This window comes from Choloepus didactylus, chromosome 16, assembly GCF_015220235.1.
Source record: "Choloepus didactylus isolate mChoDid1 chromosome 16, mChoDid1.pri, whole genome shotgun sequence".
In the NCBI taxonomy this organism is placed as follows: domain Eukaryota; kingdom Metazoa; phylum Chordata; class Mammalia; order Pilosa; family Megalonychidae; genus Choloepus; species Choloepus didactylus.
In genome coordinates, this window is record NC_051322.1 from 55882279 (window position 1) to 57035711 (window position 1153433).

General features: G+C 39.8%; 11 protein-coding genes and 6 pseudogenes across 41 annotated transcripts; 5 read left to right on the forward strand and 12 right to left on the reverse strand.

The window, feature by feature from the left end:
- Positions 1 to 15817: 15817 nt before the first annotated feature.
- Positions 15818 to 51223, reverse strand: HRH4 (histamine receptor H4). 6 transcript variants are annotated; one of them, XM_037806400.1, is made up of 3 exons: positions 44377 to 44734; positions 41380 to 41543; positions 15818 to 16017 (listed from the first exon to the last, which is right to left on the reverse strand). In XM_037806400.1, the coding sequence occupies exons 1-3, from the start codon at positions 44570 to 44572 to the stop codon at positions 15973 to 15975; spliced, it is 405 nt and encodes a 134-aa protein (XP_037662328.1). In that variant the 5' UTR covers positions 44573 to 44734; the 3' UTR covers positions 15818 to 15972. The 6 variants fall into 6 exon arrangements, with proteins under 6 accessions (XP_037662328.1, XP_037662329.1, XP_037662325.1 ...); XM_037806401.1 differs by lacking the exon at positions 15818 to 16017 and adding an exon at positions 23774 to 23976; XM_037806397.1 differs by lacking the exons at positions 15818 to 16017; positions 44377 to 44734 and adding exons at positions 34596 to 35842; positions 51091 to 51223.
- Positions 51224 to 51588: 365 nt separating this feature from the next.
- IMPACT (impact RWD domain protein) lies at positions 51589 to 89809 on the reverse strand. Of its 2 annotated transcripts, XM_037806403.1 has the most exons (12): positions 89666 to 89809; positions 88563 to 88691; positions 83807 to 83859; positions 82604 to 82666; positions 75576 to 75661; positions 72703 to 72825; positions 70736 to 70833; positions 68499 to 68572; positions 65478 to 65568; positions 60560 to 60694; positions 58941 to 59029; positions 51589 to 51723 (listed from the first exon to the last, which is right to left on the reverse strand). In XM_037806403.1, the coding sequence occupies exons 1-11, from the start codon at positions 89699 to 89701 to the stop codon at positions 58961 to 58963; spliced, it is 957 nt and encodes a 318-aa protein (XP_037662331.1). In that variant the 5' UTR covers positions 89702 to 89809; the 3' UTR covers positions 51589 to 51723; positions 58941 to 58960. The 2 variants fall into 2 exon arrangements, with proteins under 2 accessions (XP_037662331.1, XP_037662330.1); XM_037806402.1 differs by lacking the exon at positions 51589 to 51723 and having other exon boundaries at positions 54948 to 59029.
- A 276-nt stretch (positions 89810 to 90085) lies between these two features.
- Positions 90086 to 450499, forward strand: OSBPL1A (oxysterol binding protein like 1A). 8 transcript variants are annotated; one of them, XM_037806384.1, is made up of 29 exons: positions 90086 to 90104; positions 159880 to 159990; positions 161854 to 161976; positions 170858 to 170943; positions 171755 to 171829; positions 214557 to 214668; positions 220046 to 220131; positions 221282 to 221426; positions 248225 to 248286; positions 248388 to 248432; positions 249288 to 249361; positions 249483 to 249546; positions 267262 to 267360; positions 268530 to 268652; positions 289338 to 289419; positions 304032 to 304138; positions 336903 to 337065; positions 361651 to 361807; positions 403098 to 403173; positions 421664 to 421798; positions 422777 to 422874; positions 423651 to 423833; positions 438944 to 439051; positions 439674 to 439763; positions 439996 to 440122; positions 442923 to 443039; positions 443638 to 443761; positions 444795 to 444885; positions 448915 to 450499. In XM_037806384.1, the coding sequence occupies exons 3-29, from the start codon at positions 161856 to 161858 to the stop codon at positions 449015 to 449017; spliced, it is 2853 nt and encodes a 950-aa protein (XP_037662312.1). In that variant the 5' UTR covers positions 90086 to 90104; positions 159880 to 159990; positions 161854 to 161855; the 3' UTR covers positions 449018 to 450499. The 8 variants fall into 8 exon arrangements, with proteins under 8 accessions (XP_037662312.1, XP_037662309.1, XP_037662311.1 ...); XM_037806381.1 differs by lacking the exon at positions 90086 to 90104 and adding an exon at positions 130549 to 130728; XM_037806383.1 differs by lacking the exons at positions 90086 to 90104; positions 159880 to 159990 and adding an exon at positions 130549 to 130728.
- LOC119511890 lies at positions 119503 to 125023 on the reverse strand (annotated as a pseudogene).
- LOC119511933 lies at positions 342722 to 342822 on the reverse strand (annotated as a pseudogene).
- Positions 379944 to 380922, reverse strand: LOC119511896 (annotated as a pseudogene).
- On the reverse strand, positions 450473 to 470795 carry CABYR (calcium binding tyrosine phosphorylation regulated). 3 transcript variants are annotated; one of them, XM_037806391.1, is made up of 6 exons: positions 470734 to 470795; positions 470112 to 470179; positions 466100 to 466272; positions 465943 to 465996; positions 454851 to 456143; positions 451901 to 452640 (listed from the first exon to the last, which is right to left on the reverse strand). In XM_037806391.1, exons 3-6 carry the CDS (start codon positions 466245 to 466247, stop codon positions 452042 to 452044), a joined length of 2094 nt encoding a protein of 697 aa, XP_037662319.1. In that variant the 5' UTR covers positions 466248 to 466272; positions 470112 to 470179; positions 470734 to 470795; the 3' UTR covers positions 451901 to 452041. The 3 variants fall into 3 exon arrangements, with proteins under 3 accessions (XP_037662318.1, XP_037662319.1, XP_037662320.1); XM_037806390.1 differs by lacking the exons at positions 470112 to 470179; positions 470734 to 470795 and adding an exon at positions 450473 to 450582 and having other exon boundaries at positions 452036 to 452640; XM_037806392.1 differs by lacking the exons at positions 470112 to 470179; positions 470734 to 470795 and having other exon boundaries at positions 455796 to 456143.
- A 3284-nt stretch (positions 470796 to 474079) lies between these two features.
- On the reverse strand, positions 474080 to 642911 carry TTC39C (tetratricopeptide repeat domain 39C). Of its 2 annotated transcripts, none has more exons than XM_037806394.1 (14): positions 642707 to 642911; positions 551049 to 551097; positions 548840 to 548968; positions 545175 to 545289; positions 537629 to 537983; positions 535714 to 535882; positions 500241 to 500334; positions 498111 to 498218; positions 482598 to 482707; positions 481144 to 481267; positions 477490 to 477587; positions 476318 to 476422; positions 474761 to 474799; positions 474080 to 474217 (listed from the first exon to the last, which is right to left on the reverse strand). In XM_037806394.1, exons 2-14 carry the CDS (start codon positions 551079 to 551081, stop codon positions 474128 to 474130), a joined length of 1569 nt encoding a protein of 522 aa, XP_037662322.1. In that variant the 5' UTR covers positions 551082 to 551097; positions 642707 to 642911; the 3' UTR covers positions 474080 to 474127. The 2 variants fall into 2 exon arrangements, with proteins under 2 accessions (XP_037662322.1, XP_037662321.1); XM_037806393.1 differs by lacking the exon at positions 642707 to 642911 and adding an exon at positions 605820 to 606607.
- Positions 529511 to 531602, reverse strand: LOC119511891 (antizyme inhibitor 1-like). The gene is given in 3 exon segments (XM_037806395.1): positions 529511 to 530914; positions 530917 to 531078; positions 531081 to 531602. Coding segments are annotated over 3 exon segments (1227 nt in total). The 5' UTR covers positions 531388 to 531602; the 3' UTR covers positions 529511 to 530156.
- Positions 642912 to 646336: 3425 nt separating the features above from the next.
- On the reverse strand, positions 646337 to 936109 carry LAMA3 (laminin subunit alpha 3). 3 transcript variants are annotated; one of them, XM_037806378.1, is made up of 75 exons: positions 935622 to 936109; positions 917459 to 917611; positions 883890 to 884007; positions 883029 to 883147; positions 881701 to 881871; positions 879228 to 879319; positions 873941 to 874062; positions 871132 to 871250; positions 866849 to 866939; positions 866146 to 866277; positions 864718 to 864780; positions 857639 to 857773; positions 818755 to 818892; positions 816812 to 816858; positions 815758 to 815857; positions 815012 to 815064; positions 814670 to 814775; positions 813245 to 813344; positions 810445 to 810601; positions 808047 to 808179; positions 799844 to 799986; positions 797627 to 797724; positions 796985 to 797138; positions 788513 to 788673; positions 785436 to 785544; positions 783699 to 783796; positions 782718 to 782856; positions 781597 to 781723; positions 781372 to 781511; positions 779174 to 779289; positions 777853 to 778064; positions 776629 to 776833; positions 765442 to 765586; positions 764610 to 764750; positions 763121 to 763282; positions 760704 to 760802; positions 758443 to 758526; positions 724421 to 724651; positions 720033 to 720146; positions 714942 to 715051; positions 712524 to 712604; positions 706287 to 706393; positions 702687 to 702737; positions 701924 to 702075; positions 698397 to 698507; positions 698180 to 698291; positions 697794 to 697961; positions 693981 to 694177; positions 692697 to 692813; positions 691889 to 692043; positions 691417 to 691558; positions 690236 to 690338; positions 688106 to 688222; positions 687839 to 688018; positions 686731 to 686873; positions 683596 to 683766; positions 680956 to 681107; positions 680634 to 680796; positions 680072 to 680205; positions 679108 to 679252; positions 676262 to 676381; positions 675737 to 675870; positions 670396 to 670513; positions 669885 to 670025; positions 667870 to 668009; positions 665504 to 665635; positions 664140 to 664293; positions 659583 to 659752; positions 655229 to 655412; positions 653545 to 653685; positions 650902 to 651061; positions 650661 to 650791; positions 648800 to 648893; positions 647446 to 647565; positions 646337 to 646706 (listed from the first exon to the last, which is right to left on the reverse strand). In XM_037806378.1, exons 1-75 carry the CDS (start codon positions 935910 to 935912, stop codon positions 646561 to 646563), a joined length of 10014 nt encoding a protein of 3337 aa, XP_037662306.1. In that variant the 5' UTR covers positions 935913 to 936109; the 3' UTR covers positions 646337 to 646560. The 3 variants fall into 3 exon arrangements, with proteins under 3 accessions (XP_037662306.1, XP_037662307.1, XP_037662308.1); XM_037806379.1 differs by lacking the exons at positions 818755 to 818892; positions 857639 to 857773; positions 864718 to 864780; ... (8 more) ...; positions 917459 to 917611; positions 935622 to 936109 and having other exon boundaries at positions 814670 to 814771; positions 816812 to 816853; XM_037806380.1 differs by lacking the exons at positions 724421 to 724651; positions 758443 to 758526; positions 760704 to 760802; ... (33 more) ...; positions 917459 to 917611; positions 935622 to 936109 and adding an exon at positions 723041 to 723316.
- Positions 845610 to 846746, reverse strand: LOC119511858 (annotated as a pseudogene).
- Positions 908483 to 909315, forward strand: LOC119511895 (annotated as a pseudogene).
- Positions 936110 to 978569: 42460 nt separating the features above from the next.
- LOC119511289 lies at positions 978570 to 979301 on the forward strand (annotated as a pseudogene).
- A 2080-nt stretch (positions 979302 to 981381) lies between these two features.
- Positions 981382 to 1027005, forward strand: ANKRD29 (ankyrin repeat domain 29). Of its 10 annotated transcripts, none has more exons than XM_037806151.1 (11): positions 981386 to 981482; positions 992159 to 992269; positions 996311 to 996466; positions 1000913 to 1001011; positions 1003766 to 1003864; positions 1005359 to 1005457; positions 1014851 to 1014949; positions 1016537 to 1016632; positions 1018825 to 1018923; positions 1025919 to 1025976; positions 1026428 to 1027005. In XM_037806151.1, exons 1-11 carry the CDS (start codon positions 981462 to 981464, stop codon positions 1026463 to 1026465), a joined length of 975 nt encoding a protein of 324 aa, XP_037662079.1. In that variant the 5' UTR covers positions 981386 to 981461; the 3' UTR covers positions 1026466 to 1027005. The 10 variants fall into 10 exon arrangements, with proteins under 10 accessions (XP_037662085.1, XP_037662079.1, XP_037662081.1 ...); XM_037806153.1 differs by having other exon boundaries at positions 996368 to 996466; XM_037806160.1 differs by lacking the exon at positions 981386 to 981482 and adding an exon at positions 990803 to 990857.
- Positions 1027006 to 1035622: 8617 nt separating this feature from the next.
- NPC1 (NPC intracellular cholesterol transporter 1) lies at positions 1035623 to 1086947 on the forward strand. Of its 2 annotated transcripts, XR_005212157.1 has the most exons (26): positions 1035752 to 1035808; positions 1045440 to 1045562; positions 1046517 to 1046623; positions 1048762 to 1048937; positions 1052135 to 1052302; positions 1053109 to 1053358; positions 1054409 to 1054482; positions 1054978 to 1055348; positions 1056584 to 1056810; positions 1059288 to 1059388; positions 1061559 to 1061661; positions 1062751 to 1062940; positions 1063385 to 1063567; positions 1067371 to 1067485; positions 1071534 to 1071661; positions 1071764 to 1071904; positions 1072869 to 1072958; positions 1073756 to 1073946; positions 1074280 to 1074395; positions 1075038 to 1075167; positions 1079885 to 1080085; positions 1081004 to 1081235; positions 1081975 to 1082088; positions 1082799 to 1082961; positions 1083657 to 1084005; positions 1086352 to 1086947. XR_005212157.1 is itself a non-coding variant. In XM_037805549.1 (25 exons), exons 1-25 carry the CDS (start codon positions 1035752 to 1035754, stop codon positions 1083737 to 1083739), a joined length of 3834 nt encoding a protein of 1277 aa, XP_037661477.1. In that variant the 5' UTR covers positions 1035623 to 1035751; the 3' UTR covers positions 1083740 to 1084465. The 2 variants fall into 2 exon arrangements, 1 of the variants encoding a protein (XP_037661477.1); XM_037805549.1 differs by lacking the exon at positions 1086352 to 1086947 and having other exon boundaries at positions 1035623 to 1035808; positions 1083657 to 1084465.
- Positions 1084189 to 1109148, reverse strand: RMC1 (regulator of MON1-CCZ1). Of its 3 annotated transcripts, none has more exons than XM_037805551.1 (20): positions 1108911 to 1109148; positions 1108231 to 1108307; positions 1105423 to 1105507; positions 1104557 to 1104613; positions 1103388 to 1103474; positions 1101802 to 1101942; positions 1101396 to 1101499; positions 1100158 to 1100247; positions 1099960 to 1100065; positions 1099073 to 1099184; positions 1093531 to 1093575; positions 1093251 to 1093304; positions 1091989 to 1092117; positions 1091348 to 1091454; positions 1086400 to 1086519; positions 1085967 to 1086044; positions 1085535 to 1085639; positions 1085368 to 1085436; positions 1085055 to 1085280; positions 1084189 to 1084329 (listed from the first exon to the last, which is right to left on the reverse strand). In XM_037805551.1, exons 1-20 carry the CDS (start codon positions 1109010 to 1109012, stop codon positions 1084250 to 1084252), a joined length of 1974 nt encoding a protein of 657 aa, XP_037661479.1. In that variant the 5' UTR covers positions 1109013 to 1109148; the 3' UTR covers positions 1084189 to 1084249. The 3 variants fall into 3 exon arrangements, with proteins under 3 accessions (XP_037661479.1, XP_037661481.1, XP_037661480.1); XM_037805553.1 differs by lacking the exon at positions 1108911 to 1109148 and adding an exon at positions 1106179 to 1106249 and having other exon boundaries at positions 1108231 to 1108263; XM_037805552.1 differs by lacking the exons at positions 1093251 to 1093304; positions 1093531 to 1093575.
- Positions 1109149 to 1124688: 15540 nt separating this feature from the next.
- Positions 1124689 to 1147833, reverse strand: RIOK3 (RIO kinase 3). The gene is made up of 13 exons (XM_037806214.1): positions 1147606 to 1147833; positions 1139467 to 1139582; positions 1138731 to 1138876; positions 1138528 to 1138635; positions 1138221 to 1138330; positions 1136799 to 1136942; positions 1135944 to 1136071; positions 1133497 to 1133694; positions 1132127 to 1132286; positions 1130711 to 1130791; positions 1130528 to 1130617; positions 1129540 to 1129647; positions 1124689 to 1126345 (listed from the first exon to the last, which is right to left on the reverse strand). The coding sequence occupies exons 1-13, from the start codon at positions 1147666 to 1147668 to the stop codon at positions 1126238 to 1126240; spliced, it is 1560 nt and encodes a 519-aa protein (XP_037662142.1). The 5' UTR covers positions 1147669 to 1147833; the 3' UTR covers positions 1124689 to 1126237.
- Positions 1147834 to 1153433: the final 5600 nt, after the last annotated feature.

Here is a 1153433-nt window from a genome sequence, read left to right on the forward strand (position 1 = left end):
AAAATATCTCCTAATTACTCATTAATTATAAAGAGAAATGGAAGTTTAGAGCAGAGAAACTGGGCAGACACTACCTGTCTTAGTTTGCTAGGCCTGCCACAACAAAGTGCCACAAACGGGGTGGCTTATAACGAGAGAAATTTATTGTCTCTAGTTCTGGAGTCCAGAAGGCTGAAATCAAGGTGTTGGCAGAGCCACGCTTCCTTCGAGATCTGTTTGGAAGAATCCGTTCCTTGCCTGTCTCCCGGCTTCTGCAGTGACTTGCCAGCAATCCCTGGTGTTCCCTCTCTGTCATCACGCGCTCTCCCTCGTGTTTGCATACATAAGGACACCAGCATATTGGATTAAGATCCCCCCTACTCCAGTATGACCTCATTTTAATTTGCCTCATTCCATCTGGAATGACCCTATTTCAAATTAAATTCACATTTTGAGGTACTGGGGATTAGGACTTCAACATCTTTTGGGGGGCCATAATTGAGTCCATAACACCACCTCAACCAAGTTATCACAACCATCCCTATTAATGAGGCAGTCTAGACCGAGTTTCAGTCATTACTAATAATGAGACATTCTGAGATGATGCACAGAGAAGGACATCACTTCTCTGGTATTTCTGCCAAAATGCATAACCTGACTGTAACCACGAGGAAAAACCAGACAAACGCAAACTGAGGAACATTCTACAAAATAACTGACCCATATTCTTCAAAACTATCAAGGAGAAGAAAGACAAAGAAAGGATGTGAGATTTTTCAAGATTGAAGAGAACTAAAAAGACATAAAAATTAAATGCAATGTACGATACTGGATTAGATCCTGGAACTGGAAAAAATAGTTATAATTTTGAGATATATTATTGGGATAATTAATAAAATTTGAATATGAATAGTGGACTAGATAATGACATTGTATCAGTGTTAAATTTCCTCATGTTAATAATTGTGCTTGTATGAGAAAATGTCCTTGGCCCCAAGAAATGAACCCTGAAGTATTTTGGGGTAAAGGAGCATGATGTTTCCAACCTACTCTCAAATAATGCAGGAACGTTTCTTCAACTAAAATAATTCCAAAATAAAAAAAAAGAAAATAAGTAAAGCAAACCTGGGCAGTCACTGGACATCAAAGACAAATGAGGTTTATGTAGCGCTCCTTACCTCTCTCCCACCCCATACAACACACACACACACACACACACACACACAAAGAATAAAGCCGAAAGGGAGAGATGCCATGTCCTAGACTTCTGCATGGAAAATTGCACCACCCTTTGACCTCCCAGTCACCCCAGGAGAGGTGAGAAATAAAACCTTATCGATGGAAAAAAAAATGCTTTCACCTGGAGGCTTTCCACCCTCTTCTAAGATAAGAGTGCTTTGAGAAAAAACTGATAAATTGGATCCTTCAACAATAAGGTCAGCTCTTACATCTCCATTGCCATGGGTGTTAGGAAGCTTAAAATTCTCCCCAACAGGAGGTAACCACAGAAGCAGGAGAAGCAGTGCCCAGTTTAGGGTGGGGGTGAGGGATGGGTTCCTGACATGGTGAGGGTTGGGGCAGAGCATTATCGGGGGTGGAGTGGAAATCCCGCAGCAGAGGATTTCAGAGAGGATATCAGGTCAGAAGTGATGGTGGTGGCGAGAAGGAGTAGGCCATCTCTGCAGCTGCAAGCACAGCCCAGAGCTGTCGATAAAAGCAAATAGGAGACCAGTTACCCAGATGAGTTGATTGGGTTGTAACCCACCTTGGATACAAAATTGTTTTCCTCATTTAAAGATACTTCTGGGAGCAACGAGTTGGTTTCTGGAGCTGTGGACACTGGAACCCTCCCATACTCTCTTGAGCTGTGTCACAACTCAAAGGACATTAGAGGGACATTTATCTGACTTAGGTGTTGGCACTCCCTCCTACTATTCAACATCAGGCAGTGATGGGGACCTCGTCAACACCCAGTGATGGCAGACTCTCCCCTATGGGGTGGAAAAGGGGTGAGGAGGACTGGTCCCACAAATCATCAGATTTTAAACACAAACTCAAAGTCAAGGCTATTTTTTTTTCATCAGTGATTCATACTTCCATGCAGTGTCATCAACCAAGAACCAGCTGAAAAGCTTGGAGAAGACTAAGCCTATACTGGGAACACTTAAACTTATTCTACTACCGTCTACACCAGGGAAAGGAAATGCAGCCTGGAGGCCTGGTGGCATAAAGCAGAAACATATTTTGAATTCTGTTTCTTAGGAAGCATAATATTCTGTAATGTGTTGATGAAAGAAGAAAAGAAGCAGCAAAGCAAAGTGATGAGTTTGTCCTTCCAAGGGGCTGACAGACCTTTGAGAACCACAATGACATCAAGTCTCAGATAAACTGAAGTCTTACCTTGCAGCAGTGCCTGCACATAAAATGATGACCTCAACTTCCTCACCTGGGTGCATTTTCTAGCACCTTCTCCAGAGTCCACCAATAAAAGGCAAAGCATCAATTCATATATTTGTCACCTCATCTATATACTCACATATAATCCATAAAAGGAAATGCTTATATATATTATGCGCCAGACACTGTTTTAAAGCACATGGTAACACATTTAATCCTCACAACAACTCTATGAGGTGAATACTGTCATTATCGCCCTCATTTTATAGGTGAGCACAGAGAAGTTTTAGTAGCTCATCCCAGAAAACAACTTAGAGGACAGAGCTGGAATTTGAAAACAGGCAGTTGGGGGTCCAGGTTTGTGAACTTAACCACGATTCTATTGTCTTTTGATTGATGATTATAAGTGCTTGTATATAATCATTATAAATAATATTCATTTATATTTATATAAAAATATATTTACCTATCATCACCTAAAAGGCTCCTCTTTCAAGATGGATTTCAGCAGGTGAGAAGAGTAAATAAATTGTTAGGTCAATAAGCCATGCCTTCAAGCATTCCCAAACACAGAATCATACAGTTTATGATCCAATGACCAATATTTGTCCAAACTGGCTGGGTTCTAAGACTTTAGTTCAAGGAATAACGTTCCCATTGTGGAATTTCAGGAAGCTTCAAATATGTAGGAGAATCCACACATGAGGAAGGCTTCGGTAAAGGAACTGCTCGGTCAAGGATACACCTGGCTGGCCCCACCTGAGAGCTCCCACCAAACCAGAGCCCTCCTTCCAGTTAGTTTAATGAATTTTTACTCATTTCCTCATCTGCCTCTCTGTGCCTTGGTTTCCTTTTCTGTAAAATGGGGACACTTACAGTACCTACATCATAGGGTCATTGTGAGAATTCAATGAAATAATACATACAGAGTACTCAGAATGGCTGGTGTAGAGTGAGTGTTTGGTGAGTGTTCATTGTTCGTCATCATCACACAGTACCAAGGATCCATTTCACTCTTGTTCTGCATATTGTCTGCATATGCCACATGGCTGCTCCCTTCCAGAGGACCATTCTGCCAATCTCATGACACCATCATAGAAGACTTCAGTTACTGATCTCTGCTCTTAGCACTCACTCTATGGGGTTTCCCTTCTCTAACTTCCTTCTCCAAACAGTGTCTCTTGTAGGATTCCCCACTCATGTTTTTGGGCATGAATTTCCTTTCATTTTATGGAATATCTGAGTAAATGTTTAATCACAGTGATTTGTGTCAGAACCTGCCCTGCTCTCTAGGGTTGGTTTATTATTATTTTTTAATTCGTTTTACATTCTTTCCCCACCACAATACATGATAGTGCAACAAAAAGATATGACACAGGACACTGGGTGTCTTTTATTTAACCCTTTCAGTGTTGGGGAATAATCTATTATCATTGGAATCAGATGCCAGTCAGGTACTGCTGGGTTATCATGAATCACCCTTTCAGAATTCTGATGTCCTAATATTCTTTTAACTGGGAGACTGACAAAGAAACCACTGTCATTTCACTAACTGATTATTCAATTCCATATTCCTAAATCTCATTTTTCCCAGCTACTCTGAGTTAAACATTATATTTTACTTCAGCTAAATTGTCCCTGTAATAGGTTGAATCTTAATCTGTTAGAGATTTTGATGACTTCTCCATTGATGGAACATAAAATAGTGTCTAGCATATATACATTTTTACAGTTTAATTCTGGACTCCCAAAAGATAAATTGTGAACCAAATGGGTAAAGAGACATGAATAAATAATACCAGCTGAACAGAATAAAATATGTAGGAAAAGTTAAGCCCCTCTCAGTAAATGTCAAGTATGAAATTGTTTTATATAATTTTATTCACTGAACCTATCCTACTCCCACAAGATTTCATTTGATTTTCAGAGATTGATAACTTTATGTTCTGCATTCTGAGTAGGAGATCAAAACATTTCCAGCTCCAGACTACAGTTTCTTGGACTCTGTGGTACAGAAGGTTGGTGCATTTCCCAGAACAGAGTCAAATCTCAAGTCCAACGAGACCCTACCCAAGACGACTCGCTGTGAGCTGATGTGTGGGTAATTACGGTGTGAGGAGGGTGGTTGAGGACTAATTCCCTACTACTCAGGCAAGGAAGCTCAGTGGGGAACAGAGGAACGATGCCTTTGACAGCTCTTGCCCCACCTGGGGCTGATGGAGAAACACTGAAGCAGAGCTGATTTCACCAATGTGGCAGACATTATTCACCAAATCATTTGCCTTTTCCTCCTAAACACATGCCTAGACTATATACCTCAGTCTCCCTTGTGAGGAGATGAAGTGGCGACTGAGTTCCAGCCACTGGAATGTAGACCAAAGTGGCCTCCTACACCTTCAGGGCTTGGCTACAAGCCTCTCAGGCAACCCTCCTTGTTGTCTCTCTTCCTTTTTCTGCCAGCTAGATTTGGAGACTCTGGGGGAGGACTTTAAGATCCTAGTAGAGGACAGCAAACTTCTTCTATAAAGGGCCAGGCAGAAATTATTTTAGGCTTTGGGGGCCATACGGTCTCTGTTGTGACTGCTGAACTCTGCTCTTGTAGCAGGGAGGTGGCCAATGACAATATGTAAAAGAATGGGTGTGGCTGTGCACTCAATAAAACTTTATTTACAGCAGCTGGCTGGATTTGGCTCACTGGCTGCAGTTCGTCAACCCCTGCCCCAGGGGATGGTGGAACCACTAGATCTTGGGTTCCCAAATGACAGCGTGGAGTACACCATCCCTTCCCACCTGCTGACACTCATTGGCCGGCACCTGAGTGATGGGTTAGCAGGGGATCCTGCTCATGATAGTTCCTCAGGATTCTGGCCATCAGAGACATATCTTAGCACTCACTTTCACATTCACCCCAAATGTGGAAAAGGAGTATTACAAACCGCACCCTTCCTCTTAAAGCTTCCTCTTAGAAGCAGCATCTGTCATTTCCATTCACATTTTATTGGCTAAAGCAAGTAATATGATTACATATAAATTTAAAAGGAGAACATAAAAGGGAGAGATGGACTGGGGACCCAATCATATGCCCAGGAGAGAAGAAAATCAGATTATTTGTGAATAGCCATGATGATACCACAGAATGCGAAGCAGAGCTCTCAGCTATTCATATCCTAAGTACAGGAAACATTTTATCAAATTGCTATCCTTCTAAGGCCTACCTGCATTTGGCCTGTTAAAGAAATGTGTAGGAGAAGTGAGTGGTGATGTTAGAACTTTGGCCTCTATGGGTAGAGCAGGCCTGAATTAGATAACCAAGTCAGGGTTTTCAGAAAAAGCACTGTGGCACAAGATGTCTAGGGAATGGGAACAGGGGAGCAATGGAACAGGGAAAGAAGATGAGGGGATCTAAATTAACATCCTACATACAGTTTTGCTTCTAAGCCATCTTACTCTCTTCCCCTGCAGGAATAACAAAATTAAACTGGCCCACTTACAAGTGAATCTCCCTTAGACTGAGCCAATCCTTGATCATATGTTTACCTATAAAAACAGTTTCATATGGTTCAATCCAATATCTTGTATTTTTAAAACCACTAACATTCACTCTGAAAACAGAATGCCATAAAACAGTTACATTATATGCTTAGAGTTAGAGAGTTCTGTCCAATAAATGTGCTCAGAAATTTCAAAAACTAAAAATATTCCCCAACTACGTAACCAGATCCAGCCCTTGAATGTAATCACAGGAGGAATAGGACCAACCACAATCTTATCTTGACATTGCCTCTTCTGAAGTCGCAGTTCACCTCATTTCTCAACCTTGGGAACAAAGAACTAATATGTTTTGAGCTCCAGCTATGTGATGGGCTCAATGCCAGGATCACAGTGGAGCTGAAGCGGGAATGAAGTGCCTGGCTGGCCCCCAACCAACCCCCAAGGATCTTGTTGACTAGCAGAAAGGGGCCTGTGGGAAAACAGTAAGGAAGAGAAGTGAAGTGAAATGTGGCAATACAGGGTCTGCTCCAGGACCAGGTCTGAGCCCAACAATAAGAGGCTAAAGGCAGAAGTTAAAGGGGATTTTTTTTAAAGGACTTTATGACCTACAAGACTGTAGCGGTGAGTCTTTAGGACCACTGGGATTTTGTGGCTTCTGGGCCATTGGAACTGGGCAAGGGCACTTGCAAAAGAGTCTTGGGTTGCCTGGCAGCAGGCATCAATGAGGAAGCCAGAGGGCAGGCTGAGCGTTCATGGGCACAGTTGAGAAAATCAGGAAGTGGGGCAGGGCTGGTGCCCTGGAGTGATGCAGATGGGGCGACTGGCCATAGAAATGTCACCCTGCCTTACAAAGTAACCCCATTTATTCACACAGACTGATCATTAGGGGCTATCCATGCATCATCTCACTGAATCTTCCTAACAACTTTCTGAGTTAGATATTACTGAGGAAGCAAAGAGATTCAGTGGGTCGTTTGAAGTCACAGCTGGTGGAGGTGACAGAATTTGAACCCATCATCTCATGCATCAGTTGTTTCTAACAGTCTCCAGGATGAGGATTGTGTTTTCATAGCAACAAGAAGCCATAACTTTGTTTAGACCTTGATTCAAGCAAACTATTAAAAAAAATTATGAAACAACTGGGGAAATTGAATATAGTCTGGGTTTTGGATGATATTAAGAAATTATTAATATTTTTAGGAGTAATGTGGCATGGTTTTGTAAAAAATTTCAGAGCTGGGTAGTATTTTTTTTATTTGAGATGACACATCATCAATAAAGCTAATTTAAAAAAAAGCTATGAGTTCCTCTAGGAAGAATACCAGTCTGCGTGATCCATGCCTATGGCATACCCTTATAAAATACGTTGAATATTGACCCCAGCCTCAATGTACTGGCTTCATTCTGAGCCATGCTCTCTGCCACATGATCATAAGATGAAAGCAGCAGTTCAAGCCCTCACATTCTTTCATGTTTGCAAACAGCAGGGAAGATACTTCAGCTACTTTGACAGTCTCCTCAAAGCCCTGGGCCTTGTTCTCATTGGCTCTAATTTGGCCACTTGCCCATATCTGAACCAATCAACTATAGCCAGGAGATTTACCCCTGGTGCTAAAATTGGAGCCAGCCCCATGCTATATTATATAGGCTGATATTGGGGAAGAAGTGTTTGTCCAAATAAATGTGGGTTGCCTTTTGGGAGGAGGAACACATGATGAACAACCAAAACCAAAAATTTTCCCACCCACAGCTTCCTAAAGTGGATTGACTCTAGGTTTGCTAATCCTGAATCTTCAGGTGACAAGGAAAGTTAGCCCTTCTAGGACAGAATATATCCTAGTGACATGAAATCTTATAAGAAATGAGCTCAAGGCAGTTTTTCCAAACCTATATTCCACTACTTTCTTATTTCATGATTTCCTTTACAGGCCTGGAACTTTGTCTTTCTTGTGCTAATTCTCCACCTGAAATGCCAAATCTTCAGAAGCCTGTACTCTTCCTGTGAATCCATGGAAGACGGGGATATCTGTGTCATCACCTTCCAGACTGTAAACTCTCTGAGGGCAAGTCTGTGTTTTATTCATCTTTATATACCCCAGAACCAGCTCATTGTCAACACTCAGCATTTATTAAATTCCATTCAACTCAGCACCCAGGAGTGTCAATAGTCACAATTATATCAACCACCATGAAAGCCAATCAAGGTGTTCTATTTCTTAATCTGGATTTTGGGTTCAAGAGTGTCATTATTATTATTATTATATGGTCTTGAATATGTAAAAAAGTATAAAATATATACTTTTTAATAGCAAACAAGAAAAGTAGAGCACAAGTCCTCATGGATTCTCCATAATCTACACATCACTTCCGTACATGAGCTGCTGCTTAAATTGTAGAGGGTTCTGGGTAAACCAGACCTGGAATTAATTCTGCTTAGAGCCAGGTCACTGCTATCTTAAGAAAGCACTAGTTGAAATCTTATGCCTATAATTCTTAATTACAATTGTGTTGCTGGCTTTATGTGCATCTCTGCTCATTTAAACTCAATGCTAACTGACAAATTGTGCTCGTCTGCCTGGTCGACAGTAATTTAGTCAGGCAACCTGCAGCTTGCACCAGATTGATGAGCAGCTGTTTGATCTGTTTGGGGGGGTGTATTGTATTGTCGTTTTCTTGGTGCAGGCAGCTTTGTGCCTCTGCTGAAGGGATGAATGGTTTTGTCTTCTCCAGTGACATTGTGGACACTCCAAATGGCCATTCCCATAACTCCAAATGCCAGTTTCAAAAAAATCAGTCACCCAACATAGCAGACATAACATCATACAGAAGAGCAACATAGAAAGGCTCATCAGACGTCACTCAAATTCACACTGGTGTTTTTCAGGCCAGCAAAAGTTCAGGTTGCTACTCAAACGTGGCTATTTTTAAACCTCAAACCAAATGTATTAATCATTACATAGGGTGACTTCTCTTTAAAGAGCTTTATGTGAGTACAAATTGCCTCGCAGTGGAATAGCTCTACCCACAACTCATTGTGCTTATAGGACACTGAACCTCCCACACCTGCTCTGCCATATCCCCTTGCCTCCTGCCTCTTTAGCGTGGTAAGTTTCCGAGTTAATTATCTGAATCTCTTCAGCTGTGTTTATCTCTAAAATACCCTCCTTTTTTTCAAGGCTACTTCCACCTCACTGCTTGTTCCACCCTCTCTGTTCTGCTAGAAGGTTTTCCTACCAACCCCCTCATCAGCTTTGTTTTCCTTTCTCTAATCTCTTCCCTCTGGGCCACAAACATATTGAAGTTTCCTTACCTTGCTTCTCTCCGTAAGACACTATCCCATATCTTCACCACAAACTTTCTTGAGAAAGTAGTTTAAATTCGCCCTTTCTGGCTTTTCGTCTCATACAGACTCCTAAGCCTTGCAGTCTGGTGTTTCCAGTAGCCATCACCCATGAAACGGTGATCACGGAGCACAAAAAGTCGAATGGGGCCTAGGAGCCAAGAAGGAAGAACAATGAAGCAGCAAATTCAGAAGGGGCTGGTAGAAAAGAAACAATGGAGTTGGAGGCAAAGATGCAACAAAGTGTAGGAAATTTAGAGGATACATAGGACACAGAACCTGGAGCTTTATTAATAACAGCGTTAGACCCTTTTATAGGGATCCTGTACCTTGCCAGTATGTAAAAAGAGGCTAAAAGTTCAGTGGGAGGACACTTTTCAGAGTTCATAGATGATCTCTTTCAAGTCAAGTCAAATTCACGTTGTCAGGTGCAGCAAATAAAAAAATGTAGGATTCTCACTGAAATTTGAATTTCAGATAATTTTTAATGTGTTATTTTATTTGTAACCATTTTCTTTGCACTTATGTCCCCTGCAATATTTGGCTGTCCCCTATATCAGTATGTCCCATATAGTGCATGGGACCTACCCACACTAAAAAAACTTTCAGTTTATCTGAAATTCTAATTTAACTGGGTGTCCTGTATTTTACCCAGCAACCATAGTCATTCTCCACTTCTTGGAGGATTCTGACCAAACCCTCCCTGAATCTTACTACTCACTTGACTTGACTTTCAAGACACTGTTCTCAGTTTCTTGCAAGGGCTTCTTTTCTTCAGCCCGATCCTTGCTCAGAGGCATTCTGCAATGTTTGGGCTGCCAGCCAGTTCCTACCTTAGTTCCCAGTTAATCTGCTCCACTCCTGTGCCTTCCTCATTACCAATTCAAAGCTGATGAGTCCTCAGTCTGTATCTCCAGCCTTCACTTCTTGGAATTTCAAAGCTGAATTAATTCCATCTTTACCTCAAACCCAACCCATCTAAAACAACTCACCCATACCTGTCCCTTGTCCCAACTTCCCCACCTAGAGTAAAGGTGCCAACACCCTCCTGATCACCCACTCAAGAAAGACCAGCCCTAAATTCAGTTCTTCCTATTTCGTTGCTTACATCCAGTCGCCAAATCCTTTCTGTTCTACCTCTGAATTTCTGTCCTCTCTGTCCCCAGGGCATCACCCTTTGTCATCACATACTTGAATAATTGTAACTCATCTGCCAGGCTCCTGCCCCCCATGTTTCCAGTTCTTCCTTCAAACTCCTGACACACAATATCCAGAAATGCTTTCAAATCACATACTTCCCCTTCTCAAAGGTCTGCTTGGTTTCCACTGACTAAGAATAAACATCTGCCTGGGCCTTTCTTTTATCACCAAAGGAGCGTCCTTTATTGTTCTGGACCTTAAGAGGGTGGGAAGGCCACCTTCTCCCAACTACAATGGAAACGTACGTTTGTTTTTTTTTTCTTCAGTTACTTGCAAAAAGTTGAAAATACAGTATAACATAACAAAATTAAATTATGTTTTTAAAAAGAGTGAACCTCTTAGTAGGCCGTTCAAAGTTTCCATGACCTGAGCCAACAATATCTGCAGGCCCATCTCCCAGAGTATTTAGCTCTCTGAATATCTGAGACTCAGCCATTCATCATTTCCCAAATACATCATACCATTTGTGCCTGTTTGTTTTTCCCCAGCCTGAAATCCCCTTTTGCCCTTTCTCCCCCTACTCAAATTTCAAAAGCAACTCTTCTACCAGGCCATCCCCCATTCCTCTCCCTTTCCCCACTGTCATTAAGAACTAACTTCTCTTTCTTCCAAATTCTGACACATTTTTGCCCCCCTTTCTTAGCCTTTATTTATGCCGCCCCCAATTTATTGAATGAACCTGGAACAGGCCCAGCAGAAGTAAGATCTGATCAAGACAGGGAGATACAGAAGACTGGGTGGGCGTGTGGGCTCCTCAAGTGTGGAAGGAGGTCAGAGGGCCTGGGCTCCCATGGGGCTCCCCCACTGACCCACCCATCCTGCAGGTAAGAGCTTCCACCTGCGGCCTCTGTGAATCCCTGGCCTGGCCGACGCACCTGTTTTGGCCTGAGGGTCTGGAAGGAGACACGATTCCTTACCGTGGTCCCTCCCCTTCGTCAATGGCTGACTGATTCCAGATCCAAAAGCCCGACGTCCTTGCTTCTGTGGGACAACTTTTTGGTTGGATTTAGATTCCAGAGCCCCTACAAACCCCAGCCCCAGCAGGCCAAGGACAGGCTCCACTTGCGACCACACTTGGCTCAGCTCTTTTCTTCACACCCTTGGGTTTTCCTAAATTCACGCCTCCAGTAAAGCACACACACCTGAAGCCCTGAAGAGGGGAAAAAGTGATCCCGCAGAGAACAGGTGAAGGCCCTTAGATGGGTGCCCGGGAATTAACAGGCACCCACTAAATATTGCTGGAATCTGAACGGTAGCCATAACCAATGCAGTCCCCACAGGAGGACAGTAAATAATCTCTGTAAGGAAACTATGGCGGAGGGAAAGGTCAGGAGCGCAGCCGGGCGGAGCAGATGCGGCTTCGGTGGGCGGAGCTTCCGGTGGTTTGACTTGAGGAGGCTCTTGCCGGAAGTCCAGGCTGGGGGGCCGGAAGGACCTTTCCAGCGGAGGAAACAGCCCAGGGGGAAGCCCAGAGTAACAGAGAGCAGGGTATGTGCAAGGAATGTAAGAAGGAAAAATTCAATCAAACTATTGGCTCATGATAGAATAGTAATTAACAGTAATCATCAGCAAATATTTTAAAATCTAAACAGAGATCACCACTCATTTAAAGAAACAAGACTTTTCAGAGACAGGACAATTTCATTCAATGACACCTGCGTTGAGCAGTCACTGTACCCAGTCGTTGTGCCACGGAGGGTGGGGGAGTGTGGGGACAGAAAAACAGAGTCTCTGCTCTCGAGAGGTGTACGGTCTGTTGGAGGCACTTGCAAGCCTGCACTTGCTGTGGCCCCAAATGGGTGGATAGTTGCTTTATTTTAAATGTAAAATAAAAAACAAAAATCATGCTCCCTACATTTAGAAGGGAGGGAAATAACTGACCTCTTAAGAGATTTGGACTCGTGTTTGTGCTAACAACAACAACAACAACAAAAAAAAAACCCTCACTTCATTTCTTTTCACAGTCTCTCAAGCGCAGCTCTGTTAGTTGCCTTAAAGAGGATGGGCTTTGCAGTCAGGTAAAACTGGGTTCAACTCCTGGTTCAGCCACTTTCTAGCTGTGTGATCATGAGCAGTTATTTGGCCTCACAGATGCTGTTTCCTTATACGTCCACTTAGTTTAATAACATCCTCCTAGAGACAATATTATAATTAAATGTGATGAGTTTATGTTAAGTGCTTACATAAGGCCAATCTAAAAATTTATACTTGGGTAGGTATTATCAATATGATTATAAGACTTAAACAGGACTTTTTGCCTTAGATGAGGACCAAAATCTGAGAACAATTGGTGACAAGAATTCCCAAATTCTGAAGAACAGATCTACCCAGGGCTTGCTAGAGAGGAGCCCAAAACCAGTTCTGTGAAGTTCAGCTCGTTGCCCATCTCCAGCCCCCAGAGAAGGCTGGGGCTTGATGGGGTGCCTATGGCTCAGGGTGTCTTGAAGTGATCTGAAGGGCCTGGAGTGCTGAGTGTTTTCTCTCCTCTCCACTAGAGAGGGGAGTGCTGTACTCTCCCCCCTAGTCCCCACAAGAGTCATAAGAAATTGCCCCCCCGAAACCCTGTGGGGCTGTCTGCCACAAGGAAGGCCTCATCTCAACCACAGACATCCCGTCCCTGTGGCACTGGGGCCGTGTTCTGCCTGGGACCAGGGCCAAGAGTGGGGAGAATTCTTTGGGAACTTGGCCCATGTCCCCTGAGAGTGAGGGTTGGAAAGACAGGAACCTGACTTCCATCTGCAGAGTCATAAAGGTGAGCTGACCAGAGCCACTGATACAAGATTGGAGAAGATTCCAGAAAGGAGTGGTCCACCTTTCCAGAGTGTGGCAAAAAACAGAGTTGAGCAAGGTGGTCACCATGGCAGGTGGTTTTGAAGGGGTGGTCACCATGTGAGGTGGTCTTAAAGGGTAGTCACTGTAGGAGGTGGTCTTGAAATGACTGGGCCCACAAGGACTTCTGCCAAGTGAGGTGACCCCATAGAAAGAGGGTTGGGGGGTGCTGGTGGGTGCAGAAGCTGAAGGAGTTTCACTGAGTGCCAGCCAGAAAGCTCACCTCCATAGCAGGGGACTGTGCAGCAGAAGGCCACAGAGGAACCCCAAGGTAAGGAGACCCCATTTGGGCATATGCCAGGCTACCTGTCATCTCCAAATTCTTCTGCCACTCTCTCCTCCCACAACTCACTTGTCCCCCCTTCTCAACCCTGGAGAGATCAGAATCAGCTGCTGAAATCTGAGCGAAAGAGAGAGAGAGGAATAGAAAGGAAATCAACCATCCTCTACACCTCCCCCCAGGGCCCACATTTATCCACTGCAGGCTTCCAAGCAAGGGCCAGCCTGTGCTGGACTGGACTTCTCAATGCCTGACAATGAGGCAGTTGATTAAAACCTGAAGGGGACTGGAAAACCGAGAGGTTTGCCAGGATGGGTAAAGGAGAGCTCACATCATGGGCTGGTCCATTTCTTGCTGCCAGTGTGGCTCCTGTTAAGGCATCACTTGTGTCAGAGCTCCAGGCAACTTCTTCCTCTCTGACTTGCTGCAATCAGTCTTGGAAAACAGACCTCCCCAAACTGCAAACCTACCTCCAAACTGTGGAGCCCTGGTTTTAACGCTGTCCAACACCCTCTTTTTCTGTGATTTACGCCCACTGGAGAATTGTTAAAACCTTTGATTGCTTGAAAGTTGCCATCACCAATGGTACCCATGGTAAAGGCCCCACCACATCCTCCACCCTTCTTCAGGGCCCTGGCTCCCATGCAGACTCCCCATCTTGACTGCAGCTGCGTGCCTGAATTCTTTTCAATTAATTTTCCTCTTTCCTCAATCTCAGACATCTCTGCCTCGCCTTAATAAGCAATAAGAATTATTTTACTTTTATAGTTGAATGTGTATATGTATTTCTTAATTTACTCATAAATAATTTCCAGTTATTTCTATATGACCCCCAAGAAATTAAGACAGCTAAGCACCCCATGATTGGTCAATAAGCACTGACTTAATAAACACTGAAATCATCGAGTGAGACAACCACTGGCGTCATTTCAACTTATATGCTCATAGCCAGAGGATGAGGATGTGGGGGTCTCATTGAATGGATAAGGTACAGAGGAGATAGTGGTACTACCCTGGAAATTGAGGGCCCCAGAGAAGAGAAACAGGTGACTCATATAAGGTTGCCAAACACACTTTCCTCTTTGTTTCACAGTATACTAAGTATTCACCCACCCTTCGCATGCAGCTGTGGTTTATGGGTCCATCTGGACTTTGTCTACTTTATATCTTGGTCCATAAGCACTGAAGATTCTGCTTGCGTGGAATTAAAATTCCTGTCCACAGAACATTTTAGTTTGCAAGTAGATAAAAGATACTGTTCCAGATGCAACCAAGAGAATTTCATCTTTCCTTCCTATGATTTCCATCCCTAAATATACAGTACAATTCAGGAAAAAGATATAATAGTTGTGAAGTTGAACATAACCAGATGGTTTTCCAGTTCTGGTTGTCTAAATACCATGTCATCTTTATTACATAATTCTTACACAAAGCACACTGCTATGATTGTATGGCATGGATCATGACAGATTGCTCAGTTTTTTGACATCATTTTCTTTAGTTTTGTTTTTTTTTTCTTCTCTAAGCTCTGCTCTAAACTCACCTGCTCTAATTACATCCAGGTGGGGTCCAGGTGCAGGTATGTGTGCTAACTCCAGAGGGCCTGCTTATACATAAAATGGTTTCATGAGTGTTCTAGCTTTGGAAACTTGCTCTCTTGGCCTTTTATAATGTGTTCGTTTCTCTCCAAATATTCCCCCATGCCCATGCTGACTAATGACTAATTGTTCTAAGGGAAAGGAACCAGCTCTGAGAAGTAAAAGAACATTCTCAGGCTCCATTGCAGATTGCGTACTCTGCCATTCTTTACAGTGTCTCTGGAAACTTATCTTTATAGCACATGGGCTCATTGTTTTAATTATCATCATCATGTACAGTACTGAGATGATTTAGCTTCACCTCAAATTTAGAATAGAAATTATACTTGTTAAAAAGATATATTTTCTGTTACCAAAAGTGCCTGGTACTGATTCACTTCAGGAGGTGAGCCAGGAAAATTAGAGCAATGTATCAACTTTCTAACAGTAATAGTTACAGAATCCTTCCATTCTCTTGGATAGTCTTACTTTCACCTGAATTCAGACAATCACCTTATACTGGCATAGAATGGTTTTATATTTGCAAAGCACTTTTATATATCCTATCCTATTTGACCTCTCTATGTAATGTCAGTGGGTTTATCACCGTATTACAAATGAGGGTTGTTGCAGTTATCTTTGCTGTGTAACAAACTACCCGAAAACCTGGTGGCTTAAGAACACTCATTTATTTTATTCACACATCTGAAATCATGGGCAGGGCTTCATAGAAATGGCTCTCTCTACTCAATGCAGTATCAGCGGCAGTGGCTCAACGAGGTTTAGAAGATAACTTCCAAGAATGGCTTATTTACATGGCTGACAAGTTGTTGTTGGCTGTTAGCTGGGAGTTCAGTTGTGGCTGTCAGCCAAGGGCCTCAGTTCTTCTCCATGTGGCCTCTCCACAGGGTTGCTTGGGCCTCCTGGAGCATGGTGACAAGGTTTCAAAAGTGAATGTTCCAAAAGACAGAAAGTGGAAGCTCCCAGCCTCTTAAGGCATGAGTCCAGAAAGTGGCACGTCATTGCGTTATTTGTATTCCATTGGTCAAAGCAGTCACAGACCTCCCAGTCTCCAAGGAGAGGAAATATGGACCCAGACTCTCAAAGGGAGGAATATTGTGACTACCTTTAAATTGCCACTAGGACGTGAAGACTTAGACTGGGTTGGTAAAGTTTACTCAGCTAGTAAGTAAAATTATAACCTAACTATCCTGGATTAATGTGATGATTACTGTACCAAAATCCATCTAGGTCAATTTGAAATTATTTCTCTCCCATGAAGCAAGTAAGGAAATCATGCTTAGCCACTTTTCCTTCTTTAATTTAGAGGGCAGAAGTGAGTTCTTAAGAGTAATGTTTTAATTCTACAAAATGCTTTACAATACATGTCTTCCAGGTCCAAGATCTATGTGTACATAAAATCCTTAATTTAGGTTCTGCTGATGATTTAAGCACCTTCCCCATAATATTTATCACCACCAAAATGCATATAAATGCAGTCTAATATATCCCTAAACCTAAGCAATTTTAACATCCAAAATACCATGTTCATTAAATTTCTCAAGTAGAAAATAAATTCATTTTACTTTAGCTGAAAATCTCAGAGGTAAAATATGTCCTATTTTTCGTGGTATGAAGCTCCCATTTTATGGTGAAACTTTGTAGGAGAAGTAGAGATTTTGCTTTGAAGAATTTTACCTTACAGACAAATTTGCTGGGAAAAAAACTATTCCGTCAAGTGGGAGATGGTGACCTGTGCTTGGTGCTGGCAAATGAGATTGTTAAGTCTTGGAGACCTGGGAAAACATCCTTCCCAATGGAGAGACCCGGCAGTCACCATCTTAGCCAAGTGATCAGACTCCACATCCGCACCACTAACCGTGGAATAACCTGACATTAAATGCCTCCCAGCATTGTTAGTATGAAGTACACAGCACCACCTGGAAAATATTCCTGCCAAAAATGTTTAACTTGACTGTAATCAAGCTTTGAGACCTAACTTTCAGTTAGCCTTTCTCTACTGGGGTTCCTCACAGAAAATGAGTTGAGTGACTATTTTCTCAATTCTCCCAAGAACAGAGCATAACTAGTACCATTCCAGAGGCACTGGAGAGAATTTAATTCATTACATAAAATGAAAGCCTTAGGGCATCACAGCTTAATTTTCTCATGGATTCCCAGTTGTGAAGGAGCAAGTTAAATGAAGGAAATGATCAGACAAATCCAGAAGGTGAGACATTCTGCAAAACAACTCACCTGGTCTCTTTAAAAAGAAACTGTCATGAAAAAAAGTGGTGATTATTGATTAAAGGACACTAATGTTTTCTCTCATGATAGATTAATTTCGCTTATTTTAGAACATTATCTACAAGGATTCATACAAAAGGTACTCTCTTGTTTCAAGCTTGTTTCACTCAACCTAATGTCTGAGATTCATCCATGTTGCATGATTCAGTATCTCTTTCCCTTTTATTGCTGTGTAGCATTCCTTTGCATAAATATACCACAATTTATTTATTCATTTTATTGTTGATTGACATTGAGACATTTCCAATTTAGGGATATTATGAATAAAACTACCGTGAACATTCTTGTACAGGTCTTTTGGTGTCATTTGGAGTCATTTCCCTTAGATATAAACCAAGGACTGGAATTGCTGGGTCATATAGTCAGCATCTGTTGAACTTTATTGGATACTGCCAAACAATCTTCCAAGGTAGTTTAACCACTTCACACTCCCAATCAAAAAATATGAGAGTTCCAATTGTTTCACCCCTTCGGAGTGATGGGCAGTGTCTTAGTTTGCCAGAACTGTCATCACCCATACCACAGACTGGTTTGGGCTCGATAATAGGAATTTATTGGCTCTTGGTTTTGATGCTAAAAGAAGTCCAAAATCAAGATATTGGCAAGGCTTTCTTTCTCCCCTTGGGTGCTGGCTGCCGGTGATCCTTGGGGTTCCTTAGCTTTTATCTTCATTCTTGTCACATGGCAATGTTCTCTCCCTTCCCCACCTGCTCCACTGGTTTTCACTGATTACCAGCTTCTGGCTCCTCCCATGGCTTTCTCTTTATAAAGCATCCAGTGATCCAGATTAAGACCCACCCGATTTCAGTTAGCTACATCTTCAAAAGGTCCTATTTTCAATGGGTTCACACCCACAGGGGCTCAGATTAAAATGAAAAACATGTGTTTGGTAGGGTACATAATTCAACCTAACACAGGGAAGAAGTGATAGTGACAGGGAAAGGGTGTGAGGAAACCTTCTGGGGTGATGGAAATATTCTACATATGATCTGACTGGTGGTGTACATAAGTAACAGTTCATCAAGTTATACATTTAAGATCTGTACCCTTGGTTTGTAGGTTCTACCTCACTGAAAAGAGAAAGCAAGAGACTAAAATCTTAACCAAATGTAATGGATGACTCTTGATTGGCTCGGAGCAGTTCAAAACAAAAACCAGTTACAAAAGACAGTTTAGGGTCAATTGGAGAAGATTTAATATGGACTGGATATTAGATGTTATTAGGAAATTATCTTTTATTTTCTTAGGTGTGATCACGGTAGTGAGGCTACATAGGAGAATGTCCTCCTTAGGAAATGCAGGCTGTGTTATTTAGGGATAACATTTCACAATGCCTGCAATTTACTTTCAAATGGTTCAGCAAATTACTATACACATACATGCATGTACACACACATGCACGGGCATGTATAAATATATATATGAATGTGTGCATGAACATAAATATATAAACAAATCTGATAAAACAAATATGAAAAACTGTTAACCATTATAGAATCTAGGTGGTAGACATAAGAATATTTGTTACATTTTGTTATATTATTTTTGCAGCTTTTCTGAACATTTGAAAATTTCCATGACAAAAAATTGTGTTTGGGGGATGAGCCAGAGGCCTGAAGTGTCCAGCTGAAAATGACAGAGCAACCAAGAAGAAGACCCTGGCACAAAATCTAGGAATCCCGACTCCTAAATCTGCATGCCCTCCCCTACAATTCTGCTTCCTCGACTTACAAACCAATTATTAAATTTGAATACACTTTGTAAAATTAATTTCCTCCTGCAAACTACCCCCAATAGTCTAACTGGGCAGCACAGAGACACCCCAAGATTTTGCTTATAAATCAGTTAACTTGCATTTGGCCTGGAAACTTACACGTCCCTCTGCAAATCATTCCTGGCAGCCTGCTTTTCTCACCTCTCTCTCTGGTTTGCACAGCCACTTTCAAAATCACTCCTCAGCTACTTCGCCCATGTTCACATCCCCTTCTTCTAATGCAAAAGCTAAATTGAAAGCTAAGTGGCCTTGGCAGCCCACAAAGCCACCGTGATTTCTCCCCGGAGCAGGAGGGGGACCCTGTGAAACGCGGCGCTTCCGTTTGAGGTTGGTGAGCCCAGCTGTAGCGCTCAGCAGAGCTTCTCAGGTGGCTGTGCCACTTTGAAGGTTTACTTTCAATTAAAAAAAAATAAGAAAGAAGCCAAATCAGCAGCTGTCATGGATGCAGGGAAGATTTATTCAGAGTGGTCAAAGGGGAGCGTGGCCAGCAGTAAAGGCCTGAAGGTAGACAGGAAGGAAATTCAAGCTGGAGAGAGAAATTCCTCCTGGCAAGGTCAGGCAGGCACTGGGCGGGTCCCCCTGGCACCCTTGCTGGATTCCTAACGCTGGACTTGGTCAAAGGGGAAAAAAGGATTTTGTTTGCAGACACTGGGAGGGTAGGTTTGGGGGGAGGGAAACTGCCCAGGGGAAGCAAACGGAAAGGTCCTTGAAAGCATAGCTTATTAATAAGATGAAACCAGCCCTGCAGGATCAAAACCTGACTGATTTTAAAATTGCTTCCTGATTCAAAAGCTGGTGTTGCCCACCTAAAAATGTGATGAGGGGCTAAGGGCCAGGTCCCAAGGGAGTTCTGCCCATACAGAGCTGCTGTTGAAGTTGGTACATGTGGAGAAGGCGTGCAGATGTGCAGAGGAAAGCAGGGGTTGGGGGGCTGTGGTTTTATCACCTTTCATTTCCTGTCTCTTTCTTGCACGGCTTTAGGTATTCGACATGCTATCGTGAAAACCAGTGTGCGCTTTGCAGAAGGAGTGGGCCAAGTCCCACATTAACCAGGATCAAGGCCCAAATAACTTCTAGAAGTAAACAGTTAAGCCACAGGCATGGATTTAAAAAAATTCTCCTCAGCCCTTGCCCCACGTTCACACCCCTTCTCCTTCCCACCCAACCTGTGATGCAATTGGGATATAGAGGCTAGAGTGGGTTCCATGCCCTCCCTGTTTCCCCCCAGGCATGATTATCCATGTCACACCTGCTCCCAGTGCACCATGGACAGCAAGGGTTATGAATGAAGCTGCTGGTTGCAGTAAAGAAGTGACCCAAATATCTCAGACCTCACGAGCCTGCGACTACTTTAAATTTAGATTCATATCTATCTAAGTAGGTGTGTATATATATTCATAGATAAGTATCCCAGTGAAAGATATTGTCTATATCTTACACTGTGTTCCTGTGGGTGTGAACCCATTTGTAAATGGGAGCTTCTAAAGCTGTTGTCTTTAGTTAACATGTGGCCAAATCGAATCGGGGTGGGCCTCAATCCGCACCACTGGAACCCTTCATAAAGCAAAAGAAAGTTGGACTCTGTCAGTCAGAGAAGGCCACACAGGAAGAAGCCGGAAGTCGGTGGAGAACGGAAGAGCAGACACAAGTGAAGGGTGGCATAGATGAAAGCCGAGGAACCTCTAGGGTCTGGAGCTATACACCCCAGAAAGACATGTTCTTAGACTTAACTCATCCCTATGGGTGTGAACCTATTGGAAGTAGGACTTTTGGATGAGGTTGCTTCAGTTAAGGTGTGGCCCACCTCAATCAGGATGGGTCTTCGTCCTATTACTGGAATCCTTTATAAGTAGAATGAAACTCAAAGAGAGAGAAAGCCACAGAGGAAGGATCCAGAAGGTGAAAGTCAGTGGAACCTGGAATAGAAGGGAGAGGCCACCATGTGTATTTGCATGTGACAGAGAACCCAAGGACCAAGGATCTCCGGCAGCCTGCCCCACAATGCCAGTCTTCATGAAGAAAGCATCACCTTGATGACACCTCGATGATGCCTTAATTTGGACTTCACTTAGCCTCAAACCCATGAGCCAATAAATTCCCATTGTTTAAACCACTCCATTGCATGGAATTTGCATTAGCAGTGAAGAAACCAAAACAGACTTCCGGGAGAAAGCATGGTTTTGCTGACCCCTTGATTTTGGACTTCTAGCCTCTGAAATTATGAGGTAATAAATTCCTATTGTTAAGCCAACCAGTGTGTGGTATTTCTCATAGCAGATTTGGCAAACTAAGGCTATAGAATTAAAAACAAAACAAAATCATGGTAGATTAAGCCCAGATTTGCCTAATTTCCACACACTGGCCTTTTAAAACCTGTCCTTCTGTTATTTCTGGCTGTCCCCAAAGAGATTCCCTCACACATGCCCACCAACCAACTTCCAGCTATAGTCAGCATGACACTGCCACACCCACCCATCCCCCCAACCCCCCCCCCACACACACACACCCTTTTCATCTCCCACTCTGGCTCTCCTTTGTCTTTGCCTGCCACATGTGAAGCCACTTGGGTGGGGAAGAGTCAGTGCTGCCAATGCCCATTGGGAGAATCTAGTGGTCTTCTTGGACTCCAGGTGATGCGCTACCCCAGATGGGGTCAACATTCCAGATTGGGGTTTGTCAGACAATGCTGGGTTCCTTGAACAGTGGAAGAGAATGGCTGTTTCCTAGCTCTGTGCCACCTTTTGACACCTGGGCACCAAGGCAGCTCTGCCTACACCAACAGAATCACCAAGTCTCTCTTGAAGGGTTTTATCAACTTTTGGACCCACCCCTTGCCTGGAAGGGAGTCCTCCTGTAAAATAATTCCCATCCATTTCTCATCCTCAGTTCTCTATCCAGAGAAGCTCAAATATACATTAGCCACTCTTTTCTCTTCTTCTTTCTTACCAGCTTTTCATCCCCCAAATAATTTAATTCTCTTTCCCAAGTTGTAGGACAAAAACACACCTTATTTAAATGAATAAAACAGATATTGGTAGGGATAGAGTGAAGGTATTATCTGCATTATCAGTATCAGGGACCAAAATCAGGCAACCAAAATTTTATATAAATCTAAAAAGTCTATCATAACTGCCAACACTTAGTTGTGTGTGTGTGTGTGTGTGTGTGTGGGTGGGTGGGTGTTTTAACAACAGCGGAGAGTTTGAGAAATAAGGTTGTCTGTTGAATCATAAATAGTACTCACATTATTAAATAGATTTATTCCTACGACATTGGTGATAGGACAATTGTCACCAAAATGTATATTATTTCCTCATTAACATCCATTATAATACCAGAGTTGTAGTCCCATAAGAGCAAAAGATTTGGGAGTAAGAGGTGCCACTATCAAATGATTTGGAAATTTTTGGTGAGATAAAGATTTAAAACGAGGATAGACTCTGGAACATGGTGCAGTATGAAATTAGAATCTCTTTCAATAAAAATAATTTCCCTGATCCTATAATCGCAAAAGAAGTTCTACTGCATCTTTTGGGGTTGGGCACGAACACACTCGCTAGAACTGTTCTGCAATACCACTTTACCCAGTAGGTGGTGCTTTCTTAAACAAAACGCTTGAAGTTGAAAATTCTGTCTTTATGAACACATTTGAAGTGACAGGATCATGAGTTTACAGCTGCCATTGATTGTTAAAGCTTTGGACATTTTGACACATGGCTCTTGCAGTCAGAAGTAGATATCTACTATGGGGAATCATCAGGAAATTTAAAGAATAGATGTGAGAGAAATGCCAATGAAATAATATTTAGGAGAGATGGGCACAGTTTTGTGTATATGTAAGATGTGGAGAGAATTTGCTTTCTCAGTGAATTTTTGGTAGGAAAAAAAAATTGTAAGGCATTGGGGGGGTCCTAGAATGCTGTGATTTTTTTAAATGCCTATAATTTGAAATATTGTTAAAAAGGAAAGATTAGTGAATGACAATAATGAAATGTAAAAAATTTTTTATACTTTCCTTATAGTCATAAGAATTTTCAACCTCAGGTCTTACCATAAAAGATTGTAAAAGGTTGGGGTGTGCACATCCAAAAGGAAGAGAGTACAGATTCTTATGTACACCGTACGCATCCTAAAGGAAGAGAGTACAGATTCTTATGTAAAAGAAAACTATTCTTGGAATGGGGCGTGGAGGGGGGAGGGGGGAAGGGGCGCGGAGCACGTGCATGTGCGCCTACACAAACACCTTACCTTCTCACCGGGAAAACGGAGAAGTCATTGATTTGTCGCTTATAGAGTTTCTGTAGAATTAAGTGATTTTCTTAGTTTAATTAGATTTAAAATATTCACAAACGACGGGGGCTGTTATCAGATTTCTTTAAATTGTAACACAAAATAATATACTCATTGTTTTGTTCATTGGCTGCTCAAAATAAAAAATAAAAGGGAGAAAAAAACTATGTGGAAATACTGACATCTGGTGGAGAAAATAGAAATCGCTGCTATATAGAGGGGAGAGGATTTGGGTTTTGTCCGTTTGTATTTACTTTATTTTGATTTGATTCGGTTTTTTATTTAGTTCAACTGCTATTCTCCTCCTTCTAAAAGCTCTGACCTATCAACTTCCTCTATGTGTATAAAGGGTGAGCAGAGGTCTCATGAGTATCGAAAAGAATTATAGTGTGGGTTTTAAGCTTCCGGACTCCAATCTCAGAGTCCCTGAGTTCAAGTTCTGGCTTTACCACTTGCTGATTGTACTGCATCCGGCAAGTCATCTACTCTCTTTTTTCTTTTCTTTCCTCATCTGTGGAATAAGGATAACAACAGACTCTGTTTCACTCAGATGTTCTAAGGAGTAAGGTAATTAATCCTGTGCTGGCACAGAGTAAGCACCACCTGTAAGGTTCTGCATTGTCGTTGTCCACAGGACCTGCCCCCCTGCTCTCCAGGCAGAGCCCTGTCCACGTGGTGCCCCAGGAGTGCGGCTGCACAGCCTTGCCATGTGGGGGTTGGGGGAGGGGGAGGTAAGGCTGAGCAGGGCAGTGCAGCAGCAGAACAGCTGTGGGTGCTGCTCTCTCTTGCAGCTCTACAAGCATCACTATAAACAAATCAATTAGCCACGCTGTCGAGGCCACCCTCCTCATGCCAGATGATCTACAGCCCCCCAAAGGCAAGGACTTTACCTAGCCCGGCCCCCGATGCCCACTGCATGGCGTGAACCTACTTGAGGGATATTCTCTCAAACCTGCAGATGGTTTCCTCAGTCTGCAGAGGACCGTAAAGGAGTTTCTCAGCCCTCCAAAGCACCCCGTCCATGCCAAGGGAATGTACAGTCCCTTGAGAGCTATTCTTAGCTCAGTTATAATTATGACCTTTAACACAGCTTCAGCCACAAGAGAAACAAAACCCCAAAATAAGGATTGAACTCAAACCCATAGCGTTCAGGAAACAGGAGGCAGAGAAAGGCAGAACATGCCCAACCCTTGCCCTCACTGCAATCCTCCCTGACCTGGGCACTCCAGGTTGGGTCAAGGGAACAGGAAGGTGTAGTAATAATTTTAAAACCCGTTCTCTTCTTGTTTCTAAGAAGGAACTGATAAATGCCTTACTTCGAGCAAAAAAGCATATCTTTTACATCTTTATCTTGACTGTTGGAAATTTTAAGTAAGGGTGACTGTGAGAAAAATGTTTCAAAAATTACTCCAAAGTGATGTTCTGTAAGTATAGAGCAGGGAATAGGCAGTATTGAAATCTGAAATTAGAGAGACATTGAAGTTCTTCATTAATCCTTTTTCTACAGCTACATATCATTAACTAAACAGGCTGGTTTCTATTTCAGGTCCTCCCCCTTCTCTTATCCCCTAATAGAAGTTTAAGCACAAAAGAAATGACTATAGCATGAGCAAAGGAGAAAAGTGTCAAAAAAGAGACCCTTTCATGCAACATGTATAACCAGCCCTTAGGTTGTAGTATCTCCCTTAAGATGGAAACTTGAAGATACCCACCCAGGCAATTAAGGCAGAGATGCACAGAGCTCAGAGCTGCTTGTTTTTTCCTCTGATGCCCTTTCTCTTCCATCCCCACAGTGCAACTTTACCCCCACGGGTGCATCTATCCTACTAGGCTGTGGTGTAGTTTATGATATTTCAAATCAATTACCCCTGTACTAACACATTTTGCAATAAGTATGTTCCTGCAGAGAAGTAGTCATGACCTTAAAACAAAGTCTGTCCTATTGCAAAAATATGTTTATATCTTTTGTGTCCATTACTACAAAAGAATGAGTAATGTAAATATCTACTCTTTTGTGCTCAAATTTCTGAGGCTATGTTTAATATACAGTAAAGTGGACACCTGACATGATAGCTACTGCTGAATAACTAACCACTTCTAAAATGTAGTGTCTTACAAAACCACACCCATTAGAATGGCTATTATTTTTAAAAAGGAAAATAACAAGTGCTGACAAGGATGCAGAGATTTAGGAAACTTGGTACATTGCTGATGGGAATGTGCAGCTGCTATGGAAATCAGTTTTACAGTTCCTTAAAAAGTTAAACATAGAACTACATATAACCTTGCAATCCCACTTCCAGGTATATACCCGTAAGAATTGAAAGCAGGGACTCAAACAGATATCTGTACCCCAATGTTCTTAGCAGCATTACTCATAATTGCCAAAAGGTGGAAACAATCCAAATGTCTATCAGCAGATGAATGGATAAACAAAATGTGGTATATTTATACAATGGAATATTAGCCTGAAAAGAGAATCAAGTTCTGATACATGCTACTACATGGATGAACCTTGACGACATCATGTTGAGTGAAATACATAAGACATAAAGGAACAGATTATTGTATAATTCCACTTATTATAAACTAGTTCATATATGCAAATTTATAGAGATGGAAAATAGGATACAGGTTACCAGGGGTGAGGAAGGTAGAATAGGAGTTAATGGGTATTTCTGTTTGAGCTGATGGGAAAGTTCTAGTAATGGATGGTGATGAGGGTAGCACAACACTGCAAATGTAATTAATCCCATTGAATGATATGCCTGGGGGTAGCCAAGATGGAAAAGTATATATTGTATTTATGTTTCTATAATTTTTTTAAAAAGTAGCAACTAAAGAGAAAACGATAATTAAATGCAATACGCAATCTAATAATGGAGGCAAAAAAAGCCCAAAAGGACATTATTGGGAAATATGAAAAAATTGGAATATAGACTGTAAGCTTCATATCATGGTTAAATTTCTTGAACTTGATAATTGTACTTAAAGTGGTTCCATAAGTAAATATCCTTGTTCTTAGGAAATGTACATGGAAATATTAAGTATTCAAGGAGTATGATGCATACAACTACTCCCAAATGTTTAGAAAATAGAAGGATAAATAGATAGACAAGAGAGGTGGAGGGATAAGTACATGGATGGAAAGATAGAACGATATAGCAAATGTGACAAAATGTTAAAAGTTGGTGGCCCTGGGTTTCTGGGTAGGGATATGTTAGAGTTCTCTGAATGAGTTTTGTATTATTTTGCAACTATCCCGTTAAGTCTGAAATTATTTCAAAATAAAAAGTTAAAAAAAAAGTATCATCGTTGCCTGGAGTCTCTGCATCAGCTGAGTGGCTCCGTACTAGACTTCTTTCAGCTGGCCTTGTTTTGCCCAGGTTTGCTTCTGCACCTCCCATCAGCTGCTGAGTTGGTGGGACGCTGGCTGGTCTGAGATGGTCTCAGTTACATTCGCTTGATTCTGCTCCGCATGGTCTCTCACCCTCCAGCAGGCTGGCCCAGGCATGTTCACCTGGCAGCTGGACAGATGGGCACAGGCCTCTGGACTAGGGTTGGCAATGGAACAGTGACACTTTCACTGCTGATTGATGGCAGACTATTGGCCAGAGCAAGGCCTTTTGATTGGAGGAGCTACACACTCATGTTGCAATGGGTTGAGATACAGAGAGGATTCAAGAATTGTGGCCATTGACAGCAGTCTTCCATGAGGTATGAAGAAGACAGTCAGGTCTTCATGACATTCCAATTTTTAAATTCCCCTTGAAGGAGACATTTATCTCTACCCCCTTCCTCCTGTGAACACACCTCCTTTCATTTGAGGGAACTGTTCCTCCTCCTTCAGGTTGTATGGTTTGAATGGGGCTGACCTCCTGGGCACAGAGATTAGACTGAAGACAGAACTGGCACAAGATTGGTCCAGAGATTTGTACAGATACGGAAGGATGCTCAAACCATCTTTTCTAGGATTTTTTTTTTCTCACTGTCATTAGGAGAGACCCTTCTCCTCTCTGATTAAGAAGGATGTGAGCATCCATCATCCCGGCCCTGTGGGGAAGCCAGTCTGAGAAAATTAGGTTGTCATGGAATGTCTTGGTATCTGTCATCCCTAGGGCCAACTCCCCCCATGGCCTGGATGCACTTTGATTTAGCTCACTTTTGTCCCAGCTGGTCCAAAGTGTGTTTCTGTCACTTGTAACCAAAGGGGCCCTAACTGATAGACCCCCACAACATAAAATTTCCATCATAAAAGGCGATGTTTTTACCTTCTGGGCTATTCACTGAAAAAGTTTCATGAATCACTTTTTCTTAATTTGCTAGAGCTGCTGTAACCTAGTACCACAAACTGGGAGGCTTAGAATAGTAGAAATGTATTGTCTCACAGTTCTGGTTGCTAGAAGTGTGAAATCAAGGTGTCGACAGGGCAAGGCTCCTCTGAGGTCTGCAGGGAAGAAACTTTTCCTTGCGTCTCTCTGGACTTTCGGCAGTGGCTGGCCATCCTTGGCGTTTCCTGGCTTGTGGCATAGCTCAGTCTCTGCCTCTGTCATCACGCTATGTGGCCATCTTCTCTCTCCCTGTCTCTGTCTTCTCTTCTCAGGACACCAGTCCCACTAGATTCAGAACCCACCCTGCCCCAGTGTGGCCTCATTTTAACTTAACGAATCCTAGCTGCAACGACCCTATTTCCCAATCAGTTCACATTCTGAGGTGCTGGGGTTTAGGAGTTGAATGTGTCCATCTGGGGTAAAAAATTCAACCCATAACAGCAGAAGTTGCAATTCAGGTATCTTCAGAGAACAGACAGGTAAATGAAAATGACTAAATTAGGTAAAGCAGAACTATGGAGGACTGAAGAGCACATCTGAAAGGTGCAGCCATTACGCAAATTCGGCAAATTATTTCTTTGACGGACTGGGGACACGGTGATGCTAGGTCTTCCAATTAAAACCAAAACAAACAAAAGAAAAACAACTGCGAATTCCAATGTGAATGTTAAGTTCCTCAATTTGTAAATAATTTCAACAAATTCCACCTGTCTCATAGACCAGATGTATTCATGAACCAGCAGCTGGGAACCTCTGCTAGGAAGTTTATGGTGAACTTAACATATCACAGAGCTGACCCACTGCCAAGTTCAATTCTTCCTTGGACTTCATCGTTACTCTCTCACTTCCTTCTCCACCACAAAATAGGCTGAACACTGAGTATTGCAGTTTAAGTGACAGGAAGAGAAACTGGGAGAACTTTATTGGAATGAGGATCCTGGGCTTAGAAGCCAACTCATTCAGCGGCATACCAGCCTAATGGGACATGATTTGAATTCATGCCTTTAGAAAATTACAATATGTTACAGACAGGCAGGCTCCTTGTGAATAGTTAAAACTGTGAACATTCAATTCCTGCATGTGCAGGTTCTATTTTATTATGTTTAAACATAGGATGCTTTTGCCAGTTATTTATCTGTGGTCTGTCAGCTCCAAGTCTCCCTTTTTATACACTGCACTGTAAGGTTGGGTCTGGAAGTCACTGACTCCCCCACCAACTGGATTTCAGTTAGGTTCTACCAGTGGAAGTTACTGGCAAGAGGCTGGAAAGTGGGAGATACTGAGAAGCAGCTCACTTAGGGCCTCAAGCTTAAATCCAGCATCCCTGTGCTAGAATCCTCTCGCGTCCCTCCAGCATCAGTTAAGAGCAATGTCACTGTCTTGGCTGTACCCATCAGAGAAGCCAGCAGCACCCGGGTCTGCCCTGCCCTAGCCCCATCGCTAGCCTGAGCACCAGCCGTTTCCACCCCCTGGCTGTCCAAGCACTAACTACGGGGCACCATGTGTCAGTCAGAAGTCCAAGCATCAGGCCCCCAGGGACTTCTCCAAGATCCTAGATTCTCATAATGCCACTCCTCTCCTCTTGTTCTCTTACCCCCTAAAGGCGGTAGTTGCTTTCTTAAATGATTAATCTCTGGGTTATAACAATATCCACTTCCTACTCATTCAGACTTCCAATATCCTGTCTTGACAAATTCCCTGTATTAAATTCCTTCTTTTGAAATAATTAACATAGTTTCTATTTTCTTGACCCAAGCCTGACTGATAGCAGTGATTCTGTGTGCATGAATTTCTCTTTTTCTGAAATCACAAAGTAAAAATAGTTTCTTCAAATGCCAAGATTCTTGATGCAGGAAAGCAGTCACCAAAACAAACAAAACAAACAAAAAGCCACAAAAATAACTGTATAACATAGTTATTATTATGATTGCTTAGTTACTTATATCTAAGGCCCTCATAACCTATAAAATGACTTGACCTAAAGTGTCATTCATAATTGACATTTTTATTTCTAAGACCTTCTTCATGCTTCTGTATCGAGTCCATTTCTGTAAAAGCCAACTGAAACCAACACTTAGAAACCAACACTTAGAAACCAACATTCTTAGGAATATTCTGTCAGTTATACCAGTGGAGTTGGGTCTGCATTTAAGATGCGTTAATGAGAATTTTTAAATCTGATTTTATAAGCCAGCATTGTTTAGGGGTAGAGGGAACAGTTATTACTCATATTATAATAGGAGCCTTCATTGTATGAAAGGATTTACCTGAAGATATCTTTAGAAATTTAAATATACAAACACATGCATATAGAAAATGGGATCACACTGTGTGTGTTTTTTTTCTCTAGAAAGATCTACAGCAAACTAATAATTATGGGTTCTCCTTGGGTATAGGATGCATCTTATTAATGACTTTTCTTTTTTACAATAAGTACATAGCACTTTAATTGTAATGGAAAATATATTTTAAAGCTCCTACCATGTAAATTTAAAATACTTGGATTTTAAAACTAGGATTTATGTCCATTTCTCAGGAACATGCTTCGTGCATGCCTTTTCAATTAGTATTTACTGAATACTTGTGGGGTGCCTAGCATTGTGCTAAACACTTTAGAGAACCCAAAGTAAATTTCATGTCCTTGGGACTATCAATCTTTTTAGCAAGGTTCATAAGACATTGTAGCAATAAGTTGTTAGTACATAATACATTCTCAATAAACATTTGTTAATGAATACATGAATGTATCATCAAAAGTAGTTTTCAAACTCTTCACAGGGGATTAGCCCTGTTTGGTTCACTTATCATTTTTCATATTTCAACACTTCTAAGGCTTACAATGTTCACTATTTAACAACTCTAAAATCAGAATGGGACTTACTATCAATTTTTTTTAAAGTATTGTTTCATAGACAATTTGCAGCATTTTCTCTTTAATGGTAAATAACAGTTTGCCTTACGTTGACAGCATCTTGGATGGAATGAAATACAATATATATTATAGTTTACTCATACTTCAGAAAATACATTGAATATTTGGGCATGCTTCCCCCAAGATTCAACTGGGAAAAGTTTTCATGGAGTCACTCCATTCAATGACTATTAAAGCCTTTAGTTATCATATGAAATCTACAACTACTCATTTATGAATGTTAAAGCCAACAGCTCACAAGTGGCAACTTTACGAAACTGATGTTCATTTATGAGCATTTATTTATCTAATTTTTCAGTTACCATTGAATACTATACACATTTCTCCTATTTTGAATTTAATGCAATGAATAATTATATATAAAAATTATGTGCATTTCAAAACATTTATATACTTAAAAGATTTTTGTAGTTTTAGTGTTTGAAATTGATCAAAGGTTTAAAAGATCTAAGAAATGTGAGAAAGACTAACCTGTACAGGAACTCTGAGGAGTCATAGAAGAAATACTGATAAAACATTACAGGAGAGATGAAATTGCCTAGGATGCCAAAATTAAATTTTATAACAAAGACAGGCAGAGAACACTGAAAAAAAAAAAAGAACAACTAGAAAGGGAAAAAAAATGTCATTGGCCTAATAAGATGTTAATACCCAAAAAGGTAGAAACTACACTATATAATAAAGGAATAATTTTTGAGCTGCATTATTGGGCACCCAAGTTAAAGATATCAAATAAATGCAACAATATTTTGTTAAAAATTATAGATATCAACTAGCTCAGTGGTTTACCAGGTACATCTAGTTTGATCATATAGTCCTTTGTTTTTGTTTTTGTTTTAAATCTTCATTTTATTGAGATATATTCACATACCATGCAGTCATAAAAACAAATTGTATATTCGATTGTTCACAGTACCATTACATAGTTGTACATTCAACACCTAAATCAATCCCTGACACCTTCATTAGCACACACACAAAAATAACAAGAATAATAATTAAAGTGAAAAAGAGCAATTGAAGTAAAAAAGAACACTGGGTACCTTTGTGTGTTTGTTTGTTTGTTTCCTTCCCCTATTTTTCTACTCATCCATCCATAAACTACACAAAGTGGAGTGTGGTCCTTATGGCTTTCCCAATCTCATTGTCACCCCTCATAACCTACATTTTTATACAATTGTCTTCGAGATTCATGGGTTCTGGGTTGCAGTTTGATAGTTTCAGGTATCTACCACCAGCTACCCCAATTCTTTAGAACCTAAAAAGGGTTGTCTAAATTGTGCATAAGAGTGCCCACCAGAGTGACCTCTTTGCTCCTTTTGGAATCTCTCTGCCACTGAAGCTTATTTCATTTCCTTTCACATCCCCCTTTTGGTCAAGAAGATGTTCTCCATCCCATGATGCTCAGTCTACATTCCTCCCTGGGAGTCATTTTCCACGTTGCCAGGGAGATTCACTCCCCTGAGTGTCTGATCCCACGTAGGGGGGAGGGCAGTGATTTCACCTTTCAAGTTGGCTTAGCTAGAGAGAGAGGGCCACATCTGAGCAACAAAGAAGCATTCGGGAGGAGGCTCTTAGGCACAATTATAGGGAAGCCTAGCCTCTCCTTTGCAGCAACAGTCTTCCCAAGAGTAAATCCTGCGGTAGAGGGCTCAACCCATCAAACTACCAGTCCCCTATGTCTGTGGTCATGTTAGCAACCATCGAGGTGGGGTAGGCCAATACCCCTGCATTCTCCACAACAGGCTCCTCAAGGGGGCTCTACATATTTTTTTCCTTGTTTTTTTTTTAACTTTTTTTTTTTTTTAAATCAACTGTATGAAAAATAAAAAAATAAAAAAATAATTAAAAAAAAATACAATAAAAGAACATTTCAAAGAGACCATAACAAGGGAGTAAGAAAAAGACAGTTATCCTAAGATAACTGCTTTACTTCCAACATGTTCCCACTCTACCCCAAGAAAGTTACCTAATATAGCAACATTTCTGTGAACTTGTTCCTACTATACCCATCAGAAATTAACAGACCATAGTCATTCCTGGGCATCTCCAGAACGTTAAATAGCTTATCTGTTCTTCTTGGATTATCATTCCCCCTTCCTTAATTGCTCTCTATTGCTAGTTCCCCTACATTCTACATTATAAACCATTTGTTTTACATTTTTCAAAGTTCACATTAGTGGTACCATATAATATTTCTCTTTTTGTGCCTGGCTTATTTCGCTCAGCATTATGTCTTCAAGGTTCATCCATGTTGTCATATGTTTCACGAGATCGTTCCTTCTTACTGCCGTGTAGTATTCCATCGTGTGTATATACTACATTTTATTTATCCACTCATCTGTTGAAGGACATTTGGGTTGTTTCCATCTCTTGGCAATTGTGAATAATGCTGCTATGAACATTGGCGTGCAGATATCTGTTCGTGTCACTGCTTTCCGATCTTCCGGGTATATACCAAGAAGTGCAATCGCTGGATCGAACGGTAACTCTATATCTAGTTTTCTAAGGAACTGCCAGACTGACTTCCAGAGTGGCTGAACCATTATACAGTCCCACCAACAATGAATAAGAGTCCCAATTTCTCCACATCCCCTGCAGCATTTGTAGTTTCCTGTTTGTTTAATGGCAGCCATTCTAATCAGTGTGAGATGGTATCTCATTGTGGTCTTAATTTGCATCTCTCTAATAGCTAGTGAAGCTGAACATTTTTTCATGTGTTTCTTGGCCATTTGTATTTCCTCTTCAGAGAACTGTCTTTTCATATCTTTTGCCCATTTTATAATTGGGCTGTCTGTACTATTGTCATTGAGTTGCAGGATTTCTTTATATATGCAAGATATCACTCTTTTGTCAGATACATGGTTTCCAAAAATTTTTTCCCATTGAGTTGGCTGCCTCTTTACTTTTTTGAGAAATTCCTTTGAGGTACAGAAACTTCTAAGCTTGAGGAGTTCCCATTTATCTATTTTTTCTTTTGTTGCTTATGCTTTGGGTGTAAAGTCTAGGAAGTGGCCGCCTAATACAAGGTCTTGAAGATGTTTTCCTACATTATCTTCTAGGAGTTTTATGGTACTTTCTTTTATATTGAGATCTTTGGACCATTTTGAATTAATTTTTGTGTAGGGTGTGAGGTAGGGGTCCTCTTTCATTCTTTTGGATATGGATATCCAACTCTCCCAGCCCCATTTGTTGAAAAGACCATTATGACCCAGTTCAGTGACTTTGGGGGCCTTTTCAAAGATCAGTCGGCCATAGATCTGGGGGTCTATCTCCAAATTCTCAATTCGATTCCATTGTTCAATATGTCTATCTTTGTGCCAGTACCACGCTGTTTTGACAACTGTGGCTTTATAATAAGCTTCAAAACCAGGGAGTGTAAGTCCTCCCACTTCGTTTTTCTTTTTTAGAGTGTCTTTAGCAATTCGAGGCATCTTCCCTTTCCAAATAAATTTGCTAACTAGCTTTTCCAAGTCTGCACATATAGTCCTTTAATCGTCTCTTAGACTTTCTCTTTCTTCCACATTTTCTCACAAAGAAAAGTTTTAGCTCACATGGAAGTTGGAAGAACAGAGCAGGAAGGAATAGGCCAGTCCTCCTTTCAACCAGTTGGTGACCATCCCCATCTCTCACCCTCTCCTGATATAATTGCTGAGATTCCAAGACAACTTCACTGAGGACCTTGGAGAGCTGGGGTCACCTGCTCTTTCCTCCACCACTTCATTCCTTTCTGAGATCAGGAATATAAAGTCTTAAATCCACATGAGCTCTCCTCTTTCACCTGGACAAATTGCCATTCCCTGCTCCTGTAAATTCAAACTCCAGTTCTCCTGTTCACTCTTCATAACAAAGTTGCCCACACTCAACAAAGAGGAAGTCTTCTTTATATTCAGGCAACCTAATTCTTTTCTCTATTGTATACCTTAGGGAATAATTTTTAAATGACCAGTTTTCATTACTATAAAATAAAAAGGGAAATTCATTGAAGAATGTAGCAAACACTGAACATAGAAAACGAAACCTCCTGACTTTCACAGCCAATGTTATATCAAGATCTAAAAGGCAAGGAAGAGTTGATGACTAAGCTAAAACTTTGTGGCTACAATTTTACAAAATATACTGTTGTCAATTTATAATTATACTGTTGATAATCATCAGAATAATTTTCCATTTACTTTCAGGTTAAAATTTTTAACTTTCCAAATGTTACCGTTTTAAGGACTTTTCTGGTGGAGTGGAAAGACAAAATGAAAGCTAGATTGAATTAACTTAGGAAGGATTAAATTAGAAAATTATTTTTACGATGATGTTGACCGATTTTGTGACAGCATGGCTTGTTTTTTCATACAAAATATTTTCAAGAAAGCCTTTTGAAAACGCTTGTGACACAATGGATATAAAAAAGGATTGACAAAGGAGTTGAACCACTGAAGCCAAAATGTAATATCCAACCAATATGACTTAGGACGTTTGTCTGGGGGGTAAATTGAGAGAACAAATGTGAACAGAGAATATGGAGCCCAGCAAATGGCAAAAACACCTAAGAGCACAGCCAGTGACTTGGCTAACTTCTTGGCTCTGAGCAGTTCAAGATGTTCTCTTTGGTGAAGAGCTACAGAATCTGAGTGGGAGAGGGAACATGTCTTGGAAGCAGTTATACTGTGACTCATCTGGGTTCTTAGGGAAAAAAAGAGACTGCTCTTTCTTCGCTGTTTCCCTGAATGAAGGGACACTTCTGTCTCCTCTGGTTCAGGAAGAGATGTCCTTGAAAATAGTCCACATATGAGTGAGTTTCCACAGCTGCTGGAAGAGACAGGAGAAGGGAGGGCAGTGTGGCTTGGGCACCGAATGATACTACCACGTTTCCACAGGCTCCAATAAATGTACATGTTAAAATACACCACCGAGATGACTGGGACCAGGAATTCAAAGGCTAACGTGAGGATGAGGATATACCATTTTGAAAGAAAACCAGGTTCACATTGCATCTTCTCTTCCTTCCAAGACTCTAATGCTAGAATTAGGGGGCCATGCACTATAAAGGCCAGCACCCAGACAGCCCCCATCAGAGCCACAATCTTCCAGATCCCAGTTTTTTTGGCTCTATAAGACACCTACAAGAGACCAAATACATTATTATCAATATGGTGAACATGTTGCATATTCATGTAACAAACTTGGCTAAAATATCCCATAGGCCCACAGAAATTTCAAGAATGTGCAAGAGGTGGGGACATAACTGTACCTGGGTATCATGATATGGGCAAGGACAGATGTTTTAATTTCAGTGAAGCCTGTGCCAAGGTGCACACTTTCTTTGTGGTTTTTGGATGGAAGACTCTAACACTCAAGACTAAATCTGACACTATAGAAAATGTCAAGGCCAAAGTCTAAAATAAGAATGGAATTTTTTCTAATCCATAGGCATTAATCTGAACTGTCAAACAACTGAAAATGGGGCTACCAATCTGCAGGCTGGGTGATGACCAACATTGTATTTAATGAAATTGAACAGGATAGTAAAGAATAGATCATATACAGTAAGGATAGGTGTTGTTTGATGAAATTTTTGCTTTATGGAAAGAAATATGAAAAGAGAAAGGACTGTACTGAATCACAGTGAAAAAGGCATTTATCTGATTCCAATATTTAGAAAAATATCTACTCTGCAGCTTATGCTGAGATTTCAAGGTGAGGTCAAGGAGAGAAAGAATTCTCACATCACTCTGAAGATCAAGCATAAAAAAAGAAAGAAGCCAGCATTGATCAAGATGGTGGAGCAAAATGCTTCAAGTCTTCATTCCCCCATAGAAGCTCTGAACAACCAGCAAGAACTGGCAGAAACATTTTTCTCAAAGCACCATAAAATAGTTAAGGACTACAGTAACAGGTGAATGTTAAATCAAGAGAAAGGCTACTCAAAAGCAGTTGGATCTTGTGGACCCTAGCTGGCCCCAGTCCCAGTACCAGAGGGAGCAGAGTAACCCTTGTGCATACTGGGAGCATGAATGCCCAACCCAATTGTCTGGTGGTGGCCAGGGGACTGACTACCCTTAGACCTGCCCTGCATGTAAAACGCATGTCACAGAGTGCTCCTACAAAATGCTGTGGGAAAGCAGTCAGGCTGTGCTGCCTGTGAACAATGTTAAATTGCTTGAACTTGATGACTGCACTTAAGGTGGTTACATAATGAATATCCTTGTTCTTAGGAAATGTACATAGGAATATTAAGTGTTCAAGGAGCATGATGTATACAACCTACAGTCAAGGATTCAGAAAATGGATAGATAGATAGATAGATAGATAGATAGATAGATAGATAGATAGACAGATAGACAGACAGACAGACAGAGAATGTTACAGCAATGTAACAAAATGTTAAAACTGGTAGAGCTGGGTATCTCATGGGATAGGGATGTGTTGGAGTTCTCTGTATGGGGTTTGTATTTTTGTAACTGTCCTAAAAGTTTGAAAGTATTTCAAAATAAAAAGTTTAAAAAGTGAAGAAAAAAAAAAATACAGACAGACATTTAAACCTGACATGGAGAAATACTATGGTGTTAATGAGTATTATGAAATTGCTTCTTTCTACAAGCGTTTCCATCTGACCAAACTGTGATGTCCAGCCCACTTTGACAGACTGACTGTGGCAAGCGCTGTCTTGTCTACTACTTTAATCAACCTAAAGATAAGTGAATATAATTGTATCAGTAAAAGAAGAGCCTAACTTATTAAAACAAAACAAAACTTTTTTAAGGGTGAAGAATGTTCTAGCTCCAATTGGTCACAAGGACAGGCTTTCATAAGGGAAAATGAGATTATACAAATAGGAATGCCCTCCTATAACAGGACCCACAAGCCTTGTGTTGATCCACAAATCTTTAAGAATATCTTCTACAAGAAATGTAAAGAGCCCAAGGCTAACTATAACAAGATGAGGGAAAAACATAAGAAGCAAGAATGTTAAGAAGACCTCTGACAGATGACCACTCTGAACCTCCTGGAAGGAAGGAAGTTTCCTTCCAACTCAGATGTTCCTTGTTTCTGATCTCCTAGTGATCTACACATGAAATTGGAACATGCCTCCCTTTTCACTACCTCTTGTGTACTCTTTTCCCTGTGAGTTTTTGAGTCTTATTCTACAATGTTTTCTCATTTTTTATTAAAGAGTGCATCATTGCCCAGTACTGTTTTTCTTTGATGGATTATCTTTGCTGAGAAGGGCTCACCAAACTGGCTGCAGGTAAGAGGAAACTGATTTTATACCGGAAAAAAAAAAAAAAAAAAAGTAAGTTAATTGTTTTAAACTGCAGGGAAATGATTTTTTTTTCCTTTCCAAATTACTGGTATTTCTGAGGCTAAGCTAAAATGCATATGGTACTGACCACAAGCTCCCATATACAATGGGCTTTTTTTTTGCCTTCTGCTTCTCATGCCTGTAATTAACACATCTCTTTGCACTAAATCTAATGATTATGAAGATGGTAACAATACCCAGATGATCATAAAACTGTAGTTTTTTAATTTCTCTATTCAGCCTCTATAATGATAAGATGTAATATGCTGGCAAGTCACCTCTTTTCCATTATGCATAAGGTCAAATGGGATAATGAACATCCAGGTGAACTGAGAAGATGCTGATGTCTTCAACTCTGGGTAGCTAGAGCACTGCTTGAATCCAGGCCCAGGCCCTTTGGAGTGTCCTCCCAAAAATCAATCAGGGACCCAGTCCTGACCACTATTATGTCCATCATTCAGGATATTGCCTCTTCCTTCTTCACCCCAATAAAATATGCAAACACCCTCTCAGTCAGGTTTCTCTTGCGAGGCAGAGCAGGCAATTGGAACTTGCTGGTGTGAATTATAAGATGGGACCCAGGACATCGGAAGCGCCCCAGGCAATCAGCCAATCCTCCAGCAAAAACAGTTTCCATGGTCTTGATTTTACTGTCAAACGTCTTTCTTCATCTGAAGTGAAGAAATACTCCTCTCTTTCCATCCTAATAATTCTGAGTACATTTTAATTCCCATCCCCTCCAGCTTTAATCAAGCCCTGTCCTTCTCCTTCCCCCACCCACTCTTGCTTTCACCACATGGAATCGGCTACTCCAGCGAATTTCTTATAATCGTGTGCTGCCATCTCCATGGAGCTTTCCTTTTCCAAATTAATGTAAGATGTCCATTTCCTAGGCCCTGCCCACTCCAACACTATCACACTGTCTCCCCTTCTTCCAGCTACAGCAAGTGCTTAGCTTGCCCACTATCACTCCCTGCGAGCTCTCAAGGGCCTCAGGAGGCTTCCTTCAGGCTTTACATGGCTATGTTCGAACCATTAGGCAGTATAGGTCCAAGTGTGGCCTGAGCACTTAAATTGTACTTGATTCTGTGCTATGTACTAGGGACCTGGGATCTAGCTGACCCAGCCCTCACCAAGTTTACAGTCTGTACTGCCAGGGGAATTTCTTAGGGCAAAACCAGGAAACAAAGCCACCCACTTTCTTTCCAGACATCACTCTTCATTTCTTTGGAAATTCTAAGAACTTTTTTCTACCTGGCAAAACTGTCCCTTATCTGCCCCCAAACCTGAGGGTTACAGGAGAGCTTGGACAGATCAGCAGACATCTTCTTAGTTCTAGGCTCATCCAATAAAGTTTAAAAAGAAACTTTCACCCAGAAATAAAGGAAAATAGGAAAAGTACAAATGGGAAAGATTATGAATTAGAGCACTGTTTTTCAAATATTTTGATTGTGACCTAAGGTAAGAAATGTTTCACGACCTCACCAAGTATATAAGTGTTCATAAAACAATACCTACCTTTACTTTCTACAACGTACTTTGATATTTTCTACTGTACTTTTTTTTTGTTCTGTTCTGTTCCACATTCTTTCATTAAAAAAAAGCCATGGGGCACAACCCACTAAATTAATTCCCTGACTCATTGATGGCTCAACACCAGCAGTTTGAAAAAAAACATGAGATTACAGGCATCTGAATTATTCATCCAAACTGATGTGAACTCTTGCCACAACTCCAGTGGCCAGTACAAAGTGCACTGGACCCTGGCACCAATGAAGTACCCAATGCCAAGTACTGGAGACAGCTGTGGTCCCCCCAAATCCATTCTCCCTTCTTTGGGCCATAATGCTGCTCAGCTCTAGCAACCACATTTTCCAGCTGTCCTTGCAGCAAGGTGACCATGTGACTATGTTTCTCCAGTCAAATGTAAGTGGAAATGACTGTGTGAAAATACCCTGCCCTGGACTTCTGCCTTTTCCTCTTCCTGTCTAGATCCTGGAGTGACAGCAACATGACTTTGACCATGCTGGTGAGGACGACGGCCTAGAGCCGGAATCACCAAATACTATGGGGCCTCTTTTGGAACACAGCTAAGACCATTTTTTAAAAAACACATTGCCTGTGGCTGCTTTTGAGTGAATCAGCAGATCTGAGTAGTTGCGACAGAGACCATAGGGCCTGCAAAGTCAAAAATATTTACTCTCTGGCCCTTTACAGAAAATGTTTGCCAGCCACTGCCCTAACCAAGGCAGAGCTGCCATGCTAGCTTCGGTTCCTGGCTGAGTTCCTGGAGAAGAGCCTCCCACCTTTTATGTTGTGTGAGAGAAAAATAAAGTATCTTGTTACGGTCTCAGCATTTAGGAGTCTCTTTATTACTGCACTTTATCCTGTGCCCTAACGCGCCCTCCCAACCCTGTCTGCCTCTGGGCTGCACAGGCCAGCAGACTCGGCCATCCCTGCCCCCTCCGTGCCTCCAGCACAGCACCCAGCACTCAGTATTGAAGCCATCTGTCTTGGGCTCTGTCTCCACATGAGACTATTAGGGTCCTCAAAACAGAGCCTTCAATGACTCATTTTGGTATCTCAGCATTTAGCAGAAGGCCCGTCACAGAGTAGTCACCCAAAGATGTGGGTCTCTACATCTCAGGAATTTCCTATCTAGGCCACAAAGATTTCAGATCACTTGCCCATATTTCTAAGGCCCCCTTCTAACCATTGTTGTTACATAAACCTTATTTTCTCCTTTGTTCTAGTGCTGATAAATGTAATTTGCTTAAGAATTGTCACTAACTTGTGGATGAGGCTTTTCCAAATCTTGAGTTAAGTTTAGACTATCTTGGCATTGGGACTTGATCTTTCTGGTTGGTACCACTGTATAACCTGTAGCTTCCCTGAATACTCTCTGTCCTTTGGCCATTCAGAATTGATCATCTTCTCATCTCATTCAAAAGTCTGGGGTTTGACCTGCCCAACAAGTTCCAGCCTGAGAAAAACATTCAGGTCTCAATTTTTCTATGAAATAGAACTGATGAACCAACTCTGAACCTAAAGTATATCCAAGCATCTCACAGACCAGAGCCGCTGACTCATATATCCCTCTGACAACTGTCTTGGGTTTTCTTTGATGCTTTTCTGTTTTAGAGGCACAGAGGGAAATGACTTACCCAAATCCCACCCAGCAAATTTCCTCTGAGGACTGATGAGAATTTTTTTATCAGGTAACAAAAGAACAGCACTCCTCTCAGGTTTTGCAATTTAACAAAGAATTAGATTTAAAAAAAAAATTCTGCTTTGGAACCCAAAATTTGCATTTATATAATCTCCTATTGAAGATAAATTAACGTTTTTACTTACAGCATTTGAGACTGACAAATATCGATCATAGCTGATGAGGACAATGTTATACACAGATGCTGTACACAAAAGATAGTCAACAATGAGCCAAAATGCACAGATCTGACTTCCAAACTTCCACTCAAATAGTACATAAGGAATGTACAAGGGAATAGAGATTGCACCTGTACAGGAAAAAAGGGGGTAAAAGTGTATATCAGTTAATACAAAGAGACATATTCTAATGGCTCAATTATATTCTAAAATGGCTCAATTATAATTCAGAGTATTTCATCAACAGACTCGAGACTACACTAATGCAAGGTGTTAATAATAGGGTGATATTTGAGGGAAAAAAATACATCCTAATATAAACTATGGACTACAGTTAATAGTACAATTATATTGTTCTTTCATCAGTTGTAACAAAGGTACCACATTAATGCAAAGTGTTATTAAGGGGGGTGTGTGTGGGAATGCTGTATTTTTTACATGGCTTTTCTGTAAACCTGTAACTTCTCTAATAAAGAAAAAATTTTTAATTAAAAAAATTAATGGATCTCTGGATAAACCTGGCAGGGGGCAGGGAAAGTGTGAAGGGTGAGACTGGCAGACTGTATCTGACTGAAGCTCCCTTCTTTTCCTACCTACCTGCTGATGGACTGGAACCACCAAAACAGCTGAAAAACTAACCTGCCCAGAGCTGCTCAAAGGTGAATCACATCCGTATGTTGGGGTGCTCAAGGCCATGGGGAGTTGGGGGGCTACCAGAATGGGAACCTTGGGGCACGCATAGAGATACGCCCTTCTTATCTGGACCCATCTTTGTTCACAAGCTTCAGACCACAGGCTCTCTCGGCTGGGTACAGCCTTACCGCCCCACCATCACCACCACCAGGGCATTCAGAGCCTCCCTGCTTTCTGCTTAGTCAAAATACATACATAATCTATTTGACGTGCTCACTGCCATCTAGAAGTTGCACATTCAGTGAAAAAGGAGGGAGAGACAGATAATTGATCTAGATTATTCTCTATGTTCATATAAATATATTTGTACATTTGTACATATTTATGTGAGCATAGAGAATGATGTGTAAGGATATATATCAAACTGTTAATAATGGTGACCTGGAGGGGCAGAATTGAGGAAAGAAATGGAGAAACTGTTGCTGTTTTCTTTTTTGTGTTGGTTCGCCACCGTTATCCGTGACTCGGTCATTTCTATGCCTATGACTCTCTCCTGCTGGAATCACTCTCTCCAGCTGGAAATTTCCTCCAGAACTTTAAGTGCAACATCAGAAGCTGATTTCTGCATCTTCCCTCCCCAAATGCTCCCTAGTTCTATGAATTGCACCACAATTTTCTTAATCTCTAAGACTCAATCTTCAACTGAATTTCATTTCTTCTGCAGGACCCCTGCCTTGCAGCTCTGCCTCCCTGCCTTGTTTTCCATTCTCAGTCTTGCTCAGACACAACCGGATAACTCTGCCAAGATTACTGCAGGATTGTCTCTGGAATCAGGTGCTTCAGGCTCCAGCCTCTCCCACCAACTACAGCTCTTCTGATGCCTCAAAAATAAAGCTTTAATCCATCCAATCTCTCACCTGCTTTACAATCTTTAAATAAACTCTCCTTGCCTGCTGAATGAATGCCAATCCAAACTCACACTAGTACTCCAGGGACTTGACTCTATATCTCCCAACCACACTAGCTTTATCCTCTACTGCTCCAATCGCACACCATTTGCACTACTGGCTAGTGTGCAAATCTTATGAAGATATGCACCATGATTTTCTACCAGCATGCCTTTGCTGATTCTCTGCCTATGAAAATTATATCCACCCTTCAAAGTTTATTTCAAATGCTACTATCCTCTTACCAAACATGCCTTCTCCCTCCTCTAAGTATCCATGACACATGCTATCTCTGTGGGCTCTCACCTTGTTCTATACTACTATAATCACTTGTGAACTTCTCTTGTCCACTCTACCACATTGAAAACTAACTGAAGACTAACTTACTCTTCAAAATGTCCCCTCACCACCTAACTGTACTTGAGTATCTAGCATTACTTCACATAGTAGACACTCTACTAACATTTTTGACTAATGTAATGGTCTGAATTGTCTCATATCTGCAGAGAAACTAAAAGAGAAGGGAGCTAATGTTTTTTGAATACCCACTATGTTCCATGCAATTAACTAAGTATTCTATGAGTTGTATTTCATTTTGACATAAACGTGAGCATTTAGGTAGCTACAGACAAAGATAATCTGATGTCAGATTCAATTACACTAGAATATCAGCTAACATTTCTGCACATTATGATAAGCAGTGTTTTAAAGAAAACAACAATGACCATCAGGCAGTGAAAAATTACAAAGTGCAGGTTTTCAGGAAAGATTATCTTGATTTCTATAGTCTCTTACAATTATATATCTCTGTGATACTACATCATATGCAAGACAGTTATAGTGTCAGTGTATTTTAAAATATTTTCTACCATACCGTAAACTATTAACTATACCATTTAACTGACCTGAATGTCCCATTTCTGATTGTGCCAGTTAACACATATACATTATTTTCTATTACTCTAGTATTATGATATTCAGGTTATCATATATTTATATCATACTATGTATTATACTGTGATACTAAGGTAACTATGCTTATTTAAAGAAAAATGTTTATAAAGCTGAACATATCAAGGAAAATAATTTCAGAAACAAATAATTATTGGACTAAAACAATTTTAGAACTGTCCTGGAGTTCTTTTTATCCTGGAAAAAGAAAACAAGCTGTTTTCAGATGAAAACTCCCCTGCAACACTGATTTTTACATGTATTACATTCTCGGAAGTGCCAGATAGCCCCTCTGAACCTTAATGCTTGAACATTTTGGTTTTAATCTTTCCCAATTTCATATAGCTCCTTGAAATAACAAAAGCTTATTTTAAGGTTTTAAAAATAAATTACTATTGAAAAAGATTATCTTAAATAAAGATATGTAACTTACCCACAAAGAAGTCAGAAATGGCCAAGTTAAGAAAAAAGTAATTACTTCGATGTCTAAGGTTTTTGTCCACGACAAAAGCTAAAATGACCACAGCATTTCCTAGCGTTATGGCAAAAGCTAGTAAGGTCATTAAAAATGCTAAAGCAATCTTAGTGCTCGGTGATAAATTAGTTGTGCTATTAGTACCCATTATCATCCCAAATGATGAAGAAGCTCAATACAGCAAATAACTCAGCAAGGCAATTCTGACAAAGAATAGTTTCCAATCAGATACCTAAAATACAAAGTCCCATACTCAAAACAACATTTTTAAAATCGAATGCTGATCTCATAGTACTTCCTGATTCTTGGTAAAGCAAACTTGTGGTAGCAGCTTCCTTTTAACTGATACTGAAAAAACATTTCCAAGAGAGTAAGATGTTTTATCTTACATACTTTAATATGATTTATCCACCACCCATTAATAGAGAAATATATTTAATATATATAAAATAATGACAACACTATATATGTAATAAATTGGGTTCAAATGAGATTCTTTTTTTTATATAAAAACCATGTGAGGTTTATTTGAGCCAATCACATCAAATGAGATTTGTTTTTAAAACAACATAGATCCAATTAAATATTTCCTTCTGGCCAGATGAAGAAGTAACAGGGACTGAATTTACTGTCCTGTCTAAAACAACCAAAAAACTGGACTAAATAGATAAAACAATGGTTTTCAAGGCAATGGGCATCAGTGAGTGAAGGACAGTGATCCCCAAGTGAAGGAAAAACAAACAAGGTGAGCCCTATGATTGCCCAAGCCTTCTGCCTCGAGAGAGTTTCCTGGACTCAGTGCAGGGAGGGGAAGTCCAGACAAAGCCCAGCAGAGTCTATGAGTTGAGGAGACTAAGCTGAGAATCAGGGAGTACTGGAGATGACACTGTACTGCATGGAGACAAAACTCCAGAGGTCTGCTGGTCCCCTTCAAGAATTCAGCCGAGTACTGATCAGCACATGTGTGATGAAATTTCTTTGGCAGGGAAAAGCAGCGCTGCAAAAGAGGGAGGAAACACTACTAGTGCTCACAGAAGACTGGAAATAGTGCCTGTTCCCATCTGGGACGCTGAAAAAAAATATATGCTGCATGGGGCACTGCGTAGAGTGCTCAGAAGGTCTTGTCTCAGTAGTGGGGTATAACACTGCTTGGGTTCTGCCTAATAAATCTTAAAAGCAAGACCTGAAAGGATGACAGTTTCCAAATAACTTAACTATAACCATAAACACAGCTCTCAAAAATAGGTATAGAACACAAAAATATATAGCCTTCAACAAGGCAAAATTCCCAAAGTCTGGGATCCAATTAAAAATTATCAAGCATGCCAAGAAGCAGGCATATATGACCCATAATGAGGAGAAAACACATCAATTGAAACCAATCCAGAATTGATACAGATATTAGAATTAACAGATAAGGACATTAAAACAGTTATTATATGACACCAAAAGCATGAGCAACAACAACAAAAAAAAGGATGAATTGGGCTTTATTAAAATTAAAAACTTTTGTCCATCAAAGGACATTATCAAGCAAGTGACCTGATAATCTACAGAATGCCAGAGAATATTTGCATATCATATTTTGATAAAGGTCTAGTTGCCATGATATATAAAAGAGTTATAGCTGTATTACATATTTTCAAAAGGTTATGTGAAAATATAGAAGGTATTATAAAAAGAAACAAATCAAACTCCTAGAAATGAAAACCATAATTTCCGAGATAAAAAATAATTAGAAGGGATTAATGACAGAATAGATATTGTAAAAGAAAATAAATTAGTGAATCTGAATACATAACAATATGAGCTACCCAAAATGAAAGACAAAGATAAAAGGAGAATTTTAGGAAAAAGTAACAGAGCCTCACTAAGCAGTAGGAAAACTTCATTAATTTATGCTTTTATATGTCAGGATAGGGTTACTCACGGGAATTGAGTGACTGGAGAAGGGGACTTTCGAGGTGTTGATAACATTGCTTCTTGATACAGTTGGTAGATACATGGGTGTGTTGAATTTGTAAAAGTTTTGTCAACTATGCATTTATGATTTGTGCACTTTTTGGTATATATGTCATACTTAATATTTGTCTAATAGCAGTTCCTCAGAAAAAGGAGAGGAGGGAACAGAAAAATATTTGAAGAAAGAATGGCCAAAAACTTTCCAAATTTGATGAAAACTATAAACCAAGAAGTTCAATGAACTCCAAACACAAGATACATGAAGAAAACTACACAAGGGATATCTTAACCAAACTGCTCAAAACCAACGTTAAAAAGAAAATCCTAATAGCAGCCAGAGATAAAAGACACATTACATGGAGTCAAGAGGTCACTCTGGAAAGTATTCTTATGCACTACATAGATATCCCTTTTTAATTTTTAGTGTATTGGAATAGCCAGAAGGAAATACCTGAAACTGTTGAACTGCAACCCAGTATCCCTGATTCTTAAAGACAACTGTATAATTATATAGCTTACACAGGGTGACCATGTGATTGTGAAAACTTGTAGCTCAAACTCCCTTTATCCAGTGTATGACCAGATGAGTAGAAAAATGAGGACAAAAATTAAACGAAAAGTAGGGTGAGATGGGGGGAGGATGGAATGTTTTAGCTTTTTTTTTTAATTTTCTTTTTATTGTTTTTTTGGGGGGGTGGTAAGGAAAATGTTCAACAATTGATTGTGGTGATGAATGCACAACTATATAGATTGTACACTGTGGATGATTGTATGGTATGTGACTATATCTCAATAAAACTGAATTTTAAAAAAAGATACACTACATACATTTGCATGAGCAGATTTCTCATTGCAACCAATCCAAGCAAGACAGTGGCTCAACATCTTTAAGGTATTGAAAGAAAATAAAACTGTCAACCTAGAATTACTTTACTCAATAAAAATATCTTTCAAACACAGAGGCAAAATAAAGACTTTTTAAGATATACACAAGAATTCATCATCAGAGGACCTCCACTACAAGAACGTTAAAGGCAATCCTTCAGGAAGAAGCAAAATTATGCCAGAGAGAATCTAGACAAGAGAATTAAGAGGGCTGGAAATGGAGGGTTTTTTGGCTGGTTTCTCCCAATAGAATGTAAGTTGCCAGAAAGTAAAGACAGTGCTTTGTTTCATTTTGTTTTGTTACTTTTGAAGCATGACATACATACCAAAAAGTGCACAAATCATAAATGCATAATTGACAAAATTTTTACAAATTCAACACACCCATGTAACCACCAGCTGGATCAAGAAGCAATGTTATCAACACCTCAAAAGTCCCCTTCACTCCCTCAAACCCCGTGAGTAACCACTATCCTGACATACAAAAGCATAAATTAAAGTTGCCTGTTTTTGTTTTGTATGAACGGAATTATACATTCAAAAATAATATAAAAATACTTCTTCATATAGAGGCTTATGATCTACATTTGGTACTAAGATATTTTTATACACTGCTTTGTAATTTACTAATTTTATTTGCAATGCTTTTAAATTGATTCAAATGAAGAGGAAAAAGGAATTGGTTACACTTCCCCTTTCTTTATAATTTCACCGGAAGGAAAAAACATGCTTGTTCACTTGCTAATCACAACCTCAGCCTAGGGTTTTCTTATGGCACAAACCCAGCTGTTAAATTGTATTAAGTATCCACTTCAAAACCAAAAACCCAGATCTGGGTAATAAAAGGGCAAATACCTGTGAGTACAGCCCAAAAGTTCACTGCCAGAAAGATGCAGGTTCCCAAAGTAGACAGACTTTGATGAAGTAAGAGCAAGTCGAAATTTCTTCCCACCCATCCTTTCTGCCTTACCTCAGACTTGATAGAAACTGAGAGTAATATTGGCCTTTCCAGTGTCACATCTCTTCAGATCAGGCAGATTCCACTGACCACACAGACAACAATGGGTGAAATAACATCACATTCAATGGATCTATTATATTTCTTATCACCTTCAAAGTTGTGTGTTACTAAAAAATTACAATGGACAATTAAAACACCTACTTAAAAAGATGGAACTCATAAAGGATTGAAGGGCTGGTCTACAAATTTCCAGCACTATGCTTTGCAACTTAAGGTGAGGGGAAATAAAAGTGGGTCTCCATTAGACAAATGATTATACTTTTGTGGTGGACTTGGGAAGAAGGGGTACAGGCTGATGCAGGAATGTACATATAAGCCTTCCCACTGCAATTTTCTTTTCAATGCTGGATCTGGGAATCCCTGAACCAGGGCTACCATTATGAGCCCCCAGAGACTGGAAATATTCCAAAAAAGATAACATGTATATTAACTTGAACCTAAATACAAAAATTCTGAAGGGATTGATGGGATGGATTATCTGCACCTAAGGAATAACCGCACAAATATTTTGTTCCCATTTCTCTATACTTATGCGATATGAGTCCCTCTAATTGGAATAGACCAGAGAGGAAGCTGTGGAACATCTCATCTTGCTACCAACAATGTGGACTAGCCCAATGACTGAAACAGGGGAAAGCTTCAGATTTATATTAATAATAAATGGAAGAGAGATGAAATTTTTGCTGAGAGGAGTTAAAAAAAGTTTATTGGAACACAGCCACGCTTATTTGTTCATTGTCTACAGCTGCCTTTGTGCCCAAGTAGTAGAGCTGCAACAGAGACTGAATGGCCAGCAAAGTCTAAAATATTTACTATCTGACCCTTTACAGAAAAAGTTTGCCAATCCCTGGGTTAGCCACTTGGGAGAAGTTTAAAGGCTGAAGGAACAGGACCTCCCTAAAGCCCACATACCATACCTATATCCTCAGGTACAACTCACAGGTTGACAGATTTGTTCTGGTTTTGCTGCCATGCTGGGAGTTACTCTGATTTTGTTTCAATACTTTGAAAACAAAAGACAAGCATATGCATTTATAAATTGTGCTTAAATAGAAATAAAAACTAGTTTTACAAAATAAGCCAGAATGTTATGAGCCCACTGCAGGAGTATATCATGATATAATTCTTTTTCCATTTGTTTCAATAAAAGTACTAATGTTATATCACCTGCACATTAGCAATCAGAACCCATTCTGTTAAAAAACAAAAAAAAGTTTGGAAGCTTAATAAATCAACTAATATAACAAAAAAGATCACAGGGCTTCGATATTTGTGAGGTCATTGTTAATGAATGAACACTAGCAAATTAAATTTTAATAATGAGTATATGACAATAGACAATGTCCAATAAACTGGTCATTACGTTTCAACAATTTGTTTCAAAACCCTGATGGTTATATTGTACAATTTTTTAACTGTATTTATACAGCTGAAGTCTCATGTGCAAGACAGTCCTTGTGATTTTTAAAAATTTATCTGATAAAGAGAAAACAGACACTACATAGACAGGCATAACATGTCTATGTAATTATTTTTCTATTCATAGCATGCAAATTATTGCTGATTTCTTTTTAATCTGATTAAATTGGAACCTATTTGCTACTTCAATCTTCTTTGCATTTATTCCTTACTAATTCACTAACAAAAGACACTGGAATTTTTCACATCCTTCCAGAGTTATAAAGTCCCTTTCAAAAAAGCCAGCCAGCATTTACACTTAGTCAGCTTTCAAGATCATGTTAATAAAAAGCATGCAATAGTCCTTTTATGTAATTTCTTAATTCTAAACTCGAGACTCTAGAGAGCATTCAGCTTGAATAGGAGAAGGAAAGAAAGGCTGATAAGTACTCTGCTGACATTGTCTGTGGTATAAGATAAGGTACAGAAGTGAACAAGATGGCTGGACCCGCTATAGATAAGGTTGTGAAAGAGCACTGAGGGGGCCGGCCTGGAAAGCAATCAGGGATTTGTCCTACAGATTGTGTGTGGTAATTTTCACTAGGTTTTGTAATTTTGTGTGGGAAGAGAAAGCAACCCCACAGCCCTGGGGATTTTGCCTTGTGGCCTTAGGTTGTGGGGGAATTGCCTGATGGACCTCATGTATGTGGGCTGAAGGTAGATAACACTGAAGAAAAAAGGATGATGATGAATGAAGTTGGACCAGATTTCATTCTTTCTTACCTTGTAAGAAAAGAGTTGGTTAGGTGCAAAGTTCAAAATTTCATTCCAAATTCTACTTGAATTTCTTTAAATTTATTATACCTTACTCCTAAATGTCAAATTCTTTTCTAACTTGGGTTGCAGGCCCCTTATTTTTCTGTCACACCTGAGGTATTTCTAGCTGTTCTTTTTAAATATTATGGTCCTTTAAAAATTCAAATTCTGTACATAAAAATAAATATATAGAAATAAATCCCATCAACTGTCTATTATCACAGGTAGGCTCATCATTCAACACAAACTATCAGAAACTGTTCCATAATCATGGACTTTAATATTTAAAAGGTCATGATTAAGCCCTTTTTAGTCCATTTAGAGGCTTTAATATACCGATTAGCAACCTACTAAAATAATTGAGTAAAATAATATTCTTTGGATGGACTGTAACCAGTGATCCAAGGGCTACTGGCATCATTTGTATCCTTGAACTTAAAACCCTTAGATATGCTTATGTAGTTAAGGACAGAAATAAACCGTACTTCGTTTTGACCAGTCACTGTGGAATAACACAGGTAAGTGAACATCGGGCTAAAGAGTCAGCTTGTTAATATCACACGGGACAAAAGCAAGAGTCTTAACCTCACCCATCAGATGATGAACCTCAGCATCCTGGTCTCCGGCATGTTCCATCTCCTTCACCAGACAAGAGGCTAAAATATCATCAGGTAGAGGCTTTCTGGCAGGTTATCATTTAGGGATGATGAGTTAGTAAGAGGACCAGGCTTGTTTTCTTCTGTCTTTTTGCATTTTCTTGATAACTTTTTTCCTTCTTTCATTCTATTTTACATTTTGATCTTTCGTCTCCTTTTTCTTAAACGGCCTCCATTTTTCTGTTTTTTCAGTTTATGCATTTAGTTCTTGCATTTCTAAAGGAGCAGCTGCTCAAGCTTTTGTGTTGTTTAATGACATCAGGTTCCATAGCAGCCATGGCTGTCCAGTTGCTTCTACCTCGTGGTCCCCAACCTGGTCAAGAGCTCCCAAAAGAACACAAAGAAAACAGCACTTTCCTGTTTGGGCACCAAAGAGCCATCATTTAGGCTTGAGATTATCCCATAGGCTTCTTCGGTCACTTCCTTTTTCTTTACCAGAAGTTTCTGTGGATTCTGTCCTCAGGAAATCCTATTTCCTCTGGTGTCTGATTTTTCATTTGTCCAATCTAATACTTCTTAGTTCTACCAGAACCGAAGCATTATATCCAGGCTGCTTTCAGCAGGCAGCTAGAACAAAGGGCACCACATAAATAAGTTTTAGCAGAGCTATAGCCACGAACGGGCTCAGGACATCTAAGTACCAGGTAAAATGGCTTCCCTATTAATAAAGCAGGTTATACTTGAGTGTCATCATCATCTAGCCAATTATTTTCCCATGCCTGGTACCTGAATGCCAATTTTAACTTCTCTCACTCCTTCATCATTCACATCAATTCTACCTCCTAAAAGTATTTTAAATCTACCCACTTCCATCCATCCTCACTACTACTATCTCAGTTCAGGCCACTAAGATCTCTCACCTGAGATTTACACTCCCCTTTGGACTAAGATCTTACTGATTAGACAATATGATTTTGCTTTTTATCCAATGATAAATCTAGTAATCATCATCTGCTAGGCTTCCTCTGCTAGTCATTTGCTAGTTTCTGACTAGTAAATTTCATACATTCTTGCTTTTCATTTGCCCCTCCAAAAACCTATGTGGAAGAATTGTTAGTCCATTTTATAGATAAGAAAAATTGAGACTCAGAGATGTTAAGTAACTATTCCAAGATGGCTTCCATGTCCAAAGCATGGAAGCAAAATTTAAATCCAACTCTGACTTCAAGGTCCACCTTCCTTGATCATACTTACTTGTGATTCATCTCTTTTCCTCTTTTCACTATACAACTCAAACCCTGGGCAAAAAGCAAAAAACAAAAAACAAAACAAAAAAAAACTCTTCCCTAGGCTCAGAAACCAAAATCCTCTGTTAGAAATACACTTTTTGACTTGCCCTCTCTCCCTTTCTTCATGGTCTACACTAGGGTAGACAAGCTATGGCATGTGGACCATACTTTGACCTGTGAGCTAAAACAGTATACATTTTCAAATGGTAGAAACAAAAAATCAAAAGAATCATATTTCATGACATGAAAATTGTATGAAATTCAAATTTCAGTATACATAATTGTACTGGAAACATGCTGTTCATTAGTGTAATTGTCTGTGGCTACTTTCACACCATGATGACAAAGTAAGTAGTTGTGACTGAGTTATAGGTTCACAAAGCCTAAAATATTTACTATCTGGCTGTTTGCAGAAAAGTTTGTCAATACTCCTTGACTAGCTCCAGAGCTCCCACTTACTTCTACCTAACTAAAAAGTCTTTCAGGATCAGCCTATGGCCTAAAAAGATCTGGACTTATCTGCTAAGTCACACCTCATCATTAGCTTCCCGATCCTGACCAGGACTGAATTGCCCTGTCTTGTCAGCCATGTCAACCTAGCATGACACAGGGAAAGAGGAGTGCAAACAAGACATTTGCAAACAAATGTCATTAACGACAGCTACCCAATTTCCTTAAGAAACTTCAAAAACAACTACAGAGAAATTAGATAATTTATCCAAGCTTGCAAGGTTAGCAAAAAGCAGATTTGAAATCAAACCTGACAGACTCCCGAGTCCTAGATCTTAACCACTATACTGTATTGCCTATGTAGAGGAGCCTAAGACTTGGTAACCTCGTTGTCAACTTAGAATTCTAGCTACTGATAAAGGGTGATGGTTGGGTGTTGAAATTTAGAGACTAGGTCCTCAGATATGCAAAACTGTGATCTTTTTTCTCTGAATCTGAGTAAAACTTGACAGCAAGCCCCCATATTTTCACTCTTGGAAGGGGGGAAACATGAGTCATTCCAAAATTACTCAAGTCTCTTCAGGTAGAAAATGTAGTGAACAAAGATGTTCAACTTCATAAGTCATCAGGGAAATGCAAATTAAGACCACAAAATGATGCCACTACATACCAAACAGCATAGTTAAAATTAAAACATAAGGTCACTACAGATGTGTGGATCAGCCACTGGAAGTCCCATTGATAGGTATGCAAACTTGTGTAACTACTTTGGAATCCGCTCAGCAGTGTGAGTAAAGTGCTGGGGCTGTCTTGTAGCAGCTCACAAGAAGTGAATGTAAAATTTACAGGAGTTTTTTGAACCAGTTGAATTTACACTGATAGCTTGAAATCAGATATAATGGGAGTATTTATGCCACAGAAATTGGCAAACACTACAAATCAGCCCCTATCCCAGAGCCAGTTGCTAAAAAATTTACTAGCACACTACTGAGCAGTATATTCTAAAGCTCAACATACACATATCCTATGACCCAGTACATCTTCTAGGTATATAACCTATAGAAATGTATACATATGTTCACCAAAAGCCATGTACAATACTGTTCATAATAGCTGCAATAATAGTAGTAGCTGCTAATTGGAAACCCAGGTATCTATATATAGAATTGATAAATAATTATATTCATTCAAGGACATATTTTGCAATGATGAGAAAAAAAACTATTGCGACATACAACAACCCAGATGAATCTCACAAACAAAACACTGAACAAAAGAAGCTGAGATAAGGGTACATCAAGTGTTATTCCACTCATGTATCAAAATAACAAAATTAACCTCAGCTGTCAAAAATCAAGAAGGTAATTACTTAGGGGGAGGAGAGCATGAAATGACTGGAAGGAACGCAAGTGGGATTGTGGAGTGCTATAACCGTGTTTATTTTTTCAATCTAAGTGCTAGTTACATAACTGTTTACTTTGTGAAGACTCACCAAAAAAAGTTCAATTTAAAAAATTAGTCACTGCCATTAATGGACATCCATATGCAAAAAAATGAACCTCCACCTAAACCTCACACCTTACATAAAAATTTAACTCCAAATGATAATAGATCTAAATGAAAGACATAAGACTATAAAACTTTAAAAAGAGAACAGGAGAAAATCTTCATGACCTGGGGTTTGGTATTTTAGACTTACCAAAAGCATGATCCAAAAAAATAAAATATAAACGATACATTAGATTTCATCAAAATTAAAAACTTTCGCTTTGCAAAAGACAGTTAAAGAGAATGAAAAGACAAGCTATAGACTGGGAGAAAATATTTGCAAATCAAGTATCTGACAAAAGACTTGTATCCAGAATGTATCTTCTGGTTTTGATAACTTATTATGTTATGTAAGATGTTACCTCAAGGGGAAGCTGACTGACAGGCACACAGGACATCTCTACTATTTTTGCAACTTCTTATGGGTCTTTAATAATTTCAAAACAAGATGTTTAATGAAAAAGAAAAGATAATGGAGGTTTTATCTACCAGACTGCCTCTTTTCCACTTCTTTTCCTGATTCTCTAAGACAATGCCAATAGGGGTTGCACTAACTTCTGACCCAACTACAACACAATTCCAACTCCAACTAACTGGGGTTAGGTCAGACTCCACAGGATAAGGGCACAAACCTCTACAAGTGGTGTTCTTCAGACATCAGCTGCAAGTTCAGGGATTCCCAGGCCACCTGCACTTCTTTGACCAACTGGCTACAAATTCCAGGGTTTTCACCATCCCCTCAGATTTGCTAGAACAACTCATAAAACTCAGGAAAGCAATATCCTTATGATTATAGTTTTATTTAGCAAAAAGACATGAATAAGAAGCCAAACAAGCAACATATAAGACAAAGTCTGGAGGATCCCATGCAAAGCTTCAGTGTCCTCTCCTGGTGGGTGAGGCCAGAATGTATCAACCTTCCAGCACATCAATGTGTATTACCAATTAGGGAAACTCGCTTTAGCATCATGGTCCAGAGTTTTTATTGGGGTTTCATTATGCAAACATGACTGATTGTGTCAATGCCCACATGGTTGAACTCCCTTCTAGCTCCCGACTATTCCTCCCACCCCCAAGGTCAAGCTGATAAAAGGAGGCTCAAAGCCCCAATCCCCTAATCACATGGCTGGTCTTTCAGGTGTGGTGGCCCTAAAACTAGCATGGCTGGCCCCACCCTGAATTCTCTCCAGTATAAACTATCAGGCAGGACGGGGCATCATGAATAACAAAAGACACTCATCACAGGAAACTCCAGATTTAGAAACTGTCTCCCATAACAGGGGGCAAAGACCAATCAAGTTGTTTATTATACAATAAGAGCATAACTGGTAAAACTTTCTGGAGAGCAATTTGGCTAAACCAATCAAAAGCTATTAGAATATGAAAAGTTTTGACCAAGGAATTCCATTTTTAGGGGTTTTTCCTAAAGAAGTAATCAGATTTATACACACACACACAATGATGCAGTTGTTCAGTTGTTTATAATAGTGTAGGGTTAAAAACAAAAATTGGAAACACAGAGAATTAGTCAAACAAATTATGGTATACCCAGAAGATGGAATACTATGCAGCCACCAAAAATTATACCATAGAAGAATATTTATTGACACGGGAAAAATGTTAATATAATTCTATATGAAATATGCACGTTATAAAATAGTATGTACAGTTTAATACCATTTTTGTGGAAAGAAAAATATCCATATTTATAAAGTCATGCACAGGAAAAAAATATAAGGAAGCACATATCAAATGTTAATTGCTATCTCTGGATAGTGGGATTGGTGGTGATTACATAATTTTTCCAATAAATTTCACTTCTTGTCTTAGTTTCCTAGGGCTGCTATAACAAAGTACTACAAACTGGGTGGTTTAAAACAACAGAAATTTATTGTCTCTAGTTGTGGAGGCTGGAAGTCTGAAATCAAGGTGTGAGCAGGACCACACTCCCTCTGAAACATGAAAGGGAGAATCCTCCCTTGCCCCTTCCTGGGTTCTAGTGGTTTTCTGGCAATCCTTGGTGTTCTTGGTTTGTAGCTGCAGCACTTTACTCTCTGCCTCCATCATCACATGGCCTCCTCCTTTATGTCTGAGTGCCTTCTCCCCTTCTTTTAAGGACACTGGTCATATTGGATTAGGAGCCTGCCCTACTCCAGTATGACCACATCTTAATTTAACAAATTTTATCTATAACAACCCTATTTCCCATTAAGGTCACATGCTGAGGTAATGGGAGTTAGAACTTCAAAATATCTTTTTGGAGGACACAATTCAATCCTTAACACTTGCTCTTCAAATAGTACCTGCTTCATGCTACTCTTTCTTGGTTGTGGTTTGATGTAATTTCCTTCAAATAGGCTTTGTTTCATCACATACACCTCCAAAGCATATTTTTGATGCAGCTACTGCTACTCTCATTTTAAAAAGTAGATGCTACTTGCTCTTACACAGGCCTGTGGAGTATATTTTTAAGTAATAAATATATACTGTGAATATACTATAAAATACGCCATAGCATAAATTTGGCTATTAGAAAATTATTATTTAGAGAATTTGAAAATCCTCTCACCAAGAAAAGTTTTAAATAGAGAGAAACATACTATCATTAGTTAGAATCTCCATAATGGTAAAGTGTGAAATAACTCAGGATTCAGAATTAAAGAACTTTGGATCTCTCTGTATTACTAGCTCACTGACTCTGGACCAAGGAGATGAGGTTTTTTTAGTCAATAAAAAGTGGGTAATATTTTTTGTAGAAAGAAGCAAAAATAACGTTTCTTAAAAAGAAGGGAAAATGAGATCAAAGATGTGAAGGGCACTTTGTTTTCTGTAAAACCCTAAATAAATGTTAAAGCAGCGAGAAATAAATTTAAATTTGGTGCTGCAGAAAAATTAACTCATTTCTTTTTCTGTAGCGCCAAAGTCTTATTGTTTTATATCTCCGTCCACAGGTTTCACATGCCAAAATTGTGAAATTATGTTTTTGTTTAAAAATGGTCTCTCACCTCTTTAATATCTTAACAGTTAATACATAGGACATACTTAACTTTTCACGGAACCTCAAGTGAGTGATCTCTCTATATATACAGGCCATCCTCTGATGGCTCTTGATAATGGACAACATTAAATACAGTCGCAGGAAATATAATTTAGCTTTGTTTCTCAAAATCCACCCTAATATAAGACTATTCATTAAGTTCTTATTAAAAATATCAAGTTAAGGATATTGGGTTTCTCAAAGGTAAAATATCAGAGCACAGAGAAAATATCTGCCTCTCCATTTGTTCTGATGCTTTCTATGCTCTAGCACCACCCCATAGTTGACTCTTAATTTCTTTTCCTTCTATTGGGAAGGTAATCTCATGTAAATCTGTAATCAAGTTATAATATTTAATAGTTGTTTGTAATCATATCTCAAAGTGAACAGCTAATTACTTATTATTAAATCCAAAGATAAACTTATTATCTAAATGCCTGTAAACATTTGTAAGTGAACAACTTACAAATGAAAGAACAAACATAAAACACTGATGAAAACATTGATAAGATCAGGAAAAAGAGGGGTTTTCTTTTGTTTCTCCAATCAAATGGTTTGTTCTTACCCTCCACAAAATCAAGGAATTGAGAAAGATGGCTGGAGTGCAGTGGGAAACGTGCATCAAATTCATATAACTGTGCAACATACTCCTACCCTATATCAGTGTCATTCTGCCATCCTCTATTCAAGCTATAAATGTTCTATTAACCAGCAGAGATTCTAGCAGAGTTTTAATTCCACAATGAAGATCACAAAAACAGTACCTCCTGGTTGTTGAAAGAAACCAGAATGTTAAACCAATATATTTCAGGGGTGGGAGGAGACTACCAATACCACATATTTATGGCTTTATGTTACAAGAATTAAATAAAAAAAGGCAGAGACAAGAAAATCACTTTTTTAAAATTTCACAATCACCAATTTGCTACAGAAAATGAGGCAAAACATTTATGCTAACAAATACATTAGGTGAATTACCACCTCAGCACATATCTGCTGATGGATATTCCTGGATTTTCACTCAATGAAGAGATTTATAACATACGTACGTATGAACTAAAATCACAAGAAGCAGCTCTCCAAGATCAATCTTCAATGTGCTCCTATTCCAATAAGCTATAAAGAGCAGTAAAAGGCAATATTCATTTAACACACCAAGAATCCAAATGACAAGATATCAGGTATTTATATTCCTCTAGAGATGCTCCTTCCCCGCCTAACAAAGGCACTTGACATGTAACTGAAATGGACAGTTAACTCAGGTACTGCCCTGGGCAACTGTTACCTTCCTAAAATCAGATGAAGAGGTGATTAAGTCCAATTACTCCTTCTCAATAAGCCTGAAACACAATGAATATATCATTAAGTTCTCTACTTTTGGCAGATGATATAACCAAAGAAGAAAAGATAATGTTGGTGTCCACAATGAATTGGCAGACTTGAGCAGTCAAGCATCTTCTCTCTGCACAATATATTCCTTGATGACTGTGTAATTTGTATTTAATTATAGGCAAATTAACCTTTCATAGAGTTTCAGGCACTAAGGTTCACTCCTCTTCTTCTCTTTTCTTACTTTTTTGTTCTTTCCCAAAGCCTTAGATGATTTCTCCTGAAAGAGACACAAATCAATGCAGTATCTCCCCATTTATATGAAGAAAGGAAGATGCTGGCTTAGGAAATCTTACATCTCATCATACAGAATACATATAATGGTGAGGGCATAATCACTCCCATATGTATCAACTTTCTGTTTTACAGGGGACTTTTACTTATAGCCAAGTGTAATATTTTCAAAACAGTCAAGGATAATCAAGAAAAACACTTATTTATGTAGTAAATTTATGTCTGAATAATTTAAATATTACTCTACTGTCCACCTTCCAAAATAAGCCAGTAAATAAAGATTAAAAAGAATAGTCAGAAACATAATTAAAACATGAAACAAAATAAACTTAAAATATAAAATAAGAAGGCATATAAAGGCATGCCAGGAGCAAGAGGAGTTGCTCTGATACTAACAGAGAATTATACAGTCTTAGAACATAAGGCCTTAAAGAACATCCAGTCCAGTGTGACATTGGCTACAACCTCTCTGGACCTCCATTTTAGGGGATGGAAACTAGTTGAACTTTAAAGGTTTACATGGTTATAAAACTATGAATCTATGAAACTAAGGTTTGAAGAAACTAAGTCATCTGCCCAAGGTCACGCAATTGACTAGGCACACTATATTTTTTTTTTTTTAATTTTTAAATTCAGTTTTATTGAGGTATATTCTCATACCATACAATCATCCATGGTGTATAATCAACTGTTCACAATGCATTCATCACCCCAATCAATTTTTGAACATTCTTCTTACACCAAAAAGAAAATAAGAATAAAAAATAAAAGTAAAAAAGAACACCCAAATCATTTCACCACCACCCCCATCCCACCCAATTTTTCATTTAGTTTTTGTCTCCATTTTTCTACCCATCCATCCATACACTATTTTGACTGGAACCTAAATCTCCAATTTCCTAGTCCAATGCATGGTGATGGTTTGAAGCTGCATGTACCCCAGAAAAGCATGTTCTTAAAGCTAATCCATGACCATTGGTGTGGATCCATTGTAAGCAGGATCTTCTGGTGAATAGGATCTTAAGTTGAGATGTGACCTAGCTCATTCCAGTTGGGATTTAATCCTCTTGCTGGAGTCCTTTATAAGAGGATGAGAAACAGAGACAAAGACAGAGAAGCTAAGATAGACAGAAACTAAAAGACAGAAACACACAGAAGCTCAGAAAGAAAGCCACAGATGGAGCTGCCAGAAACTGAATGCAACAAAACTCAGGAGAGAAGCACCAGTAGATGCCACCATGTGCCTTCCCATTTGACAGAGGAGTCCCAGATCAACAAGAGCCTTTCCTAGAAGAAGATATCCTGTTGATGCTTTGATGCAGACATTTTCATGGCCTTAGGACTGTAAATTTGTAATCTAATAAATCTTCATTGTTAAAAGCCAATCCTCTTCTGGCATATTGCATTTTGGCAACTTTTACATGCTAAAATATGCACCATATACACTTGATTCATTCTTAGTTTTCTGTCTTAAAAAAAAAAATCATAGGCAGCTATAGTGTCAGTAACCACTTACCGGTGAATTTGTATAATTCTTCTCTACTAGTATGTTTCTGGCACAGTTGTTGATATGTTTAAAGCGATCTGGTCCTAGCAGAATACCTCCATACCAGCGTGATACTACCACCATGACATTCCTCACATTCAAAATCTGTTATTTTCAGAAGCATAATTAGATACATATATATACATGTACAAATGCAAGCTTTAAAGGAGAATAAAAAACCCATATACACAATAGTACATAAAATTTCCCAGTGACTTTAGCCATGTAAGTAAGCAATGAGTGAGCTTACTAACAATTCAGGGGATGGAATGTTAAGACAAGAAAGGAACTTGGAAAACAATCACCATGCTCCACCATGTCCTGAAGTTACTTTGGAGCAACTGCGCAGAGTGAAGAGGGGAACATGCAGGCAGGGGGAAAAATGCACACAGGTCGCAGTTCTTGGTGACTTTAACCAGAATATCGCATTTTACACAGACTTTTGCCTTTAGGACCAAACAACAACAAAAAAGCTACTGCTGAACAAACCACTGGGAAGAATAGCAGTTGCAAGAGTTCTCACTGGTGCCTATCAGGAAAGCCTTCCTCATGTTGACATTTGTTAAACATTGCTGTTAAAATGACACCTACCGGTCTACAAGCCTGGCATACATACAGAGTTCCTACTTAAAGGAAGGGCCTGGTTAGAAACAAACATCCACATACAAAAGCAGAAGAAACTATAGCAATTACCTTAGGAAAAAAGCAATCCAATATTAAAAGTAGTGGACAATCAATGATCACCAGAGAGATGAAGAAACTCCAGGAAAATGAAAGAGAAAGGACAAGATAATCTAAAACTGACCAGGAAAATTTTAAGGAGGAGAACATCCAAAAAAGAAACTCTAATTTGTATATGCTGAGAAATTTTAGAAGATATCGCAAGCATGAAACCTGAACACGACAATATGAACAAGGAAAATCGAGAACAAAAAAGAACTCTTGAAAGTTGTGCCACTTTGGATATATTATGTCCCTCCAAAAGCCATATTCTTTAATGCAAACTTGTGGGGGCAGACATATTAGTTTTGATTAGGTTGGAATCTTTTGATTGCGTGTTTCCATGGAGATGTGACTCAATCAACTATGGGTGAAACGTTTGATTAAATTATTTCCATGGAGATACGGAATCCACCCATTCAGGGTAGGTCCTGATTCAATCACTGGAGTCCTATAAAAGAGCTCACAGACAGAAGGAGTGCCGAGCAGCTGAGAGGGACATTTTGGAGAGAAGATAAGAGCTGACAATGATGCTGACACTTGGAGATGCTTGAAGACATTTGGAGATACCAGCCCAGAGTTTGCTCCAGAGAAGCTAAGAGAGGACCCCGAGCTTAGATGCACAGGAGGTGAAGAAGCTAAGAGAGACACAGAGACATTTTGGAGAAAGCCATTTTGAAACACAACCTGGGAGCAAAGTAACAGCAGGTGCCAGCCACGTGCCTTCCCAGCTGACAGAGGTGTTCCAGATGCCATCAGCCATTCTTCAGTGAAGGTATCCCCTTGATGATGCCTTAGTTTGGACATTTTATGGCCTCAGAACCACAGATTTGTAACATAATAAATCCCCTTTATAAAAGCCAATCTATTTCTGGTATTTTGCATAATGGCAGCATTAGCAAACAGGAACAAAAGTTAAATGTATGAATGCTGAAAAAATTTAAAATTCAACTGAAATTTGGAACATAGTCAAGAAAATCTCTCAGAATATAAAACAAAGACAATGAGGTGGACAACTTTATAAAAAAGAAACAATCTAGATGTATTCAGAAGTCCAATATCCAACTAATAGGAGTCCCACAAAAATAGAACAGAGAAAATAGAGGGGAGGAAATTGTCAAAAAACAACCACAAAAAAAGACAAGATCATTTCCCAGAGCTGAAGGCAATCTCCTTCTATGACTTGAAAGAGATAGAAAGCACAACACTTATTATTAACCCTTTATTTTCCATCCTATATTGAATGGTTAAAATTTTCACTCAATCAGTGATTAAAAATTAACTAAGATGGCAGAGTGAGATGCTTCAGGACTCTTCCTCCACAGAAGTTTTGAATAACCAACAACTGGCAAAAACTCCTTTTTCAAAGCTCCAAAAAACAATAAAAGGACTACAGTAACAGAGGGAGCACCAAATCAAGAAAAAGGCTCAGGAAAAGGGCTACTTAAAAGCAGTAAGCTCTTGTGGCACCCTGCTGGCCCCTCCTATAACCCTCACTGATTCAGCACTGAGCCAAACCACAGTCCCAGTGCAGATCTCTGGTCCTGGTTCCAGAGAAAGCAGAGCAACCCTCGTGCACACATTTGGAGCATGTATATCTGGCCCAATCTGTCTGTAGGTAGCCTTAGGGACTCACTGTCCCTGAACCTGCCCTGCCTATAGAAAGCAACTCTGGGGGCTGTCCTACAGAACTCTGTAGAAGAGCAGACAAAAAAAGGCTGTCAGGGGCAAGGAACTGCCGGTAGAACATAAAGAACAATGCCTGAGACCATGAAGAAACTATTTCCTGAGGAAGAGGGGATATCTATATGCATGTCAATTCCCAGGACCACGTGCGCATGCTCAAGACTATATGCATGCACAGAAAAGATCAGGGTGGCCCCTATGCATTGGCCTCAAGCTATTCTCAAAATACTTTGTATGGGTAAATTTTGAAGGAAAGCACTTGCACAGGTCAATCTGTAAAGACTGGGAAGGGTGTTTTCTGTTATTCCTTCTTTTTTTCCTTTTGTTAGCAATCCAGGAAATTTTTGTCATAACACTAGGTGGACACAAGTTTAAGGAACAGATGCCTCAGAGTCTAAATTCCAGTGATAAACATGTTAAAATACAAAAATTTCCAGGTTTTAACAAAAGATTACAAAGCATACAAAGAAACAGGGAGCAATGACCCAGGCAAAGGAGAAAACTAAAGCAACAGAAACGGTCACTGAGGAGGATCATATCTGGGACATACCTGACAAAAGCTTTTAAAAAATGATCCTAAATATTATCAAAGGCCTAAAGTAAAACATGGGCAAAGAACTACAGGAAATCTGGAAAATGACAGATGAACAAAAGAAAGTATCAACAGAGAGATGGAAATTATGAAAAGAAACCAAACTGTGCAGAAGATCACAGTAACAAATTAAAAATTCCCTAGAGAGGTTCTATAGCAGACTGAAGCTGGCAGAAGAAAGAACCAGAGAACGTGAGGATAAGATAATTGAAATCATCCAGTCTGAGCAGAAAGGAAAGAAGAAGAAAAGTGAAGAGAGCCTGAGAAACCTATAGAACACCATCAGATGTCCCAATATCTGCATTTGTGGGAGACCCAGAAGGAGAAGAAAGAGAGAGGGGGGCAGACTATTTGAGGAAATAATGGCTAAAAACTTCCCAAATTTAAAGACAAGAATATACACATCCAAGATGCTCAATGAATTACAAACAGGATAAACCCAAATAGACTCACAGCACACCAAGTTATAATCAAACTGTTGAATGCCAAAGATAAAGACAGAATTTTGAAAGCCTCAAGAGAGAAACAACATGTCACATACAAGGGAGCCTCAATAAGATTAAGTGCCAATTTCTCATCGGAAACCATGGAGGCAAGAAGGCAGAGGAATGACACATTTAAAGTGCTGACAGCAAAAAGTTGCCAACCAAGAATTCTATATCTGGCAAGACTGCCTTTCAAATACGAGGGAGAGGTTAAGACATTACCAGATAAGCAAAAGTTGAGGGATTTTGTCACCCTAGACCGGCCCTACAAGAGACACTAAAGAGAGTTCTATAGTTTGAAAAGAAGGGATAATAGATTGAAGCTGCAGGAAGAAATAAGGATCTCTGATAAGGATAATAAATGGGTAAATATAAATGCCAGTACTATTGTATTTTTGGTTTGTATCTCTACTTTTTACCTCCTATAGGATCTAAAAGGCAAATGCATAAAGTGTAACAATATATCAGTGTTTTTAAACTTATAATGTATAAACAAGTAATTTGTGACAAGAACTATGTAACGGTGGGGGGGATGGAACATAGGAACATTATTTGAGCACAGCATTGAAGTTAAGTTGGCATCGAAGCAAATGAGTGTGTTACAGACTTAGGACATTAAATTTAAGCCCCATAGTAACTAAAAAGAAAATATCAGAGAATATGCAATCTCATAGAGACAGAAATTAGAGTACAGATTGGCAGAGGTGAGAGGTAGGGGGACCATTGAATGGTATGCTTGGGAATGGCTGAATGGAAAAGTTTAAGTTCTATAAAAGTTCTCACAATTTAAAAAAAAAAAAAAGAATGAGAAATTAAAGAGACCATGACAATCAAACACAATGCAATATGTGATCCTGGGTGGGATCTAATAACAGAGGAGAAAAGGCCCAAAAGGAATTTCTGGGACATATGAGAAATTTGGAATATAGACTATAAGCTTTATTTCAATGTTAACTTGCTTGAACCTGATAAGTGTACTTAAGATGGATATGTGAATGAATATCCTCGTTCATAGGAAATATACATGTCAGTACGAAGTGTTCAAGGAGCATCATATATACAACCTACACTCAAGTGTTGAGAAAATGGACTGGAAACAAAACAGACAGACAGACGGATGGATGGATGGATAGATAGAATGATATGGCAAATGCGGCACAATGCTGAAATTGGAGGGCAGGGCTATGTTGGAGTTCTCTGTATGGGGTTTGTATTATTCTCTTAACTGTCCTATAAGTTTGAAAATGTTTCAAAATAAAAAGTTAAAAAGAAAGTATCCACTAACTAAAGATATCTTATGTTATACAGTCTAACTGATACATGAATTCCTAAATGGAGCTCTGTTTTGTGGAGAAATTTCATGGTTCATATAGAACAGGATGAAAGGGATTTAACTAATGCTTACCTCCATGAGATGGAGAAGACGCCCACCAGCTGCTGTTTCCCCATCATCTTCACAGTCCTGTAAGAAGGTCTGTTTATCCTCACAATATATTCTGAAAATACAAATAACAGTGTTAACAGTTTAAAACCTCAAAATATTGTAATAAAAGCTATTCCTCAATAATTGTTGCCATCAATTTTGATTACTTCCAAAATCAGTGTATTTGTTTTAAAAAAAAATCCTTCTTGAACTATATATTAGATATTTTTTCCCTGATGATTTATTATCCAGTATGCTTCATCTCTTTATTTGGGAAAAGTAGGAATCAAAAATGTCTCCTTTAAATAAAAAATGTTGCTATTATGGGAAGTTGCATTTACACAACTGACACTTACCCTACTTATTTGACCCTCATGCTATAAAGATATAGAAGACAGTTACTCAAAAACATTTACTGAGAATATACTATATAGAAGCATTACACATAATAGGAACTATGAAATTATATAAAAGAAATAAGTGGCATAGTCCTGTCTTCAAAGAACCTAAGATCTGGTAAAAGAGAAACACATATAAAAACAAGAAGGCAATAAAACCATTTTAAGTTAATATCTTATATTTTCCTCACATATTACTACAGCCATCAAGCATGTCTTTATTTTTCCCCTTTCTGATTAAGAATTCTAAGATTTATTTTTCTCTTTATAATTTTCTATTGGATGTTACCAATATTGGAGGTAAATCATGGTATTTTTACACTTCTAAATTTTCTAGAAAATTGGTATTTGGAATAATAACATAGGGCCTATAATGTAGAATAACTTGACAAATAAGTGCTAGAGATATAAAAAAGAAAATAGTGCTAGTTAAGGTATGCCATCTAGTGGATTTCTTAGGCCCCTACAAATGGCATCATCTAGCACTGGGCAAACTTTGCAAAGACGCACTCCCAGCTGTGGCTATGAAAAGCCATACTCCTATCTACACATATAAGTCAATTATATTATTTATAGTATATTATAAGAGTCATATTCATTCATTCATTTGTCCTGCCTTCCATCCATCTATCCATTCAATTTCACTGACACCTACTACGGCCAGGCTCTATTATTATTTAGAGTTGACCTTGTAAACATGTTAGTATTATCAAAAAAATTTTAATATGGCAAATTTAAGGGAAAAGAGTGAGAGGTTGGTTTAGATCAGACTTTTAAATTAACACCATAATTTTACAAAAGAAATGACGAAAATTTGCCTTTATAAATCAGTACTGTTAGGTCAAAAAATAAATGAACTTAGGGAAATTTTCACTAACCCTTTCCTCACACACCAGGAAGACAGTGATGCAGCATCCAAAGCTGTGTGCACCAATAGCCTGAAGCTTGCCCCCTAACCTCAAAGCAGGAACACAGCCCCAGAATCAGGAAATAACCTTAAAAGAACCCTAAAAATTCAAAATACACATCACAAAATCCATGTTCCAAATAAAGTTCATTTGTTTTACTCTCAATTGGGTCCCTCAAGCCTCCACTTTGGGCCTTTTTAGCCTTATCTGACACATAATTCTAATAAGCTAAGTACTTTCATTCCCAATCATCAATTATATAAGGTAGAAGGAGCTGCTACATGCAGTTATTCTAACAACCTCTGTGAGAGATGACAATCACCTACAAACACAGGAGGACAAAGGAAAACTCAAAACCAGTCCCAAGAACTTAAAAACCCAAAAATCTTGAGCCAAAAATAGAATATCTGGCATATCATTTAACTCTTGTGGAATAACTTAGGGTCAAAGTTACGTACAGAGATTGCTGAAGGTGCAGCCACACAGCCACGTAGGCAAAAAATAAAGAGATAAATGAAACTGGATTATCAAATTCAGATCGACCATGTAACAAATACATGTTCTTGAACAAGTCAACTTTTTCACAGTGGCAGAGCTGCTAAAATGATCCAAATTAATTTATGTAAAGTGCTTGGCACAGAGAAAGCCCTCAACAAATGTGTGGAATACTATTAATACTTTTACAGCCCATGCTAATTACTGAGAGCACAGTCTAACTACTCATTTTCATATTGAAGACTGACTCATCAAAATTCTGTCCAGTGATACCTACTGAAGAAGGGAATGTTCTAACAAAAGGGAATTACATAATATTTTTAAAGTTTCAGATAGTCCAGATTTTACCAATAGTCTCAATCACACCTTAAATTTGCACCAAACCCCTATGTTTATACTCTGATTTATGTTAGGCCTAAACTTTCTTAAGTCTGTACTAATTTGCATATCAAAACCAACATGCCTTTCATTTCTTCAATTACAAATCATCATATAAAAACCTTAGTACTTAAAACTAAAAGGCATTTAGTAAAAGAAGCACTCTTAATTCACTCCTGATGGAAGAGTAAAATAGTTTGAAAGAAAACCTTCAGAAAATATTTGGCAATATTTATAAAGAGTTTCAGAAATGTTCACACTTTCTGATAATTCCACTTCTTGTGATCTATTATTTCTTTCTTTTAATAATACCCCCATTTCATTTCAAAAAAGAAGTCAGAAGCAACCAGAATCTACCCTAGGGAAATAATCTAAAAACTGTAAAAAATGTTTGTTGGACTGTTTTTACAATAGAGAAAAATATGAAAAACTAAAACAAAAAGGAAATGGTTAAATAAATTGTGGCACAGAACCTCAAATATCCTACAGCCATTAAAGTAGTATTCATAAAGCAATTATAATATGGGAAAATGCTTTCATTAAATTAAGGCAATAATAGAATAAAAGGGTAAAGCACTGAAAAAAATAAACTTTGCATAGAAAAAAAAGAAAATATACCAAAGTGTTACCATCAGTTACATTTAATGACAGAAAATGGCTTATTTTCCCTCCAATATTTTTTCTTTTTTGCAATTTCCAAATATTATAAACAAGTCTATTACTTTTATAATAGAAAAACATATTTGTTATTTTAAAAAACCATGCATCATTTTCCCCCATTTTTTAATAAAGTATACATTCATGAAATTGTGACGATCACTCACCTGTAGGCGTAGATGTTGTGGGTAGCACTAGCTATTTTCTTATTCTCATACAATTTGGCAAGAACCATTTTCACCTTAAAAACAGCAGTAATATAAGTAAAGTGACGTATGCTTTTTATTTGCTCTGTAAATAAATGCCAGGAAAAACACTGAAAGGACATTGACATATATACTGCTGTATTAAAATGAGTAGTTATTTAAAGAACCAACTACACTCTGAAAAATCCGTTTCCAAAGTTTTCTCATTTTAGGGACAGAAATCCATTTAATAAAAATGACAGATCTGGTATTTCTGAGCACCAGTACTCAACAATTATATAAGTACTAAACACGTCTAAGTCACTTATATAAGGAAATTATGTTTTCTATGTAGAGAATTTTAAATGTAAAGATGAGAATTTCTAAAAAACAGCTCTGGAAATTAACCAAATTTATGCATCCAATGTGACAGGTGCATAATATCCACAGGTTCCAAATGTTATAAAACCAAAACTCTGGAAGTCAAGTAAGGTTCATAGGAGGTAACCTGAGCCAGATCTTGAAAGATAAGTGGTAGCTCCTCTGCAAGAAAAGGGAAAAGGAAGGTGCAGCACAAAAAAGACATTCCATTCAAAGGAAACAGTATGTGCAAATGCAGGAACTAGGGTTACCAGATTTAGCAAATAAAAATACAGGACACAGTTAAATTTGAATTTCAGATAAGTAATAAATAATATTTTTTAGTACAAGTATGTTCCATCCAATAATATTTATCTGAAGTTCAAATTTAACTAGCCATCCTGTATTTTATCTGGCAACCCTAGCAGAAACCTAAAAGAAAAAGATTCAGGAAGTGACTAACAGTTGTATGTAGCTGTGACTTAGAGTATGAATGAGAGGATGATAGAAGATGTGTCAGGAATGATTCATTAGTCATACCACAAGGGTTTTATATGAGAAATTTAGATTTTTCCCTTGTAGACAATGGAAGTCAGCAAAGATTGTGTGTGTGTGTGTGTGTGACTCCCTGCTTTAAATGGATTTTTGGGGTGGGGGAGGGAGTGACACATGCTCAGAACTTTCAGAAAAGTTGTATCTGGAAAGGAATATGGAAGAAATTTTGGCAATAGGAGAGTCTGAGCTAGAATCAGGGAGACCAATTTGGATCACAAGTTGTGTAATCTTGAGTATACCATTTTTTAACCTTTCAGGTTCTAAGATTCCTGATCAATAACAGGAAGTGGACAATGACATCTAAGATTTGTTTTGGTTCTCACAAATCATGATCCTATAAGTCTAACTGACTGTGACCAGAAGCAGAAAGAGGATCCAGGGTGAAGAGATTCAGAATAGAATGTCTAACGAGGACCATGGTAAGATTATAAGGATGGGTCAAGGACAAAAAGAGGATTCCTAGGAGAAAAGACCAGAAGGCTACACCGAAAGCTGTTACCTTGACCACAATGCAAAAAAGAACATCCTCTTCCAGAAACTAAAAGAGAGTGACTGAGCAGCCTAGTATAAAGAATGTCATCTCTAAAGGTCAAGGCTTTAGAAAAGCTTAGAGAGTAAAGTAGCTGTAGAGACCAAAGGGCAGACATGGCTGCTTAAAATCTGTGTGAAATTAATGAGACTTTTAACTTTTAATTATTGAAATTGTCTCTTACATCAATAAAGTTGAAGTTGGGATAGATTACAGCAGCAAGTAAGAAGAAAAGGATTCTGCTGGGGAAAAAAAAAAAGTAGAAAAGCTGAAACTTAGGAATATAGTTTTGGACTGCAAAGTCCCTCATTTTACAAGCTTGAGTAGGAATAAGGTCATTTCAGATCAGGAAACAGAAAGAAAAAAGGAATTCAGGTAGGGTAGAAAGTCTGTTCACTGTCCCCTTAGATGGAGAAGCATGGAACAAACTTGGTTTCATAAAATTGTCACTCTGCAAGACAGAAATTCCTTTTAGCAAGCTATTAAGCATAATTTTCTACGGCAACGCAACGGGTTTTTCTTTTTTGAAAATTTATTAGAGGGCTAAGCCCAAATCAGAGGTTTAGAGACAATTTTGGAAGCATTGCCAACCAGAAACAAAACAAATCTTGCAAGATTCACAGTATTTTTGGAGTAAGAAAATGGGTAAATAATTTTATCTTACATGAAAATTAAACATAAGAGTAAAAATAAAGGACATTATTATTGAAAAATCATTTCTTTGAATTGCTTTGCTAAAATAACACCAAAGTGAGCTGGACATAGTAAACTTTACCTGTTTAGGACAAACTACAGGAGCTAAGTGTGCCTGAAAAGTACTTCTTCGGTCTGTAATAGGAATGCCATGATCAATTGGAGGTAATTCTTCTATTTCTATAAATTTAAAGAAGTATTTTATTTTATTTTTAAAAATTCTTACATTCAAATACTAAAACATTGTCTGGGGGGGGGGGTTGGGGGGTTGGGGAGGGGGAGTTTGAGAAAGAAATATAAATTATATGACAAATCAACCTAAATAGCCATTACTAGTTGTACATCAAAATCAAATTTGTTATCATTTAAAGTAAAAAGTTTCCAAACATACTGTTATGTAAGACCAAAATACTTGACTTATAAATTGTTTCCACCTACTCCAGTTTACCCAGTGGAAGTGGTGGGTTGAGACTCAAACCCTGGATTACTGCAATAGTTAAGCTGGTTTAATATCTATTTTTTTTTTAACGGAAAGGAATCCTGAAACCAAAAAGTTTGAGAACTGTAAATGTACCATGACTTCTTTATTCATTCTACTACTGATGGACCTCTGGGCTGAGCAACCTATGACTATATATTGTGTAGCTTTAATACAATATCTTCCTCTATTAAAACTGGTCTAACTTCATATGAGAGAATCAAATATATCAGTAATACATAATGCTCCAATCGGTATTCCATAAGGAGCATCATGACTTCCAGTTATTCTGCCTCTTAAACTTTAAGAACCACCAATTAACTCTTAACTCCATTGAAAAACTTATCAACCAACCTGGGTGCTGCATCTGCCTCATTTAGGATGAACTTATTCGGGAAGAAGAATTAAAAGTTCCTTCCTATTTCAGTTCACTGACCTATTGAATTTTATCAAGTCAGCTTGCCTTACAATTAATTAAGCACTTCTACCCACATGCGTGAAAACATTTCTGGAGAGTTTTAAAGCACTTTCCAAAAATCACTGCACTGGTTTGTGGTAGGAATAGGACCAGGAAACAGGTTTAGGTAGGATGCTTTACCTACCTCCCAATACTGTCTTCTTCTTGAAGTGAATCTGACCACTGTACAAATACAGTACTAAGTCAAATACAGCACTAAGGTCAATACGAATTGGGTGCTTTTTACTATAACTGTGATTTTCACCCTATTTCTTTTAGTAGTGGATCCTGTTTTCCAAAACAAATCTTATGTCAGATCCACAAATGTATAAATTAATAAAACAGGAGCTACTTAGGGTGAAGCAGGGGTAGGAAGCCTAAATCCTCTCCATTACCTCTTAGCTTCTTCTTTATCCCTTTCCACTATCCTAAGACACCATTCAAGAGTCTTAAGGGCCATCAGAATACTGTTTTACAGCTACTGTAGCAAAGGAAACTCCTCATCTTCAAAAAGAAACTATTCTCCTTGTCTATGTTTTTTTTAAGAGGCTTGGGGAAACGGATAATAACATTCAAAATTTTAAAATACTATGATGGAATACACTTTCTTATAGAAGCATGGAGCTTAATTTGTAACATCAACCTATTCATAAGTTGAACACTATTTGATTATGGGACATATTAATGCAGGCAAAAACTAAATTCTTAAAGGCATAATACAAGTTTTAATTTCAGTAGTTGCACCTTGTTATTACATTTATATATGCGAGCATAAGACTATAATCTAACCAAGAGACATCTGAGAATTTCAAAACAGAAATATAAAAGCAAGATGTGAATTGAAAACATTAGCAGCTTTTCTTAGTTTCAGTTTCTCCCACCACTAAATTACAACTCCAATAAGTAGCAAAGATAATTTTTTTTTTTTTTAATCCTGTATTTTCCTCTCCATTCTGATAAACCCGGCAAACACCAAAACGCTCAGCTGGCAAGGAAATAAATCTCAATTATCAGCAAATTAAATAACTACTTCCTAATATTTTGAGAGTTTACTGAATTTCTCCAAAAAACAATATATACTATTACCACCCCTCTCTAATTGGTAACACTATACCTGTTTCATTTTCACTGATCTCAAAATCCAGTGCTTTAACTGAATATTCTGGCTGGCAAGCTAAAATGAAATCATCTTCACACTCAACATCTTCCTCTTCAGTTTTCTTCTTTACCTCAGGGCCTATGTGGGCACAAGACATTATGACTGATTTACTGAACAAGTAGGAAACTACGCATAAAAAATGACTGGCTCTTGGTGTCTAAACATCGTTCTTCAATAGAAAGAATCAGGACTCCTAGGAGTAGTGGTAGATTCCAGAGTTGGAGCCAGAGAAATGCAATATCTTAGAGTTCCTGAAAAGTACAGAAGTGTTCACAAAAAGAAGAGGGCTTATAAAAAGAACCCAGGAGTCAATGCCAAAGCTAGGACAATTTGAGCAACAGAATGATTTTTAACCCACAGAATAAAATAAATATACGTAAGTCCATACATATCTAAATCAATAATCAAATAATTTTTAAATGGCAGAGAGGGGACATCTCTTTTTCACAAGAGAATTCCAATTAATAAGTGTAGAAAGAATGAAGGAAACAGAGACTCGCCATTAGACAAACACCAGTGTATTGTACAATATACAATAGTTAGACAAGCTCCACTGATGGATACTAAAATCAGGGTGAAAGTTTAAGGAGGAACAGAATATTAGCATATTCTCAAAGTATCTCCTCCAAGACACTTACCAACTACAAAGGGAAAGGTAGTAACTTTCGAGTGGAGAAATCTGACAGATGCCACCTTAACCAAGGGATCAAGATAAACATCACTACAATCAGACATACTGATATCTTATCAAGGGCAACCCTTGATAAGATCTGCGAAGGACATATTATCATTTTTGTGGTATTCTTGCCAAAAATGCATAATCTCATTCCGATCATGAGAAAACAGTGGACAAACTCAAATTGAGGGAAATAACCATAAAATTACTGATTAGTACCCTTCAAAAGGGGTAAGGTGACAAAAGTGAAGGAAATACTGAGGAACTATTTACAAATTAGAGGAGAGTAGGGAGACTAATGCAATGTAAAATCCTGGACAGGAAACTAGAACAGCAAAAATGACATGAGTGGAAAAATTGGTGAAATTCAAATAAGTTATTTAGTTTAGTTAGTAATATTGTATGAATGCAAATTTTACCTGTTGTTCTTGATAATTATACTAAGGTTATATAAGATGCTAATGGGGGAAGTAGAACAAAGGATATAAAAGCTCTTTGTACTATTTTTGTCATTTTTCTGTAAATCTAAAATTAGTTCAAAATTAAAAATTTTTAAAAATAGCTGGCTATAAGTTTTTCAAAATTTAAAATGTCTATACTAGAAAACATAATACAAAATAATAACTATGAACTAAAGTTTAATGATAAGATCAAAATTAAAAACTTGTTCAAGTGGGTGTCCTAGAGAGGAAATTTTTAATGTGTTCTTATCCTTATTAGTTCTTCAGAATAATTAATTTTTCCATTTTGACACAAAGTCAGCAAAAACAATTTTTTATGAAAAAGTTCCAAACAAAACTTCTGAACATTTATTATAAATTGTACAATGCAAATCAATAACTCTAAAATTTGAAGAGTGGCTAAATGGAATTATGGATATAGGTGGCAAACAGAAAATACCATTTTTAAGATCAATAATTTTAAAATTTTCTAAGAATTAAGTGATCTCAAACTTTCTGGGGTTCTAAAGTTTTACTGGTATGCGTTCTGTTTGTACAACTGTCCAATCTTCTACAATGGCAGATTAGCAAAAATTAATTTTTGTTTTGAGAATTTGGAGACCACTTTTTTCTAGAAATACACCAAAATGCTACAAAATCAGGACTGAATCATAGAAAGTTAAGGAAAATACTTCAAAAAAGATCGTTACATGGGTATAATATCTTCATGCCAGTTCCACTTCTCTCTTTGATTTTAACAGAAGCATTAAAATATTTGCTTTTTGAAAAATGATGAAATACTCTGAAAAACTACATAAGCAATATTAACTTTAAACATACACTGATTTTATTAAGGGAGTCCTAAGTAATTGGTTTCCTGTGAATAATCATCTGAAAAATTTGTAAGTAAACTACTACTGTTGGTTTTTTAATCCCTCTTTTTCCAAAATTGAAAACAATTCTACCAGTGGTAACAGTAAAATTCTACTTGGAAAAAAAGAACAGGCTAAATCAAGCTATTTTCCTCTCTGAAAGGCCTTTGTGGGAAGTGGAACAGACCAGCAAAGTGAAGTTACTGAAAAACTGCCATGTTGTCATATACTTCAAGATTCAGTAAAAGGACAATAGTACCTAATACAACAAAATATCAATCTTCAAATGTTTGGAAATTATAAAGTGGTGATGGCTGTGCAACTTTGTGAATATATTAAAAGCTACTGAATTGCATACTTTAAAAGGGTGAATATTGTGGTATATGAATTATATCTCAATTTTTAAATAATCAATTTTCAAAGTCAATTTTTATTTCATTAGCTAATATTGGTCACCATATTTTCCAAAGTTCTTTTTCTACAGATACTCATTTGAAGCTAAGTGTCTAATTTATATACTCCAATAATCTATGAGGCATGTTACAAGATTCACATAACCTGTTTAACAACAGTCACAGAGGAAAGGAATTTTTGACTCAAGTTCTTTAAGCATAAAACTACTTCTGTAAGAGTATAATATGAAAGCAAAAAAGCTAAAACTCCATTAAGAAAGAAGAAATAACCATAATTACATGAGTAAATGAACTTTCCAGAGGAAATTATATTTTATCATATATTAACCATAAAGCAAAAACACAAATTTTCATATAAAATTTCCATTAGGATATCTAAATGATTACCAAAAGTTAAAAGAGCATTGATAATACTTTTCAATCTTACCTGTTTCTGCCTTATGAGATTTTTGTATTAAAACATCTCTTATTTTCTCCACCCATAGGTAGAGAATACTTTCACCAATATTCTGTCTAAACAAAATTCAGAAAAAAAAATTGGTTATTTCAAAAGATCTCCTTCTCAAATCAATAAAGCAGAGATATTTGTACAATTCAAGAAATTATATGCAATCTAAATATGACTTTTAGAAAATAATTTTTAAAATATAAGGTTTACCAACAATTATGGCTGAGTATTTAATACAGCTTGTTCATTTCAACATAAAAAATTCCAACTAGTTCCAAAATTAACATGCTTATTTAAAAAAAAAGCTAAAGAGTTGTAACCAAAGAGGAGAAAGAAAATTTCTAAACTTGAACTGGATGAAAACTAGAGAAATATAATGTGATTTAGTTTCTACCAGTGGATACATTTTTAATATTGATGTCCAATCATTGCTTACTTTCCTAAACAATTTCAAACCACTTTTTTTGCAAACTTATCATTTGGTATGTTTATTTCATCAAAGAAGAATGGAAAGCATTTGAGGAACTCCTTCAGAGAGCCAATTTACAAGACCTAAAGGAAAATCAATACAATAACTTTACGTGTATACCTCATTTTTAACAAAATATTCTATTGTCCACATTGATTAGTTTTGGTTCCAAATGACATTTGGCTCCCTCAGATAATTAAATTTATCTCAAAGGATCACTGAATTCAGCCGTTAAGAAGCAATTAAACTCTGATACATGCTAAAACATGGGTGGACGTTGAAAACATAATGTTGAGTGAAATAAGCCAACACAAAAGGACAAATATTGTATGATTACAATTATATTAAATACCTAGAATAAGCAAATTTCTCAGACAGAAAGTAGATTATAAGTTACCAGGGGCTGGGGGAGGTGGGGGGGGGGACAGTATGGTGAACGGCAGGTAGCAGGAAAGGAAGGGGGAATTAGTGCTTAATGGATAGAGTTTGTGTTTGGAGTGATGAAAAAGTTTTTGTAATGGATGATGGTGATGGAAGCAAAACATTGTGAATGTTAATAATACCAACGAATTGTATACTTGAAAGTGGTTAGTGAATGTAAATAATACCAACGAATTGTATACTTGAAATTGGTTAATGAATATAAATAATACCAATGAACTGTATACTTGAAAGTGGTTAAAGTGGAAAATAGGAAGCCGTATATATGTTACCACAATAAAAAATTAAAAAAGAAAAGAAAAAGGATCATTAAGAAAGAATGTGTGGCAGATTTTGAAGTCCTGCGAGTTACGTTAAATGATGGCAATGGCAATGAAAGAAAGGCCCATGTGTTTCCACTTCAGAGAATGACACTCATTTTATACAGTTTGAGTATGTGTGTTAAAGAAATCACCACACTACTTCATAACAACTTCCTTCCTTCCTCTAAAACTCCCCCTTCAAACCATCACCTCTCTTTATCACCACTCATCAGCACCCACCAAAAGAAACTGGCAAAATCAGCATAAAGAAGAAAACACTGCTTACTCGAATAATTCTGTACTCACAAATTCTCCCCATCTAACCCATAACTCCTAGCACTAAACTATCCTCTATTGTTTCCTTTTTAACCTTTCTTTTCAGAATGAGGGCAAGTCAATTGGAAAGGTTTTTTAAAAACTGAGAATGTCCTGGTTGAGTTTCTTTTAAACAATTCACACTCCCATTCTCTGTCCTCAATAAAAGACCTCAAGGAACAAACAAAGATAAAATATATTCAGTATACACTAAGCCCCAAGTAATTACATATACATCAACCGTTTAATACTGATAATAGTCCAATAAAGTATTATTTCTCCATGGTACAAATGAGAAAACAGACCTAGAAAGATCAATTAACTTGTCCCAAACAGCCTTATAAGCAATAACAAGCTCAGAGCCAGAATGTAAACCCAAGCTGGACTCCAGAGCCCAGATCACCCAAATGCATTTTACTCTCCTACCCACCAGCTATGACCTCAGGCAGGTAAGCCACATGAACTGAGTCTCAATGTCCTCATGCATAAAATGAGAGATTTAGAGTATATTGTCCTAAAGGTTTACAATTCCTGGTTATAAGAAACAAAAATCTAAAAAACAAATGTAAAATTTGAAAACAAAAAAAGAAAAACTGTACAAAAATGAACTTGACTTAATTCATTCAGCAAATCTTCACTACACATGACATGTGGCCCTGCAGGTATGGTAGTTAATGAGATATCAGGGTCCCTTATCCCGTGTCTACAATCACTATCCTAATAAATTTTTTGGTTTTGTATGTAATTTGTTCCATTTCTAATCTCATTCTATTGGATTCTACACAACCATCATCATTACCACAAGTAATAATAATGTACCTATTGTTTACTGAACACCTAGTATATGCAAGACACCTAGAAAATGCTTTATGTATATTACCTCATTAATTCCTTTCAACTACTCTTTGAGATGAGAGAAACCACCCCTTTATGAATATACATTCACATTCAGACTTTTGTTTTTGGACTAACACCTTGGAAGAATTTTCATAATACTAAGTAATTTTTCCACAGTGAAAAGAAGAAATTAAACCTTAACTCCCAAATCTGCTTTCCCCAGGCCCATGACTTCCTGCCAAGGAGTACGCAACAAGAGCACTTGTGCTCAGTCAGCCCTGCTTATTGAGCGCGTCCTTCTTCACTATAGAGTGAGATGGAAATTCAGGAGAAGGAGGTTATGGTGGGTATGAAAGGATTCCTGAGTAAAATTAAAATAATTATTTTCCCCTACACCCTAAAATTCTATCGCTGAAGGTGTCTTTGTTTTTTTCTATTTGTTATTGTGGTTACTACTGTATTTGTGTTTTCCCTTGTGACAACAATTCTTTCATATCTTTTAAATATCCACTAGAATTTCAAGTGATTCTTATTTTAAATGTGGTTTTCAAACTTTTGCCATGGTTGTAACAAAATCTCTGACAGAATCAGAAACAAATTAAATACACAATATCTGGTGTGAGAGGAGAGTCCTGTCTACTGAGCCCTTTCTGCTCTCCCCAAAATGGTCCTGAAAGAGACGTGCTGAATCTTAAGGACTCCAGAGCAAAATCTGAGAACTACATATTATAGATTGAGATGCCAGGTAGACTGTTATCTACAAAATCAAATTATAGCAAAGTAGCTAAAGATAAAAGGTCTGAAACAAAATTTGTTTTAACTTGAATAAAAGACCAGCTGGAATAAAAAGATACTATTTTTTAATCTATTTTGTGAATAACTATACTCAAATGACCATCATCCATTCAAGCATGATCAAAACAAAGTCTAGTTACTTGTGGCTCTAATCTTACTTGTGGCTCTAATTTTCATATCTTTAATTTTCCAATATTTATTTTTGTTCATTTAAGGGTAAGGCTAATCACTAAAATGGTATGTGACCTTAGACAAGTCATTTGATCACCTGGAATTTCAGTCATCTCATTTGCAAAATGACAACACTGGATGAGAGGATTCTTTTAATGGGAACAATAACAATAACAGTTGCTACTATGTGTGCTAAAAGGATTATGTTATTTATACCTTACAATGATATTATCCTCATTTTACAGATGAGAAAAGAGACACAAAGAGTTCATATTATTTCAAAGACTGACTCCAGAAGCCTCACTCTGCAACTTGAAATTCTAAAACTCCATTTACATCAAAATTTGAAGAGCTGTAGGAAATTAAAACAATCATTTTCTTGGATTTTAAATTAAATATTGTTGATTTGGGGCATCACAAATTCAAATACTACACAAAAAATTAATCTCTTTCATTTTTTCTTAAAAATTAGTATAATATTCTAAGCTTTTTGTATTGTTATTTACCTTTTTTTATTAGTTATTTTCATTGATTCGAAATATCCATATACAAAATGTTTAATCAAAAATAAGATATGATAACCTGATAGCCCTCAACAAACCAGTCACTAAATTCTATTTTATATTTTTAAATACTTCCTTAATCAACCATTCTTCTCCATAAGTACTCTCGATGCCTTAAAAAAGACCTCTAACACTGAATGTTTTTCTTGGACAGAATATATGCTATGTGAAATTAGGAACCCCTCTACTTAACAAGTCAAGCCCTCAATCTTGAAGTTTGCTCTTGTGAAACTTAGGGCTGTAAATGGGAGGCTAGCCTTCCTATAATTTTGCCTAAGAGGCACCTCCAGAGAACCTCTTTTATTGCTCAGATGTGGCCTTTCTCTCTCTCTAAGCCCAAATCAGCAAATAAATTCATTAACCTCCCCCCATGTGGAAAAGGATTCCCAGGGGAGTGAATCTCCCTGGTGACGTGGGACACGACTCCCAGGAATGAGCCTGGCCCTCGCATCAAGGGATTGAAAATGCCTTCTTGACCAAAAGGGGGAAAAGAAAGGAAAGAAAATAAAGTTACAGTGGCTAAGAGATTTCAAATAGAGTTGAGAGGCTATCTTGGAGTTTCTCTTACACAAGCTCCAGCTAGATATCCCAAATGGCCACAGTATGCCATGCCCCAATCAACAGTAGTCCTGAAATACCTAGGTCCCTATCTGAGAATCTATAAAAGTTTTACTCATTATGTTTACCTCTCAGGAACTTAAATCCACCAGAGTGTTTCTATGCCACACAAGTCCTAAAACCTAAGGGCATCAGCCTCTTTAAGAACAACAATCAAATGCAGTCCCCTTCTCCATAATGTCAATACCCCTTTTCAATGTGAACAAGTTAGGGTGCTCACTGCCTAGATACCCCTGAAGATCGAGAAAGTGATTAAACAAGAGGAAGGGTAGCAACAGAAAAGACAGGATTTAACAAAGGATTACAAATACTCAATCTTTATGTAAATATATATACTCTTTTAGATGCTAGGGTATTAGAATAGCTAGAAGGAAATAACTGAAATGGTGGAACTGTAACCCATTACAGTCTGAAATTTGCTCTATAGCTACTCATTAAATTATACTTTGAAAGTTACCATCTTTCTGTATATATCTTTTATTTCACAGTAAGGAAAGAACTGATACTGTGGAACTGTAACCCATAACATTCTTTGAAATTATTTCTGTGACTACTCATTAAATTGTACTTTGAAAATGGGGAAAAGACAGGTGATAAGTCATTTCAGAGTGCATGATATTGTGCACAGGCAGGAGAAATGTCTTAAGATTTTCAAGAAAGAGAAAATGGTTACTACCACCAAATGCTACAGAGGTCAAGTAAAACAAGAACTGAAAAATGACCATCAGATAAACAATTAGGGAGTCAATGGTGAACAAATATGCAATATACTTATCTTATTTTACTTTATTGGGGGATATAAACTGGTAAACAAGAGATAAAGGATTACAGAAAGAAGTTCACTGGAGGCACAAAAGCAGGAATGGCCAGTTATATCTGTGGGTTAGGGACAGATATCAGAAAACATTTAGTATAACATTTAATATAACAGATATCAGAAAACATTTAATTGAGGAAATAAGTAACATTTATATTCTATGGATGATGAAATCACTAAATGGAGGCATCCCATGTTACTATATCCAGTTTTTGGTTACTTCCACAGTCAAGTGTAAACTCAGGGCCCCAAGGAAGACCATACTTCTTCTAGGAACGAAAATAGTAGAATCAATTCCATAAAACTCATCATTTTCTAATGAAATATTTTTGGGAAGAGAAGAAACCTGGCTTGCAGAGTAACTGCTTACTCTCACTCTACCAAATGGGATGGGCATCTAGAACACAGACTCAATCCTTACCAGTTTGCAGATTAGAGTAAAACTGATAGTCCAGACATTTTTTATTTTACTAAATTATTATATCTCATTAAAATTAATCCAAATCACAGTCATACCTTCTCTGGACTACTGCATTAGCCTCCTAACTGATGTCCACACATATATTCTTGCTCCCTCCCAATTAGTTCTCCATAGAAATACAGAAAGATCTTTTTAAAGTGAAAATGTTATCCTGGTGCCCCAACACTTAAAACCCTATCTGCTTCCCATTGCTCCTAGGATAAAGACAAAAATCTTGAATGCGGCCTCTGAGACTCTGCATGACCTCCCCTGCCTGTCTTTCAAGGTCATTTTTCCACCCTACTCTCTCCCTCCCTTCCTCTTTCTCTTCCCACCTCCTATCACCATTACTTTGTTTCCTGAAATGTGCCCAGCTTCCTGGACACAGAGCCTTTGCACACACTGTATGCTCCCAAAGGAGTTATCTTCACCTAATCAACTTCCTCTTGAGTCAAACAAGCTGTACCTGCCCTCCTAGACTAGAAGGGCCTGTTTCAAACTCTAAACTGACTTAGTACTGACTCTCTTAGCACACACTACAAAGAGTTAGTACTGACTCTCTTAATACAACTCCCTTAGTACTAAGAATTATAGAACTAATCATAGCTACAACTGCATATTTATTTTCATGTTATAAATAATACCTCTCCTCCCAGTAAATTTTAAACACCAAGGAAACAGGGAACATTTCTATTCTTGCTAACCATGTATACGTAGGACCTGGTAAAGTGTCTAACATATAGCAAGTATTTGTTGAATGAATGAATGAATGAAAAATATAGTATATCAATAGATTCTTAGTCTTACGGCCAAATACAAAAGAAACTACCATTAAAATTATATCTTAGTTTAATAAATACTTATATTTAGGATTCTTCTGTTAGCCATTTCATTCTACCTAGCCGATAAAAATATCAAAACAAGACTATTATCTCTGAATTTAGTTTCACAAGCTGAATTTAGTTTCACAAGCTGGCTAAGTAGTTTTATAGTTTCTAGGTGTTGATTACTATATTTTTGTATCTAAGTAGAAATCAAATTAAATGTATACATAAAATTATAAATAACTAACATTTCCAGTTCAAAAAGTGCATCCTTTTTTTTTTTTAATGGAAAGGCAGCATAACAAAAAATTTAGAAAAGGCCCTAATATATCAGATTCAACAAAAGCCCACAACAGAATCACTAATAAAAAACTTTTTAATCACCTGCCACTTACATATATATTTCCTCAAGGCTATTCGATAAATCCACACGTTCTTGCCCATTAAGCCAAGGAGCTCTAAGATTAAATAAAATACAATAAAGATCATTCAATAATTGTCTTTATAGCTCACACAGAAATCACTGATTAAATCACAAATGGTTTTATTCAACTTTAAAAAATTATTTATTTTCATTAAGATGTCTTATATTTGTATAAATGTATATAGTTCCAAAATGCTTTCATTGGCATTAATTCATTTAGTTCTTCCAATAAAACACAATGAAGTCAAAACCACTATTACTAAATTTCAATGGTTTAAAAAGGGAAGTGTGGAGGTATCACAGACATACCCAAGCTTGCATAAGTGGAATACAAGCTGTAGAATCTAAATTTCCCCGAATACACAACATATGCCACAATACCAGAGACTCCCAATTTTTTCTAACTGATGTCTCAAAAATAACTAACAAATAAGTTGGCTGCCACATGATTGTAAAAATATTTTTTTCTGAAAAGGGTATTTAGGTATACTAGCATTCTAATAAGTAAAAATAAAAAATTACAGAGCCATTATTAACAAATTTTATTGCTATGGTTTTAAAACAAAAATAATCCCGCTAGTAGGCAATATTTTAGTAATTGCGATTTTTAAGCAACTCTGTTTCCCACGGGTTTATACATCTTACTAGATCAAGTGGGCAAGGTAGATGGAAGGGCACTGGCATCAATGGTCACATCTGCCAAAGATTAAGTGTGGGCCACAAAGATGGCTTCTCAATAACAGTGGTGGGAGGGGAATAGGGAGAAGCACCAGAACCACCACATGCAATTAGGAAGGCAGGCAATCTCAGGCATCAAGTACATCAAGGAACTGCAGCCAGGTCAGCACAACCACATTAGTTACGGTTTCTAGATCACTAGGTTGTCTAAAGAGGAAGATCTCCTTTCTCATTTCTAAAGACAATTCTATAGCTATCTTGAACTCTATGAACTCTATGATTATCTTTTATACTAAATGGTATATTCCAATGCATTTTTATGCAATTTAATTTTTTATGTAAATACTCTATACCAAATCAAAAAAGTGTTCTTAATTTCTACAAGTTTTGAGAAGCAAAGTATTTTATATAAACACAAAGTACAGTATAGAGAATCAATCCATGAAAAGTCTTATCTTTTTACAAATAAAAATATAAATGTAGAAATATTGCTTACTTCAGTTCATAAATAGGTGGGGCTGTCTCTGGATATTCATTAGGTAGCATCACCTACAAAGAAGTTTAAAAACATGTCTGTGTACACATCATCATGGTTCAAAAGTAGCTATATCTAGAAAGTTAGTCAATTTACAAATTTCTAACTTGCCAAACTATAAAACAAAAGCTATCATTTTCTTAAACCTCAGTGGAGAAATCCCCTCACATTTATGGTTTTATTTTGAACACATTGTTAGTGATGTTGCCAATATTTTAAGGTAAAGGAGCTAATTTGCAGAGAAATTATAAAAAGAAATTAAAAAGAGGGGTAAGATGGCAGCATAGAGAGGAGTGGAATTTAGTCAGTCCCCTGGAACAACTAATAAATAACCAAGAACAACTAGTAAATAATTTAGAATAACTGCTGGGGGACAACTGTGACTGTCCACACATCGTACACCAGCCTGGACTGGGAGGAATGCCTGAGATCGTAGCACAGAATCTGTAAGTAAAAGTTGCGTAACTGCGCTGGGAGCCCCCTTCCCCCACAGCAGGCTGAGCTGCAAACCTCCCGGTGGTAGAAACTAGCAGCACTCTCCAAGTGAGTGAATACAGCTCAGCTGAGCTCCAACTGGGGTTTTAATTAACAAATGTGGACTGCTGAATACGAGCTAAAACCCCCAATAAGCAGACAGAGGCTTTTAGTGATGACTGACCTTAAAGAACCAGAGGACTCATCTGTCCTGGGAGGGGCAGCCCAGAAGACTGTGTGTTACCTCTGGCTGACAAGTGAAACTGGGGGGCCGTGTACTGGCTCCAAAAGGGAGCTTTCTGTCCATTCTTCTCTCTCTCAACAAGAGGGGCTCAGAAGAGAGAGCTGCAGCCATTTTTGGTTTGCGGCGCTCTGACCCAGACAGGGTTGGAGATAACAGAGTCAGAGAGACAAAGGAATTCAAGTGCAGAAGATAACTCCCTAGGGGGTGTATCTTCCCTAAGAGTCAAGAGGTGGGGCCCAGCTCTACCATTGGCCTTCCACTCAGAACCAGACCCCAGAGCCTGGGGGAAAACAGCCAAAACAGAAACTAAGGAGGCCACACCTCCTTACACCAGTGGGGAGCAACAGGCTGATTGGCACCACCTGCTGGGCAGGTTAGGAAAAGCACAGCAGCTGGAAATCTCACAGGAAAGTCTGTCATTCCTCTAAGATACACCCCAAATATAATGCCATTCTGAGACCTCAACCCGTTCTGGTCTGGGAAAATCTGACTGGGGTAAACAATGAAACCAGTTGCCTAGACAACAGAAAACTACAATCTATACTAGGAAAAACAAAGATATGGCCCAGTCAAAGGAACAAACTTACACCTCAATCAAGATACAGTTGAGATACTGTTTTATGTTAATGAAATAATCTATTAAAGATTTTCAAAAAAAATGTGCTAAATCAAATAAAAAACCAAATCAACGAGTTCAGGGAAGATACAACAAAACAGACAAAGGCTATAAAGAAAACACTGGGCGAACATAAGGTAGAAATAGAAAGTTTGAAAAAACAACTAGCAGAATCTATGGAAATGAAAGGCACAACACAAGAGATGAAAGGCACAATGGAGACATACAACAAAAGCTCTCAAGAGACAGAAGAAAACACTCAGAAACTGGAGAACAAGACACCTGAAATCCTACACACAAAAGAACAGATAGGAAAAGAATGGAAAAATATGAGCAACATCTCAGGGAATTAAATGACAACATGATATGCATGAATATACGTGTCATGGGTGTCCCAGAAGAAGAAGAAAAGGGAAAAGGGGCAGAAGGAATAATAAAGGAAATAATCAATGAAAATCTCCCATCTCTTATGAAAGACATAAAATTATAGATCCAAGAAGCGCAGTGTACCCCAAACACAATAGATCTGAATAGGCCAATGCCAAGACACTTAATAATCTGATTATCAAATGTCAAAGACAAAGAGAAAATCCTGAAAGCAGCAAGAAAAAAGCAACCCATCACATACAAAGGAAGTTTAAGAAGACTATGTGCGGATTTCTCAGTAGAAACCATGGAGGCAAGAAGGAAGTAGTATGACGTATTTAAGATACTGAAAGAGAAAAACCGCCAACCAAGAATCCTATTTCCAGCAAAACTGTCCTTCAAATACAAGGGAGAGCTTAAAATATTTTCTGACAACCAGACAATGACAGAATTAGTGAACAAGATACCTGCGCTATAGGAAATACTAAAGGGAGCACTACAGGCAGATAGGAAAAGACAGAAGTGAGAGGTATGGAACACAATCTTGGGTGATAGCAGCACAGTAATGGAAATACATTGAACAAAGATGACTGTGAGTATGGTTGAAAGAGGAAGGTTAGGAGCATGTGGGACACCTGAAGGAAAGAGGAAAGATAAAGACTGGGACTGTATAACTCAGTGAAACCTAGAGTGGTCAACAACTGTGATAAAATATACAAATATGTTTTTACATGAGGGAGAAAAAATGAATATCAACCTTGCAAGGTGTTAAAAAAAGGGTGGTATTGTGGGAAAAGATACAATCAATGCAAACTAGAGACTATAGTTAACAAAAACTTTGTGTCATGCTTCCTTTAGTGTAACAAAGGCAATATACCAAAGCTAAATGCCTATAAGAGGGGGACATGAGGGAAGGGTATGGGAATCTTGGCATTGGTGATGTTGTCTGACTTTTATTCTACTTTGGTTTAATTCTATCTTTCCTTTCGTTGCTTTGTAGCTATCATGTTTTTTTTTTTTCTTTTTCTTTTGTCTCTCTACCTTCTTGGCTCTTCCTCCTTCTTTGTGGAAGAAATGGAGATGTCCTTATATAGATAGTGGCGATGGTGGTGAATACACTTACAGAGAACCATCAGTTGTTTACTTAGGACAGAAAGTATGGTGGGTGAACAAAACCGTCTTAAAAAAATGGTTTATGAAGAAAGCTTGAGGGCACTACATTGAGTGAAATAAGTCAAGACACATAAGGACAAATATTGCATGGTCTCACTGATATGAACTAATTATAATATGTAAACACACAGACATGAAATATAAGTTAACAGGATATAAAATGAGGCTAAAGAATGGGGAGCAAAAAAACAAACAAAAAAACAAACAAAAAGGTACTCAGTGTTTTTTTTTAATTGCTCTTTTTTCACTTTAGTTTTTATTCTTATTATTTTTGTGTGTGTAGTAATGAAAATGTCAAAAATTAATTTTGGTGATGAATGCACAACTATATAATGGTACTGTAAACAATTGAATGTACGCTTTGTTTTGTATGACTGCATGGTATGTGAATGTATCTCAGTAAAATGAATTAAAAAAAAAAAAAGAACGGGGAGCAGTTGCTTATTATGAGCAGAATGTTCAACTAGGTTGAACCTAAGTGTTTGGAAGTGGACAGAGGTGATGGTAGCACATTATTGTGAGAATAATTAACAGTGCTGAATGGTTTGTGAATGTGGTGGAAAGGGGAAGCTTAGAGTCACGTATGTCACCAGAAGGAAAGTTGGAGGTTAAAAGATTTCGGGACTGTATAAAACAGTGAATCCTGTGGTAGGCAATGTCTGTGATTAACTGTACAAATATTAGAAATCTCTTTCATGAACAGGAACAAATGTATGACCCTATAAACTAGAAGCTAATAATAGAGGAAAATATAGGGAAAACTATAAAATTATTGCAAACTATGTAATACAGCTAACAGTATTCTAACAGTCTTTCATCAACAGTAACAAATGTACTATACCAACACCATGAGTCAATAATGGAGGGGGGGGTGGTTAGGGGGAGGGGAGGAATTGAGTTTTCTTTTTTGTCTTTTATTTTTTTTCCGGAGTAATGAAAATATTCTAAAAATTGGAAAAAAATTAATTGTAGCGATAGATGCACAGCTGTATGATGTTACCACAGGCAAATGATTGTGCACTTTGGATCTTTGGATAAGTGTAAGGTATGTGAATAATCTCAATAAAATTAAATTAAAAAAAGAAATTAAAGTAAAAAAATAATAATAAGGGTAGGAAGGACAGAGATGAAAGAAAAGGAAAAGGAAATATGGGCATTATACACTGATCCCAAAAGCACACAGTGGCATTCTAACTTTTCCAGGTATTTTTCTGAAGAAATACAAAAAAAAAAAAAAATCTTATAAAATACTATTAAAAATAATCAAATAGCTAACATATAATGGGGAACCATACACATCTCATTTCAAATCAGTAATATAAGTATAAATTTATAATTTTTAATAAATAAAACAAATATTAATAAAAGCTCAATTTGGCATTATTTATGTTGAAAGTGTAGAAGTCAACAAAGTATTAAAAATAGAAATCCATAGCTGATCTTTTCATTATTTTATCCTAACTACAACTCAATTAATAAAGAAATGAGTATCTACTCAACGAATCCTTTAAATTACTAACATATTCTTCCTCTTAACAGTAGCTATCTTCACAGTCTAATATTTAGACTCTTTCCTATTAGATGGACAGGATAAATGAAAGGACATGAAACACAAGCTTGTCAAAGATACATTAAGAACTGGGATAATATGAAACTATTAATTAAAGCATGACTAGAAAGTGAGCTGAGATTTAATTACCCATATGTTTAGATAATTGTTGACAAAAGCCAACAACAGCAATCAAAAAGACAATTTAGAAAATATTATTCAAGAATAATTATTAGAAGAATACACGAGTTAATTTTGTAACTGGAAAATGGCTGTAGAAATGGGGGGGATATACCTGCAAGCCAAGTGTCCATTTGGGGTCATCTTTATTGTCATTAATTTTAATATAGAATATTTTGGCACAGTTATCCATGACACACCATTCCTCGCCATATATAGCTGCCATTGCTTCAATTTCCTCATTCTGAAAGAAGTAGACCGAAGTCAACAAATTTATATACCGTAAAAACCGGATTTTTAATCTTTTATAAGGCATTTATTTGCATTTAGTATCACTATTCTACTCAAAAGAATACTTGAATGAAGGATCCCTGGATGAGCGTTAGCAGGCCAAAGGTTTTTAACAGCTGTCATCATGTTCTGCTCTGTGTGCTTGCCAGGCTATTGGAATGACTGAAACTAGCCTTGCTACTATATTTGGCCGCCACTGGGCCAAAATATATATGCACATCCATACCCTACGGTGAGATTCACAAGCGAAAGGACTGCTCCCTCTTCTCTTTTTAAGCAGGTAACCCCCACCTCCAACCCCGGTACTTACTGCCATGCAGTAGCCCTGGATTCCTACTGAGTGTCTCACTTTTTTGTTTTTATTTAGGCACGGGGTTCGGGCGGGTTGTTTTATTTTGTTTTTTGGCAAGCAAAGCCTCAAAACGTTTCAGAAATTATTCTTTGGTTTGGGCTTTAAAAGGAAATATAAGTGATCCTAAAAGTGATAAATGGGAACCAATGTATGCGTTTAACTTTCTATCAACTTCTTTGTCCTCACACCCCAGTGGAAAAGCCTTATGAACGCCCACGGTGCCAAGCGCTGGGGAAAGCTCAGCGCGGCATTGTGTTACTTGTCGGTTTTGCAAAGACGGAAACCAGGGTTCTTAAGAGGCCTGTCCAAGGTGACCGCACGGCGACAGTTCGGGGAGCAGAACCCGGACTTCTGCCTCGGACCCGGAGCTGCTCAGCTGCGTGCTAATCGTCGACGATGATACCGTCCGAGGCAGGACAAGCCCGCCACCGCCCGGCACTCGCCGGCATGAGAGCGCTCGGCGGAGAACAAGCGCCGGGAAAATCGAACGCGGTGGAGTTCACGGTGCTGCGGGGCAGTCCAGCTGATCCAGGCGGGACCGAGAGTAAAGGGTCCGCGCCCCGCCGGGGCCTCACCTGCCTCTGGTTGCTGCCTGGGTCTCTCCCAGCCATGCGGCCCGGAAAGCGGCAGACCAACAGCCGCCGGCCCAAGTCCAGAGGACGAGGGTGGGCCGCCGAGGCGGCGAGTAGTTGCCGGCTGCAGCGTGACCCGACTCGACCCGGAACCGCAACCCGATTCGCCCGCGTCTGCTTCCGGTTTGAGCCCTGGGCTCGGTTGGAGAGGGCCTCGAGCTCGCCGGTCGTTCGCGCCTGATGGGGATTCGGAAAGCCATCACACCCGAGGGATGAAAGGAGGCCTTCTCAGCTCTGTCCTGTGGAAATTCTCCGGGCTGAGGGCTCTGTGGCCTTGGCACCTTCGGAACCCCGTGGAGATGTCAGAGAGTGGGGTTTACTGTCACCCCAGGAAGGGACTCGACTGCTGTCCACAGCCCAGGATTGGTCTTTGCATTTCAAGGCAGGGTTTTGTTTTGTTTTAATTTTTTACCTGTTTAAATTAGCCTGATTTTGGCAAGAATGGGTTGGATTTATGTAAAAAAAGAGCAGGAGAGGTCAGGTGGCAATTTTAAAAGCGTGAGGAAAACCCTTTTTCACCCGGTCTCTGTTGTGTTGCTATGGTTTCTTTAGTATTCTTGGACTTTTTGTCTGAGAGCACCTTTTATATGACACTTTGGTTATGCCAGTTAGCATGAGCATTATTGTTTCATTATCCAAATAATTTGAATCAGTGTGCATCATTTCTCCTTCACTCCTAACACATCTATTGGTTGTGAATTGTATCTGTCATCTTATTCAAGACAGATGACTAGAGTCCACTGAGAAACACATCTTCTCTAGGCATTTTATTCCCTCTCATCTCACTTACTTCCCACATTCATCAACACAAACACTCTAGATTTAGATTCCTCTCTCCTGGCTTCCTTAATCATGGACATTTTTCAGGCCTCCTTTAAAAGCTTTCTCAGAGTCAGAGGTGTGAAGCATAAGTTAAGAATGCTGTTAAGAGTGCTGCTTGCATTGCTTTGAGGGGACCTAGTACAAACCTTATGAATTCATTAATTCAACAGACATTTATTGGTTCTTGTGTGAAACATTGGAGAGGCAAAATTAAATGCCATGCTCTGCCTCCATGAGGTAAGGTGGGGGAGGAGGGCAACAAAAGCAAATCAACAATAAAGTGGATTAGGAGTATGCCTTGTTGGGTTGGTGGTGCACCAGAGAGCCATCCAAATTATTTTGGCATATTGCTCAAGGGAATGTTTGAACTGAGTTATAGAAAGATAGGTGGAGGTTAGCTAATTGAGAAAAGGGTAGGAAGTTGTTACAGAGAGAGAAAAACATTGGCAGAAAAAAATGTAGCCCATTTAAGGAATTTCACACAGTCCATTGCCTCTGATATCATGGTTGTCACCCTCCCTCTTGTCTCACTGCTTGACAACCCCTTTATAACTGGCTCCATAAATTTGCATATGTGGATTCATTTTGGTACCAGGAGAGGGCTTGGAGGGCTTTAACCCTCTGTCATCTCAATCATATCCCCTCCCTCCAATTAATTTGGTTTGGATAGTGTGCGTTTTATTAATCTTGAGCAGTAACAGTTTCAAGCCCTTTCTTCCAACCAAGTTGGGCCCCAAAGTCTGTGGTGCAACCAGTTCATCATGGTGTTTTTCTTCTAGGTGGGGACTTGGCCTGGGATTCCTGAGGGGTTGGCCACATACATATCTTCCAGGTTGCTTGAAGACTTCTGCAGTTATCATCCTAATACGACATACCTGTCATTAAGCAGCTTTCTTTCCTTCCTTCACTCTTACCTCTTCCTTCACTGATCTTATATGTCTCACAGCTTCTATTGCATAAAATAGTTGTTTTCACTTAAAACAAAAAAAGTGCTTACATGGTGTGACTGTGTGATGACGAAAACCTTGTGGCTTACACTCCCTTTATCCAGTGTCTGGACAGATGAATAGAAAAATGGGAGCAAAAAGTAAATGAATAAGGGGGGGTATGGGATGTTTTGGGTGTTCTTCTTTACTTGTATTTTTATTCTTTTTAAATTTTTTTTTTGTTTTTTGGAGTAATGAAAATGTTCAAAAATTGATTTTTGGTGATGAATGCACAACTGTATGATGGTATTGTGAACAATTGATTGTACAATGTGTATGATTGTAGAGTATGTGAATATATCTAAATTAAACTGAATTTTTTAAAAAAGCGATGAATCCTTTCTGCAATGAAAGCTAATAAACATAATAGGTTGCTCTGGCTATGATAATAGTAATGAGCCTGAAGTCCCAACTACTCAGCAACTCTCCCTGCTTTTCAGTGGTCTTTTAAGGACCTTTCCAAATTGGAAAACCACCACATTAAAACATTACATAAAACATAAAACATTACACAGCACAAGAGAACATTCTAAACAAAGTACAGCATATCCATTTTATTACACCTACCTCCTTTCCTACCATTTACCATAGCAAGCAAGCCCATCTTACCTTCTGCAGATTATACCCATGATTTTTTTTTGTTAATTCCTATTTCGTTATACTTAGACATATTAAGTCTCCTTTTGAGCTCAAATTCTGAAGAAATCTTTCTGCCAAATGGAACAGAACAAAACTCTCCCTATTTCTCTGGCCTGCTTAAGCATATGGCATTGCAGAGAATCCTGAATAGGACCCCAAATTCAGATATGCAAAGAACACTTTAGAAAGAAAAGAAAAGTAATTGCTGAAGTAACAAGTGTAGGAGGCAACCTACATTTTGCAGAACACATTGGAAGAAAGCAAGACTATATAGAAAATGCCACTGATAAAGTCTTTGCTTACTGTGAACTTTGAGAATAAGGTGAGGCTGAGAATAGTCTGCAAATAGTAATACAGACCTGGATACAAGAGAAGTCTTTAAGCCAGATTCTACTTATTACTATTTGGTTTACCCAAGGGGTTAGTGAATGTCTCCCTCAAACTCAGTATGTTCAAAACTGAACTCAGTGTCTTTCTCCTGTCCTGTCTTCCCCAATTCGGGGATTGGCAACCCCTGCACCCTTGCACCAATTGCCCAAGTTTGAAACCTGGGAGAGTTACTATGCTCCTCCCTTTCACTGCCTCCATAGTCAGGCACCAAGTTTTGATGATTCTGGTTGCCAGTAGCCCTTTTATTTCTCAGACCCTCCTTCCTGGTCTTTCTGACTCCATCTGGACCTTCTTCATGTCATCCTCACCTCTGGCAGAGTCATCTTTTAAGTGTTCCTGTCTGAGCATGTCTTTCCCTTCCTTAAAATCCTTCACTTGCTCCCCATACCTTTAAGCATAAAGTTTAAATGCCTTATCTCACCAGGTATGTTCCTGGCTACCTCATTACTTTCTTCCTCTGCTGTTTCAGCCAGAGCAGCCCAATCTGTTTTAATAGGTTTTCTTGAAGAAAGGATTTCATGCCTTTTTTTTTTTTAAAGTGTGAAAGCCATGATTTTACACAATAGAAACTAAAAAGTAAGCCAAGAAATACAAAGAGGTCTGTAACTAGAATGAAGGAAGGGAACATATCTGTTTACCAATAGATGGACAGCGACTTGGTATTTAGGATGATAATTGCAGAGATCTTCAGGAAACCTGGAGGAAATGCACGTGACCAATCCCCACAAACTCCCTACCTAGAAGAGAAACGCAATGACTGGCTGCACCAGAATTTCTGTTCAGGATGGACTTTGGAGCCCATTTTGATTAGAAGGAGGAGCTTGAAACTGTTTTGCTTAAGATTAAGAAACATAAATTGTTCAAAGTAAATAATAAGAGGGAGAAGGGATGCAATTGAGATTACAGAGAGCCAAAGCTCTCCAAGCTCTCTTTTGTTACCAAAAATTAATGCACATGTGCGGATGTATAGAGATGATCATAAAGGGGTTATGCAAGCAGTGTAACAGGAGGAGATTGAGAGCTGTGATGTCAGAGGCAAGAGGGAATGAGTTATTTGAATGGAAAAACCTAACCTGGAATTGTGTATGTCTGGCTGCAGTAGAGGTGGTTGTCACATCAGGGGTGTAGTATTAAAACTGTGAAATTTATTCAGATGGTTTGAATTGGGCTCTTCCAAGTATTCTCTAGGACCTAGCTGCTATAATTGAGGTTTGCAAACCAAAAGCATCATATTACTAAGTTTCTGTTAGAAATGCAGAATTGCAGGCCCCACCCCAGACCTACTAAATCTGCATTTTAGTGAGATTCTCAGGTGATTGGCGTGCACTTTCAATTTTGAGAAACTTGTGTGATGATCATGAGAAAGCCCCCTTCAGGTCTTAGCAGGAAGGGTAATTGACTGAGGGCCCCCGCTGCTGGGCTCTGAAATCTTGTTACCACATTTGGACTCAGACCACACTTCCTATGGCTGCTCTCAGCCAAGAGTGTGTCAAAGTTACTTGGGCCAGCCCATTTCTGGGAGTCATTCCACTCCTCTGAGGGTGACTTGGGCTCCAGGACTCCCCAAAGGCCTTGCTGAACTTTCCCTAGAACTGCTTCCACACAACCTTCTTCCTTCCCTTCCGTCCCTGTCCCCTTCACTCAGGGTCAGATTTGCATCAGTCTGAAGCTCTCTGAGACTCTTCTGGCTCCCTCCCCATCTTCACTCACAGGTATTTCCCATAATAAATTTCTTGTACATTTAACCTCATTTTGGCATCTGCTTCTCCAGGACCAGACTAACACATACTGCTTTAGGATATACCATAGCACAGGTGGATTCTGCCCATACAGTATTAACATGTAGTAATGCTATCTGTTTCTGAGATAATTTCCATAGAGCATATAGCCTTAAAATGTTTAAGAAACAAAACATAAACAAGCCATTTGGAAAACTGTTAATGAGTCTTTTCCCTATTCTCTCTGTGTTTGGCATTCGTAGCTGATGAGAACCAACATTACAGACTACATGCCAATGCGTGCCCAGCTTTACCTTCTCTCTGTGCCATTTGTTTGTATTCTGGCCAACAGTATGACCCATGATGGCCAAGGAAAGTGATAAAGTTACAAAGGGAGATTAAAAGGCTGGATATTACAATGCAAGCTTTATGGAGAAGTTCTGTCAAGGAAATAATAAAGGAAACAATCAAGTTTATCAAGCAATTGTGACAGGGAGGAAATCCTTTAATATTATAATTTTGCCTTAAATAACACTTTGCTATCTGGGAAGATTAGCTGACAATTGTATAAACAGTAGCTAGAAAAAAATAAGGTGCCAGAGGCATTTCCTGAATTCAGGGGACTTGAAGTGAATGGAAGCGGGATTTCTAATGCTGATTTCTAACTCAGCTATAAAGGAATTGTGCCATACCATCTTGTTACAGCCCCAAGCCAGTCAGCACTTGCATTTGTGGGCTGAATTGTGTTCTACAAAAAAGATCTGTTCAAGTCCTATTCCCCCTACCTGTGAATGTGACCTTATTTGAAAATGGGGTCTTTGTAGATGTAATTATTTAAGATGAGGTCATACGGGATTAGAGGGTTCCTAATCCAATATGACTGCTGTCCATATAAGAAGAGGAAAAAAGGCACAGAGACCCAGACAGAGTGACGATGATCATGTGAAGACAGGGAGAGATTGGAATGATGCGTCTACAAGCCAAGGAACACCATCATTGCTGGCGAACATCAGAAGCTGGAAGAAGTGAGGAAGGTTTCTCCCCTACAAGTTTCAGAGGGAACATGGCCCTTGATTTTAGACTTGTAGCTTCCAGATCCAGGAAACAATAAATCCCTGTTATTTTAAGCCATCCAGTTTGCGGTACTTTGTTACAGCAGCCCTAGGAAACGAATACAAACCTCCATCCCTTAAAAAGGTATGCAAATACTTCATTGTGAATGATTTCTTAATAAAAGAGTGTCCAACTATGTATTCCACAGAAATTAGTCCCTAGTGTGTAAAGTATTCAAGGGGAAAAATTGTTCTGTGATCCATCAAATTTATCATCACTGCATAAAATACACTTAATTTGATAGTTTTGTGTTAAATTTCTCAAAGCCCTTAATATTCTAGTGTATGAAACTTTTCACAAAAGAGTTGACTAAGGAATCCTTTCCCATCTTCACCAGTCCCATAGTCTTGCAGTAGTAGAATGAATAGAACACTCTTTGACAATCCCAACATCATTATATAGCATCCTTATAAACTTCATTTTCACCTGGTGGTAGTAGTTCAAGGTCATTATAGTATCTGTTTCTGGCCAATATTAAGAAGGGTTCCTATCTTCCAAAAATATTAACGCTGAAGTTTCGTTTTCAAAAAGCCTCTTTTTAATGAATATACTTCTAGAAGGAATAATTACCAGTTCTGTTCTTAATTATTTGTTAAAACCTTAGCAAAGATCAAATTATAGCCAACAGAAAACAGGATCTGGATGGGAGTGGGAGAGAAAGAAACCATGGGGATAAGCCTTCCTCAGTAGGCTTAGCACAAGTCCCTTTGATGCTCAACTTCCTTACCTATTGACATGACACCTCAAATTCCTTTTTCTCTAAAATATTTTCTTAATTAAAAAGAGAAAATGGAAATAAGGTTAGCTTCCCCCCTTATCCCAAAATTAGTGTTCAAAGGCGATTCTATAAGTGAAATTTTAAAAAGTTGAAAAATACATTATTTGCTCGATCAAGATGGTGAAGTAAGATGTATCAGGGCTCCATACCTCCACAAAATTTGAACAACCAGCAAGAACTGGCAGAAACATCTTTCTCAAAACTCCAGAAAAAAGAGACTGCAGTAACAGGGTGAGCTCTGAATCATAAAAAGCAGTAGGATCTCGTGCCATGGATGGCCTCCCTTCTACCCCTCACTGGCTTGGCATGGACCCAGCCTGTGCTCCCAGTACAGAACTATGGTCCTGGTTCCAAAAGGAGCAGAGTGACCATAAGTCACATGCTGGGAGCTGTCATGTGTACTTATTTGTACCCCAGAAAATGCCATGTTCTTTTAATCCATTCCTGTGGGTGTAGACCTATTGTGGTTGGGACCTTTTGATTAGGTTGTTTCGATTGAAATTTGACACACCCAGCTCCAGGTGGGTCTTAATCCTTTACTGGAGTCCTTTATGAAAGGATAAAGGACAGAAAAAAGCCAGAGAGCTCAGAAGGAAACACAGAAAGAAATACCTGGAAAGAGAGCTCACAGAGGGAGAAAAGCCCTGGAGTTGCTAAGAGAGGACCCATAGACACTCAGAGCTATTCTCTCAACTCATTGTATGGTTAAGCTCTGAAGGATAGCACTTACACAGGTCAATCTGCAAAGACTGGGAAAGGTGTTTGCTTCTTCTCTTCTTTCTTGGTTAATTCCTGGTATTCAAGGGAAGCTCTGTAATACCCTAGCTGGATACAAGATTAAGGAACAGATGCCTCAGAGACTAAATTCCAATAATAACACATTACAATAATAAAATTTCTAGGTTTCAGCAAATGGTTACAAAACATACTAAGAAACGGAGCAATGGCTAAGGCAAAGGAGAAGATTAAAGCATTAGAAACCATCAATGAGGTGGACCAGACCTGGGATATACAAGACATAGACTTCCAAAAAATGGTCTTAAATATGCCCAAAGAGCTAAAGGAGAACATGGAAAAAGAACTAAAATACATCTGGAAAACGACAGATGAACAAAAAGAGAATATCAATAGAGAGATGAAAATTGTGAAAAGGAACCAAATTGTGAAGAAGACCACAGTAACAGAAATTGAAAATTCCCTAGAGGGGTTCAACAGCATATTGGAGATGGCAGAAGAAAGAATCAGAGAACTTGAAGATAAGACAACTTCAAGGAGCAGAAAGAAGAAAGAATGGAGAAACATGATCAGAGCTCAAGGAACCTGTGGGATACCATCAAGCATACCAATATACACACTGTGGGAATCCCAGAAAGAGAAGAAAGAGAGAAAGGAGAAGAGAAAATATTCAAAGAAATAATGCTGGAAACTTCCCAATTTTAACAAAAGGCATGAATATACACATCCAAGTTGCTCAACAAACTCCAAACAGGGTAAACCCAAATAGATCCACATCTTGACATATAATAAAAATTTTGAGTGCCAATGATAAGAGAATTCTGAAAGCTGCAAGAGAGAAGCAATGTGTCACATACAAGGAAGACGCAGTAAGATTAAGCACCAGTTTCTAATCAGAAACCATGGAGGCAAGATAGCAGTGGCAAGACGTATTTAATGTGCTGAAAGCAAAAAATTGCCAACCAACAATTCTATAACTGGTAAAACTCTCTCTCAAAAATCATGGAGAGATTAAAACATTCCCAGATAAACAAAATCTGAGGGACTTCGTCACCACTAGACCAGCTCTACAAGAGACGCTAAAAAGAGTTCTGTAGGTTGAAAGGAAAGGACACTAGGCAATAGATCAAAGCCACATGAAGAGATATGAATCTCAGGCAAAGATAATGAGATGGATAAATATAAATGTCAGTAATGTTGTATTTTTAGTTTGAAACTCAACTTTTAACTTCCTAAAAGAGCTAAAAGACAAATGCAAAAAATGTAATGAAAATCAGTGGTTTGGGACTCAATGTATAAACATGTAATTTGTGACAAGAACTTTACAAAGATGGGGAGATAGTGGGATATAGGAACATAGTATGTGTGAACTATTGAAGTTAAGTTGGTATCAATGCAAATTAGATTGCTATGGATTTAGGATATTAATTAATTACCATGTTAAGCCCCCTGGTAACCATAAAGAAAATTCAGAGAATATGCAAACTTATAGAGACAGAACATAGGGGACTGTTCCGGTTTGCTAATGCTGCCGGAATGCAAAACACCAGAAATGGATCGGCTTTTATAAAGAGGGTTTATTTGGGTACAAAGTTACAGACTTAAGGCCATAAAGTGTCCAAGGTACGTCATCAACAATTGGGTACCTTCACTGGAGGATGGCTAATGGTGTCCGGAAAACCTCTGTTAGCTGGGAAGGCACATGGCTGGTGTTTCCTCCAGAGTTCTGGTTTCAAAATGGCTTTCTCCCAGGACGTTCCTCTCTAGGCTGCAGTTCCTCAAAAATGTCACTCTTAGTTGCTCTTGGGGCTTTTTTCCTCTCTTAGCTTCTCCGGAGCAAAAGCCTGCTTTCAAAGGCCGTCTTCAAACTCTCATCTGCAGCTCCTTTCTTCTCAGCTCCTTTGTGTTCTTCAAAGTGACCCTCTTGGCTGTAGCAAGCTGGCTCCTTCTGTCTGAGCTTATATATAGTGCTTCAGTAACTAATCAAGGCCCATGCTTAATGGGTGGGGCCACACCCCCATGGAAATTATCCAATGAAAGATCTCGCCCACAATTGAATGATTACATCTCCATGGAAACATCCAATCAATAGTCTCCAACCCAATGAACACCAATACATTTCCTGCCCACACAGGACTGCATCAAAGATAATGGCATTTTGGGGGACATAATAAATCCAAACCAGCACAGGGACATTGGCAGTGGTATTAACGCAAAATGAGTGTAGGGTGTCTGTTGTGGAGTGAAGGAAAAGTACTAGTAATGGATGGTGGTGAGGGTACAGCAACATTGTGAATGTGATTAATTCCACTGAATGGTATGCTTGGGAGGGATTGGGATAGGAAAGTTAATGTTATATATATGTTTCCACAATTTACAAAATGAAAGAAAGAAAGAGAAACTAAATAGATAATGGCAATTAAATGCAATACATCATACTGGTTGGGTTCTAATAATGGAGGAGGAAAGGCTCAAAAGGACATTGTTGGGACATAGAAAAAGTGGAATATAGAATGTAAGCTTTATTTCAATGTTAAATTTCTTAAACTTGATAACTGCATTTAAGGTGATTACATAAGTGAATATCCTTGTTCATGGGAAATGTACATAGAAGTATTATGTGTTCAAAGAGTATGATGTGTGCAAACTGTTCTCAAAGGTTCAGAAAATAGGTAGATGATAGATAGGTAGATGGCTATGACATGACAGACATGGCAAAATATTAAAACTGGTGGATCTGGGTATCTGGGAGGGGGGAGTATATTGGAGTTCTCTGTATGTGGTTTATATTATTTTTGCAACTATCCTGTTAGTATGAAATTATTTCAAAATGAAAAGTTTTTTTTTTTAAATATGTTATTTTCTTTTCTTTCTGATTAAAATGGTCTTCCCCTACATATTCAAATGCTTATCTCCATACCTTTCAGTTCTCCACACAATGACCTTGTCTTAGTTTCCTGGCTGCCGGGACAAATGCCATATAATAGATTGACTTAACAACAGAAATTTATTGACTCATGGTTTTGAAGCCAGGAGAAGTCCAAAATCGAGGCATCAGCAAAGTGACACTTTCTCCCTAAAGACTGAGGCATTCTGGGGCTGTCTGCTGAGGACCCTTGGTCCTTGGCTTTTCTGTCAAATGGCAATGCCCATGGTGATATCCTCTCATTTCTCTACCAGGTTCCATTGACTTCCAGCTTCTTCTGCTCTACGTGGTTTTGTCTTCATAAAGCCTCCAGTAAAGAGATTAAATCCCAACCCCATTCAGTTGAGCTACATCTTAACTAAAAATCGAAAGGCCCTATTTACAATGGGTTCATACCTATAGGAATGCTTTAAGATTAAGAACTCTTTTTCTGGGGTACAAAATTCAACCTACCTCAGATACCTCTTTCATCAAAGATACCTCTAACCAACCTAACTGAAGAAATTTTCTCCTCTCACTCTTGTTGATGCCCATTAATCAAATACCAGTAAGAACACACCTATAATTCAACAATTTGGATTTATTGACACTTGCAGCAGCAAAAGAGATTGCACGCCATAGTGAAAGGTGGGGAGTCTCGGTAAAAAGGTGTTATGAGGGACTTGTTAGAAGGTTTGGGCTTATATGAGGTGATTTTGAAGGTGGTTAAAAGAAATGGGGTTGGCTCTCCATTGAAGGCTGTCAGAAAATGGGAGTAATTCTATGATTGCATAACTTAATGAATCTTATATAGGAGGCAGAAGGAGTGGAATGGAGCTAAATTTCAAATTGGTAAAGCAGCAGCATTCACTCATGTTAGCTAAGAGAGAAGGGTGTTTGGTCATTTTAGTGGTTTGCAGTGTCTTGGTTTTGTCAGTGCTCAGACATAATAGTGTGCTTTTTCTTGTCTTGCTTCATCACAGTCACAGAGTAACCTTGCTAGGCCAGCTCCAAGCTAGAAGTGGTGGTTTTTTTTTTCTTTCTCCCTTATCTCATTATCCTGTGTAATTAAAAAGGTACACCTGGAGGTGGGAAGGAGGTTCCTGAAGGGAAGTGAGGAAGTACCAAAGCACACCCCTGTTGGTGCAGTCGTTTCAAATCACCTTTGGGTTTCAGTGTCACCCTGTGATAGGATATCAGATTTGGAGACCCAGGAAACTACTAATCCTACAATGGATGGTCTTTTGAATTCCTATTAAAGAGATTTGTGAGATCATGACCGTTTAAAATCTGATTTATCCTGTAGTCCTTGACAATTTGGATTGTTATTATTTTCAAGATATAGAAACTGAAAAAAACAAGGTCTTCCAATCACTTTCATAAAGTCTTTTCAAAGCTTTTGTTTTAATTTCCAGGCCAGAGATATCCCTACAAATTAAAAGAATGTAATCCAATATAGCTCTTTTCTTCTCATTAAAATACTTTAGCATGTTTGGAAATCAATCCAAAACTTTCAAAGAAAACATTTCAAATAAATATGCTTCCTACCACACTTAAAGATTTGTTAGTGGCCATCTAAAACTATATTCTTAAAAATATTCATTGAACCATTTTTCCAAGGCTAGCAAAAACTTGTATCGGGGAGGCAATAATGATGATTTATGTTTATATTTACTATTTGTATATTTTCATTATCACTGTTTGTTTGTAATACCTCCTGGTATTTTTCCTTACAAAGCTACTGAAAAGTTACTAGCTCAGTTCAATTCAATAAATATTTATTAAGTGCCTATTTGTACTATGTCATTTCTAAGAAGGCTAAGAAAGTATAAAAGGTGGTACATATCTGCATCTTTTTCAATAATACCTATTATATACTTCCCATTCTCTCTCCTTCCCACTATTGCTGTTTTATAACTACCAACCATTTCTTTCTTTTTTATTAAATAGGATTGAAATTAAAAAGTTTTATCACACAGTAACATTTTTGAATAATTTTTTTATTTTTTATTTTAGATTAGTTTTAGATATACAGAAGAACTATGAGATAGTACAAAGAATTTCCAGATTCCCCTATTATTAACATCATACATTTGTCACAATGAATGAACCAGTATTAATACATTATTATTAACTAAAGTACATATTTTATTCAGATTTCCTTCTTTTAGTATTATCTAACGGCTTTTTTGTTCTAGGATACTATCTAGGGTATATTACATTTAGTCGTCCTATGCCCTTAGGCTCCTCTTGCCTGTGAGTTTCTCAGACTTTTCCTGTTTTTGATGACCTTGACAGTTTTGAGGCATTCTGGTCAGGTTTTCTTGTAAAAACGTTCTTCACTTTATTTTCACCTGATGTTTTTCTCATGGTTAGATTGGGGCTATAGGATTTGGGAAGAAAGACCACAGAGGTAAAGTCCCATTTTCATCCCATCATATCAAGGATACAGACTATCACCATCACTTATTCCTGTTGATATTACCATTGATCACTTGGCTTTGGTAGTGTCAAGTTATTCTCCTTTCCCTATCCTTTACCATTACTGTACACTTTGGATAGAAATCACTGTGTGCAGCCCACACTTAAGGAGTAGAGAGTTGTGCTCCACTTTCATGAGGGAGGAATAACTACATAAATTATTTGGTATTTTTCCGCATAGGAGATATACCTCTTCTCCCCCATTTATTAACTTAGTCAATCATTTCCATATATCAGTATGGACTCCTGCGTATTTATTTTATACCTTGGAGTATAATCCAATACTTTCACAATAAATAAATTTTGAAAGGAGATTTATTCAAATTCATTGCCGAAATGGGCCTGCCAACTCTTGACTCTTGGCTGAGCCAAGAGACTGTGGGTGGAGCATAGTGCTTGCTTGGATGCCAAGTGTACCTTGAAGATTAGGTTCAACCATTTATTTCTAAGCTCATCACCCAGTTTACAGTTTATGGGTATTTGGCTCTTAGCAATATAGCATAGAGGTCAAGGGTATGGGCTTTAAAATTAGACCATTTGATTCATATCCTGACTCATGTACTAGTTGTATGAACTTGGCAAGTTATTTAGCTTCCCTAAGCCTCAGTTTCCTTACTTATAAAATGAGGGTGCTAGTATCCATTTTAAGGGTTATTAAGAAAATTAAATAGGGGGGACACCCAGCATAATTCTGGGCCTGTTGTAAGCTTTCAAAAAATGGTAGCTAATATAACTGAAAGTACATCTGTAACATTGTATCCTTGGATGAATGATAAGTAGAAATGGTCTCCAAAAGGAAAAGGAAAAACAAAACTGTTGAAAAAGAAAATTCACTTTGTAGAGTATCCATAACTATTGGTAAAGACTCGAGTTATGTATAACCATTTCAGGAATCAAGATAATGAAAAGAAAGGAGCCTTTCTTGGTATAAAACATGCTATAAGGACTTTCAAGTTGTGGTACTAAGTGGAATTTTGACTATAGTGGCCACTAGTATCCCTTTTGATGGAACAAATTAATTATAAAATACAACATAAATGGAATTAAAGTGAGCTGGTCAACAATTTATCAGTTAGGGTTTCATCAGGAAAAAAATGGTAAATTCACAGGATTTAACTGAAGTGAGATTAAGGAAGAATGGGCAAAATTAAGGACCCAACAAAACATAGAGAAACAACCAGGGACTACTAATTGCAGGAAACTGTTAACGATCCTGTATTGGTCAGGGTTCTCCAGAGAAACAGAACCAACAGGATATTTATGTATGTAAATATTATGAGATTTATTATAGGAATTGGCTCATGTGACCGTGGTGATTGGCAAGTCCAAATTCCCAAGGACAGGCTACAAGTTGGGAACTGCAGTGAAAATTTCATTGAATTCCCCAGAAGCTTATTGACTGAAGTAGAGATGGAAATTCTTTCTGACTGCCAAAATCAGAAGTTCTCCCTTTAAGGCCTTCAACTGCTTGAATGAGACTTCTCTCATTGCTGAAGGCAATCCCCTTTGTTGAGTGTAGATGTAACCAGTCATAGATGCAATCAACTATTAATGATTTAAATCAATGAAGTACTCTCATGGTAACAATCAGGCCAGTGCTTGCTAACCAAACAAATGGACAAATAATCTAGCCAAGGTGATGTATGAACTGAACCATTACAGATCCCCAGGATTGAAGGGAACAGTGTTATTGGAGGCCTGCAAGAGCTGGAGCCATAGAACAGGGACAGCCCAACAGAGGCTGAAGCTAAAGAAATGCAGCCACTGCCAGGAATTCTTGACAAAAGGTGGAGGGTACAGATGTGATAGATACCTTAAGCTCTCTCTCTTCCTATTTACACCCTCCTGTTGATACATCTTGTTGGCTGGACCCAACCAGAAGCCAGAGAGCGAGGAAGCTCATGTGGTGCAACTCATACAGGTCAGCTTCCCAGGACACAGGGTGAAGGAGAGAAGGACAGAGAGTGATTGAGAAGGCAAATCAGTTATCTAGTACAACAATCAATCTGGGATTTTACAGCATTGAGAGAACAGAAATGGGTGAGTACAAGTGATGTAAACCACTTCTAGGCCATAAAACCTCGAGTGCAATCCTCCATGTGCTTCTCCTTCAGTACCCTTTGAGTCCATACATTGAAAGTGCTGGTGGTCACAGTGGAAGGAACCTAGATCTCTTAATGACCATATGTAACACAGCCTCCATCCATGCCTGAGCACGTTGCAGTATAATATGAAGCCTCTGAGATTTCAATGTTGTGTCTTTCAGATGTCAGATGGGGGGTGAAGGAGTGATGAACACTAATGCACTGATGATCCGCTATTCTGCCTTTCTCCATGTTTCTTCTCTCTCTGAGTTTCTGAGCTCTAACACTTCCTGTTAGTAGTTATAAGATATGTTTCAAGTGGATATTTTAGATGTATAATCTTAAATTCAACATTTCACACCCAAATTCAAAGCCTTCTTCAGACTAGCTTGCCTTCATATATACTCTGCCTTTCCAACTTATTTATTCATTGAGTTGGTTGTTCAAGAAACTTTATTGAGACTTGATCTGTGCCCAAATCTGGGATATATATATTGAAGATATAAATAAGACATAGTTTCTCATTTCAAGAGCCACATAATCTGATGGAGGAAAACATCTATTAATATGTGTTAAGTGTCATGGTTATATGTTGGTTGCTTCCTCTCCCTTGGGTGTTATCTAAACAATGGTGTAATGCTACTGTGAAAGTACTTCATAGATGGGATTAGCATCTACAGTCATTGGGCTTTAAATAAAGTGTATTACCCTCTGTAATGTGGGTGGGCCTCATCCAATCAGTTGGAGGCCTTAAGAGCAGAAATCAGAAGAAATTCTGCCACAAGACTTCAACATCAACTCTTACTGGAATTTCCAACCTGCAGCCTGTCCTACAGAATTCAAATTTGCCTGCCTCCACAATAGCATGAGCCAATTGGTTAAAATAAATCATATGTTTTTCTCTCTGAAGATCTCTGAAAAATATACCATCCTTTACTCTTCCTTTTCCCTCAACCCTCTCGTGGTCAATCACCAAGTTCTTTTTCATCTGTCTTCCAAATATCCCTTGTATCAGTCTACTAATATTTTCTTCCATCCCCACAGTTTTTGCCAAAGTTCGGGCCACTATATCTCTTGACTGGATAACTACAGTTAGGAACACCTTCCTAACTAGAAATCTAACATTGCGACTCTCCTACTTAAAACTCTTTGGGGTTTAACTCCATGACCTTGAAAATGAATCTCAAACTGCATGACACAGTGTAAACAACCCTTCAGGATGGGGATCCTGTTTATTTTTCCAGTCTCATCTCTTCATTCCAACTCTTTCTAGCTACTGGTTCTACACCTTATATTCTAGCCTGACTGAACTACTTTCACTGCCTCTAAAGAGCCACATGATCTTTTATCTGTGGTCCTTCTTACATGTTACTTCCCATACTTGGAATGCTCTTTCTTCCCACCTCCCTTCTCTTACACATTTTTTTTTGGACTGAGCTTCCTTAATGGCATTTATTGTCTTTTTCTTTTCTTTTCTTTTCTTTTTTATCTTTGTATTGTCAGCACCCAGTACAATGCCTGGTATCAGTCAGGCTCTCCAGTCCAAGAAGTTTGATAACTTCTTGATGTTCCCACAGCTGGTTAAGTGGCAAAGAGCTGGAATCTGATCTTGTCTTTCTAAATTTTGTGTACATTCCACTATACTACACCGCCTCCCACTTTGGATATAACTTATTAGACATAGTTAGAAGTCACAGTTTATTCATTCATTCAACAAATATGTATGGATTTCCTAATACGTACCATGTACTGTGTTAGTTGTGAACCTGTGAAGTAGATTCTACCAAAGTTTGATGGGCACTTAAGGCCAAAAAACAAAGTAGGTCCCTCCATATAGCCAAACAGTAACAGCTTATTAGGGAACTCACAGACTGGGAAACTAGTCCTGGGCAACTGTAGGATGGTCAGAGTAGCACTCCATGTCACCCAGTAGGTTAGAGAGGGTTGTATAGGGCAAGAACAAGGAAGGCAGAGAGCCAAGTTGGGATTTGCAAGATCATAAACATGTCTCTTTGAAGTTACTGATATATAGCAGAAGTGATTCTAGAAGGGATAGCTATCATGCTTAGGAATGTGCACGTGGACTTTAAGATGCACTGAAGGGCAGAGGTTGCCTTATCTAGGAATTTATCTGGTTTATGGCCTCACATTCCACCCCACAAAAAAACCCATTCTTACATTCTACATGCTCCTGTTCCACAAATACCCCTGAGTGAGCTGTAATTGAGGGACACATCTGGAGGCAGAATCCATAACAAAATGTAAAATACATATACTAATGCCTATGCCTGCTGTGATAGTTACATTCATGTGTCAACTTGGCCAGGTTTTGGTGTCCAGGTGTCTGGTGAAGCAAGCACTGGCCTAAATGCTACTGCAAGGACATTTGTAGCTGGGTAATAAACCAGAAGGCTGGTTTATTAAATCACCAGTCAATTGGCTGCAGCTGTGACTGATTACATAAATGAAGGGTGTGTCTTCCGCAGTGAAATAATTCAGTCAGCTGGATTTAATTCAATCAGTTGAAGACTTTTAAGGGAGAAAGAGAGGGACATTCACTTCTTCTTCAGCTAGCCACGAAGCGTTTCCTGAGGAGTTCATTGAACACCTTCATTGGAGTTGCCAGTTCGCTGCCTGCCCTACAGAATTTGGACTCATGCATCCCAACAGTTGCATGAGACACTTTTATAAAATCTTATATTTACAGATACCTCTTGTTGATTCTGTGTCCCTAGAGAATCCTAACTAATATGCATGCTAATGTCAAAAGGAAAATCAATAAAGTAGATCCTCAAAGCCCACTCTGTTAGGTTAAAAGGCAATATTGTCCAAAGCATTCCATCTCTGGTTGAAGTCGGCAACTGTTCACACACCCAACAGGAAGTCTGGTTATGAGTTGCAGCTACTTTGGTTACCCATTTCAGGAATTCATTTCCTTCTGCTGTAAAGATTAGACATATTATCCGAAGGACAAAATACAAGTTGTTTAGTAGGAACTAACATGGGAAGGTCATGACCATTCAGTAATATGCAAGTTACAGGCCAATCTTCTGACACAATAGTTCCCAACATTGGTTTCTTCTCCAGGGAGGTGCACCAAACTTTGACCCCCAAGGACTCTATGGCATCGGGTGGGACATCATATAAAGGAGCCTGTGTATTAAGCCATAATAGGAGTGCGACTTCTGCCTCAGCTTCGGTAGACGAGGCTGTTTGTAAACTAGAGCAATAGGAACCCTTTACATATAAAACAGGAGTCAATTGTTGCTAATTCTTTTCCCTGTCTCCAAGGAATAAGAATACTTATCCACTTTGGTGGCATTTTCCAGTGTAAGCCCCACCAAATTTGGTGGTACCTTTGGATATGGCCTGTGGTACTCTCAATATGTGTCCCTATTCTGTTCAAATTGGAGGAATACCTTTTCCCAATGTTACTTCTGTTCTGATGATGGAGTGGATATCAGGGTCCTGACATGCTCACATCCTGAGGTTTGTCCAGCTGTCAGTGCACTATTTATTAGCCTAATTGCTTCCTGTAAATGAGGTGCCCACCCACACAATGAATGGTTGGGAGACAACTGCTGCAGCTGTTGTTTCAAAATACCATTCTTCCTTTCTATCAGACCAGAGGCCTGGCATTTGCATGGCAGATAAACGATAAAAATGCTACGCAATTTCTCTTTCTTGCCTCCAGTCCTGGACTTGGTGACCTGTGAAATGGGTGTCTTGGTTTCTGTCAATATGTTGTGGATACCCATACATGCAGGAAAGTCTCTTGAGTCCTCACATTGTTGAAGCTTGATTCACTCATCAACACCCAAAACACTGCAGAATGGCTGAAGCAGTATTTACCCAGGTTAGTGTGTAGTTTTGTCCATCTGTCGGAGGAAGGGGTCCTACATATAGTATATTTGCCAGTGTTGCCTGGCCTGTGTACCCCGTGGTATCTGCCCCTATTATGGGGTATGGGGCATTTCCATCAAGTGCATATTGTACAGGAGTCACAGGCTGTAAGCATATCACTGTATTTCAAAGGGATGTAACCTTTTACATAATTCCCATACAGTCTTAGGACCCTTATGCCCCGATTTTCAGTGTAGCCAATTTGCTTGGTCATAGTTTTCATCAACCATCTAATTTTAGCTAAGGTGTCAGTTTACAAATTTCCCAGAGGTGTGTATGAAGTATGGGCTGGAACATGCCAGATTGTTATTTTGGCATTGGGACCTTGTGCTAGACCCCAGATATCTTCCCACAGAGCTTTACCCCATATGTCTTTACCAGCTATGGTCCATTTCCCCCATTGACACTGTCCCCTTCAAGGAGTCAGATCACAATACATGGCCCAGCTCTTGGTGCATATGGAGATCATGTGCTCATGTGCTCAGGGACTATAGCCATCTAGATGGCTCATAGCTCAGCCCATTGCCTACTCTGATGTTCTCCTTCATCCATGTATTTGATGTCTGTAGTTATTTGAAGTGCTGTCACTCACCATCAGCTGGGTTGTCCTCTGCAGGAACCATCAGTATACCAGGCATCCTCCAATGGGGCTCCTATACTCTCTATTATTGACGCTATTTTCTCTATTACTGGCATGGATGGTGTAGGGAAATTTGATTTCTCTAAGTGCATAACTGGCCCCAATACTTTATGTAACTGTGCTGGTTTGAATCTTTATGTACTCCGTAAGACTATGATCTTTTGATTAGGTTGTTTCCATGGAGATGTGACCCACCCACTCAGTAGTGGATGGGGCCTTTTGATTAGATTATTTCCATGGAGATGTGACCCTGTCCATTCAAGGTGGGTCTTAATTAGTTTACTGGAGTCCTTAAGAGAGCTCAGAGAGAGAGAGAGAGAGAGAGAGAGAGTTTAGAGCCAACACAGACCCAGATGCTTGGAGATGCAGACAGAAAGACATTTGGAGATGCTAAACTAAGAGATGAAGCCCAGAGTTTGCCCGGGAGAAGCCAAGTGAGAAGCCACAAACACTTAAAGAGAAAGCCACTGGTATCAGAAACTGAAAGCAATGCAATCCAGGAGCAAAGGACCAACAGATGACAGCCACATGCCTTTCCAGCTAACAGAGGGTTCCCAACGCCATCAGCCTTTCTTCAGTGAAGGTATCTTCTTATCAATGCCTTAGTTTGGATACTTTTATGGCCTTAGAACTGTAAATTTGTAACCTAATAAATCCCCTTTGTAAAAGCCAATCCATTTCTGGTATATTGCATTTCCAGCAGCTTTAGCAAACTGAAACACCAACTATCTGGAGTTACTGTTTCGATTTGCTAAAGTAAGCATAATGTTGCCAATATAGTGAAACAGAGCAACATTTGGAGGCTTATCCCATCTCATTAGATCAGCTGCCACCATCCTGTGACAGACAATGGGGCTAAAACTTGCAAAGTCCATTGCTGCCCTCCCCACATAAATGCAAATTGACCTTGGCTGTCTTCAGCTAGTGAGATACTGTAAAAGACATCAGCAAGTCTAATACATAATGGACTCTCCTAACTGGGCTGATAAATTATACAGAAGCATTGCAATATCAGGCACTGCTATGTGAATAGGAGGAACAACCTTATTCAATTCTTGATAATGGACTGTCATTCTTCAACTACCATCAGGTCTTTTCACTGGCCATATAGGACTATTAAACAGGCTCTATGCTGGCCGCATGATCCCCAGTTCTTATAACATCTCATTGATTTCAGCATTTTCACCCAGGAGGTGATATTGTTTGGTGTGGGTAACTCTCCTGGGTAGGGGCAGGTGGACTGGCGACCAATGAGCAGAACTCTGAATAATTGGTTTCACCTTGTAGATGTGAAGATGAAATTCACCAGTGATGGTGGTAAGGTCTAGGTCTTGTAAAACGTCCACCCCTAGTATATATTCAGGACTGGGAAAAATACATGCTTTTGGTGGGTGAGGCACCCGATTTGCAATGTTAGGGTAGTTTGCACTATTCATATGGCTTTTCCCTCACACCCGTCTATCACATTTAGGGATCCATTAAATCTCTGGGGATTCCCATAGATGAGTATGCACTCTGCTCCAGTATCAATAAGGACACTACAACATGTAAACAGTTCCTTCGAGACCAGTGGATAACTAGCACTACATGAGGCCTCTGTGCACCTGTTGTCACCCGTATTTGCAGGCGACCATGTACCCACCCCTACTCTTCAGGGGTAGGGGGTATATACTCCCTTACACCAGACTTACTTTCCTTGGGGTTGCTGTGGGAGTCATAACCAGTAGCAGAGATTTAGATGTAGGCAGAGGCTGATATCTTTTCTCCTTAGGCAGCTTTTGCCAGAGTCCTACTAATAGAGCATTAGGTGGTTTATCTGTTTTTTCTGTTGGGGTGTATTCTAGTTTGCTAATGCTGCCAGAATGCAAAACAGCAGAAGTGGATCGGCTTTTATAAAAGGGGGTTTATTTGGTTACACAGTTACAGTTTTAAGTCCATGAAGTGTCCAAGGTAACGCATCAATAATTGGGTACCTTCACTGGAGGATGGCCAATGGTATCTGGAAAACCTCTGTTAGCTAGGAAGGCACATGGCTGGCATCTGCTCTGGAGTTCTTGTTTCAAAATGACTTTCTCCCAGGACGTTCCTCTCTAGGCTGCAACTTCTCTCCAAAATGTCACTCTCAGTTGCTCTTGGGGTGTTTGTCCTCTCTTAGCTTCTCCGGAGCAAAAGTCTGCTTCCAAAGGCTGTCTCCAAAATGTCTCTGTAAACTGCAGCTCTTCTCTCAGCTCCTGTGCATTCTTCAAAGTGTCCCTCTTGGCTGTAGCAAGCTCACTCCTCCTGTCTGAGCTTATATAGTGCTCTAGTATACCAAACAAGGCCCATGCTGAATGGGCAGGGCCACATCTCCAAGGAAATTATCTAATCAGAGTTATCACCTACAGTTGGGTGGGTCACATCTCCATAGAAACACTCAATCAAGGAATTAGAGTCTAATCAACACTAATTAATCTGCCCAGACAAGATTGCATCAAATATAATGGCATTTTGGGGGACATAATACATTCAAACTGGCATAGGGTGCTTGTGGCAATTAAATGAGCCTGTAATTGTTTATGGGTGTGCCAGTTTGAATGTACTGTGTCCCCCAAACGCCATTATCTTTGATGTAGTCTTGTGGGGCAGATGTTTTGGTGCTGAATAGATTTGCTTGGAATGTGCCCCACCCAGCTGTGGGTGATGACTCTGATGAGATATTCCCATGGAGTCATGGCCCCACCCATTCAGGGTGGGCCTTGATCAGTGGAGCCATATAAATGAGCTGACTCAAAGAGAAGGAACTCAGTGCAGTTGTGAGTGACGTTTTGAAGAGGAGCAAGCTTGCTAGAGAGGAACATCCTGGGAGAAAGCCATTTTGAAACCAGAACTTTGGAGCAGACGCCAGCCACGTGCCTTCCCAGCTAACAGAGGTTTTCTGGACGCCATTGGCCATCCTCCAGTGAAGGTACCCGATTACTGATGTGTTACCTTGGACACTTTATGGCCTTAAGACTGTAACTGTGTAGCCAAATAAACCCTGTTTTTATAAAAGTCAATCCGTCTCTGGTGTTTTGCATTTCGCAGCATTAGCAAACTAGAACAATGGGTTACACATATAGGCCCCTCTGCCCCTTCCCTTATGAGGTTTCTTTGGTTACTTTCCTTACCCCCTTTGACCATGTTCTCTCTGCCTTAGCCAAGACTGCTATTGCCTGTGCCAGTAGGCAAACAGCCTGGCTAACTAGTGGGCTGAGAATAGCTACTAATGCCTCATGCCAGGCTGGAGGTGCAGGTACATGAGAGTGTTCAATATATGCTGCATGCTTCTTTCCCAATTCTCTGACTATATTCTGTAACTCTTCCATAGATAATCACCTGACTATCATGGATGGCATATTCCCCTCATTAGACTAGGACAATTTGCAGCTAAAATGCACCATACTAATAAATTTTGAATGCCATCTGATCTTTGCTGTGCCTGGTAAAGACACTGATGAAGAGAGGGATGTTTGGTTATGCTAGCCATTTTTGCCATTTTCAATTCCTGAAAGCATAATACTGTCTCCCTTTATGTCCCATAATCTTAGTAATCAAGAGACTATGATCTCTCAGACCTTTGTTTAAACTTTTCTGTTAATTCTACTAATTCTACAGGGGTATACTCCCTCACTGCTACTTGTTTCCGAGCAAAGATCTCTTCCTGAGGGTTATCAGGACCCCTGATTGCTTTCATTTTTTTTAAATTACCAATGGCCTTGCTTGTTTAGGCTCCTGTATTAGTCAGGGTTCACTAGGGAAATGGAACCAATAGGAGATATCCACAGGTATGAGATTTTATAGAAGTGTCATGCAGGCTGCAAGCTGGCAACTCCAGTGAAGGTTTTCAATGAATTCCCTAGGCTCTCCTGGCTGACTGAAGTAGAGATAAAAATTCTCTCTTCTGGCTGCTGAAGTCATCAGTTCTCCTTTTAAAGCCTTTAACTGATTGGATTAAATATCTCTCATTGCTGAAGACACTCTCCTTCATTGATTGTAGATGTTATCAGCCATAGATGCAATCAGCTTACTGATGGTTTAAGTCCATGGGAAATGTCCTTGCAGTAATGGTTAGGGCAGTGCTTTCTTGACAAGACAACTGGGCACCATTACCTTGCCAAGTTAACACATGAATCTAACCATCACAGCATCACAGCTAGTCTTAAATTTCAACTTACTCCTCCCATTCTCCCTTCTCTGCACTCTCCCAGGGATCCCACACCATCAGATTCCAGCTTTCCCTCTGGATAACCAGTCAGACCTGCTGAAATGGCATTCTTTGTCCATACATTTTTGCAACTTTACATGCCATTACTTCTAATTGTCCCTCTTGGGCTTGTACCTTTTTTGCTAATACATTAGTGTTGCTGGAACATGCTAACCTAATATCCTTTTCTAGAGATAAAGCCTCTTCTAATCTACTTAACTTCAGCTTGTTTTTACTTGGGCTTCAGTAGCATATCTAACTATCCATAACAACTGCCATATGGTGGCAGCAATCATTTCTTTTCCTTGTGATTTCCATTTGCCCCCCAGATTCTCCTGTAGGAAAAGTAACATTCCAGCTGGCATTTTTGGGGTGTTCCCATACTCACACACTGGGTCGAACTGTTCCAAAAAAACAGGCTATCTCCCCCAACATACTGGAGGTTGGCCATCCCAGGATTTCCCCTGCAGATTTCCATTTCCCTTGAGTGGTTTCTTTTTTGGTCCCCTGGCTGGCTCACCAATTGTCTGGCTGTGAAAATGCAGGATAGCTTATGCCAAAGTTAAGACCAAAAAACGAAGCAGGCCACTCTGTATAGTGAAATAGTTTATTTCCTGGAACTTACAGACCGGGAGGGAAACTGGTCCTGGGCAGTCACAGGACTTCAGAGTAGCACTCTAGGACACCCATTGGGTTAGATGGGTTTATATAGGGCAAGAACAAGGAAGGCACAGAGCCAAGCTGGGATTTGCAAGATTGTAAGCCTGTCTCTTTGAAGTTAACTGGTATGTAGCAGGAGTGGGTTTGGAAGGGATGGCTATCATGCTTGGGAATGTGATTTGTGCTTTAAGGTGCACTAAAATTGGGGGTGGTGAAAGGAAAGTCTAAAGTTGTATGTAATGGTGCCTGAGAGTCTCCCCCTGAGTGCCTCTTTGTTGCTCAGATGTGGCCCTCTCTGTCTCTAACTGAGCCATCTCAACAGGTGGACTCGCTGCCCTCCCCCCTACGTGGGACCCGACTCCCAGGGTTGTGGATCTCCCTGGCAACGCAGAGTATGACTCCCGGGGATGAGTGTGGACCTGGCATCGTGGGACTGAGAGTATCTTCTTGACCAAAAGGGGGATGCAAAATGAGACGAAATAGTTTCAGTGGCTGAGAGATTCCAAATGGAGTCGAGAGGTCACTCTGGTGGACATTCTTATGCACTATATAGATAACACCTCTTAGGCTTTAATGTATTGGAATAGCTAGAAGTAAATACCTGAAACTACCAAACTCCAACCCAGCAGTCTGGACTCCTGAAGACAATTATATAATAATGTAGATTACAAGGGGTGACAGTGTGATTGTGAAGTCCTTGTGGATCACACCCCCTTTATCTAGTGTATGGATGAGTGGAGGAATGGGGATAAAAACTAAAGGACAAATGGGGTGGGATGGGGGGATGATTTGGGTGTTTTTTTTCACTTTTATTTTTTATTCTTGTTCTGGTTCTTTCTGATGTAAGGAAAATGTTCAGAGACAGACTGTGGTGATGAACGCATGACTATGTTATCATACTGTGGACAGTGGATTGTATATCATGGATGATTGTATGGTGTGTGAATGTATTTCAATAAAACTGAATTTAATAATAAAAATAAATAAATAAAAATAAAAAAAATAAAAAAAAATAAAAATTGGGGGTGGTGGTGAGGGTGTTGCCTTATCTAAGAATTTATGGCTTCTCTGGTTTATGGCCTTATACACTGTGTTAGACAGGAGGAAGCTGGTAAAACATCCCCTGCCTTCAATTTGCTTCAAGTCTGATAGAAAATAGAGATAAGTAAGAGGTATTTGTAGCACATTGTGGTCAATTTTATCACGGAATAAGTACAAAGTAACAGGAAAGCCCAGATTTGCGGGGGGCAGGGCAACAAACCTAGTCTTAGAGGTCCAGGGAAGACCTTTGGGGAGAAGTGATTTCTAATCTCAGACTGAAGGAAGAACAAGCATCAGCAAGATGAAGAAGGTGGAAAGAGAGTTGAAGACACAGAGAACAACATAGGCAGAGATCCTAAAGCATCAGAGACCGCTTCAGTACATGGAACAGAAAGTTGTTCATAATGGCTGAAATGTAAAACACCATAGTGATAGTGATGAGGGATGAAGCTGGCCAATATGCAGGACTTTATGATGCCAAGAAGTTTAGACTACATCTCTAAGGCAAATAAAAGGCAGAGTAGAATTTTAAGCAAGATAATTACTTGAGAAGATTTAAATTTTGGAAATATCCTCTGGCTACAAAGTATAGATTAGGGTTGGTTATGCGTGAGGGGGTTTGGGGTAGGAGGGTAAAGGAAGAGGTGGGATGGGGAGAATAGAAGAAGGGAGATGAGAGAGACAAGAGTGCTTGCAAAAACAAACAAACAAATGAACAAAAAAACAAGAAAGAGAATATAAAGAAGGAAACAGGTGGGTGAAAGAAGTGGAGAAATTACCCCTTGGGTTTTATTGAGTTTGGTTAATTGGTATCTGAGTCAGAAGCTTGGGAGCAATGTTGGGATCTGAGTTACAATCTTGGGAGACATGAGCATGTAGAAGAGTATAAAGAGAGAGTTTATGGCAGAACTTGCAACATTTAAAGTAAAAGTCAAGGACAGGAGCTGAGGGAAACTAAGGGGAAGAGAGCATTCCTAGAAGGAGGAAAATGGTCACAGGTGTGAAATCAGATAAAGACTTTTGAGGGCCCATTGAACTTAGCAATAAGGAGGATTTTGGTGTTCTCAGAGAGCAGGTGCAGTGCAGTAGAGGCAGCAGAAGCCAGGGTGTAGGGAGCAGAGGGGAGAAAGGGAAGGAAGTGGAGAGAGCCAGTGTAGAAAACTCTTTCAAGTAGTTTAATTCTGAAGGAGGAAGGAGAGAAAGGGTACTCTCTGGTAGGAAGGTTTTTTTAAAGATGGCAGAGATTAGAGAACATTTATGTGCTGTACCAATCAAGCATGAACTCCCCACATAAATGTACTTTCAAGATGGAGAGTACTTGACCATCTAGAAGAGGAGAAGAGTCGAAGATCTAGGAGAGAGAGGGAGAGAGAGAAATGGAGTGAAGTCCCTGAGGAGGGGGAAGGAGAGGATCACCAACACCTGTGAAGGCTCTGGCTTTAGGCAAGAGGTACCTCTTTCATTTTCACAGAACAAGAAAAGGAAGAAAAGGTGTGGGTAGTTTGGGAGTTCTCATCTAATGGCTTTTGTTTTCTTGGTAAAGTAGGAGGTGAAATGAACTGCGTGAGAGGTAGGGTAAGGGATCTGGGGTGAGTGAAGAAAATATTGTGAAGGACAGAAAGCAAAGCTCAGTTCTGAGCCCCTTTTCTTCTCACTATTTTTCTTTCACCTTAGGCCCTCTCCTTCAAGGCTTATGGTTTCAAGTCACCTCTTTTTGAAGAATTATTAATATTATTTTTTCATTCTGGTAACATATATGCAACATAAAATTGCCCATTTTAACTATTTCAAATATACAATCCAGTGGTGTTAATTGTATTCACAATATTGTGCTACCATCACCTTCGTCCATTACCAAGACTTTTCTATCACCCCAAACAGAAACTGTACCAATCAAGCATGAACTCCCCATTCCCCACCTCTACCACTGCCCTTGGTAAACTGTATTCTCATTTCTGACTCTATGAATTTGCGTATTCTAATTGTTTCATATAAGAGAGATCATACAATATTGATCCTTTTGTGTCTGGCTTCTTTCATTCAACTTGATGCCTCCAAGGTCCATGCATGTTGTAGCATGTGTCAGAATTCCATTCCTTTTCAGAAAGCTGAATAGTATTCTATTGTATTTATCTGTTCATTCATTGATAGACACTTGGGTTGTTTGCTTCCACATTTTGGAAATTGTGAATAATGCTGCTATGAACATCAATGTGCAAATATCTTTTCAAGTCTCTGTTTTCAATTCTTTTTAGGCAAATACCTAGAAGTGGGAGTGCCAGGCCCTGTGGTAATTCTATACTTAATTTTCTGAGGAACCACCAAACTGTTTTGCACAGCAGCTGCACCACTCTACTAAGGTTCTTATTTCTCTGCATTCTAGCCATCACTTGTTCTTTTCTTTCTTTTTTCTTTTTTTTTTTTTTTTTTGATAATACCCTTTCTAGTGGGCATTCACTGGTTTTGCATGATGGTTTTGATTTGCATTTCCCTAATGGTTAATGATGTTGAGCTTATTGGCCATTTATATATGTTCTTTGGAGAAAAGTCTATTTAAGTCCTAAGCCCATTTGCAAAGTGGGTTGTTTATCTTTTTGTTGTATCAAATAACCCCTTGTGATGGTTAATTTTATGTGTCAACTGGGCTAGTCTGTGGTGCCCAGTTGTTTGGTCAGACACTAGTCTTAATGTCATGATGGTATTTTGTAGGTATGATTAATATCTATAATCAGTTGGCTCTGAGTAAAGATTATCCTCAATAATACATATGGGCTTCATCCAATCAGTTGAAGGCCTTAAGACCAAAATCTGACATTTCCTGAGAAGAAGAGATTTTCCCTCAACACTACCACATAAACTCCTGTCTGAGTTTCCAGCCTGCTGCGTTGCCTTAGGAATTTCAGACTGAAGACTGCAACCTCAATTCTTGCTAGTTTCCAGCCTGCTGGCCTTCTATACATGTGTCAGACTCACCAGTTCCCACAGTCATGTGAGCCATCCCTTAAAATAAATCTCCTAATATTTATATTGCCATAACTATATAGATATATTCTATTGTTCTGTTCCTGTGGAGAACCCTGACTGATACAACTTTACATAGGTATTCACAAATTTATATCTCTACTCCAGACCTCAGCTCTGAGCTCCCAGCCTCTCAATTACACCTGAGTATCTATTTTAAAGGCCCCTTCAACCACCCACCTCTCCAGCTTCAGCTGAAGAGGACTGGGGAAGGATAGAAGATAGTTGAGTGGTGCTGAGAATGCAGTTGATGTTTAGATTCATAAATTTGTAGAATCACCTTCTATATGCAAGGCACTAGGCTAGCTTCTATGCTCTGCCCCCTAAGTTTTACTGATACTGTTTCCTCTGCTTAACATGTCATTTCCCCAGCCATTTCCACATGTTCACATCCATCATCTTAATGACAACTTTAAAAGCCAGCTTGTCTTTAAAGCATTCGCAGATAACCCAAGCTGAAAAAAATAATGTTCTTCCTCTTATTCCTGCTTTATCTGCCCTTTATAAAATGGATTTTTATTATTTTCTATCTCTTAATATACTTGTTAATTCATGTTATTGTTGTCTTATCTACATTAGTAGATTGCTAAGTCCTTGAAGGTAAAGCTGTTATCAAATTCATCCTTTATCTGTCACCGGGCCTAGAACAGTGCCCTGCATATGTATCCACTCACAAAATTGTGATTCACTAAATTAGTATATATTTGTTGACTAATGAATAAATGAATTAATCAATGATGAATGACAAATTCTCTGGTCTGGTAACTCTTTACATGTCCTTATTTCCATCTTCTTTCCCTTGGCAGTTGTATACAACATCATGGATATTTGTGGATGACTAATCCTGAGCTGTACCTAAAGTCGACTCCCTCATTTTCAGTTTCTTGCTGGATCTGTCAAATTAACTATATTGAAGGTATTCATTTCCCATTTCCTGGTGTTTCCTATCAAAAGCTGAGGCTAGCTTGAAATACCAACACTTCTAAATGTCTTCTCTATTCTAGTTCTCCCTGATTTTGTCCTCCCAACTCCTTTCGAATTATGTACCACTTTTGGGTGTTATTATGGCTTTTTTGTCTCCCAAATTAGATGATGAACTTCATGAGGCCAGGAATTTGTATATAAATGTATCACTTCTTTTCCGAACTCCTCTCTCCTTTCTCCAAACTCTCTCTCTTTCTCTTTCCATTTTCCCCTTTTCACCTTCCCTTACTTCATCCCCCTCCTTACACCCAGACCAATTCTCTATTGGTTGAGGAAAAATTAGCTACCACCAGAGGGCAGTGGAGAGGTCAGAGATAAACAGGATGGAAAAAGGTCAGAGATTTAATGGTTGATATAATGGGATTTTATTATTAGTAGTATATATTACATATATTATATATATAAAACTTGGTTTTAATGGGTCTGAAAATTCTGGTCGTTTCAATTTAAAAATTACTGATTTTAAAAACTAATAATTTAAAACTGCCACACAAAAACAAACATTCCACAAAACATTCCTTTCCTTCTGAAGGTTTTACAATGTATTGGTATTATTAACCAGTCTCTAATATTAAATTTAAATGGCCAGTTGAGATAATTCTGAGACCGGTCTTCCACCCCTGATTAAGACTGGGGAGGCAGGTGTTATGGGTAATTTTCATTTAGCCTTCTGAGCTTTCTGGGCAGACTTGGTGACCTTGTCAGCTCCAGCAGCCTTTTTGTCCACTGCCTTGATGACACCCACAGCAACTGTCCATCTCATATCACAAACAGCAAAATGACCCAAGGGAGAATAGTCGGAGAAGCTCTCAACACACATGGGCTTGCCAGGAACCATATCAACAAAGGCAGCATCACTAGATTCCAGGAATATGGGGCCATCTTCCAACTTCTTACCAGAATGGTGATCAGTCTTCTTTGGCTCAGAAAACATGCAAGCAATGTGAGCTGGGTGACAATCTAGCACAGGTGCACAGCCAGCACCCATGTGGCCTGGATGGTTCAAGATAATCACCTGAGCAGTGAAGCCAGCTGCTTCCATCGGTGGATCATTTTTGCTGTTACCAGCCACATTGCCATGATGAACATCTTTTACAGACTTACAGACACATTTTTTTTTTATTTTGAAATAAATTCAAATTTATAGGAGCAGTTGCAAAAACAATACAAACCCCATACACAGAACTCCAGCATACCCTGACCCCCTCCCCCGATACCACAATCCACCAACTTTAACATGCTGTCACACCGCTATTTCTTTCCCTCCCTATCTATCATCCATCATCTATTGCTCTGTCTTCTGAACATATGAGAGCTAGCTGCACACATCCTTGAACAAACACTATAATTCTCACATACAATTCCCATGAACAAGAACATTCTTTTATGCAGTCCCATTAAACGCAGCTAAGAAGTACAAGAGATTCAACATTGATACAAAGCTTACGTTCTATATTTCATTTTTTTTCCCCCTTATGTCTCAACTGTGTCCCTTTGAGCCTCCTGTCCTCCATCCTCAGATCCCATCCAGGGTCATCCTTGGCATTCAATTGTCATCTATTTAGACTGTCTTTTTTTCCTCAATTGTGGAAACATATATACAGCCTAAATCTTCCCATTTCACCCCCTCCCTATCATTCCATTAGTGGGTTTAATCACATTTAGAATGCTGTAATGCTATCTCTTTCCCACCATCCATTACTAGAAATTTCCCTTCACCTCAAACAGCAACCCTACACTCATTTCTTAACTCCCCATTGCCCCTTCCCCCATTTCTCTTAACCCATACTCTACTTTTCATCTCTATTGTCATATTCTCTGATAATTACTTTGTGTTTACTATGGGGCTTAAAATTAATCTCTTAAATCCATAACAATCTTGTTTTTCTTTGATACCAACTTAACGTCAATAGGACACATAAACTATGTTCCTATACTCCTCCATTCCCCCACCTTTATATAGTTCTTGTCAAAAATTACATATTTTACATTGAGTTCAAAACCACTGATTTGTTATTAGAGTTTATGTATTTTATATCATGTAGGAAGTAAATAGTGGAGTTACAATTAAAAAATTATTGACTTCTATTTGTATTCCATTGTGGTCAGAGAATGTGCTTTGAATATATTCAATTTTTTTTTAATTTATTAAGGCTTTTTTTATGTCCCAGCATATGGTCCATTCTGGAGAAAGATCCGTGATCACTAGAGAAAAATGAGTGTCCTGGTGATTTGGGATGTAAGGTTCTATATATGTCTGTTAAAATTCTCTATATCTCTTTCTCCTTTCTTTGTTTCTCTGTCAGTAGGGTTCCCTTTAGTTTCTGAAGTAGGGCAGGTCTTTTATTGGCAAACTCTCTAAGCATTTGTTTGTCTGTGAAAATTTTAAGCTCTCCCTCAAATTTGAAGGAGAGTTTTGCTGGATAAAGTATTCTTGGTTGGAAATTTTTCTCTCTCAGAATTTTAAATATGTCATGCCACTGCCTTCTCGCCTCCATGGTGGCTGCTGAGTAGTCACAACTTAGTCTTATGTTGTTTCCTTTGTATGTGGTGAATTGCTTTTCTCTTGCTGCTTTCAGAACTTGCTCCTTGTCTTCAGTATTTGAGAGTCTCATCAGAATATGTCTCGGAGTGGGTTTATTTGGATTTATTCTATTTGGAGTTCACTGGGCATTTATGCTTTGTGTATTTATATTGTGTAGAAGGTTTGGGAAGTTTTCCCCAACAATTTCTTTGAATACTCTTTCTAGATCTTTACCCTTCTCTTCCCCTTCTGGGACACCAATGAGTCTTATGTTTGGATGTTTTATTTTATCTATCTTATCCCTGAGATCCGTTTCGATTTTTTTCTCCATTCTTTCTTTTGTTCTTTCATTTTCTGTTCTGTGGACTTCTAGGACACTGAGTCGTTGTTCACCTTCCTCTAGTCTTGTATTATGAGTATCCAGAGTCTTTTTAATTTGGCCAACAGTTTCTTTCATTTCTATAAGATCTTCTATTTTTTTTATTTACTCTTGCAATTTCTTCTTTATGCTCTTCTAGGGTCTTCTTTATGTCCCTTATATCCTGTGCCATGGTCTTCTTCATGTCCTTTATATCCTTTGCCATGTTTTCATTCCTCAATTGTAGTTCTTTAATTAATTGTGCCAAGTACTGTGTCTCTTCTGATATTTTGATTTGGGTGTTTGGGATTGGGTTCTCCATATCATCTGGTTTTATTATATGCATTAAGATTTTCTGTTGTTTTTGGCCTCTTGGCATTTGCGTTGCTTGATAGGGTTCTTTCAAATTGTAAAAAAAAATACCAATCTAATTTTTCAGAAATACAAGTTGGTGGCGTACACTTTCTCTTACTAACCAGCAGATGGTGTCTGTGAGTCACCTATTCCCCTCAAATCAGTTCTCCTCAATTTTGTCCTTGTGGTGTGTGGGGAAATGATTCTTGTGGGGTTCAGTTGGTGAACTCAGTTTGGGTGTGTTGCTGGAGCCATCCACCCTGAATGTGGGGTGTGTGTCTGAGTGGCTAGGGAGGCAGGGCAGCTTTAATATGCAAATCCCCAAGGTGTTCTTGGAGATTCAAGGCTGCTGCAAGACTCTAAGCCTTCATTTCAGTTCTGCCCCAGACCCTCTCTGTCACTGACCCACAAACCTCCAGCATTGATGTAGCGTCTCTGGGTTTTCCGAGCAGGCCCCCCTTCTCAGCTTTGATCTTCCAGGACCTCTGCTGAGGGAAGGCTGTGCTACGTCACAAGTGTGCGCCATTCCTCAAGGGAAGCCCCGGGCTGCTGGGCCATGCAGGGGCGCTCTCAGCCTGATGCAAAGATGGCTGAATGGGGCGTCTCAACCCCACCCCCCCAAACACAGTTCCTCCTTCCCAGCTCCAGGACAACTGGCGCGGCTCTGGGCTGTGGGCACGGCCCCGGGCAGGAGTATCTCCAGCCCGCCAGGGAGCCAGCTGCAAGCAGCAGGGTTTCTTTCTCCTTCTGGCTCTTCCCTCTACTCCCCTGGCCCTGAAGGACTCTGCAGCGGGCTATCCTCCACATCAGACACCGAGAGGCGGCTCAGCCTGCTCCTGCTATGCTTCACTGCGCAGTTCTTACCGTCGCAACTGCAGCTGCTCCTGGGTTTTTCCCTTTTCTTTTTTTTCTCCCCAAAAGAACCAGTCCGTCTCCAAACACCAACCCTCGGCTTCCCCACACTGCAGCATGGCCGCGGGTCTTTCAGCTGGCTTACTCACTCGTTTCAGAATGCAGACTCCTGGTTTCACCAAGTGTATGGCCCCTGTGGTTCTAGCAGACCTTGTCAGCTGGTGCATCACTGAAACCAGTATTCTGGGTCACCTTCTGGTTTTTATCTAGTATTTTTCACAGAGGTGTTTTTTCGCCCTGTCTCACCTAGCCGCCATCTTAGGATCTCTGCCCAGACACATTGTTGACATTGAAGTCCACATCGTCCACAGGAAGAACTTTACTCAAAGCTTCATGGAGCATTTCAACAGACTTTACTTCATTTGTGATGTTGACTGGTACAAAAGGTGACCACCATGGTTGCTGATGTGCTCAAAGACATAGGGGACTGGTGGTTTGATAGGCTGAGCCCTCTACCATGGGACTTGCCCTTGGGAAGACTGTGGCTGCAAAGGACAGGCTAGGCCTCCCTATAATTGTGCCTAAGAGCCTCCTCCCAAATGCCTCTTTGTTGCTCAGATGTGGCCCTCTCTCTCTAGCTAAGCCAACTTGGCAGGTGAAATCACTGCCCTCCCCCCTAATGGGATCTGACACCCAGGGGAGTGAATCTCCCTGGCAATGTGGAATATGGCTCCTGAGGAGGAATCTAGACCTGGCATTGTGGGATGGAGAACATCTTCTTGACCAAAAGGGGGATGTGAAAGGAAAACGAAATAAGCTTCAGTGGCAGAGAGATTCCAAAAGGAGCAGAGAGGTCACTCAGGGGGGCACTCTTACATACAATATAGACAACTCTTTTTAGGTTCTAATGAATTGGAATAACTAGCAGTAAATACCTGAAACTATCAAACTACAACCTAGAACCCATGAATCTTGAAGATGATTGTATAAAAATGTAGCTTATGAGGGGTGACAATGTGATTGGGAAAGCCATAAGGACCACACTCCCCTTTGTCCAGTATATGGATGGATGAGTAGAAAAATGGGGGCAAAAAAAAAAGAGGCACCCAGTGTTCTTTTTTACTTTAATTGTTCTTTTTCACTTTAATTTTTATTCTCATTATTTTTGTGGGGGTGGTAATGAAAATGTTCAAAAATTAATTTCGGTGATGAATGCACAACTATATAATGGTACTGTGAATAAATGAATGTACACTTTGTATAACTGCATGGTATGTGACTATATCTCAATAAAAAAGAAAAAAAAAAGGTGACCACCATGCCCTGTATGAGAACACCAGCCTCCACTCAGCCCTCAAAGACAGTACCAATACCATCAATTTTGTAGACATCCTGAAGAGGCAGATGCAAAGGTTTGTCAGTTGGAAGAGTAGGTGCCAGGATGCAATCCAGAGCTTCAAGCAGCATGGTTCCATTAGCATTGCCGTCTTTACAAGTGACTTTCCATCCCTTGAACCAAGGCACGTTAGCACTTGGCTCTAGCATGTTGTCACCATTGCAATCTGAAACTGGTACAAATGCTACTGCATCAGGGTTGCAGCCCATTTTCTTAATGTAGGTGCTGACTTCCTTAATGATTTCCTCATATCTTTTCTGGCTGTACAGTGGCTTAGTGGAACCCATTTTGTTAACACCAAGAATTAGTTGTTTCACACCCAGTGTATAAGCCAGAGGGGCATGCCCATGGGTCTGCCCATTCTTGGAGATACCAGCTTCAAATTCACCAACACCAGAAGTGACCATCAGGTGTCCTGGGTCATGAATGATGCTCACATAATACTTGTTGGTCTCAACTTTTCACAGGGAGATATCAGTGGTGATACTACAATCACGTTTATCTTTCAGTTTATCCAAGACCCAGGCATACTTGAAGGACCCCTTTCGCATCTCAGCAGCCTCCTTCTCAAATTTTTCAATGGCTCTTTTATTGATTTTACCACATTTGTAGATCAGGTGGCTGGTAGTGGTGGACTTTCCCGAATCTTCGTGTCCAATAATGACAATGTTGATATGCATCTTTTCCTTTCCCATTTTGGCTTAAGATATAGTGATGGTTTTCATGACACCTGTGTTCTGGCAGCAAACCCATTGCAAAAAAGGATATAATGGGATTTTATTAAGACTTTTCTACAGTATTTAGCTTCATAGAAACAGATGTGATTTGTTTAATTCTTTGTGCTAAATTTCAAGAGAGAAAAGTACAAATTGTGTATCAGAATGCCATGACCAGTTGGAGCATGAAAACTGGTTGGACCGTCTGGAAATATAAGCCTGGGAAAGAAAAATCAAGGCCGCTCATGCTAGCTATCTTTAAACTTTTAGAAGGATGGCATGTTAAAGGGGAATTAAACTAATTCTATTCAGCTTTATATTGTATATTGAGGACCAACAGGTGAGAGTTGTGTGGAGACCACACCTGCCTCCATAAGAGGAAGTTCTAACAGTTATACTGTTGGGGGAAAAGTTGTTTACATTGCTTTGGGAAGTAGTGACCTGTCAGTCTAGGAAGTTCCCAAGCTCAGGCTGGAGGAATATCTCTTCAGAATGTGGTAGAGAACAATCCAGCTTTGGGTTTGAGGTTGGACTAGATGATTTCTGATGACTCTTCCAATTCTAAGATCTATGAGTTTGTGATTTGAGCCCTGCTTCCACTCCAGGCCCAAATACTGTCCTATCAGACCCTCTCCCTTAGGCTTTCTGACTTTGGTGAAAGTACTGAATGTACTAAAATCACATCCTATGGTAACACATCGAGAGTGAGCCTTTGACCGTGCTGTATTAGGTGTTGACAGGTGACTCAAGAATAGACAGTGGGGTGAGTGAGTATCAGGAAACAAGAAGTGTTTTAGAAGCCTCAGAAGAGCAAAGGGCAGTAAAGACTCTGAAGAGAAGTGTCTATTGAAAATATGGGAGGTTATCGACAGGGTTGTTAATTAAAGATTAAAGAACAAGAGAGACAAGAGTAGGGAAGGGGGAGTAGAGGTATATCAGGCTCTTTCTGTGTTCAAGGAACACTCAGATTATATCAGGTAAAGAGTTGAATTTATTGCAACAATTCAGAGAGATAAATGCAGGAACATCTACACTGCTGGGCCAAATGGAGATGAGAATGTCATTTGGGATCTGGAAGGTTGTTGAAGATGTAGCTCCAGCTACCAAGTAAGTTATCACCCTCTCAGCAGGGTGTATCACCCTTTGCTCCCTACTCGTGTTTCTGTACTCTGGGGTCTTATTCTCTCTCTGCTATTGCTTCTGCTCTTCTGATGCACTTCTCACTACTCTCTTTCTTGCTGTCCCTTTGTGCTGGTTTGGATGTATTATGTCCCCCCAAATGCCATGTTCTTTGATGCAGTCTTCTTGGGGCAGGCATATTGGTGTTGATTAGGTTGTATTCCTTTGATAGAATGTTTCCATGGAGATGTGACTCAATCAACTGTGAGTGAAAAATCTGATTGGATAATTTCCATGGAGGTGTGGACCCTGCCCATTCAGGGTAGGTCTTGATTTATTTACTGGAGCCCTATAAAGTAGCTCACAAACAGAAGGACCTCAGAAGAGCTGCAGCTGAGACAGACATTTTTAAGATGGCCATAGAAAGCTTACACTGACATTTTGGAGAAAGCCATTTTGAAATGCAATCTGGGAGCAAGTAGGCACCAGCCACGTGCCTTCCCAGCTACCAGAAGTTTTCTGGATGCCAATGGCCTTTCTCCAGTGAAGGTACTCTATTGTTGATGCCTTACCTTGGACACTTTATGGCCTTAAGTCTGTAACTTTGTAACCAAATAAACCCCCCTTTATAAAAGCCAATCCATTTCTGGTGTTTTGCAAAAGGACAGCATTAGCAAACCGGAACACCCTTGGTTTCTGCTTTCTCTCTGCTCTCACATCCCTCTATAAGCCTTTCTGCATCTACCCTGGCTAAGAATTGTATTTTGTATGCCTCACAGTCAAATATACCCAGAGATTATCTACAGGTTTAACTGCCATTCAGTGCAGCCTTCTGTGCTGGACAGAGTATATCTATAGGCCTTGGTAAGCCTAATTAATGGAAAGGTGCTACTTAGTTAGGCCCCGCCCCTGCTCATTCTGCTGAGCCAAGAATAATAGTATACTATACTACCTGCATAAGGAAGCCCTTGAAAGGGGCTATGAGCAGGGCAAATTTTTTAAGGCTTCCAAGAAGGGGTAGGAAACTGTTAGGCACATTGCTTGACTAGACAAGTACGGATGGAAAAGCAGGCTATATTCAGTATCAATAGAGTTGGAAAAATAGAGTAGGAAAAATTCCCAAGGAGCCATACATTATAAGAAAAGTTCTCAAAGAGAAGGGCTTGATTGATAAACAACAATCAAGGGTAAAAGGCTTAAATGGGCATTTTTGTGATTGTGGCTGCCCACCATCCATTCCTCCTAGTAAAAGGTCCATATAAGAATTCTGTAGAGTGTGTGTGTGTGTGTGTGGGGGGGGGTAAGGGTAGTCTTGGTGGGGCTGTCAGCCAAGGTGTTCATCCTGGAAGCCAAAAATGACCTGGAGTCTCTCAACTTTTCTCCTTACAATGCAAGACAAAAGGATAGGAAAACAGAAGTAATTGGAACTTACTTTTTCTCAGCAGTAGCAACTCAGAGAAACTATAGACTAGCTTCTACCTAGATCCTTGGATGTGCCTCAGTCCTGTCCTTTCCAGGCCAGATTTTCAGCCGTGTCTTTGATATCCATATGATACATCCCTCATTTGCTTAAATTAGCCAGATCCAGGGTTTGTTGATTGCAACCAAGAAACTGTACAGATTCAGGCGTCTTTTTAAAACTTTCTGCGTGGGGACCCAGCAAAACCAATCTCTGGTGGAAGGTAGTTGCTTCGACATCTGTGTGTCATATCTCCAGGAAAGGAGGGAAAGGTACAGAAATAACTCTAGCTGACAAGAATTTAAGATCTGAAAATACTACCTCGCTTATATTTGTTGTTAACTGAATGTAATGACACAAATGACAAAAGAACCTTTAAACAGTCAGCTTTTAAGAGAAAAGAAAAACCACCAATGACTTCAAAGCCTTGATGGTCTGGAGTTAATAATAACTATGAAGAACTTAATATGTAGGTATAGGGGATGGTTAATTTCTCCCAGCTCAACAATTTGTCTGGATTTGCCTGATGACATCTGACCTACTTTTCAGCAGTCCAGGCAGTAATTACCCAAAGCCCTTCCCAAAGTCTCAGTCCATAAAATCCTCCTTTTAATAAGACTTCACAAGCTTTTAGTGAGCTCCTCTAGCACTTCATTGTCATACTGGCACCAGGGGGAGTGTTTATAAAACATGCTAGACACCCTGTGCATTCTGGGGTGTTTCAGGCTTGAGACAAAACTGCAGGGCCACAAACATCAGGTCCCATAATTTGGAGGGATCATTGGGACATGGGGAGGGGAAAATAGTTGTGGAGACCAATGGGCTCCTAAGTTTCTGAAACAAACAAACAAAAAATCCCTAGGCTGGTCCAGTCTGAACCAAGCAATAGGCAATTCTGATGAAGGGCATCAGGTCTCAAATTACCATGGTTAACTTTCTAATTTGGGTCAGGCAGGTATGGGAATGGCAAAGCAAAGAGTTAGTTACTCCTAAATCCTTTTTCATCCACTCAGAGCCTTCCATTTATTTTCATACTTATATACATTGTAGACAGAATGAGATGGTTATTTTAACATGCTCCATCTGAAAAAATGAAATATTTACCAGCTCGTAAGCTCAGAAAGGATGAAGGAAAATATTAATTTGTTCCAGTGGTTCTATTTCTGCCAAATGTTTCTCAAAATAGAGTATGACATGATTGGGAACAATGTGGTGATTGCTTTGTTATTTTATAAATGAACTGTCCAACATGGTAGTCTTAGCTTCATGTGGCTCTTTAAATTTAAATTAAGTAAAATTAAAATTCAGTTCTTCATTTGCACTAGCCACATTTCAAGTGCTCAGTAGCCACATGTGGCTAATAGCTACTGTGTTGGACAAGATAGAATTATAGAATGTTTTCATCATTGTAGAAAGTTCATTAGACAATAGTGTTTTAGAATAATGAACACCTCTACTAGTCTTGGATACAAATGTCAAGGAAATATCTTTTCCTAAAGACTCTTTATGTAAATACCAAAAAGAATCCTCTAAAAATACGGTACAAATTAGTAATTCAGTAATAGTAACTTTTCTTGTTGGTAATCATGAGTAATAGTTCATCCTTCTATTGGCTAGGATCTGTTTTAACTTACACACTGAAGAAAGAAGTTGCAAAGTAAAAGTCCTGAATTTAGGCAATTAAATAATTAAAGTGAGCATGAATGATACCGTGGAAATCATGTGGAAAATTATCTCGAGTCAATTTTATTTTGGCTGTGGAGATGGTTCAGCATCCTTAGAAAATAAGCCCTGAGGTTTTTTCTTTGCTATGAGGCACATATGATTGCCTTAGTTACCATGCATTTTGCAGTTGAAATATTGTACTAGTCAAGTGCCTATTTCATGAATTAAAAAATGATGCTAGTCTGGGATATACACACAAGGCTGCTTGTGTTAGCCAAAGACATCATTCTAAAAGGTCCACCACGTGATGTATCACATGTAGAACAATGATCAACAGGCACATAATAGGTTCTTAATGGACGTTTCTAGACTTCAACTGAATAAAAAGCAACAGCCCCTTTAAACATGGTACCTATTAACTTTTCCTTACATAAGAACATTTCCATTAAATAAAATTTGGAAAATTCAAGGAAGTAGAAAAGAATCTTCATATTCTCCTAATTTCCTTTGTCTTTTTTTAGTGATGCATAATTTTTGTTTTTTTTAAAAGCAAAATTTGTAATTATACTAGAGTTTTAACCTTCACATTACCGAGTATGTGCAATGCCTCTAGTCTGAAGAGGGGGGTCTATATGAAGGATGATTTGATGAGGAGAGAATTGAAGAAAATTATGTAAATTCTCATTTCTAAATGCATTCCTCACTCATACCTGTTTTATAGCGGTTACACCTGTATGACGTGTTAAGGTCATCCTTTGACACCTGAGGAGAGAAAGGAGAGTCGCTAATTTACGATGCCAATTCGTTTCCTTGGGTCTAGTAGCAACAAAAGCAAAAAAAAAAAAAAAAAAAAAATTACACGCACACATACACACACGTGGACAGTTGGGGGATTTATCTGTTTAGCAACAAAATCCAGAATATTAACCCAGTCCTTTTCATTTTGTCCTCTCTGGGGTGGGGGCGTGGCTTCTTCTTCCCGCCGCGAGCAGCCACTCGTGGTCCCCCAGGCAGCGTCCTCGCCCTCCTCTTGCTTCGAGGGGTGGTGTGGCAGGGAGTGCAGGCCGGGCCCCCCTCGCAGCGGTTGGCAAAGTCTGCACCGCGGCCGCTGCTGTTCCGGCAGGTTCGGGCTGGGGCGGGGTGAGGGCGCCGACTGCGCGCGGGTCACGTGCCCGGCCGGGTGCAAACCCTGCAGGCGCGCTCGGGGGCGGGGCCGGCGCGGGGCGTGGGCGGCGCGACTTAGTAGAGGGAGCGCGCCTGGTGCCTCGGGTTCTTCCCAGTTCCCAGTGCCTGGACTCTCGACGCTTTCGTTCCAACTAGATCGCGGGACTTGCGAGTCAGAGTGGGCGACCGGCTGGCTCACCGACGTGGGGTGGGCGGACCCGAAGCCTGGAGTCGTGGCCCCCGCCTCCGGTGTCGGCGAGCCCGGGCGACCGCCTAGGTCAGTGTCTCGCTGCCGCCCGGCCCACCCGGAGTCCAGGGCCGGTTTCCTGCGTGCGGGTTCCCGCCTGCCTCCTGCGCGGTGGAGGGTGGTGACCGCTCAGCGCCCCAGTCCCCGAGGACCATCAGGGTTATGGCGCGGCGATGCTGGGCTCGCAGCCCGGTTTGGCGCTGCTGCTGGAAGTTAGTTGTTAAAAGTAGCAAGATGTTGGCATTTGTTGCTCTTCCAACTCGGAGTGCTAGGACTTCGTGCTGGTGCTGCCGTATTCTCTGCCAAGCCGTCAGCTGTGTGCTTTCTAGGTACTTTCGTGCTTGCATCGTACCTGTTAGTCTAACAAAAGGACGGTTGTTTCACGATGGAACTCGGGAGCTGTTCCTGTGACCATTTTCACAGGGGCCCGCGTGGTCAGTTAAGCGTGAAGGAATATTGCAGGGCCTTCAGAAACAGCATGAAAAACCGTAGCTGCAGAATAGAAACGTTAAAGATTCCCTTACTCCGTGGCCCCATTGATTGGCAGGAGGTATTGAAAGGGTTCTCTTGATATAGTTAATGTTAGTTTCATTTGTCACTTATGCGGGCGATATCGTGAAATTGAACTGTTGGCAGTGTGATGTTAACATAAACAGGACTGTTTGGAAGTTGCAAAATTAGTTTTTAGGATTTTGTGGATAGTTGATAGTTAAAACAGCATTATTATCAGTGATGTGCTTTTCCCTGAAAACTTGTCATCCTTCAGCCTTTGCGCTGTAGCAGATGCATAGTGGATATAGTTATGAACCTTATCGCCTCTTAACTCAGCGTTTGTAAAACACTTTGTTGATTTGTTCTGGAAGCTTGCAGTGGGACTCCCTAAGCCTGATACAGTGAACTTTTTTTTTTTTTTTTCAGCTAGGGTGGTAGATATTAATTCTGAATCTCCAATCTTAAAAGTTCTCTGTATTACTGAATGTTTACAAAATCCACCCTTTTTTCATCCCCTAATCCTAAACGACTGGATGGGCTCTGTCTATAATTTCTAGAAGACAGGCGAAAACTGTGACATTTAAAACAAACAAACAAACAAACAACTAGCTATTACATTTTTTCATTTCTCCCAGGCGGAGTAAGTCTCCACAGCAATTGAGCAACTGATGCTTAACTGCTGAATAGGAGTCTGCTGCAAATTGAATAGGTTTATTTGAGGCAGTTATCAGATGACACTTGCTAAATGTCTCACTGTGAATCAGCAGTCTCTCCGGTGGGGTGGCTAAATCCTTGTTCTGGAGACCTCTCCTTGCAGGTGATATTGCAGTATTTACTCCTGTGATTCAGAGTGGCTAGGTATTGTTTCTATTGAAATATTCCCCCCCTTCTCTCCAAACGTAGGGAAATGATCCCGTTTTAGAACCACCCACCAGGTTGAAGAATAGTCTCTTTTTAGTGATAAAATGGTACAGTATTCTAGTAAATGATTTTTTTTCTCCTTGTGATTTTATTTAGAGATACACCCTTAAATTTGGTCATAATACTTTTAAGTTGGAACTGTAATGGCAATTTCTTACCTCTTGACAGTCATAGAAGCTGAGTGTTTTGTGCATTGTACTATTCACTAAGAAAAGTAGTTTAGAGTAGAAATCAGTTTAACACAGAGGAGAGGGAATAAGATAGCAAGTTCTCGGAGAAATTTGAAATCTTTCAGAACCTTGTCAGTTGTTTCAGGTCGGGTCTGATGGTAATTAGAACTTTTTAGAGGACTTCTTAAATTCTTTGCGTTTCCTACAAAGAGCACCAGCTGAGCCAATCTCACCAGAATTCATTAGCGAAACGTCAGAAAATACACTGTTGTGTACTCTGTACAATTTATATTAATTGAAGGTCATGTAAAGGTCTTAGATGATGTTTTTAGTCCCTAAAAATGTTTTTTCCTCACTTTCCTGACCTCTCCTACCAGTACTGCCTCAGTACTGTCAGAATTGAGGGACTATATAAGGTGGACAAGAGAAAGCTTTAATGCTGTTAGTAAGAGGTAGCATATACTAGGTCACTTTCTCTGAATTCTTTTATTCATCATCCTGAAAATAGGAAATTACTGTACTGTACAGTGAAAGCAGTCCTTAACTGTTCGTTTTTCTATCACATGACATGGAAGGTAATCACATGCTTTTACACTGTTGCTTGAAGTTTTCCTTTAAAGAGAAGCTTCTGGCTCTATGAGGCATATCTAGTCAGTGTTATTACACATGTGTTTAATTCAGTTTGAAAGGTAATTTTCAAACGTGAAATAATCAAAATGGAAAAATTTAGATGCATTTTGTCTAAAATTTAAGGAACTTTATAATTAAAAGTTAACAGTTAGTGTGTTTTTAAATTATCTTATCTGTCCTTTGCTGCTTCATATCCAACCTGTTTTAAAACAGTAGTTAATGGTTTTCAGAATCTATCAAATTGAGACTCACATCAGGGGTGGAACTGAGGGTTAGCTCTTAGTTGTTGAAACAGATACAATTTACTCAAGGTTAAACAGTTTCATAAAGCAAAGCCATGAAGCTTATTTAATTTTCACCAATTTTAATAAAGATTAGATTTTTCAATTGAATATAGGTAAGGCCATAAATTCCCAGTGAGTAGAGTCAGTCTTTTTATCTCTCTGTTTGGCATCCTTGTCATGGTGGTTATGTAGAGAATATGACTGGTAATGCAAATATGTTAAATATACAGTGAAGAATAATTTGGTTTAAACATTTTATGTTGATATCAGTGAAGTATAGCTTGTTATAGCCAATTCCCTACTAATAAAAGAGATGATGTTCTTTATCAGGGTATAGACTTATTTAGGAAATGAGAGAAACAGTTTCACTAAGTTAAAAATTGTGATGTTTTAATTTAATTTTATATTATTTTAATAAAGAGATGAGTGCTTCCTAAAATAGAGTTCATAATTTGCTATTGTTTTCCTTCAGTTGCCATGTTTGGATATCTCATTTCAATTAGTAAAGCTTCTTAAAATGTGGGGATCAAATGATAATTCAGTTTCAACTTCCTCAGTGCTCACACACAAACAATAACTTTAATTTTAGTGGCTGAACTTACTCCTTGTTTATAAGTTCTAGATTCTGGTTCTGACCCTACTGTTGTACAATCAGCTAAGTAACTTTATCTTTATGCTTTTCGATTTTCTCAACTCTAAACTCAGAGTGTTAGATTAAATATGCATGTCTGCAAATGTTGTATTTCTAAAACAAGCATTTAATTTTTATTTGTGGCATCATATGTGTCATAGTTTTATACACACACTTATGTATATGATCACATCAGTGAACTTTCTGATTGCTTGCTAGGAACTAATAAGATTTAGAGCAAAAAATTATTTTCTTGCCATGTTTTCACATAGCTATTTTAATTTTTAATATTTTCCTGGTATTAAAAAATATGACCTTAAAAAAAAAATGTTCAGCAGTGCAGTGCTAGCCACACTACAGGTATTTTTTAAGATTCAGTAAAATATGTGTATTCATAAGCGTTTCATTTTTCTTTAAATTGCTAGTATGCAATGTATTTCAAATATTATTCAAATATTATTTTAATAATGTAATCCCAAGCAGCAAGTCACTACCTGAGAATTTTTTACATTATCACAAAATATATATTTTTTCAATTTTATTGAGATATATTCACATACCATGCAGTCATCCAAAGTGTACAATCATCTGTTCACAGTACCATCAGATAGTTGTGCATTCATCACCACAATCAATTTTGAACATTATCATTCTCCAAAAAAAATAATAAAAATTAAGGTAAAAAAGAACACCCAGAACATCCCATACAACATACATTTTTAACAATTTTTAAGTAATTAGACTTTCTTTGACTTTAATAGTACAAAAGCTATTTGACAATTGTGAGAGATGTATTTCAGATATTTCCTGATGTTTTATGATGTCCAGTTAAATATTATAATAAATACATTTACATGAACTTAGCCTAGTGGCTTTGAATTTTAACTTTTCAAATATTTTTTAATCATTTTTTATTGTGGAATATAAATATATATATATAGAAGTGGTAATTTTCAAAGTATGATTTAACAATTAGAGAAAAAATTTCAAAGAATGTTATGGTTTACAGTTCCACAGTTTCCGTTATTTGCTTATTGTGAGATATATGCAAAAAGGTAATAACTTTCAAAGTACAATTTAACAAGTAGTTATATAGGAAATTTCCAAAAATTTTATGAGTTACAGTGCCATAGTTTTAGTTATTTCCATATTGTGAAATATGCATACAAAAAGGTGATACTTTCTAATTACAATTTAACAGGTAGCCATAGAGCAAGTTTCAAAGAATGCTATGGGTTACAGTTCCCACCATTTCATTTCTTTCCTTCTAGCTATTGTAATACCCTAGCAACTAAGTAAAAGAAAATTATGTAGAGATTCAGTATTCATAATCCTTTGTTAATTTCCATCTTGTCTTTTGCTACCCCTTCCTCTAGTTTAATCACTTTCCCGATCTTCAGGGATGTCTAGGCAGTGACCACCCTAACCTATTCATGTTGAAAAGGGGTGTCAGCATTATGGGAAAAGGGACGCATCTGGTTGATGTTCTTGAAGAGGCTATTGCCTCTGGGTTTTGGGACTTAGCCAGAATAGGAGCTCTCTGGAGGATTTAAGTGTCTGAAGATAAACTTAGTGAGTGAAACTTTTATAGAGTTTCAGGTAGGGATCTGGGTATTCTTTAGGGTTTTCAGGACTACTGTTGACTTGGGCTTATCATATTGTGGCCATTTGGGTTATCTAGCTGAAGCTTGCAAAGGAGTAACCTCCAGGACACCCTCTCAACTCTATTTGAAATCTCTTAGCCACTGAAACCTTATTTTATTGCCTTTCTTTTCCCCCTTTTGGTCAAAAAGACATTCTCTACCCCTCAATGCCAGGGTCAGGCTCATTCCTGGAATCCGTGTCCCATGTTGCCAGGGAGACTCACTCACCTGGGTATGGGGGGGAGAGGCTGTCCCCCCACAACAGGGGGAGTGTGATGAATTTATTTGCAGAGTTGGGCTTAGAGGAAGTCCACATTTGAGCAACAAAAGAGGTTCTCTAGAGGTGACCACTAGGCATAATTATAGGTGGACTTAGCCTCCCCTTTACAACCATAAGTTTCAAAAGGTCAAGCCTCAAGATCGAGAGCTTGACTTATAAAGTAAGGGGTTCCTAAGTTTGCATAGCATATGTTAGGTCTGTGATAATCCATCCATATCTCACATTATCATCGCTTTCCATTTTAAAAAATTCTTTTGACCCAAACCACCCCATAGCTCTTTTCAGCCCTTAATTATTTGTTCCTAGTATTTGTGTGATACTAGTAAGGTATTCCTATTAACTATAGTCCTTAGTATGCAATAGGTAGATTTTTCCCATATACTATTCTGCTGTCAACTCTGTACCAGTGTCATACCTTAGAAGTATATCATGCAAGCCCATGTCTGTATTGGTAGTGCTGATCTGTGGGATATATGCTTTTAAACAACCTCTTTCAGTCCTGTTCGCCTTCAGTGCAGCTCTGATACTTATAATCCCATTAACAATCATCACTCCTATCCATTCCCAAACCTTTGAATTCACCCTCATTAACATATCTGAACATATTAGGTTATCATTCCACCTCCACTAGCTTCTGTCTGTCACTATGTCTCCAGCACTCTACATTATAAGACATTGATTTTACATTGTTCAGGGAATACATAATAGTGGTAACATATAGTATCTCTTTTTGTGTCTGACTTGTTTCACTCAGCATTATGTCTTCAAGGTTGATCCATGTTGGGTTATGTTTCAGGACATTGTTCCTTCTTATTGCTTCATAGTATTCTATCCTGTGAATATAGCACAGTTTGTTTATCCACTTGTTTGCTGAAGGACACTTGGATTATTTCCATCTGTTGGCAATTGTGAACAATGGTGCTATGAACATCGGTGTACGAATGTCTGTTCGTGTCACTGCTTTCAGGTCTTCTGGTTCTATACCGAGAAGTGGAATTGCCAGATCGTAGGGTAATTCGATATCTAGTTTTCTGAGAAACCCTCAAACTGTCTTCCACAGCAGCTGTACTGTTATATATTCCCACCAGCAATGAATAAGAATTCCAATTTCTCCACATCCTCTCCAGCATTTGTTGTTTCCTGTTTGTTTAATGGCAGCCATTCTTTTTGGTGTGAGATGGTATGTGGTTTTGATTTGCATCTCCCTAATAGCTAGTGAAGATGAAATTTTTTTCATGTGTTTTTTAGCCATTTGTATTTCCTCTTTGGAAAAATGACTTTTCATATCTTTTGCCCATTTTATAATTGGGCTGTTTGTACTATTGTTGTTGAGTTGCAGGATTTCTATATATATGTAGTCTCTTATCAGATATATGGTGTTCTAGTTTGCTAGTGCTTCCGGAATGCAAAACACCAGAAATGGATTGGCTTTTATAAAAGGGGGTTTATTTGGTTACACAGTTACAGTCTTAAGGCCATAAAGTGTCCAAGATAATGCATCAGCAATTAGGTACCTTCACTGGAGGATGATCAATGGTATCCGGAAAACCTCTGTTTGCTGGGAAGGCATGTGGCTGGTGTCAGCTCTGGAGTTCTGGTTTCAAAATGGCTTTTTCCCAGGACGTTCCTCTCTCAAAAATATTACTGTTAGTTGCACTTGGGGTATTTGTCCTCTCTCAGCTTCTCTGGAACAAGAGTCTGCTTTCAGCGGCCGTCTTCAAACTCTCTCTCATCTGTGTTTCCTGTGCTTTCTTCAAAGTGTCCCTCTTGGCTGTAGCTCCTCTTCAAAATGTCACTCACAGCTGCACTGAGTTCCTTCTGTTTGTCAGCTCCTTTATATGACTCCAGTGATTAATTTAGACCCACCCTGAATGAGTGGGGCAGCACCTCCATGGAAATTATCTGATCAGAGTCATCACCCACAGTTGGGTGGGGCACATCTCCATGGAAACACTCAAAGAATTACAATTTAATCAACACTGATATGTCTGCCCACACAAGATTACATCAAAGAATATGGCCTTTTCTGGGGGACCATAATACATTCAAACCAGCACATATAGTTTCCAAATATTTCCTCCCATTGAGTTGGCTGCCTCTTCACCTTTTTGACAAGTCTTTTGAGGCATAGAAGCTTTTGATTTTGAGGAGTTCCCTTTTATCTATTTTTTGTTTTGTTTTGTTTTGTTTCTTGTGCTTTGGGTGTAAGGTCTAAGAAGCTACCTCCTAATACTAGGTTTGAAGATGTTTCCCTACATTATCTTCTAGGAGTTTTATGGTACCGTCTCTTATATTGAGGTCTTTTATTCATTCGAGTTAATTTTTGTATAGGGTGGGAGGTAGGGGTCCTCTTTCATTCTTTTAGTTATGGATATACAGTTCTCTCAGTCCCATTTGTTGAAGACACTGTTCTGTCACAGTTCAATGGATTTGGGGGCCTTACCAAAAATGAGTTGACTGTAGATCTGGGGATCTGTTTCCAAACTCTCAATTTGATTCCATTGATCAACATGTCTATCTTTGTGCCAGTACCATGCTGTTTTGACTACTGTGGCTTTATTGAAGGCTTCAAAGTCTGGAATTGTAAGTCCCCCCACTTCATTCTTCTTTTTTAAGGGTGTTTTGGTGATTCAAGGCCCCTTTCCCTTCCAAATAAATTTGATAACTAGCTTTTCCAAGTGTGCAAAGTAGGTTGTTGGAATTTTGATTGGAATTGCGTTGAATCTGTGTATCAGTTTGGGTAGAATTGACATCCTAACAATGTTTAGTCTTCCTATCCATGAGCACAGAATATCTTTCCACTTACTTAGGTCCTTTTTGATTTCTTTTAGTAAAGTTTTGTGATTTTCTGTGTAGAGGTTTTTTTATGTCCTTGTTTAAGTTTATTCCCAGGGTCTTGATTTTTTTGTTGTTGTTACGGTGAATGGAATTTTTGATTGCCTCTTCAGTTAGGACATTACTAGTGTATAAGAACATTACTGACTTATATGCATTACTCTTCTATCCTTCCACTTTGCTGAATTTGTTTATTAGCTCAAGTAGCTTTGTCATCAGTTTCTCTGGATTTTCCAAATATAAGATCATATCATCAACAAATAATGGCAGTTTTACTTCTTCCTTTCCAATTTGGATACCTTTTATGTCTTTGCCTTGGAAAATTACCCTGGCTACAACTTCTAGCACGATATTGAATAAGAGAGGTGACTGTGGGCATCCTTGTGTTGTTCCCAATCTTAGGGGGGAAGGCGTTCAGCCTCTCATAGTTTAGTACTATGCTGGCTGTGGGTTTTTTATTTATGCCCTTTATTATATTGAGGAAGTTTTCTCCAATGTCCTACTTTTTGAAGTATTTTTATGAAAAAGGGATGCTAAATTTTGTCAAATGCTTTTTCAGTGTCTATCAAGATCATCTGATTTTTCCCTTTCAATTTGTTAATTTGTTGAATTACCTCGATTGCTTTTCTTATGTTGAACTACCCTTGCATGGCAGGAATGAACCCCACTTGGTCGTGGTGTGTAATTCTTTTAATCTGCTTTTGGATTTGATTTGCAAGTATTTTGTGGAGAATTTTTGCATCTATATTCATTAGGGAGATTGGCCTATAGTTTTCCTTTTTTGTAGTATCTTTATCTGGTTTTGGTATCAGAGTGATATTAGCTTCATAAAATGAGTTAGTTAGTTGTGATGGTTAGGTTCATGTGTCAACTTGGCCAGGTGACCCAGCTGTCTGGTCAAGCAAACACTGGCCTAACAATTGCTGTGAGGACGTTTGAGGCTGGTTAATAAACCAGCAGGCTGGTTTATTAAATCATCAGTCAATTGACTGCAGCTGTGACTGATGACTCACCAAAGGGCGTGCCTTCCGCAATGACAGAATGCAATTGGTTGGATTTAATCCAGTTAATCAGTTGAAGACTTATAAGCAAGACAGATAGATGACCTTCACTTCTTCTTCAGCTGCCCAGTGAAGTGTTTCCTGAGGAGTTCGTCAAAGTTGCCGGTTCATTTCCTGAGGAGTTCATTCAACATGTTTGTCGAAGATCCCAGTTTATTTCCTGAGGAGTTCGTCGAAGTTGCCGGTTCGTTTCGTGAGTTCATCAGACATCTTCCTTGGAGTTGACAGTTGGTTGATGGCTCTACAGAATTTGAACTTGTGCATACCCACAGTTGCGTGAGTCACTTTTGCAATTTGATAATCAGAGACACCTCTCATTGATTCTGTTTCCCTAGAGAACCCTAACTAATACAGTAGTATTCCTTTTTCTTCAGTTTTTTCAAAGAGTTTGAGCAGGAATGGTGTCAATTTTTTAATGGAAAGTTTGGTAAAATTCCCCTGTGAAGCCATCTGGCCCTGGGCTTTTATTTGTAGGTAGATTTTTGATGACTGATTGGATCTCTTTGCTTGTGATTGGTTTGTTGAGGTCTTCTATTTCTTCTTGGGTCAGTCTAGGTTGTTCATGTATGTGCTGGTTTGAATGCATTTTGTCCCCCAGAAAAAGCCATATTCTTTAATGCAGTCTCGTGGGGTCAGATGTATCAGTGTGGATTAGGTTGGAATCTATTGGTTCAGTATTTCCATGGAGGTGTGACCACACCCATTCAGCATGGGCCTTGATTAGTTTACTAGAGCCTTATATAAGCTAGACAGAAGGAGCTCACAGCTAGCTGCAGCTGAGAGACACATTTTGAAGATGGCCATTGGAAGCTGACACTGACATTTTGGAGAACGCCATTTTGAAACGCATCCTGGGAACAAGCAGATGTCAGCCATGTGCCTTCCCAGCTAACAGAGGTGTTCTGGACGCCAATGGCCTTTGTTGAGTGAAGGTACCCTATTACTTATGCCTTACTTTGGACACCTTATGGCCTTACGACTGGAACTTTATAACCAAATAAACCCCCTTTATAAAAGCCAATCCATCTCTGGTGCTTTGCAAATGGCAGCATTAGCAAACCGGAACAATGTGTTTCCAGGAAATTGTCCACTTCATTCAGATTATCTAGCTTGTTGGCATGCAGTTGTTCATAGTATCCTCTTATGAGTACAAAAAATTTTTTTCAGGTTCTGTAGTAATTATCATACTTTCATTTCTGATTCTTTTTATTTGGGTGTCTTCTCTCTTTTTGACTTTATCACTGTAGCTAAGGGTTTGTCAATCTTGTTCATCTCAAAGAACCAAATTTTGGTTTTATTGATTCTCTTTCTCTCTCTTTTGTTCTCTAGCTCATTTATTTTTGCTTTAATCTTTGTTATTTCTTTTCTTCTACTTGCCTTAGGGTTAGTTTGCTGATCATTCTCTAGCCTCTTCAGTTGTTCAGTTAGGTCTTTGGTTTTAGCTCTTTGTTTTTAATATATGCATTTAGAGCTATAAATTTCCCTCTCATCTCAGCCTTTGCTGCATCCTGTAGGTTTTGATATGTTGTGTTCTCATTTTCATTTGTCTCTAGATATTTACTTATTTATGTTGGAATTTCTTCTTTGTCCCACTGGTTGTTTAGGAATGTGTTGTTTAACCTCTATATATTTGTGAAAAATCTGGATCTTTAGTAGTTATTGATTCCTAGTTGCATTCCATTATGGTCAGAGAAAGTCCTTTGAATAATTTCAATCTTTTTAAATTTAAGGCTTATTTTGTGCCCCAGCATATGATCTATCCTGGAGAACATTCCATGGGTGCTAGAGAAAAATGTATATCCTGGTATTTTGGGATGTAATGATCTATATATGTCTGTTAAGTCTAATTCATTTGTCATATTGTTTAGGTTCTCAATTTCCTTATTGGTCCTTTGTCTAGTTCTATCTCTAGAAAAGAATGGTGTATTGAAGTCTCACACTACTATTGTAGACGTATCTCTTGCTCCCTTCAATTTTGGCCAGTGTTTGTCTCATGTACTTTGGAGCTCCTTGATTTGGTGCATAAACATTTATGATTGTTATTTTTTCTTGGTGAATTATCCCTTTTATTAATATATGGTGTCCTTCTTTGTCTCTTATGACATCTTTGCATTTAAAGTCCATTTTGTCTGATATTAGTATAGCTATCCCTGCTTTCTTTTGGTTGCAGTTTGGGTAGAAATATTGTTTCCATCCTTTCACTTTCAGTCTTTGTGTCGCAGGATCTAGGATGCGTCTCTTGTAAACAGCATATTGATGGGTCATACTTCTTAATCCATTCTATCAGTCTGTATCTTTTAATTGGAATGTTTAATCCATTCACATTCAAAGTTATTATTGTGAAGGGAGTTCTTGAACCAGCCATCTTACCCTTTGGTTTTTAGTTGTCAAAACTATTTTTTCCCACTCTCTCTTTCCTTTAAGTTACCCTTACTAATACTCTTCAGTTCTGTGCCCTTCTGCAGACCTCTCTCTCCTGTCTTTTTTTCTTAGCTGGTAGAGCTCCCTTTAGTATTTCTTGTAGGGCAGGTCTCTTATTAACAAATTCTCTCAGCATTTGTTTGTGAAAATTTTAAGCTCTCCCTCATTTTTGAAGGAGAGTTTTGCTGGATAAAGAAGTTTTTTTTTTTTTTTGGCTTTTATGAAGGGGGTTTATTATGTTACAAGTTTCCAGTTCTAAGGCCATCAAAGTGCCCAAACTATGGTTATCAACGAGAGAATAAGTTCACTGAAGAAAGGCTCATGGTGTCTGGAACACCTCTGTTAGCTGGGAAGGCACATGGCTGGCATCTCCTTTTCTTTGCTCTCGGTATGCATTTCAAAATGGCTTTCTCCAAAATGTCTCTGGGCTTCTGTCTCTCTTAGTTTCTGTCAGCTCTCTTCTTGGTTCTGGGGCATTTCTCTTTAAGCATCTGGGAACTGTCTTTTAGCTTCTCTAGTCTTCATCTCTTAGCATTTCCAATAGTCTTTCTCTCTGCCTCTCCAAGTGTCTGGGTCTATGTCAGCTCTTAGCTTCTCCCTGGGCAAACTAAGGACTACATATCTTAGCTTCTCTCCAAAATGACCCACTCAGCTTCTCTGAGCTCCTTCTCTCCATGAGCCCTCTTAAAGGACTCTAGTAAACTAATCAAGACCCACCCTAAATGGGTGGGATCATACCCCCATGGAAATGATCTAATCAAAAGGTCCCTTCCACAGTTGGGTGGGTCACATCTCCATGGAAACATTCAGTCAAAAGGTCCCACCCACAAGATTAGATTAAAAGATCATGACTCTTCGGGGGTCCATAATAGCTTCAAACTGGCACACTATCTTGGGTCACTTGATTAACATTCTGTCTGCAAGGTTTCTGCACTGTAAAGTTACTGTTTTACCCTTTCCATATTCTGTTCTTTGGAAGCAATTCACTGAATCGAGCTTGCACTGAGAAAGTGTTGGAGGTGGGATTAAGTTCTACTTCCTTGATGGTGAAGTTTCTACATAAAATCATTGGAATTCTACTATAAGGAAGATTTGTCTCTTTCTTCACTTATTTATTCAACAATTTATATTAATATGAACACATATGTATTTGTTTTATACTTTGAGTTATAATCCAATATTACATTATTTATTTTGTTGTATAAACTGTTCCAGCTTTGATCATTGGGGGTTCCATTAGTTTGCCTCCTGTGTCCCTTTGACATACCCCCATCCTTTCATTTTTTTTTTGAGCACTTTGTAACATTCTGGCACTACAAGATGCTCCAGGCTCAACTTGTATTTTCCGTGCCACAGCCCTAGAATCAGCAGTGTTTCTAAGGAGCCCTCATTCCTTTTATTGGAGAATGCTATATTTTTTCAAAGAGAGAAAGAGTTTTATTGCTTGGCATGAGGTAGGAGAACAGATGGCCTATCAGTCCAAAGTCTGTCTTCCCAAACATAGTAATTCTGATAGTTTTGAAGCATCAGAAGATGGGCAGGTTTTAGGATGAGTACAGTGGCTCCAGATTATGTAATTAGAGGCCATATAATTATTGAGCATATGCAGATTGATGACATGCTTAATCACATAACGTATGTAAGAAAATGGCGTCCTTAATATGATGGTAATAATTAGGTATAGGTGACTTGTAAGTTAAAGTCTAAGCTACTGAGTATGTTAGGTGGGCCCAGTTTGGTTAGATCCAGCTTTGCTTATCAAGATAACTTTGGACTTGGGGTGGGTTAGTTCTGGGCTGACCAAAGACCCTTCATTAATAAACATTAGGGGCTGTCTTTAGTGGTGATAAGTCAAAGTGAAGGGTAGTCACAAGGTTTTTACAATAACAGGGGCGCAAGATAAAGGCTATACAATCATTATCAGAGATGAAGGCAGCTGGATTACAATTCAGGTTTCAGGTATTTCCCTCTGTCTACTCTTAATATACCAGAAAGTAAAAAGGAATATCTATATAATGATTCAGTAATCATAATCAGTTCTTAAATCCTAACTTCTTGGTTACAACTCCTCCCTCTCATTTGATAATTTTCCCTCAATCTTGAGGGATATCTGGATGATGACTCTTCTAACTGCTTTGTGCTGGAAAGGGGTGTTGATATTATGGGGCAGAGGGATGAAACTGGTTGTTGTTCTTTCTTGAAGAGACCGGTAGTCTGGGTTTTAGAGCTTGTCTGGCATAGGAACAGTCCGGAGGCTTTAAGTCCCTGAAAAACAAACTTAGTAAGTAATATTTTTATAGAGCCTGAGGTGACCTTTAGAGTTTTCAGGAAAACTGTTGGTTGGGGCTTCCATCCTATGGCAGTTTGTAGTATCTGGCTGAAATCTGCATAAGAGAATTTGAATTCTCTTAGTCATTGAAACTCTATTAATTTTTTTCCCTCCTTTTGGTCATCCAATTCCACGATGCCAGGGACAGGTTCATCCTTGGGAGTCATGTCTCACGATGCCAGGGCCAGGCTCAACCCTGGGAGTCTTTTCCCACATTGTCAGGGCCAGGCTTATCTCTGAGAGTCATGTTCCATGTTGTCAGGGAGTCTTAGAACCCTGGAAGTCATGTTCATTTGCCAAGTTTGACTTAGAGAGAGAGACCACATTTGAGTAATGAAAGAAGTTTTCTGGGGTGACTCTTAAGCATTAGTTATAAGCCGGCTTAGCTTTTCTATTACAGAAATAAGTTTCACAAGGGTAAACCTCAAGATCAAGGGCCTAGCCCATCAAACTGTGAGCCCCCCACTGCCTAAGAGAACATGAGGAATTACCCAAGTGGGTAAATCTAGCAGTTCCTTTTTTTATCTCCAGTCCCACAAGGGACCCTGCAAACATTTCCTCTTTTTTTTTCTTTCTTTCCCTAAAATACCTTGAAATGCATCAGGGTATATAATAGTAACTTGTACAGAATATTAAAATTTCATTCCTAATTCTAGGTTCCATGTCAAATAAAGCTGAATTAGGTTGTTTAAATAAACTGACTAGACAGGTCAAATTAGTGTGCTACAGAAAATTTAAATTTTGGACAAAATAAGCATCTTTTCTTTTGGTCTCACACAGAAGTCAAAGTTTTAAAATACAGAATATATTATCTTTTACTTTCTACTCTGATTTACCTTCGTTTTAACCAGGTCAGCTTTATTCACACTTAAATCGATGTCTGGTTTCTTTTTCAGCTTTTTAATAGTTGTTTGGAGTAATGCTGACTGTCAGAGCTGGAGACTGCTAACTCTGAGTCTCAGATATCACACAGATACCTAAAGTGCTTGGGAACTGCTAGGTTGTACAAAGAGCAAAACATCTCAGAATTTAGAAATAACAGTTAAAGCTTAAGAGTAAATGTGACTGCTATAAGAGCTTACAATCTAAGCTCTAATTTTCTTATAACCAATTCTTATTGAAGCTATTTTCAGAAATAACATTTGACAGTTGTCTTATATTGATGAACCATAGCAGAGGTTTTATCCCATTTCACCTTTACACATTTACCAGGGTTATGTTAATTAACAGGTAAGATATAATTTATACATTTGTCTTGCTTCTCTTTTGATGACTGACTCAATCTCTTTACTTGTGATTGGTTTGTTGAGGTTGTCTTTTTCTTCTTGAGTCAATGTTGGTTGTTCATGCTTTTCTAGGAAATTGTCCATTTCATCTAAGTTGTCTAGTTTATTGGCATATAGTTGCTCATAGTACTTCTCATTGGATACAGAATTCTTGGCTGGCAGTTTTTCTCTTTCAGAATCTTAAATTTGTCCTACCACTGCATCTTGCTTCCATGGTGCCCACTGAGTAATCAGTACTTAGTCTTATGTTGTTTCCCTTTTTTGTGGTGAATCGCTTCTCTCTTGCTGCTTTCAGAACTTTCTCCTTTTCTTCAGCATTTGACAATATGATCAGTATGTGTCTCAGAGAGTGGGTTTATTTGGATTTATTCTATTTGGGTTTGTTGGCATCTTTTGTTTGCATATGTATGTCTGTTCTAGTTTGCTAGTGCTGCAGAATGCAAAACACCAGAGATGGATTGGCTTTTATAAAAAGGGGGTTTATTTGGCTACACAGTTACAGTCTTAAGGCCATAAAGTGTCCAAGGTAACACATCAGTAACTGGGTACCTTCACTGGAGGATGGCCAATGGTGTCCGGAAAACCTCTGTTAGCTGGGAAGGCACGTGACTGGCGTCTGCTCCAAAGTTCTGGTTTCAAAATGGCTTTCTCCCAGGACGTTCCTCTCTAGCAAGCTTGCTCCTCTTCAAAACGTCACTCACAGCTGCACTGAGTTCCTTCTCTTTGAGTCAACTCATTTATATGGCTCCACTGATCAAGGCCCACCCTGAATGGGTGGGGCCATGCCTCCATGGGAGTATCTCATCGGAGTCATCACCCACAGCTGGGTGGGGCACATTCCAAGCAAATCTAATCAGCACCAAAATGTCTGCCCCACAAGACTGCATCAAAGATAATGGCGTTTCCTGGGGGACATAATACATTCAAACCGGCACAATGTCATTTAGTAGGGTTGGGAAGTTTCCCCTGAGTATGTCTTTAAACACACTCTCTCTAGCCTTTACTCTTTTCTTCTTCTGGGACACCGTTGATTCCTATTTTTGATTGCTTTATGTTGTCCATCATTTCCTTGAGATCCGTTCGAAATTTTTTTATTTTTTTTCACCATTTGTTCTTTTGTGCATTCACATTCAATTGTCTTGTCCTCCAGTTCACCTAGTCTTTCCTCTGCCTCTTCACATCTTCTGTTCTGTGTCTCCAGTATATTTTTAATTTGATCAACAGTATCTTTTATTTACATAAGATATGCTATTATAAAATTTACTCTTCCAAATTCTTCTTTGTGTTCTTCTAGAGTCTTCTTCTTTTTTTTTTTTTCATTTTTATTGAGATTGTTCAGATACCATACAATTATCCAAAGATCCAAAGTGTACAATCACTTGCCCCTGGGTACCCTCATACAGCTGTGCATCCATCACACTTAATTTTTGTTCAATTATTAGAAACTTTTCATTACTCCAGACAAGAAATAAAGTGAAAGATGAAAAAAGAAAAAAAAAGAAAAGGAAACTCTAATCCTCCCCTATCCCTAACCAACCCCCCTCAATTGTTGACTCCTAGTATTGATATAGTACGTTTGTTACTGTTTATGAAAAAATGTTGAAATGCTACTAATTGTAGTATATAGTTTATAATAGGTATATAGTTCTTTCTTATATGCCCCTCTATTATTAACTTCTAATTGTATTGTCATACATTTGTTCTGGTTCATGAAGTGATTTCTAGTATTTGTATAGTTGATCATGGACATTGCCCACCATAAAGAATCAGACAATACTACCAATGTCAAGTGTCTAACATGCCTCTCCTATCCCCCCCTCTTATCTGCATTTACCTTAGTATATCACCTTTGTTACATTAAAGGAAGCATAATACAGTGATTCTATTAGTTACAGTATCTAGTTTATGCTGATTGCATCCCTCCCCCAATGCCTCCCCATTTTTAACACCTTGCAAGGTTGACATTTGCTTGTTCTCCCTCGTAAAAGAACATATTTGTACATTTTATCACAATTGTTGAATACTCTAGATTTCACCAAGTTACACAGTCCCAGTCATTATCTTTCCTCCTTTCTTGTGGTGTCTCACGTGCTCCCCATCTTCCTCTCTCAACCGTATTCATAGTTACCTTTGTTCAGTGTACTTACATTGTTGTGCTACCATCTCCCAAAATTGTGTTCCAAACCACACACTCCTGTCTTCTATCACCCTGTAGTGCTCCCTTTAGTATTTCCTGTAGGGCAGGTATCTTGTTCACAAAGTCTCTCATTGTCTGTTTGTCAGAAAATATTTTGAGCTGTCCCTCATATTTGAAGGACAGCTTTGCTGGATACAGGATTCTTGGTTGGTGGTTTTTCTCTTTCAGTATCTTAAACATATCACACCACTTCCTTCTTGCCTCCATGGTTTCTACTGAGAGATCTGCACATAGTCTTATTAAGCTTCCTTTGTATGTAATGGATTGCTTTTCTCTTGCTGCTTTCAGGATTCTCTCTTTGTCTTTGACATTTGATAATCTGATTATTAAGTGTCTTGGCGTAGGCCTATTCATATCTCTTCTGTTTGGAGTACGCTGCGCTTCTTGGATCTGTAATTTTATGTCTTTCTTAAGAGATGGGAAATTTTCATGAATTATTTCTTCTATTATTGCTTCTGCCCCCTTTCCCCTCTCTTCTCCTTCTGGGACACCAATGATATGTACATTATTGTACTTTGTTTCATCTTTGAGTTCCCGGAGACGTTGCTCATATTTTTTCATTCTTTTCTCCATCTGCTCCTTTGCGTGTAGGCTTTCAGGTGTTTTGTTTTCCAGTTCCTGAGTGTTTTCTTCTGCCTCTTGAGATCTGCTGTTGTATGTTTCCATTGTGTCTTTCATCTCTTGTGTTGTGCCTTTCATTTCCATAGATTCTACCAGTAGATTTTTTGAACTTTTGATTTCTGCCGTATACATGTCCAGTGCTTCCTTTACAGCCTCTATCTCTTTTGCAATATCTTCTCTAAACTTTTTGAATTGATTTAGCATTAGTTGTTTAAATTCCTGTATCTCAGTTGAAGTGTACGTTTGTTCCTTTGACTGGGCCATAACTTTGTTTTTCTTAGTGTAGGTTGTAATTTTCTGTTGTCTAGGCATGGTTTCCTTGTTTATCCAAATCAGGTTTTCCCAGACCAGAACAGAGGGAAGAAATATTCAGTATCTGGTTTCCCTGCAGGTGTGTCTTAAAAAATTGCTCCACCCTTTGATGCCTGGAGTCACTGTGCTTTTCTGCCCAGCGGGTGACACCTGTTAGCCTATAATTCTTGACTGGTGTGAGGAGGTGTGGCCGTGTTCCCCCAGGCTCTGGGGTCTGGTTCTGAATGGAAAGGGCCCCACCCCTTTCCTTCTAGAGAAGACAGAGCCCCCAGGTGGAGGTCATTAGCATTTCAATGGTCTCTCTCTCTGCTTGTGCTGTCTCCGCCCTTCCCCGAGTCACAGCCCTGGAAACTTAAAATGACTGGGGCTTTCTCCACTGAGCCGAAAAAGAAACAGATAGTCCCCTTCAGACCCAGTCTAGGCGACCCTCCAGCTCTCCCAGGTCAGTCGTCACCCAAAGCCTCTGTCTGTTTTTGGGGGCTGCGTACCTGTAGTGAGCAGTTCACACTCGCTACTTAAAACCCCAGTTGGAGCTCAGCTGAGCTGTATTCACTTGCTGGGAGAGAGCTTCTCTCTGGCACCACGCGGCTCCGCAGCTCGGGCTATGGGGGAGGGGGTCTCCTGACCTGGTTCCGCAGGTTTTACTTATAGATTTTATGCTGTGTTTTCGGGCATTCCTCCCAATTCAGGTTGGTGTGTGATGAGTGGATGGTCTCGTTTGTCCCCGCGCAGTTATTCTGGATTATTTACTAGTTGTTTCTGGTTTTTTGTAGTTGTTCCAGGGGAACTGCTTAGCTTCCACTCCTCTCTGTGCCGCCATCTTGCCCCTCCTCCTCTTCTAGAGTCTTCTTGATGTCTTTTATGTCTTTAGCCATCTCAGTGAAGTTGTTTTGGAGATTTCTGTGTAACTTCTTTAATTGCTCCAAATTTGTGTCTCCTCCAGCTTTTTAATTTGTTCATTTGGCTTGTCCATATATTCTAGATTCTTTAGGTGCTTTATGATTTTCCATTGGCCTTGGCACATTTGCTTGTCTTGATAAGGTTATTTTGAGAAATGCAAGATTATTTGAGCATTTGTATATAATTTGGCAGAGCTACAGCTTGCTGGAGTGCAGTTTTCCTCTCCTACCAACAGGTGGTGCTCTTGAGCCTCCTTTCACTCTCAAGCCAGGCTTCCCCGAACTTCTCTTGTGTGCTGGGTGGAGTCCATACCAAGTGGGGATCCAATCAGTACACCAGTTCTCCAGGTGCTCTGGGAACTGTCTGTCCTGGAGGTGCGATGTAGGCCCTGAGCAGTTAGGCAGAGAGCCTACTTGAGGGCACCCTCCAGCTCAGCATGCCCCATTCCCTGCCTCCCATGCACCCGTGAGCCTCTGAGGTGTGGGAGGGTCACCTCCCCAGCTAACTCCCAAGGTGGGTGCATGGGAGTAGAGAGCCTCTGCTCACTCCCTTGCCTGGTGGCTGCCTCACCCCTACCAGTCCTGGGAGGTGGTCCTGACCGAACAAACTCACCCCATCCCTCAAGGCACAGTCTCTTCACATTTTTGTCCACATGCCCAACACATGCTGTTGCGGTCCACCTGTAGCTTCTCACACCCCAAACCATGGTGCTGGACATCCTTCGAAAACTCTCTAGTTTCTTTCACGGAGGAGAAGCCTACTCTGCCTCAACCACTCTGCCATCTTCTCAGAAGTCTCTTTTCAAATACTGTTAAGAGTTCTATTCTTGAAAGAGACTCATTGTTTAATATTTTGAAATTCTCTTACTCTAAGGTGAATTAATGGTGATTTTTGAACTTTATTATCCTTACTTTCACTACAGATTTTCTGTTTTGATTTTGTACAAATTAAGCTGCTGTTATAAAGAAAAATAGCAGTTCAAATTATAGCATAGGCAGCCCAGAACCTCCCTTGGGGGACGGCACTCACCTGTGACATAGCACAGTCGTCCCTCAGCAGAGGACCTAGGAGTGCATGGCTTGGAAGAGGAACCCATTCGGAAGTCCCAAGGACCATATGTCAATACCAAGGACTTGTGAGTCAGCGGCAGAGACAAACTGTGGCAAGACTGAACTGAAGGATTAGACTATTGCAACAGCTTTAAATCTCCAGGAACACCTGGAAGATTTGATTATTAAAGCCGCCCCGCCTCCCTAACCGCTAAGACACACATCCCATATGCAGGACGGGTAACACCAACTACACACGCAAGCTTGGTGCACCAATTGGATCCCACAAGACTCACACCCCCACTCACCACACAGACAAAGTGGGGGAGAACTGGCTTGAGGGGAATAGGTAGCTCATGGACGCCAGTTAGTTAGTTAAAGTGTACACCACAAAGCTGTAGATCTGACAAATTAGAGATAAGGGTTTGAATTGGTCTGTATATCCTAAAAGAACCCTATCAAGTTAAGCAAATGCCAAGAGGCCAAAAACAACAGAAAATTTTAAAGAATATGGAAAAACCAGATGATATGGATAACCCAAGCCCAAGCACCCAAATCGAAAGATCGTAGGAGACACGGTACTTGGTGCAATTAATCAAAGAACTAAAGATGGACAATGAGAGCATGGCACAGGATATAAAGGACATGAAGAAGACCCTAGAAGAGCATAAAGAAGAAGTTCCATGTATAAATGAAAAAATAGATGATCTTATGGAAATAAAAGAAACTGTTGACCAAATTAAAAAGATTCTGGTAGTACAAGACTAGAGGAAAGAACAAAAGAAAGAAGGGGGAAAAAAATTGAAAAAATTAAAATGGACCTCAGGGATATGATAGATAACATAAAACGTCCAAATATAAGACTCACTGGTGTTCCACAAGGGGAAAAGATGGGTAAAGGTCTAGGAAGAGCATTCAAAGAAATTGTTGGGGAAAACTTCCCAAATCTTCTAAACACCGTAAATACACAAGTCATAAATGCCCAGCAAACTCCAAATAGGATAAATCCAAATAAACCTACTCTGAGACATATTCTGATCACAATGTCAAATACTGAAGAGAAGGAGCAAGTTCTGAAAGCAGCAAGAGAAAAGCAATTCACCACATACAAAGGAAACAGGATAAGACTAAGTAGTGACTACTCAGCAGCCACCAAGGAGGTGAGAAGGCAGTGGCATGACATATTTAAAATTCTGAGAGAGAAAAATTTCCAACCAAGAATACTTTATCCAGCAAAGCTCTCCTTCAGATTTGAGGGAGAGCTTAAATTTTTCTCAGATAAACATATGCTGAGAGAATTTGCTAACAAGAGACCTGCCCTACTTGAGATACTAAAGGGAGCCCTACTGACAGAGAAGAAAAGAAAGGAGAGAAAGAGATGGAGACAGGTTCAGTACTTAAAGAGATTCAGTATGGGTATGTTAAAGAACATTAGGAGGGAGAGGGAAAAAATATATCTGACAAACATAAACCAAAGGATAAGATGTCTGATTCAAGAAATGCCTTCACAGTAATAACATTGAATGAGAATGGATTAAACTCCCCAATCAAAAGATACAGATTCACAGAATGGATAAAAAAAAAATGAACCATCAATATGTTGCATACAAGAGACTCATCTTAGACACAGGGACACAAAGAAATTGAAAGTTAAAGGATGGAAAAAATATTTCATGCAAGCTACAGCCAAAAGAAAGCAGGAGTAGCAATATTAATCTAAGATAAAGTAGACTTCAAATGCAAGGATATTATGAGAGACAAAGAAGGCCACTACTTACTAATAAAAGGGGCAATTCAACAAGAAGAAATAACAATCATAAATGTTTATACACCCAATCATGGTGCCACAAAATATACTAGACAAACACTGGCAAAACTAAAGGAAGCAATTGATGTTTCCGCAATAACTGTGGGAGGCTTCAACCCATCACTCTCTCCTATAGATAGATCAACCAGACAGAAGACCAATAAGGAAATTGAAAACCTAAACAATCAGCTAAACGAATTGGATTTAACAGACATATACAGAATATTACCTTCCAAATCACCAGGATACACATTCTTCTCCAGTTCCCAGGGAACTTTCTCTGGAATAGATCATATGCGGGGACATAAAACAAGCCTCAATAAATTAAAAAACATTGAAATTATTCAAAGCACATTCTCTGACCACAGTGGAATACAATTAGAAGTCAGCCATCAGAGACTTAGAAAATTCACAAATAAACAACACGTTCCTAAACAATCAGTGGGTTAAAGAAGAAATAGCAAGAGAACTTGCTAAATATATACAGATGAATGAAAATGAGAACACAACATACCAAAACCTATGGGATGCAGCAAAAGCGGTACTGAGGGGGAAATTTATATCACTAAATGCGTACATTAAAAAGGAAGGAAGAGCCAAAATCAAAGAACTAATGGATCAACTGAAGAAGCTAGAAACTGAACAGCAAACCAATCCTAAACCAAATAGAAGAAAAGAAATAACAAGGATTAAAGCAGAAATAAATGACATAGAGAACAAAAAAACAATAGAGGATAAATAACACCAAAAGTTGATTCTTTGAGAAGATCAGCAAGATTGACGAGCCCCTAGCTAGACCGACAAAATCAAAAAGAGAGAAGACCCATATAAACAGAATAATGAATGAGAAAGGTGACATTACTGTGGATCCCAAAGAAATTAAAAAAAATTATAAGAGGTTACTATGAACAACTGTATGTCAACAAACTGGATAATGTAGAGGAAATGGGCAATTTCCTGGAAACATATGAACAACCTAGACTGACCAGAGAAGAAATAGAAGGCCTCAACCAACCAATACAAGCAAAGAGATCCAATCAGTCATCAAAATCTTCCCACAAATAAATGCCCAGGGCCAGATGGCTTCACAGGGGAATTCTACCAAACTTTCCAAAAAAGAACTGACACCAATCTTACTTAAACTCTTTCAAAACATTGAAGAAAAATGGAAACTACCTAACTCATTTTATGAAGCTAACATCAATCTAATACCAAAACCAGGCAAAGATGCTACAAAAAAGGAAAACTACAGGCCTATCTCCCTAATGAATATAGATGCAAAAATCCTCAACAAAATACTTGCAAATCGAATCCAAAGACACATTAAAAAAATCATACACCATGACCAAGTGGGGTTCTTTCCAGGCATGCAAGGATGGTTCAACATAAGAAAATCAATCAATATATTACAGCACGTTAACAAATTGAAAGAGAAAAATCAAATGATCATTTCAATTGATGCTGAAAAGCATTCGACAAAATACAACATTCCTTTTGATAAAAATACTTCAAAAGGTAGGGATTGAAGGAAACTTCATCAATATGATAAAGAGCATATATGAAAAAGCCACAGCCAGCATAGTACTCAATGGTGAGAGACTGAAAGCTTTCCCTCTAAGATCAGGAACAAGACAAGGATGCCCACTGTCACCACTGTTAATTCAACATTGTGCTGGAAGTGCTAGCCAGGGCAATCTGGCAAGACAAAGAAATAAAAGGCATCCAGATTGGAAAGGAAGAAGTAAAACTGTCATTGTTTGCAGATTATATGATCTTATGTCTGGAAAACCCTGAGGAATCGATGATACAGCTACTAGAGCTAATAAACAACTTTAGCAAAGTAGTGGGATACAAGATTAATGCACATAAGTCAGTAATGTTTCTATATGCTAGAAATGAACAAACTGAAGAGACACTCAAGAAAAAGATACCATTTTCAATAGCAACTAAAAAAATCAAGTACCTAGGAGTAAAGTTAACCAAAGATGTAAAAGACTTATACAAAGAAAACTACGTAACTCTACTAAAAGAAATAGAAGGGGACCTTAAAAGATGGAAAAATATTCCATGTTTATGGATAGGAAGGCTAAATGTCATTATGATGTCAATTCTACCCAAACTCATCTACAGATTTAATGCAATCCCAATCAAAATTCCAACAAACTACTTAGCAGACTTGGAAAAGCTAGTAATCAAATTTATTTGAAAAGGGAAAATGCCTCGAATTGCTAAAGACACTCTTTTAAAAAAGAAAAACGAAGTGGGAGGACTTACACTCCCTGACTTTGAAGCTTATTATAAAGCCACAGTTTTCAAAACGGCATGGTACTGGCACAAAGATAGACATATTGTTCAGTGGAATCGAATTGAGAATTTGGAGATAGACCCCCAGATCTATGGCCCACTGATCTTTTTTTTTTTTTTTTTTTTTTTTTTTTTTTTTTTTAATCATCATTTTATTGAGATATATTCACATACCACGCAGTCATACAAAACAAATTGTACTTTCGATTGTTTACAGTACCATTACATAGTTGTACATTCATCACCTAAATCAATCCCTGACACCTTCATTAGCACACACACAAAAATAACAAGAATAATAATTAGAGTGAAAAAGAGCAATTGAAGTAAAAAAGAACACTAGGTACCTTTGTCTGTTTGTTTGCTTCCCCTACTTTTCTACACATCCATCCATAAACTAGACAAAGTGGAGTTTGGTCCTTATGCCACTGATCTTTGATAAGACCCCCAAAGCCACTGAACTGGGACTTAACAGTATTTTCAACAAATGAGGCTGGGAGAGTCGGATATCCATATCCAAAAGAATGAAAGAGGACCCCTACCTCACACCCTACACAAAAATTAACTCAAAGTGGATCAAAGATCTCAATATAGAAGCCACTACCTTAAAACTCCTAGAAGATAATGTAGGGAAACATCTTCAAGACCTTGTATTAGGTGGCCACTTCCTAGACTTTACACCCAAAGTACAAGCAACAAAAGAAAAAACAGATAAATGGGAACTCCTCAAGCTTAGAAGTTTCTGTACCTCAAAGGAATTTGTTAAAAAGGTGAAGAGGCAGCCAACTCAATGGGAAAAAAATTTTGGAAACCATGTATCTGACAAAAGACTGATATCTTGCATATATAAAGAAATCCTACAACTCAATGATAATAGTACAGACAGCCCACTTATAAAGTGGGCAAAAGATATGAAAAGACAGTTCTCTGAAGAGGAAATATAAATGGCCAAGAAACACATGAAAAAATGTTCGGCTTCCCTAGCTATTAGAGAGATACAAATTAAGACCACAATGAGATACCATCTCACACCAATCAGAATGGCTGCTATTAAACAAACAGGAAACTACAGATACTGGAGAGGATGTGGAGAAGTTGGAACTCTTATCCATTGTTGGTGGGACTGTATAATGGTTCAGCCACTCTGGAAGTCAGTCTGGCAGTTCCTTAGAAAACTAGATACAGCGTTACCCTTTGATCCAGCGATTGCGCTTCTCGGTATATACCCGGAAGATCTGAAAGCAGTGACACGAACAGATATCTGCACGCCAGTGTTCATAGTAGCATTATTCACAATTGCCAAGAGATGGAAACAACCCAAATGTCCTCCAACAGATGAGTGGATAAATAAAATGTGGTATATACACACTATGAAATACTATGCGGCTGTAAGAAGGAATGATGTCGTGAAACATATGACAACATGGATGAACCTTGAAGACATAATGCTGAGCGAAATAAGCCAGGCACAAAAAGAGAAATATTATATGCTACTACTAATGTGAACATTGAAAATGTAAAACAGGTGGTTTATAATGTAGAATGTAAGGGAACTAGTGATAGAGAGCAATTAAGGAAGGAGGAGTGATAACCGAATAAGAACAGATAAGCTATCGTGGGTAAATTTAACGTTCTGGAAATGCCCAGGAATGACTATGGTCTGTTAATTTCTGAATGGTATGGTAGGAACAAGTTCACAGAAATGTTGCAATATTAGTTTATTTTCTTGGGGTAGAGTAGGAACATGTTGGAAGTAAAGTAGTTATCTTAGGTTAGTTGTCTTTTTCTCACTCCCTTGTTATGGTTTGTTTGAAATTTTTTTTTAGTGTATTTTTTTTTTTATTTTTTATGTTTTGATATAGTTGATTAAAAAAAAAAGGGTTAATTGCAAAAAAAAAACAATGAAAAAAATATGCAGAGCCCCCTTGAGGAGCTGGTAGAGAATGCAGGGGTATTGGGCTTCCCCACCTCGATGGCTGCTGATGTGCTCACAGACATAGGGAACTGGTGGTTTGATGGGCTGAGCCCTCTACCACAGGACTTGCCCTTGGGAAGACTGTTGCTGCAAAGGCGAGGCTAGGCCTCCCTATGATTGTGCCTAAGGGCCTCTTCCCGAATGCCTCTTTGTTGCTCAGATGTGGCCCTCTCTCTCTAGCTGAGCCAACTTGAAAGGTGAAATCACTGCCCTCCCCTCTGTGTGGGATCTGACACCCAGGGGAGTGAATCTCCTTGGCAATGTGGAATATGACTCCTGGGGAGGGATCTAGACCCGGCATCGTCAGATGGAGAACATCTTCTTGACCAAAAGGGGGATGTGAAAGGAAATGAAATAAGCTTCAGTGGCAGAGAGATTCCAAAAGGAGCCGAGAGGTCATTCTGGTGGGCACTCTTACGCACAATACAGGCAACCCTTTTTAGGTTCTAATGAATTCGAATACCTATCAGTAAGTACCTGAAGCTATCAAACTACAACCCAGAATCCATGAATCTTGAAGATGATTGTATAAAAATGTAGCTTATGAGGGGTGACAATGTGATTGGGAAAGCTGTATGGACCACACTCTACTTTGTCTAGTTTATGGATGTATGACTAGAAAAATGGGGGAAGGAAAAAACAAACAAAACAACAACAAAAATATTTATAACATAATAGATACTTGACCAAGTTTAACAAGTCATGATTGCCCTTTAATCTACAACTTTTAGTGTCTCTGCCAAGTCTCAGAATTGTTGGAGCCACAGAACTTACCCACTCCATGGAATGAAGATTTAGTGACTGACTGACTGACTGTTAACTATGGTCTCCAGTTTGGGAAGATCACTTACAGTGTTTATGAAACTACAAAATATGAACTTGCTTTCCTAAAAATAATTTAGAATTAGAAGCCAAGTTTTCCCTAATGGTCCTTAGAGGGGAGGAAATATAAGGAAAAAATCATGTCTAGTCTCCCAATTTTTAAGCTCAAAATGTTTTTTGTCTAGTTATTTCCTTGAAAATATTTCTCTTTGCTATTAAAATTTCCTTAATAAAATCTAAAAACAGTTCTTGGAATTGTGTGAACTTGAAAAGAGTGGCTGAAAATATCCACAGAGTGATTGTGACAAATACTATGTGTGTTGATAGAATATGGCTCACATGCATTTTTGCCAGCTGTGTTAAGGGATTGCTTGTCTTTGTTTTTTGGTTTAAACATCAGAGACAAAGCTCTTTTTTTGTAATAAACTCACATGATTTGCAAGAATGTTTTTGAAAATTTGCTCAGCATATGAATTTGGATTTTTTATTTTGTGTTCTTTTCCTAAAGTTAACTGTTAATCACATAAAGGAAATAGTTTATAAATATGAGATGTATTAAATTAAACAAAGAACTGGTTATTGTCCTAAATAATCTTAGAATGTGTACTTTTGAAACGTTCTCCCTTCTTTGGTATGATTCTAATTTATTTCCTATGTCATATAAGAATAAAACATTATTATTATTATTGTCTTGCTAAATGTGTATCATTTGCAAGGCGTTGCTTTCAGGTCTGCCTCTAAGGAGTCTTGATGGCTTTTGCTCGAAAATCCCAAACCGAGTCCGCATTCATTCATTCAGTTAATAAATATTTTATTGCTTGGTGCTAGGGATCTATTTAGTAGGGAAACACAGCAGACATAAGACCTTTCTCCTAATTGAGTTACAGTCTAGTCTAGGGACAGTCAAAGAAATGACTGCTTGAGTAGCTGCAGATTGACATATTGTGGCAAATATAAGGTGCAGTGAGGGTTTATAAGTGGAACCTAATTGAGATTGGGGGTGGCCATACCTCTTGTGAGAAATGTGCATAACGATTGATTTGTAAGTTTGTCTTCCCTACATTTGTAAGTTCTGCTAGTGTGAGGCCTGGTTGTATTCCTTAGTGGGTCATCAGAGTTGAGAACGATGCCTAGAACTTGGCAGGCCCTCACGGAAGTGTTTACTAATTCACCTCCTTGACCTAGAGAACTAGGGAAGGTGTTACTGGGGAAACCGCACCTTCTTGAGGGTGTCACGTTGGACCCTTGCCCAGCCTGCTCTGGTGGGACCGCTGCTTGGATGCTTACCTAGGGAATAAGGTTTCAGATACTATTGGGTCGTCCAGATATTCAGGCCTGTAGACAGCGGTGGACTTTCAGTTACATTATGATGGGTTTTGGATGAGTAAAGGAATTGTGATGAATGGTGTCAGACCTTGATTTGGAACATTTTCTTAATATTTTCTTTCTTGGTAGCCAAGCTGAAAGTAGCAAAAAGATCATTTTATTATACTGGTCTGGTTAAACTTCTATCATTTTACTCAGTTCTTAAGTTACAAGTATTTTTAGAGTTGTGTTACTTTGACTGGGTTTTGGAGCCACTGGGAAATTATTTTGCTATACCAATGTATTTTTCCTGTTTTCTGTTCTTAACACTTATAAAATGATTTGTTTATTAAGGCAAGGTTAAAAATACATGTGATTGTTTATACTAGTTTTCAAGGGGAGGTAGAAGAAGGTATCAGTCCCCTCCCATCCCACCACTGCTTTCTAAAGTAAGGTAAGTTAAAGGAAAAGTAGCTGACATGCCTGTTTGCATTTTGTGGATTTGTTCTTGAGGCATTGTTTATTTGATCAAGTCCCAAGTTTGCAGTCAGAAAACCTTTAGAGTCTGCTTGGCTTGCAGGTGGACTAACCATTTCTGATGGGTGTGGTGTCAAAATTGCTTTGAAAAGGAGAGAATGTCCAAGTTGCTCTAAGAATATTTCTTAAACAGGTGCCTGTCTTAAAAATAGATACCTCTGGGACTTAGGCATAGAACAATGGGTGTTTTTTTTTTTTTTTTTTCCCCTTGCCTTGGTGAGATTTAACTTGTTCTCTTCTTGATTTTAGAAGAAAACATTTAGTATGTACCATTTTATTTACATCCTGTTACCCATTTTTCTTTTTTTCTCCTACCACCCTTCTGGCAGGATGAGGTTGATCTGTGTCTCTGTCCCTTTCCTCACTCAGGCAGTGTCCGCCATCAAGCAGGAGCTCTTCCCAAGGCTACCCAGCCCACACCACATGGGTATTCTCTTTGCTGCTCTCCAGCCTCTGTCACCTGCACTTCGTCTCCTCAAGGTCAGTCCTTTCCACTGGCTTTTCATCCCACCTACCTCAGGCTCTTGTAAGGATTTCAGTCTGTCAGTCATCTTTCCTTTCTCTTATATCTTCAAGCTTTTCTTCTCTCCGGGTTCTTGCCCCACAGCCTATAAACATGCCCAGGTATGTAGTATCCTAAGAGTGAAGCTGTCCCCCCTTCTCTTCAGAATGAAGTTGCTTTAAAGGAGCCTGGGGCATTGTCTCCCTTGTTCCACCCCTCGTCTCCTTAGTTTACCAGAATCTCTTTCTTGCCTTCACCATTTCCAATGAAAGTTTTCTTGCTGGATTCATTAGTGGCCAAACCAGTCGGCACCCTCAGGCCTTGTCCTGCTTGCCTGTTTTTTGTCTCTCTCACCCACCATGCCCCTGGAAAACCCCTCCTCCTTGTGTCAGTGGTACCCCTCTCGCCACCCAGTCTTTCATTCTGGATCCTCTTTACTGGTCTTCCAACCCCTAAATGTTGATGTTCTCCTAGAAAATGATCTCTTTTGCCTCTTTGGTTTTAATGACAATTTATATGTTGATAACTCCTGCTATTATAATTCTAGCCCAGCACTGCTTTATTGTGCTCAGGCTCTGTAGTAGCTAATTGCTTCTTGGACAGCTTCGTCTCTGTCACCCACAGGAATCTCAGGCTCACTATGACTAAACGGATTCTTACCTTCATTAAAAGCATTTCTTATCTATTGTGTGTCTTGGTTAATCGCCCTATTACCACCCAGTTGTCTGGGCTAGAAACCTTGTTCACCCTTGTGATCTTGGTCACTCAAGTCCCAGCTTAAATGTCACCTCCTCTGTGATTCCTTCCATAATTAATGTGCCATCCCCTGTACATCACAGTGCATGACACATGCTGTTCTGATGACGTGTTTGCATGTTTGCCCTGTTTGTAGAGGGCAGGGACCGTCTTTTCCATCATTGTATCTCCAGTGCCTGTACAGCCTTATGAACATCCTTATGTAATAACCTTGTGTAAATATTTCTGTAGGGTAGATTCCTTAGAAATGGAGTTGCTTGGACAAAGTAAATGGTGCATGTGTATTTTGAAGTTTATTTGATATTGCCAAATTGCTGCCTCTCCCCACTTAACTTATGAAAGATTGTATGTATTTGTATTCATATTAGCAATTTATAGGAGTGCACAGTTCTTATGTTTGCCAGTATTGAGTATGTTTCTTCTTTTTTTATTTTTGCTAATCTGGTAGGTTAAAAAGAATCCTTTGTGTTTATTTATCTGTATTTATTTGATTATTAGTGAGATTGAAATTTGTACTTCTGGGAATTGCTGTTCATAACATTTGCCCATTTTGACCTAAATGTTTCAAGTTTGCTTGTAATCCTCTACTTTTAATTTGGAATTTGGTGAGAAAATATAAGAGAAAAAAAATTTATTTATAGATAGTCATTCCAAAATCCTTATGTATAATTTATTTTTTCTATTCACAATTTTTTTTGCACAGTTTTTGAATGAGCAAATTTCAAATTCAGTTTTACAGTATTTACCTTTATATTTATGTCTATTTATTGTTATATGTATAATTTTTTACAGAATATTTTATATTAGCATGCCTACATATATAATCTTAAAACAGCTCTGAGGTTGGTTGAATTTTGAAGATGAGGAAACTGAGGCTTTGCCTAGTATGCTTCTTTGATTATAATATAAAAGGCAAGAAGTCTTGGGGCCAAGGTCTGGCCTTGCAACCAGTTCAATTAATCAGCACTTGTATCTATCTTATTAGCTGTAAAATAAGATGATTCTTTACCCTTTCTGTACTAGTGGGTAATATATAAAAGCTAATTATGTTCATAGATAATGACAATGTTATTATTTTTATCTAGAAATGAACACAGAAGCAGAACAACAACTTCTTCATCATGCCAGAAATGGCAATGCTGAGGAAGTAAGACAGCTGCTAGAAACCATGGAGAGAAATGAAGTAATTGCTGACATTAATTGCAAAGGTACACTTTGAATGAACTTTTTAGCTTTTTCTTACTAGTCTGTACTACTGTATCATTTATTTAATGCCAGTCTTTCTGATCTTGCATGTAGTAAATCTTTATCTCTTATTCTAGAAGGAACTCTCAAAAGTGTAGGTAAAATACCTCTCCTGGTTCCCTCTCCATCAAAGAAATTGAGATCCATTCTTAAAATTGTCATGGATCCTAAACTTTCCAAACTCCAAGGGTGACCTGAGACCATAAGGTACATTTATTTTATGATAAATTTTTTCTTCTCAGTGACATTGCAGTTCAAACCAGCAGGTTTGAGTGTTCACTGTATGCATCATGGAAAGTACCTTGGAGACAACAATGAAGAAATAGACAAGATCCCTGCCTGCACTTGAGATTAGTCCAGTAGGTTAATAGATTAATCTGTAAAGTAGTCTACTTTATGAAATATGAACTAGGATATGGAAGTGCAAGGTGTCATGGGACCACATAGGAGAGGTTTTTAACTGAAACTTGAAGAATTAGGGTGAATTTCTTGGAGGAAATGATTTTTTTTTTTTTTTTGGTATTTACATTTTTTCCCCTTTATTAGAGAAGTTGTGGGTTTACAGAAAAATCATGCATAAAATACAGAATTCCTATATACCACCCCACCCCCAGCACCTTGCATTGGTATGGAACATTTGTTACAATTGATGATAACCACATTTTTATAGTTGTACTATTAATTAAAGTCCATGGTTTAACTTAGGGTTTACTGTTTGTGTTGTGTAGTTCTATGGATTTTTTTAAAAAAATTTTTATTCTGTTACCGCATATATAATCTAACATTTCTCCTTTTAATCACATTCAGATATTTATTTCAGTGCTGTTAATTGCATTCACAATGTTGTGCTACTATCACCACCATCCATTACCAAAATATTTCTATCTTTCCAAATAGAAACCCTGTACAATTATTTTTTTATTGAGATAGTAAATTTCTGCATGTATGTGTTTAAAGCTCTCTTACAATCTTCTCCCACCTTTCTAATCTCAAACACATTGGGAAAACCTAAAGATCAAGCCCTCATCATGTTGAGGGCTGCCTTTTCCTTGACACTATGACATACACTGCATGTACTAAAGCACACCATTTTTTAAAAATGCGTTTGTCATGCAATTCTAAAAACATGATAATTTCTTTCATTAAGGGCAGTTTCCACCCTCCCTTCCTCTGCAGTCGGGCTCTAAATTTACCACTTCCATAGTCTTCATGAGAACAACCTACCTGCCTCTCCCCTCTCATAAGCTTAGAAGGTTCCTCATGATTTAGAGCCTTTCACCACCCCTCCGGAAGCCTGACAACCAAGAACGCTGTACATTTTAAGCCTAACTTCCCATTCCCTATCCCCACCCTGTCCCCTGGTAACCTATAGTCTAGATTCTGACTCTCTGAGTTTGCTTATTATAATTGTTTCAAATCAGTGAGATCATACAATATTTGTCTTTTTGTACCTGGCTCATTTTATGCAACATGATGTCTTCCAGGTTCATCCATGTTGTCGTGTGTATCAGGACTTCATTTCTTTTTACAGTTGAATAGGATTACATTGTATGTATATACCACTTTTTATTATCCATTCATTGGTTGATGGGCACTTGGGTTGCTTCCTTCTTTTGGCAATTGTAAATAATGCTGCTATGAACATTGGAGTGCAAGTATCTGTTTGAGTTCCTGCTTTCAGTTTTTGGGGTTATATACCTAGTAGTGGGATTTCAGGGTCATGTAACAGTTCTATACCTAGCTTTCTGAGGAACTGCCAACTGTCTTCCACGTAGTTGTACCATTTTACGTTTCCATCAGCAATGCATGAGTGTTTCTGCATCCTCTCCAATGCTTAATGTTTTTTTTTTTTGTTTTTTTTTTAATAGCACCCATTCTAATGGGTATGAAAGTGTATTTCATTGTGGTTTTGATTTGCATTTCCCTGATGGCTAATGATGTTGAGCATCTTTTCATGTACCCTCTGGTCATTTGTATATTTTCTTTGGAGAGATGTCTATTCAAGTCTTTCGCCTATGTTTTAATTTGGTTGTTTGTGTTTTTTTTTTTGTTGTAGTAGTTAAATTGAAGGATTTCTGTATATATTCTGGATATTAAGCCTCTATTGGATATGTGGTTTCCAAATGTTTTCACCCATTGTGTAGGTTGTCATTTTACCTTCATGATGAAGTCCTTTGAGGCACAAAAGTTTTTAATTTTGAAGAGGTCGCATTTATCTATTTTTTTCTTTTGTTGCTTGTGCTTTGGATGTAAAGTCTAAGAAACCATGGCCCAATACAGAGATGCTTCCCTGTGTTTTCTTCTAGGAGTTTGATAGTTCTAACTCTTATATTTAGGACTTTGATCCATATTGAGTTGATTTTAGTCTATGATGTGAATGGGGGGAGGAAATGATTCTAAGGGACCATATAAAGAGTGTGCAGACATTAATAGTTGATGGTAGGGAGAGGGTACAGGCAGAAGAATCAGCATGTGCCAAGGACTAAGGTAAGAGGAACATAAATAGAAGGGACCTGAAGGCTGGGAATGGGGTGAGGGAGTGATGAGGGGTGCACATAGGGGAATAAGTATCAGATGATTGCTAATGTGCTTTATATAGCAGGGTTGCAAATATGTCACACTCAGATATGCAGAGAAATATAATTTATTCTCTAAAATGGCTCTGATACTTCAACAAGCCCCTTCTCATTCTGGGAGTGCAGGGCACTAAACATTAGTTAAATCCTATAACCCTATGTTCAGAATTCATGAGTTGAATACTCTCTCCAGATACCTCAGTCTCAGTAGCCTTTTAATAAGTGCTTGGTCTTCCAGAGTGTCTCCCCTCCCCACATCTTCCCTGAGATGACATTTATACATAAAGATGAGATTTGCTGTATGTTTGTGTAATGGGAGACAAGGGGTCCTCAAATACATGAAGTAGCCTTTTGTTTCTCAGTGACCCCCATCTTCCAAGTGCTATCTGTCTCTACATTCGTAGCTGAAGTAGAACTCGGGTTTGGGTCTCTCTGTTGTCACACTGGGTGGTGCTCCTGGTCTGTCTCAGAGACTCCCCTTGGCTTCTCTTGGGTTTACGTCACCCTGGGCCTGCCTCCTTCGCACCTTCTGTCTGGCACCTGGTCCAGGCCAGCTGACTCAACCAGACTCCTGCCCCTGTCTTGTGAGGGTGGCATGCTCAGTGACACACAGGAACGAAGAACAGCCCTGCTCGGTCAGAATTTGGCCCTTCCTGTGCCTGCATTGCTGAGTTTGCTTGATGTGGCTTCCTTGTGAAGCTAAGAGGACGAGTTCTTGCAAGGGCTGGGATGGGGGTCTGGGACAGATGGTCCATGAGGAGACCTTTTCCTGGCATCTCAGATGTGACTTGCCTGTTCTCAGTGTGCCCCTCAATTTGTCTCATTTCCTGGGTTTACGATCCAGAACCACATCTCATCTTCAGCCTTTCTCTCCCCCACAGTAAATCCCTCTGTCCCAGAAAGGGCAGACTTCAAATGGGTATTTTATTCTTTTGGGTCACCTCCTCCTCCTATCTTGGAGTAGCAGACCTCGTGGCCTAGCTCTCACTGGGAAGGAGTCTTGCCTTTGCTGCTGCAAAAGAAACTCTAATCTGTGTTTCCAGAAACTATACTCTGAAATGGTTCTTTGTAGGCTAAAGGAATTTTTTTTTAAATGAAAAGCTTTATTAAATCAAGATTGAGGTAAAACAAGTAAGTCTGAAATTATTGTAAGATCTTTTTTTTAAATTCAGTTTTATTGAGATATATTCACATACCATACAATCATCCATGGTGTATAATCAGTTGTTCACAGTACCATCATATAGTTGTGCATTCATCACCCCAATCTATTTTTTTTTCTTTTTTAATTTTTATTGGGATTGTTCAGATACCATACAATTATCCAGAGATCCAAAGTGTACAATCACTTGCCCCCGGGTACCCTCATACAGCTGTGCATCCATCACACTTAATTTTTGTTCAATTTTTAGAAACTTTTCATTACTCCAGACAAGAAATAAAGTGAAAGATGAAAAAAGAAAAAAAGAAAAGGAAACTCAAATCCTTCCCTATCCCTAACCAACCCCCCTCAATTGTTGACTCGTAGTGTTGGTACAGTACATTTGTTACTGTTTATGAAAAAATGTTGAAATACTACTAACTGTAGTATATAGTTTGCAATAGGTATATATTTCTTCCCTGTATGCCCCTCTATTATTAACTTCTAATTGTATTGTCATACATTTTTTCTGGTTCATGGAAGCAATTTCTGGTATTTGTACAGTTGATCATGGACATTGCTCACCATAGGATTCAGTTTTATGCATTCCCATTTTTTGACCTCCAGCTTTCCTTCTGGTGACATATATGACTCTGAGCTTCCCCTTTCCACCTAATTCACACACCATTCAGCACTGTTAGTTATTCTCACATCTTGCTACCGACATGTCTGTTCATTTCCAAACATTTAAGTTCATCCTAGTTGAACATTCTGCTCATACTAAGCAACCGTTCCCCATTCTTAAGCCTTGTCCTATATCTTGGTACCTTATATTTCATGTCTATGAGTTTACATATTATAATTAGTTCCCATCAGTGAGACCCTGCAATAGTTGTCCTTATGTGTTTGGCTTATTTCACTCACTATATTGCCCTTGAGGTTTTGTCATCAACCCATTTTTATTTCACTCACCATACATTCCATCCTAAATAAATAATCGATGGTTCTCTGTATGGTCATATATTTATGTGTTCACCACCTTCACCATTATCTATATAAGGGCATCTACATTTCTTCCACAAGGCGGGAGGGAGAGTCAAAGAAGGTAGAGAGGCAAAAGAAAGAGGGGAAAAAAAATGACAGCTAGGAAGCAGCAAAAGGAAAAATAACCTTAAATCAAAGTAGAGTACAGAATCAGACAATACCACCAATGTCAAGTGTCTAACATGCCTCCCCTATCCCCCCCTCTTATCTGCATTTACCTTGGTATGTCACCTTTGTTACATTAAAGGAAGCATAATACAATGATTCTGTTAGTTACAGTCTGTAGTTTATGTTGATTGCATCCTTCCCCCAATGCCGCCCCATTTTTAACACCTTGCAAGATTGACATTTGCTTGTTCTCCCTCGTAAAATAACATATTCGTACATTTTATCACAATTGTTGAACACTCTAGATTTCACCAAGTTACACAGTCCCAGTCTTTATCTTTCCTCCTTTCTTCTGGTGTCTCACATGCTCCCAACCTTCCTCTCTCAACCGTATTCATAGTTATCTTTGTTCAGTGTACTTACATTGTTGTGCTACCATCTCCCAAAATTGTGTTCCAAACCACGCACTCCTGTCTTCTATCACTCTGCAGTGCTCCCTTTAGTATTTCCTGTAGGGCGGGTGTCTTGTTCACAAAGTCTCTCATTGTCTGTTTGTCAGAAAATATTTTGAGCTCTCCCTCATATTTGAAGGACAGCTTTGCTGGATATAGGATTCTTGGTTGGCGGTTTTCCTCTTTCAGTATCTTAAATATATCACACCACTTCCTTCTTGCCTCCATGGTTTCTGCTGAGAGATCCGCACATAGTCTTATTAAGCTTCCTTTGTATGTAATGGATCGCTTTTCTCTTGCTGCTTTCAGGATTCTCTCTTTGTCTTTGACATTTGATAATCTGATTATTAAGTGTCTTGGCGTAGGCCTATTCAGATCTCTTCTGTTTGGGGTATGCTGCGCTTCTTGGATCTGTAATTTTATGTCTTTCATAAGAGATGGGAAATTTTCATTAATTATTTCCTCTGCCTCTTTTCCCTTCTCTTCTCCTTCTGGGACACCAATGATATGTACATTATTGTACTTTGTTTCATCCGTAAATTCCTGGAGACGTTGCTCTTATTTTTTCATTCTTTTCTCCATCTGCTCCTTTGCATGTAGGCTTTCAGGTGTTTTGTTCTCCAGTTCCTGAGTGTTTTCTTCTGCCTCTTGAGATCTGCTGTTGTATGTTTCCATTGTGTCTTTCATCTCTTGTGTTGTGCCTTTCATTTCCATAGATTCTACTAGCTGTGTTTTTGAGCTTTCGATTTCTGCCTTATGTATGCCCAGTGTTTCCTTTATAGCCTCTATCTCTTTTGAAATATCTTCTCTAAACTTTTTGATTTGATTTAGCATTAGTTGTTTAAATTCCTGTATCTCAGTTGAAGTGTACGTTTGTTCCTTTGACTGGGCCATAACTTTGTTTTTCTTAGTGTAGATTGTAATTTTCTGTTGTCTAGGCATGGTTTCCTTGGTTATCCAAATCAGGTTTTCCCAGACCAGAACAGGCTCAGGTCCCAGAGGGAAGAAATATTCAGTATCTGTTTTCCCTGAGGGTGTGTCTTAGAAAATTGCTCCACCTTGTGATGCCTCAGGTCACTGTGCTTTTCTGCCCAGCAGGTGATGCCTGTTAGCCTATAATTCTTGACTGGTGTGAGGAGGTGTGGCTGTGTTCCCCCAGGCTCTGGGGTCTGGTTCTGAATGGAAAGGGCCCCACCCCTTTCCTCTTAGAGAAGGTAGACCCCCTAGGGGGAGGTCATTAGCATTTCAGCGGTCTCTCTCTCTCTGCTTGTGCTGTCTCCACCCTTCTCTGAGTCACAGCCCTGGAAACTGAAAATGGCTGGGGCTTTCTCCACTGAGCCGAAAAAGAAACAGATAGTCCCCTTCAGACCTAGTCCAAGGAGACCCTCTGGCTCTCCAAGGTCAGTCGTCACCCACAGCCTCTGTCTGTTTTTTTTTGGGATTCGTAGCTGTAGTGAGCAGTTCACACTCGCTACTTAAAATCCCAGTTGGAGCTCAGCTGAGCTATATTCGCTTGCTGGGAGAGAGCTTCTCTCTGGCACCACGAGGCTTTGCAGCTCAGTCTATGTGGGAGGGTCTCATGACTTGGATCTGCAGGTTTTACTTACAGATTTTATCCTGTGACCTTGGGCATTCTTCCCAATTCAGGTTGGTGTATGATGAGTGAATGGTCTTGTTTGTCCCCCTGCAGTTATTCTTGATTATTTACTAGTTGTTTCTGGATTTTTTTAGTTGTTCCAGGGGGACTACTTAGCTTCCACTCCTCTCTATGCCGCCATCTTGCCCAAGCCTCACCCCAATCTATTTTTGAACATTTTCCTTACACCAGAAAGAATCAGAATAAGAATAAAAAATAAAAGTGAAAAAGAACACCCAAATCACACTCCCCATCCCACCCTATTTTTCATTTAGTTTTTGTTCCCATTTTTCTATTCCTCCATCCATACGCTGGATAAAGGGAGTACAATCCACAAGGTTTTCACAATCACACTGTCACCCCTTGTAATCTACATTGTTATACAATCATCTTCAATAGTCAAGGCTACTGGGTTGGAGTTTAGTAGTTTCGGGTATTTATTTCTAGCTATTCCAATATATTAAAACCTAAAAAAGTGTTATCTATATGGTGGGTAAGAATGTCCACCAGAGTGACCTCTTGACTCCATTTGAAACCTCTCAGCCACTGAAGCTTTATTTCATTTCATTTCGCATCCCCCTTTTGGTCAAGAAGATGTTCTCAATCCCACAATGCCGGGTCTACATTCATCCCCGGGAGTCATATTGTGCATTGTCAGGGAGATTTACACCCCTGGGAGTCAGGTCCCACGTAAGGGGCATGGCAGTCAGATCACCTGCCAAGGTGGCTTAGTTAGAGAGAGAGGGCCACATCTGAGCAACAAAAACGCACTCGGGGTGGGTGGGGGAGACTCTTAGGCACAATTATAAGCAGGTTTAGCCTCTCCTTTGCAGTAACAAGCTTCAGGGGCAAGCCCCAAGACAGAGTGCTCAGCACATCAAGCCGTCAGTCCCCAATGTTTGTGAGAATATCAGCAACAATCCAGGTGAGGAAGTCCAACACCTCCACATCCTGCCTCAGCTCCTCAGGGGGGTCCCAAATATACATTTTTATTCTCCACCCAAATTACTTTGGGATGTGTTGTTATTTCACTCTAACCTATACAGACCTACCATATCTCACTTCCTATTCAGAGTTCCATATAACTGTGGTATTTGAAAAACTGACTGTAGAAGTTAAATTGTTTATTTGGTGTAGGCTCTATATTTTCTAAATATTTCTTCCCTTGGTCTCACATGGAAGTTGAAGTTTCAACACAGTCAGTTTCAACCTTTACCCTTTGGCCCGATTTTCCCTAGTCTTAACCAGATCTGTTTCATTCATGTCTCTGATTGAAGTCTGGGCTCTTTTTCAGCTTTTTTTTTTTTTCCCCCCACAGTTGCTGTATGCATTAATACTGACATTCATATCTGCCGAGCTCTAGCTCTGAGTTACAGGTGTCACACAGATACCCAGTGTTCCAGAGACCAATCAGGTTATTCACAAAGGGATCACCGTCTCAGAGTTTGGAGATAGGCTAAAGGAATTTTAAAACTCCTCCCTGTCTTTCAACAAAGAGTGGCTTTTAATCTTTACCTCAGGATTCTGTTTTGAATGCCAAACACATTCCTGCTTTAATAATCCTCAGTGACCCTTTTCGCTCTATGCTTGTGGTTGCCTCAGAGATAATCCAGCTTGAATATAACCATCATATCTCCCTCCTCCCAATAGAGAGGAATAAACTGAATCAGGAAGTTGTCACCAGAATCGGGGTCTTTTGAGTTCTGTTCCTTGCACTTGTTACACCTTTTACTCCATCATAATGTGTCTTGTCTCTCACTAGTTAGCAAAGCACTGCTAATGAGGGCCATTGGCCAAGGTATTGATGTAGCTTGTTAGGAGAAATTAACTTTATTGTAATGTTACTTAAATCACCTCTAGAAATACCATATTTTTTCCCATTTTTAGGAAGAAGTAAGTCTAATTTGGGCTGGACACCTCTTCATTTGGCATGCTATTTTGGACATAGACAAGTGGTCCAGGATCTGTTGAAGGTATAGTTGTGTTTTTAATTTTTTAATGAATAAAAATGAATATAGTAAATTTTGCTATTATGGAAATTATAGATAAAAGTCTTACAAAAGCCAGTTGAGCCATGAGGGCTTATTTAAAACAATAGCTCATCACTAAAGACACTTAATTGTTCTTAACTAAATATGTGAATTAGATGAGACTGATTAAAATTCTAGTTTTCTTTTATTTCTTACATTATTTGCTTTTTAAAATTTCAGAAAGTGGACATATTAATTAATGAAGATATTTTCTGTTTTGTGAGCCCAACAGTTAAAAAAAATGTATCCTAAAAAATTAAAAAATAAAGTCAGAATCTCTTAATGAGCACTATAATTTAAGACCTTATATTTTTCAATTCTTTACTGAATTATTTTTCACATTGATATTTCTAAAACTGGGTTGCATCTTGCAGTTTCTCTGTACATTTAAATGGTGGTATCTTTTTTTTTTTTCCTTCTACATGCTTATTAAATTGATGGTGGAGGAAATACTGTATTTCATTCAGAGACAATTTTCCTTTATTTGATCTGGGTGCTTCTAAAGCAGAATGAAGTGGTATAGATTTTAAAAGAAAACTACCCTTTTGCTCTTCTACCTTTCAGGTGGATTTTTACCTTTCAGGAAGCTTACTGTTTACTTTTTGCTATGAATTGAATTTGTTTTTAATAATGACAAGCAGTTAATATTAATAATTATTTTAATTTTTGAAATAGTTATATTTTTAAGGGATTATCTTTACCTTTGTATATTTCTTAATATGCAGAAGATATTTAAGGTTTTTATACTTATCAGGCAGGTGCAGAAGTAAATGTTTTAAATGACATGGGAGACACACCACTTCATCGAGCTGCCTTTACAGGACGAAAGGTGAGAAACATTCTATGTTTAATGTTTTGCAAGTGAAATATTTGCAAGTGCATTATAACCAGCTGATCAGCAACTGGCAACTGATACGTCAGTCTGAGCATATATCTCCAGGGATGGGGAACTCCTAAGCGTTCCGTTTTTACAAATTAGCTTTGTTGAGGTATAATTTACATTCCATAAAATTTGCCCTCTCTAAATGTACATTTCAGTGATTTTTAGTACATTTGCAGTTATACACCACTGGTACAATCCATTTTTATAATTTTTCCACCACCACAAGAAGTTCCTCATGCCTATTTGCATTCATTCTCTGCCTCTACACAATCCCTAGACTACCACTGATTTGCCTTTTGTAGAAATACGTGTGTGCGCATGCGGGCATGTGTGTGTTGCAGGACATGGAGGTGGGGGAAAGGGGGATGAGAATAGCCTATGCCTACAGCTATAGACTCCAGATGTTCTTACCTGAAGTTCTAGCAGTTCCTTTGAATAAATGCCTCTCAGCTGATTTGTCTTTAGTAGATATTCATCACCATGAAATGGTTGGTTTTGACAGTTGTAGTCCAGGTTTATACTTGTTTTTTAGAGGATGATTTTCTGACATCTTCATGCCACCATAACCACAAATCACTTCACCCAACTTTCCGGGATAATTTTTTTGAGTATTTGAATGATCTGGTAAATTAACTATGACGTTGAGTGTATTTCTTGTTTATACTGATTATTAACCATAATGCAACATGATCCCTAAAGGTTATTTTATAATCCCATAATTGGAAGGCGTATGAGCATTTATCACAAGTTAAAGAAGAATGTATTTATTATTTCACATTTTCAGTTATTCTAATGACTGGATTTAATCTTTTATATAGATTACCATGATTTGACCCAGTATGTGCCAAGCATGTTTGAATTAGCACATTTCACAACACCCTTCCCTATTTGTTTATATGTTGATATTTGTAGACCAGATATGGAGTTTTACAAAAGCTTAGAAATAAGCACCTTTTACAATAAAACAGTAAACAATGAAGGTAGTGGGTTAATCACTGTGCTTTACTCTGTGGAGTTTCAAAAGTGAGCAGCAAATATTTTAATTTGCCTGACCTATACCTGAACTATTTGCTGTTTCCCATTATAGCCCTGCATTTCTCATTCTTTTCTGTGTATCTAAGGGAGTCCTTTGGCCGTATATTTCCGCAAGGCCCAAATCTACCCATTCTTGAAAGTGCACCTCACATGCTATCTTCTCCATGAATCCTTTTCTGACTTCTTACAATTGGAAGGAAGCTGTGCTTTTTCTAGATTTCCTGAGCACATTAAACTACTTTCTCTTTTGCAGCACTTTCATGCTTCATCTACCTTGATGGCTATGTCTTTCATGCCTTGATATACCTTCATGTATATGTCTTTACTACTAGGTTGCATTAATCGTGCTCACAAGGAACTAATACATTGTTTTTTTTTTTTTTTTTGTATCCTCCATGAGCACAGCACGAGTCTTATTGCCCATTTCTGTAAATGCCTAGATCAAATCAATTCACTTTTGTGTGCTCAGCTCTTCATATGTTTCGTTGTTTCTGCTATTTTCCTGAATGTTAAAAATGAAATCATGTTAAATGGGGCCTTAGCTTTATTTGAACATTAGCATATATATTTTGTTATCTATTGTATTAGAAATAACATTTGGCTTAATCTAAATGGCTATGTCACATAGAAATCATTTAAAAAATTTATATACTGAATATCTAAGCATAACTGAATTATGCTAAAAGTTTAATTTCCAATTGTACTTTTGAAAAGAATCAAATGATCTTGTCTCAATGTGATCTTTTACCATAAACATAATCTGAAGTATCTTATGACCCTGAGGTTCTGTGATTAATAAATAGAATGTTGAGTCAAAATGGGATTTAGTTGATTATAAAGCACTTTGAATTCTTGTCTTCTGGAATATATAAAATACAGCTCCCCCAATTTTTTGAGGGACCTTAGGGCTTTTCTCGGTATATTAGCGACCCCTAGTGCTCCTTGGTAAAAGTTAGTATAGCAGGACTTTAAAAGGCTATATTTAACATTTGTTTCTTACTTTATTTTTCAGATACAGTTAGAATTCTGAAGTTTTTACATCTTTTATAGTTAGTTTAAAATAGGTGTGCAGTCAATCTAGTGAATAATTGGATTGTGGCACTGAACTGTGTTTTCACTTATTTTTTTAATGGAATTGAGACTATATTTAAAACAAATGCTTCCTCTGCTCCGTGTCTCAGGAATTAATGTCTCTCACCTGGCATATAGAAGATACATTTAATCTTGGGGTTTGTGTAAACTTATCTACCTTGTTTCCTTGGATACCATTTCTTATGCTTATATGTTGAATGCCTGTTACGTGTCAGGAACTGTCCAAATAAGTTGACATGTGTTGTTTCATTTAATGCTAAATGGCAGCCTGGGAATATGTGTATAAATATCACCATTTGTTGTAGATTGGTTTCCCGGGAAGCAGACTAGGCTGGAGACTGGTGTGCAGCAGGTTTATTGGTGTGCTGGGGGATCACCCCTGGGCTCAGGAGGGAAGGGATGTGTGATCGGGCAGAGAGAGAGGTCAGGCTGGGATGCAGCCTCAAGGGATGCCTTAGATGACCTTGTGGGGAGGTTGAAAGAAGCAATGAGCTTCAAAATTGCGCCTACTTGGAGTGAGAGGGCCAGGCCTCTGTACCCTTGGCGTAGTCAGTCATTGGATACAGGCTGCCCTGGGAAGGGGGTGTTATCTTCTGTGAGGAGGCTCTCTACCTTCCCTAAAGGGGCTGACAGCTACAGGCTGCTTTCTGGCACTCACAGCCTCTAGGGTAATCCTTTATTCCTGAAGGGGGATAGTGACAGGGCATCACAGCTTCTACAAAAGGCCACCCTTACTCCACTCAGATCAACTCTTTCATACATATCTGGGAACAGTCCCTTCAGGATTCCAGTAGGCTTCTCTTTCCAGGAGAAGCTTAGAAGAGGAAGGTTAGTGGAACATTCTATAGCCCCTGTTGCTGTAGTTGGTTTCGGGGCTACAACCAAATCATTTCCCTCCTCTGCTATCCGTTCGATTCCCTCACTGTCAGCCAGCCCATAGTTCGGTGGCTTACCTGGTGGTGTGATCAGACTCATCTTGAAGGGCTGGGCCCTGGTTACCATGTCCTTCTTAGGCTGGGTTGCCACACTTGCCCATTTACTATCAAAATTAGACAAGGGAATATCAAGCGACACCTAAGTGTATCACTTTCGTGCCAGACATATTCCTCCATGTCCCCATTGTGTATGGCCCTGCCTCCTTCTGATGATCAATATCAATTATCTCTGCTAAAATGGTGAGTCCACTTGCCTGCTGTCTCAGAGTTGCAGGGGTGGGAAGCACAGATTCCCCAAGTGGGTCACTGGGAATGATGGTAATAGGGTCATTCCTGCTTTGACCCCTTGTTTCCCAGACCCATGTATTCAGCGTATTTGGGACACATCTCCATGTAAACGGTTTTGATTTAAAGTATATACTGAGCCCTGGAGGATGATTCCCCATCCTCATAACGTACTACCTCTAAGCTGGCACTTCAGTTACACCCTAGCAGGCCTTTCTAACACTATCCATCTGATGGCTCGTGGGTGGTATGTATGATAAGACCAATGGATCTCATGGTCCTGGATCCATTCCACACTTCCTTCTGACATGATGTTAGGTGATGTTACGGGATTCCATATGGAGACTTGGATCAAATACTCTCAGTTCTTGTCATCTTTGAGGGATGGTGCCATATTGAGTATTCTGCTGGCAGGTTGGATGTTTGCAGTGGCAGTAGTTATTTGGCTTTGGTCGGTGGGAGCCCGTGCTCTTGAACCTCTGCCTATCCTTTTTCCATGCCACGTCAGCTGTTTTGTCCATGTGTCTATTGGGCCAGCACTGTGGTGGCCATTGACAGAGGCTGGCTGATATCAACTGGCAGATTCATTTTGTTGTCTGTGTAGTACATCTTCTGTGGTGGACGTGTTCTGGAGGTTTACTTCTGATATGAGGATCTTCACATATTGGTTCCACTCCCACATTTCCATCCACATGCCTGTGCACCACACCTTCTTGTCCCATCTTCCAATTTTTCTCCTTGCGGGCCCCTGACCAACTGGCCAAGCCATTCACTGCTACCCACAAATCTTTATATATAGTCTAGCCTAAGTCCACTTTTCTTTCCATGCAAAGTGGATGACCAAATGTACTGCCTGAATCTTTGCTATTAGAATATTTTCCCTTGCTACTATCTTTTAAGGCTAGCTGAAAGGCTGTAAATATAGCCGCCATCCATTTTTTCACTTGCACCCACATTCTGAGTTGACCTACCTGAATCAAGCTTGAACATTTTCCTCCTCCATCATTTGATTCTGAAGGACACCACAGGCAGCCATGGGTGTGAGCTGAGGGAGAGGTGACTGGTAGACGGTATGGGGCAGGTATCTAGGCTAACTGCTTCGGCACCTTGCTTATCCCTCTGGTTCTGTTTGTTCCCAGTCCTGAATTAACTACTTCCATCTTAGGATGGATTGTTGCTGGGACTGCCAGACTTGATGACTTCATGGCTCTGATAGAACCCAGCTCATGATGGGATGTTCTGGCTGTCTGGTCACTTGACATCTCATGGTCAGATGCTCCAAGCTCAGTAGTACACCAGAAGCTATTTTTTCAAAAGGTGTGTATTTCTCCACTATAGAATAGAATTGTCCTAGTCTAGAATCTTAAGGGTCTGCTTTGTGCTTCTATCATAGGACTTGCCTTGAAGTCCACACAGCATCTTTTCCCACCACTGATAGCACAAATACCACAGGACCAGCTGGTCAGGGGCCCCAAGCGTCTCCTGTCCTGGCCCTCAAGTCAAGTTCCAGCCTTTTGTGTCTTCTGTATGTGTATTAGAGCATTTTTCTTAGGTGTGGAATCTGTTGTCCCCAGAACCTGAAGAGGCTAGTAGGACATTGTGCTTCTTTCTCTGTTAAGTGAAGTACAAGATGGCAATAATTTTTTCTTTACTTTGGAGAAAATGTCTTTGCATGTCCACACCAATGAACTCCTAAAAATTTTACTGACTTGGTAGAGTTCCTGAATTATTCATAAGATTTTATCTCCCACCCTCTGGAGTTTATATGTGTTGCCAAGGCTTTCAATTTTCTAGCCTCTTATGGCTTATCTAGTTTGGTTAGCATGATGTCATTGATAAAGTGGACCAGTGTGATATTCTGCAGGATGCCCAGATAGCCCTGAGGCCATATTGTAAATGTGTCCTCCTGTCCACGTGAATGCAAAGTGTCTTTGATCTTTTACACTTCCTATTAGGGATGGAAAAGAATGTATTTGTCAAATCGACTGCCTCATACCATGTACTTGAGATAGTATTAATCTGCTCTAGCAAAGATACCACATTTGGCAGGGTAGGTATAATCGGGGCTACTGTTGGGTTGAGTTTGTGGAAGTTTGCTGTCATCCTCCACAGGGACCATCATCCCTGCATTCTTTAAAAATCAACATAAGTGCGTTCATAGTAGCATTATTCATAATAGTCAAGAAGTGGAAGCAGCCTAAATGTTCATCAGCTGATGAACGGATGAATAAAATGTGGTATACACAAACAATGGAGTATTATTTGGTAAGAAAAAAGAATGACGTACTAATGCATGCTGCAACTTGAATGAACCTTGAAAACATCACGATAGGTAAAAGAAAGCAGATGCCAAAGGCTACATATTGTGTGATTCTGTTTACATGTAATATTCAGAATAGGCAAATCCACACAGACAAAAAGTAGATTAGTGGTTGATGGAATGGGGAATGACTGCTAATGTATATGGGGTGATATAAATGTTCTAAAATTAGATGGTGCTGATGGTTGTACAACTCTGTGGCTATACCAGAAGCCACAGAATTGTACATTTTAAAGGGGTAAAATTTATAGAATGTGAATCAAAATAGGTATGGGTTCTTTTTTTTTTTTTTCAACATTTCATCTGAGATGAATGGTGTGGTGATGACGACAAAATAATGGTGCATTGGGGGATTAACCATTAACTGAGCAGAGAGTGGAGATGGGGTTATTTGGTGCCTCATTCATGGCTTGTGTTAACTTTGTTCTTTGCTCCAACCTTTGGTGTTTACCACTAGTCCTAATCTACAATGTGGCAACCATTTTAAGAAGAATGACGATTAAAGTGTTGCGCTTGTCATGCTAGAAGTTAGTAGTTATTTGACACATTGGTCGAAGGGCTGTCTTGGTCAGAAATATTTTAAGCAAAGCATTCTTTATTCAGTAATAAATATGCAAAAATAAATTGGTAGTCCCTGCTCTATGTGCAGGAGGTTTAGCAGTGAACAAAACAGGCAAGTCCCTTCCCTCATAGAGGGGAACAGGCAACACACATAAACAAACAGATCATACGTGATGTCAGGAAATGATAAGTGCTAGGAAAATAAATAGGGCAAAGGAATGAGAATTAGGGGGTGGGTGAATGCTGTTTTAGAATATGGTGGTCAGGGAAGCCTTCTCTGACCAAGATGTCTGTCTGAGCTCTGATTTTTAAAACAATATCCTTAATGCATGGCCTGCTTTCACTGTTCCAACTTCCTCAGCACCTGATTATTTTGGCCCTTTGTAGTCAGGTTCCTGGCTCTGTCACTTACCTGAATGTTTTTCTTTAAGGTCATCAGTGGTTTACTAATTTTAAGTGTTTTCGCATTTTTAATAGCTACACTCTTTAATAAAGTTGATAACTTCTCTAGGGGTCCTGTGTGGTTTTGTTTCTTGCCACTTCTCTGACCTCTTCCTATCAGCTTTTTTTTTTTTTTTTTTTAACATTTTTTTGTTGTGAAATATAACACATATGCAGAAAAGTGATAAATTTCAAGGTGTAGTTTACCAAGTAGTTATAGAGGAAATTACAAAGTATGGTATGAGTTACGGTTCCACAATTTCAGGTGTTTCCTTCTACCTGTTCCAATACAGTAGAGACTAAAAAGAAATATATGTGTAATGATTCAGTAGTCACAATCATTTGTTAAATTCTGTCTTCTCTGTTATAACTCCGTGTTCTAGTTTGCTAATGCTGCCGGAATGCAAAACGCCAGAGATGGCTTGGCTTTTATAAAAGGGGGTTTATTTGGTTACACAGTTACAGTCTCAAGGCCATAAAGTGTTCAAGGTAACACATCAGCAATCGGGTACCTTCACTGGAGAATGGCCAATAGTGTCCGGAAAACCTGTGTTAGCTGGGAAGGCACGTGGCTGGCATCTCCTCCAGAGTTCTGGTTTCAAAATGGCTTTCTCCCAGGACGTTCCTCTCTAGGCTCCAGTTCCTCAAAAATGTCACACTCAGTTGCTCTTGGGGCATTTGTCCTCTCTTAACTTCTCTGGAGCAAGAGTCTGCTTTCAACAGCTGTCTTCAAACTGTCTTTCATCTGTAGCTACTCCCTCAGCTCCTGTGCATTCTTCCAAGTGTCCCTCTTGGCTGCAGCTCCTCTTCAAAATGTCACTCTCAACTGTACTGAGTTCATTCTGTTTGCCAGCTCATTTATATGGCTCCAGTGATTTAATTTAGAACCACCCTGAATGGGTGGGGTAACACCTCCATGGAAATTATCCAATCAGAGTCATCACCCACAGTTGAATGGGGCGCATTTCCATGCAAACAACCTAATCCAAACGTTCCATCTTAATCCCCACTAATATGTCTGCCCTACAAGATTGTATCAAAGAATATGGCTTTTTCTGGGGGACATAATACATTCAAACTGGTACATTCCACTCCCTGGACCCCAGAAAAACATATTCTTTCCAAATACAAAATATGTTTATTCCATCACAAATCACAAAAACTTGCATCATTTCAGTAACAATGGGTAAGTACAGGATCCCATCAGAATCAATTACAGGCGTGGTTGGTCCTAAGGCATACATAATTCCCCTCTAGCTGTGGATCTATGAAACTTTGAAAAATTTATATGCTTCCAGTATACAAAGGAGGGACATTCATAGGATAAACATTCCCATTGCCATAAGGAGAAACAGTAAGGAAAACAGGGTTAACAGGACCAAAAAAGTTCCTAAAACCCACAGGACAAACTCCATTAGATTTCAAAGTCTGAGAGTCATTAACAGAACAATGTTGCATCCTTGGGGCTTGAGAGAGCGGGAGTCTAACCCGTCCTAATGGCCTTTGCGGCAGCCCTTTCCTCTCCAAATGCTGGGGTGAGTTCTCCAACATATCCACATACTGGGGAAACCACCTTCTCGGCCCCACCCTCCTCAAACATTGGGGCAGCACCCGTTTCCCTTCCATCTCTAGGGCACATGGTCAACCCCTTCAGAACAGTGTGGTAGCAGCCAGGCTCTCCCCAATTCCCTGGGAATGTGCTCCACCCTCTTTGGGACCTGGGGTGGCAAAACTTTGGGAGCATTTGGGTGGAAGGTGCACCCTCGACCTCCAGGGCAAACTCACGCTTTCCATGCATGTGGGCCACTCCGCTCTCCCAGCCCAAGGCCTCTTGACTCCATACTTCAACCTTCATGGCTCTGTCTTTGGAGAAATTTTTCCTTCAATTTGTCCCTTGTTTGTCTCCTCCAGTCCAGACCGGCAATGGCTCTGTCCATAAAGATCTCACAAAAATTCTGTTGGCCTCATATGAAGCACACGGGTCAAAGCTGTCAGACAGTAGGACTTTCCACAAATCCTTTCTGCTTAACTCCTTTTCCAATCTTGGCTTGTACTGAAATGGCGGCTGGGTTCCATGTTTGGTTACATCCTCACGTTGGGCTGTAGCTTCTGGGATTCCACCCTCTGGAAGCCCGTAATTTTCCAAGCCATCAGCTTCTGGTTTCTTTGAACCCAAGAGTTCAGTTCTAAGTTTCTCTCTCTCCAGTCACATTTTACTGTAAGCTGCAAGGAGAAGCCAGGATACATCCTCCACACGTAGTCTGGAGATCTCCTCAGCTAAGTATTCCAGGTTATCGCTTTCAAATTCTTCCTTCTATCTGACACCAGGCCTCAATTTTGCCAGATTTTCTGCCACTTTAAAACAAGGATCGTCTTTCTTCCAGTTCGCAACAGCACATTCATCATTTCTGTTCAAGGCCTCGTCAGAAGTATCTTTTGAGTCCATATTTCCACCAACAGTCTCTTCAAAGCAGTTTAGGCCTTTTCTACCAAGCGTCTCACAATTCTTCCAGAACCTTCCCCTTATCCATTTAAAAAGCCCTTCTAACATGTTTGGTATTTGCAAACTCAGCAGTACAATCACCCCACTTCTCTGGTACCAAAATCTGTTCTAGTTTGCTTATGCTGCCAGAATGCAAAACACCAGAGATGGATTGGCTTTTATAAAAGGGGGTTTATTTGGTTACACAGTTACAGTCTCAAGGCCATAAAGTGTTCAAGGTAACACATCAGCAATCGGGTACCTTCACTGGAGAATGGCCAGTGATGTCCGGAAAACCGGTGTTAGCTGGGAAGGCACGTGGCTGGCATCTCCTCCAGAGTTCTGGTTTCAAAATAGCTTTCTCCCAGGACATTCCTCTCTAGGCTCCAGTTCCTCAAAAATGTCACACTCAGTTGCTCTTGGGGCATTTGTCCTCTCTTAACTTCTCTGGAGCAAGAGTCTGCTTTCAACGGCTGTCTTCAAACTGTCTCTCATCTGTAGCTACTCTTTCAGCTCCTGTGCATTCTTCCAAGTGTCCCTCTTGGCTGCAGCTCCTCTTCAAAATGTCACTCTCAACTGTACTGAGTTCATTCTGTTTGCCAGCTCATTTATATGGCTCCAGTGATTTAATTTAGAACCCCCTGAATGGGTGGGATAGTACCTCCATGGAAATTATCCAATCAGAGTCATCACCCACAGTTGGATGGGGCACATTTCCATGCAAACAACCTAATCCAAACGTTCCATCTTAATCCCCCCTAGTATGTCTGCCCCACAAGATTGTATCAAAGAATATGGCTTTTTCTGGGGGACATAATACATTCAAACTGGTACACTTCTCCCTCTCATTTGATCACTGTATCAGTCATCAGGGGGGATATTTGAGCAATGACCATTCTAATTTCTTCCTGTTGATAAGGGGTGTCGATATTAGGGATAGGCGGATGCAACTGGTTGATTTCTTGGAGAGACTGGTACCTTTGGGTTTCTGGGTTTATCTTGCATAGGAACAACTAGGAGGCTTTAAGTTTCTGAAAAATAAACATAGAGAAACTTTTATAGAGTCTCAGAGCCTTCGGTATTCTTTAGGGTTTTCAGGAATATTGATGGTTGGGCTTGGCATACCATGGCCATTTGCATTATCTAGCTGAATCTTGTATAAGGGTAACCTCCAGAATACCCTCTTGACTCTATGTGAAGTCTCTTAGCCACTGCAACCATATTTTGTTAAATTTTTTCCCTTCTTTTGGTTAAGAAGGCATTGTCAATCCCATGATGCCAGGGCCAGGCTCATCCCTAGGTATCATATCCCACCTTGACAGGGAGAATTACACCCCTGGGAGTCATGTCCCATGTAGGGGGAAAGATAATGAGTTTATTTGCAGAGTTGAGCTGAGAGAGAGGCCACATCTGAGCAACAAAAGAGGTTCTCTGGAAGTGACTCTTAAGCATAATTATAGGTAGGCTTATCTTCCTCTTACAGAAATAAGTTTCATAAGAGCAGACCTCAAGATTGAGGGCTTGGCTTATTAAATTGGGAGTCCTTAATGCTTGAGAAGGTATCAGGAATTTCCCATATGGGGAAGTTTAATAGTTCCATATTTTTTCTCCAGTCCTTTAAGGGACTTTGCAAATACTTTTTTATTATTTGCCCAACATACTCTGCTGTGAATCAATGTATTACATTAACTATACAGAAATACAAGATCTCATTCCCTGTTCTGGGCTCCATGTGTTTAGGTTGTTTAAATGAACTGGCCGGACAGGTTAAGATTAAGTTAGATTGTGTGCTACAGAAAATTTGAATTTTGTATAAAATAAACATCTTTTCCTTTGGTCTCTCACAGAAGCTTAAGTTTTAAAATACAGACATTATCATCCTTTACCCTGTGTTCTGATTTATCTTAAGCCCAATCCGCTTAGCTTCATTCATATCTCTAATTAAAGTCATCTGTTTTTTGGCTTCTATAAGAATTGTGGTATGGAGTAATGCTGACTTTCATAGCTGCAGAACTCTAACTCTGAGCCGTAGGTGTCACACAGGTACCCAAAGTTCCAGGGAAATACCACATTATACACATAGAGCACAGCATCTCAGAATTTAGAGATAACATTTAAAATTCAGGAATAAATGTGACTGCTGTAAGAGCTTACAATCTAGGCCCTAATTTTCTTATGTAGAATATTTGTCCTTTTGTTTCTGGCTTATTTTGCTCAACATAATGTCCTCACGGTTCATTCACCTTGTTGCATGCCTCACGACATCAGTCCCTTCTGTAGCTGCACATCCATCATAGGTATCCACCACAGATTGCCATTCCGCTCCTCAGTTGATGTACCCTTTGGCCACCTCCATCCATTGGCTGTCATGAATAATGCTGCTGTAAACATCAGTGTGCAGATGTCTTTTTGAGTTGCTGCTTTCCATTCTTCCAAGTACATTCCTAGTAATGGGATTACCAAATCATATGGTGACCATATATTTAGTCTCCTGTGGATCTGTTGCATTACCTTCCTGAGGGGCTGCACCATTTTGCTTCCCTACCAGCATTGAATAGGTATACCTCTCCACATTTTCTCTAGCATTTAAATTTATCTCTCTATGTCCTTATCTACCTACCTACCTACCTATTTATTTTGGATCTGCAGATTTTGTAGAGATACAATCACATAGCATATATTCTATCCAAAATAAACAGTGTCTCACAATATCATCACTTAGTTGTACAGTCACCATCACTCTCAATTTTAGACAATTTACATTGCTCCAAAGATAAAAATAAGAGACACAGCCACACCAAGGAGAAAACCCAAAACACCTGTAACTCTTATCTGCCCCCCCATCCAATTATTTACCCCCAGTATTGGTGTGGTACCGAGATATTCCTGTTAAATATAGTCCATAGCATGCGTTACCACTCTAGTATTAACTTTTTGTGCAAGTGTCATACCTTTGAAGTAGTTCATGCAAGAGCTCACTTATTTTTGTAGTGCTTATCTGTGAGATATGTGACTTTAAACAACTCCCTCAATCACATTTACCTTCAATATGGCACTATTACTTATAATCCCACTAACGAACTACCATCTCTATGCATAACCTTACATTTATGTTCAACCTTGTTAACAAGTCTGTACATATTAGGTAACCACTACCCCTTCTCTAGCGTCTGTCTATCTCTAGGTCATCTGTATTCTGCATTTTAAGACTTTATATAAGTTTACATTTTTTAGGGGGTTCATATTACTGAAATCATACAATATCTATCTTGCATCTGGCTTGTTTCACTCACATTATGTTTCTCAGGGTTCATGCATGTTATCACATGCTTCAGGACCTCACTCCTTCTTACTGCTGCATAATATTCCATCATATGTATGTACACATTTTGTTTATCCATTTGTCTGTCAGTGGACACTTGGATTATTTCCATCTTTTGGCAATTGTGAATAATGCTGCTATGAACATTGGTGTGCAAGTGTCTGTGTCACTGCTTTCAGATCTTCAGTAGTAGAATTCCTGGTTGTAGGGTAAATTGATATTTAGTTTTCTGAGGAACCACCAAACTGTCTTCCATAGCAGCTATAACTTCTCACCAGCAGTGGGAATTTCTCCACAACCTCTTTGACATTTGCAGTTTCCTGTTTGTTTAATGGCAGCCATTCTTATAGGTATGAGATAATATCTCGTTGTGGTTTTGATTTGCATTTCCCTAATAGCCAGTGAAGGAACATCTTTTCATGTGCTTTTTAGCCATCTGTAGTTCCTCTTCAGAAAAATTGTCTGTTCATGTCTTTTGCCCATTTTATAATTGGGTTGTTTGTTCTTTTGTTGTTGAGTTGTGGAATTTCTTTATGTATACTTGATATCAAACCCTTATCAGATACATGGTTTCCAAATATTTTCTCCCATTGAGTTGGCTTCCTCTTCACTTTTTTGACAGAATTCTTTGAGTCACAGAAGCATTTGATTTTTTTTATTGAGATTTTTCACAAACCATGCAATTATCCAAAGATCCAAAGTGTACAATCAATTGCCTATGGTACCATCACACAGCTGTGTATCCATCACCACAATTAACTTTTTTTTTCAATTTTTAGAATATTTTCATTACTCCAGAAAAGAAATAAAGACAGAAAAAGGAAACTCCAATCCTCCCATACCCCTAACCACCCCTTCCCCCTCCATTATTGATTCATAGTTTTGGTATAGTACATTTGTTACTGTTGATGAAAGGATGTTAAAATACTACTAACTGTGGTATATATATTTTTTCCTGTATGCCTCTCTATTATTAACTTCTAGTTATAGTGTCATAATTTGTTCTAGTTCATGAGAGAGATTTCTAATATTTGTACAGCTAATCATGGACATTGTCCACCACAAGATTCACTGTTTTATACTTTCCCATCTTTTGAACCTCCAACTTTCCTTCTGCGTGACTCTGAGCTCACCCTTTAAACCACCTTCATACACCATTCAGCACTGTTAGTTATTCTTAAAATGTGCTACCATCACCTCTGTCCATTTCCAAACATTTACCCTAGTTGAACATTCTGCTCATAATAAGCGACCGCTCCCCATTCTTTAGCCTCATTCTATATCCTGGTAAAACTTATACTTCATGTCTATGAGTTTGCATATTATAATTAGTTCATATCAATGAGATACTGCAATATTTGTCCTTATGTGTCTTATTTCACTCAATACAGTGCCCTCAGGGTTTCTTCATCAACCCGTTTTTTTAAGATGGTTTTGTTCACACACCATACTTTCCATCCTAAGTAAACAATCGTTGTTTGCCTGTATAGTCATGTATTTATGTACTCAGCACCATCGCCACTATGTAAGGACATCTCCATTTCTTCCACAAAGAAGAAGGAAGAGTCAAGGTAGAGGGACAAAAGAAAAAAAGAGAAAAAAACAAAAACATGACAGCTAGAAAGCAACTAAAGGAAAGATAGCATTAAACTAAAGTAGAATAAAGAGTTAGACAACATCATCAATGCCAGGAGTCCCATACCCTTCCCCTATGTCCCCCCTCCATATGCATTTAGCTTTGGTATATTGCCTTTGTTATATTAAAGGAAGCATAATACAGTGTTTCTGTTAATTATAGTCTCTAGTTTGCATTGATTGTATTTTCCCCCCAATGGCATCCTATTTTTAACACCTTGCAATGTTGACATTCATTTGTTTTCCCTCATTTAAAAACATTTGTACCTTTTATTACAATCGTTGAGCACGCTAGGTTTCACTGAGTTATACAGTCCCAGTCTTTATCTTTCCTCTTTCATTCTGGTGTCCCACATGATCCTAACCTTCCCCTTTCAACCATGGTCACAGTCATCTTTGTTCAGTGTACTTACCTTGTTGTGCAATTGTCTCCCAGAATTGTTTTCCAAACCTCTACTCCTGTCTTTTCCTTTCTGTCTGCAGTGCTTCCTTTAGTGTTTCCGGTAGAGCAGCTATCTTGTTCACAAACTCTGTCATTGTCTGTTTGTCAGAGAATATTTTAAGCTCTCCCTCATATTTGAAGGACAGTTTTGCTGGATATAGGATTTTTGGTTTTTCTCTTTCAGTATCTTAAATATATCACCCCACTTGCCTCCATGGTTTCAATTGAGAAATCCACACATAGTCTTATCAAGCTTCCTTTGTGTGTGATGGATCACTTTTTTCTTAATGCTTTCATGATTCTCTCTTTATTGTTGACGTTTGATAAGCTGATTATTAAGTGTTTTGGCATAGGCCTATTCAGATCTTTCCTGTTTAGGGTATGCTGCACATCTTGGATCCGTAATTTTATGTCTTTCATTAGAGATGGGAAATTTTTCATTGATTATTTCCTCTATTATTGCGTCTGCCCTTTTTCCCTTCTCTTCTCCTTCTGAGACACCAATGACACGTACATTCCTATATTTCATTTTGTCTTAAGTTCCCAGAGTTGTTGTTCATATTTTTCCATTCTTTTCTCTATCTGTTCTTTTGTGTGTAGGCTTTCAGGTACCTTGTTCTTCAGTTCCTGAGTGTTTTCTTCTGCCTCTTGAGATCTGCTGTTGTGTGTTTCCATTGTGTCTTTCATCTCTTGTGTTGAGCCTTTCATTTCCATAGATTCTGCCAGTTGTTTTTTCGTATTTTCGATTTCTACCTTCTGTATGCCCAGTGTTTTCATTATATGCTTCATCTCTTTTGCTATATCTTCCCTAAACTTTTTGAATTGATTGAGTATTAGTTGTTTAAATTCCTGTATCTCAGTTAAAGTGTACATTCGTTCCTTTGACTGGGCCATAACTTTGTTTCTCTTAGTGTAGGTTGTCGTTTTCTGTGGTCTAGGCATCTGGTTTCCTTGGTTACCCCAATCAGGTTTTCCCAGACCAGAACGGGCTCAGATCTTAGAAGGCATTAGTATCATGTCTTCCTGAGGGTGTGTCATAGAAGATTGGTGCACCCTGTGAGGCCTCAAGTCACTGTGCTTTTCTGCCCAGCAGGTGGCGCCTGTCAGCCTGTAGCTCCAGACTGGTGTAAGGAGGTGTGGCCTGCGGCTGTTTACTCCCAGGCTCTGGGGTCTGGTTCTGAATGGAGGGTGGGTAGTAGAACTGGGCCCCACCTCTTTCCTCTTAGGGAAGATAACCCCCCTAGGGAAAGGTCATTAGCATTTGAATAGACTCTCTGTCTGTGCTGTCTCCACCCTTGTCTGTGTCACAGTGGTGGGAACTGAAAATGGCTGAGACTTTCTCTCCTGAGGTGAAAAAGGGACAGAAAGCCCCCTTCAGGGCCAGTCTGCAGCCACCCTGCAGTTCTCCAAGGTCAGTAATCCCCAAAAGCCTCTGTCTCCTTGTTGGGGATTTGTATCTTGTATTGAGCAGTCCATGCTTGTTGATTGAAACCCCAGTTGGAGCTCAGCTGAGCTATATTCACTTGCTGGGAGAGTGCTGTTCTCTAGCACAGCGAGGCTTTGCAGTTCGGGCTGTGGGGGGAGGGGGCTCCCTGCTTGGATCCACAGTTTTTACTTACAGATTTTATGCTGTGATCTCAGACATTCCTTCCAATCCAGGCTGGTGTATGATGAATGGACAGTCACATTTGTCCCCTCGCAGTTATTCCAGATTATTTACTTGTTGTTCCTAGTTGTTTATTAGTTGCTCCAGGGGGCAAACTAGTTTCCACTCCTCTCTATGCCACCATCTTCTGAGAGTCAGAAGCATTTGATTTTGAGGAGTTCACATTTATCTATTTTTTCTTTTGTTACTTGTGCTTTGGGTGTAAAATCTAAGAATCTTCCTCTCGAAGATGTTTCCCTATATGATTTCTTCTAGGAGTTTTATGGTATTGGGTCTTATATTTAGGTCTTTGATCAATGTTGAGTTAATTTTTATATAGGATTTGAAGCAGAGGTCCTCTTTTGTTCCTGTAGGTATGGATATCCAGTTCTCCCAGCCCCATTTGTTGAAGAGACTACTCTGTTGCAGTTCAGTGGATTTGGGGGCCTTATCAAAAATCAGTCAACTGTATATCTGGGGGTCTATTTCCAAAGTCTCAATTTGATTCCATTGATCAATATATCTAGTCTTGTGCAAGTACCATGCTGTTTTGACTACTGTAGCTTTATAGTAGGCTTGAAAGTCTGGAAGTGTAAGTCCTCCCACTGCATTCTTCTTTTATAGGATGTTAATTGTTAATTCTAGGCTCCTTTCCCTTCCAAAAATATTTGATAACTAGCTTTTCCAAGCCTGAAAGTAGATTGTTGGAATTTGGATTGGGATTGCATTGAATCTGTATATGAGTTTGGGTAGAATTGACTTCTTAACAACATTTAGCCTTCCTGTCTATGGACATGCAATATTTCCCCCTATTTAGGTCTTCTTTGATTTCTTTGAGCAAAGTTTTGTAGTTTTCTGTGTAGAGGTCCTTTACATCCTTGGTTAAGTTTATTCCCAGATACTTGATTCTTTTAGTTGCTATTGTGAGTGAAATTTTTTTCTTAATTTCCTTCTCAGTTAGGTCATTACTAGTGTATAGAACCATTACTGATTTTTGCACATTAATCTTGTATCCCACTACTCTGCTGAATTTGTTTATTTCTTCAAGTAGCTTTGTTGTGGATTTCTCAGGATTTTCCAAATATAGGCTCATGTCATCTGCAAATACTGAAAGTTCTACTTCTTCCTTTCTGATTTTGATGCCTTTTATTTCTTTTTCTTGCCTAATTGCTCTAGCTAGAACTTCTAGCACAATGTTGAATAATAGAGGTGACAGTGGGCATCCTTTTTTCATTCCCAATCTGTAGTTTTTCATATATGCCCTTTATGATATTGAGAAGGTTTCCTTCAATTCCTACCTTTAGAAGTGTTTTTTGAATCAGAAAAGGATACTGAATTTTATCAAATGCTTTTTGTTCTGGTTTACTAAAGCTGCCATTACGCAAAATACCAGAAATGGATTGACTTTTTTATAAAGGGTGTTCCAGTTTGCTAAAGCTGCTGTTAGGCAAAATACCAGAAATGGATTGGTTTTCATAAAAGGGATTTATTAGGTTACAAATTTAAGTTTTAAGGCTGTAAAAGTGTCCAAACTAAGGCAAAACAAGAGGATACCTTCACTGAAGAAAGACTGATGGTGTCTGGAACACCTCTTTCAGTTGGGAAGGCACGTGGCTGATGTCTACTGGTCCTTTGCTCCCAGGTTCTGGCTTCAAAATTGTTTTCTCCATAATGTCAGTGGGCTTCTGTCTCTCTGAACTTCTCTCTCTCAGCTCCTGTGCATCCTTGCTTGGCCTCCCAGGGCATTTCTCTCTAAATGTCTAGAGGTCCTCTCTTAGCTTCTCCAGGGCAAACTCTGGAGCTTAGCTTAGCATCTCTTAGCTTAGCATCTCTAAATATCTTTCTGTCTGCATCTCCAAGCATCTGGGTTTGTGTCAGCTCTAAGCTCTCTTAAGGATTCCAGTAAACTAATCAAGACCCACCTGGAAGGGGTGGGGTCATACCTCCATGGGAATAATCTAACCAAAAAGTCTCGCCCTCAATTGGGTGGGTCACTCTCCATGGAAACAACCTATTCTAGTTTGCTAATGCTGCCGGAATGCAAAACATCAGAGATGGACTAGCTTTTATAAAAGGGGTTTATTTGGTTACACAGTTACAGTCTTAAGGCCATAAAGTGTCCAAGGTAACACATCAGCAATCAGGTACCTTCACTGGAGGATGGCCAGTGGTGTCTGGAAAACCTCTGTTAGCTGGAAAGGCCTGTGGCTGGTGTCTGCTCCAAAGTTCTGGTTTCAGAATGGCTTTCTCCCAGGACATTCCTCTCTAGGCTGTAGTTCCTCAAAAATGTCACTTTTAGTTGCTTTGGGATGTTTGTCCTCTCTTAGCTTCTCCAGAGAAAGAGTCTGCTTTCAACAGCCATCTTCAAACTATCTCTCATCTGCAGCTACTCTCTCAGCTTCTGTGCATTCTTCAAACTGTCCCTCTTGGCTGTAGCTCGTCTTCAAAATGTCACTCTCAGCTGCACTGAGTTCCTTCTGTTTGTCAGCTCATGTATATGGCTCTAGTGATTTAATTATGCCCACTCTGAATGGGTGGGGTAACACCTCCATGGAAATTATCCAATTAGAGTCATCACCCACATTTGGGTGGGCCTTATTTCCATGCAAACAACCTAATCCAAACGTTCCATCTTAATCCCCGCTAATATGTCTGCCTCACAAGATTGCATCAAAGAATATGGCTTTTTCTGGGGGACATAATACATTCAAACCGGCACACAACTTAATCAAAAGATCCTACCCACAATAGGTCTGCCTCTACAAGATTGCTTTAAAGAGCATAGTCTTTCCTGGGGTACATAACAGTTTCAAACCGGCACACTTTTTCAGCATCAGTCGAGATGATCATGTGGTTTTTTCCTTTTGATTGTTAATGTGTTCTATTACATTGAATCTCTTATGTTGAACCATCCTTGCATGCTTGGAATGAACCCCACTTGATTGTGGTGTATAGTTCTTTTAATTTGCCTTTGGATTTGATTTGCAAGTATTTTGTTGAGAATTTTTGCATCTGTATACATTAGGGAGGTTGGCCTGTAGTTTTCCTTTCTTGTAGTATCTTTATCTGGTATTGGTATTAGGGAGATATTAGCATCATAAAATGTGTTAAGAAGTGTTCCATTTCTTTAGTTTTTTGTTAGAGTTTGAGCAGGAATAGTGTTAATGCTTTTTGCAGTGTTTGGTAAAAGTCCCCTGTGAAGCCATCTGGTCCTGGGCTTTTTTTTTTTTTTTTTTTTTTTTGATATTCATTTTATTGAGTTATATTCACAAACCATGCAGTCATACAAAACAAATCGTACATTCGATTGTTTGCAGTACCATTGCATAGTTGTACATTCATCACCAAAATCAATCCCTGACACCTTCATTACCACACACACACAAATATCAAGAATAATAATTAAAGTGAAAAAAAGCAATTAAGGTAAAAAAGAACACTGGGTGCCTTTGTCTGTTTGTTTGTTTCCTTCCCTGGGCTGTTTTCGTAGGAAGATTTTTGTTTGTCTTTTGTCTGTTTGTTTCTTTTGTTTTTCTTTTCTTTTTTTAATTTTTTGTAGGAAGATTTTTGAATACTGATTGAATGTCTTTACTTATGATTAGTTTTTTGAGGTCTTCTATTGCTTCTCGAGTCAGTATGGGTTGTTCATGTATTTTTAGGAAATTGTCCATTTCCTCTAAGTTGTCTAGTTTATTGGCATACAGTTGTTCATAGTGTCCTCTTATTATTATTTTTTATTTCTTCGGGTTTCATGGTAATGGCCCCCCTCTCATTTCTGATTTTGTTTATCTGGGTCGTGTTTCTTTTTGCCTTTGTCAGTCTAGGTAAGGGTTTGTCAATCTTGTTGCTCTTTCTCAAAGAACCAACTTTGGGTTTTATTTTATGCTCCCTATTGTTTTTTGTTGTTGTTGTTGTTCTCCAAATCATTTATTTCTGCTTTAATCTTTGTTATTTCTTTTCTTCTACTTGCTTTAGGGTTAATTTGCTGTTCTTTCTCTAGCTTCTTGAGTTGTTCAGTTAGGTCTTTGGTTTTAGCTCTTTATTCTTTTTTAATGTAGGTGTTTAAAGCTATAAATTTCCCTCTCAGTGCTGCCTTCTCTGCATCCCATAGGTTTTTTAATGCAACTTTTTGAGATATAGTCACATACCATATAATCATGCAAAGTGTACAATCACTTGTTCACAGTGTCATCATATAGTTGTGCATTCATCACCATAATCAATTTTTTGAACATTTTCATTACTCCAAGAAATAAAAATCAAAGTAAGAATAGAAATAAAAATAGAAGTATGAAAGAACACCTGTGCCGGTTTGTATATATTGTGTCCCCTAGAAAAAGCCATGTTCTTTGATACAATCTTGTGAGGGCAGATTGATTAATCTTTCTGATTAGGGTGTGACCTATTGATTGGATGTTTCCTGGAGATATGACTAATCAACTATGGGTGAAGTGTTTGATTGGATGATTTCCATGGAGATATGGATGCTGCCCATTCAAGGTGGGTCTTGATTTAATCACTGGAGTCCTATAAAAGAGCTCACAAACAGAAGGACCTCAGAGCAGCTGAGAGGGGTCATTTTATAGAGCAGCTCAGAGAGACATTTTGGAGATGGCCACTGAAAACAGACTTTTGCTTACATATGGTGATGCTAGTTCAGTGTTTGCTCCAGAGAAGCTAAGAGAGGACAAAATGCCCCAAGAGCAACATTTTGAAGAAAGCACAGGAGCTAAGAGAGGAGCTGGAACACAACCCAGGATCAGCAGATGCCAGCTACGTGCCTTCCCAGCTAATGGGTTTTCTGGACACCGTTGGCCTTTCTTCAGTGAAGATATGCTTGTGTTGATGCCTTAATTTGGGCATTTTTGTGGCTTTCAGACTGTAAATTTGTAACCAAATAACCCCCCTTATAAAAGCCAATCCATTTCTGGTATTTTACATAATGTCAGCATTAGCAAACTGGAAAAACACCCAAAACATCTCATACTCCTTTTTCACCCTGTTCATTTACTTTTGTCCCCCTTTTTTCTACTCATCTGTCCATACACTGGGTAAAGGGAGTGTTTTCATAATCACACAGTCATACCATATAGGCTAGGTAGTTATACAGTCGGCTTCAGGAATCAGGGATACTGTATTGCAGTTCAGCAGTTTCAGGGATTTCCTTCTAGCTATTCTGATACACTAATAACTAACAAGGGATATCTATAAAATACATAAGAATAACCTCCAGAATGAGTCCATTTGAAATCTCTCAGCCACTGAAGCTTTTTGTTTCATTTCTCTTCCCCCTTTTGGTCCAGAAGACTTTCTCAATCCCTGGCTCTGAGTCTTAGGTGTCACACAGATAACTGAAGTTCCAGGGACTGACAAGGTTATGCACAAACAGTTCATCATCTCAGAATTTAGAAATAGTCATTAGAGCTCATGAATAGATGTGACTGCTGTAAGAGCTTACAATCTAGGAACCTTCACTGTAAGCCTTCCCTTGTAACCTATGCTCTCAGATTCAATTCTCAGGGTTTGCACATTATATTAGTCCATATTAGTGAGGCATTATAATGTTTACTTTTCAATTCTGGCTCATTTCACTCAACATACTGTCCTCAAGGTCCATTCACTTAGTTGCATAGTTCACAACTTCATTTCTTCTTGCCACTGCTCAGTATTCCATTGTATGTATATGCCACAGTTCACCATTCTGTATATTGGTTGATGTACCCTTAGGTCACCTCCATCTGTTGAGAATCGTGAATATTGCCGCCATAAACACCAGTGTGCAATGTCCAGTCATGTCCCTGCTCTCTGTCTTCCAAGTATATACCCAATAATGGGATTGCAGGACCATATAGCAACCCCATAGTTAGCTTCCTCTGGAACCACCACACTGTCCTCCGGCTGAGCTGTGCCATTCTACTTCCCCACCAACAGTGAACCGGTATGTCCCTCTCTCCACATTTTCTCCAGCGCTTGTATCTCTCTTGTTTATTTTATTTTTTTAATATTCATTTTATTGAGATATATTCACATACCACACAGTCATACAAAACAAATCATACATTCAATTGTTCACAGTACTATTACATAGTTGTACATTCATCACCAAAATCAATCCCTGACACCTTCATTACCACACAAACAAAAATATCAAGAATAATAATTAAAGTGAAAAAGAGCAATTAAAGTAAAAAAGAACAGTGTTTGTCTGTTTGTTTGTTTCCTTCCCCCATTTTTCTACTCATCCATCCATAAATTAGACAAAGTGGGGTGTGGTCCTTATGGCTTTCCCAATCCCATTGTCACCCCTCATAAGCTACATTTTTATACAATCATCTTCAAGATTCACGGGTTCTGGGTTGTAGTTTGATAGTTTCAGGTATCCACCACCAGCTACCCCAATTCATTAGAACCTAAAAAGGGTTGTCTGTATTGTGCATAAGAGTGCCCACCAGAGTGACCTCTCGGCTCCTTTTGGAATCTCTCTGCCACTGAAGCTTATTTCATTTCCTTTCATTTCCCCCTTTTGGTTAAGAAGGTGTTCTCCATCTGACGATGCAGGGTCTACATTCCTCCGCGGGAGTCATATTCCACGTTGCCAGGGAGATTCACTCCCCTGGGTGTCTGATCCCACGTAGGGGTGAGGGCAGTGATTTCACATTTCAAGTTGGCTTAGCTAGAGAGAGATGGCCACATCTGAGCAACAAAGAGGCATTCGGTAGGAGGCTGTTAGGCACAATTATAGGGAGGTCTAGCCTCTCCTTTGCAGCAACAGTCTTCCCAAGGGCAAGTCCTGTGGTAGGGGGCTCAACCCATCAAACCACCAGTTTCCTATGTCTGTGAGCACATTAGCAACCATTGAGGTGGTGCAGGCCAATACCCCTGCATTCTCCACCAGCTCCTCAAGGGGGCGCTGCATATTTTTTTTCCTTTTTTTTTTTTTTAAATCAACTGTATAAAAAATTTAAAAAATTAAAAAAAAACATACAATAAAGGAACATTTCAGACAGACCATAACAAAGGAGTAAGAAAAAGACAACTAACCTAAGATAACCACTTTACTTCCAACATATTCCTACTCTACCCCAAGAAAGTAACCTAATATAGCAACATTTCTGTGAACTTGTTCCTACTATACCCATCAGAAATTAACAGACCATAGTCATTCCTGGGCATTCTCAGAATGTTAAATTTACCCATGATAGCTTATCTGTTCTTGTTGGATTATTGTTCCCCCTTCCTTAATTGCTCTCTATTGCTAGTACCCCTACATTCTACATTGTAAACCATTTGTTTTACATTTTTCAAAGTTCACATTAGAGGTAGCATATAACATTTCTCCTTTTGTGCCTGGCTTATTTTGCTCAGCATTATGTCTTCAAGGTTCATCCATGTTGTTGTATGTTTCATGACATCATTCCTTCTTACAGCCGCGTAGTATTCCATTGTGTGTATATACCACATTTTATTTATCCACTCATCTGTTGAAGGACATTTGGGTTGTTTCCATCTCTTGGCAATTGTGAATAATGCTGCTATGAACATTGGCATGCAGGTATCTGTTCATGTCACTGCTTTCCGATCTTCCGGGTATATACCGAGATGTGGAATCACTGGATTGAAGGGTAACTCTATATCTAGTTTTCTAAGGAACTGCCAGACTGACTTCCAAAGTGGCTGAACCATTATACAGTCCCACCAACAATGGATAAGTTCCAATTTCTCCACATCCTCTCCAGCATTTGTAGTTTCCTGTTTAATGGCAGCCATTCTAATTGGTGTGAAATGGTATCTCATTGTGGTCTTAATTTGCATCTCTCTAATAGCTAGGGAAGCTGAACATTTTTTCATGTGTTCCTTGGCCATTTATATTTCCTCTTCAGAGAACTGACTTTTCATATCTTTTGCCCATATTATAATTGGGCTGTCTGTACTATCGTCGTTGAGTTGTAGGATTTCTTTATATATGTAAGATATCATTTTTTTGTCAGATACATGGTTTCCAAAATTTTTTTCCCATTGAGTTGGCTTCCTCTTTATCTTTTTGATAGATTCCTTTGAGGTACAGAAACTTCTATGCTTGAGGAGTTCCCATTTATCTATTTTTTCTTTTGTTGCTTGTGCGTTGGGTGTAAAGTCTAGGAAGTGGCTGCCTAATACCAGGTCTTGAAGATGTTTCCCTACATTATCTTCTAGGAGTTTTATGGTACTTTCTTTTATATTGAGATCTTTGGTCCATTTTGAGTTAATTTTTGTGTAGGGGGTGAGGTAGGGGTCCTCTTTCATTCTTTTGGATATGGATATCCAACTCTCCCAGCCCCATTTGTTGAAAAGAACATTATGACCCAGTTCAGTGACTTTTGGGGCCTTATCAAAGATCAGTCGGCCATAGATCTGGGAGTCTATCTCTGAATTCTCAATTCGATTCCATTGATCGATATGCCTATCTTTTTTGTGCCAGTACCATGCTGTTTTGACAACTGTGGCTTTACAATAAGCTTCAAAGTCAGGGAGTGTAAGTCCTCCCACTTCGTTTTTCTTTTTTAGAGTGTCTTTTGCAATTCAAGGCATCTTCCCTTCCCAGATAAATTTGATTACTAGCTTTTCCAAGTCTGCAAAGTAGGTTGTTGGAATTTTGATTGGGATTGCATTGAATCTGTAGATGAGTTTGGGTAGAATTGACATCTTAATGACATTTAGCCTTCCTATCCATGAATATGGAATGTTTTTCCATCTTTTAAGGTCCCCTTCTATTTCTTTTAGTAGAGTTAAGTAGTTTTCTTTGTATAGGTCTTTTACATCTTTGGTTAAGTTTATTCCTAGGTACTTGATTTTTTTAGTTGCTATTGAAAATTGTATCTTTTTCATGAGTGTCTCTTCCGTTTGTTCATTTCTAGCATATAGAAACATTACTGACTTATTTATGTTCATTAATGTTGTATCCTGCTACTTTGCTAAATTTGTAGCTGTATCATTGATTTCTCAGGGTTTTCCAGATATAAGATCATATAATCTGCAAACAGTGACAGTTTTACTTCTTCTTTTCCAATTTGGATGCCTTTTATTTCTTTGTCTTGCCGGATTGCCCTGGCTAGCACTTCCAGCACAATGTTGAATAACAGTGGTGACAGCGGGCATCCTTGTCTTGTTCCCGATCTTAGAGGGAAGGCTTTCAGTCTCTCACCATTGAGTACTATGCTGGCTGTGGCTTTTTCATATATGCTCTTTATCATATTGAGGAAGTTTCCTTCAATTCCTACCTTTTGAAGTGTTTTTATCAAAAGGAATGTTGGATTTTGTCAAATGCTTTTTCAGCGTCTATTGAGATGATCATTTGATTTTTCCCTTTTGATTTGTTAATGTGTTGTAATACATTGATTAATTTTCTTATGTTGAACCATCCTTGCATGCCTGGAATGAACCCCACTTGGTCATGGTGTATGATTTTTTTAATGTGTCTTTGGATTTGCAAGTATTTTGTTGAGGATTTTTGTATGTATATTCATTAGGGAGATAGGCCTGTAGTTTTCCTTTTTTGTAGCATCTTTGCCTGGTTTTGGTATTAGATTGATGTTAGCTTCATAAAATGAGTTAGGTAGTGTTCTATTTTCTTTGATGTTTTGAAAGAGTTTAAGTAAGATTGGTGTCAGTTCTTTTTGGAAAGTTTGGTAGAATTCCCCTGTAAAGCCATCTGATCCTGGGCATTTATTTGTGGGAAGCTTTTTGATGACTGATTGGATCTCTTTGCTTGTGATTGGTTGATTAAGGACCTCTATTTCTTCTCTGGTCAGTCTAGGTTGTTCATATATTTCGAGGAAATTGTCCATTTCCTCTACATTATCCAGTTTCTGGCTCTACAGTTGTTCATAGTATCCTTTTATATATTTTTTTAATTTCTTTGGGATCTGCAGTAATGTCACCTTTCTCTTTCATTGTTTGGTTTATATGGGTCTTCTCTGTTTTTGATTTTGTCAGTCTAGCTAGGGGCTTGTCAGTCTTATTGATCTTCTCAAAGAACCGACTTTTGGTGTTATTTATCCTCTCTATTGTTTTTTTGTTCTCTGTGTCATTTATTTCTGCTTTAATCCTTGTTATTTCTTTTCTTCTTCTTGGTTTAGGATTGGTTTGCTGTTCATTTTCTAGCTTCTTCAGTTGATCCATTAGTTCTTTGATTTTGGCTCTTTCTTCCTTTTTAATATATGCATTTAGTGCTATAAATTCCCCCCTGAGTACCACTTTTGCTGCATACCATAGGTTTTGGTATGTTGTGTTCTCATTTTCATTCATCTCTATATGTTTAGCAATTTCTCTTGCTATTTCTTCTTTAACCCACTGATTGTTTAGGAGTGTGTTGTTTAACCTCCAGGTATTTGTGAATTTTCTAAGTCTCTGATGGTTATTGACTTCTAATTGTCTTCTATTGTGGTCAGAGTATGTGCTTTGAATAATTTCAGTCTTTTTAAATTTATTGAGGCTTGTTTTATGTCCCAGCATATGATCTATTCTGGAGAAAGTTCCATGAGCACTAGAGAAAAATGTATATCCTGGTGATTTGGGATGTAATGTTCTATATTTGTCTGTTAAAACAAATTCATTTATCAGATTAAGTTTTCAATTTCCTTATTGGTCTTCTGTCTGGCTGATTTATCTATAGGAGAGAGTGATGTGTTGAAGTCTCCCACAATTATTGTGGAAACATCAATTGCTTCCTTTAGTTTTGCCAGTGTTTGTCTCATGTATTTTGTGGCACCATGATTGGGTGCATAAACATTTATGATTGTTATTTCTTCTTGTTGAATTGCCCCTTTTATTAGTATGTAGTGGCCTTCTTTGTCCCTCATAACATACTTGCATTTAAAGTCTATTTTATCTGAGATTAATATTGCTACACCTGCTTTCTTTTGATTGTAGCTTGCATGAAATATTTTTTCCATCCTTTCACTTTCAATTTCTTTGTGTCCCTGTGTCTAAGATGAGTCTCTTGTATACAACATATTGATGGTTCATTTTTTTTGATCCATTCTGTGAATCTGTATCTTTTAATTGGGGAGTTTGATCCATTTACATTCAGCGTTATAACTGTGAAGGCATTTCTTGAATCAGCCATCTTATCCTTGGATTTATGTTTTTCATATGTATTTTTTCCCTCTATTAATATCCTTTAATGTACCCATACTGAATCTCTTTAGTACTGAACCTTTCTTCATGTCTCTCTGTCCTTTCTTTGTTTCTTTGTTGGTAGGGCTCCCTTTAGTATCTCCAGTTGGGCAGGTCTCTTGTTAGCAAATTCTCTCAGCATTTGTTTGTCTGTGAAAAATTTAAGCTCTCCCTCAAATTTGAAGGAGAGCTTTTCTGGATAAAGTATTGTTGGTTGGAAATTTTTCTCTCTCAGAATTTTAAATATGTCATGCCACTGCCTTCTTGCCTCCATGGTGGCTGCTTAGTAGTCACTACTTAGTCTTATGCTGTTTCCTTTGTATGTGGTGAATTGCTTTTCTCTTCCTGCTTTCGGAACTTGCTCCTTCTCTTCCGTATTTGACAGTGTGATCAGAATATGTCTCGGAGTGGGTTTATTTGGATTTATTCTATTTGGAGTTCGCTGGGCCTTTATGATTTTTGTATTCATGGTGTTTAGAAGATTTGAGAAGTTTTCCCCAACAGTTTCTTTGAATACTCTTCCTAGACCTTCACCCTTCTCTTCCCCTTCTGGAACACCAATGAGTCTTATATTTGGACATTTTATATTATCTATCATATCCCTGAGGTCCATTTTGATTTTTTTGATTTTTTTCCCCAGTCTTTCTTTTGTTCTTTCATTTTCCATTCTGTCATCTTCCAGGTCACTGATTTGTTGTCGAACTTCTTCTAGTCTTATACTGTGAGTATCCAGAATCTTTTTAATTTGGTCAACAGTTTCTTTAATTTCCATAAGATCATCTATGTTTTTATTTACTCTTGCAATGTCTTCTTTATGCTCTTCTAGGGTCTGATTGATGTCCTTTATATCCTGTGCCATGCTCTTTTTCATGTCCTTTATATCCTGTGCCATGGTCTCGTCGTTCATCTTTAGTTCTTTGATTAATTGCTCCTGGTACTGTGTTTCCTCCGATCTTTTGATTTGGGTGCTTGGGCTTGGGTTATCCAGATCGTCTGTTTTTTTCATATGCTTTAAAATTTTCTGTTGTTTTTGGCCTCTTGGCAGTTGCTTAGCTTGATAGGGTTCTTTTAAGATTTGTAGACTGATTGAAATCCTTATGTCTGATTTGTCACATCTACAGCTTTGTGGAGTACACTTTCTCTCACTAACCAGCGGGTAGCATTCACGAGCCACCTGTTTCCCTCGAGCCAGTTCTCCCCCGCTTTGTCTTTGTGGTGAGTGGGGGAATGAGGCTTATGGGATCCAATTGGTGTACCAGGCTTGCGTGTGTAGTTGGTGTTGCCTGCGCTGTATATGGGGCATGTGTCTGGGCGGTCAGGGAGAGGGGGTGGCTCTAACAATCAAATCTCCCTGGTGTTCCTGGAGTTTTAAAGCTGCTGCAATAGTCTAATCCTTCAGTTCAGTCTTGCCACAGTTTGTCTCTGCCACTGGCCCACAAGTCCTTGGTATTGGCATATGGCCCGAGACTTGTTAGTGGGTCCCTCTTCCAGGCCGTGCACCCCCAGGTCCTCTGTTGAGGGATGACTGTGCTATGTCACAGGTGAGTGCCATCCCCCCCAGGGCGGTTGTGAGCTGCAGGGCTATGTAGGGAGGCTCCCAGTCTGCTGAAAGGATGACTGAATGGGGCTTGTTAATTCACACTGCTCTGCCTTCCCAACTCTGGGAGAGCCATCTGAGGGTGCAGGGAAGGCTAATGTCCATGCCTGATTTTGTGGTGTGTGCGTGTTATTGGAAGCACTTCCATCACACTGGGTTGTGTGGGGCAGCTCTGGGCTATGGGGCCAGCGACGGGCAGGAGTGTTCCCTGTCCACCAGGATGATGGCTGTGAGAGGATGCCCCCCTTTTCTCGGGAAGTTTTGGTGTTTTGTGAATTTTCTCAGCCACTGGATTTTTGCCTTTTGTCTCAGAGCTCTCTTAGTTCTGCTCTTGTCTTGACCTGCCCAAATTGCAAGTCTTTGAGGCTTTCTGTATTGGGCTTCTTAGAGTAATTTTTAGAAAAAGAAGAAAAGATAAAAAAAAGAAAAAAGGGCCCTCCTGGCAGATCTAATGGGTTATTGAAATGCTAAGAGACAAAGCAATTAGGGCCATAAAGGAAGGATCCAGGGGGCAGACAGACCGATTTTTCTTCTGGATTTGCATATGAGCCTCAAGGCCTGAGCTCTGCCCTTCCCCTTTCTATGTTGAGCAGAACTCCAAAAAGCCTCCACTTTTATTTTTGGGTTTTTCTTGCTGTTTTTGCTATCCCTATCTCCTCTACACCGGGCTGGCTGCTCCCGGATTCTCTGGTGTGTGGTCTCAGTCTATCTCTGATTGGAGTTTGGATCAGTAGAATGAATTTCTGATAAGAGCCGCCACTGCAGTTCTCCCCCCTCGTTCCCAGCACTGACGGCCCTTCCTCCCACGGGACTGAGCCTGGCAGGGTGAGGTGCGGGTCCCTTGGCTGCAAAAACTTACAGATTTCGCTGATTCAGCAGTTCCACATGTTCCTGATTGTTGTATGAAGCATGGCCAAAGTCAAATTGCTCTGCGGTGTCCAGTCCACGAAATTCCTGGTTTTCTACTTACTTCCCTGGAGGAGTAACTAAAACATACACCTCACCACTCTGCCATCTTGCCCCGCCTCTCTGTTTATTTTTTAAACAGTTTTATTCACGTACCATATAATCCATTGTAAGTAAACAGATTCCCGATATAGTCACTCCACAACGTATATGAGGATATATGAGGACATTTCCATTTCTTCTGCAAAGAAAGCGGAAAGGGAGAAAACAATGAAGAATGAAAATATACAAGATAGAAGAATAATATAGCTAAAGTAAAATACGATGAAAAGGTCAGACACCACCACCACCACCCAGAATCCCATGTCACTCCCTTATAACCCCCTCTTATAGAGCTTTCACTTTGGTATATTGCCTTTGTTAGAATTAATGAAAGCATCTTAGAATGTTACTGTTCTGGTTTGCTAATGCTGCCGTTATGCAAAATACCAGAAATGAATTTGCTTTTATAAAGGGGATTTATTAGGTTAAAAATTTACATTTCTAAGGCCATTAAGTGTCCAAGTTAAGGCATCAGCAAGAAGATACCTTCAGTGAAGAACGGCCAGTGGTGTGGCTGGTGTCTGCTCTGGGTTCTGGTTTCAAAATGGCTTTCTCTAAAATGTCTCTGGGTTTGTCTCTCTTAGCTTCTCCAGAGCAAACTCTGCATTAGCATCTGCAAAGCATCAGCTCCCAAATATCTCTCCAAAAGTCTCTCTCAACTGCAGCAAAAGTCTGGACCTGTGAGGACTCTTTTTAAAGGACTCCAGTAAACTAATCAAGACCCACCCAGAATGGGTGGGGCCAGATCTCCATGGAAACATTCAATCAAAGGGTCACACCCTAATCAGAAAGATTAATTAATTTCCCCCCACAAGATTGCATTAAAGAATACGACTTTTGGGGGAATATAATATATCCAATTGACACAGTTACTATTAACTATAGACTCTAGTTTGCACTGATTTTTTTTTCCTTTGTACAATCCAGTTTTCAGTACCTTACAATGTTGACATTCATTTGTTCTTCTTCTTTTAAAAACATTTTTATATTTGTACATTTAGTCACCGTCAGAGACTACTCTAGGTTTCACTAAGTTATAGAATTCTGTCTTTATCTTCTGTTTTTCCTTCTGGTATCGTACATGCCTCTAGCCTTCCTCTTTCAACTGTACTCACACTCATATTTGTTCAGATACTTGCAGTATTGTGCTACCATCATACAGTATTATGCTATCCATTCCTGTATCTACTCTATCAATCTTCTTTACCCTTATGTTCTCCTTCAGCATCAAATACCAAATTTCTAACCTCTTTCTGTCTTCTGATAACCTGTGTTCTCAACTTTAACTCTCAAATTTCACTCATCAATGTTAGTTCGTATTAGTTGAGTCCATAGAGTACCCATCCTTTTGTTTCTGGCTAATTTCATTCAATATAATGCCTATTATTTACCATTTTGACTTTTGGAATTTATTTATCATAGCTTTTTTTATTTGTTCTCTCTCTCTCCTTTTACTCTCACTGATAGCCTTCGTTTCTACTCTCTTCTCCAAACCTGTCTCGACTGTCTTTTCCTCTCTGCTTGTAGTGCTTCCTTTATTATTTCTTGTAGAGCAGGTCTCTTGCTCACAAACTCTTTCAGTGTCTGATTGTCTGAAAATATTTTAAACTCCCCTTCCTTTTTTTTTTTGGCTTACCAACAAGAATTTATTGGCTCATTGTTTCAGAGGCTAGAAGGCTTGTTTCCTCCCACAGTTGGTATCTTCTGGTTGGCTGGCAGTCTTTGGGGTTCCTTGGCTTTTCTGTCACATGGCAATTCACGTGGCAGCATCTTCTCATTTCTCTTTTGGGTTCCAGTGACTTCCAGCTTCTGGCTACTCCCTGTTGTCCGATTTACTTTGCTTATAAGAATTTCAGCCATATTGAATTAAGGGCCCCCTCATTCACTTTGTGCACAGCTTACCTAATACCATCTCCAAAGAGCCTATTTACAAATGAGTTCACACCCACAGGACCAGGGGTTGGGACCTGTACTTTTTGTGGGGGACATGACTTACCCTGCCATATGTGTTAATATGGTGAATTACATTGATTTCCTAATGATAACCAAATTTACATTTCCAATATAAATACAACTCTTTACTGATGCATTATCTTCTTTATGCTGAATTCAGTTTGCTAATGTTTTATTTGAAATTTCTTCTTTTATGCATTTTAGTGAGATTCTTCTTTCTCCCGGGCTTGGACTTGGGTGAGGCAGACGAGTTGCTGAGGACACAAAATGTCAGGAGCCATTTGCTCTCACGTGGAGTTGCACACCACTGAGAGCGAATGCACCCTTACATTTTTGTCCATGGCAATTTGCTCTCCTTACTGCCGTCCTGCGTGAACTTTCTCATACTGTTCTTTTTTTTTCCCTTTTTAATTGTCTTTTTTTAATGCAATTTTATTGAGATATCGTCACATAACATGCAATCATGTAAAGTGTACAATCAGTTCATCACAGTCTTGTCATATATTTGTGCTTTTATCACCACAAACTTTGAACATTTTCATTACTCCAAGAAAAAGAAAATTAAAATAAAAAAGAATATCCAAAACATCCCATTCCCCTTCTCTCCCCTTTGTTCCTTTACTTTTTTTAAAATATAGTTTAATTGAGATATATTCATACACCCTACAGTAATCCACAGTGTACAATCAGTTGTTCACAGCACCATCATACAGTTGGGCGTTCATCACCAGAATCAATTTTTGAACCTTTTCCTTACTCCAGATTAAAAATAACAGCAAAAAAGAACACCTAAATCTTTCCATCCCCTCCATCCCACCCAATTCTTCATTGAATTTTTGTCCCCATTTTTCCACTCATCTGTCCATGCACGGATAAAGGGAGTGTGAGCCACAATGTTTTCACAGTCACACAGTCATGCTATGCAATCTATATAGTTACACAATCATCTTCAGGAATCAAGGTCACTGGGTTGCAGTTTGACAGCTTCAGGTATTTCCCTCTAGCCATTCCAACACACTAAAGACTAAAATGTGATACCAGTATGGCGCACAGGAATACTCTCCAGAGTGACTTCTCAACTCCATTTGAAATCTCTCAGCCACTGGAACCATACTGTGCTTCATCTCTCTTCCCCCTTTTGGTCAAGAAGATCCTCTCAATCCCACAGTGCTGGGTCCAGGCTCATCTCCAGGAGTCATTTATCACATTGCCAGGGGGATTCACACTCCTGGGAGTCACGTCCCATGTAGGGGGGAGGGTAGTGAGTTCACTTGCCGAGTGGGCTCAGACAGAGGGGGGGCCACATCTGAGAAACAAAGAGGTTCTCTGGGCAGGCGGTGGGGTGGGGAGTGGCTCCTAGGCACAATTATAATTGGGCTTAGGCTCTCCCTTGCAGCAACTAGTCTCACGGGGGAAGGCCCCCAGATGGAGGGCTCAGCCCACTAAATTGGGAGTCCTCAGTGTTTGCAGGAAAATCAGCAATATATTGCCCAGCTGGGGAAGTCCAACACTTCCTCATTTCTCCCCAGCCCCTTGCGGGGGTGGGGGGTGGGTGGGGGGTGGGTGGAGTGTGCCCTGCAAATACGCTTATGCTCTCTGCCCTTATCACTCTGGGATGTGTTGGGATTTCACCCCAGTCTGTATAAACTCACCAAATCCCACTTCTCATTCACTCCTCCCTGCACTTATAGTGTTCAAACAAACTGATCGTACAAGTTAGATTATCTAGTGAGCTACAGAAAATAGATCCTGCACCAGATAAACATCTCCTTCCTTGGTCCCACACATAAGTTGCTTCAAAACCCAGTCAGTATCATCCTTTACCCTTGGGCTTGATTTGCCTTAGTCCCAACCAGATCCTGTTTGTTCATATCTCTAATTAAAGTCTGAATTCTTTTTCAACTCTTTCAACAGTTGCCTTATGGGGTAATACTGACATTCATAGCTGCCAGATTCTAGCTCTGAGTCTCATGTGTCACACAGATACCCAAAGTTCCAGAGACAGACCAGGTTATACACAAGGAGCTCAGCATCTCAGAATTTAGAGATAACCATTACAACTTAGGAACAGATGTGACTGCTCTAAGAGCTTGCAGTCTAGAGACCATTACAGTAAGCATTTCCCTGATAAGCTTTGCTCTTAGATTCAGTTCTCCGAGTTTACACATTATATTTAGTCCATGTTAGTGAGGCATTATAATGTTTGCCTCTTGTTTCTGACATGCTTCACTCAAAATGCTGTACTCAAGATCCGTTCACCTAGTTGTGTGTCTCACAGCTTCATTTCTTCGTGTAGCCGCTCAATTTTCTATTGTATGCATACACCACAGTTCACCATTCTGCTTATCAGTCAATGTAGTCTTAGTCTACCTTCATCTGTTGCAAATAATGAATACTGCCACCATATATACTGGTCCATAAATGTCCATTTGTGTCCTTGCTCTCTGATCTTCCAAGTATATACTCCATACTGAGGTTGCAGGACCTTGAAACCCCCATGTACCTAGGTTCTTGTGGGACCACCATACTGTCCTCCCGATAGGCTACACCATTCTACTTCCCCACCAACAGTGAATACATACATCTCTCTCTCCAGGTTCTTTCCAACAATGGCGTCCCTCTGTTTATTTTTTTCCTCTGCAGTTTTATAGGGATATATTCAAATACCATACAGTCATTGTTCTGGTTTGCTATTGCTGCTGTTATATAAAATACCAGAAATGGATTGGCTTTTATAAAGGGTGGTTTATTTGGTTACAAAGTTACAGTCTTAAGGCCATTAAGTGTCCAAGGTAAGGCATCAACAATAGGGTACCTTCACTGGGGAAAGTCTGTTGGCATTCAGAAAACTTTTGTCAGCTGGGAAGGCACATGCACATGGTTGGCATCTGCTCCGAGGTTCTGGTTTCAAAATGGCTTTCTCCCACAACATTCCTCTCTAGGCTGCAGTTAGTGTCTTGGCCTGTGTGGCTCCTTTTTGAAGTACTCCAGTAACCAATTAAGATCCCTGCTGGGAACCACACCTCCATGGAAATAATTCGATCAAAGGTATTACACACAGTTGGGTGGGTCACATCTCCATAGAAACAATCTAATCCAAAGGTACTGACCTAATCAACACTAATATGTCTGCCCCACAAGGTTGCATTAAGGAACATGGCTTTTTCTGGGGGACATAATATATTCAAACTGGCACAGTCACCCACAGTGTGCAATCAGTTGTTCATAGTATCGTCATATGGTTGTGCATTTGTCTCCGTAATTAGCACTTACACATGTTCATTATTAAAAAAAAAAGTTGAAACAAAAGAACAATAAAAAGGATAAAAGTAAAAATAAAACAAAATACATTGGTAAGGTCAGTCAACACCACCACTACTGTGAGTCCCGTACCCCTCCCCTGCATCCCCCCCTCCCAGACATTCAGCTTTAGTATATTGCCCCTGTCACATTTAATGTAAACTCCCTCATTTTTGAAGGACAGTTTTGCTGGATATAGAATTCTTGGTCACAGTTTTTCTTTTTCAGAGTTTTAAATATATCATGCTACTGCCTTCTCACCTCCATGGTTTCTACTGAGAAATCTGCACATGGTCTACTTGAGCTTCCTTTGTATGTGATGGATTGCTTTTCTCTTGGTGCTTTCAGAATTCTTTGTCTTCAACATTTGATAATCTGGTTATTAAGTGTCTTGGAGTAGGTCTGTTGAGATCTATTCTGTTTGGGGTACATTGCACTTCTTGGATCTGCAATTTTATGTCTTTCATAAGAGATGGGAAATTTTCAGTGACTATTTCCTCTATTATTGCTTCTACCTCTTTTCCCTTCTCTTCTCCTTCTGGGACACCCATGACACATATATGCATCTGCTTCATATTGTCATTCAGTACCCTGAGAGCCTGATCATTTTTTTCCATTATTTTCCCTATCTGTTTTTTTTTTTTGTATATGATTTCAGATGTCCTGTTCTCTAGTTCCTGAATCCTTTCTTCTGCCTCTTCAGATCTGCTGTTATATGTCTCCATTTTGTTTTTAATCTCTTTTACTGTACCTCTTTCCCATGAGTTCTGCCAATTGTTTTTTCTAACTTTCAAATTCTTCCTTATGTTTGCCCAATGTCTTCATGTCCTTCATCTCTTTTGGCATACCTTCCCTCAACTTGTTGACTTGATTTTTGAATTGATTTAGCATATTTATTTGAAGATCTTTAATTAGTTGTTTCAACTCCTGCATCTCATTTGAAGTGTAAGTTTGTTCCTCTAACTGGGCCATACCTTCATTTTTTCTAGTGTGAATCATACTTTTTTTTTTTTCTAGGCATCTGGTTTTCTTGATCACTCCATTCAGGTTTTCCCAGACCAGATGGGCCCAGGTCTCACAAAGAGAGTGTAATCAATATCAAGTTTCCCTGAAGATGAGACCCAGCAAGTTTTCAGACTTTTTTGTGGGGCCCCTAGATGCTGTGCTTTTCCTATCCTGCCCAGTGGGTGGCACTTGTCAGCCCACACTGCCCAACAGCATAAAGAGGTGCGTTGCTTATAATTCTCAGGAGACCCTGTCCCTGCCAGGGTCTGAGAGTGTCAGAAGTAAAGCTTAAGCTGTTTCTTTCCCCCTCCTCCCCGGGCCCTAGTGTCTGAGGTCTCTGAGGGATGGCAGCCACTTGAGATGAACCTCGTCTCTTCTTTTTCTTGGGGAAGATAAGCCCTTTAGGGATTTATTGCCTACATTTTACTTTTTACTTTTTCTCTCTGACTATCTTAACTCCACCCTTGCCTGCGTCAGCACTGATAATTGAGTATGCTAAGGCTTTCTGTAATGAGCTACTTAGAATGAGAGAAAAAATGAAAAAAGAAAGAAACTTCTTTTCAGAGCCAGTCCCCATATCCCTAGTTACCAGTCAATAACCAGAAATGGTGCCCGTTTCTGTGTGCCCCTTTTCTTGGCACACAGCATTTTTTCAATATTCTGAGCTCAGCTGACTCCAGAAACCTCTGTTTTTATTTATTTATGTATTTTTTTTCCCATCAGCCCTGCTGCCTCGCTGCCAGAAGAAACCTATGGGTTCCTTTCCTGCTTGCTCTGGGTTTATCTGTGTTTGTAGCTTGTATTCAGTAATCCAAATTTGTTAACTAAAACCCCAGTTGGAGCTTGGTTGAGCTACGTTCCCTTCCTACTAGTAGACTGCTTGGTTTTACCACAGGGAAGTGTTTCAGCTCAGCCTGCCATGCCAGTGGGGGAGGGGTTGCCAGCTCCACAGTTTGGGGAGCTTTACTTTCAGTCCTGTGCTACAGCCTCAGCCATTCCACCCATTCCAGACTGGTGTACGATGTGTGTTCATTCACAGATGTCCCACAACACTTTTACTGGACTATTTACTGGTTGTTCCTGGGAAATGCTAGTTGTTCCAGAGGACTAACTAAATTCCACACCACCCTTGCTGCCATCTTGCCCCAGCTTCCCATAGGTTTTGATACGTTGTTTTCTTGTTTTCATTTGTCTCCAAATATTTACCGCTTTTTCTTGCTATTTCTTCTTTGACCCACTGATTGCTCAAGAGTGTGTTGTTTAATCTCAATATATTTGTGAAACTTTAGGTTCTTTGTTGGTTGTTGATTTCCAGCTTCATTCCATTATGGACAGAGAACGTGCTTTGAGTAATTTCAGTCTTTTAAAGTTTATTGAGACCTGTTTTATGTCCCAGCATATGATCTATCCTGGAGAACGTTCCATGAGCACTAGAGAAAAATGTATATTCTGGTGCTTTGGCAGACAAAGATCTATATGTGTCTGTTAGGTCTAATTCATTTATCACATTGTTTATGTTCTCTATTTCATTATTGATCCTCTGTCTGGTGGTTCTATCTATAGAAGAGAGTAGTATATTGAAGTCTCCCACTATTAATGTAGAAAATGTCTATTGCTTCCTTCAGTTCTGTCAGTGTTTGCCTCATGTACTTTGGAGCTCCTTGATTGGGTGCATAAACATTTATGATTTTTATTTCTTCTTGGTGAATTATCCCTTTTATTAACATACAGTTTCCTTCCTTATCTCTTATGACATCTTTGCACTTTTTGTTTGGTATTAATATAGCTACCCCTGCTTTCTTTTGGTTACATCTTGCATGGATTATTTTTTTCCATCCTTTCACTTTCAGTCTATTTGATCTTTGGGTCTAAGATGAATCTTTTGTAAACACCATATTGATGGTTCATAGTTTTTAATCCATTCTGCCAATCTGTATCTTTTAATTAGGAAGTTTCATTCGTTCACATTCAAAGTTATTGTAAAGGCAGTACTTGAACCAGTCATCTTATCCTTTGTTTTTATTTATCAGATCTGTTTTTTTCCCTCTCTTTTATCGTATAAGTTACCTTTACTAAAACCCTTTGATTTCATGCTTGCCTGTCTTGTTTTTTTTGGCTGTCAGAATTCTTTGTAGTATTTGTTGCATGGCAGTTCTCTTTTTAACATATTCTCTCAGCATTTGTTTGTGAAGATTTTAAACTCTACCTCACCTTTAAAGGGCAGCTTTGTTGGCTAAAGAATTCTTGGCTGACAGGTTTTCTTTCTGAATCTCAAATCGTCATACCACTGCTTTCTTGCCTTCATGGTGCCATTGAGTAGTCAGTACTTAGTCCTATGTGGCTTCCTTTATATGTGGTGAATCACTTTTTTCTTGCTGCTCTCAGGATTTTCTCCTTCTCTTCAGCATTTGACAATCTGATTGTATGTGTCTTGGAGTGGGCCTGTTTGGATTTATTCTATTTGGAGTTTGTTGGGCTTCTTTGATTTGCATATTTGTCTTTTGTAAGGGTTGGGAAGTTTTCCCCAATTATTTCTTCATATACTCTTCCCAGCCCTTTACTCTTTCTTCTTCCAGAATGTCAATGATTCTTTTCTTCACCATATCTTCTTGCATCTTCTCGTGCTTTAAGATTTTATGCTGATTTTTCAGCATTTGATTATTTTAATATGGTTATTTTGAAAGTTGATTTCCCTTGCCTAAGATTTTATTGTTGCTTGGGTTTGCACTGAAAGTCTCCTTTGGCACTTGGTTTATCAGTAATTCCCAGTCTGAGCAAGGCCAAGGTCTTCCGCGGGAGATGCAAGTCTGTTTGGACATCTATAGCAGATTTTGCAGAATGGCAATTTGCCAGAGTGCACTTTCCCTGTCTTCCCAGCAGATGGTGCTCTTGTGCTACCTCCTTCCCTCAAGCCTGCTTTTTCCTTACTGCAGCACCTGGCTGGGCAGGTCCAAATAAGGTGGAATTCCAAACAATGCAGCAGGGCTCCATGGGTGCTGTAGATTGCCACTTCCAGGGATTGGTTTGGGTGCTGTGTGCTTTAGCGAAGAGACCACTTGAGTAAACTATTGGTCTAGTGATTCCCAGGCTTCTGAGTAGAAAAACCTTGGGCTGTGGGTTTGAGAGTTGCACCTTCCCCACTCCTCACCCAGCTCTGAAGTGTCCTCCTAGCTGGCAGCCTGCAAGACCCCTGCCTGCTGTGTACCTGTGGGCCACTGGGGTTGCGGGAGGAGCTCTTGGTGCTTCCATATGGTTCTCTCTCTTGTCCTTGCCTCTCCACCCTTGCACACTGTGAGTACTGCGGGCTTCTGTGGAGAAAAGATACAGACAGCGGAACATAGAATGTCTCTTTTGCCTGCTAATTGTCAAATTGGCTCTGCTCTGCTCTTTGTCCCCTCTCCTCCTGAGGGGAGGGCCCACCATGGCCTGCCTCTGAGTTGGAGGGTATGCCCTGTGCCCTGCAGCAAGTTCTCTGTGTGTGGCTAAAATAAGTCTGTTGATTTCCTGAATTCCCATATGGGAGCTCCTGGCTGTAGCGCTGAGGGATGACTCCCCAACTGGTTGTGGTGATGGGATTGTGGGAGTGCTCAGCTCCTACCTCATCTTCTGGGCCAGTGCACAGCAGTCAGCCCCAGAGGCGGTCACGATTAAGTGAACTCACCCCATCCTCTCAGTCATAGTTTCTCCTCTTTTTCATCCAGGTCCTCCCTATCTGGCCGCTTGTACCCTGGAACCACTGCCCTGGTCATTTTCTGCCTTTTCTCTAGTTATTCCACCATGGAGAAGTTAGCTCTTCCTCTCCTATTCTGCCTTCTTCCCATCTTATCAACTCTTTTTGAAGCTCATTAATATAGGTATTCCTCAGAAATTTTTTAAAACCAATCTTCTCTTTTCTCTTGAACCTTTCTCCCTTAGAAAACCCATCTCCTCTTATGCCTTCGGTTTTTCCTGGGATGTTATCTGGAAATCTTTATTTTTGTGTCATACTTCTCTCTGTGCATCAGGTCCTCTGTGAAGCTACATGTTAGGCCACCTTACCTGCCTTTCAGGTATCTGAAATGTTATATATCTCAAATGGAACTCATCTTCCTTCCACAACAGCTCCTTATGCAGTTTTCAGTTTACTCTTTGAAGTACTTTCCACTTTAAATCCTGCTTTCTATTGTCTCTGCTTAAAAGCATACTCATTGCTTTTTACCTAGACCATTTTGTCTCCAGTCTTCTAATCTCTTAATTCCATTTTATGCAGGTTTTCCCCAATCATTAGTCTTTTCTTAGCTTTCTTTTTCTCAGATCTCTTCGGTAGTGATTACCCACATACATGTTCTCTGACTAGTGTAGGGCATTGTACAGTATTAAGTACTTAAGTCAGTAATTAGTAAAATGTGTGGAGAGACTGCAGAAGTTTCAGAAGGAAGCACCATTAAGTATTTGCTGAAATGAGTGCACTGTGGGGGAGAAGGGAGAGGAGTTGGACTTTCATAAAGCACCAGGGATACTCAGGATTACACTAGGGATTCAGGATCTCTAGGAGGAAGATGACAGCTGATTTTTTGGTGTTAAAGAAATCAGGATGGAATTTAATTTTGGCACAGAAAAGCCCAGAAAGGCTTTTGACAGACTCTTGAAGAAAATTAAAGGGTCTTTTACCCACTGAGATATTAAAATAGGTAGTGACCTATTGGTTTTGGGTGTTTCATTGTTTGTCAGGTAGAAATTCTTGGGGCACCTTCTACATTACTGATTATAATTCTGTGGATAACAGCCTTTTGTGATGCTATTTTTCTTCCTTGGGAGTTTGTGTTCTTCACCTTGGGGGCTTCTTAGAACACATATTGCTGGGCCCTACCCCAGAGTTTCCGATTTGGTGAGTCTGAAATGGGGCTGCCGATATGGATCACTTTGAGATCCTCTGCTCTACATCGTCTTCCACCTGCTGGTCAGGTGATTCTTCTTACTTGCAGATCTGATCTCTCTCCTCTGAAACCTTTCAGTGGTGTTCCTTCATCCGAACTCCCTAAGAGTGCATAACAACTTCACTCTGACTGAACATTTCCATTGCCCTGTCCTTTTCCCCTGAGCCCTGCTTCCACATTCATGAATTATGTTTTCCTTCCTAATACTGTTTTTGTTTTTGTTTTTGTTTTTGTTTTTTAACCTCTCTCTGCCTTTGCTCATACTTTTCTCTTTGCCCATCCTGTTTCCATACTCTGGCTCTTTGTGGAAGATGATTTATATCCCTCAGGTTCTGCTTTAGTTTTTATAGCCTTCCTGAAGCCTCATATCAGGGCAGTTAATTACTGGAACTCTGAGAAGCTGAAGAAATGGTATAAAACACCCAGATAATCACACTAAATAGATTGATAATGTTCTCCAACTTGAGTGGGTCTTGTGGTGCCAAACTTGAGTATCTCTACTATCTTTTTTTTTAACAACAGCTTTATTGAGATATGTTTCACATACCGTACAATTCATCCATGTAAAGTGTACAATTCAGTGAGAGTTGTACAGCCCTCACCACAGTCAATTTTAGAACATTTTCATCATCCCATATTCAACAGTAGTTACTTTCTATTTCTCCTTCCCCTCACCCCAAAGTACTGACTGACTTTTTGTCTCCATAGAGTTTCCTTTGTGGGCATTTCACATAAATGAAATTATACAATATGTGGTCTTTTTTTTTTTGACTAACCTTTTCTACTTAGCTTAATGTTTTCAAGGTTCTTCCATGTTGTAGCATATATCAGTACTTCATTCTTTTTTTGCTTCCCCAAAATACTCTATTGTGTGAACATACCAGATTTTATTTATCCATTCATCAGTCGATGAATGGGTTTCTACTTTTTGGTCATGTGAGTTGTTTCCGCTTTTTGGCTACTGTGAGTACAGTTACTATGAAAATTCAGTCAACATGCTTGTGCAAGTTTTTGTGTGGACAAATATTTTCATTTCTCTTGGGTATATATCTGGGAGTGGAATTCCTAGGTCTTATGGTAACTCTATTAAGCATTTTGAATAACTTCTAAACTGTTTTCCAAGGTAGCTGTACTACTTTACATTCCCACCAATGTTGTGTGAAGATTCTAATTTCTCCATATCCTTATCAACACTTGTTATTGTCTAATTTTAATTATTGTAATGGTTGTGAAGTGGTATCTTTAAAAATTTTTTTTATTAGAGAAGTTGTAGGCTTGCAGAAAAATCGTGCAGAAAATAGAGTTCCCATATTCCGCCCCCCATTATTAACACCTTGCAACAGAGTCTAATTGTGGTTTTGGTTAGCATTTCCTGATAATGTTGAGCACCTTTTCTTATGTTTATTTGCATGTTTCTATTCATATATCTCTTCTGGAGAAATGTCTATTTCTTTTCTACTAACTATAATAATTAGTAATTTGGGAATGGCTGTAATACAATAAAGTCTTAGCTTAATTATGGCTAAAATTGCTTTGCTTTTCTAGGAGTTGGTAATGTTTCTCTTGGAATATAATGCAGACACTACTGTTGTTAATGGGAGTGGACAGACAGCAAAAGAAGTTACTCGTGACAAGGAAATCAGAAACATGCTTGAAGGTAAATCTTAGAGGTTTTAATATAAACATAATTTATGAAATTATAGCCGTGATCCAGAGTGTTAATAAAAATGGCTTCTGAAATGCCAAAATAGATGATACAAAGCTGGTGCTCTAAAGATAATGCAATTTAGAAGTCATTGATTGGAGACAAAATGATCTATGTGAGTTTCCTCAGGGCATCACTTACAGCTTTTAAACTCTTAATTTGTATAAAATTATGACAAGTTCTGTTCTCTGTTTTTCAAATCCTCAACAATATTAAAAGTAGAAAATTAAGACATGAGGGAGTATAGCTGATGGGCTGAAGAAACAGGATAATGAAGGAATATAGAAGTGCAGGAAAGAGAAGCTATTAAGAAGTATAGCAATTTGGAGTCATTTGAGATTGGGGAAGATAGATCTGGCCAGCTCAGTTATCCTGAGGATTTCCTTGTAGTACAGCAGCCTACAGAAATTTCTTGATGGACTTCTTCATTGTTATGAACATCAAAGATTAAATTGCATTTAAGAAGACATTAATTTACAGTAACTGAGAGGGATTTCTCTAAAATAGTTTAAAATAACATTTTTATGCTTGTATTGAGAAACACTCACACATTGAGATCATTCTCTGAATAGCCAGCATTTGCTATTATTTTTTTGGTAGTATTTATTTCTTTTGTAGAGAAGAGAATATTGCCTAATTTCTACTTTTATGATTTTTGAATTAGAGTTGCAATTTCATACATATTTGTGTTTCTTTCCTTTGAAATTCAGAAAATGGTGATATCATAATTTCAGATTTAAAGGGTGTTGGTTTCTTAATGTTACTTATTAATATTTTTATCTAGGTAAAAACCAGGGTCCTGTTTTTTATTACTCTCCAATTGGCCTGGAGAACTAAAATCTTCCCACTTGTCCTCTAGTTACAAAATAATGTCTGTCAGGCATCTTTATGCCAATGTTGTAACTTGCTCCTGCATTTAAAATGAACCTTCTAATATTCAATGAATAAACAAATCAACACATAACGTCTCCTGTGAGATACTGTACTATGTGCTTTGGGGAGATGTAGGACACATTAGATGTGGTCCCTGCTCTATAATAAATTGTGTTCCAGGTAGGAGGGTGAAGTACTCTCTTGCATACTGTCCTATCTGTCATTTTAATTGTGACAAGATGAGAACCCAGGACTGAGGTTTTCCTGACAGACTGGCCTGTTAGGTCAGCCTGACAAGTTGCCATTTAATAGGGCCAACTTTAAAGACATGTTCTTAAGTCCCCAAAACTCAAGGACAAGGGCTTAGTTGACTTTACAGGCCCATGATTTGTCAGCTGATGAGGTCCTTGCCTGCGGAAATAGAGTTAGAGACTTAATTGAATGATTCTGCATTGAGGAGTTCATCCTGGCCCAGTGTAACATCACCTGTGGGTAACGTGTTAAGTGGGTCATTGGCAGATTGCGGGGAGTGCATCCAGCAACCCACCAAGGCCATTGGTTGACCAGAACCCAAATCATAGGATAATGCATGAAAACAGGAAATGTTTTGTCCTAGAAAGAAAGATGTTGGCAGGCATAAGGAGATCATACCCAAGCATGTGAAGAGCTGCTGTTTGGAATGGAGGGTTGGTCTTATCTGTGGCAGAACCAGGACCGGGTGATAGCCCACTCAATAGAGTGCCAGGAGATCTGACTTTGGATCCAGTGTATTGTAATAATGACTTGGGTTGCCTTCAAAGGTGACGTGAGTTTCCCGTGACTGGAGGTATTCAGGGAGAGGGTGGACTGCTACTTAACAGGAGCAGAGAGGAATATCTTCTTTCTCTATAACTCATTTGTCTTTTTATTTTGAAAAAAAAATTTAAACCTATGGAAAAGAATGGTATAGTGAACCTTATTAAGTCTTTCACTTAGATATACCAGTTATTATTATTTTGTCATGTCTGGTTTATCTTTATATATTATTTAATGTTATTTATTTACTTTTAAATTTTCTGCTGAACCATTTGAGAGTAAATTACAGATATCATGATACTTTACCTCTAAATACTTAAGTATCTCTTAAGGATATTTTCTTACATAATATAACTATCAATTTCAGAAAATTTAACAATATAATACTGTTTTTATATAATAGTCTATATTTAAATTTTTCCAACTGTCCAAATAATGTCCTTTTGGTATAGTTTTTCCCAATCCAGGATCCAGTCCAGGATCACACTGTGCATTTGTCATGTCTCTTTAGTCTCTTTTTATCTGGAACAATCCTTCAGCCTTTGTTTTTCATGATATTGACATTTTTGAAGAGGGAGGCAATCATTTTGTCAAATGTTCCTCGGTTTGAGCTTTTCTGTTTTCCTATGATTAGAGTCAGGATATGCATTTTTGCCAGGAACATTTATAGGTGATGTCTCCTTTGTCAGTGTATCACATTGAGAGGCAGTTCATTCCGTTATTGATGATGTTAGTTCTGATCACTGTTGGTCCACTGTAAAAGTACCTTTTTCCTTTGTAATGAATACATAACCCATGGGGAGAAAAGCTGACATGTAAATATCCTGTTCACCAATAGACTGTTAGTTAGGGGTTTTAGCATCCTGTGATAATTCTTGCCGGAATAATTTTTATATGGTGATTGCAGAGTGGTAATTTTCTATCTCAGGGAAATACATTTGCCAGATACTCCCCTTATCTCAAGTGCACTACTCTTTAAGCTACTCTGTGCATCGGGCACAAGTGTCTATTAGGCTAGAGTTAGACTACATGGCCTCTCAGTCTGTACTAATTTTGGATTCTGATTGAAAAGATGGAGTTGGTTTCCAGTCATATTAAATTAAAAATTTATAGAATAAATGATTTTGTTGGATTTGAAGTATTTGCTTTAAAAACATTTAGTGAGTTGTAAAATAACATGACACACACCAGCATCTTCTATCCTTGAGTTTTCAGTTCCACACCCATACACCTCCTCTCCTTTAAAAAAAAAACAATGTTGAACGTGGTAACACATATGGAGCATATATATATGCAGAAAAGTATATATCGTTAATGTACAGCTTGCTGAATTTTCATAAAGTGAATACATCCATGTAAACAGCACCCGCATCAAGAAATAGATTGTACCAGTGTTCTAAAACCCCCTGAAAATGGAACATTTACTTTTCATGGACTGAATCAACAGCTTCTTTCAGTCTTGAGTGAACACAGGACAGGAAATGTCTAGGAACGTATGCACAGTTTTCAATCCCAAATTCCTATCTATTTTCCTCCATTTATAAGCATATACAATCTAGAAAGAAACAAGGTGCTTTTTATCTTCCTTCCCTAAAGTCCAGAACCAGCATTAAACTTTAATTCCTTATTCAATAAATATTTACTGACCAAATACACATTGTTCTCAACTTTGTTGTAAAATGCCTAGGATGCAAAGAAAAGTAAGAAACGGGTACCTGGGTGGACGAATGAATAAGGGGATGCATTACAGCTTGAGGTAGTGCATGTACTGGTGAAGGTGTGTACAAGAAGGATGAGGCACAGTTCTCAGAGGGCTCGTCATCCTGTAGCCAGAGGAGGAGGAGCAGTGAAGAGGAAAAGATTGAAGACAGTGAATCCTCACAAAAGAAGGCAGCTCTGAAGTCCAGGCAGAGGCTTGGCCTTCCTCCTCTGAGGGAGAGGAGTTGTATGGGTGTGGAACTGAAAACTCGAGGATAGAAGATTCAGGTGTGTATCATGTTAGTCATTTCTTAAGACAAAGCTAAACTAATTCCAGTTATTTTGTGTTCAATAAACTTGTTCCCTGTGGTTTAAATGAGATAGCAATGACTGATGAGGAGGAGAGTAATATGTTCTTTCCTTTTGCAGCTGTATTGTGTCTCATACAATGGTTAGCACAGAGTAAGTACTAACTATGAATAAATGTTCATATGTTTTCCCAGTCACCTAGCTCCTCAACCTCTTCCTTTTTCTGTGACTTACTTTAGCCAGGAAGACCTCTAAGAAACTTTAAAAAAAAAAGTTTAATCTAATAACACATATAGAGCACCAAATTTCCTATTAAAAAATATTGTGGTTAAATATGTACAACACAGAATTTCCCATTTTAATCATTTTCATGTCTATAGTTTAGCAATGTTAATTATATTCATAATATTGTGCTATCATCACGATCATCATTCTTATCAAATCTTTTTCATGGCCCCAAAAAGAAACTCTCTACCTGTTAAGCAGTAACTCCGCATTCCCCCCTACCATGCTCCTGCCCCTGGCAACCTGTAATCTACTTTTTATCTCTATGAATTTGCTTATTCTAGGTATTCTGTATAAGTGAAATGATACAATATTTGTCCTTTTGATCTGGCGTATTTCACTCAGCATGATGTCTTCAAGGTTCATCCATGTTGTAGCATGTATCAGAACTTCATTGTTCTTTACAGCTGAATAATATTCCATTGTGTGTATGTACCACACTTTGCTTGTCCATTCATCTGTTGACGGTGAGAAACCTTTTGTAGTTCCTCCCTGGAAGCTTTTGCACAGGACATTGTACACATATCTTAGTGGGATTATTAAGCTTTTCTATGAACTTCCTTCTCTTCTGTAAGCCAAAACACAAATTCAAATCTAGCAGAAATTAGACTTTAATATGTATTCCAACTTCTTAAATGAATCAGTTTGCTGGGTGCTCTCTTTTGTTGCAAGCATAATTGAGACGCAGCATGGACTCCGGACCCAGCCTGCCTAAGTTCAAATCCTGGCTCCTCTGCCTCTCAGCTGTGCAGCCTTGTTAACCTCTTGGTATCTCAGTTTATTCATCTATAAGATAGGAATAATAGTAATACCTACCTCAAAGAGTAGATACAAGAATCAAATAAGTTAATGATGTTAAAGTTTGAATAGCACTTGGTACATAGTAAGTACTATAGTATTTGTTAAATAAATAACATGAATTTTATATACTATATGGACGTTGACACAAATCAACATGTATTTACATGTTTCATACATCTTCCAATGTCATTTCTTATTACTTTTCTCTTCACAATCTAAGGTTCTGTAAGGTATGAACCTCACTTACCTACCTTTCCCAGATGGATATGTAATAGTATTTCTGTATGCAAAAGGAATTCATAATTATTTGTGACGGCTATTGTAGTGAGTAGAATACTTAAAGACCTCTGTATTGAAAATATAAATTCTTTCAAACTTGAAAGAAGCTGAAATCTGTAACCTGAAATGTAAGGCAATGGAAATGATAAAATCTAAGTATATTTGAATTACAGTTCAAAACAATTTGGTTTTTCTCACCATGATCACATTTTTCTTTATGCATCTATGTAATGAATTTGCTGATGGGATCCTGAATAGGAGTGGAGTAATATTTGCTTTCCTTTTGCAGCTGTAGAAAGAACTCAGCAAAGAAAACTTGAAGAATTACTTTTAGCAGCGGCAAGAGAAGGCAAAACAGCAGAACTCACAGCTCTGGTAAAAAACAAAACAGTATTGCTTTGCTTTACACTTTTGGTTAATTTTTCTTTAATGTTAAATTCATAACTTGGTTGGATGGTGGGACCAAAAACTCAAGAGATCATAAAATAGAACAAATGTCCTTAAGTATCTAAAAACACTTATCACAGTAATAGTTTAAGTAGGACACGTTTTATATTGAGATGTTTCTTTTCTTGGTTTCTGATTTACACTCCCACCCCTGTACTGAAAACCTGATGGATACAAATCTGAATTTTCAAGGCAAATAGTAAATGTAAAGGCAGCTGTTTTCTTCCTTCAAGTTAAGCCAATTTAAAATTGAAACACAATATATGGGACCCTATAAAGGAATAATTTTCTCTAATTTCAATGAGCAGTTAAGTCCTGAAAGGAATGTTTTACTTCTAGAAAGTAGCATATAAAGAAGGGAAAGTATTTTGCAATATTTAGATCATGTGGATGTCAGGGCATACTGAGAGCTTTGCCCATCCACCGCCCCCCACTCCCCCCAGAAGACCTGCTTTCCAGATTGCATTTCCTGCATGGTCTTGTTAAATACAAAACACTAAATTTGTTCTGAATTCAGAACTGAAGCATCACCATTGCTTTAAAGTTATTTCAGTACATTTAAAAGAGCTTCTTTGGTTTCCAAATACGGAGCCAAAAACATTTTTTAAACTTTGTGAAATGGAGACTATATAAAGAAGACTCTAAAGCAGTAAGTTGGGAAAACAAATTCAGTAGAACTTTTTTTCAGTTTAACATTTATGGTTTTAACTTCTCTGAACGACTCTACACTGATTTATAATTTTGCTGCCATAACTTTGAACTACAAGGCTAGTAGGAGGGAGCAAGTCTTAGTGAAATCTTAAGGTCCCGGGGTGGTGGGTGGCACCAGCATAGGGTACCGTGCCCGCTGTCAGGAGCGGGGACTAGAGTCGGGCCTGAGACTTTGTGGCCCCTGAGGACAAGTGTGGGAGGTGGCCGCGGTGGCTGGTTTAGTGAGTAGAAGTTACTGGCAGCCTCTATGCCAGGGAACCCAGCTGTCCTCCAGCCCGGTAGTGTGAGGACGCACCTGAAACATTCAGGTGCTCCTTCAGGTCTGTCTTTGATATGTAATTCCGCATCGCATTTCTTCCATTGTTAGCTCAACAGGCCCAACCCTCCTGATGTTAACTGTTGGGATCAGTTAGGAAATACGCCCCTGCATTGTGCAGCTTACCGGGCCCATAAGCACTGTGCCTTAAAGCTTCTAAAAAGTGGAGCGGATCCTAATCTGAAGAACAAAAACGGTAAGCATGTTGGTGAAAACTATTGTTGATCATTTTGAAGCTATAAAATTAAGTGCTTTGCTTTAGTATCCAGCCTTTGTTAAACTGTATAGTCATTCATTCTGAAGTCAAGACATATATACAAAAGAAAAAACAAACTTACTACTTTGCTTTCCAGTTAACTCTTAAGCATTTAATGAATGTGTTCTCCTATGGAGTGGTGGCTAAACTGGATCCTGCCTTACAGGAAGGATGTGAACTGACAGTTACAAAGACAGAACTGGATAACCGGAAGAGCAGCTGCGAAAGCTGCCCTGGTTATTCAGTGGAGGGGTGTCCCAGTAGGTCTTCAGGGTGCTTCCCTCTGCTTACAGCCAGACTGGATGAGGACCGTGTGTTTGCCGACATCATAGCCTCATCCCCATCCCCAAACACCATGGTATTGCTGGTGTATGTAGCTCTCCCCTATTAGATTGAACTCCTGAGATCTTGTTTTACCTGGCACCTGGGGTGTTGCATAGCACGTAATGCCTTGTAAGTGTTGTGTGTTGCATTGAAGATTTGGGGAAATTAGGAATAGCTTCATGAGGGAATAGGTTTTTGGTATAGATCCCAAAGTCCTAGTGGGATTTAAAAAATTGTTTCATCTGTAATGACTTCAGTTTATTTCTTTAAGGGAAGGTCTACCCCCACCCCACACACATACTCTTTCTTTTATTAAATATGACCACAATATCATTATTATCTAGTGAGATTTTAATAAGCAATTTGGGCGAGGGTATTCTAGGGAGAAAGGCATCAAACTGAAAAATGTAGGCACAGATTGACACATCCAGGGGTACCAGAAGGGGAGCAGTAGTAGGTAATCTTATGAACGCAGGTAAGACTTGTATAGCAGAAAGCCTTTAAATGCTGGGCTTGATTTGGAAGGTCAGGGGAATCCCAGAAGACAAATAAGTGAGCAGTGAAGGGATGAGGTTAAAACTGTGCTTTAGAAAGATAAATATAATTACAGTGTCAAGGAAAAATTACAGTTAGGCCCAAGACTAGGGGGAGAGCCCAGTAGGACCATCAAAATGGTCTCAGATGAGAGGTAATGAGGACCTGAATTTTATTGACATCAGTGGGGCTAGGTAGGAGGAGATTAGCTATAGAAGCTCCTGCTTCTCTTTGCTTCTCTGGATTTGCCCTTATGCTCTGGCCTGGCACTGTACAGTAGAACAATACTGTAAGCCACATATGTAATTTTAAGTTTGCTGATCACCACATTAAAAAGTAAAAAGAAAAATATGAAAGTAATTTTGATAATATATTTTATTTAAAACAGTATATCTGAAATACCATTTCTACATGTAATCAGTAAGAAAAATTTTCAATGAGATTTTACATTCCTTTTTTGATATGAAGTTTTTGAGATTTGGTGTGTTACACTTATAGCACATCTCAATTCAGACACATCATATTTCCAGTACTGAATAGCACATGTGATTAGTTTCTGCCACACTGGACAGTGCAGTTCCTAGCGTATCAAACCAAGTCTGTCTGAATCAACTGTTGTCTCTACCAGAAATGCCCTTTCCTTGCCTGTCCACCTGGTAAGCTCCTTCAAGAGTTGCTTCTTCAGGGAGGCTTTTCCTCTGTCCCTGAGACAGATACAGATTCTTTCTGGAATGAAAGTTAGAGGAGAAGCTGGGGGATGGGGAAAGAGAAGCATTAAAAATGAGAGGAATCTCAGCTCCATGGAAGCCAAAGGAAGAAAACATGCAGAGAAAGGGGGTAGGATGTTCATCAGTGTCATGTGCAACTGAAAGGCTGTAAAAGATAAACATGGAGAAGGAGCTGTGGGATGCAGTGACTCTGGCGCTTGTGGTCATGTCTGATTGAGAAATTACTACTGGGTAGTTGGATAAAAGCCACATTAGGGGGTCAGGATTGAGCAGAAAATGAGGAACTGAGAAAAAGAATGGAAGGAATGGCTCTATGGCCAAGTGAAGATGATTTTTTTTTTTTTAAAGGAGAAAAGAAATTTAAGAATGTTTGAAAGTTAAGGAACAAGACAGTAGAAAAAGAATTTATTGATTTAATTGTGAGAGCTAGAGTATGTGATTTTTAGAAAGGTAATGTTTATGGTAACAGCAAAACCAAAATAAGTAGAAACATATTTAATAATAGATGTGTAGGCTTTTATGGAAAAATTATAAACACTAATGAAAGATATAAAAGGAGATCTAAAACTTGCAGAAACCTGGCACGCTTTTGGTAGGGAAAGCTCAACATTAAAAAGCTAACAGTTCTCCCCAAACCAATCCATAATTCAAAGCAATTCCAGCCAGAATCCTCAAGGGTTTTTCACAGAACCTGACCAGCTTATTCTAAAATTTATACAGAATAGGAAAGGGCCAAGAATTTTGAAGGGAAAAGAGATAGGGAAGCTTGCTGTGCTAGATAAAAAAAACTAGATTGAATCCGTGGTAATTAAAACACTCACTTATTCAACACATCCTTATTGAGTGCTTATTGGGTAATATGTGTCAGGCACGATTGCCAGAGACTAGGATTATAGAGCAGTGAAAACAACATGGGCAGGCCCCTGCTTTCCTGGAACTTACACCCCAGTGGGGAAGGAACAATAAAAAGAAAACTAAAAAGCAGATATTTAATATGTGAGATGGTGTGCAGTGTTACGAAGAAAGAAGAGAGGCAGAGGGGATAGGGAGTGCTTGCTGGGTGCAGAGCAGGGTTGCTATGTTGTATAGGGCAGCAGGAAAAGCTTCTCTGGTGTGGTGATAATGAAGTCTTAAAGTCTGGGAGATGAGCATGGTTCTAGGCAGAGGAGACAGGTGCGAGTGTGCTTGATGTGTGTCAGGAAAAACAAGGAGGCTGGTGTGTCCAGAGGGAGTGAGAGGAAGGGAGGGTGGTAGGAGGGAAGCCAGAGACGTAATGAGCACTAGATCCTGAAAAGCCTTGTGGGTTATTTCAAGAATTTGGTTTGCACTCTGCATGAGATGGGAAGATATTGGAGGGTTTTGAACGTGGCAGTGATATGATCTGACTTTTACGTTATAAAATGATCACCTTGGTTGTTGAGAGAATAGATTCTAGGAGGGACGGTGGAAGAAGGGATAGCAATTAAGTGGTGGGGTTGGAGGAATCCAGGTGAGAGATGATACTGGCTTGGATGAGGATGGTGGCAGTAGAGATGGTAGTAAGTGATGGATTTTTGATGTATTGAAAGATGATATTAGAGTGGTTGGGACTCTTAGCAGTTTGGATGTGAGGTATGAGAGAAAGGGAGGAGTCAGGGTTGACTCTGAGGTGTTTGGCTCGAGCAGTGGGAAGAGCTGCGAAGGGGGAGACTGAGGGGTGGCAGGGTAGTGGCTGCTGGGAATTAGTAGTTTGAAATTTAAAATTTGAAATGTTGTTCCAACCAAATGAGACAGTTGGAAATAGAAGTTTGAGTTTATGGGAGAAGTCTAGGTAGAGATATAAATTTGGGAATCTTTAGCACATAGAGTTATTTGAAGCCATAGAATGGATAAGGTCACTTAGCAAGATGCTAATATTATTTCAGGATGGATGAACCAACCAGTAGTTTAGATGCTGAAATATGTATAAATGGGAGCTTGATAGACAACAAAAGTAGCATTATAAATAGGTGGGGAAGAGTTTGAATAAATAGTACTGGGACAGTTGTCTAGCTTTATAGAAATAGGTAATTGTAGATTCTATTTCATATTGGATACTAAATTCTCAGTAGTTTAAAGACCTAACCATACAATAAAAAACATTAAAACTTGAACAGAGGCTTCTTCTTCTGTCCATAAAGGAGTTACAGAGACTAGATTTACCAGCAACCCCCCCACACACACTTTTTTTCAACATTATTTTGGAAATCCTGGCCAGTACAATAAAGCAAAGAAACAGAAATATAAGGCATACAAACTGAAAAAAGAAGTAGGGCTATCTTTTTTTGCAGATGACATGGTCATCCATATGAATAATCTTGAGGAATCTACAAAACCCACTAGAACCAATAAGTGAATTAGTTCAATATACAAAAATCAATTTTATTTCTATATACTAATTAGGAGTTCAAAATGAAAAAGCAAACCATTTATAATAGCATTAAAATTTTGTGAAATTCTTAGGAATAAATTTGATAAATGTAGTGCAAGACCTATACACTGAAAACCGTAGAACACTGCTGAGAGAAATGTAAGAAAATCTGAATAAATGGAGAGAAACTATTTTTAGGTGTCAAAATACTCCATATTGTTAAGGTGTCAGTTTTCTCTAAGTTGATCTATTTTTCCCCCAAATTGATCTGATTCAATGCAATCCCAAGAAAATTCTATTAGAATTTTTTTTGTAGTAATTGACAAATGGATTGTAAATTTTATATGGAAACGGAAAGGATCTAGTATACCCAAAACAACTTTGAAAAAGAAGAACAAAGTTGGAGGACTTACACTACTGTATTTCAGGACAATGTAGTATTGATGTAAGGATAGATGTATAGATAAATGGAACAGGAGAGAGAGTCCAGAAATTAATCTGCATATCAGGGGACAGTTGATTTTCAACAAAAGTGTCAAGGCAATCAATGGGGAAAGTTTACACTTTTCAACAAATGGTACTTGAAAAACTGGATAGCAATATGCAAAACAGTGAACCTCGACTCTTACCTCACACCATATACAAAAATTAATTCTAAATGGATCATAGACATGGATATAAGAGGTAAACACTATAAAATGTAGAAGAAAACACAGGAGAAAATCATAGTGATCTCAAGTTTGGCAAAGATTTCTTAAATAGGACACAGAAAGCATGATGGTGATGAAAGCACAATTCTTTGATTATACTGAGAGCCATTGATTGTACAAGTTGGATGGATTATATGGTGTGTGAATAAAACTTCTTTAAAAAATTATTGAGAAAAACATGATTGTTAAAAGAAACATTGATAAATTGGGCTTTGTCAAAATTAGAATGTTTTGTGCTTTAATAGACACTATTACAAAAATGAAAATGCAAGCCATTGTCTGGGAGAAAATATTGGCAAAACATATATCTAACATTGGACTCTTTCATATATAAAGGATATTTATAACTCAATAATAGGAAGACAAACCAATTTTAAAAATGGGTAAAAGGTTCAAACACTTCATAAAAAAGTCATAGGGATGGCAAATAAGCCCATGACCCAAGGGTTTCATGTAGAGATATAAAACCTAGATTAAAGTTCATTCACCTGAATACAAGGGGGCATGTACTAGGATGTTTATTTCAACTTTTCTTAAGGTAATGAAAAGGTGGAGACAGCCTAAATGTTTAAATAAACTGTGGCTTATCCTTGCAATTACGCTAAAATAGATAAAACTAGAGCTACATATATGGCATGGATAAATAAAAACTGTGTTGAGTAAAGAAAGGAAGTTGCAGAATGATAGATGTAACATACTATTATTTTAACATTAAACCATATTTAATAGTAAAACCACTTTGTTTATGGATACATTTCTGTATAATAAAAGTGGAAATATATGCACAGGAGTAATACATACCAACTTAAGAACCACCTTTGAAAGTTAGTAGCAGTTTACAGAAAGATTTAACATTTAAGGGAGAGAACATTTGAAAGTCATGCTCTTAAGTAATTTGGGCAGAGGATAAGGAAGTATTTGAAAAGTCACCTTGAGGGACTGGGGAAAAATGTGGAAAGATTAAATTTACCTACCTGGGGAATTCCTTAGATTCTCACAAACATCAAGGGTGGTCAATTTAGTAGGCTGAGCCCTCGATCTTGGGGCTTGCCCTTATGAAGCCTGTTATTGCAAAGGAGAGGCTAAGCCTACTTATAATTGTACCTAAGAGTCACCCCCAGAAAACTTCTTTTGTTGCTCAGATGTGGCCCCTTTCTCTAAGCCAACTTGGTAGGTGGACTCACTGCCCTCCCTTCTATGTGGAACATGACTCCCAGGGGTGTAAATCTCTCTGGCAATGTGGGACATGACTCCTGGGGATGAGCTTGGACCTCGCATCATGGGATTGAGAAAGTCTTCTTGTCCAAAAGAGGGAAGAGAAATGAAACAGTAGAGTTTCAGGGATTGAGAGATTTCAAATGAAGTTAAGAAGTCATTCTGGAGGTTATTTTTATGCATTATATAGATATCCCTTTTTAGGATATGCCTCAAACTGTTCAATTGCAACCCGTAACTTTGTTTCTTGATGAGTGTATAATTATATAGCTTTTATGGTGTGACCATGTGATTGTAGAAAACCTTGTGGCGCACACTCCCTTTATCCATTGTATGGACAGATGAGCAGAAAAATGGGGACAAAAAACTAAATGAATGATAGGGGGAAAGGGGTTATTTTGGGTGTTCTTTTTACTTTTATTTTTATTCTTGTTCTTATTTTTATTTTTATTATTTTTTTGGAGTAATGAAAATGTTCAAAAATTGACTATGGTGTTAAATGAAAAACTATATGATAATACTATGAACAATTGTACACTTTGGATATTTGTATGGTATGTGAGTATATCTCAATAAAATTGCAGGGAAAAGGATTCTCTGCAAAAAATTAAAAAAAAAGTCATGGAAGGAAAATACAGATGTCTGGAAAGGATTTCCCTCATGGTCTTTTTTTTTTTACATTTTTTATTGTGACATATATCATATGTACAGAACACTGGTAGCTTTCAAAGTACTATTTAATAGGTAGCAAATTTCAAAGCATTTTGTGGGTTACAGTTCCACAATTTCAGTTAATTCTTTATTATGAAATATATCATATATACAGAAAGGTGATAACTTTCAAAGTACGATTTAACAAGTAGTTATATAGATAATTTCAAGGGATGTTATGGGTTACAGTTCCATAGTTTGTTATTTCCTTATTGTAAAATATAACATATAGACAGAACGGTGATAACTTACAAAGTATAATTTAATGAGTAGCTATAGAGCAGATTTCAAAGAATGATATGGGTTACAGTTCCACCATTTCAGTTATTTCCTTCTAGCTTTTCTAATACCCTAACATCAAAAAAAAAGTATTAATATAAGGATTCAGTAATCATAATCTTTTGTTAAATCCTATCTTGTCTGTTGCTACCCTTCCTCTTGTTTAATCACTTTCTCAATCTTGAGGGGTGTCTAGGCAGTGACCACTCTAACTTGTTCATATTGAAAAGGGGTGTCAGCATTATGGGGAAGGGGGCTGCATCTGGTTGATGTTCTTGAAGAGGCTGTTGCCTCTGTGTTTTGGGACTTATCTGGCCTAGGAACATTCTGGAGGATTTAATTTTCTGAAAAATAAACTTAGAGGAATTTTATAGAGTCTCAGATAGGGACCTAGGTATTTTGGGACTACTGTTGGTTAGGGCATGGCATACTGTGGCCATTTGGGTATCTAACTGGAACTTGCATATGCATAACCTCCAGGATAGCCTCTTGACTCTATTTGAACTCTCTTAGCCACTGTAACCTTATTTTGTTACTTTCTTTTCCCCTTTGTGGTCAAGAAGGCATTTTCAATCCCTTGATGCCAGGGCCAGGCTCATTCCTGGGAGTCGTATCCCATGTCGCTAGGGATATTGACTCCCCTGGGAGTCATGTCCTGCAAAGGGGGAAGGTTAATGAATTTGTTTGCAGAGTTGGGCTTAGAGCGAGAAAGGCCATATCTGAGCAACAAAAGAGGTTCTCAGGGAGATGTCTCTTGGGCATAGTTATGGATAGGCTTAGCTTCCCTTTTACAGCCATAAGTTTCACAAGAGCAAGCCTCATGATTGAGGGCTTGACTTATTAAGTAGAGGGTTCCTAATTTCACATCCCATATATTCTGTCCAAGATAAAGAATCAGTGTCTCACATTAACTTCACTTAGTTGTACAATCATCATCACTCTTAATTTTAAAGAATTATCATAACACAAAATAACCCAAAGCTCTTATCAGCCCCTAATTATTCATCCCTAGTATGAGTGTAGTACTGGTAAGGTATTTGTATTAAATATAGTCTGTAATATGTAATGGGTATTTTTTCCATATACCACTCTGTTGTTAACTCTTTGTACCTGTGTCATACCTTAGAAGTATATCATGCAAGCACGTATTTATATTTGTAGTGCTAATCTGTGGGATACATGCCTTTAAACAACTATTTTCGATCATGTTCACCTTCAGTGTGGCACTGATACTTATAAACCCATTAATGAATAATGATCACCCCTGTCCATTCACATACCTTTAAGTTCACCCTCATTATTATGTCTGTACATACTAGGTTTATCATTTCCCCTTCACTAACTTCTCTCTATCTCTAGTCTCCTATATTCTGCATTATAAGACACTGATTTTACATTGTTCATGGGGTTCATGGTAGTGGTAACATACAGTATCTCTCCTTTTATGTCTGACTTATTTCACTCAACGTTGTGTCTTCAAGGATCATCCAGGTTGCCATATATTTCAGGACCTTGTACCTTCTTACTGATGCATAGTATTCCATCTTATGTTTATACCACATTTTGTTTATCCACTCATCTGTTGAAGGACACTTGGATTGTTTCCGTCTCTTGGCAATTGTCAACAATGCCGCTATGAACATCAGTGTGCAAATGTCTGTTCATGTCACTGCTTTCAGATCTTCTGGGTATATGCCAAGAATTGAAATTGTCAGACTGTAGAGTAACTCAATATTTAGTTTTCTGAGTTCCAGTTTCTCTACATCCTCTCCAGCATTTGTAGTTGCCTCTTTGTTTAATGACAGTCATTCTAATTGGTGAGAGATGATATCTCATTGTGGTTTTGATTTGTGTTTCCCTAATAGCTGGTGAAGATGAACATTTTTTTCATGTGTTTTCTAGTCATTTGTATTTCCTCTTTGGAAAAATGCCTTTTCATATCTTTTGCCAATTTTATAATTGAGCTGTTTGTATTGTTATTGATCTGTAGGATTTCTTTATATATGCACTGTATCAGTCTCTTATCAGATATATCCTTTCCAAATATTTTATCCCATTGAGTTGGTTGCCTCTTAACCTTTTTGACAAAGTCCTTGGAGGTGCAGAAGCTTTTGATTTTGAGGAGTTCCCATTTATCTATTTTTTTTCTTCTTTGCTTGTGCTTTGGGTGTAAGGTCTAAGAAGCTACCTCCTAATACTAGGTCTTGAAGATGTTTCCCTACATTATTTTCTAGGAGGTTTATGGTACTATATCTTATATTGAGGTCTTTGATCCACTTTGAGTTAATTTTTGTATAGGGTGTGAGGTAGGGGTGTGCTTTCATTCTTTTGGATATGGGTATCCAGCTCTCCCAGTCCCATTTGTTGAATAGACTGTCATGTCCCAGTTCAGTGGCTTTGGGGGTCTTATCAAAGACCAGTCGTCCATAGATCTGGGGGTCTATCTCCGAATTCTCAAATTGATTCCATTGATCAGTATGTCTATCTCTGTGGAAGGACCATGCTGTTTTGAGTACTGTGTCTTTACAATAGGCGTTATTTATTTATTTATTTATTTATTTTTAATCTTCATTTTATTGAGATATATTCACATACCACATAGTCATACAAAACAAATTGTACATTCGATTGTTCACAGTACCATTACATAGTTGTACATTCATCACCTAAATCAATCCCTGACACCTTCATTAGCACACACACAAAAATAACAAGAATAATAAAGAGCAATTGAAGTAAAAAAGAACGCTAGGTACCTTTGTCTGTTTGTTTGTTTGTTTCCTTCCCCTATTTTTCTACTCATCCATCCATAAACTAGACAAAGGGGAGTGTGGTCCTTATGGCTTTCCCAATCCCATTGTCACGCCTCATAAGCTACATTTTTATACAATTGTCTTCGAGATTCGTGGGTTCTGGGTTGTAGTTTGATAGTTTCAGGTATCCACCACCAGCTACCCCAATTCTTTAGAACCTAAAAAGGGTTGTCTAAATTGTGCGTAAGAGTGCCCACCAGAGTGACCTCTCGGCTCCTTTTGGAATCTCTCTGCCACTGAAGCTTATTTCATTTCCTTTCACATCCCCCTTTTGGTCAAGAAGATGTTCTCTGTCCCACGATGCCAGGTCTACATTCCTCCCCGGGAGTCATATTCCACGTTGCCAGGGAGATTCACTCCCCTGGGTGTCTGACCCCATGTAGGGGGGAGGGCAGTGATTTCACCTTTCAAGTTGGCTTAGCTAGAGAGAGAGGGCCACATCTGAGCAACAAAGAGGCATTCGGGAGGAGGCTGTTAGGCCCAATTATAGGGAGGCCTAGCCTCTCCTTTGCAGCAACCATCTTCCCAACGGTAAATCCTATGGTAGAGGGCTCAACCCATCAAACCACCAGTCCCCTATGTCTGTGGTCATGTTAGCAACCATCGCGGTGGGGTAGGCCAATACCCCTGCATTCCCCACAGGCCCCTCAAGGGGGCACTACATATTTTTTTTTTCCTTTTTTTTTTTTTTTTTTTTTTAACTTTTTTCCTTTTTTAAATCAACTGTATGAAAAAAAAAAAAAAAAAAAAATACAACAAAAGAACATTTCAAAGAGACCATAACAAGGGAGTAAGAAAAGTACAACTAACATAAGATAACCACTTTACTTCCAACATGTTCCTACTTCTACCCCAAGAAAGTAACCTAATATAGCAACATTTCTGTGAACTTGTTCCTACTATACCCATCACAAATTAACAGACCATAGTCATTCCTGGGCATCCCCAGAACGTTAAATTTACCCATGATAGCTTATCTGACCTTCTTGGATTATTGGTCCCCCTTCCTTAATTGCTCTCTATTGCTAGTACCCCTACATTCTACATTATAAAACCATTTGTTTTACATTTTTCAAAGTTCACATTAGAGGTAGCATATAACATTTCGTCTCTTTCTGCCTGGCTTATTTCGCTCAGCATTATGTCTTCAAGGGTCATCCATGTTGTCATATGTTCCACGACATCATTCCTTCTTACAGCCGCGTAGTATTCCATCGTGTGTATATACCACATTTTATTTATCCACTCATCTGTTGAAGGACATTGGGGTTGTTTCCATCTCTTGGCAATTGTGAATAATGCTGCTATGAACATTGGCGTGCAGATATCTGTTCGAGTCACTGCTTTCCGATCTTCCGGGTATATACCGAGAAGTGCAATGGCTGGATCGAATGGTAACTCTCTATCTAGTTTTCTAAGGAACTGCCAGACTGACTTCCAGAGTGGCTGAACCATTATACAGTCCCACCAACAATGAATAAGAGTTCCAATGTCTCCACATCCTCTCCAGCATTTGTAGTTTCCTGTTTGTTTAATGGCAGCTACTCTAATCGGTGTTAGATGGTATCTCATTGTGGCCTTAATTTGCATCTCTCTAATAGCTAGTGAAGCTGAACATTTTTTCATGTGTGTTTTGGCCATTTGTATTTCCTCTTCAGAGAACTGTCTTTTCAAATCTTTTGCCCATTTTGTAATTGGGCTGTCTGTACTATTGTCATTGAGTTGTAGGATTTCTTTATATATGCGAGATATCAGTTTTTTGTCAGATACATGGTTTCCAAATTTTTTTCCCATTGAGTTGGCTGCCTCTTTACCTTTTTGAGAAATTCTTTTGAGGTAGCAGAAACTTCTAAGCTTGAGGAGTTCCCATTTAATCTATTTTCTCTTTTGTTGCTTGTGCTTTGGGTTGTAAAGTCTAGGAAGTGGCCTGCCTAATTACAAGGTCTTGAAGATGTTTTCCTACATTATCTTCTAGGAGTTTTATGGTACTTTCTTTTATATTGAGATCTTTCATCCATTTTGAGTTAATTATTGTGTAAGGTGTGAGGTATGGGTCCTCTTTCATTCTTTTGGATATGGATATCCAACTCTCCCAGCCCCATTTGTTGAAAAGACCATTAGGACTCAGTTCAGTGACTTTGGGGGCCTTATCAAAGATCAGTCGGCCATAGATCTGAGGGTCTATCTCTGAATTGTCAATTCGATTCCATTGATCTATATGTCTATCTTTGTGCCAGTACCATGCTGTTTTGACAACTGTGGCTTTATAATAAACTTCAAAGTCAGGGAGTGTAAGTCCTCCCACTTCGTTTTTCTTTTTTAGAGTGTCTCTAGCAATTCGAGGCATCTTCCCTTTCCAGATAAATTTGATTACTAGCTTTTCCAAGTCTGCAAAGTAGGTTGTTGGAATTTTGATTGGGATTGCATTGAATCTGTAGATGAGTTTGGGTAGAATTGACATCTTAATGACATTTAGCCTTCCTATCCATGAACATGGAATATTTTCCCATCTTTTAAGGTCCCCTTCTATTTCTTTTAGTAGAGTTAAGTAGTTTTCTTTGTATAGGTCTTTTACATCTTTGGTTAAGTTTATTCCTAGGTACTTGATTTTTTTAGTTGCTATTGAAAATGGTATCTTTTTCTTGAGTGTCTCTTCAGTTTGTTCATTTCTAGCATATAGAAACATTACTGACTTATGTGACATTAATCTTGTATCCTCGACTACTTTGCTAAAGTTGTTTATTAGCTCTAGTAGGCTGTATCGTCGATTTCTCAGGGTTTTTCCAGATATAAGATCATATCATCTGCAAACAATGACAGTTTTACTTCTTCTTTTCCAATTTGGATGCCTTTTATTTCTTTGTCTTGCCGGATTGCCCTGGCTAGCACTTCCAGCACAGTGTTGAATAACAGTTGTCACAGCGGGCATCCTTGTCTTGTTCCTGATCTTAGAGGGAAGGCTTTCAGTCTCTCACCATTGAGTACTATGCTGGCTGTGGCTTTTTCATATATGCTCTTTATCATATTGACGAAGTTTCTTTCAATTCCTACCTTTTGAAGTGTTTTTATCAAAAAGGGATGTTGGATTTTGTCAAATGCTTTTTCAGCATCTATTGAGATGATCATTTGATTTTTCCCTTTTGACTTGTTAATGTGTTGTAATACATTGATTGATTTTCTTCTGTTGGACCATCCTTGCATGCCTGGAATGAACCCCACTTGGTCATGGTGTATGATTTTTTTAATGTGTCTTTAGATTCGATTTGCAAGTATTTTGTTGAGGATTTTTGTGTCTATATTCATTAGGGAGATTGGCCGATGGTTTTCCTTTTTTTGTAGCATCTTTGCCTGGTTTTGGTATTAGATTGATGGTAGCTTCATAAAATGGGTTAGGTAGTATTCCATTTTCTTCAATGTTTTGAAAGAGTTTGAGTAAGATTGGTGTCAGTTCTTTCTGGAAAGTTTGGTGGAATTCCCCTGTGAAGCCATCTGGCCCTGGGCATTTATTTGTGGGAAGATTTTTGATGACTGATTGGATCTCTTTGCTTGTGATGGGTTGATTGAGGTCTTCTATTTCTTCTCTGGTCAGTCTAGGTTGTTCATATGTTTCCAGGAAATTGTCCATTTCCTCTACATTATCCAGTTTGTTGGCATACAGTTGTTCATAGTATCCTCTTATAATTTTTTTAATTTCTTCAGGATCTGCAGTTATGTTACCTTTTTCATTCATTATTTTGTTTATGTAGGTCTTCTCTCTTTTTGATTTTGTCAGTCTAGCTAGGGGCTTGTCAATCCTGTTGATCTTCTCAAAGAACCAACTTTTGGTGATATTTATCCTCTGTTTTTTTTTGTTCTGTATGTTATTTATTTCTGCTTTAATCCTTGTTATTTCTTTTCTTCTACTTGGTTGAGGATTGGTTTGCTGTTCATTTTCTAGCTTCTTCAGTTGATCCATTAGTTCTTTGATTTTGGCTCTTTCTTCCTTTTTAATATATGCTTTTAGTGCTATAAATTTCCTCCTCAGTACTGCTTTTGCTGCATCCCATAGGTTTTGGTATGTTGTGTTCTCATTTTCATTCATCTCTATATATTTAGCAATTTCTCTTGCTATGTCTTCTTTAACCCATTGATTTTTTAGGAGTGTGTTGTTTAACCTCCAGGGATTTGTGAATTTTCTAAGTCTCTGATGGTTATTGACTTCTAATTGTATTCCATTGTGTTCAGAGAATGTGCTTTGAATAATTTCAATCTTTTTAACTTTATTGAGGCTTGTTTTATGTCCCAGCATATGATCTATTCTGGAGAAAGTTCCGTGAGCACTAGAAAAGTATGTGTATCCTGGTGATTTGGGATGTAATTTTCTGTATATGTCTGTTAAATCTGATTCATTTATCAGATTGTTTAGGTTTTCAATTTCCTTATTGGTCTTCTGTCTGGTTGATCTATCTATAGGAGAGAGTGATGTGTTGAAGTCTACCACAATTATTGGGGAAACATCAATTGCTTCCTTTAGTTTTGCCAGTGGTTCTCTCGTGTATTTTGTGGCACCTTGATTGGGTGCATAGACATTTATGATTGTTGTTTCTTCTTGTTGAATTGCCCCCTTTATTAGTATGTAGTGGCCTTCTTTGTCTCTCAAAACATCCCTGCATTTAAAGTCTATTTTATCTGAGATTAATATTGCTACACCTGCTTTCTTTTGGCTGTAGCTTGCATGAAATATTTTTTTCCATCCTTTCACTTTCAATTTCTTTGTGTCCCTGTGTCTAAGATGAGTCTCTTGTATGCAACATATTGATGGTTCATTTTTCTTGATCCATTCTGCGAATCTATATCTTTTAATTGGGGAGTTTAATCCATTTACATTCAACGTTATACCCATGAAGGCATTTCTTGAATCAGCCATCTTATCCTTTGGTTTATGTTTGTCATATGTATTTTTCCCCTCTCTCTATTAATATCCTTTATTGTACCCATACCGAATCTCTTTAGTACTGAACCTTTCTCCAAGTCTCTCTGTCCTTTCTTTGTTTCTCTGTCTGTAGGGCTGCCTTTAGTATCTCTAGTAGGTGAGGTCTCTTGTTAGCAAATTCTCTCAGCATTTGTTTGTCTGTGAAAAATTTATGCTCTCCCTCAAATTTGAAGGAGAGCTTTGCTGGATAAAGTATTCTTGGTTGGAAGTTTTTCTCACTCAGAATTTTAAATATATCGTGCCACTGCCTTCTTGCCTCCATGGTGGCTGCTGAGTAGTCACTACTTAGTCTTATGCTGTTTCCTTTGTATGTGGTGAATTGCTTTTCTCTTGCTGCTTTCAGAACTTGCTCCTTCTCTTCTGTGTTTGACAGTGTGATCAGAATATGTCTCGGAGTGGGTTTATTTGGATTTATTCTATTTGGAGTTCGCTGAGCATTTATGATTTGTGTATTTATGTTGTTTAGAAGATTTGGGAAGTTTTCCCCAACAATTTCTTTGAATACTCTTCCTAGACCTTTACCCTTTTCTTCCCCTTCTGGAACACCAATGAATCTTATATTCGGATGTTTTACATTATCTATCATATCCTTGAGGTCCGTTTCGATTTTTTCAATTTTTTTTCCCCATTCTTTCTTTTATGCATTCATTTTCCATTCTGTCATCTTCCAGGTCACTGATTCGTTGTTCAACTTCCTCTAGTCTTGTACTGTGAGTGTCCAGAATCTTTTTAATTTGGTCAACAGTTTCTTTAATTTCCATAAGATCATCTATTTTTTTATTTAGTCTTGCAATGTCTTCTTTATGCTCTTCTAGGGTCTTCTTGATATCCTTTGTATCCCATACTATGGTTTCATTGTTCATCTTTAGTTCTTTGAGTAGCTGCTCTAGGCGCTGTGTCTCTTCTGATCTTTTGATTTGGGTGCTTGGGCTTGGGTTATCCATATCGTCTGGTTTTTTCATATGCTTTATAATTTTCTGTTGTTTTTGGCCTCTTGGCATTTGCTGAACTTGATAGGGTTCTTTTAGGATTCGTAGACCAATTGAAGTCCTTATCTCTAATTTATCAGATCTACAGCTTCGTGGAGTACACTTTCTCTAACTAACCAGCAGGTGGCATCCACGAGCCACCTGTTCTCCACAAGCTAGTTCTCCCCTGCTTTGCCTTTGTGGTGAGTGGGGGAGTGAGTCTTGTGGGGTCCAATTGGTGTACCAAGCTTGCGTGTGTAGGTGGTGTTGCCCGCCCTGTATATGGGGCGTGTTTCTGGGCAGTCAGGGAGGGGAGGTGGCTCTAACAATCAAATCTCCCTGGTGATCCTGGAGATTTAAAGCTGCTGCAATAGTCTAATCCTTCAGTTCAGTCCTGCCACAGTTTGTCTCTGCCACTGACCCACAAGTCCTTGGTATTGGCGTATGGCTCCTGAGACTTGCGAGTGGGTCCCTCTTCCAGGCCGTGTACCCCCTGGTCCTCTGTTGAGGGATGACTGTGCTATGTCACAGGTGAGTGCCGTCCCCCCGGGGCGGTTCTGGGCTGCTGGGCTGTGTAGGGAGGCTCCCAGTCTGCTGAAATGATGGCTGAATGGGGCTTTGTTAATTCACACTGCTCCACCTTCCCAACTCTGGGACAATCAGCTGAGTTTGCAGGGAAGGCTAATGTCCACGCCCAGTTTTGTGGTGTGTGCCTGTTATTTGAAGCACTTCCGTCACACTGGGTTGTGTAGGGCAGCTCTGGGCTATGGGGCTGGCGATGGGCAGGAGTGTTTCCTGTCCACCAGGATGATGGCTGTGAGCGGACACCCCCCTTTTCTCGGGAAGTTGTGGTGTTCAGTGAATTTTCTCAGCCACTGGATTATAGCGTTTTGTCTCAGAGCTCTCCTAGTTCTGCTCTTGTCTTGATGTGCCCAAATTGCAAGTCTTTGAAGCTTTCTGTATTGGGCTTCTTAGAGTAATTGTTTTAGAAAAAGAAAAAAGGATTAAACAAAACAAAACAAAAAAAAAACGGCCCTCCTCACAGATCTAATGGGTTATTGAAATGCTAAGAGACAAAGCAATTAGGGCCATTAAGGAAAGGTCCACAGGGCAGAGAGATCAGCTTTTCTTCGGGATTTGCATATGAGCCTGAGGGTCTGAGCTCTGCCCTTCCCCTTTCTATGTTCACCAGAACTCCAAAAATCCTCCGCTTTTATTTTGGAGTTTTTTGTGCTGTTTTTTTCTATGCCTGTCTCCTCTCTGCTGGGCTGGCTGCTCTCAAATTCTCTGGTGTCTGGTCTCAGTCTATCTATGGCTGGAGTTTGGATCAGTAGAATGAGTTTCCCATAAGGGCTGCCACTGCAGTTCTCGCTTCTCCTTCCCTGAGCTGACAGCCCCTCCTCCCACGGGACTGAGCCTGGCAGGGAGGGGTGCGGGTCCCCTGGCCACAAAAACTTACATATTTCGCTGATCTCAGCAGTTCCACGTTTTCATGAGTGTTGTATGAAGTATTCCCAAAGTCAGATTGCTCTGTGGTGTCCAGTCCACGCAGTTCCTGGCTTTCTACCTATTTTCTTGGAGGAGTAACTAAAACATACAGCTCACCAGTCCGCCATCTTGCCCCACCTCCCTCTACAGTAGGCTTTAAAGTCAAGAAGTATAAGTCTTCCCACTTTGTTCTTCTTTGTAGAATGTTTTTGGCAATTTGAGGCCCTTTCCCCTTCCAAATAAATTTGATAAATAGCTTTTCTAAGTCTACAAAGTAGGTTGTTATAATTGTGATTGGAATTACAGTGAATCTGTAGATGAGTTTGGATAGAATTGACATCTTAACAATGTTTACCCTTCCTATCCATGAACATGGAATACCTTTCCACCCATTTAAGTCCTTTTGTATTTCTTTTAGTAAAGACTTACAATTTTCTGTGTGGAGGTCTTTTATGTCCTTGTTTCTGTTTATTCCTAGGTACTTGATTTTTTTAGTTGCTGTGGTGAATGGAATTTTTTTTTTTTTTTAGTGTGTCTTTGGTTAGTTCATTTCTAGTATATAGGAACATTACTGACTTTTGCATATTAATCTTATTTCCCACCATTTTGCTGAGTTTTTTGTTAGCTCAAGTAGCTGTGTCATCAGTTTCTCAGGATTTTCCAAATATATAATTACATCATCTGCAAATAATGACAGTTGTACTACTTCCTTTCCAATTTGGATGTCAGTTTGATTTCTTTGTCTTGCTGTATTGCTCTGGCTGGAACTTCTAGCACAATGTTGAATAACAGTGGTGACAGTGGGCATCCTTGTCTCCTTCCCACTGTTAGGGGAGAGGCTTTCAGTCTCTCACCATTGAGTACTATGCTGGCTGTGGCTTTTTCATATATGCCCTTCATCATATTGAGGAAGTTTCCTTCAGTTCCTACCTTTTGAAATGATTTTATCTAAAAAGGATGCTGAATTTTGTTGAATGCTTTTTGAGCATCTATTGAGATGATCATTTGATTTTTCCCTTTCAGTTTGTCAATGTACTATGTTACATTGATTTATTTTCTTATGTTGAACCACCCTTGCATGCCTAGATGAACCCCACTTGGTCATGGTGTATGATTCTTTTAATGTGCCTTTGGATTCGATTTGCCTGTATTTTGTTGAGAATTTTTGCATCTATATTAGTTAGGGAGATTGGCCTGTAGTTTTTCTTTCTTTTAGAATCTTTCTGGTTTTGATATTAGAGTGATATTAGCTTCATAAAATGAGTTAGTTAGTGTTCCCCTTTTTTTTTTTTTTTTTTCAATTTTTTGAAAGAGTTTGAGCAGGAATGGTGTCAGTTCTTTTTGGAAAGTTTGATAAAATTCCCCTATGAAGCCATCTGGCCGTGGACTTTTGTTTGTAGGAAGCTTTTTGATGACTGATTGAATCTTTTTAGTTGTGATTCATTTGTTGAAGTCTTCTGTTTCTTTTCATGTCAGTCTAGGCTGTTCATGTGTTTCCAGGAAATTATCTATTTCCTCTAAATTATCTAGTTTATTGGTGTATAGTTCATAGAATCCTCTTATGATTTTTAAAATTTCTTCAGGATCTACAATAATGTCTCCTGTCTCTTTCTGGTTCCATTTATTTGTGTCTTCTCTGTTTTTTACTTTCTCAGTCTAGCTATGGGTCTGTCAATCTTGTTAATCTTTTTAAAGAAAGAACTTTTGGTTTTATTGATTCTCTATTGTTTTTTGTTCTCCATATCATTTACTTCTACTTTAATCCTTGTTATTTCTTTTCCTCTATTTGATTTAGGGTTAGTTTGCTGAGCATTCTCTGCCTTCTTCACTTGTTCTGTTCTTTGATTTTAGCTCTTTCTTCCTTTTTAATGTACGTCTTTAAAGCTATAAATTTCCCCCTCAACACCACCTTTGCTGCATCACATAGGTTTTGATATATTTTATTCTCATTTTCATTCGTCTCTAGATATTTACCAATTTCTCTTGCAATGTCTTCTTTGACCCAGTGATCATTTAGGAGGGTGTTGTTTAACCTTCACATATTTGTGAATGTTCTGGTTCTTTGGTGGTTATTGACTTCCAGTTGCATTGCTTTATGGTCGGAGAATGTTCTTTGAATAATTTCTTTGTAAATTAATTGAGGCTTGTTTTATGCCCCAGCATATGTTCTGTTGTGGAGAGTGTTCAGTGAGCGCAAGAATAGAAAGTGTATTCTGGTAATTTGGATGTAATGCTCAATATATGTCTGTTAAGTCTAATGCATTTATCACATTGTTTACATCCTTATTTCCTTATTGGTCCTCTGTGTGGTTGCTCTATTGTATTTGGAGTTATTTGGCATCTCTGATGTGCATATTTATGTTGTTTAGCAGGGTTAGGAAGTTTTCCCCAACTATGTCTTCAGATACTCTTCCTAGGCCTTTACTCTTCACTTCTCCTTCTGGGACACCAATGATTCTTATATTTGTGCATTTCACATTGTCCATCATTTCCCTGAGATCCATTTCAAATTTTTTGATTTTTTCACCATTTGTCCTTTGTTTGCATTCTATTGTCTGTCTTCTAGTTCACTTAATCTGTCTTCTGCCTCTTCAAGTCTGCTGTTATATGTCTCTAGTATATTTTTAATTTGATCAACGCTATCATTTCCTTAAGATCTGCTATTTTTTAAATTTACTCTTTCAAATTCTTCTTTATGTTTTTTTAGAATCTTCTTGATGTCCTTTATGTCCTTAGCCAATTCATTGAAGTTGTTTTGGAGATTTGTGTGTTTTCTTTGATAAGTTCTCTGTCTCCACCAGATTTTTAACTTGGTCATTTGGGTTGTCCATATCTTCTTGTTTCTTCATGTGCTTTATAATTTTCTGTTGGCCTTGTGGCATTTGCTTATCTTGATAAGATTATTTTGAGATATGCAGGATAATTTGAGCATTTATATATAATTTCACAGAACTGCAGCTTGCTGGAGTGCACTTTCCCTGTTTTTCCAGCAGGTGATGCTCTTGAGCCATGTCTCACCCTCAAGCCAGCTCTCCCCAAACTTCACCTGTGTACAGGGTAGGGATGGAAAGGCAATTAGAGCACATGTTCTCTCTGTGCACTGGAGACTGCCAGCCCTATGGGTGGGGGGGTGGGCCCTTTGCTGTTCAGCAGGGAATCCGCTCAAGGGCACAGTGGTCCTGTGGTTCCCAGGCCTCCTAGTGGATCCCTCTGCGGGCTGTGTTGCTGCATGTCTTATCCTCTGGGTCAAATGCACTGTAGTCCCTGTCCACCTTGTGCCTGCCAGTCTGTCGGGTTGTGGGGGGGCTCCTTGAGCTTCTGTGTGGCATCCTTGCTGCCCTGCCTCTTGCCTGCACACACTGCAGGCTTCCATGAGGGAAGAGAAAATGCAGTCACCTCAAGTCTGCTGAATCCTGAGTTCCCTCATGGGAGCTCTCGGCTGTGGGGCTGTGAAGGGTTATCTCCCTAGCCAACTGCTGAGATGTGCACACGGGGTGTGAAGAGCTACTCCCTCCCGTGCTTGGTGGCCAGCTCCAGCTGCCAGTCCCCGGCAGTCCTGGCCAAACAGACTCACCCCATCCTTTCAGGTGCAGTGTGTCCATTACTCTGTCCACGTCCCCACTATGTGCTATAGAGGTCCCTGCAGGGACAGTCATCCCTGAAACTGCTGTTCTCGGGTGCTTTCTGCCCTTTATGTAGTTTTTTTCATGGAGGAGAAGTTTGCTCTGCCTCTCATAATCTGCCATCTTCCCAGAAGTTCCACTAATGGTGTTGATGGACTACATAGCAATGGGAGCAAGCACATTACATAATTTAAATTTTATCTACTAATTATTAGATAAGAACTATTATTTTTCTTGCCTGGGAAATTAGGCAGAAGAATCCTAAAAGTGCTAAAAGAGTCACATACCAGAAATTGATGTTAAGAATATGATTTCTTGTGTTGTCCAATTTACCAAAGGCATGGGTAATGTTTTCTGTGTGGTGGTCTATAATGATTCTTTCCTCAAAATTTAAATTCAACAGCATCTGAAAGAAATAAGAATTAACCTAAACATTTCTATAGAAGTGTCAGTCAAAACTGGAAAAAAAAAAATCTTCCCTTATAAGCACTGAAATGTTGATTATTGATGTTTAAATATACTTTTACTCTGTTGTTTACATTAGTAACCAGATTTGAAGATATATGTAAAGCTGTTATTATCTTCTTGTTAAAAAACATAGGTAATAAATTTGATAAATTAGGGAAATGGAATATCTGGAAAATCAGCATTTGACTTACTGACATCTTGGTCCCCAATTGCTTGGTAAGGCATAGGATAAAGACTGGTGGTTGGCTGGTTAGCTTTAGTAACACACAGAGATCCTCGTAGAGACTCCCCCTCCAGGGTGTACAAAAGGAGGAGGCAGTGAAGATACAACTTTTTTTTCCAGTTAGAGAAGAAAGAAGGCGAAGGTGCTTACCCTGGAGTAAGTGATGGATGAATGGCAGGATGCATTCAGAAGAGTCCTCGTCAAATCCTTGCCATTTTTAAGACCATGTTATACAGTTTTGTAATTGTCTGTTACTTCCGTAACCACCTACCTGGTAGCTCTTTGCAGGTGGAGCTGTATCATTTATTTCTGTCCTTCTGGAACCTAAAATAAGGTTTGACATGCCATAAGTACTTCATAAATGTTACATGTATGGATTATTTTTAGTTGACTTAATGACCATGGTTGATTTTACATTCTTTAACAAGACCAGCCAGCCATAAATTTAGTAATGTGATAACTGGCTTATCTAGGGCAGGTTATTGACAACATGAGAACCACAAGGATAAAAGGTATACTGTAAATCCTTCTAATCTATTTTCATATCTATTTTTGAGCACTTTTTTTTTTAGCATTGCGAAAGTAATGCTTATTAGAAATGAGTAAAATAAACACACCACAATGGTGTATTCACTTATTACCCAAAAACCTAAAGACTTAGTTTTTAGTCATTAATGTTCTTTGTGGGTAGTTTAGAGTGTTTTTAAAGTTTTCAGTAGTATATACCCACCCAAGAATATAAACAAAAGAAAGGGAAGGTGTTATTAATACAAGAGTAGAGGTAACTCATGGCATTCCAAAGCAGGAAACGTGATCAGGAAGCAGAAAGAATGGAAGCAGGAAGCAGAAAGCTGTTAGGAACCTAGGCAGCTGCTCCTCCTTGTATGTCTGTCTTTCTCTCATTGATGCTCTCTGGTTTCTGTCTCCTAGCAGACCAGCTTTTTTGTTTTTCAGCATACATGATGGAAGATGGCCACCCAAACTCTGTTTAGTAGACCAAGATCACTTAGCCTCAGTTTTAAATTTCAAGGGGAGACGACCTGAGGGGACATGCAAGGGTTAGGTATCTACCTCTGGCACAGTGCACTGGGCAGCGAGGCAGGCATGGGGTGCAGATATGAGCATTGGGGCTTCACCTAGGGGTGTGTGGGGAGGGCAGTGCTCGGGGAACAGGGCCTGCTGTGGGCTGGTCCCCAGCTCAGAGGGTGTCTACTGCTCCTTTTAGTTATGGGCTGTAATAGAGTTGACATACCAACATCTCACTTTATGTAGAGCATCAGTGGTTTTCCATGTTGCCCCAGGAGCATAATCTTCATGGCCCCTAGTTTTGTTGCCTTCTGGATAGTACTTCCAAGTAGATATAATGTAATTTTCTTAACCAAAAGTCCAGTGATAAGGAAATGATTATTTCAGTTTTTCCAACTAAATTTTCTTGGTCTTTTTTTTCTTTTTCTTTTAAAAAAACATGGATGTTTTAAATTTTAAATCAAATTTGTGGATTCTCCTCTCTGATTTTGTCTGACATTTCTCAGCTTATGAAGAGATTTGGTAAATAATCCATTCTCATTTCTTCCGGTTTACCTGTGATCACATTCATTCATTCAGCAAATGCTGTGCCTCTGTTCGGTGCTAAGAACTGTTGTACGTGCTGGACATCCTACAGTGGACAAAATAGTCTCCACCCTCTGGAAGGTTATATTGTGGTGGGAGGAGAGAGATGAAAACAAATTCACGGATAATGCCAAGTAGTGATGTGCAGAAAAATAAAATAGGATGAAGGGGATAAGAGTGATGAAGTGGTGAGGCATTGCTCTCTCGGGTGGGGTGTAAGAGAAGGCCTTTCGGAAGTGCCTTTGAGCCCAGAGCTGCATTGGATCTGGGAGTAAGCCGAGGCAGAGGGCATTCAAGACCAAACGAAAGCAGGTGCACAAGCTCTCAGGTAGGCGAGGACTTGGCCTCTTGGAGGAGGAGGAAAAGCTTCCAGGGTGCCTAAAGCAGGTCTGTTAGAGGAGTAGCCAGAGGCCCTGCCCTGCCACCCTCATGGGCCATGATAAGGACCTTGGATCTTGAGAGTGTGGTTGGAGGGGTCTGAGCAGGAAAGGTGACGTGAGAGTGTATGCTAGGATGTGAGCCCCGGTGTTCATCACCTTTACACCTGTTACCAAGGAATCTTTCCCTTTTCATTGTCTTGTCATGCCTTTCTCATATCTTTTAAGAATTTTTCTTTCCCTGTTTCTATTCTGTTTCATTGCCTCATGAAAGTTCATGCTAGTATTGAACTTTCAATCATTGTTTTTTTAATAGTATTTTAATGTCTGATAAAGTTTCCCCTTTACTTCTTTTTTAAGGATTTTCTTTGATATTCTTATCTGTTTATTTTTCCAGATGAGACTTAAAATAATTTCCTTAGGCTTCTAAGAAAATACTCTTGGAATTTGATTTAATTGAAATTGCATTTTACGTAAGTTAATTTTAGGAGAATTGACATCTTTATAATATTGAGTTTTCCCAGTAAGGGGCATATCTGTATGAGTCAAAATTTTGAACCATTCCTGTTTTGTACTTTATTTTGAGGTTGCTGGTATGAGATGTGCAGGTATGAAATGGCAGGTTATGGTGCCCATCCAGATAGGGAGGCTATTTGATTCAATAAAAGCATTTTATTGAATTTTTCCGAGCCAGGCACTTTAGACATTGAATCCAGAAATGAGGACGCTGTACTGGGATTTCATCTACTTGGCATAAGTTCAGAATTTATTTTTGGTATTAAGGCACAAGTCTATGAAAGAAATCACATTGTCATCTTCCTCTCTGCCTAAAGGAATAATTTCTCAAAAGCACCCTGTAGATAGAAGGAAAATAACACCGAGTTGGCAGAACTTTATAAGATATCTTCCTATGTGCTCACTAGACAAAACTAAACCAGTTATTAATTTCTCAGTTAACATTTTTAAAAGTTTTTTCCCCCCACTAGAGAAGTAATATATGATCACTCCAGTTCTGTCTGTCAGCAGATCTGTAAGTCTACTTCCTAAACAAATCTCCAGTCCATGCACTGCTCTCCATCATTACCACCATCTCCACTTTTCCTGCTCATTCTCTAATCCAAACCTCCATTATTTCCACCCGGAATATTGCTGTTACTTTGTAACCAGTGTCCCTGCTTTCCCCTTGCCCACATTTACAAGCCATTTTCCACACAGCAGCCATAGTAATCTTTTAAAACATGATTTTTTTTAAATATGGAAACCGTAGGAGCTTAAAACCCAGAACAGTATAATTAATTGATGTGCTCATCACCTTGCTTCACATATCACCAATAATGGTCCCTCTCATTGCATCTCTTCCCACTCACTTCTTACCCTTGTATTATTTTGAAACAATTTAAGACATTTTGCCATTTCCTCTGTAAACACTTCAGTATATTTAGAAAATATATGGGATCCTAAAAAAAAACAACACGTAACTACACCTCGGTTCAAAACTCTGTGCATATGCTAAAACTGTAGAATTGTACACTTTGAATGGGTGAATTTTATGGGTTGTAGATTGTATCTTAATAAAGCTGTTAAAAAAGTAATCACAATATCCCTATCCTATTGTAAATATTATAATAATTCCTTAAAATCATGGAATAGCCAGAGTTCAGATTTCCCCATTATCTTCTAATATTTTTAACATTTTGACAGAATTTTAAAACCTATGTCATATCACGTTACTCCTCTGCTTAAAACCCTTTAGCAGCTTTCCATCCTGTTTAGAATAAAACCCAAACTCTTTCTTCTGGCTCACCGAGGTCTGGCCTCCAAAGCCCTTACCTGATGCAGCCTTTGTCTCCCACTTTGACTTTATCTCTTGCTTGTTGAATTGTGCCTACTCGGGGCGTTAGCGTTAGCTGTTTCCTCTGCTGGAAGCCCCTTCCCCTGCACCTTCTCTTCAACTTAAACATCCCTTCCTCAGAGAGGCCTTTCTTGATTCAGCCCCTCATCCCCAATCTAAAGTGGTCTCCCAGTCATTCTCTATCACATCATTAATTTAAAAAATCTTTGCATAGCATGGTTTGTTATCTGAAATGTCTTTTTTCTATTAATGTATTGTTTGTCTCTACCTCCTTGTATGACCTCCTCTGCCCTCCAGTATTTTCCTGCCATGCTCACTGCTGAATCCCCAGTGCCTAAAACAGTAATTGGTACACCGTAGACTCTCATTAGTAGGTATTTATACAACTTGCCCAAAAAGTTGGGCAAGTGTTTGATATTTATAAAAAGATTATTTGGTAGAATATAGAACCTTATTGTATAAACAGAATTCCAATCTGATGTGTTATTTTGAAAGATTTTTTTTTTAAGCGTAGCTTTTGTTTCTCTAGCAATTAGAAGGAAGTTGATTTTAGGAGATCTTGTTTGGTTGTTTCTTTTTCTTTCTTTTTTTTTTTTTTTTTTGTTTATGGCAAAACATAGAGTGCTAACTAGCATTTATAAGGTTGAGAAAAGTGAACATAATAGCCTGCTGACCTTATTCCCCATTATCACTTCTTCCTTTTGTCCTGTGGACTACCACCCACCCCCTTAGCTTTGGAGCTCTCTGCTACCTCTTCTCAAGTGAAGTAGACTCAGAGTGGCTGTGGCAGATAGAATAATGCCCCCTCCCCCAGATGTGATTCTAGTAGAGCTCTTAAGATGGAGGCTCATCCTGAATTATTCAGCTGGGCCCACTGTCATCATAAGGGTCCCTAGAAGAGGGAGGCAGGAGAGCAGAGTATCTGGAGAGAAGGTGTGAGGAAGAGGCAGAGGATGGAGTGATGTGCTTTGGAGATGGAGGAAGAGGCCATGAGGTCAGGAATCCGGGTGGCCTCTGAAGGCTGGAAAAGGGGAGGAAGTGGATTCTCCCCTGGAGCCTGCAGAGGAGTACAGGCCCGCCACACCTTGATTTTGGCCCAGTGAAGCTGATTTCAGACTTCTAACCTCCAGAGCTTGTAAGATAATAAATTTTAATCACTAAATTTGTGGTAATTTGTTACAGCAGCCTTAGGAAACCAATACAATGGCTTAAATGAAGAAAATTGAGTGATCTGTAGAACCTGTGCAGAGTGTTGAGGTTAATCTGAGTTGCTGCCCTAACAATTAGCTACAGAAAAGGTGGCCATAAAGAATTGAGGTGGCAACTTCAGATGGGTAATTTTGGGAGAGATGGAAAAGGTACGGTTGAAAGAATATTATGTGCTGCAATTGTGGCACCAATCTCATAGTACACTCCAGCTCTTGATGGCTCTTTTCCCTTATATATTACACAGATCAGAAGCCTCTCGATCTTGCCCAGGGTGCTGAAATGAAACACATGCTCACTGGTAATAAGGTATGTAATAATGTATTAAATTTGTGTAATAACTTTCAGAAAAAATTGTAGAATGCTTCAAATATATAGATACATTGCTAATGAAAACATGTCCTTAATAGGTCATCTACAAAGCATTGACACGATATGAAGGTCCTCTCTGGAAGGTAGGTTGGGATGGTTTTTAAATGATAAAACTGGAAAGAAGAATTTTAAGTTGCTCATTTTTTGTTATTTTTTAAAATCATTTCTGAAGTATGTGTAATTTAATCATTTTGGATCTTATGTTGTAAATCATTTTTATACTACTAGACTTCATTAGGCTTCCACTGGTTGTACAAATTACTTTCTTTTGCATAGATAATCTAATACTTTCAGGTGATCAAGTTTATAGGGAACAGTGGGAGGAAGACATTTTTTTTCTCCCTTAATCATAGAATTGCAGTATTATTTTTGTTATAAATGTTGAACCATGAAGGACCTATGAGGAAATTAATATTTGAATCTACACAAAGCTTGTGGAAGCTCACATATAAAATCCTTCTGATTCTAAAAATTACCATGAATTTTGGAGTTCACTTATTTTCTGGAATTAACGATTTTAGAGCACACAATTTCTTTTGCATTGTAAGCACGCCATCAATATATTTATCTCCATGCAGGTTTATTTTGTATAAAATCAATTTGGGATAGGTCTCTCTTTGTTTTTTTTTTTTTTTTTTGGAAGTTCATTCAGGATTTTGAAGGCCACAACTGGCTTATTTCCCATACATATTCCTGAATATTGTTATCTGGAATATAAACTATTATTCATTATTTTCTCATCTTTTTGACATTTTTTCCTGTAGTGGTATGTTTTTGTTACTATATCCAGTACCTAAGCTCTTGTTGGTCATTTTTTAATGTTCAGTGGTCTAGATGAAAGACTCAGATGTAACTGTCATAACTTAATTATTTTTATCAGTCGATTGTTTGTACCTAGAAGTATCAGCTTGGGAAAAACTTCTTCATGTTTCCTGTAGAGTTCAAGATTTTTCGGCTGGAGGTTGTTCTGGGTAGTGTTAGAACATGGAGTCCTTTCATGGTATAGGAAACAGTAAGTATTACTTATGATCCTTATACAGTACTTATTAAATTTCAGTATCTCAATTTTGAAAAATTAAAATGTCTCACATTTCTTTTCTCTATGTCTTAATAATTTAATGTTTATTTTGAAGGCCTGATGCAGTGCATAATATTTATCGCCAGGGATGCAAACACCTCACTCAAGCAGTATGCACGGTAGGATGAGTCGCTTATCCTCTGCTCCAAGTGTGAAATGAGTTCTGCAAGTGATTGCTCCAAGTCATTGGATAAGGTGCCTTGTAAAATCTCAGGCTCTATGGAACTGTATAGAAAGCACTCGAATATATTTTTATTTCCAAAATTGATAACAAGTCAAGTTGTGGAATCTCTGTTTTTGAGAGGAAATATATAATCAACTTTTGATAATCTCCATATGGATGAATGACACAAAAACATTTATACAGAGCTTTTTAATATTTTATGTGTGTGTGTGTATGCATGTACATATGTGCTTATGGGTAAATGGGTAATTCTGAGCTAAAATAAAATCTGTGACAAAATCAGGATTCTTAGGTTCTCCATATTCACTTCTGTCTGTTTTACTTTTACCAGCCAGGAGAATAAGCAAGTTTTTCCCCCCTCTTTAGAGATTGGTGTAAGACTAGAGCCTAGATGTACTTCATTGTTTTTTTCTTCAAATCCTTCAGGATTGTCAGTATACCATGGTGGTCTTTCTGTTCTTTTCAGCACCACATCTGCCTTACTCAGTGGGAAGGCTCCCAGGGGACAAGCAGTACTCCCCTTGGGGAGTCACAAAGTGAGTCACTACTCCAGCAGTACAGCCTACTCACACAGGCTGGCCCCGGCAGTGTCCTCGTACCCCTTCCTCCTTTCACACTGGACCATCTCCCTCATCTTACCCTTCTTGTCTTTCAGTCTCTTCTGTTTGATGAAATCCTGGCCATCCTCTTCTGTTCCTGCTCTTGACCCATCAGTTTAATACCACAGGTTCAGTTGAGTCCTTCATCTCACTCAAATCTTCCTTAAAACAAAAATTAAATAAACAGATTGTACCCCCTCCAAATGTTAGCTTTAGCGTTTGAGCTTTCCTTGAATTGATTAGTTCCTGCAGTTACACCTGACCTTGTTTGACAACTTTTAGTTTCTTATGTAATTTTCTGCTTGAAGCCTACGCTTTTGAATCACACAGATGTGTGGGTCTAGTTCTGGATTCTCTTTTCTATTTCATGATCTGTATGTCTATCCTTCTGTCAGTACCACATTGTTTGGTCACAGCAGCTTTGTAGTAAGTTTAAAATTGGGAAGGAAGTGTGAGGCTTCCAGCTTTGTTCTTTTTTTAATTCAAGATCGTTTTGGCTATTCTAGGTCCGTTGCATTTCCATATAAATTTTAGAACCAGCTTGTCCATTTCTGAAAAATAACAGCAAAAATCAGTGGGATTTTGAGAGGGTATTGTGTTGCATCTGTAGATCAATTTCGGGACTGTTGCCATTTGAATAATATTCAGTCTTCCAATTCACGAACATGGATGTCTTTCCATTTATTTGGGTCTCCTTTAATTTCTTTCAGCAGTGTTTTTAGGTTTCAGTGTACAAGTCTTGTGCTTCCTTGGTTAAGTTTATTCTAAGTATTTTATTCTTTTTTGATGTTCTTATAAAGGAAATGTTTTCTTAATTTCATTTCCAGTTTACTGCTAGTATGTAGAAATACAACTAATTTTAAAAAGTATTGATCTTGTATGCAGCACCCTTGCTAACTCATTTATTAGTGCTAATAGTTTTTGTGGATTCATTAGGATTTTCTACATAAAAATCATGTCATCTGCATAGAGATAATTTTACTCTTTCCTTTACAATCTGGGTGACCTTTATTTATTTTTCTTGCCTAATTGCCCTACCATTGCTTTTTAATAACAGTAGTCCTACCCAATGCCTGGATTTTTTTTTTTTCTCTCTCTCTTTTAATTAGAGAACTTGTAGATTTAGAGAAAGATCATACACAAAATACAGAATTCCTAATTATAATATGTAAATTCATAGACATACAATATGGAATATAGGTTACCAGAATATATAATGAGGCTAACAAATAGGGAGCGGATGCTTAATATGTGCAGAATGTTTAGGTTGAATTAAATGTTTAGAAATGAACAGAGGTGATGGTGGCACTTTATTGTGAGGATAACTAACAGTGCTGAATGGTGTGTGAGTGTGGTGGAAAGGGGAAGTTTAGAGTCATGTATGTTACCAAGAGGAAAGTTGGAGGTTAAAACATAGGAATGTATAACCCAGTGAATCTTTTTTTTTTAAAATTCAGTTTTATTGAAATATATTCACATACCATACAGTCATCCATGGTATACAATCAGCTGTTCACAGTATGGTCATATAGTTATGCATTCATCACCACAATCTATTTCTGAACATTTTCCTTACATCAGAAAGAATCAGAATAAGAATAAAAAATAAAAGTAAAAAAAGAACACCCAGACCATCCCCCCATCCCATCCTATTTGTCATTTAGTTTTTATCCCCATTTTTCTACTCATCCATCCGCACACTAGATAAAGGGAGTGTGATCCACAAGGTTTTCACCACATATATGATGGTCTATCAGACTCTCATTTGAGTCCATTCGTCTATGTCTGTCTTTGTGTGAGTACCAGCTACTTTGACCACTGTAACTTTGTAGTAGTCTTAAAATTGGGAATTGTGAGTCCTCCAACTTTCTTCTTTTTAAAGATGTTTTTGGCTATTCAGGGCCCCTTACCCTTCCATATACATGTGATGAATGACTTTTCAATTTCTGCGAAGAAGGCTGTTAGAACTTTGATTGCATTGACTCTGTAGTCTTTCATCATTGAGTATGATGATAGCAGTGGAATTTTCATATATTTTTTTATCATGTTGAGGAAATTTCCTTCTATTCTTAGTTATCTAAGTGTTTTTACCATGAATGGGTACTGGATTTTGTCAAATGCCTTTTCTCTGTCAATTGACATGATCATCTGGTATTTTCCTTCCTTCTATTAATGTGTTGTATTACAGTAATTGATTTTCTCATGTTGAACAATGCTTGCATACCTGGGCTAAATCCCGCTTGATCATGGTGTATAATTCTTTTAATGTGCTGTTGGATTTGGTTTGTTAGTATTTTGTTGAGGAGTTTTGCATCTATATTTTGAAGGGATATTGGTCTGTACTTTTCTTTTTCTGTGGCTTTGTTATTAGGGTAATGTTGGTCTCATAAAATGAGTTAGGGAGTTTCCCTCTTCAGTTTTTTTGAAGAGTTTGAGCAGGATTGGTATTAATTCTTCTTGGGGTGTTCGATAGAATTCACCAGTGAAGCCATCTAGTCCTGGGCTTTTTTTTTGTTGTTGAGAGGTTTTTGATGACTGATTGAATTTCTTTACTTATTATTGGTCAGGTGAAATCTTCTCTCTTTTTTTTTGAGTCAGTGTAGTGTGTGTTTCTAGGAACTTGTCCATTTCGTCTAGGTTATCTAATTTAGTCATATACAGTTGTTCATAGTATCTGCTTATAGTCCTTTTTATTTCCATAGGGTCAGTAGTAATGTATCCCTGTTCATTTCTGATTTTAGTTACTTGTGTCTCTCTTCTTTGTCAGTCTGGCAAAGGGTTTGCTAATTTTATTGATCTTTTCTAAAATTCCCTCTATTTTTTTTTATTCTGTTTCCTTTATCTCCACTCTAATCTGTGTTATTTCTTTCCTTCTGCTTGTTTTGGGTTTAGTTTTTTCTTTTTTTATATCCTCCATTTTTTGAGGTTAGGTCTCTGATTTGAGAGCTTCCTTCTTTTTTTAATGTAAGCATCTAGAGCTATAAATTTCCCTCTCAGCACTGCCTTTGCTGCATCCCATAAATTTTGGAATGTTGTCTTTTCATTTTCATTCACTTAAAGATATTTTCTAATTTCCCTTCTGATTTCTTTGTTCACCCATTGGTTGTTTACAAGTGCATTAATTTCTACATATTTATGAATTTTCTAGTTCTCCCTTTCTTATTAATTATGGGTGTTCCATTATGGTCAGAGAAGATACATTGTATGATTTTGATATTTTTAAGTTTATTGAGAATTATTTTGTGATCTAACATATGGTCTATCCGTGAAAATGATCCATATGCACTAAAGAAGAATGCCTATTCTGTTGCTGTTGGATAAGGTGTTCCATATTTGTCTGTTAGGTCTAGTTGCTTCATAGTGTCATTCAAGGCTTGTATTTCCTTATTGATCTTGTGTCTAGATGTTCTATCCTTTATCGAAATTGGTGTATTGAAGTCTCCTGTTCATGTAGACCTGTCTGTTTCTCTCTTCAAATCTGTCAGTATTTGCTTCATATTTGCTGTTAGATGCTGTGCCAGTTTGGATATGTTATGTCTCACCAAAAGCCATATTCTCTAATGCAATCTTGTGGGGTCAGACGAATTAGTGTTGATTAGGTTGAAATCCTTTGATTGTTTCCATGGAGATCTGACTCAACCAACTGTGGGTGAAATATCTGATTGAATTATTTCCATGGAGATATGGACCATGCCCATTCAGGGTGGGTCTTGATTTAATCACTGGAGTCCTATAAAAGAGCAGCTGAGAGTGACATTTTAGAGATCATCTGAGAGAGAGATTTTGGAGACAGCTGCTGAAAGCAAACTTTTGCTGACACTTTGGAGATGCTAGCCCAGTGTTGGCTCTGGAGAAGCTAAGAGAGGACAAATGCCCCAAGAGCAACATTTTGAAGAATGCACAAGAGCTGAGAGGAGCGCTGGAACACAACCTGGGATCAGCAGATGCCAGCCACATGCCTTCCCAGCTAACAGAGGTTTTCTGGACACCATTGGCCTTCCTTTGGTGACGGTATACTCATATTGATGTCTTAATTTGGACATTTTCATGGCTTTCGGACTGTAGATTTGTAGCCAGATAAACCCTCTTTATAAAAGCCAATCCAGGATGAGTAGAAAAATAGGGGAAGGAAACAAACAGACAAAGGTACCCAGTGTTCTTTTTTACTTCAATTGCTCTTTTTCACTCTAATTATTATTCTTGTTATTTTTGTGTGTGTGCTAATGAAGGTGTCAGGGATTGATTTAGGTGATGAATGTACAACTATGTAATGGTACTGTAAACAATCGAAAGTACGATTTGTTTTGTATGACTGCGTGGTATGTGAATATATCTCAATAAAAAAAAATTTCAAAAAAAATAAAAAATAAAAATTAAAAAAAAAAAAAAGCCAATCCATTTATGGTATTTTGCATAATGGTAGCATTAGCAAACTGGAACAGATGCATATATATTTGTAATTGTTATGTCTTCTTGTTGAATTGACCCCTTTATCAGTGTATGGTAGTCTTCTTTGTCCTTTGAACTGTTTTGACTTAAAGTCTATTTTATCTGACATTAGTATAGCTTATCCAGCTCTCTTTTGTTTTCTGTTTATTTCGTATATTTTTTCTGTCCTTTCACTTTCAGCCCACCTGTGTCTTTAAGGTGAGTCTCTTATAAGCAGCATATGGTTTAGTCAAACTTTTTTATCCATTCTGCCAATTTCTCCTTTTTGACTGGAAAGTTCACATTTTAAAGTACTACTGATAATTCAGAATTTTATTCTGCCATTTTGCTAAACGGTCTTTTTTGTCCCTCAATTCTTCCGTTAATGCCTACTTTCCATTTTATTTGATTTTTTTGTTATGTTCCATTTTGAATCCCTTCCAATTTCTTCTCTCTATATTTTTCATATATTTTCTTTGTGGTTACAATGGAGCTTAAATTTAATATCCCAAACTTATTACAATCACATTTGATTTGATACTGTTTTAGTTTGCTAATGCTGCCGGAATGCAAAACACCAGAGATGGATCGGCTTTTATAAAAGGGGGTTTATTTGGTTACACAGTTACAGTCTTAAGGCCATAAAGTGTCCAAGGTAACACATCAGCAATCGGATACCTTCACTAGGAGGATGGCCAATGGTGTCCGGAAAACCTCTGTTAGCTGGGAAGGCACGTGACTGGCGTCTGCTCCAAAGTTCTGGTTTCAAAATGGCTTTCTCCCAGGATGTTCCTCTCTAGGCTGCAGTTCCTCAAAAATATCACTCTTAGTTGCACTTGGGATATTTGTCCTCTCTCAGCTTCTCCAGAGCAAGAGTCTGCTTTCAACAGCTGTCTTCAAACTGTCTCTCATCTGCAGCTCCTGTGCTTTCTTCAAAGTGTCCCTCTTGGCTGTAGCTCCTCTTCAAAATATCACTCACAGCTGCACTGAGTTCCTTCTGTTTGTCAGCTCATTTGTATGGCTCCACTGATCAAGGCCCACCCTGAATGGGTGGGGCCATGCTTCCATGGAAATATCTCATCAGTGTTATCACCCACAGTTGGGTGGGGCGCATTCCCATGCAAACAAACTAATCCAAACATTCCAACTTAATCCCCACTAATATGTCTGCCCCAAAAGATTGCATCAAACAATGTGGCTTTTTCTGGGGGCCATAATACATTCAAACCAGCACAGATACCAACTTAACTTCAAAATCTTATACCTACCTGCTCCTGTCCCCTTTTGTCCTCCACCTTGTTGATGTACCTATTATAAATTATACCTTTATGTATTGTTATTTCCCAAACCATAGATTTATCATTACTATTTATGCATTTGACTTTTGAACCTCTAAGAAGTAAAAAGTGGAGGTACATGTCAAAAAATACAATACAATAGTACTGGTATTTATGGTAATCTAAATGGTTACGTTTACCAGAGGTCTTTATTTCTTTCTGTCATTTCGTTCCGCTGCCTAGTGTCCTTTCCTTTTACTCTAAAGAGGTCACATTAGCATTTCCTGTAGATACAGTGGTGACAACCTCCCTCAGCTTTTTATCTGGGAATGTCTTAATGTCTTCCTTTTTTAAAAAAATTTTTTTTAGGTTTTATTGAGATTGTTCACATACCATACAATCATCCAAAGATCCAAAGTGTACAATTAGTTGCCCATGGTACCATCACCCAGCTGTGCATCCATCACCACAATTAACTTTTTTTTCAATTTTTAGAACATTTTCATTACTCCAGAAAAGAAATAAAGACAAAAAAAGGAAACTCCTATCCTCCCATACCACTAACACCCCCTCGTTATTGATTCATAGTTTTGGTATAGTACATTTCTTACTGTTGATGAAAGAATGTTAAAATACTACTAACTGTAGTGCATAGCTTGCAATAGGTATATTTTTTTTCCTATATGCCCCTCTATTATTAACTTCTAGTTATAGTGTCATACATTTGTTCTAGCTCATGAGAGAGATTTCTAATATTTGTACAGTTAATCACAGGCATTGTCCACCATAGGAGTCACTGTTTTATAATTCCCATCTTTTAACCTCCAACTTTCTTTCTGGTGACATACATGACTCTGGGCTTACCCTTTCCACCATCTTCACACGCCATTCAGCACTGTTAGTTGTTTTCACAACATGCTACCATCACCTCTGTCCATTTCCAAACATTTATGTTCACCCTAGTTGAACGTTCTGCTCATAATAAGCAACCATGCCCTGTTCTTTAGCCTCGTTCTATATCCTGGTAACTTATATTTCATGTCTATGAGCTTACATATTATAATTAGTTCATATCAGTGAGACCTGCAATAATAGTCCTTATATGTCTGTCTTATTTCACTCAATACAGTGCCCTCGGGGTTTCTTCATTAACTCATTTTTTTTTCCATTTTTTAAAGACAATTTTGTTCACATACCATACATTCTGTCCTAAGTAAACAATTGTTGGTTCCCCATATAGTCATGTATTTATTCAGCACCATCACTGCTATCTATATAGGGACATCTCCATTTCTTCCGCAAAGAAGGAGGAAGAGTAAAAAAAAGGTGGAGAGAGAAAAGAAAAAGAAAAAAGAGAGACAAAAAAACAAATATGGCAGCTAGAAAGCAGCAAAAGGAAAGATAGCATTAAGCTAAAGTAGCATAAAGAGTCAGACAGCATCACCAATGCCAGAGTCCCATACACTTCCTCTATGCGCCCCCTCCAAATACATTTAGCTTTGGTATGTTGCCTTTGTTATATTAAAGGAAGCATAATACAATGTTTCTGTTAAAATTAGTCTCTAGTTTGCATTGATTGTATTTTCCCCCCAATTGCACCCTATTTTTAACACCTTGCAATGTTGACATTTATTTGTTCTACCTCATGTAAAAACATATTTGTACCTTTTATTACAGTTGTTGAGCACCCTAGGTTTCACTGAGTTATACAGTCCCAGTCTTTATCTTTCGTCTTTCGTTCTGGTGTCCCACATGCTCCTAACCTTCCTCTTTGAACCATACTCACAGTCATCTTTGTTCAGTGTACTTACATTGCTGTGCTACCATCTCCCAAAATTGTTTTCCAGACCTCTCACTTCTGACTTTTCCTTTCTGTCTGCAGTGCTTCCTTTAGTGTTTCCTGTAGAGCAGGTATCTTGTTCACAAACTCTGTCACTGTCTGTTTGTCAGAGAATATTTTAAGCTCTCCCTCATATTTGAAGGACATTTTTGCCTGATATAGGATTCTTGGTTGGTGGTTTTTCTCTTTCAGTATCTTAAATATATCACACCTCTTCCTTCTTGCCTCCATGGTTTCTATTGAGAAATCCACACATAGTCTTATCAAGCTTACTTTGTAAGTGATGGATCGCTTTTCTCTTGCTGCTTTCAGGATTGTCTCTTTATCTTTGAAGTTTGAGAATCTGATTATTAAGTGTCTTAGCATAGGCCTATTCAGATCTATTCTGTTTGGGGTACACTTTGCTTCTTGGATCCATAATTTTATGTCTTTCATAAGAGATGGGAAATTTTCATCGATTATTTCCTCTATTATTGCTTCTGCCCCTTTTCCCTTCTCTTCTCCTTCTGGGACACCAATGACATGTACATTCCTGCATTTCGTTTTGTCCTTAAGTTCCCTGAGACGTTGCTCATATTTTTCCATTCTTTTCCCTATCTGTTCTTTTGTGTGTAGGCTTTCAGGTGCATTGTTCTTCAGTTCCTGAGTGTTTTCTTCTGCCTCTTGAGTCTGCTGTTGTATGCTTCCATTGTGTCTTTCATCTGTTATGTTGTGCCTTTCATTTCTATAGATTCTGCCAGTTGTTTTTTAGAACTTTCGGTTTCTTCCTTATGTGCACCCAGTGTTTTCATTATATGCTTCATCTCCTTTGCCATATCTTCCTTAAACTTTTTGAATTGATTTAGTATTAGTTGTTTAAATTCCTGTATCTCAGTTGAAGTGTAAGTTTGTTCCTTTGACTGGGCCATAACTTCGTTTTTCTTAGTGTAGGTTATAGTTTTCTGTGGTCTAGGCATCTGGTTTCCTTGGTTACCCCAATCAGGTTTTCCCAGACCAGAACGGGCTCAGGTCTCAGCAGGAGGCAATGGTATTACATTTCCCTGAGGGTTTGTCTTAGAAGATTTATGCACCCTGTGAGGCCTCATGTCACTGTGCTTTTCTGCCCAGCAGGTGGCACCTGTCAGCCTGTAGCTCCAGACTGGTGTAAAGAGGTGTGGCTCATGACTGTTTTCCCCCAGGCTCTGGGGTCTGGTTCTGAATGGAAGGCGGGGTAGTAGAACTTGACACCACCTTCTTCCTTGTAGGGAAAACACATCCTCTAGGGAGAGGTCATTTATGTTTGAATAGATTCTCTACCTGTGCTATCTCCACCCTTGTATGGTTAGGGCACTAGGAATTGAAAACGGCTGAGGCTTTCTCCACTGAGCCAAAAAAGGGACAGAAAGCCCCCTTCAGAGTCAGTCCGCGGCCATCTTCTGGCTCTCCAAGGTCAGTTGCACCAAAAGCCTCTGTCTGCTTGCTGGGGATTTGTAGCTTATATTGAGCAGTCCAGGCTTGTTAATTAAAACCCCATTTGGAGCTCAGCTGAGCTATATTCGCTTGCTGGGAGAGTGCTGTTCTCTAGCACTGCGAGTCTTTGCAGTCCGGGCCATGGTGGGGAGGGGGCTCCCAACCTGGATCTGCTGTGATCTCAGGCATTCCTCCGAATTCAGGTGGTGTATGATGAGTGGACCGTTATGTTTATCCCCTCGCAGTTATTCCAGATTATTTACTAGTTGTTCCTGGTTTTTTATTAGTTGTTCCAGGGGGACAAAGTAGCTCCCGCTCCTCTCTGTGCTGCCATCTTCTTCTGTCCTGCCTCTCCTTCTTTTTTGAAAGACAGTGTCACCAAGTTTGAAATTCTTCATCGGAAATTTTCTTTCAGCACTTTAACTGTTTCATTTCACTGCCTTCCTGCTTCTATGGTTTCTAATGAGACATCGGAACTTGGTCTTATTGGGACTCTCTTGTATGTAATCCGTTGCTTTTTTCTTGCATCTTTCAGGACTCTCTCTGTCCTTTGCATTTGTTTGACCACCATGTGTCTGCGCATGTTTCTCTTCAAGCTTATCCTGTGTGGGATTCATTGGGCTTTTTCGATGTGCATATTCATGTCTTTTGCTAAGTTTGGGAATCTCTGCCATTATTCTTTGACTATTCCTTCTGCCCCTTTCTCTCTTTTTTTTTCCTTCTTGGATTCCCATAACACGTTTGTTGATATGCTTGATGGTATCCCACAGGTCTCTTAGGCTGTTTTTGCTTTTTCCAATTCTTTTTTTCTTTTTGGTCCTCAGGCTCACTCATTTCAATTGTCTTGGAGTTTACTGACTCTTTCTTCTGCCTCCTGCAATCTGCTGTTGAAACCCCCTAGGCTATTTTTTTTAAATGCAATTTCATTGATATGTATTCATACAGCATGTAAGTATCCAAAGTGTACAATTAGTTGTTTATAGTATCATTGTATAGTTGTGCATTCATCACCACAATCAATTTTTTGAATGTTTTTATTACTCCAAAAAATAAAACTAAGATTAAAAATGAAAGTAAAAAAGAACACCCAAAACATGTCATACTATTTTTCCCCCTTATTATTCATTTATTTTTGTCCCCCTTTTTTCTACTCAACTGTCCATACACTGGATAAAAGAAGTATGAGCCACAAGGTTTCCACAATCATACAGTCATATTGTATAAGCTATATAGTTACATGATCATCTTCTAGAATCAAGGATACTGGATTGCATTTCTGGAGTTTCAGGTATTTCCTTCTAGCTATTCTAATACACTAAAAACTAAAACGGGATATTTATATAATGCATAAGAATAACCTCCAGAATGACCTCTCAACTCCATTTGAAATCTCTCAGCCACGGCAACTTTATTTTGTTTGATTTCTCCTCCTCCTTTTGGTCAGGAAGGCTTTCTCAATGCCATGATGCTTGGTCTAGGCTCATCCCTGGGAGTCATGCCTCATGTTGCCAGGGAGATTTACACCCCTGGGAGCCATGTCCCACGTAGCAGGGAGGGCAGTGAGTTTACCTGCTGAGTGGCCACATCTGGGCCACAAAAGAGGTTCTCTGGTGGGTGACTCTTAGGCACAATTGTAAGTAGGCTTAGCCTCTCCTTTGCAGTAACAAGCTTCATAAGGGCAAGCCCCAAGATTGAGGACTTGGCCTACTACAATGGTAGTCCCCAATGCTTGAGAGAATATAAGGAATTCCCTACATGGGGAAGTTTAAAGTTTCCACGTTTTTCCCAGACCCTCAAGGGGGCTTTGCAAATACTTTTTATTCTCTGTCCTAATTACCCTGAGATGTATTGGGGTTTCACATTAATCTGTACACACCAACTAGATCTTACCCCCTATTCAAGGTTCCATGTAATTATGGTGTTTGAATAAAGTGACCATTCAAGTTAATGTATATAGCATGCTACAGAAAATATAGATTTTGCACCAAATAAACATCTCTTTCTTTGGTCTCACACAGAAGCTGAGGTTTTAAAACACAGTCAATATCCTTTTCCCTGTAGTCTGGTTTACCTTAGTTCTAATTAAGGCCATTTCATTCATATATCTAATTGAGGTCTGATCTCTTTTTCAGCTTCTTTAACATTTGCTATATGGGGTAGTACTGTCATTCATAACTGCTGAACCCTGGCTCTGAGTCTCAGGTGTAACACAGATACCCAAAGTTCCAGGGCCCAACCAGGTTATAGACAAACAGCTAAGCATCTCAGAACTTAGAGACAACCGTTATAGCTCACGAATAGAGGTGACTGCTGTAAGAGCTGACAATCTTAGGAACCTTTACCAGAAGCCTTCCCCTGATAAACTATGCTCTCAGATTCAGTTCTCAGAGTTTGCGCATTATAGCTAGTCCATATTAGTGAGGCATTATAATGTTTGTCTTTTCGATTCACTCAACGTACTGTTTGTCCTCAAGGTCCATTCACCTAGTTGCATACCTCACAACTTCATTTCTTCTTGCTCTGGCTCAGATTCCATTGTATGTATACATCACAGTTCACCATTCCATTTATCCTTCAGTGTATCCTTAGGCCACCTTTCTCCATTACGAATTGTGAATTCTGCTTCTATAAACACCAGTGTGCAATGTCCAGTCATGTCCCTGCTCTTGGTTCTTCCAAGTATATATCAAATAATGGGGTTGTAGGACCATATGGCAACCCCATGGTTAGTTTCCTGTGGAACCATCACACTGCCCTCCAGCTGGGCTGCACCACTCTACTTCCCTACCAACAGGGAACAAGTACGTCCCGCACTCCACATTTTCTCCAGCACCTGTATCCCTCTGTTTATTTTTTAAACAGTTTTATTCACAGACCATACAGTGCACCCTAAGTAAACAATCAGTGATTCCCAGTGTAATCACATAATTATGTATTCACCACCACAATCTATATGAGGTCATTTCCATTTCTTCCCCAAAGAAAGAGTAAAAGGAGAAAAAAAATGGAGAATAAAAACACAAAAGATGGAAGAAAAATAAAAATAAAATACAATGAAAATGTCAGGCACCACCACCACCACCAAGAATCCCATATCACTCCTTTTTATGTTACAGGATTTTTCATTTTAGATATTGTGGTCTTCAACTTAAGTAGTTCTGTTTGGTTCCTTTTAAAAATTCTTATCTCTTTATTGAGATTCTCATATTGTTCATGCATTGTTTTCCTGATATGCTTTAGTTCTTTCTCTGTATTTTCCTTTATCTCTTGAGCATATTGAGGATCATTTTTTTTTTTTTTTTTTAAGTCTCTGTTCAGTATGTCCACAGTTTGGTTGTCTTCATTAATATTTTTTGGACTTTTATCCTCTGCCTTTGTTTTTCTTGTAATCTTTGTTTCATGCTGTACATTTTAATATTTTAAAATGTTAACTCTGAAATTTAGTCTCTGAATTGTCTGTTTTTGTGTTTGTATCCCTCTGGTATATGACAAGAAATTTCCTTGACTGCCAGGACCTAACAAAACCATGCAAAACAATGCAAATAAAAAAAACACTTTTCACAGTTTTAGCAAGTTGGCTTTGGGTTGTCTGGTGCTGTCCTTGTGAGTTCAGTTCTCCCATCAAGAGGATCAGCTCTATGTGAATGCAAAGTACAGGGTCCTTTGTGTCTTTTCTGAGCCCATGTCTTGTCATGGGCTTGTACTTACTGGTGGCCTTAGGTATTTCCCCTTTTGCAGGAATTTTAATTCCCCTTCAACAACCTGTGAAATAGACTTTGTCCTTCCCTGAGGTGTTCTATTGTAGAACTCAAAGCAGATAATCCTTTGACATAGGTATTTTACTTAATCGTTTCCTACACTGCTTTAGCTGTCCTAAGCTGCTTTTCCCTGGAGGGCACATTTTTTGGAGGGTGGGATCCAAGCTGAGAGAATTTTCCAGGGTCAGTCTTTCCCAGCAGGAACAAGGCCAGGGGACTCATGGAGGGAGCGCAGGGTGCTTCCATGCTGAGCTGTTGAGGGGCTGGGGGAGGTGCCAGCCAGGGCACCAGGAGCTTCTTTTGTGGCCTTTGAAGCTGCCTTTTCTTGATTCAGTGCTTGCCCAGTTAATGCATCCCTTTACCTATGTTCCGTGGCTTTAAGGAAACACATTCTCTTTAAGACTTCTCTGCCACTTTTGCTCAAGGAGGCGTGAAACAATGGCTGCCCTCAGAGCTGGCCCCCAGCGATCTGTAGTAGCTGATCAAAAGCACTGATCAGTAATCAAACCACACACCCCTGATCTTGGGGAACCAGGTGTTTATATCCTACCCTGGCTGCACCAGGAGCATTAGCTGCTGACCCCACTGCTGCCAGCCATGAGGCTGGGGAATGAGGGAACGTAGCTGGTGCATGGAGAGTGAAATTCACTGATACTTACCTCAATTTATCAGCCTCTTGTTCTTCCCTCAATGCTCCAGTGTTCTCCTAGACTCTGAAGTTTCTATATTGTTGATTTAGACAGCTCCAGCCAATTTTATAGTTGTTCTGATGGAGGGACTTATTCCTGGAGCTTCCTACTCTGCCGTTTTCCCACAGTCCTGCATAGACTGGATTTTGATGGGAGGATATGAAAAATGTATTTCCAGCAGAAATAATAGTGTGAAACAAGTCCTGGGTGTGTTCTGTGAAAAGGGAATGGTTAATAACTGTACTAACCATCTTGGTTTACTTAAGCTTCTGCTTTATCCATGGAACTATGAAGAAGAGAAGGAGGCTAGCTGAGTTGACATACCAGTGATCCTTTGCAGTGACAACAGAGACCTCTGCCCCATGAGGAAAACTAGGCAACAGAGAGTCTGCTGACATGCATCAGATGGCCCAGAGTTTGCACAAACGTCTGCTCCTAGGGCTTGCTAATTAAGAACCATTTCCCCAAAGGTCCTACTTCCTGGACTTGCTGATTAACTGACCACTTGCCTAAGGACATTCCACTTGTACATACCTACCACTCACTCCTCCTCTCCTCTGAGACGCCGCGGAAGCTGTCCCCAGACTGCAGCTCTCTGAGCAGGCTTCCATTCTTAGACCACTCCATGCATATTGCTTTTGCTCAGTAAAACTCTCCTTGCCTTTATAGCAAGCCCCCTGGTTATTTCTTACGTTGACAGTTCCAAGTGGGCCAGTGCGGTGGAGAAAAGAATAATGGTGGTTTTATGGGAGCTAGATTGGAGAGGAATTTGAGAGCAGATTGTGGGGGTCTTGAATACCAAAATGTGAAATAACAGACTCTATTCTATAGACAGTAAGGAGATAGGTATATTTTTGAAAAGGCATTTCCTTTTATAATGTTTTGTAATTTTTTTTGTTAAATTTATTCCTGTGTATTCTTGTTTGATTGTTTGAAGCCCCTATAAATGGACTTTAAAATTTTTTCATTTTCTGCTTAGTATGTAGAAATTGAACTGCTTTCTTTTCTTTCTATAATTTTTGTTCTTTTTTAACTTCTTGTGTTGAGTGTAATTTGCTTCCATAATTTCTTAAAGTTGATGCTTTGAATCAAGACCTGTTTTCTTTAATAATACAATAATTTAATGCATTCTTTTTCCTTTTAAACACTGTTTTAGCTGCATCCCACTAATTTTGATATGTTGTATTTTCATTATTCAGGTCAAAATATTTCATTTCTCTTGTGATTTCTTCTTTGAACCAGTAAATATTTAGAAGTTGTTAGGTCCAGAGCTGTTCAAGAATCCACACAATGCAGGGAGTCATGGTTTAAGTAGAGAGTTTAAGGTTTATTAGAGGAAGAAAGCAGAAGAAAGCAGGTGGGAGCCATCAGAAAAGAAAGAAAGGAAAAAATGGCTCCGGCCCTTTATCTGAGAGCAGCATTTTTTAAAGGAAAAACCCACGTTGGGTGTTGCGGGAGAAGGGTCCTGCCGAGTGTGTTCTGGGCCTCGATTAGGTGAGTGCTTATCAGTTTCTGCTGACTGGTTACTACGGTTCTAACACACTACTCGTCTTTGATGTGCACTGTATTATCTATGTGGAGGAAGTAGGCCTTTTGGCTTGTTTATGGTCGTTCATCTTATGGGCATATCTGATCTTGCCTTGTCTGCAAGACCTTGGGGTCTAGGTGCCACTATTACTGGGATTTCTAAAACAGCTTTCAACCCTTAGTTTATGGCGCACCTGGTATCTATGAGATAAGCAGCAAGGCCCCTGGATCAGACATTCCTTCTATATGTTAGACTCTTTTTCTGGGGTCTGACAAAGTGTGTTGTTTAATTTCCAAATATTTGTGTTTTCCTGGTTATCTTGGCGGTTTTGATCGCTGACTTAATTGTGTTTTGGTTAGTCCACATGTCCTATATGGTTTCCATCTTGTGAAATATATTGAGACTTGCTTGATGGCTCTACAAGGGGATTATCCTAGTAAACGTACATCTGCACTTGAAAGTAATGTGTGTTCTGCCCTTGTCGGGTGTCTTGGTGGCCCAGAGTGCTGTTCTGACCTGGGTCTTTGCTGATCTTGGGCTCGTTGTAGTATCTCAGCCAACTTTGCTGCTGAGAGAGGACTGTTCAAATCTCCAGCTGTGTTTGTTGCATTGTTTATTTCTCTCTTTATTCCTGTCAATTTCTGTTGCATGTATTTTGAACCTTTGCTGTTCATTATACATGTTTGTGACTGTTGTCCTGATCAATTGGCCCTTTTATCATTATGAGGTGGCCCTCTTTATCTCTTGTAATGCATTTTGTTTTGAAATCTCTTTTGCCTGATATAACCACCCTGACCTTCTTATTGTTCACACGAGCTCTCTTTTTCTCCCATTTACTTTCAGCCTGTCTCTACTATCTGGCCTTTGACTCTTGTAGACAGTATATGGTTCTGTTTCTTATATCCATTCTGACAATTTTTGCCTTATAATTAGAATTTTTTCTTTTGAAAATATGTTCTTTCTTACTTCTTCACACGTCACATAGTTTTGGATTATTCCCTTAATATTATGAATGTTAAATTACAGCTGATAAATGTTATTTCCTTTGTTTTGGCAGGTCATTTTCTTGGCTGGATTTGGATTGCATATTCTGTTTCTTGGGTGACAGCTGTGGTTTCAGATCAGATATCATGTGTTTACATGAGCTGCTTTGAGACTTTTCTGTGCATGCAAGGTTCACGGGCCAGTTAGAGCTGTGGGTAGACAGATTTGGGAGATTCTCTCTCTGGCACTGTCCTTTGTGTGATTCCCCTGTTCTCACTAATATTCATGGCTTCCTGGATCACATTTACAATTCCCAAAGGCAGAAAGACTGGGTTTTTCCAGGTGGACTGTGGTGGACTGCTCTTTGCTCTGGCTTAATGCCTTGGGAATGGGAAAGGGTTTACAGAGCTCCTTCTTTCTTTCCCTCCTAGAGAGTGTGCAGGGCTCATCATCCCTCAGCTTTTGTTCACACACCAGGTCCTTTAGGTAGTTGTTTTCTCTTACTTACTTACTTATTAGTTTATTTATTTATTTATTCATTCATTCAGTCCAGGTTTTATAGTTGTATTTTGCAAGGAGTGGTCATCTGGTAGGATCTCAAAGCAAAAGTCTTCTCTCTTCTCAAATTTATCTTTCAAAAACACATAATTATTCCTGATTTTTCTTATCCACTCTTCCTTTCCCCCTTCTTTATCAACTTTACTACCACTCATTCTTCTACACTGGGCTCAAACATTTTCTACATTCAGTTCAAACAGAAAGTTTAGGAGAGTGGTATGAATAAGAAATTGAAGCTGTGGTATTTGAAGGATTTCATAGACAAAGTGCATCCTAGGTTATATTTAATAGAAAAGATAAAGACAAAACCGAATACCTAATGGACTATCAGTACTTTGCGTCACTAAGAATGTGAAAGCCAGATTTGACATTAATAACCTACAACACGTTTGATAGTCCCATTGTAATTTTTTCCTAATGTTTATCAATATCTTAAAAAATTTTTCAATTGGCTATCATCAAGTCATGTTAATACTTTTGGGTTTGTGTCCAGATATTTTATGTGAGTTAATGTTGTCTTACTTTTTCTCTAATTCTAAGGTAAAATCCACTGATAGCTGCCTCTTCTTTATTAAATGCTTTGATGACACTATTCATGGCTTCAGGGTTCCTAAGAATAGCCTTCAGCAGTCAAGAGAGGTAATTGATCTTTCATAAACTTAAAGATCATTAACAAACATGAGAACATAAAACTGGTTTAATATTAACATCTAAAATCTTGCTAATCATACCATTTTAATGGGGGTAATTATGTGAAGGCTTTGAAAAATCTGATTTATGAATTAGCTGTTTATCAAAATGTACCTGCAGGTATTTTCTGTTCATAAATGTTTTTTGTTTGTTTTGATTCTCTGAACTCAAAGGGCCTTCATTGGTATTGGAAAAAAAGCCTAAATGATTATTTAGTCTATCCCTTAATTCATAGGTGAGAAAACTGATGACTGCAGGCTTGCAGTGGTTCCCACAGTCCTGCAGCTGGCAACTGCCAGCATCTGGTCTACCATCCAGGTGTTCTGGGGCTTGTTGCAGGATAGACTCTGTCTTCCTCTGTGGCAGGCGAGCAACAGCAGTAAGCCAGAAAGTTAAGGTTCATGTTATAGTAATTTACTGGAGAATCCATATTTTTTTAAATCACTGCAATATTTGTAGAGTAATCTCATTTTATGTAAATCGTGTTAAGTAGTTAATAATGTCTACTTTCCCAAGAGGCTAACTTTGGACTGCCGAGAACCCTAAATAGTCCAATTCATGATCCTTGCTGTCTTGGCATTTCTAAACATGGTAAGTTATGACCCTGAGTAATGCTGTTAGAAAATGAGGAAGAAGTAAGACATGTATTTTTAGACCAAACTTATTACTGTCCTTTTAGGAAATTAGTGCTTTTTACAAAAACACAGTAAAAGTTGAGTCATCAGGGCAGTTTTTTGTATTAAAATGATCTGAGTTTCTTGTGCTTATAATTTGATTTCAGGTAAGAGAAATGATGCATCTGGTTCCATTATTATATAATAACTTACTCAACGGTGTTGAGAATCTATGATTTTAAGGTATAAAATTCACCTGTTATTTAATTTCTATGATGTGTATGAGTATTAATATTAATGAATATGTAAATTTATAGATATTCTTTTAAGTGTAGGGAGAATTGTTTGATCCAGTCGTGTCCTGGTCTAGGGACCTGGATCATTATTTCATGGGTAATCACCTTTATTTCTCCTTGTAAATTTTATGCTCACCAGATTGTTGTCATATCTCTCTTGAGTGACGATACTTTTTTCGTTTTTATTTAAATCCTTGGATTATTTCAGGACTGGCTAGAAGCAATAGAAGAGCATTCCGCTTACAGCACTCACTACTGTTCCCAGGACCAGTTGAGCGATGACGAAGAGGAGGGTGCAGTTTCTGCTGTAGACATGAAGGAGTCATTAGCGGTAAATAGGAAAACATGATCTGACCTTTATAGCTAATAATCGGTCACTCAGGTTTTACCAAGATTTTGTTTTATTTTTTTAATTGTGAGGTTTTGCAATTAAGAGTTCTGACAACACTGAAAATAATATTATTTTTTGTTCAGTCATATTCTATTGGTGTTTATAATGTCTCTGCCATGGTTATACTATCAGATGTCTCTGAAGATACAGGTTGTGCTTATTTGTATCTTTTTTAATTAAAATTTTTAGGTTGCTGTAATCAGATGGTCATTCTATTTGAAAACTGCTGCCAGTAGGGGGAGCATGCATTGCTTGACTTGCTACCCTTTATGACTTCACTGCGCATTTCAGAGTTTAAATAATGCAACCATAGTGATACCTTCCCTGGTCAGTAGTTTCATGTAAAACCACTCATAATCTGTACCTTCATTGCCTTGAGGTAAGGTGAAGTGTCAGTAATGAATGGAGAAGCCCTCATCTGAAGTGACATCAATGCCTTGTCTGTAGAGAAATATCAGCATATTTAATTGAAATGAAATAGATATTTTTTGTCATCAATTTTATGGCTGTACCTTTTAAACCCACCTTGTGTATAAAAGAATGGGAATTGTGTTTGGAGGAATTAGAGCTATGAAGGGATCATCAGTTTCAATCCAAATAATTACGTCAGATCTTATGAATCTACCGTGTAAATTTAATCCCCTTTTAAAATTACATGACGTAGTTGCAGGATTTGAATAATAATAACTTTAAATCAATAACTTTAATGAAGTTTACTGATACCTAAGGAGTTTTATTGATTTAAGGTCCTATAAACTTACATAAAAAAGATTTTGACTGTTTGAGTCCTTAATTTTTGATAGAATGTGAAAGAATTTGAGTTCTTCCATGTTTTGTTGAAGACATTTCCCAGGATTTTTTGACAATCACTTTACCAGTACTTCTATTTTAAATTCTCATGTGTACTGTGATAACCATAAACATAAATTTCAGTTGGCAAAGGTAGCAACTATTAGAACATCTATTTAACATTAGAAGTGTTGAATAAATAGGAAAGGTTTAAATATCTATTACCAAAATCATGTTAAGCAATAAAAAATAAAGCTATGCAAAATATTTTAACTTCTGATCAGTATTCCATTAATGACACAAAAATTCCCTGTTTATCTGCCTTCAAGATAAGGTAAATGATAAAACTTGGAAAGACTTATAAAACATACTGATACCTTTCTCAGCATTATGATGGTTTTAAGACCTTTCTTATGGAAGCTACAGGTAAAATAAAAGCATAATAACTTTCATACCATTAAACTTCCTTGCAGAAAGGTTTCTCCTTTAACATAATTTTCAAAATTTCATGCTGTCAATCTCAACTCTGTTTTTCATTTTATTCCTTATTTGAATATCATGTATATGTTAACTGTAAGACCATGAAGTTTTTGCCTTCTAGGTTTTATAGCACCTGAAGTCAATGCTAATATTAGCCAGTTTAAGCATTCTCAGGTTTTGTAGTTTGTAGACATATCTGTGTCCAACAGAATTTGAATGCTAATTCTGTGAATCTTGACTTTGTCTCAGCTTCTGGAATATGGTCCAAAATAGGTAAAATCTAAAATGAATTTTGAAGTATATTGAATTGTAGCTTGTGGTAGATTGGCTCCAGGGTGTCCTTGTATGTCTAAGTAACAAGGAAATTCTTGAGGCAGTTTGTGGAACAGATCTATTCTAGATATCTATAGATATTCCAAGGAAGATGAGGAACTTGAAGACTAGAATTCTCTTAAACCATCTGAAGTAACCACAAAACTCATTTTCTCTAGATGATTCAGGTTAAATAGAACTGTAAGAAATGGAAAAGAAGGTCCATATTGAAAAAAAAATGGCTATGTCAAATGCTACTTTTGGTCTCATTTTACCTCTCCACAAGTGATGGCATCCAAAAACGTAAAATGTTCTCTTGACTCTCTATCACTGCTTTGAGGTTAGGCCTCCAGGGAGACAGGTTTAACACAAGTTTATAGAGATTTTGGACTCTTGGTTGTTGTCTTGATGGCAAATTGAAAATAAAAATTGGAAGAGAAATTCCAAGTATTGGTATAGACCCCACTCTCCGATATGACAGCCACTAGCCACATGTGTCTAATAACATTTAAAGTAATTAAAATTATATTTAGTTCCTCATTTTAAACAGACACATTTCAAGTGCTCAGTAGCCACGTGTGGCTGGTGGCTATCATATTGGACAGAGCAGATTTAGAACATTTCTATATTGTAGAAATTTCTATTGGGCAGTGCTAGTATAGGCTCTTAGAGACTTTGTGCATTTCCAGCAAAGTGTGGGTTTTATTTGTTGAGGATGTCTGGATTCTCTAGGACCTATACTGTATCTCTGTTAGAAGTATGAGCAGTTGGTGTTAAATTTTAACCAAATGAGAAAGTAATATAAAACCTTCCAGATATAACAGTAAATGATTCCTAATTAAAATGAATGTACAGAAAGATGCCTGTACATTCATAGACTGGATACATAAATATTGATACATCTATACAAGAATGAGACAGATTTATATGTGTTGGTATATTTAAAATATATAGTTCAGCAAAAAGGTCACAGGATGAAATGGTGTACATAATATACTACTACTTGGTGAGAACAAAAGTGGGGGAATTCTTAGCAGTTGTTGCTTTGGGATTGGGAGGGGGGGTCTTTGATCTTTGAAATAGGGCATCTATGGCTGACAGGTATGCAAAGGAAAATTACTTGTTTCATTTTTTTAAATCTTTCTATAGCATTTTTTATTAAGATTTATTCACACATCATACAATCATCCAAAGTATACAATCAATTGATCACATTACCATCATATAGTTGTTCATTCATCACCCCAATCTATTTTTTTTAACATTTTTCTTGTACCAGAAAAAGTGAAAATAAGAATAAAAAAATAAGAGTAAAAAAAGAACAACCATATTGTCCCCCACCTCCTGCCTCCTGCCCTATTTTTCCTTTAGTATTTTGCCCCCATTTTTCTAGTCATCCATCCATACACTAGATAAAGGGGAGTGTGATCCACAAGGCTTTCACAATCACACGGTCACCCCTTCTAAGCTACATTGCTATACAATCGTCTTCAAGAGTCAAGGCTACTGGGTTGGAGTTTGATAGGTTCAGGTATCTACTACTAGCTATTCCAATTCATTAAAACCTAAAATTAGTTGTCTATATAGTACATAAGAGTGCCCACCAGAGTGACTTCTCGACTCCGTTTGGAATCTCTCAGCCACTGAAATTTTATTTCATTTGACATCCCCCTATTAGTTAAGAAGATGTTCTCCATCCCACAATGCCAGGTTCAGATTCCTCCCAGGAATCATGTTCTGCGTTGCCAGGGAGGTTTACACCCCTGGGTGTTAGATCCCACCTAGAGGGGAAGGCAGTGATTTCACCCACCAAGTTAGCTTAGCTAGAGAGAGACAGCCACATCTGAGCAACAAAGAGGGATTCAGGGGGAGACTCTTAGGCACAGTTATGAGCAGGTATAGCCTCTCATTTGCAGTAACAGGCTTTTTAAGGGCAAGTCCTGTGAAAGAGGGTTTGGCACATCAACCTGCCAGTCCTCAGTGTTTGTAAGAACATCAGCAACCATCCAGGTGAGGAAGCCCAGCACCTCTGCATTTTCTCCCAGCTCCTCACGGTGGCTCTGCATATTTTTTTTCATTTTTTTTTTTAATTAACTTGAAAAAATTAAAAACAGACAATAAAAAAACATTTCAAACAAAACCAAAACAAAGGAATAAGAAAAAACAAATAACCTAAAATAACTATATTACTTCCAACATGTTCCTATTCTACCCCAAGGAAATATACAGATTATAACCCAGGAAAGGAATAAGAAAAACAGATAGCCGAAGATAACTACATTTCTGTGAACTTGTTCCTACCATACCCACCAGAAGTTAGCAAACAATAGTCATTTGTGAGCATCTCCAGAACGTTAAATTTACCCATGATAATTTATCTGTTCTTATTAGATTATCGTTCCCCCTTCACTAATTTCTATCACGAGGTCCCCTACATTCTACATTATATACCATTTATTTTATATTTTTCAGTGTTCACATTAGTGGTAACATATTTCTCATTTTATGCCTGGCTTATCTTACTGAGCATTATATCTTCAAGGTTCATCCATGCTGTCATATGTTTCACGACATTTTTCCTTCTTACTGCTGTGTAGTATCCCATCGTGTGTATATACTACATTTTATTTATCCACTCATCTGTTGAAGGACATTTGGGTTGTTCCCATCTCTTGGCAATTGTGAATATTCCTGCTATGAACATTGGCGTGCAGATATCTGTTCATGTCCTTGCTTTCAGATCTTCCGGGTATATACCAAAAAGTGCGATTGCTGGATCAAAGGGTCACTCTATATCTAGTTTTCTGAGGAACCGCCAGACTGTCTTCCAGAGTGGCTGAACCATTATACAGTCCCACCAACAATGAATAAAAGTTCCAATTTCTCTACATTCTCTCCAGCATTTGTAGTTACCTGTTTGTTTAATGACAGTCATTCTAATTGGTGTCAGATGGTATCTCATTGTGATCTTAATTTGCATCTCCCTAATAGCTAGTGAAGCTGAACATTTTTTCATGTGTTTTTTGGCCATTTGTATTTCCTCTTCAGAGAACTGTCTTTTCATATCTTTTGCCCATTTTAGAATTGGGCTGTCTGTACTATTGTTGTTGAATTGTAGGATTTCTTTATATTAGCAAGATATCAGTATTTTGTCAGATACATGGTTTCCAAATATTTTCTCTTATTGAGTTGGCTGCCTCTTCACCTTTTTGACAAATTTCTTTGAGGTACAGAAACTTCTAAGTTTGAGGAATTCCCATTTATCTATTTTTTCTTTTGTTGCTTGTGCTTTGGGTGTAAGGTTAGGAAGTGACTACTTAATACAAGGTCTTGAAGATGTTTTCCTACATTATCTTCTAGGAGTTTTATGGTACTGTCTCTTATGTTGAGGTCTTTAACCCATTTTGAGTTAATTTTTGTGTAGGGTGTGAGGTAGGGGTCCTCCTTCATTCTTTTGGATATGGATATCCAACTCTCCCAGCCCCATTTCTTGAAAAGACTGTTATGTCCCAGTTTGTTGGTTTTGGGGGCCTTGTCAAAGATCAGTTGACTGTAGATCTGGGGGTCTATCTCCAAATTCTCAATTTGATTCAATTGATTACTATGTCTTTGTTCCATTACCATGATGATCTGACTACTGTGGCTTTATGATAAGCTTCAGAGTCAGGGAGTGTAAGTCTTCCTGATTCATTTTTCTTTTTTAGAATGTTTTTAGCAATTTGACTCATCTTCCCTTTCCGATTAAATTTGATATCTAGCTTTTCCAAGTCTGCGAAGCAGGTTGTTGGAATTTTGATAGGGATTGCATTGAATCTGCAGATGAGTTTGGGTAGAATTGACATCTTAATGACACTTAGCCTTATCCATGAACATGGAATATTTTTCTATCTTTTTTAGATCCCTATTTCTTTTAGTAGAGTTATGTAGTTTTCTTTGTATAGGTCTTTTACATCTTTGATTAAGTTTATTCCTAGGTATTTGATTTTTTTAGTTGTTATTGAAAATGGTATCTTTATCTTGAGTGTCTCTTCAGTCATTTCTAGTGTATAGGAACATTACTGACTTATGTGCATTAATCTTATATCCCTCCACTTTGCTAAATTTATTAGCTCTAGTTACTGTGTCATTGATTTCTCAGGGTTTTCCATATATAAGATTATATCGGGCGGGGCAAGATGGCAGACTGGTGAGCTGTATGTTTTAGTTACTCCTCCAGAAAAGTAGGTAAAAAGCCAGGAACTGCGTGGACTGGACACCACAGAGCAATCTGTCTTTGGGCATACTTCATACAACACTCATGAAAACGTGGAACTGCTGAGATCAGCGAAATCTGTAAGTTTTTGCGGCCAGGGGACCCGCGCCCCTCCCTGCCAGGCTCAGTCCCGGGGGAGGAGGGGCTGTCAGCTCCAGGAAGGAGAAGGGAGAATTGCAGTGGCTGCTCTTACCGGAAACTCATTCTACTGATTCAAACTCCAACCATAGATAGACTGAGGCCAGACACCAGAGACTCTGAGAGCAGCCAGCCCAGCAGAGAGGAGACAGGCATAGAAAAAAAACAACACGAAAAACTCCAAAATAAAAGCAGAGGATTTTTGGAGTTCTGGTGAACACAGAAAGGGGAAGGGCGGAGATCAGGCCTTGAGGCGCATATGCAAATCCCGAAGCAAGGCTGATCTCTCTGCCCTGGGCACCTTTCCTTAATGGCCCTGGTTGCTTTGTCTATTAGCATTTCAATAACCCATTAGATCTCTGAGGAGGGCCGTTTTTTTGTTTTTTGTTTTTTGTTTTTTTTTTTTTTTAAATCCTTTTTGCTTTTTCTAAAACAATTACTCTAAGAAGCTCAATACAGAAAGCTTCAAAGAATTGAAATTTGGGCACGTCAAGTCAAGAGCAGAACTAAGAGAGCTCTGAGACAAAAGGCAATAATCCAGTGGCTGAGAAAATTCACTAAACAACACAACTTCCCAAGAAAAGGGGGGTGTCCGCTCACAGCCACCATCCTGGTGGACAGGAAACACTCCTGCCCATCACCAGCCCCATAGCCCAGAGCTGCCCCAGACAACCCAGTGTGACGGAAGTGCTTCAGATAACAGGCACACACCACAAAACTGGGCGTGGACATTAGCCTTCCCTGCAACCTCAGCTGAATGTCCCAGAGCTGGGAAGGGGGAGCAGTGTGAATTAACAGAGCCCCATTCAGCCATCATTTGAGCAGACTGGGAGCCTCCCAACACAGCCCAGCAGCCCAGAACTGCCCTGGGGGGACGGCACTCACCTGCGACATAGCACAGTCATCCCTCAACAGAGGACCCGGGGTGCACAGCCTGGAAGAGGGGCCCACTTGCAAGTCTCAGGAGCCATACGCCAATACCAAAGACTTGTGGGTCAGTGGCAGAGACAAACTGTGGCAGGACTGAACTGAAGGATTAGACTATTGCAGTAGCTTTAAAACTCTAGGATCATCAGGGAGATTTGATTGTTAGGGCCACCCCCCCTCCCCGACTGCCCAGAAACACGCCCCACATACAGGGCAGGCAACACCAACTACACACGCAAGCTTGGGACACCAATTGGGCCCCACAAGACTCACTCCCCCACTCACCAAAAAGGCTAAGCAGGGGAGATCTGGCTTGTGGAGAACAGGTGGCTCGTGGACGCCACCTGCTGGTTAGTTAGAGAAAGTGTACTCCACGAAGCTGTAGATCTGATAAATTAGAGATAAGGACTTCAACTGGTCTACAAACCCTAAAAGAACCCTATCAAGGTCAGCAAATGCCACGAGGCCAAAAACAACAGAAAATTATAAAGCATATGAAAAAACCAGACGATATGGATAACCCAAGCCCAAGCACCCAAATCAAAAGACCAGAAGAGACACAGCACCTAGAGCAGCTACTCAAAGAACTAAAGATGAACAATGAGACCCTAGTACGGGATATGAAGGAAATCAAGAAGACCCTAGAAGAGCATAAAGAAGACATTGCAAGACTAAATAAAAAAATGGATGATCTTATGGAAATTAAAGAAACTGTTGACCAAATTAAAAAGATTCTGGACACTCATAGTACAAGACTAGAGGAAGTTGAACAACGAATCAGTGACCTGGAAGATGACAGAATGGAAAATGAAAACATAAAAGAAAGAATGGGGAAAAAAATTGAAAAACTCGAAATGGACCTCAGGGATATGATAGATAATATGAAACGTCCGAATATAAGACTCATTGGTGTCCCAGAAGGGGAAGAAAAGGGTAAAGGTCTAGGAAGAGTATTCAAAGAAATTGTTGGGGAAAACTTCCCAAATCTTCTAAACAACATAAATACACAAATCATAAATGCTCAGCGAACTCCAAATAGAATAAATCCAAATAAACCCACTCCGAGACATATACTGATCACACTGTCAAACATAGAAGAGAAGGAGCAAGTTCTGAAAGCAGCAAGAGAAAAGCAATTCACCACATACAAAGGAAACAGCATAAGACTAAGTAGTGACTACTCAGCAGCCACCATGGAGGCGAGAAGGCAGTGGCACGATATATTTAAAATTCTGAGTGAGAGGAATTTCCAGCCAAGAATACTTTATCCAGCAAAGCTCTCCTTCAAATTTGAGGGAGAGCTTAAATTTTTCACAGACAAAGAAATGCTGAGAGAATTTGCTAACAAGAGACCTGCCCTACTGGAGATACTAAAGGGAGCCCTACAGACAGAGAAACAAAGACAGGACAGAGAGACTTGGAGAAAGGTTCAGTACTAAAGAGATTCGGTATGGGTACAATAAAGGATATTAATAGAGAGAGGGAAAAATATGGCAAACATAATCCAAAGGATAAGATGGCCGATTCAAGAAATGCCTTCACGGTTTTAACGTTGAATGTAAATGGATTAAACTCCCCAATTAAAAGATATAGATTCGCAGAATGGATCAAAAAAAATGAACCATCAATATGTTGCATACAAGAGACTCATCTTAGACACAGGGACACAAAGAAACTGAAAGTGAAAGGATGGAAAAAAATATTTCATGCAAGCTACAGCCAAAAGAAAGCAGGTGTAGCAATATTAATCTCAGATAAAATAGACTTCAAATGCAGGGATGTTTTGAGAGACAAAGAAGGCCACTACATACTAATAAAAGGGGCAATTCAGCAAGAAGAAATAACAATCGTAAATGTCTATGCACCCAATCAAGGTGCCACAAAATACATGAGAGAAACATTGGCAAAACTAAAGGAAGCAATTGATGTTTCCACAATAATTGTGGGAGACTTCAACTCATCACTCTCTCCTATAGATAGATCAACCAGACAGAAGACCAATAAGGAAATTGAAAACCTAAACAATCTGATAAATGAATTAGATTTAACAGACATCTACAGGACATTACATCCCAAATCAACAGGATACACATACTTTTCTAGTGCTCACGGAACTTTCTCCAGAATAGATCATATGCTGGGACATAAAACAAGCCTCAATAAATTTAAAAAGATTGAAATTATTCAAAGCACATTCTCTGACCACAATGGAATACAATTAGAAGTCAATAACCATCAGAGACTTAGAAAATTCACAAATACCTGGAGGTTAAACAACACACTCCTAAACAATCAGTGGGTTAAAGAAGAAATAGCAAGAGAAATTGCTAAATATATAGAGACGAATGAAAATGAGAACACAACATACCAAAACCTATGGGATGCAGCAAAAGCAGTGCTAAGGGGGAAAGTTATAGCACTAAACGCATATATTAAAAAGGAAGAAAGAGCCAAAATCAAAGAACTAATGGATCAACTGAAGAAGCTAGAAAATGAACAGCAAACCAATCCTAAACCAAGTACAAGAAAAGAAATAACAAGGATTAAAGCAGAAATAAATGACATAGAGAACAAAAAAACAATAGAAAGGATAAATATCACCAAAAGTTGGTTCTTTGAGAAGATCAACAAGATTGACAAGCCCCTAGCTAGACTGACAAAATCAAAAAGAGAGAAGACCCATATAAACAAAATAATGAATGAAAAAGGTGACATAACTGCAGATCCTGAAGAAATTAAAAAAATTATAAGAGGATATTATGAACAACTGTATGGCAACAAACTGGATAATGTAGAAGAAATGGACAATTTCCTGGAAACATATGAACAACCTAGACTGACCAGAGAAGAAATAGAAGACCTCAACCAACCCATCACAAGCAAAGAGATCCAATCAGTCATCAAAAATCTTCCCACAAATAAATGCCCAGGGCCAGATGGCTTCACAGGGGAATTCTACCAAACTTTCCAGAAAGAACTGACACCAATCTTACTCAAACTCTTTCAAAACATTGAAAAAAATGGAACACTACCTAACTCATTTTATGAAGCTAACATCAATCTAATACCAAAACCAGGCAAAGATGCTACAAAAAAGGAAAACTACCGGCCAATCTCCCTAATGAATATAGATGCAAAAATCCTCAACAAAATACTTGCAAATCGAATCCAAAGACACATTAAAAAAATCATACACCATGACCAAGTGGGGTTCATTCCAGGCATGCAAGGATGGTTCAACATAAGAAAAACAATCAATGTATTACAACACATTAAAAACTCGAAAGGGAAAAATCAATTGATCATCTCAATAGATGCTGAAAAAGCATTTGACAAAATCCAACATCCCTTTTTGATAAAAACACTTCAAAAGGTAGGAATTGAAGGAAACTTCCTCAACATGATAAAGAGCATATATGAAAAACCCACAGCCAGCATAGTACTCAATGGTGAGAGACTGAAAGCCTTCCCTCTAAGATCAGGAACAAGACAAGGATGCCCGCTGTCACCACTGTTATTCAACATTGTGCTGGAAGTGCTAGCCAGGGCAATCCGGCAAGACAAAGAAATAAAAGGCATCCAAATTGGAAAAGAAGAAGTAAAACTGTCATTGTTTGCAGATGATATGATCTTATATCTAGAAAACCCTGAGAAATCAACGATACACCTACTAGAGCTAATAAACAAATTTAGCAAAGTAGCGGGATACAAGATTAATGCACATAAGTCAGTAATGTTTCTATATGCTAGAAATGAACAAACTGAAGAGACACTCAAGAAAAAGATACCATTTTCAATAGCAACTAAAAAAATCAAGTACCTAGGAATAAACTTAACCAAAGATGTAAAAGACCTATACAAAGAAAACTACATAACTCTACTAAAAGAAATAGAAGGGGACCTTAAAAGATGGAAAAATATTCCATGTTCATGGATAGGAAGGCTAAATGTCATTAAGATGTCAATTCTACCCAAACTCATCTACAGATTCAATGCAATCCCAATCAAAATTCCAATAACCTACTTTGCAGACTTGGAAAAGCTAGTTATCAAATTTATTTGGAAAGGGAAGATGCCTCGAATTGCTAAAGACACTTTAAAAAAGAAAAACGAAGTGGGAGGACTTACACTCCCTGACTTTGAAGCTTATTATAAAGCCACAGTTGCCAAAACAGCATGGTACTGGCACAAAGATAGACATATAGATCAATGGAATCGAATTGAGAATTCAGAGATAGACCCTCAGATCTATGGCCGACTGATCTTTGATAAGGCCCCCAAAGTCACCGAACTGAGCCATAATGGTCTTTTCAACAAATGGGGCTGGGAGAGTTGGATATCCATATCCAAAAGAATGAAAGAGGACCCCTACCTCACCCCCTACACAAAAATTAACTCAAAATGGACCAAAGATCTCAATATAAAAGAAAGTACCATTAAACTCCTAGAAGATAATGTAGGAAAACATCTTCAAGACCTTGTATTAGGAGGCCACTTCCTAGACTTTACACCCAAAGCACAAGCAACAAAAGAGAAAATAGATAAATGGGAACTCCTCAAGCTTAGAAGTTTCTGCACCTCAAAGGAATTTCTCAAAAAGGTAAAGAGGCAGCCAACTCAATGGGAAAAAATTTTTGGAAACCATGTATCTGACAAAAGACTGATATCTTGCATATACAAAGAAATCCTACAACTCAATGACAATAGTACAGACAGCCCAATTATAAAATGGGCAAAAGATATGAAAAGACAGTTCTCTGAAGAGGAAATACAAATGGCCAAGAAACACATGAAAAAATGTTCAGCTTCACTAGCTATTAGAGAGATGCAAATTAAGACCACAATGAGATACCATCTAACACCGGTTAGAATGGCTGCCATTAAACAAACAGGAAACTACAAATGCTGGAGGGGATGTGGAGAAATTGGAACTCTTATTCATTGTTGGTGGGACTGTATAATGGTTCAGCCACTCTGGAAGTCAGTCTGGCAGTTCCTTAGAAAACTAGATATAGAGCTACCATTCGATCCAGCGATTGCACTTCTCGGGATATACCCGGAAGATCGGAAAGCAGTGACACGAACAGATATCTGCACGCCAATGTTCATAGCAGCATTATTCACAATTGCCAAGAGATGGAAACAACCCAAATGTCCATCAACAGATGAGTGGATAAATAAAATGTGGTATATACACACGATGGAATACTACGCGGCAGTAAGAAGGAACGATCTGGTGAAACATATGACAACATGGATGAACCTTGAAGACATAATGCTGAGCGAAATAAGCCAGGCACAAAAAGAGAAATATTATATGCTACCACTAATGTGAACTTTGAAAAATGTAAAACAAATGGTTTATAATGTAGAATGTAGGGGAACTAGCAGTAGAGAGCAATTAAGGAAGGGGGAACAATAATCCAAGAAGAACAGATAAGCTATTTAACGTTCTGGGGATGCCCAGAAATGACTATGGTCTGTTAATTTCTGATGGATGTAGTAGGAACAAGTTCACTGAAATGTTGCTATAGTATGTAACTTTCTTGGGGTAAAGTAGGAACATGTTGGAAGTTAAGCAGTTATCTTAGGTTAGTTGTCTTTTTCTTACTCCCTTGCTATGGTCTCTTTGAAATGTTCTTTTATTGTATGTTTGTTTTCTTTTTAACTTTTTTTTTCATACAGTTGATTTGAAAAAAGAAGGGAAAGTTAAAAAAAAAAAAAAAAAGAAAAAAGACAAACAAGGAAAAAAAAAAAAAAACAAACGATGTAGTGCCCCCTTGAGGAGCCTGTGGAGAATGCAGGGGTATTCGCCTACCCCACCTCCATGGTTGCTAACATGACCACAGACATAGGGGACTGGTGGTTTGATGGGTTGAGCCCTCTACCATAAGTTTTACCCTTGGGAAGACGGTGGCTGCAAAGGAGAGGCTAGGCCTCCCTGTATTTGTGCCTAAGAGTCTCCTCCTGAATGCCTCTTTGTTGCTCAGATGTGGCCCTCTCTCTCTGGCTAAGCCAACTTGAAAGGTGAAATCACTGCCCTCCCCCCTACGTGGGATCAGACACCCAGGGAAGTGAATCTCCCTGGCAACGTGGAATATGACTCCCGGGGAGGAATGTAGACCCGGCATCGTGGGATGGAGAACATCTTCTTGACCAAAAGGGGGATGTGAAAGGAAATGAAATAAGCTTCAGTGGCAGAGAGATTCCAAAACGAGCCGAGAGATCACTCTGGTGGGCACTCTTACGCACACTTTAGACAACCTTTTTTAGGTTCTAAAGAATTGGGGTAGCTGGTGGTGGATACCTGAAACTATTAAACTACAACCCAGAACCCATGAATCTCGAAGACAGTTGTATAAAAATGTAGCTTATGAGGGGTGACAGTGGGATTGGGAATGCCATAAGGACCAAACTCCACTTTGTCTAGTTTATGGATCGATGTGTAGAAAAGTAGGGGAAGCAAACAAACAGACAAAGGTACCTAGTGTTCTTTTTTACTTCAATTGCTCTTTTTCACTCTAATTATTATTCTTGTTATTTTTGTGTGTGTGCTAATGAAGGTGTCAGGGATTGATTTAGGTGATGAATGTACAACTATGTAATGGTACTGTAAACAATCGAAAGTACAATTTGTTTTGTATGACTGCGTGGTATGTGAATATATCTCAATAAAATGATGATTAAAAAAAAACAAAAAAACAAAAAAACAAAAAAACCATTAGGAGAAAAGCTGTTGGGGAACTTTATAATGGCTAGATCAGGCTCAAAATGCCTGAACACATGGATCAACAACTGTAATATGTAAAAAAAGAGACAACTAGACATTGTCTGCCTCAATGGGATGCAATAGGAAACCGAACCCCATTTACGAAGTTTTTTCATGTCACAAAATAAAGCCTGCATTTTACCAAACATCTATTCCCAACTACCAGTTTCAAGAAATATAGGGACAGAAGAATATGTTACATAATACCAAGGGGATACATCCAGCAAAATCCAGAATGTGGGAAATTCTTCAGAAAAATATGGCCTGGTCTTTTCAACAAATAAAATGTAAGATTAAAAAAAAAGGAGAGGAACTTGAAATTAAAGGAGTTGAGATATACTAACCAAATGCAATATTTAAATTATTTGGATCCCAATAGAAACAAACCAACTGGAAAAAAAAAAGACATTAATGAGACATTTAGAGAAAGTCAAGCACTTTCAACTGGCATCATGATTTTAAGTACCAATTGTCAATTTTTTTTCGTTTGATAATGATATTCTGGTTATGGGGTTAGTAATTGTCAAAGCTCGGTGTGAAGAAATGCACTCATTAAATGATTCTATTTGGTAAAAAAAAAAAAAAAAAAAAAAAAAGATTATATCATCTGCAAATAATGACAGTTTTCCTTCTTCCTTTCCAGTTTGGATGCCTTTTATTTCTTTGTCTTGCCGGATTGCCCTGGCTAGCACTTCTAGCACAATATTGAATAACAGTGGTGACAGCAAGCATCCTTGTCTCGTTCCCGATCTTAGAGGGAAAGCTTTCAGTCTCTTACCATTGAGTACTATGCTGGCTGAGTTTTTCATATATTGCCTTTATCATATTGAGGAAGTTTCCTTCAATTGCTACCTTTTGAAGTGTTTTTATCAAGAAGGGATGTTGGATTTTGTTGAATGCTTTTTCAGCATCTATTGAGATGATCATTTGATTTTTCTCTTTTGATTTGTTAATGTGTTGTAATACATTGATTGATTTCCTTATGTTGAACCATCCTTGCATGCCTGGAATGAACCCCACTTGGTCATGGTGTATGATTTTTCTAATGTGTCTTTGGATTTGATTTGCAAATATTTAGTTGAGAATTTTTGCATCTATATTCATTAGGGAGATTGGCCTGTAGTTTTCCTTTCTTGTAGCATCTTTACTTGATTTGGGTATTAGATTGATGTTAGCTTCATAAAATGTGTTAGGTAGTATTCCATTTTCTTTGATGTTTTGAAAGAGTTTAGTAAGATTGGTGTCAGTTCTTTTTTGAAAGTTTGGTAGAATTCCCCTGTGAAGCCATCTGGCCTTGGGCATTTATTTGTGGGAAGCTTTTTGATGACTGATTGGATCTCTTTGCTTGTGATTGGTTGGGTTAGGTCTTGTATTTCTTCTCTGCTCATTCTGGGTTGTTCGCGTGTTTCCAGGAAATTGTCCATTTCCTATACATTATCTAGTTTGTTGGCATACAGTTGTTCATAGTATCCTCTTATAATTTTTTAAATTTCTTTGGGATCTGCAGTAATGTCGCCTCTCTCATTCATTATTTTGTTTATTTGGGTCTTCTCTCTTTTTAATTTTGTCATTCTAGTTAGGCACTTGTCCATCTTGCTAATCTTCTCAAAGAGCCAACTTTTGGTGTTATTTATTGTCTATTGTTTTTTTGTTTTGTATTGTTTATTTCTGCTTTAATCCTTGTTATTTCTTTTCTTCTACTTGGTTTAGGATTAGTTTGCTGTTCATTTTCTAGCTTATTCAGTTGCTCCATTAGTTCTTTGATTTTAGCTGTTTCTTCCTTTTTAATGTATTCATTTAGAGCTATAAATTTCCCCCTCAGTACTGCATTTGCTGCATCCCATAGGTTTTGATATTTTGTGTTCTCATTTTCATTCATCTCTATATAATTAGCCATTTCTCTTGCTGTTTCTTCTTTAACCCACTGATTGTTTAGGAGTATGTTGTTTAACCTCTAGGCATTTTTGAATTTTCTAAGTCTCTGATGGTTATTGACTTCTAATTGTATTCTGTTGTGATCAAAGAATATGCTTTGAATAATTTGAATTTTTAAAAATTTTTTGAAGCATTCTGGAGAAAGTTCTGTGAGCACTAGAGAAGAATGTGTATCCTGGTGATTTGGGAAGCAGTGTTCTATATATGTCTGTTAATTCAAATTCATTTATCAGATTGTTTAGGTTTTCAGTTTCCTTATTGTTCTTCTGTCTGGTTGATCTATCTACAGGGGATCATGATGTATTGAAGTCTCCCACAGTTATTGTGGAAACATCTGTTGCTTCCTCTAGTTTTGCCAATGTTTGTCTTATGTATTTTGGGGCACCTTGATTGGGTCCATAAACATTTATGATTGTTATTTCTTCTTGTTGAATTGTCCCTTTTGTTAGTCGGTAGTGGCCTTCTTTTTCTCTTATAATGTCCTTGCATTTAAAGTCTATTTTATCTGAGATTAATATTACTGCTACTGCTTTCTTTTGGCTGTAGCTTGCATGAAATATTTTTTCCATTCTTTCACTTTCAATCTCTTTGTGTCCCTGTGTCTAAGATGAGTCTCTTGTATGCAACATGTTAATGGTTTATAGTTTTTAATCCATTGTGCAATCTACATCTTTTAATTGGGGAGTTTAATCTGTTTACATTCAGTGTTATTACTGTGAAGGCGTTTCTTGAATCAGCCTTCTTATCCTTTGGTTTATGTTTGTCAGATATATTTTTCCCTCTGTCTCTTAATGTTCTTTAACATACCCATACTGAATCTCTTTAGTTCTGAACCTATCTCCATACCTCTCTCTCCTTTGTTTCTCTGATGTTAGGGCTCCCTTTAATATCTCAAGTAGGGCAGGTCTCTTGTTAGCAAATTTTCTCAGCATTTGTTTGTGAGAAATTTAAGCTGTCCCTCAAATTTGAAGGAGAGCTTTGTTGGGTGAAAAATTCTTGGTTGGCAATTTTTCTCTTTTAGAATTTTAAATATGTCTTGCCACTGCCTTCTCCCCTCCACTCTGGCCACTGAGTAGTCCTCCTGCTTAGTCTTATGCTGTTTCCCTTGTAAGTGGTGAATTGTTTCTCTCTTACTGATTTTAGAACTTGCTTTATCTCTTCAGCATTTAACAATCTGATCAGAATATGTCTTGGAGTGGATTTATTTGGATTTATTCTGTTTGGAGTTCATTGGGCATCTATGATGTGTTTATTTATGTTGTTTAGAAGGTTTGGGAAGTTTTCCCCAACAATTTCTTTGAATACTCTTCCTAGACCTTTACCCTTCTCTTCCCCTTCTGGAACACCAGTGATTCTCGTATTTCTTTTGTTCTTTCACTTTCTGTCCTGTCCTCTTCAAGCTCGCCGATTTGCTGCTCAGCTTCCTCCAATCTAGTACTGTGAGTATCTAGAATCTTTTTAATTTGATCGACAGTTTCTTTTATTTCCATAAGATCATCTGTTTTTTTATTTACTCTTGAAAATTCTTCTTTATGCTCTTCTAGGATCTTCTTCATGTCCTTTATATCCTGTGCCATGATCTTGTTGTTTGTTATTAGTTCTTTGATTAATTGCTCCAAGTACTGTGTCTCCTCTGATCTTTTGATTTGGGTGTTTGGGTTTGGGTTATCCATATCTTTTAGTTTCTTCATATGCTTTAAAATTTTCTGTTGTTTTTGGCCTCTTTGCATTTGCTGATCTTGACAGGATTCTTTGTAAGCTTATTTGAACAATTATCTCTAAGTTGTCAGAGCTACAGCTTGGTAGAGTGCACTTTCTCTGACTAACCAACAGGTGGTGTCCGTGAGTCATCTGTTCCCCTCAAGCCTGTTCTCCCCAACTTTATCTTTGTGATGAGTGGGAGTCTGAATCTTGTGGGGGTCCAATTGGTGCACCAAATTTCTGTGTGTAGTTGGTGCTGCCCGCCCTGAACTTGTTTCATTTTTTATTGTTTTTTTTTACTTTGTTAAATCCCTATTTCAAAGTAAAACATTAAGAACAATTACAAGGCAGGACAAAATAATCACCAGATGCCAAAAAGAATAAATGCTCTATGGGTTGATTCAGATTTCAGGAAAGGTGGAGTATGGGATTACCCTTGAGGTACTGTCAGCTGAGTTAGGAAGACTTGGAGATCGAGCTCTGGGACACCAGCATTCCCAATACTAGCTACTATCTGCAGAGGAAAGTTATCAGTGTTCTACAATTTGTTACTTTAAAAGTTTAAAATCAACATTATTGGGGTATAATTTTCATCCAGTAAAATGAATGCAGTTGCAGTTCGATGTGTTTTGACAAACATATATACCCTGTGTAGCCACCCTTCCTGTCTCAATATAGGACATTTCTATCACCCCAAGAAGTTCCCTATGTCCCTTACTAGGTAGTACCCTCCACCTCCATCTCAGGCAACCACCGATCTCCTTTCTGGCATTGTAGATTAGTTTGCCTGTTCAAGAATTTCATGTAAATGGAATTATACACTATGTACCCCTGTGTGTCTGGCTTCTTTACACACTATAATATTGTGTTTATCTCTAGTTTGTTCCTTTTTATTGCTAAGTACTATTCCATTGTATGGATGAACCCCAGTTTGTCCATCATCCATTGATAGACACTCTGCTTCTGCTCTTAATTAACCAAATTTGGATTATCTGTAGCAAATATGCTGGAATTAGTTACCTTTGTCCTACCCGATCCCTTGCTCTTGAGCCTTCTGCCCCTTCTGTACACATTTCTGAGCTGCCCCGTAGGTCAGGGGTCATTAGGTCATTTAACATCAACCTAAAGCAAATAGAACCAGCAGCTGCCCTCTGGGTGGACAGGAAGAGGAGACGGAGGCCTGTGTACTCAGAGGGGCCCTACTGCTGCCCGTTTGCCTCGGGCCCTGGGCCCCCATGCCCGTGGGCGTGATCCTTGTTCTTGTGTGCTCTGCCCAGGTAACTCTGGTTTAAGATACTGTCTGACTTCAGTATTAGAACGCTGTTTATAGGGGATCCTGTTTATGTAGAAAATATAAATAAAAATGAACACATAAAAAGAGGCCTGACTGAACGTGCACAGCATAGGAGTTGCTAGGTCCTGCAAAGAACTGATAAGCACTGAGGTTTTCATAGGATAGCCAATGCTACAGCAAACTGGAGAATGTATTACACTTCATTAATACCCTTTTTATTCTTTTTAGTATCACATATATGGCACTAAGTTGTTGAGAAAACACACTTTGTACCCAACTATAAAAAGTATGTTTAGATTGAATCTTCTTCAGCCGTGCTGTTTCATACCTTTTAAAACAAGTAAATCATCCATCAAGAAGCTTATTTTAGAAACTGTTAGATAGATTTGCAAGGGAAGGTCAATGTGATCCAAGAATTTAAAGATGATGCTGTGGAGAGTGTTTCCTGTCTTTGGTTATAACCTCAGGAACTATCAATGTTTATTACAGATTTGAAATTTGAGTGCTTACTTTTACATGTCCAGCTAATTTTTACCCTAGAAGGAAAAAGAGAAGAGTGTTGAATTGCACATGGGATGAGTATTAAATATGTACATGATGAGAATGGTGCTCTGCTATTAATAAATTATGAGTGATACATTTGGTTGCAGTGGATGTTTTTAGAGCCTCCAGATTAACTTTTTCCTTGCCTTCAACTCTTTTTGCAGGATATGTCTTAAAAAATTATTAAGCATGCCATTTCCCTTCGTATGGTGATTTTAATTATGTAGAATAGGGATTGTCTCTTTCCAAAAAAAAAAAAAAAGAGTAAATTTTATTTTTATGTTGTTGGAGCTCTCAAAACAAAGAGGCTAACACAGATTTTAGAAAGAAATTGCCTGTTACTAATGTGGCACCATGAATAATTCTACTGTGGTTGAGTTGAGCTTCATTAACACTAAACATTTACAGGATGAAAAAGGAGAAATTGGTGCTTACCTGTGTCACTTTAGCACATTGAGCTACAGTATGTCTAATTTTGGTGGAGCAAAATATTTAGTGATAGGCCAATTGAGATTAGGAGTACAAAGTAAGGGAGCACCATACGGCTAAATATATTACTCTGCCTACAGCAGTTTGATTATAATAGTAATAAGGTCAGGGTTCTCAGAATAAAATATTTTCTATTGCCATACTTAGCCAAATTTACAATTATAATTTTGTTGCTTGTTCTTCCCACCTCTTTAAAGGGGAACTATAAATAAACCTAACTTCAAAATGACATTGTTAATATGATACCATAAATTAATTTATCTAATTTTTCATTTTGAACTTCCAAACCTGCCATAAGATGGAATGCAACTTACAACATGAAACTGATTTCATGTTTTTGCTTGTAAGGATCTAGGTATGTCAAACTTGCAAATGACAAGGAAGAATGATTTCTATACTTGACTTTTACCTCATTTTATAAGCTTTGACTTGCTAAGAAAATGTCCTTATTGGTCTGACTATGTGGGAGCTGTGTGCATTTACGTTGCTGAACTGAAATCAGTTTGTGGTTTCCAAATGTTGGGACCATCTGTTTTTGTTATCATTCTTATTTTTTAACAAAAACAGCTTTTAAAATCTATTCTTAAGGAATGAATTTTATAATTTCTTGATGAAGTTTATCGGGCCTACTAAAATTCTTACTGAAAGAAATCCAACTCCTCAGATATATATATATATATATATGTATATGTGGCATAATGTGATAGTAGAAATGACTAATGGAACTGCACAATATTTGTGCCACAGATGTTGAATGTATTTAGAAATTGGATTTATTTTTATTAACCAGTACTTATATAACTAAATGTTATATTCAATTTCTAAGGAAATTTTCTCTCATCTTTCTCTTTCTGTAATGAATATATGTCTCAATTATTATAGTGTATCAACCTATGAACTAGAAATTTTGATAGAAACATTAAAGTATATGTGAAAATCCTTTATTAATTTGTTGTAATTTCCTATTTTCTCTTGTGTGTTTTTTTTTTCTCCCAGAAAGCACAGGCATGCCAAGAGAGACTAGACAGTGAAATTTCCAACTTTCTCAAAATGATTAAGGAGTGTGACATGGCTAAAGGTAAAAAAACCAAAACTCTTTAATCAATTAGTCTTTAATACAACCTATTATCATAGGTATTGACACTTTGTAGTTTTGTGTGATTCTTTAATTTTTGTTTTTGAATTTAGAATGGTATTTGATTAAACAAATTTGAAATTTTAAAAGGGCTATTTAAAATTTCCACTCACTGCGAATGCTTGCTTTATAGGTTAATGATGTTTTTATTCTTTTAAGAAAAAAAAAATTAAGTTAACATTTTGGGGGTGTAAATTTATTTTGGCTACTTAAGGAGAATTCTGCTTAAGTATCCCAGAAGACTTGGGTTTTGGAGTCAGACTGTCCTGGGTTTGAATCCTGGCTTTGCCACTTCTTAGTTGTTACTTTGAACAGCACCTTTAACTTCTCTGAACCTCAGTTTCCCCACCAATAAAACAAGAACCTGGTTGTTTCCAGGTCTCACTTAGCCTTTTAAGATTCTACGAATGTATACAGGAACCTTTTCTATTAAATTTTTACTCTACCTTCCACCAATAACTATTATATTTTCCATTTGGTATGAATTATCCAGAGTTGACTATAGTACTCTAAAATTCAAACTTAAGAAATGAGAAAAAATTATTACTTTGTAAATTAAAAAGTTAACACCTTTCTTAGACTTTAGACTTTAGCCACGATGTGAATATAAACGATTCCACTAAAATATAATTGATTTAGTTGTCTGTGAGTTTATGATTAACTGCCAATGTAATCATGAGCTTGTTTCCCTCAGTGGACTCCTAGCTTCAGTTTTTATGTGCTCAGGGAATGTGAGTCAACTGAGCGTAAATATTCTGTCTGTCCACATGTACTGCAGTCATCCCTTTCTTTCAGTTCAACAAATATTTATATGAGAGAAAGCTTTGGAAAGGACATCAGTTAAGTCATTTTGATTATTATTTGCAGTCTGGAATATTGTATTACTTAGCACTACTTATCCTCAGTAGACTTATTTTTTTAATAACAGCTTTATTAGATATAATTCACATAACATAAACTCCTCCCTTTAAAAAGTTCATTTCAGTGGTATTTAATATATTCACAGCTGTGCAACCATTCCATCAGTGGACTTTAAAACACCATCTTCACAAACCTCAAAAGCAAGAAGAGATACTAACAATATTTAAAAGATTTAGAAAAAGTCCAGGGTGAGATGAAACATAAAAGATTAATTTACTTAACCTGGGTCAAAGCAAGAAATTTTATCAGAACTACAACCAAATCATGTGTGTATGTGTGTGTGTGTTTAATCTTGAATCAAGTCTCTTGGTTCAGATTATCTTCTCTCAGGATGATGGCATTTGTCTTTATTAACAGGGACTGAGCAGATTATTAATCCAATTTGGAGGAACTGATATGAAATCAGCATTGATCATTTGTGCTCTCAGAGATACATAATATTTGCTAACCATAAAAAGGATATTTCATTTTGTACAGTGCCCTCTGGGAAACTGAGATATTTGACTTTGAAATAACAAACTGTTTCATATATCCACAATAAAATTTAATGGGCTCATTCCAAAAATTTATGAACATTATTTTATGAAAGATAAGTGTAGATAAATAAAATTGTATATTCTATAAATAGTAGTAAGTAAAGAGGGTTGTGATGATTTCATGAATGGAATTGGAGAGTTGAAAATAGCTAGGTTTGCTTTTTTTTTAACTTTAAAAAATTTTTAATGGTTTTATTCACATACCAAACAGTCCATCCTAAGGGTACAATGACTTTTGTCATATTCACAGTTATGCATTCACCACTACAGTCAATATGAGAACATTATCATTTCTTCTGAAGAAAAAAGTCCCATACTCAGTTATATCCTTCTATTATCGACATTTAGTTTTGGTATAGTGCCTTTGTTACAATTAATGCAAGAATATTACAGTGCTACTGTTAACTATAGACCTTAGTTTACATTAATTGTATTTTTTCCCATATGCCACCCTATTATTAACACCTTGTAATAATGACATACATTTGTTTTAGTTTTCTAATATTTATGTAATTAACCACCATCACCACCCACTCTAGGTTTCACTAAGTTATACGGTCCCAGTTTTTATCCTCTAGCTTTCCTTCTCATGACATATATGACTCTAGCCTTCCTCTGTCAACCATACTCACACTCAGCTTTGCTCTTACATTTACAGTATTGTGCTACAATTCCATAGTATTATGCTATCCATTTCCTAACCTTTACACTCAACCTTATTGAATATTCTGTACTCCTTCAGCATAGATAGCTCAATCTCTGCCCTTTTTCTGTCTCCTGATAACCTATGCTTTCGATTTTTAGATTTGCTCTTAATGCAAGAGAAGTGTTCAGAATAATTGTGCACCATGTATTTTATTAAAAATACCTGATACGTACACATGCTGCTCCAAACTGCCCACAGAGTTTGCCAGTAATGTCTCCAGATGAAAAACTGAAGTGTGTTTGGACAGAATCTGGATCTCGTTGTTGTCATTGTTAGTGTCTTAAGTTGTAGTGCAAAATCTCATTCTCTTTAGAACCCAGACCCCTTCCTTCTTATTCCAGTTTTTACCATACTAGTTCAATTCTGGATCACCTCTAAGCAGCTGCTTCCTGGTACTCCCCCTCCCTTCCATCCGTGGGGGAGCTGAATCAAGACGGTCAGGAAGTCTTCAGTTCGTATTCTGTGAAACACCGCATTATTGCTGCCAGATCAGTTTTCTAAAGGGACTTTTCTGGTTGTAAAGTTTTTTTTTCCGTTGAAAAATCTTTTATGGTTCCTTGCAACTGTAGAGTAAAATGCAAAGTCTTTAGCCTGGCATTTATCCTAACCTGAGTTTTGAGCTTTATTTCCAATTATTCTCTCACATCAACCCCTAAAAATCTATTTGTTTTTGACGAAACACCATGTCTTTGGTCAGAAATGTCCTCTGTCGAAACATTACTTTGATTTTTGTGTGTGGACCTTAAACCTAGTTTCTGTTTGGATAATGTCAAAGTATGTATATCTGGCACTGGCAACACATAACTCAAGGCTCCGAGAATGCAGCCTTGAAATCTCTACTGTTTAATCTTTATGAAAAGCCTGGTTGCAGAAACAAGTAAAGTCACTCCAACTATCAAAATTTTTTCGAAGGCCATGTAGTCATGCATTCTTCCATACAACCCTAAAATTTACCTTGAGGTAAATTATAAATAATGTTGTTATACACTTATATTTAATCATACCACTTTATTACCGCAGGATTCTTTGAAGTGGGATTAATAGGTGGAAGTTTATTAACAATTTGAAACCAATGATACATGTTGCTAAATTTCTTTCCAAAAAAAAAAAAAAAAACAACAAAATTACTTTACATGCCAACTTTAATTCATAGACTTTATTGCACGTAACTAAATGTATATAGTAAATCCTGACCTGCAAAGCCTTCTAGTCCCCTTTTACCTATCTGGGTAACAGATATCTTCATTAGCATTCAAAAATGTGATTTCATCATCTTTTGGCTTCTGGTAGTCTAATCATGATTCTTTCATGGGTAGTGTCTTCTTTTTTTTCTTATTTCTTCAAAGATTTTCACTTGGTCTTTGGTGTTCTGCAGTTTTATTGTGTTTTAGATTTGGATTTTGTTGTTATATATCCCTCTTGAGATACTGTTCTTTAATTCACAGACTTGTTTATTGTCTTTTTTCAATCTGTCTTGTTCATTATCATTATCTTGTTTCAATCTTTCATCACCATTATCATTCTCAGCCATTATCTATTCAAATTTTGCTTTTTCTTCATTCCTTATTTTCTTTTCCAGATCTCCTGATAGGCATGTGTTGAACCTTCTTATTTTATCCCCTGTCTCTTAGTTTCTCATTTCATTTCTATTTCTCTGAGTTACATTCTGAGTAATTTCCTCAGATGTATTTTCTACTTTTAGTAACTTCCTCAGTTGTGTCTGTTTGGCTCTTTAACCCTTTGACTTTTAAATTTTTAACTGCAGTGACTGTATTTTACAACTCTAGAAATTCTAGGTGGCAGTATTTTCTTTTTTTAAAATTCAGTTTTTTTGAAATATATTCACATACCATACACTCATCCATGGTATACAATCAACTGTTCACACTATGATCGTATAAGTTATGCATTCATCACCACAATCTATTTCTGAACATTTTCCGTACATCAGAAAGAATCAGAATAAGAATAAAAAATAAAAGTGAAAAAAAGAACACCGAAACCCCCTCCATTCAACCCTATTTGTCATTTAGTTTTTGTCTCCACTTTTTTACCCATGCATCCACATATTAGACAAAGGGAATGTGATCCACAAGGCCTTCACAATCACAGTCACCCCTTGTAATGTACATTATTATACAATCATCTTCAGGAGTCCAGACTACTGGGTTGGAGTTTGGTAGTTTTAGGTATTTACTTCTAGCTATTCCAATACATTAAAACCTAAGTGGTGTTATCTATATAGTGCATAAGAATGTCCACCAGAGTGACCTCTTGACTCCACTTGAAATCTCTCAGCCACTGAAAGTATTTCATCTAATTTTGCATTCCCCTTTTGGTCAAGAAGATATTCTCAATCCCATGATGCCAGGTCCAGATTCATCCCTGAGAGTCATATCCTGCGTTGCCAGGGAGATTTGCACCCCTGGAAGTCAGGTCCCACGTAGCAGGGAGGGCAGTGAGTTCACCTGCTGAGGTGGCTCAGTTAGAGAGAGAGAGGGCCACATCTGAGCAACAAAGAGGTACTCAGGGGGAGAATCTTAGGCACAATTATATGCAAGTTTAGCATCTCCTTTGCAGTAACAGGCCCCACAAGGGCAAGTCCCATGATAGAGGGCTCAGCATATCAAACCGGGTGGCAGTATTTTAAAGTTTATTTTTTTCATATTACGTGTATCTCTGATTTTATCTCTGTTAGCTTTAAACCTATCAATTTAACACCTTTTTCAGAATGTCCTTTTATTTCAAGTTGTGGAGCTAATTCTTGTGTTTTTTTCTTCTAAATATCCCAGATAATGGATTGTAGTTTTTTTATTGAGAGTCATCTTCAGTAGGACTTTTTTTTTGCCTCCAGTGTTGTAGAAGTGTCCCTGCAGAGTAGTTTTCATCTGTTTCTCTCAAGGCTGTAAAAGTTTCTTTGCTTCTGGGCTAATAGTTTTAACTTTGAATTTCATATGTGAGTTTGGCATAGGTTCATGTTTTTTATTTCTAATAATTCCAAACGAGAGCAATAGGCTGAAAATGTCCTTTCTCACTATTCCCTCAGCTGAAAGGCAGTTTCCATCTCTGCTTTCACTCAGTCTAGCCCCATTACACAGCCTTATCCCCTTGTTTTGTGAGGCCAAAGCTACATATCCTACCCTCATGCACGTGTAAATCGGTCCTTAATCTCCTATGTTCTCTCTATATCTACTTGTATCCCAGACCTTACCCATCAAGGTGTCACTGGCATATACACTTATTGTATCAGCCTTGAGCTTTCTTTTGGTTTCTAGCATATCTAGGGATTTCATTCATTTAAACTCTACTTATTATTTTATTGTTATTAAGCATCTTTATGGTTTAAGTCAGAGGGATAGTACCACAAGTGTCTTGTGTTTTCTAATATAAAACATATCAATAATCTATAAATTGTATTATCTTACCTAGAAAAATAATAAACACATATAGCCTTTTTATGTGCATTGTTCTGTGTACTTACGTATATTGACTTATTTATTCCCTAGCTTATACAAAATGTATAGTTAGTTATCTCTGTTTTTCACATATGCTAACCAAGTTTAGGTGACAGGTCACACAGCTGGTAAATACAGAGTCAGGGTTTGACCTTAGAGCAGCCTGACTCCAGAGTCTGCTCGTAACCAGTGAAAGTCTGGGTTAAATCAAGAAAAGTCTGAACATTTCATCTGTGAACTGGAAAAGTTTCCAGATATATAACCAGATTTATAGTGTAAGGTAGAATTTATGAGGAAAATCACATCAGCTTGGCTGCTGTAATTCAGGTGTTGTTGAAATTGACTTTTTCAGCACTCATTCCTCATTGTCTCCTATTCATAAGTTTCCAGCTCACAACAAAGAAGTCCTCTTTTTTTTTTTTCCTGTCAATTCTTTCTTTGGTTTTCTTGTCCTGACATTCTTTCCGGTGTTCCTTGTCTCAAAAAATATATATCACCAATTCAGCCAACTTCTCAAGCCCAAACCTTGGAGTCATCTTAACTCTTCTTTCTCCCTTACATGTTTCATTGATCACTTCTGTCTCTACTTTGGTCACCTCTCTACATACCCCACCCTAACCTAAGATGAGCCATGACCATCTTTCCCATAGATCCTAGCAGTGACTCCTTGAGTGGTCATCATGCCTCCAGTTTTCTGTTCTTCCAGGTCCCCCAAGGGCAGGCTCCACAGCACTGTTAGAGACATGCCTCTAAAACACAAACCAGATCTTGTCACATTCTTTCCAGAAGTCTCCAGATTCTTTTCATTCCTCTTAGGGTATAATTCCATCTCACTCATTGCAGCATTCTCATTTCTTACCAGTGCCTTCCTTTTGCTTTATGTTCATCAATACTGAACTTTTCTGGTGCTTCAGAGTCTTAGCATTTGTTGTTCTCCATAGTGTGAATCACTAACTTTTCCTCATCTTTTAGATGTTGCTTTTGTGAACTTTTCCTTGCCTCCTGTAAGACTTGCCTAACTGTTCTTCCTATGTGTTTCCAAGTCACCCTGCACTTTCCTGCACTTTCCCTGTCATTGCATTAATCAACCTTTAATTTAACTCTGTTTTCATCCCCCCCTTTTGGGCAAGCCCGACCTCCAGGCCTTACAAAAGACAGAAGGGCAAGCACAGGTGCTCACTCAGGGTGCTAAAGAGGGAGCTTCTGTCCTGTCTTGGCCCGAGCTTTCTTTCTGGCAGCAGTGTTGAGTTGAATAGTTGGGACTATGTAGTTAGGAAACAAAGTGATTTATTACCTATATTTACTTTCACGAGCATCAGTGGGAGAAGATGGGCAAGCATCATACCCTGAAGTGTTTTCAAGCATGCAGGCTTAAGTAAACTCTTTGATACGTGATCAGATTATTTCTCTTCATCTCACTGCTTGTAGCACTGACCCACCAAGGCCTTCTTTAGACATTCCCACAGGTGGAACTCTCTAGATCACATGTGGCTTTACCCTAATTACTCTTTGGGTAATTACTCTTTACTTCTTTGGCTGTTTTTCTCATAGGGTCATTACCATAAGATGAGGAGCCCATTGTGAAGACAATCCAGTAGAAGTGATGCAAAAGCAATGATAGCTTTTCATTGAGATTTTATTCAATTTGATTAAAATTAATTTTCCTTATTGCCTCACTTCCCTCTCTTCAGTCTTAACTGTGAAAGAATGACAAACCATTTCATGGCTCTGCTGTTCCCATGAGATCTCCTAGACTGGGATTCTTTTTTTCTGTTTGCTGATGTAATTTATTTTGTGTTTTTCCAACTAATCTTATGCGTTCCCTCTTCCTATTCAAAGACTCCACCTCTGATTAATACTTTTCATTCAAGGGTAATTGTTTTATTTTTTATTTGCCTTGCTGGGTTGTAGATTCGGTAAGGACAAAGATTGTTGCACTCCTACTCACGCCTGTATCTCCAGCACCTAGCCTAAGTGCTTGGCATGCAGTAATAAATGATATGTACAAATCCTCTCATCTCTCCAGAATGCTCATTGATTATAATTCTGAAACAGTCTTTCTCTTAGGACTAATGTTTTCTGTATTATCTGAAAATAATAATAGATATTTTAGGTATGCTTGTTTTATTGAGTGTTATATTTAGCAATAAAAATATTACTTGTTCTTCAAGGTCCTACTCAAGTTCCACCTCTTTCATGAAATTTCCCTTGTTTACTCCAGCCCATAATGGTAACTCCTTCTCTGAATTCTCTGAATATTTATTTATTTATTTATTTAAAAATGTATATGCAGCTTGTTTGCTATTTATGTTATAACATACCTGCTATTATTTTTTTATAATTTAATGCTCATGCTTTAACTCATTTAACATATTCTACTTTGCACTATACGTTTTATATCCTCCACTGCATGTAGTGTAAATTGATATATATATACACATATTCATTGAATGGTCAGCTGTACTTGATTAATAGATATCTGTTTGTATTCATGCTAATCATCTTAATTTGAACAAAAAATAGATAATTTTACATTCTTATAGCTCATTTATTGTTACCTTTTGTTACTTTTTTCTGTTATAGTTAATGTAGTGGAATTTTCTAGAAGACTAGTTGATTTTTATGTGCAGATACTTTTTCCACCAACTCTGGGAGACAGTACTGAGTCCTTTGAGGCATTAATAAAATTCCACTGTTATGAAAGTCAGTTTTTAAAATGCCTCCTTGTCTCATGCAAGTTAGCTTGTCTCTTTCATAGTCAGAGGCATTGCCATTTTTTTCTCACAAGAAAAGTTATCTCATTTTCGTATTTTCCTTATTTCCTATGATATTTAGTTTTGTTGCTAGATTTCTTAGTTTTGGACTGTTTATTCTTTCTGCTGTTTGTGTATGTCTGTGTGTGTATGTTTTAATACATGTTTAAGCTCGTACCATTACCAGAAGGGCAAGGGTGAGGAAATGAAATGCCATTCATCCAGGTTTTTTTTATTTTTTATTTTTAAAAAATATTGTCCTAAGTGATGGAAATATTTGAGCAGTTAAAAGTTGAAAACAGGCAGAAAATATTTACTTGTGCCTTAAATAAAAAACAAAATGTACTTAAAAATGACCTATTTCTTAATCTGCTCTCATCAACCTGTAGTAATTTAAATGAAGTATTTGTATCTTACGTTTTTTTAAAAACTAAATTACAATAACTCTTATAGAAAATAATTCAAAACTGTTTGGACTTTCTATGCAAACCGTGGAAATAAAATATTTTGTTTCTTTTTACATTTAATAAATATTTGAGCATTTTCTTTGTACAAAGCTAAATGCAGGGTGTTTAGTGGATAAAGAGGCTTAGAGTTACGGAGGGTAGCAGAGCTAGGACTGTACACTGTGCCCTGTGTCCTGCACGACACAGGGACATGTCCGAAGTTGGGGCAAGTAAAGAGGTCATGTACCACAGTGATGTTTAGGGAAGCTTTATGGAAGGATGGCATGAAACAGGGCCTTAAAAGTAAGGAATATTTTTAGTTAAATGGGGAAACTTCCTAATATGAATAATTGTTATTTTCAATATTCAGGAAAAGGGAAGATCTTGAAGAAAGATTTGGAGGCATAAAGTAGAAGGATATATCTAGGAAAACAGTTATTTCCAGGAAAACAGTCTAGTTGGAAATGATTGAGTTTTGGGGGAATCTTAAATGTTAGCATAAGGAGTGTGGACTTTGTTCTACATTAGGGGAACAGTAAAGATTGTCTGTATTAGGGTTTAGTTTGTTAGTCTAACAAGACATAAGTTATTACTTCTCCACTAAAACAATAAAAATTGCAAAGTGTAATCATGAACAAAGACAGATTGTGAGCTTTTTATGTGTCTCTGAAGTTAAGGTTTGCAAATATGGTCTTCTAGCAGCTTTCATAAGTTAAAAAATATTTTTAGTACAAAAAACCCACTTTTTTTTCCCCTCAAAATTAACATTAGATTCTTATAGTTAGGACCAATAAAGTAACATACTGGCCTTTTCCATTTAGTCATGCCAGTTTAATCTTTAAATATTAGATGGCTGAAACATACTTGCATGATTCCCTGTTGATAACTTTTCTAGAAAGTTAGCAGTTTTAATTGTTTTTATGTAATAGTACATAAACGTCATCCTTCAAGAAGCATGCCAGTGTGAATTAATTCACACCGCACTAGATATATGCCAAGGTCCATCATTTCTTAGATTGGCCGCTGTTAATATTTATTTGAAAATCTTGTTTTAACACTAGATTGTCAGAGAAATTTGGTGATTTTTGACTGTTTTAGAGAAAAGAATTTGACACTCTGTCAATAATGGATTCCTTTTTTTTTTTTTACATTTATGTTTTTAGAGAAGTTGCAGGTTTGCAGAAAAATCTTGCATAAAATACAGATACTATTTTTATATACCTGTATTGAAAACGGTATTAGTCAGTGTTCTCTAGGGAAACAGAACCAGCAGGAGATAGCTGTAAATATTGTAAGTTTTTATAAAAGTGTCTCATACAATTGCAGGGATGCAAGAGTTCAAATTCCATATGTCAGGCTGCGAGCTGGCAACTCTGATGAAGGTTTTTGATGCATTCTTCCAAGAGAAGCCTACTGGCTGAAGTAGAGATGAAAGTTATCTCTTCTGGCTGTTGAAATCATTACTTCTCCTTTTAAAGCCTTCAACTGATTGGATTAAATGTCTCTCATTGCTGAAGACACTCTCCTTAGTTGATTATAGACATAATCAGCCATAGATGCAATCAACTTACTGATTATTTAAGTTCATGAAGTGTCCTTGAAGTAATGTTTAGGCCAGTGCTTGCTTGACCAGACAACAGGGCACCATTACCTGGCCAGATTGACACATGAGCCTAACCATCACCATCCACTCCTTGTCATCCTGGCAGCTATACACATCACCTTAAACCATACTTAATTTTTAAATTAAAAACAGTAACAGACATTTTTTGCCTAACAATACTCAACTGTCCTACATACAACAGGAAACACACTAAATCTCTCCAGAATAGGGTGCCTGTCCTTGGGTAATGTTTACTCTTAAACTTGACATCATGTAATTAAATACTACTAAATGAACAATGCAACTTATGTCATGTGATAAGGGGATAAGATAAGGAAGATTACAAACATATTTGCTTTATGTACATATACAGACATACTCAGAACAAGGAAGAAATATTCATAACCATTACAGTCCTCATTTCTAGAACTGGTCACATGGTTGTAGTTCATATTCATCACTGCCTTTTTCCGCTAACCATTCCATGTTCTCTTTAACCTCAGCAGGCACCATGTCAGTTGGATGTGGCTCTTTGCCTGTTGGAGTGACCCAAACTTTCATTCCTGAAGTTTCTGGGTCATTGGTAGTTCTGCCTGGATTGGGTTGTTGCAGTTTTCTGTTGACGTTAATCACAGGGATAGTGGGGGTGGTTCTCAAAAAGAACTAGAAGTGTCTTTCAAGCCAGTTACCTCAGGGCATTCCATTGCATTTTCATCTGGTAAAACAGGATTAATCTCTCCAGACAGAGGAATGAGGGCTTTTTCCTCAAGGGAGGTGAATACAAGTTAGGCACTGTAGGGTTAATCTCTTCGGGTAGCCATTGGATGGCAGATTCCTAAAGGCAGACTAGAGATCAGGTGGCTGTTTTCCTCAGGGCAGACCATTACAGGTTTAACTGACAAAGACTTGGAAGAATCTAGGGTTTCAGTGTCCTCACTGCCATCATTATCAACCCATATGTCCCCATTCCAGTTTTCAGGATCTCATTCCTTTCCAATCAATGCCCTCACTTTGCCGACACCCTGCAAGGGAGAGTTTAGTTTATGTTGTAATGCTACCATTTGCACAGTGAGAGTCTGGGTCTGGTTGTCAGAGATCTCAAGTCTGTGGCCATGGGGAATAAGATTTTCTTTCATGGCACACATAGAAATGTTTACATCTTTCATATGGTGCTTAAGTTGCAAATTTGAAGCCTTCAGCTCATCCCTTTCCTTTATAACTGTATCCAGCGTATCTAGGAACAACCAGCCAACATCATTATACCTTTTAATGCCACAAAACTCTGTGAAGGTGACAAAAACAACTCAGCCAGAAGCTTGCCTCTTATAAGTGTATGAGTAGTAATATCCAACGGTGATATTTTGCATTATCTCTGTTGCTGACTCATGCCATGGACTGTCAGTGCCATCTTGATTATTGAAAATTCACTAGTGCCTTTAAATCTAATCAGGGTAGAAAACCAATTGCAAAAACCCATTTTCAAGACTCTGTTTCTCAAGAACTGCCCCACTCTCAGTACCTAAGCTGTATAAGTCAAGTTTCTCTAGGCAAGCAGTATCAACAGGAGGTATCTGTAATATTTTAAGATTTAGTAAAAGTGTTTTGCACAACTTGGGAATGCATGAGTCCAAGTTCCATAGGGCAGGGTGCGAGCTGGTGGCTCCACTGAAAGTTTTCCTAGAACTCCTCAGGAGAGGCTGGCTGGCTGAAGTAGATGAAAGTTCTCTCTTGACTGCTGAAGTCATCACTTTTCCTTTTAAAGCATTCAACTGATTGGATTAAATGTCTCTCCTTAGTTGATTGTAGATATAATCAGCCATAAATGCAGTCAACTTACTGATTGCAGTAACAGGCCAGTGCTTATTTGACCAGACACCTGGGCACCATTACCCGGCCAGGTTGACAGATGAGCCCAATCATTGCAAACCCCTATTATTAACACCTTGCATTAGTGTGGAACATTTGTTACAGTTGATGAAAGAACATAATTAAAATTTTACTATTAACGATAGTCCATGCTTTACATTAGGGTTCATTGTGTTGTACGTGTCCTATGGCGTTTTTATTTTATTTTTAAAATTTTTACTCTAGTAACATATATACAACCTAGATTCTTATAAAAATGTGTCTTTCTTTATATTTTTTGTGCTATCCTTTGGAAGCTTGCAAATCAGGTTTATTCTAAAACTCGGAAGTGTTCCTAAGAATTTAATTTTGACCTTTAATGTTTGTTTTATGTTAAACAACAAGTATCTAATATAGGAAATATCTAAGACAGACAAGATCAAGTTCCTTAAGCATGTGATAGTATTTAACATACATATATTAATATATCCATATAATTATGCTTCTCTCTTCCTATCATATATGCCATGAAAGTGGAAAATTACTAGATTACCCAGAAAATCTATGGAAGGCAGAGCCTGCGTCTGTGTGTTTTTTTTGTGGTTTTTTTTTGTACATCTTCTTGCAGTACTTGGGCCACAGCTCTGTGCGAGACATCTGTCGAGGTACGATTTAAGTCAGATGGTATCCAGCATATGGTGCTTTCTTTTCCTGTTTAGCAACTAAGTGCAGAATAAATCTTCACAATATGTATCAAAGGTTCCAAATGAAAAATAAATTATAAAAAGTCATTTATTTTCAAATATAGTAGTTTTCAATTTTGTGCCTTTTATTAAGGAGCATTAACAAGAGGAAACTATTTCATAAGATAGGAAATATAAAATATGATTTGGTCTTAATTCCATATACTGAAGAAAGATCGTTCATACCTTTCTTCAGTTAACGTTCCATTTTTCTTTTGTTGTCCACTTTTGCCCTATGAATTTGGAGAACTGCTGTTTCTAAGAAAAGCACTTTTCTTTGCTTAAATAAATCACGTTCACATAGAAAATTTGAAAATTAAAAAAGAAGAAAAATACCTGCAATTTTATTACCCAGAAGTGATTATAAATAATTCAGTGTGTGTTGTTGGTTGATTTGTTTTGCTATCCCATGTGATGTTGAATGACGTAAATTTACACTTTAATTTCCGCTCATACTATACGCCCTTTCCCATTTGAAAATTTTCTCCCTTGATGGCACCCAGTGTTCCATGGACTAGCATTTGCAATTTGCTGGCATTTTGATTTACTCTATTTCTTTTTCTAATTGACCTTGTTTACCAAGTTTGGAGGTTATTATTTCAAACAAGTCAATCATTATTTGATGCATACAGAATCCTACAGATTTAATTGACTTTCCCCCTTTAAGTTATTTTTTGACAAAAAGCTTTCTTAAATGTTACAATTTTTATTTGAATGAAGAGATAGATTTAAGATACCTTACGTGTAATTAATAAAAAGTCAATGTATTTCACCTAAGTACATTTCTCTTGTGTTAATCTGGACAGGATATGACATTTTATTTATTTTTTAAGTAATGTGTACATTTTGCAGCTTTCTGTTGCCAACAATTGTTTTTATAAGGAGAAAGTGGGTTAAGATTTTCATTGAGAGGACAGGGGAGATACTGATATTACCATTTCTTTGTTTCCAACTTGAACATATGCTAAAAGGTACTGGACCTCCACAGGAACAGATTTTTGAGAGGGAAAAGACCTATTTATGCCCAAAATTTATTTAAGAACTAGAGGAGGCTGAGCCACCTTCAGAAATGCTAGCTACTATGTCAACTACAGAATTATTTTTGTCTCTTTTTAGCACTTCGCTTTTGAATAAAATTACTTATCTAGCATAGAATACCATGAACGTCAATATTTTACAAGTAATTCTATCAATCATTCTTGTCAGCTGTTTTTCTTCAGCATTATATTCTTATTCCTGTATTTATTTATTTATTTATTTATTTATTTATTTATTTATTTATTTATTTATTTATTTTAATCTTGGCTCTTCTCCCTGTAGAGTACAGGCCTTTCTAGGACAAGCTTTGTCCTTTTTTCTGTACCACGTTATATGCCCTGCGCACTGTGGGTGTTTTATAATGATGCTCAGTGAAGATCATATTTGTTTTACTTAAGACAGCTGGAAGGAAACATGAAGCCAGTAGATATAAAAATATTTTCTGTGGTCTTATTCACTTTAAGGTTACTTAAAATCCCACTCATTCTATTTATTTTTTGTATTTATAGAAATGCTTCCATCATTTCTTCAGAAAGTTGAAGTTGTCTCTGAAGCCTCTAGAGAAACTTGTGTAGCTTTGAGCGATTGCCTTCATCTCTTCACTAAACAAGAAGGGGTAGGTAGCTTGTAATTGAATTTTTAAAGAATTGTTTGGGTGTCATATTCTTGATCATCTGATAATTCACTGCTTTGAAATTGTCCAAAGATAAAACAAAATGGTATTAGCAAAGAAAATTGAAGTTTTATTTTTCAACAAAATTTAGAATTTATTTACTTTTGATTAGGAAGAATGATTCTTAAGTAGCTTCTGTTCATTTAGTTTGCATTTACTTGCTGTGGTTAACAAGTATGTTTTAAATTGATCTACTCAGGATTGTTGTGGCATTTCAATAAGGGAGATGTAATAATATTCTAGAAACAAAACTTCTATATGAAAAAGAGACACTACTTTTATTTAAAAAATAGAGTACTGTCATACTCTCTTATGTAAACTGAGTGGATGCCTTAGATATTTTTGTGCTCCTTTGTTGTCTTCCTGTCTTCCATTAAAAAATTTGTCATTTGCTTATAAAATATGAATAAGAATGTTGTGCTTATCCATTAGAAATTCTTCGTCTAATGACTGAAAAGTTGTAAAGCTGTATTTGGTTACCTGAACTAGCATTTAGTTTTCTTTTCCATTTTGTTAATTTCTACATATATATTTAATCTTCAACTTATTTTTTAGATTAAGATGCCAAATTTCTTATTCTCAGTACAATGTATTTATACCTTTTGGCTAAAGATTAGGTTTTGGTAGAACAAGATAGATAAAATAGTTTTATAAGTTTTTCTCTTATATGTGAAGATCTAGAATTTTATTTTTCCCATAGTTGGAACAGAAGCCTTGTGAATTAATATAAAAGTTTAAAAAAATGCTATGTTCATTATACAGTGCCTCAGATTCCACGTATTCACGAAGAATACAGGTTTATTTGAAGAATGAGAAAAAATATGTCAATAATCTGCATTCATTAAAAACAAACTTAGAGTATGTTTTTCAACAGAATTCTATTACCTATCACAGGAAAATGTAATTGTTCATTAATATATATTTTTTAATTCAGTTTTATTGAAATACATTCACACACCATACAATCATCCATGGTATACAGTCAGCTGTCCACAGTATGATCACATAGTTATGCGTTCATCACCATAATCTATCTCAGAACATTTTCCTTACATCAGAAAGAACCAGAACAAGAATAAAAAATAAAAGTGAAAAAAGAACACCCAAACCATCCCCCCCATCCCACCCCATTTGTCCTTTAGTTTCTATCCCCATTTTTTTATTCATCCATACGCTAGATAAAGGGGGTGTGATCCACAAGGTCTTCACAATCACACTGTCACCCCTTGTAATCTACATTATTATATAATCGTCTTCAGGAGTCCAGACTGCTGGGTTGGAGTTTGGTAGTTTCAGGTATTTACTTCTAGCTATTCCAATACATTAAAACCTAAGAGGTGTTATCTATATAGTGCATAAGAATGTCCACCAGAGTGACCTCTCGACTCCATTTGAAATCTCTCAGCCACTGAAACTATTTCGTCTCATTTTGCATTCCCCTTTTGGTCAAGAAGATACTCTCAGTCCCACGATGCCAGGTCCAGATTCATCCCTGGGAGTTATATTCTGCATTGCCAGGGAGATTTACACCCCTGGGAGTTGGGTCCCACGTAGGGCGGAGGGCAGCGAGTTCACCTGTCGAGGTGGCTCAGTTAGAGAGAGAGAGGGCCACATCTGAGCAACAAAGAGGTACTCAGGAGGAGACACTTAGGCACAGTTATATGCAAGCTTAGCCTCTCCTTTGCAGTAACAAGCTTCGTAAGGGCAAGTCCCATGATCGAGGGCTCAGCACATCAAACCGCCAGTCCCAATGTTTGTGACAACATCAACACCAGTCCAGGTAAGGAAGTCCAACACTGAGCAGTTCACACTCACTACTTAAAATCCCAGTTGGAGCTCAGCTGAGCTATATTCTCTTGCTGGGAGAGAGCTTCTCTCTGGCACCATGAGGCTTTGCAGCTCGGGCTATGGGGGAGGGGGTCTCACGACTTGGATCCACAGGTTTTACTTACAGATTTTATGCTGTGTTCTCAGGCATTCCTCCCAATTCAGGTTGGTGTATGATGAGTGGATGGTCTCGTTTGTCCCCCTGCAGTTATTCTGGATTATTTTCTAGTTGTTTCTGGTTTTTTGTAGTTGTTCCAGGGGGACTACTTAGCTTCCACTCCTCTCTATGCCGCCATCTTGCCCCGCCTCTGTAAATATATTTTTTATCATCTGCCCAAATTACTCTGGGATGTGTCACTATTTCACTCCAGCCTATACTAACCTACCATATCTCACTTCCTATTCAAAGTTCCATGTAATTGTGGTGTTCCAATAAACCGACTGTAGAGTTGTACTGTTTAGAAAATATAGATCCTGTTCATTAATATTGTAAATGATTGTGCTAATACTGTTTGAAGTGTCCTTCTGAGCATTTCTACTTTGGGTGATTTGCAGATTTCTCATTCTAGTTTATTTAAATGAGGAAGATTTGGAGTTCTGAATAAATCTAAATAGGATGGTAACATTGCAGAACATCTTTGAAATTAACAGATTATGATGTCATTGGATTCATGTAGTATATTGTCAAACCATATTTCACTCATCTTTTATATGGAACTTGATGTATTTGATAGGTATTGATAGCTTTGTTTGTTCTGGAGATACGTTATTTAAAGACGTAACACTAGATGAGAGGTAATGTGTTTAGTGTATATTTCATTTCAGAAGTCAATTTATGCTAATTTTAAAACTATTTGTTTTAAAAAAGGAGCCTAGGGGAATACTGCTCTTTGAGAAAATCTAGATGTACAAAAGTATTAGCCTAAAGAAAGTTTAGGCTAATTAGCCTCTTTTAGCCTCATTAATTTGTCATGAGAATTTAAATAAGATAATTTAAGCAAACTACCTAGCACAGTACCTGACCTGTAGTAAGCACTGTTTATTATTATTATAGGGACACTTGTAATCCCTCCTCTCTGATGGTATTTTGGAGCTTTTGTGTATTTAACATTGGACTGATCTTGTTGTGGAGGGGATGTTGTTGCTTAATAAAAATTCACGTGACTATTCGTAGAATGAATGACTGGGTTGTCTTTCCATTTTTATTACTTATTAGTTAAGCGACAGTGGAATGCTTCTCTGAACCTTGATGTCTTCATCTTTCAAATAAGGGAGACCATATAGAAAACCATTAAGGGCACTGGGCTTGAAGTCTAATAGACCTGTTTTAAATCCCGGTCTTATCTCTAATCAGCTGTGGGTCCTTGGTCAAGTTTCGGTAAAATGAAAATACATAAACACCTCAGAGATGGGTGTGGGGATCAAATGTATAATATGGAGTATGATAGCATACAGTGTTGCACACAATATGCATTCAATAAATGGTATGTATTGTTTCACACTTTTAGAGTATTTCTAAGATTTCCTATTCTGTGAAATATCTACTCTGTGAGGCCCCAAGTAGAACCCATGGATTTCCTTCTGAGAAATATGATTACAGACAATTAGAAAGCCTGAAGGGTATTTGAAAGATAAGTGGCATCATTGAAGTTAGTCTTTTACATGCCCAAGAATTTGAACATAGGAATTTAATAGCTTCTGTGTGGTCACAGTGAAATAATTATGTACTGTATGCCTTATTTATGGGACACATAACTTGTATATATATTATCTGGAAATTTTATCTAAAGAGCATTCATGGAGTTTGAATTTGCACAGATCTGGGTATTATTCTGGGTTCTGTTTTCTCTCTCTTTGTGTCAGTTTTTAAACACAGTCCCCTTTTAAAGTGGTGACCAACCAGAAAGGATTGTTTTGAAGAGTAAATGAGATCATATTGGTAAAAGACATTGTATATAGTACATGGCACAAAATAGGGGTCCATTGGGTGTAAGGAACTACCCCAGCCCCCGTGGCATCAAAACTGTTTATATTCACATCTTTTTTGATGGAAGTTATTCTAAGATGTTATGTATTTACTTCTAAAACTAAAAATTGTAAACTTAATTCTGTTTTATTTAGGTGCCTCAGGATTGTCCTTTTGAATGTTAATAATTACACAGAGCCTTAATAACAGATCCTTTCAGAGGATAATGTTTATGGGACTGTGTGTTTCTCTTCTTTATGGCCCCTCCCTACTAATGCTTTTTGGAGTCTTGTTTGGTCTTGGTGTGTTATAAAAGATAATATCCATTGATTTTTAGATCGCCTGTGTGCTTGTCTTTAGCAGTGGAATATCAATCCCTTCTGATTAATTCCTAATCTGTTTATTAAAAAGAAAACCAGATAACCAAACTAGGTATAATTATGTCCACAATAGGGGTAAATTGGCTCTCTACGGAAAATTTAAGGAATTTTCAATGAGTAAAGGGCTGTATGCCTACATTTTTTATTAAATTCAGTTTTATTGAGATATACTCACATACCATACAATCATCCATGGTGTATAATCAACTGTTCACAGTACCATCATATAGTTGTGCATTCATCACCCCAATCTATTTTTGAACATTTTCCTTATATCAGAAAGAATCAGAATAAGAATAGAAAATAAAGATAAAAAAGAACACCCAAATCATCCCCCCATCCCACCCTATTTTTCATTTAGTTTTTGTCCCCATTTCTCTACTCATCTGTCCATACACTGGATAAAGGGAGTGTGATCCACAAAGTTTTCACAATCACAGTCACCCCTTGTAAGCTACATTGTTATACAATTGTCTTCAAGAGTCAAGGCTACTGGGTTGGAGTTTGGTAGTTTCAGGTATTTGCTTCTAGCTATTCCAATACATTAAGACCTAAAAAGTGTTATCTATAAGGTGCATAAGAATGTCCACCAGAGTGACCTCTCAACTCCATTTGAAATCTCTCAGCCACTGAAGCTTTATTTTGTTTTATTTTACATCCCCCTTTTGGTCAAGAAGATGTTCTCGATCCCACAATGCTGGGTCCAGATTCATCCCCAGGAGTCATATCCTGCGTTGCCAGAGAGATTTATACCCCTCAGGGTAAGGTCGCATGTAGGGGGGAGGGCAGCAAAATCACCTGCCAAGGTGTGTGTGCTTACGTTTTGTACCTTCTCTTTCTGTGGCATATGGGTGGGTTTTGCTTATCTAGGGATGCTCTGATATGACCTAGATAATCGAGGTTTCTGCATGACCTTTAGGTAGATGAGGCTTTATTGTAGGCAGATTTTATTTGTAAATAAAACTACTTAATGTTGATCAGAGATTGTGATATATAAAAGTAAGCTATAAATTTACTAAAGGGAAATTTACAAGATGTTTTTAAGGTGGTATACTTGGAAACGTAATAGAATGTTATTGCTGTGTTTTTTCTTTAACATTGTCTGAGAGTTCCGTTCAAACACCTAGAAACTGGTTTCTGTCATTTTCCTCACCAGAGGGTCAAGTCAGAAGTGGTTACAGTGTCACACAGAAACCACCATTGGTGTTCTTATGCTGTGTATGATCAAGTTCCTCTTGATATTAGTCAAGCCAGTTTTTCCAAGTTAGGAACTTGCCTATTTAAAGTTAGTGTAAACTCACTTATAAAATATTCCCTACTCTCATGTTAAATCTTCCAGCTGCTCAGGAGATGTGACCCAAATGGATGATTTGGACAGTAGCACTAAGTTTGTGGTGTAGTGGAAAGACTCATACTCTGACTTGGAACCAACTCAAAAGTTAGAATTGTTCCTGCTACTCTGGACAGTTTGCTGATATCTTTGGAGAGAAATCATGCACTCGTGTGGACGCATAACTCTACACAGTCATGGTTTCTAATATTAATTTACTTCCCGTGCCATCCAGCAGTCCTGTAGTCGTTTTTGTGTCTCTAGTCTCTCTTGCTTCCTAAAGTTTACAGCAGCTCTTTCTGGCCTGCATTCTCCTCTAACCATCTCTTCTCTACAGTTTCCTCATCTCCCTCTACTATGAGCAAAATTTCCTTGTTAAACATTAGGCAATCACTGGATATGCCACTGACCCCTGACCCTCACCCCAATTTTTATCTGGACTTGCTCCTATCCTTACTTCTTTCCTTGCATTGGCAGCACCTCTCTCCTTCCACCCTGGCTCTCTAGGGACCTTATTTCAAAAAATGGCTCCTCTCTTCTTTTGAATTCTCCACTTCTTTATAGCAGTTATCCTACCTCCCTATATCCCTTTCCAGTTCCACTCTTGAAAATGTGATACTTCTGTTCCTGCTTCTTCAGTCCCCAGCTGGTCGACTGAAACTATTCTTGACAGTATCTCCTTACTGCAAAATCAGGGGACACTTTTAAATAATCTTGCTTGTCATTTGAAGGAAGGGCATTTAACCACTCCCTGCTTTTTGGCATTCTTCTCTGTTGCTTCCATGGGGTCTCCCTCCTCTGATGTCTCCTTCCTTTAGAGCAGCTCCTTCTAAAGCATCTTTTCTCCTGCCTGTGCCTTAAATGTTAGTGTTCCTTAGGTTTCTGTGGGTGGCGTTCTCAGTTGTAGCATTCTCCTTGGATGATCTCACCCACTCCTTCAACCATAAACCCATGATGACTCAGATGGCTCTACCTCAGATTTCTTCTAAGCTCTGAACTAGTATATCCAGCTGCCTTTTGAACATTTACATGTGATCAGAAGCATTTCAAAACTATATGTCTAAAACCGAGTTATCAATTCAACTGAAGGATAGAACTACTGTCTATTGAGTTAACTCAAACCAGAAACATGAGTGCCATCTTTGGTTCATCCTTCTCCCCCATACCCAAGTGTAATCAAGTCCTGTCAGTTTTACTTCCTGTATCTCATTTGTCTATCTCTCTTCACTGCCCCCCCCCCCCCCCCAATATTTCCCATTGCCACTGTTTAGGATAAAGTCCTCAGGGTTGCGCTCCTGCTTGACTGCAACAGTTTCGTAATCCCTGACTCCATCTTTCAAAATTGGGTTAGGTGTCCTTCCTATTCCACAAATTCCTTGCTATTGTAGTATAAATAAATCATAGCATTCATAAATATTTGAATGAATGAATGAATGAATAAGGAATATACAAAGGAAAGAATACAAGCTTTGGGGTCAGATCAGTTGGGATCTAAACTCTGTTACCTTGACCTTGAGCAAATTAATATATGTTTGGGAAATCTGTTTCCAAATCTGATAATGAGAATACAGATGAGTTATTTTATGTGAAGTGTGTCAGTACAGTGCCTGGAACATTGTAGGTACTCTGTAAATACCCTTCTAAAACCAAATAGCCTTTGTTGTTCATTGCTTTGTTTTGCAGCCTAGCACTAGTTTTATAAATGGAATTCTTTCTCTAAAATTCAGGACCTAGGGAGAAAGACTCTGTAGTAGGGGCTCCTCTTCAGTGCCAAATGAGACTTTTCCATATACAGTAATACTTATTTATCAATTTTGAATGAAAAGAAAAAAGAAAACTTGACTTTTTAAAGAAACCATGAAACTTCATTGCCATCACTTCCAAATTTTTCAGCGTATGGCCTTGCAGTCTTGGACACAAGCTAGGTCTGTAGCACATGCACAGCTGCCACTGATTGCAGTGATGAACTTGAAGTCCTTTAAGATCTTGTCAAAGAAATACTCAGTTTTGTTGATCATTCACTCTGCGCTCCTTAAAGAATGAGGACTGATTCACTTTAGAAAGGTTTAAAACCACTGTTGCAACAAAAAGATCCACTCCCCCACCCCCACCCCCTCATGTTAACCAGAAATTATATTTAACCTGAACACCCTGTTGAAGTGTATTGTTTTTTGTGGTGGGTTTTCCTGTCCTTTGAGCCTTTGTCTATCCATCAAGCCTGGCTGGAATGAGAAACCGTCTATTTCATATAAGTAGGTTTCACATTAGTAGGATTAAAACAGTTTTTTTCTCCTTGTTCCAAGTCGTGGCCCAACTAGTGTATAAAAAATAAATATGTGAAAACGGCAGCCTTTGTTCTGGAAATCTGAAACGTTAACTCTTGAATGTAAGCTTGGGTGGCCCTGATTTTCGTATTAGGAGACTAGAAGAGTCTCTCAGGAGGGGAGAGGCGACCATTTAAAAGTTGTCAGTGCTGCCGGGTGTCGCTAGGAGAGGGCTCGGGGACACGGCCCACGCTAGGGCCTTGCGGGAGCTTCTGCGCGCCGCACGCTCAGCACAAGTAGCAGTTCCTTACTTCCCTTCCCAGAGAAATCCCGGCCGGGTGGGCTCCCCAGGGCTGTGAGCCCGCTACGCCGTCCGCCGGCGCTGGGTTCCTACCTGAGCCTCCGCGGGCGCCGCGGGAGGGGGAAGGAGGGAGGGAGGAGGGACCCGGACGACGAAAGCAGCGGAGCCGCCTGCTGCAGGCCATTCGCCACTCGCAGTGTCCCCGGGAGCCCTGGAGGGCGGGTCTGCGGTCTCAGCGGCGGGGGGCGCAGCTCAGACCGCTGCCGGCCTGGCGCCGGCGCCCTGAGCCCTGGGCCCTGGGCCGCGCCTAGGTCAGATCTCGCTGGGGAGGGTGGGCGCTGCTGCCCGGCGGGAGCCAGGGGCGGGCCGTGCGCGCGAAGGTGACTTAGGGAGACCTTGCGGTGCCGCCCTGGGTCACGCCTCCGATCAGCGCGAGGAGAGGAAGAGGCACGGGCCGAGCGCCTTTGCTGCTGGAGCTTCCGAGGAGCCAGGGTGGAAGGCACCAGCCGGATCCCCGGAGATCCGGCCCAGGTGGGTGGGCGTGTTTGCCTGTTCCCTTGGCTTTGCTGGGAGGGTCAGCCCCTGGGACGACCGAGGACGCCGGAGCAGGAAAGGGGGTAGGGAGGCCAGAGGCGATCTAGGATGTGAGGAGATCCAAGAATGGTTGGACGTTTGTGTGCTGAGCCCGCAGCGCGGCCGCGGATGAGCCGGGAGGGGTGCGCTAAGCTTGGGATCCTGCTCTCCCGGACCGAAGCGGGGTCTTTCTGCAGAGTGTATGTTTGGATCAGCTTCCAGACGAAAGCCACTGTGGAAAAAGCCCGTTGACTGATATTTTTTCAGCTGAATATTAGTATTAGGTCAAGTAGGACTAGAGTGGGAGGAGCAAGGCAGTGAAAGACATTATTGTCCTAAATAACCTTCCAAGTTAGTAATTTTTTGCATGTTTCTGCCCTGGCTAACATTAAGATGAACTTAACATCCGCTGTTCAGAGGCCGCTAGAATTCTAAGAATAGGAGAGGAAATAAATGAATGGATCAAGGAGAGAAAGGGAAATTATATTGGAGTTGAAGGGAGGTGGGGTGGTGGCTTTCAACTTTGTTTTGATTAAGCATTTTTGATTACTCATACGTTTTCTTTGTAGCCTAACCCAGTGGGGAATCACGTTCCCTAGCATTCATAGCATGTGGCTAGTTGTTTTGTATTTTCTGCTGTACTGGAGTTTTCTAGGGTGGAAGGAGGTGAGGAGGTTAAGATGTTAGGGAAGAGCAGAGAATGCCTCTTTTGAGAGTTCCCAAAGCTATTAAAAGTTTCTTAATTTTAATTAGATTCAGACAGAATTATGACATTCGATTTTGAAGGCATAGCATTGCCTTGCAGGCACTCTTTTTCAACAGAAAAAAAAAAAATGCTTGAAATGCGGGTTGGAATAATGTGTAGGCCAGAATATGGGGATCTAAATGCAGATTCTCTTTGCAGTTTGAGGACACACCAAAGTTAATCTCTCCCCAGATGATGTTAGATTTCAGTCCTGAAACTCATGACTTGGTAAGTTAGCTCAATTTCCATTTAAGTGGGCATTTAAACTGAACTTGAAGATCAGAGAGTTATTTCGGCCTTTCTTCCATTACTAATTTTACTAGACCGGGGTCTTAAAGGAATTTGTTTTGCTGTGAATGCAGGTGTTGGCCTCTTGTCTCCCCTCTTTTGAAGCCTTTTAAAGATTAATTTTAGGGGATTTCATTAATGGTAAAAGTTGCCTTCAGTGTTGCTACTCTGCAGAATGGGAGAAAATAAAAAAGCTTATCAAGTTTCCCATATTAAAAAAAAGCATATGCTGTATTCAGGGTAGTTTATAAATACAACCCATGAACATTTAAAATATCACCCATAAAATAATTGATAAGATAATTATGCAACATCATAATTCAAGTTCTATGTACAGTTTATGACATTTATAATTTAAATTCTTTTAAGAAGGTTTTACACATTTGTCATTAGTGTTCCTGACATTCAAATATGTATTTGTGTTTGTCAGTTCCCAAGGAGTTATAAGAAATTTAATTGCTTTAAAAAGGAGAAATTTAGGATTTACTTGGTCCATATTATTCAGCATATATTTCTACTTTTTCAGCTTTTTGCCTTTGTGATCCAGTTATATACTGCTACCGATTAATTTTGGAAGTAGCTGGAACATGAATTATACATAAGTAAAAATGAAATTTGTCAAATGAAGCTGGATTTCATTTTGATAAGTTTTGTGGAGTTTTTTGTGTGTGTTAGTCTTGTCATGCTTGGTATGACCCACGTTCTAGCTTGATAAATTTTTTTAATCACACAACAGTACCAGGGTTGTAACCTGCATGGTGTTGTGTTTGTCTTGTTTCCTACCATATTCCCAATATGGACTGTAGTACTTGGCTTATACTCAGTGATTATTAGATGAATTTTGAATGAGTTACAGGTAGACATAATTTTCTTCTCATTCTAATTTCAGAGGGTTAAGGTTATAATTTCTGTAGTAGATTTGATATCTATTAATTTATGAGGAATTTTTCCTTGATTAATTCAGTAAGTATTTATAGCATTTTACTTTGCCAGATACTGTTAGACAAGTCTGTCTTTATAAAACTTAGAGTCTACTACAGGAGCCAGATGATGAAATAGATTCTTATAGAGGGCATAACATACCAGAAGCAACAGCAATTGATGAGTTCCAGCAAATAATTCACTAAGACTGGGATGGGGAGATGGTGCAGAATAAAGAGAAAGTCAAGGCTAGGTAGATTGAAGCAGGGTCTTCTTGAAAGACTTTGTAACATTTGACTAAAGAGTTTGAGTCTTATCCTGGGCAGTTAGAATCACTGAAAAGATTTTAGTCAAGGGAGAGATTTAATCAGATTTGCTTCTTAGAAAGAATACTCTGTGGCCTTGAAAAGGATTAGAGGACAGGCCTGAAAGCAGGACAGCCAGTTGCAGGAATCCAAGACAGGTAGTTAGGCCTTAACCAAGTTAGTGACTGGGGAAAAGGAAAGGAAGATCAGAGCAGAGAGATACTCAGAAAATAGATAAACTGTATAAATGATAGCTGATGCAGATTGAATGTGGGTAATAAAGGAGAAGGTGGGTCAGAGATGACTGCCAGGTTTATGGCATCAGTCACTGGGAGAAGGTGACTAAGGCACGGTATAGAGGGCATCGAGGAAGATGAGTTCACTTTTGGGCATGTGGACATCCAAGGCAGGCTGTCCTACTTGTCCAGGAAAAACTTGGGAATCTTTAGTACCGGAAGTCACCTGAATAAATGTGGTCATCGAGGCTTAAGGAGTGAATGTTGTCACCAGGAGAAGTATGGTTGAAAAAGTTTGAAATCAGAGGATTGAATATTGACACTTAAAAGACAGGTGGATGAAAGGGAACCAGTGGTAAAGCACAGAGAAAGAGCAGCCAGAGAGGAGAAGACCTAGAAGAGAACAAGGGAGGCCAGGGGAGACAGTTGTTCCAAGAAAGCACATGTCCCTCTGATGAATACTGCCAAGAAGTTAAGGTAAGAACTGAAATGTGTCCATTGGCTTTGGTAGCCAGGAGGTCACTGGGGACTTGGATGAGAAAAGTTTTAGAAGCGTGACAGAAGAAGCAGCCAGATGACAATGAGCAGAGGGGTGAATGGAAGGGCAGGAAGTAGGAGTCATGTAGACCATAAGCCCATCCACGTAGACCGCCATAATCTATGAATAGTTACGGTTTGTTCCTTCCTTTCAATCCTTATACCTTTTATTTCTTTTTCTTGTTCTCAATGTACTGGCGTCCAAGACAATGTTGAATAGAAACCAAGATAGTGGGAATCCATGTTTCATCCATGATTTTTAAAAAATGCATGCTTCTAACTTCTAATGAGGCACTGTTAAGAATGATACTTAAATAAATACCACTTATTAAGTTAATGAAGTTCCCTTTCATTCTTATATTGAATTTTTTTATCATGAAAGGGTGGTGAATTTTATAAAGTACTCTTTCTGTATCTGTTAAGAGGATCATATATTTTTCCTTTAATTTGTGATGGTTTTAAATTATATTCTTAGACTTTTCTAGGGATAAGCCATCCCTATTCCTGGAATATATATTATGACATATTATCTTTATCTTTAACATTTTCCTGTCTTTTCGCTTTGTTATTATTGATTGCATCTATTTCTTTTAAATTAATTTTTGAAGTTACCTGTTACTTCTTTTTGAGTTTATTATCCCGCCCCCAAATATATGTTTATTATCCTCTGTTTCTTGAAAGTGGATAATTTGTTCTTTTCCAGATTTCATGTTGTATATTTCTTAGCTGTAGTATGTTGTAATTTAGTGACTATAACATTGCTTGCTTTATCCATGACTTCTGATTATTTTAGAGACTTTAATGTTGTATTTTCTTAAACGTCATCTTTCCAGGCTGCTAATGTGTGTAGTCTGGATTACTGCCCTCCTAATATTTAAAACACCTAAAACTTTTGGAAGGTTTTGACAGCTTCCAGTTTATTTTCTCTCTCACTCAGAAGTCTATTATTCCCCAATTCTTTGTTTTCCCTGCTTGGCGCTTCTCTTCACTTCTCTCCCCGCCTTGCAGCACACTTTCTTTCTTACCTCACTAGTCATAATGAACCTTCTCTCCCTTGATTCTTTGAGCGGCGGAAGAATGACCGTCATTCCCCTGCTCCCTGCCCCCCACTTTTTTTCTTCTCTTCCCTTAATTCTCTACCCCCCCTATACTTTAAGTAGTTTTCCAGTATCCACTCAACATGTTCCATCCTGCCCTTTCCTTCTCAGAACCTTGGCCCCAGAACCAAAGAGGAAGGAGGCAGGATAACCGGTGCCTTTTCGTTAGATGCCCAAAGGCTCACCGTTTGTTACCACGTGCTCTCCCAGCAATCCGCCTAAAGGCAGAGCCAGAGAGAGCATGGGGACAGCCTAGGAAATAAGTATGTGTGGTAGAATATGAACCTGCTGTTAATTGTGACTGTTGACCCAAAGGCCCCACATTCCTCCTGTATCACAGGATTATTGACTCTCCCCTTGGCAGGCTGCTGTGAGATTCAAATGAGATAAGGGTAAACCCATCATTATTATCTAAGATAGTCTTCCCAGTTCAGGAGTAGAGCAGTGGAACAGAAGTGGTCTGTGGCATGGTGTGTAAAATGAGAGAAACCCTGATGGGAAGCTCCAGGAGGCCGTGGTAGGGACAAGAAGCACAGGAGTCTGCTCGGCGGTTGGAGGTTCAGGGGAGAGGACTGTCCTCTGGTGGAGGAGCGCTCAGAGCCTCCCAGGCTGGAGACGGTGAACACATGGTTACACGGTGGCTGGAGGGGCACTAGGCTTCTGTGATGTCATCTGTTCCTTGAACTGTTTGCTGTTTGCTGCAATTAGGAGGCTGTGCCTTTTTGAGCTTACTTGAGAAATCAGCCTTCACAAATAATCAGGTTTCTGTGAGAGAGGTTTCTTGTTATTCTGGGTTCTCAACAGCTAAATTAGAAATGAAGCTTGTGACTGTATTCCTCCTTAGTAAAATTTCTGGCTCGTGATGGAAACCATTTAATTTTGAATTTTTCCTTCATTTATTTTTATTATTTTACTTTGAGTTTAACAAATGAGTTGTTTAAAGTCACAAACTTATAGTATCAGTCTTCGATTGTGGAAATGGGAGACACCTTAGAGCATGTGTGGTCTGGTAGTTTTCAAAGGTTTTATTGAGGGGGTGATGCCAGCACCACCAAAGAACACAGCTTGAGAATGATTGAAGCAGACCAGGGCCTGCAGAGTCAGTGACTTGTCCAACCTTATGTAGTTGGAAGGGGTTAAAACTTACAGAGCTAAATCCAGGTTTCTGTCTCCAGTTTAGTGCTGAAGAGCAAACTCAACCAAGTCACGCATTGCTTGAATTAGGAAAAGTCAGCCGTTAGAGAAGACAGTTCACCACCTCTCAGAGGTGGTGTGGCCATCTCTACAAGCGAATTTCTCAATTTATGCAAAGGGCATCAACTTTAAAAATGAGATAAACAGAAGCTCAGGACTGTGTTGGAATGGCCTCAGATTTTGCACGAATACCTGTCTTCCAGGTTCTCAATGGGAAATTGCTGTCCAGTTTTTTGTAAAATTTTTGCTTGATAGAAGCCATATTTTTGGTAGATAGAAGACTCATCCATTTCTCTAAATAGTCTAAAATATTAATCTAGGCTATCAGAATGCTTGATTTTATGAAAAATGGCCCTTACTGAGTTGTAAGTTGGTGTTTTATCATCAATGTCTATGAAGGGGCATTTAAAAAAATAGTTTAATTGATACTGTTGATTATTTTGCTCTCTAATACTCTTACTCCCCAAATATTACCCTGGATGAGAAATTAGAGCTAAGGGCAAAGAGGGAGTTTGTTTTCCCTAAAGAACTGACATTTTTTTTTCCTTGTGGACAATTAAAAGCCTATAATTGATTGTATTTCTCTTTCTGTTTTGGCCTTAAGAGAATTCAGAGCCAGAGAGGTGGCTCGTCGACAGTGTCCACATTGGTGCCATCACTTTTAGGCTCTATCCCCAGACTGTGTCAGAGCCTTACTGTTTGGAAATCACTGGATTATAGTATTCTCTTGTGAATTACTCAAATGTGATTGTGCACTAGAGTGCACATAAAAGTCAGGTGATTATATGTCGAGATTTTCTACAAGTAGTAAAGACACTGTAAATAGTTGTTAAAATGTTAGGGATATATTTTAAGGTTCTGTCAAAAAATGTATACATTTTCATATTAGTTGACATTGTTATAGATTACTTAGTTTAGCTTCAAGGACCCAAATTAAAATATATGGCAAATGGTACTATGGGAACCTTTTTCCTTTATGTTAATGTAAATCAACACAACTATAAATATTTAGGCTAAATTTGGGGAAAAATTTACACATAATCTCATTTTCTATCCAAGTGTTAACTCTAGAGTTATTATCAGACCCTCTTCTTCTTTTGGCCCCTTAACTGAGCTGTGGAATGGTGATTTTTTAAACTATTCAGAGGTTGCTCTGGTTGCATGTGGTGGAGGGTGCATAGCGCCTATTAACTGCTCCACTTCTCTCTTTTTCCTCTAGTTGGTTAAAAAACAACTGCACAAAGTGGGGATGATTCTTAAGGTTTGCATGGACTTAAGACTTGATTTCAACCCCCCCCCAAAATATATCTGTACTCTACTTTTACATTTATTATTTTTTTATACTTTGGAAGCCAAATGTTGATTTACTATTATATTTTGAAGGATAATTATTTAGTTGAAAATAATTTTTTCTGCAAAGTTAACATAGGAGAATAAAAGTAAAACATTAATCACCACAGATATAAAATACTAGAGGAGGAAATTAATATACTTGAGCAGAGTTAAGCCTACCTTCAAATGTACGTAGGAACTAATAAAGTAGAATATGTATATTTACTCAAACAACTAAAAAAAATTAACTTCAACAATAGAAAAGAACAGGGAATTTAATATATTCTGTAATAACTTAGTATTCTTTGATCTTTAGCCATAGTTAGGAATATAAAATTTCAACAAATGTTCAAGTCAAAGGAAAAATTTAAGAATATGATAGGAACATGGGAATACTTTAACCACAAAATTATAAAAGGGGTCTTACAGGTCGTCTAATTTTTTTACCATTTGCAGGGATCCTCTCTGTAACTTCCTGTCAGCTTGATGGGTCCTTTTATGCCATATGTAAACAGTGGACATATAGGCAGTATTTATGGGCATATGGGGCAATGGTTAAGAGTATGGAGTGTGAGTCAAACAAACCTGGATTTGAATACAGGCTCTGTCACTTGCTAGCTATGTGATCCTTGCCATGTGACATGATCTCACTGTTTCTTCATTGGTAATAATCCCTACATCACCATTACAGGATTGTGGGCGGAATTTACGAGATAGTCTATGTCAAATATTTAGCACAGCACCTGGCATGTAGTAAATGTACATAGATGTTGTCTCCTGCTGCTGCTGCTATTATTCATGAATTGCCCTTAAAGCCACTTATGCCACTGTAGGAAAACGAGACATGGTAGAAAGTTAAAACATACATTAAGGTGAAATTTTACCTCCTAATTTTTTATTCATAGTTCCAAGTCTGCATTCTGCAGAAAAGCTTGTTTCCTGTCTTGTGACAATCCCTTGGGTATTTGGAGTGACTAGTAAATTCTTCTTTTCCACAGGCCATATACCTCCAAATTTCTTCAGCTGTTGGTACTGTCAAATTTTCCAGACCCTACATTTTCTCACTCTTCACTGATCCCTCTCAGGTTTTTGTTTTTTCTTTTTCCTTAAAATTTTTCTTCCAGAACTGACTCTAGTGTTCCACAAGAAGTTCAAGTGCAGGTTGTGCCCATCCCCAGTGGGATCTCTGTCCTGATCAAGAGAGGGCCAGTTGCCACGGTGGCTTATGGGGCTCTTGGCCGGGCCCTACTCCTCTACTGCTTGGCCTTGCCTTTGCATCTCACTCACCCTGCGTGCTTTTTCCAAGGACAGGGCCTCCTGCTGGTCCTCAAACATGTGAGCCGATTCCTACCTACCTACCTCAGTTGAAGCTGTTCATCTGCTCCCCACCCCCTGCACCCCCAATGCTCTCAGGGTGCACGCCCTCACTTTTATCGCCTTCTAGTCCAATTGCACCTTCTCAGTGACTCCCCTAGCCCCATTACAGCCCCATTCCCCAGTATTCCCTACTACACCCTTTCCAGCTTTATTTTTGCCTTTAGCATTTTCCACCATCTCACATACTGAATGTTTCACTTATTTACCTTGTTTCTTTCCTCACAGTAGACAGTAAGTTCTGTGAGTGCAGGAGTTTTGTCTGTTTTATTCTCTGCTGACTCCCTGGGGCCCGGAATGCCAGGCATTATGTGGGTGGTTGATGAACATTTGTTGCATAAAGAGCACAGTGGAATAATTGATGTCCCTGACCTGGACATGAAGCTGCTAATTGAGCTAAGAACGTCATTGTGCTACTTAGAAGTTGCATAATACTGGGCTTGGAAGGGATATAGCAACACCAGTTCACAGTCATTTTTTATTCTTTTGAAAGCATCAGAAAAAACTTTTAAGCACACCTGAAGAAGGGAGCATAAGGAGCCATGGTCATTGTTTTAGGACTTTGGGAATTTTCAAATCACTTTGTTACTTAATAAATTAGTATTTTATTTGCATATGATTTTATTGGCTCATAAAGTTTTCTTGTAATATACAATTAAATATAGGCTATTTAAAACAAGACTATTTGCTATTTGAATATATTGTAACAGAGCTTTCTAACTAACAGGCTTAAAATAAATGATCTTTTCATTCCTAAGGGCAGCCAGAGCCCTCACACTAGTTGCTTGGTTTGTTCGGGGTACCATACAAAAGCTTACGTTCTGTGTGTGTCCTGACTTGCAAAACTTGGGAAACATGGCTTTAAGATTCTTAAATGTTTTTTTTCAGTTAGAGATAAAACCTACTGAGTTGTGATTCCAGCATATTTTGGTACTTTTTTCCTCTCTGGTTTGAAAAACATGAAAACAAGAGAACATCAACTTTCTATAAACAACAAAGCTATTGTAGTTCTGAACTTAATGTTTGACATATACAGAAAGCTATTTTCAGAGACAGAGTTAAAGGCATTAAAAAAGTGGAGTTGGAAATCATGGGATAGATGTACTATGGAATAAAAAGGAAAGAACTATTTATATGTGCAACCTGAATGAATCTAAAAGGTATTTTAGTGAGTGAAGGAAGCCAGACACAAAAGAGTACATCCAGCATGATTCCATTTACTTGAAGCTCAAGAACAGACAAACGTAACCAATGGATATAGAAATCAGAGCAGTGGTCTCCTGGGGTGGGCATGGGGGAGAGTGACAGTAACCAGCACACAAGGATGTGTGGGTAGGGACAATAGAAACATTCCCTGACTCTCTGTTTTGATAGAAGTACTGGTTGCATTGGTATATATTTGTCAAAATTCATTGAACTGTACCCTTGAAAAGGGTACAGTTGTATATATAATAATCTCTTACAGTTCATTTTTTAAAAAGAGTTGGTATGGTGTTACTTGTGCTACATACGGCTCTCATTTTTGTCAGCAGAACTATCAACTACAGAACCCCTGAATGACTTCTGAAAATAAGATTTGTTTAGATTATGGTTAAATTTCTCTGGTTTTAACAATGATTGTTTACCTCTTGAGGCATATCTCTAAAAGAGAAATTTATTTCCAGGATGCATAAACTATATAAGTGTGTGGTGAGTGATTTTATATAAGAGTAAGCTATTTTTAGGCAGAAGCTTTGCAACCATGATGAGACTGGTGCACATGACAGTCTCAGGCTGGGTTCTGAGGCTCAACATCCAAGGAAGTCCTGGATCTTGCGCTACTTGAGTGCCCTGCAAACATCTATTCCTAAACAGAAGTATGTTAAAATACTTTGATTATAAAAATATGATATAAATATATATGCATATATGTGTGTGTGTATATATATATATTATATATATATATGGAAGATATACAGAAATATACAGAAAGCTGTTTTCTGTAAAGTACACAGAGGAATATAAAAAATAGAACCCAGCAACCACTGGCCAGATTTTGGTGTATCTTATTCTTATTAGTGTGCAAACATGCAAATTACAGGGGACACTACTGGTTAATATCCTGCATCATTTTCAGTAGTATCAGAGTGTTTTTTTTTTTCCTTTGTAGTACATATTCTTTGAAAATATGTTTAAAACTGCATAAGAAATGTATTATTGTTTTAACTCCCAATGGAATATGAATGGTATTTTTACTATGCCCCTATTATTGCTAAATTTTACCATTTTTATAGCTTTATTGAGGTGTAATTGACGTATCATAAGCTACACATATTTAAAGTGTAGTTTAATGAGTTTTCACATGTTTATACTAGTGAAACCATCACCACAATGAAGATAATGTATACTTATATTACTTGCAAATGTTTCTTCCTGCCTCTTTGTAATACCTCCCACTGTTTTTCACCCCCACTCCAGGCAACCATTGGACTGCTTTCCTTTACTATACCTCGGTAAATATTTTCTGGAATTTTACATAAATGGAAGTATGTACTCTTTTTTTTTTTTTGGCCTGGCTTCATTAAGACAGAGAAGAAATTATTTTGAGATTCATCCATGTTTTATGTATCAATCATTAATTCCTTTTTATTGCTGAGTAGTATGCCATTGGATGACTATACTACAATTTATCTATTCACTGTTTGATGAACGTTTAGGTTGTTTCCAGTTTGGGACTATTAAAAATATAGCTTCTGGGAATATTTGTGTGCAAGTCTTTGTGTGGACATAGTGTTTCATTTCTCTTAGGTAAATACCTAGGAGGAGTAGAGCCAGGTCATGAGGTGAACATATGTGTTTTTGTTTTGTTTGTACTTTTTTTTTTTTAAGGTAAAATTTGAATAACATGAAGTTAACCATTTTAAAGTGTACGATTAATGGAATTGAGTACACTTACAATGTTGTGCAGCCATCACCTCTATGTAGTTCCAGAACATTGTTTTCTTTTTGTTTGTTTGTTTTTTTAATATTATAGCAATACTAGTGGGTATGAAGTGGTATCTCATTGTGGTTTTGATTTTGATTTCTTTAATGAATAAAGATGTTGAACATCTTTTCATGTGCTTGTTGACCATTTGTATATCTTTGGAGAAATGTCTCTTCAAGTTCTTGTCCCATTTTTAAATTGTGTTGGTTGTCTTTTTGCCATTGTTGAGTTATAAGAGTTCTTTAGATATTCTGGGTAAGTGACCCTTATTGGCTTTCTGCTTACACATATTTTCTGCCATTCTGTAGGATGCCTTTTCACTTTATGAATAGTTTCATTTGATGCACAGAATTTTCTAATTTTGATGGAAGTCCAGTTTATCTCTTTTTTTCCTTTGGTGTTGTTACATGTTTAACTTTTTTGCCAAATTAGTTTCCAAAGGGTTGTACCTTTTTACATTCCTGCCAGCAGTTTGAGTATTCCAGTTGCCTCACCAACTTTTGGCATGGTTAGTCTTTTTAATTTTGGTCATTCTAGTTGGTGTGTACTATGTATATCATTGTGGTTTTAATTTGAAATTCCCTTTAAAATGAGTTACATTACAATGAATAATAATGTTGGGCATCATTTCATTTGTTTCTTTGCCATCCATATGTCTTCTGTGGTGAACTGTCTGTCCAAATCTTTTGACCTTTTTAAAGCTGGTTTGTTTGTTATTCTACTGCTAAGAATTCTTTATATATTCTAGATACAAATCCTTTGTTGAATATATGTTTTGCAAATATTCTCTCCCAGTCTGTTGCTTGCCTTTTCATTTTATTAGCAATATCTTTTGAAGAGAAAAGTTCTAATTTTGATTCAGTCCAATTTTACAACTTTTTTCTTTCCTTTTTCTTGCTTTTTTGTGTCCTATTGAAGAAATCTTTGCCAAACCCGTGGTCACTAAAGTTTTCTCCTGTGTTTTCTTCCAGAAGTTTTCTAGTTTTAGCTTTTAGGTTTGGGTCTATGATACATTAGGAGTTAATTTGTGTGTGTTTGTGTGTGTGGTGTGTGTGTATTTGAAATGTATATATATATAGCTAAGAGAAATTAAATACCTAAATAAGTAGATATGTCCTTTTATCAGATATATATTACTGTTAAGTAATATCAGATTTGTGTCAGATTACTCAATATTGTCAAAGTATAGAGTCAAAGTAATCCTAGTTAAAAATTCCAACAGTTTTTTGTAGAATTGACAAAATTCCAACATTTTTTGTATAATTGTCAAGCTAATTCTGAAATTTATGTAGACATGCAAGGACCTAGAAAAGTCAAGACAATTTTGAAAAAAAAGAACAAAATTGCAGAACTTATACTACCTGATTTTTAACATTTTTTATAAGACTACAGAAACCTAAAGAGTGTGGTAATGATAAAAGAACAGACACATAGATTAATGAAACATATTAGAGAGTCGAGAAGTAGACCTACACATGCATATTCAACTGATTCTTGATAATGGTGTTAGGGTAGTTCAAAGGGGAAAGGATTGTATTTTTGGGTTGTAGTTGATGTTGACTTTGTGTATTGATCTTATACCTAGCAACCTGACTAAACTTTCTTAGTAAATCTAAATAATTCTGTATTCTTTGGCTTTTCTATGTAGACAGCCAGCTCTTTTAAAAATGACAGTTTTGTTTCTTTATTTCTAATTCTTCTTTTGTTTTCTTGACTAAATGTATTATTAGGGCAGTGTGATACAATGTTGACAAGAACTTGTGATAGTAATTCTTAATTTGTTCCTTATTTTAAGGAAATGCTTTTAATGTTTTAGCATTAAGAAAGATGTTTGCTCTAAGTGTTTTTGGTAGATTTTTTTTCAGGACACTTTATATTAAAGAAATTCCTATTATACACAAACATATATATGTATATATACATACATAATTTTTTAAGCTTAGTTTTCCAATTGGTTTTCTTTTATCAGGTGGTTTTTCTGCATCTATCGGAATGATCTTCTGATTTTCTACATTAATCCATTGGAAATGTAGAAACTTATTAATTTATCAATGTAGGATCATATTAATAGATTGTCTTGAAGTCACACTCACCTTACATTCCTAGAATAAACACCCAATGCAGTTGTGTTCTATTTCCGTTTTATACATAATTCATTTGCTAATATTTTATGATTTTAAAAATCCATATTTATTATTGATATTGACCTTTCTTGTATTTTTCTTACATTTTGATATTGAGTTTATCAAAATCTTCAAAAAATTTTGGACAAAATTAATATTCCATCAGTGTGATATTTATTCATATACAAAGTTTTTGCATAAAACATTTTTAGTTAGTTATATACTATTGAGAATATATCCTCCTTAGTACATTTTTCCTTTAATGGTTCATTAAAAAATTAGTTTTTGTAGTTCATTATTCAAACAGAGTTTAGCTGAGACAAAACGAAAGCATCTGTGATTTTCCATAGGGCACATATCCTGCACGAACTTAATTGTTTTCTCGTATCTTCATCAGTCTTGTCTGTGTGTCTTACAGCAGTGTTTTCTAACAAAGGAATATATCTTTAGCTTTTCACCATTCTGTTTTCTGTCTCCTATTTCAAACTTCTCTTTGTAATTGGAAGTAAGTATTTCCACAAATGATTTGTGTGCTTCTTTTTTTTTTTTTAAGAAACTCCTTAGAGTTTCTAAACATTTGTTATTAAATTTAGTGGACATATTTTAAGCTTTGGCTTGAGTGTTGTATGACTTTAAATATCACTGAAAAAAAGTTTGGGAGGTTCGTCTTCATCCTCTGCATGCTTAGATTTTAAATGTTGAGCCACATGTCATGGCTTCATATGCTTACTGGTTCATATTGCAAGGCATTATACATAAATACAGAGTGTCCTGCATTATATACATACATCAACATTGCCTATGATTGTCTTGATTATTTGAATGTAGAGAACTGGCTTATTGTCAACTGATTATATGAGATGTTTTTACCAGGGTGGCTGATGGAGAGCTCACACTAGCACTAGATAACCTTTGCCATTTTCTGTTTGTTCACTTTGCTCATGTCATTAGCATTATCGTCAGTCCAGGGTTTCTTTGCAACAGTCTTTGTGCTATGGGTATATGCTGTGAGCTAACTAAAACTGGGTAATATGGTGTAAACCTTTGTACCCAAGCTCCTGTGAACTCCAGTGCATACCCCAAAAGCTGGTGCCTCTGTTAGTCTCTTTCCTGAAGTTACTGTGCATCCTACACTGGCTCTTAACTATGTGACACAGGGAGCATGCCAAATCACCAGTGTTGATTTGTATATATAACATTTCTGTATGTATAATTTTTATCTAATATTTCAGACAAAAATAAATACAAAATACCTTCTAATATTGTTTTCCCCTTATCTCGTGGGAGCACAACACCCCACCTTGGAGACTATAACTGAAGGTAATAAGGAACCATTGATGGTTTTAAATAAAGAAGTGATACTTGGTTTGCATTTTTAATAGATGAGCTGGGCAGGAGTGTGAAGTGTCTCTCCTGCTAGACTATAATCTTCTTAAGGATTAACCAATCTCTTCTTTTGCTTTGTAATACTCACCATGCAATAGTAATAGGTGTCCAGTAGAAATTTTATTTTTTAACTAAACTGAAATTTTTCTAAATCAGTAGTTTTTATCCTGGAGCCATCAGAATAATCTCTGGTGTTAAGAAAAATTAAATCTATTAGTTAGTATTAGCATTTAACAAATCAGCCCAAACCCTAACCAAATAAAAGCAGATTGATAAGTTAGAGATTTATTTTTTCCTTTGCCTAAATACCTGGTGTGGCACCTTCAGGTTAGGGGCTATTCCAGGTTTCAGATTCTAGTCAGCAGGAACGAGAAAGGGCCAGGAAAAGGGGTGTGCCCTTTAAGGAGCTGTGCTGGTTTGTATATATTTATGTCACCCCAGAAAAAGCCATATTCTTTAATGCAGTCTTGTGGGGGCAGATGTATTAGTGGATTAGGTTGGAACCTGGTTCAGTATTTCCATGGAGGTGTGGCCATGCGCATTCAGTGTGGGCCTTGATTAGTTTACTAGAGCCTTATATAAGCTCAGACATAAGGAGCTTGCTGCTGGAGCTGAGACAGATATTTTGAAGACAGCTCTTGGAAGCTGGTGCAGACATTTTGGAGAACACCATTTTGGAACGCAACCTGGGAGCAAGCAGACTCCAGCCACGTGCCTTCCCAGCTAACAGAGGTTTTCTGATGCCATTGGCCATCCTCCAGTGAAGGTACCCAGTTGTCGGTTACTTTAGACACTTTATGGACTTAAGACCGTAATTTTGTAACCAAATAAACCCCCTTTATAAAAACCAATCCATTTCTGGTGTTTTGCATTCCAGCAACATTAGCAAACCTCAACAGGAGTGCTGATAAATTCTGCACAGTACTTCCGTGTTTTTTGGCCATAACTTAGTTATATGGCCCCAGTTGCACGACAGCCTGAAAAAGTCTTTTAGCTGGAGGGCAGTGTACCCAGCTGAAAAATGAGGTTTTTACCCAGAAGGTGAGGATGGGTGTTGGACGGCTATTGAAAGTCTTTGTCCCAGTGCGCATACCAGGCTCATGTTCTTGGAAGTCTTGGTTCACCTGGCTGGGGTAGACCTGGGCCTTCTGATTAAAAAACAACACGAAACAAACCGTAGCCAATCTTGATATGCCCATCTGGATTGAGAACTTCTGCCCTAAACTGGTTTTGAACTGAACAGGGCCACCAGTGCCTGGAATGGAAGCTGTTCCCTCGGAGGGCATGGATTCATCCACATTCCAAATCTAAATGAACTTGTCATTTTACAGGGATGTGACTCCAGAGCAGAGACCTGAGGAAAAGTTCTGACAAATGCTTTGCTGCTGTGCAGAGAACACTCCCCACCCCCATCCACACCGCCACCCCCACTGTTTGCCTGGTTCACTAGTTTGCTAACACCTGTTGGAAAAAAAAAGGCAGGTGATGAAACCCTCATGAACGTGTTTTCTATGAACATTGTTAATGGGAGCTTAGTTATTGGCGTGGACTGGAAAGCTTGTGAGATTTGGAGTTAAAAGTTCTTGGTTTCAGTTATTCCTCTGCTTACCTTTGGCAAGGTATTTTAAAGTTTATGGTCTTCAGTTTATATACATATACATATGCATTCCTTATAGGGTTGCTTTGTGGATTTAATAAACGAATAACAGTATATAAAGTCGTTTCTAAACCAGAAAATGCTATGTATATACTTTATCATCACTAGTAGAAATAGAAACAGTTCTGTTGGCAGAACCATGTTTTACAAAATGTTCATGAAGTAAGTCCCTTTTGGTTAGAAATATCCTCGTACTGAAGTTAAGAATAATGAAAGTTTTAGAGATATTTTTGCTCAGGGCCCTACACTTAAGTCATATCTTTCTTGGTAAATTTTGAGATGCTTAACTTGTTAAAGACATCTTATCATGAAAAGTTATTTTGCATTGTCTCAGTGCCCCTCTACACCTCCTCTGTTAGTACACACCATCATATTCATTCATTTGAAAATGCTTTTTCAATACTTAGACCCTACCCTTCAGCATGTCCCAGACACCATTTCAGGCACTGGGGATACAAGAGTGAACACATTTTTAATGGAGAGTGATTTAAAAAAAAAAAAAAAAGACTTTAAATTTTCGGAGACTTTACTGACTAGATTAATTTAAAATTTTACCATTTTTCTATAGCCAACACTGATTTATTACATTTCATTGACATGTATTTACAATACATTTAATTTTTACCATTATAATGACAATTTAACATTCTGTTCTGTAACTTACATGATGATGTGTAAAAACCTCTTGAGATTTTTGCTGCATTATACTAACAATTTGGAATAATTTGGAAAGTACACATCAACGTGCATAGTGCTTTTAGGAATATAATCCTGTGAGTGCTATGTCAGGAATGTAAAATGTACGTAGTTATGGAAATTTTAAGTTATTTTTTAAATTCCTTAGGTGAGTGTTAAAATCTGGTCAAGTAGTTCAACTTTGCAATCAAACAAGAAAATTATTGCAAGATTTTAGTTGTGGCAAGTTATTTTAAGAGAGCCACTGAGCAAAGCAGTGGAGTAAATGTATATTGAATACACTATTAGTAGCATATCGTGGGAGTGAATGGTACTTTTGTTTCAGAAGATATGTTTCTACTATTTTTTTTAAAGAAACTTAAAAGCTAAGCTTATTCATTATATTGTCTTTTACATATAGCACTAGTTTCCCATTGGTTTTTAATTTTGATGGGGAGTTTTTTTTAAATCAGTCTGACAAAAGTAAGTATCAAATATTCTGAATTTATGTTGATTCTTCCAAGTATCATGGTCATTTTGCTTTTAAAACCCCCCATTTTTGTACTAAGCATTTCTTGAGTGCCTGTGATGGACTGGGTTGTCTTAGATATTGGTGGCAGCCAGCAGCCAGTTGTCCCCAAATTCCTCCTCAATTTAAATGTCTTCAGACAACTTTTGGAAGTAATTGATTTAAGAGTTTATTAGCAGAAACTTCAGTTTAATGAGTTCCAGTGAAGTTTTTACTTCAGCATGTCAGTGTCCAGGTAAGTCCTCACCTTCTCTGCATAGTGGAGCAGGAGGGAGGGAGGGCAGAGAGGTTCTGAGCGGGATTTCCCTTTCTCTTGATTGAGCCAAATTGAGGAAGATGGCAGTGTCCATAAGAAAAGGCATTTTTAATGATGCAGGAGCTGGTCACATCCGCTGAATGGGAAGAGAAAATTCTTGAGCAGCTGTACCTTGTTGGATTGACTGGGTCAGCATGAGTGAGGTTTTGTGGGGCCTTGGGGCTGCTTTAGTTTTTAATCTGAGGGTGAACAACTTTTATGCTGTGTGTAACATCAAGAGTTTGCAGGCTTCTTGTTACATCAGATGCTGTGACCTATAGGTTGCTGACTTCTTTGTTCCCAATTCTCTTAGATTCTTTATATGCACTGGGAAAATAGAAGCAATTAGAAAACAATTTTGTTACATATACCCAGCCTTTTTGAATCTGCGCACATACACTCTACCTTTTCTCCTGCAGCCACCAATGAACTGTCCGTGCTATTAGCAAAGGACAGCCCTTACACTTGTGGATTAGATCCTGTCCCTTTTTGCAAACTGAAGAACATCATTCCGTCAGTTCTCCCCTCTCACTCCTACATCATTAATTTTTCTTTCTCTGTTGAACTTTTCCATTCAGTGTAAAAACATGTGGGATTTTCTTTCATGATTAAGCCTTATTGAACTCACCTCTTGCAATTTGCTGCCCCAATTTCACCTTCCTCTTTTAGCAGAATTTCCTAAGAATGGTCTGTACTTGGCTCTCTCCAAGTTTTCTTCTCTCATTGTCTCTTGACTCATTCCAATCAGGTGTTTGCCTCCAATATCCCCTTAAGATTCCACTGAAACTGTCCTTGCCAAGTTGGCCATTGGACTCCACATTACGAAATCTAGTGGTCGTTCCTTAGTTCTCGTGTTATTTGATCTTTGGTATTTGATATAGTTAACCACGTTTTCTTCAAATTCTTTAGGCTTCCGGGATACCACACACTCCTACTTTTATTCCTACCTTTTTGTCCTCTCTTGTTTTTTTGTTTCTTCTGTAGATTTTTTCTCATCTTTCCTACTGAGGTTCAGTCCTTGGATTTCTTCTTGTTTCTACCCTACTTTCTCCCTTAGTGACCCTTTGTAGTCTTATGGTTTAAAATATAATCTGTTTACAGCTGACTCCCAGGTTTGTGTTTAAGGCCCAGGACTCTTCCCGGAACACCTGATTTGATACTAACTGTGTACTTGACTTCTACACTTGTACTTTTGATAGCACCTCACACTCATCATATACACAGCAGAATTCCCGCTTGTCCCTCTTCCTCCTGCTTCTTCCCTGTCTTCGGTGAGGATGACTCTGTCCTTCCGGTTGTTCAGGCCAGAACCATGGAATCATCCTCGATTCCACTTTTCTTTTATATTCCATGTTCAGTGTGTCTGCAAATAATTTAGGCTTTCCTTCAAAATACTTCCAGGCTCTGACCACTTTGCAATATCTCCCTTATTGTTACCTTGGCCCATCTCCCACCTGGGTTGTTGTGGTAACCTCCTAAAGGATCCTCTTGATTCTGCCCTTGACCCGACTTGCCTTGGTCTGTTATTCAGTGTATCAACCAGAGGGATTGAATTAAAATGTAAATCAAATAATGTTATTTCTCTGCTCAGCACCTTTCAATGGCTTGCTGTCTCAGGGTCAAAGCCAGTGTTCTGACAGGTGGTCTGCAAGCCCTATGCAACCTCCCTCCTCAGCCATAGTTGGCATGCACATCCCTACCTCATCTCTGTTTCCTCCTGTTCAGAAGACTCTGCCTTGGTCAGGGGGCACATTTATTTGTAAATAAGTGTCTTCATTTAGAGGAAGGAAAGACTGATAAAAGATTTCAGGAACATAAGGAAATTCATTACATTTGAGAGAGCAGTGACAGCATGGGTTATCAAGAAGGGCATTAGAGTCAGACAAAAACCCTGAAATCTGATGTGCTCAAAGGTGCTCTGTAAATCTACAAAACAAAGCCAGCATATACCTAATCTGTCACAAGGATATATTTCCATACTTGATCATGCCTGAGACATGGGGTCAAAGCTTAATTTTCCTGGGCCCTGGAGGTGAGAGTGTGATCCAGCCTGGCAGTGGGTTTGGAAGTAAGGTTGGTCATTTGCATTCACGAGAGAGCTCTGTCTTCCTCCACAGAAACAGTGTGGTCGTCTGATGTGTGGGCAGAAGAGCGCTCATTGGCTGTAATAGAAGAGCTTGTAACAGCTGTATGGCACCAGCAAGGAGTCACTCAAAGCACTTATCTTTAAAAAGTTTTAAAGTGAGAATATTGTTTGTCCTATAACCATGTCAATGCTATTCCTTATTCATGTAGATAAAAGTAGGTACATTTTTAATTTAAGATTTAGTATTTCATTTTTGTCCCCAAGAAAGGAGGACTGCATATTTCCTCCTGATCGAGTTGGTGTCATGTATTCTTGGTTATCACAATACTCCTGGCTTTGGGACTTTGAATGGGTAAACATTCATAAAGAAGCATGATCCATTCTTTGTGATCTTGATGACATAAAAATTTATGCTCAGTTGTGTGTACACACATAAAGGACTTAGAAGGATATGTCAAACTGTAAACTGCTTGTGATTCTGGATGACTTTTGTGTTCTTTGCTTCTTGTGTTTTCCAGTTTTCTGTATCGCACAATTAACTTTAAAGTTTGGCAAAAAATGTTATTTTAAAATCCTTAAAAAAAAAGAGATTTAGTATTTCAGTCTCAAGTTAATCCATGCTTTGTTATTGAAGTCACATATTCAGTAACAAAGAAGAAATGAGTAGGAATAATGCCGTGGAACTAACCAGAAATATTGCCAGGTGAACGCTACACTGGACTGATCAAGTGCAAAATTTTACCTCTTGTCGTTGGAATATCGGACACAGTATTCTGTGAATAATCATCATTTACTCCCCACTTAGTGGTGTACCTTTCCCAGATTTAATTATTTTATTTGCCTGATTTAACCTCTTTGAACCGTAAATATCATTTATAGAATGAGAGAGTAGATAAAACATGTATAAGCTGGCCAGCACATGACTGTTTTTAAAACTGTGGCTTCTTTTGCTGGCATTCGTTCACTGTCAGTGTAAAGAATACTTTGGAAGGGTTCACTGTGAATTTCACCTGCCAGCATGAAATGAAGCAAAAGGAAAGATTTTTCATACTGAAGTCTTTTTGAGGATATTATGGAAAGGCTGAAATGTGTTTTAGTCTTCAGAAACTTCCAGACATGGAGTAGTGGATTTATTTACTCTTAAGCCTATGATGGTTCAGTTCTTCAATTTTTTCCCAGTGAAAAGCCTAACATTTATGTTTGCTTAATTATATATTGATTTTTGTTGTGGAAAAGTCCTAGGGTTGTGAGTGTAAATTTTGTATGTGAATTTGAAATAGGTCAGCCTTATTCTAGAAATGTTCTAATGTAATGATAAACCCAGCCTTATTCTAGAAATGTTCTAATGTAATTATAAACACATATGTGAGGGTCCACTAATTTTATGAAGGAGGCTCTTTATTCCTTTAATAATAACTAGGATAATTATTATAGCTTGAAGTTTTAAAAAACAATATGCATATGATATCATGCATGTAGGTGCATATTATAACATTGTGCATTAGATTAGAAAGAGGTCTTGCAAAAGGGCACTGTTTCTGTTATAGTTTCTAAGCTTGCAAGTGGGAATGTGGAATGACAGCTAAAAGTAAGATGAAGATTTTATTAACTTGTACTCTGAGTATTTCTTTTTCTATAGTTCTAATCTTTAATTGCAGGACTTTCCCTAGGTGTTTATGAAATACTGAGATTGTAGAGGATTTGGTATTCCATTGTTCCAGGGATCCTTCTAACTGACTGAAAAATATTGGGGGCAGTTAGGTATGTTCTTAGACGCTTCTATGAAGCAATGAGGAAGCTTTTTACAAGCGCAGTTTCTGTGATATATACCCACTCACTTGTATACATCATTTTACATCATGGGAGAAATTGTCGTTTTTGGACAGTTTTATAGTAAGATATCTTCAGTGCAGAAAATCCTGTTACACTTGGAACTAATAAAAGTATACCCATATCAAATGAAAGATTAAAATAAGGCAAGAAATAGAGCATGGTTAGGGCCTCTTCTCCCTCTCTCTCTTCTGCTTCCCACCCCTTTCTCTCCTTCCCTTAAGAACATCTGAGCACAGATGTAGATGTTGCAGAATTGAAGTGATGCTTCTTTTAGGTGGATAAATGATAAATTGGATTTTGAATAACATTTTTTGAGAGATCTGCATATTTTTGGCCTTGATCATTTATTTGGCCACTTTACTGAAATATGCTAGGTGAATTTAGGAATTAAATTTATGTACTTGTTAAATAGAAGGGATAATTTAACTGATTCTTATATTTAATGATACAGTGTCAGCAGCACATTTGCACTTTGATATTTCAAAGCTAAATGGAGGGAGTGAGCACAGGGTGAAAGAGATCAGATCTTCTTGCAGTGTTGTTTTTGGAGTCAACAAATATTCTAATATTTTCATTCAAAAGAAGGATCATTTTGGACGTTGTGCTCTACTTTATAGTCAGTCCTTTTTTGTAGATAAATTGTTTAATTCATCAGACAGAGGAAGAACAGTTTTTTGTTGTTTTTTTTTTTCAAATTGACTCCACCCATAGTAAGAGTATTTTCCTCTGTGGAGATATAGTTTAAATTATATATCAGCAAGTGTTTTTTTTTTTTTTTTTTTTTTTACCAGTTCTTAAAAATTGTAAGTTATGTAAGAATTTACATTTTTTCCCCACTTTTCATGTCCCCTCTGCTCATTATTGCTCACCTTTTATTGCTGTTTCTATTTCACTATCACAGCTTAAATAATAATGATCTGGTTGCTGTAAAGATAACCACTGAAGTGCTGGAGGCCTGACACTATACCCAAGACAATAAAGGCTTAACCCTGTGTCTCCAGCAAGTTTAGCATTTCAATACAACTATGTTTTATATGTATCTTAGATGTGTTCACATAAGAGATATATATCTTACATGCTTACGTTTGTGTTTGTGTGTGTGTGTTTTATATCAGGGACTGGCTCTGGGAGTGTTACACCTAACGTGTGGCCATCAGGTCCTCAGGGTCACAAAGGGCTCTACATCAGAACAAAAAAGAGACTGCTTCATCCTTGGGGTCCAAGAGGAGGAGAAGGTCAGAGGGACTGTGAGGAAGTGAAAGAGGGCTAGATTCAGCGGGGAGGGGTGAGTCATTCACACAAGCAGCCAGGAGAGAGTTCTAACGCAGCTCACAAAACCCAGAAGTGGGAGCTTTGACCTGGAGAGATCTTGGAGGTTTTCCACCCAGTGCTTTTCTAACAGTCCGTGCGGCCCCTGGGTTTGGCCTGAGCAGAGGGGAATGTCAGAGGTGGGACATGTGGTTCATACCAGTGCCCAGTGCAGTTCTGCCTTGTGAAACATGTTTCCTATTTTGGGATTATATTTGAAAATTAGGTTTTGTTTCTAAAGGAGAAAGAGAGAGAGTTTGAAGAGCACTGAACTGAAGACTACTATGAGATTAGGTGATAGTACAGTCCTCTTATTTTTATAGGTGAGGAAACTAGGCAGCCAGAGGCTTTTCCGAGACTATACATTGTGTCAATAGAACCCAACTTTTCTGACTCCTGTTTGCAGTAGTGCATTGGCTCCGGACATTGAGGTATATCACGGGATAATTGTGATTTCTGGAGTTGTAATACAGACATGAGTGAAACTGTCCATCCCAAATCCAGTACCTGCTATTTTACATGAGGATTAGGTTCCTTAAATTTCAACTGCAAAAGTTCAAATGCTGTTGAACCAATTAGAAGGGTTAGATTGTATCTTCAGGGGCACAGAATCAAACCAGGCTTTGCCGTTTATGTAATTTATGTTTAATTTTTTTTTAAATGTGCCTAATTTGAGGTAAAATGTGGAACTGAAACAATTATAATATATATAGTTACCCCTGGCAGCTTGTTTCCCTTCATTTGGCTTGCAAACTATGCTGGAAGTCATCGGAATGATTATATCTCATGGTGTAAATGTGCTACACACATTTGAATATTTAGCATGATTTTAATTCTTTGTTTAAAAACTTGCTGACACTGGCGTCTTAATTTCGTGATCGATGTTGAGAGAGATTCCTGTTTTTACAGTTTTATATGATTTCTGAGTTGACTGATGTTCTTATATTAGCGTCCTGAGTGCGTGAGCTGGATTTGTTTGCTAGTTCTTCATCTCTTTTTGCTAGCTGGAGCCGGTGTGAGAGAAGGCCCCATGGCTCCTCCACATGCATGTAACAGGACTGTTTGCATTTCTGGTGTTGGGATCAAACTGGATCAAAAACAAGTAATTTTCACATCCTTCTGAGTAGGCCCAAGTCTCCTATCCTGCTGAAGTCTTTTTTGTATATCTGTTTTCTTCTAGGTGAGGAATTTTAAATTGGAACAAGAGCAAGAAAAAAACAAAATTTTGTCAGAAGCCCTGGAGACCCTAGCCACTGAACATCATGAATTAGAGCAGTCTCTGGTTAAAGGGTCACCACCTCTCAGCATCCTTAGTGAGGATGAGTTCTATGATGCGCTGTCAGGTAATTCGAGAATCCTTCTATCTGTGTTATTTGTGATTTAGACCAGCCCGTAAATGTGTTCTTAGGGCAGACACCACTTTGAGTTTCTTGGAATGAACAGATAGAAATGTATTGATATAGCTCCAGAATGGCCTATTTTTTGTGTCATGTTAGAAATTTGGAATGAAAGCCTAGGAATTTGGAATGAAAGCCATCTCTGAGTTGGCCCATGTTGTAGGCTTATGCTATGCACAAATCTGATTTCTTCCTTTATCCAATGACCATTTACTACATATCACCTGGTGCCAGCTGTGATTTCATGTTCTAGAGATAGACAGGTCGACAGTCCTTGGCCTCAGAGAGGTTAGAGTAAAGGATGCAGTACAGTTGGTTGCAGTACTGGATGCCAAGGGACAGAGTAGAGGTTAGACCACGGTGTGGCTAGAGCAGAGAAAAGGAAGTGCTTACCTTTGCCTCAGAAACACATGCCCCGGGACAGCATAGCGTCACGGCCAGGAACACAGCTTCCTAAGCCAGGCTGTCCAAACTTGAGTCCTGCCCCAGGGAGCCAGTGGTGTGACCTTGGGCAAGCCCCGTGATCTCTCTGGTTCTCAATTTCCACATAGGTAGAATGGAGATTTTTATAGTTTCCATCTCAACAGGCTGAATGAATTCACCTGTTTCAGAAGTGATTCAAATAGTGACTGGTGCCCATGATATGTTTACTCAATGGGAGGTGCACATGGGGAATTGAGGAAGTGCTACTAAGTAGTTTTGACCTTTTAGGAATTTACTTTTGGAGTTCTTAAGACAGGTGTGGATGGTATGGGAGGGGGAAGGGTGTGTGGAGGTGAGTGGTTGTAGATCAGTGAGATTGAGAAAAATGGATTCTTTTATGGGAGGAAATTACATGCTTATATAATAGGTGACCATAATACAATTACTGGGTTTCACATAACCTGACCTGTGGAAACAGAAGCTTGGTAGATATGAAGAGAAGGCTCAATTAAGGCCATTCCTTCCACATTTGCTCTGGCATCTATCTCCTTGGACTTTTGTTTAGTTATTGCAACTCTTGCCTCCATTTTCAATACCACACATTTTAAATACTAACTTAAAATTCCTGTATTAGTTTTCTAATGCTGCTATAAATAATTACCACAAACTTAGTGGCTTAAACAATACAGATTTATTTTCTCATAGTTTTGGAGGTCAGATGTCCTAGAATCAAGGTGTCACAGGGCTGTGTTCTTTCTGGAGACTCTGAGAGAGAATCCATCTCTCCTCGCCTCTTCTGGCTTCTGGAAGCTGCCTGCATTCTTCGGCTCGTGGTCTCATCAAAGCCAGCAGTGTAGCATCTCCCAATCTCTCTCGCTTTCTGTCCCTGACTGTCCTGCCTCCCTCTTGTAAGGACCCTTGTGATTACATTGGGCCCACCTGGATAATCCAAAATAATCTCCCCATTTCAAGATCCTTACCTTAATCCTGTCTGTAAAGTCTCTTCACCATATGAGGTAACATTTGCAGGTTCCAGAGGTTAGGATATGGACATCTTTGGGGAACCATTGTTCTGACTACCACAATTACCAAATCAATCTCTCCACCTAGACCTCTTGTTAGAGAATTTTATACTCAGCTGTCAGCCTGACATATAAAAAACAAATTCTTGATCTTCTTACCAAATCCTGTTCCTCCTGGGGTTTCCCCATTTGAGTACCTGATCCCTCTTCTACCTCCTGAAGCGAGAAGCCTGAGTACTCATAACATTCTTCTCGTTTGGACCACACCTTGCTTCTATCCGTGTCCTTTTAGGTAGTGCAGTGGTTAAAAGTGCAGGTGTGGGCAGGAAGACTATTGATAAATCATGGCTCTACCACTTCCCTCACTCTCTTCCTCTTGGGAAAGTTGCTTACGTTTTCCGTCCCTCATTTCTTCATCTACATATGGGTCACAGTGTTATCATGAGGGATAAGTTAGGGTATTTGAAGGGGATTTAAAACATTGCCCTGCATTCCAGGGGATGGTAAATGTTCATCTCACGATCACTCTCTGTGCTGCACCCATCTCATCCCTGCTGCCGTCACCTCCTTGGCAGCAGCCTCTTAACTGATTTCCATGCTTCCAGTGTTGTCCTCCAGAAATTCATTCTGTACACACCATCCTCAGTGATATTTTTTAGACAATCAAATCATTGCTTTCTGCTTCCTAAAAATCTTTCAGTGGCTTCTCATTGCACTTAGAGTACAATTCAGACTTCTAATGGGACCAGGAGGTCCTTGCCATAACGAAGCCCTGCCCATTTCTTCAAACTTACCTTGTTCTGTTGTCCTCTCCACTCTCTCCCTCTCACCACTGGGCCCCCTCCAGCTCCTTTCATGCACTAGAGATGTCACGCAAATGGGCTGGGGCTTAACGATAAGAAGAAAAATCATACAGACTGCAATGAAGCTTTTTTTTTTTTAATGCAATGACTTTTTTTTACTTTATCAAAAAATTAAAAAACTAATTCAAACAAAACAAAGGAATAAGAAAAACAATCTTAAATAACTACATTGAATGAAGCTTATTTTTAATCACTGAATCAGAGTAATAGATTAAATCAAGCCTATCCTAATATTGAGAAGATTGTGAAGAAAGATTTTAAAAGGTACTTCTCTTAAAATAGTTTTAAATCGTATTCACTAAACGCTTAATCTTTTAAAAAGTTGCTTATAACTTGTGTTACTTCCTTTTAAATAAGAGGATAATTTTATTTTTAGATCTAAAGTCCATGTGATTCCCTGTTTCCCTGTATCATGTCCTCTTAAGCTTTTTCTGATAATCAGGATCAGTGAAAATCTAATACACTAGACAAAACCATTACGCAGAGCCAACAGTGTAGTAGAATAATTTTTCTAGTCCTGTGGGATCTCTTGAGAAAATTATTTTTCCAGTATGCTCAGTGATTTCATGTAATTCCATAAAGCAACTAATTTCTTTGTCACAATTTGCTTAAATTGCATTATGTAAAATTATTTAAAAGGCGATAAATCTAATGAAGCATGGCATTTTGTCATTTTGTGTGTGGGTGTATTTAAGGAATGAAATGGCTATGTTCAGTGAAATTTTGGCAACAACTTTAAGTGGATGTTTCCTGGAAAAGGGGCCAAACATTCGTGCATATTGAAGTAAAAAGATTTAATGAGATGCTAAAAGCTGACTGGTTCTATGAAAAAACTTCATTCTGCAAGCAAATAAAGTGATATAAATCTGTAGTAGGAACCAGTTTCTACCCTCTTACTTTTACTTGTACTTTGTGCTACCCTCTTTTCCTACCAAGCCCTCACCTACCTCTCAAATAGCTCCACTCCTGGGTAGTCTTTCCTGACTCCCTCAAGCAGAGTTATTTGCTCCTTCCTCTTTGCTCTCTCAGTTGACACCTACTTTATAGCCCTCACACCAGGTGCCTGTCTCTGAGGTGGTGGAGCCCACATCTATTTATATCTCTCAGATACTTGGCATTCCGTAATAAGTGCTTGTTGAATGCAGGTTATTGAAAACATATCATTGATATTTCTGTCCTCCCTCAAAATATATTGGTAGTCAATAAAGAGTACAAGTTAATCAGGAATATTTACTGATTTCTTAAGGTCTATATATACCACTTTGATTCTCTGGTGGAGAGGAGGGATGGGTGACAAAAGAGGAGATCAGGGATTAGATGATATTGAAAGATAAAATTTGCTCTCAAGGAACTTATTATTAAGTTGGAGCTATGGGACCTGAAGACAGAGGGAAGGAAAGTGAAAAAATAGCTAAGCAGGGAGAAAGTTAAAAGATGCATAAGTTTGTTGAATCTCCAGAAATATTGTAAGGAATTATTTTTAAACAATTATTTTGAGTTAAATTTCATGGCTGTTAATTTTTTTAGTACTAGTCCTAGACAGTAGTTTCGTAAAAACTACTACTGCCCTTTGAATATTGTAACTTAAATACACATTTTTTTTTTTTCCACAGTTCATTTTCCTTTTTAGAAACACATTGAGATCAGTTGCTCAAAAAAGGCTTTCTTGCTAGGTTTTCTTCCTAGTGCTATTTTGGTTGAAATGTACATAAATAATGCATAAAATCCTATAGTGTAGACTGGCAAAACCAATAGATAGTTATGTCATGAAATTGAAGCCAGTTTTAGCATTTCTCAGTAGATATAAGGGTAGGGACCTGCTCAGGTCTTTTAAATAAAAAATTTCAGAACAAGGTGGCATTACAATGACTTGGTTTTTGTCTGGAGGAGAGCAACATGGGAACAGTTATGATCTATGTCAAATAACATTTAATCCAATAAATGCCAGGTAATAGGTGAAAAAAGGAACCAACATCCACACTGGTATTCTACCTATATAATACATAGGGTTTGATCAAGGTTGTCAGTGTTGCTGGTGAGAACCCAGAAGTGCAGCATTTAGTAAAGCTCTCTTCTTTACGTAACCGTTTCCGGGATTCTTCCCTTCTATAGTTGATTTTTGAAATACCCCTGTCTTTCTCACCTGTGCCTGTTCCGTGTGTCCTTCCTGGTACCTGTGACATTCTGCCTTCCTCCATTTAGTCCCTCTTGGAAATCTACCTCCAAGCATGGGCTCCTCACCCCAACAAAATTGTGAGTGTTGTCAGGTTTTTGTTAAGACTTGCTGTAGCGTGGCTAGCTGTGACAAGTGATTCCTAGCCACCAGTGGCCACCAGTTACACCCACGTTGTAACAGCATTTCTACTTTCTGTACAACAAAGAAGCTTTGTAAATAAAATCTTAACATTTTGGAGTAAAAAAAGTCACACTTCTCTGTTAGCCCTTTTATTTGACAATTGTGAGAAACAAGCAGTATTCCTAAAAAGGAATAAACGCTCACCTGATTGTGGAGAAGAAACGAATTTATTCACAGTCTTGCAAGAACCGGCACCCAACCAAAATGTGGGGGTTGGCGCGCAGAACAATAGACCCAGCAGTATTTATTCCCTACTCCTAACTGCAAGTCCCTCCCCTGTTTCTCCATTGGCTGGATACTTCAGAGGTTACATTCTATTCGACAAGCCTAACTAGCCCGCCCAAATTTGAAACATGCAGCCCACCCAAATTGGAAACATTTGAAAAAAAGTCTCCTGTGCAAACTTGGAACGTTTGAAACAAGTCTCCACCCCTCTTTCCTTTGTTCTTGAGCTGCAGAGCCAGTCTGAGCTAGTTTGGTAACAACTTATGAAGCTGTTTAAGGAAACTCTACCGGGAGTCTCCACCTTGCAAGGACAGTGGATAGTGTGCGGATAAGCAGGGGGACTGACTGTGAATTACAGTTTGTCTTTTTAACCTTCTGTCAATTCCTTAACTGCCCCCACCCTGTGTGAAAACTAAACTTAATCTAATTCTCACAACAATTATCCGTACGTTGCCTTGTGACCGTTTATCTTGTTATTTAACTTTTTGTGTATTTCTTCCGTATCTCCCCAACAATACTCTATATACTTGAAGATCAGAGAACTTGTATTAACTTTTGTATTCCCCCTGTTGACCAGCACAAAACGCTTCCTTCACTTTTCTGCTCAGAGAGACAGACACCCTGCCATTTTCTCTCTTTTTCTTGCTTTAAAAAAACATTTTCTTTAGAGAGTTGTGGGTTTACAGAGCAATCATGCATAAAATAGAGGATTAAAACAAATGGAACACTTCACAAATTTGCATGTCATCCTTGCACAGAGGCCGTGCTAATCTTCTCTGCTTCATTCCGATAATTTTGTACTGCCAAAGTGAGCGCTGCTTTTTTTTTTAAATAACACCTTTCACATAATAACATGCATTTATTTGTTGGTTTGTTGGTCTCCCATAACTAAAGTGTAAGCTCCTTAATGAGGGAGCTTCATTCACTGATGTATTCCCAGCTCCTGGCATGGTGCTCAACAAAGGAGGTGCTCAATAAGTATTTGTTGGATGAGTAAATGAATAAATACCACCAAATAGTATGAAGCAGTGCTGTAGAAGCTCAGAGGAGAGCCAGCCATCTGCCTGAGAGAGTCGAGGAAAGCATCACAAAATCAATAACATTTGATAGGTGTTTGAAGGGACAGTGAGAATTCTCCAGACAAAAGACCGGGGAAAATATTCTTTGTAGAGGAAAACAGCCCATGCCAAGGTAGAGAAGAATAGTTTTCAATAACATATGAAGCAGCAGGGTTGAGTGCTTTGGATGCTGTGGGGTATTAACGAGATAAAGCCAGGAAGGTAGGTAAGGACATGCTTGTCGTGAGTCTTGTTTTAGATTCTGCTGAAGAATTTGAGTTTTAGCATATAGGTGATGGCAGGGAGCAAACAGATGATTAAATATATGGGGTGCTGTAAGATTACCATTTAGGAAGATTCATTTTTTAGTAAACATTTGCAGGATTCTTATAATGTGCTTGCATTATGCTATCAATTGGGAATTCAAAGAAAATAAGACATGGTCCCTCCCCTGGAAGAGTTCATGTTCTAATAGAATATTTTTGTTTTAGGGGTAAAGATTGGTTAAAGGTCATAGTATCCTAGGTGAGTGATAAGAAGAGCTTGAATAAAAGCAGTTATAGTGAGAATGGAAAGTTCTACTTCTCTCGCTTTTCAGCTGCAGTTAACACACACCCCTCTGATCTCTGCTTAAGGGTCGGAGCCTTCCTTGGAGAAGTCGGGCTGACTTCTGGCCCTGATCAGATGCCCTGTCATAGGGTCTCCATGTGCCATAGTGCTTGCCACAGTTGCAGTTCTTTGCCCGTTCCCGAGATGGTTTGATTTGTGTCATCTTTGCCACTCACCAAGATTGGTATGTTCCATGAGGAACTTTGCATCCCAAGCAACTAGCATAGAACTGGCACATATCTGAGTGGATAAAATTCTGAGATACATTTTTGAGGTTAAATGAGGACCAGTTGGTTGTGGAGAATAATAATATCTTAGGATTCCCCTCTCTTTACTGAAAATGTTCACTTTGGCCTGAAGCTTCTCAGGCTTTCCATGGTGGAAACTGGCCATGGTGCCCTGTCCTGCCACCTCCTCTCTTCCCTGTCTGGGTAAATAGCACCATCCTCTACCCTCTATGACAACTACAGATGTGTACGTCTTCTCCTCCTCCCTCTCCTTGGCCCCCCACATCAAGGCATCTAGTCTTCTCTTTACCTTTTCCTCCTGTCTTCTCTCTTATCCCCCTCCGTTCACTGCCAGTGTCTTAACTCAACTTCAGTCCACCCACTTTGGGCCCCACGGGCTCTTCCGAGAACTTTCTGTGCAGAGTCCTCACTGCATGTTGTCAGGTGAGGTGTCTGGAAAACACGACTTGATCCCTGGAACCTGTAAATGTGACCACATGTGGAAAAAGAACCTTTGCAGACGTGATTCCGGTAAGGATCTCGAGATGAGGCGATCACCCTGGATCACTCGGGTGGAGCCTAGCTGCCCTCACAGGGATCGTTATAGGAGAGGTGGAGGTTAGGCAGACACACAGGAGAAGGTGATGTGGAGACGGAGGCAGCCACAGGCCCAGGGCTGCCCAGCGGCCACCAGAAGCTGGAGGTGGCAAAGAATGGATTCTCCCTACAACTTCCTAAGGGTGCATGGCTCTGCCAACACTGTGGTTTTGGTCTGGTGAAATTGATTTTGGACTTCTGGCCTCCAGCACAGTGAGAGAATAAAATTCTGTTGCTTTATGCCACCAAGTTTGTGGTAATTTCTTACAGCAGCAACAGGAAATAAAGCATCAGGATTTTCTTTAATGTCTGCCATTCTCTGGAAAAATTTCCAGTGACTTCCCATTGCTTATAGGTTAAAGTGCAAACTCTGTGACCTGATCCACTTTAAAGCCTCAACTGTAATGACCATATTTTTTCCCTCTGGCCACCGTCCTCTCCTATTATACCAGATATTCCAGGACACACCTTGTGTCCGCTCTTACCTAACACCCAGTGTCTCTCTCCCAGCCTTAAACTCTTCTTCTCTCACAATGCAGTGCAAATGTGCTCTCTTTGATTTTTGCCCTGATAACCCTCAGGTTTCTTCTTTCCCCTTTCCCACAACCACTTTGTATAAACATGTTTACATGTGTGTCTTCTAGATAAGACTTTGAGTCCTTGGAGAGCACCAGTTATATCTCATTCATCCCTCTAAAGTGTTTCAGCAACTAGCCCTGTACCTGCTGGGTGGTCGGCACTTGGTAAATGTTGATTTATTAAATACAAGACATGAGGACATCTTTTGTTTTATAGCTATGAATTATCCTGTCACCAGTCTTGAGTTCTAGAAGTATTTTCTTTGTAAGTTATATTCACATTTGACCTTCCTGAAAATAATTTTGAGAAGGGATGTCAACAAGACAAACTGGGAAGCTCTGGTTTTTTTTTTTTTTTTTTTTTTTTTTTTTTTTAATCATCATTTTATTGAGATATATTCACATACCACGCAGTCATACAAAACAAATTGTACTTTCGATTGTTTACAGTACCATTACATAGTTGTACATTCATCACCTAAATCAATCCCTGACACCTTCATTAGCACACACACAAAAATAACAAGAATAATAATTAGAGTGAAAAAGAGCAATTGAAGTAAAAAAGAACACTAGGTACCTTTGTCTGTTTGTTTGCTTCCCCTACTTTTCTACACATCCATCCATAAACTAGACAAAGTGGAGTTTGGTCCTTATGGCATTCCCAATCCCACTGTCACCCCTCATAAGCTACATTTTTATACAACTGTCTTCGAGATTCATGGGTTCTGGGTTGTAGTTTAATAGTTTCAGGTATCCACCACCAGCTACCCCAATTCTTTAGAACCTAAAAAGGGTTGTCTAAAGTGTGCGTAAGAGTGCCCACCAGAGTGATCTCTCGGCTCGTTTTGGAATTTCTCTGCCACTGAAGCTTATTTCATTTCCTTTCACATCCCCCTTTTGGTCAAGAAGATGTTCTCCATCCCACGATGCCGGGTCTACATTCCTCCCCGGGAGTCATATTCCACGTTGCCAGGGAAATTCACTTCCCTGGGTGTCTGATCCCACGTAGGGGGGAGGGCAGTGATTTCACCTTTCAAGTTGGCTTAGCCAGAGAGAGAGGGCCACATCTGAGCAACAAAGAGGCATTCAGGAGGAGACTCTTAGGCACAAATACAGGGAGGCCTAGCCTCTCTTTTGCAGCAGCCGTCTTCCCAAGGGTAAAACTTATGGTAGAGGGCTCAACCCATCAAACCACCAGTCCCCTATGTCTGTGGTCATGTTAGCAACCATGGAGGTGGGGTAGGCGAATACCCCTGCATTCTCCACAGGCTCCTCAAGGGGGCACTACATCTTTTTTTTTTTTTTTTTAACTTTCCCTTTTTTCAAATCAACTGTATGAAAAAAAAAGTTAAAAAGAAAACAAACATACAATAAAAGAACATTTCAAAGAGACCATAGCAAGGGAGTAAGAAAAAGACAACTAACCTAAGATAACTGCTTAACTTCCAACATGTTCCTACTTTACCCCAAGAAAGTTACATAATATAGCAACATTTCAGTGAACTTGTTCCTACTACATCCATCAGAAATTAACAGACCATAGTCATTTCTGGGCATCCCCAGAACGTTAAATAGCTTATCTGTTCTTCTTGGATTATTGTTCCCCCTTCCTTAATTGCTCTCTACTGCTAGTTCCCCTACATTCTACATTATAAACCATTTGTTTTACATTTTTCAAAGTTCACATTAGTGGTAGCATATAATATTTCTCTTTTTGTGCCTGGCTTATTTCGCTCAGCATTATGTCTTCAAGGTTCATCCATGTTGTCATATGTTTCACCAGATCGTTCCTTCTTACTGCCGCGTAGTATTCCATCGTGTGTATATACCACATTTTATTTATCCACTCATCTGTTGAAGGACATTTGGGTTGTTTCCATCTCTTGGCAATTGTGAATAATGCTGCTATGAACATTGGCGTGCAGATATCTGTTCGTGTCACTGCTTTCCGATCTTCCGGGTATATCCCGAGAAGTGCAATCGCTGGATCGAATGGTAGCTCTATCTCTAGTTTTCTAAGGAACTGCCAGACTGACTTCCAGAGTGGCTGAACCATTATACAGTCCCACCAACAATGAATAAGAGTTCCAATTTCTCCACATCCCCTCCAGCATTTGTAGTTTCCTGTTTGTTTAATGGCAGCCATTCTAACCGGTGTTAGATGGTATCTCATTGTGGTCTTAATTTGCATCTCTCTAATAGCTAGTGAAGCTGAACATTTTTTCATGTGTTTCTTGGCCATTTGTATTTCCTCTTCAGAGAACTGTCTTTTCATATCTTTTGCCCATTTTATAATTGGGCTGTCTGTACTATTGTCATTGAGTTGTAGGATTTCTTTGTATATGCAAGATATCAGTCTTTTGTCAGATACATGGTTTCCAAAAATTTTTCCCATTGAGTTGGCTGCCTCTTTACCTTTTTGAGAAATTCCTTTGAGGTGCAGAAACTTCTAAGCTTGAGGAGTTCCCATTTATCTATTTTCTCTTTTGTTGCTTGTGCTTTGGGTGTAAAGTCTAGGAAGTGGCCTCCTAATACAAGGTCTTGAAGATGTTTTCCTACATTATCTTCTAGGAGTTTTATGGTACTTTCTTTTATATTGAGATCTTTGGTCCATTTTGAGTTAATTTTTGTGTAGGGGGTGAGGTAGGGGTCCTCTTTCATTCTTTTGGATATGGATATCCAACTCTCCCAGCCCCATTTGTTGAAAAGACCATTATGGCTCAGTTCGGTGACTTTGGGGGCCTTATCAAAGATCAGTCGGCCATAGATCTGAGGGTCTATCTCTGAATTCTCAATTCGATTCCATTGATCTATATGTCTATCTTTGTGCCAGTACCATGCTGTTTTGGCAACTGTGGCTTTATAATAAGCTTCAAAGTCAGGGAGTGTAAGTCCTCCCACTTCGTTTTTCTTTTTTAGAGTGTCTTTAGCAATTCGAGGCATCTTCCCTTTCCAAATAAATTTGATAACTAGCTTTTCCAAGTCTGCAAAGTAGGTTGTTGGAATTTTGATTGGGATTGCATTGAATCTGTAGATGAGTTTGGGTAGAATTGACATCTTAATGACATTTAGCCTTCCTATCCATGAACATGGAATATTTTTCCATCTTTTAAGGTCCCCTTCTATTTCTTTTAGTAGAGTTATGTAGTTTTCTTTGTATAGGTCTTTTACATCTTTGGTTAAGTTTATTCCTAGGTACTTGATTTTTTTAGTTGCTATTGAAAATGGTATCTTTTTCTTGAGTGTCTCTTCAGTTTGTTCATTTCTAGCATATAGAAACATTACTGACTTATGTGCATTAATCTTGTATCCCGCTACTTTGCTAAATTTGTTTATTAGCTCTAGTAGGTGTATCGTTGATTTCTCAGGGTTTTCTAGATATAAGATCATATCATCTGCAAACAATGACAGTTTTACTTCTTCTTTTCCAATTTGGATGCCTTTTATTTCTTTGTCTTGCCGGATTGCCCTGGCTAGCACTTCCAGCACAATGTTGAATAACAGTGGTGACAGCGGGCATCCTTGTCTTGTTCCTGATCTTAGAGGGAAGGCTTTCAGTCTCTCACCATTGAGTACTATGCTGGCTGTGGGTTTTTCATATATGCTCTTTATCATGTTGAGGAAGTTTCCTTCAATTCCTACCTTTTGAAGTGTTTTTATCAAAAAGGGATGTTGGATTTTGTCAAATGCTTTTTCAGCATCTATTGAGATGATCAATTGATTTTTCCCTTTCGAGTTTTTAATGTGTTGTAATACATTGATTGTTTTTCTTATGTTGAACCATCCTTGCATGCCTGGAATGAACCCCACTTGGTCATGGTGTATGATTTTTTTAATGTGTCTTTGGATTCGATTTGCAAGTATTTTGTTGAGGATTTTTGCATCTATATTCATTAGGGAGATTGGCCGGTAGTTTTCCTTTTTGTAGCATCTTTGCCTGGTTTTGGTATTAGATTGATGTTAGCTTCATAAAATGAGTTAGGTAGTGTTCCATTTTTTTCAATGTTTTGAAAGAGTTTGAGTAAGATTGGTGTCAGTTCTTTCTGGAAAGTTTGGTAGAATTCCCCTGTGAAGCCATCTGGCCCTGGGCATTTATTTGTGGGAAGATTTTTGATGACTGATTGGATCTCTTTGCTTGTGATGGGTTGGTTGAGGTCTTCTATTTCTTCTCTGGTCAGTCTAGGTTGTACATATGTTTCCAGGAAATTGTCCATTTCTTCTACATTATCCAGTTTGTTGCCATACAGTTGTTCATAATATCCTCTTCTAATTTTTTTAATTTCTTCAGGATCTGCAGTTATGTCACCTTTTTCATTCATTATTTTGTTGATATGGGTCTTCTCTCTTTTTGTTTTTGTCAGTCTAGCTAGGGGCTTGTCAATCTTGTTGATCTTCTCAAAGAACCAACTTTTGGTGATATTTATCCTTTCTATTGTTTTTTTGTTCTCTATGTCATTTATTTCTGCTTTAATCCTTGTTATTTCTTTTCTTGTACTTGGTTTAGGATTGGTTTGCTGTTCATTTTCTAGCTTCTTCAGTTGATCCATTAGTTCTTTGATTTTGGCTCTTTCTTCCTTTTTAATATATGCGTTTAGTGCTATAAATTTCCCCCTTAGCACTGCTTTTGCTGCATCCCATAGGTTTTGGTATGTTGTGTTCTCATTTTCATTCGTCTCTATATATTTAGCAATTTCTCTTGCTATTTCTTCTTTAACCCACTGATTGTTTAGGAGTGTGTTGTTTAACCTCCAGGTATTTGTGAATTTTCTAAGTCTCTGATGGTTATTGACTTCTAATTGTATTCCATTGTGGTCAGAGAATGTGCTTTGAATAATTTCAATCTTTTTAAATTTATTGATGCTTGTTTTATGTCCCAGCATATGATCTATTCTGGAGAAAGTTCCGTGAGCACTAGAAAAGTATGTGTATCCTGTTGATTTGGGATGTAATGTCCTGTAGATGTCTGTTAAATCAAATTCATTTATCAGATTGTTTAGGTTTTCAATTTCCTTATTGGTCTTCTGTCTGGTTGATCTATCTATAGGAGAGAGTGATGTGTTGAAGTCTCCCACAATTATTGTGGAAACATCAATTGCTTCCTTTAGTTTTGCCAGTGTTTCTCTCATGTATTTTGTGGCACCTTGATTGGGTGCATAGACATTTACGATTGTTATTTCTTCTTGCTGAATTGCCCCTTTTATTAGTATGTAGTGGCCTTCTTTGTCTCTCAAAACATCCCTGCATTTGAAGTCTATTTTATCTGAGATTAATATTGCTACACCTGCTTTCTTTTGGCTGTAGCTTGCATGAAATATTTTTTTCCATCCTTTCACTTTCAGTTTCTTTGTGTCCCTGTGTCTAAGATGAGTCTCTTGTATGCAACATATTGATGGTTCATTTTTTTTGATCCATTCTGCGAATCTATATCTTTTAATTGGGGAGTTTAATCCATTTACATTCAACGTTAAAACCGTGAAGGCATTTCTTGAATCGGCCATCTTATCCTTTGGATTATGTTTACCATATTTTTCCCTCTCTCTATTAATATCCTTTATTGTACCCATACCGAATCTCTTTAGTACTGAACCTTTCTCCAAGTCTCTCTGTCCTGTCTTTGTTTCTCTGTCTGTAGGGCTCCCTTTAGTATCTCCAGTAGGGCAGGTCTCTTGTTAGCAAATTCTCTCAGCATTTCTTTGTCTGTGAAAAATTTAAGCTCTCCCTCAAATTTGAAGGAGAGCTTTGCTGGATAAAGTATTCTTGGCTGGAAATTCCTCTCACTCAGAATTTTAAATATATCGTGCCACTGCCTTCTTGCCTCCATGGTGGCTGCTGAGTAGTCACTACTTAGTCTTATGCTGTTTCCTTTGTATGTGGTGAATTGCTTTTCTCTTGCTGCTTTCAGAACTTGCTCCTTCTCTTCTGTGTTTGACAGTGTGATCAGTATATGTCTCGGAGTGGGTTTTTTTGGATTTATTCTATTTGGAGTTCGCTGAGCATTTATGATTTGTGTATTTATGTTGTTTAGAAGATTTGGGAAGTTTTCCCCAACAATTTCTTTGAATACTCTTCCTAGACCTTTACCCTTTTCTTCCCCTTCTGGGACACCAATGAGTCTTATATTCGGACGTTTCATATTATCTATCATATCCCTGAGGTCCATTTCGAGTTTTTCAATTTTTTTCCCCATTCTTTCTTTTATGCTTTCATTTTCCATTCTGTCATCTTCCAGGTCACTGATTCGTTGTTCAACTTCCTCTAGTCTTGTACTATGAGTGTCCAGAATCTTTTTAATTTGGTCAACAGTTTCTTTAATTTCCATAAGATCATCCATTTTTTTATTTAGTCTTGCAATGTCTTCTTTATGCTCTTCTAGGGTCTTCTTGATTTCCTTCATATCCCGTACTAGGGTCTCATTGTGCATCTTTAGTTCTTTGAGTAGCTGCTCTAGGTGTGTCTCTTCTGGTCTTTTGATTTGGGTGCTTGGGCTTGGGTTATCCATATCGTCTGGTTTTTTCATATGCTTTATAATTTTCTGTTGTTTTTGGCCTCGTGGCATTTGCTGACCTTGATAGGGTTCTTTTAGGGTTTGTAGACCAGTTGAAGTCCTTATCTCTAATTTATCAGATCTACAGCTTCGTGGAGTACACTTTCTCTAACTAACCAGCAGGTGGCGTCCACGAGCCACCTGTTCTCCACAAGCCAGATCTCCCCTGCTTAGCCTTTTTGGTGAGTGGGGGAGTGAGTCTTGTGGGGCCCAATTGGTGTCCCAAGCTTGCGTGTGTAGTTGGTGTTGCCTGCCCTGTATGTGGGGCGTGTTTCTGGGCAGTCGGGGAGGGGGGGTGGCGCTAACAATCAAATCTCCCTGATGATCCTAGAGTTTTAAAGCTGCTGCAATAGTCTAATCCTTCAGTTCAGTCCTGCCACAGTTTGTCTCTGCCACTGACCCACAAGTCTTTGGTATTGGCGTATGGCTCCTGAGACTTGCAAGTGGGCCCCTCTTCCAGGCTGTGCACCCCGGGTCCTCTGTTGAGGGATGACTGTGCTATGTCACAGGTGAGTGCCGTCCCCCCAGGGCAGTTCTGGGCTGCTGGGCTGTGTTGGGAGGCTCCCAGTCTGCTCAAATGATGGCTGAATGGGGCTCTGTTAATTCACACTGCTCCCCCTTCCCAGCTCTGGGACATTCAGCTGAGGTTTCAGGGAAGGCTAATGTCCACGCCCAGTTTTGTGGTGTGTGCCTGTTATTTGAAGCACTTCCGTCACACTGGGTTGTCTGGGGCAGCTCTGGGCTATGGGGCTGGCGATGGGCAGGAGTGTTTCCTGTCCACCAGGATGGTGGCTGTGAGCGGACACCCCCCTTTTCTTGGGAAGTTGTGTTGTTTAGTGAATTTTCTCAGCCACTGGATTATTGCCTTTTGTCTCAGAGCTCTCTTAGTTCTGCTCTTGACTTGACGTGCCCAAATTTCAATTCTTTGAAGCTTTCTGTATTGAGCTTCTTAGAGTAATTGTTTTAGAAAAAGCAAAAAGGATTTAAAAAAAAAAACAAAAAAACAAACAAACAAAAAAAAAACGGCCCTCCTCAGAGATCTAATGGGTTATTGAAATGCTAATAGACAAAGCAACCAGGGCCATTAAGGAAAGGTGCACAGGGCAGAGAGATCAGCCTTGCTTCGGGATTTGCATATGCGCCTCAAGGCCTGATCTCCGCCCTTCCCCTTTCTGTGTTCACCAGAACTCCAAAAATCCTCTGCTTTTATTTTGGAGTTTTTCGTGTTGTTTTTTTTCTATGCCTGTCTCCTCTCTGCTGGGCTGGCTGCTCTCAGAGTCTCTGGTGTCTGGTCTCAGTCTATCTATGGTTGGAGTTTGAATCAGTAGAAAGAGTTTCCGATAAGAGCAGCCACTGCAGTTCTCCCTTCTCCTTCCCTGAGCTGACAGCCCCTCCTCCCCCGGGACTGAGCCTGGCAGGGAGGGGCGCGGGTCCCCTGGCCGCAAAAACTTACAGATTTCGCTGATCTCAGCAGTTCCACGTTTTCATGAGTGTTGTATGAAGTATGCCCAAAGACAGATTGCTCTGTGGTGTCCAGTCCACGCAGTTCCTGGCTTTTTACCTACTTTTCTGGAGGAGTAACTAAAACATACAGGTCACCAGTCTGCCATGTTGCCCCGCCTCCGGGAAGCTCTGGTTTTAGTAGTCGAAAACAGGATACACATGAGATTATCAGTAGCCCACGCACTGTAGTTTCCAGAATTCTCCGTCTTCAATTACTTGCACAGATTTTTGTGAGTTTTAGAAAACAGTCAATTTATTTGCTTGGGGATAAGTCAGTAATTTTAAGAAACTCTGTCATAAGCAACACTATACTGTTTTGCTAATTCTGAGCTTGGACATCAGTCAGAGAGGTTATGTGTAGAATGGCTCTGATTCTTGTTGCCTGCCGCCAAGTTTCTGTTTCAAGCTTTAGTCACTTCCTCTGTAGACTATTGTAGTAGTCTTTTGCCAGCCCCCTCTGGATTCATCCTGATTTTCAGTTTACAGTTTGTGTGGTAGATTTCACTTATTTGTGTTCTTGAGTTTAAGCAATTGTACTTTAAGGCAAAGTAAATATTATGGTACTGATATTTCCCATCCCCATGGCAAGGCAGAATACAGGCGAGATGATGTTAGAAGTCGAGGGGCAAAGTAAGCTTTTTATGTGGAGGTGTTGGTGGTGAGAGTGTCTGTATTCTTGCTGGCTCATTTCTTCTCATTTCCTTTGCCTTCCTTTATTTTCCCTTATTTCACAGTTCTCTGTAAGTGTGTATAGTGTACCAAGGCTGTGTCTAAGGATCTTAAAAATATTGCAACTTCAAGAGGTACAGCTAATTAGATCTAGAAGGGTGGGATACTGTGGAATATTAGATCTAGATGGAATAGCAGTGTTATGGGCTCAAGCTGGAGCTCTGTCACTTCTACTGACTGCTCTTATGTTCATCTCTCATGCAAAATCTGGAAATCTGCAGTATTTTTAAAGTGAGGTCTGATACTACTTTGCAGAAGCTGCTGGATCTGTACAAAGGACATAGCACAGGCATGATCCAGTACTATAGAGGTGTCCATCATCTTCCTAAAAAAATAACCTGTGTAGAAAATAGTATGCCTGGCTCTAGAATCTCAGACCCTTTTCACTCTTCTGGGCTGAGGCCCAGTCACAGAGCTACTACCAGTGAGTCATGTGATGGGAAGGAGACCTCTTCAGTTCTGTGTGGTTCAGTTTATTTTCTGTAAGATGAAGTTTTTGGTTAAAATTGATAATTTCCAAGATGGCGGCATAGAGAGGAGTAGAAGCTAAGTAGTCCCCCTGTAAGAACTACAAAAAACCAGAAACAACTAGGAAATAATCCAGAATAACTGCGGGGGGACAAATGAGACCATCAACTCATCATACACCAACCTGAATTGGGAGGAATGCCCGAGAACACAGCATAAAATCTGTAAGTAAAACCTGCGGATCCAAGTTGTGAGACCCCCTCCCCCATAGCCCGAGCTGCAGAGCTGCATGGTGCCAGAGAGAAGCTCTCTCCCAGCAAGCGAATATAGTTCAGCTGAGCTCCAACTGGGGTTTTAAGTAGCAAGTGTGAACTGCTCACTACAGGTACGCATCCCCAAAAACAGACAGAAGCTTTGGGTGACGGCTGACCTTGGAGAGCCGGAGGGTCACCTTGGACTGGGTCTGAAGGGGACTATCTGTTTCTTTTTCTGCTCAGTGGAGAAAGCCCCAGTCATATTCAGTTTCCAGGGCTGTGACTTGGGGAAGGGTGGAGACAGCACAAGCAGAGAGAGAGACCATGGAAATGCTAATGACCTCCACCTGGGGGCTCTGTCTTCTCTAGGAGGAAAGGGGTGGGCCCCTTTCCATTCAGAACCAGACCCCAGAGCCTGGGGGAACACGGCCATACCGCCTCACACCAGTCAAGAATTATAGGCTAACAGCCTATAATCACCTGTTGGGCAGAAAAGCACAGTGACCTGAGGCATCAAAGGGTGGAGCAATTTTCTAAGACACACCCTCAGGGAAACCAGATACTGAATATTTCTTCCCTCTGGGACCTGAGCCTGTTCTGGTCTGGGAAAACCTGATTTGGATAACCAAGGAAACCATGCCTAGACAACAGAAAATTACAATCTACACTAAGAAAAACAAAATTATGGCCCAGTCAAAGGAACAAACGTACACTTCAACTGAGATTCAGGAATTTAAACTAATGCTAAATCAGTTCAAAAAGTTTAGAGAAGATATTGCAAAAGAGATAGAGGCTGTAAAGGAAACACTGGGCATATATACGGCAGAAATCAAAAGTTCAAAAAAACAACTAGTAGAATCTATGGAAATGAAGGGCACAACACAAGAGATGAAAGACACAATGGAAGCATACAACAGCAGATCTCAAGAGGCAGAAGAAAACACTCAGAAACTGGAGAACAAAACACCTGAAAGCCTACACGCAAAGGAGCAGACGGAGAAAAGAATGAAAAAATATGAGCGATGTCTCCGGGAACTCAAGGATGAAACAAAGTACAATAATGTACATATCATTGGTGTCCCAGAAGGAGAAGAGAAGGGAAAGGGGGCAGAAGCAATAATAGAGGAAATAATTAATGAAAATTTCCCATCTCTTATGAAAGACATAAAATTACAGATCCAAGAAGCGCAGCGTACTCCAAACAGAAGAGAGATGAATAGGCCTACGCCAAGACACTTAATAATCAGATTATCAAATGTCAAAGACAAAGAGAGAATCCTGAAAGCAGCAAGAGAAAAGCGATCCATTACATACAAAGGAAGCTTAATAAGACTATGTGCGGATCTCTCAGCAGAAACCATGAAGGCAAGAAGGAAGTGGTGTGATATATTTAAGAAACTGAAAGAGAAAAACGGCCAACCAAGAATCCTATATCCAGCAAAGCTGTCTTTCAAATATGAGGGAGAGCTCAAAATACTTTCTGACAAACAGACAATGAGAGACTTTGTGAACAAGACACCCGCCCTACAGGAAATACTAAAGGGAGCAATACAGGGTGATAGAAGACAGGAGTGCGTGGTTTGGAACACAATTTTGAGAGATGGTAACACAACAATGTAAGTACACTGAACAAAGATAACTATGAATATGGATGAGAGAGGACGGTGGGGAGCATGTGAGACACCACAAGAAAGGAGGAAAGTTAAAGACTGGGACTGTGTAACTTGGTGAAATCTAGAGTATTCAACAATTGTGATAAAATGTACAAATATGTTCTTTTACAAGGGAGAACAAGCAAATGTCAACCTTGCAAGGTGTTAAAAATGGGGAGGCATTGGGGGAGGGATGCAATCAGCATAAACTAGAGACTGTAACTAATAGAATCATTGTATCATGCTTCCTTTAATGTAACAAAGGTGATATACCAAGGTAAATGCAGATAAGGGGGGTATGGGGGAGGCATGTTAGACACTTGACATTGGTGGTACTGTCTGATTCTTTATTCTACTTTGATTTAAGGTTATTTTTCCTTTTGCTGCTTCCTAGCTGTCATTTTTTTTTCCTCTTTCTTTTGCCTCTCTACCTTCTTTGACTCTCCCTCCTGCCTTGTGGAAGAAATGTAGATGCCCTTATATAGATAGTGGTGAAGGTGGTGAACACATGAATGTATGACCATACAGAGAACCATCGATTATTTACTTGGGATGGAATGTATGGTGAGTGAACAAAACCATATTAAAAAAAGAAAAAAATGGGTTGATGACAAAACCTCGAGGGCAATATACTGAGTGAAATAAGCCAGACACATAAGGACAATTATGGCAGGGTCTCACTGATAGGAATTAATTATAATATGTAAACTCATAGACATGAAATATAAGGTACCAAGATATAGGACGTGGCTTAAGAATGGGGAGTGGTTGCTTAGTATGAGCAGAATGTTCAACTAGGATGAACTTAAACATTTGGAAATGAACAGGGGTTTTCGTAGCAAGATGTGAGAATAACTAACAGTGCCGAATGGTGTGTGAATGAGGTGGAAAGGGGGAGCTCAGAGTCATATATGTCACCAGAAGGAAAGTTGGAGATCAAAAGATGGGAATGTATAAAACTGAATCCTATGGTGGGCAATGTCTATGATCAACTGTACAAATACTAGAAATCGCTTCCATGAACCAGAACAAATGTATGATAATACAATTAGAAGTTAATAATAGAGGGGCATATAGGGAAGAACTATATACCTGTTACAAACTATATACTACAGTTAGTAGTATTTCAACATTTTTTCATAAACAGTAACAAATGTACTATATCAATACTAGGAGTCAACAATTGAGGGGGGTTGGTTAGGGATAGGGGAGGATTCGAGTTTCCTTTTCTTTTTTTCTTTTTTCATCTTTCACTTTATTTCCTGTCTGGAGTAATGAAAAGTTTCTAAAAATTGAACAAAAATTAAGTGTGATGGATGCACAGCTGTATGATGGTACCCAGGGGCAAGTGATTGTACACTTTGGATCTTTGGATAATTGTATGGTATCTGAACAATCTCAAGAAAAACGAAAATAAAAGAAAAAAGGAACATAATGCAAATATTTTCCCTTTTCTGCTCTGAACATTGCTGTTGGCATGTGACACCTGGAACTGTGCAGCCATTTTGGGACCATGAGGGGAACCAGCAGAAAGGGCTGAGCTAACATACCAAGAATGGTGGAAGAGAAAGACGGAAAGAAATTAACTCATTCAGGATGTCACTGAGCCTCTGAATTAACCAACCCTAGCACTACCCCATGTCTAGACTTTATATTGCACTTGATAATAAATATTGTCTAAGCCAAAAAAGAAAAAAAATGGATAATTTCCAAGATTGCTTCCAACTTAATCAAAACTTTTGATTAATATAATTATCTTTACTATTCAGCAGAATTCATCTGTCATTTTGAAAAGAGAATGAATATTTGGGTAAAGAATCTTTGGGATATTTGATATTTGAAATCTGATATTTGGGAAGAGAAAAATACTTATTTCCAGTTTCTTATGAATGCACAGCCTGACCCTGTCTTGTGTGGTCGTTGTCAAGCCCAGTGGTTGGTACATAATAGGCACTGATATTTTCAGCTGTCCTTGGGTTCCTTTGGAGCTTTCAGAACGTGCCTAGTGAGTGGGAAATCATGGTCACAGATGTTAGATGGAGCATGTGCACCACGTGGTCATTTCCTGTTACCTTGAGTAATAGGACATTACGAGCAGTTCTTCCACATCTTGCTCCATTGTACTGTTTGTTCTTAGTTTGGCTTTCAAAGGTCATATCAAAAATGTATGTTAGGATAATTTATAGGAATTGTTGGCATGTTTATTCTATATACTTTGTGACCTCTTTTTTCAGCCTTTTAATAGAAAGAAAAATTGACAAATCAATCCGTGAAAAGTTCTCTCCCTCATGAAAGTAGGGTAAGAGGTAATGATCCTCTGAATTCCAGAGTAAAGTTTTAAAGTAATGTCAGCATAGTCACAGCCATTGGCTTCCATGCTGTTTGGATGGGAAAGGGACTGTGTTCAATCTGAAATGTGTTTAAAATATTCTGTGTTCTAATATGGACAGAGCTTTAAAGATCTGGGCTATTGGATATTTGTCACACTAAAATAAACTTTGGTTGTATTAGCCTTGCTATTAATACTACTGTTTTGATTGAGAAATTAACCAGGTAAAGATTAATCTGGTTATTAAGTGTCTTGGCATAGGCCTATTCATATCTCTTCTGTTTGGAGTACGCTGCGCTTCTTGGATCTGTAATTTTATGTCTTTCACAAGAGATGGGAAATTTTCATTAATTATTTCCTCTATTATTGCTTCTGCCCTCTTTCCCTTCTCTTCTCCTTCTGGGACACCAATGATATGTACATTATTGTACTTTGTTTCATCCTTGAGTTCCCGGAGACGTTGCTCATATTTTTTCATTCTTTTTTCCGTCTGCTCCTTTGCGTGTAGGCTTCCAGGTGTTTTGTTCTCCAGTTCCTGAGTGTTTTCTTCTGCCTCTTGAGATCTGCTGTTGTATATTTCCATTGTGTCTTTCATCTCTTGTGTTGTGCCCTTCATTTCCATAGATTCTACTAGTTGTTTTTTTGAACTTTGAAAACCAGACTATAGTGTGTTAAAGAAATGTTCTGTCAAGAGCCAGTGTTAAAGTTGAGGCAGAAATAATTCTTGTGACCTCTGAAACCCTCTGTTCTGGCTTTTAAGACTTCCCTGATTGGATGAGGAGATTATCTATATTGCTGAGAGCAGTCTCCTTTGTTGATTGTAGACGCAGTCAACTGATTATAGATGCAAATCCTGCCTATGAAATAACTTCACAGTAGTAACAAGTAAGCTAGTGCTTGGCACCATAACCAAGACAAGTTTACATGAAATTAACCACTACACTGCCTTTACCTCTTGTTTGGTGTTTACAGTGTACCTTCTTTTGTTACACATTTTTCTTTTAGGTGGACAAGTCCCTGTCTTATGATTTGTATCTATTATGTAGCAAACATAGTATCCTGTATGTTGAATAAATACTTGAAGTTTTTTTTTTTTTTTTGCTTCATTGCTTTTTATGACATCTAAATTATGAAGTTATAATGCACCTTAAATAGTGCTAACCAGTACACACAAATTATTTTGTCTGATGTATAAATACTTAATTTTTTTCATGTGAAGCAAATTTGAAAAAGTACATGTGAAAAAACCACCCCAACCCACCACCCTGTCAGCATCTTTTGTTGAGGTTCTGATGTCCCTCTGTCTGCTCATTCTGCTCCTTCTGGACACCTCCTCCTGCCCCTTCACCCTCAACACCACTTTCATTATTTAAAGATTTATAGAGTGGCACCTCTCCTCTATAGCCATCTTTTCTGATTGCTTCCCTGTGCCCTCGACAAACTTCTCACATTTTGCTGCACTTGTTTGTGCATGTATGTTTACCTCAACCAAACTGGTCTTTTCTTAAAGCAGAGAAAAATTAGTATTTTTGCTTATATCTTAGCATTGTTAAAGAGCATCCTGCTTTTTAAATTTAGCATTATGTCACAAGTATTTTTCACTTTCTTTAAATTTTTTTTGTAAATGTAATTTTAATGACTGCTTATTTCATGCCGCAGGTAACTGTCTCCCTGTTATTGGCTTTTGAGCTTACCTTTAATTTTTTTCAATAAAATTTTGTGACTGCTCTCCAAAACTGACAATGAAAAATAAATGTCAATGTCTCTTTAAATTTATTTAAAATAGCTGTTTCTTTGTTATAAGATATATGACAAAGCTTTATTTTTAGGAATTCAGTTAAAGTTATTTACAGACAATAAAAATAACTTTGCTGCATTGAAAGTCATTCTGCAAGAAATACACATTATCCAGAGCTCCAGGTAAATCCAAGCTGCAATTGTGCTTGTCCAACAGTTATTCTTCTAAATCAACCTAATGTGATAAAAATTAGGCAGTGTGGTTTTGGCCGAGTTATTCAGTGCAGTAGGGGGAAAAGAAAGAACTAAAATGTTTTATTTCCCGAACAGTTCAGTTACAATATATACTGAGCAGGGTTGTCGATAAACCTGTTTGGTAAGGAAATTTACTTGGAGGTTTGCAAGAGTAGTTTCCTCTTTCAGCTGTGAGGTCTGTTGAGTAGATAGAGATGGGAGTTATATAGGTTATCTTGAGTTTACGTTTTAATAACTTTGGCATTATCTTAAGTTTTGTAGTTTACAGCATGGAGATTGGGTGCTTGCTACTTTGAGCTGAAATATATAAAGCATTAAACAAGAAGTCAGAAAACCCGAGTTTGAATCCTGGTTTCCCAGCTCACAGACCACGAAACCATCAGCACACTGAACGCCAGGGCCCTGCCTCCCCGAGAAGTTGAGGTGGGATAAGAAGGGGAAAGTGCGCAAAACTCGAATGTACAAAAATAAGTCGTCTTCCTATTCCTGAATAGGCAGATGACTCCACTCTGAGCACGTAGCCAGTAGGGAACACATTTTCATCCTAAAATTGCCTGCCCCATAGTTAGATAGTACATGGATACTTTGGGCTTTAACTCTTGAATATTTTAATAACTTCACACTAGAAAAAGCATTTTTAAATTACTGTAGTCCTTGTGTCTAAAGTATAGGATATAATTTAAACTTCTCGCAAGTGCAGCACTATAGTTTTTTCATTATATATGAGTTAAAAAAAATTTTTTTTTTTGGTAAGTTATGCTTAAGATGCAATCAGAGAGAAGATAAAAATAGAAATCCTTGGGGGAACCACCGAATACTTCTTCTTAAAGAATTGGGTAACCTTTGGAAATCTTTTGAAGGAATAAATTCTGTTTAATTGTAAGTTTATGTAGACATGTACCTGTTTCATAAATCCACCTTAGCCTTATCGGGTGTAGGTTCCCTGAAATCCCCGAGGAGGTAGTTAAACAACTGGGTTGCTGAAGGACAAAGCAGACTGCTTAAGTTTCAGGGTCGGATGCTTTAAGGGAGCTATCCATTGTTACTGAAGCCTGGCGCCAAAGTTCCCGTTGCTAACCATGGACCCGTTCTGCCACAGATTCCGAGTCGGAGCAGTCCCTGACTAGACTGGAAGCTGTGACGGCGCACTCATTTGAAGAGGAAGGAGAGCATTTGAGCAGTAGAAAAAACAGAATGTCTGAAGGAAAAGATTGTGGTGGTGGTGATTCCCTCTCCAATGGTATCAAAAAACACAGGTAGGATGGCCTTTTAAAAGTTATCATTACTGTCTTTTCATTATAAAATAAATTTGGGTTCAGAAAGAAATGTATACCTGCTCTTCATTTTTTCGTTGTATTTATATTTAGATTGCTATAACACCTCAAAGACAGGATTTAGCTTAGGTACTTTGCCCTTTGTCCATTTAAGAGGGCATCATCTTTCTTTGTAGACGCAAAGCACACAACTTTGTTTTGGCAACCATATTTTTAGGGGGACACAGAAGTTCTTTAGTTGGCTATTTAAAAGGTCATTCAGAACTACTTACTGAAATTGATGCTGGGTTACTTTTTTCATCATACATCTTTTATGAGTCTGCTGCCCAATGCTATTTTAGTTTCTAGTCATTCGATCTTTCTGTTGGTTTTATTAAGAAGGCATGGTAATACTGCCAGCCTGTTGACACAGTTTAAATTTAAACAAAGATTTTTAACAAGACCCAAGGTTGGCTGAACATGTTCATTTTATATTGTCTAATAACTTTAGAATGTTTTTATTCCCTTGATGGTTTAGTCCTAGAGATTGTCCCAAAAGAAAGAGATGTAACAGACACCACAATTCTCCAGTTTCAGACATAGTGACATGTGAATGCAGGTATTCATATAGTCAATTATTTCACAAAATTATCAGTGAAGGTTAAATCTTAATATCATTGTAAAATGCACTTTTGGGGAAAAGATTTATTAATGGCTAATTTCTATAAAATAGTTTTTCATTGTTTGTCTGTTAAATGTTGTAGATTGTGTACCCCTTGCCCCTTTTGTGCAACTATGATCCTGGTTTTGTTCTGGAAAAAATTTATAGATCACTTCTCTGATTGGTGCATATTTGCCCCCATCAATAAAAATGTCCCAGTTTATACTTATTTTGAAAAGATCAGTAAGTTTTAGGTAATTAGATAAAAACAGAGTTTTATTTTGTTCAGTTGAAGGGTGTCTTCTAAACCTGCTATCGACAGTTTACCTTTAACGGATTTACCATTGCATATTATGTGGCCAGCAGTGAGTGTCTTTCTGGGTTCCCATCTGGAGTTATTCTCAGCTTCTTTGGGTATCCAGGGCTAAATTCTGTCCAGGAAATGGAATGCCTGACAGTGAACCTGGCAGGTCTATTGATCTCTAAAAAGAAGACAACCTTTATATATATAACACGTACCTCATGTTAATCCATTGAGAACATAGGTGAAATCTTTGGAAAGTTCAAAGACGTCCACAAACATTAGATAGAATTGCTGAAATATCAGAATGAGTGCTGTACCACCAGTTACCCCTCATATGTACAACTTAAATTTAGGAATAGAAACATCAGAAGTTTATGGGTTATAAAATTTTTAAAAGAGAGAAATGCATGCTTTTAAGTGGGACCAGAGAAACCCTATGAGTCAGTTCACATGGAAGATATTAAATCATGCTTAACTAATTTCCCAATAAAATAGAATGAGGATTTTCAACTATTTTTTTAGACAGGGAACCATTTGTGTAACAGAAATTTAATGAGGAAATCATTAAAATGTCAGCGTCTTGAGAGATTGATATAGCCCTTCATAGAGGGCCCCTCCTCCCATCTCCCACTTCAGTGAGAATCACTGTACTTCTTCATGCCCCTATCTGACAAAAATACCTAAGCTTTATGTTCTGTATGTATTACAGAAACAACAGCTCCCCCACACCCCACGTAACATTCCTTTTCTAGCTGTGTTCATGCTCCTGTTTAACATGTTGGTACATAAAGTGTAGGGCATCCCTGCAGCATAGGCAGCCCACAATGTGAACGACCTCCTTTAGCTCTTTTTTTTATTCCCTTTCTTTTCAAGGGCTGTGAGAGGCTTCTTTCACTGGGAGAGCCTCTGCCCCTCCTGCTCTTTCTTGATCCCCCAGCACCATGGGGCGGCTTCCTGGGTGAAGTTTGAAAGCCCCTGGCCAAGAGAAGCATTAAACTATAGGGCGGCTGTCACATTAACTTAATGCAAAATAAGGCATGCCAAACGAATCAAGTTTGTTTCTATGGCAATAAAAGAATAGGTATTAATGGATTTTTAATCCAGCTCACCTAATAATTACCAACCAACTCATTTTTCTGTTTACAAACTGGGTAACTAAAAAGAAGAGGTTGGGCTAGATGGACTATGAGTTCTCTTCTCTGAAAATCCTGTGATTCCATAATGAAATCTTCACCAGTGGATTTTCTCCCATACTGAAGTTCTAGAGAAGTTCTGCAGTGTCTCTTAATGTTGTCTGCCCAAGGGAAAGAATGTTTTATATTTTGTTTTCATTCTAAATTACTGTTAGGCTCTGTGCTTTTGTTAAGCAATGATCTTTACCATAGTGTTATGGATTTTATTGGACTTTTGGGTTGGTTCTAGAGAAATATCAACACCTACTTAACACCTAGAACCAAAAATGCTGTAGGTTCGAGGATATACAAAATAAATGCTCCATTTTGATGGCAATTTTTTTTTTTCCAGAAAATACATTGAGTTGCTTTGTGGAAAATTAGCCTACGTCATGTTGCCAGATTTATTTATATAGGGCTTATTGCCATCTTGGCTCTGTTCTGTAGGGATAATTCTTTACCTTTGTACTTAATTTATTAAATTTATTCTGAGCTCTGATCTTCTAATTTATTGACAGTTTTACCCATGGATTATATTGGATAAAGATACTGATGTTTCTTTTACCCCTGACACTGGATATGGTGCAAAAGATGCTAATGGAGGGAAGATCAGTCAGAATCTAAAATGTTGGACCCATGTTAGAATTCTGTAAGTGCCATTCACTATATTAGTAGCATTAATAGATTAAAAGGGAAAACAGTATGATCATCCTAAAAAAAAATTTGGCAAAATTAGTCATTCATGATTAATAGAAATGATAGCAAAACAGAAATAGAAGAGAACCTCTTTAATCTGATCAAAACCTACAACAAACAACTTACTTGATAGTGAGATATTAAAAGCAGTTCCTAAAAAATAGCACATGCTGTCATCTCTTCTATTCCGCATTATTTGGACACCACAGCTAGAGACACAAAAAAATTTATCAATGAAGAACACAGCATTGTCATTATCCATAGGTGACATCCTTCCTTGTCTACATAGAAAACCTGTAAGTGGATCTGTAGCAAAATTTTTAGAATTAGTAATGAAGTTTGGCAAGGCTGCTGTATATAGAAGCCAATTATATTTCTGTGCACCAGCAATGACAAAAAATGTAATTAAAACTGGGGGGAAATGTTAGGGTAGCTATTAAAAAGTCACATATCTAGGAGTATATTTTAACAAAAAAAATGTAATAGTAAAACTTATTGAAAGACATAAAAGTTAGTGAAAAGGAAAACTTGTCATAAAGGTGCACTTGGCAAATTGATCTGTAGATTCAGTGCAATCTTAATTAAAATCCTAATGAACTTTTTCCTGGAAGTTGGAAATGGGGTCCAAAATGTACATTGAAACACAAAAGACTTTGAAGAGCCAAGTTATTACTACAGAACCAGGATGCAAGAAGGGAAGGCCCTACCACATGCCAAGACTATTACAAATCCTTAGTGATTAAGACAATGTGGAATTGGCCTGGAGATAGACTGACCAATGGAATGGAAGAAAAAGCCCCAAAGACCCCTCCATGTAAGGAAACCTGGAGTATATACTAGAGCTGGCAGAGTAGGTCATTGAGGGAAACAGTGCTGGGGTAGTCATTTAATATGAAAAAGAGGGTAATGGCTCCATATTTCATATATTCACAAATATCAATTCTAGATGAATCAAACACTTAAATATGAAAGGAAAAAATTTTAAAACTTTAGGAGAAAATATAGTATATCTACAATTTAGGGTTAGAGAAAGATTTCTTACAATAGAAATGAGATGGGGACAGAAAGTTTATTCATCTGATTCTATTTAACTTGTATTTGCTGTATTAACTTGAATGAAACCTTCTGCTCTCTGGTAAATGTGGTTAAGAATCTCACAGGGTTATGTCCTGAGAATGGTAGATCAGGACTCCAGACTATTGCCTAGTTGGTCCTTTATTTACCCTTCATGACTGCTTCAGAATTGAATTATAGGTAACCAAACAGAGCAAAGTCTAATAACAGGTGTCTTCTGTGTATGAGCAATTCATACAAGGAATACACTGAGAAGCTGAAGTCAAATAAAGAAAATGAAAATATAAGCTAAGACAATATCTTCCAAGAAGTAAGAATTATATTTAGAAAATGTTGTTAGTGGTGAATAAGAATTATTCAGCTCTGAATATATTTAGTCACTAGAACAAAACCACCTTGATTTTGAAATCTCACTCCCTAGAGATATGGGCCAAGTTATCTGGGCCCAGACTTGATCAGGTCAGGGCATAGAATTCGTAACAATTCACGCCACCCAGAGGTCCTCTGGGGTCCTGGGCAAAAGAGCATCCTTGTCTGTCAGGAAATAGTTGGGATAACATAATCTTTTTAAACAAAATTTTTTTTTATTGTGAACTTTAACATATATACGTAACAGTGATAACTTTCAGAGTATTATTTCACAAGTTGTTAGCAAATCTCAAAGAATGTCATGGGTCACAGTTACACAACTTCAGCCATTTCTATTGTAAAATATAACATACATACAGAAAGGTGTCATCTCTCAGTGTACAGCTCAACAAGCAGTTATGTAGGTAATTTCAAAAATTGTTATGGATTACAGTTCCACAGTCTCAGTCCCTTCCGTTTTAAGCAATACAAGGTATATGCAGAAAGGTGAAGACCTTCAAGGCACAATTCAATGAGCAGCTGTAGAGCCAATCCCAAAGGATGCTATAGGCTACAGTTCCAGCCTGTCATTTACATCCGTCCAGCCATTCCAGTACCCCAGCATCCAAAAAAATATATATATAATTATATAAAGTTTTGGTATTCATAGACCTTTGTTAAATCTTGTTTGTTGCTACCCCTCCCTCTCACTTAATCTCCTTCTCCGTCTTCAGGGGTGTCCAGGTAGTAGCACCCTAACTTGATCATACTGAAAGGGGGTGTTGACAGTATGGGGAAGGGGGCTGCATCAGATTGTTGATCTTAAGAGGCTCTTGCCTCTGGGTTTGTTTTTTTTTTTTTAATTATTTTATCAAATAAAAAGCATTTCCAAACAAAATAAAGCAAAGCAATGGGAAAAACAAATATCCTGAAATAACTTCATTCCTTCCAATATACTCCTACCATACCAAAAGAAAATTAACAAACCATAGTCCCACCTGAGCAGGGTTCTGCTGTGGCACCTACCTCTTAAAAAAGCTGGACACAGCCTATCTCAGTTAGCCTGAGAGGAGAGATGACTAGAGATCAGGATGCAGGCAGTGACACAGTGCCAGGAGGACGAGTAAACAGTAGATAGAGGATGCTCGGTACTCTAAGGGGCGGTTTGAGGTTGGGTGTGCGTACCACCGTGTGGGCAGAGTGGTTGAGTCCTGAAACTGCACGTGTCATCGGAGGCCAGTGGAGATTGGAAACCTGGAAGGGATTGGTAGGTTCCATGGCAGTAGCTGAAGCAGGGGATTAACAACCACAGTCTGATTGTGGTTGACACCCATCATTCCACAAAAATGCATTTGGAAGCTTCTAGATGAAAAAGAACAGGGAGTGCCAACTTGGCAGGTGGGTACTATTCATCCAGGAAAAAGGGTTCAAATATAAAAACCCTCTCTAGGCCTTACAAACTGGTAGGCACTGGGATCATGTGGGTATGTTAAGAAAATTTTTTTTAAAAAGAGGCCATTTGAGCCAAAATTATAATTTCCTTCCAAAGTTAGGTTGAGTTTCTAAACTTATGGCCAGGAATTACTTTAGGGAAACTGAGAGACATCTTTCAATAGAACATTTGCCTCCTCTGCCCTTGTTTAAGTAGACAATGGAAGAAGAGTTGTTCTTTTTGAAGCAGGGGTTAAGGCTTCCAGGCCAACAGGCCCACCTCCTTTATGAGACCCTCTTTTGGGCCTTGGGATTCTTTAAAACAAAACTGGAACACCACAAAGTCTTTTCCAGTCCTAGCATTCTCTAAGTATATGATGGGGAGAAATTATGATGGAAACTTTTGCCTGACTCCAAGGATTCATTCTTACCTCTTTTACATCAGTGATTATCGTGGACAAATGAGAGCAGTTTTCTAGGGCAACCATAATCTGTAAAGCTATACTTGAATGAAAAAAAAATGACAAACAGGTAATGGATTTATGTATGAATCCATAGGGTATGAAGAATCCATAGGGTATGAAGAAAAAAAGGAATATATTTTTAGGTGAATAATCCCATTTTGAGAACTGTTATTTATGGAAAGTTTCAAACATGCATACAAGTAGAGAGAGCAATATAATGAACTCCTTATATCCATTATTCAGCTTCAACATTTATCATCATGTGCCTAGCCTTGTTTCATCTAGAAACCTCACCATCCCTCATCCCCCATGATTTTAAAGCAAATCCAAGGTATATCGTTTCATCTGTAAACAATTCAGTATGTATCTCAAAAATATCGCGACTCTTCTTTTTTTAAATAGTCACAATGTCATTATCACATCTAAATAATAATTTCTTGATTATCATCAAATATTTAGTTGGTATTCAAATTTTCCTGATTGTCTCATAAAACGTCATTTAATTATTGGTTTGTTTTAGAATAAGGATCCAAAAAGTCCACATATCGCATTTGGTTTATATGTCTCTTAAATCTTTATTAATCTGTAGATTTCCTCTTCCCTCCCCTATTTTTTCTTGCCATTTTTTTTTTAAGAAGCCTGGTCATTTGTCATATCATCAGTCTGGATATTGCGGATTGCATTCCCGTGGTGTTCATTTCACATGTTTCTTTATCCCCTTAATTTCCCGTAAACTGATGGTTCTATCTAGAGGTTCGAGTAGATTTAGGTTTGAATGTCTTAGCACAAATACTTCATAGGTGTGCCTGTCCGTTGTCCTCTCTTTTTGCGGTAGGGGAATTGATTCCTGGGTTCAGGCGTTGTCGGCCTGACGCATCATGATGATGTTCTCTGGTAGCCTTGCACCTAATGATTTTAGCAGCCATTGTTGATCATTGTCTACATCCTTATTTCATTAGAGGCTGCAAAGTGGTGATGCTGTTTTTCTGTCATTCCTTCTACATTTATTAGCTGAAATTCTTCTCTAAACAATTTACCCCTTTTCAGAGTGGGTATTTTGGTTCCCTGCCATCCTCCTGTGGTGATTTATGAATACATGGATTGGACCCGTTTAAATCTATTGTAGGTAGTTTTTTCCATCTTTGGTCAGAGGGGAGTCCCTTGAAGTGGTCTTCTGTGTCCTTTTGACAAGACTCCAGTTTCCTATCCTCCCTCCCTCCCTCCAGTTTCCTTTCCTCCCTCCCTTCCCTTCCCCTTCCTCCCTCCCTCTCTCCCTTCTTTCCTTCCTTCCTGCCATAATCCAGTTGTCTTTGATAGTTGCCTTACTTTCAGATGTTTCAGGCTTATCTTGTGTATTTCCTGTCATAGATTCAAAGTCAGCTATTTTTCTAAGGAGACTTATTTCTTTTTAGTAGGAAATAATATTTAGAAACAACTGTCTGAGTGGTTAGGATGTTCATCACTGCTGGGCTAGCCATCATTTTTAGCCCTTTTCATTGAGGAAAGAAAAAAAAGCTGTTTTAAAAAAATTTTTATTTTTTTGAAGAAAAAAGTGTCATATGTTTGTACCAAAATGTATTTTTCCCTTGGTTTCTGTTATTTCTATCTTATGTTGTTTAATGGCATTAATATAATTACTTATGTGCTTTATTTTAATATATGTGTATATATACACACTAACACACATACACTCAGAAAAATTGCTACTAATAATATGATTGTTGAAATGCGTTTATGATTTCTGTTTAGTACCTTTTATCATTTGGATGTACAGTTGAATATTGTGTTTGAAAGTCACTCGCAATGAGTTCCTTTCTGTGTGATTAAATGACTAGCTTGTTTCACAGAGAGGTTCATTTGTTTCATTTGCTAGCAATTTTTAGGGGTTCCTGTTTTCTATTCGATATAATTTTTATGGTTATATAAAATACTTTCTGATTTCAAAGTCAAAACTATAAAACAAGGTATATTTAGAGAAATCTGTTTTCCATTCCTGTCTCCTCAATACTGTTCTCTCCCTCTCCTGCAAGGTAACCATTTTTATAATCCTTTTAAGTATTTTGGTTTTAATATAAGCAGCATAAAAATATATTCATATCCCTTTTTGTCTTAACAGTTTCTGCTAATCTTAATTCTTTTGGTCTTCTTCTCTTTACTGATATTGGTCAACTGGGTTATTCTTCTGCTACCTTTGAAAAAAAGTATAAACTTATGTGTTTGTGAGTTCAGTTTAGAGATGGTTCCTTTTAAAATTTCCATGTGGTTCAAGATTCTTTGCAAATTTTAGCTCCTACTTTTAAAATTAACCACTCCTTTCCCTTTCCCAAATGCAACCTGTTATTAGCTCTTTGCCTTTCATGTATTTTATGCATATATAAGCATAATGTATACATACAATACTGTTTTTTTCTCACAAATGGTAGACATCTTATACACAGTACCTGACCTTGATATATATGTATTTATTTATTTAACAAATATTTGTTGAGTCCCTATTAAAGCCAAATACTGTTCTAGTTGCTTGAGGATACAATAATGAACAAAGTCCCTGATCTCATGGATTGTCCATTTCTGAAATGAGGGAGATTGAGCATCTTTTTGCATGTTTAAGATCTATTTGTATTTCTTTTTTTTCTGAATTATTTATATCATCTCTTTTTTTTTTTTTTGTAGGATTGTTGAACTTACCAATTTTTAGGGGCTCTTTATATTGTTCGAGAAGCTAGCTTTTTCTATGTGATAGGTTGAAAATCTCTTTTTTCTGGGCTTGTCATAAGGGAAGATAATTCTTAGAAAGGAAATTGAATGGTAAATATAATTACCAAAATGCTTTAGTAAATGACACTATTAAATAGAAAACTCCATTTTTGTTTCTTGATCTTTACATACATTTGTATATAGTACTTTGAAAAAAGATGTTTGTGAGCTAGAAAAGTGTGTTATTAGGTACTTGGGTTTGAATCCCATATCTACCACTTTGCTGACCTTAGGCAAGTTAAAATTTCTTTGAAAATCAACTCTTCATCTGTAAAATGGATGTGATATTAGTACCTACCATGTTATAATAATTAAATGAGATAATCTATGCAAGGTGCTCATAATGATTTTAACTCATTAAATGTCAGTTGCTTGTAAAACCAAAAATAAATGACCCCTAAGCAAAGGTGGGTAAACAGAATTATCTTCCTTTCTTTCAGCTTGTATGAAGAGGTCTTTGGGTGGACTTTGGAAGTGTTATCCTTGGAAACTAGAATTTGGGAGAGAGGTAGCTGAAATGGATGTATTGATCTTTGAATAAAATTGTTTGCTTTTGGTAAATGTGGAATAAGGGAAATTGTTCCTATATTTCGTATCTACTAGCTTTGATTTCCGTTTTATAAGGGTATTTCATACTTTGGTTAAGTTGAACCATGATTTTTGTTTCTGTTCAGAATATGAAAGTGGAGCTGGTGTCTACAAAGCTTGCTGTAAACTTACATTATCAGAAGTGTAAACAAGAGGTGGCTAGAGGCTTTGGGCTCTGTTATTCATTCCTTGGTCCCTTGATATTACTTTCCCCATACAGACGTCTCATTACTTTCTCCTTTTGATCCCTGGATTTTTTCAGTCTCTTAGGTACGTATCCAATTTCTATTTCCAGTTTGCTTTATAAATACTCATAATTCTCAGAATGTCAAAAGAAAGAAGCAGTTAAATATCTATTAAAAGGTGTATTCTTGCTTGGGATCTTGCTCTATCTATTTGAAGATGTTCCCTCCCTCCTATCCTCACCCCCACATGAACACAACGTTTTAAGTGACTAAGAAATATCTTTCTGTTTAAAATAGTCCTTTAATAGTCTACTTTATTTTATTTACTCTGCCTATTTCTTAATTACAACAGTTCAGAGATTGAGCATCTTGACATCTGATGACATACAACATTTGGTCTCCACAAATACTTCTTTCTCACTGAAGCTGTGCCAATCTAAATTCTGCCTGAAAGAGAAAACTTGGCCTCAAGGGACCTAGAGTTCTTCAGTATTATTTGCTTTGCTTGTTAGCACAGTATGAATTTTCCTCTTTCAGAAAACACCATATATGATAATGAGGATTTACAAGGTTAATAAATTAAATGAGTGATTGTTTTTAAAATACAGAGGTCCTTCAGAGTTCCTTTTAAACTCATGCCTTTAAAATCTTCAGAAAAATTTGGTTTATGCACAGATTTTTCAGAACACATTTAGTGCATACAATGTGATATACCCTAATTGTCTGTGATATCTGTCATTGCTCTAGCACAATGTTGAGCCAGGATTTGAAACCTTAGGCTAAACTTTCCTATTACCAAAGTATGTGTTTTCAAAGCCAGTTCATGTGTGTTGGTCTATAAGAGAGCAGTGAACAGTCCTCAACCAAACAGGTTGTTGTAGGTGAGCCAAGTAAATAGTTTATAACTGTAGATTCTTTGTAATATTGTTTTACTTCTGTGCTTTTGTGTTTGAATCTCTTAATTCCTTAGGTATATTGCTAACAATTCTAGTAGGTGAAGGTGAGCCGTATCATAAGGTGGTTGAGAACCGTTGGCTCCATGTGTTTCCTCTTCTGGATTCTGACTCTGGCTCAGGCATTTAGTAAAGCTGTATTGCTTTGGTAGACATTTAGTCTATCCAAGCCTAGCTTCTGCTCCAGCATGGGCATAGCGATAGCACCCCACAAAAGCTCAGTGCAACAGCAAGATGGCTAGAGCCCAGGTCTGTCTGGTTTCAAAGGCTTCTGTCTTCCACTGTCTTCTGGCTGCACTGTGTCAACTTCAGAAGATCCAGAGCTCTTTACACTATTGTGCATAATAAGAGCTACAATTTTTATTTGGATTAGAAGTTGTTGTCTCTAAAGTAACTTGACAAACACTGTAGCTTTTGATTCTCAAAACGTCTCTGGGTTACATAGAGGGCAGATATTTTATTATATCCCTAATTTTACAGATGAGGAAATGGAGACAAAGAAAGTTTTAAGTGAATTGCTCAAGATCATTTAGCCAGTAAGTGGTAGGACCTGCATTCAGACCAGGCTGACTCTCCAGCCTCTATTCTTTTCTTAAAATATGGAATCTTTTTTAAGTGTTAAGGATTAACATACCTAGACAAAAAGCTTCATATTCTGAATAGAAGAAGACAATTTCTTTCAGCCATTAATTAATTAATGTTTGTTTCTTTTATGTAATGAGAATTAACTTCCTAGTCCCGGAATGTTTATTAAGCACCCTTCTGTTGTTGGCTCAGTGCTGGGCACTGCTACAAATTAAATTTGATATGGAACCTGCCTTCTAGGCCTTTGCAAGTTTCCATTTGCATTAGCATGAATACCCAAAAAAAAACACATGAACACACTGAAAGTTGTGCCATTTTTAACCAGACCTGAGATAAGATTTATTCCCCTAAGCAATCCTGAAGGAAAAAAATCATTTTCTCTTCCTATAACTCCCAGTTATCCACCAAACTCCTACTAAAGTGATGTTTTTCATAGCAGTTGTTTTTCCTGAATAAATATGTGTTCTCTTAATACTACTGAAAAATAAGCTTTTTGGTTATTTTCCTTCAGGATGTAATTACCATAACCTGTCTTATCAGAAGTTACTAGACAATCTCAGAAGGCCAGCTACCTTACTTGGATCTGATTATGTGTTTTAGGACATTGTGCAATCTTTCTTAACAGAATAAGTCTTCTTTAGGAAAAAGGAAGAAGGCTTTTCTCTTGTGTACAGGTATTTCACTCTGCTCAGAGTAATCAGAAAGGAAACAAGGGAAACCAACGTACATGTCAGATAGTAACATGGAGGTATTCTGTGTCAGCAAGCAGGAGGGAACCCGAAACTCAACTCTCTCCCTAGAAATTCTATCTGTCTGATGGTAAGCAGTCAAAAGTGTCTCAGATGATTTAAAAAGGAAGTTAAATCAGACTGTTGAGCTAGCTGAAGCAGATCGTAAACAAATTGTTGGACTCATTCTGAGAAAGCAGGTGTGGTTTAAAGGAAAGTTAGTCTGAATCATTCAGAGTCACAAAGAGGCAGAGTGGTATCTGTTGTTCATAGGGAAGTGTCTTGTTATTCAGTCCATCTCTGCTTCTCTTTGTGTCCTCTCTTGTTCAATATTTTTTACATGGTCTCCGAGCTCTTGTTGCAGCCATCTGAAGTCTTTGTCTCCAATTCTGTTCCAAGTTACGTAAAGCCTATCAAAAGCAGTCTCACTCCAGAGTTGCCTCCAGGGATCCACCATTCCCATCAGGCGAGTCTGCCTTCACCTGACTTCTCCCTGCCTAGGACCAGGCTCCAGGTTCAGCTCGAGTGTGTTCAAGTTCTGAGATGTGAAGTTTCTTAGTATAGAGCACAAGCAATTTCCGTAATAGGAGAGGCCTCTTTCCCCTTCCCTGCCCACAAAACCACCAGCAACAAAGCAGCTTTAGGTCCTCTTTGGGATAAGGAGAAATATTATTGGAAACTCTGTGCTCATCACCCTGATGCCTTCCTTAGCAGCCCTCCCTGTGGAAGGTCCAGGGAAGGGAAGGAGCACAGTTGGCTCTGATGTGTGTACACTCACTGTGCATCTCATCAGTATTCTTTTATTAAGATCACTTCCCTATGGTCCGAACAATCTCACCCTAATCCACTCCCTTCGCTTCTCACTTCCATTTCACTACTTTAGGTCTGCTACAGTACCAAAATCTCAGTTATTCCTGGAGGTAAGGGTGAGCAAAGAATATTCACCCCGTCCCCAGGTTAGGGACTGCCCTTCTGTGTCATCCTTCCTTCCTCCCAGCAGGACTGAAGGCTCTGCAGCAGACCCAAAGTGAGGGAATGTGGCTGCCCCAAGGAGCACCTTCTTTCCAAACCAAAAAACTGGTTCATAGGTATTCCCATCAGTACGTTTTGGCTTTGTGATAGTTCTATCAACTTTCCTGTTAATCCGATAACGGTAATAAACCAAAAAGGAAGTAAATTTACTATGTTATGAAAGTTTGACAATGAATTCTAAATTTTAGAAGTCCAGTATGAAAATCAGTTTTGAAATTTTTAATATGCAGTTATAACTTACTAAAATCAAAATAAATAAAACCTTTTATAAAACAAGTAAAATCATCCAAACCTCTTTGCTGTGCATAGCCAGATTTGTTGTTATAATTATAAATTATAAATATATAACTTAAAATATAAAAAATGAAAAATACTGTTTTTCTGTCTCAAATTTTGAAAATACATGGTAAAAATCAAATAGTAATATCAAATAATTACATAAGTTTAATACAATAAGCTTAAAATAGGAAATCTAGTTAGTTTTTGTTTTTTTTTTTTAAAGATGTATTACTAGAAAGGCATGTAACTGATCTTGGAACTCCCATCTTAGACTTGGACTGACCTGCTTCCAAGGCTCTAGGCTGGTTTTAGTTAAAGATATCTAGGAGTAGGTTAAAAGACACAGCTGTTGACTGACTCCATCACTCATGTCTGACACAGTCTATCTCAGGCCTAAGCTATGGTGCTGGTTTGTATTGGACTTCAGAACAGTGTCCTAGATATGCAGGGAGAACACTGCAATTCCTGTATTTGTCTCAGTCCAAACCTGGAACTAGGTGGAGGGTACAATACAATCCCAGTCGTCCAGGAAAGATACATACCAACCCACCCACCCACCCACCCACCCCACTTCCTAATCTCTGCTTCTGCTGAAATGGGATGGGTAAATTTTAGGAATTTAATTGTATTGTATAGATAAATTTAAGGAATTTTAATTATTGATTTCAATATATTAAACTTATCAGATGTATATATGCCTTTGAAGATTTTGAAGTTCCACATGTTACAACTAAATTTTAAATTAATGCTACAAATTGAAGAGTGTTTTTTTAACCTTTTTATTTGAAATACTTTCAAACAGGACAGTAATAAAAATAATACAAACCCCATATAGAGAACTCCAACATACCCCTTTCCCCCTAGACACCCAGAATCACCAATTTTAACATTTTGCCACATTTGCCATTCCTTCTATCCATTCTGTCTATCCACTCATACATCCATCCGTTTCTCAGTCCATTTTCTGAACACTTCACTGTAGGTTGTATACATTATGCTCCTTGAACACTTAATGTACATTTCCTAACAACAAAGATATTTATTTATGTAACTACTGTAAGTGCAGTTACCAAGTGCAAGAAATTTAACATTGATATAAAGCTTACAGTCCATATTCCAGTTTTTTCAGAAGTCTTAATAATGTCCCTCTGATCCTTTTCTTCTCCATCGCTAGATCCCATCCAGAATCATGTATTGCATTTAATTTTCATTCTCTCTTTAGTTCTTTTTTTTTAATTGTAAGAACATATATACAACAGAAACTTTCCCAGGTCAGTCACTCCGAATCATACCTTATCCCATATCTAATGGAATTAACCACCAGCACAATACTGCAGTACCTTCACAATCTTCTGTTACCAAAACTTTCTCATCTCCCCATACAGAAGCCCTATTAACTCCTCATACCCCCTTCCTCCTACCCCTGGCAACCTATACTGTAATTTCTGTCTCTGTGAGCTTACATATCCTCTGATATTTTCCTTGTAGTTACGAAGGGGCTTAAAGTTAACATCCTAAATTTAGAACAATCTTGTTTGCTTTGATACCAGTTTAACTTCATAGTATCCACAAACTATGTTCCTGTACCCGTCAATCATCCCACCTTTATGTAGTTCTTGTCATAAATTGAATTTTTATATATTGAGTCCCAAACCACTGATTAATCATTACATTTTATGCATTTGCCTTTTAGATCCTTTAAGAAGTAAAAAGTGGAGTTACAAACCAAAGTATAATAGTAGTGATATTTGTTTTCTCATGTTCTTAAGCCTTACTGGAGATCTTTATTTCTTCATAGAGCTTTGATCTATTATCTAATGTCCTTTATTTTCAATCTGCTGAACTCTTTTTAGTATGTGTTGTAGGGCTGCTCTAGTGGTGGTGAAGTCCCTCAGCTTTTATCTGGTAATGTGTTAATCCCTCCCTCATTTGTGAAAGAGTTTTGCTGTATATAGAATTTTTGGTTGGCAGTTTTATACTCTAAGCACTTTAAATTTGTCTTCCCTCTGCCTTCTTGCCTCCATGGTTTCCAGTGAGAAGTTGGCACTGAATCTTACTGAGACTTCCTTGTTTGTGACATGTTGCTTCTCTCCTAAGGCTTTCAGCATTCTCTTTGTCTTTGGCATTCAGCAGTTTGATTAAACATGGCACAGTGTGGATGTATTTGGGCTTATCGTGTTTGAAGTTCATTGAGCTTCTTTTGTTAGATTTAGGGAAGTTTTCAGCCATTATTTCATTAAATATTTTTCTCTGCCCTTTTCTCTCTGTCTTCTCCTCTGGGACCACCACAATGCATATATTGGTGTGCTTGATGGTGTCTCACAGGTTCCTCAGGCTCTGTTCACTTTTCTTCATTCTTTCTTCTCTCTGCTCCTCAGATTGGATGATTTCAATTGTCTTCAAGTTCCCTGATTCTTTCTTTTGCCAGCTCCAATGCACAGTTGAACATCTCTAGGGAATTAAAAAAAAAAAATTATTGGAGAAGCTGTGGGTTTGTAGAGCAATCATGCACAAAATACAGGCGTCCTATACACCACCCTACCACCAAGACTTTCTGTTGGTGTGGAACATTTGTTACAAGTGACGATTGCAATTTTATTAAAATAGTACTGTTAACTATCATCCATAGTGTACATCTTTTGAGATTTCAGTACAATCTATGTTCTGTCATATATATAATTTCTTTCTCACTTTATTTGCTCACTTCTGTCAAGCATTTAAAATGTCACAGAGACCAAAATACAGTGGCTTTCTGGTGAAACTCATGGCATTCATACACTGGATACAAAACTAAGGACTCTTACACATCATACAGTTAATTTTTCAAGTATTTTTTTTAATGTACAAAGAGCTATTCTATCTGGAAAAAAGATCTTTTTTTAAATGGCAAGGTCATTTACACACGGGGTTGGACTGCCAGTTCCCTGCCACTAGCTCCTCCCACCCGCCATGCTAGTGGGCAAGTGCCAGGGCGGGCAGAGACCAAGGTGGCAAGGAATCAGCAACACACTTTGGCCTGGAAGAAAGGGAAACAAGTTGAAGAAACAGATTTGTGAAAGCAAGTGTTGAGAGTGGGGACAGAGCTTTGTTCTAAAGAGCCTGCATCTGCCTGCAGCCTTCCCAGGCAGTGTGGTACCTGCCAGGGGCCTGAGAGCTGGCCTCCAGTACCCCACCTGCAGGCCTCCGTGGACCCCCAGGGAGCAGGCTTGGCCAGGAGAGCTGGAAAGAGGCCCAGGAAGATTGCAGGGATGGAACCACCCCACCCTGATCCTTGTCTCAGTCCCCAGGGAGGGAGAGAGACTGTTTGTTCCAGGAGTGACCGGAAGAGGAGACAGCACCCGGCAGGGACACCACCAAACCACCCTACCCTGCCCGCCCTCCTGGAGGCTGTAGCCATCCAAATCAAGCACTACCTGGTTTCACAAGATGCTTTGCCTGACTGAGCTTGCACTCTTCACGAGGCTCACCCTAAGGTGGTAGCCCGGGCAAGCTGACCTGCCTGGGACTCCAGGCGTCTGCAGGGGCACTGGTGGTCCTGGCCACTCCTCAGGTCCAGGGAACTTGGCCCGGCACTGCAGGATCCTGTGAGTGCCAGCAGCCTAATGGGACCCCCCACGACCACCACCCAGGAAGAGCCTGTAAGGAACTGGGGGCCTAGGAAGGGTTGTTTTCAAGACTGAGGCACAAAAGAGATGGGCTGGCGGGGGCAGATGAGGTAGGACGCCAGGCCATCTATGGATGGGGGGCCGGGAAGAAGAGTTTGGGGCTGTTTCTCCCCCTCCCAGCTCTCCCTGCTGAGTGTCCCACCCCTCCTTCCCTCCCTCCTGCCCAACTGCGTTCCTGTGGAAGCTGGTCTGAAATGTGAAGCCTCAGACCTTTCCTCTGAAGTGGGAGGATAACCCCCAGGGAGGTTTCCAGCGCTCAGTCTGGTTAGGAGGGTGGGGACCCCCTGACTTCCTGAGCACCCAGGAAGCAAAGGATCTGCCCACAGGTCTATCAGCAAGAAGGGCCCCTGGTAGGAGGGCAGTGTGGCTGCTGTCTGTGCTCAGCAGGCCGGGCGGGGGCACGAGGCAGGCAAAGGTGCAGCCCCAGGGAGGACTCCCAGGGGCCAGTGGACCCTGCCCAGAGAGGCCACGTCCACAGCAGAGGGGCCAGAGGCCCAGAGCAGCCTCCTGGCGGGACCCTGTGGCCCCTGGTGTCTGGCTCTGACCCTTGCAGCATGCCAGGCAGGCCCAGCTCAGGAGGGGCCTCCACAGAGAACTTCGGGTACCCTCCAACCCCCTCCCACCTGGCTGAGGCTGACGGAACCTTGGGCCAGGGTGGGCGGGGAGGGCAGTGGGCAGGGTATTTAGGGCATGGGGCTGCCCCTTGCCCAAAACTGTGTTGGGGGGCCTGAGGCCTGTGATGGCCATGGAGGTCTCCTAGGAGGAGGAGCGTTGACCTGGAGAGGGGGCTCCGAAGGCTGCAGCCACTAGTCCCCAACGCCAGCCTCTGGGCCTGGGCGCACCAGTCCCGGCATGCTACCCCTCCTCCCCCACGGGATGCGCAGCAGGGAAACAGCTTCCAGTTCTCTCGGGCCCTGGCCTGGGCAATATAGGTTGCCACAAATAAATATTCCTGCAGGCCGTGGGTGCGCCTGGGTTGTCCCCTGGGAAGACAGCATCTGGATGTTCCACTGGAAGTGATATGTGAGTGTTTCTGTCCAATAAATTAAAGAGCAGTGTCAAAGCTTTGTTGGCCCATCTCCCCACCTGGGTGTGAGGCTGGAGGAGGGTGCACTCGGCCGAGGCTGCTGACGCTTCTGCGCCAGCAGCCGGCACCTAGAACCCGTCTTCTAGAACCTCCCCCCCTGGGGGCACTGCCACACCAGGCGGGCCGGGCTCTAGGTGGACTGGTACATGTGCTGCTGGTAGGCGGATGGGAAGTTGTGGGTGGCGACCTGCACAATGTGTGGGTTCATGGTCTCCTCAAGGCTGCTGGAGGTGCTCTTCATGGGGGTACAGCAGCCTTGCACATCCAGCCTCTTGTCGGGGAGACTTTGTAAGTGAAGGCACACCACAGGGCCAAGGCAGCGAAGAACACCTCCAGATGGTGGAGTCCTGGTAGTCGGCGGCCACGGTGCCCTCTCCCATCAGCAAGTGGGCCGAGTGGATCTTGGGGATGGCCCCACACTTCTCCACGATGGCCAGGAGCATGTCTTGCTAGAAGGAGTGGAAGATGACAGACTTAACCATGAAGAACTCGAGGACAGGGCTGTAGGGGCTGAGCTACTTCCCAGGTGGCGAAGTAGAAGAGGAAGATAGCATAGAGGTCCAGGCTGATGGAGATGTAGTAAATGATGGTCACACAGAGGAGGTCGCTGGTGACGACAATGTCACCGTCCCGGTGCTTGCCCAAGGCCTGGGGGACCAGAGCGCTGAAAGCCATCAGTGGTTTCATTACACAGAACTGCAGGGTGGCCTATTTGCAGAACTGCAGGAATCTGATGGAATAAATCTTGCCCTAGAAGTGGCATGTGCCATGCATACAGCTGGATTCAACATGATTCTCTCTGATCTCAGACACGCTGGAACTTTCTCCTCCAAGGCATTCATAGCACAGGGTCAGAGAATTATAGATGACCAAGGCCTTGTAGCAATTGTGCACAGTGCCATACTACACATAGTACCTGTCGTTAGTGAAGAAGAGGAGGCTGAGCCAGGAATCCAAGGCATGATGAAGAGGATGCGGACAATGTAGTGCTGCTCAGTGGGGCAGCTGTGTCAGCACAGGTGCATGTAGATCTGGTGGCCGGTGATGAGCAGGCCCATCCACACGAAGATGCCTGAAATGGTCTGGGTGGTGATGGTCCTCAGGAACACGGGCTGCCCTCAGTGGGGGTCAGGATGCTGGGTGAGTCTGTGTCTGGTGCCAGTACAGCCCCCCTCACCATCATGCCGGCAGCATGGGGTTCCCCGAGAGGCACCCTTGAAATAAGTGATGCACAAGCCTCAGGAGCCCATGGTGGAGGCAGCATGTGCGGGCGAAGCATAGCGGCCAGCCTCTCCGGTGCACCACAGCCCAGGTGTCTTTGCTGCCTCTCATGTGTCCGGGGCCCCCCTGGCTAGAGTTATTTTTCCCCATATACAACTTGATTATTAACACCTTGTATTAGTGTCTTACATGTGTTGTAACTCATGAGAAAAACATTCTTGTACTATTAACTATTATCTACCCTCTACAATGAGGGTCACTGTGTTATACAGTCCTGTTTTTTTTTTTTTTAATTTTTATTCTGGTAGCATATGATCTGAAGTTTCCCCTTTTAACCACATTTACCTATATAATTCATTGTTGCTAATTACACTCTCAATAATGTGCTACCCTCACCACTATCATTTCCAAGCCTTTACAATCAACCTAAATAGAAATTCTATACAAATTGAGCATCTACTCCCCATTCTCTAACCTCTGTCGATATATCCCCTGGTAACATATTCTAGATTTCAATCGTAGGAGTTTGCCTATTATAATTAGTTCATATCAGTGGGATTAGACAATACTTGTTCTTTTGTGTCTGGCTTATTTCACTCAGCATAATGTTTTCAGTATTCATCCAAGCCATTGCATGCATAAGGACTTCATTCCTATTTAAGGCTGAATAATATTCCATTTATGTGTTACCACATTTTGTTTATCCAGTCATCAGCTGATGGACACTTGGGTTGCTTCCATCTTTGGGCAATTGTGAATAATGTCGCTATGAACATTGGTGTGCAAATTTTTGTTCACGTTCCTGCTTTCATTTCTTCTGGGTATATACCTAGTAGGGGAATTGCTGGGTCATACAGTAAGTCTATATGTAACTTCCTGAGGAACTGCCAAACTGTCTTCCACAGCCCCTGCTCCATTTTACATTCCCACCAGCAATGAATGAGTGTTCCTGTTTCTCCACATCCTCTCCAACACTTGTAGTTTTGTTTTTTTAATAGTAGCCATTCTAGTGGGTATGAAATGGTATCTCATTTTGATTTTGATTTGCATTTCCCTAATAGCTGGTGATGTTGAGCATCTTTGCATGTGCTTTTTCCTAGTCTTTGCATATTGACCTGTGCAACTGCTCTCCTTCAGGGCTTATTCATACACAGTTTAGAGAAAAGCTCCAGGTCAAACTGTAGGGGCCTCCTTGATCCTTTCTGTGCATGTCTTATCTTGGGCATGCGCATGTGGCCCCAGGAATTCCCCCATTTACTTGATTCTGAATGTTACCTTTTCCCTAGGACACAGTTTCCTCATGGCCTGGGCACAGCCAGCGATCCTTTGCCCCAGGCAGCACAACCTGACTGCTCTCCCACAGCTTTCTTGGAGAACTTGCAGGGCAAGTTCTGGGACAGCAGGTCCCTCAGGCCACCACCAGACAGATTGAGCCAGACACACATGCGCCAGTATGTGCACAAGGGTTATTCTGCTCCCTCTGGAACCTGGACGGATCAGCCAGGGTGCCATGGGATCCTACTGCTTTTACTGCTTTTTCTTGATTTGGCTCTTGCCCTCTTACTGCAGTCCTTTAACTGTTTCCTGGAGCTTTGTGAAAGATGTTTCTTCAGTTCTTGCTTGTTGTTCAACATTTCTGTGGGGGAACAGAGCTCTGAAGCATCTCGGTTTATCATCTTTATCGGGATGGGGCCTAAGTAATAGTATTTTTAAGACTGTGGAAATAAATCTTACCAACTTTGGAGGGCAAACATTAGTTTCCCTGGTTGCATTTGAACATAATGTTGACAATGATAAAATCAGATTGCATCAACTTGAGCTAAAATTCTTTGAGTTGCCTGGCCAAAGAAACTGGTTTTACTTTCAGATTTAACTATCAAGATAATATGAAAATCATAGCCATCTTTTGAGGCATTCGGGCATACTACTAAAGATGAGTTTCAGTCAGAATTTTAAAATGTGATCTTATTAATTAGTTTCAATATCTTAAAATCATTTTAGCTGAAGAAGTGCCAGGGTTTTAAAAATGTAAAGCACATTTCAGAAATGAAATAACATTCTGAAACTAAAGTATCTCACCTGTAAATATTCTTACCTATTTTGTTGATCCAGCCTTCCATTATCTTCCAGATTGATCATAGCAGTTGCAATTCAGTCACTATTTGTTGAATGAATGGATATTTTTAACTGCCTTGCTCCAGAGTTTTCTAAACACATGTTGAGAAAAAGGGAGTGCCCATTTTGCCAGTAGTTTAATTGTGGTTCCTGGACCCTTGGTGTGTTCCCAGAACCCTTTCAGGGGGACTATAATGTTAAAACAAGTTTCTTGGTATTGTGAAGACTTCATTAGCCTTTGCCATTACCATTCTCTCATGAGTGTGCAGTGGCATTTCCCAGAAACTACATTGTCTGATATCCCAGATAGAATGCAGAAACAGGTATGAGATCCTATCTGTCTTCTGTCAATTCAGACATTATAGAGATTGTAAAAATGTAAGATGCCTCTCTTCTTACTAAGTTATTTTTGTTTCCAGAAAATATATACATTTTCATAAAATGGTATTTATGTTAACATGTACTGGTTTTATTGTTACTAAATGAATGAAAAAGTAAATTTTTTCCCATTTTTATTTTTAATCCAGGAAAAAAGAATAGATCTAACCCACATTAAAAACAAAACAAAATAAAACACCTCTTTGGGGTCCTCAGTAATTTTTAAGAGTGTAAATTGATCTTGAAACCAAAAAGTTTCAATTGGAGAAATGTTGATTTTTACCAACAAATTTTATTATGGTTTCTTTTTTTGTTGCTTTATTGAAGTAAAATTTACATACAGTGAAATTCACAGATATTAAATAAATAACTTGATGCATTTTGGCAAATGTTTATATTCCCATGTATCTAGCACCCCAGTCAAAATGTAGTAACATTTCCATCATCCCAGAAAGTTCCCTCTAACCTCCTTTCAGTCATTTGCCACCCTCCATAGGCAGCCACTGTTCCTCCTGCCGTCACTACAAGTTAGTGTTGTCTGCTCTGGAGCAGCACGGTAAATGGAATCCTATGGTGTGTACTCTTTTGAGTCTGGCTTTCATTGCTCAACATAATATTTTTGAGATCATCCCTGTTTGTGGCTGTCATGTTTGTTCCTTTTCTTGCTGAGTGGTTTGTCAGTGTACCATTGCTTACTCCTCTTGGTGGACATTTGCGTTGTTTCCAATGTAGGATTATTGTGAATAAAGCTGCTACGAATGTTTATATATGCATATTTTCATGGACATGTTTTCATGCTCTTGGCTATTTAGAAGTGGAATTGTTGGGTCATAGAGGGGATGTGTGTTTAGTATTATAAGATGCTGCTATACAGTTTTCCAAAATCATTGGGCCATTTTACACTTCCATCAGCAATGGATGGGGATTTCAGTTACCCCATATGCTCATCAACATTTGGTGTTTGGGTGGGTATGACGTGGTCTCTCACTGTGGTTTTATTTTATATTTCCATAATGATTTTGAGTACTCTTCCAGGTGCTTATAGGCCATTCTGGTGTTTTGCTTTGTGCAGTGTCTGTTTGAGACACTTGAAATTGGTTTGTATGTCTTTGTATTAATTGATTTGTAGGAATTCTTTATATAATCTGCATACCTATCCCTTATCAATTGTATGTATCTTGAATATTTGTTCTTGGTTTGTAGCTTGCCCTTTTATTTCCTTAATAATGAAAGCAGTCTTTATTTTTTTTCTTTGAACAGAAGTTTTAAATTACAAAGAAGTCTGCTTTATAATTTTTATCTTTCATGTTAGTGCTTTTTAGTGTCCTTTCTAAGAAATCTTTGCCTACTCCAAAGTCACAAAAATATTCTCCTGTTTTCTTCTAGAAGCTTAATACATTTGACTTTTATGTTAGGTCTCCAGATAATTTTTTATATGGATATGAAAGAGGGGTCAGTGTTCACTTTTTTCCCCAAATGTTTATCCACTTGTCCTAGCACTGTTTGTTGAAGAGATTTTCTTTTCCCCATGGGATTGCTTTAGCGCTTTTGTCAAATCAGCTGGCCATGCATGTGTGGATTTACTTCTGGACTTTCTCTTCTACTCCATGACCTATTTGTCCATCTTTATGCCAATTCCACACTGTCTTGAGAGGATGGTTTCTTTTTATTTCATCAATATTTGATATTTAAATTTAACTTGCCCCCACAGTGCTTTCTCCGTTGCTTTACTTCCAGTCATCAACATGTCCTGATCCTTTATAGTTGCTGAGGTCAGATGGAACTGGATACATTTAGTGGATAGACCTTTTTTCCATCTATATTTACTCCTCCAGTTTCCTGACAATAAATGCCATCCATATGCTGACAATTCCCTGATTTGAAACTGTAGGCCGAACCTCTTCTTGAAACTCCTAATTTATATAACCAGCTGCTAAAAACAAACTGTCATCTCAGTTATATCCACTTAGCTTGCTTGCTTACCTCCCTCAAACCTTCACACAAATGTCTCTTTTGGTGAGGCTGTCCTAAAGTACCCTGTTTAAAATTATAAAACCTTCTCCTCCCAACACTCCCTGGCTCCCTTCCCTGCTTTACCTATCTCCATACATGAAACAACTTCTGATATATAAACTACGTAGATTATTTGTTTTTATTTTTTGACTCTGGTTCACTGAGGGTATCCCTAAACTCTAGAAGTAAGCCTAGCACATGGTACTCACTCAGTTAAATATTTCTTTAATGAAATGGGTGTAGAATATTCATTCCATCATCAAATGTTGAGTGCCCAGCTAAGCACTGTGGTGGTGCTTGGGTACCTCTTGTTCCCTCTAGTAATTTGATGATCTTTGCAGTATTTGGGGATCATTTGGTCCATCTCACTAACAAGAGCCAAAGTTTGTGTGTGTTAAGTTATGAAGTATACCCTAGACAAGGGAAGCAGACATTAGCTAACTGAAATTGAGCATTTCTGCAAGTGTTTTTCCTCCAAATCTTTGAATGCATATATTTTTCCACACTGGTTAAATGACTTATTTATCCTTATTTCATCCTAAAAGGAACAACATAAAATTGTTATTTAATAACAGCTTTATTGAGATGTAAATCACATCCCATTAAACTTACCCTTTTAAGGTGTACAATTCAGTGGTTTTTAGTAGATTCACTGAATTGTACAATGTCACTGCCATCTAATTTTAGAAAATTTTCATCACTCCTAAAACAAGTTTTAAGTTTTTTTTTTTTGTTTTTTTTTTTGCAAAAACAGTAGAAATAGACAAAAATTGAAGATTGAAAGATTAATTTTACCAGGCCAGGGAATTCTGAGGAACCATATTTTGTGTGTGAATGTTACCAGACTAGATTTCTGCTCTAATGAGATGATTATAGCACATTCTCCAAGCCGAAGTCACTTTTTTTTTTTTTTTAATCTTCATTTTATTGAGATATATTCACATACCACGCAGTCATACAAAACAAATCGTACTTTCGATTGTTTACAGTACCATTACATAGTGGTACATTCATCACCCAAATCAATCCCTGACACCTCCATTAGCACACACACAAAAATAACAAGAATAATAATTAGAGTGAAAAAGAGCAATTGAAGTAAAAAAGAACACTGGGTACCTTTGTCTGTTTGTTTCCTTCCCCTATTTTTCTACTCATCCATCCATAAACTAGACAAAGTGGAGTGTGGTCCTTATGGCTTTCCCAATCCCATTGTCACCCCTCATAAGCTACATTTTTATGCAACTGTCTTCGAGATTCATGGGTTCTGCGTTGTAGTTTGATAGTTTCAGGTATCCACCACCAGCTACCCCAATTCTTTAGAACCTAAAAAGGGTTGTCTAAAGTGTGCATAAGAGTGCCCACCAGAGTGACCTCTTGGCTCCTTTTGGATTCTCTCTGCCACTGAAGCTTATTTCATTTCCTTTCACATCCCCCTTTTGGTCAAGAAGATGTTCTCCGTCCCACGATGCCAGGTCTACATTCCTCCCCGGGAGTCATATTCCACTTTGCCAGGGAGATTCACTCCCCTGGGTGTCTGATCCCACGTAGGGGGGAGGGCAGTGATTTCACCTTTCAAGTTGGCTTAGCTAGAGAGACAGGGCCACATCTGAGCAACAAAGAGGCATTCGGGAGGAGGCTCTTGGGCACAACCATAGGGAGGCCTAGCCTCTCCTTTGCAGCAACCGTCTTCCCAAGGGTAAAACCTGTGGTAGAGGGCTCAACCCATCAAACCACCAGTCCCCTATGTCTGTGGTCATGTTAGCAACCATGGAGGTGGGGTAGGCGAATACCCCTGCATTCTCCATAGGCTCCTCAAGGGGGCACTACATCTTTTTTTTTTCCTTGTTTTTCTTTCTTTTTTTTTTTTTTTTAGCTTTCCCTTCTTTTTTAAATCAACTGTATGAAAAAAAAGTTAAAAAGAAAACAAACATACAATAAAAGAACATTTCAAAGAGACCATAACAAGGGAGTAAGGAAAAGACAACTAACCTAAGATAACTGCTTAACTTCCAACATGTTCCTACGAAGTCACTTTTAAAGTGCCCAGTGTTTAGACATAGATATTAATTTTTAATGTATTTTAATGAGTTTGTGTTTAATTGTCTCATGATTTCTTCCACGTATACTTTACTTATCACTAAAAAAGGAACTCTATGAACCCTGGGTGCTTAAAAAATAGTCTTCTCATTTAGTCTTCTTTGAAAACATAAATAACATCAATGTCTCTATGTGAAGATTGCCTAAAATCAAAAGGCAGAAGGCCCCTAAATGAGCATGTATGAGCTTGTGTCAACATTATTTCTTTATGTGAAGTATATTTGGACACCATAGAGTTTTCACACCATAGAGTTTTGTTGTTATACATATAATAATAGTGGTAATGCGCTTACTGAGTTTATTATTGAACTGTGTGCCAGGAAGAGTGTTCGGTGTTTTATTGGCTCAAGTGTTTCATGAGAACTTTAAAGAAGATATTGTTGCTTTTCTCATCTTACATTGTGGAAACTGAGCTCTAGGGAAGTTAAGTTACTTTGCCTCAATCTCATCAGCTGACAGATGGTACCAGCAGGATTGAGCACCCCCTGCCCCTGACTCTGAACCATTGCCCTTGATGCTCTCTATTCCTGCTGATGGTCTATGTTCTGCAAGTTAGCTGCATGGCTCTCTTTTGATGAGAATGATAGAAGAATGAAATGTATTTAAAGTACATTGGAAATTCTGTAACACATTTTAGTTTCTCAAAGTATATATTTTTTGTTTTGAGAATTTCTTTTTTTGTTACTGTGGAAGAATTATTTTCAGTTGTATTGTAACTGCATTGTGGGATAATTTACCCAGCATAGATCCCTAATTAACAGAAAATGAACCACATCACGTTTATCTCAGCTGAGTAGCTGCTGTGTTCCAAGTTCTGTGCTGTTCCCTGCAGGTTCAAAAGAGTTTAGAATCTAGTGGCAGTTCGAATTTAAGTAAATCCGCCAACGACAGCGTTTCAGGTCCTCAAGAAATGAGTGGTGGATGAATAAGATTGTGCAGATGTTTCATCCTTTCAGATGGAGAGACAGTTGCATTCTCTGTGGTTCTTTATGTCTTACCTAACCAAGAGAAGGAAGGGATAGAGAAAGGAGTGGTTAAGTTTCTGCAGTGGAACTTGGTACTTTTCAAATGACTTGTAAGATTATGTTTACCACGTGGTGAGATTAGTACACTTTTTTCACACATCATTTCCTTTTCAATCTTGGTTTAAAGAATTGTCTTGGGAACTGAATCCCAGTTGAACTATGTAAAGATTGCTTCAACATTATACATCATTTGGGAAAATGAAATAAGTTGTTTTATTACTACAGTGATTTGCTCTTACAACAATGTTTTAAAAATCTAATCTTCCGTTTTTTGAATTTATTTTTATTTTACAGTGTATTTCCAATGCCTTCCTAATTTGGAAGACTATTTCAACATAGGTATTTATTAAACATCAGTACTACAGCTGGAATTAAAGATGCTTAGAGGCAAATATAAGCTATATTTAATAAGATTTTATTTAAATTGGGACTTATAGCAGAAAGATCTTGGAAGAGAGAGGAAGATTCTGGTGGGTGAGGAGAGAGATGACAGGTATCTAATAGCTTCAAATAGGTATACACACCTAAGTTCAAAACATATACATAATACACGTGCAATTGTATGTATACAAACCGATTTTTATTATTTTAGTTATAGATATATTAAAAGCTGCTTCTTAGATTTTTAGTTCATGCTTTTGATCTTGAATCAAATGTAGTAATTAGTATGCTTTTTGCTCTTCTAAATATCCAAATATTCTGCTACTTAAAATTATGATTCCTGAATATTTAATAACATGAACAGAATGTTTTTAAGTGGAAGTGTGAGTTAAGGAATTTGGTTTTGAAAGTGTTTTTTTTGAGAAGAGGCTTGAGGACTGTGAAAATATGATTATTCGTGTTCTTCATACCTTACTTGCTACTTATCCATATCTCTCATTTTTCCACTGTTTTTCTTTCTTTGGCTCCATTTTAATTTGAGACAAGTAGTAAAACTATTTATTTTAAAACATTGGGTGTCTACTATAAGCGAAAGATTCTGCTGGACTCTGTGGGAAACCCAGAAGAGTATAAGGCATAATCCCAAACTCAGGGGGATTTGCAGTCTGTGAGTGACTGATGTACACACAAAGACACTAGGAGTGAACCACGGGAGGATAAAGGGAATCGTGTTGTGAGATGTAAGCAGGCATAGAACCAGCCAGCCTCGGGGTTCTACATTGGAATACTGGCTTGCTTTTAAAATTCCATCACTGACAGCATGGTTGTATTAGAAATCACTCCCCAAGTCTAGGTGTAAAGAGAAGCTCGAGTGGAGGAAACCATGCTTAAAGCCTTAGTCCAAGGATATATTTGATGAAAAGAAGTACACGGGAGTCTGAAGACAGGAATCATTTTTAATACCATTTCAAATGTTATTGGAATGTTTAAAGCACAGTAAAATTATATATGGTATTAGTATATTCTCTTTCATCATTTCAGTTAAATGGAAAATGGTTTTTGGACAGAATTGTTTTAGCACTTTCACCCAGGTCACAAAACATCAAAGCACAGAATACCAAGGAACTATTAAATGACAGGAAAGAAAGGGACTTTATCAAGTTGGAGTCCCTTCCAAATGGCTTCGCTGTGCCTTAAGCACACCTGTGTGCCCCAACCAGAAGTCCTCAGGGAAAGGTCAAGTCTGGGGGATAGTGCAAGTAGTTTGAAAAATCTCTGCAGGTCATCACTGGTATCTGATGCCAGCTGAGAACCACTGGCAAAACCGTTTACAATCGCGGTCTAAAGCCTTACGATGGGGAATAGCACAAGCTCTGAAACCCATTTCATTGTCTTCTTTTCTCTAGGATAATAGAACTAACTTCTTACCTATTTCTCTGTGAAAACCTTTATAGTTATGAATATTGTTTAATAAACAGCCATTTTTTTTGGACCATCTTTTGAGACTGCACTTAGTAAAAGTAAATTATCCATCCAGAAACTAGAAGTAGTTCCAAATCTTTAACAACTCAGACATAAAAACGTATTTTTCCCTGAAAATTACGCCCATACCACAGGCCCACAAGAGCTCATGGGTGTGGGCATGCAAAACTGAAAAACATGAGACACCTGGTGGCTAAGACCACCTGAAGCTTAATTTTGCCTGCTTTTGTTTTCTGCTTTCTTTTTTTCTAAAGGGCTCTGGTGAGCAAAAGTGTTCCTTGTTTCACTGAGTGATCCGTGGGGCAGGACAAGGGAGGTAGCGAGCCTGATGGTTCACAGGGGGTTTGAAGCAGATCTGTGTGTTCAGGTGAATTTGCGAGGCTCTGTCAAACTGAGCCTTACGTATGTTTCTGCCATCTAGATATCTTTTAAAGATTTTGGGGACAGTGATCTCCTGGACATGCACAACTTTTTTTCAGAATAAGGGGATTCAAGCACAGCATCTGTTAGTTAAACTTTATATATTAATTTGATTAGGTTGGTTTGAGAAGTGGTGAATAATGGTGAGATAACTAGCGGGGCCATTTACATCACATAGAGAAAACCACTGTGATGAGACTTTTCATTAAAAACCCAGTTATTGTACTGTTGTGTGGATAGTCATAATGTCATCTGTATGGTTGAAAATAGAAGCAGGACGTATTATACTCAGTCCCTGGTACAGGGTGTTTTTCTCTCTGTGTGAAGGAAAAAAGGAAGCATAGAATCCAGGATAATGACTCTCAGATAAACTCCAAGGGGTGAGAATAATTCATCTATGCATTCATGCACTCAGCCTGGAAATTCTGAGTGCTGCTCTCATCGGTTCTTATTTCTGCCTGGAGTAAGACCACCTTCAAGTCATTAGGGGATTCTTTTTTTTTTTTTTTTTCCATTTTTCTTCCTGGGGGGGTGAAATTTCTAAATATAGACACATATCCTTTGCAGCACCCTACATTTTTTAAAAAATTTTAATCTGCTACCTAATTAAAAAATTGTTTTATGCAATTCCCTCTTCTTCTTTAAATAACTCTGCAGAAGCTTTAGCATTTTCTTGACGCCTTGGCCTGTGGACTGCTTCAGTTTCTCAGTGGCTTTGGACTCCTGCCACTGAGCAGGATTTGCCCCTCCCGAGAATCTTAGACCAATGCAGTCCTGTTGTTTTGAGGGAAGATCACAGAGACCCTGCTGTCTGATATGGTAGCTGCTGGCCACGTGTGGCTTTTGAGCACTTGAAGTATGTCTGGTGTGACCGAGGGACTGGATTTTCAATTTCATTTCATTTTCATTCATCTTAAGTTTTAAAAGTGAAACTATAAAAGATTTTGCCGTTAAACACAACTTTATTGTTGTGGTAAGGCTAGATTTCACTTTGACAGTCGAAAACTTAGCAACCGAACTAAAATGTGCTCTAAATGTAAAATGCACACCTGATTTTCAAGAATCTGGGAAAAAAAGAATGTAAAATATCACATTAATAAGTTTTTATGTTGATTACATATGGACATACTAGTATTTTGGATATATTGGGTTAAATGAAATATATGATCAAGACTGATTGCACCTGTTCCTTTTTACTTTTTTAATATGGCTCCTGCATAATTTAAAATTAGAGATGAGGCTCATGTTATGTTTCCGTGACAGGGTGTCTCAGCCTTGGCACTGTTGACACTTGGGGCGGTCCTTTGTCCTGGGGGGCTGTCTCATGGCCACTAGGCTGTTCAGGAACACTCCAGGCCTAGCTGAGCTGCACCAATCTATGGTCTAGCCAGCTGCTCCTCTCCACACCATGACCGATGGGGCTCCCGCAGTCTGTTTGGAAGCTGCCCCTAATAAGAATCTCTTGCCTCCCTTTTTTGGAAGTAATTGTAAGACTGTTCTTTATATTAACCAGCCTGTAACTTTCACTGGTGTTACTAGTTCTAATCTCTTGAATAATAAAGGAGAAACTAAATTCTTTATGAAAGAATATGTGGTAAAGGCCTTATTCATTCAAAAGTTTGTTCAGCAGATACTTAATCTAGTTAACTATCTAATATGCGTTTCCCTTGTGCTTCTATCAGTGTCTTGTACCCAGAGTGGTCTGAATGAGAGTGGGTTTGGCTCGGCCTGTGCTGCACAAGAAAAGAGTATGAACTTTATGACAATTGTTTACCTTTCATAATCCTTTCCCCTGCTTTCTGATTGTGTTCTAGAACAGACAAATCATGTTATGGGTTAATCTGCCCTCATTATTTGGTAATTACTAGATTAAGTGTCAGACATTGTCCTAGGCAACAGGGATGCACCAGTAGATAAATCATATGTTCTCGTGGAGCTTATGTACCATCGCAGGAGTAGGGGATGGGGTTAGTCAACAAATAAGCAAGAGACTGTGCAGCATGGCACATTTGCATCAGTGCTGTGAAGAAAAATGCAGCCGGAGCATGGGGATTTGCTGGGGGTGGGGGCCTGGGTGCAGTGTTACTCCCACCGTCCCAGGACCCAGCCTCATACCCCGTGACCTCTGTCATGCCTGCTGTGCCCAGACCCCCAGTTTCTTAGTTTCTTCAACCATTGCTTATAACGACGTGTTCCCAACACCTTTGCGGAGCCTCTGATAAATCCTCCTGGATGTGGGTATGGAGGTTCCTTCTAAAAGTGGCACCCGCCTCTGAATTCCAGCACCAGTCTGACCATTACAGAACTCCCTGGGGGTGCTCTTCTGGCCCCTGGCCTCCCTCTTGGCAGTCTGAGGTTGCCACCTGCCTTTTGGCAGCCTCCTCATGCTGTTGACTTAGACTGTGGCCAACAACCCTGCGACTGTACTCAGCCACGACTTCTGTACCATGTCCTTGCCTTAGAGCCACGTTTCCCTTGTACTTCTGTTGGTGTCTTGCATGCAGAGTGGTCTGAGTGAGGGTGGGTTTGGCTCGGCCATCCTGCACAGGAAAAGAGCATGGACTTTATGACAACTGTCTACCTTTCACAGCCCTTTCCCCTGCTTTCTGATTGTGTTCTAGAACAGACGAATCATGTTACAGGTTAATCTGGCCTCATTATTTGGTATGATTATTAGATTTTCATAAAACACCACAAAAAGTTATGCACCTGAGAGGCAGGGCAAGATGGCAGACTGGTGAGCTGTATGTTTTAGTTACTCCTCCAGGAAAGTAGGTAAAAAGCCAGGAACTGCGTGGACTGGACACCACAGAGCAATCTGTCTTTGGGCATACTTCATACAACACTCATGAAAACGTGGAACTGCTGAGATCAGCGAAATCTGTAAGTTTTTGCGGCCAGGGGACCCGCGCCCCTCCCTGCCAGGCTCAGTCCCGGGGGAGGAGGGGCTGTCAGCTCCAGGAAGGAGAAGGGAGAATTGCAGTGGCTGCTCTTACCGGAAACTCATTCTACTGATTCAAACTCCAACCATAGATAGACTGAGGCCAGACACCAGAGACTCTGAGAGCAGCCAGCCCAGCAGAGAGGAGACAGGCATAGAAAAAAAACAACACGAAAAACTCCAAAATAAAAGCAGAGGATTTTTGGAGTTCTGGTGAACACAGAAAGGGGAAGGGCGGAGATCAGGCCTTGAGGCGCATATGCAAATCCCGAAGCAAGGCTGATCTCTCTGCCCTGGGCACTTTTCCTTAATGGCCCTGGTTGCTTTGTCTATTAGCGTTTCAATAACCCATTAGATCTCTGAGGAGGGCCGTTTTTTTTTTTTTTTTTTTTTTTTTTTTTTTTTTTTTTTTTTAAATCCTTTTTGCTTTTTCTAAAACAATTACTCTAAGAAGCTCAATACAGAAAGCTTCAAAGAATTGAAATTTGGGCACGTCAAGTCAAGAGCAGAACTAAGAGAGCTCTGAGACAAAAGGCAATAATCCAGTGGCTGAGAAAATTCACTAAACAACACAACTTCCCAAGAAAAGGGGGGTGTCCGCTCACAGCCACCATCCTGGTGGACAGGAAACACTCCTGCCCATCGCCAGCCCCATAGCCCAGAGCTACCCCAGACAACCCAGTGTGACGGAAGTGCTTCAAATAACAGGCACACACCACAAAACTGGGCGTGGACATTAGCCTTCCCTGCAACCTCAGCTGAATGTCCCAGAGCTGGGAAGGGGGAGCAGTGTGAATTAACAGAGCCCCATTCAGCCATCATTTGAGCAGACTGGGAGCCTCCCAACACAGCCCAGCAGCCCAGAACTGCCCTGGGGGGACGGCACTCACCTGCGACATAGCACAGTCATCCCTCAACAGAGGACCCGGAGTGCACAGCCTGGAAGAGGGGCCCACTTGCAAGTCTCAGGAGCCATACGCCAATACCAAAGACTTGTGGGTCAGTGGCAGAGACAAACTGTGGCAGGACTGAACTGAAGGATTAGACTATTGCAGTAGCTTTAAAACTCTAGGATCATCAGGGAGATTTGATTGTTAGGGCCACCCCCCCTCCCCGACTGCCCAGAAACACGCCCCACATACAGGGCAGGCAACACCAACTACACACGCAAGCTTGGGACACCAATTGGGCCCCACAAGACTCACTCCCCCACTCACCAAAAAGGCTAAGCAGGGGAGATCTGGCTTGTGGAGAACAGGTGGCTCGTGGACGCCACCTGCTGGTTAGTTAGAGAAAGTGTACTCCACGAAGCTGTAGATCTGATAAATTAGAGATAAGGACTTCAACTGGTCTACAAACCCTAAAAGAACCCTATCAAGGTCAGCAAATGCCACGAGGCCAAAAACAACAGAAAATTATAAAGCATATGAAAAAACCAGACGATATGGATAACCCAAGCCCAAGCACCCAAATCAAAAGACCAGAAGAGACACAGCACCTAGAGCAGCTACTCAAAGAACTAAAGATGAACAATGAGACCCTAGTACGGGATATGAAGGAAATCAAGAAGACCCTAGAAGAGCATAAAGAAGACATTGCAAGACTAAATAAAAAAATGGATGATCTTATGGAAATTAAAGAAACTGTTGACCAAATTAAAAAGATTCTGGACACTCATAGTACAAGACTAGAGGAAGTTGAACAACGAATCAGTGACCTGGAAGATGACAGAATGGAAAATGAAAGCATAAAAGAAAGAATGGGGAAAAAAATTGAAAAACTCGAAATGGACCTCAGGGATATGATAGATAATATGAAACGTCCGAATATAAGACTCATTGGTGTCCCAGAAGGGGAAGAAAAGGGTAAAGGTCTAGGAAGAGTATTCAAAGAAATTGTTGGGGAAAACTTCCCAAATCTTCTAAACAACATAAATACACAAATCATAAATGCTCAGCGAACTCCAAATAGAATAAATCCAAAAAAACCCACTCCGAGACATATACTGATCACACTGTCAAACACAGAAGAGAAGGAGCAAGTTCTGAAAGCAGCAAGAGAAAAGCAATTCACCACATACAAAGGAAACAGCATAAGACTAAGTAGTGACTACTCAGCAGCCACCATGGAGGCAAGAAGGCAGTGGCACGATATATTTAAAATTCTGAGTGAGAGGAATTTCCAGCCAAGAATACTTTATCCAGCAAAGCTCTCCTTCAAATTTGAGGGAGAGCTTAAATTTTTCACAGACAAAGAAATGCTGAGAGAATTTGCTAACAAGAGACCTGCCCTACTGGAGATACTAAAGGGAGCCCTACAGACAGAGAAACAAAGACAGGACAGAGAGACTTGGAGAAAGGTTCAGTACTAAAGAGATTCTGTATGGGTACAATAAAGGATATTAATAGAGAGAGGGAAAAATATGGCAAACATAATCCAAAGGATAAGATGGCCGATTCAAGAAATGCCTTCACGGTTTTAACGTTGAATGTAAATGGATTAAACTCCCCAATTAAAAGATATAGATTCGCAGAATGGATCAAAAAAAATGAACCATCAATATGTTGCATACAAGAGACTCATCTTAGACACAGGGACACAAAGAAACTGAAAGTGAAAGGATGGAAAAAAATAGTTCATGCAAGCTACAGCCAAAAGAAAGCAGGTGTAGCAATATTAATCTCAGATAAAATAGACTTCAAATGCAGGGATGTTTTGAGAGACAAAGAAGGCCACTACATACTAATAAAAGGGGCAATTCAGCAAGAAGAAATAACAATCGTAAATGTCTATGCACCCAATCAAGGTGCCACAAAATACATGAGAGAAACATTGGCAAAACTAAAGGAAGCAATTGATGTTTCCACAATAATTGTGGGAGACTTCAACACATCACTCTCTCCTATAGATAGATCAACCAGACAGAAGACCAATAAGGAAATTGAAAACCTAAACAATCTGATAAATGAATTAGATTTAACAGACATCTACAGGACATTACATCCCAAATCAACAGGATACACATACTTTTCTAGTGCTCACGGAACTTTCTCCAGAATAGATCATATGCTGGGACATAAAACAAGCATCAATAAATTTAAAAAGATTGAAATTATTCAAAGCACATTCTCTGACCACAATGGAATACAATTAGAAGTCAATAACCATCAGAGACTTAGAAAATTCACAAATACCTGGAGGTTAAACAACACACTCCTAAACAATCAGTGGGTTAAAGAAGAAATAGCAAGAGAAATTGCTAAATATATAGAGACGGATGAAAATGAGAACACAACATACCAAAACCTATGGGATGCAGCAAAAGCAGTGCTAAGGGGGAAATTTATAGCACTAAACGCATATATTAAAAAGGAAGAAAGAGCCAAAATCAAAGAACTAATGGATCAACTGAAGAAGCTAGAAAATGAACAGCAAACCAATCCTAAACCAAGTACAAGAAAAGAAATAACAAGGATTAAAGCAGAAATAAATGACATAGAGAACAAAAAAACAATGGAAAGGATAAATATCACCAAAAGTTGGTTCTTTGAGAAGATCAACAAGATTGACAAGCCCCTAGCTAGACTGACAAAATCAAAAAGAGAGAAGACCCATATAAACAAAATAATGAATGAAAAAGGTGACATAACTGCAGATCCTGAAGAAATTAAAAAAATTATAAGAGGATATTATGAACAACTGTATGGCAACAAACTGGATAATGTAGAAGAAATGGACAATTTCCTGGAAACATATGAACAACCTAGACTGACCAGAGAAGAAATAGAAGACCTCAACCAACCCATCACAAGCAAAGAGATCCAATCAGTCATCAAAAATCTTCCCACAAATAAATGCCCAGGGCCAGATGGCTTCACAGGGGAATTCTACCAAACTTTCCAGAAAGAACTGACACCAATCTTACTCAAACTCTTTCAAAACATTGAAAAAAATGGAACACTACCTAATTCATTTTATGAAGCTAACATCAATCTAATACCAAAACCAGGCAAAGATGCTACAAAAAAGGAAAACTACCGGCCAATCTCCCTAATGAATATAGATGCAAAAATCCTCAACAAAATACTTGCAAATCGAATCCAAAGACACATTAAAAAAATCATACACCATGACCAAGTGGGGTTCATTCCAGGCATGCAAGGATGGTTCAACATAAGAAAAACAATCAATGTATTACAACACATTAAAAACTCGAAAGGGAAAAATCAATTGATCATCTCAATAGATGCTGAAAAAGCATTTGACAAAATCCAACATCCGTTTTTGATAAAAACACTTCAAAAGGTAGGAATTGAAGGAAACTTCCTCAACATGATAAAGAGCATATATGAAAAACCCACGGCCAGCATAGTACTCAATGGTGAGAGACTGAAAGCCTTCCCTCTAAGATCAGGAACAAGACAAGGATGCCCGCTGTCACCACTGTTATTCAACATTGTGCTGGAAGTGCTAGCCAGGGCAATCCGGCAAGACAAAGAAATAAAAGGCATCCAAATTGGAAAAGAAGAAGTAAAACTGTCATTGTTTGCAGATGATATGATCTTATATCTAGAAAACCCTGAGAAATCAACGATACACCTACTAGAGCTAATAAACAAATTTAGCAAAGTAGCGGGATACAAGATTAATGCACATAAGTCAGTAATGTTTCTATATGCTAGAAATGAACAAACTGAAGAGACACTCAAGAAAAAGATACCATTTTCAATAGCAACTAAAAAAATCAAGTACCTAGGAATAAACTTAACCAAAGGTGTAAAAGACCTATACAAAGAAAACTACATAACTCTACTAAAAGAAATAGAAGGGGACCTTAAAAGATGGAAAAATATTCCATGTTCATGGATAGGAAGGCTAAATGTCATTAAGATGTCAATTCTACCCAAACTCATCTACAGATTCAATGCAATCCCAATCAAAATTCCAACAACCTACTTTGCAGACTTGGAAAAGCTAGTTATCAAATTTATTTGGAAAGGGAAGATGCCTCGAATTGCTAAAGACACTTTAAAAAAGAAAAACGAAGTGGGAGGACTTACACTCCCTGACTTTGAAGCTTATTATAAAGCCACAGTTGCCAAAACAGCATGGTACTGGCACAAAGATAGACATATAGATCAATGGAATCGAATTGAGAATTCAGAGATAGACCCTCAGATCTATGGCCGACTGATCTTTGATAAGGCCCCCAAAGTCACCGAACTGAGCCATAATGGTCTTTTCAACAAATGGGGCTGGGAGAGTTGGATATCCATATCCAAAAGAATGAAAGAGGACCCCTACCTCACCCCCTACACAAAAATTAACTCAAAATGGACCAAAGATCTCAATATAAAAGAAAGTACCATTAAACTCCTAGAAGATAATGTAGGAAAACATCTTCAAGACCTTGTATTAGGAGGCCACTTCCTAGACTTTACACCCAAAGCACAAGCAACAAAAGAGAAAATAGATAAATGGGAACTCCTCAAGCTTAGAAGTTTCTGCACCTCAAAGGAATTTCTCAAAAAGGTAAAGAGGCAGCCAACTCAATGGGAAAAAATTTTTGGAAACCATGTATCTGACAAAAGACTGATATCTTGCATATACAAAGAAATCCTACAACTCAATGACAATAGTACAGACAGCCCAATTATAAAATGGGCAAAAGATATGAAAAGACAGTTCTCTGAAGAGGAAATACAAATGGCCAAGAAACACATGAAAAAATGTTCAGCTTCACTAGCTATTAGAGAGATGCAAATTAAGACCACAATGAGATACCATCTAACACCGGTTAGAATGGCTGCCATTAAACAAACAGGAAACTACAAATGCTGGAGGGGATGTGGAGAAATTGGAACTCTTATTCATTGTTGGTGGGACTGTATAATGGTTCAGCCACTCTGGAAGTCAGTCTGGCAGTTCCTTAGAAAACTAGAGATAGAGCTACCATTCGATCCAGCGATTGCACTTCTCGGGATATACCCGGAAGATCGGAAAGCAGTGACACGAACAGATATCTGCACGCCAATGTTCATAGCAGCATTATTCACAATTGCCAAGAGATGGAAACAACCCAAATGTCCTTCAACAGATGAGTGGATAAATAAAATGTGGTATATACACACGATGGAATACTACGCGGCAGTAAGAAGGAATGATCTGGTGAAACATATGACAACATGGATGAACCTTGAAGACATAATGCTGAGCGAAATAAGCCAGGCACAAAAAGAGAAATATTATATGCTACCACTAATGTGAACTTTGAAAAATGTAAAACAAATGGTTTATAATGTAGAATGTAGGGGAACTAGCAGTAGAGAGCAATTAAGGAAGGGGGAACAATAATCCAAGAAGAACAGATAAGCTATTTAACGTTCTGGGGATGCCCAGAAATGACTATGGTCTGTTAATTTCTGATGGATGTAGTAGGAACAAGTTCACTGAAATGTTGCTATAGTATGTAACTTTCTTGGGGTAAAGTAGGAACATGTTGGAAGTTAAGCAGTTATCTTAGGTTAGTTGTCTTTTTCTTACTCCCTTGCTATGGTCTCTTTGAAATGTTCTTTTATTGTATGTTTGTTTTCTTTTTAACTTTTTTTTACATACAGTTGATTTGAAAAAAGAAGGGAAAGTTAAAAAGAAAAAAGACAAACAAGGGGAAAAAAAAAAAAAAGATGTAGTGCCCCCTTGAGGAGCCTGTGGAGAATGCAGGGGTATTCGCCTACCCCACCTCCATGGTTGCTAACATGACCACAGACATAGGGGACTGGTGGTTTGATGGGTTGAGCCCTCTACCATAAGTTTTACCCTTGGGAAGACGGTTGCTGCAAAGGAGAGGCTAGGCCTCCTTGTATTTGTGCCTAAGAGTCTCCTCCTGAATGCCTCTTTGTTGCTCAGATGTGGCCCTCTCTCTCTGGCTAAGCCAACTTGAAAGGTGAAATCACTGCCCTCCCCCCTACGTGGGATCAGACACCCAGGGAAGTGAATCTCCCTGGCAACGTGGAATATGACTCCCGGGGAGGAATGTAGACCCGGCATCGTGGGATGGAGAACACCTTCTTGACCAAAAGGGGGATGTGAAAGGAAATGAAATAAGCTTCAGTGGCAGAGAGATTCCAAAACGAGCCGAGAGATCACTCTGGTGGGCACTCTTACGCACACTTTAGACAACCTTTTTTAGGTTCTAAAGAATTGGGGTAGCTGGTGGTGGATACCTGAAACTATTAAACTACAACCCAGAACCCATGAATCTCGAAGACAGTTGTATAAAAATGTAGCTTATGAGGGGTGACAGTGGGATTGGGAATGCCATAAGGACCAAACTCCACTTTGTCTAGTTTATGGATGGATGTGTAGAAAAGTAGGGGAAGGAAACAAACAGACAAAGGTACCCAGTGTTCTTTTTTACTTCAATTGCTCTTTTTCACTCTAATTATTATTCTTGTTATTTTTGTGTGTGTGCTAATGAAGGTGTCAGGGATTGATTTAGGTGATGAATGTACAACTATGTAATGGTACTGTAAACAATCGAAAGTACAATTTGTTTTGTATGACTGCGTGGTATGTGAATATATCTCAATAAAATGATGATTAAAAAAAAAAAAAAAAAAAGTTATGCACCTGCAGGTAAGAACAGCGTATTCCTGGGTGGGATTATGGCTGGCAGTCCTGTGATGATTTCTACACTGAGAATAATCACAAAGCTTAGGTGTCTCCAATGCTTTCTTGCCTCCAAAATCCTTTCATCAGAATCATAGTGCATACCTATAAATTTTTTGTATGCATTTGTGAGGGAAAATTACAGCCCCCTTGTTCATTTTTCACAAAGCTTAATTCAGATTCACAAATTCCTGGGTATATTTTACATTTCTGCTAGACTTTTCATAGGCCATAGATGGAAAATATAGTTTATATACATCTCTAAAACTATATTATAAATGCAAATGGTTGAGTATGGCAGGGATTCTTAGCTCTTCTATTGACTGTTGATGTCACAGAAGACTGATGATCTTGAATAGTTGGGGAATGAGATTTAAGTGCTATCTGTGGTCACTTACCTGGCATATTAGCAAATCTGTGAAATGAGCAGTGTGTGTTCCTGAAAAAGAAGAAAAAAACCAAAAGAATTTTACCATGGAGGACTTTTATATAACAGTCTTTATTTTAAAACTTAAAATTTTATTAACTTAAATAATTCAGATTAATTAGTTTAGTTTACCAAAGATGTTCTTTAGACGTTAAAAATTTTTTTTTGCCTAATAGTTTCTTTAATATTTTAATTTCATAGATATATTTCAGGAGGCACCTGGAAAACCAGCATCACTTGCCATAAACCAAGATGACTGTTAAAAGAAGGCATTATTATAACGAGGCTGTAGAAAGTTCTTTTAACTCCCGTTGTTTCTGTGGAAGTGGGGTTGGCTTCCTGCTGGCCACAGGATACCTGAGAACTAACCTGCTATTTCTCCCAAGCTGCATACCGTCTGCTTCTGACCACCAGTAACCTTCTGGCTACTTCCAAAATCCTGAAGAGGCTTTGGAAATGCTCTTTCTTTAGAAATTAATTTTAAAGGTTTTTTTTTTTTGTTTGATTTTTTTTTTTTTTTAATGTATCCAGATATGTTACATTTTATCCAATGTCAGTGTCCTTGGAAAAGTACCAATATATGACACAGGGCCTAAATTTTACTTTAGCTTTTATAGTTTGTTTGCATTTTCCCATTTAATTTCTTAAACCCTGTAAGCTAGGCTCTGTGATGGTATTTTGTTTATATTGCTTAGCAGCTGGAATAGAGTAATCTATTAAGTATTAGAGTTCAGCATATGGTCGTCATCGTGCCTTGAACCCAAATAGCAGAGTCCAGTGTGCCATCTCCTGAAGGGATAGTGTACCCTTGAGATGGTCCAAATGGCTCAACCCCAAGGACAGGGCTCTGGGGGCTTGGAAAGGAAAAGGAGAACATGGAGGAATAGGATCAGAACTACAGGAAGACCAATGGCTTTGCCATAAGCTCTTTCAGTGGCCCTAATAGCAGCGGACAGGTTCAACCTCAGATTTACCCTGACTCACCTGTCTGGGACGATGCAGATTTGGAATATGTCTCTCTCTGTGGGGCTCTCACATTAATGACAAGCAGTTTTTTCGCCCCCGTATCAATAGCATTACAATTAAATCTTTGCTTTTCTTTTCTCTTTACAGAACAAGCTTGCCATCCCCTATGTTTTCCAGAAATGACTTCAGTATCTGGAGCATCCTCAGAAAATGTATTGGAATGGTAAATTAACTTCAGTTTTGTAATATAACATTAAGCAGATATGTGTGTTTAATTGTATATCTTTTGAAGGGAATCTTAATGTTTACATTAAAGTTATGGAGAGAATCAGAACCTATAAGAATCAGAAATTGGGGAGGTCTTATCTTAGGTTTTACTGACAGAACTGAGTCCTTCTTTATGCCATTTAATACGACTTTCATAAGACTTTTCATTGTAAGAAAATAGGAAAAGAGAATGCTCTTTTTCTATTGTCACATCACATTTGTATTTCCCCATAGACAGACCTACTCAGAAATTTTCTCAAAAAGAAGACTGAGTACCCCCACCCAACAACATTATGGAATATAGCTTCACTTATGTTTCTATAGTCAGAGAAAGTTTTCAGGCCTTGGATTTGTGAGTGTGTTTTATTAAATATTTGTAATATGTTCCTGCTTATCTGTCTGTGCAGATGGATCTGATTTTTTTTAAAGTTTTTAATTATTATTTACCATTATATAAATTCTTGGATCCCCTTTAAGGCTGTCAGACTAGAATTCCAAGTAAAATTCTCTTAACTTCTTAGCATGACCTTTAACCAGCAATAATGATGAAAATTTAAGAACACATGAGCCCTAGCTGCCAGAGAATTGGCTTGGACATTGCCTTTTTGAATTTTACAATTTAGTGTGCGAACTGGGAGCTTCCCCCTGCACTGAGTATAGTCAGCTTCCAAACATTTTCATTCTGATGTCTGAAATTCTTCCAACTGGTGATGAGTCCATGTTGGTGTTCTTCTAATGTTCCTGTTTTCTGGGTGGGGTAGTGTACTCTGAGACTTCCTAAATGTAAATTCCAAGGAGCCAATCTCAGAAACACTTTATTTTAAAGAAATGTTTTCTGAATCCTACTGTGTGGAGAGTAATTCAAGCAAGCTTTGCAGCTGGATTATGTGGGATCTCTCCCAGCTCTGCCACTTTCTAGCCATGAGGTCTTGGAGAATTGCTTTCCCACTCTGGCATTTCCTCTTCTGTAAAATTAGGGCAATAATTCATACCTTATAGATTTATTGAGAGATAAAGGAGCTAATTTATTTAAAATGCCTAGAATAGTCCCTGGTTTATTATAGTGCTATAAGGGGTAGTTCTTATTATCAGTTAATCACAACTGGGCTCTGATTGTGTTTCGGTTACAATATATTTTATGTATGTTTTATATTCTATGTCAGTGTAATTCAAACCCTCAGTAAAGTATATTTACCATTGTGATCCTTATGCAGATAGTTATATCTGTGTGTGTATAAAATTAAAACCAGTTTCACAAAGGAATATTATCATTACTACAAATGATATTTTCTATTATGTTAAAATAATGCTGATTCCAACTTGGTACTGAATCAAACCCACAGGTTAAAAAATGCTGTTTAAGTTACTTTGGAATTGGTGTTGCATCTGTCTAAGGCTATTTGGCTAGAGGAGTTTCTATGAAAATTTCAGGCATGACTTAGTCTTCCTGGCCACTGAGGGCTGTATTTGTCTTGCCTGAATGTGGCTCCCCACTTCTCTGTTTTTCCCTGGGGGGTCAGCTTTAGTGGCGATGGTGTGAATTTGTTCAAGCTTGGTGATCAACGACCTGTCTGTGCTTAAAGCAGGCAGCTGCCTAAATCAGAACTAACCATCCTCTTAAAAGATGGGAAGTAATGTTACTTTGAATTGTTCCTGTCATACTTTGAAAGAACGGTGGTTTAACTTTTATTTTCGGATGCAGAGCTATCTGTGCAAATAAATGCTTATGCTAAACCAGAAACAAAATAAAGCAGATAGAAGCAGACTGTGTGGGTTGGAAGGGCTCCACAGAATATGCTTTGCAATTTATATTTATAGAAGATGCTGATTAAAAACACAGAAAGTTGCAGGGGAAATAATATTTTGGAAAGCGGTCTCTGCTGAGGGTTCTGTAAGAGGCTAAAAGTTCTTGAAGAACATTTATTAATGTGTATTGGAAGGAAGTCATCTAGCATTTGGAAGTGTCAAGTTTTAGACACAATCTGTTGTAGGAAAACCCTTTCATAGGCTGTAGAGACACTCAGTCAAAAGGTGTAAGTGCTGGCAACAATACAGATTTAAAATAAGGTGTATTTTGAGAGAGATATGCAAATATTACACCAGAGTAAATTTTTTGTAGGATTGTTTTTGGGTATCAGCTCCTTCCAATATGTGTCTTTTCCCTTTGCCCACAAAAGAAAATAGGTTGAAATAGAAAATGATATTATCTATAAATACTATTACATTTAACTTCGAAGTGAAGGCATTTTTAAAAATTCTCCCAATGCACTTTCATGATTTTATTACATTTAACGATCGAAATACTTCACTTTAGGCCCTCTTTTTGTGGGTAAATCTCAGTTACAGAAGCCGTGTTCATATGCTTCAACTATCTTTTTCCTTAGCTTCACACTCCCAGTTTCTTAATTTGGTAATAAGTCCTAAAAGGAGCCAAGGAAATTTGATATTGAGCCGTAGCTTTTCACACCCTTCTCCAGGGCCTCTGTCAACATGAGGAGATGCCAAGTGCGAGGGGAGGCTGGTAGGAGCCTGCAGATCCAGGTCACAGTCCTGCACTGGAGGGGGCCCAGGCTTTTGCTAAAACAAGTGATGCCCTGGTTTCTGATGTGTATGATGTAATGCCATCATTCAAAATATATGGTTTTTTGCAACCCACTGTAATGGCTTATCTGCCGGATATGGTCTAAGTACGGGTTTGTGTTGATCAGGAAGGAAAGTCTGAGCTTCTTCAGGCGTTTGTCATCTGGTTGCCTAGTGCTCTACAGCTCCTTCTGCAGCGATGCTTGCTTTGCTCCTATCTCCTCCGTGTATGTCCACATACATACACATTTTGCTTTGATTTTTCCTGAAATGAATATAGAGATTTAGATGTCCAAAACTGGTGATAATCCTTCTTTTCTTCTCCCAATCTGTTTTAGACAGGATTATGTTACCGAAATTTGGGATTCACCATGAAATGAATACTTTCTTTCCATAACTGCAGTTCAGCCATAAACCTCTATGTGAGTGAAGCTTTTACCCAACAATTACAGCCCCTTAGAAGTAATACTGCTTTTGGTTAATAATTTGAAGTGTTTGTTCCTTATTTCCTTACTCCCATTCTCTCTGTGCCGAAAAACACTTGAATCCCATAATCCCAGTCTCCTATGTTTTCCTTTCTCTCCCCTCCCTTTGCTCCAAAGGCTTTCTCAGCAGGGCTCGCCCCTAAGTTAGGTTGTGGGAGTTCATACTTAAGGACTTTGGAAACCAGGGCCAGGACTGGGTGAGGCAAGTGAGGCTCCAAGGGGCAAGGCTTGAGGCTGCCCTCACTCAGGGCAATGCACATGCTGACCCTGGATTATTACAGCAGATGACAGAAGTCCTGCTATATTATAAATACTGACTTTTTAAAGCAAAATTGTCATCTCACTCTTTTAAATGTATCCAGGGGATTTTAAATTTGATTTGATTGTTGCCATCCTCATGTTAACCAAATACATGAGCAAGCTGTTCTTTGGAAATTTTATGTAGTTCCATTTTCTCTTCTAACTCATATTTCTGTTCCATGTTTCCCATAGAATATTATCCTACCTTAATGTTTGTGTCATTGAAGAACTTTTATTGATCACCATATCATGCTACGCTATCATAAAAATACATATAGAAATTAAAATTTCAAAATTTGTATTCTGTGGCCATTAGACATTAGTACTAAAATACTTCTGCATCAAGTTATTCTTGGTAGTATGTAAGTAGCCAAAATAACAAATGTTACAAAATTTAAGACATTATAAACATAAAAGCTTAAATGTTATTAGTGAAATGGTTTTTTTTCACTTGGGTTTAGATTTCTGAGAATCAGTATCACTATTACTAGAATGAGACAGGATTTTCAGTAATTATTTTTTTAATGGAAGCAAGAACTGAGAAACCTTGCTTATATTATTAGAAACATGGGAATAGGAGTTTTGTGGTTTTTTTTTTTTTTAATATCTAGCATTGTCAATCAGTTCTTTGACCCTTTTGCAATTATATGCCCAAAATCAGATAATAGCATATTATCAAAAATACTTTTTATAATCTATAAGCTAGAAATTCAATTAGGACATTCTTTAATGTTACTGAAAGCAAAAATTTGGAGCCCCAAGGATTTTGTTATCTTTTACTGGAGTGCTGGTCTCCTCAGTGTCTGGGAAATACACCAGAGAGGCTTTTCCAGGCTCATCAGGTCACTGTTCCAGGCTCATCAGGTCACCGTTCCAGGCTCATCAGGTCACCAAGCTATTTCCTTCCACTCGGACGTCCCATGCAGTATTGGGAAGAGGTGGAGAAAATGAAAATATTTCTCACTGAAATACACCTTTGCTGGTATACTATTTTTTGGCAAAGTACTTTGTATCTCTTCAGGAGCTTTAAATGTACTTTCCTCAGAACTGCAGATTTAGCTCATTGGGTTATGCAGAATGCCTCCAGGGAGCCTCAGGGCCGAGCCTTATGCTGAGGAGACTGGTCTGCAGGTCGGACTCTGAAAGAAGGAGTTTTAGTTATTTTTGAATTCACATAAACATGTTAGTATATGTCACTATGACAACCATTCATCTTTGAATTCTAAATCTGAGATAGATATAGAGCTAGATAACATGGAACTCTGCCAAATCTGGCATTGTATAAACTCTGACTTGAGAGTCAAGGGCTATAAGAAGCAAGGTGGTTAAAGTAAAACCAGGCACCTGCACCACCCCACTCTACCGTGATCTGAATTCAGAATATTCCATCACGGGCCACAGACCTGTTTCTAATGTCATGTCTTTCCCTTGACTGAAACACGGGGCCTAATGCAGATTAACGGTGCCTTAATTAAGAGAGGCTTTGCAGATATACTGGTACCACATTTCTAAACCTCCGTTTGTTGGGTGCTCTGGCTATGATTCAGCATGGTGCAAGGTGTGCCCTCCTCCCCCAAGGAAGAAGAGGGTAGTTGTGACAGGAGAAGTGGGGAGAGAGGACTGGCACGGCACGCCCTCCAGGGCCTCGGCATGGCAGTGAGAGAGCTTGTGGAAGTCGAGTGTCTGGAGGTTGAGTCTTGAAGCCCTCTTTGCCCATGCATGCTGGAATGTCTTTGTATGCCTCACATGAATGCAATTTGAAGAGCACTGAGTGGTGCAGGCTTCCAGCCAATGCTTAAATCCTCCTTCCACTTCCCATTGGATGGGTGTCCAGCCTTTGGGAAGTACCACCAAGGAGAGGGCTTGCATTGTCTTCCAACTCTGAAAATATTCAGCTATCAGACAGCCAAGGAATATTCTTTTGTTCAATATTTTTTTCCTCCTGACTTTTCTTATTTTCTCCTCCCTTTTTCACTGGTTGCACTAAAGTGCTCACACTTCAGTTCCTTTTACCCACAAACACACTTCCACACACACAATCCTCTTTCCTTCATTTCCAGGTGTCTTCCTTCCACCTTCCACTCATAGCCGTCATGTTCTTCCTGGGCTGGTGTGTGGGAGCTGAGGAGCTGTGCTCACTAGCAGTGGGAGGAGCTAGGACAGCAGGCTTTTCCCAAGTCCTCATCTGGGTGGTTCCAGGAGAGCTTTCTCATAGTGTCCCAGGGTGACCACTGTGGGCCTGCTCAGTGGCATTCAGGTGTCAGGAACCTCTCATGCTGTCAGGGACGAATCTGCTGGAAACCTTGCAGAGAGGGAAGGAGCACAAGATGGGAAAGACACATTTGACCCTCAGAGGCCTTACATCTAAGAAAGGGATGCATTTCGACATCCTGGGTGACCATGGGAGTTAGAGGCCTCATGGAGGCGCAATCCAGTGCCAGCATGATCCTGCAGAAGGCACAGCTCCCAGTAAGGAACAGAGCCAAGACTGCTGCCTTCAGGCTACCTGGTGCTGGGGTCACACACCTGGGTGAGGACTCTGCCAGCCCAGCCAGCTGCCTTGGCAGCAGAGCTGACAGCCTGACACTTAAGTGGATTTTTTCTCTGTAAAACAGGTTTTAAGTATTTGCAAGTTTGGTCATTTCAATGGTAGACTACATTTATAAAACATTTTCTGTTTCATTTGGGATCAAACTTGGCCTTGATTTCAAGTTGTTTTATATAGTGCTCAAGTGAAGAAATAGCCTTCTCTCTTTTCTTTTTTTCTTCTCAGTTTGTCAGCTGACAAGCCATTGAAATTAAGAATTTCTTCAGTTTCATCACTGGTTGATATTAATTTGCATGGATAAATTTAAACTTTGCTCTTAGCTGGGTCACAAGGTAGAATTGCCTGGCATAAATATTTAGTTTTTCCAGCTGACTGAAGCTCTCAGTGATAAGAGTATAGCAGCTAATGTTTCTTCCTGGAACTTGACCTTCATAATGCGCATTGTTACTTTTACTATTATTGGAATATACACGCCTACTAATTAGTTGTGTACAATATGTAGAGAACCAAACTTCATTGTATTAGAAATTACAACAGTATCTTTGTAAATTTCCAAGAACTCTGAGAGGGAAGGAAATAAAATACAGTTTGCATCATTGAGATTTTCATTACATGTCCAGGATCAGTAGATTTTAACAATTAAAATAATTGCAAGACTATTTAAAAATAATTATAAACCGATAGACAAGTCCATTGCTATATGTTAAAATAGCATATTACACTCTCCTGAGAGTCTAGGTTATTTTTAGGGAAATCTGGATTTCTGTGCATATGTTCTCTCAATTCTTTCTCTCTCCCTCCTCCTCCCTCTCTGTTATTTGGACCAGATGGGTAACTTTTTTTTTTTAATAGAGAAGTTGTAGGTTTACTGAAAAATTATGGAGAAGGTACAGAGTTCCCATATACCACCACTCCCCTCCCCACCGCCACCAGGTTTCCCTAGCATTAACACTTTGCATTAGTGTAGTACCTTTGTTACAGTTGATGAAACAATATTATTATAATGACACTATTAACTGTACTCCATAGTTTATATTATAGTTCACTGTTTGTGTTATAGTTCTTTGTTTTTTGTTTTATTTTGTTTTGTTTTTAATTTTTATTCTGGTAACATATATGTAACCTAAGTTTTCCCATTTTAACCACTTCCTAATATCTAATTCAGTGGTGTTAATTACATCCTTAATGTTGTGCTTCCGTCACCACCATTCACTACCAAAACTTTTCCATTGTCCCAAACAGGTACTGTACCAATTTAGGATTGACTGCCCATTCCCTATCTTTACCCTGGCTGCTGGGGACCTGTATTCTAGTTCTGACTCTTAAGAATACGCATATTCAAATTTCATATAAGTGAAATAATACAATATTTGTCCTTTTGTGTCTGGCTTATTTCACCCAACATGATGTCTTAAAGGTTCATCCATGTTGTAGCATGAATCAGAACTTCATTCCTTTTTATGGCTAAATAATATTCCATTGTATGTATATGCCATGTTTTGTTTATCTATTCATCGGTTGATGACACTTGAGTTGCTTCCATCTTTTGGCAATTGTGAATAATGCTGCTATGGTGTGGAAGTATGTTGGATTTCCTGCTTTCAACTCTTTTGGGTATATACCGAGAAGTGGGATTACTGTGTCATACGGTAATTCTATGTTTAACTTTCTGAGGAACTGCCAAACTGTCTCCACAGTGGCTGCACCATTTGACATTCCCACCAACAGTGACCAAGTTTCCCTCTTTCTCCACATTCTCTCAAAGACTCATTTTCCTTTTTTTTTTTTTTAAATGATAACCATTCTAGTAGGCATGAAATGGTATTTCATTGTGCTTTTGATTTGTGTTTCCCTAATGGGTAATGATTTTGAGCATCTTTTCATGTGCTTTTTGGCCATTTGTATACCTTCTTTGGAAAAATGTCTATTTAAGTCTTGCCCATTTTTAAGTTGGGTTGTTTGTCTTTTTGTTGTTGAGTTGTAAGAGTCTATATATTCTAATTATTAAACCCATATCAGATATGTGGTTTCAAAATATTTTTTCCCATTGTGTAGGTCATCTTTTTACTTTCATGTTAAATTCCTTTGATACACAAAAGTTTTACTTTTGATGAAGTCCCATTCATCAATTTTTTCTTTTGTTGCTTGTGCTTTTGGAATAAAGTCCAAGGAACCATTGCCTAACTCAAGGAGCTGAAGGTTTTTGTTTTTTTCTAGGAGTTTTTGTTTCCAGATGGTTAACTTTTCATTTCCTTGAATGCTTATATCCTGAGTTAGTAAAAGAAGTAGAAAGATGTTTAAATTATTTATTCTAGGTTATAAAATTGCAATCAGATTACCTCTGCTTTTAGAATTTTAGGAGTTTTTCTAATGACTGAGAAATAATCTACCCATTTAACTGATGATAAAGACATGTCCTCCTTGACATGATGTTCACAGTTTTTCATTTACTTGGTAACTCATGTAAAGCCCAGCAAACTGGTATTGAACGGCTGATCCCTAATAGACATTTTCCTGTCCCATTCTGCTGTGTGCTTCCCCATGGAGATACATGTGAAGAAGTGGGAACACACACAGTGATGTTTTAACTCTTTAGATTCCTGAGAAAACAAAGCAATACCACTTTGGTGCAAGCACTCCCGTTCTTCCTGAGCCACCATAATAAGGGAAGGGCTAAAATGCCATGTTACCCCCAGCCCTCTCTTATTTCCTCAGTGAGCATTTTAGAGTCTTCATAGTGTTATTGGGGAGGTGGAGCTAGAGCCAAACTTACAAGTAATTAAAATTTCCTTTATTCCTTTAAAATAAATCACATCCTATTGGGTACAACAAAATGAAATGTAGAAAGCAGGAAGAGAGCTGAGCTGGAATTTGTACCATCTGTGTCCCATACTGGCCAAGGGACAGCTGCCATTGTAGCAAGTCCCTGTTGTCTGGGCATGTGGGTGGGACATTCATGCATCCAACACTTAGAAGCCCATCAGCAGAACTTACAGATGACCCCTCCTGCCGAGGCTTCAGGAGGAGCAGACGTCCTTTCCCTCACTGCCTCCCTCTTTTAAGAGCTGAGCCAATAAGCCTTGCTGCTGTCTGAGTAGCTGCGCTAAAGCTTGGCTCCCTAGGGTCCAGGTGAAGTTTCCTAGCCTTCAAAGCAACTTGCCTCAGTGCAACCTTGGAGGTCTTGGAAATCGTATGTATTAATTGTAATGATACTAGCTAATGTATATTGTTCACTTTATGCATGCCTGGCACTGTTCCAAGTGTTTTATATGAATTCGTTCATCAAATTGGCACCAGCTCCCTGTGAGAGAAGTAATGAAATTACCTCACTTTGGAGAGACGTAAGGTACTCGGTCAGGGTCACACACGCAGTAGGTAATAGAAATGGGGTGTTTGATTTCAGAGACCATTCTTTTAGCCACTCTCCTGCCTGTGAAGCTTAGGACTGGGCTAATTGGAACCTGGTTTGTTGCTCCTCCTTTTCCATCCTGCCATTTATACTCCTCGGCTCTTTCTTGTACATTTTATGATTAGTATCACTCTAAATGTGCATGTTGTAAAGCAGCCCGGTTTCTGTGGTGCAGGGTTGTTAGCTTCCCCCATCCTTTTTTCCCGCCGATCAGAAAGTGTGAGGTTTATAAATAATATTTCTTGCTTAACCCTGATTAGAAAAACAGCACATACTCATTTTAGATAATTTGGAAAATACAGAAAAGCATAAAGAAGATAACTAAAATTACCTTTATTACCAACTCCTTGACATAACCACTATTAACTTTTTGGTGTTACAACCTTCTGATATTTGTTTCTGTGTGTGTGTGTGTGTGTGTGTGTGTATAAACATATATTTTATGAAATTCAAACATTTTGGAATAATGTTGCTTGGTAACCTGTTTTACTCAACGTTTTGCCATCATTCAACAAGAGTGTTTTATCTCAAAGGACTTGTCATTCACTGGAGGCGTTGAGAAAGTCCAGTGCAATGTGATGAACCCAGGTGCAGTGGGCATATGTAAGAGCCTTGGGGGGAGGGGGGACACTGCAAGGAGTCCTCTGCCTGAGGTCAGGAGGACATACTCAGAGCCTGTAATACACTGTCGCCTCCTTCAGGAACCGTACTAGCAAGGTTAGCCGACTGGCACGTCCAGCCAAGCAGCAGGTACTCTAATCTAATCTGAGACTGAGTGGTAACTTGTGACAGTAGATTTGGTACTTCAGGAGTTTGAAGGACAATGAAATCAAAGAGCGCTGAGTGCCAGGATGGTTGAGGAGGAGAGATGTACTGGATCCCCAGGACAGCCATATCAGAATACCACAGACCGGGTGGCTTCACACAACAGAATTTTTTTTTTTTTGGAACTTTAAAAAAAATATTTTTTATTTATTTTTAATTGGTGTGAAATGTACATAATATCATTTTAACTATTTTTTCATACCCCCCAGAAATTAACAAACCATAGTTGTTCCTGAGCATTCCCATAACATTAAGTTTACTCTCCATAACTAATCTGTTCTTACTAGATTATTGTTCCCCCTTCACTATTTGCTGTCTATTGCTTGGTTCCCTACATTCTACAATATAAACCATTTATTTTACATTTTTCACAGTGTTCACATTAGTGGTAAAATATAATATCTCTCTTTTTGTGCTTGGCTTATTTTGCTCAGCATTATGTCTTCAAGGTTCCTCCATGTTGTCATATGTTTCACGACATCGCTCCTTCTTACTGCCGCGTAGTATTCCATCGTGAGTATATCCACTCATCTGTTGAAGGACATTTGGGTTGTTTCCATCTCTTAGCAATTTTAAATATTGCTGCTATGAACATTGGCGTGCAGATCTATCTGTTCGTGTCATTGCTCTCAGATCTTCCGGGTATTTACTGAGAAGTGCAATTGCTGGATCGAAGGGTAACCCTGTATCTAGTTTTTCTAAGGAACCGCCAGACTGTCTTCCAGAGTGGCTGTACCATTATACAGTCCCACCAACAATGAATAAGAGTCCCAATTTCTTCACATCCTCACCAGCATTTGTAGTTTCCTGTTTGTTTAATGGCAGCCATTCTAATTGGTGTGAGATGATATCTCATTGGGGTCTTAATTTGCATCTCCCTAATAGCTGGTGAAGCTGAACATTTTTTCATGTGTGTGTTTTTTTTTTTTTTTGGGCCATTTGTATTTCCTCTTCAAAGAACTGTCTTTTCATATCTTTTGCCCATTTTATAATTGGGCTGTTTGTACTATTGTCATTGAGTTGTAGGATTTCTTTACATATGCAAGATATCAGTCTTTTGTCAGACACATGGTTCCAAATATTTATTCCTATTGAGTTGGCTGCCTCTTCATCTTTTTGACAAATTCCTTTGAGGTACAGAAGCTTTTAAGTTTGAGGAGTTCCCATTTATCTATTTTTTCTTTTGTTGCTTGTGCTTTGGGAGTGAGGTCTAGAAAGTGACCTCCTAATACAAGGTCTTGAAGATGTTTCCCTACATTATCTTCCAGGAGTTTTATGATACTGTCTCTTATATTGAGGTCTTTAATCCATTATGAGTTAATTTTTGTGTAGGGTGTGAGGTAGGGGTCCTCTTTTATTCTTTTGGATATGGATATCCAACTCTCCCAGCCCCATTTGTTGAATATACTATTATGTTCCAGTTAAGTGGTTTCGGGGGCTTCTTCAAAGATCAGCCAACTGTAGATCTGGGGTCTATTTCCGAATTCTCAATTCGATTCCATTGATCAATATATCTCTCTTTGTGCCAGTACCATGCTGTTTTGACTGCTGTGGCTTTATAGTAAGCCTCAAAGTCAAGGAGTCTAAGTCCTCCCACTTGGTTTTTCTCTTTTAGAATGTTTTTAGCAATTCAAGGTATCTTACCCTTCCAAATAAATTTGATAACTAGCTTCTCCAAGTCTTCAAAGTAGGTTGTTGGAATTTTTTTTAGTTCATTTTATTGAGATATATTCACATACCATACAGTCATCCAAAGTGTACAATCAGTTGTTGACAGTACCATCATATAGCTGTGCTTTCATCACCCCAATCTATTTTTGAACATCTTCCTTGTACCAGAAAGAGTGAAAAAAAGAATAAAAAAAAAAAGTAAAAAAGAACACCCAAATCATCTCCCCCTCCCATCCTATTTTTCATTTAGTTTTTTGTCACCATTTTTCTACTCATCCATCCATTCACTGGATAAAAGGACTGTGATCCACAAGGCTCTCACAAACACACTGTCACCCCTTGTAAGCTGTATTGCTATACAATCGTCTTCAAGAGTCAAGGCTACTGGGTTGTAGTTTGATAATTTCAGGCATCCATTTCCAGCTGTTTCACTGCAGTATAACCTAAAATGTGTTATCTATATAGTGCATAAGAGCGCTCACCAGAGTGACCTCCCAACTCCATTTGGAATCTCTCAGCCATGGAAACTTTGTTTTGTTTCATATAACATTCTCCTTTGGCCAAGAATATGTTCTCAATCCCACTATGTCGGGTCTAGATTCATCCCGGGGAGTCATATCCCACGTGTTCAGTGAGATCCCACGTAGCAGGGAGGGCAGTGAGTTCAACCACCAAGTTGGCTTAGCTAGAGAGAGAAGGCTGCATTTGAGCAACAAAGTGGTACTCAGGGGGAGACTCTTAGGCACAATTATAAGCAGGTTTAGCCTCTGCTTTGTAGTAATGAGCCTCATAAGGACAAGTCCCATTATAGAGGGCTCAGCACGTCGAACCATCAGTCTTCAGTGTTTGTGAGAATATCGGCAACAATCCAGGTGAGGAAGCCCAACACCTCTGCATTTTCCCCCAGCTCCTCAGGGGGGCTCTGCATATATGTTTTTATTTTCTGCCCAAATTACTTTGGGATGTGTCGCTGTTTCACACTAACCTATGCAAACCTACCAGGTCTCACTACCTATTAAAAGTTCCATGTGTTTATGGTATTTGAACAAACTGTATGAGTTAAATTGTTCAGGAAATATTGCTCTTGTACCAACTAACCATCTCTTCCCTTGGTCTCACATGGAATTTGAGGTTTTAAAATGCAGTCAGTATTGTCCTTTATCCTTTGGCCCAGTTTGCCCTAGTCCTAACCACATCAGCTTCATTCATATCTCTAGCTGATGTCTTGATTCTTCAGCTTTTTTAACAGTTCCTATACATTCTAATACTGACATTCGTATCTGCTGAGTTCTAGCTCTGAGTTTCATGTGTCACACAGAGACCAATCAGGTTATACACAAAGAGAACGGCATTTCAAAGTTTGGAGATAGCCATCACAATTCAAGAATGGATTTGACTGCTGTAAGAGCTTACAATCTAGGAACCATAACAATAATCCTTCCCCTGTTAGGTTGTGCTCCAAGATTAAATTCTGAATTTACACATTGTAGTTGAGTCCATATTGGTGAGACATTATAGTGTTTACCTTTGTTTCTGGCGTAGTTCACTCAAAATGAGGTCCATTCACCTCATTGCGTGTCTCACAGTTTCACTCCTTCTCACAGTTGCACAGTATTCCATTGTGTGCACACACAACAGTTCACCATTTTGTTCCTCAGTTAATGTACTCCTAGGACACCTCCAACCACTAGATCATGCACACTCTCTCCATGAACACCAGTGTGCAAATGTCCATTCATGTCCCCACTCTCAGATCGTCCAAGTAAGTGCCTCCTAATGAGGATGAAGGACCTTATGGCACTCACCTACTTAGCTTTGTGTGGAACCACCCCATTGTCCTCCAGAAAGGCTATACCATTCTACCTCCTAACCGACAGTAAATATGTACATCCTTCTCTCCGTGTTTTCTCCAGCACTTATCCCTGTTCATATTTTTCCACACAATTTTATAGTGCTTTATTCACAAACCATTTAATTATCCAGTGTACTATCAGTTGTTCATGGTATCATCATACAGTTGCGCATTTATCACCACAGTCAGCACTTGAACATATTGATTACTATGAAAAAAAAGTTTGTTTGTTTTTTTAAGGTTGTTGGAATTTTGATAGGAATTGCATTGAATCTGTAGATAAGTTTGGGTAGAATTGACATCTTAATGACATTTAGGCTTCCTATCCATGAACATAGAATATTTTTCCATCTTTTTAGGTCCCTTTTTATTTCTTTTAGTAAAGTTATGTAGTTTTCTGTGTATAGGTCTTTTTTTTTTTTTTTTTTAATCATCATTTTATTGAGATATATTCACATACGACGCAGTCATACAAAACAAATTGTACTTTCGATTGTTTACAGTACCATTACATAGTTGTACATTCATCACCTAAATCAATCCCTGACACCTTCATTAGCACACACACAAAAATAACAAGAATAATAATTAGAGTGAAAAAGAGCAATTGAAGTAAAAAAGAACACTAGGTACCTTTGTCTGTTTGTTTGCTTCCCCTACTTTTCTACACATCCATCCATAAACTAGACAAAGTGGAGTTTGGTCCTTATGGCATTCCCAATCCCACTGTCACCCCTCATAAGCTACATTTTTTGTGTATAGGTCTTATACATCCTTGGTTAAGTTTATTCCTCGGTACTTGATTTTTTAAGTTGCTATTGAGAATGGTATCTTTTTCTTGAGTGACTCTTCAGTTAGGTCATTTCTAGTGTATAGGAACATTACTGATTTGTGTGCATTAATCTTGTATTCCACTACTTTGCTAAATTTGTTTATTATTAGCTGAAGTAGCTGTGTCATTGATTTCTCAGGGTTTTCCAGATGTAAGATCATATCATCTGCAAATAATGACAGTTTTACTTTTTCCTTTCCAATTTGGATGTCTTTGTTTTCTTTGTCTTCCCAGATTGCTCTGGCTGGCACTCCTAGCACAATTTTGAATAACAGTGGTGACAGTGGGCATCCTTGTCTTGTTCCTGATCTTACAGGGAAGGCTTTCAGTCTCTTGCCATTGAGTACTATGCTGGCTGTGGGTTTTTCGTATATGCCCTTTATCATATGGAGGAAGTTTCCTTCACTTCCTACCATTTGAAGTGTTTTTATCTAAAAAGGATGCTGGATTTTGTCAAATGCTTTTTCAGCATCTGTTGAGATAATCATTTGATTTTTCCCTTTTGATTTGTTAATGTGTTGTATTACATTGATTGATTTTCTTTTGCTGAACCATCCTTGCCTGCCTGGAATGAACCCACTTGGTCATGGTGTATGATTTTTTTTTTAATGTGTCTTTGGATTCGATTTGTAAGTATTTTGAGAATTTTTGCGTCTATATTCATTAGGGAGATTGGCCTGTACTTTTTCTTTCTTGTAGCATCTTTACCTGGTTTTTGTATTACAGTGATGTTACACTTCATAAAATGAATTAGGTAGTGTTCCATTTTCTTCAGTGTTTTGAAAGAGTTTAAGTAAGATTGGTGTCAGTTCTTTTTGGAAAGTTTGGTAGAATTCCCCTGTGAAGCCATCTGGCCCTGGGCATTTATTATTTGTGGGCAGCTTTTTGATGACTGATTGGATCTCTTTGCTTGTGATTGGTTGGTTGAGGTCTTCTATTTCTTCTCTGGTCAGTCTAGGTTGTTCATGTGTTTCCAGGAAATTGTCCATTTTGTCTGCATTGTCTAGTTTGTTGGCATACAGTTGTTCATAGTATCCTCTTATAATTTTTTAAATTTCTTCAGGATCCACAGTAATGTCATCTCTCTCATTTATTATTTTGTCTTTATTTGGGTCTTTATTTGGGTCTTCTCTCTTGATTTTGTCAGTCTAGCTAGGGTCTTGTCAATCTTGTTGATCTTAAAGAACCAACTTTTGTTATTTATTGTCACTGTTGTTTTTTTGTTCTCTGTCATTTATTTCTGCTTTAATCCTTGTTGTTTCTTTTCTTGTACTTGGTTTAGGATTAGTTTGCTGTTCATTTTCTAACTTCTTCAGTTGTTCCGTTAGTTCTTTGATTTTAGCTCTTTCTTCCTTTTTAATGTATGCATTTAGAGCTATAAATTTCCCCCTCAATACCGCCTTTGCTGCATCCCATAAGTTTTGATACTGTCACACAACAGAATTTTATTCCCTCACAGTTCGGAGGCCAAAAGTCTGAAGTCCAGGTGTTGGCAGGGCTGGTTCCTTCTGGAAGGCCCAAGGGAAATGTGTTCCTCACCTCTCTCCTGGCATTTGGTGGTAGCCAGCAGTTCTTGGCATTCCTTGATTTGTAGATGCATCCCTCGTCTCTGCCTCCATTTCTGTGTCTTTGTGTGTCCTTTTCTCTCTCTAGTAAGGACACTCATTAGATTTAGTAGATTTAGGGCCCACCCTAATTCAACGTGGTCTCTGTCCTTACCATAATCACTTCTGTAAAGACCCTATTTCCAAATAAGGTCAGATTCTGAGGTTCCAGGTGGGTATGAATTCTTGGGGTGGGAGTTGGGTGGGCATTGAGCCAGGCCTTGAAACATGGGTACAATGAGAAGCGTTAAGGGAAGAGGAGAGGGCATTCCAGGGAAGTGTTTGCCCTAATAAGGCTTTTATTCTAATGCCTTAAACAGTGCCTGGTACATAGAAGTACTCAATTAAATATTTGTTTAATGAAAGCATGGACTTGTCTAGATTGGAAGTAATATACTTCTTTTTGATAGTAAAAGAAAATCCAACTCTCATGTATTATTGGTGGGAATATAAATTGGTGAAGTCTTTTTGGAAGACATTTAGCTTGATGTTATATGTCAGACTTTTAGACAGCATAACTTTGACTTAGAAATTCCACTTAGAGTAATCTACTTTAAAGCAGTATTTGCCCCTGTATTTAAGGAAACATGATTAAATATATCATGATATATCTATCTATGGACTCTTAAAATTTTTTGACAAGCAGGTATAGCATGTACTTCTGTGCTCAAAGCTGGTCTCAGTGCTTTGCAAATATTAACTCATTTAATGTAATCTTAAAACAACACTTTGTGGTACATACTATTATCCAATATGATTGGTGAGGAGTCAGGCACAGAGTTTCACTGGGCTAAAGGTCACACAGCTAGAAAAGGCAAAGCCATCAGGGGAACTCAGTCTGGTTCAGTGGTCTGACCATTACACCATCCAGCAGTGCAGACAGCTTGATGGATTCACATGTATATATGTAGCAAGACCTCTAAAATACTGTGAAAGGGGAAAAAAAGCAAGTCATGGGTTCATTCACAGAGCTGATCTCATATATTAAAAAACGAAACAAACAGGAAAGTGTATCTGTATATGTATATTATGTGTAAATACACAGGAATATATACCACAAAGCTGATGATGCTTTGCCTCTGGGGAGAGGAACAGGAAAGAGAAGTGAAGAAGTATTTTCATGTTTTTTCTATAATTTTTTTCAAGAAAAACATTTTTTTTTTAAGAAGAAAGAGCCTGGGAAATCTGAATTATGATAACCTGGGTAGACCCAGTTTTCTTGAGTTGTCCCCAATAGTGAATTTCTGGGTTTAATGAGATCTTATTGTGTATATGGTTGTATATTTCTTTTTTTTCTTTTATCTCTTGAGATCTCTGTTCTCCCTGATCTCCCCAGTGAGACAGCAATACATCTATTATTTCTCTTAATTAGGTTGAGCTGCTAAATGTCTGTGCTTGTTCTGCAATGTTTTATGGTTGTGAATGAGCTTATATTCTTTTAATGTGCTCCGATTGCAGTTTTGTGAAGGGTACATTATTTTTTACTGTCCTGATTGTTAAGAATTTGCACATTTAGGAAAAAATATCAGAGAAGTCAGGTGGCATTTGGCCTGGATTGCCCCCTCAGGACTGACCCTGCGAGCGGGACCTTACCTAGCAGGCTCCAGGAGAGCCCCGATCCCTACGGGAAGGCTGAACGGTGTAAGGGGAAGGCTGGGAACATGATCAGACTATTCCTTCTGTTAACCAGAGAATACCAAGATAAGTTCGTGACTCACTAAATTATTGAAAGGGCCTCTCAGTGTTGTTTCCTGGGGTTGGCACCCAGCAGACAGAAGGTTGAGAAGTTGCTGATAGGCAGAGACCCCCTCCCCCACCCAATTATTAAATTATTTCCGAGAGTCTACCATGGTTGTTGTCATTGTGGCAGACACTGTAAAATTTGTTCTGTGAAGTACACAATAGCATTCCAGGACCCTAGACCACAATTTATTCTAGATTTGAACGCTCAAAAAAGTTCAATGTTGTCAGTCAAAAACCCTCTGTTTGAACTTTATTTTGGAAAATTACTCACACAGAAAAGGTGTATATGGTTGATCCTCAGTCCATTATGAAGATTTTTTCCTTTTGTATCCCCATCACCTTCATAGCACATTTCCTAGTTGAGATCTAAGGCAGACTTATTAACAGTCATCATCTCATGCTCACCACCAGACTGAAGTATGAAGCCAAGGATGGTTTGGGCAATCTTTGGAAAGATTCGTGAAATTGAACTGACATTAATTAAATTTTATAGGTTACTGTTCTCCAAGATCTCCTTTCCAAGATCATGTTATGTAAAGATAGCAGCAGATAAGTTTGCTATGTCTTTTGGAAATAACACTTCATTTTTTTTAATAGGAACTCTCCAAGATCACGATGCCAGTTATTTTTAATGAGCCTTTAAGCTTCCTACAGCGACTAACTGAATATATGGAGCATACATACCTCATCCACAAAGCCAGTTCACTTTCTGATCCTGTGGAAAGGATGCAGGTAGGTGTCAAGGAAGCACTGGAAGTGGTGTAGAACTGCTGGGCCTCACCACTGCCACTTCCCTCCTAACTCCCCCTGTCAAGTCCAATGCCAGGCCAGGAAGTCTTGTCAAAACCTAGTCAGCATGTTTGGAGTGTCCTCTGCTCTCATTCTTCTTCCCTGTCCTCTAGTCAGAGTCCTCTGTAGTCGAAAGGCTGATGAGACTGCAGGGTGTTGGTGAGCTGTTTCTGAGTCTTAATTGTGGGTGTAACATTGGAGTGTTAGGGAAAAATAATTTCAACCTTCCTTCTTTCAGACTTTCTCAGGTTGTTTCCAAAAAGGAATGAATATACACACATACAAATATATATGTGTGTATATATATATGTTTATGCTTATGTGTATGTATAAGTATACATACTACTGTATAGTAAAACAAAAGACAAGGGATTGAGCTGTTTTATTTTCTTTTAAATAGAAGATGTTTATGTGAAATACATGAATAGACTAAATACAGGCAGATTACAGTAGACACATTGTTCTCCTTCGAACAAAAAAAAGGCATTCTAAACAGAATCTTTCTGTTCTTTTGTTTATATAAATCAGCTTTTCCCAACCTCATTGGTCTTCACACCAACTTAATCATTTTAGTTTTGCATCTCTTGTCCCCTATGCTAAAAGTGTTATAACTTTAAAAAAAAAAGAAGTTATGTGAATTAACAGTATTTTGGGTTTGAGAGTTTTTAAAAAAGTCCTTGAAAGAATTTGTAGCACCCTTAGCATGTTATAAAACCACAGTTGGGAAGGCATTATAAGAAGAAAATCAAAGTAATGTTCATTCTGAAAAATCCAAGTTACTATATTAAATTGCTAGTGCCAAAGTAATTAAACTCCTCTAAATAATTTTGCAAATCACTGTATTCAGCAGAATTTCACTTCCTGAAAGAATGAGGAGCAAGCTAGGCTATTTTTAACTTGTACTAATGCTCTGTCCAACAGTGTGTAGCTGCATTTGCTGTATCTGCAGTTGCTTCTCAGTGGGAACGTACTGGAAAGCCTTTCAATCCACTACTGGGAGAGACTTATGAATTAGTTCGGTGAGATCTTTCACTGCATTCCAGATGGATAGTTGGATTTGCGTGATTTATGTAGCTTTTCAAATAAAGAGGGAAAAATGTATTTTGAGAGCTACCAAGAACAATTTTATGTGGCTGCAGCATTTTTATGTTTTCTTTTTTATGCTGCTTATTATTTTAGGGACTGTGTCAAAAATAATGAAACATGTAAAGATACCATGATAAGAAGTAAATAATCCTGAGTAATAAATCCATTAGTCCTTTTGGAGCACATAAGACATGAACTTCTTTTTTTAATAACCATATAAGGTATATCAGCTTAAATTACACTATTGCCATAAAGGCAGTGAATGCATCTACAGTGCAGTTCCGTTTGCTTGCACATGCAAGTGAATTCACTTCGCTTTAGCTTTTCTGAGTCTTCTTCTTCTCTGCACAAGTTATCTTATTTATTCCATACATATTTGAAAGCGGACACTCTGTATTTCTCTATCTTAATATAAATGGAACAATAAGTTTTAAACTTACATGGTTAATATTACCATTTCATGCAAATCACCTGAATTCATGTGGGTGTTTTTTAGTTTTGATACACATTCAAGTAACTCTCATTATAGTAGCATTGGATTTAGCTGTTCGGGTTGCATGTGTACAGTTTCTGATATGTTAAGTTGTTCTTTCATCAGGATGATAAAGAATTGTTTCTTTACTGAACTTGTTTCTTTGATACTTTTACATTGCTTTTTGACTGAAATAACAACAATGTACAATTAAAATGCAACTTTTTTTTTTTAAAGAGATGACCTTGGCTTCAGACTCATCTCCGAACAGGTCAGCCATCACCCACCAATTAGTGCATTTCATGCTGAAGGATTAAACAATGATTTCATCTTTCATGGTTCAATCTATCCCAAACTCAAGTTCTGGGGGAAGAGTGTAGAAGCTGAGCCCAAAGGAACAATCACCTTGGAGCTCCTTGAGTAAGTTGGAGTCAAGTCATTAAACTCTCCATGTGGTGCCTCCTCTGAAGTATATATATTTGCACACAGATCTACCTTGTCTACTTAGCTTTTATAAAGTATAAATTTTCTACCTCCATGTAAGAGAACTTCAGAAACATGGCAGTAGCTGTTGAATCAGTCTGTATATGTGTTAAAAGTTTAACTTGATTTGACTTTGATACTTAGATCCATTTTAAGGTAGAATTAAGTTAATCACTATGAAGTTCTTATGAAACTAGCTATCTGTATATCACTTGCCGGTGTCTTGGTCTGTTTAACCATTTTTCAGAATGAATCCACTTTGAGAAATATTGAGATACCGATTGTGCAGCCCATCTCAGACATTAGGAAAGCTGGAAGTTCTTTTCTTTTGAAGTAGAAAAGGAGTAACGTTAAATTCAAAGTCAGTTCTAGTTCCAATTAAAATAGAGTAAGCACATTCTACCCTATCTCTCCTACCAATTACAACTAAAAACCCTGGACAGAAGATGTAGGCAACTATCTGAGGACTCTGAAAAGTAAATAATAGGCAGACTGGGAAGAGAAATCAAAACCTGAAGACTGATGAAATATTGAGTTTCCTGGTTTTATGCTTTCTTCCTATACCTCCTGGCTTCTTCTCAAGGCAGCCTAAATCCCAGGACCATGTGGTGGAGGCAGACAGAAAATTTACCAGAGAAAGCCTGTATTTCTGATTAAAACACCTGGAAAAGAAACCCTTGCAGGATGGAGAGAGTAGAGAAGATCCTGTTTGCCTCAAAGCAAGCTGTAGTCACGCAGCTACATTTCTGCAGTGGTAGCGGCAGTGGCAACCACATAGGTACCTAAAACTCAGAAAAAATCCTTCTTCTTGACTAGAGGAACTGGTTTAAGGGGCTTCGTGGTCCAAAGAGTGTGAAGAGGATCCCTGTTCCTTTTTTCTCCCCTTTCCTCTTGCCCCATAGGCAGACCTAATTGTGAGAAGTACACAACAAAGCAGAAAGGCTGTTAGCCCAGCTAGAGAACCAGAGGAAAGGGCCCCTTTGGTATCAAAGAGTGTGGAAAACCACAGAGAGGAGGGAGCTCAAGAAAGGGATCCCATAAACCTGTGTATGAATTCCCAGGCTCATGCATTGAACTGATCCGAAATGGCATACCGAAAGCACTTGAGATCTTAACTACTGTGTGGACCAGTGCCCAGCTTCCTGCCAAGGATTGGAATATTAAACTGACGCTGTAGTCAAAGCCCACAGAAGGAGGTCAGGATTTGTGGCCTGAAACTATTAAATTGCTTACTAAACAAACAAACAAAACCCAGCATTCCCCAGAGGATTTTAGGGGGAGCTCGAATTTCACAATATTCAGTTGTCTATAAAACAATCTAAAATTACTTGACATACAAAGAAACAGGAAAATCTCAACAACTCACAAAGGAAAAGACAGTCAAAAGATTCCAACCATAAGATGACCCAGTATTGAAATTTACGTCAAAAACATTAAAGCAGCTATTATATCTATGCTCCAAAGATAAAAGTGAATACACTTGAAATGAATGGAAAGAAAGCAATTCTAGAGGAGAAATAGAAGTATTTCTGAAAATTTTAGAACTAAAAATTGCAGTAGGGGAAATACAATAACTTGATGGGTTCAAATTTTACTTATTTTATAACTGACAGATATAATGGAAATACAATCATTGGATAGGGTCAATAGCAGGTTGGAGATGATAGAGAAAAGAATCAATAAACTTGAAAACTATCCCATCAGAATAACAAAGAGAAAAAAGATGGAAAAAATATATACAGACTCTCATTGGCTTGTGGGATAATATGAGAAGATCTAACGTTGACATTATTGGAGGCTCCTTAAAAAAAAGGAGAAAGAGATTGGTGCAGAAATAATGTTTGGAAACTTCCCAGATTTGGTGGAAGTCATAAATTTACAAATTAAAAAAGCTCAGCAAGGAACAAACAGGACAAACCATGCCCTGACACATTGCAAAATCAAACTGCTGGAAATCAAAGATAAAGAAAAGTTCTTAAAGTAGCCAGAAAAAACTGATGCATTACATATAGGGAATAATGATTCAGATGACAGTGAATTTCTCATGAGAATCATATTGGCTAGAAAACTATGTCAACTCAGAATTCTGTAACCAATGAAAATATCCTTTAGGAATAAAGACTAAGTAAAGACATTCTCAGATGAAGGAAAACCAAGAAAATTTGATGCCAGTGGATTTGTGGAAGGCATAGTGATATCAGGGAGAAACCTGGAAGTTTAAGAATGAAGGAAGAAAAAAAAAAATGAAGAGTGCAGAAATAGTAAATATCTGGGAAATGTGGTAGGCTGTTTTTCTCCTCTTAAGTTCGTTAAAGCATATATAATAATCACAAACAAAAATTACAACATTGTCTGGAGAGGTTTTCATAATATGTATAAAATATATGGTTGCAAGGTTTCTGTATTTCCCTTGAAGTGAGAAAATACTAATTCAAAGTGGACTGTAAAATGTTAAGTATATATATGATACTCCCTAAATATCCCTAAATATTAATTTGAAGTAGACTCCAATAAGTTAATTATGTATTTTGTAATCACTTAAAAATTGTATACAAATAGATATAGTTAAAAAGCCAAAAAATAAAATGGAATACTTAAAAATACTTAACTTCCCAAAATTGTAGGAAAGTGGAAATAGAGAAACCAAAAACATAGGGGCTGAAAAAGAAACAATAAAATGACAGACTTAAATCTTAAATCTAACCATGTCAGTCATTATATTAGATGTAAATGGTCCAAACACAACAGTTAAAAGAGATTATCAGATTGAATTTTTAAAATCCACTTGATTGTAAGAAATCCACTTCAGTTATCATATAGATAAGTTAAAAGTGAAAGGATGAAAAAATTACATGTGATACAAACACTAATCAAAAGAAAGCTGGAGGAGTTATATCAATGTCGGACAAAGTAGGCTTTAGAACAAGGAAAATTACTAAGAATAAAGAGAAACATTACACAAGGGTAAAAGGGTCATTTTACCAAGATGAAATAATCCTAAATATGTATACACCTGTTCTGGTTTGCTAAAGCTACCGTTATGCAAAATACCAGAAATGGATTGGCTTTTATAAATGGGATTTATTAGGTTACAAATTTACAGTTCTAAGGCCATAAAAGTGTCCAAACTAAGCATCAACAGAGAATAACTTCTATTGAAGAAAGGCTAATGGCGTCCGAAACACCTCTGTCAGCACTTGTCAGGGAAGGCACATGCTGTGTCTGCTGGTCCTTTGCTTCTCGGTTCTTGTTTCAAAATGGCTTTCTCCAAAATATCTCTGGGCTTCTGTCTCTCTTAGCTTCTCTCTCTCAGCTCCTGTGCATGCTTGCTTGTTCTCCCAGGGCATTTCTCTCCAAGCATATGGGGGTCCTCTCTTAGCTTCTCCAGGGCAAACTTGGGACTTCATCTCTTAGCTTAGCATCTCCAAACGTCTTTCTGTCTGCATCTCCAAGTATCTGGATCTGTGGCTGATCTTAGCTTCTCTCCAAAATGTCTCTCTCAGCTTCTCTGAGCTCCTTATCGCCATGAGGTCTCTTAAAGGACTCCAGTAAATAATCAAGACCCACCTTGAATGGGTGGGGCCACACCTCCATGGAAATAATCTAATCAGAAGATCTCACTGACAGTTGCATGGCTCACATCTCCATGGAAACAACCTAATCAAAAGATCTCACCCATAATAAGTCTGTCTGCACCAAAGTGGGTCAAAAAGAATATAGTCTTTCCTGGGGTACACAACAGTCTCAAACCGGCACAATGCCTAACAAAAGAGATACAAAATATATGAAGCAAAAACTAATAGAATTGAAAAGAGAAATAGACAAACCCACATTATAGCTGGAGACTTGAAACTTCTTTCTTATCAATAGAACAAGCAGAGAAAAAATCAGCAAGAATATCAATACTTAAACAAGACCAATAGTCACTTCACCTAATTGACATTTATAGGACACCACCCAAAAACAGCAAAATGTACATTCTTTTCAAGTGCAGATGAAATATTCACTGAGATTGACCATATTCTAGGTCATAAAACAACATTAACAAATTTAAATCACACAAAGTGTGTTCTCTGACCATAATGGAATCAAATTAGAAATCATATCGGTAAAATTCCCCCAAAATTGTAAATTAAACAACACACTTCCAAAACTCCATGGATCAAAGAAAATGTGTCGAGGGAAATTAGAAAATATTTTAATGCATTGAAAAAGATAACATCAGAATTTGTTGGATGCAGCTAAAACAGTGCTTACAGAGAAATTTGTAACATTAAAAGCCCACATCAGAAAAGGGTTTAAATCAATAATCTAAGCTTCCACTTCAGAAAAAGAATAGCACAATACATCCAAAGCTAACAGAAGGAAGGAAATAGTAAAAGATAAGGGCAGAGATCGATTAAACGAAACACAGAATAACAGAGTAGAAAATTAGGAAAATCAAAATCTTGTCAGTAAAAATGAGTAAAACTGATAAACCAGAATTTCTCAGCCTTGGTATTCTTCATATTTTGAACTAGTTAATTCTTTGTTGGAAGTAGTTCTGTGCATTAAGGATGTTTAGTAGCATCCCTACCCTCTACACGTCAGATGCCAGTAGCACCCTCTCCCCCAGCTGACAAACAAAAAACATCCTCAGACATTGCCACGTGTCCCTAGGGGGCAAAATCATCTCTGGCTGAGAACCCCTGCTCTATCCAAAGTGACCATGGCAAAAAGAGATAAAACACAAGTTATCAGTATCAGGAATGAAAGAGGGAGATACTGGTACTGATCCCACAATAATATACTTACTAAAAGAATAATAAGGGAATACTACAAACAACTCTACAACCATAGACTTGACAACTTAGATGAAATGGAACCATTCCTTGAAAGAAACAGCAAATCACTCTAGGGGGAAAATAGATAACCTGGATAGTTCTATAACTAATAAAGAAATTGCATTTATAGATTAAAACCTTTCATAAAAGGAAACTCCAGGTCCAGGTGGTTTTACTGACAAAATCTGTCAAACATTTAAGGAGGAGATAATATCAATTCTACACAATCTGTTACAGAAAATACAAGATGAAGAAATGTATTTTAGGAGCCTTGCATTACCTTGATGTCAAAACCAGAGAGAGCAACATAGATAATAAGAAAATCCTCAGCAAAATATTAGCAAAGTGAATACAGCAATATCTAAAAGTCCTCAGCAAAATATTGGCAAAGTGAATACAGCAATATCTAAAAGTCCAGTACATCACAACAAAGGGGCATCTGTCTAGGGAATGCAAGGCTGGTTCAACATTTCAAAATCAAGCAAAGTAATCCACCATATTGACTGACCATGTGTATGTCTCTAGATGCAGAAAAAGCATTTGACAAAATTCAGCATCCATTTCTACTTAATAAAATCTCTCAGCAGATTATGAATGGGAAGGGTCTTCCATAATCTGATGTACAAAAACCTGCAGCTCACATAATATTTATTGGTGACAGAGTTAATACTTTCCATCTAAAACTGGGAACAAGACAAGGATATCCTTTCTCACCAATACTGTTCAGCTTCATATTGAAAGTCTCAACTTAAATACAATAAGGCAAGAAAAAGAAGTAAAAGTCATTCCTGTTGGAAAGAAAAAAAATAAAATTCTCCCTATTCAGATGATACTATCGATTATGTAGGAAAACTCAAGGAATCCACCAAAAACTCCTAAAATAATGTCACCAAAAACATTGTCAACATAGAAAAGTAAATTGTATATCTAGATACAGGCAGTGAACAACTGGAAACCTAAGTTTTAAAACCAGTGCCATTTGCAATGAAATATTTAGGTATAAATGAAATATTTAGGCATTAAAAAAAAAAGATTTACAAGATCTCTGTGCTGAAAACTATAAAATATTATGAAAATAATCAAAGAATACCTGAGTAATAGAGAGGCAGACCATGAAGAATTGGAAGCCCCAATATAGCTAAGGCTTCAGTTCTTCCTTAATTGATCTATAAGCTGTCTATATGAACAAATGAAGTTAATTCTCAAATTTATATGGAAAGGCAAATTAAAGTGAATAGCCAGAACAATTTTGAAAGGGAAAAGACTTGTCAGTCTCTCACTACCCAATTTTTTATACATTTTTTATTGTGAAATTTGACATATATACATAAGAGTGATAACTGTCAATGTATGATTTACCAAGTGGTTAGAGAGCAAATTTCAAAGAATGTTATGGGTTACACTTTAATTTCAGTTATTTCCTTTTGTGAAATACAATATATATACAGAAAGGTGCTAACTATTAAAGTACAATTTTTTATATAGATAATTTCAAAGACTGTTATGGGTTACAGTTCCACAGTTTCAGTTCTTTCTTTGTTGTGAAATATACAATATATACAGAAAGGTGATAACTTCAGAAGTACAATTTAACAAGTAGCTACAGAGCAAATTTCAAAGAATGTTACAGTTACAGTTCCACCATTTCAGTTATTTCCTTCTAGCTATTCTAATACCCTACTATCTAAAAAATATATAAAAGTTCAGTATTTGTAATCCTCTGTTAAATCCTATCCTGTCTGTTGCTACCCATTCCTCTTGTGTAATCACTTTCTCCATCTTCAGGGGTGTCTAGGCAGTGACCACCCTAACTTGTTCATGTTGAAAAGGGTGTCGGCATTATGGAGAAGGGAGCTGCATCTGGTTGTTGTTCTTAAAGAGGCTATTGCCTCAGGGTTTTGTGACTTGTCTAAACAGTGCATAGGAACACTCTGGTGGATTTAAGTTTCTGAGAGATAAAACTTAGTGAGTGGATCTCTTATAGATTCTCAGATAGGGTCCTAGGTATTTCAGGACCACTGTTGGTTAGGCCTTGGCATATGGTGGCCATTTGGGATGTCTAGCTGGAGCTTGCATAACAGTAATCTCCAGGATAGCCTCTCAACTCTATTTGAAATCTCTTGGCCGCTGTAACCTTATTTTTTTAGCTTTCTTTTCCCTTTCCTGTACACTTTTTTTTGTGAACTTTAACATATATACAAAACAGTGATAACTTTAAAAGTACAATTTCACAAGTAGTTTGAAAGCAAATTTCAAAGAATATCATGGGTTACAGTTCGACAACTTCAGCCATTTCCACTGTAAAATATAATATACCTACCGAAAGGTGTCAACTCTTGATGTACAGCTCAACAAGCAGTTATATAGGTAATTTCAAAAATTGTTGTGGATTAAAGTTCAACAGTCTCAGTCCCTTCCCTGTTCTGCAATAGAAGGTATACACAGAAAGGTGAAGACCTTCAAGGCACAATTCAACGAGCAGCTACAGAGCAAATCCCAAAGGGTGCTATAGGCTACAGTTACACTATGTCATTTACCTCCTTCCAGCCATTCCAATGCCCCAGCATCTATATATATATATGTATATATACACATATATACATACATATACACATATATATGTATGTATGTATATATATATAGTTTTCAGTATTCATAGACCTTTGTTAAATCTTAACTTGTTTGTTGCTACTCCTTCCTCATTTAATCTCCTTCTCCATCTTCAGGGGTGTCTAGGCAATGAGCACCCTAACTTGTTCATATTGAATGGGGGTGTTGACAGTATGGGGAATGAGGCCACGTCCGATAGTTTGATCTTAAAGAGGCTGTTGTCTCTGGGTTTTAGGACTTGTCTGGTATAGGAACACTCTGGTGGATTTAACTTTCTGAGAAAGAAAACTTAGTGAGTGGATCCTTTATAGAATCTCAGGTGGGGACCTAGGTATTTGGTGACTACTTTTGGTAAGGACATAGCATACTGTGGCCATTTGGGCTGTCTAGCTGGAGCTTGCATAAGAGAAATGTCCAGGATAGCCTCTCCACTCTATTTGGAATCTCTCAGCCACTGTGACCTCAGCTTGTTACGTTTCTTTTTTCCCCATTTTGGTCAAGTGGCATTTTCAATCCCTCACTGCTAGGGCCAAGCTCATTCCTGGGAATCATGTCCCACGTCTCCAGGGAGATTCATTCCCCTGGGAGTCAAGTCCCTCTTGGGGGGGGGGGGCAGTTAATGAATTTATTTGCTGAGTTGGGCTTAGAGAGAGAAAGCCCACATCTGAGCAACAAGAGGTTCCCTGGAGGTGCCTCTTCGGCATAATTACAGGAGGGCTCAGCCTCCTATTTACAACCCTAAATTTCACAAGAGCAAGCCTCAAGTCAAGACCTTGATTTATTAAGTAGTGGGTTCCTAACTTCACTTAATAAATATTCTATCCCAAGATAAATGGTCAGTTTCTTACATTATCTTCACTTAGTTGTACAATCATCATCACTCTCAACTTTAAACAATTATCATAACATAATACGTACCAGAGCTCTTATCAGCTGCTAATTATTCATCCCTAGGATTACTGTAGAGTTGGTAAGATATATAGTCTTTAATACATAATGGGTAGTTTTTCCATACCACTCTGTTGTTAATTCTCTGCACCAGTGTCATACCTTATTTAGGTTCATGGTACTACTCTGTGGATTACATGCCTTTAAACAACCATTTACCAACATGTTCACTTTCAATGCATCACTGATAATTATAATCCCATTAACACACCATAGTCACATGTGACCATTCCCATACCATTAAGATCACCCTCATTATCATATCTATACATATTAGATTGTCATTCCCCCTTCACTAGCTTCTGACTATCTCTAGGTCCCCTATATTCTCAATTATAAGACACTAATTTTGCATTTTTCACAGAGTTCACATTAGGGGTAGCATACAATAGCTCTCCTTTTGTACTTTTTTTTTGTGAACTTTAACATATATATGTAACAGTGATAACTTTCAAACTATGATTTCACATGTAGTTTGAGAGCAAATTTCAAAGCATATCATGGGTTACAGTTCGACAACTTCAGCCATTTCCATTGTAAAATATAACATACACACCAAAAGGTGTCAACTCCTGATGTACAGCTCAACAAACAGTTATATAGGTAATTTCAAAAACTGTTATGGATTACAGTTCCACAGTCTCAGTCTTATTTCACTCAGCATTATGTCTTCAGGATTCATCCATGTTGTCATATGTTTCACGACCTCATTCCTTCTTACTGCTGCATAGTATTGCTTCGCGTGTATATACCAAATTTTGTTTATCCACTCATCTGTCGAAGGACATTTGGATTGTTTCCATCTCTTGGCAATTGTGGACAATGCCGCTATGAACATTGGTGTGCAAATATCTGTTCGTGTTACTGCTTTCAGATCTTCTGAGATATACCAAGAAGTGAAATTGCTGGATTGTAGGGTAACTTGATATCTAGTTTTCTGAGGAATTGCCAAACTGTCTTCCAGAATGATTGTAACCGTTATACAGTCCCATCAGCAATGAATAAGACTTCCAATTTCTCCACATCCTCTCCAGCATTTGTAGTTTCCTGTTTGTTTAATGGCAGCCATTCTTATTGGTGTGAGATGATATTTCATTGTGGTCTTGGTTTGCATCTCCATAATAGCTAGTGAAGATGAACATTTTTTCATGTGTTTTTTAGCCATTTGTATTTCCTGTTAAGTGAAATGATTTTTCATATCTTTTGCCCATTTTATAATTGGGCTGTCTGTACTATTGTCATTGAGTTGTAGGATTTCTTTATATATGCAAGATATCAGTCTCTTACCAGATACATGGTTTCCAAGTATTTTCTCCCATTGAGTTGGCTGCCTCTTCACCTTTTTGACAAATTCCTTTGAGGTCCAAAAGTTTATAATTTTGAAGAGTTCCCATTTATCTATTTTTTCTTTCATTGCTTGTGCTTTGGGTGTACCGTCTAAGAAGCGACCTCGTAATACTAGGTCTTGAAGATGTTCCCCCCCCATTATCTTCTAGGAGTTTTATGGTACTGTCTCCTATATTGAGGTCTTTGATACACTTTGAGTTAATTTTTGTATAGGGTATGAGGTAGGGGTCCTCTTTCATTCTTTTGGATATGGATATCCAACTCTTCCATCCCCATTTGTTTAAGAGACTGTTCTGTCCCAGTTAATTGGATTTGGGGGCCTTATGAAAAATCAGTTGACTATAGATCTGGGGATCTATTTCTGAATTCTCAATTCAATTCCATTGATCAGTATGTCTGTCTTTGTGCCAGTACCATGCTGTTTTGACTACTGTGGGTTTATAGTAAGCTTCAAAGTCAGGAAGTTTAAGTCCTCCCACTTAGTTTTTCTTTTTTAGAATGTTTTTAGCAATTAGAGGCATCTTTCCCTTCCAAATAAATTTGATAACTAGCTTTTCCAAGTCTGCAAAGTAGGTTGTTGGAATTTTGATTGGCATTGCATTGAATCTGTAGATCAGTTTGGGTAGGATTGACATCTTAACGACATTTAGCCTTCCTACCCATGAACTCAGAATATCTACATCTCTTTAGAGCCCCTCTTATTTTTTAATCTTGCTACCCCAATTTTAAGACTTTAAAGCTATAGTGATCAAGACAGTGGTATTGCCAAAGGTATAAACAAATGCATCAGTGGCACAAAACAGGGCCCAGAAATTGATCCACCGGAATACGGTGAATTGATATTTTCATAAAAGTACAGAGGTAAATCTGTGGAGATAGTACTTTCCAAAGTAGTGTGGGAACAACTGGGCATCCATATATTAAAAAAAAATAAAAATAAAATATCCTTAACCTACATGTCATGCTTTATACAATAATCCATTCAAAGTAGATCATAGACTTAAATGAAACATAAAAGCTTTTGGAAAGAAGGATAGGAGAAATTCTTTGTGATTTTAAATTAGACAAAGAACTTCTATAAATGCAATGCCAAAAGCACAATCCTTAAAAGACAAAATCGATAAATTAGATTTTGTCAAAATTTAAAACTTTTCCCCTGTGAAAACTTTTTGTTCTTCAGAATCTAAAACTTAACACTGTTCAGAAAATAAGACAAGCTTCAGACTAGCAAAATATATTTGCAAATCATATACCCAGCAAAGGACTTGAATCCTGAGTGTGCAAAGAACTCTGAAAACTCAACAATAACAACACAGACAACCCAGTAAGAAATTGGGCAAACAGTGTGAACAGACATTTCATCAGAAGAGATATATGGGATCCGGATGGTGGAGTGAAAGCTTCAGGAGTTTGTTCATCAACAGAAGCCAACCAGCAAGAACTGGTAGAAACATCTTTCTCAAAGTTCTAGGAAACAGTTGAAGGACTACAATAATAGGGCAAGTGCTGAAACAAGAAAAAGGCTACTTAGAAGTGGTTGGATCTCGTGGTTCCCTGGCTGGTCCCCCACCCCTTCACTTGCTCAGTGCGGAGCTGGCATGCATTCCCAGTGCAGATCCTTGGTCCCAGTTCTGGAAGGAGCAGAGAAACCCTGGTGTACATACTGGGAGCATGCATGTCTGGCCCAGTGTACCCGGTGATGGTCCAAGGGACTTGCTGACCTTGAACTTGCCCTGTGTATAGAAGGCGGTCTGCAGAGCTTTCCTACAGAGTGCTGTGGGAGAGCAGTCAAGCCTGGCGCCAGGGGTGGCTGGATACAGGGACATACAGTGCAGTGTCCAGGACTGTTTTCTAGGAAGAGGGGACTTCCGGGAATTCCTAGGGCCACACATGCATGTGTAAGCAAGAGGCATGTGCAGAAAGGACCAGAGAGGACCCTGTGCTTTGTCCTCGAGCTACTCTCCACACTCATTGCACGAATAAGCTCTGAAGAACAGCACTTGCACAGGCCAATATGCAAAGACTGGGAAAGGTGGTTTTGGTTTGGTTTGGTTTGGTTCTGGCATTCAAAGAAAGTTCTGTCATAACACTAGCTTAAGTAACAGACACCTTAGTGTCTAAATTCCAGTGATAACACATGAAAACTGGAAATTTTCATATTTTAAACAACAGGTCACAAAGAAACAGAAAGTGATGGCCCAGGCAAAGCATTAGAAACTGATAAGGAAGACCATATCTGGGGCATTCCAAACAAAGACTTTTTAATATGGTTGTAAATATGCTCAAACAGCTAAAGGCAAATATGGACAAAGAACTAAAAAAAAAAAAAAATCAGGAAAACAGTAGATAAACACAGTATTAATAGAGAGATGGAAATTATGAAAAGGAACCAAACAGAGTTGAAGATCACAATGACAGAAATTTGAAATTCCCTAGAGGGAGAGGGGTTGAACAGCAGATTGGAGCTGGCAGAAGAATCAGTGAACTTCGAGAAAAGACAATTGAAATTCATTCTAAGGAGCAGAAAGAAGAAAGAATGAATAAATGTGAATAGAGCCTTGAAAAACCTTAGGGACACATTATGGGAATCCCAGAAGGAGAAGAAAGAGAGAAAGGGGCAGAGAGAATATGCAAAGAAATAGTGGCTGAGAACTTCCCAGATTTAATGGAAGACCTGAACATATACATCCAGGATGCTCAGTGAATGCCAAACAGGATAAACCCTGAAGACCCACACTGCACCATGTCAAACTGTCAAATGCCAAAGATGAAGAGAGAATTCTGAAAGCCACAAGAGAGAAGCAATGTGTCACCAATAAGGGATTCTCAATAAGATTAAGAGCCAATTTCATGAAGGCAAGACAGTAGTGGGATGACATATTTAAAATGCTGAAAGCAAAAAAATGCCAATCAAGAATTCTCTATCCAGCAAAACTTTCAAAAATGAGGGAGAGATTAAGACATTTCCAGATGAAACAAAAGCTGAGGGACTTCGTCACCATTAGACCAGCCCTACAAGAGATGCTAAAGAGTGTTCTGCAGGTTGAAAGAAAAGGACGATAGGTAGTAGAGCGAAGCTGCATAAAGAAATAAAGATCTCTGGTAAGGGTATTAATATAGGTAAATATAAATGCCGGTACTCTTGTATTTTTTTTCCTACAGGATGTCCTATAGGATAGTATTTCCTATGAGATATAAAAGGCTAATGCACAAAATATAAGGATAAATCAGTGGTTTGGACTCGTATGTATAAAGATGTAACTTGTGACAAGAACTACATACATGTGGGGGGCTGATGTGTAGAGGAACATAGTGTGTGTGTGCTATTGAGTTATTACAGCAGATGAGGTTGTTATAGATTTATGGTTTTAAATTTAAGTGCTATGGTAACCACAAAGAAAATATCAGAGAATATGCAAGCTTACAGTGACAGAAAGTAGAAAACAGGTTACCAGAAGAGGAGGGCAGGGCCAAAGGGGAGTTACTGCAAAATGGGTGCAGGGTTTTTGTTTGGGGTAAAGGGGAAGTTCTAGTAATGGATGGTAGTGAGGGTACTGCAACATTGTGGATGTGATTAATCCCACTGGTTGGTGTGCTTCAGAGGGTTTGGGATGGGAAGATTTATGTTGTATATATGTTTCTACAATTAAAGAAAGAAAACTAAAGAGATACTGACTGTTAAATGTAATGCATACCAGATGGATCTAAGTATGGAAGCTCAAAAGGATATTAGGATATAAGAAAAAAAAATTTTTGGAATATAGAATATAAGCTTTATATGAATGTTAAATTTCTTGAACTTGAGAACTACACTTAAGGTGATTATATAAGTAAATATCCTTGTTTTGTAGGAAATGTACGTGGAGGTATTATGTGCTCAAGGAGTATGATGTGTACGTACTGCTATCAAATGCTCAGAAAATGATAGGTAGATAGATTGATTTAGATAAAATGATATGGCTAAGTTGGGAAAATGTTAAAATTGGTGGCTCTGGGTATCTGGGATAGTGAGGGTATGCTGGAGTTCTTTGTATGGGGTTTGTATTATTTTTACAACTGTCCTGTAAGTTTGAAATTATTTCAAAATAAAAAGTTAAAAAGAAAGAGACATACAGAGGGCACATGAACACATGAAAAGATGTTCAACAGCGTTAGTCATTAGAGAAATATAAATTAAAACCAAAGTGAAATATCAGTACACACATTTGAATGGCTAAAATAAAAATCATTTTCAAACCTGACAGTACCAAGTGCTGATGAAGATGTGGAGCAAGTAGAAATTTCATATATTGTTGGTGGGGTTGTAATATGGTAGAGCCACTTCGGAGTTTGGCTGTTCTTATAAAGCTATCTATGTGTTTACTATATGGCCCACTCCTGGGTGTTTATCTGAGAAATGAAACTTATGTTTACACAAAAATCTGTATATGAATGTTTATAGCATCCTTATTCATAGTCACCCCAAACTGGAAACACCCAAATGCCCTTCAGTGAGTGAAGATTAAAGAAACTATGGTGTACCCATGCGGTGGAATCCCACTCAGTAAGAAAGAACAAACTATTGATCCATGCAACAATGTGAATAAACCTCCCTTGAGTTGTAGTAACTGAAGAAGCCAACCTCAAAAGGTCCAGTAGGATATTTCCCATTTATATGACAGTCTTGAACAGGCAAAACTGTTGCAGCTGAGAATATATCAGTGGTTGCCAGGGACTGGGGATGAGGGAGGGTTTGAGTACAATGCGAACTTGTGGTGGAGATGGAATTGCTTTGAGTCCTGATGATGGTTACACAGATCTATACGTGCATTAAGACTTACAGCACTGTACACCCACAAAAGTGAATTTTACTATATGTAAGTTAAAAAGTAAATTTAAAAAACGTGTGTATCTAAGGATAAATGTAGAAACATAAAAAAAATTTTCAGAGGCAAAGGATGTACAAAATTGTAGCTTATTCATATATGCCAGTTTTCTTCCACTTCTGGAAAGTGCTAAATAGACCTTCATTTTTATTTTCTAACTTTATTTTTCATATATTTTAACCAAACTTTTGAATTCTTAAAATGGAGAGTACACAGTTTATTGAGGGTTTCATGGAAGTATAGAATTCTTTCTTAAACTTTTGCTTTCTTTTAAGAAACAAGGTAGATTGTTGATGCCTATTTTATTATGAGTTAAGGTCAGTGGAGTGTTTAACAGCCTAGAGCTGAGTTATCTGGAGCAGTTTGATTTGTTAACTTCAGTAATACCATTTGAGAGAAATGTGCTTTTTATACAAACCAACATTTCTCACTAGTTTTTGTTTTTCTTTTTCAGACACAATGAAGCATATACATGGACAAACCCTACATGCTGTGTGCATAATATCATTGTAGGTAAACTCTGGATTGAGCAGTATGGCAATGTGGAAATCACAAACCACAGGTAAATTGGAGATTTTAGGGTCCTTCAAATGTCATCAGAATGTACACTTTGGTTGATTGTATGGTATGTGAATGTATCTCAATAAAATTGAATTTAAAAATTAAGTAAAAAAAAAAGATGTCATCAAACAGTTGTAGGGGATTTCAGTTTTTAAACAGCTTTAGTAGAACCTGATGAAAACTTAAGAATCAGACATTATAACTCATGAGTAAATAGGAGCCCACCTATTGAAGATGTTTTGGAACTAGGTTCTTGAAAAGTTTCTGACAGGGGAAGACTGGATGAACTCTGAGCTTCCCTAACCTCTGAATCTTAATTCCAGTCTCAGCTCGTCCTGCTTATGTGATTTAGTTTGTGTTATCCATTTAGGGTGGGGGTGGGGGGTGGAGGACGTAACGGTAAAAAGAGTTGGCCAGTTACTTATTCCTAATGAACCTCATTTGCCTTTCCTTTTGGCAGGTACAGTACTAATCGAGGATTAGTCTCATAACTCTTTGTGGAGCCTGGCACATATTAGAAAGTCAGTAGATAACAGCAGCTGCAAGGAAGGGCAGCATAGTCATTATTCTTACTGCACTCATTGGTGTTGAATGGTAAACTGGATTTCATATTTCCTTCATAGGACCGGGGACAAATGTGTGTTGAATTTTAAGCCATGTGGCCTTTTTGGTAAGGAATTACACAAAGTTGAAGGCTACATTCAAGATAAAAGGTAAAGTTTCCATTTCAAGTTTTGAATAGTATAGGTATTAGTCACCAAATAAAACATCACTATTAGAGTGTGCTGCTATAAACTAGGAAACAAGCATTCCAATAAGTTGAAAGTCTTTCTACAAAGAAATATCTGTTTCTTTAAAGCATGTGATTCATAAAGATCTTTATAATAATAGATTACAGCAAAACACTGATTTAATTGTTGGCTAAACATCAGTTTCTCTTGACAGCAAAAGGAAACTGTGTGCCCTCTATGGGAAATGGACTGAATGTTTATACAGTGTTGACCTTGCTACTTTTGATGCTTACAAGAAAAATGATAAGAAAAATACCGAGGAGAAGAAGAACAGCAAACAGGTGAAGATCCTGTAAGGTGGTATCGAAGGGGTAATTAGACTCTTCAGTTTATACTCATCCCTTTGGAGGTGGCCTGTGACTGGGTCCGAGTTTGGCCAATTTTTTTCTTATTGCTATTGCTTGTGATTTTCTTCCTTTTAATGAAGAGATAACTGCCTGTTCCCAAATGCTTGACATAACCATATGCAGAATATGCGTGTGTGCACTCACACAACTGTGTAGCAGTTACACCTGGGGCTTTGATTGAATTCACGTTGCTTGGGAAAGCTGGAGTTCATCTCAGGAAGACACATTCTCTTTTCTTCCTTTCTGTCTATGTGCATTAGAAGTTGAGATCATTTGAAATATAAAATTGCCTCCAAAATGATCCCCCTTACATTTTCATGCTTACTGTCAGTTCTGTTGCTTAGCATTAAGTCACATGGTTAAAGTAAAATGCAGTCAGGTACTGGGCTGCTGTCTTCCTTCTCTCACTGAACTTTCTTTAAGAGACAGTTACTGTCCTGATAGTTTCCCGCATGTGTGGCACATAGCTTCTTGTTGCCCTTCCCTCCAGGCAGAAGAGAGCAGAGCTAAAAAAAGATTGCACCTGCTTGGACAGGAAATACTTGTTTAAGGGCTGATTACCTTCCAGTCCTGGGTGTAATGGTTGGAATCTGTCTCCTCCATTTATGAGTGGTGTAATCTTGAGCAAATTTCTCAACTTCTTTCTGCCTCAGCTTCCCTTGTAAAATGCGGATAATAACGGCACCTACCTGTTGAACAAGTTAACAAGGGTAAAGGGCTCAGAACAGTATCTGACTCATGGTAAAGACTATCTGAAGTCCTTTCGGCTCAAAGTGTGTCCACGCACTGGCACTGTGTGCATCATCTAAGAGCTGTTGAAACTTCAGGGTCTCAGGCCACACCCCAGACCTACTGGGGCACAGTTTCTGGGGCTCTTGGTTGATTCTTACACATGCTAAAGTTTAGGAAATGCTAACGTTTCTCAAAAAAACAACAGGGGTATTTATCATTTACTTTCTTTGCAAATTCAGTTAACCTTAGTCCTGAGCTGAAAAGAATAAAAATGACCAGAGAATCCCACTTGCCTTTGGCTTCAGCTTGCTCTTTCTTTTTATTTCCTTTCATCTGTATGTGCACACTTTCGCTTTCCTCCTGACAGTCCACTTGCTTTTTCCTACATTCTGATGAGGCTGGAGAAGGCAGTGTCCCAGGATCCGGGCAGCCCTGAATCAAAACTCTTTGGCAGCAGCTCCTGCCAATATGAGGCAACTTGGCAAAAGACAGCCTCACCCACACACTTGTCCACACCCCTTTTACAGAGGGGTGGGAAGGAAAGGGCATTGGTGAAATTCCAGAAGCTGTCCCTCATGTTCTGTAAATCCTGTCAATCTTTGAGATCCATTATTCTCACATATTCACTCCTTGTCTTCTCTCTCCTTCCTTGTATGTAAACCACCTGCCACAGAGCCTGCTCCTGAGAATATTCAGATGCTAGGGGAAGTTTTCTGTCATCAGTGTTGTCACTTACTTCTCTTTTCCCTGAAAGTTTCTCACCTAGTCAGTTTTAGATTTGATAGCTGTGTGACCTTAGGAATATGACTTAACCTCCCAAAGCCTTGAATTCTTGATGTATAAAACTAGGATAATAATAGCTAGTTGTAGATTTATTACTTAAGGATCAAATACACAGAGCCCCTAGCATAGCTCTGGTCCATAGGGGGAGCCAAAGGAAAAGTTAGTGTCCTTTTTTTTTTTAAATCTTCATTTTATTGAGATATATTCACATACCAAGCAATCATACAAAACAAATCGTGCATTCGATTGTTCACAGTACCATTACATAGTTGTACATTCATCACGTAAATCAATCCCTGACACCTTCATTAGCACACACACAAAAATAACAATAACAATTAAAGTGAAAAAGGGCAATTGAAGTAAAAAAGAACACTGGGTACCTTTGTTTGTTTGTTTCCTTCCCCTATTTTTCTACTCATCCATCCATAAACTAGACAAAGTGGAGTGTGGTCCTTATGGCTTTCCCAATCCCATTGTCACCCCTCATAAGCTACATTTGTATACAGTTGTCTTCGAGATGCATGGGTTCTGGGTTGTAGTTTGATAGTTTCAGGTATCCACCACCAGCTACCCCAATTCTTTAGAACCTAAAAAGGGTTGTCTAAATTGTGTGTAAGAGTGCCCACCAGAGTGACCTCTCGGCTCCTTTTGGAATCTCTCTGCGTTAGTGTCCTTCTTTAGCCTAACGCTTTCTAAATTCTCCATTATCCAGTGCATTCAGGATCCCTCTTGGTTTTGTTCCATTGACAAATAGTTACCTGCCTCCAGGATTTAACCTTCTGTTGTTCTTATATGTGAGCTTTGCCTCTCTATTATGTTGTAAGCTTCTCAAAAGTCAGGCGATTCCCATACTTCTCTGGTACCCAGTGCTGAGCATTTAGAAAAACCCAAATGAGTCATTTTGTCTTATTAAAAAAAAAAAAGCTTTAAAAGGATTAAGATACTAACGAATGATGATGATAATGTCCTGAATGCAGATAGCACTAAAAAAACACAAAGCATATGAGACTGAGCATTCATTTGGTGGTTCAACAAGTATTTATTGCTCCCTGCACTGTGCTTTATAAAAAGGTGTAATATGAGAGTTAGGTGGTCGGGGTGTCCCTGCCCTCATGAAGTTTATATTCTGGTGGTGGTCAGTTAATGGAGGTGGTTTTACAATTTGTAAATACAACATATTCCTTTAAATAAAAAGCCCATCTGTTCTTTCTTATAGTTGAGCACTTCTGAGGAGTCAGATGAAATGCCAGTGCCAGATTCTGAAAGTGTGTTTGTTATCCCTGGAAGTGTCCTCCTGTGGCGAATAGCCCCACGGCCTCCAAACTCCGCCCAGGTGAGGCCTGCTTTGTTCCCTCATCACAGGGGACGTCCAGCTTTGGGGGCCCTTCCCCAGGCAGGGCTGAGCAGCCAGCAGGTTTTCATCCAAGTGCTCCCCGGTCACCCCTCGCTGGCTTCAGGGTTCCGGTTTCCCTTCCCTTTGCTTCCCCCTTCTCACCCTGAGCCCCAGGTGTTCGTGCCAGCCCTCCCTCCTGCTGGTGTGTGGCAAGATGTGTTCAGGCCTAATGTTCACTGGGGCTTAACTAGGGTAAGACAGGCCCTAGTGAAATACAAAATGTTGCAACCTATTCAATATAAGCAACCCCACCCCCACCCTGACCCAATAAGTAATGGTTTTAATGAAGGCAAAAGAAAGAACGTTGATTTTGTTTATGGTTCTGTAAGGCCTGCTTTGTAATTTCTCTGGGACAGGTGCCCACAGGTGTCCAGACTTAGGCAAAAACATTTAGATATGTGGTCTGGGAGGCCAACCCTCTTACCCAAAAAGGGGTGGGGAGGAGCCATTGTCAAATCAACCCTATTCTACCTTCAGGGCTTTTCATTTTGCTGTATGCCTTGGTTTATGTTAATTTGATCATTTTGCTTCTTTTCAGATGTATAATTTTACTAGCTTTGCAATGGTTTTAAATGAAGTAGACAAGGAAATGGAAAGTGTAATCCCTAAAACAGACTGCAGGTTACGACCTGACATAAGAGCCATGGAAAATGGAGAAATAGGTAACAAGCCTCTGATGATGATACCAGTCATTGTTAATTTCTTTGGGGATGATGGTTTGTTTTATTCCTGTGGATTACTAGCATCATTGGGGTACTAGCGTTTTTAGTCTCTGTCAGAGATTTTTCAATTAAAATTCAGTAACATTTTTTGTAACTTGAAAATTTGATAATTTAATATACTGTATAGGCCAAAGGCAAATCATAAATTTCAGAGGGAAATTTGAGCAAACAATAGTATCTGCGTTAATTCTAAAGTATATTCTGACTAATTATCTCACTGTATATTTGTGAATTTAAATATCACCTTGTGGGCCCCATGTTTCAAAAAGAGAGGATCACCTCCCCTTCACTAATTATAGCCACATATTAAAAGTATTAAATTTCTTCCAACTGCGCCTTTCTTCTACCTCAGTGGTTCTCAACAGGGAGCAGGTTCTCTTCCCTGGGGACATATGGCAATGTCTGGAGACTTTGGTTGTCACATCTGGGGAGGGGCCAGTGGCATCCCATGGGTGGAGGCCAGAGATGCTGCGAAACATCTTGCAGTGCACAGGACAGCCCCCACACAGACTCCCCTGACCCAGCATGACCCTGGGACCCAGACGGAGGGGCCCTGCTCGAACGCAAACCTCTGATTCTCTCTGCAAATTATCAGCGAGACAGTCCACGCTGTTTTGGGAAACTCTTTTAGTTTCCTGTGACCGGAGGCTCAAGGAACTTGTGATGTCTCGCTGAGGATTTAGAATAACTTCACATGTATTCAGTTTTTCCACCCAATTTTTCATTGAAATATTTTAATATTTCTTTTTTGGCCTGAAGAATAAATAGGTTCTTTCTGTTACGGGCATGGACTGTAGAAAGAGATGACCAGGCCCTGCCTGCTAGCTCTGAGTTTTACTGGCTTGTGTTCTAGTAAAATGGAGACAATGCTGATATATACAGATGGTGCTTGTATGGAGCTACCCTACTTAGTGCTGTGCCCAGCATGCTCTACATATAGAATAAATGCTTTTCATCAATATTTTTATTTTAGATCAAGCCAGTGAAGAAAAAAAACGACTTGAGGAAAAACAAAGAGCAGCCCGCAAAAACAGGTCCAAGTCAGAAGAGGACTGGAAGACCAGGTGCGTGCATTTGCAGAATGGGGGCTGCTGTGTGCTGACAAGGCAGGGGTGTCAGGCAGTTGCAGAGAAAGAACCAGAGCCTAAAACAGCCCTTCCGAGCTGTCCCAGGCCTGAGAGAAAACATATTTCCATTGACTCATTCCAAGTATTTAAGCTGAAAGAGCTGCCTGTATGATAAGGAGAAATGGCTATTTGGAAATTAAGGTTAAAATATTCCCACACATTACCACAGGTAAATGTCAATTAAGCAAACTATCTTTCTTCCCTACCCACAAAAACCCTGCCCTTTCTCTATTTAAGAGGAAAAAACTTCAGAGGCGCAGATCTTGGCATGAAAAGTGACACTTCACAGGGCCATTTGCTTATATAGATATATATCCAGACGGTGGTCATTTACATGCTATTTGCTTATACATACATCATAAAATAAATGATATTTAGTGCCTTTACTCTTCTGAAGACAACTGATTTGACATGTAATGGAGATGTGATTTGTATAAAGTAACGTGGATTATGTTCAGAAATAGAAAGTGGGCAGTAAGATTTGTAAGTTTTAGAAGTTTGAAGTTTTGTTTTTGTTTTTGTTTTCCTTTTTAAGATTAGGGAGTTACTTATTGGTTACTTAGTGGTCACTTCTATTGAGAACAGAATCACATGTAAATCGGAGTAGGATAAAATCATTTTCTACATTTGTATCACCTAATAGTAAACCAGTCTCCCATAATGAAAAGCCATGAAATAAATTTTAGAGCCAAAACAGGCATCATTTTGCCAGCATTCTAGTAGGTATTATTTGCTTTCCCTTTGCATCTTTTAGAATGATAATTATTAGGACTACAAATGACTTCTATTCTAATGGCCTGGGGACTTGTTAGCATCAAAATCCCCAAATACAAAACACCTGCAACAGCTGCTGTGGTTGGAAAAGGGGCGAGGGGCTGGTCTCAACCACTCCTCATCCTCCCTACCTGCACAGACGCAGGTCCCTAAAACTCCAGGGAGGGTAGCTTGCAAACCATCCATCGAGAAATCCCTTCATTGTAAGGGAAGAACCAAATGATAGCACATTTCATTTCGGGGACTTGCTCAAGGACACGCAAAGAGTAAGCCACAGAACTGTGATTAGAATCTCTACCTTCATCAGCCCTTCAGGCAGGGCACATTGCTTTAACCGTGATCCTTTCTGAAAAGATGTGATGCATTCTATCATCGTTTCTAATCTATTTTGCAGAAAAGCCCACTTTTGCACTATATTTCTAATTAACACCTCCTTTATTTTTCTGTCACATTTTCAGGCACACAATGTAAGCAGAAAATTCACTAGGTACTTCAGAAAGCAGAGAGATTTGCACAGCTCTATTGAAAATAAAAACTAGAAGCCATGTTTATGAACTATAATTTGGGGCTTAACACGTTTTCTCCCACAGTTCTCTCTTATCATCAGTAGTTCCTTTATGACCCTACAAGCTTTTAAAATTATCCTACTGACCCTCTGTCAACAGAATTCGAGCTCTCTTCCAGTGGTAGTAATGAGAGTGCACATTCACTGACTGTTCTTCTCGTGACCAATAACGCGTTTTTGAATCGTTTGGCTTACTTTGAGTAGGACTAGGGACGGGCAGTTTTGTAAGGGAACATTTTCTTCTTCAGAATAGAGCTAACTAGCCTTCATAGAAATCAAACCAGAAACTTATTTTCAACTGTCACAGGTTCTACCACATTAAAATCTGGCATTCCTGTTAATACTTTACTCACTCAAAAGGAGTTCAGGCTACATAGTTTTTCAGGTTATAAAAATTAAAATGGCTACCTGTGATCCTGACATATTTGCCTAGAGCCCACAGACTTTGATAGGCTAGGGGAGGGAGTAGGAGGACTGGTGAAAGTAAGTTTTGGGAGGGGAGGGAAGGGGAGGAAGAGGCAAAAAAAAAGATGTTGTCTTGGTCTCCCCCAACAATATGAGCATCCTGCAGAACCAATTTTGTATGAGGTGTTATTTTACCGATAGAGACCATGAACTCTGTACTTGCAAATATATTGAATAAAAGGTAGCAGAGAAACCTTTCCCTCCTCTTTCCTAATGCCCACACTTTTCTTGAATTCTTAAGACTTGAGGAAAAAAGTTAAACTGGCTATTTTTCGGCAGATGGTGGTGATAGCAGAAAAGCAGTTTCATGAGGGCTCAAAACTAGGAGAACTAGAAGTCAAAAGATACCTTGCTCCTTTGCATCTACCATGAACTCCAGAGGTGCACCTCTCTAGGGCAGTGTTCTGACTGAACTTTCCCCAAGAACAGGTGATCCCCAAAGGGAGATTTGTAGGCTTTGGTCTTTGGCGAACTTTGCTTACAGGTAACCAAGAAAGCATCCTTTGCTCTTAAATATAGAATTCTACGAAATGTCTTATGGGAACTTTGGCTTTTTCCCATTCTCCATTTTAAATGGAAGAAACCTTATGGCACAGGGCCCTGGTTTTGATTAAAATTTTTAAAAAGTATTTTTTAATTGCAGTAAAATATACATAAAAATCATTTTAACCATATTAAATGGATAATTCTTTGACATTAAGTACATTGACAATACTGTGTAACTTTCACCACTATTTCTAGACTTTTCATCATCCCAGATAGAAACTCATACTCATTTAGTAATGACTCCCCACACTCCCTACCCCCAAACTTTCTTTTTAGCATTTGGTCCCCCCCTCTTTTTTTTAAATACAATTTTATTGATATATTCACATACCACACAAACCATCTGAAGTACACAATCAATGGCTCACAGTTAAATGATTTTTTAAATTACTTTTAATTATCTTGATTTTGCTAAGCCTACTCCAAAAATGTTTTTACTACTTGGACTTTAGAGACTAAAAGGAGTACAATAACAATGCATTCTATATTAGACACAAATTCTGTGACTCTGATCATATAATGGCTCTTGAAAATTTCTAGGGGCACCAAAGTCTAAAAACCCATATCTTGATCATTTAAAGTAGACTTTAAAAATTGTCAATAGGAAAAAACTCTCAAAAGCCAAAAGAATTGATATAATAATCTAGAAAATGTTTCAATGAGCCTGTACTCTTCGAACCTAGGAATTAGACTACTATGAAGCAATTTTTTCCATTTGTTTTTATTGTTGCTATAGTGATCTATGAGCATTTGGAACTTACCAATAAGTCTAACCATATTTTAATTGTTAAATTAATTTTAGAAGCACTTTATTTGGAAAGAATGGCAAAGACAAAACTATTTTCATAAATGTTACTTTGAAAACTAAATCATATTTAGAAAATGTTACAAAATTTAATTGTGAAACTTTGAGCAAGTGGTTTTGTATTTCCATTATTTTAAGAAAGCTGGGACTGTGTGAGATAGGTAATGTTTTGTAAAGAACAAGAAAATAATTAGGGTAGCTGAGAATGATCGGACAGATTAGGATGTTAAAAGCTAGATGCAACCTAAGTATCCATATTAGCATTGAGGAAATTGAGACCCCGAAAGATCCAAACTGGATCATTATTAGTGATTATGTATAGCAGAGTGTATTAGAAATATACACTTAGGTCTTTAAAATTAGACCTAAGTTTGATATCTCTTCTTTGACACTCAGCTTCTCATTTGCAAAACAGAGCCTTAAGAGCTGGGGACATTACTGCAGGTATGTTGTCAAAGTTAGTTTCCTTACCCCTGGGAGAAGATAAGGAGTAGGGCTAGAGAGTGAACTGATGAGACAAACACATGGGTTCTAACAACCCAACCAGACAGAAGCTCCGACTTCTGTTAAAAGTAGTATTTAGCAAAGTTGTGGAAAAGCCATAAACCTTTAGCATGGTATCACTACTACTCTTGGAATATTTTTCCTCCTACACATTTCCTAAAGTGAAAACCGTATAACTTCTTCAATCGACAGCTCACACAACTGAGTTGCAGCAATAGGGGAAACACAAGCTAGTGAAGAAGTGGAAGCAGGAACCCTGTGATTTCCAACACAGATGCCCTCATAAATCTTGTCTTCTCTTGAACAGGTGGTTCCATCAAGGGCCCAATCCCTACAATGGAGCACAGGACTGGCTTTTCTCGGGCAGCTACTGGGACAGAAACTACTTCAATTTGCCTGACATTTATTAAAATGCAGACAAGTCAGGGTGTTTGGCTAATTACAGATAAGTCTTAACCTTTTTTTTTTCTTGGTTTCTACTTATCTTAAGAAAACCCACTTATGAGATAACTTAGATTCCAGCCAATAAAGTAGGGCATTAGGTGATGCTGGTGATGAAAGTCTTAAGAAAAACAGATAATTTTGCTATCCAAACATACTTATTTGGAATACTATTTTATAAAGAGGTAAGAGAAATTGCTGGGGAATATGCTTTTTATGGTTGCTATTGCCATATTTACTGAAGGTTTATACCTAAATGTAACTTTAGCTCTGTGGAATTCTACAGTAATCCCAAATCCAGTTATTTTGAATATTTTTATGCTGTCATGCTTGAATGTCTTAGATGTACTTTGAAATGTTTAGAATTCTATAGTGTTTAGTGCTCAAATGTAGAGAAGATTATGCCATTTTATCATGACTACATTGATAAGATGCCTTTTCTTCATACTCATCCTCTCAATTTTACCCTTTCTCACCTCCCAAAAGAAAAAAGACCCTGAATATTCACAATTGGTATTCCTGATTTGAAACTTTTAAACTAAAAGAAGTTGGTTTTCTTTGCTTATTTTGGTTTTGTGAGTTTTCCTTTACAATTTTCTGTAATCAATGTCATTTGAGTTAAAAGATCTTTAAATTGTACAAAAGTTTAAATTGAAAAAAAAAGTATAAAAATCTAGCAATTCACAAAAATGCCCTAGAAATATAGATTTTAATCATTATATAATGACAAACCTTTTTAAATGCTTCAGCTACCAGTGGCCAAGTGCCTGCAGCAAAATTAAGTTCACTGATCTACATATGAGTATCAAACCATATAAAAGGAGGCCTGTGTACTTAAAATATGTATGGAGACCTACTGTACAGTAGCTTTACCCCTTTAATTGGGGTACATTTATCTTTTGGTATTTACTCACCCACACAAACCCCAGACTGAGATATTGCTCCAAGGGGCCTTAGGTAGCTGCAAGTTAATTTAATTGCTGTCTCGAAGTAAACAAGTGTTACGATGAAATAATTTACCTAACGCTAAATAAAGGCTTTGGAATGTTCCAAAGGTGTGGTTTCTTTTAAAATTTCAAACATACATTTTGATATATGTATGTTGCCACTTAATACTGTCCTTTATTATCAGGAGAAATCTTTTTGGTTTTTGGGCCAAAGAGGTAACCAGCCAACTAGTATACACTGTGGGTAAGTACAGTATTATAGTGGTGCTGCTGTATTCATTTTGTTGTAACACCAAATAGCTAACTGTTAAGTGGGAGTACTTGGCTAGAAAACCTGTGACTAGATGTGCTAGAGTGTAGGAAGGGTTAAAAAAAAAAACTTAAAATGTATACATAAGAATTGGAAAATGCAGTTGCTTCACAAGTCTGAAAAGCTTTAAGGCCTTTTGAGTTTTGTTATTTGTATACCTTCTAAATGACATGAAAGATAAGAATACAAGGTTTTATGCTTGCATGTTTATTGATATATTACGCCTGGTGGTAGACTCCACCTTGAACGTCGACTCAAACAGCGTCATTTTCAGCATCTGTTAGGAATAATGTAAACATTGAATTGTTTAAATTCAACCAATGAAACCAAAACTGAAATGAGTGGGAGATCAGAAATCCAAGGTCTATGTGCCATGTTTTTTAGTAAGCTCTTAACTAATCCAATGAGTTACCTGTGCTTTTGCACTAAAATATCCTAGCATTTCATGCTGAGAACCAGCCATTTTGATAATTCTGCTGGAAGAATGTTTATTGTATGGGGATGGTATGAATGCACACAGCCCCCAGATTCTGGTAACTTGAGAGCTGTCAGTTTTTAAATATAGTAATTTTGGTACTTGAACCTGCCTATAAATGAAATCCAGCTTTTTCCCCTCCCTCTGATGTTCAGCTTGAAATCCCAACAAATCGTTCTAAGTAACTGAACTCCTTAGGCTGTATGTATAGCACTTGCATTATATACTTCTTTTTCCCCCACTTCCTCTGTTAAGCTCCGACTTCTATTCCATTTTCCACACAGCAACCAGAGGGACCCAATGAAATATGACCGATTGCATTGAACTGTAATTAAATCCAACTCTCTCTCCTTGGTATATGGAGCCCTGAATAATATGGTTCCCAATTAACCTCTCCAACTTCATCTTAGGTACACTCCCCCAGATCCTGCCTGCCATAGGACTCTTCCATGGGTTGTTCTCAAGGCCGGCTCCTTCTCTAACTCAGGTATCTGTTTAAAATCTCCTCACTGGGATTGTGCCTGAATACCCTATCTAATAATAGGAACTGTTCAAGGAGGGCCTAATCAGTACATTTTCTTATAATACTTCACATATAATTTACTGTTTTGTCTGTCTCCCCATATTTTGCTAACTCTATATGGTAATGGGGAGGGCAAGCATTAGGTACTTGGCATCGGGTACTGGTTGATGAAAAATTTAAAAGTGGTTTAAGTGATGAAACTGCCTTAACTACAGTTAATCCCACTTGTCACTTTAATTCTTCAGTGTGTTTCCAACCTGTCCATTCTTGCACAAAGGCACCACACTGCTTGGTTACTCCCTCTTATCTTGGTCTCCAGTTGTTCCCAGCTTTTATGTCTTGTCTCTGCTCCTCCCCACTCCTTAAACATGCCAGCTACATTATAAGATCTCCCCTAAGACTATGTCTTTGTTGTTGTTGTAAATCCATCCCTCTTAGCATTTGCCATGGAACTAGACATACAACAGTTTTCTCAAAGGTGATCAAGTTGCTATAGTAGGCACCAAATCCTCAGTGTGAGTCATTATAGTACAGTGCATCTGCTGTGCTTTATTAGTAACTGGTGATAAGGAAGATGAAGAGGCAATAACCACATCATTTAGAGTACTCCAACCTATTGCATATATTCTCAATTCAATTTAATTTTTAAAAAATATTTCCATCTTCCGATCAAGAAATCAAAATGCTTAAAGTGTTAAAAGCCCACAAATTATGGTAGGAAATTTTACCTACCAACTTTTAAGTTTCTGCTCTGCGAACATGGGCAGTAGTCACGGTAATTTCTCCAGCAAAACCGTAACTTCCAAAGGGAGTACGTTTGTCACCAGATCCTGAACTTCTTTTGGCTACATCTTCTACTGGGAAAGCAACAGAAAGAAAAACTGGGCTTTGTGGCCTGGGGACATCTTGTCCACTTGTAGGAGGACTAGCATTTTGGAGATTTGGGGCATGTATCTGGAATTTCTGATCTGCAGGAACAGCAATGGGCACTTGTACTGCAGCATATCTCTTCAAGGTATCTGACTGTGAAACAACAGTATGTCCAGAAAGAGGTTTCCAATCCTGTGCTTCCTGAACATTTGAGCCTACTAAAATAAAAGGTGGGGCACTGGTCTTCTTGGTGTCGTCCATCATCACATAAGTTGGAGAAGTAACTTTTGGTGGATGCTGCAGAAACTGTGGATCCTTAGGATTAGATAAATAGAGGGTTGCTTGGGGGAAAGGCCCAGGTGCAGGTGGCGGTGATGGGCGACTTTGTTGATTCATATCAGTTAGACAATAAAGGGTCCACATGTTAGAATATGGTGGTGGTTGTCCTGCTTCGCTTGCTGCTATTGCTATAAAAAAAACAAAAAATTTGCAGGCATTAGAGATTTGGTCTCTGTATCAGGCGCTATGCACAGAAATGTCTTTGTCTTTTTTTTTACATATAAACAAACAGCTGTAATAATATGTGCCATAAAGCATGCTATAGAGAGGACTAAATAAATTGTGTTTGGTAATGTGAAAAAAGAGATTCTCTACAGTTGGAAAACAAGAACAGTGTTGTGATAGCAAGTGGTAGGGACACTAGAGTTGTGGCTGAAGAAGCAATCTCTATATGTTGCTGTTTTCAGGAACTTAAACTTTAGACATGGCTTCTACAAGGTCCTCAAAGAGGAACTGGACAATCAACTGACCTTGCCTTACCAAAAAAAAAAAAAAAAAATCAATTTAGAGTGCATTAAGCCATTGAAAAAAGTGTTAATGCATCTGCATAGTGATTTTTTTCCTTTACTGATAAAAGTCAGCACCTAAGTGTCATCTTTTGCTCACATAAATATGTCTGGCCCTTCACAGGCACCATTATCTCCCATCAGTTTGTCACCACACACAAAATGGCACATAATCTAGGACTCAAACCCCAGAGAGCACCCCTTTTAGGCAAGGTTTGAAATCATAGGTCCTGGGTAGCAGTTACAGGCTGGGTAGTCTCATGGGGGTTCTTTATTCAAGTTGAGGGCCAGAAGTGTTATCCATTCTACTTACACCAAGGAATTGATAATGTCAAGTTTGATTTGCCTAATAATGAAGACAGTACTGTCATGGAGAACTGAGACCCAGAAGATGGGATCTAGGAGAAAAAGGTTCCTGATGAAATAGCTTCACTTTGCCCAAGGCAGTGTGCTGATTTCACCTTTTGAACACTGGGCCGTCTATCCCTGGTGCAGTCTTTTCCCCAGAAAAGAAAATAACACTATGCACATGATGAAGCTGTTATGTTTTCAACAGCTTCAGATACTTTCAATTGATCTTTTTTTCCAGTAAAAAATAGATACAAGCCAAGTCTTCAGTATTTTAAAGGAAAGAGAGACTTTGATAGCCCAATCTCAGTTTTGTCAAGTATCTTTTTACGGTTTTGCTTTAGACACAGTTAAGCCCTTGAAGACAGTGACTTAGTATGGAAGTGCTGCTTGAGCCACAAGTATCATGCCAGTCCCACATGCTACACTCCCAACGCTGCCCTCTGCCTTTTCAGCTGTACAGAATCCCTATCACACTGCCAGACAGAATTTGATCTTCTCTAAACACCTGCTTTGGTAACACTCCTTTATCATTCTGGCTCTGGTAAGAGTCAAAGTTGAGAGAGTTTCTGCAAAAGGAATGGGGGAATTGGCTCATGCATGGTTCATCCATCTCCAAAGAGAGAAGGGCTCCTGCAGTTTTCTAGATGGGGCAGGAGGGAGGGCAGACTAAATGCCATAATCAGATTGAGATGGAGGTCAAATCTTGTCTGTGTCACAGGAAAACACTGGTGATAGTTTGGCAGCAAAGAAAGCAGACTGATTTTGGCACTTGTCAAGGGAACTGACAGAAGGAAGCCAATCATCTGAACTGCCATTAGCCACTGTGCAAGTGCCTGGCTTGCTTTTCTGCCACAGCTACCTCTCTGGTCCCCTGTGTGACAGTTTCAACCTGACCTCTCCTCTCCATCCAGCTATGAAGCTGCTCCCTCAGCTGCAGAAATCTCCCAGGCAGGAAAGAAATGCTTGATCCAGCTTCCCAAATCTGGTTGCAGAGCTCTCCTGACTCAGTGCGAAAGCAGAGTCAAACACCACCATTTCTTTCCCTTTTTTTTACCTTCTCCTTTTCCTAAAGGGGGGAGGGGGGATAAATGCCACAACTTATGTAAATGCAATGCTGCAGTGTGATTTTACATTTATGAGTGAGAAATTTCAAACCAACAGCCCCTAATTACAGCTTTGCAACAGGATTGCAAAGACATTTTGTACCTGGCAACAGGCTCTAATGTATTTCACTACCTAATATGTTCAAAAATAATAGCACAGAAGTGCTAGATGACCATATTTTTTTGGCCAAGCTTTGGGGATGTCACTTTAAAATCACTCATCTCATGATTGTAAAATCTCATGTACAATAAAGCATTTAAAAGTCTTGGCATTTTAAAAAAACTATCAAAGATACTTTTGATCCGATCTGCAGGGAGCCTACCTAGATGGTTACCTGAAATGCAATTTGTAATTGTTTAAGTATCTGATTTTCTTACCTGGCTCCATCAAACCTTGTTCAGGTGGTGCTTCCCCTTCTCGTTCGATTTCTGGTTCAGTAAGACCTTCTGGAACAGGAGTGGGGGCGCCACTAGATGATTTTACAGATGTACCTGAGTACACTGCTTTTGCAGATCCCCCAGAGAACACAGGTTTGACCTCCAACTCCAGGGATGCAGAATTTTCCCATGACTCATCCTCCCCAGTACTGTCAGGGTCTAGAGCACTGGCCTTCATCTCAAGGTGGTGCAAAGATTGTTCAGAGCCTACTGCTTGGGTAGAGCCTTCTGCATGCAAGGACTGTGCAGGCACCACCTGCAAACATTTCAAAGAGGTGCCAGAGAGCAGAACTTGTGCTTCTGCCTCCAAATGTACTGAGGATACATGTTTTGCCTTCTCCAACTGTGCAACTTTTGCAGCATCTACAGAATTTGCAGACATGCCTGGGGCTATCTTGTTTACTACAGGTTTTGGACTAACTGGTGGTGACTGCTCATTTTCTTTAAGACAAGCAAGTTGATCAGTAAAAGGGATAACTATTTGTTCTGGTATTTGCTCGATATAAGTAACTCCTTCAGTCACAGGCTCATCATTATATATAGATGATACACGAATGGTGGTTGTAACCTCAATGTCAGCCTGCAAAGGGACCTCAGGAGCTTGATCATTAGCAGGAGGTTCTTGTTCATCCTGCAGGGGGAATGAGGAAGCCATTGATGGTTCAGCCTCAGTGTCTTTAGGTTTAGAACCTGAATCTACATGGACAGATGATTGGCTCAGAATCTGCATTGCTACCACCTCTCCTGAACACACAGAAGGAGGGGGCACCACGATCTCTTCAGCAGCCTCTGAGCTCAGCACCTCCTCAGGAAGAGTAGGCATACTTGTTGCCACATCCACCATTAAAACGTCAGATTGATCACAATGAACAGATGAAAAGTTACCTAACATCTGGGCAGCAAACTGAGCTGGGTCAGCTGGGACATAGGCAAACTCTGGTGCGACAGCTGCTGGAGATGGCGATAAGGGTGGGGTAGTGACCTTTGGGGTGGATGGTCTGGAAGCATGACCATGATCTGCTCCACCTGTCTCCTCCAGTTGTGGGAGTTCAGCATGAACTGATGGAAACTGGGTAGTTTTGTTGCTAAATAGTGGTCCAGTTACATTGTCCTCCTCTGTGTCTGTAGATTTTTCCTTCCGTGTAGGTTCTTGAGAAACTACAGATGATCCTTCCAGTTCTTTTACGCATTCTGGTTTCTTCTCTTGTGCCGTTCCTTCTGACCATTTCTCTACTAAAAATGATAGCCAGATAGGTTAATCAGCATATATTCTCCAAAGAAAGAATCTTAAATAAAATCCTAGGTTGAACATTCAAATGTCAAGATACATACAGATACAAAAGAGTTTGGCTTTGTTTTTGAACATCTGTGATTTAGTGTACATAATGAAACTTTCCTGTCTTCCTCCACTCAAAAGACCCTCACTTTGTTCCCTTAGAAATAACTGACTCTAAATAGCACAGTGGCAAAACTTGTCAGATAACACCCAGGTCCTGTCAGCAACAGGGGAAAGATCATAACTCTGCCTAGAAATAAGGAAGCTGAGAACCTCCATGGAAAAAGCTCCTGATCCAGACTTCATGTAACACTGGAGAAAGAAAGAAGGGTGGAAAAAAAAACCATTCCAACTTGGGCAATTATCTAATCTTGAGCTAGTATAACAACTTATTTAATGAAACAGATGCTGTCATTAATAAAGGCATTCCTCAATTTAAGAAAATTGGTATCTAAAGTTTAAGCTAATACATTAGTAAACTAGGGCACTATAGAATATTTTTACCTTAGGACACATCATGTATCCTAACCTAAAATAGCAGTCCCTGCTGGCAAGGTGTGATAATGCAGCCAAAGTTGTACTGACCAAACAAAAGGAGTTCAGAGTGATCTCTGTGTCTGCAAATGTGGACTCAGTGAATTCTCAGGCAGGAGGGAAATTCCAGTGGCTTGAAAGGTCATGGCAGCTGATGACATACAGAAACACCTAGAGCTGGAACACTGCTGTAAAATCATTTTCTGGACTCAGCACTCTGCTTGTCACCCCCACACCTGTCTTATCACCTTAATCATTACTCATGGAAAGTTTTCATATCTGCTACTAAGGATTTTCTCTTGGGGAAGCATTTCTCTAATGCCATAATGAAATTTTTTGGAAAAGTAGAATTTGCTTAACAAGAATGTTTTTGATTCAAGTCACAACTTTGTTTGAAGAGCTGTTTTCCTAGGTTCAGCTACTTCCCAAAGGACAGCATCCTTAAACTCCCTTTACAGTGGCTGCTGAATTCTTTTAAAATCAAGTAAGGTATCTAATTCTGGGCCACGGATTCTACCAAATGCTCAAATGAAGGTAAAAGTTGTTTAAAAAAAAAAAAAAAAAAAACAAAAAAAAAAGCCACATCTACTTTTACCTCCATCTGCTTAGAACAGTAATCTCATTTTCCTAACTATTCATGTCTCAGGACTTCCCACCCCATTTTTAACACAGCCCTTTCACCCATCCAGTACACTTACTAAGTGCTTGTGCTATGTGTAAGCCACTGTACTAGGCATTGTTGAAGATATAAAGGTTATTAAGACATGACCTCATATAGCTTACAGTTTGGTACAGGAGGATAAAGCAGATACAAGAATATTATAGGTAAAACGTTTATATACCTAATAATGGTGCTGATAAAGGGGGTTCAGAGGAGGGCAAGAACTCTTCAATGGAAGAATAAGGGAAGGTTTTATTTAAATAAGCCAGACCTTGAGAGCTGCTCTTGCTTAGGATGTAGAAAGCTGCCCCAAATTCATTGTTCCCATAACAAGTAAAAACCAGATAAACCAGAAAATCCTAAATTTTCTTGAGCCCATCAGAGAGCTGAGGTCAAGGCAACCAAGTAACATGATTCCAAAGAGGAACTAGCCCCTCCCAGGACAGAGGGGACACCAGAATCATCTCATCTATGGCCAAGCATGGGAAGAAGAGGCCACCATACCAGCTGGGGAAGAAGGCATCAGCCCCAAGCTCCACAAACTCTGAAGGTCAAATGTGGGCTAGGGTGTCAGTCCAGAATAGTCTGGAACCTTGGGACCCCAGGCAGAGGAGATTTTCCACAGATACCAGGTCAAGTTTGGCTGCCCCGGGATGAAGAACAGGAACAGGGAGAAAGACCCATCTCCGAGGCCAAGGTGCAGAGAGCCGCCTAAGCAAGAAGTGGGCCCAGAATGGAGAAGTCCCCATCTGAACCCAGCATGGAGTCACTAGCAGCAGGCTGGCTGCTCCAGGGAAAGACGAACAAGAGTGGAGAAAGATGGCCTCTGAGTCCAGGTGCAGGTCTGGCTTGAAGCTGAGGGTGGAGTAAGAATGCTGAGAAACACCCTCTAGCCCCTGGCTACCACCCTCAGTTTGAGGTGACTGCAGCCCAGGGCTAGAGGAATTGGAGGACTGTGATGACAGTAACCACCCACTGACCCCACCCCCCTTCCCTGCTTACCAGTTCAAGCTCTCCATAACTGTTTTGCCCTCTAAGGACTGAAATTCCTCAATCACTGATTTGTTTTCAGGCACCTAACCAACTAGAGAGGGATTACTTAATCTCTAAATGGCTTGCTTGGGATCTATCTGATAAAGTTGCTTGCATGACATGATTAGGTAATTCTGGAAGGACCCACTTGCCTTTTTTAAAAGTGTCTCTCCCACAGGCTTGTAATACCTGAAATTATATCTAGATTAATCCTCAGCTTAATTAACATCTTTATCTCCAGGAATCTATTAAAATACAAACGTACTGGAAAGGTAAAGCACGTTTAATTATGGATCATTAGCAATTTATTAGGGAATTTTTGATATTGTTTTCTTCTCTGCAACTTTTCATAGTAAAAAAGTGTATGAGAAGACATGGGGTTTCAGTCCTGGCTCTGTAGTAACTGCATGACCTTGGTGCCTCATCTGTAAAATGGGGATTATAATTCTGACTTCATAGAGTGTTTGTGGAGATTACATGAAATAATGTATCTGAAAGTATTCTATAAACTGTAAAGCACATATAAATGAGGAAGGAATAAATTGGCATCTGTTAAAAAGGGATGCAGAACAAAAGTTCTGACAATGTGAAAAAATTACAAACCTCACGTATCTTTACCTCAACCTTGATTAAAATTAAATTGACTATTAACTAAACTGGGTGGCAAAATGCAGTTTTTTCCTTCTTTATTATATATACACTCTTGTATAGATATATTTCATAATTTTAAAACATTGAGACCAGATGCTTTCAGCTTTAAAAACAGGGAACAAGTGTTTTTGAAAATGCAAGGCACTAAATTAACCATTTTGATTTGTTTAGAATACCTGAGAGAATGTTAATATATACATATTAGTTACCATAAATATAACTTAAATCCATATTGAGTTCCTGTTGATATCTGTTTATTAAAAAGGGTAAAGAGCTTTTAATGTTTTCAGTTTAGTAATTCCAAAAATTTTGAAATAATATTCTTGAGATTATGTTTGTTGTATAAAACAGTATTTCTTAAAGTTATAAACTAGATCTGCTACAGATTAATCTTATTAACTTTATGAAGATTAACCCACTATGACCTCAGCGAGCTGGTTCTATTTAAACTAATCAAAAAAAAACTACACAGACTCTTAGAATTAGAAACATGGCTAACTCCTCCTTGTAAAATGTTACTTTTTAAGTATAATAAGGTATGATAAAGTGACTAACAGATTAATTTTAAAACTCATTGCAGAATCTTGATTTTCCTTGAAAATGATAAAATAGAGAAATGAATTCCAATTGTACAGTATTTCTTTGAATAGGCAGAACTCACCTGGAGACTTGGAGTGTTGGGGCACAAAACTGCCAGGGCAGTATAAGGAAAAAGGCACATTCTGGCCCCAAAAGGGAAAATTGGAAGGTGTCAAGAAGTAAAGCAGCAGCCAGGTATAACAGGAGATGGGAGAGGTCAGGTTTAGTAAGGACTGGAGGTGAGGAACTCAGAGTAGAGAGCTGGGGAAGCCTAGAACATGGAATGTGTGTGGTGCAGAGCCTGGAGGCACGGTCCACAGTCGAAGTGTCTTACAGCGGAAGGAGGATACCAACTATTCTGTGTTGAACTGGTGGGAATGAAGAACACCAGAGATTATAAATTAAAGTAGGTAGTCTGTATCTTTTCTCCCCTCTCCTCCAGACCCTCCCTCCCCATTCATTCTTCATTCAGCAATCATTAACTGCACTTCTACTATGTGACAGACAGATGTTGAGGAATCCAAGAGGAAAAAGACCACCTAAAGAGCACAGTCTGATTAAGGATAGAGGACATACACAGGTGACAATGTGATCAGTCCAGGCATGGCTTTTAGGTCATTGTTGTTAAGCTTCTGAAATGAGAAGGGGCAAGCGTGAAAGAGACTAGTAATTTTGCTTATGAGGGTGCCATACACCCTTCTGGAGTACAAATTTAGGGTACAGGGCAGGTTATAAAAAGGAAGAGGATTACTTTGGATTTTCTACGTTACAATCATGTGGATAAAGTTGTTTTACTTCTTCCTTTCCAATAGTAATACTTTTTTTTTCTTTTTTTTTTGGGGGGGGGTGACTTACTGTACCAAAAGAATTGCATTGAAGCAATAGATTAGAAATAATAATCATTTCTCAGATGAGCCTGAGATACTACTACTATCTCCTGTGTTTGACTTGTAGTGGATCTAGGTATCTTTGGGTTGTCCCAGTGAGAGTGCTGACTAGCTAAGTTTAGCGAGTAATCAGGATGGGAAAAGGTGAAGTGACTCAACCTCCTAGCAGAGGTCCTAGTCCCAATCTCAAGGGAAAAGCCTTCAATAGTCATCACTGAGTAAAATACTAATGTAAGATTTTGTGCATAATCTTATCAGATTTAAAGGAGGTTCCCTTGTATTCTTTATTTACTTACAAACTTCAGTTAAAAGTATTTCTTGTAGAGCAGGTCTGAGGATGAAGGATTCTTTCAGCTTCTGTGTAGCTGAGAGTGTATTTTGCTTTTATTTTTTAAACTCTCTATATATTCATCATGCTAGGTTGACAGTTTTATGCTTCCAGGTATTGTCATTTGGTTTCAATGGTTTCTGCTGAGACTCTTACATTCTGTCCTGTTTTTTGTGTTTTTTTGCTTCAATTTGGATATTTTTTTATTTCCCTGTTTTTCAGTTTCCTAATTTCTGTCTTCTAGTAAACCCATCCTATCAGTTTTTATTTTGCATTTATGGAATACCATTTGTTTCTTGTTTTGTAGATTGTAACTCTGTTGAAGTTCTCCATATTTTAATCCACTTTGTTCTCATTTCTAAAAACATTATAGTTATTTTTCAGTCCTCATGTAATAATTCCAGTATCTGGATCAGTTTTGGGTCTGCCACCCAGTGAATATTTTATCTCTTGATTATTATCACTTCTTCCTGCTCTGAATGTTTAGTAATTTTTAATTGTGTCCCGGAAATTGTAAATGACATATTGTAGAGGTTCTGCTCTAGAGACTTGGGTTTAGGCTTTGTTAAAGTAGGTATATTTCTGAGGTGTCACCTGCATGCCCCAGGGTTTCACAACTGGCTGGGCCTGGACACCAAAGCCTGCCCTAGCACTGTACACTTCTGAAATGTCTGCTCTGTTCTTGGCCTCTCAGCAGCTCTTCTCTGTGAAGCCTCCTGGAGCCTCACACCACAGATGAGCAGCTGAGGAGTTGGCCAGAGACCCAGGGGAATTTTTATGCAGACTTTTGCAGGTTCTTCCCTCCAAATGCCTCCTCTCTGGTATCCTCCAAATCCCAGCCACACTGGCAGTTCCAAACTCCACTTCTCTGTTCCCTCTGCCCAGAGAGACTTCCATTCTCTCCTTAGGCTCTATTTCCCAGCACCAGGATTTGAGAAATGCCCTCGGGGAGAAAGCCAGGATGACTGGGGGGCTCACATTCTGTGAATTCCTTCTCCCAAGAATTCAGGCGAAGCATTTTGATTTACTTAATTTTTTTTTTACCAGCTTTTATGGTTGTTTATGATGGGAGATTCAGTTCAATAGCAACTACTCCATCATGGCTGATACAAGTCTCCATTGAATTTTACCTAGCTCAGTGTCTGACATTGCTAGAAATTTAAATATATGTTAAGGAATTGGACCTTAAGATAGTCTGTGTTTGAAAGGTAGAAAACGGAGAGAAAGGAACCCCTGGAGAGAAGCAGCATTAGCAAAAATCAAGTGACTTGAAATTACTCCACGTTTTTAGGAGATGAAAAACAGTCTGGCACACATGGTCTATGAGTACATGAAGTAGGAGTCATGACTGCAAAGATCTGTTAGATCACAGAAAAGCTCTGTATGCCCTGCTCTTAGAGAGGGATCAAAATTTACATACTGTCACTTAAACATGCCAAAAATTTTAACTTTACCTTCTCTGATTTCACCTTACATTAAAAATATTCATTTCTGCCCAATGGCTGAACGTACTTGAACGTATCAGTTAAAAATATCTGTTCCTTCTACTTTGAAAGTCGTTTTTCGTTCTCTCCCTCCTTAAGAGTGAATTCGGGTGCTGGGATAAGCTCTGGCTCACAAGTTGTCCCTCTCTGCTGGCTCTCAATTATCTCTGGTAGAGGCATAATTCTGACCTTACTGTTTTCACTCAACAAGTGTTTCCACTTTATGCAAAATGTGTCCTGGTTACTTATCTCACTCAAGACTAGCAGATCCCCTTTCCTAATTTAGTCCTCTTTAGCATCTGAGGCCTGGCTACCATTTATTTATTGCTAGTTTGGACATTTTGCCCTACAGTCCTAGGGTGTTGGGTCATTTCATCTTTTCCCATCCTGATAACTTGGGTCCACTTGCTGGTCAGCACTCTCACTGGGACAACTCAAAAACATCTGGACCCACACCAAGCCACACACAGGCCACAGGAGTATTATCTCAGGCACACCTGAGAAGTAACTCTCCATTATTTCTAATCTACTGCTTCAATTCTTTGATTTAACACAAATATTTATTGCTTGCCTGATACATGACAAATATACTGCAGGTGCTGAGCATGGCTTTTGTCATGCTAAATGCAGTGCCATGCAAACCACACAGCTCTAAAAGGCATGCATTCTTCTAAGCAGCACACAGGAAAGCAAAAAACAAGCCGCCTGCTCAGGTTTTAGGGAATTCCAATCAGAGATTATACCTACTTTTGTTATCCACAGTTTTGATTTCAACTAGCACTTTTTAAGGACCTACCCACACCCCAGCACAACCCCCTTGCCAAGAAATACTTTCCATTTCTCTTTCCTTTCCAGCAGGAATTGACCTTGTATCTTATCCTCCCTTTCCTCCTGATTTTGGTAGATTTGACTCAAATGCAAAACCTAGCTCTGGACATCCCAAGAAAATCTCTCCTGAAGCCACTTGGGAGATGGGTAAACACTACTGGTCCTATGGTAAAGTCTATCAAAAATGGGGCTCTTTCTAGGAGAAAACCCAGAATTAAGTGTTCAAATAAAACATAGCACGTGCAGGGGTATCTTCATGCTTTCCATGCACACAGGCAACTTAGCAGAAGCTGCTAGGCAGCAAATTAACCAATTTGGGAATACCTTTGTAGGATATAGCATCCCCACTGAGGATTCTTGTGAAACATGTGTCTTTCACACATATATCTAATATTTTGGAGACGAGTGGGGCCAGTGCATTAGGGATAGCAGTTAGCTTGGCAGTCACTAAGTTCTAATTCCTGGTACTGTCTTTAGGCTGCTCCAACCTCATACTGAAGAGAATGAGAGATCAGAGTAAGTGTCAGCTGATTTAGTCTTCCAAGAATGGTTCATGTCCCCTATCTTATAAGTCACTGAAAGCCTGGGAGATCTCCAGTCCTTGGGACCAACACAGAATGTCAAACATTACAGGTACTGTACCCATATTTTAAACTGGAGCCCACCTAAGAGAAGTTATGTTTGGAGAAAGGCAAAGATGCCACCTGTTATACCTACATTTTTATTGTTAAGAACTGAACAACCATGCAGCCAGATTTACCCACAGCTCCCACAAAAACAGCAGCTGGGGAATTAAACCAGTCAGAAGATAGGAGGATGTCACCAGGGGAGGAAATGCCCTACCAAGAGGAAACCTTATGGTGCCTATATATTCCCAGATAGTCCTTCTTTAGCCCAGAGTGATGCTTTTCTAAATGCAGGTGGCCTAATGCAGTCTCCACAACAAGATCTAAGGTCATGGGTACTGTTCATTAAGAAACCATTTGGGATGACAAAGGCAGACTGTGAACCAAACTGATATTAGACAATGTCATTGAACTCTCTATTTTCTGGTTGTACCTTCGTGTTATCTTTCCATCTCCCCAGTAAGCTAGAACAATGTTCACTTTTACTCTGTTGCCTAAAGAACCAGCACTGAGCAGCCTGTTTCTGCAGCCAGACTGTGAGCTTGCTTTCAGGATTATCTGTGTATCTTTAGTTATTAGCAGAGAAAAGCAGCAGCATCTCATACCACCTGCCTCCGTCAAAAGTTAACTCAATCTGTTAACTTTGATCCCTGAGATTCAAAGTCATCAACCTAGCTAGCCCAAAATTCACGTTAGTCTTCTTGGAAACTGGATGATATATGTTCTACATCATTGAATTGTCCTCAAAGGCTAACAGTTAATTACCTCCTATCATAAAGATTGACTGCCTTGATGACCATTCCCAAACATCTTCTCAAACACAGCTCCTGGTATAGAGGACACAAGTACCTAAACTACCTGGGAAACCAGGCTCAAGGAAGAAGCATGGAGTGGAGGTGTGATAACGTTCTTGCACTAGTCTGTATATCCTGCTGGTGGTAAGCAAGTCCCAGACCTGTGCATGGTGAGCTGACAATGCCATCAGGACCCTGTAGGAAAGCAGCGAGTCTACACAATAAAAGGTTCCTGAATCTTCCTAAACCGTGGTGATTTATTCTCCTATCCCTTCAAATGCTGACCCTTGCTCCTCTTGGTCTTGCTTTCTGTTTTGGGTGTCTGTTTAGGATCTGTTTCATTGCAGATCCAAACCCTCATGATTTTTACACTTTCCTAGATCTCACTTCTGATTTCTCCCTACTTTGGCAATATTATCTATTAACATCACCAAAGTAGCAGAGTATAAAAATGTTAGGGAACTCAATGAATCCTATCTTTTCTCTCTCTGTGACCATTCCAAAATGTTGGTAGTCACAATAAGAATTCAGTTATTTCCCACACTGACCAAAGGTCTCCATTTCCTCTCCTCCACAAAATGCTGTCAAAAGCTTTTTTCTGGCCCTTCTTTTAGATATACATGCCTGTCTCTGGACTCTTGCTTACAGTGTATTTCCAAAATTTTCATTATATAAACTCAGTCTTTTCTTAATTCTCCCACTCTTTTTCATTGCTCCTCCGTCAATTCCGTTTCATGCTGTCATGTTTGTATAAGTTAGACATTTACATATATACATATACACATACCTTTAAAAACACAACTTTCTTTTAAGCAAATAAGGAGCGCTATGTCACAGTCTGACTACTTTTTGTGAAAAACCAATCACTTCACTAGACAGAGAGGCTCTTGGAACAGAAAAGAGTGGTCAGAAACCACCTAAACTCCTGCCCTCTACCATCCTCCAGCTGGGACTGCATTTAAGCCATCAAGGAATTTAAAAAAAAAAAAATCTTCCAAAAAAGAGTTTACACAAATTTCCTAAGAAATGTATCTCATTGTATCTGAGTCTTCATTACTACAAAATCCAATTCTTTTAAAGTTCACTGTACCTCTTTATAGACCAGAGCATATTTTGTATATGCATACTGTTCTAGGTCTTCTTATATGTTCATTGTACCAAATGGTTTGCAAAGGATGACATTTTTCTTATTTTTTTTTCAATTTTTTTCAATTGACTAATAAAAATAAAGCAAGAGTGTGATTAAACACAAAATATTTGTGGGCATAATTCTGAAGTATGAACATATACTAGTAATGATGCAATAATTTATAAACAGTAGTATTAAAATGTATCACCATCATGGCTCTTACCTTTAATTTGATGAAACTGTTTAACCAGATCTTTTATATCCAAGGAACTGTTTCCTGAGGGAATAAATGCAAGAAATCAAATACCGATACATAAAATTTCTATCTGAAAATTCTCTTTCTCAGAGCAACAAATATATAGTCTAAAGCAGTAACAAACCTTCTCTAAACAAAATAAGTTCTTTAAAATAAACTGCGGCAAACTGGGTGATGTTTGGTGGATTGGTTTTGAGAATGGCTCTGCTAACTCCCTCGAGCAGAGTCTTGAGGCCATAGGGTACAACAAGTCTGGGTTTGGAAGAAATCATTTTGGCAGGATGTCTGTAATCTCAACTAGAATAAAGAAAAACAAGGTCTTTTAAATAGCATATTAGTTTTTTATTATGATATTTCTATTATTATGATTATGATATTAAGTACAGTTTCTAAGAACAAACCTATTAAAATTATTAGTTTTACTTCTAATATATGGGTATTTATTCTGGTAAAATGAACTAATTCTTGACAGTAATTAAAAAAAAAAAAATTACCAATAGCTTACTATATTCAGAGGAGCAATCTAGAAATCTAGAAAAGGGAAAAGCCCTGCCAGACACTCCAGGATGATTTAAAAACAAAAAACAAACAAAAGCCCGTTTCTTTACAGGTCAGTGAATATTTTGTGCAGAAATATTGCAAGAAAGATGAATTAAGCAAATCTATCATTTCCAAAGTCCTTCTGAAGCACACAGGCACTGGCTCTTCTGCATATTCTTCAAATACAGAGTTACAAAAAGCAGTCTTTCTACAAGAAGAAAACATCTTTTTCTTCATTTTAAAAAACATATTCTTGGTATATTGCTCAACTTAAGATACACATTTTTTTAAGTTTTAAATTTATTAACATTAAGCAAAGTAGGAATAAGTTATTTGTATACTATTATCCCATCCACTTTCTTCTTTTCTCATATCCTCCCTTAACCCCTGCCCTATTTTGCTTTGTCTCCCTCACCTACTGCCTTTATGGTTTTTAAGTGGTACCAAGGGAATTATATAGTCCAATCTATAGTTCTTGGGGGGCGGGGATGTCTGTGGGTGTTGTATATACTGTTTAATTAAAAAAAAAAGATTTAAGAAGGCTTTTAAATATATATAAAGAACAGAATTTAAATAAAAATTTAAGGTAAATATTATGTTAGAAAAAAACAGGATGAAGTTACAGGTTAGGTTAGCACCCCAATAAAAGTCATAGGCCTTTCATTTGAATAGATGGGTATCTGGGTATCTGAGCTACCAAGTAACTATCACAGAATAGGAAACAGTTGGTTAAATGATTCAGATTTCCTGAGATAAAAAAGCAAATCAGTTGCTTGGGAGACTTACAGCTATTCTGGACACTGAGACCCGGGAGAGATTTCTCCCAGGGGTCCTCATAAAGAGGAGGATCGTGTGATATAATGAACCATACCCTCAGCAACATCCCTACAGTAAATAGAGTAACAAGTTTCATGGGGCTAGTGGCACAGTTCAGTTCCAGCAATTATACTAGGGGCCAACCTCTCATAAAAAGCAACTAATGTGTCATAGCAAAATGCTGAATATTTAAAAGCACATTCCATCTTCTCAAAGGTCAGGAAAAAAAATAAATCTGTTGGCTAAAGCAAACCCTTTGAGAAGTAATTATTTTAAGTGTATTGAGTCCCTTAATGCAAATCTATTCGAGGGGAACTTTTCTGAATTAAATCATCTTTAAAAAACTAGTGGTGCAGTTTTAGCTAGCCTATATGGCAAATGCTAAGGGACACAGGCAGTAATAATGTATGTATGATATATACCTATATATATATATAGGAGTGTATGGACATGTGTGTGCATACATACACATGCAAACGTATGTGTGATACATATGTATGTGTATGATATATATACCTATACATATATGGGTGTATGTAGATGCCTGTATATACACGTATATGTATGTAGTGTATTCCCACACACACACTTTTTTTTAAAGTACATCTTTTCCACCCCAGTGGGAATAGAAAGGTCGTGCTTTTCAAAGTGGCTTACCAGTAGCCATGGTGGAGCTACTAAGCCACTCTCTGTATGCCATTAGCAGTTGGTACTACCAACTGTGGGGAGAGTGGCCAGGCAGTCCTTGACCCCTAGGTCCTAATGGTTCTCACCTGGGGCCACAAGCCGCCCTCCTCCTACCCACTCTCCCACTCTGAGAATGTGTGGGGCCATTCAGTGTCAGAGGACCAAGGCTGCTGAACGTCCTACAATGCAGCCCACCAAAACTGTACTAACCCAGTTGAGAAATACTGTGATACTAAATATAACTACATCAACGGATAAAACACAAATACAGGCATTGAGGATTGTTTAGAAGTTAACCGTTTAGCAATTCTCCTTAAGTCTCTTTTAAAGAGAAACTAAACATCGACCACACCCCTCCTCCCCCAGGATATATAAACTTCCACTGATCAACTACCACAGGGCAACGTTTTAGCAACAAAAACCTTGTCTTCGCCTGAGAATGCGAGAGTGGGGAGTTCAGAGCCGCAGAACACGTAAAAGGGACACACTCCCTAAACGCCAAGGCGGGGATTGTGGGCCCCGCGGTGTGTCTGTGCTTGTTTTCCCATTCGGTTTGCTTTGTTCGAGGAGAGGGCCGTTAAATATGGAGCAGGGAGCGTCCGCTAACTCGGGTGGGGCAGCAGCCAAGCCGCCGAAGCCCCGGACCCCGCAGCTCCGCCACCCTAGCGTAGGCTGTTCTGTCGCTGCCGTCGCCGGTGTGGGGCCGACACATCCCCCAAAGGCATCCCGCTCCGGGCACCCTCCGCCTTCTGTGTCACCTGCGGCCCCTTCTACCTCTCCCAGCCGCGAAACACGCCCCAAGGGCCTAACTGCCTCTGGGGCCGAAGACTGGACCGTCTCTCCAGATTCGCCCCACCTGCTCCTCTCCGGCTACTCTAAGGAAATTCCTCGTTGCCCCCTTGCCGGCGGCTCCTGTAGGGAACCGCAACTTGGGCGGCACTATTTATACCACCAGCTACGTCAAGGCGTGCGTCACAAAGCCCCGCCCTATCCGAGGACTCCAGGGAAGGAGGCGGGACCTTGGCGGCCCCAACCAATAGGGAGCCGAGAGGGACAATGGCAGGCACTCCCGGGTGAGGGAGGCGCGCTTCGCGGTTTCCAACAGAATACCGACCGGCGGGACCCGCGTAAGGAAACTCGCGTTTCCAAACGGCCGCGGAGCGAGGAGGAGACCAGGGCGACTCCCTGTCTCCGGTCGCTCGATCTAAAACAAGAGCTGGTTTGGAAGAACAGAGAAACATTTATGCCCGTTCTTTCTTGCCCGCACCTTCTGTCCTCATCCCGCACTCCCCGTCTAATCTGTTACTCTCTTGTATTACCTGAAGAATAATTTTTATACCGCTGCACACAACAAATAATAGTGTAAAGAAAACGGGTAATTTTTATGCAACACCGAGCTTTTCCTCTTGAGGAACTCGGCGTTAATCCTGAAGCCTCCCATTTATTCTTAATAAGGACCCTGCAACGCCTCCGGGGCAATCTATCCCGGAGGTCGGCTTAGGGTCCCTCTCCAATCACACCGTCAGCAACAGGTTGCCTACTAACGAGTATGTCTGCATCTTCAATAAGAACCACTATATCAAATGTTAAATAGCATCATCAGGGCATATCTGCCTAGCAAACTACAGTGTTTTGGTTTTTCATTAAGGCTTCCAGAGCACTTGGCTCTAGAGTGCATCTATGCTACGGGCACTTGGTGAGGAAATTCATTCGTCCATTTAATTGAGTGCCATTACATGCCAAACAATGTACCTGTTTATCAAGATTACATTTTAGAAAGAGAGAAATGCTCTTTTAGACATTCACGATGACATGTCCGCAGACGGTACATTTTTTGTCCTTCATTACTGCCCCAGCCCCACTTTGGTAGTTAAACAGAACTGACAGGAGGCTGCCATGATTTCTGATGGTTTGGTTTATAACACATTTAACTGTCAAAGATGTAATGAAACAGCTACAAAAAGCCCCATGTACAAACAACAGACACCATTTATGCTGTCTTTCAGAATTGAACACATTTATGGGTGTGTCGCTTGACTAACCTTGGTGTGTGATCTTGAACACTATTCAGTGTTAGATACTGTGCAGAATACCTGTAACTCAGAAGGCAAGGCTTTATTCCTTCCTCATAGCTCCAGTGATCATTTTGTCTGGAGTCACTCTGCAATGTAAATTGTTAAACCAAAATTAGTGGAAAAATTTCAACCCTTGCTCATTTGCTGCTATGAGTTCTTGAACTCACAATCATTTGAAGAGGCTTTACAATCTTCCTGTTCAGTCATTTGTTATCTAACTAAAATGCAAATCCTCTTTGTTCTCCACTGCTCCCTACCCCCACCCACCCAACCCATACCCTATGGACTAGAAATCCGAGGTTCTTGGGTTCTTGGCGTGCCCTCTAAGAACCTCTCCTATCTCATCTCTCACCACTTGGTTCCCACTTGACTTCCCAGAGACCTGACCCTGAACACAAAAGCTGCTTCTCACCTCTGCTTTTTCTCAGGTCAAGGTCTGCAATGCCTCTCCACCCATCCTCCTCACCAAACTGCATCCCTGTCATTTAAAGCTAAGCTCAGGAATTGCCTCCTTTGGGAAGCCAATGTGTTAGAAGCATTTCCTCAGTGGCCCCATGATACACAATGTGTGCCTGAGTTTAAATTTGTGATATAATTCTGTTTGTGTTTGACCCTTCTCTGATATTTACTAAATACTTACCTAAAGATATTGGCCTAAGGCAGGGTCTCTGATCCAGGCCACCTGCATCAGAATCACTCCAGGAACTTGTTAAAAACGCCTTCCTGGGTCCTACCTAGAACAGACCAAAACAGAATCTCTGAGAGTAGGGCTATTTGGTACCACAGAACAAAATAGAGCCTATGGCCTGGGGAGGGGGTGGCGTGGGGAATTAAGTGTAACACAAAGGTCACCTGAGTTACAAGTGTGTTGTTTCTATTTCCTATCCAAATCCACTAGGAGATAGAGAATGTACCCTGCTAGTTTTCACATGAAAGCCAGTTACACTGTGCATTTGGAGACTGCACAAGTTACTGAGTTGCTCACTCATGGAGCAACTTTCCATTCTCTTGCTCGCCCTGTCCTTTTCTCTTTCCATATTACCTCCTCCTAGCTTCTAAGTCTTCTACTATGTATCTTCTTTTCTTGGAATGATCTGGAATTAACAATTTTCTTTTATACATGTGAAAACAAAATATAGCACCAGCATGATTCAAAACATAAGAAATACCAACTATTATATAAACTACATGAATATCTTCTTGGTAAAAAACTGTATTTGAGTATGTGCCACCATGATTTGCCTAAGGAAGCAATCTACTAGAAGGGTTTACACAGCTAAAAACTATATGTGTGTATTAAAAAAAAAAAAAACCATATGCATAGCTCTTTAACTTTCGCTGACAGAAGGTAAAATGCAAGTTCTGTAAATAACTGACTTACACACTGTGACAATATGTATTAATATTCTGTAACATCTGAAAGTTGTAATTCTCTACTCAGTAGATGACTTAGCTATCATGAGCTAAAACAAAAAAGATACTAACCCAAGAAAAGTAAAATCTTAAATATATTAACTAGCAAGATGCATATTACATTATTACTGTGAGACCATGCCTCCAAGTGAGCCAAATTAGAAATTTCAGAGCACATAAAATCTTCTAAAGATTTCTCATCATAGGCACAATTTAATACAAAAATATATTTAACACTTAATAAGCTAGAAGATCCATTTAAGAGTCTCCAACATAGGAAAGGGGAAGGAGTGAGTGATGACAACATAAAAAAAGCACGCATAGATACAAACGGTTCTACTTAAATGATTATTTTCTTCATCTGCAAGGGGTGAACAGCTATTTACAGCAAACCAAGTTACTAAGCAGGTTAACAGTCAGTGCACAGGTTGGATAAGTCAGAGCACCCACGTCAGACAACTTATGAAGTATTCAACTCAAAAATTTACTCAGACTTCAGTCAACCTTACAGTCTAGTATACTCACACTCATGTTGAAGTGAGAACTTCATCATTCAGAATCCTCCACCATGCGTCTTGTATTTTAAAGCCTTTAGAATCACCATCTACTCCTTCTCCAAATGAACACAAAAGTACCAGAGGGGCAATCTGCACCAAACCTAAGAGATGCTGTTTTAAACACACCTATACTTTGATTTAATGGAAATTTAATGGAAGGTGGAGAAATAAAAGTAATTTTTTTAAAGCAGTTAACGCAGAAATATATATTTTTAATTCTAAATACAAGGTTTCCTATAATTTTTGAACACTGAGTAACAGTCCTCACATGATTTGAACTGAAAATTCAAGTGTGAACTCTGAAGCAATAACTTCATGATTTTAGAATCCTCCACAATCATAAATGAAAAGTTCGCCAAAGATAGATAAGACAACAAATATGTCAATAACCATATTTTCAAGACTCATGATGTTCTTTCCTTCAGCCTAGATGGAACTAGGTATCCAATACTTTTTTAAACACCAATTTTTCTTTTCAGAAAACATCTACTTGGCTTCTGGATCTCTTCTTTAAATGAAAATGGGAGAGCATTCTCTTCTCTCTTGCTAGTACCAAAAAGCCACTCAGAATTCACATTAGGAAGAAAGTCCACATAGATATAAAGTATCTATGAAAAAGTAACAAAGGTGAGGAAGCATGAAGACAGTTTAGCTAAGTCAGTGTGGAATAATAACTTCTTTCAAAGAAATTATCATTCCCTCAAAACCAGATTAAGTCATATTAGCTCTGCCAACATTCTGGATGCTTTTCCCATATTTTCTTTTGAAAAGAAATACTAAAATATTAATGTATGATACCATGCTTCAGCCAAACAGACATGTAAATAAATGGCATTCTAAAATCATACCCTTTAGCTCAATGTAAATAAAATATATCTAATCTTAACACTGAGTCCAGTTAGTAACACAAAATTATGGCAGATTCTTCAAAGTGAATGAGGTATTTCGATTTTTCAAAACGACAAGTGTGCAGCATTGAGCTTGGAGGTAAATAATAAAAATCAGTAACAAGGTTAAAAATAACTTCAAGCTCCTTTTATACTATCTAACCTGAGCTTAGAGGGAAATTATTAAACCTTAGCAATATATAGCCAGCAAATCATTTAGCATCAAATATTTTGAAGCAAAAAAAACCTAATTCATTCAAGAGTAATCTTTTGAAGTAATTTGGTATAAGATTTCCAAAAGTTGGTAATCAGACAATTTATCACAAACAAAAGGGAATCTCCTAAAATATGTATGTAGTTCATAGATTTGGCTTTCCAATAAATTAGCAAAAAAATTATTTTTTGACTGTTAAATTATCTTCTAATTCCCTCTGTTTCATTGGCATTCAGTAGAAAAAATGTTCATCATTTTGAAACATTTTGTAGACAATCTGGGGATAAATATTTTTAATGGCAACATTTGCTTTTTAATAAGGAAAACATAGAATTATGCATTAGCAAATTTTTTACAATAAAAGAATATATTCAGTCAGTGGTCAGGAAATCTGCATTCTATTTGTTGCTCCACTGATAACAGAAATGGTTACTTGGCTTAAGTCAGCCTTTTTGTGCCTGAGTTTCATTCTCTGTAAAATGGGGACAAGAATATCTATGCTACATTATTCACAGGAATATTCTGAGGATAAAGTAAAACACTAGAAAGCACTTCCATTTTTAAACAATATAAATGCTATGTCATGATACTGTTAATAATTTTACAGGTACCTCTTAACATTTCCCAGTCAGATATGTGCTTCAGGTAGGTTTTCCTACAAGATCATAGGTTGAAATTTAATTTGATTTTATTTAAAAAATAATAAATCACAAAACTAGAATGTTCGAACAAGGTCACTTAACCCTCTCACCAGGTTTTATTATCATTATCATTATTATTATTACTTTTTAGCTGTATGTTTAAAAGAGGAGATTTTTAATATGTCAGCCTAACTGGAAAAATGTGTCTCTGGCACAGGTGGTTTTCAGAAGAAACGTCGATCTTCAAAAGAGCTTTATCCTCGGCTTTTGTTTTAAAGTGCAGGACCTGGGAGGGGAGGCCAGAGCGGGCCTTCTGGGTCTGTCACTGAGGAACCAGTTCCCTCAAGGACGCCAGAGCAGCATGGATGCGCACGTGCAGTCTGTTTTCAAAATCATAGCCAGAGAAATCCTCCTGTAAGAGCAAAGAAAACACTTGTGGGATCTAATAGCTTAGCTTTCACAGGGCCTCATGGTACACGCCACACTGAATTTCATTCTTCCCAAAGAAAAATTCCTTCCACGTCCAGTCAAGAGTTCACAACCACTTAATTTTCTTATTTGCAAAACCTCAAACTTTTGTGTTCCTTTTCAAAATGTCAACTGACTGTCAATAATACTCTCTTGGGAAAATTTTCCTCATGTTATTTCTGAAGCCATCTTCTTAACTGGTGCTCAGTGGAAGTTACTGTTAGAAATTCTTAATTCAAGATCATAGCTATGAAATCAAACACCAAGTCTAGAGTTTATAAAACAGGATGAACAAATTAATGAGTTTCTTATGATCTCAGTAATTTCACTTAAAATCAAGTGTTCACTGGATTAGTTATAAAGTTTTCTTTCTAGAAATATTATCAACCAGAACAATCTTTTCACAAAATTTCTTGACTTTAGAGTCAGGGGTACACTACAGAGGATAAGAAGGGCCACTGGCGTATGGTAGATTCAGTAGTTTTACCTTTGCTTGTAGAAGTAGAGTTCTGCCCCTTGCTACAGTCTATGAAGGTAAGAAAAACAGATTATCTCTTAATATCTGTACTTCTCTATATTTAAACAGAAAATGTTGCAACAGGAGGATATGTTAATTAAAACAATTCATGGTAGACAAGGAGGTAAGTCTACTGCTCAGTCAAGTATAATGACAATTTCTCTTCAACCGAAAGATGTTTATTAGTTTATATCAAGGCATTACTTGATAAGTAATTTTTCCTAATCATCACTGTTATTCTATAAAAGGCAACAGCCTCAAAGAGTTATCATAGCTGTTAAAATCTCACTAAACAACTTTGAATTAATGATAATCAACAGCTTTTATTTGAAATCAGTAAGTTATATCTCCTTTTGAAGGTATTATTGAGTGAGACCATCAAATTCGTTTTTCATGAAATAGGTCAGTCTTGTCATACTTTACAGAGATGGAGAGGTAGAGATAGTACATACATATACTATATATACACATTATAATATACATATGTGGGTGTATGTATATGAATGTATACATTATTAATACTGCATTAAGAGTAAAACTTTCATTAAAATGAAGAATATAAAAAAATACAAAAATAATGAATATAATGATGACAGGAGTGTCTATCCAAATTCATAAAAACTACATCTTCTGCTTCAGTAAAATTAAGCCTTTCCAATTAAAAGCAAGATAGACTAAATATTTAAGGATCAGGCTACAGCTATATTTCTGTTTTCTATTATGGTAAAATTAAGACTTTCCAATTAAAAGCAAGATAGAACAAACATTTAAGGAACAGACTAGAGCTGTATTTCTGTTGATTTAGCCCAATTTTTACAAAGCCCATATACTTGAAAGCTTGGCTGAATTAATTTACTGAGAAATGGTAATTTAGAAAGCCAATATTATGTAACTGAGCTTCCAAAGAAACCTATCAAGCAAATGTGAACACTGTTGAAAACTTCTTTAGAAAAAAACAAAACTATCCTGTTTTACACATCTTAGTAGTAACTGCCAACTAAGATTTGTATGTATGGATTTGTATGGCATTCTAAAATTTTTAAAGCAATCACACAATTTATTTGGAGAATAAATTCTCCAAATGTATTCTCATCACAATCTTTATTAAATTGGCAAGGCAGGTATTACTATCCCATTTTACAGACTGACAGGAAGGTATGTGGTTAGGTAACTTAACCAATGTCATACACTAAAATAAATGGCTCGGCTACAATCATAACCCAATTCTGAATTCTGAGGAAACCACAACAGGTCATATCACACCATTTTGAAAAAGGCAATGGTTCTCCTTCAATTGAATCACTGTCCAAAAAGTTACATTCTTAATGCTAACTCCAGAGAAGAATTTACTCCTTCAGGTTAGGATGATGGGATTAGTAGCTTCTCAGACTCTACTCAACTGAAATCAAGGAAAATAAAATAAAGAACGGTATGTTCAATCGATTTATTTTAAATGAAAGACGCTTTGTCCCTGCTCATTTGCACATTTTTGCTGACGAACATTATTAAAAATATGTAAGAGCTTACCTCTGGTTTGTCTAAGAGAAGACAGCCAAGTTCATAGCAAGCATATGGCTGAACGTACAAGTTATGCTGACGACACAATTCATCTTTAACAGCTCGATGAAAGAACTGAAAGTAAGACAAATGTTACTGGAATTAATTTATTCTCCTATTAAGCTTAAGACTCATCACAATCTTCAGAGGTGAGAAAAGGGACTCGTTTTCTTTCTGTATTCTGTAACAGATTTTTTTTCTTCTTTTTCTCATCTTTATTCCTTCACATCCATTCCCACCTACATCCCTGGTACCCTCGTCTCTCACCTTAGAAGTTTTTATGTGCTTATCTGGTGAACTTCCTCTAGACTGTTACCCGCCAGTGAGCCCATTTTACCTACTTATTTTTTCAGGTCACACAACTGCCTCTGCTGACTTTGTGGGTAAGACTCTGCACCTCAAAGTCAGAACATCTCCCCCCACCCCCCACTGTTTTCATATTTAAAGCAGAGAACACACAAGACAAGAATCATCTCTTGCCATGGGGAGTATCTTGGTGGTACATAAAACATGTGATCACAAATAAGCCATTTAGAGCTGTTATAACTTTATCTTAAAAAATTCTAAAGAGTAATCAAAGTAACACTAAGACTACTTCTTCAAAAAAATCCAACCAAATAAAAAACAGGGTAAGAAAAATGCCCCCAACTGAAAAGAATTAATCGTTCTTTTTTCACATATGTTCATAAAATATCTTAAACCAACAACTTTCTAGAACTTAGCTCCAGTATTCCATCAGTAATCTCTGGTTATAAAGAGGGAGGAAAAATGAACACACCTGACATGCCAGTAAGTTTTGTATTTATTTAACTACAAGGCTTTAGTTTGCTCTTTCAAATTGCCTCATTTCTTCCTCTCTCCAACTGAGGCTGCCATCTTTGTGAACAGTGCCAAAAAAGAAGTCCATAAGTAAAGAAGAATCCTGTTATATGAATCTGAAATCGTACTAAAAATTAGTGTTAACCATCTTCAACTATCTAATATCTGAGGAGATGATCCTAATCAAATAAAGTGGATAAAGTTCAAATGCACTGGAAGGTTTGGTTTTCTTTGTTGCTTTTTCATTTTTCTTATTCACAAGTGCATACATAGGTGTTCAAAATTTATTTTCTTTGGCCATGATAGCAACATTAACAGTTTACCTGAACAGCATCTTCTGAGTTTCCTAGACATTTGTGTATGGCACCAAGAAGCAAATACTTTAATCCAACAACAGATGAATCATCCACTTCATGGCAAGCTTAAAGGAAAGAGGAGTGAAAAGAGCAAGAAGGAAATACATGTGCTTAATATCTTAAATACCATTTTTAGGTAAATATTTCATCGTTAAGGTAACTGGTGCAGTTCATGTTTCTGCTCCCTGAAATCCAGCAGGCAGCCCTTCTTCATCCACTAGTGAGCGTCCTTAGTCAAAGAAAAGCAATGATATCAAACTTCGTAGAGCTGAGAAGACTCAAATTTATCACATTAATTTCAAAAGACACGCAATAGGCGCCTTTACACATTTGTAGGAGGTGCTGCACTAGTCACTGAGAGGGCTCAGACTCCAAGAAGCTCAGCATACACTCCGGAAAATGGGCACAAATATTGAAGGGTTGTGGACGTTTTCCAAGGCAATGAAAAAGATGGAAAATGGAAACATAATGAAGTTAATAAAGGAGAAAAGATGGAAACATTACTTCTGTGGACCAGTAAGAAATAGAGGTTCTTGATGTTTGGTAAGATTTTATACATACACATAACAGCATACATATATAGACATATAAAATGTGCTCAAAGATATGGAACAAGTAATTGCAAGAGCTGGATAGAGCGGTGAGGAGGTAACTGTCAATGTGTAGAAACAGGAGTTGCCCCCAAAAGCCAGAAACCAAAAGCTCTCAAGACAGCAATGTTAAGGAAAGGGGAACGCCTGCCCACCCACCTGCCTGCCACTCATTCATCCATTCATTTACTGAGCACCTACTATGTGCCAAGCAGTTCTAGGTGCTTGGAATACAGCTGTGACCAAAACAGACAAAAGCTCCTACCCTTAAAAAGCTTACATTTTGTGGAGGAGATACAACACATAAGATAAGTAGGAAAAATATGTTAAATAAGTGTAAGTGGTAAGGTATGAAATAAAGCCAGGAAGGGTGTGTGCATGTATATCAGAGAGGTACAGTGTCAGCCTCACTGCAAAGATAACATTTACGTAAAGACCTGAAGGAATGAGTGAACGAGCCATGTGGATGTTTGAGGAGGAGCATCTCCCCCAAGAGAGTAGCAGAGAGAATGGCAGGTGCAAAGGCACTGAGGCCAGCGGTGAGGAGTGCGGCTGCAGCTCAGTGAGCAAGATGTAATGGAGTTTGGGGTTACAGGCTGCAGGGCATTAGAGGCCACTACTCATCATGAGATGTGAGACCATCAGGGGCTTCTGAGAAGTGGCGTGACATGATACAATTTAGCTGCTGTGCTGAAAATATGCAGGCACAACTTAAAAATGCAGGAGGAGGAATGCAGCAGGAAAGAAACCATAAGACAAAGATACAAGAATCTAATCAGCTCTCTTGATAAGGGCAGTTACAGATGAGGACTCTGATTAGCTGGACGTATAAAACTGTGAGCTTAATAAATGCATATGACCCACATCATCCACCATAAGCTTTTTCGGGAACTTACACTTGCCAGAAAGATCTTCACTGTACTCTATACAACTGGACCAATTTGGATCATTACTGCTTAACACTGGGGAATGATATAATCTAATGAATAAATCTCAGAATTGGGTTAACCTTTAACAAAGATATTAACAAGTTATCTCATGTTCGCACCACACCCTGCCTCCCTCTCCATGGCTGCATCTTTGTTGTTAGTTGATTTTGATACCTGGAAAGGGGTTCCAAGACTATTTAGTCAAATCCCGCCTAAATGATCATAATTCTTGTGCCTCTCCCTAATGCCTATCTTAACACTTGTATATGTGTTTTAATGACCTATAACATGTGATCCTGCACTTGTACCTAAAAGGAATACTTAAAATCATTTACAGCTCCTTTCGGTTAGACATTGGTAAATATTCTATACTCACTTCATCAACAAGGGATGGGTTTATACTTGTACAAATCCTTTTTAAATGCACACAGCAGAAAGGACACATCCAAAAACATTTTGTTTCCTTTCAAGTGGTCCCCTTGGAAGGATTACACAGCTGCACTTACTACAGGGCCTCTGGACAAAACCTCTTTTGGAGTTAGGTTACTCTGATCTCTGGAATATCAACACCTACAAACTTTTAGTCTTTGAGAGTGGACCTCTTTTTTGGGAAATAGACAAAAGGCATCTGCCAGGAAGTCTGATGAAAAAGGTATGTGATCCAATAATTTATCGAGAAATCTGACAAATTTTTTACAGGCTAACAAACTATTTCTGAAATAAGTCCAAAATATTAATACTAAATGTCTTTTGAGAAAGGCCACCTTCTGTGTAAATGTGAATATATCTCTAAAGATACTTACTTTCTATGAAACCATTTTTTTGATGTATGCATTTTTATTTAACACAGCAGCATCATCTTGCAATCAAACTTCTAGCTGCAGAATTTAAATATGTTCAAACCCCCGGAAGATGAAGTTTTGTGTAGGGCAGTTTAGAGCCTTGCAACTTGATGTGTTGTCCGCAGGCCAGCAGCAGGAGTGTCACCTCACTCCAGGGATCTGGGCGAGTCAACTTTTCTGAGCCTCGGTTTCCTCCTTATAAAGAGTATGGCAACATCGTCTGCCTTTCCTACCTCCCTGGGTTTTAGTCTGTAGCAAATTAAATAAGTTGCCAGACTATTTAGGAAAAAAAGGTCATTTTATTTCTTTAATAGCCAACAAAGCTCAATTTATTATTTAAAGATTTGGTTTATTCTTCCTGTGAATTTTTCTTACCACTGTAATAGAAATAACTTTATCAAGGTTATACTATTATAACCTACAGTCTTGAGGATTTTTAAAAATATTTGCATTAAAAAGTTAGGCTCTAATTATTCTCCTAGGTATCTAACCCAGAGAATTCAGCGTGTATGTCCACATAAAAGACTGACATTTATGTTGTACACTTACGTTCGTAACAGCTTTATCCATGATAGTTAAAAGCCAGAAACAAACAAATGTCCTTCAATGGGAGAATGAATAAAAAATTGCAGCATAGGTGTAGCTGTATAATGGAATACCACATAGCAAGTAAAAGCAACAAGCCACTGATATAGACTACAACATGGATACAGCTCAGACATAAGGCTGAGCATATGAGCCAGGCACAAAAACAGTACACATTGTATGAGTCTACTCATATGAAGTTCAAGACATGCAAAACTACTCTATGGAGACAGAAATCAGAGAAGTGATTGCCTTGGGGTGGGCGCTGACTGAGAGGGACACAAGGGAGATACAAGACATAAGTAGGAAAAATATATTAAATAAGTGGTAAGGTATGAAATAAACTCTGCACTTTATATCTGAATCATACCTATATGAAATACAGTGCTTTCTTTAAGGGGGAAAAATGTATGCTTCCAGTAGCCCCCACGGCTATAAAATTAATGACTTTTATAATCAGTGTGCATCACCCTATACTCCAAACAGTGCAAGCATATGTGTTTTCTTAGAGCCTCCTCTTCCTATCACCGAAATGACTAATTTTCCTCAATCACTAAACCGTTTATCCAAGAATGACAGATTTGTACCTGAATCAGATAATATTAATGAGAAAATGGAAATACCAAAAAAATAAAACACCCCAAACCAATATGTACAGCTTTTTTTGTTTTTTACCTTGACTCATCCTCTGCAGGTTGGGAAAGGAGCAGTTTGGAAGGGCTTTCCACAAGTACAGGACTTCAATGGAGGCCAGCACACAGAGCACTTTGGAAGGTGTTTGTTTCCGAAATCTCTCTGCCTGCAAGTAGTTAGAATATTGCGCTACATTTTTCCAAAGCAAATTCAAATAAAAACACTACTTCAGAGATGTTTAAAAGTGCACAGTTCATATTTAACATGAACTGCCCTCTTCTACAAACTTAAAAATGAAGCTTTCCCTGTATAAGTTTAAAAATTTTGCTTCCAGTTTTTAATCTATTGGTAGATGTGCCTTTCATTCATTATTCAACTCACTCTACTATCAAGATCCGGGGTATGACACAACGGAATATTACTTGGCTGTAAGAAAATGAAGTTCTGAGACATGCTGCAACATAGAAGAACCTTGAAAACATTATGCTCAGTGAGTGAGATAAGAAAAGTACGTAAGGACGAATACTGTATAATATAATTTATAAGAGATGACTAGAAACAGTGACTTCTCAGAGCTAGAAAGCAGGTTAGAGGTTACCAGGGGATGGGAGGTGGACGGAAGGGGAGTGTTTGTTTGGAAAAAAGAAAAAGAAAAAGAAAAAGAAAAAAGAAAAATAAAGATCCAGAGTATATTTTGAAAACTGGGGGATGAGACCAGATTAATCTTAGCTTAAATCAACAGAATTCATTAAAGCTGGATCATGAATTAAAAAACTCATAGGATCTATCCAAATAGATGTTAAGACTAGATACACTTTGTAGTTATGGCATTACTGACTTTTAGGTTTTCTACTTGGTCCCAATAATCTCAGCTGCATTCCAATTATAATCTAATTTATTTTCAAACTAGTTCATGAAATGCTCATTAAATAAAAAACTTAGAAAGCTAAAATCATGGAAAATTCAGGACAAGATGCCAGGTGACCCAACGTAATTCAGCTAAACTTTATTCTTAAAACTACAGAATAAATTAGGAACACTGTACCTACAGTCCTAGGCCTTTATGCTGGTAAACCGGATGCATGCTTTTGTTTTTAATTAAGTCAAAATGTGACCTGTTCACTACCGTGAGCAGCAGAGCCTGCATCTCTCACGTAGGCTTGTCTTCTGAAACAACTTCATTCTTTAGGACAGATACTTTCCCTCCATACCTATGCTCATTATCTCTGCAGGGTCTGCAATGTCTCTACTGGTTAAAAAAGAAGACACAGCCATGGCAGCAGCATCTGCTTTAGTTATTTACAGCCAAACACAGGCTCTCTATTCAAAGAAGACACAAGTAGGGTCATAGGAGTAAATTCTCTCTCTGCAGTGGTACATCTTACAAGGCTAGTAAGCTGCCAGATTTGAATATAATTTCCTAAAACCTGTACGAGGTTGTACTGGTTACAAATGCTATCATAAATAACACAGCAGACCAATAGATTACCACATACCTTTTTCACTGAGAACTGTTCAATCTGATTGTTTTTCCTTTTGAAGAGTTTCTGAACTTCTTTAAAGACAATCTGTGCCCCATCCACATCACCAGTGGCTCCCTGGCATACTGCAAGAAATCACAATTGCATTACTTAATCATTAGGGAAAAATACTACTGAAGGATAGCCATGTTGTTATTTGGAAAATGTTACCAAGGAACAGGTGGGTGCAAATATTTCTAAAAGGCAGTATGTGAAGGACTACACCATCTGTGTCGGTTTGAATGTATTATGTTCCCCCAAATGCCATTATCTTTGATGTAATCTTGTGTGGGCAGAGGTATCAGTGTTGATTAGGTTGTAATTCTTTGACTGTTTCCATGGAGATGTGTCCCACACAACTGTGGGTGATGACTCTGATTGGATAATTTCCATGGAAGTGTTACCCCACCCATTCAGGCTGGGTCTAAATTAAATCACTGGAGCCATATAAATGAGATGACAAACAGAAGGAACTCAGTGTAGCTGAGAGTGACATTTTGAAGAGGAGCTACAGCCAAGAGGGATACTTTGAAGAATGCACAGAAGCTGAGAGAGTAGCTGCAGATGAGAGACAGTTTGAAGGTGGCCGTTGAAAGCAGACTCTTGATCCAGAAAAGCTAATAGAGGACAAACACCCCAAGAGCAACTAAGAGTGACATTTTTGAGAAACTGCAGCCTAGAGAGGAACGTCCTGGGAGAAAGCCATTTTGAAACCAGAAATTTGGAGCAGATGCCAGCCACGTGCTTTCCCAGCTAATAGAGGTTTTCCAGACACCACTGGCCATCCTCCAGTGAAGGCACCCTTTGTTGATGGACACTTTATGGCCTTAAAACTGTAACTCTGTAACCAAATAAACCCCCCTTATAAAAGCCAATCCATTTCTGGTGTTTTGCATTCCGGCAGCATTAGCAAACTAGAACACCATTCTCCACTGATGAAAAGCTATTTTCCAGGAGCCTGAATTCCTAGGGCTTTGGGGGCACATGGTTAAAGCCATGATCCTTGTCTTACTGCTAGGAAGATAGTCTTTCATGTAACAAAATCCTCAGCTATTGTGCAACCTAGTTGGAGCTCACATGCTCAGACAGTGGAATAAAAAGGAATCTAGGAAAGAACAATGAGGAGGATCATGAAAGCTTCATGGTGGAAGGAGGCTATTCCTGTGCCTGGAAAGAAAAGCATGAATTAAATTCTACACTGTTCATTGACCACCCACCAGGTACACGCCAACAGGAAAACATGAAGAAGAAAAACACTTGCTTGTATTCTATAGAAACTTAAAATTTAGCTGGCGAGATGACAAATACACCCATCCAGTCCCATGGCTACTATACATACAGTGATAGAAGTCCATTAGGGTCGGGGAAAGGGAAGGGTTATTTTTCTTTAGCATGACCAGGGAAGGCTTGGAGGAGCCAGGAGAGATTGAGCTTAACCTTGAAGGATGGGTAAGATTTTGACAGTCTGCACACCATCTTCATCCCATTCCCAACCATGACACAAAGACTTAATCAGACTCCCTCTGCTTCACCTGCTCTCTCCCTTCTCCAAAATTCACACCCAGATTCGGTCCATCTCCTAATGAAATTTTACAAACTTCTCTTTGTCACCCTCTTCTCAACTCCTTTGGCACTAACTCCATTTCTATTAATTTTTTTTGTTATGTATTGTCTTAGCCACGTGTGGTTTTTCCTCCCCTAGTTGAACTTATGTTGATTGTCTAGTTCTTCCTCCTTTGTCTGAGCACCCTGAAACCCAGGGAGGCCCTAACTTTGGCCTCTGTGGGCTTGGCCAAGCAGAGTACAGAGCAGGGCATATCGCAACGATCAGCAGAGCCAGGAGGGAGAAGCAGCAAGAGCTGTGGCATGCTGAGGATGATGCAGTGATGGGAAAGCCGGAAGTTTCCCACTAGGGAATGAGGGACGAGGTTGAATGTTCAAAGGAAGGGACAGCCCCATTCCTAGGTACAGGGCCATCCAAGATGACCTCCTCAGCTTCAGCAGTAACATTCCCAAACCAGAAGGGAGCTCAGTGATTGTGTATAACCACCCCCAACATTTTAAAGATCAGAGCATGCAGAGGCCTGGGTAAGTGAAGAGACCTGCCTAAGGTTTCAAAGTAAACCAGTGAAAAAGACTAACTTCTGCTGCTCCTAGCATGTGGTCTTCCTCAGAGAAGTCAGAACCTTTTTACAGAGTAGCATAATTTTTTTTAAAAAGGGGGAGTGTGTCATCAACAACTGCAGCCTCAGAACCACCCAGGCTGGCCTCCAACACTGAAACCTCAGACCCCAAAAAATAAGCACCAGCCTCCTCGCGCAAGGTCAGGGGACACTGCTTTCAAAGACGCAGACATTTGGAAGCACCATCTTAGATGCTGAGCGCTAATCAAAATTTAGAAGGTTTGGTTCTTCCACTAAGACTAAGTTTACACCATCCCATGGGTGACAGTGTAATCTCTTAAATTTGATACAATTTCAAACATACAGAAAAGATGAATGAACAGTTCAAGGATCTGAGCCCCCGTGGCTGCGTTTATGGCCTTGGGCTGCTCATCTTGTCCAGAGCTGCCCACCAACCTGCCTCCTGCTCTTCACTGCCACCTCCAAGGGCAGCTGCTACAGGGGCCGCCTCCAATTACCTGACAGACAGAACCCTTCCCCTCCTCTTGCTCTCTCTATATTAAGCCATTCATGCATCTACAAAATTCCCTTGGCAGAGGCAGAGATTAGGATCTTTCATGCTTGTCACCTCCTATAACTAATATAGTCCTGGGATTTCCAAATCTTTAGAGAAGAACTGACCTTCTATATGGCCACACTGTCAATTCATTTCCTCATAGTCTATGCCCAAAAAAGACTAAAAAAAAAAGCTGCTCACAATGGCTTGTGACCCAAGTACACCTTAATGACCGTTACAGTTGTGTGGTTCTTTTCCTGAGGAATCCTGGCTCACTCACTCCTCGCGTGCTGGGCACATCGAGATCGCGCAGGAGACAGGCACACCTTGGAGATACTGTAGGTTCAGTTCCAGACCAATGCAATAAAGCAAATATCGTGATAAAGCAAGCCACAATTTTTTTTATTTCCCAGTGCATATAAAAGTTATATTTACACTGTTCGGTAGTCTATTAAGTGTGCAATAGCATTATGTCTAAAACAGCAATGTACGTACCTTAATTTAAAAAATACTGTCTTGCTAAACACTGCTAATCATCATCTGAGCCTTCAGTGGGTCGTTATCATTTTGCTGGCGGAGGGGCTTGTCTCCATGTTGATGGTTGCTGATTCACCAGGGTGGTGGTTGCTAAAGGTTGGGTGGCCGTGGCAATTTCTTAAAATAAGACAACAATGTAGCTTGCCACATCGATAGTCTCTTCCTTTCACGGAACAGTTCTCTGCAGCATGCAATGCCGCCTGATAGCATTTTACCCACAATAAAACTTTTTTCAAAATTGGAGTCAATCCTCTCAAACCCTGCTGCTTTTTTATCAACTAAATTTCTGTAATATTCTAAATCCTTTGATGTCATTTCAAAAATGTTCACAGCATCTTCACCAAGAGTAGATTCCATCAGAAGAAACCACTTTCTTTGCTCATCCATGAGAAAAAACTCCACATCTATTCAAGTTTTATCATGAGATTGTAACAATGCAGTCACATCTTCAAGCTCCACAAATGGTGAATCTTTTCAAGCAGATTTTCCATTGACTTTGCCCAGATCCATCAGAGGAATAACTATCTATGGCAGCTATAGCCTTTTTTTTTTTTTTTTTTTTTTTGGCTTTTATAAAAGGGGGTTTATTTGGTTACACAGTTACAGTCTTAAGGCCATAAAGTGTCCAGGGTAACACATCAGCAATCAGATACCTTCATTGGAGGATGGCCAATGGTGTCTGGAAAACCTCTGTTAGCTGGGAAGGCATGTGGCTGGCATCTGCTCCAAGTTCTGGTTTCAAAATGGCTTTCTCCCAGGACGTTCCTCTCTAGGCTGCAGTTCCTCAAAAATGTCACTCTTAGTTGCACTTGGGATATTTGTCCTCTCTCAGCTTCTCCGGAGCAAGAGTCTGCTTTCAACGGCCATCTTCGAACTGTCTCTCATCTGTAGCTCCTGTGCTTTCTTCAAAGTGTCCCTCTTAGCTGTAGCTCCTCTTCAAAACATCACTCACAGCTGCACTGAGTTCCCTCTGCCTGTCAGCTCATTTATATGGCTCCACTGATCAAGGCCCACCCAAAGGGCGGGCCAACACTCCATGGAAATTATCCAACTAGAGTCATCACCCACAGCTGGGTGGGATGCATTCCAAAGAAACACTCAAAGAAATCTAATCAACGCTGATAATGTCTGCCAACACATGATTACATCAAAGATAATGGCGTTTGGGGGACACAATACATTCAAACTGGCACAAACCCCAAAGACTTCCAGCCAGCCAGAAAATACCGACTCTCAGAGAAAGCAAACTTTTTAAAAAGGCTTCTGAAACTGTGAGCCAATAAATTCCTGTTGTTCAGCCAATCCATTGTATGATATTTGTTTTAGCAACTGGGAAACTAAACCGTTTTTGTTACTGGAAAGTGGAGTACTGCTATAACAAATATCTAAAAATGTGGAAATGGCTTTGGAATTGGGTAATGGGTAGAGGCTGGAAGAATTGTGAGGTGCTTGATAGAAAAACCCTGGATTGCTTTGAAGAGGCTGTTGGTAGAAATACGGACATTAAAGGTATTTCTGATGAGGACTTAAAAGGACATGATGAATGTGTTATTGGAAATTGGAAGAAAGGCCACCCTTGTTATAAAGCGGCAGAGAACTTGGCAAAATTGTGTTCTGATGTTGGACTGAAAGTGGAACTTGTAAGCGATCAACTTGGATATTTAGTTGAGATTTCCAAGCTAAGTGTGGAAGGTACTGCCTGGCTTCTCCTGGAAGCTTGTAGTAAAATGTGAAAGGAAAGGAATAACTAAGAATGAAACTCTTTTTTTTTTTTTTTTTTAATCATTTTATTGAGATATATTCACATACCACGCAGTCATACAAAACAAATTGTACTTTCGATTGTTTACAGTACCATTACATAGTTGTACATTCATCACCTAAATCAATCCCTGACACCTTCATTAGCACACACACAAAAATAACAAGAATAATAATTAGAGTGAAAAAGAGCAATTGACGTAAAAAAGAACACTGGGTACCTTTGTCTGTTTGTTTCCTTCCCCTACTTTTCTACACATCCATCCATAAACTAGACAAAGTGGAGTTTGGTCCTTATGGCTTTCCCAATCCCACTGTCACCCCTCATAAGCTACATTTTTATACAACTGTCTTCGAGATACATGGGTTCTGGGTTGTAGTTTAATAGTTTCAGGTATCCACCACCAGCTACCCCAATTCTTTAGAACCTAAAAAGGGTTGTCTAAAGTGTGCGTAAGAGTGCCCACCAGAGTGATCTCTCGGCTCGTTTTGGAATCTCTCTGCCACTGAAGCTTATTTCATTTCCTTTCACATCCCCCTTTTGGTCAAGAAGATGTTCTCCATCCCACGATGCCGGGTCTACATTCTTCCCCGGGAGTCATATTCCACGTTGCCAGGGAGATTCACTTCCCTGGGTGTCTGATCCCACGTAGGGGGGAGGGCAGTGATTTCACCTTTCAAGTTGGCTTAGCCAGAGAGAGAGGGCCACATCTGAGCAACAAAGAGGCATTCAGGAGGAGACTCTTAGGCACAAATACAGGGAGGCCTAGCCTCTCCTTTGCAGCAACCGTCTTCCCAAGGGTAAAACTTATGGTAGAGGGCTCAACCCATCAAACCACCAGTCCCCTATGTCTGTGGTCATGTTAGCAACCATGGAGGTGGGGTAGGCGAATATCCCTGCATTCTCCACAGGCTCCTCAAGGGGACACTACATCTTTTTTTTTTTTTTCCTTGTTTTTTTTTCTTTTTTTTTTTTTTTTTAACTTTCCCTTCTTTTTAAAATCAACTGTATGAAAAAAAAGTTAAGAAGAAAACAAACATACAATAAAAGAACATTTCAAAGAGACCATAACAAGGGAGTAAGAAAAAGACAACTAACCTAAGATAACTGCTTAACTTCCAACATGTTCCTACTTTACCCCAAGAAAGTTACATAATATAGCAACATTTCAGTGAACTTGTTCCTACTACATCCATCAGAAATTAACAGACCATAGTCATTTCTGGGCATCCCCAGAACGTTAAATAGCTTATCCGTTCTTCTTGGATTATTGTTCCCCCTTCCTTAATTGCTCTCTACTGCTACTTCCCCTACATTCTACATTATAAACCATTTGTTTTACATTTTTCAAAGTTCACATTAGTGGTAGCATATAATATTTCTCTTTTTGTGCCTGGCTTATTTCGCTCAGCATTATGTCTTCAAGGTTCATCCATGTTGTCATATGTTTTACCAGATCGTTCCTTCTTACTGCCGCGTAGTATTCCATCGTGTGTATATACCACATTTTATTTATCCACTCATCTGTTGAAGGACATTTGGGTTGTTTCCATCTCTTGGCAATTGTGAATAATGCTGCTATGAACATTGGTGTGCAGATATCTGTTCGTGTCACTGCTTTCCAATCTTCCGGGTATATACCGAGAAGTGCAATCGCTGGATCGAATGGTAGCTCTGTATCTAGTTTTCTAAGGAACTGCCAGACTGACTTCCAGAGTGGCTGAACCATTATACAGTCCCACCAACAATGAATAAGAGTTCCAATTTCTCCACATCCCCTCCAGCATTTGTAGTTTCCTGTTTGTTTAATGGCAGCCATTCTAACCGGTGTTAGATGGTATCTCATTGTGGTCTTAATTTGCATCTCTCTAATAGCTAGTGAAGCTGAACATTTTTTCATGTGTTTCTTGGCCATTTGTATTTCCTCTTCAGAGAACTGTCTTTTCATATCTTTTGCCCATTTTATAATTGGGCTGTCTGTACTATTGTCATTGAGTTGTAGGATTTCTTTGTATATGCACGATATCAGTCTTTTGTCAGATACATGGTTTCCAAAAATTTTTTCCCATTGAGTTGGCTGCCTCTTTACCTTTTTGAGAAATTCCTTTGAGGTGCAGAAACTTCTAAGCTTGAGGAGTTCCCATTTATCTATTTTCTCTTTTGTTGCTTGTGCTTTGGGTGTAAAGTCTAGGAAGTGGCCTCCTAATACAAGGTCTTGAAGATGTTTTCCTACATTATCTTCTAGGAGTTTAATGGTACTTTCTTTTATATTGAGATCTTTGGTCCATTTTGAGTTAATTTTTGTGTAGGGGGTGAGGTAGGGGTCCTCTTTCATTCTTTTGGATATGGATATCCAACTCTCCCAGCCCCATTTGTTGAAAAGACCATTATGGCTCAGTTCGGTGACTTTGGGGGCCTTATCAAAGATCAGTCGGCCATAGATCTGAGGGTCTATCTCTGAATTCTCAATTCGATTCCATTGATCTATATGTCTATCTTTGTGCCAGTACCATGCTGTTTTGGCAACTGTGGCTTTATAATAAGCTTCAGTCAGGGAGTGTAAGTCCTCCCACTTCGTTTTTTTTTTTTTAGAGTGTCTTTGGCAATTCGAGGCATCTTCCCTTTCCAAATAAATTTGATAACTAGCTTTTCCAAGTCTGCAAAGTAGGTTGTTGGAATTTTGATTGGGATTGCATTGAATCTGTAGATGAGTTTGGGTAGAATTGACATCTTAATGACATTTAGCCTTCCTATCCATGAACATGGAATATTTTTCCATCTTTTAAGGTCCCCTTCTATTTCTTTTAGTAGAGTTATGTAGTTTTCTTTGTATAGGTCTTTTACATCTTTGGTTAAGTTTATTCCTAGGTACTTGATTTTTTTAGTTGCTATTGAAAATGGTATCTTTTTCTTGAGTGTCTCTTCAGTTTGTTCATTTCTAGCATATAGAAACATTACTGACTTATGTGCATTAATCTTGTATCCCGCTACTTTGCTAAATTTGTTTATTAGCTCTAGTAGGTGTATCGTTGATTTCTCAGGGTTTTCTAGATATAAGATCATATCATCTGCAAACAATGACAGTTTTACTTCTTCTTTTCCAATTTGGATGCCTTTTATTTCTTTGTCTTGCCGGATTGCCCTGGCTAGCACTTCCAGCACAATGTTGAATAACAGTGGTGACAGCGGGCATCCTTGTCTTGTTCCTGATCTTAGAGGGAAGGCTTTCAGTCTCTCACCATTGAGTACTATGCTGGCTGTGGGTTTTTCATATATGCTCTTTATCATGTTGAGGAAGTTTCCTTCAATTCCTACCTTTGAAGTGTTTTTATCAAAAACGGATGTTGGATTTTGTCAAATGCTTTTTCAGCATCTATTGAGATGATCAATTGATTTTTCCCTTTCGAGTTTTTAATGTGTTGTAATACGTTGATTGTTTTTCTTATGTTGAACCATCCTTGCATGCCTGGAATGAACCCCACTTGGTCATGGTGTATGATTTTTTTAATGTGTCTTTGGATTCGATTTGCAAGTATTTTGTTGAGGATTTTTGCATCTATATTCATTAGGGAGATTGGCCGGTAGTTTTCCTTTTTTGTAGCATCTTTGCCTGGTTTTGGTATTAGATTGATGTTAGCTTCATAAAATGAGTTAGGTAGTGTTCCATTTTTTTCAATGTTTTGAAAGAGTTTGAGTAAGATTGGTGTCAGTTCTTTCTGGAAAGTTTGGTAGAATTCCCCTGTGAAGCCATCTGGCCCTGGGCATTTATTTGTGGGAAGATTTTTGATGACTGATTGGATCTCTTTGCTTGTGATGGGTTGGTTGAGGTCTTCTATTTCTTCTCTGGTCAGTCTAGGTTGTTCATATGTTTCCAGGAAATTGTCCATTTCTTCTACATTATCCAGTTTGTTGCCATACAGTTGTTCATAATATCCTCTTATAATTTTTTTAATTTCTTCAGGATCTGCAGTTATGTCACCTTTTTCATTCATTATTTTGTTTATATGGGTCTTCTCTCTTTTTGATTTTGTCAGTCTAGCTAGGGGCTTGTCAATCTTGTTGATCTTCTCAAAGAACCAACTTTTGGTGATATTTATCCTCTCTATTGTTTTTTTGTTCTCTATGTCATTTATTTCTGCTTTAATCCTTGTTATTTCTTTTCTTGTACTTGGTTTAGGATTGGTTTGCTGTTCATTTTCTAGCTTCTTCAGTTGATCCATTAGATCTTTGATTTTGGCTCTTTCTTCCTTTTTAATATATGCGTTTAGTGCTATAAATTTCCCCCTTAGCACTGCTTTTGCTGCATCCCATAGGTTTTGGTATGTTGTGTTCTCATTTTCATTCGTCTCTATATATTTAGCAATTTCTCTTGCTATTTCTTCTTTAACCCACTGATTGTTTACGAGTGTGTTGTTTAACCTCCAGGTATTTGTGAATTTTCTAAGTCTCTGATGGTTATTGACTTCTAATTGTATTCCATTGTGGTCAGAGAATGTGCTTTGAATAATTTCAATCTTTTTAAATTTATTGAGGCTTGTTTTATGTCCCAGCATATGATCTATTCTGGAGAAAGTTCCGTGAGCACTAGAAAAGTATGTGTATCCTGGTGATTTGGGATGTAATGTCCTGTATATGTCTGTTAAATCTAATTCATTTATCAGATTGTTTAGGTTTTCAATTTCCTTATTGGTCTTCTGTCTGGTTGATCTATCTATAGGAGAGAGTGATGTGTTGAAGTCTCCCACAATTATTGTGGAAACATCAATTGCTTCCTTTAGTTTTGCCAGTGTTTCTCTCGTGTATTTTGTGGCACCTTGATTGGGTGCATAGACATTTACGATTGTTATTTCTTCTTGCTGAATTGCCCCTTTTATTAGTATGTAGTGGCCTTCTTTGTCTCTCAAAACATCCCTGCATTTGAAGTCTATTTTATCTGAGATTAATATTGCTACACCTGCTTTCTTTTGGCTGTAGCTTGCATGAAATATTTTTTTCCATCCTTTCACTTTCAGTTTCTTTGTGTCCCTGTGTCTAAGATGAGTCTCTTGTATGCAACATATTGATGGTTCATTTTTTTTGATCCATTCTGCGAATCTATATCTTTTAATTGGGGAGTTTAATCCATTTACATTCAACGTTAAAACCGTGAAGGCATTTCTTGAATCGGCCATCTTATCCTTTGGATTATGTTTACCATATTTTTCCCTCTCTCTATTAATATCCTTTATTGTACCCATACCGAATCTCTTTAGTACTGAACCTTTCTCCAAGTCTCTCTGTCCTGTCTTTGTTTCTCTGTCTGTAGGGCTCCCTTTAGTATCTCCAGTAGGGCAGGTCTCCTGTTAGCAAATTCTCTCAGCATTTCTTTGTCTGTGAAAAATTTAAGCTCTCCCTCAAATTTGAAGGAGAGCTTTGCTGGATAAAGTATTCTTGGCTGGAAATTCCTCTCACTCAGAATTTTAAATATATCGTGCCACTGCCTTCTTGCCTCCATGGTGGCTGCTGAGTAGTCACTACTTAGTCTTATGCTGTTTCCTTTGTATGTGGTGAATTGCTTTTCTCTTGCTGCTTTCAGAACTTGCTCCTTCTCTTCTGTGTTTGACAGTGTGATCAGTATATGTCTCGGAGTGGGTTTTTTTGGATTTATTCTATTTGGAGTTCGCTGAGCATTTATGATTTGTGTATTTATGTTGTTTAGAAGATTTGGGAAGTTTTCCCCAACAATTTCTTTGAATACTCTTCCTAGACCTTTACCCTTTTCTTTTCTGGGACACCAATGAGTCTTATATTCAGACGTTTCATATTATCTATCATATCCCTGAGGTCCATTTCGAGTTTTTCAATTTTTTTCCCCATTCTTTCTTTTATGCTTTCATTTTCCATTCTGTCATCTTCCAGGTCACTGATTCGTTGTTCAACTTCCTCTAGTCTTGTACTATGAGTGTCCAGAATCTTTTTAATTTGGTCAACAGTTTCTTTAATTTCCATAAGATCATCCATTTTTTATTTAGTCTTGCAATGTCTTCTTTATGCTCTTCTAGGGTCTTCTTGATTTCCTTCATATCCCGTACTAGGGTCTCATTGTTCATCTTTAGTTCTTTGAGTAGCTGCTCTAGGTGCTGTGTCTCTTCTGGTCTTTTGATTTGGGTGCTTGGGCTTGGGTTATCCATATCGTCTGGTTTTTTCATATGCTTTATAATTTTCTGTTGTTTTTGGCCTCGTGGCATTTGTTGAACTTGATAGGGTTCTTTTAGGGTTTGTAGACCTATTGAAGTCCTTATCTCTAATTTATCAGATCTACAGCTTCGTGGAGTACACTTTCTCTAACTAACCAGCAGGTGGCGTCCACGAGCCACCTGTTCTCCACAAGCCAGATCTCCCCTGCTTAGCCTTTTTGGTGAGTGGGGGAGTGAGTCTTGTGGGGCCCAATTGGTGTACCAAGCTTGCGTGTGTAGTTGGTGTTGCCTGACCTGTATGTGGGGCGTGTTTCTGGGCAGTCGGGGAGGGGGGGTGGCCCTAACAATCAAATCTCCCTGATGATCCTAGAGTTTTAAAGCTGCTGCAATAGTCTAATCCTTCAGTTCAGTCCTGCCACAGTTTGTCTCTGCCACTGACCCACAAGTCTTTGGTATTGGCGTATGGCTCCTGAGACTTGCAAGTGGGCCCCTCTTCCAGGCTGTGCACCCCGGGTCCTCTGTTGAGGGATGACTGTGCTATGTCACAGGTGAGTGCCGTCCCCCCAGGGCAGTTCTGGGCTGCTGGGCTGTGTAGGGAGGCTCCCAGTCTGCTCAAATGATGGCTGAATGGGGCTTTGTTAATTCACACTGCTCCACCTTCCCAGCTCTGGGAGATTCAGCTGAGGTTGCAGGGAAGGCTAATGTCCACGCCCAGTTTTGTGGTGTGTGCCTGTTATTTGAAGCACTTCCGTCACACTGGGTTGTCTGTGGCAGCTCTGGGCTATGGGGCTGGCGATGGGCAGGAGTGTTTCCTGTCCACCAGGATGGTGGCTGTGAGCGGACACCCCCCTTTTCTTGGGAAGTTGTGTTGTTTAGTGAATTTTCTCAGCCACTGGATTATTGCCTTTTGTCTCAGAGCTCTCTTAGTTCTGCTCTTGACTTGACGTGCCCAAATTGCAATTCTTTGAAGCTTTCTGTATTGAGCTTCTTAGAGTAATTGTTTTAGAAAAAGCAAAAAGGATTTAAAAAAAAAAAAAAAAAAAAAAAAAAAAAAAAACGGCCCTCCTCAGAGATCTAATGGGTTATTGGAATGCTAATAGACAAAGCAACCAGGGCCATTAAGGAAAGGTGCACAGGGCAGAGAGCTCAGCTTTGCTTCGGGATTTGCATATGCGCCTCAAGGCCTGAGCTCCGCCCTTCCCCTTTCTGTGTTCACCAGAACTCCAAAAATCCTCTGCTTTTATTTTGGAGTTTTCCGTGTTGTTTTTTTTCTATGCCTGTCTCCTCTCTGCTGGGCTGGCTGCTCTCAGAGTCTCTGGTGTCTGGTCTCAGTCTATCTATGGTTGGAGTTTGAATCAGTAGAATGAGTTTTCTATAAGAGCAGCCACTGCAGTTCTCCCTTCTCCTTCCCGGAGCTGACAGCCCCTCCTCCCCCGGGACTGAGCCTGGCAGGGAGGGGCACGAGTCCTCTGGCCGCAAAAACTTACAGATTTCGCTGATCTCAGCAGTTCCACGTTTTCATGAGTGTTGTATGAAGTATGCCCAAAGACAGATTGCTCTGTGGTGTCCAGTCCACGCAGTTCCTGGCTTTTTACCTACTTTCCTGGAGGAGTAACTAAAACTTACAGCTCACCAGTCTGCCGTCTTGCCCCGCCTCCAGCTATAGCCTTTTGAAATGTATTTCTTAATAAGACTTGACAGTTGAAATGACTCCTTGATCCATGGGCCACAGAATGGATGATGTTAGCAGGCATGAAAACAACCTTCATCTCATTGTGCATCTCCATCAGAGTTCTTAAGGGAATAGGTTCATTGTCAACAAGCAATAATATTTTGAATGAAAGGAATCTTTTCTTCTGACCAGATCTCAATAGTGGCGTTGAAATATTCAGCAAATCATGTTGTAAACAGATGCTGTCATCCAGGTTTTGCTGTTCCATTTCCAGAAGACAGGCAGAATAGATTTAGCCTAATTCTTAAGGGCCCTAGGATTTTCGGAATAGTAAACAAGCATTGCTTCACCTTAAAGTCACCAGCTACATTAGCCCCTAACAAGAGTCAGTCTGTTCTTTGAAGCTCTGAAGCCTGGAGGCCAGGCACTGACTTCTCTCTAGCTATGAAAGTCCTAGGTGGCAATTTCTTCCACTAGAGGCTGTTTCAACTACCTTGAAAACAGAAAATCTGTTGTTTAGTGTAGCCACATTCATCAATTATCTTAGCTAGATATTCTCGGTAGCCTGCTGAAGCTTCTACATCAGCACCTGCAGCTTCACCTTGTACTTTTACATTGTACTTTCACCTTAAACCTCATGAACCAACTCTGCTAGCTTCAAACTTTTTGTCTGGAGCTTCCTCACCTCTTTCAGCCTTCAAAGAAGTGAAGAGAGTTAGGGCCTTGCTCTGGATGAGGCTTTGGTTTAAGGAAATGCTGTGGCTGCTTTGATCTTCTATTCTAAAATGTTCTCCATATCAAACGGGCAGCAGGCCCGTTTTGCTTTCTTATCATCCATGTGTTCACTGGAGTAGTACTTTTAATTTCCTTCAAGAACTTTTCCTTTGCATTCACAGCTCGACTAGCTGTTTGGCACAAGAGGCCTAGTTTTTGGCCTATCTCAGCTTTCGGCATGCTGTCCTTACTAAGCATAATCATTTCTAGCTTTTGATTTAAAGTTAGAGACAGGAGACTCTTCCTTTCACCTGAATACTTAGAGGTCATTGTAGGAATATTATTTGGCTTAATTTCAATATTGTCGTGTCTCAGGGAACAGGGAGGCCTGAGGAGAGGGTGAGAGGCAGGGGAATGGTTGGTTGGTAGAACAGTCGAAACGCACACAACATTATCAGTCATCTGCTGTCTTATATGGGCACAGTTTATGGCACCACAAAACAATTAACAATAGTAACGTCAAAGATCATTAATCACAAATCATTGTAACTGATATAATAGCAATGAAAAATTTTGAAATATGTGAGTTACTAAAACATGACACAGAGACACGACGTGAGCACATGCTGTCGGAAAGATGGCACCGAGACTTGTTCGACGCAGGTTGCCACAAACCATCAGTTTGTAAAAACAGCAATATCTGTGAAGCGCAATAAAGTGAAGTGTACCTGCTACTTCCATCTGAGCTGCCTGCACATTCAAGAAAACAACCGTTTAAGTGTTGGTCACAATTCACCCACCAGAATATTGAAAATAATCTTGTTCAAAGCTCAGCTCCAAGGCAACCAGCAGATGGTAGAGAGCAGAGGTGCAAGGGGATTTCATACTGACTGCTAAAGCACTGATGCAAAAATTCCTAAAAAAATTTTAGGATATACAGGATATATGTATTTGTCACTGTTAATCAAGTCTGCCTTAAAGAAATCAGTTAAGAGGTAGAGTGAAAGGAGATGCTTCATTGAAGTAAAACATTCAGAAGAATAAATAGGTATTGAAAATAATATATGGATTAGCCTTGAATTTATGTGCTTACATAAGGGGAGTTTATTGCTAGTACATGAACTCTCTCACGCCCCTGAAAAGGTTTATGTAAAGCTAGCTCAGAGGCAGAAAATTCCAACCACTTGGTTTTCTTCCGTTCCACGTTCCACGATTCTAAACCACAAGGGCACATTGTGTGTCTCAGGGCAGACGACAGTCCTGTCCACCAGGTGGCAGCACACTCTTACCTATCTCCTCACCCAAGGGCAAGAGGGCAATGAACACTCATTAAAAGCAGAATTTTCAGGTGTTTGAGCGATATCTATGTATGCAGAGCTGAAATAGCTTCTCCTGTCCTGAAAAATCACACTGTATACATAACTGGGTTAACAGGTAAAACATGTTTGGAGCCATTACTCAAAACCTATGCAACTTTGTAACCAGAAACCCAAGCAGTTGCCCATTTTCTGCCTCTAAGGCAAGCTTTGTATAAACAATCCAAAGGAAAATATTAACACAACTAAAAAGATGTTAAATTTTTAGAAATTCTTTACATTACTAATCAAACATATTATAGTAAGTAAAGAAGTGGGGTAAGGGCAGGTTGAGGATGTTCAGGGCAAAGTGCACAAAAAACGGGAGAACCTCACACCAAGCATTTCCAAAACTGAGCACAGGACGGGACCACGGGGGAAAGGGACACCAGGTACACTACCGAATTCCACAGTGCTTGGCTGGGCCAGTGAACACTGTACTCAGCTGGCAGCACGAAACTTTACGTTGTTGAGGGAAACTGGGTACCAACAGCACAATTTCTGCCCTTCTCCCCCGTCATTCTGCTGTCCACCAGGTGAGTGAAGGCACCCCACAGAAAGGCACCCTGGGGAGGCCAAGCACGGACCACTCACCTGCAGTTAAATAGGCGTAATAGCACTGAGACCACCTAGATTCATTTTTTAGCCGCTCAAAGGAATCAAACGCATCCTTGAAATTCAGCTCTATCATGCTGCACCAACCTATGAAAGACAGATATTTTTAGCATACTTCCATAAGACCGTGAGCTTTGCACCCCGTTTGTAAGCTACAAATCTCTGATATCACTGACAAACTTTCTTGGTGAGTGTTCTATGTGAATTCCCTGAAAACTTAAGTTGTTTTTTTAATCCTTAAGATATACCATCAAAGTTTTGAGTAGGTAAGACTCATTTATCTCACAATCAATTAAGCAGTATAAGAGGGAGTAATTTAAAGATTTCTAGAAAAATGCTCCAATTTGCCTCATGCGGTTGTGAGATTACTAAGCCAGGCAGTCCTTCCCCAGCACAAGCAGGCACAGAACAAGCACCAGCAGAAAGCAATACAATTAGATTCTATACACAGCAGTCACCTCAAAAAAGGCTTACAGCACTCACTCACCCCGATATTTAATTGCTAAAATGAAGTTCTCAAACCCTTGTGAGACTAGAGAGCAGGCCAATCAGAAATTAAGTACTTGCCCACCCTCCCCTCTGCAAGTTGGTCATGGATGTAGCTGAGATAGGACCTCGACCTCAGTGGACCAAAGGCAGTCAAGCTGGCATTCTGGCAAAGAGCAGCAGTAACGAAAACGAAAGGAATTTTATTCCCATTAATAATAATAGTATCTGCCCTCGACTGTGCTGAGCACTGTTAGGCACTTTCTATAATTTTTCTAATCCTTATTAAAACCCTTGCAAAGGTGGGTGATGGTGCCCCCTTTTCACCAATGAGGAAACCTAAAGCATCAAGAGGTTGTATGACTTGCTCAGAGCCACACGACTAGCAAGATGGAAGGACTGTGGAGGAAGGCCAACATTCTTTCCTCTACCCACTATTGCCGACACTCTCCACTGCCACAGACTGTGAAACTGTGTGCAGAGAAAGGCCACCAAATCCATGCTTTTTATCCAGGTTCTTTGAACCACCTTTCATGCCACATCATGGCCACTAAACAGAGCTCCATCAGAGTTTAGATGACATAAAAATACATTTTCCATGGGATTATACTTCATCTACTCTCCCTAAGCCTTATCACAGGTTTTGACTGGGCAGGGCCCAATCTTTTAGTCTGCCTTTCTCTTTAAAAGGACCCAGGAAGATAATTTTGTCCACAGCAGGTGAAGCACGTGACAGGCACCCGAGGATCCCCAACCTAATGGGATCCTCAGATGTCACAACCATGGCCTCTGCAGATTGCTTTTTGGATCCCAATTTCTCTTTTGATCCCCCTCGCTATCTTCTTGGCTCATCATTTCTCCTCTCACTACTACTCCTTCATTCCTTTTCTACAAGCTACACAGTGTGACTTTCAAGTGTTAGGCTAAAACTCTAAAAAGCATGAACTCCTTTAAAAGTTTTTTGTTTCAAGCCCAAAATTGTGCTTCCTCTTCTCAGCCTAATGGAGGAACTCTTACCTAAAAGGATTATAGAATTACTAATGGAATAGGATTGGAGAATTCTAGTGCAGTCAGCAAAAGACTTAAAGAGGCAATTTTGGAGAAGACAAAAAAATACTTCAATGTCTGCTTAAAAGTGTACCTCCAGTACGGGAATGGGTTTCTGGGAGCCAGACACCCTGGCGGCTGCTCCCGACCTGGGCTTTCATCTAAGCCTCACGACTGCACACTCCTGGTGAATTAAGTAGCTCAGAAGCCTAAGAAACCTGTCCAAGGACTCCAGAGCAAGTTGGTGGGAGAGCTGAGCTCGTAAGCCACACGCCTAACTCTCTCCCACACCAAATCGTTTTGAATCCTAATGTGCAGTCCAAGGCATTTACCAACGGTTACTAGTCAATTCATTGAACAAGACCTAGTATCCTAGAATCAAAATGTTATAAAGAACAAAGCAGTAATGACAAATCAGATGGAAGATGGATAAGGATCATTATGGGTGCTAAGGTAATCCTCAAAGACAATAAGCGTTTTGCAGAAATACAAACTGAACAGCATTAAAAAAGAAATATTGCACAGGAAAGCATTAAACACTCATAACAAGAAGCTGTAGAGACATTGCATATTTACCAATTTCGTACAGACAGACATGCTGAATTTCTCTCTGATCTATTGCAAGCTCCAAAGCAGTGTGGAAAGAAGTCAAGGCACTGTTGATTTGACACTAAGGAAAAAAATGAAAATAGTTACTGGCTAAGATCTGTTAACATTAAAATCATCACAGTTCAAAATAATTTTTTTCTCCTTAATAGTTACTTTAAACAGAGAAAGATAACTCCTCCCCCGGCTCCCCTTCGGCTTAGCTGATTCCACCAGTGAGGACTCAGCTCAGACCCGCCTCCTCCTCCAGCACACCCTTCACCCCTGCACAACAGAATTGTATTGCAATTATTTGCTAAGTCAGCTCCAGTTACCAGGAACATTCTAAAAAGGTTAGGTACTGTTTCCTCTCCTTTGTATACCCAACCCTGGCATGGAAAGAATCTCAAACTATTGAGTGAATGGACATACGAGGCTACTCCCGGTTAGCACAGTCCTCCTTGATCTCTCTCCTACGGGACCCACTCCTTCTGTATACAATTTATAGTTTGATCCTCTACCCTATAAGACTCTTCTTCAATTGCTTCTGGTCATCAAATCTCCTCTCCACAATTTAGACATTCTCTGAGGATCGAGGTTACATTTCTGACTTGTGCATTCATCTAACACTGTAGCTGGCACCCAGTTGGCACCTGAGGTGAGCTCTGGTGCAGGCTCGTTTTCTTCTCTCAAGAAAAAATTCAGAGACAAGACAAGAGTAGTAATAGCAGGCAGTAAAGTTTATCTGAAAAGCCGGCACACACCGGGAAAGAGCCAAGGTTGGTAAGAAGGAACACACACTTGAGAAGTCAGCACGGGCGCACCCAAGAGAGGTTCTGCACCGGGTTGAGCTATGTCCAGGTTTTATGTTAGCCTGTTGCTGTGCTTCAGGCCAGGGTCGGGGGTGGAAACTCCTGTTCCCCCCTACCCTGGCTGAACCCCTCCTTTCCCTCCATCTGGCTATCTCAGCCGAGTCTGAGAAGTAACGTTTGGTCCTCCTGCTGCTCAGCCCCTCCTCTCTCCCTCCGCCTGGCTATCTCAGCTGCCTCTGAGAGGTAAGGCTGGTCCTCCTTTTGCTTGGCCCCTCCTTCCTGCTCTCCATCTGGCTATCTCGACTATGGCCTGATGCTGACCCTCCATTTGAACCGACTGACGCCCCTGGCCTGCCCAGAGTGCCCTATTCCAGCCTGCCTCAACACTGTCTAGACCCAGAGACCCTCAAGTGCCTGTGCTACTCTTTCTGGATAAATCATTTCACTTTCTCTTCCACTAAAGCCCTTGCAAAGTCTGCCTACCTGATGCTACAAGCACTTGACAAGAGCATCTACAAAGCGTGACCGGGATAAAAAGGGTTAGATTAAATCCTAGTGAGGGCACTGATAGGTGTTAAGTATCAGCAGCAACAATAAATATAAACCTTAACTCCCCGACGAGGTGAACAGCTGCTCCCAGTGAGTGTGCCCAGGGGCCCTCCTTCCAGCCGTCCGGGTGGTGCAGAGCTCTAGCCCCTGCCCACACGCCCCTGGGCTGGGGGTGTCCCCCTCCACCCTCCTGCCTGGGCCTGGCACTGCTTCCCTCCACGTCTCCCGAGCTCCCCTCTGCCCCTCTCCAGTGCCAGCCCAGCAACCTGAAGGGCCACACGGGGAAGCTGCAGACCCCCGAGACCAGCCCCCACACCCGCAGTCCTCAGCTCCTCCTGTCACGTGGTCACTGGGGAGGTCCCCGGGACACGGATGCACAGTGGGCCTGCGAGTGACCTTCAGGACAGCCTGGGCAGGAACACTGTCGCCGGTGAATACAGCCAAGGCTGGGGCTGCATCCAGAACAGCTCAGGGCCCAAAGGACCCCTCCGCTCTCTGCCCCCAGGAAGGTGCAGACTGTGGCATTTGATGTATCATCACCATCCACGAAAGCAGATGAGGTATCTGCCGACGGCGCCTCTCACCAGATCACGAATTCCTGCTCTCCAGCAGCTTAAAACCTGGTTGGAGAGAACCTCACAGGAATGCCAAAGAACCCACAACCCTGAACTTGTTTACAGCGATTCTAAGTACAAAGCCAAATGGCAAAGAGGCAAAATGAAAAGATCTATCTTTCACGAAGAGTGGGGGGGGAGAGGGGGCAGGGTATTATGAGTTGAACTCTGTCCCCCAGAAAGTCAAGTTGAAGTCCTACCCAGACCGTGACCTTATCTGGAAACAGGGTTTTGAAGATGCAACTAGTTAAGAGGAGGCTAAAATGGGTGGGGAGGCCCTGGTCACCATGCTGCTGTCCTCACAGGGGGAGGGCAACCTGAAGAGTGCACAGGACACGTGGTGACACAGGAAAGCCTCTGCAGCTGCGGCTGCAAACCAGGAACACCAGGGTTGCAGCAAACCCCAGAAGCTAGGGAGGGCTGAGGAGGGATTCAGGAGAGTGTGGCCCTGCTAACGCCTTGATTTGGGGCTCCAGCCCCCAGGACAGCGAGAGACACTTCTGTTTATTTAAGGCACCCAGCTGCAGTCCTTTGTCCCCTGGGAAACTAAGCCAGCAAGAGGCAAGAGCCGAAAGCTTCGTGCTCCTGTCAGCTCATCTCTAGCTTTCCTTTTTCTGGACCAACAGCCCTCTTCCTGCATCCCACACAGCTCCACTTAGCTTATTTACTCAGAAAACACAGCTTCTGTGCACTGCTGCCTCACTGGCCTCAGTTCTCGGACACAGGGCATCTGAGGACGGGCCAGCCCCACCGAGCCGGGCTGGCGGCAGGTCCAGAGCCCAACAGCGCAGGGCCACGCCGCCCTTCGGAAGACAGAGACATGCCCAGTGAACATTTCCCGGGCAGCCACTACATGCCAAGGCTGGGGCTAGGCTCTGGAGAAAGACAGACAGTCAGAATAAAGCTCTGATTCCAAAAAAAGAAGGAAGAAATATTCGAATCAACATAATTGCTCTTAACTCTTTGGAAAGCTGTGAGATAGGCAGGTTTTAGTTCCACTTCCAGATAAAGAAACCAAAGTTCAAAGAATTCAAAGTTCTGTTGTTTTAAGCCACTGTCTTTACAGTAAGTTTTACACAGCCCTAGGAAACTAATGCAGCATATTTTTTAAAAAGTTAAACTGTGAAGAAAATACTACGCTCTTTCTGTTGTAAGCACTGTAACAGGATTTGAAAGTACTGTTGTTGTGGAGTTTAATGATATAATCCCAAAAACAAGCATAACTACGAAATTAATTCCAGCTCTGCCCTAATCACTCAGTGAGAAATACAATGAACCACCATTAAAATAGTAGAAATACATCTTCCCTTATTTTTCAGTAAAATAATTAAAAATAAAAAATTATCTGTTGTGGGAGTTTTTATGATTAGAAATTAAAATACAAAAACAAAAAAGCAGAGAAAGAACTATCCTCAATTTGATACAGTAGTCACAGTTTAATTTTTAAAGAAATACACATTTCCTCCCTGAATAGAATCTGGAAAATAGGCTAGAATGAAAAAACCATTAAGCCAAGAGTTGATATTATAGGATGGGCTTTTGTCTTGTGAATCATAAAAACATTCGAAGCCTCAGTTTCATCTCCCATCAAATGAGAAAAAATATTGGCTAGCTTTATCTATTTCCAAAGGAAGCCACGGAGAACAAAGAGTGAAAGTTTTTTCCAAGTTAAACGGAGATCTCTGAAATTAAACATTATCTGTAGCCACTGACTGTTAGGACAAAGATATAGTATGTTTCTCCATTTATTCAGGATTACGCTTCTGTCTTCTGGTAAAATGATAGTTTTTTGATAAGTCTTACATATTTCTTGATACGTTTATTCCTAGGCTTTTTACAATATTCGTGGCAACTGTAAAAGGGATTTGTTCCTTCACTTTAATCTCTAAGTGAGTGTTGTTGGTATATAGTAAGACTTGATTTTCTGCAAGTTGGTTTGTACATGTCACATTATTATACCCTCATAAGTGCTCATAAAATTTTTTTTTAGTTTTTTCTCTTGGGCTTTTTAGGGAGACAGTCAAATCAATTGCAAATAATGACACACTGTTGTCACTCCCTTAAAATATACTTGTTAATTGGCTAAAATTGCCAGTTAAAATACTGGATGATGGCAATGAGAGCACACATCCTTGCTTTATCTCTGCTTTTAATGTTTCACCATTAAATATGGTTTACTACCAGTTTTTAGTAGATGCTATTTTTACTAAATAGAGAAATTTCCTTCTATTTCTAATTTCTAAAAGTTTGCTTGGTTTTTTAAAAATGTGGACTGGGTAGTGCATTTTATTAAATACCACTCAGGCATCTACTGATAGAACTATATGGATTTACCAATTACTTCCTTAATGCAGAGAATGACAAACAAATTTCCCAAAGCTGAATCTCCCTTACCTATTTGGAATAAACCGTACTATGACATATTATGGCATTTAAAAAAGCATTGTTGAATCTGACTTGCTAAACTTATTTAGAATTTCTATGTTCAGAATGAAGATGGATTATCATTTTCTGTTTAGATGAGTTTTGATGTCAGGGTAATGCCAGACTTACAGAATGAGTTGAAAATATTGTCATATTTTTCTATGCTTTGGAATTATGCAAATAATTAGTTCACTTTAAAGATACACCTTTCAATTGAATAACTAATCTAAAATGTTTAAATCACCTTAATTCAATTTTTTTTCTTACTGGAGGAATAAACTTATCAATAGTACCAACTATCAGGACCAACTTCATAGCCAATATCATTTTGGACCTTAGAAAATATCTTTCTGTTTTTATTCTCAGAGGGATATTGAAATAAATGAATTCATATAAATAAAAAGTTCTTAGTAAAGGCTTCTAGTCTTTAGAAATAGGTGTTATGCCACCTGTTAATAGCTCTGGGAAAGAAAGAACAAGATAGTTTTCCATCATTCCGAGCACACATTTGTAGTAAGTGGCAATTAAGCCTCTCAGAAATTGTTTCAGACCCATCAAGAGAAATTCCAGATTTTATCTAGCAGACATAATTAAGAGCTGTAAATTAAGAGTCTACCACAAATACACAAGCATGTATTCTTGCCTTAATCCCATACCCATACTCTTTGGAGACGTAGCAGACCAGGAAAAATGAAACATACAACACTGAGGGAAAGAGTGACTACATGTAACATTTCTACTCAAGTTTAAAAATGTAAATTACTCTTGCTAAAATATCTCTGCATTAATAAGTTTTTAAAGCCCTTTAGACAGTAAAGATCTTAAAGTACAAATGTGAAGACACAAAATTAGTTTCCCAAGTCAGCAAGTAAGCCTGTGGTCTCCTGCTCTAACTCAAAGATTTTTACTAGCAGCACCAACCCGAGCAGATTCTCTACATTCAGCTATGAAGCTAGGTTGCAAAGGAAAGTGGAAATGGAAACAAGGCAAAGTTCTCTGTAGCCTTGACCCAGGCTAGTGTCAAAAGGATATCAAATTCCAGGCTTCCCTGAATCTGCAACACAAGATTGCTTCCCAAGTGAATAGCTTCCTTTTATACCACCGCCAAATCGTGTTTAACATTTAACTGACAAAAACAGCTCACAAACAAAAAGGTCTGGGCTCAGAGCCCATCTGCTGGCATTGCAATTGTGTTTGTATAACTTAATTCTGCTGGTTAAACACGAGGGAGGAGATAACTGTGACAATGGCCAATCAAAGAACACAACAGTCCCTGTGGCCTCAGCTGCTGGGCAAGGGTGTTCCCCAGTCTATAGCTCTAAGGTGCATTTGCTTTGGAGAACAATCAAGTCTATTAGAGAAATAAGTCTGTAGTTTGCAAAACTTAGGCAAAATCTTTGAAGATGTTTTAAAGTAGCTAGCAAGCCAAAAGTCTGTGAAACAGCAGAATTCATGGGATATAGTAAGAATAAAATAAGCACTTGGCAAGTACAGCGTGTGTGTAAGTGTGTGTTACAGAGAGAAGGACCGAGATCTACTTAATATTCATGAGGCACCTGGGTACTAAATATACATGAGCACTAAATACTCAAGATACTAAATATACATGAAAACTTCATGTTCATGAGTTTTGGGTTCTTCATTTGACCACCTGGTGGTGACACCCATTCTGGTGCCACATTCCCTCCACCCAAGAAACACTAGTAAGACTCAGGGATGCCCTCCAGCTTGGCTATCTGGGCCAGGTGTGCACATCCCTGCAGATGCCCCTTTCTGAATTCTCAACTCTGGGCCTTGTAAGCACACCAGCAGTGAGGGGCGCTAGTGGGGCCGAGAGAGCAGGACACAGGGAGCATGGCTCCTCACACTGCCTGCTCCCGTCCTAAGACCATCCACTAATAGCATCTTTCCCCTCGCTTCTTGCCATGTGTCTTAAATTGCTTTCACGAACTGTGTGACTCGAGCCTGTTTTAATTCGCTGTGAGTCTCTCTCTGCCATGGCTTCTGGTAGTATACTTGGAGGCTCCCATGGCATCGGTGGTGTGTGGTGAAATGAAAGAGGAAAACCCCCAGGTGTCCATGGGAGACAGAAATGGGCAGAGTCGACCATCAGAGAATCCCTCCCTTGGGGAACCGTGCATGCCCTCTCCACCCTCAGACATGGGGGGCACGGAAGTGTCCTGCTTCTCCAGAAAACTCTGGTGTAAAAGAAAAAGTAGAGCACCAGACCCACACTGAGCAAATCATAGTACCTCCTCCTCAGTCTGGATGCAGAACCTACCCCTTGGAGTTCTTACAGATGAGGAGGGTGGACAGGGGCATTACCTGCCTGCGTGCACACGCGGACGCATGCATTTCATAGTGTGAGAGCAAGGCCAGCGGGTCTAACCTACTTGCTCTTAGGGTAGTAAACTGCAGAGTAATTTGTATAAGATACTAGGGCATGGCCCCAAAGGTTTTATCAGTTTACACATGCGCCAACAGTTTAGAAGTGGCCTATTTCCCCGTACTTTGTTTCAAACTGAGTGTTTTTAATATTAGCCATTCATGTTGTCTTAATTTGCATTCCCTTGATTCCACTGTGAGCTTCAGACATTATAGGCCCTTTGCAGATCTTATTTTATGGCTCATCTGTTGAGGGGCTTTGCCTCTTTTTCTTCTTGTAGGTTTATATTTATCCTTTCATTATGTTCTAGTGTTGTAAGAGCCCTTTCTGCAGTAAGGATGCTAACCCTTAGACAATCATTTTTTCCCCAGGTTTTTTTTCCTTCATGTTAAAACTTTTTAATTGATGTTTTGGTAAGATCATATATTTTTATGTTGCCTATCAATTGCTTGATCAATATATGATCAATTTCTATCAATCCTTTCCTTAATATTTTTAGTTTAAGAGTTATGCTTAGAAAGTCCCTTATGGAGTTGTTACTGCTACTATGCACATGGAATCAATGAATTTTGCATAATTAGGGAAACTTTTCAACATGCCATAAACATGGCTGCTCTTCTTCTGACAAAAATCCAGGGACTACAGACCTGTAACTATCAACACAGAACTAAGTGGGAACGAGCAGGACATTGGCATCTTCATTCATTCAACACACACACAACACTGAACCCCAACGCCCTGGTCTGAGCAACCGCGAAACAGCAGTGACCCAAACAGACAAAGCTCCTGCCCTTGAGGAGCTTATGTTCTCCTTCCAACGAGGACAGATGGAGAGGGAACCAATAAGGAAAGCACTTGACACAGCATGTCCCATGAGGAAAAGTCCTCTGGGCAAGATGAGGTGGAGGGGAGGTTAATTAGGGGGACAGGGAGTCCAGGGTGGAGTGAGGCTGCAACACTCAATGCCATGCTCAACGGAGGACTCGCAGAGAAGGCAACTTGAAACCAGGACCCAGGGGAGGTGAGGGAGAGGTGAAGAGCATTCCAGGCAGGGCCAGAAGGCACAAAGGCCCTGAGGTCGGCGTGTGCCCTGTACGTTGGAAGGAGGAGGTCAGTGAGGCTGGAGGGGAGTGGGGCTCAGGGTGTGCACCAGGCAGGGGACAGACAAGGAGGTGGCAGAGGCAACAGGGGGCCAGTTTCTGCAGGGCCTCATACGCCACTGTAAGGACCTGGGCTTCTGCACTCAACGAGGCAAGAAGCTCTTTAAGGATTTTGCACATACAGGCACAACTTGACGTGACTTAAACTTTCCCACCATCACTTTGGCTGCTGTGTTGAGTACAGAAAGAACAAAAGCAGGGAGACAACTGGAGGGCCACAGCAACAACCCTGGAGAAAAGCCACGGTGACTGGGGATGCAGGTGGGGTGCGGGGTGGGTAGAAAGAAGTGGTCTGATTGTCCATATATTTTGAAGAGTAGAGCCAACAAGATTTACTAATGCTGTGGATGTGAGGTGTGAAAGAAAGAGAAGTCAAGGATGACTCCAAGGTTTTTGGCACAGGAGGACAGAGTTAGCATCAGAAGAATGCAGGAAAACAGCAGTTCTGGGGACAAGACAGAGCATTTGGATGAGCTCCCTATTGGAGATGGTGAACAGGAAATTAGACATAAGTGTCTGGAATTGAAGAAGGAATTCTGAGATAGAGAATAAACGTGGGAGTCGCTAGGATATATGGGTAGTCATGAGACTGGATCCCTGAAGGAATGAGGAAAGGTAGGGAAGGTAGGAAAGGTAAAAGTCCAAGAGCTCAGGGGACCCTTCCAGCACTGAGAAGTTGAGCAGATGAGCAGGAACCAGCAAAAGAGATTGAGGAGTGGTGAGCTTGGAGGCAAACCTGTACGGTGGGAGATCCCTGAAGCCAAGGAAAGGGGAAGAGAAAATCAGCAACACTGAACAGAAAGCTACACTGGAGGAAATTAATCTCTTTAGAAACATGGCTGATAAGGTCTCTGTATTTAAATGAGAATGTTGAGCAGGTGTAACGGATGTAAGAGGTTTCTGAAATTCCTAATTAATTAATAAAATCCCTTATACAAGAAAATGACAGACTATTTGATGTGAACATGAGACACAAAAGAGAACCAGCAGAGAAGCAAAAGATGATGCTGACCCTGAAACATATTTCCTAGAAAACTGGGCAGAGGGTTTCAATGAGTTACCAGGATAAAATGGATCCAGTGCATACTGTTAGTTACTGCTGACCACATAACAAACTGCCAACTGGGAAAGTACACATAGATTTTTATACCTTAGGGATGTTCTGTGAATTTCCATTTGTCCTTTCACGGTCTGTCCAAATTTTTGACATAAAAACTCCCCAAGAGCCTATTATAAACAACCATTAGAAAGTACAGATCTCCAAATGATAATTACAGTCAATACTCTGGAATCTAATAAAATTGTAAACAGCAATTACTGCTGGAATGCAACATCTTTATCTGCTCCTTGATGCACTTTTGTATTTTACTCATGGTCTCAAATAGACCTGCGTAATTTAGACAAAACAAGTTGGTTAAGCATATGCATTCCAATGCTGAGCCCGAAAAGGTGCCTGAACAGTCTTTAGAGAAGGCTGCCTTATCAAGAGTACCTGGTCTCATCATAAAAGGTGTGTGTGTGTGAGTGTGAGCGATCCTCTGAGCTACTCACCTGGTAAGACAGCAAACACTCTTCACAGATCAACTCATTCAGTCCGCACATTGCTGAAGACCACACAGCCATAAGAGGTGTTGCTGCTGAGATGTGAAGCCGGTCAGCCTGACACCAGTCCAGCATCCTTAACCTCCATGTGCCACCCACGTCTCCTTAGAAGCACATGGTCTCCCTCTCCTCAGGCCCTGCTCCTCTGTCCCCACTTTTCCAGACACTCCTACCATGATGACTGTTCGTTCATCTGGCACTTTCCTTTTATTGCTTCATGTCTTTTTCATGCATTCATATTGCTAGCGTCATAATTAGACTTAAGTTTCTTGTGGGCAAAAACTTTTTCTATTTTTCTTGGCCTCCTCCTGTTAGGCCTTTTGCATAACAGGCAGTAAATATCTGATTATGTGTAAATAATGCAATACAGCAGTTATGTTTTCAGCACCTCCAAATAAATGGACAGCAACTCTCTTGAAAAGCTGGTTATGTAACCAAATCCACCACTAATGGGAAAGGGAGCTGAATAATTTACCAGTTATAAGATTTCCTTGGTCTCCTCAAGGCTAGACACATGATTTGACCCATATTCTGACAGAATTTGAGATGAAAAGTGTTTTTTAATGGGATTTACAATTCAGACACAATTCTGTCTAAATAGGAAAGGAACGTTTAGTGAGCCCTGACCCAGCCCCGTGTGCTTTACCTATGTTGCATTATTTAAGGCTGACATATCTCTCAATGGTAGGTATTGCTCTGTCTTTACAGATAAGGAAACAGAATCAAAAAGCTCAGCCAGGCCAGGAAGTGGGAAAGCTCATTTTGAGGTGAGTCTAATGCTTTTCCCGCTACACCAAACTACCTTTTAAAATTAAAGGAAAGGAATTTACATGAAAAACAGCACTAAATTTAAAAGAAACTGTTCATGTTAAAGATTCTATCAAACAATTAAAAATAGTAGTTAATGCAAAGAATTAACTCAAAAAAAAAAAAGACCATAAATTACAGAACATACTAATCTAAAATGCAAACTACTCAAAAAAAATGTAGCAATTCAATGTAGGCAAACCTAGAAAAGTAGATAGAGAAGGTATAATATGCATAGCATGAGAGAAACAAATAGAAGCCCCATTATCAGAAAGGTGATTTAAAACTATTTTCCCAGAACGAAATGACAATGTCTATAAAGGATGTCAAATGGCAGGATATTACATGGGTTTTCTTTTTTTCAGTGAGGAATTAAGAGACAATACCAAACCTAAGTTCCTAAGAATTTTAGACTTTTCAAACCAAAACAAGATTTAACACAAGTTTTCTAAAATGAAAATAAGAATTAGTTCCCAACCTTTGAGAAGACTAGGGCTTGGTGGAAAATATACACACAAATCATAAAAAGCAGAATAATCCCACCTAGTCTGAAGAGTAAAGAACCATAAAAGACGTTATTTCAGCTTTACTGAAATATAACTCACAATTGAGAGGTTTTTAGTATACTCACAGAAATCACAAAATTTGAAAACCAGAAGAAACCTTAATCATTATATAGCCTAGTGTTTCCCAAAATTTTTTCTACTGAACTGTACCAGTCTCATTGGCTACTTTATGAAAGATAATTTTACTGGTCAAATTGTTTCGGTAAACACTGCATACCTGCATACTCTATCTCCCCCTTGGAAAATCATGGTGCAAAATTAATGGGTCTGAGAAGTCCTGCAGAGAAGTCTCAGGATATCCCAATTTATCTGACCATGCAATCTCTTTTCATGGAACATGCACTAAGAGTCCATCAAATCAGCGTTTCAACACTGATGCTTTGGAAAACCCTCATTTATTCCAACCCCTTAACTTCCCAGGTAAAGAAATAGAGCAACTGAAGTTCAATTGGCTTGATTGTGAGCTTACAGCTCTTTCTTTCATCTGATGCATGAACAAATATTTGCAAGTAAAAGTATGTTTACTGTTCATCACCAAGCCAGAACCAGAAACTAGATTTCCAGACTTCTGGTCCAATGACATGTAGCATTGTAGAAACAACAAAAACTGAAGCTCTGAGGCCCACAGCTGACAAGTTCTCTAGAAGAAACCACACAGAAGTGAGGCTACTACCTTAGACTGGGAAAAAAAAAAAAAAAGCACAGACTTGTAAAATTAATGTGCTCAAATACTAAAACAGTTCAAATTTATAAAGAAAAACTAACAGATATTCACTATTACACCATAAAAAAATACAAAATTTTGTAGAAGAGTTTTGGATAAACGATCAGTAAAAGTGATAAAAGCTATTTCTTAAAACTAGACTCAGTCACCCCTTGGTGGGCATTCTCTGTATACCGATTAGCAACAGAAAACTAAGAAGAAGGTTAGGACAATGACTGCATGGATGCGACCCTAATATTTAAAATACGAGAAAACCAAGTAAAATACTGAAATCATCTTCTCAACCTGATAGTAAGGAAAAAATGATCCAAAAGTATGTAAGTAGAGACAGAAACAAACAACAAAAGAATAAAAGCCATAAGCCTAAAGGGCAGTGGAAAACAATCTACATGCATCATGTACACAATTAAATACGTGCAAGCTGAACTCTGCCAAGAGAAAGGAGATTCACCACTATTCCACCTGCCTCTCTCCAAATGCTCCAGCCCCACTGAGTTCAGATCTCCCCAGTATCTGACCTTTTCTCTGACTTGGCTGTTGGCTGGCTCACCCCCAAGCCCCATCCCCTGCCCTTACCTCTACCTGAAAATACTACTGACTTAAGAATCATCCCCAACAGCCCCACTTCTGCATCATCTTCCCAGCTGAGAGCCACACCAGACTCTACGTCCTGATAGACTGTTGTGCGTGCGTAAAGCCTGGCCTGTGTGCACCTGCGGACCTGATCCCCACCCCACCCCCATCCCGCTGCACGTGGCCTGTGCCAGTTTCACCTTTAGATCTAGCAGCAGCTGCAGCCATGCATCCTCACTTCAGCTAACCACCACCCAGTGCTCACTGGGAGCTCCACGGGGAGCACCCACCTCCCAGGAGCACCGTGCCCTCTAATCCCAACAGCAGAACCAGGCCAGAGGAACCCTGAGCAGCTGCCTCACTGAGGAGGGAACTCCCATGGGGTGCCGGCAGGCAGAGGACAAGGGCACCACACAGCTAACCAGGGGGCATCACTGGGATTAACCACAATAACAGAAACATGAAAGTGAACATTTAAGGTAACACTAAACTTTTAGGCCCGCTCAAACACTCTCAGGTTAAATAAATAAAGAAATACAGGCAGAGCTTCAAGGAATACAATCAAATCCTAAATCAGGATGCTAACATTTCACTATTCTAAGAACACAAATACATAAGCTATATAAGTATTAAGAAAATGAACTATAAAACAATCTATATTCTATTTGTTAAATTGTACTGTGAAAGTTATCACCTTTCTGTATATATCTTATATTTCACAAGGAAATAACTGAAATTCTGGAACTGTAACCCATAATATTCTTTGAAATTTGCTCCCTAACTACTTGTTAAATCATGCTTTCAAAGTTATGTACATATGTTAAATTTCAGAATGAAATAGGTATTAAAAATAAAAAAATAAAATTAAAAAAAAAGCTACATTAAGGAAATCTAGAAATAAAATAGAAATTAAAAATTATAAAAATCTCTCTATATATAACTCAACATGATAATCCAAAAGGCTAATCCCAAAATTAAAAAATTAATATAATAAAAATAATACATTTTATATATCTGGATATAGTACTCAGGTATATGTTTAAAAAGTAGTTAGTCATGACCACAGACACAGGGGACCGGTGGTTTGATGGGTTGAGCCCTCTACCATAGGTTTTACCCTTGGGAAGATGGTTGCTGCAAAGGAGAGGCTAGGCCTCCCTATAATTGTGCCTAAGAGCCTCCTCCCAAATGCCTCTTTGTTGCTCAGATGTGGCCCTCTCTCTCTAGCTAAGCCAACTTGAAAGGTGAAATCACTGCCCTCCCCCCTACGTGGGATCAGACACCCAGGGGAGTGAATCTCCCTGGCAACGTGGAATATGACTCCCGGGGAGGAATGTAGACCCGGCATCGTGGGACGGAGAACTTCTTCTTGACCAAAAGGGGGATGTGAAAGGAAATGAAATAAGCTTCAGTGGCAGAGAGATTCCAAAAGGAGCCGAGAGGTCACTCTGGTGGGCACTCTTACGCACACTTTAGACAACCCTTTTTAGGTTCTAAAGAATTGGGGTAGCTGGTGGTGGATACCTGAAACTATCAAACTACAACCCAGAACCCATGAATCTCAAAGACAATTGTATAAAAATGTAGCTTATGAGGGGTGACAATGGGACTGGGAAAGCCATAAGGACCACACTCCCCTTTGTCTAGTTTATGGATGGATGAGTAGAAAAATAGGGGAAGGAAACAAACAAACAAACAGACAAAGGTACCCAGTGTTCTTTTTTACTTCAATTGCTCGTTTTCACTTTAATTATTATTCTTGTTATTTTTGTGTGTGTGCTAATGAAGGTGTCAGGGATTGATTTAGGTGATGAATGTACAGCTATGTAATGGTACTGTGAACAATCGAATGTACGATTTGTTTTGTATGACTGCATGGTATGTGAATATATCTCAATAAAATGAAGATTAAAAAAATAAAAAAATTTTAAAAAAAGTAGCAGAAATATAAAAATTATAATACTAAAATGGATATAACAATAAGTAAATATATATTAAACATTATAGAAGAAATAAAGGAAGTTATTAAATAACTGATTTCAAAAGGGTATTTGACAGCAATGAATTATAGGAGAAAGCTTTTCAATGTTTAGCAAGGGTTTAGTTGCTTTAAGTGATTTGCTTCTCCAAAATATAAAATAGATTTTTCAGTAAGCAACTTATATTTGAAAATAAGTCAGGCTTGGAACTCTAGTGCATCGCTGGTGGGTTCGTAAAATGGTGCAGCCACTATGGAAAGCAATACGGCGGTCCCTCAGAAAGTTAAATTACCATACGACCCAGCAATTTCACTTCTAGATATTTATTCAAAGAAAGTGAAAACAGGCACTCAAACAGGTATTTGTATACCAGTGTGTACAGCCGCATTATTCACAATAGCCAAAAGGTGGAAACCACCCAAGTGCCCATCACACAACAGAATATTATTTGGCCCAAGAAAGAATATTACATGTTGTAACATGGCAGAACCTTGAAAACACTCTGCTCAGTGAAATAAGCAAGGCAACTAAGGGCAAATACTGCACGATATCACTTAAAAGAGATGACTAAAAACAGCAAATCTGCAGAGATAGAAAAATTACAGGTTACTTGGGGGCAGTAGGAGGGGGAAGCCGAAGTGTTTTACAAAAAAAAAAAAAAAGCAAGCCTGGAAAGGATCAAAATTTCTTAACAAATTAACTGTGTCTCGGAACAGCAACAAGAAGTTTAATTTTAAAACTAGTAACAAGCCCAATCCCCTGAATAATTATATTCACCTTTATATTTACACTTAAATGTATGTATTTATTTATGTGTGGGTACATGTAAATTCTTAGAAAATAAAATCAGTTGTATTTATTAGAAAAAAACACCGAATTAGGAAAGAAGGCTGGAACTCTAGTTCCTTCTTAATCCCAAAATTTTATCTGGACTCCTGTTTACCACACACAGGATAAGAAAGATGTATGCAAAAAAATTATACAGTCTTAAAGGGAGAAATAAAGGGCAATATGAATGAATTAAAAGATATCTTCAGCAAAGAATAAGAACTATTATAAATATAACATCAATTAAAATAACCCTATAATACACAGAAACTGATAAACTGATAGTTTAATACATGTGAGAAAACAAGTGGGTAAAAATACTAATATATGTTTTAAAGGCAATAAGGGTGAATTTGTTCTATTTAAGATATATTATAAAATCACAATTAACTAAACTATGAAATATTTATTTAAAAACAGATATATAAAAGATGGACTATAAAGACACTTAAAAAATAGGTTCTACCTATTTTAATAATTTATTCCAACAACTTTTGAATCAAAGGTTTTAGTAGTCTTGAATTACAGAAAGGGTCAGAATTAAACCACACCCACATCTCAGACAGGCAAAGAGGAATGAGAATGCATGAAGTAAGAGTTTTTAAAATACCAATTTACAATGAAAAAAAAATAGAATGGTCTATGCATCCCATTTTGGGAAGGAAGATAAATTCCTAAAGAATTGAAATCTATTATAACAATGTTCAAGTTTTTCATGCTAAAGTGTAATGACAATTCCCAATGTGAAATTCTTAGTATAGGGGAGATAAAATAAATATCACTAATGGCTATTTTATACATTTAGAGTTTGGACAAATATATGAGAGAAATATTTCATACTCAAAAGTTTTTGTTGAACCAACAGTTCATATCCAAAGAAATAATATATAATCATACAGAAAACATACATCCTCTTTAACACTTTTTAAAAACATCTTTTTTGAAATATAATTCAAATACCACAAAATTCACCAGTTTAAAGTATACAATTCAAAGCTTTTAGTATAATCCCAGAGCTGCACAACCACTACCACAATCTAAGTTTAGAAGATTGTCATCACTAAAAGAGATCCCACGTCCCTTACCAATCACTCCACCCTCTCCCCTACCTACCCTACCCCAAGCAAACAATAATCTTATTCTCTGCCTGTACAGATTTGCCTATTTTGGAGGTTTCGTGTTAACAGAACAATACAATATATGTTTTTTTAACTGGCTTTTTTCACTCAGCTTAATGTTTTCAAGGTTCATCCACGCAGTTAGCATGAGTCAGTACTTCTTTCTTTTTATTGTTGAATATTATTCCATTGTAGGCATATATCACATTTTGTTTATCCATGAATCAGTTAATGGACATTCGAGTTTTTTCCCCTCTTTTTGGTTAATACGGATAATAATATGGGTGTATGTTTTCATTTCTCTTGGGTACACAGACAGGAATGGAATTACTAGGTTATGCTCAACTTTAAAAAATGTTAACATTTAACTTTAAAGCAACTGCCAAACTGTTTTCCAGTGACTGCACCACTTTACATTCCCACCAGCAATGGATGAAGGTTCCAATTTCTCCACATCCTTGCCAGTACTTGTTACTGTCTTTTTGGATATAGGTATCCTAGTAGATATGCAGTAGTATATCACTGTGGTTTTGACTTGCGTATCCTTAATGACTTACGATGCTGAGCGTCTTTTCACATGCTTTTTGGCCACTTGCAGATCTTCTTTGGAGAAACTTCTATTCAGATCCTATGCCCATATTTTTTTTTTTTTTTTTTAATCATCATTTTATTGAGATATATTCACATACCACGCAGTCATACAAAACAAATCGTACTTTCGATTGTTCACAGTACCATTACATAGTTGTACATTCATCACCTAAATCAATCCCTGACACCTTCATTAGCACACACACAAAAATAACAAGAATAATAATTAGAGTGAAAAAGAGCAATTGAAGTAAAAAAGAACACTAGGTACCTTTGTCTGTTTGTTTGCTTCCCCTACTTTTCTACACATCGATCCATAAACTAGACAAAGTGGAGTTTGGTCCTTATGGCATTCCCAATCCCACTGTCACCCCTCATAAGCTACATTTTTATACAACTGTCTTCGAGATTCATGGGTTCTGGGTTGTAGTTTAATAGTTTCAGGTATCCACCACCAGCTACCCCAATTCTTTAGAACCTAAAAAAGGTTGTCTAAAGTGTGCGTAAGAGTGCCCACCAGAGTGATCTCTCGGCTCGTTTTGGAATCTCTCTGCCACTGAAGCTTATTTCATTTCCTTTCACATCCCCCTTTTGGTCAAGAAGATGTTCTCCGTCCCACGATGCCAGGTCTACATTCCTCCCCGGGAGTCATATTCCACGTTGCCAGGGAGATTCACTTCCCTGGGTGTCTGATCCCACGTAGGGGGAGGGCAGTGATTTCACCTTTCAAGTTGGCTTAGCCAGAGAGAGAGGGCCACATCTGAGCAACAAAGAGGCATTCAGGAGGAGACTCTTAGGCACAAATACAGGGAGGCCTAGCCTCTCCTTTGCAGCATCCGTCTTCCCAAGGGTAAAACTTATGGTAGAGGGCTCAACCCATCAAACCACCAGTCCCCTATGTCTGTGGTCATGTTAGCAACCATGGAGGTGGGGTAGGCGAATACCCCTGCATTCTCCACAGGCTCCTCAAGGGGGCACTACATCGTTTTTTTTTTTTTTTTTTTTTTTCCTTGTTTGTCTTTTTTCTTTTTTTCTTTTTTTTTAACTTTCCCTTCTTTTTTCAAATCAACTGTATGAAAAAAAAAGTTAAAAAGAAAACAAAAAAAAACAAACATACAATAAAAGAACATTTCAAAGAGACCATAGCAAGGGAGTAAGAAAAAGACAACTAACCTAAGATAACTGCTTAACTTCCAACATGTTCCTACTTTACCCCAAGAAAGTTACATACTATAGCAACATTTCAGTGAACTTGTTCCTACTACATCCATCAGAAATTAACAGACCATAGTCATTTCTGGGCATCCCCAGAACGTTAAATAGCTTATCTGTTCTTCTTGGATTATTGTTCCCCCTTCCTTAATTGCTCTCTACTGCTAGTTCCCCTACATTCTACATTATAAACCATTTGTTTTACATTTTTCAAAGTTCACATTAGTGGTAGCATATAATATTTCTCTTTTTGTGCCTGGCTTATTTCGCTCAGCATTATGTCTTCAAGGTTCATCCATGTTGTCATATGTTTCACCAGATCATTCCTTCTTACTGCCGCGTAGTATTCCATCGTGTGTATATACCACATTTTATTTATCCACTCATCTGTTGATGGACATTTGGGTTGTTTCCATCTCTTGGCAATTGTGAATAATGCTGCTATGAACATTGGCGTGCAGATATCTGTTCGTGTCACTGCTTTCCGATCTTCCGGGTATATCCCGAGAAGTGCAATCGCTGGATCGAATGGTAGCTCTATCTCTAGTTTTCTAAGGAACTGCCAGACTGACTTCCAGAGTGGCTGAACCATTATACAGTCCCACCAACAATGAATAAGAGTTCCAATTTCTCCACATCCCCTCCAGCATTTGTAGTTTCCTGTTTGTTTAATGGCAGCCATTCTAACCGGTGTTAGATGGTATCTCATTGTGGTCTTAATTTGCATCTCTCTAATAGCTAGTGAAGCTGAACATTTTTTCATGTGTTTCTTGGCCATTTGTATTTCCTCTTCAGAGAACTGTCTTTTCATATCTTTTGCCCATTTTATAATTGGACCGACTGTACTATTGTCATTGAGTTGTAGGATTTCTTTGTATATGCAAGATATCAGTCTTTTGTCAGATACATGGTTTCCAAAAATTTTTTCCCATTGAGTTGGCTGCCTCTTTACCTTTTTGAGAAATTCCTTTGAGGTGCAGAAACTTCTAAGCTTGAGGAGTTCCCATTTATCTATTTTCTCTTTTGTTGCTTGTGCTTTGGGTGTAAAGTCTAGGAAGTGGCCTCCTAATACAAGGTCTTGAAGATGTTTTCCTACATTATCTTCTAGGAGTTTAATGGTACTTTCTTTTATATTGAGATCTTTGGTCCATTTTGAGTTAATTTTTGTGTAGGGGGTGAGGTAGGGGTCCTCTTTCATTCTTTTGGATATGGATATCCAACTCTCCCAGCCCCATTTGTTGAAAAGACCATTATGGCTCAGTTCGGTGACTTTGGGGGCCTTATCAAAGATCAGTCGGCCATAGATCTGAGGGTCTATCTCTGAATTCTCAATTCGATTCCATTGATCTATATGTCTATCTTTGTGCCAGTACCATGCTGTTTTGGCAACTGTGGCTTTATAATAAGCTTCAAAGTCAAGGAGTGTAAGTCCTCCCACTTCGTTTTTCTTTTTTAAAGTGTCTTTAGCAATTCGAGGCATCTTCCCTTTCCAAATAAATTTGATAACTAGCTTTTCCAAGTCTGCAAAGTAGGTTGTTGGAATTTTGATTGGGATTGCATTGAATCTGTAGATGAGTTTGGGTAGAATTGACATCTTAATGACATTTAGCCTTCCTATCCATGAACATGGAATATTTTTCCATCTTTTAAGGTCCCCTTCTATTTCTTTTAGTAGAGTTATGTAGTTTTCTTTGTATAGGTCTTTTACATCTTTGGTTAAGTTTATTCCTAGGTACTTGATTTTTTTAGTTGCTATTGAAAATGGTATCTTTTTCTTGAGTGTCTCTTCAGTTTGTTCATTTCTAGCATATAGAAACATTACTGACTTATGTGCATTAATCTTGTATCCCGCTACTTTGCTAAATTTGTTTATTAGCTCTAGTAGGTGTATCGTTGATTTCTCAGGGTTTTCTAGATATAAGATCATATCATCTGCAAACAATGACAGTTTTACTTCTTCTTTTCCAATTTGGATGCCTTTTATTTCTTTGTCTTGCCGGATTGCCCTGGCTAGCACTTCCAGCACAATGTTGAATAACAGTGGTGACAGCGGGCATCCTTGTCTTGTTCCTGATCTTAGAGGGAAGGCTTTCAGTCTCTCACCATTGAGTACTATGCTGGCTGTGGGTTTTTCATATATGCTCTTTATCATGTTGAGGAAGTTTCCTTCAATTCCTACCTTTTGAAGTGTTTTTATCAAAAACGGATGTTGGATTTTGTCAAATGCTTTTTCAGCATCTATTGAGATGATCAATTGATTTTTCCCTTTCGAGTTTTTAATGTGTTGTAATACGTTGATTGTTTTTCTTATGTTGAACCATCCTTGCATGCCTGGAATGAACCCCACTTGGTCATGGTGTATGATTTTTTTAATGTGTCTTTGGATTCGATTTGCAAGTATTTTGTTGAGGATTTTTGCATCTATATTCATTAGGGAGATTGGCCGGTAGTTTTCCTTTTTTGTAGCATCTTTGCCTGGTTTTGGTATTAGATTGATGTTAGCTTCATAAAATGAATTAGGTAGTGTTCCATTTTTTTCAATGTTTTGAAAGAGTTTGAGTAAGATTGGTGTCAGTTCTTTCTGGAAAGTTTGGTAGAATTCCCCTGTGAAGCCATCTGGCCCTGGGCATTTATTTGTGGGAAGATTTTTGATGGCTGATTGGATCTCTTTGCTTGTGATGGGTTGGTTGAGGTCTTCTATTTCTTCTCTCGTCAGTCTAGGTTGTTCATATGTTTCCAGGAAATTGTCCATTTCTTCTACATTATCCAGTTTGTTGCCATACAGTTGTTCATAATATCCTCTTATAATTTTTTTAATTTCTTCAGGATCTGCAGTTATGTCACCTTTTTCATTCATTATTTTGTTTATATGGGTCTTCTCTCTTTTTGATTTTGTCAGTCTAGCTAGGGGCTTGTCAATCTTGTTGATCTTCTCAAAGAACCAACTTTTGGTGATATTTATCCTTTCTATTGTTTTTTTGTTCTCTATGTCATTTATTTCTGCTTTAATCCTTGTTATTTCTTTTCTTGTACTTGGTTTAGGATTGGTTTGCTGTTCATTTTCTAGCTTCTTCAGTTGATCCATTAGTTCTTTGATTTTGGCTCTTTCTTCCTTTTTAATATATGCGTTTAGTGCTATAAATTTCCCCCTTAGCACTGCTTTTGCTGCATCCCATAGGTTTTGGTATGTTGTGTTCTCATTTTCATTCGTCTCTATATATTTAGCAATTTCTCTTGCTATTTCTTCTTTAACCCACTGATTGTTTAGGAGTGTGTTGTTTAACCTCCAGGTATTTGTGAATTTTCTAAGTCTCTGATGGTTATTGACTTCTAATTGTATTCCATTGTGGTCAGAGAATGTGCTTTGAATAATTTCAATCTTTTTAAATTTATTGAGGCTTGTTTTATGTCCCAGCATATGATCTATTCTGGAGAAAGTTCCGTGAGCACTAGAAAAGTATGTGTATCCTGTTGATTTGGGATGTAATGTCCTGTAGATGTCTGTTAAATCTAATTCATTTATCAGATTGTTTAGGTTTTCAATTTCCTTATTGGTCTTCTGTCTGGTTGATCTATCTATAGGAGAGAGTGTTGTGTTGAAGTCTCCCACAATTATTGTGGAAACATCAATTGCTTCCTTTAGTTTTGCCAATGTTTCTCTCATGTATTTTGTGGCACCTTGATTGGGTGCATAGACATTTACGATTGTTATTTCTTCTTGCTGAATTGCCCCTTTTATTAGTATGTAGTGGCCTTCTTTGTCTCTCAAAACATCCCTGCATTTGAAGTCTATTTTATCTGAGATTAATATTGCTACACCTGCTTTCTTTTGGCTGTAGCTTGCATGAAATATTTTTTTCCATCCTTTCACTTTCAGTTTCTTTGTGTCCCTGTGTCTAAGATGAGTCTCTTGTATGCAACATATTGATGGTTCATTTTTTTTGATCCATTCTGCGAATCTATATCTTTTAATTGGGGAGTTTAATCCATTTACATTCAACGTTAAAACCGTGAAGGCATTTCTTGAATCGGCCATCTTATCCTTTGGATTATGTTTGCCATATTTTTCCCTCTCTCTATTAATATCCTTTATTGTACCCATACCGAATCTCTTTAGTACTGAACCTTTCTCCAAGTCTCTCTGTCCTGTCTTTGTTTCTCTGTCTGTAAGGCTCCCTTTAGTATCTCCAGTAGGGCAGGTCTCTTGTTAGCAAATTCTCTCAGCATTTCTTTGTCTGTGAAAAATTTAAGCTCTCCCTCAAATTTGAAGGAGAGCTTTGCTGGATAAAGTATTCTTGGCTGGAAATTCCTCTCACTCAGAATTTTAAATATATCGTGCCACTGCCTTCTTGCCTCCATGGTGGCTGCTGAGTAGTCACTACTTAGTCTTATGCTGTTTCCTTTGTATGTGGTGAATTGCTTTTCTCTTGCTGCTTTCAGAACTTGCTCCTTCTCTTCTATGTTTGACAGTGTGATCAGTATATGTCTCGGAGTGGGTTTTTTTGGATTTATTCTATTTGGAGTTCGCTGAGCATTTATGGTTTGTGTATTTATGTTGTTTAGAAGATTTGGGAAGTTTTCCCCAACAATTTCTTTGAATACTCTTCCTAGACCTTTACCTTTTTCTTCCCCTTCTGGGACACCAATGAGTCTTATATTCGGACGTTTCATATTATCTATCATATCCCTGAGGTCCATTTCGAGTTTTTCAATTTTTTTCCCCATTCTTTCTTTTATGCTTTCATTTTCCATTCTGTCATCTTCCAGGTCACTGATTCGTTGTTCAACTTCCTCTAGTCTTGTACTATGAGTGTCCAGAATCTTTTTAATTTGGTCAACAGTTTCTTTAATTTCCATAAGATCATCCATTTTTTTATTTAGTCTTGCAATGTCTTCTTTATGCTCTTCTAGGGTCTTCTTGATTTCCTTCATATCCCGTACTAGGGTCTCATTGTTCATCTTTAGTTCTTTGAGTAGCTGCTCTAGGTGTGTCTCTTCTGGTCTTTTGATTTGGGTGCTTGGGCTTGGGTTATCCATATCGTCTGGTTTTTTCATATGCTTTATAATTTTCTGTTGTTTTTGGCCTCGTGGCATTTGCTGACCTTGATAGGGTTCTTTTAGGGTTTGTAGACCAGTTGAAGTCCTTATCTCTAATTTATCAGATCCACAGCCCCGTGGAGTACACTTTCTCTAACTAACCAGCAGGTGGCGTCCACGAGCCACCTGTTCTCCACAAGCCAGATCTCCCCTGCTCAGCCTTTTTGGTGAGTGGGGGAGTGAGTCCCGTGGGGCGCAATTGGTGTCCCAAGCTTGCGTGTGTAGTTGGTGTTGCCTGCCCCGTATGTGGGGCGTGTTTCTGGGCAGTCGGGGAGGGGGGGTGGCCCTAACAATCAAATCTCCCTGATGATCCTAGAGTTTTAAAGCTACTGCAATAGTCTAATCCTTCAGTTCAGTCCTGCCACAGTTTGTCTCTGCCACTGACCCACAAGTCTTTGGTATTGGCGTATGGCTCCTGAGACTTGCAAGTGGGCCCCTCTTCCAGGCTGTGCACCCCGGGTCCTCTGTTGAGGGATGACTGTGCTATGTCACAGGTGAGTGCCGTCCCCCCAGGGCAGTTCTGGGCTGCTGGGCTGTGTTGGGAGGCTCCCAGTCTGCTCAAATGATGGCTGAATGGGGCTCTGTTAATTCACACTGCTCCCCCTTCCCAGCTCTGGGACATTCAGCTGAGGTTGCAGGGAAGGCTAATGTCCACGCCCAGTTTTGTGGTGTGTGCCTGTTATTTGAAGCACTTCCGTCACACTGGGTTGTCTGGGGCAGCTCTGGGCTATGGGGCTGGCGATGGGCAGGAGTGTTTCCTGTCCACCAGGATGGTGGCTGTGAGCGGACACCCCCCTTTTCTTGGGAAGTTGTGTTGTTTAGTGAATTTTCTCAGCCACTGGATTATTGCCTTTTGTCTCAGAGCTCTCTTAGTTCTGCTCTTGACTTGCCGTGCCCAAATTTCAATTCTTTGAAGCTTTCTGTATTGAGCTTCTTAGAGTAATTGTTTTAGAAAAAGCAAAAAGGATTTAAAAAAAAAAAAAAAAACAAAAACGGCCCTCCTCAGAGATCTAATGGGTTATTGAAATGCTAATAGACAAAGCAACCAGGGCCATTAAGGAAAAGTGCCCAGGGCAGAGAGATCAGCCTTGCTTTGGGATTTGCATATGCGCCTCAAGGCCTGATCTCCGCCCTTCCCCTTTCTGTGTTCACCAGAACTCCAAAAATCCTCTGCTTTTATTTTGGAGTTTTTCGTGTTGTTTTTTTTCTATGCCTGTCTCCTCTCTGCTGGGCTGACTGCTCTCAGAGTCTCTGGTGTCTGGCCTCAGTCTATCTATGGTTGGAGTTTGAATCAGTAGAATGAGTTTCCGGTAAGAGCAGCCACTGCAATTCTCCCTTCTCCTTCCTGGAGCTGACAGCCCCTCCTCCCCCGGGACTGAGCCCGGCAGGGAGGGGCGCGGGTCCCCTGGCCGCAAAAACTTACAGATTTCGCTGATCTCAGCAGTTCCACGTTTTCATGAGTGTTGTATGAAGTATGCCCAAAGACAGATTGCTCTGTGGTGTCCAGTCCACGCAGTTCCTGGCTTTTTACCTACTTTCCTGGAGGAGTAACTAAAACATACAGCTCACCAGTCTGCCATCTTGCCCCGCCTCCCGGTAACAGTCCTCCTATGCCCATTTTTAATTGGGTTCTGTGTCTTTTTCTTGTTGAGTTGTAAGGGTTCTTTATATATTCTGGAGACAAATCCTTTATCAGATATATAATTTGCAAATATATTCCCCCAACCTATGGGTTGTTTTTTTGAAGCACCAAAGTGTTTAACTTTGATGTAGTCCAATTTATGTATTTATTCTTTGCCATTTGTGCTTTTAGTGTCACATCTTAGAAACCACTGCCTAATCTAAGAGTTTTATAGTTTTAGCTCTTATGTGTAGGTCTATGACTTATTCTGAGTTAACTTTTGTATATGGTGTGAGATAGGGATCAACTTCATCCTCTTGCATGAAGATATCTAGTTATCCCAATACCATTCGTTGAAAAGCCTTTTCTTTTCCACTGTCTCGAAGCTCTTATAAAAAATCAATGTAAAAATTCACTCCATTGCTATATCTGTCTGTTTTTATGTCAGGACAGCACTGTCTGGATTCCTGTAGTTTTATAGTAAATTTTGAAATCAGAAACTGTAAATCTTCTAACTTTCTTCTTTTTTTCAAAACTGTTTTGGCTATTCTGGGTTCCTTGGGTTTCCTCATGAATTTCAGGAACAGTCTAGTCTGTCAATGTCTGCAAAAAAGCAAGCTGTGATTTTAACAGGGATTGCACTGACTCTGAAGATCAGTTTGGGGAGGGTTACCATCATAGCAGTATTGCCTTCTGACCTACGAACATGGGGTGTCTTTTCAGTAATCCTGTAAGAACTATTTTAAATTATTTTAATTTTCATCATTATAGAAATAAAACTAAATTGAAAATAAAACTATGAGGAGGAACACTGCTGTTGAGACCAGGCACGAAAGAAGGAACAATAGGACTCGAGTATAATCTCTCATCATATAACAAGAGCGTCAGAGCTGCTCATACTTTTTGCTACAATTAATGACACCAGCGGTGACCCAAGGAAAAAAAGAAAAAAAAAAAAAAAAAAAAAAAAAAAAAAATATATATATATATATATATATATATATATATATATATATATATAAGGTATTTATAGCAGTACTTGCTGTCACAGTGAAATTTTGGGAAACATGTTTGGAAAAGACTGGGAAACAACAGGGAACAGCAAAATAGCCCAACTACAATTTTCCAACAATGGGGAAATTCCAATTACTAAAACACTGTGGAAACTGAAATAGTCTGCAGACATTTATAAAAACTATGTTGGTACATGAAAACATAAGATTTGTAAACAAAATTGCATAAAGCCTCATATGTATATTGGGATGACAAAATAATTTGAAGCAAAGCAACTTAAAATTTACTTATCACAAAGTTGTTATTTTTATGGAGTTGCTTAACTTCTTAAAATAAACCTGTGTGTGTGTGTGTGTGTGTGTGTGTGTTTTAAAATGGCAGGACCTGCTCGCCACCTGTATCCTGCAGAAGCACTCATCCTGACAACCCACTGACATGTGACTCAGCAATAATGCTGCTGAGCAGAATCAGTTTCGCAATATCAACGGCAAGGACACCAATCGTTTCTGCACATCGCCTACCCCTAGGACTGTGGCTGACGCAGGCAAAGGAAGGCGCTTCCTCTTACGCACACTTGATGAGCTCAGGGATATAAATCAATGGCAGCCTCCAAATTGCTTTTCAGCCCAACAGCTTGTAAAGACAGGGTTAAAAGAATAGCAAATGAGCTTAAGTTATTAGCAACTTGAGTTACTATCATCTTCTCATTCCAGTGAACAGTCATTAAACCAGGCAGTACAGATTTGCCTAGCTGCACAGTGAAGACAAATACATCCTCCACTTCCCCTGCACCAGATTAATCTCTCAATTTGATTACCTTAAGAATAAATGGCAACCCCACTCTTTGGTGCCTAAAGTAATGAAGAGAACCACAGAGGATGGAGAAAGAGAAGACTGCAATGAATGGAACTTCAGGGAATTATTTCTCTTCCTGCATTGCCTTTTTCCTGATCCTATAAACAGCAACGTTACATCATGCTGACATGGCAAGCTGTTCAAACACAAAAGGCAAAGGAGGGCTGGGCTGCTCCCACACAGCTCTGAAAACGTCCATGCGGCCCAGACACGCAGGGCAGTGGCAAAAGCCCCTCTGGGCTTGGTACTTCTGCACTGGACCCTGCTCTCAACTGACCCCCACAGACCCTCTTCTCGCTTTTCTGATAAATTAATACCTAGAGATCAACATCCACTTTTCTGTCCCTCCCACAATCATGAACTGATGGGAGAGAGGAACAACACAGACCTCTCACCTGTTCTGGGGAATGCCCATAAACCACGTGATTTTACCTTAATAAAAGTACAGGGAGAAAGCTTTTTTTTTTTTAATAGGTATCTCTCATAATTGATGACGACCTGAAATAATGGGTGGAAAGAAGGTCCAGAAACAGAACATGCATACACTGGGGTAGAAGCATGGAAGGCCTTCACCCAGAACATCATAGGGTTATAGAAAATAAGCTTAAGAATCTCCTGGAAGGAAACAGGACTCCAGGGTGACATAAATATAGTGAAGCAAAGGTCAACCATCAAGGCAGTAAGCACTCCTGGGAGACAGAAGCCACAGCCTGTCGCTGGACCTTTCTCAGCAGGGAGAGGTAGAGAGAAGGGGGCTGCCAACCAAATGAGCAGACTCGGGCATGAGAGGGCTGTCTTTAAAGGACAGACAGACAAACAAGTGAGCTTCAAGGAAGGGTTCCAGAAGCAAGGACCACATCTGCCTTATTTCAAAGGGTAGAAGGCACTGGTCTTTACGGAAATATGAAGAATTGTTTAAGTCTTGATTCCTGACAGACTGAAGGGGCTTACTTATAGTTGAGAGTTGCTGGTAAAACAAATAGACCAATGTCATTTTTATGTACGTTTGTGTGTATGTATAGACAACATATAGGTATATTATATATATATTTATACACATACGCACATATACATATATAAAGTTCACTATAACTTCTGCAGTGTGGCCTGTAGGTCTTGAACAAACATCCACTTGTTCTCATGAAACCACTGCAATTGTTTAAGAAGTGGTTTTAGTAAAGTGCCCACTCAGGTTGAGAAGCTTAAGTGGAGTATAGGATATCTTGTCCTCTCATCTCTGTACTCCCAGAAGCAAGGGTCTCAGTCAAATTCATGTACTTTTTACTTCATTTCTATTTAATTCCATGTTTTATAGTCACATCTTTGAAATACAGGGTGTGACTCTAAAAAAATGAGACTGATTCTTTAACAGGCATACTAGAATTTAAATCTCTGACCCAATATTCCTCCTATTCTAATTGGTAGACATATTTCTGCGTCTTCTGAGGACTGGCTTCGGAAATAGGTTTAGATACCACACAAGCACAGCATAAGTCCTCAACCACCACACTTCCTTTCTTTAAGAAGGGACACTGCGGGATACTGATTACGTGCTTCAACTTGGCGGGCCTGGGCCAGGGGACCGGATCCGCCCCTGGGGAGGGTGGTGGGCACGGGAGACAGCGCCCTCCATAGCCCCCCAGGCCTGGGAAAGTGAGGCCGGAGGCAGGCCCCATTTCCTCACCCAAAATACCACCGTTAGGGGAGGCTTGCCGGAGGGAACCGCCTTTTCCCCACCCCCTTGTCTTGCCCGTACACTCCCCGTTGCCAGTGCAACTCCCACCACCACCAGTGCGCATACACTGTTGCCAGACACCGTTGCCAGAGCAACTCCCGCCCCTTTTCAAACAACCTCCACGCCCTCTTAGAACCAATCCTAACCTCCGCACCCTCTCAGAACCAATCCTAGCCTTTATCCCCTCAGCATTGGCTTGTAACAACCCCCGCCCTCTATGCCAGCCTATATAACCTGTGCTCACCCCTGAATAAAGCCCTTTTGTCCTTTTTGTTCTACCCCTACTGGAGGAAGAGTGTCTTGTCTTTCCCTTCTCGCCGCCCTCCACACCTTGCACGCCACCGCCGGGGACCTGGCCAAGTCCCCCGCCTCGCCCTCGCCTCCGGGAAAGAGCCCCCGCCGCCGGTACCCTCTGAGCAACGCCGAGAGCCGAGGGTTCAGCAACCGGCCGCCCCCCCCCCCCGAAGCAGTAAACGCGACCGCAGGACACCACTCACACCTTTTCACTCCCCAACTATTCACGGGGGGATGGGGGGGGTGGGGGGCAGTTCTGTGCCAGGCCCACCCTAGGTTTAAACACACGAGCTGGCAGTATCAAAAGAGGGATGGGCCCAAGCTTAGTTTCAAATAAAGTTAGTCTCCTTACTAAATATTACTAAATAGTCACACCATATAAAGTATGAAAGTATGCAAACATATAAAACCAAATGCATATATATATATTACATACTACATAGACTACTAAAACAGAATGTGAGGAAAGTTGTGCAAATCTATATTGCTTAAAGAAAAATAAAAGAGGACCAAATAGAAATGAAAATACTTTACTAAAATGTAGACTTTTCCCTAATTTTTTTTTTTTAAATCTACACAAAAATTTTATTGCAATCATACAAGGGTCACATTAGGTCAAATACAACAAATACTATGATGCAATTGTACATTATTATTAAACTACTGTTCAAAGCACAAATTTACATATTCTAAACACACTAAACGTATCTAATGAAGTCACACTGGTATTCCACTGACATTTGATATATCTGGGTGAAAGACCTTAATTTTACAAGACTTTTTAACACAAATCCTTAGTATAAAACTGTGTACTTATATATAAACGATTTAATGGGGTACCCAATTAATGGGCTTCCATCTCCACTAAGTCATCCATTTTGTTGCATATTTTATTTTAAACGCGTAGGGGTAGGGCAAAGTGGTAAATTTAAATCTGGATACATTATTTGAATCTCCCATCACCCCCAATGAATTATAGTTGAAAGCTGATTTTGTCTGGTCCCAGCTATTACTAATAGTTTTTGTTTCCAAGAAAATCAATAGAGTAAGACTGTTCAAAATTTTCCATACTAGAATGTTGACCAGACAAGTTTAACCTGTAACTTCAGATCTAAAGGAGCGTTAATGCCTGTTTAAGCTTCAGTGGGAAAGCTGTCTTCTTGGCTCAGCTGAATGGAAGAAGGCACAAAGAAGAAGTTTGTCATCACTGTGTCTGAAGTAATTCCAGCATCTTGCATCTCATACCAATCACTAAATGACATAATGTAACAAATAGCTGGTCTCTGAAAATCATTAAAAGCAGATGACTCATGGAAAGAATCTGCTCCCATATTATCAAAGATAAGCTAATCTCCCACATTCAGCTCAGGAAGAAGACAGCTTTCCACAATGTGATCAAGCTCATCATCACAGGATGGACCCCAAAGGCTACTTGTAAACAAAGGCTCATCTTCCTTGTATTTCTTGTGAACCTCTGGAATGGTATTTAAGTCCTCTGCCAGTTTACTTGCAAAAGTACCACAGACACCATCATTCATGTAATACATAAAGGCTGGTTCATCACTTCCATTTCTTCCGACTCCAGAGGAAAATTTATCATTTTCAACAACTTTCTTTGCAATGATATTAACTGCAAGTGTAAATGCAGAAGACACACAGTAGCTTCCAGGTTCTGAAATTATCTTAATGCAAGATCCTTCAGGAAAGTAGATACCCAATAAAGGGCTGATGACATGATTAACCTCTTCCAACTGAAATTCAGTTCCTGTGAAGCCTCCACCAGTGTCTAAAATGTTCATCTTGAAACCAAATTCTCCAGCCATGTCAAACACACATGGTGCATATACTTGAGATACTTTGCAAGCACTTGAAATGTGAAATTTAACCCCAATTATCTGGACATCAAGTTCCTTAGCACATTCCAAGAGATGCCTACAATTCTTCAGTGTAGTGCCAAACTTCATGCTACTATCTTCACCTCCACTATTATCTTCTGTTGCAATATGTAGTAAGACCTTGGCATTTGGATGGGTACATGAAATTTTCTTCAATTCAATTTCATTGTCACATGTCATGATGTTCACTCCAATTTTTGCTGCATAATTTGAGAAACTTGCTTGCATGGACTTATATAAATAATATTTCCTGGAGATACACCCAATTCTTGCACTAAAGCCATTTCATTTTTACTGAAGCAAGCAAATCCAGTTCTAAGAGCTGCCAAAATCTCAAGTACAGCTGGAGTGGATTTGCACTTTGGTGTGTAGAAGGCTTTATCTGAGCCACCACATTCTGCCACTGACTGTGTTTCTTCACAATTTTTCCAAGATCTCCCACAAAAAATGCATTTTTTCCTGTCAGGGTATGTTCATAAACATAGTTATCAATAACATTTCCAAGGTTCATTCCTTCATCCGACAGGCCAACGGAGTAGTCTGCATCGTCAATAAATCCTTTCATCTCACAAAGCCGAAAGCCATAAACAAGGAAAAACAAGAGACGAGCCATGAAGCCTATGTCTGGGTCCTTAGAATATGCAACAAAACGGACAAGACAGGAGATGGAACCCCCCATCATCAGCTAGGTTCCCAAAGTGGTTCAGCATGAAACCAAACTGCTCTCTATACAGCACTTCTCCTAGGCCCTCCAAGTACTTGTATACTTGGTCAGAAAGTTTGCCGTGAGATAATGGCCCAAAGAGTTGGGTAAAGCATCTTCTCTTTTTTGGCGGAATTTTTAAAGAGGGATGTGGTTACCTTGAGCAGAAATACCCAGGGTGGCCTGGGGCATAGGCTGCAGGGACGACGTGGGGGGAAAAGCGCGGCACCGACACCAGCTGTGCAGCAGTGGCGGTGGTGGCCGAAGGAGAAAAACAGAACAGCACGACTAAGAGAATAAAGGCGAGGGCTGGGTGGGGAGAAGATTCGGCCTCGTCACACCACAGAGCAGCAGAGTGAGAAAAGAAGGGAAGAGGCAGAAATGGTGATGACATGTTAAAAAAAAGAAGGAAACCCCAAGGCCAAACGAAGAGTCAGCGAGTGTGGGTCCCTAATTCTTTTAAAATAATGAAGGAAAATACTCATTAATCCAGCTTAACCAGATGAAAATTAATGAAAAATTCAAACCATATCCACCAATTCATTCACATTTTAAAACTGAGATTGCTCTATAACCCACAGGTCAACTTCCTAAGAGCTGTCTGCACAATGGAAATCCAGGTATGGGACCTAGAGCAATCATAGCTAAGCCCCTGACATACCCACTTTGCCCATCACAGACCTAGCTTTACTGACAGCCCTCAACACCAAAACAAGTTCTTTGTTTCAAAAGAGAAAAAAGAAAAAGATTATTTGATACCCTGTTTCCCAGGCTTAAGCACCCAGTAAGAATAACAACAGACATCACATGACTACTTAAATAGTGTTTACCATGTGCTAGGTGCTGTATTGACTCATTTACTCTTCAGAGCAACACAACGAAGCAGATACTTTTATTATCTCCGTTTTTCAGATGGGGAAACTGAAGTACGGGGAGGTTATATAACTTGCCCCAGATCACGAAGCTAGCAGATGGCAAGAGTGGAGGTCCACGCTCAGCCACCCAGCTCCAGAGCCCATACCCCTAACTACTCTGCTCCACAAGGCTGACAACCCCCAAGCCCCACTGAGGCAGGGGTGCTTGGCGAATGGAGAGGCACCCGGCTGGCGGGCCAGGAAGCACCTCTGCAGGAGAGGTCCTCTCCCAGGGTGAGCACGGACATGGACAAGTCAACCAAGACCTGGCGGGTGGTGAGGTCAACAGGAGTGGGTGGAGACAGCTGGAGGTGGGGCCGCCGCAGAGCCGCAGTGGGGGTCAGAAGAGACGGCGAATAAAGAATTGTTTCTGCAGCCTAGAGGGTGCCTCAGCAGGCCCAGGGAGCAGCGGGTGGGTGCCATGTGAAGTGCCCATGGAACCCTAGCACCAGGGCTGGCTGGGGTTAAAACTTCACTGCAGTGATGCCAGGCGAGGCCTTGACAAGAGTAAACAGGGAAGTCACTTCAGCAAGGCGTGCGAGCAGCATGACAAGCCTAGACATGTTGAAGAACCCGTCCTACCAATGGATTCCAAACAGACACCAACTAGACCCTACACAACGGAGGACAGAGTCTGTAAGAAGTTGGTAAGGAGATTAAAACAGAAAGTGGGCGACTGCACATGATCTGAAAACGAGTCCAGGTAAAGGAAAACTAACACAATGAGCTGGTCACCCTGAAGGACTGCAGGCTGGCACAAAGGCACAAAAAATTTTGCAGGTTCTCAGTCACTGAAGGAGCTAAGTTACTATAATGGCCCTTGCCTGAATCAGAGCCCACAGATCTTGTTCGGTTTGTTCGTTGATAAAAATTTCTCAAGGGTTCCTACCTTTAACCTAAATGCTCACTGGAAGACAAAACATTCTTGGCAAGCAAATTCAACTACTGAGCCTTCAGTGTTTTCATAAACCGAGTTGGGGCTTAGAGACCCTATAAAAAGCCTCTGTCAAGGGCCAAACCACAGACAAGTTCGTCGTCTCCACAGAGGACACTTCCTACAGACTTACTTGGGAAGATGAATGAAATGCTGCTGTCAGGGCACTTTGAGAATAGTACCAACCATATTTCAAGTCAGTCCTAAAATCCTTTCATCCCTCAGGCTCTTGGGAAGAGCCAAGTAGAAACACTCATCACAGTCTGCTCGGCCCTCAGGCTACAGTTCACCATGCAAGAGCAGTCACAGGCCATGTCTCCTTTTTCTGAAAACCAAATGCCAGCTAAGAAAGCAAGCCACGTCACCTAGGAGGAGATTTAACATCTACCCTGCATCCCACTTGCATCTATCTACCTTAAGAGAGACTGAATACCTGCTGAGAGCCGTAATGTGGATTATGTCTCTCCAAAAATCATATCTATAAGAATTCTTTGAGGGAGCAGTGGCTTCCTTACTTCTAGAATCATCCACCAACAATGAATGGCTATTTGCTTTCAGCGTTCACTCAGTCCCTAATAGGAATGAACATGGCAAACTAAAACCATGCTGAATTTTTTGGAAAAGAAGTTTAGTTTAACCCAAAGTTAAGGTTTTTTATTTTAAAATGAAAAATCAACTAAAATGGCAAGAACAATATAAATCCTGACTTTTACATTTATGGTTGACCGCCTCACACACCAATTTAGAGCATTCAGTGATCAGCAGTGTAAGGGGAGAAAGTTCTAATAAATGTCTAATGTGCTGGGGCCCTGTTGTGTTGCCCACATTTTCAAACTTTAGTCTCCCACCCACAGTCAGCAGATCTCTACTGAGCACTGAATCTAGTATCATCACGCTGAGAGTGATTAAAAATGCACAACGCCTGCCCTTTGTGGAACTCACATCTAGGCAAGCACTGATCCCCTTCCCAACCTTCATTCCGAAAATGGTCGCTGAAGTGAGAAGCATAATCAATGTACAATTCCATTTTACCATGTTATTCCCCCCTGCATAAACCCAAGGGAGTAGAGAAACTTCAAGAACGTCTTTCTGTACAACTAGGGCCATAACTCTGAGTTTGAAAGAAAAGAGCACTAACAAATATACCTGACAACATGTGACACTGATCAGAATTATGTTTTCAGGATCACAAGAGAAAAAAGGGGGGGATACAACCAAAGGCTCACAAGCCCAACTGAAAAGAAAAACAATTTCAAGATAATGAGAAGAAAAATAACTCAGGCATAGGTTTATGTAATTCCAATCCCGGGGAGCTTTTTGTGCTGTGTTTCAATTATGAACTATTAGTGTAATCTCTGAAACGTAACTTGCATACTTACAGGGCTCAGAGCGTTAAAGTTAGAGAACTACGCTGAGCAGTCTTCAGATTTAAGGAGTCTTACCTTGTGAAGGAAAAAACGGGATGCATACACACTCCGTTGGCAAGAACAAGAATAATGAACAAATCGTCCCTGTGTTCCTAGGTAAGAGCTTCACAGTGGGGTCTGTGGGCCGGCCCAGGCAGAACTTTCTGCAATGACTGGGCCATGGAGCTCCTGGGAACTGATGCGGGCATCTTTAAAACCCCAGAAGTATTCACTAACAGCGATGGGTAAGAACAGGGTTGCAGCGCCTCGTGTAGCAGTCATCTGTCATATACATGATTGATTTCTTAGAAATATTCCCATTTTCCTACAAACCCTCAAGCCCTCAAGTGAGCATATTAAAAAGGGATGCAAAGGAGAGGTAGCGGCCTCACCAGGGACCACAGCTCACGCCACTTCTGCAGCGAGACAGCCCGGGCCCGCTCGCCCTGCCAGCTCCGGAGTCCCCGAGCCTCTCCTCGGGTTCCCTTCTTCTCTTCTATAAAATGTAGGTGAAAATTTTAAACCTATATCATAGGGTTGTTCTGAGGATTAAACGGAATAATGTGTACAAAGCTCTCAGGACAGTACCTATGAAGCACATGAAAATTTGGTAAAAGCTATTATTTCATAGTTGATTCTGTCCTGACATTTAAGGCAGTTAACTTCTGTATAAATCAAATGTCAGCCAAGATCAAATTGTATAAGTCAATTATTAGCAACTCCAGAGGAGAAAAAAAATTTTTTTGTGGTCTTTGATTAAGAGACTTACGATTGCTCATATGCCCTGAGCTTAGAGTATACCAATCTCAGGTCATTACCAACAAGAAATCTCAGCCTGCTTCACCCACGTCTCCTGAACAGAAGGTAACTGAGTAAGAGCCTGGGTTCCTGGAAAAGTCTTCCATAGCAATGATTCAATGAAACTCTAAAGAACAAGTTGTTCCTTGGCTCTATGACATTCTGGCTCATTTTGACAGTAAACCCCAAGGAAAATCATAGATTTGATCATCAAATTGGCTTTATGTTAATAAAAAACGGGGAGGCACTGTACCTCTAATCGTTGTATTCGTCCCTTGAAAAACATAAAGAGGGAAGAATTTGGATAAGCAGCTTCCTTTTTGAGAAGAATTTCCTTCGCTTCATCCAGGCCTGCCTTGTTATCACTGCCATCCAAGGCGAAAAACGGGCGGACGACAGTATGATACCAGAGGAGAGCTAATCTAAAGAAGAGGGAGAGAAACACCGAGCAAATGATCTTTCTTATATTGTTTCTGTAAACATATATATTTAAAATCGGTATGTGGCTCTTCCAATACACACTCCTTCCAAAAAGCTTACTCCGCAGTCTTTGGAGAAGTAAAATCAGATTACCTTTGCCCATTTTAACTGTATCAGTATTTGGAAAACTGCAACTTTAGCACAACATATAAATTAGCATCCTCTCTTCCATCAGAGAGGGGAGAATGAGGTAGCAGAGGCATTTGGCTTTTCCGAGCCTTCTAGACGGATCACTGAAGATATGATGGAATCAAATTTCTGAATTCTCTGCCTTATTCATCAATGCACAAATTAGAAACAGTAACCACTCTCCATGAATTTTCTGTCCCCTTATAAAAGCATTACTTTCTTCAAAAGGAAAAATGCTGATTTTTCTTGTTTTCACAAAAGCTAGGGTGTAAGCCTCAGAACCCAATTTAAATACGGGAACCACATATTATACTAAACTGGATTAAAATAAGTGAAAGGACTAGGCAAAGAGCCCTTTTCTCTGGCTTTCAAGAATACTCAAGTTTAAGAAACAAACAACTAAATTACTTAAAATTGTTAATTCAAACTCACTACTTTCCAAAAAATGCCATTTTAAACCAGGTAAACAGAACAAATTCATTGGCATCTGCTTCAACAAACAGACACAAATGTTTAACCACACAAACATTTTTACATAAATGTATGTTTCTAGTGTGTTTATAAAATTTTATTCCCATAAGGAGATCAAACTACTTTACATTATTAATTCCTTTCTCAGAGATAAGTACAGAATAATATTGATATATAAATACATTATCACAAATTTCAAACCTGTTAAGTCAAATTAATAAAGGACCACTGTTTGTGTAATTAAATGAGTTTGGAGAGAGACACACATTTTTGAAATGTAAAATGAATGATTTTACATAGCTATTCCAATTTCCTCAAAACTGACATGAGTAGAAAGTGAGCTTACTAAGGTCCTATAAGATATTAACATTTAAAAAAAATTGAAAGTGGTGTGACATCAGAAAAAAAGATATGTACTATCTGGTAAAATTAGTTAAATTGCAGATATCTGCCAGATATTTCCTAAAAATTACATCATTGTTAACTGATACAGAAATAGTTAAATCCTGGCCCTGAATAATTACACGAGCTTCCCCTTACTATCCTGCTTAAATAACTGTCATTTAAGTTCCGACTGAACAAAGTAACATGACTCACTGTAGTTGAAAAGCATGAAATATTCAAGCTGCGTATGAGAGACCAATTAACTAACCAGAATTATCAAGAAAAAATTATCCAATTCATGAGGATTCTTTACAAGAATAAAAATTTCAGAATCCCAGAACAAGCTTATCACACTTGTATCCCTTAAATCCCCAAATCAGGATCCTGAATCTCAATCACTGTGTTCAAATCACAGAAACTGCTTCTAAAATCACTTGAGGTTTAAAGATACAATCCCTTCACCTGCCTAAAGCACAGGACTTACAAGCATTTAAGAACAGTGCCTTGTTCTCTAAAGTCAGTTTTGAACCACCACCACCACAGAAAAATAAACAGTCCTTGACATTTCAAGTAAAGACACAAGGCACGATGGCATTGTGTCAAACCAAGCATTTTACCTGAGGTGTCCTTTAAAGTCTTCGACTGTAGTTTACTTACTTTCAACACTATATTATCTACCAAAGCATTGCAATATAGCTACTCACGTAGCTAAAGGGGCCTTCATGTCCTTACTTTCGCTTGCATACATCAGTGAAGAAAGCCCCTGCCGGCGGTCTCCAGGAAAACCCAGCAGGTTGATGATTTTGAGCAGGTTTGGGGGCACCATGGATATGCAAAGGTGAAAAAGGCCATATCCAAAGCTAACAGCACCTTTCAGTCTGTTTAGAGACTCCTCAGACACCCCTTCAGCTACAACATGATTATCATTTGCAGCATCAGAAGTGAAGGGCTCTTCAGTTAGCTTCTTCTGATACAGCTCCTGCAGGGCGTTGATGTCCAGATAGCACTTATTGTAAATCTTCCAGGCCTTCCTAAGGATCCACCCACCTTTTATATATGCTACAAAGAGAAAGGGAGAAAAGCGTTAAACAATAAGCATTTCAAATAATTTTTGGAGATTATTTACAGCAAAGGATATTGAAAAACCACCTGAAAAAAAAAGTCCAAGAAAATTTACAAAATAAAATAAAACAGATTACCTCTCCTTGCACCCTGTTTTCTGCATAGATCTTACTTAACCCTTTGTCTGCTGTCTCCCTTCATCCCACTGTAAGATCACTCGTATGTATGCTTTTATTCATTGTTGTATCAAACCCCTCACACAGTAACTAGTGCATGGTGTACAAATATATACCATATGCTGAATGAAAGACATAATGAATGAATGCAAGCATTTGGACCTGACATCCCCACTACATATATGAAACCCTCCACCACTTTTCTGAACTACCGTGTCACTCTACAGATACCTCTTTCATCAAACTTCTACTTTTCTACCCTGTATTTCATTCCTACTCCAGAGCAAGTTCTAAGTCTAATTTACTGCTAAGTTTATACCCAAGCCCCAAGCACAGTGTCTTACTAAAAAATAAGCAAACGAAAAGGATTAATACATATTTACTGGGTAAACAAATGGCCAGTTTATTACCCAAAAAATCATTCACGCTAAAGACAGAAATGTACCAAACCCCCAAGTTCATCTCGACTTGATGCCTACTGTGTGGCTTAACCACACTCCTATCAGGAAGGCATTATCTGGTCCACGATCATGTTCTCCCACTGCCCCAGCCTACAGGGAACCACAGCGAAGGAGGGTGGCAAAGAATTATTTATTCCACACCCAGGGATGGAAATCTCTTATTTTTAAGCTGCTTCCATTATTTCCCATCTGGCCAAGTCTTAACAGACACCTCCTGAGAACAGGTACCACAAAGACAACCTCAGAGGAAAGAAGTAAGACCAAGGTGTACCTCCATAACCCACCCAAGCCCCCAGGTTCCTGCCTCACCCTCTCCCCACTATGCGGAGTAAAGGGGATCAGTTTGTCTGGGCTCATCTGAGCAAATCACCACATTTTTGAGGAAAACATTATGTGTAGGGATCTTCTGTAAAATAAAAACACTTTCTCATAGCTGGAAGAGCTGGCCTTGTCCACCTGGCCTTGTTACTGATAAAGGACCAATACTCTGACCCCAAAGCACGAATGAAGACGACATGACCTGTCATAGGCTTCCAGGCCCTTCAGAAAACAGCAGGGAAACAAGTTTCTAGAAACTTACTTGGAAGTTTCAGAAAGTATGTACTGTAGAATAAAATATGATTTATAACATCTTGACCCCCAAATTGAAAGTAATCTAAGACTCTACGGTCTGTGCAGAAAAGGGTTAGCACAGGGGCCCGACTGCAGTCCTTTGAAAGGCCTTCTTACAAGGCAAGCTCTCGGCTGGGGCCTGTGAACTTGGATTTTGGGAGGGTTCCCATCATTCACAGAACTGATAAGAGTGGCTCCCTGTGTCCCAACTGCTTGTACAAACAATACGGCTTTATGTGACGCACCTGCTTTCCGGCTGGTAACTAGAATTTGGGTATGTGCCAGTAGGGGCCACCTCCATGACCAGCCCCCCAAAAAACCACTGGGTGCTGAGTCTCTAACAAGCTTCCTTGGTTGGCAACATTTCACACATTGTCACGACTAGCTGCTGAGGAATTCGGTGTGTCCTGGGTGGCTCCCACAGGAGAGGACTCCTGGAAGTTTGCACCTGGTCTCCCCCAGACATCACCCCATGTGCCTTTCTCTTTTGCTGATTGTGCTTTGCACCCTTTTGCTATAATAAATCTAAGCTGGGAGTGCAGCTGTATGTGGAATCCTGTAAGTCCTCTTAGTAAATCATCAAACCTGGGGGTGGTCTTGGGGACCATCCAAGTCTCAAGCTAGTATTTTACTTAAATTTATCAATTTTTGAGGATAGCAATGTCTCCTATGATATCACAATTAAAAACACAGTCATCCTACAAGTTCTGGGTGGTGAATGCCTACAGCCTAAGTCCAGTGAAAAGCAAGCTATAAGACAGGATGCACAGGGAAAACAATTTAGTCCACAATTTTTTTAAAGGAAATGATTTTTTAACTGTACAATTATGAAAGTAATACTTGCTTGAACCAATGTGAAACAATTCAGCTCAATTTAACAAAAGTATTTACTAAGCAAATACTACATTCCAGATACTGTTCTAGGTGAACCAAAGACAAATAAGACAGATCATGCCTTTAAGAGGCTCAGAGACTTTTTACCTCCTAAATAAGAGGAACATGAAAAAGAAGGATCTGAGAAGACCCTGAAATTCTTTTACTCTAAACAAAGTGGATTTCCAGGTGTTAAACAATCCAACATGCTCAAGCACAAGAAAGTGGATTCAGTTATGATTCCAAATACCAAAGACTGAATAGAGCAACAGAAAAAGCAAAAATAGGAAACTGGAATATTATTCTTGAGAACACAAAAGCAACTTGGTTTCAATTTAAAATAACCATTGACTACAGATCAAAAAACACGGAAGAGCAGGAAAAATTACAAAACCCTAAAAAGGTTAATCAGTTATCGATTAAGTCTCTATTGTGTGCCTGAGACTGTGCTTCGTATCTGAGGGATATAAAAGAGCTGTAAGACATCATCTCAGCCCTCCAAAAGCCCATGGTAACATTAGAAAATTAAAAAAAAAAAAGGAAAAAACAAGTGTGCAACGTAAGACCCTGTGTGTGTGTGTGTGTGTATGTGTGTGTGTACACACAAAAATTTAATACTACATTGGGTATATATACAAAAATGAAAACAAATAATGCTGAAATTACTAAATTGTTTTTTTATACATCTTTTTTGTCATTAAATTGTTTTCCATGTAATATGTACATAAATAAAGTACAAAGTACAAAATAAGTATTGCAGAATTCCAGGAGAAAATTTTATTCCCTCCATACACCCAACCACAACTAACTGGAAATTTGGAGGGAAAATTTTAACTCCATTTTATCCTGTATTTTCCAGGCTATTATCACTCTACTAAAGGAAGTGGTGCTTCAGTTTAGGAAAGGTAGCATTCCAGGGGAGAGGAGCAGGAGTATGGGTTTGGAAGAGGGGACATGTTGCTTTTAGGGGCAGAAGGACAGTACAGAGTCACTGAGTCAAGGGGTGATGGGTATTGGCTCAGATTACAGAGCCCCCTTAAGTGCAGCCTGAGGAACGAACGCCTGCTACAAGAAAAGAAGGGAATCTCTAAAACTGGAGTGAAAGGACAAGCACTAAGGAAAGGAACTGTTATAATCCAGATCTTAGGTGAGGAGTTACAGGAACGGACAGCAGCAGTGGACACAAACATGAAAATCCATCAACCCCCGACTGCATGGAACTCACTCAATAAAACAGAACAAAAATCTACACACTAAAATTCCCATTTTTATAGAAGAAAACTGTAATTAATTTAGCATTTCTATAACCTCTTGCCCAAGATAGGTGCACAGGTGCCAATGTTGAAAAGCACAGGATCCCTGACCTTCCCAGAGAAGTTCTGGAATCACTCATTCCCAGCACAACCTGTATGAATGATGTCTGCATCTACTGGTCAAAGCGTCACCCCGAGTTATCATTTACTTACTCATCCTTTTTCCCTGCTAAATCAAGAGTTCCCTCAGGGCATGAGCTGCACAGAATTCATCTCTGCACCACCAACATCTACCATCTCACGGCACGTGACACAGTAAATGCTCAATAAATGTGGGAAAGAAGGAAAGCCAGCAGGCAGACGGATGAAGTCCCTGCCCTCAAGGAGTCTACAGTCTAATACCACAGGTAGCATGCAGACAAAAATCCACTCTGCTGTTGAGGAACGCTCTAGGTGGGCATGCACAGGGGCACGCAGAGCAACAAGAGCCAGGCTGACGAAGTCAGAGATGAAGGACGCGGGACCTGGACAGGCAAGAAGGAAAGACAAAGGGGTAGGGGTGTTCCAGGCTGAAAGGGGAGCATGCATGGAGGCATAAGGCAGTGAAGGGTATTCAGGGATGGCAAGGAGTTCAGCTTAGCTGGAGGCAGCAGTGGGAAAGCAGGGACAGAGGAAGGTTATCACATACACTGGAAGAAGGAATTTGGACTTTACCTTGTAGGTGACAGAGAATGCCTAAGTGTTCAAAGCACAAATGCGACAAGTTTCAGAAAGATGGCTCCAATGGCAAAGCAGAGAAAGCAGCCTGAAGGCGAGTGTGAGGCAACAGCAAGCTGTCACCCTACTCCAGGGGCTCTCCAGAGGACAGGAGGCATGGGCGCTGAGAACTCCAGGTTCAGACCCGGGCAGCTAAAGGTGAGCAGCATAAGGAAGTCAATGAAGGGGATGGAGAAATGGTGCAAACACCAGAAATTCGGTTATGAAGAAAGAAAACCACAGCTCTAGTGCTGGTTCTGAATCACTAACAAGCCATGTCCATCATTCAACCTCAACTGTCTCAGGAAAACAATGTGACTTGAGAAAAACTTACGGAGCATACCTCATACCAGCAACAAAGATGAGCAAGGCATGGGCCCTATTTTCAAGTCCAAAAGAAAATAAGGGAAACTTACAATAAAACAAGGTGACAAGTGCCGTAAGATAGGTTTTAAAAATAACTTTTTAATTACAAGAGTAACGTCCTCACTGAAAAAAAGAAAATTTGGATAATGGAGTAAATTAAGAAGATACTTAAAAAGTATCAAGGGAAAATGAAGAGATGATGGGGCAATTCATCATAAAGACATTCCAATGCAATAAAGCATGGGAGTTTTTTAACAAGATGAAGGGTCAAACGGTTAACACGGGCATCTCTACCCAGCGCTTTGGTCAGCTGGGATGACCCCCTACCCACCACATTCCTTTGTGTCCCCTTACTCAAGGATGGGGCAGAGGGCACCCACGCAACAGCTCCAAGAAGGAGGTCACCCCACCCCCAACCTGGGAGAAAATCATCCATCTAAAAAGTTTTCTAAGAAATAGATCCCAACAAAGAAGTAGGTAAATTATTTGTTGTTTAATAACTCAGGGGGTTTCTGAAAGGCAGGTAAAACACATTTTTGGTTATGTCTATCTGTTTGAAACAATGCCAAGCTATTTAGAAAGCACATGACCCACTACATACATTTATTAGTACCTCCAGCTTTCTTGTCTGTCAGAATTTCATTTCACTCTTAACATCACATTCAAACAACCATATGGCTTCAGGAAGAACTAAGGACACTGTTAAGAATCTATGCTAAACAGGTTTAAATAACTGATTAATATTAACCTATTAGAAAGAAGGGGTCAAGGCCATGAAGGCGATTTATGAAAGAAATTCAGTTCATGGATAAAATATAAAAATAGGTTCAACCTCACAACTAACCAAAAAATGCAAAGCAAAGAACACCTAAATGTCCAAGAGAAACTGGTTAGATTAATTATGGCACATCCATATGATAAACTACTATTATTTAAAATTACATTTTGAAAATTCAGTTCCAGGGGAAATATTTAAAATATAAATCTAAGAGGGGAAAGTAGGGTAAAAAACAGTTTAGATTTGATTCTGTAAAAAATATATAAATAAAACAAACATAAAACAAAGCATTAACAGAAAAGAGTGATTTTTCTCCATGTGGTAAGATTAGAGATGACGTGCTGTCTTCCGTACCTGTCTATATGTTCCAAATCTTCTATAATAATCTTTACAAATTTTACAATCAAAATGATTTTTAAAATAAATAATATTAACAGATGGTTCTAAATTTCATGAGGGCAGGGACCCTAGCCTATGTTCGCTATACCTAACACAGTATCCAGCACATAATATGTGCTCAATAAACAACTGTTCAATGGAGATTTTCATGTTTAAATTGTGATTTAATTTCAGACTTACAGAAAAGTTGCAAGATCAATACAAAGAATTCCCAGATATCCTTCAACCCAAATCCCCAAATGTTAACTGTTTGCATTGGTGTTATCCTTCTCTGTCAAGAGAGATTTTCTTATTGGCTACAATTAGCTCCTTACAAAAAGTTCTCAAGCATCAGGAAAAGGAAGCAAGATCACAGAAAATGTCAGAGCTCCTGTCTGACCACAGAGGTCTAAACAAGCTCAAGCTGCTGTTTTATTTCTAATTATTATGGGGCTCCAAAGGTGATTTTATATTGCTGCACTATACAAAATTCACATGAACCACGAACCCTATCCCATAGAAGTAAGCAAACTATTGGGAGAGCCCTGAAATGAGGATTAAAGAGGAAAAAAATAATTGAACCAAAGCAAACAGCCAAAGTACAATTACAGAACATACTTAAAAAGAAGGAAAAATTCAAGGAAATCCAAATTTTTGTGGTCAAAATAAAACTTAAATTCCACTTTCAACTGGAGCCAAATGGAAACAAAGCACCCTCAAGTATGAAAAATAAAGGGGAAAAGGGGGAAAAAAATGGTTTCTGATAGTCTAGAAAAAAGTGTGTTGTGACTGAGCAGCAACCTACCCTCTTCATTTAGAGTTTGGAATTAACGCTTTTCTGGTTGTGAATTTAATTGATTTCCTTTTTGAATGTTCATTTGTTCAGTTAAATCTTATCCAAAGTGGCAGGTTTCTATACCATCAGAATCGGACACATACATAACCATGTAAGCAAAAGAAATGGTGTCAATTTTAGATGCAGTCTTTCAGCAAGCTTTAGAGATTCAACTGAGTTCATATCATGCAAGAAATTAAAGCTTTACAAAAGCCTGGGAAACATTTGTCTTGAACTAATTAAGACATTAATTTATATCCCTCATTGAAAATGTTTTTTAAATGCAAGTCATTCAATTATATTAAGAAGTCTTTAGTACACTCTCAGGCCTTCAATAACAATTTCCTGAAAAATTTACATTTAAACTAGTTAAATTTCACTTTAAAGGTTATTATCACAACTTGATTCCCTCAAAGGAAAAAATAATATATATACATATATGCACTGATAATTTCTCTAAGTATGACAGAATTATCTCGAGCCAAGTGCTGAAACACAGGCATTGGGAATAAAATTACTCTGTAAAAACACATTAAGCATTTGTGGTTTTCATTGCCCAAGTAATAAATCAGTATCATGTCCCAAAGAGGCGCCGCCACATGTTTTCCAAGACTGAAATGCAAAGACATTCTAAAAAAAGAATATTACCAACTGTGTCCACTGACTAGGGAAAGCCATTAAAAATAATGCTTCAGCATACCTGACAATTCTTGTTTTACAAAGGAAAGCACAGCCAGGTAAACCTGGCAGTCGGCTATGATTATCTGCCTCTGAAGCCGATCGACCATAGAGGGGGCAGACTTTCGGACATCAACCTGTTTGATGGAATAAAAGTATACACCAATGAATCACAGACAAGAACAATACTCTTTCCAAACAACTATCACTTATCTGTGCAAAATAATTTCACGTACGAACTGCGAAACACGGTGGTCACTCAGAGCCAAGAACAAATTATTCTCAGAGCCTGGAGATTCCCATTCTTCTTAGGTCTAGCTATGTTTTGTTTATCAGCACACTGCTGAAGGGCGTTTGTAACTCGAAGATAAATATTCTAAATGATAAAAATTTAATTCATGGGAAACGTGAAAATCAACACAAAACTTAAGAGTTTTAACTTTAAAAAAAAAAAGATTTCAATTCTTACTTATCCAAACTAAAATATCACTAAAGACACAAAACTTCCTCCAAAGTAGATAAACCTGAAAAAACATTTTGCAGCCACTGTCTTCAGGTAGGACTGATATTAGAGTGCATTCCCTTGATGCACATAACTGGGATGGGAGGGTGGGAGACTGATTACAATTGAGGTAAAGAAAAAATACCCTGGAATTAAAAATTAGCTTGGAGTTGCCAAAGGACACAGCAGGGACTGACGGTAAAGGAGCAAAGATGAAATGTTTAGAGGTATGGAAGAGTTCTCAAATTCACTCACAGTAATGACTGCATGACATTTACTTGAGTACATCAAACTGTATTATTTATCATGTGTAAATTTTATTATATGTGATAACTCAATAAAGATGTGATAAATGTAAAAAACATTAGCTCTGAGTAAATCACAAATTGAATTTGAAATGTAAGCCATATCCTTTAAGGTGGCTTACCTCTAGAAAATAAGCAAAAAGTTAAGCCAAAAAGACTCTACTTTATAAAATGTTGGTCTTTATCCTAAAGAATGTTTCTAAAATAAAGAAAAATCACTCTGGAATAGAATATTCTGAATTTTAAGTACACAATCAACTTGAACAAAATAAGGTAAATAGCTTTTATATGCTTTCACAATGATATAGGAAGTAATCTGAGACATTTCACAGGATTTCTGCAAATACGCTAATAGCATACTTAGTAACTGTCAAGGTGACCTGTTTTTCTTTCTTACAGATTTTAGCATAATCCATAATGGTCTCTGTTGTTCCAGATTTAGGTTCCAGGACTCACTAGTGTGCTGTCTTGGGCAAATGTCAATCTATTGATGCTTCAGTTTCTTTGTAATAACACCTATTGTGCAGGGTTGTTGCAAGGGCTAATGAGATAACGGACGTGAACGTGCTTTTTAAATTGCAAGGACATGTTTTTTTTTTTTAATGTTAGCTAATGTATATACCAGGCACAGTGCCAGATGCAGAGGACAGAAGGGTAAATGGACTTGCAGTCTAATGAGGGAATACAGATCCTATAAAATACACTATGGTCAGTGCCCTGGTGGGAACATGTAGAAGACATACTCCTCAGGGCTTGGGGCTCAGGCCAGAGCCTCTAGAGAAAATGCCATCTAGAAAGAACTAGAGAATGAGTAGGAACCAGGTAAAGGGGAAGGAAAATGTTCTAGGCAGAGAAGCAGATGCCAAGTCAGCACATTAAGAAGTACAGACTTTGCCATAACTGCAATGGGGGAGCCTCTGAAAACAAAAGCGAGAGACATGTTATTGGCAATGTAGTGGCTGTATGATGGAGAATGAACTACAGACCAGTGAGACTGGAGAAAGATATGCCCATGAGAGTCTGTCTTAGAAAAGTAAGGAAGGTGGCTGACCTAGGGAAATGGCAGCGAGGATTGTAAGAAGTAGATGAGTTCAAGAGGCCATTGGTCACTGGTCACTGATAGGCTGTAGGGTCTGAAGAGGGAGGGATCAAGGACAGTTCTCAGATTTCTACTTGGGCCTCAAGGTAAGCAGAAAGTCCAAAATGACTAAAAAGTAAAGTTACATCAAATATTCAATTTCCAGAACTCTAAACTCTGTAGTAGTCTTAGCATCACAGGATCAAAGAATTCCTAATTCTAAAGGACCAAAGCTCAAATGTTCCCTAAATCACAAATGAAGATGTGACCCATCCCCCAAGTCTGGGCTAAGCCCTAGTTTCTCCTCTACATGAGGGGTCCTTCAACACAAACCACGCCTTCCCATCTACCCAGCAGCTCCTTTAGGGTTGCTGTCGTTATTCGTTTTTATGTTTTTATTTGGAGTGATGGGGACTGGAGAGAAACATAAAGTGATTAAAAAAACACTTTGTATGAACTTGACCTCGCAGCATGAACTCATAAGGATGCATCTTTTCAGAAGGCCTCAGTTTTTTGCTTTGGTTTTAGAATAACATCTAATGCCGCACTGGGTCTGTCTCTCAAAGGAGCCAAGCTGTTTTCCACCCCAGAGCCTCTGCACTGGCCTGCCCTGCCCGTCTTGGACTGACCCAGAGGACACTTACATGACTGTTCTCGCTAAGGGGGGCACCTCAGCTTTTATTTCATAAAAGAAACATTAGGTGATAAAGCATCTTCCCCGACACAGCCCGTGTCTGCTCTAGGCCTGCAGGGACACCAGCAGGGCCCCACTCAACAGCAGCAGAGGCTCCTTCAAGTTTTTGTTTTGTTTTAACAGCGGAGAAAATGCTGCCTGTGACAAAATCCAAAGGGATCTCCAGCTATTCATGTCAAACTCCAACAATACTTGACTAAGCTTTTTTGGTGAATTTCCCATTAAAAAAGGCAATGTAGCAAAGTGGGACTTTGGAGCCCAGAATCTGGCTGGCTGCCTGGGAACGGGTGGACTATAACGGCTCCAGCATGAGTGCCTGAAGCAGGAGGATGCCTGAGTTCTCCTCTTAGGAACAGGAGAAGAGAAGGCGACGAAGGGTAAGGAGAACATGGGGAGCTGGAGAAGAAGAAATAGGAGGAATAAAATGACATCTCTCAGGGTGGGTCCCTGTAGCATGGTCAGCATTAAGGGAGAGGAGAAGTGAAACAACCTCCAACTGCTTCCGCAGGCCCTGCCACAACAGAGGATCCGGACAGACTGCGCAATTTCAGGTGACCACAACCACGAGACTGGTTTGTCAGTTAAATACATGATACGAAAGACCCGTGGGCACTCCAAGAAAGAGCAGGGCCAGAGGGATGCCACCCCAAGCCTAGAGCTCTATACGGACAGGTGGACCCAAAAATCAGGAAAAGTCGATGATGATGTTAATGTGACTTTTATTTGTAAAAAGCTGAAGCTGGGGATGATTAGGTGAATAGTCAAATTCCCAAATTGTGCCAAAACACAATTCTATTGTTTGTCAACATAAAACTCAAACTACTACCATTGTTTCATAGTTGAATTGCATATAAGAAAGCTTCTTTAAAAAAGCCCTTGTCGCCCGGCTCGTTGTGGAAGATTAATTTTTTGATACCAAAAGAACATGCACCAATGGCTCTAATTTCTGAAAGCGGTTTCTATTGCCTTAAATACGTTTTTCAAAATCGAAAGCCAAAAGAAACATTCAGTGCCTTCTTTAGTTATATTCCAAATACAAAAACCAAGTAAACGAGGAATGTCCTAAATTAGTGGTACACAGTTTGGAACCCAGAAACACAGTACTTACATTCTTCTTAATCTTATTCTTGATTGTTTCAATCACCCCAGCCTCTTCACTTTCACACAGCTTTTCGGTGGTTTTTAAATCATCACAGGCCAACTGCATTTTTTCTTCCTCAAATGTCATCATGGCATTCTTCCAACAAAGATATAAGGAAAGAATGAATGAATCACTAAGAGTCAGAAAATTTAGGCCATTTTATTACAACAAAACTCTGAACTAGAAAAAAAATCACTTAAAATTATTTGTTACAAATAGAAGAATCAGACTACTCCAACATACCACATTCATTTTAAAGAAACTATAATTTTAATATAAAATAAGAATATACCTCTATTATACCAGCATGAAAAAATATATTGTAATAAATGTCCCTGCCATTACTGTTCTACAGTTTTTTTTTTATTAAACACAGTAACAAAACTGTATAATTTCTGATTGGCCTACTCAAGTCAATTTTATTACAGTGTCTCATTCAAAAGCCCACTCTGCCCACACACAGACCCCTGGCTCCATTAGGTACCATGCAGAGATTCTAAGGAAACCACAGCTAGTAGGCGCCTTTTCATTTACAGTAATTTTGGTGAGTTCACCTATAAAGAATTATTTTTACATTGTTGATAGTTAAAAATTCCACTGTTCCCTAACGTGATCCTGATAGATTTTTCAGGCCACATTTGACCTGGGAAGAGGTGAACCCTTCTCCACTAAAAACCTGCTTCTCTTACCCAGTAGGAGAACTGAGGTTTCTGAGCGGTACCTACTTGGGCAGGGACAGAGTCCTTGCAGGATGCCTGGCTCGTGGAAGGGTCTAAGGATCTTAGTCTCCAGCTCTCCAGCCCCCATCAAACCCAGCCAGCCTTGGCACTCAAGATCTGCTCTCTATGTCTCTAACCCACTTTTCCCTTTCAGCCAAACCAGACCACTGCCACCTTTGCCCAAGCCCCCTGTGATGGTTAGGTTCATGTGTCAACTAGGCCAGGTAATGGTGCCCAGGTGTCTGGTCAAGCAAGCACTGGCCTAACCATCACTGGTTAGTAAACCAGATGGCTGATTAAATCATCAGTTAATTGATTGTATCTGTGGCTGATTACATCAACGAAGGGTGTGTCTTCCGCAATGAGAATTCAATCAGCTGGATTTAATCCAATCAGTTGAAGACTTTTAAGGGAGAAAAGAGAGAACTTCAATTCTTCTTCAGTTAGGCAGCCTCTCCTGGTCATTCATCAAAGACCTTCATTGGAGTTGACAGCTTGCTGCCTGCTCTACAGAATTTGGACTCGTGCATCCCCACAGTTGCATGAGACACACTTATAAAATCTCATATTTACAGGTATCTCTTGTTGATTCTGTTTCCCTAGAGAACCCTGATTCATACACTCCCTACCATACTCCTCCTCCTCCCCAACCCCCACCTCCAGCCAAGACCCTTAGCCATGCCTCCCTCGCAGCCCTTGAAGTTATTTGGGTTCTGATTTCATGATCTCAGCAGACACCGGGCTGGTCCCTGAGGCCGTGTGGCCAGGCTGCACACCATAGCCCGATGCCGACATCCTTCCACATCTTGAATCCACACATGCTCTCCCTTTTACTTCTCTCTACTCTTGACTCCTCCCTCTCTTTTTGTGTTCAACAATTCTACAGTAATTTTAAAAACTGTGTTTGAAAGTAGTTTGTGTGAAGTTACAAGTTTCTGAAAAATAAAAGCATCCAATTTCCAAACTGTCCAATTTACTCTAAACCCTAAATACAACCTGGTCCCTCAATTCCTAAATACTTGTATTTGAAAATGCGGCATTACCTGGTAAGCTTTAGCTCTGTTACTCTAACTTGTCTTCCTATCCACATTAATCCAATAAGTTTAGAGCAAACTTCACTACCCAAGCTTAGAGCTTTCTTCTCCACTCACACCTTCCTCAAATTACCCTAAAGGCAGTTTTAATTTTTGGAGAGGCCTCTCAGTTACAATTTTATTCTAAAAGGGATTTTTGGCTAGAAAAAATATAATACTCTAGATGTAAGGTGTAAGCATTTTATTTTTAAAATTAAGGCAGAGAGGTTCTCTTGTGGATGCTGTAATAGGCAAAAACTATAATTCAGTTTTAAACCATAAAAATATCTTCTACTATAAAATATCTATACTGCCAGTGGTCAATACGTCATACTACATATATTTATTTCCTTTATGCCAGTCCCTCTCCCCATATCAACTCACCAAAAAACTGACAAAGCTGGCTCCAAAACTCATTAATGGGCTATGGTTTCTGTTAAAACAAAAAAAAACAAAAAAAAACATATTTATTATAAATTTTTATTTTAAAAGCACTTGCTACATCAAGGTCACCACATAATCCTAATAATTGGATAGAAGCAGCTCAGGTCTTCAAGCAGATTAAATCACCCTAAGGAAAAAAGTTAAAGAGACCAGGTAGTCACAGCTCTATCTGCCAGAAAAGAATATGCCCATTATTCTTCAAAGCAAGGCAAACAATAAAGTCAAATTATAACAGAGGCTGCTTTAGTAAACTTCGTTGTAGCTATCAAAGAGTTTAGAGATAGCATAAAGATGGCAGAAACAATCTTATATCCACAAGAACATGGCTAAAGGAAGATGAATATTCATTTCAAAAAAGCAAAACCTATTCAAAGCTTTATGCACACAAAATAAGTATAATTTCCAGAGTTGATAAAAGGGTTTCACCACTTCACAAGACCTTACAACTCACTTATCCCATCAAAAGAACTTTAAGAATAGCTTCCCTAGAGTTGTCAGCCATTCCCTCATTGTGATGAGCAGTCAGAATCCAATTTCACACGTGAGCCCATCATGAAACCAATGAAACCAAATCAAAACAAACATACATTCAATACAAAACAAATTCAATTTGAAGACTATACGAATGCAAGCTTTATGCTTCAAATTCAAGAACAGCATAAAATCCAGATCTTCACCTCTCGGTTTGTCTAGGGAGGCGGTCAGAAAAGAGAGATGATCTGAAATTTGTACTAAAAGGAAAACCAGGTTGCAACTGCCTTCTTAAATGAAAAACCCTATACAGATATTTGATTATGCAAATAATATATGGCTCTATTAAAAAGTCATGGAACAATTTAGTCAGTTTCCTACTGGACATTTAGGTGTATCCAGAATGAGTGAGGGTGGGTGTGTGAGTGGCTGTGGGTTTGGAGTGCGAATATGCACATCACTATGTATAAAGGCACCCAATGCTAAGACGAACATCTCTGTTGGGTTTATACATGTATCTTTGCAGGTCCATCCAAATATATCCTTGAGATAAATTACTAGAAATAGCATTGCTGAATCAAAGGGTAGGCACAACCATTTTTCTCTTGGAGGGTTGTGTGTGCACATGTGTGTAGTGTGTGTACGTGTGAGAGAGAAAGTAAAAGAGAAAGACTGAAAGTCTAAGATATCAGGGACTCAATTTATTAAGCAGTACCTTCTGCTATAATTTATATAATCTACTTGTACTTATCTAAATCCTACAGTTAATAATCCCTTCTTACCCCCTGTAACAGGATACTTAAACACAAAGAAAAAAAGGGAAGGTCAACTCACTTGTGGAGAGCCCCAAGTCAGCACCTGTGTCTATGAACCTAGCTCAGAGAGCATCTCTCTTGTGAAGTCTCTGTCCTCCCTATCTTAGGCACCAAAACAGATGCTACCTTTAACCATCCCCTAGCACTCCACAGACGTGCCATTATAGGTTCCCACTCTAGTGTATTATCATTTTCTTTGCATATCATCTCCCCCTCTAAAGTGCCATTTTCTGCCTCTTATCCTTCATCATCATGCCATACACAGAGGCATTCAACAAATAAGAAGCAATGAATGAATGACAGAATTCTAAAGGAGCAGACACATTTCGGTCAAATGCTGACTATTACAGCTCTTTTCTTCTCCCTTCCTTGCCTTTGCCCTTGGAGAAATGAAAGAAGTTGAAGCTAGGGCTACCAGTATTGCTACATTTGCTTCTTGTTTTGGGCTAAAATAAGATTTCTGAGAGCTAAGGCAATTAATTATTCATGATATCCTAGCCTAGCCCTGTTACTTCACATACCACCTCATCATTTAGGTGAAAAGAAATTCAGAAACCAGTCTAATGGAAACATCTTTTCTCCTTGAAGCACAGTCTCTGTGACACCCACCTCCCCAGCCCCTGGCTACATCAGCGGGAAATAATGAACTCACCAACATGCAGGCAGCTCTCTCGGGTGCTGCCCGTAGCTTGGTGCCTGGAGAGCTTAATCTCTTGTTCAGCTCACTTAATTTTTAACTCTACATACTTCAAGTGATCCTAAATTAATTCACCTCATCTTAATCAATTTTGGTTTACCTGGGTGCCCACAAACTTATTCACTTTAGATATAGCCAAGTACTCCCAAGGAATTAAAAGGATCATTACTCAGAACCAATGTTAATAGAATGAAGAGGTCCTAGTTCATTTTAATATTTGACAATGGCCCAAACAAGAGGGGACTGGAAGTGTTATGTAAAGGTTTAGTATAAAGGTGAATAACAGACCCAAAATGCAAGCCTTCTTTAACACCGAAAGATATACATAATAGGAAGTAGAGGCACTTCTACTTGTGAAAAAGACCACATAGTAAAAGACTTCTTTAAAAGAAGGGAGGATCTAATACATATTTACTTGTATTGAAAAAACAATAGGAAAATCACAGAATTTAAAAAAAAGATTATGGGTACCTATGAGGAATAGGAAGAAGAAACAGGACAGAAATGAAACATTTTTGCATATACCTTGTTTTGTTTTGTAGATTTGACTTTGGAACATAAATTATAAAAAATTAAAATTTAATACAATCCCTAAAAATCAAAAGATCAATGAAATGTACCTAAATGCAAATCCACTTGGTAACATAACCACACAAGGTGGTACTATTCCAACTGACTTTAAAACAAAATAATTGGACACGACATGCCTATTATGAGATACCCTAAAAACGGACCCTGAACAACCAGCCAGAAAATCTTAATCTGTTTTCAGTACTCATATTCTCACTGGTTAAGTTGAGATAGTTATTCCAATGCTGCTGGGAATATAGTTTATACTAAAGCAAGTGTGTAGTTACGTTGGCATTTGTGCATAGGAGAAAGGATGAAGTAAAAATTCTTACAGTCCAGAATACAAACTGAAAGACTGATACAAACTCTTAAAAAAAATTTTTTTTTGAAATACATATATCCTAGTTCTGTCCACGGAAAAGCCTAGAAACAATAACCATCAGTAGCAATAAAAACCACTAATATCTGGTATAAATACAATTAGTAAAAGAAGAAATGGCTGATTCCAGATCAGGGGAAGAAATGTTCAAGAAGACCTTGGAGTATCTTGTTAAAGCACGAAGCAAAGATGTTGTAAAAAGATATGAGGATCTTGAAGAGGGTCCCACTAGCCAAGGATGAAATAATTTAACCACCAATAAGGATAATAATAAAACAAAAGACCTATGGAGGATTCTAGGGAGCCAACTTACTTGGAGAACTGATAAAAAGGAGCAGGAATAAGCATTTATCATGCCTTTTCTCTGTGAACTAAGAATAGTCAATTAATGATGAGAGGAGTTTTTTCTTAACAGAATTATCCTGGGCTAATAAATGAAAACCAAATGGTATAATTAGAGTATCACCATTTGGCAGCTCCAAATGAATTAATGAATATAGGCAATGATAAACACAGGGGACAGAGGAACATATTAAATATCACAATGGTGATACAATCAGCGAAATCTAAGCTGCGGGAAATTTTACAAACCAAAGATCCCAGTTTCTTCAGCAACAACAAAAAAGTGAAAGAGAAAAGGAAGAGGCTGAAGGGGAACCTCTAAAAGACATTAAACAATAAAGTCATGTTAAGAGGCACAGAAGACAACAAATACAGAGAGACGAACATATACACACGCATATACATAACACATATATATATATATACACATTAGCAACAATTAAAAAATTAAATTTAAAAATTACCATTCCCAGTAACACCAAAAGATTATATACTTAAAATAATCTAACAAATGTGCACTCTCTCTACACTGAGAACTCAAAACATTGAAGAGATTAAAGTCCTAAATCAGGGTTTCTCAACAACAGCATTATTGACACTTTGGGCTGGATAACTTTTTTTTTTTTTTTTAATTCAGTTTTATTGAAATATATTCACAAACCATACAGTCATCCATGGTATACAATCAACTGTTCACAGTATGATCATATAGTTATGCGTTCATCACCACAATCTATTTCTGAACATTTTCCTTACATCAGAAAGAATCAGAATAAGAATAAAAAATAAAAATGAAAAGAGAATACCCAAACCATCCCTCCATCCCACCCTATTTGTCATTTAGTTTTTACTCCCATTTTTCTACTGATTTTTTTTCAATTTTTTAACTTTGTTTATCAAAGAATTAAAAACAAACAGGCAAACAACAACCAAAAAAACCCCACATTTCAAACAAAGCAATGGATTAAGGGAAACAAATAACCTAAAATAACTACTTTGCTTCCAATATGTTCCTACCATACCCCAAGAAAATTAATAAACCATGTCCAAACAGAGGAGTAAGAAAAACAAATAATCTAAAATAACTACATTGCTTCCAACATGTTCCTACCATACCCCAAGAAAATTAACAACCCCTAAGAAAACAAAGGAATAAGAGAAAAAAAAAACCTAAAATAACTCTATTGCTTCCAACATGATCTTACTATATCCAAGAAAGTTTACAAACCATAATCATTCCTGAGCATTCCCATAACATTGAGATTACCCTCCATAGTTTATCTGTTCTTATTAGATTATCATTCCCCCTCCACTAATTGGTATCTCTAGGTCCCCTACATTCTACAGTATAAAACATTGTACATTTTTCACAGAATTCACATTAGTGGTAACATACAATATCTCTCTTTTTGTGCCTGGCTTATTTTGCTCAGCATTATGTCTTTTTTTTTTTTTTTTTTTAATCTTCATTACATTGAGATATATTCATATACCACGCAGTCATACAAAACAAATCGTACTTTCGATTGTTCACAGTACCATTACATAGTTGTACATTCATCACCCAAATCAATCCCTGACACCTTCATTAGCACACACACAAGAATAACAAGAATAATAATTAGAGTGAAAAAGAGCAATTGAAGTAAAAAAGAACATTGGGTACCTTTGTCTGTTTGTTTCCTTCCCCTATTTTTCTACTCATCCATCCATAAACTAGACAAAGGGGAGTGTGGTCCGTATGGCTTTCCCAATCCCCTTGTCACCTCTCATAAGCTACATTATTATACAACTGTCTTCGAGATACATGGGTTCTGGGTTGTAGTTTGATAGTTTCAGGTATCCACCACCAGCTACCCCAATTCTTTAGAACCTAAAAAGGGTTGTCTAAAGTGTGCATAAGAGTGCCCGCCAGAGTGACCTCTCGGCTCCTTTTGGATTCTCTCTGCCACTGAAGCTTACTTCATTTCCTTTCACATCCCCCTTTTGGTCAAGAAGATGTTCTCCGTCCCACGATGCCAGGTCTACATTCCTCCCCGGGAGTCATATTCCACGTTGCCAGAGAGATTCACTCCCCTGGGTGTCTGATCCCACGTAGGGGGGAGGGCAGTGATTTCACCTTTCAAGTTGGCTTAGCTAGAGAGACAGGGCCACATCTGAGCAACAAAGAGGCATTCGGGAGGAGGCTCTTAGGCACAACCATAGGGAGGCCTAGCCTCTCCTTTGCAGCAACCGTCTTCCCAAGGGTAAAACCTGTGGTAGAGGGCTCAACCCATCAAACCACCAGTCCCCTATGTCTGTGGTCATGTTAGCAACCATGGAGGTGGGGTAGGCGAATACCCCTGCATTCCCCACAGGCTCCTCAACGGGGCACTGCATCTTTTTTTTTTTCCTTGTTTTTTTTTTTTAACTTTCCCTTCTTTTTTAAATCAACTGTATGAAAAAAAAGTTAAAAAGAAAACAAACATACAATAAAAGAACATTTTAAAGAGACCATAACAAGGGAGTAAGAAAAAGACAACTAACCTAAGATAACTGCTTAACTTCTAACATCTTCCTACTTTACCCCAAGAAAGTTACTTAATATAGCAACATTTCTGTGAACTTGCTCCTACTATATCCATCAGAAATTAACAGACCATAGTCATTCCTGGGCATCCCCAGAACGTTAAATAGCTTATCTGTTCTTCTTGGATTATTGTTCCCCCTTCCTTAATTGCTCTCTATTGCTAGTTCCCCTACATTCTACATTATAAGCCATTTGTTTTATATTTTTCAAAGTTCACATTAGTGGTAGCATATAATATTTCTCTTTTTGTGCCTGGTTTATTTCGCTTAGCATTATGTCTTCAAGGTTCATCCCTGTTGTCATATGTTTCAAGAGATCGTTCCTTCTTACTGCCGCGTAGTATTCCATCGTGTGTATATACCACATTTTATTTATCCACTCATCTGTTGAAGGACATTTGGGATGTTTCCATCTCTTGGCAATTGTGAATAATGCTGCTATGAACATTGGCGTGCAGATATCTGTTCGTGTCACTGCTTTCCGACCTTCCGGGTATATACCGAGAAATGCAATCGCTGGGTCGAATGGTAACTCTGTATCTAGTTTTCTAAGGAACTGCCAGACTGACGTCCAGAGTGGCTGAACCATTATACAGTCCCACCAACAATGAATAAGAGTTCCAATTTCTCCACATCCCCTCCAGCATTTGTAGTTTCCTGTTTGTTTAATGGCAGCCATTCTAACCGGTGTTAGATGATATCTCATTGTGGTCTTAATTTGCATCTCTCTAATAGCTAGTGAAGCTGAACATTTTTTCATGTGTTTCTTGGCCATTTGTATTTCCTCTTCAGAGAACTGTCCTTTCATATCTTTTGCCCATTTTATAATTGGGCCGACTGTACTCTTCTCATTGAGTTGTAGGATTTCTTTATATATGCAAGATATCAGTCTTTTGTCAGATACATGGTTTCCCAAAATTTTTTCCCATTGAGTTGGCTGCCTCTTTACCTTTTTGAGAAATTCCTTTGAGGTGCAGAAACTTCTAAGCTTGAGGAGTTCCCATTTATCTATTTTCTCTTTTGTTGCTTGTGCTTTGGGTGTAAAGTCTAGGAAGTGTCCGCCTAATACAAGGTCTTGAAGATGTTTTCCTACATTATCTTCTAGTTTTATGGTACTTTCTTTTATATTGAGATCTTCCATCCATTTTGAGTTAATTTTTGTGTAGGGGGTGAGGTAGGGGTCCTCTTTCATTCTTTTGGATATGGATATCCAACTCTCCCAACCCCATTTGTTGAAAAGACCATTATGACTCAGTTCAGTGACTTTGGGGGCCTTATCAAAGATCAGTCGGCCATAGATCTGAGGGTCTATCTCCGAATTCTCAATTCGATTCCATTGATCTATATGTCTATCTTTGTGCCAGTACCGTGCTGTTTTGGCAACTGTGGCTTTGTAATAAGCTTCAAAGTCAGGGAGTGTAAGTCCTCCCACTTCGTTTTTCTTTTTTAGAGTGTCTTTAGCAATTCGAGGCATCTTCCCTTTCCAAATAAATTTGATAACTAGCTTTTCCAAGTCTGCAAAGTAGGTTGTTGGAATTTTGATTGGGATTGCATTGAATCTGTAGATGAGTTTGGGTAGAATTGACATTTTAATGACATTTACTCTTCCTATCCATTAACATAGAATATTTTTCCATCTTTTAAGGTCCCCTTCTATTTCTTTTAGTAGAGTTATGTAGTTTTCTTTGTATAGGTCTTTTACATCTTTGGTTAAGTTTATTCCTAGGTACTTGATTTTTTTAGTTGCTATTGAAAATGGTATCTTTTTCTTGAGTGTCTCTTCAGTTTGTTCATTTCTAGCATATAGAAACATTACTGACTTATGTGCATTAACCTTGTATCCCGCTACTTTGCTAAATTTGTTTATTAGCTCTAGTAGCTGTATCGTCGATTTCTCAGGGTTTTCTAGATATAAGATCATATCATCTGCAAACAATGACATTTTTACTTCTTCTTTTCCAATTTGGATGCCTTTTATTTCTTTGTCTTGCCGGATTGCCCTGGCTAGCACTTCCAGCACAATGTTGAATAACAGTGGTTATACCGGGCATCCTTGTCTTGTTCCTGATCTTAGAGGGAAGGCTTTCAGTCTCTCTCCATTGAGTACTATGCTGGCTGTGGGTTTTTCATATATGCTCTTTATCATGTTGAGGAAGTTTCCTTCAATTCCTACCTTTTCAAGTGTTTTTATTAAAAAGCGATGTTGGATTTTCTCAAACGCTTTTTCAGCATCTATTGAGATGATCAATTGATTTTTCCCTTTTGACTTGTTAATGTGTTGTAATACATTGATTGATTTTCTTATGTTGAACCATCCTTGCATGCCTGGAATAAACCCCACTTGGTCATGGTGTATGATTTTTTTAATGTGTCTTTGGATTCGATTTGCAAGTATTTTGTGGAGGATTTTTGCATCTATATTCATTAGGGAGATTGGCCGGTAGTTTTCCTTTTTTGTAGCATCTTTGCCTGGTTTTGGTATTAGATTGATGTTAGCTTCATAAAATGAGTTAGGTAGTGTTCCATTTTCTTCAATGTTTTGAAAGAGTTTGAGTAAGATTGGTGTCAGTTCTTTCTGGAAAGTTTGGTAGAATTCCCCTGTGAAGCCATCTGGCCCTGGGCATTTATTTGTGGGAAGATTTTTGATGACTGATTGGATCTCTTTGCTTGTGATGGGTTGGTTGAGGTCTTCTATTTCTTCTCTGGTCAGTCTAGGTTGTTCATATGTTTCCAGGAAATTGTCCATTTCCTCTACATTATCCAGTTTGTTGCCATACAGTTGTTCATAGTATCCTCTTATAATTTTTTTAATTTCTTCAGGATCTGCAGTTATGTCACCTTTTTCATTCATTATTTTGTTTATATGGGTCTTCTCTCTTTTTGATTTTGTCAGTCTAGCTAGGGGCTTGTCAATCTTGTTGATCTTCTCAAAGAACCAACTTTTGGTGATATTTATCCTCTCTATTGTTTTTTTGTTCTCTAGGTCATTTATTTCTGCTTTAATCCTTGTTATTTCTTTTCTTGTACTTGGTTTAGGATTGGTTTGCTGTTCATTTTCTAGCTTCTTCAGTTGATCCATTAGTTCTTTGATTTTGGCTCTTTCTTCCTTTTTAATATATGCGTTTAGTGCTATAAATTTCCCCCTTAGCACTGCTTTTGCTGCATCCCATAGGTTTAGGTATGTTGTGTTCTCATTTTCATTCGTCTCTATATATTTAGCAATTTCTCTTGCTATTTCTTCTTTAACCCACTGATTGTTTAGGAGTGTGTTGTTTAACCTCCAGGGATTTGTGAATTTTCTAAGTCTCTGATGGTTATTGACTTCTAATTGTATTCCATTGTGGTCAGAGAATGTGCTTTGAATAATTTCAATCTTTTTAAATTTATTGAGACTTGTTTTATGTCCCAGCATATGATCTATTCTGGAGAAAGTTCCATGAGCACTAGAAAAGTATGTGTATCCTGGTGATTTGAGATGTAATGTCCTGTATATGTCTGTTAAAGCTAATTCATTTATCAGATTGTTTAGGTTTTCAATTTCCTTATTGGTCTTCTGTCTGGTTGATCTATCTATAGGAGAGAGTGATGTGTTGAAGTCTCCCACAATTATTGTGGAAACATCAATTGCTTCCTTTAGTTTTGCCAGTGTTTCTCTCACGTATTTTGTGGCACCTTGGTTGGGTGCATAGACATTTACGATTGTTATTTCTTCTTGCTGAATTGCCCCTTTTATTAGTACGTAGTGGCCTTCTTTGTCTCTCAAAACATCCCTGCATTTGAAGTCTATTTTATCTGAGATTAATATTGCTACACCTGCTTTCTTTTGGCTGTAGCTTGCATGAAATATTTTTTTCCATCCTTTCACTTTCAGTTTCTTTGTGTCCCTGTGTCTAAGATGAGTCTCTTGTATGCAACATATTGATGGTTCATTTTTTTTGATCCATTCTGCGAATCTATATCTTTTAATTGGGGAGTTTAATCCATTTACATTCAACGTTATAACCGTGAAGGCATTTCTTGAATCAGCCATCTTATCCTTTGGTTTATGTTTGTCATATTTTTCCCCTCTGTCTATTAATATCCTTTATTGTACCCATACCGAATCTCTTTAGTACTGAACCTTTCTCCAAGTCTCTCTGTCCTGTCTTTGTTTCTCTGTCTGTAGGGCTCCCTTTAGTATCTCCAGTAGGGCAGGTCTCTTGTTAGCAAATTCTCTCAGCATTTCTTTGTGAAAAATTTAAGCTCTCCCTCAGATTTGAAGGAGAGCTTTGCTGGATAAAGTATTCTTGGTTGGAAATTTTTCTCACTCAGAATTTTAAATATATCGTGCCACTGCCTTCTCGCCTCCATGGTGGCTGCTGAGTAGTCACTACTTAGTCTTATGCTGTTTCCTTTGTATGTGGTGAATTGCTTTTCTCTTGCTGCTTTCAGAACTTGCTCCTTCTCTTCTGTGTTTGATAGTGTGATCAGTATATGTCTCGGAGTGGGTTTATTTGGATTTATTCTATTTGGAGTTCGCTGAGCATTTATGATTTGTGTATTTATGTTGTTTATAAGATTTGGGAAGTTTTCCCCAACAATTTCTTTGAATACTCTTCCTAGACCTTTACCCTTTTCTTCCCCTTCTGGGACACCAATGATGGATAACTCTGTGGTGAGGGCTGTCCCATGTACTGTAGGTTTAGCAACAACCCTGTCCACCAGATGCCAGTGGCACCATGCACAGCCCCCCAAACCCCCACCAAGATGTGACACCCGAGATGTCTCCAGATATTTCCAAATCAACATTGTTAGTAAGTCAATTTTCTCTTAACTTAAACTATAGATTCAATGCCACCCAAAGCAAAATCCATGCTAGATGTGTGTGTGTGTGTGTGTGTGTGTGTGTGTGTGTGTGTGTGTGGTGTATATGTGGGCATGCGCACACACTGAAAACTGAATCTAAAATTTGTACGAAAAAGTAAAATACTTAGAATAGTTAAATCAAATCTGGGCAACAACAAAAATGGAAGGATTATATTACTAGGTATCAAGACAATAAAGATACATAATTAAAACAGTGTGGGATATTGTCTCGAGGCTAAACAGATGAATGGAATTGGATATATGAGTTATGATAAATCAAAAGGGAAAGGATAATCTTTTCACTAAATGGTGTTAGGTCACACAGGAAAAAACAAAAAGAAAAAGTTTAACTCCTACTTCATATCAAATACAAAACTTGTTTGAGATGACCTATCAACTTAAAAGTAAAGGGAAAACAGAGGCGGGGCAAGATGGCGGACTGGTGAGCTATATGTTTTAGTTACTCCTCCAGGAAAGTAGGTAGAAAGCCAGGAACTGCATGGACTGGACACCACAGAGCAATCTGACTTTGGGCATACTTCATACAACACTCATGAAAACGTGGAACTCCTGAGATCAGCGAAATCTGTAAGTTTTGTGGCCAGGGGACCCGCACCCCTCCCTGCCAGGCTCAGTCCCGCGGGAGGAGGGGCTGTCAGCTCCGGGAAGGAGAAGGGAGAACTGCAGTGGCAGCCCTTATCAGAAACTCATTCTACTGATCAAAACTCCAACCACTGATAGACTGAGACCAGACACCAGAGAATCTGAGAGCAGCCAGCCCAGCAGAGAGGAGACAGGCATAGAGAAAAACAACACGAAAACCTCCAAAATAAAAGCGGAGGATTTTTGGAGTTCTGGTGAACATAGAAAGGGGAAGGGCAGAGCTCAGGCCCTCAGGCTCATATGCAAATCCCGAAGAAAAGCTGATCTCTCTGCCCTGTGGATCTTTCCTTAATGGCCCTAATTGCTTTGTCTCTTAGCATTTCAATAACCCATTAGATCTCTGAGGAGGGCCCTTTTTTTTTTTTTTTTTAATCCTTTTTTCTTTTTCTAAAACAATTACTCTAAGAAGCCCAATACAGAAAGTTTCAAAGACTTGCAATTTGGGCAGGTCAAGACAAGAGCAGAACTAAGAGAGCTCTGAGACAAAAGGCAATAATCCAGTGGCTGAAAAAATTCACTAACCACCACAACTTCCCAAGAAAAGGGGGGTGTCCGCTCACAGCCATCATCCTGATGGACACGAAACACTCCTGCCCATCGCCAGCCCCATAGCCCAGAGCTGCCCCAGACAACCCAGTGTGATGGAAGTGCTTCAAATAACAGGCACACACCACAAAATTGGGCGTGGACATTAGCCTTCCCTGCAACCTCAGCTGAATGTCCCAGAGCTGGGAAGGTGGAGCAGTGTGAATTAACAAAGCCCCATTCAGCCATCATTGCAGCAGACTGGAAGCCTCCCTACACAGCCCAGCAGCCCAGAACCGCCCTGGGGGGGATGGCACTCACCTGTGACATAGCACAGTCATCCCTCAACAGAGGACCAGGGGGTGCACAGCCTGGAAGAGGGGCCCACTTGCAACTCTCAGGAGCCATATGCCAATACAAAGGACTTTTGGGTCAGTGGCAGAGACAAACTGTGGCAGGACTGAACTGAAGGATTAGACTATTGCAGACACTTTAAAACTCTAGGATCACCAGGGAGATTTGATTGTTAGAGCCACCCCTCCTCCCTGACTGCCCAGAAACACGCCCCATATACAGGGCGGGCAACACCAACTACACATGCAAGCTTGGTACACCAATTGGACCCCACAAGACTCACTCCCCCACTCACCACAAAGGCTAAGCAGGGGAGAACTGGCTAGTGGACGCCACCTGCTGGTTAGTTAGAGAAAGTGTACTCCACGAAGCTGTAGATCTGATAAATTAGAGATAAGGACTTCAATTGGTCTACAAATCCTAAAAGAATCCTATCAAGTTCAGCAAATGCCAAGAGGCCAAAAACAACAGAAAATTACAAAGCATATGAAAAAACCAGACGATATGGATAACCCAAGCCCAAGCACCCAAATCAAAAGACCAGAAGAGACACAGCACCTAGAGCAGCTACTCAAAGAACTAAAGATGAACAATGAGACCATAGTACGGGATACAAAAGATATCAAGAAGACCCTAGAAGAGCATAAAGAAGACATTGCAAGACTACATAAAAAAACAGATGAACTTATGGAAATTAAAAAAACTGTTGACCAAATTAAAAAGATTCTGGACACTCACAGTACAAGACTACAGGAAGTTGAACAACGAATCAGTGACCTCGAAGATGACAGAATGGAAAATGAAAGCATAAAAGAAAGAATGGGGAAAAAAATTGAAAAACTCGAAACGGACCTCAGGGATATGATAGATAATATAAAACATCCAAATATAAGACTCATTGGTGCTCCAGAAGGGGAAGAAAAGGGTAAAGGTCTAGGAAGAGTATTCAAAAAATTGTTGGGGAAAACTTCCCAAATCTTCTAAACAACATAAATACACAAATCATAAATGCTCAGCGAACTCCAAATAGAATAAATCCAAATAAACCCACTCCGAGACATGTTCTGATCACACTGCCAAACACGGAAGAGAAGGAGCAAGTTCTGAAAGCAGCAAGAGAAAAGCAATTCACCACATACAAAGGAAACAGCATAAGACTAAGTAGTGACTACTCAGCAGCCACCATGGAGGCGAGAAGGCAGTGGCACAATATATTTAAAATTCTGAGTGAGAAAAATTTCCAGCCAAGAATACTTTATCCAGCAAAGCTCTCCTTCAAATCTGAGGGAGAGCTTAAATTTTTCACAGACAAACAAATGCTGAGAGAATTTGCTAACAAGAGACCTGCCCTACTGGAGATACTAAAGGGAGCCCTACAAACAGAGAAACAAAGAAAGGACAGAGAGACTTGGAGAAAGGTTCAGTACTAAAGAGATTCGGTATGGGTACAATAAAGGATATTAATAGACAGAGGGGGAAAAATATGACAAACATAAACCAAAGGATAAGATGGCTGATTCAAGAAATGCCTTCACGGTTATAACGTTGAATGTAAATGGATTAAACTCCCCAATTAAAAGATATAGATTCGCAGAATGGATCAAAAAAAATGAACCATCAATATGTTGCATACAAGAGACTCATCTTAGACACAGGGACACAAAGAAATTGAAAGTGAAAGGATGGAAAAAAATATTTCATGCAAGCTGCAGCCAAAAGAAAGCAGGTGTAGCAATATTAATCTCAGATAAAATAGACTTCAAATGCAGGGATGTTTTGAGAGACAAAGAAGGCCACTACATACTAGTAAAAGGGGCAATTCAACAAGAAGGAATAACAATTGTAAATGTCTACGCACCCAATCAAGGTGCCACAAAACACATGAGAGAAACACTGGGAAAACTAAAGGAAGCAACTGATGTTTCCACAATAATTGTGGGAGACTTCAACACAGCACTGTCTCCAATAGATAGATCAACTAGACAGAAGAGCAATAAGGAAACTGAAAACCTAAACAAGCTGATAAATGAATTAGATTTAACAGACATATACAGGACATTACATCCCAAATCACCAGGATACACATATTTTTCTAGTGCTCACGGAACTTTCTCCAGAATAGATCATATGCTGGGACATAAAACAAGCCTCAATAAATTTAAAAAGATTGAAATTATTCAAAGCACATTCTCTAACCACAATGGAATACAATTAGAAGTCAATAACCATCAGAGACTTAGAAAATTCACAAATCCCTGGAGGTTAAACAACACACTCCTAAACAATCAGTGGGTTAAAGAAGAAATAGCAAGAGAAATTCCTAAATATATAGAGACGAATGAAAATGAGAACACAACATACCGAAACCTATGGGATGCAGCAAAAGCAGTGCCAAGGGGAAATTTATAGCACTAAACGCATATATTAAAAAGGAAGAAAGAGCCAAAATCAAAGAACTAATGGATCAACTGAAGAAGCTAGAAAATGAACAGCAAACCAATCCTAAACCAAGTACAAGAAAAGAAATAACAAGGATTAAAGCAGAAATAAATGACATGGAGAACAAAAAAACAATAGAGAGGATAAATATCACCAAAAGTTGGTTCTTTGAGAAAATCAACAAGATTGACAAGCCCCTAGCTAGACTGACAAAATCAAAAAGAGAGAAGACCCATATAAACAAAATAATGAATGAAAAAGGTGACATAACTGCAGATCCTGAAGAAATTAAAAAAATTATAAGAGGATACTATGAACAACTGTATGGCAACAAACTGGATAATGTAGAGCAAATGGACAATTTCCTGGAAACATATGAACAACCTAGACTGACCAGAGAAGAAATAGAAGACCTCAACCAACCCATCACAAGCAAAGAGATCCAATCAGTCATCAAAAATCTTCCCACAAATAAATGCCCAGGGCCACATGGCTTCACAGGGGAATTCTACCAAACTTTCCAGAAAGAACTGACACCAATCTTACTCAAACTCTTTCAAAACATTGAAGAAAATGGAACACTACCTAACTCATTTTATGAAGCTAACATCAATCTAATACCAAAACCAGGCAAAGATGCTACAAAAAAGGAAAACTACTGGCCAATCTCCCTAATGAATATAGATGCAAAAATCCTCCACAAAATACTTGTAAATCGAATCCAAAGACACATTAAAAAAATCATACACCATGACCAAGTGGGGTTCATTCCAGGCATGCAAGGATGGTTCAACATAAGAAAATCAATCAATGTATTACAACACATTAACAATTCGAAAGGGAAAAATCAAATGATCTCAATAGATGCTGAAAAAGCATTTGACAAAATCCAACATCCGTTTTTGATAAAAACACTTCAAAGGGTAGGAATTGAAGGAAACTTCCTGAATATAATAAAGAGCATATATGAAAAACCCACAGCCAGCATAGTACTCAATGGTGAGAGACTGAAAGCCTTCCCTCTAAGATCAGGAACAAGACAAGGATGCCCGCTGTCACCACTGTTATTCAACATTATGCTGGAAGTGCTAGCCAGGGCAATCCGGCAAGACAAAGAAATAAAAGGCATCCAAATTGGAAAAGAAGTAAAACTGTCATTGTTTGCAGATGATATGATCTTATATCTAGAAAACCCTAAGAAATCGACGATACAGCTACTAGAGCTAATAAACAAATTAAGCAAAGTAGCGGGATACAAGATTAATGCACATAAGTCAGTAATGTTTCTATATGCTAGAAATGAACAAACTGAAGAGACACTCAAGAAAAAGATACCATTTTCAATAGCAACTAAAAAAAATCAAGTACCTAGGAGTAAACTTAACCAAAGATGTAAAAGACCTATACAAAGAAAACTACATAACTCCACTAGAAGAAATAGAAGGGGACCTTAAAAGATGGAAAAATATTCCATGTTCATGGATAGGAAGACTAAATGTCATTAAGATGTCAATTCTACCCAAACTCATCTACAGATTCAATGCAATCCCAATCAAAATTCCAACAACCTACTTTGCAGACTTGGAAAAGCTAGTTATCAAATTTATTTGGAAAGGGAAGATGCCTCGAATTGCTAAAGACACTCTAAAAAAGAAAAACGAAGTGGGAGGACTTATACTCCCTGACTTTGAAGCTTATTATAAAGCCACAGTTGTCAAAACAGCATGGTACTGGCACAAAGATAGACATATAGATCAATGGAATCGAATTGAGAATTCGGAGATAGACCCTCAGATCTATGGCCGACTGATCTTTGATAAGGCCCCCAAAGTCACTGAACTGAGTCATAATGGTCTTTTCAACAAATGGGGCTGGAAGACTTGGATATCCATATCCAAAAGAACGAAAGAGGACCCCTACCTCACACCCTACACAAAAATTAACTCAAAATGGACCAAAGATCTCAATATAAAAGAAAGTACCATAAAACTCCTAGAAGATAATGTAGGAAAACATCTTCAAGACCTTGTATTAGGTGGCCACTTCCTAGACTTTACACCCAAAGCACAAGCAACAAAAGAAAAAATAGATAAATGGGAACTCCTCAAGCTTAGAAGTTTCTGCACCTCAAAGGAATTTCTCAAAAAGGTAAAGAGGCAGCCAACTCAATGGGAAAAAATTCTGGGAAACCATGTATCTGACAAAAGACTGATATCTTGCATATATAAAGAAATCCTACAACTCAATGACAAGAGTACAGACAGCCCAATTATAAAATGGGCAAAAGATATGAAAAGACAGTTCTCTGAAGAGGAAATACAAATGGCCAAGAAACACATGAAAAAATGTTCAGCTTCACTAGCTATTAGAGAGATGCAAATTAAGACCACAATGAGATACCATCTCACACCGATTAGAATGGCTGCCATTAAACAAACAGGAAACTACAAATGCTGGAGGGGATGTGGAGAAATTGGAACTCTTATTCATTGTTGGTGGGACTGTATAATGGTTCAGCCACTCTGGAAGTCAGTCTGGCAGTTCCTTAGAAGACTAGATATAGAGTTACCATTCGATCCAGCGATTGCACTTCTCGGTATATACCCGGAAGATCGGAAAGCAGTGACCTGAACAGATATCTGCACGCCAATGTTCATAGCAGCATTATTCACAATTGCCAAGAGATGGAAACAACCCAAATGTCCTTCAACAGATGAGTGGATAAATAAAATGTGGTATATACACACGATGGAATACTACGCGGCAGTAAGAAGGAACGATCTCGTGAAACATATGACAACGTGGATGACCCTTGAAGACATAATGCTGAGCGAAATAAGCCAAGCACAAAAAGACAAATATTATATGCTACCACTAATGTGAACTTTGAAAAATGTAAAACAAATGGTTTATAATGTAGAATGTAGGGGAACTAGCAATAGAGAGCAATTAAGGAAGGGGGAACAATAATCCAAGAAGAACAGATAAGCTATTTAACTTTCTGGGGATGCCCAGGAATGACTATGGTCTGTTAATTTCTGATGGATATAGTAGGAACAAGTTCACAGAAATGTTACTATATTAGGTAACTTTCTTGGGGTAAAGTAGGAACAGGTTGGAAGTTAAGCAGTTATCTTAGTTTAGTTGTCTTTTTCTTATTCCCTTGTTATGGTCTCTTTGAAATGTTCTTTTATTGTATGGTTTTTTTTTTCCATACAGTTGATTTAAAAAAGAAAGGAAAGAAAAAAAAAAAAAAAAAAAAAGAAAAACAAGGAAAAAAATATGTACTGCCGCCTTGAGGAGCCTGTGGAGAATGCAGGGGTATTGGCCTACCCCACCTCGATGGTTGCTAACATGACCACAGACATAGGGGACTGGTGGTTTGATGGGCTGAGCCCTCTACCATAGGTTTTACCCTTGGGAAGACGGTTGCTGCAAAGGAGAGGCTAGGCCTTCCTATAACTGTGCCTAAGAGCCCCCTCCCGAATGCCTCTTTGTTGCTCAGATGTGGCCCTCTCTCTCTAGCAAAGCCAACCTGAAAGGTGAAATCACTGCCCTCCCCTCTACGTGGGATCAGACACCCAGGGGAGTGAATCCTCCTGGCAACGTGGAACATGACTCCCGGGGAGGAATGCAGACCTGGCATCGTGGGACAGAGAACATCTTCTTGACCAAAAGGGGGATGTGAAAGGAAATGAAATAAGCTTCAGTGGCAGAGAGATTCCAAAAGGAGCCGAGAGGTCACTCTGGTGGGCACTCTTATGCACACTTTAGACATCCCTTTTTAGGTTCTAAAGAATTGGGGTAGCTGGTGGTGGATACCTGAAACTATCAAACTACAACCCAGAACCCATGAATCTCGAAGACAGTTGTATAAAAAATGTAGCTTATGAGGGGTGACAATGGGATTGGGAAAGCCATAAGGACCACACTCCACTTTGTCTAGTTTATGGATGGATGAGTAGAAAAATAGGGGAAGGAAACAAACAGACAAAGGTACCCAGTGTTCTTTTTTACTTCAATTGCTCTTTTTCACTTTAATTATTACTCTTGTTATTTTTGTGTGTGTGCTAATGAAGGTGTCAGGGATTGATTTAGGTGATGAATGTACAACTATGTAATGGTACTGTGAACAATCGAATGTATGCTTTGTTTTGTATGACTGCGTGGTATGTGAATATATCTCAATAAAATGAAGATTAAAAAAAAAAAGTAAAGGGAAAACAATAAAACTAATAAAACTACTAGGGTAAAAAGGGGGGGGGACAAAGAAAACACAGTTAAACAAAGATTTCCTAAACAGAGCACACATACAAAAAAGAAAACACCAGTAAATCAGACTTCATAAAATGAACAATTGCTGATCACTTCTAAGAGACTGAAAAAGGCAAAGTACAGATTGGAAGAAGGTATTTTTAATATATAGATCCAATGTGGGTTCATATTCAGAATATAAATATAACCAATGTGGGCTCATATTCATAATATATAAAGTGCTTTTACGAATCAACAGAAAATAACTGAGAATCCAGCAAGAAACAGGCAAACATCTTGAATAGGAACATCATAAAAGAAGATATACAAAGTCAATAAGTATATTTGAAAAGTGCTGAAAATCATGTTATCAGGGAAATACAAATTAAAACCACAATGAGATATCACTTTTCTTCTCATCAGATTGGCTGCAATTAAAAGGACAGGTAATACCTAGTGGTGAGGATGTGGCTGAACTAGAACTCCCATACATTGCTTAGCAGTACCTAGTACAAAACCTGCCCAATGACCCAGCAATTTCATTCCTGGTATACATATCCAGCAGAACTGAAAGATCATCTCCCCAAAAGACTTACACAGAATGTTAACAGCACTGTTATTCATAGAAGCTTCAAGCTGGAAACAATCCAAAAGTCCTTCATCCAGCAGAACGGATCAAGTAATCATGGCATATACTGTCAACAGAATAGTCCACAGCCATGAAAGAACAAACTACTTGTAAATGCAACAACATGTACTGATCTCACAAGCATAATGTTGAGTGAAAGAAGATGGATGACAAAGAGCTTATGTTGAATGATTCCATTTATAAGAAGTTCAAAACCAACAGTTCCAACCTCATAGGTCAGAGGTCAGAACAGTGATTATCTTTGGGGAGATATCAAGGAAGCAGAGCCTCAGGGAGGATGGAGAGCTCAAAATGTTCTACAAGTTGATCCGGATGATACAGGAATTAACTGTTTACTTATGTAAAATTCCTTACTGTATGTAAGTTTTTCCTCATAAACAGAAAAAGTTAAAAATGAGAAAAATAAGAGAATTAGATAAATTCTGTTTGATGAGCATTCAATTATATTAAGGAATTACTAGTAATATTTTTAGGTGCGGCAATGGTATTGCGGCTTTATTTTTAAAGGATCCTCTATCTTCTAGAGTTGTATATGAAAGTATTTACAGCCGAAATGACTTGATGACCGGGATTTGTTTGCAAATAATTTGAGGTAAGAGGATTAAAAGTAGGAGGAAGTACAGATAAAACAAGATTGGTCATGATTTGATAATCATTGAAGTTGGTGATTAGAACATGGGAATTCATTTAACTTTTCTATCTACTTTGGAATATGTATGAAATTTCCAAAAATAAGTCTAAAAATAATCACGCAAATAAAAATGTCCCCCAAAAGATAAGGTGTACTTTGACAAGAAGCCTTACGATCACTGCCATGGTTTGCTCACAAAAATGAACTGTCAGTAGTAAAACTGCTCTAAATTTCTCTCTCTGTATAACAAGACTCCCACAGGTAGAAAAAGGAGTAATTGATTGCCCGTTCCTATATTCACCAACATTGCTATGGAAAATTTTTTTTAAAGTTTCTCCAGATATTAAAATTGGACTGATGAAGATTTTGCTTCCTGAAATAAAGTGGGAAGGAATGTATATATTGATTCCCAAAGGATTTTTTTCCATTAAATGGGCACAATTACTACAAACTGTCTCTTACTGAATATGGTTCTTGAAATGCAATTGTATCCCCCAACAGTGGTGAATGGCTGGAATTTTTAAAGTCTTCACTGATTTTTATAAAAGTTTTCTACTCTGTTCCTATTGTCAACAGAATAGTCCACAGAATATAAGAATTCTCCAAAAAGACTATTCTCCCCTTCAAATGTCTGGGGAGACTGGACCCTTGTACATTACAGCGGAAGCCACTCGAATCTAATCGGTTCACATCAGTTATACACATCTCTGAATGCTGCCTGAGATCCCTGATTTGAGGGCTGAAGAAAGAATCGCAAGAATACATCCCTGCTGGTCTTAGGGGGGATGTGCCTTTTCTGTGACCCACGCCGTTTTTAAAACATCACAATCCCACAGGGCCACCGGAGTCAACACTGAACGCTGCTCTCAACGCCTCTGACCTCACTTCAGAAACACAACTTTTGCCAACAGGACATGTTACCCTCTGTTCTGCCTGGCGTCTCCAAAACTGGGCTCTAAAGGGTCAGATCCGGTTCAGTACATCATTTTTTTCTAAAAATAAAGTAAACCATGCCAAGAGCAGTAAGTGACATGTGCATGAAGCTATTCACTGCAGCATTATCCAGAACAGCAGAAAAAGATCGATAACAGAAACACCTCTTAAGATAACCAGATGGAATATTCCTATGACGTAGGAAAGCGCCTCTGACAGAAGTTCTGTGTACACTATGATTCAATACATACAGACAAGGAAAAATGAAACTACGAGCAGCAATACAATTAAAGGTGTTTTCATAAATGAAAGGGAGGGGAGCAAATAGTTATGACTAAAATTGCTCTAATCATCATGTGTTAATGTTGTCACCCAAGTTTTCCCTACATTTATACACCTTTTAGAGGAAAATGCAGCATTTAAATCAATATGCTTGCTTCTCAGTACTCCCTGTGATTCAGTTGTTTTGATACAGTTTTTCAACAGAATATATCATCTAGCCAAAAGAATAATGGGATGATTGAACAGCAAAACAGCCAAATCCTGCATACGTGGGAGTGGGCTAATCACTTCGGGCACAGCCATGGCCTGGACAGCGTCAACAGCAGGCGGGGAGAGAGCTGGCCCCAAAGGAAAGAAAGGGAGGATACTTGCGTGAGTTCTCTCCCCAAGATGCATTTTTTAAATGCATCCAATTAAAAAAAAAAAAAAAGCCAGTAATATCAAATAGAATTACACATCTTCCTGTTACATGAATTATTTAATTTTTTTTCATTTGTAATAAAATCTTCTACCAGCCCGACTCTACCCACCTTGCCAAAAAAAATAAATAAAAGGCTTTATTATAAAGAGTTTAATGAGGGCTGAGTTTAAAGCTAAAAATAAGTACTCTGAACACGCAGAAGTCTGTACTAAATAGAAAATACCTTGAAATTTCTAAATGCCATGGGACTTGACAACATGAATGTAGACCTCACTGCCTGTACTCATGCTTGCAGGACTACAGGTTCAATTTTCAAGTGTCCTGTATTTCAAGTTCTGTAACTCTGAATACACTGTGGTAACAACAGATAAGATTAATTTGGATTTTCTGAAACGAACTATGTTTACCAAATATACCAAACTTACTTCTTACCACCATTCAGAAACAGGAAACTATTGTGGCAAGCTACTTGGGGGCTTTAATCTCAATTTGAAGATACTGCAGAACAGAGAAAGGAATATCGAGCTGCAGGTGTGAAAGGGCAAAAAAAGCTCTTACCACTGAGACTAAAGAGCCTGAGCGATTCCTCTCCACACATACAATGACAGCAACGAAGAACAGTGGCTTTTTAGCACCCTGTTCATGCAGCATTTGTTCAACAAACATTCATTCAACAAATGTTTATTAAAGAGAGACTCTAATGTAGGCAAAAATTAAAAGGTGGCTCAGAAGCAATGCAGAAAAACTCTAGCCCAAAGGTCCCTATCTTAGAAAGAAAAGTCTCCTATTCCCTTAGATGGTAACCGAGGAAAATAATATATAAAATCACTCGCTTAAGATATTTTGACATGATTCATAGTAGTTATTAAGAATATTTTTCAAAAGGAAAAATCTAATTCAGAAAGCATTTTAGTTAAAGAATACCATACCTATTAAAAACACCATATATGCTACCATATATATATTATCCCTAGAGGTTTCATACATGATTGGAGAGCATCAATAGAAAGTTCTTTGGAAACCTGTTATGAATCAGACCATAAAATTCAATTTCTATGTTTTTTCCAAAGACGAAATCACTTATTAACACAAGTGGCTCTACCCCACTCATTAAGTGTCCTCCTCCAACTACCCTGCGAGATATGTACAATTACCTGGGACCAACTCCAAAGCCCCTGCACTCCACTAATCCACACCTAATTAAACAAGATAAACTCCCCATTCTAAAGTGACTTCCCATATTACACAGCCCACTCAGAGCCTTCTCAGTGAAAAATTAAAATGTCAACTCAACCCCTGCCAAATGATTAGGACACCAATCAAGAGCAGTACAGTTCACTAACAAAATCAAATAAACAGTTGAAGGTTTTCCAGGTTGCTCCTTGCCTTCATCAACAGAGTTATCTAAGGGCCAATTAAAAATTTTCTTTCAAACATCCCTACCAAAAATGCTCTTACGAATACGATATTTAATTTTTTAAATTACCTACCATATCATGACTTGCTTGTTCTTCTTCAGTTTAAAAGAAAGTAAATGAAAAGTGACTTCTCCTATTATATAGGACAATGGGAAAAATTCTAACGAATTTAGTTTTGTTTCTCTCATCCATTCAAATATATTTGCTGAACACCAACCCCCCGGTGGGCCCTGGGATAGAAGGATGAGCCCAACACTCCTGGGTCTCCATGGAGCCCATACAGTCCAGTTTCACACTTGGAAGGAAACATTTCAAAGGACCCTTCTGATAACTAATGATGGATGGGTAAATGGTTGTTAATTTTATTCACAAAGTCAATACTGAATATCCTTTTTCACCATATTTCTCATGGATCAACGAGACCCTCTCGAACACATATCTGACGAAATCTGAAAAAGCATTTGCCATTTCTGATTTCTTCTTGTCTTGTGTTCTTTCTGAAAAGGATATATGAATAAGCACCCAATCACTATCACATCTCTAAATCCTTGCAGAGCACATATTACTATTTGCTACTTGTCTCATTATTTGTTCATTCCTTTAAGTAAATGGAAGCGCCGTGAGCCCATGTGGGGACCCAGGCTCTGAGCCCCTAGGGTAGGGCCGGCAAAGAACAGCCCTCAGACAGGTGTTTAGTGAGATTTTAAATGCAACCACTTCAAAGTCCACACGTCACAACGACATATCATCTGATGAATCTTTCTCCACAGGGTCCAAAAAAAAAAATCACCAACCATAAGATCTAAGTAAACCTAAACCTGTAAAAAATGCCTTCTCTAACATAAGTGTGCATATTTCTTTTATCAGAAGACAGCAGTGGGGCATTCTATGGGGAGGCTCTATTCCTACTTTTGAGACACAATTCAAAGTGTGGTCCTCAGGGGTCTTTCTATCTACTGGACATCATATCTCTAAACACATTCATCACCACAGTCCTTTAGCCTGTGAGGGTTTGATGTATGTGCTTGGAGTAAGTCCAGCCTTCTGCTCAGACTTTTAACGCTTGCCCACCCTCCTGGGAATACGCCCGTGGAGCACCACCAGCACGTCCCAGCCCCGCTGCAGGTCAGGGCCCCACCACACCCCCAGGCCAGGAGGGGTGGTCCTGGAGAACAGCAGCCAGGCTGCACGGTCCTCGCCCCGCGCTCCTCTGTGCACGGGCACTGGTGTTCATCACCACCGTCGTTTCCTACTGTTTACTTTAGTGATGTTCACTGCTTGTGACGTGGCTTTGCATTTATCAGAGAAACGTCCTTGTAAGTCACCATCTGGAGCCAAGAAGCTACAGAAGGTTGCCTCTGGAAGCAGATATGCCACCAGCTCACAGCAGGGCATGGGAGGAGTTTGGGACAGGCCGAGACCCTGGGCCTCCCCCCCACATAGGGACAGAATAAGCAGGAGCCTCGAGGAAGAGCTGTTACCATGGCTTGAGGGTAGATAATGAACCACTCTTTGAGGCACCCTAAAAAAACAAACCAACCAACAAAAAAACCTACAACAACAACAACACAAGACCCTTGACCCTTACTTCCTATGGAAAATTGTTTCTGATCTATGCATTTCTAGGCTGCATCCCCTGCATGTGGCAGAATTCCCCTCAAAGCCACTGAGGCTATTTAAAATAGACTGATCCTACAACTGAATGACCAAAACAGAATTTCACGTTTTAGGCCGGCCGGTATCCAGCAAAGGAAAAGCTAGCAGATGCAGGGTATCCCTTAGAACCTGGGGGAGGGGGAGAGAAGAGGGAAAGATATTTTGGGAACAATAACAAAGAGAAATGGTGAACAGGACAGAGGACACGGAGTACTTGGCCTGAAGTGGGAGGCTGGGGTGGGAGGTTGCTTAGGAGGCAAGAAACGAGCAGAGAGAGAGAAAGGGAAATGAAAGCCAGGAAAAACACTTTGTCCCCAAGTTCTCCAATAAATTCCAAATGACTTCTTGAGTTACAATTAATTTAATTATTATGACAGACTATTTATTAAGTTGATTTAAGAAATAAAATATCTACATAAAAATTAAGTTTGTCTAGAGACAAGGACAGCGAAAATTCAAAATGACTCCACTTTATTTCCTATTCCAGTATTATTTTAATTTAATCCTGCAAAATTTCAAAGTCAAGATACAAACGATTGGAAGCGCATAGCATGCTCTCTTGCCTTGGGGCCCGGTGCGTGGTGTTCCCCGGCCGGATCACTGACCTCCCACCCTCCTTCCTTGCTTGCTCCGGCTCATTTCTGGGCGTCGTTCTGCACTCACAGTTCCCACCATCCGCCCTGGTCCTTCGGGCCGGCCAGGAGCCGTCCCCCAGGCTCACTGTGCTCCTCAGCCTTCGCCCTTAAAAGCACTGCTCCTTCAAGGTCAAGGAAACATCCTGCCTCCCTCAGCCTCCTTCCCCTCCAGCACCTAGGGCCTCACACAGCCTGGCTTCTGGAACGTCCTCAAGGATTACTTGTTGAATGATTCAGCGAACGAATGAATGGGCGGTTGGACAAATAAAAGAAGAACTAAAAGAAGGCAGAGAAAGGAACATCTGTTTGCTATTATTTAAGGTGTCTGCATAATAGGTGAAAGGTTTTTGTTTCTTTTCAAGTTATAAAATTGTTTTACTGAGTGGAAAAAAAGTCACTAAAACAACGCCCACCATAGAGTAGGTACAATATAAATATTTATTGAATGAAGTTGAAGAATAATGAATTGGTCTAAAGAAAACTGTTTTCTGTGTCTACGAAGCTACTGGTGAAAGCAGGTTTGGTAGCTGGGGAGACTCTGGAGCATTCAAAATGCCTAAAATGACTTCCTACACTTACAGTTAGCTCTCCTTAAAATAACATCTTACAGAGGATCCAAGATGGCAGCATAGAGAGGAGTGGAAGCTAAGTAGTCCCCCTGGAACAACTGAAAAAAAAAAAAACCAGAAACAACTAGTAAATAATCTGGCATAACTGCAGGGGGACAAACGTGACCATCTACTCATCATACAGTAACCTGAACTGGGAGGAATGCCCGAGATCACAGCATAAAATCTGTAAGTAAGAACTGCAGATCCAAATCGGGAGACCCCTCCCCCACAGCCTGAGCTGCAAAGCCTCCTGGTGCCAGAGAGAAGCTCTCTCCCAGCAAGCACATATAGCTCAGCTGAGCTCCAACTGGGGTTTTAATTAGCGAGTGTGAACTGCTCACCACAAGGTACAAATCCCCAACAAGTAGACAAAGGCTTTGGGTGACGACTAACCTTGGAGAGCCGGAGGGTCACCTCGGACTGGCTCTGTTCCTTTTTCAACTCAGTAGAGAAGGCCTCAGCCATTTTCAGTTCCCAGTTTTGTGACCCAGACAGGGGTGTGGCACAGGCAGAGAGAGACCACTGAAATGCTAATGACCTCCCCATAAGGCGTCTATCTTCTCTGAGAGGAAAGGGGTGGGGGCCAGCTCTACTACATGCCTTTCATTCAGAACTTACACCAGTCAAGAATTATAGGCTAATCTTTGCATCAGGCTGAGAGTGCCCCTGCACGGCCCGGTGGCCTGGGGCTTACCCTTGAGGGACGACGCGCACTAGTGACGTAGCACAGCCTTCCCTCAGCAGAGGTCCTGGAAGATCACAGCTGAGAAGGGGGGCCCACTCGGAAAACCCAGGGACGCTACATCAATGCCAGTGGTTTGTGGGTCAGCGACAGAGAAAATCTGGGGCCAAACTGAAATGAAGGCTTAGACTCTTGCAACAGCCTTGAACCTCTGGGAACACCTGGGAAGTCTGAATATTAAAGCTGCCCTGCCTGCCTAACCATCCAGACACAAAGCCCCACATTCAGGGCGGACAACTCCAACAACAAACCCAAACTGAGTTCACCAACTGAACTCCACAAAAATCATTTCCCCACACACCACAGAGACAGAGTTGGGGAGAACTGACTTGAGGGGTATAGGTGACTCACAGACGCCATCTGCTGGTTAGATGGAGAAAGTGTACGCCACCAACTTGTATTTCTGAAAAATTAGATTGGTGTTTTTTGTTGTTGTTTTTTTTTTTTTTTTGCAACTTGAAAGAACCCTATCAAACAAAGCAAATGCCAAGAGGCCAAAAACAACAGAAAATCTTAATGCATATGATACAACCAGACGATATGGAGAACCCAATCCCAAACACCCAAATCAAAATATCAGAAGAGACACAGTACTTGGCACAACTAATCAAACAATTACAATCGAGGAACGAAAACATGGCATAGGTTATAAAAGACATCAAGAAGACCATGGAGCAGAATAAAAGGGACATAAAGAAGAACCTAGAAGAGCATAAAGAAGAAATTGCAAGATTAAACTAAAAAATAGAAGCTCTTACGGAAATAAAAGAAATTGTTGGCCAAATTAAAAAGACTCTGGATACTCATAATACAAGATCAGAGGAAGTCAAACAATGACTCAGTGTCCTAGAGGTCCACAGAACAGAAAATCAAAGAAAAGAAAGAATGGAGAAAAAAATCAAAATGGATCTCAGGGATATGATAGATAAAATAAAACGTCCAAATTTAAGACTCATTGGTATCCCAGAAGGGGAAGAGAAGGGTAAAGGTCTAGAAAGAGTATTCAAAGAAATTCTTGGGGAAAACTTCCCACACCTTCTACACAATATAAATACACAAAGCATAAATGCCCAGCGAACTCCAAATAGAATAAATCCAATTAAACCCACTCCAAGACATATTCTGATCAGACTCCCAAATACTGAAGAGAAGGAGCAAGTTCTGAAAGCAGCAAGAGAAAAGCAATTCACCACATACAAAGGAAACAACATAAGACTAAGTAGTGACTACTCACCGGCCACCATGGAGGCGAGAAGGCAGTTGGCATGACATATTTAAAATTCTGAGAGAGAAAAATTTCCAACCAAGAATACTTCATCCAGCAAAACTCTCCTTCAAATTTGAGGGAGAGCTTAAAGTTTTCACAGACAAACAAATGCTTAGAGAGTTTGCCAATAAAAGGCCTGCCCTACTTCAGGTACTAAAGGGAGCCCTACCGACAGAGAAACAAAGAAAGGAGAAAGAGATATAGAGAATTTTAACAGACATGTATAGAACCTTACATCCCAAATCACCAGGCCACTCATTTTTCTCTAGTGATCACGGATCTTTCTCCAGAATGGACCATATGCTGGGACATAAAACAAGCCTCAATAAATTAAAAACAAACAAACAAACAAAAACAATTCAACAAATTCAAAGCACAATCTCTGACCACAATGGAATACAAGTAGAAGTCAATAATTTTTTAATTGTAACTCCACTATTTACTTCCTACATTATATAAAATACACAAACTCTAAGGACAAATCAGTGGTTTTGAACTCAATGTAAAATATGTAATTTTTGACAAGAACTATGTAAAGGTGGGGGAATGGAGGAGTATAGGAACACAGTTTATGTGTCCTATTGAAATTAAGTTGGTATCAAAGAAAAAAAAGATTGTTATGGATTTAAGAGTTTAATTTTAAGCCCCATAGTAAACACAAAGAAATTATCAGAGAATATGACCATAGAGATGAAAAGCAGAGCATGGGTTAAGAGCAATGGGGAAGGGGCAATGGGGAGTCAAGAAATGAGTGTAGGGTTGCTGTTTGAGGTGAAGGGAAATTTCTAGTAATGGATGGTGGGAAAGAGCATTACAACATTCTAAAGGTGATTAATCCCACTAACGGAAGGCTAGGGAGGGGGTGGAATGGGAAGATTTAGGCTGTATATATGTCTCCACAATTGAAAAAAAAAAAAAAAAAAAAGACAGTCTAAATAGATGACAATTGAATGCCAAGGATGAACCTGGATGGGATTGGAGGATGGAGGACAGGAGGCTTAAAGGGACACAGTTGAGACATAAGGAAAAGGAAATATAGAATGTAAGCTTTGTATCATTGTTGAATCTCTTGTACTTCTTACCTGCGCTTAATGGGATTGCATAAAAGAATGTTCTTATTCATGGGAATTGTATATGTGAATTATAGTGTTGTTCAAGGATGTGTGCAGCTAGCTCTCAGATGTTCAGAAGACAGAGCAATAGATGATGGATGATAGATAGGGAGAGAGGGAAGGAGGAAGGAAAAGAAATAGTGGTGTGACAACATGTTAAAGTTAGTGGATCAGGGTATCGGGGGGGTGGTCAGGGAATGCTGGAGTTCTGTGTATGGGGTTTGTATTGTTTTTGCAACTGTTCCTACAACTTTGAATTTATTTCAAAATAAAATGTAAAAAAATAAAAATAACATCTTACAAATCTACTTCTTGAATTGTTCACCCTCAGAACTCTGAAAGTTATTAAAGGTGATATTATAAAGGCAGCTTCTTAAACTAGGGCCATTTTATGATATAATTATAAAATCTTCTTGAGTTGGCAAACATCTTGAGAACTAAATAATCATGTGTTGATACCCTTATACCATAAATTTTAACAATTTAGAAATTAGATAAATTACATGGTGTTTCACAAAGAATATATATTTTCTACAACAGAAAATAAGAAATCTATTTTTGACCTATACACTAATAATCAGCTCCAGCCTAAAAAGAACTCTTCGCATTTGAAAAGCCCACTTAAAAAGAAGGGGGAAAACCCTCAAAATAGCAAGCACTGATACTTCCGATGAAAGTGGAATCTTAAAAGATACTGTTATAATTTTTTAATTTTTTTAACGAACAGATTTATAGTACACAAAAAGCAATATTTACTCAAGAAAAACTTAAATTAGTAAAACTGATTGCTATTCTAGGTGTAGAGAGGTAGAAAAAAATGCTACCTGTTTTAGTTAAAAATGTACATTTAATTCAAGTATTTATCACATCTTTTGTTTAAATAAGTAATTCAAATCAAAATGGTCATGGCCTTTAATTTCTTACTCAGACTAGCATAACAAGCCACTGCCTTCAGGCTGTGGGCAGCCTTGTGTAAATGAAAAGGGTGGAGAGTAGAAACATCTCACTTATTTAGAGAAATCAGAGATATGGTACTTAAATGATGAATTTTAACAAAATCAACTCATTTTCACAAGGACTTAACTGCTTATACAACTAAATATTAATGTCTTCCTGATAGTTTATATCAAGTATTGCAAAACTTCAAACTTTATAACATTTTGGAACACATATGTATTTGTTTTCCAAATTAACTGATTTATTTAGTCTCATACAATTAAATATAATGCTGTATTTTTAATTTATACCCGAGAGCCATCATCAGACAAAATCGTGCATATAAGTAATAGATAAAAACCCCCTACAGGGGATCTTGTTTAATAACATAATGAAAATATTTCTGCCAGATTAAAGATGGCTGCAATGATAGTCAGGAAAGCAGATAAAAATTAGACGTGCAATGCATAAAATAAACATGACAATTCTTTCTGGTTCAGTGAATAAGATGGTGTTCTCTACCTATCATATGCTATCATTCCTCTCCAGGCCCTGTCTCCAATATAGAGCTATTATATTTTATATTGCTCTGCTATGATTCCAAATACTACAGCACAAGATGCTTCCTTCTTCAATCATTTCATTAAAGTATCAAATTAAGCCATATATAAGGGTTTGGTTGTTACAAGTAAATGTTATAACATGTACGGGCTTTTGAGTTTTCCATTCTTTAAGCCATCTGCCTTGCTGCTGCAAAAAGAAAGAAGGGAGGGAGGAAGGGAAGGAAGGAAGGAGGAAGGAAGGGAGGGAGGGAGGGAGGAGACGGAGGGAGAGAGGAAAAAGTACTATACTGTACCATAGTCGAAGGATGATATGGCTGTAATGAGATTTTTAATAAGAAATAGACATTAAAATTGGTTAAGATGCATAACCATTAAAAAGTACCAATTTATTAGAAAGAATTCTGAGATTTAAGAAAAAATATATCAATGCAAATTTACATCTTCTTAATAAACTGTAAACTCTACTAACGTAAGGTTTTGAGCAAGCCAGTGTAAATGTCATGCTAAAATTCTAATGTATCTTAGAAGATGAAATTCAGGAACAGCTAAATATTTCAGTAACAAATATCCATTAAATTATGTAAACTACAAGTCAAATTATTTTAAGCAACAGAAAGCACATTTAGTTTTTTTTGTTTGTTTTTTTTTTTTACCAGAAGCATATGTCCATATGCATTAAAATATACAGCATAACATTTACAGTGGCTGGTGGGAATGAAAATTGGTGGAAACTTTTGGGAAAGTGTGTCTGCGTCTATATCTAATTTCACGAGACTTAAAAATGTTTCTAAGAATTTACCCTAAGAAAAATGAACTGCAGGAAAAAATTCTACAAAAATGTTCACTGTAGTATTACATACGGTAGTAAGAAACAAAACTAAAATGTTGTACAACAGACAATGTTTGACAAATTAAATATTCACATAGTAAATTATATTTAACAAGAAAATTTAATAACTAAGGAAATATGTACTCCGGCGTGTTGGAAAAACATGGGCTCTAAAAAATGGCCTACAGTCAAAATTTCAACTTGATCATGGTCTAGCTGTGTGACTTCTAGCAAGACATATGTGCTGGTTTGGATATATTATGTCCCCCAGAAAAGCCATATTTTTTAATGCAATCTTGTGGGGGCAGACTGATTAGTCTGTTGATTAAGGTGGAATCTCTGACTAAATTATTTCCATGGAGATGTGGACACCACCCATTAAGTGTGGGTCTTAATGAGATCACCGGAGTCCTTTAAAGGGAGCTCACATAGAGAGCAGAGAGGACAAAATGCCTCAAGAGAAGCTGAGAGAGACATTTTGGAGGGAAGCTAAGAAATGTAATCCAGGGTTTGCCCCCAAGTGAAGCTAAGAGCCAACAAAGACCCTGAAGCTTGGAGATGCTTGAAGATGGAGACATAAGAACGTTTGGAGATACTGAGCTAATGAGATACAAACCCATAGACATTTTGAAGAAAGTTATTTTGAAACCAGATTTTCCTCTTTTTCTACTTTTCTTTCTTTTCCAAATTATCAATAATAATAAGCATATATCTCCTTTACAGTTTGAAAATTTAATAAACTTAAAGCATTGTTTTAAAAAATGTACATAAAAGTAATTAAAAACATCAATATTTAAATATCATCCACTTATTTACTCGAAATATTACAAACATCTTGAGCACCCACATGTGTCGCACACTGCAGCGGATGCTGGACTAAAGCCCCTTGCTTACTGAGTTTATGTTCTCAAGTGTGGGCACCAACCGTGAAAGCATATTTATCGCTAAAGCATCAATTCCATAACTGATCCTACAAGCACCTTTAAAAGTATATTCTTGAGAGGCGGGGCAAGATGGCGGACTGGTGAGCTGTATGTTTTAGTTACTCCTCCAGGAAAGTAGGTAAAAAGCCAGGAACTGCGTGGACTGGACACCACAGAGCAATCTGTCTTTGGGCATACTTCATACAACACTCATGAAAACGTGGAACTGCTGAGATCAGCGAAATCTGTAAGTTTTTGCGGCCAGGGGACCCGCGCCCCTCCCTGCCAGGCTCAGTCCCGGGGGAGGAGGGGCTGTCAGCTCCGGGAAGGAGAAGGGAGAATTGCAGTGGCTGCTCTTATCGGAAACTCATTCTACTGATTCAAACTCCAACCATAGATAGACTGAGGCCAGACACCAGAGACTCTGAGAGCAGCCAGCCCAGCAGAGAGGAGACAGGCATAGAAAAAAAACAACACGAAAAACTCCAAAATAAAAGCAGAGGATTTTTGGAGTTCTGGTGAACACAGAAAGGGGAAGGGCGGAGATCAGGCCTTGAGGCGCATATGCAAATCCCAAAGCAAGGCTGATCTCTCTGCCCTGGGCACTTTTCCTTAATGGCCCTGGTTGCTTTGTCTATTAGCATTTCAATAACCCATTAGATCTCTGAGGAGGGCCGTTTTTTTTTTTTTTTTTTTTTTTTTAAATCCTTTTTGCTTTTTCTAAAACAATTACTCTAAGAAGCTCAATACAGAAAGCTTCAAAGAATTGAAATTTGGGCACCTCAAGTCAAGAGCAGAACTAAGAGAGCTCTGAGACAAAAGGCAATAATCCAGTGGCTGAGAAAATTCACTAAACAACACAACTTCCCAAGAAAAGGGGGGTGTCCGCTCACAGCCACCATCCTGGTGGACAGGAAACACTCCTGCCCATCGCCAGCCCCATAGCCCAGAGCTGCCCCAGACAACCCAGTGTGACGGAAGTGCTTCAAATAACAGGCACACACCACAAAACTGGGCGTGGACATTAGCCTTCCCTGCAACCTCAGCTGAATGTCCCAGAGCTGGGAAGGGGGAGCAGTGTGAATTAACAGAGCCCCATTCAGCCATCATTTGAGCAGACTGGGAGCCTCCCAACACAGCCCAGCAGCCCAGAACTGCCCTGGGGGGACGGCACTCACCTGTGACATAGCACAGTCATCCCTCAACAGAGGACCTGGGGTGCACAGCCTGGAAGAGGGGCCCACTTGCAAGTCTCAGGAGCCATACGCCAATACCAAAGACTTGTGGGTCAGTGGCAGAGACAAACTGTGGCAGGACTGAACTGAAGGATTAGACTATTGCAGTAGCTTTAAAACTCTAGGATCATCAGGGAGATTTGATTGTTAGGGCCACCCCCCCTCCCCGACTGCCCAGAAACACGCCCCACATACAGGGCAGGCAACACCAACTACACACGCAAGCTTGGGACACCAATTGGGCCCCACAAGACTCACTCCCCCACTCACCAAAAAGGCTAAGCAGGGGAGATCTGGCTTGTGGAGAACAGGTGGCTCGTGGACGCCACCTGCTGGTTAGTTAGAGAAAGTGTACTCCACGAAGCTGTAGATCTGATAAATTAGAGATAAGGACTTCAACTGGTTTACAAACCCTAAAAGAACCCTATCAAGGTCAGCAAATGCCACGAGGCCAAAAACAACAGAAAATTATAAAGCATATGAAAAAACCAGACGATATGGATAACCCAAGCCCAAGCACCCAAATCAAAAGACCAGAAGAGACACACCTAGAGCAGCTACTCAAAGAACTAAAGATGAACAATGAGACCCTAGTACGGGATATGAAGGAAATCAAGAAGACCCTAGAAGAGCATAAAGAAGACATTGCAAGACTAAATAAAAAAATGGATGATCTTATGGAAATTAAAGAAACTGTTGACCAAATTAAAAAGATTCTGGACACTCATAGTACAAGACTAGAGGAAGTTGAACAACGAATCAGTGACCTGGAAGATGACAGAATGGAAAATGAAAGCATAAAAGAAAGAATGGGGAAAAAAATTGAAAAACTCGAAATGGACCTCAGGGATATGATAGATAATATGAAACGTCCGAATATAAGACTCATTGGTGTCCCAGAAGGGGAAGAAAAGGGTAAAGGTCTAGGAAGAGTATTCAAAGAAATTGTTGGGGAAAACTTCCCAAATCTTCTAAACAACATAAATACACAAATCATAAATGCTCAGCGAACTCCAAATAGAATAAATCCAAAAAAACCCACTCCGAGACATATACTGATCACACTGGCAAACATAGAAGAGAAGGAGCAAGTTCTGAAAGCAGCAAGAGAAAAGCAATTCACCACATACAAAGGAAACAGCATAAGACTAAGTAGTGACTACTCAGCAGCCACCATGGAGGCAAGAAGGCAGTGGCACGATATATTTAAAATTCTGAGTGAGAGGAATTTCCAGCCAAGAATACTTTATCCAGCAAAGCTCTCCTTCAAATTTGAGGGAGAGCTTAAATTTTTCACAGACAAAGAAATGCTGAGAGAATTTGCTAACAAGAGACCTGCCCTACTGGAGATACTAAAGGGAGCCCTACAGACAGAGAAACAAAGACAGGACAGAGAGACTTGGAGAAAGGTTCAGTACTAAAGAGATTCGGTATGGGTACAATAAAGGATATTAATAGAGAGAGGGAAAAATATGGCAAACATAATCCAAAGGATAAGATGGCCGATTCAAGAAATGCCTTCACGGTTTTAACGTTGAATGTAAATGGATTAAACTCCCCAATTAAAAGATATAGATTCGCAGAATGGATCAAAAAAAATGAACCATCAATATGTTGCATACAAGAGACTCATCTTAGACACAGGGACACAAAGAAACTGAAAGTGAAAGGATGGAAAAAAATATTTCATGCAAGCTACAGCCAAAAGAAAGCAGGTGTAGCAATATTAATCTCAGATAAAATAGACTTCAAATGCAGGGATGTTTTGAGAGACAAAGAAGGCCACTACATACTAATAAAAGGGGCAATTCAGCAAGAAGAAATAACAATCGTAAATGTCTATGCACCCAATCAAGGTGCCACAAAATACATGAGAGAAACATTGGCAAAACTAAAGGAAGCAATCGATGTTTCCACAATAATTGTGGGAGACTTCAACACATCACTCTCTCCTATAGATAGATCAACCAGACAGAAGACCAATAAGGAAATTTAAAACCTAAACAATCTGATAAATGAATTAGATTTAACAGACATCTACAGGACATTACATCCCAAATCAACAGGATACACATACTTTTCTAGTGCTCACGGAACTTTCTCCAGAATAGATCATATGCTGGGACATAAAACAAGCCTCAATAAATTTAAAAAGATTGAAATTATTCAAAGCACATTCTCTGACCACAATGGAATACAATTAGAAGTCAATAACCATCAGAGACTTAGAAAATTCACAAATACCTGGAGGTTAAACAACACACTCCTAAACAATCAGTGGGTTAAAGAAGAAATAGCAAGAGAAATTGCTAAATATATAGAGACGAATGAAAATGAGAACACAACATACCAAAACCTATGGGATGCAGCAAAAGCAGTGCTAAGGGGGAAATTTATAGCACTAAACGCATATATTAAAAAGGAAGAAAGAGCCAAAATCAAAGAACTAATGGATCAACTGAAGAAGCTAGAAAATGAACAGCAAACCAATCCTAAACCAAGTACAAGAAAAGAAATAACAAGGATTAAAGCAGAAATAAATGACATAGAGAACAAAAAAACAATAGAAAGGATAAATATCACCAAAAGTTGGTTCTTTGAGAAGATCAACAAGATTGACAAGCCCCTAGCTAGACTGACAAAATCAAAAAGAGAGAAGACCCATATAAACAAAATAATGAATGAAAAAGGTGACATAACTGCAGATCCTGAAGAAATTAAAAAAATTATAAGAGGATATTATGAACAACTGTATGGCAACAAACTGGATAATGTAGAAGAAATGGACAATTTCCTGGAAACATATGAACAACCTAGACTGACCAGAGAAGAAATAGAAGACCTCAACCAACCCATCACAAGCAAAGAGATCCAATCAGTCATCAAAAATCTTCCCACAAATAAATGCCCAGGGCCAGATGGCTTCACAGGGGAATTCTACCAAACTTTCCAGAAAGAACTGACACCAATCTTACTCAAACTCTTTCAAAACATTGAAAAAAATGGAACACTACCTAACTCATTTTATGAAGCTAACATCAATCTAATACCAAAACCAGGCAAAGATGCTACAAAAAAGGAAAACTACCGGCCAATCTCCCTAATGAATATAGATGCAAAAATCCTCAACAAAATACTTGCAAATCGAATCCAAAGACACATTAAAAAAATCATACACCATGACCAAGTGGGGTTCATTCCAGGCATGCAAGGATGGTTCAACATAAGAAAAACAATCAGTGTATTACAACACATTAAAAACTCGAAAGGGAAAAATCAATTGATCATCTCAATAGATGCTGAAAAAGCATTTGACAAAATCCAACATCCGTTTTGATAAAAACACTTCAAAAGGTAGGAATTGAAGGAAACTTCCTCAACATGATAAAGAGCATATATGAAAAACCCACAGCCAGCATAGTACTCAATGGTGAGAGACTGAAAGCCTTCCCTCTAAGATCAGGAACAAGACAAGGATGCCCGCTGTCACCACTGTTATTCAACATTGTGCTGGAAGTGCTAGCCAGGGCAATCCGGCAAGACAAAGAAATAAAAGGCATCCAAATTGGAAAAGAAGAAGTAAAACTGTCATTGTTTGCAGATGATATGATCTTATATCTAGAAAACCCTGAGAAATCAACGATACACCTACTAGAGCTAATAAACAAATTTAGCAAAGTAGCGGGATACAAGATTAATGCACATAAGTCAGTAATGTTTCTATATGCTAGAAATGAACAAACTGAAGAGACACTCAAGAAAAAGATACCATTTTCAATAGCAACTAAAAAAAATCAAGTACCTAGGAATAAACTTAACCAAAGATGTAAAAGACCTATACAAAGAAAACTACATAACTCTACTAAAAGAAATAGAAGGGGACCTTAAAAGATGGAAAAATATTCCATGTTCATGGATAGGAAGGCTAAATGTCATTAAGATGTCAATTCTACCCAAACTCATCTACAGATTCAATGCAATCCCAATCAAAATTCCAACAACCTACTTTGCAGACTTGGAAAAGCTAGTTATCAAATTTATTTGGAAAGGGAAGATGCCTCGAATTGCTAAAGACACTCTAAAAAAGAAAAACGAAGTGGGAGGACTTACACTCCCTGACTTTGAAGCTTATTATAAAGCCACAGTTGCCAAAACAGCATGGTACTGGCACAAAGATAGACATATAGATCAATGGAATCGAATTGAGAATTCAGAGATAGACCCTCAGATCTATGGCCGACTGATCTTTGATAAGGCCCCCAAAGTCACCGAACTGAGCCATAATGGTCTTTTCAACAAATGGGGCTGGGAGAGTTGGATATCCATATCCAAAAGAATGAAAGAGGACCCCTACCTCACTCCCTACACAAAAATTAACTCAAAATGGACCAAAGATCTCAATATAAAAGAAAGTACCATTAAACTCCTAGAAGATAATGTAGGAAAACATCTTCAAGACCTTGTATTAGGAGGCCACTTCCTAGACTTTACACCCAAAGCACAAGCAACAAAAGAGAAAATAGATAAATGGGAACTCCTCAAGCTTAGAAGTTTCTGCACCTCAAAGGAATTTCTCAAAAAGGTAAAGAGGCAGCCAACTCAATGGGAAAAAATTTTTGGAAACCATGTATCTGACAAAAGACTGATATCTTGCATATACAAAGAAATCCTACAACTCAATGACAATAGTACAGACAGCCCAATTATAAAATGGGCAAAAGATATGAAAAGACAGTTCTCTGAAGAGGAAATACAAATGGCCAAGAAACACATGAAAAAATGTTCAGCTTCACTAGCTATTAGAGAGATGCAAATTAAGACCACAATGAGATACCATCTAACACCGGTTAGAATGGCTGCCATTAAACAAACAGGAAACTACAAATGCTGGAGGGGATGTGGAGAAATTGGAACTCTTATTCATTGTTGGTGGGACTGTATAATGGTTCAGCCACTCTGGAAGTCAGTCTGGCAGTTCCTTAGAAAACTAGAGATAGAGCTACCATTCGATCCAGCGATTGCACTTCTCGGTATATACCCGGAAGATCGGAAAGCAGTGACACGAACAGATATCTGCACGCCAATGTTCATAGCAGCATTATTCACAATTGCCAAGAGATGGAAACAACCCAATTGTCCTTCAACAGATGAGTGGATAAATAAAATGTGGTATATACACACGATGGAATACTACGCGGCAGTAAGAAGGAACGATCTGGTGAAACATATGACAACATGGATGAACCTTGAAGACATAATGCTGAGCGAAATAAGCCAGGCACAAAAAGAGAAATATTATATGCTACCACTAATGTGAACTTTGAAAAATGTAAAACAAATGGTTTATAATGTAGAATGTAGGGGAACTAGCAGTAGAGAGCAATTAAGGAAGGGGGAACAATAATCCAAGAAGAACAGATAAGCTATTTAACGTTCTGGGGATGCCCAGAAATGACTATGGTCTGTTAATTTCTGATGGATGTAGTAGGAACAAGTTCACTGAAATGTTGCTATAGTATGTAACTTTCTTGGGGTAAAGTAGGAACATGTTGGAAGTTAAGCAGTTATCTTAGGTTAGTTGTCTTTTTCTTACTCCCTTGCTATGGTCTCTTTGAAATGTTCTTGTATTGTATGTTTGTTTTCTTTTTAACTTTTTTTTTCATACAGTTGATTTGAAAAAAGAAGGGAAAGTTAAAAAAAAAAAAAAAAAAAGAAAAAAGACAAACAAGGAAAAAAAAAAAAAAAAAAGATGTAGTGCCCCCTTGAGGAGCCTGTGGAGAATGCAGGGGTATTCGCCTACCCCACCTCCATGGTTGCTAACATGACCACAGACATAGGGGACTGGTGGTTTGATGGGTTGAGCCCTCTACCATAAGTTTTACCCTTGGGAAGACGGTTGCTGCAAAGGAGAGGCTAGGCCTCCCTGTATTTGTGCCTAAGAGTCTCCTCCTGAATGCCTCTTTGTTGCTCAGATGTGGCCCTCTCTCTCTGGCTAAGCCAACTTGAAAGGTGAAATCACTGCCCTCCCCCCTACGTGGGATCAGACACCCAGGGAAGTGAATCTCCCTGGCAACGTGGAATATGACTCCCGGGGAGGAATGTAGACCCGGCATCGTGGGATGGAGAACATCTTCTTGACCAAAAGGGGGATGTGAAAGGAAATGAAATAAGCTTCAGTGGCAGAGAGATTCCAAAACGAGCCGAGATCACTCTGGTGGGCACTCTTACGCACACTTTAGACAACCTTTTTTAGGTTCTAAAGAATTGGGGTAGCTGGTGGTGGATACCTGAAACTATTAAACTACAACCCAGAACCCATGAATCTCGAAGACAGTTGTATAAAAATGTAGCTTATGAGGGGTGACAGTGGGATTGGGAATGCCATAAGGACCAAACTCCACTTTGTCTAGTTTATGGATCGATGTGTAGGAAAGTAGGGGAAGCAAACAAACAGACAAAGGTACCCAGTGTTCTTTTTTACTTCAATTGCTCTTTTTCACTCTAATTATTATTCTTGTTATTTTTGTGTGTGTGCTAATGAAGGTGTCAGGGATTGATTTAGGTGATGAATGTACAACTATGTAATGGCACTGTAAACAATCGAAAGTACAATTTGTTTTGTATGACTGCGTGGTATGTGAATATATCTCAATAAAATGATGATTAAAAAAAAAAAAAAAAAGTATATTCTTGGCAGTTACTACAGCCTTTCAGGAAACAAAACTTAATAGGTACAAAAATTTAAGTTACAAGTTTCATTTTACAAAGTCAAAAGAAGCCAGTGGGTTGGAGCAGTGATTCTCCCCCTTTTTATTCTGCGTACACATTACCCCTTGTTAAAATGCAGGCTCTCTTTCAGGAGGTCTGGAGGAGGGCCTGAGAGTCTAACATTTCCAACAAACTCCCAAACGATGCTGACGCTGCTGGTCCCCAAATCACACTTTGACTAGCAAGGTCTCAGAGGCATTGACAGAATGTTTGTTGGAAAAAAAAAAAAAGGGTAGCAAATAAATAATGCCAGCAGAAAGAGTTTGGCTAATGAAAATATTCTATATTCTAATGTAAGCCTTTCAGCAAAGAGAAGAAAATTTGAAGACATCATTAACAGGTCCCTATCTGAAATCTAGAATTCTTGTACTTCTTTACTGAAGCCCTCCTTTGGCAAACCAGATTTAAGATCCTATTCCTAAAATGATTTCTTTTCCATTGTAATCAACAGCACCTCACTCTTTCCCAGGCCTCGGGAAGCTGAGCAATATGCCATTTCTTTGGTCACTCGACTGACCCTCACTGTGTCCTTCCCCTTCCTTGTTCCTCTCATACCAGCCTCCACCCAGGTCCTCCCTTCTCCTGACTTGCCTGCCACACAAAGCTGCTGCCAACTCCCATCCAGGCCAAACGGCAGAGAAAGGAGCCCTCCTTGAAGACCCCTTTCAACGTGCCCCTTGACCAATCGCCTCTTTCCACCATGCATTGTAAAGAGCTAATGCCACTGCCAGCCTTTTAGCTCCTCCTCTAACAATCCAGCTTTCAAAAGCCTTATTTTTCATTTCTTCTTCCCTGTAGGTTCTCTGCCCCAGCTCAGCCAATCTGCAAGCTCTTACCATGGTCACGTCACTCATCTGTTCCTCTTAGCTCTGCCCTTCTAACCTTTTTACTGATCTTGGGAAACTTCAGCTTTTCCCATGATACCCTCTGTGAGCTGCACCCATGCCAGTCTATCTGGGCTGTGCCCAAGGGAAGAAACCAGTGTCCTTTGGTTTACGCTACATGCTCTCTCTAAACTCTTCTCTCCTTCAAACACCATTACAGAATAGAAGTTTCATTCCCATAGAGGAAAAATGTAATAGCCAGGGATAAAACTCAAATGCTACATGTTGGAGGCAGGGGTAATGATGCACCAGACATGAGTTACCTGAAACATTGCAGATGTGAAACCATGTCTTCAATCCTGAGCCTCGGTGAGCAGCCTGAGACTGCACAAAGCTCTTCACTAAAGCACCATTAGGGTTCCTAAGAAAATGCAGCCCACCTAAATGTCTCCTGATGGAGTACTCAATCAGTGCATCATAGGTTCGGACAATGAAACACCATGCCATTCAGTTAAAATGATCACACTTGATTGATATATATATCAACATAGGTAGACTTCAAAATTTTTTTAAAAAAATAAAAACACAAGCTGCAGAAGGATGTCCATGTCAATTTAAAAATATGAAACTAGATTGTTTACAGTTTGAAACAAGTGCAAAACAAGTATAAAATATGGTCGGAAAAAACAAACCAACTTGAGGATAGTGGCTGCCCCAGGGAGGGAAAGACGGAAACTGGAATTGCATCGGAATTCAAAGGGGACTTTAACTGTAATATCTTATTTCTCTCTCTTAAAAAAACAAAACAAAACTCTGGAACAAATATGGTAAATGTTAACATTTGTTAATTCTGAGTGCCAATGACATCCTATTTTTGTTTATTATATGCTGTGCTTTTTTGTATGATTAAAATATTTCATAATTTTAAAAGACAAAAAGTGATATGCTATTACAATTATTAAGAGGTTCAATTTCCCCCTATTGTTAAAATACATAAAGCAAATGAGAGAAAGCAAGTGAAGGGGAAGAAGCCCCTAAGATCCGGCATCCTCCCAACAGCTCTTCCCAACGGGATGACTGAGGCCAATGCTCCCACAGAACCGTGCATAGGGAATTTGTTGCATCTTATATTTGCTCAGCCTCTTTTGAGCTGCCAAATAGTTCGTCTGGGCTTTCCTTTACCCTGTCAACTTGGAAACAGCCACTGACCAGGTGCTTCTTGCTGCAAGGTGGCGTCAAGCGTTCTCACAAGCCAACAACTTTCCCTTCTGGTGCTAGCTAACCAATGCTAATCCTGACACCAAAGACAAAACTTGAGTTTCTGCTCTAAGGGGCTACGGGGCAGCAGGGTTGAGGAGCGGTAATCAGCTGTGCTTTTAGCACGGCCATAAAGCAGGTGGGCTCACTTTGAAGCAATGATCATCATCACTGCCAGCATTATCAAATGACATCTATGAACCTGATTTCAAAAGAAAATAATACTTTCACTTATCTCTTTCTAATCACCCAACAGCTCCCTGGATTCCACCTCCTCCCTTTTTTTCTTGAATTCAATCCATTTAGTTTCACTACTGAAATTCCAATAGCACCAGTTTCATTTCAAAGTATCAGTGCCTAACGTTTCCTATAATCCACATTACCTAAACATAATCAGCAATTTAGAATGTAGCCCAGAAAAATATATATTACTATTTCAATCTAAAACCGCCCTTGTTTTATATACATAACACGCACAAAACGCACACACCATGGAAACTCGCTTTGCCAACCTCCACTTACCTAACTGTCCATATTAAACAGTATTAGAGGGAAAGATATAGATGCCTTTCTCCTATTGACCACTCAACGCAGGGGACTTCTCTCCTGTGCCCATCTGTTAAGCTGCCTGCTTGTCCCCTGTGCTTGTCCCCAAATATGCTTGTGCCTATTGCCCTTGTTAATAAAATTATATAATTCATTGTTTATTTGTAAATAGACAAAATAAGAATACAAAAAAATGTTATGTATACGAAAATAAAATAATTAAATGCTTTGAAAAGACCTGCCAAAGGCAGGCGACATTAAAAACTGCTTTAGGTCAGGTGGGAGCGAGTTAACTGCAAAGGCCTGAGAGCAAGTTAACTGCGAAGGTCTTGTAAAACCATGGAGCACAAACAATGTTGAGCCCCAAATCATACAACACATTGGAGGCATGGCTTGTACAAGAAAGGCAATTTGAAACACCCACAAGCAAACTCATTGTCAAAGGCAAGGCCTTGGCCCTACATCAAAAGTCAGAACAAAAATGTTCACTTGAGTTCTTTCATTTTGATAACTTCCTGCTTTAACTGACTTTTTAAATTAAATGATCACTAGTGGCCCTGATCAGGGTGGCTAAGCAGTCTCCGATACATTCAACTGGCTACTTCAACCTCTTTTTCAATCTTCAGTAATTTCTTTCCTGAGACAGTTAAAACACTTTGTGAAACATTTCCCAATTGACGACAAATGGGTAAAGAAATTGTTACATCACTTAACCTTCAAATTTGTTCCTCTTTCCGGTATTCCTTCTCTCTTTGAAGAGTAGCACCATCTAGTTTGTGACCCAGAACATCCCCAATTCCTCCTCCCTCCTCCCCCCACAACCAAAAAGCCACATCACAACTAACCAGTCACCAAGTCCTATTGATTCTACCTCCTAAAATCTTTCACAAGTATCTCCCCCTGCCCTCCACCAGCCCCCACTGGGCAACAGCAATTGCTGCCTAACTTGTTTTCTTGCCTCTAGGCTTACTGTGTACACTGCCACTAGAACTAGCTTTCTCAAACAAAAATCTTATGTTAACTCTCTGCTCAAAAACCTCCAATGACTCCCTACTCCTAATGGATGAGGCTAAAAATCCTTGGTTCTGTATAGAACATGGACCTACCTCCCTTTCCAGCATCAATCCTTATAATACACAACGCTGCTCACAGGCACAGAGCACCGTGCCCTCTGCACACAGCACAAGCCTAGCCACAGGCTGCTCCCTGGCCCCAATGACACAGGCCACTTCCCTACTCATTCTCCAAGGCTCCCCCTTCTCTCCCTTTCTCATGAACCTGGGGTTCAAGTCCTGGCTCTGCCACTTACCAAGCACGTGACCCTGCAAAACAATTTCAATCTTCTGAAACTCAGTCTCCCCATCTTGAAAACAGGGGGAAAAGATATCCCCTATCTAGCAGGACTACAGGGAGGATGGAACAAGACAATTAAACAGATGCAAAGCACTCAGCACAGTGCCTGACGATACATCCTCAGCAAGTGCTAGGTATCCCCAATCTGTTACTATCCTCATGACATGACTCCATGTATGTCCCATGCTGCCCAGCGCCCCCATCACCAGCCTCATATTCTTTGAGGACAAGGAATGGACCTTATTCCACTCTCACCTCCTTTCAGGACCTTCCGTGGGGATTTCAACACAGTAGGCAGTCAATAAATTTTTGATTTATAAATGAAAATGAGAGCTTGGTCTTAAACAAACATGACCCTTCTGCAGAAGCTGATTTTGAAATATAAGAGCTAAATGTTGTCACCAGACATGAATTCTTTGAGGATTTGGGAATCATGGATGTATAGCCCCAGGAAATGCCAACTTCTTGCTATCTTGTCTTCAGACCCCAGGCTGAGGCCCCACCTACAGGGGAGTCTCAGTACGTAGCCTGAAGGACCGAAAGAACTAAAGGTCTTTTCTCTTGACCTGATCTCAGTATCTGGCTTCCACAGTCACACACCAAAGCCAATGATAAACCAAGGCTGCAGTCCTTAGGAACTCCTTGAAACATTCTGCATTCACAACAGCAACCTTGCCACAACCACCTTTTACTACCATGTTACATGTGTACTCAATTTTGTACTTCAAGAGGGATCATAGCCAATATCTAAGTGCTAAATTGATAATACCAGAGTGTTACAATAACCAGCAAACACTATACAGAAGGGCTAGTATTTGCATTCCTTCAAACAAGTTAGATATCAGTTTGCACTCTTACCTAACATCCTAGTGAGATAGCTTAACTGAGACATGGAAATGCTACTCCCCAATATCCCAAACAAATCTATTACAAGGGACCCACACATCTGAAGAATGAGATGGCTGGCACATACAGAGGAACCCCAGTAAAACCCATGTTTAAAAACAGGGATCATTTATACATTCTTTACTGAGCACCTACTACATGCTGTATGTTAGGGTAGCTGCTAGGGAGACAACTGTGAGCAAAACCAAGTTCTTAATCTCAAGGAGCAGAGGCTAATGGGGACAAATATCATGAAAGGGAATACAGGCAGCCTGTAGTGCGGAATCCTAAAAAGACCATGCAAGCTGCAGCTGTGCAAACTGATCTTAATAACAAATGGTAAGAATTACAATTATTCTGCGACCTTTAACATTTTTTGTCAAAGCATTAAAAAACTCTCTGCTGATTATAAATGCATAGGGAACATCTGAGTGACAGATGCACAGTGACCAATCACAGACAGGCTTGGAAAGAAGTGATGTGATTGGTCACTGATCACGATGCGCCTATTATATCCACAGTGATTTGTGGCCTGAGAGCCAGCAGCTTGAGTATAGTTACTCCTAGTTAATACAAAATGGCAAAGGAAATGGGAAGCTTGCTCTTGGGGGCAGGTGTATTATTTAACTGAACTTTGGGCTGCCTTACTTATAATTACACACATGATTCTAAGAGGGAGCACAGCAAAGAGAGCACACTGGAGGACCACGAAGGTCTTCTCCAGAAAGGGAGGTTGAAGGATAAGTAAGAACTGAGTCGGCTTGCTGCAGAGATTCCATGAGCAAGGAGGGCCTTGTCTCAGGAGGAAACAAGCTGAAGTCAAAAATCTGAAAGAAGACAATGCGGCTAGAGTACAAACAGTACAGCAAGAGCACAGCAATGCAAGATAAGGCAATAGAATTACAGCAACGATAACTGGACTGAGCATCAGTGTTTTAAATGAAGGTCAGTAGGGATTCTGAACAAAATCACTGTCCAATTAATGCTGTTTTACTTTTCCATTTTTATATAAATCACCCTATGAAAGGAGAAGCTAGGCATCTATTTTATATCACAACCTAGAAAGAACACAATAAAATGATTTTTTAAATATAAGGAAAAACATATATATAAATATAAGGCACATATATATTTGCCTTATATTTATATATACATACAGGCAAGCAGCAAACCAAGCAGGGACAAGCTGTGTCACATAAATCCTGGCAAAGACTTTGATCCTAGACCTAAGAGCAATGGGAGGCTGCATTAGTTTCCTGTAGCTGACGTAATAAAGATTGCCACAAACTTGGTGGCTTTTTACAACAACAGAAAGTTATTCTCTCACAGTTCTGGAGGCCAGAAATCCAAAATCCAGTGTCACTGGGCTGAAATCAAGGTGCCGGCAGGGCCACACCCCCTCCAGGGGCCCTAGAGGACAATCTGCTCCTGGCCCCTGGCAGCCTCTGGTAGTTGCTGACGTTCCGCAGCTTGTGGCTGCATCACTCCCTCCAAGGCCAGCGCTGCCAAAGCTCTCTGCTCCTCTTCCCATCACCTTCCCCTCTGTGTGTTTCAAATCTCCCTCTGCCTTCCTCTTATGAGGATGTACTGATGGCACCCAGGGCCCACCTGGATAATCTCCCATCTCAAGCACCTTCACCTTAATTACACCTGCAAGGACCCTACCCCACCCCCTTTTTGCCATATAAGGCAGCACTCACAGATCTCAGGCATTAGGACATGGTGCTCTTCTCGGAGGGCCTGGGGCATCTTTCATCCCACAACAGAAGCCAGGAAAGGGTTTTTAGCAGAGAGGTCAAATAACTCGACTACCAGGCTCCCTTGGCTGCACTGAGCCAACTGACAAACAAAGGTGAGTTGGGTATGTCTTTAACACATCCTGGCACCCACATTGCCCCAACCACCTCGAAAGGCCATGAACACCTGGAGAGGAAGTACAGGTGTTCCAGTCTCTACTCTCCCAGCCCTCACACAGGCCAAAAGCAGAAAGATATATAAACAATTTCAATGCCACCTAATGCTGGGTAAAGCTGAGAAAAGGATGCTGCATGGAGAAGTCAAGAAACCTTCTCAGGGAAATCTGAGTTGGGTCTTGAAGGGCAAGTCAGAACTAGCCAGTTGACAGCAAATAATTCCAGCATGACCAGAGAGGAAGAGGAGAGGAGAAGAGGCAGGAGAGACGCAGGGGAGCAGCTGGGGCCAGCTCGCAGGACAACTTACGCCAAGTCAGGATCTTGGACGTCATCCTGCAGAAGACAGGGTGCAAAGCTTGGGGCAACACACTCCCTGAAGAGAGACCTCCCTAGTGGGTTGCTCGGCAGGCTCTGTGTCAAAGAGCAGTAGGCATATCCCTCCAAAATGGCTTTATCAGCACAGATAAGCATCTTTTATTGTGACAGGCACATGAAGACGGTACAGCATAGTGGTTAAACACACAGACCCTGGAGCCAATGGTCAAGGTGCAAGCCCAGTTCTCCCACTCACCACTATGAACTTTCAGGCAGATCACTCAATCTCCCTGAGCTTCCACCCCTCCCTCTGTAAGATGGAGGTAATAAAAGCACCCCGTCTTCAATGAGTTACAACTCATGGAGTGCTCGGCATCTGGACTGGCATGGTGGTGACATCTAGTATTTATCACTGTAGTCATTTTTTAAAAAATAAGTCATCTAACCCACTGTTTTCACAGTCATTAACGCACTGGACAAGATAAAATGTTAAGGTGATTTTTTTTTGAGGTGGATTTAAAGAAAGATACTAAGCAATACTTCCCTGAAGAAAGGACCTGTTCCTAATCTTTGGGTCCTGCAGTTGGTAGACGCTGAAATCACTAATGCCTATGCTTTTAAAGAGATGTACTTCCTGACTCTCTAGGGGCTTTCTCTGTAATAACCGACAGTTTTACTGTAAGACTGAGGAGTAACCACCCGTTGTATACACATTTCTTGTGTCCTGAAATTCTTGAGCAAGAAGAGACGGAGAAAGCACCCTTAGCTGGAGAAAAGGGCTTAGACAGCAAACCTTCAACCATCTTTATGCAAGAATAAAAGCCCCTATGTCAATCTTCAACTCACACGTCAAGAAGCCATGACTTGCTCCTCTTACATAGCACATTTATGAATAATTTTATATAAAAATATGGATTCAAAGTCACTAGGCAGAAAAATGGAAGGCATTTCCCCCATTAAAAAAGGCTTTAGAAAATATTCAAAAAATAGATTGGGGTGATAAATGCACAACTATACGATGGTACTGTGAACAGATCATTGTACACCATGGATGACTGTATGGTATGTGACTATATCTCAATAAAATGAATTTTTTAAAAAAAGGCTTTAAGTGGTGACCAGATCCCCAGGGTCAATTCCAAATTTGACATACAGCACTCTCATGCATTTATTTCACCGGGTAGAGCTAACACCAGGCAAAGTTTTAATATAACCCATAGATTCATCTTTGCTGCACAGCCACCTTCTTTTCTCTGTTGCTTTTATGCTGTTTCTTCTCCTTGAGTCCCTTTAGCATCAGCCTCTTCAAAGCCCTGCTGTTGGTGCTGGGTAAGCAAGAGGGTTGCCCTGGCAAAGGAACCAAAGGTGAGAAAAATGGTATTTGGGGAGCAAAGACAGTCTGAGTAAAAGGTTTAGACACCTGAACAGCCATGATGTGTTTGGGGAACTACAAGTAGTTTTGTGAATCCAGAGTATAAAATGTTCCAACCTTCAATCTTGCTTCTCTCTCCCTTTTTTCTTATCTTCATCAAAACTTCATTTCCCTCAGTACAGCCCCTATCAACTACATTAGGGAGAGAAGGTAATGTCACTGAACTACCTGTTAATCCAGGGTGGGTGATTTAGAGCACACAGAATCTGCTACGGATTCTCATCTTTAACTCTGTGTGTTTGTAGAGGTGTTCATTTTTACCTGAAAATTCCCTATAAGCTTTCCCATCATTTTACAGGTAGTTGCATTTTTAAAAGCATTCCAATTAAGCCAAATAAATTTTTAATGACTAATTGCGACATTTTCAGACAGTGCAGCAACCGAAGAACAAGTTATGAACCTTATTACCAACATACCGCTGAGCAGAGGAGGATGGAAAAAGTGAACAGATGAGCTTCCTGTCTGTCCTTCCTGCCAGTTCCCCTAAACCATTTCTGGTTTTCATTGCTTCTCCTTTTCTTGCATTTCTGCTTCTATAGATTCTCCCAGGGACTCCAGCAGCAAAACAGACACACATTGCTGTCTGTGAGTGCTCAAATCATCCAGCAAACACTGGAGGCCTGGAAGTCCTGCCTGTCCTCCAAAGTATCTGCCACATTTTCAAGCAGGCACTCAGATACCTACGGGTCCAAGGTCTCTTGCATATGCCTTTTGAGTTTTTTCAGGAAGGAGGACTATGGTTTGTACTCATGGTCACCAAACTTTTTCTGTAAAGGGCCAGAGAGTCACAGGCCACACGTGGTCTCTGTCACAACTACTCAACTCTGCCCTTGTGCAAAGCAGCCACAATGAGTAACCAGTTGAGTGTGCCTGTGTTCCAATAAAACTTTATTTACAAAAACCAACAACAGGCCAGACTTGGCCCATGGGTGGTAGTCTGTCAACTTCTGAATTACCCTGAGCCATCTCCATGGTAACACTGGCCCCCTACTCAACACACAAGGTAAGACCACGTCATATGGCTTTGTCATCCATACCATAAACTATGTTAACTTAGAAGCCATACATTCATTATACACACACTACCCACCATGAAAGTTTTCAGTTCTTTTTTTAATATATTTTGCCATATTTACAATAAAAATTACATGGAAAAGAAAATTACCACAATCCAGAATACTATGTGCTAATTCTACATCAAATGCTTATTTATTCATGCATATTTATCATCAGTGAATATTCATGAAAATTTATGTGCTTTTTATTTTATTGAAATTGACTAAACATGACTTTTTAATAATACCTGCAGCCAGAAATCAGAGATAACGTTGGCAGGGATATGAACTCAGATGTTTTAGGGTAGGAAAGAACACCAGGAATGAAAGCAGGAGATGGCCCCAAGGGGGAGGCCTGTGGACTTGACTACAAAGTCAAGTTGGCCAAGAGCTCCAACTGTCTCTCACCTCCCTCAGAGCTCCATGTGCTTCACCTCTCCCGCCAGTCCTCTGATGAAAAAACAAATATTTCAAATTTGGGCAGCCAAAAACAGAAAAGGATGGTGACCTTAGGACCCGGAAGAGCTAGGAGTTAATTACGGACGTGGGGGCCACACTCCAAAGGACAAAAGTCAGCCCAAAAAGTGCGCTGACCAGCTACACAGCAATGAAGGGACCAGTAAGTAAACCCTGCCTCATGGTCATCATGGACCAACCAGAGGACCTGAGACGAAAATAACAAGTCGTAGACTAAGCCATCGAAGGTGACACCCTAATAATACCCATCAGCTGGCAGTGCTCGCCCCACTGCGCCCCGCGCCCCCCCTGTATGCATCCAGGTTTTTCACTGCTTCCCTCCTGGACTTCCATTTCCACTCACCACTACCCGTGTTCTTCCTCCACTCCATTCCCAACCCCTTCTCACCGTGAACCGACTCACTCCTGCCCCATCCTGAGCTCGGGCGCCATTTCCTCCACAGAGTTCTCCTTCAAGCAGGGGGACGCCGCTTCTCCGCTGCCTCAGGCTCCAGAGGACGGCGGAGGCGTCCACCAGCCCCGTCGCGCTCACCCGGGCCGCCGCCACGAAAACCTCCACCTGCCATGTGCACGTGAGCCACTCCAGCGGGTCACGTGAGCCACTCCAGCGGGTCACGTGCCTGAAAGTCTAAGTGGGGTCACGTGAGCTAACATCAATGGGGGGGTGGGGGGGGTGGTGAGTACTGCTGGTTAGATGGTTAGAGCCTCGAGCCCTAAGACCAAGGTCAGGAATTTGATTTCCGGAAGGCAGTATCATGGCTCGTACAAATGTATGTCTTTGGGCACAAAGGGAAAAGGCTCCGAAGCAGCACAAATCTGTGCTGACAGCTGGAAAAACATCTCCAAGTGCCCCAAAGTGTCTGATGGTGGGTCAGGGCCGTTTGTTACTCCGTTATTCCTATCGTTACACAAGAAGTGGTAGCTCCTCTTTGAAATCCCAACTACCGAGTGCCTTATATCTCAAAAGAAGGGCTCTATTGTACATATATTTATAATTCCTATGCAGAGGATATCTGAATTATACAACTCAGACTTTCCACGAATTCAGCCGGCCTTCAGGATAATCTGTTTCTGCAAAGTAACCATTTCTTGTAAGTAGCTACTGCTGAAATGTTATCATCCCAGGGATGTGGCAGGAGAAAATGACCTTCTTGCTTCAATAAAAGTGTTACCATTACTCTAGAAATAAAATATGCTTCCATTGTTACACTGTTACAGTGGGATGCTGGAAGGCTTATAGTAGCGGAAGGGTGGTGCCTGTGACACAAAGCTCCTCAAAAAGGAGATAGAGTTGACTATTCAATTCTCTAGATAAATTGACCTGGGGGGTTCCTAAGACACTTAGGAGCTTAAAGCTAAGCTTTCCAGCGGGCCATTCAACTCTGGAATAGGAAGTTTCTCAGTGCATAACATGACCTTATATCTTGCAAATGTGCTATGTGAAGCTAACTGTAAATATAAAAGCTACCAGCATACAGGATGCTTTACCTTCTATTCAAACCATACAGTCAAGAAGAAAGCACTAACAATGGCTAAGGCAACCCAGACAAAACAAGTAAACAAGCGTTTACTGAGCACTTACATTGTGCCAGGCACCACAGACTATTTTCTTTAGTTCTAAAAGCCACACTACCAGGTAGGTACTATTGTTGCTACTCCCATTGTATCGACAAAGAAACAAATTTTGAGAAACCAAAATCAGCATCTGGAAGAGTGACTAGACTAGGACCTGCAGCCTGGTCGTGGGACTCCAGTCTGTCTCCTGACCACTGCCCAGCTGTGCTTTCCAAACTCATGGACCAGAAGCACTGTTTGGGAAGGGGCAAAACACAGTGACTTTCCATACCACGAACAAATCAGATGGCAGGAGGGAAAGCTGATGAATAATGCTCTGCTGTCTGCCCCAGCCTTCCTCCTTCCCACTGCCCCTAAAAGAAAGCTTTCGCAGTTATGGAAAATAAGGTCAAGGGGCAAAATTGCCAAAAATAACAAATTTAGTGTAAGAGAAACAATGATAAAATGAAAAGAGCTCTTGATTTTGAACCCCAGGGTTTGTGCCCTGGTTCATGCTAAATAAACAGTGAGTCTCAAGTCCCTGGTTATAAACTGGTCATGATGAAACACATTTCACTGTTGTTGCCATTAGAATAGTGAGAATGTAAAGGAATGTGCTAAGTACAGAGCTTGATAAAGAGCAAGTACTATAGTACTTTATTTTTCCTTCATCTTCAGTTTTTATTTCAAAATACAAGGAGTTAGCTCTAATCCATACCCTGTAAATCCTCCCCAGACCCCTAGACTTTTCCTTACCCCACAAAGAAATACCTTTCAAGGTACATCTCTGTGCTTTTGCTCTGAGAGAAGTTTTTCCCATCATTCACAATCTGCCCTTTATTAACAGTGAATCAAATGGTCTAGAGAAGACAAAAATACTGTTTTTTCAGGCTTTCAATATAATGGCAAACACAAGGTATTACTTAGGTATACTAAAAAGCATAGAAGAAAAACAAAGACTATTAAAATACTTATCACAGAACATTCCAAAGAAGTACTGAAATATGCAAGTACCTTGCTCAGAAACTAAAGAGAATACATTTGACCTTAATACTTGCCACCCCTCTCCCCACAACAAACTAGTCATCTTAAAAGGTCACACTACAGTATATGAAACATCACTTTTTTTTCTTTTTTCAGGAGGGCTGAAAACTAAACAAGAGAAATAAATATTTTAAGTTTACCTTCCATCATCTCATATTTGATGAAACTGGCTTGAAAACAGCCTGGTGTGCTTTAAAAAGTAAAAATGTCTGAGTAAAGCTAAGAAGTTTTCATATGCAGATGGAAGGAAAAGCTGATTTAAAAGTAAAATGCCTTCAGTTAGAAGTTCTTTAGTTATGAGACATTTACTTTGCCACTAAGAATCTGGAAGTTCCACTGAGGTGAAATCTCCAATTTTTGAGGTCTGGCGTCAGAATATCACCCCATTAGATTCAGGCGTCAGAATTCTCACCCCATCTGTCTTTGTCTCCTCATCTAACAGACTGTGACACTCAATCACAATTCACACCTGTCCTCTTGGTCCGACAAAACTACAGGGTCTAAAAATGTGTGAGGCACGCGGCCCTTAAACAGCTACAGGACAGCTGCTAATCAACATCCTTAAATCCCGTCAACACGCAAAGCACCACTCACAAGCTTGCTTCCTAAACCAGAAAGCAGAGGCGTCCCCAATGGTTCCCAATGAAATGAGGGCTCCTCCCACATCCAACCAGGCGGCTACCAGCTTTCAGATATTTCGCTTAATTTTTTAAAGCCTAGTTAAAAAAAAAAAAAAAATAGGTGAATGCCTATGCTTTTCTTTCCAAATATATATATCCCTCCATTTTCTTTTTCCTTCCTCAAATTTAGAGAAATCCACAATAAATATGCTAGCTTGAAGACATCAGGAACCCATTTTGAGGACTGAGTTTTTTTGAAGAGAAGTGAGCTAGCAGAGTTCAGTTGAGGTTTGTTTTTTTTTTTTTTTAATTTTGAATTCCTGCACTCCAAGGCAATTATGTCGATCTGTTTCCAAACAAGAAAAGCGTTTGGAAGGCCCGTGACGCAAGGCAATGCGAGGCGCGAGAAACAGGCTCCATGCAGCCAGCGTGCCCCGTGTCACCAAAGCTCCCCGGCCAGCACGAGAAAATGCCCTCCCGCGGGCCGGGGGCACCTTCTGGCGAGCCCCAGCCTCGCCGCTCCCTCAAATCGCATCCGGTGCTAAAGCAAACGGGCTCCGGGACCCCGCGGCGGGAGGCGATCGATGGACCGAGAGCCAGCCAGACCCTGGGCGCACCTCTCGGAGAGCGAGGCCGGAGGAAAAGTGAGGGGGGACTGCGGGAGCGCGGGGAACACGCGCGGCGAGTACCGGGAGGGGGGTAGGGAGAAGAGGAGCTGTGGCAAAGGCGCAGGACCCGGCTGCCAGATCAGGCCAGAGAGGAGATGTGGGTACCGGGGACAGGACCAGGAATTAGCGACCGACGGGAGGGGGAGGGGGCTCCCGGGCGCCGCACGCGGGCTGGAGCGCGTGAAGCGGCCACGCGGTGTGAGTGGCCCGGGAGGGGGACGGGCGCGTCCGTCACCTGTATTGTCTGAAAAGCTGGTCCGACTCCCTGAAGCCGTTATTGAGCAGCATGTTGATGCCGGCCAGGGCCAGCTCCGCGTCTTGCAGGGGCGCCGCCGCCGCGTCCGCGTCTCCGTCGTCCCGCGGCCGCGGCCGCCGCTGCTCGGAGCCCGCCATGGGCGCGCGAGGGCCTGCGCGGTGCTGCGGCGAGGCTCGGGCGGCAGCTGCTGCGGCGGGCGGCCGGGGCTTCTGCACCCGCGCGCGCCTCGACCCGGCTCCACCTGCCCGGAGCGGAGCGGGGAGGAGAGGGTGGAGCTGGCCGGCTAGCAGCGCGTCGGAGGATGTGGGCGCCCAGGCCCCGCCGTCTCCCGCCGCCGCCGCGAGGAATTACTCAGCAGCCGCCCGCTCGCTCCGAGACACCGGCTCACGCTTGCACCGAACCTAAATCCGTTTCCGGGTGTCTCTCACCCCGCGGAGCCGGTCCCGGAGGGGCCGCCGCCCCCGCTTCCGCAGCCTCTGCACGCCCCCGGGCCCGGGTCTCCGCCCCGCGCCCCTGACCCAGCCGCCCGGCGCCAGCGCCCCGAGGCCGGATTGACACACGGAGGCCCGCAGAGCCGTCCTCTCGGCCCACCCCGAAGGAGCGGCCCCGGCGGTGCGGAGAAAATCAGGGGGGCGCCCAGGTAGGCGGGGCGCGGAGGGAGGGCTGGAGCGTTCGAATAGGCGACGGGGAACTCGATCTGGACGGCAGAAAGAGCGCGGGGCTTCTGCCACTAGTGCCTGAAAACCCGCGCAGCCGGCTCTCACCACCCCAACTCCTCCCCGACTCCGAGGCTGCCCGCTGGGGCCGAGGCAGCCAATCTCCGAGGAGGTGGGCGGCAGGGGCGGGGTCTTCCAGCGCCTGCCGGAGTCCAGCGCTGGGGGAAAGAAGGTGAGGGCCTTGGGATCGGGGTACCCGCCCATTCCCGGCCCACCCCAGACATTTGCGCCCCGGGGCAAGATGGCAAGTGGAAGCCCAAATAACATATGTCTAAATATTTAAAAGTTATAAATTAAGCTAGCAAACTGTTAAAGTGTTTTCTAGGCTCACCCTGACAATTATACCTTCACACCAGTAGTGTAGAAAAATAAGTGTAAAAGCTATGGTTTTCATATGACCAAATGTCAGTAAAGTATCATTATTGCATATGTCTGAGTGTTCTGCCAATGGGTTCTTGATAGCTGGATGAGTAATGTTACAAACATTATATACGTCGTTGTGTTTTTCCATTTACAACTGGAATTGTTCTTAAAAATTTAAAGTGATACTCAGATTTAGAGAGAAACCATTAATTTTAAATATCATGTTCAACGTTTTGAAGGAATATGGTAAATTATCACAGAAAATATTATGAAATAATGTAATTTCATCTTTTAAGTTGCCTTCCCTCATTTTGTCATTTTTGCCATCTCTTGCAATAATATCTAAACCTATATAGTATCTCCAAAATTCATATGTTCAGATTTAAAGTTAATATGAATTGTTTCTGTTGCAAAATATTCTTTAGCTGCCATGTGTAACTGTTGCAAACGCTACTTCTTGAATACATCTAGAACCACAAATTGGAACACCAAAAGAAGTAAGAAAATGGATGATTTGCACCCCTGAGAAACAACACTTTGAATTGCAAGAATCATTACTTCCATGCTATCCGAGATGAAGGATTTGACAAGCTGACCAATTTTTTATCTAAGCACTTTTGGTCAAAACAGTGTTAGTCCCAAACATCAGGGATTCACAGTCCTTCATGGTGTTGAGCTGCTGTAACCTTTTGTTTTGAGGACATTGAGCAAGCAATGAGGAGCATTTCCTGGCACCTGAACAGGGTTAATCATGAGAATGGATGTGTAGGGTTTGGGGTCCCACTGAGGCAACACCGAGTGCCAGATCCCATGTGACAGAGGTGTCACACGTCCTTTCATAAAGGTGCGTGTGGGTTGATGGGCAGGCCCTCCAGAGCAGTTCTTAAGTGTTGTCCTGCCCACTGTGGCTCACATGGGGCTGCTCCTGGGGAGGGGGCTGCTGGCCACACATTGCCAATGGCAACGGGATCTGCCATGGTGACAACCTGCTTACCACCTCAGGCTGCCTGAAGTTTGGCTCTGCGGAAACAGCCATCCCCAAACCTCTGAACCAATCTAGTCAACAAAGGAAGAAAGCTAAGAGAGTGATAACAACCATAAGGGATAGCCTACACGTTCCCAACTGGAGAAGACAACCAAGCCCAGTTCTCAATTTCCCTATTAGGGAGAAAGGAAAAAAAAAGAATTCAAGGAACTGATGGTATGATGGATCTTGTTAACACGTTGCACCTGAGGGTTTGGGGAGGGGTGTGAGCAAAGTCTTTGTGGAGCTAGTTCTGTTTCAAGAACCTAGCACAGTCAATTGTACAGATATAGTGAACTTGAACCGTTGAATGATTAGAGCAGGCTCCAGTGCAGCTGCTCAGCACCCCATAATTGGTGGGGGCTGGGGTGGGATGAATAGAAGGATGACTCTACCATGTAAATATACACCAGATATGTACCAAATTGGATTTAATCAAATACCAAAGCAATTAGATTATCACCATCATCATGAATAGCCATTTAAAAAGATTTGTTCTATAGTGGTTGTTGAGGAATACAAGGAGGATTCAAATTGGCCTCAAAATTCTGAAGGGAGTCAATACATGGACCAGGAATTCTCGCTGTTCTAGTTGCTCATGGCACGCACCCAAGGCTCACCTAGCAGGTGGGGAATTAAGACCACCAAATGTGCTTTCTTCACTACAAGGCAGATCATGGTGGATATTTAAAAGTGTATATTACCTATGAAAGGATGGAAAAAATTCTAGATTATTAACACTCTAAGGCACAATGAAGTTGAGGTTGTGAGATTTTCAGCACCCTCCTGAAAATACAATGCAGTGTTTAGTGCACTGGGCTTCAGCCAAATAGGCTTCACCCAAATGTTTCCTTTGGAAGTTGTGAAAGAGGAGGAGGGGGGAGAGAAGGGAGAGGGAGGGGAGTAAAGAGAAGGAGGGAAGGGTAGGCAAGGGAAGGATTCTTGAGCTCCCAACTGGAGGAAAGAACCTACTTTGTTTCTACACACCCTTCTAGGTAGTGTCAGCATTTGGTGATTCTTCCTGATTTCATTGTGAACATGAAACTCCAAGTTCAAATGATCAGTGAAGAGTTTTAGATTGTGTTTTACCCTTTATACAGTGGTTTTGTAAAAGTTAAGATGTCTTGGTTACAAGCAACAGAAAAACCTGACCCAAATTGGTATAGAAAAGGGGATTTATTGGTTCTTGCGGGGTGATCCCCCAAATGAGGCCATATCAGGGACTCAGACACTATGACTCATACCCAGTTTCTCCCTCCACCTCCTGGCTCCACCACCTTGGAGCTGGGCAGGTGTCCTCCCCTTCCCAAAATGCTTGCTAGAACCTTTCAGGCCCACACTCCCCCACTTCATATCCAGCAGAGAGAATTTCTTCTCCAATAATTTAACCAAAATCCCAGAATTGAATCTCATTGGCTTTGATTGGCCTGTAAGGGGTCAGGTCCCCGTCCCTAAACCTATCAACATGGCTAGGAGGGGCGGGTCATTCTGCAGGGATTAAGCCAATCAGAGCCTGCCCCAGATCTGGGGGGTGGAGTCAATTCCCCTCAAACCTCATGGCTGGGAAGCTCCAGGTCTGTTAGGAAGAGAGTGGTAGGGACTGGGTGTCAAAGTATGTTTACAGAATGTACTATCTTAAGGAAATCTTATTGCTTGTGCTTTGGCTATGTTAAATATTTTTTGATAATGCTAATAATTATGGCTTAACGGAACCTCTTGCAAATCTTCATTATCTATCAGTTGAAGTAAATACAGGTTTCCAAAATGTACAGAAATTAATGTCACTGCATTTTCACACTGTTCCTCAGGAACAGCTAGCTTTCCTATGAAAATTCAACCCTTTTTCTTCACTGAAGGTGGGGTAAGATTTTGTTAACTCTTCTAACTAGAAGGCAAATAAGGGCAAAAGTTTATTTCTACTGCACGTTCCTTTCTTTTCTGCTCCCAGGCTGGTCACCAGCTTGCCTTCAAGGAGGGGACATGTGGTGGGCCCGTGGAGATCCCCCTGGCTGTTTCTCCAGCTGGATGGCTGTCTCGAGAAGGACACTCATGGCCACCTGGTAGACCACAGAGGAGAAAAGTGTTCCTTATCTGCCTCTTCCCAAACTGAACATCCACCCACCCGACCCCAGTCAGGGTTGAAGCAGGTGTTTACTGGAGTTCAGGAGGTCCTTGTTCCATGGCTGTATAGATTCAGGGGCAAGTCTGGGGCTGGGGGAAGAAGGCATGGTGCCTCTCTTCTAGCTGGCTTCCTCCCATGGGCAGCTCAAGCAGGGAGGCCTCCTGCCAGAGCCTGTAAGAGCATGCTTCCTGTGAGGGTTAGGTCTCTGGAGGGTGTCTTTTTTGACTCACTGTTTCCCACTTATGCATTTCTTCCTGTACCGTCCCCTTTAATGCATCTCCTCCCTGGTCGCTGATATCCCCTGTTCCCTGGGATCTACCACCCAGCCCTCGGCCTTGTGGAAATAATCAAGTCTCCATCTTCCTGGGTCCCTTCACTTGATTACATAATTTGCAGTCTCTCATGAATCATGCTTCCTTCTGTGTCCAGTGTCTGTTGCTCTGTAGAGTGTCAGGTTGACTCTGATTTCAAGATCAGGGTTTGCTGGCTCCTCGGGGTCCATGGATGAGGAGGGGGAGAGATGTCGAAGTGTACAGGGGGCTCCATTCTGTGCTGGGGTGGGTTTTCTCCTGGAGTATCTTGGAATACATACATATGAGGAACATATTTTCCTTCTATTAATATAGCTGTATTTCTCACAAACTATCCTGGCCTTATTATGCTAAGATATTATTAATCCTTTCCCTCATTAACAGACAACAAATGGCACCATGCCAGTTTCTTCACTCCGACTGCAGAGGAGATACTTTCTGCTCACCTAACCACATGTGTGAATTTATGTGGGGTGGAAGCAGCGGCAGCATTGTCATTGGCTTCTCAGTGTGGATTTGCTTCTTTTAGCCTCAGTTTCTCCATTTGTAGCATGGAGATAATCAGTGCCTTCAAGGCCAGTAAATGAAATAATAGGCATATGAAAGTGTTTTGTAAGCTTTAATACCAAGGCATTATCTGAATCCATACAATTAGTTCCCAGATATTAATTAAATTTAGTAGATCCTTCTGTTCATATATTTATTTTTCAACATTACCATCTTAAAGTATACAAGAATTAACCAAATGCAACATATGGAGATGATTAAACTATTTCTGATATAAAGAATACATCTAAAGGGAAGAGAAGGGTAAAGGTCTAGAAAGAGTATTCAAAGAAATTGTTGGGGAAAACTTTCCCAACCGTCTACACAATATAAATAGACAAAGCATAAATGCCCAGCGAATTCCAAATAGAATAAATCCAAATAAACCCACTCCAAGACATATTCTGATCAGACTCCCAAATACTGAAGAGAAAGAGCAAGTTCTGAAAGCAGCAAGAGAAAAGCAATTCACCACATACAAAGGAAACAACATAAGACTAAGTAGTGACTACTCAGCGGCCACCATGGAGGTGAGAAGGCAGTGGCATGACATATTTAAAATTCTGAAAGAGAAAAATTTCCAACCAAGAATACTTTATCTAGCAAAACTCTCCTTCAAATTTGAGGGAGAGCTTAAAGTTTTCACAGACAAACAAATGCTGAGAGGGTTTGCCAATAAAAGACCTGCCCTACTTCAGATACTAAAGGGAGCCCTACCAACAGAGAAACAAAGAAAGGAGAAAGAGATATAGAGAATTTTAACAGATATATATAGAACTTTACATCCCAAATCAACAGGACACTCATTTTTCTCTAGTGATCACCGATCTTCCTCCAGAAGGGACCATAAGCTGGGACATAAAACAAGCCTCAACAAATTAAAAAAAAAAAAATTGAATATACTCAAAGCAGAGTCTCCAACCACAATGGAATACAAATAGAAGTCAATAATCTTTGAATTGTAACTCCACTATTTACTTCCTACATGATATAAAATACACAAACTCTAATGACAAATCAGTGGTTTTGAACTCAACATAAAATATTTAATTTTAGACAACTATATAAAGGTGGGGGAATGGAGGAGTATAGGAACATAGTTTATATGAACTATTGAAGTGAGGTAGTATCAAAGAAAAACAAGATTGTTATGGATTTAAGAGGTTAATTTTAAGCCCTGCAGTACACACAAAGAAATTATCAAAGACTATGACCATAGAGATGAAAAGTAGAGTATGGGTTAAGAGAAATGGGGGAAGGGGCAATGGGGAGTTAAGAAATGAGTGTAGGGTTGCTGTTTGAGGTGAAGGGAAATTTCTAGTAATGGATGGTGGGAAAGAGCATTACAACATTCTAAAGGTGATTAATCCCACTAACGGAAGGCTAGGGAGGGGGTGGAATGGGAAGATTTAGGCTGTATATATGTTTCCACAATTGAAAAAAAAAAAAAAAAAGACAGTCTAAATAGATGACAATTGAATGCCAAGGATGAACCTGGATGGGATTGGAGGATGGAGGACAGGAGGCTCAAAGGGACACAGTTGAGACATAAGGAAAAGGAAATATAAGCTTTGTATCATTGTTGAATCTCTTATACTTCTTAGCTGTGCTTAATGGGATTGTATAAAAGAATGTTCTTGTTCATGGGAAGTGTATATGTGAATTATAGTGTTTGTTCAAGGATGTGTGCAGCTAGCTCTCATATGTTCAGAAGACAGAGCAATAGATGATGGATGATAGGGAGGGAGGGAGGGAAAGAAATAGTGGTGTGACAGCATGTTAAAGTTGGTCTATTGGGCTATTGGGGGAGGGGGTCAGAGTATGATGGAGTTCTGTGTATGGGGTTAGTATTGTTTTTGCAACTGTTCCTATAACTTTGAAATTATTTCAAAATAAATAAAAAAAAATTCAATTGCAAAAAAAAAAGTCATCAACTATACACTCAAAAAAAAAAAAAAAAGAATACATCTGCTATTATTAATGCAGCCTGCTACAGAAGCACAGATTTTTCTTCAGAATGTAATAAAAAAAATACATAAAGTAAAAATATCTAGCTTTTGGTGTCCATTTGAATCTGAACTGGATCCACTTAAATAGTCAGAAGCAGATTTTTGACACTGGAGGGTTGGGCAGGGAAACAGATACTAATATTTGGTATGAAGATTTTTAAGATGCATCTTCTATGTCCTGTGTATATAACACGACTGCAGTTGGCTCTTGTTTATCAGTAATGGAGAAGAGCACTGCTAACATAAAATAATCCACCATTCATAAACCCTTGTGCTGTGCTCTGGGGTTGTCAGTAAGCCAGGTATCCCAATCCAGAACTTGGCACCACTAAATTCCCCAACAGTAAATTAAGGAATGGGATGAAGAAGAGGTTTTCTATCAACACACGCAGTCCATACAGGTACGGACAAACGAAAGCATGGACTGCTTGCAACCAAATGTCCTGACACTCTTGTCTTTTGAGAGACACACACTGCGTGCTCCCACTGTGTCAGGCAGGAGTGGAGTAGTGCTAGTTGTATTTAGACCAACATTACAGGGCCCCTGCCCTGGAGGAGCTTCCCCACCCCATACCAGACACGTGCACAGATACACATGCAGTGTAGAATACGTCATTGTCAATCTTGGTATAAAATCTGGAGGACTCCATTTAATTCCTGGATTTATTTAAGGTTATCTCCCTAATTGATTACAACAAACTAATATCTTATGAACTGATAGTCACTGGTGTTTCTATCAATTTGTTAATCCTTTACATTCTTTGTCTTAGAGTACGGCCATACCAGGCCACCTATCTCACTGCTTGATTGATAGCCAAGCCTTGATTTTTTGTGTGTGACACTCCAAATAGTTTTAACCAGCGTGAGTTCCCACATTAATCACCAAACTGAGCTAATGATAATTTTTGATCATTTTTACATCTATCTTCAAAGAAAATCTATCACAGTGAAAGCAAAGATATATGTGAAAAAAAAATTTAAATAATGTGGATACATTTTTGAAGATAATTCCAGAAGAGGGTTTATGAAGAAGAAAAATAGTACCTAAGAGAAGAAAGCATTTATGGTTTCCCAAGTTCTGAGAAGGAGAAAGTACCCACTACAGTGTATAATACTATATATTTGTTTTAAAAATTCCACTGAACACACTCACTCTCCCCAAGGAGGATGCACACACACAGAGATATTAAAAACTCAATCTTAAATGTTCTAAAATTAGATTGTGGTGATGGTTGTAGAACACTGTAAATATACTAAAACCCACGGACGTTTACCTTACACAGGTGAATCTTAGGGCATGTAAATCTTATCTTAATAAAGCTGTTCATTACCCAAAAATTTTTAATTCATTGTAAACCGCAGGATGCAGATCAGGGGGCAAATGGAGGTCATGGTTTGATTTCTTTGATTTCACATATTTAGGGCAGAACCCAAAAATAGTTTATTCTGAAAAGAGAAAAAAGACTCTTCTTGAAGAAAGCACATAAATTGGGAGTGGCTGCTGGTCGGTTTACTCATAAAGAGTAACCAGCTACCATCCCTTGTAGTCCCCCACTTGTAGGACTTTACGTGTGTTGTCCCATTTAATTCTCAGAGCAGCTCTGTGACTTGGGCTTTAGCCCAAGTGCACAGATGAGAAAGTAGGTACAAAGGTAACTTTCCCCAAACCATGCAACCAGTAAGGTGAGAGTAAGATCTAAACTCAGGTCTCGCTCCCGCTAGTGATTAAGTCCCAGTTGTTAAAGTAAAACCTGGTACCATCTGGCAGAGGGAACACGCACACACGCATGCATGCACGCACACACATGCACACGGCCTTATGAATTTCATGCACATCATTTCTTCCTGAAAGTAATTCCCTACATTTGCAAGGTATTTTGAAGACATGCAAATACATGATCTCATATATGACCAGTCACTAGAACTGGGGTGGAGCCCAGGTCATCTGCATCTTACTGAGAACCCCAAGCGTCATCAAGCCTCAGGCAGCCCGAGGAGAAAGCACTGTCTAGAGAGAGTCCTGGAAAGCTGAGGGACTCCCATTCAACCCTGTGTACGTTGGCCTGATTTCTTACCCTTGGTATATGTTTGAGTAATATGGCATGAGTCAGTGAGTGACAACATTACTGAATGTGCGATTTTTATGGTAAGCCATTTTCATAACTTGGGTATAAACAGTTGTACTATTAAAGTTAGGATAAATGTGCATACTTAGACTAAAACCAACAGTATTTCACTTGATATCTTAAGACAGTCTTTTCATTCCGTGGGCTAGTGTTTATATATATACCCGGAGTTTAGAGAAACACCACATAGTGGCTGGCCGGGTCAGAAGAAATCAGAGTAAAGAAGAGAGGGAGGAAAGTGAACACCAAGAAATCACTTAAATCCTAACTCTCGACATTTATTTTTAAATGTGGTTGTAAAAGAAGACTCAGAAGATTCAGCTGTGTCATGGCTAAAAATATGTTTCTTCACTTCTCACCCTCCTCTCCCTGCCATCTCCTCTGGGACAAAAACAGTAAAAGCAAGGATATACTACGAGATGAGACAGAGAACGTGAGAACACAGTTTATATTCACACATATGCAACCGGACACCCAGATACCACAGGGACAAATTTCTTCAGTCCCAAGAGAGTCCAAAGCACACAGCCCAACGGGCTTGGGAGCAACCATCTTTCCTTGACCATCCTGAAAAGGAAGCAACCTCTAGCAGGCTGACCCCTCACTGCTGCCTAAAAACACTGATGATTTTTCATCCCCACCATGCTTGTTTGGGGAACTAAAATAGCCTTGTGTCAATTAAAAAAAAAAATGCTTTAGTTCCTCTTGACTTACAACAGCAATTCTATTGTTTTCTTATATTCAACTAAGCAATTCAAGCCACTTTAAAATTTGTGTTAATGAATTCTTTTTCATATTAAGTGCCTCAGGAATGGTTGTTATGTACACTTGCAGTTCATTCAAAGAAGGATGTGTTACTTAAACTGCAGGTTATCCCAGATGTTGTCCAAGAAGAATGAATTACCAGATACATCAGAAAGACTGTCTTTTAGCTATAACAAGGGCCAGTTGCAGTCAACAGTATTTTTTCCAGGACCTACCATGTGCCAGTCACTGTATGTTAGGTGCTGGGGAACACAAAGCTGAGTAAGATTCAACCCCCGAATCTGAAAATCTTCTAGTCTAGCAGGGGAGACAAACGTACTGACAGATAATTTAATAGAGAGTGGTCATAGTAGGGGGATGTGCTGTGGGCTGGGGGAGCTGCGAGGAGGGGCATGACTCCAACTGGCGGTCCATGGCAGGCTTCCTCTGAGAGATCTGATAATTGAGCTGTGTCTGAGAGAGGTGGGAAAGAGGGACCTCCATGACCGACATGGAGACAAAAAATGGCAGGATGTGTGCAGAAATCCTCAAGCAGTGCCGTTGTTTCAGAGTGGAGACTGTGAGACAGGAAGTGGTGAGGGGTGGGGCTGGAGAGGTGGATGAGGTCAAGGAACCAGGGCTTCTATATATGCCTTGTTAAGGAGCTTACTGACAATGAGGAGCAGTAAAGAACATAGGCATAGAGATGGCATGGCCACGTTTCTGGGGAGATGGAAGGCTCAATTGAGTTAAAATGAACGGCTAATTTAACATGAAGACGACTAAACACTGTGGGAGGCAAATTGCAGAAATTCAGAGTACTAGTTACCTCCTTGGTGTGCAAAGGCATTATCCAGCACCCTTTCTGTTCTAGATGGTGACCAAACCCAACCAATCAGGCATAAATGGAAAATGTGCAGCCTGAGGGTATATCTGCAGGAGTCTTCCCAAGCGGGAAGCATAAGCTCACTCACTGACACCTGACTCTGCAGCATTCTGCTTCTCTTTATGGCTGGCCTTTTTCTTACCTGCAGTGGGAGAGAGGAAGAGGGGCAATTCTCCATTCTGAAGGACTACCCTGTAAATTGCAGGAGTCTAGCATTTTTGCCCTCCAAAGGCAAAAGCAGCCTCCAAGCATTTTAACAACCTATAAATTTCCAGACATTAAAAAAAACAAAAACCCAAGGGTGGTACTATTCCTCATCTTGAACCACTGCTCCAGGGTATAAGCAATTCAAGGGACGTTTTCCCAGACTTGAGTCTTCTCTGACAACACCACCCCTTAAACCTCGACGCAGCTGCTGGTCAAGACGATCTCTACAGACTCTGTGAGCTAGTAACATTAGAGAGCCTGTCAAGTTGTGGTCTTTACTTCTAGATTCTATCCTTTTAGTTGTTTTTCCCCCCTTAGCATTGCCCATTCCTCTCGCTCCATTTCCATACAGCCATTGTTAAGGCTGATTCTGACTGGTTGCTTGAGTCACATGACAATCCTTGACCCAAGCCCCAGAGAACAGAGTACTGTGATTGGCCAGCCTAGGTCACATGGGTGCACTGAGGAAACAGGACACTTGACTGACAGCCCCCCACTTCCCCATCCACAAAGAACAAAGGAAGGAATGTGAGTAAAGGACTTATGTCCACTTCTGGGGACAAATAAGCAACAATATGATTATTGCTCACCCTCCAAAGTTCCATTCTATGGTAAAGAAAAATTTAACATTCCCCAAATCTCACCCTACACCTTCCAAAAACATTGGTGAATATGGAAACTGATCTATTTGAGTTAGACCCAAGAGTAATTTAAGCACAACTTTCTTAAATGTTTCTTTAGGGCACTGATGATATAACCCCCAGGGGATATTGGCGAGGCTGGGGACAGAGTTGTGAAGAACTGAGAGGCTGTTAGAAAAGTGTGGTAGAGAAGGAGGGGAGAGATGGAGACTCTAAGGAGAGTAGAGGGACAGGGGCGATCGGACTGACAGAAGAATACCAGTGAAGAGAGACCAGAACAGGGGAGAGAGAGGAGATAGGCAGAGATCGTGAGGCACTGTAATAATAGATCAGAAGGAAAATTAGGAGGCTGAATATCTAGAGCTGAGGAACAGGTGAATCGATGGATACCCAAAGGTGTTTCTCAAGGTCCTCCCCCAAGGGCACTCAGTGGCCTGAGGTCAGCACCTTCTCTCTGAACCCATGCTTGGTTGACCTGGGCCCAAGCAGGCAAGGACCCTGCTCTCCAGAGATACAGATTCTAATAGAAACACAGAAACAAGTATACTAGAGAGGACCAGCAAAAAAGACCACACCACCCATTGAGGCTGGTGGAAGAGCCTCTTGACAGGAGGGACCCCAAGGGACTTCCAGATGATGCTGAGGATGTTTTCAGGTGTTATCTTAAACCAAGCTAATGAATGAAGGCAAGGAGCTGTGTATAGCTTTCACCTCCAAATTTTCTCAGTTCTTAGAAAGCTCAAAACTGGATGGAATGCAAAGATCATTGCATCCGAGACCTCAGTTCTTAATCCAACCCTGGATAGTTCTGTTGACTTTGATCAAGTTGTTTAACCTCTCCTGGTTTGGTGTCTTCATCAATAAATGCAAATAATAGTAAAGTCCCTGTTTACCACACATGGTAATTATGATAACCTGGAGATGGGCCTAGCTATGTAATTTGTGAGGACCAGTGAAAAATAAAAATGTGAAGCCTTTGTTAAAAAATGACTAAGAATTTCAAGATGACGACAGCAGAGCATTCCTCCACAAGCGGGGGCCTTCGGAGAGTGGAGCCCTGAGGGACTGCACAGGTGGTTTTCCCTTTGAGCCATATACATAAAAGTGCTTCAGCAATCTGCAAAGAGCCCAACAAACATGAGGCTTTGCTTTTTTCCTTTTTTTTCCCCCTTCTGTTTCTTGGCTTTCCAAGACAACCCCCTCTACTATTTCGAAGGCATGCCCCATGGAGTGTAGTCCGTGAACAGGCAGCGTTGGAGGCCGCGGAGGAGGGAAAGACCCTGAAGCCATGATAAGAGTTTTGGCCGTTGTTTCTGCTGCCCAGTCCTCCAGCTCTTGTTGCTTGTTCTATAAGGCCCATCTGCCAGTCTCTGAGATCTCATGGATGTACTTCCAATAATTTCCTCTCAGCTTAAGACAGCTAGAGTATGTTCCTGTGGCTTGCAACCAAGAACTCTGACAGATACTCAAATATTACATTAGAATTGGAAAGGGTATGATATTGGACCCAAGTTTTGTGCCTCCCCAGACTTGCCTGACCTCGTCTGTCTCTTGGGCCCTGGCTGGTTGCTGGGTGGGGAGCTTTACCTCCCCCCACTGTTGTCCCCTCTCTGTTACCATCTGCAGATGGAGCCTCCCTGGCATGAGGACTGAGGCCTGGCTTTGGCACAGCTGCCTCTGTGTCCATCACAGGAGGAGCCACAGCAGCTCTGCAGCCCAGGCCCTACCTGACAGGGCCGGCGAAGGCCAAGGCTCTTCCCACCACTTGCAGATTGAAGCACCTTGCCAGGGGCCAGGGAAGATGGTTTGCCCGTGGCTGGTTGGAGGGATCAGACGACAACCCAGAGTTGAGGGACAGTTGACACTGTGGGACCAGCTTTGACCAAGAGAGTCAGTCAGGAGACAGTAGAAAGCAGCTGTCACTTCCTTTCCCTTCCTCCCGTGTGACAGACCATTTCCAGTTATGGTGGTTCCCTGTGGCCTATCCAGGGAGTCCCATGTGACCGAGCTCCTGGCCTGGTTTTGGGACAACACGCCAGCTTGGTAACGAGTCACCCTGCATCGGATCCCTCTGGCTCTTGCCTCACTCACATACACCCCCACCCCCAACTGTTGCTGCTCTGGGATAGAGGCGACCCCGCAGGCTTTGCCTCAGGTTCTGTCTTCTACGGAAACCCTAGAAGGCCAGCCTGGAAGGAGGAATTCCCTCCCGTTTAACCCTGAAGGCTGGGGGCCTTGGAGGAAGCTTTCCATTCAGAATTGGGGAAGGGAAAGGAAGCCATTTCATTCCAAGCATCCATCCACAGCTCTCAACTTACCTGAGGCTCGGAGTGGTAAAATGACAAGCCACCAGGAATTATGAACAGTGAGGCTGGGTATATTATGAAAACATCAATTATGTCGAAGCCACTTGGAGAGCTGAGGCAATCATCCAAGATGATTCAGGAGCTAAGCTGGAAAACAAAAGGGCTTTCACCTGAGTGAGCCTTGGAACCATGGCTGTGTGCAAGCAGGCCGGGGCCGCGAGTGTGTGTTTATAGGGTGTGGCTTCTAACCCCGTAATTACAGGTACCTGAGTAGCAGAATAAAATAATTTTTAACACTGTACAGTAGTTTACCACTTCAGTGCTCCTGAGTGCACCACTCTATTTAGAGCCAGTTGGATGTTTATAGTTCAGATGGCAGAGCTGCACCAGAGAAATAATAAGAAATACAATTCTAATAGAGCATTTATCCCGCAGCACAAATGGCAACCGTTCGATTATTCGGGGTATGTTTATAATTTCTTATAGCTGTTGCCTCTTTTTTTTTTTTTTGATTAATTAATTTCAATTAGGTCTTCTACCAAAATAAAACAAAATAAAATAAAAACTGGAGTTGGAGACATAAGAGGACATAGCCAGAAGGGATTCCAGAAGAGAAAAATTGTTCTGTCATCTACTTGCTCTATGACACTGGGCTCATGACCAGACTGCGCTGTACCTCAGTTGCTTCATCTATAAAATGGAGAATATAAGAACCCATCTCGGATTTGTTGAAAGAATCCAGACAGCTGGTGTGTGGAAAGAGCCTAGCACATAATTAGTGCTTCATAAATATTAGTTATCATCATTACTGTTATTGATTTACAAGTAATTACTTTTCAGTATTGAGGCATGAGTCTATGGAAGAAATGCTTCTGAAAGACCATTTGCATCATGTGAAAGCATATCCTAGGTCTCTCTCTTTGCCACGTCTCTGAAGTGGAGCACACAATTCTTTTTTTTTTTTTAACTTTATTTATCAAAAATTAAAAAAAAACAAAAAACCCACAACGTTTCAAACAAAACAAGGTGAAGGATTAAGAAAAACAAATAACCTAAAATAACTACTTTGCTTCCAACATGTTCCTACCATACCCCAAGAAAATTAATACACCCTATTCAAACAAATAAGAAATACAAATAATCTAAAATATAACTACATTGCTTCCAACATTGGAACACATATTTCTATACCCCAAATTGGCTCAAGAAAATTCCTCTTTAAATCTATCACTTACTAGAAGGGTGTCCACCTGTGCCCTGAAGATAAACTCCAGTGTGGAGACTTTGGTCCCACTCTTCCTAGAGTAAGTTGAGGGCAGAGGAATCACCTGGTTTAAGTATGCAGATTTCTAAGCCACTTCCTCAAAAATTCTGGTTCAGTAGGTCTGGGGTTTGAGACCTGGGAATTAGCATGTTATACACACACACTGTGATTCTGAGGCAGAGGTATTTGGACCATATTTCCAGAATTATCCTCCAGAGGGCTCAGGCACCCTTCCAACCTAGTGTTGAATATATGCAAACAAACCCACGCTCAAGGAAAACACACTGGTTCCCTTTCCCTAGGACTGCAGGTATATTTAATTAGCTGGTCCTTTCCCTAGAGCCCTTGTAATTTTAATATTAGCACAGATGCAGCAGCTTAAGGTTTAGCACGGACCTACACGCACAGGTTATAATAAGGCAGTGCTCTGGCAATCTTGGCTGTATATGAGAAACACCTGGGGAATTTTTAAAATCGCAATGCCCAGATCCAGTTGGAAAATGGGAGACATGAAAAGAGATCTCCCTGAAGAGGCTATATGGATGATGAATAAGCACATTAAGGAAATCCAAATTAATACCACAATGAGATGTCACTGTACACCTATTAGAAGGGCTAAAATAAAAAACAGTGACCACAGCAAATGCTGGCAAGAAAGTGGAGAAACTGGATCTCTCCCACATTGCTGGTGAGAATATAAAATGATATAGCCACTGGAAAAACAGCTTGCCAGTTTCTTTTAAAACCACATGACCCAGCAATTGCACTCCTGGCATTTATCCCAGAAAAATGGAAATTTATGTCCAAACAAAAACTTGTGCATGAATACTCACAGTAGCTTTATTTGAAATAGGTAAAAACCGGAAACAACCAAAATGTCCTTCCATAGGTGAATGGTTGAACAAACTGTGGTGCATTCATGCCAAGGAACACCACTTGGCCAAAAATAAGAACAAGCTATTGATTCATGCAACAACTTGGAAGGATCTCAAGGACGTTACTCCGGGTGAAAGAAGCCAATCTCTGAAGGTCACATACTGTGAGATCATTTATGTAACATTCTCACATTGATAAAATTGTAGGACTGGAGGACAGATTAGTGGTTGTCAGGGGTTAGGGGTGGTGGGAGAAGGGTGGGTGATAGTTAAAAGGGGTAGCACAAAGGTGATCTTCGTGATGACAGATAAATTCTGTATCATGAAGGCAGTGGTGGTTCCATGATTCTATACATGTGATAAAAGGGCATAGAACTATACAAACACATTGCACCAATGTCAATTTCCTGGTTTTAATATTGTACCCTAACTGTGTACAATGTAACCATTGTGGGGAAACTGGGTGAGCTGTGTGTGGGACTTCTGTATTTCTGTGCTATCTTTGCAACCTCCTGCAAATGTATAATTATTTAAAAATAAAGATAAAATAAAAATCCTGATGCCCAAGCTGTTACCCAGACCAATGAAATCAGAATCTCTGGGGGTGGCATCCAGGCATCTGCATATTGCGAAAGTCCCCAGGGGATGCCTAAGTACAGACAAGGCAGAGAGGACTGCTGAGATGTGGCATTGTATAACTTCCACTGCCACATTTTTTTCATCTGCCATGCATCATACTTGGTAGAAAACAGTCTTCCAAGGTACGGCAGTGCTGTGAGTGCCAGCACTGGTTGCATAGTGATGAGGTTTTCAAAGCCTTGAAACTGGGCCAACTAATGATGCTTCCTAAGGAATGTAAGTCCTATTAAATCAGTGTGCAAGGATGAGTCCCAACAATAGGGGTATGTTTTGTTAAACTAGGTTAATGAAGACCCTGGGTTTCATTTCCTTTTGTTTCCCAGATTCCTAGACAAATAGGAAAATACTCTTTTGTTTTATGTTCCTAGTTCATAGCAGATTCCCTAAGTATCTGTAAAAACATCTGCCAACCACACTGGCCAGCTCTCACACAAAGGTTTTAGAGATACAGTCTGATTTCTTTTCATTACTACAATTGGGTTCATCGCCATAATTTTCTTCACTATAATCTTATGTTAAATGAGTGAAAACTATTGCACAAAAATAAAATGATAGTTAAGGAAAACATATTTATTTTTATTTTTGTAACTTTGGCCAAAATATTTAAGGACTGATAGTTAAAATAATAGGACACACATTTTGCATTGAAGGGTTATGATGTCCCCGTTTTTAACCATTATTTATTTCTTGCTATTTTATTGTCATATCTTCATACCTTTACAGAGATTCATGTGCCCAATAGTTTTCAATGCTTTCCAAAATGAATTTCTCCATCTGAATCTCAGATATGAAAGCTTTGTTAATTGTAGCAATTCTTTTAAGATTCCTATGAAGCTTACTGGTTCATTGTTGGGGACGCCAAATGAACTACCAAAGGCTTTAATGTCAAGCTGTGCTCCATTCCCATTATGTTTCCCAAGGTAATTAAACTGGTATATCATTTTATTTTTTATGGATTTTTGGTTTATAATATGTTGCACTTTCAAATAATTATCCTGAATGGCACTGCTAATTGTGACATTACTTAAATATTTATGAAAAGAACTTTGATCTACTATTTTACCCACAATAGCTCAAGGGTACCAGAAGATGAAATCCCAAACCTCAGAGCTGCAAAGCTACATTTTGCTCTCTATACAAAATTAACTGAAATTCACAGGACATTTTTGCTATTTTTATATATTCACAGCCAAGTAAATGTACTAGAGCTATAAATGGGGGGTCTACTAAATAATTTGATGTCAGAAAGGAGGTGATATACCTCCTAACAATTAGTCATCACAAAAGCAGTGGGCATTTACTGAGCATCTAACATGTACAGACATTATATTGTAGTAGATATTTTCTGATAACCTGATGCTAAGGCATGTCTTTTCACTCAGCCCTCCATGGGATATTATGGAAATGCTTTAACATCTGGTATTTGTTCAAATATTAGCAGAGATGTTTAAGAGTGGCTATTAGAAAGTCTTGTCATGTTTTTGTAAAATCCATTCTGGAGGCATTTTTTCAATTATACTTCTTGTCCATTTCATATTAAAAGACTTCATTGCATCTTCAATTTGCATCTGTATTTTAACCTCAAAGATGAATTTAACCAGTACACTGAAAAGTATGATAAAAATATAAAATAATATGAGACAGTGATTCTCTCACTTATTGTGCATCTTGTCTCATTAAGCCACTTATCACAAAGGAAACGGGATTTTTTAGGAGCAAGACATGAGAAGTCTTAGGATTCAGGCTCTCCAAGCTAGTTGCAGGATTGCCCCACCTGATGACACAACGTATGCAGCTTCAGTGGTAGGTCCGGGGTTCAGAGGGACAGTAAAGGAACCTGAAAGTAAATTCAAAATTCTGCTGAACTTGAGGCAAAGCTCTCCTTTCTCTCTCCCTGGCTTTGCTCAAAGTCTGCATACGTAATTGTGGTTAACCTCCATGTATAAGTGTGATTCGAAAGACAGACAGGGCTCGGGCTGTCTTTTCTATACCTTGTATGCAGAGTGGCTGGCTGCTCACTCTGTCTGTGTGTGGCACATCAGTCGGGCCTGTTTGCCAATTACTCAATAGTTATGCTGAGGGAGCAGACCATGCTCGTTAGGCTGGTTGCTGCACTTCAAACATTAAAATGTCAAGTGCACATAATTACTGCTAATGCGAGCACACCAAAAAGCTGCTGCAATTAGGGAGTGAGCAATGCCTTTCTTGTTTCTGGAGACAATTGAAATTAAAGCTAGCAGCACATTGAGCTTTCTCTGCCACCTGGTTTACACAAGCCTTTTCAATTTGTTACAATATGTAATTATACATGTAGATTTGGATCTACCCTGTCCCCATAGGTTTCAGAGGACAGAGACCATTTGTCTGTTTTGTTTGCCACCACTCACACCTAGGATGTAGTAGGATCTCAATAACTATTTGTTTAATGAACGGAGGATCATAGTATGTCAGTTGTAGGAAAGAACTTCAAAATGCATTTTTCCCCATTTTGAGTGATTTTATTCAATCAAGTTAACTGCATATTCAATATGTCCTCTACAAGGTGCATATTGAATTTCTGGGCCAGATATGGGGAAAACTAAGTTGGCTATTAATGTTTTATGCACAATGCCCATGAAAGCTTGAATATAAAAGATCATACACATGAAAGATATTACCTTTTTGTATATATGTCATATTTCATAATAAGGAGATAACTGAAACTGTGGAATTATAACGTATAATATTCTTTGAAATTTGCTAACTACTTGTTAAATAGCACTTGGAAAGTTATCACTTCTATGTATATATGTTATATTCAACAATAAAAATATGCAAAAAAAAAAGATCATAGGCAAGAAGCACCTTAGCTGGTAGTCTTTTCCATTTCTTGGTCTCTTAGAAGATCTGTAGTACACTTATCTTGTTCTGTATAAATTCAGTATTTAAAAAACAAAGATTTCTTAGAAAGGAGATTTCATTGCCTCCTATAATTTATTCTAGTGCTTAACAACATTAAAGATGACTACTAAATTGTTGACACATAGCAGATGTTAAATAAATATTATTGGCTTTTTTTTCCCATGAATTGTACTCAGCAGTAAAAATGAAATTTGCAGCTATTAAGTATTTGGTGTGAATTATATCAGTTTTATTTAATCTCTGTTTTTAATTCAGTTGTGTTTTGATGAGTTAAATTGCTTTCCTTCTAGTACTTAATTTACATGCAGCTTTTCTCCTGAGAGGAGAGCATTTTCCCAGCCCTCTTGACTCTGCCCTGCTCAGCATTTTGTGGTAGACAGCTCCCAGGCATGTCCAGTTCTGAGTCACTGGCTGGGTCCTAACAATCACTAAATTGTTCCATGGTTTTCTTCTGTGCATCTGAAAGAAACACATGCTCTTGCCATGTGTAGCGCTTCATAGATGTCACTTCTTCAATAAAACTTATTGGAAAATCACATTCTTACAGTTTGTTGGTGTGACAGATTGAATTATGAACCTTCACAAAAGACATGTTCTTAATCTTACCCTTCATCCCGGTCAATAGGACCCTTTGAAGATGTTAAGGTGTGGTCCAACTGCCTCAGGGTGATCTGTTTGACTTATAAGGGGAAGTCAGAGGAGGCCACAGAGGAGCCAAAAGCTGGAAGTCAGGAGGAAACGAGAAGATCAGTCCCGAGAGAGAGAGAGAGAGAGAGAGAGAAAGAGAGAGAGAGAGAGAGAGAGAGAGATGGCCAGGTGCCAGTGGCAGAGATGCAAGCCAAAGAACCCTGAGGACTGCAGCCAGCACCAGAGGGCTACAGCCTTTGGGGAGAAAGCCTGGCCTTGCTAACACCCTGATTTTGGACTTCAAGCCTCCAAACTGGGAACCAATGAATTCCTGTTGCTTTAGCCAACCACTGTGTGGCATTTGTCATAGCAGCCGGCCAAACTAAGACAGTTGGTTAGTGATTTTTTAGACCCATACAACAACTAAGCGTGAAGTATTATTATACACATAGTAAGCATTTCCTGTGAGCCGGGTACTAGAACTATAGCTCCCATTATGATTACAGTGCTTGCTTACCGCTTGGCTTACTGCCAGAGGTGATGGGGCTGTCACCTGCTCTGCAAAGAATTATGTATGAGAAGTCTTCTTGGCCAAGATCAGAAACTAAAGGTTAGGGGCATTATTCATGGATAATTTTTAGTTTAAATGTCTAGTTTAGTTTTAAAACGTTTTTAGGAATAACTGACCTACAATATACTGCACATATTAAATATGTACAATTTGATAAGTTTGGGCATATGTATAAACTGGTGAAGCATCGCCGCAACCAAGATAGCAAACATATCCATCATTCCCATAGGTTTCCTCGTGGCCCTATGTAATGCTTCCTTCCCATTCCTTCATGCCCCAACCCATCTCCAAGCAGCCACTTAACCTGTTTTCTCTCATTAGAAATTAGTTTTCATTTTCCAGAATTTCATGTCACTGAAACCATATTGTATGTACTCTGTTTGATCTGGCTTCTTTTACTTGGCATAATCATGTTGAGACTCATCCATGTTGGAGGGTATCAATGGCTCATTCTTTTATATTGATGAAAAGTATTCCATTGTATTGATAGGCTACAGTTTCTCCATTTATTGTTGGGTGGAAATATGCGTTCCTTCCACTTTGGGGCCTGTAAATAAAGCAGCTCTGAGCATTCACACGTGTCTTTGCATGGACATATATTTCATTTCTTCTTGGGCAAACATCTAGAAGCATAAAGGCTGGTTTATATGGTAGCTGTATATTTAACTTTTTAAGAATCTGTAAATTGTCTTCCAAGTGTCTGTACTATTTTACATTCCCACCAACAGTATATGAAAGTTCTAGTTCTTCCACATCCTCACCTAAACTTGTATGGTCAGTCTTTTTAATTTTAGTCACTCTAATAGGATGTAATGGTATCTCACTGTGATTTTAATTTGCATTCCCTGATGACTAATGATGTTGAATATCTTTTCATGTGCTTATTTGCTATCACTATATCTTCTTTGGTGATGCATCTGTTCAGAACTTTAGCCCATGTTTTTACTGGGTGGTTTGTTTTCTTATGAGTTCGTTACATATTTCTGGATACAAGTCCTTTATGAGATATATGATTTGCAGATATTTTCTCCTAGTCTGTGACCATTTTCATTCTTTAACAGTGTTTTTGGAAAAGGAGAAGTTTTAAATTTTTTTTCCTTAGACCTTTTTTTTTTAATTCAATTTTATTGAGATTGTGCACTTTGGAGGATTGTATGGTATGTGAACAATCAATTGCCCATGGTACCATCACACAGTTGTGCATCCATCACCACAATTTTTTTTTCAATTTTTAGAGCATTTTCATTACTCCAGAAAATAAATAAAAACAAAAAAGAAAACTCAAATCCTCCCATACCGTTAACTACCCCCCCTCCATTATTGACTCATAGTATTGGTATAGTACATTTGTTACTTTTGATAAATGAATGTTAAAATTCTACTAACTGTAATACATAGTTTGCAATAAGTATATTTTTCCCTATATACCCCTCTATTATTAGCTTCTAGTTATAGTGTCATACATTTGTTCTAGTTCATGTGAGAGATTTCTAATATTTGTAGTTAATCATGGACATTGTCCACCACAAGATTCACTGTTTTATACATTCCCATATTTTAACCTCCAACTTTCCTTCTGGTGACATATGTGACTCTGAGCTTCCCCTTTCCACCACACTCACACACCATTCAGCACTGTTAGTTATTCTCACAACACGCTACCATCACCTCTGTCCATTTCCAAACACTTAAGTTCAATCTAGTCATTCTGCTCATAACAAGCAACCACTCCCCATTCTTTAGCCTCGTTCTATATCTTGGTAACATACATTTCATGTCTATGAGTTTACATATTATAATTAGTTCATATCAGTGAGACCATACAATATTTGTTCTTTTGTGTCTGTCATATTTCACTCAATATAGTGCCCTCCAGGTTTCTTCATCAACCTGTTTTTCTTTAAGACGGTTTTGTTCACACACCATACATTCCATCCTAAGTAAACAATTAATGGTTCAAGTTTTTAATTTTAATGAAACCCAATTTATCAGTTTGTTTGTTTATGGATTATACTTTTGGTGGTGTAGCTATGAAATCTTTGTCTAACCCAAGTTCAGAAAGATTTGTCTTATTTTTTTCTTATAGACATTGTATAGTTTAAGGTTTTATATTTTGGCCATAGATCCATTTTGACTTTGAAAAAAAGGTGTTTTTTGTTGTTGTTGTTTTTCTTTTTGCATACGGACATCCAATTGTTCCTGCACCATTGGTTGAGGTGACTATCCTTTCTCCACTGCATGGCCTTTAAGCTTATGTAAAAAATCAGTTGTCCACATTTATGTGAGTCTATTTCTACTCTCTGTTCCATTCCATTTCTCTCTCTATCTTTATGCCAGTACTACCTATCTTGATCAGTGTAACTTTATTATGACTCTTGAAATCAGATATTGCTAGTCCTCTAACTTCATGTTTGTTTTCAAAATTGTATTGACTATTCTAGGTCCCTTGAGTTTTAGAATCAGCTTAACAGGTTCTAACAAAAAAGCCTTCAGGTTTTGATTCACCATGAATGGAATCTATAGATAAAGTTGGAGAATGTTCATTCTAATAGTATTGATTCTTCTGACCCATGAACACATTATATCTCTTCATTTATTTAGGTCTTCTTTAACTCCCGTCAACAATATTTTGCAGTTTTTTTCTTTAGAAGATTTTCACATCTTTTGTCAGATTTATTTCTAAGTATTTCACATTTTAATGCTATTGTAAGTAGTATTTTTAATTTTAATTTGCAAATGTTAGTTTTTGTACATAGAAATACAATGAATTTTTATATATTAATTGTGTATCTTACAACCTTGCTAAACTCACTAATAAGTTCTAGTCTCTTGTTGTGTAGATCCCAATGCACTTTCTACACAGGCAATCTGTTGCCTGCAAATAAAGACAGTTTGACTATATGAGTGATATTGGTCTGTGGTTTTCTTTTCTTGTGATGTTTTTATTAGGTTTTGGTATAAACCTGATAATGTTGGCCTCACTGAATGATCTTTCAGTACTTTAAAAGATGTTGTTACATTGTCTTCTCACTTGCTTTTTTTTTCCAAAAAAAAAAATCTGTTCTGCTTATCTTTGTTCCTCTGTGTGTGATATGTGTGTGTTTTCTGCTGGCTGCTTTTATGATTTTTCTCTTCATCATTATTTCAGAGCAATTTGATTATGATGTACCTTGTTATTGCTTAATTCATATTTTCTTACATTTGTAATTCACTGAGCTTATTGGATGTGTGGGTTTGTCATTTTCACCAAGTTGGGATATTTTTCACCCGTCATTTCCTGAAATATTTTTTCTAATCCCCTGACTTTGTCTTCTTTTTCAAGAACTCCAATTATACATATATTAGGCCACTTGCAGTTGTTGCACAGTTCATTGATGCTTTGTTTGTTTTAAAGAATTGTCTTTTCTCTTTTTGTTTCATTTTGAATAGCTTATTCTGTATGTCTTCTGTAATACCTAATCTGCTGGTTGTAATCAGTATACTCTTTATCTCACACATTGAAGTTTTTATCTCCAAAATTTTATTTGAACCTTCTTTATATCTTTCATGTATCTATGTAACTTTTTGAACATACATAGACAATTATACATTGGTGTCAATTCTGAGTCAGTTTCAATTGATGTACTTTTTTCATCATTACAAGTTGTAGTTTCCTATTTTTTTGCATGCTTGGTCATTTTTTTTTGGCTATCAGACATTTTGAATTTTACCTTATTGGATGCCAGATATTTTCATATTCCTATAAATATGATTGAGCTTTGTTTAGAGTTCAGAGAAGTTACTGGGAAACAAATTGATCCTTTCAGATCTTGCTTTTAAGATTTGTTAGGGGGGTTCTGGAGCACTGCTCAGTCTATAGCTAATTATTCCCCACTACTGTACCAATGGCTGTGATTCATGAGGTTTCCTGTCTGGCTGGTGGGAACAGACTCTGTTCCTAGACCTGTCTGAGCATTGGGCACTGTTACTTCTAATCCTTCTGGGTGATTCTTTTCCCTGACTCAGGTAGTTTCCTCACATGCATTGCATATACTGATCATACTTAACTGAATACTTGAGGTGATATTCTTCAGATCTCTAGCTTTCTTTCTTCCTGTGCAGCTCTCTTCTCTGCAGTGTTCTGTCTTGCAAACTCTAGCTGCCTTGTTTTCCCTGACTCTTGGCTTCATCTTCTCAGCCTGTGACTCAAAGCCAGTGCTGCTTCTTATTCCCAATGCTCTCTAAACACCAGTTTATTTCTCTGTCTCTTTTTCCCATCTTCCTCCCCTTTTTTTTTTGTTGGGCAACATGGCTACCAACATACCCTGAATTTTTCCATCCTACTATTTCAGCAGATAGAAGCTGAACACTTACCATTCTAGAACCTAGCTTCCAGAGTTTTCTGATTGGCCCATCAAGAGTCAATTTGCCCACCTCTAGAATAATCCATAGAGCTCAGGGGCCAGAACCATCTTTACAGATGAGAATTTCCATGGCACCCATGTGGCTTATAGGGGTGGGAGGAAGAGCTGCTCCCAGGAATGGTAAGGGGTGACTGTGCTGGGCAGTCATATACCGCATCCAACACAAGAGGTACACATTGGAGCACCAGCTTCAGTTCTGGCTTTCTGCCTTATTCATGGTCATGTTTAACCCACTCACAAAGCTCTTCTATATATTGCTTCATTTAACATGAGAAAACATTAAGCCAAAACAGGCTTAATAGTGTTCACTGGGACACAGCTCTCAGGGCTTCTGAAGAGACTTCTCTACCAGAAAGTCAGGATTAGTCACCGAATTCCCTTAACATTTGTTATTTGAAAAAAACATAGCACTGTGATGAATAGCACATGCTTTCCAATTTTTGAACATGTAACAACAGCTCACCCTTCACAGCAGGAGCTGACAAGTGCCTTCCCAAACCTTGCAGGGTTTTAAAAATCCAGGTTTATGGATTGTCCTGGTTTCTGTTCTGGCTGCTTGTTCATTCTACTCTGCACTTTGTGACATTTTTGTTGCTTGTCATCCTGTTCCCATAACACACATTTATTACCTTAGAGTTCTGAAGGTCAGAAGTCCAAGCAAGAGATACGAAAAGAATAAGTTGAACTCAAACTTGCAATTGTTGGCTCTGGTGGGTGTTTGAACCTGAAGCAGATCTGCTCTTAATAAACAGGACACACCATGATGGGAGAGTGAGCTTATTTGTTTATTCATTTGGCACATATTTACTGAGCATCTCTGAGTACCACACACTGTTCTGGGCATGGGTGATTGAGTCCGCAATGAGCACCTGTGCATCCATGGAGCTTATATTCTTATATTCTACAGGGGATACCTTTATAGTACCTGAGCATTTGATATAAAGTTAAGTTGTGATTAGATTATAACGAAGGAACATAGAGCAGAGTAAGGGGATATAGATCGATGCGGCAATTTTGGGTTGTGCAGCACTTTCCAAAGAGGTGACTTGTAAGCAGAGACCTGCCTGAGGGCTCTGAGCACACCCCACCCCAGCTGAGGGAGAAGACTTCAGATGGAAGGGCCTGGAAGGAAGGCCCGGGCCAGGCTGTGCTGGCAGTATTAAGGAAAGGCATGTTTGTGTAGCTTTGCCTGAAGAGACAATTGTTTTCTCTAAGAGATGTAGCCTGCCACCTTGCTCACCCATTCCACTAGTTATTTATTTGTTCATCACAATTCCCTCTGTCATCAGGCTGACCCCAGGGGCAAGGAGGACGGGGACGCAGGGTCGCTGGTTTGGGGAAGGAGGAGGAAAGGGAGTTCTGGGAGTGGGACAGCATCTGACTCAGATAAGGTTGCCACAGGTGCAGACTCTGGGAAGATCCGAGTCTGGCGAGGGGCGAGGGGTCCATAGCTCAGTACGGGGAGATGAAGAGGCGCCAAAAGCAAACTGCACAGCCTCCAAAATTTAATGCAGAACTAATTCCAGATTCTGAAGCGGGGCCACCCTTCCTTTCTTTTGCTTCCCCTCTCTTCCCTCCTTTGTTTCCTCCCTCCCTCCCTTCCTCCTTCCTTCCCCTCTCCTTCCTTCCTTCCTCCCTCCCTTAGGCTCACAAATGTATGTAAATTCCAACTCAATTCAGGGCACTCTTTGGTCCCTGGTCTATGCCAGGTTTGGAGCAGGGCATTTGATGGGCTCAGCCATTCCCTGCTTCCCCCTGCTCATTAGTCCTTCAGACCCCTAAGCTGATGCTGTGAGATGTCACACCTTCTGGTGACTTGGTGGGGTGATGGGTTTGTGATGTTTATATGCTTAATTTACTTGTCATCTAATTAGAGGCTGATTATAATTCTCCTTGGAACAACCCTGTGTGTTCAGAGCCTATGCTTTCTAAAGATCCACTGTGCAGAGCTGGGTGGCTGCGGGGCGGGCAGCACCTGGCTGGCAGCGGCTGTCCGTGCCCACAGCACTGAGTGGCCACAGGGAGCGCTGCCCAGGCCGCCGCCACCCACCCAGAGAATCAATTCCAAAAGTCCTGAGTTGCAGAAGCATTAGAGCGGGGCCCAGCGAGTGATGGCCTGGCCTGTTATTTATAGAAACCTCTTTCTTAAGGAAGATGTAGGTTCACCAGAGAAATTCTGAGCCAAACCAGATTTCCTGTCTCTTAAGGCTCCCAATAGCCTTTTGCTATTAATTCTCATAAAGAATATGACCTGCGCCTGTTCACACTTTAGCAGGCTCACAAAGAGTTATCAGAGAAGTTTACAAGGACACACAAAGGGCTAGGAGCTCGGTTATGCAGTTTAAGACTCTTGCACAGTCTTCAGCATCTCTTGGAATCCACGCTGCCTGGTGAGTTCCCACACACCTCCAACACGTGAGTTACATTACCTTTAAGGACACACTGACACATTCTTGAGGATTGGAGAATCCGGGGACGTGTACTGCACACACATACATGGCGTAGTTCTCCGAGTTGAACACATGATAGGGGTGTTCTTTCTAATACAGGTGATCACTAGTATTTCCTGGTCAGTATCAATTTCATCATCAGATAATATAGACTAGCACATTTTCAAATGATCATAGCTCAATTAAAATAGCTGGGCTCCATTCCATGTTCGTAATGTTTCTTTAAGGCACTGACCTTCTTCCGAATAGCTTAAATTATGGTGACAACATTTAGAAATAAAAATCAATCAATAAAATATAGAATTTAAAACGATCATGTAATTCTTACATTACCAGAAGCCAAGAGCATGTTAATTATTCCTTTGAGATAGGTATAAGTTTATTACAATTTGTAAACTTGCCTAGAAGCTTGGAGTTTAAAATTTAGCTTGTCCCTGAACCAATTCCAGGATCACTGAGGACTGATTATGGGGGGATGGAGAGGGGAGCTGGGAATATGAGGTTTACAAAATTCAGAAAAAAGTAGTATTCCTTATGTTAGTTTGGGTGTCCTAGTAAACAGCCCCTGAGACAAGGTCTTTGGAGCAGGTGATTATTATCCTGGGAAGTAAGAGTTAGGGAATTGGGGAGTCACAGGGAAGGAGAAAACCAATATAAGTTCATATTAAGTTGGGAGGGTATTTATTAGTTATTTATTGCTGCCGTAACAAATTGCTAAACTTAGAGGCTTGTCACATGCAAACTGCTTATCTTACAGTTCTGTAGGTCAGAAGTACAAAATGGATCTTACTGGGCTAAAATCAAGGTCTCAGCAGGGCTATGTTCCCTTCTCCAGGGGAGAAACCTTTCGTTTTCCTTTTCCAGTGTCTAGAGACTGCCTGAATTCCTTGGCTCGTGGCTCTTTTCCTCCATCTTCAGACCCAGTGACAGCACAGCTCTCTGATCTTCTTCCATCATTATGTACTGTTTTGATCAGAGCTGGGAAGAACTGTCTGCTTTTTAAGGACCCATGTGATGAGACGGATTCACTTGGATAATCCAGAATGATCCCACCATCTCAAGGTCCTTAAATCAATCACATCTGCAAAGTGCCTTTTGCCATGAAAGGTAACATGCTCACAAGTTCTGGAATTAGGTCCTGGACATCTTTGGAGGGGCTATGACTCTGTCTACCATAGGAGGCAATATGCACTGAGGAGGGGTATCTATTTCACTGAGACTCTAAGGAGCAGAAGAATATATTGTCCACCTGAAGTACAGAGGCTGGGGATTTATCCACCAGCTCCCATCCTCCGTTGGATGAGGTTATTCCATGTGTACTTCCAGGCTGCACTTGTTGGGGCAAGTGGGGTCTGATGCTAAGTTGGGCATAAAATGTCCTGGACACTGTCAGCACAGGCAAGAAGAGCCTGCGTGGGCTTGTCCCCCACAGCAGCAGGCTGGGTGGGTGAGAGGATGTGATGTGGGCAGCAGGCATCTATTCCATCCAGGCACCAACAGCACTTAGAGACCTAAGGATCATGGAGGCTGGAGCTTAGATGCCGGAGCTCAAACACCAGACCTTAAACCCAAACTGCACCATGTACTGTGAAATATTTGCAAGTTATTTAAACTTTTTCCATTTGTTAGATGGGGAGACTAATATGGACCCTGTAGAGTTATGAGTGTTACATGCACTAACATGTGTAGAGCAGCTGATGGATAGTGAGTGGCTGAAAAGTGGCAGCAGGTAGTTTTATTGGTTGATAAAAAATATATATATTTACTGGCTGCCAGGCACCAGAGATGCATCTGTGAACACAACAGACAAGGTCCCTGATCTCTCATGTAGCTTCTCTTCCAGTGGGGGAACAGGCAATACACAAGTAAACAAAAGTGCAAGGTCTTACAGACTATGGTTGCAGCAATGAAGGACATAAAATGGGGTGACATGTTAGAAAGTAAAGGGGCAGGGTCTCCCCACCAGGCCATCCTCCCCATTCTCTCCCTTTTCCATTCCAACAGAGCCTAGTGTGTTCAGGTGGCATATGGGGATTCCTTGATCATGTCAGGGTCAGCCCCTACTCCAAAGCCAGGGGTGAATCACAGTTGGTCTAAATCATTTATGAAAATCTCATTCTCCTTGGCTAGTAACTGGTATAAAAATAGACAGGAGACCCAATGAGATTCAAGGGGTGGTCTACTGGGGTGGGATGGGGGGCAAGTGAGGCTGCTGCTCCTGCCTGATGAGGAGAAAGCCTTTAGCCCATTTCCCCATGTTTCCTGCCTCAAACACAATTAATGAGCCATCTGGACTGGCAACAACCTTCTTGGAACCCTGAAACAGCAAGCATGAAGATAAAAGTCCAACAGAGCAGAAAACTCTGAAAGGCTGAGTCCCTGGTGACATCAATGAGCAGCTGATACCTTCTTAAGATGTCTTATGTAAGGAAAATACATGTCTGGGTTTTTTTTTTTTTTTTTTTAATGCTATAGCTAGTCCGGTTTTCTGTTGCTTGCAGTTGAACACATTCCTAACTGATATAGGTAGTCAGGAAGTGGCATTTAATTTGAGAGTGAAACTTTCATGAAAAAATCCAGGGAAGAGCATTTAGGCAGAGGGCACAAGAAGTAAAAAGTTCCTGCCAAAGAGTTTGGTGTGTGCAAGAAGGAGGAAAGGGGTAGTGCCGCTGGAGGGAGAGTGGGGTTCCGGGAACTGAGATCAGTGAGTCTATCAGGGCTGTGAAGGTCGTATGACCACACTGCGGTTTTATGCAGGGGCATAACAAGTGGAAACAGGGAACCATAAACTCCACATTCTTTAGTGCAGAAATAGAAGGCTCTAAGACCCATACTTTTGATAGGGCTATTAAAATAGGATTACTAACAATTATGCTGATGTCAGAGACTACAGGCTTCTACAAAGCAGTTGTTAGCCTTGGAAGGGGGTGCTGCTGACTCAGTTGTGGGGAGACAAGGCCTGAGCTCTGAAGCTTTTTACAGCTAATTGTTAAGGGGAAAGTCTAGAAACATTTATAGGACTTTTCAGTTGGAGCTCTTTAGAATATAAATCCTAACCCGTGTTGGGGTGAAGGCCCCCTGTGTCAGATTGAGACTTGTTCTGCATTTGTTCATTATGAAAGTGTCCTGATTAGTTTGTAAGACAGACTCTAGAGACACAGGCATTTTAAGGATGTAACGGCCTCTCCTTTAAAATGAAACCGTCAATCCTAAGGCTACATACTAAGGCATAGACAATTGCACTCAGCTTACTCTCTGCAATTCCTAAGGGATGTGAATCGCTGTCCCCCACCCTCCCTGCCCAGCATCAAGACTTTGGCTTCCTCCCTTCAGGCCTGATTGAAATAAATGGCTCTAACACATTCATTGCAATAATTGTCTCTAACATTTATTTCTTAATAAAGAATTTTGCTGACAGATGTGATCTGTCTGATGCATTAAAAAAGTCACTCTGGCTGCAATGTGAAGAATGATTTGTAAGAGAGCAAGAATTGATGCAGGGAACCGTTAGCAGACTATCAGAGCAGCCCAGGAGAGAGACTGGTGGCCTAATTCGGGAGGGTGATGGTGAAGGCAGAAACACATGGTCAGATTTGAGATGCATGTGGGAGGTAGAACTGAAAGGACTGGCTGGAGGAATCAAAAATGACTCATAGGTTTTTGGCTTGAGCAACTAGGTAGACAGGGATACTATTTACTGAAACTGGGACAATTAGAAGATGAACAGCTTTGGGTATGAACAGTTCAGATTTGTCTTAATAGATTCAAGGTTCCTAGTTGATATCCAAATGGAGATATGAAGTAGGTACTTGGAAATGCATGCATCTGGGGGTCTGCAGAGCAGAGAGAGTGTGCAAGAGAGGAGAGCTCAGGTGGCACCCAAAGGCATGCCAATATTTACAGAATTAACACCGCTCTCCAATTACAGATGAGAAGTAGTTTAATATCAAAAAGAATAATGATAACCAATTTTTTCTGACCTGCTATACTGTATCCTCTTTTGGAAGTCTGTATATGCAAAATTTGATTTGGGTGTACCCTTTGGTAGGATGTATCATTCCATAGGCCCTAAGAGACTCCCTCAATTACTTTGGTGCAAATAATGGAAGCCAGTGCTGACAGGGGCCACCCGGGGTTGACTTTGGGCAGCCGAGCCCCGTTAACTGTGACTCAGATAATTGAAAGCTGGCTGTGTCTAGGGTGACTAAGACTCTTTTGAAACGCATGCTTTTGAAAGAAGATGTGGGGTTTGGGTGCTATTTTTGTGGTTGGATTTTGGAAAGTTACATGGTGATTTTCCACCCATGGACAGAAGTCACTTGAAGCAAGAGAGGATCATTAGGCTCTGGGACACGCTGAACCCTCTTTTTGGTGTTGGGGTGAGAACAGTTCCCTGAAAAGCCCTCTCCTGTGTCAGCCTAGAGCCACATGGCGGGGGGAAAACAGGCTGAATGAAGTTATTTTGGTGATGAATTACTATGTTCAACCAGTCTTTGGTTTAATTATGTTATAAGTATGCTAATTTGGCCAGCTGTCTCTAGGTAGCTAACTTACCCCTAATTTAAAAGCTTCCATTTATAAATAAGAACAACACTTATTGGAGGAACCTCCTAGAGGGGCAGTACAGCCTTAATTTAGTCTGATGTTTCACTGTCTTTTCCAGGTCAGGGTTCCCAGGTCTCCCGACTCTCCTTCCCCATCATCGAAACAGAGCGGGAAACAGAGGGCCGCTGTCCGGGTCTCGGAGAGGATTTGTGGGTTGGACCAGCAGCTGCTCTTCCTTTTCATGCCCTTGGAATATACCCTTGTTGCCTTCCTTTGTCTCTGAGAACGCTAATAATAATAATGATAATCAGCAAGATGTGATGTCTCCCTTTTGTGGTTCTGCTTTCTAGACTGTTCAGTGCAGTGGCGACCATGGGTGTGAATCCCAGTTCCATGAGGACTGGCTCCGTGAACTTGGGGCTTTATCTCTGAGTCTCAGTTTTCTCCTCTGCTAAATGGAGTAATAAAACCTGATTCTAGGTTACTGTTGGGATTGGGTGAAATTGCATCAGTAAGGGGTTTGGCACAGTGTCTAGCACCTACCCCGTGCTCAACAAAGGGTAGACATGTTTATTTATTAGTGGCCAGAGCAGGAGACCTGGTTGCAGAAATTTGAAGAGATGGGTTATTTCATGGCTTGAATGAGGACAGGCAGACGAATTCTTTGTGTTCTTTCAACACCAGATTCTCCTAGTTAATAAGTAGCTCCTATCTGAACCTAGGTGTTTCTTTTTCCTTTTTCATTGTTTTAAATACCCACAGAGGCACTTTGCATGAAGGAAACGATGTCACTCATGAACGTATAGGTTGAACTCGATCCATTTACAATGGGGAAACTCGGATAGGAGAGTAAGTGGTTCCCTTAGTGTCCAAACAGATGAGTAGCCAAGGCTTTTCTGAACATCTTCCATCGACTGATTAATGGACCAATTTCCCATTAACCTTTAGTAATAAAATATATGATGCTAGTGAGAGAGCAAGGTTTGGGAATCTTTACATGTTAGGTCTTCTCCCACTTGTGCAATTTTTCTTTCTTCTTCCCATGAATATTTATGAGGCCTGAGGCATATGGAGGAAGCAATTTAAATAAAATAATTGAAGGAAACAGGACAAACAAACCTCAGGCTACCTCTCATTTTTTTTGCTACTTAGCCAGAATTTGCATTTATTTTAATTTCCTCTTTATTTTTGTAAGTGTGTAACTGAAAATACCAAAAGAATAAAATGTAAAAAGGGCATCTGTCTGAAATCTGAGGCCAGAGAATTAATTAGTTGCTTTTGTTTTAAACTCCTCTTCCTTTGATGTGAGGGCTCTATCCAACTTAAAATCACCCTGCAGTGTCTTCAGACCAAAGGGATGTTAGTGGATTTTCACAACAGTTGACAGTGCAACAACAATATTCTCAGGACTTGAAATGGTCACTCTTCACGGACCTGGCAGGCATCTCTCCCTGCAGCCCCAGCTTCTGTTAGTCCAAGGTCAGAAGCAGCTCAGGTTCCAAGGCAGAGATGCTCTTTAAAAGGGGCCATGAGTTTTCCAAACCTAGTTCCTATCACTTCCCTTCATATTCCCTCCAACCCCGTTGAAACCCTTATTACCAATTTTGTCTTACTTCCATAACCCAATCCCAGCTTAATCCCAATGCCCGGGAAAATGCATGGGCTGTGAAGTCGGACGACCTGGGTCTGAACTTCGGCAAACAGCGGGTTTTTGAGCCTGAGCTCCTCATCTGTAAAATGGGGCTAATGGCACTCACCGTCAGCTGGGTTTCGGAAGAGCTGAAGCCAGTGTGCCTGCACGAAGCAGGCCGTGTCCGTGGGTGTGTCAAGTACAAAGATCACTCTAGGCAAACACACCCTCTTCTGCAGCAGCCAGGGCTTTCATTCAAATACCTGGACGACTCTATTCTGGTAAAGCAGGCAGGATCCTGCGTGAATTTCAAGAGACTCTCTGGCCCCTTTCATCTTAGGGCTGCACGTGGGCCAGGCAGTTCGCTTTTTCACCTGGGTGGAAAACCTGCCCGCGGTTACTGCCAATCCGGAATGGGGCCATGCCTCAAGTCTGCAGAGCCCAAAGCCCCTGCTCTTTCCTCTGTGTCTTTGTTCTATACTAATGGGCATAAACCCCCAAGGGACCCACCTCAGTGGTTGTGAGGATTAGTGGGAACCCAAAAGCAAAACAAACATAGATAGCAATAGAAACCAAAACCAACATCCTAGCAAACCCCATCTCTCCTGCAGCTGATTCTGGAGATGTCCCGAGGGCTCGCTCAGATGTTCGCAGGGCCCTTCCCGTGGCACTTCACTGAAATTGCTGTCACCGGTGGTATCAGCTACCTCTTTCCTACTAAAATCCAGGGCCTCCCAGCAGCTCATAAGGGCCACTGTGTCTTTGCACATGCTCTTCTCTCTGCATACAAGGCTCATTCTCACATTCTTCATTCCTGAATTACACAAGACTTAGCTCATGTGCCCTCTTTCCTAATTGGCATGTGAGCAAAAAATGGCTTCCACCATTGGTCAGCACCAGGAACTCCCCAGTTTCGTATGCAATGCTAACAATGTCCCCCAGCTGCAGCTGCTCAGGTTTGTTCTACTTAACACTCTACTTACTGTAAGGCTATGCAAGACCCTTACTCAAATGCAGATTCTCCATCAGAAAGATTACCGGTTTTGATGCTAGTGATAGGATGCCAGGGAAACCTTCCTAAAATGGAATCAAGTTGGAAGCCCTGTTTAATACCAGTTTTTGTTCCTGTACTAAAGTATTTCCCATGTTTGCCTGTTTATGAGAATCATCTGGAGTGTTTAATAAAAATACAGATTTCTGGGCCCCACCCTAACGGAATCAGAATCTCCAGGGCAAGGGGGTCCAGCCTTATTCATGCATGTTTTAAGATCTCTATCTCCTTGGAGGCAGGTCTGTGACTTAGGTCTAGCAAGCCAATTACCTACTGAAAGAGCAGTATTGCACTGGCTGAACTGGAGAAGCAGAAACATTTGAGCAACATCCGAGATCAGGCAAAACACATGTGCTTGGTAAACCTTCTCCTTGTGGATGGCCCCTTGGCTGGTACTCCTTACTACCCCCAAATCCAATTCAAAGGATTCGATTTCTTCATATGCAGTATTATCATTCTTCACGAAGGCACATAGAGGAGGGGAGAGGCAACTTTTTTGTGAATCCTGGTAAAAATTTTCAATTTCGCATTGTTGCTACGGAATTGCAACAACTGTGGTTCAAGTTTCAGGGCATCTGGTTGTGTTGGGTTCATCAACCTACAAAGAGAGGTTGAGCTCAACCATGAAACCTTCTCCAATTCATTGGAAGTTTAGGTTGTGACCTTAGATAGCCTCTCATTGCTTCATTATCTGGTGGGGCCCTAGTGACATATCTTGATGAAAAGGCAGGATTTAAAATAGGGAGTTCCTCCAGTTCCTACCCAGTTAAACCATGTGGGCCTCAGCCAGCCATGATGGGATAGGGATTGGTGGATAAAACAGAAGACATTTCTCCAAGTTGGACAATAAATGGAGACTGAAGTAAAGAAGGGAGATGGCTGCCCATGTTCTCAGAGGGCTCTGGAAACAATGTACTTCCTTCTGAGCACCCAGGCCACCAACTTTCCTGTCTTTTGTTCCTGAAGCACAGTCAGGTTTCTGACTCATGGGCACACTGTATTATTTCCAATTGAAAAAGAACACTACATGTGTACATAATATATAAATAATACATAATACACACAGCAAGACAAGTTATATGAACATCCTTATAGTTAAATCTTTACCTGTACCTTTCTTAATCAATGAGGACAAATTCCTAGAAGTAGAACACACATTTGAAAGTTTTGATATCTGTTGCCAAATGCCAACTTTCCTCCTCCCCAAAAGGCATACCAATATACAAACCTATCATTTATTTATTTATCCTATTATTTTAAAAACCTTTGACAATATAATAGACAAAAGCAATATATTTCATATTTTACATTTATTTGCTAATTAGATTGAGGATAGTTATCATAAGCTTAGTGGAATTTATATTTCTTCTTTGGTAAATTATGTTCTTAGGCCATTTTACTATTTGGGTGTTCATATTTTTCTATGAATCTGTCAGAGCTCTTAATTTGTAAGAGTATTAAAGCTGTTTTGTTATATGTTACAGATATTTTCTGTTATCTATTTTAATTGAGTTCATTGCAGTTTGGCCATATATACATTTAATATTTTTATGTGATCACATCTATCAATATTTTCCTTATAACTTCTTTATTTGGTTCCATGTTTAGAAAATTACTCCTCAACCTAAGATTATGTAAATAATTCTCCTAACATTTTCTTCTGCACTTTTTTGGTTTTATTTCAGTTGCATCTTTAATCCATTTGGAATTAATTTTTGTAAAAAATGTAAGGTAAGGATCTACCTCTATCTAATTTTTCAAGCAGTCAGCCATTTACCCAACTTCAAGGGGACATATTATGACCTCAGAACAAAAATGATAAAATGCTATCATTTCAGTGTGCCAGGTCTCAGACAAAAAGGCAAAAGAGGAACGTGAGCTGGGAAAGCAACAAAATAAGGAGGCTTACCTCAGAATATGGAAGCGGAAGTTTTGGGAGGAGATCTGCTGCTCCCAGAGTTCTCTGACTGCTCTTTCAGCCTTGTTTGTGTGAAAAATAAGAATTAGTTATATTACAGATATAATCTTGCCAAATTCTTTATCTACTCCAGAGGCTTTTTCCTTAATTTGAGAAACATCTTATTTATGCACACAGCAATGTTGTATATAACACAGCGTTGTTATCCAACATTCCTCCATTGTTTGCTTCCTTAGAATGGCAAATCAGGAAAAGTGATACACAAAAGTCACAAGTAGAAAAGGAAACTTCTTTGCTAGGTCTTTGGCTTTCATATTTTTGGACACTGAAACTCCTTTCTTAGAAATAATTGAAGCCACAGGAAAGCATGCGACTTCTGATGCTCCACCCCATGTTTTACGGTGTTGTCCATAGCAGCAATATTAACAACGATATTCTCCCAGCATTTTGCATCCATCATCTCAAACGATGCTCAGCCAAACCTTGTGAAGTCAGGGAGGTAGTTTCTGGCTCTCAAACTTCTTGACTATTCTAAACTGCATGACAGAAAACCTGCATGATTACACCTCAGCTGAAATTATACGCCCAAGGGAGCAAGAGTCAGCTCAGATGCAAGTGACCTTTAACAGCAGAGAGTCTTCTCCAAGGGGCAAGAGGAGGCGGCTTTCCTGGGGGGAAGTGGAGAGAGATTCATCACAAGGAATGAAGGAGCAGTAGACAAACCCCACAGGGAGCCGGGCTGGTCAGGATCCATCAGAGCGGCCTGTGGACTCTGGTCCAGGAAGATGCCCAAAGTCCCATGATGAGCTTCAGCTTCCTGACAGTCTCCCCCACCCCTAGGCCCCCACCCAGGGACAATGCCTTCCTTGGGAAAACATGGAAAATGCTATTTGACAGCACTGCAATTGAATGCTAGATATGTTCAGACATGCGTTTTTCCAGAATATAGACTTCATTTCTGAGGAAGTGTCTTTCTGGCAGGAGTAGTAAATATATACTGAGAGTTTTCATTTTGAATGGACAATGTGCCTGAACTACACCACCAGATATGCAACTCTGTTACAACTGTCCAGGAATGCACGCTCCCTGAGGAGGAAGCCATTAAAGTTATTGATTAATTAGCAAAAGCCTTTTGAGCAAAGGTTGGTTTAATCAGGATGTGTGTGCTTCCGCTGTCTGTGTGTATTCACTGGGACTGAAGTGATGCAGAAAGTCCAGTTCTTTACCATCTGAAACTCCCAGTTCTATCAGTGACTTAATGTAGAGTAAAATAAACCACACATTCAAAATTTATAGAGAATAAAACCTTCTGACAATGGAAAAGTACATTTTACATTCTGGGGTCATATACGTCTTTATAAACAAGGGAGAAAAAATATTTCCAGTAAATATTATTCCTTATCTCATTTATATTCCATAAAATTACTCATGTCATCACTCCTAAGAAAAATTTGGCTTTGGCCTACCCAAAGTTGGAATTAGTAAAAAAAAAAAAAAAAAAAAAGGACTGGGGTATTGGAAGAGATTTGCAAAGGAGCTCTATGGAGTGGAGATGGGGTAGAAAAAAGTAGAGAGAAAGTTCTCTGTGGGGCAGTGGGACCACTTCCTGTCTGGGAGGAAGGGGAGGTCAGCATGTTCTGCCTGGTGCTGCTGTCCTCTGACATGGTGTTACCAGGGGTATAGCACAAACTCAGTAGGTTTGTGTACATGAGGTGTACATGCCCTGAGGGTGATGAAAAAAGTCTGGGTAATGGATAGTGGTGCTGGGAACACAACATTGTGAATGATTGTGAAGGTAACTAATACCACTGAAGTGTACACTTAAAAACGGTTAAAACAGGAAATTTCGTTATGTTACCACAATTAAAAAAAAAATGTAAAAAATAAAATGCCCTGAGACATGCTGAATGAAGCAGACCCTTAAAAGCACATGATTGCTTTTAGAGTGACTTTGGACCCCTTAAACAACCACTGCCAAGGCAGCTGTGCCATTGGCTTTATTATAATCCAGGTCTCCCCCTGACTGGACCCAAATGGAACCAACTGGGGACCTGTAGTGACCTGTTCAGAGTCAACTACCTGTCATCCTGCTGGCCTTACAAGCCTCTCACACCATGGCCAGCCCAATGAGAGTGAGCCTGCAAGCCAGGAAGAAGACAACGGCAATAATATTTGTATGGCACTTTATGGTTTACAAATAAATTCCAAGATGGTTCAGTTGAGGAGCTGTAAACATTCCTTTCAGAGAACGCACATTTAGAATTTGAGAATAGCCAAGTGGAGGGCTTTCTGTCTCAACTGTCATTCCATCTGTGGTACCCTCTGCTGCTTTCTGGTGGCTGGGATTTTCATCAGCAAAGCCACAAGGCAGCTCTTCTTCAGCTATTACAAAACAGAGACAAAACCACTGGTATTAGCAGCCCCTTTATAATGCTTCTAGGAAGTGCTGAAAAATAATCAGCACTAATGACTGCTGTAGATTCAGTTAGCTTAACGTCAAGAACCCAGAGATTCACCAGTTTAGTGTAGACCTGATAAAGACAGATAAAATGGAGGATATTCATGCAGGGAGAGGCTGGGTTCCTGGATGGTAAACACCCAGTGGATTTTTCATTTGAAAAGCAACGTTTTCAGAAAGCACATAATTTCACGTATTTCAACCTCCAACCCGATGTAGCTTCCCTGAAGGCCCGCCACCCAGCTTCTGTTGGACGCTTCCTGTGATGGGGACCCTGAGCTCAGGAGAACATTCCATTTTTGAAGAGGTAGGGTTCTTAGAAAGGATGGCCGTTAGTCATCAGGGGGAAGGTCATTAAAGAGGATTAGGTTCTCTTTTTACTCATTTTCAGATGTGTAGGGTAAGTAGCTATCAGGACATCATTTAGGATTACTATATCTAATTTTCAGAATTACTTACTCTTCTCCTGAACAAATACTAGGCAGAAGATGCAGAAATGCTTTCACAGTCTTTTTTGTTAGGGAAAATGATACTGAATGATATTGGTCTACTATATCTTTCCTTATTTTTCAGATAAAACCGGAGGTGATATCTCCTTCCCCTTGACTTTTGTTAGCTTGCAATACAAAGCTTTAATTATAGTATATGTATCTGTCTCATCTCCCGGAATTGACAACCATAACCTAGACTTGGTTGGTAGCAGCCTGGGAAAGGCTAGAACTGGGGAGCCAAATGGAATTAGAGGTTCACTAATTCAGTCTGTTAGTCATTTACCATTTTATGAACATGATCTGGCTCCCTGTTGGATTGCATTTTCCTTAAAAGGGTAGACTTACCTCTTGCACCTCCCTGTAGTTCTGCTACTAACACACACGGCTCCTCCCCAGTGAGTGCTCCCGTGTGTTGTAGGAGGCACATTGAACAGGGAGCTGAACACCTGATACAATGAACACTGAGTTTTCATTAATAAAATGTTATTATTTCAGAGTACACTGCCTTTATTTAACCCCATAAATTATCACTTTAACATCTGTAAAAGTTTGGTGTTTTTAAAGTATCTTTAAATGATACTTGATTTTTTTTAACAAGTGGAAAATAATGTTCTCTAAAAGACACTTCATTTTTAATGGAAAATAATATTACCAAAAGCATATAACAAGTGGTTCATCTTCTTAAAGAAATGGGATTTTTATATGAAATACGTTTGTAACACTGAGTGCAAAAATGCCCAAATAAGGGTATATGGTCAGAATTCAAAATAATATTTGCTATGAAACCCATCCGGATGGTTTCTGAAGTCAAGAGTGATCTTGAAGCGGGTGAGGGAGGTGCCTGGGCTACGCAGTGCTTTTGATGGTGAATTTCCCTGCTGCGTGGTGGGCTCGTGTTAGAGGTCAGGGCAGCCGTTCAGGCTGACGGCCCCGTGGACCTCTGCTGCTTTGGTGACAGGGACAGGGATATGGTTGACTTGAATATTCTTCAGACAGCCGAAAAACGGGTTCCTCACAGGTAGCTTCAGTGTCTTCAAATTGGCTGAAAGAGAAAGGGAGAGACATTCAACGGATAACTTGTCAAATTAATGCATGGTGTATTTTAAAAAACAGTCTCATTAGAAAGGGCCCCTCAGCCATGGCCCCCCAGTGCGTTTCCTCCTTCACAGGCAGGCTTCCTGCACACCACCTGCTGTGTTAAATCAACAACCAGCTTCACGTTCTTCAAAGAAGGAGATTCTGCAACCCAAGTCAATAGAAAATAATTCTTGTGCCTTTTATGCGCCATGAAAGACCTGTAAAATTAACCACTGAACAACTGAAGGGACATAAAATAGTGAAAAGTGAAAAGGTTATTTCCAGGCAAAATTCCAGTCTTACACTCAGCCAGCCTGATTTTGCCATTCTGGCTCTACAAAGCTTAATAACTCACCAGTAAAACTAAATGCCTGGAGAAGAGGGAGAGACCAATGTTTCAGCCCCTTTCTGGATTCTTTGCAGATATCATGCTTTTAGGTTAATGCAGCCTCTTAAGAGAGGCTGATGACACTGCAACTTGGGACGAGGGGGAGCAGCAAGAATGTGGCTGGGGCTTGTCCTGAAACATACCTGTTGCTGGCATCTGGGATTCCTCATGCGCTAGAGCAAAGGGCCTCAGCGTCCTCAACCTCCCAGTCAAATGCTGCCCTGCTAGCAACCCATGGATTATTGGGGTAAGATGCAAATGTTAAGAGCTGACATGGGACAACATGGGATGTGGAAGCAGTCAGGACAAGAATTACCTGGGACCCCTCCTATGTGTAGTGGCTCCTGAGTGCTGGCAGGTGGGAAGATGAGCCGTCCAGCTGTGTAGCTCTTGTCTGCGTCCACTTCCAGGTGCAGGAGGTTTTGTTTTATGGTGACTGGGGGAAAGGAAGCTAGTCAGGTCTATTGCCCAAGGAGAGGCCACTGTTTAATACCCACATGTTGTGTCTCCACCGGCTTCGTTTTAACTCATCCCTATTGAACCCATGGAAGCACAGTTCACAGGAATTTGGTCAATCCAGGTTTAAATTCAACTAACTTCTGAACACCAGGCAGTGTTTAGATGCTTCCGCACACATTACCAAATTTAATCCTTAAAGTATGTCTATGAGGAGGATATTGTCTCCCCATTTCACAGATAAGAGACTGTGGTTCATTGAGAAGCTTGCCAAGATTACTTGATTATGGATTGAAGAGTTGGGATTCAGGCTCTGGAGCAGACTCTGCTGTCTCCAAGGTTTCAGTTTCTTTCACAGGAAGCTTCTTTCACAGATATCAGCTATTTTCCAAGAAGTCACTGACTTCTGAAAACTGACTCCAGGGACAGTAGCTCTTGACCCTCTAAACAAAATTCCTTCCATGTTAAAAATCTTAGCTAGTTGCAAAGTAGTTAGCTTTCAAATTAGCCCAAATCCCTTTTTACTATTTTAACTATATTGTATTTTAACTAACATCTATTTATTTTATTAATAAAACAGCAGATTCTATTTGAGGGGATATGCCAGTTCTCTGTCTAGTGGTTTGTTTAATAGTTTGCATTAGTATTCACTAGTTGTTGACAAAAATAACCCGACAACAAGCCTTAATAATGTAATAGTAAGAGGAAATACTTCCTGAGCACCTACTATATACCAGACACCGTGCTAAGCACTTGCATGCATCATCCCATTGAATTTTCACAACCCTCGGAGGTATCCATTGTTTTTACCTCCATTTTACAGATGAGAAAACTGAAGGGAAATAGCAATTATGTAATTTTCCCAAGGTCACATAGGTTAAGGGATAGAACTGAGATTTGATCTCTGTTCTTTGTGACTTCAGAGACAAAATCTAAGTCACAATGTTAAACTACCTCAGGAAAACAAACACACCTTGTCAGTTTGCTGACAAAAACAAAATCAAAAGACCTCAGTGTGCTTTGGAGATCTGTGTTTCCAAAGAAATACAAAAATACACGTGGGGTTCAGAACAGACTTGTCAGCCTGATGGCTGGCCCTGCTCAGGCATTAATGGACTGATGGATGAACTGAGGCTGTATTTGGAGAGTTCAAGTCAAGATGGAAAGGGCCTGACCATTTCCATGCATGAACGATAGGCTACTGGGCATCGTACCTGTCACTGAGTGCCACTGTCCATCACACAGAGACCGCTTTGGGGTGATCGAAGTCAAGATCCCATCAGCTCCACTGTTCACAGAGGCTGTGACCTGGAACACACATGCATTTTCCAATTCCTTCAGAGAAGCAGCCAACTTTCCCCTGCCACCTTTCCTTTCCAACCCTTGCCAACTGACAGCCTAGGAACACTTTAGATATTGGTCCCCGCTCCTGCACCAAGTCATGACACAGAGACCAATGCTTCGGAAGAATCCCTCTGCTGCATTCCTTCCAGGCAAGCAAGCTGCCAACCCCAGGCCCTGCCTGCAATTGCTGCCAATGAATGTGCCCTTCCCTCCTAACCACACATGCCCCATCAGGCCCTACTCAAAGGTTACTGATTAAAGTTGAGGATCTCCCTTAGCAACTAATATGTGACAATGACTGCTTAGAAGGACATGGGAAATTTGGAAGACAAAAATGCTGGCTAAGGCCTATGCCCTGCCGCAAGGGCCAGCCAATTATAATAATGCAATGGATGCATTACTTCGAGAGGCATTCTTGTTCAAGAAATGTAAAGTGATTGCATCAGTACTGGGTGCCCATTAGGGATCAGGCACTCAGTATGTTATTGTGCATAAGCCCCAAATTTCCACTCTCTAGGTCACGGTCTCCTCTAGGATCTTCCAAGGCTTGAATCAAGGTGAATGAACTGAGAGGACTAAAATAAGCCCACTTATAAATAATTTACATGTAATTTGCATATAGCTAGATTGCAGCCTCTCCTTGGGCAATTTTTGTGCTAAACAATGTCCCTGCTGCTATGAAGGTCATCAGGTCTTTATTCCACTCTGTTTGTGATTCTTTCCTAACCACAATCGATCACTGGGGATCCTCCTTACTCCCTCCTCTGAAAAGCCACCGTGCCTCCACCTGTCAGCAAGCAGGCAGGTGCTTGCTTCTCTGGGCTACCAAAAACCTGCTCAGACTTAAAAAGTACTCTAGGAGTTTTAGCTATTTTATTTTCCTCTGGGATTATGCTTTCTTACATTTAATACATTGTGAACTGACGGAGGTGAAGGAAAATGAGATATCTTTGACATGAGGCCTTATCTAAGAGAGGCTTCCTGGAAGTCTTGGGTTTTAGAGAGACTTTTTGAGGAGGACAGAGATGTAACTGGGTGGTTGAAAATACGATATTGACCCAGGCCTGTAAGTGGTGGGGAGGGTGAAGCAGCAGAGCATAAACTATAGACAGAATCCAGGAGAAACCAAAGGAAGCTGGTGTGGGGCCCTAGCAGCCAGCATGGCCGGGAAGGCTGGGTTGTTGTGTAGAGAGAGTAAGGACAGCCTGTCACTGATTCAGTGGGCACAGGGCCAAGGGCAGGGGTGTGACGTGGTACAGACAAAAGGTGAGGTAACCCATTCCATTCATGCTGGTACTGGTCTTATGAATCAAACAAGAGACATGGTCAGGGCGAAGGGGAAGAGAAAAAAACATATATTTACTGATCCACAGCCAGCTTCTATAATCTTAATAAGAGACCTAAGACACAAGAATTACTATTCACACTTTAGAGATAAGGAAACCAGGTCTGAAGGAGGTTAAGTGACTTTCCTAAGGCCATATAACTAAGAAATGGAGCTGGAATTCAGCACAGCTTGTTTGAGTTTTGCCAATTGTAAAGATGAAGAACAGGAAACATGACAAAATTACTTGCTAAAGGAAAATGTTAACTAAGCCCTGAACAAAGTATCTGAAATATAAGATTGAATATACTTTCAATTATAACTTCACCAACTATGGTCACCAGAAACAGAATCTGGTTCTAATGTAATTCCATAGAACCTTCCCATTTCACCGGACTGCTACGCACCTTTCCTGCCTCCATATAAACACACAAATGCTTCCCGGGTTGACTTCCAATGTGCATTAGGATTCCAGTGACACTTCTTGGGCGAATGTTGAAAACAAGCTTAAATTCTGGCCCCAATAGCACAGAATTTGCTTTCAAAAGAAAAACAAAACAAAACAAAAAAAAACAGTTAAAACATATTTAAGAAAAAGGATGGAGTTCTTAAGACACAAAGCATAAGCTCTACCAAACTGCTCCTTACCGAGGATGACATGGCCTCCTTCTTGGGAGAAGTAAATACCTTTCTCCAAAAAGCCACCCATGCAGGGGGACACCCCAAAGCTTGCAGCAGGGGCACCCAAGGGTTTTAAATCCAACTGAAAGTCCTTGAGGCATCCTACAAAGCTGTTTTGGGGGAGGCTCTGCAACCAACCAGAAGAGAAAGCAAACTTGATTACCCACAACTCTCAGAAATGCATGGGTAGCTAAAGGGCAAGGTCAGCTTGTCAGCAAGAGGGGGTAGCTCGGTGGGGACTCATCTTTTTGCTTCAAAGAGTCAGGTGAGCCTGACTGCTCCATTTGGCTTCCCTACCACAGTGCCAAGAAAAACCTGAATACCAGATGTCTGGTGGTTGGTCAAAGTTTGAAGGTGCCACCAAACCAAGTGGCATGTGTATAGGGGCAGGGGGAAGTGGAGGCTGCTAGTTTGCGCTGGAATAAGAACAGGGAGGTTGAGATGACTCTGGTCCACACAGATTAGCAACAGGAGGAAATTTTCCACCTTAGAGTTCACAGATCTCACTGTCTCTTTGCTAGTACAAACCATTTCTAAGGGCTTCCTGAGCCAGTGTGATAGCTTAATGCAAGGCAGCTGACTGACTAAAGAGGCCAAAAAGTTCTCCACAATAATGAAGTGTGAAGAAGTTCCCTACATCATCAGGCTAAGTGCACCACCAAAAAATCACCAATGCGGTAGAGTTAAAATAAGACTCAGTGTGCATAATTAGTGGGCTTGCATGGAATCCCATGCCTGGGGCTTGCGAATGAGCTTCGGAGGTCCTGTGATCTCTTCATTTATATACCAGCTCTTCTCTGTATGTGCATTTTCTTGGAGAGAGGGACCGTGGCTTTGATCTGATTCTCAGAAAAGGTTAAGAATCACTGGATAAAATTCCCCAGTTCCCTCCTAGAATAAATTCTTTTAGGATCCTGCAGTCCTACTCAATAGAGCTAAGATATAATATTAAGAGATAATGGAGACTGCAGGTTTGGTATTCAGAAGCAGGACCCGTTTGATTGGAAGTTGCCTGCCCTTTGAATGGAGAAGTGCTAAAACAATGCATTGTGCCCTCAGGCTGAAGGGAGGCGGTAAAAAGAATCTTGGCTTGTAGAGAATGTGGCAAATGGGGTGCTACTGAATGCCCCAGATGTCAGGATGCTGGGTGTGATGAGGGTATTTAAGAGAATTCATCCAGGTCAAAAGAATACCTAAATTATACCCTCGAATAGCCACCCCCTCCTGAGACCTTTCTGAGAGGGAACTAGGTACAGGGGTTGAGGTAAAGCAAAAGCACACTTTATTACTTGCTGGTGCTTTGCCCCAGACCCCAGTGCGATAGTCAAGAGGTCCAGGTTGGGCCCTGAGGGCACCACCTTGACCTAAACCAAGTCAGTCTGAATCCCTAGAATCTAAGCCGATGGAGAAGACCTGCTGTGTCTACTTCCATTTCAAGGCCCAGATTCGTGTCTCGGCCCTTGCCTCCCCTGCTGCAAGCAACATCACACCAGAATGTGCCACCAGCTCCAGGGGAAATGGGCAAGAGGGGGTGAGCATCTACCAACCCCATTTAGGTGGAGGACAGTTCTTAGGTGTGAGCTACTGACAGAACCATCTTACTTAACTTTGTGGGAGAAAGAGAATCTGGGAAAAGACAGATAGGTGGGTGAGGCAATTTCAGAGTGCAGTTACCTCTCTGGCAGCACAGAAGGAGAGGCGGAAGGACAGAGGAGGCCCTTACAAAGCTCTCGCCCTGGAGCTGTGGCCCAGTCAGAGCCTCTGAATTTGACAAATCCAGCCAAGCTCCCCTCCTCCTTGGAGATATAGGGAGTTTTGCATTTCCCCAGCCCAACATTTCCCCAAATTTGATTCTTGAGATAATTTGATGTTATTTCAGACATTAAATAACATTAAAACACACATTAAGTTATTAAATTATTCCTTTTTCAATTCTCTTTCCAGTCTTCTGATTAGGACAAGGATCAAATTCTAGTTTGGTGCTAATATGTCTTAAACACTTCTTGATCATTTGTCAAGTTCCTTTTTTCACAGGCCACACCATCTAGCTAGACTTTAAAAACACTTTTATTCTCATGGCACATGTTTTCATAATACTTCTTTCTAGGGTTACCTACTATTTATGGTGAGGGATATTAAGCTTCCATTTACAATAGTGATAGAAAGATTCTTTAAAAACAAATTTAAATTAAATAGGGAGCCAGCTGAGTGCAACTAGTAAGTAAATATTTCACCTCTATACGGCAAAGATGGTGAAGGCAGCACAAATTACTAAAGTTTGGAAAACATTATCTTAACCAAAAAACTCCTTTTACAACTAAAGCTTCTGTTTCTGCAGTCCCTGGGAGAGAAGCTAGGAGAACCAGGTTTACAAAGCCAGGGAGGAGCCCTGCATTCATTCCTTCAGGGCTTGGCTCTTAACCTGCACCTTAAAAATGAGGGGTTGAGGTGGGGAATGGTACATTATCCGCGGAGCTTCTGGACATTAATCAGATATTTTAAAAAATCATTTAAAGTATTTTTGAGGAACTTGAGTATCTCATATAATTAGGATGACTGTATTATAAGGTGAACTGTGTTTATCTGGGGCTCTTAAGTATAACTCTTTACCTTTGGTTTTCCTGATGGGGATGATCCCAGGTAAACTGGGGTTTGAATGCTGAAGGCGGAATTTCCAGGCAAAATTCCTTCCCGAGCCCTCAGACCATCTACAACCAAGCGCCCCTTTTTTCCATCTTGCCCAAACACCACCTAAAGAGTAAAGAAAATAAATTAATATATAATTGCCCTTGACAATTGGTGCTGCATTTTATTAGTGGTCACAGGAAATTAAAAAAAAAAATGTTTTTGTGTCTGCTCGAATAGCTTTAAAAAATGGGAGCTTTTCCTCCCTAGGACTGTCATTATCATCATTTTGCAAGATTATGTTAGATATTAAAGTTAAAAACTTAGTTATTGTTCAAAAATGAACCAATAAAAAGCTATAATTGACTTGGGAACTTATATAAAAGATAAACAACTGAAGGGCCAAAGGCATATGAATAAAGAATAAACCAACATCAGCGTAACAAAGGGGAAGGAATAGTTTGTGTAGAGCTGAGAGAAGCCCAAGTCATAGTTGCCCTTGATCAGGGCTGCTGGAGCAAGGGTAAACTGGCTGATTCTGTTCTAACCAGGGAAGCAAGTACTTCACAATCTTTGCTAAAACATGGATCTAGTGAGGTCTTTTCTATTGCACGGCTATGAGACAATTCACTAATGACTCCCAAATTTATATGCCCAGCTGGGACCTCTAGCCTTTACTGCCTATTGATAAACGGGCTTGAACGTCTAGGAGACAACTAAACCTTAGTGCATTCTCAGCAGAACCCCTAGTCTTCCCTAGCTCTAAACTGTTTTTCTCCTGGCCAAACCCCCCTCTGCTCCATCTTTTTCATCTCAGTAAAAGCCCCACCACTGGCCCAGCTGATGGTTCAAAAATCTCTTCAGAGAAAACTGGAATACAATCCAAAGTCCTTAGCTTGGCCTTCAAGGCTTCTTTCTCTGGTCCTGTTTCTTACCACTTTCTCATTTGTCCACTCAGTGAGTTCCTACCACAGGGTCTCCATACTTGCTGTTCCCTCTGCCTGGAACTCCTTGCCCATAACTTCCTAGGACTGTCACCTCCTTCCCTGACTACCCTATCTAAAGTGATCTTCCTACTCTGTCATTTCCTTACCTGCTCTACTAGTTTCTCAGAGCACTTACCATTGTCAGACATTATATTGGGTATTTTTTGTTTATAAGCTCCAGGAGGACAGCTCATAAAATATTTGTTGAATGACTAAGTGCAATGTGGCAAGTACCTTAATTTTTCTGAGTTCCAGTTTCCTTATCAGAAAAAAAATTATATATATATATATCCTTGCCTTAAACTGTGTTTCTTTAAATCTGGGGTACCTTCAGGAGTGAGGAGGCTAGGAATGTGGGTCTTTGGAAATTGGCCCTGAAGGAGAGAAATGGTTCAAGAAGCAGGGGTAGGAGTGAGCAAGGGGAGTAGGGCAGCCCAGAGTAGTGTGGAGAGAACTGAAGACTCAGGGGGTGAAGCCAATCTTGGCATTTAGGACAATGTCCCCACATAGCACGTGTGGTGGTCTCTGGGGCCAGGATGGTGCGGTCAGGGCCTCTGACCACCCGAGCTCCTCCCAGGGCTTTGGGCCTTCGTGCCTAGGAAGAAGGCTGCGGCTCCTCTTTTCTGCAACTCAAACATATACTTTGACACCAACTATAGGTCCTATGCAGCCTGGGCTCTTACCGTGTGCCACTTCCCGTCATTGCATTTCTCTTTGCTTTTGAGTCTCAGTTTTTTCCCTTCTGTCCCCAATGCAAAGACCAGACGTCCTTTTGACAGATAAAGAGCCATAAAGGAGTTCTTGGTCCCCATGTAAAACACGAGCCCCCTGGATGATGTCGTCTGCACATCCACAGCAAAGTGTGATCTGTGAGAAGAAAGCAAAGGCAAAGAAGGAAGATGGAGGATTTTAGTATTTCTCTGAATCTCAGAGCTGGGAGCAAACATCAAAACTCCCATTTTTCAAATGAATAAACTAAGGCTCATTAAATGGCCTGTGTCTTTGAGAACTTCTAAAAGCCATTATAAGCTGTGAAAGGTTTTGCTGTATAATTTCCTAACTACCTTGGGGCATAAAGAGAAACTTCTATAGCAGAACTTAGCTAGTGGTGTACCTCCCAGCAGAGTGCAAGAAGAAGCATACCTTTACTTTTTTCTCTTTTTTAAATTAAATTTTCAATTTAAAAGATTTTTTAAACTTTCTAGTTTGAAATAATTTCAAACTTACAGGACAGCTGAAAAACAACATACCAAAAACTCCAACATTTCTTCTCCCCTCAGATACCCAGGTCTACCAACTTATAACATTTTGCCACATTTCCTTCCCTCCCTCCCTCCCTCCCTTCCTTCCTTCCTATCTTCTAAACATCTGAGAGTAGGTTGTATACATCATGTTCTTTGAATATTAATACTGCCATGAACATTTCCTAAGAACAAGGACATTCATTCACCTTAAGTGCAGTTATCAAGTTCAAGAAATTTAACATTGATATAAAGCTTACAGCCTATATTCCAATTTTTTATATGCTCCCAATAATGTCCTTTTGTACATTTTCTCCTCCCTTATTAGATCCAGTCCAGGATTATGGATTGCATTTAATTGTCATTGTCTCCTTACTTCCCCTTTTTTAAAATTGTGCAAACATGTATACAAAATAAAATTTCCCATCTCAGCTACTCCCAAGCACCCAATTCAGTGGGGTTAGTCACCTTCACAGTGCTGTGCCACCCTCACCACCAGACTTGCCCATTACCCCACAGAGAAACTCTGTACCCATTACACACTAACTCCCATCCCTCCTCCCTCTTCCCAGCCTGGTAACCTGTACTCTACTTTCTGTCACCATGAATTTGTATATTTTAGTTTTCCATGTAAGTTAAATCATACAGTATCTGTCCCTCTGTATCTGTTTTCTTTCACTCAACATGCTGTCTTTAAGGCTCATCCATGTTGTAGCATGCATCAGAAATTCATTCCTTTTTAAGGATGCATAGTATTCCACTGTATGTCTATACCACATTTTGTTTATCCACTCCTCTGTTAATGGACATTTGAGTTGTTTCCACCTTCTGGCAATTGTGAATATTGTGAATAATGCCTTTAAAAACATTGGTGTACAAACATCTGAGCATGACTGTGCTTTTCAAGCCCAATGTAGATGCATTGTGTTTTGTCTACATTCAAGGAGAGGGAACTTGTGAAGGGGAGAGAAGACAGCTTGAATAACAAGTATGTGATTTAAGCATCAGAGAAGCATTTTCTTTCTGTAAGATATATTTAATGCAAAGGTAGATCCACCTTCTCACATCCATCTTTAAATTTCTAACACCTGACAGAACAGGAATTAGGCAATATCATGCAGTAAAAGCAGTGAATGCAAGTTAATATTCATTTGCACGATGTTTACACATCATACGTACATCTGGCTAAGCAAGCTTTACTTTCTATGAAAAATCACATTCATTCATTTGTTCAACAAATATTGGTTGGGTATGCACTACACACAAGGCACTGGGCTAGGTGCTGGGACTGTAGCCATGGACACCTCTCCTCCTGAGTGGTTTGTGGTTAATGGGTGCACTGAGAGCTTGTGTCACCAGCAGCAGGAAGAAGGTGAGGGGCCACATGGATAGCAGGAGGCTGTCCCACCCCTCTTCATGTTCAGTGTCTCACTGCACATGAGACAGAGGCAGGGATGGGCCTATCCCCAGCACCTGGCACACAGCAGGCATTCAATAAATAGCTGTGGAATTGAACTAAATGGTAAACAAAAATTTGGAGGCAGAATATGGAAGCGGAAGGAAAAAAAAACTATACTGTCCCTTCCCTTTGTTTTTTAATACTGTGCAGCTAAGCAAACACAGAGACAGATACACATTTATCCTTCAGATTTGCAAGTTTCCTTGAGGGCAACGTTCTTCAAAATGAAAAAGAGATCTCTATTTGTTAAATTAAACCAACCAGATGGTGCCATAGCTCAATATTTCTCTTGGTATATTGAGGTTTGGAGAGGTTTGGAGAATGAAAGTTAGTCAATTTAAGGATATTAAAACTTGCTACAGAATTAAAGTGCTTCATATATGTGGGCTTGATTACCAAGCTTGACATTTGCTTTGCAGCATTTTCTTAAAGCAACTTTCGTTCGTAAAAGACTAACGACCAAAAAAGGCAGTGATAGATTCAAATAGCAATATAAGACACTGTATAGAATAGGTAGGTAAAGCAGAGAAGTAAGTAGCTGTTTAATACATTCGTCAAAGGGTTAAAATATTGGTATAATGTCTTAAAGGAGAGTCAGAACAATTGTTACCCTAATGTATAATTCAGAATGAGAACAACAGAACAGGAAATCTTGCAACTTCCTGAAAAATCTAATGATTGCTGCAATATTTGGGACAAAAATAAATTTAAAGTTATATTTACTGATGATTGACTATTCTTTTCTAAGTCACTTCCCTTTCAAAATATCGCTTTTTTTCATTTATTACATAGAATTTCGAGTTGGAAGGAAAGGCACTAGGGTCGAATCATCAGAAGAAGCCTGGATAACTCACCATGCTGAATGAGCTGAGAAAGAAGGTGCAAGAGAAAGGCAGCTAAGGAGGAAGGAGGAGGGGCCCAAAGTTGGTGAAGCTGCAGGGTGGTTGTACGAGAGGAAGGCTGGGAAATGGGCTGGCAGGGCAGCGTCTGCCGCTGCTGTTTCCTGAGACAGACTCTCCTCATTAAGAGCAGCTTGACCAAGAGAGCCCTGAGGAGTGAGAAGTAACCAGGGGAGGGGCTGATAATCACTCCTGCCTTCTTCTTAGCCTTTCCCCAGAACAGTTTTGGCAAATCAGGGATCCCAGGACTTGGCAAGGGCTGAGAGGTGGGGCCCCTGGGCACCTCCCTTTCCGGCCTTCACACTTGCCAGTAAACTGCCCTTGACTTCCTGATTGGGCCTTCTAGGGCCATCCTCCTCACAAGCCGTTACCTCTCTCTCCTCCCTGGGAGGAGAGCACTGTCGACCCCATTTAACTGGTGAGAAAATTGAGGATCAGAGAGATTTAGCCACTGGCTTAAGACTTGAGAGATAGGTATAATTACATCAAATTTATAGAAAGAATGCATAGGCTTACACAAGTTAAATAGCTGGCGGCAGCCACGGAGTCATGCCATTCAGCACTCCCTTCAGGAGAGCCTGCTGCGGGGCTTGGTGACTGGTGGCCGCTGGCAGCCACATTCTGGGATCCACGCTCCTGGCACTCGGGAGAGGTCTCCTTCCTCCAGCTACCTGGGCTGCTCCCAGCCAATGACTGCACATGGCAGGGGCGCTATTGCAGCTGGAAGGCCCTCCCACCTGCTGCAGCTCCCGCCCTTGATCTCTCACAGCCATTCCCACCATACATCTCTGGCCTGCTAATCCCATCTTGGCCTCTCCTCTCAGAGGACTTGAGCTGCCACGTTTCCTGAGGCCACACAGCCACTAAGTGACCAGACAGGGATGGCCACTTAAAGCCCATTCTTAAAGCCAGTTGCCTCCGTAGATAAGTCAGGAAGGAATTTTTGGCAACTTTTAATTTATATCTCCTTCAAATCACCTGAAAAGAACAGACTGTTTTTCTACTTTCTTCCGACATAATCTCTGCTTACTCCCTCCTCCCCAAAGAGATAACTTGTTAGCACAAAAAGTCCAAATGTAGTCCCTAAAAATGATCTATTTGGCACTGAGTCTATCTATAAGAATTTTTTTTTTTAACTATAAAATGCCAGAGAAGAAATGTGATTTATCACAGGAAAAAAATAGCAGCTTTGGAAAGAAACATCAGCATTGTTTTTAGAACATCAATTCGAAATGGAAGCAGAGCTGGTTGTTTTAGCCTCTGAGAGGTATGCTGTCATGTTTGTATTCCAAATGGTAGTAGGGGAGAGGTGTCATTTGCAGACCCTGGCACCCTCTTTTAACAAAAATGGTATGTACCTTCATTAGTGATGGCTTTCCCTGGGGCAGAATGCAATCAGGTTCTGAGTGGGCACTGAAGCAAGAAAATGAAATAATACCTGGGATTCAGCAACTCCTGAGGAAGGGTGAATAGCAAGTGGCTGGTGGGACTGTCCCCAAACCGGAGGGCTCTGTGACCGGCCTGTACCTGGGTTGGTAGTGGGCAGGACTGCACATCTTGCCCCATCTCTGGGATCCTCGGGGAGGCCACGGGTGGGTCCTGCAAGGGCTATCAGGGAGAGGAGCAGAAATTAGGACAGCTCACTGTCAGGGCAAAGAGCAGAGAGTGCCCCTCTTGCCAAGTGCCTTATTCTTCATCCTCAGAGATGAATTCTAGAGAGAAATTGGAGACCAGCCAAGCAGAACCACCAGGCTGGCAAGGTCCCACTGAGCCCCTCTCTGTGGGGTGACTGAGTATGTAGAGAGGGGGCAGAACAGAGAGTCAGAGAGAGTATCCTTCAGCTCCTTAACTTCTGCAGCCAGAAGCTCCCAGTCCCCATGAATGTTCCATGCAGCTTTGACTGAGGAGGTATGCTTTTGCCACCAGGAAGGTACAAAACATAACTGGAAGGGAAGCAGGTCATTTTCTGGGGAAAACAAAATTTATGGGAGTTCAAGCTCTTTTCTCTCACGTCCTCTTCTAGGGAGTATGCATAATATTCCCATCCTATACGGCTCTGGTCTTTCTTCTGGAAGCCACTGAATCTGGGCCTAGCAGATACTTAAGAGTCCCTCCCCACTACAGAGCATGTGAAGAACCACAGTGTCCCTTTTGAGAGCCAGCATTTGGCCCCAAGTAGTGCACAGCCAGCCAGTGAGCCACAGAGACACAAACCTTCCCCCGCTTGGCCATTTACTTGGGCACACTCCCCTCCTCCATACCCCGGCCCCCCACGACTTTTGCAGCTGGGCAGGAGGAAGGACGGAGGAGGAGAGCAGGAAACAGAAGGGGGGCAGGCACATGCCATCCCGGCTTTTACCAGTGTTGACCGAAGTACCCAAGTTCGTCCTGGGTTGGGTGGTGTTTTGACCCTTCCAACAGGACTGAGTTTTAAAGCAGAAAACAACCATAATAAATATCAAATAAGACTAGAAAAATTGTAGGAGGAAATTGTCACTTTTCTCTGATGCAGAGCCCCGACTGTGCCTCTTCCACAGGGCTCAGAGCTCAGCTGGGATCTCAGCTAGAGCAAATGGTGAGGATGGGCCTGGCTAGGGATTGGTTCAAGAATGAACATGTGGCCCAGCGAGGGGAAGTTTGGGGGGCAGGGTTTTCCCAAAGGTCTCCTTTATAGTAGAGAGAGGAACACAGGATCAGTGCTTCTTGTGTTGGGCATTATCCTCTGGGGTTACCATTGCTCAGAACCACACAGCATGGAGCCAAGAGAAGTGTGGGGAAGCAGAGCCCAAGTCCTGCTGTGCCCCAAGCCCGACCTACCCCTGAACTGTTCATTATATGAGATTACGGATTCCTTATTACCTAAGCCATTTTGCAGTAGATTTTCTGGAGCTAGCAGCTGAAGACTTCTCAATGGCTTCAAACTCCCTCAAGATCAGGTTTTCCTACCCTGTCAATGATTCCCAGATAGGGTACTCAGAATGTAAACTCGATAGCAGTTATTTAAACATTCTGTGTGTGCACATTGCTGAGGGGTGATGTTCTATCATACTTGCTAGAAAACTGCTTAAAATCACAGCCAAACCTCGATGCTATTGAGATTAGAACCCAGCCAAGAGCTTCCTGCCTATGACTCACACCAGTGGGCCTCATCCCCTTTCTGAAACATTCTTTGTGTGTCAAGCCGCAAAAGTTTGATAGACACCTTTTGCCATCAACTCTTCCCTATACTCCTTCACAGAACCCAGGCCCCAAATTTTGGTCATCATTAACACCCACCTCCCTTGCCCCTTTCATGCATTTAGTTTCTGTCTCCTACAGTTCATCTCTGAGATGTATTTTGTTTTCTCTCCTTTCCTTCTCATTCCAAGTGCCTCTACCCTGAAAGTCAGGGCCCCTGACTCTTGCCTGGACCTCTGTAGTAGTGTGCCAGTTTGCCTCTTTGGCTGTAGAATGTTTTTACACCAAACCATTCCACAGGCTGTTGCCAGATTAATAGTCTTTAAAGACACCTAAAAGCAGTCTTTTCAATGACTTTGTAATACCCAAATTACATATGCGAGGCCACAAAGGGCTCATGAGATCTGGTACCTGGGTGTGATTCCAATCTTACCTCCCACTAGTCTCCTTTCTCTACCCAAATGGAGGCCAAACGAAACTTCTTGCTTCTTGTCAAGCTTTACAAGCCTCTGGAAGTCAATTTTGTGGCTTCACGAGCACAACCTTTGGGATTCTGTTGTCCTGAGTCTGAATTCTGACTCGACCATTAATGGGCTGGCTACACTTGGGCACGGTTTTTAACCTCTTGGCAACTCAATTTCCAGACCTGGAAAGTTGACATTTTCTTCTGCTCTCAGTGGTGCTCTCACTTGAAGGGTACAGTATGAAAAACTGTGAAGATCAGAGATAAAGCATGCCAAGAATCTTCACCCGCGCATCCTGCCTCCCAGCTTTGTGCTTCTGCTGGTGCAGCTCCAACACACACCCATCTAAGTCCTGCCCACCCTCCAGACCTAGCTTCAGGATCATCTCCTCTGTGAGAACCATCCTGGTCTCATGGCAGGAACCTCACTTAACCCTTACAGCACCCCCGTGAGGTGTTACTATTCTTCATCCTCACTCACCTTGGAGGAAATAGACCGACAGAAAGGTTAAGTAATCATTCAAGGTCACACAACTACTAAGTGATAAAGGTCGATTTGAACCCAGGAAGGCTGACCCCAAAGTCCAGTACTTAATCACTAAGTGATGTTGCCTTCTCTCTGCTGTTGGGTTTTTAGAGGTCGGACTGATGTCTCATTCCATCTAACCCGGGGACTTGCACAGAATGAGGGAGGAATTAAATACAGAGTATCCTCTGATGTCTCCTCCATCAATATCCCCAGCTCCACCTGGCTCCCCAGGCCCAGTCAGAGAAACCTGACAGACTCGCACCAGCTTCCTCCACCTGGATGTCCTGTGGGAACCTGTCACTCAATATGCCAAAAATCACACTCATTCTTTCCCTCCAAATGCTTCTCCCTCTCTTGTCTCCATGGATGGTTATCACCAGCCATTCAATAACCCAGACCAAAGGCCTCAGGATTATTATTTTAACTCCTGCCTTGCTCTTGTCTCCCATATTCAATTATTTCCTGAGGCCTCTATAGTCAATCTTCTAAATAGCTCTTGAAGCCATTTCCTTCTCTCCTCTCCACCATCACTGTGCTAATTTAGTTTCTCATTAACTTTCAGCCTTACAATGAAAAAATGAATATATGACTCCATTCTTGATGGGGCCATTCTAAAGATGTTCTTTTCATAACAGTAAAATGACAACCCTTTGGGATTTACGAAATATATTTCTCCTTAGTAACATAAAACATTTCTTATCATACATTAGCTATTCATGCGTCCCCAAATCACTGTGCTGCAGAGAACTATTGGTAGACAAGCAACATGTGGTTGAGATGCCAAAAAAAAAATGTATTGAGCAGAAGCGTCTTGCTCTTCAGAGGACAGGGGCTCAGAGGTCAAGCTTCCAGGATTTGAATTCCAACTCTACCTTACACCCGTGGAAGGTGGGTCAAACTGCTCAACTTTCTAAACAGCAGCATCCTTTCCTGAAAGATATGGCTAACAATATTATTTATCTCCTAAAGTTATTCAAGGATTTTGCAAGAAAATCCACTTGGAGAGCTTAGCAGTAGGCCTGATACTCTGGAGGTGCTTCATGTCATCCATTCATCATACTAATTGGAATAGCAGACAGGGAGGCCACTCAGGTGACCTCAGGCAGAGTAAGGAATTTCTTATGCCCTAATCCGAGGCTCCATTCATTGCCATGCTTCTGCTCCGAATTCTATTTCCTTTTCCATCTCTCTTAGTGCTGCACATTAGAATCAGCTGGGGAGGCTGACAACCGACTGATGCTTAGCCCCACTCCAGAGAGCCTGATTTAATTGAGTGGGAGGCAACCTTAGCATTGGGATTGTAAAAGCTCCCGATGTGTTCCCAATGTGCAGTCAAGGTTAAGCAAAGCTGGTATAGATGATGACTGGGGTGAATGTGAATATCTTATCATTAGATTGTATCTGGGCCAAGGGGAGGGCATCTGAGCAGAGGGGAGTATAGTGGGGAAGAGGAGAGGTGTGGCTCCTGTTTTCTAGAGAAAACCACTGTACCTGTTGGAAACACAGCACAAGTGTCAAAAGGGCAAGAAGACATCAGCTACAGAAATTGAGAAACCTGAGTCAAAGTTCTATTTGTTCTGTGTCTGCAAAAATTGTGAAATCAAGATACAAAATAAAGGCCAAAAAAAGAGAAACACTTTGAGCATTTTGGTGTAACTCCACTATTGATGACCCGTCCATCCCAGTTCATGGAGGCACTGACCACTATCAGATCAGGTGTACACATCTCCCTCTGCCCTGCCCCCTTACCCAGCATCCCCTGTAAGTTCAGCTCATGAGAATCTGCTGGAGAGAAGTGAAACCAAGTGTAAGGTTTTGACACTTACCACGTTGATACTCAAAGTCTTGGCTTTGTTAAACCTTATAGAACCTTTAAGCAACATTAGAAAAGGCGGTTTGTTTAAACTGCAGCCTCCCAGGGACACATCTCTCTTGACAGATTTACTGACCAAATCTAGAACGGCAGGACTCTGTGATAATCTGGAACAAAGGCACAAATGTAAGTTGCTGCCAAACTCTGACACATTGATGAAGACATAGTGGCAGAGAGAGCTTGTTTCAAAAACACACATCCTTATGGTCATTGTTTCTACATAAACTTTGATCTCTCACCTATAAATTACCTCTAGAGGAGACATTAAGCTTGTAGGTGTTACCTACCTCTGCACCCTCTAGAACACCTAGCACCATGAAACACTTAGCTTTGCTGGCAGAGGGGCTCCAGAAATGTTTATTGCCTTGAAATGGGTATAATAGACATCTGAAAATGAAATATGCAGAGAGGGGAGACCCAGGCACTGAAAGATACAGAATGATTGTGAATAGCAGGAAATCTCAGAAGTGAGTTTATGGAAAGATATATCTTCCTACATTGGAGTAGGAGTCTTACTCTAAAAAAGGAAAAATAATTGGAAATTTGCTTTATCTCATGACTGTTTTCAAACCTTACAATGGTGGGAAGCTAGCTGGTGCTAACTACCTCAGTGTCTTCTCCATCACTCCTTCTTCCTGCTCCAATCACTGTTAACTAGATGTTCCAGGAAGACATTTCATCAACCAGGAGGCAGGTGAGAACTCAGCCTCACCTTGCTAAGGAGGATGGGGCCCTGACAGGTAGGAGGACAACAGTGCCAACCTGTAGCCCAAGTTCCTGCCAGGCTGCCTGAGGTTCACGGCCATGTTACCAGTCCCTCCCTCTGTCTCTTAACAAAAAATTATCTTTTTGTATAAAAAATTTTAACAATTTAAAATTTGCTGGAAGTACCAAACTTGACTCTCTCTCTGAGTCATGTACAACATCGTGGTGTTTGGTTTCCTGGCACTGGATTGGTGCATGCAATTCCTTGGCCTTAAAAACTTGGAAAGCTGATTAAATCTAATTGCAGAGCCCTGGTTAAACCAAAACAAAATCTCAGTGTGAATATTTTTAAAGGGCCATAATCTGAAAGTTATTTTTAATTAGATCTTTTCCAAGTTTATGTGCCAAAACTGCTCCTTCAAAGGGAGGCTGTGCCCAGGGTTTCTTGTTTGTTTGCTTTTTAATGCGCACATCTTGCCAAAGTTGGTGTCTTGCCAGTTTGTGGTAGGAGAGCCTTGTGCAGCACATGTTGACAAATCAGACTCTGCTAACTGGACCATTCTCCTCAAACCCTTCTATGCCCCAGAGATCTACAAAGAAAAGATCACCCACCTCTGAATAAAAATATTGGAGATACAACCCTCAAAATTACTCCCACCCAGACGAAGTGACTGCTGGGAGTTTGAAAAGCCTTGCAGCCTCTGGTTAGTTTTTAGTGGCTGGTCATCAATCAGAAGCCGGACTCTGAAAGAGGATAAAAGCAAAGAGTCAGAAGTGCTGGGCATAAAGGTTGTCTACAGGTAGTTGACTTATTGTCTTTGACCCAAACTCAGTATCTTTTACTTCAAATAACAAACTAGACTTAATTTTAAGGACTCTTAAAAAACTTTTGTGTGTATTTCTTTTAAAAAAAATTCTTAAATTTTATTTACACACACTCCATATCCATACCAAACATATACCTCCCTACCGCCCTCTCCATCCCCTGGTAACCTCTAATCTACTGTCTATCTCTGAAAATTTGCTTTTTCTAGATATCTCTTATAGACATTAAAAATCTCTTAAAGGTGACATCACATTTAGAAATCTCTTAAAGGTGACATCACATAATATTATTCCTTATGTATCTTGCTTATTTCACTGAGCATAATGTTTTCAAGGTTCTTCCATGTTGCAGCAAGTCTCAGAACTTCATTGTTTCTTGTGGCTGAATGATATTCCATTGTGTGTACCACATTTTGTTTATCCATTATTTGTTGATGGACATTTGGTTTGTTTCCAACTTCTGGGCACTGTGAATGATGCTGCTATAAACATTGGTGTAAAAGTACCTGCTGGAAACCCTGTCGTCAACTTTCTTCATGTATATACCTAGAAGTGGAATTGCTGGGTCTTATTCTATCTTTAACTTTTTGAGGAACTGCTATATTGCTTCTCATAGTGGCTGCACCATTTTATATTCCCACCAAAATGCACTAGAATTCCACTTTCTCCACATCCTCACCAACACTTATTTTCTGCGTTTTTTTTTTTTTTTTAATAATAGCCATCCTTATGGGCGTGAAGTGGTATCTCAGTGTGGTTTTGATTTGCATTTCCCTAATGGCTAGTGATGTTAAGCTTCTTTTCATATGTTTATTGACCATTTGTATATCTTTTTTGGAAAAATGTCTACTCCAAGTTCTTTGCCCATTTTTTAATTGGGCTGTTTGTCTTTTGGTTGTTGCATTGTAAAAGTCCTTCATATAGTCTGGATATTTAAGCCCTTATCTGATATATGGTTTGCAACTATTTTCTCCCATTCTTTAGGTTGCCTTGTTTACTTTCCTGATAAGGTCCTTTGATGTAAAAACATTTTTTATTTTGATGAAGTCAAATTTATCTATTGTTTCTTTTGTTGCTCTTGCATTTGGTGTCATATCTTAGAATACATTACAAAATTTCAGGTCATGAAGATTTGCCCCTATGTAATCTTCCATGAATTTTACAGTTTTAGCTCATATATATATATATATATATATATATATATATATACATATATATATATATATATGTATATATATATACACATATATATATATGTATAGGTCCTTGATCCATTTCGAGTTAATTTTTGTATATGGTATGAGGTAAGGGTCTAGCTTCATTTTTTTGCTTGCGGAAATCCAGTTTTCTCAACACCATTTGCTGAAGAGACTATTGTTTCCCCATTGCATCTACTTATCAGCCTTGTCAAAAATCAGTTGGCCATAGATGTGTGGGTCTGTTTCTGGACCTTCAGTTCTTTTCCATTGGTCTATATGTCTATCTTTATGCCAGTGCCACACTGTTTTGATTACTGTAGCTTTGTAGTACAAATTGAAAATGGGAGACTTGAGTCCTCAAACTTTGTTCTTTTTTTTTGCATAGAAGTTTTTATTAAAGCATTTTAATAAAATATAAAAAGTGCATCTATCACAAGTGTATCGCTCCATGAATTTTCACAACATAAATACCCCTATACAACCAGATAATGATGCAGGACCTGTCCGGCACCCCAGAATCCCCTTTGTACTCCCTGTCAATCTCTAGCCTCCCTCCCCCTCCAAGAGTAACCACTATCCTGAATTCTGATAGTATAGGTTAATTTTGCCTGTTGAACTTTGCTAAATGAAGTTGGAGGGGATGAACTCGTTGATGTGCAACTTCTTTCACTTAATATTCTGTTTGTGAGATTCATCCATGTCATTATATATAGCTGTGGATCTTTCACTATCATTACTCCATAGTATTCCATTTTGGATATATCACAATTCATTTACCTATCCAACTGTTGATTTAATTTTTTAATGAGGAAAGTGATATAGAATAAGGAAGAAGGCCAAGACTTACTAGTAACACTGTGTCAGAATCAAGGAAAAATACTTTTAGAGTAAAATCCCATTAAACTGAATAAAGTAAAATTCTTACAGCTCTGGAATATGTACCAATGCACTCACCCAGAGTTGTCGTTTATCACAGATACATGATGCAGTAAACCATCCATGTACGTCTGGGGAGATCTAAAAATTGGGGTGCTGCTATCCCTGGTGCTCAATTCAATATGACCATCTTCCAGAGTGACCTGCAGGCCACTTGTCTGAAATCATCATAAAACATACCCATCAGCATGATTAATTTGCTTTTAAGGATTTTGTATCAATAAATGAATTTATTGGTCAAAACCATGTAAAAAGCGTCAGGCTGTTTTCACCCAAATATTTTGGCTTTGCCATTTTGATCTAAAGATTACTTTTTGAATATTTTGACACCATGGTTATGAATATGAAATTTTTATGCAAATTATTTCAACTCTGATGAATTTGTCAAAAGCATTTTCTGGACTTACATTCATTAAGTCAATTAAATTTCTTGGTCAATTATACAGCACAATTAAACAATTTCCAAAATTTTTCTGTTTTTACTTTAATTTTACTAAAGTTATCTTCAGGATCAATCCTTTTCTAAACAAATTTTACAATCAAGATTTGATTTATCAATTGATTTTTTCATATAAAATTATAACAATGAGATCTCTTCAGTCGTTATGCATTTTATTTTGTAGTCAATATTTCTGGGAAGTTCAATTTTCTATATCAAACCCCACAGATCTAAATTTTGGCAAGATGATTTGATTCTTTCTGTCAATTCTTACTAATATACATATATATATATATATATATATATATATATATATATATATGTCTAATTTTCGCAGCTGTTATTTAAATTTTACTGATTTTTTTCCTACCAAGTCCAATTTTTGGAGTTTTTAACAAGATGTGATTCTTCAGTGAGCTTTTAGTCAAAACAATTATTGCAGTGTGCGGTTGTAGCCCCTGTTGGTTTTATTTTGTGTTGATTTTTCTGTCAGCAGTACTCATTATGAATGCTCATTTATATGTATTTCATAGCTAAAATGGAGGGCAATGTCCCTACATTATTTTTAGAATTTGTCCATTGTCCAGGATTGATCTATTCTATTGCTAACCCAACTCTTCCATACGCTTTTGATCATTTTGTATATTGTGTACTAACTGTCCCTGCCTTTGGCAGAAGAAACAAGTGATGGGTATCAATGCAGCTAGGTCAAAACATCCTGCTTTGATGGAAAGTCACCCCCTTTGTCTAAATGTTGGCAAATGCTTCTTCAGAGACATTTTTAAAAAGAGATCTCAAAGGGCTGATGAGCAAAGATACCAAGAGAGAAGGCTTCCTAATATTACATAGCCACAGAGCTAGCTACCCTCCTTCTTTCAACAAGTCCTCGATGTTTGCTGTGCTTGGAAATTCTGAAGAAACGTATCTAAGAAGGACAATATTCTACCTCTACTTCTATTTTGAAATTTCACTCACTCCACAAGGGGAATCCCACAACTAAATATAAGTGCTAGTTGACTTCTGTGACTACATAACTGCACCAGTTAATCCTCTTGAGTTACAGAGGGTACCTCCTGGCTGAAAAGGATTTTTGTGGCTTGGTTCTACACAAGGAAAGGGGAAAGGACCTTATGTTACATTCTCCTATTCCTCAGATGTAAGTGTTGTCCAATTAGTGTTGCAGAAAAAAAAAAAAAGGAATCTGAAGAACTATCTTTTGTGTAATTGAAAAGGAATAATGGAGATCCATTCTGAATTTTGTTGCTTGGATCTAAAATCTCAAGCAACATTATAACTTACAACACTTGTGATTCATCTTAGCTCTTATCAAGTACACCTAAAAAGAATGAAAATGAGTCCAAAAATATACACAAATTCAATTTTGTAAATTAGAATGTACTTTCTAAACCTGATTCCTTTTAGGATCTACCCTAGGGTGGGGATCAATGTCCGTGGTTGAAACATACAATAGCATTTACTGTATGATGATAGATAAAATGCCCAACTAATTTACTTTCAAAATCTCTCTACTGTTTTTGACATCAGACTTTGAATCAGTTTAAATCTGGTTTAATAGTAATGTAATTTTTCATACCCGTGTTTGATGATTTAATAATATGCCACTTGGTTGAAAGGTCTGAAACCCAAATGAGGCTTGAAAGTTGTCAGGTTCTGGTGAGCCCAAATTGGTGAAACTCAACTGTCCTCCTCTGGAGAATGAGGCAGACCGCACAAGCTGAAATGTAAACAGGGAAAAAATTACTGGCATTGTAATCATTTCATGACTGAAATATAATATCTTATCCTTTATCAATGTACCTGAACTGACTAATGTGATTTATGTAGCCTCAGAAAGAAATAAAATTTGCTTTACTGAATGATAGATAATTTACCAACTACCTGTGAATTTTTGTGTATAGTTGGTATTGCTCCTTTGCAACAAAGTTCAAGTGCAAACCAAAGAGGTTCTGTACTGGGCAAGTAGGTGGAAAGTGAATATCAGCCAATTTACTGTCACACTGTGCTACCAGAAAAAAGTCAAAAGCTGATGTGTTATTGCAAGGTTTTGAATTCTGCAGCATATTCCAGGATAACTCTTCACTTACCATCCAGTCTTCTGAGCACTTTTTCGTAACTCCCACAGTATCATTCAACCTAACGACACCACTAGTTTTCTTCAGATTTTTCATGCAACCTCGGAAAGCAGGTGTAGAAATATTAAACCTGATTTGAGTTACAAAAAAAGGAAGAGAGATATTATGCCAGGCCTTTCTGAGACTCAGAGCTGAAACACTGCACTATCTACTACATATTCTGTGGTTATTACTTCTCATGGGATTCTTCCCATACTGCTGTTGTCACAGTGGGTGAATGTTATGTGATCTGCTGACTTTGTCACGCTGGGAAAAATCTACTTCCTTTCCTTGTAACTCTGTATTTCTATCCTAAAAATTGCAGACAATAATGCTGACAAATTACTGAAGAATGATCAATACCCCAAAAAGGTTCAGAGATATAGAAGATGCACAATGTCTAGAATTATTCCCTCCCTGCCCTCAGAGTTGTAGTCATGCATGATAAAAGGAAGCATAGCCAATAAGTAAGTTATTAGAGCCAGGAATGTTCTAGAAAGCTTTTTACTCTGTTTCTTGTCTACTTTTCAGTTAGCCACTGTACTCAGAAGAAATAAATTGTTACTTTCTGGTTCTAGTCAATTACGGAAAATGTGGCACATCATTTAATCAATGCTGAGTTGAAACAACGGAAAACACAAGGATGTGCGACCTGCCTGGAGTGGTACATGGCCCACTGTAATGAACACTCAGAAGGTGTTGGCCAGTGTTTCTGAGAGGCCAGACAGGGCTGCTGAGGAGCTGTGGGTGTTGGATCAAGACTGCCAGGGTTCAAGTCCCGCCCTGCGACTTCAGGACTGGACGACCTGGAGGAAGCGACTTAACTTGGTGCCTCTGTTTCCTCCTTTAAAAACAGGGGATATATTAATCTACATCACAGGTTTGTTGTGAGTTTAAATGGCTTAGTATGTGTAACATGCTCCAACGGAGCTTGGTACAGAGTGAGGTCTCCGTGTGAGAGAGTGGGGCAGTACCTAACCCTTATTTCCTAAAGCAGTTCTTCCTATGTGGCCACCCTGGCATTTATCCTTGGATTTGACTTCTGGGTTAGTCTGGAACTGAATTCACATAAAGCATTAACACCACCATGAACTGACTCAAGTCCAGGCAAATATTTGGGTTCCTTAAACAAATGATGTGCTAAGAAAAAACCAAAGCTGATTTCATTATAAATCCCTAAGGCAGCTCCCTTTTCTAAAGGGAAAGGTGTTTGCATTCATTTTTATTCAACTTATTATAAATGGTTGAGCTACACATAATGTGCATAACATTAAATTTCATTAAAAGGAGGAGGAAGAAATGAATCCTCACTGGCATTGCAGCATGAGTTTAATTATTTTATAAAGATGGCTTTTTGCCTTAGAATAAGAGCAAAGAGCATATTAATTCTTGGAGCTGGCCTATTTATCCATAGTTCTAGATCTATTCTCCCTTGGATTTCAACATGTTTTAACCCAAATTAACATTTGCTGCTGTCCTTCCTCCCATTAGAGTACAGGTCGAGGGAAGTGGAGGGTGGCAGAGGAGAAGAGGGGGAAAGAGGAGAAGCTAAGACAAAGGGACATCTATACCGTTCGGCACCTTATGCCTATTGTTCAAGCACCACAATAACCTCGGGAGAGAGATTTTCTTATTGAACATTTATTAAGCATTAGCATGTGCCAGGCCCTGTGCAGTCCCTTTACAAGTCACAATCCTTAAAACCACCCTAAGAAATAGGTAGTCACTGTGCCCATGTACAGCTAGCTGGTAAGAGGCAGCGCTGGGCTCTCACCCAGCTCAGTGTGACCCCGAAGCCCTTGCTCTTGACACTTACACAGTTGATATATCCTCAGCACTTGAAGTGGCCATGACTTCTTCCTACAGAACAGCTGACTACAACACAGGTGTTAAGGTTGAAAGTTTATTTCCACCTTTCCTTGGGGGTTGGGGTCTTTGGGCTGCTCATCTGAAGGCCCAGAGGTCCCTCTCTACTCCAGGATGCAGGTCTGGCATCTTGGACCCACTTGCTAGAGGAATGTGGTTGTGTGGGGTGTAAGGTGCTGTATTAATGGATTCCTACTTGCTCTCAGTCACTCCATCCACATGGCTTCTTCTTTCGTCAATGGGAGGAAGCCAAGGATTTTACAGAGGCCTGGCCAGATCCATGCCTGCCACAGGCAGATTTCAGAGAGCCATAACAAGCTTTAATCCTAAACTCAGTATGGGGTACACAGTAAATGTTCAACAAATCCTGGACTGTTTTTACTTTTCAAACTATTTTCATTTTTTATGTTTTGTTGTTGTACTCTGTGACACAATGGGGCAGGTCCTTGGGGGTTTGAGACCCTCTGGCATTATCAGGGGTGATTTGCTCTTCTCATAAGCAGCAGATGGGATTAACGGACTATGATTTCTGACTAGTCTCTTAAACAAGTTATTCCAACACCTGGGTCTCCATTCCCAGAGTATACACTAAAATGAGAGAGATCAAAGCCACTTTATTTAGAGGTTACACTGGCTTGCTTTGTCCTGCATTAGGCTTGAGCACTTTGGCTGTCTCCAAGGGCCTTCCATTTATTCCATGGTCTGAACAGCTCCCTGTTCTGACGGAGCTGCCTAGTTTCCCCTACAAAGTTCAGCTCTGGGTTATGGGTAGAACTCTTCTATGCCCACCCTGCCTGGTGAGCCACACCAGAGGGGGTTTAAGGACTCTCTGACTTCATCAGAGGGAAGAGGCAGGTCCAGAAATATCTGAACATTTCGTAGAATTTTACTTATGAGGGAGTAAAAGGACAGGGAAATCTTTCAACTTGCCTCTATCTCCTGCACTTTCTGTGTTCTTATGATTAAATACATATATAAACTTGCCCAGAAAAAGGAAGCAGGCCCTTGTTTGGAAGATCCTAAGACCGATTACTAGGAAAGTTCTATAGGTATATCTACATACATAGATATTATGTTTATCTATAAATGTATTCATTAAATTGATAGAGATGAAAAGTCAAAGGGAGATTGAGGGCTGACTTAATCCAAGATCACACAGCCATATTGTGGCTGAGCCAAAACTAGAACCCATTTCTTCTGATTCTTTCCAACTACCACCTTATAGTAAACCTTGCTAGACTGGTATCCACACTGCTCTACCTGTGTCTTATGCCAACACCATTCACATGCAAACCACTGGCCAATGGCTTATTATTGCCTCTGCTTGAGAATTTCTCACTGCTCTGGGTAAGCCTACCTGCCTCCATAACCTCAATGACCTGGGTGTCCAACCTTGTTCACCCTTTTCTCCAGGTTGGATTTCTCTCAGAGGTCCAGGTCATCACATCCAGTAGCTTCTGGGCATCTCCACCTGCCCACTTTCAGGCTCCTGGCACTCAGCCTGTATCATTCTGAACTAAGCATCCTGTCCCAATCTGCTCCTTGGCTGGTGTCCTCCTTCTGTTCAAGTGCTAACGTACAAACCAGACAACATCAGTGAACACTTTTTCTCCTTTACTCTCCAAACCCAAACAAGCATTCATACTGCCCATTTGCCGTCCTAAATGTATTCTGAATCCACCCCATTTCCCTCATCTGCACTGCCATTTCCTGGGTCAGGCCCCCCTCATCACTCACTTCTGTTAATTCAGTTATCTTCTAACCACTCTACCTGCCTCTGCTCTTTTCCCTCCCTCATCCATCTCTACCTCACCCTAGAGTGAGCTGGTGAAAACCCAGTTTGATCATGTCCTTTCTTTGCTCAAATCCCTGTCCTGGCTCCTTACCATGCCTTTCAAGACCCTCTGAGGCCTGACTCCTGCTTCCCATGCCAGCCCCACATCCTATCACAGCCTTGCTTCACAGCACACTCCAGTTCTTTGACAGTATCACACTTCCTAGCTCTTGGCTTTTCACGTATGTTGACTGTTGGCATATTTCAGGTCCTAGCAAGTGCCCACGTTCCTGATGCCCCTGGCTGGATTAGACTGCCCTCTCCAGGGCTCCCTTGGCATACTGAGCTTCCCCTCTGGCAGTCTGTGCCACACCCAACTTCGTGCCAGTCTCTCTCCAGCTACACTTTAGGCTCTGCCAGGGTAGGGACTGATCTACCTTTTCCTCATTGTATTCCCAGCACCTGTCACACTGCCTGATGAGCACGAGGCACTCAATAAATACTTGTGTAATGAACAAATAAGTGACAACCTGGAGACGTACTCAGAAGTGTTGACTAGTTTAAATTACTCTGTTTCACTAAATTTAATTGAGTAAAACAAGATTATTGACTATTCATAGTTGAATTACCAGTTAACATTGGGGAGGTCATTTTACCTCTTTGACTCTCATTTTCTTCACCTGTAAAATGTAAAGACACTCACCCCTAAACTCTATTAATGTGCTGAGTTTTCCTACCCATGTTTTTGATTTTGGGGACAATCCTGACCTGACAACTTTGAAAGGACCTCCTTACTAAGGATTGATAGATGCCCAAAGAATTCTTGAAGAAAGAATTACCTTTGCATAAAACCTCATAAATCACACCTAGTACTCCTTCCAACTGATTTAGAGAGTAAAAAAAGAGTTAACTAGCTTCAGATCTCATATAAAAGTAATCATGAACAAACATTCTGGGATGCACTCTTATCTTAGTACGTAGCTGGACTAAGCTTTCCAAGGTATCTTTTCTCCACAAATTATCATCAACTACCTAAAAGTTTTTTTCTGGAGGACACAAAAACAATTAACAAGATGTAAAAGTTATCTTTAAGTGCATTCTCAAAATATTATATTTTTCCCTCACTCTGATTAAGCTTTATGGCTTTTCAAATTAATTTCGTTCATTCATGTATCCTTTAAGCCAAGAAGTAGTCATGCACCTGGTCCATGCTTGTTGCCATAGAAGGGGCAGGTAATACAGATGAGAATGAGACAGGAGCCTTGCAGTCTAGGAGAGACTTCCTGAAGGTAATGATCCCAGATTCCAGGGCCCAGGGCTGCCGGGTAGGCCTGCACTCTCCTACGCTTCCTGCAAAGGCCCCAGGGACCCAGCCTCCATTCTTTCTGGTGGCAGCACTGTGAACACCAACTGTATTCCTCGTGGTTTCTCTCCTTCCAAGAATGACAATGGGGAGATACACAGTGCCCCCATGTCCCCCCTTTCAAATGGCTAGTCCCATAATCCAGGACTTATAGCCGGTTTTACTCTGTTGGGTTACACTGTTAATACCAAAAAGTTAACTTTTTATATTTGCTTGTCCCTGGAATTAAAAAGGTAAGCTAGATGTATGCGTTAGCAATTATAACCACCAAGAGAGGCACTTTGCATTTTTAAAAAATCATATCATCTTACCGTTCCCTGATTGAAATTGGAATTCCTCCCAGATAATATGTGCTGAAATCAAATATTTCACCTTCAATTTTAATGTTTTGAGAATTCACAGTTATCCACATAAGTTTTTGGGTTTTCCCAATTTTGATCAGAATCTGAAATAAATGAAAGATGAATTAGCATGTGATGGGAAATAAAAGAATCTTATTTACAGTAGTTCCAGAGATGTTATGTTTTTATTTGTTTTTCTTCAGATCCTTTTATATACATAATAGAAAGACTGAGCAGAGGTACTTTCAGTTAAAAATACATGAAAACATTTTAATAGAAATGCTTGCACTTAAAACTAATTGTGCTTTATATATAGCCATATATTTCATGTCTAAATGTTCAAATTTAAAAGGATGTGTCCTCAAGTTAATAACTGTAAGTTTATCTGGTAAAATGAGGAAAGGGTTTTTTTGTTTTGTTTTGTTTGGGCATTGATTTGATTTTAAAAGACTAAGGACACTTAATGGTTCAAGTAAACAAATTAAAAGAATATACCGAATGATCTTTCCCGTCGTTTATGATATCTCTAATTCCTTTTTCTTTTGGTGACCCTGAATTCAGTTTGTATCGCACCAGGAGACTGCCGTCTTCTATATTTAGAGATATGAAGTGATCCTAGAGCATGGAAACAAGGTAGGTGACCAGAAAACCAACTGAAGAATAATGTTGCAATTCAAGTCACAAACAGCTTTCCATCTCAGCTGGCTCATTGGTTAAAAGGGATAATAATGCCATAATATCTAACTCATTGGATGGTGATAATGGTTAAATATTATGTCATGTCAAATATCATGTACAGTGGTTGGTGCACATAAGTCACAATAAATTTTAGCTATTATCATTATTTTGCTTCATAGAACTGACAAGAAACATGTAAAAATGGAAACTGGAAAAGATAACAAACCTTTAATATTATTTGAAAATGTGACAGCCACCTTTTGGAGAGATATATGGTCATACACAAATCCCAGATATTTTCCATTGTTTTCTGACTTCCTCCTATGTCTCAGTCTCATTTGCTGGCTCAGCCCTTTTATATTCAATTTAAGACTGGGGGGCTTCTCGAGAGCCCCATGGGACCTATTCTTCCCCCACACCACTCTCGGCCTGGCAATCTCAGCTCCATTCAGGAGTGCCACTGAAGCCCATGTGTTCCAGTGTAGACCAGACTTTTCAGGGCCAGGGCTGTACAGCCGATTACCTTAATGTCATCACTTGCATTACTCACAGATACCTCAAATTCAGGATATCCAATATAAAGCTTACGATCTCCACACCTCTTCCATGCTGCCAAACCTCCACTCGCCCTTTCTCTGTCTCTCCCTCTCAGTGGAATCACTAATCACCTTACCGAGCAGGCCAAGTACCTAGGAGTCTTTCTTGATCCTTCCCTCTCTCCCACCCACCTGAATGTTGTCTAGTCTACCATTTCTTGCATCTCTCTCCTCTTCATTTCACCTAGTCTCAGCCATGACTTCTTTGGATGGACTGTAGAGCAATAACCCACTACTCTCCCAATGTCTGCTCGGGCCCCCTCAAACCCATTTTCCTCTCTGCAGCCAGCGAGGGCTTTTGAAAATGCCAATGTGAGCATGTTACTTTCCTTTGCTCTTAGGATAGGGTCTTAGCTCCCTGGCAGATGCTGAGAGTCCTGACCACCTCCTAGGCTTCCCTTCTCAGCAATCTGTGTTCCAACCCCAGGTCCCCTCTCCAGCACTTGCGTACTCCCTGCCCTTTCCACCTCCAGGCCTTCATCTTGCCTCTTCCTCTGCTTGAATCATCCACTGTCTTGATCCCTTCAAATGCTGTTCTCCAGGTCTCAGATTAAGCATCCCCTTCTCAAGAAAGTCTTTTAGGTTATACATGTTCATTTCACCCTAAATATTTTCTCTCTACCCTCATTACAGTGGTGATGAATTAATTAACCAGTAACAACAAAACTTCGTTTAATAGCCATCTTCCCCTCTGGAATATAAGGTCCCCAGGGGCAGGAACCATGTCTGTCTTGGTCATTATTGTATTCCCATCAGGGCATAAGACATATAAGTGAATCGCTTATTTTCTTAGTAGAATGATAAACTGAGGAATTTCTAATGTGGGGACTGAAAGGCTTTGCTTGTACACTGTCTCCTATTGACAACAAGGCCTCTCTTTGGAGGTTAGGGTGATAGTCTTTATCTAAAAGGAAAATCAAGCCTCATCTGGATCCTAAACCCTGTTTTTGGTAGCAGGGGTTGAGTTCATTGCATTCATAAACAACAGAATACCAAATCACTGACAGTTAACGAGCCATCCTACTTAACATTAGCACTCTGCATCATTTCCTCTCATCTTGCTGCTATGGTAACTTACTTAAGAAGTTTTCTTCTAACATAAATAGTATTTCTGGTCCTTAGTGTCTAAGAACTTCAAAATATAGTACAATGAAGACCTTGTTTTGGAAAATAACTGCCTTGCCCTGAGGAGGCTGTAGGTCTCCTCTGCTGTCTGCGTTCCTCAGTCAAGTCCGGACCTTCCCAAGCCCATCAGAACTGAGTCAGCCTGGGGACTTCCTGAAGGGCCCAGACCAACCCCAGAGAGGACAGTAAGAGCAGGTCTGTGTCCCCACAGGTAGAAATGCCTGGTAAAATCCCAAGCACCATATCAATCCCATGTCCTCAGACCAGAGATCCCATGGGGCTGATCCACATTTCAACTACAGAAGCTCCTCTTCTCAGGAGCCTTCAATTTAGGGCCCATCCTAGCTATAAAGGAGCCTGAGCAAATGTCATGTTAACTTTCCATCTAACAACAGGTGGCGCTGACAAGCACTTGCAGACCTTAACTGGACTTTGCTGACCAAGGGGACTTAAGAATAGTCTCTAGAAACCTTAGCTGTTTGAAAGTAGAGAAGCTTTGGTATCTTGGGAAGTCAAGGGTCAAGCTGATAGACATAATTCTATACAGCCTGGCAAGAGCCAAACCAAGATGGAAATAGCAAGAAGTCAAAGGGTCTTCAGCTCTCAGAGACTCCAGAAGATCTTTACATGTTTTAAGGCAGAATGAGTAGATTACTTGGCAAGCAGTGATTTTCAAATAATGAAACTGAGAATAAAAATAGAATGGGAAAAGGGGGGATTTATCCCACGTTTTGTGGCTGCCCTCAAATTATTGATTATTGACACACACACACACACACACACACACACACACAGCAAACAGAAAGTACAATTGGGCCAAGGGAAATGATGCTGTTAACATTTGCACACTGGTTTTCAAATCTAGTTGATCACTTTTAATAAGCCCCAAATTGCTAAAAAGAATGAACATATCTGTTATCTTGGATGTCTGTTATATATTACCTGGTTTTCTGCAAAGAACAGCAAACCTCTATCCACAGTGGTCTGAATCGTCAGTCCAAAGGTTGGGAAGGGAGCATTTGGTTGAGTTGGAACTCGAGCATAACCCGTACCTTCAAAATAATTTTTGTCCGACTCTTCCTTTCTCCTGTCAACATCAATCATCACAAGTTAAAATACAGTAGCGAAGGACCACCACCAAAGGACCACCATGCTTATAATATGACATGCTGCTGTCTGAAAAATGGAGCAAAGTATTATGCAATCTAGCGGTCGCAGTTTTGTTAAAGAGGAAAATGTTCAAACACCCACCTGTTTCTCCTGGATGTGTTCTTATACTACATGATAATCAAATACTAGCTCAGAAAAGACAATATTCAAGAGTCCTTTTTGGGAATGTCTACTTTGGAAGATGTGGCCTAGCAGCTGATGATCTTTAAATTTAAGACATTATTAATTCGAAATACAATTTTATTATAAGTAATAAATAGTCAGTTTCACATTAGAATATTCCAAATCTTTTAACTGTAAGGAAGTTTAATAGCTCAAAGTGGCAATTTTCAAACAGGTTCAGGTGGCAGAGTACCTAGAAAGTCATGGTGCACTTTGTGGGCCACTAATTTTTTGAAACATATAATAAATATATAATTTTGTGCCTAAATCATGCACCATCTAATCCGAATATTTTGTAGTAGGAGACATCAAAACCCTAAAAAAAGTTACTTTTTAAAAATCGTAAATCCTCTTTATTGATCTAATATTTTATACAAATTAGGAGAAGGCTGCCATTATAAGATTTTAGGGTACACTACCAGCGTCATATGCAAGCATAATTTTAAAACTATTGGCTCAAAGCAACTAGCAATACCAACAGCATCTCACCCACCCATCCCTTAATTATATGTAAAAAGTATTGCAAGTTACCAAATCACTGTCACAGAGACACTAATTTCTAAGTTTTATGTACCTTCTACAAGGCTCCACTTCAGTTGTGTTGAGATTGAAAGTCTTTTTGAAGTTGTATAAGCTCAGAACATCTTCATTGAGGTCATCTAATTCAATACATCCTTTGTAAGGAGGGAATTTTAGTCTCCTGGGAAGCTAAAAAAGCAAAACAAAACAAAAAAAAAAAATCTTCCACTAATTGAACAAAGGGCAATGAGCAGGAGGTTGGCAAAGAAAGTGTGTAAATCAATCACATTTTGCAGGCCATTTAGCATAGAAGTTAAGATTTTGGAGCCAGGTCCACATATAGCTGTGTGACCGTGAGCAAATTACTAAACATCTGTCTCAGTTTCCTCATCTGTATAACGATACTTTTTTAAATTAATATACTTAAGCCTAGAACAGTGCAGGGCACATAGGAAGTTCTCGGTAAGTGTTAGCTGTTATTATCACTGGAAATACTTTACAAATATATAGTCAAACCCATTTTTATATATAATTACTAATTAATATAGAGACATGAGTTCATTATACCAAATCACAATTTAAATATTTTCACTCAGTGAAATAACATTTACACTTACTTTAAAATCAGGTGGGTAACCTCCAACATAAAACACAACATTTTCAGGATCCAAATTGAGGAGAGTGTTGCTTTTTCCACTATCCATGTCATGGAACTGGGGTTCTTCTGGTTTGCTGGATGTGGCTCCTTTGGTGTAATTAAGCCTTGCAAACTGATAAATTCTGTTTACAGAGAAATTATAAAATAAAGTTACATAAAAATATATGAAACAATCAAAAGTCATCAAAGTCAAGATACAAAAGATGGAGTTTAGCAACAGGTAGAATACTTTCCATGTGTAGGTCAGGTTAAGAACGAGCAATAACCAACTGGACTTGTACCTCTGAAATTTTACCCGGTCCATCACAGCTTCCTGCGTTTCACTCTCGGTCAAGATCTGGTCCACCTGGAGTTCAGCCTCCTGCTCTCCCAGGTTGTAGACACACGTGAGCTGACCATCTACCACAGCCATGCCGATGTAGTCCCTGGAAGCCTGGGGACAAAAGGCCACTTCAGAGCATGTCACACACCGAGTTCACTTCATTTCCATCCCATGAGAATGCACTTCAAATAACTCACAAGTTTTATACAATAGGCCTTTGGGCCATCAGAATAAATGAGGCTCAGCCTTTCATGGAATAATACAGAATGCTTAATTAATCGTGTCTGAGTTGTTTGTGCTTGTGCTTGTGCTATAGTGCCTTCATTTATTCATTACCCCTTTCATTCACTCTACAAATATTTACCAATTGCCTACCATAAAGATGAACCAGATATGGACTTAGCCTTCCAACAGATTTTAGCTGGGTAAGGGGGATAAAACATTTTTAGTTTTTCTTTTTTCTTTTACGTTTTTATTCTAGTAACATATATATCACTTAAAAATTTCCCCTTCAACCACATTCAGATATATAATTCAGAGGTGTTAATTACATTCACAACGTTGTGCAACCATCACCATCATTAAGTAACACATCTTTTCCATCACCCCAAGAGAAATTCTATACCAATTAAGCTTTAACTCCCCCTTCCCTAGCCCTCCCCAGCCCCTGATAACCTATATTCAAAATTATGACTCTATGAGTTTGCTTATTCTAATTGTTTCATATCAGTGAGATCATACATTTGTTCTTTCGTGTCTGGCTTATTTCACTCAACATGATGTTTTCAAGTTTCATCTATCTTGTTGAATGGATCAAAACCTTGTTCCTTTTCATGGCTGCATAATATTTCGTTGGATGTATATACTAAATTTTGATTATCTATTCACCTATTGATGGACACTTGGGTTGCTTCCATCTTTTGGCAATTGTGAATAATGCTCCATGAGCACTGGTGTGCAAATATCTGTTCAAATCCCTGCTTTCAATTCTTTTGAGTATATTTTTAACTAGAAGAAGTGGGATTGCCATGTCATATGGTAATTCTATACTCAACTTTCTGAGAATGCCAAACGGTCTTCCCCAGCAGCTATACCATTTTACATTCCCACCAGTAATGAATGAGTGTTCCTATTTCTCTGAATCTTCTCTACAGTTTTTTATTTTTAAAATAGTAGGCATTCTAGCGGGTGTGAAGTGGGATCTCAGAGTGGTTGTGATTTGCATTTCCCTGATAGCTACTGATATCGGGCATCTTTTCATCTGCTTTTTGGCTATTTGTATGTCTTCTTTGGAGAAATATCTATTCAAGTCTTTTGACAATTTTTTGATTGGGTTATTTGTCTTTTTGTTGTTGAGTTGTAGAATTTCTTTACAGATTCTGGAAATTAAACTCTTATCAGCCATGTATTTTTCAAATATTTTCTCCCATTCTGTAGGTTATCTTTTTACTTTCTTGATGAAGTCGTTTGATATACAAAAGTTTTTAATTTTGATGAGGTCCCATTATATCTATTTTTTTCTTTTGTTGCTTATGGAAATAAGCCATTTTTGTTCTCCCACTACTAGACATGTTCTTGGCACTTTGGGCCTGCCTTTGTTAAACACCCAGCAGCCTGTGTTATCATGAGCAGAGACAACTGTATGTTTCTTCTATTTTAGAACATGAGCTCCTTAAGGTAGAGACAAATCCTTGTTTATCATAAATACAGGTTGTGGCACATAGTAAGTATATTATATAAATACGTTGAAAGAATAAAGTTATGTGCATTTTGTCAGAATACAAGGCAAAAGTTATGTCATAAGAAAGCTACAAATAAAGTACGAGAGCCTGGAAGCATGAAAAACTAATTAACAATAATGTTCAAGTTTAAGAATCTTTAAATACAATGTCCACTGGTGAGAATGAACACTTTCTTAACCAGGCAGTATTTTTGTGAACTGATTTCATTTCCCACCAATATATCCTAACCTGGTTGGAGACCTCTTCGTCTGACATTTCCATGGAAGAAGTGGATTTTAAAAGGAGGACTTAAAAGGTAAAACCAGCCATTCAAAAAAAGTTGTGGCTTGATGAATGTGGATTTATAAAAAAAAAAACGGGTAGGTTTTTTCTTATTAGGTAGGCCAGGGAGCCTTTGTTTCACTCCATTCCTCATGTACAGCGGGTGCACTGTCTAGGAAAGGGCCTGTGCTGGGCATTCTGAGGAGGAGAGTGGTCCGTGCATCTGTGAGGAGGGGCTGCAGCTGATATCCGTGAAGCCTTGGCCTGGGTACCCTGGGAGTGTGAGGCGAAGGTGCCCTTCGCTAGCCCCAAGATACAGGTGCTCACATGCACACAGGTGCCCTCAGGCTGGCGGTGCCGTCGGCCCATGGGGGAGGCTGCTAGTGCCACCAGCAGGTAACAATCCACACCTGACGGGAGGTGCCTTGTGGTTGCCACCCCAGCAGGGAGGTGGCTGGTGCGGAGGCCATGGGAATAGACACATGACGCCTTGGAGAGATTTCCCCTTGCTGTGCCAATGGTGAGTGGGAGAACCCACGCATCTCAAAGAACATATTCCGTTCTAAAAACAAGAGAAATGTCAAAGAAATACTTACATCTTTATTTCCCAGGTACATCACAAACATATTATCAGTCTCGCCATTTTCTCTTAATTCAGATCTTTGAAGAAACAAAGAAAGAGATGTGTATCCTTTCAAATCTTCCAGGTCATTTGGCAATCGGACTTCAACTCCTGATTTCCCATTGAACCTCATGGGAACAGCAACCTGTGGGAAAGAGATATATGGTGTCAAACATTCTAGGAAGAAATGGGTGCTCTCAGAGAGGTAATTTGGGACTGTGTTGCTATTCGTCTTAACTCTATTTCAGGCTTTCCCAAACTGTTTTGACACAGGCAGTGTGAATGTCTCCTAGACCTCATTACAAACTCAAAAAGCTGTTTCCAGAGGTGGGTAATAAAGCATTCATGTCCTTCCTGTCTATTAACCAGGGATCTTTCATAAGTGCATGTAATTCTCTGAGCTGGTGATAATAATTCCAACCCTGGAAGGTTTTTGTGCAGATGAGCTAACACATATGGAAGCACTTAGCATGTTGCCTGGTATATAGCAGACACTAATACATTGGAAACATTTTTCCAAAATGAACTTTTTAAAGGAAATGTTTCCTAAAATGTATTATAAGTTAGGGTTGCATTTACTACGTCCTTCAGTCCTTAAAAATGAGGGCGATAAGTCTCTTTAACATGGTGCTTCTCAAACTCTGTAGGGAAGGACCATTTTTTCCTAATCTATCATGGGCTGATACTTTTGGGAAATAAAATAAAAATGAAATTACTAGAAAAATGAAATTTAAAAAAGGCACAAAAAAATTCAAGCCCACTGAGCACATGCTTGGATGTTGAAGTGATTCAAACTGTTAAAAGTATCTAAATATTTACTCTCAGCTTTCATACTTATCTTGTCAAGGACCAGTGCTGGTCCATGGAGCAAGCCTGGGGTAGTTCTGCTCTAAAACTCAGAAAATAAATGTTCTCTCACAATCTAGAGAGTAACACTCCTGGAACGATACTTACACCAGCTCTACATTTTGTTTATCAAGCATTAAATGTTTATCAAGGATCTTGTATACACATGGCATTACGTCAGGGGCTGAAAGATGGGTGGGGTGGAGTCCCTCCAAGGTCCTGAGCTCCCCTCACCCCCATTTATAGGCTCATTTATGCTTCTCTCTTCTACTTACCCTCTGCCCTCCAGGAAATTCAACCACATCTCTATGCATCCTCCAGGCATGTACTTCTGATTTTTGTTACCTGGTAAACTCTTATTTATTCTTATTTTATTTTTTAAACTAAGAAAATATTTCATGCATACAAAAAAAAAGGACATATCTCCATCATCCATCTTAAGAAATTAAACATTACTGATAAAATTGGAGCCCTCGTGTATCCTGCGTTGTTCCCATTCTCCTCTCTCCCTTCTCAGAGGTCACCACTATCCTGAAATTAATGTTTACAATTCCTATGCATGTTTTTATACTTTTTACTAAATACACATGTATCTATAAATTGAAATTGATATATTTTCATGTTTTAAATATTTTTATATAAATGGTTTCAGTCTGTACATATCCTTCAACAACCTGCTTTTGTTAGTTGGCACTGTTTTTAGATTTAACCATGTTGATAAAAGCCACAAGTGACTCAAGCTCATTCACTGTTATTGCTCTGTAATCTTTTGTTATATAAATTGATCACAATCGTATCCATCTTCTGTTGATGGGCATTGACTTTATTCCAGGTTTTCTTGTGCGTGATTATAAACCATGGTACAATGAGCATTCTTTTACATGTCTTTTAGTGCTATTCATTAGTGCTAGCCTGAACCTTTCCAGGTACAACCAGGTGTCTGCACGACCTCTCTCCAGCTTCTTAGCATAGGAGACTATTCACTAACTGCTTCCCACAGTGGCTGGGGAGCCACCTGAGCTCAGTACTATGACTTAATAATATTTGTATCCTCTGCACCCAGAAGGGACCAGGGCCAAGCTAGGTGTTCAAAAGTGTTTTCTATCATTTGTCATTTTATTATTTCCTACTCACCTTATACTTGCTCTTCGCTAGGCACTGCTCTATAAAAAGTCAATTAAGCCTAACTATCTCATGAGGTTGGTACTGTTATTTTACCCTGCTCTACAGATGAAGAAACTGAGGCACAGAGAGGTGAAGTAACTGACCTGAGTCCTCACAGCTCATAAGTGGCAGAGCTAGAAATAAACCCCAAGACAGTCTGGCTCCAGAGTATAAGTGCTTAAACACTTTGTCACAATGCACTTCAAACCACGTTGGATGAATGAGTGAATAAACATAGAAGGGTAAACATTTCCTACATTTTTTTCATTTGTTTTTTATGAGGTATGTAAAAGGGTGTGAAAAGGGTGGTTTCTTCCAAATTTGGCTTTTTGCTCTTAAAATTTTCCTGCTAAAGGTTTTATGTTGCGAGCACTTCTCTTTCCAAGAAAAAAGAGCAGATTCTGAAGGCAACAAAGAAGTAATACTGAGCCTAGAAATCAGCCATGGAGCAGTGATATCCTGATTTGGCTTCCCAACCCTCTTCCTTCAAACATCTCACAGGGGGCTGGCTGGGACTATTGAAAAATACAAGAAATTTCATTTACATTATTTTAGGACAAGCCAAATTGTAAGAGAGTCATGTCAGGAATTCAAGCAAATATTGTGGGTTAATATTAGAAAGGCTAATGGCCCAGTGTTCTGATGATGGAAGACAGCTGTAATCCAATGTTCAGGACATTCCAGGCTGGTAGAAACTATTCCTCTATTCTCAAAAGAGGTGGATTCTACGACTTTCAAGTTAGAATAAGAAAGTGGCTCCTGTGCAATATCGTATTAGCACATTCTGATCACAGAGCCCTCATTTGAACTCACAATAACTGTTCACCAACTGAGGCCTGGAGCCCCAGCCTTCTTCCTGCCTGCATCAACTCAGTGGGAAGGAAATGGCTTCTGGTCCCCGACATACCTGATAATTTAGGGGTTTAAGTTGATACGCACCTTTGAATGGTATCAGGAGGAAATCAACTTTCATATTTCAAGCAAAAAATCAGAGCACGAAGGACAACTTATTCTTGAGTAAATAAAATCTCTTTTCTTTCTTGACGTATATGGTAACTTACCCAACAACTGACAACTGACAATGTGGTGACATACTCACCTTATTTGCAGCATCTCTGGCCTGCTGAATTAGTTCTCGGATACGGTCCACGTTGTCAGAGATGTTTCCCAGAGGCAAAAGCTGTTGGTTGATACTTTCAATCTTGCTCAAAACATCAGGCAGGTTGTTGGTTAGTTTCTTTACTATTAGTAAAATCAGAAAACTGAAATTTGTAATTGTGATTTGGAAAAAGGTTAAATACAGAAGTTTCTTACTGAGAGTATTTGTCAGGTGGTTGGTTTGTTTGGGCCCCAATTGTTGGACAGGATGGATCAGAATTAGGTAATAAATATCTTTTCTAAATGTGGGATGGATTTTGTTCTGTAATCTAGGTATCAAACCTTTTTCTTGACCACTGTACAGGGTTAACAGTGCCCCTGTCCCCCCAAATTCATGTCCACCTGGAATTTAGAACGTGATCATATTTGGAAACAGTCTTTGCAGATGTGATTAGTTAAGATGAGGTCATACTAGTCTAGGGTGGGCCCTAAATCCAATGACTGTTGTCCTTATAAGAAGAGAAAAGAGATATAGGCAAATAGGGAGAGCACCATGTGATGACAGAGGCAGAAAGTGGAGTAAGTATCCATAAGCCAAGGGATACCAAGATTGTTGGTAACCACCAGAAGCTGGAAGAGGCAAGGAAAGGTCTTCCTCTAGGGCCTTCAGAGAGTACACTGTTCCACAGCATATGATTTCTGACTTCCAGAGTCCAGAACTGTGAGACAATAAATTTCTGTTGTTTTAAGCCACCACGTTTGTAGTAATTTGTTACAGCAGCCCTAGGAAAATTATACAACCAATATAGGAAAAAAAAATCTTTCTTTTCTGATTTTATTATCAATCATAATTCAACATTTCATGATTCAAGGATCTATACTTCCACCCTATAAGTCAATAACATTGTCAATGGATTTTTTAAAAATCCATCTGATCCTCCTAATCTAACTAATATAATATCTATAGCCTTTGAAATTATTGTGTGACACTATTTTCTAGTGTTTTAATTTGTGTGTTCAGACTTTACCAGGGAAAAATCTTAATGGATCCAAGGTTCATAAGAGTAGAGAGAACGGATGATACATTCTGGCTAAAGAAGGCGTGATACCTGAGTTATCTGCATCAGTCAGGGCCTTGTTGAAGTCAGCACTCTGTGTGCTCCCATAGGTATCCTTAATTCTTTCCACATCTGTCTGAATGGGGTTGAGCCCATCCAGAACCTCATTTGTGATGTCGTCGGCGTTTCTGACCATGCTCTTTGCACTCTTGATCATGCCACTGATATCCTCTAAAAAGTGTATACAAAAAGGGAGGGGTAAGGATCTAAAATGTTCAACAACAGAAAGCAAGTACAATGGGTTAGGGTGACTGTAACCTCTCTGTATCCCACGAAGATCATCATGGATGGTAGTGAGATTGGTCTCTAACAGCTCTTTCTGACCAGTCACGATTTTCAGGGTTTCCTGTAAGTTGCTGAGAGCTGGACTGATTTCTGAAATAAAATAAAGCATTAAGAGGCTATTACTCTGGACTTTGCATGTCAGGGGTCACCCCAGAGATGCCCATTGCAGTTTACCTAGACTCTCTGCTCTGGGGCCCTGCGATTACAGAGGCCAGAACACACCAAAATCTGGTGGCAACAGTCTCCTTGGATGGGCACATGAAGAAAGGGAGAGGCCAGATAACTCAGGGGCCTCAGCTTCTTCTCTGATGGGGACAAAAGCCTGTGTGATGAAGAAAGGGGGCGTGCCTGACTTGTTCACTGTGAGGCTCCAGCACATAGTACAGTGTCTGGCACTAGGAGGGGCTTAGTATTACTGCATATCTGTTAAATGAATGAATGAATGAGTGAATGTATAAAGGAAGGAAGGGAAGGAGGGAGGAAGGGAGGAAGGATGGAAGGAAGGAAGCCTATTCTGTCAGAGTTCAAGAAAGAAGTGATGCTGAGAGAGCCCCATCCAAGAAAATAAACAAAGTAGGCATTGTTTATTTGCTTTCATATCCAAACTGACACATTTGAAGAAATTCAATGAAAGGAATGAGCTAGCAGGCCTTCCTAGCCTGCTGATAATACTGCCACCTTCTGGTCATGGAAAATGACAGCAAATACGTGGCTTAAATTATACCAGGACTGGTTTAAATAGCAATGTAGTTAGCATCCTAACTCTAGTTAAAACACTGATCCTCACCTCTAAGCTCAAAGTTTGTAAAGAGAGCAGATGCCATACCAGGAAATCTTACTCTTGAAATTTTCTAGGCAAATGATTGTATATTGTTACATATTTTTTCGTATTTTATTTTTCATGCATTTACTTCTTTGAAATGCAAAAGAAGAAATGTACTGGTTGTGGTAGATTGAATTGTATATCCCAGTTTGCATACTTTTTTCTGGTTTTGGTCTGCATTTGGGTGGGCGTGGAACCACTGTAAATAACATCTCTTCAAGATGTTACTTCCGTTTAGGTGTGGCCCAAATCAATCAGGTTGGATTACTGGAGTCCTTTATAAGCAGAGTGAAAGCCATATGAGAGAGAAGCCATGGGGAGCAGCCAGAAGCTGGAAGTCAATGGAACCCAAAAGAGAAAAGAGAAGACACTACCCTGTGCATTGCTGTGTGACGGAAAAGCCAAAGACCAAGGATTGCCAGCAGCCAGCCCCAGAATGCCACAGTCTTTGGGGAGAGAGCATCACCTTGCTGATGTCTCGATTTTGGACTTCTACTAGCCTCAAAACTGTGAGCCCAAAACTCCCATTGTTTAAGTTAACCTATTGTAGGGTCCTTATTTTAGCAGCTAGGAAATTAAAACACTAGTAGAAGCAACTAATCCTCCCAAAAAGACTAAGATGCTGAGCAAGGGCTGTGGACCCAGCTGCCTGCTGGGCCATGGATAACCATGTTAGACCAGGGACCAATAGACAGTATTTTAGTAACAGGTATTTGCTGAGATGAGGATAAGGGCTCAGATCTTTTGGGGACAGTTTATTTTTTAAAAATACTTATATTAAATAAACTAAGTGGAAATTTCCAAAGATAAAGTTTATGTTTAAAAAACGCTCATGCTTCATAATGATAGTGATTTTTGGTATTCTTAATTGCTAAGATATTAGGACTTCAGAACTTCTGAAGCAGTTGCTCTATTGACCTGAAACTAATGATCCTGGTCTGAAATAAGAAGCCAGCACTGCCCATACTTCATGCTATGTGGGTTTCCAATGCCATGGTCATAAGTGGATTAAATTAAGATAGCCCCACCAAGGCCAGGTCAAAACAGACCTACTATCCTTAGGATGTATTTATACTTATAAGGCTCTAACTAATTCAGTATATGTTGGGTAGGGAATATTTAGAATACTGGGAGGAAGTATTACATCTATAAAATAAAACGGATTGAAAAAGTATCCATCTGCACTGACAGAGATTCAAAAAGAGCATTTGCTTCTTGGGTGCCCCTCCTTGTCCCACAGGTCCTTTCCAAGCCCTTGAGTATCCCTGCCCCTCCAATACCTTGCTGTAGCTTCCTCTGTGTTATCTTGGCTTCCGTTAACAGTTTATCACTGTTGGAACTTAGGGTTTTGGCTTTTCTTGGAAGATCTTCCTTTATCATGGTCTGAAAGCAGAGCATTTATCAGTCTTAAACATAAGGAATACCTTAGGAAATATGGAGTAAAAATTTTTTTCCCCTATCCTAAAGCCCTTCTCTTTAATCTTTAAAGGATAAGGTTTAACATGAGGAGGGCATTAGAGGAAGACTGTGTCCTAGAAGATATAGCTAGAGCTCTAGGTAGATACATTTGGCTTGGAAAGGTAGACCTGTCTTCCTATGACTAACACTGTGACATTCTGTGGTACCTTCTTGATATATTTTCATTCCTCAGTATTTCCTTATTTAAGGTCACTGATTTCTAGCCCAGGGCCAGGACAATGGTTTGACCAGAAAAGCAGCCAGCCAGCCATCCTCCTTCAGAGTGCTCAGAAAAGGAGACTCCCTGGTCTATCTTGGCCATGACGGGCGAGAGCTTCAAAACTCTTAAACCATTAAGTCCTGCCTAGTGCTAAGTTACACCCCACCTTTTATGACTCAAATCCAGTCCCTATTACCCTGTCTCAGTTGATCATCTGTACAATATAACCTACAGTAACTGAAGAGAGAAGTTACTTGCTTTCAGGCTTTTAAGCTTTGGGAGATAAAATTCTTCAAACTTCTGAGAAGGCCTGCCTCCCAACTCTTTGATCTATAATGGCTTTGTCCTTTATTTCCAGATACAGGAATATTATAAAGTGCATGTAAAATGCCACAGAGTTCACAGAAATGCCCAGGTGTAATGGGAGAACATGTTTATCAAACTGTTTACAAAAATCTCTCTCTGTTTTGGTAAATGTTAATATTTAAACACAGTATGAAAGTATATCTTGTAAGAGGCAGGATACATTTATCTCAGTTTAAAATTGATAATCAGTGCATTTCTATCTGGTTTTGCAAGCGGTTTTTTAAATTGTACTATATTTACAAAAGATCGAGTAAGTATGGAAATAATCCATAGCTAGAGCAAGTTTAATTCTATTTTATATATATATATATATATATATATATATATATATATATATGGCAAGTGCTGATTAAAAAAACTGCCTCTGTGCACACCGGAAGAATCTGGGCCATCTCCAGAGAGAATCTGGGTGCCCACCTGGAGAGCAGACTCAGATGCACTCTTGGCCTTGTTGGCTGCATCCTCGGCTGCTTTGATGGCACTGATGATGCTCTCGTAGGCTGTGGCAGCATCCACGGCACAGCGCACCAGCTCATCCCCACTGGTATTCCTCTTGATCCTGGAAGACCACACAGCTTACGTCCTCCAGCAGCCTTCCTCTGCCTGTAGCTGAGGCACCCGAGCCTTCCTGTTTCTTTTGGCAAATCAAGACCTGAGGCTGTGGACTTAGCAGCTATGCCCCAAGGACAAGGCTGGGGATCAGATCTCTTTTTGCTGGTTTGACGCCAACCTGGTAACCTGGTTGGGTAGGCACTGGCCTTGCCCCTCATCCTGCCACCCTGTTCTGGAAACCCACCTAGCAGAGGAGAGTGATTTCAGCCTTGGTTCAGGACAATGCTGTGCATCAGCAGCACATCATGGCTTAGAAATAAGTGGGTCCTGTACTCACTCTTCTAGTTGCTTTGCTAGTTCTTGTAAAGACTGTGCATGCTTTTCTGCCTCCACCACAAGAGATTCCTTGCTGGCTGATTTGGAAAGTTCTCTCACTTTGTCACTTAGCTCTTGCCTTGCTCCATTTAAAGTAGTGGCTAATTTTTCATATTCCTATTTTTTCAAAGTAAACAAAGAGAGAATGAATTTAGCAAAGAACATATATACCATTTTCTTGAACTCTGTCATAGATGACATGTTTCCAGGAGAGAATACAGAGAAATTATGTTTTCTAATCCCATTTACCAGGCCAATTAATTCCTGGTTGCTTCTGATAGTAACAGTGAAATCATTCCCACAAGTTTTAGCAGCATTTGGAACATTCTCTTTATGGTGGGAACCCCCTTTGATAAATTTTTAAAAAATACATCATCATTAAACAATATCATCATTAAAGTTTTATTAAACCAAAGCACTTATTTTCTGATTTAGATATAGCTATTATAAAAGATTATTTCAAAATGCCCATTAAGCCTCTAAGAAATTTTGTCAATTTGTCAGTCTTAAATGTTTTCTATTAATAAAGGTATGCCTGGTATTTTAAAAATGGCATTATCCTTTTTGTTATCATAAAAGTAGCATTTGTTCATTGCAGACAAATTAGATGATAGCAATATATACAGAGAAGAAAGATCATTTCCCCAAGAGAAAACCATCATGAACATTTTGGTATATTTCCTTTCATTTAAAAGACATATTCTTGGGGGAAAATAGGTCAGCCCTTCTCGTAGTTTTTAGAATTTCCAGAAAACAAGTATTTTCTGTACCTCCTGGCTTTTCTCCATCAGCTGCAGCACAATGTTAGTTTGCAGCAAGGAAGAGTCTGCAGTCGTAAGATACTTGGTGAAATCACTCTGTAGCGAATTTGTTTCTTTAACTTGTCTCTGGAGAGAATAAAAAGAATATCTACTTAAACTACATGACAAGTTATCAGGAGACACTGGCACATTTACCAGACCACAGAATATAAGTAATTTCGGTCAGAAAGTTTTCTTGAGTACCTTGAACTAAAGATTGTTCAGACAACTACAAAGTGATGGGAAGTCAGTTGCCATGGTTTCCTCAAACTATATGCCAAGAAAACAATCACCCTCACTGTTGGAGAAGGCCTCTAGCCTGGGGTCAGCTGGGCCACCAAGGTGGATATGTATTAAGATCTGATTTGTGGAACAGAACGAGGGACTCTGACTAAATAAGCACCAACCATCAGCACACTGTCTCCCAATCATGGTCTAGCCAGCTCTTCGATGAGAGAGGAGAGAGGACCTGAGAAGACCAGGCTAGCAGACTGCCAGAGTTTAGGGGCCCATAAAACTGGGTCATGCTCCCTTCTCTTGGTGGTGTCACCAAAGCTAAACAAAAGTGTCATTATCTAAAGAGGCTTTGGGAATCAAGTTTATAGCCATTTGCTAACACATTATCTTCTTTTATCAAGTTCTTCTTTTGGGAGGGGAGGTCAGTCCTGTATTATTCCTACTATTCCTCTTTGATCCTACTATCATTTCATAACCTCTCACTTTTGTTGTTGTTTTAGCATATTATATTCACCATTAAAATATATATATACCATAGAATCTTGAGCACTAAATTCTGTCACTGAAGTCCCTGTTTGTGGCTTGTGTTTAGCTTATTTCCTGTAAAGCAAGTAATGGTTTAAGATGCCTTTACTGGTGATGATGATAATGTTTACACATCTGACACAAAAAGGAAGCTATTTGAAACATATAGTATGCACTTTGAATTAATTTTAACGTTAGTTTAACTTCTCATCTACTTGGCTTCTTATTACTCCAATACTCTTTCAGACAGGAATGGGTGGGGATGAAACAGTTTTGTCTGCTTTCTCTGTGGTTTAAGTTCGGAATCTTTTCTGGTAGCCGAGCATTAGAAACAACTTTAGTTTTGCATTTAATGCTTCATTCCATTTGAGTTTGAAATGGTATAACCAGACCTACAGAGAGGAGCCTGCTATGCTAGTTTATTAATAAAGATCCTTTCCTCCCTCATTCCTGTCCTTTGTGAAAGCGTGTGGATTCCAACTGTGAACTCACCTTAATGGTTTCCAAAGTTCTCTCGTTCTCTTGGTTGAGGCCAGTGGCGCGTTTTGCTTGGGCAGTGGCCTCCTGTAGTGCTGCACGAAGGTCACTGAGTTTGGCTTCATACTCATTTAAAGAGTTCTGCATACTCTTAACAAGTCCACTGTTCTCTGCCTGGTGGGTTTCCAGCCAGCTCTTTATCCGATTCAGCACTATAATATAACACTTTATGTTTTCCACTTGAGAGATGAATATATCGCAGCTAATTTATAAAGACTATACAGGGAGATCGAGTTGAGTTTCTACTAATGTCACTGCTTTTCTTGAACTTAGGAAAGAATTGGGAAAGGAAACTATCATTTACACAGCATCCATTATGGGCATTGCCCACACTGACTCATTTAACTTTCCTGAGAACCACAGGAAAACGGTAATTGTCATTTTCATATTTCAGGTAAGGTAATGGAGGCCCAGGGAAATGAGTTGATCTACTCAAGGTTACATGACCAGTCAGGCTTGGGACTTGTACTAGTCCTGCCGGAGTATATTCCTTACTCTACTAATACTGTCTATTTACCATTAAAATCCAAGACTAATATCAAATTTAAATAATAAAATGCTAAAAGACAAGTGCTACTATCTGTATATTAATCATTGAGCCATTACTTTACTGGAAAATGAATATCAGTATTTGAAAAAATATGCACCAAATTAATATCTCTCATAGTTTTGAACTATTGAGGCCCTTTTCCTTAAATATAATTACTTAATTTCTAGTATATCCATTTTTTGTTTTTGTAATAGTAGAGCTAGTATTAATTTGTGACTCAAAAATCCAGCGAAGATAAGGGGACAGTTAAAAAATAATATAATGCTCTGGTCTGGGAAAGCCTGATGTGGAGAACCAAGGAAACCATGCCTAGACAACAGAGGATTACAACCTGCACTAAGAGGAACGAAGTTATGGCCCAGTCAAAGGAACAAACGTACACTTCAACTTAGATACAGGAATTTAAACAACTAATGCTAAATCAATTCAAAAAGTTTAGAGAAGATATTGCAAAAGAGATAGAGGCTGTAAAGAAAACCCTGGGCATATATAAGGCAGAAATCGAAAGTTCAAAAAAACAACTAGTAGAATCTATGGAAATGAAAGGCACAACACAAGAGACGAAAGACACAATGGAAACATACAACAGCAGATCTCAAGAGGCAGAAGAAAACACCAAGGAACTGGAGAACAAAACACCTGAAAGCCTACATGCAAAGGAGCAGATGGAGAAAAGAATGAAAAAATATGAGCAACGTCTCCAGGAACTTAAGGATGAAACAAAGTTCAATAATGTACTTATCATTGGTGTCCCAGAAGGAGAAGAGAAGGATAAAGGGGCAGAAGCAATAATAGAGGAAATAATTAATGAGAATTTCCCATCTCTTATGAAAGACATAAAATTACAGATCCAAGAAGCACAGCGTACTCCAAACAGAATAGATCTGAATAGGCCTATGCTAAGACACTTAATAATCGGATTATCAAAGGTCAAAGACAAAGACAGAATCCTGGAAGCAGCAAGAGAAAAGCAATCCATCACATACAAAGGAAGCTTAATAAGACTATGTGCAGATCTCTCAGCAGAAACCATGGAGGCAAGGAAGTGGTGTGATATATTTGGGATACTGAAAGAGAAAAACAGCCAACCAAGAATCCTATATCTAGCAAAGCTGTCCTTCAAATATGAGGGAGAGCTCAAAATATTTTCCGACAAACAGACAATGAAAGACTTTGTGAACAAGACACCTGCCCTACAGGAAATACTAAAGGGAGCACTACATAATGATAGAAGACAGGAGTGCGTGGTTTGGAACACAATTTTGGGAGATGGTGGCACCGAACATAGATAACCATAAATACGGTTGGGAGAGAAAGGTTGGGAGCATGTGAGACACCAGAAAGGAGGAAAGATAAAGACTGGGACTGTGTAAATTGGTGAAATCTAGAGTGTTCAATGGTTGTGATAAGATGTACAAATATGTTCTTTTATGAGGGAGAATGGGCAGATGTCAACCTTGCAGGGTGTTAGAGGTGGGGAGGCATTGGGGGAGGGATGCAATCAGCATAAACTAGAGACTGTAACTAATAGAATCATTGTGTTATGCTTCCTTTGATCTGACAAGGTGATATACCAAGGTGAATGTAGATAAGAAGGGGGGATAGGGGAGACATGTTGGACACTTGACGCTGGTGGTGTTGTCTGATTCTTTGCTCTGCTTTGATTTGAGGTTATTTTTCCTTTTGCTGCTTCTTAGCTGTCATTTTTTTTCCTCTTTCTTTTGCCTCTCTACCTTCTTTGACTCTCCCTCCTGCCTTGTGAAAGAAATGTAGAGGCCCTTATATAGATAGTAGTGAAGGTGGTGAACACATAAATATATGACCATACAGAGAACCATCGATTATTTACTTAGGATGGAATGTATGGTAAGTGAACAAAACCATATTAAAAGAAAAAAAAATGGGTTGATGACAAAACCTTGAGGGCAATATACTGAGTGAAATAAGCCAGACACATAAGGACAATTATTGCAGGGTCTCACTGATAGGAACTAATTATAATATGTAAACTCATAGACATGAAATATAACGTACCAGGATATAGGACAAGGCTTAAGAATGGAGCAGTTGCTTAGTATGAGCGGAATGTTCAACTAGGATGAACTTGGATGTTTGGAAATGAACAGACATGTAGGTAGCAAGATGTGAGAATGACTAACAGTGCCGAATGGTGTGTGAATGAGGTGGAAGGGGGAAGCTCAGGGTCATATATGTCACCAGAGGGAAGACTGGAGATCAAAAGATGGGAATGTATAAAACTGAATCCTGTGGTGGGCAGTGTCCATGATCAACTGTGCAAATACTGGAAATTGCTTCCATGAACCAGAACAAATGTTATGACAATACAATTAGAAGTTAGTAATAGAGGGGTATTAGGGCGAAAATATATACCTATTGCAGACTGTATACTGCAGTTAGTAGTATTTCAGCCTTTTTTTATGGACAGTAACAAATGTACTATACCAACACTATGAGTCAACAATTGAGGGGGGTTGGTTGGGGATAGGGGAAGATCCAAGTTTCCTTTTCTTTTTTTCTTTTTTCATCTTTCACTTTATTTCTTGTCTGGAGTAATGAAAAGTTTTTAAAAATTGAACAGAAATTAAGTGTGGTGATGGATGCACAGCTGTATAAGGGTACCCAGGGGCAACTGATTGTAATGGTAAAATTATGTCACTTGAATTATTCATTAATGAAAAATATTTTCTTTTATTTCAAAAAAAAAGTAAATGTACAATGGGGGGAGGAAGGGAAGAGATATTTTGAATGTTCTTTTCTATTTTAATTTTTATTTTATTTTTTGGAGTAATGAAAATGTTCAAAGATTGATGTGGTGATGAATGCACAACTATATGACGATACGGTGAACTGATTCAACACTTGGAATGACTGTATGTTATGTGATCATATCTCAATAAAATTGCATTAAAAAAAGAAAAAAATAATATAATGAGAACTTTAGGGAGAGCTTAAAGAAAGTTAAAAGAATGAAAAGGCAGTTAAAAAGGTAAACAAGGTATCAATATTGATATTTTTGGAGAATAAATTATTTTTTTGTATGATGGTAAGATGTTATATTCTACAATCTCTTGGTAACTTGGAGAAAAGACTTCATCTCCTATGGGGATGAGACCTTCCACCTGCTATGTTGTACTCTGTACACCATATTTTGGACCAATTAGAATAGAATGGAATTAAGAATCTGAGGAGGTCCTTACAGAGCTGAGCTTCTTTTCTGTCAGTTTCGGCTTCTCTCAGGTGCTTTCCAAAGTGACGGTTCCTTAATTCCCTCATCATGCGTTCTCCTTCAGCCAACTCTCTGGAAAAATCACCTGAAGGCACGTTGTTTCCTTCTCCACCTGCCCCAGATATCTGCTTCAAGAGAACTAGAAAACATTAAATAGCTTATTAAACTGGGAATTCTGGGCTCCAGTAGACTATTTACTAAAAAAAAAAAAAAAGGCAGAGACTTGTATGGAGGGTTCATATTAGTTAATAGTATCATGGAATCTTTTCATAATGTAACTCTTACAGGGAAATTCTTTCAGTGTACAACAAAGGCTATGTAATAAAAGATTGAATTGGACTGAGTAACTCTTCTTACTGTGCACATTCCTGATGACATTTTTAACCTTTGTATCCAGCTCTTTTGCACTTTGGGTTGTCCGATCAACATTATTATATAGTGTCTGTGCTTTTCTTGAATTTGTTTGAACCTATATGACAAACAAAACAATTAGTAACAAATTAAGTTGATTGGGGGGTAAAAACTAATTTTGAAAGCAAGAAAAATGGTTGAGGTCATTGACCTAACATATTACCTTTTCTTGCAAAGTCTCAAATTCACGATTCAAATTACTCAGTTCCTTTTCCAGGTCATCCATTTTTGTTCCATGGTTTGAAATGGCAGAACGGTAGTTGAATAACTGATTCTGAAAATAAAGTACAAAGTTAATCATACTTTAGAATAGAAATCATCAGTTCTATCAACCTGGTACAACCTGGTAACAACATGAAAAGATTTATTTAGCAAGACCAATGCTGGTTCCAGAAGAATCAAAATGCAGTTCTTTGAAATAGGCTACATGAAGAATCTACCTTCCAATGTAAATTGTGATATGGCTCTAAAATAAAGTAGCAAAATGTGAAGAGACAGAGAATCTTCACTGGAATTACAGACAGAACCTATATGAGAGAAATGAGGGTGATCCCACTTACCTGAGGTACTGATTTCCAAGTTCTATAATAGATTTCAGTTTTTTTTTTCTTTTCACCTATACTTAACTTGGTAATACTAAAACCAGCACATAAGGCTTCTTTATAGAAGGAAGCATTAGATTTAAAGAATTTTACCATTGGAGGGGAACTCAGAAGCCATTTAGTTGAATACGCTCATTTTACAAAAGAGATGGAAGCACAAAGACGTTGGCTGACTTGTCCATGGCCATATGCAGATGAGAGACTGAGAACCAGAGTCCAGGTCCCCTGTCCAAAACGCCTCATTACATTTAGAGGGGGCACTGCTGCACATCACATCCATAGTGGGGATTATTTCAGTGCATTGAAGAAAAAACATTAATACCTTAAAATTTTTACCAGGAAATGTATTGCCTACTTTTACATTTGAGAGCCTGGGCTGGGTAAAAGAACAGAGGCTTTAGAGCTAGATATACCACTTAACAGTCAAGCCTCACTGAGTCTTCTCTCCTTCATCAGGAAGCTGGGGATTACAATATTAAACTGCAGAGCTGTTTTTGATGATAAATGACATGATGCATTATAAAATGTCACATATACGTGAGCATTCAAAAATGTTATTTCTCTTCCCATACTTCTTCTTAGTGAATGCTCATAGTGAGTGACGTAGCAAGAAAATATTTCTATTTTAATTTTACTATGGGAAAACTGAGACACGTCATTATAAAGACTGTTGTAGAATGCCTGAATTGGAGGGGTTGTGGGAAAAGCATGGTCTTTAGAATATGATCTTGGTTGGAATTCGTCTAGAACAACCAAATACTAGCTGCATAATTTGGGGCAAGTTATTTAGCTTCTCCATACCTGTTAAATGAAAATAACACTACTTTCTTCATATGAATATTGTGAGGCTTGAAGCACTTCATACAGAGCCTGGCACATAGTAAAATGTACAAAAGTGCTAGTTTCCTTCCCTTCATTGCAGAAGTGCAGGGCTGTATCGATTAAATCAGAGTAACTGAAGAAGCTTCTTTACTCTCAAAATAGAAATGACTTTTTTTTTCCTTCTCTATATTAAGCCTATACGCCATGGACAATAATTTCCCTGATGGGATGGAGAAGAGTCTTTTTTTTTTTTTTAAGAGCCATTTTTTCTAGAATTATTTTTTGCTATATATACTCACCTATAGCCACTAATGGGTTTAGAATCAAGCCTTCATTCTAAAAGCACCTATTAAACTTTCCCCAAAGCCTCTTTCACTGTGTCTAGTCTAGAGTTTATCTCATCTACTGAAACCTTTTATTTCAATGAGTATATATTTTCATTTCCACCATTTTTAATTGAATCTTTTCATATTTACTTCTTCTTGTTTGATTTTTGGTGTTTTTTTCCCTCCCTTCCTCATTTCTTGTTCTATTGGATGTTGTTCCTCAAAGTAATTTTCAGACTATCCTACTATTTTTATTTTATCTAAAGTGAACTCATCTCTTGACTACTGCTTATCTGACTATTAAAATATTTTCAGGCTCATTCTGAGTGAGATTTTTTTCCTCTCTGCATCCCCTCTTCCCTGTCTAGAGATCTTATGATTATCTCTATCCACCCACCTCAATTCCCCAGTCCAGACCCAGGTCTTATATTGGCAGCTTAGGTCCTGCAGCACTATGGGGATGTTGGGGATATCACAAATCCAGCCACAATTCTGGGTTTGTGGATCTTGTCCAGATCCCAGCTATAAGGTTGTGATTGCTGCCTGTAGCTTTTCTGGGTTCTCATATAGCCATTGCCCAATAGTCTCAGGGTGCCTTTTCCAGCCTCCATTGATGGGCAGAGGAGTCCTGGTGTTCCCCAGGGAGCTTGACTCTGGCCCTATAGGGCACTTTAGTCCCCATTCTTCTCAGGATTTCCTCCCAGCCACCTTCTTCCTAAGTACACATGGAACATTCAACGAGATGGACCATATTCTGGGTTGTGAAACAAACCTCAACACATTTAAAAGAACTGGAATCACATAAAGTATGTTCTCTGTTCATAACAGAGTTAAATTAGAAACCAACAACAGAAAGATATCTGGAAAACCTCCAACTGGGAAACTAAACAACACACTTCTAAATAACTCATGGGTCAAAGATATGTCACAAGGGAAATTAAAAGATGTTTGAATTGACTGAAAATGACAACACAACATCTGAAAATTTGGGAGACACGCTAAAGCAATGTTTAGGGGGAAATTTATAGCATTAAATACTTATATTAGAAAACAATAAAGTTTTGAATCAGTAAAATAAGCTTTCATCTTAAGAAAGTTGAAAATGAAGACCAAATTAAATCCAAAGCAAGCAGAAGGAAAAGAAAAAATAAAGATAAGAATAGAAATTGGTGAAACTGAAAACAGAAAAAAAATAAAAATAAAAACCAATGAAACCAAAAGTTCTTCAAGAGCAATAAAATTGATAAGCCTCTAGCCAAAATGATCAAGAAAAAAGAGCTATGACACAAATAGAAATATCAGAAATGAAAGAGAGGGCACCACTACAGATACTACAGATATTAAAAGGATAATAAGGGAACATTATGAACTATTTTATGCCAAACAACTGATAATTTAGATGAAATGGGCAAATTATTTGAAAAGCACAAACTACCAAATATCACTCAAGAAGAAATAGATAACATGAATAGTCCCGTATCTATTCTTTAAAAACTGAATTCACAGTTCCAAAAAAAAAAAAGAAAGAAAAACAAAACAAAACAAAAACAAAGAAAAACCTTCAAACAAAGAAAACTCTAGGCCTAGATGAATTCACTAGAAAATTCTATAAAACTAAATGATAACATCATTTAACATAAAAATCAATTCTTGACAAAGCTGTTTTTGAGAGTCTTCTGCATGTGAGTTACTGAACTAAAGGCTCTATGAGAAAAATTAGCCCAGAGATGTTCAATAAGTAAAGAATGTTCATTTTCTAAGTTTTAGTTTTGTGTGTTCACTAGTATTTTCCACCAGCAAAATTAAATGTGCATTTGGATCAGAGGAACAAGGAAAGCCCCCTGACCTTTCCCCTTTCCTCAGAGGAGTATTTATTCTCCTGTAGCATCTGTTCACCAAGTATCTACTCTGGGCATCTACTGGACCCACAGGGTATTTACCCTCAGGTCCTTGGTCTGGGTCTCCAAGCGCCTCATCTGCTCCAGCGTGCCCGCGCTGGCACTCACACCCTGCAGCTGAGACTTGACCAGGCGCAGCTCGTCACCCATGGCAGTCAGGTCATTCAGGAGCGTTATCACACAGCTGTCACAATCTGTAGGGGCCACAATCAAAGGCAAATGTACTGTAGGCTGCAGCCTCAAGAATGCAAATAGAACACAAGGGCTGTGAAGCCCTGTGAATATATACATAGTTTAGCATAGGCCAAAATCTCAATCCTGGACTTCTCAGAGAGGGATGCAGATTCTGAAAAAGGGAGATCCCTAGACAGGAAGCAATTTTATAAAAAATGGTGGTTCTAGGCAACTTGCTTATTTTGTAAATGGGGAAAATAATAAATAGCTTTTACATATAGATTAATTACTATTTACCAGGCATTGTGTTAAGGAATTTAAAAGTAATACCTAACAACTATATGAGGTAGGTATAGTATATATGAAACTGAGGCTTGGGGTAATAAGGTTGCTTGCCCAAGGTCATAGAGCTAGTGGTTGACAGAGGTGTATTTGACCCTAAGCCTATCTGACTCAGACCTAACCGGTAAGTCCTCCTCTTCCTATCTCCTGCCATCTCCCTGCTCCCCCTGCCCCCCACTTCTTCCCACCACTGCTTTCCCAGACTGGGATGTCTCAGCATGGGGCTCACATATGTATCTCAAACCGAACTCCACAACTTGGAAAGGAGAAAGGGTCTTTCTTTTCTCACCATCACATTCTTCTTCAGGGCCTCCATCTTTGGGTTCTTGGTTTATGCAGTCTGAAATGAGGACATAATCAAAGAAGACACTGTTGTTAAACTGATTCCTCATCTGGATTTTCACATGGTTTTCAAAAGAGCTGGTTTTACAAAATGTTAGTCACTTAACTATCCAGCATCACTGGCTCTTCCTCTTTTCCCCTCCTCACCCACGCCATTGCTTAGGGAATGTTCTTGTCTCTGAGCAGGCTTGCTGCAGGAACTTCTTTTGTGGCCCCCCTGATGCCAGTTCTGCCCTATTATGTAGCCAGTTTCTTTTCCACAAAGGGTCATCTCTATAAAAGGTCATCTTCCTCACAAATCATTCTGATTATTTCAACTATCCTTCATAGAACTTGATAGTGACTTCCAGTTGCCATTCTTATCCAATTAAAACTCCTAATCTTTAGTATCAAGGCTTTTCTTCATTTGATGTCCTCCCATACAACTGTTCATGTTTCTTCCAGGATCACTGAAGAACATTCAATAGATGTTCCTTGAGCACCTTTCGGCAGCAACTGTGGCAAGACCCTATGCTAGGAAAGGTATCAAGATGAAAATCCCTGCTGTCCTGTAGTTTTACAGTCCCACGAGAGAAGTGGACAAATTACAGATCAGTGTCGCAGATGCCATGATGAAAACTAGACAGCCAACTGGGCACATATAAACCGAGTGTTGAAGGAAAGCCTACATGTCATCCTTGGACATTCTTTACTCCTTCCACTTCTACTCTTTTCTCCATGCCACTCATTCCTTTACTGAAACACCCTTTCACTTTCCTCTGAAAAATAATCTAACTGCATCACAGCAAACACTTAGCTTAACCACTCCCAGACATTTTCCTAAACATGCCACAAGGATGCTTTTGTTTTGTTCTTCTTAGCAGCCAGTAATATTCCACACTTTTGGGGGATATATATATATGTATATATATGTGTGTGTGTATGTGTATACATATGTATATATATATTTTATAACTACACTTACTTTTAATTGTAAAAAGTTTTATAAGATAGAATGAAGGCAGAGAATGGGGAGTGGATGTTTAATGTTCACAGAATTTTTAGTTAGGTTGAATTTAAATGTTTGAAAGTGAATAGAGGTGATGGTAGCACATTATGATGAATGTAATTAACAGCACTGAATTATGTGTGTGACTGTGGTTGAAAGGGGAAGTTTAGTCATACATGTCACTAGAAGGAAAGCTAGGGAACAAAACATGGGACTGTATAACACAGTGAACCCTTTGGTGGACGATGACCATGATTAATAGTACAAATATAAAAATGTTCTTGCATGAACTAGAACAAATGTACATGACTATCACAAGGAGTTTATAATAGAGTGGCACATGGGGCAAAACTCACCTATTGTAAACTATGGCCTATAGTTAACAGTAATATTTTAATATTCTTTCATCAATAGTAACAAATGTACCACACCAATCCTAGGAGTCAATAATAGGGAGGATTAAGGGGTATGGGATTTTTTGGAGTTGTTCTTTTGAGTAATGAAAATGTTCTAAAATTGATTGTGGTGATGAATGCTCAACTATGTAAATATTGTGAGTCATTAACTGGATACTTTGGATGGACTGATGGTGTGTGAATATATCTCAATAAAACCACTAAAAAAATTTTATCAGTTCCTTATAGAAAATATGGAGAAATCAAAAAAATAAGGTAAAAACCTCACCCTTGGTCCTACCACTCAAAGACCACCATTTTCTTTATATATATTTGCATACATTTTAATTTATTACATATAATCATAGGTTTCTCTTACTCATTCTTTTTTTTATCTTTTACTCACTCTTACATGTATATATGGTTGTGTCACTCTTACTTGCTCAATTAGACTGTAAATGTCTTACATCCAGGAATCCTGGTCTTATTTCCTTCACAATCTCCCACAACACCTTGGACAGTCTATAGGGACTTGGCTTACTTGGGTGATTGATTCATCAGTGCAATTTTCTCAACAAGTTTCAGTTTTTACAACTAAGGAATCTGCAAGCTATTAATAGCGAAGAAAAGAAAAAAATCTCACAGGCACAAACAAGTCCTACTTAAGGGCATTTTCTTCCCTTTTAGAACAAATAGTCACCATACCCATTTCAAATTGCTTAGTTTTGCTATTGGAGTTAGGGGTGGGAGAAGGGTTGCTGAGGCATTAACTGCATGAATAAGCTGAGCGTCTTCTCCACCATTAACTTCAGCGACAGAGCTCACCTCTTTTGAAAACAGTCTTTTGTTTTTAAAGTGCTTCAAACATTTGACAGGTTCTTCCATTGAATGATAAAAAACAGATCTGTCTCTATCTTCCACTTCTTGATTTACGTTCTGCCCCTTATGCCACATAGAACAAGGCTAACCCTTCTCCCACACACCAGCCTTTCAGAAAGGTCCTTTTCCATTTCACAGCCTGCAACTCTTCATCACGTGACATGGGCCATCACAGTCTCTCCCCCTTTCTGAATAAAATCCGCATGAGGAATTACATGGACAGTGTGGAATGAAATGGCAGACCTGATTTTAGACATGAAAAAGAACTCAAGAAGACAGTTCAAGGAATCTTAAGGCCACTTCACACTCTCGAGCCATATTGAACTTACCAACCACTGAAACTTCAGGCCTTTATCTACCTCCTGCTGCTAAGCCACAGCTCGCTTATCATATACTTAAACGGTGATGTTTGTTTCCCTTCAGCTACAGGGCTGCATACTTATCCCTAACATAATTTTGTCTGCTTGGACTTGGCCATCATTCCAGACTGTGGAGGCCCTTTTGTGTCCTAAACTTGTCATGCAGGCATTGCCTTTCCTCCTTTGTGTCACCTGATAATTGGGTAGGCAGACCTTCCATATTTTCACCCACATCAAAAATGTTGAACAAGATGGAGCCAAGGATAAAGTCCTGAGGCATGAAAACAGGTTCCTCATTCTAGACCAATATTCATCCATTTCCTCTACATTCCTTTGGAAATGGTCATTTGACCAGATATAATCCACACACCCAGGTTTTAATTCTTCCTCTTGTCTATAAATATGACATAAGAGATTTTCATATTGATGTGTTTTACTGATACATCACATTCATATTTCTGCCAAAGAAGGAAGAGGACAACCTTCCTTTTCATGCTTAGTTTTTCCTAACGAACCCATAATAATTCCCAGTAATTATCTTTTCCTTGGTATACAAAAGCCATCCCTATTATACCACCACTCCACAGAACTTTTATTGCTACAAGAGAAAGAGCACTTTGATTTCTTCAGATATATACACAAGGAAAGATGGTGTGACAATAATCTTACAATGTCAAAGGGAGATTTTAGCAAAATCACAAAAGTAGGGTCAGATATTGTTTTGGCTATAATTATTGAGTTTTAAAAACACTTTATTTTTTTAAAAAAATCTAATTGGTATAAGTTATTCACCAAAGCATTCCAGGGACAATTTGTTAGCTGGAATTATTTATTACGCTTCCTGAAAATTTTTGCTCAGGCTCCTACCCTGCTATTTTATACCAATTTCATAAATGTCATTGAAAAGAGATGTGAGTCAACCTTACCTCCAGTCAGTGGGTCACAACTGCTCAACTGGCCATTGCTGTTACAATTGCATGGCTGGCAGCTACCTCCAAATTTCTGGGGATTCCCAAAATATCCTGGTGCACACCTATACAAAATATAGAAAAAGGAGAACACTCAAATAACTCCTCATTCATTCCACCTAATTTTCTCAACATCTAGGTCCCTGCTAGGAATACTGTTAACCTATGGGCGGAAGGCTGGCACTGATTTGCTACATAGTGTCTCAATACACAGATATTTACCCCCTGAATGAGAGAGGTAGGAGCAGGCAGATATTGCTCCCTTCCTCCTTGACACCTAGGACTACAGTCTTTAAGTCTCCTCAAGAGCTGAACGGCAGATGAAGAAAACACACACGAGTATTTTGACTGATATGGAAATCAGAGATGGCTGAATTTTCAAGAGCTATGTTCCTGAAAATATCACACAATGAAAATATTGCTCAATTTATGACAACTTTCCTCATAGGAGTAAATTTAAAGTAAGATTCATGTAAGTTCAAATTGTGCATGAAAGGGAACTTTATTAATATTTCCTATTTCAAGTGTCCATAGTTCAAATTTGCATTAATTGCTGCAGTGCTGTATGTAACAGGCTTAAACAATTGAGAGCAGTTACAACCACTGCCCTTTGCCAAGAAACTTTTTTATTCTAGATAATGTAAATGTTAATGATGAGGACTCAGTTCCTCATTTGCAAGTTTTTAAAGATCGTATTTCCTTGATTCTCAGTTTACCTTTAAAAAAAAGTTATTGTTTCTAGAAGTAGGATGTTAATTTAAAATGTTTCTGTCCAATGGTGAAGTTCTACCCCTCCCCCCAACTGTCATCAAATTGATGCTGCTGAGTCTTACATCACCAATGGAGCAGACAGAATCAAGAAAATACGTTATTTGACTCTTTTCTTCAAATTTAAGCTTTAGATCAAAGAACCGTTAGGCAATTCAAATATGCTTTACCAATGGATACACTGGTGATACAGTACAAAGTACACTGGTTTGGGGTCAGGAAGTTCTCAGTTGGATCCCTGCCTCCCCCATTTACTACTTGTGTGATCTTGGGCTAGTGTCTTAACCCTCTGAGCTTCATTTTCTTTATCAGCTTCTTGAAGGTAAGGATTTGGGGGCTGTTTGCTCACTGATATATTCCCTAGCACCCAGGAGAGTGCCTGGCAGATAAGTATTTGCTGAATGAATGAAGAAATGAAGAGAGGAATGAATGAATGATCAGGCTAAGAATACCTATTTTGGTTGATAGATATGAGATATAGGATAATGTAAGATACGAGATGGGGGATACTGTGCTAGTAAACTACCTAGCACAATAGACACTCAATTAAAGGTAGTTATCATTATAAGACATGAAATATTCATTTTATATATATATGTGTATGTGTATAAATTGGTATCATTTGGAATTGTTCATTTCAGAAAGTAGGGAGGAAGCAGAATTATGTGTCCCCTAGTTATAGAGAAGGTAACTAGACTGAGGCGGCCGATCAAGGTCTACTAAGCAGGTTGGTGATGTACCAAGAATAGGGCTTTACTTACTTCATGTGATGGGCCTTCATGTGATGGGCTGCACCAAATCTAAACTTTCTATGTAACAGACGCATAATTACAAAGTACCTTATATTAAAGTCATATAAATATTCAGGAAGTTAGATTCCACTTCTTCCCTATTCTTACAAAGCATTAGTTACTTATCACAGGAATTAACTGGTTCTCTTATTCTCATTTTATGGTGGTGGCTAAACATAATGGACTGAAGTAAAACTTCCTGATGGCATTGGTGAAACTAAAGAAGAGCAGAGAAAACATCTGTCACTCGTGGCTCTGAGTGGCTGAGGGAGAAAAAGGCAATAAGAACATGGGATGAGCAGGGGGGCTCTTCCTAACCTCCTCCCCCAGACTGGCTGCTCCCTCTCTACCCAACTAGGCTCCCTGGACATATTCCTGCTTTGCACCCTGCACTGTCTCTGCGCTTATCATTGTGTAGTTAATGACTGGTGCCAGGTTTGATGGCTGGCACAGAGTGGGTACTCAACTAATGTTTAACAAGTGAAAAGTTTTGACATTAAAATGGCATTTACCTGGTGGCATTTTTCTAAACATTTATGAGACAATGGTTTGCTTTCTTAAGACTCCAAATGTAACAAACAAGCTGAGAGAACTGTTAATTAAGAATTGCTCTTTTCAGATCAGCTGCCTGCCAAATGGATGTCTCATCAAGCCTGTGGCTGTTTTCTGCTTCCTTCTTTCTGAAGAATCATAAGGAGAATCAAATGAGGAAGCTTTCACAGGTGTGAGTCTTGTAACACTAAAGAAAAAAATCTGTGCCTGGAATACCTTCCCAACCTCGATTTCCAATCCACCATCATCCTTCCTGTCTCACCAGAGCTTCCTTTCCTCATCCTTCGAGGCTGGTTGGATGTCCCTCCTATTGCAGCCAGCACAGCCCTGTTATGTTCTTTCTTGCTGTTTTAGCTGCTTGTTTTTATGACTATTACTAGATGGTAAAACCCTTGAGGTTAAAGACTGTGCTGTGTTTGCTATTAGGTCTCTCATGCTTTAGCATAGTGCCAGGCACGTAGGATCTCCATACATTTTTCACTGAAAGTAAGAATGAATAATAGAAGTAAGTATGCGTGATTTTCCTTTGCTGAAATGAAAAGTGGAAAACAGAAGAACCTTAAACGGCTCTCCTTTACCATAGGACAGAATCCACCATCTGCATGCACCCTGCATCTGCCAGTCCCCCGGGCTTTCCTGCATTGCTTTCTTCCAACTGGCCTGCTTTCCACCTCCACATGCCAGCAAGACTGGGTTCCAGTCGCCCCTTAGACCTACCAAAGTCCCACCTTGGCCCTAAACATTTCAGATCATCCCAGTCTCGAGTGGCCGTACCTTACTATGAAATCTAGTCAAATGACTTTTTTTCTGTTTTGCCATTTGGTAAGATTCTTCTAAAGTTTATTTAAAAAATAAATATGCCATAATTGTACCTAAGAGTCTCCCCCTGAGTACCTCTTTGTTGCTCAGATGTGGCCTTCTCTCTCTTGATAAGCCACCTTGAGCAGGTGAACTCACTGCCCTCCCCACTACGTTGGGGCCTGACTCCCAGGGGTGTAAAACTCCCTGGCAACGCAGGATATGACTCCTGGGGATGAATCTGGACCCAACATAGTGGGATTGAGAACATCATCTTGACCAAAAGGAGGATGTGAAATGAAACAAAATAAAGTTTCAGTGGCTGAGAGATTCCAAATGGAGTTGAGAGGTCACTCGGGTGGGCACTCTTAAGCACTATATAGATAACAATTTTTAGGTTTTAATGTACTAGAATAGCTAGAAATAAATACCTGAAACTATCAATCTCCAACCCAGTAGCCTGGACTCTTGAAGATGATTATATAACAATGTAGCTTACAAGGGGTGACAGTGTGATTGTGAAAACCTTGTGGATAGCACTCCCTTTATCTAGTGTATGGATGCATGAGTAGAAAAATGGGGACAAAAACTAAATGAAAAATAGGGTGGGATGGGGGGGATAATTTGAGTGTTCTTTTCTACTTTTATTTTTTTATTCTTATTCTGATTCTTTCTGATGTAGGGAAATTGTTCAAAAATAAGGCATAACTATATGATGGTACTGTGAACAGCTGATTGTACACCATGGATGATTTTATGGTATGTGATTATATTTCAATAAAACTGAATTTAATTAAAAAAATAAATATGCCAGAATGATGAAGGAGAAAGTTTAAATAAAGGTAATGAGAGGAGACTTTAATATTTGTCCAATGAAATATTAAAAGGCATAATTTCAGAAATGATACAGAACTGATACTGTCATGGGAACCAAATAAAATTTGCAGAAGCAAATCCAAGTATATATATAGAAGTTTTGTATATATACATTTAAGTTTAGTGATGTCAACTAAATGTTCTTGGCAAGAGAGAGAGTGATCATGAGAGTGTCAGAGTGGGAGATTAAGAGAAGAAAAAACAGATGCAGCCTCTGTCCCCCTTTCACTCAGTGAGGAGGCAGCCTGGGTGAGCGGGGCATGAAGCACGAGACTTGGCTCTTCCTCTGCTGGTTTTGTGCCCTCAGGCCTCTCTTAGAGTGAGCAACTCCCCTGTTGAGTATGGTTCTGCGGTGTAACCAAATAACATGGGTATTTCACACAACATGACCTCTGGAATAGTGGAGTATTCAAGATTGTCTGAACTTGGGTCAGTTTTTGCCTTACATATTGACCTCAAATCTATCTGCCAGGAGAGATGCAACACCACCAAAAGGCTGGGTTCCCAAAATAAATATCTGATTTTGTAAGAAATAAGGCCATTAAAATACTGAAAGCAAACATGCTTGAACATTTAATTTAATCTAAACAAGGTACTGATGGCTGACAATTTAAAGGATAAAAGAATAAACACAACAATAGTAAAACTTAACTGTTGGAGATCTAGAATTTCTAAAAACAAATTGAAAAAGAAAATAAACTGAGAAGAATATTTACAACATGTATTACGAAGGGGTAATTCCTTCTATATACAAAGAATGAAAAAAAAATCCAACCTGATTATGAAACAAATGTAAAACTTATTTTAAAAATCTGATTATTAAATGTAAATTAAAATGAGATGCCATTTATTCCCTATCAAATTGGCAAATATTTTAAAAATTGATCATTTTTAGAATCCATTGATGATAGACAGTGGCTCCTTTTCACTGCTGGCAGGAATGTAAATGGATACAACTTTTCTGGAAGGCAGTTTGACAAACAGCAAAAGCCTGAAAATGTTCCTAGCCTTTGACCCAGAAGATCCAATTCTACAATTAAGTCTCAAGGGTTTATGTGCAGAAATATTTAGCTGTAATGATTTATTTCAGTGTTGTTTTAAATGAAGAACAGTAAAACAATCTCAAAGACCAATAGTAGAGATTATGGAGCCTCAATGGAAATGTTTTGGTCACTGAGATGATATCAATGAATACTGGTTGATGTGGAAAACTATAATGAACATACTAGCAAATGGGAAAACAAGTCAAAACAGGAAGTAAAACAGGAATCTACTTATGTTGAAAAAATGTTTCTGCACATAGAAATGAGCTGTAAGAATATACAGCATGCTTTGAACAGGTAAATGATTAGGAACAGAACTGTACTTGTGTGGGTAAGAGTACAGAGGGTTATATTGTACGTGGCGGACCTTGTTTCTCTGCTCACCTATATTATATCATTGCATAATAAATACGTATTGATTTTATGATAAAGTTACTTTAAATTTAAAAATATGTTGTCCATCTGATTTATTTCGCTCTTATGGAACTCTTCCTTAAGCTGTTAAGTTTTCTGAGTCTTCCCAGCTAGGCTCTTTAAGTACCTTTTATGTCCTTCACAGTACTCAGCTGAGTGTCTCAGGCTTAGCAGCTAATCACAAAAATTTGTTTGTGAGTAACTAAAGCTTGGATCTGCGGTCTGTTATAGTTAAGTACACACTTTCCATTCCACAACATTCACTCTTTTGTTTCACAAACATCCACTGAACAGGTGTTATGTGACCAGTTCCATGCCTGCACCACTAGGGATTCAGAAATGACTATGATACAGAATTTGCTCTTAAAATGTTCACAGTAAGTGCTGGAATCTATAGGTGTGTGTGTGTGAATGTGTTTGTGTGTAGGGCTGTATGTGTGTGTACAGGTATGTAGAGATGTGCGTATGTGGGTATAGAGTATGTAGGGTATATGTGGAGGGCAGGGGTGTAGAGGAGTAGGGGGCATGTAGAGACGTGTGTTGGGTATAGGTATGTAGGGGTGTGCATATGTGGGAGGTACACAGGCATATGTGGGGGTGGGAGTATCGGAATGGGGTGGTTAGGGATCCCCTATCATGTAGAGATGTGGAAGGGGGTGACTATGTATGGGGGCATATAAGGCTACGTCGGTATGGGTATGTGGTGTGCCTCATCTCAAATTTCCAAAAACACATACAAGGCAAGAAAGAGAAGGAAGTTAAAGATTTATTAAGTGAGCAGTCCTGTATTTTTCCCAAGAGACCTTTTCCAGCCCTCAGTAAAACTCATGGTCCCACCCCTAGCTCTGAGCCATGAGGCAGCAGAGCCCCACCCAAGACCAGAAGCCTCAGCAGCTTCCCACAGAGCCCCTCTCCCCCGCACCTGTGGGGTAGGAAGAAGGGGAGCAACCCACCTTTCACACTGAGTTCCTGTGTATCCAGGTCTGCAGGAGCACCTCACGTCCCCCCCATTCACAACACAGCCGAAAGCAAAACTTGAAGGAAAACAGAAAAAGGCTCCAGTGAAAACACTAATCAATAGGTTATGCTCATTATTGTTGTCACATAGAACTGACTTGCAGTAAGTGAAAATGAAAACCAAGACTCTGGCTAGTTTTTGTGTGAAGAAAACTTTACCTATCAATATAGGTAGAAAAAATGATGAATTATTTCAGCTGGCTTTGGGCAAATTGTGGTGAATAAGGCCTGAGAGCATTTATTTTATTTTATTTTTGGCTTGAGAGAAACACATTCCTTTCCTTAAGACAGAGCAAAGTAACTCTTTGGAAGAGATGATTACAACAGCATTCTTCCAGGAATAACAAGCAAGGAATAAAACAAGTCTAGGCAGAAAAAGAACCAGAGCTCTGCTGGTTCTTTTTTTTCTTTTCTTTTCCCTTTTTTTATTTTTTCCTCTCTCTCTCCCTTTTTTTTTTTTTTTTTTTTACATTTTTCTCCTTGTTTATTCTAGTTCTTTTATATTGGGCACTTCGCCTTCTGGGAAGAAAAGGTGGTGGTGAGGCCAAACGCCCGAGGCACGGGGCGTGCTTGCTTACCAGGGACTTCTAAGGGCGAAGTCATCATGACTGTCCTGAGTATGAAAGTGGTGCGATTTCATCCCCCCTCAATTAGCTCTAAAGGCTCTCTGAGACAAGGCCTTTTTTTCTTCAAACAAAGAGACTATGAAAAGGCCTGTTGCCTTATGAAATGTCTCCATCTGCCCATTGAGTATTACACTCACATGAATCTGAGGGGGATATAACTCCATTTATCACTTCACTAGGAAGAGAATTCTGATTTGGGAAACCTCTCTTGGCCTATTAGATGGAAACAGAGTTAAGCCTCTAAAGGGAGGGTTAGAAATTTGTCAGCAGTATTAATATTGCCAGAAGGAGAATGAGATAAGATAGGCAGGGTTTTATCTATAAATCAGAGGAGCTCTGTGTTACTTCAACTGCCTGGCAGCTGAGCAGGCTCTCCTTGGTGATAACAGTATGCTTTACAACCAAGGCTGAAAAGCTTTTTTCAAACACACCTGTGGAAATCTTGTTGCTTTCTACCCTCTCTAGCTGCTGTTCAAACAAGTCTGGGCAAGTGTCTATGATAGATCCCTTTCCAAATAAAGACACAGGACTGGGCAGGCTTAAAGAGTATCAAATACACAGATAACAAAGCAGGGTGAATATTTCAAATATATATGTATATCTCCAGAAATGCCACACCATGCTTGGGCATGTGACTACTGGTAATTTTAAGCTGTGGCCAATTTTTCTCTGATAGATGGCTGATATAAATCAGCCTTAGTGGTACACACTCGTTTCTGAGCCTGTGCATTGTGGATACTTACCAGTATCTTCCTGATTGCCAAGCCAACTCTTGCTTCACTCAGTTATTTGTTACATTTTGTTTGGACTTCACAGTGACCATGGATGATGAGCAAGAATATTACAAGGCACCAAATCAAAATAGAACATGGATTACCATGGAAAGAAAATGGTGGCTTTCTACCTACATAGTCAGCTACAACGGAGCCTGAATGAGGCTCAGATCATGTCACTCTGGGGCTCACTCTTTTTCTCCAGCCACTCGGCCTTCTTACTGCCCCACGAACATGCCAACACAGCAGCCTTCCACCTCTTTGCCTTACTACATCCCATCATTCAAGCCACTGTGCAACACAACTGCAGAAAACCTTCCTTGACTACCATCTATAAGAAGCCACTCATTCACCATCAGTTATATGTTAATATGCTGCATAGCACTCATCTCTATCTGAAATTATGCTTCTTTATTTATTTGTGTATGTGCTTACTGAATGTGACTGCTCACCACCACCACTCCAGGTAAAATCCCATGAGATCAGAGACGTTGCCAGTCTTTCTTACTTCAGTTTCCCTAGCATCTAGCAAGGGCTGAGTCCTGGCCCTGTGATGGGTTCTCAATAAATAACTGGTTAACCACTGAGTGAATAGCAAAAGAAAAGAGAAAAAGAAAAAGCCCAGAAGACTACACCTTGGAAAGACTGTTATTGTTTGATTTTTTGCATTTTTGTTTGTTCTTCTTTTAATATAAGAGCTTTATTGCTATATAATTCACACACCATACAATGAACCCACTTAAAGTGTACAAATCAATGTTTCTTAATAAATTCACAGAACTGAGCAACCATCACTACAATCAATTTTAGAACATTTTCACCACCACAAAAAAAAAACTCCAAACCCATTAGCAGTCACTCCTCATTCCCACCCCACCCCTCCGACTTCCCCAGTCCTAGGCAGCCACTAAGCTACTTTCTGTCACTATGGATTATTTTCAAGCTTCTACAGTACCTGTTTGTATGAGGACACGGGCAGACCCTACAGGATCCGTGGACGGCATTGCCATGGTAACCCTCTTTACAGCGCTCACAGTGTTCCCCAGCAGTGTTATGCTGACAATTCTTGGGACAAAACCAACAGTATAATTAATAGCAGTCTATTATATTTACCACTTCTGAGTTAGTTGTCATCTTAATTTCTCAGTTACAACTCAAGTCTTTAGACTCTGTACGGTGATATCAGTTCCACTGACCACATGAATATTTTACTACAGAAATACTTTTCCTGCCTCTCCAGTTATTGTTTGTGCTAGAAAAAAGTTTAAATGCCATTCATTAGTTGGGACTAATTAGTTGGGAACTAGTGGAGAGAGACCAGCTGGGTTCAAATCCCACTCTAACATCTAGTAGCTACAGAATCTTGGGGAAGTTCCTTCACCTCAGAGCCTCGTTGCTTTTCACAAATCAATTTTATTGATGTGTGATTTATTTGAGTCTAATTTTCTTAAAATGTACAACTAGAATAATACCCACTTTCCATGGCTGTCAGGAGAATTTTGAAAACTAAAGTGTAACAGCCCTTGGCAAATATAGATTCCTTTCCCTCTTCCTCTTAGAATTGCGTCTATGAAAATAAATATCATTTTTCTTTATAATGCATATAACAATGATGTAATGAAGAGCAACAAAATGGAAATACGTTTTTAACATACAGAGTTTGCTAAAACTATAAAAGTTGCATACTATTGCAGAGAGCACTCAGACTTAATTCCAACGTTCCAGGGAAGCAAGAAATTAGTTTTTGCTAAGCTTTTGTTTATATAAATCCAATTACTTTTCAAGTCTAAGTCGATGGCTAATGAAAGTTGTTGTTTAGAGTAGAGCATTGAGATAATGCAACTTTGCAACTGAGCAGTCAGCTGAGATAAGCCTGGTGGATTGTGCAGAATTTGTTTTGTGGAATTTTTAGCCCAATATAACTTTCCTTGGCTTCATTCTACTAATAAAGACTGAAATGCAGAAAAAGAGCCAAGAAAACTCCCCTGCTGTAGGCATTTGACAATTAAGAGACACTTCGTATTAATCATAGAGCCTGGAATCAGCATAATTTTAAAAATTTGCTTATATATTTTACTTCTGTACGTAGAGGTGGTGCTTGAGTAGGAAACAGTAATAAACGTGAATTCTTAAACAATATCTGAAACTAGTTTGGGAGAAACAACATACAAATATATCACAATAAGGCATGGTGCTGTTGAGAATGAGAAAGACAGCCCTTCCATCATAAATGTCAGCAGTATATGTTTAGATTAAACAAATCAATCCCTCATGAACCCCTGAATAACAAAATTGTATAGTACCCTAAGATTCTAAAACATATATTTCCAGATATTAAAATTGTGCTATAACAACAAGGGGTTAGTTAGGACTTCAGAAAACTAGACTGGCCTTTGAAGAAGGATGCTTCTCACAAGTTAATATCTGATCTTTACCAGAAAGTTCACCCCTGTCCTGAATCCTTCCGGCTTCCCAAAATATCATCCCTCGTGCAATTTTCCCCTTCGGGTCCTGACTTGCACAGATCCACAAAGCAGTTCTCGGGCTGCTGGGGAGGCCCTGATGACACCCTTTGCCTTCACTTAGCTCAGCTGCCCTGACCCTGTCATAAAATATCCAGCTCTTTTGAAGTAACTATTTACTCTTCTGCTTTAGTTTTCTTTCCTTTTAAACTTCAAATTATAATTTCAAAGAAGAAACTGTGCCTGGATACATACATATTAGTCCTATGTCTACATAGTTCTGAGGCTGAAAATACTGGCAAAATAAGAATGTGAAGAAACAAGAATCGCTCTGAAGCCATTTGTATTCTACTAAAAACAGTCTGAGCACTGGTTGTCTGTGAGGGTTAGTGTTCTGAGCTACAGTGGGGTGAGGGGAGAGGATGGTGGCATGTGGCAGAACCTGTGTTATTTGATAAAGTCCTGTGAGAATTGCTGAAAGGTCTCTCCCTCCCAGTTGAGAACTGCTACCCTAGATGATATCTTTGTCAGTCCTGCAAACTTGAGGCATCTGCCTGTCAAGTTTCCTGGTGTTTTATTTTGAACCTCCAGGACTGAATTAATGACAGAGAAGCCCTCACTCATGCCCACAGCTTGTGCTCTCCTACTTCCACTTACCAGCAACCATCTACAGGGCACTAACCATATGCTAAACTATGCTTGGGGTAGGGATGCAGCGATGGGTCGGTACCCTGACTTGGGGGTGGATGTGGCCAGGAAGACACCTGCAATGTAATGAGTAACACATGATGACTAAGGTTCCCAGTGTCCCCTAGAAGCCAAGAGGAAAAGCCACCGGCCCTCCTGGCGCCTTGGGAAGGCCTCCTGGAGGTGATGCCGTCCGCATGAAGGATGGCAGGAGAGGAATGGGCTGTGGGGAGAACTGAGGGAAGGGTCTGCCAGGAACAGGGAACAGCACACAGAACCTCAGACTCTGGAAACAGCACAGTGACATGTGGGAATGTGAGGCAGCTAGTATCACCGGAGGGTGACGTCAAGGCGAGCAGGATGCAGCCGGACAGGCAGGCAGCCCAGGGAGCCCAGGCAGACCCCTGAAGCTGCTAAGAGTCGTGGGCTTCCATCTGTGAGCTTCAGCCACCACAGAAGGATTTTAAATGGGAGCCCTGGGTCAGCTGTGAATTTCAGATAAAACATTCTGGGGACAGTGGACACAATGGACAGAGGTGGTAGGAAATAAAAAGAAGGAAAATCAAAGACAGAGGATGGGAAGAAAAAGGGGAAGGGACGTGGGGACAGAGAGGAAGATGAGGCTACAGTGACAGAAAGGTAACCAAGACAGAAGGCAAGAGGAATGGGGTTGGGAGTGAGGAGGAAATAAGAAAAGAAGGTGGGGCAAGGGGAAGAGGGAGCAGCCCGGGCCTCAGCAGAGAACAGGGTGACAGCCCCGTCCCCGCCGTCCCTCTGGCTGGCGATGCCTGCAACAGGGGTCACCTGATACAGCTGCCCTTTCTCCAGGGAACGCATGCTGACTGCTTTACTCACAAGGAGTTGGGCTACTTTTCTTTTCAAATGTCAAAGTTTATTCTTGAAATGACATGGAGATTTGCACATGTGTGAAGGCCCCATATGTTAGAAATTTACCTTGTGCCTTTAGAGGTGGGGTCAATTTACAGAGGAATCAGCCCAAAAGCCCATTTGACATTCGAAGGTATTGGGTTTCCTCATGACTGTTCTTGGAGGAAGAACAACCTGAGGGCTACCACATGATGGCTACGATGGAGAGCAATATTACCTCTCAGTACTTACCAGCGAGCAATACAATTGAGCCTGGCTCCATGCACATGTGTGTGCATGAGCATGTGCGTGCACCAATGTGTGTGTGTGTAAGTGTATGTGTGTCCATGTGCATAAGCATGTGTGCATATGTGTAGGTGCAAGGGCGTGTGCATAAGCATGAGTGCACATGAGTACATGTGCATGGATGTGTGTGTGATCATGAGTGTACATGAGAATATGTCCCTGTATGTGTGCACATGTGTGTATGAGTGTATGCGTGCATGTGTGTGCATAAGCGTGTACACCAGTGTGCTGTGCACGTGAGTGTGTGTACATGTGCATAAGCATGTTTGTGTGTGCATGTGTGCATTCATATGTATGAGTGTGTATGGATATGAGCTTGAGTGTGCACATGCATGCATATTTCCCACCAGACAGCAAGCCTCTTGAAAGCAGGGATTGTATCTTATCATTTTAACCCCAGCACTTAGCTTTGTTCCGGCCACATAGCAAATGCTCAGTAAGAGTTTCCTGAATGGATAGTTTCTATTACGGACATGTGACAGAGCTATGAAGAAAGGAAATGGAAAAGAAAATATGATGATGACTCTCACTAGTGATCCTTTCACTGGGTGATTGGCCACCAAGAAAATTCCCTTTCTTCTTTGGCAGCTTTTATAAGTTGGACTTGACATCTACAAACAGTTCGGTGATAAGATAAACAAGTATTTTAAATTAGAACATCTACCTTTGTTGCACACAACATTCAGTATCAAGGATAAACTATTATGCAGGAATACTTGTGAGCTGAAAAAATATTTCCCAATGTCTTTTATTCTTTTTGAACATATAAGGCCAAAATCCTACAAAATATTCTATCAGGCTCTTTACAACAATTTCCTGTCCTTGCCTGTCCCATCTTGCCAAGGAAGCAGTCCCTGGGACATGTTCAACTGGCTCAATACAGTCTAGGAACTCAAAAAGTTGAAACACACTCTGGTTGCATTACACAATGCAAAGGAAATCCGTGCCAGAAGAAGGTATTTCCAGAGGAGCAAAACATTACCGGGGGCTCTGTATCCCTGGGAGCCACCAAGTTCTCTCTTTCTCTTGGGACTGTCTATTCTCCCCCTAAAGGAGAGAGGCCCTGCTACCACGGAGAACTCTGACAAAAGGAAAAAAGGAAACAGAGTAAGAAAAGATGCTACTTCAGAATGCAAAAGAAAAATTTCCTAGGAATCTGATTTTATGTGGGAGAACTTTCTAAAACAAACGTGAGAACGTGTGAGGTGAGGGGGTACTTTCCTTCCTACTAACACCCTCCGCTCACCTGTTTTCCCCATAAAACCCCTTGGTCTTGGCCTTACCACAGGTTGATGTTTGACTGCTTGAATGCTGCTGGAAGATTTTCTTAGCATCCTCTTCTCCCCGGTTGCTTCTTTCTTCTGCTCATCTGACTTCAACAAGACCCACCCGCCTGCAACCTCCTGTCACTCCAACAAAATTGGGGCCCAAAGTAATGGCTCTGATTTATAATATCCTGGCCATAGTTAAGTCCCAGATCTACTTATTAATATTATTTAATGAAGAGGAGATTTAGAGACTAAAGTGTAATTTAATTGTTCAGACAGGTGCTCTCTTCTGGAGTAAAAAATGAAGTGTGAACAAATTCAGTCCGAACCTCGTACATTCACATAACAACTTCAATTTAGGGTTTCATAGGAGATGCCTCATTGATATTTTAGGGCACGATAGGGGGAATGGGGAGAAATGATTTCCGATGGGTAATAGAGCACCAATTTACTCACAATACATATTCCGGAGCCATCCTGGCATCGATTTGAATGTCCATTACAATTGCAGGGAACACACTGTCCTGGATATAAGCTGTTGTTATCCTGATAGTATCCAGGGCTGCAACCCTATTTTAAAAAAAAAGTGTTTAGTCAATAGAAAGAAAGAAAACAATTATTATCCCATACGTACAATAATTCTGACTATGAAGCTTTTGCTCTTTTTATCTTCTTTCCTTCAATCTGTGTGTGGATTTCTAATTTCAAACACTAGCCAGGTCCACCTGCACATTTGCCAGGTTCTGTTTTGCTTCCAGGCAACAGCAGGGTTGTGTGTTTGTGCCTGAGTGTGAGACCCATGGTGAGGAAATCAGAGACAGGGACGTGTGGAGGGTGGAGGATGGAAGTGGGGCTCCTCTCCTTCTCACAATCAACTGTTTGGAGGCAAGAGGGTGGAGTGGTGAAAGGGTAACGAGAATCAGAAAGTTGTCTTTCAACATGTACTCAGTGTCCTCAGGGAAAGAACATCCAGCAAATCACTTCAAGGTCACATATCTTGGGGTAGCAACTTCCTCTCCAAGTGTGGGTTTGAGACAGCTGGGGGGGCAGCGAGTTGGAAGTTGGAGGAGAAGGAGTAGGAATCAGTAGAATCACTTCATTTCACTGCCACTTGCTAGTCTCCAGGGGGAGAGGACAAGCTCAAGTTGTCATCCAAGACTCTTCTGGTAGCTGTCTATTTGGTCCATACCAGACACACAAAGACCCCACCTGAGGGAGTCTCCTTAGGTTTAGTCTTGTTCTCTTGTTCAATATTTTTCAGTTATTCCTGTCTCCGGTATGTTGTCTGTTTCCAGTGTAATATAAGTGATTATTTTTCATATTGATGAGGAAAATTAGTTTTTTGATGAACTGATACAAAAAAGGATTCTAGTTAAGAATGCCTCCAAGAGAAAAAAAAAGCAATTATTCTTATATCAACCATTAGAAATTATTTAATTTCTGTCCATAAAGAAAATTATAATATTTTCTTTGTTTTTGCAGAGCAAATTACTGCACAGATTAAAATAAGAAATTGTCACTCGTTTCCTTCACTGATCTCCTATATGCCCTATATTTAAAACATCAGGGGAAATACTATTTCAAGATTGAAAAAAAAATCTTTTATCCAATCCTCTTTAAATGGCACTTTGAAGCTACAGGCAAAGGAAACCTTGAAATGAATGGTCAGTCTCAGTCATCCATGGCCTGGGCAAGTGGGAAAGGGGAAGAAGTCAACCTGATAGGGCAGGAGGCAGAAGCCACAGGTGCTTCCAGAATAGACTATCCCAGTTGCTATTAGAAGCTTCTTCTGAAGTTCCCAATGACTGCAAATTGTACACAGTAACAAGACCATAATTTCTAATATAGCGTGCTCTTAAGCCATTAGGAACCATGTGCACACCAGTGTGTGTGTGTGCATGTGCGTAAGCGTGTTTGTGTGTGCATGTGTTTGATGTGTGTGTGTGCATGAGCTTGAGTGTGCACATGCATGCATATTTCCCACACAGCAAGCCCTTTTTTTTTTTCATGTAAGTGTTTTGGGTACATTGCAATGCCATGCAGCCATCATCACTGTTGCATCCAGAACATTTCTTTCCCTCAAACAGTCACTCTCCGTTCTTGCCTCCTCCGCACCCTGGGAACCACGGATCTGCTTCAGTCTCACGTGTCCCTGTGACCCAGGCTCTGTGCTATGGCATGGAGGGTCTTAGGTTTTGACCCAGAGTCAGACTCGGTCAGGGAGCTATTATCCTCACTTCACAGACGGAAGGCAAAAGAACACTTGCAAAAAAATTAGATTACTTTAGGTGCTAAACAAATAGGCTTGTCTAAAGGGGAATCAAAGTATGAAAGGAATGCTCTTTGATTTCCTGGAAGCAGGACTGTAAAGATATATCTGAACAAAATTCAGTCAATGATGATATATCTACAATCTCTATTAGTAAGTGGCAAGTACCTTATAATTATCACCATATACATATTACATGCTTATAAATAGTGGTATTTGGTAAGCAAATTATTCAAATAAATAAACACATCTGGTTAGTTTATGATAACATGCCCAAGTAAAAACCTTAGTTAAACATGCTTTGGAGGGGAGGATAGTTTATCCTGATTAAAAATAAAATTAGCATCTTAATTTGCTTTTGAATAAAAAAACAAAAATGTACTCTGCAAAGGTTACATGTCATATGACTCTCAGAGCATTTGTCAGTTATCAAAATATAATCATTTTCTCACCTCTGTAAAGCAAGCAAACACCCACATTTTATACAAAATTCAGGTCACATACTCATTATATTGAAGACTTACTCTCTATATGAAAATGAATGTGTCTTATTATATTATTTCAGTAAAGGGGTTTTGTAATTAGTTAAGTTTTTTTAAGTGATAATTTTTCATGATAATTTTTCCAGTAAACTTCTGTAGCACAGAAGATAAAATTATATCCCTAGGTTTCAGGACTATTTCAATGGCTGTAGGATCTAGTTCTCTACGAGTAAGTGTAACATTCAGGGAGTTTAAAGAAAAAGAGCAGAACTTATGCCTGGCAATTGAAACATGCCTGTTAAGTATTACACAAACTTGATCTTACCACTTTTCTTAAGCATGATTTTCACTAATTCTCATGTTTTATTTTTCTTTCAAGCAGAATTTAGAAACCTATAGGCATCAGACTCTTCTGTCCCAAGGCTTGAGTTACTCTCCAAAGGGCACAGAGTTTCCCAACATATTAACATCCCCCAAGCATCCAAACTCTTAACTGTCTCGGCATTTCCAGGTGGGCTGATGTTTATGGGGCTTGTGGTTAACAGCTCAGGGAGAGATCTGTCAGGTATGGTAATAAACACTGCCAGTCAAAGCAATGAAGAAGCCATCACAACCCCCAACCCACCTTTTTACTCATTAATCACCCGAACTTAAACTGTCACAAAGCTAGGAACCCTTCCCCATTCCAAATCAAAATTTAAAAGGGACATTACCTGGCTGGGTCTAAACTCTGCATAGCTTGCTTGCAGATGACTTTGACCAGGACGCTGAAGCAATGCCACTCTTTGCTGTTGCATATTGTATCCCAGACACTGCCCCAGGGCTGCCCCAAAGATCCACAGCCATCCTGCCCTCGGGGCTAACCTCCTCACTGTGGGGGGCATCCTGGTCCCGGGGCGTCCTGCTGGCTGCGCAGGAACTCCTGCCTCTTCCTCTTATACCTGCCCTTCCTGCTCAGTGCCCAGGCCTGCCTGACTCAGGTAAGGAAGGCTGTCTGCGGTAGGGGCCCCACCTTTAAACTTCACTCATGAGTCAGACCCTGCGAGAGAACACCTAACAGTCCCGGAGGTAAGCACACTGCTCTGTAATTCCCACAAGGTGGGGCAGGCATCACCTTCTACCCACCTCACCCCTGCAGACAGCACTAGATTAGAGCAGCAGTAAATCACAGGCTGAGTCATGGCAAAGAATATACCCGGGGTATAAGGGTGTGGTCCAGAGGTTGCCACTTTCCTTTGGGCTATGTATTTTAAGCAGGCTAGAAAAAGAGACAGAAAGAAGGCGGAAGACTGGAAGCAATTCATGGACTAAATCTTACAAGACAGGAGCCCCTAGAAAACCATGGCTGATAAGATATTTGCAGGTCAAAAAAAAAAATAGAAATTCATGTGCAGATCACCTTGGGATCTTCTGCTGTCAAGGAGTCAAGAAAGAAAGTGAGGGGATGTGATAAGTCTACATACATTGGGTGTATGGAATACACAATGACAATATTTGTTATTTTGGAATAAATTTTCTAATAGTAACTTTCTTCACTTTCTTTAGGAAAAGGACAAATTTAAAGCTTGAGATACTAAACACTATCGTTTTATGGCACTATTTAAGCAACTGAGGGCAGACAGACTGGGCCTCAACCAACAATGAGCTGTTGAGAGCTAGAAAATTGGAACACAATTTCCCCTTGCAGGATCCAGGACATACCCTGGAATTCAACTTTATTTGGGGGGTGAAAGTATGGGGAGGCCTTGGATTGGGGAAAGACATAAGAACCTTGGTTTGCCCTTGGGAAATTGCTGGCTCTAGTATTGGGATGCTGATTGGCGGGTTCCTTCCCACTTCTAAGAAAGTCCTGATTTCTACCATCACCAGGACCTATGGAAGTACCCAGAGCTTTCCTATGCATCTTGAGACACTTGTGATTTCTTTTTCATATTTAATACCTCAAGGTAGTCAGGTAAAATGTAAGCTATAGCCCAGCAGAAATTCGTACAATGGACAAAGTGCCTCAAACCGTCTAGCCCTGATGGACAGCAGCCAGAAAAGCCAGCCACGGAAGTCCCTGGGGGAATATACAGCAGAGAAATATTTCCTACCTGGCATGAGTCACCAGCATAGTCAGGGGGGCAGGAACACATCTCCACATGCTGTGCTATCCTTCCAGTTCCTGTGTCGGAGGCCTCCTCCAGCCCCACCTCGCCCAGGGTTAGCCGCTGCGTCTCTGTGAAGTAGAGGCCTCGGATGCGCACACCTTCCAGTCTAGACAGCACCGTCATCAGCTCTTCCCTAGACACAGGGGCACGGCTGCCCGCATGCCTGAAGTTTCCCTACACGTGAAAATGGAAAGCAGATGTCTCCCTTAAACAAGCTCACTTCTAGGGGTCTTGAAGAGGCAGACCCCCAGGACTAATCAAACAAACCATTTGAATCACATGAGGAAAAAATAAAACAGGATGGGTAGGTATACAGCGTATTTACATTAAGAAGTCAGTAGTCCCCTACATGGGACATGACTCCCAGTGGTGTGAGTCTCCGTGGCAATGTGGGACACGACTCCCAGGAATGAGCCTAGCCCTGGCATTGTGGGATTGAAAATGCCTTCTTGACCAAAAGGGGGAAAAGAAATGTAACAAAATAAGGTTTCAGTGGCTAAGAGATTTCAAGTGGAGTCCAGAGGCTATCTGGAGGTTATTCTTATGCAAGCTTCAGCTAGATATCCCAAATGGCCACAGTAAGCCAAGCCCAAACCAACAGTATTCCTGAAAATCCTAAAGAATTGCCAGGTCCATATCTCAGACTCTATAAAAATTTCACTTACTAAGTTTATTTTTCAGAATCTTAAAACCTCCAGATTGTACCTATGACAGATAATTCCCAAAACCCAGAGGCAACAGCCTCTTCAAGAACATCAACCAGCTGCATCCCCCTTCCTCACAACGTCAACACCCCTTTTCAATATGAACAAGTTAGAGTGGTCATGGCCCAGATATCCCTGAAGACTGAAACAGTGATCAAATGAGAGGGAGGAGTGGCAACAGACAAGATAGGATTTAACAAAGGATTAAGGCTACTGAATCATCATACAGACTTTTTTTTTTTTTTTTCTTTTAGTCTCTAGTATATTAGAACAGCTAGAAGGAAATAACTGAAATTGTGGAACTGTAACATACCACACTTTGAAATCTGCTCCATAACTACTTGTTAAACCATACTTTGAAAGTTATTTCTTTCTGTATATATATTTCACAATAAAAATGTTTTTAAAAAGTCAGTAGTGAGGGTTATTCCCAAGAAAGGAGAGTGCTATGAGAAGGGCTAAATAAATAGATAAAAGTAAAGAAGACAGCAAATAAGGGGCGATGAAATGAAATCTTCCTCAGTGTTATTATACTTATTTTAAAATGCACTTTTGTGTGTGCAAAGGTGAGTGAGAAAGCTATAGGAAAGAGCAAATAGACACCAACTGAGCCATACAGCTCAGATCATTCATTAAATGGGCATAATTGTGGCAGAAAGTACGTTTTCTCGCACACACATTCATGTTATTTTAATAAAAGCAATATTATGAAAACTTTCATGATTTGATGTTGATTGCTCACGATGTGGGAAGCCCTGTAGAAGTGAATGACTGTTCCTGGCCATGGTTTAAAACTCTGGAGCAGCTTTGAGCAGAGACCCAAGGAAACAATTAGCAGAGCTTCTCATGACTGCTGTCCTCCTTGTAGCTTTCCAATTCTTGCCTCGGGCCATTCATCTCGACCTGTCATACACTGATGGTACAGGAATTCTAATCACTTGCTGAAGGATCCCAGGGCTTCCATCTCCAGTTGCCTGGAGTGTTTAAGACTAGGACATTAGATATCACACACTCTATAACCCTGAGAGCTTTGTGACCTTGGAAACATTGCTTAACCTAATAATTAAAATGATGATAATGAAGTACTACTAAATAACAATTATCGAGCTCTTCTTATGTACCAAGCATTGTTTTACAGATTTTACACATTATCTCATTAAATCCCCACAACTTAATATGGTAGATACTATAATTATCACCCCAATTTTACAGATGAGAACAACTGAGCACAGAGAAGTTAATTAACATGCCCAAATTCACACAACTGGTGAGTGATATAACCAGGATTCAAACTCAGACAGACCCACTCAAAAGCCTGCACTTTTAGCCTTTACATTCTGTTGCCTCCTTTGAACTCAGGTTTCACATCTCTTAAATGGGCATAGTGATACCTAATCTCTCAGGCTTATATGACATTAAAGTAAATTAAATGATAAAATGTATATAAAGTGTTTAGCATAATGCATATAGAAGACATTCAATAAATGATAGCTTTTATTATGATCATATGAATATATTTGTTATATATAATATTAATATAGATTATTAACAGCTTGAGACACAATTTACATACAATAATATTCACCCATTTTAAGTGTACAGTTCAGTGATATTTAGTAAATTCATAGAGGTGTGCAACCATCCAGTTTTAGAACATTTCCATTACCTCAAAAAGAAACCTTGTATCTATTTGCAGTCACTGCTCATTCCAATCCCCAGCCCCAGGAAACCATTAATCTATTTTCTGTCTCTATCGATTTGCCTATGGTGGGTATTTCATATAAATATAAACTTAGTTTCAATACTATACAAACATTCTGCTCTTATACAGATCCCCCTCTCCCCTTTTATGTTTTGTCACATTACATCTTAATGTATTATGTGCCCCTAACCACAGACCTGTAATTATTGCTTCATGCATTTGTCTTTTGAATCACATAGGAAGAGAAAGCGGAGTTACAAACCAAAACCACAACACTGGCTTTTTTTTTTTAATTTATTTTCCTTTATTAATAACAATATACTTACATAACATCCATATTATACTTTTTCTTTTCCTTTTTAATTTTTATTGGGATTGTTCAGATACCATACAGTTATCCAAAGATCCAAAGTGTACAATCAGTTGCCCCTGGTACCCTCATATACCTGTGCATCCATCACCACAGTTAATTTTTGCTCAATTTTTAGAACCTTTTCATTACTCCAGACAAGAAATAAAGTGAAAGATGAAAAAAGAAAAAAAGAAAAGGAAACTCGAATCCTCCCATATCCCTAACCAACTCCCCTCAATTGTTGACTCATAGTATTGGTACAGTACATTTGTTACTGTTTATGAAAAAATGTTGAAATACTACTAACTGTAGTATATAATTTGCAATAGGTATATATTTCTTCCCTATATGCTCTTCTATTATTAACTTCTAATTGTATTTTCATACATTTGTTCTGGTTCATGGAAGAGATTTCTAATATTTGTGCAGTTAATCCTGGACATTGCCCATCATAGGATTCACTTTTATACATTCCCATCTTTTTGATCTCCAACTTTCCTTCTGGTGACACATATGACTCTGAGCTCCCCCTTTCCCCCTCATTCACGCACCATTCGGCACTGTTAGTTATTCTCACATCTTGCTACTGACACCTCTGTTCGTTTCCAAACATTTAAGTTCATCCTAGTTGGACATTCTGCTCATACTAAGCAACCGCTCCCCATTCTTAAGCCTCGTCCTATATCTTGGTACCTTATATTTCATGTCTATGAGTTTACACATTATAATTAGTTCCTATCAGTAAGACCCTGCAATATTTGTCCTTATGTGTCTGGCTTATTTCACTCAGTATATTGCCCTCGAGGTTTTGTCATCAACCCATTTTTTTTTTTTTAATATGGTTTTGTTCACACACCATACATTCCATCCTAAGTAAATAATTGATGGTTCTCTGTATGGTCATATATTTATGTGTTCACCACCTTCACCACTATCTATATAAGGGCATCTACATTTCTTCCACAAGGCAGGAGGGAGAGTCAAAGAAGGTAGAGAGGCAAAAGAAAGAGGGAAAAAAAAATGACAGCTAAGAAGCAGCAAAAGGAAAAATAACCTTAAAACAAAGTAAAGAGTCAGACAACACCACCAATGTCAAGTGTCTAACATGCCTCCCCTATCCCCCCACACCTGCATTTACCTTGGTATATCGCCTTTGTTACATTAAAGGAAGCATAATACAATGATTCTGTTAGTTACATTCTCTAGTTTATGTTGATTGCATCCCTCCCCCAATGCCTCCCCATTTTTAACACCTTGCAAGGTTGTCATTTGCTTGTTCTCCCTCGTAAAATAACATATTTGTACATTTTATCACAATTGTTGAACACTCTAGATTTCACCAAGTTACATAGTTCCAGTCTTTAACTTTCCTCCTTTCTTTTGGTGTCTCACATGCTCCCAACCTTCCTCTCTCAACCGTATACATAGCTATATTTGTTCAGTGTACTTACATTGCTGTGCTACCATCTCCCAAAATTGTGTTCCAAACCACATACTCCTGTCCTCTTCTATCACTCTGTAGTGCTTCCTTTAGTATTTCCTGTAGGGAGGGTGTCTTGTTCACAAAGTCTCTCATTGTCTGTTTGTCGGAAAATATTTTGAGCTCTCCCTCATATCTGAAGGACAGCTTTGCTGGATATAGGATTCTTGGTTGGTGGTTTTCCTCTTTCAGTATCTTAAATATATCATACCACTTACTTCTTGCCTCCATGGTTTCTGCTGAGAGATCTGCACATAGTCTTATTAAGCTTCCTTTGTATGTGATGGATTGCTTTTCTCTTGCTGCTTTCAGGATTCTCTCTTTGTCTTTGACATTTGATAATCTGATTATTAAATGTCTTGGCGTAGGCCTATTCAGATCTATTCTGTTTGGAGTACGCTGCACTTCTTGGATCTGTAATTTTATGTCTTTCATAAGAGATGGGAAATTTTCATTAATTATTTCCTCTATTATTGCTTCTGCCCCTTTTCCCTTCTCTTCTCCTTCTGGGACACCAATGATATGTACATTCTTGTACTTCGTTTCATCCTTGAGTTCCCGGAGACGTTGCTCATATTTTTTCATTCTTTTCTCCATTTGCTCCTTTGCATGTAGGCTTTCAGGAGTTTTGTTCTCCAGTTCCTGAGTGTTTTCCTCTGCCTCTTGAGATCTGCTTTTGTATGTTTCCATTGTTTCTTCCATCTCTTGTGCCCTTCATTTCCATAGATTGTACTAGTTATTTTTTTGAACTTTCAATTTCTGCCTTAAGTATGCCCAGTGTTTTCTTTGCAGCCTCTATCTCTTTTGCGATATCTTCTCTAAACTTTTTGAATTGATTTAGCATTAGTTGTTCAAATTCCTGTATCTCAGTTGAAGTGTATGTTTGTTCCTTTGACTGGGCCATGACTTCGTTTTTCTTAGCGTAGGTTGTGATTTTCTGTTGTCTAGGCATGGTTTCCTTGGTCACCCCAATCAGGTTTTCCCAGACCAGAACAGGCTCAGGTCCCAGAGGGAAGAAATATTCAGTATCTGGTTTCCCTGAGGGTGTGTCTTAGAAAATTGCTCCACCCTGTGATGCCTCAGGTCACTGTGCTTTTCTGCCCAGCAGGTGGCGCCTGTTAGCCTATAATTCTTGACTGGTGTGAGGAGGTATGGCCGTGTTCCCCCAGGCTCTGGGGTCTGGTTCTGAATGGAAAGGGCCCCAACCCTTTCCTCTTAGAAAAGATTGACCCCCAGGGGGAGGTCATTAGCATTTCAATGGTCTCTCTCTCTACTCGTGCTGTCTCCACCCTTCTCTGAGTCACAGCACTGGAAACTGAAAATGACTGGGGCTTTCTCCACTGAGCCGAAAAAGAAACAGACAGTCCCCTTCAGACCCAGTCCAAGGCGACCCTCTAGCTCCCCAAGGTCAGTTGTCACCCAAAGCCTCTGTCTGTCTTTTGGGGATGCGTACCTGTAGTGAGCAGTTCACACTTGCTACTTAAAACCCCAGCTGGAGCTCAGCTGAGCTACATTCACTTGCTGGGAGAGAGCTTCTCTCTGGCACCACGAGGCTTTGCAGCTCGGGCTATGGGGGAGGGGGCTCCGGCTTGGATCCGCAGGTTTTACTTACAGATTTTATGCTATGATCTCGGGCATTCCTCCCAATTCAGGTTGGTGTATGATGAGTGGACGGTCATGTTTGTCTCCCCGCAGTTATTCTGGATTATTTACTAGTTGTTTCTGTTTTTTTTTTGTAATTGTTCCAAGGGGGCTACTTAGCTTCCACTCCTCTCTATGCCGCCATCTTCCGTCCTCAACACTGGCTTTTATATTTACCTATGTAGTTACCTTCCCCAGTGTTCTTCATTTCTTTGTATGGCTTTGAGTCGCTGTCTAGTGTCCTTTCATTTCTACTTGATGGATTCCCTTTAACATTTCTTGTAGGGCAGATCTTCTAGTGATGAACTCCCTCAGTTTTTATCTAATAATATCCTAATTTCTCCTTCATTTTTGAAGAATAGTTTTGCCAGACATGAATTCTTGGTGGATGGTTTTTTTTCTTTACACATTTAAAATATGTCACCCAACTGCCTTCTGCCCTCCATGGTTTATGCTGAGAAAAAATAGCTATTGATCTTATTAAGGATCCCGTGTAGGTGATACAGTGTTTCTCTCTTGCTGCTCTCAAGATTCTTTGTCTTCCAGCATTTTTACTATGATGTACATTGTGTGGATCTCTTTGCATTTATCCTACTAAGAGTTTATTGGGCTTCTTGGGTGTGTAAATCAGTGTTTTGTTTTGTTTTAAGACAATATGGCAAGTTTGCATCCATGATTTCTTCAAATATATTTTTTTCTGTTCCTTTCTCTCTTTCTTCTCCTTCTGAAACTCCCATTATGTCCATGTTGATATGCTTAACAGTGTTCCACAGGTCTCTGAGGCTCTGTTCATTTTTATTCATTCTTTTTCTTTCTGTTCTTCAGACTGGATAATCTCAATTGACCTACCTTCAGGTTTGCTGATTCTCTCTTCTGCCTGCTCAAATCTGTTTCTGAGCCCTTCTAGTGATTTTTCCATTTTAGTTATTGTACTTTTCAACTCTAGAATTTGTTTAGTCCTTTTTTATAATTTTTACATCTTTATCGATATGCTCTATTTGGTTCTCATACTTTCCCTTAGTTCTTTAGATACAGTATCATTTAATTCTTTGAGCACATTTAAAATAGATGATTAAAGTCTTTGCCTATTAAGTCCAATGTCTGGGCCTCCTCAAGGACAATTTCTTTTGTTTGTTTTTTTCCCTGTATATGGATATACTTTCTTGTTTCTTTGCATGTCTCATAATTTTTGTTGTAAACAAACATTTAAAATAATAAAATGTGGCAACTATGGATATCAGATACTCCTTACTCTCCAGAGTTTGTTGTTGCTCCAGTTTGCTGATCTTTATTTGTTTAGTGATTTTTAGTGAATAGTTCTAATTCTGTAAAGTTTCTATTTTTTGTCCTGTGTGGTCACTCAAGTTTCTGTTTGGTTAGCTTAGTGATCAGGTAATGATTGGACAGAGATTTCCTTAAATGCCTGGAACTAAACAGTCCCTTGGTTTCTGCTGATGGACTCTGTGTACAGGTTGGGGGACCCCTTCATCACTCAGTCAGGCAGTTGACAACTCTGCCTTGACCTTCACTTCCTGCTTGCACAGAGCCTCAAGGTCAGCCAGATATGAGCGCATGGGGCCCTCTCAGGTTTTTCCTGAGCATGCTTGGCCTGGACAACCCTGGATGTGCTTGGCCTTCTATATTCCCAGGAATATGGTGGAGATTTTCAAAGCTCCTATGAACATCTCCTTCTCAGCTTCTCCTTTTAAGCTTTGTGAATAGCTAATTGTTTGCCACCAACTGTGATCAGACCACTGTGAGGTTAAACAATTGCCTCTATGTGTTTTTAACAATTGCCCCTGGCAAAAAGGTTTTCTGCACTGTGAGAGCTCTGAGTTAGGTCAAATAAAGGCAGCCTTCCAAGTGGGATCCTCCAGGAAACCTCCAGATAGGTCAGCTAATGGCAATTCTCCGGGAATGAGGTTTTGAAGGGGCTCCAACTTCATTCCACCCATTCTGGTGGCTACTAGCTTTCATTGTGATTGTAAGCTTATAGTAGATTAAATTAGGTACTCTAGAAAAACATGTTAATAATCTTAATTCCATTCCTATGGATGTGAGCTCATTAACAAAGGACCTTATGAAGATGTTTGTTATTTTTAGTTAAGGTGTGGCCACCTGAATCAGTATGGGTCTTAACCATTATTGGAGGTCTTGTAGAAAAGCCATGGAGAGGAGCTGGAATAGAGAAGTCAGTGGTAACCGCGAAGAGAAAGGAGAGGGCATCGTCATGTGATGGGGAAAGCAAGAAACCCAAGGATCACTGGCAGCCAGCACAGAACACCACAGTTTGGGGGAGAAAGTATCACCTTGTTGATTCCTCAATTTTTTACTTTTCCTAGTCTCAAAACCATGACCAATAAACTCCCATTATTTAAGGCACCAACCCACTGTGTGCTATTTGTAATAGCAGCCTAGAAACTAAGACAAGGCTTTTGGTTTTCAAGGCTACTGTGGAGCTGGAGAGAGGAGGTTGGGAATAGGGCAAGTCAAAGCACCACGAAGCCCACTGTTCTTAGTGAGATCCAGACATTTTTCTTGAATAAACATTCTCCAGATTGCTTCAAGCCTTTGGCTAATTTCCCGAGTTCTGAAAAGAATTAATTCTGACAATTTTTGCCAGTTTGCTCACTGTTTTTATGGAGAAAGTTTTCAGAGGTTCTTACTCTACTATTTTTACTGATGTTACCTCCCTCATATAAATCGAATCATACAATAAGTGGTCTCTTGTGTTTTGCTTTTTTCATTCAACATAATGATTTGAGGTTTATTCATATTGTAGTATATATCAATTTTTTTCTTTTATTGCCACTTAGTATTCCATTGTATGGATATACCACATTTTGTTTATTCATTCACTTTAATATAAATTTTTAAAGCAAGTATGATTTGACTTTCTTAAGTATTTTATGCACCTGAATACAGGAAAAATATAGTAGAGCTGGAATAAACATACAAGAAAGCCAGGCAAGAGAAAAAATACGTGAGAATATGGAAAGAACGCAGATTAGAATTTTTTTTTAAAAGATGCTTAATGTTTTGGTGATTAGATTATAGTTTCTCGAAAAGAATGTGAAAAGGAGGACAAAATTTAGTAGGAAATAGAAGAACAGATTATAAAGTATGTAGAAAAATATGTGGTAAAGTGATACAAAAGAGATTAAAAAAAGAGAAAGGGTGCTGCTAGTAGGTAACTAACTGCCAAACTTCTGCAGCAGGCTTTTTATGGGACACAAATAACACCTCTGACTCAGGCAGGTAAGTCAGTTAAGGCAGATGTGTGGTAGGGATTTGCTCATGGTAAGGATGGCACAGTAGCATGGCTAACTGCAAGCTCTGCAAGGTGGCCACACCTTCAGCTGTGGATTCCTTACAACCCAAGAAAGCCTGAAATGTATCCTTCTAGGGGTGTTAAATACCAAAGACTAGCTTTTCTCTGTCCTAAGTTTCTAAATTGACTGAGGGTTTTCCTGATAGTTCCTACAAGCTCAGTTTAGGTGCACAGGATAACAGCAGATCAGACAATTAAACAGCCTCAATCAACATTTACTGTGAGTTCCCAGAAAAGTGATGAGGAATAGAAGGAAAACAACTTTTCCTCTTCAGATAAGAAACTCCAGCCCAGGATGTGGGGCTAGAAACCTCCCACTAAGTAGAATAGAACATGTGACACACTAGAACTTTCCACGGTCCAGCAAATACTGAGGACTTGGTTAAGCAGAGCAAACTGCACAGGCAACAAAGCTCTACTGTTAATTGGCCATTCTTCAGGTTGGGAATTTGGAAAGATTTTCTTGTGTTTACTCTGGGCATCTGAAAAGCTCCTTGTCTATTAACCAGCCTATTAATCTTGGTCACTGTTCTGTTTGCTAATGCTGCCATTATACAAAATACCAGAAATGGACTGGCTTTTATAAAGGGGCTTTATTTGGTTACAAAGTTACAGTCCTAAAGCCAAAAAAGTATCCAAACTAAGGCATCAACAAGAAGATACCTTCACTGAAGAACAGTCGATGGCATCCAGAATACCTCTGTCAGCTGGGAAGGCACGTGGCTGGCACATGCTGTTCCTGGGTTGTGTTTCAAAATGGCATTCTCCAAAATGTCTCTTGGCTTGTCTCTCTTAGCCTCTTCAACTCCTGTGCATCCAACTGTCTGGGGGTCCTCTCTTAGCTTCTCCAGAGCGCACTCTGGGCTAGCATCTCTTAGCTTAGTATCAAATGTCCTTCTGTCCGCATCTCCAAGCATCAGCTTTCAATGGCCTTCTCCAAAATACCTCTCTCAGCTGCTCCCCAAAATGTCCCTCTCTTATAGGACTCCAGTGATTTAATTAAGACCCACCCTGAATGGGCGGGGTCTGTATCGCTATGGAGATAATTTAATCAAAGGTCTAGCCCATAGTTGATTGAGTCACATCTCTGTGGAAACACTCAATCAAAAGGTCGCACCCTAATCAGAAAGATTAATAAAAGTGCCCCCACAAGATTGCATTAAAAAATATGGCTTTTTCTGGGGGACATAATCCATATAAACCAGCATGGTCACTAACATAAATCTCTAGATCAGTTAAAAATGCTCATTTTGTTTCCATTCAGAATCTGTCTTTGCCCCAAGCAGGGAACTGTTCTATCATGGCAAGTACTGTAACTTTTATCATCACCTTTAAAATCAGGTTGGTTGGTCCTGATGTCCAAACATTTAGGTCATAAAGACTTCTATTGTGGCTGAAAACCAATAGGTGATTCAAAAAAATTATAAGGTTCACTCATTCTCTTTCACTGTATAACCAGCTCCATTAAGAAGGCTTATGTGCCATAATCTTAACTGCTAAGTTTTAAGAGTTGAATAGGACATATAAAAATGTTAAAATAGGTCTCTGTGTTCAAGGTACATGGAAAAGTATCACTTTGAGGTACCGGACAATTTTAATAATACAAACAGATGCTATTTTAAAGGAATAGTTTTAACTGAATAGGTTACATTTATTTTAAAATGTTTTATAATTTAACATGCCTTTCCTTATTTAATGATATCACCCTTATTTCCTTTGATATAATATATTTTCATGCCTTTCTATGAAGGCCTTTCCATTCATCCATCCATCCACCCATCCATTCATCTATCAATCCATCCTGGATATTCATTGGGTCCAGGAACTGAGGGAGACCTGAGGATAAGAGGGAACTATATTGTAGCATTTATATTCTCACAGGGTTTATAGGACAAGAATAATTAACTGTAAAACAGGAGAGTCAGTACTAAGTACCATAAAGATAGTACAAACAAAGAACTGTGAGGATCAAAGTGTTTATAACATATTAAATTATCTTATTGTATATTAAATTATTTATTTAAGTTCAGTGGGATAAAATAAATTTTAGAACAAAAAGGGTCATAAAGAACCACGGCATCAACATGGCAAAGACAGACATCCCTTGGAAAAGTCTCCCTTAAGAAACAACTAATAATAGGACAAATCCCACTTGATTGGAACTCTGGAGGGTGATAGAGACTGGACAATGACTCCACAAATACTGAATTGAAGAAGGAAAAATAAAACACCCCAAAATGTAGGAGATCTATGACCCAAACCCGCCACTCCAGACACCTCCTTATCACTCAGTCTTATGTAGCTTAAGAGTCATATAGAGACAGCGTGGCCCGTCTCCTGTCATGGATACAGACCACAGAGCCACTCACAGCAGTGAGTTAGAGCCCTGCACATATCCTGGCACATGGATCCAAGTCCACAGTGACGCAGGGCAGAACAAAGTGGCTGACTAGTGCATAATACAAAAAGTCCTCTAGAAAACAAAGGAGACAGCTGCAGAACTGTTGGTAAGAAATGCACATACTCAGCCCAGTCTCTGATTACTGGATCACCTAAATGAAAAAATGGACCTTTTAGGATTGACCCATTTTGGCTTCCCCAGGCAGGATAACCTAATGGGGTAGTAAGCAGAGGCAGAAAAACCTCATGGGAAAAAAAGAGGAAAAAACTGAACTGCTCTAAGGCAGGATGGGTCCCAGAACTTGAAAGGGTAAAAAAATTGGGGCAATGAGTGAGGGAGATAACTTAAACAAATCATAGGACTTGAGGAGAAAACTCTGTACACATACACACACACACACACACTCATAAACAAACAGAATAGGATTCCCAGAGAAGAAACAGAGGAAAGGAAGAAAGGAAAGGAAGCTTTCTCCTGAGTTGAAACAATTGTACATAAAAGGGCTAGCTGAGAATTTGTACAAAAGGGCAATTTTACAAGTTGTACTGCATATCTGGGGCAACAATGAGGTGCAAAATGTCTGAGAAAATCTGAACAGTTAAACACAAGCTACTCCAAAGGTCCAGTGTACATTGGACCAAGCATCAAAGAAGAGCCTTAACACAAAGCCAATCTACAATAAAACCCTAGGCAAGAGGGAGAAACTGACCTTCAGAGTTAGCACATCAAAATAATCAGATACCTAGATATCAGCAAAACAATTACAAAACGTATTAAGAAACAGGAAGATATGGCTCAATCAAGGGAACAAATTAAAACTTCAGACAAGACACAGACTTTGAAACAACTAACCCAAGAAATACAAACAACTCTCCTAAATCAATTTGATGAAATAAAGGAAAATATGGATAGAAATAAACTAATGGTGGATATAGAGCTAAAGGATATTAGGAAGACAGTGTGTGAGCAAAAAGAAGAATTAGAAAGTTTAAAAAGAAACATAAAAGAAATTATGGGAAAGAAAGGCACAATAATGGAGAGTAAAAATACACTAGAGGCATATAATAGCAGAGTTGAACAGGCAGCAGAAAGAATGAGTGAACTAGAAGACAGGACAATCAAAATCATATAGTCAGAAGAAAAGAATAGAAAAAAATTGAGCAGTGCCTAAGGGACTTGAGGAACAGCATGAATCCTACCAACATATATATCATGGGAATCCCAGAAGGACAAGAGATGGGAAAAAGGTCAGAAAGAATATTTGAGGAAATGATAGCCCAAAATTTCCCAACTCTTACGAAAGACATAAATACACATGTCAAAGAAACACAACATACTTCAAACAGAATAAATCTTATTAGACCTACTTCAAGACACACACTAATTAGAAAGTCAAATGTCAGTGATGAAGAGAGAATTCTGAAAGCAGCAAGAGGAAAGTGATTTGTCACATACAAGGGATCCTCAATAAGACTAAGTGCTGATTTCTTATCAGAAACCATGGAAACGAGAAGGCAGAGACATGCTATACTTAAGGTACAGAGAGAGAAAATCTGCTAGCCAAGAATTCTTTACCTATCAAACTACCTGTCAAAAATGAGGGAGAGTGTAAAATATTCACAGATAAACAGAAACTGAGAGAGTTCATCACCAAAGATCTGCCTTACAATAACTGCTAAAGGAAGACCTCCAGGGTGAAAGGAAAAGACAGGAGAGAGTGGCTTGGAGCAATGTTAAGAAGTGAAGATATTCACCAAAGCTATCTAAATGGGTAAATGCAAAACCCAATAGTACTGTATACTTAATGTGTAACTCCAATTTTTAATTCCAATAAGAATTAAATTCTTACTGGGAAACAAATAGTCACATTTCCTGGCAATAGACACAAAAAATATAAAGAGGTAATTTGCATCAAAAACAATAATAAAGAGGGAAAACAGAGGGCTATGGAGCAGAGAACTTATATGCTATTGTATTTAAATTGGTATCTTTTCAAATTAGTAGGTTATAGACATAAGTTGTATAATACAAATCCCAGAGTAACCACAAAGAAGGTATTTTAAAGATATACAGAAGTGGAAATGAGATAGGGATCTGTCATCACAAAAGATCAACTGTACAGAAAAGGAGGCTGCAATAAAGGAAAAGAGAGACAGAAAAGATATGAGATATATAAAAACCAAGGGACAAAATGGCTGAAGTAAGTACTGCCTTTACAGCAATAACATTGAATACTAATGGATTAAACTACCCAATCAAAAGATCTGGATTGGCAGGATGGATAAAAAACAGTATGCCCCAACTATATGTTGTTTAAAAGAGACCCATCTTAAACCCAAAGACACAAACAGATAGAAAGTGAATGGATGGAAAAAGATGTTCCATGCAAATTAAGTAACCAAAAGAGACCTAGGGGTAAGACTTCCAGGAAGTTGGCAGAATGAGTGAGGTGGGGCAGGCTTCTCCTCCTTGAAGGAAACTAGAGGATTGAGAACATCCGGGACTGCAGTTTTGAGGTGTGAGCAGACATAGAGGGACTCCTATAGTACCTGGTGGAGACATAGATAGGAAGGTGGAGAAACAGCACCTTGAGGGACGTGGTGAGTTTGTTCTGGTTGGGACCACCTCCCAGGGCCAGCAGCGGAAGAGAGCCACTGGGCAAGGGATTGAGCAGCAGCTGTCCACTCCTGTGCACCCATCTTAACAACAAATTGGGGAGATAATCCTCCACAGCCACATGGCCAGGAGCTCCTTTGAGGGAACCCAGGAAGCAGCAGGTGAGTATTTGAATGCATTTACTCTCCTGCCATGGAAGTCTGGGGGGGTGCACAGACAGGAATAGGAGAAGGTGCAACACAGAAGCACCAGGAGCCCCTCCCACACCCCACAGGCTCACAGGTGCACAGCAGGCAGGGAGCAGGGCACATTTGAGCTGGAGAGTGCCTTGAGCGGATTCTCTGCCAAACTGGACAGGGCGCACATCACACCCCAGGGCAGTCCCCAGTACATACGAAGAACTGGTGCACTGATTGGACCCCCACTCAGTTTGGACCCCACCCTATGCACAGGAGAAGTCTGGTGAAGGCTAGCTTGAGAATAAGAGGCAGTTGAAGAGCACCACCTGCTGGCAGGGCAGGGAAAGTGCACTCCAGCAAGCTCTAGCCCTACCAAATTAAATATAAATGCTTAAATAATCCTGCATTTCCCAAAATAATCTTTCCAAGATGCAAATGCCCCAAAGCCAACAGAAAATCATAAAGCACCTGAAGAAACAAGAAGATATGGACAAGCCAAACAAACAAAAAGCCAGAAGAGACACAAAATTTGGAGCAATTAATTAAAGAAGTACATACAAATCTCCAAAACAACTTCAATGGAATGGCTAAAGACATAAAGGACATCAGGAAACTCTAGAAGAGCACAAAGAAAAAATTGAAAGAGTAAACAAAAAATAGCAGATCTAATAGAAATAAAAAATACTTTTCATCAAATAAAAAATATCCTAGAGAACACAACAGCAGATTTGAAGAGGCAGAAGAAAGGATAAGTAAACTAGAAGACAAAGCAACTGAATGCCAAAACACAAAGAACAAATGGTGAAAAAAAATTGAAAAATTTGAAATGGATCTCAGGGAAATGATGGACAACATGAAGTAAATAAATATAAGAATCACTGGTGTCCCAGAAGGAGAAGAGTAAAGGGCTAGGAAGAGCGTTACAAGACATAGTTGGGAAAAGCATCCCAAGCGTTCTAAATGACATAAATATACAAATCAAAGATGCCCAATAAACTCCAAATAAAATAAATCCAATAAACCCATTCTGAGACATACTGATCAGACTGTCAAATGCTCAACAGAAGGAGAAAGTTCTGAAAGCGGCAAGAGGGAATCAATTCACCAAATACAAGGGAAACAACATAAGATTTAGTACTGACTACTCAGCAGGCACCATGGAAGTGAGAAAGCAGAGGTATGACATATTTAAGATTCTGAAAGAGAAAATTTGCCAGCCAAGACTTCGTTATCCAGCAAAGCTCTCCTTCAAAATTGAGGTAGGGTTTAAAATACTTACAGACAAACAGATGCACAGAGAATTTGTTAACAAAAGACCTACCCTGCAAGAAATACTAAAGGGAGCTCTACCAGCTGAGAAAAAAAGAAAGGAGAGAGAAGTCAGGAGAAGGGCACAGAACTGAAGAATATTAGGAAGGGTAACTTAAAGGAAAAAAAGAGAGAAGGGGGCAAAAAATATATCTAACAACTAAAAACCAAAGGATAAGATGGCTGGTTCAAGAACTCCTTTCATACAAATAACTTTGAATGTGAATGGATTAAACTCCCAATTAAAAGACACAGACTGGTAGAATGGATTAAAAAGTTATGACTCATTGCTTTGCAGCTTACAAGAGACTCACCTTAGATCCTGCAATAAAAAGAAACTGAAAGTGAAAAGATAGAAAAAAATATTCTATGTAATATGCAACCAAAAGAAAGCAGGGATAGCTATGCTAATATCACACAATATAGACTTTAAATGCAAAGATGACATAAGAGACAAAGGACACTATATATAATTAAAAGGGACAATTTACCAAGAAGAAATAACGATCATAAATGTTTATGCACCCAATCAAGGAACTCCAAAGTACATGAGACAAACATTGGCTAAACTAAAGGGAGCAATAGACATTTCTACAATAATACTGGGATACTTGAATATACCACTAGACAGAACTAGACAGAGGACCAATAAGGAAACTGAAAACCTAAACAATATGATAAATGAATTAGACTTAACAGACATATATAGGCATATATAGATCATTACATCCCGAAGTACCAGGATATACATTCTTCTGTAGCACTCATGGAATGTTATCCAGGATAGATCATATGCTGGGGCACAAAACAAGTCTTAATAAATTTTAAAAGAATGAAATTATTCAAAGCATATTTTCTGATCATAATGGAATGCAAGTAGAAATCAACAACCACCAAAGAACCAGATTTCTTACAAACATATGGAGGCTAAACAACACACTCCTAAACAACAAGAAGGTCAAAGAAGAAATTGCAAGAGAAATTGGTAAATATCTAGCAATGAATGAAAATGAGAACACAACATATCAAAACCTATGGGATGCAGTGAAGGCAGGGCTGAGAAGGAGATTTATAACTCTAAATGCATACATCAAAAAGCAAAAAAAAAAAAAAAAAGAGCTAAAACCAAAGGCCTAATTGAAAAACTGAAGAGGCTAGAGAATGATCAGTGAACTAACCCTAAAGCAAGAAGAAGAAAAGAAACAACAAAAATTAAAGCAAAATAAATGAGTTGGAGAACAAAAAAGACAATAGAGAGAATAAATAAAACCAAAAGTTGGTTCTTTGAGAAGATCAACAAGATTGACAGACCCTTAGCTAGACTGACAAAGTAAGAAACAGAGAAGACCCAAATAAACAAAATCAGAAATGAGAGCAGGGTAATTACAATGGATCCTGAAGAAATAAAAAAAAAATCATAAGAGGATAGTATGAACAACCAAATGCCAATAAGCTAGACAATTTAGAGGAAATGAACAAATTCTTGGAAACACATGAACAACCTAGACTGACCCAAAAGAAATAGAAGACCTTAACAAACCAATCACAAGCAAAGAAATCTGATCAGTCATCAAAAATCTACCTACAAATAAGAGCCCAGAGCCAGATGGTTTCACAGGGGAATTTTACCAAGCTTTCCAAAAAGAATTGACACCACTCCTGTTCAAAATCTTTCAAAAAATTGAAGAAAAAGGTACAGTGCCTAACTCATTTTATGAAGCTAATATCACTCTAATACCAAAACTAGATAAAAATGCTACAAAAAAGGAAAACTATAGGCTAATCTCCTTAATGAATATAGATGCAAAAATTCTCAACAAAATACTTGCAAATAGAATCCAAAGGCACACTGAAAGAATTATACACCATGACTAAGTGGGGTCCATTTCTGGCATGCATGGGTGGTTCAACATGAGAAAATCAATCAATGTAATACAATACATTAACAAATCAAAAGGGAAAAATCAAATTATCACCTTAACAGATGGTGAAAAAGATTTCACAAAATTTGGCATCCCTTTTTGATAAAAACCTTCAAAAGGTAGGAGTTGAAGGAAGCTTCCTCAATATGATAAAGGGCATATATGAATAATCCACAGCCAGCATAGTACTTAATGGTGAAAGGCTGAAAGCATAAGATCAGGAATGAGACAAGGATGCCCACTGTCACCTCTATTATTCAACATTGTGCTAGAAGTACTAGCCAGAGCAGTTCACCAAGACAAAGAAATAAAAGGTATCCAAACTGGAAAGGAAGAAGTAGAACTGTCAGTATTTGCAAATGATGTGCTCTTATATTTAGAAAATCCTTAGAAATCAAGGACAAAACTTCTTGAACTTATAAACAAATTTGAGCAGTGTGGCAGGATACAAGATAATGCACATAAGTCAGTAATGTTCCCATACACTAGAAATTATGTAACTGAAGAGGCAATAAAAAAATTCCATTCACAATAGCAACTAAAAACATCAAGTACCTAGGAATAAATTCACTCAAGGATCCAAAAGACCTCTATACAGAAAATTACAAATTGTTACTAATAGAAATCAAAAGGGGACCTAAACAGATAGAAAGATGTTCTGAGTTCATGGACAGGAAGGCTAAACGTTGTTAAGATGTCAATTCTACCCAAACCGATCTACAGATCCAACACAATTCCAATCAAAATTCCAACAACCTACTTTGCAGACTTGGAAAAGCTGGTTATCAAATTTATTTGGAAGGGAAAGATGCCTTGAATTGCCAAAAACATTCTATTAAAGAAGAACAAATTGGGAGGATTTACGTTTCCAGACTTTGAAGCCTACTATAAAGCCACAGTGGTCAAAACAGCATGGTACTTGCACAAAGATAGACAAATTGATCAATGGAATCAAATTGAGAGTTTGGAAATAGACCCCCAGATCTATGGTCAACTGATTTTTGATAAGGCCCCCAAATCCACTGAACTGGGACAGAACAGTCACTTCCACAAACGGAGCTGGGATAACTGGATATCCATATTCAAAAGAATAAAAGAGTACCCCTACCTCACACACTATACAAAAATTAACTCAAAGTGAATCAAAGATCTCAATATAAGATACAGCACAATAAAACACTTAGAAGGTAATACAGGGAAGCATCTTCAAGGCCTAGTAATAAAGAAAAATTAGATTAATGGGAACTCCACAAAATCAAAAGCTTCTGTGCCTTGAAAGATTTTGTCAAAAAGGTGAAGTGACAACAAATTTAATGGGAGAATATTAGGAACTTTATATCTGATAAGAGATTGATAAATTCATATATAAAAAAATTTTACAACCCAACAATAGTACAAACAGCTCAATTACAAAATGGGCAAAAGATATGAAAAGGCATTTTTTCAAAGAGGAAATACAAATGGGTAAAAAACACATGAAAAAAAATGTTCATCTTCACTAGGTATTAGGGAAATGCTAATCAAAACCACAATGAGCTAGCATCTCACATGAATAAGAATGGCTGCCATTAAACAAACAGGAAACAACAAATGCAGGAGAGGATGGAGAGAAATTGGAGCACTTGTTTATTTCTGGTGAGAATGTATAATGGTACAGTTGCTGTGGAAGACAGGTAAGCGGTTTCTCAGAAAACTAGATATCGAATTACCCTATGATTCAGCAATTCTACTTCTCAGTATATACCCAGAAGATCTGAAAGCAGTGACACCAACAGACATTTGTACACCGATGTTCATAGTGGCATTGTTCACAATTGCCAAGAGATGGAAACAACCCAAGTGTCTTTCAACAGACGAGTGGATAAACAAAATATGATATATACATATGATGGAATCTGTACAGCAGCAAGAAGGAACAAGGTCCTGAAACATATGGCAACATGGATGAACCCTGAAGATATAATGCTGAGTGAAATAAGTCAGACACAAAAGGAGAGATACTGTATGTTACCACTACTATGAACTCCCTGAAAAATGTAAAATCAATGTCTTATAATGTAGAATACTGGGGACCCAGAGATAGACAGAAGGTAGTGAAGGAGAACTGATAACATAATATGTTCAGATATGTTAATAAGGGTGAATTTAAAGGTATGGGAATGGATGGGGTGATGATTGTTAATAGGATTAAATTATCAGAGCTGCACTGAAGGCAAACAGGATTGAAAGGGGTTATTTAAGGGCATGTGTCCCATAGATCAGCACTACAAATATAGATATACTTCTAAGGTATGGCACTGGTACAGAGAGTTGACAACAGAGTGGTATGTATGAAAAATCTACCTATTGCTTACTCGGGACTATAATTAATAGGAATACATTACTAGTACCATACAAATATTAGGGACAAATAATTAAGGGCTGAAAAGGGCTATTTGTGTTTTGGTTCATGAAGGTTGTTTAAAATGGAGTGTGATGAGGACTGTACAACTAAGTGATGATAACGTGAGATATTGATTGATTACTGTGGCCGGAACACATGCTATGTGAAATTAGGAACCCCCTACTTTATAAGTCAAGCCCTTGATCTTGAGAGTTGCTCTTGTAAAACTTATGGTTGTAAAGGGGAAGCTAAGCCCACCTATAACTATGCCTAGGAGTCATGCCATAGAACCTCTTTTGTTGCTCAAATATGGACTTTCTCTCTCTAAGCCCACCTCTGCAAATAAATTCATCACCTTCTCTCTGACGTGGGACAGGAACACCACCACATGTCCCTGGAGACATGAGACACAGATTCCAGAATTGAGCCTGACTGTGGCATCGAGGGGTTAAGAATGCCTTTTTGGCCAAAAGGGGGAAAAGAAAGGCAACAAAATAAGGTTTAAATGCCTATGAGATTTCAAATAGAGTTGAGAGGCTGTCCTGGAGGTTATTCGCATGCAAGCTTCAACTAGATATCCCAAATGGCTACAGTATGATAAGCCCAAGTCAACAGTAGTCCCCCAAACCCTAAATAATACCCAGGTCCCTATCTGAGACTCTAAAAGTTTCACTCACTGAGTTTATTCATCAGAAACTTAAATCTTCCAGAGAGCTCCTATGTCAGCTAAGTCCCAAAACTCAGAGGCAACAGCCTCTTCAAGAACATCAACCAAATATGTTCCCTTTCCCATAATGTCAACACCCCTTTTCAACATGAACAAGTTAGAGTGGTCACTGCATAGACATCCCCGAAGATCGAGAAAGTGATTAAACTAGAGGAAGGGGTAGAAATAGACAAGATGGAATTTAACAAAGGATTATGACTACTTAATCTCTATATAATTTTCTTTTTCTTAGTTGCTAAGGTATTAGTGTAGCTAGAAGGAAAGATGTGAAATGGTGGAACTGTAAGCCATAACATTCTTTGAAATTTGTTATATAGCTACTTATTAAATTGTAATTTGAAAGTTATCACCTTTTTGTATATATAATATATTTCACAATTAGGAAATAAATTAAACTATGGTACTGTAACCCATAACATTCTTGGACATTTCCTTTATAACTACTTGTTAAATCGTACTTTGCAAGTTATCACCTTTTTGCAGATATTTTATATTTTACAATAAGGAAATAACTGAAACTGTTGAACTGGAACCCTTAACCTTCTTTGAAATTTGCTCTCTAACTACTTATTAAATTGCACTTGGAAAGTTGTTACTTCTATGTAAATATGTTATATTCCACAATAAAAAAGAGAGAGCTGGAGTAGCCATAGTCTATTGGACAAAATAGACTTTAAGTCAAAAGCTGTTACAAGAGACAAAAAAGAACACAATATATTAATAAAACATCAATCCACCAAGAAGAAATAACAATTATAAATACTTATGCACCTAACCATGGTGCCCCAAAATACATGAGGCAAACACTGGCAAAACTGAAGGGAGAAATAGACACCTCCACAATAATAGCTGGAGACTTCAATATACCACTTTCATCAATAGATAGAACATCTAGACAGAAGATCAGTAAGGAAACAGAGAACTTGAATAATATGATACATGAATTAGACTTGGACATATGCAGAACACAACACCACAAAAAACAGCAGGATACACTTTCTTCTCAAGTGAACATGGTTTATTCTCCAGGATAGACCACATATTGGGTCACAAAACAAGACTCAATAAATTTAAAAAGATTGAAATTATGCAAAGCATCCCCTCTGACCACAGTGGAATGACACTGGAAATCAATAACAGGCAGAGAACTGGAAAATCCACAAATATATGGAAATTCAATAACATAATCTTAAACAACCAATGGGTCAGAAAAGACATCTTAAGGGAAACCAGTAACTATCTTGAGATGAATGAAAAAGAGAATACAATACATCAAAACTTATGGGATACCACAAAGGCAATGCTCAGAGGGATATTTATAGCTCTAAATGTTTACATAAGAAAAGAAGAAAGACCTAAAATCAAAGACCTAAGCACATACCTAGAAGAGCAAGAAAAACAACAGGAAACTAACCCAAAAGCAAGCAGAAGGAAATAAATAACAAAGATTAGAGCAGAAATAAATGAAATAGAGAAAAAAATAGACATCATTAACAAAATGATAAAGGACATGTATGAAAACCATGATAAAGGGCATGTATGAAAAATCCAAAAGTTGGTTCTTTGAAAAGATCAATAAACTTGACAAACCTTTAGCTAGACTGACAAAGAAAAAAGAGAGAGGATGCAAATAAATAAAATCAGAAATGTGAGAGAAGACATTACTACTCACCCCACAGAAGATCATAAGAGAATACTATGAATAACTCTATGCCAATAAAGTAGACAACCTAGATGAAATGGACAAATTCCTAGAAACTCACAAACAAACTACACGGACTATAAGAAACAGATCTCAACAGAACAGTAATAAGGAAAGAAAGAGATTGGAACAGTCATGAAAAACCTCCCAACAAAGAAAAGCCTAGGGCCAGATGGCTTCACAAGTAAATTTTGCCAAACACTTCAAGACAAATGAATACCAATCCTGCTCAAACTTTTCCAAAAAATTGAAGAGGAGGGAAAACTTCCTAACTCATTCTATGAGGCCAGCATCACCTTAATAGCAAAGCCACATAAAGATACTACAAGAAAAGAAAATTACAGAATAGTTTCTCTTATGCATATAGATGCAAATATCCTCAACAAAATAATAACAAAGTGAATATAATAGCACATTAAAAGAGTTATACAGCATGATCTTGTGGGATTTATCCCAGGCATGCAAGGTTGTTTCAATATGAGAGTATCGATTAATGTAATACATCAAATTAACAGAATGAAGGGGGAAAATCATGATCATCTCAGTTGATGCACAAAAGGTATTTGACAAAATCCAGCATCCTTTCTTGATAAAAAACAAACAAAAAAAAAAAAAAAACTTAGAAAAATAGGAATAGAAGGAAACTTCCTCAACATGACAAAGGGCATGTATGAAAAACCCATTACTAACATCATATTCAATGGTGAAAAACTGAAAGCATTCCCTCTAAGATCTGGAACAAAACAAGGATGCCCACTGTCACCACTGTTATTCAACAATGTACTGGGAGTTCTAGCCAGAGTAATTAGGCAAGAAAAAGAAATAAAAGGCCTCTAAATAGGAAAGGGAGAAATATAACTTTCACTATTTGCAGATAACATTATCCTATATATAGAAAGTCCTGAAAAATTACTCAAAGCCCCTATGAAGCTTGTTATTGCAAAGGAAAGGCTAAACCTGCTTATAATTGTGCCTAAGAGTCTCCCCTTGAGTGCCTCTTTGTTGCTCAGATGTGGCCCTCTCTCTCTAACTAAGCCACCTTGGCAGGTGATCTCACTGCCCTCCTCCCTACATGGGACCTGACTCCCAGGGATGTAAATCTCCCTGACAACGCAGGATGTGACTCCCATGGAGAAATCTGGACCTGGCATCATGAGATTGAGAACATCTTCTTGACCAAAAGGGGGTTGTGAAATGAAACGAAATAAAGCTTCAGTGGCTGAGAGATTTCAAATGGAGTTGAGAGGTCAATCTGGTGGACATTCTTATACACTACAGAAATAACACTTTTTAGGTTTTAATGTATTGGAATAGCTAGAAGTAAATACCTGAAACTATCAAACTCCAATCCAGTAGCCTTGACTCTTGAAGGCAATTGTATAGCAATGTAGATTACAAGGGGTGATAGTGTGATTGTGGAAACCTTGTGGATCGCACTCTCTTTATCCAGTGTATAGATGGATGAGTAGATAAATGGTGACAAAAACTAAATTAAAAATAGGGTGGGATGGGGGGGATGATTTGGGTGTTCTTTTTTATTTTTATTTTTTATTCTTATTCTGATTCTTTCTGGTATAAGGAAAATGTTTAAAAATAGACTGGGGTGATGAATGCACAACTATATGACAGGACAGAGAACAGGTGATTGTACACCATGGATGATTGTATGGTATGTGAATATCTCTCAATAAAACTGAATCTTTAAAAAATGGTCAAAAGGATAGACATGTATTGAAAGAGGATATACAAATGGCTAAAAAGCACATGAAAAGATGCTCAACATTCTTAGCTATTAGGGAAATGCAAATCATACCCACTAGAATGGCTACTATTATAAAAACTGAAAATTATAAGTGTTGGAAAAGATATGGAGAGATAGGAACACTTATTCACTGCTGATGGGAATGTAGAATGGGGTAGCCTCTGTGGAAGACAGTCTGGCCTTTCCTCAGAAAGCTAAGCATAGAATTACCATATGACCCAGCAATCCCACTTCTAGGTATATACCCCCAAAAATTGAAAGCAGGGACTTCAGCAGATATTTGCACAATAATATTTATAGGGCTATTATTCATAAATGCCAAAAGATGAAAGCAACCCAAGTGTCCATCAACTGATGATGGATTCATACAATGGAATATTATTCAGCTGTAAAAACGAAGTTCTGATACATGCAAAAACATGGATGAACCCTGAAGACATCAGGTTGAGTAAAATAAGCTCAACATAAAAGACAAATATTGTATGATCTCAATGATATGAAACAATTAGAATAAGCAAACTCATAGAGTCACAATCTAGAGTATAGGTTACCAGGGGCCAGTTTGGGGTAGGGAATGGGGAGTTAATGCTTGTGTTGTACAGAGTTTCTATCTGGGTTTACTGTAAAGTTTTGGTAAATAAGGTGGTGATGGTAGTACAACAATGTGAATGTAATTAACAGCTTTGAATTATATATGTGAAGGTAGTTAAAAAGGGAAATTCTAGGTTCTATGTATGTTACTAGAATTAAAATTTTAAAAATAACAACACAGGACTGTACAACACAAGCAGTTATCCCTAAGGTAAATGACGGACTATTGTTCATTATACAGTTATAGTTATTAGTACAACTATAAAAATGTTCTTTCATGACTTGTAACAAATATACCACACTAATGCAAGGTGTTAATAATAGGGTGATATATAGGAACTCTATATTTTATGCATGACTGTTCTATAAACCTACAACTTCTTTCATTTAAGAAAAAAAGGAGAGTTTTAAAAAGTGAAAAGACAACCTGCAGAATGGGAGAAAATATTTGGATACCATATATCTGATAAGGGTTTGGTATCCAGAACATATGAAGAACTTCTACAACTCAACAACAACAAAAAACAAATAACCTAATTTAAAAATGGGCAACGGACCTGAATAGACATTTCTCCAGAGAAGATATGCAGATGGACAATAAGCGCATAAAAAGATGTTCAACATCTTTAGCCATTAGGGAAATGCAAATCAAAGCCACAATCTTTACACCCACTCAAATGGCTACTATTTTAAAAAATGGAAAATAACCATTGGCAAGGATATGGAGAAACAGGAACACTTGAACATTGTGGTGGTGAATGTAAAATGGTGCAGTTGCTGTAGAAAACAGTTTGAGGTTCATCTGAAAGTTACATATAGAATTACCATGACCCAGAAATCCCAAAAACATTGAAAGCAAGGACTTGAACAACTATTTTTACATTGATCATCATAGCAGCATTATTCTCAATTGCCAAAAGTGCCACTGACAGATGGATAAACAAAATGTGGTATATATACAGAATGGAATATTAATCAGCTATAAAAAGGAACAAAGTTTTGATGCTACAACATGGAGGAAACTTGAAGACATCATGTCAAATGAAATAAGTCATACACAAAGCAACAAATATTATATGAACTTGCATATATGAAATAGAATATGAGGGTGGGGCAAGATGGCGGACTGGTGAGCTGTATGTTTTAGTTACTCCTCCAGGAAAGAAGGTAGAAAGCCAGGAACTGCGTGGACTGGACACCACAGAGCAATCTGACTTTGGGCATACTTCATACAACACTCATGAAAACGTGGAACTGCTGAGATCAGCGAAATCTGTAAGTTTTTGTGGCCAGGGGACCCGCACCCCTCCCTGCCAGGCTCTGTCCCGTGGGAGGAGGGGCTGTCAGCTCCGGGAAGGAGAAGGGAGAACTGCAGGGGCAGCCCTTATCGGAAACTCATTCTACTGATCCAAACTCCAACCATAGATAGACTGAGACCAGACACCAGAGAATCTGAGAGCAGCCAGCCCAGCAGAGAGGAGACAGGCATAGAAAAAAACAACACGAAAAACTCCAAAATAAAAGCGGAGGATTTTTGGAGTTCTGGTGAACACAGAAAGCAGAAGGGCAGAGCTCAGGTCCTGAGGCTCATATGCAAATCCCCAAGAAAAGCTGATCTCTCTGCCCTGTGGACCTTTCCTTAATGGCCCTAATTGCTTTGTCTCTTAGCATTTCAATAACCCATTAGATCTCTGAGGAGGGCCGTTTTTGTTTTTTGTTTTTTTTTAATCCTTTTTTCTTTTTCTAAAACAATTACTCTAAGGAGCCCAATACAGAAAGCTTCAAAGACTTGCAATTTGGGCAGGTCAAGACAAGAGCAGAACTAAGAGAGCTCTGAGACAAAACGCAATCATCCAGTGGCTGAGAAAATTCACCGAACACCACAACTTCCCAAGAAAAGGGGGGTGTCCACTCACAGCCATCATCCTGGTGGACAGGAAACACTCCTGCCCATCACCAGTCTCATAGCCCAGAGCTGCCCGAGACAACCCAGTGTGACTGAAGTGCTTCAAATAACAGGCACACACCACAAAACTGGGCGTGGACATTAGCCTTCCCTGCAACCTCAGCTGATTCTCCCAGAGCTGGGAAGGTGGAGCAGTGTGAATTAACAAAGCCCCATTCAGCCATCATTTCAGCAGACTGGGAGCCTCCCTACACAACCCAGCAGCCCAGAACCGCCCTGGGGGGACGGCACTCACCTGTGACATAGCACAGTCATCCCTCAACAGAGGACCAGGGGGTGCACAGCCTGGAAGAGGGGCCCACTTGCAAGTCTCAGGAGCCATACGCCAATACCAAGGACTTGTGGGTCAGTGGCAGAGACAAACTGTGGCAGGACTGAACTGAAGGATTAGATTATTTCAGCAGCTTTAAAACTCCAGGATCACCAGGGAGATTTGATTGTTAGAGCCACCCCCCTCCCTGACTGCCCAGAAATGCCCCATATACAGGGCGGGCAACACCAACTACACACGCAAGCTTGATACACCAATTGGACCCCACAAGACTCACTCCCCCACTCACCACAAAGGCACAGCAGGGGAGAACTGGCTTGTGGAGAACAGGTGGCTCGTGGACGCCACCTGCTGGTTAGTTAGAGAAAGTGTACTCCACGAAGCTGTACATCTGATAAATTAGAGATAAGGACTTCAATTGGTCTACCAATCCTAAAAGAACCCTATCAAGTTCAGAAAATGCCAAGAGGCCAAAAACAACAGAAAATTATAAAGCATATGAAAAAAACGACGATATGGATAACCCAAGCCCAAGCACCCAAATCAAAAGATCAGAAGAGACACAGCACCTAGAGCAGCTACTCAAAGAACTAAAGATGAACAATGAGACCATAGTACGGGATACAAAGGATATCAAGAAGACCCTAGAAGAACATAAAGAAGACATTGCAAGACTAAATAAAAAATAGATGATCTTATGAAATTAAAAAAACTGTTGACCAAATTAAAAAGATTCTGGACACTCATAGTACAAGACTAGAGGAAGTTGAACAACGAATCAGTGACCTGGAAGATGACAGAATGGAAAATGAAGGCATAAAAGAAAGAATGGGGAAAAAAATTGAAAAAATCAAAACGGACCTCAGGGATATGATAGATAATATAAAACGTCAAAATATAAGACTCATTGGTGTTCCAGAAGGGGAAGAAACGGGTAATGATCTAGGAAGAGTATTCAAAGAAACTGTTGGGGAAAACTTCCCAAATCTTCTAAACAACATAAGTACACAAATCATAAATGCTCAGCGAACTCCAAATAGAATAAATCCAAATAAACACACTCCGAGACATATTCTGACCACACTGTCAAACACAGAAGAGAAGGAGCAAGTTCTGAAAGCAGCAATGGAAAAGCAATTCACCACATACAAGGAAACAGCATAAGAACAAGTAGTGACTACTCAGCAGCCACCACGGAGGCGAAAAGGCAGAGGCACGATATATTTAAAATTCTGAGTGAGAAAAATTTCCAACCAAGAATACTTTACCCAGCAAAGCTCTCCTTCAAATTTGAGGGAGAGCTTAAATTTTTCACAGACAAACAAATGCTGAGAGAATTTGCTAACAAGAGACCTGCCCTACTGGAGATACTAAAGGGAGCCCTACAGACAGAGAAACAAAGAAAGGACAGAGAGACTTGGAGAAAGGTTCAGTACTAAAGAGATTCGGTATGGGTACAATAAAGGATATTAACAGAGAGAGGGGAAAACTATGACAAACATAAACCAAAGGATAAGATGGCTGATTCAAGAAATGCCTTCACGGTTATAACGTTGAATGTAAATGGATTAAACTCCCCAATTAAAAGATATAGATTCACAGAATGGATTAAAAAAAATGAACCATCAATATGTTGCATACAAGAGACTCATCTTAGACACAGGGACACAAAGAAATTGAAAGTGAAAGGATGGAAAAAAATATTTCATGCAAGCTACAGCCAAAAGAAAGCAGGTGTAGCAATATTAATCTCAGATAAAATAGACTTTAAATGCAGGGATGTTCTGAGACACAAAGAAGGCCACTACATACTAATAAAAGGGGCAATTCAACAAGAAGAAATAACAATCGTAAATGTCTATGCACCCAATCAAGGTGCCACAAAATACATGAGAGAAACACTGGCAAAACTAAAGGAAGCAATTGATGTTTCCACAACAAATGTGGGAGACTTCAACACAGCACTCTCTCCTATAGATAGATCAACCAGACAGAAGACCAATAAGGAAATTGAAAACCTAAACAATCTGATAAATGAATTAGATTTCACAGACATATACAGGACATTACATCCCAAATCACCAGGATACACATACTTTTCTAGTGCTCACGGAACTTTCTCCAGAACAGATCATATGCTGGGACATAAAACAAGCCTCAATAAATTTAAAAAGATTGAAATTATTCAAAGCACATTCTCTGACCACAATGGAATACAATTAGAAGTCAATAACCATCAGAGACTTAGAAAATTCACAAATACCTGGAGGTTAAACAACACACTCCTAAACAATCAGTGGGTTAAAGAAGAAATAGCAAGAGAAATTGCTAAATATATAGAGACAAATGAAAATGAGAATACAACATACCAAAACCTATGGGATGCAGCAAAAGCAGTGCTAAGGGGGAAATTTATAGCACTAAACACATATATTAAAAAGGAAGAAAGAGCCAAAATTAAAGAACTAATGGATCAACTGCAGAAGCTAGAAAATGAACAGCAAACCAATCCTAAACCAAGTAGAAGAAATAACAAGGATTAAAGCAGAAATAAATGACATAGAGAACAAAAAAACAATAGAGAGGATAAATATCACCCAAAGTTGGTTCTCTGAGAAGATCAACAAGATTGACAAGCCCCTAGCTAGACTGACAAAATCAAAAAGAGAGAAGACCCATATAAACAAAATAATGAATGAAAAAGGTGACATAACTGCAGATCCTGAAGAAATTAAAAAAATTATAAGAGGATACTATGAACAACTGTATGGCAACAAACTGGATAATGTAGAGGAAATGGACAATTTCCTGGATACATATGAACAACCTAGTCTGACCAGAGAAGAAACAGAAGATCTCAACCAACCCATCACAAGCAAAGAGATCCAATCAGTCATCAAAAATCTTCCCACAAATAAATGCCCAGGGCCAGATGGCTTCACAGGGGAATTCTACCAAACTTTCCAGAAAGAACTGACGCCAATCTTACTCAAACTCTTTCAAAACATTGAAGAAAATGGAACACTACGTAACTCATTTTATGAAGCTAACATCAATCTAATATCAAAACCAGGCAAAGATGCTACAAAAAAGGAAAACTACTGGCCAATCTCCCTAATGAATATAGATGCAACAATCCTCATCAAAATACTTGCAAATCGAATCCAAAGACACATTAAAAAAATCATACACCATGACCAAGTGAGGTTCATTCCAGGCATGCAAGGATGGTTCAACATAAGAAAATCAATCAATGTATTACAACACATTAAAAATTCGAAAGGGGAAAATCAAATGATCATCTCAATAGATGCTAAAAAAGCATTTGACAAAATCCAACATCCGTTTTTGATAAAAACACTTCAAAAGGCAGGAATTGAAGGAAACTTCCTCAATATGATGAAGAGCATATATGAAAAACCCACAGCCAGCATAGTACTCAATGGTGAGAGACTGAAAGCCTTCCCTCTAAGATCAGGAACAAGACAAGGATGCCTGCTGTCACCACTGTTATTCAACATTGTGCTGGAAGTGCTAGCCAGGGCAATCCGGCAAGACAAAGAAATAAAAGGCATCCAAATTGGAAAAGAAGAAGTAAAACTGTCATTGTTTGCAGATGATATGATCTTATATCTAGAAAACCCTGAGAAATCGACGATACAGCTACTAGAGCTAATAAACAAATTTAGGAAAGTAGCGGGATACAAGGTTAATGCACATAAGTCAGTAATGTTTCTATATGCTAGAAATGAACAAACTGAAGAGACACTCAAGAAAAAGATACCATTTTCAATAGCAACTAAAAAAATCAAGTACCTAGGAATAAACTTAACCAAAGATGTAAAAGACCTACACAAAGAAAACTACATAACTCTACTAAAAGAGATAGAAGGGGACCTTAAAAGATGGAAAAATATTCCATGTTCATGGATAGGAAGGCTAAATGTCATTAAGATGTCAATTCTACCCAAACTCATCTACAGATTCAATGCAATCCCAATCAAAATCCCAACAACCTGCTTTGCAGACTTGGAAAAGCTAGTTATCAAATTTATTTGGAAAGGGAAGATGCCTCGAATTGCTAAAGACACTCTAAAAAAGAAAAACGAAGTGGGAAGACTTACACTCCCTGACTTTGAAGCTTATTATAAAGCCACAGTTGTCAAAACAGCATGGTACTGGCACAAAGATAGACATATAGATCAATGGAATTGAATTGAGAATTCAGAGATAGACCCTCAGATCTATGGCCGACTGATCTTTGATAAGGCCCCCAAAGTCACTGAACTGGGTCATAATGGTCTTTTCAACAAATGGGGCTGGGAGAGTTGGATATCTATATCCAAAAGAATGAAAGAGGACCCCTACCTCACCCCCACACAAAAATTAACTCAAAATGGATGAAATATCTCAATATAAAAGAAAGTACCATAAAACTCCTAGAAGATAATGTAGGAAAACATCTTCAAGACCTTGTATTAGGCGGACACTTCCTAGACTTTACACCCAAAGCACAAGTAACAAAAGAAAAAATAGATTAATGGGAACTCCTCAAGCTTAGAAGTTTCTGCACCTCAAAGGAATTTCTCAAAAAGGTAAAGAGGAAGCCAACTCAATGGGAAAAAATTTTTGGAAACCATGTATCTGACAAAAGACTGATATCTTGCATATATAAAGAAATCCTACAACTCAATGACAATAGTACAGTCGGCCCAATTATAAAATGGGCAAAAGATATGAAAAGACAGTTCTCTGAAGAGGAAATACAAATGGCCAAGAAACACATGAAAAAATGTTCAGCTTCACTAGCTATTAGAGAGATGCAAATTAAGACCACAATGAGATACCATCTAACACCGGTTAGAATGGCTGCCATTAAACAAACAGGAAACTACAAATGCTGGAGGGGATGTGGAGAAATTGGAACTCTTATTCACTGTTGGTGGGACTGTATAATGGTTCAGCCACTCTGGAAGTCAGTCTGGCAGTTCCTTAGAAAACTAGATATAGAGTTACCATTCGATCCAGCGATTGCACTTCTCGGTATATACCCGGAAGATCGGAAAGCAGTGACATGAACAGATATCTGCACGCCAATGTTCATAGCAGCATTATTCACAATTGCCAAGAGATGGAAACAACCCAAATGTCCTTCAACAGATGAGTGGATAAAGAAAATGTGGCATATACACACGATGGAATACTACACGGCAGTAAGAAGGAACGACCTTGTGAAACATATGACAACATGGATGAACCTTGAAGACATAATGCTGAGCGAAATAAGCCAGGCACAAAAAGAGAAATATTATATGCTACCACTAATGTGAACTTTGAAAAATGTAAAACAAATGGTTTATAATGTAGAATGTACGGGAACTAGCAATAGAGAGCAATTAAGGAAGGGGGAACAATAATCCAAGAAGAACAGATAAGCTATTTAATGTTCTGGGGATGCCCAGGAATGACTATGGTCTGTTAATTTCTGATGGATATAGTAGAAACAAGTTCACAGAAATGTTGCTATATTAGGTAACTTTCTTGGGGTAAAGTAGGAACAGGTTGGAAGTAAAGCAGTTATCTTAGGTTAGTTGTCTTTTTCTTACTCCCTTGTTATGGTCTCCTTGAAATGTTCTTTTATTGTATGTTTTGTTTTGTTTTGTTTGTTTTTTTCATACAGTTGATTTAAAAAGAGGGGAAAGTTAAAAAAAAAAAAAAGAAAAACAAGGAAAAAAATATGTAGTGCCCTCTTGAGGAGCCTGTGGAGAATGCAGGGGTATTGGCGTACCCCACCTCCCTGGTTGCTAACATGACCACAGACATAGGGGACTGGTGGTTTGATGGGTTGAGCCCTCTACCATAGGTTTTACCCTTGGGAAGACGGTTGCTGCAAATGAAAGGCTAGGCCTCCCTATAATTGTGCCTAAGAGCCTCCTCCCGAATGCCTCTTTGTTGCTCAGATGTGGCCCTCTCTCTCTAGCTAAGCCAACTTGAAAGGTGAAATCACTGCCCTCCCCACTACGTGGGATCAGACACCCAGGGGAGTGAATCTCCCTGGCAACGTGGAATATGACTCCCGGGGGGGAATGTAGACCTGGCATCGTGGGACGGAGAACATCTTCTTGACCAAAAGGGGGATGTGAAAGGAAATGAAATAAGCTTCAGTGGCAGACAGATTCCAAGAGGAGCTGAGAGGTCACTCTGGTGGGCACTCTTACGCACACTTTAGACAACCCTTTTTAGGTTCCAAAGAATTGGGGTAGCTGGTGGTGGATACCTGAAACTATCAAACTACAACCCAGAACCCATGAATCTTGAAGACAATTGTATAAAAATGTAGCTTATGAGGGGTGACAATGGGATTGGGAAAGCCATAAGGACCACACTCCACTGTGTCTAGTTTATGGATGGATGAGTAGAAAAATAGGGGAAGGAAACAAACAAACAAACAGACAAAGGTACCCAGTGTTCTTTTTTACTTCAATTGCTCTTTTTCACTCTAATTATTATTCTTGTTATTTTTGTGTGTGTGCTAATGAAGGTGTCAGGGATTGATTTAGGTGATGAATGTACAACTATGTAATGGTACTGTGAACAATCGAATGTACGATTTGTTTTGTATGACTGCGTGGTATGTGAATATATCTCAATAAAATGAAGATTAAAAAAAAAGAAACAGAATATGAAAATTCATAGAATCGGAAATTAGATGGGGAGTTCGTTGCTTAATTGGTACAGGATTTCGTTTGGGGTGATGGAAAATTTGGGTAATGGATGTTGATGGTAGCACAAGACTGAATGTAATTAACACAACTGAATTGTATACTTGAAAGTGATTAAGTGGGAATTTTTATGTTGTATATCATAACATCATAAATTTTTTAAAATTCAGGAAAAAAAACACATTTTATTATGCTTTTCTTTTACCTCAACCATTTGAACGCGTCCATAGTACAGCCGGTCTGGACGTGGGCTGTTTGTATCCTCATAGACTATTGACATTTGCTGACCCTGTTAAAGATTTTTAAAAAAAGAATTCTTTATGCTTTTGTTAGGATGTTTTCAGGTTTATAATTGATCTAAGAACAAATTTCTATGGATCTGCATTATGTGGAATACCTGACTCTAAAAACTAGTTCAGAAATTTACTGATTGGTTAAAGGATTCGTGATATAGAAATGGAATAATAATACCTAATACAGTTTATTTTCACAAAAAGTAAACCAGGAAAATTCCCTTGACTGAAAGTAGCTACATAGATGAGGAAAAAATTGTCATGCTTTTCAGTAAATGCACGTGATGGTATTTCCATTACTGCTTACAGGATTGGATTATGATAAAAAGAACAAGCTTTGACAGGTGGTTTAGTGATGAGTGCTGGGTAGGGCAGGGGGTTGGCACGGCCTGACTGTGCAGCCTGCAACCCCAGGGAACTGCAGAGATGGCAGCAGGGAGGGAGGAATTAGCCCTGCAGCTCTCACCCTGCGGGGATCCAGCTTGCATGCTCTCTGTCTCTTCCACTTTCGCTGGCTCCCCCATCCAATCCTCTCCTCCCTGCCCCCCTTCCCAAACACTCGAGTGACTTCTTACAGACTCTTAACAGAGAATAAAGGGATGGTTAGCGTCCACCATCAGCACCTCACCCCAAACACTCAGACCAAAGCCCCAGCTTGCCCATTGTAGCACCAAACCCTAAAGGGTTCCATTCATTAGGGCCAGTGTTTTAAACAGTTTTATCTGGGCTCACAAATCATTTAAAGCCTCAATCAAAGAAACACGCCTCATTGGCTCTTAATTACAGGGGTCTGGAACAAAGCAGCAAAGTAAATGTTTCATAAGCCTAAATTATTTTCCATGTTTGAAGGTAAAATTAAGAAGAAATGTTGGTCATTACCTCTCAGAGAACTCCAATTGTTTGAATAATAAATTCCTTGGCAGTGAAAAAAAAATGGTATACTAAAGGCCTGAACTACAGGATGCTCTGCAAAAATATGAAACTGAAATTTAGCACTGCCATAACAGTATTTTTACTATGTAGCTATTTTTCCTTAGACTCTAATTCTAAAAGTTCTTTTGAGTTTGAAAAGCAATTCAGTAGTACCACTAAAAGCAAACACACAGCAGCCCAGTGCCTGAATACAAATACCTACCAAGAATGCGAGGCCCTTAGCTGGGAGGAGGTATGTGAGACTTGCTGGACCCTGTTTTACAGTGAGTGACCACAGAAACCCCTTCAGGAACTTGTAACTGCATCCCATAATCAAAGCACATAAACCAGAAATACAATCAGGCTCAGGAAATGGAACCCCAAGCTATGTTCAATGCACTTTGCATTGTAGGGTATACAAAACAGGATGTGATGTCATACCTGTGCTCAGGGAATTTTCTACATTGCAGTTCTGGATTGTGTGCCTGGCACATAACACGTGAATGTCATTTTTCATCTTGAAAACCAAAGTGTCTCCCCACTGTCTATGTAAAGTCAGATTCCTTATAATCACATAAGGTGCCCTCCTTCCCACCCTTCCAGGCTTGTTTGTGATGATTCGGCACACACCGATAATACAGTCAAGTGTTTCTGGTCTTGCCTTGAGCACCGTCTCCTGCCCAGCCCACGGCCACGGTATTTCCTGCCCCTGGAAGGGTGTTTCTTTGCTCATACCCATTCTTAAAGGCACAGGTCAAAATTAACCTGCTCCATGAAGACTTCTGAGGGCCTCTCAGACTTTGTAATCATCCCCCTAGTAGAACTCTCAAACACGTACTATTAGGTGGATTGTAGTTTTTCATATTTCTCTTATCTCGCCTATGAGATTACACTCTTTTATTGTCCTTTTCAGGGCCCAGCAATGTGGCCTTCCACATTGGAAGGCTCAAAAACATTTGTTAAACTAAACTGAAAGAAAGAACCATATAAAAATGTTTAACACAAGGCAGTAACTTATGAGAAGCAAGGGTGAAATACAGTTGAGTACTTTGGGAGGAGACAAGCAAGAAGCCACTGGGGGCTGGGACGGTCCAGGGAAGCAGGATCCTGAGGAGATGCTCTAACTTTTAGTTCCTACAAAATATTCTGAGTTAATACAAACTTCTCGTATGCCACTTATCAAGATGTCCTAAAACTTGATCAGCACCAACACTAACCCCTTCGCCCTTTCCTGCCATTTGGATGGTATTCTGATACCTACAGTGAGCTGTACATCTGGCTTCTTTTCCAGAAGAACCATGTCACTGGGCAAGCCAAAGGATTTGGCTTGATAAGTGAGGAAGCCACCATAGGAGGAAACCTAAAATTGAATTAATAGGATCAATAGCACAAGCATTAGAAAAGATTATGTCAACATTAACCCATAAAAAAGTACATAGGCATATAACCTCTAGAAAAATACAGAATGAACCTGTATACAGTTGATACAGTTATCTCCAGACAATGGGATTAAGGATGGTACTTTAACTTTCTACTTTATTCCATTTTACATCATTCGAACTATTTAACATGAACATATTGCTTTTAATAAGCATAAAAGATACTTCTATTACAAGAAAAACAATACTCACACACAAATCAGATCCCTTTTTTCTAATATGACTACTAAACCAAAATGTTTATTTAAACCAAAGCTAGTCTAAGAAATCTAGACTACTGGTTTCTTATTTAACTAAGAGAATTGGTTAATATCTATCAGTTGCAAAATGGACCTCTAAAAATAAATTTTTGAAAAATTGCTCTGAAAGTAGACGGTGAATAGTCACTAAATTATAATGAATTCAACAGGGTACATAAACTGTGTTTGACTACTCCATCAGGTATACAGACCTTCTCTCAATGTCTTATAAGTAGCATGATGGTGGTGGGGATGGGGAGGTGAACAGTCATAGTTTTCTGAAAGCAATTTTACCTGTGGCCCTAATACCTCCTACCCTTAAAGCAAAGACCAATCAAGAAGGAAGGAATGACCAAGGGGTGGAAGAAAGGGGATGGGAATCAGAGGTAATGTCACCTCCAGAGCAGGCAGGACAAAAAAACCTTTACTGGAAAATGCAAATATCCTGGAGCAGGTAAGGAGAAGAACATTTTTGGGCTCCCAATTTGCAGAAAATTTTCCCCGTATTTCTAACTAGACAAAGCTTTGCAAGGCTATGCTCTTAGAGTCTGGAAGTATTCCAAGGTAACATCTTGAATAAACTTATTGTGATTAAGTTTTGCCATCTCAATGGGCTGAAGTGGTTTTCAAAATATGTCCACAAATTCTTTGATACTTTTGCCTTCAAGAGGTGGAACTTAATCACTCTCCCTTTGAGTATGGGTGGACTTACTGACTCACTTCTAATGAACAGAAAAAGGAAGAAGTGAGGGTATGTCATTTCCAAAATTAGATTATAAAAGGATTGCAACTTCTATTTTAGGAATGCGTGGTCTCTCTCTGGGCACTTGCTTTGGGGGAAGCTGGCTGCCATGTCATGAAGACTCTCAGGCAGCCTATGGAGCATCCCACATGATGAGGGACTGAGGCCTCCAGCCAACAGCCAGCAAGGAACAGAGCCACGTGAGGGAGCTTAGAAGCAGATCCCCACCCCAATTCCAGGTGAGTGCAGATGGCTGACATCTTGACTACAACCTCATGAGAGAACTCAGCCAGAGCAACCCAATGAGGCTGCTCCTGGATTCCTGGTCCACAGAAACTGTGCTAGATAATAAATTTTGTTGCTTTGGGGGTAACTGTTACACCATAATAGGTAACTTATAGTTGGGCTCACAATGTAGAGGTGAATATGGGTACTAAGTGAGGGAGAAGTGAATCTGAGAGGCACAACCTTCACCATTCAAATGTCAAACAGCAGCGTCCTTCAGCCAGAAAACAGAATTAAGTACCTATGGTTGACAAAGCCCTAATATTCAGCCATTCTAAATGTGAGAAGATGGCATCACCTGAGCCAGGAAACCCATCACCATCAAAAGTTCTACCCTTGCTAAGCAGACATGTCACCTGATGATGTTCCTAAGTGAGCCCAACATTTCTGTCCTCATCGAATGAGTGGAGACAGCCAGGCTCTGGAATACTAATTTATACAGCACAGGAGAGCAAATAATTTATAAGCTCCCAGAGGAATGTCTATGGAAATGCAAATGATTCTGCTTGGGAAAGCTGAGCTGCCGCTGGATCCTGTGCTTCTTTTAATAAGCTTATGAATCACTGTTCAGCTTTTGTTTTTCTGACAAGGAGCCTTCCTTCCGTTTTAAAACAAAGAATTCTTAGCATTGGCATTTAAAAGTGTACATGTCCCATTTGCAACAAATATTACTTAACATGGTTATTTCTTTGGAGGAAAATTCTTTGGCATTAAGTAAAAATCAAGAAAAACATCAGGCACTGGGCATGATTTCATTTGCTGGTGAATTAAAGCTTGAAGCATACACAAAGCTGTCTCTAAGCTCCTATGGCAGGAGGCAGGGTCTTTCTTTTCTAAATGTTTAGTTAACTTAATTTATGAAATTTTTGTAACTTGAACTTTTTGATGCTTGTTTCCAAGCACCCCATAAATGATGATCATGCAATGATAGAGAAGGCCCACAGGTCTCAGAAGGACGAGAGGACTTGATTACCTTGTCCCCCAGATAGGAGGGAGGAGCAACCCAGGTCAGGCTGTGGACAGTGGAGGGCAGCTCCTGGATGTCTGCAACCACGCTGTTGCTGCCTGGGTTGAAGGAGACGGGGATGTCCCCTCCATCTGCCGTCTCCAGGCGCCAGCCCATCATAGCCACAAACTGGAACACAAAAGCATGGCATGGAAACATTTGGCTGTGGCTTCTTTGGTGATGTTACATATCGTAGAAAGAGACCTATAGCAGCCACCTTGCTTGCAAAGGTTTTCTTTATGTGTCTCCTCTTGGGCCTCCTCTCAGACTTCTGTGCAAAAGCCCTTGCTTCATCACTGCCCCATCTGATTTAGTTCAACTAGGAGTTCTCAGAGGGCAAGATGATCTATGCACACATGATTTATCATTGTATCCCAGCATGCATCTTGGCTCTTAGCATTTAGTAGGTGCCCAATGAATATTTGGATAACAAACAAGTGTACGAATAACAACTAGGACTGAGGACACATTTTAATGGTGAGTTCCTTACAGAGAATAGATGATGTGGTTTACAGTGGTTGCTACCAGTATGTTTTCTCTAAATGTAGTGTCACAATGAAATATTTCCCTGATCACAAAAGAAGCCAGGAAAATAAGGAATCAACAAGGCTTAGGTTAGGAATAATGCTTTCTGGTTCCACTGCAGCAGTGGAGGAAAAACTACAGAATGGATTTACAAACAGTTTTTTTCCAATGACCAGTCTGTATTCCTTTTAGGAGGCAGAGAGTAAAATACAGAAAGTATCTATCTTTGAATGCTGGTTGGGCTTAAGACACTACTCATAAGAAAGCAAGCACAAGGCTCTCAGAGTAGTAAACTGCTGGTTCATGGAATAATGGAGACAACGGACATTTTAGTTTCATGAAGTTAGTGTAAAAAGTAGCCAAAGAAAAACATATTATTTATCTTGAAAAAAAAATGGCCAAAAAGAAGATGTGGTAAAATATATAAGAAGGCAAGCAAAAAAGGAAGAAGAAAAGAGAGATGAGAGGAAAACAAAAAACTCCACTCAAGTGACAGTACTTACTGAACATTTACTATGTCCCACACCCTGTTCAAGGCACTGGGAATGTATCAAGGAGCTTACATTTTAGAGGTGGAGGAACACAGATAATAAATGTAAAAACAAAATGTGTAATATGACAGGGAGTGATAAATGCTGTGGAGAGAGCAGGGTAAGGGTCCAGTGAGTGACCAGGGTGTGCTACTTTATCAGAAGTGGTGGGGGAAGGCCCCTCTGAGTGGGGGTCGTTTGAACATAGAACTGACAGGGTCGATGGAACAGACATGAAGACATTCGTGGAGAGAACCCTGTAAACTGAGGGAACAGTGGCAGCATGCTTACTGCTAAAATAAATTAATATACAAACTTGTACATAATTCATGTTTCACACCAATCCATTTTTCCCTCATTCAGGGAAAATAAAAGCAAAAAGGCCATAATTCCCTGCATACCTTAGCTCTTCGCTTATGTGTACTCTGACACTGATTATTCACTCCAAAACAAAAGCAGCTGGTACAGCCCTTGGGATTGGCTGGGTCCAAATAAAATGATCCTTTTCGACACACATCACATTCTGTACCTTCCACATTTTCCTATTGACATAAAAATTGAAATAAGAGATCATTCCTTCCAATGGTTCCCTGGTTGCAATTAGCTACTTGTACAAATTAAATACCAATGCAAGATGTCAGAACATGGATGCTAATAACACATTGAAAGATAAGTAATTGCTAAGCCTTTGTATCATGGTTATTGTTCAACTTTTATACTACACTTAAAGAGAAGAGAGAATTCCCTGCATGTCATGTGATACCCCTTGGCATCTTGAATGTAAGGAAGTAGCACAAAAAGGATTCACAATCTGAAGAGACCAATTCATCCTCACTCATTACCACCTCCAAACATCTGCTGGGAATTGGGAACTGTCCTATAACGTGGCTGTCTTATAACATCAGTGCAGAGATTATTAACCTGGGGTCCACAGTCCAAGAACAGGCTTCAGGGGAACCTATAGGGCCTCTTGAAATTGTAGACAAAAGATAGTGTGGACTTTTCTGGCGAGGTTACATACCTGCCATCAAATTCTCAAAGGGGTCTGAGAGGCATCTTCCCTTCTAGCTATTTCTACCAAATGAGACAATGACCATAAAATGCTAATCACTTTATGGAAATCTATGATGGGTCAGTTCCATTCCCCACATATTTTTGTGTGGTGACTAAACATGAAGGACTTCTTCACTGACCAGTAGCTGATGTCCCTGGCCTGAGCATGGTTCCTCTTACCTTGCAAAGGCAAGCTCCAGTCCCTGGGTCACAGACTCCTGGCTCAGTCCCATCTCTGTTGCAATCGCAGGGAATACACTCAGGGAAGTGGAAAAAGCCAGAAACACACCGGTCACACTGACGCCCTGTGATTCTGGGCTTGCACCTTCATCAAAACACAAGAAAACAGAAGCTCTCATCACCTTTCTAAACACAGTTCTAAAGTGCCCACTTACACTGCAGCAGAGCAGTTACTGTACAAAGCCAATTAAACACAAAGTCTGCCCACAGCGTGCTTACAGCCCAAGGCAGAGTAGAAATAAGCATGTAAAAGGGATGTACGTAAACAAATCACCATGATGACGACCATCAAGGATGGCATGCTCCCCTGGGTCAGACATAGTGCTGGATGCGATGAAGGACATGACCCCTGAGTCTGAAGGCGCATGAGGTGGAAATGCAAACAATATACACAGGTGGTGTAACTGGGGTTCAGAGGAGCTGCAACAGCCAAAAACTCCAGCCTGGGAGAGTATCCCTGGAGGAGATGATGCCTGAGCTGAGCCTTAAAGGACAAGTGTTCTGGGGTTGGGCGATGGAGCAGCCATTCCAGACAGAAAGAACAGGGGCAGGGGTGTGAGGTAAACGTGCAATGTGTGCAGGGAACAAAAGCACGTGCTCCTGGGGCAGGAATAGAATAGGGAATGCTGAGCAAGAAGCCTGAAGAGGTAGGTGGGAGCCAGTCATGTGGACAGAGGTGCTGGACTCTGTCCCGAGAGGGGTTGAGAGCTTGCACACTGAAGGTAGACTGGCCAGAGTTCTAATCCCAGCTCCAACACAAATTAGATACATTATCCTGGCAATTATTTAATTTCTCAAAGCCTTAGTCTTCTCCTCTGTAAGAGAGGGAAAATAAAAGAGGCTGCCTCATAGGATTGCTATAAAGGTGGATGAGGAGATGCATGTCAAGCTTTTGGCTTAGTGCCTGGCACATGCCAAGCTCTCAAAACAGGTATTAACATCATGAAAAGCTTTTGAAGCGGGAAACAACGTGGCTGGATATGCATGAAGGACTGATTGGAGGAGATCAATTCCAGCAGCAGATTGTTGAGTCAGAAGAGAGATGAGGAGCTTGAACTGGGGCAGTGGTGTTGGGGATGCAGAGGAGAGATGGGTTCCAAAATGATTTTGCAGTGAGGTTGTGGTGACTTGTGACTTCCTGGATGAGGGGATAAGAAAGAGGAGAAGGTGAAGAAGATTTCTCAGTTCTCCAGCTCCAGAGGAAAGCAGGTAAGCAGCACCTAAAGCACATGTGCGGATGAGCAGCATAAGGAGAGCGGGGACTTTGGCAGAAAGGAAGAGGAGCTGGGTCCCAGCCTCCAGGAGTTCAGTCACTGAGCTCCACAGCTGGAGTTGGGTGGGAGCTATATACTGATCTGTGAGAGAAGTCTTTATTGAGTCTCAAGAAAGTTTTGGGAAATGTGTTTTTTAATGGCATATAGGAAATATAATATAAAATATCATTAAATTGTGACCAAATTTAGGTTATCACCTATCTCTTAATGCCTATGAAAATATTTTACTCCAGTGACCATCCCCCAAACAGATAAATATAATTTTATATCTCAGTAAGTCTGCCTTTGGTAAATATCTGCTTATAACCAGATAAAGGATCCAGTACTTGATCAAGAGCATAAACTTGGGAACCAGATGGCCTAGGTTTGAATCCCAGCATGTCCTGAATGTGGGAACATGGACAAATTCACCTCTTTACAATGTAGTTTCCCCATCTGTAAATGTGAAGATAATAATACCTACTTCACTGAATTGTTGTAAGGATTAAATAATACAGTGCTTGTGCAAGTGCAAGCTATTATCCTTGCATTGGCCAAGGGGGGCAGATGGGTGTCCTCTTGTCCCGCTACCACACCTAAAAAGATGAAATCAGCTTTACCAGCAGAGAGAGCTGGAAAAGCCAAATGTTATTTTGGTTCTTCCCAGCCCTACCCTGTCGTCTTCCTCCCTGGCTGAAATCTGCAGAAATTCTCTTAATGGGGAAGAACGCATCCTCCAAACTAACCCTATAGCAGTGTAGGCTTAAAGTGGAAAAATTCTGCATGAGGTGAAAGCTCTAGTGTGCTGGATTGTAAACTTTGCGGGCGGGGTGGGGAGGGGCACAGACCCTTCTGGGTGGCTGAGATAAACTATGGGCCATCTTCTGGGAAAAGTGGGAATCTTCCTCACCTTCTCCTCTTTCTTAGCCCCTCATCCAGAAAGTCACAAGTCCCAGCAACCTCACCCCAAAACCATTTTGGAACCTATCCTTCCCCTCTGTCCCAACTTGCATTTGCTATCAGAAAGTTCTAGATGGTAGGTTAATAACCCTTGCTCTCACCTTGTAAATTTTGAACTAAATGCCTTTGAAAAGTCAAACAAACAAACAAACAAACAGTAGACTGGTTCACAGATCTTTTCTTATTTCTGGAGGAGTAGAAAGTGTGAAGTACAGGAACTCTGGCAGTCTAGAGACAGGAAAGAAGAGAGTACAGACAACTTCAAACAATAAAAAGCACTCAAAAGAGGAAACTTAGAACAGAAAGGGAACTTTGGAGAGAACCAGACTTAGACTTGGGTGGACCCTGTTCATCTTCACTGGCAGTGAGGAAAAGGACACTGTGCACAGAGGGACAGAGGTCCCAGGGTCCATGAAGTTTCTTTTAGCAAGCGTGCAGCCAAGGGGCTTCTGGCCCAAGGGTGCATCACTTGAATGCTCATGCCAAACCAGCAGCTCATGGCCTGACCCCTCTGGTGGTGAGGCAGGGGAGCAACCCCTGAGAGTGCCTCCCTGAGTGAGAGACCTGGGCCTGGACCTTGATGGTGAGGACAGGAAGATGGGAGCAAATTTTTTTATATTTTCACTTCACTGAAAAATAAGGGAACGTGACTGTTTTTCAGGGAGGGCAGCTATGGACGCTGCTTGTTGAGCCAACGAGGAACAGATGCAAAATCATTACTTGTCTGACTGTTTATTCAGACAGTGTGAGACAATGTGCTGGAAAGGAAAGATGGGCTGAGGGGCACCAAGTCAGGATGGCAGGACAAAGCTATGAGTCACCAGCATGTAAGTGGCAATTGAGAGCATAAAAGAGAAAAAGCAGAGTGAGAAGAGCAGTGGCCTGCAAACTGAACCCCGATTCCCAGTTGGGGCTGGCTGGCAAGAGTTAACCAAAACCTGAAGAATATAATGTCCGGATGACTGATTAATACAATGTTTAGATCACTGAGCATATGAATACTGTGGGGAAAAAAAAAAAGTGGTTTTGTTGTTGGTGCCATGACAACAGGGAATAAAAAGGAAACTTCCTCTTCAAAGTCTGGCTGAACATCTTTTAAAATTTCCTGGCTGAAGTCAGCCTGACCTTGGCATGTTCGTTCTGGGAGACTTTGCTGCCCAAGGAACTGGCTTTACTGCAAAGGCAGGAAGATTCATGGAGATGCTGCCTGAAGGTGCAGAATGGCAGCCCCGGGGAGTCACAGCCACCTCCCAGGCAATGGGCAGGTGGCCAAGCGTTACATGATAACATGAGGACAAGAGTCTATGCCCATGTGGGTGCTCCCCAAGTCTCATAGGAAACCAGGCCCAGATGTGTTAGGGTGAACTCTCTCCTCTGATCATTAAACCCCGTGGATCCCTTAATATTATGCTTACATCTAATTCCAATTTTAATCCAGAACCCAACTCTACCTCATTCATTCATTTATACATTCAGTAATAACTGAGTGCCTTCCATTCACAATCCCTGTGTTAGAGGACATGGGGGGGAGGGGACAAAGCAGAATAAGCCAGTCGTGACCTTGGCACGTTTTCACTGAGGCCACAGGACATAGAGATGTAGAGTTACATAATCATGCAAGAGATGGGCTGGCTAAACACTGAAAATGCTTCTGGCCATCAGATAACAAACATATCTCTGAGAACTTGGAGCAGGCTTCATGCTTTCTTCAAGTTTGTACTTTTAACACACAATTCTTGAAGGATAAGTCTAATTTGGGGGGAATTTCATAATCAGAGAACCGAATGCATGCAATAACTGTTTAGACAAAGTGAGAAAATCAAGCCAGAGGAGAAAGCCAAGGAACAGGCTTAATTAGGATAGGTGGGAGCTAGATCACCCGTGGAAACGTAGCCTTTATTCTGTTAGTGGGGAGCTGAGGAAGTTTCCTGAGCAAAGAAGTGAAGTGACAGAAGTGGTACCACACCTGTGGCATGAACCCCACACCCAGTACAAAACCCCACACCCACCAAACTGCATCGTCACTGTTGGTTTAAAGAGGTTCCCCCAAAGGACTGTGACCTCTTATTAATAGGCATTTGTGCCTTCCACATGAGGCACAGTACCCAAACTGGAGTAGGTGTTAGATATGGTTTGAGGGGTAAAACATATTGATATCAGACAAAATAGAATTTAAGGCAACATAGACACACATAGACACACAGACACAGACACAGACACAGACACAGACACACACACACACAAGAAATGGAGGGGATATTTCATCTTGTTTTAAAAACATGCATATACCAAGAAGATAAACTCATAAACACAAAAGCCTTTTTTACACTGTCTTATAGACTAATACTTCTACATATTAGTGACAAAAATTGGGGGAAAACAGATTTTTAAATACTAGTATAATTGTAGATTTAGCATATTTCTCTTGGATGAGGGGGCCAAAAAAGTTGAATGAATGAACAAACCAAGAAAAGGAAGGTCGATAATGAGACCATCGATAGGATCCAAACGTGAAGTGGTAAAGGACTCCATCGGAGGGGCAGCAGGTAGCAGAGAGCAGTGGAAAGGAAGGGAGATGATATATACCTTGTCAGAACTTGACACTTTGTTGGCTTAGGGAGAAAGGGTCCATTCTAAGATGATGCTTGGATTTTAGGCTTTGGGGACTAGGAGAAGGTTGTCACATTAGGAAAAATAAAATACAAGGGGGGGAAATGGCTTGAGAGGTGAGACAATGATGTGAGTTTCAGACATAGGATCAGAGTTGTAGAATTGTGGAGCTGCAAAGGCCCATAAAGGTCATCTAATTCAACCTTTTATTACACATGTGAGAGGACAGGAGCTCAAATTCTTCAGGAATTTGTCCAAGGCCACCTAGGTAAAGCCAAGTTGAATTGATTTGCAAAAGGTGAGAGAAGATCAAGATAACATTGCCAACAAGGAGCAGGGAGCTCTGTGGATCTGGGGATCATCCAGGCCTGGGGGTGGTTGAAGCCAGGAGAATGGATGGGGCCCCAGGCAATGAAATATAGAGGGGGGAAGGCAGCCAGTCAAGTACATGGCAAATAATATAATAGTTAGTATTTACTGGTTGCTTAATGTGTATCAGATACTGTTCTAAGTGTTTTTTGCAGGGGCTTTTTAATCTTCTAAAGAACTTTTTGAGGTAGAGGCCACTAGTTCCCCTATTCTACAGATGAGAAGAATTAAGGCACAGAGAAAGTACATAACATGCTAACGTCCCCTGGATAATAAGTGGCAGACTCACAGCACTCCACCTCCTCTCAGATCATGGGAGAGGGAGGAAACTGACCCAGTGAAACAGCTGGGGAAGGATCACTCAGAAGGAAAAGGAACAAAACAAAACCCACTAGTATTACAGAAGATGAAGGAAGAAAGAGGGCGTGTGGATGAGGGCGCCTATGTGGCAGGCGCCCCAGCCTCCTTGCTCACCCCTGGGTCCAGGCCCTGCCACACCACCTGGCATCAAAGGAGTTGCTTCTCCAAGGTGTTAGGGCTCGTGGATTTACGCCTAGTTGGAATCACTTCACTTCGGTCCTGAGAAAAGGTTACAACCTTTCCCGGTATTTAATTTCTCCATCTAACACAAACATTCAGTAACAATGTGAGGATTGACTGGGATAGGGGCCATGCAAAAAAGGCCTTCCTTTTGTTAATGCCGAGTCCTCTTAGGAAAATGCACGTTGTACATGTGGCTTCACTGGCCCTCCAGATGGAACTGCTATCTTCTTTGATCCACCTTAAAACAGTCTGAAAGTGGCCAACATCCTAGTAGTTTTTAAAAGCAGTGATTCCCAGCTTCCTCCTATTTGTCATTGGTTCATAGTATTTGAGGATATTCTAGCCCTTCTGTTTGTTCAAATAACTGATGGTATACATTTTCCATTATTAAAAGCAAATTTTACTTTTGCATCGCTATATCTGAATAAATCACTGTTTTATGTTAAGAAATGAAATGTATAACAATATAAGCATCTTTACATCTTCAATCTGCATAGAGTTGGCCAAAATAAGAGTTTTTGGTATTTATCATTATAATTTTGCAATAGTGTGCCTGTGATACAATCAGAAATTGAAGAAGAAATAGAAGCAGAATTTTAAATTTAGATGGGAAGTCAGAGATGATTTTATCAAACCTAATTTTACAGATTAGGAAACTGAGACCCAGGAGGCAAAATGACTTACCCGGAGTCTCCTAGCTCAAAGGTGAGTCTAGAACTCAGTTTCCAATCTAATTTATGCCCAGTTGTCTCTAAAAGTACACCAATTTTAGTTAAGCAAAGATTGCATATTTTGGGTTGCTGGAATTAATTCTTTAATTCATTTTAAAGTAAGTAGATTAATATTTCTAACAGTTTGGTTTTCTTTTAGTGAGTATGATACATTTTAACATCTATAAATAGGCTAATGAAAATTTAAAACTCCATTTTTTAAGCTTTTAATTTGTGATAACTTGTACAACTGTAAGACAGTCTATTGCATAATTGAGAAAGGATGTGTTTTTCTTTTTATTGCAAACTCCAGGTGTCTTTGATTATTTCTTTTACATGAGCTTTAGGTTCCTCTAAACACACTCTTGATTTCATTAGGAAATTTTCTGGGGTGGGAGGAGGGGAATGCTCTTTCCTCTAACATTTCCTAAATAAATAATCCTTTCAGGCAATCAAAAGCTTTTTCAGCATAAACACTGGAATTACCATGGGCAATATGTGCAATTTACAGTAATGTATGAAACTGAAAGTTTTCCCTACATTATCTGCCAAGGGCTCTTTCAGGACAAAACTGCTTTGATCATGGGTAGATATGTCATCCCATTAGGCCATTACCCTTTCTTTGGGAAAGTCAAGGTAAACAATTTCAAATCTTGATTTAAGTATGATACAGGCCAAAAAGTGTCCATTCCTGTAGATACTCTCTCAGGTTTGGGCAAAACTGTAAGCCATGTGTCTGTCCTGAGTCAGGAATTTTCCAATCTACTAAACTGTCATTGGCTAATGAGGGTTTGTTAAAAAAAAAAAAAAAAAAAAAAAAACCTCCTTAGAATTTTTACCTAAAATACTACAGTAAGTGCATCCATCACCTCCTGGTGCCTTCTATGATTTCACAGTGTTTAATGCACTTGCCATGTCCTTTTTCTCAAAAGCAGCATTGAGAAACTGTGTGCAAGGTTCTCTTCCAAGCAACTTATACTGCTGGCCAACCACTCTTTTTTAAAACTCTCTCAGAGAGTGAATTCTACTGCTTCTCGTCCTCCCTGATAACTGCTTCCCCATCTCCTTTTTGGAGTCTTTTCTTTCTATGATTTAAACACAGATATTCCCTGGAGTACTGTACCTGGTCTTTCTTCCTGTGTGTCCACACCATCTCTCTTGGGGACTTCACTCACTCTCACCCAAGCACTTGGTTCCCCAATCTGCACCCCGAGCCCCAAACTCTTCATGTGAATGTTTTACTTTCAAAAGAAAAACTGAAGTAGTCATGGAAAAACTGAAACATTGTTGGACTTCCTTGCACTTATTTTGTGATTCAGTAAATTTTAATTTAACTTGTCTATATGGAAGGACTACAATGCTTTCAGCACTTAGGGATCCAAGCATCTTCAAGCAGCTGTATCTGGGGCACCACAAAATCCTGGGCTCCAACCTCAGCCAGGACTTCCATTTCCTAATAACTATACCAGGTACCCCTGTTTATCTTCCTCTTCTGCTTTTCCATCTAATTTTTTCATTATTTTCCCAAGTTTATGTTTTGCCTATTTTGCTATGGAAATGGAGTCTTGTTCTTTCGGCCTTTTCAATGTCTAGATTCCTGCTATAAAGTCCCTGGGTGAGCAAAAGATTTTAAAGCTAAGACCTCCCAATCTGCATATTTTGACTGTTCCCCAACAAACTGAATCATGTCCCCCACAAAAGGCATGTTCAAGTCCTAACCCCTGGCTCTGTGGGTGAAGATCTAAGAAGATCCTCTTTAGATGAGGCCAAATTGACTGAGGGTGGGCCTTAATCCTTATGAATGGAGTCCTTATACAAGCAAAGGAAATTGAACACAGAAGTAGAAGCCAGAAGTGGAAGTCAGAGGAGACAGACATTGCCATAGGATGAAGACAGAGATCAATCAAGCCAGTACCAAAATGCTACAGCCTCCAAGAGAAAGCATGGCTTTGAACTTCTTTGAACTTGATTTTGAACTTCGTTCCTCTAGCACTGTGAGACAATAAATTCCTGTTGTTTAAGCCAACCCCATCGTGTGGTATTTGCAATAGCAGCCCTGACAAACTAAGACACAACTATTTGTCAGACTTCTCTTTCCTCTGATAGATTTATGCAAACACAAAGATGCTGAATTATTTCCTTTAATTTGGTCTTCAAATATATTAGAATGAAAATTATTATTCCTAAATCAATTTGCTTCTCTTTTTTATAAGACCCTGGATTTCCTCTTTTGAAGCCAGTCCTCATTCTACAGATTTATTTACCCTGGTAGGTGCACTAGGAAGCTTTTGAGGTTTTTTGCATGTCAGGCTGAGGAACTGTTGAAGTGTTTCAATAGCAGCTACTGATTTGGTTGACCCTCTTTTGCTGTTGCACGTTTTCAAACCAAGATGGCAGTGTTGCTCTCCTGGCTTCAATGAGAGAATGTTCCCATTCTTCTCATTCCTGTGGATGTTTCCATTGAGAGCCCCACATTTTATTTACAAATACTCTGGAGCTCTGATGCCAAGTGTTTATGGCCAACTCTATCAGCTTCCTGTCAATAACAGGATTTGTGTTTTTCAATAAAGAGAGATTGGTGTGCCTACGTGATAACAACAATGGAGAGGTCAGTGGTAAGGGAGTAATAGAAAATAAGTGAAATATTTGCCATTTGAGGGAAGAAGGTCCTGCCTGGTAGAAGTCTAAAAGAATGATGTGAAGAGCATAGTGAGGGTGTTAGCCTTGGAGAGGAAAAAGGATAGTTGCTGATGAAAGAGAAGAGGAAAAGAAGATATAATGCAAGCAAAGGCAACTCCAGTGAAATGAAGAGGACAGTAGAGGTGTTAAGAGGAAGGCCAAGTAGCCCAGATGAATAAAGCAACATGGCCATGTGATGGGCCAACTCCCCAAGGTTCTGTCATTTGCCCAGCTGCTTTTTGGACCAAGGGTTGAAACAGGGGAAGTGGAGTCAATTTCCCCTGGAGAAGCAAATCTAGATCAATAAGGAAGTCACAAGATTACACTCAATTTCTCTTTCTCTGTCCTTTCTATAAAGTTGATTTAACTGGCATCATTGGCACATATACATCATTTTAACTTCCCGCTTATCCATATTCTCTAGCCCAAGACCACAAAGCACAGTCTCCTGGGCTCTGTCTGCACATTTTTTGTCCCTTAGCATTCTCCCAGGTCCCATTAGAAGTCTGTGCTTTGTGGTCTAAGTGCCATTTTCCACACACATCAGTAACCTCCTGGAAATAAGTTAGGTATTTTCATGGGCCCACAGGTGCATTCAGGACACAAGAGAACACTCAGTCATGAATTAAGTGACTGACTTCCTCCCAGAGAATGACTTAAGCACTGGGGAGAACAGAACCTAACATATGTTAATTAATTGTGATGAAAACTCTCCAGATATCACCTCAAAATTCTTCGTGCAAGTCCCCCTGAGGTTAGGCTCATGGCTGGGGAGGGAGTGAGGGCCTGAGTTGACTCAGTGAGGACTCACACACCTGTGGTTTCAAAGATTGGACTGTGTCATGACTAATGTTCTCACTTACCTGCTCTACCAGGTCCTGCAGTGTAAAGGTGCCGTTACGCACCAGACAACAATGACAGGCGTGGTGAGGCCTTTCCTTAGGAAACACCAGGACCACTGAACTTGACACCAGCAGCTACTGCCCTCCCAGCGCTCATGCCCAAATCACCAGCCACGGGCCCTGGAACTACCACATGCCTGGAGGTGGGTAGGGGTAGGGAGGAGGAGCACCTTTTGCTTTCTCCTGCACACTACCAAACTGGCCTGGGCTCTATGGGCTCTGGCTCAGTGTTCTGGCCATATAACCCCCTATCTAATGCCTACCAGCTTTTTCTAAGAGACTAATCCCATTCTTAGTCCCTGTAGCCACTCACCTTCCAGTCCTGCTGGGATCAGAATGAGCACCTGGAATCAAGGGACACTAGCTTCTAGGCTTCTGTTACCAGGACCCACCACAACCCCGGAAGCACAGCCTGAGCCGCTGAGCTGAACCTCCTAGGAATGCAACATCTGCTTGAGCTGCTCTCAGTTTGCCACCTGTCTTTCAGATGCTGGGCATCGGAGGGCTTGGGGTACACATAGGGGCACTCTCAGGTCAGGCTCTCTCGTGTGTAATCTGACCACCTGCCTCCCAGGCCCCACAGCGGAGTCCTAAGCATCCCTCACAGCTCGCCTATGTGAGATGTGGCAGCATGACCTTAACAAAACCTCCAGCTTCCTCTGGAATGAAGGTTGGGAACCCACACCTAAATAAAAATGGAGAGGTGCTTACCACAAGTTAACATAAACTCAATCTTGGCTACAGTGGAAGAAACAGATAACTTCATTAAATATAATTCAGTACTTCCCCGCCTTTTCCACATCATGGCACACATCAAAAACAGTCCAGTTTTGACAGCACACTGGAGTAAACAGACAAGGCTGCTTGTGGCCAGAGGTGACTGCGATTTGGCCACCGAGGCTCTGCCTGGCCACCCAAGGCCTGAGGGGACTATCACCCCACACAGCTGTAACCCATTCTGGTTGAGGCGCTCTGCCCTACCCAATCACAAAGTGAAAACTGTGGGTAAACACATGCACTCCTTGGACCAGGACAAATGAAGTATGAGGACCGATGTGTGGAAAGGTGGCATCTTACCTGACCCATCACAGGACGGCTCACCTGCACTGCCCGTTGTCTCTGTCACACTCCGGGGTCGCAGCCCCAATGATGCCCCTCCTGGAGCAGTTACAGCCTTCACAGCCAGCGAGAGGGTGGAAGCTGAAGGAATGCTCCTCGCACACCTCGCACCCAGGCCTGGCCGTGCGAGGAGGACAAAGGCACCTCCCCGTCACTTCTTCACAAAGGCGCTGGCCACAGTTACATGCTGGTCAGGAGATAAAGGGATATCGAACAAAGATTAGATGCCACCTGAACTCTGGCAGGACTTCCCCAAGAAGCTTCCAAAGGGTCGGGGAGAAACATCTTGCTTGTCCTTCACTATTGACCATGGTTGATCTGAAAGGCTCATTTCTCAGGGTCAGGAACAATAGACCCAAATGCTCATGGTGGGAACATTATCTGAATGCCAAGTGAGACACAGCAGGATCAGCTGGCTCTGAGATAAGATACTCTGAAGGAACCCCCCTTCCTATCATCTTGTGGCATTTCAATGTGGGGGCCTCCCATTCATCAGAGAACCTAAGAAGCAAGCACATAAGTGGCTCCTCTCTGGCTCCCTGAAGCAGCTCCATGTCACCCTGATGCATCACAGGTCCCAAGCCCAGGGTGAGGGCAAGATACAATGGCTAGACCTCATTAAAGCAAAGGCTGGCTTCCGTGAGGACATACGGGTTGTCCCCACTGCACACCTCGCTACCGCCACATGACGTGGAGCTGACCCGCAAGCAGCAGGAGAGGCTGGAGAGACCTCTACAGCAGTTCTTAAAGGCCCCAGCCTTTCTCATCCAGCAAGTAGTATGCCCGTGTCCTGGTTCTCCTCAATCTCAAATGACTTTTCTTTGGACTGCAAACACTGAAGGGGCTTCCACTCACTAGGAAGGGGCTTCTGCTGTCTAAGGCACTGACACTTAAGGTGACACACTCGTCTGCACTGCCACATGCATGGGCTGCATGGCATGGAAAACAGATATTTACCTGCTACCACTACTCAAAATGTGGTCCATGGACCAGCAACATGGACATCACCTGGGTGTTTATTAGAGATGCAGAATCTCAGGCCCCACCCAGGCCTTCTGAATCAGGATCTGCATTTCAACAAGATCCCCAGCTGATCCTTTAGAGGAGTAAGATTGGAGAAGCCCTGCCCTAGACAGATAGCCTGTTTGGTGGAGTCTTCTACCTGGGAGGCAGAGGGACCCTAGGAGACTGGGGACATGCACTTACGTTTGCAGTGCGGGAACCCATAGAAGCCTGTCCGACAGCGGGTACACTGCCGCCCGACAATGTTGGGCCTGCAAGGGCACTGCCCACCTTCCGGGCTGCAGGGATGGCCGATGGCCCCGGTGGGATGGCACCCACAAGGCAGAGCGCCATTGTGGTAGATGGCCACCAGGGACCTAGAGGAGTTCTTACAGAATCCAGAGGCTGTCTGGGGGCTGTGGAGACAAAAACAACTTACGGTGACATCCAGGCTCAAAAAGCATCCTGACAAGCCCACGCATCCCCTTTTCCACCTGGCGCTTTGGGCTCTGGAGTCTGGGAAAAATACCCACCCCTGGACTTTCAGTTGGGGACAGCCATCCTTTTCCCCAACCCTACCTGCTCCAGAACATCTCAGGACTGGTGGGTGGAAAATTTTGATGACTGGAACAGAAGCATAAAAATACACCTCTGGTATGAATTATATGGTGTGCGAATTACATCTCAATAAAGCTGTTACAAAAAACAAATTCCTATGTATGTAATAATAATAACAGCAATAACAATACTAATGAAGAAGAAGAGAATTGCCAATATTTACTGAATGCTAAGCAGAAGGCTCTGAGTACTAGAAGCTTTGCTATATCTCACTTATCCTCACAACAACCCAATTAATTAGGCCTAAGCCCCCATTTTACAGACAAGGTAACTGAGGCTCCTGGAAGTTAAGCGACATTCCCAAGGCTGCAGAGCCATGAAATGACTGAGCAGGTATTCAGATCCACAGCTGTTTTACTTCAGCTTTACTCTTTAATATTTGCTCTATAGGAGGTTCTGTGGAGCTCCTGGGTTCCCCAGGAAACCTGTAAGGAGGCAGGTGGGCCTGCAGAGGGTCCTTGGCATTCACAGACCCAAGGAGAAAGGACCAGGAGGTTCATGCCTCTGTGACAGTCCCCACTGGGTAAGATGGCAAAGGGGAGTGGCAGTCAGGGCTGCTGCTCTTCCAGTAGAGCATGCCATGGATGGTATCTTTTAGGGATCTGGGTTAGCAAGGCAACAAAGAGGAAGAAAAACTCCTAATCAGCCCGTGGAGCCCAGCTTTGAGAGTGGATCTCTAGCGAGCTCTAAGTTAAGGACAGTGGCCTTGCCTGACAGGCACACCACAGGCCTGTCCTAGGGTAGTCAGTGCAGAGAAGAGTGTTTCCTTCCCCAGATGGGATCCACCCCCAACAGTAGCAAGAGGCAGAAGGCAGAGCAAAGGGCCAGCCCTTACTTCAGCCCAGCTCTGGCTGGAAATGTGGGAGTGGTCCCTGCATTCCAGGGCCTTTAGCAATGTGGTACTTACTCAATATAAAAACTGTTTGCTCCACAATTGTTGATAAACTCTAATGACTTGTCCACCAAATTTTTGTGACGTATTTGGTAGTCATAATTCTCTGCAGGCACCACTAGAACACGGACCTAAAAGAAATCCATTAGAATGTCTTTGGGCTTCCAATAACAAGGCATAGGTAAGGATATTCCTTAGGCTTTCTCTTTGCCAAGATCAGTGTTTTCTACTGTTAAACCCAAGACCACATGAAACTAAATTTATGAAAAAAGAATCATCAGGACAAACCTAAGTCAGTGTTAAGTGCTCAGTTCATGTTCCTATGGAGGAAGCAACACTGAGGGCCAGGACAGAGCCCTTAGAACTCCTGCTTGGAGAGGCAGGGGCCCTGCAGGTCCTGGGGGGTGAGCAGGGACCTGTTAGCTTGGCCCAGAGCCCCAAAGAAGCCATGTCTGGGATGCCCCTGGCTCTCCAGGGATTGCTGTTTTGTATTTTTTTAAGGTAAACAAATAGAAGAGGCAGGACCAATGGGGAACTCTGAACACTATGGCTTGACCCTGAAGTTTACTTTACACCTAGCACTCTATCATGAGTAATTGTAGCCCCAGGTCTTTAAAAGTACTGCTTGGTTCTCTGTACCTGCATAAATCAAACTTTGCCAGTAACAAATGCCGTAGGAAATTTCAAGCATCATCAACTACTGCTCGACAGTGCACAGCTATTGTTTACTGCTCTCCTGTTGTTCAATTCAATAAGCATTTACCAAGTACTATCTGTCAGGCAGTGGCCTAGGCATAGGGGTTACAAAATTAACAAAGTAAGGCTCCTGATATCTTCAGAGAGAGAAGGAGTTGTGAGCACAGTACTGGAAGGCTGGGGCAATATTTCCTGGCTCTGTAAGGCTCTACAGAGAAGATGAATTAATTCTGAGCTGGATTAAGGGGTCAGCAGAATTTCTCTGATTAAGAAGTGGACAGGAAATTCTAGACAAAGGGACATTATGAGAAAGCCTAGTGGCATGAGAGGAAATGGCACATGGGGGGCTTGAGAATGGATTAGGATGGATAGAGAATGAGGTGGGGAGAGGGAGGCCTGGAAGAGGGGGAAGGGCGGGAGAGGTGAATGAGAAATGAATTAGGAGTAGGTTGTGAAGGCCCTGAAGCCAGAACTAAGCAGGTGTCCTGTGTCTTGTAAGGAACAGGGAGCCAGAGACAGTGGTCAAGTACAATGGGATGATCAGATCTGCTTTAGACAGGCAGGGGATGCCAGCAGCACAGGGGAGGGACTGAAGGGAGGACAGGACTGAGGGAGGGAGAGCATGGCAAGAGGTCCTGGACCAGCCCAAAGGATGAAAAGGATGATCTGACCAGAGCAATGGCCTAGAACTAAAGAGGTGATCAACAGCCACGATAGGGTGGAACCACAGGGAAGAACTCGGTGACCACAGGAGCAGAGCAGGTGGAGAAGGTGGACATCACTAGCAACTCAGGTCAAGGATGGACCATGATTCCATCAAGTAATATAATGCCTAGGGCAGGGGATGCCATGGGCTATGCAGGAAACTGGCCAAGTTCGAGGGACTTGAGAGATGAATGGCTAAGAAGCTGTGAAGTAGATGGTCACACAGAGGGCTTGGAGTCCAGGAAAGGTCAGAGATGAATTTACAGATTGGGTGTTACTCCCATAGAGGAGAAAATGGACACAGTGGAGTTGATGATGCTATCTATGGAGAAATGATAGAACCAGGGGAATCAGCATGGAACCCAAGGGAACGCCAAAATATAGAGACAAGGGGAAAAGAAAAAACACTGAAGCAGCACTAGAAAAAGGGAGAGAAAACCTAGAGAAAGCAAAGCTGTAGAAGCCAAAAGAAGAAAGTTCCAGAAGAGAGGAGTTTAAATGCTTCAGAGAGAGATCAGTCAGAAGAGGAGTGAGGAGATGCTTGCTTGCCAGGGCTTCCTTCAAGGTAGTTTCTTTTTGTTTGTTTTTTTTCTTTTTCTTCCTCTTTGCTTCACTATTATTCTTATTTCCCTTGATTTTAATTGTCACATGCTTTTTTCAAAAAATAGAAGATAACCATATAATTTAAACATTTTTCTACAAACGTGACTTCAATTCCTCAGAGGAATTATTTCCATGAGCCAAATAAACATAAAGAACTGCTGTCCAAGTCCATCACATGAAAAGCAAGCTGAGGAACCAGCAGAACGCACCAACACCAAGGACTTCCCTTCTGGAACTTTCACAGTCACTGCAACCTCAGGCTCTGAGATGTCGAGCTCAACCTGGCCATCCGCGATCACTTGGTCCTGGCAGCCAAGCACATGGGGGCAAAAAGAGGCACGGAAGGAACCTGAACAAGAGAAGAGTCCTGTCACACTCCTGCAAGGACCACGATGAGAGGCAGGTGTCAGGCAGGGTCACTCCCCGCAGCTCACCTGACCACAGGTGCCCTCCTTCCACAAACACCTGTGCGGGGAACGTCGGGTGCACTGGCTGATAAAAATGGATGACAAGGCCATATCGGCCCAGGTGTGCTATATGTCCTCTCAGAGTCACTTGGTTCTAAGAGGAAAAAAGGAAAGAAAAAACCCTCAAGCTGAAGAGCCACAAATAATCAGAATCACAGACTATTTAGAGGTGAAAAAACAAGACAATACAGCAGCAACAAGAGATTACTCTCATCTTCAAGGTGAGAAAGGTAAGTCGGGAGGGAAGTAACTTGCTGAAGGTCATACACTAATTTGATAGCAAAACCAGGACTAGATATCCATTGTCTAGATTTCAGTTCATTTCCCCCTATTTTCTAAGCTGCCTTTCTCATGTAGGATCCTATTAAGTTTTATCTCTTAGGTCCTGTTAATTTCCCAACTAGATGCCCGTGAACTGACATGACTCATCTCTAGAGTTACAAGGACTTAATAATATCAGAATAAACATTAAGTATATTTCTGTAATACAGAACAAAAAAAGGTACTGAGATTCTGTATTTTACAGTAAAATAAAAATCCATTACTTTACTATACTTCATCTTCAGGCTCTAGATGATTAATCAATAAGTATTTATTAAGAGTTTCCTACCTAAAGCACTGTCCTGAGTGTAGGGGGAGATAAACAAAAGTTGTTCACCACAACAGTTATTACAATCCAACTTGGGAAGATAACAAATAGAACCAACAAAGTTGAACAGCAGCAGCCAATGGAAATATGAGGTATCAGAGGATGGACCATAAAAAATTTCCATATGAATGGGGAAGACAGCATCAGGCCAGGTGGTCAAAGGCACGATTAAAAGCCACCTGCACTTCTGGGATTTTAAATAGTTGAGAGTTGTGATTCTCAAACCTTAGGGGCATTAGAATGACCTGCAGGACTTGTTAAATAAAGCACAGGTTCCTGGGCCCCACGCCCAGAGGTTCTGATTCTGTAGGTCTGGAATGGGACCTGAGAATGTGCATTTCTGACAAGCTCCCAGGTAATGCAGATAGATGCTGCTGGTTGGGAGACCACACTTTGAGAACTACTAATTTAGAAAGAACACATTGAAGGGGAGTCCTACCTGCGGTGCCTGCAAGGTGACTCCAGTAACAACATTAGCAGAAGGGTCCTGCAGTAGGATAGGGGAAGGCCCACCACTTGAGGCATCCAAAATCAACGCTGTTGGAGGAGTTTCATGGGTCAGGGAGACACAGGTGGCACTGAAAAACAGAATATTTTAAATTCTTATTTTAAAACTGAATCCCTCATCCTCCACCCCCAAAATAGAACCATAGTCAGTGAAGCAGAGATAGTCTTTGAGCAAAGGATTATGTGAGCATTCATGACAGTATTCAGTGTGGTTGTTTGGCCAAGTGTATTCCAGCCTGTTTGCTCAATAAAATTAGTTAAAACAGAAAGAAAATCTTAATTTTGAAGTAAGGAAAGTTAGATAGAAACTTACTGAAACTTTCCTTTCTGGAACTAAAGTTAACTGTTAAAATGAGATAAATGCAATGAAACATTACTATTCACCTCTAAACATAAACGTTGACTTAAAACTCTAGAAAAACAAAAGAAGAGAACAAATATACATCATTTATTTTAGGCATAGCCAGATTTGCATTGCCCTCTTGGTTTCCATAGCCCTAAGCATGTGCACAAGATTTCATGACTGTGTATATAAATTATTTTTAAATCTACCCCAAAACAATCCTACTGACACTCCACTAAGCATGGGTATGCCAATTTTCATACTAGCATGAGTTTCATGGTTCTCCAAGTGAAGAGCCTCAGACACAGATATTAAACAATTGAAACAAAGTGAGTCTTTGTGAGGCCTCTGAGGAGAACTCAGGCAACTGTCCTCGAGGGCTACTGAATCAGCTTCCTGATAGTACAGAATTCTGCAAAGACTGCCAAGGTTAATGTTTTAGATTTTTTTTAATCCATCACCAATCCTTGGCCTATAATCATTTCTGAAGTTAAATATAAAGTTTCAGCCATAAAAGCATTATAGTATCACTCAGAACATAAAGAAGGGAAAAGGAAAGAAACACGTTACCTTTGATTAACAAATCCCCCATAACTGGCAATGCAGTGTACTTGAGGTCTCAAATATTCAGTTGAGAATTCTTGAACTGGTATGATACAAATTCGATGCTGTTGAACAAATACAATGCAAAAAAGGTACACCACAGTTATCAGCAAAACCAATGGTATGGTCAAACACGCTAAAAAAGCCTTAAATAAAGACTCCATCCAGATAATTTATAATTGTTGTTTCAAAATAGTAAAAATTGCACGATGGCAGTCTCCATAGCATCATCATGTACAACAAATCCTTTTTACTTTTATACAGTAACATGGACTGCAACTGGGAACAAAATCACGTGGAAGTTCTAAAACAGCTCTTTTCAGTAATTTTCAGGGCCTGTTTTTCCTTTCCAATGTAGGCTCTTCAGACACCGTGGCAGAGAGAGCAGAGGCTGTGATGGAGGGTCAAGAGCCCTGTTAATATAAGAGAGAACTGCTCCTGTTAGAAATCACCATTCTTAATAAAGGATTATCTTCATCAAGCACATTTGGGCTTTGCTGAAGCAACTGTTTCCAGAGCTAATTTCTGAGTCACACAAGAAACTCAGCTATCAATTTATCAGTATAGTTTATTTTAGCTCTACACTGTATTATGAGCTTGATCACAGAGCTTATTCAATAACAGCAAAAGTTTTTATTGAGTACCCACTACATGCTAGGTAATAAGACCACTGGATCCTGCAAGACCAACATGATAACACCCTGCCTTCATGGGGTTTGTGTTCTAGTTAGACTTGACCTAAATGACATTTGACTACTTCAAAAAGGGCAAACCTAAGCTTCAAAGATGAGAATTCACCTCCATTATAACTTCTAAGGATAAAGAGGTTAAGATTCACTAGGATTGTTATGTTCATAAAGAGAGTCTCATTATTTTATTCAAATAGCAGTAAAAAAAGCTCTGAAATCCAGACACTTCTTAAGGGCAAGCTTGAAGTTTTTAATACTGTCAGGCACAAATATTTAAAACACGTTAGGACATGCTGGCCTGGCATTCCCCAGGGTGTGATACATGCTTACTATTAGCAGTAACAGGAAGTTGTTGCATACTTAGATAATCTCAAATTTCTTGAGCTATTTATTGTAAATCTGGCCACCTCTTCCTAGCCCAGAACCCACTGCCTCTGTGTATAGTAATTCACAATATTCAAGTCATGAAGGTTATTTAATCTGCCAAATTTGACATTTTAACTCTTAATGGTATGTATCTAATTAACATATTAATAATCTTTTTGAAGTAAAGTCAGAATAGTTTGAAAAAAGCAAAACGTATTAGAGAATTATGAACTTTAATGTTCTGAAGGAATTTGCCAAGAATCTAGGAGAGATGATAAAATAATAAAATGGGAAAGAAAATAAACAATAAGCAATGGCATTTCTACATGCCAGCAATAATAATAAACTAGGAAATGCAATGACAAAAGACATTTTATAATAGTAACAATAAATAAAAACTAGTGAAATGGGGTTTTGTGAGATGTGTTCAAATTGGTTGACTAAAGTTTTTGGACACTATATAAAAGGTTCAAACAAATGAAGAGGTGAGTCACATTTCTAGATGGAAAGAATAAATATTAAACTGGCAATTCTTCACAGGTTAATTTTATAGATTTGGTGCAATCTCAGCCAAAATTTTAATAAGCTTTTTAAAAATACAGACATTGACAAAATGCTTCTAAAACTCAATGGGTGAAACAGAACATACCAGAAAGAATCGGGCCATGTGGACCTTGAGCTGAATGTCTGCATCTGCTAATAGCTCATACACAGCAATGCGATTCATGCGATCGATCACGACACTCCGGCAGAGCATGCTGCAAGAGGGGACAGAGTCTTAGCCAACTACCAAAGTCTCCTTCATTTGGCACCTCCACATGTGGGGGCTGATTGTTTTTCAGTTCCTCTTGTTTATAACTAGGTGATCAATGGTGAATTTTCCTGCTTTAAGAGTTTAAAGTGATACAGCCTCTCAATTTCTATGGGAAAAAGAGTCTTCCAACAATTGCCATAACCACATCTCTTCTTTTCCACTGGGCTTTGTGGATTTGGGGGGTTAGTCATTTGGGAGGGAAGAGCCCCTGAGTCAGTAACAGTTGATTTCTAAGACAACAGCTGATTAGAAATTTACCAATATTTCTGATGCATTTGGTGATTAAAATCATCCATTACTTTCACAATGACCATCCCACACCAACACAGTAAGAATGGCTGGCCATACACAAGACCGTGAAAAAACAGAATTTGCCTTTTGAAACCTCAGCGTGTTCCTCCTCATTCTTCTTACCTCATTTCCACCAGTGGAGATTTTCCCCTCTATCTTATCCAGTTAAGTACAGAGTTCAAGAGCATTTCAAAGGTCAGAGTTTTGAACCAAAGAAGAAAACTCTAATAGTAAAATTCATAAAAGAAGAATTTTTGAGCAATGTTTCTGACTTTATACTCTGTAGGCAACTTTCCTGTCTATAAATATCATTTAGAATTTAGTAAAATAGTAAACTAAAATTTGAAATAATTTACACAGTGACTTATGAGGACTGTATGAGTTAAAGTATATAGAGTCAAGCACAGTTTGTGACTTATATTAGAAATTCAGTAAACAGTCATTTTCTTTTCCCTTTGCTGTATGTGTGTGTGTGTGTGTGTGTGTGTGTGTGTGTGTGTGTCAATTAAAACACATTCCATTTGAAACTGTCATAATCCTGGGGGTTAAATATATTAAATGATTCACTTAGAGTTAGTTGTATCCTTATCCTGTATTAAATTCTTACTAAGAAATAGACTAATAGTAATAAAGACTGATTTAATGAATTAAATTATTAATTATTAATGATCAACTCTCATATGGGGAGCAGATTTGATTTATCACAGCACTATTTTAAGACTGATATTCCTATTAGCTCCACTACTATTCTGCTCAGATACTGTTTTTTAAAAGCATAGTTACAACTCATTTGAGAAATGCTGGGAAAGGTTCAAACCTCCAGAGAAGATGCTGCAATGTTAGAAGGGCCTGTCACTTGGAATGGATTTTTATGGGTCAAACATTTTCCAACTGCACCACATTTTTGGACTCCACACTTATACTCTATGCATTTTCATTTGTTCCAGTGACAGGCAAGGTAGAGAAAAAGGAAATATTTTAGCCAAGGGGAAATATATAATGGAACTTCCCTGGAAGTGGTTCAACCCAATAGGAGTGATTCCTACTCTGATCCAGTGCTGTCCTGGAATCCTAAGGGCAGGGATCCCTAAAGTGGGTCTTTGATGCTGTCATGTCAGAGCCAAAATGATCTGCAGATTATCATGCGGTTCTCCCCCAATAATTCCATTCAGACAGAGGGCACCAAGCAATGCTCCTAAAAGATGTCCTTTCTTTCTTGGGTTTTGAATTCGCTCCTCTTAGCATAGATATTCTTGGAGTCTCTTCAGGGAGTCACCAGGTTCATTATGGGGCTTCCTCCTTGCCCCTTAGCTACCTCCACTTTGTCTTCTGTGGAACAGGGAGTGAGCCATGTGCTGTGGAATGAGGAAGGAATTGGGGAGTGCAACTGGAGGGTGGACTTGGAAGGAACTGGTACATGGAGGCCCAAGCCAGAGAGATGGGGAACCCTGGCCAGGCCCTGGGGCCAAAAGTGTCCAGCACATGGGCTACAGAATGACCCACCCACCCGTCCAGGAGTGTACACTCAACTGGTGGCTGATACCATCTACTGATTCAACCAATATTTCCATATTAAGACAGGACATTCTGGGGAACTTTTTGAGCCCATCTGGCACTCCTATTAAATATTCAAATACTTTTACATTCCTTGCTTTCTTTATTATCACTATAGAGATCAGTTTTCCCAGCTTTTTAAAGGGGAGCTGAGGGCATGATGTTAATTCAGTAACCATTTTATAAATTCTCATAAAAGGCTGCATTCTAAGCTAGTGAAAGTAACTCCTTTCATAAGCTCTTTTATTTGCATGATAGGGAAAATGTCCAACTACTTCAGGTCATCTTGGGTTAGATAAAAAGCAACATGAAAGCAGAGGTAATAAAATACACAGGGCTTGGCATAGAACTCAGGGAGTTCATTGCACTTCTCCACCTGCTGTTTCAATCAGAACTCTGACTTTCTATGCCATTTAAGTACAATTAATTTCATGTGGAAACCCTCTTATGCTGATTCTTTAATTAAAGCATACTCTGAACATTTGCATATATCTTGAAATATTATGCAAAGAAAACAATTTTTAATAACCCTTGTCTTTTTAGTGCTCTTGAAAGAGAACCTCATCTGGGCAAATTTTTAAATCCTTTTATCAAATTTTTTTCACCTGAAAATCATCAAATGTTCATTATTCCCAGTTCTAAGGGATGTGTAAGTACACCCTCAAAAGCCCTCAACAGGAAGGTAGATGCACACATCCTAGCATTACCGAAAACGTGTTTTCCCTATGTGATGCCCCCCTGGGCTTCCAAGGTCAGAACACTGAGTTCATTACACTGTTCAGGAGTGATTGGGATAAAATAAAAAGCTCGTGCTGCTTCATGTGAATCTGAACCAAATTGGTAACCATGCAGCTTTTTAAGAAAATACCAACATTTTCAAGAGGTTCTCCCAGAGAAGATGCCCAATGCCCACTCTGGGGACGATGTCGGCTTGCATAAGGAGTCACCCGCTTGTTTCTGCCTCAGAAAGGGAACAAGTTTTCAATGGAAATAAGAAGTAAAGTCCCTAAGGCAGATTTCCTAGTTGTTCCGTTACAGATGAGTCCCCTGGAGGTAGGGCAGATCACCTGTATTTGCAGCTGTAGATGTTCACCTGGCCAGCCGGCAGAGATCCGGGGCTCTTCATGTTCACATCAGCCACAAACATCCTGTCCTCTTCTGCGGCATACTCGACCATCACCACGTAGCGGCCGACCTGCGGAATGCGCAGCCGCAGGTGCAGGCCCACCTGTCAGAGAGCAGGTGCAGGCAGACCATCACCCGGATGGGAAACGCACCGGAGACTTGGGCATACTCAATGGCATAAAAGCACCCCAGAAATATTTATAAATGCCATGATTAGAAACATGAAGTTATAGGTAGAATTGCCAGATAAAATACAGGGCGCCCTGCTAAATCTGAAATTCAGATGAACAATGAATAATTATCCATTGTATAGCTGGAATTCAAATTTAATGGGACATCTTGGATATGTATTTTCTAAACCTGGCCACCCTACTTACATGGGCTTATTGCCACTTGTTTCTCAGGGCAAAAGACACTCCAAAACTTGAAGTATGAAAAAGAGTTACCGGTGGGGGATGAGAGAAACGGAAATGTGTCTTGAGGCTCTTTAAACAATCCTTAATTTTTTTTTTTTAAAGGAACTTCAAAATGTATGGGTGGAAATAACGTAAAAGTGACACACACATCCCACTCCCTTTCCTAGGATAATGACTGTTAATAGCTTGGTTTTTATCCTTCCAAACCATTTTCTTTACATGAATATGTGCACATATGTACACTTTGTTTTTTTTTAAGAAAAAACTGGGATCATAAGTAGACAGTTATGGATGCTTCCACACTATAACAGCAGGGTTGAGTAGTTGTGACAGAGACTGTGTGGCCCATGACGCCAAACATATTTAGTGTCTGGCCCTTTGTAGAAAAAGTATGCCAACCCCAGGATAGCCTGTTGGTTAGGAGCTTGTATTCTGCAACCAGGCTGCCTCCAGCTTTGACTTTGGGCAAGTTCTTAACATCTTTGTGCCTCAGTAGCCTACTGCGTAAAATGAGGGAAACCATAGTAAACCTCTCTCTCAAGATTGTTATGAGGATTAAATGAATTAATACATGTAGAGCTCTTGGGATTGTATTTGGCACAAACTACTATATAATATTGACTATTATGATTATTGCTTTTTGCAATGACTTGCCCTTTTTATTCAACAGTATTACACGTGTCTATATCAATAAACACAGATACACTTCATATTTCTAACGGCTGACTAGTATTCCATAGTTTGAATGTAAAATAATTTAACTACCCCCTTACTGGTGGATGCTTAATTATCTCACATTTTCCTACCACATATACTGTTATATGATCATCCTTATATATATCCTTAGGCTAGTGTTTCTGGAAGATAGATTCCTAGAAGTGGAATTGTTGGGTCAAAGCATGTGTGCATATTTAATATCAGAGCCAATATCAGAACGACATTTCTTAGCAGTTTAACCCACTTCATTTCAGAAGCTCAGGCCCAGCTAAGCTTTACCACAACTTAAGTAAAGTTGTCCTTCTGCCCTTTGCCTTTTGGAGGTTCACATTTGTTTTTACTTCTCCATAGTGCTAAACCACAAAACTGCTATCTTCCACAGTGATTTTTCTATCACTTAAATAATAGAAAGACCTCCCCCAGGGGAAAATGTGCATTAACTACACCTCTTTTTCACTCTGTATTACAGAATGAAATATGGCCTTGCCATTCTTCCACATGGAGAGGTTACTGCCAGCATTTCCCCCTTGGGCATCTCCAAACAAGGGCACATCTGTCTTCACCCCGCCACAAAACACACACAGGTCAGTGATGTATTGGGCTTCCTCCCAGAAGTTATTACTAGCTTCCAGTTCTATCACAGCACTCTGTTATAAATTTCTATTGCTTTTCCCATTCTGTGTCCTATGGATTGATTTTTGGAACTTGCTGGAAGGGTTTAAAATATATTTGATGGTGAAAGTTAGAGAGTTTTGAGAAACTCAGAGAAAAGACAAGAAAGACGGCTGTTGTTACCAGTTAGTTACCTAGTTGCCTGTGTTTCAGAATAAAGACAAAGAAGGCTGATTTATCATCTCTGTGGCTCACATAAAGGTAGGAGGGATAATTAACTTGTCTAATGTCAAAATGGTGATCCAAAATGATCTGGCCACAAACACTTGTTCAACACCTATGCCAGCAAGATGATGGGCATATAGCAAGACAGACATGGTTTCTGCTTCCAAGACATACTTTAGTTAAAAAAATTAGATAATCAGAAGAAAAACAATGTAAAATTACAAATGCAATAAATGCTCTGAAGAGGTGCTATGAGTACATATCAGTGGGGGGATGTAGCCAGTCAGGGAGATGAGAGAGGGAAAGAAAGACTTTCCTGGAGAAGCAACAACTTAGCTGAGTGCTAGAAGACAAGGAGCAGGTAAATAGGCCACGAGGGGAGGGAAGAACATTCATGCAGAGGGAACAGGAGGGTGCATAGCAAGTCCAATAGACTGAAGATAGGTCAGGGTGGCCAAGGAACAGAGAGCAAGAGGGGATTTGGTAAAATTTGGGAGGTAGAAGGGGCACCCACATAAACCATTAAAAATTCTGGTCTCTATCCTAAGAGCAATGAAATGTTATTGTAGTGTTCTAATTGCATATTGTATGTGGAGGGTGGGGCAGTGATGATCAGATGTTTCTATTAAAATGAGCATGCTGGTTATAGTTTGGAGAATGGATTGGGAGTTGCAGTGGGCAAGAGCAGATGTGGATGAGCTAATTAGGAGATTATTGCAAAGATCATAATGAAAGATAACAATGCATTCGACAAGAGAGATAGATGGAGAGAAGTGGAGAGATTCATGAAAAATGTAGGAAGTAAGATTGGCTTTGGTGAGAGAGAAAGGGAGAAGGCACAGATGACACTAAGAATTCTGATTTATGCAACTAGAAAAATGGTAGTACCACTTACTTAGGTAGGGAACACCAGAAGTGGACAATTTGCATTTGAGATCTCTTTGAGACACCCAAAAGGTAATGTCAAGAAGGAATCTGGATATCCTGTTCTGCATATGAAAGGAGAGGTTTGAGCTGGACATAACAATATGGGACTTATCTCTGTGGAGTTGGTATCTGAACCAGTGATCAAGGATGAGACTGCTTAGGGAAAAAATCTAAAGTAATAAGAAAAGTCCTAATGCATGACACCAGAAGGAAAGATAGAGGATAAAAACTGAGATTGTATAACTTAGCAAAACCTAGAGTGGTAATTAAATGTAGAAATATAAGAAAGTTTATACATGAGGGAGAACAAGTGAATGTCAACATTGCAAGGTTGATAATGGGATGGTATATGGGAAAAAATTTAATCAATGCAAACTAGGGTCTATAGTTAACAGTAACATTGTAATATTCTTCTATTAATTGTAACAATGGCAATATACCAAAGCTAAATGTCAATTGAGAGAGTTATGAGGGAAGGGTAAGGGATTCTTGTTGTTGTTATTGCTGTTGTTTCTCCTTTTTTATCCTTTATTACTTTATTTTTTTCTTTCTTTGAAGAAGAAATGGGAATGTTCTCACACAGATTGTGGTGATGAATGCATAACTATGTGACTATACCGGAAACTATTGATTGTTCACTTAGGATAGATTGTATGCTGTGTGAATAAAACTGTTTAAAAATAAACAGAAAGATACAAGTGTTGGAGAAGATGTGGAGCAAGAGATATACCTATTCACTGCTGATAGGGAAATAGAACGGTGCAGCCCTTCTGGAAGGCAGTGTGGTAGTGCCACAGGAGGCTAAGCATAGGGTTGCCATATGATCCTGCAACCCCTTTATTTGGTATATACTTGGAAGAACTGAAAGCGGGGACATGAATAGGCATTTGCACACTGGTGTTTATGGTGGCAGTATTCACGATTTGCAACGGATGGAGGTGGCCTAACGGTACACTGACAGATGAATAGAAGGGCGAATTGTGGCGTATACATATAAACGGAATATTGAGCAGCTGCAAGAAGGAATGAAGTTGTGAGGCATGCAACTAGGTAAATGAACCTTGAGGACAGTATGTTGAATGAAATAAGCCAGAAACGAAACACAAATACTCGAAGGCCTCACTAATATATACTAACTATAATGAGCAAATGCTGAGAATTGATTTGAGAGCATAGGTTATCAGGGGATAGAATGTGGGCAGAAATTGGGCAATCGATGATACAAGAGTACAGAATGTTCAATGAGGCTTATTATAAAGGTTCCTAGATTGTAACCTCTTAACAGCAGTCACATCTATTCCTGAGGTTTAACTGTTATTTATGAGATGTTTATTTGGTACAAAATTTATATTCTCTGTAGTACACTATCTAATATAACCTATATGGTCAGTTTATTTAAACAACTTAATTACATGGAACCTAGAACAGGGAATGAGATCTTGTTATTCTGTACAGGTTAATGTAATACTCCAATACATCCCAGAGTATTTCGGGGAGAAAATAAAAAAGTATTTGCAAAGTCCCCTTGAGGAACTGGGGGAAAATGTGGAAATAGTAAACTTCCCCACCTGGGGAATTCCTGGTATTCTCTCAAGCATTAGGGATTCCCAATTTAATAAGTCAAGCCCTCAATCTTGTGGCCTGCACTTATGAAACTCATTCCTACAAAGGATAAGTTAAGCCTACTTATAATTATGCCTAAGAGTCACCCCCAGAGAACCTCTCTTGTTGCTCAGATGTAGCCTCTCTCTCTCTCCCTCCCACTCAGCAGGGAAACTCACTGCCCCCACCCCCTACATGGGCATGACTCCTAGGGGTGTCAATCTCCCTGGCAACATGGGACATGACTCCCCAGGATGAGCGTGGCCCTGGCACTGATCCAAGCCTTCTTGAATCAGAAGGGGGAAGAGAAATGAAACAAAATAAAATTTCAGTGGCTAAGAGATTTCAAATAGAGTTGAGAAGTCATTCTGGAAGTTATTCTTATTCATTATATAGATATTCCTCTTTAGTTTCTAGTATATCAGAATAGCTGGAAGGAAATACCTGCATCTGTTGAACTGTAATCCAGTAGACTTGATTCTTGATGATGATGACTGTATCAAGATACTTGGTAAAGTATCTTGAAGATGACTTTATCATGTGACCATATGATTGTGAAAACCTTGTGACTGACATTCCCTTTATCCAATGTATGGGCAGATAAGTAATAAAACAAAGACATAAGCACATGTAAATAATAGGGGGGAGAAGGGGTATGGGATGTTTTGGTTGTTCTTTTTTATTTTTTTCTTCATTCTGGAGTAATGAAAATGTTCTAAAATTGTGGTGATGAATGTGCAACTATATGAAGGGCTCTTAATAAAAATAGGAAAGAATTAGCATGTTTAGAAGATGAGTGGTGACTTCCAGCTCAGACGGTACAGTGAACTGATATCTGCTCCCAGACAGCAGCGATGGATAAAATGCTTAAAAAAAAAAAAGATAAATTCTGGATCAAAAGTAAACAGGTGATAGAATGTAAGTAAAAGAAAAACCCAAAGTGTTACTGGGACTGAAGTCGTAGGCCTGTTGTCCTCCAAGTCTGGAAACAAGTGGTTTTGGCCAGCAGTTCAGCTCATGTAGAATAAAGAGGACTGAAAATGTTCTATATGAGACAACAGACAGATCAAGGTTCATTTTTTGAAGCCAGGGATGAGGGTCCCCTCAGATAATGAAAAGAAGCTAAAAAGTTTTGCTGAAAATCTTCCACATGAGTCATGGCTTTAGAAGAAGCTGTGGAATTAGGGAAACCAAAGATCATAGATAGAGCCTCATCAAAATTCCAAAGAGAAATTATTTCCAATTTAGAATTCTATATTTAGTCAAAATGAAAAATCAAGATTGGGAGTAAAATAAAGATATTTTCAGATACGTGAAGCCTCAAAAAAAAAAAAAAAAAAAGGACCTTCCATGTATCCTTTCTCAGAACATCACTGGAGAATAGGATATAACCAAAATAAGAAAATAAACTAAAAAAGAGGAAGTTCCAGGATGCAGGACAAAGGGGATGCAATGTAGTAGAGAAGAAAAGAGTATTTCTAGTATGGTGGTGATGGGAAATTTCAGGAAATGATTATGCCTCAGGCACGGAAACTACATTCCAGAGTGAAGAAGGGAGATAAAGTATTTTAGGGGACATGCTTCCAAGAAGAAAAAAGAATGGAAGGAAAGAAGGATGAGAAGAAAAGGAGGGAGGGAGGAGAGAAGGAAAAAAGGAAGGACAGAATGGAGAAAGGAAGGGAAAGTATGTGATATATTTGAATTGAGAGGAAATTTACAATCTAACTTAAAGTTTGAGGGGAAATGTAAAAAAAATTCAAGACAACAATAATAATTTGGGGGTTGAATTACAATGGATAAATAAGCATGTTAATGTCTGTGTCATACTCCAGAAGAGAGCAAAATTACTGATTAACTTTGGCTTTTGTCCCACAGAGATTGTCCCACAGAGATTATCTTATTTAGTAACTCCCATGAGGCAGCTATTATTATTATCCCCAATCTGAATACTAATAAACTAAGGCCCAGGGAGTTTGTGCACAACTACTTAGTCATGACCCAAGTCAGGAACCCAGGGAGTTTCACTCTGGAGCCATCCTCTTAGCCATACTGTAGCCATCATTTCCAAATGGAGGAAGAATTATTCTGCATTGCTCCAGGTGGCCTTATGATGACTAATAATTAGATATTAGGACAACGCACATTTCGATATAATAGAAAAATGGACTTCCTAATAATTACAGTTTCTTTTTAAAATGAAACAGGCTACTTCTAAAAGAAGTGAGCCCTACATAATTTTTCAACAAAGGCTAAATAAACACCTAATGAGGATAATGTAGAAAGGATTCTTTCACAGGAAGGGAAGTCAGATGATTTCCAACAGCATTTTAGCACTCTGATTTTTAGCATGATCATCTATGACAGCACTGTCCAAAAGAACTTTCTGGATGATGAAAATATTCAATAATCTGTGTTATCCAATAGGGTGGCCACTTGTGATATGTGATTATTGAACACTTGAAATGTTGCTAGCACAACTGAGGAACTGATTATTTAGCTCTGAATTTAATTAATTCAAATTTAAATAGCCACATGAGGCTAGGGGCTGCTGTATTGGACAGTACGGGTATACAAGCATTCAGATAAAACAGTAAAAAGGACTGTTTAATAAAACTAGATAGCCCGGAACTTAATTTTATTCATCATCCAAAAGTGGCCATGCCCTATAGCACCATGGCTCTGGCTAAATAGACAGTGAGGACATCTCCTGATGAATCATCAGCATTACTTCTGGAGGCTGGTCTTCTTGATTTCCATACACACACACGTATTTCTGTATACATGTGTATGTATACATACATATGTACACATGTATGTATGCATATACCTACCCTTACATTTTGTGTGTTTGTGTGAGTGTGTGTGTGTGTGTGTGTGTGTGTATGCATAAACACAGCATGGGTAGGGAGAGATATAGCTGACTATTGATATTAGATCAGGGCAGACAGAAGATTATTCCATTTTTCTTTATACATATCCATACTGTTTTACTATCACAAGAAGCATATATAATTCTATAAAATAAAAACTCTAATGGTGACTATATTTAAGAAATAGACTTAAAAATCCTCTAATTGGTATCCTCAAAATGTTAGGAACGTAAAAATTTACAAAAATGTGCACATCTAAATGTTTGATGAGAATTGACTCCACATATGCTTTCTTTCCATGAACTTAAACCCCAAAATGAACATTTTCCTCAAAGGTACAAAACACTGTAGAGAGTAAGGAATAGAAACAGAGTGGAGGGAGTTTTTTCATTGTCTTTATTTTGAGGTGTGGATGTGTGTTTTGTTTTTGTTGCAGTATTTCTAACTCAAAGCTTAAATCAGAATGGTCTTAAATTTGGTTATGAGGCTCAAAGAACTCCTGGAAGAAGAGTAATGTTGAGACCTGTAGTAACCTGTCCTCCAAGCCATGAGGTAGATACCTTGGAGTTAGCAGTTCCAGTCTGAGCTCAAGGAATTCAGCTGTTACAAATTCCCTATCCTAAGGAGCAGGGTAGTCAGTCAGTGTTGTATCCTTTTAGGGTAAGCTGTATATTTTGCTGGAGGCCTTTCAGAAATGGTTGTGTCTCATCTGTCTGACCCTGTTTAAGGGCCTTCTTGCCCTGAACTGGGTAGAACATGATGCCTCCTTGTAAGTACAGGTAACCAAAAGGAAAGGATTGTGGGGTTGCCCATTTCCCCAGCCATGTTAAGTAAGTGAGCCCAAGGAAGAGCCTTAGCACTGCTCAGCATGGTACATGGTCCATCCCCAAGCCAAAGTGAATAATGGCAATCACAGAACTCAGCTAACATTTGATTAATTATTCCAAGTTCCTGTTAATTTGATAAGCAACTGTGGCCAATGTTTTCAGCAAGTATAGAAGAGGAGGTAGTAGGAGCTTTGACAGTAAGTAAAAGGCTGCCTCACCTCTGTCCCACTGAGGTCCACCATGACGGGGTGTGCGGGTGTGGGCTGTCTCAGTGCCAAGGGCCTTGGCTGCCCTCCAAGCAGGAAGTGTCTGGCTTCACAAGCCAGCACACAGGGGAAGCTGGTCATTGGCAAGTGCTGATACAGCAGGCAACTTCAACAACAACAAACAAGTACAAGTTACAACTTGGAACACAAAACAGAGAATCAAAGCACATCCCCAACGACTAATTCATTCATCATTCCTTCAACAAACTCTTATAAGTGCCTATGACAGAAGCAAAGTGGTAAATTTTCATCTGTATGAGGGAATAGAAGAAGTGAAGGTACACAAACCCAGGTTCTATTTCATGCTCTCCCCCTCACCATATGCATGATCTCAAGGGTGTTATTTGGATATGCCCCAGCATTTGCACATGCTAGAGAAAGGCTGTCACTCTGAAGCCTGCTACAGTGTGCAAAGTGCTTTGCGATTCTCACTTGAAAAACAGTCCACTGCCAGAGAGAAAAATCACTAAATAATTATCCTAAGCACCAGATTGTAGTTGTGATCCCCGGGCTTACTGGGAATCCTTACATTAAAGGCTCCTAACTTAGAGGACTCTGATGAGTTTTTGGCTGCTCCCTCTGCCCGGTACTAACTTCTCTTGGGGAGGTCCTGAATAGGCACATGGTTCTGTGATGGGCAGCTGCAGCGCGGAGGCTTCATAGTAGTCTCTGGGTAGCAGCACCAGGTAATCCTAGTAAATAAAGACCAGAAGGACACTTACTCATATTGATGGGAGCCCTACTTTGGTAATAAAATAAACATACTAGTTAAGTTAATAGTAACCAGGTGGTGCTCCACTAGTTAAGATCTCCATACCAGTGGCTTTGTTCTTGACCTTGACTCACCAGAACACACAAAGCCACTTATCAAAGGTTCCCACACCTTGAAGATAAACTCTTCTTTGTGGGCATTTTTATTTTTCAATCTCAGGTGAAATTTTACTGTCTCTTCTGGGGTGTTTAAAAATTCAAAAATAAATAATGATAATAACCTATCAATTGCTGAAATGTTCCTTTGAAATAAGGAACACTACAGATGCTGGTATAGAATTGCAGACCCATGTATTATGGCTTTCTGTATCCACATCAGAGCAATGCTCATGTAGTATGGTGTAAAAAGTGATGTTTTATGATCCTGGTGATTCATACAATGAAACTGGCCTACAGCCTAAACTAAGAAATGAGAGGAAGGACATGTCCCATTGAGTGTGCCAAATTAAGCCCACAACGTAAATTCAGCTAAGCATCTCTTGAGGAAAGAGCAGAGCTCAGGGCGTCTCAGTTGGGATGATCTGACAGCTTCCGGGCTCCCCCAGCCTCAGCACATACCTGGGAAGGAGGTGGGGATGGCTTGTCATGACTGTGAAGGAACTCTTAAATGGACTATAAGGCTTTTTCTCTCCTCAGAGGCCCCAATTTGTCTTTAACAGAGAGGAGGGAAAACATATAAGAGAGAAAAAGCAGGAAATACTGGCTCAGGATGCTCGATGGTATACCACAGAGCTCTTACTATCTGAAATTTCATTTAAAAATGGTTATTTATCTATTAGTGAGTTTCCTGAGATTGGGATTATATCTCTTCCTTACTTTATATAAGGTCCTGTAGAGCCTAGAACCATAAAGGTTGATAACAAGTGCTCCATAAAATATTTTTAGAAAAAAACAGTAAAATAATATGGAAGCAAACATACATATTACTATACAAATGTACTTATTAAAAGTAATTACACATCTTTCATATCTATGATGCAACTTTTATAATGAACTTTATCTTTCCATTAGTCCAACTTTATACCATTATTGGCATCAAAAGAATTATTCTCTTCCTCATTTCTAACATCTGTGAAACATTCTTTAAACAACAACATTTTCTACCAAGAAGATGCCTGGAAAACAGAGACTAAGTGAGCAGACACTTCGTGTTAGCTTTGCAAAATCCCAGATTTGGAAAGGACCCTTCCTGTCTGTCTTCCATAAGGTTAAGTGTTGTCCTTATTCTACAGAAGAAGCAATTGAGGCAGGCTTGGAGTTCGCAGACTTGTCTGAGATTTACTAACGTAACCAATCAAAGGAGTCCTATCAGAAGGAAAAGCTTTATGTTTCCTGCTGAGTGCATGAACCCAAGCTTTTGCCAAACTTTATTTTGAAAAGAGCTTCTTGCTATAAGCTAAAGGAAACAACACAGAAGGGTGTCTCAGTTAGCAAGTTTCATCCCTCCAGCCCCCCATGACTTCTCTGGATATTCTTTTAGTGTTCGAGGACCCAGCCTTTCTCTTGATGAAGAATCCTTGGCCCAAGGCAATCTGTTTGGTGAGACTATATGCCTAGGTTCAAGGTGGAAAAGGGAAGGAAGGGAGGGTGTCACAGAGAAGCACTCCAGCCTCTTCCTTCTCTTTCCACCACCAAGAACTTCACTGACATTGGGGTCTCCTCTTCCTCAAGGTTCTTCTGACTTCATTCTGCAAAATTCCCAGAAAGGCTTATTTTTTCAGATGTCCTTCTAATTCATGTTGGAAAATTCCCAGATAAGATTTTAAATGGTGGGGACATATGCTCATGAAGCTTTTGCATTTGTTCTGATAACTTCTGAGTCATCGTGAGTTAAAAATTTTTTATCAGAAGGAAGCTGACTGGAAGGATATAAAAGATACTTTATGTTGGTACCTAAGTCAGTTCATGGCAAATGTCACCATAGTTTGCTGTGCCTAAAAGAGAACTGCCTTTAATTTTTTGATATTTAATTGTCAGGAATCTAATGATTGCTGTGGGTCCCAGTTTTGGTAGGACTCTCCATTCAGAACTCTCACTTACCAGGAGGACACCATCTGCCTTAACACAAGCAATCCATGTCCCTGGTGCCATTGAAAATGGATCTGCGAAACCATTTCCAGGGACAGTGACAAAGGCTGGCTCCTTGCTTGGCAGGAAGATGATCTCTTTGCTTTGAGCAGCACCTATCAGAAATGAAAATAATACCTTACAGTGTTTATTTAGCTGTTGTTATGATTTTTAATATTCCATTGTGAACATTTCAGTTTACAAATGAAAATGTTAAGGTGATTTACTTATCATATTTACTGATCTTATTTACAAAAATATCTATATATACACGTATATATGCATAAAATACACTAAAAATATATTGATAAGATGTTAGCAGTGGCTACTTATGCTGGGATAGTGAATAATTTTTAATTTGTTAAATGATTAAGTAGGTTAATACATGCAACCTGCTTAGAAAAGTGCCTGGGATATAGTAAGTGTTCAATAGATTACATTAGCTATTAAACTATTCTCTCCCTTTTGTTTATCTGAATTTTTATATGTTGGTTTCCATTAAAGAACATGTACCAATTTTGTAACAAGAAAAAAGTTTTGGTTTTCTGCATGTTTTCAGAATGCAGTGTGTTGTCTTTTGCATTAAAGCAAGAGAGGAGACCCGGGGACCACCAAAGTAGGAAATCTGCCCTCTTCACCTTGGAACCTGTCCACCAGCTGGCACTATGCCTGGCACACAGGAGAAGCTCAATAAAGGCTTGTTGTTCTCAAAAGCAACATGTGGCAAATATCTGTGAGACTGTTCTTACTGCCTAAACTCAAGCCTTCAGGAGCTGACGCCAGTTTGGTATCTAGTTCATGGGCTTATTTTCCTAATCAATTCCTCTTTCCTCAAGGTGCAGGCAGAAGAAATACAGATCTGCATCTTGTGTACAAATACTGTCTCTGCCATCTATCTATTAGTCTGTTCGAATATAGGATTTAATCTATGGTTTTACAGGCCATGAATTTCACAACTCCACTCTCCTACCAGACTGGCCTTTACAGGTGCACAGGTCCTTCTCCCTTTTCTATAGAAGGTTCAGAAACAAGCAAACAAAACTGTTGCATCTGAGTTGAGTTGAGACTTTTTCTTTAGAAGAAATGTGTACGACAAATCCTGGCTTTCACTTTCCTGTTTACAAACATTAGGGGGTGGCCACTAAGTACGAGGCCCAGAACTAGGTTCTGGGCATAACCCAGTGAACATGGCAAGCATGGACTTTGTTCCCTGATTAAGGGGGAGCGGGAGGGGGTTGGGCTGGAGGGAGGCACAGAGGAGGCAAGAATTGAAACCGAGAATATGGGTAGACAGTGCTGTTTGGGGGAAGCACAGGTTTCTATGTGAATACAGGAATATGTAATAGGGGCTCTTCTTGCCCCAGAGGACAAGTAAACAAACCAAAATGTATTCCAACTGATTTGAGCTAACAGAGGGTAATTTGCTGATGCTATTGTCATGTAAGGGGCAATGGGGTATATTAGAAAGAGTTTGGAGTCTGAAGAATTGTACTTGTCTACAAAGGCCAGCTGTGTGCTTAGGCAATTTACTAAACCCTTCAGATCTGTTTCCTCCTCAACCTTCTTCAATTCACAAAGTTCTTATGAGGTTCTTGTGAGAAAATGGGTGCTGAAGTACTCTGGAAATGATTGAGCAAGTCTACTTGTTCTTCCTATTGGTTATTAATCAACCTCCAGACACGAAAAGTTGACTGGCACAGCTCAGGAATGTCATTTTTCCCCCCAAATCCAAACTCAGTCATGGATCTTAAACAAGACGCTTAAATCTCTATCCTAAGTTAGATTTTCATTGGCACTATTTTATGTCCTTGTGGGATTCCTAATGTTTCCTGGAATCTGTTTCTGGGACTAGTAGAAGCCTAATGCCTTGCAGAATGGACTTCCAGGCCTTATCTCAGACTTGGGCTAGGCTGTACTTCTCTTCTGCTGTGCCTCTGCCCTCAGCAATCTATCTGGGTCCCTCAGTCTTGAAAAAAGATTGCATATCTTTGTCTGGAGCCCTGTGGGGCTCCAATGTTACAGCATTTATTTAAAAGTCCTCACCCTCACCCCGTTCTCCCTGAACTATCTGGTTTACCTGAAACAAAGGGAGAATTTTGGGCAGTAAGCCAAGGTCTCCCAAGTAACACTGCAAAGGTGATATCTACTTCACCATGAATGAGCTGCACATTAGTTTTGCCCTGTGGTGATATCATAACTCATGAAGTTCAGACAAATACAATGATTTTTTTAACCATTATTTCATTTATCTGTACTCTAATCTTTGCTATGTCCTTCCTTCTGCTTGCTTTGGGTTTGGTTTGCTCTTCTTATTCCAGTTCCTCCAGATGTGAAGTTAGGTTTCTCATTTGAACCCTTTCGTCTTTTTTAATGTAAGCATTAAGGCTATAAACTTTCCTGCGAGCAACATCTTTGCTGCATTCCTTAAGTTTTTCTTTTTTTCCTTTTTAATTTTTATTGGGATTGTTCAGATACCATACAGTTATCCAAAGATCCAAAGTGTACAATCAGTTGCCCCTGGTACCCTCATACAGCTGTGCATCCAACACCACACTTAATTTTTGTTCAATTTTTAGAACCTTTTCATTACTCCAGACAAGAAATAAAGTGAAAGATGAAAAAAGAAAAGGAAACTCGAATCCTCCCCTATCCCTAACCAACCCCCCTCAATTGTTGACTTGTAGTATGGTATAGTACATTTGTTACTGTTTATGAAAAAATGCTGAAATACTACTAACTGTAGTATATAGTTTGCAATAGGTATATATTTCTCCCCTATATGCACCTCTATTATTAACTTCTAATTCTATTGTCATACATTTGTTCTGGTTCATGGAAGAGATTTCTAAAATTTGTACAGTTAATCATGGACATTGCCCACCATAGGATTTAGTTTTATACATTCCCATCTTTTGATCTCCAACTTTCCTTCTGGTGACATATACGACTCTGAGCTCCCCCTTTCCACCTCATTCACACACCATTTAGCACTGTTAGTTATTCTCACATCTTGCTACCGACACCTCTGTTCATTTCCAAACATTTAAGTTCATCCTAGTTGAACATTCTGCTCATACTAAGCAACCGCTCCCCATTCTTAAGCCTCGTCCTATATCTTGGTACCTTATATTTCATGTCTATGAGTTTACATATTATAATTAGTTCCTATCAGTGAGACCCTGCAATATTTGTCCTTATGTGTCTGGCTTATTTCACTCAGTATATTGCCCTTGAGGTTTTGTCATCAACCCATTTTTTTTTTAATATGGTTTTGTTCACACACCATACATTCCATCCTAAGAAAATAATCGATGATTCTCTGTATGGTCACATATTTATGTGTTCACCACCTTCACCACTACCTATATAAGGGCATCTATATTTCTTCCACAAGGCAGGAGGGAGGGTCAAAGAAGGTAGAGAGGCAAAAGAAAGAGGAAAAAAAAATGACAGCTAGGAAGCAGCAAAAGGAAAAATAACCTTAAATCAAAGTAGAGTAAAGAGTCAGACAACATCACCAATGTCAGTGTCTAACATGCTTCCCCTATCCCCCCCTTTTATCTGCATTTACTTTGGTATATCGCCTTTGTTACATCAAAGGAAGCATAATACAATGAGTCTGTTACAGTCTCTAGTTTACGTTGATTGCATCCCTACCCCAATGCCTTCCCATTTTTAACACCTTGCAAGGTTGACATTTGCTTGTTCTCCCTCATAAAAGAACATATTTGTACATTTTATCACAATTGTTGAACACTCTAGATTTCACCAAGTTACACAGTCCCAGTCTTTATCTTTCCTCCTTTCTTTTGGTGTCTCACATGCTCCCAACCTTCCTCTCTCAACCGTATTCATAGTTATCTTTGTTCAGTGTACTTACATTGCTGTGCTACCATCTCCCCAAACTGTGTTCCAAACCACGCACTCCTGTCTTCTCCTATCACTCTGTAGAGCTCCCTTTAGTATTTCCTGTAGGGCGGATATCTTGTTCACAAAGTCTCTCATTGTCTGTTTGTCGGAAAAGATTTTGAGCTCTCCCTCATATTTGAAGGACAGCTTTGCTGGATATAGGATTCTTGGTTGGTGGTTTTCCTCTTTCAGTATCTTAAATGTATCACACCACTTCCTTCTTGCCTCCATGGTTTCTGCTGAGAGATCTGCACATAGTCTTATTAAGCTTCCTTTGTATGTGATGGATTGCTTTTCTCTTGCTGCCTTCAGGATTCTCTCTTTGTCTTTGACATTTGATAATCTGATTATTAAGTGTCTTGGCGTAGGCCTATTCAGATCTATTCTGTTTGGAGAACACTGTGCTTCTTGGATCTGTAATTTTATATCTTTCATAAGAGATGGGAAATTTTCATTAATTATTTCCTCTATTATAGCTTCTGCCCTCTTTCCTTTCTTGTCTCCTTCTGGGACACCAATGATACGTACATCCTTGTACTTTGTTTCATCCTTAAGTTTCCAGAGACGTTGCTCATATTTTTTCATTCTTTTCTTCATCTGCTCCTTTGCATGTAGGCTTTCAGGTGTTTTGTTCTCCAGTTCCTGAGTGTTTTCTTCTGCCTCTTGAGATCTGTTGTTCTATGTTTCCATTGTGTCTTTCATCTCTTGTGCCTTTCATTTCCACAGATTCTATTAGTTATTTTTTTTTAACTTTCGATTTCTGTCTTATGTATGCCCAGTGTTTTCTTTACAGCCTCTATCTCTTTTGCGATATCTTCTCTAAACTCTTTGAATTGATTTAGCATTAGTTGTTTAAATTCCTGTATCTCAGTTGAAGTGTACATTTGTTCCCTTGACTGGGCCATGACTTCATTTTTCTTAGTGTAGGTTGTAATTTTCTGTTGTCTAGGCATGGTTTCCTTGGTCACCCCAATCAGGTTTTCCCAGACCAGAACAGGCTCAGGTCCCAGAGGGAAGAAATATTCAGTATCTGTTTTCCCTGAGGGTGTGTCTTAGAAAATTGGCACACCCTGTGATGCCTCAGGTCACTGTGCTTTTGTGCCCAGCAGGTGGAGCCTGTTAGCCTATAATTCTTAACTGGTATGAGGAGGTATTGCTGTGTTCCCCCAGGCTCTGGCATCTGGTTCTGAATGGAAAGGGCCCCACCCCTCTCCTCTTAGAGAAGATAGACCCCTAGGGGGAGGTCACTAGAATTTCAATGGTCTCTCTCTCTGCTTGTGCTGTCTCCACTCTTCTCTGAGTCACAGCACTGGGAATTGAAAATGGCTGGGGCTTTCTCCACTGAGCCGAAAAAGAAACAGATAGTCCCCTTCAGACCTAGTCCAAGGCGACCCTCTGGCTCTCCAAGGTCAGTAGTCACCCAAAGCCTCTGTTTTTTGGGGGATTGGTACCTGTAGTGAGTATTTCACACTTGCTACTTAAAACTCCAGTTGGAGCTCAGCTGAGCTACATTCGCTTGCTGGGAGAGAGCTTCTCTCTGGCACCACGAGGCTTTGTAGCTTGGGCTACGGGGAAGGGGGTCTCATGACTTGGATCCGCAGGTTTTACTTACAGATTTTATGCTGTGGTCTCGGGCATTCCTCCCAGTTCAGGTTGGTGTATGATGAGTGGACGGTCTCATTTGTCCCCCCGCAGTTATTCTGGATTATTTACTAGTTGTTTCTGGTTTTTTTTACTTGTTCCAGGGGGACTACTTAGCTTCCACTCCTCTCTATGCTGCCATCTTCCCTCTCTATCCCTTAAGTTTTGATATGTAGTGTTTTCATTTTCATTTGTCTCAAGATATTTCCTGATTTCCCTTGTGATTTCTTTTTTGACCCATTGATTGTTTAAGAGTGTATTAACTTCCTTATATTTGTGGATTTTCCAGTTCTCCCTCTGTTATTGATTTCTAGCTTCATTCTATTGTAGTCAGAGAAGATGCTTTTATAATTTCAATCTTTTTACATTTTGAGACTTGTTTTGTGACCTAACATGCATTCTATCCTGGAGAACCATCCATGTGCATTTGAGAAGAACATGTATTCTGCTGTTTTGGGGTGCAGGGTTCTGTATATGTCTGCTAGGACTAGTTCATTTATAGTATTGCTCAAGTTCTCCATTTCCTTACCGATCTTCTGCTAGATGTTCTGTCCATTGATAAAAGTGGTATACTGAAGTCTTCAGCTATTATTGTAGAGGTGTTTATTCTTCCTTCTGTTTTGTCAAAGTTTGCCTTGTTTTTTTTGAGCACTGTTATTAGGTGCATAAATGCTTATGATTGTTACTGCTTCTTGGTGGATTGTCTCTCATGACAGTTTTTGCCTTAAAGCCTATTTTGTCCGATATTGGTATAACTACACCACCTCTCTTTTGGTTACTATTGCATGGAATACTTTTCCCATCCTTTCACTTTATACCTATTTGCATCTTTAGGCTAAGGTGAGTTCCTTGTAAACAACATACAGTTGGATTGTACTTTTTTATCCATTCTCCCAATCTGTGCCTTTTGACTGGAGAGTGTTCCGGTTTGCTAATGCTACTGTTGTGCAAAATAACAGAAATGGATTGGCTTTTATAAAGGGGGTTTATTTGGTTACAAAGTTACAATCCTAAGGCCATAAAAGTGTCCAAACTAAGGCATCAACAATAGGGTACGTTCACTGAAGAACAGCCAATGGCAACCGGAAAACCTCTGTCAGCTGGGAAGGCACATGGCTGTCATCTGCTCTGGGGTTCTGGTTTCAAAATGGCTTTCTCCCAGGATGTTTCTCTCTAAGCTTCTGGGGGGTGTTCTCTTAGTTTCTCCCAGGCAAACTCTGGGCTAGCAAAAGTCTACCTTCAATGGCCGTCTCCAAAATGTCTCTTGCAGCTGCAGCAGTGAGCTCCTTCTGTCTGAGCTCTAACAGGGCTCCAGTAAACTAATCAAGACCCAGACTGAATGGGTGGGGCCACACCTCCATGGAAATAATCTACTCAAATTATCACCCACAGTAGGGTGTGCCACATCTCCATGGAAACAACCAAATCCAAATATCCCACAAGATTGGATTAAAAGATCATGGCCTTGTGGGGGAATAATATATCCAAACCAGCACAGGGAGTTTAATCCATTTACATTCAGTGTAATTTCTGATAAGGCAGGAATTACTTCAGCCATTTTGTCCTTTGTTTCTTATACATCCTATATCTTTTTTTTTGTACTTTGTTTCTTCTATTGCAGCCTTCTTTTGTGTATGGTTGATCTTTTGTGGTGTACCAATTGATCCCTTTCTCATTTCTGTATATATTTTAAATACTTTCTTTGTGATTACACAAGGGTTTGTATTAATCAACCTAAGTCTATAACCCACTAGCTAAAAAAGAGACTAACTTATGACATCATACACAGTCTCTGCTCCTGTACCTCTTTGTTTCCCCTCTTTATGTTGCTTTTGTCACACATTATCTCTTTATATTTTGCATGTCCATAACATGCAAATATGGTTATTTCTTATTCAGTTGTTTTCCAAATCTTATAGGAAATAGAGTTGAGTTTCATATGACAATGTCAAATTACTGGATTTCGCATTTACCCATGTTATTATCTTTACTGGAGAGCTTCGTTTCTTCATACTGATCCAAGCTACTATCTCTTTTCTTTTCCATTCAACCTGAAGAACTCCCTTAGCATTTCTCATAGAGCAGCTCTCTTGGTAATAAACTCCCTCAGTTTTTTTTTATCTGTCAATATCTTAAACTCTCATTTTTTTTTCCAAAGAGATAGAGTTTATTGCTATGCACAAACTCTTTTGGCCTATCGACTCAAAAATCTGTCTCCCCAAGTCTAAGGAGTTCAGGGTTTTATGGATTCAAACAAGGGGAGATGCCCAGACGAGAGCGCTAAAGCTGTAGCTTCTTAAACTGTGCAGGACCACCTCCTACCTCTTTTTGTGGTTGGTGGCAGTTAGATCTGCCTTAAGGAGAAACATTCCCAGAGATGTCTTACACCGCCATCTTCATCAAGATGTCTATGTTGATTTTTAAAATGAAAATTAATGATAAATTTAACAGCAAAATATAAATAAGAAGAACATTTAGAGAATGAAAAAGTAACAAAGAACAAAGCACCTCAAGAACTGTCCTGATAAGCACATTTTCTAAAAATTATCTAATTATTAAAGTTAGAGAAAATATTTCGCTAATTGATCCTTTCTTAATGCAAAAAAAAGCTTTAAAATTCACCTACCTTCATTAACCCAGGGAGAATAAATAATTATATGGCCAGATACTGCTTCAGTTCCAGGGTTAATATATCTCAGAATAACACGAAATAAGGAGAGCTTTGACTTGCCCACATTCAACATTATCCTTACTTCATTCTGAAAAATACCAATAAAAAAATAAATAAACTTTGGAGATAACTGGTTAAAGGAAACGCTAGCCAAACAATGACTATGCTACTGGATTTCACTTCTAGATTTGTAGTGTACATACACACACACACACACTCAACAAGCACACAAGTAAATAACTAAATGGAAGATGAACACAGGAAAGCCTAACAAGGAATTAAAATCACTTACAATGAAAGTTACAGTGAAAATGTACTCCATCAGCAACTGAGATCCTCTTTTGACCTTTTGACAGGCAGGCAGACAGAGTGGAGTATGAGATGGACTAGTTTAAGGAAAGCCACGGTGACAGGGACAACCACCACAGGCTAAGAAAAATAAAAAGTTGAAAGAGAAGGAAAGGAAAGTGTATTATTTAACACCACCACCCATGTAGAGAGATCACTCCAGGATCCATGTCACATACATAAAACTCTAAATGGTCACAGAAACCCCTCGATGGCTAAGGAAAGGTTATAGACACCAAACACATTGGCGATAAATTGTGGATGTAAGTAAAATATGTCTATTAAGTCTTATGAAGCCTTTTCTCAATCCCTTGTCCAATGAGAATGTGGGCTTCTCAACCTGGAGGAGGGGTTGTGTTGGTCTCTGGGCCCCTGGTACCCCCACAATACGCTCTGTGAAGGTTGATGAGCCCATGATCTTGAAAGAAAGAGTAGCCTATTTAAATTCTGAACTGCCAACTACATGTCCAGACCCTTCTGTGGCCCAAGGGAAGTTCATGAACCTTTGTGATTCTGAAATCAGCAGCTCTTTTGGTCTCTCCCCAGCAACTTTGCAAAATGAAGAGGACATTTGTTGAATGGAACATCTGTGACAATAAAGACTAGCTTTGGGTATTAACACTTATTCTGGGAGCAAGAGCTGCAGCTGGCCTATAACAATGAACTCCAGCTGCTGCTCTCAATTTGACTGAATTTATCTTTAAGTGGTGATTCAAAGTTGGAAAAGAAAAATGCAAAATGTATTAGAAGCAGAGTAAACTAAGTGCTGACTTGAGGGATACCACCAAGGTCTTCTGACCAAAACTACTGTCTCAGAAAATCCATCATTAGAAATTCATTCCTTTGTGTCAACCACTTGTTCTTTAAAACTGTACATACCCGTGAGAAGGAACATACCTTGATTGGTCTACCATTCATTTACATCCTATTATGACCCAATGGGATCCTCGGCTTTTTTCTGAATAATTAACTAAAATCAGAGCACTAAAGAAAGTGAATTTCTGAATTTGGGGAGAAGGAGAAAAGAGTGAGGTGTCTTAAACTCCTAAATACTATTACGGAAAGGCAACTTGGATTGGGGACTTGGACCAGGCAAGGTGCAGCATAACTTGCTGGGAACCAGTGGAGGCTCCAGGAGATGGGTGACCCTGTCCCAGTTTTTTAAGGGCTGGTTGCAGTTAACATAGCCAAGTACCAGTCCTGGGACTGCTACCAACAAATATCAGGTTAACTTGGTCCTCACTGTACCTCTCTTATTCTGAATTTCTCCTCTAAGAAACACAGCTTAAATAGACCAAGATCAGAGAGAAAATCTGAGAACAAAACTATTCAATGACTATGCAGAATTTTTTAGTTATAAATAGTACATAAGTTCTAAAGGGATAGAAATAATGTATATTCCCTTATCATTCCAAAACAAAGCCAAGATATATGGATACAGTAGAGAAGAATGAAGGAAAGGAGAAATGTGGGGAAGAAAAATTAAATAGTACTATCTAAAACTCATCTTTTTTTTTAGTTTCTGTTCATATGATTATTCAGAGTCTAAAAACAGCATTGGTCAAAAATTAACCATAATTATTGGAATTATTTAAGTCAATTCATTTTTATTTTCCACAAATGGCTTTAAAGAAACATGTCCTTCATGTTATAATACAGCCAAATCTTGTTCAGGAAACAAGCTTCTTCTGCAAAAAGTCTCCAGAGAAAAACACTGTTTTTCCTTAATCCCTTCATTTTCTGCCTTGACTGGTGACCAATTAAAATAATAATTAACTGTGAAATATATATGCAAATGCATACATATCACAGTTCACTGTTATAAATAAATGTTTCTTAGTTAAAATCTGATCCTACCCAGTACCCTACCCCAACTCATACCCTGGAGTAAAAGAATCCTGGAATCAGTTGGAGGATGGTTCACCTTTTGGAGGCTCCCTGAGAATGCTGTGGTTGAGTTTATGGGCTCTCTCCCATGAAGCTGTATTGATGTATTGCTGCATACCTGTATGGAGGTCATCTGGGCATATCCTCTCCAGCTAAAATCTGGAAACTCCAGAGGATCGAATCCAAACTGAACATCTCTTCCATTAGGTGTAATGCCATCTTCAATCTCATACTTCATATGATGCAAATCCGGGAAATAGCAGTTGTTCTCAGGTCTTTTATAAATCACAAGTAAATGTGGATACAGCAAATCAGGTTCATTGATAATCTGAATATCCTTGAATCCCAACAGCTATAGCTAAAAGAACTCCTAATAAACTGACAGAGTACATTAAATAAGGATAAATGAGGCTCTCCTGCTCCTCCTCTGAATTATTGTTTTCACTCATGTAAATGTTCATATAAAACACACCCATTACCCACTCACTCGAAGCATTAAAATGGGAAAATCATTTAGAACAACCCATAGTGACAGCATCCTTTAATATCTTCTAAATGGTTGCCAGTAACTTAGCAAAGTCAGATTGGGTTATTTACTACAAATTTACTTATCCATTCATTCATTCACTCACATTCACTCATTACACAAATATTTTTCTGAGCATCTATGTGCCGGACACGGGTGCTAAGCACTGTAGATACAATAGTGAACATGACACAAAATATTTCCTGTGCAAAAGGTGGTATATAATAGCAACTTTTATTCACAGAAAATGCCTAGAGAAACTACACCAAAATAATTATAGGGATTGTCTCTGGATGGTAGAATGAAGATTTTTCTTTGTGTTTTTATTTTTATCTACTTCAAAATATTTCTACAATGGACAGATTACATATGTATTATCAAAAAATTATTTAGAAAAGAAAGCAGGTGTGAATACTTTCTAAACCTGTAAGAAAACCTACAAATTTTCAGGAAGTATCATAAACAAACACTTGGGAAGATACAGTACAAAAGGACACAAGATTTACCAGCCTTGAAAAAAGGTATTACAGTGTCTACACTGCTGGTTTGTCATCCTTTTATTTGTTATCATATACCACTAAATCAAAGGACAAGTTCTAAATTTCAAGACACACACACACACACACACACACACACACACACACACACACATTGTGACTGTAATGTAAAAAGTCATACTTTTACATGCCTCGGGGTGGGTAATTTAAATCCTCTTAAGCAGCATTATTTCAACCCCCAAATCAGCCAATTACCTACCTAACTAGACAGAGAAAAAAAAGTATGCTGATTTAAATAGGTGAAAAGTTCACTATAGCAACATGAGGGTAGAAAGAGGTAAAACATGAGTAAAAATGTTTATGAACCTATTTGCAAAGTTTCTCTGGTCCATTATGAGCTTTGCTAGGTACCAAGTGTAAGAAAGGGTCTTAGATGTGTTCTTCTTCACATACCTTCTATTAGTGGCCCAGCAGTGACAGCCAATTAGAAATGACTGTGGAAAGCACAGCTGGGTTACTCTGACATTTCAAATTCAAAGGATGGAAACACTAGGAAAAGGAGAGAAGCTCCATACTAAATACAGACATTTACCTTAACTATATAACATAAAATTTATTTATTAATATGTTGATAAATAATGCAGTAGTAGTAAAGGTACTTGATATTTAAAAGTTGATTTCACAGCATTTCCAGTATTCCAGAAAACACTAAAAATTAGTTTTCTCTTCTCTCCACCAATGGAAAATTATTGATGACCATGGCTTCAAGGAATTCATTGAAATTGCTAAATACAGCAGGACAAAGAGACCTCCCAGAAGCCCTCTGGAATCTCCTCCCCACTCAATGCCCTTGCTCCACTGGTCATTTGAATGCTCTTGCACATGGAATAAGGGGCTTCCTTCTCATTTCCAAAGTTTCCTTACCGGCTTCCCTTGCCCCTCCCCACAGTGTAACACACCTGCCCCTTGCTCAGTTCCCTCATTCAGGGAGAAGCAGAAACTGAATTTCACTGGTTCATTTGAAAAGAGGAAACCAGGCATGTGTAGCCCAGCCCTTTTATTCCCTCTCTCTAGGGAGCTGTCCTATCTGCTCTGCTTCCCCATGCTCTCCCTTTTACATGGAGGCTTTGCCATGTGAACCCACCTCAGTGCTTCCAGATCTTGTCTCACCCACCTGGGATTTTGTACCTGTGGGAATTTTTCTGTGACCTCTGAAGTCACTGTGGTGGTTTGAAGCTGTATGTACCCCAGAAAAACATGCTCTTAAATACAATCCATTCCTGTGAGTGTAAACCCATTGTAAGTAGGATTTTTTGATGAGGCTACTTCAGTTAAGGTATGATCCACCTCATTCAGGATGGGATTTAATCCTATAACTAGAGTCCTTTATAAACAGAATGAATACAGAGAGAGGAAGAGAAAGCCACAGAAGCAAGAAGCTGAAATCAAAACATGGAAGAGAAGGGAGAGACCAGCAGATACCGCCATGTGCCTTGCCATATGGCAGAGGAGCCAAGTATCAGGGGCAGCCAGTGTTCAGGAAGAAAGCATCACCTTGATGATGCCTTGATTTGGACATTTTCTTGGCCTCAAAACTATAAGCTAATAAATTCCCATTGATCAAGTAGACACATTTCATGGTATTTGTTTTAAAGCAGCCTAGGAAACTAAAACAGTCACCTGTGAAGTAGAACTGGATTTATGGATGCTATACCCTGTTTTAGTCAAACTCAGAGAGAAGTGTCCAGGTTTCCAATGACAGGATAGCTCTACAAGCCCTCTAGCATTAGAAGTGCTTCTCTTGTCACCACCACTGTCAGTACAGGCAGGAACATCAAAGATCATCTTCCACAACATTAGTATGTAGCTTGAAAAAGACCTCCCCAAAGACTCACCGCTGGCACGCGTTCCCCACAACATGCTCCCGGCATTGGCATCCTCCAGAGGGCCCACCGCACATGGGGGTGAGAGCTCCACCAATGTCACACTGACACCCTGAAAGATAGGAAACAGCGCAGTTACCTGTCAAACCATCTCTCACCAAATACTTTGCCCCCCTTATGAGAAATCAACATCAATAATCCCTGTGTTTCAAGTGTTGTGCCTTCATTCATCTTTTATCTGAAAGGTATTTGAAATATGTAGCAAGCTCCCTAACTAAAATGGTTGTATCTCTCCAAAAGTCTGCTTGTAAGTTGGTAGTGCACTATTGTAGGCAGCTAGAAAACTGTTATCCAAACCAAAGGTGACAGCAGTCCAGGAAATAAACATGATTTAGAACTACAGTACTATTTTAAATAATGTGTGTTAATGAGGGGCTGTAGGAGAGATAAAAGAGCTGGATTGGGGGTGGGGCAACTGTCCTGCAATTTTATTACTTAACACACTATTATCTCTAAAAAGCTGGCATTAGCTTTTCTGATAAATCAAAATATATACCTTTAAAAATTACTAAGTCTTGGGTCCTCAAAAAGTTAAACATAAACAGCAATTACACTCCTTGGTATATGTCCAAAAGAACTGAGAACATGGACTCAGATACGTGTTCGCCACTGCTCATAGCAGCATTATGCACAATAGCCAAAAGGTGGAAACAACCCAAGTGTCCATCAATAGATGAATGCAGTTTAGACATCAATGGAATATTACTGAGCCATAACAAGGAACAAGGTTCCTTTTCCTCATGAGGTTCCATGTTCTTGCTACAACATGGATGAACCCTGAAAGCATTATGCTAAGCGAAAGAAGCCAGACACAAAAGGACAAATATTGTATGATTCCATTTACATAAAATATCTAAAATAGGCAAATTTGTAGAGACAGAAAGCAGATTAGAGGTAATCAGGGGCTAGGGTTGGGGGAGGGGGGTGAGGAGTTATTGTTCAATGGGTATGGAGTTTGTTGGAGTGACAAAAAAATTTGGAAATCGATAATGGTGATGGTTGTACAACTTTCTGAATACAATTAATGTCATTGAATTGTACACTTACAATGGTTAAAACAGCAAATGTTATGTAATACAGATTTTTTCACAATAAAAAATTACTGTTTTGATGTTATTTAGGGAATTAATAATGACCCCCCTTCCCAATTCAGGTTGTTTGTTATTAAATAACAAGAAAGGTGGAAGCTGCCCTATTTGCAATTTATTACTATTTTCAACTGAATGGTTGGCCAAGTGCCCTGTATTTGGACAGAATTTTTCAATGCCAACCTGTCAAAAGGCTACACAAAGACAATGGACACAGAAGAAAGTTATGCTGATAGTATTTATCCACCAACACTTTGTTTTACAAAACAGGACACACTGGAATATTTACCTTGACATCCAAAGTAATTGCTCTTTTCCAAAGCAAAATACCCATCTTCACATGTGTCACAGGAATCACCAAAGACGTGAGACTTGCAGTCACAGTCACCATCTTCCTGCAGGACAAGGAGCCAGATGATGAAATTTGATAAGATTACAGAATTGTCTAATCTTCAAGATTTAAAACTGGCTCACTGTATATCAGGAAGCAGTGAAGCCAAGATCTTCAAACGTTCAAAAAGATTACTACATGCTCTACAGTAAGAGAAGTACTAACGGAGCCCCACAAAAACTCCACAGCCAGTTGCTGTAACATTCTCTTGTTATCATATGGAAACTCGCCCCACGTTACCTGCCCACATGCTCCGATTCCACTCACTGTTCCTGCCACATCGCACTGGCATTCTGTGGAGATAAGCCAGTGGTGAATGAACCAAGGGTTACACATAGTACAGTCTCCCAGCTCCGGGAATATTACATGCCAGCAATATCACATATGCAAACTTCCCAGCATGCTTCAGTAGAATCACAGTTTGCCCCATAAAACTGGATTGCTTGCTGTAGCTAGCAGAACAGAAAAATCAATACTGTCCACTTACAAGGAGTAGTCGCTTGTTTATGGCCACTCTGAGAAACAAAACTGCAGCATCATGGAATTTTAAGCCAGTTATAGCATCAAGGTCATAACTGATATGGTTACTTGGCAATACACTCTATTTAAGGATAGTTTCTCAGTTTGGTACTTTTAAGTCAGTGTTTTTAAGTTCTTATCCTGGCTTCAACATAATAAATTAAATAAAATAAAATAAAGTTAAACCAGAAAGAGTGTATTATAAAAACTAGGAGGTAAAATCCATTTATCAAGTAGCTGCCTTAGCGAACTACAAAATACATATGGAAACAGGATATAAATTCTTTGCCGAGATTTTGAAAATGACAGGCCTTCTGCCAAAAGTTGGAGAAAACATCAAAACATTACACAGAATTTCAGACAAACTGAACTGATTAAATAAATAGCTTTCTGCCCATTTACTCACTAAGGTAGAGATAACTGAGGACATTCCAATGTGGTAAATTATCGTAAGTTAGAAAACTTACCTGAACATCCATTGGGGTTTTCTTTGGCAAGATTCCAATATAATGGTTTGCAGATGCTACAAGTAGGACCTTCAACATGGAGCTTGCACTGGCAATACTCCTTTAAAAGATAATCAAACCAACACTTACCATCTTGGAATTAAGACATGTTTGCAAACATATGTCTGAACAAAGGCTTGTCACAAAAATATATTTTGGCCATGAAAAGAAAATTAAGTAAACCTAGTTAATTTCAACAGTCTGCTAATTCCTTTTTTTCATTTGTTTATTTGTTACACATATAACTCCAATTTGTGATTACAAAAAATAAGAAAATACAGAAAAATAAAAATTAAAAATCATTCATATTTATAACACTGTCAGTATCTGCTGATTCTGTTACAGTATAGACAATAGATTAAAATTTAAATGGAATAGTATCTGGATATTTAATACCTTGAGAATCTGTAAAACAATTATGTTTATCTGAAAGTGCTTTTGTAATATGTAAGATTCACTGTCTTGCTTAAATATCTTAAAGCTTCATAAGAAAGATGGCAGAATGTCTCAACACAAATCCATCCCAAAGCATCAGCTCTAAAGCTGAGGGAACAGATACCTTTTAACACTTTTGGGAAACTATTTTAATATCACAGTATTATGCTTGTAGTGTTATCAAATCAACTGTATTTACTTTGTACACAGACAGCTTTACTTAACGTGTACTTGGCCTTTGCCTTTCTTAATTCTACTAATTATGTATGTCATACTTATGAGCTGAGCTCCTTGGTGGCAAGGTGCACAGCAGAACCTACAGTAAGAGACAGCCTCAGAGGATCTAGAATAAAAAGTTTAAATAAGACTTGTTCTTTTGTTTTTGAGAAAAAAAAATCACAAAATCACCTATGCAGTTTGAAAATGAACAATTACCCTCTGTAAGCAACTTGGCCTCATGTCTTATTTTCATTTACTTTTAATTTCAGGACGCTCCCAGTAGTTAGTCTTTAAATATTAGAACAATCGTTAGAATTGCAACCCTTTTATCATGTATTTATTATTGCAATCCTCTACTTACCAGACTGGAATCGATGGTACCAGCTAGGTCACAGTCGCTGCTGGAGCCTGTGTGTGATTTAGAAATGTTTTAAATGTCTGGGTTAGTTTGTTTGTTTGTTTTGGTGTTTTGAGTTTTACTTGTTTTTAAAAATAGAACATCTACATTTCTATTTTTTTATAGATGGGTGAGAAGAACTTTGCATATAATTCATAAAAAGGCACCCTGGATAATGTTTAGATCTTTAATTCAAAAGTCATCCCTTTTGCCTCTGAACAACTCTATTCCCTGCTTAATAATAAAATTTAATTTCTAACTGATGATGAAGAAGGAGACTAGGGAAAAGAGAATCTAAAATTTGGAGCATCTTTAATACTGTCCAGAAGAGGGCAATATTATACCAAGAGATTTTTTGATTGTCCATTAAAAATGTTACTCAATTTGTAACTCTTTATCAAACCCTTTTTTCCCCACCTGTACTAAAATTATTTCTTACATAATGTTTGGTTCTTCTTCAGTAAATAAAGTATTACATGCCTAATATCTCTTCAATAAATAGGAATCTTAGAATGTATCATTATTATTATTATTATACAGTGTTAAACATGAAAAAGATTGGCTAAAACCTATTCTGAATATGGTTCCTCAAGTCATTTAAATGAATCCATAATATAATCTTGTTTTCTTATATTCTATTTCTTAGCCTTTTTGTCTTTGTCTCCTCTTTGCCTTTGAGCTTTGCCTTGGTGATTCTCTCTGTCTCTCTAGATGCTTCCTCTGTCCCTTGCATTTTTCTGTAAAAATCAATACCATTTTCCCACTCTTTGTTGTTTTCCAACAGGGCCATGCCCCAGCCTTCACTTCTTCCTCAGGCACAACAAATCTTACCATCTAGCACTTAAAACTGTTGCATCTGCTCAGCTTCTCGGCTAGGCAGCCAGCTCTTCCTTCCACTCCTGTCCTCCTCACAGAGGTGAGCAGACCCACCCCAGGGCATCCTCCTATTCTGCAGACCTCCAGGCCCTCTCCAAGGCTGGCAGGCAGGCCCTGACTGCTGGCTACAATTTCCACCATCAAGAACAACTGGTGGTAAGGTTCTGGGAAATCAAGTTTGAACCGTGGCCCTGTCTTCAGACTGCTCTGAATGCTAGTTATCAGGAGCAGTTAAGGGTCTAAGAAAACTCCATACTCCAGACAGACTGTGGTTCAACCTTCGCAAACACCTCTTCTCAACAGAGAGAGTCCTCTGAAATCAGTTACTGGGACCTACTTACCAGCAGAGGCCACACCAGGCAGCACAAGGAGATTTTGTGAGCATCTTATTTGTGTGACAACTCTGCTACAGAACGTGGCAGGCCCTCCAGTTCTTCTTTTAAGGGGAGAATGAATGCTCATGATGGCCCATAACTGCACATTTGGTTTCCATCTCTTTCTTGGCTCTTTCCAAACTGAGTAGACTATTTTATCCTACACCCTTTTCCCTAATACCTATGCTAATGGATGATATTATAATCCTCCAGGAGCCCAGGCAAGAGAGGCAAGGAAACAAAGCACAGGTCCTGCTCAGCTGCCCACCAGGGGGCCTGTGTGAATTTGTGAATTCCCTGCATCGATGACCAAGAGGGGAGGTGGGGGTGGACACGACAATGCATACTTGGTTTAGCTGGAAAAGCCACCTTGGCCACACTACTATACACAGAATTATTCCGTCAATCAAGAAACCCAATTGTACGGCAAATGGGAATGAAATTTTAGATAGGAACAATTTCTGGATTCCTTGGAGAATGCAGAGATCTGTGTCTCTGATATGTGCATGTTTGGTGGACTTGAATCAGATGAGGAGCCAGGCAGATGAGGTGAAATGAGAAAGGGTGATTGGGGGTGGGTCTGTAGGGGCTTTGCAGGCTTCTTCTGGGAAGCTGAGTGCACACAGTTGCCCTCCAGGACGCTGATGTCTTCCCTACCTTGGCAATAGGGGAAATCATCAGTTCCTGAGAGACACCTGTCACACCGCTGTCCTGTAATCCCCGGCCGGCATTCACACTGTCCAGTTGTTGGGTTGCAGGGTGTCTGGTAGGAGCCAAGGGTTGAACACTGGCAGGCTGGATGAAAAGAGCTCAGTCAGACTCCAGGTGCTATGTATGGGAAGCAAAATAGCGTCCTGGACAATCACACAGAGGGTAGACACAGACCGAGACTCACGTTCCAGCTCTACCTCAAGTCACTCATCTGCTCTAAGACTCACTTTTCCCTACTGTAAATGGGAATAATACTGGTATCTACTTTCTAAAATTGTTGTGAGGACTAAATGAGATAATACTTGAAAGAGCTTGGAATAATCAGCACTCAGTAATGCTAGTTTTTAGTGCTGTTGTTAATTTCATATTCAGCAAGATGAACTTGAGTCCTGGCTCATGACTTTGGGGCTTTGGGGTGCTTCTTGCTTATAGCAGTTGGTGCTCCTGGAAGAGGGTCTGAGGGAACAGCTGATGGGGACACTGGCTCATTGAGGGGCAGCTTTAATTCCACACCCCCACTGGGGAGCAAGTGCAAACTATTCCAGGCCAGATCAGTCTACAAACTTTTCCCTGCCACCTCTCTCCTATTTCCTCAAGGTCTAGTGTAGTTGAATAATCATGGAAGAAGTTATGCAGGCAGGGCTGAGAGTGATGGGAAAACCATCTGTTTCCTTTTCCCCACTGAAAGCTCTTTCCATCATCTTTGGCAAAGGAGGTAAATAAACAGATTCTGCCGATCCCTTCTCTGTTTCCCTTCCCATTGGATCAGGCTTCCACCAATCTCTGTGTAGCCAAACTCCTCTGGATGGAGGTACTCAGCATCACTCCCATTTGTACTTCAAGGACCCTGCTTCTGGGGAGGGGTGAGCATGGAAAAGGCCCCACTGATTTCCTAAGCTGGAGGGTTTCACGCTTTAAGAACTGGAAGGAACTGCAGAGATCATTTCAACTGAATGCCATTGTTATATAGTGAAGTTCAGACATCTTTAAGGTTATCTAATAAGTCCACTGCAAAGGACTGCAGTCTCTTGTTCGCATGGTTACTGTGATGACCTAAGTCCCCTTGTGCTTGGAGAAGTGTCTTTTTGCACTATCCCATGCTGCAGTAATGGGAATCAATGGATTAGTATTTCTGACTTCCAAATTCATATTCTCTATATGCCGTATAAAAAATACGACCTTGTTTTCAAGGTCTCAAAAATGCCACTCTAACTTTGAATTAGTAAATATTTATGAAAAAACATGATACATTCTGTGTGATCTCAACCACATAAAAACGTATGCTCAGTTGTGCGTATACACATAAAGGACCTAGAAGGATATGTCAAACTGTAAACTGCTTGTGATTCTGGATGACTTTTGTGTTCTTCACTTTTTGTGCTGTTTCATTTTCTACATTGCACAATTAACTTAAAAGTCTGAAGAACAATAAATGTTATTTTAAAAACCAAAAAAAAAAAAAAAAAAGCCACTCTAGTTGCAGCCTTGGGAAAGAAAAGCTTCACAAGGCAAAGCAAGGTAAAGTGCCATAAAGTGCCAGTGCTGGTGATTCATTTGCAAGTGTCTTAAGATTGCTAATCTTCGGAGCACTGCGTCCCCAGGGGCTGAGATCAGGTGTCTCATTCCCTTTGCCAGGACTCGGCCCAGCCTCAAGTAGGGCTGGTTACTCTGAAAGTGCTTTCTGGTGATAACGATAATGGTACCGTTTGCCTGAGTTGTCAGAACAATCACAAAATCCCAAACTTTTGCAGATGGAAGGGAACTTACCTAGTTTTCTCATTTACAAATTACCTGGGATTCCAAAGGGACATGTGTTTTGCTAAGAGAGAGACCCAGTTAGTTAGCAGCAGACCCAGAGAATTTACCACCTTTCCATCCCCTATTTCACAATCACGTACCCAGTAGACATTAATTGAAGATCTACTGTACTCATGGCATTGTGGGTAGGGGATGGGTGGAGGGAAGTGTGAAAAATACATATTGCTTGACCTCAAGGAGCTATAAATCCAGAAGGAGGCCTAGAGAATTATTGACATAGTATGAAGTATCCCCTCTCCCAAAGAGAGATTAAGAAATGTGCATAGTAATGCCACAGGCTCCTGGCAGACAACAGGACAAGAACTCAGAGGCCTACTGCTGTCAGGGTTAGTAAGCTTTTATGGCCCCATGTGCCCCCCAGGCCTGACTGCAGAGATCAAGTCCTTAGCTAGAGGCAGATTTATAAGGAAATGTTCTTAGGCTCTTTCTGCTTTTTCTTCCCTAAAGGACACTGAAGGCAGAGAGAACCTTGGGGCACTCAGGAAGCTGGGGCATGGCTGTGGAAGCCAAAACACACTGGCTGCTGCTCTGGTCAGCATAACGTGGATGGCAGCGACACCGGCCATGGGGGCCAGACGTGCTGTCCAGGGAGCCACGGGAGTAGCAGTTACACTCTGAGGATAAAAACAAAGACCCAAACTTTAAAGCATACACATTTCTGAAAACTGTAAATTACTCTCTCTGACATCACATTTCTCCTTTCAACCCAACTGTCAGTGAAAGCTCCCAAATCCCAAAGCTAAGCCCCAGTATTGGCAGCACTTCTCTCACCCTCGGAAGTACTATAAGATATAAAAAATTTTTTGATTCTGCTCTTTGTTTTAGTCCATGTCCTTTGTTGTTTCTGGAGCATTTACTTCTTTCCATTTACTCCTCCTCGTTTCAGCTTTAAGACACTTTTACTTCTAAGGAGTATAAAAAATAACAACAGTCCTGGAAAGAGGGTGCTTGTCTGTCATGCTCTCCAATGTCTTCCAGCATTTAGTGTAGTCCCAATCCATAGTACACGCTAAACAGATATTTGCTGAATGAAAGAATGAGCAACTATTGAAAGCCTACTAGGGTCCTGCTCTGTATAGGTAGTTGATATACATAATCTCCTAAAATCTTGCAATAACACTACGAGACAGGCATTACTATGAGTGATGGCTTCCTCTTTTCGTTCAATAAATAGCTCATAGAGTGAGGTGACACTATATAAACAGCATGTAAAATACATTTAAAGGATATTTTTATCATCCATGATTTTGGAGCATTTCCTTCTATTGGAGAATCAAGCTGGCACCTTCTTGAGTCAAAGCCACAAAGCAATCAGTCACAATCCTTAATCCATTCCCTGGATAACTGTACATAAGGTAAATTAAATCTACATAAAATCCTAAGCCTCCTTCCACAAACAACTTCAAAGTTCTCCTAGAAAAAAACAAATGAATTACAAAGTACAGGGCCAGCCCAAAGCAAAATTGCACAGAGCTTGTCTTCAGACAATCACACTCCCCACGCCCATCTTACAACCCTGTGGCCTTTGCTTTCCTCCTTGGAGGACTCTCCCAGGAGCTCCCCACGCCACCTTTCCTAGGACCATTCCCCATTAGTCAAGTGGAATTGTCCTCTTCCCTTGGCTAGTTTGCCTCATCCATGAGAATATGCTAACAAGTAGAAGTAGGTTAATCTCTCACTATCAGCCTATATATAGGAGTTTCCTACGGAAAGAACTGTCAGTATAACCCAAAGACTACACCAAACTCTAATGGGGGCAGTTCTGGTCCCTGCGTCAGGTCCATGGTGTTGAGGTTTGGAGACAGCTGCACTCCCATGTGCCTTCAGTCCACAGTCATGGAAGAACCACTTGCTTCCATATTCCCATCCTCTAGCCTCTGTTTCAAGGTCTAACTAGTTGCTGGCTGCAAATCACCCCAGAAAAGGAAGCGGGGGGAGGGGAAATAGGAGAAGAGGAAAAAAGAAGATAAAAAGGACAAAGAAGAGGAGGGGAGAAAAGGGAAGAGAGGAAGGTAGGAATGGGAGGGTGGAAAGAGAAGAGAGAAGGGAGAAGGAAGAGAAAGGGAGAAGTGAGGGGAGAGAGAAGGGAAGCCCTTCCAACCCCTAATAACCACATTAACCAAGTGAGCTGTATTCTGTAGCTGTAGATAAAGAGTTGAACTAAATATAAATTTAAATCTTAAACATATAGAGATAAATCCCCATACTGGTCTCCTATCTATGCCTTGATTTACACCTATAAGAAAGAAAACTACAGGGCAATGGAGTGAGTCAAAATCAAAATGAGAAGAATACGGCATTGTACTTAGAGAAATGTGGAGTACATTATAATAATTTAATACAAAACATAAATCCAGGACTGCAGTTGGCAATAGCAATTTAGAAGGGTTTTTCAAACCCCAAAGAGCAAAGCCATAAGAACTTGACTTGGCTAGAGTATACTGAGCCATCCAATGTAGCCTTTGGGGCCATGTTGATTTCATTCTAAAATTCAATGGGCCAAACAACCAACTCCCTCTAAAAAAGATCACGAAGCTGTTAGAAAAGGGCAAGTGCAAGAGAAGAGAAACCATCACAGAATGTTGGCTTATCCCATACTCTTTCCTGGAACCTAATGATTCAAATCTGAAACCACAAGCTGCAGGGTACATCTCTAAATCACACCAGCAATAAGGCAGACCATGCATTTCCTATAAAACTCAGAAAAGTTAAGACATGCCAGGCTTCTCTGAGGCTGGACACACATTAATGAAGTCCAGTAAGGCAAGACTGGGTGTGAATGCTTCACGTTGTTTGAATTCCCTATGCCTCCACCCAAAGCCTTAATAATGCTTTCTCTCCCCTTCACTCATTCCTTTTGGATTGTGCTGAGGAATAAGAGGAAAATAAAAGGGGGAAGAGGAATCAGAGCATAATATTTACCTGCCACCCTTTTCCCTCACAAGGTGAGCCTCTCTCCCTGCACTTGAGCTACAACCTTGAACCACAGACAAAATCTGCAGAGGCTGAGCATAAACATTACCCCTCTGGAGCCTGAAAAGCATTTACCACTTCTCTTCCACCCCTCTCTCAAGTGGTGGTCAGTACATCTTGCCACTATCATGCTTCTTTGCTCCTCGTGTCTGGCCAGTGAAGCCAGATGGCTTTGGTAGACCTTTGGAAGCAGAGAAATGAACAAGGGAAACTAAATAAACCAAAAATATAAATGAGAAGATAAATCCTCATTTTTAAAAAATTCTGACTCTAATTATTTAAATCAGGATACTGCACAATTTTCAAGCACCACAGCTGATTAAAGAGCTTTCCATCTGGGTGGCATCTTCTTATGAAGAAAAATGCCACAATCAAACACCAGCAGTTTTCCTAATGTATCATAGGATTAGCCACATTAAGGAGCCAGTTTTCTCTGAGACTGGAGTATTTTACTGACACAATTTTGCCACCCCATTTTCGTTAGGGCACCCTGAATTTGCCAGGGGAGAATCACTCTTCACCCTTGATCCACCCAATGCTATTCGGATGGCGTTGACTCCATCTGCAGTCTATGGATGTGGGGAGACCCAGGCTTGACCAAACAGGGCATTGAAGTCCATGGCCACAGTGACTGATTCAGGAATGGGCATGTGATCCAGATATGCCCTGGAGGAAAGCATACTCGTTTCATCTAGGCTTGAACCCAGAAGGATATGGGTCAAAGAGCTGTTGGGGGCCACTTTGCCACCACACAAGGCCTAAGAACGAAGCCAACACAGAGAAGAGCAGAGGTGAAAGATGGAGAAAAACACATCCTGCAATCACTTGTCAAGCCCCTGGCTCAAGTTGCTCCTGAAGCCAAATGTGCCTGGACTATTATAGCCAATGAATTTCTCTGCCTTTAACCAGTTTAGGTCAAGTTTTCTGACATATGTAACCTGAAGAGTCTTAACTGACTCTTTAATCACCAAAATGTTTTCATTTTAACCATATAAAGTAATATTTTTACTACAATGTATTATATACTTCCCAACCTTCTTTATTGTTATATTAGACAAAATTTATCCATTTCTTAGTGACTCGGAGCCATCATTATAATGCTAACTTACTTCTTCTATGGTGATACCCTCAGTACCTCCTGTGTTTGGTAAGATTATTGCCCTTCATTAAATAGTCACAGACTGCTATACTTCTTAGGTTCTGTGTCTGCTTTCTTGTTTCCTCTCTTGTTGTTAGTGTGTTGCATTAGCAGTCTTTCCTCCCTTTTCTAATTTTATGCTTCTAATTTGCCATGGGTTTGGCTTGGGAAAAAAATTACCAAATTTAATATAATTTTTTTTTTTAATTATAAAGGTGGAATAGGCTGAGTAGGCTGAGAGAGGGGCTATGGAATTCTCTTACTAGGGAAATGCATGGATTTTAGTGCAGATCTTTGGGGTGTACCTTCTGACTTTGCGAAGGCAACAGGGGGTCAGGGAATCTTAGTTCTTACTTTTGCTCCAGATACTTGAGGTTGCCAAATAACCAAATTCTAGCTAGATGGAATAATACTCTGCTTAAGTTCAAAGAATTATAGCATACATTAAAAAGCAGTGATTTAGTAAGAGGAAAAAATAATCAGGATTATTACAAAAATCTGTATTTCAATAAGCAGGGTATAAAAAAATGATTAGAGTTCCTAGAAATAAATATTAGAATCACAGAGTCCCTTTCAGGAAACCATGGTAAATTAAGCCACACAGAGATGCAATTGATGTTATGCAACTAGTGTACTGAACATGCATAACTGCTGGTGTGAACTAAATCTCACGCCCTTTTGAACTTTTTTCAGTGAGGTTGAGCATCCCCTGCACCTGGATAAAAACTCTAGCAATTCCAAGGGCTTTTCAGGACACTCTTAGGTAACAGAGAAACCTTTAGGTTGAAACCCAGTTTAAGATCAAATCTCCCCTCCCTCAGCTCAGACTTGATTCGAGCCAAAAGCCTGCAGTGGGAAAGTGAGGTGGTTGTGATGGTGGGATTGGGCCTTCCTTCTCCACTGCTTCTCCACTGCTGGCTTCAACTTCACACCTGCCCTCGAGCCTGGGAGCGGAGGAAGAGGTTAAGGGGAATGAATTGTTCCTGGAGCAGCATTGCAGTGAGCTGACCCCACTCTCTGGGGCCTGGCAAGGTCTGAAAGTGTGGAGCTGACTCTCCTGCTGGATACCTGTCCTACCACTCCCTTGATCTGGCGATGGATGCTTCTTTATTCCTGTATTAGTTAGGGTTCTCTAGGGAAACAGAATCAATGAGAGATATCTATAAATATAAGATTTATAAAAGTGTCTCACGCAACTGTGGGCATACAAAAGTCCAAATTCCGTAGGGCAAGCAGCAAACTACCAACTCCAATGAAGATGTTCGATCAACTCCTCAGGAAATGAATTGGTATCTTCAACAAACATGTTCGATGAACTCCTCAGGAAACGAACTGGCAACTTCAACGAACTCCTCAGGAAATGCTTCTCTGGTCAGCCGAAGAAGAAGTTAAGGTCCTCTAACTGTCTCGCTTAAAAGTCTTCAACTGATTGGATTAAATCCAGCAGACAGAATTCTCTCATTGTGGAAGACATGCCCTTCGTTGATGTCATCAGTGACAGCTGCAGTCAATTGACTGATGATTTAATAAACCAGCCTGTTGGTTTATTAACCAACCACAAACGTTCTCACAGCAACATTAGGCCAGTGCTTGCTTGACCAGACACCTGGGTACCATCACCTGGCCAAGTTGACACTTGAACCTAACCATCACAATTCCTGTTGCTGGTGACTTCATCAGCCCACAACTTCCTCAGCTCCGGGGCATCTGGACAGAAACTTCAGCTTCTTTGAAGGAGACCTCCTAGCACCTCTAGGTGGACCCACTCGACTGGATCCAAGACAACTCAGCTAGACTCAGCCACACCTGGTCATGAGAAACACCCCCACATCCCTTGCCCCAACACATTCTGTTAGGTCCAGGCCATGCCCAATACAGTAATTCTCTCCCTGCTCTGCCAGCAAACAAGAGTCACCTCAGCCTCAGCCTCTGGGTTTTCTAAGCCAAAGTCTGGTCCCAGGCACCTCTACCTTTCTTGAGGCATCCTGTGAAAGGACCCCCTCATTAGATTTCAAACGAGGGGGTAAGCACCTACTCACCCCCTTAGGGAGGGGAGGGGGTTCACAACACAGTTTTCTCTAGAGATATTCACCTCTCCTCCACTCTCCAGACATTTCCTTTGAAAAACTGCAAATGATGTCTTGGCTTGGAATTTTGAATCAATCACATTTTAGGGCTAATACTTCAATTTTAACATTTTCAAAAAGACTGATGTGGATGGGTTTTTAAATATTGCCCATGTATTTGCTTTTAAATTCAAGAAAATTTTTCTTTGCTATTCATATCAAGAACCTGACATGAGTCTCATTTGAAAGAGTAACTCAAATGAAAAAGCAGATTATCACACACACTTTCAAAATTCCAATTATCTTTTATCCCCTCCCAAAGAATCCTAAGCAACCTAGTTATCAAATTCATCAAATCTAAACAGTTTTAAAATGTAACTGTGACATAAGTATCAATATCTTTGTTTTGAGGAAATGTACAAGGAAGTACTATGTGTTCAAGTAGCATGATGTATACAACCTAGTCTCATATGTTAGAAAAATGGATAAAGAGACAGATAAATGGAAACACAGGATGTGGAAATGTGAAAAAATGTTAAAATTAGTGGATCTGGGTATCTGGATGGGGGGGTATACTGGAGTTCTCTTTATGGGTTTTGTATTATTTTTGCAATAGTTCTGCAAGTTTGAAGGTATTTCAAAATAAAAAGTTTAAGAACAAAAACAGGTGTGTCTGCCCCTTACATTTCCATGTAGCTTGTTGGTAAGGTCACACTGGCGCTTCCACACTCCAGAGTCTCTGGTATGTTTTTACTTTGTGCCACAAATTAAAAGATGAAAATTAAAAGGTGAAAAGATGACAGCCCATTGAAATGTATGCCCTCCTTTTCCTTCTGGGCTTAAGGCAGAAGAGCAAAGATAAGACTGTGGCTTAAAGATAAAACAGGGTATGCATGTCTAAGCTAGTTTCTTATGGTTATCTCTTTGGCCCCTACTCCTTACAGATAATGTTTAAAAGAAAAGTCAGAGTGGTTTCTTGTCCATTCAACAGCTCTGGGAAAGATTATCCAGTGAATACTGGCACAGGAATATCTTCATGGTGAAGATGGACTGATCAAATTATTGCTGCCATTTATTGAGCAACAGCTGAACGAGAGGTAGTAAATTCACCCAAATGCTCTATGACTTCAGGCTGTAACTGTTTCAAAGTCCAAAGCCACAAAACCAAAGAAAAAAGGAAAAGCGACAAACTACTCAGATGCACAGACAAAATCCTCCTGAATCCTTTAACACAGTGTCTTTCAAACCTTTGAGCCACATCCACAATAAGAAATACATTTTACTTTGCAAACTAATACACATGCAAATATATTACTACATACAGAGATACACTACTTATATGTACACTATGTATATACACATACACACATAGATGGATACATGATAGATAAAGTGGTAGAGAAAGGAATAGAAATAGATATTTATTAAAACAAATAACTATAAAGAATTTCATAAAGCATTTCTTACCATTATTACTTATGATGCATTCTAGTCTAATCTGATCATTTCTAGTCTATTCTATTTCACTTTATTGGTGGTCTAATACCGCTAAGTCGGTCTCTCTGCCCACTAATAAACCTGTAGTTTGAAAGACTCATTCTTGGAAGCACAGTCCTAAAGCTTCTTCATGTCCTGGGACTTCCAGGTATTTTAAGGAAAAGAATATAATCCTGCAGAGTATCACCTGGGAGTCAAGAAACATGGGTGCTACTCATCATTCTGCAACTCTCCAGCTCTCACTATTGTCCTGAGTCTCACGATGATTCTGTAAATTAGGTGCCTGTCATTTCAACTCCTTTTAACCCTAAAAATCTAACACATATTGTCTTATCACTACTGTGAAAGATACCATAAGAGACAGAGGTCAAATTTAGAGAGCGAGGGGAAGATGGTAGAGTAGGTGAGGCAAAACAGGATTCTCCTCTGTGAAAATAACTAGAAAGGGGCCAGAGGACACCAGGGACCACAGTTTCGGGGTGTGACTGGCCACAGAGGGTCCCCCACAGTAGATGCAGGGGACACCAAAAAAACAAAGGAGAGACAGTGGCTGGGGGGATGCAGTGAGTGTGTTCTCATTGGACAGCCTCCCGGCTGGCAGCAGCAAAACTGCTGGCAGGCAAGGGAGTGAGCAGTGGCTCTCCACTCCCATGCACGTACCTTGACAGCTTGCTGGAGGGTGATCCTCCAGTCAGACAGTACGGAGCTCCCGTGACAGAACCCGGCATGAAGTGTTTGCTTTCCCCCAAGGAAGTCTGGGGGCCTGCAAAGATGAAGTGGCAAAGGGAGTAGGCACCATACTGGCAATCAAGAGCCCCTTCCACACCCCCAGAGATTTGCAGGCACACAGCAGGCAGGAACTGGGCAGGCAGGGCCCACATTCCATCTGCAGGGTGCCCTTGACTGGACTCCCTGCTGCCTGCTCAGGACTTACATCACAGTCCTAGGACAGGCACTCCCCAGAACACATCAAGATATGGTGCACTGATTCGTTCCCCACATGGTTTGGACTTCACACACTGCACAAGAGAAGTTCAGGAAAGACTTACTTGAGAGCACCCACATTAGGGAAACTGCCCTCCAGCAAGCTGTACCTCAAGATAGCCACCTGCTGGTAGGACTGGGAAACTGCACTCCAGCCCACCAATTTATATATAAATGTTCAAATAATTCTGCATTTCCAAAAATAACCCTATCAAGACAAGAAAAACCATGAAGCCAACAGAAAATTTCAAAGCACTGGAAGGATATAGAAGATATGGACAAGCCAAATGAACAAATTAAAAAGCCTCAAGAGACACAAAATCTGGAACAATTAATTTAAAAAGTACAAACAAATCTCAAAAACCACTTCAAGGAGATGGCTAAAGACATAAAGGAAATCAAGAAGACTCTACAAGAGCATAAAGAAGAATTTGAAAGAGTAAGTAAAAAAAATAGCAGACCTTATGGAAATAAAAAACATTGTGGCAGTAATTAAAAATACACTAGAGACATACAATAGATTTGAAGAGGCAGAAGAAAAGATAAGTGAACTCGAGGACAAAGTAATAGAATGCGAGCAAACAAAAGAAGAAATGGCACAAAAAAATTGAAAAATTTCAGATGCATCTCAGAGAAATGATGGACAAAATGAAGTGAAAAATATAAAAATCACTTATACCCCAGAACGAGAAGAGAAGGGTAAAGGGCTAGGAAGTGTGCTTCAAGACATAGTTGAGGACAACTTCCCAAACTTTCTAAATGATATAAATATGCAAATCAAAGATGTCCAGTGAACTCCAAATAGAATAAATCCAAAGAAACCTACTCCAAGACATGTACTGATTAGATTGTCAAATGCCAAAGAGAAGGAGAAACTTCTAAAAGCAGCAAGAGAAAAGTGATTCACCACATACAATGGAAACAACATAAGACTAAGTACTAACTACTCAGCAGGCACCATGGAGGTGAGAAGGCAGGTGTATGGCATATTTAAGATTCTGAAAGAGAAAAACTGCCAGCCAAGAATTCTTTATCCAGCAAAGTTCTCCTTCAAGACTGAGGGAGAGTTTAAAATTTTTACAGACAAACAAACACTGACAGAATTTGTTAAACAAGAGATATTCCCTCCAAGAAATATTAAAGGGAGCTCTACCAGCTGAGAAAAAAAGAGAGGAGAGAGACATCTGGAGAAGAGCACAGAACTGAACAGTTATTAGTAAGGGTAACTTAAAGGGAAAAAAAGAGCAGGAAAAAAATAGATTCAACAACTAAAAATCAAAAGATAAGATGGCTGGTTCAAGAACTTGCTTCACATGAGTAACTTTGAATGTGAATGGATTAAACTCTCTAATTAAAAGATACAGACTGGTAGAATGGATTTTAAAATATGACCCATTGATATGCTCTTTACAAGAGATTCATCTTAGACCCTGTGACACAAAGAGACTGAAAGTCAAAGGATGGAAAAAAATACTCTATGCAAACTGTAACCAAAAGAAAGCTGGGGTAGCTATACTAATATCAGACAAAATAGACTTTAAATGTAAAGATGTCATAAGAGACAAAAAAGGACACTATATATTAACAAAAGAGATAATTCACCAAGAAGAAATAACAATTATAAATGTTTATGCTTGCAATCAAGGAGCTCCAAAATATATGAGACAAACATTGACTAAATTGAAGGAAGCAGTAGACGTATCTACAATAATAGTGGGAGACTTCAATACACCACTGTCTTCTATAGACAGAACAACTAGACAGAAGATCAATAAGGAAATTGAGAACCTGCACAATAAGATAAAGGAATTAGAATTAACAGACATATATAGATCATTACATCCCAAAGTACCAGGATATACATTCTTCTCTAGTGCCCATGGAACATCTTCCAGGACAGATCATATGCTGGGGCACAAAACAAGTCTTAATAAATTTAAAAGCTATTGAAATTATTCAAAGCACATTCTCTGAACACAATGGAATGCAACCAGAAATCAACAACTACCTAAGAACCAGATCTTTCACAAACATATGCAGGTTAAACAACACACCCCTAAACAACCAGTCAGTCAAAGAAGAAATTGCAAGAGAAATTGTAAATATCTAGAGACAAATGAAAATGAGAACACAACATATCAAAACCTGTGGGATGCAGCAAAGGCAGTGGTGAAAGGGATATTTAGAGCTCTAAATGCATATATCAAAAAGAAAGAGCTAAAACCAAAGACCTAACTGAACAACTGAAGAGGCTATAGAATGATCAGCAAACCAATCCTAAAGCAAGTAGAAGAAAAGAAATAACAAAGGTTAAAGCAAAAATAAATGAGCTGGAGGAGACTCAGGCAAGATGGCGGCATAGAGAGGAGTGGAAGCTAAGTAGTCCCCTTGGAACAACTACAAAAAACCAGAAACAACTAGTAAATAATCCAGAATAAGTGCGGGGGGACAAACGAGACCATCCACTCATCATACACCAACCTGAATTGGGAGGAATGCCCGAGAACACAGCATAAAATCTGTAAGTAAAACCTGCAGAACCAAGTCGTGAGACCCCCTCCCCCATAGCCCGAGCTGCAAAGCCTCGTGGTGCCAGAGAGAAGCTCTCTCCTAGCAAGCGAATATAGCTCAGCTGAGCTCCAACTAGGGTTTTAAGTAGTGAGTGTGAACTGCTCACTACAGGTATGCATCCCCAAAAACAGACAAAGGCTTTGGGTGATGACTGACCTGGGAGAGCCGGAGGGTCACCTTGGACTGGGTCTGAAGGGGACTGTCTCTTTTTTGGCTCAGTGGAGAAAGCCCCAGGCATTTTCAGTTTCCAGGGCTGTGACTCGGGGAAGGGTGGACACAGCACAAGCAGACAGCGAGACCATTGAAATGCTGATGACCTCCACCTGGGGGGTCTGTCTTCTCTAGAAGGAAAGGGGTGGGGCCCTTTCCATTCAGAACCAGACCCCAGAGCCTGGGGGAACATGGCCATACCGCCTCACACCAGTCAAGAATTATAGGCTGACAGGCGCCACCTGCTAGGCAGAAAAGCACAGTGACCCGAGGCATCAAAGGGTGGAGCAATTTTCTAAGACATACCCTCAGGGAAACCAGATACTGAATATTTCTTCCCTCTGGGACCTGAGCCTGTTCTGGTCTGGGAAAACCTGATTTGGATAACCAAGGAAACCATGCCTAGACAACAGAAAATTAAAACCTACACTAAGAAAAACAAAGTTATGGCCCAGTCAAAGGAACAAACGTACACTTCAACTGAGATACAGGAATTTAAACAACTAATGCTAAATCAGTTCAAAACGTTTAGAGAAGATATTGCAAAAGAGATAGAGGCTGTAAAGGAAGCACTGGACATGTATACGGCAGAAATCAAAAGTTCAAAAAAACAACTAGAAGAATCTATGGAAATGAAAGGCACAACACAAGAGATGAAAGACACAATGGAAACATACAACAGCAGATCTCAAGAGGCAGAAGAAAACACCAAGGAACTGGAGAACAAAACACCTGAAAGCCTACATGCAAAGGAGCAGATGGAGAAAAGAATGAAAAAATATGAGCAACGTCTCCAGGAACTCAAGGATGAAACAAAGTACAATAATGTACGTATCACTGGTGTCGCAGAAGGAGAAGAGAAGGGAAAGGGGGCAGAAGCAATAATAGAGGAAATAATTAATGAGAATTTCCCATCTCTTATGAAAGACATAAAATTACAGATCCAAGAAGCGCAGCGTACTCCAAACAGAAGAGATCTGAATAGGCCTATGCCAAGACACTTAATAATCGGATTATCAAAGGTCAAAGACAAAGACAGAATCCTGGAAGCAGCAAGAGAAAAGCGATCCATTACATACAAAGGAAGCTTCATAAGACTATGTGCGGCTCTCTCAGCAGAAACCATGGAGGCAAGAAGGAAGTGGTGTGATATATTTAAGATACTGAAAGAGAAAAACTGCCAACCAAGAATCCTGTATCCAGCAAAGCTGTCCTTCAAATATGAGGGAGATCTCAAAATATTTTCTGACAAGCAGACAATGAGAGACTTTGTGAACAAGACACCTGTCCTACAGGAAATACTAAGCACTACAGGGTGATAGAAGACAAGAGTGCGTGGTTTGGAACACAATTTTGGGAGATGGTAGCACAACAATGTAAGTACACTGAACAAAGGTAACTATGAATACGGTTGAGAGAGGAAGGTGGGGAGCATGTGAGACACCACAAGAAAGGAGGAAAGATAACGACTGGGACTGTGTAACTTGGTGAAATCTAGAGTATTCAACAATTGTGATAAAATGTACAAATATGTTCTTTTACGAGGGAGAACAAGCAAATGTCAACCTTGCAAGGTGTTAAAAATGGGGAGGCATTGGGGGAGGGATGTAATCAGCATAAACTAGAGACTGTATCTAATAGAATCATTGTATTATGCTTCCTTTAATGTAACAAAGGTGATATACCAAGGTGAATGCAGATAAGAGGGGGTATAGGGGAGGCATGTTAGACACTTGACATCAGTGGTATTGTCGGATTCTTTATTCTACTTTGATTTAAGGTTATTTTTCCTTTTGCTGCTTCCCAGCTGTGATTTTTTTTTTCCTCTTTCTTTTGCCTCTCTACCTTCTTTGACTCTCCCTCCTGCCTTGTGGAAGAAATGTAGATGCTCTTATATAGATAGTGGTGAAGGTGGTGAACACATAAATGCATGACCATGCAGAAAACCATCGATTATTTACTTGGGAGGGAATGTATGGTGAGTGAACAAAACCATATTAAAAAAAAAAAATGGGTTGATGACAAAACCTCGAGGGCAATATACTGAGTGAAATAAGCCAGACACATTAGGACAATTATTACAGGGTCTCACTGACAGGAACTAATTATAATATGTAAACTCATAGACATGAAATATAAGGTACCAAGATACAGGACAAGGCTTAAGAATGGGGAGTGGTTGCTTAATATGAGGAGAATGTTGAATTAGGATGAACTCAAATGTTTGGAAATGAACAGGGGTGTTGGTAGCAAGATGTGAGAATAACTAACAGAGCTGAATGGTGTGTGAATGAGGTGGAAAGGGGAAGCTCAGAGTCATATATGTCACCAGAAGGAAAGTTGGAGATCAAAAGATGGGAATGTATAAAACTGAATCCTATGGTGGGCAATGTCCATGATCAACTGTACAAATACTAGAAATCACTTCCATGAACCAGAACAAATGTATGACAATACAATTAGAAGTTAATAATAGAGGGGCTTATAGGGAAGAACTATATACCTATTACAAACTATATACTACAGTTAGTAGTATTTCAACATTTTTTCATAAACAGTAACAAATGTACTATAGCAATACTACGAGTCAACAATTGAGGGGGGTTGGTTAGGGATAGTGGAGGATTAGAGTTTCCTTTTCTTTTTTTCTTTTTTCATCTTTCACTTTATTTCTTGTCTGGAGTAATGAAAAGTTTCTAAAAATTGAACAAAAATTAAGTGTGATGGATGCACAGCTGTATGAGGGTACCCAGGGGCAAGTGATTGTACACTTTGGATCTTTGGATAATTGTATGGTATCTGAACAATCTCAATAAAAATGAAAAAAATATATATTAAAAATAAAAAATAAAAAATAATAATAATAAATAAATGAGCTGGAGAACAAAAAAAAAACAATAGAGAGAATAGATAAGACCAAAAGTTGGTTCTATGAAAAGATCAACCAGATTAACAGACCCTTAGTTAGACTGACAAAATCAAAAAGAGGGAAGACCCAAATAAACAGAATTAGAAATGAGAAGGGGATATTGCTACAGATCCCGAAGAAATGAAAAAAAATCATGAGAGGATAGTATGAACAACGGTATGCCAACAAGCTAGACAATTTAGAGGAAATACACAATTTTCTGGAAACACATGAACAACCTAACTGATCCAAGAAGAAATAGAAGACCTCAACAAACCAATCACAAGCAAAGAGATTCATTCAGTCATCAAAAATCTACCTAAAAATAAAAGCCCAGGGCCAGATGGCTTCCCAGGAGAATTTTAACAAACTTTCCAAAAAGAATTGACAACATTCCTGCTCAAACTCTTTCAAATAATTGAACAAAAAGGAACATTAACTCACTTTATGAAGCTAATATCACTCTGATACCAAAACCAAATAAAGACACTACAAAAAAGGAAAGCTATAGGCCAATCTCCCTAATGAATAGAGATGTAAACATCCTAAATAAAATATTTGCAAATTGAATCCAAAGGCATATTAAAAGAATTATACACCAAGACGAAGTGGGGTTCATTCCTGGCATACAAGGGTGGTTCAGCAGAAGAAAAGCAATTAATGTCATTCAACACATTAACAAATCAAAGGGGAAAAATCAAAAAATCATCTCAATAGATGCTGAAAAAGCATTTGACAAAATTCAACATCTCTTTTTGGAAAAAACACTTCTAAAAGTAGGAATTCAAGGAAACTGCCTCAATATGATAAAGGGCATATATGAAAAACCCACAGCCAGCATAGTACTCAATGGTGAGAGGCTAAAGGCCTTCCCCCTAAGATTCGGAATGAGACAAGAATGCCCACTGTCACCTCTATTATTCAACATTGTGCTAGAAGTTCTAGCCAGAACAATTCGCCAAGACGAAGATATAAAAGGTATCCAGATTGCAAAGGAAGAAGTAAAACTGTCATTATTCGCAGATGATATGATCTTATATTTGAAAATCCTGAGAATTAGACCTCAAAGCTACTTCAGCTAATAAACAAATTCAGCAGAGTGGCAGGATAAAAGATTAATGCACATAAGTCGGTAATGTTCCTATACACCAGTAATGACCTAACTGAAGAGGCAATAAAAAAAAAAAAAATTCCATTCACAGTAGCAACTAAAAAAATCAAGTACCTAGGAATAAACTTAACCAAGGACTTGAAAGATCTCTATACAGAAAATGACAAAATTTTACAAAAAGAAATAAAAAAGGACTTAAATAGATGGAAAAATATTCCATGCTTATGGACAGGAAGGCTAAACATTGTTAAGATGTCAATTCTACCCAAACTGATCTACAAATTCAATGCAATTCTAATCAAAAGTCCAACAACCTACTTTGCAGACTTGGAAAAGCTAGTTATCCAATTTATTTGGAAGGAAAAGCTGCCTCAAATTGCCAAAAACATCCTAAAATAGAAGAATGAAGTGGGAGGACTTACACTTCCAGACTTTGAAGCCTATATAGTTACAGTGGTCAAAACAGCATGGTATTGGCATAAATATAGACATACTGATCAATGGAATCAAGTTGAGAGCTTGGAAATAGACCCCCAGATCTATGGTCGACTGATTTTTTATAAGGTCCCCAAATCCACTGAACTGGGACAGAACAGTATCTTCAACAAATGGGGCTGGGAGACCTGGATAGCCATAACAAAAAGAATGAAAGAGGACCCCTACCTCACACCCTATACAAAAATTAACTCAAAGTGGATCAAAGACCTCAATATAAGAGACAGTACCATAAAACTCCTAGAAGATAAAGTAAGGAAACATCTTCAAGACCTAGTATTACGAGGTCGCTTCTTAGACCTTACACCCAAAGCACAAGCAATGAAAGAAAAAATAGGTAAATGGGGACTCCTCAAAATCAAAAGCTTCTATACCTGAAAGGAATCTGTCAAAAACGTGAAGAGGCAGCCAACGCAATGGTAGAAAATATTTGGAAACCATGTAACTGATAAGAGACTGGCACATTGCATATATAAAGAAATCCTACAACTCAACAACAATAGTACAAACAGCCCAATTATAAAATAGGCAAATGATATGAAAAGACATTTCTCCAAAGAGGAAATAAAAACGGAGAAAAAACACATGAAAAGATGTTCATCTTCACTAGCTATTAGGGAGTTGCAAATCAAGACCATGATGAGATACCATCTCACAACAATAAGAATGGCTGCCATCAAACAAACAGGAAACTACAAATGTTGGAGAGGATGTGGAGAAATTGGAACTCTTATTCATTGCTGGTGGGACTGTATAATGGTACAGCCACTCTGGAAGACAGTTTGGCAGTTTCTCAGAAAACTAGATATTGAATTACCCTATGATTCAGCAATTCCACTTCTCAGTATACACCCAGAAGATTTGAAAGCAGTGACACAAACAGACATTTGTACACCAATGTTCATAGCAGCACTGTTCACAACTGCCAAGACATGGGAACAATCCAAGTGTTCTTCAACAGACTAGTGGATAAATAAAATGTGGTATATACCTATGAAGGAATACTATGCAGCAGTAAGAAGCAAGAAAATCCTGAAACATAGGCAACATGGAAGAACCTTGAAGATATAATTCTGAGTGAAATAAGTCAGACACAAAAGAAGAGATATTGTATGTTTCCACTTCTATGAATTATTGGAACAATGTAAAATCAATGTCTTATAATATATTAGGGACCTAGAGAAAGATAGTAGCTAGTGAACGGAAATGATAATTTAACATGTTCAGATATGTTAATGATGGTGAATTCAAAGGTATGGTAATGGATAAGGGTGATGACTGTTTGTTAATGCAACTATAAGCAGCAGAGCTGTATTGAAGGTGAATAGGATTGAAAGGGGTTGTTTAAAGGCATGTTTCCCACAGATCAGCATCACAAATACACATAGATGCACACACGATATACTTCTAAGGTATGACACTGGCAGAGAGTTGACAACAGAAGGTTACATGGGAAAAATCTACACTTTGCATACTAGGGACTATAATTAATAGGAATACCACACTAGTACCACACAAATACTAGGGACAAATAATTAAGGGCTAACAAGAGATTTTGGGTCATGAGAATTGTTTAAAATGGAGAGTGATGAGGATTGTACAATTAAGTAATGATAATGTGAGATATGGATGAATTATCATGGATATAACATATACCATGTGACCTTAGGAACCCCCTACTTTATAAGTCAAGCCCTCGATCTTGAGGCTTGCTCTGGTGAAACTTATGGTTGTAAAGGTGAGGCTAAGCCCACCTATAATTATACCTAGGCCTTACCTCCAGAAAACCTCTTTTGTAGCTCAAATGTGGACTTTCTTTCTCTAAGCCTAACTCTGCAAATAAATTCATCAACTTCCCTGCGACGTGGGACACGACCCCCAAGATGAATGAGCCTTTCTGGCAACATACAACCTGGATTCCGGGAATGAGCCTGACCCCGGCATCGAGGGATTAAGAATGCCCTTTTGACCAAAACGGGGAAAAGAAAGGCAACAAAATAAAGTTTTAGTGGCTAAGAAAATTCAAATAGAGTCAAGAGGCTGTCCTGGAGGTTACTCCTACATAAGCTTCACCTAGATATGCCAAATGAGCACCTTAAAGAATACCTGATCCCTATTTAAGACTCCATAAAAGTTTCCCTAAGTTTATTCATCAGAAACTTAAATCCTTCAGAGTGCTCCTATGCCAGCTAAATCCCAAAACCCAGAGGCAGTCGCCTCTTTAAGAACATCAACTAGATGTGTCCCGTTTGCTCATAAAGTCAATACCCCTTTTCAACACGTAGAGATTAGGGTGGTCACTGCCTAGACATCCCTGAAGATCAGAAAAGTGATTAAACTGGAGGAAGGGGTAGCAACAGACAAGATGGAATTTACAAAGGATTGTGAATTCTGAATCTTTATATAATTTTCTTTTTTCTTAGTTGCCGGGGTATTAGAATAGCTAGAAGAAAAGAAATGAAATGGTGGAAGTGTAACACACAGGAGTCTTTGAAATTTGTTCTATAGCTACTTTTTAAATTGTAATTTGAAAGCTATAGCTTTTTGTATATATATTATATTTCACAATAAGGAAATAACTGAAACTATGGTACTATAATTCATAACAGCTTTGGAAATTCCTTTACATCTACTTGTTAATCATACTTTGAAAGAGATTACCTTTTTGTATATGTATTTCATAATAAGGAAATTACTGAAACTGTGGAACTGTAACCTATAATATTCTTTGAAATTTGCTAACTACTTGTTAAATTGCACTTGGAAAGTTATCACTTCTATGTATATATGTCATATTCTACAATTAAAAATATGATTAAAAATTTAGAGCGAGGTAAAGGCTGATGTGTGTCTGAAGAGGAAACACTCTGCATTAATGTATTGAGTTTTTGCCCCCTTCTGCTTTATCTTTTTAAAAAATATGTTTATTCAGCTATAATTCATGTACCATACAGTTCACCTTTGAAAGTACACATTACATGTTTTTTTCATTTATTCACATAGTTGGCAACCATCACAATATAATTTAAAACATTTTATTCCCCCCAGAAGAGACTCCATACCCATTAGCAGTTAATTCCTATTGCCCTCTTCCTCCCTCCAGCCTCCATCTATATTCAACCACTAATCTACATTCTCTCTGAAGTAATATATATTTACCATATAAATTTGTTTATTCTGCATTTCACATAAATGGAATAATACAATATGTGATCTTCTGTGTCTGGCCTTCTCAGCGTAATGTTTTCAAGATTCATCCATATTGTAGCATGAATCAGTGCTTCATTCCTTTTTTTTGCCAAATATGCCAATGTTTGGATACAATCACGTTTTATTTATCCACTTATTGACTGATGGACATATGGGTTGTTTCCACTTTTTAGCTATTTTGAATAATGCTTCTATGAACATTCATATACAGCTTGTGTGGATGTCTGTTTTCATTTCTCTTGGATATGTACCTAGAGGTGGAATTGCAAGGTCATATGGTAATTCTATGCTTATATTTTGAGGAACTGCCAAACTGTTTTCCAAGATGACTGCACCATTTTACATTCCCACCAGCAATGCATACGAGTTCCAATTTCTCCACATTTTCACCAACACTTGCTATTTAACATTTTTAAAATAATAGCCATTCTACTGGGTGCGAAATGGTATTTCATTGAGGTTTTGATTTGCATTTCCTTAATGATTAATGATGTTGAGATCTTTTTACGCTTTTAATTGCCAGTTGTATATCCTCTTTGAAGAAATATCTATTCAAATCATTTATGCATTTTTAACTGGGTTGTCTTTTTATTAATGGGTTGTAAGAGTTCTTTATATATTCTTGATTCTAGTCCCTCATCAGATATGATTTGAAAATATTTTTCTTCCATTCTGTGGATTGTCTTTTCACTCTCTTGATAGCGTCCTTTGAAAGATAAAAGTTTTATCCTGTAATTTAGATATTTTTTTTCTTTTTTGGTGCTTGTGCTTTTGGTGTCATATCTAAGAAATTATTGCCTACCATAGACATGGATTATTCTCATTATATCCTAAGAGTTTTACAGTTTGAATTCCTACATTTAGGCTTTTGATCCATTTCAAGTTCATTTTTGTATATAGTATGAGGTAAAATCCATTCACATTTAATTTTATTATTTATATGGTTAGATTTATGACTCTTATTTTGACTTCTGTTTTCTGTATGTCTCACATCCTTTTTGTTCCTCTATTGCTATTTTATTGCTTTCTGTTGTATTAAGTGATTGTTTTCTAGTTTAACATTTAATTTCTTTAATGACTTCTAAATTATTTTTTGAGTTATGGTCTTAGTGGTTGGTTTAGGGCATACAAAATACATCTTACCAGAATCGACTTGAAATTTCAGATTTATATTGACTTAGCTCCAGTGAAATACAGAAATTTTACTCCTATGTAGTTCCATTCCCTCCCCACCTTTTTTGTGTGTTTAATATTACATATGCTACATCTACATACGTTGAAGCCCAATAATACATTGCTATAATTATTAATTTATAGAATCTTTATCTTCTAAAGAAACTGACGGAAGAAAGGAAAGTGAGTATGTACTATTTAGAGTGTCTTATATACCCTTTCTGGTTCTCTTCACTTCTTGTAGATTTGAATTACCATCAAGTGTGTGTGTGTGTGTGTGTGTGCACATGTGTATCACTATAGATATAGATATATAGATATAGATAGAGCTAGAGATACAGATAGAGCTAGAGCTAGAGATAGAGACAGATGTCTATTTGTATGCATTTCTTTTAGAATCAGTCAAGAGAAGAAAGGAGCAGAAACATGGAATTATACAGTCTTTTTAAATTACCTCCCTAATTCCTTCACCAGCACTCTTTTTTTCACACGGATTCAAATTACTATCTGGGGTCTCTTGCTTTCAGCATAAAGAACTTTCCTTAATATTTCTTGTAAGGTTGGTCTGCTGACAACAAATTATCTCAGTTTTTGTTCATCTGGGAATATGTTGATTTTGCCTTCATTTTGAAGGATACTTTTGCTGGATGTAAGATTCTTATTTGGCAGGTTTTTACTTTCAGCACTTTGAATATGAGGTCCCATTGCCTTCTAGCCTCCATTGTTTCTGATGAGAATTCAATTATTAATCTTACTGGGGGGTCCCTTGTATGTGATGGGTCATTTTTCTTTTGCTTTCAAGATTTTCTCTTTACCTTTGTCTTTCACCATTTTAACTGTGACGTGTCTGGTTGTGGATCTCTTGGTATTTAACCTGTTTGGAATTCATTGACTTTTTTGGGTGTGTAGATTGTTTTTCACCAAAATTTGGGAAGCTTTCAACTATTATTTCTTTGACTTTTTTTTTGTTTTTTCTTTCTCTCCTTTTCTTCTGGTGCGCTACATTTCTCTGAGGTGTCCCACATTTTTCTGAGGCTCTGTTCATTTGTTCTTTTTGTTCAATCTTCAAGTTTGACGATTCTTTCTTCTGCCTACTCAAATCTACTGTTAAGCCTCTCCAGGGAATTTTTCATTTCAGTTAATATGCTTTTCAACTTCAGAATTTCCATTTGGCTATTTTTAATACTTTCTATTTGTTGATACTCTATATTTAAAGAGACACTGTCATCAGACCTTCCTTTAATTCATTAAGCATGGTTTCCTTTAGTTCTCTGTACCTACTTAAAATAACTGCTGTGAGCTCTGTCTGCTAAGTCCACCCTTAGTCCCCTTCAAAGACAATGTCTATTGCCGCATTTTTTCCTCATATATTGGTCACATTTTCCTATTTCTTGGCATGTTTAATAATTTTTTTGTTGAAAACTGGGCATTTTAGATAATATAGCAACTCAGCTACTCATCGCTCTTCTGAGATTACTGTTATTGTTTGCTTGAGTGTTTACTTGTTTAGTGACTTGACTGAATTAATTCTGCAAAATCTATCTCTCCTGCAATGTTCAGCCTCTGATGCCCCTACTTAGATTCTCCCCTTGTTTTAATCTTTTGTCCTGGCTTCCTTACCCCCCTACCCTCCACCCCAGGTTGGTATAAGTGACTTACTGGTCAAAGGTTGTGCTTAAACCTCCTTGGCCAATTAGATTCTTAGCCTTTGTCACTGAATTTCTGTGTGACTTACAGGCAGTTATCACACACAGTTCAGGGAGTTTGCATTTTTTTGCCCCACATTTAGCCAAATACAACTAGCTTGGATTTCCTCTCTCTAGTCACTAATAAAGGGAGAATGCATACAGCCTTCTATATAGCAAAGGATGACAGTGATATTATTTTTAAGCCTGATTTCTAAGAATTTCCCCTGGGCTAAAGTAGCTTATTCAGCCAGTGTTTGATTAGAGGTTGTGATTAAGCTCCTTGTGACAGTGAGAATTCCACCCTGTATTGAGGGTTTATGTGTGGCTTGGGGGATGTTTTCAAGTCTGCCCAAATTTTTCTCTGATGTCTCTTTAGTTGGTGCAGCCTAGCATATGCACACAACCTTCCCAACCTCCAGAATTACCTGTGATACCAGGAGGCTTTTTCTTGGCTGTCTCCCTCACTGGCTCTCTATTAAATGTCTGGCTGCTCTGCTGTTCTGCTTGTATCAGAGCTACCAGCCTCCTCTTAATTGCCCCATTGTTTTCCATAATACCATTAGGTATGGAGATCTCCAGTCTCTGTTCAAAGTAGTCTCCTTAGGCAGAGGTCTTTTCCTTAGGGCTTGCTTTCCTCTGGGGTAGCATTACTATGCCACAGCACCAGAGCTGGTGATAGGGACCCATTTTTCCTGAAGTGACAAGTAGGGACTACGGGGAGTGGCAGTCCCTGGTCTTCTCAGCTTGCCCCTCCCAGCGTGGACCCTCCACTCTGGGAGCCAGCTGGGTAGGGGTCAATTGGGGCCCCAGTATTCTCAGTCTGCAGTGCTTAGGATAGAGCTTCTGCCCTACAAGTGGAGGCTGAGTGGGAGAAGAGAGACCTGGTCTTTGCTGCACCTGCCTGGAATTGAGCTTCTGCACCACAGGGCTGGGGAAGATGAGAAATGTCAGGAGCCTTCTCCTCCTGAGTGAAACTGTAGCCCCAAGCTGGGAGTTGGGGGAGAGAGAACACTGTCTTCTTGGCTACACATACCCAGGGTAGAGCTTCTATACCACAGAGTCAGTGAGTGAGTAATGGAGCAGGTGTTGGCTCAACTGCCACAGGCTCTGTTTCCTTTTTTTTTTTTTTTTTTTTTAATTTAAAAAAAAAATTTTTTTTTTTGAAAGGCCCTGACATTTCCCTTTTTTTTTTTTTTTTGTATAAGAGTTTTATAGTTTTGATTTTTATATTTAGGTCACTGATCCTTTTTTTTTTTTAATCTTTAAGTTCCTTTATTGGAGCAAGATTCCTGACTGATACACAGTGATGTGTTTACTAAACTGAGACCTGTGCAGAAAAATTACATACTATCCATCTAAACAGGTTTTGATACACTTTGCCTCTTGATGGAATAGTTCCACTTATAAAGTTTAATATATCAAAAGTTTTGAATTTGACCAGGCTGGCCATTAATTCATCTCTGAATACATTAAGTGGCACTGAATTTCAGCTACTATATTTCATAGCATTAAAAGCTTATGCATCAGGTAGCTTCTCAAATTGTTACATGCACAGTGGCATTTAGCAGACCAAGCAGAGTCCATCAACTCACCCAGATTCACACAGATGAGTCTCATTTGAGAAAGCTTTGTTATATAGCTGGTACTTGAGACAAAAAGTAATGCTAACTTGTTTCTCACCAACATGGACTTCCTACACTGAAAGCCCTTCTTCTTGGCCACATTTTAGTGCCATTGAAGACATGCCAGCAACTGCTCCACACATAAGTTGGCCTTAGAGCACTGAGTCTGGCTGGTGGTGGTGGCAGGTACTATTTTCATTATTACATCCAGATAAATAAAAGCCCATTAAAAATACCAATTAGAGATTTTAAAAACAAGGGTACAAACCCTCAAAGAACTGAATTTTGAGCAATCTGATATCCCCAATGATGTGAATATTTTCAGAAACTGATGGCAAATTGTTCCCACAATGTTTCCCAGTTATGGAGACATTAATACATTGACTCAAATGCCTTTATTAAATCCACATAGTCCTGAGGTCATCCTGCAAAGTGCATATCAAAAAATTCGGAGATAGGGTGACAAAGTTTGACAATGATATGTCAAACAAGTCAAACTTGGAATATCTATATTATATCTGTTCTGAGAGATAAGCATCAAATCCTTGTGTACACATTTAGTTTTATTGTAACAAAGCAACTTACACACTTTTAATGCTTAAATCTTTCCTTTCCAGTGAAACAAAAAGAAAATTTTAAAATAAACAAGAACAAAATTACAATAGAGAAGTGTCAATTCCAAATAAGATCCTACAGGTTCTGATGATTCTCCCATCCAGTGGCAAGCCTTTTTTATTTTAAAAGTATCATCTTAAACTGCAAGGATGTCCATTAAACATCACAATTAAACATGCCAAAGGAGAAGCCATGTCAAAATGCCCACTTAACCCACCCAAACATCTCAAACCCACCCTTTGCTGACACTCTATAACCCCATTTTTAAGGTTTTTTTTTTTCTTGTTTTAAACAAGAGAAAGTAGACAGATACATGTTGGTAAATGCTAACTGTCCATATTCACATAAAGACACAGTGTAATCTATGAGCTGAATACACACAGAAAGGAAGAAAAAAGCTAGAATTCTATGCACTACTACACAGGGGCCTGGCACCCTCCAGCCTGCAGCAGAGTGAAAGCAGCAGACGGTTTTTTCTTTTTTTCCCACAGAGCTGGTGATTCCATAAAGTTTTTGGTGGAGACAAGGAGGATAATAATGAATTTGGAACAGAAAATGTAGAGATTCTTTTCCCACTGAATTCTGCGCAAGGTTTTTCCCCCAGTATAAGTTGAGAGAAAAGAGATCTCAAAAACAGGGTGACTGAGCATAAGAGGACAGCAACTTGCTTCCAGGGACTGGAGAAAATTAAAAAGGGAAGGTTGGAATCCATCAGTGTTCTATTAGTCATCTTCTCCTTCATCCTCCTCTCCTTCCTCTCTCTCATCATCATCTTCATCTTCTCCAACTTCTTTATCAATATCTTCCAATCCTCCTCCTTCTTCATCATCATCACCTTCTTCTTCTCCTTCCACTTCTTCATTATCCATATCAGGAACCAAATGGTACTGTAATGGATTCGGCCAAATATCATCTTTGATGACCTCTCCTAACTCATCTGCACCTGCATCAGAACGTCAGTACACCAGGTAAAGCAGCCCTCTGGTTCTTCATGCTGCCTCTTCCTGTTGGTTTTATTCTGTGTTTGACTTGAACGTGTAGTCAAGTCCTTTCCAGATTTCCATTTGATTTCAGTTGGCTTTGAGGATGCATCACCACTCTCATTCGGATGAAATTCTTTGGAAATAACTTTAATTTCGAAGTAAGGATTTTCATCAAAATAAAAATCTATCCTGTAACCTGACTTAATATCTTCAAATTATGTCATTTCAACTCCGGTCAAATAATGCAGTCCCTCTTCATCCTCCTCCCCAAGCAGTGCAGACATTTGTGGATGGTTGACAAATGTTGCTACCCCGAAATTTGGGATTTTGGCGATCAATTCTAACCTCTTCTGAAAGAATGGTTGGCAGAGTTTATTATATTTTTGTTCTACTTTCAAAATCTCCTCACTGGCTTGCTCAGTAAGTCTATTTCATTTTGTACTTCATCAATATGTTCAATTGTTTTCTGCTGTTCTTCTGAGGTCTCCTAGCCCCTTCGTGGTTGGAGGCGAGATCCTTTTTACTGACTTTGGCCGCCGGCGCCCACCTGGCGCTGCTCCGCGGTCGTGCGGGGATAGGGAAGGGGGAGAGAAGGGAAGCTGAAGGGGGCGGGCAGGCGGCTTCTGCTCAAGCCACAGACGCTGGCGCTCACTCGGTCCGGCCGCCGCCTGCCGGTGCTTGCTCTTCCTCCCCTCCCCCCGCTCTCGCACCCTCGTGGGGCTCCTGCTTACCGAGCGGAGGCGGCCGCAGCCACAGAGGCTGGCGGGCAGGCGGCTGGGCTCCCTCACTCAACGCTCCGCGCTCTAGCTCGCTGCTCCAGTCGATCCATTTTGAATTAATATTTGTATATGGCGAGAAGTAGGGATCCACATTCATTCTTTTTTTAATCACATTTTTTATTGTAGAATATATCACATATATACATAGAAGTGATAACTTTCCAAGTGCAATTTAACAAGTAGTTTAAGAGTAAATTTCAAAGACTTATGTGTTTCAGTTCCACAGTTCCAGCTATTTCCTTATTGTGAATATAACATATATGCAAAAAGGTACTATCTTTCAAAGTATGATTTAACAAGTAGTTATATAAAAATTTCAAAAAATGTTATGAATTACAGTACCATAGTTTATTTCCTTATTGTGAAATATACATACAAAAAAGGTGATAACTTTCAAATTACAATTTAACTGTACAAATATGACAAGTTGCTATAGAACAAATTTCAAAGGATGCTGTGGGTTACACTTTCACTATTTCAATTCTTTCCTTCTAGCTATTCTAATATCCTAGCAACTAAGAAGAAAATTATACAGATTCAGTATTCATAATCCTTTGTTAAATTCCATCTTGTCTGTTGCTACCTCTTCCTCTAAGTTTAATCACTTTCCCGATCTTCAGGGATGTCTAGGCAGTGACCACCCTAACTTGTTCACTTTGAAAAAAGTGGCATTGACATTATGGGAAAAGGGGACACATCTAGTTGATGTTCTGAAAGAGGTGACTGCCTCTGGGTTTTGGGACTTAGCTGGCATAGGAGCTCTCTGGAGGATTTAAGTTTCTGAAGAATAAACTTAGTGAAACTTTTAGTCTCAGATAGGGATCAGGTATTCTTGAGGGTTTTGGGGACTACTGTTGACTTGGGCTTATCAAATACTGCGGTCATTTGCCATATTTAGCTGAACCTTGCATAAGAGTAACCTCCAGGACAGCCTCTTGACTCTACTTGAATTCTCTTAGCCACTAAAACCCCACCTTCTTGTGTTTCCATTCCCCCTTTGGGCCAAAAAGACACCCTCAACCCCTCAATGCCAGGATCAGGCTCATTCCCGGAATCCGTGTCCCACGTCGCCAGAGAGTCATTCATCTGGGGGGTCCTGTCCCACGTCAGGGGGAGGTGATGAATTTATTTGCAGAGTTAGGCTTAGAGAGAGAAAGTCCATATTTGAACAACAAAAGAGGTTCTCTGGAAATGACTTTTAGGTATACTTAAAGGTGGGCGGGCTTAGCCTCCCCTTTACAACCATAAGTTTCACCAGAGCACGCCTCAAGATCGAGGGCTTCACTTACAAAGTAGGAGGTTCCTAAGGTCACATAGCATATGTTATGTCCACGATAATCCTTCCATATCTCACATTATCATCACTTAGTTGTACAATGCTCATCACTCTCCATTTTAAACAAGTCTCATGACCCAAAACACCCAATAGCCCTTTTCAGCCCTTAATTATTTGTCCCTAGTATTTGTGTGGTACCACTATGGTATTCCTATTAATTATAGTCCCTAGTATACAATAGGTGGATTTTTCCTATATACCTTTCTGTTGTCAAATCTCTGTACTAGTGATATACCTTAGAAGTATATCATGCAAGCACCTATCTATATTTGTAGTGCTGATCTGTGGGATACATATCTTTAAGCAACCACTTTCAATCATATTCACCTTCAATACAGCTCTGATACTTATAATCCCATTAACAAACAAGCATCATCCCTATCCATTCCCATACCTTTGAATTCACCATCATTAACATATATGAACATATTAGATTATCATCTCCCCTTACCAGCTTCCGTCTATCACTAGGTCCCCAATATTCTACATTATAAGATGTTGATTTTACATTGTTCAGGGAGTTTATAGAAGTAGTAACACACAATATCTCTCCTTTTGTGTCTGACTTATTTCACTCAGCATTTTATCTTCAAGGCCAATCCATGTTGCCATATGTTTCAGGACCTTGTTCCTTCTTACTGCTGCATAGTATTCCATTGTATGTATATTCCACATTTTGTTTACCCACTTGTCTGTTGAAGGAAACTTGGATTGTTTCCATCTCTTGGTGATTGTTGAACAGTTCTGCTGTGATCATCAGTGTACAAATGTCTGTTCATGTCACTGCTTTCAAACTTTCTGGCCATATACTGAGAAGTGGAATTGCTGGATCATAGCTTAATTCAATATCTAGTTTTCCGAGAAATTGCCAAACTGTTTTCCAGAATTGCTGTACCATTATGCAGTTCCACCAGCAATGAATAGGAGTTCCAATTTCTCTACATCCTTTCCAGCATTTATTGTTTCCTGTTTGTTTAATGGCAGCCATTCTTATTAGTGTGAAAGGACATCTCATTGTGATTTTGATTTGCATTTTCCTAATAGCTAGTGAAGAACATTTTTCATGTGTTTTTTAGCCATTTATTTCCTCTTCAGAAAAATACCTTTTCATATCTTTTGCCCATTTTACAATTGGGCTGTTTGTGCTATTCTTCTTGAATTGCAGGATTTCTTTATATATTCAGGATATCAGTCTCTTATCGGATATATGGTTTCCAAATATTTTCTCCCATTGAGTTGGCTGCCTATTCACCTTCTTGACAAAGTTTTTTAGGCAGAGAAAGTTTGGTTTTGAGGAGTTTCCATTTACCTATTTTTTCTTTTGTTGCTTGTGCTTTGGGGGTAAGGTCTAAGAAGCTACCTCCTATTATTAGGTCCTGAAGATGTTTCCCCATATTATCTTCTAAAAGCTTTGTTATGCTGCCTCATATATTAAGGTCTTTGATCCACTTTGAGTTAATTTTTGTAAGGGTATGAGGTAAGGGTCCTTTATCATTCTTTTTGTTATGGCTATCCAGTTCTCCCAGCCCCATTTGTTGCGGAGACTGTTCTGTCACAGTTCTGTGGATTTATGGGTGTTATCAAAAATCAGTCAACCATAGATCTAGGGGTCTAGTTCCGAACTCTCAATTCAATTCCATTGATCATATGTCTATCTTTGTGCCAATACCATCCTGTTTTGACTACTGTGGCTTTACAGTAGGCTTCAAAGTCTAGAAGTGTAAGTCTTCCCACTTTGTTCTTTTTTAGGATGTTTTTCTGCAATTCAAGGCCTCTTTCCCTTCTGAATAAATTTGATAACTAACTTTTCCAAGTCTTCAAAGCAGGTTTTTGGAATTTTGATTGGAATTACATTGAATCTGTAGATCAGTTTGGGTAGAATTGACATCTTAACGACATTTAGTCTTCCTATCCATGAGCACAGAATATTTTTCCACCTATTTATAAACCAAGTTTATAAACTTGGTTAAGTTTATTCCTAGGACTCAATTTTTTTTGTTGCTATTGTGAATGGAATTTGTTTTTTATTGCCTCATCAGTTAGGTCATTAATAGTGTATAGGAACATGACTGACTTATGTGCATTAATCTCATATCCCACCACTCTGCTGATTTTTTTTATTAGCTCAAGTAGCTTTGTCATTGAATTCTCAGGATATTCTAAATATAAGGTCATATCCACTGCAAATAATGACAGTTTTACTTCTTCCTTCCCAATTTGGATACCTTTTATTTCTTTGTCTTGGCGAATTGCTCTGGCTAGAACTTCTAGCACAATGTTGAATAACAGAAATGACAGTGGGCATCCTTGTCTCATTCCCAATCTTATGGGGGAGGCTTTCAGCCTCCCACCATTAAGTACTATGCTGGCTGTGGGTTTTTCATATGGAGGAAGATTCCCTCAATTCCTACCTTTTGAAGTGTTTTTATCAAAAAGCGATGCTGAATTTTGTCAAATGCTTTTTCAGCATCTATTGAGATGATCATTTGATTTTTCCCCTTTGATTTGTTAATGTGTTGCATATCATTAATTGATTTTCTTATGTTGAACCACGCTGCATGCCAGGAATGAACGCTACTTCATCATAGTGTATAATTCTTTTAATGTGCTTTGGACTCAATTTGCAAGCATTTTGTTTAGAATTTTTGCATCTATATTCATTAGGGAGATTGGCCTATAGTTTTCCCTTTTTGTAGTGTCTTTATCTGGTTTTGGTATCAGAGTGATATTACCTTCATAAAATGAGTTAGGTAATGTTCCTTTTTCTTCAATTATTTGAAAGATTTTGAGCATGAATGGTGTCAATTGTTTTTGGAATGCTTGGTAAAATTCCCTGTAAAGCCATCTGGCCCTGGGCTTTTATTTGTAGGTAGATTTTTTTTTGTATTATTTATATAATAATAAATTATTATTTATATAATAAGCACTGACTTCTCAGCAGGCACCATGGAGAAGGCAATGGTATGACATATTTAAGATCTGAAAGAGAAAAATTGCCAGCCAAGAGTTCTTTATCCAGCAAAGCTCTCCTTCAAAATTGAGGAAGAGCTTAAAATTTTCACAAACAAATGCTGAATTTGTTAGGAAGAGACCTGCCCTGCAAGAAATACTAAAGAGAGCTCTACCAGCTGAGTAAAAAAGAAAGGAGAGAGAGGTCTGGAGAAGGGGACAGAACTGAAGAGTATTCATAAAGGTAACTTAAATGGAAAAAGAGAGTGGAAAAAATAGATCTGACAATTAAAAACCAAAGGATAAGGTGGCTGGTTCAAGAATTCCTTTCACAGTAATAACTTTGAATGTGAATGGATTAAACTCTCCAATTAAAAGATACAGACTGGTAGAATGGATTAAAATGTATGACCCATTGATAAGCTGTTTTGTACAAGAGACTCGTCTTAGACCCTGTGACACAAAGAGACTGAAAGTAAAAGGATGGAAAAAATATTCTATGCAAACTGCAACCAAAAAAAAAGCTGGGGTAGCTATGCTAATATTAGACAAAATAAACTTTCAATGCAAAGATGTCATAAGAGATAAAGAAGGACACTATATATTAACAAAAGGGATAATTCACCAAGAAGAAATAACAGTCATAAATGATCATGCACCCAATCAAGGAGCTCCAAAATACATAATACAATCATTGGCTAAACTGAAGGGTGCAATAGACCCATCTACAATAATAGTGGGAGACTTTAATACACCACTCTCTTGTATAGATAGAACAACTAGACAGGGGACCAATAAGAAAATGGAGAACCTAAACAATATGATAAATGAGTTAGACTTAACAGACACATATAGATCATTACATCCCAAAGTACCAGGATATACATTCTTCTCTAGTGCCCATGGAACATTTTCCAGGATAGATCATATACTGGGGCACAAAACAAGTCTTAATAAATTTAAATAGATTGAAATTATTCAAAGTACATTCTCTGACTAAAATGGAATGCAAACAGAAATCAACAACAACCAAAGAACCAGATCTTTCACAAATATATGGAGGTTAAACAATACACTCCTAAAGAACCAGTAGGTCAAAGAAGAAATTGCAAGAAATTGGTAAATATCTAGATATGAATGAAAATGAGAACACAACATATCACAACCTATGGGATGCAGCGAAGGCAGTGATGAGAGGGAAATTTATAGCTCTGAATGCATACTTCAAAATCCAGGAAAGGGCTAAAACCAAAGACCTAATTGAACAACTGAAGAGGCTAGAGAAAAATCAGCAAACCAACCCTAAAGCAAGTAGAAGAAAAGAAATAACAAAGATTAAAGCAGAAATAAATGGGCTGGAGAACAAAAAAATCAATAGAAAGAATAAATAAAACCCATAGTTGGTTCTTTGAGAGGATCAACAACATTAGCAGACCCTTAATAGACTGACAAAGTAAAAAAGAGAGAAGACACAAATAAAATCAGAAATGAGAGTGGGGTAATTACCACGGATCCCAAAGAAATTTAAAAAATCATAAGAGAATAGTATGAACTCTGTATATCAACAAGCTGGATAATTTTGAGGAAATGGACAATTTCCTGGAAACACATGAACACTCAGACTGATTCAAGAAGAAACAGATAGAAGACCTCAACAAAACAATCAAAAGCAAAGAGATTCAATCAGTCATCAAAGTTCTATCTATATTTTCTTCTTTTTTTTTGTAAGGAAAATGAAAAATTGACTGTGGTGATGAATGATGAATGCAGAAGTATGATAGCACTACGAATACTTAATTGTACACTGTGGATGATTATATGGAATGTGAATATATCTCAATAAAACAGAAATATATACACACACACACACACACATATATTACAGAATGCAACTAGAAATCAATAACCACCAAAGAACCAGATCTTTTGTTAATATACAGTGTCAGTCTTTGTCTCTTATGACATCTTTGCCTTTAAAGTCTATTTTGTCTAATATTAGCATAGCTACCCCAGCCTTCTTTTGGTTGCAGTTTGCATAGAATATTTTTTTTCCATCCTTTAACTTTCAGTCTCTTTGTGTCACAGGGTCTAAGATGAGTCTCTTGTAAACAGCTTATCAATGGGTCATACATTTTAATCCATTCTACCAGTCTATCTTTTAATTGGAGAGTTTAATCCATTCACATTCAAAGTTATTACTGTGAAGGAAGTTCTTGAACCAGCCACCTTATACTTTGATTTTTAGTTGTCAGATCTATTTTTTTCCACTCACTTTTTCCATTTAAGTTACCTTTATGAATACTCTTCAGTTCTGTCCCCTTCTCCAGACCTCTCTCTCCTTTCTTTTTTACTCAGCTGGTAGAGCTCCCTTTAGTATTTCTTGCAGGGCAGGTCTCTTCCTAACAAATTCAGCATTTGTGAAAATTTTAAGCTCTTCCTCAATTTTGAAGGAGGGCTTTGCTGGATAAAGAATTCTTGGCTGGCAGTTTTTCTCTTTCAGATCTTAATTATGTCATACCATTGCCTTCTCCATGGTGCCTGCTGAGTAGTCAGTACTTAGTCTTATGTTGTTTCCCTTGTATGTGGTGAATCACTTTTCTCTTGCTGCTTTCAGAAGTTTCTCCTTCTCTTCAGCATTTGACAATCTAATCAGTATATGTCTAGGAGTAGGTTTATTTGGATTTATTCTATTGAAAGTTCATTGGGCATCTTTGATTTGCATATTTATGTAATTTAGAAGGGTTGGCAAGTTTTCCCCAACTATGTCTTGAAACACTCTTCCTAGCCCTTTACCCTTCTCTTCTCCTTCTGGGACAATAATGATTCTTGTATTTGTTCACTTCATTTTGTCCATCATTTCTCTGAGATCCATTTCAAATTTTTCAATTTTTTTCACCATTTGTTCTTTTGTGCCTTTGCATTCAATTGTGCTGTCTCCTACTTCACCTATTCTTTCTTCTGCCTCTTCAAATCTGCTGTTGCACGTCTCTAGTACATTTTTAATTTGATAACCAGTACCTGTTATTTCCGTAAGATCTGCTTTTTTAATTTACTCTTTCAAATTCTTCTTTGTGCTCTTCTAGAGTCTTCTTGATTTCCTCTTCCTGATTTTCTCTTCTAGAGTCTTCCTGATTTCAATAAGAGTCTTCTCATTGAAGTTGTTTTGGAAATTTGATTGTACTTCTTTATTAACTGCTCTAAATTTTGTCTCTTCCTGCTTTTTAATTTGTTCATTTGGCTTGTCCATGTCTTCTAGGTTCTTCAAGTGCTTTTTGATTTTCTGTTGGCTTCAGGGCATTTGCTTGTCTTGATAAGGTTATTTTGGAAATGCAGGATTATTTTAGCATTTATATAAATTTAGGAGAGCTATAGCTTGCTGGAGTGCAGTTTCCCGAATGTACCAACAGGTGGCACTCTCAAATCAGTCTTCCTAGAACTTCTCCTGTGCACTGGGCGGAGTCCAAACCAGGTGGGGAACCAGTCAATGCACAGTTCTCCATTTGCATGAGCACTGCCTGCCCTGAGGCTGTGAGGTGAGCCCTGAGCAGTTAGGCAGGTCATCTGCTCAAGGGCACCCTGCAGATCAAATGTGCCCCACTCCCTCCTGCAGTGTGCCCATGAGTCTCTGAGGTGAGGAGGGGCTCCTGATGCACTGGTATGGCTCCATTTCCTTTTCCCCAACTGTTGCCCGTGTACCCCAGACTTCTGTGGGGATGACATCAAACACTGCATCCACGGTTTCCTCACAGGCGCTCCTGGCCATCTGGCTGTGGAGGATCACCTTCCCAGCTAACCACCAAGGTAGGTGCATGGGAGTGGAGAGCCGCTGCTCAACTCCCTTGCCCGGAGGTCAACTCTCCACTGCCAGCCTGGGAGGTGGACCCAGCCAAAGAAACTCACCCTGTCCCTCAAGTCACTGTTTCTTGTGTTTTTGTCCACATCCCTTCTATATACCGTGGGGGACACTCTACAGCCACTCACACGCCAAAACCACGGTCCCAGGCATCCTCCAGCCACTCTCCAGTTTCTTTCACAGAGGAGAAGCCTGTTCTGCCTCATCTACTCTGCCATCTTCCCAGAAGTTCCCCCACAGACTGTTTTTATTGAGTGCTAGTAGATTTTCTTGAATGAATTTTTCTCCACTTGTTGTATGCCCTCAGGACAATTTCCAGAAGGAATTTAAATGATTTTTTATCTTTAAATGATTTTCTAAATAATATTCACCAGTTAAACTTTTGCTTTGCTTTAGAGAGGATCTATCAAGTTTCTTATTCTATTGTTCCAGAATGTCTGCCTCCCTTCTGCTTTATCACAAATAACACTCTTGCATTTTCTACCTGCCTTAAAATGAATTAGTTCTAATAGGGAAGCCACGTGGGAAAGAGCCTTCACAAAACTTTGTAATATTCTTTACAACTGTATCCATAAACACAATGACACAGCATGAGAGCCTGGCCCATACGAATAGGTACACTGGGATATTTGCAATTCACTCTACTAGAAGGAGTCTGGAGGTAGCAGCTTGTATAGAAGAGGAATAAGAAAAACTTTTGAGATACTTTCAGCAACAAAAAAAGTTTTGCTTTTGCTAAAAAGGATGGCAGCTAACAAGAATGTCAGTGAATTATTTAGAAAATTAACATGCAATATCTTAGTCCCCTCCTTTACCTTAAAGGGTCTAAAATTAAATGTCAGTGAATTATTTAGAAAATTAACATGCAATATCTTAGTCCCCTCCTTTACCTTAAAGGGTCTAAAATTAAGATACAATTGAGGAGTGACAAAAAAACAAAGAACAGCTAGAAAGTGCTTATATGTTATCGACTCAGTTTAAATATTTGGTGGAGGAGAATGGGATAAACTACTTGGCTGCCCCCATCCCTTCTCCTCCCACTTTTGTCAAAAAAGATTCATCTTCCCTACTCAAAATCTTGCCTACTGCCAACATAAGCTCCTCTAGGCCTTGGGCCCTAGGGGACATCTGAATTGGAAGGCCTGCATCCCACCTCCCTCCTTCTAGTTCTTTTCATTTCATCAGTGAAAGACTCAGTGTCTCCAGCTGAAAACAGAAATGTAAGCAGTGCCCAACTCATGCTCCAAAACATCAATGTTTGGGATATCGTTCCACAGAAACAATGTTATATACAAGGACAGGGTTACCACACCAGACCACAGAGCCAGTTTAGCCTAAAATCTACGTTTAGTGTGGCTATTCTAACATAAGCATCACCTGCAGTGATGTACACACAGGAAATGCACTGGAAATTCCAACTTCTGATAATGCATTTCTCTGGTTGTAGTTAAGGCTGCGAAAGAATAGACACCCTTCCTTTCCATTTTCTCCTAACTGCCAGGTGACCAATCTCTGGGAAGGGACTGGTGAGAGCTTCTGTGGCTCCAGAGAAGCAAAGGCTGAGAAATGGGAACAGGAGAGCAAGCTCCAGGATCAGGACACACCAATGGGTCAGGAGGAAAAGGAAGGTTTGGGATATGGCAGGCAGCCATCTAAGCAAACAGGGATATACACTGTAATTGGGATTACAGGCTCTTAAAATGATGCAGAGGGAAAAAATGGGGCAAAAGCATGGGGCAAAATAATAGCTAACATAAGCACGTTTGCCAGGCTCTAAGAGCGTTACATGTGAGTACATATGTAACCTTCACAACAAATGTTACGAGGTAGGTATTATTATTATATACCCATTTTACAGATGAGGAAATTGAGGACCAGAGGGTTTAAATAATTGCCCAAGTTGATAGCTAGTGCAACCTTTTCTCTTCACTCTTTTGTCATCCACCTTTGGGAAGGGCTTTTCCTGCTCCCATGGCCCACTTACAGTTCCTTAGCATGGCTGGTCCTGCAGGCAAGATTGTGCAAAACCTATTCTCACCTTTCCCTGTGTGCAGAAGCTAGAAAGCAAAAAACAACACTTCCCAAATCCCCTTGGAGCTGGGCTCTAGTTGTCAACTGAGTTTCGCAAGTCATAAGTACTTGGATAAGATTAGGAAGGTAGGAGGTAGAGAGGAAGCTGCCATCCTGCTCCTTGAGTATTTCTACAGCCGCACCCTGTCTCTAGCTTCCTGGGTGACAAGATATGCCATGGAAGGAGTAGCATGGCCTTTCCATCCTTGAGCTGCAGTGGTCTTGTCTTACAACTCGGTGATTCTACCGAAAGCCTCTTTGAAAACCCAGCCTCGCACCTGCTGCTTTTACCCTTAACCACTTGGTCAGCACCCAATTACCTATAATAAGTCCCTATTTGTTTATAATACTGGTGTGATGTCTATTTCTCACCCTCCCCCCCTTCCCCTACAACCTTAACATACCTATTATGCTCTAGGGACTGGGCCAGACACCTCCTGCCCCCTTCCCTCCATCCCCTTCAGTCACTTCTATTAGGATGGGATGCAAAGCCTACCTAGGCATTTCACGTAGCTATGTCTTTGCATACGGTATTCCCTCCCCTTAGGAGGCTCTGTCTCCTCTTTGGTCTACCTGACAAGCTCCTCAACACAGTTCAGAGACCACCTCCTCTCCAGAGCCAGGATTAGAACCCAGACAGGTTACTCCAGAGCCTGTAAGCCAGAGGTGAATTATCAAACTGCAAGTCACACAACTCTGCCAGAAAGATCCTCTGTATTTCTTCTGGAGGAAATTTATCTCAGGGGACTGATTATCAATATGCTAGGTTTTGCCCACTTACCTAGGCAAACAGGGAACAAGGAGGATCCTGACTGACAGGTATCACACCGAGGACCCCTTACCCCAGGGCGACAGAGACACCGTCCATGGGCATCACAGATTTCAGGGAGAACGCCCTGTAGGTCACAGTCACACCCTGTGAAGGAGAAGAGACTGTCAGAAATTGTTTCTATTCTCCATTCCTTTGCTAACCTCTCTCTTTCTGCAGATTTCTGTCATGGAAACACAAAATGAATTATCTACAACTTATAAACATTCTTAAACCTGAAAAATGTCTGAAAGAGAAATAAAACAAACATTCAGGAAAGGTCAGTGATGCCATTAAAGCCATTTAGGGATGGGTATTTGCAAAACAATAATATTCTTTCAACATCTATCCCTATAAAAACACCCCACCCCACCCCCCAAAAAATCTGAGCCTTGTACAGTAAAACTTTAGTTAAACAAATCCCCATCTGTATTAGTTTCCTGGCTGCTAAAACAAATACCACACAATGGATTAGCTTAACAACAGGAATTTATTGGCTCATAATTTCAGAGGCTAGAAGGCTGCTCCCTCCTGGGGACACTGTCTTCTGGCTGGCTGGCAATCTCTGGGGTTCCTTGACCTTTCTGTCACATGGCAGTGTGCATGGGGGTGTCCTCCTCTTTTGGGTTCTGTTGACTTCCAGCTTCTGACTGCTCCCCATGTTTTCTCCTTCCTGACCAATTTTCTTTGCTTATAAAGACTTCAGCCATATTGGATTAAGGCCCACCCTCATTCAGTTTGGGCACACCTCAACTCATAACATATTCAGAGGTCCTATTTACAAATGGGTTCAGACCCACAGAACCAGGGGTTGGGACCTAAACATGTCTCTTGGGGGGTGGTGGGAGTGGCAGGGAGCATGATTGAATCTCTAACACCATCTAAAGACAATCTTAAATTAAACATATTTTGACCTTTTTTTTTTTTAAGTAAAAGAAACTAATATAAACCCAGCCCTACTGCATGTCAGAATATGGCTTTTGGGGCTTCACCAGCATTATCTCACTTATTCCTTCTGCGGCAAGGCCTTCCCTGCAGCCTGGCTGTGTGGGATACCTCAGAGAAGTGTTTTCCCACCTCGGCACCTTCACTCAGGCTGACTGCACCGCCTGGAGCCCCTCTCCCCTGGCTCTTGGCGCAGGGCTGGTTCTTTCTCATCCTTCAGGTCTCAGTTTCAACGTCAATTCCTCAGGAAGGTCTTCTCTGACTCATCTGTTTTAAGGGCTTTCCCTAGCCCACCTTCCCCTCTCCTTTTCTTATTCCCGTTCTCAGCTGCGTTTGTCTCGCACAACACTGTAACTTTCGAAATCACTTACGGGTTTTCTGTCTCCCCACCACCACTCCCACATGGTAGATTAAAAGCGCCCGCAAATCACGTAGGGCTCCTCCCACCAAAATGCGCCACAGATTTCTCCACCCCTAGAAGCAGGCTGGCCTCGTGACTTGCTTTGACCAATGGGATGAGGCGGAAGTGCTGTCACATGATTTATGGACCCCGGCCCAAGAGGCTTTGCGGTTTGCACATTCGCCTTCTAGGAACCTCTTGAGACACCGGCATGTGGCAGACGGTCTGGCTTCCTGGAGGATGCGAGGTCGTGTGGAGGGAGACGCCAGCTGTCCCCACTGAGCCCCGCCCCAGCAGAGCTTCCAGGGAGGCCCGCCGATGGACCCTTCAGCCAACCCATACGATTGTGAGAAATAATCCTTGTTCTTTAGGCCACTGTGTTTTTCGGTGCTTTATTACACAGCAGTAAAAAAGTGATACACTGAGCAGCCTGAGAACTTCAGTGGGGGCTCACCACAGGACGCCCTGGGCCATCACAGTGCCTGGCACCCAGTATCGCTTGACAAAAAAAACAGGCTCTTACTTGGCTTCATTATTTTGAATGGATAAATTATGAAGTCAAGCAAGAGCTCTGGAAGATAGGCAAGTGCTTTAGAATTGAGGAAAAAGGTGCTCAGAAAGGCTAATTAACTGGCCCAGATCACACAGCCAGGAGTGCAGAGTTAGGTTTGAACCTAGGTCTGCCTGATTCCAAAACCCATACTCTCTTACACTAGGAGCCCATGCTGATAACTGCTTTAAATGCAACCTTCAGGGTTTGTCCTAGACTAGCTTGTCCTAGACTAGTCAAACCAATCTCTTACGTTTAAAATATCTCTATTTCTGTCAATTTCATTAGCATCTAAATCTACAACATGTTACCAGAAGGAAGAGTTCCCCCTTCTTATCAAGAAAGGGAAGTCTCATGCATTTTGGAAAGATTTTTTACATGTATTAGATAATAGATAATCCAAAAAGTTAGCCAAATTCCAGCCCTTCCCCTTTGCGCTAAATCTTTGACCTGTCAGATAAAAGGTTAATAAGAAGATTGTAGAATTATTTTTCTCTAATACGATAATTCAGTAAAAAAGATCATTGTAAATCAGAATAGCATTCATCTTTGCATAACCTCTAACTTATTCATATTTAAATGGAATGCAGTTGCTTAATTTGACAAAAAGGTATTGGAAGTGTCCAGGGTACATTTGTCACAATAGGAGCCTTGGAACCCAGGTTGGCCTAAGCACTGCCTTGTCATTCCAAGTTCCCAAGGCCATGGCACAGCAGGCTGAGAAAGCCACAGGCAAAGGGGAAGCTTTACTGTGAATTACAGATTTGGTGTTAAACCCAGCATTGGATTCAGTCACAAGCTTGAACTTTATCTTGGCATTAAGGTCGAAAGAATTCTGATTTACAACAATCTGTAAACAGAAGAAGAAGAAAGAAATCCAGTACCTATACACTTAAGAAACCATGTTTTGGAAATACACTTTTCAATGTTTCTTCTTCCTTATCTACTAGATAGTCCCACACAGTGATGGAGCCAGAAACCTCAGAGATCCCCCAATCCTCCTTCACCCTCACCTTCCCACACCTCCTCACCAGGTCTAGTGATTTTATCTCAGGAAATTTGCTTGAATCCTCCTCTCCTTCCAGAATTCCAGAGCCTAATTTCAGCAACTCACTCTTGTTTGCCTGGATTATTTCACGAGCCTCCTAATATGGCTTCCAGTTTTGCTCCTTCCAATTCATTCTCCATGCTCGTGTCAAGAGTGATCTTTCTAACACTCCAAATTTTCCATATCACTTCCCAGTTAAATCCCCCTCATAGGTCCTATTGCCTTGAGGAGACAATCCAAAGTCCTTGACATATGTGATACAGTAGATCCTTCAAAATCTTCCAAGCTTGCACCTTTGTGCAAATTAGAAAAAGGTGCCCCTTCCTCAAGATACTTTCTTGCGACCTGCTGCAAAAGTGTCATAATAAATATGCACGACATCCAGTGTCTTCAATGGTTATGGTGCCCCCTAAGGTGAGGTGCAGTTGTGCAAAGCAAACCTGACGTCTGAACCTGACTGTCAATCTGGTCTTTTCCTAATCCTCTAGCTCTGCTCCTTCCCCCCTCCCCATGATTCAGCCCCAATGACCTACCTATCCATTTGCTCTCCTATCCCCATGCCTTCTCTTAGCTGCCCTCTGCTTGGCTAACTCCTCTTCATCCTCCAAGACTCAGCTTGGATGCCTCCTCCTCCTGCTCTAGAAAAGCCCTTCCAGAACCTATACCTTCTTCCTTCCTCCCCTCCCCTTCCCTTCCCTTCCCTTTCCTTCCTTCTCCCACCCTAGCTGTAAGGATGCCCCTACTGCATGCTCCCTTGGCTTTGTGTTCTTGCTCCATCATAGCACCTAACACCTGCTCTCATAACCATTTACCTGTCTTTGTCTCCTGTAAGACTGGGAGCTCCCTGGGAGCAAGGACTGTGTAGCAGGCAGTTGCCTTGGCAGTGTCTAGTACAGAGTAGGCACTTAATCAAATAAAAGTTTAATGAATGGAAAGTATGTGAACAATTCAAGAATACAGTTCTCTTTGGTAAACACCATTCCTTAAACTCCATTTTACTGGCACCTATACAGAGTCTCCACACTGAGATATCCGAATGTGCCTATCCATCTCTAAGCTTTCTCTGGCAGGTCTCCAAGCCAACAGCGGCTACCCCACCCTGCCAGGCAAACAAAATTCCCAGTCTGGGAAGGAACACAATCAGCAAAGCAAGCTACAGAGGCTCTCACCCAACCTTCAGAGTTCTCCTTGTTAGCACATCCCCAGCCCCAGCCACGCTGAACTCAGAACTTTGGCAATAATGACAGGTCACTCTTCTTCACAAAGTGATTGGGAGAATTAAAACCTTTTCATAATAGAAGTGCCTATCTATGCATTCAAATTCCTAAAAGAGCCTAATTGCACTAATTGAAACTTCTTTTCCTTGAGGCTGTGTTCTCGGGCTTCCCTAACATTTTGTAACAGACTCCTGAACTTCCCTCAAGTTTAATTAAATTTTGTTTCCTGATGTCACCACCAGTCTGCTTGGGGGAAGAAAGCAATTGTATAACAAAGAGATTACTGTAAACAAACCATAAATAAGAGATCTAAAACATTCTTGTAGAGGGAAACCAGAGATGTGTGTTGTAATCAAGGCTCAAAAGCTAAGTTCCATTCTAGTCAGTTAACCAACCTGAAGGAAGCATTTGCTGGGACCCTCTATGGGCAAGAGGCTGTGATAGGTTCTGGAGGGATTACAGTCCTAAGTGACCAAATGCCTGAGGAGGGCACAAGACAATACCCACATCAGGACCGGGGGTAGAAATAGGAAATGAGGATAAGAAGGAAACCGGAGTCACCATATAACTATGAATGCTGAAGAAAAGAGTTTTTATTTCAGCACATTCAGGCCACTGACTTCAAGTGACTCTTTGTGCTGCCCAACAACCTGATGACATTTCCCTTGACCATTTTCTCCTCTACCACCCTAGGTGACTCCTTCACCCTTATCTCTCCTCAGCCCCCACGCTGCCTCTTCATCCTCACTTTCTGCCCCTGACCTTGCTTCTTATTTCACAGAACAAAAAGTAGCAACCAGAAGAGAGCTTCCACAAGCTCCTCCCACAGCATCTGCCTGCCTCCACCCTGAGCCCATGTGCTTTGCCTTCTCTTCCTTCACATTCCATCCTATCTCAATAATTGGCGGCTTCCTCCTTCAGTTTGCTCATTCTAAAAGCCCCAGAGACACCCCAGAGTTCTCTCTTTCTCTTAATTTCCACTCCAGTCCAACAATTCATCAGCAAACTCTGTTGGTTCCACCTTTTTATTATATACACATCTGTCCATTTCACATCACCTTCACTAGTACCACCCTGGTCCAAGCCATCATCATCTCTTTTTCATGGATTACTAAAATAGCTTCCCAGCAGGTCTCTGCTTCTTCTCTTCTCCTCCTATGGTTTGTTTTCAACACAGTAGCCACAAAGATCCAACACAGTAGCCACAAAGATCACTTCTCTGTGCAAAACTCTCCATGGCTCATCTCATTCAGAGGGAATGAAAGTTAGTCTTTATCATGGCAGACAAGAACCTACAATCTGGTCCCTGGTACTTCCCTTTCTTACTGCTTTCTCCCTTAATCACTCCACTTTTACATATCTGGCCTCCTCTTGGTTCACTGAACACCCCTACCCGAGGGACTTTACACCTGATCTTTCCAATGCCTGGGATGCTTTCCCCCACAGATACCTGCATCCTAACTTTAATTTTCTGTTCAGTGAGGCCTTCCCTGACCACCCTATTTAAATATGAAAACCTCACATTCCCTAACCTCCCTCTCGTCCTTATTTTTTCCATGGTACTTATCACCAGGGCTGCCTCCAGTCCATACCCTAATATACTACCTTACTGCACAACCTCAACTGTTCTGCCAAGGAGAACTCTGCAGAGACCATCTTTTTGCCTGCCCACCAGACCCTGGACACTGCAGGAGGTAAGTGTGCACATGCTCACATATGCCCTGCACACCCCCTCCCTGCTGAGATAACCATGTGAACATCAGGCTTATCTGGGCACCCACACTCAGTGGATAACTGAGCATGATCCCTATGGGTGTGATCTGTGTACATGTCATGTGCCCTTACATTGGTGCGGGTGTGCCCTTCTAAGTGTGCATTCCATGTGGGACTATCTAGGAAATGGCTCTTCCCCCAAGTCCAGGATTGAGCCTAGAGGTCTGGAATCTTCTCATGCAAATTGTTTTTGCCTACAATGAGCATAGCTCTGCCCCACCTCCTTAAGAGTGGCTCCCTTGTGCAGGACACAGCCTGAACACAGGCACACAGCAGCCCTGCATATCACAGTCTAATGTATCACATATTTTTGTTTAGTGATTTGAATATTATGTATGTTATTATCTGGCTCCTACCACTGGAATATAAATTCCAGGAGAGATGAGATTTTCTTTTCTATTCTGCTCATCACTAAGTCCCCAACAGCTAGTGCTGCTTTGCACAAAATAGGAAATAAATACCTATAGAATGAATGATGAGGCAGGTGTAGCACCCACATCCCTCCTCCGTCCCAAAGGCTGCTTACTGCACAACCTCTGCTACTCTCTGCCCAAGGACTTTTTTCTGGCTGCAGAAGCTCCTCGGTGCCCAAGAGTGAATGCCCCAGAAGCAGGCCTCCATCCATGACAGATTATCCCATTAGCAAGTTCTGTGCTATCCCCTAGAGGTGCTTAGAGGGATGGAGCTCCAGTAGCTCCAGTAACACCTTGCTTGCTAATGCACCTTTATAATGGCATCCTTCACTCCCTTCTCACTCCCTTCTCACTCCCTCACTGGTGTTTCCAGGGATCACCTCCCAAATTTGCACTCAATTCCTTTCTCAGGGTCTGTTTTTGGAGTCCAAATAAGGCAGTAAGCCAAGGGCAGCCAGTGAATGTTTTTGAGCAAGCTAATGATGTAAATCCCAGCTCTGTTTCACTTCCTTGATCATTCCTAGCACCATTACAAAGTAGAGAATGGTGGGTGGTCAGGAGCTCAAATTAGGAGACAACTGCAATGTGCCCGCCATGCTCTCGTAAGAGGCTTTGAACTTGGGCATAGCCACCTGCACAGGAAATAGGAAAAGGATACTGAGTATAAGATTTTCACTTAAGTTAAACCAAGAGGGAGGTTACTTGCCTTTTATATTTCCAGCTACAGGATCTTCTGGACTTGAAGTATAAATAGGAAAAATGGGAATTCCTATAAAAGAGTTCAATTAAAAAGAAACAGAATGATTAATGAAATAATAAACTAAAACATTCAATTGCACTAACTAGAAGAAGCAAGCCCTCTCTAATTTAGCAAAGAGTAGTGGGTAGAAACTAATTGAAAGAAAGGCATTATTGAGGTATTTCAAATGTATCTAGTAACTGGATATTAGCAAACAGAAATGGACATTTGGTGCTCACAATAGATAAATCTCAACCCAAGCAGGGATAGGGTTGGCTTCTTTAGCATCCTTACTGTTTTGTTTTTTTTTTTTAATGTAAAATTGAGAATAACTTTTTTAAAATATTATCAAGTTTATTCCTCAAAATTTTGTTTATGCTGTAAAATTGTTTCAGGTTTTCTTTTTTTCAATAAGAAAGTACATGCAGTTCTTTCTCAGTCCCATCATGATTCTAAGCTGATTAAGTCCCAATGTGGTGCCAATATATTTGGGCCTAAAACATTGGGTCCTTTAGATGATGATAAGATAATTTATAGTTAGCATCCAAGCTAGAACACCCTGGAGAGTGAAAGTGGGTGCTATTTTAATTTTTACCCTGGGACAGCAGGTGTGAATCAGGACATAAACCCATTCGCATGAGCCCTGCTCCCATATGCCCACAACTTGCCTTAATGTACTTTCCCTGTGATTGATCTGCAGGAGCTTTGAGGGTGGGGGATGGGAAGAATTAATGTAGCAAGGGGTGGGGGTGGGGTGGCTCTTCTTGAGACAGTGTTTTCATGTTCTAACCTACAAGTGCAGTTTTTACACTGTTGCAGTGCAAACTGAACCGCTACTACATAGCTAATTTCCTAATTTCTTCTGCTTCCAGTTCTATAGCATTTCTGACACTGGTGTGTTTTTTCTTTATGCAATGGCAAAATGTTCATTTAGACTACTGCAGTGGATGGAGGTGGGGCCCACGATAACTTGGTCTGTTGTACAGTGGGGAAGAGGAAACACATCCTCCCAGCCCCCCCGAAAGATGAAACTCAGTATATGTATGCAGACAAACCCCTGGATGCCCACAGCAGTACTTCTATATTGGTGAAGAAAAATCCCACACACGGATTACTATCAGGTTGAAATTGCCAACATTTGGCCCTTTTGATCTACTAAAATGACAATTTCTACGGTGCACCTTGACACCTTGGAGATATAAATGATTTACATGCTTATGTAAATTTTATATTCCAAACTTTTGGAAACACTTTCATGCATATACAACCTAGCTGGCCAATTTCTGTCCCCCCACCCCTATCCCAACCCTGCCTTCCTGGCCCCCAGGTGTTTTACACACAAAGCCCAGCTGTGTAACAAAAAGGGCAGCCTCTCCTACCGCAGCAGGTACTTACTCAAGCAAAGGGGGAAATTATAGTACCCATCTGCACACTTCTCACAGTTGTCTCCTTGGAAATTCAGCTTGCATCGACAGCGACCCGAGCCCTGCTCGCAGTCGTCCGTGTGTTCGGGGTTACAGCTGCAAGCTGAGAGAAATCCACATTTTAAAAGGACAAGTCCCTCGGTGCACAGAATGAAGCAACTACGTCTCAATACTTCTCAGGCAAAGTTGAATACTTTTTCATTGGCCTGCAATTACTTTTGAAAGGGCACAGGGTAAAGACTGTCCCAGCTCCTCTGAGTACATCTGGGAGACTGGAGCAGCCGTGCACTGCAAGCAACCTTCCAGCCCTGCATCTTCTAGTGTCCTTTGCCTAGTTAGTTCAGGATTTATGTGTCCTGGGGGTATTTTTTGCTAAGCCTCTAACATCTCTAAGGACCACTTCAGTGATGAAGAAAGAAACTAGCAAAGTTCCTGGCAAGGCACGACTGCATTCATGATGTCCTGCCTTCCTCTGCCAGTGCCTATTCTTTGTGGGCACAAGTGAAGGGATGGACAGTCTTCATGGGATGATGCTGAAGAGGAAAGGAAGAGGGAACTAATAATACAAAGACAGAGGAAAGGAAGAGATTTACCAACCAATCAGAAGTTAACTTGTTGGCTTCCCTGAAGTAATGAACATTATCTGAGATGTACTAAGTTACATTAAAACTTACGGATGCAGCCGTGGGGGGCATCGACTGGAACGCCGTAGGGGCGATAATAACCCTGAACGCACTTTTCACAGTTTACGCCAGCTGTGTTATGCTAGGAAAAAACAAAGGAAACTTAGTAGGAAGAGTGCTGGAGAAGTCTGTATTGTGTGCTATTCATCCAGAGAAATAAAATGATCAGGGTCTAATTCTATCATACCCAATTGTAATTGGAAAGTCACTAAAAAAAAAAAAAAAAACCAACAACAACATTGATCTTGATATTGCATCTCCAAGATTTACTGCAGAGCATCAGCTTAACCTTGGCTCTGGAATTTTTTCCCCATTGGAATAGGAAATGAGGGCAAGTTCCCTGAACTGGACAGGCCCAGCTTTGCCCTCTCCTACAGAATTTGCTTAATGAAGCACTTGCCATTTGAGTGAGAAAAAACTCAGGAGAACTATTCCCCATATCTTCATTCAGAAGAACCAATGAATGGATAATAAATCACATTTGGGCTTAACCCAAGGAATAAAGGGTCATGTGTAAATTTATATTTTCTCCCATTTTGGAAGAAATAGCCTATACAGATCCTCTTCTCTCACTGTTCTAATTTTATCTGTGCTTTAGTCATGAAACTATTTTCCAAAAATTTCTATTACATGAATGGAAAAAGTAAGCATGGGTGTCATACACAGAGCTCATTTTAAAGTTTAATACTAGGCCGTTTTTTTTTTTGCATAGTTAATACTTGTAATTGCCACAAAATTAAATTACCCAACATGGATCATCGGTTTCCAAGAACTATCCACCATGGATTTAGCTTGATTCTGGCTCTCTCTCTCTCTCTCTCTCTAATTTGGAAATAACTAGGACGACAGTGGCCTTTCATTAATGAAATAAAAGTCAATAGGAAGTTAAAAAGAACAAATATAACACACTTTGACCCATACAAGAGTCTGCATAGAAAGACAGAGTGAAGAACAAAGACCCTTTCTGTAGCCTTTCTCATGCTTAGATGTTTTTATTAACTGCAGACTTTTATTTATTACCATTCTTTGTCCTGTGGGCTAAAATCTGAATTCACTTTAACATTGAGGTCTAAAACCACACTGGCCATCTCTCTGTTTTAAAATTTACATGAATAAACATTTGGGGCAAATAAGAAACAGCTGTAGTCCACCCTCCCTTCTCATCAAATGCCAATTAACCCTTCAACTCTGTTGCTCACCACTGTGACTTATAATAGACACAGGACATCAGCTTAAACTTGGCTGTGGAATTTTTCCCACTGGATAGAAAATGAGGGAAAATTCTCTGAAGTGGACAGCACAGGCTTTCCCCTCTATCACAAAATTGCTTAATGAAGCACCTGCTATTTGAGTGAGAAAAAAATTCTTCCCACAAAGAAGTTATAATTTTTAGGACACAAAGGACAGCAACAAATGACTGAGAGAGCAACAGATTACTCTACTGATAGAATAGCACCTGCCATTTGCCTTCTATACCAGGTGATTGTCTAGGGCCTGTACTATGCTCCACGTGGTTGGACCGAGGCTCACCCAGGTCAGGGCCCAAGGACATTGGTGACTCCATCATTTCTATAGTGGAGGGACCGGGGAAAGCTGGGAAGAGGGGATCTTGAAGTTGTATTTGCACAACACTTTGAAAAAGATGACAAAACCTCAACCATACAAGCTAAAGGGTGAGGTGGGTGCTGATGGATTCTATGCGGGGGGGAACCACCCTCAGTAGCCCCCTCCTTCAACACTGTCACCACACAGCAAAGCGTTCTGTGGAACACTCACCTAGAAACCCCAGACCAAGCAGAAGTTTCCAAAAGTGCTTTTCAATCTTCAGGCAAACCCCATGTCTGTCTGTCTCTCTGTCTCTGTCTCTCTGTCTCTCTCTTTCTCTCTCTCTCTCTCTGACTCTATCTGTCTCTGTCTCTGTCTCTGTCTCTGTCTCTGTCTCTGTCTCTTCCTTCACAACACCTATAGCACTGCTGCTGGCTTCTGTTTCTCTGATCCCCAAGCACATGGAGGCTATGGGAAGTTCACTCTCTGGCCAAACTCTCCCAGGGGCCCCATCACTGATTGTCTTACCAGGCCTACAAGACCCTGCATGATCTGGCTTTCATTACCCCTGTGGACTCACATCCCATGACTTGCCCCCGTACTCACCCCTCCCACCACTCTGGCCTCCATGCTCCCTAGGGCCTTTTGCCCTTGCCGCCTCTCTTCCTGGAATGCTCTCCCCAGATACATGCCTGGCTCATTGCCTCACTTCTTTCAGGTCTTTACTCAAATGCCACCTCCCAAGGAACTGGCCACCCTATGTAAAATTTCACACTCCTCAAACCAATACTTAATAAACCCAAGAAATAAATATAAAATCAATACCACATGAGAATATATCTGTCTCTGAGAGCTGCTCCCCTGTGGGATCATGACCAGCTTGCTTATCTTCTGGATGCTTTCCTACCTGCACATACACACACACACACACACACATATTCAGTTATTTCAGAACCATTTGTTGAAAGGTCTCTCTCTTTCCCCCATTGGTTTGTTTTGGTACTTCTGTCAAAAATCTTATGTCTGTGTAAGTGTGGATCCATTTCTAAGCTTTCTGTTCCATTTATCTATTTGTCAATCTTTATGTCAGTTTCTCCCTGTTTTGATTACTGTAGTTTTATACTTAATCTTGAAGTGATGTAACATAAGTGGATTTGTTTGTGTGTGTGTATAAGCTTGCATGTGTCTGTTTGCTTTGTTGTTCCTCTTCCTCCTTTCTTCCCTTCTTTTGAATTATCTGAATAATTTTTAAAAATTCCATTTAATTTTATCTATTGGCCTTTTACCTATGCCTCTTTTATTGTTTTGTTGTTAGTTGCTTTAGGGATTACAATGTACATCCTTAACTTTTCACAGTCTACTTAGAGTTAGTATTGTACTGCTTCATGAAAACTGTAGAAACATTGCAGTCCTTTAAGTCCATTTCCCTGTTTCTCTCCCTGTTTTTCATGCCTTAGTTTCATATATATATTATATCTGTATTATAAACCCCACAGAACTTTCCCCTTGCTCTTTGATTATGAATATAAAATAAATATTAGTTATGCTAATTAAATATCTAACTTAGCAAAGGCATTTTAAGTTGAAGTTGGAAAAAATATTCAGTGTACTGAAAGAAGATTTCAGTAATTTCATATGAAAAAGAAAAATGTTTTTGCAGAGCCACTATGCAAAAAGAATTATATTGATGGTTTGTTCAGAACATAGTGAAAGAAGGAAGAGTAGAAACGAAGTATTCTAAAGACACCTTGAAGACACATCAAAGGATCAGGGTCCTTCAGCTGGAGAAAGGATTCTACCCACACATCTCAGTCCAGTGCATCTTCAACTTTAGTGTGCATGTGAGTCCCCTGAGGGTCTTGTAGTAAATAGCCTTACGAAGAGCTGGGAATCTTTCACTTACATATGAAGCCCTGTGATCTATAAGCCAAGACTTTCACTTATCTGCAATAGCAGATGATATAAAATATGTGGAGTGGGAGACAGGAGGATAATGGTGAATCTCTCTAGGGGTTTGTGGCCCTGGTTCCATATAAGCGGGCATCTCATATGAAGAGTGTCTCCATGATGGTAATATTAACAAAACATCACCCTGAAAGCGTACATGAATGAATGGCAATACAGACCAAATCCATAAACATTTCACTTGATTTTGAATGAATATCTTAATGCATGAATACTTGTACCCTCCTCTGCCATACATCCCTCTTGACTAAATCTCAGTGATCCCATTTGTCTTACAGAAGGGTTGAACAATCAGTGTTTTGTATTTGTGGCCTATGCTAGGCATCATTAATCGATCACAATGCACTTCCTCACTGAGTTGGATTCAGAACCCTTCTGAAAACAAGATTGAGGCTCTGTACTGAAATTCACACCTGTTTGCCATTCTTATCTTAAAGCCATTCTGCTGTGAGATGGATAGCAGTCAGGATGGCTCTCAGGATGGTTAGGAATTCTCCTCTCAGTTTAGGCAAAGACCTACATGAATAACCTAATCAACAGAAGAACCTAATCAAAGGAGTGTGAGTAAACATGCCTCAGTCCACTTTCCCTACAAAGCCTAAATTACATGCAGCTAACAAGGCCGTTGGATACAATAGTAGAGAATGGTCTCAGAAAACACTTTCAATTGCTCATCACTTTCTTTACACCTCTTTGGGAATGGGGCTTACTGAATGCTCATTCCCTGTGATGACATACCCTCTTTGACTTCAGTACCTCCTCACCTGGCAATTAATGCAGACCCCTCCACCTGCATAGATGCCTTGGATATTCAAGCTTGCCTGCTGCTTCTCAACACTTGGATCATAGTAACAGTCGGTGGCGTGGCCATGGCAGTTGCATGCTGAGAAAAGCATTAGTAAGTCAAGATTTCATTATTACTATGAGACACTCAGTAATTTCCCCCAGATAATATTACTGCTCATTGAGCTACAATAAAGTCTATTCTGGAGCACCAGGGACATTGTCAGTGGAAAATTTTAGGAATTTTTACTCTATAACAATATGTAATTTATAGCTCCTTTTATTTGGTATTTCATTTGATATTAAGTGGGAATTTCTCTCCTGAAAGTAATAATATATAATTACAACAAAGTGAGAGAAACCAAAATGCCAATTAACAGAGAAGAGTACTACTGCTGCTATTACTACTGCTAACGATACCAATTGTCCTCGTAGTAACCTTTGAAAAGTGTTTTACATGCATTTTCTCATTTAATCTGCACAATTACTCTCCAAGCTAGGCACCATTTTCTCCATACCCTCAATAGGGAAGTTGAGACTTAGAGAGGTGAAAGTATATGATATGTCCATGCTTGGCTAGCTTGTAAGTAAGAACGGCAGAATTCTGACACTATACTCTCAGCCAATACTTCTAAAGCTTTCATCTTAGCACTACTTGTCATAGTGATACACTGTAAATAATCTCAGTGTCTAACTATAGGGGAATGGCTAAGCAAACAACAGTATATTTGCTTAACTGTAAATTCTATGAAGGCAGAGACTACGTTTTGTTTGCAGAGTATAGTCCTTGGTTCATGGTGAGTAATCAACAATGAATGGCTGAATTGACCTGAATCCATAGGGTGACAGTATCATATGTCATCAAAGATTATGTCAAGGAGTTTTTAATAACGTGGGGAAATATCTAAAATACCAAATGAAAAACAGCAGGATAACACTGAATAGAAATACAATCTTGATTAAAATATGGATTAAAAAAACACTAAGGTCAAACAAAATATTAATAGTGGCCCTCTTTGGTGATTCTTTTTTAATTTATAATTTCCAAACTATCTACAAGTAGTAAATGATACTTCTAAAATTTATTTAATTTAAAACCCATTTAGGATTTTCATCTTTGCCAAGATGAATAAAATGAGTACAATCCTCATTCTTTCCTAGGCAGAATATGTATTCTTTACATTCTATCTGAATCAAATTTTCCAGGTCTTTCTAGTAATTTGTATGCCTTAAGTTTCCTGGTGAATTTATTGGGGAAGATGATTGAATTAGAAATTAGACAAGCTACTGATTTTTGCATGCCGAGCACTTTCATGTTTTCATTTCCTCTTTGGTGCCATGACAAAAACAAAATCAAAGGCATGTGTATTTACTACAGTAGTGATTTCTTCAGAAGTTCATATATTTTAAGTTGTATAATTCAAATGGAATTTAGAAAGCACCTAATAAATGGATCTGAATAAGCCTGATTTCCATAAGCTGTTTCTGTAATTTTTAACCATTTTGACAAGTTTTAAAAGGCTAAAAACTTATCAAAGGAAACATTTTCTGTCTTATGTGTTGGATTGAAGCGTGTCATTCACTGAAGGTTCTGTTAGTCTAGAACACTAATCAAATTTGCAGATGTTGTAGTTTGTGTGATCAGTATTTATTCAAGTAAAGTATCCAAAGCCAATGCCTGAAAGCAGTGAAAGAAACGGTCCCTCTTTCTGGTACCATTATCTGGGGGTGAGGAATGGAGAAGTCACTGAGAGGCACCTGTAGGGATGGCTATCCAAGTAACATACCTGGACTCAGACATCCACCTGAGCATTCACTTTAAGCAACTATCAGCACCTTCCAGTAAGTTAGCATCTTCCAAAACATTCTCGGAATTCCTCAAAGGACCTGCCTTTTGAGGAAGTTTGCTGGTCATATGAGATCAGTCCCATCTTTAAATAATTACAAAAACATTTGACCAAAAATTACAAAGTACAGATTATTATCCACCTAGTTCAACAGATTTGGCTCCACATTCCTTTTGATCATTGCAAAAAAAAAAAAAAACAAAAAAGGAAATCTTTCAAATGCTAAGAATATTCAGAAAAATGGGCCAGTCTCTAAAGCCAGCAACTAAAAATTACAAAAATGTCTTCTGCAATTGGAATCATTATGTGGCTTCCTAAGAATATCAGTTTAAAAGATAATTTTCAGTTGGATGTCTTAGTTAGGGCTTGTTGGTTAAAAATAATAGTTTTCTTACTTTATATTCCACCCCTAAGTTAAAAGCAGCCTCCCGTCTTTTTTCACTCCTCTCTCTTGTCCACTCCACTGCCCTGCTCCTCCTGGTTCCCCATTCCCCTCAGTGCTCTCTGCTTAGACATCAATCTCACCACCTTCTCTGGATCTCAGTGCTCAAAATAGGTAGGATTCCTATCCCGTATCACATTCTAAGAATTGGAAGGGGTTTACAAATTTATAATGGCTGCATCACATTTAATATTGCTAAATAGAGAAGCCAACATGTTAAAGCCCTCAGTCAAATCCTTCACCCATAGTAAAGGCTTAATAAATATTAACAGTTATTATTGTTGTTATTTTTGTTCTCCTATTTCTGTCTGGATTTGGGGTGGGCATTTTCACCTCCATTTGTGGCTTTTTCCATTACACTGGACAGACCCGACTCCATTAGACCGACATGATCCCAGCCTCTTCATGAGCATGGGCAAAGCACGGCCTCGGTCCTCAGGTAGAAGTGGGGGAATGCCACTGTGAGGGGCCTACCCTCAGGCCCACGCCCCCAGCCCTCACCTTCACACTCATTGCTCTGCGTCGATGTGGCTGGCCGCCACTGCCTCTGATGGTGCCCAGTGCAGCAGCGGTTGCACGTCTCCCCGCAGGTGTGGTGCTGGCATTCACACTGAAACCTGGGCCTGCGGGCAAAGCACATCTCAGAGACCTGAAAGGCTGGGATTAAGACCAGCTGGTCCTGTGTGACACACTGACACGTGACTACCACCGTCCCAGCCGTCCTGACAGCTACCATTTATTGAGCAATTATGAGAACCAAACACTTTGCATATATTATCTCAAGTCCCCCAAATCCTGAGGAATCAAGCTTATCTCCATTTTACACAATGAAAATAAGATTCAGAGATATTAAAGCACTTGCCAGAGGTCACACAATGATAAATGGAGAGCCAGATTTCAAACCTCAGTCTGCCTGACTCCAAAGCCTCAACCCTGTTCCCACACTCTTTCTTCTCTAATATTCCAATAAATGAATAAATGAGCAAAGAAATACTGAGTTTACTGAGATGTCAGTTATCCCCTCACAAAGATGTGAAATAGACTTGTGAGAAAGGTGTGCTTAAGTTTCTTGCTCTCAACAGAGACTGACAGAATCCAGGAGATTGTGACTGACAGGATCTCAGAGGCTCCTGCTACCAGTGGACGTGCCGGCTCCAATGCACGGCTCCATTGTAGGGCCAAAGGCAGAGATTATTCCATGAGGCAAAGGGCTACAAATCTAAAAGTGCAAGTTCAAAGGATTATACATCTGTCCTCACGTTTTTCCAAGTTAAAATGAATTTGTAGCCATGACATTGGATTAAGACTTCGGGCTTTGATCTCCCATTCATCCGTGCTTTAACAAGGATTCAAACCAGTTTTCTAAGAAGGCTGTGACTCTGGGGATCCCCTCGACTCTTCTCTGGGATGGATTACATTCAGTCACGCTCCTAAGTGAAGGTGTCAGCCCTCTCCCAGCTCAACTACCTGTTAAAGCACATGGACGAAGATTTAAATGGCCGCACAAAATAGCTGGAGTCCAGATGGACACCTGTCAGAGAGGCAGTTTCAGCTCACTGCCATGAAATATTTGGTAAAGGCTGGCCTGAAAGAATATTTAGGGAGAACTGCTGGAAGAACATATAGTCCAGCTAATCTCACAGGTAGATTAGCATTGAGCCCAGACCAAAAAAAAAGCCAGGTACTTGTATGCACCCTTAAATGATTGCTTTTTTTGAATCTCTCTCAGCCCAGCTTATATAGAAAACTTGTCTGCATCTGTAAAGATGTTATTGAAGATGTTATTGATTAGAGAATCATCTTCATGATGACCACCCACCCCACCTCCAGGGTAGATGTCTTATCTGGTCCCAGTGTCAATAGTCAAGTTTCTCTTAAGCATCTGGTTGATTTTTAGGTCATGATTACACTGAAATAGGAAACTGAACAGAGTTCCCTTTTTGAGTTGACTGCCAGGAAGCTCAGAATTAAATCTGTGATCCAGCCATCTAACCATGCACCAAGATCAGCATGGTTAAAGTATGCTTGGTTAAAGCCCTCTCTTACCTCTTCACAGGTTGTGCCTCAAAAGTAACTAACTTTTTTGATTGTCAAGCCTTGGCTTCCTCCATTAAATCACTGTCTCCTTAAATATCATAAGATTTTTTCCTATTCATGGATGTAGATTTCATCAGTATTTGCTTCTGTTGGGAAGAAGCAAACCATCAGACAGAGGAAGGCAAGGCATTTTTGTTGCAGTGGACTGGTGAAAAGTGAAACTGAGCCTTTCACTGTGGATTGGAGAGACAGTCTTTCCACTGCATATATTGGGAGCAACTGACCACCCAGTACAGAACTCCAGGTGTCTAGGTCTCCAGGGTTTGGCTGCCCTTCCAGTGGGAAGCTCAGCTCTTCTCTAATGGCTTCTTCTCCCCTTGGTGAGCTGTAGAACCTGTGGTTGTAGCCCAGTCTTTGAGGAGAATGGAGCCCTGCCCCGCTTTGGCAGCCAGAGATGTCAGGGGAACTTGTGGTCTCAGGCACAGCCACCTAACTTAGCTTTTCCTGGAAGCTCACTTTGGTTCTCTTCTTGCTCCAGAAAAGGGACCAGAAGCTGAGGGGTCAGGAACATGCTCTACTATCTTCCCAACACACATTTTTAATTTTGGCTGTATCTCTGTCTCTGTTTTGTGACCCCAACTCATTTCCCTTTTTCCCAATTCTACTTTTAATTTAGATTTTGTGTATTCTTATAAGCCATCATAGACCCTGAGCAAGACAGGAGAAAGTGGAAAAGAACAAAAGGAATTCAGAAGATTAAAAAAATAGATACAAGTGCCTGTATTTGTAAGCAACTCATTTTGAGGGGATGGGACAATGTGAATCTCTGACTTTTATGAAACTCTTCCTAGAGTTTCCTGAACTATTCTTTTAGGGCAGTTTTACTCCCTTGAAATTGTATGTATAACCATTAGCACCAGTTACTTCAGGAATATTTTATAATCAGTCACTATGCAGATACCATACTTATCACACACCTTCTTAATACTGGGTCCAGCTTCTAAAAAAGTAAACTTGAAGCCAAAATAAAATAAGATCAGAAATAAGGATTTTCCTCAATCTTACCTATTAGCCTAAAAATGAAAGCCAAGTCAACAGGAGACGGAAATATATATTGAAAAAACATATATATATATTCATATGGAATGGGCTGGTCCAAAGGTCAGTGATGAATAGCCAGTGCCCTGAATGGGACGGTAAGAGGCCCAGCTCCACACCCATCTAGGTCTGTGTGGCTTTTGGCAAATCGATATTCGGGGAGGCCTCCCTGACTCCCACAGAGAGACCCAGGTCCCCACCTCCCACACTGCCTTACAATCTTCTATGGCCTTTAGCTCCTCTACAAAATGGGCACATTTCTTGTTTGCAGAATCTCATTTTATCTTTTTATATCATTTGCCTAGTGAAATATTTTTGATGATGGAATGAATAAATAAATGAAAAGAAAGGCCCTTGGTGACCAAGTGTTCACACAAAAAGTCCCTCTCTTGAGCCTTCTCACTGCTTCACAGATTTGAAAACTGACCCCCAGGAGATTCAGGCATTTGTTCAAGACCCCAAAGTTCACCTGTAGCAGAGCTCGAGACTAAAACTCAGGACTCATTAGTTCTGTTTCTAACCTTTCTGATCAGTACCCCCCTCTCCTCTTGAGTAAAATGGGGATAATAACTGTTGTGTTATGTAGTTGTAGATGCACCTTGGAAACTGTAAAATTCTGTAAGATATATGGATATAAATACGTAGTAAGAGGTTCTATGAAAATTAAAATTGGTAAATTCCCCCATGAAAATTCTTTACTGTAAAGGACAGGAGAAAGCTAGAGAATTCTTCATTTCCTGGTATGAAATAAATCTAATGGGGGGGTGGTGGATGAGAGGTGAGAAAGTCACCCACTGAGTGAGAGAAGACAAGGATGGCAGTGCTAAGTTAACAATGATTTATTTTAAGCTTCAACTGTTGGGTGCTGCTGCCAGCCACTGAGTAACATAGATTTCAGACTATGGGTTCCTTAAAAGTTTGTTCTTTCAAACTCAATCCCATTAAAAAGGAGTTTCCTCTATAACATTTATATCATTATAAATTTTATTAAATCAAAGTTTTTTAAATATTTCAATATTTTTGGTAGATAATTTATAGATAATTATAATCTGCACAGTCCTAAATATACAATATTTTCAACAATGAAATACAGATAAGATACCTTACTGGCAATGTATATCTAAGAAATAGAGTAGACACATCAGAGCAAAAAAAATGCATTAAATGCCTTTCATGAAACAACACAAAATAACAGCTATGAATAAAAATAACTAGAAATTTCTAGAAGAATTAGGAACGGAAAACCTACAACAACCTAATAAAATGACTTACAGGTTGGAATCAGCTCTAAGCTAGAAGATCAAAGCCTTGTAATGAGGAAGGAATTTACAAGTTCCTCAAATGTGTTGTGATGTCCCTATAGGATTCTGAGCTGCTATTTCTTTTGCCAGAAACACTCCACATAGTGAAATATTTGTCACACTTTGTGATTGCTCGTTTAGCTGTCACTTGTCTGAAGCACTAGCATCCTTGTCTTCCTTGTTTATCAGCGTAAAACGGGTGCCTGCTATCTGCAGGAGGCACTTGGGAAATATTTGTTAAATGAATGAATGACATAGATTATTCCACCACTCATGCTTAGTCGTTAATAGTGAAAATAAGCAATGCCACACAGTTTATGTATTTAGGGTTATCTTTATGCATAAAGAGAATGGGCACGGCTCACCCTCTGAGACCCTCTCCTGCTTCCCTCAGGAGGGATCGGCTCCCAGTGCCCTTATGCCATCCACTATGACCCAGACATCCTTTCCCACATGGCACCCTCTTGTCCCCAATTCAGGAACACCAGACGGACACTCTCTTTCCCCTCACTCTCCAATTCAGGATTTATCTGACCTTACTCCTGGTGTCTTCACCCGGCCTTCCAGGAATCTCATGGTGGGATGGGTTAGCCATTAATTAGCAAGTCCTTGCCAATCATAGGCCAGTTAGCTGTGCAGCCTCGCATAGCAGCACCAGATCCCTGAGGACATCAGGGGTCACTGCTGCTCAGGGCTGGTAGCTGGCGGCTCTGCCTGACCCCAAAGTCAGGCCTAGAGATGTACAAACCTGAATCTGACTACAAGTAAACTATATCTCTGGTGAATGCTGCCTGTGGGGAATTGTAGCCTTTAAATAAAACACTGAGGGAAAAAAGATGACTGCTATATCTAGCATCCAGTAATTACCACCCCTTAAAAGCATAACTCTAGTAGTGATAGCACAAGTCTATGCAACAAACATTTAACATTTACGAGCCATGCATCTTGTTGTAGGCAAAATATACCTCAGTTAAAAACAAAACAGAAAAAGAATCTGAAGGCGTATATCCCTTATCCCATTAGATCAGGAATGACAAACGGGTTGTATTTCTCACATAACTCTAATCAACGATTTGCAGCTGGCTAAAGCACCATCTAGGAGGGGAGTTGGTGACTGCATCCCAGATCACGCGTCAAGAATGCAGTGCTTGTTCCGCCATGTCTGCTGTGGGCTGGGCTAGGGGGGAGAACGGGGAGGATACAGCTGTGCCAGCAGACATGCCTCCTGTTTGCTGACCTTAAAAAGTTCCTCTTAAAAGGCAAGCCCTCGAAATATTTAATGGTATGGAAACATCCTCCAAAACAATTAGACTTATTCATACTAAGGCTAAAAAAATGTACAGTGTACTTACAGTTTTTCAGGATTGTTTGCTTTACATACTTCAGCATGGCCGTTGCAAACACACCGCCCACCAATGCTGATATCCTTTATGCTGTAATAATACTATCCGACAGAAAAGAGAACATGTCATTTTACGAAACAGCAACAGAGGACTGCCCTTACTAATCTTTAATCTGCATCTGTATTTAACTGCTTCTCTTCTATCCTGTACTCTTGAACCACTTCTTTTGCCTCTCTCAACACATAAAATAGCCACATTCGGGTGTAGCTTGCCTTTCAAAATAGATGCAATCCTTAATCAGATTTAATCACATACTGCCATATTTGCCTATCTTTAAAAATCATATTCTTTAAATGCATTGAGGAAAAGTGCCTCGGAAAAAAATGATACCCACTAGGCTTTTTTTTTTAATTCATTTTTATTGAGATACATTCACATACCATGCAGTCATACAAAGCGTACATTCAGTTGTTCACAGTACCATTATATAGTTCTGCGTTCACCACCAAAATTACCATACACACAAAAATCATAAGAATAAAAATTAATGTGAAAAAGAAAAATTAAAGTAAAAAAGAACACTGGGTGCCTCCCCCCACCCCCCCATTTTTCTATTCATCCATCCATACACTGGACAAAGGGGAGGGTGGTCCATATGGCTTTCCCAATCACATTGTCACCCCTCATAAGCTACATTTTTACACAATCGTCTTCAAGATTCATGGGTTCTGGGTTGTAGTTTGATAGTTTCAGGTATCTATCACCAGCTACCCCAATTCATTAGAACCTAAAAAGGGTTGTCTATATTATGCGTAAGAGTGCCCACCTGAGTGACCTCTCGGCTCCTTTTGGAATGTCTCTGCCACTAAAGCTGATTTCATTTCCTTTCACATCCGATAGCCTTTTTTAATATGTAATTTTTTTTTTTATTAGAAGACTTGTAAGTTTACCCCTATAGCCTTTTGGAAAGACAGTAATTGCTTCCTAGTTTAGTTTTCATGTGAATCTGGATTTTATAAATTAAGCATATTTATTTATTTACACCCTCCCACCCCCCACCCAATGTATTTTGCACCTAAGCGCTGGGAAGGGAAGAGAACATTTACAAAGATGAATCGGACACAGCTCTGAGACTGGCAGGGGACACCAATGGTTGTTGTGGCCTTGTTAGATTGATTTTAATACAGCCAACATCAAAGGTTCAAGCTCCAAAAAGACCAGACAGAGCAAGCTTTAAACCCAACCAAGGCTCAGCCCCTAACCCAGGCACAAATGTGCATAGGCGCTCCCATTTTGAAGGCCTTCTGTGCTGAGACTTCTCCATCAGTGACAAATGGCACCTTCTTCAGCTCTCTTGCTTTTTATTTTTGGCAGGAGGCTCACAGCAGTGAGCGAGGAATGTGGGGGTGCAGAGCAACCTTCTTGGGTAAGGTCATGCTGCTGGAGAGCAGAATCCCTGTCAGTGAGGAAATCTCTGAATTCACAAGGACACGAGATTGTTTTGGATCTTTTTTTGTTGACTGTAGTCATCTTAAAGAGCTCTATTCATTTGATGGGAGATTCTGGCCTGGTTTCCTAATTAAAAATTGTTCAATCATCAATGCTTCATGGCAACACTTTACTTTAGCCTGAAGGTGTCATCAACTCCTCTGGTTACCATTGGATAAATTCAGCATTACCAGGGCCTTCTGTGGCAAGTTGACACTCCCAGGTTTCCTGCCTATCCCCACAGAGGTTTCTCTCTCCCCGTGTGTTAAGGGCAGCACAAGGAGAGAAGAGGCCCAGATCAGCTTTACCCCTGCAGCACACATGACAGGGACTGAGAGTGAGAGATGTTCAGGAAGCACATCCATCACAGAAGAGAGGACCAGTGCTCCCCAGTGATTCTGTTCTCCTCCTCCACCTCTTCCTGGGCTCGCAGCTGGATGGCCTGACCCAGCCTCCTCGCATCTAGGGGGGGCTGTAGGACCAGTTCTAACCAACAGAAGTGACCTGCATGGTCAAGAGAAGATACACCTTCTCTGTGCTCTCTCTCTCCCCTCATGGGCTGAGCTGATTCAGAGGTCCAGTGGAAGACTCTGGGGTTCTGCAGGATGGTAGTTACTCACGTAGCAGGAGCCTGGGTCCCTGAGTGGCTGTGTGGCACAGATCCCACACAACCCACATTGGACTGTGGCATGAGCAAGAAATAAAACTTTATTTTGGTAAGCCTCTGAGATGTGGGAGTTGTTGGTTATAACAGCCCATCCAGACTAACACCAGCCTGGCTATAATCCTCTAACTTTTATCTTTTTTGAATGTAATGATTTCTCTTTAAACAACCAAACTTCTAATTACATCTAGAATTTCAGAGAAGAACATCCCCTATACCTACATCACTATTGGTTATAAAGGTTACCTGAAAGAGTTCCAGGCAAATAATTTCATAAGCAAAAAAAGGTTACAAAAGCTGCTGACTGTGCACTTAAAAAGCACCACTTACTCGCCTAGTGACGGTTGGATCTTTCTCTGCTTTGGAGATGAGGTGTCCCAGAAGGGTGTTGGTTTGGAGAAAACGCAAACGGATATTTGTTGCCTTGGTAAACTCCCTCAGGGCATGAGAGAAAGTAAAGTTTCTTGCACCTGGTCGACCATTGATCAAGGACACCACAACCTGAAACAATCACACACAATAAAGAAAAAAAAATCAAAATTTAGCAGCAAGTGACTAAAAATAACTCACATACCCCAAAGCACTTGGTTTCTTTGAACCACCAGATGTTGGTAAGTTGTCTTGGATCTCCTTTATGTCTAAAACCATCATTGCTTATTCCATCTTCCCTCCCCTTTCTAGTTCTGAGTTCTGGCAATATGTCCTTGAAACCTGGTCTCACGGGAGATATTATCATTTCATTTTCAAAACCTTTTTCTATCCGTGTAGTTGGAGGGCTGTTACAGCTATGAAGAATTGAAAATATCATGTTAAAATCTATAAATAAAAGGAAATAACAGTCAAACTGCATCAAAGATACGATGCTAAAGTAATCCAAAAATCTAAATGAGGTTGAAAAAAGGAAGACTCCAGATTTCAAGTTGACAGCGATGAGGGCAAAAAAATCTGTACAAACCCAAGTTTTGTTTTCAAGCTTGAGTTGATGAAGTCAAAGTCTCAGCCATTTGAAACATGCACTATTCACCAATCATCAGAAGATATAATGACAGAGATGCTCAAAAACTCTCTCTCTGCTTAAGGAAGGGAAGACTGACACCCTTTAAAGAAGTTTATTTGAAACTCAGCTCATGTTCATTTTGTCTCATAATTTCCATGGAATTCTTCTCTGATTTGCCCTCCTGCTCCCTTAATAATAATCTGGCTGACTTTGCAAGGGCCAAATGCATGCCTAACGGGACAGCAACAGATGATGCCCATCCTGCCTAAAGGGATCAAGGAAGAGGGCTGCTACCACCCTCATCCCCCCTCATCTCCTCACTATGACAAGGGATAATGTGTTTTTGAAGAGGTAGGAGGGGTCATCATCTCAATCACCAGTGACCCACTTTCTAAATATACCACCTAAAAAAGGAGAGTTCAGGACCTGTGGACATTGAATCCCAAGTTCTGACTTCCAGGGGAGAATTCAAGATCCTAAAGAGAATTTCCAACCCAACTCATTCTGGAGTCCTCAGTTCGATTCATTTATCCTTTAGTGTTGTTAAGCATTGGTTTCCATCTTGCCCTATGTTAGACTTCCTTGAAATTGCAAGTTTCACAATTATATCCTCATGCTCAATTCTGAATTATATCTCTCACAGCCTCCCAAACCTACTCACCTCACCATTTTCCAAAGGAACAACACGGGAATATTCCGTAGTACAAAGTACATCATCATCCCGGGTGATAGCCACATTTGCCTCCTGCCCAAAGTGTTCCCAACAGTCAATTTTAGAATCTAGGAACAAAACATTTTAGTATTGTAAAATAAAATATTATCATCTTGTAAATCTTTTAAGAAGCTTCATGTTTCTTTAAGAAAATAAATGAAAAAAAAACAGAAAAAAAGAAACAGTTAAGAATCATAGTCAAAAGCTTAAAATGAAATTTTTAATGCATGAAAGAAAATACTAAGCCGTTTCAGGCCACTGGCCTTTCAGCAGCAAATTTGGAGATGTTGTGCTAAATTCTCACCCCTCATTAAGCAAGTTTACCTTCTGAGGAGCTTTCATAGAAAACCCAACCCTTTGTAAGCAAAATTCCTGTCCACCTCAATTCATCATAGAGTTCACAGACAGTGGTATTCTTTCATTAGTGAAGGTTACAGGGTCAAAGTAAATAATGCACAATGCAAGGTTCTATAAAGATAGAACTGAAAGATGGAACAGAGTTCCTCATTTCACATAAAAGGAAAAGGACTGGAGCTATGGCCCAGCTATAGGTATGCTGCTGCCTTCCAACAGTGGCAAGAACTGTGATCATAAAAGGCACTTCACCCTCACTTCTTCTGCATGTGGCATCCTTGGAATTAATGTACACATGCTTGAAAAACGTAGATATACTGATGGTAACTTAGAAGGTTAAAACTGACACGTCTCTAACTAGCCATGCTGAGAGACTAATTTTCTAATTAAATCCACAGATTTGCTCTGTTGCAAATAATTAAAGCCCCTTATAACATGGTAGACAAGATTACTTACGAGCAAAATATTGCCAAGGCAAGTAAGTTGTTCCAAAGTCTACAGATCTTTCCAAAACCCAAAGGTCGGGGCGAGGAGAATTTGCAAATTTGATTAAGACATAGGCCACATGGAAGAGCTGATAAAACAAAAGAGGTACAGTTATTAAAGTCACCTCATCTATCCACAGCTTGGTCCCCTTCCATATGATGCTGATTTCTAAAGCAAAACATCCAGCTGCAACCCTTATCCCAAGATCCAGATCCTTATTTCTAACTACCTATTGGATATCTCTACCTGGGCGCAGCAGCCTTTCAAAATTATCATGTTCAAAACCAAGACTGTCATCATTCTTTCTTCATTAAATCTACATCTTAATCACCATCTTCTTCACACTTAAATCAGTATACCCTTGAATTTACCAGGCTATGCAGCATTTTCAAGTCTGTGCAATCAGAGAAGTCTGATGTCAAGAATAGTCATCATGTGTGTGGCAAGCCATGGCCTGAGCAAAACAGGCCTGCAGATCTTTGGTGCACAGCAGTCTGCGTGACCAAGGCAGCTAAATGTTTAACCTATTGTCTTTGTAAGTCAGTAAGGAGAAAAAGGGTAAATTGACCTTCAAATGTAACTTTATGGGAAGCAGGCAGGAAATGAGACACTCTTAGTCTCACCAGAAGAGCAAAATGTAATTGTTCAAGTGTTATTCTAGTCCTTCCTGCACCATCCCTCAGGTCAGAGTGACCTGTTCCTGCATTTATGCTCCCCCCACCCTTAGGAATGTCTTTGTCTAAAACCCTAATAAAAGGGCTTGCTGTTCTCTGAATCGCACAGGCACGGCCGCTTTTCCCTGCAAAAGTGGTACCTGCCTGGCCAGAGAAAATCCGTTTAAATTCTGCCTCCCTGTGAGTAAGCCCTAAATAAAGTTCATGTTTCAGCAGATGCTGGGCGTTTTCTTTGGTCTTTTGACTGGTAAAGCCCCCTCGGGCTGTGACAATGTGCTAAGCCCTTCTAGAACCAGGAGCCAAAAGCACAGCCCAAGGTGTCTCCCGGGAGTGTCAGGACCAGTGCTGAAGAGATCACAGCTGCAGGATTGAGCAGCTGTTTTGGTGGTGGTAGCACCTCCTTTCTCTGTACCTTCTCCACTGGTCTCCTCTTTTCCTGATTGTTCTCCTTCTTACTTATTTTCATGTTCACCTCAACACTACTTTGCCCATAGCTAGGATCATGTAAAAGTAGGAAGATGAAGTGGGGCTCTGGAACCAACCATTTTCTTTACCCTGCCACTCTTGAATGCCAAGACCCCAGTGGTTCTTACTGTCTACTCCTGCCCCCTTCCTTCAAAACTTATCTGACTGGGATTATGAACTCTGATGATCTGTGTGTTTCCCAAAGAGCCTGGTGTGACAATAAACACAGCTGTTAAACAAATCTATGTTATATGTTAATAAGAGAGGATTATCCTTATCCCTCCAGCCCCCTAATCTCCAGGTAAGAGATTTGACAGTGACTTTCTGAAGACCATGCCCCCATCCCTATGAGCTAGTCCACAAGAGCCACTGGAACAATGAGCTCATGTAGTTAGGGAGAGAGAAAGTGCTCAGACCCTGTGGGATCCTTTCTTTCCTGGAAACAAATAAGGGAGATTCATCTTTATGTTTTTCACATACAGTAGTATGGTAAGAGTCATATACCTAAGAAAAAGGGGAAAAAAAAAAAAAGCCTGAAAACTACTAACTAATATAAACATCCCCAAACCAGAAACTCTAGGACAATGATTCTCAAACTTCTTGCTCCCAGGACCCATTTATACTTTTAAAAATTATGGAGGACCCCCAAAAGATTTTGTTTATATGCATTATATCTACTGATATTTTACCATGTTAAAAGTTAAAATTGAGAAATTTTTAAAATACACATTAATTCATTTTAAGTAATAATAAAGCCATTTTTGTTGGTTTCGATAACATATTTTTATGAAAAGTTACTATATTTTCCAAAACAAAATATTTTAGTGAGAAAGTGGTATTACTTTACATTTTAGCAAATCTCTTTAAATGGCTGGCTAAGTAGAACACAGCTGGATTCTCATCTCTGCTTCTGCAGTCAGTATGTTACAATATGTTGCTTTGGCTGAAGTGTTTGAAGAAAATCTGATTCCACATAGATACGTAGCAGGAATAAAAGGAGGCCCGTGTGACTTATGGACCTCCTGAAAGGTCTGGGAACCCCCATGGGTTCTCAGGCCACACTTTGAGAACCTGTGCTCTAGTCAGTGATTTACCCTTTGCTCTGAGAAGCCCCTTTGGTTATTTCTCTGAAAAAGGAAGAATTGTCACACCAATTACTGAAAATTCTAAGTTCAGTCAGTTCTGTTCCAAACACTTGCCCTTTGATCTTGAAAAAACTGCTTACATTGGTGAGCTTAGGCTAATACCCCCACATTGTCTACCAACACTTGGAAAAACTGATCCAATCTCTTGGAGAAAAACTAATTGGAAATCATAAGGTGTTCTGAAAACCATACAACAATACGTGAAGATAGTGTTAATAATTTCCGAAAGACCCATACTGTTATTACGTAGTAAAGGAATTCTTTGGAAATTCTAGAACTCCTAGATTAGAAAATCAGAAGAAATTCATTCCCCTAAAAACTATTTGCACATCTCTCTGGGACCACATCAAAAATAAGACCGCTATTAGACATGTGAATAAGATAGAGTATAAATGAAATATTTTGGGATATAGGAATCATTCAATGCATGCTTAACCTCTTCTATAGAGCTCCCACAATCAGAGCACACACACACCCCAAAACCTATTTAGTCAACAGTTGATGATTTCATGATTACTGTTCCAGGCAGCACATTAAGCATTCCACAAACATTCTTCCATTTAAGTCTCACACTGAAATGTGGGGCTTTGTTAACCCCACTTTACAGATGGGAAGAGTGTGGCTCAGAGAGGCTGAGCAATGTGTCCACATCATGCAGGTGTAAGAAGCCTGAGCCTGTGTGTATTCCACTCCCTGGGCATTGGCTCTGCCAAGGTACCTGGCAGGGACTTGATATTTGACCACTTTCATCCTAAGGGAAATAAAACATCAGAGAAAAATTCCATGATAGGGAGCCTGGGGGTGGGGGCTACGTTATAATACATACCAAGGCTTATTTGAACACATTTGTTTTCCAAAGTTGCACTTTCTGTAGCTAACAATCCAAATAAATGAAATAGTCGTAGCGACTTAAGAGGGAGCCTTCCTTCGTTTGGCTTCATCCTGTTCCAATATAATCTGGGGTCCCTTTGAAGCAGCAAAATCCAAAATCTAGAAGCAGGTGGCAACACCAAAATGTGCCTTTCCATTTGTTCAATGAGCCTGCTACCCGGGCCTAATTTGACAATCCCATCGATTCCACCAGCTCACCTTTCAGCACCTGACAGACAGGACATTCCACTCGAACATGTTTCCCTGCCATTTTTGTCTTAGGGATTTGTTTCTGAGACTCCCCAAAGGATGTTCATGGGCCCTGAATATTGGCAGGCTACAAGTGGTTTTTCTGATTCCATTTCCACAGACAGACCATAGGTTTTATTGATTACCACCACTGCAGGTAACCTACAGCGGATTCTTGCCATGTGCTCCAGCTCAGCAGCAAATCTCCCCTGAGACTTGCCAATTCAAAATGTCGCTGCAAGGCAGGGTAAGTGGGTCCAAAGTGGGTTCACCGCCTGGCTCATGCATGTTCACCCAACAAGTAGAAATGTCTTCTCTTCTGCATAATAAGTTCAGATTGGATGCCTTGTAAATGGTTCCTTATGTTAAACTCCTTTTTTAGTATCAGTTACTTGTATTTACTCTTTGACCACTCAAAATACTTCAAAGCATACAAGAGTGACATTTGAGACTTACTGATATAAATGAGGGCCCTTTATGCAAGTAGAAAGCACCAGCCTATGAAGTCACTACAAATAGAATAGCAAAGGCAGAGCTGAGTATTTTCAAAGAAATAATATTTGGGAGTCAAAGATAAGAGGGAAAATGACCAAGAAGGATTGAGTTGTAATCTTCTCTACACATGCTTTTTTAACAGTATAACCAAAACTGGCTTGAAATTTATTTGATCCTTTAGGTCGAGAAACAAGTAGTCTTCTAAATTATATTTTTTTAAAAGCCAATAATAATCATAAAAGGTAAAGTGTGAGGCACTTTGACTTCAGAAGTCTTCAAGTTGAGTAGGGGAGTGAGACAGGACAGTCTGATCTTATTTGTTTCTCTTCCCAAAGTTTCTCTCTCTGAAGGCCCTGAAATTGCAGCTTGCTACTGTCTATAATCTATTTAGTTCAGGGCCTTCCCAGATTGCACACAATAGGTTCTCAATAAATGCTATGAATGAATGGATGAATGAATTTTTTTTACTTGTAAAAAAGTTTACTTGAATATGTTGTGTGCACATGTATGTCTCTTTTATTAGAGAAGTTGCAGGTTTACAGAAAATCATGCAGAAAATACAGAGTTCCCATATACCTCCCCCCCATTGCAACTGATGAAAGACTATTATAATGTACTATTAACTATATTTTTAAATTTAATAAATTTTATTTTGAAATAAATTCAGTCTTACAGGAACAGTTGCAGAAACAGTTACAAACCCCATACATAGAACTCCATCATACCCTGACCTCTCTCCCCTGATACCCAGATCCACCACCTTTAACATCCTGTCACACAACCTCTCTTTCTTTCCCTCCCTCTTTCCCTCCCTCCCTCCCTCCCTATCTCCCTATCTATCATCCATCATCTATTGCTCTGTCCTCTGATCATATGAGAGCAAGCTGCACATATCTTTGAACAAACAATATAATTCACATATACCTTTCCCATGGACAAGATCATTCTTTTATGCAATCTCATTAAGCGCAGCTAAGAAGTTCAAGAAATTCAACATTGATATAAAGCTTACATTCTATATTTACCTTTTTTTTTCTTGTGTCCCATCTGTGTCCCTTTGAGCCTCCTCTCCTCCATCCTCAGATCCCATCCAGGATCATCCTTGGCATTTAATTGTCATCTATTTAGACTGTCTTTTTTTTTTTTCAATTGTGGAAACATATATATAGCCTAAATCTTCGCATTCTACCCCCTCCCTAGCATTCCATTACTGGGATTAATCACATTTAGAATGTTGCAATGCTCTTACCTTCCCACCATCCATTTCTAGAAGTTTCCCTTCACCCCAAACAGAAACCCTACTCTCATTTCTTAACTCCCCATTGGCCCTTCCCCCACTTCTCAGAACCCCTACTCTACTTTTCATCTCTATGGTCATATTCTCTGATACTTTCTTTGTGTTACCATGGGGCTTATATTTAACATCTTAAATCTATAACAATCTTGTTTTTCTTTGATGCCAACTTAACTTCAATATAACAAATAAACTATGTTCCTATACTCCATCATTCCCCCACCTTTATGTAGTTTTTGTCAAAAATTACATATTTTACATTGAGTCCAAAACCACCGATATATCACTATAGTTTATGTATTTTAGATCCTGTAGGAAGTAAACAGTGGAGTTATAAGTCAACAAAACAGTAGTATTAGTATTTATATTTACAATGTGATCTTTACTGGAAATCTTTATTTCTTCATGTAGTTTCAGTCAATTGTTTAGTGTCCCTTCCTTTCAGCCTGCTCAACTCCCTTTAGCATTTCTTATAGGACTGATTACTGGTGATGAAGTCCCTCAGCTTTTGATTATCCATGAATGTTTTCATCTCCCCCTCATTTTTATCCTCCAGGTTTTTGTGAATTCTCCGTCTCTGATGGTTATTGACTTCTATTTGTATTCTATTGTGGTCAGAGAATGTGCTTTGAACAAATTCATGTTTTTATTTTATTTTATTGAGGCTTGTTTTTTATGTCCCAGCATACAGTTCATTCTGGAGAAAGATCCGTGATCACTAGAGAAGAATGTGTGTCCCGGTGACCTGGGATGTAATATTCTATATATATGTCTGTTAAAATTCTCTATCTCTCTCTCTCCTTTCTTTGTTTCTCTGTCGGTAGGGCTATTTGACAGTCTGATCAGAATATGTCTTGGAGTGGGTTTATTTGGATTTATTCCATTTGGAGTTCGCTGGGCATTCATGCTTTGTGTATTTATACTGTGTAGAAGGTTTGGGAAGTTTTCCCCAACAGTTTCTTTGAATACTCTTTCTAGACTTTTACCCTTCTCTTCCCCTTCTGGGACACCAATGAGTCTTAAATTTGGACGTTTTATTTTATCTATCCTATCCCTGAGATCCATTTCGATTTTTTCAATTTTTTCTCCATTCTTTCTTGTGTTCTTTCATTTTCTGTTCTGTGGTCCTCAAGGAGGCTGAGTTGTTGTTCAACTTCCTCTAATCTTGTATTATGAGTATCCAGAGTCTTTTTAATTTGGCCTACAGTTTTTTTTTAATTTCCATAAGATCTCCTATTTTTTAATTTACTCTTGCAATATCTTCTTTATGCTCTTCTAGGGTCTTCTTTATGTCTTTTATATCCTGTGCCACGCTCTTCTTCATGTCCTTTATATCCTGTGCCATGCTCTCATTGCCTGTCTTTAGTTCTTTGATTAATTGCGCCAAGTACTGTGTGTCTTCTGATCTTTTGATTTGGGTGTTCGGGTTTGGGTTCTCCATAGCGTCTAGTTTTATCATATGCTTTAAGATTTTCTGTTGTTTTTGGCCTCTTGGCATTTGCTTTACTTGATCTTTAATTTGTTAGAATTGCAGCTTGGTGGCGTACACTTTCCCTGCCTAACCAGCAGATGGCGTCTGTGAGTCATCTATTCCCCTCAAGTCAGTTCTCCACAACTTTGTCTTTGTGGTGGGTGGGGATCTGATTCTTGTGGGGTCCAATTGGTGCACTTAATTTGCGTGTGTTGTCAGTGCTGTCTGCCCTGAATGAAGGGCGTGTGTCTGAGCAGTTATGGAGGAAGGGCAGCTTTAATAATCAAACCTCCCAGGTGTTCCTGGAGATTTAAGGCTGTTCTCTGCCGCTGACCCAAAAATCCTTGGTATTGGCGTAGGTTTCCTGGGATTTCTGAGTGGGTCCCCCTTCCTTGCGGTGCTCTTCCAGGACCTCTGCTGAGGGAGGAAGGGCCGTGCTACATCACAAGTGTGCGCCGGCCTCCAGGGAAGCCCTGGGACGCCAGGCCGTACAGGGGTGTTCCCAGCCCACTTCAAAGATGGTTGAATGGGACGCGTTAACTTCCCCCTTTCCACACAGCTCCGCCCTCCCAGCTCCAGGACAATCAGCCGTGGGTGTATTAAAGGCCACTGTCCATGGCCAATATTGTGGCGTGTGCACGGTGCTGTGGGAAAGACTCCCTGTCACACTAGGTTTCTTGGCGCGGCTCTGTGCTGTGGGTTCGGCCCCGGGCAGGAGCGTCCCCCACCCTCCGGGGAGATGACTGCAAGTCATGCATTTTTTTCTCCTTTTGGCTCCCCTTTGCTCCCCTGGGCCTGAGACAATCAGCAGTGGATGTGGGAAGGGGTATCCTCCACACCAGACACCGAGGCGTTAGCCCAGCCCGCTCCCATCGTATCTGCACCTGCTCTCGGGCTTTTTTTTTTTTTTTTTTAAAGAACTAGTCTGTCTCCAAACGCCAACCCACCGTTTCCCCACACCGCAGTGTGGCCGAGGGACTTTCAGCTGACTCACTCACTCGTTTCAGAATGCAGACTCCTGGTTTCACCAAATGCACAGTCCCTGTAGATTTAGCAGACCTTGTCTGGCTGGTGCTACTCTGGAAGTGGCGTTCTGGGTCACTTTCTGGTTTTTCTCTAGTATTTTTCACAGAAGTGTTTTTTTGCCCTGTCTCACCTAGCTGCCATCTTAGGTTCTCCTCTACTATTAACTATTAAAGCTGTGTAGTTGACACTGAGTTCAGGTGGCCAGCATAAGCTGGCTAGCACAGAGACAGGTGAGCCCTGGATTGATGCCCATGTTTGAGGGTAGAAAGGCTAAAGGTTTAGCAAAATCAGCTCCCCTGGGAGCAAATCCTTGCCCTGCAACCCACCAGCTGTGTGACTCTAAGTGCATCACTTAACCACCCTGAGGTTTTATTTCTACACCCATAAAATTATAAAATAAAATCATCAAACAAAAAAGATATTTGTTAAGTAAATGGGTAACAGTAATCTCTACTTCATATACATTTTATATTCTCCTGCAAAAAAGAGCATTTATCATGCTTTCTGGCAAATATTTGTTTTCATCTGTTATTCATATCAGACCTATAATAGATGCTTAATAAATGTTATGGAGCTGAAATAAAATGAATAAATGAGATATGTGAAAGTATAAAATATTATGCAAATGTTTTTAAGTTTTAAGATAAACTTACTGTTCAACTAAACTTCACCCCCCCTCAAAAAAGTCTTAAGTTTATGAGAGTGAAAGGAGTCTGTTAATAGCTTTATAATTTAGTAAACGTATTATTTGAAAGCAGGATTCTCTAATTTAATTTTTCCAACTTTTAATTTTGAATAATTTTCAAACCTACAGGAAAATGTAAAGAATGATACAATAATACCTATACACTTTTCACCCAGATTCACCAACTCTTAACATATAGCCACATCTGCTTGTTTGTGTGCAAACTCTTGCTCTCTTTCTCTTTCTCTCTCCACACACACACCACATTTTAAAAAAATCCTTGAAAATAACTTACAGACATCATGAGAACATCATCCCTAAGTATTTCAGCTTGTGTCTCCTAAGAACATGGCCATCCTCCTACATAAACTCAGCATTTTCGTATGCAAGAAATTTTACCATTTTTACAAGAATCTTATGTATACAGTATCCATATTCAGATTTCCCTGGATGTCCTAATAATACCCTTTGTATTTCTTTCAATCCAATATCTAATCAAGGATCACATACGGCATGTGGTTGTCAAGTCTCTTTTGTGTCCTTTCATCTAAAACTGTCCCCTGACATTCTTCCTCTTTCCTGACATTGACATTTTGAAGGATCCAGGTCATTGCTATCATAGAATATTCCACAATCTGAACTTGTCCGATCATTTTCTCATGATGTGATTCAGGTTACACCTTTTGGTAAGAATGCTGCATGGATGACGTTTCCTGCTCAGTGCACCACAACGGCAGAAACTATGCTGGGTTGTTCTGATACTGGTAGATGCTAAGTTTTCACCATTTGCTTAAGGAGGTGTCCACCAGATTTCCCCATTGACAAGTCACCTTTTTACCTTTATAATTAATAAGTAACCTGTGGGGAGACATTTTGAAACATTTATTTTTATTAACTGAATCATAAAAATCACCACTGTCCATGTATAAAATGTAAATACAAGTTATGAAAATGGGTCACAAAATATGGATACAAACAAATTTACTTTGTGGTTGGTGCCCATTTGAAAGATTTATCCAATGAGCTAAGTTTATAGAAATTTTTTTAATTGTGAAGGAAAGATGCAAAGAGGGTAACAATCCCACTTTAATAATGTTGTTTGAAACCTTCTTACAAAATAAGAACAATCTTTTTCAAAACAATCAAGGCCAGTGATGAAAATATAACTCAGCTTGCCTGCAAAAAGATCCCTTTAATCCTGATCCAAAGAGCACATCTGCCAATGGCTCAGCGAGGGCACCTCTTTCTTCTGGTTTATTATCACCTGTGCTATAAAAACCAGTCCCTGGCACCATCAAAAAAGACTGTGCTTGCTTTAAATCTAAGGAGGAAGGTCACTGTCCCTCAGCTCATCTGTTCTCTCGCACTGGCTCCCAGCAGCACCTGCTCACCTGGGAGGAGGGAAGTAGCCCATTCCAGAAACTTACAGGAAAGAATTTGAGTCAACCTCTCACCCAGGGTAAGAACCTTCGTCTGAACATCTACTTTTAAGAGGAAACTCACTGCACCCTTTTGAATAGCACAGGTTTCTACTCCCAAGTGACAGCCTGCCCAGAATTTCAATACCAGCACCACATAACCCCCAAGCTCTTTTTAAGGAAGAAAGATTCAAGTCAGCAGGTGGCAGAGATGAGGGAAGCAACAAGAAAAGAGAAGAGAGTTAGACTCTCTACCTTCTAAAATAACCCCAATAGCCTGAAAAATAAATTCCCTCAACCAAAGCACAGAATAGAGATTTGAACCACTACAATAACTTGGAAAATGACAAACCCACTGTTTTTTTAATGGAAGACTTCAAGGGTAAAAAAGAAAGAAGACAGAGAAGGCAAAACACCTGCATCTGTATTTTACACTGATGAATTTTTTAAACTCTTGAGTAAAAGAAAAGATTAGTGACATATGACATGATTTTTAGTCTTTGCATACTTTAACCATTATTCTCTAAATAGACTAAAAGTGCAGAACTTGAGACTAAAATATGTCATTCAAGAGCATTTTATCCATGACTAACAATTTACAAATAGATTTGGTTGGTGATTTTAAATAAGCTGAAGCCCACTGGAATCCAAGAACTCGAAACTCAATTACTCAATTTCCTAATTAAGTCTTGTACTTAATCCTGTTTTCTGTAACTACACTCAGTTGTCAAGGAATATTTTTATCTAGGGCCTGCTTCTCCTTGTAAAACTCACTTTTTCTCATTCATGCTTTCTATTTATTTATTTATTTATTTATTTATTTATTTATTTAGCTAATTTACAAGAAAATCAGTGTTTGGGTTTGAAGCTGTTCTGTACCCCAGAAAAGGCCATGTTCTTTTAATCCATTCCTGTGGGTATGGACCTATTGTGGGTGGGATATTTTAAATAGGGTGTTTCAATTGAGATGTGACCCATACCATTCAAGGTGGGTCTTATTTCTTTTACTGGAATTCTTTACGAGAGGGTAAAGGACAGTAAAGACTGAGAGAGCTTGAGAGCATGGAGAGAGGAAACCCCTGGAGAAGTGAAGAGAGGACCCACAGAGGAAGCCACTGGAACCAGAAACTGAAAGCAAAGAAACCTGGGAATGAAGGACCAGGAGACACTGGTCATGTGCCTTGCCATGTGACAGAGGTGTCCCAGATGCCAGCAGCCTGTTTTCAGAGTCCAGGTATCATCCTATTGATGTCCTAATTGGGACATTTTCATAACTTAAGAACTATAAATTGTAAGTTACTAAATCCCCATTGTAAAAGCCAATCCATTTCTGGTATAGTACATTCTGGCAGCTTTAGCAAACTGAAACTATTAGGTACGACATTTGGTTCACTCACTAAACTGATAAGTAGTCTATGAATTTGTCTAAACAAATTGTACTGAACAAGGAAATGATATAGTCATGTTGTTCCAAGGCAGAGATCAACTAATCATCTTTAATAACCAGCAATCAAGTTATCTAACTCCTCCCTGAATCTATTTATATATTTTTAGACTAAACAACTAAAAATATAATGATTTCTATAATTGATTTCTCTGTGATAGACTTCCACAAAATATTTCTCAATCATAATGTTTTGTTCTAAATCAGGTTCCAAATTATGTTACCATCATTTTTCAAAGATTAAGTCCAACCTCTCCATAATATTATAGTCTCCACCTCTTAGCCAACATCTTTCTATCTGAAGAGTCCTAATGTTTCCGTTATGCACTCATAATGGACATTTCCTATTTAAATTTGTCCTATCTCTTCCTTTCTCTATTACATCATTCTTAAGGTTCTGCATCCATAGCTAAATCAGAGTTTTACATAGGGTAAAATTATCTTTTGGTTTTGTTTACACTGCCCTTACTAATGACTGGGCACTTCATAAAGACCTTTTTGGCTAAAGTTGTCTAGGTCTACAGGGCATAACAATGGCCACTTAAATTGGCTCAGCGCATTCCTTTTATTAGTCAGCACATTCCATTTTTTATGAGTCAGCACCTTCATTTTGGGATGAGCTTTAAGATGAAGTGTCATTTCAGATCAGCTGTGCTTCAGATGAAATAGTCCCCCTTAGAACTTGACCATCAGTCACTGCATCCTTAGTATGTTAGTTCTCAAAGGGGTGGTACTACCGCCTAGGGTGTTTAGAAAATTTAAGGAGACATCTTATGGGTTGTCACAGTGATGAGCTCAAGGAAGGTAAGAGCCCACACATCTGCAGAGGCATCCACCTGCTCCTGAGAAAGATCACAGCCTAGAGTGGGGCCCAAGGGCACTGCCGTCCAAAGTACGGCTGGAGAGGGGGCCCATGTGGAAGGGGTTTGGTTTTTGTTTGTTTGTTTGACTTCAAAGATCTGAATGCCCTTCCCACTTACGAATCTTGCTGGGAACAGTACCTACCCTCAACTTTAGAAGCTGTGAGCTCCCCTGGGAACAAAGGCTGCATGGGCTCACAACTGGAGCTCTGCAGATTGGAGGTCTCTTTCCAAGCTTTTGCAACTGGAGCACTCACCACGGAACTTGTGGGTTGTGTAAGCCAACTGGAGCCAAGCAGCCTGGGGTACTCTGCCCCAGCACTCCCAGCTCTGGGAACAGCACATTCCCACTCCGCTCACTGGTGGAGAAGGGAACTAATGGGGGGTGGGAGGCATTTCCATGCCAGCAAGAATTACCCTACTAAAAACAGTCCAGCCGCCTCTCAGGGAAGGAAGCTTGGGTCTTAAGATGGTAGTTGGAGGTGAGTGGCTAGGCATTCTGGAAAGGAGGGAAGAAGGGTCAGGGGTTAGAGGGTGGGTGGAACCCCAAAGTCTCCCCCCCAGGTTCCACACAGTGGCCTGTCCCTCTCTCTCACTGCCCTTGGGCCATTCTTCCCCCAACCCCTAATTCTCCCATTCCCTTGTCTTCCTTCCTTAATCCTTTCCCGATCCTGGGAGCCTCCTTTTCTCCCCATACCCCAAAGTTACACGGGAGAAGATTTTCTTTTAAAATCAGGGTCTTGCAACTGGGACTAGTTTAGGAGATTATTCTTATTTATAACATTTTTCTTGGTAAAAAAATGCAACTTGAGTTCTAAATATCTGTTATGACTTTTGGAGTAACTTCACTGATACCTGCATATGATATTAAATAAATTAATGTGAAAGGTCATCTCCCTAATGACCATACAAATACTGACCCTGTATGGGTCAGAAGCAGTGAAATAGATACACATACAGCAACGTGGATGGTTCTTCATGACATAAGGTACATAAGATAGAAATCAAACTGTTATAGCACATTTAAGTAAATTAAAAGCCAAAACGTATGCATGAAACAACACTTTCTATTTCATGGTTGAGAATGCAGGATCTGGAGCCAGAATATCAGGCCCCAATTTCCTAACTGGGCAATCTGGGCAATTCACTTAATCTCTTTGTGCCTTACTTCCTAACGTTTGAGGTTTCTAAAGTGCCCAATAAACAGCACCTCTCTCCCCTATCTGTGTCTGAATCAACTGAAAAATACGACAAAGGAGAAAACAGATGGGGCAAAGTATCACCTTTATTTCTGGTAAAGCTAATATTAGCTTTATTTCTGGTAAAGCTAATATTAGCAGATTATGTCTGCTGAAGGCAGACCCCAATGAGATGCACTGTGGCAGGACAGCCCCTGGGTGGTTCTGGGAAGAAGGCAAGAAGGACGCATGTCTTTGGATGGGTTTGCTCCAAGGGAAGGGGCAGAGCCACCTGCCAGGACTGCATCCACACTCATCATCCAGAAGAAGAGGGATGGGCTACAGAGAGGCCAGGAGCATGATGGAGAGAACCATCAGTGCACGTCCACCACATGCAGTCATCATGAAGATGAAGCACCAATGCCTGTAGAACTCTTAACCCAGTGCCCAGCATATAGTAAGTGCATACGTGGGAGCATGTACTCGTCAAGGTCACAGGCATATTCAAAGATATGTGGCAAAGACATCTGAGCAGATGTTTATGAAGAGGGAGGGAATGAGTGGGGATCTAGGATGAAGGGGGATGGATAAAACTAAAGCTCTTCAATTGGAATGGGATCACTTGCTAATCATACTTCTCAGAACTGAGAAGTACGATTAGCTCATCTCCTTGAAGTGGGGTGGGGGTGGGGGACCTATATGTCTAAAATTCTCTAACAACTTCTTCCTAAGGAGACAGGAAGATACAACATTAAATGGAACATTGGTCTTTAGGAATAACAAAATATATATTGCCATGTGTTCTGGTCAAGCAACTTGGCAAACCTGTGCAACCTGTGGAACCTGCGGAAACATCCATCAGCACCTTCTCCTGGTTTGGGCCAGCAGCAGGAGTCACCTCTTATTCAGGGAGGAGGGAGCTGGCATGACTGGGGCGAGCCTTATAAATGCAAATGCAAGCAAGCACATGCACCCTAGAAGGAATTATTTTCTTCTTGTGGTTTTGGCAGCCATAACTGAAAGTTGTTTTACTCATTCCTGCTGGTTAAGAGAAGTAGGTACATTTACACTGCCTGACTTGCAAAGACAGAGGATAGCTTCGACTTGAATTACAGTTCAACTGCCAGGATGCCCAGGAATAAATCTGGGAATCTCTGGGAAAACTTTATGAGCTTTAAAATACTTATTTAGATAGCTTGATCCCTGCCCCTGCTGACTGCTCAGATCCCAGGGTCCTGCCTCATATCTCCATGACCTTGCAAACTTCTGGCAGCTTCCTTCCTTGACATTCTGTTTTGGTTTGCAAGACTCTTCCATAAGCCAAGCCCAGGACTTGTCCTTTCACCCGTGAGCCTCTCTTCCCTGCCTGGTTCTTCCAGGGCAGGGGGCTGTGACCCAGCCTCATTTTCCAGCCCCTGTGTGCACACGTCTAAGAAAACCTATTTGTGTTTATTGATCAAACTGGAGGAATATAAAGAATGACCAGGTGCAAGAGAGCTCTGCCCCAGTCTCAGGGTCTGCATGTCCCTAATGTATTGTGTCCATTAACACTCTTGGGGCTGCTTGGGAGGCTTTTCCCACTCCTCCTCCTTGATCGCATCTTGCACCAAGGTCCTTGCTTCTTCTCCACTCCCCTTCAGTTCCCAGTGAGCCCTGGTGCTGAGTAACCTGCCCTTCTAGCCCCTCGCTACTCAGGTGTGCTCCATGGACCAGCAACCTCAGCATCACTCGGGAGCTTCTTGGAGATGCAGAATCTATGGCCACATCCTAGACCTTCTGAACTGGAATCATCATTTTAATAAATGATTGAGATATACAATAAGGTACGAGAAGCACTGGCCCAGCCCATAATGTGCATACTTTTTTCCATCAGGAACACACTGCCAGCGATGCTCTTTCTTGTATAGAAACCCAGCCTCACGTGGAATTTTAAGTCACTGTCTCGCCACTCCCAAGAACATTAGCTTTTATTAGCCTTATCCGCAGCTAAAGGAATTCCAGGAGTAGGAGGGTGGGTAGCCTGTTCTACATCTGAAATTATACCATGCCAACAGCTGGGGATAAAATAAGCTTCTTCAGGTTGTCGGTTTACAATCTATTTGTGCAAGTCTATCTGCTAAAGGATAAGACTTTGAGCAAGAAATGTTAATGCAGAACAGGCTTTATTGAGCCCCAGTTGTCCTCCAAAGTAAGCAATAATTATTAACAGGAGTAGAAATAATGGCTACAAAGAGGTACAACGTGGGTGGGAAGGGGTCTTTTTAAAAGAATGCCTCGAGACATTTACCATAGGAACACTTTGGATGAATTCTTCTATATTTAGAAATTGAACCCACTCAGCCATCAACACACATATTATTATCCTATTGTCACCGGAAACATTTAGGAACAACAACAAAAAAAAGGTATCTGGTAAAGAAATAGTACAATAGCTAATGAGGGCTTATAATTAAAAGATATATTTGCTCTAGGGAAAGAAATGTCAAATCAGTTTTAAAAGGAAATGGTTGAGTAAAAGCAGGTTATTTGTTCATTACAGATGGTAAAAGGAAAATTATAAACTGGCACATTCCTCGGAGAGCCTTTGATGTTCAGTCATTTTGCTTGATGTTGAGCTTCTCTTTGACAGTCCACTTACAAAAAAGCAAATTTAAAAACTGAGCCATAGCCAGCTCACAAAGGTTGACTGTTTTCTAAAGAATTGCCCTGTACTTCTCAAAATGACTCAGCAATGCTATAAAATAAGAAATATTTCTACATAAATACAACCATTTTTCAGGCTTAGAATAATCATAAAGTAAGGTAAAATACATCTTGGCAGTTTATTCTAAATGGCAACAAAACGTATGGCTGAAAATAAAACATTGATTATATTTTACTGTTTCATCAACATATTGCTTGGATTCATCTAAATACCATTTTGTTTTTTAAAAAAAATGGTGAGGGTTTGATTTAGGGCAACTCATGAGGATGTAAAGAAAACAGCAATATGAACTCACCAAAAAGCAAAAACAATAAAGGGGAGTACAAGGAAAACAACAGGTGGAGAGAAGTATTGATCCCATAGTGAAGTTCACACACAGAATGCCAGCCATGGAGCTCCATACGCTTGCATGGCAGAGCCATACATTTGACTCTACAATAATCTTTCAAAAGTGCAAATATAGTAATCTTTCAAAATGCAAATATTCTGGGAAGATATTCACATCAGTGTTGAGTTTCCAGAACTTTAGTGTGAATGTGTTTATGGACACTTGGTTCAGAAGAGATAAGGCAGCTTAAGCTTGCTGGAAACCTAAAAAAGGGGAGAAGAGAGTGAGGGGAAAGGGGCAATGGTGACAGTTTCTCCTAGGTGATCATAAAGAGGGACATACAATCCCATGGTCCACATGGTTTCTTAAAATGCCCCTAAAGAAGTGCAACTATTTCAGAGACTAGAGAGATTTCTCCTATGGATCTTCCCAGAAGGTGGAAGGTCATGAATATCATGACAAAATCCTGTGCGAGAGGACAAGCAGACATCACCAAATACGATGTTGGCCAGAAGAATTTCATATGGACCTGAGCTCGGACAGGAAAAGAGCATCATGTACGTTATCACTACACAGTCTATTGCCTGGGGCAAGTCCTGGATCTGCCCCACGCTAGCTTGTGACTGTAACAGGAGACTACCAAACATCTCTAGGCTGCAGTTTCCTCTGCTCTAAAAAGGAGACCTAGCTTATAAGCTTGTTGTGAGGATTACATGAGAACAGATTCTAGTATAGAAAGTTATTACATTAGCATTAAATTAATGTTTTATCTACTATGTAACTTGGGTTTTTAAAGTCTAAATTGATTATCTTTTAAAGCAGATGTTGAAGAATCTTCTGAGAATTATAGGCTTGTCTGCCACAAGGAAAAGAGCAACATATCTTCTTCCTTCCACCTATCTGTCTACATGTTTAAATTAATGCTCTAAAGGTAAATGACCCAAGGTCCAACTTTTTTCAAGATGTCTTCAATATGTTTCAAGTTACAACTGATACATATGTTACTCTCTATTGCATGTGTGTGGCTTTGGGTAAGTGAGGGATATGGGTTAATCAGGCAGACATAAATACAGAGCTCCCTGCATCCTTATGGGTTCATGCACTAAACTTACATGTACTGAATTATTTCTATGCATCAGGGCCATTCTCCAAGGGAAGGCAAGGAGCATCGAGCATCCTGATCTGCAGGCTGCGTGGCCAAAGGGGACCTTGTAAGGAGCTGTTGGGTGTGGGGAAACTGAAATCTGGCCCCCTGTCACCTAGAAGGAGCTGTAGGGGATCTGTTGGGGAGGAGACCCCCACTGCCTGCTTGTAAGGCCACTCGGGGGTCCGGTGGTGAGTGTGGCTGTAGCCAGGCAGGGAGCCGGGACCTGGTGGAGCTGGGTCTCCACGGAGAACACAGATTCTCCCAATCCGCTGAGTTGGCCCCACTCTGGGCTGGGAGAGGTAACGGGGACACAGCCTGGGCCCCTCCTGAGACTGGCAGTGACCACAAGAAAAGCACGGTGGCCTATACATAGAGAAGCTGGCTTTGTGTTTCTTCCCTTACAGGAATGGGAAGATAGAAAGTGAAAAAACAAAAGAGAAGAGAATCACAGAAACTGGAGTAGAGAAAGAAGGGGCATCAGGCAGCAAAGAGTACAGGAAGCTGGCTTGATGGAATCGAAGGCTCCAGGGTCAGCCAGGCTCGAGGAGGGTGGAGGCTGGGTGGGTGCCCTGACAACAGGGGGCAGAGGACTCCCCTGAGATGTTATATTTAACTTGAGAATTTATTAAATCTATCACACAGAATTCATGAAATTCAGTTTTTCCTTATGTATCCTGGCCATTAATAGTAATAGGAAAATTGCCATGACTTAAAGCCAAAATATGTCTGAAATCTCAAAAGTTTCTCAAGGGAAGCAACATAAAAAATCGTTTTCAAGATTAGCTCATAAATAAAATATGCTCTTTGAAAAACTCAGTTTCCATTTACTGGGCATCTTTCTGACCCTGCTGGCATTTAAAAATCTTGAAAAGGGCTGACCTCATTCCAAGATGAAATAGTCTGAAGAAAAGGGGTCATCAGGAAAGTTCCAAGTAAGCTTTTTCATCCATACCTTAAAAACCATCATGAGTGATTGTTCTTTTTGTCCTCTCACTTTGAACTCTTCTTTTGTTCCAAAAGGAAAATAGCTCATTGTTTTTCTAATTCTAAAAGTAATACAAGCTCACGGTAAAAAAAAAAAAATACAAGTGTAGTAGCTAATATCTATAGCATTCCCACAGTGTGGGTGGCTTTTATGCTAAGTGCTTTTCTGTATTACATTATTAATTCCTCGCCACAACCCTATAAGGTTGGTGTAAGGTTCAACCCCCTATTTCATTTGAAGAAACTAACCCTGAGACATTAACTAGAGGGTCTGGCATCCTGTGGCTGGAAAGCTGTGAGGCCAGATGTGTATCTAGGAATTAACTAGAGCCAGCAATTTCAATTACACTATAAATGGGATATAAAAAGGAAAGTAAAAATCATCAAAAATCCCACTATCCAGAGAGAAGCAGTTGTAGCATCTTAGGGTTTATCTTTCCTGACTTTTTCTTTGCTTATATACACATATTTTTAACCACAAAAATGCGATCACACCATACTATATAAACAGTTTCTATATAGTTTTGCCTTGGCCTTTTTTTCTTCACAACATAACAGGGACATATGTCAGTAAAGATGCTCTCTGGCATCATTTTAATGGTTGCTTACTAATCCATCAGATGAATCAGTCCCCTTTTATTGGACATAAGATTGTTTCCCACTTTTCACTATTATGAACAATGCTCTGATGATTAATCTTGGACAAACATTTTGAGCATTTATCTAATTATTTCCTTAGGATAAATTCTTCAGTGTAATAGTTGCACATCAAAGACAGATAGTAATTTTTCAAAATGCAAATATTCTGGGAAGATATTCACATCAGTGTTGAGTTTCCAGAACTTTAGTGTGAATGTGTTGACAGATACTTGGTTCAGAAGAGAGAAGACAGCTTAAGCTCACTGGAAACCTAGAAAGGGGGAGAAGAGAGTGAGGGGAAGGGGGCAATGGTGACAATTTTTCCTAGGTGATCATAATACCAATACTTCATATTCGCCTAGTGTTTCACAGTGGTCAACGCACTTTCATATACATTGTTCACAAGCGTCTCTAGCTGTGGGCACTGGATCTTCCCCGACTCTCAGGGGATAGCCGGGCCTGCCAAGCCCACCAGCCCCTCACTATCCTGACCTCAGCCTACCCCGGCTCTCCCGCCGCCATCTCTTTCCTACCCTGACCACCCCATAAGACCAAAGATTGGCATGGCAAGCAGGCCCTGCTCAAGCCACAGAAGGACTTTCCTTCCTTTCAGCTCTTGGTCCTGACATAACTCTGCCAGTGCTCCTGCATGTCGGCCTCCTTCCATTCTTAACTGCGTGGACAACCCCCCAAGAAATAGGGGTAACCTTCTCTAAAGGCCCACAGGGCTTGGTTTCTGTTCATGGCTCTCTCACCTGAACCATGATCTCAGGAAACAAAACCAGTTTGTATAATGTGTGCCCTCCATCTACATGAGTGACGGATAAGACATGGGTTGATTCGGACCTACCCCATCTGGGGCCTCTCCCTGGACTACAGGCTGCGCCTTCCCCTGTGAGGCCAAACCCGGTCCTCATCCTTCAGCATGACAACCATCCCTCTGACAAGTTTACAATGGCCCCCATCCTGGGACGCAGCCAAGTGCTGGAGTCAGAAGTTATGTTAGTGTGTAACCCAGTGTTACTTTGTGGGAGCCACAGAGAAGGTCACGGTGACCTAAGCTTATTACTTTATAACCTGAACTTCTATCTGTACAACGTTTGGGAGAAAATTTCAGAAGAAAAGTGTTTCTTTTCCTAGTATCGCTGCTGCTTGGTATAGTTTCTATTTCTGCTTCGGTTTCTCGGATTTATGTTGTCTGCCTACAGCCTACTGCCTGTTTTGGAAGAAAACATATTTAACTCACTTTCTGTTATGCCTATTATATTTGTGGTACTGGTTATATGAAAAATAAGAAATGAAAAATGTTAAGAATCTTTTTAAAATAAAGCAAAGCTGTTTTTTGGTTATAATAAAGCATATAATCAAATGGAATAATATGAAAAAGAACGTTATTGGAATTTTTATTTCCATTTAACTCTACAGTTGTTGACGCTATAGTACATTTTGCGAGCTTTTAAGCCTTATGGATACAAAGTGATGCACATGGAGCCCCTGACCCTGATAAACCCTGGGTAAACCCTTATAACACTGCACAGCAAGTGCCTCTGAGTATACAGAAGGGCCACCCAACCCAGTTTGGAAGTCAACTGGGCAGCCAGGGAAGGTTTCCAACAGATAATACCTGAGTTATCTTGGGAAGGATGTAGCCAGACCAAGCAGCGGGGGAAGGCATCTGAGGAGCTTTGGAGAGCACAAACCAAGGCATGGAGGCAGGAAACACCATGGAGTACTTAGGGAATTACTGTTTGGTAACTACTGAAGTAGCAGAGTTTTCAGGAGAAAGTGGCATCTAGAGATGAGGTTGGCGAAAATGCAGGGGCTAGATTGTGAGGAGGTTTATATGTCATGCTGAGAAACTTGGACTTGATTCTGAAAGTAATGGAGAACCACTAATGGCCATTCATCATGGAGAGTGACATGTTCAAATGTTTGTTTCATTGTAAACACCCTGGAAGGCCTCCAACCCCAGTGGTTTCTTATCTTTCTCATCTGACCATCAGTGATTCTATTCCTTCCAGGCTGACTGTAAATCAAGGTCAACTGAGAGTAGAGACTGGGAAATCAGCTGGAATTTGGGTGAACCAATCCTGAGAAGAACTTTCAGGAGGCAAACTCAGGTAGAATGGTGCCAATGGAGAAGAGGAGTGGGACTCCAGAGATATTAAGAAACAAGAACATAATGGCTAATTAAATGGTAACTTGGGTGAAGGAAATGGAGGGATGGGGAAGGGACTTAATGGTAGACTGGTAAACCAGCTCTCAGAAAGAAAAAGCCTTAATTTGTAACATTCGCCAACTCCTGTGGCATTAAGTGCTCCCACCATAGTCAATTTCAAGCCACCATCCTGACTTCCCTGAACATGGAACTGGGAAGAGATGCACAGAATCTGCTCTCCCAACTGGTAGGAGCCACCTCCAGCATACCCATAGAGAGACTGCTGAGCTGATTAAAAAGCAGGCTTCCTTTTCTTGGGCACACAGTTGGACTGCACTTCCCAACCTCTCCTGAGATTGAGTTATAGACAACAGAATAAGAATTTCCAGATTAAGAATATGCCACTTCCAACCTTGCCCATAAAAACCTCCTGCCTGGCTTGCTGTTGACCAAGATGGCAACATAAGATGCTCCAGGGTGCCATTTCCCCAAACAATTTTTGATCTTCTGGCAAAAACTGACAGAGCCATCCTCCTCAAAACTCCAGAAAACAGTAAAGGGCCCCAGTAACTGGGAAAGAACTGAGTCAAGAAAATACACCTTTAAAAATAGTAGGAAAAGCTCATGGCACCCTTGGTGGCTCCTCCTCAACCCTCTGTTGGGATGTGGAGCCAGCCTGCATTCCCATTGTGGGTCCCTAGCCCTCTTCCTCCCCAGGGAACAGAGTAACCCCTGTGCGCAGACTGTGGTACCTGTATGCATATGCCAATCTATCAGGTGGCAGCCTGAAAGACTGAACAAGGAAATTCATCTCTGGCTTACCCTCCAAAACTTGCCCTGCAGGCATAAGCAGCCTGCAGACAGTTAAAGTAGGGTAAGAAATGATTAAGTCAAAGAGGCCAAGGGAAAAGGATTACCTGATTTAAGTCATACAATAGAGCACATGGGTGTGTGTGTGTGTGTCTATTTTATAGGGAGTAGGGGGGCATTCAAATTCCTGTAAGACATAACAATTATAAATATATAAGCACATAACAGCAGAGCTCCCAAAATATCTGAAGCAAATATTGACAGATTTGAAGGGAGAAATATACAGTTCTACATTAATAGTTGGAGATTTCAATAATGGATAGAACATCTAAACAGAAGATCAATAAGGATATAGAAGACTTGAATGTTACTATAAACCAACTAGACCTAATATATATAGAACACTTCATCCAATGGTAGCAGAATACACATTCTTCCCAAATGCACATGGATCATTCCCCAGGATAGACCATATGTTAGGTCACAAAACAAGTCTCAATAAATTAAAAAAATATTGTAATCATACAATGTATCTTTTCTCTGACGGCAATGGAATGAATCTAGAAGTCAATAAGAGAGGAGAATTAGAAAATTCACAAATATCTGGAAATTAAAAAACTCATTCGTAAACAACCAATGGGTCAAAGAAGAATTCACAAGGGAAATTAGAAAATATCTTGAGGTGAATGAAAAGGAAAACACAACACACCAAAACTTATGGGAGGCAGGAAAGGCAATGCTGAGAGGGAAATTTATGGCTCTAAATGCTTACATTAAAAAAAGAAGAAAGATCTCAAATCAGAGACCTAACCTCAAAACTGGAGGATCCAGAAAAATAAGAGCTGATTAAACCTAAGGTGAGCAGAAGGAAGGAAATAAACATTAGAGTGGTGACAAATGAAATAAAGAATTTAAAAAAACTAGAGAGAGAATCAGTGAAACCAAAATTTTGGTTCTTTGAAAAGATCAATAAAATTGACAAACTTTTAACTAGACTGATAAAGCAAAAAAAGAGAGAAGACACAATTAACTAAAATCAGAAATGAAAGGAGGGCATTACTACCAGCCCTACAAAACAAAAAAGGATAATAATAAGATACTATGGACTACTGTATGCCAATAAGTTAGATAAATGGACAAATTCCTAGAAACACACAGACTATCTACATTGACTGAAGAAGAAATAAAAGATCTCAACAGACCAACAATAAATTTAAAAAATTGAATCAGTAATCAAAAGCCTCCCAACAAAGAAAAGCCCAAGGTCCAGAAGGCTTTACTGGTAAATTTTCCCAAACACTCCAAGAAAAAATAATACCAATCCTGCTCAAACTCTTCCAAAAAATTGAAGAGAAGGGAACATTTCCTAACTCATTCTATGAGCCCAACATCACTATAATGCCAAAACCAGATAAAGACACCATAATAACAGAAAATTACAGACCAATGTCCCTATGAATATAGATGCAAAAATCTATATTCATGGAGAAAATCTATATTATGGAGATTGAATCCATAAACATATTAAAAGAACTATATACCACAATCAAGTGAAATTTATCACAGGTACACAAGGATGGCTCCACATAAGAGAATCAATTAATATAATAAACCACATTAATAGAATGATGGAAAATACCACATGATCATCTCAATTAATGCAGAAAAGACATTTAAAAAATCCAGCACCCCTTCTTGATAAAACACATGGAAAACTCGGAATAGAAGAAAACTTCCTCAACATGTTAAAGGGCATATATGAAAAATCCACAGCTTACATCATATTCAAAGGTAAAAGATTGAAAGCTTTCCCTCTATGATCAGGAACAAGACAAGGTGACCACACTGTCACCACTGTTACAGTTTGGAACAGTATGGAAGTTCTAGCCAGAGCAATCAGGTAAGAAAAAGAAATAAAAGGCATCCAAATTACAAAGGAAGAAGTAAATCTTTTATTATTAAAGATGATATGATCCACAACAAAACTACCAGAGCTAATAAACAAATTCGTCAAAGTGGTGTGGTACAAGAACAGCATGCAAAAATCAATAATGTTTTTATGCACTAGTAATGAACAATCTGAAGAGGAAATTACGAAAAAATGCCATTTATGATAGCAACTAAAGGAATCAAATAACTAGGAATAAATTCAGCCAAGGATGTAAAGGACTTGTATCCAGTAAATGATAAAACATTGCTAAAAGAAATCAAAGAAGACCTAAATAAATGGAAGGACATTCCATGTTCGTGGATTGAAAGACTAAATATTGTTAAGATATAAATTCTACCCAAAACGATTTATAGATTCAATGCAATCCCAATCAGAATTTCAACAGCCTTCTTTGCAGAAATGGAAAAGCCAATCATCAAATTTATATAGAAGGGTAAAGGGCCTCAAATAGCCAAAAACATCTTGAAAAAGAAGAACCAAGTCAGAGGACTCACACGTCCCAATTTTAAAACTTATTACAAAGCTACAGTAATCAAAACAGCATGATGCTGTTTTCCCATCTTGGAAGATGGCAGGTGAAAAGGCTGAGAAGCTGGCTATTATGGATAAGAAACCTGAAGCCAAGAAGGCTGATGCCAATGGCAAGGTTAAGAAGAGTAGCCTCAAGACCAAAAAGCCAAAAAAGGAAAGCCTCACTGAAGCTGAAACCCAGTCCTTGTCAGAGGAATTGGCAGATATTCTGGATCTGCAATGTATTCCAGAAAGGCCTTGTACAAGAGGAAGTATTCAGCAGCTAAATCCAGGATTGAAAAGAAAAGGAGAAGGTAGGTTCTTGCTTCTGTTAAAAAACCCATTAGTAGTGGCAAAAATGGAGGAACCAGAGTGGTTAAACTTCACAAAACTATCTAAGATGTGCCTCAGAAGTTGTTGAGCCATGGCAAAAAACCCTTTAGTCAGCATGTGAGAAAGCTGCAATCTAGCATCACTCCTGGGATGGTTCTGATCATCCTCACTAGTCGCCACAGGGGCAAGAGAATGGTTTTCCTGAAGCAGCTGGGCTGTGGCTTCCTACTTGTGACTGGACCTCTGGTCTTCAATAGAGTTCCTCTGCACAAGACACACCAGAAATTTGTCATTGCCACCACCGAAATTGACATTAGTGTGAAAATCCCCCAAAATCTCACTGATGCTTACATCAAGAAGAAGAAGCTGCGTAAGTCCAGACACGAGGAAGGTGAGATCTTCAACACCCAGAAAGAGAAACATGAGCTTACAAAGCAGTGCAAAGTTGATCAGAAAACTGTGGATTCAAACTTATGCCAAAAATCAAAGCTCCAAGGCTACCTGCGTTCTGTGTTGTCTCTTACAAATGAAGTTTATCCTCCCAAATTGGTGTTCTAAACTTCTTGCAAAGAACCTAATAACTGATACATTAAAAAAAAAAAATACAGCATGATGCTAGCACAGGTCCAGATATATAGACCAATGGAATTGAATTGAGAGTTCAGAAATAAACTCTCACATTTATGGCCAACTGATTTTTGAAAAGGGTGCCAAGTCCACTCAATGGGGAAAGAATAGTCTCTTTAACAAATGGTACTGGGATGACTGCATATCTATATGCAAAAGAATGAAGGTGGACTCTTACCTCACACCCATACAAAAATCAACTCAAAATGGATCAAAGACCTAAAAATAAGAACCAAAGACTTTCATAATCTTTTATAAAGATAACATAGGGAAGCATCTTCAGGACCTTGTGTTAGGCAGTGGTTTCTCAGACTTTACACCAAAAGCATGAGCAAGAACAACAAAAAATAGATAAATGGGACCTCATCAAAATTAAAAACTTTTGTGCATCAAAGAACTTCATCATGAAAGTAAAAACACAACTTACAAAATGGGAGAAAATACCTGGAAACCACATTCCTGATAAGGGTGTGATATCCAGAATTTATTTTAAAAATCCTGCAACTCAACAACAAAAAGACAATTCAATTTAAAAATGGATAAAAGACTTGAATAGGTATTTCTCCAAAGAAGATATACGAATGGCCAGTAAGCACATGAAAAGATGCTCAACATCGTTAGCCATTAGGGAAATGAAAATTAAAACCATAATGAAGTACTATTTTACACCCACTAGAATGACTTCTATTGAAAAACAGAAAATAACATGTGTTGGAGAGGATAAAGAGAAACAAGAACACTCATTCATTGCTGATGGGAATGTAAAATGGTGCAGCCATTGTGGAAAACAGTTTGGTGGTTCCTTAGAAAGTTAAGTACAGAATTACCAGATGACCCAGCAATCCCACTTCTAGTTATATACCCAAAAGTATTAAAAAGCAGAGACTCTAACACCAAGGTTCATAGTGGCATTATTCACAATTGCCAAGAGAAGGAAGGAACTGAAGTGGCCATCAGCAGATGAATGGATAAACAAATTGTGGTATATACATACAATGGACAATTATTCAGCTGTAAAAAGGAATGAAGTTCTGATACATGTTACAACATGGATGACCTTGAAGACATCATGTTGAGTGAAATAAGCCAGACAGAAATGACAAATATTGTATGAGCTCACTGATTTGAAACAATTAGAATAAGCAAACTCATAAATTCGGACACTAGAATATAGGTTACCATGGGTTGGGGTGGGGTTGGAAATGGTGAGTTAATGCTTAATTGGTGCAGAGTTTCTGTGTAGGGTGATAGGAAAGTTTTGGTAATGGATGGGATGATGGTGGGCAATATTGTGAACATAATTGTCAGCACTGAATTATATATTTGAATGTGGTTAAAAGGGGAAATTTTAGGGTGCATATAGGTTACTAGAATAAAAATTAAAAAAAAAAAACACCATAGGACGGTGCAACACAGTGAACCCTAATGTAAACTATGGACTAGTTAATAGCATGATTATAACAATATTGTTTCATCAATTGTAACAAAGGTACGACACTAATGCAAAGTGTTAATAATAGGGAAACCTGATTGTGTGAGGGGAGTATTTTTCATTTTTCTGTTAACCTATAACTTCTGTGGTTTTAAAAAAATGTTCCATATGCTCTTCTATTCCTGATGGCTGGAATGGAGACAACCCCTAGGGCATCCTTGGGAACCATGTGTTGAAGATGGTGGAGCCAGAATACTAAAGAACCTTAAGTCTTTGAACCATTGTTTGGAGGAGAGCTTCCTGGCCAGGATCAGCTCTGTTTGGACTATTCCATGAATAAGAACTAAATTCTGTGTTTAGCCACTAAGAGTTCAAGATCTGTTTTAGCAGCTAGCATAACCTTAAGTAATACATGATTTAAATTGATAAATTTTAAGACTTGAGGAAATGGGTAGATGGTGGAAGATATATCAATTAAGAAACAAAATACTGAAGATAAGTCAGTTTGGCCAGAAAATATATAGTACAGTTATAGGTCAGATAATATTTTCCAGACATTTTCTATAATAGGGTTTAAAGATTCTTAGGATCTATTTACTAACATATATTATCAATGCTGTTCAGGTAGTGGTTCAGAAAACTAAACAAATTGGTCACATCAAGGATTCCAGTCAGTTGCTCTGGATCCACTCATCCTTCTCAAGTTCTTCATGTATAAAAAGAAAATGTAAGATTCTTCCTAATGCACTTCAAAGGCAAATTAACACTTTTAGGTTATACAGTAGGATAAAATTGCATACCCAATAGCCCAGGAAATTTTGTTGATACCTATTTTCCTACTCATGAATGAATTATTTGCTTTGGAGGATTGAGCCTCATAATTATATGTTCAGTAACAGCATATTTATTAATAACAAATGTGTTATTAATAAGATCTTCTATATCTTCAAACTTTATTATAGCTACATGTTACTTAAATGACATTGCAAAGAGACCTAAGTGTCATAAGTGAAGCCAACCATCTAATTAATTTCAGTGCTAAGGTGGTTCACTTTCACCCAGAGATATAGTTTCACAGAGATCTGCCTCCACTAGTACCGTACCCTGGGGAAATTCAGACTGACCCTGAGTCATCCTTGGCTCATTCTACATTAACTCAGCAAACATTGATTGAACATCTACTATGTGCCAGACACTGTGCTAGATGTTGGGAACAAAATGTCACATTGCGAACAAAAGATCATTGTCTCTGGCCTTCTGTAGCTGGTGGTCTACCAATTCCTGAGAAATCCAGAAATACTGGGTCAAAACCAAGAGCCATTCACTTTCTGAATTGGACCATATCCCTCCAGGAACCTAGGTGAGTCAGACTCCTTAGTGACCTCATCTGCCAAGCATTCTTAGAGCCAATGTAAACTCCAAGGCCCTCAAGCCCAGGAAGAATCTGAAAGTGGCCCCGTCCTCCCTCCCATCTGAGTCAGAACAGCCCAGGCCTACAAAGAGTGCTTTGGATTCACCCACCAGAGTCCCATAAAAGTTGAAGAGGGTGGGCAACCAAAGGATCCTAGATAGGAGTCTAAATACTGAATTCTCTCCCAGGTGGTTGGATTCTATACTGCGTCTGGCCCCTATGGAGCTCACAATCTATAGTGAGTTGCTCATGAAGAAACAGAGAGGTAGAGTAATGGGAAATTTCTCCTGGGACCTATTTTTTCTTTAAAAGTCAGAATATTGTTTCTTTTGTTGCTCTCAGTCTTAGAGTCTTAGAAACATTTTCAGAATTTTCTATTTATTGCATTTTATATAACTTTTTCATAGTTGTGGAGCACATAGAGAAGTTTCTGGGTTTTGGTTCAGGCCCCCTTTTCTTCCCTGTATTAGTTTGGGTCCTCTCTAAAGCCAACACTGAGACAAGGACTTGGGGACAGGTATTTATTCCAGAGTGGATGTCAAGAAGTACAAAGACAAGGGAGGGAGAAAAGCCAATGACGGATGTGTTAAGAAGCACATACTACCAGGGACAGCTGAGGTTCAATCCAACCAGGATCCTCTGGGGAATTCTACAGAGCACACCTCAGAACTGTCCCACCGAGACGCAAATAAATAGGTTATTTTCCCACCAAGCTCCTTCCTTTCTAGATTGAGAACCGCCCCTGGAGGCATTAAGTACTGGTCTCCCTGGCTGTTCTATACACAGGCTAAGAAAACCCCCGTGGCTCCGGGAAGAGCCCCCCGACAGGAAGCAGGGTCAGATGCAGGCCCTGGAGATGGGACACTGGTGACAGGCAGGAGCTGTCAGCGGGGCTGCCCACGCAGGGTGGGGCCCGGGCGATGGGCGGGGCCTCGATGGGCGGGGCCTCGGCCTCAGCGGTTGTCCGCCTTTCCCTCTCCGAGGCCGGAAGGCCGGTCTCCTCTGCCATCTTTCTGCTGCCACCGTGGGTTCCCATCGGGCCTCCTTCTCCCACAGCCCTGCAGAGCACAGTGCAGTTCACTTCTTCTCTTCACGCTTTCAACCTCTGAAGAAAATACCGAGTCCTTCCGAGGTTTTTGGCAAGGTTGTTTGTTTTGGGATTTGTAAAATATAATAACCTTAGGGACATTAGAAGTTGCAAAAAGCCTTAAAATTCTTATCAAGATGATTTTCCTATTCCCTGGAACAGGATGAGCCAGGCTGGCCCTGTTTTGGCTCCCAAATGACCCTGGGCTGGTCCTACCCACCTTGATTTCCACCTGAGAGCCAGCCCCTCCTAACCTCCAGCCCACCCACACTTCAGGAAGCTCTGAGACTCCTCTCCCCGGCCACACACACCATCAAAGGCTTTTCCCTTACCCCTCACCCTGGAGGAGGAAGAATGAAGGTAAATAAAGGAACCAGTAGGGGAAATTGAGTCCACAGAGTAAGATTCACCTGCGTCCTGAAGGAAAACCCAGGTGCATATCTGGATTTCATGTCTGTACCTTCCCATCTCACAGTGGGAGAGCACCAGACTCCACACCCCTTCACTCCTGGGGGAGTACAGAAGGAACAAATGCCCTTTATTCCAGAGATTCTCCTTTTAAAAACTTGACATCCACATTTCGCCTTAAATGTAAAAATGCACTCATACGTGGCCAGACGATAGTAGAGCTTCCTGCAATGTGTTCTTTTTCTATGGCCTGAACCAGACAAATAATGTATAATCAAGTGAACAACCTCAGAAAATACCTCTAGTGAATCTCAGAACCTTCCTATATTTGCCACCTTGTAAGAGGAAAACTCCCCTTCAGGATGGAGTCCTGAAGGAAACACTCGGATTTGTCAAACTATGTTGGCCAAGAAAACGAAACTACCCCAAACCATCAACTAGTCCCAAAGGATACAAAGAACAGTGACTACCTCCCTACAGCGTGAGCTGTCAAGTTGACTACAGCACATCAAAATCAAATTTCATTTCTTAGTAGGTGAAAAAAATGTGATTTGGTAATAACAAGTTTATGGTCTATATTTTATTTCCCAACCATACCTCAAAATTCACACTTCCCTAAATCTAAGATCTTCATGTTACTATTAAATTAGGAAGTCTAAATTCTCAGTGACACTTTCACTGGATAGTTCCAGGGAAGTAACAAAGAATACACAGATGCTACCCGTGGGGCATAAAATACAAATCTTTCAAGACCGAACATACGTTGCTCCAACATAAAAGAGGGAAGAAATGTCTTCAATCTGGCATCACTTATATGCTTTTCCTGTTCCTAGAGTATTTTCTACAGTGTTATATACAGTATTTCCTAGAGGCACAGAACTTATGAGTTTGTCCCTTAATAGTAAGTGTTTTGTGAAGTTTCACTTTACTAAACAAAAATTATGACCACTGCCTTAGAGAGGCTTGAAAACTAAGCAGTTAACTCATTTAAACTTCATGATAAACTCTATGAGGAAAGCACTATCATCATCTCCTTTCATAAAGGAGGAAACTGATGCAGGGAGTGGTTAAGTCTGTTGTCTGTATCACACAGCAAGAAGCAGTGGAGCCAGACCCAAGCCGAGGCAGGCTGACTCAACAAACCACAGAGCAGCTTGCGTAGTTTCATGAACATGTAGCACAACAACTTAACATTTGTATCAGCAGAATCTCAGGATAGAAGAGAGTGAAACTGAAAAAGTATTTGTGCCGGTCTGAATATATTATGTCCCCCAAAACGCCATTATCTTTGATGTAACCTTGTGTGGGCAGAGGTATCAGTGTTGCTTAGATTGTAATTCTTTGAGTGTTTCCATGGAGATGCAACCCACCCAACTGTGGGTGATGACTCTGATTGGATAGTTTCCATGGAGGTGTGGCCCCACCCATTCAACATGGGCCTTGATGAGTTTACTGGAGCACTATATAAGCTCAGACAGAAGGAGCAAGCTTGCTACAGCCAAGAGGGACACTTTGAAGAATGCACATGAGTTGAAAGAGAGAAGCTGCAGATGAGAGACAGTTTGAAGATGGCTGTGGAAAGCAGACTTTTGCTCCAGAGAAGCTAAGAAAGGAAAAACACCCCAAGAGCAACTAAGAGTGACATTTTTGAGGAACTGCAGCCTAGAGAGGAACATCCTGAGAGAAAGCCATTTTGAAACTAGAACTCTGGAGTAGATGCCAGCCACATGCCTTCTCAGCTAACAGAGGTTTTCCAGACACAATTGGCCACCCTCCAGTGAAGGTACCAACTGTTGATGCATTACCTTGGACACTTCATGGCCTTAAGACTGTAACTGTGTAACCAAATAAACCCCCTTGTAAAAGCTGATCCATTTCTGGTGTTTTGTGAAAAGGCAGCATTAGCAAACTAGAACGGTATTCAAAAAAATAATTGCTGAAAACTTCCCAGAGTTGGTGAGACATAAACCCAGAGATTCAAGAACCCGCGGGAACCCCAAATAAGATAAAGCTAAAACAACCCACACCAAAAATCTACCTCCATCCCAGACAGCTTTCCAAGTTCTTATATCCTAGGACCTAGTTAGCATCTTCACAGGATGTCCCAGCAGTATTTCAAACTTAGCATGTTCAAATGAACACCTTCCCCAGTCCCCCTCCAGCCTGCTCCTCCCGCTCTGCCCCATCTCTCTGAACAGCAGCTCCAGGGGCTCAGCTCAAAGGTCTTGGGAGTCCTCCCTGAATCCTCTATTGTCTCAAACTCCATATTCAATCCATTAAAAAATTCTGATAACCTATCTTCAAAATATATCTGGAGTCCAATCATTTCTCTCCACTTCCACTTCCACCGCCAGCCTCTGTCCCCTGGATTATTGCAATAGTCTCCACACTGGCTTCCACCCTTGCCCTCTTTGTACTTTCTAGACAAGCTCCTACCTTAGGGACTCGGCCCAGGGATCTGCATGACTAACTCCTTTGCTGCCTCAGGTCTTACTTTCCCAGGAAGCCCTCGCCTGGCCATCCTAATTAAATTGTGAACCACCCCCATGGCTGGCAATCATGAACCCCCTTCCCTTGTTCTACATTTTCTTTTTTCCATCTCGCTTTATCACAGTTACTAACATACTATAGGTACTTATTTATTATGAGTATTTTTATTGTCTGCCTCCTCCATTGGAATGCAAGCCCATGAGGGAAGGGAGCACGTCTAGTTTGTTCCCTGAAGTATCCCAAATGGGACACAGAAGGTATTCAACAAATATTTGTTGAAGAAATGGAATGATATAGATGGGAGGTACCCCCAGACTGAAAGACAGTGTATTAGTTTCCCATCACTGAATAACAAATTGCCACAAACTTAGCAGCTTAAAACAACACCCATTTATCATCTCACAGTTGTGTAGGTCAGGAGCCTGGGCATCTCTAGATTCTCTACTCAGGGTCCTATGAGGCTGAAATCAAGGTGTTGGTCAGATGCATGAAAAGACCCGCTTCCAAGTTCCCACATATTGTTGGCAGAATTCAGTTCCTCGTGGTTGACGGACTGAAGTCCCTGCTTTCTTGCTGGTTGTTGGCCAGGGGCCACTCTCAACTGCTAGAACCTGCTCTTGGGTTGCCATGTGGTTCTCTCCACAGGCAGCTCCCAACAGGGCAGTTTTCTCCTCTGAGGCCAGCAGGAGAATCTCTATGCTTCAAATCTCTTCCTTCAGGAAGGGCTCCATCCCTTTTAGGAGTTTCTCTAACAAAGGATAATCTTCCTTTTGATCAACTTAGATATAACTTAAGTACACCTGCAGAATTCCTTTTTCTGTGTCATACAATGGTACCTAATCACGGGAATGATGCTCACAGCCCTTCCCACACTCAAGGGGAAGAGGATTTTGCTGGTGTGTGCATCCCATGGGCCATTTTAACTTCCTCAGGAGGACAGGCCTGAAGTCAGGGTCACCCATGGAACAGCCAAGGCAGGCAGCATTCGCAGCGTTTGCAGTGTCAGGATTTCCAAGAGAGAGAATGCTACAAAATATCTCATTTAACAGACAGGTCTGGGTATCTGCCTTGGAATAGGCAGGTGCTGGGTGTCAAGGGATACAAACATTCATGTAACAGGTTTAACAAGAACCAGTGAATTAAAACAAACTAGGTTTTTAAAAATAATTATGGTTATGTCAGGAATCACCATCGAAACAATGATCCAAACCTGTTTTTTCCCATTCCAATTGAAAGTATAACTCACCTGCCCAAGGTCCAAGGTGACATTGACCTTGTCGTACCGTGTCCCTGAGGAGAGAGGCGGGCTTTGCCACCAACGTTCAGTTCCATCAATTGCATAGGTAACTGGATGTGCTTTCTTGGGATCCTCAGAATTGCAATAGTCACAGAACTGGCCCTGAAAAAAAAATTCTTTTTTTTATTTTTGTAATTTTTCCCTATCAATTTAGTAAAAGAGGTAACCAAAACAAAGACTTTTATACAGCTTAGAGATGTCATCTTTTGAGATTCATCATGCTGTGTTCTGAAGCTGGTAGCAAGACTTTCTCTTTTACATTTAATCTTAAACCATAAAACCTGCTTATAACCTCCGTTAATTATGTTTCTAGGATATAGATTATATTTATCTTCCATCTTTTACAGCTATGTTTTTCTTGCCCCATATGACACTTTTAGAAGAGCCTGTTGTATTTGGGATACAAAGATGTTTTGACTTTGGTGAATCCTTTTTACTCTTTAAATCCTACTCTGTGTAACTTCTATGTCAGGCACTAAGGTACAAAAAGGATCCCTGTCCGGGTTCCAGTAGAGACATTATGTATACAGACAACCATAAGGAAAGTAGATTAAGGCAAGTGCCTTAGCAGAGTGTGGAGTAGAGTGCTAAGAAGGTAGCTATCCCATGGGGCTCAGGAAAGGCTGAGTGGAAGAGGTGGGATTTAAGCTGGCTTGTGGAAGTGGGTAAGACTTTGATAAGTGGCAGTGAGTAGCAAACAGGAAAAGCCTTCCCAGTGGAGGAATCAGCAGAGCAGAAGCGGGGGGACCATCTGGTTACCCTTGACATTGGCCTGAGCCTTGAAAGGGAAGGCTTGACAGGTAAATGGAGGGATGTGGCTGGGCTGGGCTGCAAGTACCAGAGTGAGAAGTTGGCAGACTTCTCTAAATGGAGACCTAGTTTTATCTGGGGTAATATCTGTTTGGTATTATAATCTCTAACTTCTTACTGAATTACTCTTTGTTGGTTGTTAGAATCTTTTCATCCTATTTTTTTCAGTGCAGAATTTTACAGCCATTATCAGCTAAAACATTGAGCATAGGCCTTTCTTATGCATTGGATATATTCTAATTGAGTTAAAGGATCATGAGTACCCAGTTGTGAACTTCACATACTAAAGTACTCTGTTCCCAAACTAAATTATTTTAGAGCACAACCATCATATAGGAGGGGGGGCAAGAAGCAAACCTATACCTGCAGCCTCCCCAGAAATGTGCTGTGACAAAGGGATGGCTGTGCCCCTGGCAATCATCTTAGAAAGTAATTCTTAAATGCTCAAAGATGAAGTCAGTCCTAGTGCATGGCCAAATGTGTGGCCATATGTTTTCATCTAGTTGTAATCGCTGGTTCATTCATATATGGTGACATACTTATGTAGAATTTTATCTCTTGATAGTATATAAAACATTTATTTAACCAAGAAGCAGCACCTTGGGTTTGCAGCCCTATTGGTGAAAGTTAATGTGTTCAGAGGCCACATTTGTTTTATTCTTTACTGTGTCATTTCAGCTCATGACATTACCTAGCACACAGCAGAAACTCAATAAATAGTTCTTAAAGGAGTGACTGAAACACTAATTTTTCAAACAAATTTGGGGTTCTTTCTTTAAAATTCTGTTATAACAAAGGACATAATGAATAACTACTTAAGCAAGCACATCAAAAATTTTCCCTTCAGTGATCTTCATGTTTCCTGTTTTTCTCCTAGAGGGCATTTTACTAGTTTAATTATTTGATGAGGTAATTAAATTAATTCATTTTCAAAGTTTAAAAGAATTATAGCTGGTTGGAAGTAAATCTCTTCCAAGAATGTGGAAGCTTATGGCCTATGTTTATTGCCATCTCCATAGTGTAGATATAAGGAATAGAGATGATGCTTTTTGTGTTGTTATAATGATTCTCAATTTAAAATAATTATAAGTAAAGTGAACATTTGTAGAGCATCTCTTATGCACTAGGCACCATGCTCTTCACATTTACCCCCTAAAATTAACATCACCTCTATTTTACAGATGAGGAAACAGAGAGAGGCGAGGTTAAGTAATCAGAATCCCACAGGTGGCAAATGGTAGAACCAAGACCTAAGCCCAGGGCCCCAGGGACCCCAAGCCTCCAGAGATAACATGTCTAATCATTATCCTGTACTGTCTTCCCCCACCCAGCAGCTATGACTCTGGTACATTAAATATCTGTGGGTATTCAGTGACACACATTGGTTCTGGTAATTAGTTGTATATGCAGCCTTCACAGTAGCCTAGAGCAATGGTTCCAAGGTCTCTTTCATTTAGAATCATCTCCTCATTTCTGCTGATATTTTGGTCCCTTTGTTGCCACAAATAAAGCATTATCATTTAGCATACTGGGAAAGAAGAACACAGGCTTAGGAATTTTCACATCTACTAAATGTGTGCTCAAGGGCTAATTACTTGAATATGAACTTTGAGTGTGAACAATCAATAATTTGAATGTAAACACTAAAAAATACTAAACTTGGGAGCAAGAGAAGCCCTTCATTTATGAGTCAGTGTCAACATTGGCATTTGGAAAGTTGACTGATATAATAGATACATAAGTTAAAGGTCAATTCCTAGTGAAGAACTTTGCCCAGGAAATAAAAATGAGTCAAACCTTCTGGTTATTTTTATACACCATTAGAAACAATGTTGACAGAAAAGAGTCTATAGAAATAACTTATCAACACAATAATGCCAGAGATGACAAAGTTTAGGTAATACTGTCTTTTGCCATATAAAAAAGTTCTAATTAGTAGTCCACAAACTTAAATATTAGAAGAAGAAGTGTGATATATATATATTTTCTTTGAAATAGAAAAAGAAAACTTATTCTAATAATAATACATTAATCAATAATCCATAATAAAATTAATAACATTAAAATTAGAAAGTTTGATTTCTTAAAATTACTTTTAAATGGTGAGGGTGGGAATTTTGTATTCAAAGATTTTTATTAAATTATTCCTTCTCTTTTCTTTCATTTTGTTCTTGAGGTTTCAGTGCTTTTACCCTCCATCTCAAATGTCATGTTCACTGCAAATCTACTTATGTGAAGAATCAAAAACAATATGTACTACCCTGAAGGAAATCAGACCATGGATCTAGAAGGGAAAAACTCAGAAGAATGCCTTTTGAAAATGTTATAAATTCTATCCAGTCTTCCAAATCTTTTTTCCCTGAGATTTTCATGGAGATGTAAGTTTATATGGAAATGCTACAAGGATCAATAGACCCCTGGAGTTGATGAACCTTTTCAGAGAGAACAAGGTTATGATCAATCTCTGAAAGTAGAGCCTTAGCACTGAAAGGCAGGATTTGGGAAGAAGACAACTTAATGCTTCGTTTTAAAAATGCAATAATTTATAACAGTTTTCAAAATAAACCTTGTGGAGCAGAGAAAAAAATCCATGCAGCTTCTCAGACTGACAGATCATTGGGGCAGACCTTTCCTTCCCAAGAGTATCTCTGGGAGAGGACACCATTAGTTTTCCTGAAGTCACTTTTTCCAATAGATACTGATACTAACTGCTTTGTATGAATACACAAAAATAAGGGCTTTTGTTACTGAATAAGCCAACTCAGATTCTACTCACAACAAAATTGGAAAATTGGGCAAGAGACAAGAATAAGGATTTTTTAAAAGCAAAACAAACAAAACAAGAGAAGCATAAGGTTTGGAATAGAATAAATTAAACTGTTACCATTTATAGATAGTAAAATTATTTACCTTAAAATTCCATACAAATCTACAGAAATAATATTAAAATACTAGAAGAGTTTAGCAAGATGGCTGGATATAAGATTAATATACGAAAATCATTACATTTCTGTACAACAGCAACAAACTAGAAAATGTAAGTTAAAGTGTGACACCATTTACAATAGTATCAGGATATCACGTATCTCAATAAATTTAACAAAAGATTAGAGCTTACAGGAAAAATTACAAAATGTTACTGAGATTTTTAAAGTCTACATAAATTAAGATGTACCATTTTCTTGGGTAGGAAAATATCAAAACCTTGTCAATTTTCTCCAAATTTATCTATGGAATCAATGTAACTCCAATGTAAATCTCAGTAAGGATTTTCATGGGACATGATAATTTAATTCTAGAAAAAATATGGACCAGTAAAGGACCAAGAAAAGCCAAGATAATTCTAAAGAAGGAGAGTAGGAAAAGGGAGCCTTGCCCTTTAAGGTAGCTAGGCTTATTATGAAGGAATAGTAATTAAGACAGGGCAATTAACAAATAGACCAATGGAAGAGTGTAGAGAACCCAAAAACAAACCCATGTATTTGTGAAAACTCATACAGGAGAGGAGGTAGGTCAGATCATTAAGAAAAGGAAGGCTATTCTATATCCATATGGAAACCACATTTCAACCACATTTAAACTTAGCTTCGTAAGAATTAAGGATTTAGATGCAAAAACAAAACTTTAAAATCTCTTAGTAGAAAATAAAGACCCTGGAGCAAGGAAAGGTTTCTTAAACAAGATACAGAAAGCATTGATAATAAAAGAAGACATAAATAAATTTGACTGTGTTAAAATTAAGAAATTTGGTTCATCAAAGGCACCTTAAAGAAGTGAAAAAAGAAAAGTTGCAAAATGGAAGCTATTCACAATACACAGGTGGTAGATCGCCTCCAATGATGGCGGCCATCCATTCCTTCCCTCCCTGTATGTGCCGGCCACCTCATCCAACTAGAGCTGGAGGCTATTTGCCCTGGAGGCTATTTCTCCTCTCCTTGAATCTAGACTGGCTTTGTTATTTGCTTTGACCTATGGAATGTAGCAGAAGTGTCATTCTGGGGCTTTCTGACCCAGACCTTAAGGGGACTGGAAGATTCTGCTTCCTTCCTCTTGGAAGCCAACCTACAGGTAAGTCCAACTATTCCCAAAATCTCTATGCTGTAAGAAAGCCTAAACTAGCCAAGGGGAGAGAACACTTGGAAGGGCACCGATACTCCAGACATGTTAGTGCAGCCTTCTAGAACCTTCTATTCTATCCTAGCCATGAACTGAATGCAACTAAGTTACCCCAGCTGATGCCATGTGGAACAGAAGAACCACAAAGCTCAGCCCAGTCAACCCAAAGAATTGTGAGAAAAAAATAAATTGTTGTTGTTTTTAAGTCACTAAGTTTTGGGATGGTTTGTTAAACAGCAATTGATTCCTGAGAAAAAGTACATAAAATCAACAAAGAATTCTAATCAGGAATTTATACCAAACTCCTACAAAGCAATAAGAAAACTATAAACAGTCTAGTAGAAAAATACACAAAAGTAGGAATAGGCATTTCACAGAAGGGGAAATGTGGCTGATTGTCATGTGAAGAAATGTTTGCATCACCCTCATTAGTGATCAGGGAAGAGCACGAGGCAATGCTATTTTACACCCATTCACCTGGCACACATTTAAATTTGAGGATAACAAATGTTGGAAAAGATGTGGATCCAAAGGCTGTCTTGTACATGGCTGGTAGGTATGTACATCAGTGCAAAAACTTTGGAAACTTTTATGGCATTGCCTCCTATAGTCAAAAATTTCACATTCACTGGGTTCCAGTGATTCTACTCCCAAGCTCATAATCCAAAAAGAAAGTCTTGCACAAATTTGATGGTGTCATGTTCAAGAATATTCACAATACAATCGTTCACAAGAGCAGAATCCTGGGAATCACCTAATTGCCCAGCCACAGGATGATGGGTGAACAAACTGTGGTATATTCATTCAGTGAATGACTATATGGACAATAATGCATAAATTAATATATTCAACATGAAACAATATGAATGAATCTCAGCAATATAATACTAAGTGAAAATAAAAGCATGATATAATTTTTATAAGTTAAAAACAACCAAAATGAAAGGCATTTCCTTTTTAAGAATACATGTAGATGTAATAAAACTATATAAAAAGGAAATCAAAGGAATGATGAATTAAGATTCAAGATGATGGCTACCTCAGATTGGTGCAGACAGAGGGATGGAAGGAAGGGACCATATGGTTAGACTAGGTTATTATCTAGACCCAAGTTTTTGTTTTTGGTAGCAGGTTCATGGATGCTTTTATACTACTTAAAATCCACCCATCCATCTACACATCCATCCATCCATACATGCAGTAAAGCAGGCTATGCAGACTGATGAGAGTATGTCATAAACTGAGGGTTATGACTAATCCATATCCAACTCTGCACAGAGGTCAAATTTTTTTAAATAGCCATAAACAAATAAAAGCAGAACAAACACTGATAGCACTCAGGAAAGGGGTGGGAGGCAGAGAGAAAACAAGAAGGAATTTTACACTCTTGCATTCAATTACTCATCCATCCATGCAATGAACCTGTACTCATCATGTCCTCTGTCTTGATCACAGACACTATTCCAGATAGACATGAAACTCTAGAAAGAACAGGACCTGGCACTCAACACTCTGGAGTGCGTTCAAGGCTATTATTAGCCCAGTCGTGGGAAAGAGCAAATGTAATGGAAGGGGCTAGAAAGGGGATGAGACTGTTCAAAAAAACAACTAAGCAGAATAGATATCCAAAGTTGGCCATGCCCAGGGGATACGCCAGTGTTTGCCCAGAAGCTCATGGAATGATCTGCACTTGTTCAGAAGGATGGAAACAAAAGTCTTTCCTAGTTCCTGATATGTTGATGATTCTCCTCAACTAAAACACATCTCATGTATAACACTTTGCAACTGAATTCACAATGTAAATACTGTGTTGTTCTAAGAAACTAGAGGTTGATTATGGCAATGCTCTCTCTAATGTAATTTATATTTTGCTGTTTGAACAGTCATTCAATTTGTTCAACTTTTCTGAATAACCTACAATGCAGAGTATAGCACTGTGTCGAGTGCTGGGGTAAAAAACAAAGGAACACACACACACTCACCAAGAGTGGGGCTTTTTTCCTAGAGAAATCTAGTGAGAGAGAAGAGGAGTAAATCAACCACCACACATTACCAAAAGGCGCTGGGATCGAGGTGGCGAGGACACAGGAGAGATACACTTGCTTTACTGAATCTTCACGACACTCTCGGGTTTATATCAAACTATTCAATACTTAAAAATAAAGAAGCAAAGTCTCAAAGAGGTGCAGTACGTTGCCTCAAACCACCCAGCCAGCACATGCCAGAACCAGGATCTGCGTGCTGGTAACCTACGGATGGGAACATTTTCCACACTGGCATAGCTGCCCCACGAGCTGCATCAAAGAAACCTGCCTGCGATTTGGACCAGCACTGGAATAGCAGTTAGGTGTTTGGAAAATACCAGATATGTGGAATGAGACCCAGCTCGGGAAAGAACCCAATCCGGCAGAAGGTTAAATTCATGCTGTATGGCCGCCACAGCTCAGCCTCTAACCACCCTGATGGGTCAGCGGCCCCACTGCGCGTCGCCACCGGCGTTGACGCGGACTGAACGCCCGGCCCCGGCCGTCGCTCTCTAGGGTTCTGGATGATGAATTGTCAAGTGCCCAGACCCAAGCCAGCTGGAGCCCTGATGTGGGAAACATCCTGGAGTGTTCCTTCTCCTCTGGGAAGACCTGTTCAGGGCATTTCTGAGAGGCACACGAAGTTAATCCTGGTGATTAAAGACGAGTGTTTTGTTCGTTTCCTGCGTGTCTGTGCACAGCAAGACTGAACAGCGGATTGCACAGCACGTGCAGCGCTGGGATCTGGGGTCCCCACGCGAAAGATTCCACCGCACCCGGGGGTGAGGATCAGTCTCAGTCTCATGGGCTCTGTTCCCAGGAGTAAGGATTTGGGAAATACAGAAAACGAGGGACTCAAGGTTGGTTCCAGGTATTAAAGTATGTCAGATAGGCAAATGCCTACAAAATGTACGCATGTAACTTGAAAATTGTGTTAAATCAGGCCAAATTCTAGAGGTGTTTTCTTTTCAACCTGTTTGAAAGGGACACATTTCACAATAGAACCGACAGGGATTCACATCCTGAGTCTAGCAGCTCCAGCTGTGGAGCGCTGGGGGCTCTGGTTATCCTCCCCGTAGCTGGGTTTGGCGTCACGCGGGGGCCACCGCTGTGAGGCCCTGGGAGGAGGCTGGGTGAGCGTCCGTCCCCAGGGCGCGCAGCGTGGATCGTGGCGATTGCACCTGCGGGGGCCGCTGGCTATGCCTGGGAAAGATGCGGTCTTGCACCCGGCCCTAGCTCTACAGAATCAGCATCCCTGGAGGAGCATCTCTGGAGGGAGGTTTAAAAAGCACCCCAGGTGATTCTTCCACCCACCGCAGTCTTGGAACCACGCGGGCAATGGTGACTTCACGTGTGAAGGCTGCTGGCAATGGACCATGCTGTAGCAATCACACAAGTGGCCGCCTCAATGTAGTGAAGGCAAAAAGAATTAGCCATGTGCCAGACACTGCACCTTGCACTTTACATGCTGTAACTCTCCATTTTCATAACAAATCCGTAAGGTGGGTTCACCTGTCAGACCATTTTACAGATAGAAAGACAAAGACACAAAGAGATAAGCAATTTAACAAGGTCACAAAACTTGAGTGGTGGAGCCAAGATATATGAACCCAAAGGTAGGATGCCTCTAAGGGAGGCGGGACGAAGAGAAGAGGAAAGGAAGGGGGCCAGGGACTAGCAACCTAGTGTCTAGTGCAGGGACATCTGAATCTCCTGGCCGCAGACATTGGGCTTAGTGGGAGGGACTTGGTGGGAGGGATGTGTGCTCTTCTGGCAGGTACCGCCTGCATGCGAGTCAGGTACCACTAGATAAAGGAAGATGTTTTTATCCTTGCTCCATCCATGGAGAACTGAGAAGTGTGTTTTCTCCATATAGATATGTTTCACTATATTCGCCCTTTCCCTCTCCTAGAAACTATTTCACACATTCCCCCTCTCTCCTCAAATCTCCTCCCCACTTCCCTTCCCTTCACCTGGTGACTTTGCTTAACAAGCGCATCCTTTCAACCCACACACCTCCCTGTATCTGTGCCCATACCCTCTGCCTTTCCTCCCATTGCTATGGAGAAGCTCTCCTAAGGCCACCTTCTCCTAAAGCCACCCTCCAGACCCCACCCCTGATACACACAGACCCAGCCCTCCTGCTTACTCGAGGACTTAGCATCTGCAATTCCACCACCACCACCACCACTACCCACCCGCTCACCCTGCATCTCAAGTTTTCCTCTCTCCTGAATCATTCCCAGCAGGACATAATCATGTAAGCATTAAGCAAGGCTGAGGGGTAGGACAGCTTTTGTTCTTCTACATACAACACTCAGGTTAACATTTGGGGACCACTTTTCTTCTTCTGAACTGACTGTAATGGCCATCTTACTCTGATTTTGCTTGTGCTAAAATGCTGGATGAGGGCAGAAGAGAGAAGCGAGAATGTCTGGTGCAGATGGTATCTAGGACCAGCTAGGAATAGCACTGGCCTGATATCCCCTGGAATCATTTCTTTATAATATTACAAACCCAGTTGGACCAGAAAGTGTTCAGACCACCTTCCATGAGGCACACAAATGGGATCCTTACTTTGTGCCCTTCTGATATGTTCTTCATATTTAAGAATGACTCCTAAAGTGGATGATACCTGAGTGTTTTAAGCCAAGAGCTCTCCTTGTTCTGTTTAGGGACTTCATTTTGAGTTATCAAATTTCAAAGTCTCAAAAACAGCCCCTGGAACCACCCATAAGGACTCATGCAGTGTCACCCACCCCCACCCTTCCATACACAGATAAACTCACTTACTAAATGGTCAGTAAATATTGCTGACTAACTGAGAGACTGGTAAGCTGATTTAAAGCTAAAATTACTATTTAGGAAGCTGGACTATTTGGATGGTTCTGCACCTATGGACAAAAAATCTAACCAAGATTTTTCAGACCATCTCCAGCCCTAGTCCAGATTAGGTTAAATCCTCTGGGGGAACTTGGAGGCACCTGAAGGCACTTGAAGAGTATGCAGCAGTTAAGCCAAGAAGATGGAGTTCTAATCCTGACTCTGCCACGCAAGTGCTACAAGGCCTTGGACAAAATACTTAACCTCTCCTGATCATTTCTTATCTACAAAATTGGAACTTGTCAGCTTCTGGAAATGGTAGAATAATATATCAGACTAACACTGCAGCTGATAACTATTATAAACTCTGAATAAAAATTTAAAAGCAACAGCTTAAAGCAGAGGTTGGCAAACTAAAGCCCATGGACCATATTTTGCCCACCACCTGTTTTTGTAAGGCCTAAAAACTAGAAACGGTTTTTATATTTTTAAATTTTTTTAAAAAATAAAAAGAATAACATTTGTGACATGAAAATTATATGAAATTCAAATTTCAGTGTCCTTTTGAAAAGTTTTATTGGAACATAGCCATAATTCATTTACATATCATCTATGGCTGCTATTCCACTACAGTGGCAGAGTTGAGTAGCTGCAACAAAGACTGTATGGTCCCCAAAGCCTAGAATATTTACTATCTGGATCTTTACAGAAAAAGTTTCCTGACCCCTGACTTAAGTGTACTGGAGGCCAACCAGAAGAGAGCAGATGGAGAGGATATAACCCTTGAAAATAAGCAAACATACTAAGTGAGATCCACATTTATTCCTCTTTTCCTCTGAGGGCACTCCCCTGTCCCTGTGACTTAGAGAGAATAGAGCTCAGGAAGAAAATAGGAGTCTTATTGGGCTGAGGAGTCAGATATAGAAGGTCAGAGCTGCTAGAATAGGTGGAAATTGATGGGGGAGGGAAATAACAATGTATTCTGGAGTGTTTAGCATCTTATAGAATATAAGATGACGGCAGGAAGCAGTAAATGGAATTATACTCTTGTAAAGTTCTAATATTATACATGAACTATAGCAGACTTATCTCAAAGTAGACTGGGATATGTTAAGAATGCATATTGTAATCCCTAGAGAAACCACCAACACACACACACACACACACACACACACACACACACTCACAAAAAAACAAAAACAAAAAGTGTAGCTAAAAGGCCAATAAAGAAGGTCAAGTGGAATATTTTAAAAATATTATCTTTGTTGCTTCTTTCTAGTCTTCTTATCTAAAAGAAAACAAGAAAGAAGGAGCAAATAACAGAGGGGAAAATAGAAAATAAACAGCAATATGATATATTTATACCCAACCATATCAATATTTACATTAAAGGTAATGGACTAAACATGCCAATTAAAAGGCAGAGATTGCAGATAGGATAAAGATGCAAAACCTAGGAATATGCTGTATTCAGTTTAAGTATAAAGGTACAAATAAGTTGGAACTAAAAGGATATAAAAGCTGTATCATGCAAATACTAAGGATAAGAAAGTTTGTGTGGCTATATTAATGTCAGACGAAGTAGACATCAAGAAAAGAGTGTCATTTTATAAAGATTATAAAAACAATTCATTGAGAAAATATAACAGTCCTATAACAATATAAGCAGAACAACAAATACAGTAAGCTAAAATTGACAATTAAGGGGAAAAACAGATAAACTACAATCATAATGGGAGATTTTAACACCCCTTTTTCAGTATTTAATAGAATAAGTAGACAAAAAGTCAATAAGGATATAAGTATGTGTGGCCTGTACATAGTGATTTTCTTCCAAAGAGTACAGTATGGAAAGGGAGCAGGAAAAAGAGGAACTTTATGATGGAGAAAACTGACAAATACTACCTCAAACCACATGATCAAGGTTAACATCAACAGTAAAGTTATATTGACAGTGTATATTCTTGATATGATATGAAGGGAATGGCACTTTACCTCTGTGGTTTTCCTCCCCAGTTTAAAAATAAGAAAAATATCAGACAAATCTCAAATGAGGGACATTCTTCAAAATATCTGATATAAAATTACCATACAATCCAGCAATTCAACCCCTAGATAAGTATCTAAGAATAATTAAAACATATGTCCTCACACAAACTTGTTCATGAATGTTCATATCAGCATGAGTCATAATAGCCACAAACTGAAAACAGTCCAAATTTCCATCGACTGGTGAATGAATAAACAAAATTCTATATATCCATGCAATGGAATACAACTCAACATAAAAAGGAAAAAACTACTGAATCATGCAAAAACATACATGAACCTCAAAAACATTATGTTAGTGAAAGAAATCAGACACAAAAGAGCACATATATTATAATTATATTTATATGAAATATCCAGCAAAAGAAAATCTACAGAGACAGAAAGCAGATCAGAGGTTGCCTGGGGATGGGGACAGATGTGGAAACTGAGTGCAACATGCACAAGGAAACTTTAAGGGATAATGGAAATGTTCTCAAACTGGATTCTAGTTATAGTTTCACAACTGCATATATTTACCAAAAATCACTGAAGTTTACACTTACAATGGGTATGTTTTAAGGCATGTAAATTATTCCTCAATAAAGCTATTAAAAATTAATAACTTACATGCTTCAATTAAATTTTGGTTAAAAAATGTGATGAAAACAAGCAGCTTTCACATTTATGTGTACATGAAAGAAGTGCAATGTGCATAGCTATCATTCTAGGATGGTTTAAATACAGTCTTTCTACAAGTTAGAGACTGAAATTAATGATATCTTTTGATGATATCCTTTCCCTATGATTGTATATTTCTTCTCTCAATGTAAATGATCAAGACTCTTAATAGCAACAGTAATTCAGAGCATGAAGTAAAATCTTGCAATTCAAGGATTGAACATTTACAGTTCCAACTATTCACCACCAACCTACAAGATTCATGAGCTCTAATCATTTGTGATTTGTTGAGAAACAAATGTGAATCTCTGTGAGTCTGGTGGGTGGAGCCATGCTTCTTAGCTAGTAGGTGAACTTGGCTCTCCAAAGGAAAAGACTCAGTTTTGTTTTCTTCAAATGCTTTGTACATAAATTTTCATTGCTGAACTTTGGTTATTGTCCATAAACAGGGAACAATTGTTAGGAAAATTATTTTTTAAAAAGACTCATTCATCCTTAAATTACTGACTATAGCCATTTGTCTGAAGTCTCAATAGAGCGCTTATCATTAATAATTGTTACAAACATATCAATGGATATAGTTACTGTGTTACCTCTCCCAGCCCTCAGGATTTTCAGATCAGTTCTCACAAAGGAAGAGCTCTTGTTGAACTTAACAAATGGTTTTCTTTCACAATAGTTCTATAAACAGCCTGAGTGAAGTGGAGTTTCCTGTTTACCACCATTAGTCCAGGTTCCACAAACACACAATTGTGAAGAAATAAGACTGTTTTGTGGCTTAGAGCAAACACTCTCACTTTGCCATAGCTCATGTGTGTGTGTTTCTCTATCAAGATCATATGGGCTAATTATGCATTCTTATACATAATCTGAAGTGTAATGAAAGTATCTATATAAGTTGTGTTGACTGTCATTCCACAAAATCGAAATCGTATGTTTAGTAAATGTATACATCTCATTCCTCATGAGTATAGTGTTTGTGCCAAGCTAAACTAAAAACAAGGTTATATTTTCAACATGACCTTCTTTATACTCCATTTTATCACCACTTCTATCAGATGACTTAGTAAGTGATCATATGTTTAGATTTCACAGGTAAGTAAACATTTAAAGTTGAAGCACAAATTCTGACAAATTTCTATCGTAATTACTTTTCAGCAGAATAGAATTAATTTGCATATTTTTCTCACTTACTCTTTACTTCAGCTTCTTATAGCCTTTGACTGTATCTTTACTCAGCCACCCCTTCATTCAACATTTTCTGGGCACCTCTACTGTACCAGCACTTGGGTTACAGCTGTGAACAAAACCGATGGGATTCCTAAATCACTGAGTTCTCAGACATCAGAAACTTAATGTCTGAGCAGTAATGAGTACATAAAATATTATTTCATGAATCCTAAGTCCAGAAAAACTACGGGGAACATTTTTCACACAAACAAAATTCAGAGCTTTTTAAAACGCTCTGCCTATGATACAAGCCACCGCTTATTGTTACGGAATTGCTGCTATCAACCTAGATTTTCTTGTAAGGTATGACTTTTAGTCTTTTTTTTTTTTACATTTTTTTGCAAAGTCCTTTTGGCCTGAAATTCTAAATCCTGGCTGGCCCCAAAGAATTATTTTTAGAATGTTCAAAGAAATAGAACCATTTTGGTTACCTCATCTCCACTCCTCATACTGAATTGTACATGAGCAGATTCGAGACCATTATCACTTAGCTACAACTGATAAATTATAATGTCTTCCCTCGTTCCACTCATCTCCCCTTGCCCCCCACATTTCTGAAAGGCAAAGTCTGGAGAAGCTGCCGGGCTAGCTTGAGTGTCTAATAGCCAGGCTTCCGAAACACGCTTCCCCTTTGTGTTCCTGACACCGGGCTCTCCTCATTAGGCGAGAACTCTCACGTCAGCAATTAGAGCATCCTCCTGAGCCATCAACTATGAGAGCAGAAATAGCTCCCCAACAGGGCTTTTGCTCCCCCCTTTATTCTCAGAAGAGAATTGGATGTAGCACCAGGTCACATTCTCTTTCTGCAGGCTGTGCCTGACGTAAAACGCAGTCTGCTGAGTGACGTCAGAAAACCACTTCCTACTCTGTCTAGGACTGTGAACCCGGTTTAATGTCCTAATCTGGAAACTCAATCAGAGCAGGGAACATGATTTTTATGGGCCTCCAAAACTGTAGTGTCGACCTGTGAACACTCAATAAAAATACCAGTTGAGCAGAGTAACCCACGCATGTGGAAAGGGTGAGTTTGCTCCGGAGGCAGAGGGCGGGCCTTCCGCCTCGATGTTCAGGAAGTGTGCTGCCACCCCAGGCCTCAGAGAGGGTGGAGCACTTCCCCGGGGATTGAGGAGAGCCTGGCCAGTATCCCACTATTCTGAAGCGGTTGAGCGTGTGCCCCGGAGATAGAAGAGAGTCCGGGTGATGCCCTGATGCTTGAGGAGGGTGGGGCCGAGAAGAAGGTGGTCTCCCCAGTGTGTGGAGAGAACTTGGAGAGAACAGGCCTGCAATGAAGGCCCTTGGGAAAGGTGGAACCCCTGCTCTCTCAAGCCCCAAGGTGAAAACGTCTTTCTGTAGATGACTCTCAGACTTTGAAATCTAAAGGGAGTATTTGCCCTGCAGGTTTTCGGAACTGTTTAGTCCAGTGACCCCTGTCTTCCTCCCAATTTCTCCCTATAGTAAAGGGAATGTTTATCCTATGACTGCTCCTCCTTTGTATATTGGAAGCAGATAACTTGTTATAAGTTGCCGAAGACAGAGGAGAATGTTGCCTTAGGACAAAAAAAAAACAAAAAACAAAAAACAAAAAAACCTGTAACTGATTTTGATAAGATTTTGTACTTATCTGTATTGTGATGGAATGAATGTATTTTTGGATTTGGAAAGAACATGCCTGTCTGGGGTCCAGGGGGAGAAGTGTGCCGGTTTGAAACTGTTATGGACCCCAGAAGAGCCATGACCTTTTTTATTTTTTAATTAATCATATTTTTGTTGTTGTTGTAGAATATAGCATGTATACATAGAAGTGATAATTTTCCAAGTGCAATTTGACAAGTAGTTGGAGAGCAAATTTCAAAGAATGTTGCAGTTCCACAGCTTCAGTTATTTCCTGATTGTGAAATATAACATATATGCAAAAAGGTTAAAAAAAAAAAAAATCCAGTTAAGGAGAATGAGGGCAAGCCATTCCTAGGCAAGTCGGGGAGAGAGGAGACAGTTTGACGATTTCTTTGATAGCTTCCTTCCCCTTGAATTTACCCTTTCCATCATTAGATAAGTTCTCAAAGAAATCGGGTATGCCAGACAATCCAGTTGGGTGTGAGGAGGAGATAGAAAAGTTTCTGTTTCTGCTTTTTTTAATGTAAAAATGAAGAAATTCTGTTTTACTAATATTTAATATACAGATTGCCTTAGGGGCCTTCACCTAGTCCACAGATCAGCTGGTCAGACATCACAGGGGGTCCTGGGTGGCTGTCCAAAAGAAGAGGAGGGTTTCCACCTGATCATGCATGACACATTGAAGGTTACATGTGCCTGGTTAAGTGGACTTGTGTGTCCTATTCTCCTAAATAGCAGAATATTTACAACTGTGTACTGAAATGGGGAATGACCCACAGTCATGAAAATCTTGACCATACAGGGTTGACTAGTCATCTCATAGTAAAGTACTTAAAAGAGCAGTTAACCATGCTACACTTTTTTTTTTCCACAAAAAAAATGCCAAATTTGCTGACTTTTTAAGGTGACAAGTGGCTGCCAGTAATGTACTACCTGAAATATATTTATAAAATAATAAAGACACTCTGTTCCATCAAAATAAAGGTGTGGTTTTAACAATGTATGATAAAGCAAACACTTTTCTGAAGAAATGCATGTCTTTGGAAAGAGTGTTTTGGAAAACGGATGTTTGGAAATGCTTCCATCTTTTGGTGCTGAAAAGATGGAAATATGTTACTCCAAAAATTATCATATTTGTACACTTTGAAAACATGAAAATAGAATTTTCTAGTGTATTTTAATATTTTTCAAAAGAAGAAATTCAGTGAGTTTTGAATCCGTTGTTTAAAACACTGAAAAGCAGCCTCTATCAGGAAGTACTGAATACCATTATGAAAAGTGAACCTTTACTTGCCAAATTTCTATTTTTAAAAAAATTTTAGAGTAATTGCAGAATGGAGCAGAAAACTAGATACTGTAATTTAATGAACTCAGAACTTGCAGCCTCTGCAGTCACACAGGGCTCTGTGCTCAGGGAGGCTCATGCACTTAGTCTAATGCTCTGCTGACACTATCTTGAAATTCGTAATTTTTTTTAACAAGGTGCCCCCCTATTTTCATTTTGCATTGGGCCCTGCAATTTATGTAGCTGATCTTGGAATTCAGTAGTCAGTGCAGTTCTTTCATTTGAATCTACATATTTTTGAGGTATCTTTTCAGTTATGACAGTCACTAAAATCAAGTATTAAAATAAAATCAATCTTGAATTGTGCCAAATGCTAAACTAAACTTGTCAAAAATAACTATTCACAGTCAATCACAAACAAAATATTTAGAGAAAGCAAAAGGGCTTTGTGCTGTTAATAAAGGAAATTAAAAGTAGTTTAGCCATTTGAGTTTAACTTTTTAATTTCTATTTTTACATATTTTATAATACAATATATTATAAAGCAATGCATGCATATATTTTACAAATAAGTAAGCATATATTGGCACTGCCTGTTGAACAACTTTTCTCTTATGGGGGTGCATGGTCTAAAACTTTTCTGAAACACTTAAAATTACCCCCTCTTCTGGCAACATTCCCAATTTCTTGGTACTAGGGCTGAGGTCATTTTTAGAAGGAGAGGGAGGCAATTGCGACTTAATGTAAAGAGGTTTTGGAATCCAGTTGGATTCAAACCCAGCTGCCCCTCATGATGAGGCCATAAGCCTCCTCACCTGAGCCACCCCCAATGGCTGGGAGTCCAGGGGCCTGGCACACCACGAGGTGCTGATCATGCACCAGCAACAGTATCATGTACACAGGGGGTTGGCGGCTGAGCCTCCGGTAGACCCTGAGAGCCACGTCTCTCTTTGTCCACCTACTGTCTCATTAACCTGATAGTGGCCCTGGAGGCAGGGGGTGAAGCGCATCATTTCGGTGGTATCAAAGTGATATTAGTGATAATCTAAAAGTTCTCTCGAAAAATACACCAAGAAGGTAACCTCTACCAACTCCCCCTCCGGGCAAATGAAGGGCCTCGAAGGGGCGCACCAGTAAAGTCTGGGGGACTCGAGGACCTGTCTGGTACCTCCCTTTGCTGATTGGGGCAGGATAGGAAGACCGCATCAGGCTCCTCTACTTGCCGGCCCAAACCTGACAACACCCTTCATTCACCTCGCGTGCTTTACCCGTCCCCGCCTCCAGCAGCGTGTTAGCAAAGTTCGGATGCACACAGGCTCACTCCCGGGCATCCCGCCCACTTCCCGAAATCGCTGGCACGCGCGGGGGAAAGTCCACGCCTGCCGGGCGGGGTCTCTAGAACGCGCGGGGGAGACTTCACGCTCGCCGCCCAGGGTCTCTACCACGCAAAAGAGGGAGCCCGCTTCCCCCGACCCCCTCCTCTCCCCGGGCCTTTAATTACCTGGATGGTGTGGCCTCCACCCGGAGAGGTCGGTCCCCCCACCAACTTGCAGTAGAGCTCGGGCCGGGGCCGCCTGCTGTCGGGCTCCGGCTCCCCACAGGTGGCGGTGGCCCAAATCCGCGCAGCCTGAGCCAGGTTGAAATAGGGCGGGTGCAGGCTGAGCTCGGTCGCCGCCCGGGAGTGACCGGCGGCCGCGCAAAGTACCGGCAGCAGCAGCAGCAGCAGCGGCGGCGGCGGCGGCCGCAGGACTAGCGGTGGTGCCCAGCCCGGGGCCCGCGCAGTCGCCTCCATCCCGCGGGCAGGTTCCTCGCGCCTCTGAGCCCGCGGGGGGGATCCGGGCACAGCGGTCTAGGCGGCCCCCGCTCTCCACTCCCGGGTCACGGAGCCTGTCGGCGCCGAGCGGGCGCAGTTCGGGTGTGGCAGTGACCGAGCCGCGCCCCCGGCTGCACGCGCTGGGAGCCTGCGGCGCGCAGGCAGCCTCTCGCTCGGAAAACCTGCAGCGGCTGGAGCTGGCACCGCCCGATCAGGAACAGACAGCACCAAGCCCTGGGCCAGCAGACGTCGTCCTCTGCAAGCGCGCTGCAAACTTTGTAGGCGTGGAAGGGGAGAGGCGTTCCCGGGCTCCCACCCTGGCGCCTGGAGCCGGGGGCCCCGACTGCCCGACCTTCCCCCACTAGAATCTCAGGGCTTCAGACCAAAGTCAGAAAAGCCAGTTCCAGACCTCGGATGGAGAGGGAAGGAAGGAGGCTTGCAACGAATTTGGGAAATAGCAGATGAAACTGACACTGCCTGCAGAACTTACATCAAAGACATCGTGATTTCCCAGACAAGCACTGATCCGTCAGTTCTCACACACTGTGCACCAGACGATCTCTATGGCACTACAGCCATGTACGCAGCCTGAAATAGAAGGAGCTCGCGGGGAATTGTGAGTGCTGGAACTTACATATTTAAAAGACAACCCATAGTGCAAGTTGTAGTTTGTTAATCTAGAGAGTACCTTGGAGGAAATCCTTTATATGCCCAGTCTACTGAATTTTACAGATAAGCTCAGAAATATTGAGTGAATTACTAGAGCTCTCACACCTCAGAGCAGAGTTTACTGCCCCGGAGCTGAGGTTTGGTCTAAGATGCTGGACACCTCATCAAGGAACCTTGACACACAGAAAAGGAGAAAGGAGGGTAGATAGGAGAGCACTGCATGAGCAGAAATACAGAGATAGGGGTAAAATAATATAAGCGAGACAACTGATCCAAATATTTATCAAATACTGGGCTATATCATGGGAACAAGAAAATGTGTCTCTTTAATTTTATATTTGGTCTTCAAATATAGAAAGAGGGTGAAAGGGATTTGTGAGCACAACACCAAAAGGAGAAGCCATAAAGACTGATAAGTGGATTACATAGCAATTAAAATAAAAGTCTGATCATCAAAATGCACCATTAACTCAACAAAAATGGGAAACAAATGAGGGAAGAGAAACTTTACACCATGAGTTATATAGGATTAATGGCTTTAATATATAGATTGTGTGTACAATACAATTAGAAAAAGATGAACACCCAGAGCTAAGAACTCTAACTGGCAAGTCACAGAAAAAGTAATACAATAACTAATAAATACGTGGTGGGGGATGGAGTTTGACCTTTCTAGCAACTGCAATACAAGCAAGGCAACAATGAGACTCATCTTTTCCCTATCAAATTGGCAAAGATTTTTCGAATGATAAAACTCAAGGTTGAAGACAATGCAGGGAATCAAGCATTGCACTCTCGGGAGAACTGGAAATCTTCTAAACTTTCTGGAAAGCAATTTTCAATGCTTAGCAAAAGCCTTACAGTGTGCACGTGTTTTGCCCCAACTACTCAATTTGTAGAGATTTAAATCCAAGAAGTAATTAAGAATGATTGCAAAAAATTGAATAAAAAGGGCTTATCAGAGCTCTTTACAATTAAAAACAGTTTTAAAGAATGTAAATGTCAAATAGTAGGAAATTGAGTAAATAAATTGTGGTATATCCACATAGTGAAATAGTACACAGTCATTAAAATGATGTTATAGAAGTGTATTTTTGACATAAAAAGATGTTCATAATATTTTAAAGGAAAATAAGTTATGAAATGATATATATACAAAAATCAATTATATTTCCAAAAATGAAATTAAGAAAACAATTCCTTTTATAATAAAATCAAAAAGAATACAATACTTAAGAATAAAATTAACAAAAGAAGTGCAAGACTTATACAATGAAAACTCCAAATTTGTTGAAAGACATTAAAGAAGACCTAATAAATGGAAAAACTTCCCATGTTCACAGATTGGAAGGCAATATTAAGATGGCAGTACTCCCCAAATTGATCTACAGATTTAACACAATCCCTATCAAAAGCCCAGCTATTTTTTTTTTTCAGGAATTGACAAACTGATCCTAAAATTCATATGGAAAAGCAAGGGACACCAAAAGCCAAAATAATTTTGAGAAAGAAGAACAAGTAGGAGGACTCAAATTTCCTGATTTCAAAACTTGCCACAAAGCTACAATAATCAAGACAGTGTGATACAGCATAAGAATACATATATAGATCAACGGAATAGAACTGGGTCCAGAAATAAACCCTTACATTTTTAATCAATTGATTTGCGGCAAGGGTGCCAAGACAATTCGACAGGCAAAGAATAGTCCTCTTAAACAATGGCACTGGGACACTGGATAGCCAGATGCAAAAGAATGAAGGTGGATCCCTATCTCATACCATATAAAAAATGAACTCAAAATGGATGAAAGACTTAAATGTAAGAGCTCAAGCTATAAAACTCTTAGAAGAAAATAGAAATAAATCTTAGTGGCCTTGGATTTGGCAATTGTTTCTTAGATAATGACACCAAAAACACAAGCAACAAAAGAAAGAATGGATAAATTTTGACTTCATCAGAATTTAAAACTTTTGTGCTTCAAAGAGTGCCATCAAGAAAATGAAAAGACAACACACAGAATGGGAGAAAATATTTGTAATCATGTATCTGATAAGGGACTTGTACTGAGAATATGTAATGAACTTACAACTCAGCAATCAAAAGAATAAATAAAAGATGTAAAAAAATTTTTTAATTTAATTGGGAAAAATTTGAATTTGGCATTTCTCTAAAGGAGATACATGAATACGGCCAATAAGTACAAGAAAAGAGGTTCAGCATCACTAGTTATTAAGTAACGCAAATCAAAGCCACAATGAGACACCACTTCACATCCACAAGGATGGCTATAATAAAGAAACAAAACAAAACACCAGGAAATAAGTTTGCGGAGACGTGGAGAAATTGGAACCCTCACTCATTGCTGGTGGGAATGTAAGATGATGCAGCTGCTGTGGAAAACAATTTGGCAGTTTCTTAAAAAGTTAAACATAAAGTTACCATGTGGCCTAGCAATTCCACTTCTAAGTATATAACTAAGATATGTTCATGAAAATAACTTGTACTCAAACGCTCATGGCAGAATTATTCATAATAGCCAAAAAGAGGAAACAACCCAAATGTCCATCAACTGATGAATAGATTAAACAAATTTGGTATATACATACAAGGGACTATTATTTGGCCATAAAAAGGATGAAGTACTGATATATGCTACAACATGAGTGAATCTTGAAAACCATACACCAAGTGAAAGAAGACGGTCACAAAATGCCACATATTGTATGAATCCATTTATATGAAATGTCCAGATAGGCAAGGCCTTAGAGACAGAAAGTAGATTAGCTGTTGACAGGGGCTGTGGGGAGGGGGATGTGGAAAGTGACTGCTAATGAGTATGGAGTTTCTTTTTGGGAAAATGAATGAATAATAATGTGAAAATACTAAAAACTGCTGAAGTACACAGTTTAAAAGGGTGTATTTGTGGTGTGTGATTATACCTCAATAAAGCATTTATTAAAAACAGATTTTTACAGAACTAAATACCCACAAGTGTTAAATGAAAAATGTATATATGGAGTGTGTGTGTGTGTGTGCATGTGTGTGTGCATGAAAGCAGGCTTAAAGAGATTTGAAAGCTATAAACCAGGATGTTCAAGAGTGGATAGATGGGATAGGGAAAGGGGATTCTTTTAATTTTCTTCTTTTTGCTTGTCAATATTTTTCAAGATTTCCAATAATGAACCTATTTTGCTTTTTCCCCAATAAGAACTTTTAAAATATTTTAATAAATAGACCAAGCGAATGCCTGGGATTACTTGAAATAGCCCTGTCCAAGCTGGTATGGTCCTTCCTGAATTGACACAAGACATTCAAGGGGAAGTGAGAAAGATAGATTTTACTTTCTTTTTTCAAGTCTTCCCAGATCCAAGATTCTCTGAAGGTTCAACAAATGGCAAAGATTCAAAAAGCAATCAATAAGCAAATGTGAAAGCAAAGTCTAAATTAAAGAAGCTGTTCTCTCACCAGCCCAGTAACTCTCCCACAATGCCAGGTAGTTTCATGCATATTTCTGATGATATCAGAAACTGCAGGCCCAGAGCATAATGTCAACAAGAAATCAAGGTTTCTTCCTTATACCACTTTGTATTTTGCTATGAAAGTCCACGTTCAACAGCATGACATATAAACTTACTGTATTGTACAATGACAATATTTCTTTTTGATGTGTTTTATTACATTCCCTAGTCAGAATATATGTAATCTAGTCAATTTATCACCATTGCAGTTTAAAAATAACTTTATGATATTGTAGTAGAATCATTGTGCTTGCCCACAATGGAGAACAGCTTTAAGGATGAGCAAATAAAAACAATATATCTAAAGTTAACACTTGCTAGTAAAGTTACCTCCCTAAGACAGTGAATGCAAAACAAACACCCAGGCAGCAACTACCCTCTGCAGGCCTAGAGCCTGGAAAGATGAAGATGAATAATAGGTATAATGATACTTTGAAGTGGGATTTAAATGAAAGATTGCATAAGCAATAAATACTAAAGCAATGCAAATATAGAGCACACTTGTGTTTTTAAGGCAAGAGGGGCCTGTTAAGTTTTAATAGGGAAAGATGATGCTTAAAGAAATTAAATGGCTTGCCCATGTTTTAAGAAGAACAGGAATAATAAGCAGGACCCAAGACTTGTGATTCTCAGTTCATATTCCTTATGGGGACTCTGAAAGGACAGAAGCAAAAAGCCACCCAAGTGAGGCTCCGCTCTGCGTGGTGTGAAAGCTGCAGAAATGTCCTGAGCACACCAGAAGCCACTAATTCACTTAACCCTAGAGGGGTGGGTGCAACAGATATGCATAGTTAGGAATAAACAAACCCAAACTAACAAGTGAATTTGGTGTTTGGCTGGCCTCCCGATACTTCAGAAGTGATTCATGCATAGCTATCTCCTTCAGATCTTAGGTGGAAATACAACTTGCCATGCCATTTATTTTAGTTCCCCAACTGCTAAAATAAATACCATACAATGCGTTGGCTTAAACAATGGGAATTTCTTGGTTCATGATTTTGAGGCTAGAAGAAGTCCAAAATCAAGACATCAGTATCTTCTCTCCAAAGACTGGGGTGTTTTGGGGCCTGTTGCAGGCAATCCTTGGTCCTTTGCTTTTCCTTCACACAACAACGCACATGGCAGTGTCTCCTTTCCCTCTGGGTTCCACTGAGTTCAGCTTTTGGCTGCTTCACATGGCTTCTCTATTCTGTGTCCAGTTTCCTTTACTTACAAGGACTTCAGCCCTATTGGATTAAGGCCCACCCTGCTTCAGTTCAACCTCACCTTAACTAATAACAATCTTCAAAGTTCCTGTTGACAAATTGGTCACACCCACAGGACCAGGGGTTGGGACCTGAACATGCGTTTTGTGAAGGACGTGATTCAATTCCCAGAAGTACTGTTAAAAACCTAGACATGCGAGTAATGAACTCGCTGTGCCCTGCCAGGGCATCTCTCTGGAACGGTCATTGGCCTAACCATCATGGGTGCCATTAAGTGAAAGCACTGGTTTTTCTTCTCTTTCTCACTCTTTTTCTATTCCCCCCCCACACACACACACAAGCATATACACTATGGTCAAATAAAATTGTATTGTTAAAATACAGCAATTGTCATCAATGTGGTTTCACGTTAGGAGAGGGTTGCAGGAGATTTTCTCCTTTATCTTCACTTCGTAGAGAAAACAATGACATTGTTCTATGCCAGTAGCAGCAGGTGGATGATAAACAGTAACAAGAATACAAATAAAATAGAAAAAAGCTAAAGGCATTTCTATCTACGGTTATATCACACACCTGGTGAGATCTTCCCCTTGAAAATGGGAGGGAACTAGGCAGTGAATAAAGTTCTACTTTTCAACTGATTAGCTTCATTGCATACCAGAAGATAAAAAGCATCTTTCAGATCCCAACCATTCTTTCATAAAAAAAAAAAAAATCCTTTTCTTTTCCCATGGACCTTCTGCTTTGAAAGAATTTCACCAACTGTAATTCTTAACAAATACTTCTCCATGTTATTAGAGATCTATATAACTGCTACTGGATGCTTTCAATTAGCATGAAATAATTGACATGACCACACTGAGATGAAGTCATTCCAGCCCAAAGTGAAGAAAGTAAGCTCCCGTTAGCCCGTGCGATCACAAGCTATTTAAAGGCAGAGTTTCTATTAGTCCTTTTGAAACACTGAAAATTGCCCCTAGACTCCCAGGCATCATGAAACACAAATCTAACCCCACCGATTTTTGTTTATAGGTAAAGGCATCAAGGTTAAAAGACTTGCCTGCTACCATGGGATGGTGTCCAGAAGCCAGCCACGTACCTGACTGGGGTTACACTGCACCCCACTCTTATCCATGTGGGCTCCCTGCTCCAGGTCCCTTGACCTAAAGGTTCCTGGTTAAGTCGAGTTGCTCCCATCTTGCATCGCATCCTCTGAGCTCAGACTCCCCAGTGTTAATCAAAACAGAGCGGAGTCTGCAGCCTGGTTGAATCTAGTGTTCTTGCTCACCGAAGACCAACTCTGGCTTTGGCTGGAGTGTTCACACCGGTACCTCCTGTCAGTGTGCCTCTCCTGGGAGTCGGGTCTGCCAAGGACACTATCAAGAATTCACATTCCAATGGCATGAATTTCCTCTCCACCTCTTGCTCCACACACTCCTGTTCAGCCTCTCTGTGAAACACACAATGGGGAAGGGCTGGTAATTTTATACATTTGTTATTAAGGATTTTTTTTTTCCATCCAGGAGTGTGTTACTGCAAGCAGTGGGGCTAGGATAAAAGAAAGCCTACACCTATGTAATAGTACCTTTCCTTTGCAATGAAACTTTTTTTCTCATCAGCCCAGAGCTACCCTGCAAGGTAAGTGGGTGAAAGCCATTATTCTCATTTTGTGGCTGAGTGAAAATAAGGTAGTTAGTAATTAAATCATCTTGTTCAAGCTTAGTCACGATTTAAGGAATACAGCATTCATCTCTTGACATGAAGTTTAGTAATGTATCTGGCAGAGATTTTGAGTGGAAATTAGAAAGCAGCCTCTAAGATATCCTCCCACATCTATTTGGCATATTCCCATTTTTGGTTTCCCTAAGTGTAAGGATTTGAATCCTGTTTAATAGTCTCTATGGCAACAAGAGGTAGCACTATTGACCCAGATAAATGGCAAAAATATGTCACCACCTAATGTTTAATCATGTCTTACTTTGTTTCCATGCCCAAAATACATTACTTCAGAGACATACATTTTGGTAATAATTTGTCAAACAGGCCCAATAGAGGACTTATTTAACAATAAGTATATAGACTCCTTGAGGGACAGGGACAGGCATAAGGATTTTTTCCCTTGTATCCCTTAAGATCTCTACAGAAGAGCTTGCAAAAAGTAGCAAATTAGTAACTATTTGTCAAAATTCCTATTGATTTAATTTCACTTGAGGCTCTAGAACATAAGATTAATAGACAATTTTGTAAAATATGTAATCATTGAACTCTCACATCACTGAATGCTTTTTTATAACTCTTTTAATGCTGAGCAGTTCACGGAATAAATGGGGTGCTCACTTCAACCTTTACTTCTTTATCTCATCCAGTGTGTTTCCTGGAAGTAAATTCCAAAGAGGATTCAGGGGGTGGCTGGGTTATAAGCCAGGACATGGTTATTCCAGCAGGTGGAATAACTGGAAAATATGAGTAAACTACACATGTGGGGGAAGGAAATGAAATGGGACAAAATCAATGGTATGGAAATAGGAGATGAGGAAAAGAAGTAAGGAAGAGCCTTGAGAACTATCAACATACTCGAGTCTAGTGATAGGAAGGATCAGCTGCCTACCAAGAATTGGTGCATCAACTTCCTGAAAAGTTGGTGTCTGCCTTAGGGCTACATTTCCCAGCCCTCCTTCGCATCCAACTGAGGTCATGTGACTTATTTTGGGCCAATGGAAGGAAGCAGAGGTGGTTCATTAAAAGCCTCTCCTGTGATCCTTCCTGGTTTATCTCTTTTTCCGCCTGGAGGCAAAGATATCCAAGAACCTAGAAGATGATAGAACCACAAGATGGAAGGGGGCTGGGTCAATGAATCACCACATAGAAGGCTACCCACACACACCTGCATTTATCTGTTAAGGAAGTAAGAAATAGGCTTTCATTGAATAAGCTACAGAGATTTAGAGGATTTTTTATTAAAGTAGCTAGTGTTATGTTAACTAATACATCTGATTAAATTATTTTTGTTGAAATATGTTTAGATACATGGAAAGAGAAAGAAGACCTCATAATAAGGTGTTCAATGGTAAATAACAAAGCTAATCAAGGCCCTAAAACGAAGCTATCAGGTGGGTCATAAATCTTGCATACCTCCAGTTTTCTCATTTCACAACCTAAGTAGGCTCATTGTTTTATTTTTAAATTAGATTGGAATATTGCACTGGGTTCTCTTGGGTTCGGCTGGACAAACAACATAAATCATTTGGTTGAGCTGTTGCCTGCTGCTTGCACTCTTTTATGCTCAGCATTTCTTAAAGTATTTTCCTATTGATTTTAAAGGATAAAGTCCTGTGGTTATTGCCATTTATCTGGGTCAGCAAATAAGATAACATCAGATCTATTACCTTGAAATCACTGGTTATCAAAGAAATCTCTTGATTTGACTGAAGGTATTCATCAGTCAAATAAACTATGTAAATATTTTTTTCTAAATCCCACTACCTACACATCCTTAATTCTATTTTCTCAACTCCTCAACAAAAATATGTGGAAAAAGTAGGTCTTCCACTTAGGATATAACTCATATTGGACTTAGAGGCAGTGGAACCCTACTATGTCCCCTTCTTGGTCAACTGATTTACATCAATGACACTACAATTTGTCTAGAACCCCAGAGATAAGATTTTTGTGAAAGTATCTAGCATAGGGCCCATGCCGGTTTGTATATATTATGTCCCCCAGAAAAAGTCATATTCTTTAATCCAATCTTGTGAGATATTTGGCTTAGGTTGTTTCCATGCAGATGTGAGTCACCCAACTGTAGGTGATAATTTTGATTAGATTATTTCCATGGAAGTGTGGCCCCGCCCATTCAGTGTGGGTCTTGATTAGTTTACTGGAGTCCTTTAAAAAGAGCCATCACAGGCCCAGACTGCTGCAGCTGAGAGAGACATTTTGGAGACAGCTGTTGAAAGCTGACACTGATGCTTTGGAGATATTAGCCCAAAGTTTGCCCCAAGAAGCTAAACCCAGAGAAATTTTGGAAAATGCCACTTTGAAAATACAATCTGGGAGCAAGCAGATGCCAGCCATGTGCCTTCCCAGCTGTTCCAGTTTGCTAATGCTGCTATTAAGCAAAATATCAAACGGATTGCATTTATAAAGAGGGTTTATTTGGTTACTAAGTTAGTCTTAAGGCCATAAAGTGTCCAAGGTAAGGCATCAACAATAGAGTACCTTCACTAAAGGATGGCCAATGGTGTCCAGAAAATCTCTGTTAGCTGAGAAGGCATGTGGCTGGCATCTGCTGATTCTGGGTGTGTTCCAGCACCTATCTCAGCTCCTGTGCATTCTTCAAAATGTTGCTCTTGGGGTGTTCTGTCCTCTCTTAGCTTCTCTGGTGCAAGCTCTGGGCTAGCATAAGTCTGCTTTCAATGACCGTCTCCAAAATGACCGTCTCAGTTGCTCTCCAAGATGTCACTCACATCTGCTCTGCATCTGGGACTGTGTGGCTCTTTTTAAAGTACTCCAATGATCCAATAATGACCCACCCTGAATGGGTGGGTCAACACCTCCATGGAAATAATCCAATGAAAGGTCTTGTCCACAGTTGATTGAGTCACATCTCCATGGAAACACTGAACCAATAGGTTCCAACCTAATCAACACTAAAACATCTGCCCCCACAAGACTGCATTAAAGAATATGGCTTCTTCTGGGGGACATAATATATACAAACTAGCACAATGGCTAACAGAGGTATTCCAGACGCCATTGACCTTTCTTCAGTATAGATACCCTATCATTGATGCCTTAGTTTGTACACTTTTATAGCCTTAGGACTGTAAATTTGTAACCAAAATAAACCCCCTTTGTAAAAGCCAAACCATTTCTAGTATTTTGCATAATGGCAGCATTAGTAAACCGGAACAGTGCCTAATCATAGGTGTTTAGCAATCATTCTTTCACTTTCTCCTTTCTTTTCCCCTCTCAGGCTGGGAAATATGAATTTCTCTTTGATTGTTCTCTTTCTATAATCTCCTATGTTTAAATGCCATTGATTACCCATTAGCCTGAATTCACCTATTTGTCTACCTCTCTGCTACCTTTACCTTAGTCCAGATCCCCCCTCAACCATGCCCAAATTATTGCTGTTCTCTCTACTTCCGGTCTCTCTCCCTTACAACCTATCTTGCATATTAATGGAAGACAAACATTACATGCCAGATCAAGACTTTGCCAAGCTCTACTGCTTCACTTTCACACCTCCTGATTTGGCCTCATTCTCCTAAGTGTATTGGCTCATCCCTTCTCCTGAGTATTCATCTTATTCTCATGGCCAGGGTTGGGTACTTGTGTCAAATAAGATACCAAATTCTCTCCATTCCACACTATCAAGAAAGTGAAAAGACAACCTACAGAATGGGAGAAATTAATTGCCAACCATATGTCTGATAAAGGCTTCATCTCCAGCATATATAAAGAACTGCTGTAACTCAATAGCAAAAAGATAAATAACCCAAAAGTAGGCAAAGGACTTTAATAAACATTTCTCCAAAGAAGATATACAAACAGCCAATAAGCACATGAACGGATGCCCAACATCACTGGTCATTAGGAAAATGCAAATTAAAACCACAACAAGATATCGATTTGTACCCACTAAAATGGCTATATTGTTTTAAAAAACAAAATAATAAGTGTTAGAGAGGATGCAGAGAAACAGGAACCCTTATGTATAGCTGGTGACATTGCAAAATGGTACAGACACTGTGGAAATCAATTCAGCAGTTCCTCAGAAAGTTGAAAATAGAATTACCATATGACCTGGCAATACCATTTCTTGGTTTATATACAGAAGAATTGAAAGCAGTAACCTGAACAGATATTTGTACATCAATGTTTATAGCCGCATTATTCACAATAGCCAAAAGGTGGGAGCAACCCATGTGTCCATCAACAAATGAATGGATAAACAAAATGTGGTATATACAGATAGTGGAATATTATACAACTATAAAAAGGAATGAAGTTCTGATACATGCGACAACCTGGATGAACCCTGAAGACATCATGTTGATTTAAATGTCAGACATAAAAATATAAATATTGCATGATTTTGTTTATATGAAATACCTAGAACAAGCAAATTTCTACAGTTTATAAGTTACCAGGGGCCAGAGGTGGTTGGAGGGAAGAGGAAGTTTTTACTTCATTGGTGCAGAGTTTCTCCTTAAGGTGCTTAAAAAGTTGGGGTGATAGATATTCATGATGGTAGCACAATATTATGAACATAATCAATTCAACCAACTTGTATACTTGAAAGAGGCTAAAATTGGAAATTTTGAGTTGTATATCCTCTACTACAATAAAAAGTTTTTTTAAAAATCACAATGAGTTACCACTTCACGCCCTCTAGGATGGCTATTTTTTTTTTTTAATGGAAAATAACAAGTGTCAGTGAGGATGCAGAGAATTGGAACCCTTATACATTGTTCATGGGAATGTAAAATGGCATAGCCACTGTGGAAAACAGTTTGGTGGTAACTCGGAAAGTTAAACATATAATTACCATATGACCCAGTAATCCCCCTTCTAGCTATACACCCCAAAGAATTGAAAACAGGAACTTAAACAGATGCTTGTATTCCAATGTTCATAGCTGCATTATTCACAGTATCCAAAAAGTGAAAACAATTCCTGTCCATCAACAGACGAATGCATGAAAAAAAAATTTTGTATAACCAGACAATGGATATTATTCAACCATAAGAAGGAGTGAAGTTCTGATACATGCTACAACCTGGGTGAACCTTGGAGACAGCATGTTGAATGAAATAAGCCAGACACAAAAGAACAAATATTGCATGATTCCACTTTTATGAAATATGTAGAATAAGCAAATTCATATAGAGACAGAAAGTAGATTAGAGTTTACTAGGGGTTAGGGGGAGGGGGAAATGGGGAGTCTTTGCTTAATAGGTGCAGAATTTCTATTTGGGGTCATGAAAAAGTTTTGGTAAAATGGATGGTGATGATGGTAGCACAACATTGTGATTGTAATACCACTGAAGTGCATTACACTTAAAAATGGTTAAAATTGGAAATTTCATACTATATATGTTACCACAATTTTAAAATTTTTAAAATTTAGGGACCACTGAAAAAAAAAATTCTGTCCATTTCATTTCCTAAGTAGTTCTCAGTTCAGTCACCTCAGCTCTATTCCCATGGCCACAGGCTTAGTTTTAGACCACATCATTTCTTGCCTGAATTTTCTCTTCTACCTCCCTCCAGTCTTGCCTTCATCCAATCCATCCCCCACACCATCACAAGAGGTCTTTTCTAGAGCTGAGCTGTCCAACATGTTAGCCAAGAGCTAATTGTAGCATATCTAAGTTGAAATTTAAAATTTAGTTCTTCCATCACATTGGCCACATTTCAAGTGCTCAGTAGTCAATAAGGTTAATGATTATCATAATGAACAGAGAAGATTATAGAATGTTTCTATCATCACAGAAAGTTCTATGCGACAGTGCTGTTCTAGACTGTAAATTTGATCATGTACCTACTACCTACTGCACTTACACCATTTAATGTTTCTTATCACTTAGGATAAAGTCTAAATTCCTTATTAGGGTGGTTCATAAGTTGGTCCTAGCCTTCCTTCCTGTCCTGTCTCTTTCACATACCTGGATGCATGCTATTCTCCAGCCTTATCAAGAGATTTCCCATTTCACAACGTGCCTTTACTGTCATGTCACCATGACTTTGCACCTGGCTGCACTTTCTGCCAGGAATGCTCTCCCCCACCTTAGCCACCTGTAAAGCTCGTATTCATTCTTCACAATTCACCTTGAGCAATGCCTTTTTTGACAGGCTCTCCCTCACCCACCCCTGACTTTCCCCGTACTCGGTTAGAGTCTGCCAATCCTGCTATGTGCTTGTACAACATACTATTCATGCCTCATTGTAGAACTAACACATACCAAATTACTAAACTGTGAGTCCCTTTTGGGCAAGCACCATATTTAATTTAATTTTTATCCCTTAGGGTCTTGCAAGCACCATATTTAATTCAATTTTTATCTCTCAGGTTCTTGCAAAGTGTCTGGCACACAAGTAGGTGCTTCAGAAATATTTGTAGAAAGAAAGAAGCAGAGAGCTAGGGCAAAATCAGTGTTCTTTCTTCCAATATGGTAGCCAAGAGCTACCTGTAGCATATCTAAGTTTAACTTTAAAATTTAGTTCTTCCTTCATATTGACCACATTTAGTACTGCATACCTGGTAGAAATTGCGGCTCCAAATGCCATCACATTCCCCATCGTTCAACACAACTATTCAGTTGTCAACCCCTTCCACTGCAATTGGATGTAGCCGTTTGGTCATATTGTAGGTTACCAAAGACAAGGAGGACCAGATAGATGCTGACAAATTAACTTATAAGATACCTGCCTTTTCAAAGAGCAAGGACTCAGGTTTGAAAAAATCCAATCACCTCTCTTTAAATGCTCATTTTCCTTGTTTGTTGCACACATGAAGCCAGTGTTCTTTGTCCCTTAGAAAGGGACCAGTAGAGTCTGTCGGTTGGTGCAGTCAAGTCTACATGTTCAGATTTGTATTATCAATGGATTGTTATAGCTCTTAGGTCATGTCTCCAAATGTTGAAGGCCTCATTAGAATAGGACATGACTAAAAGTTTGAAATCTTTATTACTTTATATTCTATTTGTCACAATTTAGCACTTAGTTATATTCTGTCTTATACTGTTTCCAACATTATTTTTAATATTTGTATTCCCTAACTCCATTGCAGATACCCTGAATACAATAAAAATGTATCTTCTATACCACTTTGGCAATGTGATAATGTCTTAGCAAGTGCTCAACAAATGTCTATGGATTCATCAGTTGGATTGGTGGACCTAACCTGGTGAGTTTATATCACCTCACAAATCAATAAGAGCACCCCCAAATACTGGTGCCATCATGCAAAACTCTGGAAAATCAGCTGGATTTTTCCAGAAAACATAATTCTCTCTTATTCAGACACACAGATTTTGCATTTCTGTAAACTTTTAAAGCTTTCTTCTCAGTATGACAGACCATTACATTGATGACTCCCCATCCCCCATGAACCATGATTCTCAGAATTCATGCCTTTTTTTCATTCCTTTCCACAGATTCTAGGCTTGGTCATGGGACTTGCTTTTGCAAATGGAACATTAGCAAGTGTGATAGAAGCAGAAGCTTGATAAATGCTTGTCCTCTAGGAACCCAGATTCTGTGTTGTAAGGAAGTCTACCAACCCTGATAGAGAAAGAAGCTATGTAGAAAGAGGTCCTGGAGGGTGTGAGACCATACAAGACTGTGAATAAAGCCATCTTGGACATTACAGCCCCACTCAAGCCCCTAGATGATGGCACCTGCATGAGAGACTGCAGTGAGACCAACAGAAGAACTGCCCAGCTGAACCCAGTCCAGGCTGTTAAATCAATAGGTGGTGTTTCAGACACTGGGTTTGGGGGCAGTTTATCCTGCAGCAAATAGATAGCCAAAGCTCTCAGAATCTTATCTCTTCTTCTTAATCACCAATATGAACTGATAAATGTCACCTACCATTTGTGACATTCTTAAATACCTTAACTTATAAAACATTAGAAGTAAAATATGGAATACTCTTTCCAATTTGGGTGAGGAAATTTTTACTTCTAGACATTTCTGGGACATAGAGATTTTAGAATTTGACTTTTGTATTTGGAACTTTTTCTAAGTAGTTAGTGTCTTTAAGAAGACAGAATTTTCTCTCTTCTTATTTTTTCTTTTTCTTCTTTTCTGACTTTTGCTCCTGGGTAAGTATCTAGGGAAAAGTAAAATTTGATCTCTTGAGTCTCATGCCCTGTTTTTGCTCTTGCCAAAATGTTCTAACTGCATTCCAAGTTAAAAAAATAAAAAAAGTTCTTGTGACTATTCTTTCTGCCACAGCATCAAGAACAGTGCCAGAAAAAACAATTGTATAAAAATAGATTTTTCTGTCTGAAGCTGTGTAAATTCTGCACGGTCAGATAACTCTTTTGTAGCTATCTTCTGAGTCACAGTTTCTCTCTGAAAGTGGGGTTGGACCATTGCATAGCCTTAGCCTCTTTTTCTTATCCTCAGTTTTTGGGTAAATATTATTTTTCCTCCTGTCTTTCTTGATGTACCTATTAATAGGTTGGTCTTTGAAGGAATCGTTTCTCCCTTCTATCTAAGGTGGGAAAAGTGTGGTTTACTTTGAATAAAAGATTTTTTTTTTAAATTTCATCAGGTATTAGAAAGTCCACTAAGATGATAAGCAAAAAGATTAAAATATTGAAGGAAAAGCAGCAAAACCTGGTTTTTCCTGTATGGAGATGGTTTCAGAGTGGTCCAACCTGTTTAAATCAATGCTATTCCAACTGTGGTCAGCAAACTATGAACTGTTGTTGCAATAAGAAGAGAACAAAAATTGAGAGTATTTAGAAACTTTTTAGCAATTGGCTATTGCCATGACATCCAACTGTGTGATAATTTTTCTGGTAATCCATTTTTACTGTATATTTCAAAATATGGGTTGCCATGCATTGAAATTATTTTTGATGGTCCTTCTTCATGGGTAGTTAGAGGAGTACTGGTCTAAATGAACTTCCAGGCTCAGGGCTAAAGCAGTGTAGGACCCAGAGTGACTGCTCAACAAATATTTGTTGATTAATTGATTGTTACCTGATGGATAGATTCTATTCCTTTGATGCTCTAATTTTGTTAAATTAGGTAACTGCATTACCTAGAACAAATACGAAAAGTCAGAGTTTTGCAACCTTGTTAAAAGGGCATGAAATAACCTGCCTAATTTTCTTGGCTTGGGATGAGTAATTGTACCCAAGTTTAGACAACTCGAAGAAATGACACTTATGCTAAAGTTAAAATTAACTTTCACTTACCCCGTAACAGCACATAGTGATTTAGATGCTTCTGAGCAGAAAGATGGATGTAAGGTAGTTGGTTCAATAATATGAACTCAATATAAGAACTAAATTCATGACTCACTCATTACAAAGAATAAATGTATCACTGGGTTATATCAGGTAAAAAACACTACGCTCAGTAAAGGAAATCATATTTCTTGAAGCTGTGGATCTCCAAAATTGCTCTCTATCTTAGAGGAGCTTTACTAACTCAGATTTTATTGCATCCTTAATTTTTAGGTCTCTACCTTCCCCCTGGCTCCTGAGTCTCAGTCAGTCTTGCTGCTGATTTTGCTCTGACAGGTGTTCCAGCACCTTTAATTAGGCTATTGCCACCTTCTGATGTGATTGTAGGCAAGACATTTAGTCTCTATGTGCTTCAGGTCTATCATCTAGAAGGAAAAAAAGGACAAAAACAATGGGGACGAGGATATTGTAAAGGTTAAATGCCATATAGTGCATGTGTCTGCCGCAGGCTGGGACCCCACGCAGCTGGTGATCGGTATCAGTCCCCTTTAATCTTGCCCTCACTCCCCTGGAACCAACTACCACCACACAGTGTAGCACAATGGTTAAGCCCCCACGCTCTAGAGGTACAAACATGGGCTCCAGCCCCAGCTCCCCCATCTACTAGCTTACATGACCTTGTGACTTTGGGCAGGTTACTTAACCTCTTTAAGTCTCAGATTCTTCATCTGAAATCATAAGATTTGTGAATATTGAATGAAGTAATAATTTCAAAAGGCCTAATGCAAAGCCAGTGCATGGTATTACTCAAATTAATGCCAGCTGTTTTATTTTTATGCCCCAGTTCTGATACAGGTCTTGACACACTGTGTCCAATTCGTGACTAACAGAATGCCTGGGATCCCAATTTCTCAGAACCTAGAAGCTGGCTTTGCTCTTGCCATTAAACACCAGTCCTTGTACCTGCATCTTTGCTTCTTTTTGCTCACCTCCTTGGCTGTACATGGCTCCCTGATGCCTACTTTTTGACCCTGCCAGAACCCTGGGGTCTTGGAGGGCCTGTAAGCAAATCTGTGGAAGCTCTCACTGCCCCAATCTCCTCTGGTCCACTGGTCCACCTTGGCCACCACGTACTTCCTTCCCCAGACTCCCGGGACACTGCACCTGCACTCAGGGCTCTTCCTCTCTCTTCCTGTTGGGAGCTCCCTGGCTCACTGCCCCTCAGCAAACCTGACTCGCCCCAGTGCTGACAAGACTTGCCTGTGGAACAACCTGGGGCATTAGCCCGATCCTAAGATTGGTGCATCACCACAGTGTCCTTTTATTGGCGCCAGGCAATTGGTGGATGTCATTAGAAGAAGGAACTGTTTTGTCTAAAATCCATGTTTGGTTGTGGCCCTTCTGTGAGCTTCTGTGAACATTTCTCTTTCCAGTAGAATCACTGGAATTTCTTTCCACACCCTTCCATTCTTTCTTTATGGTTGCTTCTTCAACCCCTTCACCATCCACTAGGGAGCTGGGAATGCCATAGCTACGTAAAAGGCATTAATGCCAGGAGAGACAACAATGGACAGTGGCCTGAGCTTAGTTCGAGCTGTGCCCCAGAGAGAGCAGTGTGGCGTACCCTGTGCAAGCACGAGGTCCTCTGTTCAACTCCAGAATTCCAGAGCTCTCCCCATCCCACACACATAATACACAGAGCCTCAGTTAACTTAAAACCCACATAGACACACATAGGTAGAGTCTCAGCCCCTCGGCGATACCTTTAGGCCCCTGAGGTAGCTTCCATCCCCATGTCGTGAACCAGCAATGAAAGGTCCTCTGTGGGTGTGATGAGGAGGCTCTGCCTTTGGCCAAGCAGGAGAATTGTTCTGCCAGGCAGTACCCCCCATGCAGAAATAGGAATATGTTCTTCATTGTTGCCTGCCCAAGGGCCTCATTTACAAGCTAGTGGCCCATACCTTAGATTCCTGAATAAGAGAAGACCCACATAAACACAGACTCCAAATCTCATGAGAGAAAAGAGCATCAGAAGCTTTGGCTCCATGTAGGAGAGGCTCTTGGATCCTCAGATAACCCGTGAGAATTCATTCTGTCATTCACAAATACTCAGTGAGAACGACTTTGTAACAGGCGCTGGCCTTGGCAATGGGATTGAGAAGACAATGAGGCAAACAGATTCTGACCCCACGTGGCTATAACATTCACTGAAGTTCCTGTAGCCCTAAGCTGCCATTTTACTTCTAAGCTCCCCCACCCCCAGGAGCCCTCACTGAAAGAATGTAGTCCCCACCACACTTGTATTTTAAGATACAGTTTGGTACATTACTATATAATTGCCATCCAAGAGCCCTAAAGTCAAATGTTAATAAAAGCATTATAATCTGTATTTTCAACTGGGTCAGGGGGAATCTATTTTCTCCACAAACAAAATTAAGTTTGAATTCTACTCTTGCTCCCATGGAAGGCTGTGAGAGAGAGTGTCCGTAGCATGGGAGTATTCTAGTCCATTTTCCCTAAGGACCAAATCAGCTTTTTTTGGTTTCTCTTAAATGGTTTTGGTTCAATTAAATATTAATTGTGAAACAAGTACCGACTTTGCAAAAAATGTACAGCTAAGTGTATGTTTGTGTCTGCTACATTTTTGTCCCTTATAGATTTAGTGATGTGGTAGTAGAATGTAAGGCCTGAGATTTCAGCAGGTCAGTGTTCAGGATTCCAGTGCATTAAAGGATAATTCTCTTGCATGGATATTTTAAATCCTCAGTGGAATGCTAAAGGCAGTTTTAGTTATGATGCTTCTCTCCTTAGCCCATCCATAATGGATGCTTGTTTTCCCAAGTGCCAGATTAGAGATAGGGTACTTTCCAATTATTAACCCAGACTCTCCTTAAACAAATGTTGGATGCCACAGAAGCTGAGAGAGTTACACGATAATGCTAAACGTCCAAATGAAAATCAAACACTTCAGGCAAACATCTAGACGTCTGACCAGGTGATTAGGGCTCCTAGAGCCGGCAACGCTTATGCTTTGTCCACTGAAATTCCGCTGTGTAGAGCTCATGGTTCAGCATGACAAACCTTGGATTTCAAAGCATTTGATGGGGCAGTGCCAAAGGCAACTGGCCCCCAATGGGCATCGCCTGTCCCCATCACTGAAGTGAAGGGAATCTAACATCTATTAAATCACTATGATGCATGATACAATAAAAGCAGAATTAATGAAGCATAACAAAAAGCACAGAGTAAAAAGGCCAGGATAGTCATCTGCTACTTGGGGGGACATTTGGGCCATTTTGCCCAGTGCCTCTATGTCAGTCTGGCCCTCCTCCCTGGGTAAAGGGAGGACAGTGGAATCTTCACTCAAAGCCAAGCCAGCACCAGGACCCCACAAGCCAGAGTACTCCACCTGGGGGTGATATTCTGATGCCCCACTTGCAAGGAGACAGCAAGCTTCAGCAAGCAGAGAGTGTTTTGGTTTTCTATTGCTGTCATTATGCAAAGTAGCAGAAATAGATTGGTTTTTATAAAGGGGATCTATTAGGTTACAAATTTACAGTTCTAAGGCCATAGAAGTGTTCAAACTAAGAGGATACCTTCCTTGAAGAAAGGCTGATGGTGTCTAGAACACCTCTGTCAGCACATGTCAGGGGAGGCATGTGGCTGGCATCTGCTGGTCCTTTGCTCCTGGGTTCTGGTTTCAAAATGGCTTTCTCCAAAATATCTCTGGGCTTCTGTCTCTCTTAGCTTCTCTCTCTCAGCCTCTGTGCATTCTTGCTTGTTCTCCCAGGGTGTTTCTCTCTAAGCTTCTGGAGATACTCCCTTAGCTTCTCTGGGTCAATTCTGGATTACATATCTTAGCTTCTCTCCAAAATGTCTCTCTCATCTTCTCTCAGCTTCTCCTCTCTGTGAGCCCTCTTAAAGTACTCCAGTGAACTAATCAAGACCTACACAGAATGGGCAGGGTCACATTTCCATGGAAATAATTTAATCAAAGATCTCACCCACAGTTGGGTGAGTCACATCTCCATGAAACACTCAATCAAAAGGTTCCACTCAACAAGATTGGATTAAAAGATCATGGCTCTTCTGGGGTCCATAGCAGTTTCAAACCGGCACATTCCACCCCCTGGATCCCAGAAAGACATGTTCTTTCCAAATGCAAAGTTACATTCATTCCATCACAATATAGATAAGTACAAAGTCTTATCAAAATCAGTTACAGACATTGTTTGTCCTAAGACAAAATTCTTTTGCTGTGGACATGTAAAACTCAGAACAAGTTATCTGCTGCCAATATTCAAAGGAGGGACAGTCATAGGATAAACATTCCCATTGCCATAGGGAACAATTGAAAAGAAAACAGGCATCTGGGATCAAAACATTTCCTAAAACCCGCAGAGCAACCATCATTAGATTTCAAAGTCTGAGAGTCACTTATAGAATGACATTTTATCCTCAGGGCTTGGGAGAACAGCAGTCCCTCCTGTTCCAAAGGCTTACACAAAGGCCTTGCTCTCTCTAAACACTGGGGTGAGTGCCCCAACATATCCACACATTGGGGAGACCACCTTCTTCTCAGCCCTACCCTCCTCAAGCATTGGGGTGCCACCTGTACTCTGCCTCTCCAGGGCAAAGGCTCTCCCCTTTCCAAACAGTGGGATGGTGGCCAGGCTCTCCCCAATCTCCAGGGAATGTGCTCTACCCTCTCTGAGGTCTAGGGTGGCAGACTGTTCCTGAGCATCAAGAGGGAAGGCCCACCCTCTGCCTCCAGGGCAAACTCACCCTTTCCACATGCATGGGTAGGTCTGCTTTCTTGGCCTGAGATTTCTTGGCTACAGACCTTAGCTTTTCTGTTTCTACCCTTGAAGTCATCCTTCTCTCAGTTTGTTCCTTCTCTGTCCCCTCCAGTCTAGACTGGCAGTGGTTCTGTTTATAAAGATCTCACAAAAAAATTTGTTGGCTTGGCATGCAGCATACAGGGGTCAAAACTGTCAGTCAATAGGACTTGCCACAGATCTTTTCTGGATAATTCCATCTCCAATCCTGGCTTGTACTAAACTGGCTGCCTGTTTCCATGTTTTGTTAAATCCTCACATGGCACATTATCCTCTGGGGTCTCACTTTCTGGAAGCCCAGAATTTTCCAGGCCATCAATTTCTGGTTTCTTTGTACCCAAAAGTTCAGATCTCAGTTTATCACTTTCCTCTCGCATTTTACTATAATCTTCCAGTAGAAGCCAGGCTGCATTTTCCACATTTAGTTGGAAATCTCTTCAGCTAAGGTCCCCAGCTCATCACTTTCAAATTCTGCCTTCCATTTGACACCAGGACTCAATTTTGCCAAATTCTCCACCACTTCAAAACAAGGATCACCTTTCTTCCAGTTGGCAATGACACATTCATCATTTCTATTTAAGTCCCCATCAGAAGTATCTTTAGAGTCCATATTTCTACCAACAGTCTCTTCAAAGCAATCTAGGCCTTTTCTATCAAGCACCTCATAATTCTTCCAGAATCTTCCCCTTACCCATTTAAAAAGGTGTTCCAACATGTTTGGTATTTGCAAACTTAGTAGCCCCCCCACTCTAGGTACCAAAATCTGTTTCAGTTTGCTAATGCAACCATTATGCAAAATACCAGAATTGGATTGACTTTTATAAAGGCGATTTATTAGGTTACAAATTTACAGTTCTAAGGCCGTAAAAGTATCCAAACTAAGGCATCAACAAGAGGATACCTTCACTGAAGAAAAACCTATGGCGTCCAGAACACCTCTGTCAGCTAGGAAGGCACGTGGCTGGCATCTGCTGGTCCTTTGCTCCTGGGTTCTAGTTTCAAAATGGCTTTCTCCAAAATACCTCTGGGCTTCTGTCTCTCTTAGCTTCTCTCTCAGCCTCTATGCATCCTTGCTTGTTCTCCCAGGGTGTTTCTCTCTAGGCATCTGGAGATCCTCTCTTATCTTCTCCAGGGCAAACTCTGGGCTTCATCTCTTAGCTTAGCATCTCCAAACATCTTTCTGTCTATGTCTCCAAGTATCTGGGTCTATTTTGGCTCTTAGTTTCTCCCAGGGGCAAACTCTGGATTACATATCTTAGCTTCTCTCCAAAATGTCTCTCTCAGCTTCTCTCAGCTTCTCCTCTCTGTGAGCTCTCTTAAAGTACTCCAGTGAACTAATCAAGACCCATCTGGAATGGGCAGGGTCACATTCCCATTGAAATAATTTAATCAAAGATCTTACCCACAGTTGGGTGAGTCTCATCTCCATGGAAATAATCAAAAGGTTCTATCCAACATGCTTGGATTAAAAGATCATGGCTCTTCTGGGGTCCGTGACAGTTTCAAACAGGCACTGAGAGTATACACAACTATTATAAATTAATGATGAACAATGGAAAAACACTTTATTTTGCAAATGAGATCTGGAAAACATTCTTTTCAGAAAATAGAATAGATTTTTAAAAGAGGGAATCTTTTAGGTAATTGATTTAGTTGAAGTAAAATAGCCGTATCAACAGCAGTATTTATGATGCACTAAAATGACAGTTAAAAGACCTTTCAAAGTAGATAAGCACACCAATAGCTGCCATATTTTCTTTCAATATCAGAACCGAAATTTAGAAATATTATTTTCATCAGATAAGAATTTAATTTTAAATTATTTTCCACTCATGCATGCATTGTCTCATTCAATTAACATCTATTGGCATAATAATAAGAACAACAATCTGCATTCAATGGGCAGTTACCACGTGCCAGGCACAATGCCACGCACTTTAAATCTGTTAAATTAATTTAATCATCACAAGAATTCAATGAGCTAAATATATTATTATCTCCCTTTTACGGACGAGGAAACAAGTGTCCAGGGGAGTTAAATTAGGTTAAATCATATGAAATTGCCATTTGCTCAATTTTGACCTGCCAAAAAGGCAATTTAATATGGCTTAACCAAATAACTTTCACAAGATTAGGAGCTTAGTAAATCATGGATGTGTGACTCAATGCCAGTCCACCTAAGATCCAAAACTGGGCTGCTAACAATTTGGCAATAGCACTTATTATGGCCAGAAATCCTGACAGGTTCTGGGGCTACAAACAGGGATGGATTTGTCTTGATAAATGCTAACCTTCCATATATTATGCTTTGAAGACCTACTTGGTGATATTTTATAAATCTTTTTGCTTATTCTCCCATGTCCTATTCTCCACGTCGGATAAGATAAGTTGGTGGGCTCTGTTGTAATTATGGTTCAATGAAGAGTAATGATGCACCAGAATGTGCAAAAACCGCATTTGTTTTCTGGCAGGTTGGCTTTATTTTATTTTGTTGCAATGGTGGTTGTCATTGCTGTTGGTGATATTTCTCCATTTTCCTTCATCCATTCTGAAACAAATCCAGCTCCAGCCCAGACAAACACATGGCCCTGGCCATATTCCATCTGCTCTCGGAAGAATTGTGCTCTCCCCTTCCAGGTTGTCTTGGACATAAACAGCCGACCATGAGAAGTTATGTTGACAGGGGCCTGCTACCCAGATGTGGGTTCTCCGTAGCTGCTGAGCCAGGCTGTGCAGCCACAGCAGAGGAAGGGCCAGGACCTGAAGCAGCACTTCAGCCAAATTTGGGGGGTTTGTAGCACATGATTATTGGCTTCCCTGGTTCTCTGATGCCCTGGCCCCCTCAAAGTGTTATATAGCGGGCACACATTTCTGTTATTAAAGGCATTTAAAATTTCTAAATTATTTTGAGTGTCTGAGGTATACTTCAGAGTACAATTATCAAGGATGATATTTTATCTGGACATTTAAAATCTAGAATTTATTTATATGAAAGAAAACTTAAAATACGTGCACAGTGAAACCTAAAATTGAGATACCTGTCCAGTCACCAAAGAGAAGTTGTTGCATATTGGAGTCCCTGGGAAGCAGACTCTGATGCAGAGTTTAGCATCCAAGTCATCGATGAGGGGGATACACACGGGAGAAAGGAGAGAAGGAAGTAGGATTGGGCATAGAGAGAAGCTGGGGTGACATGTGAGCCCAGTGAAAGCATCAGATAACCCCAGATGGACATCCAGGACAGAAATGGCCCTTCCAGTAGTGCAGAAGAGGGGCAAGGAGGCTGGGTCTTTAGAGTCCAGTGTCAACCAGTGGCTGGATATGGGTGCTTGGAAGGCAGCATGACCCTGACTGAGGGGCTAGCAGCTGAGAGTTACCTGCCAAGAGCGGCTGGGGCCACAGGTCCATGTGAAGGTGGATCTAAGAGCATCACAGTGTCCCCCACCTCCATCCTTGCACACTCAGAGCCATTTCTTCATGCAATTGCTGGGAGCAGTGCCCCCTGGGTTCTGGTGGGCCTCTCTTCCTGAGGGGAGATTAGATGATGAAAATCACCACAGCTGATCTCAGAACTGTAGCTGATATTCCTTGTCTCCCTCCTCATCTTTTTATCCACGCCCCCTTGCCCTCAGCTGGCCCCTCTGCCCATCCAAAAGGCTTACCAGGTAGAAGGACCAGATCCTCATCCCTGAAAGGTCTGAGCCTTGGTCACCAGGTGCTCTCAGGCTGGAGTTGATTCTTTGGTCCATTGACCATCAAAAATAGATGGGAGATTCGTATCAACCGAAAAAGCAAACAAGGAGGATCTATGATAGCAGCATAGAGAGGAGTGGAACCTAGTTAGTCCCCCTGGAACAACTAATAAAAAACCAGGAACAACTAGTAAATAATCCAGAATAACTGCGGGGGGATAAACATGACTGTCCACTCATCATACACCAACTTGAATTGGGAGGAATGCCCAAGATCACAGAATAAAATCTGTAAGTAAAAACTGCGGATCCAAACCGGGAGACCCCTCCTCCCACAGCCCAAGCTGCAAAGCCTCGTGGTGCTAGACAGAAGCTCTCTCCCAGCAAGCAAATATAGCTCAGTTGAGCTCCAACTGGGGTTTTAATTAGCGAGTGTGAACTGCTCCTATGAGCTATGAATCCCCAAGAAGCAGACAGAGGCTTTGGGTGACGACTGACCTGGGAGAGCTGGAGGATGGCAGCAGACTAGCCCTGAAGGGGATTTTCTGTCCCTGTTTCAGCTCAGTGGAGAAAGTGTCAGCCATTTTCAGTTCCCCTCTGACTCAGACAAGGGTGGAGATAGCACAGACAGAAAAAGACCATTGAAATGCTAATGACCTCTCCCTAAGGGGTCTATCTTCTCCAAGAGGAAAGGAGTGGGGCCCAACTCTACTACCTGCCTTCCATTCAGAATCAGACCCCAGAGCCTGGGGGAAAACAGCCATGGGCCATGCCTTCTTACACCAGTCTGGAATTACAGGCTGACAGGTGCCATCTGCTGGGCAGAAAAGCACAGTGACCTGAGGCATCACAGGGTGTACCAATCTTCTAAGACACACCCTCAGGGAAACCAGATACTGAATATTTCTTCCTTCTGGGACCTGAGCCTGTTCTGGTCTGGGAAAGCCTGATTGGGGTAACCAAGGAAACCAAATGCCTAGAAACAGAAAACTACAACCCACACAAAGAAAAACAAAGTTATGGCCCAGTCAAAGGAACAAACTTACACTTCAACTGAGATACAGGAATTGAAACAACTAATGCTAAATCAATTGAAAAAGTTTAGGGAAGATATGGCAAAAGAGCTGAACCGTGTAATGAAAACACTGGGCTTACATAAGGTAGAAATTGAAAGTTCGAGAAACCAACTGGCAGAATCCATGGAAATGAAAGGCACATCACAAGCAATGAAAGACACAATGGAAACATACAACAGCAGATCTCAAGCGGCAGAAGGAAACACTGAGGAACTGGAGAACAAGTCACCTGAAAGCCTACACACAAAACAACAGATAGAGAAAAAAATGGAAAAATAGGAGAAACATCTCCGGGAACTTAGGGACAAAACAAAAAGCAAGAATGTACATGTCATTGGTGTCACAGAAGGAGAAGAGAAGGGAAAAGGGGCAGAAGCAATAATAGAGGAAATAATCAATGAAAATTTCCCATCTCTTATGAAAGACATAAAATTCCAGATCCAAGAAGTACAGCATACCCCAAACAGAATAGATATGAATAGGCCTATGCCAAGACACTTAATAATCAGATTATCAAACGTCAAAGATAAAGAGAGAATCCTGAAAGCAGATAGAGAAAAAGCAATCCATCACATACAAAGGAAGCTTGATAAGACTATGTACGGATTTCTCAATAGAAACCATGGAAGCAAGAAGGAAGTGGGGTGATATATTTAAGATACTGAAGGAGAAAAACCACCAACCAAGAATCCTATATCTGGCAAAACTATCCTTCAAATATGAGGGAAAGCTTAAAATATTCTCAGACAAACAGACAATGACAGAGTTTGTAAACAAGATACCTGCTCTATAGGAAACACTAAAGTAAGCACTGCAGACAGAAAGGAAAAGACAGGAGTGAGAGCTTTGGAAAACAATTTTGGGAGATAGTAGCACAGCAATGTAAGTACACTGAACAAAGATGACTGTGAATATGGTTGAAAGAGGAAGGCTGGGACCATGTGGGACACCAGAACAAAAGATGAACGATAAAGACTGGGACTGTGTAACTCAGGGAAACCTAAGGTGCTCAACAATTGTAATAAAAGGTAAAAATATGTTTTTACATGAGGTAGAATAAATTAATGTCAACATTGCAAGGTATTAAAAATAGGGTGGGATTGGGGGGAAAATACAATCAATGCAAACTGGAGACTGTAACTAACAGAAACATTGTGTTATGCTTCCTTTAATGTAACAAAGGTAATATACTGAAGCTAAACGCATGTGGGGTGGTGGGGAATAGAGGAAGGTTATGGGACTCCTGGCATTGGTGATGTTGTCTGACTTTTCATTCTACTTTAGATTAATGCTATCTTTCCTTTTGTCACTTTCTAGCTATCAAGTTTTGTTTTTTGTTTGTTTGTTTTTCTCTCTTTCTCTTTTCTTTTTCATTTGCCTCTCTGCCTTTTTTGACTCTTCCTCCATCTTTGTGGAAGAAATGGAGATGTCCTTATACAGATAGTGGCGATGGTGCTGATACATAAATACGTGACTATACAGGGAACCAATGATTGTTTACTTAGGACAGAATGTATGGTGTGTGAACAAGACTGTCTTAAAAGAAATGGGTTGATGAAGAAACCTTGAGGTCACTATGTTGAGTGAAATAAGACAGACACATAAAGGCAGATATTGCAGAGTCTCACTGATATGAACTAATTATAATATGTTAACTCATAGACATGAAATGTAAGTTACCAGGATATAGAATGAGGCTAAAGAATGGGGAGCAGTTGCTTATTATGAGCAGAATGTTCAACTAGGGTGAACTTTAATGTTTGGAAAGGGACAGGGATGATGGTAGCATGTAATGAGAATAACTAACAGTGCTGAAAGGTGTGTGAAGGTGGTGGAAAGGGTAAGCTCAGAGTCGCACATGTCACCAGAAGGAAAGTTGGAGGTTAAAACATGGGAATGTACAAAACAGTGAATCTTGTGGTAAAAAATGTCTGTGATTAACTATACAAATATTAGAAATCTCTCTCATGAACTAGAACAAATATATGACACTATAACTAGAAGTTAATAATAGAGGCACATAGGGAAAAAATAAAAACCTATTGCACACTATATACTACAGTTAGTAGTATTTTAACATTCTTTCATTAACAGTAACAAATGTACTATACCAAAACTATGAATCAATAATGGAAGGGGGGAGGTGGGGCAAGATGGCGGACTGGTGAGCTGTATGTTTTAGTTACTCTTCCAGGAAAGTAGGTAGAAAGCCAGGAACTGCGTGGACTGGACACCACAGAGCAATCTGACTTTGGGCATACTTCATACAACACTCATGAAAACGTGGAACTGCTGAGATCAGCGAAATCTGTAAGTTTCTGTGGCCAGGGGACCCGTACCCCTTCCTGCCAGGCTCAGTCCCGTGGGAGGAGGGGCTGTCAGCTCCGGGAAGGAGAAGGGAGAACTGCAGTGGCAACCCTTATCGGAAACTCATTCTACTGATCCAAACTCCAACCATAGATAGACTGAGACAAGACACCAGAGAATCTGAGAGCAGCCAGCCCAGCAGACAGGAGACAGGCATAGAAAAAAACAACACGAAAAACTCCAAAATAAAAGCGGAGGATTTTTGGAGTTCTGGTGAACATAGAAAGGGGAAGGGCAGAGCTCAGGCCCTGAGGCTCATATGCAAATCCTGAAGAAAAGCTGATCTCTCTGCCCTGTGGACCTTTCCTTAATGGCCCTAATTGCTTTGTCTCTTAGCATTTCAATAACCCATTAGATCTCTGAGGAGGGCCGTTTTGTTTTTGTTTTTTTTTTTAATCCTTTTTTCTTTTTCTAAAACAATTACTCTAAGGAGCCCAATACAGAAAGCTTCAAAGACTTGCAATTTGGGCAGGTCAAGACAAGAGCAGAACTAACAGAGCTCTGAGACAAAAGGCAATCATCCAGTGGCTGAGAAAATTCACTGAACACCACAATTTCCCAAGAAAAGGGGGGTGTCCGCTCACAGCCATCATCCTGGTGGACAGGAAACACTCCTGCCCATCGCCAGCCCCATAGCCCAGAGCTGCCCCAGACAACCCAGTGTGACGGAAGTGCTTCAAATAACAGGCACACACCACAAAACTGGGCGTGGACATTAGCCTTCCCTGCAAGCTCAGCTGATTGTCCCAGAGTTGGGAAGGTGGAGCAGTGTGAATTAACAAAGCCCCATTCAGCCATCATTTCAGCAGACTGGGAGCCTCCCTACACAGCCCGGCAGCCCAGAACCGCCCTGGGGGGATGGCACTCACCTGTGACATAGCACAATCATCCCTCAACAGAGGACCAGGGGGTGCACAGCCTGGAAGAGGGGCCCACTTGCAAGTCTTAGGAGCCATACGCCAATACCAAGGACTTGTGGGTCAGTGGCAGAGACAAACTGTGGCAGGACTGAAATGAAGGATTAGACTATTGCAGCAGCTTTAAAACTCTAGGATCACCAGGGAGATTTGATTGTTAGAGCCACCCCTCCTCCCTGACTGCCCAGAAACACGCCCCATATACAGGGCGGGCAACACCAACTACACACGCAAGCTTGGTACACCAATTGGACCCCACAAGACTCACTCCCCCACTCACCAAAAAGGCTAAGCAGGGGAGAACTGGCTTGTGGAGAACGGGTGGCTCGTGGACGCCACCTGCTGGTTAGTTAGAGAAAGTGTACTCCACGAAGCTGTAGATCTGATAAATTAGAGATAAGGACTTCAATTGGTCTACAAATCCTAAAAGAACCCTATCAAGTTCAGAAAATGCCAAGAGACCAAAAACAACAGAAAACTGTAAAGCATATGAAAAAAGCAGACGATATGGATAACCCAAGCCCAAGCACCCAAATCAAAAGATCAGAAGAGACACAGCACCTAGAGCAGCTACTCAAAGAACTAAAGATGAACAATGAGACCATAGTACGGGATACAAAGGATATCAAGAAGACCCTAGAAGAGCTTAAAGAAAACATTGCAAGACTAAATAAAAAAATAGATGATCTTATGGAAATTAAAGAAACTGTTGACCAAATTAAAAATATTCTGGACACTCATAGTACAAGACTAGAGGAAGCTGAACAATGAATCAGTGACCTGGAAGATGACAGAATGGAAAATGAAAGCATAAAAGAAAGAATGGGAAAAAAATTTGAAAAAATCGAAACGGACCTCAGGGATATTATAGATAATATAAAATGTCCGAATATAAGACTCATTGGTGTTCCAGAAGGGGAAGAAAAGGGTAAAGGTCTAGGAAGAGTATTCAAAGAAATTGTTGGGGAAAACTTTGCAAATCTTCTAAACAACATAAATACACAAATCATAAATGCCCAGCGAACTCCAAATAGAGTAAATCCAAATAAACCCACTCCGAGACATATTCTGATCACACTGTCAAACACAGAAGAGAAGGAGCAAGTTCTGAAAGCAGCAAGAGAAAAGCAATTCACCACATACAAAGGAAACAGCATAAGACTAAGTAGTGACTACTCAGCAGCCACCATGGAGGCGAGAAGGCAGTGGCACGATATATTCAAAATTCTGAGTGAGAAAAATTTCCAACCAAGAATACTTTATCCAGCAAAGCTCTCCTTCAAATTTGAGGGAGAGCTTAAATTTTTCACAGACAAACAAATGCTGAGAGAATTTGCTAACAAGAGACCTGCCCTACTGGAGATACTAAAGGCAGCCCTACAGACAGAGAAACAAAGACAGGACAGAGAGACTTGGAGAAAGGTTCAGTACTAAAGAGATTCGGTATGGGTACAATAAAGGATATTAATAGAGAGAGGGGAAAAATATGACAAACACAAACCAAAGTATAAGATGGCTGATTCAAGAAATGCCTTCACGGTTATAACGTTGAATGTAAATGGATTAAACTCCCCAATTAAAAGATATAGATTCGCAGAATGGATCAAAAAAAATGAACCATCAATATGTTGCATACAAGAGACTCATCTTAGACACAGGGACACAAAGAAACTGAAAGTGAAAGGATGGAAGAAAATATTTCATGCTAGCTATAGCCAAAAGAAAGCAGGCGTAGCAATATTAATCTCAGATAAAATAGACTTTAAATGCAGGGATGTTTTGAGAGACAAAGAAGGCCACTACATACTAATAAAAGGGGCAATTCAACAAGAAGAAATAGCAATCGTAAATGTCTATGCACCCAATCAAGGTGCCACGAAATACATGAGAGAAACACTGGCAAAACTAAAGGAAGCAATTGATGTTTCCACAATAACTGTGGGAGACTTCAACACATCACTCTCTCCTATAGATAGATCAACCAGACAGAAGACCAATAAGGAAACTGAAAACCTAAACAATCTGATAAATGAATTAGATTTAACAGACATATACAGGACATTACATCCCAAATCACCAGGATACACATACTTTTCTAGTGCTCACGGAACTTTCTCCAGAATAGATCATATGCTGGGACATAAAACAAGCCTCAATAAATTTAAAAAGATTGAAATTATTCAAAGCACATTCTCTGACCACAATGGAATACAATTAGAAGTCAATAACCATCAGAGACAGAAAATTCACAAATACCTGGAGGTTAAACAACACACTCCTAAACAATCAGTGGGTTAAAGAAGAAATAGCAAGAGAAATTGCTAAATATATAGAGACGAATTAAAATGAGAGCACAACATACCAAAACCTATGGGATGCAGCAAAACCAGTGCTAAGGGGGAAATTTATAGCACTAAACGCACATATTAAAAAGGAAGAAAGAGCCAAAATCAAAGAACTAATGGATCAACTGAAGAAGCTAGAAAATGAACAGCAAACCAACCCTAAACCAAGTAGAAGAAAAGAAATAACAAGGATTAAAGCAGAAATAAATGACATAGAGAACAAAAAAAACAATAGAGAGGATAAATATCACCAAAAGTTGGTTCTTTGAGAAGATCAACAAGATTGACAAGCCCCTAGCTCGACTGACAAAATAAAAAAGAGAGAAGACCCATATAAACAAAGTAATGAATGAAAAAGGTGACATAACTGCAGATCCTGAAGAAATTAAAACAATTATAAGAGGATACTATGAACAACTGTATGGCAACAAACTGGAGAATGTAGAGGAAATGGACAATTTCCTGGAAACATATGAACAACCTAGACTGACCAGAGAAGAAATAGAAGACCTCAACCAACCCATCACAGGCAAAGAGATCCAATCAGTCATCCAAAATCTTCCCACAAATAAATGCCCAGGGCCAGATGGCTTCACAGGGGAATTCTACCAAACTTTCCAGAAAGAACTGACACCAATCTTACTCAAACTCTTTCAAAACATTGAAGAAAATGGAACACTACGTAACTCATTTTATGAAGCTAACATCAATCTAATACCAAAACCAGGCAAAGATGCTACAAAAAAGGAAAACTACCGGCCAATCTCCCTAATGAATATAGATGCAAAAATCCTCAACAAAATACTTGCAAATCGAATCCAAAGACACATTAAAAAAATCATACACCATGACCAAGTGGGGTTCATTCCAGGCATGCAAGGATGGTTCAACATAAGAAAATCAATCAACGTATTACAATACATTAACAATTCAAAAGGGAAAAATCAAATGATCATCTCAATAGATGCTGAAAAAGCATTTGACAAAATCCAACATCTGTTTTTGATAAAAACACTTCAGAAGGTAGAAATTGAAGGAAACTTCCTCAATATGATAAAGAGCATATATGAAAAACCCACAGCCAGCATAGTACTCAATGGTGAGAGACTGAAAGCCTTCCCTCTAAGATCAGGAACAAGACAAGGATGCCCGCTGTCACCACTGTTATTCAACATTGTGCTGGAAGTGCTAGCCAGGGCAATCCAGCAAGACAAAGAAATAAAAGGCATCCAAATTGGAAAAGAAGAAGTAAAACTGTCATTGTTTGCAGATGATATGATCTTATATCTAGAAAACCCTGAGAAATCGACGATACAGCTACTAGAGCTAATAAACAAATTTAGCAAAGTAGCGGGATACAAGGTTAATGCACATAAGTCAGTAATGTTTCTATATGCTAGAAATGAACAAACTGAAGAGACACTCAAGAAAAAGATACCATTTTCAATAGCAACTAAAAAAATCAAGTACCTAGGAATCAACTTAACCAAAGATGTAAAAGACCTATACAAAGAAAACTACATAACTCTACTAAAAGAAATAGAAGGGGACCTTAAAAGATGGAAAAATATTCCATGTTCATGGATAGGAAGGCTAAATGTCATTAAGATGTCAATTCTACCCAAACTCATCTACAGATTCAATGCAATCCCAATCAAAATTCCAACAACCTACTTTGCAGACTTGGAAAAGCTAGTTATCAAATTTATTTGGAAAGGGAAGATGCCTCGAATTGCTAAAGACACTCTAAAAAAGAAAAACGAAGTGGGAGGACTTACACTCCCTGACTTTGAAGCTTATTATAAAGCCACAGTTGTCAAAACAGCATGGTAGTGGCACAAAGATAGACATATAGATCAATGGAATCGAATTGAGAATTCGGAGATAGACCCTCAGATCTATGGCCGACTGATCTTTGATAAGGCCCCCAAAGTCACTGAACTGAGTCATAATGGTCTTTTCAACAAATGGGGTTGGGAGAGTTGGATATCCATATCCAAGAGAATGAAAGAGGACCCCTACCTCACACCCTACACAAAAATTAAGTCAAAATGGACGAAAGATCTCAATATAAAAGAAAGTACCATAAAACTCTTAGAAGATAATGTAGGAAAACATCTTCAAGACCTTGTATTAGGCGGCCACTTCCTAGACCTTACACCCAAAGCACAAGCAACAAAAGAAAAAATAGATAAATGGGAACTCCTCAAGCTTAGAAGTTTCTGCACCTCTAAGGAATTTCTCAAAAAGGTAAAGAGGCAGCCAACTCAATGAGGAAAAATTTTTGGAAACCATGTATCTGACAAAAGACTGATACATGCATATATAAAGAAATCCTACAACTCAATGACAATAGTACAGACAGCCCAATTATAAAATGGGCAAAAGATATGAAAAGACAGTTCTCTGAAGAGGAAATACAAATGGCCAAGAAACACATGAAAAAATGTTCAGCTTCACTAGCTATTAGAGAGGTGCAAATTAAGACCACAATGAGATAGCATCTAACACCGATTAGAATGGCTGCCATTAAACAAACAGGAAACTACAAATGCTGGAGGGGATGTGGAGAAATTGGAACTCTTATTCATTGTTGGTGGGACTGTATAATGGTTCAGCCACTCTGGAAGTCAGCCTGGCAGTTCCTTAGAAAACTAGATAAAGAGTTACCGTTCGATCCAGCGATTGCACTTCTCGGTATATATCCGGAAGATCGGAAAGCAGTGACACGAACAGATATCTGCACGCCAATGTTCATAGCAGCATTATTCACAATTGCCAAGAGATGGAAACAACCCAAATGTCCTTCTACAGATGAGTGGATAAGGAAAATGTGGCATATACACACGATGGAATACTACGCGGTAGTAAGAAGGAACGATCTCGTGAAACATATGACAACATGGATGAACCTTGAAGACATAATGCTGAGCGAAATAAGCCAGGCACAAAAAGAGAAATATTATACGCTACCACTAATGTGAACTTTGAAAAATGTAAAACAAATGGTTTATAATGTAGAATGTTGGGGAACTAGCAACAGAGAGCAATTAAGGAAGGGGGAACAATAATCCAAGAAGAACAGATAAGCTATTTAACGTTCTGGGGATGCCCAGGAATGACTATGGTCTGTTAATTTCTGATGGATATAGTAGGAACAAGTTCACAGAAATGTTGCTATATTAGGTAACTTTCTTGGGGTAAAGTAGGAACAGGTTGGAAGTAAAGCAGTTATCTTAGGTTAGTTGTCTTTTTCTTACTCCCTTGTTATGGTCTCTTAAAAATGTTCTTTTATTGTATGTTTGTTTTCTTTTTAACTTTTTTTTCATACAGTTGATTTAAAAAAGAAAGGAAAGTTAAAAAAAAAAGAAAAAGAAAAACAAGGAAAAAATATGTAGTGCCCCCTTGAGGAGCCTGTGGAGAATGCAGGGGTATTGGCGTACCCCACCTCGATGGTTGCTAACATGACCACAGACATAGGGGACTGTTGGTTTGATGGGTTGAGCCCTCTACCATAGGTTTTACCCTTGGGAAGACTGTTGCTGCAAAGGAGAGGCTAGGCCTCCCTATAATTGTGCCTAAGAGCCTCCTCCCGAATGCCTCTTTGTTGCTCAGATGTGGCCCTCTCTGTCTAGTTAAGCCAACTTGAAAGTTGAAATCACTGCCCTCCCCCCTACGTGGGATCAGACACCCAGGGGAGTGAATCTCCCTGGCAACGTGGAATATGACTCCCGGGGAGGAATGTAGACCTGGCATCGTGGGACAGAGAACATCTTCTTGACCAAAAGAGGGATGTGAAAGGAAATGAAATAAGCTTGATTGGCAGAGAGATTCCAAAAGGAGCCGAGAGGTCACTCTGGTGGGCACTCTTAAGCACACTTTAGACAACCCTTTTTAGGTTCTAAAGAATTGGGGTAGCTGGAGGTGGATACCTGAAACTATCAAACTACAACCCAGAACCCATGAATCTCGAAGACAATTGTATAAAAATGTAGCTTATGAGGGTGACAATGGGATTGGGAAAGCCATAAGGACCACACTCCGCTTTGTCTAGTTTATGGATGGATGAGTAGAAAAATAGGGGAAGGAAACAAACAAACAAACAGACAAAGGTACCCAGTGTTCTTCTGTACTTCAATTGCTCTTTTTCACTTTAATTATTATTCTTGTTATTTTTGTGTGTGTGCTAATGAAGGTGTCAGGGATTGATTTAGGGGATGAATGTACAACTATGTAATGGTACTGTGAACAATCGAATGTATGATTTGTTTTGCATGACTGTGTGGTATGTGAATATATCTCAATAAAATGAAGATAAAAAAAATAATGGAAGGGGGCATGGTTAGGGGTATGGGAGGATCTGAGTTTCCTTTTTTTTTTCTTTATTTCTTTTGTGGAGTAATGAAAATGTTCTAAAAATTGAAAAGAAAATTAATTGTGTTGATGGATGCACAGCTGTATGATGGTACCATGGGCAATTGATTGGACACTTTGGATCTTTGGATAGTTGTATGGTATTGAACAATCTCAATTTAAAAAATATATATATATATAGCAAACAAAAGTCACCTGGTGATTACACACAACATATTTTTTAATTGAGTTTTATTGAGAAATATTCACATACCATACAGTCATCCATGGTGTACAATCAACTGTTCACAGTAACATCTTATAGTTGTGCATTCATCACCCCAATCTATTTTTGAACATTTTCCTTACACCAGAATCAGAATAAAAAATAAAAGTAAAAATAACACCCAGATCACCCCCCCATCCCACCCTATTTTTCATTTAGGTTTTGTCCACATTTTTCTACTCATCCATCCATAACACTGGATAGAGGGAGTGTGATCCACAGGGTTTTCACAATCACACTGTCACGCCTCGTAAGCTACATTGTTATACAATCATCTTCAAGAGTCAAGGCTACTGGATTGGAGGTTGGTAGTTTCAGATATTTACTTCCAGCTATTCTAATATATTAAAACCTAAAAAGCGTTACCTATATAGTGTGTAAGAATGTCCAGAGTGACCTCTCGACTCCATTTGAAATCTCTCAACCACCGAAGCTTTATTTTGTTTCATTTCACATCCCCCTTTTGGTCAAGAAGATGTTATCAATCCCATGATGCTGGGTCCAGATTCATCCCTGGGAGTCATATCCTGCATTGCCAGGGAGATTTACACCCCTGGGAGTCAGGTCCCACGTAAGGGGGAGGGCAGTGATTTCACCTGCCAAGGTTGCTTAGTTAGAGAGAGAAGCCACATCTGAGCAACAAAGAGGCACTCAAGTAGAGACTCTTAGACACAATTATAAGCAGATTTAGCCTCTCCTTGCAGCAACAAGCTTCATAGGGGCAAGCCCTAAGACAGAGGGACACACGACATATTTTTATCTAAACTATACATATTTTATTGAATAAATAAAAAATTTATTCATATAAAAAAAATGGACAGGAGAGTACCAAGAGGCACCCAGGTGGAGCCCCTGGGTTTGATGCATATCCCTGCCTGCCTCCATTGTGCAACAACAGCAGCCCTACCCTCCTGCCAGGTGGTGACTCTTCTTCTCACCCACTGCCCCTGTCACAAAGAGCTTAAAGTGCCCAGGCAGCAGCCACAGCTCTCAGTTCAAGGGACTATTGCTGTGTCCCCTGGTGGAGGTGTCCCTCCTTTGGGAACCAGAGCTTCTGAATTGTCAAAGCTTAGAGTTTCAGGGGAAAGAAACATAAATTCCCCAAGCGGATCATTGAGAATGATGGTAAGAGGGGCCATTCCTGCTTCCACCCCTTGATCTTCAGACCCTCAGATTCTTCCTATTTGGGACATAGCACCATAGAAAGTTCTTTCATTTAAGCTGTAATTGTGCCCCGGAGACGGTGATCTATGCTTGCAAATTATCATCTCCAACTTGGTGCGTTAGCTATACCTTCCAAGGCCACTCCAGCACTCAAGTGGAGTGATCAGCTTTGGGTGATGCTGTGTGAGATGTGACCAGCGGATACCATGGCTTTGTGCCCACACTTGCACCTCCTTTGCTATAAGGTGAGTCTCCTCTGGTTTGACATCAAGCTATTTGGGATACTGAGCTAGCGGAATAAACAGTCCATAAGCCCTGCGGACGTGTTGTTGGTGGGTCTCAGCCAACATAGGCAGGAAAGACAAACCAATACCTGGAATATGCTTCTATTCTTGTCAAAATAAATAGCTGGCCTTTCCAGGGGGTAAAGGGTCTAATGTGGTCAATCTGCCAAAACACCAGGTGAGTGCAAGAGGAATGGTGGCATTCTGGGGATTCAGCATTAGACCCCTTTGGTGACAGGTTAGACATTTGGTGGTAACAGTAGCTGGATCAGGCGTAGTAAGTGGGAGCCCATGCTGTTGGATCCATTCATAATCTTCATCTTTGCCACCTAGAATTCTAGAAATTTACCTAGGGAAGTAATCAGAAATGTGCATAAAATTTAAGTATAAAATAATTATTTTAGCATTATTTTTAATAGCAAAATCTAAAAACAACTTAAATGTCTTATAACGGGAGAAAGGTTAGATAAATTATAGTATACCCATATTTTAAATACAGCCATTAAAAGTAAGATAGTCAAAGAAAAAGCAAGATATCAAAGAAATTTTAATGCCAGAGGAAAATGTTCACATTATCACATTTCGCAAAAAAAGCAGGATACACAATTATGTTGTTATATGCTTAGAGAAACATTGGGGGTATATTTAGCAAGTAGTAATTATGGGAAGTTGCACTGCAGGTCATTTTTATCTTCTGCTTTATTCTTTTATTATTATTCCAGGTTTTTAATCAGAAAAAATAAATTTCACTAGGCTAAAACTTTCACCCTAAGAACTTTTATTGGGTAGACAACAGAGCTAGGAATATTTCCTATCAAAAGCAATCATCAAAATCTGTGTGACTCATTGGATTTAGTGTTTCAGTCCCTTTTAATAGCACCCAATCAGCAATTTATTTATTCTGGGGTATATTATCCCTAATCCTAAGGCTGCAAGATGCAGAAAAGGTAAATTCATTCTGGCATTTACTCAGCAAGCATTTGTTTACAAGCCTGGTGAGATGGCATAGTGGAAAGAGCAGGAACTTCACTCTCAGATTGGACTGGGTTCAAATCCCACTTCCTTCCTTACTCCATGATCAAGTTTCTTACCCATCTTGTGTCTCAATTTCATCACGAGTAATAACTTCCACCTAGATTGGAATGAGAATAAAATTCAATGACACATTCAAAATGCCTGCACATGTGGACATTAATCAACATGAGGTGAGTTCCTGACCCTTTGTCCTCCACCCTTTACTTCCCTTCTCAACCAGAATACTTTCAACTGAAACTGCTAGAGAAAATAACTGAAAGTTCCCTAAACAACAAGTCCAGATGCAGGGCAACCCAAGATTAGTCAATACAGGGGCTCAGGGATACCATCTGTCTGCTCTGCTACCCTCAGGAGACAGCTTCCCTCAGGTCACAAGGTGACTGCAGTGATTCCAGTCATCACATCTATGCAATGCATCACCCCAAGGAAGAAAGGGCTATGTCCTCTAGGGTGTCTCTCTTAGAAGTGATGAAACCTTTCTCAGGAAGCTCCAGCATACCTCCTCTCATGTCTCAATGATCAGAATTTGTCTCTTGTTCACACCTAATCCAGGCACTATCACCGGCTCAGATCAGAGGACATTGGACAGAGAAGGGGCCCAGCTCCCCTGAAGCACCAGGTGGAGTATGATAAATACCTGAGCAAAACTGGAATTCTGATAGGAAACAGGAAGGGGCCGTGGATGTTGGGGTAGATTGTTCAACACCGTGCCTGCTACACTCCCAGGTATGGCGTAAATTTCAATTGGTGAGAAGAGATGAGCTAACCAGCTGGGGAATGTGGAGTGAGAAAATAGACAGGGAATGTAGACAGACAAGATGGCCAGGGCAGACTCTTAGTTGCAGTGAAGGCGCCTGATGACAAAAAGAGGAGGGAGAGGGCTCAGTAAACCAGAACCAGACCTACTTCATGGTTCTGTCAAAGGTAAGTACTATTGGAGCAGAAACTGGGGCAGTGCAAGATCAAGGCCAAAATGCAGAGCCTCTTTCTGTACTGCTGTGACCAGAAGGTGATAATGGATACGGTCTCATTTGAGATGAACACAGACTTCTACACATTTGAGTAGGGCATGTCTGTGGGTAGGTGGGCCTTCTGATTGCAAACATATGGAAAATGCAAGCCCTTGTGTCTTTTAGTATATCAACAATTAATATTTTGACTATCTACCATATCTCTAAGGATAAACTAGCCCCCTAGGGAAAATAAAAGACATGTAAGACACAGAGGCTGGCCTTGAAGAATTTAAACTCTGATGGAGGAGCCAGAAGTGACAGAGGAGGTTGAGAACGGTACCAGACCATGTAGAATCAAGGGCTAAAGAGCATGGTGCAAAGTAGGACTGTGGCAGGAGCTCAGCCAAGTCAGGAGAGAGATGGCTAAGGTGCAGAGTGGAGACAGGGAACCTGGAGCTGGGAGGTTCCATGAGTAGGTCAGGATTGTGGTTAGGACAGACAGAAGAGAACCACAGGAATGGAGGGAGGGTGATCAGGAGAAAAGTTCTCTGACAAGGGTGGAGAGGCTCTGTTGAAGTGGTGAAAAATCATTTAGATAGGGAGGGTGGGGCCATGCAAGTTCAGTTGCACCAGTAAGATCTGGTGAGCTGCTGGGAAGTTTTGGAGTGGGCCGTTTTAGAAGCGGTTGCCTGGCCATGAGTGGTGATGGGGTGTGTTTGTGTGGGGTGTTGTTCTCTTGGGAGTTCTTCCACGAAGTCAGGGTTAGCCAGGTGTGTGGGGCGGTGTGTAGTCACATTATTTCCAGTGACTTTGACCACAATCCCATCAGCCACCTGGCCAGAGACCCACTGCCAAAAACAACTTCGAACAGCGGGAATGGGATGGAAGACAACGGAGCCAGGCAGACTTAATTAAAGGTCCAGCCCTATCACTATTTAACACAATACTTACTCTCTAGGAAACTTAGCTTTTTCACCTGTGGGATGGGCATAATACCCACTTCATACACTTTTTATAAGGAAAGCACCTGGTACATAGAAAGCACTCAATATGTTAGTTCTTTCCCTTTTCCCCCTACTTTCTCAAAGCCGTTACAGCAAAATCTCCCATGCTTGGTCTTATATAATAACATTGTGTAGCTACTTCAAAATTGTCTTCTACACAGACACCAGAGGCAAGGAACAAATGTTTGAGTCTTTCTTGATTTAAAAATTGGAATTTTCTATGAAATTTTGGAATGACTTTACTTAAAAATTATTTTAAATGCAAAGTAGTACAATTTATCCATAAATAATAAACATTTTAATTCTCATTATTAATTTTTAGTTGTAATTGTATTCTTTTTTTTAAACAAAAGAATAACTTTATTTATAATACTTAGTGTTTTACATAACAATTTACAGGAATAAAAAACACCATGTTGCTTATTTTCCGTTGCTCCACCCAGACCCTCTCTCCACCCTTCTCTGTGCCTAGTTGGGCTCCCCTGCAGGTGGCTTCTGGTTAGATTTTTCAAACGAAATTACCGGCAACTTGGTGCCACAAATCTGATCAAGATGCTGTCTCGTACAAGGTGACCCTTCCTCCATGATCCAGCTCTCAGTGGACTCAGATTAACACTATTTCTATCCTTTGCCCCTGTAGGCCTAAGAATGGTAATGTTTTCCTACCGATACTAGTCTCTAGCTGCTTCAATATCCCTTGTTTCTTGCCCACACATCTGTAATAAATTTGCCATTAAAATCTTCTTGTTTGGAATGGAATTCTGTTTTCCACCAGAACCACAGCTGATGCAAACAGCCATCCTCATATCAATTTGTCGAAAGAAATAATTCTTTCCCCAAATTGCTCTATAGAACATTAACACTTAGAAAAATTATTTCTCTATGTTAATTGGAATGCCTTCAGGTCTAAGTAACAGACAGTCCTAAGAGTAAATAAGAAACAATTATCATTGGTGATACAAAGTCCCATTAGAGAGTAGGACCAGAATGAACAAGTTGAGCAATTTGTCCCCATCACTGGTTTTCCCATCTTGAACATTGTCATCTTCAGGCTACTGCCCCTAGGGTCACAAGCTACAATCTAGTATCACATACGGCCATGAAAAAGTCCAGCAGAAGGGGAACAATCTCTTCTTAAGTCTCCTTTTATCACTGAGATCTTTTTCAGAAGTATGACATGTCTACACCACACCAATCATTAGAATGGAATTTCCATGATTATCTTAGACTAATCTGGATTTACCCCTAAATCCTCTGGAGGAAAGAGAGATGGAGACAAAATACAGAGCCCAGCAAGGAAGAAATAGGGAATGCTGATGGGTAGGTAGCGTCTATTAGGACTGCTTACCAATGTGCTCCAAGAAAGTGTAGGAAACAGAAGACAAAGGAGGCAGGGACAGTATATGACACTCTACAATGTTAAATCATATACATAGTTCCTGGGTTACATAAAACTCAAGTTATACATATCATGCTTACATAGCTACTGCAATGAAATACCAAGAGCACGAAAGAGGAGTTTCATTAATATACCATTTTTTAGTTGCAGAGGGCAGTGACTATTACTGCTCATAACTGAGGTAACTGCTGTTAACCTTCACAAAGTCTGTATAAGTACTGTTCTTATTAAGAGCATTCACATTATTTCTAACTCAGGAACAGCTAAAAAAAACTTCAGAGGAATATTGTCTGGCTTCCTTATTGAAGTGGTAGTTCAGTAATAATGGCCGTAACTATTCATTTATGCCAGGAAACAGTTGGAAAAAGTAGGGGATATGGTTTTTGTGACATATTTCATTTAAAATATATACCAGCCAAGCAAGCTATAAAGAGAACACTGGTATTTAGAACACGGCTGACCAAGAGGTAAAAACCTCACAAAACGTTGCTTGGCTTCTTTACTGAAGACGCGGTTTCAGAGCAGCAGGCAGCGGGCATTGGAGATATGTTTGTGAGGCATTGGAGATATGTTTGTGAGGCAAAGGTGTCTACAAAACTATGAATGATACAAGAACTTTACTTGAAATTAAAGAGTACCCCAATAGTGAGGTACAGAAAAACCGAGTACTAACTCTGGAAGAAAAGTGGGTGAGCCGCAACACTGCATTTCGTCAAGAACAAGGACGTCAGCTATTAAAGAAGCATTCGGATATTTTTCTTAATGGCAAGAGTGGATTCAGGCTATTTTTTCCTCTTTGTGGAAAAGCAGTTGAGATGAGATGGTTTGCAGACCTGGGACACAGCGTAGTTGGTGTGGAAATCAGTGAACTTAGGATTTGAGAATTTTTTACAGAGCAGAATCTTTCTTACTCGGAAGAACAAATTGCTGAAATTCCTGGAGCCAAAGTATTTAAGAATTCTTCAAGGAACATTTCATTGTACCGTTGCAGCATTTTTGATCCTTCCAGAGTAAATACTGGCAAATTTGACAGGATTTGGGATAGAGGAGCCTTAGCTGCTGTTAATCCAGATAATTGAGAATGCTATGTTGATAAAATGTTGTCCCTAACAAGAAAAGGTTTCCACTGCCTCGCATCCATTGTTTCTTATGATCTAACTCAATATGCAGGCCCACCATTTTATATTTCAGACACTGAAATTAACAGGTTGTTTGGCACAAAATGCGATATTAATTGCCTTGAGAAAGTTGATGCTTTTGAAGAACGACATAAAAGTTGGGGAATTGACTGCATATTTGGAAAGTTATATCTATTTACAGACAAAATCTAACACATCAACACGTTTTTGGGCAACTGGAAAATTATTCCGAGGCATGAAAATATAATGAATGACTCAAAAAATCATTCACCAATCACATCACAGATCTTTGTACAAAAATGCATATAACTTTTTAGAGAAAAGCACATTCTAAAATGTTAAAGTGACTACCTTTGTTGAGGAGAGTGTAATTAGGGGTTAAAGCAGACTACCTGTATGTTTAACTTACAAATTGTAAAAAATTTTTACCATCAGCATGTATTAATTGTATAATTATTTAAAAGAGAAATTTAATGCATAACAAAGAAATATAAGAGATGTAGAAAAATTGACATTGAGTGTAATAAGATGCAAGGTAAAAAGAAAGTAATCTAAGTTATTTAAAACAATAATTTTTACTATAAACACCCCTTATGCACCTGTTTTCACATTTTTTCTCCTTATATAATAATTTTATATGTAAGAGAAACAAATTTAAAAGTTTAGTTAAATGAACTAACTCGTATTGAACCAAGTGTTTTTCCTAAATTGTAAAAATTTTCCAAATTTTAAAATTAAGTTTTTTCTTAAGTTTGGAAGTTTTTTTTTCCTCTAGGTTGATCTTGTTTAAATGATAGACTTACATGGCATACAGTGAATCCAAATTCATGATTTTTCACTATGAAAGTTTAGATTAGAATCTGTTTTTCATTAACACTCATTTTATTGAATCAAACATTCCCTTCTACCTGCACTACTGAATACCTAAAAGGTTTAGATTGTTTAGCTCATGTTAACAAAATGACATATTTTATTAAAAATGAGTTAATTGTGTGCTAAAAAAAAAGAGGCAGTTTCAGCAATAACAGTCATGACCATTTATTTATGTCAGGAAATAGGAAAAGAAAGGAAATGTAGTTTGTACTTTAAATTTGCCAAATATATTTTCCTATATACACAGTTGTGTGCTGGTAAATGTTTCACAATGGATTCTCTGGGAAAATAAAACCCCTGATTTGTAGAGTTTTCCAATTTCCAAAGTGTAAATGCACCCATTGTGGCCAATTTTAAGCTACAATTGTGTAATTATATTCTTTAACTGTTAAATATTCATTGTAAATTCATTTGAGAAGAGGAGGAGAGACAAACAGGTGGGGGGAGGAGAGGATTCCTACAGTGTGAGGTTATGGGTTATCCACTTTTACCTTAGCATATCAACTTCCTAGAAATGCTATTATTTCCTTTTGTACTTTAAATACAATATATTTTTAAATTAAAAAATACACGACTCTCCAATTTTTATTTCCCCCAAACTAACACTGGGCAGGCAGCAAGCAGTACGTGTGAAAAACTGGGCAGCAGAGGGGAAGGCACGCCTTAAAAGGGCTCCTGCAGCCCTCTAGGTGCTGAGCGGAAGGCCAAGGAGGAATACGATTATATTTCAAAATTTGCCTTTCACCTTCAAAAAGGAAAACAGCAATCAAAAGTTTTGTTTCTCAGATCTTTTCCCCAGGAGGAAAAACAGATTTTTTATTTACATCATTATAAAACGTGTGCTGTAATGAAGACTTTTGGAGGGTGTGTGCAGTTTGGAGTGTGCGCGTGCATTTGTGTGTGCGTGGATGTGTGACGAGTGTGTATATGTGGACGTGAGTGTGGACGGTTAATGTGTGTGGAAAGTGAAGAGTGAGTACAGTACGTGTGGAATTTGGAGTGTGTGTGTGTGGGTGGGTGTGTGCAGTAGGTACGTGGAGGGCGGGCGTGTTGCGTGGACTCTGAATCGTGTGAATACACCTCGTGTGCAGTGAGTACGCTAGGGGCGTGTGTCGCTGTGTACCCCGACCCGCGCGGGTGCCCGCGGGCGAGGCGCGCATGGTCGCTCCCCACCATTCTCCCCCTAGCTCCCCGCCCCAGGGTCCGGGGACCGAGCAGCTTGAAACACACACACCCAGCGCCCGAGGGCCCGAGCATCCCCCCAAACCCCTCGGCCCCCAGCGCCCGGGGACAGCCGCTACCGCTGGCCCCTCGCCAGTCCTCGGGCCGCCCCGCCCGGCCCCGTCAGCCGCGCGAGCGCGCGACGCCGGGGAGGCGGCCCCTGTGCGGAACCCGCGAGGAGGGCAGGGGAGGGACCCGGCCGGAAGCGTGCCGGCTCCGCTGCGGCGGCGGCGGGGCCCGGGAGGCGCGGCCGCGGACATGTGCAGGATGTCCTTCAAGGTGAGCGCCGCGGCCCGGGGCAGTGTCCCCGGTCCGGGCAGGCGGACCCGCGGCGGGGCCCGCAGGGCGAGGCGCGGGCGAGGGGTGAGCGCTGGGCGGAGACGGGCCCTGCGGGTTTGCGGTTTGGTGGTGCCTGCTTTGCTCCAAAGCCTTTCGGGACCTATGGCTGCGGGTCAGTTGAGCCTGGCTGCGGCGATGGGCGCGGGGACTGTCGCCGGGTTAACAGGTCCGGGGCGAAGCCCTCGGTCAGCCGCTTCCCGCCGGAGGGCGGCCGCACCCTGGGAGGGACAGCGGGGCCGGTTGCCTGGTTCTGCCCCGCCTTGTCCTCGTTGCGGAATTCCAGCCGCATCCACTGCTGCCTTCTCACCAGAGTACTTTTTTTATTTTTGACATTGAAATTGAGACACTAGCACAGACTGGAGCTGCAGTTGATTACGAGACTTCAGTATCCAAAGGAGTCTGGCTGAAAAGAGTTTATTAAAGGCTTCCATTTAAATCTCCATATTTTAGAGTGAAAGTGAGGCTCGTTGATTTGCCTCGGTTGAAATTTTTTAATAGAAATAAATAGTGCAATTGTGTTGAACACTTAGTATGTTACTCCTTGTGGCCCTATTTTTTTTTTTTTTTTTTCCAATGAGAAATCTAAGATATCTACCCTGGGTCTTTTACAGACAATAAATTACTGGTGTTAAAATTCAAACTCAAGTGTGTCTGGCTGCAAAGCCATTGTAATCCTGCCTCACGGTGGCTCATGTAAGCAAGGGTGAGATTCGTTTGTCAGAAAGAACTCTGGCCGCAGTGTGGAGAGAGGGTGGAGCCGGGAGACCAAACAGAGGATGCTGTGGTCATCTTGTTAAGAGAAGGTGATGCTGTGGACTAGAGCAGCAAGAATGGAAGGAAGTGGGCACATGCCAGGGAAGCCAACAGAATTGAGCAGTTGCTGTCATTTCCTGAGTTAGGTAAGGCCAGAGGATGGTATGTGTGAGGGGTAAAGATAAAACTTTGGTTGAGACATGTGAAATTTGAGGATAGGATGGGAGTCTAAGTCCAGATGTTGCTTAGACAGTGAGATGTACAAACCGAGAGTGCGAGGATGGAAGTCTGACAGGAGATAGAGATTAGGTTTAGGAGCCAACAGTGTAAAGTGGGAAAGAAAGCCATGAAAATGAATGTGATTGATGATGAGACCATATCAAGATGGAAAATAAGAGGACTGAGGACCAAATCTTCAAGAAGATTAAGATTTAAGAAGGAACGGAATAAGAGGAGTCCACAGAGAAAACTGAAGGAGCAACCAGAGATGTATGAGAAATATGAGGAGCAAGAGATGTCTTAAGACAAGGTTTTCTAGGCTTTCAATAAAGTTAGAGCAGGGCTGTGTTTTAATTTCCTGGCTGCTGAAACAAATAGCATACAAAGGGTTGGCTTAACAACAGGAATTTATTGGCTTGTGGTTTTAGAGGCTAGAAGTCTGGCTTCCTCTTGGGGCTGGTATCTTCTGGCTAGCCGGCACTCTTTGGGATTCCTTGGCTTTTCCATCACATGGTAATGTACATAGCGGTGTCTTTTCCTTTCTATTCTTGGTTCTGTTGACTTCCATTTTCTGGCTGCTGCTTCTCTATAAGGCCTTCAGTAATAGAATTAAGGCCCATCCTGATTCAGTTGGCCCACACCTTAATTGAAGTAACCTCATCAGAAGGTGCTATTTGCAATGGATTCACACTCAAAGGAATGGATTAAGATTAAGAACATGTTTTTCTGGGGTACATAACTCCAAGCCACCACAGTCTAAATGTTAAATGAGTTAAGAGTTCACAAGTGTCCATTAGATTTAGTAACAAAACAGCCACTGGTGACATGCCTAGGGCAGGTTCAGCAAAGTGTTGGGTTCAGAAGACAGACTGCAATAGTTTGAAAAGGGAGTGGGTGGAAACAACTGTAAAGAACTCTTTCAAGAAATTCTTCTAGTGACGGGGGATAAAGAAAGTCAGTGGTTGTATCATGGATCTGGGAGTTTACTGAGGGTTGGTTTACTTTAAAATGGTAGAGACTTGAGCACCTTTAAGTGATGATAGACATAATGAAAAGGCAAATAACCCAATTGAAAAATGGGCAAAGGACTTGAATAGACACTTCTCCAAAGAAAATATGCATATGGAAAATAAACACATGAAAAGATGCTCCACATCATTGTAATTAGGGAAATACAAATCAAAGCCACAATGAGATACCATGTCACACCTGCTAGGATAGCTGTTATTGAGAAAGTTTACAATGGTAAGTGTTGGTAAGGATGTAGAGAAATTGGAACTCTCGTTGTTGCTGGTGAGAATGTAAAATGATGCAGTTTGTCAGCTCCTCAAGAAGTGAAACATAGGCACTGTCTCAATCAAGATGGAGTGAGAAGCTTCAAGTCTCTGTTCCCCCACAGAAGCTTTGAACAACCAGCAAGAACAGGCAGAAACATCTTCCCAAAGCTAGAGAAAAATGTTAAAGGATTGCAGAAACTAGGTGAGTGCCAAATCAAGGAAAAGTTTAAAGTGATATTAAAGGAGCAACTAAATAGATAATGGCAATTAAATGCAATACGTGATCCTGGATGGGATCTAACAAGGGAGGAGAAAATGCTTAAAAAAGGACATTATTGGGACATATGAAAATGATAGGAATATGAACTGTAAGCTTTATATTAATGTTAAATTGCTTGAACTTGAAACTGCACTTAAGGTAGTAACATAAATGAATTTCCTTGTTCTTAGGAAATGTACATGGCAGTATAAAGTATTCAAGGAGCATGATGTATTACAATCTACACTCAAGTGTTCAGAAAATGGGTTGATAAATAGATACTCAAATAGATGGGCTGATAGATAGATAGAATGATATGGCAAATATAGAAAAATGTTAAAATTGGTGGACCTGGGTAGTTTGGGGTGGGGTGGGATATGTTGAAATTCTCTGAATAGGGTCTGTATTATTTTTGCAACTGTCCTATACGTTTGAAAACATTTCAAAATAAAAAGTTAAAAAAGAAAAGAAAGTTAAACCTAGGGTTGCCATATGATACAATTCTAATCTTAGGTATATACTTGAAAGAAATGAAAACGTATGTCCACATGGGGACTTGTACATGAATATGCATAGCAGCATAACTCATAATAGCCAAAAACTGGAAACAACCCAAAAGTCCATCAACTGATAAATAGATAAACAAAATGTGGTCTCCCCATACAATGGAATATTATTGCACCATAAAAAGGAATGAAGTTCTGATTATGCTACAACATGGATGAACCTTGAAAACATTTTGTTAAGTGAAATAAGCCAGACACAACAGGCCACATATTGTATGATTCCACTCTTTTGAAATGTCCAGAACAGGCAATCCATAGTCAGGAAATAGATGAGTGGTTGCAGGGACTGGGGAGAGTGGGTGCAGGGTTTCTGTGGGATTAAAGAGGATGTTCTGGAATAGGTAGGGAGTGGTGATGATTGCTCAACCTTGTGAATATACTGAAAACCACCAAATTGAAGGCTTTAAAAGGGTGAATTTATGGTGTGTAAATGATATCTCAATTTTTAAAAGTATTGAAGTGTTGATAGGGGATGCTGAGAAGATTTGGGAGTGGAGGGTTTAACTGAGCTGAGTGGCTGCATGGACTACTCGGGGTGGGAGGGGCAGAGAGTCACAGCAAAGCTGCTTTAGCTTTGGGATTTAGGTAGACAGGTGGGGGAGACCTCTAATGTGGGGATAAGAGGAGAGGAAGTAAGGTTGAACGTGGATCTAAATGTTTTGTAAGTGAAGGGCCAGGATGTTAGGATTTGGGGAAGGTAGAAAGGAAATCGTGTGCCAGTTTATTCAGCAGACACAGTAGATGATCAGGAGCAACCACCAGGTGAGGTAGAGGCTGAGAAGGTGGGGTGGCCTGAAACATGTGCAGCAGGATAGAGGGAGATGTTCTGGAAGCCAGGTGAGCAGGGCCCTGACACTCCAGGGCTGGAGTCGAGAAAGCCCTGCTTTCAGCAGGAAGGGGTGCTGGGGAGCTTAGGCCAAAGATAGGAGGAGCCACTGTATTAGCTTAAGGACAAAGCAGAGTTGATTAACCACGAAGTAGAATGTCAAAGAGCACAGAGAGAAGGTTCCAGGGTAGAGAAAGCCAAGTCGCAGGCCTGGTGAATATGGTGTCAGCCCCAGCCACACACTTCCGTCCACCTCACCTCATATCAAACACACTCACAGCCCACGAGAATAATATTATAATATTATTATAATTATAATATATTATAATTTTATAATATTATAAAAAAGGATTTTTATAATATTGCTTTTAAAATTATTTAATTATGAGTAACTCACTTAGTGTACATTTGTCCATGGTTTTTCTGCAGTTGTCATAGTCAGTAATTCTTATATAGTAAGAAAATCAGACATACAGATTATTTTCATGTCATCAATATTTATAAATATCAAATTCAGCAATTAAAAAAGTTGACAAACTGTTAAAGTTTGTCTATATTTACTGAAGTATTTATGAGCTTTGGTTTTGGAACTATGGATTAATTTGTGCATTTTCAGAGGCCCCTGCAAAGCTAGGACCCAGACCCTGGGTCCCAAAGCCTGCTTATAAAAAGGCTGGCAGAACATTGTTGGGTGAGACTGTGGGAGAATAAGCAGTGCACCGTAAACCGTAATTTAACCTCTCCTTGCTGAGTCAGTTTCCCTGCGCACAGGGCTGAGAGCCTCTGGACCCCGTGACCCCTAGTTTTTATGGTTTCTCTATTATGCTGTCAGCAGTCACTTGCCCCTTCCTATTCAATATTCGGCTGCCTCCGGTAAATGTCCTCTTTCACAATTGGCAGCTCCTAATTTGTTCTGTTTGGAAAACAGACACAGTTGCTAGAATTATGTTTAAAGTGAAAGCAAACTCGGTGCAGATCTGAGCCTTTTTGTGGAAGAAAGTTCATGGTTTGGGGTACATTGACTTTGTGTCGTCTATGTCAACCCTGGGGACTCGTTCTTCAGGGTTGAGGTTGCCAGAAGTCTAACACAGTGGGGCAACCACAGTCAAGGACAACAGAGCTAGATAAAGAAAAACATGCGTCTTTCTTGAGTGTCTTTCCCAACAAGGTAATGCATCTCAATACGATGTATCATCTTGGTGGTTCATCAACTCCAGTTCAATCAGATTAATTATGTGAATGAGCCAGAGGAAAATAAATTAACAAAGCTATATATGTTTTTAACAGCTTTATTGAGATGTAATTTACATACTGTACAGTTTACCCACTTGAAGTGTACATTTCAGTGGTTTTTAGTATATTCACAGAGTTGTGCATCTATCAGCACAATCAATTTTAGGACATTTTTATTACTTTGAAAAAGAAACCCTGCATCCATTAGCAGTCCCTATTTCCACCGAATCTCCCAGCCCTGGACAGCAGCTAATCTACTTTCTGTCTTTATAGATTTGCCTATTCTGGAAATTTCACATGAATGGAATCATACAAGACGTTTTAAACTGACTTTTAAACCATGGTCTTGAGTTTTGAGTTTGGAAATGCTCCTACCTCTGAGACAATATACAAGCAAATCACTTATTTTTTCTCTTTAGTTTCCTATCACTTACAGAAATGTAATGATTCTGACTACACATGATTTTAGGCTTATTTATTGTTTATTAAACATGCTGAAAACTTCAAATACTTAGCACAAAGTGGGACAGTGGATTAGAATAGCCAGTGACATCTCAAAAACAATCTTCTGCACAAGGCTAAAAAATCTGTCATTGTATCTGTTAAGTAAAATAAAATGGCCGCCCGCATTGGACATTGTAGGGAGAACCCCCTTCCGTAGAAAGGCTTTTCCAGAAGACAAAGACAATTGACCTGCGGGGGTTTCAAGAAAATGGAGCACACCCTACAGGGTTGCTGATAAGCAACAACTGGTGATCATACTAGTTTTTGGTCCGGTAGAGAGTTTATCAGAATGGATAACCATACTAATCAATGCATATCTGCTCCCCACTTTGTAAGACCCCCCGCATATAAAATGGAAACAATATCAGCCAATCAGAACATGTCCTCACTTGCTTCCACGTTCACCCTATATGAGCTTCCCCTTTCCACCCCCTTGATGGAGCCCCTTTCTGCTTTCCAAGGGGGAAGCTGCCCGATTCATTACTCTCTCAGTGAAGCTGTTGGACCCTAAACTGCATGAAATTTTTTTCTTTTATCATATTCTTCTTGATTGTAGCCTCCAACATCAAAGAAATTCATTATTGGATAAAGTTAATGTTCTCTTGATTAAATTAATAAGTGCACAATTGAAAGCCACAGTATTATAAAACCTTTTTTAAACTAATAGTTTAAATCTCTACACCCTTTTAACCTTTACTCACAATTCCTGTTCTGTACAAATAACCATTTCCCTCTGGGTTTCCTCGTCTTTCCTTCCTGTACTTAATTTCTAGTGCTAATGAGCGGTGTATTAGCCAAAGTTCTGGCAGTAAAGTGGGGATAAAGAGAGAAGAAAATACAGCGTATGTGGTGTATTTTTCTTTGTGGAAGTTTACACTCAATTTTTCCCACAGGGTGTAAGATCTTAGACTCTGGCCAAGCAGGCTTGGGTTTGGATCCTGGCTCTGTTACTCCCTTACTATACGACCTTGAGTAAGTCACCAGTGTGCCTCGGTTTCCTCATCTGAAAATGGGAATCCTAGTAATTCCTACCTCCTGGAGTTTTACTGGGAATTGGAGTTAGAGCCATTAAAGTCTCTGTACTCTCCTGATGGAGAGTGAGACTTGAATGTTAGTGGGTACTGTAATTCATCACACTGCGACCAACAAGCCTGAGGGAGGCTCATTAGCCTTATTGTAGAGATCAGGGAAAAATCAAGAAAGAGGTTAAATAGCAATGACACACTTGGTGAAGTGCCTTATGGTTTGTGTAAAACATTTTCACCTGTATCCATCTTTTAAAGGTTAAAGAGCTTGCCTTGTCCCACTCCAGACCCTGTGCAACTAGGTCCGTATTGTACGCAGAGGAGATCTGGAAATTAGCCAGCGAATTCAATTTGTAAGTGACCCAAACAGAAGGAAGTTTGGGGGACTTTCCATCGTGGCAGAATAGGAGCTTGGCATGGAGGACAAGAGGGAGGTCACTGGGGGTGGCCCTGCTCTGTCCCTTGCTGTCTTAGCGGAGTATGGACCACAAGGTACAGAGTAAGCTCTTTATATGTATTAGCTCAAGATCCCTGTCCTGTGACAAGAGTGAAGCCACAGTGTGACCAGAGCACCTGCCCATTTCCTTCCTAGACACACATACCTAGATGCCCAGAGGCACTAGAAACTCAACATGTTCAAAGCTGAACTCATCATTTTTTCCCCCAAAATACACTATTTCCAGCTTTGGCGAGCGGCATCACAACCAGGCACTCAAACCAGAAACCTAGAGTCAATGCAGACTGCTTTTCCTGCCTGTCCTCCCCACAGGCTAGCACTTTTACTTGCTTCACTGTTGTGGACACCTGTCTGGCTCCCGTGCCCAGTGCATTCTCCCTGAGACACACTTCATAACTCCCCAGTGCCCAGCAGGATAAAGTCCAAGCTCCAAGGCTTCGCACAGATTAATCCAGCCCCTGACCCCACGCCCTGCATGTCCTTTGTTCCAGCCTTCCTGGGGCAAGCCCCCCTGTCTCTGCTTCCCCACTCCTTGGATACTCGCCACCTCTTGACCACCCAGACCCTTACTTATCATTCAAAATCCGCCTCAAGAATCCTGTCTTTTTGATACCTTTCCTGGTAGAATTTCCAGGTAGAATTGCCCATTCTCTGCTTTCTATTTTAACCACTGGCATATGCATTTATACCTATAGTTCTAGAAATGACTTGGACAAGTATTTTAAAGAGCTGTGCATTTATACCTACCATTTCTAGAGTATTTACTGTCAAAGTGCATTCACTTGTATTGTCTCATCTAATCCTCCCAACACCACGTAAGGGGGTATGATTATTATTATTATTATTCCCATTTTACTGGGGCAGAGAGAAGTTAAATAGCTTGCCCACAGCCATGGAGCTGGGAAGAGGCAAGGCCAGGATTTGAACCCAGCTCATTCTTAACCCCAGACTCTGAACGCTAATCAACTACTCTATCATGTGTCTGCCTCCCAGTAAACAAGCCCTTCTGGTTTTTCACAAAGATCAGTTTCAGGAACCTTGTAGGAAACCAGAATGCCCTTCCAGAGCAGGAGAGGGAGCCCTCAGGCCACATCAAAGGGGAGAGAAGCTCCCATTTGGAGAGCTCATTATAATCAAGTTTGTTGTTTGCAGATGGATTTTCAAAGATGTTTGGAAATCACTATCACTGCAAATAGATTACAGTGGACCACTCTCATGTTTTCATGTTTCAGGAAAAGCCATTAGGCTGTTCCTTTGTGCATATTAAATTTGCTTCCTTCCTAATTCACCCTCCCAGACCTCATTTGGGCCCTGTGCAATCTCTTTATTAAAAGGGCCTTGTTTCACAACTTATTATAAAGGTAAAACCTGCCTTGCCACTGCTTCGCCCGGTTACTAACAACTGTAACAAATTAGATCCAGCCTACTGCAAAAGCAGCATGCATTGAGTGTGAAATCTATGATTGCAGCTTGGTTTGCAAACTCCTGGGACAATAAAGCTTACCTCTTCAGGGAAGGCAAATTGTTAATCTGGAATTTAAGTTCATTTTTTTTCCTCCTAAGTGAGCCAGAAAACTATCTCAGGTATTTTTGTAATCTACTTATCATTACCTTTTTAACCGTATTCTCATCCAAGTATTCACAAGAGAACTAGCCTGTTATGTGTGGCAAGCCTTCTGAAATGAAATCCTTTCACCAATGAATAGTCATCACTCTGCTGTAACTGAGGTTTCATTTTTCCTGACTACCTTTTGGTAGCTGAAGTTGTTCATGTTTTCTTTTTAAGTTAGTGAGGCATTGTATTGAATACCTTACTGGTATATTTAAAAGACCTTGTGCTGGTTTGTATATATTATGTCCCCCAGAAAAAGCCATATTCTTTAATGCAATCTTATGGGGGCAGATGTATTAGTGTGGATTAGGTTGGAACCTATTGGTTCAGTATTTTCATGGAGGTGTGGCCATGCCCATTCAGCGTGGGCCTTGATTAGTTTACTAGAGCCTTATATAAGCTCAGACATAAGGAGCTCACAGCAGTAGCTGAGACAGACATTTTGAAGACGGCCGTTGGAAGCTGATGCAGACATTTTGGAGAACGCCATTTTGAAATGCAGCCTGGGAGCAAGCAGATGCCAGCCACGTGCCTTCCCAGCTAAAAGAGGTTTTCTGAACGCCATTGGCCATCCTCCAGTGAAGGTACCTGATTGTTGATGTGTTACCTGGGACACTTTATGGCCTTAAGACTGTAACTGTGTAACCAAGTAAACCCCCTTTTATAAAAGCCAGTCCATTTCTGGTGTTTTGTGAAAAGGTGGCATTAGCAAACTAGAACACACCTCTTGCAATGAAAGGCCTTTTGGGTGAGATAAGTGTTTTAAACCCACCATAAAAAAATGCTTTTATTAAACAGCAGTTTTCTGAGACCAGCAAAATTCTTTGAATTTAATTTTGCCTATTGATTTTAACTTTTTAAAGAAAGGTGGATAGAAAGAAGGAGAATGACATCCATAAGCATTTACTGTGTTTTGGGCACTGTATTAGACGATTAATCTACATCATTATTTAATCCTCTGCATAACCTTCAAGGGCAGGTACTAAGATTTCCAGAAGAGGAAACAGACTCACAAGGGCCACATACCTGTCTAGCACCAGTGTTGAAACTCTGAGCTCCCTTGTTCCAAAGCCCGTCTCCAGTGTGGGGACTATTCTCTACTAATCCAAGTTGATTTATTTTAGAGAGGGAAATTCTACTACAGTCAGCTCTGTCCCTCCCATTTCAGGAACTCCTGTTTTCTAGCTTCCTGTCTTCCATGGGTCTCGTTCCGTCATTATCTTTGCTGCTCTAAAATGACCCGGAGGTAGGGAGAAAGATCCACACCAGGAAGTGTAACAGCATTTTCTGGCCAAAGTCCCTGGTTCTCAACTTAAACCCCTGGCAATTTCCAGCTAAAGCAAAGAAAATTCGCTGGAGAGGAAATGAGGCATTTACCCAGACAGCTGGAATCGAAGTAGAAAGTGAGGAGGGCAATAGAAAACATGCAGGTTAATAACTTTGGGCTGTCACAATTAGGAGAGATTTTGTTCAGCTTCTAAGCGACAAGAGAATTGGGAATGTTTTAGGGAGGAAATAGCATTTGAGCAAAGCCTTGGCCTTGAAGGATGCGGAAAATTTATTCCTAGCAAAAAGGAAACGCTGTGAACAAAAACGGAGGCCAAAACGGGAGGACATTGGCAGGAAAGAGGGTATTCAAAGTGCTTGCTGTATCAGGAACAACACTGCTTTTAAAAACACCATTCTGGCTCAGGGATCTTCAATAAACCAGGATGCGTCCCATAACCCAGTGTGTTGCAGCCATCTATTGCTGGAGGAGCAATCTTTCGAACGGTAGGACACTGATAGAAATTCTCCCCTCTCAAATGGTAGTATATATTTGTATAGAAGTGGCTGCGTGAATTAATGCTGATTTTAAGATTCCTGTTTCATTTTGCTTCTGCAGAAAGAAACTCCACTTGCGAACGCTGCGTTCTGGGCAGCCAGGAAAGGGAACCTGGCCCTCCTGAAGCTGCTCTTAAACAGTGGCCGGGTGGACGTGGACTGCCGAGACAGTGTATGGAGTGGCTTTGGTATATGCATGCCAGGAGCATGTGTTTTCCCCTGCTGGCATGAGAGCACCCCAAGAAGACATTCCCTTCCCAAAGCTTATTTGCTTTTTCATGCGTTTGCTTGCTTTATTCTTTTCAAAAAGCCCAAGGTACGCATGTGAGCTTAAAAACAGATGGGGGAGGCCAGATAGTAAAGGAACAATAGCACGCACCCTAGAGAAGGCAGCCACCGTAGGGAAAGAGAACTCAAACCAACTGCTTTCCTGGAAAGATGGAGATAATTTAGATCAAAAGTGAGCTGCAAGGACGTGGAAGTTATGTTTTTTTTCTACTGGTTCTAGAAAACTGAGCAATTGAAGCCTCTGCCCAGCCTCTTAGTCTCTCATTGCCTTTTGCAAACATGCATACACTAATTGGAAATTAAAAGGAGAAATAAACATAGATACTCCTGCCTGCTAGCAGGCATCACCTAGAGAGCCCTTTCCCTTCCCGGCTGGAAGCAGTCATTTCTCCTTACTCAGCAGGACTTGTCCACATCTCTGGGGACAAGGAGGGCCTCAGATGAGGAGAGGCAGCAGAGATGTTTTGATTTTAGGATTTCAATGAAAATGTTTTCAAAGGAGCCATGTTGCTTTCCTGAAAACAGGGTGTGCCATTTCCAGCCTTTATTGCTCATGTTTAGTAAATGAAAGCAGCCTCCAGCCCAAGACTGGAGTACTGGTGTTTGCTCCAATTGTCCAGTGGGCACAGCAGTGCAGGGTTTCTTCAGCTTGCACCTCCAAATCCCCTTCCCCCTCCACTTGCGCTAGGGCCAGGAGTCCAGATGTATGGACTGCAGCAGTGGACTCACCTGCCGTCTGGGTTCCAGCTGGGTTTGGCCAGTGGGAGCATGGGCAGGAGGTCAGAGAGTGGGAAGACACCCCAGTGTCCCTCCTGCTCCAATCTGGCTGCCCTCTCACCCCGCATTCTGGGAAGTGCCCCCTGCCCTCCCACCTTCAGGCTGAATGGGCCACTGTTCTAGCTCAGTACTGCACTTTGCTTTCCAATTTCCCTACACCCAGTCCGCATCTTTTTTATAATTTTCTTCAGAGTATCCCAGTTTGAATGTACCGTCTGTTTCTTGCCAGAACCCAATCCATATGGGGTCTTGGGCCTCAGTGAATTGGCCGTGCTGGTCTGCTTTGCCTCCCTGGCCAAGGAGGGCCATGCTGGCCTCACCCACAGTGACCGTGTTGGCGCTTTCTTGAAGTGACTCCTTTTCAGACACCTCTGTCTGCCCTTCTGCCTCCCAGCTTCCCCAGGGCCACCCTGCAGACCATGCCTCCCCGCCCCCACCCCCTAAAGCACCCCACACTCGCAGCCTCTTCAGAGCCCTTCCCCCATCGGAAGTCACCTGTCCCGCCTGCCTCTCCCTCAGAGCTCACGCTCTGCTGGGTGACCAGGAGTGATTTTGATCAAAAATTTTTCTCCTATGAATAGACACTAATATGTTTATAGATCGCTCCTCCTTTTTTTTTTTTTTTTCCCCTCCTAAGGCATTTATCAGGTGCTTTCTGGAGAGAGAATTCCTTAACCCAAGGGAGCAACTCAAAATGATGGTCATTTCAGAAACCTCATTTATTTTAAAAGGCTTCCAAAGCTGGTGGTGACTGAGGGGAAGGGAGCTGTTCAGAGCAGCTTGGGCCTCTGTTCCCCTCTGCACTTAACAAGATGGTTTCAGCCTCCACCACATGCCACCTGCAAGTGGAGTCGGTTTCTGGCAGTAGTGATTGACCTCTCAGACTTGTACTGTCCTCACCAATAGCCACCCCTAGGAAGTCTATGAGAGCCGCTGGAAGGCGAGAAGAGGCCCCGGGGGCTTTCCTGGGCACTACTCACCCTCAAGCATGAACGAGTTAAACTTTTCTAATAAGTGGCATTATGAAGAACAAATACTCCAGAGCCCACCCTCTGTACCCCAAAGTTTTGATTTGCTAACTTTCCTTCACCTTCAGATCCTAGATGAATGCTATCTTTTCATGATGCTTACATTTTCTGCTTTGCTGATCTCTCTAATGCAGCCTGACCCTGTTGTGGATTGGCACACATATCCCACATGATGTGCAACGGCAGGGCCTTTTTTGTCTTTTTAGATGTATCAGTGTATGTATTTTGCTGCCTTGTTTGTTGTAGTCTTCACTACATGTGTACTCATTATATCCTCTGTTCAAACCCAGTTAGTTTTTAAAAGATATGCACACAGAAACACGCACTTACTGAGGGTTAGAATGGACGGGGAAAATAGAATTGTAACATCAGTATGAAACCTAATTGTAAATTTTAACTTCAGGAAATGAAATAAAATAACCTTAATCTTTAGAGAATTAAAATCAGTCAAGCTGATAGATTTTGACTACAAAGGAAATATTTTGTGTAGCTTAATACATCAACAGGTACCACTTCTTTATTCTCTTTCTCCTTTGCCCCAACCTCTGGTTTCTTCCCAGTTGCCCATGATGTGGAATTGAAATACAATCTATAAAGAAGTGTTATTTGTTTCATTCATCTTTGCTTACTTTAAAACAGATGAGCCTAAATTCTTAATTTTCTTTTTAAAATATCTAGATTAAACACTTTGTATTTCCTCTGGCTTGTGATTGATTTATTTTGAGACCAGTGTGGCCCATGATAAAAAATTTTCTCACCTCTTGTGTGAAGGATGCACTCACAGCTTGTCTATTCAGATGGGCTTTAATGCAGGGGTCCTCCTGTCTGCTATCTATCTAAATAAAAAGTTCTCACTTTCAAAAGGAAGTTAATAATACCAAGCTTGCCACCCCAATCCTGGTGTATACAGATGAAGGTGTTCGATTAGTAAGAGCTACATAAAGATCTCACATTCAAATGCCAAATATGTCCACAAGGGGTAGAAAATGTATCATACAGCACCACCATGAAGCCATTAACCTTTCTTGACTACCTGTAGCCTTTTTATATGTAGCAATCAAGGCTTTCCCAAAACTAGCATTGGCACTCAAAGAAGCCAAGAAAAGCCAGATGATAATCTAACACTGACTGATGCCTCATAATATTATTTTAATATCTAACATTTACTGAACTGATATCTAACATGACTGCTACACACATAGCTTGAATTATCTCATTAAGTTCAACTTAATGAGGGTCAGATACTTTTATTATTCCTCCCATTTTCCAGATGAAGAGAATGAGACTTTGAAAGTTTACATAAACTGCCCAAGATCACTGTCAGGGACCATTCAACAATACTGCCTTCCTCCAAAATCCCTCAGATAAAAATAACATGAAGCTTCCAAAATTTACCTGGTTAGCCTTTCTCATGAGCGGAAGTCTCCTGTCATCCACTTCTGAAATGCAGGTTGCTGAACATGGAGAGGTGTTGGTTAAGATCACAATTACAGTGTAAGACCTTGAAAACAACTATAAATTAAAACCACCAAAGTTCACTGGAATTGGAAGGTACAATCACATGGTATGCCTCAAGTCCTTTAATCTTGACACTGGAAGAGACCTTGGTGACCATCTTGTCCAGCCCCCCATGTTAAAGATGAAGTAAATGAATGCTGGTCGTTCTAAGCAGTTGGCCCCAGGTTACTCTGTTGGTCAGTGACAAAGTGGACTTGGACCTCAAGGCACCTGGCTCTCAGCTCTCTTCATCATGGTGCCTTTTGTCTTGGCCCGAATCCTTTGGAAGATAAAGACTTCTAAACACAGAAAACTAACTGGGGCCTTTAGACCCATTTGCATTAATAATAGTGTTTTGGCTCAGGAAGCATTTCATACAAATCATAAAATGAGATCACTCCATGACGGCTGTCTTAAAAATGTTCACTTGGACTGCATTTCTGAAAGTAATGGAAGTGAGTGAATTTTTAAATTGAAAATTTCAATCTCTGCAATGTCACTTTGTTTTTTTTTCCATCTCGTCTGCATTATAAGATTGTTCACGAGACACTTTTATTACTGCAGGAAATTTTGCGTTCAGAAGTGTCCTAAGTGGCACTGACATTTTGCAGTCTTTCTTCCAGGCTACCCCTCTCTGGTGTAATGATGACCTGACTGTTCATCTGTTTGTCCTCCACCAGCACGGCACCACACTCCTCATGATAGCATCCTACGCTGGCCACTTAGACTGCGTGAGAGAACTGGTTCTGCAAGGAGCAGATATCAACCTGCAGAGAGAGGTAGGCCAGGCTTTGCACTTGAATAAGAACTACGAGGGTGAGAGAGTAAAAGTTTTCATGATAGTGGATTGCTCAGGAGGATGAGAGTAATCATTTCATTTTTCCTACGTGGCATGAAAGTCCAGATTTCAGGAGTTTATTATGCCTAAAATTAGGCCTGTGAGTAGTCCTTCGATTGTATTTCAGCCAAGTGTATCTTGTCAGGCAAGTCTCTCAATCTGAGGTAACCAAACTTCTACCTACATTCCTTAGGTACTCATTCGTCTTCAGCCATGCTTAAAGCAGTTCTTACTTCTTCCCTTGGGATGAGATGCTATAGAATTTATATGGTTTTAGTAGAGGGCATTGTGTTTTTAGAAAGGTTGAATAACCTTTAGAAGGGTAGAGATCATATTTTTAGAAGGGTCATTATGTTTTTAGAAGGGTTGAGTCACCAACCTGTTCTTCGTGGGGCCCACTAGGACCTCTCAACCATCCTTGCCATACCACAATTTCAAAGGACTTCTCTGACCAGCCATGAATTAGATAAGCTCCCCCATTCACGGGGGTGGACCTTGGACTAAAATGTGAGCCTGTCCCCACACGTCATTCAAGGGCAGTCTCGGGGCTTCCGTCCAGCCAGAGAATCCATCCTTGGTACAATCTGGAGGAGCAGTGGGAGCCGGAGCATTTGAACCCCCGTTTGGGATTCAGGTCTGAGGAGGTTTCATGTATTTCTGAGCCAGTTTAGGGTCTGGTAAATTGACCATTACAGGGACATGTCCTCAGGTTGTCCCTAGAGTGAGTCTGCCCTCTCAGCCATGCTGAGTCAGACCTGGAATGGACATCCTGGACAACCCCCAAGCCAGACTTGACAGCCTGGTTTCCATGATCCAACCTTATCCCAGGGCTTGTCCCGCCATTGTTTTTTCTGAAAGGGTAACACATAATCCAAACCTTCAACAAGCCAATACACTCCTCCCTTCCAGAATCAAATGCCATGCCTCAGTGGAGCAAATTAAGACACACTAGGCCTATGGGTGTGTCAAGAGTTCCAGGGTCTCCTGCAATCCCTCCCCTCACCCTTCAGCTGGCAGAGTCCTTGCTGGTAGACCGCCAAAGACACGTGACCAACAGAATCAAGATCCAGTTCTCTTTGGCCCTGGATCACCAAACCTGGCCTATTAAATGAAGCAGTACACAGAGACTACAGCAGATCCAACCAATCAGATCTTCTCACAAACAGTTCTTTTGAACAGTTTCCCTAACACTACATCATTGTTTTAGGTCATTTTCACTTCAGCAGTTAATTTTTCTCTGGTAGAAAAATGTTTAGATCCATTTAAAATTATAGTTTAAAATTACCCTAATCCTTTTTTTCCTCTCTGCTCTTTAGTTCTTGTTTATCTTAACTTTAATAGAAAAGAGATTTTCTCTAATAAGAACAATATGATCTAGATTGGCTTACTCAAAAAAACTTTTTCCTAAAGGGCAGGTCTAACATGCACAAAAATCTCTTAAGAACAACTGAGGAAAGCTGGGAGAAGAAGAGAGAGAAGTATTTATTTGACTTCCAGTCAAGGCATAGTTTTTATGATTTTATATTTATCTGTTTGCATGCTTCCAATTGCTCAGCTAAAGTTCTTGGTGATGGAAAGTGTTTGTGCATTAAGTGTAACGGCCCTTGAGGATGTACCCAAAGTGTTCCTGGGTTAGAGGTGACCTTTGTGGATCAAATGAGGATGCTCTGTAAGTTTCTAGTGATCTCCTGAATTTCCTGAGACTGTGCCAACCTGGGGCGATAGAGCTGCTAAGCCAAAGGGAGACCCCAAAGGAAAGCTGAAAGAGTAATTTACGGTGCTTTGGAACTCACTCTTACAGCAGACTTCTTTGGGTCCATTCTTGATCCATTTTACAATTCCAGAATATGTGTTTCCTGAAAAACACCTGCCATTGTTCCTTTAGGAGTGTCTAGACATACAGAGCTTGTTCGAAAGAAACGGGAAACTAATGGTCTTGAGAGACCATCGCTTTGGAAACCCAGCGCTATTGGCTCTGCAGTTGGCCTGAAGCCCTGGGTTTCATTAGTGAAACACATGCATTTAAGACCTTTATTCACATTGCAGATTGAAGTCTATTTCCTATTGTCTACAGATTGCTGCATTTCTGTGCATTATAATTGGCTGTATGTATGTTCCCAGATTGGCTCAAACGTCTATAAATATGATTTTTGTAATTGAGGTATCAAGAAAGCTTATTGACAAACAGATCCTTTCTCTTCATAAAGATATGCTTAGAAATGAGCCTTGATACTCTCCAAAATTGAATGTCTATTAAGAAGTTTTTCCTATTCTAGCCAAGTTTCTTCATCCAGACCTGTTTACATCTTAAGGTTTCTGGAGCCCAGTTGTCCTCTACTGTAAGGAAGTAATGGGAGGGTGTTTTATGCTGCTTTCTGTGGGACCCCAGGAGAAAATCACTCCTAAATGCACACAGAAAGGCTCTGTGGACACCTCATCTGCACCTTCCTGAAGCAGAGGCTGGCTGAGCAAATAGCCTGAGGTAGAGGGTTATTTCTGGTGGTGTCATACGTTTTGCCACAGTGGTCTGCCCCGTCGCTCCCCCTGCCGCCAAACACACACACGCGCACAGCGTGAAGAATGAACTTCAAAGCATCAGTAGTTCATAGGACAGCTCTCCTCTCATGCCTGGGAGATGCCCTACCATCTTAACACCTCTGGGAACACCATGAAAAGAGGGTTTGCTCTTCACTGTGTCTGGGAAGTGTAGCGTTAGCTTTTCTCACAAGCTCGAAGAGCAAACCAGAAGAACATTTTTACATGCAAAATATAAATTGCCCACAGAGTGATACGGTGATTTTGCTCATGTTACCCAATGATTGCGGTACCTGTCTTTGAGTAGGCTTGTAAAAGTAGCTGGGAAGAAAGGATGCTAAAAATTGTGAGTCAGAATAGCATAATCAGTTTAAATTTTGGAATTGGGCTATTAATTGTTAGTATGTCTTTTTTAGAAATATTTTCAGTGCCTTTTTACCCTGAGCTCACAATTGAAGAAATTTATGGGTGAATTACTTAGACTCTTTCTTGCATTGTTAGCTTCTGTTCTGGTTTGCTAATGCTGCCATTATGCAAAACACCAGAGATGGATTGGCTTTTATAACAGGCGGTTATTTGGTTACAAAGTTACAGTCTGAAGACCATGAAAATGTCCAAATGAAGGCATCAACTCAAGTATACCTTCAGCAAAGAAGGCCAATGGTGTATGGAAAACCTCTGTTTAGTTGGGAAGACACATGCCTGGCATCTTCTTCCTTTGCTCCCAGGTTGTGTTCCAAAATGGCTTTCTCTCAGCATCTGGGAGTATTCTCTTAGTTTCTCCCACGTAAACTCTGGAGTACCAGAAGTCTACTTTCAATGGCTGTCTTCAAAATGTCTCTCTTGACTGCAGCTGTCTGGGCCTGTGTGGCTCTTTTTAAAGTTCTCCAGTAACCAATCAAGACCAATGCTGAATGGGCGGGACCACATCTCCATGAAAATAATCCAATCAAAGATATTACCCACAGTTGGGTGGGTTACATCTCCATGGAAACAGCCTAATCCAAAGATTCCAACCTAATCAACACTAATACGTCTGCCCCGACAAGACTGCATCAAAGACCATGGCGTTTTGGGGGACATAATACATCCAAACTGGCACAGCATCCTACTCTGGGATGCTAAATTTTGTAACCAGAATCCTTCCCTGTGTTAATGAATGCTAGTTATCTTCCAAACGCTATACCAAGTGTATTAGTTTCCTGTGGCAGCTATAACAAGTTGCCACAATATACCACAAATTGGGTGGCTTAAAACAACAGAAATTTATTCTCTCAGGGTTCTGGAGACCAGAAGTATGAAATCACTGTGTCGACAGGTCCACGTTCCCTCTGGAAGCTCCAGGGGAGTGCCCATTCTTTGCTTCTTCCAGCTTCTGGCAGCTGGCGGCATTTCTTGGCTTCTGGACGCATCCTTTTAATCTCTGCCTCTATGGTCCCACTGCCTCCTCCTCTTCTGGTGTCCAGTCTCCCTTTGCCTCACTGTTTTAAAGATACTTGTCACTGGATATAGGGCCCACCAAGATAATCCAGGATAAATGCATCCTCTCAAAATCCTTCACTTAATCACATCTTTTGCCATATAAAGTAATATTCACTCTTTTACCATGTAAAGAAATAGTCACAAGTTCCAGGTGTTGGGGTGTGGACATATCTTTTGGGGACCACCATTCAAAATACAGAGAATAAAGTTCTCCTTTCATCTCGTTGCCTCTCTGGCCTAAGGAATAGAATTGGCTCAAGCGTAGCCCCTTCCTAGGCCTGAAGGTTTACATTCAGGGATATTGTTTTGTTTTCTTTGCAAATGTATTTGCAGCCAAATGTCCTTTACAAACAGCCTCTCTCTCTTCCAGTCAGGTACAACTGCCCTGTTCTTTGCTGCCCAGCAAGGCCACAATGACATCGTGAGATTTCTCTTTGAATTTGGAGCATCCACTGAATGTAGGACCAAAGTAAGAGAACCTTCATGAGTTCATATTCTGTTGAAGAATCTCGGCCATCTGGGTATTAGTTTCTCTTCCCCTGTAGTAAACATTTGCGCTTCCCTTTTTACAGGATTTTAAGCCTAAGAAGGTGGAGTTAGCAAGATTACTTACAGTGGTTCAGGGTGATCCTTGGGATTTGACTCAAAACATTAGATTTTTTACTCTGGACTCACAATTAGAGAATTTTATGGGTAATTACTTAGATTCTTTCTTGCACTGGTAGCTTTCTACGCCGAGACAATAGGTTTTGTAACCAGAAAGGGTACAGTAGTAGGTGGCTTTATCACTTTCCCTGTTGCCAAGTGCTTTTTCCACTTCAAGATTAATCCCCATACTATGATAGGACTTGTCAGAAGTATTAAGATGATCCTAGAGAATCTGAGGGATTTCTAAGAAGGGTGGTCTGGCAGACAGTTTCCTCACTGAAACATAATACATAATTACAGCTTCTACAGTTTGGCAAGGAGCTGTGGTTCTTTAAAGTCATCATTCATTTTTCATTTTAGACATATGGGTGAGAAAACTGAGACTGAAGAATGATCAATTTTATGTTCACAATATGATTTTATATGACTGTGTTGTTGTAGTAGGAGAATTTGAACTGCTATTAGAGTTTTTGCAGTTGTCAGTTGATTTCTGGCCTAATCATAATAAAAAATTCCTGAAAATTTGCCCAAGTTGGAAACTTATAAGTGTTCTTAATCCATTGGTATATGATACTTAGATATCCAGGGAGTTTTCAGTGGGTTAGGTTTTTTCCTGTTAGAAAAAAAGTTGTGCTAGCTTTTAAGTAGATCTGAATTTCAGAAAGGGTTTCTGTCTTTTCTGAAACCTGTGTTGGGCTGTGTACAAGCCTCCAAACATACTGAATATAATATACAGAAAATATACAATATATGTATTATGTATTAATTATCATTTTGGTTTTCATTTAAAAAGTGATACAGCTAAATATGGAAAGTACAGTTCTAAGAACCTAAATCTCAGTTTTGAACTAAGTAGATTTGACCATCTTGTGCTTCAATCTTCTTCTTGGTTAGCAAGTTAATGCTCGCTTAAAGCCTTTGTACATCAGCCAGCTTGTGCTGTCCCAGAAATCCAAAAAACATGAGGCTCAGGATGAGAAATTCCATGTTTCCATTACGTCAACTGCAGGAGTGGAAGTTTCCATGGGAAGGTGTGTGTGTCAAGAGCCTTTGAATTTTAATATGATCCAGTCATCAAAACTGACTTTACTTCAACCACTATTCCCATTGTTATTCAATTATATCCCCCCAAAAAATGTGTTTGCAAAAATAAAGGTACCAGTTCTTCTATGATAATCATATTTTATCTATTCTGTTACCTCATTAAGCAAGGAGCTGAAATAATTGACAGAACAAAGCTTGGAAACAGTGGTATTTATTGCTGCTATTAAGCAATTTCTTGCCGCCGCCCCCCCACCACCACCACCACCAAACACACACACAAACACACCTACCTCCACCAGCCTCAGCCTTCTGGTCTCCCTCCATTCCATTCCCCACTCTTCAGAGCCCACCTCAAGCACCCTCCTCTCACCATACAGCCCAGCCCTTGGTGAAGGCCCCAGCCTTATCCGGCCCCTTGCATCCCCCGGGATGTCGCCTGCCTGTGAATGGAAGTGTTTCTCCAAGTGAGGCCCACTTGCCACCTGCTTTTCACACTCAGCAACATGACTGGTTGAAAGTCACATTTCTGGGCCCCATCTCAGACCAACTGAATCAGACCCTCGAAAGGTGGGGCTCCAAGGGCAGGCTTTTTGAACGAACACCCTATGCCAACATTTAGAAAGCACACTATCTAATTTATGATTCATATTTCAGAACCAGATTACATGTTCTTGTATTATTTATAATTAGCTCAAATATCCACATCCCACAGAGCCAAACAAACAACCCAATAGTACTAATTAGCTGCAGCAACTAAAAAAAAACATTAAGGGTTTTAGTTGGCCACACACTCAGTGAGTCAGTAGTGTGATGTGGTTGCCATAAAAGCTAATTCTAACCTTGGCCACATAAAAGTAGAGCAGATGGAACAAAGTCAAGTCCCACCCCACCTCAGACCCCATCTATTTTACGGTGCTGTGCTTAGTTCTAGCGCCTACACCTTGAAAGACACTTGGATGAACTGGCACATGTCCAAACAAAAAGACTAAGTAGGATGCTGAGAGGCACATGGAATCTGCTGTGTTATTCACTCTTTTATTGGCTGGAAATCTTGTCCCAAGAGGACAATATCCCCAGATGGTTACTCCATTAAAGCACTCCACTGAGTGGAACTGCAGGGAGAAGCCAACCTTGGTCCAGAGGGTCTCTGGCTAGAAGCCACGGGAGGGTATTATGGTAAATCCAAGATGGAACTGATTGGTTCAGACTTTTCTGTTCTTTGCTTTCCTTACTGAGAGGCAAACAGATGTTTCTACATTTGGCATGGGAAATTTTTAAATTAATCATGCTAACTTAGTCAAATAATTGTGTTATATCGCTAGCAAGTCATCCAAGTGTACAACATAATGATGTCCTTAAGATGAACTGGGTCATGGTTGTAAAGAAAAGGTAAAAGGGATGAAAGAGAAAGCACGAGTTTGGAACTGTCTGTGGGAAAATTCTTTTCCAAAGTTCTTACTCTAAAGAGCATCCGCTTGGCAAAATACTTGCCTCCCCTGTTTCTCATGAGTCTGTACTTTGCACATCCTAGGACGGAGGCACCGCCCTGTTAGCTGCCAGTCAGTACGGGCACAGGCGGGTGGTGGAGACCTTGCTGAAACACGGAGCCAACATTCATGACCAACTTCACGTGAGTGCATTTCCAGGACAGGAGGTGGACACCTGCTCGTTCCCTCACAACAAATAACATCAGTGGGCTACATTCAGATGCCAGAAATACCACCTTCAAAAATATTTTAATGGGCAGGACTTTAATGTGAGACAGCTAGAAAAAAAGACATCATTGGCCAGATGAGCTTTCTCTGTATAGAGACCAGATCATCTTATTTACCGATCTTTGTTCTGCTCTTTTTGTGATTTTCGTTGTATTACCATTGATAGCTGCCCAAGTTGACTGTGGTATAGAATTTGTATTTGTTAGATAATATTTTTACATAAGGCTCATTGGAGAGGCATAGAATCCTAGAAAGGGAAAGGTTAGGGAGAGCCCATTCCAAGAGAAAATTCCTCTCTGCTATAAAAGGTGACTCAAGAAATTTCATGCACCATTATTTCCATTTTATGTTAAGACTTTACACTTGTCCAAACAGTCCAAATGTTTCCATTAAAAACAATTGCAATCTAGGGGGAAAGAAATGGTCAATGATCCTGAAAACTTTTAGGAACTGAAACTTGCAAAGCACAATGAAAAATCCAATGCATGCATGGTACATTTTAGAAAATCCCTGAAAGTTATCAGCTGTCAAGGACATGGTACATCTTCTTTAGCAACTGAAATTTTTATCCCCATAGCAAGCGTCTGCTTAAAAAGCTTTACAGGCTGATTAATTTTTTAATGATTGCCTTGAGGGGAGTCTGGCAGCTCGGCCAACACCCACTGGAAATCCAGTACCCTCCACGTGACACACCTGGTTGGACTTGCAGGGAAGAATGTTTTGTATTTTAGCTGCTGGGAGGTGTGGTAATCAGCTGGGTTAGCTAGGTGTTTTCCATCAGAGCTTGCTCAGGTTTTCCACTGTGGTCTAAAAATAATGAAGTGTGCCATGAACTGTGAATGCTTTCTGCTCTGGAAGCGTGTAAAGGAAGCATCTGGGGAAAAGCAACTGATCGATGGATTTGCTGAAATTACCTAATGGCACTTCTTCAAGAAAAAATAAATGCCTAAAAGACATAAACGCCCAGTTCAAAAGAACACTAAGGAAAATTGGAAACGAGTATTTGTTTTGGGCTCTATTCAGGATTGCTTAATTGTGTTTATAGGTGTTGTTTTTGTCTGTTGGGGAGGCATGGAGAGACTTCCTAGAGATTCTTATGAGGGCTTTTTGAAAGCTTCTTGTGTTTTAATGGGGAAACTGTATGTTGGGGGGAATGCAGATAAGGGGAGAAGAATGAGAAAGGGGTAGGACTCCTCTTCCTAGAAGCACACAAAATAGTATTGGGAGATTTGTTTGGTTGCTTTTTAACTAACGCTTAGCTCTTAATCAATAAATGGATGGAAATCAAAAAGGGATGGAAATGGAAAACTGTGTTAAATGTATGCATTTTTTTTCAAATCTAATTTCTTTTAAAATAAATGTAAAGATGATTATTCTTTTTTTATCTCTTTTACTTTGGTATCTCTCAGGATGGAGCCACTGCCCTCTTCCTTGCTGCCCAAGGTGGTTACTTGGATGTTATTCGGTTATTGTTATCTTCAGGGGCAAAAGTGAACCAGTCAAGGCAGGTGAGGTCTGTTACCAACATTTGTCTGGCTATGTGGGGTGGTGATGCAGGGAGGGCCTGGGGTCCTGTAGCAGGAGGCACCTAAAAACCAGGCCCCTCTGCTGCTCGTTGCCTGTTGCCTCTGTGGTGAAAAGTTAATCTTTGATGAGGATCCTTCCTGTTCTTTGCGTTGGACTCTCTCTAAAGCCTATGAAATCAAGCTGACATCACAATTCAGTATTTTTAAAGCTTGGTTATTTGGTGTCTGAGGTCAAGTACATCCTCTGCCATCTCCCGTTCAAATAAATTATGGCTGCACTAAGGTCATCAGAGTATGCCAGACTGGGATATGGGTAAATAGAGGTGGGTCCCAGTAGCCTTGATCTGCCTGACCCCTTTGCTGATTACACCTTCCCTGTTAGCCACTTCTCCCACCAAGCAAAGAGGAGCCCATGTCATTGGAATCATTAGTGGGTTTTGCACCTTCACCTCTCACAATTTTGATGCAACTGAGATTTTTTACCAACAGCAAGCTAACATTTGGCAAATTAATTAGTTGACACTGAACTGCAAGATATAAAACAGGCAGCATTTTATAACTGGTAAAGATCCATCCAAATGTAAAGCATTGTAATTAGCTTCTCTTATATAGGAACTATTTCTGCCCTAATTAATTTGTTTTTAATAAAACATTTCAGATTGAGGTAACGTTACTATGAAGGTAGTTTTCTAGGAAAAGTCAAGCTGATTTCTTACCAGTATGTGACACCCAGGCAGATCATGGGAATGCCTGTATGTTCACAGAATGGATAGCCATGGGAACTTTAGGGCTGGTCTGAGCTCTTGGCCACAGGCTTCTTCAGTCTTTAGAAGCCCAAGCACAGAAAGAGCCCGAGAAAATGAAGTGCCTTTGAGGTTGTGAATCCTGAGCTCTAGATCCAGCTCTGCCAATAACTAGCTGAGTGGTTTTGAAAAACTAAATTAACCTCTCTGGACCTCCCTTCCTTCACTTGAAAATTAGGATCTTGATGATCTCTTTAAGCTCTCAAATTATTGATTGTTTTATTCAACAGTCAATTAGTATTTCGTGAACATCTATCATGTGCTAGATGCTGCTATGAATGCAAGATTATATTTAAAGACATTCTGATATTTAGATGGCCCCAGGAATACTCCTGGGAAAGGAAGCAGTTTAGGAAAAGTTCTGTTCCCATACCTGCTGTGGTTGACATTGGGGAGTGGAGTTAACATTTTCTTGCTGGTCTTTCTTATTTTCAGATTGTTGATTGATTCTGAATCAGAAGCTTCATTTTACCAAAATTAATTTTAAAAATTGGTTATTTTTTGGTTGCATAATTCTATTTGGAGGCCCTTATTGAAGATAAACCTGGTGGACTTAGAAGTAAGAGATGAGAAAGCCCTCTCAGATTATCAAGTCCCTCTATCAGAACAGCCTTCCAAAATGATTTCTGGCATTTTGACTAAGTCTAGTTATAAAATTTTTTTTTTATAATTCCTAGGCCTAAGATACCTTTCGTACCTTTTTAAAAAAACAAGTTGATAGAAGAGATTATACTTCCAAAATTGCATGGACTGTGTCCACTTAAATCTAAATTGAGTCACATGGTGACGTAGATGCCAACCTTTCAGCAGTAGCCACAGCACAGCACAGCTGTTTTTCATTCCTCGAGCATGAGGGCAAACACCTGTCAGAGTGGATGACTGCTCCGTGAGTTAACGACCCCACCAGCCCTCAGGTCGAGTTGCGAGTGAGACTTTGCCCTTGACTGCATATAAAGCAGGTGTTTTGAATTGTAAGCATCTAGAGTTCTAAAAAGAGCGTTCTTCAGGGAAATGGTGTTTTATAAAGTAAGAATTACTTCTGGAAAAAGAAAAGCAATGAAATTTTTCTTTTTATCAAGTTCACTAATCCCATGACTCCCTCAAATCATAATCATTTTTGCTACCTGCTGTGAACTTATAATTAGAGGGCAGATTTCCAGCTGGGTTAGATTTGTTACATTCTCCTGCCTTCTTGGAAAGTATAAACTCGGCATCTTCACTTCTGTTCCAAGAAGACAAGTAGTGCCATAAATACGACAAAAGAGATACCAATCCTGGCTGACTTTGTCACAAGTTATGAGGAAGTTAAAAGAGAAGTCTAACTAAAAGTTTCCATTAAATTGGCCTGTGTGTGGTAGAATATTCTATAGGTAGGGCGCCTGAAAACCAGTGTTTTGTTCTGAGATCTCGGCTGGCACATTGTCATTGTGAGAAAATTCTTGAATTTACAAAATAAGTACAAGGACATTTGCCTGGTTTATTTCTTAATATTTTTAGATAAGTTTGACATATAGTTTTTGCACTGCCATTCTAAGGAGTCCTGGCATTTTGTGGTACACTGTGATAGGATGTTAATAGACTTGCATTGAAATTACTCAGCTGATATTTGATCTGAGCTGTAGGGAATCTGAACTGTAATAGGAATGACTTTTTTCAGTAACTCTATCACTGAAGTACTAACTGAAAACCTTTTTAGTACTTTTGTGATGAGAAATTATAATTACAAAAAAAGCCATGGGCAGACTTTGGAAAAACTGAGTTCCTAATTTAAAATTTGAAAATACTTTTCCTTCTGAGTTGTCCTAGGTAAAGAGGTCAAGAGTCACAGAGATAATTGAAATCCATAGGCTAAAAACACATTTTCCTTTCTTCCATGTCTCTTGCCCAAGAGGAGTTGATATGAGTCAAACCTGTCTAATCACTAGCTGAGATGGCTAGTCTATTTTTCTATCAACAAAACACTTTGACTTACACTTTTCCCAACTCAACTCACCTACTTATTAAAACAATATTTTTTGAGAGTGGCAAAGGTCTGAGTCTGTTTACCCAGAGCTGAGTTAGCCCATCTCACTTATCTCTACCTAGTCCTTCTAGTGTGCTCATCAGTATTTCCTTGAAGCCTGACAGAAAGGCCATCTACAAAGTACCTTCTCTAACTGAAGGCTTAGGTTGGACTTGTATCCTGACATGCTGGGACCCAAAAGCTAAAGATCCCCCAGGTCGCAAACTTTGAGGGGTGAACCCAGTGTGGGCAAACGGGAGAAGGGAGGGCCAGCAGGTTAGCACGGTATCCTGAGGGGTTGGAGAGGGGAGCAGAGAGCAATAGGGAGGCCCTACTGCTTCTGGAGGGCAGCGGGCTCAGTTGTTTTCCCTCTGCACATAGAGGCACTCAGAAAAGGTATGTTGACTGTCAGAAGACACCTTGTGGCTTAGGTTGAGCACCAAGGAGGTCTGGAAGCCTGCAGGATGTAGTGATCAGTGACTAGGCACCAGAAGGCTCTGGATGTAGGGCCCAGGCTCATGGGAGGATGCCAGGCTCAGGAAAACTAAGAGCCAACTAGGGATCCAGTCTCAGACTTCTGGGTGGGGAGCAGCTTGGTCATCTAAGGATATGGACACCCTAAGGAAATGAAGTACAGTCCCAGTTTCGCCTGCTAACTGCATGGCCTTGAACAAGTTGCTTATTCTCCCTGAGTGTCAGGTTTTTTTCACCTGTAAAACCAGAATAATGCTAGTACCTTTGCCATAGGATTAGGGTGAAAATTAAATAAATTGATCCCTGTAAAACTGTCAGTACAGTGACTGATAGACAGCAAATTCTTAATAAATGTTAAGTATTGCTATTGTTCTCATTACTATCCCATCCAGTTCTCCCTGGAACAGAAAACCCATCAGAAATCAGGGTGACACTCTTTCTCTCAGGAGTCATGTGGTCCCTGTCATCTCAAAGTCCCTCCTTCCTGCTTTTTCTCTGTCCCCACTCCTTTTTTTTGTTCAGCTTGCTCTGCTTACTTATCTTGTCTTTGGTCCCCGGGCTACCCCACAGCACACTGACCCAACCCTTGACTGTAAAAATCCAAATCTTGGGATAGCCCTGCCCTTTTTGCAGCTCAGCTGTGTACACAGAGCCACAGTGGCCTGGCTGCCCTTCTATCCTTGGTCCCATCACCTGTTCCCGAGGAGAATGGGGTCAGGTTGTGGGCCCTGCAGGCATCTTGTAACATCTTTTACAGACCCACTTACAGGACCTGGAATATGGAGCAGGGACACAGTAGTCAGAAGTGTGCTCCTTCTTATTAGGCCAGGATAGGGCTGGTAGCAAAGTTGTCTTGATATTGAACCTCTCTGCTACTGGCGAGGTTCCTTATTCCCCTGGGCCCCCAACCTAGAATAGAATTGGTCCCTCCATGACTTTCTGGGTTGAGCCTGTAGGTGCACAAAGCCAATGCATGAGGACTGGAAGACAACAGAAGCAAAGAACTAGTGCCACTTTGTATACTCAGTCCCATGGAAGAGAATGGCTTTCATTCTTTTTCCTGTGTAAATCTTTAGGAGCCTCTGAAAACCACAAGAGGTTCAGTCTCTATGATAGGTCATGTCCTAGATGCCATCTGATACTGTGATCTATCTATGAAAATTGTTAAAAGATACTTGACTATATTATCTCAAATGGAATGAGGCAATGAAAGAGTTGGAAGAAACTGCAGAAGCCACCCTATTGAATCATCCATCTGTACTTGATCCTTTCTGTAACAATCCTTCTGGGTGGTAATCTAGCAACTGTAAACAGCTCAGAGCTGAGGAACTCATTAATACCTCCTCAGCTCATTTAGTCTTTATCAACCTTCATTATAATTTCTGGCATTGAGCTAAAGTCTCCCTGTAGGTTTCACCCAGCAGTCCTCTTTTTTTGTCGTCTGATATGCAAAATACATCAAAACCTTTTCCAGGTGATATGCAGTGAGAGCTATTGTAACCCTGTGAGTCTTCCTCAAGCTAAATGTTACATTTCCTTTTACAAAAGACATTGTAACGTCCACGTCACAGTGATTTATTTGACTTAGTATATTTTAAAACCTGTATGTTTTTGCCAAGAAATGTTAAAAACTTATTTAAATATTTTAAATTTTTTTATCTTCATTTTATTGAGATATATTCACATACCATGCAGTCATACAAAACAAATCGTGCATTCGATTGTTCACAGTACCATTACATAGTTGTACATTCATCACCTAAATCAGTCCCTGACACCTTCATTAGCACACACACAAAAATAACAAGAATAATAATTAAAGTGAAAAAGAGCAATTGAAGTAAAAAAGAACACTGGGTACCTTTGTATGTTTGTTTCCTTCCCCTATTTTTCTACTCATCCATCCATAAACTAGACAAAGTGGAGTGTGGTCCTTATGGCTTTCCCAATCCCATTGTCACCCTCATAAGCTACATTTTTATACAATTGTCTTCGAGATTCATGGGTTCTGGGTTGTAGTTTGATAGTTTCAGGTATCCACCACCAGCTACCCCAATTCTTTAGAACCTAGAAAGGGTTGTCTAAAGTGTGCGTAAGAGTGCCCACCAGAGTGACCTCTCGGCTCCTTTTGGAATCTCTCTGCCACTGAAGCTTATTTCATTTCCTTTCACATCCCCCTTTTGGTCAAGAAGATGTTCTCCGTCCCACGATGCCAGGTCTACATTCCTCCCCGGGAGTTATATTCCACGTTGCCAGGGAGATTCACTCCCCTGGGTGTCTGATCCCACGTAGGGGGGAGGGCAGTGATTTCACCTTTCAAGTTGGCTTAGCTAGAGAGACAGGGCCACATCTGAGCAACAAAGAGGCATTCGGGAGGAGGCTCTTAGGCACAATTATAGGGAGGCCTAGCCTCTCCTTTGCAGCAACCGTCTTCCCAAGGGTAAAACGTACGGTAGAGGGCTCAACCCATCAAACCACCAGTCCCCTATGTTAGTGGTCATGTTAGCAACCATCGAGGTGGGGTAGGCCAATACCCCTGCATTCTCCACAGGCTCCTCAAGGGGGCACTACATATTTTTTTCCTTGTTTTTCTTTTTCTTTTTTTTTAACTTTCCTTTCTTTTTTAAATCAACTGTATGAAAAAAAAATTAAAAAAAAAAAAAAACATACAATAAAAGAACATTTCAAACAGACCATAACAAGGGAGTAAGAAAAAGACAACTATTGTAACCCTGTGAGTCTTCCTCAAGCTAAATGTTACATTTCCTTTTACAAAAGACATTGTAACATCCACGTCACAGTGATTTATTTGACTTAGTATATTTTAAAACCTGTATGTTTTTGCCAAGAAATGTTAAAAACTTATTTAAATATTTTAAATTTTTTTCTGTTTTGATTTTCACCAAAACTCTACAAAAAGAGCTAAATTGCCTTAATTTCCATCCTTTTCATTACGAAGTCATCTTTCAAATGAAGACCCTGACCATAGTAATAGAAGGGAAAAATAAGAGAAAACAGAAATTGAGAATGTACACATGAAAAGATAAACAGAAAAAAGACAGCTGATTATCAGATAAATCAGACAACAATGCTTTAACTCACTTTCAACTCTTTCTCAACTTTCAAAAATCAGATTTGAAGAAAATCACCAGTAATGAAATACATAGGTGACCCCCAAATCTCCTTTTACCAATAGTTCCTACCTGCTCACCAGTCAATTATCTCATAGGGTGATTGGAGGAATCAAATCAAATCAAATCTATGGAAGTGGTTTGTAAACTATTTACTGTTTTCATGATAAACAATATTCAGATTCAACTAGCATTTTCTGAGCATCACCATTAACTAACCCTATGGTCAGTACCTTTATATATGTTTTCTCATTCGGTATTATCTCTGGGAGGCTAATATTTTTGCAGATGAGGACACTGAAGCTCAGAGTGGTTTTCCTAAGGTCACACAAACAGGAAATGGTGATGGCTTTTTCTACCTGCCATGACTATTCCAATTAAGAAAATGAATATTTGAGGATGATGATTAGGATGGTGATGATGATGATGATAAATAGATAATATTAATAACTGTTTCCAGTTTAACAACTCTCCTGTACTTTCCCACATACTAGTATCAATTAATACAGTTTTACAAATAACAGCTAAGTTTCTGGATGCCTTTCCTTGCCTGCCCCCTGGTGGAGATAACAGCAAAGAAAAAAATGAATCCAGAGCAGGCAAGGAAGAAGTGATCACGTAAGGAGGCAAGCAAGGAGGGAGAAGTCAGCACCCGAGTGCCAGGAAACCCTGCAAGATTTTAGGCCTCTGTGGAGCCCAGACTCTCTCTCCTACCTCCCGAATCCTGCCCACACCCCGTGTTGCAGCCAGCAGGAGTTCCCACCCCCTGAATGCACCGTGCCCATCCAAGCCACTGTGTAATGCTGCTCCTTCCATTTGGAATGCCCTTTCCCCTCTCTTCCACCTGGCACAGACCCCAGTCATCACCCCATCCGTGAGGCTGACCCTATAATCCCTATGAAGCAAGATGGTCCTTCATCTGGTTCATTTTGTACGCTTTCGCCCATATCTCTTTGTGGTAGCACTGCATGACACTGAAATCCATCTGCTTCCATGTCTCTCCTCCACTAGACCGAGTTCCTTGAGAACAAAGACCATGTCTTATTTGCTTTCTGTGCCTAAGTTCTCTGCCTGAGACTTAGAAGATGCACAATAACTGTTGAATGAATGAATGGATGGCTAATGACACATAATGTTTAGATTCAAGGTCTAAGAGGTCCTTGGGACAGTGATGAAGGAGGTGAAGATCGTCTTCAGCCTTCCTGCATCTTAATTTCAGCACCCCTTCCCGTATCTCTCCAAAGACACAGGCCCATGCCCAACCACCATTCAGTGTCCCAAGACCCTCCTAGGCTCCTGATTTGCCATTGTCTACCACCCGTCTCAAACATCTTTGCCCTCGGTCCCTTTGCCAGGACAGCAGTGGATAATAATCTTTGTGGCTTCTTTGGCTAGTAGATGGAGTTGAAATTGCACACCACAGCAGAAAGTGTAACTTAATCTTCTGTAACTGAGTCATCTAGCTCTCCAGCTCGCATTCCCAGTGATCGGCAGTTCAGTCTTATCTGGCAAAAACAGTCTCTTTGAACCATATTACCTTAATTACTGCAAAGGTTAGGTTTAGTCACTATATTCTCCTCCTGCCCTTCTCTCCCAGTTCTCAGAGGTCACGCCATCATGGGGGCCTTGGGGTGGGGGTGAAGACAGTCTTGTCAGGTGCTTGTGCTTGGCTCACCTGGCCTCTCTGCTCCCCGGGCATCCCACACTGGTACCCACAGAGATGTAACTGGTCTCACCATGGTGCTGGCCCTGCCGTCCTCCCTGTTCAGGAAGTCACGACACTCTGTGTCTTCCCAACAGATTTCCCACAGGCAGGTGGGAATGCCCTGGCACTGAGTGGATGGTGGCCTGTGGGGGATTGGGGACCGGTCTCAGTTCTCTGGACCAGACAACTCACAGAGCTTTTCTAGGGGGCTTGCAATTTTCCTGGACTTCATTCCAAGAAGAGGAGAAAATTCTTCTGCATCTGGAATTGCTCATAATCTATCTGGGTTTCTACTACCCCTGGCTAACCTCTGCCCACCCCCTCACCCTCATTCAACCCAGAGGGAGAGGAAAACACAGCCTCTGAGCTCTCCCTCCCTACCTGTCTAGCTTCTGCTCCCAGCATAGAGGGGTTTCCTGTTTTCCATCCCATTCTGCCTGGTCAGAGCCACCCTATTGTCAAACCCTTCTCCGTCCCTTTGATGCTCCACCCTTTCTCCTCTGAAGCAGTACCTCTAAGCCTCATGACTGACGATCGAAAAGAGCTTGTTGGGGGAATGGTACCCAGAAAATACTACCAAAAATGCCATGCTGCTATAAGATGTACTACCTTCCAGAAGATATAATGTCACATTTTGCATAAAATCCATCAAAAGTCCCCCCAAAATGATGTGGGCTTAGGGAATTTTGGACACTCAAATAGAAGCATAGAAGTGGCTTTAGTTCTCCCACCCTCAGACTGCCCCTCAAAGGAACTGCCCAGTCTTGTAAGGGAAGGAAGGGCCTCCTGCTAGGCAGGGGGTATTGTGTTACCTTGAAGATGAGTATGACCCCCAGCAAAGCAAATGCACTAACACGGTCTGGGGGGAAATTAAGAGGGCTTGTCACATTTGGTCCTGCTGTAGTGTGTGGCTTAGCAGCTCCCTGAGGGTTGGAAGCACTAGTCCTGCGTCACCCTCTAGGGTAAAAGATTCTACCATAACATGGTAGTTTTTATAGGACAGAGATGGAATATTGACAGTTACCCAAGTAGTCCAGGCCCTGCCAAGTGGCAGTCTCCATAAATCAGCTAAAAATGCCCTCTTCTTCTTGCAGTGCCACTTGGGTGGCTGAACTACCAGGGGGGTGTGGGATTCGTGCAGGAGACTTCTTTTGCAGCATCTTAAATTTCAGGAACTCGATGTTAAAGAGGATGTCGCAGGATGTGGGGGGTCCAGGCATCCCGCGTCACCGTGGCCGCCCTGGCCTTCTCCCCCTGCAGGACGGGACGGCCCCCCTGTGGATCGCGTCGCAGATGGGCCACAGCGAGGTGGTGAGGGTGATGCTGCTGCGCGGGGCTGACCGCGACGCCGCCAGGAACGTGAGTCTGGAACAGAAGCTGCGGGGCGCCGGGCTCGGTGTTGGCAATGCATGGGATGAAGCTCCAGAGTTTACCTCGGCCTAGATGTGCACAGAAAATGTGTCTTTATTTTGCCGATAACTCACTTGGGTTTTCTCCCGACCTCCACCTGTTGTTTAGCAGGGAAACAAATGTCCAGTTTGGTTTAAACTTAATGTGAGCCAATACTTTTAGCCAGAGCTTCTAGGATGACTTCTGGAGGGACTGGGGAGGCTGGGGGCTTAGCCTCCATGCCAGGTGTGCCAGGCGTGTGTGCCAGGCTCTGCCGGTCTGCTTGGTGCTGTGCCCCTGGCCAACCTTTGCTGCATGATCTGCATTCCTAGCCATGAGGCCTGTTCCGTGGGTCAGACAGCACCCCTGGTTGTGCTCCAGGGGGTGCTCCCAGGCAGTGCTCCCTGGCTGACTCGGCCTCTCCCCAGCTCCCCAGACCCACACCCTGCAGCTCTTGTGACACCCTCCCTCAGCCTTCTGTCTCCACTTGGCCTCTGGTGGAGCCCCCTGATTCCCTGTCAGTGGGGGCAGCAGCTGGCCCTTTGCCCCAGAGGAACTGTGGGCAGCTTAGGAGACCCTACTGCCAATCAGTCTCTGCTGATCTTGCCATTTGCCTTGTACTTTGTCTATAGCCTCTTTGCTCCTGGTATTACCTTCACCTATTGGACCCGCCTTCCTCCTCTCCAAGGCAGAGCCCAGAAAGGGGAGATCAGAAGACACATTGCCCACCTCTTCCCTGGCCTCTGTCCCACTCTCTTTTTCTTCTTCCCCCAATCTCTGAAGCCAGAAATCCCATGGGATCCCTAATCCTACCCTCCTTCCTGATTTCAGCTAATGGGTAATGGCAGGCTGGGGTATTCCTCGACTACAGGAGAACTCTGTAAGCTAAATCCTCCCAACAGTGTTGATATGCTAACGCAGGAGAAAGAGGAATCTGCAAAAGCCCTTCTCGGGGCAAAAACTGATGACATCAGCAGAAGGTCAGTTTTTGAATTCGTCCTTGCATTCTTTTTCAACAGATCTCAGTCTATTCTCCACCCCACACTGCACCCACCCAGGCAAACAGATACCTGGAGCAGACCAGAGCAAGGTTGTATACAAGGGAAGACAAAAAGAAATGCATATTTAAAATTCTAAAACAGTAAATACAGTTCAACAATAATTTAAATTACTAAAAGCAGTTGAACAATTCATTTCTGCTAAGTCATGAACTGCAGAGAATGCCTCTTTGATCTCTCAGTGCTCTAAAAACATGCCTTTGAAATTCCGCTTGACCCTTACTCTGTGTTCTAAGGAACTACAGAGTATGAATCCCCAAATGGCAGGCTTCTAAGACAGTACAGTAACCCCCATATTTTGTCTGATATTCTTTCATGCAGAATTAACTGCTTACTCTGTTCTCCCATGCTTCTAGATTAAGAGATATTGCAGTGCTGTGCTTTCATTTATGTATTTTGCCTGCTTCTGACAAACATGTTCCCAGTTCTCAACTAACATTGACTTCTCAGCCAACACACACATATGTTAACAATCAACTTTTTTCCTCTTTCTGTGAAGGATGGTACAACAGCTTTACTCAAAGCAGCCAACAAAGGGTATAATGAAGTGATAAAGGAGTTGCTTAAATTCGCACCCACCCTTGGTATTTTGAAGGTAAGGCCCAGGGAGAAATTTTACCCCTCTGCAAAAGAGAGAGGTTAGAAAATGGGAAGTCCTTACTTGGGGACTGCAGTAGTAGTAGGATACAATTATCATGGTTTGTTGGATTCTAGAAAGAACACACTTCTTGATGCTGGAAATCCATTGGCACTGCAGGAAATGGGAAAGTTGTAAAATGAGTGAATCAGAAAAGCCTACTTTTCCAGAAAAGAAATTAGTAATAATGAAATCGCTAAATTGGAAAGTAAACCATGTTAATATCATTGGTAGGATTTGTGAAATCAATGGAGAGAGACACTTGTGCTCCTTCTCTTCATTATCTGGAGCACTGACCTGAGATGGCCTTCAGTGAAGTAAAACAAGCCTCAACTATCTGAAGCTCAGAGAATGTGTCATTCTGGAGAGATGGATCTTCCAGAAATGAGAGACCCAAACTCTTTTTTGAGTTTTAATCATTTTGGATTAAAATATTTTTAAATGATAGCATATACCAGGGGTTGGTAAACATTTTCTGTAAATGGCCCGATAGTAAATATTTCAGGCTTTTTGGGCCATACAATCTGTCACAACTGCTCAAGTCTGTCATGTAGCGTGAAATCAGCCATGAACAATATGTAAATGAATGAACATGGTTGTGTTCCAAGACAACTTTATTTATGGACACTGTATTTATGACATTTCATATTTTCACAGCACAAAATATTTTTCCTTTTTTTTTAATCATTAAAAATTTCTTAAACTATTCTTAGTTTGCAGGACATACATAAACAGGTAGGGCGGTTGGATTTGGCGTTAGGGACCATAGTTTGTTGATGCCTGGTTTATATTGTCCTGTTTTCTTAAACAGAGGCCCCAAGCCTGTGCTAAACTTGGCACAGTGGCTATTAATGTATCTATTGATGTGTATTGATAGGTATAACGGGCTGTTGATGTGTATGACATCTACTTGTCCCTGAATGTTCCCAGAGGCTTTCTGGACACTGTTTGTCTGTTCTTCATATTTTTAGACTCCATTCTCAATGTCAGCTAATATATAACTGCTTTGTCAGTGTACTGGCTCCTCTCCCCTATCCCAGTAAGTGACTTCTAATTTTCCATGAGCTTGGAAACTAGAAGGCTTAACTTGTTAACATTATCTGTAAAGTAAGAATGAACAGTCTAAAGAATGAATTCTATAAATAAAAGGAATGAGCTTTAGAAACGGACTTTTCAGTACCTAGTCTCATTTCAAACAGCTCTTTTTTGGCTTGTTTTTTTACTCTTAGCCAGGGTGCAGATAGGTGAAGTTGACAGGTTGCTTGAGGTTTAGTTAAGTAAAATGTTACCAGATTAGTGAATATTATAAAAGCAAACATAGAAAAATGCTACTTGACTGAAATAATTCTCTGCATATGATATTTTACTCCTTTACAAAATCAGAGTGCATTTTTATTCTAAGTTGTTAATTTGGGAACTAAATTTGTATTAGGTACTATTCATGGACATATGTGCTCTCTGGAATGGTGTAATATGTCTACACTGTGTTCTTATATTAGATTTATTACATTCTCTTTCCCTCCCCTCCCAGAATCCAGCTACATGCTGTGTGGAGCTGCTTCCTTATTTCAATAAATATTTGCAGTAAATTTCTTGAAACATCAGCAACCCATGCACTAGACCCTTGTCTGCTCAGAAACGCTCCAACTCAGTGCTTGAGGGTTTTCTCAGTCCACATACTCTTACTCTTAGGCCCTGTAACTCTACAGTCACCCTCCTGCCAGCCTGAGTGAGCAGAGCTTCCGTTGGTCTAACAGGTCAACCCCTTGGCTAACCACCATCCCTCCAGCCTGCTCCAAGTGGCTACCCCAAAGTGCAGACTGTATATGTGATTCTTAAAGAGAAAAGACATTTGGTACAGTGCTGTTGGATTTTTTTTGTAAGCAGGTGCTAGAGTACATACAGCTGATGTAGTGAACACAAAGTCATGTGCACCCTGGGCCAGATCCCTTTTTTCACTCGCAGAAGAACGTCGGCGATATTTATACTGTATCCGAAGACCCTAGACTAGACATGACTTAGGAGAGTAGGAGGTAAGAGTAAGGCTGTGATGTTGGTCTCTTCACTCAGGATGGTTTATGATGAAAGCCCAAGCTGTCTGAGTGCTGATGGCTGTGGGCTCACTCCTAATGCACCATCTTTTCTCTTAGAATGGGACATCGGCGCTCCATGCGGCAGTGCTCAGTGGGAATATTAAAACAGTTGCCTTGCTCCTGGAAGCTGGGGCGGACCCAGCCCTGAGAAACAAGGTACTAGCTTTACCCTTTTTTTGTTGGTGGTGGTTTTGTTTTGTTTCTCAGAACAGTGCATTTTTTTAAAATTTTTATTTGTGGTAACATATGTAACATAAAATTTGCCATTTCAGCCACTTTGAAATATACAGTTCAGTGGCTTTAATTATGTTCACAGTCTTGTATTACCATCAGCACAATCCATTACTCAAACTTTTTTCATCTCCCCAAACAGATATTCTGTACCCATTAAGCAATAACTCCCCACTATCCCTTCCCCCTGCCCCCTGGTAACCTCTAATCTATTTGCTGAATCCATGAATTTACCTATTCTAGATATTTCATGTAAGTGGAATTATACAATATTTGTCTTTTTGTGTCTAACTTATTTCACTGAGCATAAAGTTTTCAGGGTTCATCCACATTATAGCCTGTATCAGAACTTCATTCCTTTTTATGGCTGAATAATATTCCATCATATTGTATGTACCACATTTTGCTTATCCATTCATCTGTTGATGGACACTAGAGTTGTTTCCATCCTTTGGCTATTGTGAATAATGCTGCTGTGAACACTGGTGTACAATTATCTGTTTTAGACCCTTTACACGTCTTTTAACTCCACTGGGCCCCTATGCAAACAGATAAGACAGTGTCTTCCAAGGCAAGGGATAAAAAGTGGCCCCACTCACTACCTCCATATTTATGTACAGTTAAGGCATGAAAGTTGCTATTAGAAGGTTATTAGTGAGCAGTACATTTGGACCAAGGTAATTATACTAAAATTATATCATCAGTGGTTTTCAGTTCACAATGGTATAGCATCCTGAGAGAAGGGGTGTGGGAAGGGTAGCAGTGGGGAGTAAGGGTTACTCTATCATCAAGTGCCCTAAAAATGTCAAAGTTCTGGTAGTTTATCACCATCCTCCATAAGTTGGACGCTCATATCCTGAGAACTGCTTGTGCAATTAGTGGTTAAACAAGGGGAAAAAGTTGCTTTTATATAATTAATAGGAATAAACGCCACTGTTACAAAACCACCTCTATTTTTTTTTATACTTCTAAATCCTTAGTTTACAATTAGGCCAAACTTGAAGGTGGGAGGATGCACAATAATAATAGAAAGAATGATTGTCCTTGTACTTCCTCCTACTCACATCTGCTTAAGCAGCCAAATGTAGAGTTTTGGGAGAGGAGAGTAGAGCAGGAAAAGTCTTGAGGAAACATGCTAAACCGCTGACTTTCCTACCATTATTTATTTGAATAGTCTCTCTGCCCCTCTCTCTCTTTCTTCTCCTTCTGGGACTCCCACAATACGGACATTGGTGTGCTTGATGGTGTCCCTCAGGTTCCTCAGCCTCTGTTCACATTTCTTCATCCTTTCTTCCTTCTGCTCCACAGACTGGATGATTTCAATGGTCTTACCTTCAAGTTCAGTGATTCTTCTGCCAGCTCCAATTTGCTGTAGAACCCTCTACGGAGTTTTAAATTTCTCTTACTTTGATCTTCAGCTATGTTTGGTTCCTTTTCATAATTTCCATCCCTCTATGGGTATACTCTTTGTGTTCATCTCTTGTTTTCCTGATTTCCTTTAGTTCTTTGCCCATGTTTTCCTTTAGCTCTTGGAGCGCATTTAGGACATTTAAAAAAAATTTTTTATCTGGCATGTCCCAGGTCTGGTCCTCCTCCTTGGTGGTTTCTAATGCTTTAATTTCCTCCTTTGTCTGAGCCATCTCTTCCTGTTTCTTTGTATCTTTTGTAATCTTTTGTTGAAACCTGGACATTTTGATGTTTTAACACATATGTCACTGGATTTTAGACACTGGGGCATCTTCTCTTTAAGTTTGTATCCAGTTAGTATTATGACTGAGCTTTTCTTGAATGCCAGGAACTAACAACCAAAAAAACAGTAAACACCTTTCCCAGTCTTTGAAGATTGACCTGTGTGAGGGCTTGCCTTCAGGCCTTATCCTTAAAATGAGTGTAGAGAATAGTTTGAGACCAAATTTAGGGACTGCCCTGATCTTTTCTACACATGCCTCTTGTCCTGGGCTTGTGCATATGGCCCTTGGAAATCCCTCGTTTACACAGACATGGATACGGATACAAGTTTCCTCTTCCCTAGCAAACAGTTTCCTCACAGTCCCAGGCTCTGCACTGTATGTCCTACAGCCACCAATTCCTTTCCCCCAGCAGCCATAACTTGACTGCTTTCCCACACACAGGGCAAGTTCTGGGATGGCAAGTCTCTCAGACCATTTCCAGACAGATTGGGCCAGACATACAGGCCCCCAGTATGTGCATGAGGGTTACTCTGCTTCCTCCAGAACTGGGACCAAGGACCCTCATTGGGAATGCAGCTTGGCTCTCTCGAACTGGTGAGGGGCCAGTAAGGGCACCAAGAGATGCTACAGGTTTTAGGTGGCCTTTTTTCTTGATTTTGCCCTTACCCTGTTACTGCAGTCCTTTAATTGTTTTATGTGGTTTTGAGAAAGATGTTTCTGCAATTTCTTGCTGGTTATTCAAAGTATCCGTGGGGGTGCAGAGCCCTGAAGCATCTTACTCTGCCATCTTGATGGGATGGGGCCTTAATCAGAAGCCACTAACTTTTGAAGAAGGAAGTAGGATTGGCTCTGGTTTAATAGGGGGAGGAAAAGTAGCTTTTACTTTATACTTAGGTATTATTTGAATTTTTATAAATTATCTATTACTGTTAAACTTTTTAAAGTATAAAAGCATAAATATATAGCACGATTTCATGACATTTGGAAAAGAAACTTTAAGAAGTAGCAATTCAACAACATGCCAAGGGTATCTTTTGTTACTTCCACTTCACATGTGGAATTATTTCCCCATTCCTACCATTGAATTGCTTGAAGACAACATTTCTGCTTATCTCTTCCTAATATACTCAGATTTGTTTTCCATTAGTTGGCCTAGCTGTGTGATAAGCCAGTTGAAATCACAATCGCCCTCTTATCTTTAGATCATGTACATAGACTTCCTAAAGAAATCAATATCTTCATTGGTGCACTATTCCCTACAGAATTAAGAAGAAGAAGAAACTTTAGAACCTTTATAGAGAGACTGAAGATTCAATTCCTTGTGTGTCTCCTAAAATCTCAGCTATAATGGTGATGGGTAATTTCCAATGAGTAAAATGCTGGACTTTGAGTCTTCCCTAAAGCTACTTGATGTAAGTGTGGCTGCCCCTGTTGGAGCCTCCTACTGCAGAAACCCTTAGAGACCTGGGAGCAGTTGCCAGGGAAGCCCCCACTGCCTACCAGCACCACCAGAGAAGGTGGCCTCTTTAATAGCAAGGGTATTGGAATTTGAATAGCCACCCAGGACTCTTCAGGGGGTATTCCTGGCCGTCATAAACTCATTCAACAAACACTTATTAAGCAACTACTAGATCCATGCAGTATGCTATGTACTGGGGCTAGAATGGGGAATCAGATCCACACAGTCTCTGCCCTGGTGGACCTCAGAGTTGGGGGAGAATGAGGACAATTGAACAGGCAACTACAGTGTAGAGTGCCAAGAGCTATAAGCAGAGAAGTAAAGAATGCTGTTGAAGGCTTTGCAGAGAAAGTGACTTCTAAGCTACAACAGCAGCAGTCTTCTGCTGGTGGGGTTCCGGGATCCTGCTCTGGGACTTCTAGGTAGAAACCAAAGGAGAGTATCAACCAATGGCCCCAGTAGCCATTTCCACAGAATAGCCACCCCCATGGGTGCAGGTGTCCTGTGTTCCCAACACCCCCAACTGAAGACAGCTCATCTTCTGCCAGGAACAGTGAGGAAACCTGGAGTTTGATGCTGTAGTATCATGCACATGGACCTACAGTTCTGCTCCATAATGGAAAAGATGGCTTTTAGGAGCTGGCTAGCCTGGGGCACTAGCCATTATAACAGTTCATACAACCTCAGCAACCTGGGATCTCAGTGGGGACCAATAGGGAGAGAAGAGGAATGAGACCAGGTGTTTAGAATGATATGGATGACACACAGAACAGTAATATGATTGACCAAAACTTGACAACAGGCCCAGCTTGAGGGTGTAAAGCTTTTTTCATGGCAAAGGATATGGACACTCATGGAGATGGTCACATAATGCAGCTGATAACTTACCAAGCTTGTAGACACAGGTTCAACTTCTTTGATCCCCTCTTCCTCCTGCCTGTAGTGGATCCTCTGGTTGACTTCCATCCTGTTCACTGTGTGCCAAGGACTGATGCAAAACAGCTCAGTTATTCCTGAATGTTTCCACTGAGCCTGGATAGAACTTAGGTCTGGTTCCCAGAAGCATTGCTCTGCAGGCCCAGACTTTAGGCAGGCACATCTGCTCCTGCAGGAACTAAGCCCATAGTAGAATTTGACCCTATGGAGGGGCCTCTGGTCCCTAGTGGCATAACATAGCAAGTTCCCATCTGATTCGATCCAGCATCAGCACCCAAGGGTCCTATACGGTGGGTAGGGGTGCTGCTATTGGACCTGCTGCCCAGTAGGCCATTTGTGGGAAACTCATAATTACCAACAAATCTTTGCATAGTTCTCAAAAAGTGAGGTCCCAGTCAGCAGGTGGGGCTTTGGGGGCAGGATTGGGCTGAGAAGTTGGGGAGTGTAGGAGCTTCACCTAGGATCAGGGCCCAAGGTCAAACAACTGGGGTTTCAGGCTTGGCTGCGGAAAGAAAAGTATGTGAGACAGGTAAGGTCTACATCGAGGCCCTCTCTCCTGTTCTGTTTGCCCTTCTCCCCTTTGATGGCCCCCTCTTGATTCCTCTGTAATGACAGTTCTCCACATGTGTTCTGTGGACTGCTGAGGGTCCTCAGGACACTTTCAGGGGGTCTAAGAAGTCAAAGCAACATTCATAATAATACAATGATGTCATTTTCCTCTTTCACCATGCTGACAATTGATCTACTGGTGCAAAAGCAATGGTGGATGACACTTGATACCTTAGTCCTGTCAAATAAAAGAAAAATTTTAAGAATTTAAAAAAGAGGTACCATTTATTTATCAAAAGGAGACAACTTGCAAATCGGGGAATGTTCTATTTTGAGCAAAAGCCCTTTGTTTTTTCCCTGGGAAAGAGGCAGCTTATATAGTAAATACAAGGAGGTTGCACTAAGAAATATATGGCTGATTAGAGGAAAAACAATAAGACAGGTAAGCCTTATAAGGTGATGGAATGCTATCCAACAAAACTTATTTACCCCTGACAAAAGTCCCAGTTTCAGGAAAGCAGGACCCAGGTTTAAAGAATGTCAGGACATCCTAGGAGTTCTACAAGGGCAGAGAGCCTCAGATAAGTTGTCTCACAGATAATATGATGAAGGTGTGTGTGGGGGATTTCAACACGTACAGATAAATTGGCCTTGGCTTTAGAAATATTCTGGCAAGTTGCCTCCAGGACCTTGCCATTTCGTTTAACTGTCCACATTAAAGCAGGGGCGTCAAACCATACTGGCAAATTATTTTTACAAACTTTCATAGATTATGAAAATAAAAAGTAAGAGAACACTCAAAGCATCCCATATCCTTCCTCCCCGCCTCATTTACTTTTTTTAAAGATTTTTAAAATTGAAGTATATTCACATATCATGCAGTCATCCAAAGTGTAAAACAGTTGTTCACAGTATCATCATATAGTTGTGCCTTTATCACCACAATTTTTGAACATTTTCATTACTCCAAAAAATAAAAATAAGAATAAAAATAAAAGTAAAAAGAACACCAAAAATGTCCCATACCCCCTCCTCCATATTATTCACTTACTTTTTGTCCCCATTTTTCTACTCATCTGTCCATACACTGGGTAAAGGGAGTGTGAGCCATAAGGTTTTCACAATCACACAGTCCCACCATATAAGCTAGTTACACAATCGCTTTCAAGAATCAAGGATACTGGATTGCAGTTCAGCAGTTTCAGATATTTCCTTCTAACTATACTAATAAACTAAAAACTAAAAAGGGATATCTATATAACGCGTAAGAGCTACCTCCAGAATGACCTCTTTATTCCACTTGAAATCTCTCAGCCATTGAACCTTTATTTTGTTTCAATTCTCTTCCTCCTTTTGGTCCAGAAGACTTTCTCAGTCACATGATGCAGCATCCAGGCTCATCCCTTGGAAACACGTTCCAAATTGTCAGGGAGATTTATACCTCTAGGAGTCATGTCCCACGTAGAGGGGAGGGCAGTGAATTTACCTGCTGAGTTAGCTTAGAGAGAGAGGCCACATCTGAGCAACAAAAGAGGCCCTCTGGAGGTGACTCTTAGGCACAAGTATAAGTAGGCTTAGCCTCTCCTTTGCAGTAACAAGCTTTAGAAGGGCAAGCCCCGAGATTGAGGGCTTGGCCTACTAAGCTGGTGGTCCCCAGTGCTTGTGAGAGTATCAGGGATTCCCCAGCTGGGGAAGTTTAATAGTTCCACATTTTTCCATAGTCCCTCAAGGGGCTTTGCATATACTTTTTAATCTCTGCCCAAATTACTCTGGGTTGTATCAGGGTTTCATGCTAAACCTGTACAAATAAGAAGGTCTCACTCCCTAGTCAAGTTTCCATGTAATTACAGCATTTGAGTAAACTGACCATACACGTTAAAGTATATGGTGAGCTACAGAAAATATAGATTTTGCACCATACAACCATCTCTTCTTTTGGTCCTACACAGAAGCCAAAGTTTTAAAGCACGTTTAATATCATCCTCTACCCTTTAGTCTGATCTACCCAGGAAATGAGGGTACAATGATTAACAAGACATGGAGCTAGCCATCCAGAAGATTGCGGTCTAGTAAGGGATATGCCTGGATAGAAAAATTACTCTAACAGTCATAGTAGGCAATATGTATACTTTTAAGGGGAGCTTTAATGCCTTAACACACAAAAAAGTGGGTTCAGTGGAGATTTTTCATCAGTAGAGGAAAAAGTTTGTGTAGGGGCCCTTGGTGGAGCCACGAAATTCACACCAACTGTGGGAATTCACTAATGCCTATTTTACTTCTTTCAGGCCAATGAACTTCCAGCAGAACTAACAAAAAATGAGCGCATTTTGCGTCTCCTCCGAGGTAAGGAAGCACAAGGCAAGAGCTAACTTAGTTCTGTATTTGATGGAAAAGATAGAAACCTTAACCACATTGTCCAAAAAGAAATTTTCAGATAGTGCTGGAAATTGTTTTTAAGAAAGAAAATGCCCAAAATGCCTGCCCAGCGGGTACCTGACAAAGCAGAGCGTGCTTTGTGCATTAAGGCAAGAGCAGAACAGCTGTGGGACCCCTCCCTGTCCCTTCCCCCACTGTGGGTTCACACCGGCCTCTGACTTGGCTCCAGTGGGGTCTGGCATATTCATGAATTTCACAGAAACTCATTTTAAACTATGGTAACGCGAGTCTCGGTTAAACTCTAAGATGGATAAGGTTTTCAGTACCAAGCAAGGAGACAGAAAACTTTGTTCTTTTAAAAGACTGAAAGTCAGAATTTCAATGAATTGATGCACTTTGGCTTTTGTGTTAAATATAGGTATGCTGAACTATGGAGACCCATCATGTTTAATGTAAATGTGTGTGTGTGTGTACACACAGGGTAAAATGTCTTCTTCTATCCAAGGATCATAAGTATTATGAATCAATAGGTATTATGAATCAGTATGAATCAATGGGTATTATGAATCAATGTGTAAACATATGCTGTTAAAAAGCCACTTCTGACATATTACTGTGTGCTTTTCAAAGATGGGCTGTTGAATTATAAAAAAGACAAATTGTGTTATTTGTTAGTTGATTCTTATCTTATTCCTGAAACTTAAAAATCATTTGTATTTAGAGCCAATGCTGTAGCTATGTCAGGTAACAAGTGGCAAATTTGGAAATTCAGGGAATTATGAACCACAAGAAATGTAGGCTTGTCTCTTTGAGCTTTTATTTTGGTTCTACTGTTTGGGAATCTCTTTCTCATGCTGTGCTGTGGAATCTTGAACTTCCAACACCACATTCTTTGATGCAAAGACTTTGAAATCTTTGGATAAAGAGTGCAAGTTCACTGGATTGCTATTATTACTGTAGAAGTATAACTAATAAAAGACTGTTATATGGTACATATTTAATATGTCCATCTATGCATGTTTCTGGGCTGATTGATCCCAAGAAAGAAACCTGGGTTTTATTGAATTATTCCTTTGAATTTATGTATTTAATGCACTTTATAATCAATGGTGTCTAAATGCCTCAGTCAGTGCCTAACTGTACACACACAAATTAACAGTGCTTTCTATAATCTACCATAGTAAACATAGCTGATACTTCTGTTGTTGTTTATGTTCTGCTCTGGTTTCCAGCCAGTGTTCTATGTTAAAACATGTTAAGATGGAGAGAAATGTTGTAATCTCTAAAGATCCTTTTTTAAGCAATTTTCAGTTGGACTAAAAGCTTTATCTTTCAGTCAGTAAACAATAGAATATAACGTTTGAAATAGAAGATATTCTCTTAAAATGATCATTGCAACAAAAATCAGCTTATTGTTTTGTCCAAGAACTTTAAGTGTTTAATATATTGAATAAATCGGTAATGAACAACCTCCCTGAGAGGTGCCAACAGCCCAACTAGTTATGCAAAAAGCCTGAAATCTAATTTTGGGATAAAAAATTAGAAAGATCCATCTGTGTGGCTAAAACACTCAGATATAAACATGTTGGTAGCCAAAAAGCAGTGCCAATTTACTCACTGACATTCTTTTATTCAAAAAAGTTGTACAGATACACCTTCCCCTCCACCGTGGAAATTTCCTAAAGGTATATTCATTATGAAGAGGAGAATACCGTGGCCTTTAAATGCTTTATATTTTTTTCTTGGGTAGCCCTTATACCAGAATTGGTTGGTCATCACTGACATAAATAAAAACACTATTATAGGTAGTGATAAAGTTCCAAAAGATAAAATGGGATGAATCACAAACTTAATGCTTGCCATTAAAACATGTGGTCCTTGGTCTATTCCTTAGATCATTTTAAGTGGATAATGTTCTTGAACAATATTAGGGCCATAAAAATGAATCCAGTAGCTTTAACAATATTTAATTGTTAAAGCTGTAGGTAAGAGGTGTCTAGCTTAGAAGGATCACATTTGATATAGATAAGATTAGGATATTTCTGATAGCAGGGAAGATGATTATATTAATCACCCACAAAGACTGAACAAAAGATCTGTGGTTTAAAGTTTAAGTTGCATTTTAATTTGCACAGAGGTAGATTATTCTTATTTTATGTTACAATCTAATTCACAGTTCAGTTAGTTCAGCAACCTAAGACTTAAAACTAGTAATTCCTATGCAAATCATATGCTTAATTGAACTACAAAAGTTTTTCGTCATATCCATTTGTTTGATGACATATTCCATGTTATGATCAAAATAAAGTTAATATTCTACTCAGTTTGTCTCTGCTGCTTTTTTCTGTTTGTTTTTTTAAATTAAAAGTTATTTCTATATGATTTTTAATAGCATGGAATTTTAGAGTGAATATATCAGCCCTACTGATAACCATATTGATAGTTTCGGTCCTGAATAGGTCTTTAAGTTCTGTTTTACTAATGGACCTATGATTTCATTATTTCTACTATGGAGAATTTTTGGGATGATCGTAAAAGGTTTTTCATTCAGACAAAATTCCTGGGATAGTCACAAAGACACTGAAAATAGAATATTTTTATTATTTATGATGTGCCTGGCTCTATTTTTATTGTCTGTGATGTGCCTGGTCCTTGCAGTAGCTTTTCTCTTACAAAATAACTGATGGTTTTGCAGAATGTCTTATTTAGGAAACAAATACTTTGCAGTGGTAATATCAGGAATCTGAAGAAGCCATCCATGGCCTTTCTGGCTTCCTCTCCTGCTTTGTCCACCTCCGCAACCACAGGAAAGCTGTGTCTTGGCACTAAATCACACAGGGGAAAGGAGCACCCCTGAATGCCAGGCTACCTGGAACAGGGGGAGATGCCTGCATTTTGAGGTGGGCCTGCAGACTATAGGGGTGAGAAGCTAATTTCACAACAAAGTGGTTTTGGTGCTGGAACTGGCCCAACTTCACTGGGAGTGACCAGGTAAGAAATCTGTAGATTATTAATAATAATCAAAACGGGAACTAACATTTGTTAAGGGATTTTAATGGGCAAGGCACTTTACATATGTAATCTCATATAATGTATATGCATTTTCTCACTCACTGCTTACAACAACCTGATGTTACAGTTTTGCTTTTTGTGGGGAGGGGGACAGTGGTGTCCAGATGGAGTCACAGTTACAGCATCAGGGCAATGAAGATGGAGAATGAGAATATAGGACATATATATTTTTTAATATGTAGTAATAATTGATGACTAATTGAATATAGAAATTAAAGAAGAGAGAGTTAAGGACTGTTTTAAGGAACATCAGGGGGCCCCAGACCACCCCCCCAGGTTTGGTGATTCACTAAGAGGACTAATAGGACTCATCATACAGTTGTATTCGTGGCTAAGAAGACAGCAGAAGGATGCAAAGCAAAAATCAGTTAAAGGAAAAGGCGTGAAGGTAGAGGAAACTGAGTTCAAGCTTTCAAGAGTCCTCTCCTATTGTATGTGCACAGGATGCACTTAATTTCTCCAGCAATGACTTGTGACAATACATGCAAATTGTTGTCTACCTGGGAAGCTCATTAGCGACTCAGTGCCCAAGGATTCTATTGGAAGCTGCTCACATAGACACTCTCTGCCGACTAGCTACCAAAACTCCAGATTTCCAGAAGGAAAACAGATAGTCAACATAGTTGACTATCAAAACAGTTTAGGCACAGCAAGCAACTCATATCATTTAGGGCAAATTTTATATCAGTGCTGGGAGCTGTTTGCCAGCCAAATTCCGAGATAGGTGGGCCTTTCTAAGGAGAGCAGTCTCAGACCTGCTCTGGTAAGTCTTTTCTGAACACAAGACTTACATAGTGGATGATGCCAATGACTATGTTAGGAAATAGGTAAGAAAAGCATTTGGAGGGAGATAGAGATCTTGGACACATTCAGTTTGAAGAATCTGTGAAATATTAAAAATAGATGTTGTCTAGGAGGTAGTTGGAAATAACAGCTTCATGTTTAGATCCAGGCTGTCATTGACTTTGGGAGCCATCTGTTTGGAGATAATGGTCAAAGCCATAGGGTGATGAGTCCCCCAGGAAGATGCTGGTGAAAGAAAAAGAGATGATACACTGAAGAAGAAACTTGGAAGGAGAAGGGAAGTCAGCAAAAGAGATGAGATGAAATGCACAATGCAAATCAAGTGATGAAACGTTTCAAAAGAGGAGAGTTGGAGAAGAGCCACAGAAGAAATGCAAGCCTAACACAATGGCAGAGACTTATTTTGCGCCACAGTTTTGCCCTTGGTGAGCTTGTTCAGTTGTCAAAGAGCTCTGGCCCCATGACAGGGAGGATGTGGATCGATGACTGGTCTGGACCTAGAGTAATATTAAATTAAAATAAATTGTTTTCTTGAAATGACTCTAGCTGTATTTGGATAGAATTTTAGTTATGAAGCCAGTTCTAACATTTTATAGGCATCACTGGCAACTATCGAAATTCATTGCCTCTACTTTGTCACCATCAAAGAAGGGACTTTGTATAATCAACAGAAATGCAGGATATGTGTGGAGCAAGGTGGATGGGCCTGGGAGTAAACATTTTATTATCTTCATGGTAAGATGAGAAAAAATACATTTGTCTCTGCTGGTTCATTGGTTTTAGTTTGTGAATCTTATCTTACTATGAAAAGAGGCTAAAAATCAATCCAGGAGAGCCACGTTATTGCCCAGCTGTGAGTAGAGCAATGCCATATTCTGATTTTTCATACCATGGTCCCACATCAGTTCATGCCTTTGTACTTACTTGTGCTATAAAATATGGAGGAAAAAACACCAAAAACAAAAACAAAAAACAACAAAAAAAGTTATATACTCTGTAGGCAAAAATTAGAATAATTAACTTCATACTCCTCTCCCTGAGTCCCCAGTCCACCTCTTTACTCTGTTTGACATACTCAACACAATGAGGTAAACCAGAAATGCAAACAGATATATTTTCTCTAGGCTCTGATTATACTTGGTTCTCAGGTAAATAATTTATGCATTAGTGGGTCTGGAAAGTCTTAGAATTTTTTCCTGGTGTCCCTACTCTTATTTCTGCCAGCATTTTAAGCAAGATAATTTAAAAAAGTCATGTTTTAACAATTGAAGGAAGTTATTAAAGATCTTTAATTCTTAGATGCATTGTCAATTTTTTCTCAGTCAATGAAAAGAATCACTTCCCCTATCTTTGGTTCTTTTGTTTCTTCTTCCCTCCCTTTCTAAGATTTAACCCTCTGATCTTCAATGAGGGAAATGCTGTTCTTGTCCCCACATCAGTTTACAGGAGCAGAACTCCAGATTATAGGGAAGAGTACAGCAAAAATCACCCGGGAGCAAACAGAACTGTGACAAGTGACTAAAGTCTTCCAGAGAAGGGAAGGTCAGCTTGAAACACTGATTGTCAAGCTGCAAATTATTGCCACCTCTGAGTGGATGTTACACTGAAACCCATGACTGGATTAATCACTAACTCAAGTATGCTTATTAGGGTGACTAACATTTTACCCTAAGTCTGACCAACAATGACCTATTTCTGACTCATTCATAACCATTGTCCCTAAAGTCATGAGTTGTAACTGTAAGCTTATTTTAAATGATGTCATTAAAATTCAGCTTATGTATGGAATTTTATGTTTAATATATGGAATTTTATGCTTAAAGGGTGTTCTGGTTTGCTAATGCTACCACCATGCAAAATACCAGAAATGGATTGGCTTTTATAAAAGGGGTTTATTTGGTTACAAATTTACAAATTTATTTGAAAATGTCCAAATTAAAGCATCAACACAAGTATACCTTCACTGAAGAATGGCCCATGATGTCCGGCAAACCTCTGTTAGCTGGGAAGGCACGTGGCTGGTGTTTGCTGTTCCTTTGCTCCCGGGTTGTGTTCCAGCTCCTCTCTCAGCTCCTGTGTGTTCTTGGTTCTTTCTTCTAGGGTGTTTCTCTCTAAGCGCCCTGGGGTCCTGTTTTAGCATATCCCAGGGCAAACTCTGGGCTTCATCTCTTAGCTTAACATCTCCAAATGTTCTTCTATGTGCATCTCCAAGAGTCTCCAAGTGTCAGCTCTTAGCTTCTCTCCAACATGTCCCTCTTAGCTGCACACTGAGCTCCTTCTTTCCAAGCTCTTATAGCTCTCCAGTGATTTATTTAAGACTCACAACTGAATGGGTGGGGTAGCACCTCCATGGAAATAATTTAATCAAAGGTGTAACCCATAGTTGGGTCAGTCACATCTCCATGGAAACAATCAAGAGGCCACACCCTAATCATAAAGATTAATAGATCTGCCCCCGCAAGATTGCATTAAAGAATATGGCTTTTGGGGGAACATAATCTATCCAAACCAGCACAATGAATAAAGAGTTTCTGTTTAGTGTGAGTTTCTCTCTTAGCTTCTATGGGTGTGTCCTTGTCACTCAGCTTCTCTGAGGCTTCTCTGAGCTCTCTTGGTTTCATCTCTTAGCTTCTGCATGTGTTTTATCCTCTTATAAAGGACTCCAGCAAGAGATCAAGACCCACCCTGAATGAGGTAGGACACATCTCAATTGAAATAACCTAACAGGTCCCACCCACAATAGGTCTACAGCCACAGGAATGGATTAAAGAACATGGCCTTTTCTGAAGTATATAATGGCTTCAAACCACCACATTTGCCCACTTTAATCAGTACCCAGAATATGCAATTCAGCAGCAAGGAAAAAAAAAGTTTCTTTATTTTACAAGAAATCAAAGTGTTCCGGTTTGCTAATGCTGCTGTTATGCAAAATACCAGAAATGCATTGGCTTTTATAAAGGGGTTTTATTTGGTTACAAAGTTACAGTCTTAAGGCCATTAAGCATCCAAGATAAGGTATCAACAATAGGATACCTTCATCGAGGGAAACCAGTGGCATCCAAGAAAACCTCTGTAAGCTGGGAAGGCACATGACTGGCATCTGCTGATCCCAGGTTGAATTCCAGCTCCTCTCTCAGTTCCTGTGCGTTCTTCAATATGTTGCTCTTGGGGCGTTTGTTCTCTCTTAGCTTATCTGGAGCAAAAGTCTGCCATCAATGACTGTCTTCAAAATGTCTCCCTAAGGTGCAGCTCTGTCTGGGCCTCTGTGGCTCTTTTTAAAGTACTCCAGTGAGCCAATAAAGACCCACCCTGAATGGATGGGGCAACATCTCCATCGAAATAACCCAATGAAAGGTTTCACCACAGTTGATTGAGTCACATCTCCATGAAAACACTCAATCAGTAGGTTCCAACCTAATCAACGCTAATACATCTGCCCCCACAAGATTGCATTAAAGAATATGGCTTTCTTGGGGGGGACATAATACATCCAAACCGACACACAAAGTTATATGGTTCTAATGAAATTTTATTAACACAAATATACTGCTTGAATCATATCCCTTGTCTAGAAGATGAGATGCTTAGCCACTGAAGTAGGAGAAAACCCAGGAGAGTGGTGCTTAAAAAAGAATATGTTTTAAGGAGGACAGTATGATCAACTAGTTCATTGACTTAGATATTTCTGTGAGACTACCTTAAGTGGGTCTAATTTCCTAAGTGTTATATAGTATATACATAATAAAATCCTATACATCTATTAAAGTAATGAGGTAGAAAAGTATACTGCTAAATGCAAAATTTAAAAAAGAAACACAAGATTCATAATGGTGTACAGTATGTTTAGAAAGTCCTATATTATACTCACATGTTTTCCAATGCATAGAAATTTTCTGGAGGATGTTTCTGCACATTTATAAAGATGTCCTGTATTATTCTGAGATCAATGTTGAATGGTGTTTATAATGATACTGACTACTCTTTAAAAAAACAAAAAAAAATGTCTTTCTTAGGATCCCAACCTGTTAAAACAATTTTCATAGAAGAAGAAAATACAACACAATGTGACATGGGGGAAATTATAAATTTTAATGATTTTTAAAATTCTTATCTGTACCCATTTATGCACTTGCCAAGTTTCTGCATATGCACAATGGTTTAGGAAAAACTAAAAACCAGAAAACATTAAGGCTAAAAGATTTTTTTTTTTGTTACTGCCTTGGAGAAGGGTGGACATAGTTTGTGGGACATCAAAAGTTCTGCCCCTTCCAAAGATGTCTCATATGGTGTTTGAGACAATTAGTGAGTAAACATATTTTTTCAATAAGGACTTTGCTTAAATTGGAAGAATAAGTAACCAACCAGGATCCAGGCACTTCATTATAGTAGTGGTTCTCAAACTTGAGTGTGTATCTTGAGCTTGTTAAAGCACAAGACTATTATGGACTGGAGGTCCCAGGAGACGCTAATACTGTTAGTCCAGTAACTACACTTTGAAAACCACTGCATTAGAGCATGCTACTTATCACCATCGAGAACCACCAAGCACACATTTGGGTGAGGGCCACGAGGCACCAGGAGATAGTCATGGAAGAGCTAGGGCTGCAGGTCCAGAGGGAATCCCAGTGGTTTCACCGCGAGACAGCTAGGTGGACTCCTCAGGGCTGGGGAGGTGAGGATGCCAGAGAATAACTGAAACGGACCGTCTGTAGGGTAGGGATGGGAACTATCACAATTGTCACCTGCATCAAAGTTCTACTTAGGACTGGGTTTGGTGGATTTTTACAGGTGGAGCTGTAGTCTTTTCATTCTTAACTGGCTTCCACTGTTTGGAGAAGAGATCCATAACTTTAAAATAGAAATGACTGATGATTTTGAATGGTTCGAATAGTCGAAATCTGAGGGAAAAGGTTACCAGAAATGCACTATAAAAATAAGTGCAAGGCAAAATAATACTAATAAGTGCAAACTCAAAAACGAAGACACCTCTCCTTTAATCTTCGTGTTACCTGACTTCACCTAGAACTTAAAAATGGACTCTATGGTCCCCAACTCCGGGGCAAATTCTCCCGGGTGAGAGAGGTCCCCTGCTCCGCCAGCAGATGGTGCGCTTCTAGAGCTTTCTCCGAACGTGGCCCACGGCTTTGCCTTCAGACCGAGGTGGAGTGGGTGGAGGGCAGCGCCGCCGCCGCGCTCCGCCCCTCGCGCTCTGGGATAGTCGCACCATCAGGCCACCGCGCGTCTCCGCCCCGACCTTTGCTGGATGGTGTCCAGGCACAGATTCCTTTGGATGACTGGGTTTGGGTGGAGAAATTACTCAGAGTGTTTATTTGGGCCGAAATAAACGCATATCCGCAGAGGGGTGGGGTCTTAATAGAACAAGTTTCCAAATACTCCCATTTGCTAAAAAACCTTCGCGCCCACCCTCTCCAATCCAGGAGAGACAAGAGGGGGGAAATGAGTTAAAGCACAGAAACCACATGCTGTTGGCACAACTCCAAGGGTTCATGGGTCCAGCTCTGGGAGTCCCCAGTCCCAGGCGACGACCCCCACGCGAGAACGATAAAGCCGAGTCCCGGGAGAAAGCACTTTACGGACGGAGCACGGTCCGGGTCCGCCAGGCTCCGCCCCGCCAGCCTCCGTCCCTAGTCGGTCCAGGTTGTTCCTGCAGTGGCACCGCCCGGAAGGGGGAAGAGCCGATGGTGCTGTCTTCCTTCCTGAGTTGCGCGCGCAGCTCACCGCCGCCCGCTGTAGCTCCCTCTATCCGCTCGCGTTGGGTCCTAAAAACTGAGCCCGGGAAGTGAGGCGGCAGCGGAGCCCGCCAGCCGCACCCTCCCAGCGACCGCCGCAGCCCCGCAGCGGCAGCATGAGGGCTCGCGGCTCGGCCCCCGGCCTCCTTCTGCTCCTTCTCTGTCCGGCGCAGGTGAGCGGCTGCGGTGCTTCGGGTGGGCTGTGTGGGGACGTGGCGGGGCCTGAGTCGGGGAAGACGGGGGCTGTTCCCTGGCGGAGCAGCGGTCAGTGCCCCGGTCCCTATAGGTGGCACGGGTCCGGCGGGACCCGGGAAGTTGGTCTACCGCTCTGGGTCCCCGGAGGTCCCCACCTCTCCGGTTTCAGTCTCCGGCCGCGCTCTCCTCCCCGTGGTCCGCGAGAGGGTGGTAACTCGGGGACTGCTTGTGTGGCCTGCTTCATTTCAGCTGTGGTCACCTAATTTCTGAGTGTTGGATTTGGGATCAGAGGGAAGGAAAGTGGGTGGATTTATTATCCTGCCTTTTTGTTCCTTTCTTTTTAAATTATAACACATGCACACAAACTATTTACATTTTTTAGAAGATCCGACCACTTTATTCCCCCTCTCCTAGCCTGAAGATGGAGGTGGGAGGGGAGGCAAAGGAAAAAAATAGTTGGTCAAGCGCCAAGTTGGAACAGTCCTGAGTACTTTACATAAGTCAATTTGGTCCTCCAAAGAGTGCAGGCTGCTTGGTCTACTGCTTTTTACATCTCAGGAAACTGAGGGCCACAGAAGGATAATTGAATTTCCCATGTCCCGGATATAGTGACAGGTTGTGGCCTGGAATTTGGGTGTCCTGACTTCCTGGGCCGGCTTTTCCTTGAATAGTGACAGCCTTGGACATGAGTGCCTGGCTGCTGTTTGTGTCTGCAGTTTTTAAAACTGGGGGATGGGGGAACTGTAAAGATGTGCTGATTACACCCCATCAGGATGAAAAGAGCCTCTGGGGGATCTCCTGCCTCCTAAGCCCCTCACACAGGAGTGTCAATAATGAGAGGGCCCATGAATCTGAGGGAAAGGCAGAGAAGTCGTTTTCCCAGGCTAGAAAACCTTTCCTTAAACTTCTATTGGGTAGTTCTCAGAAGGGGATAGATGATGATGACCCCATAAAGGTCCCAGAGCTGGGAGTAGAGGGGTGGCCGCTCTTCTTTGTGGGATCCCCAGCAGTAGTTTGTGGAAGAACATACCTCTGGTTGTAGATGAACCCAGGGGCACCTGGCTAGGATGAGAGGCAGAGGAAGGCAGCTTTCAGGAAGACAGTCTGGAATGAGGACAGTGGGTGGACTACTCACTCACTAGCTCTGTGATTTGGGGCAGATGACTCAGCCTCAGTTTCTTCTGAACATAAATGATGCCTCATAGAGTTATTGGAGTTATTAAATGAGTTTTAGATAAGGACATGGTAGATAGGTTTCACTTTATTAAGAAGCTTTAACTTATCACTGAAATCCTGTTATCTCAAGATGGTAGCCCAGACTGCTGGCAGCTGAGGGCCTTTCCTAGGGCATTTGGGATAGGTCAGAAGTTAGTCATGAGTCTCTTACAAAATGCTTGCAAGGCTTTTCAAGGTTAGCAAATCTTAGCCAGAAGTACTCCTAATGTTATTTTAAAAGTTAACTCCCTCCTTGCTGCAGAGGGTTCCTGTACACCTGAAAAGGTGGGTGGGAGCCTTGGAGAAGAGCAGGTGGGGGAGGAGTAGCTGCTTTTAGCAGCTCACCTGATTTCAATATGAGCCCTTATATTAAGGTTCTGTCACGGAATTGCAGACTGTCCTCCCAAAAGACTGAGATTCATTTGGGGGGAATTTTTGTTTTCTTAAATTTTTACAGATGGTGAAATAATCTTACCAGACTGCATGGTTTTTTAAACCTTGTGGTCATCCAAATAATGTGTGCAGTTTTGAGAAATAGTGTATATCTCTCCTCACTATAATTTTAATAGCTTTTTCTTGAGGAACTTTGAACATAGTGAGGCCTGGGTAGGAATCCAGCCCTTAAAATAACTTTTCCTGAGGAGGTTGGGAATGGGTTCATCTTTTAGCCTGGGTGAGTTGAAGAACAGCTGTCTGACCTTTCCTACTCTCTCCCAGCCCTTGATGCTTTGCTCGGATCTTTTACGAACATAAAAAAGTAAAGTAATCAAGGGAAAATGAGACTTTTTATTTTAGCAAGTGGGCAGAGAGAAAAGGGCTTGCAGAATAGGTCTTTGTGTTCCTTCAGTGTTTGTCGTATTACCCAGAACAAAGAATCCCTCTGGTCCTGAAGACAATGTGATCTCTGTTTTCTGGGTAACCCTTCCCCATCCTCTCTTCCCCAAAAGGTAGTTTAAGAATGTTGCATTACCTGCTGTTGAAGCACGATTAGGGCATCTCTAATCTAATCTCAAGCCATCCTGTCACCCACAGCTCTGTGAAGGACGTCAGTTTGCCAGCCAAACTACCAGATTATTCATGGTTAGCAAGTGAAGTTGAATGGGTTTCAGCGCATGTTCCACTTGGCCAAGAAGGCATTTCATTTAGGGCATGTTCCTGGCTCCATTGTGACTTCTCCAATAGCCAATAACAAATCAGGGTTGGAATTGGCCTGCTGGCCTGACCCATGAGTTCTGTTGCCACGCTGTGTGAATATTCCCCAGGGAAAAAAACTGTGGCCAGTGTAAACTGACACCCACTCTTATGGTTTTGTTTTAGTCTTCTGGCTTCTGGGTTATTTTTCAAACTTGTGGGCCCTGGAGCTCCTAAATGACCTTGGGCTATTCACTCAAAGAAACTGCAAGCTGGAGGGGTTATCTGTGGAATGAAGATGTGGCCTAGCTGAGTCCATTGTAAACACTCAAGTACACACAGGCCTGGAGCACAGGTGGATTGCCCTTTGTTATATTAATATGTTCATACCAGGTTGGCTGTGAAACAGGTGCAGAGATTTCCATCAACTAGAAGTCAGACCACCCTGGTCTCCACCTCAAATGTCCTTCCATATTTGTTGGCCTGCCTGCCTGACTCCAGAAGAAATGGCAGGCAGCTCACTCTCTGGGCATGATTCCCTGTGCCACCCCCTTTTACTAGCCAGGCTGGCCTCTCTGCTTGCTGCCTGGGGCTCTCAACAGCCTCCTCGCCCTCTCCCTCTCCCTGGAGTTGGAGCTGGGTGTGTCTCCAGGTTCCACCATTAGCTGATTTACTCATGCAGCACACCTGCAGGAGAAGGAAGGCGACCCCAGTCCTGCGCCCCACCTGTGGTGGAACGGCAGCATGCAAGCCTGGGCTTGAGGACTGCCGGTGGTACTGAGCCTAGATGTACATTAAAAAAGGTCAATGGTAGTTGTTTCTACAAGTGACAAATTTGCATAGAAAAAGGGCCCCTTGTGTAGGCTCATAGTGGATGGGACAGCTAGTCTCTGAGCCATTCTCAAATTCAGGGGATACATCAGTATACACACTGGGCTGGAGTTTGAATGGTGCAGTAGCTGGGGCCGGGGTAGGGGTGGACAAGGGAGATGGTGTAGAAACTACTTAATTTAGTCTTCAAAATCTTGATTCTTATTATTGGTTCTGTCATTTATGAACCATGTGACCTCAGAATGTCACCTCTAAGCCGTGATTTCCTTACCTGTAAATACTGCAGTGCTACTACATTGAGTGTCAGAAATAAATGAGGCAATGAGAAATCAACTCAGTGTTGTTGATTTCAGGAAGCATTTGAGCATTTGAGTTCATGCTTCAGCAGGATTTACTAAAGGCAGCCTGGGGTATATCATCCTTTTGCTGATGTTCAGAGCTTCTCCATATGATAACATGTGCTTTCTTACAGAGTCTGATTTAGAGATTGCTATAGTTGCTAACATAGAGCAAAAGAGATAGTTTTTAACCTTTCCTGAACTAGTGTGTTGTTTGTACTGAATGTAGCTTTCCTATACAGTCATATACCCAATAATTAAACTCCAGAGCATGTTGTGAAATACCTACATGACCTAACTTTTAAAAATAGACACCCTCTAGCCTTATAACTACTAAATTCTGGGCTAAAGCAGTTCTCATTTCTTAAATAATCCATTCGAACTCCTTCAACTCTTGTGTTTTGATGGTTTCTCAGTCAGTAAATTCTCTATAGAAAATTTCAAAGAAAGTATAATACCTGGGCTTTGCCCTTTAAGATTTTATGATCTTACTTGAGAGTCGAGACAAAAGCAAGAAACTATTCTTTCAACCTCTCCCCAGCGCATTCACAGCTTCATGACTTTTGTAAACCTAAATTGTGCTTCGCCCCAGAGCAGGAGCCTGTTTGTGAATAAAGTTTAATTGGGACATGCCCAGGCCCACTCATCTACCTGTTCTCTGTGGCTGTTTTCAAGCTATACCAGGCAGGAGCAGAGTTGAGTATTTGCAACAGAGACCTACAGCCTGCAAGCCTGTGATTTAATATTTAGTCTGCTAAGAAAAAGCTTATCAGTCCCTCTTTTGGTGGGCCCACATAGGAGCTTGTGGAAATTTTTTTAATTTCCTGGCTGCTAAAACAAATAGCTTGCAGTGGGTTGGCTTAAACAACAGGAATTGGCTCATGGTTTTGAGGCTAGAAGTTCAGAATCAAGTGTCATTGAGGAGGCTCTTTCTCCCAGAAGACTGGTGTTCTGGGACTGGCTGCTGGTGACCCTTGGTCCTTGGTTTTTCTGTCACGTGGCAGTGAACATGGTGGACTCTTCTGGGTTCTCTGGGTTCTGTTGACTTCGGCTTCTTCCTGTGGCTTTCTCTCTGTGTGTCTGAATTGCACTCTGCTTATAAAGGACTCCAGTAATAGGATTAAGACCCATCCTGATTCAGTTGGGCCACTCCTTAACTGAAGTGACCTCATCAGAAAGTCCTGTTTACAATGAGTTCACAGCCACAGGAATGGACTAAGAACATGGTTTCTGGGGTACAGAGCTCCAAGCCATCATAGGGGCGTAAGGGACAGAACCAGATCCCGCCACCTGAGCCTGTAGACACAGAGCACCTGGTTGACTTGCTGGTTGTAGCTGTGAGGATGGACTTGTACCTGGCTTTCCTCTCCAGGACCGCTCTCTGGTTTGGGGGCGCACTGAAACCAAAAGCAGGTGCACTGGGTATTTCTGAGGAAAGGGGCAAGGTGGGGCAGAGAAGTGAGTTGGGAGGAACTTCAGTCTTATTTCATATATGTCTGTGTTGTTTGAATAAAGGAAGAAAGAAAAGAGTATCTGTAATCATTTATTTTTAACATTTTAAGAATTGGCAAGATTTAAAGATGTTTAAATAATTCTTGTGGTTATGAATTGCTCTGTAAGATTGGTAAATGACCACGAGATGCACTCTGAAAGATTATTATCACTATTTGGACTTGAACCCACAGGTACTTAAATGGGGCTTTAACAAAGACAAATTGTTAAAGACTGACTGTGTCATGTGACACTTAGATCCATGGTCTTTGATCTGATTTGAACTGATAGCCATTCTTCTCTGTTTAACTTGAGAGTGAGACCTGAGAGTGTGTTCTCTGCAGCCCCTGCTGCTGGCCTTGCTTCTTACATGGCAAAGAGCTCACTTTTTGTTTAGATGCACATTTTGGCTATGGCAGACTCAAATGTTGTTGGGTTTTATTTCAGTCTTGGGCATACTTTCTTCCCCAAATGAATTTTAGTGAATATGCTTTCATATTAGCACCAGAGGATTTCTTGTATCATAGTAAATTTAGTTTTTAGCCACATGAATTAATTTTGGAAATCAGTGCTTTGTTTACAAGGAAGCACAGGGATGCACGTGAACTCTGCCAGCACCCTGGGTGTGCCCTGGGTCTTTGCGTCAGCACGTGCTGTTCTGGCAGCCCAGGAGGAATATTAAGGCACATCTTCTGTGTTAATAAAGTCATGCCACCCCACTAAAGTGCAGCATGGGGAGAGCTACGCTAACCAGCCATCCAGGCCGGGCTGGAACCTGGCCCTGCCTTCTAGGTGCAGCTTCAGATGGGTTCATCTTCCTCACCTGTAAAATGCAGTGTGCCAGCACCCACCTCACAGATCTGTTCTGAAGATGAAGTGTGATGAAGGGACACACCTAGCCAGTGCCTGGACACCAGAGATGTTGATGGGGTTGTGCCTGCATGGAGCAGAACCTGTTACATGGGCTTGGGAGGCAGAGCCTGTGTGTTTGGGTGGATCAGGACAGGCTCCACGGGAGAGTGGGTGGTTTGAGAGTGGCCTTGAAGATTTAACAGGGTGTAAGGCAGGGGCAGGGGGCAGACCAGCAGGAGCCAGTGCAAAGGCAGCAGGTCCCAATTAGAGTGGGGCAGAGGGCAGGATGGTGGGAGTTGAGAGAATGGGTAGATGTGGGATGTTGAGAGGAGTGCTCAGCAGAGCCAAGGTGAGTGTCTGGAGCTTGTCTCACAAGCGGTGGGATGGGCAGGTTGTAGGTTTCTGGGATTGGAAAACTTTAGGAAGCTTCAACTGGCAGCTGTGGGAGGTGATGGAGGCTGAGCAAGTGGTGGCCAGGGCTCAGCAGGAAGGGAACAGTGGGAAATGCTGCAGAAGAGAGAAGTGGGCAATGGGTCATCTGGGGGGTGATCGATTGTAAAGGTGACTGAGGTTTTCAACCCTGTTGAAGGGTTGGTAAAAGAAGCAGGTTTTGGAGGAAAAATTAGTTTCCTTTGAACATCTGGGCAGGTAGTGGAAGTGCAGCTGGAGAGAAGTTTGGGGTCATTTGGAGCTGAGAAGGAAACAATGAAAACGGAGCACTGTTTCTAGGCAGGAGCAGGTGGAGGGAGCAACAAAGAGATGAGGTTGAAAATGTAGAAGGGAGTGAGCAGGTGAGGGAGTGTGTCAGCCCTGAGAAGGCTCAGGAATGCCAGCTGGGCTGGTGCCAGGAAGTCAGCCTCTCCTTTCTCAGTGTAGGTGAGAAGCATGCAGGCAAGGTGAAAGTTCAGAGAGGCTGGAGGTGGAAAAGAGACTTTGAGGAAGCCACCCTTCACTGCCAGTGCAGCTGGATCAGTGAGCAAGTGCCTGTGGCCTTGCGCAAGCTGGGAAGTTGGGAGGAGTGAGCTAGCGGTGAGTATCTTGATAATGCAGTTTATTGTATTTTGTTGGGAGTCTTGCTGGAACCAGACTGCCCTGGTTTGCATCTGTGGCTCTGCCAATCACTGTGACCTTGAAGAAGTTATGTAGCTTCCTTGTGCCCCAGTTTCCTCCTCTGTAAAATGGTTATAACAATAGCACCTCCCTCATCAAATTGTGGTGAGGATTACTTGAGTTAATACGTAAAGAGCCTTTAGAAGCAAGTGCCTTGTAAATGCCTTTGGGCCCCGCCCTCGCTTCGGGCTGTTTCTTTAGACAGGATGATTTTTTGGGAAGCAAACCTAAGATCTTTGAGTCATGCCCAAATTTCCTGGACCCAAAGAAGTCTCAGGTGTTTTATTTTTTTTTCAGGTCTTTGGGATTCTGCTGAGCTCCCAAACAATTGGAGGGCATTAATTATAATTCCTTACAATTGATTGTTTAGTGCTTTGTAGTTTACTAAGTGCTTTCCCAGATATTCCTCATTTGATCTTCACACCAAACCTGTGAGATAAACAGAGGTTAGCTTAATTTCACAGGTGGGACAGCTTGTGCTCTGCAAGGTTAAGGAACATGCTCCAGGTGTGTCACATTTATTGAGCGCCTGGAGAGTTCTGAGGGTCCAAACCCAGGCCTCAGAGGGGCCTCTCCTCCTCCCACCTCCCTCCCACCAGGTGAATGGAAACGGTTATTTGCTTTGAAGAAACGATGTCGACTGAAAGAGAATGATCACTATAAAAATGAACTAAACGGCACTGGGTAAGCTCTGTCATTATAGGGGAATTTAGACTAGAAGCTCATCCTGTTTGTCCAGCCAGAGCAGTGGGGTGTGTCGACTGGGTTTCTGTCACTCCCATGGACACCGATGCCAGGGTACCTCAAGGCTGAAGCCTGCTCGCCCTTTCGGTCTGTTCCAGCTTCTGTGAGGTCTGGAGAGAGCCGGTGTATTCACATGGCCTGGAAACATTGGCAGTTTCCTTCTCCTGTCTTGTCTGCCTTTGCCTTTTCAAACCCTAGTAGTAGAAAGATAACAAGCTTTTAGTTGGAAACCCAGTGTTGTGGTACTTTCCCTGCATTGTAAAGAAAGATGAGTTTCTAGAATCACTAGGTTTGTGCAAATAATAGTTATGATCCTCTTTATATAAAAATAGAGGTAGAATTTTGCAACTTATTCCCAAAAGTTTGGTATTGTGGCTCTGTTAATTGCTTGTCACATCCTAATTTGTATAATTTCCCTCCCTTATGGCCTAAACAAATGACTTTTTTTATCTTCATTTTATTGAGATATATTCACATACCACGCAGTCATACAAAACAAATCGTACTTTCGATTGTTTACAGTACCATTACATAGTTGTACATTCATCACCTAAATCAATCCCTGACACCTTCATTAGCACACACACAAAAATAACAAGAATAATAATTAGAGTGAAAAAGAGCAATTGAAGTAAAAAAGAACACTGGGTACCTTTGTCTGTTTGTTTCCTTCCCCTATTTTTCTACTCATCCATCCATAAACTAGACAAAGTGGAGTGTGGTCCTTATGGCTTTCCCACTCCCATTGTCACCCCTCATAAGCTACAACAAATGACTTTTAATACATCAAAAGAGGGATAAGTCATAATTCAGAGATCAGTTATATTGTCTGCTTAGATTCCCCTGCACACACAGATACCCCAGCTTCCAGCGTATTTTTTCTCTTGTATTTTTAGGGCTTTCGGGGATTGCTTGGGGATTTGTATCCTGACACTGGGGACCCGGCTGAGAGAGCTCTTTGCATATCTATGAGTCATGTGCTCTGTCACTGGAGACTTGGTGTCCGTGCTCTTGCTTCTGTTCAGACATTTTTAAATGACTCTGCCACTCGGTGTCCTGGGAAAAGTGGTTCCTTCTCAGTATCCTGTTTCCCTGCCCGACAGACAGCCTGTGAGCCCGCCCATGGCTCTCACTGGCTCTGTGCTCTGGGGCTTTCTGAGCCTTTGTGATGTGCTTAGGCAGCGTCTTTGGAGCCACAATGACACAGTGATTTGCAGTGAGCCCTTCTCCTTTCCTAATTTTCTGATAGCCTTGTGACTGTCACATGGGGAGTATGAGAGTTGCTTGAGTAATCTTTGCATAAGAGGTTTTTAAGATACTTCTTTTAAGATGCTGAGGTGATTTTTCTTAAAATTAGCACATTCCCTGATTTCTCCTTAAATTGAAAATAAGGTATTCATTCTTGCTCCGTCTTAATTAGGGTTTATTGGTATTTGTTGTTTTAGTCTTCATGTTACTTATGATGTACTGGTGTTAATTAACCTAAATAGATAATGGAATTGTTCTTTCAGTGATTAGAGCTTATATAGTTCCTTGTGCAGATGTGCAAAAATAGTGTGTTATTAATCGCTGTCTTGCACACTCTTTTCTCTGTACTGTGATTCATATGTGGAACTGTAGCATCCACATTAACAAATAAAGTAGCAGAAAGTAGAAATGATGTAAATAACTAATTGCTGTTACCTTCTTCAGTAACAAATTTAGCAAGTTCTTTTTATGCATTTGGTCTATTTTATTGAATATTTTTCAAAATGTTAAACTAGCAAGTACCTCTTACTGTTACTTCATTTTCAGGGTTACATTGGAAGGTTCTGTCATTGTGCTTTTGCAGACTCTTTGTTGAAAACTTTAGCATTGAGGTCCTGGTGACACCGAGTTCTGTGTTGACTTTCTGTAGGTGTTTTCACACAACTGTGTTTGGTATGGAGAGTGTGGGATTGCATCTGGAGATAAGAGGTACAATTGTGAATATTCTGGACCACCAATACCATTGCCAGAGGCTGGGTATGACCTAGTGCAGGTAAGTTTGTCATCTTGGGTGCTGGGAACACAAAATGCTGATCACAAGATTCTCAGTGAGTATACCTTAAATATTATGACAGATTGGTGGGGAAGGGGAGGGGAGAGGAGATGAGACTAAAAGACTTAAATCTGATCTCAAACTCTTACCTGTAGTACACAGTGGCAGAGAAGAGGCTTAATTTTTCATGGGCTGACACTATGTCTCTCATAAATTTTCACAATATCAGGTTACTATTTAGAGACTGACATTGGTACCTTGAACGCTACCTTTTGCAGGTTCTGCAAAATATATCAGAAGTTAGCCTTTTTTGTTCCTAGATTTTGGGGCTTGAATGGACACTGCTGCGTACATGGCTCTAACTTCCTCATCTTTTCATTTTAGCAATTCGTTTTCCACTGAGAGTCTGTGAATTTTGGCTGCTACCAAGATTCTATTTTCTGTTGTCCTTTTTTAACAACCCTGATACACAGGAATATTAGAAAAGTACTGGAAAAATTAGGGTGAAGAGGCTGGTCTTAGGGGCTCAAGTTATCTGAAATCAAGTTGACATGATAGCAGATATTCTAGACTCACTTGCTGCTTTCATCAGAATTATTAAATGCATTTGGCTTTGCCTGGAGAGAGTAATAGAAATAAAACTGGCATGCTGGTTGAACTTTAAAAACAAAAAATCTAAGAAGAGGTAAAATAATTGTCAAGGTTGGAGATTGTGAACTTACAAATAAGAAAAAAAAATTAGTAATGTCTCCACTACCTCTACTTGTCTATTTGTAGTTTGTAAATAGTAAATTTGATAGCCTTTTAAAATAATTCTGCAAGAACTTTGCAAATATGGCTTATCCTTGTATACCTAAAAAGGATTGAATGAATGAGCTTGCCTTACTTCATTGAGGAATATTTGTCCTTATTTTAACTGTGCTGCTCTGATATTTCTGCTTTTTCACCCAAAAGGAACTCTGCCCAGGGTTCTTCTTTGACAATGTCAGTCTTTGTTGTGATGTTTGGCAACTTCAGACGCTGAAAGACAACCTCCAGCTGCCTCTACAGTTTCTATCCAGGTAGGTTGACTGCTGGGACAGACAGCATAAATGACTGATTTTTTTAGGTACTTGCTAACCAGTAGTATTCTGATTGCCTTTAAAAAAGTCAGCTTTTTGTTTTGTTTTTTCTTTTTTTAAAAAATGTCATGGTATCTTAGAAATAAAGGTAATTCAACCCTATTCTCTTTCTATTTACAAAGTTGATGCTTGGTTTTCTTCTAAGATCTCGTCTTTGCAAAGAGTATCTGTGCCTTGGACAAGGGCCTTTCAGGCCTGAACTCTGTGCATGGTTGGAGGAAAGGTTCCTAGAGGCTCTGCTGAGTCTCTGGCCAAGGCCCTCAGCAGTGCAATCCTTTCCTCCCTCTCTTCTCCTCCCCCTCCTTCCCACCCTCTTTTCACCTCACCTGCTTTGCATATTGTTCTTCTCCCATCCTCTATTGGAGCTATGTGCTGAAGGCCTGGTCCTCAAGCAGCGCTGCTTTGGTAACTGTTAACAGGCTTATTCTGGTGTAGTCGGCAGGATTTGTCAAAATTAGTTCCATCCTGAACTGTTCTCTATGACCTGGGAAGTGAAGAGTTGCATAAGAGATGATGTTCTTCTCTAGCTTACGCAGCAGTTCTTTAATGTGCAAAAAGAACAAGCAGGTGGTGGTCTTTTAGAAAGCAGGCTGTGAAATCTTTGTGAGTTTTTCGGACTTAAGCACACTGATATGAAAAAGATGAGTGGGAAGCACATATCAAGGGAGAAGTGCTTATCTGTGCAGCTAACACTGCACACGTCAGGGCCCAAGTCTCCTTCCACTGAGCAAGCCTGGATTCTTGGCAGAAGTTTAAGTTGACGATGCAGGGTGGAAACCCATCACTAAATCATTCTTTTGGGACAACAGCCAGTATAATAATAGATCAAAAAATTGAAAATCTAATCAAGCCAGTATATCCTGTGGAAGGCAGGGGGACATTGATGGAGCCAGATGGGAGCTGTAGGCAGTCAAAACATATTCATGTAACACCTTATCTAGGTGTTAGGCATTATGGACACAAACATAAAAACATCATCTAGTTGTTCTCAGAGGCAACAAAGTTTTATTTATGATAGCAAATAATAACCTAATGTACGAAATACCATGTAACTGACAAAATGGGTGATTGTGGAGATTACATGTAATAACATGGAAAAAGGTTTATAACTCATGGATAAGGTATATTGTCAAGAACCAGTTGTGTCACTTAAAGAGGTACTGTGTGCTTTGAAACTCAGTTCAAGTAGTTGAAAAGTAGAGGACAGCTGGTTTTCTGAGTAGCTACTATTTAGTGAGTTCTTCCTCATATCCCTTACAACATTGTTTTTGTCTTGGTAAAGCCTCATGTCTCCTTGTCTGGAGCATGGGCTCCTGAGGACTGGGACTGTGTCTTCCTCATTCTATGTTGTGCATGGTCGCCTGAATTTAATCAGTGCAGAGAGCATCTTGCTGATGGGTCGTTTTGCAGGAGTGCAGCTCTAAAGAGGAGGCAGTAACTGTTGCAGGTAGCAGTGGACCAAAGAGGGGAAAGATTTCTTTTGCCACATACCAAGTCAACATTAGGAGCTTAAACTCTGACCCAAGGTCAGGAGACCGTGGGTAGCTCCCGTGAAAACAGATGTGCTTCTGAAATGTGTGCAGCCAGTACACCACTGCTTTTCTTTTTATCTTTTACACGTATAAGGGAAATCCTTTTGTGTTTACAGAAGGCCTTTGGACTGTCTAGGCCTTTGAAGAGAGACCTTCAGTACATTATAATTTGAGAATTCTAATGTAGTAATTATCATTTTTTCCTCTTTCTTCTCCTCTATGAGAATTGTCACCATGATGTTCCTTAAGTCCTTTTAACTTCAGGACAAAGAAGCACATCTCTAAATAAAATGCAGATTTCAAGAGAAGCATAGTTCTCTTTTGAAATTACATCTGGGCAAAGTACATGTAGTAATTATGGCAATTTTTAAAGAGATGTCTTTATTTTAACATGAGATTTTAGGTTTAAAATTGGGTTTAATATGTTCTTATGTTAATTCATTTGTCACTTTATAATAATTTAAATACTCTGTCTATTTGAAATCATCTTTTTGCTGGGCTTGTTATCTCTGAGATCAAACAAAATATAGTTTACTTTCTCTTTAGATGTCCCTCCTGCTTTTATAACCTAATGAACCTGTTCTGCGAGCTGACATGTAGCCCTCGACAGAATCAGTTTCTGAATGTAACAGCAACTGAAGATTATGTTGATCCTGTTACAAACCAGACGAAAACAAATGTAAAAGAACTGGAGTACTATATCGGAGAAAGTTTTGCCAATGGTAAGTGAACTTCTAATTATTCCTTTTCTACTCCACGAATCAGGCTGTTCCATTTTCTTGTCCTGTCAAACTGTGTGGAAACGGTCAAGTTTCATTTCCATTAGCCATGAAATGAGAGTAGTTGTTTTGCTTATATCCAAGGACTTGAACTACAACCTCTAAAGCCATATCTGTAAAGTATTTGCTTTAACCCCTTGCTATGTTTAAGCTCCCCACATGGAAAATTTCAGTATGTGCAGATTTACTTCTGTGTATCTTTTTAGTAGCTATTGGAACTTTGGACATGAATTGTGTAACTATGTGAATTACAGCAAGACTGATGAGGGAGGGCTGGAGAGAGGAGGTAGTTGACAAAGGAGAAGTTTAACTGTGAGGAAACGGCTCAGCTAAAGGAAAGGAAGCAGGTATAAGAGCAGGAGAGATGGACCCCCAATAACTGGAAATCATGGGGCAGTCTGAAAGACACCTCTTAATGTGTGTTGAAAATGATTGAAATGAAAGAATTCTAAAAGAATAGCACATTACGGAAAAAGAATGAGCAGACTAGAAATAGAACTAACTGAATCTATTAGTGAGAAACAGCCATTGAAATGGAAAAATTAGTAGGTTAAACAGTACATTAGACACAACTGAACAAAGAATGTGTCTAAGAAAACTCTATAAAATGATAGAATTAATAAGAATTCAACAAAGTTGTCGATCAGAAGAGCAACACACTAATTTAATTGTAATAACCAATTAAAATGTAACAGAAAAAAATTAACAGAAAAAAAAGATTCCGTTCACAAAAGCAATAAAAAATAAGGTACCTAGGAATAAATCTTCCAAATGTCTGACCAAAAGACAAACTGACTGACTATGTGTGGATGGCAGGTGAGTGTCTGACAGGTGTGCTATTACAAATCATAAAGGGAATGAGGGGGCTAGTTGATAAATGAGGCTGAGACAATTGATTACCCATTTTTATCTAATTTTTATTTTTGCATATCATATTAAAAAATAAGTAGATTAAAATCCTAATGTAAAAAGCAAACTAAAATTTTTATAAGTAAATATAGACTATTTTTATGACTTTAAAGTAAGGGAGGTTTTCTAGACAAGAGAGGAAAAGCAAATTTAAGTGAAAAGATTTATGATCATAAATGGTTAGTATCTAGAACAAGTTCTGCAAATAAGAGGAAATTCAATTTTTAACAAATGGGCAATAAACAAATTACAGAAGATAGAAGACGTATGTCCAATAAAATTATGCAAATATGCTAAGCTTCGCTAGTAAACAGTAATTCAGATTAAAAACCTGGGCACCATTTCACACATTATTAGATTGGCACAAATTGAAAAGTTGACCAATTCCAAGTGTTCATAAGGATGTGGGAGCAATAGGAATTCTAATTTAGGGCATCACTGGTGTAAACTGGTAAGAGCATTTGGAAACCATTTTGAAAACAATTTTGTAATACGTGGTTAAGTTGCACATACATATATCCTCATCCCAGAAATTCCATGTATAGATGCCTATCTTAAAGAAACTCTTGTGTGTATAAGCAGGGAAACCCATATAAGAATACTCATTGTAGTTTGTGATCATGAAAAAAAGTGGAGACACTAAATGCTCATTAGTAGGAGAATGGATAATTACATTGGAGTATAGTCATGGTCATATAATGGGACACTTAAAACTAAAAGTCTGCGAATTAGAGTTATGTCTATCATGGATGAATTTTTTTTTAATGTTAACCAAGAAGTAAGTTACAGCGTATGTATAAGGTGCTGTTTATATGAAGTTTTAAAACAAAACAGTGCTACATATTTATGGATGCAATATGCCATAAAGTATACAAACACGTGGATGTTTGTGGTTACCTTAGGGAAGGTGATGGGCACAGCAGGGCTATATTGTCGGAGCTTCAAATGTATCTATTATGGGTTATGTTTTTAATGTTGAGGCACGTGTAAAGGGGTAAGATCAGTATGGCTGGGTGATTTGAGTATAAGAGAATTATATTATTCTCCGTACTTTTTGTATGCTTGAAATATTCAATAAGATAAAACCTGAAAAACAAATGGTGTACCGGAGGATAGATATGCTGGAATTAGCCAGAAAGCAGCATAGAGATATAAAGATCTGGGAATTATTAAAGAAATTACATGTAGGATAAAACGAGCTCTAGAAAAGGGAAAGAATTGGGGAGAGCCAATAAGAGAAGGGATAATGACAGAATTTTCCAGAACAGATGAGAGACAAATCCTCAGATTTAAGAAACAAAATGAATCCTTATGCTGGATTAATTTAAGAGAAAGCCAGGCCTAAATACAGCTTAGAAAACTATAAAAGGTAAAGACAAATATCTTAAAAGTGAGTAGAGAGGAGAGAAAAATATCAAAGAATAACAACTAGAGATTTTCTTACCAGTAATGATAGAGGCCAGAAAGCAATGGAATAATATTTTCATAGTTATGTGGGAAATGACTGTCACTCTAGCTAAACTGCCTTTCAAGAGTGAGGGCAAAACAAAAGGAATTTATAAATATCTCCTTAAGGTTTAGGAGAAGACGATCCTGGAAAATTTCTAGCAATCAGGGTCTTGTAAATGAAAATTAACAGTATAGGACCCATTACTACTACTAGCTTATGTGCAGAATGTCATTGATCGTCTCCTTATTTAGTGTGTTGTCTTTATGTATACTAAAAACAACCAAACAAAAAGAATAGCTGTTAGATTCATTCACGCCTGGCCTCTGTCCTGAAATCAGTCTCTACAGTAAATTCCATAATCCAGATGTATGTTCTGCTGCAGAAATTTTCTAGAACCAACTTCACTGACTAAAGAGGTACTACAGTTCTTAGCTTCTCCTTCCTGAGTCTTAGTATGCTTAATATGCTTCTCTTGTAGAGCGCGATAGTACTTCTCCAAGCTGTTGTGAGAACTACACGGATAATGTAAACCTTTCCTATCTATTTCTTACTTTTAAATTCCTTGGAATTTGGCCTAGGATATTATTTGCAGTGTGATGAACCAGATTAAATGGTGATCTCAGTTCCTGCTCTTTGTGTTTCCTGTATTTAACCTACTCCCCGAAAGTGGCTTGTGGTTGCAGTATATGTGAGTTTCTGGTTTGAAATTCCTCTTGTAAGCTCTTGCATGGTGAGTTACAGTAAGCTTCAGGTTCATTTTTCCTTGGCATTGCTCCCCTAGCGATGTACAATGCCTGCCGGGACGTGGAGGCCCCCTCCAGTAACGACAAAGCCCTGGGACTGCTGTGTGGGAAGGATGCGGCAGCCTGCAATGCCACCAACTGGATCGAGTATATGTTCAATAAGGACAACGGACAGGCACCTTTTACCATCACACCCATTTTTTCAGGTAGGGATAGAGACTCCCCCATTTGGGCTGTTTATGATATTTTAAAGCCAAGAAACCATAATCTGCAATAGGAAACTAAACAAATTCAGATAACTAGTTTTTGAAATTTCTCTCCCAAGTAAAAAAGATAACTAGAGCATGTATCCTGCCCCTGATTACTAAAGAGAGGGGGAAAGTGGGATTGGATGAGGAAAAAGAATTGCCTTTGGGTATAGCTACGTAATTGAAAGAATAAGCTGTTTTGTAAAAAGGCCAAAAAGTGTTACACAAAGGCTTTTTCAGGAGTTCTGCTCTATTATTTGCCTGGTTTCTCACAATGGAGAGCAAGACATGATTTAAGTCCTGAGGATATTTGAAAGAATGTATGGTAAGTTTTGAGCATAGTTCCAAATGAAACAGCATAGTTTTTGAACATGGGACTTAAGAATTAGCAGTAGGGGGTTTGAGTTATTTTCAGGACTAAATAGTTAGTACATATGAGAGCCTTAATACAGTCTGGCAGTTTGTAGATACTTAACAAATGTTTTTTGTTAAAAAAAAAAAAAAAGACTTTTATGGTTTTCTTTAGATATAGTGCACTCGGTTCTCAGTGACAAAACCTCTGCACTAAGTTATTGAATTAACAAAATTTTAGAGGTCAAAGCAGCACAAAATAATTTCATCAAACTAAAACTCCTGTTCTTTTTATTCTTCCAGTTGTGTTGTACATTTCAGTGTGCTTATCGTTAGGCTTAAATGTAATTTAAGGCAAGCATTTCTAATGATTTCTTACTTGAGATATTCACTCAACACACTTCTTCCCATAGACCTTCCAGTCCGTGGAATGGAGCCCATGAACAATGCCACCAAAGGCTGCAACGAGCCTGTGGATGAGGTCACGGGGCCGTGCAGCTGCCAGGACTGCTCCCTCACCTGCGGCCCCAAGCCCCAGCCCCCGCCCCCACCCGCCCCCTGGGTCATCTTCGGCTTGGACGCCATGTATGTCATCATGTGGATCACCTACATGGCTTTCCTGCTTGTGTTTTTTGGAGCATTTTTTGCAGTGTGGTGCTACAGGTAAGCAGTTTTGTTTGTCCTCTAGGGCAAGGAGAGCAAAATTACCCAAGTGGCACTGTTTTATCTTTCCACTTGGCAGATCTTGGTCAATTAGAACAGAAAACAAATCTCTGCACTAATACCATGAATTGCTATGCCCTGCAACCAGTAAACACTCAGAGGCCTGTTTAGATATTTAAACATTTGAAGTAAATGCCATCACTTTATTCAGAGTGACTTGTAATTTGAAGCACTGGACATTAACCATCCTTTCTTTAATGGAAATGTCTTTGAGACTATGCTGATATTCCTGTTTCTCCTCAAACTGTCACCCGCTGATTTTCGCATCTGTCAGTGGATCTTGCCTGCAGCAGTTATTAATTGTGGTGTTGGCCTAATAGTGATTTTTATACTTTTCTTATTCCTCCAACATTTATTAATTGGAATTCTGAACAGAGAGCTATCCCTCTGCCCCCATGTATTTATTTATTCAATTTACACAGTATGGACTCCTGGATTTTTAAAGTGTTTTATTCTACAGATATCCAGTACTGTCATTTATTTTGCTGCCCACATTTTTCCATTTTGGCCACTGGGAGTACTGTGTCCTTTTGACTTTCCCCCACCTTTTTCAAGCACTTTCTTATTTTCTGGCATTACAAGATAATCCAGACTGACTTTGTATTTTCCATGACCTGGGCCTGGGATCACCCTCTTCTGCAAGGAGTCCTTTTATTAGAGTGGTATTTAGAAACCCAAATCCAGGCATGAGGCGTCCTTACTGATACTGGGGAGGGTGGTGTATTTTTTAAGGACCTAAAAGTTTTAAATATCAATGGGGGCTACGAGATGAAACTATTCATTATCAATTTGGGTTTTGATACCTTCTTAAATTTTCTGAGACTGGTTAGCAGAGGGACTCAGAGCAAGGGAACGCAGGGTAAAGAAGGTAACAATTAGGAAGGAAATGGGATACGGAAGTAAGGTTTTAACAGGATTATGGGATGTCAGAACAACAACCTCCATCAAGATGAAGTCCACTAATACTACTTACTTGCTTTTATTTTTCAGAAAACAGTATTTTGTCTCTGAGTACACCCCCATTGATAGCAATATAGCTTTTTCTGTAAATGCCAGTGACCAAGGTAGGTATGTTTGGTATAGAAATAAAAGGGTTGGAATTACGTTGACATGAGAGTCCTCATTTCCTCAGCCTGTGTTGGGGTGCTGTGTAGTGCTCGGGAGAAGGCAGTCATCAGGCAGACACAGTCCTGGCCCTTTGTGGCACCCAATTTAGTGTGGGTTTCAGAGCAGAGCCAAGTAATTAACAAGAGTAATAAAGTCATTGTGGGCTGGGTAAGAGCTGTGACAGCAGGTGCAGGTTGGGAGCATGGGGTGCAGGGCAGGGTTGATGGGGACCTGCTTCCAACAGAGTGGTCGGAGTGTTGCACCTGTCCTTCCTTTGTGGGGTGGGGACGCCATCCCATGGGCAGGCAAGAAGGGGTACTTCATGGAGCACGTGGCTGGCTGAGGGTCAGGGAGGCTCTCACAGGTGGCCCCTGGAGGGCTGGGATTTGCTGCCACATGTGGAAGTAGCTAATCGTTTCCCTCCGCCCTCCCTTCCCCTCCTGCCCTTCCAGGGGAGGCATCCTGCTGCGACTCACTCAGCGTGGTGTTTGAGGGCTCTTTGAGGCGGCTGTTCACGCAATGGGGGTCTTTCTGCTTCCGGAACCCTGGTTGTGTCCTTTTCTTCTCCGTGGTCTTCATTTGTGTATGCTCTTCGGGCCTGGTGTTTGTCCGAGTCACCACCAACCCAGTTGACCTCTGGTCAGCCCCCAACAGCCAGGCGCGTCTGGAAAAGGAGTACTTTGACACGCACTTTGGGCCTTTCTTCCGGACAGAGCAGCTCATCATCCGCGCCCCCCACACTGACCGGCACACTTACCAGCCGTACCCTTCAGGGGCTGACGTGCCCTTTGGACCACCTCTGGACATTGGGATTTTGCACCAGGTAATCTGCTGTTTCCAGAAAACTGTCTGAGGGGAAGCTTGGCAGTTTACTGGCCTTTACATGTTGACCAGTTCTGTCTGATATGAATTTGGGACTAAATGTAATGGTGTATCTTGAAAATCTTAAAGATAAAAGTAAAGGTGCTTTTAATTTATTTTTTAAGAAAATGAATAATAGATGTTGAGCTTAATGAAAAATCTGTTGTGGGCTGCTCTTATATTTACTTCTTATAGTAGGTCTGGCCTTCCCTTGAGATTGAAATGAGCAGATGGAGATTTAAATGGCATTTATGAGGTGGTCACCCTAGGATTTATGAATTTCTCCCTTTTGGTAACTGAAAGTAATGTACTAGGACCCAAAGCCTCTTATGCTTCCTCAGGCTGTGGAAGGAGCCGCTGGGTCCTTACTGATCCAACTTGCCTGAATAACCTTCCATTGCCTGAACTCCAGCTCCCAACCTGCATTTCAAGGTGTTTGCATTTGAGATGCCATCCCATTTCTCTTCACAGGCACTTAAACCATCCCAATTTCCGTTATCACACTTGCCTTGGAGACCCATATCCATGAATAAACTACATTCCACTTTTCTAAGGAGATGATGACACGGTGTCATTGTTTTCCTTTTAACTGTTGCTCTTGCCTACTGAAAGTCTATCTTGAAAAGCATCAAAACTGTCTCAAGACTTTAATGGAATCTTTTCTCCACCCAGCAGTTCCCTGTTGCATTTTTCCCAACTTGTTAATTTATATTCATCACCTGCTTTATGCAAAATATGAACAACATAGTCATTTACCTTCTAGAAAATGTGGGGATATACATGAGAGGTGTCGTGCATTATGTGGCAGTGAGTGGTATGTTACTGTGGGGGGGCACATCCAAAAAGACTGGGCATCTTGCCCTGCTCGACCCTCCATTGCTGTGTCAGTCACTGCCCAAAAAGAAGTGAGGGGAGATGCACATGTCCTTCACTGGTACCTGTCTGGTTTTTTTTTGGCATCTGGTCACGGCATCACCTCCTGTAAGTCCAGATGCTCTAAACCTAGTCTCCATCCCAATTTGCTGTACTGATATTTGGCCGCCTCAGATAGTTTATCATATGTACCCTCCCCCACATCCTAGGTAGGATTTTTCCCAAATACTTTTTCTCTTCTGACCCTCAGGACAATAATGATTACTCAAAATCTCAGAGAAATCTGACACATTTCTGTGTTTGCTTATTTTTACTTTTTTTCAGGTCCTTGACTTACAAACAGCCATTGAAAACATTACTGCATTTTACAACAACCAGACTGTGATGCTTCAAGACATCTGCTTGGCTCCCCTCTCGCCGTATAACAAGAATTGCACCATTTTGAGTGTGTTAAATTACTTCCAGAATAGCCATGCCATGCTGGACCATACAAAAGGAGATGAATTCTATGTGTATGCAGATTACCACACACACTTTCTCTACTGTGTGCGGTAAGCAGCAGGAGACACCCTGCCTCTGGGAAAGTGCCTGCCTCGAGCCAGTCATTCATTTACCCCACACACAGCTGAGCCCCTGCTGTTGTTAGGCCCCATTCTAGGCACTGGGGGCTCAGCAGTGACCGTGACGACCGAGACCCTGCTCTCTGAAGCTTGCATTCTGGGGGGACAGTGGGGGAAGGGACAGACAGCAAATAACTAACTATATAGTATATATAGTATAGTGTTGGGCAGAGATGAGTGCTTAGAGGGAAAATACAACAGGGCAAAGAAATGGGGTGCCGTGGGGTGTGGACAGGGGAAGCCTTTCTGGTGAGATGACATTTGAGTAGAGAACCGCACATAAGGGGTAAAAAGGAGAGAGCCCATCGCTCTCTGAGGAAAAGCGCTCCAAGCTGAATGAGCAGCAGGTCCACAGGCCTTGGGGTGGCAGTGCTCGTGGACATAGGGAGCTGCAGGGACTTTCACCTCACACCTGCTTGATAACAAACACGGTGTCACCTGGCCACTCCTGAAGGTTTTTGTTTTGTTTTGTTTTTTGAGCTGGCTTCATAGTGGTACATAGTGCTTTTTCTTGCCTTTCAAACATAAACTTATATCATGATATCAGACTTTTTAAAATGGACAGCCTCCCCTTGAGGGGCGGGGGCAGGAGGGATGTGCAGCTGGGCAAGGTGAGTTTATGACTTGGATTAGTCACAAAGGGAAGCTGTGCCTGGTGACCTGCGAGGCTTGTCCTGGGCAGCAGGAGTGACGCTGGCTGGGCCTGCCCTCCCCTGATGCGCTGACGCCTGGCCAGGCCTGGAGACAAGTTGATCAGCCAGTCGGACAACCACCACAGTGGCTATTTCTTCCTAACAGAAACAGAGAAATTCTACTTTGTCACCTCCAAGTGCCCTGTCTGGTGACCTTAAGTTTCTAAATTTTAGCTTTGGGAATTTGACCCTCTGGGTGGTTGGGTTCTGATTACTCTGTTTCCAGGAGATCCCCTCCAAACGTGAGCCGTACTCATGTAAAAGAGTATGTATGTACCCATATGCCCAGGAACCAGTGTTCTCCACAGGAGGCATGGGTGGTTTGGGGAAAAAAAACTAATATTATATAATTTTTATATTTGAAAGAAAAACTATTTCTCTTTTTTTGGGGGGGTGGTTGGTGCATGAGACTTATGATTTCTCAACAGGGCCATGGTTTTAATGGGTTGAGAAATTCTGTGGTAAATGACAATTCCCCTTCTGGGCAGCAGAAATTTGGGTCTGGATTGTAGTTATGTTGTCTGCATCGTTCACACCCTTAGGCCATCCCTCACCTCTCTCCTCACCCTCCAACCTTTTCTGGCCCTTTCCTCCAGAGGATGCCAAAACCAGGCGCAGATCAACCTCTTTCCTGTCCCCCTGTAAGCCTCTGTATTATTTGCTGAACGTGAAACTGTCCCTGAATTCTTCCTGATCCTCAACTCTTTCATGTAATTCTTGTGGACTGTAACCTTGGATGAGCTCTCAGATCCGTGATGTGGAGACATCAAACTAGCATCTCCCCTCACTTTCAGGGCCCCAGAGCCATGTCAGTCAGCTCTGAAGGGGGGTGTTGAAGATCAAGTACCAGAACCTCTGAGAGTGCTGGCAGACGGCTGGCTTTTTCAGCCCTGAAACGTTGGCTCCCTCTCCCACTGGCTGGCTGGCTGTACTCCCTGGTCATGTCTTGCCTGGGCCATTGCACAAATCTCCTGACTGTTCTCCTTCCTTGCTGTTTCTTTCCCACTTCCAGACCTTCTTCCACTTTGCCCCTCGACTTATCTTTGTAAAACAGCCCCTGACATGTTTTCCCCAAATCTCTTAATTGCTCCCTTTGTGCCTAACAGATATAAAAATCCAAACTACTTAGCATGGCACCTAAGACCTTTTTTCTCTCACGGTCTATTCCTAACCCTTTGCAGCTTTATCCCCTCCTTCAGGAGCCCCCCAGCCCCGGCTTGGGCGCCCTGTGCTCTGGACACAGGCCTTCTCGCCATTCCCCATACCACTGTGTGGTTACTCTCCTACTCTCACGCATGCCTGTTTTCTCTCTCCCCTTCCCATTCCCCAATTGTGGCTTTAGGGAACACCCTCAATTCCCCCTTACCTGGTGAGTTCTAATTCTCCCCAGTCCTTAGAGGCCTGGTTCCATACAGGCCTTTTGGGGTGAGTTTCCTCGTGTCTCAGTTGCTCCCCTCCCCCCCACCCCTGTACCCCTCAGCACCGCTCAGTGTGATATTGCTTTCCCTGTGTTGGAATTGCCTGCCTCTTGCTCAATGAATCCTAAGCTTCCAAAGGCAAGTGCTGAACTATATTATTCAGCTAAGTAACCTCGGGACCCCTATTGTGCCTAGAATATAGTACGCCTCCCTAAATGTTTGTTGTATAAATGTTGAGGTCTCTGTAATGTCTTGAGACTTGTTCTAATTGGGAGGCATTTTGTAAACATTTTGGCAGGGCTCCAGCCTCTCTGAATGATACAAGTGTGCTCCACGATCCTTGTCTGGGTACGTTTGGAGGACCAGTGTTCCCGTGGCTTGTGCTAGGAGGCTACGATGGTGAGTATGGGAAGCTTTTCCTTGTCCTTTTAGATAAAGTAGTCTTAGTTCTGTCCTTGGCAGGTAAGTGGTAATTATAAAGATTTCATAAATTGAGTAGTCTTGTTGGTCCCTTTCTCCTGAATCCCCCAAATAATCTTGCTTTGGCTTTGGGTTTTATTCTGGATTTTAAAAAAGTGGATTCTGTTGTTCTTTAAGTCACATACACCTTTGAGAAGCTGTTGAAAGCTAAGGACCCTTTCCCCAGAATAGTGCAGTTGTGCACATCCACATAATAGGTTGTTCAGTTTCAAGGGGTTATGGATCCCTTGAAGCTCACCTGTAGGCGGTCCATGGTCCTCAGGTTAAGAAGCCGTGTAATGAGGAAGAGGGAATATTTGAAGTACGGGGAAAAGTAAACAAAGTCGATGAGTTTATTTTTCCTTCTAAACCAGCCAGTTAAGAATTCCAGCATTTTTGCAGTGGAAGGACCACTTGGTTTGCTCTGTGCTGGTTCCCGTCACTCCTTGGCACAGGTTCTACGTGGTGCAGCAGGGCAATGACTTATGCATCTGAAGCCTAATTACAGGCAGCTCAACAGGTTGTTCTCCCACCTGAGGGAGAGGCCAAATAGGTTGTCTTCTCACCCAGAGGGAGGGATAAATTGTGATCCATATTCAAAAGCCACTCTGCCTCATATAATAAAATACCATTTCTAATCAGAAATGGGGAAGGAGTGGTGTCAGCAGCTGGCTGGGCATATGAAAAAAAATTTAAGTGGATCTCTACCTTATTCCTTCCACCAAAATAAATTCCAGTTGGATCAAAAATTAAAATGTAAGAAATAAAACCATTAAAGAACTAGAAGAAAACACATGAGGGTTAAAAAAAAAAAAGAAATCCTAAAATGACAAGGCATTTTTAAGCAAGACACAACCCAGAAGACGTAAAAAGAAAGACTGACAAATCTGACTACATAAAAATTAATAATTCCTGTTGGGGGGAGCAAACATCATAAAGTTAAAAAAAAAAAAAAAAGACGACAAACTGGAGAAAAAAGAATAGTATATGTGACAGACATTTCCTTAATAAATAAAGAGCTCATATGAAAAAAAAAGACCAGGAGCCCGAAAGAAAAGTGGACAAAGCCATATGAAAGTTACCAAAAGAGGAAATACAGATGCCTTTTAATTTATATGGGAAAAATGCTTGACCTCAGTCCTAATCAGTGGATTTCAATCTGTTTACTTACCATATTGGGAAAGATCTAAGAGTTGATAAAACACCATGTGGGTGAAAGTAGGGGAAACTACACTGTGAGGACTATAGATTGGTTACTAGAATGTTAGCTCCAGGAAGGCAGGGATTTTGATCTCTTTTGTTCAGTGATGTACCCCCAATGTCTAAAATGATGCCTGCACAAAGTAGGTCTCAAATATTTTATTAAATAGAAATTGGTGCAAAGTTTTTGGATGGCAGTTGGGAGAATTTATCACATTTGGAAATACACATACGTTTTGATTCTTTGTACTTGTAAAAATTCATTCTACAAATATATATTTCACGCATTAGACATTTATAAGTTTATTCTTTATAGTTTTGTTTCTAATAACAGGAAGTTGCATATGATGTCCAGCTATTGGGGATTGGTTAAATTATACTGGAAAATGCTACTGGAGAAAGAATAAGGAAGCTCCTTATATACTAAAACGGAATGGTTTCCAAGATACAAAAATTTTACAGCGTAAAGTGCAGAGTAGTATATTACTTTTTGTGCAGATAAAAAGTTTTTGCTTGTGTATGCATGAAGTATCTCTGGAATGATTCTCACAAATGGTCACAATATAGGGAAGAGAGCCAAGAGAATGGAGTGGGGACTTGGAAAGGAGAGAGTTTTCTCTGAAAACTCAGTTTGGAAGTTTTACCATGCATGGACTATGTAGCTTAATAAAAATTTTTTTTAAAGTTCTTCCATAATGATAACTTTTCCCCTCCTTGGACACAGAATTGACTGAAGCTCACATAGACTATTTCACTGAACCCTTTTTTTTTTGTTCTTGGAGCTCAGGACTATGGTCTCTAGCTACAGTGAGAAATCAGAGTCAGCTAGCTGTGTTGTGATTTTCCCCTTGTATTTATCTAATTTTCTACTGACTTGTAACATTTTTGATGTCACGTTTTTCCTTTCTAGATCAAAACTACAACAACGCCACTGCCCTTGTGATTACCTTTCCTGTCAATAATTACTATAACAATACAGAGAAGCTCCAGAGGGCCCAGGCCTGGGAACGAGAGTGAGTTGCTGAAGGGCTCTAAACAAACGCTCCTTCCTTCATTGGAAGCTGGACGCTTGCTGCTAGCGCTTACTTCTTTCTACTAAGTTAACTAAAGCCATCTAAGTTATGACTAAGTGATGTTAAGAAGAAATCTGTAAAGAAATGTACCTATAAACAGATTGTTTAGACAGGTATTCCTGCACAAGAATGCAAAAGTATATGTACAGAAATGTCTCTTGTTTTCTAATAGCAAAAACCAGGAACAAGCTGGGTATACGTTAGTAAGGGCTGAGCTAAATAAAATATGCCGTAAGTATATAGTAGAATACTATGGAGTCATTCAAAAGTGTGAAGTGGATAATTGGTCCAAGATGTATTAAATGAAAAGCCAAAATCAGCCTGTCTAGGTAAATGTAGGCTACACAGGCACTTCATGCTTAGAAAATATCAAGCGAATGACCTAAGAAATTAACTGTGGTTGTTACCTCTAGAGAAGAGGAGGAGATTGAGTCAGGCAGGGGATGTTTCACTCTATACCCTTCAGTCCCATGGGCATATGCATCTTCATTATGATATCTGTTTAGATCTCATACCATTAGAAATCTGTTTTAGATAAAAAGAAATAGGGAAAACATGAACCAGTTTTTAAACCTTGTATAACCTTTTTTTTAATGCAATTTTATTATTGAGATATATTCACACATCATACAATCCATCCAAAGTATAAAATCAGTAGCTCACAGTGTTATCACGTAGTTGTATAGTCATTACCACAATCAATTTTAGATTGTTTTCATTACTCCAAAAATAAAAATATAAAAGAAAATTGAAAACATCCCGTTCCCGTAATCGTCCCTGTTGTTGACCCCTAGTATTGGCGCGGTACATTTGTTACTGGGTCTGACCCTGTTTTGATGGTGGAAAATTCAGTGGGTCTGGAATTTGACTGTGATCTGAAACTTCTCACCTTGTGGCCTCCAGTGTGGGAGTCCCCTTTGCATTTCAGGCTGTGGAAGTGTGACCTTCGTGTCGTAGAAGTTGGGGAGGTTTCTTGTTTTGCTGTCACTGAGTTTTAACTTAAAGTATAAACTTTTTCTTACTCTCTAGGTTTATTAATTTTGTAAAAAACTACAAGAATCCAAATCTGACCATTTCTTTCACTGCTGAACGAAGTATTGAAGATGAACTGGATCGTGAAAGTAACAGTGATATCTTCACTATCATCATAAGCTATGCCATCATGTTCTTATATATTTCTGTAGCCTTGGGGCACATCAAAAGCTGTAGAAGGTTTCTGGTAAGTGTTGGGGATGTCTTTGTGTCTGTCTGGTGTATATCTGTCTGTGTTAGACATGGCACTGTACAACATGGTGTATCTTACCCCCTTTTTATTCCTAATTCATTATGTTCAAAACTTCCTTAAATTCCCCGTGTTTTATTTCTATCTTATATGTGTCCTGCGTCTGTTTTCTTCAGTCCCAATTTTTGGATCTATCTTAAAGTTTATTTCACATCATCCAGTTTTTTCTGATTTGTCTACTCCATCATGTAAGAATGTGAGCTCGTGAAATGTGTTGCTAGGGAGGACCTAGAACATTTTTCCTCTCTTCACCAGAACTGAGAATTGTATTTTTAACTGTAGATTGGATAAGCCCGCGTAATGAAATAAAAATAAGGACCTTGGAGTAACGCATAGGCCAAGACGCACTCTCCTGACACTCGTGTCTTTGTTGGCCCTCAGGTGGATTCCAAGATCTCGCTGGGCATCGCAGGCATCCTCATCGTGCTGAGCTCTGTGGTGTGCTCCTTGGGCATCTTCAGCTACCTCGGGCTGCCCCTCACCCTCATTGTCATCGAAGTCATCCCGTTCCTGGTGCTGGCTGTCGGTGTGGATAACATCTTCATCCTGGTCCAGGCCTACCAGGTACATTGTCATAGCCTTGTAGAACTTAGCACCTGTCCAAGAACCTGGGTCTGTTCATGGCAGTCTGGGTCTAGGCAGCGTGTCTGTGAGAGTGGGGAGCAGGGGGCTTTTTGTCCTTTCCCCCTTGTTGCTTAATAAGATTGGGATCCCTGACTTGGTCTGGGCATTTTGGGACCAAGAATTTCCCCCCGCTCTTTGGTTGCTGGGATAGATATAAAGTGAGAATTTTAAAAGTGTCTTTTTCACACATGTGCAAGAAGGGCTGTGATGGTTAGGTTCATGTGTCAACTTGGCCAGGTGATAGTACCCAGCTGTCTGGTCAAGCACACACTGGCCTAACAATTGCTGTGAGGAGTTTGTGGCTGGTTAACAAACCAACAGGCTGGTTTATTAAATCATCAGTCAATTGATTGCAGCTGTGACTGATGACTCACCAAAGGGCGTGTCTTCCACAATGAGAGAATGCAATTGGCTGGATTTAATCCAATTAATCAGTTGAAGACTTATAAGTGAGACAGTTAGAGGACCTTCACTTCTTCTGCTGCCAAGTGAAGCATTTCCTGAGGAGTTCGTCGAAGTTGCCAGTTCGTTTCCTGAGGAGTTCATTGAACACATTCGTCAAAGATCCCAGTTCATTTCCTGAGGAGTTCATCGAAGTTGTTGGTTTGTTTCCTGAGGCGTTCATCGGACATCTTCCTTGGAGCTGAGTTTGCTGACTACTCTACAGAATTTGGACTCGTGCATACCCACAGTTGTGAGAGTCATTTTTACAATTTGATAGTCAGAGACACCTCTCATTGATTCTGTTTTCCTAGAGAACCCGAACTAATACAACTTGGTACCGGGAGTGGTTCTTGAGAAACAGAATCTTAAAATGGGCTTTTACAATTTGTTTTCTACTCTGCTTAGGTTCAAAGACACTAACGACTCTATTGCCAATAATCAAGAGGGCACTGACAATCCATGGCATGAGTTGGCAAAGGAGATACGCAAAATAGCACCGTTTCATTCTCCTAATCATTCTCTAGTAGAAAGCAAGGTGCTGGGTGACAATGTTTTCTACACCTTCACAGAGTTTTGCAGTATTAAGAGGTATAATGATGTTGGCTGGCTGCTCTTAGATACTTTGGATAAAGTTGTAAGAGAAAGGGATGAGCTAAAAGCTTCAAATTCAAAACTTAAACGCCATATGACAGATGTATGTGGTTTCTATGTGTGCCCTGAAAAAGTCTTATTTCCTGTGCCCGCAGACTGGAAGTTTCTGAAAACCAGACGCAGACTCTCACATTGCGCGAGTAGCAGATTTACAATGTAAACTAAAATCTCAACCTCTCGGTGTCTGCTGTTAAAGTAAAAGCATTGATTGGAAAAGAATGGGATCCGGAAACTTGGGATGGGGACATATGGATTGATAATAATGGCAGTGAAGACATTGGAACCCTGGATTCTGCTGAGTCATTGTTAGATTTACCTGTAGAGGGCTAAGCTGAAGAAATGGCTTCCCCACCTCCAGTCTACCCTAAAGAGCCTGCCACCCAACTCCCACCTAAAGAGATTAACCCTTCAGTGCTTGCTAATCCTGTAACCACCTCCCCTAAGGAAGCAGCCCTCACTTCTCTGTCTGGAGAGATTAATCCAGTTTTAAGAGGCGAAAATGCAACAGAATGTCCTGAGGTAAATGGCTTGAGGGATAATTCTAACTCTTTTCATGACCCACCCCCACCACCAGTCTTTGCTTCAAGACCTATAACTAGGCTAAAGTCCCAACAGGCCCCAAAGGGTGAGATACAAAGTGTGACCCATGAAGAGGTACGCTATACTCCAAAGGAACTGTATGAGTTTTCCAGCTTAAACAGACAGAAACCAGGGGAATATGTGTGGGAATGGATATTAAGGGTGTGGGATAATGGTGGAAGGAATATAAGGTTGGATCAGGCTGAATTTACTGATATGGGTCCACTAAGCAGAGATTCTATATTCAGTATTGTAGCTCGAGGGGTTAGAAAGGGTGTTAACAGTTTGGGTGGTTGTCTGAAACATGGATCAAAAGGTGGCTGGCATTACCAGAGGTTGAAATGCCAGAACTGCCCTGGTACAATGTGGAGGAGGAGAGATTGGAATGTTAGAGTGGATTTATCATGGAAGACCTGCTCACACAGCCCTGGAATGTCCAGAGGACACACCTTTTACCAGGACTGTAAGGAATAAATTTGTGAATAGTCGCCCTTCTCTGTAGGTCAGATATTACTATAGGAACTGCTATCACTGAGCTGGAATCCTTAAACACAATGGGGATAATCGGGTCCTGAGTCGGCAGAAGCCAAGTGGCTGCAGTTAATCACCACAGACAAGGTGGGCGTGGCTAGCATAATGGAAAACAGGCTTAAAGCAGCAATCAAAATAATATGAACTACGGCCACGTGACCAGTTACAGAAACAAGGACTATGATGGCATGAATCTTTTCTCCTTGTTTTGTTATGATTATGTTTGTATTTGTCTGTAAAGCAAATATCTTTGCTTTCATCTCTGTCTTATCCCCTTATCATATGATATAACCCATACTGTTCATTTTGCTGTGTTTAAGCTAAAGGAAATGAATTTTAAAAGCTAATGTCACCCAAGGACTTGCACCCTATTCTGGAGAGATTTAGTTCATTTCCAGTTGTATGCTGCACAGCGGAGTATTGTTAGGCAAAATATGTCTGTTATTGTTATCTACTGAGAGATAAAGTATGGTTTTAGGTGATGTGTATAACTGCCAAGTTGACAAGGGGTGGACTGTGATGGTTAGGTTCATGTGTCAGTTTGGCCATGCTGTCTGGTCAAGCAAACACTGTGAGGACGTTTGAGGCTGGTTAATAAACCAACAGGCTGGTTTATTAAATCATCAGTCAATTGACTGCAGCTGTGACTGATGACTCACCAAAGGGCGTGCCTTCCACAATGAGAGAATGCAACTGGCTGGATTTATTCCAATTAATCAGTTGAAGACTTACAAGCGAGACAGTTAGAGGACCTTCACTTCTTCTTCAGCTGCCCAGTGAAGCATTTCCTTAGGAGTTCGTCGAAGTTGCCGGTTTGTTTCCTGAGGAGCTCATCAAACACATTCGTTGAAGATCCCAGTTCATTTCCTGAGGAGTTCATCAAAGTTGTTGGTTCATTTCCTGAGGAGTTCATCGGACATCTTCCTTGGAGCTGAGTTTGCTGACTGCTCTACAGAATTTGGACTCGTGCATACCCACAGTTGTGTGAGTCACTTTTACAAATCTGATAGTCAGAGATACCTCTCGTTGATTCTGTTTCCCTAGAGAATCCTAACTAATACAAGGGCTAACATGTTTTGGAAAATATTTTGGGTCCAACTGCTATTAAAAGGATTCTTAAAATAGTGTACAGGAATGATAGATTTGTTCAAAGGTGGCACTAAAAAGGCAGAATGTCAGCACACCACCCCATATTGTAGCAAATGTCTCAACCAGTTGGTTCTCACGTGATGCCCTTGTCCTGCAGCCCTGAGGCTGAATGAAGACTCCGTGGAATCGAAGAATGTCATTTAACAGTCCAGCCACGTGCAGCCTGCATATTTTTCTGACTATATGATGCAGTTTTTCCTTGAGTTTCTCACCTGTTACCTCAGGAGTTGAGAATTTTGAGATCCCCCACTAAAAGTTATATGCTTATAAGCATGCACTTGAAGTTGATAGTCCTTTTTCTTTACTATTGACTTCAAATAAGGCAGCAAAGAAAACGGCATTGTTACTTAGAAAGAAACTTTATGTTGCATATTTAATTTGTTTTTTAGAGAGATGAACGTCTTCAAGAGGAAACGCTGGATCAGCAGCTGGGCAGGGTCCTAGGGGAAGTGGCTCCTAGTATGTTCCTGTCATCCTTTGCAGAGACTGTAGCATTTTTCTTAGGTAATTATTCTCTGACTTCTAAGCCTTTGAGATTAGGGAAAGAGGGAGGTGGATATCTGACTATGCCCCTTTGTGTTGAAATAAATAAATAGTGAGGCTTTAATGACCTACAGTGGGACAAATCCCACCTGTAGTTGGGTGGGCTTGTTTAGAATTGTGTTGTGGACTGGTGAGAGTTGCCCCCTTCTCTGCAGGAGCAGAGGTAAGGCAGAGCAGTAGAGACAGTATGGGTGGAGCCAACACCTTAGGGGCTGGTGTAAGTGCTGGAGGGCCCAGTGCTTTTGTCATTGTTGATGTTATCTGTGGTTTTGTTGTTTTGAAGGTTATTTTTAATGAGTGCTCATGCACTTCCTGAAGCATTCATTTCATATTTTGGAATGCAGAGCCACAAAGTGCTAGCTAAGCCCTGTTGGACTAGCCTGTCACCCTTACATGATGCTCCCTGGAAGGCTAAGAATTATCTCCTCTTTGATTTAAGATTTGCCAGTACAGGTAACTGCCTAGGCACCATTTCCACAGCACATCTTGCCTTCCTTCTGGAAAGGGCAATGATTTTCTCAAACTCCCTGTGCCCCCATCTGGAGCAAAAACTATGAAATGTGATGGCATGACTTCCTGGACACAGCATTTGGTGACTTCCGGATCATGAGATGGTCATAAAAATGGTCATTGTCCCCCAAACTCATTCTCATTCTCAGTGGCTACCAGGTTGGATTCTAATGTTAATTTTGCCTGGAAGTCGGAGAAAGAAGCATTTTTCAGAATATCCAGCTTAAAGGTGAGGAGAAGATGGCAGGCTTGGTTTATCTATTAAAGGTGAGGTGAAGATGGCAGGCTTGGTTTACCTAACGATAGCACCTGCCATTCCCTCCCTCCTTTTCCCACAAGTTGAGGACCCCTCTGACAAGTGAGTTGGGGGAACTTACAGGTGGAGGGGACTCCTCCTCCTACTTCTAGGCCACCTCCTCCCCCCCCTTTTTTTTTTTTACCTTCTTCCTGGAAATCTATAATTTGTCAATGGCTTTGATTTTCTTCTGAGATCATGGAAATTGTGGTTGTGTTTTTTGGCAGATGAGATTGTTACAGTTACCAGGAAGCAGTGCAGGCAGAGAGCTGGGTCTTCTACTCATCTTCATTTAAAAAAGAAATCAATAAAATTCAGGACAGCCAGAAAAGACTGCTATGGATCTACCTGACTTCTCTCTTGGTGTTTGTTTATTTTTGTAGACATGGCAATTAATAGAGCTCTTGAAGAGCTGATAACCTGGACCACAGTAGACAGGGAAGAAATAGTTTTATTGTGTGTGTGTTTTTTTTTTTTTTAAGTAAACATGGTATAGTAGTAAAATTGAAATGCAAGACCTAAAACAGGTTGGATAGTTGAGTCTCTTCCTGAAAAAGGCAGGCATATTGCTGCCAGGGACCTGTGATGTTAAAAAACAAGAGAAAAAGAAAGTAGTCAACTGAGCCATTAGGACAGATCTTTGTGCACATAGTAAAGGCAGTAAAAGATGTTAAAAAGAGAAAAGGTGATAAGTAAACATTCGGGACTAACTGTCCATGGAATTCCTGTCAGTTGATCGGGTTTTGACTCTGTTGAGAGATGGGCCTGCAGGTGCGCCTCTTGACCCCGTGCAGGCCGTGGCTGGGCCCATCCACCTCGCAGCCTCTCGGGGGCTTACAGTACTGGAGGCTGCTGCCTCCTAGGGGTACCTGGTGGCCTCCAGATTGCTCATGCTTGTTCCTGATTCCCAGGGTGCGAAGGAGAACATGGCCGTGAACAACGGCCTGGACTTTACTTGTCTCCAGTCTGACTTCTCCTTGGCACTCTGGTCTCTTGCACCAGCTCCCTTTCTCTGAAGGTCTTTCCAAAGAAGGTGTTGTTTGCAAAGGCATAATCCAACAGAGACAGGAACACAGGCATGAAGAAACCCATCAGATGAATGCCCTGAGGTGGGCGCTGCCAGTCCGTGCTGTCAGATGCATCATGGTCGGTCCTAAAGACACCCAGGACAGAATTGTAATCAGGGTGTTAGACATGTACATTTGCAAAATGAAGTGGCCAGTGTTTCTCTTGGGACAAAAACTTAGTGACCTTTGTGGATGCATCCTTGTGAACACCTTCTTGGAAACCATCTTGTAGTCAGCAGTTGAAACCTGGGGAAGCTGGGTTTTATTAACTCCAGTTACTCCTCCATCGCAGTAAAACTCAGTGTCTCTGTGGTACAGTCATAGCTTTCAGCCTCCAGGGTGCAGTCTTGGTCATCCAGAGAATGCCTGCCCCGATCCATCGTGCTCACGGCTGTCGTCGTGATCGTGGCCCCTGTCATGTGGCGTCACTGTGGTCTGATGGTCTAAGATGGCCCTGCTCCAGGTCTGATGGTCGGTGTTGGCTGCCAGCTGGGCCGTCTGTCTCTAGCCCAACAGCCCTGGCTTCTTCATGTCATGGCAGCAACCCAAGAGCTGTGCTGCCTCCTTAAAGCTTTATTCTGTAATCAGAAAGTATTGCTTAGTGGACAAGGAAAATTGCCAGTGGTGTCTTGGGTATCATTTTATAAGCATCCTCTTTCTCACATCAAATTTCAGGACAGTGTTGATGACAGATCCCTAGAACTCATCTTGCCACTTCCCCTTTTTGGCACCAATGGCAAATGTTGCTGTTTGAAAATAGCATTCTTGGATAGCCACAGAATCCTCCTCACCACAGTTCTGTAAGCAGCACCCCAGGCCTTAGCTGGCAAACTGAAACCTTCTTTGCCTTTCTTCTCACAGGCAGCCCTCCTCCTCTGCACTCACAGCTTACTGGGGAAGCAGCCTTATTAATAAGCAGAGGTTCCTGGATCTTACCTCAATATAAGGAGCCAGAGTAAGCTGGGGAAAAAAAATGAGCACTGCTATATTTCTCTCATAGGGAGAAACCACAAATAGACTTGTTTAGTGGGGCTATCTGCCCCTCTTCTGAAGTGTAGTAAGAAAGGTGACTGTATTCCCTGGAAAGGAATCACTTGTTAAGTTTGGAAAAAGATAAATAATCCATGAGTCACAAACCCAAACGCTTGTCTTGACCACCAGGTCCTCTTCCCCAGGGCACAGACACACCGAGCATATCATGCCTCGTTTCCACAAAGCAGCGCGCTTTGATGGACACGTGGGTGCAAAAAAAAAAAGTCTCCTTTTTACCTCTATTATAAAAAAATCTGTGAGTGTGACTATAAACAGGAGCTGACACTCGGCCTCAAGTTTGGGGTGACTCTGGGAGACAGCAGGAGCTGTGGGGACTGTGGCACCCTGGGGTCCATGTGTCCCACCTAAAGGAGGTGGTTACGTGTTGCTGGCAGGGCTGCTAGGTCTGATTTTTCTTCACTCAAAGCGGTAAATCTAGATTTTTGCATAAACTGTCATTTTTAAATATTGGCTACGTATTAAAAAAAAATTTTAGTCCTAAAATAGGTCAATACAGTGTGGGCCAAATGGGCTGCGTCTGGCCCAGGAGCTGCCAGTTTGCAGTTCCTGAGTCTTATCTAGTGCTTTGGGCTTTGGGCTTGGATCAGCCTCATATGATTGTAAATTCCCTTTTCCTGTAACTGAACAGGTATAATAGCAGCTGGAAAATACTGTCCCTCTCTCACAGCAAAGCATAGAAGATACCTTAAGAAATGGCCCATGTTAGTGGTTCACAAATCTTGATGTGCACACATTTGCCTGAAGAGCCTGTTAAATGTGATAGAATTGGGACTGAATTCCCATTGTCTTGATTCAGGAGGATGAGGACAGGGTCCAGGAAACCTGCATTTTTAGCGGCTCCCCAAATGATTCTGGTGCTGACTGCATCTTGAACAAAGGCCTTCTCCCACTTCTGGCTCAACGTCCACAGATGTTTTGTGGCAGACAGGTGTTTTGTAGCACACCTTTGTGGGGAAGTGAAGGTCTTCCGCTGGGGGTGGCCTCTTCTGGCTCCCTGTAGGTCACTGTGCACCTGAGTGTGAGACTCCCCTAGACTCCTCCGCTGGAAATAATGGTGACACGGAAGCTTTTCTCTCCCTTGCAGGAGGCTTGTCATTGATGCCGGCTGTTCACACTTTCTCCCTGTTTGCGGGAATGGCGGTCTTCATTGACTTCCTTCTTCAGATTACCTGTTTTGTGAGTCTCTTGGGGTTAGACATTAAGCGTCAAGAGGTGAGTGTTAACAGTTTTGTAACCTATTTAACTTGGGTCTAGTGTCTAGATGAAGCAGCCAGAGGATTTTTCCGTGACCTTTATTACTCTTTGTCCCCTCAGAGAAATCGGCTGGATATCCTTTGCTGTGTCAGAGGCACTGACGATGGAACAAGTATCCAGGCCTCAGAGAACTGCTTGTTTCAGTTCTTCAAAAACTCCTATTCTCCACTTCTGCTTAAAGACTGGATGCGGCCAATTGTGGTAGGAGCTTACCTGTGGCTTTTCTCTTTCTGTTCCCCACAACAGATTTGTCATGTGCCTCCTAAGAAATCAGACAAGCTTGGGAAGGACCTTCTGAGAGCCATTAAACATATACACAAAAATACAAAAACGTGTACAAATATATAAAATATATTTCCAGCTAGTTTTTATCAGTTGGTGTAAATAAGGAAGAGATTTGCCTATTTGTTTTTGAAATTACTGTAGACTCATAGGAGGTTACAGAAGTAATACAGAGCATCCAGGTACCCTTCACCCAGTTTCTCCCATTGGTATATAAATAGTTCTCTGTCATTTTATCACATGTGCAGATTTGGTAACCACCGCTGTAAAAAAGAAACAGAACTAGTCCATCACCACAAAGATCCCCTTTTAGCTGTATGGTGTGCCCTAATCCCTGGCAGCCACATGAGAGCTTTTTATAGATTGATATATTGGATATAGCCAACACTGATGATTTATCACTCTGCTAAGAAGGCAAATCAAAGGTTTTATGAATGGTCTTTTGCTCTTTCAATTAGGGACACATTTGCCTATTGGAAACTTGGTTTCCAATAATAGTAAAAGAAATAGTAATACCTGCTGTTTATGGAGCACTTGATCTCTTGGGCACCATTCTAAGATCTGGGGCATCTTATTTAGTCAGACACCTCTCTGATGCTTAATCTACTTTTTCTGTTTTACTGATGAGGAAAAAGAGGGGAGAGGTTAAGTGACTGATCCATGGTCCCTCAGCTCGTACATGGTAGGGTCAGGATTTGAACCCAGAAGTTTGACTCTGGAACCTGATCTCAACCACTACTCCATGCTCCCTTTAACATATCATTTAAAGTTGTTTTTCAGTAGAGAAAAGTCCTGGGTTTTTTTGTATATAAGGTTTTATTTATCTTCTGAAACTCATTAACCACTAAGCCTTCTCCATTGTGTAACTCGCTTTTTATTCCAGATCACGGTATTTGTGGGTGTTCTCTCATTCAGCATCGCAGTCCTGAACAAAGTAGAAATAGGATTGGACCAGGCTCTCTCAATGCCAGATGTAAGATGTATTCTTCTTTATTTTAACTTGTTTAGCTGAATAAATGAATAAATGCTTTAAAAAACATGCATATAGGTATTTTAAAGGAATGCCTACTTCTAAAAGCAAGTGCTGACAGATTCTCCAGTGTTGTGAGAACAGCCACAAAGCTCTGCACATGTGGGCCTTCCTGGAATTCTGAGCCCTCAGACAGCCCTTGGGGCACAGCTGTAGACTGCGAGCAGCCAGGCTGTTAGCTCAGGAGATGCGCTTCTTGTTGGGGAGCTAGCTGGAGGCTGGGCCCAGCAGGAAAGCTGGCTGTCAGGTGTGCAGGCTGAAGGGGTCTCAGCCAGTAGCCCCCTGTGCCCTTTTGTATGTGTGTGGATGTGGGTGTGTGGGTGGCAACATATATATAACATAAAATTTTCTATATTAACCATTTTCAAGTGCACAGCTGAGTGGCACATTATACCACCATCACGATCATCCATTATCAAAACTTTTTCATGACCCCAAACAGAAACTCTGTAGCAGCCCCTGGAAACTCCTAATCTACTTTCTGTCTCCATGAATTTACCTACTCTAGATATTTCATATGAGAGGACTCATATAATATTAATATTTGTCCTTTTGTGTCTGGCTTCTCTTAGTTTAATGTCACTGAGGTTCATCCACCTAGAGCATGTATCAGGAGCTCATTCCTTTTTATGGCTGAATACTCCTGGTACCCTCTCCCCTCTGAGTTCTTTATGTGACTCCTCTCGCTTAGTGACTGTCAGAACCTCTGAATGCTGTTCCCTTTCCTTTCCTCCTTTCAGGACTCCTACGTGGTGGATTACTTCCAGTCCCTAAGCCGGTACCTGCACGCGGGTCCTCCCGTGTACTTTGTGCTGGAGGAGGGGCACGACTACACGTCCCTGGCAGGGCAGAATGTGGTGTGCGGAGGCACAGGCTGCAACAACGACTCCCTGGTTCAGCAGATATTCAACGCGGCTGAGCTGGACAGCTAGTGAGTGCCCCACCCCCACCCCTGCTTCTTGCACCTTAGCAGAAGCAGCCAGCAGGGGCTCTCGACCAGAGTCGACGCAGGCCTGAAATGTCTCACTAAAAATAGATTTTCTTGGAAAATTTGTTTTTATTCAAAATGTACTTTCAATCCAGCTTTACCTAAAATGCTTTTAAAGGACTAATTTACCACCTAATACCTTGAAGATTTTTCCATAGAGTGCTAATGTAGTTTTTCTTTTGACTGGGCAGCACATAAAAGGTAGAAAGGAAAGTTGTTTCAAGAAAAAATGCTGAAACTGAAGATCTCAGGAAACTTGTTCTCCTTTTCTCCAAGTACCCGAATAGGCTTCACTCCCTCATCCTGGATCGATGATTATTTTGATTGGATTAAGCCTCAGTCCTCTTGCTGTCGAGTTTATAATACCACAGAACAATTCTGCAATGCTTCAGGTACTTTCATCCCCTTTACCAAATATTTCCTTTTAGTCTGAAAAATTGTAGCATTATAACTTATGAACTATTTGCATTTCTCCTTGGTTTCTACCTGTTTTGTGCCAACACCGGGCCTTGTTCCAGTTGTCTTCCTTTCCTGAGCCATTCACTCTGGAAAATGTTGCATTCTGACCATCTCCGATACCGTGCTGCAGGCTGCTGCGGCCATGCCAGAGGGCTCTGGCTTTCAGATACGGTTTCTCATCTTTTCCTGACAACTGTGATGGCATCTCTTAATTGGCATCTGGCCTTAGATTCTCACAGGATTGCTTTTCCTTTTTTCAACACTGTTGCCCTGTGGTTTTGTAAGAATGTTGAAATTGTATTACAGTATTCTTAATAAAAACATGGAAACCAACCAAGGTCATCCTTAAAGCTGGAAACTGGCTCAGGAAAGAAAATGCTATACAGTCTGCCTAAGATGAAGAGGGCACCTCAGATTTATTAGACGATGACAGTCACACGTGGCTAAAGCTTTTGGTTAAGGGGAAAGTTTCAGGAAAATAATTTCCCTTATATTTTAATATTTTGTAATGTTTTAAAATAAACTCGGGAGACCTGTCCTTCTAACTGTCGGCTCTTTCCTCGTGTTTCTGCTAGTGGTGGACCCTGCCTGCGTCCGCTGCCGGCCCCTGACTCCAGAGGGCAAGCAGAGGCCTCAGGGCGAAGACTTCATGAAATTCCTGCCCCTGTTCCTTTCTGACAACCCGAACCCCAAGTGCGGCAAAGGGTAAGTGTAAGTGAGCTGCTCAGACCCACATCTGCTTCCACTTTAATCCACAGTAGAAAACCAGAAGAGGATTGAGGTAAAAGGAATGGCCTAGGGAAGGTCCTCTTTCTACCTCCACCCCACCCCATCCCAGTCCTTCTGTGAAAGTAGAGAAATCTAAAACACTTTTTAAGAAAACACCTCATGTTTCAACTGATTTTAGCCTAGCATGAGCATTTGTTACTTACGCTTCTGTCTGTGTCCTGGACCTCCCAGATGTATGAGTGGGTGGAGATACTTGTGCAAATTACCAGCAGGGGAGGGGAGATGAAGACACTGGATTTCAGAAGGTGAAAGAACTCCATCTATTAAATTGTGTAGATGGGCTTCTGGAGCAGCATCTTGCTTTGGTGATGCTTTCTGCAGGAAGATTTGGATCGTTTCAACCCCATCCTGCTCCTTGCCAGCCTGTCCACAGATAAGACACTGTGGGCAGCCACTTATCCATGGAAGCAGGGTCTCTGGCTGGGAAGCAGTGAAAATCACTGGCAGTCTCTGTAGGGGAGTGACTGTCACGTGTACGTTAGGTAAACCCTGAACTTGCCTGTTTTCCATAAGAAGCCACGTTTGCCGAGAGTCACACCAGTAACATTCATATCATGTCTGTTTTCATGGGAAGACTATCTGTAAAATTAAAATAGAAGGAGAGGAGAAAAGATGGCGGCATAGAGAGAAGTGGAAGACTGTTAGTCCCCCCGGGAACAATTCATAAATGACCAAAAAACTAGCAAATAACCTGGAATAACTGCAGGGAGACAAACGTGACTGTACACTCACCATCCACCAACCTGAATTGGGAGGAATGCCCAAGATTGCAGCATAAAATCTGTAAGTAAAACTGTGGACCCGCGCAGAGAGCCGAGAGCCCCTCCTTCACGGAAGCCGCGCGGTTCTGGAAAGCAGCACTCTCCAAACAAGCTAGTGTACTGCAGCCCAGCTCCAAATGGGGTTTTAATGTTAACTGCTCAATACAGCCAGTGAATCCTCAACAAGCAGACAGAGGCTTTTGGGGACAACTGACCCTGGGAGAGTTGGATATATCTGTCTCAGGACGGGGAGCCCAGAGGCTGACGGGTGAACCTGGGAGCTTTTCTGTCCCTTTCTCTCTCTGTGGAGAAAACCGCAGCCGCTTTCAGCCTGCAGTGCTTTGCAGTAAAGACAGCCTCAGCCATTTTAAAATCAAAACACTTTGATCAGCAGAGTCAGTGAAACAAAGAACTTACTCTGATAGGCAGTAACCTCTCTGGAGGGGGCATAGCTTCCCAAGAGGAAAGGGAGGGGCCCAGCTCTACTGCCCGCCTTTCCGGAACCAGATCCCAAAACCTGGGGGAGGAGAGCCACCGGCCACACCCCCTTACACAGGCAGTGACAGGCTGCACCTCCAAACAGAAAAGCACAGGTGTATTAACCCTCTAAGAAAAACCATCAGGGAAACCAGATATTGAATATTTCCTCCTTCTGTGACCTGAACCTGTTCTTGTCTGGGAAAACCTGATTGGGGTGGCCTAGGAGGCCAGATGCCTAGACAACAGAAAACTACAACCTACACTAACAAAAATGAAGCTATGACCCAGTCAAAGGAACAAACATACACTTCAACTGAGATACAGGAATTTAAACTAATGCTAAATCAATTCAGAAATTCAGAGAATATTTCACAAAAGAGATAGAGGCTGTAAAGAAAACACTGGGCATATATAAGGCAGAAATTGAAAGTTCAAGAAAACAACTAGTAGAATGTATGGAAATGAAAGGTACAACACAAGAGATGAAAGACACAATGGAAACATACAACAGCAGACATCAAGAGGCAGAAGAAAACACTCAAGAACTGGAGAACAAAACACCTGAAAGCCTACACGCAAAGGAGCAGATGGAGAAAAGAATGAAAAAATATGAGCAACATCTCCGGGAACTTAAAGATGAAACCAAGTACAAGAAGCTACGTATCACTGGTGTCCCAGAAGGAGAAGAGAAGGGAAGGGGAAGAGGCAATAATAGAGGAAATAATCAATGAAAATTTCCCATCTCTTATGAAAGACATAAAATTACAGATCCAAGAAGTACAGCGTACTCCAAACAGAATAGATCTGAATAGGCCTACGCCAAGACACTTAATAATCAGATTATCAAATGTCAAAGACAAAAAGAGAATCCTAAAAGCAGCAAGAGAAAAGCAATCCGTCACATACAAAGGAAGCTTAATAAGACTATGTGTGGATCTCTCAGCAGAAACCATAGAGGCAAGAAGGAAGTGGTGTGATATATATATGACACTGAAAGACAAAAACCTCCAACCAAGAACCCTATATCCAGCAAGGCTGTCCTTCAAATATGAGGGAGAGCTCAAAATATTTTCTGACAGAGAATGAGCGACTTTATGAACAAGACACCCGCCCTACAGGAAGTACTAAAGGGAGCACTACAGAGTGGTAGGAGAACATGGGAGTGCATGGTTCGGAACACAATTTTGGGAGATGGTAGCACAGCAATGTAAGTACACTGAACAAAGATACCTATGTATATGGTTGAGAGAGGAAGGTTGGGAGCATGTGAGACACCAGAAGAAAGGAGGAAAGACAAAGACTGGGACTGTGTAACTTGGTGAAACCTAGAGTGTTCAACAATTGTGATAAAATGTACAAATATATTCTTTTACAAGAGACAACAAGCAAATGTCAACCTTGCAAGGTGTTAAAAATGGGGAGGCATTGGGGGAGGGATGCAATCAATGTAAACTAGAGACTGTAACTAACAGAATCGTATCATGCTTCCTTTAATGTAACAAAGGTGATATACCAAGGTAAATGCAGATAAGGGGGGGATAGGGGAGGCATGTTAGACACTTGACATTGGTGGTGGTGTCTGACTCTTTACTCTACTTTGATTTAAGATTACTTTTCCTTTTGCTACTTCCTAGCTGTCATTTTTTTCCTCTTTTGCCTCTCTACCTTCTTTGACCCTCCCTCCTGCCTTGTGGAAGAAATGTAGATGCTCTTATATAGATAGTGGTGAAGGTGGTGAACACATAAATATGTGACCATACAGAGAACCATCGATTGTTTACTTAGGATGGAATATATGGGGTGTGAACAAAACCATCTTAAAAAAAAAAAAATGGGTTGATGTCAAAACCTCAAGGGCAATATACTGAGTGAAATAAGCCAGACACATAAGGACAAATATTACAGGGTCTCACTGATAAGAACTAATTATAATATGTAAACTCATAGACATGAAACATAAGGTACCAAGATGTAGGATGAGGCTTAAGAATGGGGAGGGGTTGCTTAGTATGAGCAGAATGTTCAACTAGGATGAACTTAAATGTTTGGAAATGAACAGAGGTGTTGGTAGCAAGATGTGAGAATAACTAACAGTGCCAAATGGCATGTGAATGAGTGGAAATGGGAAGCTTAGAGTCATATATGTCACCAGAAGGAAAGTTGGAGGTCAAAAGATGGGAATGTATAAAACTGAATCCTATGGTGGGCAATGTCCCTGATTAACTGTAGAAATATTAGAAAACTCTTCCATGAACCAGAACAAATGTATGACAGTACAACTACAAGTTAATAATAGAGGGACATATAGGGAAGAACTATATACCTATTGCAAACTATATACTACAGTTTGTAGTATTTCAACATTCTTTCATAAACAGTAACAAATGTACTATACCAACACTACGAGTCAGCAATTGAGGGGGGTTGGTTAGGGATATGGGAGGATTCGAGTTTCCTTTTCTTTTTCTTCCCCCCCTCCCCCATCTTTCACTTTATTTCTTGTCTGGAATAATGAAAAGTTTCTAAAAATTGAACAAAAATTAAGTGTGGTGATGCGTGCACAGCTGTATGAGGGTACTAGGGGCAACTGATTGTACATTTTGGATCTTTGGGTAATTGTATGGTATCTGAACAATCCCAATAAAAATAAAAAAAAAAAAAAATTAAAATAGAAATGAATCTTGCAACTTGGTTTGCTTCCAGGCAGCTTTGGCCTGTATAAAACAAGGTGGAGCCCACCTGCCAGCATCTCTCAACTCTCTCTGAAGCCAAGTCAAGTGGCCTCATTGTTTATGAAGGGAAGAGCCGCTATTTATGGAGAGCATCCTCTGTGCAGTATCACCCCAGGCCCCTCACCAACATCATTCCCTTAATCATCACAGCAGCCCCATGAGTAGGTGGTCTCATTTACACACTGTGTACAGAAGAGGTTCCTGACACTCAAATCAAGTAACATTGCCCAGGGTCACATGGCTGATAAGTGGCAGGGCTGATGGATCCCAAGGCTATCTGGCTCCAGGGCCCTTGCCCTCTACTGCCTCCTGTTACCCAACATTATTAGAAATTCTTTATGAAAACACATTGATTGGAAACAGAATCACTTCTAGGAACAGCAGCTAAGCAGAACTTATGCTGCTTGATGTTATACTTTAATGGACATTCAAAAGTGAACACAGTAGCATCAAAGAAGCCAAAAGCAATAAAGAACAGCCAGTCTAGGAGAGGGTAAGTGAAAACCTTCAGCGTTCTCTTATCAGGAGGCATCTTTAGCCTTTAAATTAACAGCAAGGTCTGAGCCCAAGGGTAGATGATTTCACTTGGCCTTGAGTGTTCATACTCTGCAGAAATTTTGCAAGGCCAGTATTGCTGACTCCTAGTGACTCTTCTCTCAGGGGACACGCTGCTTATGGTTCAGCAGTTAACATCCTTGGCAACAGCACTGCGGTCGGAGCCACGTACTTCATGACCTACCACACTGTGCTTAAGACCTCGGCTGACTTCATCGATGCCATGAAGAAAGCCCGCCTTGTGGCCAGTAACATCACCGACACCATGGGCATTAAAGAAAAGAATTACCGTGTGTTCCCCTACAGGTAATAAATGGGGCTCCCTTGGGGGATTGCAGATAACTCTGCCTCTATCGTCAGCATTTTGCTTCTGATACCCTCTCCATGTCGAACACAGGGAGTCTGTCAAGGGAAATTGCTGCCTGGCAAGGAGGGCCAGAACCTTGAGCCCTTGGAGGTCTAGGTGCTGGGCCTCACAATCTGAGAGAGAGAGACAGTAAAATAGCACCCCGGAGGAAGAGGCTAACCCGGAGAGTGGGGGGTTGGTGACACTTGGAGGCCTGGGAAGGCCTGCAGAGAAGGGGGTGGCGGATGTCCCTGACTGATAACATGGGACAGTGCCTTTATGTACATTTTTTACTAATGTTTATGGGAGTTTTTTTTCCTCATCAGAAAAGCATTATATATGATCTACTGAACATGGAAAATACAGAAACATAGAAGAATCAAGTGATTTTTCCCCCACTCCCATGATCTGACTAAAGGAGTCCTGACCTGTTCTTGGCAGAATAGCCTGTTTCACTGGGGAAGACGTTCAGAGTGGGTGTCCTAGTTTCTGCAAAGAGCTTAACTTTGCAAAAAAACATTTTCTCCTCAGGCATTGCACAGACCCCATTTGGCCTGAGGTAGTTCTCAGGATAGATCAGGACTTATTTCAAAATACCAAGAAATATTTGTAGTGTCTATAAAATGGCATAGATTGGGTTTATGAGTAATAACCTTAAAGAAAACATACATTTTGGGTCATTATTGGGCTCTTCTCTGGGTGTTCAGTGGCCATCAGAGATCCAGTTGAATTACCTTAGACAATTTGCAAACACCCAGGGGGGCTCTCCACAGGGCCGCCTCCCGAGTGGAGTCACAGTTTCACAGTAGTGGCCAGAGAAACGGTGCTCCAGAAGTGAGAGTGAGCTTTACCAGAACTCTCTCCCCTGCTCTCCACAGCGTGTTTTATGTCTTCTACGAGCAATACCTGACCATCGTGGATGACACAGTCTTCAACCTCGGCGTGTCCCTGGGCGCCATCTTCCTGGTGACCGTGGTACTGCTGGGCTGCGAGCTGTGGGCCGCGGTGCTCATGTGCACCACCATCGCCATGGTCCTGGCCAACATGTTTGGGGTCATGTGGCTGTGGGGCATCAGCTTGAATGCCGTGTCCTTGGTCAACCTGGTCATGGTGAGGCCTGTTCCACTCTCACCTCATCCCGAATACCTCGTGTCAGTTAGGTGTCATGTGAACCTTACAATGGAGCGAAATACCAAGTCAGGCTCTCTTGGTGCCCGCGGTGGGCTGAGCACAGGGTGGGGTCAGGATGTGGAAGGAATGCTGATTTCTCTTTAGTTCAGTTTTTCTCTTTACTCACAGCCAGAGTAGCATGGCTTGTGAATGTGACAAGGGAAATGTGATGATGTGCTCTAGCTTGGGGATTTCGCCTTTAGTTGACTATTCTGAAAGGACTGCCAGAGCACAGAGCCTAATGACAGCAAGGCGTCCACTTTTTATTTAGAAAAATTGCCCCACCCTCAGTAGGGCTCTATAACCAGTTACCTTTTGCCTCCCACATAGTTGCCAGGTGCTTTTAATGGGATTAGTCTTGAAGATGTGAGCATCAGAGAAGGTTTCCATGGAAAACCGAAGCCAGTGCATCTGTCCTTACAGATGTTAACACTGCTTCGGTAGATTGGCAGCGAGACCCAACCGGCGACCTCACACAATGCCCTGGCACAGGGAGTGGGGTGGGGGGTACCCTAGGAGGTCTCCACAGCTTTGCCTAATGACGGCAGATAGGCTGTAGAAAACTGCAGTGGGGATGATGTTTAGGGCCCCACTCCTGCCCAAGGTGCCCTGGGAACGGGGTGGCTCCTGGTGATTTCACCTGGAAAGGAGCAGTCCTAAAGGAATCCCTTTCTTTCAGAGCTGCGGCATTTCTGTGGAGTTCTGTAGCCATATCACGAGAGCATTCACCGTGAGCACGAAGGGAAGCCGCGTGGAGCGGGCGGAGGCGGCACTCTCCCACATGGGCAGCTCGGTGAGCTCAGCGACCAGGAGCCTCTCAGGGAGGAACTTTAAAATTCACTCATTAAAACAGAACTCGGATCCTTTAATCAGAAAGCAGCCCCTAAGGATTTCAAGTTTTCAGGCAGTTTATGGAATAGCTCCATCATGTACAGACCCATACATCCTCTTTAAAAACTAGACTTTTTTGCAAACCCTCTTTAGGGGCAGTCTGGCCGAAGCAGGCGAGTTAACAGAGTATATTTGAAAGCTGGATGTCATTTTCACTTAAATATATGCCAGCAACATGTGCTGAAAACCCAGTGTGCAAGTTTTAGGTGAGATCCAGAGAATCTTCTTGGTTCACATCAAGTCTGAGACTTTGCTTTATCACCATAGAAAATATTAACAATACTAAACTACAAATTTTTGTTTCATAAGTTTTCCTTTGAGAATATAAAGAATAATTTCCTTAGTTTAGAGACAGAATATAATATTTATACAGGATATATAGCTTTTACCCTTATAATGTCTATCTTTTAAATTATTTCAGGTTCAAAAGCAACAACTAAAACAATTCTAGTTTTCTAACTAAATAATGTTCCTTAGCAGTAACTCTGCAAGCTGGGGTTCAGTGCCCCATTACTTTGGATCTTGAATATTAAGAAATTACCTATATGAGGAAGTATTCAAATATTATAGATTGGTAAAGTGGTTCCTAAAACCTTATCTTTTTTTTTTCAGGTATTCAGTGGAATAACATTAACCAAGTTTGGAGGAATTGTGGTGTTGGCCTTTGCCAAATCTCGGATTTTCCAGATATTTTACTTCAGGATGTATTTGGCTATGGTCTTACTGGGAGCTACTCATGGATTAATATTCCTTCCCGTCTTGCTTAGTTATATAGGTAAGAGGTCTTATTTTTAAAGGGGTGGAGTTGGAGGAAGAATATTATGCAAGGAAATTTATAGAATCATGAAGCAGCCTTGCGAAGTATTTCAACTTATATTAATGGTCAATTGATAAGTAGTACTGATTAAAAATTTTCCTTTCTATGAGAAAAAAAGACTATTCCAGTGGTTCTTGATTTGTCCAAGCTACTTCCTTTTGCAAATAGCTGTTGCTCAGGCCTGACCTGTCTGCTTGACAAGGCCCTTATCCCAGCCCCTGAACAAGCTTTCACATCCGCAGGCCCAGGGTGGCCACCCCTGCTACGGGAAGGAGATAAAGCCCGGGAGTAAATCGACAGTCAGGCCAGAAGCCGAGCAATGCGCAGGACAGCCTTCTACTTCACTCCCGAGACACTGTTCTTAGCAAAGAGCTGCTGTGACTTTTGTCTTATTTTGAGACTAGGATCCTTTCACTGCTGTGGCCATGTCAGCATGTATAAATGACCCATGGTCAAAAGGAGAATACAAATTTGTTTGATTTACAGCTTTGTAACAAAGTTGAAGCACTACAGTGGAAGGATGAGGAAATGAGGGTTTTTTTGTTATTTTTAAATGTCTGGTGGATAAAAACAATAGTTCTATTACAAACTAGAACAGACTGCCTCCTTTTCTCTTGAGGTAATGATACAAAAAAATTTTTTATCCCTTATAGGACCATCAATAAATAAAGCCAGAAGTCGTACCACTCAAGAGTGCTACAAAGGTACAGAGCAAGAACGACTCCTAAATTTCTAGCCCTCTCGCAGGCTTGAGTGACTTTGACCCCCTGAGGGCTGGTCAGTTTGCCACACTGGACAGGAGCTGCAGTCTCAAGGCCACAGTGAACACGGATGTCACCAAAACATCACGTTAACAGCAGCCGCTTCAGACGTAGCGCTTTTAAACTCAGGAATGCCAATCTGACTCATGAGGCAGTATTACTAAAACTAAAACCAAAGGCAACCCCAAGACACTAACGCTGCTTCCAAATTTCCAGGAAAGAAACCTAATTCTTTGGCAAGGTAAAAGTGAAACACGGTTGGGGACGTGGCCTGCTCACTGACACTTTTTAAAGGTCAATGTAATTTTGCTCCTTTTTTTTTTAGGAGCAACCCATCACAAGAGTTCTATATCATATTTTTAGTAACAGTTGACGATGTTGTAGATATACTTTGTAACATTTTATAGTTTAAAGAGCTTTATTAATGCAATAAATTAACTTTGTACACATTTTTGTAAAAAAAAAAAACAAAAAACCAGCAAATTTCAGAATGTTGTAGGCCTCATTAGAGCTTGGTCTCCAAAAACCTGTTTGAAAAAAGCAACATGCTCTTCACAGTGTTCCCCTATAAAGGAAAGTACAGATGTGATCACCAATTAGACACCACAAAAAGGGAAGCAAGAAAATGAACATTTTGCAGCTCACAGGTGTGTATACTGGGGGATTTATTTATTTTCCTTTAATAAAATTCTTTTCATGAACTTTTAGTTGCCCTTTCTATTTACACAATTTATATCACTGCAAGACTGGGAGCAACTTCGCCACCCCTAACATTAAGCAGTGGTTGGCAGAGACCTATCACAGTAACATGATAGGTTTATAATAAAAGTTGTAGGTTCCTCCCCATCTCAAGGGAGAAGATGCCTTAGATTTCATAACTATTTAAGAGTGTTTAGCCAATGTTTCCTGCCTAAAATTGAAGCATTATTCTAATAAGCCCCAGGCCAGTTAAAACTCTCAGCCACCACTTCCGACCTTATTCCTGATTCTTCAGAAAGGGATATTTCAAGGTCAGCTGACAGGCCAGAGATGGGTCCAGACTGACTGCATTAGGTCCTGACCATCTTTCTACCTAAAGCACCCATCTACCATGAGTTCCAGGGCATTATTCAGATTCTCACAGCATCCTAGAATTCACTCGACTACAAATGATGGGCTAGGAATTAGGCAGGATATTATGAATTTTTATTTAAAAAAAAAGCTAACCTGGAACTACTTACCAAAATGCAGCATCCCAGGCTTCTCTCCATCTATCAATGCTGTTTTGCTACCCTTGGGTACTGGACTCACCTGGTGTGAAATTTGGATTCCCTCGCAAACGCTGGTTTCGTTGTTCAAAAAATCGGAATATAGTATAGAAAAGCATGTTGTCTTCGGTCTGCTTTGCAGCATCTAAAAATTTCCGTGCAGAAATGTTGTCATGGCCACCGATGCTCCGGATAAACCTTAGGGCAGCTAACACTTGGTGTTTGGAAAGAAGAACTTCCACTATTTCATCATTTGCTGTTGAAAGTCTCTAGAAGTAAGGGAGAAAGAACTCCAGATAAATTTCAAGCTACAGAAACAGGCATTTATGTAGTCTGAAACTTTGTATCAGATTTACCTTCAACATATCCAGAGATAACTGATGAGCAGGAGGATAAAAACTTTCTAGGGACAATAGCAAACAAGCCTGAAAGACAAATTTTCAGGCTAGCTTCAGTATATAAGAACACTAAAATTTTACCTTTTTAATCACCCTTAAGGGTAAGTCTGGTAGGTGATACATACCAAAGGTTTTGAGTCACTGAGGACATGGTATTGCAGGAACTGATGCAACATATAAAAGAGGTTGTGCTGGACGAGTGTTTTGATAACAAGTTCATGTAAGTAATGCTGAGGACAAAAGTAGAAAGAAGTAAAGAACACTTCCAAATTTCTCAACTATAAAAACAAGAGCTGGGGTTTACTAAGGACTGCAACTATTCTAATTGACAAGGGTAATGAAGAGAAGAGTTCTCAGTGTGCACGTGAAAGAACCCAACTTTATACGAGACTAAAAACACTGGTGATGTTCAGAAAATCCTTCCAAGTTTTGAGTCAGGTATATAGACCCTGTTAGCAAATGAAAGATAGTTATCTTGTAAGATATTGAAAGTGCTTTTATTAAAAAAAATGCCCTGCCTCTCTAACTTGGAATGACAAATGCTCAATTGAAACTACCTGTACTGCAATCTGAAACTGGTTAAGAGAGCGAATATATTCCATCAGTACAGCTACCACAAATTTATGAGGCATCTCCTAGAGAGAAAAAAGAAAAAGTGATCTTATAAACAGCTAAGAATTACAAAGGAAGCTACATGAAGTGCCTTGTTTATCCACCTCCCTTTTTTCTTATTATTCTGGTCTAGGGTCTTATCTGGTTTTGCACAAATCCCTCCAGAAGTACCACATACCCCCACCCCCTATAATTGTATTGTTTGAGGCCTGAGCGTTAGCAGCCAAGTTCTTAGGACTAGGTTCTCCCCCAAGACTATCCTAGTAGTCTCCCCCAGCTATCCTAATCCCATTCTGAGTTAGATTTCTCTGCTCCATTCCCTTCAAACAGACCTTTGACAGTTCTTGGTCCAGGAGAGGCTGGAGAGCTGATACGTACCTTCCTTTCCACGAACACCGACAGGACATGGGTGTACATGTCAGACTGATCAACAACAGCCTGGGTCCGCACAGGCCGTTTCAGAAGTGGACTGCTTCGGCTCTGCCCTGCCTCTACTGCCTAAAATAAGAAAACAAACTGCTGTGGTCAGAACCATCCTCTTAGGTGAATGGTACAATTAACAGTTAATCCAAAAAGACTGACTTCCTAGATGCTGTACACCTGAGATATGAACAGAGGATGATACTTAATTCACCGTGTGGATAAAAGTTTTTCCTGTGTTGCCTGGGGAAGTTTTAGGAAGTCAGGGTTGATCATCTTGAAAACGCTCCCAATGTTCATGGTGGATGGAACTAAAAAAGCAGAAGTCATAGTTTTCTCTCAAAGACACAGCACACTTTTTTTTTAATCTCTTAAAATAGCTCCTTCTCTAGTTTTTGTAATCACTGACTCTCCAGGCATTTGTTACCTAATAAAGATGAAATGGTCTGCTGCATCCTGGTTTTATGAAGTCCTGATTCTACAATAAATGAATACCTCTTGAAAAATGTGTCCATGTCTGGATTTTTATATAGTAACTGGGAGCTCCCCAATATTACTGAAGATCCTATTACCTAACTTTTTAAAGCAGTTTAGAACTCAGACTTTAATGTGCATTCAAAGCAACCAGCAATCCTGTCAAAATAACGATTGTGCGGAAGCTGTGGGGGGCAGCCTGCCTAATGGCCACAGTGTAAGGAAGCATAAAAAATGCCATCTGGGGACAGACCTACTGATTTCCACAGCCCAATATACTAACAGCCCAATATACTAACAGCAGAACCAAGAGCTGGGGTAGAACAACTTGGCCATCCTTGTTCTGACAGAGGACAGGGATAGAGATGTGCTCCAAGATAACTTAGTATTCTTTTCAGCCTCCTTCAGACCTCTTTAACCTGGGATTTACCTCAAGGGGAGTAGTATTCTGTTATTGTTTAAAACTACTTCCATTTTTAGCCTTAGGACTAATCAGATCCTCCAAGTGAAAGAGTTCATTCACTCAAGACTTCTCTTTCTAGCTTTGAAAGATCTAATGAACTAATAGTTTAGAAGAACCTAGCAATAAGCCATGTTAATTTTTTCTAGCCCTTCATGACAAACATTCGATGCCTTACTATAGAAAGGCACAGTGCTAATATCTAATCATCACTATTTTAATATACTGAATTCCAGGATAAGTCTTATTTTTATAGTCATTACATCCTACAAAAGGAAAGGAAAGGTGGACTTCCAGGGAAGATGGCGGAGTAGGGAGCTCCAACACTCAGTCTTTCCACCAAAACAACTATTAAACAGGCAGGAACTGTCTGAAAAAACTATTTTGAAACTCCAGAGGCCAGAAGAACACTGTACAGCATCCAGGGAAGAGCAGGAGGAAGAGGCTGATAAATTACAGTAAAGAGCTGTTCCCTGTGCGGTGGCTACCCACCCAAACCCTTGCAGCAGGCCACTGTGGGGTCCAGTCCCTGGCTGGCTTGGTGATAGAAAGGGACATAAAAATCCTCTTTCCCAAGAGTGGGGGTGGGCACAGCCAATCGCTGATCATGGCTGTTCATTAGCTGACTCAGATCACTGGGCCCCATATCCAAGGGCAGCTGCTATTTCAATGCTCCCCAGACGGGCAGAGGCAGGAGAGATTTAAAGACATGGCACTTCCTCTGGTCTGTGGGGGACAGTTAGCTAAAAGGTTGTACTTGCTGGGCAGGCCAGGAAAGCTCAACTTTGGGGAGCCAATGGAGAAGATTTTGGCACCCTTCCTGATCCCCTCTCCAGGGTTCTTTGGAGCCAGTCTGTACCCCCTTCGTGGGTACCTGGCCCCATGTTGGCTGAGAAAGACTGACTTGGGAAAGTCCTCTCTGGGGTGACCCTCCTCCCAGAATTTGCCCTCCAGGCAAAAGCAGCATGAGACAATGAAAGGAGTATAAAAAACCAGAGGCAGTCAGTCAGGCTTAAAATTTTAAATACCCGGGAGAGGGGGGTCTGTCCCTTGGGAAGCTGAAGGGACAACCAAACTCCTATGAACAGGAGAACTCCAAAACAACTAACAAGCAAAAGCCCAGGACAAGACAGGCCCAGAAAGACAGGGAAAACCCTGCATGCTGCATTTGCCTCAGGCAGACCTTCCTTCCTGACAAGAGCACAGGAGCTCAAGAAAATCTGTTGTATCACCAGCCAATTACAAAACCAAGAAACAAAAATCCAATGGAGTAAATCCCAGAGTTAACATTTTAAAATATTAACAAGAGCCAAAGAAAGAAAGACAAAGAAATAGGAAATGATGGCCCATCCAAAGAGAATAAAGATACAGAAAACACCAATGAAGATGACGAGAATCTGGACATACCAAACAAAGCCCTTAAAGAAATAATCTTAAAAATGCTCAAGGAGATGAAGGAAAGTACAGAGGAAGAACTAAAGGACATCAGGAAAATAATGAATGAGCAAAATGAGAAACTTAATAAAGAGAAATTTTAAAGAGGAACCAAACAGAACTACTGGTGTTGACCGCAATGACTGAAATGAAAAATGCCCAAGAGGGTTTCAAGAGCAGATTGGAGCTGGCAGAAGAAAGAATCAGTGGATTTGAAGGCAAGGCATTTGAAATGAGTCAAGCTAAGAAGCAGAAAGAAAAAAGAAATATTAAAAGCAAAAATAGCCTAAGACAGCTCTGGGGCAACATCAAGTACACCAATATATGCATTATGGGAGTCCCAGAAGGAGAGAGAGAGAGAAAAGGGCAGAAGGAATATTAAAAGAAAAATGGCAGAAAACTTCCCAAACTTAGCAAAAGATGTGAATATGCACATCCAAGAAGCTCAGAGAACACCAAAAAGGATGAACATGAAGAAAAATATACCCCGTTATATACTGACTACACTATCAAATGCAAAGGACCAGGTGAGAGTTCTGAAAGCTGCAAGAGAAAAGCAACATGTACACGGGAGTCCCAATTAGACTGAGTACCAATTTCTCATTAGAAACCATGGAGGCAAGAAGGCAGTGGGTTGAAATACTTAAAGTGCTGAGAGAAAACGATTTCCAACCAAGAATCTTATATCCAGTCAGACTTTCTTTTAAAAATGAGGGAGAGATTAAGACATCCTTAGACAAACAAAAGCCCTGCCCTATAAGCAATGCTAAAGGAAGTTCTTTAGACTGAAACGAAAGGACATTAGATGGTGGTTCAAAGCAGCAGAGAAATACAGTAAAGGTAACCATCTGGGTAATTACAAATGCCAGCATTACTGTAGTATATTGTTTGGTATATAACTCCACTTCTTACTTTCTACAGGTGCTAAAATGCAAGAACTGAAAAGTAAAAATACATCTAGGTTTTTGGACATTCGATGTACAAAGGTACAAGTGGTAACGTACAAAAAAAGGGTGGGTGGACAGAGGGTACAGAAAAGCACATGTGCATTCTATTGAAGTTGGTCAAACCAAATATGATTGTTACAAATTTAGGATGTTAAATTTTAATCCCATCATAACCACAAGGAAAACAGATGAAAAATATATCCAGATGGAAATGAGAAGTCACTCAATGTGTTACCACACAAGTAGGCCTTTAATGGAAGTGAGGATCTCCATTTGCAAAACCAAACAAACAAAACAGAAGGAAGACCCCTACTTCACACCATATAAAAAAATGGACCAAAGGCTTTAATAGAAAAGGTAGAATTATCAAACACCTAGAAGAAAACATATGGAAGCATCTTCAGGATCTCGTGTTAGGCAATGGTTTCTTAGACTTTACATACCCAAAGCACAAGCAACAAGAGAAAAAAACAGATAAATGGGAACTCATTAAAATTAAAAACTTTTGGGCCTCAACCAATGAGTGGATAAATAAAAGGTGGTATACATATATAATGGAATATTATTCAGCCGTAAAAAAAGAATGGAGTGATGATACATGTGACAACATGGATGAACCTTGAAGACATCATGTTGAGTGAAATAAGCCAGACACAAAAGGACAAATATTGCATGGACTCACTGATTTGAAACAATTAGAATAAGCAAACTCAGAGTCAGAATCTAGATATAGGTCAACCATTAAAACTTATAATACAGAGATACACTATTAACATGGGGAAGTTATATATATATGTTTTATGTATATATATAAATGTAACAATATATTTTAAATAAAAGGCACAATTCAAAAATAAAAATGTACAAGGTTCCTATTTGAAATAATGGAAATGTTTTGGTAATGGATGGTGGTGATGGTAGCAAAATATTATGAATGCAATTAGCAGCACTGAAATATATATCTGAATATGATTAAAAGGGGAAATGTTAGATTGTATATATGTTAACAGAATAAAAATTTAAAAAAAATCAATGGAACTACAGTACACAGTTAGCCCCAAATTAAACTACAAACTTTATTTAATAGTACAGTTGTAAAAATGTGCTAACAATTGTAACAAATGGTCTACACCAAATCAGGATGTTGGTAGTGGGAATCATATATTTTATGCATGATGGTTCTGTATACCTGCAACTTCTCTAATAATTAATAAATAAATAGATAAAGGATAGGAAGATGATGGGACAAAATGACTATATTTCTCATTTACTAAGCCTAACCTCTAGCTTGGCAAAAAAAGACATAAAATAATACAAAGCTAAGTCCAATTCACTTATCTATAAAATAGAAGTAGCCCACTTATCTATACGTAAACTCATGGCTGAATTTAAAAATGGCGAAGGCGTACTAAGGGGGCTGCAGCCTCAAGCTAACAGGCTGCGGGGCTCTGAGCTCCCCACCCCGCCTGCCCGCCCCCTGCCCTGTGGCAGGCAGAACATCTTGGGGAGGAGGTTCCACCATCACCTGGCATTTAATTACTTAGACAACACCCAGGGAGGGGAGCTCCCCACCACCACGCACATGACTTACCACTGTATAACTCTGCTCAGCGTCGAGGTACCTCTTGTACTCATGATTGAGTTTGTCAAAAACGGTGGCTATCACAGGCAGCGTCGCTCTGTCTGACTCGCTCAGCACTGGGAAGGAGACAGTGTTCACACAGATCAAAACCTCGTGCAAACCTCAGAATCTAAACATGCTGCTATGACAAAAACAGCTCCAATCTCAAAGGGTTACTAATGCAAATACACCTTTTAAGAACATTCAGGGGACTCTTCTATTTTAGGGTCCTGAAACAGGATCATTCACAGCCCTTCTGGTTACCAGAAAAAAATTAGCTATGGCAGGTTATCAGTAGAAGATTCCTAAAGGAGATCTGTTCATACTACATGCAGTGACTTGGATTCTGGAAAATGCTAGTTTTAAAGCCAGGGAGCCCCTCCTGTCCTCAGGATGCACTTACTCTCAGCTGGAACCATCCTATCTCCTCTTCCCCACAAGAGCCTCTACAAGACTCTTTCGTATTTAGTAGCTTCTTCAGGTTCACATCCATTCTTCGAGAGGAGAATGAGGTTACAGCTGATACACAAGGCACAAAATTGTGGTCCACTTGCCAGTAAACACGGTCGGGGCGGCGCAGGCCTAAGACGGGAATGGGCCTCACCACTTACTCTGCGAACACACACACAGGATGACCATCTTGCACTCCTTTCTCTGGAGGAGAAAGTCCATCAATCTTCCTTTATCTGGCAAGAGATTTACTATGGGCTGGAGCTTCACCTGGAGGTTCCAGAGGTAACCTGGATTGAAGAGGCAGCAAATTGAAGTGTGACGCAAACCACAACTAAAGTCTCAAGACTGGTTCCCGAAACATTCGTGGGAGAAAAAAACTGCCCAGAAGCATTAATGGCTTTTTTTTCACTCCTCCAAAGCACAATCTAGGATCCTGGGGACCATGCGTGACCACAGAAGGACTGACAACCAAACTCTATCTGAATGCTTGGATGACTCCTACAGTACGTGGGCCCTACAATCAGAGGTGCAACAGTGGTTCAACGCACACAGCCCCTTCCCCACACCCAGCCCCCGTTCAACTGTGCAGGGGGAAACTGGTGCTCCCACAGCATTAACCTCAGTTCTGGGCCTTGGTTTCTCCCACACGGGCTCATTCATGGAACTTCATGATTCATCTATTCATCAAGCCACAAATTTAATGAACACCCACAATGCCAGGTAAACAGGCACAGGCCAGAGAAGGAAGCTCTATGTTAAAAATCATCTGCACCATCACCTCAATTTTCCTGAGACTGGTGCATAATCCCATGGTGTCAGTACCATGTAAATGCCCGGGAGAGAAAGTAATTCCTTACTATTCCATGGCTGCCTAGGGCACTGCAGCTTATTTCCCTCCTTCAGCAGGGCTGGCCCAGTGGATAAGATAGGAAAATAAACAAGATGACTAAAGACTAACACAGAAAGTCCTCTAACAGAGAAAGACAAGGTGCTGGGCATACCAGGAAGGCACAAGGCCTGAGGAAGGCTTCACCAGCAAGGTGAGAAAAGAAAGCTTGTCCAAAGCACACACAACACACAGAAGGGCACAGGTATGCTTGAGAATGGCAGTGGGAGAGAAGAGAGCAGGCAGGCCTTGCACACCCTGCTACAGAAAGGGCTTAAAGGAAGGGAACAGCCATTCTTAGTTGTTTTAATTATTAAATATATATATATATATATATATATATATATATATGCTTATAATAAAACATACACATAATAGAGAACAGAGTATAAGATGTAAAACAATCCCATTCCCAAGGTTTAAGGGAGAGCTCTTCTCTCAGAGATTCCCCTTGAAAACTTCACCAGCTACTACTGTCACCCAAAGCCTACAGGGCCCTCTTCTCTCTAAGGAGATGGGGTTCCCAGGACCTACCTTGGCTTGCGCTGATAATGATGTCGGGTTGAAAGACAATCCAGGATGAAGAATCTACATGTTATAGGAAATTCTAAACCATGAACAGATGAAAACAGGCAAGCCCAGTTCCCACCCCAGCCCCCAGATGGTAAGGAATCACCCCACAGGAGGGTTCCCAAACATTAGTTCCAGCTGGCGAGCTGGGGCTTCAGGAAAACTCTCTTTATAGACACTGGTGTGGAGACAGGGTAAGGACTCTCGCTTTTGTGGACACTGCCGATGCCTCTTTAAAGGATACAGAGTTTACAGGGGACTGGGGACTGGCTGGCCATGGAAGCAGGACCTACACATGGAGAGAACACAGATGTGCAAGGACTGGCGATGCAGCCCGAAGTACTGCAGACACTGGAATGGAAGACGTAAAAGGAATACCTTTTCCAGCCTTCTCTAGATGTTTACTCAACTTCAGTTATTAAATAAGGAAGTGTATTGTGGTGTTCTACTGACAACACATGGGGGAGGAGCGGGTGGAGGATCAACCTATGGAAAGATCTTCCCCAGAAGGGGAAAGCACGTCAAACCTGGCCTCAGTCACTGTGGTTTCTTAATCAACAGAGAGGACTCACTGTCTTCGACACATGCACACTAAAGAACAGAGAAACTCACCTAGATGATCCAACATCAATACCCAGAAAACTCACTGAGACTATTTCAAATAGAAGTGTTTTGTGGTCTAATCACCTATGTAATAGCCCGAGTCTCCACCGCAGAGTACGTTCTGGCCAAGAGCTCGTCTGGAAAGCTGAACCAACGAACTGCAGATGACAGGGTCCCACAACTACCTACAGTTGCACAGCTCACATGTCCTGCAGGCAGCCCATGGTGGCTTGAGAAACTCAGCCCTACAAACCAGACATGACTTCCAGTTCTGTCCCAATTACCCAGGTACAGGCAGAAGATAGGTTTCAATCAGCGGGTTGGAAAAGGTACTAATTTTGAACAGACCACTCAAAAGCAGAGCCAAGTCAGACCAGCTCAAGAAAAGTCCACTTGGATTTTGAATCTAAGAGTGGAGGTCTTACCCAGTATTCTCAACTCTGGCTGCCCATCAGATTGCTTTAAGTGCTCTCAGGTGAGAGCTAGGCGGCTTTGGGTTTAAAAGCTCCCCAGGTGGACTGGTGGTTTGATGGGTTGAGCCCTCTACCATAAGTTTTACCCTTGGGAAGACGGTTGCTGCAAAGGAGAGGCTAGGCCTCCCTGTATTTGTGCCTAAGAGTCTCCTCCTGAATGCCTCTTTGTTGCTCAGATGTGGCCCTCTCTCTCTGGCTAAGCCAACTTGAAAGGTGAAATCACTGCCCTCCCCCCTACGTGGGATCAGACACCCAGGGAAGTGAATCTCCCTGGCAACGTGGAATATGACTCCCAGGGAGGAATGTAGACCTGGCACCGTGGGACGGAGAACATCTTCTTGACCAAAAGGGGGATGTGAAAGGAAATGAAATAAGCTTCAGTGGCAGAGAGATTCCAAAAGGAGCCGAGAGGTCACTCTGGTGGGCACTCTTATGCACACTTTAGACAACCCTTTTTAGGTTCTAAAGAATTGGGGTAGCTGGTGGTGGATACCTGAAACTATCAAACTACAACCCAGAACCCATGAATCTCGAAGACAGTTGTATAAAAATGTAGCTTATGAGGGGTGACAATGGGATTGGGAAAGCCATAAGGACCAAACACCACTTTGTCTAGTTTATGGATGGATGTGTAGAAAAGTAGGGGAGGGAAACAGACAGACAAAGGTACCCAGTGTTCTTTTTTACTTCAATTGCTCTTTTTCACTCTAATTATTATTCTTGTTATTTTTGTGTGTGTGCTAATGAAGGTGTCAGGGATTGATTTAGGTGATGAATGTACAACTATGTAATGGTACTGTAAACAATCGAAAGTACAATTTGTTTTGTATGACTGCGTGGTATGTGAATATATCTCAATAAAATGATGAGGTTCTAAAGAATTGGGATAGCTGGTGGTGGATACCTGAAACTATCAAACTACAACCCAGAACCCATGAATCTCGAAGACAGTTGTATAAAAATGTAGCTTATGAGGGGTGACAATGGGATTGGGAAAGCCATAAGGACCAAACACCACTTTGTCTAGTTTATGGATGGATGTGTAGAAAAGTAGGGGAGGGAAACAGACAGACAAAGGTACCCAGTGTTCTTTTTTACTTCAATTGCTCTTTTTCACTCTAATTATTATTCTTGTTATTTTTGTGTGTGTGCTAATGAAGGTGTCAGGGATTGATTTAGGTGATGAATGTACAACTATGTAATGGTACTGTAAACAATCGAAAGTACAATTTGTTTTGTATGACTGCGTGGTATGTGAATATATCTCAATAAAATGATGATTTAAAAAAAAAAAAAAAAAAAAAAAAAAAAAGAATTGGGGTAGCTGGTGGTGGATACCTGAAACTATCAAACTACAACCCAGAACCCATGAATCTCGAAGACAGTTGTATAAAAATGTAGCTTATGAGGGGTGACAATGGGATTGGGAAAGCCATAAGGACCAAACACCACTTTGTCTAGTTTATGGATGGATGTGTAGAAAAGTAGGGGAGGGAAACAGACAGACAAAGGTACCCAGTGTTCTTTTTTACTTCAATTGCTCTTTTTCACTCTAATTATTATTCTTGTTATTTTTGTGTGTGTGCTAATGAAGGTGTCAGGGATTGATTTAGGTGATGAATGTACAACTATGTAATGGTACTGTAAACAATCGAAAGTACAATTTGTTTTGTATGACTGCGTGGTATGTGAATATATCTCAATAAAATGATGATTTAAAAAAAAAAAAAATTATAAGGATAGCAAAAGTAAAAAAAAAAAAAAAAAAAAAAAAAAAAAAAAAAGAGTGGAGGTCTTACCCAGTATTCTCAACTCTGGCTGCCCATCAGATTGCTTTAAGTGCTCTCAGGTGAGAGCTAGGCGGCTTTGGGTTTAAAAGCTCCCCAGGTGGACTGGTGGTTTGATGGGTTGAGCCCTCTACCATAGGTTTTACCCTTGGGAAGACGGTTGCTGCAAAGGAGAGGCTAGGCCTCCCTATAATTGTGCCTAAGAGCCCCCTCCCGAATGCCTCTTTGTTGCTCAGATGTGGCCCTCTCTCTCTAGCTAAGCCAACTTGAAAGGTGAAATCACTGCCCTCCCCCCTACGTGGGATCAGACACCCAGGGAAGTGAATCTCCCTGGCAACGTGGAATATGACTCCCAGGGAGGAATGTAGACCTGGCACCGTGGGATGGAGAACATCTTCTTGACCAAAAGGGGGATGTGAAAGGAAATGAAATAAGCTTCAGTGGCAGAGAGATTCCAAAAGGAGCCGAGAGGTCACTCTGGTGGGCACTCTTATGCACACTTTAGACAACCCTTTTTAGGTTCTAAAGAATTGGGGTAGCTGGTGGTGGATACCTGAAACTATCAAACTACAACCCAGAACCCATGAATCTCGAAGACAGTTGTATAAAAATGTAGCTTATGAGGGGTGACAATGGGATTGGGAAAGCCATAAGGACCAAACACCACTTTGTCTAGTTTATGGATGGATGTGTAGAAAAGTAGGGGAAGGAAACAAACAGACAAAGGTACCCAGTGTTCTTTTTTACTTCAATTGCTCTTTTTCACTCTAATTATTATTCTTGTTATTTTTGTGTGTGTGCTAATGAAGGTGTCAGGGATTGATTTAGGTGATGAATGTACAACTATGTAATGGTACTGTAAACAATCGAAAGTACAATTTGTTTTGTATGACTGCGTGGTATGTGAATATATCTCAATAAAATGATGATTTAAAAAAAAAAAAAAAAAAAAAAAAAAGAATTGGGGTAGCTGGTGGTGGATACCTGAAACTATCAAACTACAACCCAGAACCCATGAATCTCGAAGACAATTGTATAAAAATGTAGCTTATGAGGGTGACAATGGGACTGGGAAAGCCATAAGGACCACACTCCACTTTGTCCAGTTTATGGATGGATGAGTAGAAAAATAGGGGAAGGAAACAAACAAACAGACAGACAAAGGTACCCAGTGTTCTTCTGTACTTCAATTGCTCTTTTTCACTTTAATTATTATTCTTGTTATTTTTGTGTGTGTGCTAATGAAGGTGTCAGGGATTGATTTAGGTGATGGATGTACAACTATGTAATGGTACTGTGAACAACTGAATGTACAATTTGTTTTGTATGACTGTGTGGTATGTGAATATATCTCAATAAAATGAAGATTAAAAAAAAAAAAAAAAAAGCTCCCCAGGTGATTCTAACGTGTAGCCAGATTGAGAAGCGTTGGTCTAACAGGCCAGAAACAGAAGGAAAAAAGGGCAGGTGGTGCTTTTTTCATAAGCAAATAGCTGGTTTCATCTTTCAAAAGAGCCCAAAAAGCACTTCCGGAAGGCACGCCCTGTGTAAGACTCACATGGGACACTGGGCAAGATACAAAGATGCTACAAGCCTCCAAGGAGCTTACAATCCAGTAGAAGAAATAAACAAAAAGGCATTAACCCTTAAAACAAAACAACAAAAAACAGCTTTAAGAGTTACTCTCTCCAAGTCCAGAGATTCAAGGGAATCTTGAATTCCTCCCACTGCTCTTTGCCTGGGGCTCTTATTTTGAGGAAGCCTTGCATTTGTCTTATAACTAGCCAATTAAACCTGATCATCTTCTAACTGGCCCCATATAAATGGAAGGGAACTAACAGTTTTAAATGCTTACAAGTTTTTCCCCAGTTCACCAGCAGTTAGTTACCTTCGTGGCAGTGAGCAGCACATAGCAGATAACCATCTGACACAATCTACTCTTTAAAGCTCCCATTACTATCTAGGGAAAAGAAGGAAGCTGGAAAGAACACAGACAGCCAGAAGACCTACTGGAAACCTAGTGAGAATCAGCTCCCTTCTTCCCCAGCTCGGCCAGAGCATGTTTCCACTTCTAGCTGACTCCACCGTCAGTCCCAGGCACAAAGCAGAGCAGGACTCCACCGAGGAGCAGCTCTACCTGGCTCAGCCTCCTCCGTGAAAAGGGCAGGAAATCCTGAGACAGAGGAGGAAAACCCACAAATGCTACTGACAGGGACTCCTTTCACTAACAAAACCTTGCTACCCATGTTCCAACTGTAAGCTTCTGCTTATGGTTTACACAAGGAAACGCCACCTACCTAACTTGGGCGCCAATCTCCCTTAGGGAGAGGGATCTTATTTGAGTTCTAGTTTGAAATTGTTTCTATTGGGAAAAGGCAGAAGGAAACCAAGCGGTTTCTTTCCCCTTTCCTGAAACCCTGAACTTCTCTCTTGAACGTCCTATCTCCCCTTCCTCAGGTAGGAGACGGACTGATCGGAATCAGCCCAACACACTTACTGTCTGCATCAGTCAGGAAGGAATGAGTGCTTAATACAACTATGACACAGAATGTGAGAAAGAAGGGAAAGTGACTCTAGGCTCAAGTAACAGCCAGCACCAGCCAAATAAATTCAGGGTTACAGAGCTCAGGTAGAGAGAAAATCTCAAGGGCTTAATTGACACAAAAAATCTTTCGGTGACAATGAGTAATCACAACTCTTCCTTTAAAAGCTCAGGAAACAGAAATCATTCTATCTTGTTTAAAGGAAGATTTGTTTATTTTATAAAATACTTTCCTGACAGCACAATTAGTAAAGCTTACAGAATTCAGTAGGAGTTTTGAATTCCATTTGAATGTGATTCCCAAAGATCATGGAAGGGCATTCAACCTACACGGTGAGACAGCAGCACAATCTCAATCTCCTCTATCGAATTCTGCCTCACCTGCCATGGGGAGCTGATAGGGCTGAATCGATCGAGCAGGAAGCACTGGGTGATGGAAGGTGACTGTGCCATCAAACTCTCCCCTCAACTTGATGTCAAATATTACAGAGGTCTATGGCAGAGAAGAAAAGATTGTGGTGTCAAAATAAATCAGTTTCCACTGTCCCTTTCATTCTGTCCCATCTTGCTATTTCAGAAGCACTTAAAGACTCTGTATTTGCAGTCCATCTCGTAGACCCACGGGCTAGTTTTTATTTGAGAAGGAATCTGTCATAACATCTCAACTTTATTTTACATTTCCATTTACTCTGACAAGTATTTCCTGCATTTCTGACATGCTTCCTTGGAAGAGCACAAAGTGATTTAAGCACATCTTTTTCACTAACTTGCAACACCTTCACCAGTCAGAGACAGGGGTATCGCCACCCTCAGGGGAGGCATGGAGGTGAGGGTCTTGTCTCCCGCCATGCACCCAATCAGCCTGGAAAAGGCAGGCCCCGTTCCAGGTCCCATGGGTCACACAGTCTCAAAACATGATCTACACTCCTGAACAAAGCACAGAGCTCACTTAACCTTGTAACAGTGGTTCTGCAGTGAAATCTGGTTTAGTTGATTCAACCAGATAATCATTCCAGAGGTCACATCTCCTCATGTGTTATTTTCTGAAATAGTTTCTAATTATCCCTAATCCACTGATGGGGAACCACTGTTTTTTCTAAACTATTTAAAATACCAAACCCAAGTTTCCATCTGGAAGACCAAAACTTTTAGCATGAAAAGCACTTACTAGTCTTTGCCAATTTTCACAACTCTTTGAAGCAGCCTAACTTGTACAAAAACAGACCAGATCCCCAATCAGGGACCAGATCCCCACACAGGATTCATACCTCTGTATCCTGGTGATGAACAACCACCAAGTTATCCACCACATTTAGGGCAAACTTTCCTGTCCTATTTAATTTCAGTATGTGCATCTTTTTACAGGCACCTTCTCTGCAGAACAAAAGAAAGGTCAAAAAACAGATCAACAACCTTTAGTTTGCATTTTAAAATGAGACAAAAAGGGAAAAAGGCATTAAACATACCGTGGTAGATGATACAAGACTACCTCCGCTCCTGTACTGTTTGAAGTCCGTGAATGATGTCTCAAGAAGAGAACATAAAGCTGTCCATAGCTAATCAGAGAACAAAGAGACAGAAGTCACATTTGGCCATTAAAAGTCCTCCAACCTAAATGAATTATAGGGTCATGGTTAAGTAAATTATGAGCTAGTCACTTAATTGAACATTTTGCAGGCAATAAAAATGTTTTTAAAAAAAGTACAGTCAGAAAAGGCCTATCATAAAGTTAAGTGAAAAAGAAGATGAAAACGGAATATGGCTTGATCAGAATTTTTTAAAAGAAAAACAGAAACATATGCATACACTCCAGAAAATCCTGGATACAGACTGTTTCTAATGGTTACCCTTGAATGACATGCTAAGTCCATTTTCTTTTCGTCTTTCTATATTTTCCAAGTTTCATATGTGTATCTATTCCTTAATAGGAAAATAAAATCATATTCATTTGGGAGCCCCATCTAGTAAATGGTACAATGAAGAGTTCCCAAATACACGTTTCTATTCCAGCGGTTTTCAAACCATGTTCCAGAGAACACGAGAGCTGCCTGCCAAAGGGTGTGGAAGAGACCAAGGAGACAGGGGACCAAATCCCCACCTCCACTTAGTTAAGAGAGCTTTCGCTATATCTGTTTTCTAAAGCATTCTATCACTAAAAATTTTTAAAGTATGGGAACCACTGTTTTAGGCCATGTAAGAATCAGAAGTAATTTGTAAGAAAAATTCTGATAATTGTTGAATCTGGGTTATGGGGACTTCTATGTACTAAATTCTATTTTTATGTTTGACATTTTCAAAATAAAGTTAAAAGAACGAGATCTCTGCTTTTCCAAATGAAAATATGCTTCCCTACATAAATAATTCAGTTACATGTTTGTTAAGTTAAAAAGTTATTTTCTCATCTAGGTCAATGATATGATTTTTTAACGAAAAAAAATCCTTGCTAAGCTTCAACTCACAGAACTAGAAAAAAAAACGAAACATCCAAACTGAATGACAACTAAGAAATACACTGGTTCAATGTTCTCAGTTTATCAGCCTAGAAGAATGGAAGAACTTTCATAAGATCACAAAGCTATTAAAATAAATAAAAAAAAAAAGAATGCCAAAAATACAGGTTTTCTGTATTGATAAAATCCAAGTACTAAAGGAGAAAGGGGGAGTTCTTATCACAAAAAGGAATTCTCTCAAAAGACAGACATACATCGTAGCCATTGCAATATCTCTTTCAGAAAGGCTAAGTTTAGTTGACTTAGGCGCAGCTGGTAATTCAATCTCAAACTTGGGCAGCTTCGACATAGTGCCAGCCTGTTTAGGGGGGAAAAAAAGTTTTAGGAAAAGCTGATGAAAACCCCTTTGGCATTTTAGCATTCTGTGTGTCAAGTCGCTGAGGATATACACACATTGTGTCTGAATCCTCTCCAATGTCCCACTCCCTATAGCACAGTCCTTTACCCACAGCCTGGACCAGATGGCACAGAGCCCTCTAGTGGTCTAAGATGGTGATGGCACCATTAGAGGAACTTGCCCCTTTAAAGGGTTTGACACAGTTAGGATGTGAGAGAACTAGGTAGGAAGATGGCTTTTTTTAAAGGGGGACTTCCTCTTACCCTGAAATAAAAAGGCTGCAGAACATTTCCAAGGACTGTGGTCGACAGGAGAATCACGGCACTCTCAGGGCAGTAAATGTACCAATTCACATTGATGTTCTGGCTCTTGAGGAGTTTTAGATTTCGTTTCTCTGGTAATACCTGAAGAAAAGTTCAAGAAACCAAAAAATTGGCAAAATATCAGAAGATTGGTACAGTAAATTAAAAAAAAAAAAACAAAGAAAACACTAAGATGCTAAACAGGAAATTTCTTTTATTGATTATCGCTACCCCTTCAGGAGCCCATGCTCAGCATTTCCCCTACCTTAGCCCATTTACTCTCCACAACAACCTGAAAGGAAGGCATTGTTAGCCCCACTTGACAGATGAGAAAATAAGGCTCAGAGAGGTTAACAAAGCAATTACAGCCTCGGCAGACTGTCCTGCTCCTAAGTCCACGTGACACCACAGGTGAAAGAGCAAGAACAACAAAACTCTCCATTCATTGCGGAAACTGTCCAAACAAGAGCAAGGAAGCCAAAGCCCCAGAGCCCTGGGCACGAATCAGCCACCTCCCCGCCACAGGAGGCCTGCTCCTCCCAGCTCGCCTCCAGTCTGCACGGGCTCAAGGAGGGGCTCACTGTTTCTAACAAGTGTGTTTGTGGAAACCTAGTATGTTCTAATCGAGGCACACTGTATATATGCTCTGAGAATTCAGCTACACTGAGGGGCACTGTATAGAGGCCCCAGGAAATGAATGCGCTTAGAGCACTGGGCTGAAACACTGCCGTGGGAGTCAGGGTCTGGAGGCTTAGGTTGCTGGACAGCACAGTTAACGATCCAAGGACAATAAAAAAGAATGTGCTAGTGTCCTTTCTTTTTACCTTATTCCTTAAAGACCTGAAGACCCTCTAGATGACCTGAATGTAGACCTTTCCAGTGCAGAGGAAAAAAAGAAAAAAAAAGATATACTTCTAAATGATCACTGCAGGGAACCCTTCTGTATAGTAAACAATACTTTGCATGCTATCACTGGCACTCATACTTCTCTATATGAGATCTGTTCCAAGTTTTTTTTTTTTTTGTCTGCTAATCACTGTGAAGGTGCTGACGACAGCCCTACAACAAAGGGCCATGGCATTAACAGCACACATTAAAATCTGTGCTGTTAATGCCATGGCCCTTTGTTGTAGGGCTGTCGTCAGCCACACAAGGGAATACTCAGTCAATACAAAGAATAAAATATGGAAAGATGTCTAAGATATACTGGTATGCAAAAACTGGTACATAATATTCCCATTTCTATAATAAATACATGTTTGTCTGCATGTAGGAAAAATAGAGGAACATGCACCAAACTGTTCATCATAGTTATTTCAAGGGATTATGGTAGACTCTTACTTTCCATAAGATATATCTTGGTAATGTTTGAATGTTTTATAACAAACATACATTACTTTTGTAATAATCAGGAAAAAAGATCAAAAACCCAAGCAAAAGACTAAACCTCTAGAATCTCAAAATATCTATTTAATGCTGAACTTAAAAGGCTGCCAAGCCACTTTCAATGAACTTTACCCAGCAAACACAAATGATACAGGTAATACCTGGTAAAACTCGATCCCCTGATCTGTTATGAAGACAATTTCAGTAGAACTGGTCCAGCAGAATCCTAGTATATTGGCATTCTTGGTCTGAAAATAATCACAGAAAGATTTTTATTAATAATATTTTTAGAACCTCCCCTAAATGAAATAAGTAAAGCCTGTAAGTTAAGACATAACTCTTCAAATGCTTAAAATACTCTATTATCACCGGACCTTTAATAAGTATCCAGCAGATTTGATTACCTGTTAACTGATCAGAATTTTTAAAGGACAGCTTGCCATAATTCTCATTTGGTATGCCTGACTTGTACTCCTTTTAGCCAACAGAACAGAGGAAGCGCCTCTGCTTCTGAGGGAGGCCCTAACCAGAGCTCACAGAAATCGACTTCTACCTTTAGGACTCAGGGGACAGCTCTCGCTCTCTTGGTCAGCTCCATTAGAAAACTGACATTATAAAGGTGTAAAGGGTAAAGGTTTTCAGTGAGCTTTGACCCACACCAGACTAGCCTGGCGATAGGAAGCACCAGGAGCCTGGTGGAGGGACTGGAACTCGGCGAGGGGCCCACCCTAAACTCCATTTAGCAAAACAGGTACAAAGCTGCAAAAGGCCAAAATGCACCTGCTCTGTTTGCTTGTTTGTTGGGGTGAGTGGGGGGGTAACACACACTAGAGGTTTCTGCTAAGCTTCCTCTAGCTGAATTTATTCATCACACCAGCAAATCTAATTAATATGGATAAGAATCCACTCCCAGGGAAAGAAAGAGTAAGGACATGACAAGGGCAACAAATCATGGGAGAAAACATCATCAGGAAGGGAAAAAACTCCTCGTCCAAAAACCTCCTCAGGAGGCGGCTAAGACAGGAACCCACAGCCCCGGGCCCAGAGGCTCTGCCGGCCCAACAGAGACCCACAGGCCCAAAAGCAGCACCAGCGACCATCAACTCTGCTGGTGCTTCAGGCCCAGCATCCCCCTGATCCTCCCAACTCCATTGTACAGATGACAGGATAGGCTCAGAAAATGCAGGAAATGGCCCAAAGTCGCGGCGCTAACGCGTGGAGGATGCCACCATGAATGCGCAGTCCGACTGCCAGGGTGCGCTCTCAGCTACCTGGTGACACTGGCCCTGCTCCCTCCCAGGGGCTGAGAAATGCCCACTGGTGCCCCTACCTTGCACTCCTGCGTGTACTCCAGCTGAGAACTATCAGGGATAAAATTAGAAAACTCCTGAAAGACAAAAAAAAAACACAGAGAGGCTTGAAAAGGGCAGCATACTACCAACCTACCTTGGTCAACTGCAAGATAAAAGGAAAAAGGCAAAGAGATTTATGAAGTGATGGGGGAAAAAACTGACAAAACTCAAAGACAATATAAAAACACCAAAGTGCATGATCTACCTCCTTAATAGCCACAATTAAAAAAAGAAAGTTAATCCAAATGTTTAGTTAACATGTTCAAAATTGATTTTGAAAATCCATTCCTCAAATGGTTAACTTCAGAACCACATGTTGCTACATTTAACAAGCAGCTTCCCACAAGTTTTAACAGTGAATGCTAATAGAAGATATTAGCATAGAATTCTGCCCATCTTCCCCAACAGCTTTTTTCCTACTTTGCAAATGGTGACGGGAATATTTGCATGGGCTAAAATGCCAACAGGCTTCTCCAACTTTGAATATTTGTTCCCATTAGATGGAGCATTCAGCTATGAGACAAGTTACTAAATGGAGTTACTTGAGGAACGCTAACTCACAAAGTAGCCACAAATATATGCCACGTGATCTATGCTAGCTCTCAACCAATAAAAAAGATGCCCTCGGTTCCAAATTACTAAAAAACAAAAAAAAGAAGTAAAAAAAATGACAAACTAAGGTCAGTCTTCATTTATTCAAATATCTTTCTCATCTTCAAGAGTTCCATAGGCTCACATACAAATGCAACATAACTATAGCTTTCACATTAAAATAATGGTTCCTTTAACAATGGAATTCTTCATTTTCTACCAAATGAAGGCTATATTTGAAGATATATCTTACCACAGTCTTTGAAGTCCTCTGAACAGCCAATATCTTATTTTCTAAGGAAAACTTAATGCATTTCACTTCTCCTCTGTCTTCCATTCTTTAAGAAGAAAGAATATGTTAAAAGTTAACATAATATCCATGTTAGGTTGGAGTTGTTCAAGAATCCACACAACGCAGCGAGTCAAAGTTTAAGTATAAAGTTTAAGATTTATTAGAGGAAGAAAAAGCAGGTGGGAGCCAGCAAAAAGAAAGAAAATGGCTCCAGCTCTCTTTCGGAGAGCAGCATTTTTTAAAGAGAAAGAAACCACGTGGAGAGGGAAGGGTGTCCTGTGCTTTGAGTGGGTGAGGGCTTATCAACTTCTGAGCTGATTGGTTGCTAGGGTTCTAACACACTACTCTTCTTTGATGTGCAGCTGTATTATCTATGTGGAGGAAGCAGGCCTTCTGGCTTGTTTGTGGTCGTTCATCTTATGGACCTATCTGATCTTGTCTTATCCACCTTTTGGGGTTGAAGCACCACTATGACTGGGATTTCTAAAACAGCCTTCAACCCTTAGTTTATGGCGCATCTGGTTTCTATGAGATAAGCTGTGGGGCCCCTGGATCAGACATTCCTTCTATATATTAGACTCTTTTTTCTGGGATCTGACAATCCAAACTCTAGCTATCTTCATTTTTTAAGAAAATAAAAGACAAGATAAATATTTAGGAAGCAGCAAATCCTAGTTTAAAATTAAAATTATGTTTCTAAAGCTATTAGTAGGTCACCTTTTCAATTAACAAAATCCAACTGGCAGCACCTTGCTGGAGAAAGTCACGGTCTTGCAGATTACAAGTAACTATAAAGAACAGAGATCACAAGGTACCTAAGAATTATTCTAGCCATAAATCAATATTTATCACACTGTAACCTTCTCTACAAGCTACCATCATCTGTCTCCCAGCTCTTCACAGCAAACCTCTTAGAAAGAGTAGTCTATACTTGCCATCTCCCTACTCACTACCCCACTGGTGCCAATTCCTCCCCCCCCCCCCCACAGCTCCACACACAGCTTCTTACAAAGCACTCCAACAGATGTGACAAGGTGAATTCAGTGGATGGAGTACAAACGGGCCTGAGAAAGCCTTTGTGGGTATGGATATGTTCATTATCTTGATTATGGTGATAGTTTCATGGGTGTATACGTATGTCAAAATTCACCAAGCCCTAAATGTTAAATGTCGTTCATTGTGTATCAATTGTACATCTCAATAAAGCTGTTTAAATAAACAAAATAATAAGAAAAAATTTAATATCTGCCCCCTCAGAGCATCCAGCCCCCAAATCTGGATCATGGGCTTACTCTCATTTTCTACACCCAAACAACCACCAAGTCTTGCCAGAGAACTTCCTAAGCTACTGGCTTCTGAAGCCAGTTTACACTGCCTGAGGCCTGGTCTTCACCAGCCCTGGCCATGGCACCAGGCTCTTCATGAGATCCCTGACTCAGATGCTCCCAGCGAATCCATCCTGGATGCTGCTGACAGCCTGCCCTCCGCCAACACGGACAGGACCATGTCATAATCCTCTTAATATAAAGCCCCAATGCCATTGCAGAATAGATAAGGCCTCACCAGCACCACTTCCCGTTCCCCACACTGGCACGTGAGCTTTGGTTGCACACACCTGGAGTTCCCCTAAACACACTGGTTCACCTTACTACTTAGTGTTCTCTCAGTCCAGGCCTCCCCTCTCCTCCACCTGCAGAAAGCCCATTCACGCTGTGAAACCTCCTCTGCAAAGCCTTCCTTCTCTTGGCAGTAGTGCTACCTAGTCCTCCCCAAGAGAAATGTCCCATCTCTGTGTTCCCACAGTCGTCTGAACTGGGCTCTGCTATGGCACTTATCACACTCAATAGTATTTATCCACTCACTTGTCTCCCAAACCAAATTTATGAGTTCCTGCAGAAGGCCCAGCTAATTAAAAATCTTCAGATGCCTCGTGCCTAGCACAGGGACTGCAACTGGCGCTTGGCAAGCAAATGGTGATAAAAGAAGAAGAAACTGATTCATTTTCTACTTCAAAAACGGTTTCCTATTAACACAGGCCAACTGTAAAATTTCTGGAACATCACCAGTGAGTTGAGTGCCTACCTTGTACTTTCACCAGGAGTTTGGTGGCCAAATAGTTTATCATCCAACTTTCACTTCTGAAAGTGAAAGGGCCTGCTTCTCATAATTACAACTGCTCAACTTACCATAAACTGGGGACACCCAGTCTCCTTAACTGTAGTGGAAATGGATTTATATGCCATTACACAGACACATTGAGGTCCACCTACCAAAAACTTGGGGAAAACCTGTGCTAAATAAGGAAACCAGGCCCTCCCCAACTAACACACAGAAATCAGCACATCACTGCACAGACTCACTAATTTCAAGCACCAGGACGTGTGCTTTACTTGGGAGTATTTGGCTTCCCAAATCAACAGGGAGTTACTCCACATCTTTCACTTTGACAGGAAGTACTAAAATCTGCCACCAAGTCTGCAGGGCAGGGTCTGCTTCCTCTCCTACAGGCAGGGATTACAGTGACACACAGACACACAGACAGACAGACAGACAGACAGGCAGGGATTACAGTGACACACACACAGACAGACAGACACACACACACACACACACACACACACACACACACTCTCTCTCTCTCTCTCTCTCTTTTCAGACTTTTTAGGGCAGGCAAAGAGTAAAATTTCAAAACAACCTTCCGAATGAGAAACAGAAAAACACCATTTTGCTTGCATGTGGAGACTATTCTGAATATGTTGACACAGTTACCTAAATGAAATCGGATTCCTATCATCGGGTCCTTTAACTACAACCCCAGTAGCGCCACCAGATCGAACAGCAAACACCTGAGAGAGAAAAGAAGCAGCGTTAATCATTTGAACTTGGAAAGGACCTAGACACATAAGCCAGTCCACGAATGAGTATTTCGACTACACCCCACCCTTGGGCACTTATCAATCTGCGGCTGCTTGGTCGTGGCCCGAACTGTGAGAAACAGGAGCGGACAGACGACAAATGCTCCGTCCGAAGTGTCGCCCATTGTGCAAGACCCGGTCCGGGGCCCCGCGGTTCCGAGTTCGGGCCCTGGCGCCTGAGGCACTCGGGTACATCCCGCTACTCCGCCACACTTTACAAAATTCCGAGGACAACGAAAATCCAGTGTCTAAATACTTGGCTGCAAGTTTAACCAATGGTAAATAAACAAAACAAAAGACGCCTGGAAAAGACCTAGGGGTCTGTGGCGCGGGCTCCCGGGTCCGCCCCTGTTTCTACTTCGACGAGGGAGCCCCGGCCGCGGCTCGCGCGCGGGGACGGGAGGGAGGCCCGGGCCTGGCCGCCGGCACGGGCTTGGCGCGGGGACGACCCTCGGGGCGCGGGGGGTTCGGGCCGCGGCCGGGCCCGGACGCCCGGGAGAAGGAGCGCGGGTCGCCGCCCGGGCCCGCCCGGACCTGCTTGTTGGCCTCATCGAAGAAGACGCAGTTGACCGGGTTCGCCTTCTCGAATTGCACCGGCCGCTCGCACAGCTCCAGGTAGTAGTCCTCCTCGCCCATGGCGGACGCCGCAACGGCGGCGGGGAGCCCGGAGGCGGCCGCCAGTGTGAAACGCGGCCAATGGCGAGCGCGCCCGGCGCGGGGCGGGGAGTCGGGCCCGGGCCGCAGTGGTAGCGGCGGCGTCCGAGATCCCGGCACGGAGGCTGCTTCCTGGTGCCACGCCCCCTCCCCTCAGTCACGTGACTCGCGCCGCCGCCGCCGCGCTTAAACGGGCGACTGCCGAGCCGCCGCGGTGGGTCCCACCGGCGTAACTAAGCGCCCTTCTGCGCGCGAGAGGCTCCGCCCATTTCTCGGAGCGCCGCGTCCCCGGTGGGGCTCCCCGCGCGGGACCGGCGGCCTGTGGCGGGCACGGAGGGAGGTCCTGGCGTCGCCAATCTGCCCCGCCCCGGGTACCACGAGCCCGGCTCCGTCCACCTCCTTCCCAGGTTTGCTGCAGAGGCCGCGGCGCGCCTCAGACCGGACTCTGCCTGGTGGAGGAAAGGCTCATCTTTTCCTTCGCGGACGCCTTTTGGAGACCCTGCCTGTAGGTCTCGCGGGGGCGGTGAGCGCTGCCGCCAAGACCCGGGATGCCGGGAGCTCGTTGGGGTGTTTGAAGCCATGGAGGTGGATGAGTTTGCCTAAAGTGAAAAGAGCGACCTCACAGCAACTTCCAGAGGCCTGAGTGAAAAGCCAGTAACACAGCAGAGGATTCTGCATAACCGCATTTGCAAAGCTTTGGAAGACCACAGTTTCACGTGCCAAGGCGTCAGTGCATGTTAGAGAGAATGGTTTAGCTGACGGCAGAAAAGAGGGGCTAAGCAAGTGAGGTGGGATGGAGAGACCCAGGGTACACGTGGAGCGATTGATCTTTGCTGTAACAGGAGGAAGGAGGAGGCTAGGAAGATGAGAGCATTCGTGTCCCTTCTCGGATAAAAGCAAACAGAACCCTGCTCCTTTGGGGCTTGTACCATTTGGCCCCGCAGGACGCTTACTCACTAACCTTGTGTCTGTCATCTACTAACCGGGAGTACAGAAGCTTTCTCCCCAAATCCTATTGTCGCCGGTCAGCAATCCCCGCGGATGGCCCTTCCAGCCCCCATCGCTGCCTCCTTCCAATGACCCACCCGCCTTAGCCTCAGCCTCCTGGGGCTGCACATGGAAAACCAAGAACTCCAGAGCCTGCCGCACGCACACCTGGCATCCTTCTTGCGCGTCCTCTTTCTTCCGCATCACTGGGACTTTCTGTCCACCATCCCTATTCACTCCCTGTATATCTACCCACTCTCTCCTTTGTTCCCTTCCCTCCCCACCCAGCTTCAATTCACTTTCCTCCATTTCAGGGCTATTGCCATTACCCCTCAACGCCCTTGCTCCTCTGTCCTTGTCCCTCTTGTCTGGCAAACCTCAACCCTGGGTGAACTCAAAGACCTGCTTGGTCGTGCCCGCTGCCAGAGCGCATCCGCACCTTCTAAATCCAAGTGGGCCTGTGCCCTGCCGGCTCTTCTCAGCTGACTCCCCCATTCTCTGCGAGCCTCCTCCACCCTCCTCAGGCTGCTTCATCACCCTTAATAGACCACCTCGCCCCTCTTTCTGGAGAGAAATAGGAAACGCAGCTTTGCAATACCGATCCTACAGCCCACCATTGTAGAAAAATTCTGTCCCGCCCGAGGCTAAACCCGGCACCTCTTTTGGACTGCATTGCTCACTTTCTCAGAAAACTTCCAGTATTGGTTTTCCCTCTCTCACTTGTATATTTCACCTCTCCTCAAATCCTGGCTCTTAGAAGTAACCTTTTAATTTGCTTGTCTCTTCCATAAAATTAAAAAATGATCTAAAAACAAAACAAAAAAGCACCCTTCCTTGAAACACATAGCCCTCTCCAGCTATTACCCCTTCCCGTCTGTCTCCTTCACAAACTTCCCCTAAGAGTTGTTGACACTATCTCCATTTCTTCACCCCTAACCTATTCCCCACCTTCTACCCTGTCATTCAAAAAACAAAACAGCTCTCAACAAGGCCCCCAGGAACCTCCCTGTCAGTATATTCATGAATATTTTTCAGCCATTTTATTTCATTTCCCTACAGCATTCAGTACCTTAGTCACACCCTCATTCTTAGGAAACTGTGTTGCAATTTATTTCTGCAATGATTTGATTAAAATGTCTTCCCCAATGCATTGTAAGCTCCGTGGGAGTAGGGCAGGCCATTTGTCTCACAGTGTACATCTCGGCCCTTATATCCAATTGCCTACTTGTCATCTGTCCTTGGATCTCTCAGGGCACCTGGAAATCATCTCTAAAATAACACTCAGGATGTCCGCCACCAGAGGCGATCCTGGTACCCAGCACTCTGCCCATCCCAACGCACAGCTCAAGAAGTGGATCTCCCCTTCAACACCTCCATCAGTACTCAAGCTAGGAGAAGTCAGCAGTTGAGAAAAGAAGTTTGGAGATTGAGGAGATTCCCTGAGAAACCCAAGCTACTCCATGGAAGAGTGTATTTTGAACACTATTCCTGCATGAATCACAGAAACCAAAAGGAGGGCAGGGAATTGGAGGGGAGCACGTGGATCCGGGCAGGCCTAGTTACCACCACCCGGGAAGGAGCTGCAGCTCTGCTGCCACTGTCACTATCACCCAACCCTGGCCCGAGGCTGAGCCCTCGTGGGTATCCAGCTCTCCTGGGCAGAACTATCGGCATTATCTATGCAGCCTGGGTTTTTAAATTAATTGATTTATTTTTTACCTAATAACATAATGTTTGGTAATGACAAAGGTGTTTTTTAAAAAGTCTAATTTTTCTCAATATGCCTTTAAAGGATTTTAAATTGTTTCATATCTGGTCAAGTGAAGATTTTTAAGAACCTCATTTGTAATTTGTAATCAAAGTTACAGCTTGATTAAAAAAAAAAAATCAACAAATCGCAAGCACCCATTAATAGAGACCTTAAATAATTGTCCAAAAAACAAAGCAAAACAAAAAAAGGGAGGAAGGCAGCAGTGCCCTGTGCTGTGTGTGTGTGTGTGTGTGTGTGCATGTGTGCATGCATGCACATACACCACAGTAACAAAAAAGGCAACTGCCTCCTTTTGACACTGGGCATCTGTCTCCGTTTGCTATGACTGCTATGACAAACACCACAAACTGGTTGGTTTAAACAACAGGAATTTATTGACTCACAGTTTGGAGAGTGTCCAAACTGTGTCAGCCAGCCAAGCCTTCTCTGGAGTCTGTAGGGTTCTGGTGCTAGTAAGTAATCTCCTTTACCCGGCAATCTCTTTCAGTCTCCTCCTGTGGCTTTACTCCCGTGTCCAAATTTCCTTTGCTTATGAAGACTCCAGTCAGACCAGGTAAAGCCCCACCTGATTCAGTTTGGCCTCATCTTGGTGGGATCTTTGAAGATCCTCTTTACAAATGAGTTCATACCCACCAGACAGAGGGTAGGGTTTGGACAGGCCTTTGTGGGGTACCTGATTAGGTCTTCCCAGAGAATTAGGTTCAGTGGATTTGGGCAGGGTTTTGTTTGTTTATTTGTTCCTAATCAAGAGCCAGGCTGGGTTTTTGTGCAACTTGCCTCCGGGCTGCAAGCACCATCGATAGCTGCCTGGGGTGAATGAGTGGCTCTGGAAACAGGATGGTTTTGACAGTGTGTATGGCCCGGGAGACGCTGAAGCATCTGTGAAAACACAGCAGGCCCAGAGAACTCAGGTGGTGTTGAGGATCCAGATGTACCTGAGGCAAATGAAGTCTCCTCTCATGATCCATCTCCTTGAATTGCAAACTTTTTTTTTTTCTGTGTAGTTTAGCATTAGAGATAGTTTGATTATTTTCCCCATGACCATATAGGGTTCCCTATACTTCCTAGATATAGTTGTGTTTTTTTTTTCCAATGGTAAAACATCAGACTCCAAAAATAGTCCTTAAAGTGGGTCAAAAGTCATTTCTAGATCTTTGAGGGTACAAACATTACCAAGACCAAAGTTTTAAGTGCCTGACACCAGTTTGGGAGTCACCATAAATGAAAGATCAGAATTAGGTGCTATTTTTCTTCATATTGTGTCACCTTTGTGTTTCCCACCAAATCTGGCCTAGTAACCACTTCTGTTATCAGGAGAGTCTTTCTTTTGGATTTCCTTTGCTACTTAGGCAGATGCTTCCTTCCTCATTTCGGTTATTTAGGTAACGGATAATGTTTCTGCTATTTCTTTAAACATTCAATTGAAGAAAGAATGCAAAGATATACCTCTGTTTCAGTTTCCTTCCATTGCCAGCATATTTTTCACTGCTATTAATTTGATTTTCAGAGAAAAATGAAAGTTCATAATATAAATCAGAATAACAATGTTATTTTAATATTTAAAATTCACTTAGAAATAAAAAGTTATTCATTAAACTATCTAAAAACACTGTTGTATTTTTAGAGGAGTTGTAGATTTACAGAAAGATCATGCACAAAATAGAGTTCCCAAATACTGCCCTCATTTTTAACATTTTGCATTAGTGTGGTAACTTTGTTACAATTGATGAGAGAGTATTATAACAATGTACCATTAGCTATAGTTCCATGTTTACCTTAGAGTTCACTGTTTGTGTTATACAGTCCTATCATTGTTTTTTGTTTTTGTTTTGCTTTTAATTTTTTTCTAGCAACACATACACCACCTAAAATTCCCCCTTTTAACTACATTCAGATATATAATTCAGTGGTGTTAATTACATTCACAATGTTGTGTTAACATCCCCACTATATATTACCAAAACTTCCCCATCACCCCAAAGAGAAACTCTGCACCAGTTAAGAACTAACTCCCCAGTCACTACCCTACTCTGGCCCCTGGTAACCTCTATTCTGGTTTCTGACTCTGTGAATTTGCTTGTTCTAATTTTCTCATATCAATGAGATCATACAATATTTGTCCTTTTGTGTCTGACTTATTTCACCCAACATGATGTCTTCAAGGTTCATCCATCCTGTCCTATGTATAGAAACTTTGTTCCTTTTCACAGCTGAATAATATCCCATTATATGTATATACCACAATTTGTTTATCCATTCATCAGCTGGTGGACACCTTTTGGCAATTGTGAATAATGCCACTATGAACATCGGTGTGCAAATATCTGCTCGAGCCTCTACTTTCAATTCTTTTGGGTATATTTCAAGCAGTGGGATTGCTGGTCATATGGCAATTCTATACTTAATTTGTGAGAAACTACCAAACTGTCTTCTCCAGCAGCTGTACCATTTTACATTCCCACCAGAAATGAATTGGTGTTCCTGTTTCTCCACATCCTCTCCAACACTTGTTTTTTTTTTTTTTTTTTTTTTTAAGTAGTAGCCATTCTAGTGAGTATAAAATGGTATCTCACTTTGGTTTTGATTTACATTTCCCTAATGGCTAATGATGTTGAGCATCTTTTCATGTGCTTATTAACCATTTGTATAACTTCTTTGGAGATATGTCTATTCAAGTCTTTTGCCCATTTTTAAATTGGGTTGTTTGTCTTTTTATTGTTGAGTTGTAGGATTATTTTTATAAGTTCTGGATATTAAACTCTCAGCAGATATTTCAAATATTTTCTCCCATTGTGTAGGCTGTCTTTTTACTTTCATGATGAAGTCCTTTGAGGTACAAAAGTTTTAATTTTGACAAAGTCCCATTTATCTATTTTTCTTGTTGTTGCTCACTCTTTGGGTGTAAAATGTGAGAAACCATTGCCTAACACAGGGTCCTGAAGATGCTTCCCTACATTTTCTTCTAGGAGTTTTATAGTCCTGGTTCTTATATTCAGATCTTTGATTCACTTTTATTCGATTTTTGAACATGGCGTGAGGTGAGGGTCCACCTTCATTCTCTTGCGTGTGGAGATCCAGTTTTCCCAGCACCATTTGTTGAAGAGACTATTCTTTCCTGATTGAGTGGACTTGGCAGGCTTGTCAACAATCAGTTGGCCCTAGATGTGAAAAAACGCTGTTCTTTTAACCACCTCAGTTGTTTTAGAAGATAATTTAAGCAAATATTTTCTAAAAATCCATTTTTACATTGAAACCCACTGAAGGACCATTAGGCATTTTGTCCCTGCCTGGGATTCTGCTGGAAGAAAAGTTCATTGCAGTGTTTGAGCTCAAAGACACGTCCAGAGATTGTCTTGTTCAATGACTCCTCAAGCCAGCAGGTTGTCAGAATCCAAAGAATGTAAAAAACAATAGAAACATGCTATTTTGGAATTATGAAAGGAATGCATGTTGTGGGTTAAAACAATTCCAATAGTACAGAAAGCTATCAAGTAGAAATTCTCCTCTCCTCTCCTTCCCTCCCAACAATCTTCAGTGCCACAACTCAGAGTTACCATTTTATCTTTTTAGTTCTGATGGTCTCACCATAATTCTCATACACTTATCTTGTTTTATCAGCTTAGGTAGTATCAGTTACTCCCTGCTAATAAAAAAAAAGTGAGGAGTTGAGCTCAGTGATCTGTCTCTCACCTCCCTTTCCCCCATAACTCTCAATTTTTCTTAATTATTTTTAGTTCTTCTAGTACCTACTTGAAAACTTTATATAATATACTTAGAACTCCATTTTTGATCCATCGATATTAGGATGTTTCTAATGATTCTTCATTATAGAAGATGGAGAGATGAGGGTGTGGTCAAGTTTAGTGGCCAAAGATGGCATTTATCTCTCTATGAACCGAGTCATTCCACTTAGTTCTAGAGTGAATATTTGTAATATTGTTTAAAATAATATTATTTTAGACACTTTATTACTTTTCCAATTTTAGAACTAACCTATAGACGAGGCTCTGAACCTGTACCTAGAGTATACGTATACACCCTACATATAACGGTATAATGCCCTGACCCTTAACAACGTGAAGGGAAGTTGGGAGAAGGGAGGATGGAGTGTATACATGGCAAGGTGATCTGTTGAGCATGATGGAGTGGAGCAGGCTTCAGAGGTCTTTGCAGAGCCAAGATCTTGGAGGGAAGGGAAGCCCAGAGAGTTGAGCCCGGCACTGGGGGCCTCTTTTCCCCTCAGTGAAGTTGCTGATTTGAATGAAATGGTTGAGCGGTGAGGCAGTGAGCAAAAAGGGAAAGATAAGAAGCTGAGAAGCTGAGTAAAGCTTTTTTATAAAAAAATTACATTCAGGGCTGGCTGGGTAGTAAAAATTAGGGTTCCGAGCCTGCTAGGAGCAGTCCTGGTGAACACCAGGCTTTCAGCTGGGACTGGAGAGGCAATTCCTCCCTTCAGGGAAGAAGAGCTGACTGACATGCAGCCTGGAGTCAGCTCAGCCTCTGACTGAATTAGGGCAGTGAATCAGCAGGAAGTTCATGAGTTCGTTTGTTTGTTTCATCTTCTCTCCTTTTATTATAGGCCTGTGTTTTCCAGGGGCACCAAAGAGGCTCTGTGTTATTTCCTGGTGTTTAAGATAAACAACTTACATGCTCATTTTCCTCCTGCAGTGGTTTAAAAGGTGCTTCTGACACTTCCAAAACCTAAACACAACACAGAAGCTTTTCTGTTTGTTTTTTTATTCTTTGTCAGACTATATGACAGATGTCTGGAAGGATATTAACCAAATATATAGTGTTTCTTGGTGCCTGGCAGGTTTTCAGGTGACTTTTACTTTCTTCTTTGAATGTTTGAAATTCTTTTTGGTTTTAAAATGAGCATGAAAAAAATGTTATAAAACGAGCTGTTTATAATGTATACCTACATTTACTGGCAAATCTTGATTATCAGTCACTTTTCTAACATGCTCTTCATTTCGTTTTGTGTTTGGATGCATGTTTCTTTATATGTTTGTATTTGCATGCATATGTATACATAGGAAAACGTCTGCAATAATGTTAGTGATGGTTGTCTTATACTGTGGGTGATTTCTATTTTCTTTTCTCTATCTTTTGGTACTGTTTGAATTTTAAAAATCAGTGTGAATTATAAACAGAAAAATTTCTTTAGGTATAGAGTAATAGAAGATACAGAAGGGTCCATAAAACTTAATGAACCGAACCAACCCTGTCATGCTTGGGCCCCTCTGTAACTAACACACCAGGAGGTCATCCAGTCCCTGTATTAACAACTCAGGTCATATATAAGGAACTCAGTTCCTTCCAAATAGCCTAGTCCCTGTTCAATGGCTACTAAAGCCTTTTTTTTTTTAATTGACCCAGATTCCACATAATTTTCACCCTACTTCTCCCAGTGTCCTTTTGAGCCATACAGTTATAATAAACCATTCATGTATGTTCAAAATAAATTTGAGCTTCTACTCAGATGTGCCAGGTATCATTGTAGGGCTTGGGATTCAGCAATGAACAATGCAGACAAAAATTCCTGCTCCTGTGAAGCTTGAAGTTTAGTGGGTAGAAACAGAAATGGGTAAAATATATGTCAGATAGGAATAAGTTCTGTGAAAAAAATAATAAATCGGGGGGAGAGAGGGAGTGACGGGGTGAGGGTTGTACAATTTTGAATACTGTGGTAGCCAGCCTCCAAGATGGCCCTCCATGATTTCTGCCTCCTGGTGTTCACATTCTAGTGCAGTCCCCTTCAATGGGGAATAGGGCTGGCCTGTGTACTGACAGGATATTAAACGAATGAGAGTATGACTTTCAAGGCTAGGTTATAAGACCTTGTGGCTACCCCCTTACTTTTTTGTGGATAAGTCACTCTGGGGCAAGCCAGCTGCCAAGTTGTAAGGATATGTAAGCACCCTGTGGAGAGGCCCATGTGGCACAGACTGAAGCCTCCTGCCAATAGCCATGTGAGGGCGCCATCTTGGACGCAAATCCTCCAGTCCCAGTTGGGCATTGAGATGACTGCAGCCCCAGCTGACATCTCATTTGCAATCTCATGAGAGACCTTAAGCCAAAAGCAAACCAGCGAAGACAGTCCCGGATTCCTGGCCCACAGAAACTGTGTGAGATAACCATTTGTTGTATTAAATCATGAAACTTTGAGGTAATTTGTTATGCAGCAGTAGATAACTAACACACTCACTAAGAAGATGACATTTGAACAAAGACCTGAAGGATGGAGACTTGTGCATATCTACAGGAAGAACATTCCAAGCAAAGGGAGCAGAGGCTCTGAGGCAGGTGTGGCAAGCAGGACAGTGTGGCTAGAATGGGATAGGCAAAGAGAGGAGGAGCAAAACATGAGAATGGAGAGGTCACATGGGCCAGATTTTAGGCTGTGGTAAGCCTTTTGGATCTTACTCTGAGTGAGACAGCAATCCATTGGAGTATAGGATTTTGAACAAAAAAGTGACCTGATTTCACAATGTAATTAACACCACTGATTTATATCCTTGGAAGTAGTTAAAATGGGAAATTTTATGTTGCATGTGTGTTACCACAATAAAAATAAATAAAATAAAATAAAAAAAACCATAGACCTGTGCAATACAAAGTGTGAACCCTAATGTAAACTATGGGCTTTAGTTAATAATACTTGTTCATCAATTGTAACAAAGGTAACACATTAATGCAAAATGTTAATAATAGGGAAAACTGGGGGGGGGGATATATATGGGCACTCCGCACTTTCACATGATTTTGCTGTAAATTTACAACTACTCTAAAAACAAAATAAAAATAATTAAAAAAAAAGGAAGAAGAACTGCTCTGGCTGCTGTGTTGAGAGGAGCCTGAAGGAGGGAGGCAGTCAAGGGCAGAAGCAGAAAGGCCAGTTAAGAAACTAACTTGAACCAGGGTGGTATCAGTGGCTATGATGAAAAGTGATCAGATTCTAGATATATTTTTAAGGTTTTAAGGTCTAATGGATTTTTACTCTCTGTATTAGTTATTTATTGCTTCAACACAAATTACCCCAAAACTTAATGGCTTGAAACAAGAAACATTTATTATTTCACAGTTTCTGTGCATCAGAAATTTGGGAACAGCTTACAGCTTAGCTGGTAGTTTTGGCTCAGGATCTCTCATGAGGTTGCTGAGAAAATGTTGACTAGGGTTGCTAGCATCTGAAAGCTTGATAAGGTCAGAGCATCTACTTCCAACTTCCAACCTCACTCATGGGGCTGTTGGCAGGTGGCTTCATTGCCTCCAGGTGGACTTCTCCATAGGCTGCTGCTGCTGCTGCTGCTGCTTTTTAGAGTAAACAGGCAGAAAATTTATTAGGTACACATGTGAGAGAACATGCAGGCACTCTTGCAAGAAAAGAAAGGTCAGAGGTGAGAGCTCTGGCAATGTGGGGCCTTGGTGTTTATAGATGAGCTTTACTTACTCCCCCTCCCCCTTCCTTATTTAGGGCTCTTTCTCCTTCCCTCCCTTCTCTTTAGGGCAGTGTTTGGTGGTAGAGTGTACATTTGGGTGGGTCAGTTGGCTCCACCCTTCTCCCTAGATGACTCACACAGGTGGGGGTCCTTTAGCCCCTGGGTGCTGTTTATTATTATTCTCAGAGATATCTTTCTCTTGAGGCTCCACAGGCTTCTTAAGTGTCCTCAAGACATGGCAGCTGGCTTCCCCTAGAGCAAGTGTTTTAGTTTCCTTGACTGCTGAAGCAAATACCATGTAATGGGTCGGGTTAAACAATGGGAATTTATTTGCTCTTCCTTCTCTTCTGGATTCAATTGATGTTCAGCTTCTAGCTGCTCCCCTAAGGCTTTCTCTATGTCTAAATTTCATTCCACTTATAAATGACTCCAGTGATAGGATTAAGACCCATCCTGATAGGGCTGGACCACACCTTAACTGAAATAATCTCTTCAAAAGGTCCTACTTACTGTTGGGGACAATTAAGGTAGCATATATAATATTCACCTTCAGTGATACCGGTAACATGCAACATGGCCACCAGGGCTGATGCAAGAACAGCCTAAGCTATAATTAGCCTTCTTCAAGGAAGTAAGGGTAGTTCGCGCCAAAAGCTCTAACCGTAATTCTGCCGCCCGCCCTAGCAACAGCAATCACCAATCCTAGACCGCCACCCGCCTTTGCAGCCACCAATCCTAGGCCGCCACCCGTTTTTACTAGCCACTCCCTCTACCTTAGAGCATATATACCCTGCCTCTTCAATAAAATTTTGCAGCTTGATCAGAAACCTGTCTTGCTGTCATTCCTCCTGTCTCTTGTCCCATACCATTCTTCCCTCACAGGAGTCAGAGCCTCGGTTGATCGTCCTGCGGGCCGGGACAACTTACAATGGGATCACACCCACAGGAATGGATTAAGTTTAAGAACATGTTTTTCTGGGGTACATACAGCTTCAAACCACCACAGCAAGTAATCCAAGACAGAGAAGAGAGCAGCAGAAGCATATGGCAGCTGGTTTTCCCCAGAGCAATCTGAGAGAGAGCAAGGCAGAAGGCACAATTTCTTTTATGAGCTAACTCAGAGGATACACACCATCACTTCTGCCCCATGAATCCATTCATTAGATTCACTGAGTACAGTCCACATTTAAGGGGAGAGGAATTAGCTTCCATCTTTTGAAGTAAGGAGTATCAAAGAATTTGTGGACATATTTTAAAACCAGAACATGCATGCATGACTTTGTAACATCATGCATTTGGTTATTAGGAAAATACTGGTTCACTGGGTTACAAGAATCTTTAAAATACTGACATATTTCATTATATGTTTTCAAGAAATCATGTGAGTATCACTACTGATCCCATTAGAAAGTCTTTAAATATTGGGAAGCTGTCAAGCTCATGGTGGCAGATACAGGTTTTTAAAAATTTGGATTTCCCTTTGAAAGTTCTCATTTTACCTTCAGCAACAAATACTCTGTTTTCAAAGTCAGGGACTCACTTTACCCCTAAATGTTTGCAAAATGATCAAAACAATCACTTCCCCTCCTCCACTTGTTATGTTGTAATTAATCGCCCAGGGTTTCTCAATCTCAGCACATTGACATTTTAGGCCAGGTAGTGCTTTGTTGAAGGAGCTGTCCTGTGTGTTGTATGATGTTTAGCAGCATCTCTGGCCTCTACCAAGTAGATGGCAATGGCACCCCCTAGTTATGACAACCAAAACACAACTGATTGTGTATTGATCTTGGACCCCACAACTTTGCTGAATTCATTTATTAGCTCTAGTAGCTTTCTTATGGATTCTTTTGTTTATTATATATAGGATCATCTCATCTGCAACTAGAAATAATTTTACTTCTTTTCCATTTTGGATGCCTTTTATTTCTCTTGACTAACTGCTCTGGCTAGAACTTCCATACAATGTTGAATAGCGGTGCTAAAGAGCAGGCATCCTTGTCTTGTTCCTGACTTTAGGGAGAAAGCTTTCCATCTTTCACTGCTGCATTTGATGCTAGCTAGCTGTGGGTTTTACTTTTGTTTGTAACTTTTTACTTTGAAATAATTTCAAACATATAGCAGTTGCAAAAATACAAAACTAATACAGAGAATTCCAACATACCTCCATCTCCCAAATACCCAAAACCACCAATTTTTAACATTTTGCCAGTTATGCTGAATCTATCATCCATCCATCCATCCATCCATCCACCTACCTACCTACCTACCTTTCTACCTACCTATTTTCGGAACATTTGAGAACAGGTTACACACATCATACTACTTGAACACATAATATTGTCATGTACATTTTCCATGAACAAAGATATTCACTTATATAATCACCTCAAATGCAGTTATCAAGTTCAAGAAATTTAACATTGATATAAAGCTTACATTCTGTTTTCCACTTTTTATGTCCTAATAATGTCCCTTTGAGCCTGTTCTCCTCCATTCTTAGGTCCCATTCAGTAACATGTATTGCATTTAGCTGTCACTTATCTCTTTAGTTTCTCTCTTCTTTTTTAAATTTTATGTACACATAAACATAAATCTTTCCATCCCAACCCCTCCAAGCATACAATTCAGTGAGCTTAATCACATCCACAATGTTGGAGTACCCGAATCACCATTCTAAAAATGTTCCCTTCACCCCAAACAAAATCCATACACTCATTTTGCATTAACTCCCCATTGCCCCTGCCCACCAACACCTCTCTGGTAACCTGTACTCTACTTTCTCTATTTCCATCTCTATGATTTTTTTTTTTTTTTTTTTTTTTTTTGCAGTTACAAGGCTTAAATTTAACAGCCTAAATCTGTAACAATCTCATTTGCTTTGATACCGACTTAACTTCAATAGCACACACAAACTATGTTCCTATAACCCTTTGCCTGCCCACCTTTATGTAATTCTTCTCACAAATCACATATTTATACAGTATGAGCCCATCAAAACTATTGATTTTTCATTACATTTTATGCATTTGCCTTTTAAATCCCATAGAAAGTAAATAGTGGAGTTACAAATCAAAATTACAATAGTACTGGTATTTATATTTACCTATGCCATTGTCTTTACTAGAGATCTTTATTTCTACATGTGGCTTCAGTCAATTGTCTAGGGTCCTTTCCTTTCAATCTATACAACTTCCTTAAGCATTTCTTGTAGGGCCAGTCTAATGGTGACAAAGTACCTCAGCTTTTGATTATTTGAGGATGTCTTAATTCCTACTTCATTTTTGAAAGACAGTTTTGCTGGGTACAGAATTCTTGGTTGGCAATTAATTGCCTTCAGCACTTTAAATATGTCTTCCCGCTGCCTTCTTGGCTCCGTAGTTTCTAATGAGAAAGTGGCACTTAATCTTATTGAGTATCCCTTGTATGTGACATACTGCTCCTCTCTTGAGGTTTTCAGAATTCTCTTTATCTCTGTCATTGAATTTTGATTATAATGTGACATAGTGTGGGTCTATTTGATTTTATGCTGTTTGAGATTCATCAAGCATCTTGGAAGTGTATATTCATTGTCTTTTATTAAATTTGGGAAGTTTTCAGCCATTATTTCTTTGAATATTCTCTCCCCTTTCTCTTTCTTCTTCTTCTGGGACTCCACAATATGTATATTGGTACACTTGATGGTGTCACCAGTTCCTCAGTCTCTGTCCACTTTTCTTCATTCAAACTGGATGAATTCCATTGTCTTATCTTCACGTTTACTGAGTCTTCTGCCAGCTCCAATCTGCTGTTGAACCCCTCTAAGGAATTTTAAATTTCTGTTACTATGGTTTTCAATTTTACTTGGTTCCTTTTCATAATTTTCATCTCTCTATTGATACTCTGTTTGTGTTCATCTGTCATTTTCCTGGTTTCCTTTGTTTCTTTGTCCATGTTTTCCTTTAACTCAATTTGTTTTACTATTTTCCAAATATGATACAAAAAAGTTCAAAAAAGATGAAATAGGAGATGAGCAGTTCTGGTTTATTACTTAACAATGTAGTAACACTTCAAGCAGTAGACTTAACTGTTTCTTCCTCTTGTTTCAAATTTAACTTTTCAAACACTTTTTGATGTTTTCCACAGTTTTCATATATCTTGGCTCATCTGGGACTTTATCTAGATACTGTTCATATAGTTTTATATCAAGTATTCTATTTGATGATGTGTCCTTTCTAGCCCAGAAGATATTATAGAGCTAAAACACAGTTTAGAGTTATTAGTAGCTCACACCTTTATTCTAATGAATACCCCACCCCACCCACTCCCTTTATCCCCTACTTTCTTTTCTTTCTATTATGGTTGATCTTAACTCCTCAAAAAGCTAGCTATGTGTAGGAGAAAGCTGGAAAAGCCAGAACAGTGGAAGTAATGCTGGTCCAAAGTAGCCTTTTAATATTTTTGAACTGGGAAAAAAAATCAGAATAAAAACAAGAGGATTTCAAATTACTGAACTAATAATCTCTAAGTATAAAATAGAGTTTGAAAACTTAAATCACTATTTAAGTTTTATGTAAACCCCACAAAAATCCAATAGACAAATATACATATTAAAAAATAAAAGTATTGAGATTTGAAAATACAATCAGATAGGCTTTTCCTCCCAGTTCCTAAAGTGCCAAAAAACTGACTGGAATTTCAAAAGGTACAGATAACAATATCTTCTCATGCCCAAAGCCTACATGAGCAGCAAAAAAAAAAAAATGGACTTGTTCTAACATATCTTGGAGCCTCAGTCTCCTTCATCTTCCTTATGAAATCTAAAAACATCAATATTTCACCACATGCTGCCTCACTTGATTCCACTTTTTGTTCAAAGATTTAAGAAAAAAATAGAATAATGTAATAACTGCTGTGAGAAAAAAATGGCGGGAATGTATAGCACACTATAAATATGGTTTTTAGACTACACAGGACTTTCACTTGAAGTTTTCTAAATTTCTGCAATATTTAAATTCAAAGGACCAGATCTTACTTTTATAAACAGAAAAAAAGAAAGGTATTTTTTTTTAAGTAAAAGGAAACTGGCAATGAATTATCTCGAGGTAAAAATTCTCTAAGAATAGCCACCTTAATTCTGATTATTTATTTTATAGCTGTTCCTATATCCACTTTCATTAAAGTGAGGCAAAATATCTCTATTTCCATATATTATGTATTTTTTGTGTTTGATTCTTTATGTAGCAAACCAACATTTTCCAATTTCTTTTTCCATTATGTGAATAATTTACTCTCTAATCTATAAGAGAGGAAAACCTATTTGTAATGTAAACCAGTACATTTAAGAGTAAAATCTAAATATGAGAAGTTGAGGGAAAAAAAGTACTTAAAATAGTATTGCTTAATTTTATGCAGAGAAAGTGATTTGGTGCCAGGACTTAGTTAATATAAGGAATAGGAAGAAACCACACAGAACAAATTCTAAAATGATCTCTGAATTTTTAATTATTTAAAAAGCATGTTCATAGCACACTCCAAGAATGCCACACAGCAAGGGCTTGCTGCTTTGTCAAACAGAGTATGTTAGAAAACCAAACAAAATTTTAAATAGTTAATGGTTAAAAAATTAGATAGTTCTTTGAAATTTCTGTAAAGCCAATAATCACTAATCATCTAATCTTTGTTTCAGAGTAGTAAACATTTCAGAAATGTAATGAATATCTATTCCAAATCACAATTCTCTGAAATGAAGTTAAAAGCTTACAACAGAAACAAAAATAATTATTTTTCTAGAAAGAACAAATTTGGCATTTTAAAATAATGTTACAGGAGAAGCTTTCAAATTTAAATGAAGTTTAGGTTTTACTTCCTTTAAGCAGACAGGCAGTTTTGGTTTTAGTGGTTCCAATCTGATTTCGGTAACAGGAAGAGGCATGACATTGTAGTTAGTGAGCTTCGGTCCTAACAAACACAGTGGGGAAAGTGCAGTGCTTGCTTTTTTCTTAGAAGTGGAGTCTAGCCAGTACTAAAAATTATTAAAAATGAGGTCAGACAGTTCAAGTTAGTTGGTTAACATGGCAGTCAAGTTGCTTTATATACTTTTCCTCATTTGCTTATTTAATATTTTTTATTAGCTTCCCATATTTCTCTCAAAAATCAATAAATACATAGTATGAGTGAAAAGTAATTTGAACTTTGTTTCTTTGATTTCATTAAGATTCATGAAACATGGTTAAGTCTTAAATTCTGTCCCTCCGGAAAAGTTACATTTTCATTATAAATGTAGAGCAACTATATCATGAGTTACATCCTAACCGTTTTACATAAATGTAGAAAATCTGAAAGTTAAATTTTTTAAAAATTTGGATACTTAAGAAGTTCTTACATATTTATCTCTTTCAGAAACCCATGATGCCTTTCCTTGGATTTAAGTCTGAAAAAAGCAGAATTCAGTTCATTTTCATGATATACTAATACAACACTGCTTAGCTGTATTTCTGTCAGCCATTCTGAAATCAAATTTCCATTGATAACACCCACTAAAAGAGAAGAAATTTTAGTCTGGAAAAAGAATTGAGAAGGGCTAACAAAATATCTGAGGAAAGATGCATCACAAAACAGGAAGGTGGAAAAAGCAAATAATTTATAATAAAACCCTCTCTTCCATTCCTCTGTCCCTTCTTCCCATATTTGGAAATGTTACCTAAGTTTTAAAAATTCTCATCGAAACGTTTTCTACCATAAATCATGTAAAATCAGTCTATTTTAGATAGATAATCTTTAGCTATTAAAGACATATTATTCTGTTTATAAGATGAGAGGTAGTGACATTCTATTCTTTTGATGCTGAGCTAAAAATTCCACACATCTGGCACATGGGTTTCAAGGAAAAAAACCAAACAAACACAGAAGCACCATTGTACACTCCTCATGTTTCCTTTTTTGGTATTTCAAGTCACCCATAACTTCATTTGCCATTGGCAGCTGACAGTCTCCACTGTGTTAACATTTAAAGGCAGTGGGAACTGGTGTTATTCATCGTATAGTACCGGTGGACCTCCGTCATCTTTCAAAAACGAAGCAGCCTTTCTTCCATTCTTCTGAACATGATCTTCATTCATTTTCTCCAAAGCTTCTATCTACAAAATTAATACATTGAATCCATTTGTCAAAATCCTACTTCACAGAAATTATCCTTCAGATCGAGCCAGTATTTCTAATCTCTTAAAAAATAGGTCATTCCTAATGATACTGGCCTTGAGTTAGAATTATAGAGGAGTATGTGTGTGTATACACATATACTCACACATACATGTAATGTTACTAGCTTGAGTATATCACCAGGGTCAATACCTAGTACAGACATAGCTCTTATTGTGCTTTGCTTTATTGTGTTTTGCAGAAATTGCAGTTTTTATAAATTGAAAGTTTGTAGCAACCCTGCGTCAAGCAAGTTTATTGGTACTATGTTTCTGATAGCATGTGCTCACTTTGCGTTGCTTATCACATTTTGGCAATTCTTGCAATATTTCAAACTTTTTTCATTATCACTGTATCTGGTATGGTGATCTGTGATCAATGATCTTTGATGTTACTATTGTAATTGCTTTGGGCAGTACGAACCATGCCCATATAAGATGGCAACTTAATCAATAAATGTATGTGTTCTGACTGCTCCAGTGATGGGCCGTTCCCTTGTCTCTCCCTCTCCTCAGGCCTCCCTATTCCTTGAGATACAATTAGGCCAATTGGTAACTCTAAAATGGCCTCTAAGTGTTCAAATCAAAGAAAGAGTTTCACATCTCTCACTTTAAATCAAAAGCTAGAAATGATTAACCTTAGTGAGGATGGCATGTGGAAAGCTGAGACTTGCCAAAAGCTAGGCCTCTTGTGCCAGTTAGCCAAGTATTAAATGCAAAGGAAAAGAAAGTTCTTGAAGGAAATTAAGAGTGCTACTCCAATGAACAAACAAATGATAAGAAAATGAAACACACTTATTGCTGATATGGAGAAAGTGGGAGTGGTCTGCAAGAAGATCAAACCAGCCACAACATTCCCTTAAGCCAAAGCCTAATCCAGAGCAAGGCCCTAACTCTCTTCAATTCTGTGAAGGCTGAGAGAAGTGAGGAAGCTGTAGAAGAAAAGTTTGAAGGTAGCAGAGGTTGGTTCATGAGATTTAAGGAAAGAAGCTATCTCCATAACATAAAAGTGCAAGGCAAAACAGCAATTACTGATGTAGAAGCTGCAGCAAGTTATCCAGAAGATTAGCTAACATAATTGATAAAGGTGGTTACATTAAACAACAGATTTCCAATGTAGACAAAACAACCTTCTATTGAAAGATGCCATCTAGGACTTTCATAGCTAGAAGGGAAAAGTCAATGTCTGGCTTCAAAGCTTCAAATGCATAGGCTGACTCTTCTTGAAGCCAATGCTCATTTACCATTCTGAAAATTCTAGGGCTCTTAAGAATTATGCTAAATCAACTCTGCCTGTGCTTTAAAAATGGAACAGCAAAGCCTGGGTGATAGCACATCTGTTTAAACATGATTTACTGAATATTTAAAGCCCACTGTTGAGATCTACTGCTCAGAAAAAGATTCCTTCCAAAATATAACTGCTAACTGACAATGCACCTGTTCACCCAAGAGCTCTGACGGATCTGCACAAGATGAATATTGTTTTCATGCCTGATAACACAATATCCATTCCACAACCTATGGATCAAGTAGTCATTTCAACTTTTAAACCTTACTATTTAAGAAATACATTTCATAAGGCTAAATTAAAAGCCTTCTGAAAAGGATTCACCAATCTAGATGCCATGAAGAACATTCATGATTCATGGGAGGTGGTCAAAATATCAGCACTAAATAGGAGTTTGGAAGAAGTTGATTCCAATCCTTACGGATGACTTTGAGGCATAAGTCTTCAATAGAGAAAGTAACTGAAGATGTGGTGGAAATAGCAAGAGAAATAGAAGTAGAGCCTAATAATGTGACTGCACTGCTGCAATCTCATGATAAAACTTAAAAGGATGAGCAAACAAAAGTGGTTTCTTGAGATGGAATCTACACCTGGTGAAGAGGCTGTGAACACTGTTGAAATGACAACAAAGGCTTTAGATTACATAAACTTAGTTGACAAAGCAGCTGCAGGGTTTGAGAGGACTCATAGTTTTGAAAGAAGTTCTACTGTGGTTAAAATGCTATCAAACGGCATCGTATACTACAGAGAAATCTTTCATGAAAGGAGGAGTCAATCAATGTGGCAAACTTCATTGTTGTCTTATTTTAAGAAATTACCACAGCCACCCCAGCCTTCAGCAACCATCACACTGACTGGTCAGCAGCCTTCAACATCAAAGGCAATATCCTCCACCAGCAAAAAGATTATGACACCGAAAGCTTAGATAATTAGCATTTTTAAGCAATAAAATTTTTTTAGACCTAATGCTATTGCACTTAATAGACTTCAGTATAGTGTAAACATAACTTTTATATGCATTGGAAAGCCAAAAAATTCATGACTCGCCTTATTGTGATATTCCTTTATTGCAGTGATCTGGAACTGAACCTGCAATATCTCTAAGGCATGCCTGTATCTTTATCAAGCTAGCAATTGCAATCAGGTGTGTATGTGTTCTTTATAAAGCTTTCAAAGAATGGAAAAAAGGAAATTCCAACATCCATTCCACAACAGAAACACCTATTTACTGAACAACTGTACTATACTAGAGGCTGGATTTACCATCTTCTTGTTGTGTTTCCTCTGCCCTTAGGCACAGTTGGCCAAACAAGTCATATTTGGGAGTTCTGGAACACATCTCTATAATCGTTCTCTGAAGCTAGCTGACATAACATTGGGATTAATTAGCTGTTGTTTCAGTTTTTAGTTTTTGTTTCATTTTAAGAGAGCGTCTCTGGAGGAGTATTCTTTTATGGTTCTGTAGAACCAATATTGTATCTACTGAATATTTCTAAGATAACAATTTCTAACTTTCTACATTCAGTTAAAGGCAGATGTCATTGCCTCTTTTTTTTTTTTTTAATCAACTAGAATGTGCAAAAAATAGGGAAAATAAAGAGTACATTGGAAATGTGTTATTTGTCCATCTTAACCAAACTGTGAAGTCCTTGCAGGAGTGTTTTGCTGTATGTTTATCCTAAGTTATATGCATAGAAGGAATTGAAAATAACATCTCAAGAGAAGAAAAATCTCAAATTAATTTTGTTTTTGAGGGGAAAAGAATAAAATTAGCTCTGTGTTTCAGGTATCTACTCTACCCAGTTCCCTATTACCAAAAAGGTGAAAAATGGTGTACAACACTTACTTCAGCTAAGAAATCAGCTTCATTATCTGCTGAGATGTTTAAGCCTGAAACAGCATTGAAGAGTTCTCTTTCACCAAGGGCTTCCTTCACTCCTCCTTTCTGAAAAAACTAAAAAGAAATACATGGAAGTCAGTAAGAGGCATTAACTAAAACTAAAACAGGACATAGTATACTTGTAAGACTCCAGCGAATTCCTTCCATAATTTTTAGACCATAGTTTTTGCCCACTTTACAGGTTCTACTTGCTTTTTGTCCTCTCTTACCCATCAGTTTGGTCTTCTGGATTGTTTGTCACACTACACTTTCTATATGTATAAAATGAATGGTATGTACAAAGTTGCTTGGCATTGTTTTGAGTTTGTAAAGTCAATACATTCACTAATCCAAGAATTAAATTTTTCAAGCAGGCTCAAAGTTTATTTCCAATAGAAAGTTATTCTATCATTTAACAAGATCATACCTACATGAATCTGTTGCTAACAATTCACTTCCCTTCAAAATGGCAAACAAATTTGACCCAACACTATGATTGCTGAGTTTCAATTCTCCTCATCTCTTTACTCTACCTCACAGTAACAGTGAACAGACACTGCCTCAGTAAGAAGGCTATACCTGCCTGCCTTTTTAAGACTCCCTCCTTTTAATGATAATAATAAAGGCAATAGGTATACAGACTTACTCTATGCCAGCTGCTGTTTAATTAAGCACTTTGCATAAATTCAATGTCTACTTGCTTGAATAAATTTTTGTAGCTAAAATGAAAACTTAGTCCCCTGGAAATTTAATTCAATAGCCCAAATGTTAGGCATGGAATCAAATTCTTGCTGAAATGGAATCTGACAAACTGGTCTTTGTATCCTTATCTTGAAAGCAGCTGGTATCCTTTTCTTCAATTTCTAAGAAAACGGTCATCTTGCTTACCTTAAGGGTTACATCCCACAAAAAAAAAAAAAAAAAAAAAAAAAAAAAAGTTAGTTTACATGCCTACCTGTGAGACATTCCTACAGTCTCGGAATAAGAGCTCCAGGCCATGGGGATGCGTTGGTTCTACAGACTGACTGACATCAATCAACCAGACCTATTTAAATATAGAAAATACAAATAATTATTTACCTTCAACAATTTACATTCAAGAAATTTAATTTCAACATTAACAAAATACGCCTCTCACCTTTCCAGCATGCCAGAGCATGTTATACTCACTGAGGTCAGCATGCACAAGCGTACATTCATTATATAACTGCTGCATCATCTGGGAAGAAGTAAGACAAATGTTAAGGATATGAGGGAACGATTACAATTTACCTATGCCACTTAAATGTATATATTTTCCAGAAAAAGTAAAACAAGGTTCAAGAACTTATTTCCTCTTTATTTTGTAGTCTATAGAACTGGGATTTTCTTCTTTCTTCTTTTAGGCAGGTTGGGGAAGCAATGAGACAATGGAGGAGAAAAGCAAAATGAGTGTGTGAAACTCAACTTCCTTGCCCCTGGGACAATAAGGAGAGCAGGAGGCCAAGGGGCAGATCTAGAATCCTACATAGGTTAAGATAGCATCCCTGTCTATGGTGATTTGAGTCACTAAACAGGGAACCTAGGTAAGCAACTTCCTTTCATAAAAGGAAAGGCAGTCCCACTGAGATCTCTATGTGATATATACATAGCGGGAAAGAGATATTCTTATGAATTAAGTGGCATTATGTATTCATTAGTGATGGTGATCCCTAGCCTTATAGTACAAATCAACATGTATTTCCCAGCCTTCCTAGAGCCCAATAAGAAAGGGCTACTTCATTTCTTCCCCAGTCATAACCCCTTCCCAAAGAAAGAATAATGGACTTGAATTTACTTTTAATGTTTTCTTATTATAGGCAGATAAAGTTGGATCATCTCTCTAGTTATATTTTAAAAAATTATTTTGTATAGCACTTTCATATTCACATCAGTTCTGCATGACAGCTCCATGCAGAGATTGCATAAAGAGCACTGAAGTTTCTTCACTGTTCAATTAAAACAATATAGAGGAATAAGTACAGTATTAGGAGCATTTTCTTAAGCTTAAAGGACCTCAGATTGAATTCAATTGCTGTTCCAAAGCACTAATAACTTCCTCAAGCTCCTGATATGTGCCTTCCAATGCTAACACCTGCACAGATGGAAAAACCATCTCCTAACATCTTCAGCTTTTATCATCACTTTCTTATAATGAGACCAAATCTGCTTCCCTCTAATTTTCCAATAATAATACTAGTACTTCCTTTGTTGTTACAGCTATAACATTCAAGGCAGCATATAAAGTAATGAGGTACTGTATCTGCTAAATGAAGTTTTGTGAATAATAGCCTCATGCATGTATGTCATTAATGCTAACAATGGAGCCTTCACTTGCTTCATAAGTCTATAATTTTTCTAAAACTAGTCAACACATCCACATATCAATATAAAGACAACTCTTCAATATTAACATTCTTCCACAAGTTTCAGTTTGACCTCATTATATCACCTTCAAATGGTATTATTTTGGGAAGTTAAAAGTGGAAATATTTTTAAAAGTTGGTATATGTATGCTTTTAAAGGAGTAACTTACATGAAGAGTTTGATAGTAGGCTTCTTTCATTTCTTCACTACTGAGTTTTACTTCTTTTAACTTAGGGGCTGGAACTTGATCATGGCCAATAAAAGACATAACTAAAATGTGTTTCTTGAGCATTACAACTGTTGGGCAAGGAATTCCAGCTCTCTGCATTCTATACAGAAAGAAATGATTAAGAATGTAGAGATCAGAAGAGAAAGTATTTTACTTACTTAACAAATATTTAACCAGGGCCTAAACTGGCAATATGCTCTATCCTAGAGATGTGGGCACTCAAAGACAGTAATACATAGCCTCTGCCCTTGCCCTTACGGAACCCATGATCTGGTGGAAATGACAGACAAGTGAGGGAACAATTCCAGTGCAGTGTGATACAGGCATTGACAGAGGTGTGGGCAGGAGCTACAAGACCACACATCAAGAAAGGCTTATTAGAAAATGGGATGGGAGAACAGGAATTGGCTAGACTAACAATGTATGAGGAAATGCTGGTTAGAGGAAGCAGCTTGTGCAAATGCGTGAAGGTATTTAAGAGCACAGCCCATTTGGGAAATGTATAAACCAATATAGTTAATTTTTGAGTAAAAGGCAGGGCAATGTGAGTTGAGGCTCTAGAGGGAGGCAGGCTCCACATCACAAAAGGACTTTGAACTTTATACTAAACACGGTGGAGTGCTACTGAAGAATTTTAAGAAAGGGAAGAATGAGATCTCAGTGTAGAAAATATACTGGAGGCCAGCAAAACCTTTTGAAAATGCTCTACTTAAGAAGAAATTTGCAATAATAAATATGGATAATTATTTTTGAAAGCAAACATCTTTAGAAAAGAACAAACCAAAATTATGCTTTCAACAGATTAAGACAATGGAAAGATTTATTAAGGGCAAGAATTATTACTCAATTACTTTGATGATAAAACAAATCCCTCAGTAAAAATAAACTGCTTAGAGAACTGAGAAACAAGTCTAATAAACTAAAGCAAAATGCAATTTGGTAAGACCTGCCCCCACCAAAATAACAAATATTAGCTGTAGCAAACATTTTCTGAACCAAAAGGAAAATCATTTATAATAAACCTAATTGGAAGCTGGAATTTTTGTTTCTTGAGAAAGACAATTTTTAAAATAGTGTTTAGATATATGAAGAAATGTCTTAGGCAGAAAATGCCTTAATTTTCCTCAATTTTTTATTTACTGAGGAAAGAAAGAAAGAAAATGGCCTATTCATCCCAAAAGAATTTCAAGAACTTTCATTATTTCTATATGTGAATTTAAAAGAAAATATGGGTTTTTTTGCCTTGCTAGGAATCCTATGACAAAAAAGTAATTACCCAGGATTGCTTCTGGCACAATGATTTTCTTTACCTTGTGAGATTGTGCATTTCTTTTTCTGCCCACATGCGGATGATCTTACGCGGATTTAATTTGCTGAAGCGATCTTTAAACCTGAAATCATCTTTAATATATTTGTCACGATTCTTAAACTCATTAAGAGTTGTCTTAAACACTTTGATGGCACATTCTGTAGGTATAACTTCACTATCTTCCTTTGCATCCTCCATGCTAAGTGGAAGAAAAAAAAACAAATAGCTCACAAATAAAAGAAAATCAAAATTAAAGATTCTATGCCATTAGAGTAGTTCTGCCTTCTCTGAGAATGTCAAGCCTTGTTTTCTTTAAGACTTTAAGTTTTGGATCTTAATATAACTTTAGATTTTTGTTTTGTTTTTTTAAAAACACATTTTCAAATAAAATGTCTACCAATTTTCAAAAATCCATAATGTAAAGTTCTTCACTTAATGACTATGGGATCAAACTTGAGGAGAAATAAAAGCATATGTACTTTGAAATAAGTCTACAGTCTACTTGGGATGGTTCAGGTACAAGACTCAATAAAAGCAACAAAACGGAACAGATTTTTTTATAACTTCTTCACTCCTAGCAGATATGAAAGTTAATAAAGGGGTCCCTGCCCTGTGTGCATGCATGCAGAAGCAGGGGAAGGGGTATAAAACTAGCACATGAATAGGCCAAGTTCACTTTTAATTAGAAAGGTCAGGCAAGGCTTCATGGCACAGGTGGTCCCTGAAACAGAACCAGAACAATGAGCAGTATTTGAGCAAATGCCATCACAGTATTAACAAATGCAGAGGTGGGAAACAACAGGACATGTCTACTGAACAATAAATAACTGTCATACTGTGAAAGGGCCTGTGAGAAGGCTATATAACAAGGCTCTATGGGGGCCTTTAGGAGCTAAGAGCAGCACCTGGTTGGCAGTCAGCAAGAGACCTCAGTCCTACAGCTCTGAGGAACTAAATCTACCAAGAGAAGAGGATCCTGAACTCCAGAATGGAATTACAGTCTAGTGATACCCTGAGCAGAGAACCCAGCTAGCTATGCCAGGAATTCTGATCTACAGAATCTATGAGATAATAAATGAATATTGTTACAAGCTGTTAAGTTTGTGGCAATTTTTTATGCAGCAAGAGAAAATTAACTCAAGCTTTTAAAAGCATTTACTATCAGCTGAAGAAAATGGAATGCTCTCTAGTTTTGCTAACTTACAAATGCCAGCATAGAGATTACAATACCAATTCCACCAAAAGGAGAGATCATTCATTATCAAAGTATCATTAAGCATAACAGCATGTGGACAAAGGATAAATGAGGCAGTTGGCAAGAAAAAGAAATATGAATGGCCAATAAAACAGCTTTAATCATAATTAAACAAATGCCTACCTAAATATCAAGATGTTAGTTTTTCATCTTTCATGCTGACAAAAAAATATTAAGTTTGATAATGTGAAGCACTGATGAGGATGAGGCAAACAAGCCCACACTACTGATGGTAGTGTAAATTGGTTAACCTTCTGAGAGGGTAATTTGGCAATGTCTACGGACATTCCAAATGTACATCATCTGCAGATTTGACAAGCTCAGAGGGAAAACTGCATTGCATTTGCCCCACCATTAAGAGATAAACCATTACAAGATATAAGTAAATTCAAGATTTCTGGCCTTTGTTGTGATATACAAGAAAAAAAAATGTTTTAATTTTATCTTAATGAGTAAATAAACATTGCTTGCTAAAATGTCTAGTTCAGTGGCCCGAATAGCAAGCAAAATCTGGATCTCTTCATTCAATGAAAACTTCCATTATTTAGCTAGAAAGAGGAAAATACATATGGTCTTTGACTCAGCAATTTCATTGTCAGGAATTTAGCTTAAGGATATATTTGCAAAGGCATGCTAAGAAATATGTACAAGGATTCTCCTGTATATTCACACAATGGAATGTATTATTATAAAAAATGGGATAATACAAATTAGTAATTATATGAGAAAACTAAGATCTTGTATATAGCATTTGTGTTCTAAAGTCTAAATGTTTTATATTAATCACAATATTTATAAAAAAGGAAAAACACTATTTTGAAAAAATCATATAAGGTTTTAATTCTTTTTCAAAATTAAAATTTAAGTTGAGGCCAGATCACATATTAAAATTTCTTTAAAAATATAATGTTTAGACAGTGTGATTCCAATAACGTAAAAGATAATATGCTCATTAAAAAAAAAAAAAAAGACTGGAAGAGATTACACAAAAATATTAATGCTTATATCTCTGGGTGGCAGGATTAGGATGACTATTCTTTTCTTTATACATCCTTATACTGTCTAGGTTTTCTACAATAATTTTCAAAATTACTCTGGTTGGATGCTGTGCTAACTTTGTGTAAATGCATTAACATTGAGGAGAAGGGGCTAAGCTTCTGTTCAGATGATGGTATTGTATTTTGCTCATTTACCTCCCTCCATATGCATGAAAGACAACAGATTCCTTTCCTGTACTAATACAGCCAGTGATTGTCTCCAACATTCCAGAGTTGATCATTTTATACATAAGTAAACGGGTCTTAGGATCAACTGCTTTTTCCTGCAAAAGATAAGAGCACTGTAAGTGAAAATATCTGTTAACCATAAAACACTTTCTAAACCATTTCTAATATCTTATGTTCAAAATGAATATTTGCTTTCTTTTTACCTTTATTAGTTAATTTACCTAGATATGTATATAATAGGCCCTTAAAAGAGTGCTGTCAAGATACAATTAATTGTCACAAACTATAAATCTAATGTCTTTGAAAGACATTAGACAAAGACATTATCTAAAAGAAACATAAAAAGTCAGCTATTAGCTTAGTCAAAAATCTTATTTTATCTCCAAAGATTAAAGAGCTCTTGTAATATATTTATCATTATTCTGTTTTTCTGAAGGTTTAATAAAGTTAGGCTATTTTCAATATATTAGGTACTATCTTCATTAACGTAAAACATCATACTACTAAATTATTATAATCGTCTAAATAATGTAACAGGAAACAATTTTTTAAAAAAAAAGCCTGGAACATTCAGCTGCAATGCAAATTAAACAGTCCAAATTAATTATGACCACTAAGATGTTAGTTGTGAGTAAGTGATTAATAGCCATTATGTTAAATCTGGTAAATCAAATTGTAAAACCACTGGGTTTTATTTACATCTTAGATTTCAAAAGCCAATTTCAGGAATAGATATCAAACATGAGGGTTGTTTTGTTTCTCAAACATGAAATTTTCTAACAAGAATCTTTCAATTAAGGGAAAAAAATTAATAACACTTACTGCAGTAGAATGCTCCTTTTTCTCATGGAGGCGGGCACTTCGACGTTCTTCTGAATAGGCATGTTGTTTTAAAGCATTGAAAACATGGTTTGATAGTTTTAAATCCATTCCAATTCCATCTCCTACCTGAAACCCAGGTGCAAACTGCCAAAAGAAAAAAAAAAGAAGGAAAATTAGCATCTATTTTAAAGCAGATATAGAAAAAAAAACAAAAAATGAGATCAGTCTTTACTTGAACAGGTTTCCTATTTGATACATGATCATGCTATAAAAGTAGAACACACAGGTATTATAGAGAATAACAAATCACTAATAAACTAAATAGAAAAGAGAGCAATATCATCCAAGAAACTGCAAACCAAAGAAAGGAGTTTTTCCATAGCACATAAAACTGAACAATTTAACATATTAATGTTATTCTATGCATAGAAAACATCTAATCACATCTACAATCTATGTTTTTTTTAGCATATGCTTTGTACCTTGCTTTCACATCAGCCAAAGAACACAATATTATATTTTGAAGGTTACAACATATCTTACCAAAAAATAAAATTTTATAATTAATTATTTTTTGAGGAGTAGGTTATGTTGGTAGCTATGTCCACACAATGACAACTATGTTCTAGAGCTGGGCTGTCCCATATGGTAGTCACTAGCCATATGTGGATATTTAATTTTAAATAAAATTAAATTAAAAATTCAGTTCCTCAGTTGTATCGGCCCTATTTCAAGTGCTCAACAGCCAAATGTGGCTACTGACAACCCTACTGGAGAGCGCAGATACAGAAAATTTCCAATCACAGAATGTTTTATTGGATATCACTGGTCTGGAGTCAGATCTAGACTATTTCCAGAATATATATAATTTAATGACATGCTTACTTAACAACATTTGTTCTAAAGTTTAAATGTTTTACTTAAATATAAATACTATAATATTTACGAAACAGGAAAAATGCTATTTTTAAAAATTACATTTTATTTCTGATTTTACAAGAGCAGTTTGCACACAAGATACAAAAATTCGAAAGGTACAAAAGGATATATAATAAAAAGTAATTCTCCCTGCCATTTCTATCCCTCAGTGATCACTATTATCTTTTTCTTGGGTAGGGATGCTGTTTTATGGAAAATTACATGCTGAAAAATAAATATATTACTTTCATAAGAACTATTTTTTAATTTTCAAATCAATGTAAATCAAAGCTATTCTTCATATTATTGGAGAAATTTATTCTGAGATATTTTACATTTTCATTAGTAGTTGAGTTTTTGTGGTATGGCTATACTGTCATCTAAAACATTTTTAGAAAGGAAAAAGGATATTTTTAGAAACTTCAGACACTATTCTTAGAATTCTGTTTTCAACTTATTCAAACAAAACTCTCAATTTAGATATGTATACTTTCTGAAACTTACATTTTCCATTCTTGCTGTATTCTTTCTCCCACATACTATTTCATCATGTTTGGTGGTGATGTCTTTTCCTTTTCCAATAAAACCCTTTTTGGGAGTAGGAACTGGTTTTGCTAAAGGTGATTAAAATAAGCCAAGAATATAAAAATAGCAAAGACTAAATTGCCACATTCAACAGTGTCTACAAAGACATTTGAATTTTACAGAGTAAATTACCACATGACAAATTCAAAGATAACATAAAACTAAAAAGCATTCATGGAAAAAGTTAGTTTTCTTATATCCCCACCAAAATATAGACTCATTATACCTGGGATGTAGGGATCGTCACGAGTATCCTGCCAGTCAACCTCATCTTCAGAGCTATCACTGTCTTCATAAGGATGCACTTTTCGATAATTTTCAAAGGAAATGGAAACTTAAAAGGCAAAAATAGTTGAAAATTTATTTAGAGCACATTACAAGCATTTTCTACCACCCAATGGAGTTGTCACAATAGGGTCATAATAGTACCTTTGCTATCTCCATTGAATTTTTTTTCTTCACGCCTAAGCTGTGCATCATATTCTCTGTCAAATTCCATCTGTAGCATCTGAGCCAGCATTAGGTCGCTGGAGGTGTCAATGTTTTCTCCAGTAATAAATGGTCCTTCAGCAACACTATTCAAAATAAGGCAATATAAACTAATATAATGTGCTTGCATAAATAGATGCTACTGATTATGAGAGTAGGATGTGACTTTTTAGTGTTAAAATTGTACTGAAGAAACAATGGGAAAGAACAATACCAAACCATTCATATTCTCCTGCCCAGCTGCCCTGAACAATGGCACACACCTGTGAGAGCACCAACTAAGATTAAGAAAGCTATGAGACACTATTTAGGCCCAGAATTCACTTGTTCTGTGTTCTAATCAAAGGAAAGATAAAATTTTATAAGATAAACTACAAATACTGGATCAGAACTGTACCCCACCTCATGATTTGTTAACTTGAAGATAAAGAAATTTAACTGTTGCATTGACGTGAAATAACTAAAACCCAGAGAAAGAAGAGTGGTTTGCCCACTGAAAGCAGCCACAGAAACAGTGACTCAAATATCAATAGACTCTCAGTATGGTACTCTTTCTACTGCTCTCCTTTGCTAAAAATATTTCTTAATTATTTGTCATTGCAATCATTAATCAAATTCTAAAGCTTTGTTATAATAAGCTGCCAGACAAAATAGGTTCTTGGTGAATTTTACTTACGCAACTTCAGGAAAAGCAGCAGCTTCTTCTTCTAATTGCAATTCTTTAGCCAACTGTTCACTCATTACATCAGCCAAGGAACAAGATATTGTATTTTGAGGGGTAGCCCATGGACACTATAAAAGGCAAGGAAAAAAAAAACCTCAAAAAGCAGCTCAACAGTAACAAATCAACAGTAACAAATGTACCACACCAATACTAGGGGTCAACAATAGGTGGGGATAAGGGATATGGGATGTTTGGGTTTTCTTTTGTATTTTTATTTTTTATTTTTTGAAGTAATGAAAATTGACTGAGGTGATGAATGCACTACTATGTAATGATACTGTAAGCTGCTGATTGTATACTTTGGATGGATTGTATGGTGTGTGACTATATCTCAATAAAATTGCATTTTAAAAAGGATATGCATTTTAAAAAGGATGTTTGGGTTTTTTTTTTATTTTTTGAAGTAATGAAAATTGACTGTGGTGATGAATGCACTACTATGTGATGATATTGTAAGCTGCTGATTGTATACTTTGGATGGATTGTATGGTGTGTGAATATATCTCAATAAACTTGCATTTTAAAAAAAGCAGCTCAATTAATGGTAATGAAATAAAGTATCTCCAAACTTGGAAATAAAGTTATCTTTTGAGAATTTAAACCAGTTAAATCGATCCAAAATGAATGATTAGCTATTTCTTAAAAGTGAAAATATCTCCCAGCTCAGACCTAATCAAGGACAAATGTAAATTAAATATTAAGCCAAAAGTGCTTTCTAGCCTGCTTGGTAGGTATATCCTTAGAGTTGAGGGGACATACCAGGCTTTTCATAGCATGACACGAGTTAATGTAACTCCCCTTGTTCTGATTTCATGCTCACCAAGCAACCTTCTACTTATAATTTGGTGCACAGGTAGATTATTTTATAGGAATAGACTACGCCAATTAGCATAATTCAAAACCCACTTGGAAGTTATACTTCATTCTAATTTAAGCATTATGGTTTCTAATCAGTCTTCTAAATCTAAAAGTATGTGTCAGCCCTCTCAATACATCTTGAGATATGTTAAAACAAAAACAACAACAAAAACTACAGCATTTGAACTTTAAAAGCTGAGAAACAGACTTTTGGAACAATATGACTACAGCAAAGTAATAATCTGTGAGACTCTTCTTGAACAGCTAGCCAGTCTTCCTCAATGATATCACTATCTTAACCCTCTTGAAATATAACTGTAGGTTCTTTTTCACAATCCATAATTTTTGAGGGGGCAAGTATTACTTAACAGCAGCAAATGACTACATTTTATATTCTAGTGTAAGACCATTAATTTTGAATAAGATGTCTAAGTATCATGAATCTGCCCAGCTCTCTCCATTCTCCCTTCCATGACTCTAACCCATTAGTTAATCCCATTAGTTAGAGTCTCCTAACTAATTTTTTGGCTTCCAGTCTTGCTTGTCTTCATTCTCTACACTACGACACAGTGGTTTTTTCTAAAATGAAAATTTGATTGGTTCAGTTTCCTTGATTAAAACTCTTCCGTTGTTTCCCATTGCTTTGAGGATAAAGTTGAAACTCATTTCTTAACATGCTTACAAAGTGCCTTGAGATCTGGCCTTACCTCCTGCTGCTCTCTCCTTCATTCTCCTCAGTATTAGAATTTTTTACTGCTGAAATTTGTCATCTCTCTCCAGCCTTTGGGGGTAGAATGTCTGGAACACTCTTTCCTACCCTTTCTCCCACCCAGCTTACTTTTTCTTTTCTTATACTTTTTATTTTTAAATAATTTCAAACTTACAGGACAGTTGCAAAAATAAAACAAAACCCATACAGAGAATTCCAACATACCCCCCCCCAATACCCAGATCCAACCATTTTAACATTTTGCCATATTTGCTGTATAATGCTATCTATCCATCTATCTATCCATTAATCCATCCGTCTATATATCTTATTTATCTATCAATTTTCTAAACATTTGAGAGTAGGTTGTATACATCATGTTCCTTGAACACATGGTACTTCCACATACAGGTAAACTGCCTCACCTATATTATGAAACTGAGCATGTCACAAATCAAACTCTCAACTTCCCCCAGAAAGCATGACTTTCCTTTTCATCTTTTCTATTCTGTAGCTAGCACTATCACTTATCCACTCCCCCAGGTAGAAGCCTTTAAGTCATCTTTGACACCTCTCCCCTTCCTCCCCCACATGCTCTTCTTTTATCTTTTTTCAATTTTACTGATATATATTCACATACCATACAATCATCTAAAGTGTACAGTTGTTCACAGTACCATTACATAGTTGTGCATTCATCACAATTAATTCTGAACATTTTCATTACCATAAAAAAAAAAGAATAAAAATTAAAGTAAAAAAGAACACCTACAACATCCCATTCCCCCCACCCCTTCCTATTATTCATTTACTTTTTGTCCCCATTTTTCTACTCATCTGTCCACACACTGGATAAAGGGAGTGTGAGCTACAAGGTTTTCACAATCACATGGTCATAACAGTGTAAACTATATACTTATACAGTCATCTTCAAGAATCAAGGTCACTGGGTTGTAGTTCGACAGTTTTAGATATTTCCTTCTAACTATTCCAATATACTAAAAACTAAAAGAGTTATCTATACAAGGCATAAGAATGACTCCAGAATGTCTTCTCGACTTCATTTCAAATCTCTCAGCCACTGAAATTTTATTTTGTTTCATCTCTTTTCCCCCTTTTGATCAAGAAGGCTTTCTCAATCCCATGATACTGGGTCTAGGTTCATCCCTGGGAGTTATGTCCCATGTTGCCAGGGAGATTTATACCCCTGGGAGTCACTCTACATGCTCTCTTGATTCATCATTGAGAAATTCTTTTCCTTCCAGTCACATCTTGAACATACAGAAGACACCCTACTCCAAGCCCCTTTCACCCCACATTTAAATTCCTATGATAACCATTTATTTCTAGCTCTTCATTCAGTCCATATTTTACTAAAAGATTATTCTTCCTAAAACACCAAATTATATTCCATTACCACAGTTGCCCTGCAACAAGGACCATGACATAAATATAATTTATTTGTTGGTTTGTTTTAATTAGCAGGTAAAACATTTTTCCCATAGCTAATTGCTATCTCTGTCAGATTAACTTCTTCTGAGATACATATTAAGCAAAATCTCTTACTCAATAACATTAATCCTTTGTTTTTCTGCAATTCCCTCTATATACATATCACTGCATAAATTTTACCATGGCCACAAGCTTTAAATCCATCTACACCTTTTTCTAATTCCTTTCTGAGAACTCTTTCAAGAAATTGAAAAAAAAAAAAGGTTAAGGAAGCCTACAGTTTCTCTTGTTACATAAAACTGGACCAGTATACTGCCTCATAGTCTAGAAATGCTTGGTTTGATCAGTTCCAAAGAACAAGTTCCAATGAATGTGTATCCTCTAACTCAGAATTCTCAATCATATTTTGCAATGACTAATAGCATAACAGACATTTGAATATAATCTATATTTAAGTCATTTGGCTAACTATATTATCATTTATATAGATTAAGTCATATAACAACTGAATAGTTGGAATATCATCTGTTTCAGAGATTCAGAAACTGAGACACAGAGAGATTATTTAACCCAAGATAACATTGTAGATGGAAAAGCTGAGGTTTGAACCAAGCAGTAGGACTCGAGGCTGTACTCTCAGCCATGTTGCTATACTGCTTCCCTAATCACCTTATCCTAGGATGTGAGAAGCAAATCCCCTATTGCCTACAGTATAAAATTCAAATTCCTCAGCAAGAAATGCCCTTTACAACTTATCCTAACATATCTTTACAGTCTCATACCCATAAATTTTAGGAACACTTAATTACATGTAAAATATGGCAAACTGTCACTCCTCCATGCCTTCACATGTGTTCTTCTCTCAATGGTTTTTGCCTTCTCTATTTTCCCCAATTAAATCCTCTACGAAGGCTTCCCCATTCCACTGTAAACACTGTTAACACAGGACTAATCACTGTATTAGAGTTGTTAATGTGTCAGCCCCAATAGAGCATGAACCCTTTGAAGGGTGAGGCCTTCTAATCCCAGAGCCAACATACAGCGTGGGATATAACCCGGCACTCAAGTATTTGCTGAATAATATGTGCTTAAAGGAGACACTGGAGATGATACTAATGGAACTGCCAAGTTGTCTCTAGGCTGTAGAGGTCTGGTGCCTTTGTACACCCTACTACTCAAAAGTCCTTTCCTCCATCTTGAAGTCTGCTCCTTTGTTCACCCTCTTGTGATGCATTCTAGTCTTTTGCCAGTGGTCAGTTAATTCTAAGGTGTAAAACAAAATATTAGCAACTCAGAAGAGGCAAAAATGATACACAGTATTTTGTTATTTTGAGGAAGAGATTTACCTCCTCCCAAAATAGACTGAATCTGAAAAGGAAGCATGTAGAGACCACAGACAGACACTCCAATTTCCCACTTCTATTGATCTCCTTGAAGCCTTAGACTCTAAAGCTATACTTAGACCCTAGGAACTGGTACCTATATTGACCAGTTCAGCTGGGCAACTTCACACTGAAGCAGTTTACTTGAGGAGAGTAAATAAGTAAAGACTCCAGAAAGGTTGCCAACTCCTGAGCCTTGAATTGAAATCCAAACTCTTCAAAACAGCACGCAAAAGCCCTCCACAAAGGTTTTTGGGAGGAACCCTCAAAGGCTGACCCACAAGGGGCGGCTGCCATGTAGGGGGCAGACTCCCCTCAGGCTTCCCCAGCTGGCATGAGTGGTGCACAGGGGGTTGCTTTTTACTGGAGGCTCCTCCAAAAAATAGGCACCACAGCATGTACTTAAAGGAACCCTCTGTCATCATTTGCTCAGTTGTGAATAAAGGTTTATTAATTAATGTTAAAATAATAAATAATAAACCTAAGGAGATGGGCAGACGGAGGCCCTCCATAATCTTGCTGTATCCTAGCTATCCAACCTTATTTCCCACTATCCCTTCACTAACACAAACTCCCCTATAGCATCAAGATCTGATGGGAAACCCCACACATTCCTTCTTTTTAAAGGTCTATAAACTAGTTCAGTTGATCTTTCCTGTTTGCTAAAGAACACCAAGACCTACCCTATTTTCTTCTCCTCTGGGAAATTGCCACCACTAAACTGTTTCTTGGGGATCTTCGCTACTACCATGTTGTCCCAAGATTTGTAGAGGGCAATAATCTCCCTTTCCTTCCAGCAATTAAAGATGCACCCTGAGCTACCACTCCCACTTGTTTTTAAAGGTTTTACTGCTGACAACTACAGTGAAAGAATCGATTAGTAAAATAAAAAAAACAGCAAACATGAAGGAGGCAAAGAAACCATAACCCACAGGAATGTCCCCTTTCTAACCATGCAGCCAGAAAATATACTCTATGGCAGAACAAGTGGGTATTTTTACATACCGAGGCAAGAGCCTCTGGAAAAAGTGATACAGGTCTATACAGTGATCCAGGTTTATACAGGTGTAAATATTAGTCAATTAAAAAAAACTTTTTATTTTATAAGAGCTTTAGATTAATAGAAAAATTGTACAGAGAATTCCCATATATCCCCACCATTTCCCCTAATATTAACTAACATCTTATATTAGCATGGTAGGTTTGTCACAATTAATGAACTAATACTAACACATTATTATTAACTAAAGTCCCTACTTTATTCAGATTTCCTTAATTTTCCCTCAATGTCCTTTTTATCTTCCAGGATCCCACCAAAGATACCACATTACATTTAGCTGTCATGTCTCCTTGGACTTGTCATGCCTGGGAGTTTCTCAGTCTTTTCTTGTTTTTGATGACTCTGACAGTTTTGAGTACCACTTATCCATTTTTTATAGCTCCCTTTCCTACAGAGCAACACACTGCCTCACTTTTGCTTACAATTTACCAGTCCTCCCTACTTGGAATATTCCCTAAAACTTTTGCCCATATTAGCAGTTCTGCATTTTGTAACTGGCATCTGGGGACCTACCCCAAGACCCTTTTAGAGAATCTGCAAGGTCAAATTTATTTTCTTAATAGTAGAAAGACATTATTTGTCTTTTTACTTTCATTGTCTTAAGAGCATAAAGAGGAGTTTTCCAGAGTCTAAATAACATATGATATCAATATCCCTTGATGGCTAATAGAATATGTGCTTGTGGACTCTGTGTATTCTAATAATTTTCTAATGTAGTACATCTAGAATATAAACATATGCATTTTTAGAGATTAACTATTTGTTCTACCCATCTTTGATTACACTTGCTATAATCATATAACCTATACATCTCTGTGAGGATGGATGATTTTCTTCATATATTTCAATCAAAACATTGCAACAGACTAAATAAAAAAGATCTGAGAATGCAGCTGTCTTTTATTAAAGCAGACATTAAAGACATTTGCAAAAATACAAAACATCATGATCTCTTTGCTAAATTTTGTTTTGGAAAATAATTATTTTTCATTAAAATGTAAACATTATATATAAACATATAATAACTTTTAATTTTTTTTAATTTCTCAGTTTTAATTTCTAGCATGATAAATTATCAATAGCTATAACCTACATAAGAACGAAAGTTCTTTGGGGTTCTCAATGACTTTTAATAGTGCAAACAAGTCCTGAGGCCTTGGTTTGGAATAGCTGGTCTTTAACATTCTCTCCAGTTTTCAAGACCCCCCTCAAATCTCCCCCTCCTTGGTACAGGTTTCTTTAATTACTTTGATCTTCCATGAGTTCAGTGAAAGAAAGGATTAAGTGACACTTGTAGCCTCTTTCTAATTGTTTTGCCTGTCAAAATAGTGTCTCTTCCCCACAGGACATGAATAAGCTCCAAGACCATTTTTTGTTGGATGATGAAACTGGAATTTTATAGCTCTAATGATGTATCTTTAAATGAGAATATAATTGATATAAAATATTACATAAGTGAGTTTGTTTTGTAAGTGAAATTTGTTGTGAGTTTAAGATGTATTCTGAGCAGTTTGTCTCATTTGACATTTTTGCCAGCCTTTACAGATGCTTAACTCCAGGAATTTTACATGTAGAGTATATATTTACTAGTGCCAGTTTTACGTCTACTGATCTTAACCTTTTAAACAGGGCCTTCACAGAAAAAATACATGAGATCACTTACAGATGAAACCAATTTGCCAATGGAACATCTAATATTCTCCCTACAATTCCCTCATCTACAGGATGAGAACTTTCATAAAATTAATTTTTCTTTATTTAACAGCTGATGAAACCCCCCCTCCCCCCTTTTCTCTTAAGACCTAGCCTGAAGATCCTATAAGATTAATGGGTGATCCTTTAAATGGAATAAATTTTCTGTTAGCACCTAAAGAACAATTATGAAATGAAAAAACTTTGATTCCTTCACAATCTTAATTTGAGCAACACAAAATCCCAATTGAAGTGCACTTGATATCAAGAAAACCCTCAATACAGTGGCACAAGAGTCTTTCCATCTTTCCAACAGAAGAAAGGAGGAGACTGAAAGCCACAGACCAAATGTGAAATAAACGTCTCTCTTTAGTCATTCTGGGAAAAATTTTAAACGTTAAAACACAGGCAGATAACTGGATTCATAACCATTTTACAGTGTGTAGTGTACATCTGAGTATTAGCGTGAGGGGAAGGGAGAGTGTGACTGGCTTTATCTCTTACTACTTTTAAAACAAATTACCAACAGGGATAACCACACCTGTCAAGTTGAGAAAACAGCTTCCTAAACCACCTTTCTAACCAACTTTTTTTTGTATTATTGAGCTGACTCACTTGGCCCGTGAAAAAGATCATGCTTGTTTTCCCTCAAAGATAAATGTTCTGTGGGCGAGTCCTGCTCGATATATATTACAAAGATTCAAAAAGCAAAGTGTAGAACTAAAGGATAAAAGACACTCAGAGTGGACTGTGAAAGCCACAGCCCTCACCCAGCCCTTCCCACTCCTACCCCGCAGCCCGCAGCCGCTTCTCCCCTCTCCAATGAAGCCAGGCCCGCCTTACAACTTCCCCAGTCGCCTAGGGAGCCCTCTCCGGGCTTCTCGGGAGAGCTAGCCCAGGTGTATAAGACCGGCACATCAAATCCGACCGCCACTCACCTTGCTGGGTCCCCAGGCCGCTGCGGGCCCGGGCTCAGGTGATGCCACTCCGACCAGATCCATGGGGGGAAGAAACCAGCGACAAGAAAAGGGCACAGAGGTGGCAGGGCTGGGAAACAGAGTAAGCCGAGAAGTAGACAGGCGGCGGGTCGGGGGCAACAGGCTGTTAGTGCCGGAGCCGAGATGACAGATGGCGGCGGAGGCCGCCGCGGCCGGAACTACACCACTTCTCTTCCGCCCTCACCGGTGGGGCAGTCGCTGGTGATTGGTCGCTCGACTCTTAACTCACCTTTCCCCGCCCGTGGGCGCGCCGCACTTCCGGTCATCCTTGCTGGGGAGGACAGGGTCCGGGTGTGGCTTCCAGGTCTTCCTTCCTCTTCTCCCTGGAATTCCCCAGATAGCCGCTGGATCTAGTTAAACTAGATTAGAGTACGTGGACTATAAATAAGCAAATGAGGCTCTGGTCATTCATTATTTCCCTGGTAAATTCTAAGCTGGGATGATGTGGGAGACCGAAAAATGGCAGGTTTAGAGAAGGGAAAGGGACCGTGGGGTTTTGTTGTTATTTTAGTTGTCATTTAGGGGCGGGGCCGGTAAGTGAACATTTATAAAATGTCATATAACATTGACCAAAAAACAGACTGCATAATAAAAGTTTTGATTCTGTTTTTTATAGGGAGATTCTCAAGAAGAGACAGGATAAAAACAGCCAAGGTTTACATTTCACTTGCTGTGTGCCAAGCACTGCTCAAATTGTATTAACTCGTTTAATCATCAGAATAGCCCTGAGCAGAGAATAAAAAATATATTTACACTCTCCCCCCTCCCCTCAGGAGCTGGGGGAAAGTGTGGAAGTTTTGGACTTCCTCACCTGGACTGATGTTGATGTTGTCACAAACATTAGGACTGGCGGTTTGATGTGCCTAGCCCTCTATCATGGGAGTTGCCCTTATGAAGCTCCTTACTGCAAAGGAGGGGCTAAACTTGCATATAATTGTGCCTCAGACTCTCCCCCTGAGTACTCTTTGTTGCTCAGATGTGCCCCCCCACCCCGTCTCTCTGAGACAGCTCGGCAGGTGAACTCGCTGCCCTCCCCCTTACGTGGGACCCGACTCCCAGGGGTGTAAATCTCCCTGGCAACGCAGGATATGACTCCCGGGGATATATGGACCCGGCATTGCGGAATTGAGAACATCTTCTTGACCAAAAGGGGGATGCAAAACGAGAGGAAATAGTTTCAGTGGCTGAGAGATTTCAAATGGAATTGAGAGGTCACTCTGGTGGACATTGTTATGCACTATATAGATAACATCTCTTAGGTTTTAATGTATTGGAATAGCTAGAAGTAAATACCTGAAACTATCAAACTCCAACCCAGTAGTCTGGACTCCTGAAGACAACTGTATAACAATGTAGATTACAAGGGGTGACAGTGTGATTGTGAAAACCTTGTGGATCACACTCCCTTTATCTAGTGTATGGATGGATGAGTAGAAAAATGGGGACAAAAACTAAATGAAAAATAGGGTGGGATGGGGGGATGGTTTGGGTGTTCTTGTTTACTTTTATTTTTTATTCTTATTCTGATTCTTTCTGATGTAAGGAAAATGTTCAGAAATAGATTGTGGTGATGAATGCATAACTATATGATCGTACTGTGAACAGTTGATTGTACACCATGGATGACTGTATGGTATGAATATATTTCAATAAAACTGAATTTAATTAAAAAAAAAAAAAGAATAGCCCTGAGGGGTAAATTCTATCATTAATTCCATTTTCCTAGATGAAACTCAGGCACTGGGAAGTAATAAGTAGTAAACCCAGAAATCTGGGCCCAGTTACTGCCCACTTGCTGACCATTGAGACATTATAGAACTTGCACTGAGTAACTGTTTTCCCTAAATTGCAGTTCTAAGCCAGGATCCCTTACTGTCCATAACTGCAGTTGCTGGGACACTGACCTTGATTTCCATTAGCACACAACCCTGTCTCCTTCCCATTCTAAATCAGACGTTCTGAATCATTCAAAAAATCCAGACTAAAATATGGCAAAACTGTAGCTATATAATAGGATACAGACTTATGCTTGGCAAATGATATCTACATATGGTGAAGAGGCTTAAGGAGTGTTTTGAGGGGATGATCAGAGACTCAATAAGAGATCTGTTTACCTGAGGGCCAGGAATAATATTTGGGGAGCTCCACTGGGGAGAAAGGGAAGAATGCTGGCCCTTATTCTTTGCCCTGGAAGATGAGTAGTCACAGAGGACACCAGGTTTTCCTTGAGGTAAGGCAGTAGAGGGGGCAGGCTGCAGAGACAAGGGAATGTTATTCACCACAAGGTTTGTGGGTTAATAACTTTAATGGTAATTTTCAAACACATTTTGACAGTTATATATCTGATGCCATTATATATACACACACACACACATATACATATATATAAACACATTTACAAATGTTATTAATAGAAAAAGTGTGATTTACCAATAACAGCATTTAGTCCTATGTGATTTAACATTGACTCCTCGAATGGGAAAACGGCCATTTTGCTGTGATTTGGGATAAGCGCAATATTTAAAGGATTTAGCTCTGGCTTTTCCTTCCTCTGTTAATGAACTCACTGGTGTCTAGCAGAGACAAAGCTATTCTAGAATTTGCACTGCCCAAACACACAGAATCAGCATATACTTTGGTCTCTAAAGAGAACAGAAATAGGGCTTTTTAGTCTTTAAAATTGTAATTAAGTCTATTTTGCAAGTAGCTGTTTCAGGCAGTCAACGGATATTTATTGACTGCCTCAAATACACCTAAAGTCTTATGGGAGAAACAAAGAACTATGAGATTACAGTTGGAGAGGTAACATATTCACACAATAACATTAAATAATAACAACACTTCTATCTCAAAAGAGTGCATGATTAGTTGCCCAATGAAAGCTATAGACAATAAACTTTTCAGGTTTCACTGTGGATTGGTGGGAGTTGGAAAGGCTGCTGGAGGGGGTGCCACCAAACTAGGCCATGAAGGTTGGAGGGAAGCTATCAAGCTACGTTCGGTGGAACGAACAGTATAAGACTAGGCAAAAAGGCAGGGAAGTTCCTGGTACGTTTACTGACTACTGCGTATTTTCACAAGGTTACCGTAGCAGAATGTTATGGGTATGGTTGAGTTAGGTTCCGTTGGTACTCAGCAGTTCTTAACCCTATGCAACCCATTGCCGTTTATTTTTTTAATTCCAAATTTTTTCATTTGTCATTATGTCACATATATTTACCATGCCACAACAGACTTTTCATAAACATTATTAAGAGTGGCTGAACAAGACTCTACTGTGTGGATGCACCAAAATTTACTTAATTCTTATTGCTAGACATTGAAGTTGATAAAATATTTTTTAGTATTATAAAAAAATGCTATAGTTATATTTTGACTTAAATCTTTGCCCATATTTTAGACCTTTTCCCATTGCTATTTTTGTTTTGCATCCTTTACTGCATACATGCTTTAGAAAATTAACATAATGTTCTAACCATACTGTAAAGCAAAAATAAAAGGAAAATAATTACAATAAAAATGTATTTGATATGTAAATATGCCTGATAATAGATTTCTTTTCATTTAGTCTACTCAAGATTTATTGTCCTTACTGTGTCTGAGGATTCATGGCTTACGTTAGTTTGGGAAGAAATTGCCTCTCTCACATTCTCCTTATTCTCTTTTCACGAACAAATTAGATATATGTTGGACCCTCATATGCGATCCTCCATGACCCTTAACTACTTTTTCATATTTTAAGTATCTCTGACTCTCTGTGTTGTGTGCTGGGTATTTTTCAAATATAACTTCCAAATATATATTTTAGCTGTTCTAGTATACCCTTTAACCTGTCCGTTGAATTTTTAACTGCAGTTATACCTTTTATTTCTAGATGTTAATATTTTCTTCTTTTAAAAATATGCCTCCTTTTTATGCCATCTTGTTACTTTCTCGTGTTTTAAATTTCATTTCTAAAAAAACATTAAGATATACAAATCTTTACTCTGTATCCAATAATTCCATGATCTGATATTCTTGATGTTTAATGCTCTGTCATCCATTGTTTCACAACATATCAAAACTTATGGAAAGCAGCAAAGGAGTGCCCAGAGGGAAACTTATAGCTGTAAATGCCTACATTAAAAAGAAGAAATAACTCAATAACCTAACTGTACACCTAAGGAACTAGAAAAAGATCAAAAGCCCAAAGCCAACAGAAGGAAGGAAATAATAAAAATTAGAGTGGAGGTAAATGAATTAGAGAATAGGAAAACAATAGAGAAAAATCAGTGAAACTAAAAGGTGGTTCTTTGAAAAGATCAACAAAATTGACAGACCTTTAGTGAGACTGACTAAGATGAAAAGATAGAAGACTTAACTTAAGGTCAGGAATGAAAGAGGGAATGTTCTACTTACTTTACAGAAATAAAAGCATTATAAGAGAATACTATGAACAACTGTATACCAACAACTAAATGCAACAAATTACTAAAAATTCACAAACTACCAAAACTGCCTAAAGAAGAAATAGAAAATATGAAGAGACAGGCTGTTTAAGTTTCCTAGGCTATTCAAAGCAAATACCATGAATTGGATCAGTTTAAACAGTAGGAATTTATTTGCTCATGGTTTTGAGGCAAGGAAAATGTCCAAATCAAGGCATTACCAAGGTGATACCTTCTTCCTGAAGACTGAATGCTGGCAATCCTTGGCTCCTCTGTCACATAGCAAGACACATGGTGGCATCTGCTGGTGTCTCTTCTTTCTTCTGAGTTTCATTGATTTCAGCCTCTTGCATCCATGGCTTTCTCTCTTTCTGTCTAAATTTCATTCTCTTATAAAGGACTCCAGTAATAGGATTAAGACATCCTAAATGAGGTAGGTCACACCTTAACTGAAGTAGCTTCATCAAAAGTCCTACTTACAATGGGTTCATACCCACAGGAATGGATTAGCTTTAAGAAAATGTTTTTTTTTGGGTGGGGAGTGGGGTGGGTATGTACAGCTTCAGACCACCACACAGACGTATAACAAACAAGGAGACTGAATTGTAATAAAAAGTCTCCTACAAAGAAAAGCTCAGGACAGATGGCTTTACTCATGAATTCTACCAAACCTCCAAAGAAGAATTAACATGAATCCTTCTCAAATTCTTCCAAAAAATTGAAGAGGGAGGAATACTTCATAACTCATTCTATATGGCCAGCATTACCAAGATACTGAGACCAGAAAAAAGACATTACAAGAAAAGAAAAAACTGCAGACCAATATTCCTTATGAATATAGATGTTAAAAGTCTTCAACAAAATACTAGACAACCAAATTCGGTAGCATATTTAAGTGATACATACCATTACCCAGTGGGATTTATCCCAGGAATGTCAGGGTGGTTCCACATACAAAAATCAATCAGTGTAATACACCACTTAGTAGAATATAGGAAAAACTCCACATGGTCGTCTCCATTGATGCAGCAAAAACCTCTGAGGAAATCCAACACTATTTCATGATTAAAACACTCAATAAAGTAGGAATACAGGGAACTTCCTCAACGTAATAAAAAGCCATACATGAGAAATCCACTATCATACTCAATGGTGAAAGACTGAAATCTTTTTCCTTAGGATCAAGAACAAGATGAGGATGCCTGCTTTCACTTCTGTTCAACATAGTACTGGAAGTTCTAGTCAGAGCAATTAGGCCAGAAAAAAAAATAAATTACATCCAAATTGGAAAGGAAAAAGTAAAACTATCTCTATTCCCACAGATGACATTATCTTATATTT

Excerpts from the sequence above, each read along its gene's own strand:
- HRH4 (XM_037806396.1), bottom strand. The coding sequence starts at position 44,572 with ATGATAATGGGTACTAATAGCACAACTAATTTATCACCGAGCACTAAG. Across the intron at positions 41,544-44,376 it reads CATTTCTGACTTCTTTGTGG|GTGCAATCTCTATTCCCTTG; the intron begins GTAAGTTACATA and ends TTTCCTGTACAG. Across the intron at positions 35,843-41,379 it reads ATTTGTCAGTCTCAAATGCT|GTGTCTTATAGAGCCAAAAA; the intron begins GTAAGTAAAAAC and ends GGTCTCTTGTAG.
- IMPACT (XM_037806403.1), bottom strand. The coding sequence starts at position 89,701 with ATGGCTGGGAGAGACCCAGGCAGCAACCAGAGGCAG. Across the intron at positions 88,692-89,665 it reads CAGGCAGCAACCAGAGGCAG|AATGAGGAAATTGAAGCAAT; the intron begins GTGAGGCCCCGG and ends TACTTCTTTCAG. Across the intron at positions 70,834-72,702 it reads GATCAGTGAAAATGAAACAG|AAATAGAAGAATTACCTCCA; the intron begins GTATAGTGTTAC and ends TTAAATTTATAG.
- OSBPL1A (XM_037806384.1), top strand. The coding sequence starts at position 161,856 with ATGAACACAGAAGCAGAACAACAACTTCTTCATCATGCCAGAAATGGC. Across the intron at positions 304,139-336,902 it reads TCTTCACTAAACAAGAAGGG|GTGAGGAATTTTAAATTGGA; the intron begins GTAGGTAGCTTG and ends GTTTTCTTCTAG. Across the intron at positions 439,052-439,673 it reads GTGGAAATCACAAACCACAG|GACCGGGGACAAATGTGTGT; the intron begins GTAAATTGGAGA and ends TTTCCTTCATAG.
- CABYR (XM_037806390.1), bottom strand. The coding sequence starts at position 466,247 with ATGATTTCTTCCAAACCCAGACTTGTTGTACCCTATGGCCTCAAGACT. Across the intron at positions 465,997-466,099 it reads ACTTATTTTGTTTAGAGAAG|GAAACAGTTCCTTGGATATA; the intron begins GTTTGTTACTGC and ends TTATTCCCTCAG. Across the intron at positions 452,641-454,850 it reads ACAAGGTTTGATGGAGCCAG|CAATAGCAGCAAGCGAAGCA; the intron begins GTAAGAAAATCA and ends TTTTTTTTATAG.
- TTC39C (XM_037806393.1), bottom strand. The coding sequence starts at position 605,977 with ATGGCGGGCTCCGAGCAGCGGCGGCCGCGGCCGCGGGACGACGGAGAC. Across the intron at positions 551,098-605,819 it reads CAGCTTTTCAGACAATACAG|AAACCATAGCCCATTAATGA; the intron begins GTGACGGACGCG and ends TTGTTTTAACAG. Across the intron at positions 537,984-545,174 it reads TGTAAAACAAGAATTGTCAG|CATATATAAAAGGTGGGTGG; the intron begins GTATGCTGAAGC and ends TTCTCTTTGTAG.
- LAMA3 (XM_037806378.1), bottom strand. The coding sequence starts at position 935,912 with ATGGAGGCGACTGCGCGGGCCCCGGGCTGGGCACCACCGCTAGTCCTG. Across the intron at positions 702,738-706,286 it reads TTGTGACCCACTGACTGGAG|ACTGCATAAACCAAGAACCC; the intron begins GTAAGGTTGACT and ends TCCTCATTTCAG. Across the intron at positions 675,871-676,261 it reads ACGACGGGAAAGATCATTCG|ATTCTGATCAAAATTGGGAA; the intron begins GTATATTCTTTT and ends CATTTATTTCAG.
- ANKRD29 (XM_037806151.1), top strand. The coding sequence starts at position 981,462 with ATGTGCAGGATGTCCTTCAAG. Across the intron at positions 981,483-992,158 it reads TGTGCAGGATGTCCTTCAAG|AAAGAAACTCCACTTGCGAA; the intron begins GTGAGCGCCGCG and ends TTGCTTCTGCAG. Across the intron at positions 996,467-1,000,912 it reads ATATCAACCTGCAGAGAGAG|TCAGGTACAACTGCCCTGTT; the intron begins GTAGGCCAGGCT and ends TCTCTCTTCCAG.
- NPC1 (XM_037805549.1), top strand. The coding sequence starts at position 1,035,752 with ATGAGGGCTCGCGGCTCGGCCCCCGGCCTCCTTCTGCTCCTTCTCTGT. Across the intron at positions 1,053,359-1,054,408 it reads TTTGCAGTGTGGTGCTACAG|AAAACAGTATTTTGTCTCTG; the intron begins GTAAGCAGTTTT and ends TTTATTTTTCAG. Across the intron at positions 1,054,483-1,054,977 it reads TGTAAATGCCAGTGACCAAG|GGGAGGCATCCTGCTGCGAC; the intron begins GTAGGTATGTTT and ends CTGCCCTTCCAG.
- RMC1 (XM_037805551.1), bottom strand. The coding sequence starts at position 1,109,012 with ATGGGCGAGGAGGACTACTACCTGGAGCTGTGCGAGCGGCCGGTGCAA. Across the intron at positions 1,103,475-1,104,556 it reads AGTACACGCAGGAGTGCAAG|ACCAAGAATGCCAATATACT; the intron begins GTAGGGGCACCA and ends GATTATTTTCAG. Across the intron at positions 1,085,640-1,085,966 it reads AGTTTCAGATTGCAGTACAG|CATTACTTACATGAACTTGT; the intron begins GTAGTTTCAATT and ends TTTTGTCCTCAG.
- RIOK3 (XM_037806214.1), bottom strand. The coding sequence starts at position 1,147,668 with ATGGATCTGGTCGGAGTGGCATCACCTGAGCCCGGGCCCGCAGCGGCC. Across the intron at positions 1,136,072-1,136,798 it reads AAAAGGAGCATTCTACTGCA|GAAAAAGCAGTTGATCCTAA; the intron begins GTAAGTGTTATT and ends TATCTTTTGCAG. Across the intron at positions 1,132,287-1,133,496 it reads GAAATGCACAATCTCACAAG|AATGCAGAGAGCTGGAATTC; the intron begins GTAAAGAAAATC and ends CTTTCTGTATAG.